This window comes from Sciurus carolinensis, chromosome 13 (genome assembly GCF_902686445.1).
Source record: "Sciurus carolinensis chromosome 13, mSciCar1.2, whole genome shotgun sequence".
NCBI classification, from domain to species: Eukaryota; Metazoa; Chordata; class Mammalia; order Rodentia; family Sciuridae; genus Sciurus; species Sciurus carolinensis.
Genome location: NC_062225.1, coordinates 71942829 through 73087813, shown reverse-complemented (window position 1 = coordinate 73087813; position 1144985 = coordinate 71942829). Strand labels below are relative to the sequence as shown.

The 1144985-nt window shown below is 42.2% G+C and overlaps 20 protein-coding genes, 2 long non-coding RNA genes, 4 other non-coding genes and 1 pseudogene across 46 annotated transcripts; 14 read left to right on the top strand and 13 right to left on the bottom strand.

Annotated features, from left to right (window-relative positions):
* Positions 1–3308: 3308 nt before the first annotated feature.
* Eif2b4 (eukaryotic translation initiation factor 2B subunit delta) lies at positions 3309–7946 on the bottom strand. 6 transcript variants are annotated; one of them, XM_047522082.1, is made up of 13 exons: positions 7870–7946; positions 7446–7489; positions 6999–7134; positions 6606–6812; positions 6262–6344; positions 5972–6063; positions 5627–5741; positions 5354–5430; positions 5079–5181; positions 4762–4889; positions 4449–4626; positions 3777–3957; positions 3319–3667 (listed from the first exon to the last, which is right to left on the bottom strand). In XM_047522082.1, the coding sequence occupies exons 1-13, from the start codon at positions 7898–7900 to the stop codon at positions 3468–3470; spliced, it is 1575 nt and encodes a 524-aa protein (XP_047378038.1). In that variant the 5' UTR covers positions 7901–7946; the 3' UTR covers positions 3319–3467. The 6 variants fall into 6 exon arrangements, with proteins under 6 accessions (XP_047378036.1, XP_047378038.1, XP_047378035.1 ...); XM_047522081.1 differs by having other exon boundaries at positions 3331–3667; positions 6606–6815; positions 7870–7945; XM_047522084.1 differs by having other exon boundaries at positions 3333–3667; positions 6606–6815; positions 7842–7910.
* Positions 7947–8084: 138 nt separating this feature from the next.
* On the top strand, positions 8085–13906 carry Snx17 (sorting nexin 17). Of its 2 annotated transcripts, XM_047522087.1 has the most exons (15): positions 8087–8390; positions 8834–8908; positions 9859–9976; positions 10484–10548; positions 10825–10935; positions 11041–11131; positions 11292–11379; positions 11606–11675; positions 11966–12058; positions 12147–12350; positions 12463–12588; positions 12727–12804; positions 12954–13028; positions 13117–13158; positions 13243–13906. In XM_047522087.1, the coding sequence occupies exons 1-15, from the start codon at positions 8328–8330 to the stop codon at positions 13354–13356; spliced, it is 1413 nt and encodes a 470-aa protein (XP_047378043.1). In that variant the 5' UTR covers positions 8087–8327; the 3' UTR covers positions 13357–13906. The 2 variants fall into 2 exon arrangements, with proteins under 2 accessions (XP_047378044.1, XP_047378043.1); XM_047522088.1 differs by lacking the exon at positions 8834–8908 and having other exon boundaries at positions 8085–8390.
* Znf513 (zinc finger protein 513) lies at positions 13838–17262 on the bottom strand. The gene is made up of 4 exons (XM_047522085.1): positions 17018–17262; positions 16611–16769; positions 15092–15679; positions 13838–15006 (listed from the first exon to the last, which is right to left on the bottom strand). The coding sequence occupies exons 1-4, from the start codon at positions 17070–17072 to the stop codon at positions 14180–14182; spliced, it is 1629 nt and encodes a 542-aa protein (XP_047378041.1). The 5' UTR covers positions 17073–17262; the 3' UTR covers positions 13838–14179.
* Positions 17263–17718: 456 nt separating this feature from the next.
* Positions 17719–38898, bottom strand: Ppm1g (protein phosphatase, Mg2+/Mn2+ dependent 1G). The gene is made up of 10 exons (XM_047522078.1): positions 38553–38898; positions 23358–23427; positions 22320–22405; positions 21847–21979; positions 20793–21208; positions 20047–20217; positions 19505–19739; positions 18983–19112; positions 18646–18748; positions 17719–18329 (listed from the first exon to the last, which is right to left on the bottom strand). Exons 1-10 carry the CDS (start codon positions 38670–38672, stop codon positions 18126–18128), a joined length of 1668 nt encoding a protein of 555 aa, XP_047378034.1. The 5' UTR covers positions 38673–38898; the 3' UTR covers positions 17719–18125.
* A 27847-nt stretch (positions 38899–66745) lies between these two features.
* Nrbp1 (nuclear receptor binding protein 1) lies at positions 66746–76989 on the top strand. 2 transcript variants are annotated; one of them, XM_047523411.1, is made up of 19 exons: positions 66746–66864; positions 69584–69813; positions 70005–70127; positions 70321–70422; positions 70804–70893; positions 71050–71090; positions 71456–71550; positions 72035–72058; positions 73057–73140; positions 73339–73397; positions 73555–73653; positions 74970–75102; positions 75253–75358; positions 75462–75512; positions 75608–75743; positions 75908–75961; positions 76052–76115; positions 76287–76342; positions 76426–76989. In XM_047523411.1, the coding sequence occupies exons 2-19, from the start codon at positions 69604–69606 to the stop codon at positions 76528–76530; spliced, it is 1632 nt and encodes a 543-aa protein (XP_047379367.1). In that variant the 5' UTR covers positions 66746–66864; positions 69584–69603; the 3' UTR covers positions 76531–76989. The 2 variants fall into 2 exon arrangements, with proteins under 2 accessions (XP_047379367.1, XP_047379368.1); XM_047523412.1 differs by lacking the exon at positions 72035–72058 and having other exon boundaries at positions 76426–76988.
* A 144-nt stretch (positions 76990–77133) lies between these two features.
* On the top strand, positions 77134–78666 carry Krtcap3 (keratinocyte associated protein 3). Its single transcript, XM_047523025.1, has 7 exons — positions 77134–77207; positions 77319–77503; positions 77579–77638; positions 77783–77989; positions 78089–78223; positions 78329–78441; positions 78565–78666. Exons 1-6 carry the CDS (start codon positions 77180–77182, stop codon positions 78434–78436), a joined length of 723 nt encoding a protein of 240 aa, XP_047378981.1. The 5' UTR covers positions 77134–77179; the 3' UTR covers positions 78437–78441; positions 78565–78666.
* Positions 78667–78744: 78 nt separating this feature from the next.
* Ift172 (intraflagellar transport 172) lies at positions 78745–114553 on the bottom strand. The gene is made up of 48 exons (XM_047523023.1): positions 114422–114553; positions 111231–111374; positions 110918–111030; positions 110206–110245; positions 109866–109931; positions 109587–109666; positions 109286–109373; positions 108180–108394; positions 107160–107283; positions 106650–106745; positions 105211–105372; positions 104819–104872; positions 104494–104597; positions 104242–104327; positions 101168–101280; positions 99925–100092; positions 96188–96324; positions 95846–95953; positions 93968–94052; positions 93640–93732; positions 92890–92967; positions 92201–92449; positions 91968–92046; positions 91657–91777; positions 91020–91164; positions 90424–90513; positions 89786–89883; positions 89531–89666; positions 89328–89444; positions 88842–88984; positions 87762–87855; positions 87351–87415; positions 86975–87155; positions 86664–86773; positions 86415–86544; positions 83982–84080; positions 83684–83793; positions 83483–83546; positions 83169–83255; positions 82775–82891; positions 81898–82008; positions 81472–81591; positions 80422–80517; positions 80168–80227; positions 79989–80087; positions 79380–79533; positions 79085–79176; positions 78745–78893 (listed from the first exon to the last, which is right to left on the bottom strand). Exons 1-48 carry the CDS (start codon positions 114458–114460, stop codon positions 78804–78806), a joined length of 5250 nt encoding a protein of 1749 aa, XP_047378979.1. The 5' UTR covers positions 114461–114553; the 3' UTR covers positions 78745–78803.
* On the bottom strand, positions 93140–93212 carry Trnat-agu (transfer RNA threonine (anticodon AGU)). Its single transcript has one exon. It is a non-coding gene; the product is annotated as a tRNA-Thr (tRNA).
* A 1772-nt stretch (positions 114554–116325) lies between the features above and the next one.
* Fndc4 (fibronectin type III domain containing 4) lies at positions 116326–119451 on the bottom strand. 2 transcript variants are annotated; one of them, XM_047522849.1, is made up of 7 exons: positions 119056–119451; positions 118743–118888; positions 118543–118658; positions 118095–118299; positions 117542–117631; positions 117113–117237; positions 116326–116925 (listed from the first exon to the last, which is right to left on the bottom strand). In XM_047522849.1, exons 2-7 carry the CDS (start codon positions 118825–118827, stop codon positions 116890–116892), a joined length of 657 nt encoding a protein of 218 aa, XP_047378805.1. In that variant the 5' UTR covers positions 118828–118888; positions 119056–119451; the 3' UTR covers positions 116326–116889. The 2 variants fall into 2 exon arrangements, with proteins under 2 accessions (XP_047378805.1, XP_047378806.1); XM_047522850.1 differs by lacking the exon at positions 117113–117237.
* Positions 119452–121358: 1907 nt separating this feature from the next.
* Gckr (glucokinase regulator) lies at positions 121359–140988 on the top strand. 3 transcript variants are annotated; one of them, XM_047522380.1, is made up of 19 exons: positions 121359–121493; positions 121765–121920; positions 122095–122163; positions 122779–122847; positions 123234–123307; positions 123625–123691; positions 123835–123888; positions 124946–125040; positions 127914–128019; positions 129079–129197; positions 129649–129747; positions 129950–130047; positions 130392–130468; positions 130829–130925; positions 131107–131204; positions 131299–131382; positions 137550–137699; positions 140014–140148; positions 140591–140988. In XM_047522380.1, exons 1-19 carry the CDS (start codon positions 121434–121436, stop codon positions 140759–140761), a joined length of 1878 nt encoding a protein of 625 aa, XP_047378336.1. In that variant the 5' UTR covers positions 121359–121433; the 3' UTR covers positions 140762–140988. The 3 variants fall into 3 exon arrangements, with proteins under 3 accessions (XP_047378336.1, XP_047378335.1, XP_047378337.1); XM_047522379.1 differs by having other exon boundaries at positions 130392–130478; positions 130788–130925; XM_047522381.1 differs by lacking the exons at positions 130829–130925; positions 131107–131204; positions 131299–131382.
* A 14608-nt stretch (positions 140989–155596) lies between these two features.
* Positions 155597–190578, top strand: C13H2orf16 (chromosome 13 C2orf16 homolog). The gene is given in 11 exon segments (XM_047522382.1): positions 155597–155740; positions 170788–170866; positions 172310–172364; positions 172568–172663; positions 173178–175012; positions 176132–182690; positions 182931–183166; positions 183332–183821; positions 184296–187129; positions 187132–190337; positions 190339–190578. Coding segments are annotated over 11 exon segments (15600 nt in total). The 3' UTR covers positions 190405–190578.
* Positions 190579–190845: 267 nt separating this feature from the next.
* Positions 190846–222413, top strand: Znf512 (zinc finger protein 512). Of its 3 annotated transcripts, XM_047522378.1 has the most exons (15): positions 190919–190996; positions 191517–191575; positions 199954–200033; positions 203160–203347; positions 203991–204086; positions 204361–204444; positions 205304–205428; positions 205791–205877; positions 206260–206358; positions 207561–207728; positions 208449–208643; positions 214364–214465; positions 215587–215649; positions 216779–216877; positions 219138–222413. In XM_047522378.1, the coding sequence occupies exons 3-15, from the start codon at positions 200029–200031 to the stop codon at positions 219444–219446; spliced, it is 1620 nt and encodes a 539-aa protein (XP_047378334.1). In that variant the 5' UTR covers positions 190919–190996; positions 191517–191575; positions 199954–200028; the 3' UTR covers positions 219447–222413. The 3 variants fall into 3 exon arrangements, 2 of the variants coding, with proteins under 2 accessions (XP_047378333.1, XP_047378334.1); XR_007104629.1 differs by lacking the exon at positions 199954–200033 and having other exon boundaries at positions 190846–190996; positions 216125–216877; positions 219138–219188; XM_047522377.1 differs by lacking the exon at positions 199954–200033 and having other exon boundaries at positions 190848–190996.
* Positions 222414–223920: 1507 nt separating this feature from the next.
* Ccdc121 (coiled-coil domain containing 121) lies at positions 223921–226758 on the bottom strand. The gene is made up of 2 exons (XM_047522859.1): positions 226187–226758; positions 223921–225722 (listed from the first exon to the last, which is right to left on the bottom strand). Exons 1-2 carry the CDS (start codon positions 226543–226545, stop codon positions 224759–224761), a joined length of 1323 nt encoding a protein of 440 aa, XP_047378815.1. The 5' UTR covers positions 226546–226758; the 3' UTR covers positions 223921–224758.
* A 73-nt stretch (positions 226759–226831) lies between these two features.
* Positions 226832–248117, top strand: Gpn1 (GPN-loop GTPase 1). Of its 2 annotated transcripts, XM_047522375.1 has the most exons (14): positions 226832–226958; positions 227607–227700; positions 229560–229599; positions 230948–231014; positions 231801–231838; positions 234008–234086; positions 234474–234568; positions 236147–236192; positions 236658–236804; positions 237488–237570; positions 238634–238673; positions 240656–240746; positions 244907–245014; positions 246692–248117. In XM_047522375.1, the coding sequence occupies exons 1-14, from the start codon at positions 226848–226850 to the stop codon at positions 246775–246777; spliced, it is 1125 nt and encodes a 374-aa protein (XP_047378331.1). In that variant the 5' UTR covers positions 226832–226847; the 3' UTR covers positions 246778–248117. The 2 variants fall into 2 exon arrangements, with proteins under 2 accessions (XP_047378331.1, XP_047378332.1); XM_047522376.1 differs by lacking the exons at positions 229560–229599; positions 230948–231014 and having other exon boundaries at positions 226938–226958.
* LOC124963497 (60S ribosomal protein L37-like) lies at positions 232775–233137 on the top strand (annotated as a pseudogene).
* Supt7l (SPT7 like, STAGA complex subunit gamma) lies at positions 246402–258456 on the bottom strand. 2 transcript variants are annotated; one of them, XM_047522373.1, is made up of 6 exons: positions 258192–258456; positions 257376–257479; positions 256165–256777; positions 252734–253058; positions 251476–251713; positions 246402–249870 (listed from the first exon to the last, which is right to left on the bottom strand). In XM_047522373.1, exons 3-6 carry the CDS (start codon positions 256575–256577, stop codon positions 249608–249610), a joined length of 1239 nt encoding a protein of 412 aa, XP_047378329.1. In that variant the 5' UTR covers positions 256578–256777; positions 257376–257479; positions 258192–258456; the 3' UTR covers positions 246402–249607. The 2 variants fall into 2 exon arrangements, with proteins under 2 accessions (XP_047378329.1, XP_047378330.1); XM_047522374.1 differs by lacking the exon at positions 258192–258456 and adding an exon at positions 257888–258110.
* Positions 258457–258641: 185 nt separating this feature from the next.
* Slc4a1ap (solute carrier family 4 member 1 adaptor protein) lies at positions 258642–280475 on the top strand. 2 transcript variants are annotated; one of them, XM_047523493.1, is made up of 15 exons: positions 258761–258875; positions 259232–259409; positions 259648–259843; positions 260785–260907; positions 262336–262396; positions 262738–262877; positions 264709–264869; positions 265589–265658; positions 266030–266216; positions 271012–271123; positions 273796–274033; positions 276204–276290; positions 277266–277333; positions 278710–278779; positions 280293–280475. In XM_047523493.1, exons 3-15 carry the CDS (start codon positions 259723–259725, stop codon positions 280340–280342), a joined length of 1488 nt encoding a protein of 495 aa, XP_047379449.1. In that variant the 5' UTR covers positions 258761–258875; positions 259232–259409; positions 259648–259722; the 3' UTR covers positions 280343–280475. The 2 variants fall into 2 exon arrangements, with proteins under 2 accessions (XP_047379448.1, XP_047379449.1); XM_047523492.1 differs by having other exon boundaries at positions 258642–259409.
* A 4701-nt stretch (positions 280476–285176) lies between these two features.
* LOC124963786 (U6 spliceosomal RNA) lies at positions 285177–285280 on the top strand. The gene has a single exon (XR_007104822.1). It is a non-coding gene; the product is annotated as a U6 spliceosomal RNA (small nuclear RNA).
* Positions 285281–291735: 6455 nt separating this feature from the next.
* On the bottom strand, positions 291736–299983 carry LOC124963340 (uncharacterized). The gene is made up of 3 exons (XR_007104712.1): positions 299696–299983; positions 296122–296320; positions 291736–293981 (listed from the first exon to the last, which is right to left on the bottom strand). It is a non-coding gene; the product is annotated as an uncharacterized LOC124963340 (long non-coding RNA).
* A 53237-nt stretch (positions 299984–353220) lies between these two features.
* On the top strand, positions 353221–361991 carry Mrpl33 (mitochondrial ribosomal protein L33). The gene is made up of 4 exons (XM_047522120.1): positions 353221–353316; positions 354144–354162; positions 356380–356486; positions 361688–361991. Exons 1-4 carry the CDS (start codon positions 353295–353297, stop codon positions 361735–361737), a joined length of 198 nt encoding a protein of 65 aa, XP_047378076.1. The 5' UTR covers positions 353221–353294; the 3' UTR covers positions 361738–361991.
* Positions 361992–363750: 1759 nt separating this feature from the next.
* Rbks (ribokinase) lies at positions 363751–451183 on the bottom strand. 5 transcript variants are annotated; one of them, XR_007104607.1, is made up of 9 exons: positions 451032–451183; positions 430868–431000; positions 418129–418192; positions 417160–417222; positions 412947–413111; positions 401680–401771; positions 396464–396652; positions 387212–387298; positions 363901–364021 (listed from the first exon to the last, which is right to left on the bottom strand). XR_007104607.1 is itself a non-coding variant. In XM_047522116.1 (8 exons), exons 1-8 carry the CDS (start codon positions 451118–451120, stop codon positions 363848–363850), a joined length of 969 nt encoding a protein of 322 aa, XP_047378072.1. In that variant the 5' UTR covers positions 451121–451183; the 3' UTR covers positions 363757–363847. The 5 variants fall into 5 exon arrangements, 4 of the variants coding, with proteins under 4 accessions (XP_047378075.1, XP_047378072.1, XP_047378073.1 ...); XM_047522116.1 differs by lacking the exon at positions 387212–387298 and having other exon boundaries at positions 363757–364021; XM_047522117.1 differs by lacking the exons at positions 363901–364021; positions 387212–387298 and adding an exon at positions 372085–372607.
* A 298-nt stretch (positions 451184–451481) lies between these two features.
* Positions 451482–856346, top strand: Babam2 (BRISC and BRCA1 A complex member 2). 2 transcript variants are annotated; one of them, XM_047523280.1, is made up of 12 exons: positions 451482–451605; positions 454910–455061; positions 497547–497623; positions 543456–543550; positions 584550–584744; positions 607305–607379; positions 676481–676590; positions 773064–773163; positions 776357–776427; positions 779263–779345; positions 824349–824502; positions 855957–856346. In XM_047523280.1, the coding sequence occupies exons 2-12, from the start codon at positions 454934–454936 to the stop codon at positions 856018–856020; spliced, it is 1152 nt and encodes a 383-aa protein (XP_047379236.1). In that variant the 5' UTR covers positions 451482–451605; positions 454910–454933; the 3' UTR covers positions 856021–856346. The 2 variants fall into 2 exon arrangements, with proteins under 2 accessions (XP_047379236.1, XP_047379238.1); XM_047523282.1 differs by lacking the exon at positions 584550–584744.
* Trnae-cuc (transfer RNA glutamic acid (anticodon CUC)) lies at positions 587293–587366 on the bottom strand. The gene has a single exon. It is a non-coding gene; the product is annotated as a tRNA-Glu (tRNA).
* LOC124963772 (U6 spliceosomal RNA) lies at positions 805676–805782 on the bottom strand. Its single transcript, XR_007104810.1, has one exon. It is a non-coding gene; the product is annotated as a U6 spliceosomal RNA (small nuclear RNA).
* Positions 856347–904684: 48338 nt separating the features above from the next.
* Fosl2 (FOS like 2, AP-1 transcription factor subunit) lies at positions 904685–927459 on the top strand. Its single transcript, XM_047522077.1, has 4 exons — positions 904685–905621; positions 915894–916145; positions 919883–919990; positions 922269–927459. Exons 1-4 carry the CDS (start codon positions 905520–905522, stop codon positions 922785–922787), a joined length of 981 nt encoding a protein of 326 aa, XP_047378033.1. The 5' UTR covers positions 904685–905519; the 3' UTR covers positions 922788–927459.
* A 59549-nt stretch (positions 927460–987008) lies between these two features.
* Plb1 (phospholipase B1) lies at positions 987009–1117603 on the top strand. The gene is made up of 59 exons (XM_047523424.1): positions 987009–987134; positions 992961–993124; positions 1011798–1011859; positions 1013086–1013158; positions 1016363–1016421; positions 1021603–1021643; positions 1022288–1022331; positions 1025321–1025411; positions 1025738–1025789; positions 1027481–1027567; positions 1030394–1030456; positions 1031100–1031179; positions 1032072–1032150; positions 1033065–1033163; positions 1034712–1034768; positions 1039947–1040018; positions 1040903–1040977; positions 1043010–1043073; positions 1050441–1050499; positions 1052462–1052535; positions 1053989–1054032; positions 1059863–1059971; positions 1062539–1062590; positions 1063976–1064056; positions 1065597–1065662; positions 1065973–1066073; positions 1067999–1068080; positions 1070859–1070963; positions 1071081–1071176; positions 1071306–1071377; positions 1072451–1072489; positions 1073018–1073078; positions 1073815–1073873; positions 1074816–1074889; positions 1078901–1078944; positions 1079466–1079574; positions 1081091–1081142; positions 1081527–1081607; positions 1082175–1082240; positions 1083044–1083144; positions 1084422–1084503; positions 1085128–1085232; positions 1086498–1086593; positions 1087895–1087966; positions 1093659–1093724; positions 1096954–1097014; positions 1097493–1097551; positions 1099125–1099183; positions 1099424–1099467; positions 1099691–1099790; positions 1103388–1103439; positions 1104336–1104416; positions 1106189–1106254; positions 1106833–1106927; positions 1107447–1107525; positions 1108728–1108832; positions 1109165–1109260; positions 1115689–1115763; positions 1117226–1117603. Exons 2-59 carry the CDS (start codon positions 993073–993075, stop codon positions 1117427–1117429), a joined length of 4374 nt encoding a protein of 1457 aa, XP_047379380.1. The 5' UTR covers positions 987009–987134; positions 992961–993072; the 3' UTR covers positions 1117430–1117603.
* LOC124963631 (uncharacterized) lies at positions 1098440–1143832 on the bottom strand. The gene is made up of 3 exons (XR_007104760.1): positions 1143704–1143832; positions 1099651–1099739; positions 1098440–1099523 (listed from the first exon to the last, which is right to left on the bottom strand). It is a non-coding gene; the product is annotated as an uncharacterized LOC124963631 (long non-coding RNA).
* Between the last annotated feature and the right edge of the window lie 1153 nt (positions 1143833–1144985).

Sequence of the window (1144985 nt, the reverse complement as noted above, 5' to 3'; positions counted from 1 at the left end):
AACGCGGAGACCGAGAGACCCTCGCCGCCAGCCTCCAGAGGATGAGTCCTGTTTCTGCCAGTAGTGAAGTCAGGGATGCACCCGAGACAGAAAGGAAATGAAAAGGGGTAGGAAAGAGGACAAGGAAGAGGAGGAGAGGTAGAAAAGTCAGGGCTGGGGTGGGGACGCAGCTTGGTCTTGTTCAGAGGCCTTGCCCCACTCCCTCATTGAGTGGTGGAATGGGTTGGTGAAAGAAGGTGTACATCAAGTTTCTCTCCAGAGCTACTTAAAGCTGTGTAATTATTTTTAAAAAATACTTATTTAGTTGTAATGCACACAGTACATTTATCTTATTTATGTGTTGCTGAGGTTCGAACCCAGTGCCTTACACATGCTAGACAAGCGCTCCACCACGGAGCCACAACCCCAGCATATAAATTTAATAGGTCTCCACACACCCAGTAGGAGAGAGTGCAAGAGATATCAACGTAGACAGGAAGGAGTGGAGTCAGCCAAACTTTCTTCTCGCAAATAATGTCTCCCATTAAATTCTCTTGCACAAAACATTTAAGAAAAGTCTAGTAGAAAGGTGGGCACCTTAGCTTGTGCCTGTTGTGCCTGCTACTCTGGAGTTCTAAAAGGAGGATCGCTTAAACCAGGAATTTGGGGCCATTCTGGGCAACATAGCAAAACTGGTCTCTTAAAGAAACAAAGAAAAATACTGGCAGGCGTTAACTAAGATCTAAAAAAGGGGAAAAAGGGACACTACCCCTGTCTCACTCCTTTAGAGGCAAACAGTCTTTTGAATGGGTGTCCTCTTTCTCTTAGGTATTAGCTAGCTCTTAAATCTTTATGCAATGAACAACTCTGTTTCAAACATTTAATTCCATAATGAACAAATCTGTCTTTAAATCCCTGTTGCCTCAGATTTAGCTGTCTTTGACTTCAACCATTATGAAATCTTTTTAAAATGAATAATGAATAATACTAATTTTTAGAACGAGACAGTTGTGGCCAGAAATTTAAAAAAAAAAGGGGGGGTATAAAGTGAAGAAGGTCTTCAAACTGTCTCCAGCCACACAGGCATTTCTTATTACCTGTCCAAAGCATTTTACTTTTATATTTATCTTTTCCCCTTTTTTATTCAAATAGCAACTAACTACCCATACTGTCCTGTATCTTCTTTTAACTGAGGGTATCTTAAAGATTCATTTCTGTATATTAAAACCTTCCTCATTCTTTATTACTGCCTAGGATTTAATTTTATGAATGTATTATTATTTAATGCATTAATGATCCTAATGGATATTTAAGTGGTTTCCAATCTTTTGCTGTTATTAACAATGCTACTATAAATAACTTTGTATCTAAGTTACTTCAAACATGCACATATATGGGTAGGATGAATTCCCTGAAGTGACATTGCCGGACCAGTTTGCTCATTTATTTATTTATTTGATACCAGGGATTGAACCCAAGGTGTTTAACCACTGAGCCACATCCCCAGCCTCATTTTTGAGCTGAAATGGGCTCCTTCTGCCTCATCCTCCAGAACTGCTGGGATTACAGGCGTGTGCCACAGCAAATGGCTTTATATATTTATGTATATATGTTTGTATGTATGCTGCTGGCCATCAAACCCAGGATCTCACACATGCTGGGCAAGTGCTATGCCATTGAGCTACACCTCCCTGCCCTGAAAAACAGTCTTAACTGATCTGTTTCTGTAATCTCTACCAGTATCTTTCTAAAGCATAAAACTGATCCTGCTTAATTTTGATGACTGAGTTCATATTGATCTTAAAAAAAAAAAAAACAAAAAAACAGGAAACCAAAACCTCCAAGAAATGCTCATTGTATTTTTGCTTTTTTTTTTTTTTTGGGTGCTGGGGATCGAACCCAGGCCCTTGTGCTTGCAAGGCAAGCACTCTACCGACTGAGCTATCTCCCCAGCCCCAAGAAATGCTCATTGTAAACCACTGGCAGTAACTAGGGACCAATTCCTGAAAATAGACAAATAAAAGGAAAAAATTAAGTATTTATCCTGCCTTTCATCTCCTAAAGAAATTATTCAGGCAACAATTATCAGTGGATAAAACCATAATTTAAATGTTTGGGGAAAGCTTTAAAATGCCTGGACCAACTCATCACTAAACATGAAATAACCAGTCATTGTTTGCGTCCTGATGACATACAATATAAAGCACATAGAACCATATATTACCTATCCTACCCAAAAAGTTGAAATAGAAACACAGGGCTTAGAGAATGAATTAATACTACATGAAAGCAAATAGTCAAATACAGAATGTGGGACATTTTATAATGACAGTTAACCTGGTTTCTGTAAGTCAACTTCTCCCCCACCCCCAGTGCTAAAGAGATTGAACCCAGGACCCTATACATGCTAAGCATGCACTCTGTCACTGAGCTACAATTCAGTCTTTTTGTATTTTAAGTTTTTTGTTGTTGTTTACACCTTTATTTTTATGTGATGCTGAGAATCAAACCCAGTTCCTCACATGTGCTAGCAAATGCTATACCACTGAGCTTTAATTCCAGCCCCTCCAGTCTTCGATTTTCTTTGTGTGTGTGTGTGTGTTGCTAGAGATTGAACCCAGGGCCTCATGCAAGCTAGGCAAGCCCTCTAGCACAGATCTGCATCCCCAGCCCTTTTTATTTTGAGATAGTCTTAAGTTACCCAGGCTGGTCTTGAACTTATGATTTTCCTGCTTCAGCCTCCCAAGTCACTGGGAATACTGACAGGCACTATCTTGTGCTATTTGAAATATTTTAACAAAACATGCACACAACCGGGCATGGTGGTGCTTGCCTATAAATCCAGAGGCTCAGGAGGCTGAGGCAGGTGGATTGAGAGTTCAAAGCCAGCTTCAACAACTCAGCGAGACCCTGTCTCTAAATAAAATACAAAAAAGGGCTGGGGATGTGGCTCAGTGGTTGAGTGCCCCTGTGTTCAATCCCCAGTACCAAAAAAAAAAAAAAAAAAAAAAAACACAAATGGATCTTTCCATTTTGAAGCTAAGCAGTGATTAAACTCACAGTTTAATGTGCCTTAGCTGTGTTTCCTCCCATTTTCTTATCTACAAAATCTCATTTATTTCATGGCAATGTATTGGTATTTCTGACTAGGTGATAAGGGACTCAGAATAATTTCTTACACATTGAGTACTCCATAAATGCTAACTTATTACTAAGGTTAGGACTCTTATTTGTCCATATATTTCTCTTCATATCTACTTCAGTGTCTGACATGAGATGCTCAATATTAATGACTAAAGATCTGGATAGGTTTTGATCTCCATATGGACCCTCACCTTGGCCTCACCTGAGAGGGTCTCCACAAAGGCCAGAAGTTAGCAGTAGGCACGGACTCTTAACTTAAGCGGTGGAAATGCTAAAAGGGATACAAAGGAGCAGTTACTGAGTGTAGGGTGTATGATGCCATTTATTGAGTCTGTGTTTCCCCCTCATTGGTCACTGCTCTTGACTCGTAGGACAACAGGAACAGAACTGCAAGGGATCATGCCCAGCTCTGTGATCACCAGATCCACAAGCTCCGGGGGAGTCACATCATAGACTAAATTCAGTAGCCGTAAGGATGGGTAGTTCTGCCAGTTAGCCAGGGCCACGTGTTCTCCCCGCTCACACTGCAGATCATCAGGGTCATCTGCAATGGGAGGTAGACTCATTATATCCTTTTAGGAAAGAAGTTGTGGTTTAGCTTCCCCTCTTCCTCTTTTCTCAGGTGTCTGGAAGTTCTCTTTTGCCCTGCTTACCTAGCTCATTGGAGACAAAGGCATCAGTCTGCACACGCTCACAGAACTTGTATGTTTCACAGCAGACCAGCACTGGGACATTATGGGCTCGAGCCACCAAGGCCAGCTGTGCAGTCCCTACCCGTGACATCACAGAGCCATTGGCTAGGAGTGCATGAGCTCCCAATAGCACCTTAGAAACCTGTTTGTTTTGGATAGTAAGGAAAGGGGAAGGGAAAAAAGGCCATGTTATATCAATGCAGAACAAATTCCCCCACTTCTGCCCAGGACAGTAACAAATCTTAATAATTGCTGTTCTTGGAAAACACCTAACCAATGACCCACCAAGCCTCCTACAGGGAAACTAAACCAGGTTACTTCTGTTCTGTTTTGTTCTGCTAGTTTAATATAATGTTCTTATCATAGCTATACTATACTAGAGCATACTGTAGGTTTTTTTCTTATTAAGTATAAACGGGGCTATATTATTTTTTTGGACACAAGTCCTTTATTTATTTTTATGTGGTACTGAGGATAAAACCGAGTCCCTCACACATACTATGCAAGCTACAACCCCCGACCTGGGCTGTGTTATTCTATTTTTAAATAACTGAACCTAACGAAGGTAGGATTATATCTATTTACTACACCCTTTTACCTCCAACCTCGGAGGTCCCTTTCCTCAGCCCTCACCTCTGGGAGCACATAGGAGGCTGCAGGAATCAGCAGGTAGGAGGCAGGGACCCCAGCACGGACCAGAGAACGTAGCATGTGCCTTCCCTCTAACCAGGGCCGGCTGTCCACCACTACTACCCGAAACCGCCGGCCATTGGACCAAGCCTCCTGAAGAATTCGTGATACCAGAGATGAGCTAAAGGGGATACAGAAGAGATTCAGTTATAAAAAGTCACTAACTGGTGGTCAGCCCATTCTCAAAGGCAAGAGGATAATCCTGTCTTCATACTGGTCCACTCCCCAGTTTCTTAGTCATGGAGTTAGATCATACCATCCATATACCAGAATCACATCTCCATTATTGATCTTCTTGTAGGCAAAGCGTGAAATTGCCTGAGCTGCAAGCACAATCTTCTCCTGCACATATCGATCAATGGCTACTCCAAGTTCTGACTTGGCCTAAATGGAGTAAGATGTTAGAGAACAGGAAATGGATTGTCATACTGGATGCTTGAATTTATGTATAACAATGGGCTTGAAGGTGGCCCACAGGTAGCACAAGTAAGAGCTGGCCTTCCTAAGTGTTCCAAACATGCTTCTAAATCATAACTACAGGTGCATGCCTCTCCCATTCCTCTTGCTCATCACCTCTTCTTCCCGCTTGGAGCTGCTCACACTGGTGATTTCCTTGTTGAGGAATTTAATGGCGTTGTACATGCTCGCAGACAGGGGGCGGCACTGAGTCAGGAAGCTACAACAACAACACCTCAGTTTGTGCAACTTGTTAAAACTTAAAATGCTGCTACTTTTTTTTTATTCTTTGAAAATAAAAACGGAAAATGAAATAGTGTAGAAAAGCAAGAGAAAGAGGACCTGCAAAGGCCTGGATGAGATGGGAGTGGACTTGTAGTTGTCATCCTTACCTGATGTAGGGCTTTAGTTTATTCACAAGATCCCTTGAGAGTTCTTCATTGGGAGGTGTTGTGTAATCCTGAATCACCTACAGAGTACACAAACTGATCAGCATAGTGTTTCTTAATAAGATGTCCAAAAAGGAAGTAAGGGTAAACTTCACTGAGGAAAGTGTTCTGAGGGTGGGAGTCCCTCTTTGTCTAAGAGATTACCTTGGGTCAGAGGAGCTGGGATAGTTTGGAGGAAGGTGGGGTGGAGTCATAAAAGAACAGGATGGGGCATACCTGTTGTAAGGCACGAAGCAGGGCAATACACCGGGCATTGGAGCCACTGACCAGGCCCTGGGAGTACTGCAGGCCGAGTCGCACCATGGCTGGGTGGATCACAGAGGATGGGATGCTGATGGGGATGGTGGTGTCACATATTTTGCAAGGGAACTTGAGCACCTACTGCCCCTTACCCCTGATGAAAAGGAACTTTTCTCACTAGCACAGACTCCCCCGTTTCCTCCAGAGTTTTGTCTTGAGTTCATACTTCTCTCCACAGATCCCATCTCAAACTTCCAATCACTTTTAATGACTGAGTTATTAAACCTTCTCAGACTTAAATGTTATGACATAGGATCCTACCTCATATACTGGGTCAGGAAGTTCTGTCTGCTGTACTGGGGTAGGTGGGAGAAGAGACTGACTTTGGATCCATAATCCTTTCGTGTAGGAACCTTGACAAGATGGGAACAGAACCAATGGCCCAGAGTTTAAAACTTATAGAATGAAGCTGGAAAGGAACTGAACAGTAACACTACTTTGATCCAAATACCCATCCCTTCTCCAGGGTCTCACTTTGCCCCAAACAATTTTCCTCCCTCCACCCCATCTACCTAGGCTCGCTCTGGACACACACCAAACCTACTTCCTACCTGTTGTCTCTCTGTTTTTTTAACAAGCCTTCTCAGAAGTGTGGAGTCATCAACCTGAGTGTGCTCTGGGAGACGCTTCACTCCTAAAAGATAATGGCTATTTTCAAGATATAATAGGTCTTGAAATGGGTAATTTGCTCTTATGGCACAAGGTGCATCAAGAATAATAGGATGTAGGAGCAAGGAGAATAGAGTAGAAGAAGAAATAGGTAAAGGATGGGGTTGATATAAGAATTCTGAACTTTGGGTTCCACGGTGAGAATGGAAGGAGAAAAGTTTTTCTAAGGGGAAGCCTTAGCTAGCACTGAATTAGGAGCAAGAGGTTTTGAAATAAGGGAAAATACCTGAGAGGATTTCTCCAGCTGTGCTGGGACAGGCCTGAGGAGGTGGCCCTCCTTGTTCCCCTTTTCTTGCCTGCTTCAGGGCTCGCTCAGCCTCCTGTTTAGCTCGACGCTCAGCTCGAAGTTCTGCCTTACTCCGACCAGCTGGAACTTTCTCCCCGGCAGTGCCCCCCAACTGACTGCCAGTTCCTGGCAGTTCTCTGGTTGTGCCTACTAAATGTAGAAGTAAGAGGGTGCACAAGTCCCAGACAGGAGATATTTCTGCCCCAACCATAGCTTCTCTTTTGGCTTATCTGAATCTTTTCACTTTTCACTTGCTCAAACCAATTTTGTCCTGTCACCCCACCACCTCCCTCTAACCAGTTTCACAACCCTGCCCATTAAAAAACCGCGCACCTTGACACTGTGCTGTAGATACAGCAGAGCCAGTTTCTGGTTCTGCCCCCTTGTCCTCCTTCCGTCTCTTCTTTTGCTGTTTCTTTTCCTTCCGAAGCTGCAGCTTCTCTTCTTGGGTCATCTCCCTCCCTGCTGCCTGAGACACAGACAGGACATTGCTCTTCCCCCAACAATTCCAATGGTGAATCAACACTCTTGGATGCTTAGAAGATTCCCACAAGGTTCTGTACCTAATCCTCTCTCACTTCCACAAGTTACCTTTTACAAGCTTACATCCTGTACAGGGATGGATTTTTCTCCTCCACTATCAGACTTAAATACCATTAGCCTCTGTAAAATTCCTGGCTTTACTGAGAAATAAACTGAACGGAATGGGAGATGGGTAGAATGAAGCTGGCAGTCCTGCGTAGCATTTGACAGGCGGCTTGGGAGGGCACCCTCACTTACCCCAGGTCGAGGCGAAAGTTCCGCTTTCATTCCGGATCCCGATTCTGAATCAGAAAACAGGGCACAAAGTGAGCCAGAGAGGCTCCGAGAGGGTTTCGGGGTACTCGCACTCGGCGCAGCTGGCTGCTGGGTTGGCATGACCACGGCTCCGCCGCCAGGCGCGGGGCAAACCAGGGATCCGCGTGGGGACGCACTGCGCGGCAAGATCAAAGGACAGGCGGGGAGGAAGGAAGGAAGGAGGAGTCACCCACCCTTCTCATGGGAACCAGCCGGGACGCAGCGTGGGGCTGCACCCGAGTCTAAGCCAGAGGCTGGCGTGGCACCGGAACGGAACGACAGGGCCCAAAGGAGCTCAGGGCCCAGCACTAGCCGTCCCGAGCTCGTCGGCTCGCGTACCAGTTGGTGCTCCCGGCCCTTCGCTCACCCTCGAGAACAGCCACAGCCACCGCAGCCATCGCGGACCGTCCTAGGCTCCGCCCACCGCGGTCACCGGGCTGTCCCGGTGCCTAACTTCGCAGACACTGGGACTACAGCGCCCCCTGGGCTGGAGGTTCCACCATCGACGCCCGCTGCGCACACCACAGACGGACTACAATTTCCGGAGTGCATTGGGTCCCGCCCCGGACTACGGGTCGAGATGAGGACCGTCTCGGCTTTGGGCTCCCCGTCCTGACAGCTTCCTCGTGCCCTGTAGACTACAGTTCCCAGAATGCTGGGGTCTCTACGCCCAGAGCCGACGTCCTACCGCCTTCCCACCTTGGATCCCAGGCCCCCCAAAATGGCGAGTGAAGCTGCGGGGACGTACTGAGCAGCGGAGGCGAGCGTGGAGAGCCGCTGAGGCCCTCACAGTCTGGACCCCGGAGGGGCCCTGCAATAGGGAACATGCACTTTTCCATTCCTGAAACCGAGTCCCGCAGCGGGGACAGCGGCGGCTCCGCCTATGTGGTGAGGAGCTGCCGGAGCTGGGCCGGGGCGGGGATAACGGGCCGAAGCTCTGGGAGCGGCCTCCAAGGCCCGGCAGCCTCTCTTCGGGCCAGTTCCAAGGTCGCTGGCTTCACTGGGAGCATATGTCTAGTCTCAAATTCGTGTAGAGGTCTCCCCAGCTCCAGTAGGTCCTTTGTTCGGCCATTCGCCTCCCCTTGCTAGGTCGGCTGCTTTGTGGGTGTCACAGGCCTGTCGGGGAGGGGACTGTAGCACAAGGGCCTGAGTTTCCCCCGGACTGGACCTTCTGCTTTGGGACCTGGCCCTGGGGAAAACAGGCTAACTAACCTTCGGGAAATCTCGTTGTGTTACTCTGAATGAGCTGTGCCGGACAACTTCCGGCTGGGGTTCTCAGGAGATAGCCAGGACTGCGACCCTAAAATGCCTGCCTGCTTTTGCGTCCTCAGGCCTATAACATTCACGTGAACGGAGTCCTGCACTGTCGGGTGCGCTACAGCCAGCTCCTGGGGCTGCACGAGCAGGTGGGACTAGCACGCCTGTGAGGGCAGCTTTGAGCCCTTGCCTGCACATGGACGTCAATATCTCCTTTTTTTTTTTTTTTTGCTTCATCCGGTTCCTCTTTAATCACTGCCAAAAGGGAGGGTGAAGTGCTTTATTTTTTCGTCTGACATTTTCGGGGAACTCCCTAAGGAACTTAATGTTTGCCACAATAATTGTGCCTCCCTATACTCACATTCTGCTTCCTGCTTTTCTGTACCTTCTTTACTGTTCTTTTAGCCTTTGCCCCTGCATGGAAAAGCTGAACCCTCCCCATCTTCGAAAGCACATTCCTTCTGTAATCTGAGCTGCAATTTTAAATTCTTTTCCCTGCTTATACAAACCATTCCCTGGTTTCCTTGTGTGTTCCTTGGCTCATTTCAACGTGTATAGCTGTTCCAGTTATTCTTATATGTGTGATATGATGTTTCTCTGCCTTCCTTACCAGATGGTGAACTGTATTTAACTCAGTAGAGAGTCCTGGTTCTACTGATAATTAGTTGCACAACCCCACGCAGTTACCTAATTTCTTTGGACCTTGGGTTCTACAACTGAAAAATGAATTCCTTGATCCACAAAGTCCCTTTAAGTCTTAAGCTACTTTGTGAACATACTTAGCTATGACCCAACTATTTGTGCACATAAGTATTCCTTATAAAGTCCTCTGCTTCCTGTGAGGGTTCAATGAAGTCTTGCTAGATAATGAGGGGCTCCCTTTGGGTCCTGTCCCCACACAAATCCCTCCCCACACTGTGAAGAGGCTGACTTATACACACTAAGATAGTATAGAACTTATATCTAAGGCAGCTCCCTTGCGATGCTAATTCTGCCAAAGGATTTCCCAGTTGACCAGAGTAGATGTGGTGAACTCTGTCTCAATTGCTTCCTTCATTTTCTGTGTTTATGAAAGGGTTGTATCTCTTTCTCTGTGTAGCTTCGGAAGGAGTATGGGGCCAATGTGCTTCCTGCATTCCCCCCAAAGAAGCTTTTCTCTCTGACACCTGCAGAGGTAGAACAGAGGAGAGAGCAGTTAGAGAAGTACATGCAAGCTGGTGAGTGATTGAACTAACTTTAAACTATTTTGAGCATTGTAGGGAGAAACTCAAAACAACTGGCTCTGTAGAAGTCCTACATTAATTTCTGTGAGAATCCTCTTGTCTGATCTGTTATTTAACAAGCAAAGTAAATAGCCTGTAAGGATTTTTAAGTGTATACTAGCAAAGCAATTTGGGCACTAATATCTATGAGAAATACAAGTGTAACACTAACTAGTCTTAAGGCAGTTTAGTTTGGTGGGGAGAAATTAATTTCTATCTGATGTGCTTTAGATTAACATCATTGTTATTTCCCTAGTTCTATAGACTGGACTCAACTAGATGGCAGCCAAGGGTGGGGCAGGTGAAGAATTTATGCAAACATTGAGTGAGGTGAGGCCAGCTGGGGGATGTGGCAGGCCACCATCAGCCCAGGAAATGGGGTCGGGGGGACCTACTAAGAGGAGGACTGGGGGAAGCCAGTGAATCCTAAAATACTAGAACATCATTCTCTTGTTCCCACAGTTCGGCAAGACCCACTGCTTGGGAGCAGTGAGACCTTTAATAGTTTTCTGCGTCGTGCACAACAGGTAAGGCTTTAAGTGAGACCTAGACTTAAGGGAAAGATTTGCTGGAGGGCCATGTCATTTTAATGATATGGTTCAGAGTAGTCATCCTGGAACTTTGGTAATGGAATGAAGCATCTGCTGTACCACTGAAGTCAAAGAAAGCCCAACCTATGTTTAAGCAGCTGAGAATGAAAACACAAGAGGGGACTAAAAATAGATAGTTGCAGATGGAGCAGAGCTGGTCCGGGGACAGGTGTTAATAAGCAGTGGTTCCCATCCCCATATATGCTCACACAGGAGACACAGCAGGTCCCCACAGAGGAGGTCTCCTTGGAAGTGCTGCTCAGCAACGGGCAGAAAGTTCTGGTCAACGTGCTAACTTCAGATCAGACCGAGGATGTTTTGGAGGTGAGGTACTTTTTCAGCACTGGCCCTGCACCCTCTGCACCCCAGGTCCTGGGCTTGGGAAAGACTGGGACCAGCCAATAGGTGAGCTGTACTTCCTGTCCCCAGGCTGTAGCTGCAAAGCTGGATCTTCCAGATGACCTGATTGGATACTTTAGTCTCTTTCTTGTTCGAGAAAAAGAGGATGGAGCTTTTTCTTGTGAGTCTCTCTAGACTTTACTATTTCATTGTGTTTCCAGTAGTGAGTTTTGTCTCCCTGTCACCCCTTAGAATGAGACATTTCCTCAGAGTGTGTCTTTCTTCTTTCTTTGTTTCCTTTTCTTTAAGGCTCATCACATTTTTTTTTTTTTAATCCATAGTTGTACGGAAGTTGCAAGAATTTGAGCTGCCTTATGTGTCTGTTACCAGTCTTCGGAGTCAAGAGTATAAGATTGTGCTAAGGAAGAGGTCAGGGCTGGGCCTGAAAGTGGGGATGGTGCTGAGTATGATTTTGGGCTATATGTTGAGACAGAATAATCTGGACAAGGGAGTAGTGCCATGTGTTTCTATCAGGCCTCCCAAACTTCCTCCCACTGTCTTACCATTAGCCCTAGAGTTCTAGACTTTTTCCATTCTATCTCTTGCCTTACCCCAGCTTAGCCCCATTACCCCTTTCCACCCCTTGGCCTCACAGTTATTGGGACTCTGCCTATGATGACGATGTCATGGAGAACCGAGTTGGCCTGAACCTGCTTTATGCTCAGGTGAGCTTGGAGCTGCCTCAGAACCCTTGCCCTGAAAATGACTCTGCTGTCCCACTTGCCCAAGAAAATCTTTGTCTTTGTTCTCAGTTCTTGGGGACATTCCTAGAATACTGTCAGGGCTCTTGAAGGAATCTCTATTCTCCCTACTTTTAAGTTGATAAGGTCAAGGTCTCACTTTAAAAAGGTCACTCAAGTGTGGGGCTAGAGTCAGACTGGACACAGCTAACTGTAGACATTGTCCTGGGGCCACTGACTGGATCCCCCACCCCCACCCCTTGTTTCTACTGTAGACAGTGTCAGATATCGAGCATGGGTGGATCCTGGTCACCAAAGAGCAGCATCGGCAGCTCAAATCTCTGCAAGAGAAGGTCTCCAAGAAGGAGGTGAGCTCTGCCTGGCTGTCCCTGCAAGGGGTTGCATACTCCAAGCTACCACTCCTTCTAATCCAAGATACATGGTGACATTTTTCAGTTCCTGCGTCTGGCCCAAACCCTGCGGCACTACGGCTACCTGCGCTTTGACGCCTGTGTGGCCGACTTCCCAGAGAAGGATTGTCCAGTGGTGGTGAGTGCAGGCAACAGTGAGCTCAGTCTCCAGCTCCGCCTGCCTGGCCAGCAACTTCGAGAAGGCTCCTTCCGAGTCACCCGCATGCGATGCTGGCGGGTCACTTCCTCTGTGAGTAAAGTGGGAGTGAAGACTTCCGGGAGTCAAGTACAGCAACCCTTGAGCTTCAGGGATGGACTGCAGTGGGTTAGAAGAGGTAGCCTAATTCTCCTTCCTTCCCCAGGTGCCACTGCCCAGTGGAGGTACAAGCAGCCCAGGCCGGGGCCGTGGTGAAGTGCGCCTGGAACTGGCTTTTGAATACCTCATGAGCAAGGACCGGCTACAGTGGGTTACCATTACCAGCCCCCAGGTGAGACCACCCTCAGACCTCCTCGGAAGCCCCTTAGATAACCATCTAGGGCTTCCAGGACTTCATGAGTGGGAGCCCTTGTCTTGGGGGTTCTGGGCTCTGGATGACCACCCAAGTCAACAAGCTCTCTGCCCTTAGGCTATCATGATGAGCATCTGCCTCCAGTCAATGGTAGATGAATTGATGGTGAAGAAATCTGGGGGCAGTATCAGGAAGGTAAGCAGCAAGCAGGGACCAGGCAGCTGAGTGGTTGTGTTCTCCCTGCCTTGTGTCCCAGGGGGTGAGGCTTCTCTTGAGGGGACATACTTAAGATTCTGACAGGAGTGATCCTGACCTTATCAGCACTTTGTATCTTTTGTCCCCAGATGTTGCGCCGGCGGGTAGGGGGCACCCTGAGACGCTCAGATAGCCAGCAAGCAGTGAAGTCCCCACCGCTGCTAGTAAGTATCACCCCAGTTCATTACCCTGGCTTCCAGACTTGCCTTACCTCCCCCAGTGAATCTGACACCTGTGCCTCCTCTTCCCCAGGAGTCACCTGATGCCAGCCGGGAGTCCATGGTCAAACTCTCAGTGAGTTAACAGGGTTGGTGAGGTTGGTGTTGTAGGGGTCTTGTAGGCTTAAGCTCTCTGACCCCCACCCTGCCTTTGTTACAGAGTAAGCTGAGTGCTGTGAGCTTGCGGGGGATTGGCAGTCCCAGCACAGATGCCAGTGCCAGTGATGTCCACGGCAATTTCGCCTTCGAGGGCATTGGAGATGAGGATCTGTAATCTCCACTGCTTGGATGTCTACCCCAGAGGAATTTACAGAAATGTGCCCTGTGCCCCCCAATCTAGGGGGAGTTTTTTCTCTTTCCTTCCTACCTCCCCTTTTCCTTCTTGGCCAGGGGCCTCCTAACCCACCTTCCCTCCCTGCCAGGCTGGCTGCACAAAGGACTGCCCTCTCTCTTTCAGAGCAGGCCCTCGATGCCAAATTAACATTTAGTATTTTGCACAAAGTCCAAGGGACCATGGCTACCTGCCTTTGGGAGGAGCCAGAGCTCCCCCTGGTCTGCTTCTGGCTTCTTGGGGCCATGGGCAAGGGGACGGGCAGAGGTCTGTGTGTGGTCTGGCCCAGCTCCCCATCATTAAACTCAAGCCTGACTGCTGCCTACCTCTGGTTCCCTCTCACTGCTCCTGCTGCCACCTGTGCAGCATGGACTGCTGTGCTAAGGACAAGGCCAAACTGCTTGCCATTGCCAATTCAGCATAGACATGGCTTTGTTAGTGTTTCCTTTATTATAAAGCACTGAAATAAGTTAAATAAACAGGTGGGACGCTGGGCAGTCCCCAGCCAGTTCATCCACAGCCCCTTAGAGCAGTGGAGGTGAATACAAGGCCCTTCTCACTGAGCTCATGAAGTGCATCAGTCAAGGCAAGGCCCCCTGGTCCATATGGGCCCCTGCCCACAGAATTTGGGCTGGTCCATATAATGCCTAGGTTAGTCTGTGGAGCCCCTGGCCAGCGGGGGAAAAGAGAAGTTGGCTTCTGTTCCATCTGTATAAAACGCAGGAAGAGCAGGGCTAATCCATAGGGCCCTGGGGAAGGACCTAGTTCAAGGTGAGTCTGTATGGAGAGCCCGGCTACCAGCAGTGCCCAGGGCTGTTGGACCCCGAGTGCTCAAAACAGAGGGTGGGCTGTGAGGTGGTGCCCATCCCTCTGAGGCAGAGAGGCCAGGCCCTCCTGCCCCACCATGGCCATGCACCTTCTGGTGGCGCTTGTAGTTGTCCCAGTGGCCTGTGGTGTAGGCGCAGGTGGCACAGCGGAAGGGCTTCTCGCCTGTGTGCCTCAGCATGTGGCGTTTGAGGTTCATGCTCTGGTTGCAGCTGTAGTTGCAAAGGCTACATCGAAAAGGTTTGTCACCAGAGTGGATACGACCATGACGTTTGAGGTTGGCCAGGTTGCCACAGGCATAGGGGCAGAGGGGGCACTTGTAGGGCTTCTCTCCTGTGTGGACACGCTGGTGCCGTTTCAGGTTATCCAGATGAGCAGAGGCATAAGGACAGCGGGCGCAGCGGAAGGGCTTCTCACCACTGTGTGTCTTCATGTGCCGGGCCAGGTGGTTGGGATAGTGAGTGGCAAAGGGGCAGAGGCTACAGGCAAAGCCTTTGTCACTGGGGCCCTGGGGCCCCCCACTGGCACCCCCTCCAGCCTCTCCTCGCATGCAGCGCCCACACATGGCAGATCCCAGCCGACTACCCTCACCCTCCTCCAGCTCTTGTCCACAGCCCCGGCAGGTCCAAGGGAACAGCAGCTCTGGCAGTGGTTCTGATCCAGTCCCGCACAGGCCCTCCCCTTCACCCCGCAGCTGCCCACAGTCTGGCAGGAAACTGGCACCACCTGGTGGCACATGGAGGCTCAAATCTGGAAGGAGCAGAGCATCTGTGGGAACAATGAAACTTGAGCTATTAATCCCAAATATCACTAGTGCTACCCACCACATCCTAGAAAGATCCTGGCATTTTACCTTCAGGTCTCCGGGGCACTGCTCCCTCCTGCTCTGTGGGACTGGGAGGCCGGGCTGGTCGTGGAGCACAGCAGCGGAAGCCACAGGTCGGGCAGGGAGGAGTGGGGGGCCCTGCATGGGTACGCTGATGCCGCCTCAGGTTGCCCAGGCTGCTGCAGGCAAAGGGGCAGTGGGGACAGCGGTAGGGCTTCTCGCCAGTGTGGGTGCGGGTATGTCGTGTCAGGTTGACGAGCTGGGCTGAGGCGTAGGGGCAGCGGCCACAGCGGAACGGCTTCTCTCCGCTGTGTGTCTGCATGTGCCGCTTCAGGTGGCTCGAGTAGTGGGACACGAAGGCGCAGAGGCGGCATGAGTACAGTAGCCGTGGGGGCAGCGGGGGCCCCCCACCCGGCCCTCCTGCCCCACAACACGGCCCCTCACCTGTCAGCCCCCCACACAGCTGGCAGGCTGGGCCTGGCCTCTCACCCCTGGCCTCCCCTGGACCCCTGGCTGGCTCCTCAACTTCACTCTCAGCACTTAATGCTCGGCCGCCCCCAGACTCGTCGTCGCTCAGCCCGTAGGGAAGCCCAGGCCTGGCCCCCAGAGAGTCTCCTGGCAAGAGACACATAAGAAGATACATCAATATGGGGTAGGACCAGCTCCAAAATCCCTTTCTCACTTAGGTCCCACTTGCTTGGCCCCACCTTTCTCTTGGCTTTGATAATCCCTTTAGTTCTTTCTCCAGGGTCATGGCTTCCCCTATAATGCTCCAGAAAGTTCAAAATGAATTGTCTTCTTCTGAATCTGCACTAACCTAATGTTAGTAGAGTTGAACTGAATGGAAAAGATCAAGGGCTCACAGATTGCAAAGTGAAATGATTAAATAATGTAATTAATTCTTGAATAAGAAAGTATAAATAGGTCTCAGGCAGGACTTGAGACCTTTTTCTAGTCTATTAGCTTCTAGGACAGAGCTGATTATAAAACAAACACACCTCAAGACAAAAGGCCAAATTTGGAGGGAAGAGAAGCACAAATAATGAAAGTAATGCACATTATGCTTAAAGGATGGATTCTCATTTTTACAAGTTTCCTGAGTGACTTTCAAAAACATCCTTCATAAGTAAATTAGGGTATGGTGATGCTAAGGATCACAGGAGAAAAAGGAGGAAGGATACTTAAGGGCATAAGTGAAGAACTCTCAGTACAAACGGAGCTTGTTCTGTAGGTGAAACGAAGTTAAGAGCAGACCTAAGTATTTACAGTACACTCACAAGAAATGGACTAGGGAGGGGGTCAAGGTTATTAAAAGGGCACTTACTACCTTCCTCACACTACCTTTTACCAAGCTCCAGAACTTCTCAGCTAAGTGATAGAATCATTAAGTAAAGGAAGTAATCCAGCTCCAAATAAATCAGCCTTAGGTTGTGGCAGGAAACGGTGTTCTGGTCGCTGACACTAAACCCTACCTTACCTGTCTGTCTCCTAAAGGGCTAGGGTCCCCAGCGCTACTAATCCTTAACCAAGTCCCAGAAAAACCCACCTTCTGAGTCTCTCTCAAAGCCCATGAGCTGGTCGCTGTTGCCGTCACCTTCCTCCTCCTCTTCCTCTTCCTCCTCAAACTCCAGATCCTGGCCTAGTAGCAAATCACTTTCCAACACCAGTGCCCCGGGTCCTTCGTCGAGAGAGTCCTCTGTATCCACTAAAGAAGGGAGGGGGCTTGTGGATTCTCTCCCCCGAGCGGTGCACATCGTCCACACGCAGGAAACCAGCCCTTGTGGACGGCGCTTTCCGTACTCGTTGACCCTCTCGGGTTCCCTTAGTACCTGGGTGAGAAGCTAGGAGCCCAGATCACCCGCCCCATCCCTCAGGAGTCCCCCTCCACCCTGACCTGAGCCCACTCCACTGACCCCACCCCTGCTCCTCCCCCCAAAGCCCCTGACCCCTGACCTTTGACCCCCTCGCATTTCACGGGCTGCGGGTGGCTTTGCTTCCTTCGGGGCATCGTGACCGGCTCCAGCCCGACGCGCCTCCGGCCCCGCGGGCGCCCGGCCCCGCCCCTCCCAGCTCGGCCCCTTTGCCCGCCCCTGCTCTCAGGGCCCGCGGGCCACCCCCATGCAGAGGCGCGGGCCCCGGGCAGCCCCTGGCCCTGGCCCCGGCGCCCAGCTCAGGCCGCTCCCGCCGCCGCCGCCGCTTCCATTCATGGAGCCCCCTACCCCCCTCCGGAGACCAGCTGGTACCTCCGTACCCGCTTCCGCTTCCGCCGCCGCACAGCCATACGGGAAGCGTAGTCCGCGGGACACACAGCAGTGAGAACCGCCCGGCGTGACCGGGAAGTGATTATGACGCACCGCAAGCCAGCCAATCCGCAGCCGCAGAAACCGAGCAGGCCAGCCGGGCAAGAAACGCCCCGCCTCTTCCCTGGAGGAACTAGGAAGTCATTCCTGACTCCCGCAGGCGGTGGGGGCGCGCGACGTCAGACCGACCTGCCAAGCAGCTGCTGGCTCTGGAGTTAACGCCCGGCCCCTGTCCCCTACCCATGCGCGCGACACACAAGCACACGCGCAAACAGAGAGGAGCTCGCTAGATGCCCCTGGGGCGGCCAAGTTTCAGGCCACAGCAGCAGAGAAAAAAGGACACCATAGGCACAATTAGGTTTTGGCCTTTAGTCTGAAAAAGTGTTGATTGAAAGTGTACAACAGAGAGCGGGTGCAAGCGGCTGGGGGCCATGGCGCCGCCAATAAAAAAGAATGTCCTTAAATAAAGTGTTCACAGAGTAAAAACCAGAACCGCCAGTCCTTCCCTCCAACACAACAGAGCACAGGCACAGAACCGGTGATGAGCCCGAAGGAGCGAGGAGGCTGGGGAGGACAGCAGAGGCTCCCAGGCTGCTGTGCGGAGGGAGAGCCCTCTTTGGAACAGGCTGGCTGAGGAAAGCCACCCAGCTCCCCCTGCACACCTCATACCCACTGCTAAGGCTAAAGGAAAAAGACAAAACTCAGTCTCAGGTCCGGAGGGCTCAGAAAACAGTCTAGATGGGCAGGGATCTAGATGACTGCTAGTCCCGCTTGGCCTTCTTCTTGTCGCTGTTGCCATTCTCTTCTGCCCCCTCAACAGAGAGTACCTCCTCAAGTTTCCGCTTGCCGCTCTCTGGCTGAAGCTCTGCTGTGTTTCGGGGCTTGAAGCAAATGATGATGCAGGTCATGTTGTCACACCCTGTACCATCCCCAGAAGTGTCTGGTGCCAGGCACTGATCCAGCAACTACAAAAGGGATGGGGCAGCTCAGCCATAGAGTTTGAACACCTTCCTGGGAACCTAGAGTCCTACAAGAGGGCTGGCACTGCTGAGAGACGGTGGCAAAAGGAATGGAATGGGCAACAGATATCACAAAATGGCCACTTACTAGTTCATGAGGTATAAAGCTAAATCAGGGACATAAGGGAAGGTAGAACTTTCTAGGCAGGATCTAGTGCCTGCCAGTAACTAATATTTCTCCCAGGCTCTGGTCTTAGCCCAAGAGAAAAGAGAAAGCGTTGGCTGTGCAGACCAGGCACCTTCTCTTCACCCCTGTACTCACCTCTTCCACGATAGATGACAATAACCGAAGCTCCCCATTTTCATCACGCTGGCTGATCTTTGATTGAATAAAGTCTACAACTTCCTGGCTGCTCATCACATTCCTGCGATCAAAAACAATGGTCAGAATCTTCTTTAGTCCCACCAAGGCAGAGTAGAGGAATGTGGACAGAGGTAAGGACCCAAGCCAATGAGAACAACTAAAGACATTCTCCTCAGCTCGGCCTTGGCTTGGTCTTGACTCACCAAGAGATCTGTTCTAACCCTTATAACGGCTTCGAGCTCTATAGAAGTATTGCTGCAGAAAGGGCACATGAGGGCATTCTGTCAGTGCTCACCAGATGCCATCACAGGCAATGACCATGAATTCATGGTCATCCGTGAGAGTCAACACCTTGATGTCAGGAAGGGCTGAAATCATCTGTTCCTCAGGTGGCAGGTTCTTGTTTCTCTTATAGAAGTGGTCGCCTAAGAAAAAGAGGGCTGGTTGGCATGTAGTCTGAATACTTTTCACAAACTTGTGTTTGAATGTTAAACCTTGCCATTATCATTCATTTTCTTCTTTTCAAAGTTCTACAATCCAGTAAAATTGAGAACTAGGTTCAAGTTTTCCTAGTTTCAGCCTTATCATCAGGTTGCTAAATGCTTAAGTCTCTCACTTGTCTTTTTCATCATCTAGAAAGTAATGAAGATAATGATACCTTCCTAGCTATTTCACAAAGAAAAATTTAAGGACAGAGGTAGAAGATATCAAAGTACTTGGAAAGATCCAAGGGCTATGAAGTTTAAAGTTCCCTACTAAGTAGTCTGGGACTGAAAGCAAGACCCCAGAAGTCTTTCCCCAGCTTCTCAGTCCTTACCAATAGCTCTGGAGAGGTTAAGGCCCCCGTTGACTCGTCCATCCATGGTAACCTTGCCACCAGCATTCTTGATGCGTGCTAGTTCCACTTCATCCTCTGGTTTGTGATCATAGGACATGTCTAAAGCTTTGCCAGCCTCAGACACCACACAGCGAGAGTCTCCTGCATTGGCTACAATCAACTGCTTCCCTCGTATGAGAGCCACCACTGCTGTCGTGCCACTGTCAGAACCAGGCTTTTAAGAGGAAGAAAGTGAGCATTATGGGAACTTCTGGTGCACTTGGTGCACTTCTGGCCAGTCACCTATGCTATGGAGCTTTAATAAACAGGAGGAGCACAGATTTCACTCTCCTGAGATAGGAACATGCTCCCTCCCCTTTTTTAATTCTGCCCAAAAGATTTGCTACCTAGTTCCCCTTGCAGAATAAATCCACTTGACCACACCGAAGATATCAAGGGACCTCTTATCTCGAAATAAATATCAGAGGATCTGCATCTGCCTCTTGGCTCTTCCAGACTCATTGGTCCCCGCACCCACACACCTCCTCTTTGCCTTCCATCCCAGGCACCATCATTTCTTCTTCTTCTTCTTCTTCTTCCTCCTCCTCCTCCTCTTCATCATCATCTTCTTCTTCAGCCTCCTCAGTGTCATCCTCTTCTTCCTCATTCTCTGCCTCCTCACTGCTGTAGCCATCCTCTTCTTCGCTACATTCCTGCCAGGAGGAGGATCCCAGGCTGCTGAGACTGGGATGATCTCCTGCCCACCTCCCCCACTCATACACACAACACCAAAGAGGCCCAACTGAACACAGATCCTCAAAACACTGAAAAACACAACTGTATGATCAAGCAAATCTGGGGGAGGGGAAAGGGTTCAGATGAATGTAACTGCTATCCTGAAGTGGACTCAAGTACACTTGTCACCACCAAGAAGCCCCAGGAAAGGCCAGGGCTGCCAAAAAGTACCTTCCAGGCAATGTGGTCAGAAAAAAAATTATCCAGAGAAGGAAACACCCAAATATCCAAAGTAACAACTACCTTCTTATTCTCTCTCTAGGAGACAGACTCTGAAAAGCCAGAACTAGATCTACCTGTTATATATGGACAAAGGAAGAGATAAGAGGGCTAATGGTACCTGTAATGATGGAAATGGTGCCTTCAAGGTTAAAGCTTAGAATACAGTGGATCTTGGGGGATGATGTCAAAATAAGAGAGTTGAAAGCTACAACGGCAATCAAACAGATCCTCTCTTCAACTTCAGCATCTGCCTGCCCTTACAGGCCCTTACCTCACTGTCTTCCTCTTCCTCCTCCGCCTCATCTGACTCATCCTCACTGTCCTCAAAGAACTTGGACTTAGCAACTCGAGGCAGCTTGTCAGAGGCTGAAGAGCAGGAAGGCCCAGCCTCACCAGTGGGAGTGCCAGGCTCACCAACTTGGCCAGCCTCAGTCCCACGTTCGGAGTTGGAGGAAAGACCTGTGTGGGCCTTGGCTGTGGGGCCATTTTCCTGTGATGGAGTTTCCCTAGATGGGTCCTCAGGTCCTGCCTCCCCATTGAGGCCCTGGGACCCTGGTTCCTCGCCTGTCCCAGCTCCAGATTTGCTGTGGGGAGGGCCCTTGTGACAGTTCTGCCCGTAGCGTGTCAGCAGTTCTTCAATAGTCATGGTAGCCTCTTCATGCAGCAATGCAGCCTCCTCATTGTCCACTGCAGGGAAGAGGCTAAATCAGAGCCCCCATGCCAGACTCCTCATGGGATAAGTCCCTCTCACTACCAAGACATCCTGACAGCCTGAATTTCAGTCTCCCCACAACCTCCCGCTCCTGAGGCTCCTTTCACTTATCAGGGCTCAGAACATCTCCTAGCTTCCTTCCCCACAGACCTCTTTTGGTCTGTGTCTTTTACCTGCTTCTTACTCAAGGGAACACTAGTTACTGTATTTCCCCTCTCACCTTTCAATTGTTATTGTTAAGCTGAAACCTTTATTCTGGCTGAGAACCCAAGAAGCCCACAATGCTATTTTAGGCGTAGAGTCCAGGCTTAATGACTGGCTATTGATTGCTCCAGTCTTAGAAAAAAGGTCACATAACAATAGGAACCAGGAAGACCCTTCACAATGACAAAAGATAATGTATATAAAAATGCTTAGAATTATGACAGTAGGCACAACAAAAGTTAATTCTTTCCCTTTTTTTCAAAACCACACGTACAGCAGGAGAACATCATAGGGTTCTTTATTGTGAGGACTCCCCAGATCCTTAGGAAGCCATTCTCTCTCAGAACTGATGATTTAAAAAAAAAAAAAAAAAAAAAGCTAATTTTCTCTCAGAGTTCACCACACTCACCATCATCTTCATCAGCTACTTTTTCTTTTTCATCTTCATCCTCAGTGGGTCTCCCTGCAATCTGTGCCAACTCCTTAATGACTTCCTCAGTGGTCAATTTGGCATCAATAGCCAAGAAGGCATCTTCTAAAGCCTGAATATAAGCAAAACAATATGAGGCAAGTACAAGAATAAGTACAGGGAATACAAAATGAATTGCCTGCAACACAATCCTGGGTACAAGAATGGGAATCAATGTGGTCCACCACATTGGAAGACACTCAGACATAAAATAGTTCAGAGACCTGGGAATAATAAAGCAGACCGAATAAGACCCAAGTGGGAAAAAAATTCCTTTAGGCACAGAATCCTTTAAGAAGAAAGAGAGTAAATAATTGACAACTAGGGGTCAAAGATAAAGGGAAAGCAAAGGGTTGGAAATCGAGGGGAAATTCACACAAGTGGAAAATGAACAACAGTGTAGGAAGACAGACCTTCTGTAGCTTGCCTTCCTTGTAGGCCTTCTGATCTTTGATGATATCAGGAAGATATTTGGCACAGTACAAGGCAACTTCCTCCCCTAAAAGAAATGTTAGGTTATCCAAAGTACTGCTTACTATACACATATAGGCAAAGCAATATAAGCTGGACATGGTGGCACTCGCCTCTACTACTACACTACTATACTACTTGGGAAGCTGAGGCAGGAGGATTGCAAGTTCGAGATCAGCTGGGGCAACTTAGCAAGACCCTATCTCAAAATAAAAAAGGGCTGGGGTTGTGGCTCAGTGGTATAGCACTTTCCTAGCATGTGCTAGGCTTTGGGTCCAATCCCCAGTACTACCACCAAAAAGAAAAAAAAAAAAAAGTGAGCCAGGCGCGGTGGCACACACCTGTAATCCCAGTGACTCAGGAGGCTGAGGCAGGAGGATGGCAAGTTCCAGGCCAACCTAAGCAACTTAGCGAGGCCCTGTCTCAAAATAAAAAATAAAAAGGACTGGAGATGTAGCGCAGCAGTAAAGTTCCCCTGGGTTCAATCCCCAGTACCAAAAAAATTATTTAAAAAAAAAAAGATATATTTATATGCCATACTGAAGTAAACTCCAAGAGTAAAGGGGAAGCATAGCATACCTAAAACCCACTTGAAGGACAATGATTGGGAAGTTCTAACAAGGAAAGTGAATTTCACCAACATCATTCTCAGGGATACATTAATATGTCCTCTGTCTTGTCTTACCTGTATACTTAGTTCTTCAGTTAAAAAATGAATAAATAAATAAATTATAATTTAGAAAGAGGATATTTAGATGAATTCAAGATTGGGTAGATTATTAACATAAGAATACCCTATGGGGCAAAGGAAATGGTAGATAAGAGAAAAACAGTACCAGGTAAGAAATATTATCCCAGGGCCAGAACCCTGAAAATAAACATTTAAAAAAAAACCAAAAAACTCTTCTTGCCAAGTAAAGTCTAGGCACTGGGAACTGGGGGGGTCCTAGAATTTTACCAATATGATCTGCGAAAGTTACCTCCATGTCCATCGTAGACAGAGAACATGGCTGTCTCACTATCCAATTCAGGTATACAGTTGTGAGCATCCTAGGAAAAGAACACAATTAGCATGCCTCAAGGTCAAAGAACATTCTTCCTCATATACCTCAGATCATAAAAACTACCTTCACACCTTTATATCACTAACCTTGCTGGCCTAAATGGCCTAGAAAGAGGAAAGGAAGATGTAATGATAAATAAGAAGTATACAGAGGGAATGAGAAGAAGGAAAAGGATAGAAAGGGGAAAAAGGAAGGGAAGGAGAATCAGATCACTATTTCTGTAATCTATCAGCCTCCGGTCTAAGAGATCACAGTCCAAATATTCAGCTCCTCTAACCTAGACCCAACCATTTTGGATTTGTGAGAACTATAGGAAGAATCAGAGAAAAAAAAAAAAAGAATATTTAAAGTTACTTCCAGGCTCATTCTTTGAATAATCAGTGACCTTCAAGGAAGAAAATGTTAAGTCAGCAAAAAGAGACAAGAAGCCGGATGTGATGGTGCTCCCCTGTAATCCTAGTGGCTCAGGAGGCTGAGGCAGGAGAATTACAAGTTCAAAGCCAGTCTCAGCAAAAGCAAGGTGTTAAGCAACTCAGTGAGACCCTGTCTCTAAATAAAATACAAAAAAAAAAAAAAAAACAGGACTGGGGATGTAGCTCAGTGGCTGAGTGCCCCTGAATTAAATTATTAGTACCCCCACCCCAAAAAGAGAGCGACAAGAAGGTCTTACCAACCTGAAGAGTTTTTAGGAGAATCCTAAAACACACTAAGTGAAAGAACTAGAAGTTAAAGCTATATACACTATTACACACACACACACACACACACACACACACACACACACAGAGCTATCAAACAATACTGTGTTTCGCTAGGCACAGTGGCACAGGTCTATAATCCCAGCAATTCAGGAGGTTGAGGCAGGAGGATCACCAAGTTTAAGGGCTGCCGTGGCATCTTAGCAAGACCATGTCTCAAAAAATTTAAAAACGTAGAGTGAGGGGTTGAGGATACAATTCAGTAGTAAAGTTCCCCTGGGTTCAACCCCTAGTACCACAAAAATAAAAAACCATATTGTGTTTAGTCCTTGTCAACTAGAATTTACAATACCCCCTTTAAAGTCAGCCTTGCCACCTCCTACCCTCAGGTACAGCACCTAAAGAGAAGTTGGTAATGGTCCTGCCACACTAATGTTTTGTTGGAAGGCTAAGCTTGATCAAATTCTTCTAACAAAAAAATTCTGCCACAATGGTATGGCAAAGTCAAAACTCAAGACTAAGACCTAGGGCTGGGGAGATAGCTCAGCTGATAGAATGCTTGCCTCAAAAGCACAAGGCCCTGAGTTCGATCCCCAGTGCCGCAAAAAAAAAAAAAAAAAAAAAAAGACTGTAAGACCTACATAGAAGTGTGCTGCAGCTTACTTTGCCCCAGGCTGGGGATGTGGCTCAGTGGCAGAGTCTTGCCTATCATGCAGGAGAACCTGGTTCAATCCCCAGCACCATTTAGAATAAAATAAAAATAAATAAATAAATAAAAAAGAGATAAAGAGTCCACAATATTTTGTGATATAAAGAAAAGAAGGTAAAGGTATCTGTGTGTGTGCGTGTGTGTGTATATATATACATATATATATGTATATATGTATATATGTATATGTATCAGTCTGTAAGATCACATATAAAACAGTGGAGGATGAGATTTTGGTTATAATTATTTTTTACTTTTCAATATGTGTTTTCAGCTTTTTGTATAAGTCACATGGTTCATTATAAATAATCATAAAATGAACATATGAACTGGTCTTGAGTCACCATTCTACTATATAACGGTTGTCCCTTGGTATCCATATCAGACTGATTTCAGAATCCCTCATGGATAACGGACTCTGTAAATGTGCAAAATGGCACAGAATTTGTATATAACCCATGCACATTCTCCTAGGTATCTTAAATCATCTCTGTATTACCTATACTAACAATGTAAATGCTATGTATGTAGTTGTTATCTGTATTGTTTAGGGAATGATGGCAAGAACAAATCTGTACATGTTCAGAACAACCACAGTTTTTTTTTTCTGAATATTTTTAATCCAAGATTGGTTGAATCCACGGGTGTGGAACCCATGGATGTGGAGGGCAAACTATACTGTATAATCTCTGGCCAGCTACCTGTGTGTGCCTTAATTTTATTCTCTATAATATAGAACATCATCTGCATTTCTGACATTTTCATAGGATTTCATTGGAACTTGCTTTATAAATATATATCCTACTTTGAAATTTAGCACCTGGTTCAATTTTTCATCTCTACCCTTTTTCTCAAAGAGAAGTGACCACAATAAAGATTCATCTTATATAGAGAGGTTCTCAGTTCCTAGAACTATTCCACATTACCCTCTCCTTTATTTCCTTTTCTTTTCTTTTCTTTTTTTTTTTTTTTTTTTTTTGCGGTGCTGGGTATTGAACCCAGGGCCTTGTGCTTGCAAGGCAAGCATTCTACCAACTGAGCTATATCCCCAGTCCTCCTTTATTTCTTGGTGAGGTTTTATTTTTTTGTATTTTTAGTTGTAGATACTTTTTTTTTTTTTTTTAAATGTGGTGCTGAGGATCAAACCCAGTGCCTCACATGTGCTAGGCAAGCGCTCCACCACTGAGCTACAGCCCCAGCCCTCTTGGTGAGATTTTAATCTATATTCTCACTTGGAAAGGTTCCACCTTCTCAGAGCACTTCAATTTCCCTTCACATCTTTTTTTCATGACCTTTACCCTGGGCTTTCTCTGTCTCTTTCTGAGTTAGAGTCAACTACTTCAACACTGTCGCTTAGCAATCCAGAATAACGCATCCAGTCTTGTATAACCCCACCAACTGCTTTCTTTACCCTTGAATCAGAACCACTAAGTATTAGTACTCATAAAATGCATAAGATCATGTTGACTGTGACCACTACTTCTAGTATTTTCTGTATTCTGTATTCTGTAGTGACTCAGTATACACTCCCACTCCATTAAAGTCCTCAATGGTCTTATATTCCAGAACTACCCCATCTTCCCCATTCTACTTCAAAGTTTCTTTGTAGATCTAGCCTATCATTTACCTCTTGCTCCTCTCTTCCTAGATCAATATTTTATACTTCTAATCACACACTTTTCTCCATCAAGATCTTACTTTATGAGAAGTACTTGATTCTGTGAGAAACTGTAGTTCTATATCTCCAATTGCCTTTTTCTACAGGATATCTCTTCTCTACATCAAAGTTCCTATAAACTCAGAACTCAAACAAGTGCTGTACCTACAGGTCTAATTTCTTTCAATGGGTGGGGGCAACACCTAATACCAGACATCCTTAACTTCCTGGAGGTCTTTCACCATTCATCACTGAGTCTGCTGAAATTTCCTTGGTAGTGTTCATCACATTGTTCCTGAATTACTTTGCTTTTAGGCACTCAAGCATCATTCCTATCCATTTTATAACCTAACCTCTTAATTCCCAAACACTCCCCAACTACTCCATTCTTGATACTGACACTCCCTTACCTCCCCAGCAAAGTAGTAAGCAGGTCTACCTAGTCATTTCTTCCTATCCCTAATACATTTTCTTCTCTCATTTTTCTATTATACTCTTTCCTTACATCTCACCATCTCTAAGAGATCTTTACAAATCACACTAATACTCTAAACTCTTTTAGTATTTCTTGCCTCTACCAAAAATGAGCATTCAGCAGATGCTACCTTGTATTGTTATCTAACATTCCATGGGGGGGAAAGGGAGTGCAAGTCCAAAACTGGACTTTAAACCAACATGAAAACAGACTGAAATGTATAGCTCTGGGGCCCTCATACCACTGCATTACAACAGGCCTTCCATCTCTGCTCATGATGTGGTTAGAGTTTGGATAAGGTTGCTGCCCAGAGGTTCATGTGCTAAAAGCTTGGACCCAGTATAGTGGTAAACCTTAAAAGAGGTGGGGGTCTAGTGGAAGGTAATTAGGTCATGGGGCTCCATTCTCACAGACTAATGCTGGCTTGCAGGAATGGGTTAGATCTGGTAGGAGTTTATAAGTTCCTACAAGACTGGGTTGTCAAAAAAAGAGAGAGCCTGGCCCCTCCCTGGTCTCTTCATTCCTGTCTTGTCAAATGATCTCTTCTGCAAGTGCTCTTGCAGCAGGCAGATTCCAGCACCATGGTCATGAACTTCCATAATTGTGAATTAAATGTGAATTAAATTAAATTAATCAAATTGAATTGTGAATTAAATTAATTGTGTGTGTGGAAGAGGATACTAGGGATTGAATCCAGGGTACATACTAGGCAAGTGCTCCACTACTGAGCTACATACCTAGACATCCTTTACAATTTTGAGAATGGATTTTCTAAGTTGCTCAGGCTGGCCTTGAACTTGCAATCCTCCTCTCTCAGCCTCCTGAATAGGTAGGATTACAGTCCATGCACTTGAATAGACCATTTTTTTCTTTATTAAGTACCTCTAAGTATTTTGTTATAGAAACACAAAATGGACTAAGACAAATGATGAGTTCTCAACTATGATAGGACAACTACCTTAATGATGATACCCCTTCATTTCCTAGATATATCATTACACAATAACCACTACGATGGTATATAATAAATGACTCACCTGAGTCAAGGCTATTAGGTCTTGCCTTGCTAAATCATATCCCATAGCCCTTCTAACCTTCTATGCAACCAACACATCCAGGTTATATTCCCTAATGCCAATCTCCTCAAGTTACAAATACAAATGTTCCTGTTTGTCTCAGGATCAACCACTTTGATTTATGACAAACACATTTATCTAAGTCTTTATATATCAAGATAAAAGACTTGAAGGCAGTTGGAAAGGGAACTATGTTTCTGGTTTTAAAAGCCTCATAAAAAAAGTTATGTGATATCTGACTTTTAAAACTGTAAGTTTGGGCTGGGGTTGTGGCTCAGTGGTAGAGTGCTTGCCTGGCATGTGTGAAGCACTGGGTTCGATTCTCAGCACCACATATCAATAAATAAATAAAGGTTAAAAAAAAAAAGAACTGGATTTGTTGTTTATGACTGCTATGTACCTTGGAGGAAATCCAATAAAAATCTTAAAAAAAAAAAAAAAAAACTGTATGTTTATACTTGATAAAAATTAATACGACTAACCAGTTAGTGGCATGGGAATGGAAGGGAATAGTTTACTGGTTTCACCCATATTTGCTTCTAGTTTAAAGAATAATAGTAAAAGTCTTGGGTATGTAAAAAAGTAATAAACTTTAATAATAAAAACAAACCTTTCCTTTCTAATCATTTTTACAATTTATCTGTAAATTACCATACCACCTTACTAGATGTTTACATCTTCAAGAAACATCCCATGATGGCTTTAAGTCCCTTTCTTAATTCATAATTGAATTATTTTCCTTGAATATCACTACCTGGCCTAGTGCTCACAAAGGCTAAACAATGTCTTATCATAACTCACATTCTTGAAATCTTTAGCAATTGAACTGATATTTCATTTTTCAGGAGTATGACAGTGAGATTTTTTTCCCCCTACACATAGCAGTCACTTCAATTCCAATTAATCATTCATGAAAATGTGAACAACTGAAATGGGGATGGAGCTCAGTGGTACGGCACTTGCGTAGTACGCACAAGACCCCAGGTTCAATCCCAAGTACTGACTCCCCTGCCCCCCAAAAAAGTAAACAACTACCTCATACCCTTTAACAGGATGGCTATCATAAAAAAAAAAATTTAAAAAAAAGGTAACAACTATTGTTGATGAGGATGTGGAAAAATTGGAACCATTATAAACTGTTGATAGGAATACAAATTGGTAATACAGCTCCTGCTGAAAACAATATGGCAGTTCCTCAAACATTAAAAATAGAATTATGTCTTAATGCAGTAATTCCACTTCTGGGTATTAAACTCCCACCCCAATTTGAAAACAGAGTATCAAAGAGATTTTCTACACCCATGTACATAGCAGCTTTATTCACAAGAGCCAAAAAGCAAAATCGCCCAAGAGTCCAAAAATAGACATAGATAAACAAAATGTGACATAGACTTGCAATGGAGTATCATTCAGTCTTTGTTTGTTTGTTTTTTTTTGGTACCAGGAATTGAACCCAGGGCACTTAGCCACTGAGCCACATCCCTGGCCCTTTTTTACATTTTATTTTGAGACAGGGCCTAAGTTGCTCAGGGCCGCTACATTGCTGGGACTGGCTTTGAAATTGTGATCCTCCCACCTCAGCTTCTGAGCCACTGGTATTTCAGGTGTGTGCCACTGTGCCCAGCTTTCATTTAGTCCTAAAAAAGAAGGAAATTCTGACACAGGCCACAACCTGGACAAACCTTGAAGACAGTATGCTACATGAAATCAACCAGTCACAAAAGGACAAATACTGTACAATTCCACTTATATGAGATAGTTAGAATGTCAAAATCACAGACACACAAAGTAGAATGATGGGTGCGCCAAAGGACTGAGGAGAATGACAAAGGGGAATCATTTAATGGGTACAGTTTCTGTTTTGCAAGATGAAGACAGTTTAGAGATTGGTCACACAATACAAATGTACTTAACACTATTAAACAATATTTTTAAGTAATAAAGATGTAAATTTTGTTATGTATAATGTGTATTTTTACCACAATTAAAAAAAAAAAAAAAAAAAAAAGGCCAGGCACACCAATAATCTCAGCAACTCAGGAAGCTAAAATAAAAAGAACTGAGGAAGAAGCTCTGTGGTAAAATGCCTCATGGGTTCAACCCCAGCACCAAACAAACAAAAACTTTCACAAAGAAAAGTTTCATAGGTGAATTCTTCCAGAATAAAAATAATAATACATTAATATAGTTGATTCTCTACATCTACAGGTTCCATATCCCTGGATTCAAGTGACTATGAGTCAGAAAACTATTCAGAGAAAAAAATTTCATCTGCATTGAACATATATAGACTTAATATATTAGGTATTATAAGTAATTTAGAGGTGACATTTTGGTATTGATGGCAGGTTCTGGAATCTATCCCTTTTGTTACTACCAAAGGACAACTACACCAGTTCTTCAAAAACTCTTCCAAAACAGAAAATTCCAATTCATTCTACAAGGCCATATTATCCCAATATCAAAACAAGACAAACATATCACAAGAACACTACAGACCAATATCTCTTATGAATATAAACACAAAAATTCTCAACAAAATAGTAGCAAACCCAATCCGGCAACACTTAAAAAGGATTACACACAATGACCAAATGGAATATATAAACTAAAGTATGTAGGTTGGTTTAACACCCAAGAATCAATTAATTTCATATACCACATCAACAGAATAAAGAATAAAAGTCACCTGATTTTCTCTTTTTGGCAGTTCTGGGGATTGAATCCCCAAGCGCATTCTACTGCTGAGCTATATCCCCAGCCCTTATCATTTTTCATTTTTAGACAGCGTCTTGTTAACTTTCAAAGGCTGGTCCAGAACTTTGAACCTTCTTGCCTCAGCCTTCTAAGTCACTGAAATTACCACACGATCATCTTAACAGGTAAAAAGCATCTGATAAAATTCAATGCCCACTCATAATAGAAAGACTCAACAACATGAGAATAAAAGGGAATAAAAGAGAACTTCTTTGACCTATTAAAGAGTTCATCTATAAAAGTCTATAGTTAACACACTATCAAGGGCAATTTGGAAAGAAAAATAAAGAGCATTTAGATTGAGAAGGAAGTAAAACTATCTCTATTTACAGATGACATGATCCTGCATAGAAAAAAAATCCCAAGAAATCTACTAAAATAAACTATTAGAATAAATAAATAAGTTCAGCAAGGTTGCAGGACATAAAATCAATATATAAAATTCAATTGTATATCCATCACCAGCCATGAACAATCCAAGAGATTAGAAAAGCAAATCTATTTATGAGAGATTTGCCAAAATCTAACCAAAAGAACAATATACTAAGAAATAAATTTATATCCATCACTACAAAAAGGGAGAGGTTAAATTTATCTTTTTTAAATTTTTTAGTTGTAGATGGACACAATACCTTTATTTATTTTTATGTGGTGCTGAGGAACGAACCCAGTGCCTCACACATGCTCTACCTACCACTGAGCTACAACCCCAGCCCAAGGTTAAATAATTTAACAAAAGAAATAAACATGAACTCTGAAAACTATAAAACATTGCTGACAGAAATGAAAGATCTAAATAAAAAAAAAAAAAAAAAAAAACAGTTCACATTCATGAACTGGAAGACTGAATATTACTAAGACAATAATACTACCCCAATTGATCTACCAGATTCAATACAATATATCAAAACCCCAGGTACCTTTTTGTAAAAATTGACAAGCAAATACTAAAATTGATATGAAAATGTGAGGGACCCAAAAAAGAAACAAAAATAAATTTGGAAGACTCATACTTCACAACTTCAAAACTTACTACAAAGTTACAATGATCAAGATTGTGTGGTACTTGCATAAAACCATATAGATCAATGAACTGAGAGCTCCAAAATATGCCCCCATATATTTATAGTCAATTGATCTTTGGCAGTGATGCCAAGCTACTTCAAAGAGGAAAAAGAATAGTCTTTTTATCAAATGATGCCGAGACAACTAGATATCCACATGCCAAAAAAAAAAAAGGTTGGATCACTTACTTATACCATACACAAAAATTAAGTCAAAATAGACCATAGAGATAAATGTAAGAACCAAAAATACCAAGACTTTTGGGAGAAAACCTAGGAGTAAATTGTTGTAACTTTGGTTTAGGCAAAGCTTCTTAGGTATGTTACCAAAAGTACATAAAACAAGGCAGGGGGAACAGAGAAGATGGACTTTATCAAAATTAAAAACTTCTGTGTTTCAAAGGATGCTACTGAGAAAATGAAAAGGCAGTCCAAAAAGTGGAAGAAATATCTGCAAATCATACACCTGAGACTTGTAACCAGAATATATATACACACATAAATTATATATATAATACACACACACACACCAGAAAGACTAAGAAGATAATCCAATTAAAAATGGACAAAGAATCTGAAAAGACATTTCTCCAAGGGAGATATACAAATGACCAATAAGCAATGAAAGATACTCAAACATCATCAGTTATCAGGGAAATAAAAATCAAAACCATAATGAGATATCACTTTATATGCCCTAGAGTAGCTATTATAAAAAGACAAGTGTAGGGGAACATGGAGAAAATGACATATTGCTGGTGGTAATATAAAGTAGGGCTGCCACTTTGTAATTTTAGTAGTACCTCAAAATGTTAAACTTGTAGTTACTACACAGTTCAGTCTGAGGGGAAAAAAATGAACTTTTTTTCCCCTAATTTACTCTCATAAGACAAATTAACAGTGATCTTGGGGTTTTTCCCCCATATATCAAGCATATAGTCCTCAGGCAGTAGACACTAGCTGAGTATTCTCTAATTGACCTCAATTCTGACACTGTCTAGCTAGATGGAGATGACATCAGATCCCACAGGGTGAAGGTATAATCCTACAAAATTGTCCCCCACTCTTAATGCCAATCACAAGTCCTAGGTTGTTTTACCTGTGCTTCAGATTGACTGGCTAAAAATCAAATTTTCTACTCTTCCATCCCTGGATTCAAATAATTTGTTAAGGGGCTGGGGTTGTGGCTCAGTGGTAGAGCACTTGCATAGCATGTGTGAGGCACTGGGTTCTATTCTCAGCACTACATATGAATAAAAATAAAGGTCCATCAACAACTAAAAAATATATGTATATAAAAATAATTTTTTAAAAAATTTGCTAAAATGGCTCACAGGCCTCAAAGAAACACTTACATTTGCTGGTTTATTATAAAAGCTATTACAAAGGGCCTGGTGTAGTGATGTACACCTGTAATCCCAGCAACTTGGGAGGCTAACATAGGAGAATCACAAGTATAAGGTCAGCCTCAGCAACTTAGCAAGATCCTGTCTCAAAATAAAAAGAACTGGGAATGTAGCTCAGTGGTAAACGCACCTGGGTTCAATCCCCAGCATTAAAAAAAAAAAAAGGAAAGGTACTTAACTACAAGAGAGAGATGAAAATATATATAAAGCACTAGATGTGGGAAGGTAGGCCCACCACCTTCAGGAATCTCATGTTCAGGTACCCAGAAGCTCCCCAAACACAGTCCTTTCAGTTTTTAATGGAAGCTTCATTATATGGGCATTACTGATTAAATCACTGGCCAAGGGTGATCAACCTAACCAGTAGTAGCGGTACCTGGAGGGTGGAGGAGTAGGCTGAAGTCCCAACCTTCTAATCATATGTTGGTCTTTCTTATGTCCAGTTCACGTTCTGAAGTTACCTATGGACTGCCAGTCACCAGTCAATTCATTAGCATACAAAGTCACTTTGGTGACTAAAGATTTTAATGGTTGACTGAGGTTGTGGCTCAGTGGTAGAACGCTTGGCCAGCATGTGTGAGGTATTGGGTTTGATTCTCAGCAACGCATATACAGAAAGAAAGAAAATAAGGGTCCATCAACAACTAAAAATAAAATGTATTAAAAAAAAGATTTTAGGGGGGTGGGAGGGGAGCAAGAATGCAGGAAGGAGGGACTGTAGAGAGGGAAAAGAGAGGTGGGAGGGGTGGGGGGGAAGGAAAAAAATAACGGAATGAATCAAACATCATTACTCTATGTAAATGTATGAATATGCAAATGGTATGCTGTTACTCCATGTACAAACAGAAACAACATGTATCCCATTTGTTTACAACAAAAATAAATTAAAAAAAAAAAGATTTTAATAGTTATATGCCAAGAGACAGGAAAAGATCATATAATATATATTCTACAATACTGCACCCAGAGATTCCACTCTTAGGTGTATAACCAAAAGAAATGAAGATATATTTCACAAAAACTTACTCATGAATGTTCATAACATCATTATTCCTAATGGCCAAAATATGGAAATCCAAATGTCTCAACTCTCAAATGGTTTAAAAAATTATGCACACACAGGCAGGGACAGTGGCACACACCTGTAATCCCAGCAGTTTGGGAGGTTAAAGCAGGAGGATCATGAGTTCAAAGCCAGATTCAGCAACTCAATGAGGTTCTAAGCAACTTATCAAGACCCTGTCTCTTAATGAAATATGTATGTGTATATATATATATATACACACACACACACACAGGCTGGAGATATGTATGTGTATATATATATATATATATATATATATATATACACACACACACACACACACAGGCTGGGGATATGGCTCAGTGGTTAAGCACCCCTTGGATTGGTTCAATCCAAAGAACCAAAAAAAATTACTTGAGCACACACACAACACACGAATATTATTCAGCAACAAAAAATGAAGTACTAATTAACTCATGATAAAACATTGACAACCCTTAAAAAATATTATGCTTATAAAAGCAATCAAGTATTAAACGTATATATTGCTGGATGTGATGGCAAAGGCCTGTAATCCCAGCTGCTCAGGAGAATGAGGCAGGAGGATAGCAAGTTTAAAGCAGGCTCAGCAACTTAGGGGGGCCCTAAGCAATTTAGCAAGACCCTGTTTCAAAATTAAAAAATAAAACGGGCTGTGCCAGGACCTGGGGCTGTAGCTCAGTGGTAGCGAATTTGCCTGGCACATGTGAGGAACGAGGTTTGATCCTCAGCACCAAATAAAAATAAATAAAATAAATAAATAAATAAATAAATAAATAAATAAATAAATAAATGTATTGTGCCCACTTACAACTAAAAAAATAAAAAGAAAAAAGAAAAAGAAGCAGGGTATGATGGCGCATGTCTGTAATCCCAGTGGATCGGGAAGTTGAGAAAGGAGGATAGCAAGTTCAAAGCCAGCCTCAGCAAAACCGAGGTGCTAATAAGCAAATCAGAGATCCTGTCTCTAAATAAAATACAATATAGGGCTGGGGATATGGATCAGTGGTTGAGTGCCCCCAAGTTCAATCCCTCCAAGTTCAATCCCTGATACCAAAAAATAAAAATAAAAAAGGGCTGGGAACATGGCTCCGTGGCTAAGCACCCTGGGTTCATTCCCCAATACCCAAAAAATAAAAATAAAAATATTTTTTAAAAATGAAAAAAACAATAAAGGTACATATTTATTATCCCATTTAGATAAAATGTTTAGAATAGGTAAATCCACAGAGTTAGAATATAAATTAGTGGTTGTCAGGGGTCAGTGGAGCAAAGATAGGAAATGACTAGTAAGGAATACAACTCTAAAACTGTGATGTCTGTACAACTGTATGAATATACCAAAATCACTGAATTGTACTCTTTATGACTAAATTATATCTTATTAAAGTTGTTTAAAACTGGACCTGCTAGGGCTGGGAATGCAAATCCGTGGTAGAGCACTTGCCTAGCATATGCAAAGCCCTGGGTTTGATTCCCAGCAATATGATTTAAAAGATAAAAATAAATAGATAGATTGACATACTCCATCTATGAACTAGATCTAGAGGTACAAAACAACTAAACAACTCCACTGGAATCAGAACTGTCTACAGAAAGCCATTAAACATCAGGGATTTGTGTTTCCAGAGAGCGTAACTGTTAAGAGCAACTTGGGAATTGAGGTAGGAGGACCAAAGTTCAAAGTCAACCTCAGCAATTTAGCAAGAGCCTGTCTCAAAAATAAAAAGGACTGGTGATGTAGCTCAGTGGCAAAGCGACCCTGGGTTCAAATCCCAGTACCAAACCTAAGAACAACAAACACTACCCTGGTCCACAGCAAGAAGGGATGGAGAAAGCAGAAAATACATAATGCCAGCTATGGATGGCTGCCTTAAGAAAAGGGATAAACAGTTCTAAGACCGAATCTATGCATTTGTCAGAATATTAGCAACTTTTTTTTTTTTTTTTTTTGGGTGCTGGGGATCGAACTCAGGGCCTTGTGCTTACAAGGCAAGCACTCTACCAACTGAGCTATCTCCCCAGCCCCTATTAGCAACTTTTGTAAGGTGTATTGGTATAATAATTTTACCTGAATTAAATCATTAGGACCAAATACACAAGGTAAACAGACTTAATTAGTGGAATTAAGTTCTAAAGGTTAGTAGGAACAGGAGCACACTATATGTATTTTTAAAACCACTGAGCTATATCCCCAGCCCAAAAGTATACTTTCTGAAGATAAGATTCACTTAAAAGGATACAAATCATAGTTATTTTCTTGCAATAGTAAAGAAACTATGTTATACTTTAGGGGGAGAGAAAAGGAAGCCAAAAGTTATCAATGAAGCAGAACAGGATATCAAACTACTTCAAGAGGATATAATTAGGTACATTTACCTATTTAAACAAGGGTAGATTCAGAAATATCACATTAGAAGACTTAATGCCATTAGTTAACTCTCAGGAAGAAGATTATCCAAGAAATAGCCTATCAAGATCTCTACACACTAGGAGAAACCAAAAATAAGCTGAAGCACAGAAACCCTGCACACAGGACCTAGAAAAAGAAAATCCACACAACTCAATTCATAAGGAAAACTAGAAAAAAAGAGTTCCAAAGAAATGGAAAAACATATCCATTCCACAGAAGGAAGTGGAAAACTTGAAGAAAAAGTCTTGCTGGGATATTTATCTCAAATCTCAAACAGAAAATGCTGCAGAAATGGAACCTGCAGACTTCCCAACCCATACCCCAGCCTTACATTTAGGCTTTCCCTTTTAAACTATATCTAGACATTTGTAACTCACTTACATTCACCAAGCACCTACTTACAGTGCATGGCTGGGAAACATGAATTTTATGCTTCAGTTTGACACAGATGATAATGATGCCTAATATGTAGCTTGAACAATTTGAACCTTTAGATTATTTCCACCAAGGCATAAGCGTCCTAATCTTTCTGGGACTCAATTTCCTAGGTGTAAAATGTGGCAATCAAACCAGATGAGAAGAACTATAGTATTCTCTCCATTCTTGAAATTTTATACCTAGTGACAGAACTATTATCGAAGTCTGCTGTGGGTATAAAATTTGAGTCTAAGAGCAAAAATCACTAAGTCCACACTGTCATTCCAGAGCTAACCACAGGGAGGAGCGAGGGATTTGGAGGAAAAAAAAAAAAATTCCCAAGGGAGATGGTATTTGGCTATTACCTGAAAACCACCTAGTAAGTGGTCAACTAGAGACAGAGGATTTCTCTAGTCCCTCTACCTAGACCTCACAATGCTCTCCACAGATACATATTGTCCGTCTTTCTCCCCCTTCGTTTCTACCAGTTTTTCCTGTTTTTTGTAAACTGACATCTTTGTCCAACACTACTCCTTTTATCTCCATTTCACTTTTTCAAAGTGAAATTTTCTTTAAAAAAAAAGAAAAGAAAAAACAGTTTTCAGTAGGTTGTGATGAAAAATTGTAAAATAATTTTAAAAAGAAACTAAAGTATAACAAATGAAGGCAAACAACCCGTACTGAGGAAGTTTTAGAGAAATCCGGAAAGAAAGAAAATTCCCAAGAGTAATAAAAGTCAGTCTAGTGACACAATTTGTTTTCCAAAGGTCGTAAAAGGCACCCAAAAGAGAGTACAAAAGAGTGACAAGTCTTGGAGGTCAGGCGGAGTATCTGAAATTAACGTGCGATGCCCAAGGCCAGGCGATTTAGGTATTAATAATGAGAGACTTTATTTGCCCGGCTTCCTTTCACTGTCAAGTTCCTCGCCCAACGAGGCCTCCACATCATATATTTTAAAAATAAAAAAAATAAAGTCATTTCCATCTATTTGGCTCTTCCTGGAAAAATAAACGAATAAAGAATTCCTCTTTCCGTCTTTACTCCAACCCTAATCCTCACACCACTTATGAGCCTGGAGGACTGGGTTGGTACGAGGACGGCGCGAAGGCACCGGAGAGAGAGCGGTCAGTGGGCGGAAGGTGCCTCTCCCCACATGGCAGAGTCCTCGCCTCCATTGGCCATCAGCCCACGGTCCCCAAGCACGGAGCTCCCTCTCGGCCCCGATCTTACGCTCGCTGCCGCTCCCCAAACTGCCGAGGTGGACGCAGACTCTCGACTGAAGACCCTTTCCCGAGGACGACCCCATCTCCCCGACTCCCTTTCTCCGTCAGGTTCCCGCCGTGCAGCGGCCAGCCTCTGGGCCCCTCCCGCCTCACCTCCATGGAGACGCGCCAGCCTTGCATGGCGGAGAAGCCGTAGGGCAGCGGAAGGCGCGGGGCGCCGACCCCGTCCCCGGAACACTTAACCGTGTTGGGCTGGGAGAGGTAGGCACCCATGGCGGCGGCTGGCCGGCTGCCTCGGGAGCAGGAGAACGGGGCGCGACCCGAGCCGGCGCTGGAGCCGGAGCCCCGGGGGCGCGCGTGGCAGAAGCGGGCCCGACTGCGCGGCCGACGCAAGGTGCCGGTGAAAGGCGCGAGGCCGGCCAGGAGGCGGTAACGGGACGGGAGCAGAGAGGGAGCGGAAGCGGAAACGGCGCCGCTCCAGACCCCGCCCGGCCGGCGCGGCGCGGCGCGGCGCGGCGCTGCAGGCAGTCATTTCCTTAGCAACTCGCCCCGCCCGCGGGAACAACGGCCCGCCCAACCGTCGCTCCCGCGAGACTGGCGAGGCCACGCCCACCAACGGCCGCGGCCCGCCTCCTGCGGTCAGGCGCGGGCAGCTTGTATCTTCTGGCTGCTACCAAGTTGCCCCCCACCTTGTGCCCTGGCCCTGGCCCCGGCCCCTCGGCGTTTCTGTGTGAAGCCTCTTTGTGTCTGATCCGTCGCTTCCGGTCTGTCCTGCAGCGTTATCAGTCTTGTTGCCCCCGTCCCCCGCGCCCTCAGACTCCGCAAACCCCGCCCGATTCTGTTCAATTAAAGTTGACTAGTGTTTGTTCTGAGCCTACGGTTTGGGGCCAGGCCCTGTGTGAGGCCTTTACGAGAAAAATGTGAGTCTTCTGACAAAGGAAGATCAAGATCTCGATCTGTGACATAACTAGAGTTAATACAATACAGAAATGTTTGGTGCAGACCTCTGCGTGAGAAGAGATCGAAGAGGGGAGGAAGAGCTGTTGCTTGGTGAATTGAGATTGAAAAGGCGCCTCAAGATAATTATGCCAAGGGAAAAGGGAGTAATGTTAGTGTTGGAGGAGTGAGGAAAGAATGTAAACTGCGCTGGGGAGGACTTTGGAGGAAGCTGACTAGACTTTTGGAGAAGGATCTTAAGTAGTAATATTAAAGAGATAATTCTAGAGATGGTCGTAAGCGCCAGAATGGGTAACTTGGAATTCATTGTCATCCATACGCAACCTTTTAGGATCGTTAGTCTAGTCTTTGTGTGCAGCGTACGCTAAAGGGAGAATCTAGGGATGTAACTGGTTCAAGAGCTCTTAAATATGAGATGGGCTGAGACTGGGGTGCTGGCAGTTTGCTGCTGGAATAGATAAAATGAAAGAGATAAATTAGATACTAACAAATCCCACTGATAGTTGATTGGATTCAGGGGACGGAAGGGAAAGGAAAAATTCTCCAAACTATAAGAAGATCCATTCGTTTAAATTACAAAACTAGTCATGGCCTCTCCTTCTTGCTCTTAAATGGTCCAGATTCCTTAATTACTAGCGAATCACTAGAATGGATCCTTTACAGAAATTCCTTAACATGGTTTTATAAGACCCTTTATGCTGTAATGGATTCTATAGTATATATTTCTCTCCTTTTCCCTACAACTTGGTGCTTTGGCATTTCTGCTGTGGAATCCTTCAAACCATTCTTTCTCGTCCTTGCTCTCACCCTTGGAACACATCTTCCCTGACCCTAATTGGCCATCACTTTCTCCATTAAGTCTTCTCTAATATCTTTGCACTAGTTTGGGTCCCCACTTCTCTTTCCTAATCAATCATACTATAGTGCCCCAGTATCCATAGCACAGTTCCTGTATATGCTCAATATTTGGGTGAGGTATATATGCTAGAGATTGAACCCAAGGTCTCATGCATGCTAGGCAAACACTCTACCACTGAGATACATACTTCCCCAACCCTTAATATTTAAATATTTGTTGAATTAATGAACAACACCAAGATTTTGACTCTGAAAAAATTAGATGGAGCCATTAACAGGAAATGGTGCAGTTTTTTGGATGAATGTGTTTGGGAGAAAAGGGGGCGTTCAGTATAGGGTAACATATACAAATATTGAAAATATTAGATTGGAGTTAGGCCATGAGAGTAGGTTTTTGTATTGTTTTGTTCATTTTATTTTTTGTTTTGCCACTTTCCTAACCCTTTTTGTTTTTTAAGACAGGGTCTCACTAAGTTGCTTAGGACCTGACTAAGATGCTGAGGCTGTCCTCAACCTTGGAACCCTCCTGCCTCAGCCTCCCAAATTACTGGGATTGGAGAGAGAAGATGTTAATGAGGTTTGCAGGTTGTCATGAATGCGGATGAAATCTCTGATCAAGGCAATGTAAAGGGAGCATGAAATTTCTCTGCTGCTGCTGCTGCTGCCACTTTTTCTTCTTTGGTTTTTGATTTTTTCTAAGAATGGATTGTGGCATTGTGAAAAGAGTGTGAGTTTTGCCATGGATTACCTATAAGGCCTCTTTAACAAATTACTTGTTTCCTCTCAGGCTGAGTTCCTCATCTGAAGAACAGACATTTAATTATTTAAAATTGCTTCAAAGATAAGAAGAGCTTAATGTAAAGTGCCCAGTTCTCCCTCAATGTTGTATAATTAAGAAAAGACTACTATTTATTAAGTAGTCATGTACACATGCTAAATATGGAGAGGAAATCATATCAGATTATTCTCACAAAAAATTAGGAGATGGTCTGAAACAAAATGGAAGAAAAACAAGAAAAAAAAAGTGGAAAAGAAAATAATGAAAAGAAAAAACAAGACACTGGAAAGGGTAGGTAGTGGTTTCAGAGAGAAACTAAATATATACTAAGGGAGCTTATGGAAAGTGGGGGAAAAGACAAAAAGAATCAGATGAATATCCTCCCCCTACCCCCAACTCCATGTCCTCCTAAATCACTACAGTACACTTGGAAAGACTCAAAAGATTTCTTGCTTTGAATGGGGTGTGGGGAAAGGGGCACAAAATGAGACTTTACATTCACATATTGATAGTCCTTTGAAGTATGAGCTGCAAAAATCTGGCTAATCAAACATGTACTTAAGGGGCTGATCTGAATGAAAAAAGTGTCTCTATAATATATACCAAATTGATTCAACAGCAAAGAATGAAGGCATGGGATTGGTTTGTTGTAGATAGAAAATCCCAATTTTAAGACGTTGGCAATTCCTGGACAATATCTGAGTATCACTTTTGCTTTATTAAAATCACTAGATTGTTTAGATTTTTCTTGTAGCCATTTCTCTCAGATTGATCATTCTATCAGATAACTGACATACCAGTAATTTTTTAAAAAATATTTTGTTTTTAGTTGTAGGTGGACACAGTACCCTCATTTTATTTTTATGTGGTGCTGAGGATTGAACCCAGGGCCTCACGCATGCTAGGCAAGGACTCTACCACTGAGCCACAACCCCAGTCCCCACACCAGTAATTTTTTTTGTTTTTTTGGGGTGCTGGGGATCGAACCCAGGGCCTTGTGCTTACAAGGTAAGCACTCTACCGACTGAGCTATCTCCCCAGCCCCCCATACCAGTAATTTTAAAAAACCTTTTTTGTCTGCTTCCATTTGCCTCTCATGAGCAAAAGGAGAAAAGATGCTTTGAGGCAGTGTTTTTCAAACATAATTGTAAAGGACTGGGAATTTAGCTCAGAGGTAGAGCACTTGCCTGACACGTGAGGACCTGAGTTTCATCCCTAACACAGGAAAAAAAAAAAAAAGGCAGAAAAGGAATTATGAATCCTATAACGTATACTTTCATATCCCTGGGAATTCAGGGGACCCCAATATAGGCAATAGTGCCTTAAAAGCGAAATGTTCTAACTTTCAAGTATAAAGTGACACCAATTCAATTGTAAATGTAAATGTAAACTCAGGATCACTCAAAAATAAAAAGTGTTAGTTCACATTATCTAAAATATGCTAATGCATATATTTTATATATTTTTTGTTTTATTTGTGTTATAAAAATTAAAACATCAACCAGACGTGGTGGTGCATGCCTGTAATACCAGCAGCTCAGAAGGCTGAGGCAAGAGTAACTCAAATTCAAGGCTAGCCTCAGCAACTTAGCAAGACCCTGTCTTAACATTGAAAAATAAAAGAAAAAGGGCTTGGGATGTAGCTTAGTGGTAAAGGCCTCCTGGGTTCAAACCCCAGTACCACAGATACATACAATAGTTAAAACAAAAGTTTTTAAATTGTCATAGAAAATTCAAGTTGTCTTGGAAATACAAGACCCTCAGTGGGCAACAGACCGGATTGAGCAATGTGCCCTGCATATGAAAGATGTTATCTGAGGCCGTGGGAAAAGGGTGAGAAGGTGGGATGGTGGTCCTCCCAAGTTCCCCAACCTAACTCCGGGCTTTTCTTTCTTTTTTCTTTTTTTTTTTTCACATAAGAGGGTTTATTAAGCAAACAGAGTGTCTCCCTGCAAGGTAAGAGAGAAAATGAGAGGAAAAGAGAGGAAAACAGAAAGGGCGCACGTGAGAAAGAGTGTCCGGGCTTTTCTTGGTGTTCCTACTTTTCCTTTTTTTTTTTTTTTTTTTTTTTCTTTTTTATGGTAGTACCCAGGTTTGAACCTAGAGTGTTGCACGTGATCTGTGACTGAAGTACATCCGCAGCTCTCTGTTATCGACCCTTTCTTCACCTAACTTTCATAGCTGATACTACACCATTCATAAAATATTACCTTTGGAAGTTCAGCAGTTTGGTTTGGTTTGGTTTGGTTTGGTTTGGTTTAGTTGCTGATGGTGCTGGGGGTCAAGCCCCTGCACGCTAAGCACATGCTCTACCACTGAGCTATAGTACCTCTAGACCTCACGAGTTTTGGTTTGTTGGTTCGATAACTTTTCCTCAAGGAAATAGTAGTGTTAATGCTATATCCCTTCCTGGTGTGATTAAACGTGAAAAATTGATCTGGGGAGGGGAAAAAAATCCAGGGAGGATTTAGAGCTCAGAAATGAGCTGGGCGCAGAGGTGCACGCCTGTCATCCCAGCAGCTGGGAGGCTGAGACAGCCTCAAAGCCAGCCTCAGCAAAAACGAGGCGCTAAGCGACTCAGTGAGACCCTGTCCCTAAATAAAATACGAAATAGTGCTGGGTATGTGACTCAGTGGTTGAGTGCCCCTGAGTTCAATCCCCAGTACCCACCCCCCCAAAAAAATATTCCAAAGTTATCAGAACAGAGGGTGGACTGAGTTTATTTCTGAGGTTTGGGACTAATCTATTAGTATTTATAAATTTTAAAAGGGTGGTGTATTGCATGTATTTTTACATTTTCTGTATTATTTCTATAACATCTTTGAAAACCCTTTGAGAGGGAGAAAGACTGCCCCTCCCAGTGGTAGCCTCCTGTCCTGAGAGATAACAAAGGACTCAGCCAGGAACATGCCTTTGATATACAATTCAACCAATCTGGAACCAGACCGTCTTTATCTGGCCTTTACACCCCAGGAGTCAATATTCTTCTTCCCTAATCATCCCAGGCAATTAGGGACCACCCTATAAAATCTTTGCCTTGCCTTGCCTTTCCCTTGGAACTGCAATGAAAACTCTGCCTAGGCTTTCTCCTTGCTACTGTCCTCCCACACAACCAAAATGTGACATTTTCCCTGTAAGCCTGCATGGCATGTAGCACCTCCTCTCTAGTACCTGTAAGTATAGAAGACTCTTTTCTTGTGCCTCAGTTGTGTCTCCTCTTGTGTGACACCTGACTGACAGTCACCTAAAAAAACACAGAACAGGTATCCCAAAGTTGAGACTTTTTTAAAAATTTATTTTAGTTGTTGATGGACCTTTATTTCATTCATTTATTTGTATGCCATGCTAAGAATTGAACCTAGTGCCTCACACATGGTAGGCAAGCATTCTACCACTGAGCCACAACCCCAATCCCCAAAATAGAGATTTTGAAGTCAGAGAAATATTATATTTTACAATTGCATTGTCATATTTCTAGAAGGTGAGACATCAATCTTGAAGCAGTCTGTTTACTCAGGGGAATCACTAGAACAGACTCTGTAAAATATATGAAGGAAATACCTTTATCCTAAAGAAAACCATGGAAGGATCATTTACCCACATTCACGTTAGCCTGATATGCTGGAGTTTTATCTATTTTAGTAACATGAATTGTATCCATAGCAGGATTGTGTTCTTGCAGGGAGAGATCACTTTTTTTCCTTCCAAAAAAAGAACATAGATTGAATTTTTAAAAAAATCCTTGTTTGTTCTTAGGTGTCCTATGTATTTTTTAACCAAGTGTTGTACACAGGAGATCACAAAATGAGGATAGTGCCAACCTAAACCCCACACTTCATGCAAGAAGACAGACTGACTTGGCCCACTGGTCTCTTACAGGTGGCATGATGTAGTCAGATTATCCAAACACTGGAAAGTATGGGCAATTCCTGGGATTGCATTAGCTAGGCCAAGGTAGAGGTGAGTGTTTCCCCTAAGGAAAAGGATAGTCCCTTCCTCAAACACTTCAACACTTTAGAGTGGAAATAAGCAAGTTGTGGACTCAAAAAAAAAAAAAAAAAAAAAAAAAACCTTTCAGGTGCATGTCTGTCACTGGCATTAGGTTTCCAAGGTGTACCACAATCTGGAGGTTCCTGGTGGGGGAAGCAGGCAGAGTGAGCCAGCTCTGTGTTATCAGGAATCTGAAGAATAGCCTCTTCTAGTGGCAAATGTGGATATTCTTTGCTTTTTGTATTTGACCTCTATGTGTCTCCCTCCTCCCTCCCATACTCAGTAGGGATTGAACTCACGCGTGCTCTACCACTGAGCTATCCCAGCTCTTTTTGTTTTTCATTTTGAGACAGGGTCTCACTAAATTGCCCGGACTGGCCTCAAATTTGCGACACTCCTATTTCAGTCTCCCAAGCTGCTGAAACTACAGGACTGTGTCACCACACCTGGTACCTCTCTGTCTTGTTAAATGGAACAGCCTGCACTCAGCTGAATTTGGAGGAAAAGTGAGAAGATGGGGGCTCAATGATAGTATGTGCAAAGCCCTGGGTTCAGTCCCAACCACCAGAAAATTTTAAAGTGAGATCTATGTCCACTGTAGTAAGGCCACGTGGAGAATGTGGAAGAGGTTGTAGTGAAGCCCAGGAGCATCAGTGGTCTGGAGCAGGGACAGTTGGCAAAAATAAGAGTAATTCCAGGGAGGATCTGTGGTCCACTTAACCATTCCCTAGGAATTCCTTATAATCTCTGAGTAAGAGCATTCCTTTGCCATATAGGCCATTAAGAACTGAGGGCACATAGGGTGAGTCTGACAGATTGGCCCAAACGTACCCTAGTGTGTTACCTAGAAAAGTTCTGCTGTTTTTTATGGTCATCACTAGGGCAAAAGGTCTTAAAACTGAGGCTCACAGTAAAAAATTAAAAAAAATAAATAAATACAAAAAAAAAAAAAAAAAAAAGACCTCAGAAGCCAATGACTTGACTCTGTCATCTGCTAGAGACTAAATAACAGCACTAGAAAAACTGCCGGCTGGAATTCTGCTACCTGGTCTGCCAAAACGGTTTCCTTTCCACTGCTGTAGTTGTCCATCTGTCTCCTGGCTTCTGTCAGTGATGGCAGGCTGGCCTGCCACTCCCCGTGTTTTTAACCTTACTAGTCATAACTTAAAGTTATGGTCTACAACATGCAGCTACACTTCTAAAAAAATTCAACCTTGAAAGTTTCTTTCTTTTAATGAGTGAAATTAATGTCTTAATATTTATTTATTTGTTTGTTTATTTTTGCTGGTACCCAAGAGTGTTCCACCTCTGAGTTACATTCCCAGTTCTTTTTATTTTTTTATTTTATTTTATTTATTTTTTTTTTTTTAATTTTGAGACAGGGTCTTGGTAAATGGTTGAGAGTTTCGTAAAGTTGCTGAGGCTGGCCTTGAGCTTGCAATCTTCCTGCCTGTCTTCCAAGTCACTGGGATTATGGGATTATAGTGGCACCCTGTATCAGACCCTTTATATTTTTTTATTTTTGAGACAGAGCCTCACTAAGTTACCTAGGCTGGCCTCAAACTTGCAATTCTTCTGCATCAGTCTTCCAAGAAACTGGGATTATAAGTATGTGCTTCTGTGCCCAGCTACCCCTCACAATTTTAATGTTCACATTTACTACAAGTATTATTATAAAATCTAGTTATTCAGTGTTTCTATCCTCATCTTAAAAAGATCTCAGCAACCCCCAGCACCGCAAAAAAAAAAAAAAAAAAAAAAAAAAAAAAAAAAAAAATCTCAGCAAGCTTTAACTACCTCTAATCTTATTTTTTTTTAATGTATTTTTTAGTTGTGGGTAGACACAATACCTTTATTTTATTTTTATGTGGTGCTGAAGATCAAACCCAGGGCCTCACAAATGCTAAATGAGCACACTACGACTGAGCCAGAACCCTAGCCCTTTCTAATCTTATTATGATTATTTATAGATACAGTTTCAACTTGTTTTTTTTTTCTTTCAAAAAAAAATTATCGTGGTAAAATACAAATAACATAAAATTTACCATTTTAACCATTTTTAAGTGAATGGTTTAGTGACATGAAGTATATTCCAATTGTAGTGCAATCATCTCTGCCATCCATCTTCAGACATCTTCAGAACTTTTTCATCATCCCAAACTGGAATTCTGTACCCATTAAACAATAACTCTTAACCAGCCACAGTGGCACATGCCTGTAATCCCAGCAACTTGGGAGACTGAGGCAGGTGGATCTTGAGTTCAAACCCAGCTTCAGCAAACTAGCGAGATCCTGTCTCTAATAAAATATTTTAAAAGGGCTGGGAATGTGGCTTGGTGGTTAAGTGACCCTGAGTTCAATCCCTGGTACCAAGAAATAACAATAAAAAAAAATAAATTAAAAATAAAAAAATTAAAATTTTTTGAGAGCTGGAGATGAAGCAGCAGTAAGGCAACCCCGGGTTCAATTCCTAGTTCAAAAAACAAACAATAACTTTTCATTTCTCTCCCCCCCAAACAAGTAACCACCACTATTTTTCCTTCCTTCCTCTTTTTCCTCTTCTTTCCTCCTTCCTTCCTTCCTTTCTCTCTCTCTCTCTCTCTCTCTCTCTCTCTCTCTCTCTCTCTCTTTCTTGTTTTCTGTGCTGGGGATCAAATTCAGGACTCCGTGCATGCTAGGCAAATGCTCTACCACTGAATAATCACATCCCCAGCCCACCATGATACTTTTTATGAATTTTACTATTCTAGGTACCTTATATAAATGAAATCATACAATATTTATATCCTTTTGTATCTGGCTAATTTCACTTATCTTCATATATCTTCAAAGTTCATCCATATTATAGCATGTGTAAAAATTTCATTCCTTCCGGGTGCAGTGGCACATGCCTGTCATCCCAGCTGCTAGGAAGGCTGAGGCAGGAGGATCTTGAGTTCAGAGCCAGCCTCAGCAACTGTGAAGTGTTGAGCAACTCAGTGAGACCCTGTCTCTAAATAAATACAAAATAGGGCTGGGAATGTGGCTCAGTGGTTGAGTGCCCCTGAGTTCAATCCCTGGTACCGAAAAAAAAAAAAAAGAAAGAAAGAGAGAACTTCATTCCTTTTTAAGATAAGACTGGGGATGTGGCTCAGTGGTTAAATGCCCCTGGATTCAATTCCCGGTACCCGAAAAAAAAAAAAAAAAAAAAAAAAAGACTGAATAATATTACAGTACACACATGCACACACTCCCACAAATATACACATATGCATACACATTTTTTATCCATTTTTGTTTTTATTAGTGTTATAGTTTATACATAACAGTGGGCTTCATTTTGACATAATCATAAATGTGTATGGCATAGTGTTTTCATTCTCAATCCCCTTATCCCTCCTCCTGACCCCTTCCTCTCTTCTACTGATCTTCCTTCTATTATTTAGTGTTTTTTTAATTGGTACATTATAGTTATACATGAAAGAGACAGTCATTGTGATGTATTCATACATGCATATAGCATAAGTTGGTCACTTTCATTCCTTAGCTGTTCCCCTTACCTACCCCTTATTTATATATTTTATATATACCACATTTTGTTTATCCATTCATTTTTTATTTTATTTTTTGGTTGTAGATGGATGCAACACCTTTATTTATTTATTTTTATGCAGTGCTAAGGATCAAACCCAGTGCCTCACACATGCCAGACAAGCACTCTATCACTGAGCCACAACCCCAACCCTATCCATTAATTTTTTGGTGGTCATTTGGGTTATTTCTACCTTTTGACTATTGTAAATAATGCTGCTGTGAACAATGGTATACAAATATCTGCTTGAATCCCTGCTTTTCATTGTTTTAGGTACATAAACAGAGTGGAATTATTTAGATCATATGATGGCCATGTTACTTCACCAACTCCTCTTGAGGAAGTCTACTTATTTTTAACAAGCAAAGAATAGTTCTTCCTTTTTAATCAATATCTTTTTATTAATCTCTATAGTTATTTCTTTGGGCTTACATCATCTTCCCTTCCTAATAACAATTCTTCCTCCCCTCTAGGCGCTTTAAGATCTCAATCTCTCTCTCTTTCTCTCTTTTTCTCTTTGTTGTGCTGGGTGCTGAAAGATTTTTCTCTTAATCTCTTATTTGGTTAATTTCAGCAATTGTATTATCATGTGCCTCAATGTGATTTCCTTATTGTTTCTTCTGTTTGAGGTTCATTGAGATTCCTGAAACTGGGTTTCTCAGATTTGAATTTTTTAATTTTTATTTTATGTGTATATGCTGTGAGTTGAACCTGGGACCTTGTGCATGTTAAGCATATACTCTAACACTCAGCTATACCCTCAACCCTCAAATCTGAAAGTTTTTGACTACTATTTCTTCAAATGTATTTATGACCTTCCCGTCACTATTTCTGAGCTATAATCACATGTATGTTAGAAAGCTTTATCTTGTCATTGTTTGTTGATACTCCATTGATTTTTTTTTTCCTCCGTGAGTTTCATTTTGGATAGTTTTTATTGTAATGTCTTCAAGTTCACTAATTTTTCACTCTTTGGTATCAAATCTGCTGTTAATCCCATTCAGTGTATTTTCTTTCATTCTGTGTGTGTGTGTGTGTGTGTGTGTGTGTGTGTGTGTATGTAGTGGAGATGGGATCCAGGGCCTCACAAATGTTAAGCATGTTCTGTACCATTGAGCTACACCCCCAAGCCCTTTCATTTTTTATATTTTTTTAATCTCTAAAAGTTCAACTTGTGTCTTTTTTGTATCTTCTTTTTCTCTTGTTATCATGCTCGTGCTTTTCTCTGTATATAGAAGTATGTAATAGCCATTTTTGAATCCCTTAGTTGTTTCTGGAATATTTTTTAAAATTTTTTAAAATTGTAGGTAGACACAGTACCTTCATTTTATTTATTTATTTTTATGTGGTGCTGAGGATCGAAGCCAGTGCCTCACACATGCTAGGCAAGTGCTCTACCACTGAGCTACAACTGTAGCCCAAGGAATATTATTTTTTAAATTTTCTCATTTGATTAATTTCTGGATTGATTCCTTTTTTTCTCCTTGTTATGTATCATATCTTCCTGTTCTTTGTCTGCCTAGTAATTTTTTATTGAATAACAGACATTGTGAATTTTGCCTCTTTGTGTGCTAAATTTTTTGGTATTTATTTAAATATTATTGGACTTTTTTTCCCCCCCAGAAACCCAGATATGTTATTTAGAAACAGTTCAATCCCTTTGAGGTTTAGTTATAAGTTTCGTTAGGGTTTGTTATGGTTGATCCAGACTTTAAAACAAATTTGTCTCTTCTACATGGGCAATACCCTCCTGAGGATTCCATCTGATGCCCTCTGCATTAGGAGGCCTCTGCTTTCTGGCCAGTGGGAACACAAATTATTCCCTAGCCTTTGTGCCTTCTAGAAGTGTAAGAAAACCCCATGAAAACCACGCTGGACACGGGGAAATCACATAAGGGAGTTTATTAAGCAAACAGAGTGTCTCCCTACAGGATAAGAGAGAAAAAGAGAAAGGAAAGAGAAAGGGCACTGTGCTAGAGAGAGTGGAAAAGCGAGGAGGAGAAAGAAAGTGAGTGAGTAGGAGAGAGAAAAGCAAGAGAAAAGATGGCGGTGAAGCTATCTTTAAGAATCCCCCGGGGCTAACAGGGGACCAATAATGGAGAAGGATACTTGCAAGCTGAACTGATGAACCAATAGCTAGCTAGGATGTTCACAGACTGACAGTAGTTGGGAGGCGGGGGAATGGCTGCAACCGAAAGGGTGGGGAGAGAAGCTTTGTACATTACAAGAAGAGTACTCCACCTGCTCTTTTTTGTCCCAGCTGTTGTAGTTTTCTCAAATATGTTTAGCTCAGTAGTCAGACAAAATCTTGACAAAATCTACAGATCTCCATAGTTCTTTCTCTGTGTAGCTCCATCCATTTTGGTACTCTCCCCTGAAAATTTTAGCCACCTTGGCCTTCTTGAACTCCAGACTTGGTCTTCTCAACACAGTGAGATTGTCAGGCTCTGTTAGGGTTGTTAGGGTCCCCTCTCTCAACACAATGGAAAGGGATGGGGGAAGGGAGAAAACAGGAAGAAAGGGAAGGGCATTGATTCCAGGGGCACTCTACCACCAAGCTACATACAACCCTTTTCATTTTGAGAAAGAGTCTTACTAAGTTGTTCAGGCTAGCCTTGAACTTGAGATCCTTCTGCTTCAGCCTCTCAAGTCACTGGGATTACCTACCTGTGCCATCTCATGCAGTTTACAACTTTATTTTTATCCTTGAAGTTTAGCAAATACCCTTGCATGTGCTGCAGTGTGTGCAGTGTGCTTCTTTTCTGTTGCTATAACTGGATACCCAAGACTGGGAAATTTGTAAAGAAAAGATTTATTTTTTACAGTTCTGGGGGTTGAAAAGTCCAAGGTTGAGAGGCTGCATCTGGTGAGGGCCTTCTTGCTAATGCAGATTGCTGAGTCCTGAGGCAATGTAGGACATCATGTAGTGAGGGGCCTCATCCAAAAGACAAAGTCAAACTGTTTTTTAAGACCGAGTCACTCTCAAAATAACTGATAATGTGGGCTGAGCCTCATTACTTAAGCTCCTTTAATGGTCTTACCTAGTACCACCTCTTAGTATTTCATAAGGGGGATTAAATTTCAACATGAATTTTGAGGGGACATTCAAACCATAGCAGTATATATTTGCTCTATTAGTCTTAGAAGTTTACTTTTAAAATTAGATAACTAATGTTTTTGTCAATATTTACAAATTCTTATCTAACTGTGTGTGGTGGCATATGCCTGTAATCCCAATGTCTTGGGAGACTGAGGCAGGAGGATCATAATAAATTCAAGGCCAGCCTCAGGAAATTAGTGAGGCCCTAAGCAAGACCCTATCCCAAAATAAAAAAAAATAAAAAGGGCTGGAGATGTAGCTCAGTGGTAAAAAGCTCAATTCCCAATACAAAAAAAAAAAAAAAAAAAAAAAAAAAAATCTAATTATGTTTTCAAATGTTTTGCCATCTTTCTTTTAATTAAACTAATTTATTTTTTACATGCTGGAGATCTGGACAATGGATTTTTGTTTCTTGATTGGTTGGTTTATCTGTTTTTTACTGGGTGTCAAACTCAAGGTACTATAGGTTTGCATTCTACCACGGAGCTACATCCTCAGCCCCATTCTCTTTATTTTCTTCTAGAACCGTCCTTATACATGTTGGGGTCCTCAGTCTATTTCTTCCTCTCTCTTAACTGTATATATATATCCTTGTATCTTTGTGCTTCATTCTGGGCGAATAATTTTTTCCCTTTTTTGAACTGGTACTCATTTTTTATTTTTATCATTTTATTTCCCTTAGTCCCAAAGAAATCAGGCAAGAAGTTCCTTTTGGCGGTCTTCGTTAATCTTTCTTCAAACTTGCTCCAATAACAAGCGTCAGAAATCGCCTCTCTCTCTCTTTCTCATTTTCTCATTTATTTTTAAACTATTTTTATTGTTGCATTATAATTATACATAATAGTGGGATTCATTATGCCATATTCATTCAAGCACATGACATAATTTGATTAATCTCATTCTTGAGAATATTCTTCCCCCTTTTGTAAAGTCTCTCTTCTGTTCCAGATGTAAGAAACTTTGTAAAAACAGATTAAATTTCAAACTGCAAAGCCAGAGGTGAGGCAAAAGGAAGAACAGTAGCAACTATGTTGAAAATCTTCAACCCTTATTGCTGAAAAGTGAGACATCTTCATGAAACCTGGAGTGCAAAAGCACAGATTTTATGGTAACTTGGTATCTTCCTGTCTTCTGAAATTGAAACCAAAAGATCAGAGAAAATGAATTTTGTTTTTCCTGAACTATTCTTACCTGCTGATTTTTTTTTTTTTTTTTTTGTATTGGGGATTGAACTCAGAGGCACTTTGCTGAACTACATTCCCAGCCATTTTTTATTTTTAATTAAAAAATTTTTTATTTTTTATGTTGAGGGAGGTTCTCACTATATTACTGAGTGTTGGCCTTGAGTTTGTAACCCCCCTGCCTCAGGAGACAGACATGAGCAACCGGCCCTCACCTGATGATGGATTTCCTATTTCTCTTTTAGGAGCCAAAGTTAACCTTTTTCTCTGGGAAAATATGTATTAGTTTTCCTTGGCTGCTGTAATAATCACCACAAACTTGGTGGCTTAAAATACCACAGATGTATTCATTTACATCTGGAAAGCACATGTTGAAATTGGTTTCACTGGTCTAAAGTGAAGCTACCTGCAGCTGTGTTACCTTCTGGGGCTGTAGGGGGAGAATCTGTTTCTTTGCTTTTTCCCACTTCAAGAGCTGCCTGCATTCCCTGGCGTCACTTCAATCTCTTGCTTCAGTGGTCACATATTCTATTTTTCTGTAGTCAAATTTCCCTCTTGTATGGACATTTGTCATTACATTTATTGATTGATTTTTTTTTTTTTTTTTTGCCACCTGGCATTGAACCTAGGGTGCTTTACCCCTGAGCTATATCCCCAGTCCTTTTTATTTCTTATTTTGAGACAGGGTCACACTAAATTGTGAGGCTTGTCTTGAACTTGGGATCCTCCTGTCTCAGTCTCCCAAGTCTCTGGGATTGCAGGTGTGTGCCACTGCACCTGGTTACTTATCATTACATTTAGGGCCCACGCTGATCATCCAGGATAATCTCCCCAATCTCAAAAGTGTTAAACATGTGCAACATCTCTATAAGTAATATTTACAAATTTGGACTTATTATCCAGCCCAGCACACCTTCCTAGGTAGTCTTTCTCCATGAAGTCAATCAAGTCCTCTCTCTTTATCCTGTATATAGATGCTCCTCCACTTTTTTTTTTAGTGGGGGCTACTGGGGATTGAATTCGATCACTGAGCCACATCCCCAGCCCTATTTTTGTGTTTTATTTAGAGACAGGGTCTCACTGAGTTGCTTAGTGCCTTCCTTTTGCTGAGGCTGGCTTTGAACTCACTCGAGCTTCTGACTCAGTATCCCAAGCCACTGGGATTCCAGGCATGCACCATCATGCCTGGCCTCCTCCACTTATGATGACATCACATCCCAATAAAACCATCGTAAATTGAATATATTGTTAAGTAGAAAATGCACTTAATACACCTGACCTATCAAACATTACAGTTTACCAAAACAGCAAGTTATAGAGTGTCAGTTCTCTGTTCACTGATGCTGCCCAACATATCACTACCCTGGGAAAAGATAAAAATTTAAAACTGAAAGTACAGTTTCTACTAAATGTATATTGTCATTTTGGTACCTTTGTAAAATCAAGAAAATATAAGATGAACCAGTGTAAGCTGGCGACTATCTGTACTTTATATATATGTTGTTGGATTTGTCAGGAAGTTTAACTATTTGTTGTTGTTGTTTACACAGATATATTTCCAAATAAATAGGAGCTCTTTAAGGAACTTTGTAATATTTATTATCTTGCTGCCTTCCATGGTGCTTAGCACATAGCCAAAACTAAATAAATACTTGTTTAATAAAATTAAAATTTTCTCTTTGATTTAGGCCTGGCAAGACAGCTGTGAACTGCGAAATAATGGTATCTTAGACTACCAGTGATAAAAGGAACTCCAAAACTTTTTCCTTAAAGTCTGAATCTGTTTTTCCAGTGAACCATTTTAGATTTAGGAAAATTGTCTTTATTACTACAGCAAAGGTAAGTTAAATATGTAAAGCAAACTAAAAGGTTTACATTCTGGGTTTTGTTTTGTTTTGTTTTGGTACTGGGGATTGAACCCAGGGCACCTTACCACTGAGTAACATCGCCAGTCCTTTTATTTTTTTATTTTGAGACAGGGTCTCACACAATTGCTGAGGCTGACCCTTGAACTTGTGATCCTTCTGCCTCAGCCTTCCAAGTTGCTGGGATTATAGGCCTGTGCCACCACACCTGGGTGCATTAGGGTATTTTAGCCCAGAAAAAACTGTGGAATGACCTGATAATTATTTTAAACTTACAACGTTCCTATGAAGTAAGACAGTTATTACCTTTATGCCAATAAAATACAAAGAAAAATAAATAATAAATGAATTTGATTTTAACATAATGGAACACAGGTAGGAAAATAAGATCATTCTAGTGAATTCTTAATTTAGATGGCCTATGTTTGTGAGGTTTTTTTTTTTTTTCCCTCTGTAGTGACCCTGCTTATGTTTTTATGTTTATCTTAGAAGCTGGCTCCAAAAAAAGAGAAGTTGGTTCAATTCTTTATGAAATCTTATGACTACCAGAATAGAGCTAAAAATGTCTCCACTTAATAACTTAAAATATGAAGCTCAGAGGCCTAAGGGATTAGGCAATGCTCCAAGTGATCATTTTTCTAGATAGGAAACAGGTGGACTAGGTGATGGTTATCATCCTTCAAACTAATGAAAGTCTGGTTACCTGTATCAAATAATTTGTAGACATAGAGAAAGCCAAGTCTCTTCACCCTCCCACTCCTGAGAATCATAATTGTTTGATCCAGGGAGGGTCTTAGGGATGTGTATGCTTTGGAGCACCTTAGAAATACTTCATAATTATCAAGAGATCAAAGCTTCTCTTAGTTTGAGGTCCTACGGAAATATAAATGCCAAACTTGAAGCAAAGAACATTTTGAATATGTTTTCAATTTGAAGATACTCTTTTGAAAGAAAGGATCTGCACTATATCCCTAGAGGAATGATTGGATGAAGATATTATTGAGTCTTATATTAAAAAAGAAAAGCATAAGCAATCCAGTAGTTTTTCCAATTACCCTGATCTATGGAAACCAGACCTTGAAAGATTCTGGACAGTTTTATTAATGTGTGATTTTCACAACACTATAGTCACTCTTTATGAATTTAATGATTTGCAGGAAAAAAGAGGTATGGTGGTGCATGCCTGTAATCCTAGTGACTTGGGAAGCTGAGGCAGGATAATCCGAAGTTTAGCGATTTAGAAAGACTCTCAAGCAACTTTAAAAAAAAAAAAACTTCTCAAAATAAAAAATAAAAAGGACTGGGGATGTAGCTTAGCGATAGAGTGCCCCTGGGTTCAATCTCCAGTACTGGGTGGGGTGGTTGGTGGGGAGATTTTGGGTAAACTTAAAGAGTTGTGCAACTGGCATGTCACAATGCAAGCTATGGTCAACTTGGAAGATCAGAATATCAGTACCTGAGAAGCTTACAATAAGAGCAAATAGAAGTGAACTCTCTCAAAAACAACAACAACAAAAAAAAGACAAGTAGGTTGCATAAAACTAAAAAGTTTCTGTACAACAAAGGAAACATTCACTCTACAACCTATGTAATGGGAGAAAATATTTTCAAACTTTACATCTGATAATATCTAAAACACAAAGAATTCAATGCAATGGCAAGAGGCAAATAATCCATTTAAAAATGGGCAAAGGACCTAAATAGACATTTCTCAAAAGAAGGCATACAAATGGCTAATAGGTATATGCAAAAATGTTCCACATCATTAATCATCAAGGAACTGCAAATCAAAACCACAATGACATTTCACCTTTCACCTATTAGAAGATGATATCTTTTGTCTGTTATCAAAAAAGACAAAAGACAACAAGCATTGGTGAGGATGTAGAGAAAGGGAAACCTGTATAATACTTGTGGGAATGTAAATTGGAACAGCCATTATGGAACAGTGTGGAGGAGCCTCAGAAAATTAAAAACAGAGCCAGGCACAGTGGCACATGTCTGCAATTCCAGCAACTTGGGACGCTGAGGCAAGAGGATCACAAGGTCAAAGACAGCCTCAACAACTTAGCAAGTCCCTACGTAACTTAGTGAGACCCAGTTTCAAAATGAAAAATAAAAAGGGTTCAGTGGTAAAGCACCCCTGAGTTCAATTGCTGGTGCCAAAATAAAAATAAAAATAAAACTACTATATAACCCAGCAAAACCCAGCAATCCCACTTCTGAGTGTGTGTGTGTGTATGTGTGTGTGTGTGTATACACAAATCAAATCTGAATCTCAAAGAAATGTCTGCACTCCCATGTTGACTGTAGCATTATTCATAATTCCATAGCCATGATATGGAATCAGCCTAAGTGTCCACTGACAGACACATGGGTAAAGAAAATTATATATGTACAGATAATGGAATATTAGTCCAGTCTTATAAAAAGACAATATGAATAAATCTGGAGGATATTATGCTAAGTGAAATAGGTAGACTCAGAAAGACAAGTCTTAATGATCTCATTTATATAGGTAGGCTCAGAAAGACAAGTCTTAATGATCTCATTTATATGTGTATTCTAAAAAAGTCAAACTCTTTAAAGCAGAGAGTAGAATGCTGATTGTCAGGGGCTAGGAAGAAAAGGGGGGAAATAATGGTCAAAGTGTAGAAAGATCCCTTTAAAAACGGGAACAAGACAGGGATGCCCTCTTTCAACGCTTCTATTCAACATTGTCCTTGAAATACTAGCCAGAACAATTAGACAGACTAAAGAAATTAAAGGGCTACGAATAGGAAAAGAGGAACTGAAGCTGTCACTATTTGCTGATGACATGATTCTCTATTTAGAGGATCCAAAAAACTCCTCCAGAAAACTTCTAGACCTCATAAATGAATTAAGCAAAATAGCAGGTTATAAAATCAACACACATAAATCTAAAGCATTTTTATACCTAAGCGATGAAACATCTGAAAGGGAAATGAGGAAAACAACTCCAGTTGCAATAGCCTCAAAAAAAAAAAAAAAAAAAAAAAAAAAAACTTGGGAATCAATCTAACCAAAGAGGTAAAAGATCTCTACAATGAAAACTCAAAACATTGAAGAAAGAAATTGAGGAAGACTTTAGAAGATGGAAAGATCTCCCATGTTCTTGGATAGGTAGAATTAATGTTATCAAAATGGCCATACTTCCAAAGGCGCTATACAGATTTAACACAATTCCAATTAAAATCCCTATGACATTTTTCATAGAAACAGAAAAAGCAATCATGAAATTCATCTGGAAGAACAAAAGACCCAGAATAGCCAAAGCAATCCTGGGCAGGAAGAATGATGCAGAAGGTGTCACAATACCAGACCTTAAACTCTACTATAGGGCAATAGTAAAAAAAACAGCTTGGTACTGGCACCAAAATAGATCAAATGGTACAGGATAGAAGATATGGAGACATACCCACATAAGTACAGTAACCTCATACTAAACAAGGGTGCCAAAAACATACAATGGAGAAAAGATAGCCTCTTCAACAAATGGTGCTGGCAAGACTGGAAATGTATATGTAGTAAAATTAAATTAAACCCCTATCTCTCACCCTGTACAAAACTCAACTCAAAATGGATCAAGGATCTAGGAATTACCAAAACCCTTCACCAAATAGAAGAAAAAGTAGGCCCAAATCTCCATCACATCAGCTTCCTTAACAAGACCCCCATAGCGCAAGAAATAAAAGCAAGAATCAATAAATGGGATAGATTCAAATGAAAAAGGTTTTTCTCAGCACAGGAAACAATCAATAAAGTGAAAAGAGAACCTACAGAGTGGGAAAAAATCTTCTCCACACACACTTCAGACAGAGCACTCATCTCCAAAGTTTATAAAGAACTTAAAAAAATTTTTACACCCAAAATACAAAGAACCCAATCAATAAATAGGCTAAGGAAATGGGCAGACACTTCACAGAAGATATACAGGTGATCAACAAATCTATGAAAAAGTGCTCATCATCCCTAGTAATTAGAGAAATGCAAATTAAAACCACCCTAAGATTTCATCTAACTCCAATTAGAATGGCTATTATCAAGAACACAAGCAATAATAAGTGTTGGTGTGGATGTGGAGAAAAAGGCACACTCATACATTGCTGGTGGAGTTGCAAATTGGTGCAGCCACTCTGGAAAGCAGTATGCAGATTCCTCAGAAAGCTTGGAATGGACTCATCATTTGACCCAGCTATCCCACTCCTCGGTTTATACCCAAAGGAGTTGAAATCAGCATACTACAGTGATGCAGCCACATCAATGTTCATAGCAGCTCAATTCACAATAGAGCTAGATTGTGGAACCAACCTAGATGCCCTTCAATTGACGAATGGATAAAGAAACTGTGGTATATATACACAATTGAATATTAGCCATAAAGAAGAATAAAATTATGGCATTTGCTGGTAAATGGTTGAAGTTGGAAAATATCATGCTAAGTGAAATAGGCCAAGCCAAAAAAACCAAAGGCCAAATGTTTTCCCTAATAAGTGCATGACAATATATAACGATGGGGAGTGGCAGGGAGAAGAGAAGAATGAAGGAACTTTGGAGGGTGTAGAGGAAAAAGGGGGAGCGGGTGGGGATGGAAAAACAGTAGAATGAAACAGACAGTATTACCCAATGTATATGTATGATTACATGAATGGTGTGAGTCTACATTGTGTACAACCATAGAAATGAAAAGTTGTACCCCCTTTGTGTACAATGAATCAAAATGTGTCTGTAAAAATAAAAAATATTTTAATTAAAAAAATTTTTAAAAATTTATTAAGTAATGCTAAGTACATTAATTATCTTAACATCTCATTTAATCCTTATAACTATCCTGTAAGATACTTTAAAAAAACCCAAAGTGTACAAAGACTCGGTTGAGCAGAATAAATAAGTTCTGGAGATCTAATGTATAGCATAGTGACTATAGATAATGGTATTGTATTGTTTACTTGAAATTTGCTGAGAGTAGATCTTAAATGCTTATATGCTTGCACACACACACAAAGGTAACTACGTAAGGTGATGGATTATGCCAAATAGCTTGATTGTGATAATCACTCCACAATGTATACATATATCAAAGCACCATATTTTACACCCAAATATCAATATTTGTGTGTGTGGGGATGGGTGGTACTGAGATTGAACACAGGTTCCCACTACCATGAGCTACATCCTCAGGTGCTCCCCACCTTTTAAATTTTATTTTGAGACAGGGTCTACATAAATTGCCCAGGCTGGTCTCAAACTTGGAATCCTCCCAACTCAGCCTCCTGAGTTTCTGGGATTACAGGTGAGTGACACATACATTTTTATTTGTCAAATATCTCAATAAAGCAGGGGGTGTAGCTCAGTGATAGAATGCTTGCCTAGTATGCATGAGGCCCTGGGTTCAATCTTTAGCACCACCAAAAAGAAAAAAGAAAAAGGTTTGCTCTCTAGAAACATGCATGCGCGCGCGCGCACACACACACACACACACACACACACACAGCACAACTCAGGAATAAAGAAAGAGTTCCTTGAGACTACCCATTTTCCCCTCATCCTCAGTTTTTTTTTTTTTTTCTTTTTCCAGTACTGAGAATCATACCAGGGCTTTATGAATGCTAGGAAAGAACTCTACTACTGAGCTATACCCCTATTTCACACTCATTTAATTAATTTTTCCTTCGTCTAGTACTTTTTTTTTTTTTTTAATAAAAAGACATAAATGGCTGGGCCCAGGGTGCATGCCTGTAGTCCCAGCGGCTCGGGAGGCTGAGGCAGGAGGATCTTGAGTTCAAAGCCAACCTCAGCAACTGTGAAGTGTTGAGCAACTCAGTGAGACCCTGTCTCTAAATAAAATACAAAATAAGACTGGGGGTGTGACTCAGTGGTTGAGTGCCCCTGAGTTCAATCCCTGGTATCGCCCTCCACAAAAAAGACATAAATGGTACAAAGTTCAAAAGGCTTAAATGGGTATATTATAAATCCCCTCTTACTCTGTCGCCCAGCCATCTAGTTTCCAATAAACTGATTGCTCTGACTTGCAATGGAAATTTTAGGCAAATTAAATTTGTAGTTACCAAAAACTAAAAATAGAAACCATATGATCCAGCTAGCCCACTCATGGTTATACATCCAAAGGAAATGAAATCTGCGTATCAGAGAGGTTCCTGCATGCCCATGTTTACTGCCACATTATTTAAGTTAATAGCTAAGATATTAAATCAGCCTAGGTGCTCATAAACAAATGAATGGAGAAAAAAATGTGGTTTATATACACACTGAAATATTATTCAGCCATAAAGAAGCATGGAATCCTGTCATTTGCAGCAAAATTGATGGAACTAGTAGACATTATGTTAAATGAAGTAAGCCAGATACAGAAAGACAAATACCAGGTTTTCTCTCTTATGTGGAAGCTAAAAAAGGTCAACCTGAATGTAAAGTAGTGACTAACAGAGGTTGGGAAAGCTGTTTTGGGGAGAGAGGTGGATCAAGGGAGGTTGGATTTGATCATTACACGCTGTATGTATGTATGGAAATATCACATTGAATCCCATTAATATGTACAATTAATAAATATTAATAAAAAATTTCAGCAACATTCAAAAATTTAGGTGACATTCAATATTATCTTGGAGTTGGTCAATAGGTAACTACTGGAGAGAAATATAAATATCATTCAGATGATATATTAGAAGCTCATCAGTGGATATGTTCTCTAAAGTATGGTAAAGAGAGAACAACAGATATAATTTTGAGTATCTTGATGGTTAGGAGAAGGAATAGATGGTAAAGATAGAAGACAGAAATTAGGGTGGGAAGTCAAGAGAGGAAAGAAATAAATCATCATTATGAAAAGGAAGGGAAGAGAGAGTTTTAAGTCAGAGTTGTTTACTGGTCCCAAAACTATAAAGGTCATGGAAAATAAAGAATGAGAAAGAGCTGGGTATGGTGGTGCACACCTTATTCCAGCAACTTGGGAGAATGAGGTAGGAGGATCATAAATTCAAGTCCATCTTCTGCAACTTAGCGAGACCCTGTCTTAAAATAAAAAATTCAAAGAACCAAGGATGTGGCTTAGTGGTAAAGCATCCCTGGGTTCAATTCCCAGTAACACACACACACATGCACACACAAAATAAGAAAGACCTTTTGGAGTAGGTCTTTCTAATAAACAGTAAAGTTTGAGAATTGATAGAATGAAATTCACATTGTAGGGAATTGGGAAAACAATAGGATTTTCCTAATATATAAAAAGCTCTTACAGGGCTGGAGTTGTGGCTCAGTGGTAGAGCACTTGCCTAGCATGTGCGGGGCACTGGGTTCAAGTCTCAGCACCACATTAAAAAAATAAAGATATTGTGTCCATCTACAGTTAAAAAAAAAAAAAAAAAGCTCTTACGAGTCAGTGGGGGTGGAGAGATCAACCCAGTATTAAAATATGTAAAGAACTTAAATGGGCAAGGAACTGAAGGAGGTAATACAGATTGGCAACAAAAACATGAAAAAATGTTTCGCTTCATTTATAATTAAATAGATGCAAATTCAAACAGCAGGATATCTTTACTAATATATCATCAAAGTTGACAAGATTGACGTTAGTATTGGTATGGATTTGGGGGAATGGGAGCTACAACAACAACAAAAAAAATTGTTATATTTAAAAAGAATTTTTTTAGTTGTAAATGGACACAGTATCTTTTTTATTTTTGTGTGAACCCAGGACCTCACACATGCTACTCAAGTACACTACCACTAAGCTATATCTCTACCCCTCACATTGTTATTTGACATCTGTTGAACAGTAACTTGGCAATATTTATTCAAATTTAAGAAGTTCTTAGTTCATTCCCCTACCTGCCCCTGCCAGTAAGTGAAGATTTTGACCTTTTAATATCTCCTTTTTATCTTCCTCATTAACTTTCAAACAGGGTGAAGCATTTTGGATGGAGAATTGGGGACACTGATTGTTATTGATCTGATAATGTATACGTTCCACACACACACCTGCCAACAAGCAGGATGCTCAGCACTAGTCAGCATGTATTAGCTCTTTAGTTTAGTTTTGTTTTAAGATTATTTTTTAGAGCAGTTTTAAGTTCACAGCAAAATTGAGAGGGAGATACAGAGATTTCCCATCTGTCCCTGCCCCTGAATGTACATAGCCTCTACCATTACCAATGGTCCTTACATGAGGGTACATTTGTTCCATCATATACACCGAAAGTCCACAATTTACCTTTGGGTTCTCTTTTTTACCTTCTATGGGTAAAACATCATTATGTATCATACACTGTATTTTCACTATCCTACAAATGTGTTCTGCCTATCATACCTCCCCCATCCCTCCCTGACAACCACTGATCTTTTTACTGTCTCCATAGTTTAGCCTCTTTTAGAATGTCAAATGGTTGGAATTACACAGTATTCAGTCTTTTCAGATTGACTTCTCTCACTTAGCAATATGTTGTAATTAGGGTTCCTCTATATCTTGATAGCTCGTTTTTAAAAAATCAGTACATAACATTCCATTGTCTGGATATACCACAGTTTATTTTTCCATTCAACTACTGAAGGACAACTTCACTGCTTCGAATTTTTGGCAATTATGAATAAAGTCGCTATAAACATTCATGTGCAGGCTTTTGTGTGGACATAGTTCTATTTCTTTCTGATAAATACAAAGGGGTGCCATTGCTGGATCATGTGATAATAATATGTTAAGGTTTTTGTATTGATTTGGTGCTGGGGATTGAACCCAGGGCATTGCACATTCTAAGCAACACTCTATTTCTGAACTATGCCATAGACCCTGAGGGTTTAGTTTTGTAAAAAATCACTAATCTGTCTTCCAGTGTCTACCATTTTGCAGTCTCACTACCATAAATGAGAGTTCCTATTGCTCCGCATTTTTACCAGCATTTGGTTGTGTTGGTGTTCTGGATTTTGGCCATTCTAATATGTATGTGTTCTTAGCTTTTAACTCAGCAATTCCATTTGTAAGAATGTACAAAACGAATTATCACAAGCAGGCAAAGATGTATCTAGCATAATATTTCATTGCTGTTTTATTTATAATAAATGTAAGTTATTCTAATATTCACTGATAGCTATAAATGTTTACACATTTGGACAAGGAAATACTTTATTAGTAGAGTAAAAGTCTTGAAATACTGGTTAAAAAATTAGTGTTATATGCATTGCCATGGAAAAAGATGAAAAGATAAATTAAAAATGATGTAATATAAGCTTGTTTTCATTTTAAATTATAAACATATATTAATATGTACATAGAAAAACATGGAGAAATATATATCAAAGTTTTAATTATTTTGAAAAATTAGGATTACGAAAGATTTCACTTTCTATAGCAATTGTTAATATTTATATGATTGTTGTGAGGATTAAGTGAGTTGTCATAAGGAAATAGCTCACAGAAGCTATTAAGTATTTTTGAAATACTTTTATTCTTTGTAATAAGCATGTGCTTATTATTTTTGTAAGTGGTAAAAATAACGAATTAAATGAGGTGGTGAAAATGTTGGCAGTATTAGTTTTAAATGTGAATTAAAGGTTGAAAATAAGATGAGAGCTTGAGGCTGCCAAAGGGTCCCCTATGCATATTTGAAAGAAGGTGGTAGTTAAAAGGGAAAGGTTGATAATGCTGAACCCCAGACAGAAGAGACTGAGAAACTATAATGATGACATAAACTAATATTTAATGAAAGTTTACCATAGGTCAGCTGTTCCAATTGCTTACTAACTCATGGAAAGAAAAGGTTAATCTGGAAGAGGAGGAGGAACATTTTTCCCTTTAGATTAGAACAAAGATTCTTAACCTGAACTCTGAAATTGTATGCTAAATTTGGTAGGTAAGTGCATTTTTTAATCCAAAATAAGGTCCATCCCTTGCTGTCCTGGCTGTTCCCAAGTCTGTCCTACCTGTTACTGGAAAAAGTGATGCCAGATTATCACTACACCACTATACCATTCTCAAAGAGGTGGTGAGCACAGGTGGAATTCATGCAGGGGATGCAAAAAAGCAAAATATCCATTGTACATCTGTGTGGAACATCAGTTTTACTGCAAGATTTGGAAGATATGAACTTATTTGATTTCCAAGGTGGAGACTTCCAATATGGCAACCCTGGAGATGAACTGTCAAGAGAACCCAGATGAGACAGTGGCAGCAGAAGAGACAAAAAAACAGCAGGAGAGCACAAAATTCTCTTTTGAGAGCTGGTAACATGCATCCCTAAGCATCACTCTAACAATTTGAGAATCATAGCTATCATCCTATAATGAATTTGAGGGAAATGAAGAATGTGTCCTTTGTGCTCCAGGTGCCTGACCTGTGTCCACTTGGGGTCCCTGGTTACCAGACATCACTCTCTCTAATGTATGAATGCAGAATTTCTTTTCTTTTCTTTTCTTTTTTTTTTTTTTTTTTTTTTTTTTTTTTTTTTTTTTTGTCAGTGGGGATTGAATCCAGGAGCTCTTTACTACTACGTTTCCAATCCTTTATATTTTTTCATTTTGAGAAAGGGTCTGGCTACATCGCTGAGGTTGACCTGGAACTTGATATCCTCCTGGGTGAGCCTCCTGAGTTGCTGGGATTATAAGTGTGTGTCACCATGCCTGGTTTGAATGCTGAATTTTAACACGATAGATTTAAGACAAACTTGAAATTCTGTAATGTTGGAAAACATATTCAAGTTTTGCATTGATGAGATTTCTTGAGTTGTTAATGCCCTTATTGATACAAATGACCACATGTCTGTTTTGTTTATAACATCGTGATTCCATTCTTTCTGGAAAAAATGCAAAAGAATAACTTTCATCATAATCATAAAAGGGAGTTTGAGTCCTCTCAAAGGTAAAAGAAGGGGGAAAGAGTTTTTAAAACAAATACTTCGAGGTTAAAAGATGAGAAATTGAGTTTCTACCAGATTTCCTTTCTCCCGATGAAGTAGGGTTGGAGAGTTTCTTTAAGGACGTGAAATTTAGTGATTATGACATTCCCGAGTTCGAATGATTGATTCATCCTCCTCCCTCCATGCTAATTTATAATGGCAGAACGAATTTCCATCCCTGAAGCTCTGCGTTTAGTTTTCACAGATCAATGGCTCACGCAGAATCTATCATCTTTTCATTCCATTTTCGCTCAGCTAATCTAAATTCTTTCTAAGCAGCTCTTCAAGGAAGGTTTTCATGAATGTTTGTTTGGGACTCTAGGTTTAGCTCTCCCCACCACCATCCGTATCGGCGATTGAAACTAGTGGCACTCTACCACTGAGCCATATCCCCAGCCCTTTTTGAGACAGGGTCTCGCTAAATGGCAAAGGTTGGCCTCGAATTTGCTGTCTTTCTGTCTCCGCCTCCCGAGTAGTTGGTATTACAGGCGTGGGCTACCACACCAGGCTACATTTACCAACTTAATTTTGTAAATACTGTAAGGCCTCTATTTTTTTTTTCTGCATTTGTCAACTATCATTAAATAATTTCAAAGATAACTTCAATGAGTTCATTCTTGTGAGGACCAAATCAGATAAGATCTGTGAGAACCTTTTGCCAAGTTTTGACAAAGTGTTACGCAGAGCGTTAACTATCAATTTTCAGCGTTGATTTTTTTTAAAAGCTTCCTGAAGAACTGATGTGCACTGTCTCGTCCCCAAATAGTGAAAGTGGGTGGGCTCTGCCCTCGAATGGAAGCTATGTCTTCCGATCCTTTTGTCTTTTCGTGAGATTAGAACTGTCATGGCGCCTTCAGGAGGAGGAAGAAGGCCTTCCCCTAGTCCAGCACAATCACTGAGGGCACCTGGACTGGGCGGAGGGGTGGACAGTGAGACAAGCTTCAGTTGGGACTGAAAACACCGAACCCTCGGCGAGGAATATGCGGGAGCGACACAAGGGGAGGAGACCGGACTGAAAACCATCCGGCAAGCGACCATCTGGGGCACCGCCCCCCACCGCCCTGTCCAATGGAAACCTGGCGGCGATGCGGCACCGCCCATCTGTTGGTCCGGACGCCGCGAGGGCGGGGCCCGCAGTTCGGTTGCGCTGCGGAGCGCAGCTGTGAGGGAGTCGCTGTGATCCTGGGCCGCGGAACCCGAGCTGGAGCTGAAGCGCAGACTGCGGGCGCGGAGTCGGGAGGTGAGCGCCCGGGGAATGAGGGCCGGGAGGGAGGGGCTCGCGAGAGGACCAAGGGATCGCCCCTGAGCCCCGGGACGGTGGGACCCGGCCGGCCGGTGCTGCAGGCGGCCCTGCTCACTCGGCAGCCAGGCTTGGCTGGGCCCAGCCCTCTTGAGCGAGAGCCGTCTCATCTCCACTGTCGCCACCCTCCGGCTCGCCTGCCCGCTCGGCCTCCCTGGTGTGGCGGCGGCAGCGGCCCGGAATTCTGCCGGCGCGGGTCGGCAGACCCCGGCGTTCGCTTGGAACTCGGCTGCGAGAGGCGGGGCTGGTGGCGTGGGCGGGCGCGGGGGCGGCGGTCGAGGCCCGGCGGCCTGCGGAAGGAAGCGCGGCGTCCCGGCCCGGCCTGCTCGCGGGGCGGCGCACTGAAGGCGCGGGGGCGTGGCCTGCGGCCTGACGGCGCCGCGGGGCTGGCCTTTGATGAGGTGGCCGCTGCGCGCTCCTCCGCCCGCCAGGCAGGGCTCCCGCCCCAGCAGCCGCGCGCTTCCTGACCCTGGCAGGGCGACCTGTTGGAGTGTGAAATTCTGAGGGCCAGCTTCCTCCCTCGAGCTTGCTTTATTTCCGACCGGACGGTTCTGCGGGCCTCAGAGGTTTTCTGCAGTCTGCTTAGGGTGAGGACCACCGGGGTCTGTGGCTGCGGGCGGCTGGAGAAGTTGACGTGCAGAGAGGGCTTGCAGTCTAGTAATGAAAGGCCCCAAGAACAACTTTGCAGGACGGCCGACGCTGAGCTGAAGTGAACCAGCCGAACGCCTCAGGGTGGCTGGAGGCGACCAGGAGATCCTTATGATCCACATATGATCTTACTGAGCTTCTTGACACCCTTGAAGCAGAACTCCCAGTGTTGTAAAGGTTTTTTGTTTTGTTTTGTTTTGTTTTTTAAATCAGTAGGTGGGGCACTGGAAGATCTCGGGCTCTGCCTTCATGTTCCTTACTGGAGCAAGACTAGGGAGGAGGGAGACAAGAACATTCCAGGGACATTTAACTCTTTGACTGATGAAGGTTTGGTTTCTCCTATGGTGAAACCCAAGTGGATTAGTTGTTTGTGCTCTGGGTTCAGAAATTTCTTCAGATCCCATTGGCTACAGCCTTTCTATATTAAAATTCCATTAGTATTTCCTATTTTAATCTAGCAATTTTACTTCATATAGACGCATTCAGTGAATATAGCTGCTTTGGGAAGTAACTGTATTGATACAGATGTTCTTATTTTTAAGGGGAAGAAGAAATAAAATCTCTAACCCAACTTTTCTGGTTGATTACTAAAACATGCAGATACTATAGTAACTTTCTAGGCTGACTGAGTTGAATCTTTCTACGATAGGAAAGGACCTAGAAATTAATATGAGGAAAGAATATCTTGTCAGATTTTTTTTTTCCTTAGTGCTTTTTTATTCCTTGATATTTACTAGAATGTCATCTAATAAAAGTCTCCTGACTTGGATTGAACATCCTTGTACCTTAGGGGAGAGATTGGCAGAAGTGGGTATCAGAGTTTTAAAAGATTAATGTTGATTGGAGACTTCTGGCATTCTGAAATGACTTTGAGGAGCAAATTTACTTTCCAGTGTATTACTTTAATACAGAACAATAACCCCTTAAGCCCACAGGTCCAACAGCCTTTGTTCTTAGAGGTGAAGAATAACATTCAGTGGTTATCCTGTGACTTTTTGCATGGGAAGATGACATTTAACTTTTTCTTCAAGTAGCCATGCCCCTGAAGAAATGTTATGCTGTATAACTTTTTTCTATAAAAGTTTCTTGAGTTTTTTGTACTCAAAAGAAATATCTATGTCAGATCCAGTGCCCCAGAGAATGGAAACTTCAGAACTTTTGAGCAGTGTGAATGAAATGAAAACTGGAAGCTTAAAGTCTTAGATCTGCCTTGATTTTGTGACTTCATAACTATGGACATCTCATTTATTTTGTTCACTGTTGTATCTAAAGCACCTGCCCAGTGTGTCATCCACACCAAGTGCTTACTAAACATTTGTTGAATGAATAAATTTTTAAAAATGTTGCTGGTCAAATACCCATTTGCCATACTCTCACATCATAGGGAAGGTCAGGTCGTCAGGGATTAAGTCACCTGGCCCAAGGTTGGTCTCACCATGGGCCAGCAGGTTTGTTCTGTGTATAGGAGGGTTTGGATAGTGAAAGCCAAGGTTAATTCCATCTGGGTAAATTAGCTGAGGGTTTTAAATAGATATGTTGGCTGAGGGTGGTACAGGTTTAGCCTTAGGGCTGGCTTAGTAGAGCATTTTGGAATCTGGAATCATTTGTTCTGAATAGTACCCCTGTGTCCTGGTTCTTGAGCACAGTGCAAACACGGGTACATGGGGATTCAAAGGGAAGTCTATTGGATGAGTATTTGCTAAGAAGGAATGGGGCACCTGATTCTGCTATTTTGAACCTTACTAAGGGGGTTATGCTGCCATAAATCTTGTGTTTATCACTCCTGAATGAGTCGTCATCAACTAAGATAGCTCCCTTTCTGCTGAGTAGAGTTAGAGTAGTTAATTTTTCAGTATTTAGATAGGAATAATTCTGGTTTGGGATTTGCAGGAGACAAGGGGAATTACGTGTTTTAGTTTTTTTTGAACCTGTGGATGAGATTATTAGGGTTATTTAATGTTTCTTGATCTATCTTGATCTTCTCTTTTTTGTCCTCACCCAATGAATGCAGGCCTGAGTGTTTGTTCCAGCATGTCGGAGGGGGAGTCGCAGACAGTACTCAGCAGTGGCTCAGATCCAAAAGTAGAATCCTCATCTTCAGCTCCTGGCCTGACATCAGTGTCACCTCCCGTGACTTCTACAACCTCAGCTGCTTCCCCAGAGGAAGAAGAAGAAAGTGAAGATGAATCTGAGATCTTGGAAGAGTCACCCTGTGGGCGCTGGCAGAAGAGGCGAGAAGAGGTAAGATGATGGTGTTACTCTTAGGACAGTAAAGTAAAAGTAAAATCCTATCTTCTAAGAGATAAGGACTGGTGGAGCAGTCTCAAAGGTGCAGACCAAACTTCAACAGGTTGGGGGTTAGGGGAGGATCATATGGAGTTTTAAAGTGGAGGTCAGGGAGTAACTTGAATTCTATTTGAATTGCTTCTCAGGTGAATCAGCGGAATGTACCAGGTATCGACAGTGCATACCTGGCCATGGATACAGAGGAGGGTGTGGAGGTTGTGTGGAATGAGGTACAGTTCTCTGAGCGAAAGAACTACAAACTGCAGGAGGTAGGTGATGGTGAAAGGATGCCACTGGATGGGCATTAGAATAGTGGTGCTAAAGAGGAATAGGTGTCAGGAAGCTGGTTATGAGGAGAGCATGTTGGGGTTAGATTATTTCTGGGCAGGAATGGGGAATGGCTTTTCAGGATTATTATAGTGATTTGTGAAATCTCTTATCCCACTGTCTCCCTTGCTCCAGGAAAAGGTCCGTGCTGTATTTGATAATCTGATTCAGTTGGAACATCTCAACATTGTTAAATTTCACAAGTATTGGGCTGACATTAAAGAGAACAAGGCCAGGGTAAGAATTTTTTCCTGGTATTTCCTGAGCTTATTACAAGAGACTAGCTACATTTATTGTTCTTTTTATGCTCAGAGATTAAAACTGGGTAGTTTTGAAACAACTGGAATCAACTACTGTGGTGGTGAAAGTAGGGCTTCAGCTGCCACCATGCCTTTTGTCTGGATATAGATAGAGCAAAAAATGAGTGAATATTTGCTTCCTTCATCCCATAGATTTTATTGCTGAGTAGTTTTCATGGTGCTATTCAGTCTAACCAAAGAAACAGTGCTAAGAACAAAAGGAGAAAAAGTTGCAAAAAAATTACAAATGTAATACATATTTCCAGGTAAGAGATCATTTCTACTGTAAGGCCTTATAGTGAATGCTTTTCCTCTCCAGGTCATTTTTATTACCGAATACATGTCATCTGGGAGTCTTAAGCAATTTCTGAAGAAGACCAAAAAGAACCACAAGACCATGAATGAAAAAGTATGAAGGGAGGGCCAAGTTTTAGGCTGGTTTGGGGTTTTTAAAAAATTGTATTAATTATAAATCTGATTATGGAGGTTATGGAAGGATGGAGAGACTGGTGGAAGGGTTAAGAGAGGGAATTATTGCTGACCTTTGAACCAAACTCTGTTCCAGGCTTGGAAACGCTGGTGCACACAAATTCTCTCTGCTCTAAGGTAAGTAATATCTGGTTAGTTTCTTTCCTATATTTCCTAATTTAGTTCCTCCAGATTGCAGGGCACTACTCTGCTGTTCTATTCTGCCTTTCCCCACTTTCTTTGAGTCTTATACTGTCCATATTAGGCCCCCTATGAGTCTTGTAAAGGGTTCCTTTTATTGCCTTAACTGCAACATTATCTCCTACCTCTTTCTCCTAGTGCTTATGTATCTATTTAAATCATCAAGCATAACGGAGATTCAGAGTGTGGGAATTATCTTTATGGTGACCAGCAGGAGACCTGGCCCTTGCTGCTCTTAACCCTTGGGTTCCCCCTGCCCTTAATTTCCCAGTGGTCCCTCTAACAGCCCAGTGCCCCCACAGCTACCTGCACTCCTGTGACCCCCCCATCATCCATGGGAACCTGACCTGTGACACCATCTTCATCCAGCACAACGGACTCATCAAGATTGGCTCTGGTGAGGGGAGGGAGAGGTTCTGGGCAGGGGAGCCTCGGGAATTTGGGAACTAGGGGGTAAGATGAAAAGCATGGGGGAGAACAAAATTCTGAGGTGTGGGCTAAAGATAAGAGATAGGATCTTATTAGAGGTAGTTCATAGGGAGCAGCCAATTAGTGGAGATGGGGTAGGGTATATTATTTTGAACATTTTTGGAGGGAGATTGGGGTTAATACAGAGATATTGATAGGAGCTTGGGGAAAGGCAAGAATTGGATGTGAGATCTGATATGAGCCCCTGGGGCCAGACCCAACCAGAGGAGGTTCCAGGCTGTGCCTGCTGTGAGTGCTTTCATTTGCTGTGTATCTGTGTGCAGTGTACAGCATTTCCGTGTGCTGTGTTCGTGTGTTTATGTGTCCATTTGTCTGGGGCTTGGCTGCTCCATCGCTCACAACTTTTCTCTGTTTTCCTCCCTCCCGCTTACGGGCTGCTCTGTTCCCAACAGTCTTTCATAGGATTTTTGCTAATGGTGAGAGCTCCCTCTGCCCCACTTGGGGCTCTGTTTGTGCTCCCTCTGCTCCCTCTGCGGCTGCCCAGTGCATGCAGTCGTGGGAGCAAGGCCTGGTCCCCTATTTCCCCTGCCTAATTTTGCCTGCTTAGCTTCTGCCCTGCCAGCCCTCTACCTGCCTGCCCCTCTATAACCTGCTTGTTTCCTGTGGATTCTGCCTGGCTGGCCACTTACTCCTAGATTCATTTCCCCCTCATCATCAGGCTGGTTCCCCAAATCATGCTGTGCTCCCAGATTCTTTGTGACTTGTAATCATTGTTATGATTGGAGTGAGTCCAAATCGGGCCTGGCCCTGGTTCCTCCAGCAGCCCTGTGGTAGGCAGTGTCGAGAAATAAAGAGAGTAGAACAGAGGTCTAAAAAGTTTTGGTGGACTCAAAATAAAACTGATGCAAGGGTTTTGGTTTAATTCTGAGCTATTCTCGAGTTTCTGGCAAACGTGGGTAAGAAGGAGGCTAGTTCTTCACTTACATTTAATGCTTCTTTATCATTTTTATTTAAGTTCCTAAATTTGCCAATCCTCCCAGATTAGGAAGGGCTGCCTGTGGTTTTACTTTAAATTCCAGGGTGGATGAGAAAGAAAACCGAACATTTTTGTGGGAATGAGGGATTAAATAAATTTGGGACTAGGGAAAGGTGAATAGGTCACAAGTGCAAATTTTCCCTTAGACATGTTTCTTCTTGACCAGCCCAAAGGTAGTGTCTGTTATGTAATTTAAAGCCTTTGTTGCTTCTGAGTTTGGGACCTTAGATGAGAAACAGTGGGCTTGAAAAAGAGGGAGGTAGGTGGAAACCATGTGTGTGGTCTGTAGTTCAGGGTGGGAAAGGAGATAGGTTTGTGTCTGCTAAGAATTAGAAAGGAGACTTCAGGAAAAATTTGGCTTTTGGGGGCCTCTCTGTCTGGAGTGAGACTGTGCTTTGTTGATGGTGGTCAGATTATGGGTATCTTCCATACTCCCAGTGGCTCCTGACACTATCAACAATCATGTGAAGACTTGTCGGGAAGAGCAGAAGAATCTACACTTCTTTGCACCGGAGTATGGAGGTGAGGCATTCTGGCTTCTCTACCCTGTCCTCGTGCCCTGGTTTTGCACTTTATAACCTGAGGTACAGTGGTAATACAATGAAAACTTAGTCTTCTTTTACTAGCATACAAAAGTATTTCTCTCTTTTGTTTAAAAGGCATATCGGCTACCCCTTGTCTCCAGTTCTCTGTTTCACTAAGTCCTTTCTGTTTTCCTAGAAGTCACTAATGTTACAACAGCAGTGGACATCTATTCCTTTGGCATGTGTGCACTGGAGGTGAGGAACTGAAGAAGGGAGGGGGGGAAAAAGAAAGGGTGACATTTGAAGACAAAAGGGGGAAATGGAGGACAAAGAAGGTACTGGTCTTGGAGTGATTGTGGGAGCACTGGTTTCTTAGGTCTCTCCTTTTCCTTTGGGTTCCTCCTTACTACAGATGGCAGTGCTGGAGATTCAGGGCAATGGAGAGTCTTCATATGTGCCACAAGAAGCCATCAGCAGTGCCATCCAGCTTTTAGAAGACTCTTTACAGAGGGTAAGGCTCTTCAGGATTGCTCCCTTCTTAACTGACTTTCAAATGTCTTCAGATTTTTCTTTATCTAGACTCTCTTCTAAGAGCAAGAAAATATAAAGCAGAAAAAGAAAGAAAAATTTAAAATTTCCCTAAGAGGTGTCTACCTTGTTTTTGTATACATACATACAGGTTCGACTTTAAGATGGGTAATTTTGGGATTAAAAATTGCATGTTAATTGAAGTGTGTCTAAATGGAAATAAACTAATTTGATGGTTAATGTAGGCAATTGCTAAATACTCTTAGACAACCATCTTGACATTTTAAAGCCAAATAATCAGTTCAAATTAATCAAATCTGTCATTTGGGATTTCCTACTTATAGTTTAACTAGAGAAGTTTCCTGGAAATAATGATCTATTGAAAGGACCTAAGAATTATGAATCGGTAGATAGACTGATTACAGTAAGTAGAGACTGGACAAGACTAGTCTGTAACCCATTGGAGAAGTATAATGGGGAACAGGAGAGAAAAGAAGAAAAACTAGTACAAGTCTTGAGGACAGTATGAAGTAAGTTTCTAGTTGACATTGTGGTAAAAATCAGGTATGTGACCTTGTTGGCCTTTCATGACTGAAGTAAGAAAGCAGGTTAATTGTCATGGGACCTCCAGGAGGTAAAAAATTATTAGATGGTAAAGAAAGCATGGGAAATCCAGTGGAATCAGTGATTGTGGTGGACAAAGCAAATTGTGATACTAGGCTTGGGAAATAAAGTGAATATTTCCACAAGGGTAAGGTTTGGGAAGGGTGAAACTAAATTTATTGAGGATTGGAGAAGAAAGGTAGGCAGTAAGTGGGCTAAAAATGCAGAAATAGTCTGGGTGCTGTGGCACTGCCACATGCCTGTAGTCCTAGTGGCTTGGGAGGCAGAGGCAGGATCGCGAGTTCAGAACTGGCCTCAGCAACAGTGAAGCACAACGCAACTCAGTGAGACTGTCTCTAAATGAAATATAAAATAGGGCTGGGGATATGGCTCAGAGGTTGAGTGCCCCTGAGTTCAATCCCCAGTACCAAAAAGAAAAAAGAGAATACTAAGTTTGAAAAATATTTAAAAAGGTGTGGTTGGAGAGTAGAAAAATAATTAAAACCAGAAAGACAGTGAATGATATCTTTGATATATTTTCAAACCCCTTTTAAGTACTTTTATCAGTGTTTCCTCAACAAGTGCTTAGCATCTAGTGTGTGCAAAGCCTTGTGCTCAGTGTAATGAGAGCTATAAAGATGAACACAGTGGGGTGCTTGTCAGGTGCCTGCTCCAATTTTTGTTCTCTTTTCTTAGGAGTTTATTCAGAAGTGCCTGCAGTCTGAGCCTGCACGCAGACCAACAGCCAGAGAACTTCTCTTCCACCCAGCACTATTTGAAGTGCCCTCACTCAAACTCCTTGCTGCCCATTGCATTGTGGGTCACCAACGTGAGTCCCTTTGACCCTACTAGAAATTTTCTTCCAACTATCACTGGCATGCTCTCTTTCTTCTAATATTTTCAAAGGAAGTCTTTACCCCTGTGCTTTTATTCCTTCTGTGACACTATTTATAACATTGTGCTTCATCATGCCCTATAGACATGATCCCAGAGAATGCTCTGGAGGAAATCACCAAAAACATGGATACCAGTGCCGTACTGGCTGAAATCCCTGCAGGTCCAGGAAGAGAAGCAGTTCAGACTTTGTGAGTAACCAACTGAAAGGGTCTAAAAGAGACAAATTGGTCACTACCACTCTGAGGCTCTGTAAACTGCCCATTCTTCCATTATCTTTTTCTTCTTCTTCAGGTACTCCCAATCACCTGCTCTGGAATTAGACAAATTCCTTGAAGATGTCAGGTAAGGGAAGAGTGAGTCAGGCTTCCTTGAGGAAGCAGTGGCAGGTGTCCTAAGGCATTCCAGAGCCCATGTGACCTGTCTCTACCTCCTTGCAGGAATGGGATCTACCCTCTGACAGCCTTTGGTCTGCCTCGGCCCCAGCAACCACAGCAGGAGGAGGTGACATCACCTGTTGTTCCCCCCTCTGTCAAGACTCCAACACCTGAGCCAGCCGAGGTGGAAACTCGCAAGGTGGGAGCTATGTAGGTGTGAATGTGTCAGTGGTTGTTGGGGAAGGGACAGCTAAAAAATAAGCCTTACCTTTTAGAGAAAAGAATGCATTTCTGTCCTATGGCCTATAAAAGTTTCCAGGGTGTGACTGATCTCTATTCCAGTAATTGTCTGTCCTGTCCTAGGTGGTGCTGATGCAGTGCAACATTGAGTCAGTGGAAGAGGGAGTCAAACACCACGTAAGGCTCAGGGCCAGGCCTGCACAGGACTGGGTGGCCAGAGGGTGAGGGAAGAGGAACCTTATTTTTTTTGACTGTCTTATTCTTTAGTTAACACTTCTGCTGAAGCTGGAGGACAAACTGAACCGGCACCTGAGCTGTGACCTAATGCCAAGTGAGTCTTTCCTTTCGCTTGGAGGGCCTATGAGCCTTAACTTTGAGGTTGGGGAAAGTGACAAGGCAGTAAAATATTGCTCCCACAGAATGACTGTCTTAGCCCCTAAAATTTGAAGAGCTCCATGTCCCTCCCTCCCAGACTGTACTCAACCCTCCTTTGCTCTGTCAGATGAGAATATCCCGGAGCTGGCAGCTGAGCTGGTGCAGCTGGGCTTCATTAGTGAGGTAAGTTCCTGCCTGCCTTCCTTCCCTGGCTGCCTCCCTGCCTTCTCCTCTCTCAGCCCATCTCACTGAACTCCTCTTCCTAGGCTGACCAGAGCCGACTGACTTCCCTGCTCGAGGAGACCCTGAACAAGTTCAATTTTGCGAGGAACAGCACCCTCAACTCAGCCGCTGTCACCGTCTCCTCTTAGAGCTCACTCTCGGGCCAGGCCCCTATTTGAGCTGTAGCTGTCCCTGGATGTGCTGCAGCCCTCCTGCCCCTCCCCCCAATCAGTATTACCCTGTGAAGCCCCTTCACTCCTTTATCATTCAGGAGGGCTTTGAGGGCTCCCTGGTTCTGAGCATCGTGCTCCCCTCCCCCTCTCTTCCTCCCCTCTGCACTTTGTTTACTTGTTTTGCACAGACGTGGGCCTGGGCCTTCTCAGCAGCCGCCTTCTAGCTGGGGGCCAGTAGCTGACCTGGCGGCTCCGCCCAGCCTGTGTGGACAGGAGGCCCATGGGCACTGGGGGAGCCGAGTTCTACAATCCCGCTGGGGCGGATGGGCGGGAGAGAAAGGTGGTGCTGCAGTGGTGGCCCTGGGGGGCCATTCGATTCGCCTCAGTTGCTGCTGTAATAAAGTCTACTTTTTGCTAAAACTGTGTGTGTTTGCGCCTCCCGGGACAGCGCAACAGATCAAAGCCCCGGCGGGCGGGTCTCAGGTGGAGAGGGCGGGGACCAGGTAGAGCTTCCTTGGGCCTAGAGGCTGGGCCTCAGGTAGGGGGCGGGGCGGGGCTCTAAGTCTGGGGGCGGGGCCGGGGCCAGGTCCAGGTAGAGCCGCAGGGCGGCAGCGCGGCCCACAGGATGAAGTGCTACCGCCTCTGCGCGTTTGGTAACTTCCGCCCCTTCCCTGCGACCCCTTAGCCTGTCCTACAGGTGGTAGCTGGCCCTACTTGCCGCCGGCCCCTCTGGTTCAGGTCGGCCCTTCCACCCTGCTTTACAGATGCCGCCCACGGGCCCCGGCGGCTGATGCGCGTGGGCCTAGCGCTGATCCTGGTGGGCCACGTGAACCTGCTGCTGGGGGCCGTGCTGCATGGCACCGTCCTGCGGCACGTAGCCAACCCCCGTGGTGCTGTCACACCGGAGTACACTACCGCCAATGTCATCTCCGTGGGCTCAGGGCTACTGGTGAGGGCCTTAGGCGGGGAAGGCGGGGTGTACGTGCAGAGAGCCAGTGGGCCAAAGGTTTGGTATCTTCCACAGAGCGTTTCCGTGGGACTTGTGGCTCTGCTGGCATCCAAGAACCTTCTTCGTTCACCACTGGTGAGAGGGGACTTCTGGAGCTTGAGGGGTGAGGCGGAGGGACTGACTTTTTCAATGTGAAGGAGCCTCAAATAGAAAACCTTTCTAGTTATTTGCAGACTTAGCTAGGCCTAAGCTGCTCACTTTAATCTTCTGCTCTACCAGCACTGGGCTCTGCTGGCCCTGGCTCTAGTGAACATGCTCTTGTCTGCCGCCTGCTTCATGGGTCTCCTCCTTGCTGTGTCACTCACTGTGGCCAATGGTGGTCGCCGCCTTATTGCTGACTGCCATCCAGGATTGCTGGATCCTTCCATCCCACTGGACCAGGGGTCTGGACACACTGACTGCCCCTTTGATCCCACAAGAATCTATGTGAGTGTTTTCTTGCCATTCAAAGCCTTGGTCCTGCTCTTTTAATTTCCCTATTGGCTGCTCCTGTCACTTAGCCCCTACCCTTACTTTTGCTTTTAGGATACAGCCTTGGCTCTCTGGATCCCTTCTCTGTTCATGTCTGGCGCTGAGGCTGCTCTATCTGGTTACTGTTGTATGGCGGCATTCACGCTACGTGGAATTGGGCCCTGCAGGAAGGAAGGGTTTGAGAGGCAGGTAAGGAAGAAAAACCAGAAGGTTCATTCAACACAGCCAGTCTGTGTTGCAAAGGAGCTGATGTATCATTCGGGGCCATGGTACTAACTCCACCCTCTCCTGCAGCTAGAGGAAATGACAGAGCTTGAACCTCCTAAATGTAAACAGCAGGAAAATGTGCAGCTACTAGATCAACATCAGGAACTTCAGGAGTCACAGAAAACCTGGGTTTAGGACAGGTAAAGGGCCCTAAGAGTGGGAGCCTGGGTTAGGGAAGGGACATGGAAGTGGTCTTGGGACCAGGGCTGTTTCTTTGCTGTGCTGCTCCCCTCTCTGACCTGGATTGGTTCTTCCTTTATCAGGCAGGTGATGTTCCAAGGCTCAGTCCACAAGTGTTTTCCACTAAACAAGGGGCCCTGACACCAAGATGATATAATTATAATAAAAGAATTTCTCTTTTTTTCTACTTGATTATAATTCCTTTTAAGGGGAAAGGGCACTGTGCTGGTGTTGGGGGTGACTGATCAAAGAATACAGTGATATCAATATCTTATAGAACTTTAATGAAGGAGAGGCCCAAACTCTTCTTCAGCTCTACCAATCACTGAAAGGAAAAGCTGGTGCTGGGGAGCCCTCCACACCACTGACTGATGAATTTCAGCACATCCTGGCACGCTGGGCTGTGGGAAGTCTGTGAGCAAAGGGAAGAACATGACAGAAACTCATTAGAGCTGGTGCAGAGGATGTCAGCTTCATCTCAGTGTCCTGGGGAGCAGATGCAGAGTCTGCATCTGCCTTCTGAAGGAATCCCACCCAGCCTTCCCCAGTCCCACCAGCAATGCTGTTCTCTCTGCCCTCTTCATTCAAGTTTCCTTCTCTAACCTTGATAGCCATAAGAAACTTATTCCAGTTGTCCTTGTTAGCGGCTTTCCCTGGACGCTTAAATTCAATTTTGTTCCTCAGAATGGGGTAACCTGTAGAAGAGGAGAAAAAGAAGAACTGGAGTTTGGGAGAGATTGAGGGGGACAGAAATGAAGAGCAGCCTGGGGATAAGGAGGGCTATCATCTTGTCTTAGGTGCCCTTTACTAAATTAAAGTGAAATAAAGTTTCTTGATCCTTCTGTTTCCCCCTCCTTTCTACCTGCCATAGGATAAGGGGCCCTGTGGGGTTTTATACCTGTAATGAGGCAGGGAAGTGCCCGAACTCCAGTGCTTGCTGCCACTAGGGAAGCCTCATAGGCACCACGTTCATCCCGAGGCAGAACCTGCTCCAGCCGCTGGTCCATTGAGACTGTGAGCACCCAGTCTCGAACCTCTTCTCTCTGGGCTTCCTGGGAAGGACAAAGGGAGCAACAGCTTCACACAGGGCAGGACAAGTGGCATAGGGGATAGGGTTTCCTACACCCTCATCCTGTATACCAGCTTTTCAGCCATGGGTCCTTCTATTTGCAATTTCCCTGAAGTAACAGTGCTGCTGGGGTCTCGAACCCTGGTCTCGAGCATGGGAGGCAGGCACTCTATGTGATGGGCTATAACGCCAGCACATGGGTCCTTCTAAAGTTGGCAACCCAAAGCTGTCCTCCTTTCTTCTTCTATATCCCCATTCCTTTTTTATTTTTATTTTGAGACAGGGTCTTGCTAAGTTGCCCAGGCTGGGACTTGCAATCCTCCTGCCTCAGTTTTCCGAGTCGCTGGGATTACAGGTGTGCATTCCACTGTGTCTATCCTCCCTTCTTACTGTACTCCTTTGTTGAGAACTTCCCATTCTCCAACCTTGCACCCTTACCGGTACATGCTGCTTGGCTGGAAGTGGCACCTCAAATGGAATGTCTGTATCTTGAAAATCAGAGTGGTCAAGGGCATCCAGAGTCCCTTCTTCAATTGCCTACGGCAAAGTGGACAACCATGACGTAAGTACAGCTTGTCACAGGCAAAGCCTCCCAACCTCTGGGCATGATTCCTTACATCGGTAAGATCCAAAAAGCGGTTGAGGAAGATGAAGGCCATGTTCTCCCAGCCAACTGCCTATGGCAAAGAAAAATTGCAAAAGGGAGTGAGCAAGCTGAGCTTGGATGCAACTGGATGCAGGGAGAACACTGCGGGCGGATATAGGAGAACTATATCTGTCCCACACTCAGCTTTGCTCGAGGGTTATTCTCTATCTTCCGACTTTTGATTTTCTTATCTCTTCAGCCCCACCCTTTCTTGTCCCAGCTCACCTGGGCAGCAGTGCCTGCTTCATAGAAGGCCTTGTCTGCAGGGAGTAGCTGAGTGTGACGCAAGAGTGAAACAGAAAGCCTAGCAGCCACAGTTTCCTAGAGATTAAAGGCAAAGTGGCTGAGTTACCAGATGAATGATTCTGTAACTAACAGCCACAGAACTAGAAAACCAACAATCAGTGTTAAACTAATCTGTATCTCAAGTCGTTCTGCTCTTAGTTTTTTTCATTAGCATAAGAGAACTGGGCCTAGATTATTTCTAAGCTTCCTTCCATTTCTACAATTCTGTCATCCAACTACATGAAATAAACACACAGCAAATTATCAAAAATAAGTCAAAGGGCTGGGGATATAGCTCAGTTGGTAGAGTGATTGCTTGTCAAGCACAAGGCCCTGGGTTCAATCCCCAGCAGCATAAATAAATAAATAAATAAATAAATAAAAATAAGTCAAAAGTACATATACATTGCCAGGCATGGTGGCGTAAGCCTATAATCCCAGCAACTTGGGAGAGTGAAGCAGGATAAGTTTGAGGCCAGCCTTGGCAACTTAAACCCTGTCTCAAAATAAAAAAAGATAAAAAGACACTGGGGTTGTAGCTCAGTGATAGAACATCCCTGGGTTTAATCTTTAGTACTACAAAAATAAATAAATAATAAAATAGCATGTGTGTGTTATAGGAGGTAAATAAAGAAATCATGGAATTTGAAGATTTAAACACAATGAAACTGTACTGGACATGTGGCTCAGTGGTAGAGTGCTTGCCTGCATGGGTGAGGTGTTGGGGATCTAACCAAAAAAAAAAAAAAAAAAAAGAAAAAAAAGAATAAGGCTAAAGCTGTATGGGTCTACAGCCCTAAGAAAGTCAAAACAGTATAGGAAGAATACCTATTTCAGCAAGGGTTGAAGACTGATTTATATAGAAGAGAACTGGGGAGATCCAAGAATCTAAGCTCAGGAATCCAGATCTTGGATTCATTTAGTTTCTTAGGTTTGAAGATGTAGTCTTACTGAGTCCCCTGCACCTCATCTCCCTGCATTGCATCTTACCAGCTGTTTGATGCTCTGGGCAGCAGAGCGAGTGGCGTAGTAATGAGCAATTAGCAGCATCGTTTCAAACTCCTCATGAGCTGGAGAGTTGGCCTCACTGGATTTTACCAGGTTTTCACACTAGGGAAGGAAAAGAGTGTAGCCTGACTCAGGGGTCAGAAAAGGGCCAGGGTGACAGAGAAGTCACTGATGGCTACCTGGACAGAGGTGGGTAAAATACATCTGAGCAGAAGTTTATGGTTTATATGCATGAAAAAAGAGACTAGGATGGGGACAGGTGGAAGAGTTTTTTTTTTTTCCTTTTTTCCCGCAGTCCTAGGGATTGAACCCAGAGCCTTGCACATGCTAGGCAAGTGCTCTTACTACTCAGTTATATCCCAGCCCAAGAGAAACCCTTTTACTCCACTGTGGACCCAACTTACTCACCAGGTTGAAAAGGACATCCCTAAGATCAGCCCAGCTATGATAGGCCTCAGCACTGTTGGTCCCAGGAGAGCTGACCATGTCAGTGAAGATTCTTTTGTAGATGTTGAAGTTCTAGAGGTAAAGGGAGAAGGGGATCTGAGTGAGGGGCTCAAGCAAAAGAGAAAGTCAGTGGAAGTGAAGCCAAAGGGAGGAGAGTGATTGTGTGGGTTTTTTTGGGGGGTGGGGGGAGGTATTGGGGATTGAACCTAGCCAAAGGTGCTCTACCACTGGGCTATATCCCCTGCCCTTTTTACTTTTTATTTTGAGACAGAATCTCAATAAATTGCTGAGGCTGGCTTGCTTCAAACTTGTGATCCTCTTGCCTCAACCTCCCAAGTTGCTAGGATTGTAGGTGTGCTACTGTGCCTAGCCACTGTAGGAGGAAGGGGGACATTGATGCAGAAAAGTGCCAATTATTTCTGGAGAAGAGAGAAGAGTGAGAAAATAACTACTTATGAGCTGGTACTCTGTGAGTTTGGGCAAATACATGAATGTGAATGCAGTCACAATATTAATGGACTAATATCCCAGAGAGCTGTGATTCTGATAGGAGGGCAATGTTTACTCTCTGGAGGAAGTCAGTAAGTAAGCTTTGGAGAGGTGTGCAGGACTCCTCTAAAAGACTGGTCCTTGGGTGCAAGGAGCACAAGTAGCTCATTGGGTGTTCTTCAAAGGATAAGTCCTCTAGAGAGGTTACACATCAGGAGAGGTTAGTTGGGGATTCTGGGCATGATATTCTCAAAGGGTAGAAGACAGTCCCTGAAGGGATGGATGGGTGATTCTAGAAGAAGAAAGAATCCCCTGGTGGAAACATTCACCTCGAGGAGAAGGCTGGTACCTGTGGGTTAGCAGGGGCTCCATGTTGCACATAGAGGGCCAGTGCCTGGGCAGAGCCACCCTCCCGAATCAGGTGAGTTGCATACAAAGCCACGTACTTGTGCAAAATCTTGTAGTTCTGTCCAGGTGTGGAGGAAAAGCACAGGTGAGGAAGGGATCAGTAAGGCCAGGCAGGGAGGGAAGGGTAGTGACGAGGCTGTGGACTTGTTTAGGAGGCAATGGGCATAGGCAACTCTGATTCCAATTTCAGAATGGGAAGCAGCATCAGACTGCACTCTCTGGTACTGATTAGGGAATCTCTGGGGATTAGTTTCTGGTGGAGGTAAGAGAGGCAGCTCCAGAGCTGTCAGAATCAAGGGAAAATGTATCTGGGAATGGGGAGGAGAGAGGAGCACCTGCTTAGTAGCTGTTTCAATGCATTTGTCCCACTGGCCCTGCTCCACATACAGGTCCAAGGCAGCGATCACGTCCACACCCACCAGCTAGAGTTCAATGCAAAGGACAGTTCAGAAGAGATGATCAGGGGGAGAAGAGGGAGAGAATCTCTAGCACTTCTCCCTCAAATTCTGCTTCTAATCTGTTTGTTGCTGATTTTGTAACACTGGGGATTGAACTCAGAGCCTCACACATGCTAGGCAAGTGCTCTACCACTGAGCTACCCCTCCAGCCCTGTCCCTGCATCCTGTCTCTCACTAACTGCAAGTCTCACCGAGTCCACTTTGCCCTGGTTCTTGAGGAATTCCTTATAATGCTGGTCCACATAGTCTTCATACCTGTGAAGATGGGAAAATTGGAAAGAGATCTCTAACTTCATTGTCTTGAGAAGCAACCCTCCCCAAAAGAATGTTTTCCCAGTATTTACAAAAAGAAGTAAAAGATAATTTCCCAGTGAGAAGGAGCATGAGCTTACCGGGGATCTAACTCCTTGGCCACACGCTTAGCCTTGTTCCACTCTTCACCCTCAATGAAAGCATCAATTGCTTCCTTGACAAGGTCTAGGTTCAGATAGAGCTCTGCAGCCTGAACAGTGGGACATCAAAGTGGAGACCATCTTTCCCCTCAAAGCCCCAGTTTGCTCTTGGTGAGCTCTCCCCCGTTTCCCCAGAACATTGCCGCACCTGCCAAGACACCCACTTCACACACCTGGGTGTGATATCACCATTCCACTGATTTCTGTGGACTCTTTTCAGTCCTAGCACTCTACTTACTGCACTGTGCTTTCCAATTCCAATCAGCTGGGGTCCTACTGCCCGAACTACTTCCAGACTGCGCTGGGGAGGTAGAAATTTGATGGCAAGTTCGGCTGCCTGAGTGGTTGAAAAGATGGAATGAGTAGGAGAGACAAACACTTGATCTCACCCATTTCATACGTTTCCCCTCCAGATGCCGACTTTCTCTCTTGTGTTCTCCTTCACCTTCTACCCTTCTGGGCAAAACTTCATTCATAACCCTTTGGTTCCTTTAGTTGGCCATCAGTGGACCTATCTGTTCTGTTCTGCCCACTATAACTCAGATACTTCCTTGGCTGTCTGAGGTCACTGTATTTGGTGCTGCTCCCTGTGATAAACTGGTTTCTCAAGTTCTTTGTCACAAATAGAATCTTGGTAGTATAGTATAGGGAAAGAACTTCTGAAATAAAGAGTCCAGGCATCTGGCAATTATTTGTGTTGGGCTTTTACAAACCTCGGTTTCTTTATTTATATGTACTAGATTTTGAAGACAGTACAAAAAAAAAGAGAGAAATATCTTGACAATGTTAAGCTTGATGGGTATATATTGAAGTGGCAATATTTTAGATAAACTTGGTTGAATAAAATATATTACAATTATTTTTTAACATGGCTTCTAGAAAATTTAAATTTACACATGCAGCATACATTTGTGACTTGTACATTTCTAGCAGACAGTGCTCGTCTAGATGATTTTGATGATTCCTTTCAACACTTAAAACTCAGTCATTCTTTAAACCCAAGCATCCTAGAAGGTCACCTTCTTTTCAGTGTGAGGCTGACATCTTTCCCAGATTTTAATTTCCACAAGATCCAGTTTAGCTACAGTCTATGCTAATCCCCCCTGCTCTTTCCCTCAACTATTCTTGCCTTTTTGGTCTGCTGAACCCTTCAAAGCTTAAACAGTATTTCCCTCCCCTGCTATCCTCAATCTGAAGAAGGCCAAGTCATGTAAAAACCCCATAAACAGTGCTCCAGAATAAAACACAACAGATGCTTAATGAATACTTACAGATTAACATCTGCTAGAATCTCATAACCCATCATCAGCCATCTTTCTACTTCCTTTGTTCCAATTTCTAGGGGCTATTCAATGATCAGACCTCAGAAACCTAAGAGACATCTTGCAGGGGCATCATCACACCAACATTGAATTTAGAGGAGTCAACCTTCCACGACTCCCAATACCAGACTGTACTGTATCTGAGGTACAGTCTTTAAATCAGACATGCATCCTGATTGTGATTATATGTGTGATGGTTATTTTATGTGTAGTTGTGGTACTCATAGTATCCATATCTGGTCAAACATTATTTTGGGTATTTCTGTGAGGATTTTTTTTTCACTGAATTTTTAAAATTTTGGTTTTTTTAGATATATACATGACAGTGGAGTATATTTGGACATATTATACATACATGGTGTACAACTTCCCATTCTTTTTTTGATTTCTTTTAGTTGTCAATAGACCTTTATTTATATGTGGTGCTGAGAATCAAATCCAGTGCCTCATGCATGCTAGGCAAGCACTCTACCACTGAGCTACAACCCCAGCCCCTAACTTCCCATTCTTGTGGCTGTATATGATGTAGAGTCACAGTGGTCATGTATTCATATATGAACATAGGAAAGTTAAGCCCAATTCATTCTATTATCTGTTAGGAAGACCTGAATAGAACAAAAATCCTGGTTCTTCCCCATGTAAGAGAATTCTTCCTTCCTGAATGTCTTTGAATTGGGAACTTGTCTTTTTACTGCTTTCACACTGAACTTATACACTGACTCTTTCTGCATCTGGAATCTGGACACCTTCAAACAGCAACAACACCATCAGTTCTCCTGGGCTTCCAGTGTGCCAGTCACCCTGCAGATTGTGACTTGTCTACTTCCATAAAATCGTGTGAGCCAATTTTTTACTTCTCTCACATACACACCCTATTGGTTCTGTTTCCCTAATACTATTTGTCTTAGAATTAGGGAAATGTACTGGACTGGCTTAATCTGCTGCAGGTTTTTATTCCAGAGTTGCTGGGTGGAAGAGGAGTCCATGCTTTTGTCATGGCCTCTCATGAGTCTGGACTTGATTTTCCAGTTCCAGCCCACAGATATCTCACCCTTCCTTGAACTCCACTTTAATTTATATCCTTTAGTCTCTTCTCAGATACAATGTTAATTAATTGACCCATGTCTTCCTCTAACTTCTAACTTCTGGATTTCAGAGCTCTGTCTTACACCCCCATTCACAGTCTTCATAGGTTCTGGCTCTAGCATACAGCAGGCCCCCCAATAGATATCTGTTACCTGACTGAAAACAGGAAGACACAGGAGGATAAAGATGAATGTTTGAGAAGCTGATCTGTGTGTGTGAAAGGACCCAGGGAAAGGAGGGCCTAGAAGGCCTGACGCCCTTACCTTCATCCAGCACTTCTCCACCAGGCTGCTGCTTCCAGAGTCCCGCACTTTGAGGTAGCAGTCGACTGCACGGCTATACTCTCCGGCCTGCTCCCACTGTCTAGCTTGTTCCACCAGTCCCTCCACACCCCTGTGGAGATGAGAGTGTATGTGTCCAGAAATGAAGAGAAGCAGCGTGGCCTATCCTGTGCACCTCGTGACCTCTATCCCCCAGCACTGCCAATGTTGTGGGGACCTCTGGCTTCATACCTGGCCCCCTTCTTGGTGGCTTCCCGCTCATATTCTTCCTGCAAGGCCTCAAGTTGACCAGGAACATAGTCCTTGCAGATCCGCAGAGCATCACTCCATAGTCCAGCTTCCTACTCAGAATTTCAGGTATCAGGACAGAGGGGAAGCATGGAAGCTTCTCACTGCCACACAAGGATTCCTGGGTCCTTGGACCTCTCTTGTTCTTGCTTGTCCTCCTCCCTCTCTAGTCTTTTAGTACCAGGGCCGGCATGGCTCTCTATGGTAGCTCATACTCTCATCCTCCCTTCATGGCCCCAAATCCAGTATCCCACCTTATAATAATTGAGGGCAAGTCCTGGTCTCTGGGCCCGAAGCAGCAGCCCTTCTGCTTTCTGAAAGTCCTTCTCCTCCAAGGCCCCACGAGCCTGTCCCACAAGCACCTCAGCAACACTGTCTGGGTCATGGGCCTCAGCCACACGCTGAGCTGCCTCCCAATCCTGGTTGTGGACAAACCTGCCCCATATGGAGACATAGGAGATACTAAGTATAGGACTGAAGCCTTAACAGCAGGATATAAACAGCTATGTCACTGAGGGGGTGTCAGATTTACTGGTACTGTTTATTGGTCTGAATGAAGGTGAAGATGACCTGAAAGATCCTGGGGTTGTGACTGGGAGGACAGGATAAGGAATTTATGGGGTAACTTACATGAGGACTGCCTCCTTGGGTTTACCAGCTCTGATGAATTCAGCTTCAGCCTCTTCAAACTTACCCTGTAGGAAAAGAAAAGGCAGCCACATGTGATGAGAGGATAGCTGGCATTACAAGAAGCCAGGAGATGGGGGTTTGAACACCTGGCAGTAGTGGCTAGGGGCCAGAACAGGAGGGTGAAAATCATATCCATGCTGGGTGTGGTAGCACACGCCTGTAATCCCAGTGGCTTGGGAGACTGAGGCAGGTGGATCACCAGTTCAAAGTCAGCCTCAGTAACTTATCAAGACCCTGTCTCTAAGTAAAATATTTTAAAAAGGCTGAGGATGTGGCTCAGTGATTAAGCAACCCTGGGTTCAATCCCCAGTAAAATAATAATAATAATAATAACAACAACAACATCCATACCTCATCCTCCAGGTACATAGCATATCTGAGATGAATCTCCGGGGTTTTATGCTTGAGTGCTAGCCGGGAGAGCTCAAAAGCAAACTCAAAGGAGCTGAAACAGAAGGTACAGACAGGGTTTGCCTACTTAATACTTACAGAAGGCAAGAGAAAACTGAGAAAGGGCAAGAATTGACAGGAGAAAAAGGGATAGCTTTCAAAATAACAGATATGAAGTGACAAAGAAGCATGGAGAGATGTAAAAGAAGACAACAGGCAACCCTATAATGATTACGTCACTGTCACCATGGATCCAGAAGTGTCTGAACAAGTCTATGCTTTCCCTGAGTTCAGCTGGTCATGAGGAAGGAGGGTGGGCATAAGATCAGGAAAGGCAGAGGTAAGAAGGGCTCCTGCTGCTCCCACATCCTCTCCTGAGCTCTGGTCACATTAGCAAAAAATGGTCTCTCCAAAGACAAGCAAGACTACCCTCAGGGATCTGATTCTCTTCCTGACCTTTGTAACTTTTGCTTAAGAAAAGCTCATTTTGCTAGGCTCCCTGGCACATGCCTGTAATCCCCACAGCTCAGGAGGCTGGGGCAGGAGGATCATGAGTTCAAAGCCAGCCTCAGTACCTTAGCAAGGCCCTAAGTAACTCAGTGAGACCCTGTCTCTAAATAAAATATAAAAAAGGGCCAAGGATGTGGCTCAGTGGTTAAGCATCCCTGGATTCACTCCCTAGTACCAAAATGAAAAAAAAAGAAAAAGAAAAAGAAAAGCTCACTTTGCATTTAACAGACTCACACTTCCGTTACCCAGAACTAAGTTAGTGGTTCAGTGCGGTCCTAGCTTTCCAAGCTGCTCCCTTTCCACCCTTCTCAGAACTGCCAAAGATGAAACACTGAGTCCCTAGCAAATAGGAGCAGACTTAATGAATTTATTCTTGTCATTCTATTGTATCCTTCCAAGGATCTCGCCTTACCACACTGCTTCATTCTTGCCTCAGTTTTTAGAAATACTTCTCAGTTAAACATGTTTTCTTTCTCTATGTAGGGGATCTGACTGGGATGGGGCCAGTGGAAAGTAGGCTTCAGGCCTCACCAATTGTCAGCAGCATGGTCAACAGCAGCCTCCAGGAGTCCCAGCTTGTTAAGCAGTCTAACTGCAGCCTCTCCTCCCAGGCTCTTTGCCCACAGGTAGGCCACATGTTTGTGGGCATTAGCTCCTCCATGAGCCTTGGCCACCTGCAAAACAATGTCACTGGACAACTCCCCACTGCAGAGTATGCTCCCTTCTCATCTCTGACCTCCTGACCTCAGCTATAATGAGGATAAGGTATGTGTTCTAAACCACCAAGTAGGTCTTTTAACTTGGGTTGAAATGCTTAGGGACCAAGGATGGGCTTTAGGAAGTCCACAACACTTAAATTATAAGTGAAATTTTGTGAATTCAGATGTGAACATGTTTTTGATAAAAGAAATTCTGGTCTTCATTACATTTTCGAAGATGCTATGAACAGTTTAGAATTAGTCACTTGAAAGTGGGAAAGAGGAACTGATGTACCCTGGTGTGGCATGTTCTCCTTACCCGGTAGGCCTCTTCCCAGAGCCCACTGGAGCGATACATGTTCACTGTTGCCTTCCATTCCTGGGCCTCAAGGTAGTGGTACTCAGCCTCCTGCAGTCGGCCTTCAGCCTCCAGCTCCTGCAGGAAGATAGATCAGGATGGACAGGGGGCATGGAAGAAGCCTGGCTGGGCAAGAGGTGGGCAGGACCAAGAGAAGGGCTCACCTTGCCCAGATGGAGGTGTGTGTCACTGAGTAGATCTGGGTGGTACTTCCCTACCAGGCGGATCATGTCATCATACAACTTGTGCTTTTTGAACATGGTGATGGCAAGATCAGGCTCTTCCACTGTCACATACAGCCTGTGGACAGGAGATACACCAGTGGCCTCCTATACCTAGATCCCTGCTGCCATTGCTTTCGGGCAGAGGGCAAGCATCCTCAGACCCCATCATCCCTTCTCCTAGCTCTGATGCCTCACCTCTCAGCCTCACGGTACTTGCCCTGCTTCTCCATTTCCTGGGCTTGTGTGATGTATAGCACAGACACATCTTCTGGTCGCATGCACTTCATTGCTAGCTGTGCAGACACATAGATTCTGGGTAGCCTCAGGAGCCAATTCCCAAGGGAAGCAGGTCTTCAAGGGAACTTGTCTGCTCAGGGATTCGGAACTCTCCCAGCAATCACAGGAGTTTGGTTACTATTCACTCTACTAGTCAGTTCAGAGAATTTCAATTTCATAAGAAGCAGAAGCAGAACTATATTCTGCTAAGGCAGGAGAGTTTGTGAGGCCTGGTACTGTGGGGCATGTGCTCCAAATCCTATGCTCCTACTGCCCCCACTGAGCTCTGGAGTATAGGCTTTAGAACAAAATTAAAAGTAACCAAAGCTCAACTCCCAAATCCACTTGCTCTCTTAAGAATTATAGGCTCAGGGACAGGAGCTTCTCCTTATCTCTTCTTTCCCCATGGGTAGGGATCAAAATCATCCAGACTATATTTTGGAACTCTTTCTCAGCTTTCCAGGAACCCAGTGAAGGAGGGAGATCAGAGACCAAGGAATGAGGCAACATAACGACTAAGAAGCCTTCTCTCATCATGAATTTCATCCATTTTCTACCTTGTGGGCTTGCTCCCAGCGGCCAGCCTGGGTGTACATATCTATTGCATCTTTGGTCCGGTCTCCCTTAATATAGAGCTCCTCAGCAATCTGTAGTTGGAGAGGCAGATGCAAAAGGTCAGAACAGAGTTAAAGCAGCTTTTAGGAAGAAGAAACTAACTACAGTTGGGGTGGTGGAAAGACTGGGATACTATCTTACAATAATAGAGAAGAAAGAATGAGTATAGGTGAATTATACCACCTATTGTTTAGAAAAAAGACCTGCCCAAAGCAGTATGAGAACAATATAGTGGAATTTTAAAGGGCCTCACAATTCTGCAATGCAAGGCAATTCCACATTGTAGCTATGCTGAGTTATTCATGAAGAATATGCATGCTGGCACAGGAAGAGTTAGAGATCACCCTATATGTCTGGGAGGAAGGTCTGTGCCATGCTGGGATAAAATTGGGGAAGTAAACCATTTTTCTTCCTATTTATTATGGTAGTGCTGTTTGGGTCCCAGAAAGAAGGATTTGGTGAGCTGGACTCTACTTTCTGTTCTGGGTACCTACTTGACTCCCCTGTACTGCATTCCCTCAAGTTCTCTCTCCCTTACTTCATACTCCTGCAGAGACGCATAGTGCTGGGCCACGCGAGGATAGTATTTGGACGCAGTGTTCCGGTCCTGTAGATCTAAAATATAAATTGCCTTCTTCCACTGGCGGGCACCCAGGGCAGCTTCAATTGCTTTAATGGAGCACCTGGCATAGTAGGGAAAGACATAAATATGTATGAGGAAAGAGGAAGATGAATGGGAGGAAAGAGGAAGATGAATGGGAGTAAAGAGGCCCCCTCACTTTTTTTGCAGGACTAGGGACTAAACCTGTGGTACTCTACCACTGAGCAACACTACCAGCCCTTTTTTGCTTTTATTTTGAGATAGGGTTTCATTAAGTTGTCAAGCCTGGCCTCAAACTTGCAATCTCCTGCCTCAGCCTCCTGAGTCACTGAGATTCAGTTGAGTGCCAATATACCCAGCTAAAGTGCCCCTTAAGCACATGCCAATCTTTTTTTACCCCCCGCAGTGCTAGAGATCAAACCCTTGCATATGTTAGGCAAGTCTTCTACCACTAAGCTATATCCCCAGTCCCAATTACATTTTGAGTCTTTTCTTCTAGGCTGTGGTATCCTCCCCTACCCCATTGATTCTCACTTCAGGCCCAAATCTACATTATACTCCCATGCTACCATACCTGGCTTCAATGTAATGATTAATGGCTGCATCAAGCTGCTTCTGTTGCACCAAGTGGTCCCCCCAAGCCTCCTCTAGTCTCACCACCTCCACTGGGAAGGCCAATCGAGCCAGCTCCACCGCTGCCAGGGACAGACAAGGCACTTGGCTCAGATTTACAGGGATAAACACGGAATAATAGAACAGGGAAATGAAGCATAGAGAACGAGTGAGAAGTGGAGAAGTGAAGCCAGTCAACATGAATAGATGCCCCAAAAGAAGTGTTAGGAAACTGGGTGAGCAAGAGTGTATAACATAAGGGACAGCTTATACCTTTCATGAAAGCATTGCCTTTACAGTAGCACTCAAGGGCCCGTTGTGGATTTCGAATCTTCTCAAAGAGGTCACCTGCCTATTAACACATACCATGTTACTGCAATGAAACCTCTATGACAGAAAATCAAGACTCAGCTCCACAAAGAAGGAATGCACCCCAAGACTCCTCTAGGTGGGAGAGGTGTATGGAGCCCAAGAGATAAGGTCTAAGAAAAGGAAATCGGTCCTACCCTTTCATAGAGCTCGCCCTTGATGAGAGCTGTGGTGATGTGCTCCACCAACTCTGTGTTGGCTAGCAGCTCCTCTCGGGTCAGCACCAGCCGAGCAGCTTTGGCAGGGAGCCCAGCTTTGAGGTAGAGGCTGATGGCTGCTAGCCCATCCCCTTGGCTCTCCTGTAGTTCACCTGCTCGCTCCTCTTGCTGTGTGTCCATCAGCCACTGGTAGTAATCCCGACGTAGTTTCTCCAGGGCTGGGTGTCCCTGGATATGCACAGAGGAGAAACAGAAGTCATATCCCTCCTTCTTGCCCTTCTGCTTTTCTTGCCTCTCCAATCCTTCTGTAACAGTAGAAATCTTCCCAGGTCAACCATATCTTTGTTTGAGGGGTGGAGGGGTGGGGATTGAACCCAGGGGTACTTTGCCACTGAGCTACATCCCCAGTCCTTTTGAAGCAAGGTCTTGCTAAGATGGTAAGTCTGGTCTCAAATCTGCAATTCTCTTTCCTCAACCTCCCAAATGGCTAGCATTACAGGCATGAGCCATTGCACCAAGTCCCCCAGACCACCCGTATCTTAACTTTTTATCATATCAGGTCCCAGCCCCAACACTATTCTAATTCCTATAGTCTCCTTGACAAGAGGAGGTTTCTGAAATTGGTGGGACCAAATTCTGAACAACTGTGGAGAAGACAGAACAAGTACCTTGGCCTCGGCCACAGCAATACACTCATCCCAACGGTGAAGCTCCTGGTACATGTCCATAGCTTCCTCAACCGCATTCTAGGGGAACCAGGCAGAAGACAAAGGGAAGACATGAGGGTCAAAAACCAGTGTGCCCTGCTCAGCCTGTTTATGATGCCTGGCCACGAGAACCAAGAGCCTCACCCTTTACTTATTGAATAAACAGAGGAAGATTTTTCTTTCTCTAGCTCTGTTTTTATTTGTTTGTTTGTTATAGTGCTAGGGATCAAACCTAGGACCTTATGCATACTAAGCACATGCTCTACCACTGAGCCACACTCCTAGTCCCAGAGTTGGATTTACTATGAAACTAAAAGAAGTCTAAGCTTCTTATTTCCACAGGGCTCCTTATTTCCCCAGACCCTCTGAAGGTCATTTTTCTTAAAGAGGGTTCCTCATATTGTATAAGTTTGGAGTCCCACAAAGCCTGACACTACCCTTGTACGTAAGAATGGCACAGACAGGCTCTGGAATAGAGGGAACATTGTAGACTGTTTATAAAAGAGATAAATAATTGAAGACCAAAGGAGGAAGTTTGCGAGATAAAGACACATAAGAGAAGGAAATGAGGGGAGGAGGAAAATTAACTCTATAAACCTCTCCAGAAACTCTCCCTCAAACCTTTGGGGAATCCTAATAAGCAAGTGCCCACTTTCCTTCTTGATTTTGCCTCAGCTTCTCTCTTCTGTCCTGTTCCTCTTTTTCTGTTACCTGTTCTAAGAAGATCATTTCAGCCAGTTTGTAGTTCTTCTCCAGCATGGCTAGACGTGCTCGGACCTGATAGAAGTCTGTTCCTTCTCCACCCTGCGGGGTAAAAGAAGGTTCTTGTCATTCTGTCTAAGTGGGTTGAGACAGAAAGGCAGGAAGGACACAGGATAACAAACTTGAGAAGCAGTTCCAAAATGGTCCAATTTGAGGGTAGAAGAGGGGTGGACAGGGTGAAAGAAACTAGAGATAGATGGAAAACTAGGAATCATGGGACTGAATATGAAGAAATCTCAGCTTGAGAAACTAAATGAGTCAAGAGAATAATACTTGCATATTCCCTGGACACCTGATCTGCAATCTCATTGGTCTCATGCAGGAACCGGGCTTTTGCTACATGGCCCAAAGCAGAAAAGCACCTACAGCATGGAGGCAATAATATTAATAGTAACATTATTACTCAATCATCAGTAAGCCATTGGTTCAGCAAATATATTACTGAGCATCTACTATGTGCCAGGCACTCTTCTTGTCACTGGAGGCCTAATGGGAGAAAAGGAAGATGAAGGCCTTACTCCCAGAGAACTTCCATTGTAGTATAAACAAATAATAGTAAAAATAAACAAGGATAACTTGGAAAAATAAAAGTAAGATATACCAGGGGAATACTGTCATTAGTAACTGAGCAAATGATTTAAATTGGTAGTCAGAGAAAGCCTCTTTGAGGAGTTAATGTTTGAGCTGATACCTGAGTACAAGAGTCAGTCATGGCAAGATGGGGAAAAGTCACTCCAGAGAGAAGGAACGACTAATGAAAAGGTCCATAGCAAGAATGAGCTTGGAGCTGGGCATAGTGGTACATGCCTATAATCCCAGTGGCTCAGGAAGCTGAGGCAGGAGGATCGCAAGTTCAAAGTCAGCCTTAGCAACTTAGCGAGACCCTAAGCAACTCAGTGAGACCCTGTCTCTAAATAAAATACAAAATAGGGCTGGAGTTGTGGCTCAGCGGTCAAACGCCTGAGTTCAAGCCCTAGTACCCACAAAAAAAAAAAAAAAAAAAAAAAAAAGAATGAGGTTGGATACCGTGTGGCTGGAGAGTAATGGGCAAGTAGTTAATAGGTACAAGAGGAAAACAGAGGCCAAATATTTGCAAAGCCACAGAAGTCTGGGTCTTATACTAAGTATAACAGTAAGCTATTGGAAAGTCACAAAAATGACTACAATTTAACTTTTTATTTTTTATGGTACTGGAATTGAATCCACACATGGAATTGAATCTACACATGAGCTACATCCCCAATTCTTTTTTTATATTTTGAGACAGGGTCTCACTTAGTTTCTGAGGCTAGCCTTCAACTTGAGATCCTTTTACCTCAGCTTCCTGAGTTGTGGGATTAGAGGAGTGAGCTACTGAACCCAGCTAACTTATGTTTTTTAAAAAATTACCTCATTGGTAATCAGTGAATAGCCGGGGTACAAAACTAGTATCAGTGAGGCTCAATAAGAGGCTTCATAATACTTCAGATAGAAGATGGCAGTGGTCTACACTAGGGGCAGGTAGTAGGGTTGGACCAGATAGCAGATATACTGGGATATATTTTGAAGACTGAGTTCTTAAAACTTGCTGAGAGTCTTTTGGGGGAATGGGGAAAAAGGGATCAACAATGGTTCCTAGCCAAAATAGCAGCAGCTGAAATTTATTGAGCACTTATACTACTGTAAGCTCTTTGCAAGATTCTCTCATTTGTTCTTCACTACCCACTGCCATTACCATTCTTCTTTGCCATCTATGAGGTAAATATTAATATTATTTCTATTTTACATAGAGAAAATTAAAGTCCAGGTTTTAAAAGGATAAATAACTTCTCTAAGGTTACACAAGTTGGTAAGTGGAAGGAAGGTTTGAACTCAAGGAGGCTAGAATCTCATGTCTGGAATAGACACATCAACATACATGGGACTGAAGAATATGAGTGTTACAAACACTCACAAGAATATGAGTGTTACAAGAAGGGGAAGCAGAAAGACATTCCCTTATAATCTAGGACGGAAGGGTGTTCAGAATAAATGCTCCACAGAAGGGCTCTCATACTCGTTGGCAATGGGAAGAGAAGCAGTGCCTACACACTGGGCAGGAGCAGCCCATGGGTCAATCCCTGTGAGCCCCATCAGGCTAGCCACCAGGCACCTCAGTTCTACACATCTACCTCACCTCTCAGCAATGTGTAGCTGCCTTGCCTCTAGTGCCAATTTACTCAAGGTTTTCCACATTGCCTCTGTTTCTGGAGTCATTTCCAGGGTCTCCAAGAAGGCCGTTGCCCTGGAGAGGAAAGAAAACAGGATAAGAAATGAGGGCAGGGTCCAGAAGACACAGAGGAATACTGGTGCTGGGGCACAGGGAGGGGAGGGGCCAAGCAATTATTTGCCCTGTTTGTTTGGTCTTCCCCTGAAATCACGAGTCCTTAATCAGATGTGGCTAGTTTCACAAGCCACCCCAATCCCCCCTCAGACCCAGGCTCTTCCATTGCCACAATGGTTATCAGCAGCCTCTCACCGGGTGTAATTGCCATCATCAATGGCTGTTCCAAACTCGATAAGGCCCTCGTCCAGCATATAGGCAACGGTAGTCACACCTTCTGTCACCATCACCTCCGTCTTTCCCCCGCCCCGTTCCAGACCTATAACATCACCCTGTAAAAGTTCATGCCCCCATCCCCCCAAATTCCAGATTAGTATTTCCACTGAATCAACTGCAGAACAGACCCACCCTCACCCAACTGCAGTGCTCGCACATGGAGGGAATTACACTGGTCCTTGTTTTCCTAACCTCTCAGTTTCTGTCAATCAGATAAAAATGCCGTATCTATGATAATATCCTTGGGTTCAAAGTACATGCACAGATGTGACAGCACCAAAACAAAGCCCGGAGGTGCGATGACAAAGGGTAGTATCTGCTTCTTCTAGCAATACCACAGACCAGGTATTCTTTCTTTTTTAATATTTTTTTTAATTGTCAATGGACCTTTATTTTATTTATTTACGTGTGGTGCTGAGAATGGAACCCAGGGCTTCACACATGCTAGGCAAGCGCTCTACCACATGCCACAATCTCAGTCCTCCACCTTTATTTATTTATTTATTTATTTTTTGGTACCAGGAATTGAACCCAGGGGTGCTTAAACAAGAGTCACATCCCCAATTTTTTTTTATTTTTTAAATTTTGAGACAGGGTTTCACTAAGTTGCTTAGGGCCTCACTAAGTTGCTCAGGCTGACTTTGAACTTGCAATCCTCCTGTTTAAGCCTCCCAAGTCAATGGAAAAATAGGCATGTGACACCATACCTGGCTTGGAATATAATTTTTTAATGCACTGTTGAGCTCACCTGAAAAAATCGCTAAGAATGTTTCCTACCCATATCCTACCCATCCCTCTCAAAAAGAGATCAGATAGAAAAAAAAATCAATATGATAAAAATCTGAGCAGGAAAAATGGAAATTGGGCAAGGGGGCAAATACAGTTGCCCTGAAGGCAAACAGTATCAGGAAAATAAAACTTGAGCCCTTCAGTAGGACGTGGAAGCTGAAAGAGATCTCTCATTAAATGTGGGGTCCACTCTTTAGTGAAGGGAACAAAACCAAGTGGTTATAGATCATTAACATGCTGATTCCTATAAAAGCAAATGTAAACTCTTTCTGGTAGAAAATATGTTCATGAGCCCAAAAACTTGTCTCAAGATCCTGAAAGATTACATTCAGAGTACTTGAGCTCACAATTAAAAAAATCACCAAAATACAAGAAAATAAATCATTATGAAAGAATAAATGATAATTATAAACAGCAGTTTTAGCTCCTTCAAAAATTTCAGATATTTAAAACAAGTTACAAATAATGCATTGGAATTTAAAAAAGTTACAGATAATAAAATAATTATGAACTAAGTATGAAATGCTTAAAGACCCAAAAGACAGAATGGAAAATTAAGCAAGAAATAAGAGACTATTGCTGGATGTGGTGGCACAGGTCTACAATCCCAGCAACTCAGGAGGCTGAGGCAAAAGGACTGCAAGTTCAAAGCCAGTCTCAGCAATTTAGCAAGGTACTAAAAAACTTAGACCCTTTCTCAAAAAAAAAAAAAAACGCGGCACAGGGGCAGGGGGGTCCACTGGGGATTAGGCTCAGTGGTAAAGTGCCCCTAGGTTCAATCCCCAGTTAAAAAAAAAATAGAAATAAGAGACTATCAAAATAATAAAGTAGATCAGAGAAAGAACCAAATAAAATTTTATGAAAAATTTAATTTCTGAAATAAAACCTCAGTAGATAGTTTAACTAACAAATTAGACAAGAATGAAAAGTGCATTAAGGAACTGAAAGGTGGGCCTAAAGAAATTATCCAGAATGTAGTATAGAGCAAAAACAAAGGAAATATGAAAAAGAAGTTAAAAAGGCAAGAGATAGAATAAGAAGTCTAAGATATGCCTAATAAGAATGCTGATAAAGAAACTAGAGAAAGGGAGAGAAGAAGCAATATTTGAAGGGATTAATAGTTGAGAAATTTCTAAGACTGATGAAAAAATATATATATTTTCACAAATACAGGAACCACAATATAGATCAAGTAAAATTAATTTTTAATAATTTTTATCTAGGGGCTGGAGGTGGTAGAGTTTGTGCTTAGCATGAGTGAGACTGTGGATTCAATCCTCAGCACTGCATGAAAAAAAATTATACTTACTGGGTAGGAGGATGCATGCTTATAGTCCTAGGTGGATCACTTGAGTCCAGGAATTTGAGGTTAGCCTGGACAACATAATGAGACCCTGTCTCAAAAAAAGAGATGAGCCGGGCATGGTGGCACATGCCTGTATCCCAGCCACTCGGGAGGCTGAGGCAGGAGAATCTTGAGTTCCAAGCCAGCCTCAGCAAAAGAAAGGCACTAAGGAACTCAGTGACACCCTATCTCTAAATGAAATACAAAAAAGGGTTGGAGATGTGGCTCAGTAGTCAAGTGCCCCTGAATTCAATCCCAGGTACACCCTACCCCTCAAAAGGAAAGACATGAGCATGGTGAAGCATGCCTATAATTTCAGCAACTCAGGAGGCTGAAGCAGGAGGATCACAAGTTCAAGGCCAGCCTCGGCAAATCAGAGAGGCCCTATCTTAAAATTGAAATAAAAAGGGTTAGGAATATAGCTCAGTAGGAAAGCATCTGAGTTCAATCCCCAGTAACCACCCACAACACAAAATAACTGTCAAGCTAGATTTGGGTGCCGAGTCCAAGTGTCTCTTCTGAACAAAAACTAAATGAAAAACATTTTCAGATAATCAAAAACTGAATACTTCTTGTCTTTTGCTAAAGAGATTTTCACTAAACAAATTTCTAAATGATATTCTTCAAGACCAAAAATAATTCCAGAGGGTAGACTGGCATTGCAAGAAGAAAAGGTGAACAAAAGAAACTGATACCAGGATGGTAAATCTAGAGTCTACCTGTATAAAATAATGTCTAATTTGGGGATAAAAAATACTAGACAACAATGGCAAAAGGGAGGCAGACTGAAGTTAAAGCCTTTTAAGGTCCTTGCATTATTTGCAGGGAAAAGAGGATTACATGCTGATTAACTTGAGACTGTAAATGCTGATTAACTTTAAACTCTCAAGGGTAACCTCTACAGAATTAGGATGTATAATCTCCAAACCAAAAAGTGAAAAAAGGGTATTTTTTAAAAAGACAAATTTTAGACTTCAGTCTGAAATGAGGCAATAAAATAGAAAATGGAGATATGGAAAAAGTACAAAAAGAAGCATCACGTTTTCATCCACACTCACACCCGTCAACCTAGTCTAGCACAGGGTCCCATGTCTCTTCTTTGTTCTCACAGATTCCTCTCAGATTTTGGAAGACTACTGGGTGTATATGATGTTTTGATGGGGCAGCAAAGGAGTTTTCTACTTGTAATTTGAGACAGAAAGGAATTGTGAATGGCTTATAACATTGGACGAACACAAAGGGACTAGCATAGAGCTGCCCCTTCTACCAGTGATCTATCATCCAGCCCAGACAGAACTCAGTGAAGTCCCAGGGCCACTATAATAAGGACCCATATGCCAAGGGTCTAGTATAATATAAGGAAACAGGATAGCTTTGGAGGCCAGTCCACTATGGGGAAACTTGCCAACTCCATCAGAGAAAGGGGTGGTGGGCAGAGAATACCAAGCAACCTTTATGGTCTCCTCAGAGCTCTAATTAATAAACTTGACACAATGTCTGAGGTCCCTTAGCAGCAACATACCCTGATAGAGGACATGGTAACCCTCTCAGGTGCCTCAATGTTGTACCACACACACAAGCTATTTCGGTTCTGGGCTACCAGCACATCACTTCCAGGAACCCATTGCACGTAGGAGCAGAAGTTGAGGATCATTGTCTTAGTGCAGCTTTCAATATCATACAGATGCAACTGAAAAAAGAAGAGGCAGACCATACAGTTAGAAGGAGTTATAGGGGAATCTTTGGACCATTTCCCTTATGATAAAATGACCTGGCCTACCAGTAGGGTACATGCTGAATTTCAAAGTTGACTGACCTGCAACCCTTAAAGTTTATGCTGAATTTGTATATCCTGACTCTGGCCAAATAAGAGATGACCAAAAGAACAAAGATATACATCCGAGACATTAAGTTAGGCGAAGGTCAGATTTTCATTAGAATAACTCTGGGCCAGAATTATCAGCCTGGCAAAAGTGAGGCTACCAGACAAATTAGGTGATCTGGAAATTTGTAATGTGGCTTTCACTGAAATCAACAATTACCAGACTGTTTCTTTGACCCCAAGGTTGAATTCCTTGATGATATCATTCATGTGTGTGTGTGTGTGTGTGTGTGTGTGTGTGTGTGTGTGTTTTAATATACAAAGGATGAACCCAGGGGTGCTTGACCAATGAGTCATATTCCCTTTTTATTTTGAGACAGGGTCTCCCTAATATGCTTAGGGGCTCGATAAGTCACTAAGTTGCTGAGGCTGGCTTTGAACTTGGGATACTCCTGCCTCAGCTTCTAGAGTCACTGGGATTACAGGTGTGCACAACCACACCCTGCTGGTGATATCATATTGAGAGTAGAATCAATAAGGGGCTAGGAGAAGACTCCTCAAGCCAACTTTGATGCCCTCGAGAATGAGGCTGAAGAGCACTGGAGCAGTAGGTCTGGGCAAAGATCAGCTAGGCACCAGGAGGAGGAAAGCAGACAGGGAAGTTTCATGAGGACACAGACTTGTGACTAGTAAGAGAGAAACCAGCTCTCAAACTCCCCTAGTGACTTGGTTGCCATCATAATACAATCTCCTTGAGGGTTATACAAGACAGTCTGTGATTCCGAATACAAGGAATATTGATTCCTCTGTACCTTTTGCTATACTAATGGCATATATAACAAAGATATTATGCCCCATCTTGCCCCCACCCAACCCTGGAAACAGCTCATGTCACACCCTCTATGGGCCAGCCAAGGCCTAAAGCCATAGTAACCCTTCTCACACGAAGTTTCCGGTCCCTGAAGAGGAGTTTGTGCCCAGTCTCATTAAGTTCCAGCCAATCCACACGACTCTCATGGCTGATGGTACCGATGTTATAGCCACCAATCAGATCCACTATAGAGTAAAGGAGAGGGGGTTAAGAGAGATTACACATAATCATATATAGGGCAAGAGGTAGTAGGTAAAAGTCTGGCCTTAAAAATCATACATTGGGCTTAAAGAATGTTCATCAGTCCACAGTATATCACTAGGAATACAATATAATTTTGCTAGGATGCTTGAAAAATGATCTTATCTAGAATTGTAGATAGTTTTGTTTCACTCTGCAGTTAACTCAAAAAAAAGGTCTAGGTCTATCAAGAAATGTGATTCCTCTCTGGGACTCCTGCATTTTGCCTCAGAGGATCAGAACTACCATACAAGTAGTTTCTAATACTTACGAAATCTTCTGGAAGGCAGCACTGAACACATTAAGGATGAGCTGGGTTTTGTATACTAGTGAGAGAAAGCTAATGAAATTACTTCGATGACCAGATTTGCTCCAATGAGTTACCTGCAAATTTGTGTGCCTATGGCATAAGAGCATTGAAGGGTAAAGAATGGGACAGGCACACAGACAAAAATAGGAGACTGACTAAAGTTAGGCTGCTCAGTACAGAAAAAGAATATTTTAGTTTTATCTGAGTCTTATAGACAATATAAAAAAATGATCACATCTAAGGCAGACAACTCAGGGTTGGCTAACATGCTTTCAGAGAGTCTCCTGATCAAAGCTATTCATATCTCCTACTGATATACATTATTAATGAGCAATGTGCCTGTCTTTGTTACATACAAAGACCAAATGTCAGCTAATGTATACATGTGGGAAGATCCATTTAAAAAGGAATTTTCTTTTCGTCAAAAAGCAAAATGAGGTTTGGGACTGTGGCTCAGTGGTAGAAGGCTTGCCTCACATGTGTGAGGCACTAGGTTCGATCCTTAGCACCACAAAATAATAAACAAACTAAAGGCATTCTGTTCATCAACAACTACAAAAAATTTTTTTAAAAAGTAAAACAATCAAGTCATGTTTTAATTTCCCAAATACAGGTAAAATCATAAAATGCTAGAATTGTAAGGACTGTCCCAGTAAACCCTGATATTACATACAAAATTATGTGTGTATACACATTTTTCTCATAGAGGGTCATGATTTTATTAGATATTCAAAGGTGTTGGTGACCCAAATATGTAATAGAAGCACTCTGTCATTTTACATGCATTGAAAATGAGAACTGAAAAGTGACTGGACTTCTGTAAAGTCTCATAGCTTGTTATTGTCACTAGAATCCTGGGCCTCTTGGTCTACATTATTGTTTCTGTTATACATATCTGTACTTCTGAGCTCAGGAAGCTGATGTGAAATATTCATGAAATGTAAAACTATCTTAAGAATAGGCCCACATGTATATGGAAACAATTTATGACAGAGATGGCATTACAAATTAGTGGGTGAAAAATGGACTTTCAATAAATGGTTAAACATATGGAAAAAATAAAATTAAATCTACCCACATTATACATAAAAATAAATTCCAGGTGGAAAGCAAATTTTAAAAATCTTAAAATACAGGAGGGACTAGGGAAGGATTTCTTAAATAGGACCTCAAAAATCACAATCTATTTTTTTAAAGTGATCAAACAGACTACATTAAAAGTGTCTAAACACTAAAACACTGAAAGGAGAAGAAAAACAAGCCACAGTGCAGACAAGACATCTGCAGTGCAAATAACCATCAAGGGTTACATATGCATATGCAAAGAACTTCAAAAATCATTAAGGAAGAGACAATTTGATTTTAAAAATGGATAAGGGATAGGAACTGGCAGTTCACAGATACAGAAATCCAAGTGGTCAATAAATAAATGAAATTAATAGAAGGAGACAGTGCTTCATGGTGAAGTACAGCAGTGAGCCAAGTTATGAAGTCAGGCAATTTCAGTATTGGGGAGGAGACTGAACAATGGCAACTCTAATTGCTAGGGTGAGAGTATATTGGTACAATCTATTTGGAGAGCTACTTGGAAATATTTAGTGAAGTTGAAGATATATGTCTTCTATGATTCAGCAATTCCATTCTAGGTATAGACCTTAGCGAAATGAACCACTGTAATAGTAAAAAATCAACAACCTAAATGCCCAACAATAAGAGAAGAGATAAAAAGATCTAAGGCAAATATAACAAAAAATGTTAGAACTGGGTATGGGTAGGTAAGTAATGATATCATTACTATTAATGGCTAACATTTTTATGTGCTTATTATACACAATTCTAAGTGCTTTTCATATGAAGTAGGCAAAATTTTTGTCCTCATTATGTGGATAAGGAAATTGAGAGACAAAAAGGTTAATAATTTAGGAAGATGACACAAGTAAAGCAAGCAGAGAAGTGGGACAGTCTGATTCCAGAGCCCCATTCTTAAATCTATATTGTATAGGTACATTTTTCTCAAGTTATTCTTTTTTTTTTTTTTTTTTTTGCAGTGCTGGGGATCGAACCCAGGGCCTGTTCTTGCAAGGCAAGCCCTCTACCGACTGAGCTATCTCCCCAGACCTCTCAAGTTATTCTTGAGACATTTCATGACAAAAAATTAGCATGTAAAGTAAGATTTATAATTGCAAACATCTGTGAAATGCAAAGAAGTTTCTGTCATTATTAGTCACAATGGCAAACTATACAAAAAGATAAGGACCCTTTCAGTTCTAAAGGGTCTATGATTCTATAAAGTCTAAACAGGAAAGTTCATAAATTTGCTAATAATTCTTTCCTAATCACAATTTGCAGGGTCTAAGATATATGCCTAGAGAACACAATAGTTACATGGACAGGTCTATGTAATAAGTACCCATTTATGTACATCTAGACAAGGTATAGACACACACAATTGGATTCAAACATTTCCTAAATCCTCTGTAAAAGTGGGATTACATATTTATCTTTGACTCCCAGATTTGCCACTGAACACAACCTTGTGATATGGAAGTGTAATACAAACATCTCTTTTGCTATTACAAGTATGATAGAATCTTACCTATAGCAATAGTCTTAATATCAACAAGATAAGCCAGTTTCTTATTATCTTCCATTCCTCGCTGGTGCCTCTCATTAATACGGACACTGAAACAGGAAAGACGAGGTAAGGTAAAATGGGCTTATTTGGGATTTTATTGAGGACTCTAAAGTACCAGATGGATGGTTTCAGAGTAACCCAAGAACACAGAATTTAGAAGTCCAAAAGGAATCCTTTTGGGTTTCAAGTATTCAGAGAACCTTGTGAGATTACCTGATGAGGTGGGGGTTCATGAATTCAGTGCGTACAGAACCCAAGGTGTCATTACTCCCATATTCTACCAGGGTTAGCTCTCCAGCATTGAAGATCATACATACCTGGGGAAGAATGGGAAAGGAAGCATGAAGAAAACAGTGGAGTTCAGTGCACTATATTCAAAGTGACAAATGCTTTTCTCCTTGTTCTGTTTTCCTGCCCATATCATCCTCCCCATTTTTTATCAGCTGTCTCACCATCCCTTGTCACTTGCCCTTTTTCTGACACAGGAGCTAGAAGGGAGCTAATCAAGATGGTAACAGTGAAATCAATCTCTACTCACATTCTCATTTTCAAAGAAATACTTCTCATTGCCACCAGATCCCTGCCAGGCTACCTGTGAAGTTGGGGAGAAGACATAAGAATGTGGATAATTATCCAAGATGAGGCTGAAAGAATGACAGGTGAGAAGCAGAGAGGTCAAATTTAGAAAGGCTTTGGCATTACAAAAAGATGCTTGTCAGATTTTGCTTCGGTTCCTATGTTTCTGAGAAATGGCATAAAAATAGTCCACGTTTGGAGATTCTTACTCCAGGATTCTAAACCTCTCATTCCTTGAAACCAGGTACCCAGAATGTTAGAGCTTCCTGTGGAGACCCTACCCCTAGGGGCCTGGTCCCCAGGAGTAAAAAGTCAAGATGCCCCATTCCCCACCCTTCCATTCTTGGTTCCTACCTCACTGAGGCGATTAGTGTTCAGGTCTCCCAGCAGCAGAGTGTCTGATGTGTGAGCCACCAAGTAACGTTCCTTTCCCAAGATTTTCACTTCTTCCACCTCATAGCCATAATGTGACTTGAGCACCACTCGTGTTCCCGATGATAGGTTCTTCACAATCACCTTGGTAAGGAAAAGGTCTGAGCTCCTTAGGCTTCCTCAGGCCAAAAGAGGTGTGAATGTGCTGTGGTCTTTGCCCACCTCCACAGTGCTGAACATAGCTAACACCTTGTTTCCTCACCTGGCCTAGGATACTGCTGGCAATGATGATACCTTACATTTACATGGAGCTTTAATATTTATAAAATGCTTTCATATATTATTTCTTTTGCTACTCATAATACATATAATCCGGAAATTCCCTGAGCAAAACCAATCACTCTATGTTTCCATAGCATTTTGTACAAACTCTTATACCAGTTATAATAGAGCACTGTATTATTATTATCATCATTATGAGGTTCTGGGGCTTTAACCCATGGGTGCTTTACCAACACACAACCCCAGCCCTTTTTATTTTTTGAGACATGGTCTTGCTAACTTACTGAGGGAGGTCTCAAACTTGTAATCCTCCTGCCTTAGTCTCTTCAGTTGCTGAGCTTATTGGTGTGTGCCACTGAACGTGGCACGTACTTTTTTAAAAATTATTTTTAACACACATCCTTTGCTACAATGATCATTTTTGTTTCGTTTTGTTTTTTAAGAAAGGTGGAAGAATTTGCTAACACCTTGGCACATACTATCACTCAGCCTTCTCTCTTTTTTGTTTTTTTAGTTGTATATGGACACACTACCTTTATTTATTTTTTATGTGGTGCTGAGGATCAAACCCAGTGCCTCAGACATGCCAGGCAAGTGCTCTATCAATGAGCTACAAACTCAGCCTTTTCTCTTTAAGGAAAAAATTATCTTACAGATAATTATATTTGTATTCTCAGTGCCTAATAGTATGAACACATAAGGATAGTAAGGATAAATTGTTTCTGGAAAGAATAAAAGAATGAGGGAACCAGTGAATAATAAATGAAGGAAAGGATAGAGATAAAGAGAAAACTCAGCTTGGGAACTAGAAATTAGCTTGCAACATCATACATGAGCATCCACAGGTCCTAAAACAACAGGGCTTTCTTGTAATCCTATTTAACACTTGGATGGGCAGCAACATTTTAAACAAGGAAGATGGAACTGGCAATCTCAGTATTTCTTAAGCCTGATACATAAACCTTTTCTTACAACATGGTGGAAGAACTATAGCAGGAAGTTGCTAGTGAGTTTCCCTGACACATTCTGTCCCTTAGACTAGCTCTGTCAGATGTGTGAAGGTTAAATTTGACACTGTGGCTGTGGCCAGAAGGCAGGGAAGTGTTACAAGGGTGAAAGAGTCAGATCTTGGTGTTCACCTGGCTAGGTCCCACATATGTCAACTCGAACTTGTTCTTGTAAATACTCCTTCGGAGACAGCAGTCAAACTGTTCCACCCCACCACAGAGTGTGCCCTAGAAGGGAAAGTGACAGTATAATAGATAAGATGCACAGCACACTGGCATGGAGGGGGTATCTAGAGACATCCCCAAAATCTAGGTGCTATAATCTAGAAAAGAGTTGTCAGCAAAAGGGTTGGCACATTTCAGAAGTCCAGAAGGAAAGAGGCAGCAAACACAGGACTTGAGGACATCACACAAGGATGGAATAATGAGGAAGAAATAAGCCCTGTCTACAGAACTCTGTTCCTTGGAGCCTCCAATAAAGTATAAATCCTCTTTCTTGTCTTTAGCTCCACATTTTTAGGTTGGACTCAAAAGGAAAGAGGAGATTCTCTAGTGCCAAGGGAGAGTGTTTTAGGAAAGGCAGGATTTATTTTCTAGTTTGGAGAAAGTCACCAATCTAGAAAGGGTTTACTAGTAACATACTGCACAGAGTCGTGAGCCATCCCGCTTCCAGGCCAAGGCAGTGACAGTGTATAAGTTGGCAATCTCCTTGGGCTTGGCTTCCTCCCAGATGCTTCTTCGAGGACTCCAGTTGAGCACCCGAAGTCTGAAATGAAGTATGTGGCTTTTAGAAGAGATGAAGGCTGAGCAAAAGAGTGAAAATAAACTAATAACTGAAGGAAATCAGTCTTGCTATATCAGAGAAGAAAGAAAATACCAGAGAACAGACAAGCTAGGCAGTCTAGCAGGGAGGACAAGAAAGTGGTTAAAGAAGTTGGGAAAATCAAGGCAAAATTCAATGAATTAAGAGTGATGGGAGTGGAGAAGACAACAGATAAGGGTGGGTAATAAAAATGAATGGTCAGTAGTACAGAAATATAAAAAGAAAAATGGAGAAATAGTAGGAGTCAGAGAAGAAAGAAAAGAACGTGAGGAGACACACAAGATTGGAGATAGAAAATGTGACTGACAAAGTTGGGGTAAATCATACTCCAAAGAAGTGATGGGACCCAGACTGTAGCTGTTTATCTACTGTTACATTATTAATTCATTCATTTCTTCATTCACCAAACATTGACTGTATATCCTGCACTAGATGCTAATCTAAGCACTGGAGATAAAAGGGTAAGTAATAAGCTCTCCTCTCAAGGACTCTTTAATATAGCCAGAGAGACACAAGCGATAAACTATAATATGATGTGATAAACTCTAAGCCAGTGGTCTTAAAGGAGAATGAGAACACAAAGAAAGTGGAGATGATTCAGCTGTGGAATCCCAGGAAGAGGCACAGAGACAAAACATGAGAATGATAAATTTTAGAACTCCCAGCATACCAATGCATGGTGGAATCAGGAAGGGGAAAGTGCATGATTTACAATCTGAGAATCCCTTTTGACATATACTTGATTCTGTCTAGTCTCTTACTCTGGTTCAGAATAATTTGACTACAGCAGAGGGTTCACTGGGATGGAGGCAGAAGATGACACCAGAAAGCTGACCCACCTGTCATAACTTCCAAGAACAACAGACTGGCCCCCAGGACTTGCTGCAGCTGTGGTGAACTCCCGCTCTTGAGGGTCACGGCTATAATCAAAAGTCTGCAGCACGTGGCCTTCCTTTCCATAGGCCACAATCCTCCGATCACAGCCAGCAGCTACAATGCTGTTTGTGGCCCAAGCCAAGGCATAGGGCGGGCATGGGTGGTTAACCAGCTTCCCCTACGATAGAAGTAGAGGGCTCTGCCCTGAAATTCCTCATTCCCAGTACCTCATACACCCACTCTGACCATCCTACTCTGTAGAAATACTTCTTCCAACATTTTCCCACCTCAACACATCTTCTTTTTTTAACGTGTATTTTTTAGTTGTAGGTGGACACAACACCTTTATTTTTATGTGGTACTAAGGATCGAACCCAGGGCCCCACGCATGATAGGTGAGCACGCTACCACTGAGCCACAACCCCAGCCCCCCAAAACATCTTAATTCTAAGATTCTACAGGTTACCTCTCTGTTTCATGTATACACACACATTTATATATATATGGCCATGAGTTCTAGGCCATATTCACAAAATAGAGGCATGTTGGAGGTCTCTAACATGCACCTAGTAAAGCCACATAAAGGGAGATATCTTATATGTTAACCAATATTATCTAGGCCCACAGAAAGCATATGGCTCTTCCTTTTTTTAGGAGGGCTAAATTTAATTATTATACAAGTAATTTAAAAAGTAAATGATTCAAACAATATTGAATTATACAGAGTAAAACATCCATGTTTTTCCTTTTTTAAAGAGTTAATCTTTTTTCCTATGAATTTATATATGCAAATAAGGGTAATTTTCATTTTTCATTCCCCTCAGAATCTTTATTTCCCTTTGCCTCAAGGTTCCCTGCACCTGAATCACCCCTTCCTATAAATAAACTCCAGCTTTTTGAACACAATCCCTCTCTGTGGCCACATTCAACTCTCTCTCTCCCTGAGATCTCACTCCTCCAGCCTCTTCCCCTAGTGTGCCTTAATCTTAGCGTCTTAGATGTCCAATCTCCTCCAGGAGGGTTCCTGGGACTTCCTTCAATCCTATCCCAGAGCACTCTTTGTTTATACCTGCGACTCTCCAGAGCCTTCATCATCAAAGAAATACCTAACGATGGTACCATCTGCATGACCAGAGAGAATCCCTTTCCCAGAGCAACTGAAAAAAGGAGAAAAGGAGAAAGGTAAGAAATAAAGGAAGAGATTATTTCTGTCTCTTCAAGAAAGTTCCCTTCTCTGTCAAACCCTACTCTACCTATGGTTCCTGGTATTGGGCCTCCCCATATCTCATACTATGATCTCCCAATCCAGACTTCCCCACAGCTTTTTCCTGACATTTCCAAGCTCTCATGATATACTCTCTCTTACTCACTTTGTTGTCAGTGACACCACATAAGAATCTGTCCCATAGATAGTAGATGATTTATTAGTTTTAGTGTTTGCTAAACGAACCTGAAAATGAGAAAATGGATACCAGTCTGGTTAGGCTACTTTCAATTCACCCAGGCCCTGAGAAAAAAGCAAAATGCACAAAACTGGTCCCTATGCATTCTCCCCTATAAACAACATGGTCTGAAGGGAGAAGATGAACCATATTCCTCTTTGCAGACCCATTGTCCCCACCTACCACTCTCTCCCTTCCCTCCTTTACCTTGCCTTCAGCCAATCCAAAGACAATGATGTATTCTGCAGGCCACTGCAGACAAGTGACAGCACTCTATATGAAAGAAATGGTGAAAAGGGTAACCCACTCATGCTGCTTAGTACTTTTATAATAACCTAGCCACCCCACCACACAGTACAACCCCAGTCTTCCATAGGGCTCAAAGAAGGAAAGCAAATGACAACAAGCAGCCAGGAAACACTCATTCTTGCAATAGGAAAAGTCAGATTGACGTGTTATAAAATGCCAACTCCTGGTTGCATTTACGAGCAGCTATATCAATACACTTTGCTCATTTTAAGTTCCCAGGGACTGGTCTGAACTTTACCGTCTGGATGAACTTGTTGCAGATGACTTTCTTGTCACCCCTGCCAAACAAAAGGAGGAAAAACATTAAAAAACACTTCCATACAAGGCGAGGTGGCAGGTACTTGTAATTCCAGCAACTGGGAAGCCATGTTAGGAGGATTGTGAGTTCAAAGCCATCCTCAGCAACTTAGTGAGGCCCTAAGCAATTCAGCAAGACTCTGTCTTAGAAAATAAAAAATAAAAAGGGCTCGGGGTGTACTCAGTGGTTAAGTACCCCTGGATTCAATCCTCAGTACCAAAAAACCCAAAAAACAAAAAACAAAAACCCACTTCCATATATAAATTGCTAAAAATGATGCTGAGGGAAGGGAGGAAAGACCAGAGAGCTCTCCTGGTCCACTAGTATTTCCTGCCCCCACCTGGAGGAGTCCTGAAAGGAGGCATGAGACTCTGAGAAGCTCTGGAACAAAACAGCAAAGAAACAACATCACACTGGGTATCAGGATCTTGTGGGACCTTCTGGTGACCTTAGACTGATTACTCTATGTATTGGATTGCAGAACACATGGGACAGACAAAGGCATCAAAGTAATAGCAAGAGACTCCAAAAAGTCTTTGCCTTCCACACCTGGATCTGGCTCCCCATTCTCTCTACTCCTCCCCAACTGAAGCATTTTTCATGCCTTCCCTTTCTTTTCTGGACTATCCCATGCCCCAGTCTCTGCCCTTACCAATCTTCTCCAATCTTGTAGACATAGATGATGTTGTCCGTTTGTCCTATGGCAATTTTAGTGGAATCAGGAGAAAAAGCCATGCCCTTTACCATATAGCTCTTCCTGCCATACTAAAAGTAAAAAGAAAAGATAAATAAGTGTACTTGAAAGAATAAAGGAGAAAATGTACATGTGTGCTCTAACAGGCTCAAAAGATTCATAAAAGGAAGGTAGGCCATGTCCCATGCCCATGGCTAGGAGGTAAGTTAAGAAGTTTTCCAGGTTTGCAAAGCTACATCAACAGATTGAGGTACACAAGAATACTCTTCACCTTCATGTCAGCTGGTTTGGTGGAGAATTTATCTCTCCGCTCCCCATGTTCATCATACAGCAATACCACTCGGTCCACTGTGCAGACAGCAAATTTGGCATTGTTCTGGGACCAGGCCATGCAGGTCACCTTTGCAGCTCCATCCTGTAGAGGCAAAGGGATAAAAAATAAACACCAGTGCTGGTCTAGAATGTCAAAAGCATTTCCTGTTCCCTTATTTTGTTGCGATTTTGGTCCATTTTCTTCCTGTCACAGTGTTTTCCTTAAAACAAATAGACACCTCTGGTCCATTCTGGTCTCCAAGGTTGTCAGATCCTGGGCTGTGAGAGCAATGTGCCTTTAAAGACTCATAATACAAAACATTAAATCAACTATACCAATCTATCACTGCAATGGCCTCCTTGTTCGGTAATATCCCAGGACTGACACTGAAATAAATTTAATAAGTCTAATAAGTTTTAGTCTTTAGCTACTCATTAAATTAATGTTTTTGAGCACCTACTGTGAAAAATACTTGGCCAGGAACTGAGAGACAAAAACAGAACAGGGATCTAATAAGATGGTATGAAATGGAAAAGTCCCAAGAGAGGAGTATGTACAAAATGCTGTAATAATTTGGAGAAGCCCAAGATAATTTTATGCTTAAGTGGTCAAAATTAACTTTGAAGAATGAATGCAGTTGAAAGGGAAATAACCTGAGTCAACAAGAAAAAAGGAGCTGGGTGTGGTGGTGCTTGCCTGTAATCCCAGCAGCTTGGGAGGCTGAAGCAGGAGGAAAAGCATGAGTAAAGGCAAGTTCTGGATGAGAAACAGAAATTTAGTGTAAATGAAACTACCACATAAATAGCAGAACAGAGAGACAAGGCAGGAAAGATAGACTGAGGTCAGATCAGGAAGAATCTTTGAGGCCAGGCTAAGGAGTTTGAGTTTATTTGGCAGGAAAGGAAAAGATAATGAAAGTTTTGGAATGGAAAGTTACATAAGTAGAGTTGAGATTTAGTAGTATGAAGACTAAGTAGACTTAGTTACATAAGTAGAGTTGAAACAATGCCACTTTCCCCCTTCTTAACCACTCACTTCACAGAAGCCCATAATAGAAGTGATCATGACATAATGAATTATTCTTATCATGTCTGTCCTTCCCATCACCAGCTCTGGTCTTCTAGTGTTCTATCCCTAAAGGTTTTTCTTCCTTGAAATAAAAATTAAAATAATAGCTTCACTCCTATTGTGATTAATTATTTGGGCTCCAGAACTCTGGCTTAACACATTGTTACTTTTTACTCTGAACTCACCTACCTCCAATGTCAGGCTCTTTTCACCAAAATCCCCAAACCAGAGCCAGAGCCAGAGCCAGTCATCCTCCAACTCTTCATTACATTAGGTTAGAAGGGCTGAGGACACCTCATCAACTTTGACTGATCATCGTGCTTCAAGGCTGTGCTGGATCCTGGGCGTGTGGCCCTACCAGCATCATGACATCATCTTATTTTAAGAGACTGAAGGAGGATTCCATTTCCAATTTTTCCATTAGGACAAAAGAATTTTTATACTGCAGATTCAGGGGCAGCTTACTGAGTAAGAAGCACAACTTTCTTTGTTCTAATTTTCTTCTATTCTCCAAATGCCACGTTCTCTGTAAAGTCCCATACTCAATGAATTCTCCTTTCTCTCCCCCAACCTCTTCTCTTTCTCTCCCTCTTCCTCTCTACTAGGGATAAAACCCTGGGATGCTCTACCATTGATATATATCCCCAGTCCTTTTTTATTTTTGGTACCAGGGATTGAACCCAGGGCCACTTCACCACTGAGCCATATCCTTAGCCTTTTTTATATTTTATTGAGAAACAAGGTCTCACTAAGTTGCTTAGGGCCTTGCTAAGTTGTTGAGGCTGGTTTTGAACTTCCCATCCTCCTGCTTCAGCCTCCCAAGCTGCTGGGATTACAGGCAAGCACCACCAACCCCAGTTCCTTTTTATTGGTTGACTCATTAAATTGCCCAGATTAACCGCTAACTTGTGATCTTCCTGATTTAGCCTCCCAAGTATTTGGGATTATAGGTGTGCACCACCACACCCAGGTAATTCTTTTTCCACAATATGTACCTCACTGGACTGTTGTAGGATTAAATGAGATAGGGAACAGAACAATAGCAGCTAACTTTTAACAAACACTTTCATAGAGTAGACATTTTGATAAGTGCTTCACATGCAATATCTCATTTCAACTCACGATTCTAAGATGCTGTTATGCTCCTTTTACAGATGGAGAAACTGAGGCACAAAAAGGTTAAGTAATTTTCACAGTTTGTAGGTGGCAGAACCAAGATTTAAATCCATGTGTGTCTGACTACATAATCACAATGCTAACATCTTCAGTTGTGCTGCCTGGGTATATAATAAGCCCTCAATTATGACAGATAATATTCTTACTGGCCTTAGGTAGCCTGCCCTTTCAATTCTGAATGTTCTTCTCTCTTGTGTATCAATTTGCACAATGCTTTTTCTTTTTTCTTTTTTTTTTTTCCAGTTTACAATACTCTTTTGTGTATATTAACTCTCTCCCAAGTCCCTAAATTTGCTATTATTGTTACTCCCATTTTCCAAATGAACAAGCTGGGGGTGTACTCAGAAATTGCGTGATAAGGTCTAAAGTCAGAGGTCATTTGGTTAGATTAGTGGTGGAACTAGGACCTGAATTCTGGTCTCCTGACTGCAAAACCCTCCCTTTCTTCACCATGTTCAGGATTCCTTCCCTAGTGCCCAGACTCTGAATCGGAGGCGACAAAACTTCATGATTAGAATGAAGGTTCAATCCTCCGCTCTTCCCTCTTTCGGGTTTGCACCTAAACGCTTATTTCCTTCTGTGTAGAATTATGTTCGTGGCCTACACGTGCAGATCTCCCTCTGGAATGAAGCTCTTGAAGGCATGGGCTGTAACGTGCGTGGTCATGGATTCCTTAGAGCCTCAGCATCGAGTACAACTGATTATAAAAAGTTGGGAAAGCTTCGGTCATTAGCGGTCCAGCTCGCTTACTGAAAGCTGTACAGACCGATCGGAGTCCTCATCATTGCTATATCCTTTACAGTCTTCTGCGCACGGCAGGCGCTCAACACTATAAACTTCAGTGCTCCCACTTTTCTTGGAACGTGTACGGCGTCCCGGGAGGGAAGAGGCAAGCAACTCCTCACCTGAGGGCTCAGCAGGGTCCTCAGGTGCTTCAGCTGCATGACGCACACCTGTCTCTCAGATGCTACCAAACCGCGACCAGTCCCGCGGTTACCTGGACAACCCGCCAAGCAGCCGCAGCTACAGCGCTGACGCAAGCGCGACCGGAGCGCAGCGCACGACGCAAGGTCACGTCACGGATTCGCAGCGAAGCAAACAGAGCGTGCGCAAGCGCAGTGAGCTCTAGGGCGGACCCGCCAGAGGGCTTGATGAATCCTCTCCTCGACCAATCCCATCGTGGTATGCAAACCCAAACCAAGACCCGCCCACAAGCCTTCGGCAGGTTCCAGCTTCTCTCGCTTCTTGATTCTTGTAAGCGTGGCTGAATGTATTCTCTTAATCGTCAGACTCTCGAGGGGGATAATAGGACAGTTGACGGTATTGAACGCAAATAAGTAACACGACTTGCGCAGGGTGTGTCTGTTTGGTACTGGGCAAAATATTAGACTTGCATTATATTGTTTAAGCTCAAAGCCACCTTTTCGAGGGGAAAGCTTTATTAGTAGTTCTATTTTTATAGAAGAGGAGTCTCAATATTAGCAGAGTCCCTTGCCCAAGTTAACCCAGCCAATAAGGGGTGGAACTAGGACTCAACCCAGAGATGGAAGATTTAAATACTTTTTTCTATTCCTTTTAGAGTCTTAGCTCACTGTCTCCATGAGAGACCACTATAGCCTGTAACACTCTTGTCCCAAGAAATAATGGTTTCCAGAGTCTGAAGGAAGTGTTTTAAAAGCAGTAGCCAGGGAAAGCTAAGATGCTCTAGTTGGGCACTGGGTAATGGTGAGTTCAAGATTGCTGCTTATATAAGGATGTTTTGTGTCAGGGTAGAGGGCAGACCAGAACTCTCCTGATACGTTCAAGTTAATGCTTGCGTTCCTGGGGTTGGAGTTTGGTTAAGTAGAAAAGGTACTGACTTCTTGATCTTTATTTAGATTAGGGTCCCTTTCAGAATTTTTGGTCTAATTTCTTGTAACAAACCAGAGAGATCAAAATGCAGAAAAAGAGTTATTCATAAGCCTCCTCTGGAATGATACAAGGTTGGGGAGAACTGTAACCCTCCTCCTGAAAGTGTCACTTGTACTCTTCAGACATATTCTGGGTCCAGAAGCCCCTCCTCCACAGTGGTTGCCCATGTCAACAGGTATTTCTCTCACTGCCACCAAGTCCTTCTTGGAAATTAGGAAAGAGTAGAGGACAGCCCCTATTTTCACAGGAAACAAATATGTCCTAGAACCCAAATTATAATTATTTTGGCAGAAGAGTCTCAACCCCTCAATTTTATTTCTAGACTTCTGTGAGTATATGGTGGCAGGTTATAAATTTATGCATTACAATTATTATTGACTTTGAACAAACAGAGACAGAGATGGAGATGAAAGGAAAAACAAAGGCAGGAAGAACAGGCAAAAGAAGGTACAGGATAGGACAATGTGACGCGGAGGGACCCATTAGTGTAAGTGCTCTTTCATTAGTCCCCAAGACACTGCTCAGTCCTTTTTAGGATTGATAGAGGAATCAGAAGAATTGTAGTGCCGAACTGGGCCAGCGATGTAAGTGGTGAAGATGAAAAGACTGCTGGCCCTCTCATATGACATAGCTTAGTTTCCACTGGCACAGGAAGAACTTGTCTTTTCTAGTATTCCCCCTTCTCGCCCAACAAAGCAAAGAAACTAAGGCTGTAGTTTTCTATGCCCCTTATTCCTGGTCTCTCTGCACCCCTTTCTGACCAAATTAAAGCAAACACCTTACAATACATCTGCCCCTGTCAAGTTGGTTGGTGGTGTGAGGGGCCCATGTGGAGTCAAATAACAAGGTGGGGAGCTTGTCCTCCTCAGCATACCATACAATATAAACTCAGTTCCAGTTTGTTCAAGAACCTTTATTGGAAAAATGTCCAAGGAGTGAGATCACCAGCAGCTGGAGGGGCTGCCAGGTGAGGGGGGAGCACCAGAGGCTCCATGGAAGACATTGGAGTAGTGCAGTGCAGCATCTGCCTCTAGTCAGTCCCAGATGATTCCTGTTATTGGCTGGGGGCGGGCGAGTACCCACAGAAACACCCCTCCTAAGGCCCAGAGGCAAGATGTGAGAGCAGCTGGGGATGCCAAGAGTCCTGATGCAGGTGAAATGGGGCCCCTATTTGGGACCTAATGGGAAAGGACTGAACAGATGATTTTCACTGGGCCTGGGGGATGGGAGATGCTTCATGTGATATCCACTCTCCAGGTCCAGGGGTACAGACTCTAACGGACCTACCTTCTGTCCCTGCTCACAGTGGAAAGAGGATGGGCACCAGCTTGAGATCATGGAAGTGCATTACCCTCTGGAGTTTTGGGTAGATCACCTTCTTAGGCTTTCCCTGATCCCGCCCCATCCCCATCCCCAGGTTGTTACTGCATCTGGTTCTGCGTCTTCACACAAACATCTTCACTCAAACATCGATGGTGTTGATGGATGATGATTTTTTCTGTGAAAGAAAGTGGCCTGGGTCTTTAATTTCAGCAAGGTTGTAGGTGCCATCCTTTCTCTCTGGCATCCTCCATCCCAGAACTTTCATTCTCCCCTTTTTCCTGTCCTTCTTTGGCCTTATCCCTTTCCCTGACTGCTCCTCTGGGCCCAGATCACCCTTCCCACCCTCAGTGGCCCCGTATCACCTGTCTTGTTCCCACTGGCCTTCCCTGAGGACTCTGTTCCGGCCCCTTCCCTTTCTCCTTGGGGTTGTTGTTGGAGTCATTGTCCTTGATGATGTCATACTGACGGCAGAACAGCCCAATTACAGCTGAAACACAACAATACCATCTCATCTAAGCCTTAATGGCGCTCTCTCCTTGAGAGTAACAAGATACCCACAACTTCTAGAAAATCCTTGAGTTCCTGGTGCCCATGCAGTCTTTGACTCTGGGCTCACAACAGCCTCTTCTCATTCTCTTTAAACTTGTCTTGATGATCCCCCCTCAAACAAGCATCTCCTCATGCCATTTCTCCCGCTTCCTTTTCTCCTGACAGAAAAACCTTTGCCACCTCCCTGCTTCACTGAGTCCCATACCCTAATTCCTTGGTCTTCCATCCAGCTGCTTACTCACCGGCCCACATGAGCAACACCACCACAATGATGACCACTTCCCCCGTCTGCAGTGGTCGCTCTCCATCCAGCCCCTCCACTGTGATGTCACCTGAGGAGAGAGGATACAGACTCAAGAGTTATAAAGGACTCACTAAAACTGCCATATGCAGGAAGGAGATGCTAGAGATTAGAATCAGGTTGGACCATCATAGTGTGGCCCCTGGAGTTGTAGGGTAGTCTGTCCCTGGGAGGAAGCTATTGATGGACAGGTAGTTAGAGACCAATAGGCAAGAGGACTGCAGGTCAGGTACAGAACTCACTCAAGCACGTTGCAGCTGAAATGACTTGAGTTTGGGTGAAAGGAAGCTTAGAAGCCCTTCCCCCAAAGAATTCATTAGTAGCGTGTCTATACCCAGTACCCTGCCCACCTGCTTTTCCTTCCTTTCTTGGCAGTAAAATGAATAAATCATCCCTTTATTCATCTAAGCTAGATCATTGCTTGCCTTGGGGGAGCAAATATAAGGTTAAAAGCCAGGTAAAAAGCCAAAGAACTTATTAGCCCAGACCCTCACCTGGGCTGGAGCTGTTGGAAGGCAGCCGGTCAGAACCCTTGAGAGTTCGGAAGTGCACCCGGGGCCCTGGGGGGCTCTCTCCCCGAAGGCCAATGCTCCTGACCTGCACTGTGTAGTCGCTGTCTTCAGCCAGGCCCCAGAGGGCACAGGCCCTAGTGGTGGTGTTCACCTCCCGGATCACACGCTGCCCAGGGCCATTCTGCCGCTGCAGGGAGATGATGGGAGAGGAGGGCAGCCTCACCCCAGTCCCTGGCCACATGGCTTAACCTGGGCCTCTGGACCATCCAAGTACTCCAAGGGAGTAGGGTGAAAACGGCAGCTTGAGCCAAGAAACACCAGCTCCCAGATTCCCCCACCTCTGGGAGGGGAATTTAAAGGGCGGATGTAACCGAAGGAATGTGCAGAGATCCAAGGACACAGGTCGGGGAAGCTGAAGGGTGATTCATACTTGCTGGGAAATGGAGTAGCCAATGACGATGTTGCCTTCCGGGACGTCCCAGGACACAGTGGCCGAGTTGGCTCTGAGGTGAGTGACCGTCACATTCACAGGAGAGGGAGGTCGGTCTGTGGGTGCCCAGTGTTAACAGGTTAACAGGTTTCACTCACTCACAGTTCTAGTTGACCTCAGCTCCATTCCTCTTTACTTACCTGCTCGCACAAAGCCCAGGTCACAGCTGACCAGCAGGAGGACCGTGGGGCTTAGATATGGGGAGAGGGGCATCAGCGAAGCCATGGTCCCCACAGAGTCCGTTGCGGGGGCACTGGGGCATCCGCTTTACATCCAGGCGGGGCTCCTGGAGCAGGCAGGAGTTGTAGGGGTCAGGGGCTGCCCAGAACGCACGGTGGGCAGCAGCTCTCCCAGGCTTCCCACAGCCCACAGCAGCTGGTTTTCCGCTTGCCTTCTCCGCCTCCGCATAACCCGTGGCACCCCCAGTGCGCTGTTCTCCCTGCCCACACCCACCTCCGCCGGTCCTCGCGGTCTGTCAGGCCTCGGGGGGCTGCTCGGTGCCCAGGGGGCGGCCCATCATCTGACTCTGGCGCTGCTCCTACCCCATCCCGGCACGGGCCCCGCGAGGCTGGCAGCGCGGGGCCGACTTTCGTGCAGAGGACAGTGGCGGAGTGGGCACCGGCTGCTGGTCTGCGGACCCCGGAGACCGCGCGGGTCGCGCGGTCTATCCCGGAGCTGGGGGCGTTGCCGGCGCGGCCTGGCCGCTGGCCTGGGTCCCCGGTGCGGAGGGCGGTGCGGCTCCCTCCGCCGGTCCCTGCAGCAGGATGTGACCGTCCCGGCCAGCCAGCCGCCGCCTTCTGCAGAGCTGGCCCCGCGCGCTCCGCCGCAGCCCGTCCGGGACGTGCGGGCCCGCCCCGCCCCGCCGGGGTTCTCGCCGCCGTCATCCCCCTCCCGCCCCCCCACCCCGGTTCTCTCGGGGCTCCTCCCACGACCCTCCCAATGGCGGCTTCCCGGGCCCCCTTCCCTCCTCTCCTGGGTTCAAGCCGAAGAGCCGGTGGGGGCGCGGGGCGAGACGCAGGTGCGAGGGTCTCGGGCACCTGGAGAACCCCTGCTTCCCGGGGAGAATTAGCCAAGTTGGGAGGAGGAATTCTACCTCCGGTGCGGGCGGGGGCTGAGAAGGGGAGACGGAGTGATCGAGATAATTGTTTTAACAATTTCTTACTTGTAGACTGCGTCAGCTTTTAAGTCTCGTTCCCATTCATAATCTGATTTGATTCCCTTCGCTTTCTCATTCATTCTTTCATTTATTCAGCAAATATTGACTTAGTATCTCTTATGCGTCTGGCATTATGTTAAGACCTGGAGATGAAGAGATTGTTAAGAGTGCTGGGCTTAGAGGGAGAATTAAAGAGCAAAGACCTGTGACTGGCTAGCTGGCTCTGTTTCTGTCTTCTCTCAAATCTTTCTGTCCTAACTGCCACTTTCTGTGTGGTTTTAGAGAAATTGGTTAATGTGCATCTTAGTTTTTCCACATGTAAAGCAGAGCATATGAAACCTAATGGGGTTGTTGTGAGCACCAGATGAGACAATGTTGGGGAAAGATCTTTCTAAACCTTCTGATACTGTGTGAATGAATGTTTATTATTGATTAGCACCAACTTGTTAGTTGCTTCATTCATTGAGGCAACATGAAAGTTCCTAAATTATTTCATGCTTTGGCCAAGTATGGAATCTGGAGATTTTGGGTGTATCAGTTCAGCCAACTGTGTGATTTTAAGCAACTAACTGCTAGCTGAACTTCTCTGAGTCTGTTCCATCATCTGAAAAATAAGGATGTCAATATTGACACACACCCCCCCTCAAAATCCTGGGGATTAAAGCCAGGGACACTGTACCACTAAACTACCTCCTAAGCTTTCCCCACCTTTTGATAGGGTCCTGCTAAACTGCCAAGGCTGGCTTCAAACTTGTGGTCCTTCTGCTTTAATCTCCAGAGTCACTGGGATTACAGGCATGCTCCACCATGCCTGGCTTGATATTGACTTCTTAGTGTTGGTATATCCAATGAGATATTGTGTGTGAAAGTGCATGGCAGGTTGGGGCTATAATGCAGTGGTACAGCACTTGTCTAGTATGTGTAGGACTGGGTTTGATCCTCAGCACCACCTATAAATAAATGCAAATAAAAGGTCCGTCAACAACTAAAAACTTTTTTTTTAAAAGTGCATGACTCAGTAAATAAATGTTGGCTAACATTGTATTTAGGGCAGAGTCTTTGGTTCTCATTGCAGTATTTCTATTTCTGTGGCATTTTTTTCCCTGATATCCAGTTCACTGTATGCACACCTGGGGCTTTGAAGCTTCTGTTGCCTTCTTTTCTGAGAGGAGAGGTAAAAATGGGCCAGTGGAACAGGGAAAAACAACGTGTGCTGGGCATGTGATCAAGCAATGGCCCACGTCCTCTGACTTCTGCTGACCCCAGGACCCTGATCTCTGACCTCTTGGTACTCTTGCCCAGGAGTTCTCTCTGGTCTGGGTATTGTCCTGCTCTCCCAGACTTGAGGTGTTCCAAAGAGGAGGGCATTGTATCCGAAAGGCAAGAGCAATGAACCTCTGCTCTTCCTCTTCCAAGGGTACAGAAGAGACTGGCAAATTGGGGTGCATGCAAAGAGGACCCCCAGAAACTCCCCAGAATGCTGGGAGCCTAGTAACCTGTAAAAGGTGGTGCAGCCAGAGGTGCAGGGGGAGGTGCTCAGAGAGGCCAGGGTTCTTGGGTTAATCATCTCTGTGGCTCAGATAAGGTTCTGCCAGTTGGAAGCAGAGTCATTGTGACCAGAGAGGTCTGTGTGGCTGAAGAGGCAGGCAGGACAGTGTGTCTACATTGTAGGACCATGCCAGGCACAAAACGGTTTCAACATGTGATTGAGACCCCAGAGCCTGGCCAGTGGGAGGTGAGACCCTTTCTTGATATTGATCTTCTGCTCTGTCTCCTTTCTCTCCGCCCTGGGTTTCTGCTCCCTCTTTCTTCCTTCCTATCTTCCCTCCTCATCTTCCTTCTGTAATAGGCTCAGAGCATCAAGAGAAGGCTAAGATCCTGGTGTGCGAGTGTTGGATGTGTGTATGTATGATCCAAACCCTGTCTGCTGCCACTTGCACCTCCAGCTCAGCAGGCACGAAAGAGGCTTTGTCTTCCTGCCCCATCCTTGCCCCCTTCCTCTCTAGTTGTCTGGGTATGAGGCAGCCGTGCCAATCACAGAGAAGTCGAACCCACTGACCAGGGACTTGGACAAAGCAGATGCGGAGAAAATTGTTCAATTGCTGGGGCAGTGTGATGCTGAGATCTTCCAGGAGGAGGGGCAAGCCATGCCCACATACCAGGTGACCCAGCCCCAGCCCCTGGCACTGTTGATAAAGATGCCAACCCCAACCCCATCTCAGTCTTTGCCTGCCAAGACCATGGCTCCTGATTTTGGAAACCCTGAGAACCCTCTCTTCTTCCATCCTAATCCGCTGACCTTTTTGTGACTTCTGATTCCTGCCTATTCCCTGTAGCGACTGTACAGTGAATCAGTTCTGACCACCATGGTGCAAGTGGCTGAGAAAGTTCAGGACATACTGAAGGTACTGATGCTCCATTTGCTCCCTGGCTAAGCTCTTCTGTTTCCCTCTTTCTTTTTTTCAGTCTCCATTTCCTATATTATGGATCTTAGTTGTCCATTCTTCCAGTCCTCCCTCTTAGATCCTTATTGTAATCTTATTAATCAATAATAATTATAATAATAACCATTAGCTGCATAATACTTTATAATTGACCCAGCACTTTCACATCCATTATCTGCACAAAAACTTGTCAAGTTAATGTTATTATCTCTGTTTACTTTCAGATGAGAAAGCAAAGAGTTAGGATAATCACAGTAGCTTGCCCAAATGCTAATAATTATTGAATAATGCTGCTTTAAAATTTTTATTTGGATGACAAGGCTACTCTCAGCACCTTCTGGAATAAATAAGGAACTGAATAAATAGCTGTGTCAGAGATGGGAGTCAAACTGATGTTTCTTTCTCCAATCCAGTGTTCCTTTTACTACAACACATAGCTGATGTTGTGTTCAGTTTTGTGATATGAGGAGAGATAAGGAATCCCTCAAAGTCCTCTTCCATTAATGACAAAGAAAGGAACATGCTTCTCTGTATTCCAACTGGGCCCTGGCAACCTCGGTATCTTTCCTTCCTCAGGAGCCAGAGGAGGGGCTGGTGGTACTTAGTGGAGGAGGCACCTCTGGCCGGATGGCATTCCTCATGTCAGTAAGTACCTTGTTCCCTAGTTTTCCTCCCTCTTCCTTCTGGGGATAACCCACCAGGACCATAAAGGTCATCATAGCTAAGTTCCTAGGTGGACCCTTTACTAGACCTGGGCTGCATGCCTTACTCTTTCCTTCAAAAGCTATATCCCACCATGGAGTCTCATTTCTCCTGAGTCCATTGGAGACCCATCAGTCTATTGGTAATATCTCTATGTCCCATGCATCCCTAAATAATTATCTCCAACTAGCATCTTTAATTGGCGGATTCCAAGTAGAAATGGGCTAAGCACTGGCCTAAGAATAATTATACAGTTTTTACCCTCTAGGAAAAGTCCAGATTAATTGTTCCTTTACTGTCATTACTTCTTCACATCTCCCTGTTGACAGGTCTCCTTTAACCAGCTAATGAAAGGTCTAGGACAAAAACCTCTTTATACCTACCTCATTGCAGGGGGGGACAGGTAAGTTACCTTGGCTTATAAATGTTTGATTTGGCTTGAATATGTGTTTAGAACCTGAATTTGAATGACTTTAGACAGAGATTACATCCAAAGTGCCTTCCATTTGGCCTACTTTACTACTTGGGTTACCTGATTGGCCTTTGTACGTATATGATGGTTACAACTCTATAGAGTGTCTATCATGGTGCCTGATAAGCAGTAGGTGTTCATCCATTGATTGTTTTCCTTTATTCCCTTCTCTCAGTGTGACTTGCCCTAATAAGCCATACACTTCTGCTTCCCAGCCAGTGCCATTGACCTTGAGTCTGCCCTTGTAGGTCTGTGGTGGCCTCTAGGGAAAGGACAGAAGACAGTGCCCTGCACGGGATTGAGGAATTGAAGAAGGTCTGTGCTTCCTACTAATATTCAACCAGAGACCTCTGTCCCTGGGGACATAAAAGCCCCAACATTCAGACAATGTCTGTCCTGGCAGGAGGTGGGCCCAGGAGTTCTCCCAGTTGTATCACTTACTCATCCTCCTACCCTAGGTGGCTGCTGGGAAGAAGAGGGTGATCGTCATTGGCATTTCAGTGGGACTCTCTGTAAGTGTGAAGGCAGGTTGAGTGAATCAATTTTATAAGGAGGAAGGGGACAGGATGGAACAATATGGATGGTAGACTGACAGTGCGGGTACTAGAAAACAAAATTTGCATAAGAAAGTTTGATTTTAGTTACACTAATTTATTTCCAGTTGTATGGATGTGGGAAGAAAAGAGATCCTATCTAAGAATAACTGTGTATTGATCCATTATCAACCAAAATAAATGGACTAGTCCAGGGGTCAGCAAACTATGCTGGCAGCCAATCTAGCCAGCTGCCTGGTTTTGTAAATAGTTTTACTGGCACATAGCCATTTGTGTTTTCATATAGTCTATGACCTCTTTTGTGCTATAGCCCTAGGGTTGACTAGTTGGATAGAGATCATAGGGCCCAGAAAGCCTAAAGTATTTATTCTCTGGATCTTTTCAGAAAAATCTGGCCCTTGGACTAGTCCTTTGCTACTATTTAGTCCTTTGCTACTTGAACTTTAGTCCCTGTACCAGCAACATCATCACCTGGGATTTGTTAGAAAATTCAGGATCTCAGATCCCAACTGGGACCCACTGAGTCCAAATCTGCATTTTAACAAGGTTCCCAGGTAGTTCATTTGAGAAGCACTGAACTAGGGACCCCCAAGTTTCCTGTCAACTCTACAGCTCTCAATCAGAATTCACTGAGCAGAAATCTAGATCTCTGCAGTGCAGGCCGTGGAGGGAGATATACAAGGAGAGCAGGATACTGACATCCAGAATCTTGCAGTTCAATTCAGTAATTTCCAAACTTTAGCGTACCAAGATTTCCTTAGAGAAACTTACTAAAAATGCTTCAGATTTGGATTTTTTTCTTTTTTGTGGTACAGGATCGAACTCAGGGCCTTGTGGATGCTAGGCAAGCACCCTACCACTGAGCTACATCCCTAGCCCCCAAATTTAGATTTTTAACTGAGTCTAGGAATCTCCCTTTTCCATCAAGCATTCTGGGGGATTCTGCTGCACAGGGGCCTTGGGGCGGCACTCAGAGTAACCCCCTCATCGTGCCCTCCTCTCTCAACACCTTCAGGCTCCCTTCGTGGCAGGCCAGATGGACTACTGCATGGATAACACAGATGTCTTCTTGCCTGTACTGGTTGGTTTCAATCCAGTGAGCATGGCCAGGTGAGCCTTCCATAATGACTGGCCAGCCCTGGGGGAAGTTGGGGCAGGCATGCTGAAGTCTATAGTATGATTACAAAAAGAGGCCAGATGGATACTGTCTTGTTTGCCAAATCTCAGAATATTAAAGTAAATATGGGGTGCCCCTAAGTGTATGAAAGTTTTTGTTGATTGGTTGATTGAATTATTCCCCCCTTGTTTCTGAGAGGATGGAAGGCAGGTTACAAAGGCTACAAAACATAAAATTTAGCATATGTTCAAAACAAGATTGAAGAGTCAAAGAAAATGTCCAAGGAAAAGGCCCTTGCCAGAGGAAAAACTGGGGTGAGGAAAATGCACACCACAAAGATCTGGGTTTTCATTTGGGGTGAGCACCAAGGGTCTTTTCAAAGTAGCAGATGCTAAGTGGCACCTACTCCTGTTTGTTCAGCTCTCTTATTTTCATTCCCATTCTCTCTCATCATTCCGGGTGCCCTTTTGTTCCGCTCTGGCTGTTCAAATCCACCCCCTCTTCCTTCCCTGAGAGCACTGTGCTACCACACAACCTCCCTCTTATTCTTTATCTAAATGGCCACTTTGTCTGATATCAGAGAAAGTCAATCAATAGTGTACAGATGTGGTTCTATACCTGAGTTGCCTGGGTATTTAAAAATAACAAGAAGGAAGAAAATTCTTAGCCCCTTGTGTTAGAGGTTTGCTTTTGTTGATTTGGAGGTAAAGCCCCAAAATGTCTATTTTTAAAATGCATCCCTAGAGATTCCAGTGTACAGACAGGTTTAGGGGAATCTGCTAAATAAACTCATGGAGTAGGACACCCTGATATTACTGAGGGCTTCCTGTCACTGCAAGGATTACAGCAAAGACTTTGATTATTTGAGAGCAGTTTTGTATACTTTGTGGTGGTCTTGGGGAGGCAAATGAGCCGGGTTCTTTCAGAGGTATTTTTCCAAGTTTCAGACTCTAGATTTGTAGTATAATTCCTACGAAAGGTGTAAATGAGTCTGAGATACTCCTAACCCTGATCTTTTTCATGGAGGACTCTCCTTCACCAAAAATATATCTGCTGCAATGGATGCTAATTTCAGGTCCTGTGACTAAGTGAAATGAAGAATTTCAAACAATGTAGGCGTGAAGATCTTCCAGTTGTTCCTTAAATCAGTGACTCCCAAACTTGGCTGATCTTCAGAGTCGTCTGAGATGCTTTTTAAATATACTGATTTTTAGGTTCTGCTCCAAAACTATTGATTCTGAATCTCAGGGTGAATATGGCACCCAGAAACAGGTAGTTATTAAAAACAAAACTCCCCTGGTGATTTCAATGTCCAGCCAAGTCTAGGAGTCTGAATGTTAAACCACACAATATGTACATTTTCTCCTCTCTACTTAAGTCTCCTCTTTCTTAAAGGTTCTAGGAAGTTTTAGAAATAGTCTGAGGACAAATGATCGGTATGAAACACCTTTACACAATGGATATGAAATATGCAAAACTTGTCTGCTTTAGAAGTCACAAAAGAGTTGGGCATGGTGGTGCACATCTGTAAACCCAGTGACTCAGCAGGCTGAGGCAAGAGGATTGCAAGTTTGAAGCCAGCCTCAGCAACTTAGCAAGACCCTAAGATCCTAAGCAATTTAGCAAGAGCCCCAGGGTTCAATCCCTGGTAAAGAAGGAGGAGGAGGAGGAAAAGGAGGAGGAAAAGGAGGAGGGGAAGGAGGAGGGGGAGGAGAAGAAGTTGTTATACAAAAGAAAAAAATATAAGACTAGTTCAAAAGGGAGGGAATCTTTGCAGGAATTGATGATAAGGGGAAGTTAGGGATGCCACATGCAGAGGTGACTCTTTGAGGTCCTACCACAGTGGGTGATTCACAAATTGCCCCTAGCAAGCAAATACAGGAGATACTCATTCTTTGACATTCCATGATTTATAATTGAGCAGATAACAAGCCTGTAACTCTCTTGTCTCATTAATACATTGCTTTGTTCCTGATTAATTTATTCAAAGAATGCCTGCCAATTGTCAGGTGCTATGTACACTTCATACCTTGCAGCTAGCCAGGTGTGGTGGCACATATCTGCTATCTTAGTGACTCGGTTTGGCAGAAGATTCACAAGTTCACACCTAGCCTGACTCTCTCAAAAAAACCAAAACCAAACAAACAAAAATACAGTATCTTGCCAGGTGCGGTGTCATACACCTGTAATCTAGCGATTCCAGAGGCTGAGGTAGAAGGATTGCAAGTTCAAGGCCAGCCTCAGCAAGGTTCTAAACAACTTAGTGAGATTTTATCTCAAAATAAAAACTAAAAAGGGCCAGAGATGTGGCTTAGTGGCAAAGCACCCCTGGGTTAAATTCCTAGCACCCTCCCCCGACTGCCTAAGAACAGAAACAATATTTTGTACCTTGATTTCCTTGCTATGAATTGTTATCCTTCCCTCCTTCTTTGGAAGGATTTCTAGAATGTATTTCCAAAAATGGGAAGGGCTGCTAAAGGACCCTAAGGTGGAAGGCAATTCTAACATTTGGTGACCAGCATTCTCCCAATGGACCACAGAGAACAAGAATATGGTGGCTGTGATAGTAGGGCTTATGTCAGTGGGGCTGATGCTAGGGCCAGGATACAGGGTTCTTGTCTCCTGCTAGAACTTTAAACTTGAGTGTTAGCTTTGCTCTGCTGGAAACTTTGCTGAACGTATTATTAATCCTGTCCTTGGGGTTCAAGGACACACTGCCCCATGAGTTCCAAAGCATATTTCTCTATGAAGTTGTTGACTTCTGACTCCAATCCTAATGTGGTCATTGATCCTGACTCCCAGCTGAAGCCCTTCCTTTAGATTTTCACAGACAAACCTTCCATGTCTGTGTCTCTCTGGACCTCAGAAATGACCCCATTGAAGACTGGAGTTCAACATTCCGGCAAGTAGCAGAGCGGATGCAGAAAATGCAAGAGAAACAGGAAGCTTTTGTGCTCAATCCTGCAGTAGGGGTAGGGCCTCTCTCTCTTTTTCTATGCCCTCCCTTAAGCATCTGGGAATTGCTTGCCACTTGCTTAGGGTCTCTGATTTGTGGTCCTGTTCTTCTTGCTTAAATTCCTGAGGTATTGTGTGTCACCTAGCATGTTTTAAATGAAATCCTATTCTCACTTTGAGGTGCTTTATCTTTACTCCAACTCTGATTCTTGAATCAATAATCATTAAACACTTCAGTGATCTAGGGCAGCTCTTTTCCATCTGGGTACAGACAGCCTGGTCTAGCCATTGTTGTCTCTTTCAGACTCTTTCATATATTTAAATTTCAAATATGGGGTGCTGCTCCATTCCTCTGCCTTTCTGCATCCTCTCCAGGATGGAGCAGGCCTTAGCCTTAGGTGGGCACATTTGTGACATTCTCCTTGATCTTCCTTGTGTGAGGTAAGAAGGGGAAATTCCATACCACACGATTTCCACCACTTTCTCTCATATGTACTCATCTCTTTCCTCCACTCTGCAGACTCTCAATCTTCTTTTCTTAATCACTGCTTTTTTTCATTATCTTTGCAGTAATCTTTGGTATGTTGTGTTACAAATCTGTACCATTGCAATGTCTGCTTCATGGGTCTGTCCAAAGCATGTGCACTGTGTCATTTGGGTTGACAAACTACCACAAAACATGGTGGTGGGAGAAGTGGGGAGAAAGTCTCATAAAGAAAAACACTCTCTGAAAAACCTTTGACTCAGCTCACAAGATACCTCCTTCTGGAGAGTCCTGAATGCACCATTTCAATTAAGCCTTCCCAAGCATTCCTCTTCACAGCACACTGGAAGCCACCAGTACTATTAAAAGCACACCCAGGGACACTAACCAGAGTGCATCCCGAATGCCATTAACCAGGATACATGCCCAGGGGTCACTAACCAGAATGTATGTCCCAAGGTCACTAACCAGGGTACATGTCCAGAATTCATGCCCAGGGATCACCAACTACATTGTGTGTCCAGGGTCACTAACTGGTGGACTCCAGGTTCCTTCCTCTATCAATCCCTTCTAAGTATCATTGCCTCCTCAGCCTGAGGGTCTCAGCGGCTCCTCCCGGATGAAAGGGGGAAGTGCCACCAAGATCCTGTTGGAAACCCTGTTGTTAGCAGCCCATAAGACTGTGGACCGGGGCATTGCAGCATCTCAAAGGTAGGGAGGATCTGGACAAAAGGTAGATCAGAGTCAGATGAAGGGTGGAGGTGGGGAATGGCAGGACCAGGTTCAGAGGCTGGTGTGAAGAGTCCATTGACTTGGTCATGATCTAGGTCATGCAGACTGGAGACCATCCTGCTGTGACCTCCTTCCCTTGTCTCTAGGTAACTTCTAGGGGGTCCACTTACTTCCTCATCTACTCTTAGATCCTATCGTCCCCCAGGGCTTTCTTGATGCCCTTATTCCTCTCTCTGCTCCTTAGTTTTCTGCCCACTGAAGCCTTTCTGCCCATCCAGGATACCGACTGGTTCTCCTCTCTGTGCCTCCACCATGGAGCAGCAGAACGTAGTTTCACAAGAATTGTGCCTTCCCCTAGGTGGGGTGGGGCATACCTAGGCTTTGTTATGAGACACTGGACCCTCCTGGGAGCTGGTGACTTTTCTTCCAGGTGCCTCTTGGAAATCCTCCGGACATTTGAGCGGGCTCATCAGGTGACCTACAGTCAAAGCTCCAAGATTGCCACCCTGATGAAGCAAGTCAGCACCAGGTATTTGGATATGTGTTTGGAGGTCATCCTGGGAGCAGGAGAGAGCAGGGAGTCTGTGAGATGTGCTAACATGGGAAGGTGAATGGATCTACATGGAGGATCATAGTTGGCTCCTGTTTGTTCACTCCTATGCTCTTCCATATGTATTTCTGACCTCTTTTCATGGTAATTAATCATGTCCTGATCTCTGACCCATTCTCAGCCTGGAGAAGAAAGGCCGAGTGCACTTGGTTGGCTGGCAGACCCTCGGCATCATTGCCATCATGGATGGAGTAGAGTGCATCCACACTTTTGGTGCTGGTAGGCTCCCAGTCACGACATTCTTCCTGATTCCACCTGACCCCAACCAGTTGGTCCACTATCCAGACAACCCTTGGAGGATCTCACAGAGGTTCCTCAGTGTCCTTGGAGGTTCCTCAGGATCCATGCTGCCATACCTAAACAGGCATTTCAATCAAATTCTTCTTCCTTTCCATCCCATCTCAGTTCCTGATCCCTCAACTCCCATCTCTGCACATGGCTATGGCCCCACATGGGTTACTCCTCACCCATAGCCCACTTTCTGCTCCTCTCCCAGCCCTCAAAACCTAGAGTTTTCCTTTCCTATAAACCCCATCACTTCTCTCTGTCCTTAAACTTTCCAGATTTCCGAGATGTCCGTGGCTTTCTTATTGGTGATCACAGTGACATGTTTAACCAGAAGGCTGAGCTCACCAACCAGGTCAGAAGAGGTCAGGGAAGTTGTGAATTTCACCGGTGTGCAGGGGGAGGGAGAATAGGGGAAGATGAGGATGAGTGTGAGAATACAATGGGATAAACAGTTCAGAGAAGGGAATGTGGATTAGAGGTCACTAGGCTTTGAGGCAGCTCTGGGCTGTGGAAGGCTCTGGTTTTATTTCCTAAAACCTGGTTCCAGTTCATTGGCTTGCTGCATCATCTTGAGCAAAAACACTACCTTGTCGAACCTTGACTTCTACATCTATAGTCAAAAGGGCTGCCCTAGATGTCCTCTCGGTCCTCCTCAGTCTTGTGCTCTACAGTGTTCTCATGGGAGGGACTCTCCAATCATCTTCTGCTCCAGGGTCCCCAGTTCTCCTTCTCTCAGGAGGACTTCCTGACTTCCATCCTGCCTTCTCTTACGGAAGTTGACACTGTGCTCTTCATTTTCACCCTGGATGGTAAGAGGGAAGGAGGGAGTAGGGTGAAGGGCTGGAAGTGGTAGGGTGGCAGAGGAGCTGTCATTTCTCTGCATCTTAGGACACCTGTTCAGAGAGAAGGAAAGGTGTAAGTGTCCTGACTGGACTCCAGGGTGACAGGAAGGACAGTAGCACATCTTTCAACTCTGATACCTATCCCCAGACAACCTCAAGGAGGTACAGACACTGGTGGAGCAGGTGAAAGAGAAGACCACTAACATCCAGGCCCTGGCGCACAGCACTGTGGGGCAGTCCCTGCCGGTGAGGCTCCAGCCTTGACGAGGGGATCTTGGGTGGCAGTTAGAACCAGGCCTTCCTGGACGGGCCACTCGTACTGCCCTCTGTTCACCTTCAGACCGCTTTGAAGAAGCTCTTTCCCTCCATCATCAGCATCATGTGGCCACTGCTTTTCTTTGAATATGAAGGGAACTTCATCCAGGTAAGGGGGATGAGAAAGTGATAGCCACAATGAGGGATTCCAGAAATTGAAAACCCAGAGCTGGAGGAGAGAACGATTGAAGGTTTATCTAGGCCCCCTTCCCAGCCAACCAGGCAAGTTCTTGAGTTACCACATCACCAAGGCAACGAGCTACTGGGTTCAGCTCCCTCTAGGAACATGCAAAAAGAGCAGGATAGGCCACCAATTACTTAACAAATGCTCATTTACCCTTTGGGACAGGTTAATTGTGGATACTCTATTCATCATCACAATCCAAAAGCCTTTAGGACATGTTTTTTGGTAAGATATTCTGTGCTGGACTCACTGTAAATATTGCATTGATTATAATTAAAAAGATTATAATCAAGGACAACCACTGATAATAATCATAGAAGTAATAATCAGATTGTGTGTACTTTGCAATTTAGTTTGGAACAGGAATCAGGAAAACTGGGTGCCATCCAACTCTGCTGTGTAACCCAAGGAAAAAAGCAATTTCATATCTCCGGGTCTTAGTTTTCACACACACCATCTGCCCACTCTCCATGGGGCAGACCCAGGACCTTGAAGGATTGCCCTGGAGGGATGTGGTCTCTCATCCATTATTCGAAGCAACTCCTTTGAGATGTCTCCCCACTTGACTAGACACAACTGGCCTGCTGCCTAACTGGAATCAAAATTCCTTTTTTTTTTTTTAATATTTTTAGTTGTAGATGGACACAATACCTTTATTTTTTTATTTAGTTTTTTTTTTTATGTGGTGCTGGGGATTGAACCCAGTGCCTCACACATGCTAGGCAAGCGCTCTACTACCCCTACCCAGCAATGTATTTCTATTCATAAAAACTGTAGAAAAAGAAAAAAGAAAAAAATACAAAAGAAAAAAATCATTCATAATCCACTATCTTCCAAAATAGCCACTATTTGGGCTGGGGAGATAGCTCAGCTGGTAGAGTGCTTGCCTCGCAAGCACAAGGCCCTGAGTTCGATCCCCCGTACCGCAAAAAAAAAAAAAAAAAAAAAAAAAAAAAAACTCCAAATTCAAAATAGCCACTATTCAAAGAATGTCCTTGTAGTCTTCTTATCATTGTGTATATAAATATATTATATGTTTTTAAATTATATTTTATATAGAACCAAACTTGACATGGTGTTTTTACATTGCTTTTCTTCATTTAAGATTATGAGCACCTTTCTGAACTAATAGACTTATGCCATCATTTTTAATGTCAATGTAATATTTCACTGTATGGTTATACCACAATGTGTTTACTTTAACCTTAGTTGTCAGACAATTTCAATATTATTAATAATATTGGCCTGGTGCTGTGATGTATGCCTATAATCCCAGAAGCTCAGGAGGCTGAGGCAGGAGGATCACAAGTTCAAAGCCAGCCTCAGCAACTTAGTGAGGCCCTGTCTCAAAATAAATTATAAAAAAGGGCTGGGGCTGGGTATGTGGCTCAGTGGCTAAGTGCCCCTGGGTTCATTCTCCAGTACAAAAAAAAAAAAAAAAGTCTGCCCTGATCACCCTTATTTACACAGCTTATACACCTTTTGGGTGTTTGACTATTTCACTGGGATAAATACCCAGAATTCCTGGGTCAAAGGATGTATAAAATTATAAAGTCTTTTGATACCTTTGGCTTCTTATTCCCTCATGTATTGGCCATTTGATTATTTTTCTTTTAGTTCCTTTTTTTGTTTTTTTTTTTGGGTGCTGGGGATTGAACCCAGGACCTTGTGCTTACAAGGCAAGCACTCTACTGACTAAGCTATCTCCCCAGCCCCTTCTTTTAATTCTTCATATCTTTCTAGTACATTCTCCCATTCTTTTTAGGAGGTGCTTATTTATTTTCTTTCTGAATTGTAAGAGGGGATGTATAGGGCAAGAAAAATAGCTTTTTTCTGTTTTATATTTTCCCAACTTCTTATTTTTCTTTTATTTCTATGTTTTTGATGTAGAGATAAGTTATTTAAAATTTTCTATACTCAAATCTATCAACTTTTACCATGTTATTTTTTATCTTCCTCTTGATGCTGATTTTGCCTTTCTTTAAATGGATTGGAATTGTTTAAAATAAGGAGGCTTCCATTAGGCCTTGTGAATCTTTAGTCATGGAAATATTTTTTGTGTAAACTACTCCCAGGTTTTTATTTTTAAAATTTCAAACTTAGAGAAAATCTACAAGAATAGTGCAATGAACATTCACATGCTTTACCATAGATTCACTAATTCCTTTTGCCATATTTACTTTCTTTTCCCTGAATCATTTGAAAGCTAACTGGAGGGGCTGGGGTTGTGGCTCAGTGGCAGAGTGCTTGCCTAGCATGTGTGAGGCACTGGGTTCGAGTCTCAGCACCACATATGAATAAATAAAATAAAGGCCCATTGACCTTTAAATTAAAAAAAAATTTAAAAAAAGAAAGATAACTGGAGATATCAGCACTTTACCCCAATACTTTGGAATGTATTCCTTAAGAATGAGGACATTTGTCATATAAATATAATTATCCACTCAGGAAAATGACCATTAATGAACTACTATTAACTCATGTCCAAGCTATATTCATATTTCCCCAACTACCACTGTATTGATTTTATTTTCTGAATCCAGGATCCAGTTAGTCATCAGGTCTCATGGTTTCCTTTAATATTCCTCAGCCTTTCTCTTTTTTTGTTGCTCATGACACCAACATTTTAGAAGTCTAGTCCAGATATGTTCTGGAATGTGCCTCACTTTGGATTTGTCCAACTGTTTAGTCATTATGTCCAGGTTGATAAGAGTACCACACAGGGGAGGTTGGGCCTTAACCAGTGTGTCACATTAGGAGCACCTGATAGTTTGTCTGTTTATTGGTGAGGCTACCTGTGATCATTTGGTCCAGGTGATGTCCCTTAGATTTCTCTGCATCCTGTTGGTCAGCAGTCTTTCACCCATGGTTTCAGCATCAACTGATGATTCTTGGCTGAACCAACTATTACAATGGTGGTTTTAAACTGGGAATTTTCTATTTCTATCCCTTGTATGTATTTTCATTGGTTGGCGTTGTTCTGTAAAGAAAACTTTCTCTTTACCCTGCACCCCATCTGTGTTTGTTCAGTGTCATTATGGACTCATGAATTTTGGTTTTGTTGTTAAATGCATGTGTATGTGTGTCCATGTGTGTCCACTGAGCTACATCCCCAGACCTTTTTTTATTTTGAGACAACGTCTTGCTAAGTTGCTCAGACTGGCCTCAATCTTGTGATCCTCCTGCTTCAGTCTCCCAAGTAACTGGGATTATAGGCATGTCAAACATTATGTATTTTAATACATTCTTGTGTGTGTGTGTGTGTGTGTGTGTGTGTGTGTGTGTGTGTTTTGTTTTGTTTTTTGGTACCACATATTGAACCCAGGAGCACTGTACTACTGAGCCACATACTCAGCCCTTTTTATTTTTATTTTGAAACAGGGTTGTGTTAAATTGGGCCTTGCTAAATTACTGAGGCTGACCTCAAACTTGTGATCCTCCTGCCTCAGCCTCCCAAATTGCTGGGATTACAGGGGTATGCCACTGCACCCAGCTCATTTCTCTTTTTAATGCTCAATATGAGAGTTCATTTCAGGTTGGCGCCCTGTGGAATGTTCCTAGCCATATTTGAACATTATTTGTTGTGCTTATTTTTGCAAAACAAAAACAAACCACCACCAACAACAACAACAAAAACCTTCTTTCTTAGGCAAAGAGTAGGATATCTTTTACATCTTTCCTGTTTAAGTTAACAAGATATTCTGAAAATCACTCCACTGCCATTAACAACTCTCTTTCTTGTTGTTATTTAGCTTTTTAGTGTGCACCCATGTACAATAGTTTGCCCAGCCAATCTCCTGTGTAGGGCATTTAGATTGTTTCCAATATTTTGCTCTTGCCAGTGCTGATGCCATGAATGGGCATGTATTTTTATAATGTTAGAAGCCTTTTGAGGATAAATTCCCACAAGTATTTGAACTGGGTCAAAGGGTAAATACATATGTGATTTTGTTAGATATTACAAAGTTTTCCTCATGCCAGCAATATGAGAATGCTTTTTCCATGTAGACTCTGTCAGAGTGTGTTAGTCAGATTTTCATTCCTGTGACCAAAATACCTGACATAAACAACTTAAATAAGGAAAGATTTATTTTGGCTCACAGTTTCAGAATTTTCAATCCAAGGTGAAGTGGCTCCAAGGCAGAAATATCATTGTGGAGGAATATGGCAGAGGAAAGCTCATGGCAGAAGACAAGAAGATAAAGAGAGAGAGGGACAAGATATAGTCCTCAAGCACACCCACAGTGACCTACTTCCTCCAGCTATGTCTGCCTGCCTATTGTTTCCACCTCCTTCCAATAGTTCATTCAAATTATTAATCCACCCAATGGATTAATTCCCTGATGAGGTTATAACCCTCATGATCCAATCATATTCTAAAAGCCCTACCTCTGAATATTGCTGTACTGAGGACCAAAACACAAGAATTTCGGGACTTTCCAGATCCAAACCATAACAGAGAGTAGTGTCTAGATTTTGCCAATGAGATAGCTAAGAAATATTTCTGTGTAGTTGTCATTTGTATGTTTATTATCAAGTAGGGTTACTCCTCCCTGCATTACTATTAAGATTTTTCCAGTTATAATTACACATTTATTTTTCCCTATAAACTTTAAATAAATATGTATGACTCCAAACTACATAAAGTTTAAAATGTTTTTGTGTTAATCATATGAATGGTTAGTGGTGCAAATGGCTGAGAGCATAACCCAGAGTTAGTTGACCTCACTACAGGGCAGTGTGGTGTGCAGCCATAGCATCAGTGCTGTACACTGGCCAGCCTTGTGCTGATTGGTCAGATTTCTGTTTTTGTATCAGTGTCCTTGGCATAAACCTAAGTGTTTTCAGTCTGCCCTCTTCCAGGATTTTGTGTGACTAGTTATTTCAGGGGTTCCAGAATAAAAAGGAAAAAAAAATTGTAGCGGTGTTTTGTTTTCTCAACCTTCTGGTACTGTGTGAATCCCCTCTACACGTTGCTGGATCCCTGTTGCTGCAAGTGCAGTAACAGATAAGTGCCACAACGTGAGCAAGATATCCAGGCCAAGGTCGGGTAGCAGTTATACTCACAGGACCTCTGTACGCTTTCTTCTCAACATGCTTTCACATGCATTCTGTCATTAATCTAGGAGATAATTGTGGCAAAGTAGGAAATACTCTCATCATTGAATTGCAAGACTTGGATTTAAGACCTGATTCTGTTTCACTATCATATGAGCTTATCCAAGTTAATTTATTTTCTTTAAATTTTTTTTAAATATATATTTTTAGTTGTTGATGGACCTTTATTTTCTTTATTTATGTATATGTGGTGCTGAGAATCAAACCCAGTGCCTCACACATGCTAGGCAAGTGCTCTACCTCTGAGCCACAACCCCAGTTCCCAAGTTAATTTACTTTTGACTTCTAGTTTCTTCATAGGTAGAATTGGGGATAGAAAAACCTATTTCATAGTGATGTTGTAAGTATTAAATAAAATTAATTTTTCAACTAATGTGTATGGTTCAGGAGCCATGTGTCAGCCATTATCAAAAGGACTGGGGCTCTGGAGCAGAATTAGACCCCATCTCTACCTTCAGGGAACCTGTGGTTTAGTGAATGAGTCCCAGGATTTACAATCCTCTCTTGTCTGGTACCTGAGGAGCAAAAAGAAAATTTTTAAAAGTTTTTAAAAAATTTTTTTAGTTGTAGATGGACACAATACCTTTATTTTATTAATTTATTTTTATGTGGTGCTGAGGATTGAACCCAGTGCCTCACACGTGCTAGTTAAGTGCTCTCCCACTGAACCACAACCCCAGCCCCAAAAAGAAAATTTTGGCAAGAACAAAACCTGCTATGGAAGGACTCAGAGAAGATATTTGTCTATCCAGTATTCAAAAACATAAATGGGTAATGCTGTTAGGTTTTCCTGGGATGTTCTGGTTTACACCCGTTATCCCTATATCTAAACCCTGGACTGCTTAAACAAATGATGTCTGTCTTTTGGTCCCTAGTTTTCTTCCCTTTGTTCTTATCTGATAATACAGCCCTGTCCACCCTGCTGCTCTCCCATCCCCTAATTTTCCATATCCCCATGTGTCTGCCATTTTTAGAAGTTTCAGCGTGAGCTAAGCACCAAGTGGATACTGAATACAGTGAGTACAGGGGCCCATGTGCTTCTGGGGAAGATCCTACAAAACCACATGTTGGACCTCCGCATTGGCAACTCTAAGCTGTTCTGGAGGGCACTGGCCATGCTGCAGGTAAAGTGATGGGGTATGGCTGGCCCGGCCTGGCCTTAAAACCTAGGCTGCCATTGGGGGGCATTTTGCAGAAGCAGGGAGAAATGTAGTGGTAAGGGCTGATTTTTCTGCTCTGTGTCTTTCTTCCTCCTTGTATCAGACACATTCTCCCCACTGAGTGTGTGTGCACACATAGGTTCTTGTTTGTGAAACAAAAACTAGTAGGTGATTCTTTCAGCTACAAGTATGTAACACAAACCCCATTCATACTGGTGTTAACTAAACAAGGCAAATAATTGCTCGTATAACTGAAGATTCTCTGATGGTGGGACTGAGAAACCGCACCTCTTAGTTCTACTTTCTTCTGTTGCTCTTATTCTCAGACAGACTCTCTCCGGTAGGTGGCAAATTGACCATAAGTAGTGCCAGTCTGATATCCTTGCCAATTTAGCAACCCCAGCAGGAAAAGACCCTATATTCCTGTGATTCCCACAAATGTGTGAGGAGGGCTCTCATTGGCTTGTCTTTGGTCCGGTGCACACCCTTGAACCAATCACTGCTCCAACCTGATTCATGTGCTTTCCCTTCATGATGGTGATGGAGGAAAGGGTAGAAGTGAACTTCAATCAAACCTTATGGCCTGAGCATGGGGGAACTAGTTCCCCAGAGAAAAATAAGCTGCAGGTACTGGAAGGAGGAGGAACAGATGCTGAGCAGCTAGCATGGGGGATGACCCTGAAAGTAAGGTTGCCAGTTTTAGCAAATAAAAATTCAGGTCAGTTAAATTTGAATTTCAGATAAATAACGAACACTTTTTTTTTTAAGTGTAAATGTTCCATGCAATGTTTGGAATGTATATGAATTTTTTTTTTCATTATTTCACATTTAACTGGATATCCTATATTCCTGTTTGCTAAATCTGGCAACCCTATGTGAAAAGCATCAATAGATCCACATTTAGTGAGCACCCACTGGGATCCTGAAACAACCCATGGACCTGCTGAAGTCCAATAGAAGTACAAAGAAGATGGGGTTGGTCTGCACTATAGTAAACAGAAGGCTTCATGGAAGAGGTGATATTTGATTGAGACTTGGTGGTTCTGACGTGGATAGATGGGAAGCAGAAGTGCATTCATATTAGAAAACACATTAGCCACAGTCCAGAAGGAGGACTAGGCGTGCTATGTGGGGAACACAGACATGACTGGAGTAGAGAGTAACTTTCCACAGTAACGAGGGATTACAAAGGAGCAGGAAGGGAAGGGATTGCGAAAGGTTAAAGCTAGAAAGGAATCTGAACTTGCCAAATATAGGTAGATCTGTGCTGTCCAAAACAATGACCAGCAGCCACATGCGGTTATTGTGCACTTGAAATATGGCTAGTATGACCAAGAAACTGAATTTGTAATTTTATGTAAAAATCAAAGTAGTGAATTTTTGCAGGGAGGGTACTGGGAATTGAACCCAGGGTTGCTTAACCACTGAACTACATCCCCAGTCCCCCTTTTTTGATAAGTTTTATTTTGAGACAATGTCTCACTATGTCCTTAGGGCCTCATTAAGTTGCTGAGGTTGATCTTGAACTTGCAATCGTCCTGCCTCAGTCTCCCAAGTCTCTGGGATTACAAGCATGCACCACTGCACCCAGCTGAAATTTTTTTTCATTAACCGCAACTTTATTGTGTTTGTAGAACTGAATTTCAATTTTTAACCTTGTAAATTGAGCACTCGAATTGAGGTGTGCTGTTAATTGTAAAATAGACCCCAGATTTCAAAGGTTTATTACAAAAATATTGTAAAATAACTCAATTTTTCATATTAATTACAATGTTGAAATAGTTTTAATATGTTGGGTTGAATAAAATGTATTAACATTGACTTCTTTTTTAATGCACCTACTGGAAAACGTAAACATTCCTATAGACTTGCATTATATTTCTGGCAGTGCTAAGCTAACAGAAGGACAGTGGCAAAATGGAAGCATTATTTACTGATAGCTTGACAGCAATGTGCAGGATGGATTTGGTTAGGAAAGAAACTGGAGGGAGGGAGTTCAGTTTAAAATTGCCTACCTATGGAGTTGCTGGGACACGGTTACAAATCTGACTAATTCATCATTCATTCCAGTTTAACCCAGTCAATCATGGCCCACCACCAACTTCTTTAACCCAGTTTTTCCTTACACTTGGGGATTACAGGATTGCCCAAAGGGACAGATTCTCCATAACACTTATAGGATCCCAGCCTCCCAATTTCCCAGTTCTTTCTTCTCCCTTGACCCCATTCTTAGTCCCTCTGGCCTCGCCTGATGCTGATCTTACCACCTCTTCAACAGCGGTTCTCTGGGCAGTCCAAGGCCCGATGCATCGAGAGCCTCCTCCAGTCGATTCACTTTCCTCAGCCACTGTCGGATGAAATTCGGGCTGCTCCCATCTCCTGCCACATCCAGATTGCACAGGAGAAGGAACAGGTATCCCGCCCTCTGCTGGTCACTCAACAAACACTTAATCAGTACTTTGAGTATGTCAGGAACTTTGCTTGATATTGGGTTTACACAATTCAGTGATATTCTGTCTACCAGGAGCTCCCCTTTAATGGGGAACATGACAGTGACAAGTGATCACAGAGGTGTGAAAAAGATACCAAAAAGATATCTCTGGCTTGGAGGGGAGTCAAGAAGAACAGCGAGGTCTTTGGGCTGGGTTTTGAAGAATGAGCAGTTTACTGGGTTAGGATGAAGTTTTTTCTCTGCTCTTGACCCACCTCATTACCTCTCTCTAGTATTGAAAACAATCTATTTTTGCATCCAGCCTGATGGCTCCTGACTTCCACATGAATGCTCTAGCTTCTCCAAGGTTCTTTCTTAGATGATTTCTTTCTCGTCTTTACTTCTCCCTGCCTCTTTCCCACAGGTGATCCCCATAGCCTTGCTGAGCCTTCTGTTCAGATGCTCCATCCCTGAGGCTCAGGCACACCTGGCTGCAGCTCCTTCTGTCTGTGAGGCTGTCAGGAGTGCCCTCACTGGGCCAGGTCGGAAGCGCAGTGCGGACCCCCTGGAGACTCTACAGCCTGCCCTGGAGTGACCTGCAGGCAGGTCCGGGTGTGACAGGAACCAGTCCAGTCAAAGGGACTTGTGCCAGCAGCACATGTGGTAGGAGGAAGTAGCCCATTTTCCAGGCGTACCAGCAGCCCTTGGTGCAGAGAAAGATTTTTCTCCATCTCGGGGAGAGTTCTTGTTCTTGACTCAGTGCCTCCCACTGTCACTGGCTTATTCAGATCTCAGAAATAAAACTAAATTCCTATTTTGGAAAGTCAACCTCTCAAAGTCAGTAAATCAGACTCAGTAGACCAGGGGTGGGACAGGATGGGTGGCTTAAGTTGGTCTCAACAGCAGATTTGTTTCTTTAACTCTTTGTCCCATTCCTTTGACCCCCTGGCCCAAACCTTCTTCCAGCATCCCTGTATTCCCCATCTGCAACAGGCAGGCACACCTGCATGCACACGCACGCACACGCGCACACACACTCCTACGTCCCTCACAGAGAGACACACAAACAAGGAGAGGTGGGAACTTTTGGTAATTCCAGGGAGAGAGGGAAGAGTCCTTAACATAGGTCACCCAGAAAAAGGCAATACCAATTAGATACAGACAGGGTCTTTATTACTGGAATGAATTCTGCATCCTCCCATCAGACCCCATAAACACTAAAAGCCTCAGTTTGCATTTTAGACTTCAGCTGTCCCGTGTTTTGACAAATCAAAGGCCCCCTTTCCTCCCAGATCCAGGTCAGCTGTTGAGTGCCTGTTATGTACAGCTCCAATAGCAGAGAGCTGGCTCCCCCTTTTGGCAGAGAAATATCCAGGTGATGGACACCCAGTAACCCTTCTGGGGATAAAACCTCCTCAATTAAAGAACTTTTAGGCATCAGGGTGACTGCTAAGGGGCCAGTTTTCAGTTTTATGAGGATAATTAACTTCTTAGAGGCAGCCATAGGCCCCTCCGTACATCTGTGGGTCTCTAAATGTATGGAGGGGCCTATGTTTCTGTGCTTTACATGTTCACATTGCTGGCTTAGATCTTTAGCCAATTCCCTTCCCCCAGTACCACCCTTACAGTGCCTTCTGGGTGCCACACCTTTGTCTTTCATCCTACACAAATACTTCTTCCTAATTCTACCACTCAAGATGGCTGAAGTTAGGCAAAGATGCTATGAAGGCTCTTTGCTTCTCTTTACCCGCAGTGTCTCCTGTGCTTCTTAATTGTATAAACCTACCTCTCGTCTTGCTATCATGAGTAAGGTTATCAGAGAAGATATCCAGCTTTCTAGAGTCCAAGGCAGAACATGCCTTGATCCTATAGGTGACACCAACATGTACAGTAGCCCCACTCCTACTTATGGCCGGAAGACAGTACAGGATTAGATTTCCCCCACATTGGATGCAGGAAAGCTCTAGAAGTCTCTAGTTCTTTTACTTGCCAAGTACTTAGATGGTATAAAGATATCCGTGAATTTAATTCTTAAATAGTTGGATGTGATATTCAGGTGTTATGAACAAGGTAGAGTATATGCCTTAGTTTTGGGAAACATTGGAGGTTAGACATACTCTGGAATTGCAGAGGACACAAAGATGACTAAGCTCTGGTCCCTACCCCCTTAGAAACTCACAAGCACATATAAGCAATTCTAATACAAGACAGTTGAAATGGATTGGAACAGCAGGATAAGTACAGAGAGCTGCCAGAATTATTTTGGGAGATTACAGGGTAGTCCAAGAATCACCGAAAGTTTTGGAAGAAAGGAAGTTGGGGTGGGGTAATGGAACAGCCAAAGAAAACCTGGGAATGTTTGGAGACTTGCACTGGAATGTGAATCCTATATCAGAGAGTCAGGTCATTGTCAATGGAATTTGGGCTGTGGGCAGAGTTAAAATAAAAATTCAAAGATTTGTTAGAATTGCTTAGAGCTAAATGGGAGGGTGACAACCTTTCACATTATTTGGAGAAAACTAACATCTGACCAGCTGTGGTGGCGAACACCTGTAATCCCAGTGGCTCAGGAGGCTGAGGCAGGAGGATCACAAGTTCAAGGTCAGCCTCAGCAACTTAGTGAGGCCCTAAGCAACTTAAAAAAACTTTAAATTTTTTCAAAATTTAAGAATAAAAATATGAACTGGGGATGCGGTTCAGTGGTTAAACACCCTAGGTTCAATTCCTGGTACCAAGAAAATAAAAAAGCAAACATCTGCGGGCAAAAGCAACTAGAGTTGTCCATTATCAACACAAATCAGTAATTTTGCTGGAATGACTGATAGGCCTGGTCCAGAAGACTGTATTGGAAAGTGGAAGATGAAGGAAATAATTTCCTGGTACTATTTGCTGGGTCAAAACCAGGAGGGTATAGGGTAGGAGATCTTTGGATATTACATATATCTGAATATCTTCTAAAAATATTTTTTAGTTGTCAATGGACCTTTGTTTTATTTATCTATATGTGGTGCTGAGAATTGAATCCACTGCCTCACATGTGCTAGGAAATCACTTTACCACTAAGCTACAACCCCAGCTCATATTCAAATATCTTTATATTTTAATTCTAATATATTAAAAATGGTACTCATGACCTCTCCCCCAAATCAACTAGCTATTCTTTTCCTAACTTAGTTGCTCTTGGATATTAGACAGGCTAGAACCAGGTCTTGCATATTAGGCTGTAAGACTGAAGGAAGGTGTTAGGACCAGGTAGGAGATTGAAGGGCTTAACCTGGTTCCAGAATGGGTTCCACAAATATGGCAAAGTGCCCAAGATCTCATATAGTTGCAGGCTTGGTTTAGACAGGTGGGTCAAATCCAAGGCCTGAGGGGACAACTGCTGCATCTAGATGGGGCCAAATGCTCCATGATGGGAGAGGAGAGGATTGGGTTGCTCCTAAGCTGGAGACTGGGGCCCCACAGAGCGGGAAAGTGACAGGAAGAGCAGCCCTGGAGCATCTTTAGTTACAAGAAGTGAAGAATTGCTCAAGATCTCCACAAGGATTGGAGTATGCTAAAGGGTCAACAGAACCAAGGGGAAAGAGCTCCTAATGACTAAAGTTGGAACAATGGAGCAACAGTATAAATAGCATAGTATTGGACTATAAAAAAGGACAAAACAAATATACAAGACTTCATACCCATTAAATAAATGATGAAATAGAGTGTGGTGAAGTGAGACAAAGCTTTCCTACACAATAATTCCAAGTAATACATGAATCTATGCCCCCTTCTGGAAATGGAGCCTAATCACTCCATGACCCTGGCACCTCTAATGTGGTTTAAAGGAAAACAGTAGCTTTACAGTGGAAAAACCTAGCAAACACTACCCTCACTGGGTAATCAAGATTAGCATCACTGTTGATATCATGTACCTCCTGATATGATGTAATGAGGCCATCATGCCACCTTGATGGTATTCTCTCCTCCCAAAATACATGGCCTCAGTCTCTATGCAGAAGGAGAACATCACAGAAACCCAAACTGAGGGATACTTTACAGAATATCTGCCTGAGGACAAGGGGTATATAGCTCAGTGGTTAAGCACTTACCTAGAATATGCCAGGCTCTGGGTTTGATCCTCAACACTGGGGAAAAAATATCCTAAATGCAATATGGTAGCCTGCCGTGACACATGCCTGTAATCCCAGTGACTTTGGAAGCTGAGGCAGGAGTATTGCAGGTTCAAGCCAACCTGGGCAACTGATTCCCAAAAAAAAAATAAATAAATAAAAGGGTGGATGGTTGGGATGCACCTCAGTTGCAAAGTGCCCTGTGGGTTCAGTCCCCAGTACCACACACATATAAAAAGCAATGTGGTACCCTTTGTTGGTTCCTGGACAGATAAAGGACATTAGTGGGAAAATATGAAATCAAAATGAAGTCTGGAGTTCCATTAATGGTAAATGTACCAATGTCAATCTCAGTTTTGACAAATGCACCAAAATTACGTAGTGTTAGCCTCATGCAAGAGAAGTGAAAGGTATGTGGGGACTCACTGTACTGTCTCCAAAACTCTTCTGTAAATCTAAAATTATTCCAAAATAAAATGTTTATTTTAAAAATAATATTGGGGGGGGAATCCAAGATGGCAGACTAGAGGGAGGCTGCGTTCCTTGTCACTCCGTACCTCCGGTTTCAAGCGGGGGATATCTGTTTCTTGGTAAGACAGTTTTTGCTGCTTATCGATCCCCTGCTGTTTACCCCATTTGTCTGCTGTGATCACCTGCAGTCTGCCAGCATATCGACTACTTTTTGAATGCAGATTGCTCACTGTCAGGCGCCTATCATCTGCCATTTGCCTGCCTCTCGCCTGTCCATCGCCTGCCTTACTCCTCTATCGATCAGGAGGTTCCCCTCCCGATCATCGATCATCGGACAACAGTCAGCAAACTGATCACTGACCGCCAGTGGAGTACCAGCTGCCTGCTGTTGCCTGGAAGTTCACTGTGACAGTACCTGAAGGTTTGGTTACATGTGACTGCTGCCATTTTGAGACAACAGCCAGGCTCCATAGGACCCCTGGCCAGACTGACTGAGCCCCATCTCCAGGATCCCTCAGCCGGACCGATCACTCCCTGCCTCTGGGGCCCTCACATTGACTGCTCCCTGCCACCAGGACCCCCAGACCAACTGACTGTGCCCTATCACCGGGCCCCCAGACCGACTGATTGCAACCAGCCTCCAGGATCCCACAACCACACCAAACACACCCGACCTCCAGGACCCCTGCCTGACCAACCGCATCCCGCCTCCAGGACCTCCTGCTGACCACGTCCACACCCTGAGCTGCAGCTCCCCATTTGCCAACACATTTTGAAGCCAGAGCGGCCATCTTGGATAATCCTGGAAGCCTTAGCTCTTTAGGTGGGGCAAATCCCATCCTGAGATACCTGCTGGAGGCTTGAAGCTCATTGTCAGGTACCTCTCATGCATCAGGCTACTGAACTCTGGGAGGTTTCATTACTATATGACTGTTATACTGTAGATTTGCTTTTTTCTCCTTATTGAAAAAATTTAAGTTTTTATTTCTTTACTTTCCTTGCTCTCTTTTCCTTTTGTTTACCTTTTCCCTCAGAGTCTCTTTCTCCCTTTTTTCATGCTAACATCCAATTTCTTTTGATTATACTCTCACCCTTTCTATTATCTAGAACTTCTGTATATTCCTTTCTTATCCCATTAACAGCCACATTCTACATCCCTCTGCATCCTCTTTGTCCTCTATTTGAAACTGCAGACCTTATTGCACATCTGTTTGTTTTACTGAAGATAATATTTGAACTCATTCTGTTTATTATGACAATTTTGTTATTGTCCTCATAGGGGCTATTTGGTCTAGGATTGCATAGTGTCTGAATTGGGCACTGCTAGTATTGATCTCCCCTTAAAGAAAGGGTTTTGGAAACCTATAGGGCCACTATAAGCCTATAGGGGGGATTCTGCAATACCCCAGATCTGTATTGCTAGAGGGGAAGACACATGAACAGCATGAAAAAAACAAGGGAAGAAAATGATCCAAACAAATCTAGATTCTATATTAATAGAATCCAATGACAGTATGTTAGAAGAAATGTCAGAAAAGGACTTCAGATTATACATGATTAAGATGATTCGTGAAGCAAAGGATGAGATAAGAGAATAAATGCAGGCAATGAATGATAATACCAATAAGCTGAAAGAGCAACTGCAGGAAGCAAAAGATCATTTCAACAAAGAGATAGAAATTCTCAAAAAAAAACCAAACAGAAATCCTTGAAATGAAGGAAACAATAAATGAAATAAAAAACTCAATGGAAAGCATCACCAAAAGACTAGACCACTTGGAAGACAGAACCTCAGACAATGAAGACAAAATATTTAATATTGAAAATAAAGTTGCCCAACCAGAGAAGATGGTAAGAAATCATGAACAAAATCTCCAAGAACTATGGGACATCATGAAAAGACCAAATTTAAGAATTATTGGGATTGAGGAAGGCACAGAGATACAAACCAAAGGAATGAACAACCTATTCAATGAAATAATATCAGAAAATTTCCCAAACCTGAAGAATGAAATGGAAAATCAAATACAAGAGGTTTACAGAACACCAAATGCATAAAATCACAACAGATCCACACTAAGGCACATTATAATGAAAATGCCTAACATTCAAAATAAAGATAGGATTTTGAAAGTCACGAGAGAAAAGCATCTGATTACATATAGGGGGAGACCAATACGGATAGCAGCCGACTTCTCAACCCAGACTCTAAAAGCTAGAAGGGTCTGGAACAACATATTTCAAACTCTGAAAGAACATGGTTGCCAACCAAGAATCCTATACCCAGCAAAACTAAACTTCAGATTTGAAGATGAAATAAAATCCTTCCATGATAAACAAAAGTTAAAAGAATTTACAAATAGAAAGCCTGCACTACAGAATGTTCTCAACAAAATATTCCATGAGGAGGAAATGAAAAACAACAATGGAGGTCAGCAAAGGGAGGAACCACCTTAGAGAAAAACCACTCAAAGGAAAAACCAAGCCAACTTAAAAACCAAAAATAAGCCAAATGACTGGGAATACAAATCATATCTCAATAATAACCCTGAACATTAATGACCTAAACTCATCAATCAAAAGACATAGACTGGCAGAATGGATTAAAAAGAAAGACCCAACAATATGCTGCCTGCAAGAAACTCATCTCATAGAAAAAGACATCCACAGACTAAAGGTGAAAGGATGTCATACCACACACATGGACTCAGTAAAAAAGCGGGGGTTTCCATCCTTATCTCAGATAAAGTGGACTTCAAGCCAAAGTTAGTCAGAAGGGATAAAGAAGGACATTTCATTCTGCTTAAGGGAACCATAAATCAGGAAGACATAACGATAGTAAATATTTATGCCCCAAACAATGGTGCATCCCTGTACATCAAACAAATCCTTCTCAATTTCAGGAATCACATAGACCACAGCACAGTAATTCTGGGTGATTTTAATGCACTGCTGTCACCACTAGATAGATCTTCCAAACAAAAACCAACCAAAGAAACCATAGAACTCAATAACACAATCAATAACCTAGACTTAATAGACATATATAGAATATTCCATCCATCAACGAGCGGATTCACTTTCTTCTCAGCAGCACATGGAACCTTATCAAAAATAGACCATATGTTATGCCACAAAGCAGCCCTTAGGAAATGCAAAAAAATGGAGATACTGCCTTGAGTTCTATCAGATCATAATGGACTGAGTGTAGAAATCAATGACAAAATAAAAAACAGAAATTACTCCAACACCTGGAGACTAAATAATATGCTATTGAATGAAACATGGATAACAAAAAACATCAGGGAGGAGATTAAAAAATTTTTAGAGGTCAATGAGGACGATACAACATATCAAAATCTCTGGGACACTATGAAAGTGGTACTAAGAGGAAAATTCATTGCATGGAGTGCATTCCAGAAAAGAATGAAAAGTCAACAACTAAATGACCTAACATTACAGCTCAAAGCCCTAGAAAAAGAAGAACAGAATAACAGAAAAAGTAGTAGAAGACAGGAAATAATTAAAGTCAGAGCTGAAATCAATGAAATTGAAACAAAAGAAACAATTCAAAAAATTGACAAAACAAAAAGTTGGTTCTTTGAGAAAGTAAACAAAATAGACAAACCCTTAGCCACACTAACAAAGAGAAGGAGAGAGAAAACTCAAATTACTAAAATTTGTGATGAAAAAGGAAATATCACAACAGACACCACTGAGATACAGAACATAATGAGAAGCTACTTTGAAAATCTGTATTCCAACAAAATAGAAACTACCGAAGACATTGACAAATTTCTAGAGACATATGCTCCTCCCAAACTGAACCAGGAGGACATACACAATTTAAACAGATCAATATCAAGTAATGAAATAGAAGAAGCCATTAAAATCTACCATCCAAGAAAAGCCCAGGACCAGACGGATTCTCAGCCAAGTTATACAAGACCTTCAAAGAAGAACTCATTCCAATACTTCTCAAAGTATTCCAGGAAATAGAAAAGGAGGGTACCCTACCGAACTCATTCTATGAAGCTAATATCACCCTCATACTCAAACCAGACACATCAAGGAAAGAAAATTTTAGACCAATATCCTTGATGAATATAGATGCAAAGATCCTTAACAAAATATTGGCAAACCATATCCAAAAACATATTAAGAAAATTGTGCACCACGATCAAGTGGGGTTCATCCCTGGAATGCAAGGATGGTTTAACGTCCGTAAATCAATAAACATAATCCATCATGTCAATAGACTTAAGGATAAGAATCATATGGTTATTTCAATTGATGCAGAAAAAGTGTTCAACAAAATAACAACACCCCTTCATGCTCAAAACACTAGAAAAAATAGGGCTAGTAGGAACATACCTGAACATTGTAAAGGCTATTTATGCTAAGCCCATGGCCAATATCATTCTTAATGGAGAAAAACTGAAACCATTCCCTTTAAAAATGGGAACAAGGCAGGGATGTCCTCTTTCATCACTTCTATTCAACATTGTCCTCGAAACTCTAGCCAGAGCAATTAGGCAGACCAAAGAAATTAAAGGCATATAAATAGGAAAAGAGGAACTTAAGTTGTCACTATTTGCTGATGACATGATTCTATATTTAGAGGATCCAAAAACCTCCTCCAGAAAACTTCTAGACCTCATCAATGAATTCAGCAAAATAGCAGGCTATAAAATCAACACGGATAAATCTAAAGCATTTTTATACGCAAGTGACGAAACATCTGAAAGGGAAATGAAGAAAACAACTCCATTTGCAATAGCCTCAAAAAAAAAAAATACTTGGGAATCAACCTAACCAAAGAAGTAAAAGATCTCTACAATGAAAACTATAAAACATTGAAGAAAGAAATTGAGGAAGACCTTAGAAGATGGAAAGATCTCCCATGTTCTTGGATAGGCAGAATTAATATGGTCAAAATGGCCATACTACCAAAAGTGCTATACAGATTCAATGCAATTCCAATTAAAATCCCAATGATGTACCTTACAGAAATAGAGCAAGCAATCATGAAATTCATCTGGAAGAATAAGAAACCCAGAATAGCTAAAGCAATCCTTAGCAGGAAGAATGAAACAGGGAGTATCGCAATACCAGATCTTCAACTATACTACAAAGCAATAGTAACAAAAACGGCATGATATTGGCACCAAAATAGACAGGTAGATCAATGGTACAGAATAGAGGACATGGACACAAACCCAAATAAATACAATTTTCTCATACTAGAAAAAGTTGCCAAAAATATGCAATGGAGAAAAGATAGCCTGTTCAACAAATGGTGCTGGGAAAACTGGAAATCCATATGCAACAGAATGAAACTAAACCCCTATCTCTCACCCTACACAAAAATCAACTCATAATGGATCAAGGACCTTGAAATCAGACCAGAGACCCTGCATCTTATAGAAGAAAAAGTAGGTCCAAATCTTCAACTTGTTGGCTTAGGATCAGGCTTCCTTAACGAGACTCCCATAGCACAAGAAATAAAAGCAAGAATCAATAACTGGAACAGATTCAAACTAAATAGCTTTCTCTCAGCAAAGGAAACTATCAGCAATGCGAAGAGAGAGCCTACAGAGTGGGAGAAAATCTTTGCCACTCATACTTCAGTTAGAGCACTAATTTCCAGAATATATAAAGAACTCAAAAAACTCTACACCAAGAATACAAATAACCCAATCAACAAATGGGCTAAGGATATGAACAGACACTTCACAGAAGAATATCTACAAGCAATCAACAAACATATGAAAAAATGTTCACCATCTTTAGTAATAAGAGAAATGCAAATCAAAACTACACTAAGATTCCATCTCACCCCAATTAGAATGGCGATTATCAAGAATACAAGCAACAATAGGTGTTGGAGAGGATGTGGGGAAAAAGGTACACTCATACATTGCTGGTGGGGCTGCAAATTAGTGCAGCCACTCTGGAAAGCAGTGTGGAGATTCCTTAGAAAACTTGGAATGGACCCACCATTTGACCCAGCTATCCCACTCCTCGGCCTATACCCAAAGGACTTAAAATCAGCATACTACAGAGATACAGCCACAACAATGTTCATAGCTGCTCAATTCACAATAGCCAGACTGTGGAACCAACCTAGATGCCCTTCAATTGATGAATGGATAAAGAAACTGTGGTATATATATACAATGGAATGTTACTCAGCTATAAAGAATGATAAAATTATGGCATTTGCAGGCAAATGGATGAAATTGGAGAATATCATGTTAAGTGAGATAAGCCAATCTCAAAAATCCAAAAGACAAATGATCTCACCGATAAGCAGATGATGACACATAATGGGGGGTGGGAGGGGGGCAAGAATGGAGGAAGGAAGGACTGTATAGAGGGAAAAGAGGGGTGGGAGGGGTGGGGGGGAAGGAAAAAATAACAGAATGAATCAAACCTCATTACCCTATGTGAATGTATGATTACACAAATGGTATGCTGTTACTCCATGTACAAACAGAAACAACATGTATCCCATTTGTTTACAATAAAAATAAATAAAAAATAAATAAATAAAATTAAAAAATTAAAAAAAAATAAAAATAATATTAGGGCTGGGGATATAGGTCAGTTGGTAGAGTGCTTGCCTTACAAGCACAAGGCCCTGGGTTCAATCCCCAGCACTGAAAAAAAAAAAGTCTGAGAAAAATAAAAATAATATTAAAATTCCTGACTATAATAACATATAGTATGTGGGAAGGGGTAAATGGAGCTAAAATTTTTTAAGGACCTTGAATTATCCATAAGAGGATAAAGATCTTGATTAAAACTTTGATAAATTAAGTGTACATATTGCATTTTTAAAGAATAGCTCCAAAAGTGGGTCACAGTGGTTTATACCTGTAATCCCAGCTACTCTGGAGGCTGAAGTAGGAGGGTCGCAAGACTAAGTCCAGTCTGGACAACTTAGCAAGACCCTGTTTCAAAATAAAATAAAAAGGGTTGGAGATGTAGCTCAGTGGGAAAGCACCCCTGGGTTTAATCCCAACTCCTGGAGAAGGAGGAAGATTTCCTCTAGGATTGGCATGTAGTTCAGTGGCAGAGCACTTGCCTAGTAGGTGGGAGGCTCTGAGTTTGAGCCCCAGCACCGTAGGAGGCAGGAAAAAAGGAAAAAGAAATAGCTGGGCAGAGTGGTACATGCCTGCAATCCCATCTACCTGGGAGGATGAGACAGGAAGATTGCAAATTGGAGGCCAACCTTGGCAATTTTGTCTCAAAAATAAAAAATAAAAAAGTGCTTAGGGATGTAGCTCAGTGGTAAAGTGTCTCTAGGTTCAGTAAGAGAAAGAGAAAGAAGGGAGACGGAAGGAAGGAAAAGAAAGAAAAGGAAACCCATGAAAAGGAGGGTTGACAAACCTTTTCTGTAAAGCAATAAATAGTAAGTAGTCTTTGCAGACCGACAGCCCCTGTGCTAACTACTTGACTCTGTGAAAGCAGCCATAGACAATATATAAAATGGGCATGGTGTACGACAGTACGTCTTTGCCAAAACAGGCAGCCGGCTAGATTTAACTCACAGACCACAGTTGTCAACTCCTACATGAAAAGAATAAAATCAGAGTGTATAATTTCCAATTAGTAAAGGGGAAAATAAAGTAATTTAAAAATAGTTATCTAAATAAAAAACAAGAAAGAAGAGAAAAAGAAACATAAAACAGGACAAGATAGAAAGTACAAAGTAAGATTTTGGTTCAGTACTACAGTAATTGCATTAAATGTAAATGGATTACATGCTCCAATTAAAATTTTTTTTTGTTCTTGATGTACCTCTTGCAAGTAGCATATATTTAGATTTTGTTTGTTTTATATCCAGTATTAAAAGGATATAGAAAGACTGAAAGTAAATAAATGGAAAAAGAGCCAGGCACAGTTTTATATACCTGTAATCCCAGCAACTCAGGAGGTTGAGGCAGGAGATTGTTCAAAGACAATCTCAGCAACTTAGCAAGACTGTCTCAAAATTAAAAAAATATAAAAAAATAAAAAGGGCTGGGGATGTGCCTCATTGGTCAAGACCCTCTTGGTCAATCCCTGGTACCAAAAAAAGGGAAAAGATAATACCATGCAAACATGAACCCAAATAAAAATTGCTATGACAATATAAACATCAGAAAAAATAACGAGACAAAGTATTTCTAAAGAGGGTCTTCACAGTGATAAAAGATTTAATTCACCAGGAACATATTATTTTAAAAAATAATTATAAATATATAAAATAAAATCTAGAGGTCTCAAAGAAGAAATAAATCTATGCAAATGACTTTACATATCTGTCTTAGTAATTGATGGAAAATCAGACAAAATCTTAGGAATAATATAGGCTTGAACATTAAGATGAGAAAATTTGACCAAATGGACATATAGAGACACTATTTAATATCACCTGCAGAATATAATTTTTAAACATGTAGGTTTTTTTTTCTTTTTTCTTTTTTTGGTACCAGGAATTCAACCCAGGGGCACTCAACCTCTGAGCCACATGCCTGTGCCATATTTTTTTTATTTTGAGACAGAATCTCGCGAAATTTCTGAGGTTAGCTTCAGCTGGGATTACAAGCATGTACCACTGTATCCAGCTAAACATGTGTAGAATTTTTATTTTTTATGTTCAATTTTGTTGGTGGTGATGTGGATAGAACCCAGGATTTCATGCCTAATAGGGTCTCCACAATGAGGTACATGCCCAGCATGGTGAGTAAATATTTAAGATATAAATAATTTATTTTGACATATATATATTATATTGGTTCATTTTGCATTACTATAACAAAATACCTGAGGCAGGCAACTTTATCAAGAAAAAGTTTTATTTGGGCTCACAGATCTGGTCCAAGGTTAAGGGACCACACATCTGGGATGGTCATCTTGCTAGCAGTTCTGAGGTCGTACAGGGTATCACATGGCAAGAGACAGGGAGCATGTTTGTGTGTGCATGGCTATTTTGGCTTATCTCCCTCTTCTTGAAAAGTCACCAGTATTCAATCATGGGGCTCTATCCTGATAACCTTATCTAATCCTAATCACCTCCCAAAGGCCCCATTTGTAAATACTGTGGTTGGATTAAGTATTCATTCTCCTAGTGCCTTGTAATAGGAATTAAATTTCAATGCATGGAGGAATTATCCCTTTGGGGACACACTTAAGCCATATCCAAACCATAGCACGTATGTAGAAAGGTACTGGTCAAACTGCACATGTATCTCTTAAGAACCCCAAACTACGCCCTCAGTTCTCATCTTCTCTTGAACTCCAGGCTGCATTTAACTAGTGCCTGCCACATTTTTTTTCCCTGCTACGAGGCTGGGGATCAAACTCAGGGTCTCCCACATATTAGGCAAGCACTCTGCCACTGAGCTCAGTTTATATAACAGATCTCAATCTTATTCACTTTTAATTGATTAAGTAATTTTTTTTTTTTTTTTGTAATCAGGGATTGAACCCAGAGGTGCTTAACCACCGAGCTACATCCCCAGCCCTTTTTATTTTATTATTATTTTTTTAGTTGTTGATGGACGTTTGTTTTATTCATTTCTTTATATGTAGTGCTAAGAATCAAACCCAGTGCTTCACATGTGCAAGGCAAGCACTCTTCCACTGAGCCACAACCTCAGCCCCTTATTTTTATTTTGAGACAGGGTCTCTCTATGTTGTTTAGGGCCTCGCTGAGTTGCAGAGAGTAGCTTTGCACTTGCGACCCTCCTGCCTCAGGCTTCTGAATCTCTGGGATTATAGACATGTGCCACCACGCCCAGCTCATTCTTTTAGAATTAGAATTATAATTCTTGTACTGAATGCAGAGTATTTTATGACCATATTTATTTAACAACTTTCTTCATGATGGGCTTTCCAAGAATATTATTTAGGTTGCCTCTGTAGACTGAAAACGCTACAAGGTGAGAGACCATGTCTGTCTTCTCAAACAGTGTTTGTCAGTGGTTAAGTGTACCTGGTTTCAATCCCCAGTACCAAATAAATTAAAACAAAACAGTGTCTGCTATTCAATAGTTCATTAGATTGATTTTCCAGAATAATGTTCTTATAAGAAAAGAAAACGTTCTAACCAGTTTTATTCATCTTTTTTTTTATTCATCTTGATTATAACAAAAGTTGATTCCTTATTTGTTTACAGTGAATTAACCCTAGAGAAGCCAGTCAACTCTGAGGGCAATGATAAAATAAATGGTATAGATTTGGAAATGAGACCATAGGTTCTGGGGTAGAGTGATCCTCTAAAACTATTTCATCTCTCCTAGTGACATTTCTTCCCCATCTTGGTGCAGCAGCAGCTAGGAAATGTGTCAAGCCATGGACTCAAGAAACCATATCTCAAATTTTCTGGAAGTACCTACTTAAACTATCCTAGCTTTCTTAGATTTATTCGACCCTGTATTTTTGTTTTGTAAATTTTATTTTAATTAATTAATTAATTTTTATTAGAGCATTAAAGTTATGCATAGTAGTTTGGAACATATGACCCCACACCTGACTCTCTAGGGAGGGACTGGCTCCAGAAAATGCTTGTGGAGAAGAACGAATCACTTAGAAAACCTGCTCCTTTGAAACACTGCCTCATTACATTCTACATAATGACAAGTTGTCCAGCCTAATCCTAGAAGAGTGGTAAATGAGCTCTTTCCTTCCCTTTGACTACCACTGGGCAGTGCAGGAAGGGGCAGCAGATGGTGTCAGAGCATGCACATTGGCTGGATCCTGTCAGATTCACCTTGGAATGCCCATTGTGATGTCACATGGAGGCCCAGTCTTGAGGCAGAAAACTTTGGTTGAGAAGGGCATGGGGCTGAGTAATGGCGCCAATTTGGGGACTGGCTATTCCACTGCCACCATATCTCAGCCTTCTACTATTAGTTAGTTTCCTTGTTAGTGGGGTCTGGGTGCTGTTTTCTAGGTGCAGGGGTTGGACGCAGGTGGCAGCTGAGACAGACTCAGAGGTATGTGATGTAACTCTTCCTTGAACCTCACTGCTCCTTTCTGTGGGTGGTGGGAGGAATTGGATGGAGCAGAGCGGGGAACTGAGACAATGCCCAGGGATGTCTTCCCATAGGTTACTACAGAGCCTTTACCCTTCAATTCATTGTAACAAGATGGAGCACCTGTTATATGTGTACTAACATTGAGGAAAAATAAAACACCATCACCTGTAATCCCAACGGCTCGGGAGCCTGAAGCAGGAAGATTCCAAGTTGAAAGCCAGCCTCAGCAATTTAGCAAGGCCCTAAACAACTTAGCGAGACTGTTGGGGGCGGGGGGGCAGAGAGAGAGAAAGAGAGAGAGAGGTTTGAATATTGCTGAAGACATGGGAGGTAGGCTAATCTCTAAAATGCCTTCCGGAGCACCTCAGGTTGTGTTGTGCTTCAAACGAAGGGTAACATTTTGAAGGTGAATGTTGTGATTGGAGGAGGGAGAAGGGTGATGTAAGAGTTTCCAAGAGGGAACAGACTGGGGAAAAGTGTGGGAAGGAGAAGAGTATTGGATGTGTTTTAGAAGAGGTGAGGACACCAGTCTGAAGGGCATGTAGAAGTGCAAAGAATTCACCGGGAGAAAAGGGAGGAAAGTTGACAGAGGTCACATTAGATGGTTTTGAATGCTGGATGAACACTTTACACAAACACGATTCTGTATGCAATTAAAAGACATCAAAGATTTTAAAGCTAGGTAAAAATGCACTTAAATCTGCATTTTAGAGCTGTATTTCTCCAACTTTAATGTGCATACAAATCACCCTGGGGAGGGCTTGTTAAAAAGTAGATTCTGATTTAGTAATTCTGATGTAGGGGTTGAGATCCTGCATTTCTAACAAGCTCCCAGGAGATGCTGCAGCCGTTGGACAGAGGACCATACTTCAAGAACAAGGCTTTAAATAACTCCTGTAAATTTATATGGTAGTTCTCTGGCATAGATAAGTTATGTTAATGCTTGATGGGAAAGAGGGAGGAAATAAAATGATCAGAGCAGGAAGAGGACATGGATTCATTTCCCAAACAGCTATCGCCCACCTCCATCACCATATGCATTCCTCTGGGCATGATGGATACAGCAGAAACAGATGAGGCAAAAAGCTGTGCTCTCAGGGACATGAAAGGGATGGGGAAGAAAGTAGGGTGAAAGTTTGGATGTGAGAGGTGAGGCAGAAGGAGAAGGAAGGGACTAAACATTTTTCCTGATGCAAAGAGTTAATTATAAATGTTATGATCATTTCTTACAAGAATTGGATTCACTTAGTGTATGGCCTGGTGTATAGTATGTGCTTCATATATGTTATGAAATGAATAAATTGGTTCTCAATTTTAACCCCAAAAGACTGACAAGATCATGACATTTTAATATGTGTGTGTGTGTGTGTGTGTGTGTGTGTGTGTGTGTGTGTGCTACCAGGGATTGAACCCAGAGGTAATTAACCACTGAGCCACATCCCTAGCCCCCCATACCCCTTTTTAAATTTTTTTAAAATTTTGAAACAGGGTCTTGCTAAGTTGCTTAGGGCCTAGCTAAGGTGCTGAGGCTTTGAACTTGCAATCCTCCTGCCTCACTTCCCAAGATGCTGGGATTACAGGTGTGCGCCACTGTGCCTGGCAAGATCATGAAGTTTTCAACAACATAGGAAACATTAGGAGTGCAGTGGAGTGCAAAACATGATCTCCAGGTTGAATATACCTTATCCAAAATGCTTGAGACTATACGTGTTTTGGAATATGAAAGTTTTGGGGGATTTTTGAAATATTTGCCTATACATGGAGATATCCTCGGGATGGGACCCAAATTTAAACAGGAAATTTACTTATGTTTCCTATATACTTTGTACACAGAGACTGAAGTTCCTTTTATATAATATTTTGGATAATTTTGTGCATGAAACAAAAAGTTTCATGCTGTGGAATTTTCCACTTGTGGTATCACATTGGTTTTCAAAGAGTTTTGGAGTTTGGAGCATTTCAGATTGAGATTTTCAGATTAGGGACATTCAACCTGTATGTCACTGGAAGTACTTGTAAAATTTAGATGAAGATACTCATTAGGTATCTCAATTAATGAACTAGACCTATGATGTCCAATATGGTATCTTCTAGCCATATTTAATGACAATTGAATAAAATCTAAAATTCAATCTCTCAAATGTACTAACTATACTTCAAATGCTCACATGTGTCTAAAGGTCATAATATTGAGGATATTTCCATTATCATAAAAAATGAGCAATGCCAGCATAGATTGTGAATGTCAGAGAAAAAGATGTATTGAGCCCAGCCAAGTGGTGCATGTCTGTAATCCCAGCAGCTCAGGAGGTTGAGACAGGAGGATTGCAAGTTCAGAGCCAGCCTCAACAATTTAGCAAGGCCCTAAGCAACCTGGTGAGATCCTGTCTCAAAATTAAAAATAAAAAGGGCTGGGAATGTGGCTCAGTGCTCACTGGTTAATCACCTCTGGGTTCAATCCCTGGTACCAAAAAAAAAAAAAAAAAAAAAGTAAGTGTTGGACTGTTACCAAAAGTTCATTCCTTGTCCCCAATGCCAATCCAATAATGAGGACATGGTTTTGAGAAAAAGGAAAAAGGTTTATTGCTTTGCTAGCAAAGGAGAAACACAGGGGACTCCTGTCCCAAAGGCTATGATTCAGCCCATCAGTAGGAACAGGGGGCTTTTAAAGAGATGACTCAAAGGCTACATTTTACCTGTTCTCTGTTGGAGTTGTAATTCACTTGTTAATTTGGGAGATAGTCATTTCTGAGACCTGGTAGCATCCTCAAAGTGTGTATTATTTTGTTCCTATGGTGGGTATATATTCAGATAAATCTGCCTAGGATGGGGAAGAAAGGTAATCCTGTTTCCCCTGTGATCAGGGAGGGGCAGGAAAGAGGAAGAGAAAGCAATATATTCATTTTAAAAATAAGTTGCAATGGCAGAGCAGCAAGGACTACATCCAAAGCATAAAGGGGACCACTGTTACAGGACCACAAAGTCTCAAAGTCTTTTCAATTTTTTTTTCCAAACATCTTTCAAATGCAGCAACCCAGATCTAGTGTTACTCTTAACTAAGACTTCATTCCTTTAGGTATTTACAGTCCCCTAACTAGTTTCCTATGAACTTTTTTTTATAGTTTAGGAATAAACCCTGCCCTTACAAAACAAAAAGATATACACAAAATCCCCAAAGCTGAAACTATCACTCTGCTAAAAGTAATGAAATCTCTTAGTACCTCATTGCCTACAATAGCATTTCTTAGCGCTTTTTTTTGGCAGTACTGGGGATTGAATTCCAGGATGCTCTACTATTGAGTAACATCTCCCATCTTTTTATTTTTTATTTTTGAGACAGTGTCTTGCTAAATTGCTGAAGCTGTCCTCCATCGTGTGATCCTCCTGCCTCAGCCTCCTGAGGAGGTGTGCACTATCAAGACTTACTTTGCAACCTTCAATTTTCAGACTTCTTTCATTGTCATAATCCATCAACCTCCTTAGAAATTTAAGAAAACTTCTTCTTCTTCTTCTTCTTCTTTTTTTTTTCAGTACTGGGGATTGAACCCGGAGCTTGTACATACTAGCTTTACGCTAAGCTATATCTCCAGTCCCCTCCTTAGGAATTTAGAAGTCATTTCAATGTCTGTCGAAAAGTATGAAGTTTAACAACCTACCTATTATGGCATTAAAAAAGAGACCAAAAACCTGCTTTGTAACCTAAAATGTCTGGAATTCTTGCATATTGCATTTCAAAAAAATCAACTATCTCTTGTTTCATATTTTAAAAATTTATATCTACATGATAAGATAAAACGAGTTCCAGAATGTTAATCACAAATGACATGTTGTTCCATTGAATCCTTATTTTCAATAGAAAAGAAATTGTTCAGCAATGTGGGATGTCTGTTTAATTTTATTAGGTGATGCTGGTTTTCTAAAGTGATTACACTAATTTGCACTCCCATGAGTGGAGTATGAAGGTCCAGTTGCTCTATATTCCCACCATCTTGCCAATACTTGGTATTGTCCATAGTTTTTGTTTTAGTCACTCTGGTGAGTGTGTGGAACTGTACAGTGGTTTTATGTGCATTTACTTGAGACTAATAATACTGAGCAACTTCTCATGTTTATTGGTCATTTGGAAATTCTCTTTTGTGAATTGCTCCTTCAAATCTTTTTTGCATCTTTAATGATTAGGTTGTCAATCTTTTACATATTTTTTTCATTATAAATCTTAAAAGTCTTAAAATTTGTTCTTTTTAGAACAAATTTAGAACAAATAATACATGACAGTAGAATGTATTTTACTATATCATACATACAGGAGTATAACTTCCCATTTTTGTAGTTGCCTTGCCCAAAGCTCGGTCCTTGTTCCCAATGCCAATCCAAGAACAAGGACACAGTTTTGAGAAAAAAGAAAAAGACAGTTTATTGCTTTACTAGCAAAGGAGAAACACAGGGGACTCCTGTCCCAGATGCTGTGATTCTGCCCATCAGCAGGAACAGGGAGTTTTTACAGAGGTGATGTGGAGAGAATAAGATTAGGGAGGAAAGATGAGGAGGAGGAAGAAGATGAGGGAAAAGAAGGTTAGGAAAGAGAAATTTAGGGAAATGAAGATCAGGAAAGGGAAGGTTAGGGAAAAGAAGATCAGGGAGAAGGTTAGGGAAAAGGTTGGGAAAAAGAAAAAAATCATGTAAGTTTCAAAGCAACAAGGGATAGTCAAAGCATCAAATGAACCCCTGTTACAGTTGTACATGATATGGAGTTAGAAGTCTCTTATTTTTAAAAAATTATTTATATATATATATATATGTATATATGTATATATGTATATATATATTTAGTTGTTGATGGATCTTTATTTTATTCATTTATTTATATGCAGTGCTGAGAATTGAACCCAGTGCCTCACACATGGTAGGCAAGCAGTCTACCACTGAGCCATAACGCTAGCCCTCTTTTACTTACTGATTTATAGGAATTCTTTAAATATGAATAAAAGTCCTCTGCCAGATACAGTAAAGATAAATTCTTCTTTATGACTTACCTATTCTCTTGCAATGGTGTCTTAATGAATCGAAGTTCCAAATTTTAATGAAATCCTATTAATGAATTTTCACTTTTCTGTTAAGTACTCCCTCCCCGCTCACCCCTCATTTTGGATATCTTTGATTACCCCCAGGACATGTATATATTCTGTTTCTTCATTAATCCTCATTTTTCTTTTCATTTCACATTTAGATTTACAAATTACTTTTTTGTATATGGTGGGAAAATAGGGATCATATTTCTTTTCTCACCTCTACATAGATATCTAATTCCTCCAGTAGGGCAGGGACTAGGGTAAGATTAGTGAAGCACTTACCTCACACAAAATTTAAGAGTCATGGAAAAACGTAGTAATCAAGACAATATTTAATTCAATATTATTGAAAATTCACGGTCAGACCTGGTGGTACATACCTGTAATCCCAGTGATTTGGGAGACTGAGGCAGGAAGATTACAAGTTCAAGGTTAGCTTGGGCAAATGAGTGAGACCCTGTCTCAAAATATTAAGTTAAAAGGATTGGGGATGTAGCTCAGTGGTATAGGACCCCTGGCTTCAATACCAGTACCACAAAAAAGAAAAAGAAAAAAAAAAAAAGAGGAGGAGGAGAAGAATCAAATTAATGACAAAAAAATTCATCATGAGCAAAATATTAAACATTTAAATCCCATCCTGTATTTACACCCCTTCCTTACCCCTCACCCTAATCCCATTCCTTTCCTCCAACACCATTTATTGAAAATATCAGCATTTTCTCATTGAGATACATTGGTGACACTGTCATAAATCTGGTAAATGTGTATGTGTGGCTCTAGTTCAGGACTTTTTAAAAAATATTTCTTAGTTGTTGATGGATCTTTATTTAACTAACTTACTCATATGTGGTGCTGAGAATTGAACCCAGTGCTTCATACAGGCTAGGCAAGCCCCAAGCGCTCACCACTGAGCCACACAACCCCAGTCCCTGGTTCAAGACTTTTTTTCTTAGGTTAATCTTTATCCTTTTACCAAAACCTCACTGTCTTCAATAAAGTAGCTTTGTAATGTCTTGATACTTACTACTATAAATCTTCCAACTTTGAGTTTTTTGAATAGGTCTGGCATTTCCATATACATTTTTGAATCATCTTGTTAATTGTTACACAAAGCATGTAGAGGATTTTGATTGGGATGCACTAAATTTATAGTTCCGATTGGGGATAATTGCCATCCTAAAAACAAATCTAATTCATGAATGTGTTGGTCTTGTTTATGTACTTCCTTGATTTCTCTCATAATATTTAGTTGTCAATCGAGGGTTTCTGTAAACTATATAGCAAATGATTGAGTTTTAAAAATTTTTTTTGGTACTGTGGATTGAACTCAGGGGCATTTAACCACTGAGTCACATCTCCAGCCTTTTTTTTGTATTTTATTTAGAGACAGGGTCTCACTGAGTTGCTTAGGATCTCCCTAAATTGCTGAGGCTGGCTTTCAACTTGAGATCCTCCTGTTTCAGGCTCTTGAGCTGCGGGGATTACATGTGTGCGCCACCATGCTCAGCGATTGTTTTTCATTTTAAAAATATTGTTTATTTATTGTGTGGGGGTGAGTACTGAGGATTGATCCCAGGGGTGCTTTACCACAGAGCTACATCTCTAGCCTTCTGAATTTTTTATTTTGTGACAGAGTCTTGCTAAGTTGCCAAGACTGGCCTCAAATTTGCCATCCACTTGCTTCAACCTCCCAAGTTTCTGGGAGTACAGGCTTGTACACCATGCCCAGCAATTTTTTTTTTTTCATTTTTTTAAAGGAAATTTTCTTTTTTAAAAAAAAAATTTAAAATTGTTATCAGACCTCTATTTTATTTGTTTATATGCAGTACTGAGAATGGAACCCAGTGCCTCACACATGCTAGGCAAGTGCTCTATCACTGAGCCACAACTCCAGTTCCTAAATGAAATTTTCAAACAAATCAAAAGCACAAGAAAGTGTATAAATAAATCTTCATGGATCCATTGCCCAGTTTCAACTCTCTGGAAATGAACTCTTTTGAAGCTAATTTCAGATAAAATATCATTTGTAAATGTTTTAGCATGTGATGCTGCACATCTATAATCCCAGATACCTGGATTGTAAATTCCCAGCCAGTCTGTGTGACTTAGTGAGACCATGTCTCGACATTAAAAAAAAAAGGGTGGGGGGATGAGCTTTAGCTCTGTGGTAGAGCACTTGCCTAGCATGTGTGAGCCCTAGGTTCAATCTCTAGTACTGCAGGTAGGAAAAAAAAAAAAAAGCTCCTAATAAGTCGGATAATGGGTGGTACCTGCCTGTAGTTCCAACTACTTGGGAGGCTGAGTCAGGATGATCTCTTAAGGCCAAGAGTTTAGGGCCAACCTGAGTAACAGTGAGTATCAGTCTCAAAACAAAATGCTTAATTGCAGTACCATTATTATACCTTAAAAATTAACAAAAATTCCGTAATGCCATCAAATACCCTTAGGTATTAAAATTCCAATTGTCTTATAAATGACATAAATTATTACACTGTGTGACTCAAGATCACACATTAAGATTGATTGGTGCCTGATGTTGTGGTGCACATGTGTGATCCCAACAGTTTTGGAAGACTTGAGGCAGGAGGATCACAAGTTCAAAGCCAGCCTCAGCAACTTAGCAAGGCCCGGGGCAATTTAGCGAGATCCTGTCTCAAAAAAAATAAAAAGGGTGGGATGTGGTACAGTGGCTAAGGGCCCCTAGATTCAATCTCTGGTACCAAAAAAAGAGAAAGAATTGTGGGTTTCTTTCTTCTAATTTATAGATTCTCTATCTTTCTATTATTCTTTCCATCTAAGTGTCAGAGAAATACATTGTTGTCCCCTAGTTTTTGCAGTCAATAGTTTAGTGGTCAAATGTCAAATGCAAATTTAGTTGGCAAAGTAGCAGCATTGGGAGGTGGGGCCTTTAAGAGGAATTTATGTCTTTCTCACTAGACTGGATTAATTCTCACAGGAGTGAGTTCTCACTCTCTCAGGATTGAATTAGCTACCCCAGCTGCCCCCCGTTTCTCTTCCATACACACCCACTTGTTCTTCTGCTTTCTGCCTTGAGTTGAAGCTGCATGAGGATCTCACTGGAAGCTGACAAGATGCTGACACCATGCTCTTGGGCTTCCAGAACTGTGGGCCAAAATAAACCTCTTTTCGTTATAAATTAACCAGTCATACTTATTCTGTTCAAGTAACAGAAAATAAAGTAAGACAGTAGGGAAAAGGAGTAGTTATTTCATAGGTGATGATCTGGCTTGGTGTGGATTTTTAAATGTCATTTTCTAGACGATGCTGAAACTCGGAATTATGTTGCTGAAAGTTCAGTCCTTGTCCCCAATGCCAATCCAATAATGAGGACATGGTTTTGAGAAAAAAGAAAAAGAAGGGTTATTGCTTTGCTAGCAAAGGAGAAATACAGGAACTCCTGTCCCAAAGGCTGGGATTCTACCCATCAGCAGGAACACAGGCGGCTTTTATAGAGGTGATTCAAAGGCAGCATTCAACATGTTCTCTGTTAGAGTTGTAATTCACTTGTTAATTTGGGAGATAGTCATTTCTGAGATCTTCTGGTATCATACCCAAAGTGTGAATTACTTTGTTACTATGGTGGGTGTGTACCCAAAGAGAGATAAATCTGCCTAGGATGGGAAGAAAGGTAATTCTGTTTCCCCTGAAATTAGAAATGGGGAGAGATTAGGGACGGGCAGGGAGAAAGGAAAAGAAAGAAACATGTCCATTTAAAAAATAAATTGCAGTGGAAGAGCAGCAAGGGCGATATTCAAAGCATAAAGTGGATCACTGTTACTAGTACAATAAATTTTTCTTCTACCTAGAGATCTTGCTAAATTTGCTTACCAATTCTAATTTTCTGTAGGGTTTAAAAAAATATTCTATAAAATTATACCACACGTAAGTAACAATTTTATTTTTCCTTTCCAATCCTTAACGCTTTTTCTTTCTCTTAACTTATTGAATGATTTCCAGTACAGTATTCAATAGTACTGGTATAGTGGAGATCTCCTTTTTGTGTATAAAGGAAAGTTTTCAATAATTCACCATTTATATATAATGTTTGTTATATGTCTTTTCAAACATTGTCAAATTAAGGTGAAGTTCCTTTTTCTATTATGCTAAGAGTTTTAGTATGAGTGGGTGTCAATTTTTTTTCCTTTTTAAAATTTAAAATTTTAGATTGCACACCTGTAATCCCAGCGGCTTGGGAGACTGAAGCAGGAGGATTGTACATTCAAAGCCAGTCTCAGCAACTTGGCAAGGCCCTAAGCAACTTAGTGAGACCCTTTCTCAAAACAATAAGTAAAAAGGGTTGGGGATATGGCTCAATGGTTAAGTATTCTTAGATTCAATCCCCAGTACCAAAATTAAATTAAATTAAGGTGGGCGTGGTGGCTCAGCAGGTTGAGGCAGGAGGATCTCAAGTTCAAAGCCAACCTTAGCAATGGCGAGGCACTAAGCAACTTAATGAAACCCTGTCTCTACAATAAAATACAAAATAGGTCTGGGGATGTTTCTCAGTGGCCAAGTGTCCCTGGAATTTAAAAAAAAAATTAAATTAAAATTAAAGTTTTTATCTCTTTATAAAAGGCTTAAGTTTAAGTGCTTTTCCTATCTCTATTGAGATGGTCATATGGTTTTTGTTGTTTATTCTATCAATTTGCTGAATTACATAGAGATTTTAAAATAATAAACCAACTGTGGGCTGGGTAGTGGCTCACACCTGTAATCTGAGCAACTTGGAAGGCTGAGGCAGGAGGATCACAAATTTAAGGCACCCTGATCAACTTGGAGAAACCCTAAGCAACCTAGCTAAACCCTGTCTCAAAATAAAAAATAAAAAGGGCTGGGGATGTAGCTCAGTAGAGTGCCCTGGGTTTTAATCTTCAGTACACCCTCCCCCGGAAAAACAACTGTGAATCCCTAGAATAAATAAAACTTGTTCTTGATGTCATTCATAATATTTTTTATTTTGTTTGTTAACATTTTGTTTGAGATCTCTGCATCTATGTCCATGAAAAATATTGACTTATAACCTTCCTTTCTGGTAATGTCTTCATAAGATTTTAGAATCATGGTCATTCTACCTTGTAGGAACAGAAGCAATCCCTCTTTTTCATCTCATTAAAATAACAGATACCTCTAACCACTGATGAAATTCCAAGATTTTTTACGTTCAAACAAACAAAAATTTTCCATAAAACACAAGAACATGGACACAACTTAGCCAAGTTATCTGCCACCTTTTCACCACTGTCCAGTAAACTGTTTATTTCTATCTAAGACCTCATCAGAATGGTCTTTACTGTCCATATGTCTATCAACATGCTGCAATGATGATATAGATGTGATGATGATGAAAGATTTCTCTACAACTCTCCTACTTTTTCTTTCTGAACTCTCAACAGAATCACCCTTGACGGTCCATTCATGACAAAGTGAACTTTTTCTAGCAGGAACTTCAGAACTCTTCCTGCCTCTACCTATGACATACTTTTAGGTATTCTTTACCTCAGTACCACCCCCACTTGGGAACTAATTTCTGTCTTTGCATAAGTTCCTATAACAAAATGTTAAGTGACTTACAAGTAACAGAAATTTATTTCTCATACTTGAGGAGCTTGATGCATGTGTGGTGAGGGCCCTCTTCTGAGTTGTCAGCTGCCTACTTCCTTCCAGGAAGGGTGGAGGATATCTCTGGAATCCATTTTATAAGGGCACTAATCCCACCTTGTGACGTAATCACCTACAAAGGCCCCTCCTCTTAATGACATCATATATATATATATATTTTTTTTTTTTTTTTTTTTCTCACTCGGTACTAAGGATTGGGCCCATGGGTGTTCTACCACTGAGCTACATCCCCAGTCCTATTTATTTTTTATTTTTTGATAGGGTCTCACTAAGTTGCTGAGGCTGGCCTTGGCCTTCCAAGTATCTAGGATTTACAGGCTTGTGCAACCAAAACCAGCTGGTTCCCAATATTTCTTTTCTTTTCTTTTTTTAGTACACACTACATGATTCCATTTATTTGAAATTATTTTTTAATATATATTTTAAAACTTGTCCTAATTAGTTATACATGACAGAATGCATTTTGACATATACATAAATGGAGTACAACTTCTCATTTGGTTGTACATGTTGTAGTTACACAGGTCATATAATCATATATGCACATAGCATAGCAATATCCTATTTATTCTACTATCAGTCCTACCCCCCTCCCTTCTCCTCTCCCTTCACTCCCCTCTGTCTAGTCCCCCCCACCTTATTTGTGAATTAGCATCTACATATCAGAGAAAACATTCAGCCTTTTGTTCTTTGGGATTGGCTTATTTCACTTAGCATGATATTCTTTAGTTCTATCCATTTACCCACAAATGCCATACTTTAATTTTTCTTTAAGGTTGAGTAATATTTCATTGTATATATATACCATAGTTTCTTTATCCATTCATCTGTTGAAGGGCCCTAGGTTGGTTCCATAATTCAGCTATTGTGAATTGAACTGCTATAAACATTGATGTGGTTGTGTCACTGTAATATGCTGATTTTCAGTCCTTTGGGTATAAACCTAGGAGTTGGGTGACTGGGTCAAATGGTGGTACCATTCCAAGTTTTCTGAGGAATCTCCGTACTGCTTTCCAGAGTGGTTGTACCAATTTGCAGTCCCACCCAGCAATATATGAGTGTACCTCTTCCCCCACATTCTCCCCAACATTTATTGTTACTTGTATTCTTGAAAATTGCCATTCTGACTGGAATGAGATGGAATCTCAGTGTAGTTTTGATTTGCATTTCTCTAATTGCTAGAGATGTTGAACATTTTTTTCATACATTTGTTGATCAATTGTGTTTCTTCTTCTGTGAATTGTATTTCTATTTCTTCTGTGAAGTATCTGTTCAGTTCCTTTGCCCATTTATTGACTGGGTTCCCAATATTTCTAACAATATGTCAACTAGTCATCTTATTACTCCTTTGAATATAATGTATGTTTTATCTTTGGCTGTTTTAAAGATTCTTTGTCTTGGGGTTGGGGTTGTGGCTCAGTGATAGAGCACTTACCTAGCATGTGTGAGGCACCAGGTTCGATTCTCAGCACCATATTAAAAAAAAAATATATATATATGTATAAAATATATATATATAAAGATTCTTTGTCTTTTCAGCATTCTATAGTGAACTTAAGTTTGGCTTTTCTTTATCTTTTTTTTTTTTTGCTTTTCTTTCTCTTTATGCTGTTTGATACAACTTCTTGCATCTAAGGCTTGAATCTCAGGCTTTCTCAATTTTGAAGATTCCTTGTTAACTTTTTAAAAAGACTATTTTAAAGCAGGTTTTAGATTCACAGTAAAATGAAACGTAATATTTGTAAGATTTTATGGAAGCCTGGGATGAATATCTTCCCCAGAGAGTATTTCATTTGCTTTTGACTATGGCATTATCAATCTAGGATCACTAAATTCATGGCTTTAAAGGTTTTGGGAGGGCTGGGACTATAGCTCAGTGGTAGAGCACTTGCCCCACATGTGTGAGGTACTGTGTTGATCCTCAGCACCACATAAAAAAATAAAATAAAGGTATTGTGTCCATCTATATCTAAAAATATTTTTAAAAAAGATTTCGGGAACCATTTAGATGGTGTGAACTTGAGCAGCAAATTACACAAAAACCAGCCTATTGTTACAACTTCCTAAGGACTTACCTCTAGTCCCCTAAACTTTTTAGTGTGAAGGCAATTTTCCTTGCAGTTTCCTTGGGGTTAGGAGTGATAACAAGTTTCTCTCTTTCTCTTTCTCTTTCTCTTTCTCTTTCTCTTTCTCTCTCTCTCTCTCTTTGGCACTGGGGATTGAACCCAGAGACATTTTATCACTGAGTTACATCCCTAGCCTTTTTTATTTTGTGACAGAGTCTCTCTTAATTGTCCAGGCTGACCTTAAACTTGTGATCCACCTGAGTAGCTGGGATTACAGGTGCACCACTGTGCCCACAAAGTTTGTCATTTTATTGCTATTATGAAGGAGATCTTTTATTATTTTAAGAGATATCTTTATAGTTTTTTTGCTGAAGTAGAGAAAATGATATTGACATTTGTAAGTTGTTTGGGTATTCAGATATTCAGAAATCTTGGTGAATTTTCTTTTTTTTCTTTTCTTTCTTTCTTTCTTTCTTTCTTTCTTTCTTTTTTTCTTTTTTTTTTTATTGAGCACTGGGAATTGAACCCAAAGGGGCTTAACCACTTAGCTACATCCCCAGCCCCCTTTTTATGTTTTATTTAGAGATGGGGTCTACCAAGCCTCTTGACTGCATTTTAAAAAGTTCTTTCAATGTTACTTTCATCCTGATTTTCCTTTTTTTTTCACAAGAGCTAAATTCTGCATTTAAAAGGATGTTGCATTTTATTCAGCGTTTCCAGTGTTTCATGATTATCAAATTATTTAGATCTGTGATATGTATTTGAGTTGATTATGTACATAGATGTTAGGCATGTGTGGTGGCTAATCCCAGCTACTCAGGAGGCTGGGGCAGAAGGATTGTAAATTCAAACCAGTTTGGGCAATTTAGTAAGACCATGTCTCAATACAAAAAGTGTAGTGGATGTTGTTCAGTGGTAGGGTCTTGCCTAGCACAGGCAAGGCCCTGGATTCCATTCACAGTAACACATGGCATGTATAATATATATGTGTATATATATATATATATATATATATATATATATATATTTAAAATTAAAAAATATGTTTACATATACATACACATTGGTGTATACATTTCACATATATAGGTAGAACCTATATATAAGTGTATATGTATACTCTAGTGTATATATTTCATATATATGATTTGTAAGTATATTATTCTATATTCCAAAATTGGTTTTCCTTTTGCTTATTTTTAATCAATGATTCATTATGGACATAAGTTATTAAATAATATAAGACTAAACATAAAATCAATTAAATACTGTCTAAAGTTCATAACTACCATTGCAACTAGGGGGTATTTGGCTGACTGGTAAATTGTGTTACTGAGTCATAAGCATGTTCATGAAGTCACAACTAAATGTTGTGTAGGCTCTTTTGATACTTTCAAGGGACGGATGTCTATTTTTTTTGGGGGGGGAGTACCAGGGATTGAACTCAGGAGCACTTGACCACTGAGCCACATCCCCAGTGCCCCCCCCTCAAGAAAAAAAGACTGATGTCTAGATTTAAAGAGAAGTAAGTGCTTATTTGAAATGGTAAAAATGTTATAAATTACTATCTATATAAAATGATCTGTAGCACTTTTGCAAAAAACCTAGAATTTACTAGCCACTCTTGGAAAATTCTGACCGATAGAACAAAATTAAATTTCCACCATTAGGCATAATCTTGCTTCTACCTACCTTTTCAGCTTCTTCTCTCACAACTTAGCAAAAGTACACCTGACAACTGTGATGTTGATCTTTTCAGTGATGTTCCCACTTGCCTGCAGTGATCTTTTTCACCTAAAAATTTTCTGTTGATTCTTCAAACTCCACTACAAATGGCATCTTATTAACTAATTCGTCCTTTTTTGCAAGAAATTAATCACTGTTCTCTGCATTCCCTAATTTTTATATTTCTGTTACAGCACTTACACATGGTATTTTAACTTATCTGCTTAGAAGACTGTTTTTTTTCACTAATGTAAGTTCCAGAAGTGTAGGGATCATATTTATCTTTTAGCTCAGCACCCCACATAATACCTAGAGCTTAGTAAGTACTTACTAGTCATAATTAAATAAATAAGGTAGTAATTTATGATGTGGTTATAGAAGCCAGCTGTATCAAAATCTAATGCATAAGATACTTCAATATCAGCTATTTGTGTGATGTGCTGTCAATAAATCTCCAAGCTAAAACATAGCCTGATTTTATTTTTTTCCTTTTGTGCTTCTCTAGACTTCAAAGCAGCATAAATTGAAAAAGATCCAGACACCCACAGGTCAGAAAAGTCCTATCTTTTACTCTTCACCTCAAGGCTAAAGACAGATCAACTGTGGATCTGCTTTAAGACCCTAACCTTAAATAACAGATAGAGGGAGGTTGAAAAAGAGGAGGTAAATGAAAGGAGTGTGCCTATTCTTTCTAGCATCTCTACTTCCAATAAGACATAAACAACTCCATAATTCCTTTCATGGTGTCTTTCCTCATGCTTTCTTTTTTCATCTACTTTTATGCAAAGCCCAAAGTATGGGAAAGAAACTTGGGGACATAAGAAAATGGACCAAGACTCACTACCAAGAGTTTGGTTAGGGAAATTTCAGTATTTTTTTTTACTGAAAGTTTGGCCCTTGTCCTGGATGCCAATCCAATAATGAGGACCCAGTTTTGAGAAAAAGGAAAAAGATGTGTTGTTGCTTTGCTAGTAAAGGAGAAACTCAGGGACTCTTCTTCCAAAGGCTGTGAGTCTACCCATCACGGGGAACAGAGAGTTTTTAAAGAGGTGATGCAAAAGTTATATTTCAGGTGTTCTCGATCCTGGGTTGTAAGTCACTTGTGAATTTGGGAAACAGTATTTTCATAGATCTTCTGGCACCATCCCAAATCTGAATTACTTTGTTTCTGTGGTGGGTGTGTGCTCAAGGGCAGTTAACTCTGTCTAGGATTGGGAAGAAAGGTAATCCTGTTTCCCCTGAAATTAGGGAGGGAGTTTAGGAAGGGTTGAAGAGAAAAGAAAGATGTTTTTTTAAAAATAATCCACTGCCACGTGTGGTGGCACACAACTGTATTTATTTATTTATTTTGATGTGGTGCTGAGGATTGAACCTAGTACCTGATTTGTGAGAGGCAAGCACTCTACCACTGAGCTACAGACCCAGCCCAATGTACATCTGGAATTCCAGCAATTTTGGAGGCTGAAGCAGGAGGATCACAAATTCAAGCAATTCTTAGCAAGGCCCTAAGCAATTTAGCAAAAACCCTGTCTCAAAATAAAAAATCAAGAGCTAGGGATGTGGCTCAGTGGTTGAGTACCTGTAGGTTCAAGCCCTGGTAACAAAAATAAATTAATAAATAAGTCACAGGTGCAGAGCAGCAAGGACTGTATTGAAGCATGAAGTAGATCTGTTATACTTTTATTTCCCTACCATAGAAGCTGGGTAGATTTCTTTGAAGGAAAAGATATATATCAGGACCTCTTTTTTACCATTCCAATGTCCTATTCCCATGGCTATTCCTCCTCTTCCCAATAGCTGGCATCTACTACATAATGAAGGATATATATATATATTTTTTTTTTTTTTTTTTTTAACCTGATCTCTACCACTCATTAGCTTTATGACCTTGGGCATGACTTCACCTTGGCAATTCCAGAATAATGGTTTACCTGTTTCTCCTTTGTTTCTGTAATTGCAAAATGAGGGGGTTGTGCTGAATGATATCAATATCACTATGCTAATAGATTCTTCACTAATATTCCCAGTTCCACAGTTGGAAGAAAACATCAGGATGGATTGCATTGAAGCTAATCCAACATGGTGAGTGAGTGAGTGAAATCTGTCTTCAGCCTGTTCTACTGATAAATTATCTTAATTATAAAATTTAGGAATAAAATACCTGAAATGTTAACTTCTCTCATTGTGATAGTGTCTCCTTTCTAAGTTAAATCTCTTTTCTTATTGGTTTGCTTACTGGTACTTTAATATCACTCAATTACACTGACATATTCTGTTGCATCCAGTATTTCAGAACTCCCTGTGAGCTGGACCCAGGAATATCTACTCTGGTCAATGGGCAGGAGTCTTCAACATATCTTCCAACACCTGGAAAATGCAAGGTCAGGGAACATAGTTTCTGGGTGGGGGACTGAAGGTGGTAAAGCATTTAAAAGGATTTAAGGGGTGGGAGGGGTGGGGGGAAGGGAAAAAAATAACAGAATGAATCAAACATTACCCTATGTAAATTTATGATTACACAAATGGTATGCCTTTATGCCATGTACAGAGAAACAACATGTATCCCATTTGTGTACAATAATAAAAAAATAAATAAATAAAATTTAAAAAAAAAGGATTTAAGAGGGAGGAAGGAAGAGAGTGAAAGAGGGAGGCAAAAGGAAAGGAGAGAGTTAGTTTTGGCAGTAAGCAAAATTCTGGGTTCAAACTAATTTAAGGAACATATCTGAGTAGAATGGGAATAGTTGTTTTTCTTTGTCCCGGTGGAAGAATTCTTTGTACATGTAAATGATGTTGGAGACCAAAGATATTTTGCATTTGGAATGACCATGCTCTTTCTTTTTCTTCTCCTAACTCTAAAGCAAATAAATGGAAACTTGTCTCTTTATTTCTTAGATCAAGTCTTATGGAACTGGGTTTGCCTGAACCCCCGGATGTGACTTCTTCCTCCTCCTCCTCCTCTATTCTTGTGGCTCAAGAGGCTGTTCTACCCAGTTGTGAATGTACGAAGGCAGAACTTTCTACTGACAATGGTATCTCCTCTGGATCATCAAGCACCAGCTCCAACCTGTCTTACCTTCCTATCTTTTCTGAAGGAAGAACTTGGCAATTCCAGAGTAATGGTTTACCTGTTTCTCCTCAAAAGCAACCATCTGTATTCAGGAACCAGGACACATCCCTGCCTCCTTTTTGGATATCAGAGCCTGAGAAATCAGAACTTTTTCAGAATTTGGCAGCTCTGTCACCTCTACATCCTCAAAATTCTTTTATTAACTCTATTTTTGAATCCCAAGGTCACTGCAAACAACAACAGAAAACAAAAGAAAAGAAAAGGAGCAAGAGTCATTTGGTAGCAGATCAGGAGCCAAATTCTGTTTCAAGTGGGAGACCACAACTCCCAGGGTGGGCTCCACTCCAGCTTTCTCCTTTGGCTAGAGGGGAGCTAGAAGGGCATATGTCTTGGAAGGTCTGTACTTTGCGGGAACAAATAGTGCCCTTGCCTGTGAGGGAATCATGGGCAATGCTGAATTATTTAATACAAGCAGGAATCCCTGAGCCAGTGAATCCCCAAACCCAGTTATCTATGCCTATTGATCAAAGCACTGAGCAAAATACCAATAATAAATCCCCAGACCTTCCAACATTTCAGCTCCATGTGAACATTGGAGTGGAATCTGGATTAAATAGAACAGAAACAAAAATTTCACAGTCATTTATCTCAAGTAAGCAGTTACAACCTGGGGATGACCCCCAAATTCTTGACTCTAAGCCTTTAGTTAGGTCAATGGGCTCTCCACCTCCCAGAAATTTAGGAGTTAACATTATTCAAGAAGAAACCACTTTACTGAAGAAGGACCCAAAGCATGTGCTAGAGCTTAGTATAGAACAGAGAGTCATAGGTCTTCCAGAAAAAAGGATACAGCAACATAAGACACAAGTGACTGATGTGGAGCTTACTCCAAGATTACCATATCAAATCACAGATAACATAAAGGTAACTCCATTGGCATTGCTTCAGGTCATGAATTCAATGGGGATGATCCCAGAATCACATTCAGATGTGATAGAGTCTATGGGTTTATTCCCACACCCACCAAATCAAGGTGTAAAACCAGTGAAGCCCATGGAAATAATAAGTGTAACCCCCAAATCATCAAATCAATTAATTGAGTCAGTGGAGGTAACCTCAAGTCCTCAACAAGATGTGGAACCAAAGAGGATGACATCAAGACTGAATCAAGTCACAGACAATGTGAAGGTAACTCCTATAGCATTGCTTCAAGTCATGGATTCCATGGGGATGGTTAACAAATCACATTCACATATCATAGAATCCGTGGGAATGATTCCAAAGCCAGAATATCAAGTCATGAAGTTAGTGAAGATGGACACATTGTTGGACCAGCAAGCCATAAAACCAGAAGAGGTAAGTCCAAGGCCACAACATACAGTGGCGCAAACTGTGGAAATTTGTCCAGGGCCACAGAATGAAGTAATGAAGTCAGTGAGCATGACCTTGGGGTCACAAAGTCAAGCTGTGGAACAAGTGAAGATTACTCCAGAACCAATATCTCAGTACACAAAACCATTGGAAACTGTCTCAACACCATTACATCAAGAAATGGATTACATGAAAGTAACTCCAGTGGTGCTATTACAAACCATGGATGCCATGGGGATAATTCCACCAGCAGAGCCACATGTTACAGAATGTGGGGATTTGACCCCAGGTTCACAGTCTGAAATTGCAAATTTGACCCCAACATCAACTCAACCAGTTGGTTTAACTTCTTCCCTTAGTATTCCTACAACTCTTACCCCACTAAGAGCTGTAGAATCTGTGAGTTTACCTCCGAAGCCACCACCTAATGTCACAAAATCAGCAGGAATGATTCTAACACCATCTTATCAACCTGTACATTCTGTAAAGGTAACTCCCATAGCACTGAGGTTGCCCATTGGAATGATTACAGCACCACAGTCACAAGTTATAGGATCTCAGGGTTTGACCCCACAGCCAATATCTCAAATCAAGGAGTCTTTGGAATTGAATTCTGGGTTACAGATCCAACAAGTGCAAGATTCAGTGGGCATGACTCCACAACCACATCATCAAGGCACAGAATCTGTGTCATTAACTTCAAGAACACCTCATCAGGTCATGGATCCTTTGAGGTTGACCCCATGGTGTCAAGTCCTGGAATATTCAGAGATGAGCCCAAGGCAAACCCACAAAGTAACAGAAACTATGGGGTTGACCTCTGACACATGGCTAAAAATGAAGAAATCTGTACAGCTGACAAAGTCACACCATCAAATAATGGAATCTTTGGGGGCAATCCCAGGAAAACCAGGTCAAGGTACAGAACTTGTAGGAATGAGCCAAAAGCCACTGCATCAAGTCACACAATCTGCCATAATGACTACTACATCACTGCTTCAAGGTGTGAAATACATGGAGGTGGAGCCAATGCCACAAGTTAAGATTGTGGAGTCTATAAAATTATCCCCAGGATTGCAAGATGTAAAACCTGAGAACCTGATCCTGGGACCAAAGTTGCAAAGTATGAAATCTGTAGACTCAACCACAAGTTTAGTTCCACAAGTGACAAAATATGAACAGCTGATACCAACTATTAAATCTACAGATGTGACCCCAGAACTTCAATGGCAGAATGTAAAATCTGAGGAGTTAACATCCATACCACAGTTGCAGCAAGGTGAAAAATCTATGCAGTCAGGCCCAGGGTCTCTGCCTCAAGATGTGGAATCTATCCAACTCACCCTAGGACCACAACTGCAAAGTGTAAAATCTGCTGAGTTAATCCCAACACCACTGAGATCGATAGATTTGAGCCCCTGTTCACAGTTTCAAGATAGAGATTATGTTCATTTGGCCCTACCACCAGAGTTTAAAGATATAAAATCTGTGGAATTGACCCTAAAGACACCACTGGTCAATATAAAATCTATGGAGCTGACCCCAGAACCATCATTACAAAATATCAGCTCTGAGAAGATATCCCCAGTAGTATTGCCTGAAGATGTGAAAACTCCCCAAATGGTAGAATATAGGAGATTAATTCCTGAGTCACAAGTGCAAAGTATGAAATTTGGGGAATTGATTCCAGGTATACAACTTCAAGGAGTAAAATCTGTAGAGTTGAACCTCAAACCAAATTATCAAGCCATGGAGCCTAAAGGATTGATCCCATGGCATCAAGCCTCAGAATCCTTACGGATGATCCCAGAGCCAGGACATCAAGACACAGAGGCAAAATTGATCTCTGACACTTGTCACCAAGTAGGAAAATCTGTTGGGTTGACACAACCATATTTAGGAATGACCCCAGTGCCATTAAGCCAAACTTCAGAATCTATGGAGATGAGTCCAACATCATTTCAAGACACTCTTAAGACTGTGTTTCAACTTGTAAAAGTGATGAAGGAGACTCCAGACTCACAACACACAATAAAAGAATCTCTGGATTTGATACCAGCATCAAAGATGCAAAGTATGAAATCAAAGGTGTTGACCCCAGAGCCACAATCCCAAGGTATGAAGTTCATTCATTTAAATCTACAACCACATTCAGAGATACCCTTAAGGGTAGAATCTGAAGATGCAGACACCATGGGGTTGGCATTCTCTCAAGTTGATAAGACCTGGAGGGCTGTCCCAGAACCATATTCTCTGGGGTTGACTCTAGGAGAAGAGATTCACTATGAGAAATCAGGGTCAATACCACAAAATTTGAAATCTCTTAAGTTAAACCCTGAGGCATCCCCATTAGTGGTTGAATCTAAAAAATTAATTACAGGTTCAAAACCATATCTTATAGACTTGATCCCAGGGCCACAACTCCAGGGAGTAAAGTCTAGGCAAATTGATCCAGAGTCACAGTGGAAAGATGCAAAATGTGTGAATTTAGTTCAAAAGTCAACTACAGAAGTGGACGAATCTGAGAAGCCAAAACCAGAGCCAGTGCTGCAAGGTATATTATTGGAAGAATTGATTAAGGGGGCACAGAAACACAGTGTGAAATCTGCATATTTAAATCAAGGTCCATGGCAGCCAAGTGTCAAATCTTCTGGATTGACTCCAGGGCCACAATTGCAAAGTGTTAGATTTTCAAACTTATCTCCAGATACACTTCTTCAAGAAGAAGAACCTATAGATTTATTCTTAGGGGCACCACATTATGGTGTGAAATCTGATGAAATGACCCCAAGTTCCCCAGTACAAGAAATCAAATTGTCAGATTTTATCCCAGAGACAAAGCATCAAAGTGTCAAATCAGTTCCATTGATTCCAGAACCACAACCTCAAGGTGTGAAATCTGTAGAACTAAGCCCAGGACCATGCTTGCAAGATGTCAGATTTTCTGATTTTATCCCAGAGTCAAAGCATCAGGGTTTCAAACATATACAGTTGATACCACGGGATGAGCTTCAAGATATAAAGTTTCTAGGGTTTGTACCAGAATCATCTTTGCAGTTAAGCCAACAGCCACCGGATGAAGATATGAAATCTGTTTTGTATACTGAAGGATCACAGTTCTACAAAAAGAAATCTACAATATTGACTTCAGAACTACAAAGTGAAAAACCTGAGGAAGAAAATCTAGGGCTATGGCAACAAGATATCAAGTTTTCTGGATTGACCTCAGGACCAAAGCTTCAAGGTGTCAAATTTGGGAAGCAAACCCCAGGATCAAGGATTGAAGTGACTTCAGAGTTAGGCCTGCCTGATTCCAAATTAGCAAGTGTTTGTTCAGGGCTTCAAGACATTAAACAGGTGGGGCTTAACATAGGGCCATGGCTACAAGATGTCAAATTTTTGGATACAACACCAGGAACTCAAAGTGTGAAGTCTTCACAGTTAAAATCAGGACAGCAGCTGCAATGTAGGCAGTTTTTGGAGTTGACCTCACAGCCAGAGAAGAAAGGGGTTAAACCAGAGTTGTTAGTACCAGAACCACTGTTTCAAGATGTAAAATATGTAACAATGAACCAAATGCCACACTTTGAAGGTGAAATTTCTTATAAATTAGTCCCAGAGCCGCAGACAGCATATGTAGAATTTATGGAGTTGACTCCTGGGATACTGTTACCAAGTGCAAATCATTCTGAGTTGACCAGAAGACCACAGTCACAAGACATGAAATCTGAATTGGTCCAAGGACCACAGATGGAAAATGTAAAACCTGTGGAGCACACCCCAGTCTCAAAGATTCAAGGTTTAGAATCTGAGAAGCCAATCCCAGAACCACACATGGAAGACAAAACATCTGTAGAACTAGCCCCAGGGCCACATTTGGGAAATATGAAATCTATGCAGTTAACACCAAAGTCAGAGCTGGGAAAAGCCAAATCAATGGTGTCAACTCCAGGGCCAAAGGCAGGAAGTGTGAAACCTGGGGAGCTCACCCCAGCTTCAAAGATTCAAGGTTTAAAATCTGTATCACTACCTTCAAGACCACAGTTGGAAGATATGAAATCTGTAGTCTTAACTCCAGAACCATTTCTAGAAGGGATAAAATCTATGGAGATAACCCCAATTTCCCAAAAGGAACATGTGAAATCCATAAAGATAACCTTGGGACCACAGTCAAAAGATTTCGACTCTGTGGAATTCATCCCTTATTGCCAGGTCGAAAGTGTGAAATCTATGGAGTTGACTCCAGGTTCAAAAATTCAAGATTTGAAAACTCTGGAATTGGTCCCAGGTATACAGATTCAAGATGTGAAAGCTATGGAATCAAAACTTGAGCCAAAGATGCAAGGTGAGAATTCTGTGGCTTTTGTACCTGAGCCATTGCTTCAAGGTGTTAAATCTATGGAGGTTTCTCAACAACCTGAACTGCAAGGTATGAAACTTGAGGAACTGGCTTCAGAGCCACAAAAGCAAGATTCCAAATTTGTGGAGACTACCCCATGTTTTAAGATGCAAAATTTAAAATCTATAGAGGAGACTCCAGATTCACACTTGCAATATGAAAAACCTGTGAAGTTGACCCCAACACTAACCAGAAGAGAAGGGGTTCAAGAAGTAAAATCTGTGAACTTAGCCACAAAGCAACAGTTACAAGGGATGGCACCTGTGGATTTAACTCTTGGTCCTGAGCAGGATGACCAGGTAAACTCACTGGAGAGGATGTGTATGAATTTAGAGCAACCAAAGAGGGGATCTGAGTTAGAAAGTATAATGTCTTTGAATTTAAAAGGGCCCAAACTTAAAGGTACAAAATCTCTAGACCTTAACTCCAAACTACCACTGAAAGATATGAAGTCATTTGAATTGGCTCCAGAACCAATTATTCAAGATGTAAAAGCTAAAGAGCTCAAATGTGAACCACAGTTGCAAAGTATAAAATCTCCCAAGTTGACCCCAGGACCACAGTTGTACCAAGTCAAACCCTTGGAGTCCACTTTAGAGTCACTGCTTCAAGATGTGAAAACTGTGGAGTTAGAAAAAGAGCTGCAGCTTGAAAGTATAAAATATACTAATTGGATACCAGAACCAGAGTACCAAGGTGTGAAATCTGTAGGATCAAACTTTGGGTCACAATATCAAGGTGTCAAACCTGCAGAATTAAAAACTTCTGTACAGTTGGGAGGTGTGATGCCATCTGAATTATCTAGAGGGCCAAAATTTCAAGGAGCAAAATCTGTGGAATTAAATCATGAGCCACAGTTGCAGTGTATGAAAACCTCTACGCTGTCTCCAGGACCAGAGGTACAAAAAAGGAAAATTTTTGCATCAACCTCAGAGCCAGAGCTTCAAGGTGTGAAATCTGTGGAATTACACCAAAGGCCACAGCTTAGAAGTATGAGATCTGTGCAGTGGATACCAGGACCTGAGTTCCAAGGTGTGAAACCTACAGGATTAAATCTTGTATCACAATCTCAATGTGTCAAACCTGCACGGTTGAAAACTTCCACAGACTTGAGAAGTACAAAGGTATTGACTCTAGGGCCAAAACTGCAAGGTGCAAAATCTATGGAATTTAACCTTGGGTCTCATGGTCAGTGTATGAAAACCCGTGAGTTGTCCCCAGGAACAGAGCTGCAAAAAGGGAAAAATATTTCAACTTCAGCGCCACAGCTTCAAGATATAAAAGCTATGGAGTTAGACCAAGGGTCACAGCTTGGAAGTAAGAAGTCTGTTAAGTGGATTCCAATAACCGAATTCCAAAATCTGAAATCTGTGCTAAATCTTGAGTCACAATCTCAGGGTGTCACAGCTCTACAGTCAAAATCTTCAATACAGTTAAGAGATGTGAAAACATCTGAGTTGACGCAAAGGTCAAAGCTCAGAGGTATACAACCTTTGGTATCACTCCAGGAATATCAGCCTCAAGACTTTAAAACTATTGATTTTAAATCTGGGCTGCAGTTGAGAAGTACAAAATCATGTGACCCAACTTCAAGGTCAAAACTCTGTGATATAAAAACAATGATGTACAAACCTGGATTTCATTTGCAAGATTTAAAATCTTCTGAATTGACCCCAGGACAGTTGCAAGAAGTGAAACCCTTGGAATCATTCCTAGAAACAGAATCTGAAGCTGTGAAGTCTCTAGTGCATACACAAGAGCCACAACTTCCAGGGGTGAAATCAGGAATAATAAGCCAAGGGCCACAATTACAAAATGATAAACTTGCAGAGCTGAACTCTGTAATATACTTGAAAAGTATGAAGTCATCTGAATTAGCTTCTCAGACAAAGCCTCAAGGCACAAAATCTGAGGAGTTCAACTCTGGGCCCCAGAAGCAAAGTGTAAAATGTTCTAAGTTGACACCTGAGACAAAGTCCCAATATATGAAAGGTACTGAGTTAAGCCCCAGTTCACAGTTGAAAGGTATACCATTTTCTGATTTGACCATGAGGACCAAGATTCAAGGTGTCAAATCTATAGACTCCAAACCTAGGCCACGTTTGCCAGGTGTAAGATCTAATGAGCCGATAGTTAGGACAAAGCCTGAAGAAGTGAAATTGGTGGAGTTAAAATTGGGTCCGCAGTTACAAGATGTGAAATCTTCTAGATTGATCACGGGTATAAAGCTTCAAGATGTAAAATCTATGGATTTCAGTTCCAGATCACACTTACAAGGTGTAAAATCTTCTGAAGTGATCACAGGGAGAAAGCTTCAAGATGTGAAATCTGTAGAATTCAAACCTACTCCAAAGTTGCAAGGTGAGAAATCTGATTTGACCCTGGGGAGGAAGTATCTAGGTATGAAATCTGTAGGACTGGACTCAGACCCCCAGTTACAAGATATGAAATCTTCTGAGCTGATCATGGGTATAAAACTTGGAGGTATAAAATCTGTGGAGTTCAGTCCTAGAAAATACTTTAAAAGTATAAAATCTTCTGAGGTGATACCAGGAACAGAATTTCAAGTTGTAAAATCAGTGGACTTCAACTCTGGACCACAAATACAAGGTGAAAAATCTTCTGAGTTGGTTCAAGGGATGGAGTTTCAAGATGTGAAGTCTGTAGAGTGTGACCATGGTTCAAAGTTACAAGGTGTGACATCTGAGTTAATACCAGAAACAAAGCTTCAAGGTGCGGAATCTGTGAAATTCAACTCAAGCCCCCAGTTGCAAGATGTGAAATACTCTAAGCTGATTCTGGGGACGAAGTTTCAAGATTTAAAATGTAGAGAGTTCAGTTCTGGACCATACTTACAGGGTGTGAAATCTTCTGAAGTGATCCCAGGGTCAAAGCTTCAAAAAGAAAATTCTGTGGGGTTAATTCCTCAGCCACTGTGGCAAGATGTGAAATCTCTTGAATTGTGTCTAAGTAAGGTACAAGATAGGAAATCTTTGGGGTTCAACTCATTCCCACAGTTCCAAAACAAGGAATTATCCAGGTTGACACCATGTATGAAATCTATGGAATTTACCCCGGGGGCAAAGTTCCAAAGTGTGAAATCTGATTCCACAAATCTTCCAACAGAGGTCAACCGTGGCTCAGAATTACAGGTAGTAAAACACTCTGAGTTGGCCTTGGAATCAAAGATTCATAGTATGGTATCTTCTGAATTCAGTACTGGAAATCAGCAACAAGATGAGAAATCTCATAAATTGAGTCAATGGCCACAGTTTCAAAGTGTAAATTTTATGGTTTTCAATCATGGGCCACATTTGCAAGGGATAAAATCTTCTACTAAGCTTCCAGATGAGCAATCTCAGAAATTTAAGCATAAGCTTAAATTGAAAGGTGGGAAATCCTCTGAATTGAATCTAGGTTCACAGACTCAGTATAAAAAATTTATGGCATTCCACACTGGGCCACAGTTAGAAAGTACAAAATCTTCTGAGTTTATGCCTGGGCCAGAGTTTCATGGAATAAAATCCCAGATGTTCTGCCTTGAACCACATTTTCAAGGAGTGAATTCTGCATCCCTTCCAGGGTCCAAACCTCAGTCTGAAAATTCTGCTGGGTGCCACCCTGGATCACATTTTCAAGGTGTGAATTCTGCATCCCTTCCAGAGCCCAAACCTCAGTGTGAAAATTCTGCTGGGTGCCACCCTGGGCCACAATTTCAAGGTGTGAATTCTGCATCCCTTCCAGAGCCCAAACCTCAGTCTGAAAATTTTACTGGGTGCCACCCTGGGCCACAATTTCAAGGTGTGAATTCTGCATCCCTTCCAGAGCCCAAACCTCAGTGTGAAAATTCTACTGGGTGCCACCCTGGGCCACACTTTCAAGGTGTGAATTCTGCATCCCTTCCAGAGTCCAAACCTCAGTGTGAAAATTCTACTGGGTGCCACCCTGGGCCACACTTTCAAGGTGTGAATTCTGCATCCCTTCCAGAGCCCAAACCTCAGTGTGAAAATTCTACTGGGTGCCACCCTGGGCCACATTTTCAAGGTATGAATTCTGCATCCCTTCCAGGGTCCAAACCTCAGTGTGAAAATTCTACTGAGTGCCACCCTGGGCCACACTTTCAAGGCATGAATTATTCTTCATCTGATCCAGGACCAAAATCTCAGTGTGTAAATTCTGCTGGGTGCCACTCTGGATCACATTTTCAAGGTGTGAAATCTTCTGAGTTAACTCCGATTTCAAAACTTCAAAGTTTAAAGTCTTGTGAGTTGAATTCAGAGACAGATATTAAAATTGAGACAACTATGATAGTTAATTCTGGACCACATTCACAGGATTTGAAATCTGAATTGACTCCAGGGTCAAAATTTCTAGGTTTTTCACCTGTGGAAATTAACCCTGGATCACAGGTACACTATGTGGATTCTTCTGAATTGAATTCAGGTCCAAAATTGGAATTTATAAAGTCCATGGAATGCAAAGGTGGGCCATACTTGCAAGATATTAACACTTTTGAATTGACTTCAGGAATAAAAATTCCAAGTATTAAATCTGAATTTCACCCAGGGCCAGAGTTTGAAGGCATAGAATCTGTTGTGTTCAACACTGTGCAACATTTACAAGATATAAAATGTGAATTGACTCCAGGGACAAAGTTCCAAAGTATAACACAAAGAGAGTTCAACTCTGATTCACAACTTCAAGATATGAATTCTTCCAACTTGAATTCAGAGTCAAAACTTGAATGTATAAATTTTAAGTTTCATCCAGGGCCACAGGTGCAAACCATGAAGCCCTCTGAATTGAATCCTGGGTCAGGATCTCAAGGTACAAAATCTGCTTTGTTCAACTCTGGACCATACTTGCAAGATATGAAATCTTCTGAGTTAACTCCAGGAACAAAGTTTCAATTTTTGAAGAATCAACCTGGGTCACAGCAGCAAGGTGTACAACCTGTGTTCACTTTGGGTCCTCAGTTGAATGGTGTGAAATCTTTACATCTGCATACAGATGTACAGTCTATGGAGATGAGCAGGCAGCCATTGTTTTTTGGTGAGAATTCTGTAAAATTGATTTCAGGTTCCGGGCTGCAGGACTTGCAATGTGGTATATATGCAGTTGAGCCATGTTTTCAAAGAGTGAATTCTGTGGAATTAAACACAGAGCCACATCCTCAAGGCATGAATTCTGAGAAGTTGCCTTTACACCTCAAGCAGCACAGTGTGAGAAAAGTGGTGTTTGCACCAAAGCCATATTGTCAGGCTGTGACATCTCTGAAGTGGAAACCAGGGTCACAACTTCAAAGTATGAATTCTTTAGCATTGACATCATGCCTCAGGTCACAATGTGTTAAATCTATGTTCTTCACACCAAAGTCATGTTTTCAAAATGCAAAACCTGTGGACCTGAGGCCAAGGTCCCAGCAATATGAAGATATGGATTGCCAAGAGTTGACTTTAGGTGTAAAATCAGTGGTGCTGACACCAAAGCCAACTAGTAAGTTCCTACCAGGACCAGCATTGACTAGTGTCAAATTTTCAAATTTGTTTCCAGAATCACAGCAACAAGGTGTGAAAACTTTGGAGTTTACTCCAGAGCCAAAGTTGCAAAGTTTAAAACATGTGAAATTGTCTTCAGTGTCACTGCAGCAAACTGTAAAATCTGTGGAGTTAGCGCCAAGATCACCGCCTCAAAGACAGGAATCTGGTAACCAAACTCCAAGAAGTTTTCAAATCGCAGAATCCTCCAAAGTAATCTCTAGACCAGGGAAACAGTTTGTAGAATATGCAGAGATGATTCCAAAGCCAAGGCAGCAAGTCCCTACATCTGTGAATTTGAATTCAATATCAATTTACCAAGCCACAGAATCTTCAGATATGACACAAGGGTTGGCACAAAAAGACATAGAAACAGTGGAGAAATATGTGGGGTTGACCTCAAAGCCAATAGATAAAGCTATGGAATTTTCAGGAATACCTCTGCAGCTAGATCTTCAAGTATCAGAATCTGTTGATCTGGCTTCAGTGCTAAGGGATCGAGGTTCAAGATCCTTAAAATTAACCTCAGAGAAAAGTTACCAAATCCCAGAAACTCTGGGGATGCTCTCTCAATCATGGCCTCAAGCTAAGGATTTTGGGGAGTTATATATAAAACCATTACAGCAAGTTATAGAACCTGAAGGGATGACACCAGAGTTCAAGCATCATGCTACAGAAGATACAGGGTTGATCTGTAAAGCAAGGTTGCAAGGGAAGGAATTTCTTGGACCAAACTCAAAGTCAATAAGTCAAACTACTGGATATGTAGAGAAATCTCCAAGGCACTGTCCTCAAACTTTAGAACCCGTGGGGATGATCTCTGAGAAAAGATCGCAAAGGGAAAAAACTGAAATATTGTTGCCAAAGTCATTACATCATGTCCCAGATTCTGCTTCAGGGATGATACCACAGTTAGGACATCAAGGTCCTGAATCTGTGGAGCTAAGTTACAAGGAACCTATGGAACTGACCCCAAAGTCACAACATTATGTGGGATCTTCAGGAATAACATTAGGGTTAGGACATAAAGTCCCAGAATCTGTAACTCTGACCTCTCAGCCATCACTGCAAGTGGAGGAATCCTTAAAGTTGGCTCCAAAGCAAAGAAGTCAAGTTATGGGACATGCAGAATCTATAGAGTTCAACTCTGAGACATGGCAGCAAGGTGAGGTATCAATTGGGCTAACAAAGTCACAGAATCAAAGTATGAAAAATTCAGGGATAGCTCCAGCAGGACCACTGGGTCAAATTATAAAATGTATGAAGATTAGTCCAAAACCACTGGATCAAATCACAGAATCTGCAAGTACAAAGATTCAAGTTGCTCCATCAGTAAGGGTGACCCCAGAACCTCCCCCCAAAATTGTTGAATCTGTGAAAGTGACCTCTAGGCCACCAATTCAACTTGCGGAATCTATGGCAAAACCAGGGCCAAGCCCTCAAATGACAGAAAATGTTGAATTGACTCCAAAACACCAAGATGTAAAATCTTCAGGGTATACCTCAAGCCTGTGGTTACAGAATACGAAATGTAAGGAATTAATCACAGAGCCAACACATCAAATTTTGGAAAAGACTGTATTAACCCCAAGGCCACCATGTCAAGTCGTAAAATCTGAGGAACTAGCACCAGGACCAGCTCCTCAGTTTGTAGACCCAATAGGAGTAGCCAGGGGATCAGAGATTGATGTAACAGATTGTTTGGATTTACTCCCAGCACCATATCTTCAAGAACTGGTAAAACCTGTAAATTTAACTCCCAAGCCAAGTATTCGAGTGAGGTCTGCAGAATTAACCTCAAAACAAACATCTCCATTTGAGGAACCTACAATATTGACTCATGAGCAAAGGTTGCAGTCTGCAAAATCCACAGAGAAAAAAACAGAGCCTCCTGAAGTTATTAAATCTGAGGATTTGAATCAAGGACAGGTATGTCAGAATTGGGACTCTAAGGAATCCATGTCAGAAGAAGAGTTACAAGAAAGTGATTTTTTCTTTGAGTCCCTAACCAGCTCTTCGGGCCCACTCATTTCAAGTTCTGTCCAAACATCTGAGTTAGGAAGCCTTTGGGGTTCTGGGATGTTAGAAATATCAAGAGCTTTGGATATGAAGAATCTTGGGACATATATTTTGCAGCCTGAAGAGTCCTATAGTGACTCTGTCATGATACAGTCGTCACCCCTTCCCCTGGACCTTCATAATAAACCCTCTGATAAGACAGAGAACACTGTGGAAATCCCACACCCTGAAACTATGGGAGTGGATATCACATCTAAGGAGAGAACTAAGAGGAAGCAGATGGAGGAGTTAGAGGACTCACTCCAGAGCCATTCACAACATCCATCACAAAGACGGAGATCACCATCTGGGACATGCCAGGGAGGATCATGGTCTCAAAGAGGTTCTAGCCGGTCTTTCCTGGGCAGACAACAGAATGTCTGGGAGAATCATGTCTATAGGCAGCGACTACCTAGAAATATCTCTCCGCTATGCTAATGCTAGGGAATGTCTTGGTGACTACTATGGAAAGAAAGCTTTGTTCTCGAACACATTTAGCAGAAAAGGCCACTGCAGATATCTGTCAATCTATTCAGAATTTATTTGGGGTTCCAGCTGAACTGATGCAATTTTCCCAGAGCCTGCTAGAGAATGGTCCATATACTATTTCACAGCCTTCAGTGGTCAAAAATTACATTCAGAGACATACATTAGGCCATGGTCATGAACAAAGAATGACTCTAAGGATGTGGACACGTGGCTCCATATCTTCCATAATACAGCAATACTCTGGGGCCAGATTGGGCATAAAGAAAACAGACTCAAAGCAAAGTAACATATCCCAGGAAGTCACTCAGCATATGCCTATCTCATGCGTAGGAGGCGAGCTTCCTGCCCTAGTAAAGTCAGAATCTTCTATCAGGATATATTACAATAGGGAGGATCCTGTTTCCCTGGAAGAGAGTGAAAACTCACAGAGTGGTTCAGAAACAAGAATTTTTGAGTCCCAACACTCCTTCAAGCCAAGTTATCTTTCTCATGTAAAGACTGACTTCTCAGAACAGTTCCAAATGCTACAAGATCTACAGCTAAAAATAGCAGCAAAACTCTTAAGGAGTCAAATACCCCCCAATGTACCTCCACCTCTAGCTTCAGGTCTTGTCCTGAAATACCCTATCTGCCTACAGTGTGGCCGATGTTCAGGATTTAATTGCTGTCATAAATTACAGACCACTTTTGGGCCTTATCTTCTTATCTATCCACAGCTCCACCTTGTAAGCACTCCTGAAGGCCATGGCGAGATTCGATTGCATCTTGGCTTTAGGTTGAGGACTGGAAAAAGACCCCAAGTTTCAAAGTATCATAGAAGAGACAGACCCATGACACCAAGGAGTCCTATATCATCATCAAAAAGGAAAGCCAAAATGTATACTCCAGCTTCTAAGAATCCTACTCCTACAAGAGATTTCCAATCTAGAGCTTTCCAGTCCCCTGCTCCTGTACGAGTCCATACCAAGCAAAGGCAATGGGGTCACCCTGGTCTAGTAGGAAAGACAGAAATTGGAGAGTTTGGGCATTATGAATTCTCTCATGTGCACTCCCTATCAGAGAGTGACTCTGAAAGCTATCAGGATGACACATGGGCTCAAGTGAGGACGAAAAAAACCTGGGATTCAAAATTCCCAGTGAAAAGAACCAACAAGGGACTGAGAACACCAAACACATGCAGTGGAACCACAATAGAGAGTCCCTCTAAGGAAATACCAGCCTCTTTAAGAAGAAAGAGGACTGTAGCAGCCCACTCAAGTACTGCTTCTTTAAGAAGACAAACTAAGAAATCCTCCCAGCCCAAGTTCCTGCAGCTGCTTTTCCAGGGCCTCAAGCAGGCATTCCAAACAGCATGCAGAATGATGGCTTTTTTGGGACCGAAGCCTGAGGATAGGACAAGGCCAGATTTGTGGTCAAGCAAATACTATGATCCAAAACAAAAAGCCAGGGACTACTGTTCACCCAAAGAGAGTAAAGGTGACGGGCTACCAGCTGTCAAGCAGAGGCCAACGAGTCCAACCACCAAGCAGGAGGATATAGTGTCAGAAGGCACAAACCCAAGCAAAGAAGCTCATCAGCCAGAGAGAGGAAGCTCTTTGCAATCGAGACCTCTCCAGCCGCCCAAGCCCGCGGCTTCCCAAGGCGCTAGTACTGTCCAAACGGCCGTCTTCATGCAGCCTTTGGGCCAAGTCCAAAGTGAGAGCAGCAGCAGAGCAAAGAAAAACTTGCAGAGAGGTGAAATTTCCAGCCAGGAGTCCAAGAACCTGATCGGGTCAGAAGCCAGGTTGCAGGCCGCCTCCGCGAAAAGCTGCAGCAGAGAGAAGCACCCGCCCCAGGAGGGGACCCTGCCCCCGAGGGACAGCGGCCCGCGGAAGCCCTCTGAGGGGAGCCAGCGCAGTCCCTCCGAGAGGACCCTGTCCAGTGTCTCGGAGAGGAGCCATCGGAGACCCTCAGAGGGGGGACATCACGGTCCCTCAAAGAGGAGCCATCACAAGGCCCCAGAGAGGAGACGCTACAGGCCCTCAGAGGGGAGTCATCTCAGTTCCTCAGAGAGGCCACCTCGCAGTCCGTCAGAGAAGAACCATGCCAGTCCCGCAGAGGGGGCGTGTCACACTCCCTCGGAGGGGGGATGTCGCAGTCCCTCAGAGAGGAGCCTTCACAGTCCCTCAGAGAGAAAACGTCACAGTCCCTTAGAGAGGAATCGTCGCAGTCCTTCAGAGAGGAGTCGTCGCAGTACCTCGGAAAGGAGCCGTCCCAGTACCTCGGAGAGGAGCTGTCGCAGTCTCTCGGAGAGGAGCCGTCCCAGTACCTCGGAGCGGAGCAGGCGCAGTACCTCGGAGCGGAGTCGTCCCAGTACCTCGGAGCGGAGCAGGCGCAGTACCTCGGAGCGGAGCCGTCCCAGTACCTCGGAGCGGAGCAGGCGCAGTCTCTCCGAGAGCCGTCCCAGTACCTCCGAGAGGAGCCATGCCAGTCCCTCCGAGAGGAGCCGGCGCAGTCCCTCAGAGAGAAAACGTCAGAGCCCCTCCGAGAGGAGGTGTCGAAGTCCCTCCGAGAGGAGACTTCGCAGCCCCTCCGAGAGGAGCCGTCGAAGTCCCTCCGAGAGGAGCCGTCGCACTCCCTCCGAGAGGAGCCATCGCACTCCCTCGGAGAGGAGCCGTCGCACTCCCTCGGAGAGGAGCACACTCCGTCGCTCGGAGAGAAGATGTTTCGGTCCCTCAGAGAGAAGCCATCTCGGTCCCTCAGAGAAGAGCCGCGACAATTTCTCCATGAGATCCCTTCGCAGTCCCTCCGAGAGTAGAGGACACAGTTCTGGGGGGACCCTTCCCAGGCCCTCTGCGAGAAGCCGGCACAGTCCCTCTGAGAAGACTCATCCCAGCACCACTGACAGAACCTGCCACCGTCCCTCTGAGAGAAGTCGAGACACTCATTCTAAGAGGAGACACCGCAGTCACTCTGGGAGGCGACACCGCCGTCACTCTGGGAGGAGACACCAAAGTCACTCTGAGAGGAGCCACCGCAGTCACGCTGAGGGAACCCATCAGAATCTCCCCAAGGAGGGACTCAAGCACAGTTCCCCCGAGGAGAGGCCCAGACACAGTCTGTCCAAAGATCCCAAGAGTTACTCCAGCATGCCTCCCACCGACCACACGGAGGACTTCCAGAGCAGGACGAGTCTGGAGAACCCGAGCTAGGCGATGAGCAGAGATCCGCCCCTGTCATGAACTGTCTTCCTCACATTTCACCCTTTCCTGCTCAGCCACTGCCTCCAACTCCTGCACCCTCAGCAATGAAAGGGCGTCTAGATCTCTAACCTGGGGGTGGCGGGGCAGAGAATGAGCCTGTAATTTCTCTTAAGATCAATAAAGGGGCAATGATTGATCTCCACGTGCATCTACGGGGCCACTACCCGGGCGGGTGTAGAAAGGAGGGACACGAGGGGTCGTGCATGGGACTGGATGAACACCGGGGTGGACGTCCCAGGGCCGGCTGCTCTGCAGGCCCCGCCCCCTCGCTCCGGCCCTCGACTCCGGGTCTCCGCGGCTTGGCGCCGCAGTGGGGGGTGGGGTCTCAGGCGAAGCCAAGGGGGGCGCGTCACGTGACCCTCCAGCCGCAGCCCCCTCGGAAGCTGCTAGGCGGAAGTAGACGTTCAGAACCCGGCGAGGCGGCGCCGAGGCCACATCCGGGAGAGGCGAGGAGAGCGGAAGTGGCGTTGGTCTGGCCGGAGCCCTTGGGTGAAATTGTTAGGCGTGGAGAGGGAGTGATGTCTTCCAGACTCGGTGCAGTCCCCGCTGTGAGTTCCGTGGTGTGACCATTATGCTTTAGAGGTAGCTCGGTCGAGCCGGGAGCACGCGGCCCGTCGCTTTTGTCCCATGCTCAGAGTTGGTTTTATCAGACCCCATCGTAGGCCCCACCCTTTTAGATCAGAGCCCCCCGCCCTCCTCTTCTTTCCCCACTCTCTTGCTTGTTCCCACCTCGTTGAATTCAGTTCCTCTCCACGTTGCCATTAGTTTCTGTTCCTTCTACATCCCCCAGTGCTTCCCATGTCCGTTGTCTTTTTTTCTCCTCCCTTTAGAGCCTGTGCCTGGGATAGGGCTTGGGAAGGGGGGAAGATGAAGGCGCAGGTATTGTCACCCGCCTGCGCGTTGTGGGAAGAGAGTAAGGCATACTTTTCCTAAAAAATATTGCATTCTTCCGTTTGAAGTAGTTGCCCCGGGAGAGCTTCGTTTCTTCTGGGCACAAGGGGGAGTCATCTCTTTGTGGTCGAGGTTCAGGGGTCCCTAGCCCTCACTTGTGTGCTTGTGATTTGCTAGACCCCGGGACCCACATCCTTTAAGCAGCAGAGGAGTACCAGGATCGTGGGAGCTAAGAAGTAAGTGCTTTCTGAGGTCTTTTTATAATTGTGTCGCCAGCGCTGTCCATTGGATTGATGAAAATGTTCTGTATCCGCACTGCCCAGTATCATAGCCACCAGCCACGTGTGACTTTTAAGTACTTGAAGCGTAACTGGTGCAACTGGGAAAAAGAATTTTAATTTTTATTAAATTTAAAATTTTAATTAACCCAGTTTAAATAGCCACCTGTAGCTAGTGGCTACTGAATTGGACAGTGCAGGTCTAAACCTAGTGTGGGGGAGGAAAACTTAACTCGCGAAAAAACAAACCAAAATGAAAGAACAAATTGTAGAGCGTATGATTCAGTTATAGTCCAGCATTTCTCCCCACATGAAATTTGTGCTCATGAATACATTGATGAGCTTGGAAGGAAGAGAAAATATGGTTGGGGGAAATTCTTGGCTGCAAGACTGGTTTACTGTTTTGTATACTGAATGTGCTAAGTTACTCCGAAGTTAAAAGAAAAAAAACTAGAAACTCTGATTAGATGGATTCATTCATTCAGATTACATTTACTAAATGTCTGCTTGTTGCCAGTCAAATATTTAGATATACAGATATGAAAAACAGAAATAGAAATCCAAAGATGGGGATTTGCAAAAAATCAACAAAATACAGTGTAATATGTAAATATTTTAAAATGAGAATTTAGTATAGCCATTAGGGAAAGGGAATGATAGTCTGGAAGGGAGAGATAACCAGAGTAGATCACCCATAAGCATCGGTTTGAAAGTCAAGGAATAACGCAGTTAGCCAGGAGAAAGGATTTTTCACAAGAGATAACAGCATTTGAACAGGTAAAAAGTGGGATAGCAAAGCTTTCTATATGACTGACTGGCAGGGAGGATGGGGGTTAGCAGAGTGATCATTCAGAGGTTAGGCAGATCACAAAAGGCCTTTTTTTAATGGCATGCTAAGGTGTTGGAATTTTATTCTGGTAACTTCACGAATGATGGATTTGGAAGGGTTTTTCTTGTTATATTTATGAAAGGTTCAGAGGCTATTATAGGAACAAAAGAGGAATGAAGAATATGTGGTCTGAGGTGATAACAGTATATGGGAAATTTTTAGGGAACAATACATAGGGAATATACGGGATGGTTTAGGCTAGAGTTAAGTGAAAGAAAGACAGGGTGTCTGTGGGTTTCTGGCATTGGCAGACAGATGAAAGTTGGAGTAATTAACTGAACTGGGAATTTCCAAATGAGGAGCAACATTTGGAACAAATGTAAGTGGATTTGGACCTCAGTTGAAGAGCTGGTCTGAAATGCAAAATTGAGAATCTTCAGCTATAAAAATTAACTGAAAACATATTTTCTTCTATAAGATGAGTATTCATGAGATCTTCTAGGGAAGGTGTTCAAAGCAGTGTTTCTCAGTGTGTACTTTGGTTCCCCCAGGGATAATTCTTAAAAAGTATAAACATGAATGGGCTGCCATCCATTAATCAGAATCCAAATCATCATGGTTAGGGTGTGGGAATCCTTATTTAACTACCTTCCTCAGAAATTGTGAATTTTGAGAAACAATGGTGAGAAGAGACTAAAAAGAGTAGAGTATGAAACCATGGAGAATATCAGCCTTTAGTTTAATTTAATTTTTTTTGGTACTAAGAATTGAACCCAGGGATGCTTAATCACTGAACCACATCTCCAGTCCTTTTGATTTTTTAATTTTGAGATTGGGTCTCACCAAGTTGCTTAGGGCCTTGCTATGTTGCTTAGGGCCTTGCTAAATTGCTGAGGCTGACTTGGAACTTGGGATCCTTCTTCCTCAGTCTGCCAAAGCCCTGGGATTACAGAGTTGCTGAGATTACAGACATGCACCACCTGACACACCAGCCTTTAAAGACTAGGTAGACATTGCTACAATGAGTGGGAATGAAACTGAGAGATAAATAAAAGTATTTATAAGATTGATTGGTGAAAAGAAAACAGAGATTGCTAGTGAAATTCCTTGTGCCTGGCCTTGATGGGAAGGAGTAATGCCAGTGGTCAGTTACATACAGAGAGCAACTGACAGGAAGAAAGACTAAGTAAATTAGGTGCAAGGAGAGAGAGGGGCTACCCAAGACAAGGATTTATTCCCAGAAGGCACCTGGTAAGATATTCTCTGTTTTTAATTCCCTCATGTTTTAAATCTACATGTCTATCTCCACTACTTTCTTAATAATTTCTTTGTTGTGTTTAATTTGTTATTAAGACCATCCAGGAAGTTCTTAATTATAATTATATTGGTTTTATTTTTATAATTTCTGTTCTTTCACAAATATGCTTGTAATTTTTGTAGTCTGTTGCTCTTTGTTCATATTTTCAATCCTCTCTTTTATAACCTTAAATATATTTATATTCAGAATTTAAAAAAAGATTAGGTAGAATTAAAGAAGTCTGCAAAGGATACCTCGGTGAACTAAAATATTGGTGAAATCTAAATGTTTGCATGTAGAAGCAGAGATTTGCCATACTGGTGATAAATTATAAATAAATCAGTGTAATTATGATAGCCATTATATCATAATAAAGCTTTTTCTTCTTATATTTATGGAAAGGGAAGTTTGAGATTAATCTAGTTTCAACAAATGATCAAATGTCCTGAGTTGATAGTATAAAATATATACATATATATTTTTTTTTGAATTCTTTAAAAACAAAAACAGACTTGGAGGCAGGAATTCCCTAGCCATCATGACTTAATCTCTAGCATATTAATCATGTTGATCATAGGAACTCTGGAAGTTTTTACTGTGTTTATGTTTATGCGTGAGAAAAGATGTATATTTCTGAGTCCTACACTAAGAAACTCATATAGAGTTTCCTTAGAGTAGTTACATGGGGACGTGGCTGTTAATGGCTGGTTGGTACTATCAAGTCTTTATTGAGTAGTAATTGATCCCATTGTTTGGGATGATGGGCCATTCAAATGGCCAGTTTCCATTTGTAAATAGACTGTATTTATTCAAAGTGTATTCTGTGAACTGCGGCATAGCTCCATGGTAGAACATTTACATAGCATGTGGGAGGCTTTGGGTTCAATCCTCACAAGTAGTACACTCTAATACCTTGAGATTCACACACACACGCACACACACACACACTTATATCTCTGAAACCATCATTGTAATCAAGATAACAAACATTTCCCTCTACCCCCAAAGTTTTTGTGTGATTTTGCAGTTCATTTCTCTCTCCTCTCCCATCCCTAGGCACTACTGACCTATTTTCTGTTTCTGTACAGTGGTTTACATATTCTAGAATTTTATAAAATGAAATCACATAGTCATTCTCTTTGTCTTTTTTTTTGTACTAGGAATTGAACCCAGGGTTGCTTAGCCACTGAGTCACATCCCCATCCTGGTTTTATTTTTTATTTTGAGACAGGGTCTTGCTAAATTTCAGGGCCTCACCAAGTAGCTGAGGCTCTCTTGAGCTTGCAATCCTCCTGCCCAGTTCATAGGAGTAGTATATGAACAAATATTTCCATTTTGCTTGGTAAATACCTAAAATAGTATCTACCATCCTAGGTTGACTGGATTATGTGGCAGGGTATGTTTAACTTTTTATCAAACTTCCTATCCAAAGTAGTATCATTTGCATTCATACCAGTAATATATGAGAGTTGATCTTTTTCATTTTAACTAATTTAATAGTTGTATAGTGATGTCTCATTGTGGTTTTAATTTTTGTTTTTTATTCATTTTAAATGTTGAACCTTTTTTCATGTTCTTTTTGACCATTTTGTATATCTTCTTTTATAAAGTGTTTACATCTTTTACCCATTTTTTTAAAAAAATAGGGTTTAGTGAGTTGTAATATTTAAAAAATCTAATCTGAATATAATTCCTTTGTGTAATAAATGTGTCTTGAACATCTTTCAGTCTGTTGTTTGTTTTTCATTCTCTGACTGATGTCATTTGAAGGACAAAAGTTTTAAAGTTATCCATTTGCCAGGCATGGTGGCACTTGCCTGTAATCCCAGCTACTTGGGAGACTGAGGCAGGAGGATTGAAAGTTCTAGGCTAGCCTTAGCAACTTAGTGAGGCCCTAAGCAACTTAGTGAGCCCCGTCTCAAAATAATAAGTAAAAAGGGCTGGGGATATAGCTAAGTGGTTAAGTGCCCCTGGGTTCAATCCCTGGTACCAAAAAAAAAAAAAAAAAAAAAAAGTTCATTTGTGTTTCTTGCTTTTTGTTTCTATTTAAGAAACCTTGCTTACCCTGATTGCAAAGATATTCTCCTACCTTCTAGAAGTTTTGTAGGTTTCTACACTTAGGTCTTTGACCCATCTAGAGTTAATTTTTGTATGTGGTGAGTGGTGAGAGTCAATGTCAGTATTTTTCCATTATTGAATTTCTTTGGCACCTTTATCAAAAATCGGTTGAAGCGGGGCATGATGGTGCATATCTGTAATTCCAACTTCTTGGGAGGTTGAGGCAGGTGGATCACAGGTTGAGGCCAGCCTGGGCAACTGTATCAAGACCTTGTCTCAAAACATTTTTTTAAAAAGGTCTGCCTGCATTCCACACATACATAAAAATCAATTGCACAGAGCTGGGGATTATAGCACATTGGTAGAGTGCTTGCCTGGTATTTGAGAGGTCCTGGGATCAGTCCCCAGAACTATAAAGGGAAAAAAAAAAATCAATTGAACATGTGTGTATAGTTCTTTTTTTTTTTTTGGATAGTTCTTACTCTGTTCAACTGTTGATGTTTAGAGTAAGTCTTGAAATTAGATAAGGCATATATATTATGCCTTATATATTTTGGCATATTTTTTTCAAAATCATTTTAGCTATTCTAGGTTCTTTACATTTTTATATAAATTCCAGAATCAGGTTGCCAGTATCTATAAAAAGAGGCATGCTGAGTATTGATTGGTATTATATTGAATCTATAGGTTCATTAGAGGAAAATGCCATTTTAACATTATTGAGTTTTCTGATTTATGAGCATGAAGTACTTTTCCTTTTATTTAGGTCTTCTTAACACTCTTAGCAGCGCGTTGTGTTTTTCATAGTAAAAACCTTGGATGTCTTTTGTTACATTTGTTAGTATTTTATGTTTTTCTAAATGGCATCATTTTTTATGTCACTTTCTTGTTGCTTGTTGCTAATATATAATAATTGACTTTTTTCCCAGGGGAAACAGTATTGAACCCAGGGGCACTTTACCATGAAGCTATATCCCCATCCTTTTTATTTTTTTATTTTGAGATAGGATTGCAGTAAGTTGTTGAGTGTCTTGCTTAGTTGCTGAAGCTGGCCTTGAACTTGTGATCCTGCTACCTCAGCTTCCTGAGTTGCTGGAATTATAGACCTTTGCCACTGGGCCCCCCTTATTAATTGACTATTCTGTCTAACCTTGTATCTTGCCACTTGTTAAATCTACTTATTAGCTCTAGTAATTATTTTGCAGATCCCTGGTATTTTTCTTTGTAAGCAATCATATAATCTGGAAGTATGGACAATTTTACTTTTTTCCTTTTGTTCTTTTTTTTTTTTTAACCTTATTATAGTGTGTTTCACCATGAAACAATCTGAGCCTCGAGTTTTTTTTTTCTGGAGAATAATTTGATAAATTCAGTTTAATAGCTATAGGTTTATTCAGATTTCCAGTTTCTTCTTTCTTCTTGTGTCAGTTTTAATAAGTTGTATTTTTTAAAAATGTTTTATATTAATTTGTCAATTTATTGGCAAGGAGTTATTCAGAGTGTTCCATTTTAATGTCCGTATGATATGTGATAATTGTCTCTTTAATTTTTTTATTATTTTTAAAAAATTTTTTAGTTGTCAATGGATTTTTTAAATCTATTTATGTGTGGTGCTGAGTCTCAAACCCAGGGCCTCACACATACCAGGCAAGTGCTCTACCACTGAGCCACAACCTCCACCCCTCTCTTTAATTTTGATATTACTTATGATATCTTTTTTTATTTGATCAGTAGCTGTAGGATTCTCAGTTTTATGATCATTTCAAAGAACCAAATTTTCTCTATTGCCTCTTTCCTAGTTCATCAGTTTCTTATATCTTTCCTTCTTTATTTTACTTTTCTCTTCTTTTTAAGGTATCATCAAGTTAAATCTTTAGTTTTAATTTTAAAGTCTTTCTAACATAAGCTATCAAAACTTAACTTTTCTTCTAAGTACTTTAGTTACAGCCACACTTCCCCTCTCCGCCTTTGGTACCAGTAGGGATTGAACCCAGGGACATTTATCACTGAGCCACATCCTTGGATCTTTTTTTATATTTTATCTAGAGATAGGGGCTCATTGAGTTGCTCAGTACTTCACTAAATTGCTGAGGCTGGCTTTGAGTCCTCCTGCCTCAGCCTCGTGAGCCAATGGGATTACAGGCATGTGCCACTGAACCCTGCTTAGCCACACATTTTGATGTATGTAAATTTTTATTACACCAAAGTACTTTCACATTTCCTTTGTGATTTAATTTTTGACCTCTAAGTTATTTAGAAATAGATTATTTAACTTCTGGATTTATTTTTGAAATGTTTTTTGTTTTGTTTTGGTTTGGTTTCAGTAGTTTACTATTGTTGGTTTCTGTTTGATTCTGATGTGGTCAAATAATACACTGTTATTTTCGTTCCTTTTTAAGTTTAAAGTTTATGGCCCAGTATATACTTTTTCTTGGTGAATGCACAATGTGCACTTGGAAAGAATGTATATCCTATATGTTGGATGTAGTGGTCTATGAATGTTAATAACTAAAACAAGATGGCTACTAGTGTAGTTTAGCTCATTTATTTGTTCACTGAATTTTTGTTAAATCCTACCAGTTGCTGAGAGGAGAGGTCTTAAAATTTTCTAAAATTGTGGAATGTCTATTTTCCCCTTTAATTCTGTCAGCTTTTGCTTTGAGTACTTTGAGGCCCTATTATTAGGCACATACAACAGGTAATTATCTCTTCCTGATAATTTGACATTTTTGTCATTATGAAGTGTCTGTCTCTGGCAATATTCTTTGTCTCGAAGTCTGTTTTATCTGAAATTAAAATAGCTACTCCAACCTTCTTAGGTTTGCTGGTTATCTGGGATAGGTTTTTTTATCCATTTACTTTCAATCTATATATGTCTATATTTAGAGGGTACCTCTGGTAGTATATATTAGTAGGTACTGCCTTTTTATTGATTATTTCAATTTCTGACTTTTAACCAGAATGTTTAGACCATAAACACTTAAATGAATATTGGTATATTTGGATTTAGGTCTATCCTTACATGATTTTCTTTCTTGTTGTTTTCTCCTCTGTTCTTCAGATTATTTGATGGCTTAGTGTCCCGTTTAAATGTGTGTACTGTAATTGAGTTTTTGGCTATGTCTCTCTATTTTTTTAAAGTGGATCCTCTAGGATTTATAATGTACATACTTAACCTTTCGCAGTCTGTTTAGATTTACTCTCTGCCACTTTGCTAAAATGTAGAAACCTTACAGTCACATAGATTCCTTTAATGCCCACCTACCATTATGGTATAGTTGTTGTATGTATTGTACCTATATACCATATATTGAAAAACTCTACAAGATAATGTTAAAATTTTGCTTTAGATTTTTTAAAATGTTTACCCAGTTATTCACCATTTCTGCTGCTTGCTTCATTCTTGAAAACCCAAGTTTCTCTCTGGTGTCATTTTTCTTCAGCTGGAATTTCTTCAGCTTTAGCATTTCTTATGGAGCAGGTCTGCTGGTGACAAATTCTCTTAGTTTTTCTTTATCTGAAAAAATATTCCTGAAAGATATTTTCATTGGATGTAGAATTCTGAATTGACAAATCTTTTCTCTCAGGATCTTACAATTTATTTATTTATTTTATTTCTGTTGGTTCTTTCTAGTTATATATGACAGTAGAATCCATTTTGACATAATTATAAAAGCATGGAATATATTTTGTTCTAATTCAGTCTCCTATACCTCTCCTTTCCCTTCCCTCCCCCTACCCCCTGGGATCTTACAGATACTGTTGCACTGTCTTCTGGCCTCCTTGGTTTCTGTTGGGAAATCCATGATGGTGTGAGTCTCTGTTCCCTGTAATGTAAGATATCACTTTTCTGAAGTTATTCTCTAGATTATTTTCAATCTTTGATTTTATATAGTTTTAAGATGTGTCTGTGTATGTTGTCTTTGAGTTATCCTACTTAGTGTTTGTTGAGCTCCTTGATTCTTTTAAATTTATTCTTTCCTCAAATGTGGGAGATTTTCTACCATTATTTTTTCTGAAGTATTTTTTTGTACCAGTGTCTCTTCTCCTTGAATTACAGCTACACTGAATTTAGAACTTTGAGATTGATCCACAGGTTCTTGGGTCTGTGGACTGTTTTTTTCAATTTTTTTTTTTCTCTTTGTTCTTCAGATTGGATCATTTCTATTGCTCTGTCTTCAAGTTCACAGACTCTTTCCTCAGTCATCTCCATTCTGCTACTGAACCATGCAGTGAGTTTTTATTTCAGATATTGCACTTTTCAGTTCTAAAATTTCATTTGATTCTTTTTTATGCTTTGTTTTTTGATAATTCCTACCTAGTCTTTCATTTCATGTGTTATTTTCCTTTGTAAGCGATTACAATAGCTGCTTGAAAGTGTTTGACAGTTCTGGTGTCTGGATCATCATGGAGTTGGCATTGTTGATTATCTGTTCCTTTGAGAATTGCTCATGTTTTTCTGGTTTTGTGTTTTTGGAATTTATCTTTAACATTGTGAATATTATTTATGTAGACTTTGGATTCTATTGCAGTCTTCTGTAGGAATCTTGCTTGTTTTGTTTTAGTAGGCAGCCTGTTTAGGTTCAAGCTCTAAGTTCTGCCTCACCTTCTGAGGGCAGTGGTTAAAAATCTCAGATTTGTTCTTTACATTTTTGCTATGATGTAAATGGGGGCTTGTCCCATTCACGAACAGCCCATGGGTTAGTCTTAGATTTTTACAGGTGTCCCAAATCTTCTGTTCTCTAGGTTTTTGCTGCATTGGTTTGGTTCACTAAGTTCAAATTTTATTTCAGTTTTCAGTCTTTACTAGGCTGATTTGAATATGCCCCTCACATAGCTTGCTCAGGTTAGGTTGTGACTTATATGGCTTCAAATACAAACTTAAGAAATTGCATTCTTTGCCTTTCTCCAGAATTCCCCATACTCTGACCGACAGGGACCCCTTTATCTGATTCTTGTGACCATAAAGATGGTGTTTCTGTTGGAATTTAAGCTGCCCATGCTGCTGCACAAGTAGGCCCAGCCTACTCATGCCACGTAGGTCACTTTTCTCAGTTTTTACTCCCCTGAATAATCCACAGCTTTTGTTTAAATATCAGAGTCCAGAGTTTATCATTGTAAGCAGCAGGAGGAATGGTCTGTAGTGGGCTTATGCTGCCATACCAGAGCCAGCACTACTCTATTGAATTTGTAACATGGGACCTAATATGCAGAGAACTGAAAATTGTGCTTCCCTGTTCATAGCATACTGATACCATCTTCTTTAATGTTTACTCTATGCTTATTTCTGTCTCCTTCCTCCCAAATGAAATCATGTAAACAGGTGTCATGTTTGTCTTTAAATATTTATGAATCCTTTTAAAACTAAGCTGTTTTATATACGTATTTATTTTTAATTTACTGAGATGACATTTTACTAGATTCTGTTCTCTTATTTCATCAGTATGCCTTTTAGTTAAATTCATAGCTCTGTGTGTAGAATTGGTTTATTGTGTCTGACAACTACATAGTATTCCATAATTGGTCTCTATCACATTTTATGTTTTCTTAAGAATGGTCACCTGGGTGGCCATTTTATATATTTTCCTAAGGATGGTCACTAATGAAAGTACTTTCATTCCCTACTCTTACAAACGTAAGCCTATGTGTGATGTTTTCTCCCCCCAATATTGGGGATTGAACCCAGGGGTACTTTATGACTGAGCTATCTCCTCAGTTCTTTTTTTCTTTATTTTTTATTTTGAGAAAGAGTCTAAGTTGCTGAAGGTCTCACTAAATTGCTGAGGCTGGCCTTGAATTTGTTATCCTTCTGCCTCAGCCTCTCTCTTTTTTTTTAATTCATTTTTATTGTAAACAAATGGGATACATCTTGTTTCTCTGTACATGAAGTAGAGGCATACCGTTTTTGTAATCATACATTTACCTAGGGTAATAGTTTTTGATTCATTCTGTTTTTTTTTCTTTCCCCCACCCCTCCTACCCCTCTTATCCCTCTATACAGTCCCTCCTTCCTCCATTCTTGCCCCCTCCCACCCCCCATTATGTGTCATCATCCGCTTATCAGCGAGATCATTCTTCCTTTAGTTTTTTGAGATTGCTTATCTCACTTAGCATGATATTCTCCAGTTTCATCCATTTGCCTGCAAATGCTATAATTTTATTATTCTTTATGGCTGAGTAATATTCCATTGTATACATATATGCCACAGTTTCTTTATCCATTCATCAATTGAAGGGCATCTAGGTTGGTTCCACAGTCTGGCTATTGTGAATTGAGCAGCTATGAACATTGTTGTGGCTGTATCTCTGTAGTATGCTGATTTTAAGTCCTTTGGGTATAGGCCAAGGAGTGGGATAGCTGGGTCAAATAGTGGTTCCATTCCAAGTTTTCTAAGAAATCTCCACACTGCTTTCCAGAGCAACTGCACTAATTTGCAGCCCCACCAGCAATGTATGAGTGTACCTTTTTCCCCACATCCTCTCCAACACCTTTTGTTGCTAGTATTCTTGATAATCGCCATTCTAATTGGAGTGAGATGGAATCTTAGTGTAGTTTTGATTTGCATTTCTCTTACTACTGAAGATGTTGAACATTTTTTCATATGTTTGTTGATTGCTTATAGATCTTCTGTGAAGTGTCTGTTCTGCCTCAGCCTCTTGAGTCACTGGGATTACGGGCGTGTGCCAGCAAGCCCTGCTCAGTAATGTTCTTAACTGACATACTGACTAGTCTTAGGTTTAGGAATCTAGATATAGCTTTTTACCAGAAGTCTCTGACCAGCTTAACTCAGGCAAGATAGCATCCTTTCTTCAGCTGTGGAAGCTGAGTATTGTGTTGCCAAGTAAAACAGGGCAGTTCTTGTTATGGTTTAGAGAGGAGGCTGAGCAAGAAGGAAGATGGATCAGATTGTTGTCTACAGACTATTTTTTTCCTTCTTATTCTCAAAGATATCCTTTAGTTACTGTCCCTCTAGCTGAGAGAGAGGCAAACTTGGACGTACCTGGTTACCAATTCAGGGGATCTCTGAAATGTCACAATACCCTATTACATTGCTTAAATTTCTTTTCTTAGTTAAATCCAGGAAAGTATGCCTTCCTTCCACTGCAAAGTGGACTACATACTCTTTCTGATTATAATAAAGTATGATAATAATTATATATGTGTGTTAGATTGACCAATATAATTTTAGGAGATTACAATTTATAATCTGTTCTTTTAAAATTAGCCTTAATAAAATAAAGTAAAATAAAAGAAAATTAGCCTCCTTAGTTTTTTGCACAAGTAACCAACTTGTTTAAAGAATTAATAAGGGTTTTGCTCTAGACCCTCTATGGTACATATTTTTGTGTCATGTTAGTAGCCGGACCCAGTGCTCCATAAAGGATAATAGTTTCCAGTACACTATCCCTCACGATGACTCTCTAAGCGGCTCATCATCTGCCTCATCATGTGAACCAGTGAGTGATTTTCCAGCATCCTTCCGAAAATCTACCTACTGGATGAAAATGAGAAGAATCAAACCAGCTGGAACTTCTCGTACTGAAGGTATCAGAATAAGTGTCTAATTCCAAAGACAGTATGCTCTGAGATTATATTTTGAGATAGTTGCTATAAGTGATTCTTCAAGTATTAAATGCCACAGATGTTTAATCTCATTAGTGATTAAACAGATTTTAAGGTGGTAGGTTATTGCATACTCTTAGCTTCATGAATTATCTAATAGAGTAAAATACTGCTGACCCTACTCTAGGTTAGACTTTGAATCAACCTTATTCTGTATGGGATTTGAACTTCTTTCCTGTTTTATTCTAGTTTGCTTTTTTGAGGATGTAAAGGTTGGGGAAAGAGTTATGGTAGTATATTCTAGAGAATCACAGTCTCAGATGTCCCTGGTAACCTCCTATCTTGAGCAGTTCTTCTACTTCAGTGATAGCCTTGAATCAAGAAGCAAAACACATTTTCTGAAGGCCTTTTCATTCTTAGGGAAGAATTGATGATTCCAAAGGGGTGGGTCAGTTATTTAATGAGAAATTACATCAGCTTTCCTGAAAATACTGCAGACTTCTGAGGCCTGTGTTCACTAGCAGTCTTTCTCTTTCATGATCTTGTGAGTGTTGTCTTGAACACAGGCCCAGAGGTTCATTTACAAACTATACTAAGTTTGTTTTGTGTTTGCATGATATTTCAGGGTCAGGTGGAGTATCAACAAAGGGAAAAAGGAAACCCAAGCAGGAAGAAGATGAAGACTATGGTGAATTTCCTCAGAAGAAGCACAAGCTTTATGGTAAGGGGTTAATTTTACTGTTTTTTCCTTGGATCACTGGGCTATGTTCTTCAAGCATAAAAGGGAGGCAGACTCTGGTGTAGGCTCTTATTGTCTTTAGAACCCTTTGAATTTGGGGGTGGGAGTACCTCATCCTGCCTTTCATGACTTAAAGGAGGCAATCAGTTGAGGGAGTGGGGCTTTTATGTCCAGGAGAAGGGGAGGGAAGAGATTTTTGTGTTAGGGAGGTTAGTAAAGGTAACATGTTGAACTTCATGTCTCTATTTTGTGTCAGGGAGGAAGCAACGGCCTAAAACTCAGCCTAATCCCAAATCTCAGGCTCGTCGTATTCGGAAGGAACCACCAGTTTATGCAGCAGGTATGTTTTCTTTTGGATGCTTTGTGGATTGTAGTGCTTACGCTCTGGTTTGTTGTCATCTGTGAGGAGCGAGGTACTCAAGCAGTTCTTTAAGGAGGCAGTTGTTAAGAGTGAGTTTTTGGAGGTCAAATAGATCTCCAAAAGGTTTTGCACTTCAGACTTTCTGACCTGCCTCAGTTTATCTTCTGCAAACTTCAGTTTCTCTGTCTGAGTAGGAATAATAAAGACAGCCAGAATTTAAAATTCTGTGAAAATTAAATTGCATTGCTGGGCTCCATGGTGCCCACCTGTAATCCCAGTGACTCGGGAGGCTGAGGCAGGAGGATATCTAATCTAAAGCCAGCCTCAGCAATTTAGCAAGGTGCTAAGCAACTTAGCAAGACCCTGTATCTAAATAAAATATGAAAAAGAACTGAGGATTTGGCGTGATGATGAAATACCCCTGGGTTCAATCCCTGGCACCAAAACAAAAACAAAAACAAAACCAAAAAAAAACAAGCTAAGAAAATTAAATGACATAAAAACATGTCTCAGGAACACAGGAAACACTCATAACTGGCTGCTATGAAGCTCAGCATTGCATAATTAGACCCTGCTATGAAAGCCCAGTTCTTTAAGGCACCAGGCTTTTGAGTGGTTCTCAGGTGGTTTTTATCATGGGGCATTTCAGAAACTACATTGCATGGAAAAAAAAAAAAAAAAAAATGACTTTTAGAAGTTACAGGAAGAATCTGTTCATTGTTGTCTACCAGGAAGGGGAAAAACCATTTTATGACACTTTTCCTAGATTGTGAAATTATGATTTTTGTTTCTGGAGAGTATTGCAGATCATAAAGTGTCATTTTTCTCTCCTTTGTAGGCAGTTTGGAGGAACAATGGTACTTAGAAATCGTGGATAAAGGCAGTGTTTCCTGTCCCACCTGCCAGGCAGTGGGGAGGAAGACCATAGAGGGTTTAAAGAAACACATGGAAAACTGCAAACAGGTTAGATATTTTGTGGCATTTCATGATGGTTAGGATTTTTTACCCAAAATTTAGACCTGGTACTGTGTGCAGTATGCTGAATACAATGGACTAGGGGGAAGTGTTGTGTGGCAGAGGAAATGTAGACTTTGCACTTTACAGACTTGAGTTTGAATCCTCACTTAGTTGTGGCATTTAGCTTTTTATATGTGGACCTTAGTTTCCTCATTTGTAGAATGGAGAAAAAATATCTACTATGGATAGTCTGTGTGTGGATAAGAAAGAAGTAATGCATGCTAAATGCCTAGCCCACTGCATAACAATTTGTGTTATTCTGTTTCTCTGTTGAACAGTGGGGTACTGAGTACTATTTTTTCTTTTAGGAAATGTTTACTTGCCATCATTGTGGGAAACAACTTCGTTCACTGGCAGGGATGAAGTATCACGTCATGGCGAATCATAATAGTTTGGTAAGAGTGTCTTCTGTCCTCTGTGAACTCATGAGGTGTGTGGATATCTTTTATTAGGTGAGTGTACATGTCTCAGTGCAGATGATTGAGGTTCTGGGACCTCATAGGTGTGTAAGAAGACTATTCAAGAGTTACTATGCTCAATGAAACCATGGTGGTAGGCCATAGATACTTGTATGGGTAAGTTATCCCCAAAGGCTCATGTCCTGGGAGGAAGAGGCTCAGAACTCTTATATTCTGTTCACTTCTTTCACTTGTCCAGAAGATGGAGTAAGCTAGAACTTGGATAAAACTAGAACATCAGCTTAGCTGCTAGTCCAGTTCTTGATTTTCTGTGATTTTTTTTTCAATTTGTCATTTTATGATTTCTTTTGATTTCTAGCCCATTTTAAAGGCTGGAGATGAAATAGATGAACCAAGTGAGAGGGAACGACTTCGAACAGTCCTAAAGAGACTGGGAAAGCTCAGGTGCATGCGTGAGGTAAGAGCCCAAGGACAGCAACTCCTCCTGGAGTCCCAGGTCAATGTCTTTCTGTTGTCATTCTCCATTTCTCCTCCTTTTCTTTTATGGACTTCCTAGTTCTTACAGCATATGGTGGCCCTTGCTTCTCTAGGTCTCTTGAATTCATTTATACTTCTTTATTTTCTTTCTCATCCCCCAAACTTATCCCCCCCTACTCCTTTGTGTAGAGGGATTTCTTTACCAGCATTTTTTTTTTTTTTTTTTTTTTTTTGGTGTGATGAAGAGGATTCCAGTAACCTCACTGTGTTTGATATTGTGGTGGGGTGGGGTCATAGACCAAGCAGGAAACTGTGATACAGAGTAGGTGCCTGGTTACAATTCAGTGAATGCTAACTGTATTAGTCAACTTTTTGCTGCTCTAACTAAAAGACCTGAGAAAAGTTTAGTTGGGGGCTCACAGTTTCCCAGTCTCTTTAGGACTGTTCGTAGACATCTGGCTCCATTCCTCAGGGCTCAATTAAAGGCAGAACATCATAATGTAAGAGTGTGGTGAAGGAAAGCAGCTCACACGATGATCAGGAAGCATAGAGAGACTCCACTCGCCAGATATAAAATATATACCCCAAACGCATGCCCCCAATGTCTCACCTCCTTCAGTTTCCACTTAGTTAATCCCATCAGAGAATTAATTCCCTGATTGGGTTAAGGTTCTCATAACCCAGTCATTTCTCCTCCAAACTTTCTTGCATTGTTTTGCACATGGACTTTTGGGAGACACCTCATATGTAAACCATACCACTGACTAAACTGTTTGAGTATCATGGCCCACAGATAGGACATCCAGGGAGAAGGAATGATTGTACCAAGGGAAAATGTTAGAGAAGATCTTATAATATCACAGTGTCTTTTTGTATTTTATGGTGGTAAATGCTTTATGGCTTTTGAGAAATTTAGGGATCATGTCAAAAGATGTAAGATTCTAGCTGGGTGTGATAGTATGGCACATACGTGTAATCCCAGTGGCTTGATAGGCTAAGGCAGGAGGATCACAAGTTCAAAGCTAGCCTTAGCAATGTAGTAAGATTGCATTTCAAAATAAAAAATATAAAAGTCTGGGGATGTGACTCAGTTGTTTAGTGCCCCTGGATTCAATCCTCAGTACCAAAAACAAAACAAAACAAGATTTTAGATTCTAATGTAGGCCTCTTTCCTGTGTTCAGAGTTGCTCCAGTACCTTCACCAGCATTATGGGATATCTATACCATGTTAGAAAATGTGGCAAAGGGGCTGCAGAGCTGGAGAAGATGACCCTGAAGTGTCACCACTGTGGAAAACCATATAGATCAAAGGCTGGACTTGCGTATCACCTGAGGTCAGAGCATGGGCCTGTGAGTACTGACTCCTCTCTAGACCCTGTTTTGGAGATGTACTTGGTGATGATTGTGTACCCTACCTCTTTCTGTTCTCTTGGTGCTTTGTGTCCACTTTTAATCTTTGCTTTTGTTCTCTCTTCCTCATTCTTTTTTATTCTTATTTCTGCCTTTCAAACATTAATTGGTTATGGAAATGAAAGTTCAAAGTATAGTCCAGAACTGGAGATGTAGCTCAGTGGTAGAGCACTAGTCTTGCATGTGCGAGGCCCTGGTTTCCATCCTGGTACCACAGAAAATAAAACAAACCAAAAAAACTTTAAGTATCTTTAAGGAAGAAATAACCTTTTTTTTTTTTTTTCCTCCTGGTACTGGGGATTGAACCCAGGGGCCTTTTTCCATTGAGCTACAGCCCCAGCCCTTTTTATTTATTTATTTTTTTGAGAAAGGGTCTTGTTAAGTTGTAGAAGCTGACCTAGAACTTACAATCCTTCTGTCTCTGAGACAGAGTAGCTGAATGGAATTTTAGTAGCTGAAATTACAGGGATGTTCCACCCCACCCAGCTGAGAAGAAGCTTTTTTACCAGTATAATATTCTCTAATATGGTGGGGTTCGATATTAGTAATAAAGTTAATAAATAGCTCTTTTGCTACTTAGAGCAGAAAGGACAATTTTTAATTGCTGGCTGTGAAGGAAACAACTTACCAGGCCTGTTTTGCTGTGTCTCATTCTTGCAGATCTCCTTCTTTCCAGAGTCAGGACAGCCAGAGTGCTTAAAGGAGATGAGCCTGGAGTCAAAAAGTGGGGGGCGAGTTCAGAGGCGTTCTGCCAAGATAGCTGTGTACCACTTGCAGGAGCTGGCCTCTGCTGAACTGGCCAAGGAGTGGCCTAAGAGGAAGGTGCTTCAGGATTTGGTACCTGATGATCGGAAGGTATGGTAGAAACTTGTATTCATTTTAGAAACATTGTGTTTAATATTGTGTTTACTGTACAGAGAAAATTTAGTACACTTAAGTTCATGTAAGCAACATTTTGCTTCTTCACCCTTGGAGATGTAGTACATCTGCTCCAGCTTAAGTGTTTGGAGTCAGGTAAGGACTAGCATAACCGTCTCTTTCTGAAGTTCCTCAGGGAGCCCTCTTAATTTTACATTACTTTCAGAGGGAACCTGAATTCCCAGGTTAGATTTTTTGTTTAATCTTTGTTTAGTGTGTTTGCTGTTTGTTAGTTCAGATGTAGTAGTTTATATTTAATTTAGGTAAGTGGTTTCAGTTTGGTTTTGTAGCACTGGAACTACCTACTCCCCACAGAAACTTTATGCATAATACCTGTATATAAGCTGGGTGCAGTGGGGCACACCTGTAATCCCAGCAATTTGATAAGCTGAGGCAGTAGGATCACAAGTTCAAGTCTAGCCTCTAGCCTCAGCAATTTAGCAGGGCCCTAAAGCAACTTAGTGAGACCTTGTTTCACAATAAATAGAAAGTGTTGGGGATATGGATTAGTGGTAAAGGACCTTTGGGTTCAATCCCAGTACCCTACCCCATCCCCCAAAAAAGAAAAAAAAAGAAAAACCAAACCAGTTCATAAAATAACTTAGAAACAGGTTTGCTCTGGATAACTGAGGGTGGTGAGCCCAAAGCCTTATCTATTTGGCCTTCCCTTTTGTACTTTTATTGTTCCCATACATGACTCCTAGTATCCTTTTAAGGGATGCTGACCTGTTTGAAAGTCATTGGTTTAGAGTGGACTATAGAGGAAGGAGCATTAGCCAAGAGCATAGACTGTGACCCTAGACTGTGGAATCAACAGGGAAGAGTTTGAGGACACGTATAATATCACAACTGATAATCACAACTAAGGACCTGTTACTGTCCAGGATATCATAAACAGTTTATATTTGGCCTAGGGCACTGACTCAGGTGACAGAAATGTTATATCTTAAAAGAAATAAGTTCAAATCCTAGAACCTAACACACTGTTGTTTTGGTCTAAAAACCAGTCATAAGGAATTGGGTCTTGTTTTTTTTAATATCAGAGCATCCTTTTTTGTTTTAAACTTTTTTTTTTTCTTTTTGCTAAATGCTATCTAAATTCAGCTTAAATGTGAATTTTGCATAGTGATATGTTCTTGTGATATTGCAGTTAAGTTTCACTGAACATGGTATGTGGTAGGGAATTTGAAATAAATATTTAATTCATTGAAGTCTTATTTAGCAGATATTCTACTAAAATCATAAAAAAGTTTTATATTTTTGACAGCTATAGGTAAAGGGCATTATTTCATTTTATAGCATAAAATTTAATTTTTTGAAAAGATAATGTATTCTACTGGTCCAAAAGTTAAAATGATGATAAACATTGAGGTATACCCCTCTCACCCTGTCCTTGTGATTACCCCCTCTGATTAGCTTCTTGTGCATATTTCTAGTGTTTATTGATACATATGTAAGCAATATGTATTTTTTCCCCTCCAAAAGTTTTTGTACCTGGGATTGAACCCAGGGTCACTTAACCACTGAACCACATACCCAGCTCTTTTTATTTTTTCTTTTGAGACAGGGTCTTGCTAAGTTGCTTAGAGCCTCTCTGAGTTGCTGAGGTGACCTTGACCTCTCTAAGTTGCCTCAGCCTCACAAGTTGTTGGGAGTACAGGTGTGTGCCACCACACCCTGCTCAAAAAATGTTAATTTCAAAGTAATTTTAGATTTATAGAACAGTTTCATAGTTAGTATAGAGTTCCCATGAGCTCTTTACCTAGCTTCCCCTAATGCCAACCCCATAGGTGGGTATGCCATGGTATCCCATGTTTTATTTAGTTACTCTATCTCCTTAGTCTCCTTCAATTTATGGTTCCCCTCTTTGTCTCTTATGTCCTTGATGCTTTTGAAGAAGACTGACTGGCTATTTTATAGAATATTTCCCCAATATGGATTTGTGGAAACAAATTTGTGGATTTAGGATTATGTTTTTGGCAAGAATACCACTCAGGCAATGTTGGCCCTTCTCCATGCATCATTTCAGAAGGTATATGATATTTGATGTGTCTTTTTTGGAGGGAGTGGGTACTGGGGCTTGAACCCAGGGTTACATAACCACTGAGCCACATCTCCAGCCCTATTTTTTGAGAGAGGGTCTTGCCAAGTCCTTAGGGCCTCACTAAGTTGCTGAGGTTGGTCTTGAACTTGCAGTCCTCCTGCCTCAGACTCCTGAAATATCGATGTGTCTTTTTACTGATGATAGTAATTGATCAGTTGGGTAAGATATGTTTTTCAGATATCTCCAGGGTAAAATTAAACAGTCTTCTCCTTAATTAATGGGTGTTTGTGGGCAGATTGAGAATGTGAAGATAACCTGTATCTTATCGTATTGCCCATTTATATTAGCTTATACTAATTATTCTTGCCTGTAACCAGTATTATTGTGGTGTTTACCCAATGAAGATTTTTTTTGTTCCCATCTTCTACTGTTACTAATTGAAATTTATATCAATATAGTCTTCACTCATTATCCCTGGGGGATTGATTCTGGGACCAACTCAGTTACCAAAATCCATGGATGCTTAAGCCCCTTACATCAGAAGGCACAGTATTTGCTCGAACTTATGCACATCCTCCTATATACTTTATTTACTTGTTTTTTAATTATTTTGGTGCTGGGGATTGAGCCCAGGGGCAGGCACTTAACCACTGAACCACATCCCCAGCCCTTTTTATTTTGACACAGGGTCTCATGAAGTTGCTAAGGCCTGTGGTAAGTTGCTGAGGATAGCCTCGAACTTGCCCATCCTCCTGCCTCAGCCTCCCAAGTTCCTGGGATTATAGGCACATACCACCTCGCCCAGCCTCCCATATACTTTATATATATATATATGTGTGTGTGTGTGTGTGTGTGTGTGTGTGTGTGTGTATACACACATATTTTTTTTTTTTTAGTCGTAGGTGGACACAGTACCTTTATTTTGTTTTTATGTGGTGCTAAGGATTAAATCCAGGGCTTCATGCATGTTAGGCAAACATTCTACTACTGAGCCACAACCCCAGCCCCCTCCCATATACTTTAAATCACCTGTTAGATTAGTTATAATACCCAGTACAGTGTGAGTGCTATATGAATAGTTGTTATAGTTTATTGTTTAGGGAATATTGACTAGAAAAATGTCTGTACATGTTCAGTACAGATGAAATGTTTTCTCTGAATATTTTTAATCTACACTTAATACAGTACATGCAGGATCTAAAGATATGAGGATGCCAACAGTATACTTATAGATACTTAATTTGTTTTATGGGTTATAATCCAATGTACGTATTATTTATTTTGCTTCTCAAATAGTTCCAGATTTGACTACTTTTGAAAGATCTTTCAAGTGGGCTCCTGTGTCTCCTTGATATGCCCCTATCATGTTTTTGAGCACTTTTAAACTTTTTGAATTATGAGATACTGAAGGTTCAGCTTGCATTTTTCTGGCCCCACACATGGAATCAACCATTTTCCAAGGAACACTCCTTCCTTTTCAGAAAGTATGTTTAGAAACTAAGACATCAGTGTTAGGTGTGCTCATTCCTACTGGGCTTTCATTGTTTCTGGGCCCTCTTGGAACCTAGAATTAAAAGGTATATGTTTGCCTATTCATGTATGCACATAAAATCCATGTTTATTTCTGTGCCTATCTATCTGTATATAAATTAAAAGTCATAATACCTTTAAATCCAGTCTAGTACCTTAAATTTCATTCTAGTTTTCCTTATTTGTTACTCCTTCGTTCAGAACATTTGCTCAAATCTAGTATGATATTCACTAGTTTCAGAATTGCTAACATATTCCCCTATAAAGTAACAGAATTACCTATTGGAGACTGTTCGCATATATTTTTTTCACCTTTAGCCTTATAGGATATATAGTCAAAGTAGTTTTCTAAAATTAATTAGCTTGATTTTTTTTTTCTTCCTCACCTCCTTCATTATGCTACTCATTTGTAATAGGTTCATGTTTTATTCTCATTACTGAGTTTTCCCCCTTTCTTAATTTAAGCCATTTATTTTCAGGATTTGTGTAATACTACCATATATCTAAATCAGACCTATAGAAAAAGATATACTTCAAAAAGAGTCACTACTCCTTCCCCCAACCATTCCATTCCCATTTTCCTTTTCTTTCTGTTGATTCCCACCCACCCTCAAAGATAACCAAATCCATTAGTTTCTATTTATCCTTTCTAAGCATTTTTTAATGGGATGAATGATCATATGCCTGTAAATTTTTTTATTTCCCTTCTTTTTTTTTTTTTTTTACAGTCTACTCTATTTCACTCAACAGTATATTCCTAGAAATCACTCCATGTGTGTTCACAGAAATCATCCTCATTGTCTATTCTAAAGAGCTGTTTAACATATAGTTTTTATAACTAAGGTAGTTTATTTTATAAAAGTAATACATAAGTATTCCCTTCTCACCATAAAAGAATTTAGATGGGCCCTTTGTACTAGCTGCTGAGGAGAATAAATGTTTATAAATAATACCTACTCTGTGCTCTGGCTTAGCTTTACCAGGTCCTCTTTTAGCTACCTTCTTTCCCCTATTCACTCTCTGAGCCTTGGTTTGCTTTCCTGCCTCAGAGATCCAGCTCCTTTTAAGATACTTCATTGTTGAATCAGGAAGACTGCTTACCAGAAGTAAAGCTCTTACCTTGGTGGACTGTGCAGGAACTGTCTCCACAGGTGCTGTCTCTTTGGAAGCTTCAGTTGTAGTGGTACATGTAACTCATGTCAAAGCATGTGAAAGGTGGTCTAGATATAATTCTGCTTTTGCAGTATAAGCAAAGATTACATGTTCTATTCCCTGGTTTCTCTTGCATCTTTGATTTAAATTGAACTTTAATTATTTTGTTTGAGAATGTAAAAAATATCAAAACTTAGTGTGTTAACATTAAAGAATAGAAATAAAGATTATCAGGGGAAAAACATTAAAATCATTCAAAATTTGACTACTCAAGAGAATATTATTGTTAACATTTTAGTTTATGGCCCTTTTTTACCATCTACATATATTTCTATTGAAAGACTATATGAATACATCTTTATATTTCTTTCTCTCCTTTTCCCCCCCCTTTTATAGGGTACTAGGGATTGAATCCAGGGGTGCTCTACCATTGAGCTACATCCCCAATCCTTTTTATTTTTTGTTTTTGAGATGGTGTCTCATAATGTAGCCCAGGATGACCTGGAACTTGGGATTCTCCTGCCTTAACTTCTAAAGTAGCTGGGATTATAGGTGTGTACCATTGTGTCCAGCTCCTTGCTCATGTACACTTGTGTGTACATGCATGCTCTCTCTTTCTCTTTTCTCACAAATATTTTATTTCTGTGTAATGCTCTATAGCTTTAAAAAAAAAAACTAGAAAGATTTTTAACTACAGATGTTGTGTTATATCCAAAAGTCTGTTAAATATCAAACTTTTCTAAGCCTAAACAAAGCCACTTACATTTGTCAGTTTCAGGAACTTTAGAGGGTCTTACATCTTAGGTTTTTTTCTGTATGAAGATAAACGCATGAATTACTGAAATATATAACCTGAAGAGGTGGGTATGAAACTTTTGGGTTATTTTGGTTGGGAGTTGCAGTTCTGCAATAAATGTTTCTTGTCTTCTAGTTAAAATATACTCGCCCTGGGCTACCTACCTTCAGCCAGGAAGTACTACACAAATGGAAGACAGATATCAAGAAGTATCATCGTATTCAGTGTCCTAACCAGGTGGTTCTTTCTTTTTCATTAATTTAGTAGATGTTTCTCAAGCATCTGCTTGTTTTCAGTTACTTATTCATAACCAAGCCCTTGAACTGTAGTGGCTTAAAACTTTTAGCACTTACTTTATTTCTTCACAGTTCTATAAATGAATAATTCCTGTCAGGTCAGCAGGCCAGTGCTCCTGTTTATGTGTGGCATCGTGGGCTGAAGCTCAGTGGAACTGGAATGCCCCAGATGACTTCTGTGCGGCTGCATTCAGCTGGGAATCTGGCCTTTTGTATGTCCTCTCTTTCTAGCAGGGTAGTTGAACTCCTAGCAGGCACACAGTGACTGTTCTAAGAATAGGAAAGCAGAAGCTGCAGATCTCTTAAGGCCTCACTTTGAATTTGCACAGCATTACTTTTATGGCATTGTATTGGTCAGAGGCATCACAGGGCCAACCCAGACTCAGAGGGAGGGTAAACAGACTGTACTTCTTTTTTTTTCTTTTTTCTTTTTTTTTTTTTTTTTTTTTTTTTTGTGGTGCTGGGGATTGAACCCAGGGCCTTATGCATACCAGGCAAGCACTTTACCAACTAAGCTATATCCCCAGCCCAAGACTGCACTTCTTGATGAAAAGAGGGGCAGAGATTTTTTTAGCCATCCTTAAAATTATAATCACAACTATGTATGCAATACTTCAGGGAGAAGTAAATATAAAAGGAGTAGTAGACACATTTGCACTAAATAAAAAGGATTTTTAAAAAATCTAAACATGAAATTTTCTGTATTTCTATTTAGTATCACAGAAAGTACCAGGGAAAGAAATGGCTTAAACTTTCCTAAACAACTTATTGACTTTTTCTTTTCCTTCCTTGCTTTGGATCCACCCCCCACCTTTCTATCTATTGTCCTGGAGATCATACCCAGGGCCTCATGCATGCTAGCCAAGTGTTCTTCCACTGTACTATATTGGCATTCCTGGTTTTCCTTCATGCTTTTGTGACTCACATGTGGATTCATTTTGTTTGTTTTGGGACACTGTATATTGGTCTTCTAAATGTAGAGTTGATCAGTATAAATGGCCAGATTGATAAGAGAAGGATGCTGTTTGACATAGTCTTCACCTTATTTTTTCTCTTTTTCAGGGTTGTGAGGCTGTCTACAGTAGTGTATCTGGCCTTAAAGCTCACCTGGGCTCTTGTACATTGGTTTGTAATTTTTAAAAATTAATATCTTAATATATCCTCTAAAATAGTCTGACATGGAAGAGAACTCAGTTTAGGTGAACAGCTAGTCATCCTGTTTACTATTATCTTCAGAGGCTGCTTCAAAGGCTTCTGTGTTGCAAAGATTCTTTGTCTCATATTTGATGGGATTCCAGGGTATGTCCAAAACACAGAGAAGGCCAATTTAGTTGTAAATTATACTAATTAAAGGAATTTGGAGAAAAATATGTGTGTTCTGAGTCCCTACCAGAGATACCACCTGAGCCTCTCCCACATTGGACCTGCCCTGTCTTATTGGACCTTAACTTTCTGGGGGAAAAAAGTTACATGTACTTATCTGGATTGGTGAAGATCTTCCAAATCCATTTGAACTCTATGGCCTCTGGGGATGGGAGATGGGATAGGGTGTCAGGCTAACAGCCATTCACCTCACTGAATCTTTTCCATGTTGACCCAGGTGTCCTACAACCCAAGAGCCATGGGAAATGCTGCCACTTTCAAATCTCATTCAGAAGTATCTCCTCACACAAAATGAGCACCATGGAAACCTGAAGCTTCAGGAGGGGAGAGAAGTCTCAGTTGATGCCAACAAGGGAGTTGTAGGCATCCCAACCAGATCTGTCCAGGAATGCTTAGGAGTTTGTCATCTTGATCCTAGTTTTTGAGTCCTTAAACTAGGCATTATGGATGGTATTCTTCTAATTCTGGATTTCCAAGGCACTCTTGCAACAGTGGATCTTAGTGGGAAGAATTGCACAGTGGTGCCTCTGGTGAACTTGGGGAGTTTGATCATTTGGGGGAAGAACCAAAAGAACCTGAAAGTGAAGTGAAAGGAACCTGGGAAAGTAGAAAAATGTGGCATGGTACATAATAAAAGTAGGAGGACATTGGGTCGAGTTGTAGTTGGGGTAGGTGTTTGTATGGAATTGTATGAGGATAGATTTGCATTGGTGAGAGTCTAAATTGGTTTTTTTAAACATATTGCTGTTTTGGATCTTTTCCTTTGCTACAATAGAATTCCCCTTTTCATCTCTAACAATCCCTGCACATAACCTAGGTGTGTGTTCCTGAATTTACCAATAACTTTCTTTTCTTTTTCTCCTGGAAATAGGGAAACTTTGTGGCTGGAAAATACAAGTGTCTTCTATGTCAGAAAGAATTTGTGTCAGAGAGTGGTGTCAAGTATCACATCAACTCTGTCCATGCTGAGGTGAGTTTCTACTTTTCCATAGTGTTTTTGTAATCCTATGGACCTGTTATGTAAGCCACAAGAGAGTTGGACCTTGTCCCTGATTTTATAGTCTATGACTGTCAAAGAAAGTAACTCTGCAGTACTGATCAGAGACACTAAAGCTAAAATACTCTCTAAAATTATCTAATTGTGTTTTTCTATGGAAGTATATGAAATCACTATAACTGAGATCATCCTTAAGCCCTTCTAATTCTATTAAATCCAAATAAATCAGGAATTGGGGAACTATATTGAATTTACATGTTTGACATCATGGTTTCACAACAATCTCCATACATAAATTGTTATGCTTTCTAGTATTCTAATGTCTGTTAGCAACCTATTTTTCATTTATTTTTTATTTTATTTTATTTATTTTGTGGTGCTAGGTATTGAACTCAGGGCTTATGCATGCCAGGCAAGCACTCTATCACTGAACCACATTCCCAGCCCTAGCAGCCCTAATTTTAATGCTGTTTAATGTACTGCATAAAACAGCTAAAAGGTTTATTATAAAGCAGATTCCACATATGATGTTAGGTCTAAATGATTCTTTTGATATGTATCTCTAAAAGATAAGAACTTTTTAAATGGACACAATACCTTTATTTTATTTATTCATTTTTAACATGGTGCTGAGTATTGAACCCAGTGCCTCACACATGCTAAGCAAGTGCTCTGCCACTGAGCTACAACTCCAGCCCCAAAAGAATAAGAACTTTTAAAAACATATATCCACAAACATCATTATGCTTAAAAAAAAAAGTTACTGTGATTCTTTAATATCATCGTATATCAAGTCAGTATTTAAATTTCCCATGATTTTTTTTTAACCCCAGAATTGGCTTATTCAGATCAGAATCTGAAATTCGGTCCATATATGGTAATTTTCTGTTTTATCTAGAGCATTTGCTATTGCAAATGAAATGGAATGGAAACCATATACGTTAAGTTTTTTAGTAGCCACATTAAAAAATATATAATGAAAACAGGTAAAATTAATTTTAATTTATTGAACCCAGTATTTCCACAGTATTTTTAAGGTGCTTATCAATTAATAAATTATGAATGCGATATTTTTGTGTTTTTCATGCCAACTCTTTGCAATTGAGTGTGTATTTTTCACTGAAAGAGTTATTTCAATTTGGACTAACCACATTTCAAGAGTTCATTTGCTACATGTGGGCAGAGGTTGTTGGACCATGCAGGTCTAGAAACTTTACTTTCTTTTTCTTTTTGGTTGGGGAAACCAGATAATTCATTCTGGATTTTGCTGATTGTATCCTGTGGTGGTATTCCTCTAGCCTAGCTATTTCCTATAAATTGATAGTTAGACCTGGAAGATTGATCACATCACTGATTAGATTCAAATTCTTTTTGTGTTCTTTTACTTTCTTGGCAAGAATGCTTTCTAATTTGATTTCATATCCCCTACCCATTGATTTTTTAACTGAAGCTCATAGAGGTTAAGTAATTTGCCCATAGTCACATAACTAAAACAGAACTGGGAATTGCACTGAGGAGGACTGGCTACAAAATTTATGTTCTTGGCTGGGTGTGGTAGTGCACACCTGTAATCCTAGTGGCTTGGGAGCCTGAGACAGGAGGATCACAAGTTCAAAACCAGCCTCAGCAGTTTAGTGAAACCCTAAGCAGCTCAGTGAGACCTTGTCTCAAAAGAAAATATAAAAAGGGCTGGGGATGTGGCTCACGGTTAAGCGCCCCTGGATTCATTCCTTTGTGTCCCCCCTCCCCCAATTTTTTTTTTCATGTTCTTCACCACTATGCTGTCATGAAATAAAAATCTTCTGTGGCTCATTGTTTTACATCTCATTGTGAGATTTATATAGAAAGAGATAAATGGGTGGAATGATGCTCAATAAAAACTTTGTAGATCACTTATTAAAAGTACCCAGAACCATGTATTGGATTTCTCCAAATTAAAATACAAAGTTCCGTGGTCTGGACTGTAGCTCAGTGGTAGAGCACTTGCCTCACATGTGCGAGGCACTGGTTAGATTCTCAGGACCACATAAAATAAATAAAGATATTGTGTTCATCTACAACTAAAAAAGGTTTTTTAAAAAATATGTAAAGTTCTAAGGTGTGACTCTGTATACCTGTTTCCTCCTTACTGTTTTATGCCATAAACAGGCTTTTTCTTTCATTCTTCCTGCACCTCCTCTCTATGTTCTTCCTGTGTTTCTGACTGGATGGATTTTCTGTTCTGCCTCTCTAGGATTGGTTTGTTGTAAACCCAACAACAACCAAAAGCTTTGAAAAACTGATGAAGATAAAGCAGCGGCAACAAGAAGAAGAAAAGCGGAGGCAGCAGCACAGGAGCAGAAGGTCTCTTAGAAGGCGGCAGCAGCCTGGCATTGAGCTTCCTGAAACCGAGCTGAGTCTTAGAGTAGGGAAGGATCAGAGGAGGAATAATGAGGAACTGGTCGTGTCGACCTCCTGTAAGGAATCAGAGCAGGAGCCAGTGCCAGCACAGTTCCAGAAAGGAAAGCCCCCAAAGACGAATCATAAACGAGGAAGGAAATAGGCAGTCAGTGAAAGTGCTCCTAGGAGAGTGAATGTGATGCTCTTGTCACAGGGACCTGTGTGGGGAGGCCTGAGTCATGGGGCTGAGTGAAGATGCTTTCAGCTGTTTGTGTAAGGCTGTGACTTTCTCAGCTCCTTTCTCCTGTGTAAATTTCACTGTCTTCTCTACTTATTCACTTTCATTCTCCCTCTTTCCCCTTTTAGTAGGTTTTCCTACTATTCCTTGTTGGAGTCCTCTTGTTTTTCTCTTCTCTTGCCCAAAGAGCTCCCTCTTAAGGCCAAGTATATGCCCCTCTTGCTCTATACAAGATTAAGAAACCTGTTCGGTTGTCTTTTCCTTCCTGGGGTTTGAATGTTCTTGGAAGCTCCATTGATTTAGTAGCCATTCCATCATCTAGCTTATAAAACAATTCCAAACTAATTTTTTTAAACCATAACTGGTTTATCACTTTGTATTTGTGATATTGTTATAGAAGCTAGAACTGTTGTCACTTATGTAGTAGGTTACCCTGTCCTCTTGGGAAGCAAAACTTTATGGAGGCTGTTGTGTGTCCTCAATATGGTTTTAGGATTGAAAGTAAGAAAAGGACTTAGCATGAAAAAGCTAGCACCTCCCTCCACTGGTTATACTGGGAAATAATTTGTACCAAGTAGCAGTGACTGACTAGACCCACAGGTATAAAAAACAGCTTTAGGAGTAATGCGGCCCAAACATTAAAATGACTAGAGGGAAAAAAGTAGAAGCAGCAATAAATACTGCTCCAAACTTTTTGGGGCCTGAGGTCTCATCTGTTGAGATGATACCCTCCTGAAGCTTGCTTTTGCTCTATTGATTCTAAGGATTGAAAAATGTCACATTGCCCCTGACACAGTAGCCTACTGCTCCTGGTAATGCCATTAAAATTGGAAATCATGGTGCGCATTCCTTCTGCCCTGGACTTTACCTCACTTGTTAGTCTATATCCTGCTAAGTCCTCATCCATCCCTTTAGCCAACCTGTGTCTGAATTTCCTGAGAATGTTGTCCTTCTACCCTCTTTTATATATGAACTATCCTCTTTATATTCTGACACTTTGACACCAGATGTAGATATTAATCTGGAGCTGGAAAGTAAAGTTCTTTTTCTGTACCTCATGCTTACCTGGTAATGGTTAATGGACTCTTCCCCTTTGAGGGTGACTTTCTCTGGAGCGTTGGTTAGATCAGCGTTGTCATGTTTCTGGATTCTCTTTCCCCTTTTGCATAAGTGTTGGTCTTATATATTCTTGCCTATTTTGTGGCATATGCCACTTAAAAAATTAAACTTGATATGGATGAATACTACCTTTTCAAATTCTGAAGGCCGTTGCCACCCTTTAACTCTGTTGTCTGTGCTCCTCTGAATAGCTTTAACATGTGGGCTTTTGTGAAGACCACTTTCAAACAAGGGAGCATTGAAACCTGAATTAGATACTGCCAGAAATAGGTAGTTTTGAAACAAGTGAAGGAAATGGAATGTCTACACTACATTTTTATTGGCAGTTGCATCCTTAAAACCTTTTCAGTAGATGAGGGTTGACAGGGAGGAGAAATGAAGAAGCTATGTTAATTTCTGGTGAGTAAGACTTGGGGAATGTTTGGCAATGACAAAAGAAATAAATGGATCTCACTTAGAATGATGTTTCCAGTTGTTCTTTGACTTCGACCTGGACCTGCTGCTTGACTCCTGGCTGGCACTATATGGGGCCGAGATGATGGCTGGAGGTGGGGATAAGTTTGAAATAAGTCCATATGCAGTTGTCTCAGTAGTTCTGTAATTTCTGAAATTTGCTGGTTAAAATGAGTAATTTGAGGCTAAAGTGAAATGGTACAGGAAACTTGTTCTGTCTCATCCAGGCCCCTTGTAGCACTCCTATTTTCTTCCCAATGTCAGGGATCAGCAGGAGTTAGCCTAGATCATCACACTACTCAATTTAAGTTTTTGTTTTTTTTTTAAAGTCATTACAACAATAAACTTAAGTTTGGTGGTATTAGGTATATCTAGGATGTTTAGTAGTATTAACTCCCATGCTCAATTTGCAGTGTAAATTGTCATAATCACTTTGAAAATGATTTGGCAATATCCACTAATGATATATCCTGAAACTGAATAGCTTCAGTCCTGGGTATATATAGAAAAATTCCTTTTGCTCATGTGTAGTAAGAGATGAACAATGCTGATTATTGCAATACTTTTTAAATAGAGAAATATTGTAAATGTATGTCAGAAACTACCTATCCACCTAAATCTGCTCATCTTCTGAAGTTATAGGCCTATAGGATAAATGGCTAGACTGTTTTTTTCACTTTCCTCCCTTCTGGCTCTTCACATAGTAAAGGGCTAGCCAGCTGAGTTCCCTCTGTGGTATTAAGTGATAGGTGTTGACCTCCAGGCTAGCAGTTTGAAAACAGTCAGTGTACCTCTGTGCTTCCTTTCCCCTTCTGCTGGCTAGACACAGATAACTTTGGGGTCACAGAGGATGGGAAAGCACAAAATGAAAGATAGTTGACTCCCTGAATCGCCCTGTGAAGGAGAACCATTTGCCAACCAAGAACATTTATCTGAGACTATTATGTAAGCAAGAAATAAATGTCTGTTATTTGAGACATTGTAACATTCTTGGGTTTTTTTGTTGGTCTACTATAATATATAGTCTTGTCCATCAAGAAGATGGATAAATTGCAGTGCAGTCACACAGTTGAATACAAGCTATAAAATTAGCAAGGGCTTCTTGTTATTATGGATAAATCTCAAAAATGGTGTCTGGTTATAGCAAGGTACAGATACTTTGTACTGATTATACAAGGTTTAAAAACATGGAAAACAATGTTCTACGGTATTTATTTCTATAAATATGAAAACATGCACAGGAATGTGAAACACCAAATTTAGGATAGTGTTTCTAGAATCCAGAGGGACTTAAACTGAATTTTTTATTTATTTAAGATAGTAAGTTGCAGCTTTCTATATATATTTTTTTGTATTTCTGGAAAAAGTTTTTAAAAGATAGTTGATACCAAAAAGAATAGTCTACCTCCTTTTTTTTTTGTTAAAATTATTTTTGTGGTGCTGGATATTGAACCCAGGGGTACCTTACCACTAAGCTCTGTCCCTAGCCCTTTTTTTAATGTGTGATTTTTGAGATAGGACTCACTAAATTGCCCAGGATGACCTTGAACTTGTGATTTTTTTTTTTTTTTTTTTTTTTTTTTTTGGTATCCAGGGGTACTTAACCACTGAGCTACATCCCTAGCCTATTTTTTTTTATTTATTTATTTATTTATTTATTTATTTATTTATTTATTTATTTTTGCAAAAGGGTCTTATTAAGCTGCTCAGGGCCTCACTTAAGTTGCTGAGGCTGGCTTTGAACTTTCGATCCTTCTGCCTCAGCCTCCTGAACTACTGGGATTATAGGTGTGAGCCACCATCCTGGCTACCTGTGATCTTCAGCCTTCCAAGTAGCTGGGATATAGGCAGTGCCACTGTACCCAGTCTACCTCCTCCTTAATAGGAAACACTTAAGAACTTATTTTACTCCCATTTCACCTTAACCTTTGATTTTCCTTCACCCTCCAGTCACCTCTTATCCACTTGAACAAAGGGCACCACTGTTTATCCAGAAGCTGCAGCCCAAAATAGTTTTTGTCTCTTAATATCATCATCTTCCCTTCTTTTGTCCATATTCTTTGATCATTCCCCAGCTATACTTGGACCACATACACCTTTCTGTTCTTTGAATTCAACAAGATTATTCTGATTTTAGGCTTCTGCATTCACTGTTGTCTCTGCCTGTGTTCTTCCCCAGTTGTTGGCACTGTGGACTTCAGTTTATCATTCAAGTCAGCCTAATTTTTATCTTGGACACTTTCTGTAACATAAATCACCCTGTTTAATTTTCCTCAGATAAAAAGTAGGTTGACATCTTAGTTGGCCAATCTGCTCACATTGGGGTATGAATTTCAAAGTACTTTACTAGATAAGACTTACCCTTACACATCAAGCCCTCATTCTGAAAGGAACAGCCACAAATAATATATTAAATCCATTCTCTGGGATGAGTAATAAATAAAAATATACTGAGATCAGATGGAAGTTACCCACTCAATTAAGATACTCAGGACTGCAATGGCAGCAGTGAAATGAGAAGCAGAATAGTAGAAGTGTGAGATCCTTAGTTTTTTCTAACTATGAGCCTGAGATCTATGTCTTCCCGGGGTTTTACATCCACAGAAAATAGAGCTTTCAATCTGTCTTGGATCCCATGCTTTACCAGTTCAGACTTTCTGTATTTTGGCTCACAAATAGGGATATTCAGGTGAAGGTAACTACATGTGTCTATAAAGTCCTAATTTCTGAATTACAACTAGTTTTATTATTTGCACACTAGTATAAATAAGATGTAAGAGTGGAAAATAAGAGTGATGAGATAAAAAATCATTGTATATATTGGAATAATAATCTATAAATTATAAGTAGGCTTTTATTTTTAGTAAAAACATTGTTTAATAAACTACATATTTAATAAAATGTTAAAGGCATATTGAAGGAGAATTTTTAAATTTAATTTTAAATGAATTTATTTTACATATAAATGAACCTGAAAATTCAGAAATTTTGAAGTTTTTCATCACTAATAATTTCTGGAAAATGTGAAGTTGATTGTATTTTCCAATAGAGAAGCAATGTTAAAATATGGGACCATACTCTATTCTAGGATTTACATTCCAATAAATCACTGGTTGAGCCTCTGTCATAATTGCAAAAAGTACAACTCCCCTAAATAAAAGTCCATGCTAACTTAAAATTCCTAGTTCTAAATGAGCATAAATACATGGAACATACATATGACAAAAGGAACTTTGTGTACTACAAAGTACATATGTAAGAAGAAAACACATGACCTAAAGTAATTAGAATAATTTTGTCATCTTAGAATTTCAAATGCTGCTAGATAAAATAGATGGCAGAACTCAAAAAAGAAAATGGTATCCAAATATCTTAACAGTTAAAACATTAAAGTTGTCTTTTAAGGTAATTGTATTTTTTTTTTTTTTCATTTATGACAGACCGAGGCTAGACCAGTGATTTATTTGAATGTGAATCCTAGAATAGAGTATGGTCCCATATTTTAACATTGCTTCTCTACAGAAAAATATAATTAACCTTGTTTTAGAAATCATTAGTGATGAGAAATCTCAAAATGATTTTCTACAACAGATATTTTAGTCTAGTAAGCTGCAATCCAAAAGTCTTCCTAATAGGTTTATGTAGTATTTGCTTCAATTCTTATTTCATGTTATTTTAGGAATTACTCTGGGTTTAATTTTTGATTGGAGGCTATCAGGGCTCAATGTGGTCTTTGGAGCACCTTCTTTTGGGCACCAATGAGGCCTTGCTTGCAGTCGTTGCTTCCCCCTCATTAAGCATTCCTGATACCACTGTTCTTTCTTCATCTGCTCCTTCTGGTTTTCTAACTTGCTTTGAGCAGCCTCCAACTTCTTGGATACCTCAAGTAGCTGCACTAATTCCTCCCGTAACTGCAGGTTCTCTCTGTAGACCCCACGGCAGAACTCAAAACTAGACTTCTGTGCTATGGACTCCAAGTTCTGGCCCTTAATAAATTTTTTTCTCTCTTCTGACCGCTTCTTGTACAGCTCAGTCAGTTGCTTCTCCAGGAGTGTTTTTTGCTGGAGGAACTGCAAGTGTGCTTTCTGGTCCTTTAGTGGTGTCTCAGCTTTGATTTTCTCTTTCTCCTTTTCTAAGGTCTCTATTCTCATGTCCTGTCTCTCCTTTATTATTGAAATGTTCTTCAATGCCTTCAACTGCTCTTTTAAATTGGATTGGGTCTTTTTCCCCTGTAGTTCTTGTGCTTTAAGGTCTGACGTTTGTTTTGCATATTTGGAGGCTAATTCTTGTCTCCTTTTTTCTATCTCCCCACATTTTTGGAAGTACTCCTTCCAGAGGTCTTCATGTAGCTGTCTACAGTGCTTATTTTTTTGGGCTAGGTATTCCAGAAAGAATTTACTGTCAGCCTCAACAAGAAACTTTTCCTTGTGTAGTGCTCTGCATTCCTCTAGCACCAGGTCCCTGCGGATTTGAACGTCTTCTATTTCCTTGTTTAGCTTCTTCAGTGCCAACACTGTCTTTCCTTTAAGCCTCTTCTCCCACTTTGTTAGCTTGTCGGGTGTGAAAAATTTATATAGCATACTAAGATACGCTGACGATGTAGAGAAACTCATGCAGGTCTCAGTAATCCTGAAGAACAAATGAGACATTTGTCAGTTCTTAGTGACAATATAGGAAATAAAAATAAACAAAAACCCCCGCACAATTGTCCTTTATTCGTACAAAAAAATCTTTTCGAGCATCCATTATGTTCAGACACTATGTAAGTTATGGGGGAAACGACTAAATGCAGAGAACAGTAATGTAGTTTACAATCAATATGAATTCACTACAATCTCAGGAGGTCAGTTTTTAAAGGGAGAAAACAGGTTCTGGAGTGAAGTGTTTTGCCCCAAACTTAAGGTTGTTAACAAGTGGCAGAGCTTGGGTATTAAACACTGACCTTATGAGTCACTGAATACTGTAGCAGCTGCAAACGGTCAAAGAAACAGAGGGGCTGAATGGACTATGAATAATTTTCTCAGCTCTTTGATCGTCTATCCCGTTTCCAAGAGCCCTTCCGTGTGAACGAAGCTCCCTCCCAGTATACCTACCTGTTCCCGGAACCCAAGCGTTCACTAGGGCAACTCTGTAATTCACTGAGGGTAACTGCGGAAGATCGAGCGCTAGTATCAGGGGTCCGCCGCGGCTGGACGAAACAGCGTTCATATATGGGAGGTTCTCGTCGTTTCTTTCGGTAGTCAATGAGACTCTGCTGTGCCCAGCAACTCCGGAGATCGCACACCGCCATACTCCTGGCTGGTACAGACATGAGCAGTTTAAGCACCTCAGGGGATAAATGAGGCCTAGCAGCCGCCCATCTAGCAGTTTGGCACCCCGCTGCTTTGGGGCAGACACTGAGATGCACGCTTCTCGTTTTCGAAAGGCGGGAGTCCTGCCCAAAAGATGCCATCTCCTCTAGCCCTCCTGGGACTAGGGCTGTGCCCCTCTCAGTTCCTAATCTACGACGTCGGTGCCCTCTTCCTGGCTACATCCAGTCCTGTTGTAGCTTGTCCAACGTCCCCACCTCCCCACCACTGTCACTAGGGAGATCCAGCCGGTCGGACACACACAACACGCTCTGGCTTCGGCCCAACACCGTAACCCTAGGATTTTGCGAACTGGAATCTTTCCACAATCGCTGCCCCGAACGTCGCGGAAGTCTATCTAGGCGCGCAGCGTCTCTATGGTGGGGTGGGCGGGGCCAGGAGGAAGATGGCGGCGCCCGTGGCTGCGGCGGAGCCCGGGGCTTCGGGAGCGTCTCAGCTCCCTGTGTGTCTGTTGGTGTTGGGAATGGCGGGTTCCGGGAAAACCACCTTTGTACAGGTGACATATACGGCACGGTCTTGGTAGGGGCCCGCGCGAGTTGCCTGTGGCAGGCGGAAGGCCAGGGAGAAAGGGAGTTCTCTGGGTATTTGGAGGGTGCTGGCGCGTGGCTTTCGGGGGACGGCACATCTACTCCACTTTTCTCCGCGAAGACTCAGACCCTAACCTCCACCTGGGGACCACAGTGCCTGATTGGTTCAGTTTACCATGTTGTACAGAAATGGTCCTGCTCGTAAAATTACCAGCTTCTTGAAGGCCGGAGCTTATGAGCAACCAGAGATAATACAGTGGTAGCTTAGGTTATTGTTTCTTGCTCACTGAAGTTTATGGAGTTAAACTCACCTCATGTTCTAAGCACTGGTGATACAGCGAAAATGAAGTTGACAAGGTTCACACTCTCATGTTAACGTTTTCATGAAGAAGAAAACCCCGTACACGTGTATACATAAGTGATCTAGAGTATGGGTGCCTCACTTTGATGGGCGATACGGTAGCTTTTGAAATGAGAGTTGAATGTTGGAGGGGGACATAGCTCGTGGATATTTTAGGTAGAAGGAAATAGTGCCAGTCTTCAGGCAGGGTGGATAAAAGCGTGGAAGTTCTCTCGGGTCCCCTTATCCCTCCAACCCTCTCCGCATATTTCTTCAGAGGCTCACGGGACACCTGCATAGACAAAGCTCTCCACCTTACGTGATCAACTTGGACCCAGCTGTACACGAAGTTCCCTTTCCTGCCAATATCGGTGAGTAAACCATCCCAAAACTTGCGGGAAGTGCCTCAAAGAAAATTAAAATCTTCCATCCTGATAATTCCAGTGCCTTCAGTTTTCTTACCGCTAAGCTACACACCTCAGCCCTTTTAATTTTGATACAGGGTCTTGCTGAGTTGCATAGGGCTTTGCTAAATTGTGAAGGCCGGCCTGGAACTTGTGATCCTCCTGCTTCAACCTCCTGAGTTTTGGGACAACAGTCTTGTGCCACTGTGTAGGGCTAGGCTTGTTCCTTATTCACATTTTTCTCTGTTTACTCCTTCCTCTTTCCTACATTTATTTGTGCCCTTCCCATTCACTTTTATCCCTCCCCTCTTTCTAACCCTCTTGTGCCAGGTTTTTGTAATTTGGGAAACTGAAATGACACAAAGTCAGTTCATTGGAAAAAAAACAAGTCCGTTTAATAAACATCTACACCATAAACCTTTCAGCTGACTTAATACATAGACCTTTTTCATTTAGTTCTTTAAGTATTGTCAGAGTGTAAGAGTTCTTTTGCTATTGTTTACTCACTAATCTGTAGGAACCTTTTTTCCACTCCTAAAGTTACATGGGAATATGTTTGTGTATATGCATCTGTGCATTGTTCTGAGGAGAGGCTCCCAATTTTCATCAGATTTTAACAGGAGTTTGTAACTATAAAAAAAGATTAAGAATAGGTGTTGGGTGTGACTGTGCACACCTATGAATTCAGTGACTCAGGAGGCTGATGCAGGAGGATCACAAATTTGAGGCCAACCTGGCCAACTTAGCAATATCCTATCTCAAAATAAAAAATAAAAAGGGCTGGGTATGTAGCTCAGTGTGGGAACACCCCTGGGTTCAACCCCAGTACTAAAAAATAGAAAAATTGAAAAAAAAGAAAGAATGGGTGTGATCCAGTGTGATGATTCTTGAAAAGATCCAGGAATCCTGATTTCTAGGCCATTATTATGTGCTAATCCTAATCCTCTCCCTCCTGTCACTTCTTAATCCTATTAACTTTCTTGTACCCCAAACAACAATAAGAGGAAGACTTGTAAGAAGCAGAGATGATTTGGGGAAGAGTTGGGGAAAACATTTCCTATCTTCTCATGTAAAGGATAGAATTTTAACATTTGATGGGGCAAAACTATAGACTGGTGGGTAGGTTTAGGTAGGTATTAGTAGATTCATTTTTAAAAATCTTGTTTGTACAACTGGGTTATGGCTCAGTGGTAGAGCGCTTGCCTGGCTTGCATAAGGCACTTGGTTCAATCCTTAGCACCACATAAAAATAAATAAATAAAATAAAGGTATTATGTCCATCTACAACTGAAACAAAAAAAAAATCTTGTCTGTGTTGTCTTTGTCACCGGGAAGCAATTTGTAAGAAATCTTTTCTTCTTGATTTTAGGTCTTTTTATGGGCATCTGACCACTCCTGATGTTTTATTTATTTATTTACTTATTTTTTAATAATTTAACCTCTATTTGTGTTTTTTTTTTTTTTTTTTTAATGTGGTACTGAGCATTGAACCTAGTGCCTCAGCTATGCTAGGCAAGTGCTCTACCACTGAGCCACAATCCTAGCCTGAACACTGATAATAAAATCATACAACTTTTCACCTTGTTTCAGTCTCTCTCTACCATAACTTGAGATCTCCTAGCCTAATGTTTTTCATGGGTTACTTGGCAGTTATCTTTTGTAAGGAAGGAAACTAGGATAGAGGTAGAGAAATTAGAAGAAAAGAATGTGGCAAGAGAACTCAAGAGGTAAGTTTTAGTTTCTTTCTGGTAGGAAATGACTTGAGAGACCACATTCACTGTTTTTTATGTATTAAGTTCCATTGTTAATTTTTCCCCCCCATTCAGATATTCGTGACACTGTGAAGTATAAAGAAGTAATGAAACAGTATCCTTTTCTATGACTACTATAGAACTGACTCCTTGCTGTGTGTTTTATGGTTTTGAAAGAGTGTTTTTACATTTTCTTGTTGAAATATACAAGTAAAAGCATTGATTGCTTCAAAGTAACTTTATGTTATTTTATTTTATTTATTTAGGTCTTGGGGATTGAAGCCAGGTGCACTTAACCACTGAGCCATATCCTCAGCCCATTTTTATATTTTGTTTAGAGACAGGGTCTTGCTAAGTTGCTTAGGGCCTCATTAAGTTGCTGAGGCTGACTTTGAATCCGCAGTCGTCCTGCCTCACCCTCCCAAGTCACTGGAATTACAGGCATGTCACTGTACCCTGCTACAGTAATTTTATTAGGAGGATGATTTTTAGGGTCTTTTTGTTGTTTGTTGCGGTGCTGGCAGTCAAACCTAGGACCTTGTGTGTGCTAGGCAAGCACTCTACCACTGAGTTATACTCCCAGTCCTTAAGAGGATGGAAGATAAATAAAGGTGAGGTATTGTAGCTGATTAGAAATACCATTTTAGCTTATGATTTCAGTTTTCTCACCATCTCCTCAGACCATTATAACTAGAACAGAGAAAAATGAGAGGCTAACTAGCACCTCCCTTGTGGTTTGGCCTTGGAGGATAGATACATTCATTGGTTACTATCTCTTCAGACTGGAAGACCCAAAATGAGCGTGTTTAGTGGAATTAATTCTTACTACCTTGCTGTGTGAAATGCATACTCTCCTTACAGGTAAGTATAGGTAGGAAGATTAATTTTAATTAGCAGAGTTGCTTGATTAGGATCAGAGCAAGGAGTGTTATGGAGATGGTCTTAGCTTTTTTTTTTTTTTTTTTTTTTTTTTTGTGGTACTGGGGATTGAACTCAGGGGCACTCAACCACTGAGCCACATCCCCAGCCCTCTTTTGTATTTTATTTAGAGACAGGGTCTCACTGAGTTGCTTAGTGCCTCACTGTTGCTGATGAGGCTGGCTTTGAACTCAGTCCTCCTGCCTCAGCCTCCCGAGCCGCTTGGGATTATAGGCATGCCCCACCGCGCCTGGCGGGTGATGGTCTTAATGGCCAATGCCAGCAGGCTGTCACTGCCTGACACGTCCGTTTATTACATTTGGATCACTTTGCTTTCTTTATCTTTCCTAGCCATCCCTAAGATGATAAATAAATGAGGAAGACCTTGATAGCAAACGTTTGCCTGTGAGACTAAGTTTGTATAATTGTTAAGGATTGCCAGTATTAATTGATGGAACACTAATATAATGAATAGGTGAATAATGCTCTGGTTATGAACTTTATAATGTACACTATACAATTTAAGTCCTCAGCTGAGTGTCTAGATATGGTCTTGGGCCCAACGGTGGCATAGTGACGTCTCTCAATCTCTTTGCTACCAGGTTTGATCAGGTATGTCTGTCTTTACATTTGTAGACATTGTGGTGTTAAAAAAAACAAAAAACAAAAAACTCTTAAATACCTTAGCTTGATCACATTGTAAAGAAGAGCAGCAAACCTGCACAGAAAAATATAAAATAAGTTGGCTTTTTGGTAGACAGAGAATTAGACTATGAGAAGATGACCAGTATTGTGAGACAGTTCTCATTTAATATTTGTGACAGCTAACAAAACAAATCTGAGAGACCTGGGCTCTTTCCCTGTTCTTATTGGCTTGCTGTATTACTCTGAGGATGGGATGAGGTCAGGGGAGTGAAATGGGCTACCAGGCATGGAATGGCAGATAATTATGCTTTTTACTTGTGACAGATGAATTTTTATAATCATTAGTTTTTTTTTTTACTCTTATGAGATAGGCCATTGACATTTGACCAGAGCCACCTACCATTAGTTTCAGATACTCAGGAGGCTGTGGCAGGACAATTGTTTGAGCCCAAATGTTCAGGGCCAGCCTGAGTAACATAGTAAAACTTTCTTTGACCCAAGTGCTAAGAGGTAATAACTTGACTGTGACAGGTCTACTGTCAAGCTTCTCAGATTCCTTGTGTTGTGCTCCAGAATGTTGGAGTGCTGGTGATTTGCCTGTGTTTCTTTGGCTCAGTGAATTTATTAGTTGATGTCCTAAGAATGAGAACAGAAATTCAACAGGGATGGTGCCTATGGGGCATATCACTCTGAGGGCATTTGGTTTTGTGTTGAAAATCAGTTCCTGTTATAATTGGTATTTCTTCCTTTTAGGTCATGAAATTTATTGAGAAGGCTCAGAACACATCTAAGTAAGTGATTTCAGTTGAACACCTATTTATTATTGATTAGTTGACATATTTCTAGGCTTTAAGAGGATCTGGGATATCATCAAGCTCTGAACTGAAGTTAAGATGAAGTCACTGGAAGACAAAAAAAAAATAGATAAGAAAATCATTAAGATGCTATACAGTATAGAGCAAAACTTCACATTGTCTCACTCCCAGTTACTGTGACTCCCAGTTTACATGACTTTCTGGGAGGTATCTTGAGCTCTGACCAAATTCAGTTGTCTACCTGCCGTCTCTTGGGAAACCATGCTTGTTGGTATTAAAACCTCTTAAAAAGACCTTTCTTTCCTTTTTTTTTTTTTTTTTTTGGTGCTACCTGGGATTAAACCCAGGGGCTTGCATGTGTGAAGCATGTACTTTATCACTGAGCTAACACTCAGTTTGCCCATTTTTAAAAATAGCTTTAGAGACTGGGGATATAACTCAGTTGGTAAAGTGGTTGCCTCCCAAGCACAAGGCCCTGGGTTCAATCCCCAGCAACAAACACACACACACACGCAAAAAAAAAAAAAAAAAAAAAAATTGGAAGTGAAAAAAAAAAAAAAACAACAACAACTTTATGCTAGGCATGGTGGCACCTGCCTGTAATCCCAGTGTCTTGGGAGGCTGAGGCAGGGAGAATCACAAGTTCAAAGCCAGCCTTAGCAACTTAGCGAGACCCTAAACAATTTAGTGAGACCCTGTCTCAAAATAAAAAGTAAAAAGGCTAGGACTGGGGTTGTAGCTCAGTGGTAGAGTGCTTGCCTAGCATGTGTGAGGCACTGTTTTCAGTCCTCAGCACCACATATAAATAAATAAAATAGAGGCATTATGTCCATCTACAACTAAAAATATTAAAAAAAAAAAAGGAAAAAAATGCTAGAAAGAGCTCTTTGGTCTCGGTGGCAGAAGTGAGATATGAAGGGAACATCATTTGGAAAGAGTTGTAGTAAAATGCATACATTGTGCTTCTGCTGTGGCTCTAAGGCCTACCATCTTCAGAAGTCAACCTGTGGCAAATATGGCTAACCTACCAAGTGCAAGAGAACATGTAACTGGAGTGCCAAGGCTAAAAGACGAAATAACACCAGGACTGGTTGAATAAGGCACCTAAAAATTGTATAATGCAGATTCAGGCATGGATTCCATGAAGGAACAACTCCTGAACCAAAGAGGGCAGCTGTTGCAGCATCCAGTTCATCTTTAGAGTTTCAACAATTAGCCACCCAATAAATACTCTGGTTTTTAAAAATGGAAAAAAAAAAAGAAAGAAAGAAAGAAAGGGGGTGACTAGAAAGAACAACAACAACAAAAAAAAACCAAAAAAGTCAAGAGATGGAGCTGGGTGGGACTCTCTGGAAACTTCTGTGGGATCCCTAGTAATACTGGAGTGCAAGAGAGGCACACTGTCCCTCTTCCTTCTGAGAGGACTCGCTCCCTTGGGAGTGTTCCCTTTGCCTTTTCCTATTCCTTCAATAAATTCCTGCCTATTACTCTGAAGGAAAAAAAAAGAGTAAAAAGGGCTGGGGATGTGACTCAGTGGTTAAGCACCTCTGGGTTTAATCATCCCTGATGCCAACAAAACAAAACAAAACAAAAAACAGCTGTATTGGAATACAATTCACATATTACCTAGTTCATCCATTTTTAAGTGTACAATGCAGTGACATGTAGCATTTACAGAATTGTGCAAGCCTCATCATACTCAATTTTAGAACATTTTTGACACTTCAAGAGGATGCCTCATATTCTGCATCCCTATTCCTGCATACTCACTCTCCTTTCCCAACAGCCTCCCATTCCTAAGCAACCAGATGGTCTCCCATGAGATTTACCTTCTTGATTTGCATCTCTCTTATTAATTTGATGTGCTTTTGTAATTATCAGCTTCTCCTATGATCTTTTGCAGCACTTCATAGTCTTTTGCTCCTATTCATTTGCATGAATTTTAGATAAGGAAAAAAGTCTGGGAGAATGTGGTATGCCTTATTAGTTAAGGGCTGTGGCAGGAAGTTAAAACTTGGTAGTGTGCAAAGGTTCTTCCAGTCTGGATCACCAGATATCAGGTTTTTTAATTTTTATTGTATATGATGGGATATCTTTTAGCAATGTACAAATATAACACTTTTTAAATGGTCTTTCTTGGCATAGATATGTCTTAATCGACACACCTGGACAGATTGAGGTATTCACCTGGTCTGCTTCTGGGACAATCATTACTGAGGCCCTGGTGAGTATTCTGGGTCTTGTTGATGAGAATAGCTAGAGAGCTAGACTGATTTAGCATCTGTTTAATTGCCTGGGACTGTATCTCAGAGGAAACTGTAGAAGCTCTGTACACCCTGCCTAAAGTGGTTCTCCCTTGCTGAGGTAGGTAGGAAAAGAGCACCTACATCTATAATGCCAGCCATTTTGGAGGATGACAAAGAGGATTGCAAGCCTGGGCAACTTAGTGAGACCCTGAACCAAAATAAAAAATAAAGTCCCCACTGTAGCTCAGTAGTAGAGTACCCCTGGGTTCTATCTCTAGTACTGCCAAAAGAAAAAAAAGAAAAACAAAGTTTGGGGATAGGTCATGAGCTCTCTGACCAAGGCTTTAATTATTTTGTGGTTTTAGGCATCTTCATTCCCAACAGTTGTCATCTATGTAATGGACACATCAAGAAGTACTAATCCAGTGACCTTCATGTCAAATATGCTGTATGCCTGCAGGTAACTGATTATTGGTGGGCACAGTGTTCCATCAAACTATGCGGCCTCCTCTTCCTTTCTGCCATTTTGTGTTTAAGTCCTGGTTTTTTACCCCTGGAATTGTGTTCATTTCGATTTTTCTACTCAGTCAAGTGGCTGTGAGTAGGTCAGAGAAGAAAAGTGGTACATGTGTTATTGGCTTTCTCTCTCAGCTCCTTCTTATCATCATTTGTTACAGAAATGGGTGGTATATCTGAAACTCATGATAGTTACTCCAAACTTTGTGGTACTTGCTCCCAGATGAATGAAATCCAAGTTTGAATAGATATGAACCTTCTGTCTAAATTGTGCTTTTGGGTGTTATAATAGTTGGGAAATGGTAGCATGAGGAAATACTATAAATGAAAAGGTTTTTTCTATAATTCCAAAATGCACAAGTTTGCTGCAAATGTTGTACCATTAGGAGAGGAAGGACATGCTCACTAGACTATGTCAGTGCATTAAGGCTGAGGAGCAAGGCAGACCATTATGAAAGCTGATAGAATTTAATTTTGGAACTACACAGAAGCCATCTACCTACAGTTGTCTCTTCTGATATAAGTAGAAATGTGCATTCTGGTTGGATGTAAGAAATTCTGATCCAAATAGAAATCTTAGGATTAACAGCATAATTTCATTTTCATACTGATTGTTTAAAATACAGGTTTTTGATGAGCCTGATTGTGATAATCTGTTCACAATGTATAGATCAAAACAACATAGGGACTGGGAGTGTAACTCAGTGGTAGAACTTGGAAGTCCCTGGGTTTGATCCCCAGCACTGCAAAAATAAACAAACAAATATATAAGAAGGATCTGCTCTCTCTCCCAGTATTTTATTATTTGTACACCTTACATGTATATAATTTTAATTGTCAGTTATGTCTCAATAAAACTGGCAAAAAAAATTAAAAATTTTTAAATGTGTAACAATTTTTTAGTTTCTCCCCCAACTTTATTGAGATGTGAATAACAATTAAAAATTGTATGTATTTTATGGCACTAGGAATTTAAGGAGATAATACATAAAAAGTACTTAGCCCAGAGGCTTGGGAGGCTGAGGCAGGGGGATCTTGAGTTCAAAGCCAGCCTCAGCAAAAGGGAGGTGTTAAGCAAATCAGTGAGACCCTGTCTCTAAATAAAGTACCAAAAAAAAAAAAAAAAAAAAAAAAAAAAGATGGGATGTGGCTTAGTGACCAAGTGCCTCTTTCAATCCCTGGTACCCAAAGTAAAAAAAGTATTTAGCACAGCACCTCAACCATAATAAGGTATTAATAAATGTGCATTTGCTCTCCTGAAAACAAAAAAGACAATTATCTGGTAAAAAATTAAAATCAGGATCAATAGCAATGCATTATTACTCTGAGTGAGAGTGAGTGCTTGTGTGTGTTGCTGCTGTTTGCTTGACATTGCTGGTTGTTTTTCTCTGTGAAGACTAGGTGAATGCCTTGTTTTAGAGTCTGCATCCATTCTCCTCTTTTCTTAGTCCCAACAGACTGACACCAGGCAAACAAGAGCTTAAGTATTTTTATTAATTCTGTATCAATGTTTGATTTTCAGCATCTTGTACAAAACCAAACTGCCTTTCATTGTGGTCATGAACAAAGTAAGTGAATCTTCCCTGTTTTTCATCAGAACCTTGTGGGTTTTAGAATGTTTGGATGGGTGAGAAGAAGGATTATTTAGGTACTGGAGGGCAGATTCAGGTTTTACTGAAACCAGGTCATAGGCACTTCTAGGAAATGGATTCAGTCAAATGGAATGAATATTTATGATACTGGCTCTGATCCAGAGTGATTTTGGGATAGAGTAGCCCCTCACCCATAGTGTATAGGTAATTCCTCAGAATCAGTACTATGTAAATAGCACAACCAATCTATTGGAAGTAGCAGCTAAAATAGTACTTTCCTTTGACTTATTGCACTAGAAGAGGAAATGGGGGAGGCAGAGAAAGAAAATGCATGGATGATATGCTCTTTGCTCTCACTACTTAATTGAAGAAATAATTTTGCCATTATATAGTATGTAACCTCATCTCTGGTTGCTAATGGTTGACTTCTTTCTGGTACAGACTGACATCATTGATCACAGCTTTGCAGTGGAATGGATGCAGGATTTTGAGGCTTTCCAAGATGCCTTGAATCAAGAAACTACATACGTCAGTAACCTGACTCGTTCAATGAGCCTGGTATTAGATGAGTTTTACAGCTCACTCAGGGTAAATTTTACCTCCGGATCTTACTGACAGTCTCTTCAGATCATCTGTAAACCTACAGAACTGACTTTGAATCTAGCTTAGAAAAGAAGCTCATCACCTTCTGAAAAGTAACTTTTAAAGCACTGTTTATTGAAAACTGAAGGTTGTAGGCTGGGAAGCAGCTCAGTGGTAGAATTTTACCTAGCAATATGGATTCATGAGGCCCTGGGTTTGTTCATCAGCATCACAAAAAGAAGATACAGAAAACTGTGGAGGTTTGCAAGATAAATAAGAACCCTACCATCAGAGAGTTTTTGGTATAGTTTAGGATACAAGGTTTCACACAAAATTGAAATATATGCTATATTGTGGTAAATGTCTCAGGAAAAATTAGAAAATTGGGTCTGATTTTTTGAGGGGACAGATCAAAATAAGAGACTTTGAAGGGTATAGCATTAGAGGTATACTTTGAAGGAAGGATAAGATTTATGTAAGCTAAAGTGGGTGTGGGTTACAGAGTATGTTGATTGCCCAATCAAATGCATTGAGAGAACAGAAAGTGATTTGATTTGGTTTGTTAGGGAATATAGATCATAAGTACTGGTACTTGTTATGACAGTTTTATGATACTTGAATGAAATAATGCACAACATTTAAAAATATATAATAGTTTCCTAAGTGGTATTTATGATGCTTTTTGGCAGGTGGTGGGTGTCTCTGCTGTTGTGGGCACTGGCTTCGATGAACTCTTTGTGCAAGTCACCAGTGCTGCAGAAGAATATGAAAGGTGAGGATGAAGGAAGATTGTATTGATGACATTTTAAGTAACCCACAAATCTGAGGATAGCCAAGTTTTGCCAGGTAAAGCATTTCATCATGTATGCAGTACATTTGCCTTTCTTTTATGTACTGGACCTAACCATACCTAGGAGTAACAAGTCTCCATTAACTTCTTAAAAAAATAGAAGTATAATATCTTCATTGTACTGACTGATTAAGAGGCAGGAGTCTTCTGTAAAGAACCAGTTAGTAAATAATTTAGGCTTTGTGGGCAACTAATCACTTTTACCATTATAAGACAAAAGCATCCAGAGATAGTTTATGAAGTCAGAGCTGTCTTCATGGAAAACTTTATTTATGAAGACAGGCATTGGGCTGGGTTAGCACTAAAGTCACTGTGAGATTTATTTGAGAAAATATGTATAAATACTTAGCACAGTTGTTGACACAGTAAGCACATTTCCTAATAAATGGTTGTTTATAATTATTGTCATTACTAATAGTTGAAAAAGAAAGTGGACTCAGAGCACCTATACACTTAAGGCTGTGGCCTGATAGGCTGCTCGTTAGCATTCTCCTTTGGCTTCATATGCTATAAGATCCCGACAACCACATATCCACATTGTCAGTTTCTGACTTACTTTCATTTTGATTCATCAGACAAGGATTTGTGTGTGTGTTACTAAAACCTCAGGACAGACTCTTTTCTGTATCTTTTCATGGTTGTGGCTCAGGTACATCACTTCGTTATACATTGAACTTCTTGAGCAAAACACGCCTGTCGTCATTTACCTCACATGACTGTTAAGCTCCTTAGTCCTGGTCTCCTCAGTGCTAAGCTTGCAGCCCAGTAGTCAGAAGTTTGTTTCTTTCCTGGGTTTTCTGCATGGGGCAGGTACCTTGGCTTTAAATTCCATAGGGATAGATAGACTCAATGACTTAAGACATGGTACACTGGATGTTCAGTGAAGTCAGATGTTATGACAATCTTAGGAAAATATAAGTGTTAGGGGTTGGGACAGGCAGGTTGGATTATTAAGCAAAGAAATTTAGAGTGTTTCTTTTTTCAGGGAGTATCGTCCTGAATATGAACGTCTGAAGAAATCATTGGTAAGAAAAGAAGCTGGTTTTTGCCAGATGCGGTTGTGCACGTGTGTAATCCCTGCAGCTTGGGAAGCTGAGGCAGGAGGATTGCAAGTTCAAAGCCAGTGTCAGCAACTTAGTGAGACACTGCCTCTAAATAAAATATTAAAAAGGGCTGGGGATGTGACTCAGTGGTTAAGTGCCCCAGCATTTAATCCCTGGTCCCCGCCCCCCACAAAAAAAATAAAGAAAAGAAAGAAAAGAGACCATATATTTTAGGTCCATTAAAAAGTTCCTGAGGGCTGGGGATATAGCTCAGTCGGTAGAGTGCTTGCCTCGCAAGCCCAAGGCCCTGGGTTCAAATCCCCAGCACCACAAAAAAAAAAAAAAAAAAAAAAAAAAATCCCTGAATCTGGGTACCTTGGCACATACTTAGAGTCCCAGGATTACTCAAGCTCAGTAGTCTAGGCTAGCCTGGGCAACATGAGACAGTATCTTTTTTAAAAAAAACACAGAAGAACAATAATTATTTCAGTTCTCCTGACATAAATGCCTTTTTTGTTGTTGTTGTTATCATGTGTCTCTTATTTTTATTTTTCCAACTTTTTGAGGTATAATTGACTAATAAAAATTCAGTGTATAGGGTTGGGGTTGTAGCTTAGTGGTAGAGCACTTGCCTAGATGTGTGAGGCACTGGGATCAATTCTCAGCACCACATAGAAATAAGTAAACTAAAGGTCCACTGACAAATAAAAAACAAAAAAATTTAAAAATAATTTTTTCAGTGTATCTTTTAATGCTTGTTACTCTTTTTTGGCTGTTTTGGTTTTGTTTGAGATTGGGTTTCACCATGTTGATGTTAAACTTCTGGTCTCAAGTGATCCTCCCATTTCAGCCTTCCCTGTAGCTGGGACTACAGGTGCAGGCAACTGCAACAGACTTTAAATACTTAATTTAAATTGTTAAATTTGTGTTTATGTTGTTTGTTTGCAGAAAGGCCCCCTTATTTTTATTTGTATTAGAATTTTTTAAAATGAGATTTTTCCTGTCGCATATACTAATAAGCCCTGCTTATCCCCTACCTCCATCCCTACTCTGACATAAGTTTAAAGGCTGTTTGTAGAATTTTGTCTTTGAAAAGACAACTGGCTCATAACTCTTCTAAATGGTCAAATATTCTGCCCTAAGAGGCTCTATGGGGTCCTTTATCACTGAGCCTTCTTGCTAGGTCTGCTTGGAGGCTCTTTGGATATGTTTTTGTGTCTTAATATCCAAATCCTCTAATCTAGCCTGCAGAACACCCCAGTCTGAATTTATGCTATCATTTGGGACCACACTACTCAGTGTTTCTGTCCCTATGTCAGCAATCCCTATTTGCTTCTAGTATTGTATGATTTTTTGTCCCCACTTAAAAGTCTGGCATCTAATTTGGCTCCTATTATGATTTAGATTAAGTGTCCCCCAAAAGATCATGTGTGAGAGAATGTAAGAAAGTTTAGAGTGAAATGATTGGGTTAGGAGTGTTTTAACCTTATCAGTACATTGATCTACTGATAGGGATTAACTGATAACTGTAGGCAAGTAGAGTGTAGCTGGAGGAGGTTGGTCATTGAGGACGTGCCTTTGGGGTATATATTTTGTCCTTGTTGAGTGGAGCTCTCTCTGCTTCCATGTTGCAATGTCCTAAGTCACTTTCCTCCATCACACTCTTCTACCTCGGTGTTGTGCCTCACCTTGAGCCCTGAGGAATGGAGTCAGCGTTCTGTGGACTAAGACCTCTGAAACCGTGAACTCCAAAATAAACTTTTCCTCCTTAAAATTGTTCTTGTCCAATATTTTGGTCACAGCAACAAAAAAGCTGACTAAAACAGCTCCTTTTTAATTTTATATTTTGGTGGTAGGGATTGAACCCAGGGCCTCATGTATATTAAGCACATACTCAGCCACTGAACTTCCACCCCAGCAGGGATCCTCTTTTAATATGATGACATTTTTCTCCTTATACATAGGCCAGTGCACAGAGTGAACAGCAGAAAGAACAACTGGACCGCCTTCGGAAAGATATGGGCTCTATAGCCTTGGACACAGGCACTGCCAAAGGTATAGCAGGAGCTCTTGGTATCAGAAGTAAAAGGAGGGTGGACTTACTTCTACTCAGCAGGAATATGTCTGTATGAGAGGGAGAAGGAGAAAAGAATGAAAGAAATATGGAGATGTTTATTTATAAATGGCTTAGAAAGGCAAATACCTGAAAATTCAGAATCTATACCAGATCTTTACTACTTAGAGCACTCCTGTAGGAAGTTGTTGTTTTGGATTTTTAAAAATTTTTTTATTTTTTGCTTTCCTATGGCATGATAACTGATGTCTGCTGTGGCTTTTTTTTTTTTTTTTTTTTTTTTTTTTTTGATTTGGCAATTTTAATCCCCTCCCCAATTCTTTTTCCAGTTTATTTTGACCTAATTTTAGATTTACAGGAAAATTGTATGAATTCTAACAAACAATTGCCCTCTTTAATCAGATTTCCAAAATGTTAACATTATACATATGTACACAGTTTTATATATTATATGAATGTGTAGTACTTTTTCCTGAATTATTTAGGAGTAAGTTACATGGGGTGGGAGTGGGTAAAGGAAGGATAGCAGACTGAGACAGACATTATTACCCTATGTACATGTATGATTACATGAACGGTGTGTATCTACATTGTGTAGAACCATAGAAATGAAAAGTTGTACCCCATTGAATCAAAGTGTAGTCTGTAAAATTTAAAAATAAAAAAAAGTAAGTTTCAGGGCTAGGGTTGTGGCTCAGTGGTAAAGCACTTGCCTAGCATCTGTGGGACACTGGCTTTGAGTCGCAGCACCACATATAAATAAATGAATAAAATAAGGGTCCACCAACATCTAAAAATATATTTAAGAAAAAAGAGTAAGTTATAGACATGATGTCCTTACTTTAGATAGTGTCTATTTCCTAAAAACAAGGATACTATTTCATATAACATCAGCACAATAATAAAAAATCAGGAAATTAATATTGACACAATACTACTGTTTTATATATAGACCTTATTTAAAATGTAGCCATTTGCTCTTTAGAGCATGGGAAAATCCTATATGTGCATTGCAGTTAATTCTCATGTGCCTCAGTCTTTTTGTCTAGAACAGTTCCCTAGTCTTTCTTGCATTTCATGACATTGGCTTTTTTTTTTCAGTGCTAGGGATTAAACCTAGAGCCTGGTCCACACTAGGCAAATGCTCTATGACTGAGCTACATTCCCAGCCCTGACAGTGACAGTTTTTAAGTATGTAGGACAGTAATCTTATAAAATGTCCTTCAATTTGGGTTTATCTTGTGTTTCTTCCTGATATGATTGAGGTGATAAATTAATGGTAGAAGCTTATACTAGTGAAAATGAGGGTTTTTAAAAATTTTTTTATTAGTGCATTATAGTTACACTTAACACTTGGGTTCATTTTGACATAATCATAAATGCATGTGGTTTGTTCATTCTTAATCCCCAGAAGTATGTGAGGAGTCACCCATTACTTGTGATGTTAATTTTGATTACTGGTAGGAAGTAGAGTCTACCAGGCTTTCTCATCACTAAGCTATTATTTTTCCCTTTGTAATAATAATTTGTGGGATAATACTTTATAAGACTATATAAGTACTCTTAATTTTCAAATGTTCACCCATTAGTTTTAATATTACTGTGATTCTGTGACAATGTTGCAAGTGCTTTGTCTCTATCAATTATCCTTTGACTTTGTTCATGGTATTTATTTTATCATGCAAAAGTTTTTATTTTGTTTTGATGGAGTCAAATCTCTTTTTTGTTGGGTCTGGATTTAAGTCGTAGTTAGGAAGTCTTTACTTACATCTACATTAAAGGGAATTTATCCATGTTTTATTGCAGTATTTAGAGGGTTTCATTTTCTAAATTTGATTTCTTCCTGGCAATGGTATGAGGTTCACCTCTGTGTATGTTCTTTTTTATCAATAGAGATACTTGCCCTGTTAATTATAAAGTCTACCTTTGCCTGTGATTTGAGATGCTACCTGTATGATATCCTGAAGTGCAATGTGCACTTGTCTATTTCTGAACTTTATATTTTATTCCAGTAGTTTATTTACTTATATACCTGTATCATGTTGTTTTAATTATGTAGCCATTTTATAAAATACTTCTGTTCTGCTAGGGCAAGTTCCCCATGTGTTTCCCTAGCTATTTATTATGTTTATTTTCCCATATGTAGTTCAGTATCAACTTGCCTCACTCCCTAAAAAAGCATTTTTTTGTATTAGTATTGGTATTATATTCATTAATTCAGCAAGAATTTACGTCTCTACATTCTTAAGACTTTCTACCTAAGAGCAAGAAATGTTTTCATATTTGATAGATCTACCTGTGTCTTTCAAGAGTGTTTTAAAGTTTTCCTCAAGTATATGTTGCATATTACTTGTTAAATTCATTCCAAAGTTTTTAATCTTGTTACCATTGAACATAGGATTATCTGAACTTCTGTCTTCTATTTGGTGTGTGTTTGTGTATAAGAAGGCTTTTGATTTCTGTAATTAGTCTTTTTGTCCTGCTACTTTACTGAGTCTTTTGCTGTGTGAGGTAGTTTTAGTTTTATCATTGACTCTCTGGGGTTTTCTAGGTTGGTACTCAACCACCTACCAACAAAAACTGCTGGACTGCCCTCTAAGTGAGTGGTACAAATGTGTTATAGCTCAGTGGGATCCTATAATCAATTTGGGTGGATCTTTTTTTTTTTTTTTTTTTTACATTATGCTTCATTTAACACTTACTTATTTTGGTAATAAGTTGGATTTGTTTTTTTTTCTTTGCATCAGCAATACTGGCATTTTTTTTTCCTGTGATATCTTTGTTAAAGCAGTGCAGTTTCTATTTGTGAAAGTACTGGTTGATGTCTCATAGAGAAAATCAAACCTGGAAATTGACTGGGTTTACCAGTTAACATGAACTCACCTGTGCCATCCTTGGCAAACACCTCAGAATCATGAGTTTCTGTGTGTCAGGGTCCTTCAGAATCACGAGTACATGAAATGGCAAATGTCACACCTGCTACTTATATGATCTGCTGTATTCAGCTAAGCTGTTGAAGATTAAGGGAGTTTCAGGAAGTCATTTGAGGAAAGTCACAGTTTAATGGGGTAATCGCAGTTGGGCACAAAATGAGCATTTATTATCAGCCAATCTTGTCATCTTCTTTTCAGGGCTGTACGCCCCTTGAGATTTGTGTTGCTCTGTGTTGCTGCCTTTGGCCAGCCTTAGTCCCTAGCTGAGCTCTTGAAAGCCTCTTAGGCTCCTGAAGAGAGAATGATCATGTCCTTTTGTGGTTTTAGGTTTTCCTAGAAACTATCCCCCACAGGCTGAATCCCTGTCAACATACTTAATTAGGCTTTCTTCGGATTATTGGGGCTCAGCCTTTATTAGTTTCTCTGAGTAGGAAATTTTTACCTCTATTAGAATATTTGATTTTCTATTGTTTACTTTCCCTACCTTTCCTGAATAATAGCTGGGTCGTCTTCTCTATACCATTCTGCCCTGTATTTTCTTCAGACCCCTCTGAACTTGTATGCCACCAGGAGACTTCCTTAGCATTCCACACTTTCACCCTGAGTTACCAGCACTGTATCTACTCACATCTTTAGTCTTCATAGGAAAAACCATTACCCTCATCCAAGGTGTGAGCTAGTGATAAAGAATACCACTACTTTTGAGAAAAGTGTCTTGGGTTTCCATCAGCTGAAAAAATGTGACTCCTTGCACTCTTGGGCTCATTAAAGTACTTGGTGAACTAAACTACTGTAGAAATGTTAAGTGTGGTTAAGAATACATTTAGGAAAAGCAAAATCCTGCATTTGTTTATAATGAACACTTTTATCCTGTCAATATAATCAGTTACTGACTGGGCGTAGTGGCACATACCTGTAATCCCAGCAGCTCAAGAAGGTGAATTCAAAGCCAGCCTCAGCAATTTAGTGAGACCTTAAGTAACTCAGCAAGACCCTGTCTCTAAATAAAATATTAAAAAGGCTCGGGGATGTGGCTCAGTGGTTAAGTACCTCTAGGTTTAATCCCTGAAACCAAAAAATACACACACATACATATAATCATTTTATATGCATATATATGCACACATATAACCAGTTACTGATTGAGAATCACCTATTCGAAGAGACATATATACTCATATACTTATTAGTAGGTGTTTTCACTCTAGAGAGCGTATCTCCTGCATTGGACCCCTCTGACTTAATCCTGACTCGAGGAACCTTGGATGAAGAGGATGAGGAAGCTGACAGTGATACTGATGACATTGACCACAGAGGTAAGAGATGGCTGAGGTAGCTCATGAAAACGAACAGCTGCTTTGTTTGCTCAGGAGTTTCTCATTTTTAAGAGAAGACTTAAACATGTGGCTAGTAAGAGGGACAGAGATAAAGGATATAATACTAGCAAAATTTCCTATATTGAGAGTTCCAGGCCTTCTGACTGAATGGCTAATGTAGAGCTGACTTCAGGCCTTTTATTTGTATTATGTCTTCTCATCTTTAAGACCTAATTCAGTTTGAAGAATTCAGGATTCTTGTTTGTTGTTATTAGTTTTTGTTTTGTGGTGCTGGGAATGGAAACCAGGACTTTGTACATTCCAAGCACCCACTGTGCTATATACACAGCCCCATGTTTTTATTATATAAGGAAACCTTAGCAGAGACCTGAACCAGTCAGAAGTACTCTTAACAGGGAGTACAGAATGGGTGTGGAAGCCCATTTCCACTTGGTGTAGTTTTTAGGACTGTGAGCAGGATATAATTTGTTAAACAGCCCCAGGATGTAGGTGCTAGCTCTGGACCAAGAGCAAACCTTTCAGGCTGGGGTTGTGGCTCAGTGGTAGAGCGCTTGCCTAGCATGTGTGAGGCACTGGGTTTGGTCCTCAGCACCACGTAAAAATAAATTAAAAAAAAATAAATAAAAGTCCATCAACAACTAAAAAAGCAAACTACTCTCAAACTGGGGGCTAACATGAACATTGCCTCATTTAATCAGATTTATTGAGATGGAACTTAAAACCAGTAAAACTAATCCCTTTTCAGTATATAGTTTGATGAGTTTTAGCAAACATTTGTCACCACTATCATAATCAAGATATAGAGCACTTCTCTCTCCTCCAAAAGTCTTCTTATGGCCCATTATATTCGGTCGCCTTTCCAAACACCTGCTTCCTGGCAAATCGCTAGCTAATTTCTACTCCTATAATTTTGTCTTTTCCAGAACCTCATATAAATGGAATCACAGTTTTTTGCAATTGACTTTTTCCACTCAGCATTACAATTTTGTGATTTCTCCATGATTTTGCATTTATCAGTACAGCAGTATGTTCATGTTTTTTTCTTTTTGAGAAAGATTCTATTACTTGAATTTGCTACCATTTGTTTAATCCATTCCCCAGCTGATTGAAATTTGGGTCGACTGGTGCTGCTTTGAGTGAAGCTGCTATAAATATTTTGCAGCCAGAAGTGGTAGTGAACAACTGAAATGCCAGCAATTCAGGAGGCTGAAGCAGAAGGATCCCAAGTTCGAGGCTAGCCTCAGCAATTTAGTGAGATCCTCAGCAACTCAGTAAGACCCTTTCTCAAAATAAAAAATGAAAAAGACTGCGAGTGTAGCTCAGTGGTTAAAGAGGATTCAATCCTTAGTACCAAAAAAAGAAAAACAACAACCAACCAACCAAACCAAACACCATTTTGCAACTAGTGTTTTGTGAACATGAAATGGAGTGGGACCTCCCTTTCACTGCTACTATATGAGGGAGCTCTTTTTTCCCTTCTTATACTGAACATGGTAAGTACAGCATGCTTCTGGGAGACATTTCCTTATTGTGAGAAGTGAGCACCTTAGTTTCTTAGAAATAAAGTATTATTTCTGATGAGTAGGTGACAAGAGCTCTGATACACTTATCTACTGAGAGAGTTTTAAAAAATTCATCTTCCTTTTTTCCTTGCAGTTACAGAGGAAAGCCATGAAGAGCCAGCATTTCAGAATTTTATGCAAGAATCAATGGCACAGTACTGGAAGAGAAACAACAAATAGAAGATCTTAGGAAACTTCAATTGATTCTAAAGTCCCACATTCTAGAATTCCATGTGAAGAAACTTTTCTTATCTGATTCAGGGCTAGGAGGAAGAACAGTTTTCTAAAGAATAGCAGAAATTCTCTTTTTACAGAATCTTATGACTCAGATGAAGTCAGGAATAGATGGTTCTTGGAGCTGGCAGGTAGATGTCAAGTCTGCTTTGGCCTTTCATTTATATTTATGCAAGGAAGGATATACTGGCTGCTTTTGGAAGCTAATATCCCTTCAAGCCTAAGTTTTATCATTTGACCTTACGTACTTCTGCTGGTAATGGAATATAGAGAGAACTTACCATCACTTCAGATCTTAGCCTCTACTTCTCCAGCATCATGTCCTCAACTTATAACCTGAGTTGTTCTTGTAGCAGAAAGGGAGAGGGGACACATGAGCTTGTCCAGGGTATCAGTGGAGTCTCCTTAGCAACCAGTGTTATGAAATATGTCTCACATTAAGTAGCTCATTAGAGGGCACCGTGTTATTGAAGAAAGTGGGCAGAACATAAGATTTCTGAATACGAATACTGTTTAAATGGTAACTTGGATAAAGAGTTTTTAATTACTATTTTATTCTAAGTCTGCCTGCCTTTCATGATTTCAAATTAGAAAATTATATAATAAATAGATTCCCTTGTGTTCAAAAGAGGCTTAAAGTCACATGTCTAAACCTGTCTTATAAGGAGGTGATATTTACTGAAGATTCCCTTGTACCCATAACTAGAAACCAGGCACAGAGCCAGGCCGTTTGTATTGTACTTTGAAGTTAACGCAAAGTATCCTTGGTGATTTATTTAAATGCCATGGATTTCAGTCAGGTGCACATTCCATACATAACAACCATTATTATGGTTTGTCTTGGCTAGTCTGTACTCTTACTCATTGGTTCTCAGAGCACACTCTGTGGACCAAAAGCATCAGTATCAGCTGGGAAATTGTTAAAGACATCTCTCAAAACCTACTGAACTGGAAGCTCTGGGAGTGGGGCCCAGCAACTCGTTAATAAGCCCTCCAAGTGATTCTCATGCACAAGAGTTTGAAAAACACCTCTCCAACTCAGCCTATGATAATTTCAGGCCCAGTGAATCAGGTACCAATCCTCATATGATTTACTTTATGAGAATATCCTAATTTTGACCATGTCATGACTGTTCTCAATTTAAATATTCCAAAGCAATAAAAGTGTCTTATTTTACCATTAACTACTAATTTCAATATTCTGTACCTAGTGGGAAACATCGGTCTAAAAATTTGGTTCTTTCAGGAGAAACCATAATAAAACAGTCTTGATTTTTTTCTCTATAGTGCATTTGATCACATTTTCTTCCTTTAAAACTAACCTGTTTCCTCAATGCTATCAGCTCTATAAGGGCAAGGACTGTCTTAATCATCTTTGTATCCCTTGCGTAAGACCTAGCTTATAATAGATGCTCAATAAATGTTTGATAGGTGAATGAATTAAGTACCCAGATGGCTATCTCATTAATAAGCAAGGGGAAATGAAGACTAGAACAGGAAGGCTTTAGATGAGTGTACTGACTTATAACTAGCAATAACTTATAAATTAGTTAACTATATAACCTCATTTTCTTGGCATTCACATCTTTATCTCTGCCTGGGACACTTAAGGCACTTAATAATGTACTAATTAAAGCTGTGCCTTATTTTTGGTCTCTTTTCTCTTAGAGGAGTGGTCCAAATTTCATAAGATTTGTGTTCTGCATTAGATAATCAAACCTCAGTTCATTTAACATGCTGGCTCCATGACCAAATTATTTGCTTTTATTACTATTCACTATAATGCTACATCATTGATAAATATGGATTGAGACTCAGATGTCAAGCAGAGCAAATACTGTGTTGGATGAGCAACACCAGTAAAGTTGTTCAGGTTTGATGTGAAGTTGAAAGGTGTGTATTGTTTTTTTAAAGGCTGCCCATCTGTATTAGAAGCACAATGTGTGGGTTTGGAATTCTGGCAGAGGAATGGATCCCTGATGACCAAGCAGATAGAAAAAAGGAAATAAGCAGTCAATCCTGGTCAGCCCCGTATGCTTCATTCACAAAGGAGAAAATGAAAGGAACAACTGTAAACATACATGGTGAAAAATACTTAAAAGTCTGAGTCAGCAGAAGTATCAAAATAAAGGCAAAAAGGATGAGAATAGATGTAATAAATCTAGAGAAAGGGCTGTTTGAATAAACAAAAGGCTATGTCACCACAGACCTGATTTTATAAGAGACTTCATAGATAGCAAAAACACTTTACAAAGATGACTGATAGATACGCTTTCTTGTGTTTAGTTTCCTATGAGGTATTGGTATTGGATTCCCAATGATGTGAACCAAAAATAAATCAAATTAAATGAAAAACTGACACCTGATATTGGCATATATTCCTGTGAATCTATTCAAGTACAGCTTTGAAGTTTAACAAACATCTCAGTACTCATTCCTCTGTGCAAGGTAAGTCAAAGTAATATGAGTCTTCTCAACTGTGCAAGAGAAATGGCTGCAGAGAAGCTAAGAAACGTAGTTACACAGTAAAGACAAAAGTCAGGGAGAGACTTGATTATTACCATTGTGATCCATTGGTGAATGGTGGCTTTGTTGTTGAGGAAAACTATAAAATGTGGTACCAAGATAAAATGAAATCTTGTTTGGTGAAATCCTTTTTCTCTGAAATTAGGAAAGCCCACTGTGTTTAATAATAAGAATAAAATTACTGTTTATAGAAACAAATTCGAATAGATCATCAAGGTTTTCTGTTGGGTGTTGTAGGACTCTCTTGCTGTTATATTTTCCTCATCCTCTTCTTGCAGTGCTGGTTGAAAACCGGGGAGGATCCCATGAGGCTGTCGGTGGAGTGGGAGCCATAGCTGCTGTCTGAGTCATCAGGGCTCTGAGGGATCCCGGCTTCACTCATGCCTGACATGGGCTCCTCGAAGACATCACTGCCCAGTACACCATGCCCAGAGACATTGCCTTCTTCACTCTCTTGGGGCTCCATTTTCACATGAGCCAGGTTCCAAAGAGGAGAGGCATTTACCTCTGCACCTAGAAATGCAGGGAAAACACACACACCTAGTGGTGAGTCACCAAAAAAGTAGAATGAATATTCCACCCAGGGTCCACCAATGTACTTTGAGCTCAGATTTCACCGTGTACCTGGCTGGAGAATATGGTGGTTGTTCTGTGCTTCAAAATGTCAAAAATGTCTTCCTAATTCTTCTACCTCTCTTGCCTTGACCTCACCTACTTCCATTTTTCCCAAAACCAAAGAAGTAAAACAATACAGGTGGAAAGATTACCTGCCTTGTCTCATGGCCACAAAGGCAGGCCTTGTTCATTATTTTCCCTGTCCTTCCTCCTCCTTCCTTCCTCCTTTTACCCTCCTTCCTTTTGTTTGGGTGTCTCTGATCCTCTCTCACCTTATGAAAACTTACTGATCACTACATAATGCTGACAGGGTTCCCTTCTTGTCTCCACTGACGAGACAAGCTTCTTGTGTCTTTGTCTGTCTCCCCTCTTCCCCCATGTATTCCAGCAGTGTCGTTCTATGATCATTACTTCTTCTATGGTGAAAGGCTCTCTTACCTACACTTTCATGCTTGTATGTTTGTTTTTATTTTGTAGTACTGAGGACTTAACCCATGGGCATTCTACCACTGATCTGCATCCTCAGCTCTTTTATTTTTTTTGAGTCAGTGTTACTAAGTTGCTAAGGCTGGTCTCAAACCTGTGATCCTCCTGCATTGGTGGGATTATAGACATTCGCTAGTATGCCCAGCTCTTCCTTCCTTTTGGAAGTCCAAAGGTATGGCCTTGATTCTATTTGGGCCACATTTGAGGATTTGTTATCTCAGTCATTTGTGCATTGATAAAGTGACTATATTTGTAAACAACTGAGTGCCTAGGCTAATTTCCAATTTAACTACTCAAGTAATGACTCAGTTGTCCTAATTTCCTAAGGTAAGTATAGCATTTATCTGGAAGAAGAGGCCAGCTGCCTCTAGCTGTGTAGCCCTGTTTCAATCTCCAATTTCTTAAAGAGTACTCTAGCAAGGACACTCAACTGTTTATCCATCTCTCTGGTAGCCTCCTTATTCAATTAATTACAAGCATCAGGAAGGACTAACACAGAAGAATAAAGAAGGGATATCTACCCACCCAATCAGCAGGATCAGCTGAATCCAGCTTGGTCTACAGGATAACACAAATTGCATCCATATCCTAACTGGATGGATTTTTAAAATTTTTGTTTTTGGTGCTGGGAATTGAACCTAGGGGCACTTTACCAGAGTTACATCCCCAACTCTTTTTACTTTTGAGTCAGGGTCGTGCTAAGTTTCCAAGGCTGATCTCGAACTTGTGAGCCTCCTGTCTCAATCTCCCAAGTCTCTGGGATTACAGATGTGTGCTACTGTGCCCAACCTGAAGATTATTTTAATGACTGCCTGTAAAGTTGTGCTAGTCCTCTGCTCCCTAATTAGAAGAATTCTGCTATCTCTAGATCACTGACGCTATATTTGTTTTAGGACTTTTGATTCTGCCCACTCCTACTTTTGTTCTCCCACATTCAGAGCTTGATTCCAAAGTGCCACTGAGTGTTGAGATTGGCAGATGTCTGAGAATCAAAATGAGTATATTGACTTCTCTTACTTGAAGCCTGTGGTGAAGCTTCCACTTCCAGGTTTGATGGGAAGCGCTCACTCTGAGCCCCGAGGACTCCCATGGGCAGGGACTGGTCTCCAGAAGCAAGGTCAGCCTCCAGTTCCTCACTGACAGGAAAGGTGATGTCACTCACAGGTTCCTCTTTGATCTTCACAGGCTTAGTGTCCTCTGTGGCCTTCTCAGGATTGACAATCCTTTCATACTCTTCAGAGAGTTGCTTACTAATCTGTTGGCAAGTAAGAGTTAATTTTCCAAGGATACGTTAGAAGCAAGTTGGAGAGTCAGCTTTTGGTATCCCATGGAAAAGCCAACAGAATATGAGTTAACAGATGAGTTTTAAAACTTCCGCTGCTAGGCTGCGCACGCAGCTCAGTTGGTAGAATGTGCCGGGTCCTGGATTCAGTCTCTAGCAGAGCAAAACAGTGAACAACAAAACAATTTCCACTGCCAATGGAGGGAATTTGTTTAAAGTAGTAAGTTTCAATTTATGTGGCAGAGATATGTGAAGAAAATTTGTCCAAAAATGTGTATCGTTAAATAAAAATTATATAAAAGCAAAATACTAAAAGTTAGACTGTGTTACAGATACATCAGAACTAGGACAAAAGATTATGTTTTTGTCTATAAAAACTAACTGGCACATATACCCTAGGTGGACGATGAACAATGTTGGAAATCTGGATCGCTTAGCAAAGTCTTTTGATTAGTGTTAAGAATTAACAATCAAATTTTAAATTTGGGGAAACCTGAAACAGTGCTTAAGGCTGTCAGGGTTGGAGAGATATTTGTGATCTAAAAAAAACTGGTGCCTCTATCCTGAAGGCAATATCACCTCACCCTGCCTTGTTTTTTATAGCACTTAATGTTACTGAAATCGTTACAGTTTTTGTTTACCTGCCAGATCCAGGAACTTGTTAGCTGTCATATTCCACAATATCTGACTCAACTAACTTCAAGAAATTTTTATTGAATGAAAGAATGCTAACCACATTCTCTCAGACCCCCATATACTCGTGTATAACTACTTCTGGAGGAATTATCAATGAATGGGGCTATCCTGGGTTAAAAGAGGCTGCTGGTACCTGGCCAGGTCACTGATGAGGCCAATGGAACACAGCTAGGGTCATGGAAACAGTACAAGTTCACTGTTCCCAGACACTGCTCTATACTCCAGAGCAAGTGTGGGATCCTGCTGAACACCCCTAAACTGGACCTCTTTGCCCACTTCTCCACAGAGTCACCTCACCTGTAGCATGTAACTGTGATAGTCCTTGATGCGGTGCTGCCAGAACTTCTGGAGGGAGAGCACACTGCCAATACCCACTTCATGGAATACCTGCTCCATAACATCAGGAAAAGGAGTATGTCCCAGCCGGGCTTCCCGATCCACAGCAAAGCGCAGCAACTTGGTGAACTTAAGGCAATACTCATGCGCCACATCAGTTAGCGTCTCCAAGACACTTTCATTAGCACATTCAAAGCCTGCATGAGCCAGGATTGTAGCCACTGCCTGGTAGAGGAGCTGCCGACAGGAATGCCAGCTGAGTTCAGTCACAGGTTCCCCTTTCCCACTGAAAGTGAAGACAGTAGTGTTACAAGTGATCTATTCTGCTTTCCTGGAAGTTTTACAATTCCAGTCCAGTCACTGGCCCATACTTCCAAGGAAATTCCATCCAGGTTACACAGCTCAGTTTCATCCTGCTGCTCTTAGGGAATGTCTCAGCAACCCAATTACATAGTTTGAACAGGTAATACATGTCTATGATAAGCAGTTCCAAAGGTTATCTAGTAAAAATGAAGCTTCTTTCTCCTGCCAACTGCTCAATTTTGATCACTTTTAGGATTCATTTTAACACTATGGCTCAGACACTGTTCCATGATGCTCTAATTATTTTTCCACATTAGTTTCCTGGGTAATATTTGAACTTCCAGAAGTTTATAGTTCCAATGAGAAGATTCTTAAACATTATAAGAGAATCTCTTTAACCGAGATAGCAAATCAATTTTAAAAAAGCATTTAAACACATACCTGAAAAACATTTTCAACCTATCCTATGCTATGAAATGGGCAGGGTCCATATTATTATCATTCCTATTTGCCACGTAAGGAAACTGAAATTCAGAGGGGATGACTTGCTAGAGGTTGTTTAGGTATCATTAATGAATAGTGGAGCTTGTGATTCCAGATCCCATGTTCTTCACAATACACTTTTCCCCCTAACCATTATGGCAGAAATCCTGATCATTCCAAAACAAACTGTCTCCTTGCCTAAAAATAACTTTCAACAAGCTTTTAATAAGTTACAATCCCCTGAAATTTCCTATCTTACTTCTGTCTCCCTTTGACAAAAGAATTTATTTTAAAAATAAAAATAAAATACAGCATACCTGGCATATGTACATTGTACAAAGTGCCTGAAATATCCATTTCACTATTATCTCTCTAGTAGCAACTACTGCAATTCACATAATAGTCTAAAAAATAAGACAACCAATAGCCAAGTAACTCATTTAATATTTCCATTATCATTCCCATAGCCAATCTCTCTGGGCCCAAAGTTTAAAAAAAGCCTCAGAAATGACTAATAAACAGCTAAATGTATCCCTTTACTTGATTTACACATGGACTTCTTTTGATGGAAAAATCAACTGGCACTCTATAGCTGATACAAATTATTTTTGTAATATAGTTTCTTAAAATATGCATAAAACTAAGTATAAACTTTTAATGATCATAGCTCTCATTAACAATTAAAATAGAAGTTTGACACACAACTACAAAATAGCTAGGAGTAATGGTGCACACCTGTAATCCCAGCTACTTGGAAGGCTGAGGCAGGAAGATGGCAAATGTGAGACCAGACTCAGCAACTTAGTGAAACTCTGTCTCAAGATAAAAACTTCAAATGGCCAGGGAGGTTATTCAATGGCAAAGCATCCCTGAGTTCAATTCCTAATACAAAAACTAAAACAAAACACCCCAAAACAAAACAATACCAACAAATAAAACCCTACAAAATTATAAACAAGAGCATCGACTTAATACAATGGTCCAGACTGCATTGAAACTGCATTCCCTTCAAAATGTGACTCTGGTACTAATTGCTACATAGCAGGGCTTTTGATCGTATCCATGTTAGCTTGTGTCATACATGTAATAACACAGTTATCCCCCTACCCTTTCACTATTCCAGTTATGACAGAACCTTTAATTATACGATGTGCCTTGCCATCATATGGCCCAACTGCAACCCGTACATATTAAGTCTACTTCTGTTCTTTTCTCATTAGTATGGGACAATTAAAATTGTAACTATTATCACCAATAGGCATATATAATAAATGCTATATGTAATATTCTTGTCAAACGTCTTTAAACTGAATTTAATCTTGAGGTTAATCAGCAAATCAAGTAAAAAAGACATTCTACAAGATCAGTGACCTGAACTTGTAAAGATACTAAAGAGGCATAATAATCATTGCAATGCATGAATCTCTGAACTGGGGAAAAATATATCTATAAAAGATATCTTGGGAACAACAGAAGAAATGTGAATATGGACTTATGAAATGACATTATTTAATGTTCATTTACTTTGGTGTAGTGATAGTATTTTAATTATGTAGGAATATTCCCTTATTCTTAGGACATGCATGCTGAAGAATTCAGAGGTGAAATTATTGTGACATGTACAACTTAATTTAAATGTTTGTCATGAACAGTATGTGTACATGTGTATGTTTAACAAATATTTGTGTGTATATGTGTGTATATAAACATATACATACATAACGTGAGAAAGTTAATACGGTAAATATTAACTACCATTGAATCCAGGTAAAGGGTATTTGGATGTTTGTTGTACTACTATTTGAACTTTTCAGTACATTTCACAAAATTTCAAAATAAAAAGAGAAAAAAAAGTTCAAAATGAAAAGAAACAAAGTAACTGGCATTGAATACAAACGTACACACTGAAATCTAGTAGTAGTGCTAGGTTATAAGGCAGTCATTGAGAGGATCTGGACCAGAATGTCTCAATCTTAAATGTCTGTATCAATCTAATGAGAAATTTGTTAAAAATACAGATTCTGATTCAGTAGATCTGTGTGGGATCTGAGTCCACATTGCTAAAAAGCTCCCAATGATGCTGATGCTGCTGGTCTTGGACCAGATTTTGAGTAATAAGGATCAAATGTTTTGGCATTATCATTTCTTAAATAATGTTATCAAAATGAAAATATATAAATTAAAACTTCTTCTATAGACTTGTAGATTCCTAATAATACCAGAATAAGTCCATAAAACCCAATTTGAAGACACTAAAGCTCAACCCATAATATTCATTTATATTAAATAAATTAGACTCTGAAGATGATAAAGGCATGGCCTTTTTACATACCAGTATATTACCTTGCTCTTAAGTAAAGTGCTTGGCACATAGCAGGCACTCAATAAATTTGTTACATCAGAAAATTTAAAACTACAGCCTCTGGATTCTGAAAATATGGGTTCCAGATGGAGACTTCTTACTAATTGGAGGAACAACCTTGGCCAAAACAATTACTCTTATCCTCAGTTTCCTCATGTAGAAATGGAAATTAAAATATGGGCTTAACAGGGCTATTGGGAAGATTACTTGAGAAAAAAAAAGATAAAGCAAAGTTTTGTCTTACCGATAAAAGTCACTCTCTGGGTCACTGTGCCGGATCTGGAATGGTGCATTGGGATTCTTACAATCTAAAGGTAGGAGATCATCAGGTAAAGGAGGTGACCCAGGGCAGGAGGGAAGAGGTTCACTCTCCTCAGTCTTTACACCTTCCGTCTGCTGTTGATTCTGGACTTGAGCAGCAGCAATAAGGTTGCGAAGACGTCGATTGTGCTGGATCAACTGAATGGTATGGATGGTGAGGCTGCACGGCTCTGAGGGGATGTCCAACATAGTGGGGGGTTTGGGCTTGTTGGCTGAGGGTTGGTGCAGGGGTGGGTCATGTACTTCTACCAGACGGAACTCCCGTGGGAGCAGATCAAAGGAACTTCTGTTGGTCTGGCTTGAGGACATTGGTATCTCTCCCCAGTATCTCAACATTTTGGAATAAGAAGGGAAGAGCTTTCAGGTTTAATGTAGAAACTATCCTAAAAATAATGTTTAACTCTCTGGTAACTGTAGGTTATAGGATTCTAGAGTGAAAAATATGAAGTCTAGCCAATTATTTACATAAAAAGCAAGTTAAGAACACTTTAATAAATGTCAGTGTTAGTAAAACTGTAGGACCAAAGATGTTCTCCCTGGAGAAATGAAGAGAAATAAAACCATTAGATGTGGATCACTGTCACACAATGACAATTCCTACTAGACTGAACCATCAGGTAGAATCTGAGTCATCAGTAAACTAAAAGCTGCAGTGATGTTTGGGACTCTAGCATCCATGTTTTCTATTTCATTTCACTAACTCGTTACCAGAACTACCAACGTGTCAAATCTTAAACAATTTGCATGATACTTAAATATGAAACCTGGAGTATTTCTCAGAGTATCTTGACATAACGGTGCTAGATCAATAGGAGGAAGGAAGAAGGAGGGGTTTTTTTGTGTGCGTGTTGAGCATGGTTAATATTTAACTGATCCTTGTGGGAAATTCTGTGGACATCTAATCTAGTCTTATGCTTTCAACTTTTAACATATCTAGGGAAGAGTATCAGATCTCTCTATCTTCTAATTGATATTCCTTCCTCTGGTCTCTCTTTGTATCTAATCTTTTCTTCACAGTGCCGCTAGATAACCTGTTAAAAACTCAAATTTAATGACTTCCCATTGCCTACTGGAAAAAGTCAGAATTTTTTTGGTTTACCAATCAACAAAATTCACAATGTGGTTTCAACCCACCTTTCCAGATTCATTGCCCATATGTCTCTTCAAGTTTAACAAACATTTACTGAATGTCAGGTATTATGTGAGGAGATGAAGGCCAATAGTGCAGGCTTTCTGTTCTGAAATGAGGGAGAGAGAAACAAAATACTTTAATATGAAAGTATGTGATAAGCACAGTTCTAAAGGCATAGACCTGTTGCAATAGAAGCAGATAGGAGGAGCTTTCTGGACACAATGACTACCTCAGTTTAATATCATACTACTCAGTTTTTTAAAAATGCCAGGCATTTCCACTGTTGACCCTTTAAGCTGTGACCTCTGACAGAAATGCTCTGCCACACAGAATACAAGTCCCCAGCAGACTTGTATTCATCGTTAAGGATAGCTTAAGTTACCACCCTCTATCACTTCCCCAATACATATCCTAATATTCTTTGCATGCTTCTGGCACAACATTTATCCCTGAATTTTAACCTGTATTTAATCAAATTTATTCTCCCACATACCTGTTACGACCATTACAGTACCTGGCATTTATTGAGACATTATTATGTGCTGGGCTTCACCTTTATTGTTAAGTTCAATTCTCCCTACAAAGCAAATACTAATATTATTCCCATTTTTCAGACGTGGAAGCTGAAGCTGTGTCTTGCCCAATGACACAAACACTGAAGGTGAAAAGTCAAGATAGTCGGCACTCAACCACTAAACTATGCTACCTCGATAATTCGTTTCGGAAAGAAAAAAAAATGAATAAATGAAATAACAACAAAAACAACAAAAATCGCCCTCTTCCCTAACTTCGCCGAAAAGACTAGCAAGGACAAGTACCGATGTTAAGGAATGCCCAAGTTCCTCCGGGGGAGCTCCTCACTCAAGGTCAGCCGGCGCAGGCGCCAATCACAGGTTCCCGGGACGCCGGATGAAAGGGAAGCCGGGAGACTGGCAGGTGGGAGCTGAACCTAGACGAAGAGGCGCCGCAATTCACGGCCACGTTCCAAGAGCCGGCTGGGTGCCTGTCCGATTCCCACAGGCTGAGAGAGGGTCGAGTCAGGCCGGAATGCTGATATGTTGATTACTGGTCCAAGACTGTGCCGGAAGTGCTTCTTCTCAATCGGGCTATGCCACAGGAAGTCATTACAATCCTGTTGCAACTTCTAAAGATGTCCGGGTTCTGCGCGGTTCCACGACAGCCTTTTGCTGTTATTATGACCTTCCCGTGCCACGCAACCCTTTACACTCTGGGACTTGAAGGAGCAACTGAATCATCCTGTCCAGAGAAATGGCTTGGAGTTGGGAAAAGGGAGCCATGGTCAGGAACGTAGAGAGCGAGGGGTGAGGATTCCTAGGAACATATTTCCACATTGCACCCGGTTAAGGATGGCAGAAATTCCCTCTCTGTCAGATCCTCCAGTGTCGCAAGAACCGAGTGGCGACTTTAAGAAGCCAGCCCTGCCGGCGACCCCGGCAGTGCGGAGTAAGGCTCCGACCGCCAGTCCCGCAAACCCCGAAGAGGTAAAAAGGGAATGGCCCACGGAGCTGCGGGACCCCGACCCCGACTCCGGAGAGCCCGACGTCCCGCCTCTTCGGCGGGACAGCGGGGAGAATAGGAGTGTTCAGGACGAGCAGCTGCGTCCCCCCACCGCGGTTTCTTCCCCTGGCGGCCCGGCTCGAGCGCCCCAGTACCGAGAGCCGCCGTGGGGTGGCCCAGCTACGGCCCCCTATAGTCTAGAAACGCTGAAGGGCGGCACCATCCTGGGCACCCGTAGCTTAAAAGGGACGAGTTGCTACCTTTTTGGTAGACTGTCTAGCTGCGACATGTGCCTGGAGCACCCTTCGGTGTCTCGGTACCACGCGGTGCTCCAACACAGGGCTTCCGACCCGGACGGAGAATGCGACGGCCACGGCCTAGGCTTCTACCTCTACGATCTGGGAAGTACCCATGGCACATTCCTCAACAAAACTCGAATCCCTCCCCGCACCTATTGTCGAGTCCACGTCGGACACGTTTTCCGCTTTGGTGGTAGCACCCGGCTCTTTATCCTGCAGGTAAGTAGAAAACCCTAAAATTGAAATCTCAAAACTTAACCATGCTGGGATCTTGAGCTTCTTAAGTTTTAGTTGAGGAAGGAGATTCTCCCAATCAGCAATGACAAAAGTGGAGGAATCAGTCTGAACTCTTACGTCCAGACCTCTGAACATATTGCGTTATTTCTGAAAATAATTCTCATATTCCTGAACTTTATAAGTTTGTTTTGTTTGTTTTTGTTTTGGTGTGGTTCATCAGGGACCAGAAGAAGACCGAGAGGCAGAATCTGAGTTAACAGTAACACAGTTGAAGGAACTACGCAAGCAGCAACAAATGTTGTTGGAGAAGAAGATGCTAGGAGAAGATTCTGATGAAGAGGAGGAACTGGATAACACAGAAAGGAAAAGGAATGCTAGTGGCCAAGATGATGAAATGGGTTGTACCTGGGGAATGGGTAAGAAATTAAAATTGCTGCCTGAAGTTACTATTTTGAGTTGCTAGTTTACCATGTGACTTTTCATGACTCTTTGAAATAGGATAATTTGCACACAAGGTACCAAATCCCAGATAGAGCCATTATCTTAAAAAAAAAAAAAAAGATTAGGTCAGCCAGGCAAGTGGTGGCTCACACCTGTAATTCCAGCTAGGGAGGCTGTGGCAGGAGGATTGAGAGTTCAAAGCCATTCTCAGCAAATGTGAGCTAAGCAACTCAGTGAGACCCTGTCTCTAAATAAAATACATAAAAGGGCTAGGGCTCATAAATGTGGCTCAGTGGTTAAGTACCCCTGAGTTCAATCCCCAGTACCAACCACAAAAAAAGATTAAATCACAGGCACTATGGATATATATCTACCCTTCCCCCATCCCACTCCCTTACGGGGTATTGGGAGACTTTATAAGCAGAAGGGTTTTGAGCTAGAATTTGAAGGAAAGGAAAAGTAGTTCCTATGAAGCTGAGTGTTAGACTTGGTACTCAGGGTAGGGACTGAGGATTTTAAGGGAGTAATGAGTTTACCAGCCTATTTGACAGATATGAGAAGTATTAAGAAATTATATTAGAGACAAAGTATTAGACCTGAGTATGAGAGAAAGAGAATGCCAGACTGAGGAACTCAAATTTTTGTTCCAAAGTGGGGTAGGTAAATTTTGCCTTTAAAATAAGTGATGGAAAAAATAAAAATTAAGTGCCATGGAAACAAGCTTTGACTTGTCATATAATCTAGGAAATCTGAAGATACTCATAGTACTGGTTTTGTAACTGTTTCACTCCCATCCCCAAGTATTTTTCTTTTTATCACATATAACTCTATCTTTGTGAAGCCTCAAAGAATAGTGAGTATCATTCAGACAGTGTCCTCTCATGTCTCATGATTTTTCCATTCTTATATCCTGCAGGAGAAGATGCTGTAGAGGATGAGGCAGATGAGAATCCCATTGTCTTAGAGTTTCAGCAGGAAAGGGAAGCCTTTTATATAAAGGATCCAAAAAAGGCTCTCCAAGGTTTCTTTGACCGAGAAGGTATGTAAACAGTGTCTGACTCCAAAAGTAAAATGAACCTCAGACTTAGAAATGCTGCATTTTTTTACTGTTTTCCTTGTTTGGTTCTTGCCCTTGTAGTCAGTTGCTTCATCTTACTTTTGATTGGTTTGTTGGTTGGTTGGTTGGTTGGTTTGTGATTCTGGAGATTGACCCCAGGACTTCATACATGCTAGGCAAGTGCTTTACCCCCAGTCCCAGGTTTATTTTGAAAATAATTTAAAAATCTTGTTAGCTTTTCTTCCCATCTTTTTTTTTTTTCTTGACTCATTTCATTCTTAAAAGATCCTGGACTTTGTTGATAAGGAAATTGAACAAATTTCTTATAATTTTTTGTTCCTAATGCACCTGCTCTTTACAGTTCTTAATATGGATTTCAACATTATGTGATTAAAAATGTTTCCACAGAGGATTGTTTCAGTAGAGGTACTTTAAGAGAATATCTGGGGTGGGGAATGTGACTCAGTGGTAGAGTGCTTGCCTAGCATGTGTGAGGCACTGGGTTCAATACTCAGCAACACATAAAAATAAATAGAATGAAGTTATCATGTCCATCTACAACAAAAATTTAAAAAAAAAGAGAACATCTATGTATATTTATGTATTGTGTTATGCACATATGTATAAAGAGTCATTCCTGAGTATCTTCAGGGGATTGATTCTCCTCCCCATCAGGATACCAAAATGGTGCAAGTGGCATAGTATTTGCATATAACTTATGCCCAGCCTCCCATGTACTTTATATTATCTCTAGATACTTACAATATCTAATGCAATGTAAATGCTTGTTACACTACATTGTTTAAGGAATAAAGACAAGAAGAACAAGTTTACATGTTCAGAACACAGTTTTTTTCCCCCTCTGAGGATCTGCAATGGATTGAATTCCAATAATGTGATATGTAATCACGTGTGCGCGCGCACGTGTGTGTGTGTGTGTGTGTGAAGAGAGAAACTGGTTGCTTTCTACACTTAATATTTATGCTTCTAAAAATGAACTTCAACAAAAAAACTTAAATCTACAACTTATAGAAAATGTGAAAACTACAATGGAGTGAAAAAAACTGTATGGAGAGTTGGTTTGTTTTGTTTTGTTTTTATTTTTAGTAGTGCTGGGGATTGAACCCAGGGCCTTACATATGCTGAGCATGTAGTCTTCCTAAGCTGCCCACCCCACTAGCCTGAGTTGATTGTTTGGATATGAGTTTTCTTTCCTCTGTATCATGCTCATTCTAATTTTATTATCAGATGATAATCCCTAGGAATGAGAAGTAAGATGTATTCAAATTTAGTATTCAGTGTGATGTGGAAATTTGGTGTCCTCATTTAACCTTTATTCTCTTTTCTTATTATATCAACCACTTATTTTCAGATCCTGTTTTTTAAAATTGTATTGTCTTTGTTCCACAGGAGAAGAATTAGAATATGAATTTGATGAACAGGGACATAGCACTTGGCTCTGCAGGGTGAGGTATGTTCTTTTCTTAGTAATGTCTGTTTCTAGAAAATGACCAATTTCAGGTTAATTTATGGTTGTAGATAACAGTTCATAGAGTACTTTTAGCCTTAATTTTAGACTATTCCTAAATTTGGACCTTGATAATATAATTACGCTTATGATATTAGAAGGTGGGGTGAGATTAGTAAAAGGTAGAAGGAAAAAACTAAGTCCAGTCTTAGCAAGATAGAACAAAATTAATTGAGAGATTGAAAAACCATCTAAAAAACATGACTGTCATCACAGCATATTAAATGTTTTCATATGAAGCAGGAGCTTAGTATTGTGCTATAATTCCCTCTAAACCAATGCAGATTACCTGTGGATGATTCAACTGGGAAACAACTGGTGGCTGAGGCCATTCACTCAGGAAAGAAAAAAGAAGCAATGATTCAGTGCTCACTGGAAGCTTGCAGGATCCTTGATACTTTGGGATTGCTGCGACAGGAAGCAGGTCAGCATATAGGAGTCATTTTTTTCTTTAAAAAGAAAAAGAAGGAAAACTTAAAAGGCAATAAAATCTCTTTATAGGAGGAATATGTAAATTGTGTAGAATGTTTTGAAGCAAAAAGAAAAAATTTCCTATCAGTATCCTAAGGTAGCTATCATTTATGTTCTCCCAAACATAGAGAATCGTGTGTTTAGAACTAGATCCTGGTACTGAAGATATAACTCAATGATAGAGTGCTTACCTAGCATGTGCAAAGCCCTGGGTTTGATATCCCACACTATGGAAAAAAAAATTAGAACTTAATTCTTTAACAAGATTTACACACTCATCACCAATGCAATCTTGTTACTTAAGCTTTTTTGTGACTTTCTTTTGTATTGATAATACAAAAATCATTTTTTAAAGAAGTGGCTAGCTGCGTGCTATGGCACACTCCTGTAATCCCAGCAACTTAGGAGACTGAGACAGGAGAATCACAAGTTTGAGGCCAGCCTTAACAACTTAGCAAGGCCCTTAGTAATTTAGTGAGACCCTGTCTTAAAATAAAAAATAAAAAGGACTGGGGATGTAGCTCAGTGGTAAAGAGTCTCTGGATTCAATCCCCAGTACCAAAAAAATGTGTGGGGGGGAATGCTGGCTATATAATCATTTACTATGAGGTCTGTATTTTCAAATATTCCAAAATAAATTTTTACCATTGCCTAGTAACTGTGGCTGACTTTAATCTGTCAGAACAATTACAATAAAATGTACCTGTTCCTTGCTCCTAATCTTGTTCACTTGTCATCCTTGGAGTGTTTCAACGCTTTCAATTATTTATTCTGGCACTTAAAAATACCCATATATCTAAGAAATAAGAATATGGTGTGTTATTTTGAGTCATTTATTTTAGACATTACTTTTTGACTCCATTTAGTTATTTAATATTTATTTGATTATGCTGATACAAATATCAGTCACAGCTCAACAGTTTTGTTTCCTTTTTGTTTTCCCTAAAGGTAATACTTGTGTGTTTTTTTTTTTTTTTTTTAACCTCTTGCCTATTCTCATACTTTTCCGTAGGCTTTCAATATATTTTTTCACTTTGTTCAATCACATTATCAATTCTGATTATTTTTTGAAGACATTCCTTCTGAAGAGTACTACTCTCCTTTTAGCCTTTAGAGCTTATTGCTTTCTATATCTACTGCAAGAGTGTCACCTGAGACACTCTTTTTTATTCACTGACTTTTAAGAACCTTTTGCTCAGTACACTGACCATTTGTTTGTTTTAATTTTTTATTGTTGTAAAAGGTACACAATCGGGCTGTAACTCAGTGGTAGAGTATTTGCCTACTATGAGCAAGGTCCTAGGTTCAATTCCCTGCCAAAAAAGAAAAAAAGTGTGTATGTATGTATATATACACACACACAACATAAAATATACCATTTTAAGTATATAATTCAGTGGCATTAAGTATATTCACATTGTTGTGCAACCATTGCCACGGTTATCTCAGAACTTTTTAATTACTCTTTTTTGCAACTATACCCAGTAAACATTAACTCTGTTCTTCTTCCTCTCCAGAACCCTGAGAACTACCATTCTGTTTTTTTCCCTGTATGAATATGACTACTTTAGGTACCTTGTATAAATGGAATCATGCAATAAGTGTCCTTTTGTGTCTGACTTATTTTACTTAGCATAACATTTTCAAGGTTTAGCCCTTTGTTTTTTTTATGTGGGTTGGCAGCTTGTGGAAATTCTCTTTAAAGCTGCTTGCCTCCTTTCTTTTTGTAAAATTTATTTCATTATTATTATTCATTATCATTCTTCCATTTTTTGCACCTCTAGTGTCTCGGAAAAGGAAAGCCAAGAACTGGGAAGATGAAGATTTTTATGATAGTGATGATGATACATTCCTTGATCGCACTGGCCTGGTGGAGAAGAAGCGTCTTAACCGAATGAAGAAGGCTGGGAAGATTGATGAGAAGCCAGAGACCTTTGAATCACTGGTAAGTTTTACTTATACAATTAGCTGTGGTAGGTTGGTTGTTTTTGTTTTAATCAAATAATACATTATATAAATCTGTTTTGTGATAATTATAATTTTTAAAGTAGTATTAAAATCTGTAATCTGTAAATTTAATGGTAGCAATTAGTCTTATCCAAGATGCTGAAAAGAAAAATATGACTTACTGCTAGAAACTTTGCTCCAGGATGATATTAACCCATTAATGAACATTGTTTGAATATGATATTCCTCAAAAAGAAAAAGTTCCAAATTGGGGCATCCAAGGTGGAATTGACTTAAGGACTCTGACAGTCATGAGGAATCAAAGGCATTTTGAGAAGTATAGTACAGGGTCAGTCTGGAAGAGTATGTTGTTCATGAAATTATCATAAGGTGGCATGCGTTTAACACTGTGTTAGTATTCAGAGCTTAAAACATCCATCTGTTCTTTTGATTCATCAATGAAAACAAATGCCTTGAGTGCTTCCTTTGAGGTAAAGTCTGAGTTACTCATTCTATTTAATTCTGCATTCTTTAATTAAGAAATGAATTCAGCTAGAATTAAACGAATGAAAAGTGTTAACTCCATAGGAGCACATTTTTCTGGACTTCTGAGTTAATCCTCTTACAACTTGTAGTAACAATGGTGAAAATAGGAGGATGGTAAACAGTTGGAAAGAGGGAAAACATTTACTAAACCTGTTGATCTGGATGTTACAGGTTGCAAAGTTAAATGATGCTGAAAGGGAACTCTCTGAAATTTCTGAGAGGCTCAAGTCCTCAAGCAAAGGTAAGACTGTCATCAAATATTATTGAGCACCTAGTATATCTAGTGCATTGTGCTAGACCCTGGGGCCACCTTGGTTAATAACATGTAGAATATGGAGGTTTTCTGAGGAGCAATATAGCATATTGGAGCTAGAAAGAAAATTATGAATCGTTTGGCTTAATCTCTTTTTATTTAACAGTTCAGTAGAATGAAACCCTTTGAGACAAAATCACTTTCCAAGGTCACACAACTATAACCTGTTTCCTTAATCCTAATATTAGTGATGTTCTCTGACTAGTTTTATACAGATGACTTCTCTGTGGAAACTTTGGCTGAATTTATAATATTTGGGGTAATCTGCTAATAAACATAATTATTCCTTTCTTGGACAGCTCTGTCAGAATCCCCATCTCAGGATTCTTTAGATGCATTCATGTCAGAAATGAAATCAGGGAGCGCATTAGATGGTGTATCCAGAAAGAAACTTCATCTAAGAACTTTTGAACTGAGGAAAGAACAACAGAGGCTTAAAGGGTTAATAAAAATTGTAAAGCCAGCAGAGATTCCAGAGCTAAAAAAGTAAGTAATCTGTTGTTGTTTGGAATTTTAAATAAGCATGGTAGTATATATAACACTGAATTTTCCTTTTATCCTCTTAGATAATTATTATAATTATAGAAATCCTTTTTCTTTTTTTTTTTTAAACTGTGCTGTGGTTTGAACCTAGAATCTCATGCATACTAGATATATGCTCCCACTAAGCCACATCCCAGCCCAGCACAGAAAACCTTTAACACAGGTTTCATTTGTGAACTATAGACTGCTGGAGGATTTTCAGAGGAAAGTATGAGATTACTGGTTCATTGAAGGGTCTAAAGTTTTTTACTTCACCTTATAGTACACAATAAAACTTTTCTTAAAAACAACATATATAGAAACTAGTTTTTCTAAAATATAAGACCTGTGAGCCTTACACAGTAATGCACACCTGTAATCCATATTTGGGAGACTGAGATAGGAGAAGTGCAAGTTTGAGGTCAACCTGGGCAATTTAGTGAGACCCAGTTTCAAAATTAAAAAAAAAAAAAAAAAAAAAATGTAGGGGGAGGAGGCCTGGAGATGTGGGGATGTAGCTCAGTGGTAGAGCAGTTGCCTAGCATGTCCAAGGTCCTGGGTTCAATCCCTTGTACTGGAAAACAAAAACAACCAAACTAGCAAAAAACTATGAATAATAAGTAGATAACCAACAACCCAAGAGAAAAATAGGGAAAGGATATCAACCAGTGGGCCTCAGAAAAAGAAATACAAATTATTCCTAACTGTATGAAAATATGTTCAGCCTTACTTATTGTAAGAGAAATACAAATACTACAATGTAACACATATTTTATCCATGAAATTCACAAAAATTCATATATATTATAATACACTATGAACGAGGCTATGACAAAAAGGCATTTATTGAAAGGCAAATTATTATTTTGTTGTATTTTGTTAAAAGACAAATTGTGACATTCCCTCCATAGGGCAAATTGGCAGTTTCTATTCTGATTACAAATGCATATGACCTTTGATCTAACTATTACTAGTTTAAATTACTAATTATTAGATGTAATTATTATTTCTAGAACTTTGTCCCTCACATTCTTAGGAAATGAACAATATATGTTGCAGCATTATTTATAGTAGTAAAAGATGAGAAACTATCTAAATGTTTATCAAAGGGAGTGGGCTAAATAAACTATAAGATAGATATATAATAAGTATCATGTAGCTATAAAAAAGTAGGCAACTATTTATGTAGAATGTGGAAACATTGTCAGTAACAGGACAATGTATGTACAAGGATTGTCTGTGGTAGAGAAAGAATGTATAAGTAAGCCATTGCGTGGGTATATGTATGATCTGTTTAGGTTAGGTTCTCTAAAAACAGACTGAGATGGATATTTGTCTGCAAATGATTTACCGAGGCAGTACTCTTAGGAGAAATTTTTATAGGAGTGACAGAGCAAGATAGATAGGGGAAGAAGCTGGGCAAAGATGTAGTTGCAAGAGCATATGATATCATATGCTGTAATGGCATCATAGGTGTCTTAGAGACCAGGAGCTTGGCCTTTTTTACCCCCCATCCAACCTTTGATTTACCACAGATAGTGGGGAAAGGACACACAGGAATTCTGAGAAAGGTGCAAGTATTGACCATTAGCAGTCAATGTCTACAGTAGCTCGTTGTCCTCATTAAGGAAATTAAGAGGGATACCAATATAGCACCCAGTAGGTACTTGTACTATTAAAGCTAAAATTTCTTTTTTCTTCTTTTTCTGGTTTTTGTTGTTGTTGTTGTGTTTGTTTGTTTGTTTTTGATACTGGAATTGAACCCAGGGGTGCTTTACCACTGAGCTACATCCCCAGCCCATTTATTTTATTTTTTTGGCAATTATAGATGGACAGAATGCCTTTATTTTATTTGTTTATTTTTTATGTGGTGCTGAGGATTGAACCCAGTGCCTTACACGTGCTAGGCAAGTGCTCTGCCATTGAGCTATAGCCCCAAACCCCTAGCACATTTTTAAATTTTGAGACAAGGTCTCACTAAGTTGCTGAGGTTAGCTTCAAATTTGTAATCATCCTGCTTCAGCCTCCCAAGTTGGTGGGATTATAGGCATGGACCACTGTACCTGGCTAAAATTTCTCTAGATAAAATTAAATATTCAGTTCTTCAGTTACAGTAGCCACATTTCAGGTGCTCAATAGCCACATGTGGCTGGTGTCTATTGTATTGGATAGTGCAATATAGAACATTTCCAGAAAGTTCTATTGGACACTACTTCAATTTATCAGTAAACACTTACTACATCCCTCATCCCTGTGTAAAAAACCTGTAACCTGATGCTGGGGGCATTATATATGAATATCTAGATATTAAAAGGTGCCTTCTCAAGCCAGGTGCTATGACACAAATTTATAATCCCAGCTACTTGAGAGGTTATGGTCTCAAAATAAAATTAAAAGGGCTGGGGATGTAGCTCAGTGGTAGAATGCTTTCCTAGCATGCATGAAGCCCTGGTTCAGTCTCTGGTAACATACACACACATACAAAGGTGGAAAGGCAATACATTTGTGAAAGTATGAATAGGAGGAAATATATAGAGAATTTGGTGCTATCCATGGATTCAGGCTTCTGCTGAGGATAAGGGGGGACTACTGGGTAGTGATTCCTAAATCCACAAATGTTGTCCAGTTGACCCATATGCCTTTTTTTTTTTTGTACTAGGGATTGAACTCACTGGGCCACATTCCCAACCCTGTTTTGTATTTTATTTAGAGACAGGGTCTCACTGAGTTGCTTAGTGCCTTGCTGTTCCTGAGGCTGGCTTTGAACTTTCAATCCTCCTGCTTCAGCCTCATGAGCTGATGGGATTATAGTCCTGCGCCATAATTATAATTATAGGCATGCACCTGGCCCATATGACATTTAAATTACCTAATTACTGATGGTGAGCAATTACCTTTTGGGCATTTTGAGGCAAGTTATGAAATTTATTTGGTCATCACTTTTTTTTAATCTATAAATTGGAGATAATAATAATACAAAGATTAAATGGATAGCAATTAAAGTGCTGACATACATATATTATTGTCATAACTGTCTTAAGTTTTACTATTTCTGTTGTGCCTAGCAACTATTCATAACATTGTTTTTGTGGAGAAAAAGTAAGAACTCAGGAGACATATCCAGGGTAAACAAATTACTAGTGAGTTTAATTTCACCTCCGTCATCCTTTAACTTGTTAAGTCAGCTCCTTGGGTGTTCTGAGCTAGAAGACATGTTTCTGCATCCTCTGGAGCCTCCACTCCTGCTGTAGGGCTCTGTGGTTGTCTAACTTCCTTTCCCTTCTTGGGTACTGGCTTAGGTGTTCTCTAACTTCTCCCTTCACTTCTCACTTCAGAGTTGCATTTCCAAACTTTCTACCTAATTCTGCCTCCCAGCCTTATCTATCCCCCAAGCAACTCCTGGTTGTGATCCTCTCTTCTGCTTTTTCACTTCCTTTGGGCCAGTCTTCGCACATCCTCCAGGCCGGCCCAGTATTTAATGTAGCTAGTAAATGTCCATCTGTAGTAGTAAAATATCTGTAGTATTATGTATGTACTATTAATGTAGTAGGAAAATATCTGTGTTACTACCTTTCTCTATGAGGCCTATGGAGAGGGGTGTGAAGGATTGTGATTTGGCAGAGGGTGTTTTAGGGCCAGGCAGGCAGGATTTTTCCGGTGGTCTTAACAAGGGAATGGGTTCTGACTCTGATAGGGGAAAAGGTGACCGGGCCCCAAGAGTGCCACTAGGGAAGGGGACAAGACTTAGATCAAAGATGGCAGCAAGTGAGCTTCAGAATGGGCCAGGGGGGTCAGTTCCTCATATGGGTAACTAGAGTCTAGGAGTGTCAGTCTTGTCCTGTCCTCATACTCTAGTTTGCAGAGATATCCCATGTTCCAGGTGAAGGCAGCACAGGGCTTTCTTCCCTGGTCTAGTATGGTTCTTTTAAGTTTTCCTCTGTTTCCATATGCCATCTGCTCGTTACCTTTATGACCTCCACCTACTTTCTTCTGTCTCTTCATACCATCTTCTAATTATTGCCTCTGCCTACTTCTTATTGTCACCTTTGCTATTCTGGTAAGTTCAGTGTCTTGTCAACTGTCAACTTTTTGTTTTTGCTGTTCTCTTCCTTCTTTCTAATTTCTGCTATCTCTTCTTTTTTTATTCTTTTTCAACTTTGCCCTAATGGGCTTAGCTTTTATAACCATCTCTAGCCAATTAGAATATTGATAACCTTAACAGTTGCAGTATCTTTTAACTATTTAAGCTATCCTACCCACCCCCCACCTATGCACATACTTTTTTTTTTTTAATGTCTTTGCTCAGAGCCATGGTACATGGTTATGGTTAAGTGTTAACTGTGGATAAGTAAGTAAGGCATTCTTCAGAGATTGGAGGAAATAGGGTTTCATACCATAGATCCATCTCCTGCCACTTAATGGAGATGGGGTCATGCTTATGTATGTATTCTTCTTTACCAGTGACCTTTGTACCATAGTCATCATTTTATGAATATAAAGTCATGTAGCATGTTGTAAATTATTAGATTAAGGAAGCAGTCTCATCTTGCCCGTAATAGTTCTGTTCATGATAATCAGCAACATCATTGTCCATTCAAACTCTGCTTGCCTGAATACCTCCTTCTTATTGTTGTATGCTCAGATACTCATTTGTAGTCATTTTTGTTTTACCAGAAATTTCTTGGTCCCTTTTACAGTATTTATAGATAAAACCTTGGACTCACCAGAATAGTTATGTATACTTGTTCTTTCATCCTAGGACTGAAAGTCAGACTACAGATATAGAAAACAAAGCTAAGAAACTTACATTGCCTCTCTTTGGTGCCATGAAAGGAGGAAGCAAATTCAAGTTAAAAACTGGAACAGTAGGGGTAAGTCATGATTCAAGGTACAGTGTTAAAACTTTTAGCTGGTGAGTTATCTCTGAGCTAATTTTTCTTTCTTTTGCAAGTGCAGATGACTCATTACATAGTGTTGTTAACAAGAGCTGTAGGTTTGATAATAGTCATTTCTTTCCCAGAATTTGCTTGTTAGCTTTTCTCTGTTCAGCTGAGAGTTATAAGAATTGGCAAGTTGATTCATACCAATCTGAAAGTAACTGATTTGTAAATTCAACCAGTGTATTAAATTCAAATGAATCTTGGGTTTAGAAATAAATCTCCTGCACTGAATGCTTTTTTAGGGTGTTGGTGGTGGGGGGCAGTATTAGGGATTGGAGCCAGGGCCTTGCACATGCTAGGCAAGCACTCAACCTCTGAGCTAAATCCCCAGCTCTTTTCTTTTTAATTTTATTTTGAGACAGCGTCCTTGCTAAGTTGCCCATGCTAACCTTGAATTTGTGATCCTCCTGCCCCAAACTTCCAAGTGTCTGGAATAACAGGTGTGCATACCGCATTTATCTCAGTTAAATGCTTTTAACCTGATGTCACATGCAAATAACATTTATTAGTAACATAGCGTATACACTTGTGTCTGCCTTATGATTTTTCCATACTTGATTTAATCCTTCCAATACCTTACAACTTGTGTCTTAAAGAAGAAAAAACAGGCAAAATATCATATAACACCATCATTATTAAATTAGCAGGCAATTAGATCCAGTTCTTCTGTCTCTTGAGTTTTATGATCTTTCTACTCTTTTTTTTTTTTTTTTTTTTTTTTTTTTTTTTTTTGGTGTGCTAGGGATCGAACTCAGGGCCTTGTGCTTACAAGGCAAGCACTCTACCGACAGAGCTATCTCCCCAGCCCCCTCTACTCTTCTATAATGCCTCACTGATGGTTGTTTTTGCTTTACATATATTCCTATTTATAGATTTAGCTTTTAAAAGATTTTTATCACTCTAAAGAACTGAATCTTCTGTATTAGTTTGCTAGGACTGCTATAACAAAATACCACAGATTGGATGGCTTAAACCACAATAATTTATTTTATCAGTTCCAGATACTGAAAGACTTAAGATCAAGGTGCTGACAGAGTTGGTTTCTTCTTTGGCTTGCAGATGGTTGCCCTCTTGCTGCCCTTTCACTTGATAGTCCCTCTGTGCATTTGCACTTCTGGTATATCTTCTAGTGACGCCAGACATATGGACTTAGGGCCCTGTCCTAAATGCCTCTTTTATTATTTTTAAATACAGTCACATTCTTAGGTATTGGGAATTGGAACCTCAAACATGAATTTGCAGGAAATGGAGGTGGGGAGGATTCAGCCCATTAACACCTTGTATTAGGATATACCGCCCTCTGGTGGCAGAGATCTGAAGTCTCAGCTATGTACTGAATGAGTTATGTGATTTATCTAAGATCTGGAGACTTTGGGGCAGGGGTAGTATTTATGTATTAAATAGAAGAAAAATGCTTTCCTAAAATGCCTTTCTTAGAAGATTATAGAACTAAGTTCTATAGTTAAAAAAGATATAACCAAGGTGTACTTTGAAACCTCTGTTCCACAAATATGATCAAATTTTTCTAATAAATGATTTTATTGGAAGACCTTGATTCAAATGTGTTTTATGGGCATGGTGGCATACACCTATAGTCCAAGCTACTTAGGAGTCTAAGGCAGGAGGATCACCAGGAACCCAGGAGTTCAAGATTAGCCTGGGTGAAATAGCAAAACACTGTCTTAAAAAATATATATGCCTTTATGCTTAAATAAATGTCTTTCTTTTCTTCAGGATGGCTTACTGTTTTATAAGTCCTGTTTCCTTGAAATTACATTAAGTTTAAAATGAAAAAGCAGTACAGATGACTTCTTTCTTGGGAATGTGTGTCTGATTTACTCCCTAGAAGATTTTGTAATAAATTAGGGTCCTTTACTATTTTTTTTTTTTTTTTTTTTTTTACCTCTTGTACTTCACCTGCGTCTGCTTTATTACTCACACTGGTTCATTACTGCAAGGCATCTAGTGTATCATGCTCCTAATTCAGCTCCCCTGAAAACAGTCAACATCACACAACACATAAACTTACCTAAGCAAAAGGCAGCATCAACTTAAGGATCTACTATGATTTTACTACACCAACAGCATATTTTAACCCTTTTTCTGACTCATTGCATATTTTAACCCTTTTTCTGACCCATTTACAAATAATCTGTGCTACTATGCCTTTACTATTAAGAGGTCAAATAGAACAGAATTCCTACAGCTGTTGCTTACTTGAAATAAATGTTTTTGTTCTCTCCAAGCCCTTTCAAGTGTTTGGTATTTAATAATTTTTGTCCTGTCCTCTTGCCACCCTACCCCACCCCACAGTGCTGGGGATCAAATCCAGGGCCTTGTGCATGCTAGGCAAGCACTCCTATCATTGAGTTACACCCCAGCACTAAAAATCTTTGATCCTATAAACTAATAAACATACTCGTTAAGGGTCCATAGATGGGCACAATATCATGTGAAAGTTCTACTTCCAGCCTACTTTTGCAGGATTTATCAACCTATAGAGGTTAGACATTCTATGCATTTAGTTTAACCTCATTGAAGAAATTTGTCTCTTTTTTATCATTATGTAGAACTACTCGTTTGTGGTTTTATTTCCCTCATAGAAGTTGCCCCCCAAGCGTCCAGAACTTCCTCCAGCTCTAATGAGAATGAAGGATGAGCCTGAAGTAGAAGAGGAGGAAGAAGAAGAGGATGAAGAAGAAGAAAAAGAAAAGGAGGAGCATGAAGAGAAAATGGAGGATGGAAGCAGCAGGCTGCCACAGGGGCTAGAGCCAGAAACAGTAGTGCAGGAAATGAGTGCTCCCATAGATCTCACACGTTCTGGAGAAACAAAAAGCCATGGTAATACCTTTCTCTTCCTGGTGCTATTCAGAGGGGCAGTTGCATTACTTGTGGATAGGAAAGCCAGTTCTTGCCTATGCATTTGGACTTTATATACGTCAGACATGGGCTCTGTAGTAAAGAAATGTAGTTTTCTTCCTTTGACTGCCAGTAATTAATTATTCCATTGCATTTTAAAGGGAGGTTTTTCCAGTTTGTTCCAGAATGATAGAGGATTGAAATCTTGAATCTGACGTCACAGTTGAGGAATGATCCTGAACTGATGCCACTGTAGAGGTGAAGGACAGGGAAGTAGTGTGGGTGGTGGGGCCTGATTAGGTGGTCTCAGAATAAGTCTCCCCTTACTCATTTTTCTCCCCACCTCTAAATAGAGGCTAAGCCTAATTGTACCTAATGGACTAAAGTTCTCAAGAACAATCATGCCTTAGTCATCTTTTTGTCTATAGTATCTAACAGAGAATCTGGCACAAGGTACTCACCCACTTGAGAAAAAATTTAATGAAAAATGTTGAAAGAGGGAATTGATTGACTTGAAAATAATTTTTGTGATTATGAAAAGAATATGTATTCATTTTAGAAATTTTAGACATAAAAGTCCAAAGAAGAGAAAAGAAATCTCCCCAAATCTTATCTCTACTGTTTATCTTTTAGTGCCCTCTTATCTTTTATTAACTGCAGGAGTTATTTTCCTGCAGGTTGCCAAACTGCTTAGCCAAGAGTAATATTTCACAGAAAATAGAGAATGTGAGGAAAAATAAACACTAGTGTTAAATGTGTGTGGGGATGTGTACATATCTACTTCTGACAGACTACATAGGTCTATTTACAACAGTAGGCCTGGATTGCAGCCCTCCTATTGAGTCACCTTCACTTGTGTCTGAGGAACAGAAAAGTGACTGTTTCCTTACCTATTTGCCTTCTCTGTTTAATTGTTGGCAAAATTTCTGCCTTTTAAAAAAGTTACTTACATGTAGTGTTTTTTGTTTTTTGTTTTTTCCCCTGAGCCCGGTCTTTGGGCCATACCAGCAGGAAGGGGAGCAGGAAGTATTATATTTTTTTGTTTAGGGACCAAAGTATATCTGTGTATGAAAATGGCACAACTTTTAAAACCTAGTTTATAAGTTTAAATTAGTAAATCCATGACTGCTGAGGGATTATTCTAGGCCTTTTTTCCTCTACTTTATTAGTTTTTACAGCATGAGGATCCTATTTTACATACTTTTTTCGGGGCAGGGGGGAAGGGTACCAGGGATTGAACTTGGACACTCAACCACCAAACCACATCCTCAGCCCTATTTTGTATTTTATTTAGAGGCAGGATCTTACTGAGTTGCTTAGCACCTTACTTTTGCTGAAGCTAGCTTTGAACTCTCAGTCCTCCTGTCTCAGCATCCCAAGCCTCTAGGATTACAGGGCACCACTGTGCCTGGCTTTACATGCTACTTTATAGCCTATTTTTTTCCCTTAAAATGTTTTTTATTTAGTTTTAGTTCCAGGGATTAAACCCAGAAGTGCTTAACTGCTGAGCCACATCCCCAGCCCTTTTTATTTTTTATTTTGAGAAAGGGCCTCACTCAGTTACTTAGGGCCTCACTGAATTGCAGAGGTTAGCTTTGCACTTGCAAATTCCTTGAGGCAGGGGAAATTCTCCTGCCTCAGCCTCCAGAGTCACTGGGATTGCAAGTGTGTGCCACTGCACCTATCTTGAATTGTTCATTTTTAAATGTTTTTTACTTAGGGGTGGAGCATTACATGAATGTGTCAAAAATGTATTAACTTTTACTTATTAAACATATAAATTACTTAATGTTTGCTATTGTAAATACTATAAATAATAAATCTTGGTGCTTGACTCTGATTTTTTAAAAAAATATGTTCCTGCGAGTACCACTTCTAGATCAAAGAATGTGTACATTTTTAAGGCTTTTGGTAAGTATTGCCAATAAGTTTATTTCATAGTTGGCTAGATTTTTTAAAGTGGAAAATTGGTTCTCTATAAGATGTCTAGAGATACATTCATTGGAAACCTCATTAAAGTTAGTTGAAGCTGATGATGATAAAACTAGATGATCATTATAGACACAGATTCTCTTTGATTTTGTTTTTGTTTTTTTGGCCTTTTCACCATGAATTAAATAATAACATTGGACTTTGGTACTGCTTTTTATAGAAAACATGTCTCAAGTCAGCCACATGGAACAGAATAAAGAGTATCAAGAGATTAATGAAACATCTTCATCATGCAAAGAACCATCAGGTAAGTAGTATAGCAGACTCCATTGCCTCTCTGTACTTGGGTGCCACCTGCCTTTAAAAGGAGGGGTTGGCAGCTGACCCTAAGGCAGCACAGAGAATGGCCATATAAACACTAGGTAGGTGCAACCGCCAGGACCCTGGATGAAATTGGAGTGTATAAAAGGTTTGTGTTTGGTGCCATCCCATTTGCCTTTTACTCCTCTTCTCCCTGCCTCACAAAGTACCTAATGTCTTGCTGCTTCCCTCTGGCCATATAAAGCCCTCCCCAATTTTACATCTCCCAGTCAAGTATGTCCTACCATGGAAATGATTCCAGATCTATTAAAATAAATTGCTTGAAAGGTTGGCAGTGCTGAGAATTTTTGTTGGGAATTGATCACAGACATATGTTGGGCCTTGCATATGCCCAAAATCCATACTCCCAGAAAGAAAGTAGGTGTTCAGCATTAACTACATTATTTGTATAGTAGAGGCACAATGAGCCTAGTAAAGAGGGACTGCTTGCTGGGTGCAGTGGTACACACCTGTAGCCCCAGCAGCTTGGAAGACTGAGGCAGGTGGATCAGGAGTTTAAAGTCAGCCTCAGCAACTTAGTGAGGCTCTGTGCAACTTGGTGAAACCCTATCTCTAAATAAAATATTAAAAAGGTCTGGGTATGTGTCTCAAGTTTTAAGCACCCCTGGGTTCAATCCCTGGTATAAAAATGAAAAAGAGAGGCTGCTTTTCTCTGGTTTTACTTGTAATGGTTAAAATGTAGAATAATAAAAATAGCCTCATCATCTTCATCATACTTAAGTTTGCAGAATAGCCTTGTTTTAAAAATTATGGATATCAGTCAATGAAAAATTCTCAATATAGTTTTTACGGTAGTGATTGTCATTAATGTTTTCTTCAGTAATTGTATCACTCTCTTAGGAAGAGTTCTCCTATTACATATTCAGAAAATAGTTATTACCACTTTTTTCCCTTAAATTAGCACCAGAGAATGAATATGAGAAAAGCAGAGATGAATTAAAGAAAAAGAAAGCTCTTGGTCCAGGCAAGGTAAGTACTTTTCTTCTCTGAAAGTTGAAATGAACGCTCTTGTCATAGACCACATCTAGGAGTGTGACTCTTTGGAGACTAACTTAACAGAGTTCCCAACAGCCTTAGTCCCCTGTCCTAGAAATCTGAACTCTAATTTTTATTTCTGAATTCTCTATTCTTGTCTCCATCCACCCTGTTCCCTATAACTGCTCACACACATGCTACCTCTTTTATACTAACTTGTGAATTTTTCTTTGTATCCTAACATGCCATACAAAGACATTTGAATAACATGCTCTTTTCCTCCTTTTATTACACAAGAAATATAAATGAACTTCATTCTGTATCTTAATTTTTTTTAACCTGTCATGGAAATAATTGTTTATCAATATTTCAAGAGCTTCTTACTGCATGGATATTCCCTATTTAGTCAGTTCCCTACAGATGGACACTTGGCTGTGTCTAGTCTTTCATTACACCAGTGCTATAGTGAATAACCTTATGAATACATAATTTTGTATGGATATGCTAAGTTCCCAGAAGTGCAATTGCTGTGTTGTGTTGACAAGCTCCAAGACTCCCCCCTGGTAATTCGTAGGAGGTCTCACAGGACTCAGCATATGGTTGCACTTACAGCTATGATCTCCTACAGCAAAATGATACCAAGTATAATCAGCAACAGGAAAGGCTTGGGGTGGAATCTGGGTAAACCAAGTGAAAACTTTGAAGGGTCCTCTTCCAGTGGAGGCACATAGGACATGCTTAATTCCTCTAGCAGTAAGTTGTGACAATTGTGAAATGTTGCTAACTAGAGAAGCTTGGTAGAGACTCTGTGCTATTTTTGTTGGGAATGTATCATATAGGCATTCCCTGATTGGCATGTACCACAAATCCGGACTCCCAGAAAGAAAACAGGTATTCAGCACAAACCACATTGTTTGTACAGTAGAGGCCCAATAAACCACCCTTATCAGTTAGGGTAGTAGTCATAATCCTCCAGAAACTCAAGTTCCCAGACACCAGCCAAAGACCAGTCTTGCAAACAGGCTTTCAAAGAACAGCAGTCAGTCTTGCTCTGTTAACTCTTTTCTATGCTTAGGTTAAAATGCAAATGCCAAATTTCTCTCCGTGGAAGTTATTCCATTAAGCACTTATATCTGCCATGTGTTTACTTCTCCTTTTAAAAAGCATGACATCACTCTCACTAATGAAAGCTCAGCTCATTGAGACTTTATAAGGAAAAAAAATCAAGATTTAGAGAGACAGTGTTTATTAATGTCCACATCATTAATGGAAACTGTGCTTAGTTTTTGTTTTCTGACAGGCAAATGTAAGGACAGTAATTCTTAGAGTTAAAATTCTTTTGAGTAAAATAGTTCATCTTTTCTTTGCAGTTTCCCCCCACACTTTCTTCCAAATATCCTGAAGATGACCCAGACTACTGTGTGTGGGTCCCACCTGAAGGTATATTTTTTTAATATTTTTAAAATTTTTCTTTTCCTTTTCAATTAGATTTCTTTATATATTTGAATAGGTCATACATGTTTAAGGTTCAGAATAAGTTACAAGAGTATATAGTGAAAAGTTTCCCTTCTGTGAGAACAGGTAGATTTAAAGATCTGAAGAGACATATCAACAAAATATAATCTGTGCACCCTGTTTGGATTCTTACTCTAACAAGCAACTGTTTTAAAAATTATGAGCCAGCCAGATAATTTTGAACACTAGTTGGATATTTAATAGTAAGATACTAAGAAATTAATGCTGATTTTTTGAAGTATGAATGATGTCAAGTTATGTTTTTGGGGAAAAGTCCTTATATTCTAGAGAAATATATAGAAGTGTTTATAGATGGAATGACATCTGGGATTTACCTTAAAATAATCCAGAGAAGGTAGGGAAGGAGTAAGAGATAAAATAGGATTGGCCACATATTGACCATATTATTAAAACTGGATGAGGGGTACATGGGGTTTATTATATTTTTCTATTTATTTGCATATATTTTAAATTTTCTTTATTAAATTAATAGAAAACCAAAAGTCTTTAGACCATGCCTCAGCTACTCATTTTTTCCTCTAAAGACAACCAAATATTATCAGTTTCTTATTCCTGTATTTTAAATAAAAGACCTATATAGACAATAAAACACATATTTTGGGGCCCGGGGTTGTGGCTCAGTGGTAGAGTGCTTGCCTTGCTTGTACAAGGCACTGGGTTCAATTCACATAAAAATAAAATAAAGATATCGTGGCCATCTACAACTAAATATTTAAATGCAAAACAAAAAAACACATATTTCACCACTTTGCACAAATGGAAGCTTCTTCTATTCCTTGCTATTTTGTGCTTAGCGCTCTATAGAGGTCCTTCCATAATTACTTACAGATTTATAATTTTCTTTTTACATTTTTTTTATTGTGTGATTATACCTTTATGTATTTAAAAGTTTCCTAGTGGATATTTACCCTGTTTCCAGTCTTTTGCGTTTATAAATAACTCTGCAAAAATAACCACTAATGTATGTAATTGTGTAATATATATAATATGTGAAGTATAGAGGTCCATTTATAGAAAAAACTAATAAAGGTTAACATACTGGATCAAAGCTATTTTTAAGATATTTTAAATTGCATTCTGTAAAGACTACCAGTTTTGTGTTCATACATATCTAGGGCAATATATTAGATGCTTATTTCTTCATATGCTCATTACATGTTACTTTTTTATGGATGGTGTTTCTAAGATACTAGTAATTAGTAGAAGTTTAGTTACTAGAAATGTTTGCTTACCTCCTAATAAATGTTAGGGTTGATATGAAAAAAGGACTACATTCCAAAATTGTATCCAAAAAGTAAATTTCTATCATGAAAGAAACCTCCGTATTTATTTTACTTTTGGCCTACAAATATCTGGATATCTTTTCCCTCTTGACTTTGGAAGAGTAAATTTGTTTCTTTTTTATATTTTGATATAGGCCAAAGTGGAGATGGCAGAACCCATCTTAATGACAAGTACGGCTATTAATTACTTCAGAGTTCCAGAAGAAGACCTTGTGGACCATGTGAAATAGAATATTTGGAATAATATATGAAGTTGAATGACCAGAGAAGTTCAGATGATCATATGTAAAATCTGGTGACCCACCTTTTCTTCCATGTTTTTGGTTTCCTGAATTTATTTGCTCATCCAATTCTTCTGATTTGGGTATTTATGTTTAAAAGTACTTATGTATATATATAAAAAGGGAACCATCTATTTTGAGAAATAGATGAAATAGTGAAGTGAGAGACATGATTTTATTATATAAAGAGAAGACAAAGATGCCCTAATATTGATTTAAAATCATAGCCTCTTTGGTTTAAGACTTTGGGACTGTGAGTTAGAGGTATAGCTTGTCTAGCATGTTTGTGGCCTTGTATCCTATTCCCAGTAACACAATTTAAAAAGAAAAAACAAGAAACAATGGAGGATTGTGCTTTCCTGAGCACTAGGCTACTTCTGGCAGTTATGCTCATATTTCAAGTTATCTTGAAATATGAGCATATTCTATGGATGTGACTCTAGATATCCTTGTCATTCTTAGAACTAAATCTAGATTGACAGTGGTTTCCTACTGCCTCCAACTCTAATCCTCCCTCCACAATTGAGAACAGACCCTGACTTACCAGGATATGGTTAGCCATAACACTACCTCGTATACTCAGGCCCCAGTCTGATAAAAACTCAGCCCATTGAAATGCTGGCTCTAACTAATCAGTCATTCTGCTCTTATGGAAGAGTGCAAATATAGTCATAGAATGAAAAGGTGAATGTGTTTCCCTTTGTGAAGAGGAGAATAAAAGTTCCTTCCTCTTTGGAAACAGGAAGAAGTTTAAGAAGATGTCTTACTCCACTCTTTTTCCCCATGATTAATGCCTCACTTCCATAGTTAGGAAAGTGGAAAAGTGAAGGGATGCAGCAAGGTGTAGAGCATTTGGGTTAGGCTTAAGGCAGACATACTTGGGGAGAAGTGCTATGGCCAAACTAGAGAGTGAATGAGACTGGTACTTTCCTTTAATGGATTGCACAGTATATAAATAGTGGGCAGGAAGCAGTAATGAGCCACTTCAGTTACTATGGCAAAAGTGGGAATTCTGGTCTACTAAAAGTAAGTCCTTCATCTCTCAAAAGAGAGTGTTGGTACTCTGAGAAACTTACTTTGGACTTCATTCAGACCAAGAGGGGAGAACTGGTTGATGATGTAAGAAGTGGCAGGAATTTGGGGGCAGTGTTCTTATCATCTTGGATCAAAATAGTGGACAGAGATCTGAGCCACACCAGTGGTCTTCATATATGAAACTCTATTCAAACATATATGTGTGACCCTACTATTTGAACAGGTAAAAATATATCTGCTGTGTGTGAAGTGAAGGCACAGGGATTGGAGCTGTGCACATACATCCTCTCCTCACATTGACCCTGAGGAATCCCAGGAACTCCACAGAGCATAGCCTTCTATAGGAGGGCAGAATTCTAAGGTTCTGGGAACAGTAGGTATGGTTCCTTGTCTTCAGACACTGAAAGCAAGTGGGATTCCACATACCAAAATAAAATCTAAATATGTAATTTGTACAGTTAACACTAGTAGCCATTGGACTTGATTTAAAAGACCTCCACATGTGTCTCAGCTACCTTTTACTAAATAGGAGACTGGGAATAGAACTCAATTTTCTGAGTCTCAATTCTGTCATCTCAAGCAGGGTTAGCAGTGCTTCCTGCTCCTGGAACCTCAGATGTACTTAAGAATCAAATGAGATAACGGAGGTTGATTTACTTTACAGGACTTTATAGATGTTAGTATTCATTATTAAACAAGGGGACACAAGCCAGGCATGGTGGTGCACACCTGTAATCTCAGCAACTCAGGAGAAATTTAAAAGTTTTTAGTTACAGAACTTGGATCTTAACCACAGACCAATTGAAGAAGAATCCCTGAGGAGACCCCTTCTACAAGAACCCCACATAACTGATGTAAAACCCAGGGTGACAAACCTCGAGGGTATTGTTTTTCTGCAGCCAGTTTTTTTCTGGTAAGGGCCAGGTATTTTAGATTTCGTAAGCCATATGATTTGTTGCAGCTACTCAGCTCTGCTCTTGTAGTACACTTGTAAGTAGTGTTAACAATATATGAGTGAGTGTGACTTTTTTCTAGTAAGTGTTTATTTATAAAAACAACTGGCAGACTGGATTTGGCCCACAGGCTATAGTTGGCAGACCCCCCCGGTCTAGACTGACTCATCTTCTGACTCTTCTTATTGTTCAAGATGTTTCTCTATATCTTTTTTAAAAAGTATGCCCCAGTTTGTGCATATTTGGAAGATTTGTATTCAAAATACCAATTATCTCTTCCTGAACTATATGGGTTGCAGTTTATGGTTACCAGAAGTTAAAGTAAGCCAGTCTCCTTTTTTATTTATTTATTTATTTATTTATTTATTTATTTAAATTTATTTTTATTGTAAACAAATGGGATACATGTTGTTTCTGTGTGTACATGGAGTAACAGCATACCCATTTGCATAATCATACGTTTACATAGGATAATGATATTTGATTCATTCTGTTATTTTTTCCTTCCCCCCCACCACTCCCACCCCTCTTTTCCCTCTATACAGTCCCTCCTTCCTCCATTCTTGCCCCCTCCCACCCCCCATTATGTGTCATCATCTGCTTATCAGTGAGATCATTCGTCTTTTGGATTTTTGAGATTGGCCTATCTCACCTAGCATGATATTCTCCAATTTCATCCATTTGCCTGCAAGTGCCATAATTTTATCATTCTTTATGGCTGAGTAATATTCCATTGTATATGTATACCACAGTTTCTTTATCCATTCAACAATTGAAGGACATCTAGGTTGGTTCCACAATCGCCAGTCTCCTTTTTTCAGAAACAAAAGTAAGGTTATTTAGTCATGAGAAAAAAATACTTGGTCACTACAGGAACACAATAGTTACCTGCAAGTGGGGTGTCCCTGCTCAGCTGTCCTGGACAAGAATTCTGAAGCTTGAGTTCTCCAAACTCAAGCTACATGTGGAGAAAGTGTGAAAAAAGGCAAGAGGACTCAGGGGGACCAGTTAGGAGCCAGTGGCAGTAGTCCAGCTGAGAGATTATGATGACTTGAATTCAATGGAGTTCCAGAAGGAAAGAGACACGTGGATCCTAGCAATATTTTTAAAAGTAGAATGACCAAGGTTGAGTGATGTGGTTGTGTAGGGTGAAGGAAAGGAATCTAGGATGATTTCCTAGGTTGCTAACTTCCACATCTGAGTGGATGATGGGTCATTCATTGAAGTTGGGAAACTGAGTAGGGCTAGGGTTAAAGTGGAGGTGGTCATGAATTCAACCCTTTGAGGCACCTAAGTAAAATGTTCAGAGGGCAGTTGGATACATAGGCCTGGATCTCAGAAGAGAGGGCTAATGAACAGTCATGGTTGTCCAACAAATGAACTTCAGCATTGGGGTGGGGAGAGCCAGTAGGATTCATTAAATCTAGGTGACAGACAGGAATTATATAGAGAAACCACCGTCTTAGGCAGCTGATCTTTCTATCTTGGTACAGGGAACAAAATTTTCTCCTGGTTATAGGTACTCATTTGTTGTAGGAAAAAGTGCGTGTATATCATAGTGGACAATGTTTGGGAGAAAAAATGTCAGTATATGTATTTAACATCAAATCAAGCCTCTTGATCCACTTTAAGAATTAGGGGCCTAAAACTTATCTAGAAAGCCAGAACTTTTCTTAACTATTTTTTATTAAAAATTTCCAAAAATAGCTAAGATTTATTTCATGTTCCCAGTGTCAGCACTAGGCTAATTGCTTTGGACGAGTCTCATTTATTCTTCAGAATAGATCACTGAGGTAGGTACTATAATTTCCTTTAGTTATATGGTTGAGGAAACTGAGGCCTCGAGAGTTAAAACTTGTTTGAGGCCACTCAGTAGTCTATGAATTAGATTGAAACCCAGTCTAATATCTGAGTCTGGCTCTTAACCCTCCAATACATTGCTTTAATATTTTTAATATACTTTATTCTATCGAGCAGTTTTAGGTTCACAGCAAAAGTGAACAGAAAGTACAGATCATTCCCATCCACGCTGTGTCCCCCACACATACAGCCTCCCTCACTGTCCCAACCCCCACCAGAGTGCTGCATTTGTCACACTCAAACCTACACGAATATGTTATCACCTAGACTCCATAGTTTATATTAGGGTTCTCTCTTGGTGATGTGCATTCTATGAATTTTTTTAAAAAAAATTTACATATGTTTTTAGATGTTGATAGACCTTTATTTTACTCATTTATTTATATGTGGTGCTGAGAATCAAACCCAGGACCTCACACATGCTAGGCAAGTGCTCTACCACTGAGCTACAACCCCAGCCCCACATTCTATGAATTTTGATAAATGTATAATGACATGTACCCACCATTACAGTACCATACAGAATAGTTTCACTGCCCTAAAAATCCTGCATGCTCCACTTGCTCATCTTTCCCTCCCTTCCCCTTCAACTATTGTCTCATAGTTTTGCCTTTTCCAGACTGTCATATTTGGATATGACCTTAATTTTTAAAAATTCTCTGAATAATTAAACAGACCTCACAGAACATTCTTTAACCCTTTATTAAGAATATTTTTTGGGACTGGGGTTTTGGCTCAGTGTTAAGAGTGTTTGCCTAGCATGCATGAGGCCCTGGGTTCAATCTTCAGCACCACATAAAAATAAAATAAAGGTACTGTGTCCACCTACAACTAAAAAAAAATATTAAAAAAAAGTATTTTCTTTTCTGAAATAATATTTAGAGACAAGGTGCTCACTTCAGCACCACATATACTAAAATTGAAATGATACAGAGATTAGCATGGCCCCTGCACAGGGATGATATGCAAATTTGTGAAGCATTCCATTTTTTGTGATTGAGGCTCTACTCAGGGCCAAGTTCAAGTTCCCTGGCTGCCAGAAGATCCTCATCTCAAAGAAATGGAACTTTACCAAGTTTAATGCTGATGAATTTGAAAACATGGTGGCTGAGAAGCGGCTCATTCCTGATATCTACAAGGTCATATATATCCCCACTTGTGGTCCCCTGGACAAATAGTAGGCCCTGCACTCATGAGGGCTTCCACTGTGTTGTCCTCTTCTTAATCACACCAATAAATCCTGTGTTGTGTCCAAGAAAAAAAAAAATAGAGAAGAAAATATTAAAAGAAGCATAGTCATTTTAAGGATGTTTAGAGAAAAGGAAAGAAATGTAACTTGGGTACAGAAAATTCAAGATATAAAAACCTTATCATTGCCAGGCACGGCGCCATGTGCCTGCAATCCCAGTGACTCCAGAGACCAAGACAGGAGGATCACAAGTTCAGGGTCAACTTCAGTAATTTAGTGAGGCCCTAAGCAACTTAGTGAGACCCTGACTCAGTTTTAAAAAAGGGCTGAGGGTTATGGCTCAATGATATGCACTCATGGGTTCTATCTTCGGTCTCTCAAAAAAAAAAAAAAAAAAAAAAAAAAGCCCCAAAACAGCATCACCATGACATGACCACTGGTAAGGTCTGCTTATTTCAGTGGGCCATTGGAATTTCATTTTGGAAATGGATCACCTCAAGTCCCATCTCCCTATTATAAGCACAGACTTTGTCATTGTATTGTAAAGTAACACCTTTTTATGATTTTTTTTTTTTTTTTTTTTTTTTTTTTTTTTTTTGCGGTGCTGGGGATCAAACCCAGGGCCTTGAGCTTGCAAGGCAAGCACTCTACCAACTGAGCTATCTCCCCAGCCCAAAGTAACACCTTTTCCTAATTCAGAGAGCTGCTATGTGACTTCACCACTTAGTAGCCTCTTGACCATGAGCATGGTGTAAGAATAGGCTGGGGTGATGAGGGATCTCCAGGATCACTCATCATACCACCTTGGTCTGCAGGGGAAGAGGCCAAGGCTCTGAGAAGCTGTGGCTCATGCACAACTGTGGTCCCCACCTACTCTCTCTGAAGACTTAGTATAGCTTGTGCTGGGTTACAGTAGGTTTTCCCTTGCCTGGAAACTGGAGATTAATGTGTGCTATGCCTGTCCCCAAGGATAGTTGAGAGGATCAAATAATGTACATGAAGACATAGAATATCATAATTTGCTATAAGGGGTGTCTTTTCCCTTTGTTCTTTCCCCCACTTTTCCTTATACCTTTCCCTAGGGGTTTGGGGTGATTTTCCCAGTGCCTTCCTCAGCCCTCCCCTCCAGGTATGGATAGGGTTACTGTGGGCATTTGAGGTCTCTTTTGTAGTTGGCTCCTGATCAGAGTACATTTTCAAAGTGTTTTTTAGAGGTATGTTCAAATATATATTCCCTTAAAAGGGTCACTACTCTGACTTTTTGTTCATTTCTTATGTCTAAATTTTGTTTTATTTTTTTGGACACAGAACTCCTCACCAAGTGGAATGACTTTGGGTGACTTCAGGCAGCAGTAGTATCCAATAACAAAAATATAAGAAACCAGTGAAATAGAAAGGCATTGCCAAAACTTTGGGAAGGAAGAAGCAGAGTAAAGAGATATTAGCTCAAGACTCATCTCCTCATCCTGGAATCAAAATACCTTGAGAACAGGGACTATTGCTAGGTTTTTTGCATAGTGTCTGGCACATTCAATTCATATTTGTTGAATGCTTGCTATGAATATTTTCCCTGGAATTGCCCCAATTGTTTAGGAAATATGAAGCCTAGATATCTCCTTGAAGTCTACACCCTTACCCATTCACTGGAACTGAAAGGAGTTAGCTGTTTTTAGAAGTGTGACACAATTCCCAACTGACTTTGAAGCTGTTAGCCACAGTCTGAGGATCTGTTGCTTTACTATTGAAATGCTGCCACCTCCCAGATAGGGTGTGACAAGTGGCCAGCAGCTGTGGATGAATTCCTGAGAGAGGGAACCAGAGGGAAGCCTGCCAGCCCTCTGGCTATCAAAAGCAGGAATCAGTCTTGGGGAGGGTGAGGGCTGAGTTCCCATACAGGATTTGGTCCGACCAGATGCTGGACTGCTGGGAAATGACACAAAACTCTGACCTTTGGTGGTAGGAGGAGGGGTCAGAGGATCAAACTGGTATGGTCTCTTGTTGTTACTGGCTTTTCAAGTCCTGAGAATCCTCACTTGGTGTGGGTATTGAGAACAATTTTCAAGACAATTCCTCTGGTGCCTGAGCAGATTTTGCTCTGCTTTGGGTTTAGACGTTTGGTACACCATATTCCAGGGTGGAACTGAGACTTTAATTCCATCGGAGACCAGAAATCTTTCTCCCCCATAGGACCTGGCATTGATGAGGCAGGTCAGAGGACTCGGCACATGATGAGACAGTAGTTCTCATTAAGGGTAGCTCTGCCTTCATCCCTCAAATCTGTTTTAATTTCTCTATGTAGAGGTTTTACATGTCTTCCTTTGCATTGTCCACTGTCCTAATCCAAGCTCCCCTCACCTCATCTAGATCTCCCTTCCTGGTCTTTACCTTATTATTTTCTTTCACACACTCTTTAATACATCCCTGAGTAGAATGCCATGTTTTGAAATCTAAAGGTTTTCCAGTATCCAAAGGGTGATATCTAATTCCCTTGAGGCTTTAAATTCCCTTATAGAGTTCCTGTAGTTTTTGATCATCATGACCCCATACATGCCCTTGCCCCTCCCTTTATACCACCTGATAGGCTAGCAATAACAGATTGTTTGCCCTAGACACCTTTTGCTTTTTCTTCTGCCTGTATTTTCTATCAAGGCTTGCCCTACCAGCCTTGAACCACAGTTTCCTTGTCTATTAAGTAGAGAAAATAGCACCCCTCCAATAGTATTGTAGAGATTAAATAACTAAAATACCTGTAAAAATTTTAGCCATGCTCAACACAAAATTGATTCCCAAAATGAAGCTGGTATCAGTGTCATTGTGGTCTTCCTTGCTCATGTTTGTTAGGTAAGGTCCTATAGTTTTTTAATAGACTTTATGTAAATACTGTGCTATATTATATAAGGGACTTAAGCATCTGCAGATCTAGGATCTGCAGAGGGTCATGGTCCAAAACCCCATGGATACTGAGATGACTATACTTAGAGATTCATTTATTAGCAGAAAATTGCTAATTTTTATGTCTTTTTCAAAAATTGGAATCAAGCCAGTCACAGTGGCACACACCTTAATCCCTGTGACTAGGGAGACCGAGGCAGGACGATTACAAGTTTGAGGATAGCTTTAGCAACTTAGCAACACCGTGAACAATTTAGCAAGATCCTGTCTCAAAATAAGTAAAAAAAAAAAAAGGACTGCAGATATGACTCAGTGGAAAAGCACCTCTGGGTTCAGTCCTCAGTGTTCCCCCCACCCTGAAAAACAAATGGAACCAATACATTAGTTCTTTCATCTCTCCCCCAGTGATACCCCTTTGTTTTTAGAGCAGAGTTCTAGGTGTACAGCAAAATGGAGTGGAAGGTTCAGAGATTTTCCACATACCAAGCATGTATAAAGACTTGGCCTCCCTATTATCAACACCCACCACCAGAGTGGTACATTTATTATAATTGGTGCACACACTGACACATCATTATCACCTCACATCTATAATTTACATTAGGGTTCACTCTTGGTTTACATTCTATGGGTTTGTACAAATGTTATGCCACATATCCACATTATAATATACAGATAAAGTTTCACTGCCATAAAAAATCTGTTCTTCTATGCCTTCCTCCCCCAGACTCTTCTCATTTTTAAAATGTTCAGCCTTGAGTCTCTTCCTTCAGGAAGCTTCTCTGATCCCCATGCCTCTCTTCCTGCCAGTCCTGTAGCACTTTATTTCTACTTCTGCATAGTCCTTACTCTAATGGCTTCATATCTGTTAATTATGTGTGTTGTTTGTCAGGGTGGCACATGCATGTAATTTCAGCAACTTGAGGCTGAGGCAGGAGGATCACAAGTTCAAAGCCAGCCAGCAGCTTAGTAAGACCCTGTCTCAAAATTTTAAAAAATAAATAAAAGGGTCTGGGAATGTATCTCAGGGGTCAAGTGCCTCTGGGTTTGATCCCCAGTACAGTGTGTGTGTGTGTGTGTGTGTGTGTGTGTGTGTACATGGATTATTTACATTTGTAAGATTTATGAGTTCTTGAGGACAGACCATGTATTTTGTACAACACTCCATGGCACCTAGTAGTTCACAAATAGGTACTCAGTTAACTGTTGTTTTTAATAGCCTGGGGATTGGAGGACAGGTTCTAGTCCTAGTCCTTCCTACTCTTGGATTTTCCTGTCAGAGAAAGGACACATCACAGTTGTTAACTCTTTCCTGGACAATTTAGCAACTATTTTAACAAGATGAATCCAGAGGCCTAGATTCTTGTTCTACTTGAGGCAAGGAACTGTTGCTTCCCATCAAGTAGCTCTGGATTCCAGCATCTGGTTTCACTTGGGTTTTAAGTCCTCTACTGGCCCTGGCAAATCCTGATCTTGAGAGTTGGCTCTGGTCTCCTCAGATCTGCCATTGTCACATATACCCCTTCAGAAGTCCATGTAACCATGGCAGGAAGTGACCATACGAGGGCAGTAAAGACCCGTTACTGTGCAGTCAACTTGCACACGTCTCTGAAAGATGATAGATAAATGTTTGAAAGCAGAAGAAAGAGTAAGAATGAGAAACACAGGATTCCAAGGGAGTCAAGGGAAGCAAGCTGATTCAGCTCAACAGTGTCTTCCTGGGCCCAAGACCTGAAGTAGCAAGGTAACCTGGGACATAATTAAGGTCCAAAGCCTGCTCTCAAAATCTCTTTCCACCCTTTTGTTACTGTGCTCAGTTCCCCTTGAGAAAGTCATTCTTCAGTTATGATGCAGATATTTTGTGGAGGAATTGGAGTGTTATCTAATTATTCCTTATGCTCTGTATTGCAGCTTTATGGTTTACAGAGGATTTTTCATACACAATTTTTTTTTAAATCTGAATCTTGGGCCGGATTTGTAGCTCAGTGGTAGAGCATTTGCCTAGCACATGTGAGACACTGGGTTCTATCCTCAGCACCACATAAAAAATTTAAAAAATAAAATAAAGGTATTGTGTCCATCTACAATTAAAAAATATTTTTAAAAATCTGGATCTCTTGTCAGTTTTGAACAGCAGAAAGAGGAGATATTATCATTGAAGGAAAAGGGGATTAGAAACATGAATTGACTTGCTCAAAGGCACACTGAGTTTGTGGTAAAACCAAGTCTAGATTTGAGTTTCTTTGACTCCAGAGTGTCTACTTATTCCTTTTAGATTTCAGTTGCTCCCGTTTGGAAGCTGAGTTTTGCTTGTTTTGTGATTCTATGATTCTCCCACTAAGCTGCACTCCCACCCCTGTAAGCTGAGTTGTTAAGAGCAAGGACTTGATCCATGAATGGTACCCCTCAATCTTTAGGGCCAGGACTGGGCATGTTACATAAGGTCTGTCCCTCAGGAGTTAGAATCTATGATTTACCTCTTGTCCTCCATGATTCAGTAATTCTGTAACTACAACCCTAACAAAGACAACCCTGGCCTTCACTGATACTACCAGCTGAACATTTCAAACAAGGGCACCCACTTGGCTGGCACCCTGTGAAGATCCATCCTTAGTATGCAGAGATGGTGATGGAGTAGAATGTGTTAAATATATATCAAAACACACACACACACACACACACACACACACAATTGCTTAGAATGAGGTCAACTTTTAAAGTGGGTCTATTTAGGGAAAACATTGAGTAAATAATAAAATGGTGGGATGCAACAAAGAAGAAAGCATGAAGCAGTGTGCCAGTGACAAGTTCAAGGAATTGTGATGGGGTAGGAAGATGTAACAAATAATTCCAAGTCTGACTCTGTCATACTTAAGCCATGTAACCCTGATTAAGCTGCTGACCTTATATGAGCCTGTTTTCTCCTCTGTGAAGCTGATAAAGAATTCCTGACCTCCTTCCCTCAGAATGTGTGAAAGCATGTTGAAGCCTGGAATGTACCAGGCTAATGTCTGGTGCTACTGATATCCTATATCCTTTTTTCATCCAGGTCTTTCCAGGACCTTCTCTCTGCCATCACAGAGTATGCCTCCCACCCAGTCTCCATTTCCTGGAAGCCCCAGGACTGATTCCAGTTCAGTCTGTTGTCTACACCTGGGGTTGCCATTCTGAGGGTGGGGAGGAGGGAAGGGCTAGAGAAATGCTGGAATCAGTCTGGGAACAAGTCCCGGCACTTGTCACTGTTTGCTTTGTCATCCTGATTCAATGACTTCATACTAGGAAGGGAGGAGCAGCAGGAGCTGTTCAGTTCCAGATACCTAAGGAGGCTTCTGACATCTACTGTTTTCCTTGGCACAAAAGAGCAGGCACTGGGCTGTGATTTTTAAGGTCTGAGCTAATCTGGGAAGTGAAGAACAGCATCTCCTGCAGCGGGCCAGACTGCTTCTTGAGAGTTTCTTTGAGCAAAGGGGCAGAGGGCACCAGAGGGGCATCAGAATCTGGGCTGCCCCTGCCCCTTGGAGGGGCTCCAGTACATATGGTCTATTCCCACATTCTCATCGATCTTAATACTCCTGAGTTGAGTGCTAAGAATGGGCATGTTGCCCCATTAGGGAGAAAGAGCCTGGGGCTGGGACAGCTGCCAAATTGGTTCTTAGCTTGGTCCTTATGGGATAGCCAACTAGGGTTCACAAGGCTTCAGTGCCCCAGGAGCACCATCATCCTCATGCACTCGCACACTCAGTGAGTATTTTGAAAGTACTTACTATGTACCAGCCCTGTTGGGGAAACAAGGCAGGCAAAAGGCCAGGCAGAACTTTGGAGTCGCCTTTTTTACCACCAGGATCCCTTTATCCCACCCCATCTGTTACTCTGGGCTTAATTAAGGTTTAAATAATTTTGTTGGCCGGATAATTTTGTTTTATTAATTATTAATTTCCAGGTTTTGGGTAATCAAATATTTACATAACTACAAATAAATGTTTCAGATCAATACAAGCTAATGACTGATATTACTACACTTAGTTAATATCCAGTCAGAAAGCAAAGCAATTTTAACTGTTCTGTTTGTCTTCACTGAACTTGCCAGCTATTTAAAAAAGTAGGTGGCAAGCCAGGCTTAGTGCGGGGGTACATATGTAATCCTACAGGCAGAGGGAACAGAATGATCCAGGTGCTAGTCCCAAAACCTGTCCCAAGATTGATGGGTTGTGTTGGGCTATGTCTTGAGTTCAGTGGCTTTGAACATTCTGTGTATTTTGTACTGGCGATCAAACCCAAAGCTTTGCACATGCTAGGCAAAGGCTCTGCTACTGAACTACATTCCCAGCTCTGAGCTTGATGGTTTAGAAACCAGAGTTTAGAATAGAACTGATGAGGGTGGAGATGAGAACCGGAAATCTTATGGTTAAATGTTCCAGTTTTTCTAATCATCGTCTTGAGAAATGGAGGCAGGAAATCCCATTGAAGTCCCTTTGGTTCTCAAGGGCAGAAGGGGAAAAGAATATAGCAAAGGGTAAACCAAAATTCTGCCCCAGAGCTGGCCTTGAAACCTGTCTCCCATTCTGGCTGCCCCACCCCTTAGTTCCAAGAGCAAACCATTTATTTTCTATGATTTTAAAAAATTGGCTCATCTCAGAAATGTTCCAGCGTCAGAACAGGCTGTGCCATGGCTGAAATAAACCTGCTGAACAAATAAACAAGACAGGCTCTGGCCTGGGGAAAGCACTAGACATGGGCCCCACCAGGTCCAGGGGCTTCAACAAAGCTGTCCTGAGTCTTGGCCTCTGCTTCTTCCCTTTAACAGGAAGGGTGGGTTTTGGGGGGACCCTCTAGCTCTGAGCTCTAGGCAAATTGCGCCGAGGAAAGAACTGTGGACTGCCAGTTCAGAAGGCTCCTTCCTTCCACATCAGAAGGTTAAAGGGCTGGAAGAGGGGGATCTCTTCATGGGCAAACATTGGAACGAGAGCTCAGCCATTCTCTTGTTCATTCATCATACACTTCCTGGGAGTCCAGTCCCTACTAAGTGCTGTGCTGCCCTGTCTCTTGAAGTACATACAAGGAGTTACAAGGTGGGTTAGCAGAAGAGGTGGTTAACAGTTCCTTACGTGCACCTACCTCTTGCCCCCTGTCCCCTGTGCCTTTGTTCCTGCTGTTCCCACTGCCTAGATTGTTGACCCCTCCCTCCCTCCTTCAGTGTCTCAGTTTAAATGTCATTTTCCTGACCGTATTATTTATGGTAGGGTGCCCTACCTCTCCTGTCACTCTCCATCACCCTTCTAGAATTTGCAGCTCTTTGTAAGTATGTCTGCCTGTGTTGTGTGTCATTTATTTTCCATCTTTCTGGATGGAGTATAAGTTACACAAGGGCAAGGATTCCATTGTGTTTATCACTGCTGGACTCTTAGCAACATACATTTATAGAGTACACGAACAAGTTCTTGGCAGGTACCATATTTTTTACATAGATTACTTCATTTAGTCCTCTTAACCCCAAGAGAGAAGCATTCTTTTATCTTCATCAGAGGGAGGAGAAAGAAGTCTGAATGGATCTTGCAGTTGGGAGATTGGGTTCAAACCTCCTCTTCAAGTTGGGGCCGTTTCTGCTTCACCACACTGCAGGGACAGATGACACAAGGCTCTGTACATGGCATCACAGCTCTATTTTTTTTTTTTTTCTTTTGAAAAAAATTTTCAAACCCAGGGGCGCTTTATCACTGAGCCACATCCTCCCACTTTTTTTTTCCTGAGACAGGTTCTCACTAAGTTGCTTAGGACCTTGCTAAATTTTACTGTTGCTGGCCTCAAACTTGAAATCCTCCTGCCTCAGCCTCTCAAATTGCTGGGATTACAGCCATGTGCCACCATGCCTAGCTTATTTTGACATCATTTTAATTTGCCTAAAAGCTGCAAGTCCAGTACAAAGAACTCCTATGTATTCTCCACTCAGGTTCACTAAATGTTAACATTTTGCTACATTTGTTTTAATATTATTTTTCTGAGTGTGTATATACATATTTATACTTTTCTTTCTTTATACCCACTTGAGAGTAAGTTGCAGACATAACACCTCTTTGTCCTTAACTATTTCAAGTGTGAATTTCTCAAGAACATAGATACTTTTTTTTTTCTTTCTTTCTTTTTTTCTTTTTTTTTTTTTTTTTGGAGTGTTTTATGGCAAAAATTTATTTTAAGTTAAAGACCTGAAGAACAAATATTTACATTTAATAATAATCAAAAGAGAAAGATAAACAGTTAACTTAAGGTGCTGTATATGAAACATTTTCCACAAATGATAACCATAGCCTTAGCTCAGTAACCGAAAACTTTGTATAAATTAAATTTTTGCCTTCTTAACCACACTTGAAAGGTATAAAGGACTCAAGTTAAAGAAACTCAAGAGAGGACACTCTTATACACAATCTTTCTTCGATGAAAACACACACCTATGTAAACTAGGTATACTGGAATTTCTTAAAATGAATCACTTGCACAGAAACAAGTTGCCTTCTCTCACTCTGAGTCTCTTTGCTGAGACTGAGCTTCAGGCTTATTTTAGTGTGCAAATACAGGTCGTATAAGAAAGAAAATCATTTTTTGGATACTTTCTTACATAAATTAGGGAACTTAACATGGATATAATGCTAATGGATTTAATATATGATCCATAGTAAAGTTTATCCAATTCTCCAATAACACTGTTAACAGAAATGTTCTTTTTTTCTGGTCTGTGATCCAATCCAGGTCACACATTCCATTTAGTTTCATATCCCTTGAGTTTTTAGCATAGAACAGTTAGTTCTTCAGCCTTTGTCTTGCATGACTTCGATATTTTTCATGAGTACAGGCCAGTTATTTTGTATTGTGCTCCTGGGTCTGGATTAGTCTGACGTGGGCTCACAGTTGGACTCATGTTAGCCATTTGCTGGCAGGAATCCCACAGAACCGATGTTGTGTTTTTAGTGCATCATATCAAGATGCACTGAAATCTCTGTCTCTGGATTGCTGATACTAACTTTGATCACTTGGTTTAGGTGTCTGCCAGGAAAAGTTACTATTCTTTCATCTTGTAATTAATAAGTAATTGGGTGAAGGATCATTTAAAACTGTGAATATCCTTTCCTCATCTAACTTTTACATCCATTGATGATTATTGATTGAATCAATTATTAGTATGATAGTTGCAAAACAGGTCTTGGTTCTTATTTTAAGGCTGGTGTCTATTCCAAGATGATAGGGTGGAGTAGAATGGAGGAAAAAGCAAGAGATCTAATTCTGAAAACAACTGGTTTCTCAAATGTCTACTGAAGTAGGAAGGGACTGATATTAACTGTCTGACCTTACTAAGTAAAAAGTTATGGGATTTTTCATGATACAAGATGTTCATTACTAGCTGGGTGCTGTGGTACACACCTGTAATTCCAGTGACTTGGAGGCTGAGGCAGGAAGATCACAAGTTCAAAGCCAGCCTCGGCCACCTGATGTGACTCTAAGCAACTTAGCAAGACCCTCTTTCAAAATAAAAAATAAAAAGGACTAGGGATGTAGCTCAGTGGTAAAGTGCCCTGGTAACTCTCCCCCCTCCAAAAAAGAAAACAGTTCATTCCTAATGGAATAATGATTTCCATTTTCCCAGTGCATAATAACTCCCACACCCCACACCATGTAGCATTCATTATTTGACTTAGTACTCACAACAACTCTATGAGACTTATATTCTTGCCTCTGATTTATAGACAGGAAACTTAAAACTCACTCAGAAAGGTAAAGTCAGTTTGTCTAAAGCCACAGGGCTAGGAAGTGGAGGAGTCTAGATTCAAACCAAGATCTGTTGGGGTCCAAAGCCTTTGCCTTTTTCCCCAGGAAGGAGTCCTTGTTGTATCATGGTAGTCAGCTTCCACACGTTCCAGGCAATGCCACATTCCAACTGTTTTCCAGCTTAAGAGGGAACCATGCTGCAAAAGTGAATGTTAAAGCTCAGGGTCTGAGGCCTGCCAAGAGGCATCAGCCAGGTGACTCCTGATTTACAGACATCACTGCTCTCTGAGTAGCCCCATGGCTGGAGTGGCCTAAGAGGACTTCCTACCCATTCAGCTGTGATCCCCAGCAGCCCAGGTGGCAGAGCCATCCCCAGACATTGACTCATCAGTTCCCCTTGCTGGGTACTGCTGCATCCCCTGTGCTTAGAAAGGCAGGAAGCTGAACTCTGGTATTTTAGAAAGTCTTTTAACAATAACCTTGATTGAGGGGATTTTCCAGTTAACCCTGGAGAATTTCATTTAACCAAAAGCTTATTGTATTCTTGTTCTTTGAAATGTGGTAACCCATATTCACTGCATGTTTATGACAATCAACCAGACAATTCAACCAAAAAGGATCCCCACCCCCTTAGGATCAGCCATAGAACCATAGAATTACCAAATTAAAAGAGCTTTGGGCTTCATTTAATAGGTCCCTTCATGGTATAGATGGGGAAACTAAGGCCCAGAGAGGGGATATAACTTATTCAAGTTTACATAGCTCATTATTGGCACAACCAGAACTAGAAACTCCCAGTTCAAAGTGCTTTCTGCCACATCAACAAAGTTTAAAATCATGGTTTCCTGCAGGATGAATTTAGACTGCAGCGTGTTTTGTTTGGGTGTCATCGTATTTTAGATATTGGGAGATTTCATGTAAAAATCCAAAATTGGTGAATTTTTGTTTGTTTTGTTTTAAAAGTAGGAAATCTGGCCACACTGGGCCTGATGACAGTGAAGCTGCTCATACCCCCTCTAGACTGGGACCCATAATCTAGAAGCCACTTCCTACCACTCCCTGGCATTGTGCACCTGATCTGCTTATCCATTTCATGACCTGCCTGACCTACTAGGCAATGGAATTTGGCTTCTGCACTTTCTGGTGAAGGGTGCTCCTTGGTTTAAAAAAAAAAAAAAAAAGAGAGAGAGAAGAGGGCTAAAGTGAGTCAGATTGAAAAACAAGGAAGATAATGAGAAATAAGTCCTTGATGTATAAGTGAATCTATGTAAAAGGATGGAAAGGCTGTGGGCAGAAAAAAACAGGGAGCTACTGTACCCATCAGAGCTGAGGGTTAAAGTCAGATGAATAGAAATAGGAAAGGGAAGGAAAAGATGGATGCCAGAAATCCCAACAGAGGTATGGACAGGATTTGGTGTCTGCATGCAGGTGAGAGGGAAAGAGAAGAATCAAAGTTGATGGAACCTTTGAGTTGGATGACCAGAGGTTTGGTCATGGCCCAAAGAGAAAAGGGAAGCCAGGAGGGAAAACTGGTTCAGGGAAGATAAGAAACTCATTTTTCGGTATGTATTGTTGGAGATGACAACAGGGCTTACATTTAGAGTTGTCCAATGGGCAGCTGAATTTGGAACTGGCAGTTGAGAGATCAGAGCAGATAACCTAGAGGAACAGCTGAGCACACCAAAGTCAATGTGATCCCTCTCCCGAAAGGCAGAAGGTTGAGAACAGGGAACTCAGTGCAGCATGATGAATACTGGGAAGTAGCCACCATGTTAAAAAAATCACCGAAGAGCAAGAGGAGCCCAGCAACAGATAAGGAACAATCAGTGAGGCAGGCAGAGATTGAAGTTGGGGATCACAGTAGAGACATCTTATATAAGACAGAGATAAAGAACTGGAACCATAACCAGAGGTGTCCTAGAGAAAATGGAGGATCTAATGAAGATGGGAGGGAGGTGTGTTTATAGGAGTCATTGGGGCAGTGAAGTGGCCCCCTTTTAACACGTGTGGAAAAATGTGGGATCCTGAATCAAGATCAAATAGATTCTTACATTAACTACTTTCTATTTGTCTGGGAATGGGCTCCTGACTTCTCACTCATTATTGCAGAGATAGCTCATCTCATATCATTTCCTTAGTTTGGGCTCAGTTTATCAGTTTTAGTTCATTGGACTATGAATCAAAATGCTTTATACTGGGTCCTTTGTAAACCACAGAAATTTGTTTCTCAGAGTTCTGGAGGCTGGGAAATCCAAGATCTTAAGCCACCAGCAGATCTGGTGTCTGGTGAGTTGCCACCCCCCATAGATGGTACCTATGTGTCCTCACATGCAAAAAGGGCAAACAGATTCCTTCAAGCCTTTTTTTAAGGGCACTAATCCCATTCACAAAGATGTAACACTTCTGACCTAATCACCTTCCAAAGTTCCCTGCCTCTTAGTACTATGGGGGTAGGAATTAGGTTTTAATATGTGAACTTGGCAGTGGGGAGGTGGGTAGGAGTTGAGGGAGGACACCCTCATTCAGACCACAGGAGTTTGAATTAAAACACACCACACACACACACACACACACACACACACACACACACACGATGCAGCCCATTCCAAGGGGCAACAGACAAGGATGTGTAATTTAAAAGAAGCAGACTAGGCCCCCTCCCTTGACAGAGGACAATTGAAAGATGCCTCCCCTTGCACTGAATCATTTAGTCATGTGATAAAGCTTTATTATTAGAATTCCCATTGTGCCAATGCAGTGGAAGTTCTGAGAGGTCAAGATAGGTGTTAAATTTGAACCCAAGTCTCCTGGGATCCAAATGTAGGGTCCTTTTCATTACCAGATACCAGCTGGACCCTGGCAGCAAACTAGAATGGAGACCTGGACATGCCACTACATGTTTACAATGTAACCTCCCACTTGGATGTGAAATGCTTGCACATACAAATACATCTTTAAAAACACACATTGATTATAATGAGGGAGATTAGAGGGGAGGGGAGAGAAAGATGAGAGTGATGAGTCTGGATGGATACAATTCCTCTTGTATAGGAATTTCTATACAAGAGGAGACAGATGTATGCAATACCTGGGACTCTGAGCTGCGGCTTTTAACCTGGAGCCCTCAGACCCCCAGGGTTGGATGGTCCAACTTCAGGGGTTGCACCCGAAATTACAAGTAACATTGTGATGGCTCTGTGTGCATGTGGATTTGCTGTGGTCATTTTCTGGGGACAGAATGCATAACCATCAGATTTTCAAAAGGGCCCTTGTCCCAAATTGCTGAGAACCACTGACGTGGAAGCATGTACATGTAGCTTCCTGCATTCAGGACACAATGGCACAGTTTTTCTCGGTGCCTGTCATTTTTTCTAAATTCTCGCCTAGAAATCTATAATAGCTAGACTTTCTACCCGGGGGAAAATCCCTCCTCCTGGAAGCCTATTTTTAGGCAGGCCTGGCCGAGTGACTCCCTGCAGTCGCAGGGGTGCCGCGGGCCGGAGGGAGCCCGCGCCCCGGGAAGGAGCAGCGGCGCGGGAGGGGGCCGCGGGCGAGCGGATGTCACGGCTTACCTCAGAGCCCGAATTAGAAGGCTGAAAAAATCACAGCAGGAAATAATGTGGTGCCTAAAATAGCAGCATCAACTGGGAGAGAGGCCGGGGAGTAGGTGGCATTTGAGGCTCCTGCCGAGTACCCCCAGCGGCTGCCTGACGAGCCAGCGCCCCGGAGGCGTGAGACTGTCACCGGGCCAGAGGAGGCCGCCAAGGCCCAGCCGTGCGTTTATTGCTGCCGGAGGAGGGGCTTGTCACAGGCACAGTCGGGGCAGGTGCCTGCCGGTCTCCCCCACCTCCGCAGCCTCCCTACGGTCCTCCCTCCCTCCTCCCCTCCCTCCCACCGGCCTCCTCTTCCCCTCCCCCACACCCCCCTGCCTCCTTCCTCCCGCCACCTTCCCCTTCTGCCCCTTCCTCCCTCCTCAGCCTCCCACGATTTCCTCCTCCCCACACCAACCCCCTCCCTTTCTTCCTGGGCCAGCCTCGGCCCCATCTGCATAGGCTGCCCGAGGCCCCTGGTGTACCGTAGGCAATGAAAGGTCACTGAGCAGCTGTAACACCAAGGTCAGCCTCCTCTCCTGACTTCAGTAACCCCTCCCTCGTCCTGCCCTCAGCGTCCTTGCCACCTCTTTGGGAGGGTCAGTATTCCTTCCCTGGGCTCCTGACTCAGGAGGGCTGAGAGAAAGCCCAAACTTTGCCTGCCGATCTGGGCTGGCCACAGGATAGTCCTCAAAAAGGTTCCCTGGTTGGTTGTGGGGTTTGCCAAACCAGAGGCACTCTGCTACCAGGCTGTCAGAGCACAGAGCAGTGGACAAAAATAAGGAGGGCCAGCACTTACAGAGCTTATCCATACAGGTCACTTCACCTACTCCTCAGGACACCATGAGTTAGGAATTTCTGTTATCCCCGTCTTACAGATGAGGAAAGGGAGACCCCAAAAGATGAATTAACATGCCATGTTCATAAAGCATGTTGGTAGCCAGGGAAGTTTGCAGCATCCCTAAATGTCCTACTGAACTTAAAAGGACCTGTCAGCTTAGTGCTCTTGAACTTGAACTAAGCTTCTTGGCTTAGTGTTCTGCTACTCAGCTTTTCTTTCTGAAAAGTAATTTTTGTCTTATATTTTTTCCTGAAAATAAGCATGATCAATATGTATGCTTAAAATTTTCAGATTTTTAAAAATCCCATATCCCATATTCTTATTTTTACTTCCTGAATGTTCCCCCCACACACACCCCAGCTGTTGCTCTACTGAAAACAAGCTCTCTCATTTTTTGCCAGTTTGAGATGCTACGAGTCCTCAGTACCATCTGGAGTGAAATGGGCATTCATTTGTGCTTCAGCGCGCTGCCCACACACGTGTGCTCCACTTGTTCCCTCTGCCTCATGCCTTTGTGTTGCTCTGGGGTTAGTGGCTTATAGAGAGGTACTTGGCTAACAGAACATCACACAAGCATTGTTCCCTGGAGGCTAGATATTATTGGGATAAATGGTGAGAAATAGTGACTAAGATTGTGGGTAAGGGTTTAGGGACCTCCAAAGATGAAAAGAAATATCAGAATAAAAAATACAGTTAGGTCTGGGATTGTGGATCAGTGGTACAGTACTTGCCTGGCGTGTGTGAGACACTGGATTCGATTCTCAGCACCACAAATAAACAAAAATGAGGGTCCATCAACAACTAAAAAAGTTTTTTAAAAAATATACATAGCATGCATTAATATGTCCTAAATACAAGGTTTTGTGCTATATCTGTATATTTTTTAAAATAAATTATACTTTTTTTAACTTTATTTATTTTATGTGGTGCCGAGAATCAAACCCAGTTACCATGTGTTAGGTAAGCGCTCTACCACTGAGCCACAACCCCAGCCCCTGTGCTATATATTTTATAGGAATCATCTCACATAAATGATATAAGAATCCTGTGACATGAGTTTCATAACTATTTGATAGAAAATTCAAGGTCATATAAGATTTAGAGCTAGGATTCTGATTCATTTAATCGGCCCACTAATTGCAAACAAAATCAGAAAAATTTTTTCCCTCCAAAATAGAAATAGCTTTGTCTTTTTGCTAGCTTTGAGAAGGTATTTATGCTCATTATGAAGAATTTAAATGATGTAAAGTACATAATGAAAAAAATAAAATTCCTTCTCCATAAGCCGCCTCCTCATGGACATACACATTTAAAGGAATCAGGTTATTGACATTGTATTCTCCAGTGACATGCTGATACATATCAAAGCACCCCTGATTGTTATTATCATAATTTTGACAGCAGAACTGGGGGGTCAGAAAGGTATAAACATAGCATTTTGGTCACATATTGAAATGGAGAAGTTATTTTATTTAAGCCTTGTAAAATGAAAGAGAAGGATATAGTCATAGACTCCTGTATTGCTGGTGACAGTTTAATTAGTACAACTTTTTTCCCAGTACTGGGGATTAAAATCAGGGGTGCTCTACTGCTGAGCTTACAGCTCCAGCTCTTTTCATTTTGAGACAAGGTCTGACTGAGTTGCCAAAGCTAGCCTGGAACTTGTGATCCTCCTGCCTCAGCCTCCCCTGTTGGTGGGATTACAGGCATGTGCCACTAAGCCCTGCTAATTAGTATAATCTTAAAGCAATTTGTTAATATATATTGAGTGACTTTAAAATATTTATTCCTGATACCTTATACCAATTCCATTTATGAGAGCCTATCCTAAGGAAATAAATAAATAAAAAACCAATAGGTAGTATTTTTATACCTAAAATTTGGGCATAACTTCTTTTAAATTTTTTTTTTTTTTTTTTTTTTTTTGTCAGTGGACCTTTATTTTTTTATTTATATGTGGTGCTGAGGATTGAACCCAGGGTCTCACACATGCCAGGCAAGTGCTCTACCATTCAGCCACAACCCCAGCCCTGGGCATAACTTAAATGTCCTTCAAAAAGAAAATAGTTAAGCCGCCCATAATTCCAGCAGCTCCTGAGGTTGAGACAGGAGGATTCCAAGTTTGAGGCTAGTCTCAGCAACTTAGCATGGCCCTGAGCAACTTAATGGAGAACCTGCCTCAAAATAAAAAATAAAAAGGGCTGGGGATGTGGCTCAGTGGTAAAGTGCCCCTGGGTTCTATACCTAGTACCAAAAAAAAAAAAAAAAAGAGAGAAAGAATGGTTAGATGTCATAAAAAAAAATTAGGACCCTCTCCTTGCTGGATATTATACATTTAAAATGATGGTATAAAAACTCTAATAATATGATGGAAATGTTTAGAACATAAAGTCAAGTGAAAAAAAGAAAACCAGCCTGGCAGTGTACACCTGTAATTCCAGTGACTTGGGAGGCTGAGGCAAGAGGAGTGAGAGTTTGAGGCAGCCTCAGCAGATTAGTGAAGCCCTGTTGCAAAGTGCCTACTGTATGATTAAAATTGTATAAAAAGAAATTGTAAAGAAATAATAGTAAAATGTTATCAGTGGTTGTGTTAGTATATTGGGACTAATGTGGTTTTCCTTTTTCATTCTTTTTGTATGTGGTTTACTTTGTAGTAAAAATTATATCTGTTTAAAGACTGGAAAATAGATGGAAATTATCAAAGAACTCTATTTTCTTTCTCCTCTCTGAATCTGAGTTTTACTTCTAAAATGAAAGTTTAGAATTAGATAGCTTCTAAATCATTCCAGCTCTGATGTTGTATATTTCCTTGTAGTCAAGTGACTCCCTCTATTATTGATTTATAGTCAAAATTCATCTCACCATTATGTACAACAATAATGCACCAAAAAAAAAAAAAAATCAAAATTCAAGCTATATTCGGTGGTGTGCACTTGTAGTCCCAGCTACTTGGGAGGCTGAGGCAGGAAGATGACTTGAACCCAGGAATTTAAGGCCAGCTGGGCAGCATGACTAGACCCCATCTCTTTTTTTAAAAAGCCAAAATTTAGTCATCACTCTGAAAATGGAAAGATCAGACTACAACTTGTTCTGTGACCATTAGTGTAGTCTCTGCCTACCTGTGTCAAAGTAACCACATTCATTCAAAGAAGAAAACAGGAGGTTGTTTGGATCTGCATAGAGGCTCATCATAGGCTGTGTTCCCACTGGGGAGACAAATATTTTTTTCCTTCAAAATAAAAATATCTTTTTCAGTCCCTACTGGAAAGTAGAGAGTCCCAGACTTGGCAGTCCCAGAACTGGATGTTTGGGGCAGTGACTTCTCAGCTTATCCTCATTTTGAGGGTCTGTGTCCCAGCCTGGCTCTTTCATTCCTCCTTTTACTGGGATACTGGTGGTGTTGGAGGCTCTCCCCTGGCCCTGCCTTGCCCCTCCTCTGCAGTGGTGAGGCATGGATGGAAACTTTACTCTGCTAGGTGGAGAGCTCCTTGAAGGCCAGGGCCAGGGTTTTATCCTTGCACCAAAACATGGAATGAATGAATGAATGAGTTAACTAAGTGTGAAGAAAGCCCATTACATGGGATACCCCATAGGATTTCCATGAATCTATGAAATAAGTCAGGCAGTCAGAAGAAGGATATTGTGAGGTCACTGATCTAGAGGAGTGTCGGGGTGCGGGGGCACAGGATAAAAGAATGCTGCTTTGCTTCCACTGACTTCGTCAGAGCCCTGAAAGGGACTGAGTGGGCTCTGACTCAGCTCTGTGACTCACTCACTGTACTGCTGTCTCCATCCTCTGGGCACATCCTCTGGACCATTGAGCTCAGCCTTAAGTGGAGGGGAGGTGAAATTTGGACCGGCACCTCCAGATGAGTCACCTGGCTAAGCTGGAAGGAAGGGGCTGAAGCACCACCCTCCTGTACCCCCATCACCACCTGTGAGTCCTCAGGGCTTCTCATGCAGACTCAGACCTCGTGAGTAGCTTCTAGTTGCTCCACTAATGGCCTGCCTGGCTCTGCCACACTTCCCTGCTCAATCTGCATGATTTCCATGGTGCCCTCACACAGTTGACTCCTGAGCTTCTTGTGGGCACCTCGGGTCTGCTTATAAAGAACTCTACATGGCTGCCCCATATCACTTATCATTCTATTCTTTACCTCTTCCCAAACCCTTTTCAGTTTGCAAAATAGATTTACATCCCTTGTCTCATTTGATTCTTCTGAGACCCTGGGCAGCAAATTCCATATTCTACAGGGAAGGACATGGAAGCTCCAAGAGGCAAAGGAACTAGTGAAAGGATTTGTGAAGGACCTTGAAGGGCAAAGGCATGCCACAGAAAGGGCAGAGCTGGCCAGTGGAACTGCCAGGCATTGGGTTGGATAATGGGCTGGGAAAGAGAGACATTGCTGGCCATTCTGCGACATGACAAAAAAAAGATAGCTGTATGGGAGCAAAAGACTGATGAGGTATTTTGCCTTTGCCTCATGAAGAAAGGGAAGCCATTGAAGGCTCTTAAGCAGGGAACAACATGAGTTTTAAAAACTTGTCTTGGGTGTAGTATGAGCAGGGAACTGGAATAGGGTCAGCCAGGAACTGTCTCCACAGTTGGGGTATGAGCTGGCAGGGTCTGGCAGGGCAAATGCAGAGGGGGCAGGATGGGAGGGGGAAGCACCCAAAGATCTTCTGGAGGAAGGGAAGAAAGACCCTGGGCTGGTGTCTCACAGGCAGGTAAAAGTAAGGATCTGAGACTGTTACCCCTGAATAAATTGTATATATTTATTCCCCTTTAAAAGGTGGCTGACATGATAAGTAGGATACAATCCGCATGCAGATGTGACTGTATCCAGGCAGGGGATACAACATGCCTCAGAGTAGAGGGATGGTCACTGGGGCTACCAACCCCAAGTAGCTGAGCAAAGCAGGTGCAACTTCTGTGACAATGTTCCTAATAGGGGAGGTCATTTTATAATGTTAAAGCACCTGCCCATCCATGAAAAGCCCTATAAAGGAGATAGGTGACTCTTGTCTCTTGGTGGCTCAAGAATGAAATCATTTTCCCTTTCTTCTCTCCACCCAGTGCTGGGCTCCACAAATTACCACCCAGGAACTGAGGACACAGTCCTGGCAGGCAGGCAGGCAGTCAGGAAGGGGCCTTTTGGGAGAGTTCCTGGAACTTCTGGTGGGGTATGGCTATGGGCTCTGGGGACAGGGATGGGATCCTTGAGCTCTTTAGCCTTAGAGGATTGGGGAGGGGTTAGGATTTCCAAATACAATAAGACCAATAAAAACACAGGATAGACACCTAGCTAAATTTGAATTTCAGATAAACAATGAATAATTTTTATATAAGCATATCCCAAATATTCCATGGGATATACTTATATCAAAAGTATTCGATGTTTATCTGAAATTCAGATCTAATTGCGTGTGTGTCCTGTATTTGTATTTACTAAACTTGGCAACCCATAAGGGGTACCTCACTACTCCTGCCTACCAGAACCTTGGGAATTTTTCTCTGCTAGACCATGGATATAACTAACTTGTGCATGTCCTGAGACTTATGTGGGCTTCAGGGCCACATTGGGAGATAAACCTGTCTCTGATGGCCTTCCAGTTTCTGGCTCACTCCAGCATTCATCTAGTAATAGGGGTCCACTTCACGCTTTGACTATAACCCTTTCTGCTCTGCCACTGTGGCTTATTTTTAAATTGACATTTTTTTGCCCTTTCTCTTCTCCCCGTCCCTCTCCCTAACCACAGGGGAAGCAAGATTAACCTTCCTGTCCTCGGCCAAGTTATCTGTCCTTCAGCTCATAAACCACAGGAATGAAGAAATCCAGACTTTGGGGCTGGCACCTACAGATCTCAGAAACAACTATCTCTCAAGTCTACAAATGAATTATAACTCCTGAGAGGGCACAGCTGGAGTGTAGTCTTTTTTTTTTTCCTCCTCTTTAAAAGCCCACTGTTTCCCCTGACATTTAGAATCATAGCCTCTAACCCACCATTTTTTTTTTAGACCAGGAATTGAACCCAGAAGTGCTTAACTACTTAGCCAATCCCTAGCCATTTTTCTTTTTTGAGACAGAGTCTTACTAAGTTGCTTAGGGCCTTACTAAATTGCTGAGGCTGGTTTTGAACTGCAATCCTCATGCCTCAGCCTCCCAAGCCCCTGGGATTATAGGCCTGTGCCACTGGGTCCATCAAGAAGCCCACTTTGCTATCAAAGCAATAAAGCTTCTTTTTCCTTTTTCTCAAAACCTTGTCCTCATAATTAGATTGGCATAGGGGAAAAGGACTGAGCTATCAGTATCAATCTAACCCATGCTACTGTGGCCTTCCACATGACAGTGGCTCACCACTTGGATGGGTGAATAGCTGTAACCTCTGATCATGTGACCTAACAAGGGGGATCAGGGTTCTCTTTCTCTGGCCAGCAGCATCTGCCAAGGAGTCACATCCTGGCCCTGTGGGTGGCCCAGGAGCCTCCAGTCCTCATTCAATCAGAGCTTATACCAAGGAGTCCAGGTCAGAGGGCTGTGGAGGAAAAGGGAGCTGAGCTCTGCCCTGGGCCTATGTGGTACAGGTCATGGGGTTCATTTGTTAAGAGGTCTGCTGTCAGAAAATAGCAGCACATAGCTTGCTTGGGAGTTTGCATGCCTGACCTCATTGGATCAGACCACATTGAATCTTCACCATGTATTTGTCCCATGAGCAGAAATGGTACTCCAGTTGCATGATGCATGATCTGAGGCTGACAACAGTTCCCCTGTAGTCACAAACCTTAACACGTGAGTGCTGAGGCTTCATCCCTACTCAGAGGACAGTGATAAGGATGCTGGAACTCCAAGGAGCCAATTGATGACCTGGGTGGAGTTTCTCTGTTTCCCAAGTAGGGTACAGGGCTGAAGTCCTGCTTTAAGAATCAGGCTGAAGCAAATGTGGTGGCAGGTCTGTAATCCCAGCAACTTGGGAGACTGACGCATGAGGATTGCAAGTTGGAAGCCAGTCTCAGAAACTTAGTGAAACCCTGTCTCAAAATAAAAAATAAAAATGTCTGGGGAAGTAGTTCAGTGGTTAAGCACCCCTGGATTCAATCCCCAGTACCAGACAAACAAACAACACAACACAACACAAAACAAAGAATCGGGCTGGAAAACCCACAGCCCTGCCCTGGCTACCTTCAATAGACAGAAGGCCAGCAATTCCCATGGGTTCATCTGATCTCTGTCTGTCCCAGAGGTGAAGTGGGCAGCTGCATCTTGATAAGGACCTGCCTGGGGCAGCAGGACAGGGTGCTATGAGTGCTATGGGTGGGGAGGAAACCTGGAGTAACTGAGAGGAGGACACCAAACCTGAGGACCTCCTGCTCCCTGGGGGAAGCCCAGGCTTTCAGTGCTGAGCACAAGAGCGGGTCAACCACAGCAGGGTCTGTGAATGTTAAAATAGACTTTGGAGAGGGGAAACAAGGGAGTGTGCAACAGAAATTGCAGAGGTAGCGTTGTAAGTGTTCATTCCACAAATATTTCCTGAGCATCTGCTACATGCCAGACACCATTCCAGATATTGTGGAATCTAGCAGTGAGTACCTCATGCTTATGAGCTGACTGTTTTGACTCCAACCAATGTAATTCAGCCCCTTGACAATCTTCCAAAAACAGTCTTTTCTCACCCAACATGGGGCAGAGGGTTACTTTAAGTAAAGATTTATGGGGTCATGATGACAGGTAGCTGCTCCTCTCATAGCCTGGTTGAGGTCCTTCTGGGAGGAGGCACTCACTTCCCCTGCTCCAGTTCCAGCCCCCTCCAGCAGTCTTCTTCACAGAGACCTGGTGGTCTTGGAGGGAAAACAGTCCTCTCTTTGCTCCCTCACTGTTGGGCTCAGAAGGACACAGCTTCTTTCCCCAGGCTCCTCCTTTCAGAAATAAGGCTGTTGATCATATCCTGTTTCTCCTTTGGAGTGAAATGAGCTCACATCTGAGAATAGTTGTACCCACAACACTTCAGTTACATCAATCAGTGATACCACAGCCACCCACTGTGCTGGGGTTCGAACCCAGGGCCTTGTGCAGGCAAGGCAAGGCAAGCACTCTACCAACTGAGCTATCTCCCCAGCCCAGATACCACAGCTTCTATCTTGCAGTGTTAGGTCAACCAGAAAACAGGCTCCATGTTTTCTGATGATGTCACGTCATGGGGTGGGACTGGGTAAGTATTGAGCTGCTGCCCTTTTATTTTGGATTGGATATACTTTAGCACCTCCTTCTCACTCTTTTGTTAGTAAAATAAAACAGTAAACACACACTCCATCAAAAGAACACTGACAGCCTGTGTTTATGTGTTTATGTTGAGTCTGTCTCTAAGAAGCTGCAACTGCTATGTAGATTTTTAACAAAATGAGTTTTCCCTCAGTGTTGGGGGGCCTGATAATTAAAAACAAAAGAAAACAAAACACAAAGAAGGGCAGATTCTTCCAATATATCTTTTCATTCTTGTTCTCTTCCTCTCTCCCCTTCTCACCCCGCTCCTTGACTTGCCACCCCTTAAATCAGGCAATGACCTGCTTGCAGCCATGTCTGACAAGGCCTGAAGAGAGGTTCTGAAACTGTGTTCACTATGGGAAGGTTCCGTCAGGGAGTCAGCACACTGCTCTTTCCATTAGTTATTCCCAGTGACTTTGTTCTCTTGCTCTGCCCTTCTGTCCCAGAAAAGGACCTCAGGGTGAGCAGAACCCCCTGAATCTGGCTCCTGGTGGAGGAACATATAAATTAGGAGACTAAGCGAGAGAACAGGAGAGAGAAGAATAATGAGAGACTAGAGAATCTGTGTGAATCTAGAAACAATCCTCATCTATACATTTTAATCAGAAATTCAATCTTTTGGCTGAAAGTAGCAGAAATACAACTCTTATTAGCTTAGGTCCCAATGCGAAAGGTGTTGGCTCACATAAGCTCACTGTGGAGAGACAGCAAGGAAGGAATGACTGGGCTCAGGTCTCAGCTGCCCTCTGGTGTGGCAGTATCTAATCTGACTTTAAATGTGGACACTAATGCTACTTCTCAAAATCCGGACTAGTAACTCTCACACATGGGCCTAAGGAAACATATTGGAGGAGGTAACTTGAAGTATTATTTATAGTGCAAAATTAGGAATAACCTAAATGTTCACGTTTAAACTGAGGCATATTTTGTACTCTGAAAATGTGGAAAGTGTTCAAAGGAATGAAGTTATGTACTAACATAAACCCCTAAGACATCTTGGTAAATGAGAAAAGTAATTTGCAGAATGATACATACAATATGGTCTCACTCAAACATAAGCAAAAACAAAATCAAAACCTTGAAATAGTACTAGATATTTCTATATATGTGCGTGCAACATATATTTTTCTTTTCTTTCTTTCTTTTTCCTTTTCTTTTTATAGTACTGAGGATTGAACCCCAAGCTGTGTCTGTGCTAGGCCAGTACTCTACCACTGAGCTACATCGCCAGCCCTTTTTATTTTGTTTTGAGGCAGGGTCTCACTATGTTGCACAGGCGGGCCTTGAACTTGAGATCCTCCTGCCTCAGTTTCCTGAATAACTAGGATTATAGGCCTGAGCCACCCAGCCTGCTTGCAAACATATATTTCTAAGTGAAAGCAAATGCATAGTGTAATGTACAAAGCTGCTCCCCCGCCCTTTCCGTTGCAGGCATTTTCCCCACTTCCCAACTACTGTCAGTCTGTGAACATCCTAGCTAGCTATTGGTTCATCAGTCAGCTTGCAAGTATCCTTCTCCGTTATTGGTCCCCTATTAGCCCTGCGGGATTCTTAAAGATAGCTTCACCACCAGCTTTTCTCTCTTGCTTTTCTCTCCCCCTGACTTGCTTTCTTTCTCTCCTCACTTTCCACTCTCTCTAGTGCGTGCCCTTTCTCCTTCCTTTCTCTTTTCCTCTCATTTTCTCTTACCCTGCAGGGAGATACTTTGTTTGCTTAATAAAGTCCCTTATGTGATTTCCCGTGTCCGGTGTGGTTTCTGTGGGATTCCTTACATTGGTGCCATGACTCGGATGGGATCTTCCACTGTCTCTTAAGCAAGTGGAACCCCATCTGAGCCCCAATGCCCCCTGGACACAGCCCCACTTTCCATTCTGCCTGGACGCTCTGCTCTGCATTCATCACCAGACTTCAGGTTGGTGAGTCCTCTAGGCTGGTTCCCCTAGGCCGATTTATCCGGGACCCTCGAGGTGACTGAGGGGTGGGGGTACCCCCAGTCACAACTTTTATAGTTACAGCTAACCCCTATATTTGGTCTTATCTGCCGGGTGGATTCCTGATTTTATGGTGGAGATTCTCTCTCAGGGTTGAGGCTCATCTCACGCTTGCGCACTCGTACTCGAAAACCCTGATATCAGGTCCTCAACTCTTCTTGGCTTTTGCCTGGCCCACATGGATGTTTGTGTGACGACACCATCTATGTGCCGCCTTCTTGTCTCCTGTCGACTACTCTGTGGCCTCGGGACGCTGGGGCACAGACTCGGCTGTATCAGTCCCCACCATGGAATCTGGGTCCTTCAATCTGTCAGATTCAACCCTGGGAACCCTTTGCCTGACTCCTGGCTTATATTTGGCCACAGTACCCTTTAAATAATCAATCCAAAATGGCACGTACACCCTGGCCACAGACTCGGCTATATCAGTCCTCACTATGGGATCTGGGTCCTCCAATCTGGCAGATTCAGCCCTGGGAACCCTTCCCTGGACCCCCGACTTAAAGCCATCAAAATTCATTTGTGTACAAATGGCACACAGCTTCCGTGAGCAAGCAGGCAGATGGAAAGGGATTCCTTATCTTCAAGTCTCTTCTTTCTTGCTTCTTGGCTCTTCCTGCAGGCTCGGGCGCCTCCAGACCCTGCTTCTCTTCCCCTGCTTCTCCATCTGCTTCCATTCCCCGGCCTAGCCCACCTAGTCCCCCTGCCACGAGGTCCCACATATGCCGGTGTGGAGGGAGTAACCAACCCAACCATCAGTGGCTTGTCCCAGTAAGGAGTATGACCTGTTAGCTGCTTTCAGATCTGAGTCAAGGCTTACATTGGAATGTAAATGGAGGAAGCCAAAATGCTCAGTGGGAGACCAGTCTCAAACCCAAGGAAAAAGGTGTCCATTTTAAATTTCTCCTGGGCTGTACTTTTTCTCCCTTTCACCTCTTCTCTCTTTCCCATTTTCTCATGCTATAATTAATGGTCATTATCATTTTTCTTCTAGGACTCTTGTTTTTCTTAAATGCTATATTTTTGAGCTCACAATTTTGATCCTACATACCTACGTTAATGATTTTTGATCAGTTCTTTTTATCCAACTCTAGAGTTATTTTGAACATCTGTTACATTGCAATGGAGATAAGCATTACAAGGCCTTTACTTTTGTGTTAAATATAAGCGTGCATAAAATCCAAATACTTTTAATTCACGTGATTTAAAAGTTTCAATATAAATTGGGTAAACTAATAGAAGCAAAATGTCTTTAAAATTCACTCACAAGTCTCTAGGTGGTTAAACTCATTAAATGTTGATGTTTATAAAATGTCTAACATCAATTTTTCTAGGACTTTTCTTCCACAGGAAAGAGACGGCAAATACTGTTGGTACACTTGTCTGACATCTTGGTTTTTTTTTACACTTATCTGACATCTTGTTTTTTTTTACAGTAAGATGAGTGAATTAGAGTCGACATGTATGGGATTACTCAAATGTGTGTTTGTTAGAAACATCTGATTAATTTATAAAGTTATTCCATGGAATAACATACTTAAAAATATTATTCTTTGTATATTAAATGTGTTCATATTTTCCAGGTATACAAGCCTTTAAAGCAGAAAATGTATCAAGCTGCTAACTTGTCTGTAATGGTAATTTTAAACTCATCATTTAATATTCTATTATAGGACTTGTCATCAATAAGGTATATGTAAAATTTGTTACACTGAGATAAAAGAAATTTTAATGTAAATGTATTTCTAAATGTTAGTGAAAGCCTGATTTGTTTAAAGGTTAATATTGTGAAAGCATTTTGCCACTTTGCCACACGAAAGGAAAGTTAAAAGCTCTCTCAGCCTTTCTTTAATTCATGTTTTAGATATACTATTAAATTGTGTTAACTAATGTTCATATAGACTCAGGAATCAATATATGTAAATTTCTTAAAATAACATTTAAGAAAGAGTGTAATGGTCAAGGAAAAAGGGAGACATCTCTGGTGCTTTCAAGGGGAGCTAACTCATCGAGAAGACCCTGCCTAACCAATGGTACTAATGGAGCTATGAAGCTGCTCTTAAGTTCTCTATGAGTGACCCCTGTGTGAACTCAGCTGACTCTTTAACAGACAGGAACAGGTCACTTTGACCAGCTTGATCTTAAACACCTAGCAAAACAGTTAAAACCAAAATATAGCCATTCTTGGGCATTTAAAAGAAATAATATTTAATCGTAACTTAAGATGTACACTTGTGTTAGCCCACTAGAATAAAGACTAAAAGCTACAAAAGAGAGATTCTTAGGCAAATGTGCCTGATAACTATCAAGAGAAACTGCCACAGTCAGAACTTTTTAGTCAGTTTAAGGCCTACAGACACAAGTAGGCTTAATCTATGTTTGCTAGTATCTCTATTAACTGTTGTGTTTACATTCCTGATAACCTAGACAATGTTCAAGTTCCCAAATAAAGGCCTTGTCCTCTCCAACCTTTGCTAGGCCTTGTTATGGGAACAACTCAGTTCTAATACCCCCTGGTGAGGAATTATTGGCTTCTGTCATCTTCATGATATTCATTGGCAAGTTCCAGATTCTGCAACATTTATATTTTATTACTCTCATTTCAGTACTCATGTCTTTTTGTTCTTCTCTCATAGAAGCACCCACCCCCACATTCCTTTACAACCTGCTCTTCCCCAACCAGACTTCTACCATGGACCCCTCGATTAACCTGATTTCTAAAAAGGGAACTCCAAACTGCTTGCCCCACGCTGCCCCCTTCCAGCTCGAAGAAGCTAGAGCGGTCATCGCCCCCTTTCCCTACAGCAGTAAAGGAGTTAAGCCAGAATTGGGTACAAGCAGTTAGTGTAGAAATTGGGGATCAGTTAAATTGAGGAAATGAAGTCCATGAAAACCATCTGCCTCTGGAAGTCTGGAAGATGAACACTGCCCCTGGGAGAATGGACTTTTTACATCTCACCTGCAAAACCAGCCCCAGTCACTTAGGCAGGAAGGAGAGATAAGGCAGGAAAGATCTGGAGAACAAAAGATTTTCTTATAAAAACAGAAACGGGGGAATGTAATATACAAAGCTGCTCCCCCGCCCTTTCCATTGCAGGCATTCTCCCCGCCCCCCAACTACTGTCAGTCTGTGAACATCCTAGCTAGCTATTGGGGTTCATCAGTCAGCTTGCAAGTATCCTCCGTTATTTGTCCCCTGTTAGCCCAGTGGGATTCTTAAAGATAGCTTCACTGCCAACTTTTCTCTCCCCCTGACTTGCTTTCTTTCTCCTCCTTGCTTTCCATTCTCTCTAGTGTGCGCCCTTTCTCTTTCGTTTCTCTTTTCCTCTCATTTTCTCTCTTACCCTGCAGGGAGACACTTTGTTTGCTTAATAAAGTCCCTTACGTGATTTCCCGTGTCTGGCGTGGTTTCCGTGGGATTCCTTACACACAAAGGTCTAAATTCACATTATCTTGGTTTCCTCCAGACAGGTAAATTTAAGGTGTTGGGATTGAAGCAAACTGTCATTTTCATTTTTTTTCTTTAATTATTTTCAGTGCTGGGAATAGAACTTGGGGCTTCACACATGCTAGACAGGTGCTCTACCACTGAGCTATATCCTCAGGCCTTTGACACTTTTCAATGACAACATATCCAGGTATAATTTATGTATTTAATTTTTAAATTAATTTTTTAAAACATAAGGGAAAATGATGTGGAAACTTTCTGATCAGATCAGCTTGGGTCATCTGACTTTTCCTAGACCAACCAACTATAGCCAAGGGGCTCCTGGAATTTGTGATTGGTCCAAACTGTTTTACCAGCTCATGCCTGTAAACCTGGTGCAATACTCATGATTGACAGCTTCTAATGACATGCTCGAGTGAGTGATGAGGGAGCTGTTTCCCAAAAAGTGGAGTGCTGTTCTGGCAAGATGAAGCAATAAATCTCAATAGGGAAAACTTTTGGATATCATTGTTTTCATGGGTTTATCCTTCATCCAAGTCTAAATTTTTTTGTTCAGTATATTTCTATTACAATACAGGTTAAGCATCCCTAATCCAAAAAACCTCAAATCTGAAATGTTCCAAAAATCTGAAACGCATCAGATTGATACCACCATTTAACGGTGATGAGTTCTGCTCCTTCTAATGTTGAAGATTGAACACTAGAGAAGCACACCAAGACAAGCATATTAAGCAGGTTCTATTTAAAGGTAATAATACAGACTTCTCCCGGCAGGAAGAAGGGGGCCATGGCTGATGTTCTAAAGTCCCAAGAAGTGAGCCTACCCTACATCTTTTATAGGTTAAAGTCTCTTTTGTTCTCCAGTTCTCTCCCCCCTTATCTCTCCTTCCTGCCTATGTGACTAGGCCTGGTTTTGCATTAAGTGAGAAGCCATGGGCAGGGGGAGGGCCAAGGTGATTCAGGCAGATAAGGGCCCAGGGGACATTAATTAGCAACTCCATGCTTGCAGTCCTTGATAAAGGCAGGCAAATTTGGTAATCAATGAGCTCTGGAGATCCATTCTTCCAGGGGCAGTCTCTAACTTCCAGAGGCAGATGGCTTCATGGCTTCATTTCCTCAATTTGACCTGATCCCCTATTTCTACACTAACTACCTGTCCTTAATTCTGGCTTCAAGATTGTCCACATTGGTGGCCTTGATCCTGATAACTTTGCTTTCTGATGTTCAGTGTGCACAAATTTTACTTCATGCACAGAATTATTCAAAATAGTGTATTATGCATAAAGAAACAGATGTGAAACATAAGTGAGTTTCATATTTAAACCTGTGTTCCCCATACCTGGATATCTCATGTTTATGCAGATATTCCAGAAGTCCCCAAAACTTTAATCTGAAACACTTCTGGTTCCAAGCATTTCATATAAGAGATATTCAACCTGTGTAGGATAAGGATTTGTTCTGTTCACTGCTATATTCCAAAAGCCCAGGAAAGTTATGGGCATAGAGTAGGTGCTTAGCTTAATAGATATTGGTTGAATGGAGACACTGCTGCTATATATAATCGATGATGATCATGATCATGAGCATGATGGTTGTAATGTATAAAGCTGCTCCCCCACCCATCAGGTGCAGTCATTTTCCCTGCCTGCCAACCACTTGTCAATCTGTGAACATCCTAGCTAGTTATTGGTTCATCAGTCAGCTTGCAAGTATCCTTCTCCGATATTGGTCCCCTGTTAGCCCGGTGGAATTCAACCGTTACCATAGCTTTCCCGCCATCTTTTCCCATTCTTCTGTCTGTCCTCCTCACTTTTCTCTATCCTCCTGGCTTTCACACTCTCTCTAGCGTGCACCCTTTCTCTTTCCTTTCTCTTTTCCTCTCATTTTCTTTCTTACCCTGCAGGGACACACTCTGTTTGCTTAATAAACTCCCTTATGTGATTTCCCGTGTCCGGCGTGGTTCCGTGGGATTTCCTTACAGTGGTGCCGTGACTTGGGATGGGATCTTCCACTGTCTCTTAAGTGAGTGGAACCCCATCTGAGCCCCACTGCCCCCGACACGGCTCCACCTTCCATTCTGCCCAGACACTCTGCTCTGCATTTATCACTGGACTTCAGGTTGGTGAGTCCTCTAGGCTGGTTCCCCTAGGCTGATTTATACCCTCAAGGTGGCTGAGGGGTGGGGGAACCCCCAGCCACAACTTTTATAGTTACAGCTGTCCCCTATAGTTGGTCTTATCTGCCAGGTGGATTCCTGATTTTATGGTGGAGATTCTCTCAGGGTTGAGGCTCATCTCACGCTCGCATTCGCACTCGAAAACCCTGATATCAGGTCCTCAACTCTTCTTGGCTTTTGCCCAGCACACATTGGTACTTGTGTGATGACACAATCAATGTGCTGCCCCTCATCTCCAGCCCAGTACTCTGGCCTCGGGACACCCTGGCCACAGACTTGGCTGTATCAGTCCCCACCATGGTATCTGGGTCCTCCAATCTGGCAGATTCCACCCTGAGAACACTTCGTCCGACCCCCAATACTTAAAGTCATCAAAATCCATTCGTGTAATGGCACACAGCTTCCGTGAGTGAGCGGGCAGATGGAAAGGGATTCCTTATCTTCAAGTCTCTTCTTTCTTGCTTCTTGGCTCTTCCTGCAGGCTCAAGCGCCTCCAGACCCTGCTTCTCTGTCTTCCCCTGCTCCCCATATAATATAAGCAACCCCATTTCCCACAAGTAGTGGGAGATAATTGTTTGACAATTTTCTGCATCCAAACCTAAATTAAAAGGACCTAAGCATCAAATTTCTGCTGGAACATTTTAGCCCCTTTCGGATTCAGATCTCAGTCAAGGCTTACTTTGAAATGTAAATGGAGGAAGGCGCAGTGGGAGAACAGTTTTAAACCCAAGGGGAAAAAAAAAGTGTCCATTTTAAATTTCTCCTGGGTTACAACTCAGAATACTTTTCTTCCTTTCACCTCTTCTCTCCATCTCATTTTCTAATGCTATAATTAATGACCATTATCATTTTTCTTTTAGGACTTTTGTTTTTCTTAAATGCTATATTTTTGAGCTCACAATTTTGATCCTACATACCTAGGTTAATGATTTTTGATCAGTTCTTTTTATCCAACTCTAGAGTTATTTTTGAACATCTGTTACATTGCAGTGGAGATAAACATTACAAGGCCTTTGCTTTTGTGTTAAATATAAGTACGCATAAAAATTAAAATTTTAAAAATGGATCCAAATATTTTTAATTCATGTGATTTAAAGAGGTTCAATTTAAATTGGGTAAACTAATAGAAGTAAAATGTCTTTAAAATTAACTCACAAGTCTCTAGGTGGTCACACTAATAAAATATTAATGTTTATAAAATGTCTAACATCAATTTTTCTAGGACTTTTCTTCAACAGGAAAGAGATGGCAAATAGTGTTTACACTTGTCTGATATCTTGTTTTTTTTTTTTTTTTTTTTTTGCGGTACTGGGGATTGAACTCAGGGCCTTGTGCTTGTAAGACAAGCACTCTACCAGCTGAGCTATCTCCCCAGCCCTTGTTTTTTTTTTTACACTTGTCTGATATCTTGGTTTTTTTACAATAAAATGAGTGAATTAAAGTAGACATGTATGGGATTGCTCAAATGTGTTTGTTAGAGACATCTAATTAATTTACAAAGTTATTCCATGGAGTAACATACTTAAAAACATTATTCTTTGTATATTAAGCGTGTTCATATTTTCCAGGTATACAAGCCTTTAAAGCAGAAAATTTATCAAGCTGCTATTCTCCAAATTAAACTTGTCTGTAATGGTAAACCTATCATTTAATGTTCTATTATAGGACCTGTCATCAATAGGGTATATATAAAATTTGTTAAATGTATTTCTAAAAGTTATTGAGAGGACAGTTAAAAGCTCTCTCAGTTTTTCTTTAATGCTTACATACATATATAAACGTTGCTGACATAACTCTTTAGATCTGCATTTCCATCAGAGAACAGAGTTCCATCTGATCTCAGCTTAATCTTCAAAATCTGTGTTCACAAACCTTTATTTTCTAATATTCCTTTGCCCCTCATTGAACTTGAGAATTTGGTCATGCTCGTCATGGCAAAAGAGGAAAAAATTAGCTTTAGGAAAAGCCCCGCCTTACCTGAGATAAGGCTCTGCCTCACAACTCTGCTGCACGTCAGAATGGCTCCAAAGTAAGCCAGACTTTAACTCATTTAAAGTTGTGTTCAAAAGTCTGATGTTTGTTGTAAAGATTACTGTGGTCTCAAACGGGAACTCAGCCAAAATTCAAGATAGCTATTGCACAAACTGAATGTTTTACTGTTGGTGATTCCATTTTGTATTTTCCTTGTAAACTCTAATTGTTGCCTGATCAATATTTTGCAGACATACTGCTTCAAGAGTGAACACTGTATAATGTAAACCCCAGTTAGATAAAAGGGGGTAAATAACTGTAAAGTTATAGACATTGAAGCTAAAGCCCAGTACTCTTACTTTATTACTGGTGAGACTGACTTGCTTGATGGTTAAGATCAAACTTAGAGATTGAGATTAAATACAGAGGTCAAGAAAAGTCCATATTTGGGTCTTGCCCTCAAAGTCAGCCTGAACCCAGGGAACAAGACGACTTCTCCAAGGAGCTTTGCAACTCTGGGTCACACAACCTCCTGACCAAGGAGATTGATGAGGCCACTAGAGGAAAAGTCACTCAGTGTACCTGCTGCAGAGGAGGGTCATGGAAAAATGCTTCCAAGGGGAGCCACCTCATTGAGAAGACCCTGCCTAACCAATGGTACTAATGGAGCTAAAAAGCTGCTCTTAAGTTCTCTACGGGTGACCCCTGTGGGAACTCAGCTGACTCTTTAACAGACAGGAACAGGTCACTTTGACCAGCTTGATCTTAAACACCTAGAAAAACAGTTAAAACCAAAATATAGCCATTCTTGGGCATTTAAAAAAATAATATTTAATTGTAACTTAAGATGTACACTTGTGTTAGCCCACTAGAATAAAGACTAAAAGCTACAAAAGAGAGATTCTTAGGCAAATGTGCCTGATAACTATCAAGAGAAACTGCCACAGTCAGAACTTTTTAGTCAGTTTAAGGCCTACAGACACAAGTAGGCTTAATCTATGTTTGCTAGTATCTCTATTAACTGTTGTGTTTACATTCCTGATAACCTAGACAATGTTCAAGTTCCCAAATAAAGGCCTTGTCCTCTCCAGCCTTTGCTAGGCCTTGTTATGGGAACAACTTCTGAGTTCTTCCACCCCCTGGTGAGGAATTATTGGCTTCTGTCATCTTTATGATATTCATTGGCATGTTCCAGATTCTGCAACATTTGTATTGTATCAATCTCATTTCAGTACTCATGTCTTTTTGTTCTTCTCTCATAGAAGCACCCACCCCCAGATGCCTTTACAACCTGCTCTTCCCCAACTGGACTTCTACCTTGGACCCCTCAATTGACCCGATTTCTAAAAAGGGAACTCTAAACTGCTTGCCCCATGCTGCCCCCTTCCAGCTCGAAGAAGCCAGAGCGGTAATCGACCCCCTTTCCCTAGAGCAAAGGAGTTCCTAGAATTAGAGGGGTAAATGAAGTCAGAATTGGGGACAGGTATTAAGTGTAGAAATAGGGATCAGTCAAATGGAGGAAAGGAAGTCCATGAAAACCATCTGCCTTTGGAAGTCTGGAAGGAGAGTGGACTTTTTACATCTCACCTGCAAAACCAGCCCCAGTCACTTAGGCAGGAAGGAGAGAGAAGGCTTCAGAAAGAACTGGAGAGCAAAAGATTTTCTTATAAAAAAAGAAATGGGGGAATATAATGTATAAAGCTGCTCCCCCACCCATCAGGTGCAGTCATTTTCCCCGCCTGCCAACCACTTGTCAATCTGTGAACATCCTGGCTAGCTATTGGTTCATCAGTCAGCTTGCAAGTATCCTCCGATATTGGTCTCCTGTTAGCCCGGCAGAATTCAACTGTTTACCATAGCTTCCCCGCCATCTTTCCCATTCTTCTGTCTGTCCTTCTCACTTTTCTCAATCCCCCTGACTTTCACACTCTCTAGCGTGCACCCTTTCTCTTTCCTTTCTCTTTTCCTCTCATTTTCTCTCTTACCCTGCAGGGAGACACTCTGTTTGCTTAATAAACTCCCTTATGTGATTTCCCGGGTCTGGCGTGGTTCCATGGGATTTCCTTACAGTGGTATTTGTGGTGCTGGGGATTGAATCCAGGGCTTCAAGCATGCTAGGCAAATGCTCTAATACTGAGCTACAGCCCCAACCTTTTTTATTTGTTATTTTGAGACAGGTTCTAGGTTGCCCAAGCTGGCCTTCAACTTGCAATCTTCCTACCTCAGTCTCCTGCTAGCTGGGATTACATGTGTGCACCAGCACGCCCAGCTGATTATTTTAATATTCAGCAAATGGACAGAGCTGAAAGGCCAACTCCTCCCTCAATGCCCTGAGAAGGAAGAGAAGGGAGAAAGGAAGAGGAAAAGTCAGATCTCCAGCTCAGTACTCCTCCCAAGTCTGTGCTCAAGTCAGGTGAGGGAGTGGCCCCAAAACACTCCTGGGACAGCTTGACAGTGACTTGGATGTGGTATGGGATTGGGCAGGAGTGCCTTTGGCCCAGTGACTCATGACTCAATGGTGCTTCCTTTCGAGGTGACAGAGAGTTTGCAGTTGCTCCCCCAGCTTGCATCAGAGCCACTGGGCAGCAGTGGGAGACTGGCCATCTGCAAAGTCTGTCCCTTTCCTATCGGTGAGCCTGTCCTCTACTGTCTATCAGCTTGTGGTTATAGAAGCATCAGTCAAAACCCTGAGGGGTGACTGAGGTGGTAGCTCAGTTGTATAGTGCTTGCCTAGCACATGTAAGGCACTGGGTTCGATCCTCAGCACCACATAAAACTAAATAAAATAAATGTATTATGTCCATCTACAACTAAAAAAAAAAAAAAAAATAGAAAAACCCTGAGAGGGCTATGTTTTCTGAGGGCGCTCACCATGGAGAAAGAAGAGCAGAGTCCCAGGGACTAAGCACTGGAGGTCCCACAGCAAGGGGAGCAGGGATATAAAGGGTCCAAGGAAGGAAGAAGGGGTGATCTGAGGGAAGAACAGGGATTGAGTCCAGGGCCTCCCACATGCTAGGCAAACGCTCTACCACTGAGTGACCTCCCTAGCCCTGAACTGTCCTTTCATTCCTGCTCCAGCCCCAGTGACCACCAGAGACCAGGCTGCATTTTTCAGGTTTGATGGATTTTAAAGTCAGAGAAACTGGGGAATTTTAGGACTGGAGGTGTAGCTCAGTGGTAGAGCAGTTGCCTAGCATGGGCAAGTCCCTGGATTCAATCCCCAGCATTGAAAGAAAGAGAAGAAAGAAACTTAAAAGAAAATGCTGCAACCAAACCCATTTAGTTGCTGAACCGTGGGCTGGGTTTGACTCAACTGAACTCAGGGGAACGGGAGGGGGATATGGCTGGAAGAGACTAGCACAGTCTCCACACTGAGCAGATTCCAGTGTTTAAATGACACCTTCTCTTTACTCCCCATCACCCTGACCCCTCATCAGCCCTATCACTGAGCCATTTCATTCCTACCACTGAGACCCTGCACCGACATCCACCTCCTTCCCTTACTGTGGTCATATTCCAGCATTTGTGAGTGTCCTCATTCATTTAATAAATATTGGTACCTACCGTGTGCCACACACTATGCTGTGCTGATGCTGTAAGACACATCCTCTTCCTCAAGAAGCTTCCATCTAACCAATGCCCAACTCAAGGGACCACAGAGGTCACTTAAACTCATCTGGGTAAACTGCTGTCAGCCTTGTACTCTTGTCCAGAAAATACACACACACACAGAATTTGCCTACACCTGAGGGTGGTACCAGTGCCCTGGAGCCCACTTATGATTGGAGGGTCTGTGTACTACAAATTGAAAACACTTGATATAATTCAACCCTCTCATTTCACAGGTGAAGAGGGAAATGACTTGTCCAAAGTATGGGTTAGGGGCTGAGTGAGTCCCAGAAACCGGGCCTCCTGGCTCCCCAGATGCTGTTCTCCCAGGTTATTCCCACATCCCTGTTGGCTGGGAGAAACTGGATGGAGAGCTCGTGTGCCCTGGGCCAGTTCCCTTTGCAGCTGCCATGTCTGGTTTGCCCAGCCTACAGCCTCTCTCCTCCAGCACCTCTCTGACACCTCTGGGAGGGGTCAGCGGGCAGGAACTCCCTTAATAGTAGCTCTGACCCTGACCACCTCAACTTGTTCCAGACGTCAGGGGAAATGCTCTGCAGTGAACAGGATGTGTTTTCCTACAAAAATCATCTGTCTCATCAGATAATTTGCATATGGATGGGGATACAAATGTCATTCCCTGCCCATTTCCTCCCTTTTAGAGTTTTGAAATAATACAAAAATAGTACAATGAATTTCTGAATATCCTCCCAGTTTCAAGTCATTAATGTTTTTGCCACATTTTATCTCGTTTTCTCTGTAACTCCATGTGTACATTTTATTATAACAGCTCGATTGAGGTATAATTCGCATGCCATATAAATTACCCTAATTACATAATCCAGTGGTTTTTAATACAGTCACAGTTGTGTGCAGCCATCACCACAGTCCTTTTAGAACGTTTTCATCACCTCCCAAAAGAAACTCCATACCTTTTAGATACCACTTCCCTACACCCCATTCACCTGAGCCCTAAGCAACTGCTAATCTCCTCTGTCTTTATAGATTTGCCTATTCTGGAAATTGCATATAAATGGAACCATATGTCATCTTTTATGACTCACTTTTTTTCCACTTAGCATACTGTTTTCAAGATTCATCCATATTGTAGCATGTACCAGTACTTCATTCCTTTTTATGGCTGAAAAATAGTCCTATAGATGGATATATCACATTTATCAGTTGATGGACATTTGTGTTGCTTCTACATTTTGATTATTGTAAATAATGCTGCTATGACCATTTGTGTACAAGTTTCTGTGTGGATGTGTGTTTTCATTTCTCTTGGGCATATACCCAGGAGGGGAAATGCTGGCTCATGCAGTAACTGTGTGCTGACTGAGAAGTGATATGTACATTTCAAGCCTTGTCCATTGGCGGGCTGAGGTCAAGCCGCTTGGCTGCACAGGGAGAGGAGAGACGAGCCCTGGTGCTTGCCCACCTTCTGCAGCCACAGGATGCCACAGCAGGCCTGGACGCAGGGAGGGGACACGGGTTGTGGAAAATTCCTCACCTGGAGGATTCACTGGGAAGGCCAGAGCAAAGGCAGAGGCTGTGTGTGGGCTTCTTCCAGGGCCTTTCCCAGGGACAGCTAAGGGGGCGGGACGGGCGCGTGCTCGAGCGTTTCCCGAACCTTCTCTGAAGACTACTGACCTGGGAGAGCCCCAGCCAGGGGTCGGCCGAGAAGACGTGGCCCTGCTCCCGAGGCCGGTGCAAACACCCGCGGCCCGGAGGCACGAGGGGAGGCCCTCGGCTGACTCCCAGCCAGAGGCCCCGCCGGCCTTGCGACAGGGCTTGGGGCTTGCTGGTCGTCGCTGAGGAGCCCGAGACTCTCCTGCTGCCTCGGGCGCCGAGCTCTGCCCGAGTCCGCGGCGGTTCCTGGTTCCTGGGTTCCTCCCTTTGTGGCCCGGCCCTTGCTCCTCGCCCTTCCAACGTGGGTGACGACGGCCACCCAGGGAAAGGGCAGGACCTACACGGTCCAGCCACTGGGATGTGAAATGGCACTGGAGGCAGGAGAGGGCCGCTGACGCCTGTGGGACCGCCAGGGTCACGCGAGCTCCCACCCCGACGACCCACAGGCATGTCTTCTTCTGTCCTCACAGGGTTTTGAAATTTGGAAAAGTTCACATACAAATCAAGATTTCTGATTTTTCTGGACAAACAAAAAGATCTAGTCACATCAAGCTGCGTTTCCCACGCAGCCACTGGGAGCCAGGACGCTACTGACCCGGGGCCGCACCTTCCTTCCGGTTAAGCGCGGCCCTAGTCCAGCGCCTGTGCCTCACTGGGTCCTCACCACCACCCTGGGAGAACAAGGAAACGTTAGCCCCAGGTTATAGAGGAAGAAAGCAAGGAGAGAGGTAGCCACCTTGCCCAAGGTCACAGCCAGGAAGCGGCAGGGCTGGACTCGCAGACTGCCTGCCTCCCAGTCCCTGCTCTTTGCACTCCTCCTGTTTTTGCTTTTCTTTCTTTTTTTCTCTCGGGGATCTAGTCCTCCCCGCAGCAATTGGATGGACCGCAGATGTGAACAGCAAAAGACAACCCCTTGGTGGTCAAAGTGGGGGACTTCTAGGCCATTGCAGGTTCCTGAACTAGGCGAAATAAGCTCTGGACGGAGTCTCTGGAGGAGGCACTTTGCCAAAGCACAGAGCAGGGGAGAGGACCTGGGCACCTCTGCAAGGAGCCCTGACCTCTGGGCAGTCGCAGTGATGCGCTCCCGTCCTGGTTTCCCTCTTCTCATGGAAACTGAGGGAGAACAGAGCCAGGACCTCCTTGGTTTCCAAGCACAGTTCAGTCCAGTCAGGTGGCTTTGAGCAAAGCTCTGCTGGTCACTATTGCTTGCTTTCTCTTCTTGGGAAGCCTTGCTAATCCTTTCCCTCTGTGGGCTTATCAGTACTCCCTAGCAGTTTCTAGAAATGAATCAAGGGCAGCATCTTAGGGTCACAGAAGGTTGGTGGAAGCTGGGGTATCTGCTAATAGATCAACCATCTATGGCACTCTATGGTTGATAAGACCCTTTCACATTTTGTAGTTCTCACAACCTTCTGAGTCAGACAGGAGCAGTCTGTAAACATGGTCCATGTAAGTTAGGGCTCAGAATTTTCAGTTCCTCTCTGTCCTGCTACTTACCTTGAGCAAATGCAAGTCATTTTTTTTTTTTCTTTTATTTCCTCATTGATTAAAAACAACAACAACAACAACAACAAAAAAAAACAGATAACAATCTACCTCAGGCAAAGCCACTCTGTTTTGTATCTCCAGGGAGTGCTGTTCATATCAGATATCATGTGATTGGTCCTCTTGGAATTGTGCCATGGGTGGAACTCCTCTTAGGTATATCATGAGGATTAAGTGACATAATTTATGCACTAGAACAAGGTCTGGGAGATAGTAGGTGATTACAAATGCTTATCAGGTGAGTGAACTGCTCACTCAGTCATGATGGATTCTGAGGGACACTCACAGGAAGAAGGAAGTAGTACTGGCTCCCTGCGGCTGTTGTTGCTTTTCCTGCCCATTTTTCTGTTTCTTGCCAAGTTGCCCTTTGTCCCAAGTCTCTGGACTCCCAGTCGGCTGGAAGCACAGTTATCTGTGGAGCCTGGAGTGCTGGGTCTGGGCTGTGTAATGACCAGTCTTCCGCTTGCTTGAAGTTTCCGCTGGGGGGCTGGAAGCCACAGAATCCAGATGGCTAATTGCTTTGTGCCTGTTTCTGCAAATCACAGTGATTCACTGTCCCTGCTGAAAACATGCTCTCTTTTCAAAGATTTAATGGTTTCCAAAATTAATTTAGCCTCATCTGTTATCCCCCTGCCCTTCTGCACTATCCCCTCCCCCCAACACACTCCTTCCTTTCTCCCTGCCCTCCCCCCAGGATGGAGCTTTCTGTTCCACAAAGCTGGCTTTGACTCTGTAGGGCCCTTCCAGGGTCACCTGAGCACAAGCCCGCGTGGAGCAGTTGGGTGGAATCCCAGTAGGGAAGGGCGGTGCCAGTGTCTTACTTATTTCCCACCATCTTACGCGCTAGGGCCGGCCAGCCCAGGTCTGAGTGATACCCCCAGATGAAGAAATCCAGCAGCTCTCTGTTTGCATTGCTTTGCTTCTAAAACTCCCAAAGATCTCCTGTGTTTTTACATGTGAAGTTTCGTTAGTTTCTGGTGGCCCAGTATGGGTCCAGGAGACTGTAAACAGAGCCCGGACTCAAAGGGCAGGGAGTCCGCCTGCTCCTTTCACACTGACTTGCTTCCTGCTCATCTCTGGGCTTCTGTTCTTTCCCAGTAGCATAAAGACTAGCTTCCTCCTACCTCTGCTCTCTGTATTTGATAAGCATTTATTGAGCCTCTCTATATGCTAGGCTTGTGCTAAGGACTGGGGACACAGTGGTTAAAAAAAACAACATAATACTGGTCTTTCAGTGACTCAGTCTAGAGAAAGAAAAGATTTGAGATTAACACATTTCTCTGTTTCTACTGGATTTTGCTTTATTTATTTCAAGGCACATTGAAATTCCCAATTGTATTTTATTGATGAATTACTGCTTTTATTAGTATGAAATGTCCCATTTGGACCCTTACAATGCTTTTTACCTTAAATTCTATTTTATTTTTCTTATCAGCAGGGGGCTGGTTAGATCAATCATGGTACATTTCCACAATGGAGTACTACGCAGTTGTGAAAAGGAAGGGACAGCCCCATGTGCTAATGTAGAATGATTTCTAGCATATCTTATTAAAATGAAAAAAAGCAGGGTGGAGAAAATATGTATTATATGCTACTGTTTAATTTATTTGTATGTGTTTATTTGCTTATATACCAAAAAGCAGAGTAAATCATAATATCGAAAGAAAAAGTAATCCCAGTGACTTAGGAGGCTGAGGCAGGAGGATCACAAATTTGAGGTCAACTGCCATAATTTTGCAAGACCCTAACCAATTTAACAAGACCCTGTCTCAAAATAAAAAATAAGAAGGGCAGGGGATGTAACCTAGTGGTAAATTCCCCCTAAATTCAATCCCCCAGTACCCCCCCCCAAAAAAAGCAAATAAAATGAGAGGGTGAAGAAACAGGGAGATGTTAATTAAAGGGGTACAAATATTCAATTATAAGTTGAATACATTTTGGAGATCTAATGCAGAGCATGGTGACTATAGATAACACTCTTAGGGGTTTTTGTTGTTGTTTTGTTTTTGGTACTGGGGATTGAACCCAGGGGCACTTAACCACTGAACCACATCCCTAACCCTTTTTATTTTTTTATTTTGAGATAGTCTCGCTAAGTTGCTTAGGCTGGCTTTGAACTTTTGATCCTGCTGCCTAGCCTCCCAAGCTGCTGGGATTATAGGTATGTGCCACCATGCCCATTTTAATACTGTGTTAATATACTTAAAATTTGCTAAGAAAGTAAATCTTAAGGGTTCTTATCACACACAAAAATGGTAATTGTGTGACATATTAGATGCGTTAATTAACTTGATTGTGGTAATCATTTCAAAATATATATATGTTTTTTTTTCATCACATTGTGGGTTTTTTCCCCCCTGTGGTATAGGAATTGAACCCAAGGGTGTCATACCACTAAGATATATCCCTAACCCTTTTTATTTTTTATTTTGAGACAGGGTCTTGCTAAGTTGCCTAGGCTGGCCTGGAATTTGTGATCCTCCTGCCTCAGCCTCCCAAGTAGCTGGGATTATAGGTATGTGCCACCATGCCAGGCTTAAATCATCACTTTATGTACTTCAATTATATACAGTTTTTGTCAATTATGCCTCAAATACAATTTGGGTTGGGGGAGACAAGAAAGTTGCTCAAGAAAAAATTTTAAAAGTTTAGAAGTTTTCCTCTGGAAGTGGCAGAGACTGGATAGAGGGTCAGGGATAGAAGTCAGACTGCTCTGAAAAGAAAATTTTACAGATTTAACAATGGAATTATGTGTATATTATACATAACTACAAAACAAAATTAAAATGGAAAAAATCAATTTTTATAAAGGACAATAATAACTATGTATCAACTTGGTGTCAGAACTCAAAATTATTTTAAGAGATTCTAAAATGCAGCAATTTGATGGTATGACTATTGAGGGACATACCCTGTGGGACCACAACAAATAATCCTGCAAAAAATACTCCTTTTAAAAATCACATTTTTAGAAATATTATAATTCTGAAACTATTATTTATGGGGGCAGATGAATCAAATAAACAATTATGTTAACATTATTAGGATCCAAGATTTTCAGTATAAAGAAAAAGAGATACATAATGAAAAATCAAAGTTAAGTGAAAATCCCAAATGTGAATAGGAAATATAAGTGTGGACTTAGGATCAATTTCAAATAACTTCTTTCCTAGCAGAGTCAACTGAGAATACCTAGCAACAATCATCAATCTAGTAATAATGAGCACCCTCTGGCTCCCAGATAATGGTTTCTAAATTCCATGTTAGCTAGAAGGACGGGGGCTCCTTGGGGAAAATTTTCATGCTTATTTTATATATTATCTTATCCTGTGTTACAGGGTATTATTCAAAATAGCCAAGATATGGAATGAACCTGTGCCCCTCCACCCCTCCCTCCCTTATTGCAGTTTCTTTCTCCATAGATTGTTACTTCAACTCAGCTGTTTTCTTCTGATAATTTCTGCTGGGTATCAAACTTGAGGCCTTGAACATGTTAGGCAAGTGCTCCAGCACGGAGCTAGACCTCCAGCCCTGCTCGTTTTTAAGTAATATGCTTATCATACTGGTATGATATTTCTCCATACTTAGGAGCACAGCTCTATGGTGTCTGTTGACTGTGCATATATTTAAATAAACCTGTTTTGTAGTCAGCTTTTTGTTTCTATGACCAAAGTGCCCAGCAAGAACAACTTAGAGAAGGAGAAGTTTATTTTGGCACATAGTTCCAGAAGTTTAGTCCACTGCCTATTGAATCCATTGCCCTGTGACCAAGGCGAGGCGGAACATCATGGGGAAAGGGCATGGTGGACGGTGCTGCTCCATTCATGACAGTCAAGAAACAGAGGGAAGAAGAAAAGGGTCATGGGGGAAGATGCACCCTTCCAGGGCATGCCCCCCGTGGCCCACCTCCTCCAGCCATGCCTCACCTGCCTACAGTTACCACCCAGTCAGTCCATTCAAGCTAAGATGGATTGATTTGACTTTAGCTCTCATCATCTAATAATTTACTTATGAACTTTTCTGTTCATAGGTAATGAGAGGAACATGAGAGTTTTGAGGGGTTACCTCATATCCAAACCACAATACCTATCAGGCAAAGAATTGAACCCCAGATAATGGGAGATTTGGTGGAATGCTTTGTGGTGGTCTCAGAATATGAGAGGGTGGGAGACTTGTAAGGAGCTAAGAAACCATTTTCCACTCACTCCTATCTTCCCTGGAAGGCTCCAATAAGACATTTTCTTATTGCCTTCTGGATTTTGAGGAGATATGAGACTTTCTGTCCTTCCCCTCCCCACTTTAGGTAATCATTTCTTTCCTTCCTTGACTTTAAGAATTTCAAACACATTCTTGATGTTCTCCAGTTTCTGTTAAGAAAAACTTGACACAGGCGATGCTGTTTTGAAACATATCCTCCATCTTGGAACAAAAGTAACCTCACGGTCACTCTGACTCAGCCTGACCTAAACCCCGGACAATACTCCATCCTCATACAAAAAAAAAAGAAAGAAAGAAAGAAAGAAAAGAAAAGAAAAAAGAAAAAAAGAAAAGAAATTGTCATCTGGGACTAGAATTGTGAAAACACCTGGTTCAACATGGAACAGTGACCACCTCAAAAGAATGGAGGTGATGACCATAAGGACCCTTCCCTGACAATTGCCTACCAATGGCCTAACCACAAAAATTATCCCACCCCTTCTTGCCCCAATAACTACCCCAGGCTGGAGGCAGGAGACAGATCTCAGACTCCACTGGGCCACCCACCACAGGTTTGTCCCAAATAGACCTGTGTTACTGTTGAGCAGCCTCTCCTCTCTATTTCCTTCATTTGGTTCTTTCCTTACTGTTCCACCATTAATATTTTTATATTTCCTCATTCCTGGAAAATTCTCAACCATTATCTTTTCTAAAAAAAAAATGACTCTGTCATCCTTTCCACTTTCTCCAGAATTTTTTTTTTCTTCCTTTTTTGTACTAGAGATTGAACCCATGGGCACTTTCCTACTCAACTACTTTTAATTTTTATTCCCAGCCCTTTTAATTTTTTATTTTGAGATAGGGTCTCACTGAGTTGCTTTGGGTCTTGCTAAATCGCTGAGGCAGCCTCGAGCTTGTGATCCTCTTGCCTCAGCCTCCCAAGTTGCTGGGATTACAGGCTTGACTTCTGGATCTCCAGAATTCTTATTACAGGAGTCTTGAGGCCTGGGGTGTATGTAGCTCAGTGTTAATTGCTGATCTAGTATGTGCAAGGTCTAGGATCCATACTTAGCACTGCAAAAAAAAAAAAAAAATCTTGACATTTCTTTTTTATCCCACCTCTTATCTTTCTCGCTCTGACTTAGGAGACTTCCTCATTTTGATTTGAAAAATCACTTTGACCCCATACCTCAAAAAAGCTGAAGAATATAAAAGTGCTTGCCTACTCCAAAACTGACTCCTCAGCAAAGATACCCTAACAACCCATATTTCAGTCACTGGTTCCTTTTGTTTTAGTGGCATCCTTTTTTGGTGTGTGGAAAAAGATCATAGGGAGCTGGCTCTTTTGGCTTGTTCTTATTTTTGCTCTCTGTATAAGTAGGAAACTGTCTAAATCTAGAAGTGGTTCATATCTTTGCTGGTTGAATCAGTCAGACCTTTTCTTGTCTTGAATGCATGAGTTTGACAGATAGTATCTATTGATTTCCTGCATGTTTTAGTTTTCTTACATTTTTCCCTCTTTAGTAGTCCAATATAAGTATAGTATGATTTTTGAAATTAAATAATTAGTCAATGTTTATATTATCAGGACTGTAAATATTATTCACTTCCAAATAATGGCATTGTATACCTGTATTCCTTCCAACTTTGTTTTTCCTGAGGTTAATAGTTGCCACAGTTTTTCTTTTGCTTAATTTAAAAAATAGCTATTGATAATATTTTCTAAATTCTCTATGTACATCTGTTAAATATCTAGCAAAGTTTTGTTTGTTCATTTGGTACTGGGGATTGAGTTCAGAGGTGCTCTACTACACAGTCACATCCAGGGTCTAAGTTGCCCAGGCTGGCCTTGAACTTGCAATTGTCCTGCTTGAGCCTCCAGAGTAACTGGGATTATAGGCATGCACCACCATTCCTTGCTTCGAGCAAAGTTTTTTTCCCAAAATGTCCAAATGTGTCAAATAATCTATCACCCCCCACTCCCATCACCAGGTACACTGCTGGAGGCCTCTTCTCCATACCCATTGTCATCTTGATCCAATTTGCATGGGTTACTCTCTACACCTGGGGCTCAGGTGTCATCTTAGGACTTCTTATCAGTATTCCCTTTGGGTTGCTGTTTCTTTTCTGGAGTGCCTTTGTTCCTTGTTCTTGGCTTAGTCTTTCATTTCACTGAATCATATCTCTTACTATCTGCCTAAGAAAAGCTGTGTGGGAGGTAAAATTTTTGAGTTCTTACGTATCTGAAAATATCGTTACTCCATACTTATCCTTTATTTGGTTAAGTATAGAATTCAAGGATAAAAGTGATTTTCACTCAGAACTTGGCATGCCCAGTACTAGTCTCCCCAGTGTCATGCACTGCAGTTAAGATGTTTGATGCCACACAGATTCCTCCTCCTTCAGACATGACATGGTTTTTCCCTCTAGAAGTTAGGTTGTTCCCATTATCCTGGCAGTCTGAATTTGAAAATATTGGTTTTACATTTTTCCCCCATTGTATTGAACATCTCCAGGGCACTTTTAACTTGGAGATTTATGTCTTTCATACTAGGAAATTCCTTCCTTCCTTCCTTCCTTCCTTCCTTCCTTCCTTCCTTCCTTCCTTCCTTCCTTCCTTCCCTTCCTTCCTTCCCTTCCTTCCTTCCCTTTCTTCCTTTCTTTTTTTCTTCAGTGGAACTGGGAACTGAAGCCAGGGATGTTCTATGACTGAGCTACATTCTTAGTCCTTTTAATTTTTTTCATTTTGAGACAGGGTCTTGCTAAATTGCTGATACTGGCCTCGAACACGTGATTCTCCTGCCTTAGCCTCCTTAATCACACCTGTACTATTTAATTTTCTATAGATGTTAGACCTCCTTGAATTCTAACACTGTTTTCTAGGTTTCATTTTTTATTGTTTTATTCTACTTTCTGGGCGGTTTCTCAACTTTATTTTCCTACTGTTTTGTTGAATCTTTTGTTTTAGCTACCACATTTTGATTCTCTCAGAGCTTTTTATCATCTTCTAATCCTTTTCCCCACCATCCTATTCTTTTCTTCTTTCTTTCTTTTCCTTTCTGACCACTGGTTCACATCCCCAGCCCTCTTTATTTTGAGACAGGGTGTTGCTAATTGCGTAGGACTTCACTAAGTTGCTGAGGCTGGCCTTGAGTTTGCAATCCTTTTGCCTCAGCCTCCTGAGTCACTGGGATTTAGGTGTGTGCCACTGCATCCTGCTTATTTTTTCTTTTTTCTTCTGGGACTGGGGATTAAATCCAGGGTGCTTCATTTTTTGAGACGGTCTCACTAAGTTGCTAAGGCTAGTCTTGAACTTTCGATCATGCTGCCTCAGCCTCCCAAGTCCCTGGGAGTACAGCTGTGTGCTACTGCCTGGCCATCCTATTCTTTTTCATAGATGTGCATCTTCTTTTAGATCTCTGAAGTTATTAGTTAAATGCATACATAAAGCTTTTAAGATATTTTCTTCTTACATCAGCTGTTTCCTTTGAATTCTTAATTTTTTTTTTGTTTGTTTTAGTATCTCTCTGTGGGTTGCTTTTCACCAGTGCATGGTAATCCTGTACCTATCCAGTGATATGGGACAGTAAGGCATCAAACTGACTGGCAGCTGTGTGTGTGGGTCAGGCTTTTGATTGGTGAGCTTTCTACTCAGTCTAGTTCATTGGGAAACCATAAAAAGTAAAAACTTAGGAGATTTTTCTCTGGGGTTAGTAAGTCTTTTTCCTCCAATATGACAAGAAATGCACCCACCTCAGGCACTCTGTGAGTGACAACTTCCTACTGGGCCCTAAGTGGTTGACCAGGAAGTGTTTGCCTTTGGTAGGGGAGAGGAGAGTGTTCTCCATGTTCTTCCTCACTTTGGATAAAGTCCTCAGAAGCCACTCTGGCTGCAAGGAGAGAGAAAATTATCCCTTCAAGGGTGTGTTTCACACCACCACACACCTGGCTGTTCAGGGAACAATGATGTGGTTAGTACTTGTCTCCTCACCACCTAGTAAACCCAAATGTGGTGGAGACTTGGTAGGAAGAAAAGAAAGCAGAAAAACAGATAAAACAAGCAGAGGAGAGGAAGGAGGATAATGGGGAAAGGGTGGTGATATTAATAATAAAGTTTATAATTAATGACAATAATAATGACTTGCATTAGCAAGAACTTCCACATGCTCCATCTCATTTATGCATTAAACATAACAACCTAAAAATTATATGTTCCCCCCAAAAAAGTATATATTCTGATAATTTAAACTATCTATGGTTTAAAATGACTTTTGTAGGTTCTGGAACTTGCTTATCACCTGCGGCTTTGGAGAAACTTGCTCCAAGTTTCAGACAACAATGCATCAATGGAAACCTAGACCATGTGTAAGTTTAGGACTTCTCAAGTGGGTAGGGCACACCAGGGTTTCTATGAAACGGGAGAATTTACTCCACAGGCCTTGGCACAAAGTCTCCTGTGTGCCAGCTGTGGTGCTGAGTGCTGGGGCAGAGGTGAAGACAAGTAGGTCTGATGGCCCCAGCCCAATGAGTAGATCCCAGAAGCGTGTGCTTGGTGCTGCCAGGTGGATATAAGGGGAAGATTCACAGGGAAGACATTTAACTCGGCATCTCTCCAGCAAATGAAGGTATGTCAGCTCACAGTCTGAGGTTCAGTTTGATGGCCCCACGGATTTGGGCTGTCATGACTGGAGCGTGTGGCAGAACAAACTGCTCACATCATGAGCCAGGAAACAGAGAGAGGACTGGCAGGGTCCCACCATCCCTTTGAAGAGCATGTCTCCCCTGACCCAAGGAGGAGACACGATCCTACCTCCTAAAGGTCCACAGCACTTCCCAATGGTGCCACAAGAAGAACGGAGTCTTTAACACATGGGCCTTTAGGGAACACTCCTCATATTCAAATGATCAAAGCAGCATAGGGCATTGTGTGCGGAGAACATCATGAGCAAACACATGAAGGTACAATGAATAATTTGATATGGGCAAAATCCATCCTTGTAGTGGACAGGAAAGTTGTTACTACCCAGCAAAGGGTCCTGCTTCTTTGGTACCAACACACTGACTTTCTATGGGGGACCCACTTCTCTCACAGGATTTGGGTGGGAGTGGGTGCATAACCTAGGCCTGACAATTCATCAGAGAAACTCACTCGGGGATAGGCACACGACCCAAGCTGGGCAAATGAGAGGTGGCTTGGGGCTTTTGCTGGAACTATTGGAAAAGAAGCATGTTCTCTCCATGGCAGGATTATGAAATAAGTATGGATGGATGTGAAGGAAGTATCCAAAATGTTGATATCAATTCTGGGTGGTAAGATGATTGGAGATATTTCTGGATTTTACACATTTACATATTATTTATATTTTGTATAAAGTAGGCTTTTGTTGTTGTCATTGTTGTTTGGGGTACTGGGAACTGAACCTGGGGTGCTTTACCATTGAGCTACATCCCCAACCCTTTTTATTTTTTATTTTGAGACAGGGTCTCACTAAGTTGCTTAGGGCTTCACTAAGTTGCTGAGACTGGCCTTGAACTCGCAATCCTCCTGCCTCAGTCCCCAGCTAAAGTAGTTTATAATGCTTATATTAAAATAGATTCTAATGTTATAAATGATTATTTTAAAGATGTTTTATAATGTATTATAGAATAGTATAAATATGTTATGCTTATATTATTATAGAAATAATATTAGTGTAATTTTTACATTAATATGAGACAGAAGTGTTTTAACCCTCAAATGTCCACTTCTTCTTTTGGTGGCCTAAAACCCATCTCCCTATGCCTGGCAGGGCATGCATCCTTTGTCCCAGGGAGATCCAATTTCTTATAACAACTTCCAAAAGAAAGCATTTTACCTTTTCACAATAAAGTATTTAGGAAAAAGAAACAATTCAAAGTAAAACATTTAGAACCCAAGGGTTTGTGCTGTCAACTTGCTTTGGGAAGGAATGGCATCTGGGCAGGGTTGGTGCTGCCATCACCCCCTCACAGAGCAGGGTGGGAAGATTCTGCTCTCATGGAGGGCTGTGGCAGGGACCTGAGGTGGCGAGGCCAGTTTCACCTGACTTCGTAGCCTTTTGAGAGGAAGCTCAGTGAGTTCTTTTTTCTTTTTTTTGGTGCTGGGGATTGAACCCAGGGACTTGTACTTACAAGGCAAGCACTCTACCTACCGAGCTATCTCGCCAGCCCCCTCAGTGAGTTCTTGAATGCTCTTGGTAACCCTGCCAGGAAGAGGAACAGAGTATAACTCCCATCCACCTGTTACCTGCCATCCAGGTCCTTTTAGTTACCAAACAGGAAGAGCCCCAGCCCTGCCCTGGCCTGGGTTCCCTCTCCCAGTGTGTGTGTGGACTCCTGGGAATTCGTACACTGCCAGTCACCAAGGCGCTCTTGCTGGCCCCTGCCTGAACTCCCCAAAGCGCAGCCTGAGCACAACTCCCTACCTGGGAGATGCCACTACTTCCCACAGCTTGCCGCCTTTCCGCCTCACACCACCTTGCCTCCCTCCTAGAGGAGGAGGTTCCCATATTATCCTTGCATAACCCAAAGACCATTAAAATATTTTCCTAAAAATAAAAGGGATTACTCCCAGAAGAGCAAGTTGATTCCACCTCCACAGGAGACAAAGGAATTGGAATAAAAAGTCAAAGCCCCGCAGCTCTCATAGCAAGCAGTTTGACCCCCTTTGGTACCAGGTTTTTTTTTTTGTGTGTGTGTGTTTGTTTTTAATAGCAGAGGCCACTTTCTGCACACCCTGTTATATACCTATTTAGAGTCCAGAGACTAAACCTGAAAAGGGGGCAAGGACTGGTTTGGGGGGTTGTGGGAGACACTTAGGAGGAGGGGGTGAGGTTGATGGGCACAGAAGTCAACAGCTTTTTTCTACCCTGGGAACTTTCCTCTTGGTGTCAGATGCAAGGATTGAGAACCAGGTGTCAGCTCCTTTGGGATCACGGGCAAATCATGGAAGCACCTGGAACAGATGGCCTCTCAAACCTCTTCCAGCCTGGAAACTGCATACTTCAGTGAGGCCCTTGCTCCCAGGTGTGGTTTCCACCTGCCTCTTCCTGGATTGCATCAGCGCTGTGAGGACACATTCTCCACCCCATGGCACCCACGTTCCTGCCTCCGCCTCCCAGAATTTACAGCTCTAGATAACATCCTTTTGTTCTCCGTGTGACTCCACACCCTTGGGGGCAGGGAATGAGGAAACCTCCAGGGAAAGTACTGCCATATCTGATAGAGGGAAGAGAGAGAGGGGCAGCCTTGTGCTGCGTGTGCCTTCCAGAAGCTTCTTCCCAAGGGCCAACACCCAGTTCAGGAGTTGTTTCTGGGCTGCTCTTACTGCCAGCTGATGGGGAGGGGGATGTGGTGAAGGCCCTTGACTCACAGATTTTCATTTTGGGAATTCATTAAGGATTTTTTTTCCCCAAGGAATTCTCCAGTGAGGTGTTGACTCCCTTCCAGTAGCTTCCTAGCAGACTCACAATCAGATTCAAACTCCTTAGGAGGGCATCCAGGATTCTGCAGAACCTTGTCCCAACCTTCCTTGCCAATCCTCTTTGCAGACACAAGTGGCTCTACCTACATAGAACCACCTACTATTTCCCTGGATATGTCATTGATTTCCATGCCTCTGTGACTACTTTGCATATGCAATTTCCTCTGCCTGGAGTGCCCCCTGCCACTTCTCTTCTTAAGAATTCCTATTCAACTTGGCATGGTGGTACATACCCGTAATCCCACCTACTTGGGCAGCTGAGGCAGGGGGTCCCAAATTTGAGGCTGGTCTGGGCAACTTAAACCCTGTCTCAAAATAAAAAATATAAAGGGCTGGGGATGTAGCTCAGTGGCAGAGTACCCCTAAATTCAATCCCCAGTGCCAAAACAAACAAAAAATTTGACTCTTGCTTTAAAACCCTACTTAAAAATCAGGTGCCTTGTCAAAGCCATGCTTGACTCTCCAGAGTGGGTTGATTGTTCTGTGCTTCAAGGAATAGGGCTCCTTTCCTGGATCATCAGCCATTAGGGCAATTATTAGGATTTGCATGCTTATCTTCCTCCTAGTTGCTCCTCCAGGGCAGGGACTGTGTCATTTACCTTTTGTCAACCTGGTAAGCAGCTCGGTGCCAGGCCCTAATAATTCCTTAAACAATAGGTATGGAAGGATAAACACTACTTCTTTTGGATTTGTGTATTTTTGAGTAACATTAAGAGAATGCTTTTGTCACTGTGGAGAGTCCCTGGCTTATGGTGCCATCCCTCCAGGTGAGTCATCAATCATGAGCCTATGTAGTCACATAGTATCAGTATGGCACGTCTCAGGTAATCAAACATCTGATTTATTTTACACATTAACCCTATGGATGATTGTTGTTACCATCGTAATAGAAGGAGACTGAGATGCCAAGAGATGAAGCGTCATGCTCAGGTAACAGTACGTGGTCCCCAGTGCTGGAGGTCAAGTACACTGGCTCCAAGATCAGTGCTCTTTTTCCTACTCCAGAGATTCTCAATAATAATCTGCCTTCGAACCAACAGATTAGCATCACCTGGAAACTTGTTAGAAATGCAAATTTTAGGTGCCACCTTAGACCTATCAAATAAAAAACTCAGAGGGTGGGCATCCAGTAATCTTTTTTAACCAGGCTGCAGGTGATTCTATTGCAAATTCAAGTTCAAGAACCTTGGCCCACATCACAGGTGCACCAGTGGCTGCCCAGAGCCAGGGGAGGGCGCTCCAAGGCAAACTTTCACCCCCAAAACAGTGCTGGCAGCCAGGATGGAACTTGTTGGACAGGATGGAAGGTAAGGAAAAGCATGGACTGAGAGGAACCAGAGTTCTGGTCCCACCAGTTATTGCTTAGTGATTTGTTTAATATTTAACCTCTCTCAACCTCAGTTTTCTCATCTGTAAAATGAGGATGTTGATGAAATTGTTCTCATTTCTAATTTTCCTTTAGATTCTATTATTCATCTCTTGCTTGGAATAATGTATTGTCTGTACCAAGAACGGAATGAAGAGAGAGTGTGAATATTCAGTTTTAATGGATTTACTCCACTACAGTCCTCCCCCCCCCCAAATATTGGATATTGAACCCAGGACCTTGGGATGCTGGGCAAACTGAAATACACCCCTTTACCTTTTTATTTTTGGTGGTGCTGGGGATTGAACCCAGTGCTTCTAGGCAAGCACTCTACCAACTGACCTATATCCCCAGCCCCTCTCCCCATACCTTTTTAATTTCATTTTGAGATAGTGTCTCACTAAGTTGCCCAGACTGGTCTCAAACTTGGGATCCTCCTGCCTCAGCTTCCGAAGTAGCTGGGATTACAGGTGTGCTGCACCATGCCTGGCAGATTTTTTCTATTCTTGAAAATGGATAGTCTGAGTAGGCTGATACAAGCTGGGCAAGTCACTACTTCTCTGGGCCTCAATTTTATCATCTGAAAAATGGAAATGTTTCAGATATCCTCTGAGATCTCCCAGCTGTAAAGTTCTGAGATTCTGGGGCCCATTCTGGCTAAAACTCAGAAGTCTTGCTTATCACTCCACCCATGCTGAAGTGGAAATGGGAGAGAATACACTGTCAAGACAGTGGGGTGGACTCTAGGGCAGTGGAGCACTTCTCCTTCATGAACTTGAACTTGAGGACAGCCTACTAGGTGTAGCCTGGCTGGAAGGAGCAAGGCAGCTTCCCCCAAAGTGGTTGCCTCACAGGCTGTTAACTAACCCTCCTTACCACTTCCTGGGGCGGGGAAGGGCAGGGCAGATGGGTAGCAGCTGATGCAACAGGCACACCAAGCTGTGTTGTTCTTCGAGGACAAAGGCAAGGTCAGCAGGGTTGGGCCCATGGGGGCTGCAGCTGCAAGGCCCTCTCTTAGCAGTTTTAGCTTCCTTTCTTCTCCTTGACCTTTTCTCCTTATTACTGAAATGGGGTTCACCCTCTGAGCCTCAGAGCTGATACATGATACTTTGTGTTAGGATTCGCCCACATCCATCCACTTGTGCTCTTTAACCTGCATCCGCAGAGAACAGCCTTGCCTGCTGGGAACACAGGCAGTGGAGGCGCCCAGAAGTGGGATGATAGTTTTCAGAATCTGCTCCCACCAGACCATGCTTCCCATGAACTCTTCCAGGAGGAAATGGATCCTGCCAGGAGGACCAGAGAGTATCAAAAGATCCAAAAATTCCCTCTGTATGGCTAAAGCCTCAAAATATGCCCAGGGGGATGGCCATTTCTATTCAGGCCCTTCTCTCTAATAGCAATGACACTCTAGGCTACTTTCCTATCTCCCAAGGATTAAAATGCCTAGAATAGGTGAACTCTTTTAATATATTAAAATAAATTCTGTAGTGGGGAAGAGACAGTGAATGAAGTCCCTGACAAAAGATAAATTGATAAATATGGCACTGGGGCTAACTGAACAATAAGTAACTATCCTTTCATCATAAATTACAGAGAACTTAGCCAGGTGCAGTGCTGTACTCCTATAATCTGAGTTACTGGGGAGGCTGAGGCAGGAGGATCACAATTTAAAGGCCAACCTCAGCAACTTAGTGAAATCCTATCTCAAATTAATAAATAGAAAGGACTGGGGATGTAGCCCAATGTAGAGAGCCCCTGGGTTCAATCCCCAGTAATAAAATAAATAAAAATTATAAATAAATTACAAAAAACATTATCTTACTAAAGCCATATTTTAAAACTGCATATTCTCTGAAAAAGACTCAAGAAGGAAATTCCAAGTTCAGATAGGTCCCACATCATTTGTACTACTCATAATTTACTGAACACTTACCATGTTCCAGGCCCTGTACCAAGTGATTTATATGAATTCTCATATTTCAACCTCAAAAAACTCTATTAGAGTCTATTTCTATCTCCATTTTACAGATGCAGAAACTAAGGCACAGAGAGTTGAGTAACTTGCCTAGAGTGGTGTTAACCTGTTCCCTGGAGTCTGGATCCTATTCTCATAACCCTCTGAAAAGCCCACATATACAAATATGTGGGACACAATCCTCCAGATCATGAAAGGATTCACCAGAATATCCTCTAAATCCTAAATCCTCCTATAACTTCAATAAATAAAAACATAGTTTTATTTTCTAAAGTTTTTCTTAATGTCCACATTTTAAAGGACACATGTATATATTTTTTACTATAACATCCAGAATTCTGCTCTGTGTAGGAAGTCCCTAAACTTTTCACTGAATCAGTTAATTTTCATATAATAATTCTGGCAATAATTAATGATTGATTTATTGTTTATTGGTACTGAATAACTAAATTTAGAAAGGTGCCTTGGGCAAGGTAGTTTATAATTTAAGTATGGATTTTATAATTATACGTTTGTTCATATATAGTCATACTAATCAAATATAATCAAATGGTCAGTCTGAATAGAGTGCAATTATAGTGTTAGTGTGATAGAGCAGGAGTTAGGGGCTTTCTTCTTGTATCAGCCTTCAACTTGATTTATACATGTTTTATCTCATTAACCTTTAAGTCATAGAGGTAATTAGTGACTCTGGGAACAGCAAAACACACTGAAGCAATCACGTAGCTCTTTAACTTCACCATGCACCAGGTTTAAACTGAACCCGATTATTCCAAATCATAGAAGGCATCTTTTGAAAAGCTTTGCTTCTTCTATTTCAAATGGCTCACTGCATCAAAAATCAAACTTGCTATAGACTCTGATTTCATCTCCTAGCTGCATACCATATTGCATCAAAACCATTTAAATCCTTCAAAAGGACTTTGTAGAAAGAAAGAGATGCAGAGTGTTGTGATTAACCCTAGTTGGATAAAGTTGTTCCAGGACCCTGTGGAGGGTGTCACTCTGAGGACAGCATTGCCGGCCTTACGCCTGCAGTTAGAGATCAGGGAAGCTGGATGGGACCAACCTGCTCAACAGGCTGCCATCTTGAGGATGGAAAATTCCCTTAGGTACTGGCAGACTTGGAGGCATCCTTTCTCTGTTCCAGCTTCTAGGACATAAACCCTCACACAACTGAGACCGGGACCAAGATCCTGAGGTGTGGGTAGATACAGCCTTTCTTCTCTCCCAGTATTTTGAACTGCTTGGCTCCCCACTTTCTGTGGCAGTATTAAGGTGATGGCTAGTATGAAATGTTGATAAAATCTACCAGGCTAAATTAACGTGCCAAAGAAAAAGCAGGACCCTACAGTCTGGATTGAGGATGGACTGGGTGTAGCTGCCAAGTGGGACTTTGGGTCCTAAAAATGGCCACCTCTTCAAGACACTTACTGAAGACTTCCATTATTTTTAGGGCATTTGGAGTTAAACTTGTTAATTTTGAATAGAATGCCACATGAAGGCGAAGCTTCGTCAGGGAGAAGGTTCAGATTATTCAAGTTACAGTTCTAATAATTTTTCAGAACAGGAAAGTGATTTGGGTAGAAAAACAAAACAATGGCATACACTGTGCTTTTCAGAATCCTCATGGTCTTAGAGCAAGACTATGAAGTCAGGGAGTAGAGGGATATGATATCATCATGGTGGAGGCTTCATCTACCCCAGACTTTTGGGTGAGGCTGAGATTTCTTTTGGGTGATTCCACATGAAGAGCAAACCCCAGTGCTGGAGTCAGGGAACACCAGACGTTAATTTCTTTTCTTGATTTAGTTTGAAAATGACCTGGGTTTTTAACATATAGAAGAACTTTTGTGTGGGTTCTTGCTCTTTAAGTGCCAAACTGCTGTTCTAATGCCTTTTGACATGTCTCCAGCTTGTGACTCAGCCCCAGCCTCATGGACCCTCCACAGGCTCTCCCTCCCTCAGGGATGCAGGTGTGTCCCCACTTGGGGTGGAGGCCAGGAAACTAACCACAATCTCCTGGCTATGAGACCAGGCTCCTGCCTCGAATGGCAAAACAGGGTGAAACACAGGCAGGCAAGAACCCAAACCACAGAAGCTCAAGTTAAGTCACTCTTGTGAACACGACAACTCCTTGTCTCTTCAGGTCAACAAAATGAAACACAGGCCCATTTGAAAATGATTTTAAAGGACTGAGTGCATGACTGGCGACTTGCCATTGAATGCTATTCCAAAGCAACTGAGGAAGTTAATTGGCCATTCTTTCTCACAAGCCAATAGAGGTGCTGGGTACATTCACAGGACAGTTGAGTACATGGCACTTAAATTGCTTGTTCCATAGGTAATGAGCACAATGCTGATTTCTTGTTTCCTAATCACATGCACCTGGCAATTTGGGGACTGCACCTTAGTCAGGAACCATCTTTCAAAGTAGGAGAAGCTGCAGAGACTTCTTTAGGATTGTTCCTCTGTGGGACCAGGCTTTTTGGGACAGTTGAAAATGAAGTGAGGATCAGGTCAGTGGAGAGGAAAGAGTAGTGGAAGATTGTCATTTGTTTTCAAATAGTTATTCTTGGGAACTCTGTCATGGCTGAATTGTGGTCATTTCATTTCATCCTAAACATGGGATCCAGCCCAAGGCTGAGGTAGGCGAGTCCTGGGAATGCATGATTACTGTCTCTTCCATTCACTGCGGGAACAGCATTCTCACGGTCACAGTATATTTAAAAAAACTCATTAGGAAAAAGGACCTAGTTATTTTGAAGAATTTGTCAGAAATCAATGACTCCATTTTTTTCTAGGGCATGATGAAAATGGGTATATTTTGACTGAAATCCTGGCTTCTGTCAAGTTTACGCAGAGAGCCTGGGTAACATAACATAAAGGGAAAACAGAGAAGCTTCCTTTTCTCAGCTGGAATCCCTGAGGTCTAGGAATAATGATTACTTCAAATACATTCCTCCAAGGTTAATTAATAGTAAACACTGTTCTTTGTAGGATTTAATATTTGCCCAACTCACTTATTTATTAATTTATTTTTGGTACCAGGGATTGAACCTATGAGCACTTGACCACTGAGCCACACCCCCAGCTCTTTATTTTTTATTTAAAATTTTTTTTTGTGGTTGTAGATGAACAGAATGCCCCTATTTTATTTGTTTATTTTTATGTGGTGCTGAGGATCGAACCTAGTGCCTCACACATGCCAGGCAAGTGCTCTGCCACTGAGCTACAGTCCCAGCCCCTTATTTTTTATTTTGAAATGGGGTCTTGCTAAGTTGTGTAGGGGCTTGCTTCATTGCGGAAGCAGGTCTTGAACTTGTGATCCTCCTGTCTCAGCCTCCTGAGCTGCTGGGATTACAGGTGTGTGCCACCATGCCTGACCCAACTCACTTATATCACAAGGAATTTGGATTTAACCCACAAGAGCCATAGCGGTTGGCTTTGACCCTGGGAAATGTTATATTGACATCTATTTTGAATGCAGGAGATGATGAGATTAATGCTGAGCGTATCAGATTCTACCTAGTATAAACATGATTTAGGCAGGTTCATGGAATCACCTCTACAGACCGTATGAGTTATTTCTGGGCCTGGAGCCTCTCTGGCCATCCACTTTTTCACTGATTGGTTCAGTTCCTGGTCCTTATAGCAGAACTGCCTGCAAAGGACAGTTTATCTTCTTGGTTGCTTTTCCACATAGCCTTTTTTCAATAATTTTGTTTTCCTTCAAACCCAGAGCTTTGTGCATACTAGGCAAGCACTCTACCATTGAGCCCCTTGTACGTAACCTTTTAATATTCACAGATGAGATGATACCCTCTTGCCTCTCATGGCCATGAGTGCTGTTCTCACAAGCATAAACACCAAGCTTGTCTTAGCTGGGGGCTGGAAAGACCTTCATCCTAGTAGTTAGCATCAAGCCATGGTGATTGCTGGTCCCACACTTACCTCGAGCTCTGGCTCTTGAAACTGGACTCTTGTCCATTCATTTGACAAATATTTATTTAGCACTTTTTATGTACCAGGTACTGAATCAGGCCCCAAAGTAGAGCAGTAACTGAAACAGATATCTTTCTCTCATATTCCGCATTAGTGAACCGAGTTTGTTCTCCTACTGCCAAGTTTAGACCTTTGTTATCTAATCAGAAAGCAACTTCCAGCCAGGTGTGGTGGCACATGCCTGTAATCCTAATGAAGATTAGGAAGCAGGAGGACTGCAAATTGAAGGACAGCCTTGGCAACTTGGTGAGGAGGTGAGTCAGTATGAAATAAAAAGGGTTGAGGATATAACTCAGTGGTAAACTGTCCCTGGGTTCAATCCAGTACCCACCCCCCCAAAAGTAACTTACTTCATAAAAATACTTCTCAAACTTTAATGTGTGTTCAAATCATCTGGGAGCTCTGTTAGATTCTGATTCAGTAGTCTAGGGTGGCACCTGAAATTCGGAGTTCCCAGAAAGTCCACAAATGATACTGATGTTGCTACTTGGGATTCTGCTGGATTTATACTTTGAGTGGTAAGGAGGTACAGCCAGCAGCATGGACATCGTCTCTCTCTCTCTCTCTCTCTTTTTTTTTTTTCAGTCTACTAATTTAATAGAAATGCGGAATCTCAGGTCTCACTTCAGAAACCACTGGCTCAGAAGTGACCCTTTAACAAGACCCTAGGGGTTGGGAAACTGAGTTAGAATGTGCTTCCCAAAGCACACAGCAACTCCCAGAGCAACTCCCAAAGTAGAGCAGTAACTGAAACAGATATCTTTCTCTCATATTCCCCATTAGTGAACTGAGTTTGTTCTCCTACTGCCAAGTTTAGACCTTTGTTATCTAATCAGAAAGCAGAGCACGAGGTGAGCATTAGGAAGTGTCCCCTGTCCCCACCCCATCCCCACTGAATCTATTATCTGGAGATGGACACCCCAGGTGATTCTGATGGGTACCTGATTTGAAAACAAGAGCATTTTAGGAGGAAACTTTCCTTGGTTTATGGGGCCTCACAATGGAAACAACCTTAGAATTGTCTGGGACTGTGAACTCCTCTGAAGTTACACAAATTCCACTTAAAAAATGGAGGGTCAGGACCCCGACTCAACATCATGGGGCTAGTAAAAGGTGACATCAGCCTTTAGGTGGTTTGCTGTTCTCAGGCAGCCTCTCCTGCTGCTGAGGTCCAGCCTCCCACCCAGCAGGAAGGCCTCTCCTTGACCATGACCCCAACTTTTTGTTCCTTGGTTGAAAGATACAGCCCATTACCTCTAAACCACCACCCTCTCACAGGGGCTCTACTTCAGTGCCCACAGATGCCACCCTCTCTCACCCTCAGCACCGACCAATCAAGCCACAAGTTCACTTGGTTGACTTTTCTCAAAGATTGATTCTGTCAGCCTTTGATAGTATTTGCGGTTCTTCTTGAGGCAGGTGAAGTATGTGGTGGGAAGGGCGTCTGATGGACTTCTATTCATCTTTTCAGAAGGCAATTACGCTTCCTGTTTTTGGTTTTCTGTCTCAGAGCCTCTTTTGCTAGAGGTTCTGTAGCCTTCTGGAATATATGTGAGCACTCTTCTCTTTGCTTACAGCTTCAGGGCTTCCTTATTCTTTCAAATTGGCCACTTTCTCCCCTTTCTTCCCTTCCTTACCCAGATAAATGCTGCTCATAATGCAATGTGAATTAAATAGACACACCTGGAATTTATGTTGTATGACAGTGGTCTTAGCCTGGGATCCACGAATCCCTAGCTCAGTACTTTTATTTTATTTTTTATTTTATTTTTTTGCGGTGCTGGGGATTGAACCCAGGGCCCAGGCAAGCACTCTACCAACTGAGCTATCTCCCCAGCCCAGTACTTTTAAATCTTGGCTATACTTCTGAATCTTCTGGGAAGTTCTAAACACTCATGGGGCTGGAGACAGTGAGCAGCAGTAGATCACTTGCCTAGCTTGCAGGAAGTCCAGCTCCACAAAAACAAACAAAACCGATGTCCAGAATTCATTTACATTAATTGAAAGAAGTCCTGGGGGTAGGAAGCAGGCATTAATAATGTATAAAGCTCCCCAGGTTATTCCATTGTGCAGCCAAGGCTGAGGACCACTGGAAAGTGCAGGTGCCAGGTCTAGTGGCACATGCCTTAATTCCAGCAGCTGGGGAAGCTGAGGCTGGAAGATCGCAAGTTCAAAGCCAGCCTCAGCCTCAGCAACTTGGTGAGACCCTGTTTCTAAATAAAATATTTTATTTAGTCTGGGGGATGTGGCTCAGTGGTTAAGCACCCCTGAATTCAATCCCCAGTACAAAGAAAAAAAAAAAAAGGACAAGTGAGTGCAGGTAAAATTATTCGTGGGTGGCTTTCTGGAAAAGCTAAACTAGAGCTTTTATTAATTAATTAATTTTCTGTGGTACTGGTGGTTTAACTTAGGAGCATGCTACCACATCCCCAGTCCTTTTCATTTTTTATTTTGAGACAGTGCCAAGAGCAAGCTATGCTATTAACATAGGCCAATCTTTTGTGTCTTTCCACAATGTCAGAATTGTTTTATTTATTTTTTGTGGTGAAGGGATCAAATCCAGGGCCTTATGAAAGCTAGGCAACCACTTTACCACGGAGTTATGTCCCCATTTAACAGTGGTCTACTTTATATGTTTTGAATAAGCCCTTGCTACTCTGTTATTGCAACTTATTTTAAAATGGACATGTTCCTTTCTCTTCCCCTCTCCCCCTCCCTAATCTCAGGGGAAACGGGATTACCTTTCATCCTAGACAGAGTTATATGTACTTGAGCACAAACCCACCACAGGAATGAAGTAATTTAGACTTTGGGAATGGCACCAGAAGATCTCAGAAATGACTATCTCTCAAATTAACAAGTGAATTACAACTCCCCTCAGAACACGTGTTAGTCTTTCAATAACCTCTTTAAAAACCCCATTCCCCCTGATGGAGACAATCACAGCTTCTGGGACAGGAGTTCCCTATGCCCCTCCTTTGCTAGCAAAGTAATAAAACTTTTTTCCTTTTTCTTAAACTGTGTCCTTATTATTGGATTGGCACTTGAGACAAGGACCAAACTTTCAGTAACACCCAGGCCCAGAATTTATAGAATATAAATTCACAAGTTATTTTCGGCAGTGGTAATCATCTAATAGTCATAAGCTAGTTTACAGTAAAACACACACACACACACACACATACAAGCTACACAAATTTGTAGCTTTTGGTTGTGCCAGGCAGATGGTGGTTGTTTACTTGTACAAACAATATGTAGTTATCTTGGCACTTGTGCTCAAAATGGAGTAGCTTGTGTCAAAAACACTGCTTTACAAAATGGAGTCACTCAGGGTAGGAACAGCCTAAAAACAAACTTACTGTTCTATATATCATGGAGTAACTCAGAGCAGGGCACAGCCAGCTATCCACAGGTAGGATCTCACTAAGTTGCTGAGACTTGCCTCAAACCTGAGATCCTCCTGCTTCAGCTGCCAAGGTTCCTGGGATTACAAGCATGCGCTTCCACACTCAGCGGGAAGAAGTTACTTTCTGATCAGATAACAAAGGTTGAAAAGTCAAAGTTTTTAGCAAATTGTCAAAGGCATCTTCGACACCATCCTCCATCTTTCTCTCCCTCTCAAAAAGGTAATAAACAAGAATTTGCCAATTGTTAAGGAAAACACCAAATGAACGTGTTAACTATCTAAATAGTCATTAATGTGCACAGCAGGGAAATGTCAATTTTGGGAGGCTTTTGGGTGAGATGGGAGAGTCACTGCCTCCTTCCCAATTAGCCAGGAAAATGGTGAGATCTCAGAAGCTGCGACTGGAGAGTCTGATTGAATCTCTTAACCCTTGAGGCTTCTCTCTGCACACAAACTAAAGCCTAACTCCCAACTCAAATATCCTGGTTCCCTGACTACCTGGCCCCAGGTCTTTCTAGCTTACCTGCTTCACTTATTCCCACTCTCTATAACAGAAAGATGCTGTCTATTTTCTCGGTTATCTCTGTACCTTTATTTCTGTCCTGTCTGTTCTTCCCACTCTGTATGGTTCAGAAGACAAGAGGACCTGAGGTAGAGTTCCCTGCTGTAGACGGCGGCCAGTTCTTCTTTGTCAAAAATGTGAGTGGGACAGCATCTTTGTCTCAGGAGGTCCTGCTTGTGGGGAGCAAGAAGTGACATACAGAAAATCAGAAGCCCTTAGATCCCAGGGTGGGCAGCAGACTGGTGACCCCAGGAGCACAGGGAAGCCAAGCAGGCGCTCTGAGAGGATCAGTGGAGGGTGGCAGTGGGGATGGGTCGTACAGGGTCAGAAAAGACTCCCCAAAGGTACTGACACCCAGAAGGCCCCAGTGAAGAGAGATGGGGCAGAAATGGGGAGGGGGGCACAGATGATGGGGAGCCCTAAATGTCAACCTGAGGATACCTACTACGCACAGAGTGAACGGTGAGTGGCCCTAGCTTTCAGCCTCACTCCTTCAGGAAGTCTTTGCTGTAATACCAAATGACTGAGGCAGAGGACCTAATTGTGTTGATGCCTGATCTGCCTGGAGTCTTGTAAAGGTACAAGCTCTGTGCAGGAACCCTGGGCTTCTCCTGTATAGTCACCCTTCCTTCACTACCCATGTTCCCAGGCCCCTGGGATAGGTTAGGGAGCCAAGATTAGCAACACCATGGCAAGAACTTGGGTGTACTCCCCAACCACCAGTGGGCTGGACGATGGGCAGTCAGGGTCCTACCAGCACAGTAGAGGGGAAAAGGCAGAGGCTGTGGATCCCTGGGCTTGAATCTCATCACTAAGTCCTGGGAACAGCGTGGGCCAACACAGTGCAGATGCCTGGACCCAGAGTGCATCCTCTCTTCCTCCATCTACTTCTGAGGGCTGGGAATCCAGGTCGAACAGTTGTATCTTTTCCTCCCTTAGACACCCCACCTCCCAAAGTCAGTGCTCCTCCTCTAAGGACTGCATCTTTTACCTCTGGGCTGCCACAGTGCTCTAATGATTCTGCACTTTTATAATGTATAGAGGGCTCATTAGGTAAATTCAGATGAAAAAAATCATGAATTACATTTGAATTAATAAACATTTTAATTAACACTTAGCAGCTGCCAAAGGTGTGTTAGGTGTAAATAGCAGGTGGATGCTGCAAGAACTAATGAAACTAGAAAGCCATTGCCTCCTTCCTACTTCATTCAAGAATTCAAGCTGGTTGCACGCCTGTAATTCCAGTGACTCGGGAGGCTGAGGCAGGAGAATCTTAAGTTTGAGGCCAGCCTTTGCAATTTAGCAAGGCCTTAAGCAACTTGGCAAGACCCTCTCTCTAAATAAAATAGAAAAAGGACTAGGGGTGTGGCTCAGTGGTTAAGCACCCCTGGGTTCAATCCCCAATACCAAAAAAAAAAAAAAAAAGTTCACATGATATCACTTTTAAAAAGTATTTCCTGAACCCTGAAACTGTTAACAGTATAAAATGTTTATCACTGTCTGCCATTTAAATGTAAATATTAAAAACAATATTTGTATGATGCCTCTCATCTCAGATTTATCCATTTATTCTTTTGACAAATATTTGTAGATGTGGCAGACATTGGTTCTAGACAATGGAGATACAGCAGTGAGGAAAAAATACAAAACTCTAATCTTAAGATGATTTGATGGACACAGACAAAAGGGAAATCAACAAGTATACAAATAAAATTAAATGAAAGTAAGTGCCATTGAAGAAAAATATAAAGCAGAGTAAGTAGAATAGGGAGTTGGGGTAGAGTTCAAGAACTGCTGTTTCACCTAGGGTAGGTAGGGAAGTCCTCACTGATGAATTGACATATGAGTGACAGGACTTACTGAAGGACATGAGAGAAAGAGGTGGCAAGTTGGTTTTTGACTTGAACAACTAGAATAGAATAGTATTGTCACATACTGAGGCATAAGAAACCTGGGGTAGAGAGTGCAGTGCAAGTTTGGAAAATTGATTTTGGACATGAAAACTTCATAGGTGATGCTCTAAACTTCATTTGACAACAAGTTGGGACCATGGTTATAGAGAATATCTCTTTCTGTGAGTCTGTCCTCAAGCTTTTGCCTCTACCTCTCCATGGAAACCACCCTTGTGAGGACCCCATTGACATCTGCCCTGCCAAATACCATCTCAGGCCTCATGTTTTACTTGACATTCATCAGTATCATTTTTACACAGTTGCCTACTCTATTCTCTTTGAAACATGCTCTTCACTTGGTGTCTAGATATTCTTTCGATGCTCAGGCAGTGTGGGAAGAAAGTTGCCCAGAGTGTGAAGTATGGCAGGGGCTCCAGGACCCTGTGGGTGGGGCTTGAAACCTTGAACTAGAATCCAGAGCAATGGGGCTAGAAGAGAACGTGGCCATTAGGTATTGTAGAGCTCCTGGCAATCATGGAGTCCAGGGTTCTGGAAACATCCCATCAGAGGTGTAGCTTCGTTTTATTTTATTTTTATTTTTGGTATGGGGGTTTGAACCCAGGGGTGTTCAACCATTGAGCCACATCCCCAGTCTTTTTTTATATTTTATTTAAAGACAGGGTCTTGCTGAGTTGCTTAGGGACTTACTAAGTTGCTGAGGCTGGCTTTGAACTGCTGATTGTCCTGCCTCAGTCTCCTGAACTGCTGAGATTACAGGTGTGCACTACCACGTCTGGCTGCAGCTTCATTTTATACTGTAAACTTCTGAGTTAGATTTAATTTTAATGAAGATTCCATGGTTTTAAATAAAGCTTAAAATCAACTAATCTAGCTGGGCACAGTGTCACACACCTGTAATCCCAGCAATTCAGGAAACAGGAGGATTGCAAGTTCAAGGCCAGCCTCAGCAACTTAGCAAAACCCTAAGTAACTTAGCAAGACCTGTCTCAAAATAAAAAGGGGTTGGGGATGTGGCTCAGTGCTAAAGCACCCCCAGGTTCAATCCCCAGTATACTCCCATGCCCTTCCCCACCAATCCACTAATTAATCCAGTATTTAATCTGTGTATTAGAATGTAGCTTTGATGAAGGGGAAAACAAAAGGAGAAAAAGAAGAAAAGGAAACAGCACATCTTGGAGGAATAGCTGATTCCATGTTTGGGTTGGGGGAAGAAAGGGAATGTGTCAAAAGAACATTGAACCAGCTAAAAGAGGCTCCTTCTTATGGCCAGATTTTGGGAAATCTGAGCATCAGAAAGAATAATGAGGGGCTAGGGCTGTAGCTCAGTGGTTGGGCAAGTGCCTCACATGTGTAAGGCACTGGGTTCGGTCCTCAGCACCACATAAAATAAATAAATATTAAAAAAAGAATAATGACTTTGGATGATTATAAAACAATGAGTAAAAATCCAGTAAAGTAATACTTAAAAAAAAGTTAAAGGGGAATATATTTTTGTCATCATTGAAAACAACTATTCTGGGGCTGGGGTTGTGGCTCAGTGTTAGAGTGCTTGCCTTGCATGCATGAAGCACTGGGTTTGATTCTCAGTACCACATATAAATAAATGAATAAAATAAAGGTCCATCAACAACTAAAAAAATTAAATAAAAAAAGAAAACTATTCTTACTCTAATTATTGATAAAGAGAAAAAAGTAATTTACTCTCTTTAGGAGGACCTACCATTCAGCCTCAGGTGGTGGTGGAACGCTTTTCTTTACAGAAGCAAGTCAACTAATAAAGAAGAAGGAATGACAGAAATTAGAAAGTCACCAGCTGGGGTTGTGGCTCAGTGGTAGAGTGCTTGCCTAGCATGCATGAGGCACTGGGTTCGATCCTCAGCACCACATAAACAAACTAAGTAAACAAAGACATTGTGTCCATCTACAACTAAAAAATATATATATATAAAAGAAATTAGAAAGTCACCATTGTGCACCCCAAATGTAATTATTGAACCAAGAAAGGATCATAAATGAATGTTAAAACCATGAGGTTATAATTTGTTGTGGAAGAGAATATTTTCATATACCAAAGTTTTACTCCAGAGAAAACTGCAGAAAGAGAGAGAGAGAGAGAGAGAGAGAGAGAGAGAGAGAGAGAGAGAGAGAAATTACCTTTACAATGAAGGTACCTAAGGATCATCCAACAAAGCAGTGGCAATGGGACAACCAATGGTTCTGGGGCTCCTGATATGTGGCAATCTCCAGTCCGGAACTATATTGGAGAGCATCTTCTATGAAGTCCTCTTGCTCTGAGCTGAATTTTCTTTTAAATAATTTTATTGCTTTCAGTCAAGATAACCCATCAATACAATCTTATTTTACAGGTCTGTAAAACTTAATTTATAAATTAAAGACAGATTAGAATAAAGCCTCAAGTCCTGATTATTAGTTGGGAAATGAAGTTACAGATGAGGTCCCTGGTGTTGGAAGAGCCCAGGTTGCTTGCAGAGACACACGAAGAATTAATGATGACACAGTGGTAGGTCTCAATGACTAGCAGAAAGGGCACCTGTGTTTGGAGTCAGATCTAAGATCTGGGTTTAAAGTCTGGCAGTCCCACTTACTAGTGTTGTATTGGGCAAGTTATGGGATGCACCAATCACAGTCATTCAGGCCCCTGCCACGCACTGAGCTAGGTGTGTGGATACAGCAGTCAGGGAGATGCGCAGTCCAGCTCTCCTGGAGACCCAACAGGTAATTCAGGACTGGAGGACACTCAGATGTGGTTCCTGACTCCGAAGGGACTGAGGCTAGGCCTCAACAAGATGGAGATAGGTTAGGGGAAGGCTTTCTAGAAGGGGAAAACATTTTAAAGAAATATGTGGGGGCTGATGGTCTGGAGAGGCTGAGGTACCACACTTACTGTGATTCCGATGATTTAATGAAACAAGTAAGGAAAGCACCTAATTCTGACTGAGTAGGAGTCAGGGCCTGGGGCGCGAACCCTGAGTGCTAACGAGGCCCGTTTCCAGACAGACGGGGTTCCGACTTCTACTACAAAACGCAAAGAACAAAGAGCCCAGGCGGGGGCGTGGCTCCAGGCAACTCCCGGATGTCCTCTTCCGGAACCGGCCCATGCCCCGGAAGCAGTTGGTCCTCGGGCGCTTTGCGGGTCACGGAGACCCCACGGTGCGGTGGCCATGTTCCTGTCGGCGGTCTCCTGTAAGTGGGGCTTGGAGGCGGCCCCGGGGTTCTCGGCGAGGAGTGGGCGGCTGTGACAGGGACCCGGGAGGATGCGGGGCGGGGACGATGAACTGGTCGGGAAGTTTCTGGCCCGCGGCGGCTTCACTGTGCGGCCGAGTGGACTCCTGGGGGCTGCGGGGCTGGTCTGGATTTACTTAGGACTCGCGGGACTTTGGGGCTGATCAGGAGGCGTGGGGCGCTTTCCCTCTGCGCTCGGTAGGAATGTGTCAGAAGAATCACAGGACGTCCCAACTGGGAAGAACTTCAGAATTCCTAGCCCACCTATTTCGATCCGTAAAGGTGAGGAAATCGATCCCGAGAGGGACAGTAGATTGCCCGAGAGAACACCGCTGGGCGGTGGAAGAAGGCTCCCGAGTCAGTGCTCTCCCTGCACCTGGCTGGCTTATTGGTTAGATTTAGTTTACCGTCTCCACCTAAAGTGACGGTTGTTGCAGTTTGCACAGGTTGACTTGCTAAACAAGAGGTTTGTTCCATGCAAATAATTTACACCTTAAAAGAGGGGGAAAAAATGAAGTAGATGCGACCTTAAAAAGATTTAAAAGGTAGATAGTCCACCTGAAGTGATGGTACAAAGCATTACATTCAGAATAGCGTTGATCTGATTGGATCTTTTACTCTTTCTATTAAAATGCTATCGGGTTCTCAATATCAAGGTTGTCAACTTAAGACATACTTCATGAGTTGAATATTTTTGGTTACTGACGTTTGTATAAACTTTGCATAAGAATGATAATAAATGTGTATTATTTTCTCTTCCAACCTTTTCTCCACACATACCCAAAAAGTTGCCAAGAGCAAGTCAAAGTAAGTAAACGTTTTTAAAATTTGAACTTTGCTTGTTTATGTTAGGTTTGTTAGTTCAACTGATACTAATATATCCGTATATTACACTAAATATTTAACCTTGATTTTCTAAAAGTTAGTTTGAGGGTTACTTGTTTGATTTTGTTCTTTTGAGCTCTTAAAAAAAATACAGATGTTTATTTATGATGGTGGTACCTCTGGACAAACTCATAAGTTGAAAATATTATAGCCCAAAATGGATTTAATACATCTCACCCACAGAACAGTTGTGCTGCCTGTGTGCTGTGCCTTGCTGCTTATTACCTTAGGAAAAGATCAAGATTTGAAGTTTGGCTTCTACAGATTGCTTTTCTTTAATATCATGGTATAATTGAAAACTAGTAAGTTGAGAACTGTCTTTATTTCCCTCCTGTACAACTGAGCAACTTCTGTGAGCATTCAAATACTTTGTTTAAAGGAGTTTTCATGTCTCTTCCAGGTCCAGGATTTATGTGCTCACTTTCTTGTTCCTAAACAAACCATTGGTGTGCTGTTTGGATTATAACCATATTTCTGTTTCCTCAAAACTGAGGACCAGGGCCATTTGTCAGGAGTCCATTACAGAAATCTAGCAGAATAAATAGTGATTTGATTAAATCATAGGGCCTGTTTTATGAATTTTGTAATCTTTAGCATTCATGATATAAGCACTTCAAAAATAGCAAATAGTAAAGATTCCATGCTGTACCACAGAGACTAGAAATAACAAAGTGGTATTTCAAAATAAATTCTGTAGACAGTAACTTAAGGTTTTCTTTTAAAAATAGAAAAATTCTAAAACAGCCTTTTAAAAAGTAAGAGGCTAGCCAGGTATATGCCTGTAATCTCAGCAACTCAGGAGACTGAGGTAGGAGGATGGCAAATTAAAGCCAGCTGTGGCAATTTAGCAAGGCCCTAAGCTACTTAGTGAGAACCTGTCTCAAAACAAATGAATAAATAAAAATAGCTGGGGATGTGGCTCAGTGGTTAAGTGCCCCTGGGTTCAATCTCTGATTTAAAAATTAAAAAAAAGAAAAAACCCTTAAAATTAGTTTAGATTTTTTTTTTTTTTTTGGGGGGGGGGGTTAAAGTTAATGAAAAGCATGTATCTAAGTGTTTTTTCTTCCCAGTACTTTGTAATGATTCACAAAGTTTTTCCTACAATTCATTTATGTCAGAATTTCCCACCCCCAGGTTCTGTAAGAATCCCATGCCTTTGGTTTCTGTTGAGGTATTCTCTACCTCTTATGTTCTTTGTATCTTTTTGTGACATGTATTGCCTTTATACCCTGTGCACCAACTCACTTTTCATACCATACCTGTCTCCTGGAGGACACAGACAGCTTTATATTTCCCATACTGCTTTTCTCAGAGTAAGCACTTAATCAGTTGAGATTTGTTGAATGAATGACTATTGTCTGTCTTAATTAATCACCAAATGTATGCCTCATTGGAAGCACTGTGCTGAACATTGAAAGCAATGCACTGATGTGGAATGTCGTCTAAAATGCTTCAAATTTATTTTGAAATGGGAAATGACATGGTCTACATAGGAGACAAGACACATGAAAGAGTTAAATAGTACAGGTATTAAAAGGTCTTTTTGACTGGGTGCAGTGGTGCATGCTTATAATCCCAGCAGCTCAGGATGCTGAGGCAGGGATCGAGAGTTCAAAACAGCCTCAGCAAAATGGAGGTGCTAAGCAAGGTCTTTATATGTGGACTTTATTCTTTGGATTACTGTAACTTAAAGTATGAACAGGCAAAGGGTTTGCTAGGTTAGTGTTACAAAATTTTCTGTTTCTTAATTTTGTCCCTTCCTGATTGGACTGTTATCACCCATACTCATACTCTTCTGAGGCAGCCATTTTTACAATTGCCTTACTTGGTAGCTGTGATTATTAGTTCTTTTCTGTTTTCCCCTTCCTTATCTGTTCCTCAGATGTGTCTGAGGCTAATCCCCAATGTGGCATGATTGTTCTTACTATTTTAATAGGTCATTGCCAAGTCACTCTGTGTGTTAGACCAAATCTTTGGGATTCACACCACTGAAACTGTGTCCTATGGAAAACTAAACCTTGTTAGGGCCAAGTAATGTCCATAACTAATACAACTCCTCAAGCTTCTCAAAATGTACCATCTGCTCATGACTGAGTTTAATCTCTTTCCTCAGCTTATAACATCTTACTTTTTTCTTAGAACCCTTCTGGTGAGAATGGTGAGCCAGGCTGGGACAGGTGTCTCCTTCAACGCCAAGAGAAGCCGACTCCGGGAGAAACTGACTCTTTTGCATTATGATCCAGTTGGTAAGATTCAGAGAATTACTGCATAGTAGGTTCAAATGCTTTTAAGACCTGTTTCCTTGGGATACACCAGGACACAAAGCCAGATTAAGTCCCTGGGCTCTTTGCACTAGACGCAACTTTATTTTTTTATTTTTAACATTTTGTTTTAGTCGTAGGTGGACACAATACCTTTATTTTATTTTTATGTTGTGCTGAGGATGGAACCCAGGGCCTCACGCATACTAGGCGAGTGCTTTACCACTGAGCCACAACCCCAGCCCTGGATTCAACTTTAAATAGAATATGTCAGGGAAAATCTCCAGGAGGGGACAATTAATGAAAAACATGAAGGTAAGAAACCAGCCATGTAAGAATAGGCAGTAGCCTGCTAGAAACAGGGTATCTTGAGAAGGGGCAAGTTATAGGGTCTGTCAGTGGCAAATTCTAGGGTCCAGATATGAGTTAAGGGAGTATAGTGTCTATATTTTGGTGTATAAGGGTAGGAAATGCTATTTTCCATTTTGTGCCATCCCTTAAAAGGCTGTAATGCAATTTTGAATGGTCTGTATTTGCCTAAAAGAGACATGTGTTCCCAAAGCCAGATTATCTGCTCACAAACCAAGTGGACTTAGGACCTGATTGCTGTTGGTGGAAGCCCATCTGTTTCTGGATTTGATGTACAGATTTATGCTCAAACCAAAACCAAAACCTGGCAATCTTTTTTGGTACTGGGTATTGAACCAAGGGGCACTCAACCACTGAGCCACATCCCCAGGCCTTTTTAAAATTTAAAAAAAATTAATTTTATTTAGAGACAGGTCTTGCTAAATTGCTTAGGGCCTTGCTAAGTTACTGAGGCTAGCTTTGAACTTGGAATTCTCCTTCCTCAGCCTTCTGAGCCACTGGGATTACAGGCCTGTGCCACCATGCCCAGCCAAGTTTTTTGTTAGAACTCTTACTATTCATTTAATTTTTGTGCCCTTTATATTTGCTGCTATTTTTGTTTGTTTGTTTTGTTTGCTTGTTTTGTTTGGTATCAGAGATTGAACTGAAGGCACTTAGTCATTGAGCCATATCGGCTGTGCTAAGTTGCTTAGGACCTTGCTAAGTTCCTGAGGTTGGCCTTGAATTTTCGATCCTGCCTCAGATTCCCAAATTTCTGGAATTATAAGCATGTGCTACCACATTTGGCTATCATTGCTTCTTCCTTTTTTTTTTTTTTATTGTTTTTAGTTGTAGATGAACATAATACCTTTATTTTATTATTTGTATGTGGTGCTGAGGATTGAACCCAGTGCCTCCCATGTGCTAGGCAAGTGCTCTATAATCCTGGCCCCTGTAATTGCTTCTTAATAAGACAAAGGCTGTATTAATGTCAGGAAGTATTTTTAAAAAGCTTTGAGTTGTCAGTTTAAAATTGTTTGAGTTCCATTTGTTAGTAGAAACACAATTTTGTGCTCTTCTTATGGTGCTCATATTGCTGGTCATTCATTATCCTAATAAAAAGAATTCTAGTTTTATACCTGAGGATTAAAAGTCTGAATTTCAGGGTGATTCCTTATATGGTAGAAAAATTAGTAGAAGAATTGTTTGATATTAGATTAGTGTTGTGTTTTCCTCTATGATTTCTTTGTATTAGCTGGTGAAAACTCAAAAGTGGTGAATTACTTTATTCTAAAGTAATTTTATTCTACCATGTTAAATCCTTTAGAGTTTATTTATAGGAACTTGCACATTACTAATAAGTGTTGATTGAATAACCTGTTGTGATATTTAGGCATGAAAATGTATTGGAATTTTCATCCTTAGTGTGGAGGAGGTATTGGGAACTTATTTGTCAAATTGGTTTTAAGTTTGGAGATTGGGAAAATAATTTAGCCATAAGTAGTTCTGATCATAAGTTCAAAAAATGGGAGAAAAGATTTGTATATGAATTTCAAACACTTAGGACTTTCTACTAAGGAATGGTTTGAGCCTTGACAGCACAACTTTGTCTTTTCTAAAGAAGAGAATGTTCTGGGACAGGAGACTGCCTGCCTTTCTACCCACTTACTGGATCTTCTGCAGACTTTTGTGATGAAGTTGTTTGCCTTGGAGCCCTGCCCTATTGCTTGGCAATTTTTTGCAGGGGTGGGGGTACCAGGGATTGAACTCAGGGCCACTCAACCACTGAGCCACATCCCCAACCCTGTTTCGTATTTTATTTAGAGACAGGGTCTCACCAAGTTGCTCAGTGCCTCACCGTTGCTGAGGCTGGCTTTGAACTTTCTATCCTCCTGCCTCAGCCTCCCGAGCCACTGGGATTATAGGCATGCACCACTGTGTCCACCTAGCTTGGCAATCTTCTTGGCATATTTTAGTGCCGTGAGTTGAGTTAGTGTGAGGAGAATGTTTTATTTTGTGAAGTAAATCAGTAAGGAAACATATTCCCAGTTATTTGAGCATTTTCTAGTAAACTCTTTGGCAAGAACCAGCTATATCTGCCTCTGTCTTTTCAGACTCTTTTTCCTCATGTAGATGCCAATTTCCAGGGAGGAAGGATTAAAGCTGAGGCCTAAACATATTAAACTTTGTTTATCATAAAGAGAATGAAAACTTGTCAGTTTTAATTCCTTGGATGACTAAACAAGATAACGTAGACTTTAATTGAAACAGAATAGATTTACATTAGCTGTAGGGAAAGAACTAGACAGATTCATTCTTCTATGAATTAAGCAACAGATATTTTGACAGAAAATTTATGTGTATGATTATGGATAGCATTGTGTCATTTCAGCTCAGCTAACACATAGTGAGTGCTCACTGTATGTCTGTAAACAACTCTCTAAGGGAGTTGAAGTTCTCTGTCTTACAGGGAAAGAACTAGGATAGAGTATTTTGAGAAATTTGTCCAGGGACTCACAGCTACGGATGGTAGAGCCAAAGTTGGAAACCAGTCCTTCTGACCCCAAGTCCCTGTTGTGTTCTGTGGAGCCAGTTTCATCTTCCTAAACTATTAAATTTTTAAAAATCAGAACTTTCCCCTGTGCTGAGCCTAGTATCCAAGGGCCTGAAGCCTCACTGTCATTCCTGCACCTATTCCTTCCTGCTTTAGTTCATCTAGATGCTGCTCCTTCACGGGCCAAGTTTTACCCTCTCTATTATGCCATCTGTCACTGTTGCGCTCCCCTTTAATCTTTAGGTTCTTAAAGGGTTTATTGGAAATTCATATGGGTACCTCATGAGTACTAAATCAGGGACTTACTTTGTGTGTGTGTGTGTGTGTGTGTGTGTGTGTGTGTGTGAACCACTGAGCCACATCTCCAGACCTTTTTATTTTTTATTTTGAGACAGGATCTCAGTAAGTTGCTCAGGGCTCACTAAATTGCTGAGGCTGATCTCAAACTTGCAGTTTGCCTCTTGAGCCTCAAACCTGCCTCAGCCTCTTGAGCCACTGGAATTACAGGTGTGTAACTGTTTTTTTTTTTTTTTTTTTTTTTTAAAGACAGACTCACTATATTGCCCAGGCTGTCTTGAACTTGCAATCCTCTGGCCTTAGCTTCCTGAGTATCTGGGATTATAGACATGTGCCATTGCATCTTACACTTTTGTAAACTTTGCATTGTCTAGTATAGTTCCTTGGAATAAAATGTTTATTCTTTTGAATTAAAGGAATTACTACAGTGAATGAAAGAATTCTCCTGAATAAATCCTTGTTGTACTAATCTTAGTCATTCCTTGTCATGGTCATTTAAATAATCTAGTGATTGCTTCTCACCTGCCTCCCTTTGTTTTCTTTTTTTGGTGGTACTGGGGATTGAACCCAGGACCTTGCAGGTACTAAGCAAGTACTCTACCACTGAACTACACTGCCAACCCTCCTTTTAGCTCAGCTTTTGCTTCCTTGTAGAAAAACATGCAGAAAATGTTTCTTAATAGCATTATTTGGGAAAGTGTATTAAGTCTTTACCAATATCATGCAATGCTTTTTACTCCTCCTCCCTAGGGGAGTAGAGTCTTAGGAGGAGCAGTTCTACTTATATTTTAGATGATTTGAAGTATGCAAAAAATATTCCTTATGTACAATATCTGTATGTATGTGGTATTTTTTATTCATTTCTTAGGTGAAGTTCTCTTGACTGGTTTATGGTTTTTAAATTCAGCTGCCCATTAGCATTGCCTCAGGAGTTTTTACAAATGTTGTCTTCCAGTCCAATTCTAGCTGTACTGAGCCAGAATTAGGGTAGGGGTGGAGGTGAGAAACAGGAATGTATTATAAACAAGCTACTTAGCTAATTCTTAATCACACTTTGGGAATCTCATATACAGAGATTCTGCCCATTTTGATTATAGAAGAAGAAAATACAAAGCTAAAATCGCTTTGTATGGTAGGGACAAGCTAGGAGTTACTTGGTCACATATTGAGTTCCTGAATCTTCCTTGACTGCCTTGTTTTTGTTTTTGACAAAGAGGAATCAGGTGGGGTGAGTGTGGGTGGGGGTAGTGGTTGGAGGTTAATGATGGGTTCTAGGGCATTTTGGGGACTATGGGACCCTTATTTCCTAGTATGTAGCTTTTGTGTGTGTGTGTGTGTGAGACACTGGGTATGAAACCTAGGGCCTTGTACTTGCTAGGCAAGTGCTCTACCACTGAGCTACATCCCCAGCCCATGTAGCTACCTGCCTTTCATCCAAGAAGATAGGGCTCCCCTACCCCAGGGAACCTTCCTCTCGTAAAATTTACAGTGTTGAGATTTTGGTTATAATACTTTATTACTTAACTAGGATGTTCATATTTGGATATGTTAAACCAGCTCTGGAAAGTAGAAGTTCAGTGGTATTTTTTTCTTCCATGTCCTGCTCCATTCTTGTTGCTCTGGTTCTGAGTCCAGCTCCCAGCCTGCCCTTGCTTATCTGCCACTGGAGCGGACCTCAGCTGGTGAAGACATTCAGTGTTTCCATGTTTGCCACTTTCTTTTTAATGTGAATATTTCACATTGATTGAAGTATGACCTTGTGGGGTACCAAGGATGCCACTGATTTGCTAGCAGGTGACCTTTTCCTCCAGTCTTCTCTGGCCTCTGGAATTGAGGAACTGAGTTTGCAAATCAGCTCCATCCTTATGTCAAAGGAATAGTAAAATATGAGAAAGGAGAGATCTTAATGGCCTAATAACATATTTTTAGTAAAAATGTTGATGATACTTTTTAGTTTTCTGCCACAACCTTTTTTCTCCCCTCACAGTGAAAAAAAAAGTCCTCTTCACAGAACAGAAAAAAATACGTTCCCTCTGAACAATGGATCGAAAATGAACTTGATTTATAAATGAGAAGACTGAGGGCGGGGATACTGATTCAGAAATCCCACAGCTTGTAATAAAAGAAGAGGAAATGGCGTGGCATCGCTGCCTCCTGTGATTTCAAGGCCATTGTGAAAGGAAACAATGCAATGAAAGAAAGTTCTTCATATTAGGACACACATCGTTGCTTCACATTTATTTATCTTTCTGGATATTTTTATAGCCCTTAATAAAAAATATTAAAATAGCCAGTGCTATTGTCTCTTACTGATATTTTCCCCTCCCATTTGAAAATTTAAAAAGCAACCACATTCCTAAGAAACAACCATTGTTTCATATAATAAAAGAGGTTTTTCCATAGTGAGACTTATGCAAGAGCTTCTAGATTGCTTCTTGTACTTTATAAAATGAGCAGAGCAGTACTACAGGTGATCTTGAAGAAACCCCCAGTGTAATAATGGAAATGGGTGACAAGGATAAGCAGGAAGGACAACAAAGGAAATTAAGAGAACTGTTTGTGATTTGTGCTTATATAATTAGGAAGAATGTCATTGGTTCATATTCTCAAGCCCAGATCACGGAAGCAGTGTCTAGGAGTTTTAAAGACAGTTTCAGGCTCCTTTTTTCCCTAGATCTCTTTCCTTTTTTTTTTTTTTTTTTTTGTTGTTGTTCTGGGGATGGAACCCAGTGCCTAATGCATGCTAGGCAGTTGTTCTACCTCTGAGCTATGTTCCCCACTCCTGACCCCCCACTTTGTGGACTGGGGATTGAACTCAGGGCACTTTATCACTAAGGTATTTCCAGTCCTTTTTATTTTGAGACGAGGTCTTGCTATGTTGCTGAGGATGTGCTTGAACTTGTGATCCTTCAGCCTCAGCCTCCTGAGTCCCTGGGATTACAGGTATGCAGCACTGCACCTGGCCATTCCTAGTTCTTAAAATTTTGAGACAGGATCTTACCAGGTTGCCCAGACTGGTCTCAAACTTGGTAATCCTCCTGGCCCAGATCTATTTATTTTCTTACATAGGCTACTGTTACCCACAAATTTTCAAAACTCCAGTTTTCTCTCTTATTTCTCAAAATTCTGGATTAGTCCTTTTTTTTTTTTTTTTTTTCCTCCCCTCCACTTTTGAGCTTTGCTGGTTCACACCCTGTCTTGTCTTAAGCACTTGTATGGGAGAAAGATGATGAGTGCCTGCCCTGGCCACAGCATTAGGAAGCAGTGCTGTTCCAAAGTAGCGGGTGTTTCCTCCCCATGGCCCAGTCAGTCTGTAGAGAAATGCAAGCGCAGCTCACTGGAAATGGAATTGGATGTAAACAGGTTTTGAGTCTTAAGGACTTGTGGCATTATAGTCAATTGGCTATTTTATGGCATCTTTTGTTAAAGCCGTGGTTCAAAGCAGTAACAGGTGAGATCTCAGTTATGTTTAGGTTGAAGCTGTACACAGTGGTCTTGGGTTACAAGAAAAATCTTTTACATGATCCTAGTAAGCCAGGTAAAGGATCCGACATGCATGGATTGCTTTAAAAAACAAAAGCCTTAACATCTGGCCTAACAAATATCTAGTCGGTCCTTGAGCTGAATGTGGCCCACAGGGTGTTTATATTTAAAAAAAAAAAAATAAGTTGCTGATACATAAACAGATATTTAAATAAATACAGAAACTTCTGATTTATGTACAAAGCCATAAGTTTGATAATGAGCTTAAGAATGAGTATCAGCCACCCCTCTTATATACTTGGGAGACTGAATTCCTATGCCTTTTCGCCTTATTGGACATTCTGTGCTCTGGCTCTAGAGGCTGCTGTCCACCACCCCTGCTGTGTGATGCCACATGACATTCACAATCTACAGCCAGTAGAATTTGCTGGTTCCTGAATAGTGGTATTTTCAGATCCTGACTGTGGAATCATTCTAGTTGGCTTCTGTGAATGCATGAAAAGCAAAGGATCATTCTTATGAATAAATAAATGAAAACTTGAAGATGACTCTTAACATGATGTTTACAAAGAAGGGAGAGGACACTTTCTAGTAAGTGTTAGCTAGGAATGGCCACTGCCAGTACATTTTATTTCCAGGTTACCTATTTGAGAGTTAACAGTAATCAGAACAGAGTAGGAGGAAGGTCTTTTTTGTATGGATAGGACGATTGTGTCCCTGCAGCTTGGACACTGACTGCTGCGATGAAATTGGATCTCCTGATCATTTCTTCCAAGGACAAATTTGGGTAATAAGCCATGTAGAAGGCCAAAGCTCCCACAAAACTGTCACCAGCACCCTGTAATGAAAAGCAGAGTTGAGAAGATAAGCATGTAGTCAATCTGTTGCCCAAGCTGCATAGTTTAAAAACAATTTTAGAATAGTTTTACAGAAAAGGGACAAGGACTGTAGAGTTTCCATATACCCCCCGCACAGACCTGTTAACATCTTAATGTGGTACATTTACCACAGTAATGAAATGAACTCTCTATTAGGATTGTATTTTTGCTTAGTATCTTTATTCTGTTGTAGGACCCCATTTATTTGTCATGTTTTCTAAATGGGATCCTGCAACATTTCAGACTCCAATGGGCTGATGGTTTCTTAGGCGGGTTTGATGACTTGGATAGTTTCGAGGTCTGGTCAGGATTTTTGTAGAATGTGTTTCATTTGCGATTTGTGTATTTTTTCCTCATGGTCAGACTGGTTGTAGTTTTGGAAAGAAGACCACAAAATTTGTCATTCTCACCGTATCAATGACTTACCACTGATGTTTCGCCTGGTCCAGGTTTTGCCACTGTAAGTCATTTTGCTCCCTCTTATTGTACTCTTTCTTTCTTTCTTTCTTTCTTTTTTGTACTGAGAATCAAATCCAGCTTTGGTTAAGTTGCTGAGGCTGGCCTTGAAATCCTCCTGCCTCAGCCTCTCCAGTTGCTGGGATTACAGTCATGGCTTAAAACAGTTTAGATGTGATTGCATGATATTACTTGAAAAATTATTCTGGAATTCAACAGCATTCAGGGGGCACTTTCTAGTTTTTCCATTTGCTGGTTCCTTAGACCCAAGAGTTTTCATGACAAATCTTGAGGCTGTTCTTCAGCCTTTACAAAGAGCCTTGATTGGCATGGGAGATTGTTTTAGTTGCAGCTGAAGGATTCAATGAGCTATGTGCCCAGCATCGTGATGGGTACTAAAAAAGAAGCAAAGTCCACTGTGGATCAAATACTACAGTGTGGCAGAGCATATAGAATGCAATTGGATTTTTAAGAAAGGATTTGAATAAAGCTTCCCTGAAGGGGGTCCTTATAGAATGAGCCAGATTTCTAGAGAGATGGTAGGCCTCAAAGAACAGAGATCCCAGAGGAGGAAGGAACGGTGAGCTCAAGGAGTGCTTTTAAGGAGAGCCACATTCCCCTTGTTTACAGATAAAGCAGTCAATATTACAACTGCCAATGAGTTGTAGCAGAGCTTCTATAAGTGTTTCCCGTGTGCCTTAGTCGCCACTCTTGCCTGAAGGATGCAATGGAGAAAGACATGATTCCTAACCAACTTCCATTTCAGCCCAGCAGTGGAACCTGAGAAAGGTCTGAAACCAGAGCTGCGTGAGGGGTATATTGTGAAACACCATAAGAAAGTCTTTAACTACAAGATATGGACGATGTTACAGGATATGAAGAGGAATAGTAAACTCTAAGATTCCCAGTCCTTATGTTACACACAGCTAAATTCCAGGTAGATCAAAAGCTTAGATATAAAAAATAAAACAGTAAATAATAATGAAAGTTTAGGTGATTATTTGTATGACTCCAGGCAGTGAGGCCAGAAGCAAACTAGTAAACCCCAAAGTCCATAATGAAAAAGGAAAACATTTTAAAATTTTAAATTAAAAAAAATTGTATATCCTAAGATACTGTGAGTGAAGGCAAATATAAAAAGATTTGATGAAAACTCTTCCAATACACATGACATCCTTCATGGTCAAATAATATCTTCAACTGCTAGCAAAAAGATAAATCCAGGATAAAAATGAGAAAGATACATGCAATTTCAGAAAAGGAAATGTGTACACACTTTGATTTGACATTCCTACTCTGGGGACTCTCCAGCAGAAGTAAAAGCACCTGTAATTTGGGAAATATGCACAAAGATGCTTACTGCTGCACTGTTTCCAAAGGAAACCACTGGAAACAGTCTATGAAACAGGAGAATGGATGAATAAACTGGTAGATTCTTAATATGGAAAAGTATGTAGTTATTAATAAAATGTTAGCAATATGGAGAAATGTCCTTTAGTTAAGCCAAAAACGAATATTTGGGCATAATAATCCCATGGGGGAATGAAAGAAGGAAAAAAGATAAATACCTATATTATATGAGTACATATGTATTTAAGAATACAGAGAATAAGGACAGATAACATATCAAATTATATTTTTTCTTATTTACATGGTATGGGGGCAGTATTCTTTTTTTCCCCCTTTATGTACTTTTATATTATTTGTTATAAGCTTGTAATATTTTTCAAAAAATGTTTAAGATAATAAAAATGTTTAATGACTAAATAAGCCATGCCTCTGTGTCTCCCTCATCTTGATCTTGCAGCCTGACCCCTAGAGCAGGGCACAGGGCCAAGGGGAAACATTCTACCAACATGGACAGAAATAGTTTTAAGTATTTTAAAACAAATTGTTAGATAATGGGGTATTTATTTGGCTACAGACAAGATTTTTAAGAAAGTTTAAAAATGTACAACCACACATGTTCTCACTCATTTGTGGAAATGAGTAAGTCAATCTTGTAAAAGGAAGGAATGGAATAGTGATCAGTGGAGACTAGGAAGGGCAGTGGGGAGGAGAGATGGAGAGAAGTTCAGTAAGGGGACCAAAACAGAGTGGAGGAATGACTTCTGGTTTTTCTTTAGCACAGTAGGGTAACTATTGGTTAGAACAATCTAGGGGCAGGGGTTGTGGCTCAGTAGTAGCCTAGCATGTATGAGGCACTGGGTTCGATTCTCAGCACCGCATATGAATAAATAAATGAATAAAATAAAGGTCTATCAACATCTAAAAATAACATTTAAAAAAGCAACCTATATTTCAAAATGACTAGAAGAGTATGACATTTCCCACACATAATGATGATGCATAGTGGAAGACATGGCAAGCTCATTACTCTGGTTTGACTGTTATGCATTAGGTACCTGTATTGAATTACCATAATGTACCCCATAAAGATGTGCAAATGTTATGTCTCAATAAATTAGAGTCTTTTTTTTGGTGAGGGTACTGGGGATTGAACTCAGGGGCACTTGACCACTGAGCCCTATTTTGTATTTTATATAGAAACGGGGTCTCATTGAATTGCTTAGCACCTTGCTTTTGCTGAGGCTGGCTTTGAACTCTTGATCCCCCTGCCTCAGCCTCCTGAGCCACTGGGATTATAGGTGTGTGCCACCACGCCCAGCTCAGAATCATTAAAAAAAAAAAAAAAAAAAAAATCATGTTAAGTATCTGAAAATGTTCTGTTGAAAATACTCAACTGCTTTTACTATTGCTAAGGCCAAGGAAGCACAATGTTAATTGAAGTGTGTGTGCTGGAGGCATCTTTAGGCAACGGGGATTTAAAAAAAAATTAAAAATTTGTTCTAATTGATTATACATGACAATAGAATGCATTTTCACACATTATACACAAATGGAACATAACTTCTTATTCCTCTGGCTGTACACGGTGCTGAGTCACACCAGTAGTGTAATCATACATGTATATAGGGTAATAATGTCCATCTCATTCTGTCCTTCCCATTCCCTCCCCTCACTCCCCTCTGCATAATCCAAAGTTCTTTCATTCTTCCCTACCTACCTCCAACTATGGATCAGCATCCACTTATCAGAGAAAATATTCGGCCTTTGGTTTTTTGGGATTGGCTTATTTCACTTAGCATGATATTCTCTAGTTCCATCCATTTACCTGCACATGCCATAATTTCATTCTTTAAGGCTGAGTAATATTCCTTTGTGTATATGTACCACATTTTATTTATCCATTCATCCTGCAACAGGGATTTTCACAACTTGATTTCCCTTCATTCTCAGTGCTACACAGTGCTGATAGGAACTGCAAAGGTAAGTTCTTGCTGTCTTAAAAATGAGGGGTTTTCCCACAAAGAAAACTCTAGACCAGATGTCTTCACTGGAGAATTCTTACAAACGTTTAAGCAAGAAAAATACAAATTCTATGCAAACTTTCAAAAAATAGAAGTGTCAAGGGAATACTTCCCAAGTCATTTTATGAGGTCAACATTATTACCTTGATATCAAAATCAGAAAATGGCATTGTAAGAAAAGAAGAAAAAGGCAGTTTTAGTCAGCTTTTTCACTGCTATGACTAAATGGCCTGACCAGAACAACCAAGGAAAGGTTTATTTAGGGGTTCATGGTTTCAGAGGTCTCAATCCATAGGCAGCCGGCTCCATTCCTCAGGGCTCGAGGTGATGCAGAACATCATGGTGGAAGAGTGTGGCAGAAGGAACCAGTTTACATAATGATCCAGAAGCAGAGAATCCACTCACCAGATACAAATATATACCCAAAGCCACACCCCAATTCCCACCTCCTCTAGACACACCCTACCACTTCAGTAATCACTCAGTTAATTCCATCAGGTGGTTAATTCACTGATTGGTTTAAGGCTTTCACAACCCAATCATTTCCCTGAACCTTCTTGCATTGTCTCACATGTGAGCTTTTGGGGGACACCTCACATCCAAACCATAATAAGATCAATACCCCTAATGACTAGAGATGCAAAATCTTAATTTTTTTAGCAAATTGAATATATATATATATATATATATAAATGTGTGTGTGTATATATATAGATATAGACACATCTGTTTGTATATATATATGTATATGTAACACATCATGACCAAGTAAAGTTTATTCAAGGAATGTAAAATTGACTTAAAAAAATTGACATATCAAAAAATGAGGAGTAGAAAAGGCATGTGACAAAATTCTACATTCATTCATGAGAAAAATTCAAGAAATTTGGAATAGAAGGTATAACTTGATCTTTTTGACAGAGAGCACTTATGAAAAACCTATAGTAGATGTCATATTTCATGAGAAAGACTGAGTGCTTCCCCTTCATTTGGGGAAAGATCCAGGATGTCTGTTTTTACTACCACTACTAATTATTGTACCATATTCCCTAGCAAGTGCACAAAGACAAGAAAAAAGGTGTAGAATGGAAATTAAGAGGCAAAACTTCTTTTTTATAAAGGTGGCATAGTGACCTATGAAGAAATCCTAAGAAATCCAGTAAAAAAAGGTACTAGAAATTGTCAGTTTAACAAGGTAACCAGGTACCAGGTCAATATTAAGTCAATTGTATTTCTGTATAATGCACACTAAATAAAAATTCTCAAAACTACCATTTACAATAGCATAAAAAATGAAGCATTTAGGACTTAATTTAAGTGAATATCTGTATATCTGTATGCTTTTGCTAAATAAAGGAAGAGAAATTAGAGAAAATTTAAATGAATGGTGAGAGATTCCTGGATTGGAAAACAATGTTATTAAGATGTCAATTCTGCCCAAATTGATCTATAGGTTCAACACAATTCCAATAAAAATTCCACTGGCAATTGTTAAAAGTTGAAAAACTGATTTGAAAATTTTATGGAAATGCAAAGGACCTAGAAGAACCAATGTTGAAAAAGAAAAAGGTTGGAGAATGTAACTTATCTGATTTCAAGACTCACCAGAACCTACAGTTATCAGATAGTGAGATACTAATGTAAGGATAGACATGTTGGTCACTTTGACCGGGGAGATCCACAGATAATATGATCAGTTTATTTTCAACAAAGGTATCAAGGTAAATGAATAGAGGAAAGGACAGTCTTTTCAACAAATGATGCTGGAATAAATGGATATCCATATGTAAAAAAACAAACTACTCAAAATGAGTCCACAGACGTAATGAGTAAAAACAACAAAACTTCTAGAAGAAAACAAGGAGACAATTGTGACTTTGTGCTAGGCACATTTCTTAGAATACCAAAAGCATAAAACATTAAAAAATTGATAGTGGAAAGATAAAAGTTTGAGAACCTATTTCATATTAAAGGAGACTAAAGCAACAAGACAATTAAATGTAACATAATCTTTGATGGGATCTTGGAAAAAATTATAAAGAATACTATCGGGACTTTATGGGATTATGCATATAAGTTCATTTCAGTGTTAAATTTCCTAAACTTGATAACTACATTGTAATTTATGTCCCTGTCCTCAGAAGATACATCCTGAAGTATTAAGAGAAAAGAGTCACGATGTCAACAACTTACTCTCAAATGGTTCATCCAAAAAAAAAAAAAAAAGTGTACATGTATTTTGAAAGACAGCAATAAAACAAATGTGGCAAAATGCTAACAACGGTGGTCTGATGCTAACGGTTAAGAGTATCTGGGATCACTGCAACTTTCTAAGTTTTATCTTTTAAAATTAAAAACTTTAAAGACTAAAGAGCTAAAAGAATCATCATCAGTCATTCTTTGTGAATTTGCAAATGGGCTAAGTTTTGTCTCTGAATGATTTCTCTCTTTGTAAAAATTATGTGGACCTGCTACAAGTCAGTGGGAAATGAACTGAGAAAAGCCTCCTGCTGCATTTGGGAATAGCCCATCTCACTGAAGAGTCTCCTTTGCAACTCAGGACCAGGCACCTGAAAGTTGAGGAGACGGAGAGGAACACTTCCTGCTGTGATAGTGGATGCAAAAAAACGAGATTAGAGATGTTGGTGGCAAGTGTGGCTATGCTGGCAGGAACATGCCAGGACTGCAACTAGTTTCTTTTGCTTTTAACCAAAAAATGGAACTGAGGCAATCCCCATGTGTTAAACTCTTAGGAGAGGTCAGACATTTTGTCTCCTTCTTTCCTGGATGAATCCTTAGAGTTCACAATCCCTTGCCAGCAGTGCACATTCAGTTAATGCTTGCTGAGGAACCACTCCTAGTTGCCCTGGTCTTGACGTCACCAGAACTGAAATGCAGGGGGTTCCATATTTTTCTCACAAAGAGACAGCAGTTGGACCATGAAGTTCCCAAACATGAAGATGTAGAGTGGCACCTGGTTGACAGGGGCCATCAGGTCAGAGACATGAAGGCCCATCTGAAAAGCCACATTACATCCAACAACAGAAAAGATCCTTGAAACTGAAGCACGAAAGGAATGGAAAAGTACTTCTACTCCTTGCAGAGGAGTGGAAGGGTAAGGTAGCTTTTACTGTTTACTTGCAGTAGGAAGCAACCTGGGTATTTTATATATATATGTGTGTGTGTGTGTGTGTGTGTGTGTGTGTGTGTGTGTATTTACATATACATAATACTGACTTCATTTCATCTTTACAATGACAGTTCCACTCCCCCTGAAATGACACTAAATTATTTGTGCAGGATCACATCAGCTAGTAAATGGCAGAGCTGAAACCTGCATCCAGAACTAGTCAATTCCATGCTGTATGTTCATATTATACCACCTGTAAATGTTTACTGGAGGCAGGCAGCAGGGAGGAAGGACCAAAGGAAAGAATCACCAATCTCTAAGCATCTTGCTTCTCTTGGTATTTCTCAGGACCCTGAATACATAGTCCTGTTTGGTTTTTGTACAGGCCTGTGACATGGGACAGTTTGAAACTCTTTAAGGCAGAGACCATATCTCTGTCCCCTGTGTCTCTCCCAATGCCATGCCCAGTGCTTTGAATTGACCTGAGCTAGTGGTTCTAGTTCCTTCATGTTTTCTTCCCAAGATCTCTTCCAAAGTGACCCAGGTTGAACCACATGTTACTTCTTTTCTGGTACTGAAAATGGAGGTTAGGTTGTCATGGCCCAGAGTTCCTTGATAGTCCCATTGTTGAATCTATTTATACCACAAGACTTTCGAGTGCTGTTGATTCACATCTTCAGTATAACTATTTTTATACATTGGTATGATTTTTTTTTAATGGTAAGTGCTTTAAAAGTGGAAGCTGTATTGTATCACTGTGATTTTCTTGTAAGTAAAGTACTTTCCAATCAATCATTCTTGGAATAATGGAACAGTTCTCATTGATACAACATGATAGATTTAACCTTTTACTGAAAATTATTTTTATGCCAAAAGGGGTGATGGCATAATCCATCTTTCATACAATTAACCGTGTGGCTACTATTTGTCAGCTTCTCAGAATGATTTCCTCTTAAGGAAGAGCTGCTCTCACAGAAAGGATATGGCATTCTGAAAACCCTGCTTTCCTGAGGGCCTTCACACTCCTTGGTTCTGAGAAGCTCTTATCTGTGGTACCCACACAGGCAGCTGGAAAGAACAGCAAAGCATGCCCCACGGCCTGCTAAGCCATCTAATGGGGTGAGTGAGGGGGCGCTGAGGTAGTCAGCAGGGCTGGTGGGGCAGGGATGCCACTCAGGAATAGCTGGTGAGATGCTCCAAGGGCAGAAGCTGAGAGATGGGAGCTCCTAGGGATAGCACCTTAAAGCCGGAGTGTGGGGTCAGCTGGGTGGCCTCTGCTGCTAGCCCCCAAGTCAGTGTTACCATGGAGAGGTTGCTTTCTCCTTTCTCTTCTTCCCCCTATTAGACTGTCCTCTTGGGTCAGTGCCCACCTCCCCATTCCCTCTCAGGGCCCCTTCCTGAACTGACCATCCCTCCTCATCACTTGGGGATCTGCTCTTTGGTACTGGTACTCTGTGGAGCTGGGCAGTAAGTGCTTGAACATTGGTGGACGTGGTAAGCCAGCTCCCAGTGGTCTGCAGGGGCTCTTTTTCTGAGGTCCTTGTCAGTCAGGCTCTCTGCTCGGTGCTTCCCATGTTATTGCAAGGACTCTGTGAAAGGAAGGAAGGCACCTTTTGAATTGTGGATGGTTATGCCAAGTGGTACTGTAGGAGGGTACCCAGCTGAAGAGGTGAGTGTGTGCCTGCGGACACCAAGCTGTGAGCCTACACAGGGGCGTCTTCTGATTAGTACAAAGTGCTATAGAGGCCAGTAGCACTCCTTTGGGGTCTTTATATTAAAGCCAAGGAAATGAAATTCAAGATTAAACGAACTGTCCAGTGTAACAGAAAAGGTGGTAAATGGCAGTCAAGGTTTGTACCAGTGTCACCTGTGTGAGTCCAGTAAGAGAGCAGGTGGGACAGCTATTTTGAGAACAAGAGACTGGGATTTTTGGCTCTGATAAATTTTTCTCTCTTGCACATGGGAAGGGCTTATGTTTTCTATAGTGATGGAGGACGACAGGCATGAGAGAGCACGACCATGACTCTCTAGTGATGTTCTTCCGTACGGGGCCCCTTTTCCTCTACATGCTTTTGGGGCAGAGGCAGAGAAGAGGGTGTGAACTAGAGTTGTCCTGGGCTGGTGTGGGGGATGAGAAGGAGCTCAAAGGAAACAAAGGTTTCAGGAAAGAATGTTTCAGGTGAACAAACAAAGTCTGACGGGGTAAGGAAGGAAGACAGGTCAGGAGGGGCTTGACAGGGGAGCTAAGAAAGTAAGAGGAGTGTAGAACAGGCAAGAGAGCTGGCTGTGGTCAGAGAGTAGGATCCAGGGTTTATTACCACAGGACAGAAGTTCCAGGGGGTTATTAACGCAGTCCTGGAGGTCATCATTGGAGTGAGAGGCTGAGTGGAGGTGAAGAGTCATCAGAGGTGAGGGCGTGTGGGAACTATGGGATTCGGAAATGGCTCATCCTCATGGTACTGATGTGGTATATCCTGTGTGATGGGTGCACTGGGGTGGAAAGAAAAATGGTGCTGTAGATACCAAAGTCTTAGATGAACAGAGAATGTTCAGGAAACAAGGTGGAAGTGCTGTACCTGAATTACATGAGACTCAAGGATGCAGGAAATTTCACAGGAGGGCAGAGAAGGTATGGCTGGAAACTGCAATGAATGGGTTTTGGGACCAGGAACAGCATTCACCTGTGAGGGCTTTACAGGGAGTTAAGGATGCAAAAGAGCTTATGTATGATGAACAGGAGCTTAGGTGGAAGTTTTAGGAGGGAGAAAGGCACTGAGAAGTTGATCACAGAAGCACAGAGCAGAACAGGACTCCCCTGGGTCCTTTGTATTTCTCTGACCCTTCCTTCTGTGTTTGTCATGGGCCCCCTCTTCCTCCTCCTACACCACTGATACTGGTTTCTCTTGGGCTCTGTGGTAGGCCCATTCTCCTCCTCATTCCTCATCGTTTCCTGGGTGTCTCAACTGCTATAAATATGATGAGTCATAAATCCGTATCTTTAGCCCAGACTCCTCTATCCTTGGATTTGGGCATCTACCTGTAAACTCTCTCCACCAGGCTCATGTCTTTTGCAGACAACTCTAATGCAACACAACCAAACTGATGGCAAAGCCTTCTTTTTATCTTGTCAGTCATGGGACCACCATTTTGAAAACCTGGGATGGGAGGTCTTCTGGATTCCTCTGTCCTGCATACTCACCACGTTTAAAGCCTAAATACTCCTCCCATCTGTTCTTGTTTCCACTCTTACACTGCCCTACGTCATGTTCACATCACCTCCAGAGGACCCCATTACCTTCCCACCTCTGGTCTGGACCCTAGGAATCTGTCCTCTACACTGCTGCAAATCTGGCCACCTCACTTCCATGCCTAAAGCACTTTCAATGTTTCTCATCTTTCTTAGGATATAATTTCAGTTCCTTAACATGGCGCACATAGCTCCCTGAACCACTTTTCCAGTTTCACCTCTTACTTCCTACTCACTTGTGTGTCTTTTTGTTCATGGAGATCGCTCTGCGCACTCTTCCCTGGACTAACTCCTGTACTTGTCTTTCTAAGACTCAGGCATTAGCTTACTCATTACATATTTATTACTTGGCACTATGTTCAAAGCACTGTGCTTTTGCCTAGCCCACCAGCCTAGGTTAGGTACGCCCCCCTCCACCATGTTCCCTGCCCTCCTTTCCGAAGATATGAAGACAGTCTTCATCACCTGCACATCCTGAGAGCCAGTGCCATCCAGCCCAGGGCTGAAACACATGCTGACTGAATTCAACACTGTCAGGAAGGATGCCAAGTGATCAGGCAAGAAGCACACTCTGTCCCAGGAATGCCCTGGAGGAGGGAAGGCAACAGGACAGGCTTGTGAAAGGCCTGGTTGGTCAATTCCAGTTGATAGAAAAGTGGACAAGTTGGAAGGAATGATGGGCATTAAGGGTGGTTGGGAAAACCCCCATGTGATGAAAATCCCCAAGGTGAGATGGTGTCAGGCGGCACAACAGACCCCAGACAGTCTTGCAAGAATGATGTCATTACCCGGCTTCACTCGTTAGGAATCCAAGCCCACGCGGCATGATTCAGAGCCCACACCGCCAGGGACCCTCACAGTTAAAGCCTGTGCATTCCTCCCCGATGTCCTCACACATTCCATCTGACACGCAGACACCACTTTCTTTTCTTTTCAGACTCTCCCTGCACAAAGCTATTCAGAGCCTATACTGCGGACCACGAATTCCTCAGCCAGCCTTGTGGTTTTAGAAGTCAGGGAAAAGCAAATGATGAAACATGACTAAATCCCAAGCCAACACACTATTTCATCTTAAAAAAGGATCTTGCAAGGGATTCAGGAAACGGGGAGAGAGTTAATGTAAACGGCCAGGGTCCCTGGTATCTTCCACCCCCATGCTGGGGCCCTGCATCCCACCTAGAGGGTCAGCCTTGCTGTCTACACTGGGTGTGAGTCAAAATTTCCTCAGGAGAGAACAGTTCAAGGAGGGTTATGCCAACTGCTGCCACGCTCACCCTTATGTTACTCTGGTGGCCCGTCCTGCTCTGATATGGTGTCCAAGTTCTAAGAAGAGGGTGTCTGCCTTGTTCCTGGTGCAGGAGGCTGAGGCAGGAGTATCTGATTGGGCCTGAGAAAGTAAGTCATTCTTTGTCCTCAAAGGGTTCGTTCTTCACAGGAAGAGGTATGGAGTCGTGAACCTTGGGGAAGTGGCAGAGAAAGAGCTTTTAAATCCTGTCTATGCCTTTTTGTTAGCTCTCTCATCTTAAGAATGGCAAATTCACTGCCTTTCCCTGCCTTGAAGTCCCTCTGTCATTTTTATTTCTATTCACACAACTGGGAAGATGTTTTCTCAAATGGAACAATGCAGCCGATGGTTTAAGTCAGACAGCCCTGGTTTAAGTCTTTTGATTTCACCACTTACCAACTGGGTGACCTCTGGCAGGTTACTCAACTTTTCTGTATCTGTTTATTTTATTAGTACAATGGATCCTACCTTAGAGGGCTGCAATAAATACTGAATTAGATGATATGCGTCAAAGGGCCCAGCACAGAGCCAGTGTGCAACAGAGGTGGGTAGACTAGGTGGTACCATCTCAGAAGCCCTTTAGTTTGCTCATGGTTTTAGAGTGAAGGCCTGGGTCTGAAGGGGCCAGACAGGGTCCTGAGGAACGTGGGGGCCACCATCCTAGGACACCATCTGAAGGATCCTAGGGGAAGGGGACCAGCTTTCTCTTGTTGGCTTAGAGGAGAACAAGGGTGGCCAGGAAGAAGCAGATGACAGTGTCCTGTAGCCCTTGATTATGAGGGAGGCCAGACTCCAGAGAGTTCCATCAGTGGCCCTCTGTATGTGCTTGGGTCTCTGAAATCCACTCCCTTGTGGGTCAGGGGACATACTCTGGGACCTTTAGAGAGGCTATGAAACCATCTATAGTGAAAAGTATAAAGGTCCCTTTAGTCAGCGTGAGACTGGGGAAGCCTGGAAAGTCTCTTTTGTTTGGGGACAAGGAACAGAAAGTGAATGATGAGAGAGACTCTGGGCAGAGGCACAGAGCTGGGTTGGGTGGGGCTATGGGACTGCCTGGAAGGGGGTCACCCCCCCGTGGGAGCCCTGCACCTGCCTGCCCGGCAGGGCTGATGGATGCAGCAATCTGTTCTCTGGGGCAGAGGGCTAACACTCTGGAGGGGGGTGGCTGAGCCCTGAGGGTGACAGGCAGGCTGAACGGATGGTGTGGGAGCAATGTGGTTTTGGAGGGACATTCCTCTAGCAGTACTGGAACCTGAGGTTAGCGACGGACATCAGGTCATCTGATCCACCTTTTCTACGTGACTGCCCTCACACTCACTCCAAGCGTGAGCAGGAAGGCCCTGCCCAGAGCCTTCATTTCATACAGGGTGTGCATTTTCGATTGAGGCCACATTGTCAAGGTGGCGGAAATTGGTTCTTGGTAAGAGTGTGAAAAAAAATTTTAGTTATTACAATAATTTGTGGCTTTCAAAGGGTCACAGTATACGACCGAATGTGCGTGCGTGCATGTGTGTGTGTGTGTTTGTAGTATTTGTGGTATTAATATTTATGGGAGAAGAAAGGGCGATTGGGGGAAAAATCTTAAAAGGCTCCTTGGGGCTGGAGTGGGATAATGATGGCAAAAAAAAAAAAAAGGATGAGAAACATCGAAGTAAGGTCTGTTATCCCAAAGAACCGCCAGTGGCCCAGTCAGGTCTTCTGGTGCACGAAGAGGCCTAACCAGCAGGCTCTACGCTGCAAGTCACACAGTGCAGGTGCTGGTGGCCCCTGCTTTCTTTCCACTGAGCCAGAAGTTCCTACAGCTCCCAGCCAATTCCTTTCCTGTTTGCCTCAGTTTATAGTCTCCATGGTTACCAGTGAGCCCTGGGCAAGGCCCAAGCCCAGAGTGCAGAATTTAGCAAGAAGATGAAGACCAGGGTGGCTGGCCTACCCTCCCAAGGCAGGAAAGGTCAGAGGCTGTCTCCTGAGCAGATGTGACAGAGGGCCTCTGGCGAACGGACCAGGGGAGGTGATGCGACTTACACAAGAGCCCAGTGTCGCAGCTCACATCTGAATCTTCCCTCTTCTCTTATCAGCATGTATTTATCTCAAAAAGATGAGATCACATCCTTCCCCAACCTCGACCTTTCCAAACCAGAGCAGTTTATGACCATCAAGATGGACAGTGAGAATCCAAGACTTCGTATCATTATTGTGTAAGTGCTGCTGATTTTCATTCTAAATAAATCTGTAGGGAACATGACAAACTATTATGTCACAAATGTCCATGACTTTGCCTTCTCCTGTCAGCCACTTTATGATTGTTAAATTTCAATTATTAGGCTGAGATAGTCCATTTTTGAAAATACTCTAATTAATAGAAAGTAAATATTTTCTGGTTTAATATATTTCAAATGATCAGTATTTCAAATTAATCAAGTATGAAACATGCAGCAAAGTTTTGATATTTTCATTTGTCTTTTCAGTAGGCACAATTTTTTCCTCAGCTATACACTTTACTGGCTATTGGATTTGTTTAAAAAGCTTTTTTTGTTGCTGTTTTTTGGCAGTTCTAGGGATTGAACCCACGGCCTTGTGCATGCTAAGCACATGCTCTATCACTGAGATACATCCCAGCTCCCCCCAGAAAACAGGCTGGAGATAGAATTCAGACCCTACGAGTCATTCGCTTAAAGCACACAGTTCCGTGTTTAGTATAGTCACAGGGTTGAGCAACCATCGCCACAATCTATTTTAGAAGTGTTCATTCCCCTAAAAGAAACCTCACACTCATTAACAGTCACTCCCCATTCTTCCCACTACCCCCAGGCCTAGCAACCACTAATCTTTGCTGTCTCTACAGATTTGTTAAATAGACATACATTTTTGAGTAAAATCATTTCATATTTCAATTCTAGAGTTATCCAAGAGCATACTATTTCACAATTAACCAATAATTTAACCATAATTAACCAATTATATTCATACCTAATCTCTTGATTTTAGCTGGCACTTTGTGTGAAAAGTGAAGCTGATACTGGCCCAGTGGGAACAATTTCGTGTTACTAAAACTTCATTCCTAATAAGCACTGAGGCAACAGGCTTAGCTTCCTTCTTGCTCAGAAGTGTTCACTAGAGTTTTCAAATTAAATTATAAATGCATCAGGAGCTTGCTGTTTAACAATTCCTGTGGTGAAATTGTTCGTAAAAGTTAATCTCTGAGGTAAAAATCTACCCACATTCTTCCTGAACAAACACATTAACTGGTCTGGTTTGTAAATCTCAGTTCTATAGATTTGGTTGGCTCAAGGGATCTTCTTTTCAGTTTTCTGTAATGATTAATGTGTAGCACTAAACTTCCTTCTTAAAGGTCAAGATTCCCTTGCACTGCCCTGAAGTAGAGGGTTTTTGGAGAGACCCTTGCATGGCTGGTGTGAGCCGCGTACTGGCATGAGAGCCTTAGTAGCCACACAACACTGTCTGCCCTCACTGATCCTCACAGAGTTTTCCTGAGACCCAGAAAAAGCAGCATGTCTGAGCATGGCTTTACTTCCTAGCCTCTTGTAGTCACTAATCAGGCAATGGTTTTCCTTCAAACTGGGCTGAAATGGCAGAATCGGATCCACCCACCAGGGCACCATGGAGACCAAAAGGTGGATCTGGCCGACAGGCCTTTCCCCACTCACATCCCTGATGCTGGATTCTGCCTGCGGAGGGATTTAAATTTCACTTTTACTGAGCACTCTCCGGCTTACAGGGCATGTTTGCAGATGTGATTCCATTTGAATCTCATTACAATTCTGTGAGGTAGAAGGGCGAGTCTTTGATTTTCCAGATGAGAAATCAAGTGTAAGAAGTGGCTCGGGGTCAATGGTTAGATGGCACAATTAGGATGCCTTTGGTGGAAGCACAGCTCCCTTAAAGCAGTCCTCTGGGGAGGCCATACACATCTTCCATCCTTGCCAAAAAATATTTTGAAACTTTTTTGGAATATCATCAAAAATTGCAGCATATCTTTGAATATCCTCACTGGAAGCAAACTTAGGTCTTCTAAACCAGAGGTTCTCAGGCTTGAGCACTGGTCAGAATTGCCTGGAGGGCTTGCTTACCCAAGGCTGCTGGGCTCCACCCCCAGGCTTTCTGATCCATTAAATCCAAGGTGGGGCCCAGGAATTACACTTTTTTTTTAAACCTTTTTTTCTTTTGGGCTAGGGATATAGCTCAGTTGGTAGAGTGCTTGCCTTGCAAACACAAAACCCTGGGTTCAAATCCCCAGCACCACTAAATAAATAAATAAACATTTTTTTTATTTGTCCATGGATCTTTACTTTTATTTATTTATATGTGGTGCTGAGAATCAAACCCAGTGCCTCACACATGCTAGGCAAGCGCCCTACCACTGAGCCACAACTCTAGCCCCAGGAATTACACTTCTAATGAGTTCTCAGGTGGTGTGGAGGCTGCTATTCTGTGGCATCAGGGGTCACACTTTGAGAACCACTCTTCAGGGGAATTTATTTCTGGAAAGACTGAATCACTTAAAACCAACTCTAGTGATTTAGTTGGGGAATCAAGCTGGGGAGTTCCACCACTGAGCAAAAACAATGGGCAAATATAAAGAACAACAGTAGCTCTGGTGGAAATTTGAATAAAGAGCCTCGGACAGGTTCTGAACAAAGGCAGTTGCATAGGACTAAATGTGAAGCTTCCCCTTGGGACTGCTTTACAGGGGAGGACACTCTTGGGTGTGTGTTAAAGGATTCCCGTGAACCATACACAACATTACACTGTGAGATGTTTGTATCTACTTTTGATTTTCCAGCTTTGGAAAAAGAAAGACACCATGGAGGTGACACGTTAGAGAATCAGTATCCAGGGGAATCAATAGTTCATGACAGCAGATGAGCAGGCAGAGGTCCTTTCTCTGCTGCAAACATGGAAGGTGTGGAGGATGAGGGGAAGTGGTTCCATCCTCCCCTGGTTTTTGCTGTTGTGATTAAGAATGGAGCCAGTGAAAAAGTCCAATTTCAGATGCCATTGATAAACATGTAACATTTTATGGGAAAAAATCCCAGTGGAAAAGAAAAAAAAATGAAATACATTAATACTTAGGCTGGGAGAAAGTCAATCTTTCATGTCACAGCAGGGAAAAAAGAGGCGGAGGAATGCCTAAATATTGGTTCTATTTTAATTTCAACTCTACATTACATTAAACTCTCCTTGTACTCCTCTTTAATTTACAGCAAATGCTGACACAAATTGGTGTGCCTTTTCTTCTTTGACATCAGTATTACTCTTGAATTATGTATTTCTATCCAGAATGAGGTTTATGGGGCTAAAGTCTTCTTTCATTTAGATAGATGAGAACAGAGAAGGATCAATGGGAGGTCAAGTGTAAAATCAAAGTAAGGTGGGGCTGAGATAGGTTCAGGGCACCTTCCACTGCCCAAAGAGACTGTAAGTGGTATTAAAAATGACAGTGGCCTTTCCATTGTCAATATATTGATTAAATTTCAACTACTGTAGAACAAGAAAAACTCTACAAACCTTCATCCCAGAGCTTCCAGATTCTCACATATTAGTACCCTACACATATTTAGTATATTTGCAAGAGTACAGGTATCACAATAATCACCTCACTTGGATTTAATCGAAAACTGAATCAAAGACAAAGAACCCCCCTGCTGGATGCAGTGTTTGGCACCTCAGCCTTCACACACGAGTGCTCGTGGCTGAGGTGCTGACTGTCAGAGATCTGGCCCCACTGTTGGTGACAAATGGCTCCTGGTCCAAGAGAGCCAATGGTTCATACTGACAGAGGCCATTTGCTGGCTCCATCTGGGCCTGCCTATGTCCACTCAGGGTCCACTCTCAGCTTCATCAGCTGGTGATGGGCACTGAGCTGGCCAGTCACACTAGCACTGATGTGGAGTGTTTTGAAGAAGCTGTTTTGAGTTAACACTTGCATCCCGGTGACCGTCTCTTATCACTGAATGGTATGCAAGCAGGCATGCCCACTTGACTCCTTTCCTTCGCTCCATTCTCCCCTCAGCCCAAGTCTGGGCCCCACTGTAATCCATCCTCAGTCATCTCTGAGAGTCCTCCTTCCATTTAAAATCTTCATCCATCACCCACTCCAAGCCAGGAACAGGAGTCGAGGAAAAGCTGTTTGCATGCTGCCTGATCATTTAAAAGAGAAGATTTCATGTTTTACTTACAACTGTATTAACAATGTAAAACCTCCCTGTCAATATGGCACATTAAGGCTGAAACTGGCTGTGCCCAGCAACCGTGTCATGATGTCACCTCCTCACTGGTTCACTCCTAGTTGCGTTGGTGGTTGGCTAAAGAACATATGAGGGACACTGTCAACCTGGAGTGGGTAGGCCACACATTCTCTGCCTCCCCAGGTTAGCAGGCAGGGCCCGTGGGGCAGTGCTGGCAGGCGCCACCTGCAGTCACAGCCCTTCTTGCTCTGCTGTCTGGCGAGCCACAGAGGAGGATGGCCCGTGGAGACTGAAAACTGGCTCAAACCCCCATTCTGCCCCAAATGTCTGTGGTGGATTAATTTACTCTCTAATTAATGAATGAGAAAAGGAGTCTTGAGTACGAGCTAAAAATGGAATAAAAAAGGGCCCATTCTTCAGGCAACATTAATGAAAGCTCTGTATATAAATAACTTAACATATCAGTGAATAAATGGCACTTAAAACTAAAATGTCCTTTAGTGATTCACTGGTTCTAAAGACTGGCCTTGCCTTCTGTGGTCAGCAGTCTTTTTTCTTTGTGACTCCACTCTTCTACACAGAAAACAGTTAATCCAATATGATTTAGTATCTTCCAAGATTTGCTAAAACATCTTCTGCCAAATGTTCATCTTTTAACAGCTGCTTTTTTATTTCAGTGAGAGGTACTTGAAATAAAATCATTGTTCTCTGTGAAAATTCCATGCTAGATAATATAAAGCTACCAGATTATTAAATAGCAAAGGCATTCGATAACATTAACATCAACCACAGGTTCCACTTCTGCTGAGGCACAAAGCTTTGAGTAATTAGTCATTGCACAATATTGTATTTATATCCTTTTCTGCTCAAGCTGTTAGGCCACAAAATCAGCGGGCAGTTGCTGTTATAAAAGGGTTCTCTGGGTTATTTATAATGTTTCTGCTTTCTTAGAGTTGCTGCTTCACTCCTGGGTCTGGAGCCAGGTCCACACTGTGAAAATGAAGGAAGGAACTGAGCAATTGTTCTGTGACTCTAACTGTCCTGAAGTTGGTGTGGATGATTCACAGCAAACTGTATGCCTTGGCTGGGATACCTGGTATTTTTGTCTACACAACCCAGATTCATCACATGCTGGCCAATCTGTCACTTCATCGGGAAGGAAGCATAGTTACATGAGGCCGTGTTTCTATTGAGAGTAAGCTAGCATCTAAAGCGTGCGTGGTAGGGCAAAATATCTGAACTGCGTCATACTGCAAAAGCTTCCTTCAAATATTATCACTTTATGTATTTATGTTTTGGCACTGGGGATTGAACTCGGGGGCGCTGAACCACTGAGCCATATCCTCAGCCCTTTTGTAATTTTAGGCCCTTAGGACCTTGCTAAGTTGCTGAGGCTGGCTTTGAACTTGCCATCCTCCTGCCTCAGCCTCCCAAGCCTCTGGGATTACAGGCTTGTGCTGCCATGCCTACTTGTTATTTACTTTAAATGAAGGCTATATTTCTGCTCCAAATGCTTGTCTGTTGAGCAGATGAGTGATTCCCTAAGATGGGGAGGCAGGTAGATACACCCAGTGGAAAGGCACCTGGAAATTGCCTGAGATCTTTATCTTTTGTAAAATATACAGGTGTCTTCCTGTACCTGCAACCACTGATGATACTCACAACGGAAAGAGATGTCAGCCCTTGGCATGCAAGAAATTCAAAGTGCTCCAAATAAATGGGTGCACAGTAGGAGCACATCACCCCATTTTGCCATACTTTCCTATAGAGGAACTTCTCATTTCATTTTTTCCCCTTTTTCCTTTAACTTTTTCTCTTTTCTCTCTGTTTGCAGTACTGGGGATTGAACCTAAGGCCTTGCACATGGCAGACAAGTGCTCTACCCACTGATGGGCTCCAGCCCTTTTTTTATTTTAAGGCAGGATCTTGCTGAATTGCCCAAGCTGGTCTTGAACTTATAATCATCCTGCCTCAATATCCCAAGGAAGTGTCCATTCTTAAAGAACTGTTTCCAGCTCTAGAGGAAACTATTGTTTAATGACTCCTGGAACTCCCAGGATGCTCTGAGAATAAGATCACAGGCAGCCTGAGGATACTGACTGTCGACACGGGATGTGATGAAACCCCTCTTAACCTCCTCTTTCAAGCAATGTCATGGCCTAGACGTCTGAAAAGCCTCCAGATGCCCAGAACTCCAGGATAAAACAGAAACCCCAAGTGCCTAAAAACTAGAGGATTTTTCCACAGTCCGAAAACAAAAAAGGAACTAAGAGGCAGAAAACTAAGTGCATGAACTATGACTGTCCTGGGGGCTCATGGTCTTGGTAATCTTGAGGCTTGGGTTTTAATGCCCACAAATGGACAGAGGTGGGTTTCAAGCAAAGTGAGGAGCTACAGTCAAGATTCCTACAGAAACCTGGTTCAGTTCTTCCAAGTGAAGATGACATTTCGGGTAAGTGGTCACAATTAATTTTTAGAGCCCTGGGGTTTTCAACTGATCACATGCAAGATTAAGAAGATAATTTCAATCTGATTGGCTTTGGGACTACTGAGGGAAGCAGTAAATGTATGTACTTGAAGCAAATTATAGTCACTTATAATGTGGTCTAAATAATTAGATTTCTACATTCTAACACTAAAAGTTAACACAGAGAAGGCCAAGTAAAGGAAAAGAATTTTTCTAACTAGGAACAGGACAGTCATTTAGTAGTTATGAACATGGTCTTTCTTTTTCCAGTTTTGGTTTGTTTTGACCAAGAGAAGAAAAGAATATACACCTTTTAATTTTCAGAGAATCTCTCAGGGAAGATATACTCTGGACCCTTTCTATCCCCAAATCAAATGACTTTTCCAGGGGGGGATCATAGTATAAAGAGGAAAGCAAAAGGGACTCACTTTAAGGAGTTAAGCTTTTAACTCTGTTCCACTGTATTCTGTGCACACATGTGCGTGACTGTGCGCGCGCGCACTCATGCAAGGTGTTTGTGCCACTAACGGTTCAATCACACAGAGCACATGTCATTAGGACAGGTAACACACAAAGTGTACATATGCCACTAGCCTACAAGACGCATCCGGAGGGTCACACAAAGGGCAGGCTGATGGCTGTGAACCACGCACCGTTCTTCCATCCCCTGCCCGCCACCACCAGCAGTGACGGGTGTGGGAACAGTGGGACAGTCGGATCCCCAATGATTTTTTTCATATCCTTACAGTGTCAGGTTTTCCCAGGAGACACTCCCACTCCGTGGGAAGCACTTGGGAGACCCCCAGCACAGCCCTGCAGGTGTCTTGGGAATACCACTGGAGCAGCCTAGGGAAACAGGCAAGGTGCAGACCATGGGCTCACTGCCACACTGTCCCACGATGGCTAGTTCACTTAGGAAGGGCTGAGAAGTGGGGCTGAGGCGTGGGGCGCAAGAGGAAAACCCTGATCATGGATGAGCAAGCAGGCTCTGCCATGTCATGCCTTCCCTTCCTGCTCAGCCCAGAGACCACGCTTATCTAATTCAGATGTTTCTCAGGCCTTTTGCTAAGGCTGGATGCCTGCTCCTTCACCTCCACGCCCCTTCTCCATGGCCACACTCTGCCTTTGGTCTTGTGTCATATCTGAGTCTGGAAGCAGGACCAGGACCCAGATCTCTTCAGGGAACCCCTAAAATGTGGGCACTGGGGACCTGTAAATGCATATCCAGTTCTGCTGTGGGACAATACTTTGGGAAAACAGAAAAAACAGCCTCACATTTGGCCTTGGTTCAGTTCTTCCAAGTGAAGATGACATTTCTGGTAAGCAATTACAATTAGATTTTTAGAGCCCTGGGTTTTCAACTGATCACATGCAGGATTAAGAAAGATAATTTCAAATATTGAATTCTGCCCGATTAGCTAATAAATGAGGCAATCTGCTGATGTGGAAGTAATGTAATAGAGCTAGCTCGGACCCCCTGGGCATGGCAGATGTCTTATGCCTTGTCTATCAGTCTCCTTAGCAATTACCCTGTCCTCTGCCCTTTCTTTACAGTCAGTGAACTTCTTTTTGCCTTCTTCATCTTTCCTGGCAGCCAGTGTGAGCAGAGTTTGCACAGAGTTCTATGATATTATTCCCAGGACTAGGAGGGCTATTTCAGAACCTCAGCTGGGTTTTCTTCACTCTCTGACGCCAATTTCAGAGGTACCATTTGTTCTAACTTTTTTTTTTTTTTTTGCCCTGGCTTTTGTAAAACTGCAGGTAAAAAATTCTGAAGATTTATTTTCAAATGGAAAATGAGGGAGAATTACTTCATTTTCAAATACTTAAAAGAGCATTTATATCTCAGATTCTTCTTTCCCCAGGCATCTTCGATGTGGAATGCGAGGAATGTAAACAGCCCTGGAGATTCTAATCCACTGAGGAGAAATGACTCTTGTGCTCAGACTAGTTATTTTCCCAGAAGGAACTTCTTTATTTACAGAGAGCTATTATTGCATTCTACGCATTGTTTTCAGCAATGAATTTCCCCAAAAGGACTCTCTAGGCTGGGCTTTGAGGATGGGTAAGAGTTTGCTACACAGGGAAGTATGAGTATTCTTCTCCCTCTCAATTTGAAAGCTAGTTTGGAAATGTTAAAGAGGAATCACATTGTCACTATCCTGTATAGTTGAGCAATTCAGGCTCCTAATTAAAGAAGATTATGAAAAGATAATTTGATTACAGTCTTTGAGAGTAGTGTATCTCTCTCATCCAGGTTAGGTCACTCAGTGACAAGAACAAATGGAGGGAGGGCTGGGGATGTAGCTCAGTGGCAGAGGGCTTCCCTAGCATGCTCAAAGCACCGGGTTTGATCCCCAGCAACACAAAAAATTAAAAATAAATAAATTAACAAGTCCTTTACCATTAATGTACCTAGTTAAACAAACAAACAAAAGAACGAATGATCGTGAACTGTGCCAGAGCCTTTGCTCTCTGGAGTGGGCTACCCAGGGATGCCAGCCCTCGCCCTGTGGAGGGAGAGGCTGGAGTGGAATGGTGGTGGGACCTGGGTTCTCTCCAGCCAAGGGAAGGTCCATTCTGCTCGACAGCAGGTGGAGCAAGCTCCTGGGACAAGCTATCCAGTAACCCCAAATGGTCCATGTAAAGTAAATAACGGGATATCACAGACAGACTGATGAGCTAACACTTACTGAGTGCTTACGTGCGCCGGGCACTGTTCCCAGGGTATGCATGGATTATTTAAGTGAGTTTGCAGTGTACTGTACAAAGTAAGCAAGGCCTTTTCAAGATCTGGCAGCTTCTGAAGATCTAGAGAAAAGGAGCAATTATAGAAGCCTGTATCATGACAAGTGACAAGAAAGTCAGTGCTGGAATGTCAAATCAGAGTGTGAAATCAGGCAGAGTGGCGAGGTAGAAAGTACACAGCAGCTGGAGTCAGTCAGACAGACAGGTAGACCTAAAATCAACCCTGGCTCTGCCACTCACCAATTGTATGTCCCCAGGCAGGTCAGGCAACCCGGAGTCGGTTTCTTCTTCTCTAAATCAGGCAAGAATCCCTCTTGCAGGGTTGTTCTGAGAATGGGAGGAAATGCCAAGAGTCCAACCTGATGCCTGACAAGCAGTACCCAGCTTTTATTATCAGTCCAAAGAATGCTTGTGTTCTAAGGAGTAAGGAATTTCAGAGGTCACCCACTCCAGACAAGTCATGATTGGATGCAAACATGAGCCCCAAACATGAAAAGTCATTTGCCCGAAGCGGCCTGGTTAGTTGATGTCTCAGGCAGGGTCAGAACTCAGGACACCATCTGTCCTTAGCCACAGGGCTGATGATTACAGCTGAACCATATTCAAACGCTTGAGACATTTCACTAAAAAGGTGACTAGGCTGATCCTGTTGATTTCCCTCTGATTATTTTCTCCTTCCAGGACAGGTGATTTTCCAGTGTTCACATTAGGTCACTTCCAAAATGGGTTTACTTGCTTCCTTTGTGCATTAGTCTGCTAGGGCTGCCATAACAAAATGCTACACTCCGAGTGGCTTACACAACAGTACCTTTTTCCCCCACAGTCCTGGAGGCTGGTAAGTCCAAGATCAGAGCAAGGTGGGTTTCCTTCTGAGGCCTCTTCCCTTGGGCTGCGGGTGGTCACTGTCTTGCACTGTGCTCACGAGGCTTATTTATTTATTTTTCAAGTGTTTATTGAATCAGCCCCCCCTCCCCCACCTCATTCAACCTTAATTACCTGTGTACAGGCCCTATCTCCACCTACAGTCATATGGGAGACAGGCCTTCGACATGTGGATTTTGGTGGGGGCACAATTTAGACTGTAGCACTGTGTCACGTGTTCCTCCCTCCCTCCACTGCCGTTCCACTTCGGACTGTTTTAAATGAGAGGGAGCTGAAAGGTGAAGTAGATGTACTATTAGGAGCCTAAATATGAGGTACCTAACGCCGGGCACGTAGTGCACACCTGTAATCCCAGTGGTTTGGGAGGCTGAGGCAGGAGGATCATCAGTTCAAAGCCAGCCTCAACAATTTAGCAAGGCCTTAAGCAACTCAGCGAGACCCCTGTCTCTAAATAAATATAAAAAAGTGCTGGGGATGTGGCTCAGTGATAAAGTGACCCTGGGTTCAATTCCTGATACAAAAACAAACCAACTAACCCTAAAATTTAAGTACTTAAAAGTGAGACATCATCTCTGGCCTGGTCCCTTTTTCAACTCCTCCTGGTCACCCATTAATCAAATTCAAGAAGTGTGGCAAAAGTCAAAGTTCAGAACGTTCAATATATGGTTAATTGTGAGAATGAGAGTTGAAGAGTTAAACTGAGATATATAAGTCGATTCATTCAGAAAGAAAATTTGAGGAAAGTTTCTCTGAAGATCAGTCGTACATTTGAATGACGAACAGAAACAGTGAAGCTTTGACATTTATCCTGATATTTCCAAGGAGAACTGTATATAGTAACATATTTTTGAGGAAACTTTCTTTAGAAAGAAAAAAAAAACTGTCAACGTATGTGGTGAAATATCGAGAGCCTCCAGGGTCCTGAATCTGAAGGTAATGCAGATCAGTTTCTCTGACAGCAGGAGTCTTGCCATTCTAAGTTGTCCTAAGTCAAAGGGCTACTTGGTCCAGTCACAAAGAGGTTTTGGAATGGTTGAGAGGTTCCTTGTGAGGCCAAGAGTAAACTGTGATGGATCACTAGCTCCTTTGTGAAGAGAATTTGTGAAGATAATGCTCAGCACACCCTTGGAGAAATAATTGCACTTATCTTGTTTGCTAGATGTGGCCTCCAACCAGCTTTGGCTATGTCCCAAAGTCCAAGTTACAAAGTAATACATGAAAAATATAGGCTTGCAGAAAAACTCACAGAAAGCAGAAGTCCTCCTTTACCATACCTTCCCACCAAATTATCCCCCTTCCCATAATTAATGATCAAAACAGTTCAGTGAGGTTTGTTCTAGATTTTAAAATATGCATTTACTTTTAGATAGCTGGAGAGTTGCTTTTAAGTAAATGGCGCCATACTATGATTATTTAACCACCTCCTACCGATGATAATGTAGACCTGTTTTCTCAGTTTTTCTTTATTACAAAGTTGAAACAAACATTCTTAAGCAAATATTTGTATAGTGAGCATATCTGTATGATAAACTCTTAGAAGGAGATTTACTAGGTCAATGGGAAAGTCATTTTAAAAATTGATATTCTCAAATGACCCGCTGGAAACATTGTATGGACTTACATTTCCATCAGAATATATGATATGACAGTATGTGTTTTTGATCTATTTGCAATTTGACATAATCTTTGATTTTTAAATTTTAATTTTCTTATTTATTTTTTGTACTAAGTTGAACCCAGGGGCACTTTGCCATTGAGCTCCATCCCCAGTACTTTTTATTTTTTATTTTGAGATAGGGTTTCACTAAGTTGCCCAGGTGGGCCTTAAACTTATGGTCCTCCTGCCTCAGCCTCCTGAGTCACTGAGATTATAGGAAGATGCTGGTTCAGCCTTTAATTGTTGCCAATCTTATGGGCAACAAAGTGGATCTCAATGTTATTTTAATTTGTATATTCCTGATTTCTAATAAGACTGAGCTGGCCTCATTTCTTCATTATTTTGCATTACTTTTCTGTGAGCTATTTTGTATTATTCTAGAGAAATATTTGATTTTTTTGTATTATAAAACCTTCTCATAATTATACACATTAATTCCTTAATGTTCTAATTATCCAAATTTGTTGTTAGTGGACATTAAATAGCATGTGAAAGTGCATAGAAGAGAAGGATTCTTGGGCTGGGGTTGAGGTTCAGTGGTAGAGCACTTGCCTAGCATAAGTGAGGCACTGAGTTCCATCCTCAGCACTACATAAAAATAAATAAATAAAATAAAGGTATTGTGTCCATCTACAACAACAACAACAATCAAAAAAAAAAAAAAAAAAGAAAAAAGAAAGAAAATAATTCTCTTGGCAGGATTCAAACCAAAAAGTTAACAGTGGTTACATCTAAGTGATAGGGTCATGAGTATGACTTTCCTCTTTACCCCTTTCTGTGTATCTGCTCCCTTTCCTCTCTTGAACACAAGAATATATTACTTCAACAAGCAGAAAAATTCTCAAGAAAGCAATTATTGGGGTAAAGGAAATGATGAAGGCTTTCACAACAATTCTAAAATGCAGATTTATTAAGGAACTTTGAGGAGACATGGTATCCATAGAGTAAGTCTTCTATTGTAAGTGACAATAGTCACTTTTTAGCCCTACTACTTTATAGTTACCTATTCACATCCAAGAGTCTATCATTCTTTACCCACAACATTTTATTCTCTCAACCCAAGTATCAGTTATGAACAGTGAGGGACGCCCAAACATCTTGCCAAGTTTCTGGACAGAAATGCGCAGAGGCTCTATTCAGGGACGAAATGGCTTCTGAGCTACCAGCGTCCCTCAAAACCCTATTAATTATTAACAAAGGCAAAGAAAGTGCATGCTGATCAGAAAGAAGTAAGTGAGAGGGAAGAAGTGTGGTCTGCTGGGGAGATAGCTGGAAGTCAGTCCCAGAGGCTAACGAGGCAGTGCCCACGTACAAACTCCGAGTATTTAGTCCTCCCAGCAGACTATGGCTAGGCAGGAATGCGGCCAATTGCCTGGGTGAGGCAACACCTCCTGAGACCACTTACGGTTATCAGTTCTAATTATATGAGGCAATACCAATTTGACCTTCCACTAGCAGTGGTGGCATGGAGCACAGGGTGGGAGAATGGGAACATGAGTCAGGTGTGATGTCATCCCAGCAACTTGGGAGGCTGAGGGAGGAGGCTCACAAATCAAGGCTAGCCTGGGCAACTTAGGCCCTGTCTCAAAATAAAAATGAAACAAGAACTGGTGCTGTAGCTGAGTGGCTGATCCCTTGTCTAGCATGTATGAAGCCCAGTACTAGGTTCAACCCCCAGTGCTGGGAAAAAATAATTATGGGAATAATGACCTCTCAGATGCTGGGCTTTCACAGACTAAACTGTTATTTTGGATGGAACCTAGAGCTGCACCCTTGGGAACCTACCCTTGAGAGTGGCCTGGACGGCCAAAGGCCAGACCCCAGGGAATACACCAAAAAGGAACCAACTTGGAAATCTGTAGATAACCTGTCAACCCCAGCGATAACCTCATAAAGTGCTTTCCTTCCAACTTCAACAGAAACTGTTTCCACTTCCTACTGGTGGAATCTCTGGAGCAAATTCTCAACCCTGACTAGTCCCAGGGGGCATCCAGGCAGCTAAGCTGATGTTCCTAGAGCCTCGTCAGCAATGTTGAATAATACAGGACTCAAATATAATGGATAGAAAGACAGGTAAATGAATAGGGAAGATGAATCCCCAAAGCCCCTGGCTGCTGTTTACTCTCATCTTATTGATATATCCTGAATTATGTTGCATTACTATAAAGCAAGTGATTCTTGAGAAGGGAGATCTAGCATATGGGTTGAAGTCTTGAAATGAGAGTATTATTGTAGATCCTAGGACTTAACCATTTACATAGAGAAAAGTAATTTATATATCAAGAGTTTTACAGAGCTTTTAGGGCAATACAACTAATACTATATTACAGTACCATGATAATCCTAAAATATTACCATGCTTCAGTGTGTATCATACAGAATGTATATCCAGTGTAATCCCAAATACAAGAAGGTAAAGCCTTCAGGTTAGAAAGAACAGGGTAAGGACATGAGCACCCTGTCACTTTGAGGCTAAGATTCAGATAACATAGAAATGGGAAAAGAGATACATCTGTCATGTCTTCCAAACTGAGCTGAGGACATCTGCAGCTACTGCCATCATCTCACTGTAGCACAACGGCAAAAACAGATGTAAAAATAGAAGTGATATATTCAACTATTAACAGTGAAGCAAAACTGAATATAGCAGCCTGCAGCAGCACTGACGTAAAATGGGGAACAGCTTCTCCTAGGGCAGGCTGTCTCGAGTGGACAATATGCCAACTAGCTAATGATGTTCTCTCCATCCGTGTCATCCCTGACGTCTTCCGAAGGGATGAGGAGGAGGAGACAAGCGAGAAGGTTACAAACTGAAAGCGAGTGATAGTCTCCTGATGGAAAAGTGAAGGAGCCCATTCGTTCTGAAGGAAACACCTCCCCCGGGGAGCCTCACCCACTGTGGGCGCCTCCTCACGAGGTTTATGGGCAGGCGGAGCAGCTGTGTGCAGCTCGGCAGGAACTGCAGCAGGAGAGTGCTGGACAGAGCACAGGAGAGCACCAAAAAAGATGAGGGGGATTCTAGAGCCAGGAAATAACCCCTGGCTTCCTGTCAGTGTCACCTCCACTCTACGGAGGGATGCTGAGAGCCCATCTGGCAGGTTCTGCAGAGCAGTTCAGAGGAAGTGAGGAAGACCCTTTATCACGAGAATATCAGTTCATGAATGAAGTGCCTGGAGCTTTCTGTTTGTTATTGCTTTACTTATTTTTTTCTAAATTGAGACACAATTCACATATCATAAAACACACTCTCTAAACAGGTATACTTGAGTGTTTTTAGTATACCACAAGATTATTCAACCATCACCACGAATTCCAGAACATTTTTATCACCACAAACCCCATACCCATTAAGAGTCACTCCCCTGACCCCTCCAGCTTCAGCTTACTTTCTCTATGGATTTGCCTATTCTGGATATTCCATAAAAATGGAATCATACAGTATGTGGTCTCTTATGTCTGTTTTTCCCATTTATCATGAGGTTTTCAAGATTCATGCATGTCATAGCATGAATTAGTACTTTATTCCTTTAAAAACAGTTAATTATCTAATAATTTAGCCATTTGATAGTGGCATTTGGTACATTCACAATGTGGTACAACCTCTATCAAGTTTTGAAACCTTACCGTTACTCCAGAGTAAAACCCCTAACCTATCTCCCCATCCCCTCCCTGAGCCTCTAGGAACCACCAATCTCTGTTCCATACCTGGGCTTTATCTATTCTGGGAATTTCATATAAGTGGAATTATATGATATGCGTCCTTTGTGTCTTGTTTCTTTCATTTAGCATAATGCTTTGGAAGTTTATTTATGTCACAACACGTATTAGGTATTCATTTTTTAAAATATATTTTTTAGTTGTAGGCAGACTCAATGTCTTTATTTATTTTTATGCGGTGCTGAGGATTGAACCCAGTGCCTCACACGTGCTAGGCAAGCACTTTGCCACTAAGCCACAATCCCAGTGCCTAGGTATTCCTTTTAATTGTCAAATAATATTCCACTGTATGGATATATCACAATTTGTTTATTCATTCATGTGTGGATGAACAACGGGTTGTTTCTAATTTGGAATAATGCTACTATGAATATTCGATACAAGGGTTTATGTAAATACATGTTTTCATTTCTTTTGGGTATATATCTAAGAAGTAGAACTGCTGGGTCACATAAGTCTATATTTTACTTTTTCAGGTACTTCTGGGCTATTTTCCAAAGTGACTGTATCATCTTACTCTCATACCACCAGTGTATAAGAGTTCCTATAAATGGAATTTCTCCAAATCCTAGATAACATTTGTTATTGTCTGTTTTTGACTTTGGCTTTCCTAGTGGGTGTGAAGTGGTCTCATTGTGTGTTATTTTTGTTTTAAAATCAAAGCCACTCCTGTACATAGTTTAAAAAGATAAGGTCAAGTATAAATGCTCCATTCCTCTCCATTTCCATGAGGCACATACTTTAAATTCTTTTAGTGGTTTCTTCTGGTATTTATCTTATATTTCTGGTATTATGCTTCTACTGTTATTTTTAAATCCATTTTAGATAATATCTCTTGACTTCCAACTACGAAAGATGAGCATTTAGTTTATGTGCACAAAAACACACACTCATTTTATCCTTCCTTCTTGCAATATGATTATAATCTTCATTTTTGGTTAAATCAGTAATTGGCATTTACATTGTTATGATTATGCATTTATAGCCATGTGATGTACAAAGATTCTGCTTTACTTAATCATACTTTTTCCCCCTTAGATTTCAGATGACCTAGGAGGAAAAATCTGCCTCATGTTTTCTATTTCCTCAGTTTTCTACATACCAATTACGAATTCATCTTAAATTCTGCAAGAAGGCTAAAAATCACTGGATATATTCACACACATTGGATAGTCTATTTCTTTCTTTTGCGGGGGGGGCATGTAATCAAAACTCAATTAGTATTTGTTGAAGGAATGAATGAAGATATCTAGCCACAGCAAAGGCCTAGAGTCAGAAAAAAAAAAAAGATTTACTTCTTCCCCATTCTGATCTTCTGGATCACAGTATTTACACAGTAGGTTCACTTTGGAGGTGAGATATTCTAGGCCCAGAGAAGAGAGTAGGCTTGCTAAAGTGTGACAGGCAGATTTCAGGAGGAGCAGGGCTGGAACTCCAGTCTTCTGGGTCTTAGAGCCCCTATGTCAGGTTGCATCCACAGAGAACAAAGGACATTTATCCTGAAGGGGATGCAGACTTTGGATCTTTATCCTTTAAATGTATTCAATTTCCTGAAACCTAAAAAGTAACTGCAAGTGCCAAGAATCCAAAAGAAAGAGTACGAGTATCATCAAAATTTGCAAATTCTCTTAGTGCTCATTGCTGTATTTAATATCCTCAAAGCTGTAGTCAGTCAAGATCTATGAAGTCCAAACTTTCCACATGCAATTACTCTAAGGATTAGTACTATTAATTTGAATTTGAACATTTCCAAGGCTAGTTTCTTTCTAATTTAGTCCTGAGCCCAAGTAGTGCATTGGCACATGACTGTTCTGTGGCAGGTATGAGTTGCTCTGGTCTGACCTGCATCTACTCCCCATCCTCTGATAAGAATTCTTTGATTTTTATTTGTCACCAGGCATGGGGACGTGACGTGGATCATGGTGTTGGCCTAGAGCTGCCATGGATCATACTGGGAGAGGACCTGCCTGAGCTCAAGGGTCAGGACAAGGAAAGCAGAGCTGACAGGGATAGCATGTGAAAATGTCCTGCTGTCTCTTCAAACTTTCCAACTGTGTGCACCAAAAAAAATCCCGTGTTTGAGTTGTCCTTCTGCTGCTTACCACCAAAAGGAGTAGTGACTAGCACAGATACTGTAAGGAGAGGCTGAGCCACTTCTGTGTATCCACCTGGGTGACATCCTTTAGGGCCCATGGAATAAACTCTTCCAATTGGAGTTGAGTAGTATTAGTTTAATGGAAGACTGAACTAACAAGGAACCTCACAAATTCAGGTTCCTGAATGGTTTCAGAAATGACTAAATATGAAGGGAATAACAAGACCAAGTATAATTTATCAAATGCCCCATAATGCATGTTTTGAAACAAACTGGGGCACTAATTTCATTTCAGGTAGTATTTCTTGTACTTATGTATTTGTTTCTATAACATCACCTGATTCCCCCAGGCTTATTTTTTTTTTTTTTGATAAATGATTGATCCACATTTAAAGTGGTTTTTCAGTATAAAAACAACTCCGAACATATTTTGTAAATAATCATATATAAGTTCCTTATAAATAAATAAAAACCCTAACATTTTTCTTTTTCTCAACTCTAGTTTCTTGTCCCTGAAATTCATTTACTTTCTAAGTCAGCTCTTTTAAATTTTAACACTAGACAATCCTCATTTCCATAGCTGGAGGGAACCGCAAATCTTTGTTCTAACTTGTTTCCTTTCATTCCTACTTTGTAGCCATGACTTCTCCACTCAACACTCTCATCTTTCCACAGTGCAAAAAATGTCTGGGCAGAGCCACAGGCCTACTATTGAACACCTAGCTCCTTTACTTACTTGTAAGGTACAGCTATTTGTGTACTGTCCAGAGTCTAAGTTTCAGGCAGAATTCACCTGTTCAGTACTTATGCTGAGCACCTAGCATATGACTGGCATGTACTAAATATTCAACAAACATTTATTTATTGAATAAATGGAAATAGGCAATACAGGTATAATTTTACTGATATTCTGATTTTACTGATAAGGAAACTGAGGCTCGGAGAGTTTTAGTGGCCTGTATAAAGTTCCACAGTGAGTTAGAGGGATTAAGATACAGTTCTGCTTGGCTGGTGTTCTCTTCTGCCACATCACTTCCTGGGCCTATAGCTTATTATCCAAAAATTCAGGTACAATATCTTAGTTATTAAATAAACAAAGATTATCAAGTACCCAAAATGATTCTTAAAGTTTAAAACCTACCGTGGTATCCACAGCCTTGACCTTCTCTGTGGGAATGTGCTTTGGGACAGGTTCTGCCTGTGACAGCAGCACGCAGCCTTTATCCCCTAAGGTGATGATTGCAGCCTTGCAGCCCCTTTCCAGGAGTACCGCGGCAGCCTTTCCGGCCTCGGCTGGGCTGCCCACCGTTAGGCCAGTTAAAATCTCAGCCTGGAATACACAAAGGAGAAGGAACAGTGGTGAGCAGGAGTAACTCGGATCCACGTCCAGATTTGCTTTTCTAAAAAATGTGTCTCCCAGGCTGGGCATGTGGTTCAGTTAGTAGAGTGCCTGCCTCGCAAGCACAAGGCCTGGGTTCAGTCCCCAGCACCGCAAAAAAAAAAAAAAAGCGTCTCCCTCCTTTTTCCTTTTTCATGACATAAATGCAATGGGAACCTTGATGGATACCAGTGTGGGAAAACAAACACAAAAGAGAACAATAACAATGATGACGACGACCAAAAGTAGCTAAAAGGGCTGGGGAGATAGCTCAGTTGATAGAGTGCTTGCTTAGCAAGCACAAGGCCCTGGGTTCAATCCCCAGCACCGCAAAAAAAAAAAAAAAAAAAAAAAAAAAAAGTAGCTAAAAGACACTGTGGGACAATCAGGGATTTTGAATGTGGCTTGGATATTACATGACAGTACAGAATTAAGAATTTCTAAAAGTGTGATAATGGTATTGTGGTTCCTTGTAGGAACTTAATCTCAATGAAAACAAAATACTTATTTTTACTTATTTTTTCTTGGGGGGCGGTTACCAGGGATTGAACTCAGCGTCACTCATCCACATCCCCAGCCCTATTTTTGTATTTTATTTAGAGACAGGGTCTCACTGAGTTGCTTAGCGCCTCACTTTTGCTGACGCTGGCTTTGAACTTCCAGTCTCCTGCCTCAGCTTCTGGAGCTGCTGGAATTCCAGGTGTGTGCCACTGAATGCGACTTTACTTACTTTTTAATAAAAACAAAACCCAAATACAACCTGGGGAGGGAGAAGCAAACAGCAAAATGTTAACACCTGTGCAGGAGGAGTGTTCACTGTATTACTCTTCCAGCTTTTCTGCACATGGGATAATTTTTAAAAAAATTTTTATTAGTTGTTGATGAACTTATTTTACTTACTTGTATGTGGTGCTGAGAATTGAACCCAGTGCCTCATACATACTAGGCAACTGCTCTACCACTGAGCCACAACCCCAGCCCCTAATTTTTATGATAAAGAGAAGGAACAAAGGGAATTCTACAAAAGGAAGAAGGAAAGCTAGAGGAAAGGAAGAAGACAGAAAAGGAAAGAGCCATTGCCAATGTTTTGGGCTGAAATTGTAGCGATGTATTTTATCATCTAGGGATATAATTCTTCCAAGCATCTCCTGGGCCATGGTGCCTTTCTCAGGTTACTAGTTAACTAGTTACTAGCCTTGCATGTCTGCAGACCACTCACTTCTTTTGCTTGGTTGTTTCTACCAGAGCTGCTGGAGGCAGAGAAGAGAGGCCCTGATGGCGGAAGCACAGGTCCTGGTATTCACTGGCTCTGAAACCTTCCTGGGGTTACTGACGATCTGCCAAGTGGGGCAGGGGCTTGCACAGGATTGGTGTGTCTCACCCTGAACATAAAAGGTCTTAGGTTAAAGTAGGGGTGTGGGGCTCCAGCCCTGCTTTCTCCTCCTCCAGCGTCTCCAAGGAACCTCTCTGGTTCTGAGACAGGCAGTCTAAAAGTCACTAGAGGAATTTCAAGGTACTTTTGACTCAGAAGGTAGATAACCAAATTCTCTGTCTTTTCTACATTACAATTTAACTATGTCTCTTCCCGAGAATGGATCTATGTCCTGTGTATGCTCTGAACATGCCCAAATCAATCCTTTTGTCATCTATAAATCATTCCACAAGTGTCTGCTCATCCTGAGTTTACATTTTTCCAGTAGCACAGGTTAGCACGGGCTTCACTAACTTGACCTTTCTTACCCTTTTTTGTGTAGACCCTTTTAGTCTGGGTTGGTTATACTTTGAGGTTCCCCCCACCACTATTAGGAACCGAATCCAGGGTCTTGCATGTGCCACACAAGTACTCTACCACTGAGCTACCTGACCACCCTTTTCATTTTATTTTGAGAAAAGGTCTTACTAAGTTGTCCAGGTTGGCCTTGAACTTGTGATCCTCTGCCTCAGCCTCCTCAATAGCTGAAATTACAAATGTGTGCCACTGTGCTCAACTTCTAATACTATTTTTTTTTAAAATAAATTTTGTATCAGTCTTCATTACTGGGATCACTTATTACTGGGATCACTTATGTCTATTGAGTTTGATGATCTATTTTCAAAAATATCAAAGTGTGTCTTTTAAAAAATGTTCTTTTTCTTTTTAATTTAAATTTTATTTTTGTAGTACTGGGGACTGAATCCAGGGTCACTGTATCATTGAGCTGTATCCCTATTCCTTTTCCTTTTTTGTTTTGAGACAAGTTATTGCTAAGTTGCTCAGGCAGGTCTCCAACTTGTGATCCTCCTGTCTCAGTCTCCCAAGTAGCTGGGATTATAGGCATGCACCTCCACTCCTGGCCTTCTAAAAAACTTTTAAAAGAGCTACTGTTGAATGAAAAAAATCTTTAACATAGAAAATAATGCAACCAGCATCAATTTACCAACCATGGACCTTCAACAAATCTTAACATTTTACTTTGCTTCAGGTATTTTATTACTACTACTACCACCATTCCTACTACTAGATTGAACCAGAGCCTTGCACATGCTAGCAGTCTACCACTGAGCTACCTCCCCAGCCCAAGGTATTTTTCTTTAAAGAAATTAAATATCTTCCACACTTATTGTTTAACAAATTATTTCTCTTTTTTTTTTTTTTGGGTGCTGGGGATCGAACCCAGGGCCTTGTGCTTGCAAGGCAAGCACTCTACCCACTGAGCTATCTCCCCAGCCCCTATTTTTCTCTTGTGTTGGTAGATAGAGCTATTCTTGCCATTTACATTTAATGTCTTTTTCCCCTCTGATCATTTAAAAATATATTTGCTTTTATTCCCAGTTTTATGCAGTTCCATTAAAATGTACATAAGTAGAGAATCAGATTTGTTGATTTTACATGGCACTTTTATACACTTCTGACCTGAGGACTTGTGTCTTTTCTCAGTTTTAGAAAGCACTTTGCAGCTTTCCCTCTAGTATTGCTTTTCTTGAGTTTCCACCTGCAAAGTGCTTTCTAAAGCACTTGCAATCCTCCTGCCCCAGCCTCCAGAGTTGCTGGGATTACAAGTGTGGGCCACAGTACCCAGCTCATTGTTTCTTTCTTTTTTTAAAAAATATTTTTGTTGTAGATGGACATAATAACTTTAATGTTTTTCTTTCTACGATTGAATTTTTTGAGGCTAATTTTCTTAAAGACCAGAGTTAATTCATTTAACAAGCATTTACGAGGTGCCAGTGATGTAAGGAACAGTACGGCAGATGTTATTTCCCAAAGATAACCATATGAAAGTTGTACTCGCTCTTTTTATGCCATGACCATGCAATCTTCTATTGAGAGGTGGGGTACCAGGGTGGACCTTCCTTCTTCAACCACAGTGATGGGGCAGAGTGATGCAGTGTGACTTCTGAAGCTAAATAAAAGGCCAACATGACTTCTACTTCTTGTACTTTCTTTCTCCATGCTGGGATTTGGGAACCCAGCTACCGTATTGTGAGGAATCCCAGGCCATGAGAAAAGGCCACATGTAAGTGGTCCATGGCCCCATGATGTCCCCAGTTAATAGCCAGCACCAACTATCAAGCATATGAGTGAAAAAGGCTTCAGATAATTCCATCCCTCAGCCTTGGAGTCTTTCCATGGAGGCTCCAGGCATCATGGAGCAAGATAAACCATACTGTGTTCTCTCTGAATTCCTGACACAGGGAAACTGTGAATGACAATAATTATTGTTATAAGCCAATGCATTTTGGGGGTAATTTATTACTCAGCAATAGATAACATATACACACGGGGATAGCCATTGGGGATAAAATAGTGAATAAGACAGATGCCCTGTCCTCATGGAACTTGTAATTTAATGGAGAAGACAGAAGGACTGAATAAATCATTTTGGACTGTGATGAGTGTTCGAAGAATAAACAGAGTGCTGTGTGAGTATCTAGCAGGGAAATCTGAGCCAGTTTGGCAGTTGAGGGTAATGTAACCTCTTATTGTGAAATGGTCACTATCTCCCACAATTCCTTTTTCTTAGTCCAATGTCTGGCGATGGTGGTAGCTTGAAAATATTGCATAACCTATTGTGGTTTGTTAAAATTAGTTCCCATGTAGCAGTCTTTTTTGTGTGTCCTCTATGATCTAAGAGATGAAATTATCAAAAAAGCAGGTCAAGAAATCCTAGAGACCTTCATTCAGCCTTTGAACTAAATGGAAAATGACCATTGCAGTTCATTAATGGCGTTCTCTCTGTGCACATTGCATTTGCCAATGTGTATGCAGGTCCCGCATCACAATGATGGGAGAGAGCTCTGGTCTAATGCTGTCTAACCTACAAAAAGGAAGAAATACTAATTTTCTTTCTAAAAACACTGATAAGAAAACATACTGAGAGAGATTTTGTGCAGATGAGTACATTATGACCCTCATGCAGCAGCCCCTAAGGACTCTGCTGTGGTATCATGAAGAGCCTGTGTCTGTCTACCAGTGCTGTCATGGGGTCTCACCACAGAAGGCAGGAGTCATCCCAGGGCATGTATGCGAACTAGGATTGTTAGATAAATACAGGAAGCTTAGCTAAATCTGAATTTCAGATAAACAACAAATATTTTATAGCATAAGTATGTTTAGTATATTATTCACTGACTATTTGAAATTCAAATTTATCTGGGCATCTGTATTTTTATTTGCTCAACCTGGCAACTCTAATGCTAATTAGTTCACAAAATATGGAATAATTAGAAAAGAAAATAAAACACCAGGAGTGTGAGGGTAGGGAGGGGACTAACTAACAGGTTTGATTAGTACCACATTATGGAGATGACTCACAGAATTCCTCAACCCCCAGAACTTACTAATTTCCTTTTCTACACACCCCAGCAAACTGAAAATCTGTGTTCATCAGGTGGAAGACTCGTGATCGAATCAATGTGGCTCTCATCCTGCCTCTGCTTTATCCCCTTACACACGAGTCTTTCAGTTTCTCAGGGTGACGGAACCAGTTCGCCCTCACCTCACTCTCGTTGCAGCAGAACACGTCGGAGAGGCTGTAGAACTGCGGATCCAGGTCGGCAATGGCAGGAGCTGGATTGAACAATGTTTTCACTACAAAGGAATGGGAAAGGGATTTGATGGTTATCACTTTTAACATGGCACATTTACAGACATTTGGTAGGACAAATCCCTGATTGCAATCATGTTTGCATTCATCAGATTAAATATTCATTAAGTACAGATGTAGAAAAGTCTGAAATCTCAATCTCCATGATAGCTGAGCACCCGTGACTTCTTATTTCCATTTCCACTATTTTTTACCTTACAACATTTCAGCTTCAAGGGAAAGCATTAATATTTACAACCAAGGTGATTACAGAGTTAAGTAAGGGCAGCGAGAACATTAAAGAGGAGTAAAAATGTTGTGGCATGAAAAGTCATGTGTGAGTGTGAACAGGTAGGTGAGGATTTTTGTGGGTTCCTGTAAGTTCTTAGTTGCAAGCTATTTCATAAATCCATTTTCTAGGAAAGAAAAAAGAGATCACAGAAAAGAAGCAATAAAGAGTTTAAAAATTTCCTGATAAGAGTAGTATGTAGGAAACTCAGGTACATATGTGTATTTTGTACACCCATGCATACCTCCCAAATATGTCACACCACACACACACACACACACACACACACACACACACACAAGCTTACATTCTTGGCTTTGATGAGCAATCTGGGAACATTAAAAAAAAAAAAAAAAGATTGAGAAAGGAGGAGAAATTCGGTCAGAGGCTGAATGGTAGCTCAGACCAGGAGGCCACTCAAGAAGGATGGATGGAAATTGCATTAGTGGGGAAAGGAGAAGGTCACCACCATCACAGTGACAGGATAAGTACATTTTTCTCAGGAGGAAATCAAGGCTGAGAGAAGAGATCCTATGTGGAAGGCCCTTCCCTGGGATGTCATCAGGCAGGGTACCTCCTACCCAGGGTCCTCTGACTTTAAGTTTCGGGTTTGGTCCTCTCTAAAATAGCTTCTGTAGGCCAGAACTCTGTCTAAGCAATACATACCTCCAAACCTAATTCATGACATCTTGAAATAGCTTTGGTGTGAAACTAAATTATTTTAAAGTCTTCAGAAATTTCATTTGCAGGAAGCACCTTCTTTGCCACAACTTAGGTACACATGTGTATTTTGCATGCCTCCCAAATATATCCTGCAGTGTACTAAACTGGATTGGCTGGTTTTCTTTGCCTCAACCTGGGTCCACTGACTTAGGTGTTAAGTAGTCTCATCTGACTAGAGTTGCAGTTCTCAAAGAGTCTTCCAGAACAGTGACTTATAAACCTGGCTGCCCATCAGCATCAGGAAGAGCTCGCTCAAATGCATGATTTCTGGACTCCACTTCAAACCCACTGAGTCAGAATCTGGGGCTAAGATCAGGGTCTCCAGGTGGCTCTCACATAACTAGCTTCGCAGTGATCTATCCCACGTTCCTGGCAAGATGCTAATCATCACGTGACTGATGGAAACAGTCCACTACTCCAGTCCCATGAGGCTATCTAGTGTACTTCTGCATCTCCTTAGATCCCTCTATGTTTTGGTTCAGTCAGTGGTCTTGTCCTGTATGGGCTAACACTATTCCCACATTTTTGTTATTTTAGATTCCTGGCCATCCACAGAAATTCTACAGTATATTTTTGGCAGCTCAGATTTTTGCACAGGGCTATTGTGCAGCTTCAATTAGAAAATGGACATAAAAGCCCTGTGTAAACTGTAAAGTGTTATACAAATGTAAAGGATTATTACTGTTATTATACTGTCCTTTACACATAGCCCAACACCCCCACCTGTCCACCCATCTCTCTGCCTTCTGTGGAGTGTGTAGCCTGGCAACAATCTCGCTCATTGGCTCCTCCACTTTTGTGAGGTCTTAGAAATGTCAGCTATGCATAAAGGTCCTCATTGCCCAGCATTTGAACACACCCACATACATTTTTAGGTTTTCTGAACAATATATTGTTCCCTATTTGCCTCAAGCCCACCTAGGATGATCTTCAAATTGGTACTCATCAGCGTTAGAGCACAGATTAGAGCAAGGTGCCAATATGGAGCAGCAGGGTAGAGTCCTTCCTGTAGAATTTCCTTTTCTTCCCCTAAAAGATGCCCAAATCTAGCAATTCCTTCCTCCCTTCCTACCTCCCTCCCTCCTTCCTCTCTTTCTTTCTTTCTTCCTTCCTTCCTTCCTTTTCTTTTTCTTTTTTTCCTCTCTCTCTCTTTTGGTACCAGGGATTGAACCCAGGGGTGCTTAACCACTGAGCCACATCCCCGGCACTATTTATTTATTTGGGGGAGATACCAGGGATTGGACTCAGGGGCACTGGGTCAGAGTTACATCCCCAGCCCTATTTTGTATTTTATTTAGAGACAGGGTCTCATTGAGTTGCTTAGTGCCTTGCTTTTGCTGAGGCTGGCTTTGAACTTGCAATCCTCCTGCCTCAGCCTCCTGCGCCACTGGGCCTTTTTATTTTCTGAGACAGGGTCTCACTAGCCTTGTTTAGTTGCTGAGGCTGGTCTCTTGGGGTTCTCCTGTCTCAGTCTCCCAAGTTGCCAGGATTACAGCAATGAAACCCACAAATTTTATTTATTTTGTTTTTAGTTATACATAATAGTAGGATCTGTTTTGATATAATTATACAAGCACAAAATATGTCTTATTCTAATTAGACCCCATTCTGTGGATGTACACAACGATGGGATTCACTGTGGTGTATTCATATACATACACAGGAAAACGACATCAGATTCACAGTCTTTTCTTTCCCTATCCCTCTCTCCTTTCCCTTCATTGCCCTTTGTCTAATCCAATGAACTTCTATTCTTCCTCTTCCCCACTTATTGTGGGTTAGCTTCCACATACCAGAGAAAACATCTGACCTTTGGCTTTTGCATACTGGCTTAGTTTACTTAGCATGATAGTCTCCAAATCCATCCATTTACTGGCAAATGTTATAAAGTCATCTTCTTAAGGGCCAAGTATTACTTGAGTATGTATATATATCACATTTTCTTTATTCATTAATCTGTTGAAGGGCACCCTAGGTTGGTTCCATAAGTTAGTTAATTGTGAACTGAGCTGCTATAAACATTGATGTGGCTGTGTCACTGTAGTATGCTGATTTTAAATCCTTTGGATATATACTAAGGACTGGGACAGCTGGGTCAAATGGTGATTCCATTCCTAGTTTTTTGGGAAATCTCTATACTGCTTTCCAGAGTGGTTGTACCAATTTGTAGTCCCATCAGCAACATGAGTGTACCTTTTTCCCCCCACATCCTTGACAAATTCGTTACTTGTAGTCTTGATAACTGCCATTCCAAATGGAGTGAGATGAATCTCAGTATAGTTTTAATTTGCAATTCTCTCTAGAGATGTTGAACATTACTTCATATATTTGTTGACCATTCACATTTCTTCTTTTGAGAAGTGTCTGTTCAGTTACTTTGTCCATTTATTGATTGGGTTATTTGTTTTTTTGGGTTAAGTTTTTTTGAGTTCTTTATATATCCTGGAAATTAATGCCCTCTCTGAGATGTATATGGCAAAGATTTTCTCTCGTTCTGTAGGCTCTCTCTTCACATTCTTGATTGTTTCCTTGCTGTGAAGAAGCTTTTTAGTTTGAATTCATCCCATTTATTGATTCTTGATTTTACTTCTTGTGCTTTAGAAGTCTTGTTAAGGTAGTCAGTTTCCAACTAGACATGATGGAGTACTGAGCCTACATTTTCTTCTAGTATGTGCAGGGTTTTTGATTCACTTAAGAGTTTTATGCCCCAAACAGTGGAGAATCTACCGACATCCAACAAACTCTTCTTGATATCAAGAATCAAATAGAGCACATACAGTAATACTGAATGACTTTAACATACCTCTCTTATTACTAGATACATCTTCCAAACAAAAAATTAATAAAGAAGCTACAGAACTAAAAAGTAAAATTAATAATTTAGACTTTATATATATATATTATATAAACTATTTCATCCATCAGTGACTGAATACACTTTTCTCAGCAGCACATGGAACAGTTTCTAAAATAGACCACATCTTATGACACAAAGTAGCTCTTAGCAAATACAAAAGAAAAAATAGAGATAATACCCTGCATTCTATCAGATCAAATTGAATAAAATTAGAAATCAATGACAAGATAAAAATAGAAACTATTCTAATACCTTGGGACCAAATAATTCACTATTGAATAATAGTGAATTTGTATTCACTATTGAATGGATAGCAGAAGGAATCAGGAGTGAAATAAAAAAATACTTAGAGGTAAATAAGAATAGAGATACAACATATCAAAATCTCTGGAACACTATGAAGGTAGTTCTTTTTTTGGTACTGGGGATTGAACTCAGGGGCACTCAACCACTGAGCCACATCCCCAGTCCTATTTTGTATTTTATTTAGAGACAGGGTCTCACTGAGATGCTTAGAACCTCGCCGTTGCTGAGGCTGGCTTTGAACTCATGATCCTCCTGTCTCAGCCTCCTGACTATGAAGGCAGTTCTAAGAGGAAAGTTCATAGCATTGAGCCCATACATTAAAAGAATAGAAAGACCAAATAACTATCTAACATTACAACTCAAGGCCCTAGAAAAAAAACCAAGTCAACACCCAAATGAACAAAAGACAGGAAATAATTAAAAACAGTTCTGAAATCAATGGAATTGAGATTTAAAAAAATAAAAAAAATCAATGAAACATAAAGTTGGTTCTTTGAAAGAATAAACAATATTGATAAACCCTTAGTCAAGCTAACAAAAAGAGAGAAAAACCTCAAATTATTAAAATCCATATAAAAAAGGAAATATCACCACAGACATTAAGGAAATACAGAAGATAATCAGAAACTATTTTGAAAATTTATGTCCAATAAGCTAGAAAATCTTGAAGACATCAACGAATTCCTAGAGACATATGACCACCCAAAATGAATCAGGAGGATACAGAAAATTTAAACAGACTGATTTCAAGTAAGGAAATTGAAGAAGTCATCAAAAGTTTACCAACAAAGAAAAGTCCAGGACCAGATGGATTCTCAGCCAAGTTCTACCACATCTACAGATTTTAAAACAATTACAATGAATTTTAAGCATCAATAGCTGGAATGAAGAACTTTATAATTGGCCATAAAAACTGTATAAAAATCAATCACATCTTATTTGCTTATATTTTACTGAGGGACAGCATTCTTACCAATAGTAACTGCATACATAGTCTGATGCACAGGGTTAGAGTAAATTTAGGGGAAAAGTGGAGATACCATTAAAAAAAGACTCGTTAAGCAAAGGAAACTATCAGCAATGCGAAGAGAGAGCCTACAGAGTGGGAGAAAATCTTTGCCACTCATACTTCAGATAGAGCACGAATTTCCAGAATAAATAAAGAACTCAAAAAACTCTACACCAAGAATATAAACAACCCAATCAACAAATGGACTAAGGAAATGAACAGACACTTCACAGAAGAATATCTACAAATAATCAACAGATATATGAAAAAATGTTCAACATCTCTAGTAATAAGAGAAATGCGAATCAAAACCACCCTAAGATTCCAGCTCACCCCAATTAGAATGGCGATTATCAAGAATACAAGCAACAACAGGTGTTGGAGAGGATGTGGGGAAAAAGGTACACTCATACATTGCTGTTGGGGTTGAAAATTAGTGCAGCCACTCTGGAAAGCAGTGTGGAGATTCCACAGAAAGCTTGGAATGGACCCACCATTTGACCCAGCTAGCCCACTCCTCGGCCTATACCCAAAGGATTAAAATCAGCATTCTACAGAGATACAGCCACATCAATGTTCATAGCTGCTCAATTTACAATAGCCAGATTGTGGAACCAACCTATGCCCTTCAATTGATAAATGGATAAAGAAACTGTGGTACATATATAAAATGGAATATTACTCAGCAATAAAGAATGATAAAATTATGACATTTGCAGGCAAATGGATGAAATTGGAGAATATCATGCTAAGTGAGATAAGCCAGTCTCAAAAAACCAAAGGACGGATGATCTTGCTGATAAGTGGATGATGACACATAATAGGGGGTGGGAGGGAGGTAAGAATGGAGAAGGAGGGACTGTATAGAGGGAAAAGATGGGTGGGATGGGTGGGGGGAAGGAAAAAATAACAGAATGAATCAAACACTATTATCCTACATAAATGTATGACTACACAAATGGTATGCCTTTACTTCATGTACAAACAGAGAAACAGTATGTATCCCATTTGTGTATAATAAAAATAAATTAAAAAAAAAAAGACTCTTCTTGGCCCATGCTTCCATAAATGAGCAGAGATACTTTACCACGATGAAGAAGCATAAATAATCAGTAGATGTGGTTAAGTTAATCAAAGAGGAGTGCAAATTTGTAAGACAAGCTGGAAAAGATGATGTCATCCTGGGACTAGGCAAAATGAGAGAACACAGGGTGTATCGTGGAGTGACCTGGAGCTGCAGAGGTGACTGACAGCACCCAACAGTAATTACTATTCATTACGATGTGAGATGGCTTAAACTCCTGGTTATCTTAGCCACATGTCAATGGCTGACACAGCAATGTCAACAAGGAACTGGTGAGGCCCGAGGGAGCAGCTGATAGGATAAAAGACAGGGCAACGCAGTGGAAACTATTAATGGTTTTGCGGGGTGGGGTACGGGTGAGTGCAGGGTTGGACAGTTGACTCTGAGAACCAGCTCAGAGAAACGGGAATAAAATCACCCTAATCAAAGAAACTGTAAGAAGGCTGGGATGCCCAAAATGTGGGCTTGGCTATCTCTTCTGGAGGTTCCTTTTTGTAACTTGAGCAGCAAGTTCTCTCTAAACTTGGGCCATGTGCTGGACAATGTTATTGTGGAAGTCTAGGTGGCCAGCCAAGGAGCTGTGTTTGCCAAATGGAAAAGGACTAAAGTCGCATTAAAAGATACATTGTATCATACCTAGGATTTAATCTTGGTAATCTTACAATTTCAATTATTTATAATTGTTGCTGTAATGTTCCATTTGCTTTGAAATGGATATAAAGGCCAGAACCAACATGCATAATTTCATCACAAGCAGCTGCAGCATCAGTTCTGCAGTTGCCCCCCTATCGCACCCCACTGCACTGTGACCTTTCGGGGACGGGGGCTACTCAGGGTTACCAATTTTCTTGATGTTGTAGGTGATATGGTAAAGACAGGGAGAGAGTTTCAGCCAGTATATTCAAAGATAGAGGGAACACTTCCTTTGTATTCTTTAAAAATACTTTTAGTTGTAGATGAATACAATACCTTTATTTTATTTTTTAATTTTTAGGTGGTGCTGAGCACAGAACCCAGTGCCTCACACATGCTCTACCACGGAGCTGCATACAGCCCTCCTTTGTGTTTTAATAACTGATAGATAATCTAGTCATACAAGGTATACAATTCAAATTTTACTTCTGGGAAGCAAAGAAGATAAGGGAGGTATGACAATAAAGTCAGATGACGACGACAATGAGAACTTTCCCATCTTTCTTGAGAGGGCATAATGCTGATCGGCACACATGCCCTTGGCAAGACACTCAGTGCTCAGCAGATGATTAGCTTTGCCTACTCTGCTTTGCGATCAGTCTGTGGTGACATCAATGAGCTGAGATCTCTTTTTTCAGGGAAGAATTGGAAGCCCTGGGCAAGAAGTTGCTTTCTTGACTGAGGCTCCCTATTCGCTAATGATTGATTTGGAATTCATGAATTAGCAAACCAGTACTCTCCTTTCCCTACACCACACTTGTGAGAATGAAGATACATTAAATGCACACACATGCTAAACATATGTGCATACACACACACACACACACACACACACACACACACCATTCATAGGGTAGAATCTAAGGTGCACTGGCTGTTATCTACTAACGGTGGCCAACAGACTTGGCCAGAGAAAGCTGCCTGATTCAACAGAGGCGGGTGTGTGAATGTGTGCTTGTGTGTGTGCTGTGTGTGTGTGTGCTGTACTGAAGTGTGTGGCAACATATTGCTGAAAACACTCTAGGGCCTCTTCACTTTTTTTTAAATTTTTTTCCACATTTTAAAAATTGGTGCATTCGAGTTGTTCCTAATGGTGGGATTTGCTGTAAACTCACACATGCACTCTTCACTGCTTCTTGAGTAGTAGAAACTCTCAAAGCTTACGCTATGTGCTGTTAAAATGTATGGATTTTACTTTTCTAGAGGTACTTCTTCATAATGGCTCAGTTCCTTGAAGTAATGGCATGTGGCAGTTTCTTTTTAAAATGTGGTCTAAAAGACAGAACTTGGGTCTTGTCGTCTGAAATTTTATTTCCACACATACTACAATTGTGATGTTGGTTGTACAACTTTCGAAACCTCTCTGAGCCTCAGTCTCTTCACCTTTAATCCCGAGAGAACAATGGCTGCCAATTTTCTGTCATAAGGTTTTTCTGATGATCAAACGGGCAAGAAAGAACCTTGTAAGCTATAAAGTACATTTAAATGCAAGGTATTACTATTTTTGATATTATTACACAATTAACCCTCACCCCCAGTCCTGCCATCTGTGGTTTTGCTTTTCAGTTTTAGTTACCCAAGGTCAACCAGGGTCTAAAAATATTAAATGAAAAATTCCAGAAATAAATAATTCATAAATTTTAAATTGCACACCATTCTGAGTCATGTGATAAAATCTCACGTAATCCCAGTGCACTCCACTGGGACATGAATGGTCCCTCTGTCCAGCTTCCCCACACCTTATCACCAGTAGGTTAGTCACTTAAGAGCTATCATGGTTATCAAATTAACTGCTGTGGTCTCATAGTACTTCTGTACAAGTAACCCTTTCTTACTTAATAATGGCTCCAAAGTATAAGAGTAGTGATGCTGGCAACTTGATATTTGCCAAATAGAAGCCATAAAGTGGTTCCTTTAGGTGAAAAGGTGAAAGTTCTTGAGATAATAAAGAAAAAATTATATGCTAAGATTGCTAAACTCTACAGCAAGAATGAATCTTCTATCCATAAAATTGTAAAAAAGGGAAAATAAATTAGCAAAAGTTTTGCTGTTATGTATCTCAAACTGCTAAAGTTAAGGTCACAGTATGTGATGAGTGTTTAAGACGGAAAAGATTAAGTTATAGAGCTTGGGACGATTCGAGGTCTCAGACATCTACTGGGAGTCTTGGAATGTATTTCCCCCAGTTAAGAAGGGACTACAATACAGGAAAGATCATGTAGGCTTAATACTTAGGCACACTGTCTCTGAGCCAAAAGGTGAAATAGGCTGGGTGGTTGTGGCCTACCTTAACCTACCCCTCCTTTTGATATCCCAGGATTTCCAGCTCCTCAGATGGAACAGTCACAAGGAAGGTGACAGAGGAAGCATTTCTGGATCCCACCCCAATGACAGTCTGAGGTCAGGCTGCCTGCCCAAGAAGGTACTCTAGCCTCACCTGTGAGAGGTTAGCTCCTCACTGTGGCTGTACCTTCCTCTCTTCCACAAGCTGGGTAGGTAACAGGCAACTAAACTAGGACAGAGGAAACAGTGAGCTCTGAGAAACATGGGACAGTGGAAAAGAAAGAGCAGTTACTTGAGAATATACTTGGATTTACACAAAGACAGGAGCAAGGGTGAAGGGCACATTGTATTCACATCTCCTGACTGAGAGGAGCGCAGTGCAGAGAACGCTCACCAGGAGCATTAGCCTTTATCTGTGACACTTCCAGAAAATGTAACCAAATGGGTTTTGGCTTAGAATTCTTTCTGACAGCTTCCCGTCCATTAAAAATACAGTAAATGTCAGTGAGAATTTGCCATGGCACATTGTTTTGCCAAGAGGAAAATTTGTTAAATCAGGACATACACTTTAAAATTCTCCACAAAATCATTTCAGTGGTTTATTTTCCATTGCTTGCTATATAGAACACTACACTACACTACACACACACACACACACACACACACACACACACTCTTTGTTCTTTTTTTTCTTTTAGTTTTTTTATCTTGCTGAGAAAGTATTATCTGGAAAAGTCAATGTGGTTCTCTATTTTATTCTTACTATAATCAAAGAAATAATGTCATAACATCAAACAAGCTATTGCCTTAGAGTGGCTTTTTTTGTGTGTGTGTGTGTTGCTGGCAATTGAACCGAGGATTTCGATGCTAGCAAGGCAAGCACTCTACCAACTGAGCTATATCCCCAGTCCAGACTGGTTACTTTTTATTTTATTTATTTATCTATCTATCTATCTATTTATTTATTTATTTTTACCAAATAGTGCTAGATCAGGATATTGTCTTAATTTTAATATAAAGAGAGAAGTGATTAAAGAAAATTGGGATTTGTTGGCTTGTACTATTCCATGGTTGGCACCACATTTTATTTCATCCCATTCTTAGAATAATTCTGTAGGGCATATTTGTATTTGCATTTTATAGACAGGTTCAGAAAAATCAGCAAATTCTGCTAAGACCACAAAGCTAACAGGAACAGAAATAGGATTCCAACTCAGAAGATACTTTTCCCACTAGGCAATGGAGAAAAAGCAGCAGGAAGTATTAAAAACATCTGTTTATCTGTTATTTGCCAGAGGAAAGGAGTGGGTAGGAGAAAAGATGAAATAAGATTAACCTCAGGTTGACAATTGTTGGGTGATCAGTTTCATTATGCAGCTTTGCCTGTTTTGGTAGGTTTAAACATTTCCAAAATCAAAGATCAAACAAAAGAGCCACTTTATACACATTGATAACATAGAACACATTACATACAAATAATCTGTGGTTGTTTGAGAAGGTGGTAGTTTTATAAAAAGGAGAAAGAACAACTCTTTGATTCCTTGAGATGTTTATCAAAATGTAACTGGGCAGTGACTGGACAAGACATGCAGTTTAACTTCTGCTCCTCAGATGGAGGACATCTCACTACCGAGGCTGGAGTATCTTGGATCTTAGACAATGCTCTTTGAGAGATTCTAATGACTCCCTGTATCATTTCTGCTAACAAGACTGCAGAGTTATACAGTGGGATGTCAGAGATGCTCCTCCCATTGCTTCTGCCCTATTTGTAAGTCTTTCTAACGTGATCAGGAACTGCAAGATAGTAAATCTCACAGATGGAGGAACGAATATTTTACTACAGAAAAAGTATTGCTTTGCTTAACTTAAAAGGTTAACTTTAATTAAGACAATGATAAAAGCTTTTATAGGAAGAGTGACAAATATGTAAAATTACCTCCATTGGTGTGGGCCATTGTCAAGGCTTCCAAAGAAGTTGCTGGAGTTATTTCTAGCTGGCAGATCATGACTTTGGCTTGGCTAATGACACTGGCTGCCTCTCTCAGGTCTTCTGTATTCAAAAGTAAATTTGCTCCTGCCACTATGACGATGATATTCTGGCCTATAAAGAAATTCTACATATTTATATTAAAACCAAGTAAAGCCAAGCAATGTTTTTCTACAATGTTACAATCATTTTTATAAAGTTATTATGCAAAATGTATTATAAGTATTAATTTTGACATTTTCAGAACATTCAGGTTAAATTTTGTGTTTCAAATGTATCTTTCGGAATGTCTCTGTGAGATCCATATTATTGTGATTACTTTTTTTTAGGAGACAGGGGGTGTCACTATGTTTTCCAGACTGGCCTTGAACTCCTGGGCTTATGCCATCTTCTTGCCTCAGCCTTCTGAGTAGCAGGGACTATAGGTGTGTGCTACCTGGCCTGGCTTATTCTGATTACTTTGAGCAAAATCTTTAAAAGGTTTCCCTTATTACTATTCCTATATATAATGAATACTAGTGGACAAATGATATATGTCATACTTAAAAATATACTTTATGGGAAATGGCTGATAAATGTATATGATAAAGATTCTGATTTGTAAATGGCAGAAGACATATAGATGAGTATAAATAGGAATAAACCTGTATAATGCTCAAAACTCAGGCTCTCTGTGAGATTCATATTATTCTGATTATTGTATGTAATCAAAAAGTTGATGTATGTACCTGATGGTATTCTAAGAAGTCATTCTGTCAATTCAAACACATTTTATACTATCTAGCAGACAGAAAATTGCACCAGATAGAAGAATATTTGGTCTCTGCAATACCAGATCAAACTGAGGAGACAGGACCAAGGAATCGATCCATTCCCATCACTGGGTCCAGCCTCTGTAATCCTCCAACATGGCAGAGGGGCCATGGTGCATTTCTGTCAGGTAAACTCTTAAGAGCTGTATTCTCCAACATGGTAGTCACAGTTGAACATGTGGCCATTGAACACTTGGAATGTGGCTACTCTCAATTGAGATTGTGCTTTAAGTGTAAAAAATACTCAGCAGATTTCAGACAGTACTGAGAAAAGGAGGTAAAAATCTCAACTTTTAAAACATTAAAAAGGTTTTAAATTTCAAAAGAAATTTTTGATTACATGTTGAAATGGTAACATTTTGGATTTCGTGGCTAAGTAAACAGTGTCAAAATTAAGTTTACCTGTTTCATTTTACTTTTTAAGATGTGGCTCCTGGACAATTTAAAATCCCACATGTGGCTTGCATCTTCCTTCTGTTGGACAGCACTGATCTAGGGGAATGAGTTGCAGCAGGCATTTTTGTGTGCTCCAGGCTGCTAGTGCTGATCTTGTATAGACATGACCTAAAATTACCTCTCAGCATAGAACAAATTCTCGCCTACCATCTTACCACAGATGTGTTTTTTGGCTGGGAGGAGGAGGACCTAATAAAGTGGGGATGGTTTAGCAAAAACCCAACCTTGGTCCTGGAAAAATTCAAAGTACCCACTTGCTGAAAGACAACATCTCTCCTTCCTGGACTGGTCTTATTCTCTGTGTTGGAGGCAACTGTAGCCTCTGTGTTTTGACCTCCAAATCTGCATTTCTGGACTGGTCTTGGCTACAATCCCAAGACTACAGCTGTCTATCCTGTGGCTCGCTCTTTCATGCCTCAAACTGAACTTGTCAAAATGCAACTCAGGACTTTACCTTGTGTACTCAATCCCTCAACAAAAGGAGCCAACTGTGCCATTTCTGCATTTGCCCTAGGTCTTCTGCAGGCCCTACTCTTAAAAGCACTGCCACACTATGAACCAGGCACAGTCTACCATAATAGGCACCAATATATAATGTGAAATTACACCTCTGGGTGGAAAATGCAGATTTTGTTTCACAGGTAAAGAGAAAGAAAACTTGACGCTACTCCTGGAACAAAATAAGAGGTTTAAGACAAGGAATGAGCTGATGTTGGCAGCAGTAATTACTTAAGAGGTAGCTTAAAGTAATGAACACAGACTTTCTATTGTTAGAGTGAAACCTTTTATCTACTGTCTTTAAATGGAATTTTAAAAATTACTGCAGCTTTAGGATCACTAAAGTCGAGTTAAGAATCCCACATCTTCTATGCAAAGTGATCTTGTAAAACTGAGTCACATTAGTCCCCCTTTCTCTGTGTTTTTGCTTTCCATGGTCAAACATGGTCCAAAAATATTAAATACAAAATTCCAGAAAGAAACAATTCATAGGTTTTAAATTGCATGTCATTCCGAGTAGCATAGGGAAACCTCCTGCCATCTGGCTCCAGCCCATCTGGGATATAGATCATCCCTTTGTCCAATGTCGTCCATACACACTACCCAGCAGGCAGTGTCGATAGCTGTCTTGATTTTCATGTCAGTCGCTGAGACCTGGCAGTGGTCAAGTAACCCTTACATAGTAGCCTAAAGCTATGACGCTACATCATTCATCTCACTTTGCGTTATCATGCGGGCACTGTCGTTCACGTCATCACCAAAGGGGTGAGTACAGCAGGTAAAATTTTGAAATAGAGAAACTACATTCATATAATTTTATTATCAAAGATTGTTAGAATAATTTCTGTTGTTATTAGTTATTATTATTCATCTCTTTCTGGTCCTAATTCATAAAATAAAATTTATCATTGGCATGTATGTATAGGAAAAAACATGGCCTACACAGGGCTTAGTACCATCTGTAGTTTGAGGAATCCACTGGGTGTCTTGAAATGTATTCCCCCACAGATAAGTGGGGAGGGGGACCCTGTATAAATAAAAGACATATCTTCATATATTTTCTATCGCGCTCCCTCTGGCCGCAGAGAGAGACACGACAAACGTCTGAAGCTTTGGAAGTTTATTATGCACAGTCCCTCTCCTACACTTCTCTTACTCCCAGCTTCCGCGCACTCCCAGCTTCTCTTCTCTCAGCTTCTTCTCTCAGCTTCTGCGCACTCCCAGCTTCTTCCGCCCTCAGCTTCTTCCACTTCAGCTTCTTCCGCTCTCAGCTTCTTCCGCCCCCAGCTTCTTCCGCTCTCAGCTTCTTCCGCCCCCTTACTCTCCCACCCACCAGGCTTATATACACTTTAACCAATGGGGGGGGGGCACACGAGGTAAACCGCGGACAGCTGCAGGCATAGAATAGGTACACGAGGGGGGCATGCTCTAATCACATCGTTAACTAGCCAATCATTGGAATTCGCTGGTTGTTTACTGTATAGCTGGCCGCTTTTGGCTCAGCGTCAGGTGCCATCTTGACCGCGCCCAAGGCTGGGGGTCCTGGAAACCCCGACAATTTTCATTGGAGGTGGACATGATACCTTTATTTTTATGTGATGCTGAGGGCCTCACTTGTGCTAGGTGAGTGCTCTACCACTGAGCCACAAGCCCAGCCCCATGACATATCTTGATAAACCCTAATCTAACACAAAACACAATGACTGCCTGCAATGTATTAGATCTGTCCTAGGTGCCCATGAAATGCTTGGTCTTTGTGAATATGAATCCTGATTCTAAAAAATCTTGTGTGGGTGTTTTTATACTTAAATCAGTTGGCAGAAATTATGAAAACCTAACTTGAAGGTAGTCACTGTTTTAAAGATAAATGTTTTAACTGTGGTAAAGCCTTGTGGCACACTTAGTTGTATAGACTTTTGAAATTTGATTGCTGTTTAAAGAGCAGACAAAATTGAGCACTAACGATAAGTTAGAAGTAATTAGTTGCTGCCATTTACTCAGTAAATATTCTATAAATATGATTCATCAAACTTTCTTTTGCACCTATTTACATTTACTTACTGAGTGTAATGGAAATAACAGATACTACTTGACTGCTTTTAGAGGCAAATGTCAATTCTGAGTTCACATGAAGGGTAATGGGAACATAACGGAATATAAATATTTGGAGGAACTATAATGCTTCATATGTATCAGACGAGTAAGCGATTATGTATTTTAACAGTCAACATGAGGAGCATAAAAAAGTGATACATTTGGAGATACACGTTAGGCCATGAAATGGTGTATGTGGTAAGAGGTCCATAGGATGAGGATTAAAATGGATTCTTCCAATCTAGCTCTGAAGATGAACTGTCTGTTTTAGGAAATGACACTCTAATATGCGAAACACACACCTTCATCATTGACAATTATAGAAGCAGCTCCTGTAGCAGCATCTTTAGTCTGATATGCAAATTCTACAAGAAAAAAAAGAAAATTACAATCACGTACATACAGGCTGGCATGGATAACTTAACAATTTCAATGCAACACTAATCCTTGGAAAAACTTTTTAACCTTTAACCATCTGGAATGAGTTAAAAAATAAGTAATTAGTGCTAATTTATACCCATCACCTATACAATGTGGAAAATAGGCATCTTTACATTTAGCGGCACTTTTTCTCTGCATTAATAACAACTTATCAAACCAGCCCCACTTCCAGTTCCCCAAAATTACTCATAGTTGTATACATATGCATTTTTCTAGATCAACACATTTATTTTCTTCACTGAAAAAAATGACAGACTTGAGAGAAAAACCAAAAGGTCGAACTATAAAATAACTTGTTTGATTTTCTTCATTTTCCTAAGCTTTCATTTCGTCAAGAATTGTGGTCTGGCATGTAAACAGAAATGTTGATCAGGCAGACTCTGGCAGCAGCAGAGAGCTCAGAACTGGAGTCAGAAGACCTCCATTCTAGTCCTGGCTCTAATTCCAACTTGCTGCGGGCTCTTGAAAAATCAGAGAACCTCTCTGACCTTCTATTTTCTCTTCCGTGATAATGGTTTCAGCCTTGATGGTATCTGTCACCGTTTTCAACTTTAACAACTTTTCTGAAAATAACTTTTGTGAATTTATCACCTGTTTTTCCTTGTCACTTGTCCATGAGATGAAGGTTCATAACCTCCTCTCACTTGATTGCCACATGGAAGAATGCACATGAAAGAACCAGAGGACATTTAAATAAGACCAGACAAAGCAGTGCATACAAATTCTATGGCCACCAGGGGAGGATGTAATAATTCTATTCTATGTTCAATTTTCTTGAAACAAGATCACAGAAGAAACTTACACTCACTTTTAAAAAGATGAAAATTTACCTGTAGAAATATCATTCTGTTTTAAGTTTTCTATATAATCATTGCCAAAAGAATCCTTGCCAACCTGTGCCAAAGAAATGGTGAACGTTAGATCTTTTACATTTAGTAAAATGCTATAGTGTAGTTTTTAGAATACTTAGCATTTTAAAAGGGCATATCTGCAGAGTACTTTATAAACATTAACTAATTAATCTTCTTAATTTATTATGGGAGACTTGATTTTAACCCAAAGAATTGTTATATACTGTATTAATGTTTCACTTATATCCCACCTAAAATGTGAAGCATTTAATGCCAGTCACAAGTTCTACAGCTTCATTCTTCTATTCATCTGCTCGTCTGACAATTCCCATTGAGCAGAGCCATCTTCCATCATCAATCTTCAATATTTATGAGGGTTCACTACAAATGAGGGCATCTTTGAAATGACTTGCCTGATATTCTAGAATCTATCTTCTCCCCTGACCTTGACATGGGGGACAAAGAGAAGGCAATTTTACTAGCTCTTGCTAACCTGGGTAACTTGGTATCGTGGAGTTCTGCTGTTTCTGCAAGCTACCGTCTATCTGTTAATGGTCCTTGATCTTTTTCTTTGCACATCTATTCCTTTTCCATTCATAGACAACATGAGAAGCTTGGCCAAGTGTCCAGGCCTGATTAAAAATGTAAGTTCTATCACTCTGAGTGGGTGTATGGAGACTACTGGGGAAGACAAGCCTTCCTCCAGTGGGAATTCAAGTTATGAGATTCTGTAATGCTGGAGCCCCTGGGGGTCACCATGTGGAGCCAGCCTAAATGGAAACAGAGAAACATGCCAGAGCGTGGAAGGGCGAAGACACAGGCAGACACAGATTTCTGATAGACTCATGGGCACCTAAGCTGCTAAGTCAGCTCTGCCATGGGGCATTTCAGTTATATAAGCAATTCATTCCTTTATTGTTTTTCTACTTAAGCTCTTCTGTACAATTTATCATATTGTCCAAAAAGTCCTGACTAGTCTAGAGAGCTAGTCAGCTTGCTCTGACCCTGAATCATAATTCAAGTAGTTGTGCTTCTGTCGGGATCCTTAGATCAATCTGCTGCTTTGTGGCCCACTTTGGTCACTGGATCTGTCAGAATGAGTGTGAATCCTAATCATCTGGTTAGTTCTCTAGCTCATCTGCCTGGTCAGCCATCCCCAGAGGCCAGACTTTTAGCTCTAGGCTCAAGCCCAGAAGGCACTGCAAGATCTGTGATACCAACTGCTGCCCATCCGCATCTCTATTGCCAGTTCTGGCTTCCTAGTGCTGTGATGGCCGTACCACTCTGGCAACCTCTGCCACGACACTGATGGAGCCATTTGTCTGACTGCCACCTTGGTTGGACCTTGGCCTGACTTCTACCGTTGAGTTCATAGCAGAAATTACAAACTGGTAGGTGAGAGTTGAATCTGACACCTAGACGTATCTTGTTGGTCCTATTATTTTTAAAAGTACACTTTATTTTTAAAGACTGTTTTGGATTCTCAGCAAAAGTAAGTGTTAAGTACAGACAGTTCCCATATACCTGCTGTCCTTCCCATCCCCCAATCCCATACCTCTGTCATCAATATTCCACGCCAGAGTGGCACCTTTGTCACAATGATGAACCTACCTCGACACATCATTATCACTCCAACTCCACAGTTTACATTAGGGTTCACTCTTTGTGTTGTATATTCTGTAGGTTTGGGTAAAAGTAGAATGACATGTATGCACCATTACTGTATCAGAAAGGATAGGGTGGGTATCATCACCCTAAAAATCCTCTGGTCTCTGTCTATTCATCCTTCCATCTTCCAGCCCCTGGCGACCACTGATCTTTTCACTGTCTCTAGAGTTTTGACTTTTCCAAAATGTCAAATTGTCAGAATCACACAGTGTGTAGCCTTTTCAGACTGGTTTCTTTCATTTAGTAATGTGCATCTGAGGTCCCTCCGAAACCCAGGTCTTTTTGTGCCTTATAGCTCATTCCTTTTTATTGCTGGATAATACTCAATTTTCTGGATGGACCACAGTTTATTTATCCATCACCTGCTGAAGGACACCTTGTTAGCGTCCAGGTTTTGGCAAGTATGAATAAAGCTGCTACAAACTTCCATGTGCAGGTTTGTGTGTGATTGCCTTGCTATTTTTATTAAAAAACAATTTTTTTTTTTAAACAGTGGTGCTGGGGATTGACCTCAGGGCCTTGGGTATGCCAAGCATGTGCCCTTTACCACTGTGCTACACTCAGTCCCTTATTTTAAATTTTAATCAGCAATCAATACTTAAGTATTAAGAGACTACACAAAAACAGATTTCCAGGAGGTCCTGAAAATTCAGAGATTCTGGTGACAATGAGTCCGCACTCCTACAAGGCAGGAACTGAGAGGTGAAGGCGACAAAGGTAGGCACAGGTTCTCAAGTTCACTGCAGCCCCCATTCATCCTACACAGCTCCTGTTACCTGCCTGGCTCCACAAGGCCCTCGGCTTGCTGCCTCTGCACTGTACTAGTTTCCTGACTGCCGGTAGCACTACTTCAGTGGATTATGTTTCTGTCAAGGTCTAAGCTACTCCTGGTGCATTCTGTTCCTTCACAGAAAATTGCTTCTTTCTGGAGTTATCAAGAAGCACAGGGACTTACTTAGGTTAAGATCCCAGGGAATGAGGATAAACTGGTCTGGGCAAGCTTTTGGATCACATACACCAGGGGGTTGGAAAACTTCTTTTTTAGTAAAGGGCCAGACAGTAAATATTCTAGGCTTTGTGGGCTATGTGGTTTCTTTTCCAACTATTCAACTCTGCTGTTGTAGTGTAAAAGTAGCCAAAAGACAATCTGAAACAAATGGGTGTGGCTGTGTTCCAATAAAACTTTCTTTACAAAACTAGGCAGGTAGGTAGGATTTGCTCAGGTGGGCTACAGTTTGTTGATTCCTGATTTAACTGCCATATCTGATACTTTCTTCCTTAAAGAACCCTTTTCCTTTTGATCTTTTTCTGGCTCAAATGCTGATTAGGCAACAATCTCAAACAATGTATAGTATACTAATTTCTTACCAGCAGAATTTCTAAATGTACAGGGAAGCACAACAGCAAGCACCGTTGCGAGGGGGGAATCCTGTTGGAAGGAGCTCATCTATCAGAGATTTCCCTCATGGAGGCCAGTCACTTATCTGCTAAGGCATCTAGTTTCACAGTCAAAGATTCATGCCAGAAACTAAATCTTTGCTCTGGCATCTTCTTTTATATAATAACTCTTTCCCATGGACAATCAAGGTGTTACACAGCTAGGAAAATGTCCCTATAAAAACACTGCAGGGATTAAGAAAAGGCCATTCTTAGCTATGCAGGGCTTGACACAAATTAGAGCAATGAAACTTTTCTTCCCCCTTTTAACAGTTTTATGCAAGCAAATTCTGTTAAAGGTGAACATCAAGGGCAGCGCTGGCAAGTAGAGGTGATGATACAGACAATAGGGAGTTCAGGGGATTAGGAAGAATTGTTGCAGAGCAGAAGGAAACCCAAAGCCTGCAACTTTGCCATTGAGAAGCTGATCATCAAGGGAGAATAAGTACAAGGACAACTGTACAGGTGGAATAACATATGCATCAGAGGTGTAATTAGGAAGGGCTTTCATGCTCAGGGTGCACTGTGGAGGCTTGCTGTAGTTGAATCTCAGAGGCTGCCGTCGCTCTTTCTTCTTCCTGCCCAGGGAATGACTTGATATGCTATATCCCTTGATGATGGTTATTGTTTCTGATTATTCCAACATGGATTCTCTGACAAATCTGTTTGGCTGGTCAAGTTATAAACTTGTAAGTGAAACAAATATTTTGCTTTTGCTTCTTTGATATTCCATTGTTAAAAACAGAAATCAGACAACTAAAAACATAATGGAAAAGTAAAGATACTGCTAAGGATTAAGAGAAATCAAGTCTAGTGCCATTAATTTTACATCTAGTCATGGTGATACATTATAAAATAAAAGAAAGAATAAAAGGCCTAAGACTAGGAAGATGATATTTTTATTTGTGTTATGAAAACCAAAATCCTTTTCCTGCTGTGTGATTTTGGACAAGCCAATTTAACTCTCTCTAGGCCTCAGTTTTCTTATCTGAAAAAATCACAAGATTCCTATGAGGAGACAATAAAACAATTTATGTGAAAGCATACTTAGGATTGTAAGGGATTAGGTAAGGCTTCTGTGCTGCCCTCCTCCTCTTCATGATGGCAGTGAGGCTGTGGCTGCTTCTCTGGGGATGGAGAGAACGGGGCAGGACTATTGCTGCTTGATTTTCTGTCCCCACTGCCCCGCATGCTGGGGATTGAACCTAGGACCTCATACATACTTGGCAAGTGCTCTATCACATGAGCTATGCCACCAACCCTGAATTCCATCTTATAAATGACTTTCTTGTCCATCTGGTTCCAATTTCTCTCGTGCCCTATTTTCAAACAGAAGAACATGATCATGGAAGCAAGCACATGAGTGCTTTAAATTATTTTTGAGGTTGCATTTACTGTTATTCTAATAAAAACATAACACCTCCATTAATGATTTGGTGTAATTAATACTGTTCAATGCAATGGTTTATCTTGTTTACTTTTATGAGAATAATATTTCCAACTGGGACCATTTGTGCCTTGGGCATTGGGAATAATTTTTATGTGTTAAGTGGATCTAATTCACACATTAAAATGTGATCAGAAGCAATGGCGATCTGTCCTATTTAAAATGTTCCTTTTCCATTCTGCATTATAGGATTGCACAGATAATACATGCAATGTCATACTGAAAGAATGCCCACTTCCCTAATTCTTCACCTTCACAAACTTTTATGCATTTATTCACTCTTTATACTTCTGGATTTACTATTAAAGAAAAGTTGAGAGAAGTGTACACCTCCCAATCCCCTTTGCCTCCTCTGACTCAAATTTAAGCTTCTTTCCTAGTTATTGGAAATTGATAACCAAAAGTCAGAGGAGTAGAATCCAAGTAAAGGCTTTGTTTCCTGCCAACGAGAGCTGAGAGTACCTTGAAAAACATGGTGAATAATACAAATGTGAGTTCTTACAAAGGAAGCTGGTTATCAAGTATTAATGGACTTAATAAAGATGTCTTTGAAGAAATCTTTGGAGGCTTCTTCTGTTTTCCCGGTCACACGTTGGCCACCAAGTTGATAAGAAAACTTTAAATGTAAGCATCTTGGCCAAGAGGCAAATGGCGCATATGGGAGTCAGGAAACTTGGAGTCTAATTTCAGTTCTGCCATTATCAACCTAATTAAAATTCTTTGCATTTTGCCTCAAATTGTTCTGTCTGAGCCAGGCTGTAGGGTGGGGGACTGGTGTGAATTCTCTCTGACAGGCAGGAAACCAATGGTTCTCAACCTCGTCTGTACACTGGCATGTGTCCGGGAGCTTATACAAGTCCTGACGCTCTGGTTACGCCCCAGATCCATTAAATCAGACTCTGCAGGTGTGACTGTGGCAGGATTCCCAGGTGAAGACAATGTGTGGCCCAGATGGAGGACCACTGGATTGCAGGATTAAAAGTTGGATCAGTGTCTGTAAAGCCTTTGTGCGAAAGAGATGAAGACGAGAGCTCAGGCCTGGGTGGTGCTGTGCTGGTAAATCTGCTAAGTGCGAGAGGGAGAAGAGTGGCCCACGGATCTGCTGGGGCGAGGGGCCCAGCAGTGGGATCAACATATGGTGCAGCAAGGAGTTTCCTTAGCTACTGTTTGCTCACCCCAGTCTCAATTTCAAGTAGTCCAGGTTTGCCGCCCCTTGCTTCTTTTGCTTCTATCTTTCTAAAACTCATATTTGGCACCCCCACCCCAAAGAAGATTTCTGTTTTTCAGAGTGGTCCACGGGAAGGCACCATGAACTCGATATTATCACTTGATTGTGTTAGAACACAATGTGAGTTCAAAGTCACATCTATTTCCTTGCCTTCACTTTTGAGGACTTAGTTGTCATTTCCTTTCTCCTCCACCTACTCCAGTCTGACCTGTTTTCAAGCAGCAACTGAAGGTCTGCCTTCCCTATTCTATTTTGGCTCTCAATAACCCGCTCATTTCCAGAACTCCTACGGCATTCCTAATCAATACCATAATTCAATGCCATCAGGTATTCTTTGCAATTTCACATTTGTCAGTTAGGCTTTCTAAAAACTTGCTGGAGACCCCAGCCTGAAATATCTAGATCCCTTCCCAAGCCTTGCATGCTAGAGGTGTTCTGATAGGACTGGGCCATCTTAGTTGCCCTTCTGCTTATTTTCCTTGGACCCATCTTGTTCCTGAAGGGACATGACTACAAGTGCTCCTGTATTCTAGTTGCAGGATGTTCTACAAGGTTCTGTTTCTACGGGCTCTCTTAAAGGCACTCTCACACTCTTTTGGCTGCAGAAGTGAAATACTGTTGGCCAAAAAGATTCTTGAAAACCCACATAACCTGAGATAGCTTATCTGTGTGAGCCTGTTCCAGGTGAAAGAAGCCAGAACTTCTGTGGTTCCATCTGTGGATAAGGATTTAAGACAAGGCAACTCACAGAACCCAAGAGGTGCTTCGGGAAACCCCAAGCTCAGCTCTGCCTTGAGCACTGTGGAGCAGTGTCAGTCAGTGGCACTTTCTGTGGGGGTGATGGGCTCTACATCACAGGCCCTTGAAATACAGCCTGTGTGGTTGAGACATCCAGCTTTTAATTTTGTTTTAATTATACTTAAATTTAAATATCCACATTTGGCTGGTGGCCACTGTACTTGACAATGCAGTGAGGTTCATGGAAGACAAACGGGCTATATTTGCAGGATCAAGGGAGCTTCCCCCAGTTGAGTTGCTTCCTTCACTGGATCAGAGCAGTTCTCTGTCAGTGAGGCTGGGCCTCAATGTGGCTTCTGCTTTCCAGATCTATGCTTAATGCTGAGGAGGGAAACTTCAGTTAGCTCTATGATATCATATATTTCTACTTGATGATTGAACCCAGGGGTGCTTTACCACTGGGCTATATCCCCAGTCCTTTTTAATTTTTATTTTGAGACGGGTCTCACTAAGTTGCTTAGGGACTAAGTTGCTGAGGCTGGCCTTGAACCTGCAATTCTCCTGCCATGGCCTCCAGAGTTGCTAGGATTACAGGCATGTGCCCCTGTGCCCAGCAAATTTCTACTTTTAAAATGATTGAAAAATTGTGTTTAAACTGTTTGGAATCCTCAAATGGCAGACACTATCTAGTAATTCCACCCTTCAATAAACATGAGGTAAATAAAATAGAGAGGACCAAGGTATCTTGCCCAAGGTCACATGAAATTGAATACTCTGCTGTAGAAGTTACCACGGATATTAAAACAGGTTACAGATTTTCAAAAAGTATATATGAAAATATTATTAACATTAAAACAAAGATGAATGTCATTTAACCTTTATGATTCAAGACATTTTGTGATGAGGGTTATGATGACAACCGGTTAAGGAGATGATTGTATTGTTGCTATACAGTGAAGCCCAGCAATTTTTTTTTTAATAAGTCCTTCTTTTTTTTTTTTAATAAGTCCTACAAATTAACTTTTTTTACTTGTCATTTGTCATCATAAAAGGTAAAAGAAGTACTAGGTATGATGGTATATGCCTAAAATCTCAGCAACTTGGGAGACTGAGGCAGGAGGCTCTCAAGGTCAAGGCTGGACTTGGGCAACTTACTGAGACTCTGTTTAAAACTAAAAAATAAGAGGACCAGGGATCTAGTTTGATGATAGAGGCCCTGGGTTCAATCCCAGGAACATAGGTGGGTCCATACACCACACACACACACATACTGGATATAAGAAGAATATATACATTATCAGTTATTTAAGGTGCTGGTTGTTTAAATCCTAGATACAGGAGTATTTACCTTAATGATCTTTAATATAAAAGCTAATGTTACAATCACCATTATTAGGCTTGGTCATCTGGGAGTAATGATAGATTTGTGCTCAGCCAAATATTTTCTTTCATTTCCACCATTTCTTCCTACTTAAGGTGATATAAGGTACATATTATTTGTTTGGTTAGGGTCATAAGATCCCCTATGTTTGGACATGGAGCCAAGAACTCCAATCAGCACAGCCAAGTGGTTTTGGCCTGTTGCTTTTCAACAGAGTTCAGGAAAGGACAGATTCTACTTCATTATATATTACCTAGAAGGACCTGATGACTAAAGATCTCTGAAAATGAGAACCTCAATGCGCAGCTGATGCTCCCACAGTAATCTAGCACAGAAGGCACTTTTTTGGTTAAGTTGATGGGCACTTGCATAATCTACTTTTCAAGTGCTCTGTGGTGAGGGTCCATTTTTTCTTGTTTACATCCATTATGAATTAATAATTTTGTAAAATATAATAACAATGAAATAAAAACAAAAGAGAACCCTACAAAATACAAGGTCTGATTTATTATTCCTATTATGGTCAACAACTGTAACATTACTGTGTCAAATTGCTATAATGATTCTCTGCAGACTCTCAGAGCACTGACAGTCTGCAGTACGGCACAAGCCTGAGGACTGCACTTGGAGTAGCACTGCCTTTACCTCCTGCCTGTCAGAACATCCTGCCTGACCTTTCTGAAGGGAAAACAGATGGCTACCTGTACTAGATAGTTTAGATAGGAAGTTTGTAGGAAGGAAGACCAGGTAATATTTGAAGGTCATTCCAGTTTGCTGATTCCTGACCTGGGTCATTTGGGTCCATTTCTGCTTGTGGCTTCCATTCATCTGCACAGAAAACAGGGCTTCTGGGCTCCTACATATCTCTGCCTCTTGAGCTCTTTGTTCAACATGGTTCTCCTGAGCTGCCAGTGTTTGATGCTTAGAAATAACTCCTTTCTCTCCAACATTTAGCTTCAATGGAATGGAAGAGGAAACATTTATAACACCTCTCTGGATTTTTAATCTCAAAATACCATTTTCAATTGTCATCAGACTGTATATAGTCTTAGCCCATAATGCAATTTTTTTTTTTTTTTTAAACTGGGGATTGAACCCAGAGGAGCTTTACCACTGAGCTATGTCCCCAGTCCTTTTTATTTTTTATTTTGAGAAAGTGTCTCACTAAGTTGCTGAGGCTGGCCTTGAACTTGGGATCTCCTGCCTCATTCTCTCAAATTGTTGAGATAATAAGCATGTGCCGCTGCATGTACCACCTGGTCATAGCATAATTCTTAACTACTGAAGTGTTTCAATATATATGTATCACTATACAAATTTTTTGCTTTTTGCAATACTTGGGATCAAATTCAAGGTCTTATACATGGTAGGTAAGTACTCCACCACTGAGCTACATCCCCAAGCCCCTCACTGTTTAAATGTTGATGTGACTCATACTTTTCATCATAATACCTTGACAAATAATTCTCCTTAGCTCAATATAAGTGTTTTTTCCTGTGCCACCAAACAACCTTACTTCATTAGCGCTTGACTTCCAATTTGTTACACAGCAGGGATAGGTAAATTAGTGTTGCTAAAAAAAAGATAGGGAATTTTCTATTTTTCTTTCCCTTTATCTGTTAATTTTTATCTTTATTAATTTCATGATTTTGGTTTGGTTTTAGTCAGCTTTTTTTCTGCTGGAACTAAATGACCTGACCAGAACAACTGTAGAGGAGGAAAAGTTTGTTTGAGTGCTCATGGTTTCAGAGGTCTCAGTCCATAGGAAGTTGGTTCCATTCCTCAGGGCTCGAGGTGAGGCAGAACATCATGGGGGAAGAGTATGGCAGAGGGAAATGGTTTGCATGATGATCAGACAGCAGAGAGTGACTCTACCCACCAGATACAAACATATACCCCAAAGCCAGGCCTCCAATGCCCCACCTCCTCCAGCCACATCCCATCTGCCTTCAGTTACCTACTACTCAATTAAACCCACTAGGTGATTAATTCACTGATTGGATTAAGACTCTCACAACACAATCACTTCTCCTCTGAACCTTCTTGCATTCTCACATGTAAGCTTTTGGGGAACACCTCACATCCAAACCATAACAGGTTTCTAGTTTGAGTTTATTGTCTTTAAAAAAATTGCTATAACCTGGATGTGGTGTTGCACAACTGTAATCCCAGCAATTTGGGAGGCTGAGGTAGGAGGATCACAGATTTGAGGCCAGACTCAGCAATTTAGGCCCTAAGCAACTTAGTGAGATCCTGTCCCAAAATAAAAAATAAAAAGGATTCGGGATGTAGCTCAGTGATAAAGTGCCCCTGGGTTCAATCCCCAGTACCCAAAACAAACAAATAAATAAATAAATAATTAAAATCTGGTATAAAGCAAGTTTGGCTAATTTGCTTATTAAAAATATAATTCACAGTGGAAAAGTATCATGACTAATGGATGGATAATAACTATTATAAAAATATTTTTCTATTTAAGAAGTCTAAGAATATTATGCAATTTGGTTAAACTTTTAAATAAATCCCCACCTAACGGTTCCAGAGCAGCTAAGCAAAGTTGCCCTGCATAGGTTTCACCTGAAGTCATGTTTTCTTATTTTTTACTGTGCAGGCTAAATTCCACTGAGGGGCAAACATGAGATGACTAAGTCAGGGCCACAGGAGATGTGAAGAACTTTTGAAACTGTTCTGATGGCTAGTGTACACCATCATACACACGTCAGAAGAAGACAGACAGCACCTGTGCTTCCACCAACCTCCTAACTGGAACATTTCCCAAAATATAGTTCCCTCCTTTCCTCTCACATCCACTCATGTGGTTTCATGATTCATTTCCCAAGTTCAGTTCTACAATTCAAATATTTCTATTTTGTGTTCCTCTCTTTGCCTCAAATTCAACAGACCTAAAATAAAATCAATCTCAGAGTTGGATGAGATCCCAGGGGACATCTAATCTTGACTTCAGTGGCTACATGAATAGTTTCTATAAGGCTTCCAAGAGGGAAGTTTCTCTAATCTCTCCTTTCACACCTCCAGCTCCAGGGAATTCCCCTTTTTCCAAGACAGTCATTTTGGAATTCAGTTTCCAACACCAATTCTATGTCCTGGTTTTCCTGGTCAGGAAATTATATCCTTCTCTTTCCAGCTCTTCTGTTCCCTTCAGTCAGCACTATTGGACTATTCTGCTTAATTAAGGATGGGATGGGTAAGGCCTAAAGCTTTTCCTCAGCCCCCACTCAGAGGCCTATAATGCCTAGAACATAATTAATTGCTGATTAATTGTATTGATAATTAAAATTAATCAAGAACCCAACCTTAGCAAGTAAAGATTTCTTACTTTGAATCTTGTAATTCATGTGATGTTTTTGACCAAATAGCTGCATGAGAATTATATCATGTAGTCATAAATTAAAATCAGAGCAATAGTTCATTAGTAGATGAAGTGATAATTGTGTAGTTGATATATCACTTAAAGACTCCTGTTGAGAGAAAAGTGTTGTATGCAATGGGAAAAGACATTTCAAAGAAGTTTTGGCAATACCTGCACAGTTCACAGAAGAGGGCTCATTCTTTTAAGTCTGTCATGTTGTTTTGTATGTGTTACTCTATAGACCCAGCCTAGTTTTCCCTATATAAAAGCAACAGTGAATAAATACATTTTTACTTTTAAAAGTAAAAAACAACAACATAACCTACCTTTTCTGTCATCCTAGTAATGCTAGCACTTTAAATGGCATTAAAGATGCAAAATTTGAAACTTTAACAGCTAATTTCACTGATTTTCAAAATTATTTCAGTAGGATGGATAGAAATAGAATCCCTGAATGTTATATATCATTGCTCCCCACACCTGAACACAGACATGTACCAAACGATGAGTTATGTGTAGTTCATTAAGGCCCAAATTCCTTTCTAAGATATGGCCCTGGAAGAAAATGACTTCGTGATGAGTAAATCACCAGTTACTAGAGTAATTTTCCAAAAGCTGTGTTGCTGCAAAGAGACCTGCTAAACACAGGATGAGTCACACTGCTGTTTAGAATCGGGGTTACAGAAGCCCACCAAAGAAGGCTGTTCTCCTCATATCTCACACTCTAGTTAAAAATGCATTCCACTTAGTGCAGCACAAAGTTATTTGAGAACTGCTTCTTCCCAAAGGACTCAGCGAGATAGAAACTACACAAAGGACAAGGAAGATTACTCTCTTATTTAGATCTTTAAAAATGATCAGCTTTCAAAAGGATTGAGAACAGGTGCTTCAACAAGTGTGCATGCTTGTGTGTTCATAGCAGACCATTTACAACAGCCGAAAGGTAGAAACGTTTCAAGGGTTCACTCATCAATCACTCTGTCTCTGGGTGGATAGACAAATCATGTATATCCACACTATGGGACAGTATTTGGTCATAAAAGAATGAATTACTGATAAATGATGAAAGTGGATGAACCTCAAAAACAGCCATGTTCAGTGAAAGAAGACAGCCACAAAATGTCATGTATTACATATTCCATTTAGATGAAATATTCAAAATAGATAAATCCATAGAGATGGAATGTGGACTGGTGGTTGCCAGGGCAGGGGTGGGGGATGGGGGAGGACAGGAAAGAGGAAATGGGAAGAAACTGCTTAAAAGGGAAGGGATTTGACTTTGGAATGACTGTAATATTCTGGAACTGGACAGAAGCATAAGTTGCACAACATTGTGAATATACCAAATGCCACTGAATTATTCGTTCTATAACGGCTAAGAAAAATTAAAGCAACAAACTTGTCTTAAAACCAGAGTGTTGCTTCTAGAATCCTCTCCACTGGACTTACCTTGCACACCATGGATGTCTTTGCTCCGAGCCTAGCAGCTTGGACACACTGGTTGGCACCTTTCCCTCCAAAGCCAATGAAAAACTTGTGTCCATGGATGGTTTCTCCAGTTTTTGGCAAACGAGAAGTCAGACTATTAAAATTTAAGAAGAGAAGAAAAAAAAGCACATTGGTAACTACAATCAATTTAAGTTCTATCAAAGGAGGGGAAGCGATCTAATGGAGCGCTAAATAGTCTTAACAGTAAAACTGTGGGCTGAAGCAGGGAGAGCACCTCTCCCTTCAGGGTGGCATTCAGAGTCTACATCATTATGGTTCTTGACAGAACTCTCTGTACCCACAGCTGCAGCTGGACTTCAGGGATCAGCTACTGGGGTCCACTGTATCATGGGTACTTCTGTTCCACACTCCCTCCCCAGGGCCCAGCACAGGGCTTCATTTACTGTGGGAGTTACTAACTGGGATGAAGTCATTCTGTACAGGATCATCTGGTCACTTTTACAAGAAGCAGGAATTGTACTAGGATTCTAGTGATCATGTATAGGACCTAAGGAGAAGAGGGAAGTTGTAATTCCAGGCAGGGAGTAAAAAATTCTATTTGTTGCTGAGCACAGTGGCCGAAACCTGCAATCTTAGTGACTACTGAGGTTGAGGATTGCAAGTTTGAGACCAGCCTTGGCAACTTAGCAAGGCCCTAAGCAACTCAGCAAGACCCTATCTCAAAATAAAAAGTAAAAAGGGGCTCGGTGTAGCTCAGTGGTTAAATGTCCCTGGTTTCAATCCCCAGCAACGGCTCTGTAATTATTTGTTTACTTGGAGGTGGGAATAGGAGCAAGATATTGAGGGGGCAGAATCAGGTTTGGGTCCTAGTCCACCTTGCATACCACATTATTCCATGCACTGACTAACAAAGAACATCTATTTAAAGCAAAGGATCCTAAAGAGCTATTTTAATTTTTATTATGTAATTTTTCAAACACATAAGAGTAGAGAAAGTAGTATATGGACTTCCCTTACCCCTGTCACCCATCATCCAGACTCAGTAATTACCCACTCACAGCCAATCTTCTTTCAATCCATACCTTCACTGATTTCTCCAAAAGCTAAGGGTTTTTTACCATGTTATTGCCTAAAGATGTTTGTTCCAATGTAAGATTTTTATCACTTTAAAGATGAAAGATATGAGGAAACAAATATTTAGAGGAGGAAAGGAAGTGACTGACTTTAAAATGGAAGAGTTCTGGGTGTACCAGTGAGTGAAGATGGGCTCTAATGGCAGGAGGAAGGGTTCAAGGGCCAGATGGAGCAGTTGGAGAGAGGGAGGTGTGACCAGAAAGGTTAAACAGCTTTAGGTAGGAAAGAAAGAGGTAAATTTGCAATGGTAAACCTACTGAGAACTAATGAACAAATTATAAATTCGTATTAATTTTCAGGCTGTGATATATCTGAAGTGAATATCTTATTCATATTAGTACATGCCAATTCCTACAGGTCACTAACAGCTTGTTTGCAGTGGGCTGACGTATAATTGATGCCAAGAACACATGATTTCTTCAACAAGACTAAGCTCAACCTGTGAACCTTCTTTATGTGGTTCTAAAAGTGTCAATAAGTTGGGCTAAACTATTCCATTCCCTAGCAATGTGCTGTCAAATATGGTTGATATTCAAAAGAGACTCTTCAATAATTTGAAAACATCCCACTCCTCCCCTTTTCAATTCTATTTTTATCTTAGATTCTAAATGCATTTATAGTACTGATGAAAAAAATATACATCTAGAAGGTTCACTTCTGAAAAAGGTACTCAATCAAGAGAAAAATGGTTTTAATGTAATGTTATTATCCTGTCATTTAATTTAGCAATGACAAGTGATGATGAGATTTTGATTTGCATCAGAAATCTTAAACATTTTAGGATTCTGTTATGAACAGGCAATGATGAGTAATCTCTGTGATTGAGTAACCATGTGAATTCTTGGCTTATTGATGCTGCTACAAACACTCATAACAACCTTATAAAGAAAAAATATCCAATGTGGCTAAAAAAGGGCCAAATAACTTAATTAGTAAGATTATCATTAAAGAAACGTATGGCTCCTGCTATATTTATACTTATATCTGGGTCTCACAATTTGCTGGTTTGAATAAAGTGTCTTTTATTATTAGCTGTGGGAAATCATGAGAAATATATCACCAGATTATTACTGGGATGTATATGTATGTAGGGGAGGGTGGAATCAGGGGTATAGTGTGTGTTTGATGTGGGAGCAGATGGCTGGAATTTAAACTCATTTCTAAATAAATGATATTAACAAGCACTGTATTAATTCAGCAGTCCCTAAAATTCTTCACTCCTTTGGTATTTTACTGCTTTCTTTTCACTTCCTTCTGCATCTTCCCCCCAACTTTTGCCTCTTTCTTTGTAGATAATATCCTGTGTGAGGAAAGGGACCAAGTCTACTATTTTCTCCATTTTATCCATAGGGACTGTCACTTAGTATGAGTTGAACAGATACTTGCTGACAGAACAAAATCATTTTAAGAGCCTCCCTTGCTTTTATTTCTTGTGCTATGGGAGTCCTGTTGAGGAAGTCTGGTCCTAAGCCGACATGTTGAAGCTCTGGACCTACTTTTTCTTCTATAAGATGCAAGGTCTCTGGTCTGATTCCGAGATCCTTAATCCATTTTGAGTTTAGTTTCGTACATGGTGAGAGATATGGGTTTAGTTTCATTCTGTTGCATATGGATTTCCAATTCTCCCAGCACCATTTGTTGAAGAGGCTATCTTTTCTCCATTGCATATTTTTGGCCCTTTGTCTAGTATGAGAAAATTGTATTTATTTGGGTTTGTGTCCGTGTCCTCTATTCTGTACCATTGATCCACCTTTCTATTTTGGTACCAATACCATGCCGTTTTTGTTACTATTGCTTTGTAGTAGAGTTGAAGATCTGGTATTGCGATACCCCCTGCTTCACTCTTTTTGCCAAGGATTGCTTTAGCTATTCTGGGTTTTTTATTCTTCCAGATGAATTTCATAATTGCTTGCTCTATTTCTGTAAGGTACATCATTGGGATTTTAATTGGAATTGCATTGAATCTGTATAGCACTTTTGGTAGTATGGCCATTTTGACAATATTAATTCTTCCTATCCAAGAACATGGGAGATCTTTCCATCTTCTAAGGTTTTCTTGAATTTCTTTCTTTAGTGTTCTGTAGTTCTCATTGTAGAGGTCTTTCACCTCTTTTGTGAGATTGATTCCCAAATACTTTATTTTTTTCGAAGCTATTGTGAATGGGGTAGTTTTCCTAATTTGTCTTTCTGAAGATTCATCGCTTATGTATAAAAATGCCTTAGATTTATGTGCATTGATCTTATATCCCGCTACTTTACTGAATTCACTTATGGGATCTAAAAGTTTTCTGGTGGAATTTCCTGGTTCCTCTAAGTATACGATCATATCATTAGCAAATAGGGATAGTTTGAGTTCTTCTTTTCCTATTCGTATCCCTTTAATTTCTTTGGTCTGTCTAATTGCTCTGGCTAGAGTTTCAAGGACGATATTGAATAGAAGTGGTGAAAGAGGGCATCCCTGCCTTGTTCCAGTTTTTAGAGGGAATGCTTTCAGTTTTTCACCATTTAGAATGATATTAGCCATGGGTTTAGCGTAGATGGCCTTTACAATGTTAAGGAATGTTCCCACTATCCCTATTTTTTCTAGTGTTTTGAGCATGAAGGGGTGCTGTATTTAATCAAATGCTTTTTCTGCATCTATCGAAATAATCATGTGATTCTTGACTTTAAGTCTATTGATATGGTGAATTACATTTATTGATTTCCTGATGTTGAACCAACCTTGCATCCCTGGGATGAAACCCACTTGATCATGGTGCACTATCTTTTTAATATGTTTTTGTATGCGATTTGCTAAAACTTTGTTTAGAATTTTTGTGTCGATGTTCATTAAGGATATTGGTCTGAAATTTTCTTTCCTTGATGTGTCTCTGTCTGGTTTAGGAATCAGGGTAATATTGGCTTCATAGAATGAGTTTGGGAGAGTTCCCTCCTCTTCTATTTTCTGGAATACTTTGAGAAGTATTGGAATGAGCTCTTCTTTAAAAGTTTTGTAGAACTCGGATGAGAACCCATCTGGTCCTGGACTTTTCTTTGTTGGAAGGCTTTTGATGACTTCTTCTATTTCATTACTTGAAATTGGTCTATTTAAATTGTGTATAGCACAAGAAATAAAAGCAAGAATTAATAACTGGGATAGATTCAAACTAAAAAGCTTTCTCTCAGCAAAGGAAACTATCAGCAATGCAAAGAAAGAGCCTACAGAGTGGGAGAAAATCTTTGCCAATCATACTTCAGATAGAGCGCTAATCTCCAGAATCTATAAAGAACTCAAAAAACTCTACACCAAGAATGTAAATAATCCAATTGACAAATGGGCTCAAGAAATGAATAGACACTTCACAGAAGAAGATATACAAGCAATCAACAAACATATGGAAAAATGTTCAACATCTCTAGTAATAAGAGAAATGCAAATCAAAACCACCCTAAGATTCCATCTCACCCCAATTAGAATGGCGATTATCAAGAATACAAGCAACAACAGGTGTTGGCGAGGATGTGGGGAGAAAGGTACACTCTTACATTGCTGGTGGGGCTGCAAATTAGTGCAGCCACTCTGGAAAGCAGTGTGGAGATTCCTTAGAAAACTTGGAATGGAACCACCATTTGACCCAGCTATCCCACTCCTTGGCCTATACCCAAAGGACTTAAAATCAGCATATTACAGAGATACAGCCACATCAATGTTCATAGCTGCTCAGTTCACAATAGCCAGATTGTGGAACCAACCTAGATGTCCTTCAATTGATGAATGGATAAAGAAAATGTGGTATATATATACAATGGAATATTACTCAGCCACAAAGAATGATAAAATTATGGCATTTGCAGGCAAATGGATGAAACTGGAGAATATCATGCTAAGTGAGATAAGCTAATCTCAAAAAACCAAAGGAAAAATGATATCGCTAATAAGTGGATGATGACACATAATGGGGGGTGGGAAGGGTTAGTGTTGGGGTTGGAGTTGGGTTTAGGGAGGGGGGCAGGAATGGAGGAAGGAAGGACTGTATAGATGGAGGGGAGGGGTGGGAGGGGTGGGGGGGAAGGGAAAAAATGGCAGAATGAATCAAACAACATTACCCTATGTAAATTTATGATTACACAAATGGTATGCCTTTACGCCATGTACAGAGAAACAACATGTATCCCATTTGTTTACAATAAAAAAAAAAAAAAAAGAGCCTCCCTTTGTCTCTTTTCTATGTCCCCCCTGTGTAGCATTCATTCTTGCTTCTGAATTGAGGATGCTGAGGTGGTGATTAGGGGAAGGAGGAAGAGACTGGCAGGGATGACTGCACAAGGGTCTGGCAATAAAGTCCACATTTTACCAGATCTTGTCCACTGTATTCCCAATTTTAGCAGCATTCCCTTCCATAAGCAAAAACTGTAACTCTAAGTCATATCATTATTCCTTCATTCATGCAATCACCCAACGAATGTTATGTTGAGTCAGTGTTTCATGATGTACCTTCTGCAGGGCAAAATCAACTTGCTAACAATGGGATAAAATCCAAGCCTAAAGCAAGTATCAGAAGAGTGAACACACACACACACAAGACACACACACACACTTGCTATAGAGCAAGGACCTTATTAGGATCTGGTTTATGTCTAAAGGAAAGATAGGGCTGGGGAGATAGCTCAGTCAGTAGAGTGCTTGCCTTGAAAGCATAAGGCCCTGGGTTCCATCCCCAGCACCGCAAAAAAATAAAAAAGATATATTTACAGTCATGCATGGCCTAACCAGAGGACATGTTTTGAGAAACGGTTGTTGGGTGATTTTGTTGTTTCTGTCACAATACACTCTTATGGGACCTTTGTATATGCAGTCCAGGGTTGACAGAAGTGTCATTATGCACTGCATGACTGTTCATGTTCTCATATGGTATGTAAATCCACAGAAATTGAAATGTTTATGACAGGTATCCATACAGAAGGGTGGGTCTAAAATTTTCATGTTTTACTTTATATACTTATGCACCTTTAATTGCATACAACAATATATTTGTGTGTTATGGGATAGCACTCATCACTGCTCTTCTGATTCACTGTCCTTCCCTATTTTCCAGTCACCTACTCTTTCTCTGCATCCACTGGCTTCTTGCAGGTGCAACCTCATGGAGCTTTGCCAGGGCATTTTTGTTTGTTTGCTGTGGCTCTTCAGGTTGTCCTGAAGGACTGAGCAACCAGTTGCTTGGAGGAATGTCAACCTGAGAATGTCAAACATAATCCTATGGGCTCTTCTTACTTCCCTGCTTCAATTCCGTTGCCCCTTACTCTTGCTTCCTCCATTATGGTGCTGAGCAGAGTAGGTGCGCCTAACCTTGTCTTATGCTGTTTCTGTTTAACAAACTAAAATTGTTTACTGCATATGTATTCATTTTTTTTTTTTACAAAAGTAAATTTAAAGAGTGGACAATGGAATAGAACAACTAGAAAGCTAATTACAAACAAGCAGAAGCATTTCTGAATTTCAAATCCTAATTTACTTTTAACTAGGCTTTCCTAATTTTTGCCTTATTTAAATCATGAAATTATGCTGATTTTTTAAAATACTTTGTTGCCAATGGACCTTTATTTTTTACTTATTTATACATGATGCTGAGAATTGAACCTAGTGCCCAGGCAGGTTGCTCTATCGCTGAGCCCCAACCCAGCCGCTATGCTGATGTTTAAGAAAGGACCTGCACAGAGCACAACCCCCTGGATATAAGCATTACTCTTATATCTAGCAAGGTGTTAAAGACAAATTAAAGTGTTCAAAGTGTGGAGGGAGGTGGGAAGCAGTTCTGATAGAAAACCACTGTTGCTACCATTTAAAAATTAAAATAGTGGTACATTTCTGAAGGAGGGAAAAATCCCACACAGGCAAAACCACCCATAATTAATGTAAGTGAACCAGAAACAAATGCTGAGTTTTAAAAATGTTACAACACTTTGGACTGGACAGAAATGAACAGTGATACATGTTTTGAGATGGCCCTGTGCTCTTCCCTGCCAGGAGAGGTCTCATGCTTACAGCCTTGAGTATTTGAGGCGGGAGGCATGAGCCTCTTGCTGATGTATTACTGTGACAGCTTTTCCCTCTTTGAACCAGCTTCTTCTTTTGCAAAACAGTTTAATAATACTTGTCAACTCCTGAAATGCCTGGGTTTTGTGCTCTGAGTTAATTCACTGACAGGTGTTACCAGAACAATTTATCAATTGCTTTTAACTTCTTGACAATGAAGTGGTTGTTACAGATTCTCAGAGATTATTCAAACTAAAGGAAGGAATGACCTGGTGGTAGGGGGATGAGAAGTCTTTCAACCAGAGTCATGATAATAATGGCTTCAGCCAAAGTCAAGGAATATGTTGCCTCTTGGCTTTTGCACGGATCTATCCTTCTGGCAGCAAACTTCTGACATACTGTAAGCCTCTACAATAGGAGATCATACTATTAGTTAATACCCAATTAAAATTCACTACACTAATTTATTATTCTTACTGCCTGCATTCTTCAACCGTAACTGTTCTTCTCAACATTTGTGTATGTCATATTTAAAAGGCTGAGAGTAATTTCAAAATCAAGTTGTCACTTGCAACAACATGGATGAACTTAGAGGACATTATGTTAAGTGAAATAAGCCAGGCACAGAGAGATGATCTCATTTATTTTCAGAATCTAAAAAAGTTGAACTCATAGAAGTAGAGTTGAATGGTGACTGGAGGCTGGAGGGGAGAGGTGGCAAGGAAGGGGGAGACATTGACCAATGCATACAAAGTTACCATCAGACAGGCAGAGTAACTTCTGGTGTTCTACTGCACAGGAGGATGACCACAGTGAAAAACATTGTGTATTTCAAAATTTAATAGAGAATTTTGAATGCTTTCACCACAAAGAAATGATAAATGTTTGAGGTACCAGATATGCTAATTATCCTGATTTGATCATTACAAAATGAATACATGTATTGAAACATCATATTGTATCCCATAAATATGTGCAATTATTATTTAATAACATTTAAAAAATCAAATTAGTGGCATCTACTTCTATCTCTGTAAAAGATCTTAGCATCCCAATTAAAAATTCATTTGACAACCCCTAATTCTAAATTTGCATACACACACATCTGCAAATATGTATAAACATATGCCTATATATGACTTATTTAAGATGACCTATGAATTATGCTTTAAATAGTTCTTCCTGAAGGTCTTCTAGAAGACGTTTCTGGATCAGAGATAGCATTTGAATACAGCAGTTCCCCCTTATCCATGGGGAGTATATTCCAAGACCACTACTGGATGCCTGCAACCATGGATAGTGCCAAACTTTTATATACGTTTTCTCCCATATATACATACCTATAATAAAGTTTAAAAAATTGGAACAGGAAGAGATTAACAATAACAAAAAAGTAGAACAGTTATAATAATATACTGTAATCAAATTGCCAGCATCTCCACTCTTGCACTTTGGGATCACTATTAAGTAAAATAAGGGCTACTTGAACACAAGCACTGCAATACCATGACAACTGATCTGATAGTCGTGAGTTATAGATGGGTAATGTATACAGTGTGGACACACTGGACCAAGCCATGATCCACATCCCAGGTGAGCTGGAGTAGTACTGCATGTACTCTCTCAGCTATTTTCCTGAACAAAGTCTATTTTTTGCTTCATATTTAAAGGGTGTGGAATTCTGTACTGATGTTTTATTTTTCAAGCACTTTAAAGATTTTATTTTCTTATAGTTTGGATGGACAAGAAATCAAATCCTTGTTCTTCTATTATGTGCACCCTCCAAATGCTCGTAATTTTTATTTTTTATAATGAACCTGCACCTGCATTTGCTCAGAATGTGCTTTAATGTAGTTTACATTGTATTTATCCTACTTGGAGTTCACTGAAATCCTTAGATTTATGTTAATCTGCCAATCTTTACGGCTTTCATAAAATTTGAAAAAATTTTAGTCATTGTTTCTTCAAATATTTTTGTGCCTCTAGCTTTTGCTTAAGACTCCAATTATACTTATGGTAGATCATTTGTCCCCCATGTCTCAGAGGCTCTGTGCAGTTTTTCTCTTTCAATTTAGATAATCTCTATTATTATATCTTCAAGGTCACTTATTCCTTCTTCTATAATGTCCATTCTGTTGTTTAGGCCCATCCAATTTTTAATTTCCATACTGCATCTTTCATTTCTTAAATCTTGAATTGGTTCTCTCTTGTATTTTCTATTTTTCTCATGTTCATATTTTTCTTTGCATTTCTGAGCACATTTATAATGGCCCTTTTTTCCCTGTTATGGGAGAGCATGCTACCACTGAGCTACATCCCAGGCCCTTTTTATGTTTTGAGGCTGGGTCTCGCTAAGTTGCCCAGGCTGGCCTCAAACTTGTGATATTCCTTCCTTGGCCTCCTGAGTAGCTAGGATTACAGATGTGTACCACTGCATCCACCTTCTAATGGCTCTTTTAAAGTCTCTTTCTGCTAATTCCACTACCCCTACTATTTGTCTCTCTTTTGATTAACATTTTCCCTTCCCTCTTTGTCTAGGATCAAATTTTCCTGATTATTTGCAGGTCTAGGGACTTTGTTTGTTGTACTGGGGATTGAACCCAGGAACTCTCACATGCTAGGCAAGCACTCTATCAGCCTTATTTCATCCTATTTACTTATTTAATCTATTTTTTTAATTTTCAGGGGTTGCCACCTTTGCAGAACTTTAATATCTAGCAACAGACTTCAGGGAACTTTGAGGCAGATTTTTAAAGTTTTCCTTGATCAGCTTCTTCTGCTCCAGTACATTCTCTCACACATTCCAGCCTCCTTAGCCTCCCTAAGCTATGAACTTTGTTTTCTCAAGCATCAATGTAACCATGCTGTCCTTGAATTCCTCTTTATGCCAGGGTCAGCAATAAGACTTCAGGACTCACTTTGCCTATCTTTTCTCTTCTTGATAATACTCCTGTGCTGCCTGTTTTTTGATATCTGAAACAGTTGTTTTCTAGTTTTTAATGGTGGGAGGATAAATCTGGCAGTAGTTACTATAAAATGATCAAGAGTTAATATTTTTGAGGGAGTGATCTATCCACTAAAATTAAGTTTATGTACATGATAAATAATATAATGAGTTAAAATCAGGGAAAAGCTGGGTACAATTGTAGCCCTAGGAGAAAAGTAAACCACTTATTAAATTTCCAAGTTGGAATAGTGGAAATGTGATGGGAGACCTTATAATCTTTGTTCAAAAATAATCGTCAGAATAATGGTCATAAAGAAGGACATGTTATTTTTATTTTTCCAATGTGAAATGAAGGACAGAGTAGACAAGGTTCTGTGAGAGGCATATTCAAAAGAGTTCAAAATATTAAAAACATTTTAAAATAAAAATACTATCCAATGTCAACAAACTATTTTGGATAAGTGAGAAAAGGCAGGAGAAGTGCATGTGTGTGCATAGGGGAACAGGGAGTGGAGACTGCCAGAAGGTATGTATGGGGCACTGGAAAGTGAAAAAATTAGGATGCAGAAAAATACAGCAGAAAGGGGACTGGTGACACAAAGACATTTGTCAAAGTTTCTGAAGAATAACTTTTAAATTCATTGAAGAAAAAAAAAAAAGGAATTTATGTAATAATAATGATAGTGACAAATTACAGAACCAATGTTTTCTTTTCTATTTTGCCAATTAATTATAGTAAATTTTAAATTCCAAAATGACTTCTGTTACCACATTATAATTATCTGGGCTACATCTTCCTGCCATCTGCTGGTATACTTTAAAGAAATAGAAAATGGATTTTAATTTTATCCTAAACAAAACAGAATTAGAATGATAAATCAGTATAGGAAAAAATAATGTATGTAGGAATTATTAAATTATAATTTATCTACTATTCTTGTCTTTGATGATCATGACTCTTACATGCCTATCATGAATAACTGAGAACTGATTATATTACATGTGAGCTTACTACACTCAAGACAGACTAGGGTAGGCATTATCATGATCTCTGAGGGAGAAAGTGAGAATTCAAAAAAGTACTGGCTTATCCAAAATCACATAGCTGTTATGGAGTTGAACTTTATTTTAATTCAGGTCTTTTGAATCCACTGCTACAGTCTTTAAAGCATGCTGTGCTATTTTCTTTGAAAATTAGTATTCTCTCAATTTTGACTGTAATAGTGGATATTTAGTTTCTTTAACAAATATTTGTTTATATGGCATTTATAAAAGAGCATTTAAAAAACCAGATTCTACACTAAAAAACAGAGTTTGTTCCATCCCATCACTTCCTTGACTACAGCACTAAGTGATGTTACAGGAGAGTGGTAGCTACTACTGCAATCTCAAAAGAGTGTTCATTCCTAAACTCTTATTTGAATTTCAAATCTCTTCCCATATCCTCTCCTCTATGCCTGAAAGTTCTTTCCTTGTTTCTTAGCTGAGCTAAACCATTCGCACCCTGTAACATTCAACTAACCCATCACCTCCTCCAGGAGTCCTAATGTAACAGGTCCAGGTAGGATTAGGTGCCCTGCCCTATCAATCTACATGAGTTTCTCTTATGGCATGCTGTTTACCTGTTATCACTATGCCTAAGACTGTGCCTATATACACCATGCATCAATAAATATTTGCTGAAAAGATACATTATAGTAGATACTATTTTCTGAATGCACATTGTACAATAAATACTGATCAACAATTCATTTAATCATTACAAAAAACCCAAGAAAAAGGTACTGTTATTTTCATCTCTTTTTATAAATAAGGAGAATGAGAATCAGAGAGAATAAAAAACAAATCCTTGAATAAACAAAACAAAAACACCTTTGTTCAGCCCCTAACAAGTAGTAGAACCAGGATGATCTGACTCCAACAACCATCGTAAAGTATTATTCAAATGTACCTAAGTCTCCTTGAACCTGTTTGTATTTCAGATTCTTATTACGTCTTGTGTAATTTCTGGCAGTTATAATTCTGAAGAACCTAGATGCTAAGGTGGGAAGGCCAAATAATGGTGTTCCTTTCTTAGAGTTAAAAAAGAATTAAGTTAATAGACAACATGTTCTCAAATATAACTCTTCTTCTTAAACCCTTGAGTATACTGCTTTTTATACAACCTACAATGTAACAGAAGAGAGCATGCAATTTCATGTGAAATGTGAATATGACTTACTTGTACTCTACAAGTTTTACAAGTTTGAAAAATAGTACACATGAATCCAAATACACTGGAACTTACGATATATGTGAATGAATTACATTCTCCAGTGAAAAGACGACATTTTATTCTTTTATTTATTTTTTTGCAGTGCTGTGGATTGAACCCATGGCCTTATGCTTGTAGGACAAGCACTCTACCAACTGAGTTATATCCCCAGCCCCACAACATCTTATTTATAAAAAATAAAAACACACAAAAGACTAATATCTGGCTATGTATTTATAAGAGAGATATCTAAAGGTTAAATTACAAATGGTAGGCATTGGCATGCTGGCACGTGCCTGTAATCCCAGTGGCCTGGGAGGCTGAGGCAGGAAGATAGAGGCCAGTCTCGGCAGCTTAGCAAGAGACTGTCTCAAAGTAAAAACAAAAAGGGTTGGGGATGTAGCTCGGTGGTAAAGCACCCCTGGGTTCAATCTCCGTGTGGCAGCAGTGGGGTGGGGAGTAGGAAAAGATATATCAGGCAACCACCAAGGAAAATAACTCTGGATAGGTTAAATTCAGCAGGAAAAGGTAACAATTCCAGACTGAATTCAACTAACAAAACTGCCTCAAAATATATAAAACTTACATAAACATAAGAAATTGACAAATCCATCATATCACTGTAGGTGGCTTTTAACATAACTCCTTAAATAATCAACAGATACAAGGAAAGTCAGCCTGGCCTAAGGGACATATAAAACACTGTAACTTAACACTCTTCAATGAGTATCATGGTAGGAAGGCAACAGTTGTGGTGGAGGCTGAAGTTCAGAGGATGGCAGGGAGGCCAGGGAAGGCAAAACACTGGGAGGAAGCAGGTTCTCCACTACTAGAGAAAAGACTGAATAGAAAAGGAAGTGGGTGTGGAACAGCCATGTGGGGTCAAGGTAATGATGGAGTGTTCAAGTAAAATTTAAGATTCTCTAGGAGCCTTTCTCTGGTTTCTCCTGTTCCTGAGACCTGGCTGTTCAGCAATTTCTGGGCTACTTTATAAAAAAGTATGTAGTACTACTTGAGGTAATTTAAACGCTTATTACAACCTACTGAGCTGAGCACTGTACCTTGTTTCAAGTTGTCAGTAGGGCTAAGGTCTGCTGGAACCAGAGTCCCCACACAGCTTCTATTATTATGCAGCCATTGTGCTATGATTTGAATGTGTTCCCCAAAGCTCAGGGTAGATCTGTATTTCTCATTTTAAAATGAAATCTCTTAATGAAAAAAAAAAAAAAACAAAAAACCAATATTGTTATCACAGTGTATGGACTGTAACTTTTCAAACCAGTGGTAAAAATGCAAATGTAAAATATAATTAGTAGCTAGGCATGGTGGCTCAAGCCTGCAGTCCCAGTTACCTGAGAGTGGGGGTGGAAGGATCACTTCAGGCAACATAGCTAAATCCTGCCTCAAAATTTTTTCTGTTTTTTTTTTTTTTTTTGTAAAGGGTATTTGCACAAGGTAATTTGTGCAATATTGTAGAAGAATTGCACTGGAAAAAATTTTTTTGACCACAAGGAAAAATGCCAATATACGTGATGCATTTGGGAAACAAACTAAAAACCAAACTAAAACATAACACCCCAAAACAGAAAACCCAAATCTAAAACAAAAACAAACAAACCCTTCAAATTTTATTTGGAAAACAAGTCAACCATATGCATACAAAGATAATTTATAATTGCCTTTTGCAGCTATACAAGAAACATTTTAAGTCAAGTTAGTCATAAAAATCGTTAAGAAAATAAAGCAAGACAGATAGAAATCTTTTAAATGCTTGTATGAAGACTTCAAGATTTCAAAGTACCTTCAATCAACTGTCATACAACCTTATACAATTCAAAGAAATCTTGACCTTGAAGATCTTATAGTAAACCACTAATTAATCACTACATAGCAAATACCAAAATGTTACTGAATTTATATTCAACAAGGCAAATTTTGATTTAGTATGATAACTAGGGAAGGAAGACACTGAAACTGTCTAAGGTCCTTCTGGGATCCTCACTCCACCTCTGGCATTCATCTCCTTCAAGAAGTTTCCTTGTGCTTCCACAGAGCCTGTAGGTACCTATTACATCAGACTACAATGATAGTTTTTTTGTATCTGCCATCCTCCTTGGGCTCCAAGTTCCTCTAGATCATTTTACTAATTGCAGCATCCCTAGAACCTAGCACATTCCCATATTTCAATATTACACACAAGGCATCAAAACACTAGGGCAAAATTCATCACAGATGAAAACCTTGTTTTCCCTAGAATAGAAACGAAGAGTCAGGGCACAAGAAGCTGGCAAAGGGATGGATTGCTAGACTGCTTAGCAGCAATACCCTGTAGGTGCCCTTTCTTTCTCATATGTAATACTTGTTTAACATCTATTTTCATTAAAGAGATCCAAATTACCATAATCTCATGGATGACTTTGACATTTGGCAATACAAGTGACAGAAACATGTTTAACAAAATACTATTAAAATGGTAACTGATGAGCTATTTTCACAATCAATTTAAGGAACAGAAATAATGAGATGATGATGATATATTTCTCTAATATTGGGAAGGTATGATAATTTTGGACTAGCATTTCTTTGGATTTTACTTTCCTAAAAATGTGACTGTAAAACACATTTTTCTGATTGAAAGAGGCTTCTGGTGGGACCCAGGTTAGAGAGGACTATGGTAAACACATATAACCTTTTCTAGGTAAGGAATCAAATTTTGATTTTTTTAAAAAAGGATCTAAGGCCAATGTTTTGTCTGCTTTGTATGTAAAAGTTTCTAAATTCACTAATTTCACTAACAAATCTTTTGAGAATTAAGCAGTAATTTCCTGATTTGCCAAGGATTAAATTTAGATGCTTGGGTGAACATGAGCCTTATTGTTTAAGCCATCACTTTTAATTGACAGCATGTTAAAGAATAACATGAGGGTATTAGTTGACATCATAGCCTATTGCAATGGAAATGTGTTCATATTAAGGTTGTCTCACACAAGTTTTAGGGGTACAGAGATACTGAAAGGCAGGAAATAAATTACATGAAAAATGCATCCTGTAAATGTTGAAGTACCCCAGGAGTTCAGACCCTCAGTGATCTCATCCTGCTTCCTAGCTTTAAATACTATCTACACACTGATAGCTCTCAAATTTATAACTCCAGGTCAGTCCTCTCCCTTGAACTCCAATCTCACATATCTGCTTTCTTGATCTCTAATAGGTACTTCAACCCTCACATGTCCACTCTGAGTTCCTGACACAGTCCTCTCCCTACCCAACTCTGCTCACAATCTTCTACATCTCAGCCCCTCCCAGTTGCAGAGGCTGTAGAACTCAGGAGTAATCCTTGACCTCTCACTCCTCCACAAATCATATCAGTTTTACCTTCAAAATATAATGAAAAGATGCTCATTTCTCCCCACAGAAGAGCTTTTGAGCTATCACCATTTCTTACCTGGCTTGTTGGGATCCATCCTGAACCTGTCTCCCTGCTTCTGCACTTGTCTTCCTTTGCTTTTTTACTAACATAGTGATCCTATTACAATCTAAGATAATGTCACTCCTCTGCTCAAATCCTCCATGACATTTCATCTCATCCAGAGTCCATTAGTCACTGACTGCCCTCCCTACCCCTTCTTCCTCAATGTTAGCCTCCTTACTGTTCACTGAACAGGGCCTTTGCATATGCTATCCCCAATTGGGAGTGTTCTTTCCACAAGTATATTTATGGACTGCTTCTTTTCCTCCTTTACATCTTTATTTAAAATCATCTTCTCAGTGAGGTTTGCTGTGGCCATTGATCTACACTAAGTACTTCCATTCTCCTTGCATGTTTTATTTTTCTCCGTGGTATCTATTAAATATATCACTTATTTTCCTTATTTTTACTGATACCATCTGTTTCTCCTCTAGGATATAAGCTCCATGAGATAGAGATTTTTGACTCTGTTTCCTTTTCATCTAGAGAAGTACCTGATACATAGTGTAAATGTAATAAAAAAGAGTTCGATAAATAATAAAAAATAGGGTGATGCATGTCATAACAATTAAGGTCTATTAATGAAAGTATGATTAATCAATCTATGAAACTAATTTCTAAAAATGTATCTTATGTTATTGGGTTTTCATGGAAATTTGTCTTTGGAGCAACTTTTGTCTTTATTTTCTATAAGAACAGGCTTGATTTATGTTTGCAACATGAAACTTTTAGAGATAAATGTTCAAAAAGGAAGAAAATAGTGATAAATTTAGATGGGTATTAATGCCCATTGTTTGCTATGTTGGGTGAGCTAATGATTTTTTAAAATTATTACTACGTAGAGCTTACTATTCATAGCAGAGTGAAGTTAGAAATGAAAAAAAAAAGTTGCTCATTGATTGAATTAGCAGTGTCTGGAACACAGTAATGTAATATATAAAGAAAGTTGGACTTGGACACTATCCAGACAGCTTAGCTCTTGATGTAGTTTTACTTCTGAAGTGATTCTACAGTAAAGGCATGGTGTCCAGGTTGGTTACAATTAAACTTTGGAAGAAAATAAGGAAGAATAATGAAGATATTATCTTTAGACCCAAGAATTATAAATCCTTGTTATTCCTTATCAGATTATAAGGGAAACACTTAGTGAATGCACAGACAAAAAGCTTTCAAATGAATTGCAGATGAAAGGGCAGTATTACTAGTCAGAATTAGTGGTAGAATGACAGAATGGAAAGATAAGGGTTGGGTTTCAGCCTTCATTATGCCACTAACTGGTTGTATGATTTGGGGTGGGCTGTTTAAGCTTTCTTAGTTACCTCATCTGCAAAATGTGAAGCTGGACTGATCAGATCCAAAGGTTTCCCAAAAGAAGTCCACATCCCAATCCCTAGAACTTGTGAGTATGTTATTAAATAGCAAGGGGGAATTAAATTTGCTCAGAAACTAATTAGCCTGAGTTATTTGATTGCTCCCATTATAACCCCAGGGTTCCTATAATGGCAGAATGGTGAAGAGTCAGAGTGATGCCACATGAGAAGCACCAGACCAACCCTTGTTGTTCTTAAAGACAAAGGGGCTACGACTAACTGAAGAACACAGGTAGCCTCTAGAAACTGGAAAGGGAAGCAAACGACCACTGCTAGAGCATCCAGAAAAGAGCACAGCCCTACTGACACCTTGATTTTAGCCCAGTGAAACTTCGAACATCAGAAGTCTGTAACTAATCTGTGTCAAGACTAAATTTGTGATTTGTTTCTAATACAATAATGACATGCACAGTAACTAGCAAAGTTGGACCCAGGTTTATCACAGATGCAGGATTTTCATAAAAATCCTACATTCAGGCTGGGAATGGTGGTGCATGACTATAATTTCAGTGACTAGAAGGCTGAGGCAGGAGGATAGCAGTTCCAGACCAGCCTCAGCAACTTAGCAAGGTCCTAAATGACTTAGTAAAACTGCTTCAAAATAAAAAATGAAAAGGGCTAGGGATGTGGCTCAGTGGTTAAGTGCCACTGGGTTCAATGCCTGGTACTAAAAAAAAAAAAAAAAAAAATTCTATATTCAGAAATTCTATAAAATCTTCAAAGCCATAAGTCATCAATGATTATTAGAAGTTTGTAGACAAGATGTGGAAAGTAAGAGAGTTTACTGGGGAATAAAATTTAAACTTGTGATTTATGTGAAAAGAATAAATCTGAATATTTTATAAAGCAAAGAAAATGGCAAGGGAAATTAGAAACATTATCCAGGAATTTCTTACTTCTCTGGGTCTTGGTTTACTCATCTATAAACTCAAGGTCTGGGATAAATCATCTCTACATTTTTCTACTTCTGAAATAAGATTTTAAAATCCTTACAGATAAAATGGGCCTTTGATATCACTTTCCATCACCAACCCTAAAGTTCATCATTTTAGAGAGTACTAGTTATCTTTAATGGTTAAGCTTCATAGAAAAGACTCAGTTTGCTAACAAGAAGTGCATTTGAATTTTAATTGTGATATTTTTATTTAGGCAGAGTGCATAAGAAAATTGTATAGCTTTCTTATTGTCACTTCCTGAATGAAAGTAAGGTAAAAATTTAGCTAGATGGATTTCCCAAATAATTAATTATTGTACATGTCTGAAGACTTATTCTTTTAAGTAATTAAATCTATATGTTTCCTTCTTTCTTCTTGCTTTCCTTCCTTCATGCCTCTTTTATTTTGTGCTGAGGATTAAGCCCAGGACCTTGTGCACTGAGGACACCCCCAGCCCCTAAACTCTGTTTTTGACAAAACTATTTCTAAAATGAAACACATGCCCTAGTTACATATAAATTTTAATGAGTACCATATTATCTTTTCTCAAAGAGTCATCGCTAGTAATATCAATTACTATACTGGGTTGTAAGACGGTGATGTTCTAGAGGCAAACTATGGAATGTGGGATGTTTTGTAAGGCTTAGGAGGTAGGGATGATTTTTTATATTTTTAAAGGATTATTTAAAAAATGTGACCTAGTGCATATATGACCTCCAATCCTAAAACATTTTCTATCTGGCCCTTTATAGGAAGATTTGCTGACTCTAAGTCTAGAAAAAGATGTGTAGGCTTCTTCACCAATCTAGTGAACAACTAGATTGAATTTTATGCTCTCTGTCACATCTATTTTGACAAGGTAGCAGCTCAAATATTTGTTAAAAAATAAAGGCTGCTGGTATTTAAAATTCTTTTACCGTTGTTACACTCTTCTGCTTATTTGCAGGTTTTTGTCAATCACTATGCCTGCCCCTAGCAGTCTCTCTTCCTTTTGCACTCCATCTTTCGAATCTGTTTGGAAATTTGATAACATAGTTTAAAGACATTTTAAGGAAGTTAAGATTAGATTAGTCATGTGAAGACCCTGGATCTATTTTCTGAGGTAAATACAGGTGGTTTAGTGCATGGATTTGGTGACTATTTCTAGATTCTGAGTTATCCTATGGCAAAACAAGATTTAGGGACAGATGAGGTCTTACTGTAGTATGCCTAATAGTTTTTTTAATGATATAAACCTATAATAAAAAAACCTGTTCACTCGTATATTAAACTGAAACAATCCGAGAGGTAGGATTTTCTTGGAATTTTTTTTTCATACAATTGTTTGTAATTAGAAAATCCACTGTCATTAAAAAAGAAGATAAATCAGAAGGTTCTCTTCTCCAAAGTAATGGACCTAACTCATCTATTTTTATTTGGCACATTTTCTGTCCCTGTTTGATTATTTTTAGTGGTTGTAAATATTGTGTTTATGGATTTTTGTTTTGACTCACACTCTGGTTGCCATAAGGTAACCCGTGATTACAATACTGAAAAGTAAACTGTAAATGTAAAATGCTGCAGGAATGCCAACAATCAATACAGCGAAAGGTGAGTGACTGTCTTTTTGACCCCTGCTTAACTCATTATTTTACACAACAATCTCAGCGATTAATACCCAATTCAGACAGTGTTTCGGCTGACAAAACACTTCTTTCAGTGCTCACAACAACCCTGTGAGGTAGGCCTATTCAAGGAGGTAAAACGACGTGGTCAAGTCGCCTGGCAGGTCAAGGGGAAGGCGTAGCAGCCTGGCCAGTGGACTTTGGAGGCGATCTGGTTATACTAGAGCTTTCACTGAACCCTGCCCTCTACGACCCTCACCTGCTATTTACCTTTACAAACTCGAATTCTGCCTTCTCCGTATCAGGAAGGCAGGCTGCGGGCTGCGGAAACCTGTAGTTCACACCCAGGGCGACCCTGTGGGTCCCCAAAGTCCCAGGGCCAGGCACTGAGCACCGTCCGCCCCATTCCGCGAGCCTCCCGGGCGCCCGACTAACCTGACCAGGTCGGTCATGCAGGAGCCCACCACTACCACCGCCGCCACCTCCTCCCGCCACTGCCTCCTGGGCTCCCCGGACGCCGCCATGGCTGAGAGGTGGTGCCGTCCAACCTGGACGCTGACCTTTGCCCTTTGCCCGACCCTGTAACCAGAGACGCCGCTCCTACCCTCCTAACGACGCGGGCCTTTCACACGCTTACGCGGGTCGCCCACCCGAATGCCCGAACAACCCCGCCAGACAACGGCCCCCGTTCTTCCAGGAATTGTCTCCCGCACCGCCTCACGTCACACAGCCCTCCTGATACTACGAGTGCCCGCGCTCCTCGCCACGCGCGAGGCAGGAGCTGACCGGGAGCTTTCAGGCACGGCGGGGACGCCTTTCCGAGAGCCCGGCGGGGAGCGACTCGGGGGCGCGCACGCCGCCAGGCTCCCGGAGGGGGCGGGGCGGGACGTCCGGGCGCGCGCACGCATCCGGCCCGCGGTGCGCGCGCAGGTCGGTGCGTCGGTCGGGGGCGCGCTCGGGTAACCTGTACCCCACGTAGTCGCCGGTTACCGATCGGACTAAGTTCCAGGTACCAGGACTGGGGCTGGTGCGGGGAGGTTGGATCCCGAGTCGCACAGGTGGCGCAGAGAACCATGGTTTGAATATGGCCAGAGGGCTCGCCTCCTCTTCCTCTAGAGAAGGTCCCCCCGTTCCAAAGATGCCCTGATCACCCCCATCACGCTTGTCCACTCAAGAACGAGTCCCCCAAACCTCAGATTTCTCTTTCTCCCTTTCTGGCCCACCCCTTGGTCCCTGATTAAGCCCGCAGGGTAATCCCGCTTTCTTTTCGCTTGATGAGGGGATCATACAATTTGGGAGAAGGGAGAGTGTTCCCTTTTAGGTGTTCTCTGGAGTTGGGTAGTCATTCTTTGAGTCTGAAACGATTTGTTTTTCCTGTTGTTGCCCCTTGGAGAAATTGCTTCCCCAGTGTGACTTCCCTCGTGCGCTATATGACGTTGACGTGACGCAGCAGGTGGCCACCCCTTTCCGTTCCATGACGTCAACCGGACACGTGTTTCCGTGTTTGTCATCTTATCCTAATTGCAAGAGCCTGGACAGTGCTTTAGACGTCTTTATATTCCCCAGGCAGCCTACCAGAAGACCTGATGTGACCTTGTTTTGGGGCGACAGATCTTTGTAAAAATGTATTTTTGCATTTTCCTTATGCAGTACGTCAAAATCAGGAAATACAAATTAGAGAACTAGCATACAAGAGAGGCTGGTTACCCCAAATTTCTGCCTATCTGGGATTTCTTACAGTATTGCCGTTGTCTCAACGTCTTATATGCGGGAGGTGCCCCCAACCCATGTCCCTGCGCACTGCACCAAAGGACCACTATCTTTGGCTATTATTCAGTGACCTGATTTTGGAATCAGTACTTTTTCCCTCTTTCTTAGATAAGTCACACCTCCTCATGATTGAAACGGATGTTAAACCTGCGTGGAATCTTGCCCTATCAAAAAAATAGTATTGTGACTGTTCCAGAAATAAATACAAATTCATTCCCTCAAGTGTCATCCTAAAGTCATGATACTTGCTGAATTGTAATGGGTTGTGGTCACTGTTGGGATGGCTTAGCTTTTAACTAGTGAATCATTCAGGCCAGATTCAGCAGTAGGTCTATAGTAGTCTAGTTTGTCTCTGGTTTTAAAGAGACAAATTGTTCATTTTAAATTCTGAGTCCTGATGTCAAAAAAATCGTGAAAAAAAATCACCTTGCGATCTTTTAAATTTAATTTGTTACTTGATAGGAAACAGGAATAGTGAACTTTGAGAATTCTCAAAAATTGCATTTAGATTTGAATTCTCATCTGTTTGCATTGTTTGTGACTTTGAATATGTATTTTGTCTTGTGGAACTTCAGTTTTCATGTCTGTAAAATGGGGACAATATTCACCAGAGAACAGAGTTGTAGAGGGAAGTGAATGACATTCTAGAGGGAGGTGAGTAATATAGTCTGATAGTGAGTAGACATTGAGAATTTGTTGATTCCGTTTCCCTTTTATATAGAAATGAGAGGTAAAATAATAATGGGTACTGTGGGAAAGAACATGGAAGAATAATGTCTGTGAGATCCTTATGCTTTTTTTTCTGAGATGAGTATTTTTGTGTTTTGCTTATGATCTAGATAAGCATCCATACAGGAAATTGACATCTGTGGATAGAAATAAAGGTAGAAATGTTGCAGAATAGGAAAAAAGTCTTCAAAATGATTATATGGATTAATATTACTGTTCAACCCCCTGGTAGTTATCCATATCATCTGCAAAATGGGAATTAAAATACCTGCCTTATTACCCAGGTTGTGAAGAGCACCTGCAGTAATGTGAAAACTCATATTTATAAGTGATAAAATGTTATAAAGGAAAGGTGATTTCTATGATTGATAGTATAGTGCATAATTTTTTTTTTCTTGTGATGACAGTGGTGGGGGAGGTCATCTGCTAAAGGGTTAGAAGAGGAGCTTCTTTTATATGGGCAGAAAAGATCATTTGGGGACTAAAGCTTATAGTATAAAGCTTTTGCCACCTCAGAGGTACTTCTGAGTTTCATCACTATTGAGTGTCAAAACATTCTTATTTTTTGCAGAGAATTCTGCAGCCCTTCCCTTTATTGCTGTCTGAAATGAAAATACTAAAATAGTATTTGTTTTAATTTTTTCAGTATTTGTATGTTCTCATGTGTTGTAATATATGAAAATTAGAACGAGAACATCAGTTACTTGTATTTGTAACTGGATGGAAACTTATTTGTTTTTGATGTGGGATTATTCTTTGATGTTGAGGAAGAAAATGATCATTTGAATTAACTTATTCACCTCTGAAAGTAGAGACTTTCATTTAGAATTCTGTTAAGAGGAATTTATGTACTCCCTCTTTAGCCCCATGAGTTTCCAAGTAATTTAGATATGATTTATTGCTTTTGCTTTTTATTTTCAAGTATAAGGACTTTTTAGTGTCTTATAGTCAAAGACTGAAAGATTTGTATTAGTCTTTGTTGCTTAGTATCTGGACAGGTGCGTGGTTTTTTTTTTTTGTTTTTTTTTTTTCGTTCATGCTGAGGATTGAACCCAGGGCCTTGTGTATGTGTGCTTTCCCTTTATTCATTTGAAAAATGTTACTGAATGCTTAGCATATGCCAAATACTTTCATTAAAACACTAGAGATTCAAGTCCCACTAGGAGCAAGCTCACGTCAGCAGGGGCTTAGAATATACTGTGGAGGAAGGTATATCAGTAGTAAGTAATTTTTAATAAGTAACAATTACCAGCTGGTTGTGCTTGTTTTAGAGCTTAAAATATTATGAATCAAGTGTTTATTCCTTGTGGGGACCCCAAAGGAGGGCTTCCTAACCAAGTGGGGCATTTTTTTTTTTTTTATGTTGGGAGGTAATTGTTAGTGAATACTTATTGGTCTCAACTGAAGTGGGAGAGGCAGCAAAAAGATAGAGGGAGACAAGTTGTTTTGAGATAGGATCTGTGTTGCCCAGGGTGGCCTCAAACTCCTGAGTATTACAGGTACAGATCACTGTGCCTGGCTAGAGTGGAACAACTTTAAATTGATTATAACAGGAATCATCTTCAGAAAGGAGGAGACAATTGTACTTCAAGGGTTCTGTTTCTGAAAAGCTGTGGTGCAGTCTATATCCTGAGTGACTGAGCAGCAGGGAAATGATTTCTTTCAGAGGGTCATTTCAAGAGATTGCTTAGAGGAGGAAACAAAGTATTTATTTATGCAAGGGAAAATTCTGAGGGCTGTGCCAACTTTTATGAAGCTTTGTTGCATCTAATTTTTTGTTGACTCTGATCATCGTTCTTTTCTTTTGCTTTCAGTGGTAACTTACAAGTCAAGTTAAAATGTCCCCAGAAGTGGCCTTGAACCGAATTTCTCCAATGCTCTCCCCATTCATTTCTAGCGTAGTCCGGAATGGAAAAGTGGGACTGGATGCTACAAATTGTTTGAGGATAACAGACTTGAAATCTGGGTATGTACCAGAACCAATTCAACCTTTACCTAATAATAAACATTTCTTACCAGAGTCATAAAAATTGAATACCACAGAAGTCATGATCTCATCATGTCCTGATTCAGTTTTTTTTTTTTTTTTAATATTTTAATTTTATTTTGCGGTACTGGGGATTGAACCCTGGACCTCCTGCATGCTAGATCAGCACTATGACACCAAGCCACATTTCCAGCCTGATGAATTGGTTTTGTTTGGTTCTTGACTTTTTATGTTTCGTGTATTTTTATTTGTGTTGTGGGCCATTGTATGACCAGAATGTTCGTGTCTTTTTTCTGGCTTATCTCTTTGTTAAAAGTGCCATGTGGCTTTTAGCAAGTGTGTTTTTCATTCATTGGCTTGCTTCCTTGTTTACTGCAATTCAGCATAAATGATAAGAATTGGATTTTGAGATTTGGCATCTGACATAATTTTATAACCTCTCTTAATACAAAACTTATAATAGCAAACCAAAACGAGTTGTTCCTTATTGTGGTGTTAAAATAGCAAGATCTCACACCTAGAAATGTATAAAAAGGAAACACATGTTTATTTTGTAATAAAGTTAGACTTAAAGAAAAAGTTAGAAGGATACTATAGGAAATTAGCAGTTTCAATATTATTAGTTATTCTACAACTCTTATTTGAGTTTTGCGGATTATCCCTTTCACGTCTTTTTTTGGTTTAAGGATCCATTTCAGAATACAAAATGCATGTGGTTGTCAAGTGTCTTTAGCCCCTCCAACCTGTGATCCTTTCTTTGTTTTTGGTGACATTGACTTTTTTTTTTTTTTTTGCGTACCAGGGATTAGACTCAGAGGCACTCAACCACTGAGCCACATTCCCAGACCTATTTTGTAACACTGAGTTGCTTAGACCTTGTTGTTGCTGAGGCTGACTTTGAACTCGCAATCCTCCTGCCTCAGCCTCCTGAGCTGCTGGGATTATAGGCATGTGCTACTGCACCTGGCTGACATTGACATTTTCAAAGAGCACTGGTTATATATTTTGTAAAATGTCCCTCCATGTGGTTTGCTTAATGTTTATGTTTCCTTTCATTAGAGTGAGAAATACATTTTTTTTCTCGTAAAAGAATATAGACATATTGGACCATCTTAAGCATCAGAGCAGGGAATACATGATGTTTATGTCTTTTTACTGGCATGTTAACTTTGATCATTTGATTAAGATTGTGTCAATGAGGTGTTTTTCTACAGTGAAGTTATCAGATTTTCCCTTTGTAGTTAGTAAGTACCTGGTGGAGCAGTGCTTTGAGACTGCAGGTATCCTATTTCTCATCATTTATTTTTGTCTATTTATTTCAGCATCCAGTGATGTTTCTTGCCTGTAACTGTTATTACTCTGGTGCTTATCTAAGAAAGATTTTATAGTTCCCTCCTTCTTTCCACATTTATTAATTTGAATTCTATAAGGAACCATTCACTGTACCACCCTCTCAATTATTTATTTATTCAGTTTTTAAATTTTATCAGTAGGAATTTTTTTAGATATTTATTTCATTGGATAGGTTATAATTCAAGTACAGACAGTCCCTACTTACCATCACTTAACCTAGGGTATTTTTACTTTTTAATGGAACAAAAGCCATTTACATTCAATAGAAACTGTACTATGATTTTTGAACTTTGACTTTTTCTTAGGCTAGCAATAGGTGGCCCATGCCTCAGTTCACTGGCCATGTAATCAAGAGGGGAACCACTGGCTGCTGCAGTATAAAATGTGGCTAAGCTGTGGTGTTCCTTAGGTTTGGTGTATTCAGTGCATTTTCCGTTTATGGTTTGATGGGAATGCAACCCTCTTGTAAGTCAAGAAGCAACTATACAATCATAAGTATTTTGTTGTTCAGTTGTTCTAGCTTCTGCATTGGGAGCTCTACCAAGTGACTTTTCTGGCCTTTTGACATATGCCTGTCATTTTTTTTTTCTTACTAGAAATGTTGTATTCTTTTTTAAAATATTTTTTAGGTGTCAATGGACATTTATTTGTTTATTTGCGGTGCTGAGAATCGAACCCAGTGCCTCACACTTGCTAGGCAAGCATTCTACCACTGAGCCACAACCCCAGCCCAGAAATGTTGTATTCTTGATTGTCTTTTCGTTTTCATTGTTAGACTTTTAAAATTTATTTATTTATTTATTTATATTTGGTACCAGAGATTAAACCCATGGGCGCTTAACCACTGAGCCACCTCCCCAGCCATTTTTTATTTTTTATTTTGAGACAGGGTCTCACTAGGTTGCTTATAGCCTCACTAAGTTGCTGAGGCTGACTTCAAACCTGTGATCCTCCTGCCTCAGCCACCATACCCAGTCTTTGTTAGACTCTTCTACCTTTTACCTTATACAGATCTAACTATATCTTGACCAAGCTGAATACATGATACAAAGATATAGACTTATATTCTTCAGTAGTAAGACAAAGAAGATACATGGAATAGTAGGATGCTTTTTTAAAGACTTGGCATTGTCTTCAATTTCATTAATTAAATACTTATTAAACATTTAGTATTTGTTAGTCTTTTTGCTGGTGTTAAGCATATATTCTTTGTTGAGGAAAAATAATGTCGTAGAAAGAACTCTGGACGAGTTGATAGGAAGAAAGTTTTAATTTTTTGTTTTTGTTACTTCAGATCTAAAAGTTATCTATACCCATTAGAATATTTAAAAACTCTCATCCTTAGAATAGTCAATGATTGGAAATTGAATTTCTAATTTCTTTTACTTGTTTAGAATTTTGTGCCATTTAGTTGAGCAACAGACCAGGCACACAGGTTTCTCAGCTTCTACAGTGGTAAAGATGTGGGGATTGTAAATGGAGATTATGTGTAGGATTCATTCAGTCTGGATTTCCCAAATAATTATAGACAAGCTAGATACAGATCGAGCCTCCTAGATTACCATACTTCCTTTAGATGAACTTTATCTCTGAAGTCACTGGGATCAGATCTCAGGAGAGTATTTTCTAGTAGTCTGTACTATAATTTTTGGCCTGCAGAAAGTAGAGTGATATACTTCCTTTGCTGTGTGTTCATCTCTTACCACTTATGTTGCTTTGGCTTTGATTTCATCTTTCTGGGATCTTTAAGTCAGTTATTGTTATTTCTAGGTCTGAGAATAAAGATTTTCAGATGAACTGTGGTGCATTTCAGAGTAACTCTTCAGGTTTTGCCATACTTCGAAGTTTTTTTTTTTTTTTTTTTTCGGATTTTCCTTTTGAAATTTTTGTTTCTGCTTTGTGCTCTTTTCTTTTTTGTGTGTTTTTGGATGTTTTGTCATTTCTTAAGTTCCTTTGGCTCAAGGAGATGATACCCAATTCTACTTATTTTCTCTTCCTTTCCACTCCATCTCTTCTTCTGAAGCCAGCCTATCTTGCATTTTACTGCTCAGATCACACACATTAAGGATTTTCTTCTTCCCTAGGAAGGGGGTAAGCTTGGAGAATCAAAGACATTTCAGGTGTGGATTGAGAGCTTAAGTATGTGTAGTCAGAGGTGGCTCCCATTTTCCGACTGGATCTCACTTTCTTTATCCATAAAATGAGCAATCAGATTAGATGACTAAGGTTTTGATAGACCAGAAATTCCCATGAAAGCAGCCTAAATATCCATTAAGTAATGAATGGATAAACAAATGTGAAAGAAACTTGTCATAAAATTTCACACGTTATATGATTACATTTACATGGAATGTCTAGTATAGGCAAGTCCATAAAAACAGAAAGTAAATTAGTGGTTGCCAGGGACTGGGGGAATGAGAAGCACCGGCTAATGGGTATGGAGTTTCTTTTGGGGGTGACAAAAATGTTCTAAAATCAGATAGTTGGTGATGGTTACACAATTCTGTGAATATTCTAAAAACAACTGAATTGTGTGCTTTAAGGTGAATGTTATCATATGTGAATTATATTTCAGTAAAGCTATGATGTTAAAAAAAACAACTTGTGAACCAGGGATGTTTACTGACTGTTTACAGATAGGATATAGAAATAAGTTTTTCTTCTTTAGTTTGTTACAACCTTTTTTTCAGAGGTGTTGAAGACCTAGCAGGGAACTGATGGGTTGTGGGCTGGTGACTGCTTTGTGTCAGATGATATAAACTTGAACTTCTTACTTTTTATGCGTGTCCTGAGAGACCAGTTAGTTTTATCAACATTAAGTCATGTTGCTTCTTTTCTGCAGATTCCCTTTTGGGTGCAAATGGTGGATCTGATGAAAATTCTGAAACGAATCCACTAGTCCTGGCCCTGTCTGGACTATCTCTGCCTGAAAAATATTTGAAATGCCACTTAATGATATTTACTATTGTGTTAACTTCCTGTCACAATAATAAAATACCTGAAATAATTGACCTGTGAAGAGGTGAGGCTTATTTGGGTTCCCAGTTTTAGAGGTTCCAGTCTATGACCAGGTGGACCCATTGCTTTAGGTCTCTGGTGGGGTGCTGGATGGCAGTTGTGGGGAAGCAGGTGTTGGAGCTAACTGCTTACCTCTTGGCCCAGAAGCAAAAGAAGAAAGAGGTTGGAGGGGGGGGTCCCCTAATCTTCTTTGGGGACATGCCCTCAATGACCTAAGGACTCAACAGAGCTTTCACAAGGCCCCTCCTCCTAAAGGTCCACAGCACCCTCCAATAATGTCACTCTGGGGACCAAACCCTTTAACACAGGGACCTTTGGGGAACATTCAACATTCAAACTATAGTATTTATGGAATTTTCTTTCTTTAGTTTAAAAAAAAAATCTCTACTTATTTTAGCAAAGTTGCTCTGCAGAAAATGATGTGAAAAGCCTTGTTAATCCAGAGCATTGTTGATGTCTTTTTAAAATGTCTGTTTTTTTATTGGTGCATTATAATTATACATAGTAGTGGGAATCATTATGCCATACTTGTACATATATAACATAATTTGATCAGTATCAGTCTTTTTCTCTAGAATCTTCCTTTTTCCTTCCCTCCTCCTGATCTGTTTGCTTTGCTCTACCAATTTCTCTTCTATTATTATTATTATTATTATTATTATTATTATTTTTAAAATTAGCACATTATAACTGTACACATACATACATAAAAAGAATTGTTGTGGTACATCTTTACATGAACATAGCATGTTTGGTAGGTTTCATTCCCTAGTACTTCCCATGCCTTTCCCTACTTGCTTCCTCTCAAACCTCTCCCTCTACTCTGTTGGTCTCCATTCTATTTTCATGGGATCCCTTTTCATTCCCTCCCCCGTGCCCCAGCTTCTGAGGCTGGTTATTTCTCTTCTCATGATGTCCTCTGTTTCCATCCACGTACCAGCAAATGACATAATTTTGTTCTTGTTTCTGGCTGAGTAAAGCTCCGTAGTGTACATATCACATTTTCCTCATCCATTTGACTGTTGAAAGGCACCTGGGCTGGTTCCACAACTTGGCTATTGTGAATTGCAGAAATATCTATTTTTATTAACATATTGTGAAGATTAATGAGATTCATTGTGATATTTCCATAATGCATACAGCATACATTGATCATATCTGTATCCACCTTCTACTCCTGCACTTTCTCATGCTTCCCAGTCCCTGGTAATCAATATTGTACTTTCAGGTTAACCTTGCCTCCCCCATCCCCCAGTTTTCAAATATGAGAGAGAACATGTTTTTCTGTGTCTGGCTTGTTGTGCTTAGCATGATGTTTTCCAGTTCCATTCATTTTGCTGCAAACAAAAGGATTGTATTATTCTTTATGGACAAATAATACTACATTATGTTTATATATATGTCATATTTTCTTCATCCATTCATCTCTTGATGGACACCTAGACTGATTCCATATTTTAGGAATTGTGAACTGTGAATAGTGGCACAATAAACACGGGTAGGCAGGTATTGTGCTCTCTCTCGCTTTCTCTCTCTTTTTGTAGTACTGGAAATTGACCTAGTGGTGTTCTACCATGGTGCTAAATCCTCAGTCCTTTTTATTGATTTGTTTTATTTTGTGATAAGGTCTTACTAATTGCCCAGGCTGGTCTTCAGTTTTTGATCCTCCTGCCTCAGCCTCCCAAATAGAGGGATTACAGGTGTGTTCCACTCTCCTGGCTCAGTTATCTCTTTTGTATGCTGACTTCATTTCCTTTGGGTATATAACCAGGAGTATTTCCTTTAGATAGCTGGATCATATGGTAGTTCTATTTTTAGTTTTTTTTTAGAATCTCCATACTGTTTTCCATAATGGCTATACTAATTTACATTCCCACCAAAGATGTATGAGTTCCTTTTTCTTCACATCCTTTCAAGCATTTGAAATTTTTGTTTTTTTGACATTTGCCATTCTAACTGGGTGAGATGGTATTGCATTGTACTTTTGATTTGCATTTCCTGATGGCTAATGATACTGAGTATTTTTTCCATATATTTATTGGCCATTGTACTTTCAGTAAGTGTCTATTCAGACCATTTGTCCATATTTTAATTGGATCACTTGTGTTTTAGTTGTTAAGTTTTTTTGAGTTCCTTATAGAAGTATTTTGGATATTACCATCTCTCATATGAATGGGTGACAAGTATTTTCTCACATTGTGTATGTTGTTTCTTCACTCCATTGATTGTTTCCTTTGCTGCGCAAAAGCCTTTTAGTTTAGCATAATCTCATTGTCGATTTTTGCTTCTGTTTCCTGTGCTTTTGGAGTGCCATTCAGAAAATCAGTGCCTGCATCCATTTGTTGAAGTGTTTCCTCTGTGTTTTCCTCTAGGAGTTTCAGAGTTTCAGGACTTACCTTAATATTCTTGATCCATTTTGAGTTGATTTTTGTTCAGGCTGAGAGATAGGAATCAAGGTTTAGTCTTCTGCATGTGGATATTCAGCTTTCCCAGAACCATTTGTTGAAGAGGCTGTCCTTTCTTCAATGTATGTATGTTTTGTCACATTTGTTGGGAATCAGTTGGCTGTAGATGCGTGGGCTATTATGGCTTTTATATAGTACTTGTCTGAAAGATTCACAAAAGTTCTTTAGAAACTTATTAACAATTTTTTCTTCAATCCGTCAAAGTGTGAATTCCTCAAATTTCCATACAAAACAGTGACAGAGTTAGGGAAAATAATAGTTTCTTCCTGATGTAACCCTTTCGGCATTTCCCTTCTTGTTTTGTTGTTGCAGTTCTGGGAGTTGAACCCAGAGCATCAGGCATGCGAGGCGGGTGCTGTGCCACTGAGCACTATCCCCAGCCCTCCCTTTCTTTTTGATCTGTAATCTCAGGATTATGAGACTTAGATTGAATGTTTGTAATTTCTATTTACTCAAAAGGTTTGTTCTCTTAACAGGATACATTATACATAGAAGGTATCAAATTAGGAGAATGATTTTTATTTTTATTTATTTATTCATTCATATATACATACGTACATACATACATGTCGGGTATTGAACCTAGGGGCACTCAACCTCTGAACCACATCCCCAGTCCTTTTTGTATTTTATTTAGAGACCAGGTCTCACTGAGTTGCTTAGGGCCTTGCTAAGTTGCTGAGACTGGCTTTGAACTTGTGATCCTCAGTCTTGGTACTCTATGTAGCTGCTTACCCTTGAAGAGATGAAGTCTAAGTATTGGTACAGATCTGGTTCGTTGGGGGGAATCGCAATCAAAGCAAAATTTTTTAAAATAGTAATTCATTCTTATTTCTTTTAATGGCATTTAAATCTTTCTACCTTATTTAAGTCTATGTATCTATCTGTTGCTAGGACATCAGTATTTTAAGGACAGAATTCTTGTTTATTTTTATGCCTCCTTAAGGTCTGCCATGGTACCTTTCACATGTAGCATGTAGGTAAGAGGAGGTCGAATGAGGGAATGGATGGGTTAGGGTTTCCCTAGAGAGGTTGTGGGGTATGTCACTTAAATTCTGTTAGACATAATTCTTAAAAATGGTATTCCCTGACAAATAAGTTGATGTTTTTACAATTAAAGTATGTTACAGTATTGGGTTTACTCTTTTAGGTAAAATTGTACTGAGATCTGAAAGATCCAGATTATTATTTTTAGGGAATTATTCCATGAATTTACTGAGCGTTTATTAATTCTCTGCTCTGTGTTAAATTGATCACAAGCATGTGCTATTTGTAGGATGCCATATTTTGTCATTTTCAGTGATTTTTGTAATCTTGAAGATGTCTAAGTGTCTGTTCAGCATTCTGGAATGATGCCTGGCAACTATAGCAGGGAAGAAAGCAGAAAGGGCTCATTGCAACCTGTGGCAGCTGAGCCTTCATATCTTTTTTCAGCATATTGCAGTGACTCAACCTTACTGGCACATGGCTGTGTTTGGGGCATCTGCTGTGACATCTCATCCGCCCACAACTACCTGTTGCATTTTTTTGTCCATGTTCTGAATTTCATTACTTGGTTAAAAATAGATGCTCAGTGTAAGTACTTGATTACTAAATAGAACAATTTAAAAAGATGAGTGCTGTAAGCTTTGAGGATGAATTTCAGTCTAGCCAGGCTGCATTAGTCTCTGTAACCAGCAGGCAGAACTGTTCCACATTAGTCTTGTGTCTGGAAAAAACTGCTATCCTTGTTGGCGATAGTTTAATTTTGAAGATGGCAGTTTTTTTTTTTTTTTTTTTTGCAGTGCTGGGGATTGAACCCAGGGCCTTGTGCTTGTGAGGCAAGCACTCTACCAACTGAGCTATCTCCCTAGCCCCAAGATGGTCATTTTTAATACTTTATTGTATACATGCTCATTTGGCTTTTCCATGTCACTTTATTTTCTTTACTCTTCTTTCATCTCATTTCCCTTTCCCCCGTGCATGTCTTCATACTTTATATATTCATTACACATAAATGTATGTCTAAGCAATATATGATATTATTTTGTATGTTTAAAAAGTTCATAAGATGATATAATAAAATGCATATTCATTTGCAACTTGCTTGTTTTGCTTTCTCTTAAGTTAGACTCTTATGCATGTTAATATTTCTAGTTCTTTCATTTGTACTATATCACATTTCATTGTATGAATATTTCTCCTATTTTTAATTTATTGTTTTAATTTTTTTACCAGAGTACCATAATGAAAATCTCTCACATAAGCATTAGAAAATAAAAATGAGAATATTTTCTGGGGAAAAGTTTCTAGAATTGAGTTTGTTTACCCATTAGTGGTTGTAAAATCAATTGAGTGAGTCACCCTCTCATTTAAGAAATGAGTAAGAGCAGAATGGAAACTCTCAGAATGTGTCACACATAGTAAGAATAAGCATTGTTTTGTGACTTTTCATTTTATTTAAATAAGTATGTGTATACTGGGTAACAATGACAAATGTATGTGTGATCAAAAAAGTTTGAAAACTACTCCTCAAGGGTATATTCCTAGGAAATAGAATTACTGGCCTAAGGTCAAATGCATTTTTTAAATTAGACATAGCCAGACTGTCAACTTTTTTCCACCGCACCAATACTTGGTATTGTTAGAATTAAATTTTTGCTAAGCCAATGAATATGAAATGGTATCTCTCTATGGTTTTTAATTTTTAAAAATTTTTTAGTTCATTATAGTTATGCATAACAGTGGGGTTCATTTGACATATTCATAAAAGCATAGAACATAGTTTTTTCTCATTTCAATTCCCCAAACTACACCCTTCCCTGTTTTCCGTCCCCTGATCCCCTTCCTCTGTGCTCTCCTGGTCTTCCTTCTATTTATTTATTTTTCAATTGATGCATTATATGTACTATTGGAATACTTTGTGGCATATTCATATGTGCACCTAGTATAATTTGGTCCACTTTAGTGGTTTTAATTCATATTTTTCAGATTGCTAATATGATAAAGGATCTTTTCATATGCTTATTGCAATTTAGATCTCTTTTTTTGGGGACATCTTTTGTTCATCTTTTTGAAAATATTTTTTTTAGTTGTTGATGGACCTTTATTTTTATTTACTTTTACATGCACGCAAGGCGAGTGCTCCACCACTGAGCCAAAACCCCAACCCCCTTTGTTCATCCTTTAACTGGATTGTTTGTATATTTGTTTAGATCAAAGTAATCTATGAATTTTGGCAGTTACATGTACTACAAATAACGGCTCGCAATCTATAACTTTGGTGTTATTCATATCCAGGAATTTTAGTTTTAATAAAGTCAAATTCATTTTTCTTTTCCTTTTTAGGATTGCACATGTGTGTATGTGTGTATTCGTGAGGGAGAGAAGAAGAGGAGAGAGTTTTAAGAAATCCTGGCTTATCTAAAAGTCTTACATCTTCCTCTTAAGAATTTTAGTTTTCATTTTTAAATAGAAATTTGTTTATTCTATAAAATATGGGGTAAGATAAGGATATAGGATATTTTTAATATGGATAATTGGTTGATCCAGCATCATTTATTAGAAAACCATTCTTTCCCACGGATCTGCAATGCTACTCTGTCATGTGGGTATATGTCATACATGGACCCATTTCTAGGCTTTCTGTTCTGGTCTGTTAGCCTCAGAGTCCTTTCCATAGTCATTTCCATAGTGTAGTTTTTTTGGAGGGATTTGGGGGATTGAATTGAGGGGTGCTTAACCAGTGAGCTACATCCCCAACCTTTTTAATTTTTTTTTTTTAAATTTTGAGACAGGGTCTCACTAAGTTGCTGAGGCTGGCTTTGAACTTGTGATCCTCCTGCCTTAGCTTCCCAAGCTGCTGGGATTACAGGCATTCACTGCCATACCAGACTCCATAGTGTCTTAACTATTACAGCTTAACATAATGTCATAATCACTAGTTGGACAAATTCTCTTCATCCATTTTGTTTGGATTTTTAAAAGTTATCTTGCTTAACCATATATTCTAAATGCTTTTTCAATAGCCCCATTTAAATAGATGTATTCTTTTCCACCAGTAATCCTATCATAACTCAGTTAACAAAAAATACACTTTTTAATTCAGTGAGAAAGTAAATGAAGGAAAACTGACTTGGTGAGGGACTAATTGAAAAAGGAAAGTACTCTGTGAGGAGAGGACATTTGAGTTGAGTCATGAAAAATGGGAACAATTCAATGTGAAGAGTTAGATGATTTGATATAAAAATCATGTGCAAAGGCAAGAAGAAGCTTTGTATGTTCAAGCATTGATTGGAAAGGTCATTGTGATTGACTTATGGGAAGTTAATTGAGAAGGAAATGAGAGGAGATTCTAGAGATAGCTACCAGCGAGTTTATGTTAGTCTGGGGGCCTACATTTGGAAACTTGTGTTTTCTTCTGAATGGAATGAGAAGTTATTGAAGGATTTTAGGTAATAGAGTGACATGATCTTATTTATATTTTAAAATAAAATAACTGGTTGTTATATGGAAAATGCCTTATGTAGGGTATGGTATTCTAGTTAACTGGCCATTACAATAGATCAGGTGAGGGATGATGAAATCTTAAGAAAATGAAGGTGACAATGGGGCTAGAAAGAAATGAATAAATAGGTTAAAAAGCTGATTAGAATGAACAGAGAAACAACATGTGTCCCATTTGTTTACAATAAAAAAAATCTAAATAAATACCCCCCCTCCAAAAAAAAAAAAACTGTTTAGAATGTAAAATAATGAGATTGAATTTGGGTTTTGAGAAAGAATCAAATGATTTCCAGTTTCTTAGATTGAGAAAGTGGGCAGATGATCATGCCATTTACTGACATGGGAAAGATTGGCATGGGAACTGCTTTAACCTGAATTGATTACTCTCTGGTCTGCTACTGTTGTCATTTTAGGTCTTTGTTTCCTTATTGTATTGAATCTCATGTCTTTATTTTCTTGTTCTGTCTTCTTGCTTTGTTGAAGCATATACTCCTGTAATATCCCAAGAAAAGGAAAGGAGAATATACATTTGGGGTTTCTTGAAAGTTTGAAAATGTCCTTATTCTTCTTTTAAACTTGATGGATAACTGGAACAGGTGCAGAAGTCACCTGCAGAAGATTACAATTGTTTCCCCTCCAAATGAAAGACCCCCAACACATGTATTTTAATAATTCCATGGATACAGGACCTTTTCTTATTTCTGCAAGGATATTAATTATAGTTAAAATTGCTTCTGAACCTTGTGTTGTCTCTGTTCTGCTCTGTCCTGCTGATGGCTTTCCTCAGACTGATGATTCTTACTTTTATGTGTTTATTAAAGAATGAGTCTCTCACATGTGAATTAGAAGCCCTTTGAGCATGGGTTTAGATGTTAACTACTGATGTTTTCTGTAGTATAATCACGCAGCATCCAGGCCTTTTTATTGGGTGATTGTCAGATTCATTATCTGGAAGGCTTTCTCTGGGCTATAAAATAAAAACCATGTATTCTGTGCATCAGCAAAATTCCAATTGTTGGGCCTCAAAGTATGAAAATTTTAAGATGATATATTTAAAATATTAGTATTTATATATACTTACATATAAGGATATATAAATATACATATAATTACATTTCTTTTCAGGTGTGCATTATCAATTTGCACTCCTAGTACATGAGAGTGCCAGTTTCTCTACATTCTTAATAATATTAGTATTATAGATTCTGTAAGATTACTTTCTAATTCAGTAGATGAACATGATATCCAATGACTCTTTTATTCATCTTATTGGTGTGTATGTGTGTATCAATTCATGCCATTTGACCATTTTCTCTGGTAGGGTACTTGCCTTATTCATTTGTAAGTCTCTTTATATATATTATGAAATTTAACCTTTTCACAGTATATTGCAGATGTTTCTCCCCAGCCTTTTTTTGGGGGGGTGGGGGCAGGTACTGGAAAACTCAGGGACACTCAACCACTGAGCCACATCCCCTGCCCTATTTTTTTTTTTTTTTTTTTTTTTTTTGGTATTTTATTTAGAGACAGGGTCTCACTGCATTGCTTAACGCCTTGCTGTTGCTGAGGCTGGCTTTGAATGTGACTTGCCATTGCTTTCACCAAGATGTTGAGTTTATTACCTCACTTCTTGAGTCTGGACTGGCTTTGTGACTAGATTTTACTAATAGGATGTGGTGTGTTGTATGACTTCTTAGTCTAGGCTTGAAGAGGCCTTGCAGTTCCATTTCCCCCCTCTTGGAATAGCATTATTGCCATGTTCAGGGATCTCATAGTCCTGTCCGTGTGAGAAAGAATGGCCATGTATAGTATATCCCAACTGCACTCAGTCCAGTACTTGCCTTATTCATTTGTAAGTCTCTTTATATATATTATGAAATTTAACCTTTTCACAGTATATTGCAGATGTTTCTCCCCAGCCTTTTTTTTGGGGGGGTGGGGGCAGGTACTGGAAAACTCAGGGACACTCTCAACCACTGAGCCACATCCCCTGCCCTATTTTTTTTGTTTTTTTTTGTTTTTTTTTTTTGGTATTTTATTTAGAGACAGGGTCCTGTCAAGCAAGCCCCCCCCCCCTTTTTTTTTTTTTTTTTTCCGGTGCTGGGGTTTTGAACCCAGGGCCTTGCGCTTGCAAGGCAAGCACTCCACCAACTGAGCTATCTCCCCAGCCCGCAAGCCCTCTTTAAGACATGTGCAGACTGTCTTGGGGAGTCTAAGATGAGGGGCATAAATGGTGGGCTCTTGAGCTCTGCTGGTAGGGGCTTTGGAGAAGTCATAGATGTTACAAGGCAGACTTTTGGCTAGAGCTCAGGGGGTTATCTAGGTACCATAAACATCTGAAACTCAGTGAACAGTGTATGCTGTTTATATTTTGAGTGATCTTACTGAGTGCAGTTTATCCTTCAGAAAGTGTTCCTCAGATATTTTCAACCAGAAGAAACAGGCTCCACCTACTCCTCATGTCCCAGCCCATATTCTTCTTCCCTTAGTTCTTTACCCTGGTAGCTGCCTGTCTAACCTTCTTCTGATTGTAATAGTATGAAATGATTTTAATTAAGCTATTGATGGAGACATTAACATTTCAAGATGCTTTTAAATGTAGTTTTTAATTTTACATTCTTTACTTAGGATTCTAAATAGTGATATTATATTGGCTTTGACTTAGTGAACCCTGGAATCACTGACCTTAGGAACTTTTGCTAGGATTTCAGAATTTGGGGTAGTAAGTACTAGGATAAATCCGGGTTTGGGATTTTTACGTGATTGTGAATCTTTGGTTTTTCATGGGCTGCAATGACTTTATTTCAGGGGAACTTCATTTGGTATAGAGAGTAGGGTTAGAGAAGAATTGAAGGGAAGTAGCCAGTGTGATGTATGAAGAAAAGGGGGCAGAAAATTCTTAAAGTCTAGGTCTAGCTCTACTTCATATCGTTCAAGGGAAAAAAACCAAAATTACTCCCACGGGTATGGTTATCTTTTGTTTCTTCTATATAGTTTTAAGGTTGTATTTTGTGACTAGTTTGTTTCATTAGCATGAAAAATTTGCAAGCTTCCTTGAGTTTAGAAAATAGGTAAGGATCTTTTTTTTAAATATCTTTATTTTATTTTATGTGGTGCGGAGGATTGAACCCAGTGCCTCACGTGTGCTAGGCAAGTGCTCTGCCACTGAGCCACAACCCCAGCCCAGGTGAGGATCTTTTGGTACATGTTCATAGACACATACATTTGTTGTAGCGCTCCAAATTGATTATTCCTGTGTCATCACTTACATGTTCAAAGGAGCCTTATGTTCATGTAGAAGAGATGGAATAGCCCACTTTTCAGCTTCCCTGTTGCTTGAATAATATTACTTTTTGGTGCTGTGGTGCTTGGGAAATAATTTTATAACCTTCCGTCTCAGGACCGCATTTCCTGAGTAATTTGGTTATCTTTCTCATGGTATGTTATGAAAGTTTTTATCCTACTGACCTTGCTGCTCTTGACTGTTTGAAAAACATATCTTTTTTGTTTTCTGGAAATGTTTTTATCTTAACCTTTACTCTTGCCAATTTATGGATAACAAATCTTGAATAGAGTGGAAGTTTTGGAGGACATTTTGAGGTTCCACTTTTAAGTAGGTATAATGCCCTCAGAATAATTTTTTTTCCATCTGTGGACTTCCAAATCTTTTTTTTTTTCATTCAAAAAGCATTACATAATTTTTTGTGGCTAAGTAAATTATTAACATACTGGTTCAATATTGAACTTAGCAATACTTTAAAAAAACATGGTAAAACATATATAACACCAAGTTTACCATGTTAGCCATTTTTAAATGTAGGGTTCTGTGGCATCAAATACATTCACCAATGTAGCATTTGGAGATGTACATGTCTAAGACTTTTTTCATTTTGCAAACCATACTGTACTTATTAAATAATACCTTCCTATTCCTTCACTCAGCCATAGGCATCCACCATTCTACTTTCTGTCTCTATGAATTTTACTACTTCGGCTATCTATATATAAGTGGAATCATGCTGTGTCTGTCCTTCTGTGACTAATTTCACTTAGCATATTATCTTTAGGGTTCATCCATATTATGTCATGTGTCAGAATGTTCTTCCTTTTTAAGGTAGGGTAATATTCACTTGTGAATGTGTATGTGTGTGTATAAATAGTAGCACATTTTGTTTGTCAATTCATCTTATGGTAGACATCTGCTGCATCTATCTTTGGACTGTTGTAAATAATGCTGCTGTTAGTAAGGGTGTACAAATGTCTGTTCAAGACTCTTTAGTTATTTCAGGTGTATAATCAGAAGTGGAATTGTTGGGTCATATGGTAATTCTGTGTTTTGTTTTTGGAGGAATTGCCATACTGTTTCTACAAAAACTACATCATTTTGTATTCTCACCAATAATATGCAAGGATTCTAATTTCTCCGTATCTTCACCAACACACTTGTTACTTTGTTGTTTGCTCATATGTGTGTTTGTGTGTATTATTATTACTTTTTTTTTTTTTTTTGGTACCAGGGATCGAACCCAGGGGCACTTAGCCACTGAGCCACATCCCCAGCCTTTTTTGTTATTTTGAGGCAGGGTCTTGCTAAATTGCTTAGGTTCTCCCTAAGCTGTTGAAATTGTGATCCTCCCGCCTCAGCCTCCGGAGCTGCTGGGATTATAGTCATGCACCACTGTGCCCAGCTATTTTTGTTTATTTTATTTTATTTATTTATTTATTTTTTTTTATTGTAAACAAATGGGATACATGTTGTTTCTCTGTTTGTACATGGAGTAAAGGTGTACCATTTGTGTAATCATAAATTTACATAGGGTAATGTTGTTTGATTCATTCTGTTACTTTTTCCCTTCCCTCCCACCCCTCCCACCCCTCTTTTCCCTCTATACAGTCCTTCCTTCCTCCATTCTTGCCCCCTCCCTAACCCTAACTCTAACCCTAACACTAACCCCTCCCACCCCCCGTTGTGTGTCATCATCCGCTTATCAGTGAGATCATTCGTCCTTTGGTTTTTAGAGATTGGCTTATCTCACTTAGCATGATATTCTCCAATTTCATCCATTTGCCTGCAAATGCCATAATTTTATCATTCTTTATGGCTGAGTAATATTCCATTGTATATATATATATACCACAGTTTCTTTATCCATTCATCAATTGAAGGACATCTAGGTTGGTTCCACAATCTGGCTATTGTGAATTGAGCAGCTATGAACATTGATGTGGCTGTATCTCTGTAGTGTACTGATTTTAAGTCCTTTGGGTATAGACCAAGGAGTGGGATAGCTGGGTCAAATGGTGGTTCCATTCCAAGTTTTCTAAGGAATCTCCATACTGCTTTCCAGAGTGACTGCACTAATTTGCAGCCCCACCAGCAATGTATGAGTGTACCTTTCTCCCCACATCCTCTCCAACACCTGTTGTTGCTTGTATTCTTGATAATCGCCATTCTAATTGGGGTGAGATGGAATCTTAGGGTGATTTTGATTTGCATTTATTTTATTACTAGAGATGTTGAACATTTTTTCATGTTTGTTGATTGCTTGTAGATCATCTTCTGTGAAGTGTCTGTTCATTTCCTTAGCCCATTGGTTGATTGAGTTATTTGTATTCTTGGTGTAGAGTTTTTTGAGTTCTTTATAGATTCTGGAAATTAGTGCTCTATCTGAAGTATGATTGGCAAAGATTTTCTCCCACTCTGTAGGCTCTTTCTTTGCATTGCTGATAGTTTCCTTTGCTGAGAGAAAGCTATTTAGTTTGAATCTATCCCAGTTATTGATTCTTGCTTTTATTTCTTGTGCTATGGAAGTCCTGTTGAGGAAATCTGGTCCTAAGTCGACATGTTGAAGATCTGGACCTACTTTTTCTTTTATAATCTGTAGTCTGATTCCGAGGTCCTTGATCCATTTTGAGTTTAGTTTCGTGCACGGTGAGAGATATTTTTGTTTTTGATAATAGCCATCCTAATGAATGTCAAGTGGGTTTTGGTTTGCATTTGTCTAATGGCTAGTGATATTGAATATTTGTTCTTGTGCTTGTTGGGTATTTGTGTATCTTCTTTGGAGAAATGTTCATTCAGACCCTTTGGCCACTTAAAATTTTTTTTTGTTATCGAGTTAGTGAATTTTAAAAAATAGATTTTATATATAAATTCTTTGTCAGATAGATGCATTATTTGCAAGTATCTTCTCCCATTCAATGAGTTACCATTTTACTCTGTTGATAGTGTCCTTTAAGGCATGAAGTTTTCATTTTGACAAAGTTCAAGGTACTTAATATATATTCTTCACTTGGTAAGTTCAGCCTTGGAGAACAACTTCTCAACCCTGCCCCTCTCTTAGCACTTTCTATGCTTTCTTCTCTTAAAAGGCTAGAAAAAGCTGTGCTAAAAGGAGAAGAAAGCCATTTACTGATATACCTGCTTCTCCCAGAGAGAATCAGTGACTGATAAAGTGTATTGTTAGGATTATGGTAGTAGTGCATAGAGTATACTAAGACATTGGCTAACTCAAGCAACTCTGTATTCAGCAATAAATACAATAATATACACTAGCTGTTGCAATGAATAATATCATTGTCATATAAGTGCTCTGAAAGATGTTCTTGCATGTAATCCTAACAGAGCAATAGTCTCCTGCTTATCTGCAGTCTTGCTTTTTGTGATTTCAATTATCTGCAGTTAATTATAGTCCCAACATGTTAATATTTGTCTTGACTCTTTTGAGAGTGACCACATTCACTTAACTTTCCTTGCAGTATATTGTTATTGTTGTTCTATTTTATTCTGAGTTATTGAAGTTTATCTCTCATTGAGCCTAATTTATAAATTAAACTTCATCATAGGTATGTATGTGTAGGAGAAAACATAGTATATGTAGGGTTCAGTAGTATCCATGGTTCAGGTATCCACTGGGGGTCTTGGGACTCCCAAAGATAAGGAAGGATACTGTATTTACAGTCTTATATGAGTTTTAGTTCAATGATTGTATTAGTATAAATATTCCTTTTTTGCGTATGTATATATGTTCATGTATGTATCTAAATGTATAGAGAAAGATTTGGAAAAATCTTTAGCAAATTAATATAGTGCTTAACTCAGGAGAAGAAAGGAGTGTGAATGTTGAAAGGGTAATTGGTACTTTCATTTCTATTTTATTAGAATTTTACACTTTTTTTTTACAATAAATAATTTTTATTATGATTTATGTGAAAAAAAGTGAACATGACTTAAAACCAGTGTCTGCTGTAGGCCAAGTGAGAGTAGAAGTTGAAATTTGTGTTGGTATTCTGAGAAAAAACAGATTTTGGGATGGAAGATAGAAAAAATGGACGGGAGGAGGAATGAAATTTTTAAAAAGGCTTCTTTGTCACTTTGTGTCCTTCCCAGTGTTGGTTTATCATGTAGGTTTATCTGTGTGTGAGTATATTATCTGTTTTGTAGCGATGATAAGACTGAATAACATCCTTGAAAAGATGATTTCACTGTGACTCGGGTAGTGAATTCTGACCAAGGCCAACAGTGGATTCAGAGCTCCAAATGGACTTAACAGAAAGAAATGAGCAGTAATGCAGTTTAGCACTTGCAAATAGTTTAAAGCTCTTTTTCTTATGCTGTCTTTGCCCCCAGAAATCTGTGAGGAAGTTTAATTTCCCCCTTAAAAGTTTTTTGAATACACAAGGACCTAAGAATTTGAGAGGTTACTAAACTCAATCAGTGTTACTTAGCTGGTAAGTGGTGAAGGCCAGGACTGGATCCCAGGTCTTCCTTACTAAATGTTTTATATGTATATAAATTTTTTCCCCAATAAAATATTGGCCAGGAAAAGATAGGACTCACTTAAGAATTAGTACACTGTCGAGGGAGTTTCTTGCCTTCTCTATTTATGAAACATCTTTGGGTATGACCACTTAAAGAAAATCCAGTTACTGTTTAGAATTCAGATAGAAATTTGTTAGGAGGGGTCTGGGGAGGTAGCTCAGTTGGTAGAGTGCTTGCCTTGCAAGCCCAAGGCCCTAGTTCAATCCCCAGCACTGCCAAAAAACAAAACAAAACGAAAAAAACAAAACAAACAAAACAAAAATACTTTCTTTGGAGAAATTTGTTAGGAGATGAAGACTAAAAGATCAAAACTAGCTCAGTATTAGAAATGATTTAGAGGAAGTAGCTGTCTAAAATAGAAGTATTTTCTAGGCAATAATTTACCACGTCTGGGCTAGATCTCAGAACAATAGGTACTTTGATAAGAATTTGTTGATGTCTAAAATGAAAGAATATGGGGGAAGGAATACAATATAATTATTGGAACTGGGGCATAACTGGAATGTATGTAACTAAGTACGTCATTGATTTACTTTTCGATCTAAAGTCTCAGTCTCTTTCATTCTTTTTGTGTTTTTTTTCTCAACATTATATGTTATTGAAGGGTTGGAAGCTTGGATGATGTTGCAAATATTAATTAAAAGTATGATGCAATTATTGGCATTATGGAATAATTTCTTACAGCATAGCATTTTTCCTTAGAATAGTATTTCATCATATTTTGTATAAAAATATTTTTTAGAATTTTCAATGCCAGGTTTTTATAATTATATTTCTTTTGTATACCTTCACAAATATTTATGTAAGAAATTAAAGGAATTTGTGTCAGCAAAGGATTCCAAGAACCAATAGAACTGTAGTTCAAATAGAAAATTGGCAGTGTAGGTAGATTTGTAGATTTAAAGAGGTAACAAGTTTTTGAATCTGAATTCAGGATGTAACAGGCTATGATCACTTCAAATGTGGAGGCCTGGGATTTAAAACTGAGCTTTACTACCTTTAGAATTTCTAAAAATTTATGAATTACTTTCAAGGATTATGCAACATTATATTGCAAGGTTGGGTGACCCCTCCAATCTGGGTCATCAAATTTGTTAATATTATCTTAGGAGGAATGAATCTAACAATATGTTGAACTGTATCTGGATGAAAATGAATTAGCATAATAGCTTCTGAGTAGTCAGATAATCTGATGATAGATTTTAGGCACTGAACTAAATTGATATTGCTGTCAACTTAGTTTGAATATCAAAAGAACACGTGGAAAGAAAAAAGTTAATACTGTTTGTTACTCTTGTGGAAAAAATAAGATGAATAGGGAGACTGGGGGACATCAAAGTAAAGCAGTTTATCATCATATCCAGAGACCTTCAGCATCTAAAGAATTGTTAGTGAAGTGTTTCTCAAATTGTCTTTGATGAAAGACCAGAGTTTAAAAAATTTTCCAATTGATCATGAACTGATACTTTGTAAAATATCATAAAGACGAATTACTAGAAAAATACAGGAAAAACCCACAATTCTTTTTTTTTTTTTTTTTTAACCAGGGATTGAACCCAGAGGCACTTAACCTCTGACCCACATCCCTACCCCTTTTTAATTTTTTTTTATTTTGAGGCAGTATCTGGCTAAGTTTCTTAGGGCCTTGATAAATTGCTGAGGCTGGCTTTGAACTTATGATCCTCCTGCCTCAGCGTCCCGAGCTGCTGGGATTACAGGTGTGCACCACTGCTCCTGGCCAGTCTTGACTTTTTTTGTTGTTGGGTTCATTAGACTTATCCTTACTTTACCATATTGATAAAAAAGTTTTAAAATTCTTACGCCCAATTTCTATACTTTTTTCATTGTGGATTAACAGTTTATAGGCCAGAATTGGTCCATGGACCCGAGTAGCACTTTTCTAGAAAGCTTTTGGCATTCTGACAGTCCAGGAGTTGACTTTTTTTTTTTTAGAATTCTGTCTCATAAGTGAGACAATAGATATTGGATAATCTAATTTTTTGAACAAATATGATAGATGATTATAAGAATGAAGACTTCTCTCAGTATTCCCCAGATTTTCAGTTAGTTGGATCAGTGACACTCAAGAAGGATCATCATTACTTTGTATTTGCCATTACTGAGTAAAGAGAGAATGTTTACAGTAGTTTTTTTTTTTTTGCATGTGTAAACACTGTCCATCTATATTGCACTATCTGTATTCACTCATATTTACTTTTTATAAGAAAAGCACATACTGAGTGCCTAGTAAGTGTAAGGCAGTGTGGAGATACCAATGTAAATAAAGTATATAGCCTTGAACATTAATAAGGGAAACACATTAAAGCTCTGCTATTTTATTCCCTTGAGAATCTGAGCTACCAGAGCATGCCAAGGTACACCCTCACCAGTCTTTTCCTGTATGGGTAGGAATTTAGATGAGAAGTAGATAAATAATGTGCAAATCATATAAAATATAAAGCTCCTAGAGTCAGAGTATAGGGGTACATCTACTTAGAACCTGTTTTGGGTTAAAGGATGGAAATAATGCTTAAAAAGGTTACAGGAATATTTTTACTCTAAGTTAAAAGTGTTTAGTGTAACAATTTTTATAAAGTTACTTTGTGTAAGGGCTGGGGTTGTGGCTCAGGGTAGAGCACTTGCTTAGCATGTGTGAGGTACTGGGTTCGATTTTCAGCATCACATGCAAATAAATAAAGGTTCATCAACAACTAATAAAAATTAAAAAATTACATTGTATATTAAATGTGGAAAAATAGTATGTCAGTTGTCTTTGGCCCCTATAAATTCTTTTTTATAATTTTTTTTAGTTGTAGATGGACACAGTCAATACCTTTATTTTATTTTCTTGTGGTGCTGAGTATTGAACCCAGGGCCTCATACATGCTAGGCAAGTGCTCTACCACTGAGCCACAACCCCAGCCCCCTTTAACTTTTATTAGTGTGGGAATTATCAGCATTCCCACAGTTGGAATCACTATCAATCCATGACATTTATGCTTGACTTTGATGTGATCTTGGAGTGTGCTTGTCCTCTCCAGCTCTACCCTACTCATCAGTGCTATTTCTGAAATGTTAGCAGGTGCCTCCTGCGTGCTAGCAGTTGTTGTGAGAGACACTAAGGGATTCAGGACTTAATGCACTCGATTTCTTTTTAGAGCTTCCACTCTAGCAGTGTCTAACTCCTAGGTTTTGCTACTGAAGGGCAGTTGTGGGGAATGTTTTTCCTTCCACTCTCTTGACCAGATCCAGCTCATTCTTAAAGGCTGTTTTTTCCATTGAACCTTTGTTGATTACTCCAGTAAAAAGTGTTTCTCTGCTGTCTTAAATGCAATTGTGCTTATATTCTTTAACCACTAATTTGGCAATTAATCATGTTAATTGCTTTGTGATTTGAATCTATTGTTGTCTTGAATTGTTATTTAAATGGTGTCTTGACTTTCATGGTTTGATTTTTGTTTTCCAATTACAGTGTAAGTTCCTTGAGAATAGAGATTCCTTTCTGTATCTCTTGGTGCAGTGATCTCCAAACTTTTTTGATTATCTTCCTGTCTTTGTCCCTCATGGCTACTATAACAAAATACTTTACACTGGGTAATTTATAACAACAGTTTTATTGCTTACAGTTCTGGAGACTGGAAAGTCCTAGATGATAGTGTCAGTAGATTTAGTGTCTGGTGAAGGCCCATTCCTCACAGATGATGTCTTCTGTGTATAGAAAGCCAAAGGGGTAAACAAGTTCCCAAGTTCCCTTAGTCCTCCTTTATAAGGGCACTGGTCCCATTCATGAGTACTCTCAAGACTAGTCAGTTCCCACTTCTTTTTTTTTTTTTTTTTTGTGGTATTGGGAATTGAAGCCAGGGTCTTGTGCATGTGTGGTAAGCACTCTACCAGCTGAGCGATATCCCTAGCCCAGTTTCCACTTCTTAATACCACTCATCAGGAATTAGGTTTCATTATGTGAATTTCGGAGGGACACAGACAGTAGCACATGCCAGACCATTTGATTAGGATCCCTCAAACATGTACTTTAACTATGAGAACATATTTATATATTGTAAAAATACATAAAATAAAAAATTTATTTATTTTTTCCCCATATACTTATTGAATCCCAACTGAATATCTAAAATCATGCCAGGCACAGAGTATCAGACAGTGAATTAGATAGACTTGGGCTTGTCTTCATGAGAATATATTCTCTTTTTTTAAAATATAAATTTTAAAATGATATTAAGATGAAAGCAACACTGTTCCCTCAGGGTGCTTGAACAACTGTATGGCAACCAACCCCAAGTGCCAGGGTCAATCTGTATGTCACATATTGGTGAAGATGAATTTCATTCATACACAATACCTGCATATTCTGTTCTATCGAGTTGTCTTACATATTCACTTGAAGATTGATAAGTCACCTGTACCATTTTCCATACCTGTCACAGATGTTCAATAAATAATTGTGAATTTCATTTGGAAAAAATAAATGTGTATCCCCAATCACAAACTTTTGGAAGACTTTCTAGTTCACTAAGAGTTAAAAAGAGTTCTAAAACAGAAGAAATTAAGAATCTGAGAACAGATTCTTTCAAAATGCCTTACTGTCACTGGAAAGGAAAATGTGAACCTGCATATGCAGGTGGCTGTGTTGATCCAAGGAACATGGAAAATCCAGCTCAAATTACTATGATCATGGCTAAGCCCAGAAAGTGGTTCTAACACGTGTGTGCATTAGATTGCCTGGAGGACTTGTTAAAACACAGATAGGTAAAACATACATTTACATTGTACTTGAATATTAAAATGTGAACATCTAAGGATTTTCAAGATGGTAGAATATAGGAGGTCGCATTCCTGGCTGCTCCGTGGTGTGATACCAAGAAAGCAGACAGGCAGCTTCTCAGGAAGGTGGGTAAACAAAAAAAGAGGGGAGACTTTACTGGAATTTAAAACTGGACATTTAAAGCAGATGGGGAACTCAGGAGGTTGGATATAATAAAATAAGGAAGAAATCCCCAGTAGCACAACCACTGCTGAGGCAGGGCAGGAGGCATCAGCCTGAATGGTCCCTCCATGAGCAAAGTGGAGGGATAAGGGAATTAAAGGAACCTGCATTTTTAGGTGGACTGAGGCATGTCTGGATATGGAGTGTTTAAAGATCAAGGACATTGCTTGACAAACCTGAAAGGGGTGCTGTACAATATCCTTGTGCAGGAAAGAAGGCACCATCTCTTCAGGTGGCATACAGAAGACAAAGGAAGGAACCATTTTGTAGCAGCAGTGTGGGGGCCAGCCACTGAGAGAGCCAATTGCTGGGAAACCTGAGATTGGCCCAAAATACAGACCCAGTAAAACCATACTGTGTGACATAGAGTGTGCTTAAGTGAACAGGTGAAAATCAAATGTGGAGAGATGTTTACACAGGGGACAACTTGTCTTGGAAACCCACCTGTCTCTACCCCTCCCATCCAGTCTGGGTACTTGCAGGACTGACTGGGAGAGATTCTTCTGACTGGGAACTCAGAAGGGTGAGGGCAGGAGAGATTGAGTGTGGAGACTGAATCCAAAACCAGGACACGTGGGGTCCACAGGCGACATAGGGGTCTAAGAATTGGCTCCACCACCACATGAGTAGAACCCAGGGGATATCCCTAAGGTACAGTTTTCCAGCATAGACTGGCAATTACTGGACTGTGGAGGTGTGCTGATTTTAAATCTTCAGACCAGTTGGCGTTCAGTGAAGAACCTGGAGCCCACCTAAGTCTAAACCCTGCCTCCAGGAATTCTGCCTATGGGATTACCTTTCTCACTCCATCAAGCTGGAGGGTGGAGCATCATGCTCTAGATGACCCCACCTAAAATTGCTGAGAAGAGAAACTGAGAATCTTTCAAACTCCAACGAAAAGAATTGTTTAACTTTTCATCAATTTTTTTTTCCTTTTTCTTCTTTTCTCTGTTTAATTGTGACCTTAATGGTACATGGACATTTATACATATTCATATATATATATTTTTCATTTCTAGCATTTTTGAAGCCAGTTATTTTTCAGGGATCAGTTTTTTTAGGTTTAGGATGTTTGATTAGTATATTTTAGTTTTGTTTTATATTCCTTAATTTTTATTTTTAAATTTAAAAAAATTTTACTTTATTTTTTCTCCTATCTGTTTCCCTTGATTCTCTTTTACTCTACTAACAACCAATCTCTATTGTTCTTTCACTCTTCCTTTAATTTTTTACTTCTTTTCTTCTCCTCCCTCATAATCATCACATCTTGTATTACTTCTGTTCTCTCCCTGTCCACCATTTGAAATTACAAACCTTTTTGCAAACATACTGTTTTTATTGTAGGCAATAACTGATCACATCATTCTGTTTATTGTGATAATTAACAATAGGTGGATGGATAAGGGAATTAACATTGCAAACATCATAATAGGAACTATTTGGATTATGCTATATACTCTTTGCATTAGTTATTATTTGTCTCCCCCTAAACAGGTACTGGAAACCTTCAGGGACACTATAAGTCCACAGGTAGAAACTCTACTGCCTCAGATCCATACTGTTAGATGGGTAGACACACAAACAATGTGAAAAAAGCAAGGGAATAAATTGCCCCAAACAAACCAAGATACTTCAATAACACAACCCATGAACACCACAGTGGAAGAAATGTCAGAGAAGGAATTTAGAATGTACATAGTTAAACTTATCTGTGAAGTAAAGGACAGTGTAATGAATGAAATCAGAGAGAAAGTACAGGAAGTGAAATGTCACTTACATAAAGAGATAGAGATTCTGGAAAAAAAAAAAAAAAAAAAGCCAGAGATCCTCAAAATGAAGAAATCAATAAACCAAATTAAAAATTCAATTGAAAGCATCACCAACAGACTAGATCACTTGGAAGACAGAGTTTCAGGCAATGAAATATAATCTTGAAAACAAATGAATATAAACTTGAAAACAAAGTTGACAGTGGAGAAAAGATATTGAGAGACTATTGAACAGAACTTCCAAGAAATACAAGATAACCTGAAAAAAAACAAATTTAAGATTTATTGGGCTAGATGAAGGCTTGGAGATAAAAATGAAAGGAATGAACAGTCTTTTCAATTAAATAATATCAGAAAAATTCCTAAACCTAAAGAGTAAAATGGAAAATCAAAAACAGGAGGCTTACAGGACCAAATATACAAAATTACAGCAGACCCACACCAAGGCACATTATTATGAAAATGCCTAACACTCAGACTAAGGATAGAATTTTAAAGGCTGCCAGAAAAAAAATGACAGGTAATATTTAGAGGGAAAGCAATCCAGAACTCAACTGATCTCTCAACCCAGACCCTCAAAGCTAGGAGGTCTTGTTATAATATATACCAAAGCTTGGAAAGAAAGTGGATGCCAGTCAAGAATACTATACCCAACAAAATTAAACTTCAGAATTGATGAAGAAATAAAAACCTTCTATGATAAACAAAAATTAAAAGAATTTTCAACTAGAAAGCCTGCACTACAAAACATACTCATATTTCATGAAGAAGAAATGAAAAATAAAAGTGAAAGCCAGCAAAGGGAGGAACTATATTAAAGAAATAGTCAATCAAAGGACAAACTAACTCAAATTAAAAAGCAGAAATAAAATGACAGGGGATAAAAATTATGTGTTAATAATAACATTGAATGTAAAAGGCCTAAACTCATCAATCAAAAGACATAGACTAGCATATTGAATTAAAAAACAAGACCCAACAATATGCTGCCTTGAAGACACTTACCTTATAGGCAAAGACATCTACAGACTAAAGGTGAAAGAATGGGGAAAAAAAAATCACTCACATGGACTGTGTAAACAAACAGGGATTTCCATCTGCATATAAGATAAAGTGGACTTCAAGCCAAAGTTAATCAGGAGGGACAAAGAAGGACATTTCATACTGCTTAACGGAGGTATACATCAACAAGACATAACAATCATAAATATTTATGCCCCAAACAATGGAGCATCTAGGCATATCAAACAAACCTTTCTCAATTTTAAGAATGAAATAGAACACAACATAATAATACTGGGTGACATTAGTACACCTCTCTCACTACTGGATAGATCTTCCAAACCAAAACTAAACAAACTATAGAACTAAATAATACCATCAATAATTTAGACTTAATGGACATATATATAGAATACTTCATCCATCGATGAGTGAATGCACTTTCTTCTCAGCAGCACACGGATTCTTCTCTACAATAGGCCATATCTTAGGCCACAAAGCAACTCTTAGCAAACACAAAATAATAGAGATAATATCTTGCATCCTGTCAGATCATAATGAACTAAAATTAGAAATCAATAATAAAAAATAGAAGCTACTCTAACACCTGGAGACTAAGTAATATGCTATTGAATGGTGAATGAATAGCACAAGAAATCAGAGATGAAATTTAAAAAAATTAGAGTTAAATGAGAATAGTGATACAACATATCAGAATCTCTAGGACACTAAGAGGAAAGTTTATTGCATTGAGCTTATTCATTAAAAGAATAGGAAGTCAACAAATAACCTAACATTACACCTCAAAGATCTAGAAAAAGAACAAATCAACACCAAAAGCAGAAGGAAATAATTAAAATTAGAACTGAAATCAATGAAATTGAAACAAAAGAAACAATCCAAAAAATTAACCAAACAAAAAGTTGGTTCTTTGGAAAAATAAATAAAATTGATGTACCCTTAGCCAAAGAACCAACTTTCCTTAGCCAAACTAAGGAAGAGAAAGAAAAAACTCAAGATTACTAAAATTCACAATGAAAAAGGAAATATCACAGTGGACACTACTGAAACACAGATGATAAACAGAACCTATTTTGAAAATTTATATTCTAATAAAATAGAAAATCTTGAAGACATAGACAAATTGCTAGAGATATACGACCTACCCAAATTGAATCAAGAGGATATAGAAAATTTAAACAGATCAATTTCAAACAGTGAAATTGAAGACATCATTAAAAGCCTACCAAGAAAGAAAAGCACAGGACCAGTCAGATTCTCAGCTGAGTTCTACTAGTACTTCTTCAAAGAAGAACACCAGTTCTCCTCAAATAATTCCATGAAATAGAAAAGGAGGGAATCCTTCCAAACTCATTCTGGGAAGCTAGTATCACCCTGATACCAAAACCAAAGACACATCAAGGAAAGAAAATTTCAGACCAATATCCCTGATGAACATAGATGCAAAAATTCTTAACCAAGATACTGGCAAATTTCATATAAAAACATATTAAAAAGATAGTGCACCATGATCAAGTGTGGTTCATCCCAGGGATGTAAGGTTGATTCAATGTAATTCATGTAATTCATCATGTCAATAGACTTAAGGACAAGAGTCACACGATTATCCCAATAGATGTAGAAAAAGCATTTGACAAAATATAGCACCCCTTCATGTTCAAAACAGTAGAAAAACTAGGGATAGTAGGAATATACCTCAACATTGTAAAAGCTATCCATGTTAAACCCAAAGCCAACATCATTCTAAATGGAGAAAAATGGAAAGAATTCCCTTAGAAAACAAGACAAGGATATCCTCTTTCACCTCTTCTATTCAACATTGTCCTGGAAACTCTAGCCAGAGCAATGAGAAGAAAGAAATTAAAAGGATACAAGTAGGAAAAGAAGAATTCAGAACTATTTGCTGATGGCATGATTCTATATTTGGAAGACCCAAAAAAGTCAACCAGAAAATTTCTAGAACTCATAAATGAATTCAGCAAAGTAGAAAGATATACAATTAACATCCATAAATTAATTGTGTTCCTATACATCAATGATGATAGAGAAATCAGAAAAACTATCGTATTCATGGTAACCTCAAAGAAAATAAAATATTTGGGAATCAATCTAACAAAAGATGTGAAAGACCTCTACAATGAAAAGTACAGAACACTAAAGAAAGAAATTGAAGAAGACCTTAGAAGATGGAAAGATCTCCCATGTTTTTGGATAGGCAGCATTAATATTGTCAAAATGGTCATACTACCAAAAACGTTATACAAATTTATTGCAATTCCTATTAAAATCCCAATGACGTTCTTCATAGAACTAGAAAAAGCAATCATGAAATTCATTTTGGAAAAATAGGAGACCCATAAAAGCCAGTGCAGTCCTTAGCAAGAAAAGTGAAGCAGGAGGCATCACAATACCTGACCTTAAACTATATTACAGAGGTAAAGTAATAAAAACAGCATGGTATTGGCACCAAAACAGACATGAAGACCAATATTACAGAATATAAGACACAGAGACAAACCCATATAAATACTTATCTCATTCTAGACAAAGGTGCCATAAACATACACTGGAGAAAAGATATCTTTTTCAACAAATGCTGCTGGAAAAATTGAAAATCCATATGTAATAAATGAAATTAGATTCCTGTCTCTTACCCTGCAAAACACTCAACTGAAAGTGCATCAAGAACCTAGGCATAGATTAGACCAGACACCCTGTGCCTACTAGAAGAAAAAGTAGGCCCAAATCTCCATCATATCAGCTTAGGAACCAAATTCCTCAACAAGACTCCTAAAGTGCAAGAAGTGAAAGCAAAAAACCAATAAATGGATATCAAACTAAAAAGCTTCACAGCAAAGGAAACAATCAAGAACATGAAGAAAGAGCCTACAGAATGCAGAAAGTCTTTACCACATGCACCTCAGATAAAGCATTAATCTCTAGGATATATAAAGAACTCAAAAAACACCAAAAATACAGATAACACAATCAATAAATGGGAACAGAACTGGACAGCACTTCACAGAAGAAATATGATCGGTTAACAAATATATGAAAAAAAATGTTCAATACCACTAGTATTAGAGAAGTGCAATTTAAAACTACACTGAGATATCATCTCTAAGTGGCAAGAATACAAATAACAGTAAATGTTGACGAGGATGTGGGGAAAAAGGTATCCTCATACATTGCTGGTGGGACTGCAAATTGGTGCAACCACTTTGGAAATCAGTATGGAGATGCCTCAGAAAACTTGGAATGGAACCACCTTCTGACCCAGTTATTTCACTTCTCAGCACATACCCAAAGTATTTAAAATCAGCATACTATAGTGACACAGCCACATCAATGTTTGTAGCCGCTCAGTTCACAATAGCTAAGCTATGGAACCAACCTAGGTGCCCTTCAACAGATGATTGGCTAAAGAAAATTGGTACATATACACAGTGGAATGTTATTCAGCCATAAAGAAGAATGAAATTATGGTGGTTGCTGGTAAATGGATGGAACTGGAGACTATCCTGCTAAGTGAAATAAGCCAATCCCCAGAAACCAAAGGCAGAATGTTTTCTCTGATATGCAGAGGCTGACTCGCAATAGGCTGGGGGTGGTGGGGAGGAGTGGACATCGCTGGTTTGGGGATGGGTGGAGAGAAATAAGGGGAAATGGGAATGGGAAAGACAGTTGGACTTAACTTTCCTATGTTCATACATGAATACATGACCAGTGTAACTCCACATCATGTACAACCTCAAGAATGTGCTGATTTTTATGGTAATCATTTTTTTGCTTTTGTATAATACTTTTATTGCTTAGTACACAAAATGCTACAGTGTATTTCTAGTTTTGAACTTGAAATAACAATCATAGTTATACATTGTTTTCAATATATTTGTGAGATTAATCCATATTATTGCATGTAGGTATAATTTATTTCATTGCTATACATCCTTATTTATTGCCCTGTTCGATAGCTGATGGGCATTTGTTGCTGAGTTTGAAATTACATTTTAATTGTTCAGTGTGGAGTTGTTTCAAAGAATGCTTCTGCTGTGTGCAATTTTATCTGTATCTTTGGTGAGCATGTGTATACATTTCACTGGGGATTGTTTAGGAGTAAAATAGCTAGGTTGTACATGTGCACGTATTTGCGTGTAATAAACACTGCCCAACGTTTTTCCTAAAATGGTTATGCCAATTTATTCTTTCACCAACAGTGTATAAGAGTTTCTAGGCATTTATATCCTTGTCAGTAGTTGGCATTATCAGTCTAATTTTAACCATCCTGGTGGGGTTGTGGTTCCTCATTGCAGATTTACTTTACATTTCTTGGTACTCACTAGATTACACACTTTCTCATATGTTTATTGACCATTTGGATCCACTTCTGGGAAGTGCTCCTTCAGGTCTATCAGGTCTAGGAACTTGTCTATTTCAGGTTCTTGAAAACATTCTTCTATTTATTCCCCTCCCCCAGGTGATCTTCTAAAAAACATTTTTCTTTTATTTTCTACCTGGACTTGATTGTTGTGGATGATATGAGGCAGAGGTCATTTTATATTTTCTCTGTAAGGGTTTCCAGTAGACCTGACACCGTTGAAATGAACTCCCATAAATCAGTTGTGTTCCCATAAACCAATGATGAATTAGCTGAAAGAGAAATTAGGAAAACTATCTCATCCCATTCATAATCGCCTCAAAAACAACCAACAAAAAAACAAAACTTGGAAATCAATCTATTGAGAACCCTTTCTTTTCTTTCCTGCTGTGTCTTTCCATAAATTAAGTGTCCATGTGTGCGAGGCTGTCTTGGGCTTTTTATTCTGTTCCACTGGTGTATTTGTCTGTCTTTGTAGCAATATTGGTGTTTTGATAAATAAAATTTGTGATAATTTTTGATATCAGAAATAACAAGTTTTTTTTTCAAATTTAGCATTATTACCATTTCTTAAATGTTAAAAAAAGTTCTATGGCAATAAAAATATTCAAATTGTTCTACATCCATTACGACCATCCATCCCAGGAACTTCATTTTCCCCCACTGAAATTCTGTCCTATTAAATATCAGCTCCCTGTGTTCACCTTCCCTCAGCCATTGGCAAATGCCATTTTACTTTTTGTCTGAATAAATTTGCCTACTTTAGGTGCCTCATGAAAATGGAATCATGTAGTGTTTGTCCTTTTATGACTGGCTTGTTTCATGTAGCAAAATGTCTTCAAGGTTTATCTAGGTTGTGGTGTCAAAATTTCCTTCCTTTTTAAGGCTGAATAATATTCCATTATAGGTATGTATATATATACCGCATTTTGTTTATCCAGTATTCATAGGTGGACCTTTTGGATTGCTTCCATCCTTTGGCTATTGTAAATAATCCTACAATTTTTTCATGAAAATCTCATCTATTTTTGGTTCTTGGCATTCTATTTATGTATTAGAACTCTCTTTTCAGCTTCCAGATCAATTTAGAGAGAACTGACATCTTTTCATGATGAGTCTTTTAATCCACAAACATGATAGCTCTACTTATTTGTTTTCTTTTTTTAAAAAATTGTTTTTAGTTATACGTGACAGTAGAATGTATTTTGACATATCATACATACATGCAGTAGTATAACTTCCCATTTTTGTGGTTGTACATGATGTGGAGTTACACTGGTCATGTATAATTTGTCTTCTTTATTTTTCTTTTAATACAGTAATAACTTTCTGCATAAAGATCTTACACATCTTTTGTTTTTGCTTTTTAAAAATTTTTATTTTTTTCATTAACTTTTTTTGACAGTGATAAATATTCTTTAAAAAAATTCTTTTCATACATGTGTATAGGGTAATAATGTCTGTCTCAGTCTACCATCCTTCCCATTCCCTCCTGACCCACCCTTCCTTTCACTTCCCTCTGCACAATCCAAAGTTCCTTCATTCTTCCCCACCCCCCACTATGGACCAGCATCTGCTTATCAGAGAAAACATTTGGCCTTTGGTTTTTTGGGATTGGCTTATTTCACTTAGCATGATCTTCTCCAGTTCCATCCATTATGCAAATTATGCAAATGCCATAATTTCGTTCTTCTTTAAAGACTGAATAATATTCCCTTGTGTATATGTACCACATTTTTTTTATCCATTCCTCTGTCAAAGGGCATCTAGGTTGCTTCCATAGTTTCGCTATTGTGAATTGAGCTGCTATACACAGTGTTGTGGCTTCATCACTGTAGTATGCTGATTTTAAGTCTTTTGGGTATGTGCCAAGGAGTGGGATAGCCAGATCAAATGGTGGTTCCATCCCAAGTTTTCTGAGGAATCTCCATACTGCTTTCCAAAGTGGTTTCACTAATCTGCAGTCCCACCAACAATGTGTGAGTGTACCTTTTCCTTCACATTCTCGCCAACACTTATTCTTATTATTGCTTGTATTCTTGATAATTTGCACATCTTTTGTGACATTTATTTTTATACATTTGATCACTTTTATGTTATTTTATTTTTCTGAGGTGCTGGCAATCAAGAGGCTTGCATGCTAGGCCAGCTCTCTACCTGCATTACATCCGCAGCCCATTTGATGTTATTTTAGTTGGCATCTTTGTGAAAATTTATTTTCTAATTGATTTTTTTTTTTTTTTTTTTTGGTACCCAGGATTGGGCGCTGGGCCATTGAGCCACATCCCCAACCCTATTTTGTATTTTATTTAGAAACAGCCTCACAGAGTTGCTTAGTGCCTTGCTTTTGCTGAGGCTGGCTTTGAACTTGTGATCCTCCTGCCTCAGCCTCCCAAGCTACTGGGATTACAGGTGTGTGCCCCTGCTCTTGGCCTCTAATTTATTTTTGATGGTATATAGAAATATAGTAGATTTTCTGCATGTTCTTTGTCAAGCAACTTTGCTAACTCACATATTAATTATGATTGTGCATGTGAAGATTTAACAAATTTTCTACATGCATGTACTTTCTGCAAATAATATGGTTTTATTTCTTCCTTTTCAGTGTTTATTCCTTTCCCCATACTTCTCTGCCCTGGTTAGGACCTCCAGTACAATGTTGAATGAAAGTGGTGAGAGTAGATATCCTTGTTTCATTATCTCCAAGGAAAAAACCTAGTATTTTGTTAAGTCTGATGTTGCTATAGGTTTTTTTGTTTTTGTAGGTAGTCTTTATCAGATTAAGGATACTCCTTTTCATTCTAGTCAACAATAGAGTTTTTAAAATCATGAATAGATATTTAATTCTATCATTTAGCTGGTTGGGATAATCCTACTCATTTTCTCCATTATTCTGTGAACAGAGTGAATTAAATTTTCATTTTAGAAAAGAAGAAAGGTTAAAAATTAATGGGCTAAATGTCTATCTAAAAAAGTGAAAGGATTTTCCCCATCCTAGTTAACTGTTAAAAATAGTATTTGAGCCCGTCATTCTTACTGAAATTTATTGTAATTGAAACCACACTTTTGTTATAGGAACACCTACTAACATTTAAAAATACTCCTCTAAAGTAAAATTGAAACTTATCATTTGTAAATGGAGATAGGGCATAGAAACTTGGCATAACTTGATGCCACATGAACTGGCAAACACGTTTTCTTGAATATTTTAATTTTATAATTTTTAAAACATTCTGGATGAGTCATTTGTTTTGATAATGGCATTTTGGCATTCTAGTGCTAAGAATTAAATACATTATTTTCTAGTAGGGTCTAGAAATAGTTTTTAGACTTTGGAGATATAGAGGATATACTTGGCATATCAGGTATATTGTATGTTATAGGTTGATAGTCCCATGCCCCTGGAGAACAATGTAAAAAATTCTGCTTTCTTTTATCAGTTTTAATTCTCACCTTTCCTTGGAGAAGGGCCTAAGACTTGACCCTGTGGGATTCGATGTAGTCAACTAAATGGGTTATGATTCTCTTCCAAAGCTGTCCTTGAATCAGAAGTTAGAATGCTTTTGCATTTTGTAGGTTATGTAGAAGTCAAGATACCCTGTGTCAGTCTTTTAGATTTTTTACTGTCTGGAAACCATGATGATTTGAAAATGATTTGATCTGAGTGAAGTTACTGATGTTAGATTTAAACCAAAAAAAAAAAATTAGTTATATAAAATGAAAATGTGAATATCAGCTAACAGTTTGTGACTTAAAAGTTTACCAGGCAGTTATTGGTCTTTGAGTCTATTTTATTTCATAGTCACCTGTTATTTTAGGTTTCCAAAGCTGAAAACTTCCTTTTCAGCTGATGTTAAATATTGGTCAAGCACAAACGTCACTATCAAGAAAACAGGAAGCTGTGTAGGAGAGCATGCCAAATGGTAAATTAATAGCCAGGGTAAAGGAAATTGACGCAGACTCGGGGAAGGAACCCTGGATTCATCTACTTTGTTCTTTTTAGGTGGCTTAAAGAATAGAAATGGTCTAAATCACTGTTTTTTCCAGACAGTGTCAAATAATAGGTTTAGCCTTAAGCCAGAAAGAATGTATTTTCTTGTATTTTGCATTGTCTTAAAAATACTGATGTGTTAAAGATTGTAGAATACTTTCATGTAGTTTGTTAATCCACATTAATTCTTGAGTGTTACTAAAATCCTATTTAGTGAAATTGCCAACTTTCCCTTTTTATAGGAAAACCTTAATAATTTGAATCATAGTTCAGTAACTAGAAACATATAAAATTTATTTCTTTTTTTGTAGTACTGGGGGTTGAATCTAGGGGTGCTCTATCACTGAGCTATACTATACCTCCAACCCCTTTTAAAAATTTTATCATTTAAGTTGCAGAGGCTCTAGCCTCAAACTTGTGATCCTTCTGTCTTGGCTTCCCAAATCTCTGGGATTAATAATAGGTGTGAACACATAATAATTTTAAAGAAGAATCAAATCTAACTTTATTTTTCACCATTTAAAAAATTTATTTAAAGAGTTTACTAAATCAGTTAATAGTGTCAACATTGTAGATCCTAAGTAATCAAATTACAGTGACTTTATTTTCTCTTTTGCATCATTGGTTTACATGTAGACAGTTCTTATACTTACCAATAAATACTTTTCATTAATGCATATAGTAAAGAACCTCTTTTTGGCAATGTTTTGTCAGCTTTTACTTTGCATTATTATGGGTACTTAATAAAATATCATTTAAGAATGTGCAATTCACATTTTTCACTAATTCTGGTAGTCTTCCCTTTAATATTGAAATTATGAAGGGAAGGGAGGGAGGATAGGAATAGGAAAGACAGTAAAATGAATCTGCATAACTTGACTATGTTCATATATGAATACACAACCATTGTAACTTCTCATTGTGTGCAACTGCAAGAATGGGAAGTTATACTCCATGTAAGTATAATATGCCAAAATATATTCTACTGTCATGTAGATCTAAAAAGAATAAGTAAAAAAATAAAAGCTAAAAACCAAATTTTGCCAATGCTGGATGCTTAGCATGTGCTATATGCTGTATTGGGATTTTTTTTTTAATTATAAAACAGTTGTTGGCATCAAGAATTTTATAATCTGGTTGAAAAAACAAAGCACAATTAGGGGAAGTACATAAATAATATTAGGAATTATATGATTAAATATATAAACCTATAGGGAGGAGAGTGTGCAAAGGTTATTATGCTTAGCATTTTGTTTTATCAATAGTCAACTTCTATTTCTATAATAAAGTACTGGAGTAAACTACCTCCTTTGATGTCATCAAGAATTCCCACTTGGAGCTGGATGCTGTGGTACCTGTCTGTAATCCCTGTGGCTCTGGAGGATCCTGAGTTCAAAGCCAGCTTCAGCAAAAGCTAGGGTACGAAGCAACTCAGTGAGACCCTGTCTCTAAATAAAATACAAATTAGGGCTGAGGATGTGGTTCAGTGGTCGAGTGCCCCTGAGTTCAATCCCTAGTACCCACTTACCCCCACCCCCCAAAAAAATTCCCCCTTGGGCTAGGGTTGTAGCTCAGTGGTGGAGCGCCTGCCTAGCACGAGTGAGGCACTGGGTTCCATCCTCAGCATCGCATAAAAATAAATAAAATATATTGTTTTCATCTCCAAGTAAAAAAAGTAAAAAGAAAGAATTCCCACTTATAATTCCTTTGTGCATAATCTACAGAATATGAGTTTAACCCCCTTGGTTTTTCCCACATATTTAAGTTTAAAATAGTGCATTCCTAGTATATTGAGGTGAGTTGAAATTGGCAAAAGATATATAAACTCTTTTTATACTCTGATACCAAAATATGTTGTTACTGCTGTATTCCCAGATCTAAGCACAGTGCCTGGCATATAGTAAGCACTGAGGAAATGGGGTTAAGGGACAAATTTGAAATTACTGTTTGTTAGCAATCTAAAAAAATTATTTTAAAATGATTTTTGTTGTTGAAAGTTATTGAATTTTGGAACATTGCTGTTTTTCTTTTTATTTTTTTTCTCTCACTACTGGAGAATGAATCTAGGGCCTTGCACATGCTAGCCAAGTACCTCAGCCCTGAAATATTGACCTTTTTAAAATTTTTTAGTTGTAGGTGGACACAATACCTTTGCTTTATTTTTGTGTGATGCCGAGGATCGAACCCAGGATCTCACGCTTGCTAGGTGAGCGCTCTACCATTGAGCCACAACCCCAGCCCAAAATACTGGCTTTTTAAAGCTTGGATCTAACTATATGTGAGGATATGTTGCCATTACAGCAAACAGAATTTTGATGATGCCAGTATCTTTTTCATATTTTGTAAGGAAGTGGCTTTCTAGATAAATGAATTTCCCTGTCCTATTAATTATCTGTTACTGATTTCTGACTACAACTGCCTGGGAGACCTTAAGCCCAGCCAAACCATTCCCAAAATTCTGACCAAAGGAACTGTGAATGTTAGGAATGTGAAGCTTTGTGGCTGGGGTGTGGCTCACTGGTACAGTACTCGCCTAGCATATGTAAGGTACTGGGTTTGACCCTAGCACTGTAAAAGTGTAAAAAAGAAAAACAATAAAAACAGAAAAAAGAAATGTGAAGGCTTTCATATACTTTACTTGAAGACTTATCAATAAATCACCCTGTATTCTTTCCTTATGAAAAGGAATGAGGCACTTTAGGAGAAAAAGATAAATCTGGCCATCATAACCTTGTTTGCTTAGTCAAATATAAAAATGATGTATTTATTTATTTATTTTTACTTTTTTAATTAAAAAAATTTTTAAAAATTTTTTACAGACTGCATTTTCATTCATTGTACACAAATGGGGTACAACTTTTCATTTCTATGGTTGTTCACAAGGTAGATTCACCCCCATTCATGTAATCATACATGTACATAAGGTAATGATGTCTGTCTCAGACCACTATCTTTTGAAAGGATGTATTTAAATTAAATATTTTTAAATTAAATATTTAAATTGTTAAATATTTTAAAATATAAAAGGAGGTATTTAAATTAAAATATTTAACAATTATAAAATAGTTCATATTCATTATAAAGCTAAGAACAATGCAAAAAAAAAAAAACATAAAAAAACTAAGAACAATGCAGAAAGTTAATCAGAAGAAAGTTGTAAAAGCACCCGAACCTTGGCATGTTTTGGTGACTCTTCTGTCATCTTCTTATGTGTATACACACACACACACACACACACACTCTCTCTCTCTCTCTCTCTCTCTCTCTCTCTCTCTCTCTCACATCTCTTTTTTCTATAAGTGTAATTGTATTTTTTTATCTTTTCTAACCCATGCTGCTTTTTTTTCCCCCCCTTTTGCTTGCTAAAGCATATACTCCACCACTGGCCCCCATGCTCATCCTTGATTGACAGAAAAATGAATGCTCACCTTGAGAGAGATTTGACTTTTCACAGTAAATTAAATAATAGGATCCAAACCAGTTTTAGATGAAAGTAATTTAAGAAGAGCAAACATTTTACTTTAATCTTAAAAGAACCTTTTTGTATGTGACATTGGCTTGTTTTTCATAATCCCCCTTTGTCCCAGGTAATGTAGAAGAGAGAGTGTAAGAGATATTTTCAATAATTTGCTCAAAATTCATTGGAGGAGAAACTGTTTGTTGCTCAGGAGAAAGAGACCTACTGATGGCAGCTTTCCTTTGTCATCCTGAGTAGTTTAGCTCTTGGCCCCAAATCTGTAAATTCCTTTTCAGCAAATCAGAAGCTCTGCAGCCTACTGGAGATTATACCTTTTCACTTGAGTGTTTATTTCCAGGGAGCGATCTTTCCAATATCCTACAGCATTTTTTCTTAGATGAGTTTTGGCAAATTTTTTCTCATACCTTTTCTCATACCAGCGTTTAATTGCTTTTCTAGATTGACCCATCCATCTACCTGACTGTTCCCATAGAAGATCTGGTTACCTTCGTGCACTTCTCACTCTTGGTTTCCCTTTTCCCTAAACTTTCTCCTCTGTTTCTCCCTATGTAGCAAATGCATTTGTCTCCATTCCCATGGCTGCCAGCCTAGTCCCAGCATTCCTCATGTTTCTTGCCTTCTATGGTCTCCTGTCTGGTCTTTCCATTTTTATTTTCTTACAGTCTTTTTTTTTTTTTTTTAAATTTGTAGTTGTAGATGGACAGCATGACTTTATTTTATTTGTTTGTTTTTAGGTGGTGCTAAGGATGGAACCAGTGCCTCACACATGCCAGGCAAGCACTCTGCCATTGAGTTATAGCCCCAGCCTTTTAGTTTTTTTTTTTTTTTTTTTAACTTGTAGACACAGTAATCTCTTAAAATCTTAGAATCAGATGTTACTCTTCTGTTAAAAACCCTTCTATGTGCTTGGCATAAAAACTGAATTTATTGCCACTGCTTGCAAGACCCTGCACTATTGACATATCCCTCGCTTACCTTTTGTCTTCATTTTTGGCTATTTCCTCCCTCATCTACTCTGCTCCAGCTTCATTGCCCAGATATGTAAAGATTTCTTGCCAGACATATCAGACGTGATCCTGCTTTCACTCCTTGCACCCACTGTTTCCTCTGCCTGGAATGCTCTTCCCAGAACTTTGCCTCGTTGACCCCTTAGGGTTATTTAGGTTTGGGATTTCTCCTCTTCTAGAGGTCTTTGTTGATTTTCCATTGTAAAGGAGCTTCATTCTGTTTTGCAGCACCCTGTTTTATTATCTTCATGACATTTAGTAATCTTAAACTATCTTTGTCTCTTGTTTATCATTTCTTCTTTCCTCAATAAAGTTGAAGTACCAATAGATTATAGTCTTATCTCTCTTGGCCACCTGTATTCCTGACACCTAGAACAATGCTCAGTCTGTCTTATCTGATTTAGAAACAAACAAACAAACAACCAAAACCCAACAAAAGTGAATTAATCACTCGGATGGAGAAATGTCCTTTTCAACGCCCTGTGGTTTCTAGAACCACCTGTTGCTGTGGTAAGGGAGGAAGGTGAAATGGCAGGGCACAGAAACACTTTCCCAGTCCTGGTAAAGCAGAAAATAAAGTATGGCCCAACAGTGAATGTTCAGAAAAAAACAATTTCACATGGCAGGTAGAGTGAAATTTGGTTCTTGTGTTCAAGCAAACCAGAATCAGATTACTCTTGAGGATTTCCTGTACTACTGCTGAATCCAGTGTTTAAGTTATATAGGTAGATGAGTTTATCTTCAAGCCCCAAAACACTGTTGTGAAGGGTGTTTTCTGTCATTTTCTGCAGGTTGGATATTGTTAGTGTTGCTTATAGGGTCATTACTATCATTCGATTACCTTTATATTTTTTAATGCTAGAATTTATGGGTTTTCCATAAGCCCTTTCAAATAATTGCTGTGTTGTGGGCTAGAAAATGGTTTACTATAAATTGAACATTCCTAATCTGGAAATGCCAAATCCAAAATCTTTCAAAATTTAAAACTTTTTGAGTGCCCTCATGATGCCACAAGTGGTGAATTCCCCTTCTGACCTCATGTGACAGGTTGCTGTCAAAATGCAGGTGCACTAAAATTACTGTATAAAATTCACCTTAAACATATGGTGGAGAAGGCATGTGTGAAACAAATGCATTTTGTGTTTAGATTAGGGTTCTATCCCTAAGATATTCCATTATGTATGTGCAAGATATTCTAAAATATGAAGAAATCTGAAATCTTAAACACTTAGAGTCCTTAGCATTTTGAATAAGTAATACCCAACCTATAAAAGGGAAATGTTTTGGTGCCTTTTGTAAAATGTGCTCTGGAGAATATTTTATACTGAAAGGAAAGGAAGAATGGGTTTTTAAAATTGGTGAAAAATTTAAATAGGTTACTATTCAGTTGCTAATACAACTTCGTTTAGTTTTTAATCTAAAAACCTTTTTTTGATCCTTGAATGTAAAGAGGAATAATCGAGAGATTTATGTTAACAATACCTGAGTTAAAGCATCTTTCTCATTTTTTTTTCTTTTATGTTCAAATAATTTTGCAAAAAGTAAATCTGATATGAGACTGAGATAGTTTCTTTAAAGCCAGCATTTCTTGACTTTATTTTCATATGGTCTTTTCCCTTCAAAGTGACCATCTAGGGAAGTTGTGCATTTATTCCTCTGTGTTTCCATTCCTTAAACTACTTTTGCAGGTTCATTTTCACATTAGCTTCAGAGTCAGTATTGGAATTATGAGAGAAAATTAGCTCCTTTACTTTACTCAATAAATTAAAAACCTCACTTTTTAAAAATGAAATGAAGGGCAACCTCTGTTGGGGTCCCCTCTTGCCCCTGTAAGTTCTGTTTCTGTCACACTTGAGTAAATCCTATTCCTTTCACTCTTTAAAAAAAAAAAAAGAAGACATCTAACTTCCTCAGTTGCTTCATGATAGCATTTTATTAACTTATGAGCCAGTACTCTTGTTATGCAGTTGAAGTTCTGACTTGTAAGATCGTAAGATGTAAAGTAGATGTGTAGAACAAAGAACGTTGTAGAACTTTGTGAAGTAGTAGATTAAAAAGACACCAAAAACATTGAGTCCTTGGTGATTAACTCAACCACCCCCCCTTCTTACATTTACATTTTATCCGAAACCAAGTATAATGCGTTTTGCTTTCCTGCAGATGAAAGTTACAGTGTGCCAAATCTAGATGAAGCATTATACCTTTGTGGAAAGAAAGAAAACCATCTGGTACCAGAAAAAGGCCCAAAGTGGGCTCTTTTCTGTTCTGAGAGTGAAAGCTAAGAGTCTGTTTAAAATATGACCATAAAATTACTCTTCTTTTATAATTCTTGGCAACAAAGAGTAGAGACCTGTTTGGATCATATACATAGTTTTAAAAGTCAATATGTACTTCTTTGAGGAAAGCAGTTGAAGCTCTGTTGGTGTTTGTTGTTAGAAGGCATATAAGTTTTATTGCGAGGTAAACAAATTACTTGTTTTAGGTCAAGACTTACTGTTTTGACCTCCATGATCATTAGACTTATTTTGTTCTGTGAGCCAATATTTTAACTTTTTGTCTGTAAGGTTCACTTTTTATTTACTTTACTAAATATTATAAATATGTGAGATTTTAAAAAGTTCACTTAAAATTTTTTTTCTTCTCTCCCTCTCTCTCTCTTTTTTTTTTTAAAAGCTGTACATCATTGACTCCTGGACCTAACTGTGACCGATTCAAACTGCATATACCATATGCTGGAGAAACATTAAAATGTAAGTAAAGTATGACTCTTTTGCTCCAAATAGAGATTATGTTATTAATTATTGGACATTGTGCTTTAGTTTTTATTTCTAGTCATTAAGTATATCTTTGCTACTGATCAACTGACTGGATACCACTTTTCTTATCTGTCATTCAATCCTAGTTCTGTTAAAAGGAAGGCAGTTGGCAGGGAATAATTTATAGGCAAATGGGCATGTACATATATTGTTTTTTAAAAATATTTTTAGTTGTTGATGGACACAATACCTTTATTTTATTTATTTATATGTGGTGCTGAGGTTTGAACCCAGTGTCTCACATGTGCCAGGCAAGCACTGTACCACTGAGCTATAATCCTAGCCCTAGATATTCTTAATGTTTAGGCATGCACAATAATTCTTACAAACACACACACACACACACACACACACACACACATATATATATATATTTTTTTTTTTTTTTTTCCATAAGTAACTCTTCTATAATACCCCAATAAAGAGATCCACTACTTTAAAATACCTATTTAGAGAGTTTCTAGGTAGGACAGACTGCTGTTCACCAGTACTTCTAACCTTCTTCTGGAGCCACTGATGCCAGGAACCATTGTCACTGATGGATTTCCAGTTGTACCCTGACTGTGAGTCCTTCCTCAAAGACTCTTGACATGAGTTAGGCATGTTAACATGTAATCTTTTTTTAGCAAGTGTCAGAAATGCAAATGGCCTATGAGGGTCAGAGTTGTAACATAAATGAGGGAAGCAGACTGTGTGTGAAAAATTGGGACATCCTATCTCTGAGGGGGCTTACCTCTATTGACCCAGAAGGTGAAAGTCACAATTTTTGTATGAATTCTATTAGTTTTAGACGTTGGCTACTTTTTCAAAATTAAAAATCTAGAGGAGGCCAACATTATGCAGGCTAAACTGAATGTCCCTGGACCACAGGTGTCTTGACTAGATCGTGTGCAAGACATACAACTGGATTTAGTCTAGCCTCTACAGCATCTCACCTGGGTAGCATCAGCCTTTTCTGCCACTGTTACCAGTACTAAAATGCTAGCCTGGTGTAGAACTGACTAGAGCTTTGGTTTCTTAGTATCCATAATCTGACCAGGAATTTTCTGTCTTGAACCTACAGTCTTGGTTGAACAGGGTGTTAAAATCTCTTTATTCTTAAAGAGAAATACAATGCATAGGCATTAAAGATGGACCACATGTTAGCATTTTCTAGAATTACTTTATATGAATTTATCAAATGCAACATTGAATGAGAAACTTAGGACGTGCTGATTTGTTAACTTTGCATTATTAGACCATTCTTTAGAAACCGTTAAAATACTAAAGAATTTCACCTGTTTGAGGTAGTAGGACAAATTAGATTGCTGCTTGTTTTGAAAAGATATTAGCTAAATTTAAAAGAAATGATCAAAGTAAATCACTCACATAGTTAAAAAATGGAAATGGTGGGTGTGGGGTTGTAGCTCAGTGGTAGAGCCTAGCATGTGTGAGGCCCTGGGTTCAATCCTCAGCACCATATTAAAAAAATAAACAAACCAAACGAAGGTGTTGTGTCCATCTACAACTAAATACATATAAAAGGAAATAGTACTGAAATTATTTTGTATTTGATAGCAGTAGTCTTCTTTCCCATGTCTCCCTTCTGCCAGTCCTGTTTCCTTAGAGAACAACTTACAATTAAAACAAGAAAATTGTTTTAGTTTAGTTCTTCTGGGGTGAGCTCCATTTCTCTAAGTAATATGCTTTTTAACTCTGTTTCCTTCTTTTTTTTTTTTTTTAATAAATATTTTATTTATTTTTATGTGGTGCTGAAGATCAAACCTAGTGTCTCCGTACATGCGAGGTGAGCGCTCTGCTACTGAGCCACAACCCAGTGCTGCCTTCCTTTCTTGATTTACATATTGGAGACATTATTACACTTAGACTTCCTCACCTGGAAAATGAGGCATCAGTCTATTTTAACTCTAACCCTTGTGTCAGTCTTCCCTTTTAATGTAATTATATCACTGTTGACATCCCTGTGTTGGTTACCCTGTAACTTACAATTTTTTTTACTTTTTCTTGTAGTGCTGGGATTGAACCGAAGGCCTTGCACATGCTAGGCAAGTGCTCTACCACTGAGCTATATCCTTAGCCCTCCCAATTTTTACTTTATTTTTTTAAAGATCACCTTAAACCCTGTATGATACAGTTAAATGAACAGCCTCTAAAAGTTCTTAGTGCAAGGCACAGAGTTAGCATTGTTTTTACTTAATGATATTTGCTATGCAATAATGATAAACACTTATTTTGTTTCATATGAACAATAGATAGTGTCTTTTGGCTCTGTACTGTATAGGATGAAGATTTAAACCCCTGTCTTTCCTTTTATTCCTCTTCCTTTGCCTTCCTACTTTTGTCTTCTATTATTTTCCTTTTGCTTTTTCAAGATTGATAACTTATTGTCTGTTGTAAAACTTTAATTTCTTCAGTGCTTTGTTTATAAATTGCTTGAGTGATTACTCTGTAGTTCTGCCCCTGCATAAAAACCAACTTAGGATTTGCCTTTATTATTCTCTTGTGTTTTACCTTGTTTTGTTGAATCTAGGTATTGTGGATTCTGTGTTTTGTAGAATTATTCTTTAGTAAACAGCTCACCTATTTAACTTGCTGAAACCCAGTCTCAAATAACTTGTTCAGATTCTATTCCTCTCTCTCCATTTTCTGCCTTTTCTGTAGCCCTGCTGCTCATATTTTATTTCCATGGTCACAATTTAGCTATCTTACTTTCAAAGAACTCTTTCTTGCTCTCTGTTCCTTTTTTACAGCCTCTTGTTCTTATTTAATGTATATGTTGTCTTTTAAAAATCTTTCAAAGACTAAAATTTAGAGATTTAAAAAATGTTTTGTTACTTAAGTTATTTTAATTTTCCACAGGGAGTGTAATTTTGTTTATAATCTTTTTTACTCTGTTATTCTATAGGAATAATAAAAGATATTCATATATACTTAAGATAGTCAATAAAATACTGATTAGGGCTCCTTATTAGGTAAGCAGGGCTTATGGAGGTTTTAAGTGAATGATGGGCCAGCTGATGGTATGAGGGTCCCTATGTGTCATATTTTTGTAGTTCCACAGTTTTCCAAATCCTGTTTATTCAGTGAGTCTTGTATTTTTCCACTGGAGATACATAACTGGCCACATTTTTGAGGTGGTATATATACTATTCCCTGAGAGTAGCCCAGTGTCTTACTCTTGCCTCCCCTTCAAGCTGGTAGGGGTTTACCAGTACAGATGGCTTCCTTCTTATCAATAGCCTAGTCCTCACATTATTGCAGGACAAAGCTTCCTTTGCCCTGTCTTGTCCATTACTGTATTTTCATCTGCATTCTGCCTTCCAGAATTTTGTTGTAATTTCTCATCTACTTATTGCTACTTTCTTCCCTTCCTCTTTACCCTCCTGTTATTTTGAATTTTTATCTATCTATCTATCTATCTATCTATCTATCTATATTATTAAACAGGTGGCAGTGCTCAGAAGAAAGAAGAAATAAATGTATGTGGTCAGTTCATAGTTTTGAGACAGAAATAATGTGATTTCATAAGCATCTTTCTAGGTGTATGAGTTTATGTTAGGAAACATTTACTAATATTCTGTATCCTTGCATTACTGTAATATTTTCATAGGAAATCTTTTGTAACATTTATGATTAATCCTATTGCTGGCATTCATTATTTGTAATCATGTTCTGTCCAACTATTGCTTGATATCACTGTATCTTAAGGACTTAATTTAAGCCATCATGTGCTCTTTAATGAGTGAATTAATAACCACTATATATTGGGGTTCTTACACTAAAGTGAGTCTAAAGAAAGTCCTAGCCTTAAGCAGCCCATATAAAAGAAAAATGTAATTGATCACGGGAATTATATTTCAAGTTCATTGAATTAGATGGATGACTTTTTTCCCCCTTCTGAAAAACTTGGCTTAATTTAGGAATGCTTTCTGAAGAATGTTGGTCATATGCTTAAGTTCAGTGTTAGAACCCTAGGGTGTGTCAGGGAGTGCAGTCTCAGAGAAAGATTTTATTTAGCAGATTGGAAGGTGGTATTATATATAAATTTAATTGGGAAATTCATTTCTTTGGGAAGATGTAGTATTTAAGGTAGCAGTTTGCCTTTTGTTTGAAAAAATTATCCTCTCAAATTTGTATCCTTTGGGGTACCCGTGTGCTCTAATACAGCGGCCAACTCATAAACTTATTCAAATGTTCAGACAGAAATTGGTTTTTAATATTTGTTGAAAATGTGATAGACATCAAAAATAAACAAATGAGCCACATAAATTATGAAGTATAAGTCACTGGTCTCTGATTGTAAACATTGTAAAATACACATTAACCTAGAAAATCAAAACATACCCTTTGACTGTGTAGTTAAAATTCAAGTAAGTTCACTTGAGGTATCTTTATTGGGCTGGTGTTTTTCATACCTGCCCACATAAATTTGTTTTTGTCAGTGCTTACAAAGCAATATTTTTTATGTTCCTTAATTTGTATGATATTTAGCCATGGTCATTTCTTTCTTTGTAACTTTACTTGTATGAAAATTATTTCAAAATTAGTTCTGGTTATAATCTTTCATAAACATTATTAGGAGGGTTTGAGTCATGGTGTGTTGATAGTAATAACGTAGGACAATTAGATATTTTATTATCCTCAGTAATTAGAATAGTTTCACTCTTTGTAACTTGAAATTCATGGAAATAGAAGATTTACTATATTAACCAGAATTTATTGTAAAGAACAAATCATTCATAGCGAGTCATGAATTTTTAAAGAATCTTTGAAAACAGGAACATATTGCATTGCTTTAAAATTATGTTAGACTCATTCACTTTTTCTTAAGTCATCCTTTTATTTTACTTCCAAAAATCCTTGCAAAGATGAAGACTTTAGGTATGTTCCTACTTCATCAGTTTTTATAACCTTAAATCTATTGCATCCAAGATCAATAATGTCATAGTAGTTAATTATCATAAGACTTGTGATTGAATCCAACCTCTCATAACCAACATAATATTCATTCATCTTTAGATGAACAAATATAATTCTCAACAACAAACATTTTAACAAATGTAGTTTGCTAACACAAACATAGTTAAATGTAAGGTTATATAGTTTTATAGTCCTTGTATGATAACTATCACAGCAAACAGAAACGCTCTTTGCCTTTTAAGAAAAAGACCTAGAACAAAACTTAATTTTATGATTGGAGGAAAATGAATTAGAACAGGGTTAAATTGTACTGTATGGTGAATAATAGATAAATCTTCTCTTTCTCCTTTTTTGTTTCTCAGCAAAGGGTAATGGCTAACTTAGTTCTTTGCAGTCTTAAAACTTTTATGTAAACAATTTCTTTTTTTTTTTGTTATAGATGGACACAATACCTTTGTTTTATTTAATTTTTTTACATGGTGCTGAAGATCAAACCCATTGCCTCCCACGTCCCAGGCAAGTGCTCTACCACTGAGCCACAACCCCAGCCCTGTAAACAATTTCTTATTTAAAATTTCTCATTAAATCCCATTGAAAACTGCGGCATGTGGTTTAAACTATAATTTTAACCAAAGTTCAATCAATGTATTTGGAATTCACAGGAATTTTATTTCCTAACTTTAAACTTAGTGAAGTTAGAAATGAGGCTGTTTTGTTTGTTTCTTCAGTTCCTAGTGCACTAGAGATATTCAGCTAAATAATGTGGAAGGAATGGAGTGAACACATGCATGAATTAATGAATCGTAGTGTTCAGGTTTTTGTTGGTTGTAGTGTTATGAAGAACGCAGCATTCTGTTACTTGTATCAGCCTTTTGCCAACAGAAATTCAGTCTTTAGAAGTTATTTATTATACAAGGAATTTGTAATTGGAACATTGCTCTTAACAATTCAGAAAACAGGAAGGACATACAGTACTTTGCAGATTTGGATTCTGAACCAATTTTGTCTTTGTATATTTGCTCTGCCCTCTGAAAGCAGATTAATGAAATAGCATATAACTAAAATTTATATTTCAGAATATTTTATGTAGTAGAAAACACTCCTTGTCTAAATCTGTTTCATCTGTGAATAAAGGAAACTTTGTGCTGTTGATGAGAAAGAAAGGCAAAATAGAGGGCATATTTCTACCCATGATTCCATGAATTGATTCCTGCAGAATTACCCATATTCAAAATTAAGTAATTGAAATTTAAAAAGCCAGAAGATTATAGTACATTAGGAAAGATGTTATTATTTCCTCAGTTCTTTTAATGTGAAGAGACAACTGCTGGCTATAGAGAGAGTTGCCAATTTGTATAAGATACTCTTGGAAAATGTCAAAGGATAGAGCTTTTAACTAAAGAGAAGTCCTTCAATCTCACAGTCATACAAGATCCAGCTTACACTCACTTAAACAGGAGTGGAAACGTGAATCTTCAGTGATCAAGACTGATGTGAATAAAATACGTGTTAAGGTCTAAGACGGCACCACTGAAGTGGAGAAAATTTACCAGCTACAGCAAAATTCACAGAGGCAGAGCCATGAGCTTCATATAAACATGTATTTGTAAAAATAGCCATCCTAGTCATGCTCTATAGAATTTAATTCTAGAAGAAATTATTGAATTTGATTTTTGTGTGCATACCCTATTTAAATAGGGCAGGGAGTGAGGCTATTTTGCTCATATTTTATTTCCATTCTCTAGCTTGGTGCCTGACATTTATAGAGGCTTAATAAGTGTTTGTGGAATGAACGAACCATGTTCTTTCTTTGGATCTGGCAATGATGAGGTTTGATGAGGAAGTGACAAAACTTAATTCTGCAAGTTCTTTGAATAACACTGTTTATGCAACTATGAAGAGAGATTATTGAAATATTATAAGTTATATTGAGCAAGTCTGTGGCCAGTAAATCAAACAGTTTGCTAACACTGGTTTCAAATTTGAAATTATCTTTTGTTTAAAATTTCTGTATTTCATACTAACAATTTATTTTAATCAGGGACTGTTTGGTTATAAGAAACCCATTGTAACTAACATAAATTAAAGAACTTGTTTATTTGTCTTTATAAGTAATCAAGCAAATTTCATGTTGCCCAAAGGAAGAAAGAATAGCCAGCCTCACAGGGATTAGAACCAGAGTCTGGAAGGCTGGTAGACACCATAGTGGCCAGTAGGCATCTGTTTCCTGGTGTGTAGTATAGTCTATTGTCACTTTATTCTTTTCCCCCCAGATTTCTCTTTGTCTTCACATTGGGTAAAAATGATTTCCTGAACCCATATGTGGTGACTCCATTGCAGGCCATCAGAGAGGAAGTCACTGAGTCTAAATTCCTAGGAGAGAGGTTCTGACTGGTGACTTGTGCTGAGTGTCCACTTGTGTTGCAGGCATATGACCAGGTGTTCTGGATCATTTATTATCAGCTTGGTTGCTAGAGGCCAGTTTTAACATGGGTAAGCATGAACTGGGCAGGTATCCATTACTTTGTTTTAGGAATTCGTTCTAAAGCGCTTTCAAATGAAACTACTGACATTTCTTTTTGTCTTGAACAATAGAGCAACACTGTTGTTTATCATCTGAGAGGAATGATGAATATTTATCAAAGCTATTTGTGACAGAGTGGAAAAGTCATGCCAAAAAGTTACCTCCAAAGGTTTCAAGTTGAAATTCTTTCCCTTCATAGGAAAAAGTATGAAAAAAAAAAAAAACAACAGATTATGATGTGGATAATACATTTTCTCTCATGTCCTCAGAGGTTCACTGTAGAAGTACTGTTCACTTCCAAGGATTCAGTTTTGCATTACTAAATTTAAATTTTGTAATTTTTGGAGAATGAAACCAATTTCAGAACTGCTATTGAAATGGAATGCACTATTTAACTAAACAGTGGCCAAACATAAATGCAAAGATTTTTATAGACAAGTTGCTTATAGCATTCTGGAACTTCTACTTTACTAAATCTACTCAAATTCAGCCTCATTTTTGATCCATACTTCCTTGAGGGGTTTGACTGCTGCCTGTGTGCTGCTGTGTGTGTGCATGTTAGCACAATGCTTATTGGCATCTTGGGTCTGTTTTGGGTTAATTTGTTCTAAGCAGACAGTGTAGTAAGCTCAGAATGGTATTCTTTTTGTGCCCATTGCCCTCTAAAAACTTGCTGATACACTCAGGTGTGGTGGCATATGCCTGTAATCCCAGTGGCTCTTCCCTGTCTCTAAATAAAATATAAAATAGGGCTGGGGTGTGGCTCAGTGGTTGAGTGCTCCTGAGTTCAATCCCAGTATACTCCCCTTAAAAAAAAAAAAAGAAAAAAAAAAAAACCCAAAAAACAGAATAGATATTGAGGGACTTGGCAATGATGACTGTCACATAGAAATTGGTAACCAACCTGATGGCATTTAAGGACCAGTGGTGCTGTGGGGAAGTTTGTGCATTAGCTGAAAAAGATATCAAAACTCTATTGATTTCATCACATGTATAAGAATTTTGTACTTTGTTTGCTTTGTTATTACACCTTGCATTCTGAACTTCGGTCAGTAGGTCCCAAAGCTGACTGATGTGGCAGTTTTGTTGGGATGGCAATATTATTTTATGAAAATTTATTGTACTGTTTAAAAGAAACAATCTATTTGGGAAATGTTAACCTAAAAGAAACTATCTATTTGGGAAATGTGAACCTAGTGATCTTTCTGCTTCAACCTCTCCTTCTTCCCCTGCAGTATTTTAGTGGGCTGAATTCCTTAGCCTGACATTCAAGACTAGTCTGATATTCTAGCTTCCCAGTCCACCCCAGTCGAGCTCAGCTAACAATAATATGTCCAGGACTGATTTGCTCATTGCGCTTCCCCCGGCCCTGCTTTTCCTGCTTCTGCTTTTGATCACACTGTTTTAGCTTTAGTTGGATGAATCAAGCAAATAATAATATAGTCTGTTTTGTGACACATTTATGGTATTTCGTTTGCACTCACAAATTTGCCATCGTAATGAATGTACTGTCCATTTAGGAGGCTTGTTAGGCTAGCTCTCTTGTGTCTCCAAGATCACTTGCAAGGAAAGTAGGAGTTAACTGTTTTTACTATGGTTTGCAATAGTTGAACTAAGTGAAAAGTTGGGCACTGTGTCCAGGGACGTAAAATTCACATCACACTGAGAGGCACTGTAATTTTCTTTGGTGGCATAGTCCATTTTACTTTTATTTTTATCTTTTAAAAAAGATTCACTTCCTTAAAGATTATTATTATCTAGCATTCAAGGTATTTTTAGAGGCTAATTAGGGAGGCAGGTCACCTTTGATTTAGTGAATGTTCTAAAAAATGCTCATTGAAAGGCAAGTAAAAAGTGCTAATTTTGTGGGTTAGACATTCTCTCTCCCTTGGATTTTCAGGATTTCTTTGTCTTATTCTTTTGGAATATTTTATTTTATTGGAATTCATAAATATTAGAAATACCTCAAGAATAGCAACTGATATTATTTATTTAAATGTGTAAAATCAGATTAGTGATAGCTAATAGTACTATATAATCTGGCTTTATTACCAATTGTAGTTTATTAAGAAGTGTCTGATGTCATTGCCAAACTAACTTGTTGAACATGAATTTTATAGAAAGTAGAATTAGCATACGTTAGTTCATTTAATCAACAGAACTCTGAGGCAGAAATTTATTTCCCACTATTGTATGTATTTTTTATATTGTGGTATGTTTTACATATACTAAAATGTACCCATTTTATGTGTAAAGTGCCATGTATTTTGGCAGTTGTAAAGACCTGTAACCTAGACCACAGTCAAGATATAGTACACTTCCTTCCTCCCATAAGTTGGTCTCTTCCACCACCCTTCCCTTAACTCTTGAGTCTTAGCTTTTCTCTGAAACTATGCAATACTTTTGCCTATTTTAGAGTTTTATATAAATTGAATCATACACTGTATGAATTTTGCATATAGCTTCTTTGATGCAACAAAATGTTTTTGCGATTCATCCATATTGTTACTTTCATCAGTACAATGATGAACTTTGTTTCTTTTTTTCTTGAATAAAAGAAAGTATACAAAGTATAAGATTGTATGGATGTACCTCACTTTTTTTTGTTGTTTTGTTATTCATTCATCTATTGATTTGGATTGTTTCCAGGTTTTGGCTATTGTGAATAAAGTTATCTTTATATTTTTATAGATGACTTTTGGTAGAAATATGTTTTATTTTTCTTGGGCAAATGCCTAGTAGTAGTAGCCTATGTTTTAAGCTAAGCTTATGTTTAACTTTATAAGTATATGGTAAACTATTTTCCAAAGTAGTTGTGCCATTTTACATTACTGATAGCAATTTATTGAGTGTTCTGGTTATTCCATATTCTTGCCAACATTTGGTATTGATCCATTTTGATCTAATTTTGACCATTTATTTGTCATTAAACCACTTAAGGGTGACCATCTGTTGTATTTCCTTGGTCTTTAACCTAATAACACTCTCTTGGTTCATATAGCCTTATCAGATACCTTTAAATAAGATCATGTAAATCCCACAATTTCTTTTTCAAAGCTCTTTTGCCTATTCTACATCCTTTGTATTTCCATAAAAGTTTTAGGATCAGCTTGTCAAAAGTTACAGAAGTCCTGCTGAGCAATGCATTGAATCTAGAGATCAATTTGTGGAGAGTTAATATCTTAATAACATTTAGTCTTCCTGTAGATACAAATGATAACCTTTCCATTTATTTAGGTTGTAATTATTTTCAGCAGTATTTTGTAGTTTTCAGTGAACGTGTCTTAAAACAAATTTTATTAAATTTACTTCTAAATATTTCATATTTGTGTCAGTTATTATGATTTATTTACTTTGTATAGTTCTTTATATTTTTTTCCACATTTTTTATTGTTGCCTTATAGTTGTACATAATGGTGGGATTTGTTACGTATTAGTACATGTACATAATCTAACATAATTTGGCCAGTATCACTCCCCAATACTTCCCCTCTTCCTCCCCATCCCTTCCCATCCCTTTCCTCTATTCTGTTGATTTCCTTTTACTCTTCATGAGATTCTCACCACCTTTCTTTTCTTTTTTGCTCTCTAACTTCAACATAGGAGAGGAAAACATAAGACCCTTGACCTGAATTATTTTGCTTAACACAATGATCTCAAGTTCCATCTATTTTCTTGCAAATGACATAATTGTATCTTTTCTTTATGGCTGAAGAAAGCTCCATTGTGTATATATACCACATTCTTTTATCCATTCATCTGTTTTTGGACATCTGGACTGTTTCCATAGTTTGGCTATTGTGAATTATGTGGTTAGAAACACAAATATTCATGTATCACTGTAGTATAATGACTTTAATTCTTAGGATAAATACTGAGGAGTGGTATAGCTTGGTCATATGGTGGTTTCATGCCTGGTCTTTTGAGGAACCTCTATACTTATTTCCTCAGTCATTTTACGAATTTACAATCCCTTCAGCAACGTAAAAGTGTCCCTTTTTCTCCGCATCCTCTCTAGTATTTATTATTGTTTGTATTCGTGACGACTGCCATTCTAACTGGTATGAGATGAAATCTCAAGGTAATTCTGATTTGCATTTACCTAATTGCTAATGATGTTGACATTTTTTCATATATTTATTGGCCATTCGTATTTCTTCTTTTGAGAAGTGTTTGTTTAATTTATTTGTCCATTTAATAATTGGGTTATTTGTCTTTTTGGTATTAAGCTTTTTGAATTCTTTTATATTCTAGATGTTAATCCTGTCAGAAGAATAGCTAGCAAAGATTTTTTTTCCCATTCTGTAGGTTCTCTCTTCCCATTCTTGTTTCCTTTGCTGAGCAGAAGCCTTTTAATTTGATGCCACCTCACTTATTAATTCTTGGCATTATTTCCTGAGCTTTAGGGGTCCTGTTGAGAAAGTTCTTGCCTGTGCCTATATGCTGGAGTGTTGAACTGATGTTTTCTACTAGGAGTTGCATAGTTTCTGGTCTAGTTTCTAAGACTTTGATCCATTTTGAGTTGATTTTTATGCAGGGTGAGAGATAAGGTCTAATTTCATTCTTCTACATATGGATACCCAGTTTCTCCAGCACCATGTATTTAAGAGGCTGTCTTTTCTCCAGTGTATGTTTTTGGTACCTTTGTCAAGGATCAGATGACTGTAGATATTTTAGTTTGTCTCTGTGTCTTCTCTTCTGTACCCAGTGGTCTATGTGTTTGTTTTTATGTTAGTCTCATATAGTTTTTGTTACTATATTTCTGTAGTATAATTTGAAATCAGGTATTGTGATGCCTCTAGCATTGCTTTTTGGGCTTAGAATTGCTTTGGTTATTCTGGGTCTTTTATTCTTCCAAATGAATTTTAGGATTCTTTTTTCTTATTTCTGTGAAGAATATCATTGGTATTTTGATGCGGATTACATTGAATGTATATATTGCTTTTGGTAGTATGTCCATTTAGAAGTATTAATTCTACTTATCCATGAGCATGCAGGGTCTTTCCATTAAATATTTGTAATTTTGATCCTGATTTATAGTGTAAGGTTGTTTTTTTTTTTTTTTTTTTGGGAGGGGGTACCAGAGATTGAACTCAGGAGCACTTAACCACCGAGCCACATCCCCAGCCCTGTTTTGTGTTCTATTTAGAGACAGGGTCTCACTGAGTTACTTAGGGCCTTGCCATTGCTGAGGCTGGCTTTGAACACATGATCCTTCTGCCTCAGTCTCCTGAACTGCTGGGATTACAGGCAATAATGTAAGTTTTTTAAACTTTCCTTTTCTGAATCTTTGTTGCTTATCTATTAAAGTACAGTCAATTTTGGTATATTGACCTCATAAACTGCTGTGTCTCTGGTTCTCTTGTGATTCACTTACTCACTTGTTAGTTCTAGTAACTTTTTTGTTTTCTGTAGATTCTTTAAGTGTTTTTTCCAAAAATAATCATGTTACTTGTGAAAAAAACAGTTTTGCTTTTTCCTTTCCAATCTGTATTATTTATATTTCTTATTCTTGCTTTATTGCTGTGGCTAGGACTCCCATTACAGTGCTAAGTTGGAGTGGTGGAGTCCGACATCCTTGCCTTGTTCCCAGTTCTGAGGTTGAAGTTTAGTCTTCCCAGTGTAATTGTCAGGTACAGGCATTCCTTTATCATTATGAGAGAGTTTCCATTTCTTTTAATGTGCTGAGAATTATTATTATGAAAAGAATGTTAGTATGTTAAATGTTTTTTTTCCTCTGTATACTAGGATATGTTTTTTCCCTTTATTCTGGTAATATAATGAATAAGCCCATTTTCAAAGGTTAAACATATGTTGCATTCTGGGAATTAATCCCACTTGATCATTGTGCATTATTCATTTTGCTTATTGCAGGATTTGATGCACTCATATTCTTGTAAGAATCCTTATACCTGTATTTGATACTGTGTTTCTGTACTTTTCTGCCAAGTTTTGTTATCAGAGTAATGCTGACCTCATAAAATGAGTTGGGAAGTATTCAGCCCTTTGTTTTCTGAGTTCGTGAAGGGTTGATTTGATTTCTTCCTTAAGTGTTTGAGAAGATTCACCAGTGCAGCCATCTGGACCTGGAGGGAAGCGGGGGAGGAGAGAGAAAGAGAGGTTTTTAACTATGAATATAGATTCTTTAACAGATATAATGGTAACAAGTTATTTGATTATTCTTAAGTGAGATTTTATAGTATTGCTTTTTGAGGAATTTGTTCATTGCATCTAAGTTGTTAAATTTATTGGTATAATGTTATTCATAATATTCCATTCTTAAGCTTTTACTACTTGTGTGATCTATACTCATGTCCCTCCCTTCTTTTCTTTCTGATATTAGTAAATTGTGTCTTTTTCTTATTTTTGGTACCAGGGATTGAACCCAGAGGCACTTAACCACTGAGCCACACCCCCAGCCCAACATTGTTACCATGTGTTGAAAACAGTGCCCTCCCTTTTAATTGCCCTTGTAACTTTCACAAAAATTTATTGACACATGTGGTTCTTTTGGACTTCATTATTTTCTTTTGTTGGTCTACATGTATGACTTTATGCTCATATGCTGCTTTATTTAGTGTAGTATTATGATGTCTTGACATCAGGTAATATGAATCTTTCAATTTTGTTCTTTTTTCCAAAATGGTTTTGGAAATTCAAGGTTCTTTGCATTTCCATATAAAATCTGGAATCAGGGTGTAGGGGAAGGAAAGATAGTGGACTGAGACAGACATCATTACCCTATGTACATGTATGAATACACGAATGGTGTGAATCTACATTGTGTACAACCATAGAAATGAAAAGTTGTACTCCATTTGTGTACAATGAATCAAAATGCAGTCTGTAAAAATTAAAAAATAAAAAAAATTTAAAAAAAATCTGGAATCTATTTTTTAGTTTCCCATTTTTTTTTTTTCAGTATTTGATATACTGGTCTTGTACTTTTTTAGCTTTTATTTCTAAGTATTTAATATATTTTGATGGTATAAGTGATACTTTTTAGGTTTCAATTTTTGATTATTAATTGCTATTATATAGAGATATAGTTTCTTTCTTTCCTTTTTTTTTTTTTTTTTTTTTGATCTCTTGGTCTTGGATCATCCAACTGTGATAAGTTCATGTCTGAGTTATAATTTTTTATAGATTTCTCAGAATTTTCTATACAGAAAATTATGTTATCTGTGAATGCCAGCTTTAGTTCTTCCTGTCCAGTTTGAATTTCTTTTGTTGCTTTAGTGCACTGACTAGAATCTCTAATGTGTTGTAGATCAGTGTGTTGAGAATAGAAACTCTTACATGTTACAGATTTTAGGGGAAAAGAATTCTCTTTTTCACCTTTGAGTATAATGTTGGCTGTATATTTTTCAGAGTTTCCTTTTATTAGGCTATGTTCCCTCTATTCCCAGTTGTTGAAAATTTTTAATGTTTTGTTTAATATGTTAATATGAGGAGTGGATGTTGGATTTGGGCAAATATTTTTCTTCATCTATTGAGAAGATTTTGTGGTTTTTCTTTTTTAATGTTACAAATCTAGTGTGTTTCATTGACCAGTTTTTTAATATCCAAACTACCTTGCATACCTGGGATAAACTCCAGTTGTGATGTTTAATTATTTTTATACATTATTGTTTAATTCAATTAAATTTTGTTGACAAATTTGCATTTGTGTATGATTTATAAATTATACTGGTTTATAGTTTCCCTTTAATTTTTTTTTTTTACCAATTTTTGCACCATAATAAAAATGACTTCAGAATGGAATGAATTGATAAACACCTCTCTTAATTTTTATGAATGTTTATGAAGAATTTGTATTATGTTTCCCTAAGTGGCCAGTGGCACAGTCTGGGCCTGGGATTTTCTTTTCTTTTCTTTCTTTTTTCTTTCTTTTTGCTTTCTTTCTTACTTTGTCTCTTTCTTGCTTTTTTTTTTTTTTTTTTTGTGATACTGGGGATTGAACCTAGGGACACTTAACCACTGAGCCACATCCCCAATCCTTTTTTGTATTTTATTCAGAGACAGGCAGAGTCTTGCTGAGTTGCTTAGGGCCTTGCTAAGTTGCTAAGGCTGGCTTTCAACTTGAGTTCCTCCTGCCTCAGCCTCCCAAGCTGCCAGGATTACAGGTGTGTGCCACTGCACCTGGCCAGGATTTTCTTTGTGGAAAGATTTTAAAATACAAATTAAATTTCCTTTATAGATATAGAAGTACTTGTTATCCACTTCATCTTGCATGAGTATTGCTAGTTTGTATCTTTGAAAGAAATGATCCATTTTGTCTAGGTTGCTGAATTTATTGGCATAAAGTTTTCATACTATTCCTTTATTTTTACAAATATATGTAAAATTATAATGATTTCACCTCTGATTTCCTAATTTTGGTAATTTGTATCCCCACCCCCTATTTTCTGCCTGGTTAGTAGTTTATCATTTTTATTAATGTTCTCAACCAGCTTTTGGCATCATCTATCTTATTTGTTGTGATTGTCTTTTCTGTTTTATTGATTTTTCTTCTAATCTTCAGTATTTCTTATCTTACATTGAGTTTTACTTGCTCTTCCTTTTCTAGTTTATTAAGGTGGCAGCTGAAGACACTGATTCGATACCTTTCTTTTTTTAATGGTGTGTAGTGCTGTGAATTTCCATCCTAAGTATTGCTTTAACTACTTCCTTCAAATTTTGTCATGCTGTGTTTTCATTTATTACACTTTCTAATTTTCTTTTAGATTTTTCTTTCACCCTCCAGCTTATTTAGAAATCTGTTAGTTTCTAGAAATTTCTGGACTTTTTAGTTATCTTTCTTTTATCGATTTTGAATTTAATTTCATTGTTGTCATAGAACATATTTTGTATGACTTAAATCCTTTAAAATTTATTGAGACTTTTTCTATGTCCCATGGCATGAACTCTTAGTGAATGTTCCATGTGCACTGAAAAGAAAGTGTGTCTATTATTTTTCAGTGGAGTGTTCTGTAAATACTAATTAGGTCAAGTGGGTTGATTGAGTTGTTTAAATGTAACATTTTTTCTTATTTTCTCTTAACTTGTTCTCACAGTTATTTAGAGAGGGATACTGAGATCTCTGAGTTTATTAATGGGTTTATGTTGTTTTAGTGTGTACTCTGTTGATTTTCTGTCTAGTTGTTCTATCATATGTTGAGACAAGGATGTGGAAGTTGCAGATTTTAATTTTAGATTTGTTTACTTGTTCTTACTTTTATGTCATTTTTTGCTTCCCATATTTTAAAACTCTGTTAATCAAGTGCATAAACACTTAGGATAATTATATCCACTTGAATTGACTCTCTTTGCTCTTGGCTAAAATCTGTTTATTAATATTATTAAAACATGGTACAACTTTTGCATTCTTTTATTTGTAACCATTTGGAACTTTACATTTAAAGTGGGTTTCATACAGGCAGTATACAATTATGTTTTGCTTTTAATTCTGACAGTCTTTGTCTTTTCATTGGGATGTTTAGATCATTTACATTTAATATGATTATTGATGTGTTAGGTTGATCAGTGAATGAGTTATAAATAGTATTTTGTGACAGTGTATATTGTCAATGAATGCCTACATTTCTAATAATTATCTTTGCTTTTCAGGATGATTTCCTTTTTTGTAAGACTGAGTCACTACCAATAATGTCTTCATATTAGAAAAGAGGAGAATCATGCTTTTTTAGAGTAGGTCAAGCAGAGATTTTAAAATTCTAGTTTGATCTCAGAATGAGAGGTGTTTCAAAAACTAGGTCCTTAAACTGGAAGTATCCAGAGAGCTTTGATATCCTTATGTATTTTCAAGTAGTTCTTTTTCTTTTTTCTTTTGCCTCTTTAAAGACATTAAATTGTCCTTATCTCTAGGATATTTCAAATAGAAATTGGCATACAATGTTTTGGGGCATGTTATGGCCACTTCAGATGGCCTAGACACTCCAGATGGGTTCAAGTTGCATAGCAGGATTTACATGGTATTATCTGATCTCCTTTGATTTTTGTTGGGGAACATAATTGAGATTATGATTCTCCCAAAAGATAGAAACCATGCTTTATTTTGTAGTATATGACATTCATATTCACTTGTATGTATTGAAATTTTAAAAATATTTCTCTTTGTCTATATATGTAGATATTTATTTGTGTCAGATATGACTCTTCCATATCTTAAAATTAAAAAGCAAGACTTTGGTGTGATATAAACAGCCTAATTCTTGATAGAACAGTTCTTTGAATACTGTTTCTGGACTGCTGTCAAACCTCCAACCTAATGAAATCCTTCACATTTCAGATTTAGGCAGTATAATCCTCTTTTGATCCTTTGGTCATTTCTTTATCAGCACCAGATATGTAAGAAAAGAAAACTATGTGGCTTTGCCCTTCATTATTTCTTTCTTGATACAATTCATATTAATATCTTTAGTGACAACCCCACCTAAAACAAATTCCTTGTTTTTCTTCTGTCATTGGCAATTGGCTAGCTTGTAGAAGGAAAGGAACAAAATGTTTTGGTAGGATTATGTTTTAAGTGATGGAGAATTATAGCCATTAAAAAATAAACAACTTAACCAAAAATTAACTTAAAAAAGAAAGGTAGCTATGAGAGGATTTGGAAGATTGGGTAATTTTGTAGATGTGGGATTTCAGATGAGGATTAAGTACATATAATTTGTGAGGGGAATCAAGAGACAGGGAAGAAAGATGATGGGAATAGACCTAGTTTGAGGAGAAAGAGAAAGGGATTTAAGAAAAAAAGTTATTTTAGCCTGAATAATATTTATGTCCCCCCACCTCCTGTTTTGAGCCATAGACATTGGAATCTTCTCCTTTATTGTCTTGCTGTGTGGGAAGCCAGTTAGATAGCGGTTACATTCAGTGTATAGAAAAGTTACAACTCATTTCTAGTTAGTTCTTCCTTTGTACTTAATGCCTAAACCTCTCCATCTGGAGAAATGCCAGTTTGCCACTAAATTTAAATAAATAAGAACATGTCTCATCAATAGGGGTGGCAAATTTAGCCCCTCTTCAGAGCACTGAGCAATTTATGACCATATGTTAAATACCATAAAACAGCTTTAAAGATTTGGTCCCTGGCCATTGCCAGATTGTACCGTAGGAGTGCAGCAGCACTGTGAGGGGCTGGGAATGTTTCCTCCGGCCCTTGGAGGCCTCAGCAGCTCACTGATGTCACAGCCAGAGAGGCCTGTTTTCAAACATTCCCTTTTTAAAGGTGAGATACTAAAAGATTCCATTTTGGCATTTGGGTGCAAAGAAGGCAAGACTTCTTTTTGATTCTTCGGGGTCAAAATTAGTATGGAAAGTGTTGTGTGGGAGAATGAGTAACTTGGCAGCAGTGAGTGCAGAAGGCACGTCTAGGAATAGGTAATAGATATCCTACTCTTTTTCTTGGAGCATGAACTGGACTTTTATATGGCATAAGCCAACCAAATACCACATTTCTCTCTCATTTTCTTTTTGCCAACTTTCATGGTATTAATGTTAATATTAAAAACATTTAAAAAAATTTTCATACCAAAGAACTGCCAATTGTAAGGTTTTCTTTTCTTCCAGGAGCATGACTCATTATTTGGTGAACTCTAAGTATTAGTTTTTCTTTACTGTCCTCATTGCCCGTGACTCATGTATGGCATTCGGTGGGCCCATGACTGGGAGGATGAAGGTGTGTGCCAGCAAGCACGTGGTGGTTGGTCCCAAGCAGTACTCTCGGACCTCAGTGGGGCTCTTGACAGATGTGAGGAAGCCACTGGTTCCAACAGGGAGCAGTGCTATAGGAATAGTCACCAAGACGTTTTGTACAAGATTTTTCTGACTATTCTTTTGGACGGGTAGCTCTTCCTACAAAGGAAGATGATGAAATTTGGCTGTCAAAGGTCCAGGATTCCTAGCCTTCTTCAGTGTGTAAGTGCCAGCCTGAGGGCTGATTTCCTGTCAGTTCCTGTGTGGTTTGCACTATATCCTCTTTGCAGCAGATCGGTGTTTTCAGTCGTCCATCATAACTGCTCTCCTGTAAGTTCTTGGCAGTGGGATCTCAGCTTGCAGAAGGCAGCTGGCATGCTTCTCTAGGAAGGGCAGCTGGAGCGCTCCTGTCTCACCCTTCCTATGGCCAGGAAGCACACCATTGTTACTTGTTGCTGCTTTCTTCCTTTGAAAGAACAAAAACCTTCAAACTTGGGCAAATTCTGAAAGTCCTGGCCAGCAGTTTGAAATGACCCATTCATTTTGTTGGTCTAGGGCACATACTTGAGTGATCTTTGCAATCATTTGCAAATCTCATCTGGTTTTTCTGTAAGGTGCATCAGTGCAGGTTCAATGAAGTCATGCATAAATTTGAGAGTCATAACAGGATTTTTTCCTTTTGTTTTGTTCTGGGCTTTGTTTTCACATTCAGTCTGATTACTTAGGCCACGCTATTGCCCAGTTACTTCTCTCAGTTTTTTTTGCCCTTAACACTGGAATTTTTCTATTCCCGTTATCAGCATCTGTCAGGTCTATTCACTTGGGATATGCCTTGAGTATTGCATTGGATTCTCAAACTATGGAACACAGAGATATTTAAAGCACATTTCTTCACTACTGAGTGTTGAAATGAAAGTATCCTTGTAGTTGCTCCAAGTTATCATGCCATAGTGGGTGAACCATGTTCTGACTTACAAAAGTAAGCAATCTTCCTCCTTTCTCATGACTTAGAGGTCACATCTTGGCAACTTGATTTTCTTTCTGTGGAATGGGAATTACCTTTAGCTCGTTTCATCTAAGAGAATAACCCATTTATAAAGGGAATTCAAATTCAGACATGAATTATTTTAAATGGTATCCTTAATAATATATGATGGCACAGGTCTTTCTAATCCTGAGTCTTCTTTTTTTTTAAATAATTTTTTTAGATGTTGATGATAGACCTTTATTTTATTCATTTATTTATATATGATGCTGAAAATCAAACGCAGTGCTTCACACATGCTAAGTAAGTGCTCTATTACAGCCCCTTGTTCCTTTTGTCTTCAGGAAAAGCCTGGCTTCAGGGCTGGGGCTGTAGCTCAGTGGTAGAGCACTTGCCTCGCACATGTGAGACATGGGGTTCATTCCCCAGCACCACATAAAAATAAATAGTGAAGAAAGATATTGTGTACAACTGAAAAATATTTAAAAAAAGAGAAAGGCTGACTTCAGTAGGGTTCACTAGCATCAGTAGTACAGCCCTTGTTTTCTTTTATATTCTTTCTCCTAATATGAATGAAGTGAAAGGAAAGACAAATTTTGCCATTTTATATAAAAAAATGAACATTCTAAAGGTGGATTTTATGTTAGATTTGGGGACATCAGATAATAACATTGCATAAACAGACCCAAATCCTGATAATGCAGTAGGGATAGCATGAAGGAAGAAATTTGGATTTAAGAAATGGGAGAATATGGTATTCAGATTACTTCTATCAAAACAAATCTGTAGTCTCTGAAATAATATGTTGTTAAACTCTAGGGGCAACCGCCAACCTGTGATGTCTAAGGTCTGTTGCAGTGAATGACATATGTAGTAGACAATCAGAAAGTGTCATAAATGAGTAAAACAGGAATGCTAAAGTATTATGTCTTTTTAAAAAGCATTTGCTCTTTTAAAATTTAAGTTTTTTAGTGGTGCATTATGATTGCACATAAGAGTGGAATTTATTAAAAGATTAGATCTCGTGTGGAAAATCCTAATTGAAAGGACACTAATTTTGGGATCCATGAGTGGGACAAAGAAGTATCTAAGGCTTTAAAAAGGAGCAACCTCATTTCTGCGTTGAAGAAAGGGAAGGAGAACTGCAGAGTTTAAATAGACCTGCCAGGTTGATGTGCATAGTAATTAGAAAGAACTCAGAAAAGGACCCGTCAAAGTAAGTTTGCCAACATTTGGGCTAGAATGGGGCTAACCAGTTTTACCTTGTAAAGGATAATTCTTTTTAAATTTTTTTTTCGGGGGCTGGGGAGATAGCTCAGTTGGTAGAGTAATTGCCTTGCAAGCACAAGGCCCTGGGTTCGATCCCCAGCACCGCAAAAAAAAAAAAAAAAAAAAAAAATTTTTTTTTTTTCTTGGAAGGATTTTTAAAAATTTTCTTCTAATTAGTTATACATGGCAGTAGAATCCACTTTGACACATGTGTAAGACAATTTTTAATAGGTTAGTCTGTTATTATAAAATGATGAATATAGTACATTGGGAAGTAAAGGACAAGTTGAATTTATCCTGAGTGTGGCAGTTGATTTTCTCCTTGGGGTGGATGATCTGATAAGCAAACCATGAAACGACTAGACATAAAATGTGTTGCTTCACAGCATGCCTAAGATCCATCATGATTAAGGAATGAATACTCCTTACTGTTGAAATGAGGCAATTTGGTCTTCTCGATATAGAGCAGATTGCAAAATTTTCTTCTTCACCTAACTTTAAAAATTCTTCTTGCCTTCATACTTCTCTTCTTTAAAAATTTTCTAAGTGTAATTTCACTATACTTGGGTAAGACAGGTTCCAGGCAATTGCAGGGGGACTGTCTCCTGCAGAAGGGAAAGAAGAGTCCATCCATCTCAAACCATTATTGTTCCTATCTGTCTGTCTATCTGCCCGTCTGGTTATTATTGAGACCCTACTTAGTGTGAATTTTGAAGCAGTGTTTGAAACCTTCATTGTTTGGTACCATCCTAACTTGGCCAGCATCATCTTTTCTCTATCCTGTATTCTACTGGACCAGATTACTTTGGCAGTCTGTCCCCAGCCTTTCTTTTCATCTCTCCCTTTTTGAACATTTTGTTCCTATCTTTGTAATTTAATCTTTGTTCCTTGGTACACAATTTGCTAAGTTTTGCTAAGTATTTTCCAATTGTCTATAAGTAACTTCTTATCATTTCTTTGTTTAAGCCTGGTGTTCTAGTTTGTTTTCTGTTGCTATAACAAAATACTTGAGTCTGAGTACTTTATAAGGAAAAAGAGGTTCATTTCACTAATAGTTCTGGAGACTAAGGAGCATGATATAGGCATCTCTTGGTTCTTATGAGGGCCTCATGGCAGATGGCATCATAATGACAAGAGAGTGTATTTAAATGATAAGTAGCAGATACAGAAGAGGGATTCAAATGAGGTGCCAGGCTCACTTACAGCAACCCATGTTTGTAGGAATTAATTCAGTTCCATGATATTTGACCCATTCCCTCAAGATAGCATTAATCACATTGCCGAGGGTGGGCCCCCATGACCCAACTTCCACTACCACCTTAACACTGCCACACTGAGGACTAAGCTTCCAGCACATGTGATAAATCATACCCAATCCATTGCCTCTACTGTGGACAGCATTAACAGTAGGTATTTTAAAACACTTGAGCATGATTTTAGGAATTCATCAGTCAAGTAGGAGACTGGGAAGTTTTCCAAAGATGAAAACAGCAGAATCTCCTACACACGTGTTTTTTTTTTTTTTTTTTTTAACCCGCCTAGGGGCTAGGGATTTGAACCATGGTCCTTGCGCATGCTAGGCCTGCGCTCTCCAAAACGAGCTATTTCTTTAGCTCCCACGTGTTCTTTTATGCCACAAAAGGACAACTTTGCAGTTCCTTCTTTATGGGGTGGAGTAATTTCTCTCCTCTTGAATTTGGGTGGGTTTGTGCCTGTTTGACCAATGGAATATGGTACAAACGATGCCATATGGCTTCTGAGGCTTGGTCATAGAGGCGTCGCGGCTTTCACCTTGCCAGTAGGAACGCTTGTGCTGAAGCTCTGCACCACTACATACGAAGTCTCAGTACTTTGAGGTTGCCATGCTGTCCAGTAGCCAAACCACATGAAGAGGCCATATGGAGGTGCTGCACTGGGCAGTTGTCTTGTAGTTATCCAGCCCAGGCACCAGACATGTAAGTGAAATCATATCGGACCCTTCAGACTAGCTGCATGCCACCAGCTGAATACAGTGCTCTCAGTGCTGTGAGGAGCAAAAGAATCATCCATCTGCATTCTGCCTGTATTTCTGTCCCACAGAGTCTTGTGGGTGTGATGAAATGCAGGTGGCTTTAGGCCTCTGGGTTTTTGGTAGTTTGGTAGGTAGCAGTAGAGATTGGAACACAGACATTGAATAGCAGTGGAACAAGAGCCTTTCGGCATGTAGAAGAGATGGGAATGAGAGCAGAGGCACAGAGGTGGGGTCTCCTGAGGCAGGAGCAAAACTTAAAAAGCAACAGGTGAATTTTGAGGTGTGGGGAATTCATATCCGATGACCTATTTACTGTCAGTTTTATACTCATACTCACACCTCTCTCTTTCACTCTCTTTCCCTCCCTCTCACTCTCTGATGAAGTTGGAGTTGAGGTCATTTTCTAAGAGGTAAAAGGTCTGCAAAGGGCCTCAATGCTTGGTGGAGAGTGTCAGAGATAGCACAATGCTGGCCCTCAGCCGTCTGCCTTTACAGATAACTCATGAAGAAAGACACAGTGGTGACATTTTATTATTATGTGTAGTGTGGTTTGCCTTCCTCAAAATTTTGTGTGCCGTCTAAACTATTAGCGTGAAGTACTTTGAGCCCTGCAGAAGAAGAGGGGATCTTCCCAGGGGAGTTCTTGGGTCCACTGTAGCTCTGTGTTGATGAGTTCTGAGCCTCAAGATGACTCTTGAGGATTGTGAATAACCAAGAGCCACTTGTGGTTTTGTGAGATGGAAAGATCCCCCTTTTAGAGTGGGACTTGTAAATAGCAGCTTTCTTGAGAGCAGAGCGGACCAGATCTACAGTTTTAGTCCTGAAGCTTCAGAGGGCTTTTGTCCAAGTGGAGGACTCTCCAAGTGCTGTTAATTGAGTGGCAGAATTGTTTCTCTAAAAGTTAGAATTGTTTTTTGTAGTATCCAGCAGTCTGGTCCCCAGCCACATGAAAGGCCATTTATTGTTTCTGTGAAGGATGACGTGCTTCATGTCTGAATGCAGTCCCAAGAGCCTGGAAATCTGCAAGTTTTAGACAGTTTTCATTTTGTGAAACGAGATATCTGATTTGTTGTTGAAATCTTATAATTAATACTTTATGAAGAGAAGTGCTGTTATAGCCTCATTAAATACTGTTACTGGATGAAAGAACGGTGCTTTCGTGACAGGCTAACCACTGTGTACCCATCCTCTTCATTACTGTAGTCTGCAGACAGGTCTGCCTTGTCTTGGAAGGATGCTCCACTCTAGTCCAGTCTTGAGGCCTTTCTCACCGTTTCTTCATGTTTTATCTTTTTTTCTGTGGTGTTAGGGTGACCTTGGCACTTCTGAGATGTTGTGACTGTGTTTTGCTCCTTTCTCCACCCCTTCCCTGGAAGTGGCAGCACACGGACCTACCTACTCTTGCAGACCCCGCTTGATTTGTTGCTTTCTGACTTGTGCAATTTTCCTGGCAGAAGCTCGACTGTTTCTGTCCTCTATCATCATCAACTTAAATTATCAGAAAAATTGCCATTGCAATGCCATTGCTTTTGCAAAACTGCTTATTTTCTGTTGCTCCCCCCTCCCCCCTTTGTACTTACTATAAAGTACAAAGAGCTTATGTGTCTTTAACTGTTTTTATCTTGGGTATTAGTTTTATTCGTTCATTTTGATTTTTTCATTCGTTGCTTTTGAAAAGTGTTTTCTTCAGTCTGCTTTGGAAGAATTTCAGTGTATTCATCCTTGTTTTTCAGCATCCTTATTTTTCATTCATTTCAATGGATTTTTCCCCACTTCATCTTGTGTGGGTAACTGGACTCACTTTTGTTCATTGTTCAATTTATTATTTAGATCTGTGGTGTGTGAACTCAAAGGATCCTTCATTGCCACTTTATTTTTCTTCTTTACGTCTTTCTAGATCCAGTTACCGGACCTTTTAGAGCGATTTGACAGTAGAAAGTATTCAGTTTTATGTTTCACAAATTCCACAAGCTAGTGCTTGGTTTTCAGGGTTTGCGAACGCGGGTCGACTGCGTGATCTTGTGGGCACTGTGTGATGGGGGCTGAAGCCCACGGCCCAGTCCCAGATTGTCCCAGATTGTCCTTGGTGTGCAAGTGTGGTTCTGCTGCCGCTGCTCTGGTTTGTGCCTGCGTGTGCAGTCAGCAAGGACTCATCGTTAAACAATGAACTCACAATGAAAGAAAGATCAGTGTGGTTTCTCCCCCGCTCTTAGCATTCTGTGGTTATTTCTCCTGATATTTTGGCAAGCGTTGTCTGTGTCAAACTGTGCCACATCAGCCTTAAATTTCTGCTTTGTGTAGTTCAGCCAGGAATTAGAAAGAAGTACTTAGAATTGAATAGCATTCTCTATTTTGCAAGTAGTTTTACTTAAATGATCTCATTTAACCTCCCAGCAACTTTCTGAGGGACTGCTGGCTATCTTACTTTGCATGTAAGAGAGGAATCACTGGGCCTGAGTGACTCACCTGATTGATACTCATGTAACTGGGCACCCAGGGACCCCGAACTCAAATTCAAAACTTCTGAGTCAAACTCAGTGCTTTTTCTACTGTAATATGTTAGAAAATAAATATAATTTATTACCATACACTAACCGTCTGCTTCTCAGTAGAAGTGATTAAGAGCAAATCAATGTGAATAATCAGTGGTTCCAGGTGAGAATGTTATGCAGAAAATAAGAACAAGCAGTGGCATTGCTGAATAGAGAATAAACCCAGCATCCCGTACTGATGGCTTCTGCCACACATCAGCTGGGAAAAGTGGTGATCAGTTGCCTGATTGAGAAGTGTGTTAGTCAACTTTAGTCACTACATCAAATACCTGAGGTAATCAATTTATAAAGAGAAATGGCTTATTTTTGGCAGGTTTCAGTATATATTCAGTTGACCCTGTTGCTTTTGGGCCTGTAGCAAGGCAGCACATCATGGCAGAAGCACACGGAAGAACAAAACTGCTCACCTAATAGCCAGAAAGTGGAAGAGAAGAAAAGAAAAGGGCTTTGGTCCCCTTCTCCCCTTCAGTGTTGTACCCCCAATGACCTGAGAACCTCACACTAGGCCCTAACTCTTAGGTTTCCACTATCTCCCAGTAGACCCAAGCTGGGTTCCAGGCCATTATCATATAGAAGAAAACTTCCATTATTGTGTGGGTATCTCTTAGACATTTGAAAATTAACAACTTGTGGTTGGTTGTTTATCTTTTATTCATTTCTGAGGACAGAATCACAAGCAGGAACTGGTGAAAATAGGGTGAGAAATTAATCAGGTTTATGAGAGATAAAGGCTCAGTTTCATTTTGAGATGTAGAGAATAATATTAAATGCTGTGTTTTACTGTATGTGATTTTTAGGGCTAGTTAGCATGTGATCTTATTTTCTAGGCTCTGAACACAATAACATGGATTTCTGATTCAGATCTGTTACTTTTCCTGATACATCTTTTCTTGTCTTCATTTTATCTCTTTGATTTATAAATTAAAAAAACAGTTTTGAACCAGTTTCTAAAATTATTTGGATGTTTTTTCTTTAATATGGGAAAGATGAGGGAAGAAAACTTAAAGGTCAGGATAATTTGAAGGTTAAGATAATAAGGTGAATGAAATATGTGTATAGCTAAACAGAGCAATTTGTGAGTGAAAAAACTGAGTTTTCATTTAAAAATGTTCTTTAAATTTATTTAGACATGAAATTATCAAAAGATTTTAACTTTAACATATGCTAAAATCAGTTTTATTGTATGAATCAGAAGGGATCTGAAAGAAATTAGATATGATCAAAATAAAATTTAATTTAAATAGAATATTCTCCCCCTCAACCTACTAGTCTTGTTGCAAAACCTCTTAAGACATAGATTTGTCAGAACTTATGTCATCTTTATAATTAACTGAAGCAAAAGAACTATATATTTTTTTTAGAGCTGAATACCTTTTGATGTCATGTAATTTAGTACTTATTATAGCAATTTCTCTAGTAGTATCCTTGGTAAGTGGCTGTATAGCTACTGTCATTAATTGGAATCTTATTATCCATGAGACAGCATTACAGTGGTCATTCAAAAGATATTTTTGTCCTAGGGACAAAATAATTTTCTCTTCTCATCTGTACGGCTGTTTCACGGTCCTGAAACTTGTCTCTTGTCTGAATTGGTTACCCATACTAATTAGTTTCCCATTCCTTTTGTAGTGGTGATCTTTTTGACACATGGAATTACTAGAATTACCACAAAAATCATCCGGATGAAGAAATTTTAGGTTATGACAGCAACCTAACACAAATCATAGTCCCAATATTTAAAGAAAGGGAGAAGAGGACAGTGTATTCCTAAAATCATTGTTTTATCTTTATATTGGTGTAGGGTAAGACAAGAGTTAGTATATAAATTGAGAGCATTTAAAAAGTGTTATATATTTAGTAAACAACATGGGTTTTACTTAGAAGCAAGTTATGCCAAACTAACATTCCCCTCCACCCCATGGTAGATCAGTTGACATAGCAATCATTTCAGCTGAAAATTTAAAACATTTTCCTGTGATGTCTTTCTGGATATTTTGTTATTGTAGGGGGAAAATGGTTGATTGCAGTATGCTGAACAATCATTGGAAACTCTCTAATGAAATTCTCTAGGGTCATATTTTTTTACTGTTTTGCTCAACATTTTTTAGTGCATTTTAATTATACAGAATAATGGGTTTACTCGATGTTTTTGTGAATGATATAGACATACTTGATCAAATTGTGAGGACTTAAGTTTAAAGAATCAGCTGCTCTGATGTCTGAAAAATTTAAATTTATCCTAGTAGTTGATCAGAAACAACTGTTTGTGATCAATGTAAAAGTCCATTGTTTAGGTTTCAAAAATTAGTTCATGGGTAGAAGAAAGTAGTTACATTAAAAAGTGATCTGGGATATATGGTATGAACCAGTAATGAAATGTGACTGCTGAAATGTATGCTAGATGAGTGGAAGCATGAGGTTCATGGCGTGGAATGTGGTGGTTGTGCTGGGCCCGTGACATAGCAGCCTGTAGTGAGTATGGTGTTAAGATTTGGGTCCCAGGGTGTAGGAGCAACAGTATCAGACAGTGTGTGCTTGAGAGAAATCACAACACATTAGACAATGCTTTAAGAAAGTAGGATTGGTGGGGGTGGGGAATGAGAGAATAATGGGGGAACTTTAGAATATGTAGAAGAAAATGAGAGGGAGGGGGGTATTAAAAATGGTGGAATGAGACAGACATCATTGCCCTATGTACATGTATGATTACACGAATGGTATGAATCTGCATTGTGTACAATCATAGAAACGAAATTATGTACCCCGTTTGTGTTCTGTGAATCAAAATGCAGTCTGTAAAAAATTAAAAGCTTAATAAAAATAATAATAATAAAAAAAAAGAAAGTAGGAATGCTAGCTTTGAAAGGTGGAAAGTTCTGTAAATGAAGGAAGACTTGGAGAGGTTAAGTGAATTATCCAAGACGATTTGGTTGGCTAATGACAGATCCAGCTTTCTACTCTGAGTTCAGGGTTCCTTCTACTCGTCACATTTTGTTCTTCCAGAAAATAGAACCAATATTATCAAGGTGAAGATGCAAGGAAAGAAATTTGAACTCTGTACAAGGGTGTTTAATAATTGGTGTTTTCCTGTAAGGTAAGGAACACATTTTGAAAGTAATGAGGACCAAGTTGCTGAAGGAATTGAAATAGATACCCTGTAACTTCTTTATTGGAGATGCATGTTTTGAGGGATAGTTCTGTGTCAGAAATAGCTGTAGGACATGTATACCACACCCTTTTTAGATATCTTGTCCTGGTTAATTATTAATAATGCCCACTTTCTCACTTTACCCATTTGGGGTTATAAATTATGATTGACTTTGTTATAAGTTGTCTTCCAACTCTGTAAATCTACTGAATGAAAATTATTTAAACATAAATTATATTGGTTTATCATCTGAGATTAAAACTTGGTGGCAATGTATGGATTCCTTGAGAAAATCACTTAAAATTATTTTTAAATGAACAATTTTAAATATTTACAAAAGTAAAGAGTATGGTATAAAGGAATCTGTGCACCTGTTTTCCAGCTTCACAACAAATAACTCATGATCAGTCATGTTTCATGTATCTTCCATCAATTTTTCCAAGATAGTATTGAAGCAAATCCAAAGTGTCATATCACATCATCCATAAATATTCAATATATGTCTTTTAAAAATAAGGACACTTAAAAAAGCATAACTGTATTACCATTGTCACACTATACAAATTAATGTTAATTCTTAAATCTTCCATTACTACTCAGTATTCAAATTTTCCTGGTGCTATGTATGTACAGACATATATATATATATGTGTGTGTGTATATATATATATATATATGTGTGTGTGTGTGTGTATATATATATATACATGATACACACACACATATATATATATATATATGATACACACATATATATGTAAAATGCATGTTTTACAGTTTGGATATTGGTTGTGTATATGTTGTGTTATGGTTTGGATGAGATACCCCCAAAAGTTCACATGTGAAACAATGCAAGAAGGGTCAGAGGAGAAATAATTAGATTGTAAGAGTCTTAACCCAATCAGTGAATTAATCCCCGATGGGATTAATTGAAGTGGTAGGGTGTGGCTGGAGGAGATTGGAATTGCGGCATGGCTTTGGGGTATATATTTTGTATCTGGAGAGTGGAGTCTCTCTCTGCTTCCTGATCACCATGATGTGAGCTGCTTCCCTCTGCCACCCTCTCCTGCCATGATGTTCAGTCTCACTTCAAACCCTGAGGAGTAGAGCTGGCCTTCTGTGGACTAAGACCTCTGAAACCGTGAGCCCTCAAATAAACCTTTTCTCTTCTACAGTTGTGCTGGCAGATCCTATTAGTCACAGCAGTGAAAAAACTGACTAAAACATGTTGTAATAGGTTGATAGGTCATTTAGTTCTCCTATTTACTGTCATCTTGGCCCCCCACCCATCTTCTTTAGTTTTCTCTTTTCCTCCTTATATGCTTTTTCCTGTTTACATTTTTGCTTCTTGTTACTTCTTTTCCTTCTTTTTCTTTAAGTTTATTTTTGAAGACACAGGGCCATTAGGCCACCTGTATGGTTCTTTTCACATGTTTCTTTGCTTTGTGTCCTGTATGAATTGGTAGTTTGATGTAGATGCTTATTCAGGTTCAAGTTTCTTCTTCTTCTTTCTTCTTTTTTTTTTTTTTTTTTTTTTTTTGTGGTAATGGTGGTAGAACCCAGGACCTCATACATGCTAGTCAGGTGTTCTACCACTGAACTACATTCCAAGGCCTTTCCATTTTAGTTTGAGACAGAGTCTTACTAAGATACCCAGGCTGACATTGAATGTGGAATCATCCTGCCCTCCTGCTTCAGCCTCCTGAGTAGCTGGCATTATAGGTGTGTGAAGTTTATTCTTTTGGCAGGAATATTTCACAGGGTAACATATTCTTATTAGGAGGCCATCTATCTGGTTGTCTCTTGTTTGTTTGTTTCTTTTTTATGCTGAGAATTGAACCCAGGGCCTTGCACATATGTGCACTCTACCACTGAACTACACCCCAGCTTGGTTCTCTTTTCATGTAGCAGCCTTTAATGGTCTTTGCTTAGATTCATTAATTTGTGAAAGAGTTGCAAAATGATGATATTCTATCATCTTCTTAGTAGCTGAAATACTTATATAAAGAGAAGTTTTTCCTGTTCAAATATTTGATAATCCTGAGTACTGTTTCTTTAGGAAGAATAGGATAAATGCTTGCTGTTTTCCTTCATTTTCTGATTTTCAAAATAATAAATAGGTTCCTTTGCATCTTCTAAAAGTACCTATTGATTTTTAAAATATCATTAACTCAACCCATTACTCTTATTGTTATTGATACTTAAATTGACCCATGTTGGGTCAGTGGAACCTTCCTCTTGATGGCCTCTAAAGTCTTGTTGATAGGACCCCTCCAAAGCCTTCGATAGCTTTTTACTTTCTGGCATGACCAGATGTTGCGGGCTCCTCTTGTACTTTTTATTCTGGGCCTTGGGCCAGCCTTTCCACTCTTCCTCTCCCTGTTCCCCACCAGTTATAACTTTCATAAGAAATTGCTGTACTTTGCAAAACTATCTGGCTGCTTGTAGTGAAGTGCTGAGCCAGGCTGTCCCAGGGCTCAGACTCTGCCTCCAGATTGATTGTTGGTATGTCAGGCAGCTTTAATAGCTTGAACTATTCTTCTTTAAGTTGCTTTGTTTGTTCAGTGTTTTCTTCCTTACTTGTCTTTTGGGCCCAGGTATACTGCCTTCCTTTACTAGTTGTGGGACAGAAATAGAAGCACTGAAGCTCTGTCTCATGGCACTGATCCTTGGTGGCCCAGACTGAGTGCTGAATTGTTGTGGGATTGTCATTTAACGAGCAGAACTGTCAGCATGTGATTTTGAAGAATCACAGAGGGTTGTGGTGAGATATTAAACGTTTCATTTCTCCAGGAGGAACATCTATTTCTTCACTGAACAGCCAGACTTCCTTCCTTAGCTTGGATTCTAGCAATAGCAGACCCTGAGACAAGGATTTGGGTACATGTAATTCATTTGGGAGGTGATCCCTGGAAGCACAACGAGAGACTGGGGAAGAGAGACGGGGAGGGAGAGTTGTTTATTGCCCTGGGCAGGTGCAGTTAAATCCCATCCGCAACCCCCCAGCTGTGTAGAGTTCTTCTCTCCCAAGGTGGAGCAAGGAAGTTGTTCAGACAGCCACTCTTATCTTTGTTCTTGGGGTCATTCACTTTCAGCCAGTCCAGCTTTTTTCATGATTTCCACCCTGTTTGTCCATTTCTTATACTACTACTCAGTTTTTGCTTTACACTGTTTTTTATCCTCTAAAATTATTTTTAAAAATAACATCTACCTATAAAATTTTTAAAAGAATCATACAATGAACATCTGTCCTTTATTTGTTAGTTGTTAAGTGATTTTTGCCGTTTTAAAAAACAATCTCTCTTCATAAATGTGTAATGTATGCAGATATGGGTATATATATCTATCTATACCTAAATCTTTTTTGCTAATTTAAAAGTAAGTTGTGGGGCTGGGGTTGTGGCTCAGTGGTAGAGCACTTGCCTAGCATGTGTGAGGCACTGGGTTTGATCCTCAGCCCCACATAAAAAAAAAAAAAAAAAAAAAAAAAAAAAGAGCTCAAATAAAGGTATTGTGACCATCTACAACTAAAAAAAAAAAAAAAAAAAATTAAGAAAAAAGTAAGTTGCAAACATGTTAATACTTCATCCAAAAACACTCCAAGAAAAGAAAATTTTTCTTTTTTAGAACCCAGTGTCATTATCACCCTCAAGAAATTTAATATCAAGGACTGGGGATGTGGCTCAGTGGTGAAGTGCTTGCCTAGCATGTGTGAGGTACTGGATTTGATTCTCAGCACTGCATATAAATAAATGAATAAAACAAAGGTCCATCAACAACTAAAAAAATTTAAAAAAAATTAATATTGAATGGAAAGGAAAGGGGAAATACTAATGAATGATGTTGAGCAAATTATTTTATTATGTGCATGTACCAATATGTAGCAATGAATCCCCTTTATGTACAACAATAATACATCAATAAAAATATGGAAGAAAGAAATTTAATGTTAATACAATAGTGTCTTGTATATGGCCAATATTCCCATTTCTCCACTTGTTCACTAATGTCCTTTTAACTTCTCCCCACCCCATAAAAGATTATGGTATTGTATTTATTGCTCATATCTCTTTAATTTCTTTAATCTAGAATAGCTCTCTTAGTTTTTTAATTCATTTTTTTTGTTTTTAATATTTAGTTATTTGAGGAGACTGAGTTGGTATGTATATATAAATGCTATGATAACAAAAGCAGTAAATCTTGCATGTAGCTCAAGAATATTAAGAAGCAGGTCTACATTTTCATCTTTTTTTTAACATTATTAATATTATTTTTTTTACATATAAATGACAGTAGGGTGTATTTTGAGATATTATACATACGTGAGGTACAACCCATTACAATTTTGATCCCATTCTTGTGGTTGAACATGATGTGGAATTACACTGGTCATGTGTTCATATGTGAGCATAGAAAAGTTATGTCCAATTCATTCTACTGTCTTCCCTATTTCCATCCCCCTCCTTCATTCTCCTTTGTCTAATTCAGTGAACTTCCATATTTCCCCTCCCTACTGTCCCTTGTTATTTTTTTTTGTCATTTATGACAGTTATGGTTTAGAAGAGTCCAGAGTTGTTACTTTGTAAAATATCCCATAATTTGGTGCGTGGGATATTCTTTGTGTGATTGCATTGGGGTTTTAAAACATCTTTGTCAAGCTCTCTGTAAGTAGGTGATGGTGTGACCTCAGTGTAGTCTGTATCTGTTTTCCTACTGTAGCTGATGCTACAATAGGAAATGGGTATATAGTTATATCTATCTATACATAAATACCTTTTAAAGCTGTTGCTGAGTTTGACAGCTTGGTTAAATTAAGGTGGTATCTGTCAGATTTTTCCATCATAAAGATATTTTTTCTCTATTACAGTTAATTCGCAATCTGTGGGGTGATGCTTTGAGACTGTATTCTGCTCCTCAATAACATTTCACCTGATGGTTTTAGTATCCATTTATGATCCTGTCTTGAATCATTTATTTGTTAGTGTTTATAGTTATTTTTATAATGTCTTATCTCAAAGATCATATTTCCTAGATTGAATCCTTTATTGGGAAAGAATCTTTTAAGTCTTTTTGTTAGTGACACCACTTAAAATGGCATCTATATTTAATATTTTTTGAGGGAACTGAGTGAATTAAAACTATCTCTTTTAAAAAATGTGAAAACAATCTTGTAACCCAAATCCATTACATGCTTCTTTTCTTCAGCTTCTTCAAGTGTAGAGTACTTGATTATCATTTTTTCCTATTGCTTCAGATCTCAGAATTTCTTTCATAGTGTCCTCTAAGTGGCAATGACTCCTTTTCTTCTCTGCAAGTGCAAAACTACTTATTTCATACATTTAAGTAAATCTTTTAATTTAGGTCACTAGGATAGTTAGCTTATAGAAAGTGAAGTGTAAGTGCATAGTATTCTAGAGCCCACACCTATATCAAGGGTGTGTGAACATATGGGTATATATAAAAATCAAGCTGGACTGCTAAAAAGTTTACTTTTTAAAAAGAATATTTTTTTTAGTTGTAGATGGACACAATACCTTTATTTTGTTATTTTTATGTGGTGCTGAGAATTGAACCCAGCACCTTACTTGAGCCACAACCCAGACTCCTAAAGTTTCCTTTAGTTTTGTTTCCTGGCTTGTTATTCTTTCAAACAGTTATCATTATTGATTTGTTTTAAAATTATATTCAATTCCTAATTACTTCTTAAAGCTGCAACAATCATAGAAAGGTTGAGAAAGCTTTCTTTCTTTTTATGATATCAGATGTATCATGGTCATTAAAAAAGAATTGGTAATAAATTGCTCTAATGAAACAGCTTGTGAATATGCATTAGAAGATTACTAGGATTAAAATTTTCTGCAGTAGAATATTTATTGCTCAATAAAGGAATGCTAATTTATAGGATTTGACTTAAAATATCATTATTTTATGCACTGAAATAAATATACGAAAATACAAGTTAAAAGTTCATTTAAAACACATTATAATGTCTGAAAATGGGACATTGTACCCTTTTCCTAATTAGTCTAAGTTTCTGCGAATCAACAGCAAAGTAGAGTCCCTCAAATAAACAGAAGAATCATGTAACTTAATTTCCTGAAATCTTACTGAAAACCACTGAAAGAACTGGGCATGTTTAAGCTGGAGATGAGAAGATCACATGAAGATGTGTTTGTCATCTGCAGATTATTGAGGGTCACTCGTGTAGAAAACTGCTTAGAGCAGATCTAGCATTAATGGGAACAGTGGTCTGTGGGTGTATTTTCTTTTTCTAGATAAGAAACAACTTTTCCCACCAACAGAATGTGCTGCATAATGAAGGCGTGATCCCTTTTTACCTGAAGGCGGTTGTGGGAAGCTGGATGACTTTTCTTTCTTCCCTTTTCTTCATTCCCTCTGCTCCTTTCTTCCCTAAAAGTGTTTCTGCTCAGTCTGTGCCGTCAGGAACAGTCACTGCTAGCCACAAGTGGCAATGCAGTCAAATGTGGCCAGTCTGAATCCACATGTGCAGCAAGTGTGAAGCACACATCAGATTCTGAAGTGTTAGTATGGAAAGAATGACAGAGAGCTCACTAATCACTTTTGTATTGTTTACAAGTTGAAATGGTTTGTCTGTTGGCTACATAAAATACATTATTAGGGCTAAGGAATTTTATTACTCATCAATTTAATCAATCATTTAGATGAGTTATCAGTTTCAGATAAGGAGAAATGCTTTCTTTCTTACTGGTTATAATTGAAAACCACAGAATACCAAAGAATCCATACAGCAAAGTGCCTGAGGACTCTGAAAAGGAACAAGCTTTTGATACATTTGGCTGGATCTCAAATATCTTATGCGAAGTGAAAGAAGCTAGTCTCAGAAGTTATATGACTCTTGTTGTTTGATGTTCTGGAAAGGGAAGGGACAAAGAACAGAGCAGAGCTTGCAGGAGTGAGGGCAGGTGGGAAAGTTTAAATACAAAGTGATAGCATGAGGACATTCTGGAGGTGGTACAATTTTTCTGTATCTTAATTTTGGTGATACCCTGTTTACCCTTATTTATGCATAAGATACACCTCAGATGGTTGAACACACAAAAGTAAATTTTAGTGCTTTTAAAACTTAAAAAGTAGTTACATTTTTATTTCACCTTTTTCTTTTTACTCTTGTGGATAGAAAAAGTTTACAATTGTGTGGCATGTGTTATTATTTCTGTTGCACAGTAGTACTTTAACTTTTAGAAATGCAAAGAAGGATTTGGGATGGTCTAGTCTTGAGAGAAGGCTATTGTGGACTGAAGTGTCTTATAAGGAAAAGAAGCAAATTGAAATGACCTATGTTTAGCTCCCACCCCCACTTCCATTCTTTCTTCTTCAGATGCTAATTATGCCAACTCTCAACTATGAAAATTCCTTATAGTCCCTATTTCTTGATATTGGAAAAGAAATTCCACTTCTCAAGACAAAAACTGTACTGTGCAATGGAATCACTAACACGTTAATCATTAACCATTGATGGTGTCATTGAATTTGTAGGCAGAATGGCACTTGACAAGTTCCTCAACAAACTTTGACCATATCCTTGTGATGAATGTTTAGGTCCATAGTACTGTTGAGTAGATATTATTGTTGTTTAAATGATTGCACCCAAGAGGTACTGATTAATTGAACTGTGGTTGCTGTAAAGGGAGGTTTCTGGGGCCAATTTGTTTATGATTTGAAGTTAGAAGCAGTGACAAGCCCAAATTGGAATTGAATCTCAGAATATTATGATGGGCTGTAAATAGGTAAATCTAACAAGATTGAAATATACTAGGAATAAAGTTAAAACCCTGAAATGAATTCTGAAATTTAACTGTCCCAATTAAGAATACTAGCAGTAATATATATATGGAAAAATCCTGGGGGTATTAGTTGTCAGGAAGCATGATACGAGTCACTGATGTGGCTGCCAGAAAAGCTTTTTCAGTTTGTTGTGGTGTTTGTCAGTAAAAGTTGAGTAGCTAAAGCAAGGTATGGATTTTATTGTTTTTGTGTTCTGTAGCGCACACCTGGAATCTTTTATTTAGTTCTGGTATTATCCTCCAAGAGGGTGATGGACAAACTGGTACCCATTCAGAGTGGAGTGAGGAGGATGTTAAAAGAACTGAGACAAAATCAGATGAGCAATAATGAAAAAAACTGGGACATTTAGCCTGGTCAAGGGGTGACTTCCTGGTGAGGTTGAGAAAGAGGTCATAAGCACTACCTTCAAATAATTGGAGGACTTTGATATCAAAAAGAAAGTATACTTGTTTCTTGAGTTCCTAAGAACCAGTGAGTAGAATTTTTAGAGAGAGAGGTATTAAACTTCATTGTAAAGAAACACTCAGGGTTTGAGTTTACTTTTAGAAATGAGTCACCTCTCTATAAAGTCTTTTGTAAAACTCCATTGCTTGAGCCTGTCTTTTGAGAATTTTCTTCAGCCTACCATTTCCACAAGATTCTGGTCTGAACTTTACTTCCCATACTTGAAGTTTCATTAAATAATCATTTAATTCAGCAAACTGTAAGAATAATTTAGTTACTCTGAAACTGGTTTTCTGACAGTTATTTAAACCCGAGATAGAGTGGCATGATATTTCACAAATGGTGAATAAAGGAAGGAGCCCGCGGACAGGCTGTTTTTTTTGAAATTGAGGAGTAGGACACAGAGTTCACGTGGCTGCTGCATTGATTGGATCTTCCTGAGATATAGCTGACAACTTCTGAAGAGTGTCCTCTGCCAAGGCACAAGCACACAAACTACCTCGTGCTTGGAATTTCTGAGATTGCACGTATGTGCCATATTGTAAAGTGCTGTAGATATGCATTTTGAAAGAAAGGAACTTTGGCTCCATTGGTCCTTCTCGTATAGCCTGCCAGTTTTGAGGGACTAATGGAAAACAAGAAGTGAAACCACCATTTTGTTGTTAACTGCTCATAAAGCTTCTAGACATTCTAGGTGTGTGTGTTTTTTTCTTTAACATTGCTTTATATCACCTCAGATCCTATTTTTCTTTCTTTGAACTCCTGCCTACTCTTCCTTTTTATGAAAAGTTGAAGTAAGCAGTATCCAAGTAACCTTACTCAGGGTTCACATCGTCTTCTCCAGGGTGAAATAAAGGAAATGCAGTGTTATTGCTCCTCCCTGTGATTTGTGTTGGTCTTTTCTCCACCATCTCTGCCTGGAGGTCAGGTGCTCTGTTTCCTACTTCCTATATAACTCCCCAGGTGTCCGGTGTGTGCATCTGTGCATGGTGGGTTTTTAATAAGTGTTCTTGACTGATTTACTGACTGTTCTCCATAGCATGGAAACAGTGCCACAGTTTGTTTCAAAGAGACTGTAGAGTATTGAGGCACAGGCACAGTATTTCAGGAGTTTTTTTTTTTTTTTTTTTTTTTAAGGTTGACGCTAAGCGTTTGAGAATTCTGAAGAGTAAGAGTGTGAGATTGTGAAAGGCATCTTAATTCCCTTTGTTTTGAAAAATTACTCATACGGTGTTTTAATACGTACAATATGGCAAACACCATTCTCCCACTTCTGCTTTCTTGAAAGATTCTTTTAATTGGGGTTATGATAATTTGGTCCACAGCATCCCTTTTAAAAAAACTTCATTATATATTCAGATATTTTGACTGCCTTAAGTTTTCTTTTTAAATCAACTAAAGTTTAAAAAAAAATACATTTCACAACCCCTAGTACTTTCCTTTAAAAGGACACATTTGGAAATATTCTTGAAAAGTAAAGATTTTTGTTAGTATTCATCTTATAAAAATGTTCTCCACAGTTTCTTTGCAGACTCCTTTAAATGCAGAATTCTTCAGATTGCATTTTCAAGATAATTTTATTTATAAAAAATAAATTTACCCATAACCACTCAGTAAATACTTTGTAATTTATTTGTGTTTAAGATCAGATTTCTTTAAAGTGGGGCACATTTTTGCATCAAATTAAAAAAAATAACAGCTTTATTGAATATAATTCACATACCATGCAGTTCACCCTTTAAAGTATAAAATTCAGTGGTTTTTAGTACAAAGTTGTACAACTATCAACACTAATTCCAGAACATTTCTGTCACCACAGAAAGAAAACTTGCACCGGTTAGCGTTCACTACCCATTTCCCCATCTCCAACTCTTGGCAATCACTAATCTACTTCTGTCTCTGTGGATGTGTATATTTTGGACATTTCATATAAAAGGAACCATATAATAATATTACAACAAATGGCCCTTTGTGTTTGACTTTTTCCACTTAGCATGATGCTTTCAAGGTTAATCTAAATTATAGTATGTATCTTTTTTTTACTTATAGTTGAATACTATAAGTACCATTGTATGTATATATTACATTTTATTTATCCATTCAACATTTGATGGACATTAGTTGTTTCCAGTTTTTGGCTGTTGTGAATAATGCTGCTATAAATATTCACTTAAAAAAGCTTTTGTGTGGACATGTTTTCAGTTCTCTTGGGTGTATACCAAGAGGAGAATTGCAGAGTCAACGGTAATTGCATGTTTAACTTTTTGAAGAACTGCCAGACTGTTTTTAAAAGTGGCTATAGCATTTTATATCCATGCAAGCAGTGTATAAGGGTACCAGTTCCTCCGTATACTCACAATACTGTTATCTGTCTTTTTTATTATAGCCATCCTACTGGGTGTGAAGTGATGTCTTTGTTATTTTGATTGTACATCCCTGATGGCTAATGATGTTGAGCGTCTTTTCCTGTGCTGATTGCCCATTTGTATATCTTGGAGAAACAACTAAGAATACTCAGCCTGTTTAAAAATTGAGTTATGGGGCCTGGGGCTGTAGCTCAGTGGCAGAGCATTTGTTCAGCATGTGCAAGGCCCTGGATTTGATCCTTAACACCATGGAAAAATAAACAAATACAATAAAGGATGCTGTCCATCTACAACTACCAAAAAAGTTTTTTAAAAATTGAATTATGTGTCTTTTTATTCATTTGTAAGAGTTCTTTATATATTCTATGTACAAGTCTTTTATCAGTCATAATTTGCCCAGTTTCCTCTGATTTTGTAGATTTTCACTTTTTAGATAATGTCCTTTGAAGGAGAGACACTTTTAATTTGATGAAGAAGATAAATATAAATATCTTTGTTGTGGTTGTTGTTTGATTTTTTTTTTTAATATCTAAGAAGCTGTTATTCAGGGTTCTCCAGAGAGACAGTACCAAAAGAAAGAATAGATAAAGATATATGAGAAGAGATTCATTAGGGGAATTGACTCCTGTGATTATGGAGCTGAGAAGTTCCATGATAGGACCTCTGCAAACTGTAGGCCCAGTATGCTGGCTCCTAGCATGTCCTGATCCACTTGGAAAGCCTGAAAACCAGGGAAGCCAGTGGTATAAATCTGACACGAAAGGCTGCAGGACCCAGGGGTCAACTGGTTTAAGTCCGGGTGGGTCTTCCCCACTAGTTCACTCAGACTCACATGCCAGTCTTTTTTGAAAATGCTCATATACATTGGTAAAATAATGCTTTACCAGTTTTCTAGGTATTTCTTAATCCATTCAAGTTGACACCTAAAATTAACCACCATAGAAATGATTGCCTAATCCAAGGTTATGAAGATTTGCTCTTATGCTTCCTGAAAGATGGATATAGTTTTTGCTGTTACATTGTTTACATTTTGCTGATCCATTTTGAGTTTGTTTTTGTATTTGATGTGACTAGTAGGGATCGAAATTTGTGGCTATCCAGTTGTCCCAGCACCATTTGTTGAAAAGAGGCTTTATAAAAATATAACTTTTAATTGTGCAAAATATATATAACAGAATTTACCATCTTAACTCATTTTACGTGTACATTTCAGTAGTGTTAAGTACAGTCACTTTGTTGTTCAACTAATCTTCAGAACTCATTTCATCTTACAAAACTGAGATTCAGTACCATTGAACAAAAACTCCCCTTCTTCCCTCTCCCAAGCCACTCCACTTTGTCTCCATGAGTTTACTTTAGATATCTCATGAAAGGGGTACGATATAGTGTTTGTCTTTTTGTGACTTATTTCACTTTCTGTAATGTCTTCAGAGTTCCTTCATATTGTAGCATGTGTCAGAATTTCCTTTAAGGTTGAGTAATATTTCATTATATGGATAGAACACACATTTTTATCCATTCAGCTGTCCTTGGACACTGTGGTCACTTCAAGTCTTTGGCTATTATGAATCATGCTGTCATGTCCAAATATCTCTTCGAGACCCTGCTTTTAATTTTTTCGGGTATATGGCCAGAAGTGGAATTGCTGCATCATATGGTAATTCTATTTTTAAATTTTTAAGGAGCAACCATTCTGTTTTCTGTAGCAGTTACAACATATTACATTCCCACCAATACCCCATAGGGGGGTTCCAGCTTTTCCACATCTTCACCCACATTTGTTCTCTTCTTTTTCTTTTTTCATTTCTTTTCGATAATAGCCATCCTAGTAGCAAAAAGACTCTTTTTGCCCTACCGAATTGCCTTAACACCCGTGTCAAATGTCATTTGACTATAAGTGAAGGCTTATTTATGGAGTTTGAATTCTGTTCCATTTATCTTTACATATCCTTATTGCTCTATCACACTGTGCTTATTGCTGTGACTTTGTAACAACTTTTGAAATTGTCAAGTAAAAATCCTTGAATTTATTCTCTCTCTCCAATTTTAAGGTTCTTTTGGCTAGTTGAATCCCTTGCATTTCCATATGACTGTTAGAATTGACTTCTCAGTTTCTGCAAAGAATCCAGCTAGGATTTTGATATGCATTGCATGGAATCTGGTCAACTTGGGTAACATTGCCACTGAGCAATATTAAGACCTTTGATACATGAATGTGAGATACCTTTCTGTTTATTTGATCTTCTTTAATTTCTTTCAACAATGTTTTATAGTTTTCAGGTAATAAGTTTTGCATGCCTTTTGTTAAATTTATTTCTAAATACTTGACTCCTTTTAAAGCTATTATAAGTGAAATTGTCTTCTTAACTTCTTTTTTGGATTGTTAATAGTGTACAGAAATGCAATTTGATTTTTGTACATTTGTCTTGTGCCTGGCAACCTTGCTGAAATTGGTTTAATTAATTCTTATAGTATTTTTGTGAATTCATTAGGATTTTCTATATGCAAGACCATATCCTCTCTGGATAGAGGTAGTTTTGCTTTTCTTCCCAATCTAGATGTCTTTTATCACTTTTTCTTGCCCTGGGTTGAGTCTCTGATGATGCTGAATAGAATTGTCCAGAATGGATATCCTTGAATTGAATTTTTAATATTTACTGGTTTGGAAATAGTTATTACTGACAGTGCTCTTTTAAGAAGTTGAAAATCCAACTTCTAGTTCTTCTATTATACTAAGTAATAAAGTAATAATTCTTCTATCAGAATTTATTTATTATTTATTTGTTATTTATTTTTTGAACATTAAGACAGAATAGATTCCAGCATAGCTTTTTCCAAAACTCTCATGCTCTGTTTTTTCTAAAAGTAACTAAAGTAAGCCAACTGAAGGAATTTTAAAAACATATTTTTAAAGAATTGCATGGATAAAAAAATCATATGGCTTTTCTTAAAGAATCATGCTTGCCATGTGTTTGAAAAGATTGAGTAATCTGGACATTCATGTTGTCTCTGCTAGTGTAGCCATTGCTTGTATGAATGCCATTATTGTTGGCACTTTTGAAGTTTATCATTAATAATAGATAGAGTTGACAATCTGAGATGATCATAGAAGAAGGAGAGGGAGAGGGTGCTTGTACTACTTTTGATAATCGAATTCTACACCCAGCTTCTATAGGGTATATTTTTTTGCTTAAGCTTATTTCCTCCAGAAAGCTCTGGGAGCAATCCTGCTTTCCTTTCTTCTTTTTTCTTTCTTCTTTTTAGCAGTCCTTAGAATTTTCATTAAAATGTTACTAGTCTGAGAATTAAAAAGTTGAAAACCATGAGACACACAAATAATAAGGATTTCAATTATTTTAATGTCATGCTTTATTCTTTTTTTAAAGCTATGCCTTTGCCATTATGCATGTTTTAAAAAATATTTTTTAGTTGCCAATGGACATTTATTTATTTGTTTATTTATGTGTGGTGCTGAGACTCAAACCCAGTGCCTCACACATGCTAGGCAAGTGCTCTACCACTGAGCCATAACCCCAACCCATGCTTTATTCTGTATTTTAGATTTTCTTATTATATAGATATTCAATTCAAAAATATTTCTTTCATGTTTTGAACATTTTTCAAGTATGTACTATATGTACTATACTTTGCCTTCTCAAAGATGTGAGATGAGTATTAAGAATTCCTGTTTTTTGGATGCTCACAGTATGCTTAGGAAAACCAAGTAGAAGTACTCACCTTTTTGCTGTGTGTATGTCTTATCTCCCTCATTAAACATAAGCTTTTGAGCATAAGTATCTCTATATCAACACAGTGTATATCATAGTGCCTCATGGGTAGCTTGTGCTTATCATGATTTTAAAAATTAATAGAACAGTAAAACAATATAAGAGAATTTATAATTAAATACTCAAGTGAGTGGTATGACCGGACTGTGTTATTGAATTTGAGAAGTAACACTGATCAGTATTTTCCAGGTTTATTAGGGAAGACTTTGTGCAAGAGAAGATAATATGAGCAGGCTTACAAAGGATGGGAAGAACTGAGCAAGAGGAGAGAACATTTCACTGGGGTGTTTTAGCATTTGAAGGGCATTCAGTGGAACATATCACCTGGAAAGAAGATTTGTACTGGTTCGTGGATTGAGAGAAAGGTGGATAAAAAGATAGGAACATATTTTGGACATATTAAATACTAGTTTGAGTTGAACTGGGTGGCACATGCCTGTAATCCCAGTAGCTTGGGAAGCTGAGGCAGGAGTACGGTGAGTTCAAAGCTGGCCTCAGCAACTTAGTGAGGCCCTAAGCAACTCAGTGAGGCCCTGTCTCTAAATAAAATATTAAAAAGGCTGGAGCTGTGGCTCAGTGGTTAAGCACCCCTGGATTCAATTCCTGGCACCAAAGGAAAAAAAAAAAAAACACCAAAACAAAACAAAGAAATCAAGTTTGAGAAGTTAACAAAAAAAGAAAATAAGTTTGAGAGGTTTGCCTTTACCTCATTTGACATTAGAGAATCATTGAAGTTTTCTGAGTTTGGAAATTTTGGGATAGAATAGTACTTTAAGAAGACTTACTAGGTGATGGCATATATTATGGTCTGGAGGACAGCTAACACTAGGATGCCGTTTTTAAAGAGAGTGTGATTGAGTTCTTTTAGTTTTTCAGCTTTTTCATAGCTGGGTTCTTTGATCTTTAGTGCCTAACATAGTACCCAAAGCAAAGTTTGACTCTTTATTCAGTGATTGTATGACTGGGTAATTCTGGCATGGGAGAGCTGTTAGTAGGAAAAAAATCCTCATTTTGGGGGAAGTAAAGAGACAACTTGTTTTATAAGAGTATAAACCGTATGTGTGTGTGAGTTTGAAGATGACGTTGAAGTTTCAGCATGGGGTCCTTAAGGAATAGTAGTGCTGGCAATAGGGAGAGGGGCTAGTTGGCTAGAGGAAGTGGGGTGGGAGCAGGGACAGACATGCTCACGTTTTCATGCTCGCTGAGTCTGACATTGAAATGCCGAGTACATAGATATTTAAGGGCTCAAATTAGAACTGAAGTCTGAATGTTTAAATTTGGATATCATTATGTAGATTTATCATTCAAACAATAAAAATGATTGGACTTATAAAACTGTAGTGTGCACGTGTTCAGAGGTTTATGTGCACTTATACAAATATATATACCCTGACACACTGAAACCCAAAATGCGTATTAGATTGTCAATAAACTAATCTTATTAGTTTTAGCAGAATAATGGGGACTGAATCTTCTGATGGGTAAAGGGGGAAAAGGAGTTGAAGAAGAGGAGAGAAAAGAAACATAGAAGTAGGAGAGCACAGATTTGCCCATGACCCTTTGAAACTGGTTTTACATTTAAAACTACTACTACTACCAAACATGTAGTACTCCTGTTTCACTTGTTGAGTGCTTATTGTATGCAAGACACTAAACTAGACACACTCTTTCCTTCTCTTTTCACAACGAATTTGTGACATCAGTACTATTGTATTCCCCTTTTACTGCTGAGGAAACTGAAATCTAAAGAAGTTGAAACTTGCCCAAGATCTCTGAGCTAATAGATAATGAAAGGACCTTAGGAATATAAATAAAACTTTTTTAAAATTCCAAGCCAGTATTCCTTCCATTATACAAAGGTATGTATGCATAATTTTTTGTAAGGCACAAACTATATTTATACTGAATCAGTTTTCAGTAAAAGCTTCTTAATTAGCAGACACTGATTGGACAGTAATGTTTCCTATAAAAAGAATCAGCATGTATTTTGGATGGGGCTGCTTCAACTTTTTTACTTGGGTATTTATATTCATAGTGTATTCAACTTTTTTGATTGTGTGTTGTGAATGTTAATTTAAAAGAAGATATCAGTTCTTTCATTTGAAGAATTAATCTTTCATAAGTACTAGGTCTTATGAATCTAAATTTCTTTAGGAAGTTTTTCTGATACATTCTTCAGAATATTCATACATTAACAAGGAAATAATAAGGGCCTGCCTTTTTCTTTTATTTCAGGGGATATCATTTTCAATGCCCAATACCCAGAGCTGCCCCCTGATTTTATCTTTGGAGAGGATGCTGAGTTCTTGCCAGACCCCTCGGCTCTGCACGTGAGTACTCAGTCTCGCTCAGATGATCTTCCTTTGGTGAAAAGAAAACAAAATTGGCTTTCAACAATTGCCTAACAGATACATTTGTCAAACATGTGAGTTTTTTCCCCATCCCACTTTTCTTTATTCCATGGAGTAAGTATAACTTTTCAGGTGCCAAAATAGTTAAAGAAAAGATTTTTATTCATTGAAGTTTTGGTTTCTGATGATTTCAAATCAATGAAAATCTCCAGCATATTGTTTGAAATATTTTTACTTCAATTTAAAGAGACATATTGAAAACATTTTCTTTGTTTCAACATGGTATTTTATGCCTGCAATCAATTTTCTAATGTTTACTAACACTTCATCACAGGACTGGTTTGGAGAGTGTTTCTTGACTTTTAAAGAGGCTGTGTGTGTGTATATGTAGAAGTGAAAGTGGCAAATTTGGATTTGTATGCGTATCATCTCAGTATCATTTATCAAAAGGGTAAAGACCAGTTTCAGTGGTCTTTACTAAGCAAAACAGAAATCTTTGTAGTTGAAATAAAACGTTTTGGGAATTAAAGCAGGAATACTCATTATTAGGGTAAGAGGTGGTAGCACTTATCAGAGCACATGAGTTTTATATAAAAGTTGTGTTTTGCATGGCCGATAGAGAAAAACATGTGCCGTTTAAATGGTTTTAACCAGACAAAACAACTTTCTTTCCCGTGTCAAATTCAAGTTTATTGTGATGTCTGTACTATAGAAGTTTAATTGTTGTTTATAACTATGTTCTTAGTTTCATTTTCTGGAATTTTTTTCGTGTCATTAAAGTTGTGTAATTAAAAGTTTTGATGACTTACTTTGAAATCTTTGCCTCCCCATTCTTTTTAAAGGGGAATCATTAACCAAAACCTAAAGAATGATTTTAAAATTTAGAACATAGCTATAAAAATGCCATTGGCAAGAGTAGGATGGGTATGTTGTAAAATTTGTAATAATTGAATATAAGCTGTTATTTTATTTGATTTTAAACAGGTTGTAAGTTAAATGTGGCCCTTTTAGATGCTATGGGTCATAAATTCACTCCATATTAAAGTTGAGATGCTTACCTGCCAGAAGATGAGGCGGAAGTATCACTATAAGAGAACTTGCCTTCCGTCTGCTCAGTGGAGGGAAGCATATGCTATATGCCAAAGATGTGTCACAGGCTAAGTGCCCTGGAGTTTAAAGAAAGTGGTCAGAGAAGCTTTGCAGAGTAGGTGAGGTTTGTATTCATTCTTGAAGAATAGAATGAAAATGGAGAGTGTGGCAGAGTATTTCAGGCAGGGGGATGGCATAAGCAAATGTGAAGGAGCCATGGTTTGTATAACACATTGCAGAAGAAGGTACTGACAGATTTACTGAAATGGAAGTTGGTATAAGAAAGGGCTAAAAAGGGTTAGAAAAATTGGGACAAGATCATGGAGTACAGTGAATGCTGGACTAAGTGCCATTGAAGGAAATGATAGGCGAATCATCTAATGACAGTGTGGTCAATATAATGGATTAAGGAGAGATCAAACACCATAATTGAGAATTGTTGTAAAAATCCATTACATGAATGGTATGAGTCTACATCATGTATGATAGAAACGAAATGATGTACCCCATTTGTGTACAATGAATCAAAATGCTGCCCATAAAAAATCAAAAAATAAATAAATAATTAAAGAAAATACTATTTGAATAAAAAATTATCACATATCTGAAAAAAAAAGTCCAGGACAGAGAGAAGGGGCTTTGAGCTAGGATGATGCAAGAGGGAACACTCTGAGGGAAAAGATGAGAAAGATGTGTTTACAACTTCTTTTTTGAGAATTGCCTTTACAGTTTGTAGTGCATATCTTCAGTATTGGCAAATATTGTGGATGTCGAATTTAAAGAAAATACCTTAAGATTCATCTTATTTCACTCTTCTATTTTAGTGCTGAGGAAATTTACATGATTTATATAATTCCGTGTCAGAGCTGATATCGTAATTCTACTCTTTTGATGTTTTTGTTCCTCAGTGTGGTTATCACATGTAAAAAAAAAAAAATTAACTGAAAAAGAACAGCTGAAAAAATCAGAGCACTAGATCTCCGAGGAAGATTGGAAATGTAAGGGAGCACTTTCTCTTTAGTGATAGTTAATTTAAGGCCCGAGGTAGGCTTACTCAAGGCTTCTTTGTGGACCAGTGGACCGGGAAAGACCAGATAAGCAAGCAAAGTACACCCCTCCTAGTTGGGTGTTGTCCAAATAGCCTGGGAAGTTACACTTGATATCTGTCAGGTTAAAATCCAGGACAGGGTAAACTGTAAGGCCTCCTCCCAGCAGATGCTATTGGAGCACAACTCACCTCAGAAGACTATTCATTCAACTCTAAACAATTATGGTTTAGTTCTTGGATTTAGTTCATACTTTCCTTCCTTTCTTGAAGTGCTCAGAGCACAGTCACTAAGAACCTACTTGTCTACATATGGTTCTTAATGAAGAGGGATTACGTGTTTCATCATCCATGGAGAGGAAAACAGAAGGTCTAGACTTCTCTATTGAAGTATGTGTTGCGGAAGGGAATGAATATGTACCCTTAGAGTCTGGGAGTGTAGTCCAAAGTAGTTCCTGTGGCAAATATGATATTTCTTTGAAGTTTCTGGATTTTATCTTAAAAATGTATGAAAATTTTGCATTTGATTTTGCAATATTTATTAATATTAATATAATATTCTACCTGTATTTTTAAATATAAAATTTTAAATATTTGAGGAAAAAATAGCTTCTCCAATGTGACCCAGTTTGAGAAATATAGTTTTAGAGAATATATGTGATTTATTTAGGGCAATTTATTTAAACCTGCTGTTCCCCGCCTGGGGGAAAAAGAAAACGAAAAAAAAAAAGAATAAAGGAAGACGATTTGAAATATAAGATAGTAAAAGGCACACATAAGGTTTATAGAAATATGTGCAGGGTCATGACATTGGATGAAGCCACCTCCTTCTAAACTCAGAATCATCATTTGAGTTCCTCTGAGGAACTTTGAGATTTTCAGATGAATGTAAAATACTAGACAATACCTAATATAGAGATAGATACCTCATGGCCACCAGAGAATCAGAAAGTCATTGAGTAAGGGACTTAGTGGTTCATTGTTCCTAATTCTGGACATATATTGGAAGAATTTGGAAAGCCTATTAAAGTAAAGCTTCTGGACCCCACTGGACCCGGAATTGGATCCTTTGGGAACCCAAGGACTATTAAATTTTCTTGGCTGTTTTTATGTACTTGTCTGTGAACTGTTAATTGGCAACCACTGACTGAATAATCTTTTGTAGAATCTTCTCCAACAGAAAGCTTTTGTCTTTCTTTCTTTTTTTCTTTTTTCTGCTTTCTTTGTTTTTGCAGTCCTCGGGATCCATCCCAGAGCCTTGCACGTGTTAGGCGAGTGCTTGGCCACTGAGCTGCATCCCTAGCCCGGGTGTTTGCCTTTGCTTGACATTATTTCCATTGAGTGTCCTTTTTCATTTGGGGGACAGCACTACTTTTAAGAAAAAAAAAATTTTTAATTTTAATTTTTTATTTATTTTTTTAAATTTATTTTTATTGTAAACAAATGGGATACATGTTGTTTCTGTTTGTACATGGAGTAACAGCATACCATTTACGTAGTCATACATTTACATAGGGTAATGATGTTTGATTCATTGTTATTTTTTCCTTCCCCTCACCCCCCCATGCCTCTTTTTCCTCTATACAGTCCCTCCTTCCTCCATTCTTGTCCCCCTCCCACCGCCCCATTATGTGTCATCATCCACTTAAAAGCGAGATCATTCGTTCTTTGGTTTTTTGAGATTGGCTTATCTCACTTAGCATTATATTCTCCAATTTCATCCATTTGCCTGCAAATGCCATGATTTTATTATTCTTTATAGCTGAGTAATATTCCATCGTATATATATATATATATGTATATATTTATATATATACATATATATATATATATATATACCACAGTTTCTTTATCCATTCATCAATTGAAGGACATCTAGGTTGGTTCCACAGTCTGGCTATTGTGAATTGAGCAGCTATGAACATTGATGTGGCTGTATCTCTGTAGTATGCTGATCTTAAGTCCTTTGGGTATAGGCCGAGGAGTGGGCTAGCTGGGTCGAATGGTGGGTCCATTTCAAGTTTTCTAAGGAATCTCCACACTGTTTTCCAGAGTGGCAGCACTAATTTGCAGCACCAAATGTAATTTGCAAATGTAATTTGCAGCACCCACCAGCAATGTATGAGTTACCTTTTTCTCCACATCCTCTCCAACACCTATTGTTGATTGTATTCTTGATAATCGCCATTCTAATTGGGGTGAGATGGAATCTTAGGGTAGTTTTGATTTGCATTTCTCTTAATACTAAAGATGGTGAACATTTTTTCATGTGTTTGTTGATTGCTTGTAGATCTTTTGTGAAGTGTCTGTTCATATCCTTAGCCCATTTGTTGATTGGGTTATTTGTATTCTTGGTGTAGAGTTTTTTGAGTTCTTTATAGATTCTGGAAATTAGTGCTCTATCTGAAGTATGAGTGGCAAAGATATTCTCCCACTCTGTAGGCTCTCTCTTTGAATTGTTGATAGTGTCCTTTGCTGAGAGAAAGCTATTTAGTTTGAATCTATCCCAGTTGTTGATTCTTGCTTTTATTTCTTGTGCTATGGGAGTCCTGTTAAGGAAGTCTGATTCCAAGCCAACAAGTTGAAGATTTGGACCTACTTTTTCTTCTATAAGATGCAGGGTCTCTGGTCTGATTTCAAGGTCCTTGATCCATTGTGAGTTGATTTTTGTGCAGGGTGAGAGATAGGGGTTTAGTTTCATTCTGTTGCATATGGATTTCCAGTTTTCCCAGCACCATTTGTTGAAGAGGCTATCTTTTTCTCCATTGCATATTTTTAGCACCTTTGTCTAGTATTAGAAAATTTTATTTATTTGGGTTTGTGTCCATGTCCTCTATTCTGTACCATTGAGCTTCCTGTCTGTTTTGGTGCCAATACCATGCCATTTTTGTTACTACTGCTTTGTAGTATTATTGAAGTTCTGGTATTGTGATACTCCCTGTTTCATTCTTCCTGCTAAGGATTGCTTTAGCTATTCTGGCTTTCTTATTCTTCCAGATGAATTTCATGATTGCTTGCTCTATTTCTGTAAGGTACATCATTGGGATTTTAATTGGAATTGCATTGAATCTGTATAGCACTTTTGGTAGTATGGCCATTTTGACCATATTAATTCTGCCTATCCAAGAATATGGGAGATCTTTCCATCTTCTAAGGTCTTCCTCAATTTCTTTCTTCAATGTTTTGAAGTTTTCATTGTAGAGATCTTTTTGTACAGGGTGAGAGATAGGGGTTTAGTTTCATTTTACTGCATATGGATTTCCAGTTTTCCCAGCACCATTTGTTGAAGAGGCTCTCTTTTCTCCATTGTAAGTTTTTGGCACCCTTGTCTAGTATGAGGTTACTGGACTTATGTGGGTATGTCTCTGTGTCTTCTATCCTGTACCATTGGTCTACCTGTCTATTTTGGTGCCAATACCATGCTGTTTTTATTACTAAAAATGCCTTTTTATTTATTCAGGCTTTCTTTAAATTTTTCAACAATGTTTTATAATTTCTAGACTGTGAGTTTTACACTTACTGTGCTGTGTTTATTCCTAAGTACTCTACTCTTTTTTAGTGCTATTGTAGGTGGTTTTATTTTCATTTCAGTTTTTCATTATTGTTATATAATGAGTTGATTTTTTTTTTTTTTTTAATCTTGACCTTGTATCTTGTACCCTCATAGTTCTGACTTTTTTGGGGCTGGGGTACTGGGGTTGAACTCAGAGGCACTCAACTGCTGAGCCACATCCGCAGTCCTAGTTTTATTTAGAGACAAGGTCTCTCTGGGTTGCATATCGCCTCACTTTTGCTGAGGCCGGCTTTGCACCTGCAATCCTCCTTCCTCAGCCTTCTGAACCACTGGGATTACAGGTGTGCACCACCGCACCCAGATAGTTCTTTTAATGTGAAGTTCTTCTACTGAGCAAAAATCTTTTTACAGTCATATGTTCTTTTTTCCCTCCTCCTTTTGAAAGGAAGTAAATTTGTTGAGGAAGCTGGATTACTATATATTTTGATGTTGAGATGTGATTATAAAATGATGACATTTAAAAAAAAATTCTTAACTGCTCTTATATCATTTCCCAAGCTAGAAGTGGAAACAGCATTGCAGTAGGCTCTTAATATTTTTGAAAACTAATTTTAAAATCAACACTTAGAAACTCTAGTAGATTTTCTTTATTGCTTTATTTTATGTATGCTAATAATTCATTCATCAAACCATTTAATTCAACACTAATTGAATGTAGGTCACTAGGCTGTGGCGATGAGGCTTGGGCTCTGCTCTAGCTGTGTTCCCTGGATTGTAGGGGACAGGTGGACACAGAACTTTAACAGTGTGAGACCAGCATGCAGGTACAACACTTACTATGTAGAAGAGAGAGCAGTCACTGTATCTTGGTGGTAATCATGGAAGAATTTTAACAAAAAAACATGAAAATCATCTGGGTAACATTGGTTTAGAAGTATTTTTCAGGGCCAGGGTCACTTAGAGTTGATTCTTGGCTTGAAAGGTTGTTATTTGTAGAGCTTTTTTGCTGTTTATATTTTTTCAAAGTTTTTTTTAGTTGTTGATGGGCCTTTATTTTAATTTTTTACATGCGGTGCTGGGAATCGAACCCAGTGCCTCACACATGCTAGGTAAGTGCTCTACCACTGAGCCACAACCCCAGCTCCTGAGGTTTGTACTTTTGCTCTGAACCTGGCATCCTAAGTTTTGGCTGACTTAAAAGGCACTCCTGCAGTGTAGGTTAATTTGTTAGTGGTTATTCTTCTACTGTATCCTCTTCTATCCTTGTCATACTGTTTTGTGTGTAATATTATGAATAAGCATTGACTTAGTGGTGTCCTCCTTTATTAATGCAGAAGTATGCAAACCAACAAAAGACAATTGAGGAAATGCTTGTCCTTTGGTATTTATTGTACCCCGTATGTCCATTGTTGCGTAATGTGGAATTTTGGCTTCAAGGGGTCTAAATTTTAGGGAGGAAAGATACAGATATGTGAAAACAAATAAATGGGGGCTGGGCCTGGAGCTCAGTGGGAGAGTGCTTGCCTGGCATGTGTGAGGCACTGGGTTCAATTCTCAGCCCAACATAAAAATAAATAAATAAAAATAAAGGTTCATTTGCAACTAAAAAATCCAGATTAAAAAAAGAATACAAATATATTTTATGATTAAATGTTGGAATAATTGCTACAAAGTACTGTGGGATAATTGAATAGTGTTTTAACATACACAGTATGATGTAAGTAGAAAGGATGCTCAATAGATGAGGCAGAGGCTTCATTATAATGAGAAATGGAAATCATTGTAGGTTGGAATTATGGGATTAAGATCACCTTGATACAGTGGTTTGGAAGGCTGAGGCAGGAGGATCTGCAGTTCAAAGCCAGCCTCAGCAAAAAGCAACACACTAAGCAACTCAGTGAAACCCTGTCTCTAATAAATACAAAATAGGGCTGGGGATGTGGGTCAGTGGTCAAGTGTCCCTGAGTTCAATCCCTGGTACTCCCTCCCCGCTAAGAAAAAAGATCACCTTGAAGAAGTTGGGACTTGTGCTGAGCCTAAGTGATGGGCAGGTTATGCTCTGTCACCCAGTTGCTTCTCTCACCTCTTCTCCTTCCATTGTGCTTCTTACTGACTCCTCTCCAGCCACACAGGCTGCCAGACATTCTAAGTATGCTTCCACCTGAGGGCCCATCATTAGGAGATCACCATTTCCATTTACTGCCTGAGATTCTTCCCCCAGTTATCTGAATGACTTGTTCCTATCCTTTCTTTAAATGTTATTATATTAGAGAGGCCACTCCCAGTGTCTCTGTACAAAGTAGTAGCTCCCATTATTCTCTGACATCATTCTCCATTTTCTTCATTGCATTTATCACCATTTGATGATGTTTAGTTGCTTATTTATTTGAGGGTGGGGCTTAGTGGGAGGAATTTAGGTCTTTGGGACTTTTCCCTTGAGGGGAACATTGGGATTGCATTCCCTCTCTCTCTGTCTTTGCTTCCTGGCTAACATAAGGTGAGCAGGTTTGCTGTACCATGAGCTCCTGTCCATGATGTGTTTTGCCCCACCACAGGCCCCATGTGATGGGCCAAATGACCATGGACTAAACCCTCAGAAATCATATAAGCTATTTATCTCGGGTATTTTGTCCCAGTGATGGAAAGCTAACATATTTGGTGTCTGTCTCTGCTGGAGTGACCAACTGTCCTGTTTTGCCTAGGACTAAGGATTTTGTGGGATGCAGGACATTCAGTGTTAAAATGGGACAGTTCCAGGCAGACTGGGATAGTGGATCACCCTTGTCTCTTTACTAGAGTGCCAGCTTCATTAGAGAGTGAATTGGTTTTGTTCACTGCTAGTAAACAGAAGACAGCCTGGTGTGTTAAGGGACAAACATGTATTTATGAGATGAACAGGTTTCCTTTCAAGTTGTGTCTTCCTTAAAGGACTTGCTGGTTTTTAAGAATAGAAAATGTACTTCAGAATAAAATTTCAAAACAGTAGCAAAAATTTTAATGTTGGAAAAATTTGGGGGATAGAAATCAGCTAACATAACCTCCAAAGAATGATTTTTGGCTTCTGTTTTGCAACACCCTGTGGTAAGTTCAATTGCTTCAGAGGGTATTTTGAAATTCTTTTCCCCCAAATAATGAGAATTCATTTTAATTCAAAATAAACTTTCATAAAGGAAGGGTAGATCATGATTTAAACGAGAAGAGCATGTTGCAATCTCATTGTGAGTTTGGAAACTACTGCTACCTGAGTTCCTAGTTTGAAGACAATAAGGGCCATTTACTGTTTGGGACAAATTCTTCGGGGTCATACACTGCAGCTGCTACTCACTGGTGGTTTGAGTTCTTCCTTGACTCTCTGCTTGCCTGGAATGTGAGTGTACCAACACCTTGTCATTTTTCCTCCTCTGCCCTTTACTGCTATCTACAGAAAGACACCTTTTGAATGAATTCTTGTGAAGTAGTTCCCATCCCCTGTATACATGAAGTTTATGCTACAACTGCACCAAGCTGAAATGGACTGATTGCATGTCACACTATTGAAAAATGCCATCCAGACATGTGGTGCTCCTATTCCCTAGACACTTCCAAGTGCCTTGGCCTACAACACATTTTAAAATAGAACATTTTCTCATTTTTAAGATTCTTTTTCGTGCCTTATTTGAGAGCTATAAAAGACTTATCTTTGGCCCTCATGCTGAACATAGTGCTCAAGATGGATAAGTACTGCAACTTCTAGTGCAAGTGCCGGAATGGAGGTCTATGCACAGGGTTCTGTGGGAACAGAGAGCAGCACTTTACCATAGTCTGCCTGCATAGTAAACGTCAGGGCCGTAGACACATATGCTGCTTATTTGTACATAGCATGTATTTTAATGTGACTATGGTTAATGAATAACATAACATATGGAGGAATGAGTGCACAAATCACAAGTGTATATTGTAATTTCCTAAAGTGTATGTCATCTTTTTGGGGGGAGTACCGGGGAATTGAACTCAGGGGCACACGAACACTGAGCCACAAGCCCAGCCCTGTTTTGTATTTTATTTAGAGACAGGGTCTCACTGAGTTGCTTAGTGCATAGCTTTTTTCTGAGGCTGGCTTTGAACTGGAGATCCTCGTGCCTCAACCTCCTGAGCTGCTGGGCATGCACTACTATGCCCAGCTCAAAAGTGTTATATCATTTACTTTCCCAAAAGTAACACATCCACACAACTAGGGCCTTGATCAAAGAACAGAACCTTTCCTACTATCCCTAGAACAGAGACCCTGTGCCTAATAGAAGAAAAGGTAGACCCAAATTTTCATCATATTGACTTAGGACCTTACTTCCTTAATTAGACTCCTAAAGTGCAAGAAGTAAAATTAAGATTCAATAAATGGGATGGATTCAAACTAAGAAGCTTCTTAGCAAAGGAAACAATCAATAATGTGAAGAGAGAACTTACAGAGTGGGAGAAAATCTTTACCACATGTACTTCAGATTTAGCACTAATCTCCAGGATAAAGAACTCAAAAAACTTAACACCAAAAAAACAAATCCCAATCAATTAATGGACTAAGGAACTGAACAGATACTTCAAAGAAGAAGAAATAAAATAAATCAACAAACATATAAAAATGTTCATTATCTCTAGCAATTAGAGAAATGCAAATCAAAACTACTCTCAGATTTCATCTCACTCCAGTCAGAATGGCAATTATTAAGAATCCAAGCAATAATAAGTGTTGGCGACTTGTGGGGAAAAAGGTACACTCGTACATTGCTGGTGGGACTGCAAATTGGTGCAACCACTCTGGAAAGCAGTATGGAGATTCCTCAGAAAACTTGGAATGGAACCATCATTTGACCCATCTATCCCACTCCTCAGTTTATACCTATTACAGTGATACAGCCACATCAACGTTTATAGCAGCTCAGTTCACAAAAACTGAACTATAGAACCAACATAGATGCCCTTCAAAAGACGAATGAATAAAGAAACTGTGGTATATATACACAATGGAATATTACTCAGTCTTAAAGAAGAATGAAATTATGGCACTTGCAGGTAAATGGATGGAGCTAGAGAATATCATGCTAAGTGAAATAAGCCAATCCCGCCAAACCAAAGGCCAAATGTTTTCTCTGATAAGTGGGTGCTGATCCATAGTCAAGGGAGAGGTAGGGAAGAATGAAGGAGCTTTGGATTGTGCAAAGGGGAGTAGGGGAGGGTTGGGTAGGGCAGTGGGGATGGGAAGGATGGTAAAATGAGACAGACATTATTACCCTATACGCATGTATGATTACACTATTGGTGTGACTCAGCACCATGTACAGCCAGAGGTATGAGAAGTTATGCTCCATTTGTGTTATGTATGTGTCAAAATGCATTCTACTATCGTGTATAACCAATTAGAACAAATAAAAAAAAATAAAGACAGAAAAAAAAAAAAAAACCCAAAAAACAGCCTTTCCAGCTTTGGGAAGCCCCACTGGTACCCACTTCCATCTTCCTGACTGCCCTGCCTAGAGTTAGAGTTAAGTGCTATGCCGACTCACATCACCATTATTAATTTTACCTCTTTTTGGTATTTATACAAATGGAATTAAACAGATGTACTTGCGTGTCTGGCTTCTTTCTCTTAACACTTATTTATAGTTTTCTTGATTATTATTCATGGTCATTGCCAATAGTATTTCACTGTATGAACATACCACAGTTTATTTATCCATTCTCCTGTTGACTGATATTTGGGTTATTTTCTATTTTTTTTGCCGTTGTGAGTAGCACGACTGGGAACATTGTTGTTCATGTCTTGGTGAATATATGCGTGTATTTCTGTGGGGAATTGTTGAGGGGTGAACTTGCCAAGGCCCACATGGTATAGAGGGTAAGTCTCAGGTTCAGCCGGAAGACAAATTATACTGGTATTTTGAATAGGGAAAATTTAATATAGAGAATTACTAAGTACTTAAAAGAGTAACAGAACTAACTTTAAAGAATGAAGATGAGCAGTGGTAGAGAGCAGCAGTGCCCAGGGAAGAACAAACTTGGAAGACCCTTCCTCCATTCCCAACCCTGCTTCCTGCCCCAAGACTGAGGCTTCATCTCCTTGTTGGAGTGGGTATGGTTGCAACCCACTAGGTAAGATGGGGACCCTCCTTGGGGTGCTGGTGGCCTGGGGCTGTTGAGTAGGCATGAGCTGCTATAGAGAAATGGCCTTGACCGTGGGCACTGCTGGGTGTCTGTGTGCTTCTGGCAACTTCACTCAAAAGTACACCAGCTCCAGTGAGAAGCTCCTTCCTCTGCTGTGACATGCACTGTCCCTACATCACATGACAAGCCAGACATTGTACCAGGCGGCAAAGGAAAATGTTCACAGGGTCCAGCCCCAGTTTCCTAAACAGGGTACAGAAGAGTGGATTGAGAAGATGAGAGGCAGTAAATGAATAGAGTACAAATGGTATTGCCGAACTTACCTTCCAGGTTAGTATTTTCTTCTCATAAACCCATCTCATGAGTTCTTAACTTTGGATACTGTATTCTTCAATTCTCTAATTCTCTATGATCCCTTTCTATCTGTTTTCATTTCTCTGGTGAGTTTCTTTTATCTTTTTATTTATATTCTACACAGCATTCTTCATTTTCTTGCATATCTTAATCATGTTTCTTTTCAAATCCTTATGAGCTGATTCTGGTATCTGGCTTCCTTGGGTCTTTTTGTTTTGCTTGCTTTTATCTTTAGTTATCAGCCATATGGTTCTGTATTTGGTGTTTCAAGTAGTTTAAGTAAATGTCAGGTATTCCAGTTAAAAAATTCAGAGGTTGGGCTGTGGATGTAGCTCAGTGACAGAGTGTGCACCTGGCACATGCAAGGCTCTGGGTTCAATGTCCCACGTCACAAAAACAAAATTAAAAAAAAAAAAAAAGCTGCAGAACCTCAGAGGATGCCACTTTCTTCTGGAAAGAGGGTTCATTTCCTCTCTGATAGACATACAGGCTGATATCTCATTCCAGATGGGTACTTTGCTGAGTCTAGGTTGTGTTATGACTTTGGCCAGGCTGTGCCTATTCCTGAAGGAGTGCTCTTGGGGTTGTTGGGAGCCTGGAGTGGTCAGTGTTCTTAAGACAATTTTATATGCGTTGGCCCAAACTTTTCTTAGAATAGAACGCCTTGCTACTGCTCAGATATTTGAACACATAAGCAGTGTGGCTCTTCACTCTCACGGAACCCAGTTATTAAATTTTGTCTTGCAGAATAGCTCTGTTCTGCTTTTCTTCAATTTCTTAAATGCTCTTTCTTAAATTTTAGCCTCTTGCCTTGGACTGTGCCAGAACTCATCAAAGTCTTGAGGGCAACTGGCTGCGTGCTTGAGGTCTCTCAACCCTCTGCCAAAAGTTCCCATGGTTTTTCTGAGCCTCAGCAGAGCTCTGTGACTGGGTATGGCCTGGATTCCCAGCTTCCCTGCAGTGCCCAGAATTTGCAGATATCCTAGGGTGAAAGCAGCTGCAGAAGTTAGTTTCTCTCTCTGGTTCTCTCCATGCTGGATTCTCTACCCCTCCAGTTCTTGTTGCTTCTGCAGATAGCAGATGCCTTCCGATTGACATCTATATTTTACCTTGCTTTCCTGTTGATCTTATTGAGAACTCTGGTCTGTACAAAGCTGCTGTGTCCCCATGGCAGCATGTATTTGGAGAGCATATGATTTTTACCCTTTACTTTCAAAGCGAAAGTACAAATGTCTTTAGTAAACCATAAAATCTCACACACTTTGTTGGTAAGAATACAGAATTCATCAGAATTCATTATTAATAATTAATAAAATGTTTGATGGCCTCTAAAATTAATTAATAAAAAGTAACACAACATTCCATAGTTACTACTTCCTTTATTATGAAAGCCTGAATTTTCCTTTAAAGCAAAATTGGCTTCAACGGATTTTCCTTTAAAGCAAAATTTTGAAAGCACGTAGTAGAACACCACGGAGTAGATGGTTTTCTGGGACTACTATGAATGTGGAGGCCATTCTTGTCAAGTTCATACTGTCCTAGGTCCTCCAAGAAGTTGTTAAAGATACCTAATCTCCGTTATTGAGTGTTCACTGCATCCCAGGAATGTGTTCACTATATAATATATATTATTTCAATCTTTATTACACCTCTTTAAAGTACTTTTCTTCCTTATTTTTTTTGAAAATTATGAATTTTAATGATAATCTTTATGTAGAAAGGCATATTGGTATTTCATTTAATTAATTCTGATTCATTCTTTTTTCACCCTATTTTTCTTAAGAAAAGGAAACTGAGGCTTGGAGAGGTTATACACTCAAGATCTGAACCCTAAGCCCACACTTCTTTCATTTTGAGACAGTGTATCCCTGCCACCCACCTCTGCTTCCTGAGTCCTGGGATTGTGGGCACACAGTACCACACCCAGCCCCCTCTCGCTCACTGCTACTTCTGGTGCCTTCAGTGTTTTCTTTGTCTGAGAATCTGGCTCAAGGGAGAATTTGGGGAGCTCATTAATGTTTTGTTTTCTCATATTTAATCAAATCAATATATAATCAGTCAAAAATATTTATTGAATATCTAAAAAAAAAACCTGGATTTTTTTTCCTAGTGTAGAATAAGAACATTGTTTAGAGATGGTATCTCTAGTTCTCTTGAGTCAGATGCAGCTTATAATCAAAGGATGCATCTAAAGAACCCAAGAGAATATGAGAGAATTACTAGAAATTTTGATGGAAAATTGGCTTATGCACTGAAAATTAAAAACTCTACTTGTCCTTCTACCATCATCTATTTTAACTTATCAGTTATGGAAGCATTTATGAAGTGGGAAGGAAGTTGATGTTATTCCTTTTTTTTTTTAAATTGTGCTTCCTAAAGGAAGGCAGTGGAAGGCTCCTGATTTAAAAATGATGATTTATGATTTCATCTATTTTTCCAAAATTGTTGCTATTATAGCCAATTGTGGATTAAGGAGAAGATTATTAATATGCATACACACATAATTTTTAAAGCGTGTGGTATAAACAAGGCTTTTAAAAGCATAGTTGTAGAAAAACAGAACATCTTGAAAGTACAAACAAGGTACATTTAAAATGTTCACACTCATAAGACAAATGATAAAAAGGCAAACCAAGTTATTTTTTGAAATCCAATGGCAAATATAACATTTAGCAGATGTTGCCAGTTTTGATTTACATGACTGAATTTGTAAAACATGCCTTTGGGAAAATGAGGCACTGAGTTGAGTATAAACCATTGCAGTTCAAGAATATGCTTATCCAGAGGAGTTCTATAATGATCAGATTTGGAGACGATCCTTTGTCTTTGGTTGGTCCTCTGTCTTTGTCATCTTGTCATTATTGCCTCCTGTCCTTTCCACCATTCCCCTGGAAGAATTGGATTTGAAGTTATGATAATGTATTTTCTTTCTTTCTCTCTCTTTTTTTTGATATTGGGGATTGAACCCAGAGGTGCTTCACCACTGAGCCACATCACACCCCCCCACTCTCCACCACCTTTTTTTTTGGAGACAGGTCTCGTTAAGTTGCTGAGGCTGGCTTTGAACTTGTAATCCTCCTGCTTCAGCCTCCTGAGCTGTTGGAATGACAGGTGTACACCACTGTGCTGGCTGTATTTTCATTTTTAACAACATATAAGATGCAGATAACTACTAAGAAATACAAATCCATTCTGAGCCGTGTGTTACCCTTTGAGCATCCTTCCGCTTTCAGTGCTATTCTGTCCTTCCTGTGCACTCTGTCCTCTACGTTTATCAGTGTACTTTTATTTGGTGTAAAAGCATTTCTTCTAGACTTTACAGATTCACCTGAAGCATCTTTTAAAATTGGATTCTATCCTTATGACCTGCCCCTGATTGTTAGTACCTCCTCAGGAATAAAACATTTATCTCAAACTAGCCCTTTCTCTTAATTTTAAATGTTACTTACAGAAAACATCCTAACTCTTGAAAACCACTTAACACTATTGACTGAAATGGTGGTAACTTGTGAATTTGTAACCCTGTTTTCCCTTACTATGTAGTTGGCTATGGTTAATAACTTACTAAAAAGCCATCTATTAATTCACCATTTTAATTCTAATGTCTGTGAACAGGGATTCTGCTGGTGTGTTTCTCTTAAGAGAGAAGTACAAGTTTTACTAAATTAACATCAGAATTGTTATTGGCTAACTCATTAGCACTGAATAAGAGAGGGAGAACCTGCTTTTCAGGAAGACTTTGTTTTAATTGGAGAAACTGGAGGCAAACATTAAAAGAGAAATAGTATAGCAAATTGTAGTACAGTATATTGTTACAGAGCAGTCACACACCTCGGTAGCCGTGCTGCTTTTTACTGATGACTTATCTTTTATTCTCTGTAATTCCAAGAGCATTTTGAAGACTGAGACTATTATATTACATAGCAGTTAACTAGTAAGTATACACTAAGGTTTTGTGTTTTAATGAATGAATGTGCTTAGTACCACATCAATGGTGCAGGAATCCTGCTAAAGTAATGACTGTTGAGTCCAGGCCAATTTAAGGCTTTATGAAGAGAACAGGTTTTAGCTGGGTCTTCAAGCAGGGTTAGGATTTAGAAGATGAAGGCAGGAGAGGATGGCACTGTAGGCAGGGAGACAAACTTCAGAGAAGGATGGCATATTGGAAGCACTGAGCAAACCAGTTTTCTTAAGAGTAGAATTCACCATCATAGGCAAATAGTAGAAAGTGCAGTTATAAAGGTAGGTCGAAGCAGATAATGAGGAGTTTAGAATACAAAACTAAGGGATTATTAATTGCTAGTTTATGCTTTGATTTTGAGAAGCTACCCCAGACTTGGGTTTTGTTTCCTTTTTGCCTTCCTAATATGGTTTACCAGCATATTAAAACTTTTGTGAGCTGCTCATGAACTCAGGATTATATATTTTTTTCCCTTAGGGTATTGAAGATTCTGGAAATTTTTGATGTTATGACTTCTTAGCTACCTACTGTTAAGTATACTTCTAGAAATAGTTATAAACTTCATGTGGATATATCAGTTTTTCAGAGTCAAAGTTTTATTACGTATTTTTAAAGAATAATGAACAGTTGATTATTGATTATATTTCCTTAAGATCTCTAAATTCTCTACTTGCTTACAGGTTGGTTGTGTGCTTTTGGTAAATAGGGTCTTACAAGTGCTAATTTTTAAATAAACTTTTAGATTTACAGAATTATTGCAAAGACAGTGCAGAGTTCCTGTGTACCCCACATTCAGTTTCCCTTTTTGCTAATTTTTTTGATTACTATGGTGTATTTGTGACAAATAACGAGCCAGTATTGATACATTGTTATTAACTAAAGTCCAGACTTTATTCATATTTTCTTAGTTTTTCCCTAATGTCCTTTTTTGGTTCCAGGATCCCATATTTATACTCATTTCATTTAGTCCTCATGTCTGTTTAGGCTCTTCCTAGTTGTGACAGCTTCTCATACGTTCCTTGTTTTTGATGACCTTGAGGGTTTGAGGAGTAGCTGGTCAGATATGTAATTGAACGTCCCTTAGTTGGAATTTGGTGCTTTTCTCATGGTTTGACTGCGGTTATGGGCTTTTGGTAGGAAGACCTCAAAGTTACAAAGCCATTTTCATCATATGATGTCAAGGCTACACACTACCAATATGACTTTTTACCATTGATATTAACCTTGGTCACTTGTCCTGAGGGACTATTCTGTTTGGAAGGGAGTCAGCATGTGCAGCTTCTACTTAGGATGTGAAGAGTTAGACTCTCTCTTTGAAGACAAAGTGTCTAAAATAAATGATTTGAAATTCTTTCACATGGAATATTTGTTTATTCTCCTTTATTTTTTCAATCTTTTTTGTATCTAGTACAAACCTACTTATAGATATTTATTTTGTATTTTATAATCTGATACTATGTTGTTGGTTTTATTGCTCAAATTTTTCCAGTTTTGGCCATTGGAAGTTTCTTCAGATGACTCTCATATTCCTTTGACATGCCCCATTGTGATACTTGGTTTTTGTTCTTGGGTGGCCTGCCTTGCTTTGCTTTGCTTTGCTTTCCTTTGCTTGCTCACTTTCTTTCTTACTTCCTTTTTCTAAGCACATTGTTACTTCTGGCATTGTAAGATGCTCTAGGCTCATCTACTATAATATTACCTGCTCCATCCCTGGAATCAACTATTTCTCCATAGAATCCTGATTTTTTTTTTTTTTTTAGTTGAAGAAAGGTACTAGAAACCAAGATCCAAGCTCTAGGTATGCTTGCTGCTACTGGGATGTCATTGCTTTTGGGTCCTCTCAGCTAAGAGAGCAAAGAAATATGTGTACGTATGTGTATATATACATGTGTATGTGTGTAAATACAACCATCTATATGTAATATTAAGAAAAACCTGATTTCGTATGAATTTCTCCAACTCCAATCTCCTACCACTGGATCATTGTAGCATTCTAGAATTATTTTAAGGTCCAATTTGTGTATGTCCTGGTCTCTGCTCTTTTGTAATATTATCTCCATCTCCTCATTGATTTGCTGATTCCTCCTACAAACATGTATTGAAGGCTTGTACTAGCCTTGTACTAGATAGGGATGGAAAGATGAATGACTCATTGGTGTAATTACAGTTTCTTCAGTGCCTGTTTATTGACCACCTCTCATATTTTAGGCACTGTGCTCCATTCTCACGGTTTGTGGTGGAGGAAATCAGACTATTGATGGTTATAAGGCAGAATGTAACTGTGATATAAACTAGAAAAGAAAGGTTATAATAAAATTCAGATGAAGAAGAAATTACTTCTGAGGGAAATCAATGATGCATTGTAGTAATTGGAACTTTGGGGGATAGTAGTGACATAAAATGCAGCCAAATTGATTCACACAATAAAAAAGAACCAGTTTACACCTAGTTTGGAGCGTGGCTGGTTTTAGGGCTCTAACATTGACATCTGGGATTTGCTTTGCCTTCTGCTCTGCGGGCGTTGCTCTCAGTCTCATCAGAGCATCTCCTAGGACCTCTAGGCCAACATGACAGCATAAAGTCGTGAGGAAGAGAAAGTCTTACAGTTGGGATTCACGTGGGTCATTGTGTTCATGAACATTGTTGCTCTGAGGGATAGAATGTTCTGATTAACTGAACTTTGAATATATGCTCCATTCTTTTCATTGTTATTAGTCTTGTGATTATTCAGTTGTATATCTTCGTTTTGTAAACATCTGTGTACCTGTTGTTTTTTATAAAATAATGGATCTATTCCACATATTAAAATTAATCAATGTAATTCTTCAGGTTCAGAAAATTCAGTTAATCCTAAATAGGGTGACCTTTAAAGAACTTCACTTGTAGATACAACATGGCAAAATTACAGAAAACAAAAGACAACAAGAAAAAAAATCTGAAAACAGCCAGAGGAGACAAATTAGGTTATTGACTAACAGCAGCAAGGGAAGAGAGAAGTCATTTTAATAATAACTTTAATGACAAAAGAAAATAACTCCCATTTAAAATTCTGTATCTAGCAAAAATATCATTGAAGAATTTAAGTGAAATAAATATAAATTCAGGTAAACAGGAAGAGTTTGTCATCAGCAAATTTTACTAATTCTTCAGGGAGAAGAAAAAAGTATCAGTTGGGAGGTCAGAGACACAGAAAAGAATGAGAAGCCATAAGATATATTTAAGGGCGATAGCTGTAAAGAGGGTATAAATTTGTACATCATTCAGAGGGCATTTTAGTTAGAGTCGTTTTATACATTTTAGTGGGTGTATATTATGTTCCCAATATACTTCATGTAGGCATGAAACGCAGTAACTTTTTTCTTGTGTTTTCTGACTTGGGAGTGGAGAAGTGGGTGACTTGGGTGAAAAAAGAAAATGACATTTAAACTTGGTTTTGCAAGCAAATACTTGAATATTGACTATGACTGCCATCCAACTTTCTACTCCACAGAAAGTGGTACAGGGGATTGAACCCAAAGATGCTCTTACCACTGAGCTGTACAGTCCCCATCTCCCACCCCCTGCCACAGCCTGTTTTTTATTTTTGGAGATAGGGTCTTACTAAGTTGCACAGGACTGGCTCAAACTGGTGCTTCTCCTGCCTTTGTCTCCCAAGTCACTAGAAGTACAGGCGAGTACCCAGCATCTACTCTCTGTTCTTATGTTGTTCCATATAGTCCTATAATCTCTTTCATGAGCACGTCTGGAATATGTTGATGGCTGGGGTCATGTCTCCCCAAGATTTGAATTTCGTGTTGGGGAGAGCCTGGGCATTGACTCTTTTGGAGAGCCAATTGTAGTTTATAACCAGGGTTGAGAATCACAGATTGTGAAAACAATTCTGGGCGAAACACAGCTGATTCTAGCCTGTTTTATCGATTACCAGGTGGGTTTTGCTGCTCATGGCACTTAGCTTCTGCACCTTTTTGATTAAACTGATAATGTTAGCATCTCCCTCACAAGGCTTTTGTGAGGAATGAAGAAAGTGACATTTGAATGAAAAAAATGGGAATAGAAAGCAGCGTGGGGACCAAAATGACCAAGGCAACACATAATCATAACAAGAAAGAGCTTAGCGAATGTCTGTGTATAAAAAGAAGCCTTCTCGTTCTCCTTTATAATTGAAGCCACTTATTTTAATTTTTGACCTTACATTTAAACGCAATACAAATGTGGTGGTGTATTTACTGAACGTTTTTTAGTTTGGGGATTGTTATGCTGTATTTGACTTAGTTACAGGGATGGGCACACTAACAAGGAAAAAAAGGAGTCTTATAAATTTTGAAGCTGGTTCTAATGTATGCTATCTCCAACATTTTTAAAGGCAAAAACCTTAGCCATTAAAAAACATTTTTCAGAGAAATTATCTGCATCCGACTGAGAATTTTATGCCAAACTGCAGCCCCCACACTAGTTGGAGAGCCAAGATATTCAAACCGAAGTGAAGTGCCAGCTCAACCTTACACTGTTCTGATGTAATCCTTTAACCACGGAGGGATTTGTAGCTAGCATTGACAGTGACTCAGGAGACCTTGTATACATTTGACAAAATGTTTTTAAGTTGTTGGGATGTGAAAATACCATAGAAGTACAATATTATTATAACCAAAACATTCAACACATTTATTGCATTTTTTGAATGTGTTTCAAGAACATTTATGAAGCCAGATTGAAATGTAAAAAGTCTGGATTATTATAGAATTTTTAAAAGAAGGGCAGCTAATTACTTAGAGTATCTAAAATAGTCTATCAGAGATCTTCAGTCACTTTTTAAAATTAAAGGAGTCCTTTAGGATATTAAAATATTGATTTATAAGAGTAGTGATTGATATAACAATTATATATAATTAGTGTGTATAAAGGTACATTTAAAAAAGACCTATTAACTTTGTTAATTTGGAGATGCTTACAGCTAACATGTAGTTTAGCTTAGTCAATCCCTATGTGAATCATTTAAAAATAGCAAAATTTATCCCAATGGTATTTGATTTTAGTTTAAAAGCAAATTTATTATATTAAAGGTAAAAAGTAATAATTTATTTTAGTTTTAATCCCTACCTCAATACTACTCGTAAGCCCCAATTCACTAAATCTACTGTTTAAATAAAAAACACTTTATAGTTGGGAAAAGATTTAAATATTTATTATTTCAGATATTTGAATTTATTACTTTATACTGATATATGAATTGAACTGAATAGAAATGATTTTGAAAGTAGCTATACACTTATGATATATATGCATTTTTTCTAGTTTGTAGTGAAAAAGTCATTTAATAATATTTTTCTGAGTCAGAAAATTGGTAGCAGTAATTTTTAAACTTTTAAGACCAAAAAGTAAACAATTGACATGCTGTTTATTGAATTAATGAGTGATTTCCTGAAGAGAGACCAGGAGACATTATTTTTCTTTCTTTTTTTCTTTTATTTATAACTCTTAAAAAGGAACTATAAACTTTTGTGTTAATTTTGCAACATACTCTGTGAAAATTTTTGTTTTCTAAGAAAATAATGTTATTTGCTTATAACATTTAGAATAATGAAGGTGTTGAGAATTAAGAAATTATTTAGCCTGATTAAATAGTTTAGATTAGTGTAGTGATGGCGCTTCTTTAACTTTTTAGCATCATGTCATGTCTGTAAATTGGTAAGTAGCCATTTTTAAAAATCCAAGCATAATGCTCTGATATATCTTTTAAAAATCAAATTAACTACGACTATTATATGTCCTTTCTCTTTTGGAGATTTTAAATGGTGTTTAAAAGAAGAAAGTATTGTGTAATGAAACCCCATGGACCTGTTGCCTGCTTTCAATCCTTGTCAAGTCAGTGTTTTGTTTCATCTGTTCTCCTGTCCACTTGCTACCTAGGATAGTATTTTGAAGCAAATCCTAAAATTATACCATTTCATCTATATATATTTCAGTATGTTACTCAATATGATAAGGAGTCTTTTTAAAAGCACAGCCCGAATACCATTATCTTATTTAAGAAGTTGAATAGTAATTCCCTAGCATCATCAAATAACCATTGTTTCTATTTGTACTTGTTTGAATTAAGGTCTAGCCTTGTGACTGTTATATTTTTAAAGTCTCTTTTTTAAAAATATATACTTTAGTTGTAGGTGGACATAATACTTTTATTTTATTTTTATGTGGTGCTAAGGATCGAACCCAGGGCCTCATGCTTGCTAGGTGAGGGTGCTACCACTGACCCACAACTCCAGACTCTTTTAACTTATAGATTTTCTCCATCTTCTTTTTCTCTTTACAATTTATGATTAAAGAAACAGGGTCAGTTATTCTATAAAATTACCACAGGCTGAATTTTGCTAATTTTGTCCTCATGGCATAGTTTTTAACACATCACTTTCTTCTGCATTTCATATTAATTGGTAAGTAGATATATGTCCCAGATATCTTGCATCTTCATTCACCTGGTGCATAATCACAAACCAAAAATAACCCCTGGCTTCACTCTGCCCATAATATTTTGAATTTTGTGAAATAACTATGATAAGGATTACATGCTTTGTTTTATACGTGAGCTATATAGGCATCTTTTGTTTCTATTTAGACAATTGTGTGACTGAAGATTAGAATTGGTAGTAATACTAGTTATGTCAAAATGAGATGAATATGTACAAAGGAAGTAGAAAAGAACTATCTAACGCAACAGAAGGATTGTAAGGCACAGTATCCTGGAATCATTTATTTCAAGGACAGGTAGCTGTATTCACTTAAACCCCCTGAATGATACCACTTATTTAAAAAAGGGTGGTATTCTCATAATAATGACCTTGATTCATCAGGATAGATTAATTACATTAAATATGGTTTATTTTAAACAATAACAACAGCAACTAGAATGTTGGCATTTTGGCACTTAAAGATTAAAGAATTAGATACCAAGGTTAAAACATGCAATGTTGTGGTTAATCTGTAATTTCTGTTAATAATATATGTAATGTTTACTTATTAAAGATGAGAATTGTATATAAAATTACAAAAGTTCTAATTTTTCAATCATATGGGAATAAGATATGCTGATTAATTAAATATTCATACTCATAAAATTTACTGTCTGAGTTATATATGGATCACCATTTTTAAACATAATTGAATTTTGATAAAATACCCTTTACACTAAAAATAGAACATAATTTGATCTTTCTTTGATGATTCAGAAGCATTTAAGGAACTGTTCATTGCATTAGAATTATCGTTACTAACCTTAATTATCATTGTATTGTAGCTGCATAGCAGTTGATTAATGCAGAATTCCAAAGTAATATTAGATAGCCTTAGTGAGAGACACAGAATCACAGAGACTTAACATGAACTAGTATGTATATATATATATATGTGTATATATATATATATATGTGTGTGTGTGTGTGTGTCTGTATGTCTTCATACTTAGACTTCTGTTTACCTGTGTATATAGAACACATATTACTGTTAAATTTATAATGTATATTGTTAAACATACACATATATATTGACTTGTGACATGTGCAGTCATTACCACTACTAAGGAAGCTGCAAATGGAAGGAATTTGATCAAAATTTACCAAGAGGAAATTGGCTCTAAGATATAATGATTTTGGCTGGAGAAGATAGTGATCCTGGCACAGTATACTCTCTATTTCCTTGTGAGAGCTCCAAGATTAAAAGAATTAGCTACATAGAGGCAGATGCTTGGTAGTTTTCTGGAAGCACAATTATAAGGTTTATGAAAAACAGGAAGATCAACATCTCATGCAGGTTTTTTGAACTGGGAACTGATTTTATGATTTTATGTGCTGTTTTGTATCCCATAGACTTTGTCTTTTGAGCCATGATAATTTCACTTTGTTTTTGTCTGTTTTTTTTAAAGCATTCTTATTGTAAGTGTGCTAGCCTTTGAAAAGAAATTATATTTTAGAATGCTTGTGAGATACTATTTCTCAGACTGTTCAAACTTATAGTGATTGATAACTGTAATTAGCATATTGCAGTATTACATGTTTAGAATTACTGTGTAGTTTTCTTCTGTCTACTTCTGTTCATCACCATCAGATAAACTATGACTCCCAATAGCCAATATCTTTGTTGACCCTGTAAAATTTTTGGATCCTTTAATGTACATAATTTAGTTTATATTGAATACAGTACTGATGATCTTTCAGTTGAAAAATAATTTGAATGCCCATATTTGAATAGTCTTTAATATCTGACCATAGTATTTTCAAAAAGACAAATCAGATACTTTCCCTGTTCTCAGATTTTTTTTTATAGTCTCACAGAAGGAAAGTGATATGCAATAAATATACTACCCAGACAAGCAGTCATTCGTTATGAATATTAGTAGTTGCACTGAATTGGATAACTTTTTTTTTTTTTTTTTTTTTTTTGTGGTGCTGAGGATTGAACCCAGGGCCTTGTGCATGAAGGGAGAACTTTCTTTTTATCTTTAATTTTCAGGGACTGAGGAACTCTTAACTATTGTCTCTGCTGCATTTTGCTTCTGTGATACCGACAAACACCTGATGCATCTAACATACTTGAAGGAACTGTGGAAGGAACTAAACAACAATCTTTTTAGGAAATGCCTTAAAGTCTTAATTCAGAGGTTACAAACAGATGTTTGAAGGAGCCAGTCAAATCAAACAAATGAGTGAAAAAGTCAGATATAAAGTAGCCAGAATTAGTGAGGATTGTGACCTACTGAAGTGTGTATGCCTTGTCTAAAGATTTTCAAATAAAAATTTTGTGTGGGTCAAAGAAAGCATGTCTGCAGGCTGAGACTGCCAATTTGCAAATGCTCCATAATTCCTTAATATTATTGGAACCATCACAAAAATCTTTGAGAAAAGAGATTATGATTTAAAATTAAATGCAAATAAATATGTCCAATTTAAGAGTGATCACATCATTTAGAAGGCTATTTGGTGCTTTTTTTCTGGGTCATAGATGACATGAAATCAGGGATGAAGGGATTCCAGGAGGAGCTTTGAAGATATTACAGATCCAAGCACACAAGGGAGTAAGCTTAGTAAAATTCATTGCTATAGGAGAAATCAGAAATGAGCAAGAATGATGTTGGTTCTCATTGTTGAATTTTGTCTATTCTCTACCCACCCTCAATGCCCCATGTAGGGGCAGCTCTGGATTCTAGGTGTTAATCATTGTTAGAAGTAGGTCAGACATCTCGGACATTCTGTTACTTCCCAGGAAACGTGGTGGCAACCAGTAGAAAGCTCTAGTGGGGTGAGGAGGTTGGCCATCCTTAATTCTTTGGATCTTAAGTGGAAGATAGAGTGAGTTTGTGTGAAATTTTTGGACCTTTAATCACAAGGAGAGTGTCTGTCAAAAAGATGGTTAAATTTTATAGGTTTCTGCCTTGCTGTCGAAATGCCTGAACATGCCTCCAAAATCACAGAACAGATTCTTTAGGATCAAGGACTAGGTCTTGCTCCAGGCTTTTTGGATCAGAATCTCAAAGGCTGGGACCTGCCTTTTTTTTTTTTTTGGTGGGGGGTGGGGTGCTGGGGATCAAACCCAGGGCCTTGTGCTTGCAAGGCAAGCACTCTACCGACTGAGCTATCTCCCCAACCCCTGGACCTGCCTTTTTAAGATGCTTTCACAGTTGTTTTCATGATAGCCAGTTCCAGGGCCAGGGCTGCAGGTAGAAAGGTTCATGTACTTGCTGCAAGAGTCAGGTTGCTCTAGTTAATGAAGCAGCCTTCTCTTAAGGGTTCTCTTAACTTTTTTAAAAAGTTGTCTTAATTGAGAAGAACCCCATCTGTTTGATGGTAGTGGGTTTGTGGTGATAGAAATTGGTAGGGCTTTGTAAAGGCTCCTGAAGTTCGTCACTGGACAGGGCATATCTTTGCGATCGCTCTTAAATTGATGTGATCACTCTTAAATTGGAATTAGGATTGGAATTGGAATTAGGATTGGAATGGTTGCTTTTCTTTAGTAGACTGAGGGCATCAGTTTTGAAAGATGCATATCAGTAATCAAAGTGTCTTTATCCGGTCTGGACTGGTCGTTCACTTTTCTACTTTACACCCTTAAGTGGGTCTAGTAGCCACTTTAGAAGTCCCATATTATTACCCAATCAAATACCTTACTACTGTTTGAAAATCTCCGGGATGGGGAACATTTCAGATACCTGTTTCAGATACATTTGAATTTAAATCTATTACACAACTTGTAACATACAAACATAATTCCCCATTTTCCTTTCTTTTTATTTATTTTTCATTAGCAGAAATCATTGTGGTCACTGTTGGGTAGAAATGTATTAATTTTTTTCTGAGTTTTCCTGCAGATAAATAAAAGAACTACTCAGCTTTTTTCTGGAGCAGAAACTATAAGTATCCAAACTGAATTAGACACCTTCACTTAAAGGGCTCTTACCTAGTAGTATGACTTAGTAAGAGTTTACATGAATCTCCTCTTTCTCCTGAGAAAGTAAAATGTCAGTAGGTGTTGCAGTATATCAGTATTATTTCCTCTTCCTCTTCCTGTTCTTATTCTTTCTGTAAGCAACAGAAACCTGAATCAAAGTGGCTTCAACAATAAGGGAATTCTCTGGCTTATAGAACTCAGAAGCCCAGAACTGGACTTCAGAGAAGGTTTGGTGCTGTGGCTGACATAATGCCATTTAAGGGACCCAGTTTCTTTCCATGTCTTTTCTTCTTCACCTTCCATTATGTTGACTTTTTGTCTCCATAGCCATACAGTTCAAGTCCCTTCTCTTATGAATACAAAACTGTTATTCCAGTTTCAGCCTGTATATTCTCCTTCTGTAAGAAGAAGGCAAACCTTTGTTTCTCAACAGTCCTAGCCGATATCTTCATTTATTTCATTTTGACTTGATTCGCTATGTGCCCCCAACTGAATCCATCATTGAGGCTAGGCGTATGAGAACTGCTGGTGGGGTTTGCACTCAAAACCCATCCTGAGAATGGGGAGGGGTTGTTTCTCAAGGGAAATTATAAGAGGAGGAATAATAGATGTTGGACATCAAACAATGGATGCATACTAAATACAGATCAAGGTCAAAGACATTGTGTGGTCCTGGATCTTGGGGGTGGAGTTTTTAGGGCAAAGAGTAAAGGCACTGAGAGCTCCTGCTACCTTACATAGTGCTTCTTGTGGATACCTTTTCCTTTAGTTAATTGCCCACTTCACATTGCTTTTTCTTGCTTTCTCCTATAGCTGCATGTGGCTGTTACAACACGAAGAGCCTGGGGTAGCCTTCTTTTCCGTTGGAGTTTCCCCTGTCCATTTACACACAAATGGTATTACTAGGACATTGGTGGCTTTAAGGTCACTGGCCAGGAAGGTCCTTAACTGGGATTTTGACTGAAAGGAGGAGGTTCTGGCAAATACTGCAGATCTGGAATTAAGTCCTGGGAACTCAGCTAAGATGGAGAAACAGATAATATAAATCATTGTAGCCGGGGGCCTCGTCTGGCTAGGGAAATCATCCAGGGCAGGGGTCAGAAACCAGGTGTCCGAGCTTGCAAGTGTTTTTCTAGTTATAAATAACAACTTGGTTGAAGCTCTTTGTTCTGTCTTGTTCCTTACTGCCCAGTGCTACGGGTCTCTGTGATTACCATAGGTGAAGGAAATGAGATCTACCGTGAGGTCTGTTCCTGATTGAGACAGGAAGTTATTATCTTGCTGTGGGGAATGACTAGAGGTCCTATGTGTTTCTGACTCACCTGTGGCTGTGAAACACTCAACAGCAGCAAATAATTGATGTTTGAATGATCTTTCATTGAAACTTAAAGCACAGGTTTTTTGTTTGTTCGTTTTATTTTGTGACAGGGTCCCTCCGTGTTGCCCAGACTGGCCTCAAATCCTGGGCTTAAGTCTCAGTCTCAGCCTTCTGCGTCAGCCTCCTGAGTAGCTGGGACTACAGGCACACACAGCTGGACCCAGCTCTTCACTGTGATTTAAGTAATTTGTTCCAACTTTAAAATTTATGGACAGAATTGGGATTCTTAACTTTTTAAATTTGAAAGTCTCCTGAAGACATTTTCTAATGAAAAGTGAAACACTAACAAAGTGTTTGCTTTAACTAAATGATTGCAGTTAATTTCTTGTAAAGAAACACAGAAGCACACATTAACTTAAAATAAGCTCACACTGTTGTTTCTTGTAGTACAGCCAGGAAAAACAGTAACAAGCTGTCTCCTTCAAAATCACATCCCTGGATGATATTCGAGCAACCTGGAAAATTTAAATACATCCTCAGGAAAAACAATTTGAATTAAGTTGAAACCATATTTGCTAATTTCCTTTCTGTCGTCGCAGTGTTGTCAAAGTCCGAGTAGCATTGACTGAAAAAGTGTGACTTCAGGGGTCCAGGTAAACAGCAGCAGTCATGTCAGAGCCATAAGCCAGCCTGGGCCACAAAAGGTTTTTAATATATAGAGTTCATTTATCAAATTTTAGTTTATACTGGCATTTTGTCACTATGGTGAACTTATTTATTTGTACTTTTTTGAGAAATAATAGCTATAAAACTTGAGCATTTTGGTATCAAGTAGATTTGGTATTTAAAAGATAGCACCTGAAAATCATGTGGATTAAGACAACACCTATTATTCGACCTAGAATTTCCCAAGCTACTTATATTCAGTAGTTTTTGCATTTCTAGCATTTAGTTATCTCATACATGTTGTAAGAAGGGTATTGTTTTTCCTATGTGGTTGTAATTTCAAGAAAGACAGGAAAACTAATGAATCTGTTTTCCTTTGAAGGGTATGCTTTCCTTTGTTTTGTTCCTATCCCATTAGGAGAGTTTCCAAGAAAGGAATCTACTTACATTCTTCCTCTTAATATACAAGGAAGACTGGTGCAAGGGATGTGCTGAAAGATTTCCTCCCTCCTGTATTCTCTCCCACCCTTGTTTCCTCCCATCTATTCATCACTTCTGAAGACAGAAACACTGCTTGGAAATGAGCTGGGTGATCCTAATGACTCAGCTGAAGCAGGAATTCATCATGGACTGGGGCTGTATCCTTCTCAAGGTAGTCTATAAGAGCAACTTCTGATGTGCAAGAAGAGACATTATAGGCTTTTGAATTTTCTAAATGGAGTCATAGGTTTTCTTTTTGGAATACTTTTGCATATTTTAGGTTTAAAGCATGCTTATGAATGGAAGAAGCTTAACAAGCAGAGTATGCCAGCTCTAATGATTCTAATATCCTAGCACAAGATTGGAATGATAGAGAAAGTCTGGGGTGATTTACCAGTAGATTCATCTCTTAATAAATATTTGAAAATACCCCAGAACTTCCCTTTTGGTTGGAAGTTTGACTTACCTAGTAAGTAATTGGGTAAGGCTGCCAATCACACTTATGATTTCTTATTTTACTTTTTCTCTTTCTTTTTTTTTTATTATTGTAAACAAATGGGATACATGTTGTTTCTCTATTTGTACATGGAGTCAAGGCATACCATTTGTGTAATCATAAATTTACATAGGGTAATGTTGTTTGATTCATACTGTTATTTTTTTTCCCTTCCCTCCCACCCCTCCCACCCCTCCCACCCCTCTTTTCCCTCTATACAGTACTTCTTTCCTCCATTCTTACCACCCTCCTTATCCCTAACCCTAAACCTAACCCTAACCCTAATGCTAATCCCTCCCACCCCCCATTATATGTCCTCATCCGCTTATCAGCAAGATCATTCGTCCTTTAGTTTTTTGAGATTGGCTTATCTCACTTAGCATGATATTCTCCAATTTCATCCATTTGCCTACAAATGCCATAATTTTATCATTCTTCATAGCGGAGTAATATTCCATTGTATATATATGCCACAGTTTCTTTATCCATTCATCAACTGAAGGGCATCTAGGTTGGTTCCACAATCTGGCTATGGTGAATTGAGCAGCAATGAACACTGATGTGGCTGTATCTCTGTAGTATGCTGATTTTAAGTCCTTTGGGAACAGGCCAAGGAGTGGGATAGCTGGGTCAAATGGTGGTTCCATTCCAAGCTTTCTGAGATGAAAAACAACAATGGAAATCAGCAATGGGAGGAACTAGCCTAAAGGAATAGCCAAATAAAGGAGAAACCAAATCATGTCAAAAAACAAAAATGAGTCAAATGACTGGGAATACAAATCATCACAATAATAACCCTGAATGTTAATGGCCTGAACTCATCAATCAAAAGACTTTTTCTCTTTCATGAGTTTTGTCATTACTGTCACAAAAATCCCATGGGAAAGTTATTTTTTCAGCTACTAAAGGTATTTGTGTATTTTGTCTAAGACATTACCTTTGTCATTCTCAAGGATATATAATTGTCATGTTCTCTGTTGACAGAACACTCAAGAGCATATTACCACTCATAGTCAGAAGATTTTAGTGATTATAAGCTAAGGAATGGACTAGTAGATTTTATCATGAAAGTCAGTTAAAAACAACAACAGCAACACTTTTTATAAAGAGTCGGGTAAACACACACACACGCACACACACACACACACACACACACTCTTTCTCTCTCTCTCTAGGGTGGTTGGTTGTTGGTAGGAGCAGCTCAGAACCTTGGAGAGCTCTATAAGCATTGGCTGAAGGAAGTTTTGGAAAGTCTGGAGTGCTTCCTACTCAGGCTGATTCTGGCTTTAGCAAGAACCATTGAACACAGGTCAAAACCACTATGTTTCATCTGTATATTCGATTTACTGATAGTTGCAATTCCCAAGTAGGTGCAGAACTTAACCTAGTTGCATTTCTAAGACTACTTTTACTGGCCCATATTAATCCCAGAAATGACCTTATATTGGTGTCTGCTTAGCTATTCATTTGGGTATTAGAGATTTGCATTTTTCTAATTAGGTTCCTCTGGGTTCTCAAAGACTATAATTAAAAACTTCAAACATCACAACAACAATCTCAGACCTCAGCCTCAATAAGCTCTGCTTGCAAGAGTCAAGAGAATTATTAGAATATTTGAAATAAAGCCACCGAGGATCACAAAGCCACCTTGTTTAATTTTTTGCCTTACTAGTATGTATGTCTAAGAGTGAACCGGAGGAGTTCATGAAGTTCTCTTCTGTCTTCTCCATTTTGTTCTCAATGGTTGAATCTTCTCAAGAATAAAATCCAAAAACATTAACATCAAGTTAAAAATGTAGTTGTAGAGAGTGTGATTGCTGGTTCCATGTTGTCATCCTTGTGAGCCACATAACTATAAATATATGAAGGATGGTTCCATGGGAGAGGAGTAGACTTGCTATGTGTAGTTCCAAAGCTGGTTTCTCTTAATATACTTTTTTACCCACCCCCAAATTCATGTTATATTATTTCTACCTTAATAAGTAGGAAGTTGCTATATTTAAAGAAACTATGAAAAATATGTTTAAGATAATTTCACTTTAATTATTTTAGATGATATATTAGAGGAGTTATACATACAACTGTGCTAATGTATGGTGTAGATTTTCATTGCTGATAGTACTTCATCCTCTTACAAATAGGTCAGTAGCAAATTTATTTTTGTTGTTATCTTCCATATTCTCCGGATGAAGTGACATTTAACAAATTCATGCTTGTTCAGTTACTGTTCTGTTAGAAATGTAAAATGTCATTGGTCATTTCCTAAGACTTCCTATTCACATGAATGTAACACAAAAGAGTCTTGGTTTAGAGAAGCATAACAAATCACTACAACTGTGACCACTACATTCTAGCATATTGCATTAACTTTTGGGAAATGTTCTGTGAGGCTTAGAATTTAAGAAATAATGAGTTCAAGGTTACTTGAAGCATAACATATTTAGGGTTAAATGATGCAAGATTTATTCTCCAGAAGGCTGTGAAACCACCTAACTTTTAGTAGGTTAGAAGAGACAATTGAAGTCTGATCTCATAAAATGTATAAATGGCAAATGGAATGGATTTTCTTAAATCTTGAGATTGAAAAACAGATTGAAATGAAATATGTGGAGTATGCTATTCTGTTTTTTAAAAATTATTTTTCCATTATGAAAGGATGTACATGTGCCTGTCTTATGTATACATACATATATATACATATACATATAAATGTACCCTCAAAAAAATTGGGAAATATGGAAAATAGAAAGGAGGGAAAAAACCCCTTAAGCTTCCAATTAGAGACATCAGTTATTAACATTTTTTTTCTAGCAGTTTTTCTGTGCAAAGGTGATTTTTGTTCTTGTGGGTTGGAAGGAATGGATGTAACCACAAATTGTGATCTCTCTCTCTCTCTCTCTCTGTCTGTCTGTGTGTATATACATATATACACAGATTTACATCTGTCTTCATTTAATGTTATAACAAAAGTATTTTCATGTTATTACAAAATGTGCTTAGAAACACTGGTGACATTATTCCTTCAAATGACTAATAGTAAGACATTTCTTATTATCAGGCATTTAGATTATTTCATGATATAAGTGATTTTGTATACATTTTTGTTTATAAATGAGTTTGTACATTTTCCTCCCCTTTTTTAAGTTGTTTTCTTAGCTAGATTCCCAGAAATGGTATTGAGAATTCTAGAGGTATTGAGAATAAACATTTTAGATTCAGAGATTCTTGAATTAGGTATAGCTGTGAAGTTAAGCTACTTATACCAGTTTATACTCTTATGTGTAAAAGTGCCCATTAAACTATACCCTCGCCAACATTAGCTCTTTGTGGAAAAAAACAACTTGAAAAATTTATATAAACTTTGTATCCTATAATTTTTGCCCAACTCTCCTTTCTTATGGGGAATGCTGGGTGAGGAATAGGATGGATCATGAGTTCCATGGGAACAAGAAATAATTTGTGGAGCTGAAGGTCTTTCTTGGAATGAAAGTCAGATTAACGAGTACAGTCAGATATTGACTTGGGGGCGGGTGACTGGTTGAACCTGAGAGAAAGTTATGGAGCCTGAAAGAACAGGGGAAGAAGTCTAGATGCGTAGGCCACAGTAATCTGTAGGGGTATTCAAGAAGGGTCAGACATTGGTGTCCTATGCAGTCCCTATGGGTAAGGGTAGTCTTCTGGGGAGGGTGATCATTTATGATCATTTATGATAATTCTGATCATTTATGTTGGGAGAGAGACTATTTTCTGTATATTGTTTTATGCTATTTGAAAAAAAATTATCATGTGCATATACTATTTTTTCAATGAGAAATTAGCTTATGAAAAAAGATGAGAAAAGTTACATTTCTTTCATTACTAAATAAGGTGGTGTACTTTTCATATGTTGTTAATACGTTTTGATTTTCTATTATTTCATTGATATGCTAGACAGTTGGACAAAACTTTATAGTAAGAAGTTTAAGATAATTTTCTTGAATTTATTTCTATACTTTATCCTTTTATTAATTGAAATTTTTATCAGAAGATTATTTTGTAAAAGAAAAAGTTTTCCCTTCATTACTAAACAGTGGTGGTTCCTATTCTCGTTTGTTCCTTTGCGTATTTTCCCTATTAATCTCCCCAAAGACATGAACTGTGGGTACACTGTTTCCCGGTATTTTTCATTTATTGGTGTCCCTGTGTGTGTCTGAATTAGCTTTGGTGTAGCTGAAAAGCTGTGGTTTTGAACAAGTGAGTCGAGGGTGAGCCAGACCTCTGAAAACATTACGTGTCCCTGTCTTTCTGACATAAGGAAGCTCAGGTGAAGAGCTGAGGATTGGTTGGGCCTCTTAGGGTCTGTAGGGCCACTGACTTGGGGGTGTACAGGGTAACTGGAGTATATTTATGACAGAGAAATGTGGGAAGGATGAGGGTTCCGTGAGTTAGGGCATCTCTCTCGTCAGGCAGCCTGGGCCTGGGAGTCACAGTAGGGAATGCACAACTTCTGCTACTCGTGAGATTGTCATGACAGCTAAGAGCCAGGTGCCAATTCTTTAGTTAGAAACCAGTATTTTAGTAAACTTAATGGGGGGAGGGTGCAGATTTAAAATTTACATTATCTTAGTTGTTGTCTACACTTAAATATCAGCAGAGTTATTTGATCTCTACAGACAGAACTAGTTTGCCAGTCTCTAGCTAACAAGTCTCTAAAAAGAACTGACATAATACCTTCTCTGAACAACTTCATGGGGTTTTAGTAAGAATGAATCAGTTTCTTAATATAAGATACTAGTTAAATATTTTTCTTTTTTTACTTGCTTTGTATATTTTAGTTCTCATTTTTAAAATGTACATTATTTAGGGCTGGGGAGATAGTTCAGCTGGTAGAGTGCATGCCTTGCAAGCCCAAGGCCGTGGGTTTGATCCCTAGTACTGCAAAAAAAAAAAAAAAAAGTACATTATTTAAAATTTTTAAATTTCTTTTTAGTTATACATGACAGTAGAATGTATTTTGACATATCAAACATATATGAGGGGCTGGGGATATAGCTCAGTTGATAGAGTGCTTACCTTGCATGCAACAAGGCCCTGGGTTCAATACCCAGAACCACAAAAACTAAAATAAAAACATACATGAAGTGTAACTTGCCATTTTTGTGGTTGTATGTGATGTGGAGTTATACCCATTGTGTATTCATGGATGAATGTAGGAAAGTTATATCATTCTGCTCTTTCCTATTCCCATCCATTCATTCCCTTCATTCTCCTTTGTCTAATCCACTGAACTTCCCTTATTTCTCATTTTCAGATTTCCTTTCCTACTCCCTTTTCTTTGTTAGCATGTATTATGTGTCCTACCCTGATGCTTTGTAGCCATCCTCATTACAGATTTCTTCGTTCACACATTACCTAAATTAAGTAGAGTAAGAACCTTGTGAATAGAGAAACTCACTTGTTTCTCCATTCTTCGTAAAGAGGTCTGCTAAGGTTTTCTTCCTCCTGTCCTCTCCCTGAAGGAATTTTGGACATCTTTCTTTATTTCCTACTTGGAGAATGGAAAGCTTCAATATCCTTTGTTTCTAGGCTTATTTTTAAAGTATATCTAGTTTTAAGGAGTGACAAAACCCTTGTATATTTTCTGTGTTCTTGCTTTCTAGGTAAAATGGTTCAAACCACAAATTACCTAACAAACAAAAGTGGTCACGTAGCAACAGTAGAGGGGATTTTTATGTTGTTTAATATGTCTAAGTCGCCCTCGATGGGGTTGTTTTCCAGTGAAGTGTGCCTTGAATGGTCAAGATCAAATGCCCTTCCAGATATTGGGAGATTGTATTTTAATAGAAAAGGAGGGGCAGGTTGGTATGTCTTACTATGCATTTAACAATTAGATTGAATCATTCGAAATGAGTTCAAATTGGTAGTGATATTTGCCAGTGTATGTGTTTACATGGTATGTGTGTGTGTGTTTGTATGTGTGTATGTGTGTCAGTTTGTAGCTTGCCAAGCTGCTGAAGTGGTAGAATTTAAAAAAAATTTAAGTGGAGGTAACTAAAATCTTTTTCTTTTTTTACTCTAGTACTGTAGCAGGAACTGGGAAGGAATACTTGACCAAGAAATAGAATATTGTATATTTTTCCTATGTATCAATGTTTAATGATCTCTGAAGGAAAGGCACAACCAGCCTATGTAATGATCATTTTAAGTTCTATACTTTATTGTTATATTTTGTTAACACTTTGAATGGGGTCTTGCCTAGCTCAGAAGGAATTTCAGGCTGTCAAGGTCAAAAGGTTTGCCAGGGAAGACTTTGTATTCTTATAAAATCACTTTCATATCACTTTCATATACTGCACTTATTCATTGTCCAATGCCGAAGGGCTCACCTTCCTCCATTCAGGTCTTTATTTGAACATCCATGAAGGTCTGTCTTTCCTATAAATGAAAGAGCACTTAGTGTGTTCCCCACTGTCATTTAGCTCCTGTAAGTCAACCCAGTCAATAAAGTACCATCGTCCTTTGGTATCTGTGGGGATTGGTTCCAAGAGACCCTGTGGATACCAAAATCTGCAGATGTGCAAGTGTAAAATGATGTAATATTTGCATATAATCTATTCACATCCTCCCGTGGATTTTAAACCATCTCTTTTGTTTAGATAATAATGACCAAAAAAAAATCTGTATGTGTTAGTACAGAGGCATTTTTCTCCCCCTTAGTGTTTTCAGCCTGTGGTCCCTTGATCCTTGGCTGCTCTCCTTTTAATGAATGCATCCCTTTACTTTTCGCTTGTTTTCTTTTAATAAAAGCCATGCTTAGTTTGTGTTTAAGGCAACATGATGTAGTCTTGTGGCTCTAAAAGTGTGGTCTGCAGACACCTGGGGACTCCTGAGACCCTTTCGGAGGTCTACAGAGTCAAAAGCATTTTCAGAATCACATAAAACCATTAAACCCTGCCCAGCCCCGGCCTTGCTGTGCTAATGTTTGCACTCACACTGCAGAAGCAGTGCTGGGTACAACTCATGCCTAAGTCCCAATCAGAGCAAGTAGTCACTCAGTTCTCCACTGCTGCATATTCTTGATAGGGTGTGGGGAGTCAATTCACTTAAGAATGTCCTTAATGAAGTTATAAAAGTTATGAATTTTTTAAGTCCCAGTCCTTGAGAAAGCCCCTGTTGTGTTGGAGTTGAAGCTGAACTAGCTGCTTTTTGTTTGTTTGTTTATGGTGCTGGGGGTTGAACCCAGAGCCTTGTGCATGCTGGGCAAGCGCTCTACCAACTGAGCTATATTCCCAGCCCCTAGCTGCTTTATTCCTGGACCTATCCTTTGTCCTTGAAAGAATGATCAATGGATGAACTACTCGGACTTGAGTAGCTGACAGACATTTTCTCAAAAACAAAGTGAGTTTATTACTTCAAGGAAAACGACTTTTCAGTATTTATTGCCAATGACAAGATTCTAGCCTTCAGGTGAAACTTAGTATTTTGGAAAACTTGTGTTTACTACCCTGAGGTTGAAATCTTCTCACTGTTTAAAAACTTTTCTGATGACATTAGCAATAGTATTAATGAATATGAATTATTTTAAATACTTCCTTGTGGTACTAGAGATTGGACCCAGGGACTCTCTACCACTGAGCTACATCCCCAGCTATATTTAAAAATTTGAATTTGGGACACTATCTTCCTAAGTTGCTGAGGGTCTCATTAAGTTGCTCAGGCTAGTCTTGAATTTGCAATCCTCCTTCCTCAGCCTCCTGAGTTGCTGGGATTACAGGCATGCACCACTGTGCCCAGCTGATTTTTTAAATATTATATGAATGCAATTTGTGAGCATTGGGAAGATCTGTATAACTCAGTGAATCAGTATTTCCTAAATAACCAATGCATGATATACAAAATCATAAATGAGTAAAAGATTCATTCAAAGGATAGGATAGGTGAATGGAATTTAAGTGTGTATAAAATGTTTATTGATATGATTTCAGATTCTGCATTGCAACTAACATTTAAGAAAATACCACTTGTGAATTTCTTAACTTTTTTTTCTTTTTTCTTTTCTTTTTTTTTTTTTGTTGAGAGATGGTCTTGTTGTGTGTTGCCCAGGCTGGCACTGAACGCCTAGACTCAAGCAGTCTTCCTGCCTCAGCTTTTCAAGTAACTGGGCCAACAGGTGTGTGCTAGTGTGCCAGGCTCCACTTGTTGAGTTTTGGGGTAGTATCAAAGAATATTTGAAAAGTATATTTTAAATACTCCTTTTCTCAAACTGCCTGTTCGATTGAGGATGGATTTTTTTCATATACTTCAGTCAAAATAACATACTGCAACAGACTGAATGCAGAAACAGATATGAGAATCCAACTCTTTTAGTAAGCCAGACATTAAAGAGATTTGTAAGAATGCAAAACAATGCCATCTTCATACTGTCTTTGAAAATAGTTATTAAAAGTGTTATTCATATTAACATATGAGTTTATTTTTAAAAATGAATTAAATATTTGCATTTTTATCTGTCTTAATTTTTAATACAGTATATATTAATTATAGTAAATATGAATCCACATAAGTCACCAAAGTTTTTTAGAGTCCTCAATATTTTTAAAAATGTAAAGGTTTCCTGAGACCAAAATGTTTGAGAACCTCTAGTGTAGTTATTTAGAGCAGGGACTTGGGGACAAATTGCTTATGGTTAGAATCCAGCTTTATTGTTCAATAACTTTGTGACCTTAGGCAAGATACTACTTTTTGCCTCAGTTTCTTCATCTGTGAAATGAGATAATAATATAAAACTTAAGGTGTTCATAATGATTAATTTGACTATATGAAAAGTTCTTAGACTTATTTAGCATTTGGCAAGTTATGCAGTTATTACCTGCAGAACATTTGTAATGTCTTATTTTCTTTTATAGATGTTATATTTCTAGATTTGTACAGTGGGTGTTTGTAGATATTTCCCTGACCTGCTATTAGTAAAGTCCCTGATATCTTCAACGCTCCCCCAGCCCTTTCTTGCAAGTCATTGGTTCTGAGCCTTTCCTACTTGTTAGAACTTTTAGGAAAAAAATTCCAGTATATAGGCCACACCCTGTTTGAACCAGTGAAATCAGAATATGGTGTGTGTGTGGGTCCAGGCAATAGCTAAGGCTCTTCCGGTGATTTCATTGCGAAGGTTGAGAATCCCTGTTCTAAAACCCAGCTCTCTCTGCCCTGAGATTGTCCTTTCCTTTCTGCTTCTCAGATAAGTAGTGGCTGATGTCTGTCCTACCTCTTGTTCTCCATGCTTAGAGGCCCTTACCTTGCTCTTCATGCTACTATCCAGGAAATTGTTGCTGCCTTTTCCTTCATCTTCTGCTTGAAACTTAGCCAATAGACTCAAAGACCCTTTGCTCTCTCCTTGTTATTTAAAGACCCCTCAGTCCTTCTCTTTAGTTCTTGAGGATTTTAGCATGTGGCTCCTGGCACCCTCTCAGCACTACTTTGTCATGATTCTGGGTGATTTTAATGTTTATATAAATGATTATTCTAACACTCCTACCTCTCAGTCCCCGACATCCTCTCCTGCCATGATCGCACCCTTCACTCTGCCTTAGCCATGCCTACCCTTTGTGGGGGGTAGTACACCAAACCGTGTTCTACCAATTACACCACCTCCTCCATCTCCCCTTGCATCCATTCTCTGACCATAATCCCCTGTCTTTCCAATTCATTCTTTATTGTGTCTCAACTCCCAACAACTCCTTCGACCCACTAAGACCTGCAGTCTGTTGGTCCAGCCACCTTTTCATTAACTCTCACTTTTCTTAAGAACGTCATTTGGCTTTGTCCTGACTTAATGTCTGTGGTTCATGACTGTAATCCATCTTTTGCAACCCCTCTAAGATTCTTACCCTCTTTCTTGCTAGTACTTGTCTGCAAAATCCCAACCGTGGTTGAATCCAAATCCCCCTACTCCATATCTATACTGAGGCAGTGGGTTGTAGACTCATTGGTCTCACTTACAAATCACACCTCCAACCGCAGCAGGGCTTTTGGTGCTATCTGAACTTCCCACTGTTTCTCCAGTCCATTAACTTTTCTAAATGGCTGTTTTGTATTTTTGTTTTGAACTTCAGTATCCCATCCTGCTTCCTCACTTTCAGAGATGATCGTCTTCTTTCCCATCTCATGGAGAAGAAGTAAGCCATCAGAAGAGCAAAGCCACAAGCTGCTGCCACCAGGTGGAATGGTCTGTCTGCATGTGTACTCGTTCAGTTGGCTTTTTCTCTGCTTCCTGTGAATAGACTCTGCTCATTTCTAAGGCCAGCCCTCTTGGAGAACCAGTTGATCCCTACGCGCCCCTTGATCCCCATGTGCCTCACTAGTCTCTGTCCTGGTACCCGCACCTTCTCTCTCTTGCATCATCAGTTTTCCCTGTCTGCAGGAACACTTCGTGAGGCCGGGGACATCCATATAAAACATACCCTTGACCCTGCATTCCTCTCGAGTTCCCAGTTTGAACTGTCTGTACTAGCTGTCTGCAATTTCTTTCTGTTCATTCTCTCTTAAACCCGTGATGACCAGACTTTACTCCACCAAAATAGTATTTGTTGGGGACACTAGTGACCTGTGTGTACTAGAGCCAGTATAGTCTTCTCAGTCTCATCTTACTCATCAGCACCACTGGACACTTACTTAATGATCATTTCTTTTTCCTTGAAGAACTCCCTTCACTAGGCTTCTGAAATGTATGCTATATTTTTCTTAGTGTCATTTATCACATCTACTATATTTATTTATTCTTTACTTTCCCATTAAAATGTAAGATCTTAAGAATAAGATCTTGAATTGTTTTCTTCCTTGCCTAGAACAGTGACTGATACATGACAGGAATTGATACATATTTGTAAGATGAATGAACGTGAGCCCAATAACTACTGTACACTTAACAGAGTATCTCCCATTTCCAGAAACTTCCCTGGTATAAAATTTCACAGTTATTTCCTTCCTTTTTTCCATTGGACCTGCCTTTCCTAATTGTATTTCCTCTTATTTCTAATCCATTTCTCTCTTCAGGCTGAACCACCACCTTTGTGTTTATGATTCTGTGAGACTCTAATGTTTATATCTGCTATTGCTGATGCAGATGGCCTGCGGATCTGGAGTTAAATTACTTTAGCATATAATGCTGAATTTTAGTGCCAATTTGAAAAAAAAAAGTTGAAATTGTGAAAGAATAAGAAACAAGTTCTGGTCTTCTGGGATATTTAGGTTTCTTATTTTGTTACTACCCTTTTTTACATTTTACTATTTCTTCCTATTCATGGCGAAACCCTTGATTTTTCTGCACAGAGTTTTAGAAGGCAGGGGGAATCACCAAGCTCGCAAGACCCTTCTCTAACTTCATCTCTGGGGTCACGGCTAATTAAGAAAAGTCTGTCACTGAGATTTTTATCCCTCTTTCCCTCTGTATTGGTGTGCCATGAGATTTGTATGGAAATCGTTTTCACCTGTCTGTATTTATGGCTCTGCAGAACCTCGCTTCCTGGAACCCTTCAAACCCGGAGTGCCTCTTGCTGGTGGTGAAGGAGCTGGTCCAGCAGTACCACCAGTTCCAGTGCAGCCGCCTCCGCGAGAGCTCGCGCCTCATGTTTGAGTACCAGACGCTGCTGGAAGAGCCTCAGTACGGAGAGAACATGGAAATTTATGCGGGGAAGAAAAACAACTGGGTAAGGTGTTCAGAGAGTGGGGGAGAAGTCCTTCATCTGTAACAAAACAAAATAACCAGTTTAGATGTCTATTCATGGTAAACATGAGTCTCGTCTTCTTTTTAAAATATTTTTCGCAGTTGTAGATGGACACAATACCTTTATTTTACTTATCTTTATGTGGTGCTGAGGATCAAACCCAGGACTTCACATGTGCTAGGCAAGCGCTGTACCACTGAGCCACAACCCCGGCCCCCAACATTAGTTATTTCTTTAGGCAACCTGTGCACTTTGTCACGATTTAGAGTTGAAGGTACCTTAATGTTTATTTGGTTTATTGTTTCGCAAAGATATTTGTAAAATTCAGAATGTTATCCCCAGTCCCTGAAATTCAGAAGCCAGGGGCAGAGCCTGATGCAGGTGACCTGTGGGTCACATTCTGAGATACTAACAGGTGTGTGTCCCCCCCCCCCGCCTTAAGGAGGGATCTCTCCTGAATCCCAGTCAGATAAGGGAGGTCAGTGTCTCTGATGGCAGAACCTTTACTGCTTCCTTTTTATAATTTCTTGACATTGTAAAATCCTTTTATAATACAAGTCAGATCATGTAACTCCTCTGCCCAGAATCTTCCGACACTTCTCGTTTTCTTCTCATGGTAAAAGGCCAAGTCCTTCCGGAGGTGTGAAAAGCTTGTGTGATCACCGTGACCACTGTCCTCTACCCACTGTTCTTTTGCCCACTGTCTCCTCCTCTCTCATGCTCACCTCCAGCTGCACTGGCACCTTTGCCATGTTGCTGACACACCAGCTGTTTTCCTGCCACAGGCTCTTGGCGGAAGTTCTCTGTTGCCTGGTACATCTCCCCTAGATAGTCACATGACTAACCCCTTCCTTTAAGTTTCTACTAATGTGTTTTCAGTAACGTCCTAATAACTTTCTCCCCCACCTTTTATTTGTATTGGGGATTGAACACAGGGGTGCTTAACTGCTGAGCCACATCCCCTGCTCTTTTTATTTTTTATTTTGAGACAGGGTCTTGCTAAATTGCTTAAGGCTTTGCTAAGTTGCTGAGGCTGACTTTGAACTTGCGATCCTCCTGCCTTGGCCACCCAAGCTGCTGAGGTTACAGGTGTGCACCACTGCTACTGGCTCTCCCAAGATTTTAAAAAACACCTTTCTTGAGATATAATTTAAATGCCATAAACTTAACCTTAATCTGTTTTAATCGTATGAGTCAGTGATTTTTAAAGTAAATTTGCTGATTGAGCAACCACCGCCATGTTCTAGTTTAGAACAGATCCATTGCCCCAGTAAGATTGTCATGTTCATCTACAGTTATTCCTGTTCCCCCTCCAGTGCCAGGGAACCACCAAACTAGATTTGTCTCTAACAGATTTTCTTTTCTGAATATTTCATGCAAGGAATAATATAGTATCTGGTATTTTATGATTGGTTTCTTTCTTTTAGCATAATATGCTTCAGAGCCATCCACGTGTCAGCACTTCATTTCTTTTTATGACTGAGTAATAGTCCACTGCTAGACCACAACATTTTGTTTATGCTTTCGCCAACTGATGGATATTTGAGTTTCTACTTTTTGACTTTTATGAATAATGGTCTTCTAAACATTCATTATAATACCAGTTCTTATAATTCTCTTCCCTATAACTCCCTGCTATTTTTTTAAGGTATCTCTATTTAACAGTTATATGTTACTGTGTAAAATTATCATTCCAGAACTTTATGCCTTAAAATGATAATGTTTACCATTATCATTATCATTACCATAGCTTTCGTTTATCAAGAATCTGGGTGGATCTTCTAGTAGGGTTCCTCTCAGGCTGCACTGGGGTATTGGCCAGGGCTTTAGTCATCTTATGGTTCCACTGGAGAGGGAGGTTTTACAAGTTTATTCATGTAGTTGTTGACACAATCTCAGTTCCTTTGAGACAGGGTCTTGCTAAATTGCTCAATGGTACATTATTGTTTGTGACTGTTTTGACAATATTCAAAAATAAAGTTGTTTAAGCTATGATTTATAGTACTGTGGGCCTCATTTAAGTGTTAGGTTTTCTGGAAGCTTCCTTGAGTTCCTTGCCTCTCCTAGGTCCTTTCCACAGGGCAACTCATAAGATGGCAGCTGGCTTCACCAAAGTAAGCAATTAGGAGACAGCAAGAATGTGTGAGCAAGACAGAAACCACAGTCTTTTATAACTTGACCTTGGAAGTGACATGCCATCACTTTTGTTATATTCTATTTATTAGGTCCAGCCCACACATGGAGAAGAATTACATAAGAGTCTGAGTGCCAGGGATTATTGAGAGCCACTTAGAGGAAGCCTGTTACACTTATTTATTATGTTTATGGTTTGTCTCTCCCCATGGGAGTGTAGAATTTCATGAGGGCAGTGGTCTTTGTTTTGTTCACTGATGTATCCTCAACTCCTGAAGCAGTGCTTACTATGTCATTGGTGTTCCATGAAGATTTGTTGAATGAATTAATGAGTAACTCTAGTTAAGCATAGAGTAAGTTTACGTACTGTTTTCTTTTCTTTTCTTTTTTTTTTTTTTTGCGGTACTGGGGATTGAACCCAGGGCCTTGTGCTTGAGAGGCAAGCACTCAACCAACTGAGCTATATCCCCAGCCCTATTTTCTTTTTATAAACAAAATCTTTTTAGTTGTATATGGACACGATGCCTTTATTTATTTTTATGTGGTGCTGAGAATAGAACCCTAGCATATGTGGTGCCTCACATATGCTAGGCAAGCACTCTACCACTGAACTACAACTCTAGCCCTGTTTTCTTGATAATGCTTTTAGATTTCACTTAGTCTTTTCATAGGTTAAATATGTTCCCCCTTTTAGTCTTTAGTGTTTCCTTAAAGGATATGATTTCCAAGGTCTTACACATGATTAATAACTTTGAGTTGGCATGACTAAAACTTATTTTTGTTACAAATCTTTTTATTCCATTTAAAGTTTGTTTTTCTTTGTAAATTATTTATATTATAGTGAAAGATATGTAATCCTAAGCCATCTTTATCATTTAAATATATGGTTCAGTAGTGTTAAGTATGATCTTCACATGACTGAGCAATTGATCTCTAGAACATTTTCATCCTACAAAACTGAAACTTTGTTCCTTTAAACACTAATTCCTCCTTCTTCTAACCCTTGGTAACCACTTTTCTATTTTCTGTTTCTATGATTTTGACTCCTTTAGATGCTTCACATGAGTGGAGTTATATAGTATTTGTTCTTTTGTGACTGGATTATATCACTTAACTTGATGTCTTCAAGGTTTATCCATGTTGTAGAATGTGACACAATTTCCCAAATTAAGGCTGCATAGTATTCCATTGTATATATACATCACATTTTATCTAGTTGTCCCTTAGTGGGCCTGAGTTGACTCCACCTCTTGGCTCTTGTGAATAATATCACAGTGATCAAAGATGTACAAATGTCTCTTTGGGATTCTCCTTTTGTGGGTGAGTGGGGTATAGAGATTGAACCTACGGGCACTACACTAAGCCACTTCCCTAGCCCTTTTTATTTTTTATTTATTTATTTTTTCTTTATTTTTTTTATTATTGTACACAAATGGGATACATGTCGTTTCTCTATTTGTACATGGCGTAAAGGCATACCATTTGTGTAATCATAAATTTACATAGGGTAATGTTTGATTCATTCTGTTATTTTTTCCCTTCCCCCCACCCCTCCCACCCCTCTTTTCCCTCTATACAGTCCTTCCTTCCTCCATTCTTGCCCCCCTCCCTAAACCTAACTCTAACCCTAACACTAACTCTTCCCACCCCCCATTATGTTCCTCATCCACTTATTAGCGATATCATTCTTCCTTTAGTTTTTTGAGATTGGCTTATCTCACTTAGCATGATATTCTCCAGTTTCATCCATTTGCCTGCAAATGCCATAATTTTATCATTCTTTATGGCAGAGTAATATTCCATTGTATATATATACCACAGTTTCTTTATCCATTCATCAATTGAAGGACATCTAGGTTGGTTCCACAATCTGGTTATTGTGAACTGAGCAGCTATGAACATTGATGTGGCTGTATCTCTGTAATATGCTGATTTTAAATCCTTTGGGTATAGGCCAAGGAGTGGGATAGCTGGGTCAAATGGTGGTTCCATTCCAAGTTTTCTAAGGAGTCTCCATACTGCTTTCCAGAGTGGCTGCACTAATTTGTAGCCCCACCAGCAATGTTTGAGTGTACCTTTCTCCCCACATCCTCGCCAACACCTGTTGTTGCTTGTATTCTTGATAATCGCCATTCTAATTGGGGTGAGATGGAATCTTAGGGTGGTTTTGATTTGCATTTCTCTTATTACTAGAGATGTTGAACATTTTTCCATATGTTTGTTGATTGCTTGTAGATCTTCTTCTGTGAAGTGTCTATTCATTTCCTTAGCCCATTTGTCGATTGGATTACTTGCATTCTTGGTGTAGAGTTTTTTGAGCTCTTTATAGATTCTGGAGATTAGTGCTCTATCTGAAGTATGATTGGCAAAGATTTTCTCCCACTCTGTAGGCTCTTTCTTCGCATTGCTGATAGTTTCCTTTGCTGAGAGAAAGCTTTTTAGTTTGAATCTATCCCAGTTATTAATTCTTGCTTTTATTTCTTGTGCTATTGGAGTCCTGTTGAGGAAGTCTGGTCCTAAGCCGACATGTTGAAGCTCTGGACCTACTTTTTCTTCTATAAGATGCAAGGTCTCTGGTCTGATTCCGAGATCTTTAATCCATTTTGAGTTTAGTTTCGTGCATGGTGAGAGATATGGGTTTAGTTTCATTCTGTTGCATATGGATTTCCAATTCTCCCAGCACCATTTGTTGAAGAGGCTATCTTTTCTCCATTGCATATTTTTGGCCCCTTTGTCTAGTATGAGAAAATTGTATTTATTTGGGTTTGTGTCCGTGTCCTCTATTCTGTACCATTGATCCACCTTTCTATTTTGGTACCAATACCATGCCGTTTTTGTTACTATTGCTTTGTAGTACAGTTGAAGATCTGGTATTGTGATACCCCCTGCTTCACTCTTTCTGCCAAGGATTGCTTTAGCTATTCTGGGTTTTTTATTCTTCCAGATGAATTTCATAATTGCTTGCTCTATTTCTGTAAGGTACATCATTGGGATTTTAATTGGAATAGCATTTAATCTGTATAGCACTTTGGTAGTATGGCCATTTTGACAATATTAATTCTTCCTATCCAAGAACATGGGAGATCTTTCCATCTTCTGAGGTTTCTTTAATTTCTTTCTTTAGTGTTCTGTAGTTCTCATTGTAGAGGTCTTTCACCTCTTTGTGAGATTGATTCCCAAGTATTTTATTTTTTTTCGAAGCTATTGTGAATGGGGTAGTTTTCCTAATTTCTCTTTCTGAAGATTCATCGCTTATGTATAGAAATGCCTTAGATTTATGTGCATTGATCTTATATCCCGCTAGTTTACTGAATTCACTTATGAGATCTAACAGTTTTCTGGTGAATTTCCTGGTTCCTCTAAGTATACAATCATATCATCAGCAAATAGGGATAGTTTGAGTTCTTCTTTTCCTATTTGTATCCCTTTAATTTCTTTGGTCTGTCTAATTGCTCTGGCTAGAGTTTCAAGGACAATGTTGAATAGAAGTGGTGAAGAGGGCATCCCTGCCTTGTTCCAGTTTTTAGAGGGAATGCTTTCAGTTTTTCACCATTTAGAATAATATTAGCCATGGGCTTAGCGTAGATGGCCTTTACAATGTTAAGGAATGTTCCCACTATCTCTATTTTTTCTAGTGTTTTGAGCATGAAGGGATGCTGTATTTTATCAAATGCTTTTTCTGCATCTATCAAAATAATCATGTGATTCTTGACTTTAAATCTATTGATATGGTGAATTACATTTATTGATTTCCTGATGTTGAACCAACCTTGCATCCCTGGGATGAAACCCACTTGATCATGGTGCACTATCTGTTTAATATGTTTTTGTATGTGATTTTCTAAAATTTTGTTGAGAATTTTTGCGTTGATGTTCATTAAGGATATTAGTCTGAAATTTTCTTTCCTCGATGTGTCTCTGTCTGGTTTAGGTATCAGGGTAATATTGGCTTCATAGAATGAGTTTGGGAGGGTTCCCTCCTCTTCTATTTTATGGAATACTTTGAGAAGTATTGGAATGAGCTCTTCTTTAAAAGTTTTGGAGAACTCGGCTGAGAACCCATCTGGTCCTGGACTTTTCTTTGTTGGTAGGCTTTTGATGACTTCTTCTATTTCATTACTTGAAATTGGTCTATTTAAATTGTGTATGTCCTCCTCGTCCTCCTCGTTCAGTTTAGGCAATTCATATGTCTCTAGAAACCTGTTGATGTCTTCGAAATTTTCTATTTTGTTGGAGTATAGATTTTCAAAATAGCTTCTAATTATGTTTTGTATTTCAGTCGTGTCTGTTGTGATATTTCCTTGTTCATTCCGAATTTTAGTGATTTGGGTTTTCTCTCGTCTTCTCTTTGTTAGTGTGGCTAAAGGTTTATCAATTTTGTTTATTTTTTCAAAGAACCAACTATTTATTTTGTCAATTTTTGTATTGTTTCTTTTGTTTCAATTTCGTTGATTTCAGCTCTGAGTTTGACTATTTCCTGTCTTCTACTTTTGGTGTTGGTCTGTTCTTCTTTTTCTAGGACTTTGAGCTGTAGTGTTAGGTGGTTTATTTTTTGAGTTTTACTTCTTTTATTAAATGCGCTCCATGAAACAAATCTTCCTCTAAGTACTGCTTTCATAGTGTCCCAGAGATTTTGATATGATGTTTCTTTGTTCTCATTTACCTCTAAGAATTTTTTAATTTCCTTCCTAATATCTTTTGTTATCCATTCATCATATAATAGCATATTGTTTAATCTCCAGGTGTTGGAGTAGTTTCTGTTTTTTACTCTTTCATTTATTTCTAACTTCAATCCATTATGATCTGATAGAATACAAGGTAGTGTCTCTATCTTCTTGTATTTGCTGACATTAGCTTTGTGGCATAATATATGGTCTATTTTAGAGAAGGATCCATGTGCTGCTGAAAAGAAAGTGTATTCGCTCTTGGTTGGATGGTATATTCTATAAATGTCTGTTAAGTCTAAATTATTGATTGTGTTATTGAGATCTATGGTTTCTTTGTTCAATTTTTGTTTGGAAGATCTGTCCAGTGGTGAGAGAGGCGTGTTAAAATCACCTAGTATTATTGTGTTATGGTCTATTTGGTTTCTAAAATTGAGAAGGATTTGTTTAACATACATGGATGAGCCACTGTTTGGGGCATAGATGTTTATGATTGTTATATCTTGCTGATTTATGCTTCCCTTAAGCAGTATGAAATGTCCTTCCTTATCCCTTCTGACTAACATTGGCTTGAAGTCCACATTATCTGAAATGAGGATGGATACTCCAGCTTTTTTGCTGAGTCCATGTGCATGGTATGTTTTTCCCCATCCTTTCACCTTTAGTCTATGGGTATCTCTTTCTATGAGGTGAGTCTCTTGCAGGCAACATATTGTTGGATCTTTCTTTTTAATCCAATCTGCCAGTCTATGTCTTTTGATTGATGAATTAAGGCCATTAATATTCAGGGTTATTATTGAGATATGATTTGTATTCCCGGTCATTTGGTTCATATTTAAAATTTTATTTATTTATTATTTATTTATTTTTTGACACATCTTGGTTCCTCCTTTATTTGACAGTTCCTTTAGGATAATTCCTCCCTTTGCTGATTTGCTTCTTTGTTTTTTATTTCTTCCTCATGAAATATTTGCCGAGAATGTTCTGTAATGCTGGCTTTCTTTTTGTAAATTCTTTTAGCTTTTGTTTATCATGGAAAGATTTTATTTCATCGTCAAATTTGAAGGTAAGCTTTGCTGGGTATAAGATTCTTGGTTGGCATCCATTTTCTTTCAGAGCTTGAAAAATGTTGTTCCAGGCCCTTCTAGCTTTTAGGGTCTGGATTAAAAAATCTGCTGATATCCGTATTGGTTTCCCCCTGAATGTAATTTGGTTCTTTTCTCTCACAGCCTTTAAAATTCTGTCTTTATTTTGTATGTTAGGTATTTTCATTATAATGTGCCTTGGTGTGGGTCTGTTGTAATTTTGTGTATTTGGAGTCCTATAAGCCTCTTGAACTTGATTTTCCATTTCATTCTTCAGATTTGGGAAATTTTCTGATATTATTTCATTGAATAGATTGTTCATTCCTTTGGTTTGTTTCTCTAAGCCTTCCTCAATCCCAATAATTCTCAAATTTGGCCTTTTCATGATATCCTATAGTTCTTGCAGATTCTGTTCATGATTTCTTACCATCTTCTCTGTTTGTTCAACTTTGTTTTCGAGGTTAAATATTTTGTCTTCAATATCTGAAGTTCTGTCTTCCAGGTGTTGTATCCTATTGGTCATGCTTTCTATGGAGTTCTTAATTTGGTTTATTGTTTCCTTCATTTCAAGGATTTCTGTTTGGTTTTTTTTCAATATCTCTAACTCTTTATTGAAATGATCTTTTGCTTCCTGAATTTGCTCTGTTAACTGTCGATTGGTACGATCATTCAATGCCTGCATTTGCTCTTTCATCTCATCATTCAATGCCTGCATTTGCTCTTTCATCTCATCGTTTGCTTCCCTAATCATTTTAATTATGTACATTCTGAACTCCCTTTCTGTCATTTCTTCTGCCATGCTGTCGTTGGATTCTATTGATGTAACATCTAGATTTGTTTGGGGCATTTTCTTCCCTTGTTTTCTCATATTGTTCAGGAATCAGTGGGTCATTAAGATATTGCAGATTTCCTCTATCGACTTATAATGTCCCTGGAGATTGCTAGTATATCCCCTCTTATCCTTCAGTAGCCTGAAGTCTTGGAGGAAGTTGATAATGCGGAGCTCCACGAAGAAGCTGCCTCTCTAGGGTGGTGACCCTCAGGTGGTGTATATTCCCTGCTAGTGGTCAGAGGTGTCTCCACTTGTTGACCAATGGTCATCCAACGGGGAACTAGGCTGCGGGTTGAGGCAAGTCCTGTTTGTGCCTGTGTCTCTGGTTTTACCGTCCCTGTGGGAAAACCTCTCCCGGTAGGGAAGACTCACTCGGTGGGAACGTCTCGCTGGTCAGTTCCCCTCCTAGAGGTTCCCCTCAATCTACAACTACCGCCTGGGCTGGGCTGTCTTCCTCTGCAACGTTCCCAGGGGCCCGGACCTACCTCCTGGGCCTGGGAGCCTCACCCTCCGCAGGCAAGTCTCCTTAGGCTGCCTCTCCCAGATAATCTGCCCGCAGTCCTGGAAACTTCGCTCCGCCCCTAGGCGTGTCTCTGTGCGGCTCTTCCAGCAAGAAGCCACCTAGCTCCTGGGACCCTACTCTGCACCTAATCGCCTGGCTATGCGGCCCCTCCTCTGAGCCGCCACCTGGAGCCCCATACAATAGCTCCTATACCCAGAGACCCGCCACACACCTCCTCCTCCGGACAGTGGCTGGGTTTCCGACGCAGTCACTAGGAGCCCAAGCAACTCACTTCGCGTCTCCTCCTTCCGCCAACCTCCCGTAGCCCTAGGCAGTCACTCCAAGTCCAAGTGACCCGCCCTGTTCCTCCTCCTCCTCCTCGGGGTAGCCCCCCGGGTGTTCAGGGGCGGTGGCTCCGAGACCAAGTGACCCACCGCGCTCCTCCTCCAGGCAGGCCACCGGTGTTCAGGAGCGGTCGCTTTGAGTGCAATCAACTCACCACTCGCCTCCTCCTCTGGCAACTGCCTGTGGCTCTGATGCAGTCACTCCTAGACCAAGCGACCCGCCGCGCTTCTCCTCTTCCTCCGGGCAGCCCTCCGGTGTTCAGAAGCGGTCGCTCTGAGTTCAAACAGCTCGCCACGCAGCTCCTCCTCAGGCAGCCGCCCGGAGCCCCAGTGGTTGCTCCAAGTCCAAGCGCTGTGCTGAGCCGCCTCCTCTACGATGATCCCAGTTGTCCGTGTTTACCGCTCCAGCGGGGGGAGGGGCGTCTCGCCGAGCAACTCTACTTCACAAATTCCCTGCGTTCCAGGGCTACCGCCCCATCCGGGAAGCCTCCCCAACGGGAGAGACTCACCCGGCAGCTTTGAGTTGGTCCCAAGTCTCTCACTATCTCCTCTTTTGAATCCTGCGTCCTGGAGCAACGTGAAATGCAGCCGCCCTCTAGGCCGCCATCTTGAAACTGAAACTCCCCTTTTTATTTTTATTTTTAGTTTTTTTTAAATAGAGCATTGGATCATTCTCCCTTAGTATTCCACTATGAACTCCTTTCTTAGTTGGAATCTGTGTGAAACAATTGGGTTTAACTCCTGTCAGCCCTCAGGTATCTTGAGGAATGTCACAAGGCTTTTCCTTCAACCCTGTCCTGTTGACAATACATTAGAAGCTTGAATGAAGTCATATAAGGCATGTGTTTCAGTTTTTCTGGTATCATAGAGCTTGAAAAAGATAGCTATTATGTAAAATTACAAAAATTTTTATTATAAAAGATCACAAAATCTTTAAATTTTTTTTTTGTGTGTGTGCTGGAATGCTGTGCCAGACAACAGTGTGCAATTCATTAGGGCTAAGATAGTATAGGACTAATGTGCATTTATGGAGAGTTTGATATGCTAGGTACATAAAGATGTATATCAGATGTTTTATGCTTACGTCATGGTTTATGCTTCACAGGGTGTTAAAGTCCAGTTGAGAAGATTCAATTCATATTTATAAAAACTGACATCAGCAACCCTAGATTATATTTCAAATGTATAGTGTTCAGCAAGAGCCAACCACAGTAGAATGGAGGGACCAAGGAAAGTCTTTACTGGCAACCTGGTACTGACTAGGTCCTGAAGGAAGACGGACAAAGCACTATCAGTAGAGAAGGTCAGTGGGTCACATGGTTGGGGAAAACCTAGAGGCAGAGTATGGTGTACATGGGGAACAAGAATTATAAGCTGGTTTACTGATTGGTAAGTCACATCTATTGTTGTAGTACCATGTTGAAGCCTGAGGAAATTTTTTTGTGAAGTAAATTGATATTTATTAATTAAAACATAGAAAAAACCATGAAAATTAATATACTTTCTAAATAAAACATTAAAGAATCAATGTGTTCTTCCTGGCCTGAATGTAAATGCAGAGGATGCTCTTCACTGTGGTCATCATCGCATTCTTCTGCCACACAATTTATACTCATAACCTTCCACTTCTGCTCTGAAAGTATGAACTTTTAAAAGCCCAAGATGCCTCTGCTTTTTACTCTGAGGTGGTACCAGAAAAAAATTTAAATCCATGTAAATTTCAAATCCTGTCAGCCTTCTGACAAGCCTGCTAATTTGAAATACAGTGTTCTCATCCTTTGCAAAGTCATTGTTTTTTCTCCCAAACCACCTCTGAGAGGATTTTAGCAAGTTCACATTTGATAGTAAGCAGTAAAAAATAAAAAAAAATTTAAAAAAATTAAAAATAAAGAAAGAAAGAAAGAAGAAAAACCCTCTAGAACAGTCTATTCTTTATCGTTTAATTGTTCGCCTTTGTCTTTTTATGAAGTCATTTCTCTTTATTGCTTTGCCATCTCCTTATTGAGTTTTCTGATCGTATTCTTTGTCTATGCTGGTTTTATAATTTTTTGGAAATAGTGAATTTTTTTAAACAGGTGATACATTTGAATGTAAGCTTATGTATTCAGAATGAAGAACATGTATTATATGCCTTCATGATAGGAGCTTATAAAAAATTTCTTTTTTGTTCCCCAGTACAGGGAATTGAACCCAGGGCTTTGTGCATGCTGGGCAAATGCTTTGCTATGGAGCTGCACACCCAGCCCTGTGGATGTTTTATTAATACTGATTTATGCTTATGCAGTAGAATAGTAAGCAACTCCCCCTCTTTTTTTGATGTTGAATCTGACCTAAATCCTGGCAAGATTTAAAAAATCTGCAGCTTATACACTTAAGTTCTTGCAGCATCTAAAAATACTTTTACAGAAAGGACAGGAGCCATTTCATGATAGTACCTCACTTGAGTAATATCTTATGTTCCTGTCATCTTCCCTTGCTGTGATATAATGTTTGAAGGGGAAAATCTGAGCAGTGGCAGAGGGTGAACTCCTCCAAGGCAGAGTCCATTCAGAGATGTGCTGGAAAAAGTGATCTGAGAGGCAGGAGCCTTGGATTCTAATTCTGTCCCTAAGTCTTTTTGTGTGACTATAGGTTCTCTATGTGTCACTTTCATGGAGATAACTACACTATTTCCCCAAACATTATGCAAAAATTAAATTTGATCTTGTATGTTGGAAACATAGAGTTAAACAAACATGGAGTTAAATAATAGAAAGTACTAATATTATTATCATTAGTTTTTTGTATGTCCTTGGAAATTATCATATCCAGTGCTTAATAAATGACAGTCCAATGATTGTTCCTGTATTATTCCTCAAAATACTGTTAATCATGAAGTTACTATATGTGGACCAGCAGAAGGTATCATTACCATGGTGCAGATAAGGTATAGAAGACAAGGTGAAAGTGAGTTAAGAAAGAAAGTTGGATGAACTTCTGAGGATGGAAGAACATATTTTTTCATAACATTAGGAAAAGAAATGGAAAAGTAAAGTCAGAAGTTTTAGTTGGAGGTACATAGTTGGAGGAAAAAGAAAAAAGACGTATTAGCCAGAAGAGGCAATGGACTCCCACTGACCTGGAGGTATATATCAGTCTGCCTGTCAGGAGTGTTTCAGGTTCCTGTCATTTGGCAGCTTAAGTATGTCTTCAGGTGTTTGTGGAAGGGAGTGTCTTCTTTAATGCAGGGATTAGTGTTAATGAGAAAATGTCTGGAACTGTGTTGTCCATCAGAGATGCCCCGAGCCATACCTGTGAGCCATTGGGAAGTGGCTAGATGAAATTGGCGTGTGTGTACATGTAAGCTACACACTGGAATTTTGAGAGTTAATATGAAAAAAAATCTCAATTTTTATGTTGATTACATGTGGAAAATTTAATGTTTTAGATATGTTGGGATATAAACATTTATTTCACCTGTTTCTTTTTACCATTTTAAATGTGGCCATGAGCAAATGTTAAATAGTCTTAAATTACATACATGGCTCACCTGTGTGCTTTTCATTATTTTTCTGTTGGACAGCACTGGTCTAGTAAGATGTGGTGGCCAGGGAGTGGATGGCCTTTTCCCTGCTGGCGGTGTCTGTGGGAGATGATCTGGTGATGCCAGGCAGTCACACGTATGAGGGTGTGCCCAGTCCTCTCATAATTCCCCTTGAATTTATGCTGCCTGGGGGGCTATACACTGATGATATTTGACTTGGGGGTAAACATGTTGTTCCTTTGAAAAGACTAGTGTGATGGTCAAACATGCATACTCTTAGGAAATGACCAGATCCATCTGTTTTTATTTTTAATTACCCCGAACTATTAGGATTTGGTTGTTATTTGAAATAAATGAACCCATGGCAGAGGCTCTCTTTTTTATTGCTTTTGCTGAGGAATTTGTTTTACTGAATTGCAACCTGAATATCAGCAGGAATGCTTAAGATCTTTTTTTTTTTGCAACTTTTGTTACAGATTTGGTGATATTTCTTACTGAATTTCATTTAAAATATATAAGGCAAAAACGGCAAAACTTAAAATGTGGTGAAGTCTTTTTAACAACTAATTTTTTAAATCATTTTTATTTGTTTTTTCCATTTTTTGTTGGTGCATTATTGTTGTACATAATGAAGGGATTTGTTGTTTGTACATCCACATAACATAACAATCACTTCCCCGCACCTCCCACCTCCCTCTCTCTGGTCCCTTTCTTTTATTGATCTCCCTTTGATTTCCCTGAGATCTGCCCCCACTTGTCTTTTCCTTTCTCCTCTCTAGGAATGCCTAGGATCTTGCTCACAGTGGTTTACATACTGACTTTTTTACATTATTTGTAAGACGTTGTGTGTACCTAAATTACCTTATATGTCAGGACATTAGGTAAAGATGATAATTTCTTCAATCTGGTTGGCACTTTAAAGGAAATTTATTATTTGTTATTAAATAATAGAGATCTCAGTAGGAAATTCAAGTTTCTTTTAGCAGCAGGAGACATCAAGTGGGAAAGACCTTGTTTTACAGAAGCATATGAAACATGCAAGAAATCTTTCTTTGCGCATTTCCAGAACTAGGAAGGTCTAGAACTGTGCTGCCTACTTGTGTTTGTGTGGCCGCTTGCTTGTTGGAAGTCTCAGGTACTTTACCTGTTTCCCCAGTGACTCTTCAGATGTGGTGTGCACCTTTTAGAGGACCATGCTGTCCAGGCCAGGGCATGGACAGATGTCCATAGCAAAAGGCAAAAGATGAAGAATTGTTTTTGGAAAAGTACAAATGACTCAATCTGCTTTCCCCCTCAGAAAAGAATTTCCTAGTTTTTCAATTATTTTCAACAAACTTATGGTACCACTAGCTTATTAATTGCAAGAAACTATGGGAATAGTGTGGATTAGATCTGGGAGGCACATAAGCTAAACAGAATTCTTCCCTAGGGGTTTGGAGTTAGTACTGAGACAGGGAGACTTGTTTCTTTATGAGTTAACTGGTCTGTGACATGTAAACCTGGAGGCTTTTTTCTCATGTCATCTAGTCAAAATAATCCCAAACTGGCAAACAGAAATTAAAATGAAGCACAGAGACAGCAGAGGTAAGAGATAAACAGAAAATTCTGAGGGTATTAGAATCCTTGGAACTAAGACTGGGCAATATTTTTGTCCTTAAGGTCCATGGGATACCTTATATCCTTTTAGTAAATTATTTTTGTATTTGTGTAAGTCATTTAAAATTGGAATTCTGTTACCTGAAACTTAAGAGTTCTAACGAAATTTCTCTCAAAGTATCTTGTAAATATCTCTGTCAAAGCACTTATCACACCATAGTATTTTGTGTGTCTTTGTAGTCAAAATTAACGTTAAGGTCCTTGAGGACTGTATTAATCTGTCTTAATTCTGTTACCTAACCTAGTTCTTGGCACAGTATGTTTTCAGTAAATGTTTGTTGAATGAATGAATGAGTGAGTGAACACGTGAGTTGTAAGCATTTCATTATATACACTTTTACTTCAAATTTTTAAATTACTTATAATTTTTCTTGAATTGATAATATATTCCTATTTTTTAGTCTTCATTATTTTTTGTATCTACCCAAATCATTCCACTTTTCTTTCACTCTTCTACCTGTTAGGTACTAATACATTTTTTTTCTGCTATAGCTTTACAGAATTTCTTTTAACATGTATTGGCAAATACAAATAGTGCCCCTTTTATACATATTATTTATTATTTTGTGCCTTACTTTTGACTGACAATATAGCTCAGAGATTGTTTTCATTTAAAGTACAAAGAGACTGCCTTCTTTCTTTTTTACAATCATATATTGTTACATTGTATAATTGAACCATAATTTATGAAATCTGAACTCTGTTCTTAGACATTGTTTCTGATCTTTTCCTTATAAACAGTACAGTAATAAATAATCTTGTATCAGTGTCATTTTGCATGTTCATAAAATAAATAACTAGAAGCGGAATTGATGGATCAAAGATTGTGTGTATATTTTATCACCAAAATGCCCTCCATAAAGTTTATACCAGTTTATTAACCCAGTAAGCAATATGAAAGTGGTTGTTTCTTCACAGTATTGACAATAATGTATTAACATGTTTGTAGATTTCTGTCAAGTTGTACTTCTCTTAATGGCCAAGTAGCTCTTGCTGACTTAACCCTTCCACAGATAATGACTAAAAACTCTGGACAAAAAGAAAAGCCACTTCCTGAAACCACTGTGGAGTCAAAGCAGACAGATCATGGGTGGGGACTGTTACTTGCAAGAAGGGAAAGCAGGGCCTGGGTTATAGGACGGCAGCAAAACAAGTGCACAGGACAGTGGAATCATAGGGCGGTAGAGGGGGCAGGAGAGAGAACAGGAAGCCATTTGTTGAAATAATGCCCCTAGAATTCCAAATATGGTGAAAGACGTACATTTACTTCTTCAGGAAGCTCTACAAACTCCAACAGGGATAAATGCAAGGGAGAAATAAACAAGGCACATCATAGTCAAATTGCTGAAAGCCAAACAAAGAAAAATCCTTGGGCTGGGGATGTAGTTCAATGGTGGCATCATTTTGTATCATTAAGAGGCATTTGTATTTCTTTTCTGATATAGCCTTTGCCTCTTTCAGCTTTTTCTATTAAGGACATTAACTCTTTGTGATAGAGTTGCACATTTTCTTGTTTGTCTATTGTTTTTTGACTTTTCTGTTAATGTTCTTTTGCCATCTAGAAGGATTTTATGTTCTGTAGCCAAGCTTATCAGCCCTTTCCTTTAGGACTTCTGAGTCTGGAGTCATTTTAAAAAGGCATTCCCTGGTACGAGGTCATACAGATGTTTGTTAATGTTTCCTTCTTTATGATTTTAGTTTATGCACTGAAATTCTTAATTCATTTGGGCTTCGTTCTGATATTTTTTCCTGATTTTTTTTCTGGATAACTATGTAGTTGTTGATGATATGCCAATTATATAATATCAGTTTTATACTGAGGAAATCTGGGCTTGTTTCTTTTCTCACTTTCTGCTCCATTAGTCTGTCTGTTGATTTAACAACCATACTACCATGCTCCAATTCTTAGTTTTGTAATTCACTTTACTATTGATATAGATATTCCTCTCTCATTGCTTTTCTCCTTTGGACCTTTCCTGGTCACTCCTTATTGTATATTTTTCCGTATGGTGTTTCGACTTGGTGTTCTAAAGATTTTCTCAAATCATGAGCCCCAAACCCTAGATTGGATCGTATCTTCTAGAAATTTGCTCTTAGATATCCTTTATCACAGGTTATAATTTATAGGAGTGATTATTTTGATTAATGTCTGACGCATCCACTGGACTCTAAGCTCCCCAAGGGCTGCAGTCTGTCTCTTTTACTCGTTATTTTGTGGTACCTTGCATAGTACCAGCATGTTTTAGGCTGTTAATTCATAGTCATGAATGCACAAATATATCTTGCTTTTTGAGGTGAACCTCTGTGACTCCTTATTCTTTCAGTGACTATAGGCAGGATTCTTGACTGTACTTGGCTTCAGTTTTCTCATTTCTAGAGCAGGAGTAAATGACATACCAATTGAATAGGATTTGGGGGGAATCATTAAATAAAATATCTTAGAAAAATTTTATACTTTGTAAAGTATAAAATCCTAATTAGACCAACTTTGGCTTTCCCTTTCACACAATTATGTGTTTATGCATATGTCAAAGAACAGTCTCCAGAATTAGGCTTATAGGTTTTCAGTTTGTAAAATCACCCTGACATGATTGTCACCCAACTATAGTTCCAATCACCCATCGCTGTGTCTTAGCTTTTAGCTTATGAGTGGTAACAGCCAGTTGCAGCTAAAGGTTTATTTGTTGACAAGAAAAATGCCTCTAAGAAAGGAAGAATTCTCTTTACAGGACAACCTGAGTTTGTAGTACATTCAACATGAGAGGTCTACAACTTCCAAAGGAGGAAACCGTGCCACATTGCTATTACCAAAAGAAAGCTTAGGCCTAATAAATTGCCAGCACCCACCGCCTTACTAGTTGAAGTTATTTGCCAATGTACTGTAGCTTGAAAAAAGGAAGGACACATATTTATTGCTAATGCTTGGGAGATTGCCATTAAGGCAGTTGGCAAAAAGACTGACATTTTAACAGTCATAGGTCAGGTAATTTTCTGCATCTATCCAAGAGAAAATTTGACCAAGAACCAACAAAAAATAGATAGATAAATAAATAAATAAAATGATCAAATTATCTGTTCACTTGGCTGCATCTAAATGTCTCATTTTCAGCTTATAGGAAAGGTTGCTGTGGAAGCAATCTTTGACAACAAAGTGACCATTAACTGTTGCAACAAAGTGACCATAAATTGCTTGAATAACTGTTGAAACTTCAAATACAAAGATGCACAAAAAGTCATTTTCTGAGGTAGAAAAGAATTTTTTTTTTTTACTTGTGCCTTTCTCTTTTTATATAATGTTTGTAACTTAAATTTTACACGGATATGTTGTCATTTGCTCAGTTTCACAGAGGCAGATTAGCTTGTAGGCTACAAGAGACTCAGTGGCAGAACTTAACAGTGAAATCTCGAGTCTTAGTTCCCAGCATTCCCAGTGTGATTAGAGACCAGTGCTGAGTCCTCTTTTCTCTATTGGCAGCAAAAGAAATCTGGTGGGCCTGGAAGTTGGAGATCATAAAGTTCTTTTTATGGTTTCTAGTAGAACAAATTCCCTTCATAGTCCTAAGTTTATTATGACTTAGTTTTGTACATCAGCCTGTTGCTGATAAACACAAATTTATATTGGTCCTGGGACCAACATTTCTTTTATTATGACTTTAGTTGTGTAAATCAGCCTGTTGCCAACAAACACAAATTTATATTAGTCCTAGGATCAACATTTTGAGAAGGGATAAAGTAGGGATCATCTGAGAGTTTTTAAAAGAATGTTGGTCTAAAATAGTTGGGAGAATAAAAATACATCGTACAAACTAGAACAGGGCAAAAGAGCTAAAATGCAGTGTGTGGACAAAAATAACTAGCAGTTCAAATGAGTCCAAGTGCTAAATATGTAATTATTTTTTCTATTACCTTATATGTACAAGAATCTTTTAATTTTCAAAATCATCCATTTCATTTGTTGTTTTTTTCCACGTGTGTGTGTGTGTACACACACATGAGCTATCGATCATAACAAACTCAAAGTTTTGAAATTGCCATTTGAAACTACAGATTGACATTTTACACTAGTGGGTAGAAATGGTTGTTTTTTTTTTTATTGGTGGGTAGTTTGCCTTTATAAACTGAAAATGAAAAAGAAATGAGTTTGATTTATTATCATCTTTCTAGTTCGCTCCCTAAACCACTTGGAATCCCATAGTATATATTAAAGAGCTGCCTTTACACCCCCAGAACTAACTTAAGAAATGTTCCACATACTTGTAGTCGCCTTTTTAGTGTTCACAAATCTTATGAATGGTTGTTGGCACAGTCTGTGGGGATTCAAAAATTGCTCACACTAAGGAGGAGACTTTCTGGGTGTCTTTAATCAGCATTAGTGCTTATTTGCTTCAGTAACACTGAGCTGCTTCTTGTTCCCTGAACATGCTTCAATCCCTTTCTACAATTGCTGTTCTCTTTCCCTGGGATGTTTTGCTTCTTCGCCTCTTTTACATCTTTGTTCAATTGTTCCCTAGTCAGAGTTACTCTATAAAGAAGCCAGAACCCTACCATCTGAGATATTTAAGCAAACAATCATGATCTGACTAATGTGTTGAAAGAATCATTTTGCCTGTTGTGATGAGAATAAACTACAACTAAACAAGGGCTGAAGCAGTTAGGGGCAATTGCAGTTGTGTAGCCTTGAGATCTCAGTGGCTCAGACCAGGTGGTGATGAGATTCAGGATGTATTTTGGAGGGAGAGTAAGATTTGCTGCCACTTTGAATGTGGGGTAAGAGAGAAAGATAGAAATCAGGATGATTATGGAATTTTTGGCCTGAGATACTGAAAGAATGGAATTGCCATTTACTGAAATGAAGAATGAATATCAAGGGAAGAGCACGAAATCAGGAATTTGATTTTGTTCATGGTAGGTGAATAAATGAAATTTGGATTAGCAAAAGGTCTGAGATGGAGACAGAACATTTGGGAGTCATCAGCATGTAAATGGCATTTAAAGTCATGAGTCTGGATGAGTTCTCCTAAGGTCTTGGAGTTAAGCCCAGGTGTACTCCAGCGTTTGGAGGTTGAGGAAATCAGAGTGGGGGTGAGTGGAGTAGAGAAGACCCTGGAAACCAACCGAAGTATGTTCCAGGAAAGGCATGACCAGCTGTCAAAATGCAGCTGATGGAACACTAAGATGAAGATTAAGAAGTGACCATTAGATTTGGCAGTGGGAGGCCATTGGTGACATTGTGAACTCTTTTGCTGGAGTGGTGGGGAGGAAAGGCTGATTGGAGAGAATAATAAAGGAGGAAATGCAGACCTCAAGGATAGATTCATTTTTACATCTATGATTATACGAATGGTATGAATCTACATCGTGCACAACCATAGAAACGAAAAGATATATCATAGAAACAAAAAGATATATCATTTGTGTACAATGAATCAAAATGTGGTCTGTAAAAATAAAAAGAAATTTAAAAAGAAACAATTTTGTGAAGTAGAACAGAGAAATTAGATGGAAACTGAAGAAAGATATGAAGTCAAGGAAGACTTTTTTTTTTTTTAAATGATGGGAGCAAATAATAAAAGGAAAATTGAGAGTAGAGGAGAAAGAGAAGAGGGTCAAGTGGTTGGAAACATGTATTCTTTGACGTGTTCCTTCATAGCATTGTATGTGGCACCAGGGGGAGGAGACTTTTCTGTTGTTTCTTCTACACCTTCAACTCCCACTGGGCTGGGTGTCCTTATGAACTCCCAGTTAACTCCATGCTGTTCTGTGTTGCCTTTATACTTACCCTTTCAAAGTATGACCCCTTGTACTTAATAGCAGACTCAGGTCCAGCTATGTCCTGATCCAGAGAAGCACACTTAATGGGATATGTTAGTTTTAGCTAACATAGAGGACTCTTAGAGTATTCTAGGAGCTAAACATATTAACAGAACCACACCTTTCTGGAAATTCTGAACTGTAACAGAAGGCCAGAATTATACCAGGATCTCACCAACCTTCTCCGAAACAACACAGTGAACTCTTTGTAGATCTTTAGGTGGCCCTTAAGTATTCTCGCCTGCCTTGGGTTGTGGTGACCTGCACGTGATAACTTTGAATACTGAGAGTAGCTGCTCAGCTCTGAGCATCAGTTCTGTTTCTCATCATTGGCATTCCTGGTGGCGCAGTGGCATCTGTGACTCTATCTGGCTTCCCTGGGCTTTGGTATTATAGACTCAATTCTCATTTTCCCCTTTTCTGTCACAAGTTTAGGCTTGTTTTGTCCTTAGCCTGAGGTTGATGCAAGCTAAAAGATGTTGTAAGAGGTAAAACAAACAACGAGGCAGATGTTAGTTATCATTGTTATCTTCTGAGCTCAAGGTTTACATTTCTGCCTGCATTTTCAAGGTTTTAGGTCAGAGCTTTAAAATTGGGGCCAGAACCTTGAAGCCAGCTCCTGAGGTGCTTGTAGAAGGGAGTGATGATGGTGTGGAATGGTGTCTGTAAGAGGTTTGCATGGGTACCTGTGGGTGGTTCATCCCCACATCCATAATAAAGGTTCATAAATGCTTGCCAAGTTTAAAGATGTGTTTTGGGAAATTGCATGGCTCTTTTTTTTTTTTTTTTTTTTTGTGGTACTGGAGATTGAATTCAGGACCTTGTGCTTGTGAGGCAAGCACTCTACCAGCTGGGCTATCTCCCCAGCCCAACATGGCTCATTTTTTAAGGGCGGAAAGGAGAGAAGATACCGGGACCTCTATAGTAGATATAGTATGAAAAGCATATAGAGGACATTCTTTAGAGGAGTTCTCAATAATCCCTGGAGTTCTTTGTTGAAGCATGTCATAGGGAAAATCCCAAGCCATGTTGTATGTTTGCAATGAGAAAAGGTAAAGACCCAGGACCCTGCCTGCTCAGCACACAAATTTGTTGCCTTTGCAACGGGTCCCTGAAACCTCTCAGTCACTGAGTGTCCATTGTGAAAACTCTTCCTCTAGACCTAATAAAGTTAAAAAGAAATATCGTTTCCTAATCTTCCAGCATAGAAATTAAGAAGGAAACTTTTTTTCTTTTACTCAAATTTTATCTTAGAAAATAGAAGTGAGGTTGGGATGCAGCTCAGTGGTGGAGTGCTTGCCTAGCACCCACGAGGCCCTAGACTGGACCGCTAGCCCAGCAAAAAATGCAAAAAAGTAGCTGTTATTTATAACTTAATTACATGTTTTAGATGACCAAACCTCTGTACGTATTTCTTACAGAGATGGGTTTATAGATGGAATTACTGACAAATATTAGTTGATGATAATGATGTTAATGGACATTCAAGAAATTGTCAACTTATTTGGAGGACCCGCTGAAGTTCTACTTTTGCATGTGTTGAAGTTTGACCTTTATATGTTCTTTCAAACAGACTGTCAGAGAAATATAAATATTAGTGAAATGGTCTAAATGTTTTAGTAAAAGGAAATGACTCTAAGGGATTGGTCTATTCCTATTGTTTAAATTTTTAAAAATGATAATTGTACATTCATGTATTCTTTTCATACTTTTAAGAAAAAGGTGATACTGCCATATTATATTATTGTACATTTAAAATGCAGGTTTTAATAATTGCAAATTTTAATAATTTGAATTCTGTTTTTACTAATAATTTCAGAATTCTTTTTGACCCTGTCCTGCCTTTCCCACTTTCTTTGTTTGCCTGATGTTGGGAAACCCAAATTGAAAATGCAGGCATTTGAACAAGTTGAATGAATCGTGGCCTTGGCTATAGTTGTCACTTCTCAAATTTTAAAAAATGTAATCTTATATCTTTTTTTTTTTCTACAGACTGGTGAATTTTCAGCTCGTTTTCTCTTGAAATTGCCAGTGGATTTCAGCAACATTCCCACATACCTTCTTAAGGTAAAAATACATGATTATCAGCATGAGAATACAAATGGTATCATTTAATTCATTATTTGTACAACTGGTTTGTCAGCATTTTGTTCAGATGAATTCTACTAAAATGTTTACATGAAGATTCATTGAACTATTTGGTTACCTAAAAGTAAAATAGTATCCTTAAAAGTCATTTAGACATGAGTTTTTTAAAAAAATATTTTTTTAGTTGTTGATGGACCTTTATTTTTTTAAGTTTATTTATATGTGGTGCTGAGAATCGAACCCAGTGCCTCACACATACTAGTGAGTGTTCTACCACTGAGCCACAACCCCAGCCCCTAGACATGAGTTTTTCTTTTGGTATAAGGTCAAACTATTAAACTTTGGAAAAATCAATTTTATTTAATTTTGTTGGAGTGAAAGAGTCATAAAAATTGTCTAATGCATTCTGTCTTTAAATATGATTGTGTATTAACCATGCTTTGTAAAGGACATTTCATTTTATGTCAGCAGTTAAACTCGGGCATCTTCAAAGTTGGATTGTCCCAGAGATTCACAGTGCAGTTAGAGCAGTGTATATGGCATTCTTTAAAATGTCATGCAGGCAAAGTATGACCTAGGGCACTATTTTGGGTATGGGTCTGTAATACTTTGCAGAGAAAAGGAAGACTACAAGGGACAAGGCTGTGGTTAGTGGAGAGACAGTAAATGGACCAAGTAGCAAGTTCTGGAAAAGGAAGCTCTAAGACAGAGGCCCAGGTTCATTCTGGAGGAAGACTTTGGTGGTGGTTTAAGATTTGGCTGTCTTCCTACAGCCCCTATTTCAACCTGTGGTTGTTTAATTTCAGTCTAATGTAAGAAAAAATTCTGCCTCCTAATTTGATGATGTTCAGAAAGCTAATAATATTTATAACAAGACAGAGAGAAGACAGAATCCTTGTAGATGTTTTCCTGCATACTATAGTAGTCAATAAATAATATCAGTTATTAATCTTAATAATGATTAGAAGTATGGTTTGGTAGAATATAGTCAATAACCATAGAAAAGACTAGACAACCTGTTTTACACATTCTGTTGAAGAGGGAAAATTCCTTTTTTTCCCCCTAAGTAAAGCATGGGATTTTTGTGCCTCATTAAACTTTTATTTTTAGTTTCCAGTTGACTAGTTTTCCACTCAGTGCCCAGTGGTTGTGAAGTCCAAGTGACACTGGAGGTCAGCAATTTATATCAGTCTTTCCACACTAGGAAATATACATATTAAATCTGCGAATACCAAGAATAGTTAATTTGCTTCCAGCAATTATTGTGCTCTATTAGAATAGCAAGCAATCTCCTTAGAAATCCCAATAACACATTTTTAATGACCTCTTTCATATATTCCAGTTAAACTCTCATTCAGCTCATTTCAAACCAAATACAACAGTTTATACAAGTACATTGTTCATACAAGCATCTTAATCTATAATGTACAGTTCAAGTGTCTTTGTTTTGATTTGCTGGGCCTTCTCTGTTTGAGTAGTCCTCCTGTTTATTTGGCATTGATGTTGCCTCTGTTCATGTTCTTGAAGGTCAAAGGAAAGAAATCAGCTTGAAATCTGATTTTTTCTTTCATATCATATTACCATATTTTCTGTTTTAAGAGTTTTAACTTTATATCATTTTCTACTTTTTCCTTGCTAGTCAGATAAGAGAAAGCTAGAACCTATATGCCAAAATTATAAAGTCTTTTTCTCCCATGAATTATTATGGAGTGATTTCTCTCCTATAGATGAAATGCCAGCATTGCAATGTTAATATCTTTCTGGATCTTTAGTTTATGCAAAGAGAGCAAAAAAAAGAAGAAGCTCTTGAATAACATAAAACAACAAAACAAATAAAACCCTTACATTAAAAATATAAAACAACAACTGCATAGGAATTGCTTCACATATACTTTGCATTTGGATGCTCCTTACCTTATATCACTTGTTCTAGAATTGATAGCCTAAGTCCAAAAGTAAAATAAGCTTCCCTACTTCCTAGGGTTAGTATACTCCTTACCAGCATTAGTGTGGTTTCATCTAATCATTCCAAGCAATTAAATGGTAAAGCAGAACTTTTAAATACTGAGATAGCAGTATGTGACTATGTTCACAGTTCATTTGCTACAGTGAAATTTTATTTCAGTGTGATGAAGCCATCATCTATTGAGAAGTTTAGATTACCAGTTACACCTATTTTGCCTACTAATAGGAATATAAGAATGATAAAACTAAATATTCAGTGATGTGATTTTGCCTAATATTATACTCCAAGTATATATGGTTTTTAAATGAATAGAGTGAATTTATTCTGAAAATGAAGTCTGGCTTCAGAGTCTGAATTTTATTCTTGATTGAATTAAGTCAAAGGGTTAGATAAATCATTTACATAAAAACTCATTAGAAAAATATTCTGTGTTCATTAGGATTTTTTATTTGTGGGTGGTAGAAATCCAGCATGAACTTGTATAAACCAAATGGGAAGTCTCTGCTCCCATAGCCCAAGAAGCAGGAAACAGATTCTGTGTTGCATAGTCTACAGATCAAACATAGACCAATCTTCCCATGTCTGTTCCACTTTGGCTCAGTTACATACCCTTGAACTTCTCAACTGGTTCCTGTTGGGGAGAAAACGGTTCACAGAATAAAACAGAGATTACTGAAATCATTAAAGCGTAAGTATTCACTACAGTATTTAACCAAAGAAAGATTATTTTATAATTATATGCTGTTGGCCCTTTGTATCCACGGGTTCTACATCAAGAGATTCTGTATCTATACATTTAGCTAACCACAGATAGAAAATTATCTGGGAAAAAAAAGAATTGTCCCTCTGCTGAATGCGAACAGATCTCTTTTTTTTTTCTTGTAATTTCCTAAGTAATACAGCAAAATGATTGTTTTTTAAAGTTGTTGATGGACCTTTATTTTTATTTATTTATACGCAGTGCTGAGAATCAAACCCAGTGCCTCACATGCTGTGTGAATGTTTTACCACTGAGCCACGAACCCAACCCAATTATTTACATAGCATTTACATGGTGCTAGAGATGATTTAAAGTACACGGAAGGGTCTGCATAGATTATATGCAAAGACTATGCCCTTTTATATGAGGGACTTGAGCATCTTGCAGATAGTGTATCTATGAGGGGTTCTCCAATTCCTTATGAATACCCATGTCTCTCTTAAGGAAGAGTCAATCAATAGAAGTTGCTACTTTTAATTTTGTTAGGATGAAAACTGACATGCATATTCCCATGTTTAAATTTGTCCTGAGAACCACTGAACCTAACAATATAATACTAATTTAAAAAGTACTCTTTTTCCCTTGGAAGCCATACTTCATAGTGAGGGACCTAAAAAAATGATTCTAATTTGTCTAGTGAAATTTTTATCATCCAAATAAGAAATATTCAGAAACCAATAATATAGTATTTCAGAGAGGGAAGAAACTTGGTACTCATAAACATGTGTTTATATCTCTCAAAATAATGCGCCAATTTTAAACAGAATATAGTAAAGTGAAAATCCTAGAGTTAGAAACCCCTTCAGCAGTATCATACAGAAATATGTAGGGAAATTACTTGATCCCATTGGACTGGATAGTTATAAAGCAGTTATCGCCTGCTGGTGGTGGATATGGCAAACATAACCTTGCAAAAAAAAAAAAAAATCAGTGGTAACTTTTCTTTGTTGGATAAAAAAAGATCCTATTTTCAGGTAGTCTAAATACTAAATACTTCTGGAGTATCTTTAAAGAAACCCTAGCCCTGGCCAGGCCAGAAGCAGGGCTGTAACAGTTTACTGTGATTGAAGTACTTGGACTTCTGGTTTCTGCAGTAATCTTATTGGCACCATTTAACATGACGTAGTGAGCCTGTTCATCCTGATGGAATGCTTGCTGAAATTTAGTCCCACCATGGAATCTGAATCATGACACATTTAGATGGAAATGAATTTCGGGTGAAAATGCTAAAATAGGTCATCTATGTCAGGAGGTGAGGCAGTCATCCTTCTGAAGCCCCTGTGACAGTACTGAGAAGTCAGGGCACACTCAGTGCCACATGTAGGTCATATTGCCAAACAGAGGCAGAAAGCAGGGTTAAGGTTAGATTATCAAGATGTGTTGAAGAGCCTAAGACAGGCAGAGAGTTGTAGTGAACGTCCTTGATGTTAGATGGTCCACACTGTCACTGATGTGAGAGAGGCAACTGAGGATCCCTATGTGCTGAGATGATCTGATCAATGCAGGAGCAGCCTCCTCAGCCTGACATTGGTTAGCAGGTTACCTACTTATAGTCAATCTGCTTTCAATCTAACTAGGAGAGCAGATGCTCCTGGGACCAGTCAGATACAGAAAGAGTGATTTTGGCTTGATAAATGTCATATAGTAGGACTTGGTGAGAACTGTAATGAACTACAAGGATGTGCTGCATCTAGAGGCAGCAGCTGCTGTACAGCTGCAGAGTTGTTTTCCGTGTGAGAGAATGGGCCTAGCGTTGCCAGATATACAGATGTTGTTATAAGGAACTCAGAAGCTCAGGGTTTTTATTTTTTTAATATGAAAAATGCCTGTCTTTTAAGTGATGGCAATGATAAATATTTTTTTAAAACACTTTATGGGCCAAACAGAACACCTCTGTGTGCTTGTAACCCTTGCTGTAAAGCCTAACAGTCTAGTAACCAGCCTGGCAACAGAAGGCTCTTCTTCTCTTTCCTTGATTTATACAGTATGGCGTCAAGGGGGATCTGAACTATGACCCAGCGAATGAAAGGAGGAGGACCTTGAACTATGTTTTACTCAGTATCCGGAGCCCCCCAGTGTCCTGTGCTGCTTGTAGCAACTGTAGCAGAGTCTCCTAACTGGGCAGACTTTGCTTTTTGTGTGCAGTACTATGCAGGACACCTAAGTGTTGATTTTGACTCAAACTAACCCTAGGATTAGACAAACCACAACAACCACAGAAAAAAAGAAGATTTAAGCTTAATCATTAATGTCAAATATCTTTTGATATATTTGGTAAGCTACCAAACATTAATTAGAAAATTGTTAAGTACTAACTTGAATGCTACATGTGCAACAGGCTTTTAAAATATATAAATGCATTAGAATGGTGAGGGAAACTTAGGACCCAGTTTGGGCATAAGCTTGACCTGTGAAGAGTGTGACTTTTGAAGCTGGAAGGGACGAGGGGACAGCTCAGTTGTGGGTGATGTTGCAGCCAGTGGTGGAACTTTTGAACATACTTAATTTGGACACTATGTAGTCATCTAGAATGCAAGAGAAACTTTCACAAGAGACTAATAAGGGATAAAACTAGAAAGATAAAGTGGTGCAGATGAATGCTTGGATTGAATGCTAGGAGATTATTCAGACTACTTAAGCAGGTAGTCTTCATTCCCTTATGCTGGGATTACCAGGGTAATAGCTTCCTATTTTATTTCTTTGACCTCATTCTCTCCCATGTCCAGTCTCCTGCAGTATTGGAGTAGTCTCTTTTAATCTGTTGAAACCAGTTGGATGCTCTTTCGAAGCCTGCGTTCTTCCCATGCAGTGCAGAATCAGAAACAGAAGCAAGCAGCCCTCCTCGCCATCCTGCTTGTGCTGGGAGATTTCCGGTGGTACTGCTCTGCTTATGCTCTTCTCCCAGCTCTGAAACCCCTATTTTTTAAAAAAAACCTTTTCTTGGAGAATTCATTTAATTGATATAGGAATAGTAAAACCCAAAGTAGTTTAAGTTTCTTGCCCAAGATTGTTTATTTGAAACTGTTGACTTAATATCTGGTCTGAATTATTTGCAGTAAGGAAGGAGAAGGGGGAACTAAGAGGTCAGAATGAAGAAGAGAGATAAGACCAAAGTGAGCCTCTTGAGGGAGGAGGTTCAGCATACAACTGTGGAAAGTTAAAGTCTGAACCTGGCAGATCCAGTGGAAGAGAACTGTCATAGAGGCAGAACATCAACAGGAGCCCAGAGTCGTAGAAGCCATAGTTTTAAAAATATTCATAGAGAAGGGAATAGTCAAATGCCATTGAATGAACAAGAACATTTGATTCAGGTAGGAGGACAGGGATAGTGAGAGTAGACAGAACACTGTCAGAAGAATGGTCAGAATAGAGGCCAGATTGTTGGTGTTAATGAACTTGTGGGTGATTAGGAAATACAGCAGTAGGTATTTAACAAGAATGGTGGGAAAAGGCGAGAAACATGAAGAACTGAAATGATCAAGTGAAATTTTCTAGAAGACAGAATTGAAAATGATAGCATATTATCCCAAATAGTCATAGAGTTTTTTTTAATGAGTTTGTTTAAATTCATGATATTTTTGAACATGATAATCTTACTGATGTTCTCCCTTTGGAACACTTAAAGGAATGTCACTGGGCTGCTTCTATTTCAAGTGGTACTATCATTCTTTCAAATAGTAAAGATAGGTAATGGCATTAGTGTTTAAAAGTGTGTGTGTAACAGTCACATTTTGTGACTTCTCATCAGTGATTAACTTTTAATAAATTGGGAGTTTGGGAATTTCTCATTCTTCTCACCTTCCTGTATGGTCATTGGAGGATTTTGCATTTTTTTATACTAAGGAGGAGGCCCTTGAACTTTTTATGGGGGGGCGGTTATCCTTGTATTGTCCTTCATAATTTAGAATAGTTTGAAGGTCCATTTGGTTGCGCCTATTTCCTAGGAAGGAAATTGGTGGTTTCCCTGAAATATTCCCTTTATTTAAAACCAACAAGTTTGTTCGGGTGATATGTGTAGATTATAATTATTTCTCAGCGAACTGGAGATTGCAAATATAAAACATCCTCTGATCCTCACAAATGAGTATAAATTCAAAGGCTGACCTCACAGAGATTTTTCTTTATACCACACGTTAAATGATCCCTCAGAATTTGAGGCCTTTTAGTTGAGGCAGTTGTTTTGGGATGCAGTAAAGTCATGATTAATAAGCAGCTTTTAGGAAGAAAGACTGCTTTAAGTCACTCTTGTGCAATCTGACTTTAAAACAAAGCAGTTGTCTGGAACTTGAAAAAGCACAAGGATTCCTGGGGTGCCCTCATCTTTTTTATTTTAAAGGAATAGTTTCTATCTAATGAAATAGGAATGAACATGCTGTTATAAAAGTAGGAATGTACCCCTAGAAATATGTGCTAGAAAAGTAGGGTTGCATTTATTCCTTCAATAAGTCTGATTTCTCTTTACTAAATTTGACCCCAAATTTGCATTTGAGATGAAATCACAAAGAAAGCAGTGAGATGGTCTGAGCATTTACTGGTGGGGAAATGCCCTCTATTTCTGCACCAGGGAGGGGACCCATGACCTTCAGTTATTTGTCCTCGTCCCTCTTCCTTTTCCAGAAAGAGAAGCAGGGTTTAGAGAGCAATTCTTTCTAGGTGAGGGGCCAGCAAGCTTCTCTAAAGGGCATGATAGTGAAATTTTGGCTTCTGTGCCATCTGGTCTCTGTCATAACTATTCAGCTCTGCTGTCATAGCACGAAAGCAGCCACAGACAATATGTAAATGGAAGACTGTGGCTGGATTCCAATAAAACTTTATTTTCAAAGGCAGGCATTGGACTGGATAATAAGGGCAGTAGTTTGCTGATCCCTTTTATGGATTATAAAAGGGCATATTTCTTCATAAAGGCATCTGGTGCATCATAGATAAGTAAAGGGATTTGGTTCACTGAGTGAGTGTGCTTTATACCACGGCTCTGTGTTAACTTTCCATCACAGTAATATATCTGAGATGATCAGTTTATAAGGAGGAAAGTTTATTTTGGCTCATAGTTTCAGTCCTTTGCCATTTGCCTATGTTGCTTCGGACCTGTGGCAGCATATAGTTCATCATGTCAAGAGTGTGTGGCAGAGGAGGCTGCTTACCACACGGTGACCAGGAAGCAGAGAAAGAGAAGGAGGAACCTGAGTCCCAGTGTTCCCTTCAAGGACAGCCACCAATGATCTAATTTTCTTTCATTAGCTTCCACCTCCCAAAGGTCCTACTGCCTCCCAGGAGTGCCACAGGCTGGTGGCCAAGCCTCGGAGGACTTTTAAGATCCAAACTATAAGTCTTTTTTTGTTTATATTTTACCTTCAACTCTGTTGAAGTCTCCCTCCCTGTTTTCTCTTCCTTTCTTCTTCCCTTTCTTCCTTTCCTTCTTTCCTCCCTTTGTTTCCTCTACCCTCTCACTTTTAAATAATCTGTTAACAATATATAATTTGCTGAGTTCTTTTTCACATCTTAGTTTCCCTAACTGTTAAAATGAGGTCAGCTATTGCCGTGGTATGAAAATTTGTGTCCCCCCACCCCAGATTCACCTGCTGAAATCTCAGCCCCAAAGGCAGTGGTATAAGGTGGAGTCCTTTGAAAGGTGATTAAGTCACAAAAGTGGAATTTTTTTTTTTTATTGTAAACAAATGGGATACATGTTGTTTCTCTGTACATGGAGTCAAGGCATACCATTTGTGTAATCATAAATTTACATAGGGTAATGTTGTTTGATTCATTCTGTTATTTTTTTTCCCTTCCCCCCCACCCCACAAAAGTGGAATCTTAATGAATGGGAGACCACATAGAGCTAACTAGCCCCTTCTGCCATGTGAAGGCACTATCTATGAATGGAACACCAAATCTGCTGGTACCTTGATCATGGACTTCCCACCTTTTTAGAAATATAAAGTAACTTCCTACTGTTTATAGACTTTAACTATGTTATTTATAAATTTATACTATTTTATTACAATAATCAGAACTAAGACAGCTAGGCATACCACATGGGGTGGTTGAGAATGTCAATGAGATAACAAACATGATAATACTTAGTATACTTTTGTTTTAATTTGGATCTTGAATGTGTCCCAAAGGCCCATGTATTAAAGGTTTGGTCACCAGAGTGGCACTACTGGGGGGTGGCAGAACCTTTCAGAGGAGGGACCTAGAGGTAGGTCTTTAGGTCTTTGAGGTTGTTCCCTTTAACGGGATTGTGTGACCCTGGTCTTTTCCTCATCCCCTCTTTTTTGTTTTCTGTCAGTGAAGTAAACAGTTTTGCTCTGCCACATGCTTCCACCATGATGTGCTGCCTTGTCATGGACCCAAAACAAAGGGGCCAACTGATCATGGACTTGAACAGACTTCCTGAACTGAGAGCCAGAATTAACCTTTTTTCTTCTTGAGTTGATTTCTTTAGATATTTTGTTTAGTGATAAGAAGCTCATGAACACAACTTAGAGTAGGTGCAGAATAGAAAACATTTCAATATTATCAAGTAACTTAATTTGTATTTCGAATATTGAATGTATTCTGGATGAGAAAGAAAGAATTTAATTGAAATTAAGGTACTCTTGTATTTACGACTTTACTTTTCCTTTCTCCTGATTTCCTCCATGTAGGATTCAAAGCTCAAACATTTACTTGTCTCAGATACCCAGATGTCTGTCACGGTAATTCTGACAGTTTTCCTAAGATGAAGGGCAGTCATAGGCAGTTCTGTGAATTTTCTTCTTTTGGTTTTCTTGGTTTATAGTTTATTTTAGTTTTTGTGGTGTGCTTGTGTTGTTTTCAAAATTACAGTTTTAGAATGTGTCTGTATCTCAAAGGATTATCTGCTGGCCTACTCTGCTCCTCTTCCCCATAAGGTGGTAGTCCTTCAAGTGTACTCTGCTGTTTTATAGAGCATGCTTCAGTAACATGAAGTACATAACAAAGTCTGTATGTAATTCGTAAATAGTAGATGTCAGTAAAATGCAAAAGTTGCCATAGTTTATCGTTGATTTTTTTAGCACATCAGTATTTTGGCCTTTGCATAATAGCAGCTGAATGCAAAGTACACTAATACGAATGACCCAGAAAGTCATGGAGACACATCGTACTGCACAGAGTCCATTACTCCATATCTTCAGTTTGTCATATACTCTGTAACTAAGTATTTATTGCATGTTTTCCCCTATCTTTGTTGAAAAGAAACAATCACAAGACAGTGAGCCAGAGCTGTCTTTATGGCATCATAATATTTTGTCGAGAATCCGTTTCTCCCCTGTAAAATTCAGATGGTCATGTCCCCCTACTTTTCTCCATAGCTCAGCAATTTCAGTCTTTCCTTGTAGCACCTTTTATCATGTTACTTTTATGCTGAAAATCTCAAAACATTGTTGAGAGAAACTAAAGAGATCTAAACAAACAGATATACCGTATTCTTATGTCAGAAGACTCAAGATTATAAGATGTTAGTTCTTCCTAAATTGGCATATGGATCTGACACAGTCCTAGCAAGTCAAAATCAGAACAGGCTTTTTTGTAGAAATAGACAAATCTGATTCTGAAATTCAGTTTGATATACTAAAGGTTTAAAATTGCCAAAATCAACCTTGGGAAAGAAGAGCAAAATTGGAGAACCCACAGTCTGATTCCAGGGCTTACTCACCAAGTCCAGTAACCAATACAGTGTGATAGTGGTCTGAAAAACCAAAAATATATCAGTATAGATCAATGGATCACAATAGAGTATTCAGAAATGGACCCATACATATATGGATAACTCATTTTTGATAAAAGTGCAAAGGAAATTCAGAGGAGAAAGGATAATCTTTTCAACAAATGGTAGAACAATTAGATCTCTACAAAAAAATAATAAATAAGTAAGCAACTGAAAACCAAAAAAACCAAACAATTTCAGTCCCTACCTTCATGTAAAATTTAACAGAATTTATCATAGACCTAAACGTGAAGCCTAAAACCACAAAACTTGTACAAGAAAATGTATGAGAAAAATTCAATAAAGCTGTTATCTTTTAATGTATTTTAATTTTGAACACAGTAAATAGCAACAGAGTTGACACAAATAAAAGTTCTTTGAAGTTTTCAATTCTTGTGAAAAGGAGACTTGAACAGTTTGAGAATCACTGCTTTGGACCTTGTAGCCTGTTGTATTTCCTTGTAAGTTTAGAGCCAACCTAAATGTTTCCAGGATTGTTACATGCTGAATAATGATGCTTAGGGAGATCCAAGATGGCGGACTAGAGGGAGGCTGCGTTCCTTGTCGCTCCATAACTCGGGTTTCAAGCAGAGGATTATCTGTTTCTCATTGAGGCAGTTTTTGCCTCTTATCCATCCCCTGCTGTTTACCCCATTTGTCTACTGTGATCACCTGCAGTCTGCTAGCATATCGACACCTTTTTGAGTGCAGATTGCTCACTGTCAGGTGCCTGTCATCCGCCATTTGCCTGCCTCTTGCCTGTCCATCGCCTGCCTTTCACCTACCCATCACCCACCACCCAAGATTCACCTTCCGATCGTCAGACAGCAGTCAGCAAACTGACCGCAGACTGCCAGTGGAGCGCCAGCTGCCTGCTGTTGCCTGGAAGTTCACTATCAGAGTACCTGCAGGTTTGATTACACATGGCTGCCACTATTTTGAGACAATAGCCAGGACTTATAGGACCCCTGGACGGACTGACCAAGCCCCGTCTCCAGGACCCCTCAGCCTGACCAACCACTCCCTGCTTCCGGGGTCCCTAGACTGATTGACTGCCTACCGCCACCAGGATCCCACAACCAGACCGGCCACACCCCGCCTTCAGGACTCCTGCTCGACCATGCCCACACCCCAAGCTGTAGCTCCCCATTTGCCAACACATTTGGAAGCCAGAACAGCCATCTTGGATTATCCTGGAAGCTATAGCTCCCATCTTTAGGTGGGGCAAATCCCATCCTGAGATGCCTGCTGGAGACTGGAAGCTCATTGTCAGGTACCTCTCATACATCAGGCTACTGTAGACTGGGAGGTTTGAATACTGTATCACTGTTATAGTGTAGATTTTTTTTCTTTTTTTCTTTTTTTCCTCCTTTTTGAATAATGATGCTTATACTTAAAAGTTGTAGTATTGTCAGCTCTTACCAGATTATCAGCTGATGTCTTCACGAATTGCTCTTGGAAATCAATTTTACTCACAAACTATTAGCATCTAGGATTTAGTGATGGTGTCATCTGTTTAGGCACATTTGATGAACACGGAAGTGTAGAACTGTGAACTGCTTGTCCCTTGGGCTTCTGGTATCTGCTATTGTGTGTCATGACTCACAACCACTTACTTATTCAAGGAGTGTGTGGTTTACTGTCACTAGTAGCATTTCGAGAGGGACTTTGATAAGAATCTTGACATTGTTAGAGAGGGCTATGGTACATATCTCTAGGAAGTAGCACAGTAGATGTTCGTAGTGTTTGTTGGCCTTGCATCTCTCTTCCTGTTTTTCTTAAAATAGTGTCCCACGTTCTTTTTCCTGCTCCTTCTGTTACATGGTTTGAATTTGAGGTGTCCCCCAAAAGCTCACATGTGAGACAATGCAAGAAGGTTCAGAGGAGAGATGACTGGGTTATGAGAGTCTTAACCTAATCAGTGAATTAATCCCCTAATAGGGATTAACTGAGTGGTAACTGAAGACGGGAGGGTGTGACTGGAGGAGGTGGGCATAGGGGCGTGGCTTTGGGGTATATAGTTTGTATCTGGCAAGTGGAATATCTCTGCTTCCTGATCATCATGTGAGCTGCTTTCCTCTGCCACACTCTTCTGCCCTAATATTCTGCCTCACTTTAAACCTGAGGATTGGAGCCTGTTGTCTATGGACCGAGACCTCGGAAACTGTGAGCCCCTAAATAAACTTTTCCTTCTTTGCAATTGTTCTGGTCAAGATCTTTGAGTCACAGCAGTGGAATAGCTGACTAAAACGCCATCCATTCAATTTTGATGGGACTGTTCATCACAGTTCTCCTGCCTAGTGGGGATTAGTCCAAGGACTGAATTGTAGGATCCAAGCTTCCCTAATCGGAGTCCTTCCTAGCACATTTGGAAGCTGAAATAAGAAGGGAAAATCTTTTTCTTTGCTGTGACATTTATAAGCTAGATGAGTTGAGTCCAGGACAGTAGGCAGCCATGTTCTTGTGGGAAAAACCTCTAGACATACTGTCTAGTGGAATCATACAAGCCACATATGTAAGTGAACATATGTTTTCTAATAACCATGTTAAAAGAATAAGGGAAATTATTTTTAGTATTATCTTCTTTAACCTATTATGTATAAAATATTAATATATAAATATAAAATATTATTTGAACATGTAATCAAAATAAAGTTTATATACGTAGATATATAATACTAAGCCTTTGAAATCTGTATTTTACCCTTTATTACCTCTTAATTCAGAGGAGTCACATTCCAAAATGCTCAGTGTAGGGCCGGGGATATAACTCAGTTGGTAGAGTGCTTGCCTCACATACACAAGGCCCTAGGTTCAATCCCCAGCACCATGGAAAAAAAAAAAAAAGATTAACCAAAATGCTCAGTGTTCACATTTGCTAAGTGGCATCCATGCTGGACACTGCAGCTCTCTGTAGTGGGAATAAAGGAGGCTGACATCGACAAAGAGGCAAAGATGAGAAATGAAGATATATATAGAGAGGGAATGAATATCAGTGGTGAGGTTTTTGGTTTCAGTTCCTGAGATTTGCGGAACTAATTTGGCTCAAGCTTCTATAACCGAGCTTTTCTTTGGAGTCTTTGAGCCCCTTTCATAGCTTTCTAATAAATATCTTTTGTGTGTGAGTATGAGTTGGGTTTCTGTCAATTATAATCAGAAAAATCTTGATTCATACGGTAAGGCATTATTATCCCCATTTTTTTTTAATATGAGGAAACTTAAACTGAGAAGTGACTTGGTTACTCAGAATTACCCTAACAGTGTGTGGCAATCTGGTCTCCTTCAGTTCATATTCTTTCTACCATGATAGGTTGTTCTGGAAGCTACTTCTAGGGCAGGCCCTTTGCTTTCCATGAAACGATGAAATTCAATACCTAACACAGTTACACATTCAGTGCCTAATGTAGTTCAGTCTCTGATTTAATGAAATTGTGAAAATACTTGTTTTATGACAGGAACTTTTTGGTGGAAACCCAGTAGTAGTCTTGTCAACACATTTCTTAAAGAGTAACTTCAGCAAGTCACTTGGCAGTGATTGGAACCTCGTTCAGTATTACATTTCTTGTCGTCATGTGCATGCTATTGTAGACAAGATGGAGTAATCCAACCTTGTTTCATTGGAAATATATGACAGTCCATTCAGGAAACTTTACTAGCACCTCTAAACAATGGCGTCATTAAAGAAAGAGACTTATGAGTCTTATTAAGGCTGCATAAGATCTGTTTTCCAACCTGAATAAAGTTAAGCAAGTCTTCATAACAATTACAGAATGATTCAGTCCAATAGTTGCTCTGACTGAAGTTGCAAAAAGCTGGGTATCAACAGAAGGCTATTGTTTTCATTGTTCAGAATCTTCCTTTTGAAAGATTCTGATATTCTAATGTTGAGTTGGTAGTTGATCCATTTTAGAAAGATGTCATAGATCAGTATGCTTGAGAATTAACATGAAGGAGGCTAAGGTTTCATTCTAGGGCACCCAGGCGATCTACAATTGCAGTAAAACAATTTATACTTGCTGGCACACAGCTGAAAGTTCAACTTAATTTGTTTACCTCATTAGCACACTATCAAAAGTTTCATTATTAGACAATAACATAACAAATTAAGGCAGTTTAATTTTAGTAGGCAGTGTAACAAAGCTGTGCAAAATTAAAATCTACAAAGCAAGAATGCTGGCCTGTTCGTAAGTGTGAGGTCTGAACCTGCTGCCACCGTCACAATTTCTCACTTGAAAATTCCATCCCTGACTCTTTTATGTCATGTATTAACTTTTTTTTTTTTGAGATACTAGGTTTACACTGAGTCTTCCTATTTGTGATGTTGTACAGCTCTGCCTTTTTTTTTTTTTTTTTTTTTTTTGCGCTGCTGGGGATCGAACCCAGGGTCTTGTGCTTGCCAGGCAAGCACTCTACCAACTGAGCTATCTCCCCAGCCCCAGCTCTGCTTTTTATTCACATGTATTTTAGTTGGCAATCAAATTTCAGTGTCACAGAAACTCCACCAGTGGCTATGACAAGAGCTACCTGTTTGGTCTGGTTTTTCTTTAATCTTCCCTGTATTTTTCTGAGCACAAATAATCTGGTCCTTTCCTTTCTAAGATGAGGGAAAGGAAACTACAGATCCATATTCACAAACAGCTGTGCCGTAGCTGGTGAAAGTTCTACTTCTTGACCTGGGTGGTTCTTCTCATGGGTCTTTGTCTTTTACTAATTTACTAGGCTATAGGTATGTTTTGTGTTTTTTGCAATAAAAAGGCAATTTTTAAAAGGAAATGAATATAGAGAATATTAAGGGATTATATATTCTCTCCATTTGCTCTATTTTTGCCTTTTGCTAAGAAACTCAGGGCCATGGAATCTATGTTATTGTGAGAAAATCTCCTTCAGACATCCTTTGAAAGGAATTCACTCATCCTTTCAGCAGTATTTATTGAGTTGCTCTGTGAGTCAGGAGCTGTTCTGGGTCCTGAGGATATATGTGGTCTATACCCTTACATGATTAGTAGTTATACCAGTAATACCACAAATTAAAAGTCTACTTATTCTATCTGAAGCCATTACTAAGACTTGTTAGGTAGCATATTAGTTATCTACTGCTGCATAATAAATTACTCCAAAACTTAGTGACTTAAAACAGTCACCATTCTGGGGTTTTCTGTGTTATGCGTTCAAGATCACTTAGCTTGGAGGTTCCAGCTCAGTGTCTCTCATGTAGTCGCAGTCAGGATGTTTTCAGGGTCTATAGTTACCTGAAGGTTTAAAAAGTGAGTGGACTCACTTCCATGATGTCTCACCCATATGACTGCTGGCAGAAAGGTCCAATTTCTCATCACATGGGCCCCTCTGTAGGCTGCTTGTGTGTCTTTACAACACGGCACCGACTTCCTCCAGAGCAAGCAATCCAAGAGAGAGCGAGGCGGAAGCTTCAGTGCCTTTCATGATCTGTGTCTGAATCACACGCTGTGATATCCTTTTATTCGTGTCATTAGAAATTAAGTCTAGTCCACACTCAAGGGAAAGGGAATTAGTCTTCACATCTTGAAGCTAAGAGTATATGAATTTGTGGACTTATTTTAAAGCTATATAGGTATTAAATAGGTAGATAGGTAGAGAGAAAGATATTAGGATCTGAAAGTTCATAAGAATTATCTCATCCCTGTAGCTACTTAAACCAACTTTATATTTCAATCAAACTAAATAATAAACTAAAAACACATCCTGTATGCTTTCTTGGTTTTGAGTTTCCCTCAATCTGGAGCACTCTCCATAACAATCTCTACCTGTTAAAATCTTACCCATCAGATGTGATCTTATACAACTGTCACTTCCAGGAAGAGTGGAAGTTTGAGGAAAGGCCTAGCGGTGGATGACCTCTAGTTCTGATCAAGGAAAAATGATATGATTGAGTGTAAAGTGACAGATTGAAGGGTTTGGACTTTCAAAGGTCATTTGAGGTTTTAAAACAGGCAAGGTCCAAAGTGGAACCTGAAGATGTCATTGGGGAGGCTGCGTGGAGGGAAGGAACATAGGTTAAAGGAGACTGCAGACGGCCAGGAGTGAAGTGATATACTGGTGCAGTGCGAAGGGAAAGGGAGGGCTGGTGTTTGTACGAGTTGAAGCTCCTGTGGCAGAATGGGTCTAATTCACCCCTGTGCTTCCTTGCATTCAAGCACAGTGCCTGAACACAGGCAGGACAGTTGTCCCTTGTTATCCTCAGGAATTGGTTTCAGGAGCCCCACAGATACCAAAATCTGCATATACTCAAGTCCCTTATGTAAAATGGTGTATTATTTTTATATCCTATTCATATACTCTTGTATATTTTGAATTGTCTCTAGATTACTTATAATTCCTACTATTATGGAAATGTTACTCAGCTAGTTGTTAGTTTAAGGAATTTACAGGAAAGAAGTTCTACGTGTTCAGTTCAGATACAATGTTTTCTTTTCCTTCTTTTTTTCTTTTTTTTGAGTATGTTCAATTCCTAATTAGGTAGAATGAATTTATACATGCAGAACCTACAGAAACAGAGGACTCACTGTATATACTCAGGGAGGATTGTCTTTTAAGAAAAAAAATTGTGTGTATATGTGTACATATATATGTAAAAATAAAAATGATTTAATAATAATGTACATGAGTTCTTATATTATTTGAATGGACCTTATTTTTTCAGTGGTTTCTTTTTTAAAAGAAACATGATCAACAATTAGAGCAATTAAAATCTTGAATCTAAAAGAAAAGAGGAAATATAATTCTAGAAACCATTCTATTTTTATTCAGCACATATATTTTGCTTGGTATGATGAGGCTAGCCTAATAAAGAATAGAAGCAGACTTCTGATTATGTAATACCCTGCAATTATTTTTATGGCTATTGCATTCCAATCTTCTTATGCAATATTTACAATGTACATGTGTAGCAAGGGCACAAAATGCAAGTTCTAACAATCTCAACCATAAATCAGAACCAAGTCACGCAATGTAACATTTGTGAACTCCTTTAGTTCTTGCAGACAACCTTTGTTAAGAATATATAAAATACTACATTTATAACTTTGTGGTAGATTTGGGATTTCAGGTTCTAAAACCTGATTACTCCTATCCTGTAATTAAAGGTTCTGCCAAGATCAGATATTGGTTTAATTGTGAATATGGTGAAAAACTTATATTACATTTTGAAAAAACAAAATGTTTTGAATATTGTATGAGTGTGATGAGAATTTCAGCAGATTATGACTACAAAAGATTATGATTCAGCCTGCAAACATAACCTATGGAAGATCATCAACTGTGCAGAATGAGCTCTGCCAGATGACAGATCTTACCAAGAAAACCTGCCAATGAAAGATAGAGAATGCTAGAAGAAAAAGAATCCCGTTGACTTTCAACATATGGCCCCGACACTGACATATCTTATAGTTCTTAGTGAATAGCAACCCAGAATAACTGGGTTGATTAAAACTGAAAAAATGAGTACATGAATTTAGAAAAGTTCTGTTCAAAAAATTTTTTTTCACTTTTATTTCAAAGGATGTTTTAACGCAGAGAATGTGTGCATGTGTGAGTGTGACGAAGAGTTACATCTTAATTCCATTCTCCCCTTTCAGGATAGTAGAGACTCTCAGCAAACTGAAAATGAAGGCAGCTAGCCATGTCCCTGTGAGGAGGGTCCACATGTCTATTGTCCCCTGTATTGGCGTTCATCATTATGTACTCATAGTGCTTGTTCTCTTCCTCTATATTCTCTGCAGGAATCTCTCTTTTTATCCTCTTCAAGTTTTTAAATGATCACTTAAAAACAAAGAGGCCACTAGAGATCACCTGATTGATTTCCTTGGTATTGGGTAGATTACGCAGTATATCTGAATGTTCTGAGATTGCCATCTCATGTATTTATTTTCACTTTCATTCAGTATTTATTGAGTACCTACTGTGTATCAGGCAGTCTACTAGCAGAACCTCTAGTTGATAGGTCAAATCCTGTCTGGTTGTATTTTCAGATATCTTTGGAACATAACAGGTCAAAGAGTTACAGGAAGTTAAGCATACAGTTCAAGCCCACTTTTAACATTTCCTTCCCTGGAATGGAACTGATTCAGATAGGCATCTTCTCTAGAGAACTCTTAGTTCCTTTTAGATGCCATCCAGATTGTCCCTCCACCATGGGAATTGTGTTCATTTAGCACAGGATTGGCCAACAGAAAGGCTGGCTGTTAAGTAGCTGCAAACAATGGATAAATGCAGACATACAGGAAATCAGTATTCCAGCTCTGTTGCTTATTAGTTGTGTACCTTGGTTTTCTCATTTGAAACAAAATGAGACCATCACTACCTATTTCTGACAGTACCTGTTAAATGAGTTAATACATGTAACTGGTTAGTCTGGTGACTTCCACAGAGCCCTCCATAAGTGTATTTATTATTATTCCTGTTACTAGGACTGTTGTAAAAATTAATTCTGAAAATAATGGCAGATATACTAATTATTATGATCTACACAACAAATTCAAGTCTTAAATGTTACATGGGATAAACTTAAGAGTTAAACCCACCCTTAGACACAGAACCAAATAGGCTTATTAAACCAAAGTATAATCAAGTTTCATTTTCATTCTCCTTTTCCTTACTCCTCCAAGAAAATCTTAAATTTGTGTAACAGCTTTCTAGGGTCTATTTCTGCCTGCTCTGGGGTGCTGTGGGAACTGTCCCCTTTAAGTTTCTGTCTCTTTTTTGTAGGAGAGAAGCTCCTTTGTCATTGCCTACCTCCAGTGGCCATATCTAAGCCCTTCAAAAAAACCCCAGGGAAGTTTCCATTTTGTTTAGTAGACAAGGAGCATCATTCCTGACTGTCCCATCCCCAGCTCCAGAAAAAGCTCACTTACTCCTACAGTCTTTAAAGTATCTTCCTTATTAATCTTATATTGCCAGCAACTAGGGTTGCTGAAAGATGTTTTCCTAAGAAAGTCATACATTCCTCTCTTTATGCGGACACTTAAAACCTTGAGAACAACACTTGTTTCATGTGTGAAGTTCATCTCAAGTAAAGTTATACTCCAGATTTGTGCAGTTTGGTTTTTATAAGCTGTTAAATTGCAGTGAAGCCCTGGGTAAGAACTCATGCTTGTAGTCAACATCTGACCTGCATACCTGCTGTGTAGTCTTGACAAGTCACTCCAGAACCTAAGCCTCAGTTTCTTTAACTATGAGAATAATAATATCTGTCTCAGACATCACTTTATTAGCTAGTTCTCTCTTGACTCCATGTGCCCTGTTCCAATCACAACCTTCCTCCTCCCCACAAAGTAACTCTTGCACTGACTGACTAGGAAGAAACTTGGGGTTGGTCATTTTCAGCACCTGGGTGTGTGTTCCTCAACTGTGGTAAAGTCTTACCTGTTGTTTTAAAGTGGATATGTCTTTTTAAGTCTCTTTCATCTCCAGGACTTCCTCCTCTATTCTTTTCATTTCTTCACAAGATTTTGTTGACAAACACAGATCATTTACTTGTAGTTTTCTGCAGTTTAGATTTTGCCAGTTGGAGTTCAGTGTGTTCCTGTGGATTTGTTTTAAATTAGCAGCTCGATGAAGGGCTTCATCAGACATGAATTCAGTTCCTTTGGTAATGCTGTAGGTGTGGTGTGTTCTTTTATCCAGACATATGTAATCTGCAGTTGTCACTCTTTCTTTGATGTTTGTAGCTGTCAGTGCTTAATATGTAGATATTAATTCATTGAGGGGTTGCAAAATGGTGATACTGTAATTTTATCATTCTCTTTTCATTTATTAGCTTGAATAATTGTAAAAGGAGATGTTTCCCCCTCGGCTGCTCTTTGGTTACCCAGTGGTGTGGTTCGTATAGGAAAGGTGGATGAATGCTCGATTCCTGCTCTGTCTTTGCTCAGTTTTCAAGGTAATGAATTGGTGTATCATCCTTCAAAGCATACTAATTATTTATATATTTAAATTCATCTTAAGCTCATGACTTTAAATATGTTTGATGGGTTTCAATTTATTGTAATTCCTACCCCTATTTAAATTCAGATTGCTTCATCTTTGGCCAACTATGGCCTCTTGAAGTTGTCTCCTGAGTCCTTTTGACATGACGCCAGGAGACTTTGATAGCTGGGATTGCAAGATGTTTGAAACTCATCTTGCATAATTCCTGACCTAAATCAGAAGCCAGCTATTGCCCCTCAAAATTCTGACTTCTTTTTAATGGGAAATATTTCATTCTCCCAGTCTAGACTCTTGGAATGCTCATTGCTCCAAAACTGATTATAGTTTTAGCTACATCTTTTCATAGTACAGAACTAGGGAATGCTTATTTCAACAGGCTTAGGAATCTTTTATTACAGAAAATTTTGAATGTATACAAAAGATAGACTATGATACCATGGTGTAACCTGTTACCTAGTTTCGCTATCCCAAGGCTAATTCATTTCAACCATGTCCTCTCCATTCCTAGTGCTAGGTATTCAGATTTTAAAAAATGTTTTGAAGGGAGAAGGAGGGACTTTTATAGTGAACCTCTGGGAACACATATGTATCTAATTGCCAATTTAGAATAAAGTCTTAGAAGTAGTGTTGCTGGGTCAAGGAATATCCAAGAGTTTATATACAAATGTGTTTGTATGTATGCAAAGCATATATAAATATAGGTATATATATTGACACAATATGTTTTTTTTACTCCTGGAAGGTTTTTATCAGTTTACATTTCCTCTTAAGTTTTATGATTGATGCTCTAAGTCCTTTATATACTTCTTGGTACCATTAAGGGTTGGGTGGTAGACAAATCAGAACAGACACGGATTCAGTTGTGACAGATTGCCATACTCTTACCCAGGGGTTTGCAACCTCAGCACTACTGACATTTTTGACTATGAAATTTATTTTTAATTAATTAATTACTATTGAGTTTTATTTTTATTTTTAGCAGAGAGCTGCCCTATGCATTGTGGGATGTTGATCAGCATTCCTGCCTGCAAACTACTCAGTGTTAGTTGAACTCTACCTGCCCTCCAGTTGTGACAAACCAGACATTGTCAAATGTCCCCTGGAGGACAAAATTACCCCTGACTGAAAACCATTGACTCTTTCTTCATTCAGCAGATACCACATATCTTTATTCTGAGAGGAGTGGGTCTAGGACTAGGACTTAAAAGCATAAAATTCAGATTTAGCCCTTTATAGATTTATGTGTTTGTGAATAAAGGAGGATTTTTACTTTTCTAATCCTCCAAAGAAATAGTGCCATAATATGTTATGGGTAAACCTTTAGTAGAGTGATTTCCCATTCTGTGAACTTTTTCATATTCTCTATCTCTTTCTCTTTTACTGTCCTCCATGGTATTAATTGGGGTGAGGGAAGATGAAAAGTGTGAAGTATTTATGGGAAGAAAGTACCCAAAGACCATTGGAAGGTATCTGTTCACCACCCAGAGGCTCTCCGTTGATTTAGGTACATTTAGATTCTCAAGCTCTTTTTTGAGATATAAATTTAACTAAATAAGCATTTAGTTAAAGAAGTACATACTTCTGCCAGTATTTTGAGTGGGGAGTGGGGAATGTGAGGTTTGATATAGACCAGAACAAAGGAGGGAAATATTTGAAGGAAACTCCCCTAGGCTGTGCCTAGAGTCAGTCATAGATTCTTCCTGTTGAGGAACCCTTGAGAACATATCTACATTGAAGACTTTTTGTGCTACAAAGTCTTAAGCCAGTTGTTGCCCTTGCCTGCCTCCATATTTCTTTCTTTCTTCCCTTCTTTTTTTTTTTTTTTTAATGGTATTGGTGACAGAACCCAAGGCATCCCACATTCTAGGCAAGAGTTCTACTGCTGAGCTGGACTGCAGAACCCTTTCTAATAGAGAGTGCACCCAACAGAGAGTACAAGTTCTAACAAGCAAGCCTTTTTCCTGGATCTTAGGGGAAACTGGGTCTAGCAGAGTATGTTAGGACACACAGTTATCTAGATTGGATAACAGCTCTGTTTAAAAACTTAGAGGACTGTTTTGATTTGTTTTAAAATGCAGATAAACTGGAGCTTCAGGCTCCTAACAAGTTGTAATGGAGCTGTACTAGTTTGGCGCTCCACCCCTAGAATAAACAGTGGCTACAGTACATTAGGGCATTCCCTGCTCGGGAAAGAAAGTTGGCATTAAATTTTCAAATTATAGCCAATATAAAAACAAAGACTCTGTGTGTATGTATGTACATGTACACATCTTTTTATGGGGTATCATCTGCTTTTGCTTACTGTGCAAGCTTCATGTTTTACAGTTTTTGATATGGAAAATCATTTTAAGCAATGTTCAAATGTGTAGTAGGCAGTTATTTGCTATGTATATTTGAGAAGTCACTGCAAGTAGGCAGCTAATTTGGACTGAATGTGTGTGTGTGTGTGTGTGTGTGTGTGTGTGTGTGTGTTTTGTTTTTGTTTTTTAAGAATTAATTGTTCCTGAAACTATAATAGAATTATTTTCACTCTAATTAAGTAAGATTCAGAACTTCCACATTATATCATGTATTTTCCCTTTCTTTTATATAGTTTATTTTATGTTGTATAAATTGCATATTGTAGATTATTAGTTTTAATTAATTTTTTTGAGGTAGAAAATTTCATCCCTGCTTTTGTAAAATTTTAGATTAAAAACTTTTGTGGTAATAACTTCTGTTTCAGTAATTTAACTTACAGTTTGAGATTGTTTAAATCATACTTGACTGCTTAGCATTTGTTTGTTTTGTTTGGTACTGAGGATTGAACCCAGGGATGCTTTATTTACTACTCAGCCGCATCTCCAGCCTTTTTAATTTTTTAAAAATTTTGAGACCTTGTCTTACTAAGTTGCTTAGGGCCTCACTCAGTTGCTGAGACTGGTCTCAAACTTGTGATCCTCCTGCCTCAGCCTCCTGAGTTGCTTAGATTACAGGCATGTACTACCACACCTGGCCCACTTAGTGTTCTTTTTTCAAATTAATTAATTAATTTATGTATTAGTACCGGGAATTGAAACCAGGGCTGCTTAACTGTTCAGACACATCCCCGTCCTTTTTTATATTTTATTTAGAGACACACTCTCACTGATTTGCTTAGGACCTCGCTAAGTTGCTACTCACAATCCTCCTGCCTCAGCCTCCTGGGTTGCTGGGATTATAGGAATGTGCCACCACACTCTCCCATTTAGCGTTTTTAATAAAAAGCTTTATCATCTCAACTTTATTTTGTTTGCTTCATACGCACGTGTCTGTGCAGTACATTCTTCAAGGATAGACTCTAGGCCCTATTGATTAATGTGTCATCAGTATCTAATTTAGGTGATCAACAAGGTTTTATCAACTTGACATATTCTTTCATTAATTGAAAATTGGCAGGAATAAATGAGTTAAAAAATACAAATATTCTTTTTTTTTTTTTTTTTTTTGTGCATGCAGATATATGTGCTACTGGGACCTTAATCCAGGGATGTTCAACCACTGTGCTATTTTTAAATTTTTATTTAGAGACAGGGTCTCCCTAAGTTGAAAAGGCTAGCCTTGAACTTACGATCCTCCTGCCTCAGCCTTGAGTTACTGGGATTACAGGCATGTGCCCCTGTACCTGGACAAAATCTGTAAATGTTCTCTCTGATGGTATTGTCTTTCATTTTAAGAGTCTGAGAAGACCTTTCAACCTTTGGGTCTTGGAAACAAACACTAAAATTACCCAGAGCTTTGCCTAGTTATTGACAATAGAATTAAATATAATTAATAATTAATGGAGAGGAGAGACTAGTTAGTTATAAAAGTATATGAGTGTTTGTTACAACAAAGCCAAACCTGCTGTATTTGAATATCTTCTTACAGAATATTTAACAAAAGTTCCTTCTCTTTAAGAACTAAAGTTTTAAGAGAGGACTGCTGCTCTTTGTTCCTATATCTTTTATGAATTCAAAATATTTTTATAGAGTGTATAAGATGCTATTAAAGTTGTGTTAACTTTTGGCTTTTATTCCATAGCATAATTATCCTTGATTACAGACTTCAGAGAGGTAGTATACAGAGGCGATGTTTATTTCATAAAAATTTCACATAAGATTCTAGAACGTAGATTCTAAGAATAAAGGCCGTTCTTTTTAAGATAACTTTAAGACTAAATAAATGTAATTTCAAAGAAAGATTAAAGTAAGGTGTGTGTATGCATGTGTGTGTTTGTGTTTACGGCATGTCTGTCTTTGGTTTTGAATAACAAGTATTCATGTGGGTTGTGAATACCTGGAATGTCTAGCATTTCATTATTTGACCATATCTCTTCCATTTCTTTCCTAAACTCCCCTCCCAATCCTTCAATCCCATCTCATAGAAAGTCTGGGAAATACAGCCCCATATCATGCTATGAGACTGCCTTTCCTTCACTGTCTAGAGTGCAGTGTCTTGGGAAGGCCGGGCAATGTTCAATTCAATGTAGTTTTCATGAAATTATTTATTATTTCAGATAAGGAAATATTAATGCAGAAGAATCAGGATGACCACTGGGTTTGTGGCTTGAGTAACTGTGTGCCTTTTACTTAGATGGAAGAGTAGGGATTGAGGTGGGGTACAAATTTGGGGTATAGTGAGCAGTTTGAGGGATTGGTCAAAAATTCTGACTTGGAAATGTTCATTTGGAACTGCCTTTAGACATCTCAATGGAGATGTCCCAAAGGTAGATATGTAAATCTGGAGTGCAGTGTAATGGAGTTCAGAAGGGAGATTGATACAGAAGTATAAACTTACAAGCATTTGGCATGAAGACATTACTTATATCTATTGAAATTCCCAAGGTCACCTGGGGAGAATCTGTACAGGAGAAGAGCCCCAAATCCTCATCACTGTTTTAGAGGTCAGATATGGAAGTCAACAAAGGAGATTGGCAAGGATGTTTGATGAGATGGTACAAACTCAGGAAAGAGGAGTATTCCAGAAGCCAGGAGCATGTTGCAGAAGAGAGCGTGGTCAGCAGTGTTTGATGCTGCTGAGCATGGACTGAGAGGAAAACAAGGTGTTGAAAGTATGGCAACCAGCTTGCTTATTTGTTTGTTCATTTGTTCATCATTAAACAAATGGCCCTCAGTGACATTTATCTTACAGTTATTCATTCTTACAGCATGAACCATTTCATCTCTTATTTTTATGTCAGTTAAACGCAAATTAACATAATCTCGGATATCTTGGGGAATATTAATATCACTTTCTCTGGTAACTTACATTCTGAGTTTAATGTAGAGAAATTTGCAAGGAGGAGAAAATGGCAATAAAAATAATTTCTTACAAAGCCTCAGGTGTGCCAGTCTCCTTAAAACAAATTTCAGGATGGGAAGGGTAACAGTTTAAGGGATGTGAAGGGACAGGGGCTACACAGGCACTTCCTCTGCTCCTAGTGTTGTGTTTCTTTATCTGCATGGGGAGAGATTGGAGTTCATTGTCAGGGTCTGGAGGACTTCATCTGAGGGGAAAACAAACTCGCATATGTTTCTTGAGAAAGTCTTCAGAACTTGATGTCTTCAATGACAGAGTTTATTCGTTTTCTTTTTGTTGTAATACAAGTAAGGCAGGGATTTGAAGTAAAATAAAAGCCCTTTGCTTCCTTTATTTGGAAATGTAGCTTACTAAGGAGAAGTCTTATGTATATTGAATTGCAGTGTTTTATTGATGTATACTTGATTCTATGTAGTAAATGAGCACAGTATTTCATTGTGGAGAAAGGGTGATTATTGTGTGTTTTCTTAAGTAAAACTTTGAGCTGTCTACCTGGTCAGATGTCCTTCCTTATAATTCTTTTCATGGGAAATTCAGAGTCTAATTACATTGTTCGGATTTACAGAGCTTATTAAGAAATTTAATTCTCTGTAAATCTAAGCATTACCTTTAATTTGAAGTCAGGATGGATGGATTTCATATTATCGATTAAAACAGTATCCTAGACACTAGAAGGTAAACTGGTCATGCTTATGTTTTCACATGAGCCCCTTCTGAAGAAACCAGAATATCTGAATGTTTTGATAGCAGTCTTTTGTAATTAAAATTATTTATACCATTTTACAAATATCTTACCTGAAAAAATCAATCGTTAATCTTGGCTAATAGTGAACTTTGTACTATAAATACATTTCTGTTGATTTAGGATACATAATTTTTCATTGTGAATTCTTAAAAAGGGACTGCAGACCTCGTTATTTAAGAAATCTTTCAGCTAATCCTTTTATAAAATGAACAGTCTTTTGTGAATCAATGTTTTAGGTTACATTTTTCAAAGTAGGTAAATTGGATACCCTTTATCTTATTTGTACTTATTTAGTGGTGGGACCGACACTGGGGAAGTTAAGAAATGCCTTGGGCTTCGGCCTTTATATCTCTAATTCCAGAATTAAACTAGTTATAATCTCTGCAGTGCAGCCTTATAATTCTGGGATGCTCATTTGAAAAATAACAGTACCACCTAGCATTTTAGGAAAAGTACAAGGACCCACGAATCCTTACATGAAAACAGCAATTGGAGTATTGAAAAAAAAAAGAGTAGGTTTGGTCTCAATACCTAGATTTGTCTGTTAGGTAGATTCAGAATCCATACATCACCTGCATCAGAAGGGGAAAAGCATCTCCGGAAGTAATGAGAGAGATGGTGGGTACTCCTTTAGATGAAATACCATCAAATGATGATGTGGTGATGGTTGTTGAATAATGAGTAAATAAAGCAAGTAATCAAGTTATAAGAGACCAGTAAGTGCCCTGGGTTGTCAGTTCCCTATAGACCATGCTGTTAAGAGCATGGCTCAGATATTTGAAAGAGAAAAGAAAAATTGCTTTTAAAACCAGTTAAAATTACCTTAGTATTCTCATTTTAAGTAGGCATCTGTAAACACATTAATTTTATTATTTCAATGACGTCCCTATCTGATTAATCAGTGACCTGACTTAATAAACATTTGTCAGGCTTTGTCTTCCCTGGAAATATGTTTAAGCTTGGAGTGTGTAAGGTATTTTTTCTTCTAACAGTGTTCAGTTAGAAAAGTGTCGTGGTAATATTGTGAGCACAATAGTCTAAGAACACGAAGAACCTTCATCTGGATCTTCTGTAACCATAAAAGGCAATGTGTCATGCTTTCCTGTTTTGCATGGATGAGAAGGGAGTAAAAAACACCAAAAGAATTTTTATTGCATAGAAATATTTCCTTCCTTGCAGTTGGTGAAGCAATAATGAGCCTACAAAACATTCTTCCTATAGCAGGGAAGGGGAGAGAGGGAAACACAGTGAAATCACACAGCTGTGCAGGCTGGTGGCAGCCCCTGTCTCCAGCCAGAGTCCCTTCTACACGTCTGCATGGTGCCCTCTCTACTCAGGGCAAAGCACCCAATGTGCAGCTTCTCACAACTCAAGTCAGTAGCTGCCACTTTTCTAAAATAGGAGTCTGTCCAAGTTGGTACAGATTGTATAGTGACAGAGGCTGGAGCCACACTCACCTGGTTCCTATCTGTGGTTGAGACCAGACAGGTGTCCACGGTGTTGAGAAGATGCTTTCTGTGAGAAAATCACTCAGTACAGAAAATGTTGCTTTTAGTGCATCCAGTAGCAACTTGAACAGTATAGACCATTGCTTGAAAAAATATTGATGTCTCTGAACTGTGGATTTGAGAACAGCTAAAAGCAGTTTCCACACTTCAACATAGTCTGAGAGCCCACCTTTCCACCAGCCCAGTTCACATTGAGCCTTCTCAATGTCTTTTCTCTCTCTCTCTCCCCGGCCCCTGCCTTTCTTTCTTTCTTACCCTCCCCCGCTCCTCCCTTCCTCCTTTCTATGCTGGAATCCAAGGCCTAGCACATGCTAGACAATACTCTACCCCCACTCCAGCCCCTACTCACATTTCTTTATTTTTTTGGATGGACCTTTATTTTTATTTCTTTTTATATGTGGTACTGAGAATCAAACCCAGTGCCTCACACATGCTAGGCAGGTGCTCTGCCACTGAGCCACAACCCCAGCCCCTCTGCTTGCATTTTGTAATGCTCTGCTACTCCTACTTCTTTTTCTGTTGTTTCTCTCATTTTGGCATTAAAAGAATTTAGGTTGGTGACCAGAAATGACCATGGATCCCTTTTGATCTAATTTGGGACACTCAAGCTTTCTTTAGTTTCAGACCCCATTCTTTTTCACAAGATCAACCTGCCTCTTTCTCTGGAAATGGAAGTGCTGGGCTCCCTAAAAAGGAACACAAATGTTGTATCAAATGTTCTAAAGATGTCATTACATGCAACTAATTTTTCAAATGATTATGTACTATGTACAGGAATTGAAGTAATAATGCACAATACATTTTATGCTTTTAATAATAAATTAATAGTAACAAAATGGAGACAGCCTAGAATCATTTGTGTTCTTTGGAAGGCAGGAAACATACTGAGATGAACAGCTGCCTAAGGTTCTGTGGTATGACCATGGCGCACTGCTGTGGGGAAAAACAAATAGCAACAAAAAATAAGCCATTCACTGTGTTATCAGTAATTTGAAAGTGAAGAGCAATCGTTCTTTAGCATAATACTTTTTCAGTTTCAAGTTCAATGTTTGGAGTTCCCGGAAGACACTACAATGCCTTCTCAGTATTATGCAAATAGATGTGGGGTGGTAGATCTCTGATGTGGTTGAGAATCAGTATCATATAGCTTTAAAAGATAAAAGAATGAGGAACAGGAATAGTGGAAGAGGGAACACTTTATGTCATCTGAATTCTGTTAGTGGTTCAGAACAGCAAAGGCTATCAAGTTACCCTTGAGTTCTAGTCTGAGCTTTGTCACTGACTCTGACCTTGGGCAATGTATGGTTTCTAGATAAGGTGTCTTCCCAAAACTCCTGTTAATGCAGGAATATTCAGAGGTAAATGATTAGATCATGACAACTGTAGCCCAATCACGCCATCCTGGTTTGAACAGGACAACTGGGTGGTAGCTGTAGGCAGGTGGGGTGAGGCTGGAGGAATGGGGTCGCCATCCCTTGAAAGGGTGCACTTTCCCTGCATCTCTCCTCCTCTCTGTCTGCCTTCTGACCTCACCATGAGCTGAGCAACTTTCTTCCTCTGGGCTCTTCCCCCATGATGGACCCTAACTTGGGCCCAGAGCAGTGGAGTTGACTCTCTGTGGACTGAAACCTCTGGAACTGTGAGCCCCAAATATACTTTTCCTCCTCTGAGTTGTTCTTTTGGTATTTTGGTCACAAAAACACAAAAGCTGACTGAAACAGGCAAGTTATTAAACTTACTTATGCCTTTGTTTCCTCTTCTCCAAAGTGAGACAATATAATTATGTAAAGCAGTTCCTATAGGTTATCATCATCCAGATGATGATAACACTGGAGATTTTGATGGTTGTTATTTTATGGTACCTTGATTTAAAGGCTTTCAGAGTATTTTACTAGCAGACTAGATGCTGGATTAATCCAAGCAACATAACAGTAACTAGAAAACGTTCTGTGACACAGTCTCTCATTCTCATCTTTTTTTCCTGCTCCCTTATATAGATTTACTCTGTCATCCTAAGTGAAAATCGATCCTTCCCACTGCTCTGTTGGCTTCACCTTTTCTTCCTTCTCGTGATTCTTGTTAAAGTACTGAAAACATAGTCATTTGTCCACCTGCACCACTCTCTTCAACTAATCATTGCTGATTCCATCAACCCCAGGACTCATTCCCACTTTGCTAGAAGACCTCGGTCCTATCTTCTGCCCTACAATTTTTGTCATGTAAAGGATGGTCCATTCTCCTCCTCCTGCTATGCCCCCCCAATAGCCCTGGGAGATGATGAACAAAATGTTACACCATCACATTGTGTCCCCAAGATCCGACTTCGCCTTTAAGTAACCAGGCATCTAACTCTTGCCTTTGTCCTGTCTTTAGAAAGTAACCATCCTTGAAATAGGTGACATTTCTTTACTCATATGAATAAATATGGTCATTTGGTGATCTGCATTTATTGAGTACAGTGACCTGTACTAGTTAGATAGTAAGGAAAATTAGAGAATAATAAAACACATAGCCCACCTTCCCTTTCTATAAATTGAAAATGAAGGCAACAAATATATCTAATTTCTGTGAACTTTATTATTATATACTTGGTTCTAACCATGGATTTGGTTACCTAAAGGGCATTCTGCCCTTTCTTGTGATGCAGGAGTTAAAGATGCAACTTGATGGTAGCATGGCTCTCCTTTTCTTCCCGCTCCAGGGCTGCGATAGCTGTTGCTACACACAAGGATAATTAATAGAGACACAGTAGCAACAGCAGAACTTTCACACTGTGTAAAGACTTAGAAGGCTCCAAAGGCCTCTGAAGACTGTTTGAAGAGAAAAATCAAAGATGGGCATGGAAAGGGAGAGGTGTCATCTGGTAGCTAGTGTGCAAGGGCATCTCAGATTTGAGTGACAATTTCAGTTAGTATACCCTGAGAACAGGCCTTAACTGATGTGAGATGAGGGCAGGTAGGCATTTCTCTAGAGGAAACTGTGTATCGCAACCATTGTAAAAGCTTATAGATAAAATTTGCTTATCGCCTTTTTTTTGGTTTGTTGGATTGTATTTGAAAGTAGAACTAGGATGTGATCGGCTTTTTTCCTTCTAGAGGTATGAGGATCGAGTCAAGTTGGGCATAGGGAAGAAAAAAAAAAAATGGTTGTCAGGTGAGTGCCCTTGAGTGTCTTTATTTTGGGTGGTTTTCCAAAGAGAGAGTGTTGGCTTCTACATGAGCTGTTGGCATTGCGTCTGCTGCTGGGTGGGTAATCATGGAGGTTGGATTCACTGAAAGAGTGCAAGGAGCCAGGCTATGGACCCTAACACTTCTAAGACAGGTTGGGGTATGGTTGGTCCATGCAAATTTTGCCTGAGCTCTTCTTCCTTTCCACAGTCTTAGGAAACCATGGTAAAGAGAGAAACTTAAGGCAACCTTTCATGTCCCCATTTTTGATGCTTTCCCAGTCCTGGGTGATTTATTTTAAAAGACAGAATGTGTCTTTAGGCACTCCTACTGTCATATACTTAGGGTAGCCTTGGAAGCAAATAAAACTAATTTCTTCTTTATTTGGGCTTCAAAAAATGAAAAAGTTCTTGCAAAATGAAGAGACTAGTACTAGAAACAATAAAAGAATGTATTACCATTCCAGTTTTATATTTCTCAGCCTTTCTGTTTTGTGCATTTCCTAACTTGAATGCCACTCTAAAGTGCCTTTTTTTTTTTTTTTTTTTTTTTAGGTCAGACATAACATAGATAATATTTTAAATGCCAAATTTCTGTTTGGGATGAATAGAATATTACCCACATTATGTTAACAGATACAAAAATGTAAATCGTTTTAAGGTGCATATTAAGCTTTATTGGGCACAGAGCTAAATATTTTGTCTCTGTTAATGTTTAACTCAAGAAATAGTAAATCTTTTAAATCCACCAAAACATGAAGTCATTGCACAATGAATGGTACCTTATAAATGTATTCCTCAGAAGTGATTTATGCATCTGACTTTTATGGCACTGAATTTCAAAACCTCGTAAAAAAGTCATTTTAGAGAAATGTCATGCTGACCTGTGTTGCGAGAGGTAAAATTTGTCTATGTGATCAACTTCAACTATTTGAGTTTCAGCTACAGATGTACTTAAAGTACTTACAGATTATAGGTACTCAATGAATGCTTGTTAAATGAATGAATATTTAGTATGTCACTTAAGTATTAATGACCTCTCCAGATGTTGAGATTTTTTAGTTTCAGGTGACTCAGTCTATTTCTTATGTGTCATGGTATTGATCCTTCTTATTGTGCTGCCCTTAAAAACTTAAGTGTTTCTAGGTCATTAACTCAGGATCAGCACAAACTACTTGTATTTAGTTTTAAAATTCTTATCAAATCATCCTTAATATATGGCAGTTTTAATATTTTGGCATCTCCTACACATTGACTTATCACAGAAGATTTTGTCTTTATTTTACTTTAAATGAAGTACTGTTTTCAGAGATGATTTCCTTAAATCCATCTGCACTGAAAAAATGTAATTAATCTGACATTTTGTAAAGGTTTCATTGAATTATATTCTTGTCTTATGCTGTACAGGAATAAGTACTTATACATTTTCAGCTAAGATTAGCTTTAGGATGTGTTAAGGAAAAGAGATAACTACATATTTTATGATCAATATATTTTAATTAGTCGATTTTCAGATGAACTTGTCCGTCTACAAATTATAGACAGGATATGCCCAAATGTGAAGAAAAAAATAAGACTTCAGGCTTAAATAAGTAGAAGAAAGAATTTTGAATATATCTGTGGAAAGCTCATAGCCAAGAGTATGCTGGCTGTATGTGATCCAGTGTATTGACACATTCACACAGGGACAGGTTGACTTGGGCTGTAAAAAACAAACAATTCCCCTTTGAGTTCATAGAACAGGTTTTTTTTTTTTCCCCCCTTTCTAGTTAAATTAATTTTATTTTGTTGTTTGTTTATTAAGCACAGTGAGTTAATTAAGACCACAAAGTAAACATGCCTGCATCTTGGGGGTAATTTACAATTTTCACTTTATAGATGGACAAGTTTATGTGTAAATACTTGTTTAATGCATGTGTTCACCTGTCAGGGCTGAACAAATTTTATTAAGTCTGCCGTGGCCTATAGTTACTTTTGTGGGCTGATTAAAGTATTCTTTTGCCTTAAGGAAGGAGTATGATGAAATATGTTTTGAAGGGCCTTTATCTCTTTTTCTAGTCCTATGATTCTGTTATTTAACTGCTATAAAGCTTTACTTAGATAGAAATAAAAATATAGGAACTTAGCTAAGGTTTACTTTCCCGCCCTTCAAGTTAATAATTCCAAAAGTTCTTAAGACAAGCATGAAAATCCTCCTATTAAACTCTGGTGCATGGTCCTGATTTCAGTGTAGTTTCTTGAATTGTTTCTCATGGCTTCATCTATCTTCAAAATATCTGTATTGTCATCTCCTTGGCTTTCTAACTTAAGAAAAAGGAAACATTTTATCTTGTTTTGGTTTTTCTGTCATCTGCCATCATACTTCCACAACCTCCTGCTCTCTTTTTGTTTCAAGAATGCAAAATTAGTTTTAACACAAGCTTATGCGAATCTTAATTAGCAGAGAAGCAGCTTCATTAATTGAGGGCTTAACTCTGAGAACACCAGTTGGTGAGCTGTCTTCATGGGAGATCCTCAGACGCCAGGCTCAGTAGGTCTTTTCTGGAGGAGTTTTCAGTTTTTCCAGAAAATGAGTTTCTGGTCATGTCTAGGTCTGCAGGCTGGGTATAAGAACACCCAGGCCTGGCTGCTGGCATCCTTGGAATGAATTTCTGGTCTCAGCTCATGTTAGGAGCTGGAATAACACAAGCCCCATCTTTACCACAAGAAAAAAGCTGGATAGACAGATTTTTATGAACTCATCAGAGAACTAAAGTCACAGAATAAACCCCTTTCCTAAAATCTGAACAGAGACAGGGACCTTTAGTAAGACCCAGGAAATAAGACTTTCTCACCTGAGGCAGAAGCCGCTGGGTGCTTATAGGAAGATTAAATCAGAAATTTTGATGAATTGCTGGAGACTGAGGCTGATGAGAATGTGAAGTTTCTGGGGCCCATAGATACACAGGGGTTCTCACACTTTTGCAGTGTTTACAGACTTACAGACTTTAAATGAACACCCCTCTCTTCAGTCTTGCCTCTGACTTCAACTTCCATAGCACCTGGGAGCTGTCTTGCCTGTTGGGGGCATTCTCAATGTCGCCTTTCCTTCTCATCAGTGATGCTTTCTGCAGTTTAATCTGTCATCCTAACAGAAGTCTGCATCACAACACACTGTTAACTGAACATAACATTGCAAGAAAGAGGGTGCAGTATAATTTTAAAATTTGGTTTATATTTATACAGAGAAAGTAAGAAAGAATGACTTACATAGATATAAGTCACAGTTTGGGGGTGATGTTTTCTATTTGTATTTTCTAATTTTTCTACAATGCTGAGTAAAACAAAGCATTTAAGAGAATTTTCAGAAACCAGAAATATGTATTTTTTTTGCCTTTTTGGTGTTGGGAGCTGAACCCAGGACTTCATGTACACTGTACCACTGAGCTACAGCCCCAGCTGGAAATATATACTTGTAATTAATCACTACTACGTAAGAGTCTCTTTTCAGTATGTTTTTGTCCAGCTTGTTCTCATATAGATGTGTAGAATCATAAATGACTTGAATCAGAAACATTCTCCTGACACTTGCTGTAGTTCTTATTATTGTTTGTTTTTTTTGTTTGTTTGTTTTTTGCGGTGCTGGGGAATCGAACCCAGGGCCTTGTGCATGCAAGGCAAGCACCCTACCGACTGAGCTATCTCCCCAGCCCTGCTGTAGTTCTTTATAGCAGGACTCCAGTGATCACCTTAAACCCACTGTAAGGATCCCTTGCCCAGCCTCAGAGCTTAAAGTAGAACTGCTCTGGGAGCTGCAAGTGTGGCTGAAGGTGACCTTGGGCTTCTGCAGTTATTCTGTCCTTCCAGGTGAGATTTTTGTTGACAGGTTGGTTATTTAATTCCCAGGTGATTTTGAGCCGTTCAAAGCCATTGGTGCTCAACCTTGGCCATTCCTGGGGAGCTTTAAAACCTCCCAACCAAGGCTGTACCCCAGACTGATTAAATCAGAGCCCCCGGGACGGGGCTCAGCAGCTGTAGTTTTTAAAGCTTTCTCATCGATTTGCATGTACTAAGGTTGGGAGATACTGCTGTAAAAAAGATATATGTTTTCATTCCGCAGGAGCCCTTAACCTGGAAAAGTAATCTCTGTACCTACTGTCATCCTAAATATGGAACTTATGGTGATTCTGTAGCCACTACAGGCTGTGCTCACCTCTGGTGTGTGTGCACAAATCTGCCTTGATGTGACAAATCTTAAGCCCAAAGAGGAAAATCCACCTCTCTTGTTTTCCATTGTATTCCAAGTCTCCTGAACAGGGCCAGTAACTTGTGGAAAGACACTGTAAAATTTTCGCATTCAGTTCCCCCCCCCCCCTTTTTATCAGAAAGGGACGAAGAGTATTAAGTGGCTATGGTGTTAATCTATATTCCTTGATATTTAAATTTTTAAAAAACTGATACATTAAAACAAATGGTATATATTATGGTGTACCATGTATGATTTAATACATATATACCTTACATAATGTTTAAATCAGGGTAAACATCCATCTCCTTAAACATTTCTCATTTTTGATGAAAACATTCAAAATCCTTTTTGATGTGTATACTGCATTACCATTATCTGTAGTCACACTTCTATGCAATAGCATACTAGAACTTCTTACCCTCTCTAACTGGACCTTGGAATCCATTGGTCAGCCACTTTCCTTGGTTTATAAGAACTCAGCCAGCTCCCGGTGACTGTGATTTATTGAGGGAAGACCTCTTCTTTGTTGCTGTGACCTGCACATATTGAGTACCCATTATTTGCACAGGGCCTTGTTGGGTGTGATCAAACCAACCTCCTCAGGCATGTAGCATGTACCTAGAAAGAAGAAAAGTACAGAGAGCCAAACCTATGTAGAGATAATAAACATCCTGATACAGAAGTGCAAGTCACTGTGAACTAGATTCATTTTTCCTTTGACGGACTGCAGCTTGGCTACCCTTTCCTGCCAGCCAGTGTTCTAGATGGCAAAGGTCCTGAAGAAGTTTAATAATTTCTCTGATATTGCCAGCTTATTTAAAATTCAACATTAGTGCTCGCTTTTCATTCTTTTCTTCACAAATGTATTTTGAACTAGAGCTCAAATGATAGATTTCTAGGTATTAAAAGAGATGATGAAACCCATAATTACTTTTGAAGTTGCGATAAACAACGTGATGAGGAGAAAAATGGATGGTTATTTTTATTATCCTCATTTTACAGGTGAGGAAACATTTTTAATGTACTTTAAGTGACTTGCTCAGGCTCATAAAACAGTCCTAGCTCATCTGGGGCCTCAACTGTGGTCCTGTGACTTGAAATCCTATGAGCAAGAAGGTTTAACACTCCACTCAGTATGTAAGGGCAGAGCGGGTCTGGTTTTTTGTATTAGTTAAAGTAAATACTGTTAAAAAATTTGGTCATAACATATTACCTCCAGTACTATTAATGTTTGTTTTGAAATTACCTCGGTTACCTTTGTTGAACTCTGTGCTGTTTTCGTGTGTGTGTGATAAGCTAGAATTATTTTACAGAAAGATCTGGGAGTTTGGATTCAGACAGTCTTTTGGTGTCCTCAGATGAGTTGGCAGAGCTACAGATTGAATACATGTAGGCCGGATTTTTCAGTCTCCAGTGTTCACATAATCTTCCAATAATTTTTACCTATCTCTGTTAACAGAAATGATACTTATAGCTTCTTAACTTCTAATACATGGGTAAAAGGTAGTAATCTAGAGATGGCCAAATGACAGAGCACTTATATCAGCCACAAAGAACTTAGGTCCTTGAGAAAAGTAAATTAGCTCTTGCAGTTTCTATTCTGGCAGTTGCTTTCATGTCCTATTTTCCATGTAGCTGTCACCTATCAGATTATTTAATTTTGGACTTGAAATAGACAGGCATGCTTGTAGCTGAGGGTCACTCCAAGGGGGTTTACTTCTTTAAGATCTTTCTATCCTTTAAGCTATAGTGCTCTTCAAATTTACCTCTGGAGAAATTCATATGTGAATTGTGTGTATAGCCAACCACAGGGTCCATAGCTGGGCAGAGTGATTTTGTTCTCTGAAAGAAAAGTCAAAGTTTCAAGTTCCAGATTTGCCATTTGCTGTTAGTGTAAACTTGATCAAGTTACTTAACCTTTGGAACCTGTTTTTTCACCATGAAAATTAGGATATTATTCTTTATCTTTCTGTTTTCCTGGATTTTGGAAGAATCAACTAAGATATTTGAAAAACATTTTCTTAACTGCCTAGTGCTGTATAAATGTTGGATATTATTGTTTTTGTATTTAACGTGATGATTATGTTATTTTCTTGAATCATGAGACTTACTAACTTATTTCTCCCTTCTATTCTCCTTGGAAATTGAATTTTTAATTTCAGGGTTTATGTAAAGATAAAGTCAATCTGTTTTCACGTTTGCATTGACATCCGTCAGAACCTCTTGTTTTCCAGCCCTGAAACAATGAAAATGGGGCTCTGTGCCAGCCAAGACCCCACATTGATTTTAAATGATATAAAACAATCCTAGCTCCTTTAATAGTCTTTTAAACAAATGGAGAGGTGATACTTAGGTATCACTCATTCGGTTCCAAAGTTTGTATTGCACTTGTATAGGAAATGCCAGGAAAGGTCCAGAGCTGGAGGAGAGCTGGGAATTTGGATTGTAGGGTGGGAAGGAGTGATCTCTGCCTGTGTTACTCAGGGGCTGGATGATGTTGGACAAGTCATTTCTCATTTATGGACTTTAAAATATTGAAGATGTTACAGTTGATGATCTCCAGAGCTCCTTCCAGCTTTAGACCTTGGTAAGCCTGTGTTGAAATATCAAAAGAATGTGGGAGAATTGTAATTGAACTGAAGATAATAAACTCGAAGCAGTTTTCTTTGAGTCAGAGAGGTATAAAGATGAAAGGTAAATAAGTGCAAACATTTCTTCCTTGACTCTGAAGGATAAATGATTCAGAGCAGGGATTCTGGAACTAGAGTGAAATATAGACAAACTTGGGGAAATATATTGTCAATCCATATTTGGCATATAATATGCTTCAATAATAATTTCATTGCCTTATACATGAAATTTAGCAACCATTCTCTGAGTTTGAAATTTTCATTCTTGCATGTTGCTAAAATCAGCTATGAATTTCAGTCTTTCAAGATAGTACAGTAAAACTGGTTACTCTGAGCTTATTGGACATTGTAAGAATAGAAAATTATAAACCATTATCCTTCATGAATGAACACAGATATGAACAACTTTTTAAAAAATTAACAAAAGCTGAATATTATTTTTAAAAATATAATAAGACATCATGACCAAGTAGACCTTTCCCTTAATTAAGTACATTAATCAATGTACTTAACTGCATTAATAAAATAAAGGAGAAAAATCAGTGTACTTAACTGCTTTAATAAAATGAAGGAGAAAAATCCTATGATTATTTGAACAGAAATAGGGATGTAGCAAAATTTAATATTCATTCTTACTTAAGAAAAAAAAAAACCTCTCAGCACTTATGGGTAGAAGGGAACATCCTTACTTGATTAAGGACATCTATGATAAGTCATTGATTTACATCATATTTAATCATGAGATATTGAACTTGTTCTCCTTAAGATCAGGAAAAGGGGATGTCTGCTTTCACCTCTTCTATTCCACATTGTATTATATGTACTAACCAGTGCAACAAGGCAAGAAAAAATAGAGTCATAATTGGAAAGGAAGAAATAAAACTGTCTTTGTTTATAGATACTATGATTATGTATCTAGAAAATATAATTAAATTTATAAAAAAGTTTACCAGCACAAAAAGTGAATTTAGCAAGGGCACAGAATACAAGGTTAGCATGAAAAATAATTTATTGTATTTCTATATGCCAACAGAAAAAGTCAAAACAATTTCTGTATATTAACAGAAAAACAGTACCATTTAAAATAGTATAAAAGCAGAAGATACTTAGGAAAACATTTACTTAAAGATGTAGATGATCTATATACTGAAATCTATAAAATATCAATGAAATCATATAAGCTCTAATTAACAGAGATATATCATGGGGTGGGACCCAGGAAGCTTCAAAGTACCCAGTGGATGCTTTGAAACAGAAGCTTGGTTAAAGAATAGGTAGAATGCATCCTCGATTATTTCATAGGATTTAAAAAATCTTGATGTCTCCAGTTTCCCTCGTTTCTTTTTCCCTTACCCCACTTTTCTCTCTCTGTCTCTCTCTGTCTCTCTCACACACACACTCATACTCGCACATGCATACACAGTTTTCTGGTCATTTGTATATATTTATTTTTGCCACCTTCAGTGGACAGTGAGCTCTTATAGGGTTGGGATCATAGGATCGTGCTGTCTTGTCTTTATGTTCTTAGCATCTGGTCCCTGGGTGCATGGCACTGAGTGTGCTGTGAAGGATCACTGTCCTTTTGTTGGTATCATCTTCAGATTTTTCTTTATGATTACCATCAAATTATTAAAAGATGACTTTGGAGGAACTTAATGCTTTAGTTCAAATATAATCTCTTACTACATTTAGTCTTATTGAATTTTAATCATTATTTTGATCCAGATGTGAAGAGTAATTATTCTTGTTCTTTAAAGAATGATATCGCTAATAAGTGGATGAGGACACATAATGGGGGGTGGGAAGAGTTAGTGTTAGGGTTAGAGTTAGGTTTAGGGAGGGGGGCAAGAATGGAGGAAGGAAGGAGTGTATAGAGGGAAAAGAGGGGTGGGAGGGATGGGGGGAAGGGAAAAAAATAACAGAATGAATCAAACATTACCCTATGTAAATTTATGATTACACAAATGGTATGCCTTTACGCCATGTACAAATAGAGAAACAACATGTATCCCATTTGTGTACAATAATAAAAAAAATAAATAAATAAAATAATTAAAAAAAATAAAAAAATAAAATGTGTAGTACTTTACTATTTTAAAACTCTTGTATGAAGAGTGTTTTATTTGTTTATCCCAACAATCCCTTGTGGTAGGCAAGACAGGTACATATATATATGTGTGTGTGTGTGTGTGTGTGTGTGTGTGTGTAAAAAATATATTTATTTTTCATTATCAGAGAAGGAAACTGAGGCTCACTTGTTCAGAGTCTCACAGGTAGTAGGTAGTAAAGTGAGATCTAAACCCATAGCTTTCTCTTTCAAACTCATTTTTCTTTACATCACTCACCCCCGCAGAACTGAAACATTTGCCTCCTTTTTGAAGAAGACAGCATGTCAGCATAGTGTTGACACTCTGATGTCTTTATTCCTTATGTGACTAGCTATACCTAGCTTTGGGCTGAGAGCCATCATCCATATATCCTGTAATAGAAGCAAATATAGAACATTAATTTCCTTTGAGTTTTTTTTTGGGGGGGCGGTTTCAACTCTTAATTCAGCCTGAATAATTTAGTTTTTTGTGATATAATCTTTCCTTTGTTCACTTGCTTCATTCATTTATTCGTCTAGCAAATGTTTATTGAACTTCTACTTTGTATCTTAGGCATTGAATAAGACTGGAGCTGAGTCCTTACAGTGCTCATAGTGAGGGAAGTCGACAAGAAATCAATTGTTATAATGAGTAAGACTAGAGTGCAGACCCCCTCATAAAATATTTAGACCCTATATAAGACTCAAACATTAATATTGCTGAGAGAGATTGAGAATGTGATTATATGCGAAACTAGCAGGGAGAAGGGTAGTTTATAAAATGATAGTCAAATTCTTATCTGTCCTGAGCTAGTTGAGGGACACATGGGAATAGCCAGGAGTGTTTTCTGGGCTGTTCCCAGTGGCAGGTCCTACTACCATCCCCACTGTCAGGTCCAACTTGGTGTGTCAGAACAATGGGGTGATTTCTGCCCAAATTTAATTTAAAACATTTAATCAGATTTTAGAAAGCTTTCTATAAAAGTCAAAACACACGCATCTATTTTTATGTAGAGAGGTGATTGTTTAAATTCAGTATTAATATCTGTTATAAGGATGATTCGTGGTCTATACAATAAATGCTTTATTAATTCAGAGACTTTTTTGGTAGTGTTCATGACTGTACCTGGCCCAGGGTAGATGCTCAATAAATGTTTATTGAATTACAGTGAATTTTGAGGAATTTAAATAATTACAGATAGGTGGCAAAGATTGCATTAGCTTCACAGTTCAGTGTTTTAAGATACTCATCTTGTTCTGCCCTAAGTATCTCATCTTAAAAAATTATAAGCTTAAGCATCCTAACAAATAGAGTTTGATGAATATTGACTATCTTATTACAAGTTAAATGTGGTTTAAGTCATATGATTACAAAATGTTATGAATAGTAACGCTTTACTAGTTTAATTATTTAAAATTAATGTAAATAAGTAGGTAATATATTTACATGACTCAAAAATACATATAAAGGCACACATTGGAAAAAATTTTATTCCAATCTCATTTCTATCTACTCCATTCCCCTTTCAGTCCTCTGTAGTTAATCACATTTGTTAGTTTCTTATAGATCTTTCCAGGATTTCTTTTTAAAAATTAAAAAAAAAAATTTTTTTTAGATGTTGATAGACCTTTATTTTATTCATTAATGTGTATGTGGTGCTGAGAATCAAACCCAGTGCCTCACACATGCTAGGCAAGCACTCTTACCACTGAGCCGCAACCCCAGCCCCCAGGATTTCTTTATTAAAATACAAGTGTATATTCTCTTCCTTACGCAGAAGACGGCATACAAAATACACTACTCTGTATCTCCATTTGTTTTACTTAATAATTTTTATCTTGGCAGTCTCTTCATACCACCATATAGCTCCATCTTTCTTTTCTGTTTTTTTCACAGATGCTTAGTAGTCTATTGTGTGACTAGCATAGCTTTTTGAATTCTTCCTGTAGATACTTGAGTCATTTCCAGTCTTTGGGGATTATAAAAGGTGCTGCAAACTGATAGCCTTGGATGTTCATAATTCCTTTATATGCTGATACATTTGTAGGACATTCCCAGTCATGGTAGACATATCTGTAATTGTGATGGCAAGCTTCCTCCATAGTAGTCTCTCCATGTTATATGTGAGGAAACCAAGGCATTGGGAGTCAGCCAAGCATTAGGAATGGCAAAGCCAGAACATCCCTCTAGGAGGCCTCCCAGACCAAGTCTGCGTCGGGAACCTTTCCTGCATGTTGCATACTAGGCTGTACCCCCTAACAGAGCCTTTGGCACAGGTGTTATAACTGTTGGTCTTCCTGCTGGTCTATAAATGGTGTGTATGAGGGTAGCGGCCATCTCTGCAAACTCACATGTGATACCCAGCACAGGGCCTGATCAGAGTTAGTGCCCAACAAATATTTGTTGGATGAATGATAAATGGAGACAAGTTAGGGCTTCTGATTCATAGTACAGTGCTCATTATATTCCATTCCATACCTTTACTCAACTTTAAAATCCACATCAGTCATACACACAAATGTAGCAGATGGGGAGACATATATTTAGAGGTGTTCATGTGAAAAAAAAACCTAGGGTATTTAAGGTTCATCAGCTGTCCAAATCTTATGGAGTACCAGGCTTCATTAATGGAAGCGCTGTTTCTAGAACAAAGGAGTTGATGGTTCCACAGCTGTGTCTGACGCTTCAAGTGATCTAATCCTGGGTGCTGCATCCTAAAAGGCCTATAGGTGAAGAAGACTAATAGTGGAAGGCGGTGAGGCTGTTGAATGAGCTGAATTTCTACCAAGCATGTTTAAAGAACCAGGACTGTTTATGTAGGAAAAGAGATAACATAAAGAACACTTCAAGATACTAGGTTTTAGGTATTATGAAAGACTTTTTTCAGAACAGAGGAGTATTTTCTGTATTTCCAGAGGGGAAAATCAGAACTATTTGATCAAAAACAGGCAGATTGTAAGTCAATGTAACTGAACCTAAATGTGAATGCATTGCCTTGTAAAATGTTATAAATCATGTGGCCTTTTGGGTTCTCTTCCTGAGGAGGACAAAGGCAAGCCAAGACCTATGAAGAGTGGGAAACAGCTCAGCTAACACAAGGCCTGGACCCTTTTAGAGGGAGAACTCCTCCCCAGGGGAGACCAGTGGAAGAAGGCTGGTGCTGATTTCCATGGGGTTCATTGCAAGGGGTTGCAATGTCAAGAGAGCATTTCTGAGGAAATGCAAGAGATGTTGGAAACAAGATTGAGGCCTGACAGTGAGGAATTTAACTCCCTGGTCAAGTAACCTGAAGTTCAGAACTCAACTAAGAGGAGAACTAATTGTGCATGTGACTGCATATGCTAATGCACAGGGGGAGTACAAGTCTGGTGCTCATGCAGATAGTTCAAGGGCTAAATCTATACTGAATATTGAATGCCAATCATAAGGACAAGTGAATAAGAAATAATGTCACTAATTGAGCACTTACTATGTGCTAGGCATTTCATGCTCCCAGTAAACGAAAATAGTTATCAGCCCTCTTTACAGTGAGAAACTAAGGATCAGGGAACTTTAATACTTGCTAGAGTTAGACATTAAGTACTGGAGTTTGAATTCAAACCCAGATTGAAAGTCTGACCAAAGTCTGTCCTCTTCCTTTCTGCCTCATTCACCAGTGGATAAGAGATTCCTAAAATGCCAGGCCAGAATTTTGGTTCAGGACCTGGATTGGTTTGAATTTAGCAATTGTCATCACAGCTGGGTGATCAGGGATTAGAGGGGTCTCAAAGGAAGGTATTCAGGCAAAACAAAAATCGACAATGGCTGACCCTTGGACCCTTGTCAGACATGCCATTAAAAAAACAAAGCGAAACTGTGCATCCTGAGTTGCACAAAACTTGGAAACCTATTGACATACATTTAGACTCCCATTCAGAAACAGGAAGTTGCAACAATTTTAGATATTGTGGGTCTGAAAAAGAAAAAAAATTAAGCTATGGTGGAAAAAATAAAGGATAACTTTCTGTGGTAGGGATGGAGTTGGGAAAAGGCACAGAAATAACCTAGATCTAGGATTTGGGGTGGTCATGGTGGTTGGAGCCAATAGTTACCCTGTCCTTTCATTTCTAATATCTGTAAACCATCTCCCCAATATTTTTCATAACCGTTTCCATGTATACATAGTTTTATTAGTTTTACATAGTTGCCATATTTCAGTAGTTATAGAACATTCAGTTATGTTAACATTTTATAGTTTTAAAACTGCCCTTCTTATTAGATATTTCAATTCTTCTTCCTTTCCCTCCCTCCCTCCTTTCCTTCCTCTGTCCCTTCCTCACTCACTTTCTCTTTTTACTTCTAATAATATTGCTCTGAACATCTTGTACTAATTTCTATGTTTTTCCTTTGGATTATTTCCTTAACCCAATTCCCCAAAGTAGAATTATTGGGTCGAAGGATAAAGACAGCTTGTTATGTATTTCTTGGTTGCATTCAGGAAAGTTTAGATCAACTTATGGAATCCCCAACAATATGAAAATGTGTCTCCATGTTTAATCAGGACTGTTCTCAATGGTATGGGTCAGGCCAGAAACGCTGCCCTGGTAAATGAACTGACTCATCGGATAGGATGGTCAGTCCAGGAAGGTCATCGTGCCCCATAATGGGAAGGGCTTCAAGCTGGTAGAAGGAGAGCTGTAGTAATTGACGAAGAGCATGGTAAGAACCAGGTGGGGCTATAATTGTAGAGGTGCTTTGATTGCTGGCAACAGAGGACCTGGGGACAGGAAAAGAAAACTCAGTTTCACTTACCAGTATGTGTAGAAAGTGAGTTCTTGACCATAAATAACCAGGCAAGACCCACGAAGCATAACCAATACCAAAATAGGGCACCAGCTGGGAGATGTGTGGGAACATGGGGCAGGGAGCTTTGTATCTTCTAACTTTGTCCTAATTGGGTTTCTGATGTTTTTATTTATTTTTGTTAAGTTAATAACTACATAATAATAACTTAAAGTGGTGTCTCTTTGCCTTGTCAAGTTGACATTTTTCTAGGTTCATCTCCTTGGACCACTTGTTCAAGTAAATGTGGTTAGTCATGCTTTTTCATTATTTGCCATCACTTCATTTGGGTCTTCTCCATTCTTTGTCCTTTTGATATTTAATATTGTATTTGATCTCTTTGGGGGTATAGAAATTTCCTTTTTTAATAGTGTACGCAAATGTATGTGATCCTCTTCTGCTTTGCGGAGGCAGTTATAAAGTCATCCCTCTTCCACGTGGGTAAGTATGCACATCTCCGCTCTTGAGCCTGCACACATGGTGGAGCCGGAGTCTCTTAGTTCTTTGGCCACTGTTCAGTCTCCAGGTTCTCCCGAGGACTTTCTCCCTCGTCATAGGATTGCTTCTGCCTTATCACATCCCACCCTTCCTGTTTATTTCTGAATTATATTTTGAGGGTTTTTTTCCCCCCAATTCAACTAATACCATATCTTTTTTAAGAAATAATTTTTCTTCTGTAAACTTAAAATTTGATTGCTTGAAACCACTATTACAACTTTAGTGCTTTTCCTTTGGTATTTTTTGCCTACTTTTCCAACATGTGTTTTAGTACCAATATCAAGTTCTGTAAAATCAGTATTTTATTAAATCTACATAATAATTTAGGGAATGTTGTCATCTTTACTATATTTAGTTTTCCCAGCATGGAGCAAATTATATTTCTCCATTTATCCATCTTTCTTTAATTCTGCTGTCAGACTTTATGTCATCTTTGAATAAGCCTCCAATTTCTGATTTAAATTAATACCCACTTGTTGAATTTTTTGTCAGTATTATAAATGGGGTCTCTTCCACTGCATTTCTAGTTGTGGTCCATAATATGTAGTTTGTAGTGGTTTCAAATGGATTTTTATATTGTAAATTTGCTAAAATTACTTGTTAACTCTAATTATTTTGTTTTTTAAAAACTTTTTTTAGTTGTAGATGGACATAATACCTTTATTTTATTTATTTATTTTTTATGTGGTGCTGAGGATCAAACTCAGTACCTCACATATGCTAGGCAAGCACTCTACTGCTGAACTATGACCATAGCCCCTTAAGTTGATTTTATTGAGTTCTGTAATCACATAATTTTGTAACTCGATGATATAGAGTATGCCATATATAAAACATAGTTTTTCTTTTCCTATATTTATACTTTTAAAATGCTTTTTTCCTTTCTAATTACTCATTTACTCATGTGACTACCCTAGCTTCCCTAAGAACTAGGAAATAAATGAATCAGATTATCCTGTGAAAGTTGCAGACAGCACATAAATGAATTAAGGTGAAAACATGTGATATTCTCTTTGGGAGAGGAAATGGATCCCAAGTGAGCAATGTTAGACTTGTTTGAATGTGTTCTCATACCTAAAGAAGAAAACCAAAGCTAGGGAAAGATTAGGGAAAAAGAACATTATAAAGTCAAAATTTGGCAGCAACATTTCAGCATTATCCAAATGAAGGACGGGTTTGCCAATGAACTTTGAATAATCTGAAAGCAGAGATGGATCAGGAGGATACATGTAGCCCTCAGACTGTAAGCACTCTTGGTGTTCTTATTAGTCCTAATGCTGGCGTTGCCTTTAAGGTGAGATGGGTGCATCAGGCTCCATTAAAATACAGTTATCCTATCTCCCCTTGTTCTGACCCCTTGCTCACTCAGAAAGGGTTTCTCTTCCTTATAGAAAGAGAGTACACTGATATTAGGGGCTTGGAGTATTCTGTTTCTCGTGTGTTTTATCATCATGAAGTAATAGACTGACTTATGGGAATGAATATTAACTGTATGAACTTGGATTATTTTTAGTACCTAATTACTTTTACCATAGTAAATTGTTAAGTTATCATTCTGGTTGCATAATGACACCTACTATGGACCAGGGCTCTGCAGTTAGCAGATAGTATCAAGTTTCTGGGACCAGAGTCTTGGGCCCAGTTCTTAAGTCTACCAAGAACACAAACTGTCCCTAGAAGCCTCTGGGAGAGCCTGAAAACCTGGTTGTAGTGTGTTTGCACTAACAGAGATCTTGGAATGTTTGTTTTACTTTTCTGTGGGCACTTATTGCACTAATGATATGATTCCTATATTTTCTTCATGTGATATATTATATTGCTTTCCTTGTGTCCACTCTTGCAATCCAAGAATAAACTCTCCTTGTTCATAATGGAAGATTATTTTAACATGGTCTTTTGTTCTGTTTATTAAGGTTTTTATTAGTTTTTAGAGCCACACTCATAAAAATTGTGCATACCTTATCTATTTTGGAAAATAAAACTATATTTGTCTTATGAAGTAGATTGAAAAGAAGAATGTTCTCATCTGTTTTTGGAAAGTTTAAAACATTCTCCAACATACCCATTGGCTGTTGACATTTTTTAAAACAGTTAATTCCTAATAGCATGCGATTTTGAATTTTTATCTATTTCCATTTAATCATTAGACTTACAGCATATAATCCAGATTTATAATGACCTAATTAAAAAAATTTTTTTTCTAACTTACAATCTGAATTTAATGTATTTTTTTCTCTTGGACTGATTGGTGCTTATATTATTATGCTTCTCTTTTTCTGCTTTTAGTTTTTATTTGTTTGCCTTTCTCAATTTTAGTTTGATACTGATTCTTGGTTCTTTTTCTAGACTCTTTTAGATAGTGTTTTTGTTTTGTTTTGTTTTGTTTTTTCCCCAGTGTAGGGATCAAACCCAAGGCTTTGAGCATGCTAGGCAAGTGGTCTACCACTGCTATACCCCTGACCACTAGATGGGTTTTTAATTGTTTCAGTTTCTTTCCTGAGTAATATAGATACTTGGAAAACTGATTCTTCTTAAGATGGCTGTCTGATTTTTAAGTCTTAGTAGAAGTACTCTCCTGATGGGTATATGTGTGTGTGTCTGTTCTTGCATTTGTGGTCAGATCCTTTTGAGTATTTCTTTCTAATTTCCAAACTCAGTAAATGATATCATTATATGTGACACTTTGAATAATAATAACAGGAAGCACAAACAAATGACACTGGAGAGGAGACCATGGCTAGACTTAGAGGAGCTGTTACCTGTTGAGGTTTTGTGCCTGCAGAAAAAACAACCAGGAAGTTAGGTGTCAAATGAGGACAGGGAGGGCTATTGGCTTTTGTGGTAGACCACTGAATTCAAAGCCCAGGGATGTGTGCAGGCCTGGCCAGGAGGGAGCAGGTTTCCAGGAGGCCACAGTTGTGCTACTCATTCATCGTGGGCAGAAACAACCAGACAAGAAATGGATCCTGCACAGACAGGCCAGGATTTGCCAACAGAAGGTTAATGGATGGTATTATTTCCAGGGAAGTGGGCCAGGCTCAGTGTCCACAACCAGGAACAGGTAGGTCAGATAGTCTAAGATGATCTGGGATAATAATGACAGTGATGGTGGCCATAGGGGTGACTAGTATTACTGATAACAGCAGTTTTATAATCCTTTCTATCTTACAGTTGAGGAAACAGGCCAGTCAGGTTTTGGGTAACATATCCAACCAGGTTGACATAGCAAGGAAGCAGTGGAGCTATGATTCCTACTAGACTAACTCCAAAGCCTGTGATCTTTCTACTGTACCACATTGCCTAGGGTCTAACATGCATGGACACGTTCACATATGAGTCAAACAAATGACACAGTTATCGCTGCTGAACCTAGGACAGAGGTTGTCTCTTTTTCAGATCAAGTTTTCCCATACTTGATGTGTGTCAGCAAGAACTGGGAGGTACACATTGGCAGAGTGAGGCAGGGCCTCCCAAATTCCTGCTGTGGAGACAATTATAATTCTAATGCCTTTCTGACTAGTTCTCTGCACCTGTGTTAGGAGTAATGTGTGTAAGTTTAGGGAGCAAAGTAAGGTCTGAGATAGAACCTGTCTTTTTAAACTGTGAATCAGGGGGCCTGTCTGGTAGTTGTCCTACCTTGTCTGAATGAGGAACCTGCCACCCTCTGGCATGCCCCAAATAGTGAGCAAACCACCTAGTTTTGGGGAAATATTTTGCTTATTATTTATTTTTATCTCACCTTTTTAGTTATACTGCCTATGCATGTGTTATGCTATTCATACTATATTGTACATTGATGCATGTATATAGCTTATAAATAAACATATAGAAACATATTGATGTGAAACTTATTTTTTATCAATAGATAAGATTTTAAATTTTTGGAGGTCAGTGTTCTAGGGCAGTAAACCCCAAACCTGGCTGGGCAATTCAGCCGCCAGCTAAATTTTAAGAAGTCCATATTTCCTTGGTGGACGTGACCTTATTGAATCATAATCCCTAGGAGTAGGATCCAGGAATCAATCTCTCTCTCTCTCTTTCTCTGTCCCTCTCTCTGTCTCTCTCTCTCTCTGTGTCTCTCTCTCTCTCTCTATCTCTTTAACAAGCACTAGAACTTGAACCACTGCTTTAGGTAGGGAATTGCCCCTAAAACCTGTCTCACTACTTTGTAGTTGCTGGAAAAAATCTTGGTGCCAATTGTTGTAAATAGATCATAGGAAGCAAGACAGCAACTCCTGGAATATTTGAAGACTGTTAATGACTTGGCTTACTTGTTTAATGTCTGTGATCCTGTGTTGAAAAATAAGCTCCCAGAGGAAGACCCCTATCCAGCTTGTTCTCTACTTGTTCCTAGAACAGTACCAAACACATAGAAGTGCTCAGAACATATTTGTTGAATGAATGAATGAATAATAAAACCCTTTTCCCACTGTGTTTTGGTAATAAATTTCCCTTCTTTGCTCAAATACAAAAGAAAGAACTGGTTTTATCTGTGCTGCTGCAAATCTGAATGACCTGATAAAGTCTGGTTATTCTACTGAACAGATTGTACTTTTTGAATACCCGAAATTACATTCATTTTCTTATTTTATTGTATTTTTAACACCACTTAAGAAAGTAGTGGCCATTGGAAGATGATATAGAGAATTGCTTTTATTCTACTTCTCATTTCAAGTCCCTGTGTCTTTAAGGAAAGGGCTAAGTTCTAACTTGGTCATTCTCCAGATCCAAGAGGAAATGGATTGTAGCAGTTGTGCCTTTGTAGAGCAGATGTTTTGGTTGGAAAGGCTATCAGCCATCTGACTCATAATAAATCCTCAATTCCAGTAAATTCCCAGTTTCAGTTACAGTAGGTAGGACGCAGAAAAACAGTGTCTTCCACTTTGGGATCTTTGAACTTGTTTCACATATTACCACTGTTCCCGGTGCAGTACAGTGTGAGACGAGGGGAGGTCAGAGCAATTCCAGGAATAGACTCAGTCAGTTGGTGTTTTTGAGAGAGACCAATGGAGGTAAACCAAAGCCACTACCCTCCCTGACCTGGTACTGACGACAAGAAACCTAACTGCCCTGCATTTTCCTATAAGTTCCTGGGTTAAAATCATTCCTAAATTTTGTTAATTTAACTATACTAATTTGAATAAACAATTTGCTCTCTTGTTTCCTGCGATTCATTTGCAGCCTATAGGCTTTTTTGTTTTGTTTTTGGGGCTCCTTTTTCTTTTTCCATAGAACTTTGAAAGTAATTATATGGTCCTTATATGATATCTTTCATTTGAGAGTATTGTTTTATGGGAAAGCCTACTCAATACATTTAAGCTTTTCAGACTTCTAGTAAGGCTTCACAGCCAGTGTTACTGATGGCTAGATCAGTATTACAGATGGGATGTTAAACGTGTCCTGTGTTTTATTGTGAGTTTGATTGAGAGAATTATTGTTGACATAGTAGAATAGCTTCTCTTCCTCCTCCTCTGCTATTGTCTGGTAGTCACTTTGTGTTCCCACCACCACTGAAGAGGTAAGAATGCCATAATCTTTAGGAGATGAAGGATTCAAGCCTCCATTACTTCTTTGTTCTCATTTCTCCTGTCGGGCCTGGCTCTCATTTCTGAGAGCCTCATAGGAGATCTGTTTCCAGGGGAAACATCAGAAGTTTGGGAGTCAGAAGTTCACTTGTCTACTATGCTCCTAGTATTTCCTAGGTTGGTCTTTGACTTTTCTTATCCAACATCAAATGATTTGCAAGTAGTAACTATTTAGTTCTGTATACCTCCTGCATCATTTGTCCTTTTCATTTTTAGATGATTAAGTGGTAATTATAAATTCCATAAATTCATTTAACATAGAACATTTAAAAAGCACTGTTTTACCTTTGTATTCTAAAGCACGTTTGTAAATGTTCAGAATGACTGTGGCATCTGTTTGATGAGATAGAATAAAGGGTAAAATAAGTATTGACCCTGAATTCACCCACTGATGACAAGTGGTATGTGAGAGAGTCATGAAGAGGGGGAAGGTAGAAGATTCCGACTGCAGCATAATGAGAAAGCAGAGCAGATGGTTCTCTGGAAACTTGTCTCATTCCTTTTTGTCTCTCCTGTGATGAGCACCAGGGTGCCTTGTACCTAGGGAGGTCCTGGTGACCGGGGGGATGCATGGGCTGGAAGTTAGAAGACTGAATTTGTTTCTTGATGCTCTATTTACTGGTTGAAGATTGAACATTTTACTTAATATCGTTGGGGGAATTTTTAAGTCTGTACAATAGAGATGATAACAGTATCCATCTTAACAAGTTGTTGGGATATAAATTAATGTGTGATGTGTGATGTGTAGCACCCAGACAGAATAAACCTGTGAGGCAATGTCTGAGAGAATCACTGCTAACCTAGTTGTGTTGACTTTGGACATCAGAGCCTGACTGCACAATAGGGGAGGCAGCCATGCCAGCTAGATTGCTGCAGCGAAACCTGGTGGGATTCTATGTTTGGGGAAAACAGCAGTATTGGGGGGAAATTACTAAACCCATGTTACGATCTGAGAATTATACATATTTTATTATGCAATTAAGTATGTGTTCTGTGAAATTTTAAAGCATGGAGTAATGGGTTTCTGTTTTATATTCCAGCTTCTCTTTCCTTTTAGTCCTCTTTAAATTCTTTTCTTTTTAAAAAAATTTTGAAAAGTCTTAAATTTACAATAGAAATTTAAAAACAGTAAAAGCACTGTTTTTAAAAAAAACATTTAAAAGTAAGTTGATGTAATGGCCACCACCTCCAAATATTTTATTAGTAAGGACTAATAAGAAATAATTGCATAAATGACTAAATAATAGTCAAAAAATATTTTACATGTAATATATATGATGTATTTTATGTATTATATATTTTATATGTATATGTTTTATATAAAATGTATATTATGTCTAAATATATATAAAAATATATAAAAATAAAAAAAACTTACACTGATATATTACTTTCATCCACTCTTAAGACCCATTCATATTTCACCAGTGTTCCAGTAATTTCTTGGTAGCAGAAACATTCCATCCAATCACATGTTGCCTTTAGTTGTAGCTCTCTTCAGTCTATAATAGATCCTCAGTTTTTTCTTGATGTTTGCATGGTTTTTTTTTTTTTTTTTTTTTTTTTTGGTGCTAGGGATTGAACCCAGGGCCTTGTACATGTGAGGCAAGTACTCTACGAACTGAGCTATTTCCCCAGCCCTGTTTGCATGGTTTTTGAAGATAAGCCTGTTATTTTCTAGACTGTCTCTGGGTTTGAATTTGCCTGGTGTTTTTTCATCACTGGATTCCATGTACGCATGGGCGAAGGAATATCAGTGAAGTGAGGCTGTGTTTTCTTCACGCCTCCTCTCAAACGGTACACTACAGCCATTTGCCTCATCGATGATGTGTTTGTGTTCAGCACTTGTTTCAGATGATATCTACCATAGTTTAGATCTTGAATGTCGGCCAAAGGCCCATTGTATTAAAGATTTGGTCCCCAGTCCATGATGCTATTGGAAAGGTGTGGAACCTTTAGGAGGTGGGGCCTAAGTAAAAGGAAGTTAGATCACTGAGGCCAGGGATCATTGAAGGGATCTTGGGACTCCAACTCCTTTCCGTCTCTCTGATTTTGCTTCCTCATCACCACAAGGGAAACAGATCTCCTTCATCATACACTCCTGCTATGATATATTATGTTGCCACAGGCCTAACGGGCCGTGGCCTATTGCTATGAAATTATGAGCCAAAATAAGTCTTCTTCCTTATAAGTTGATTATGTCAGGTATTTTACCACAGTGACAGCAAGTTGAGTAACATGGTGTCTATCAGGCTTTCTACCACAAAGTCACTTTTCTCCCCTTTTCATTGGTACATGTTTTGTGGCAAGGTCTTTTGAGATTGCATAAATGTCCCATTTTCATCAAATTAACTGAACTAATTTATAGCAGTGTGGATTCCCGATTTCCTATTTTATTTCATGGGTTATAGTTAATTGCTATCATTTTTTGATGCTCAACAGTGCTTCTCCATCTATATGTATTGAACAACCATGTTCATGTAGATGCCTCCAGTTGCAATTGAATGCACTCAGTTCATTCTGTTTTTTCCCTCTTTGCATATTTGTAACTTCCTCCTCTGAAAGCGATGAATCTGATTCCCTTAGCCTCAATATATTATTATAACAAAATGTATAGGTTACATGTATGTCCATCCCTCTGTGTGTGACCAGTCTCCCATTGTTGCTGCTGCCACTCCTCAGGTGGGCACCCTCCTCCCTCTGCCTGGGTTCTGACACCCTGCACCAAGTTGCCTTTCTGGGTGGACATCCTTCTCGCTGTGCTCTGGACCAATGTAGACCTCCCTCCTCACCCACAGTTAGCCTTGTCCTCCTTTAGTCCAGCTTTCCAGAACTCTTAGGATACTGTAAGTGTTCTGGTGACGTCACTGCCTACCTTGTAATCCCTTTTCACATTGCCGTTAAAATGAGCTCCTCAACTAAAACATTTCAAGGTTGTTCATAGTCTGGCCCTTGAACTTGTCCACCTCAGCTTTCACCACTCCTCCCCAGTGTCCAGGGTTTCACCTTCCTGAGTAGCTGCCATGGTTGTGTTATGCGCACATCTTCCACTTGTTTCCTCTTTTATTATTTTATCTAGAGACAGGGTCTCGCTGAGTTGTTAAAAGGCCTTGCTGAGTTACTGAGACTGGCTTTGAACTCGAGATCCTCCTACCTCAGCCTCCCAAGCTGCTGATATTATAGTTGTATGCCATTACCCTGGGCTTGTTTGCACTTTTTATTCCCTGGGATCACTTGACTTCTTTCCAACTAACAACATTGCCTCCTCCTCAAAAAGCCTTATGTGGCACCCAGTTTCTGCCCTCTCTTTAGCATACCTTTAGCTTTGTCGGGCAACAGGGGAACCCTTCTCTTGGAACACACCTTTATTGTAACAGTTTTAACCCAATGGTTAGTTAACTCGCTTACTTTTCCCACTCAACTATTAAGGTTTTGAGGGGATATATCCTTGGTTCATCCAGGCATTACCCAAAACATAGGGGGCATTACATGTTCGTATAATGAATGGATAACTGATCCTGTATTAATGAATCCTGGGGCCAGCCCCGAGGGCATCCTCAGTGTGGTAGGAGAAAGGAAGTAACTAAAAACAGAAGATTAATGATCTGCAACATAAGTCACCCTGCACGGTGATAGTGTATCTAGCCATGGTTTATCTGGAGAAAAAGTCCAGAATTTGTTGTATTGAGGCATTATGAGGGTCTTTTTGTTCTTTTGTTATTGTTAACATAGTTTTGTTTGTTTTTTAACACAGTTTGTGAAACCTGCTTTATATTGTTTACGGGTTTCCTTGTGTCCTTACCAACATTTAATTAAGTACTAGACCCAAGAACCCCAGCTTAGGGGCCCAACCTAGTCTGCTCTCCTAATTGCATTCTCTGATACCTATTTAGCGTAAACTTCTTTCAGTAAGTTGAATCCACGTTCCAAGTGAATTAGAAATGTTAAGCTGTTAATCGTGTCCCTGGAGAATTACCACTTGCTAGGAGGCTTCCATACTTTCATCATCATTTATGCATCGTGAAATGTCACAATTTCTGCTTATAAGCACAGAATTGCACATGTTCGTCAGTTGATTTATCTTAAACCTGCTATTAGTTTAGAAATTAAAGAAATATTCTTCACTAATTCAGACCTATGATAAAGCCTAACTCAATTTAGAATTCTTCTAGATCTGGCTTCAGCACTTCTAAAATTAGTAAAGTTCTTACAAATCCACCTACTCAAGAGTTATGCTAAATCCAATATTTATAGTTTTTCATTTATGGAGCTATTAATATAATGTGTTTTCCCTCATATGAATATTTTTACTCTTCATAATTCACTGTAGAGACACTTTTCATCTATTATTCCTCTTTAGGATCTTACATTTCCTTTTTGATTCACGGAGATCTCGTTTAGTAAGTGACAAAGAATTTTTCAAAGCAAATTTGGATCTAGTGGAATGATGTAGTGAAAAACAGCACTGTGCCCGGGTTTGGGTTCCTGCCCTGTGACTAATTAGCTCTGCACATGGGAGAAATCACTTCCCTTATCTCAGTGTCTCTGAAAGTCAGTGTGTTGGAATTGATGGTTACAAGCCTTTCTTTCTGAATATGCTGGAAACTTTTTTACAAACAGAATCTTTCTCCCAACACCTGTTCTGTTGAACAGAACAGTGGCCTCTGCAGCTGAAGTGGGACCAGGGACCCCAGAGCCTGCCCATTTGGTGTCCCCTGGGTTGCTCTTAAGACACATGCTCTTAGAGAGTATGCATGCTTCCTAAGTTCTCAGAATGCAGGATATCGACTGTGGGTCCTGATCTCTAAGACCCTTTTTACCTTTAACAATTTTATTTACCCCTTATCCTTGTCAGAACCAATGGCACAATTTCACTGATATCACTGACCCCAAGGGGATGATCTCATCATGAATATTTGAGATCATCCCCTTCTTTCTACCTGGGCCCTTTCTCTGGCTCATGCAGACCAAACAAATGTGACTGATTAGGAGAATGTTGGAGAAATGCCTTATGGTTTATATCAGTGTCCACTGTGATTCTTCCTCCATTTTGAGTTTTTGAAATATGCCATAGAAACTTTTTCTTTTTCTTCAGTTTTAAGTTGTACAGTGCACATAACTTTAAAAATCAATCATCTTAACCAGTTTTAAGTGTCCAGTTTGGCAATACAAAAGCACATTCATAATGTTTTGGAACCCTCACCACCATCCATTTTCATAATTCTTTTCATTTTGTGTACTGAAACCCCAGAACCATTAAACAACTCCCTATTCTCCTTTCTCCACCTCCAGCCCTGGTTACCATCTTTCTACTTTGTCATTATAATTTTGATTGTTCTAAATACTGCAGATAAATGGAATTATACAGTATTTGTTTCTTGGTGACTGACTTATTTCACTTAACATAATGTCCTCAAGGTTCATCCATGTTGTAACATGTTAGAATTGTCTTCCTTTTTAAGGCTGAAAACATTCAGTTGTATTTTTCTCTGCCATATTTTGCTTATTCATTTATCTGTCAATAATTACTTGGTTTGCTTTCATATTTTAGCTATTATAATAATATTGCTATGAACATGGGTGTGCACATATCTCTTCGAGACCTTATTTTCCCAATTATTTTGGGTATATGCCCTGAGATGGTATTGCTGGATCCTATGGTAATTCTATTTTTAATTTTTCAGGAACCATTGTACTGTTTTTCATAGCACCTGTGCCATTTTACACTCCTATCCACAGGATACAAGGGTTCCAATTTCTCTACATCCTTGCCAACACTTGCAACTTCCTGTTTTCCATTTTGTTTTATTTTGTTTTAGTGGCTCTCCTTATGTGTGTGAGTTGGTATCCCATTGTAAGTTTTTCTGTTTTTGTTTTTGTTTTTGTTTTTTTGGTACTGGGGATTGAACTCAGGGGCACTCAACCACTGAACCACATCCCCAGCCCTATTTTGTATTTTATTTAGAGATAGGGTCACACTGAGTTGCTTAGCACCTTGCTATTGCTGAGGCTGGCTTTGAACTTGAGATCCTCCTGTCTTAGCCTCCCAAACCACTGGGATTACAGGCGTGCGCTACCACACCCAGCCCCTTATAGTTTTGATTAAAGTTTCTTGTCCCGTACTTATTGGTTATTTGTAAATCTTTGGAGAAATATCAACTCAAGTTTGCTACCCATTTTAAAATCTGATGATATTTTTGTGTTGTTGGGTTTTAGGAATTCTCCATATATTACAGATATTATTAATTCCTTTTAGATACATGACATGCAAATATTTTCCCCCATTCTGTGGTTTGCCTTTCTATCCTATTGATAGTGTCCTTTTTTTTAAGTTTTTGGTGGAGATGAACACAATACCTTTATTTTATTTATTTATTTATTTTTATGCGTCTTTGAGGTGCCTCACACATGGTAGGCAAGTGCTCTTACTGCTGAGCCACAACCCCAACCCTGTTGTCTTTTTTGATATACAAATTTTTTTCATTTCATGAAATTTGGTCTGTCATATTGTTCTTTGTTGCCTGTATACTTACTTTTAAGTCCTAAACTTTGTCTAAGATACCTTCCACTCTCCTAACCCAGTAAAGCATGCCATTCATTTGTTTTCTTTTGTTACATGTCTCAGTTTGTTGTTTGTTACTTCTCAGTTCTCTGTTTGGATCTGTTTTCTTTTCTTTAGCTGCCAGACCTCTAAACCGTGCTTCTCAAATGTTAATATAAGTACAGATCACCTGGGAATTTGTAACAGTATCCCCAAGGTGCAGTTGATACTGTTAGTTTGAGCAGCAAGGCTGGGTCGTTAGGCTTCGCAGATGTTGGGCCCTTCCCTTTTTGTGGGGCTGTTCCTGGTACTCCATCACTAGGCGTTTTGAATTAGATAGTCTGAATTATGGAAGAGGTAGAGTGATCTTCCTTGTAAAACATCTGCAGCCTTTAATTTATTGTCCTGCAGTCTGAGAAAGCCAGAATCCCTCCTTACTTCTTACCACTTTTAGAACTTCTGTTTTGTTCTTTTTGGGGTACCCATTACTTTTATGCTTTCTTTATCGCTTTTCTTGTAAAAGCCAGAGAGAAAGAGTGTCAGTCTGATTGATTCATTCCCAAGACCTAGAAGTAGCGGATGAGTTCTTTAGCCTCTCCTCATCGGACTGCCGGCCATTAATCCTGAAGGATCTCTTACTGAAGACGAGAAAAGCTTGTCTCATTTTCATGTGTTTGTATATGCTGCTAGAGGGGAACACTGATTCTTGCAAAATTTTTTTTGCCTTTTTTGTGCTTATCACAGTGTCTTGCATGTGACTGGTAAATCATAAATGAATATTGTCAATAATTAATGTAAATATATAATATATAAATATTATATATAATAATATTAATGTGTGACATGTAGCATGTGGCTTAGAAGTTTATTAATTTTGATTCAGATTATAAATGGCAAAAATACTGCTTTTGCCTTTCTGTACTATAGGGTTTGACCATTTGGTTAAGGGTATAGGTTTGAAATTTCTTTTTATCCCAGGGGATAATCTGAACCTAGTGGAAAATTACTTATTTTCCCCAAACTTATACCAACTGATTGTTTGAAAAATCAAGTTAATCCTTTACATAGATCTCTGCTGCTTCTGATAGGGTGTCTACTTGTGAAATCTCTTTTTGAATCAAGCCTATGCACTCATTCATACATTTATTCATCAAATATTTATCAGGTGCCTGTTTCTGTGGTAGGCACCATACTAAGAATGAAACAGTCACAACTGTTAAGGAACCCAATCAGATAAATGATAAGAGTGCTTATGTAAATAACTTTAAGACACAAAAGAAACAATGAAATATTACCGTATGAAGGGCGCAAATATCTGGAGTATTTTTAAGGAGAAACCATTACATCAGATAGGTCAAGGAAGTCTTGAGAGAGAATGTAGCATTTGAATTAGACTTTGAAGAATAGAAATTCATCAGACTAGACAAAGGGGAATGAAGGGAAGGTAGGGGATGGAAATAGGAAAGATAGTAGAACATATGGGACTTGACTTTCCTATGACTACATGACTTCATGTACAACCATAGAATGGAAGATTATACTCCACATATGTATAATATGTCAGATACACTCTATGTCATATGAACCTAAAAAGAACAATTTTTTAAAAAAATAGTAATTAACACAATTTAGAATAGTAATTAACACAAAATAAAATAGATCCGATTTGAAGACTTGGAGTTAGGGATTGCCAGACTGGGAGAAGCATGGGAACCATGCTAGGGATAGTGGAAAACCTGGGTGGGAAAGTTAGCTTGGAGGAGTTGAATGTCAGCCCAATGTGGACAGGGGAGGCTTTTGAAGCTGGGAGAAAGGCCCAGTATTTACCCCGCTTCCTTCTCAGAGCTTATTTTTTCACACAGGACCTTTCCTGTATTCAGTTTCAGAGAGAGATGGCTCAAGCCTCTCGTTTCAGAACTTGAGGGTGCCCTTTAAGTTTTGCAAATAATAGCAATGTGTTCATCCAGAGATCACCAGTCTCTTCAAAGGGGGAGGTTCTAGTAGGCTCCATTCTCTGCTTTACCACCTGGGACTTGTGCTGGTCTCCAGTTAATGAGAATGTAGTGCCAGGTGGCTGAAATAACATAGAAATAACCAATCGCTTAGTTGTCATTGTCATGTGTACCAGAATGTCTGAGCCAAGTGACCTGCTGGGTGGGTGGGTGCGAAGGTGTTAGTAGCTTCTGGGGTCCTTCTGTTCTCATACACGGAATCACTAGGGAAGGATCTCCAAACCCCAGAACTCAAAAAACCCTGGAGAGGATAAGACAGAGTATAACTTTAATAGTAGCAAGAATGGCCTGGTAATGGAAAGCAATCTGGAAGGAGTAAGAGAAGCGAAACTAACATTTAATGAACATCATCTTCATGCCTGCTTCTGTGCTTGGCACTTTCACATACATTTGAAAAAGCTGTGCGAGCCTATTGCTTCCCATAATGCCCACATTTGGCATATCATATGGAAAAAACAAAAGCACGCAATCTCTTAGGAAAAAAAATTCTATAGCTGAAAGTTCACCATATTTGGGCAGCTCTTAAGTTGCAGGACACATCTGCGAAACATTTCATGTATTCAAATGGCATGCCACTGTGGACCATCTGCCTTTAGCATGGTCGCATCTTACACCTTTTAGTTCTTTGGGTGAAGAGAAGCAGGGAGTGCAAGTTGTTTGGAGGTCCGGGGTGGGTTTTGGTGCCGTTTCAAGTCTACCAAGGCGAGAGGCAGCAAGTCCAGAGGCAGCCTCAGTGCAACTACATGCTGGCGCTGCGGGAGATTGCTTTAGCAAAACTTTCCTCTGGCTCACTTCGAGGTGGCAGCTCATCTTTGTCCTGAGTGTCTTTTCTAGGTTCTGATTAGGGCCCAGCCTCCCATGGTGTGTAATAAGTATTCAGATGACCCCCGGGATAAAAGTCTTTTTTTTAAGCTCTTAATTCTATAGATTTTGATTTGCCATGGTATCATCTATTACTCCGTTTAATAATTTACAAGAGAAAAATGTTGGTTATAACTGAAGGAAAACCACTTCAAACCCCTTAGGCATATAGGGCAATTTATTAGCTTTCTAAAGCCAGGAGCAGACTGAATAGCCAAACCACAGCAAGAGCGGGGACACAGCTGGACAGAGACCCACAGGAACGAAGGATGTGGATGTTGCCAGGACTCTGGCCTCTTCTCTCTGCTTTTCTCAGTGAGTTGGCTTTATTCTTCCCCTGCAGCCCAGCCTCTTCTGTGTGTGGGAAATATGGCTGCTGAGTTGTTTTTTCTGCCCTCGCAGAGGAGCTGGCCTACATTTAGTCAAAATCCTGAAGAAAGAACTAACCTTGCCCAACCCACCAACTGTTCCCAGGGGTTAGAAACAGGCAGCACTTTCAGGAACTGTAAGGACCAGCGGGTGGGATTGGGATTAGAAGAGAGTGGGGCTTCCCAAGCCAGATGAATGGACTAGGCAGAATTATAGATGTCCATTCTATCAACTGCTACTTTAAAAATATTTTTCTGTCCCTTACAGAGTGTTATGTAAAGAATTTAGGTAAGAACTTGACCTAAATCCATCTCACGAAAATGGAGGGGAGAGCTATAGAGCAGAGGAAAGGGACCAGGAGTGGGAGGGAAAGGGGAAATGCTCAGGAATGATATTGGCCAAATTATATCATTTGCTCGTACAAATATGTAACAATAGATCCTACTGTTATGTACAACTGTAATGCCCCAACAAAAAATAGGAAAAAATAAAAATAGACTTGACCTTTTCTTTAAGTTATGGAGATGTACCAAGGATGTAGTAAATAGTGTCCATTGCTGTTCCATATGTGATTAAATAAAAGCTCACTATTGTTTTCATTTGTTTTGTTGGGTTCTTGGATAAAAGTCTGGCACAAGGTTCATTTCAGTAGGTCTGCATAAAATCACAATTCAGAGATATCCCCAAATGTAGTTTAGTATGATTTGTAAGTCAATAGTTCGATATGAATTGTAAAACAATTACAAAAATTGATGCTTTAAATTCCAAAGACTCTTTTCAGTCATTAAAAGCTCAGTTGTTAAGGCAATAGGGGGAACCCCAGAGTTCTCTGTTCTTTCTCTAAAAGCTTTGGTGAGTAGAGAAGTTGGCAGGAGTGAGGAGAGTCATGTGCTGCCAGTGAGGACCCTGGCTGGCTGCAGGCTTCCCCCACCCAGCCTCTCTGGCCTTCTGGAGGAAAAGGCTCCATTGCTCTCACTTGCAGAGTAGCACTGGAACCATTCAAAGAGAGCTGGTGGCCGTGTCTGTTAGGTATAATAACTGATGGGACAGTATTTGACCAGCAGAATCTTGATCATCATTATTTTAAAAGAACCAGGATTTTTCCCTCAAAGTTTATTTGTACAACATGTGTTTCAATTTAGCTTTATAAACAGCAGCTATAACCAACATATTAAGGGAAAGTACAGCTTCACAAGCAGATTCCTGCATAAATGAAAGCCACGAAATGCTCTTTGCTTATGAAAATAAGCAAGATAAAAAATTTTAAAAACCTAACTCCAAAATGTATCGTGACATCTAGTAATGCCCTCAGAATGTCACTTTTGGAAGACATGGGCAGGTGGCAACAGCTTGATGGTGTCCTGAGCTCACCCTGGAAGAGCTGGCTATTTCGAGAACATTGCAGTTATCCCTTCCTGACCTGACAATCAGTGCTCCTTATTTTCACTGAGTAGAGTTAGTTAATCATAGAATGTGCTTAACCATACATTATTGAAAGAAGGTTGATATTATGGCCTTAGAACTCTACAGTCCTCATCGATGTCCTTGGGGAAGCCATCCTCCTTCCTGGAGTCTGTGTAAAGATCAGATGAAAACATAAAACATTTAATTTGGCAGATGACCTCTAGCCTTTGTTCTTTATATATTTATGCCTTTATGAACTTCAATTTCTTATACTCTAGTGTTTCACAGTAAACATTAAAACTCATAAAGCAGATACTTTTCTTTTTCAATTCCCACCTAATGCCTGTTGCACTCAGGGTAGTCAATTCTGGGTAACAAGGAATAAGAAATGGTTGCTCATGCTCTTTTGGAGCACACAGGATGTAGACACTAAGTGGAGAAAAAGTAAATGTGTAGTAACTCTCTTTTCTGCACATACGTTTCTGAGTTTCTTATGCTTTTTTTGTACTGAGTCTTTTCTCTGTGCCCAGCAGCGTGTTGGTGGAGTGGGATTACGGCACTGTGTTGAGTCCAAGTTCTGAGTCACCACACATGAGTTTAATACTCATCTTCACCAGTTAATCTGTTTCTTCATGTGCTACTGAGAATCATAATATAAGGTCTTTATGAAGATTATGTAAAATAACATTCTTATCTAAAGCACTAAGCAAAGTGACCGTTGAGTAAACACTGAGTAAATGTTAGCTCTTAGATAGGAAAGAGAATATAGATCTCTACCCTGTCCTCAAGAAATTCAGTGTATTTGGGATATAAACTTACCATACTCAGACGATATGAGGAATTCATGGAGTAATATGGTGGAAACTACCAAGGGGAGAACATGGATTAGATTATAGTTGAAAAGAATCTTAATATGGAGCTAGTGAGTTTGCAGTTAGTTAAAGAAATTAAAACCACTGTGATTACGAAAGAAAGAGCTTTTGACAGGGGAATGGCGAGTGCAAAGTTGTTAGTCAAGATCTAGTAAAATATAAGGCAGTGGCCCAACTAGGCAGGGAGAATACTCCTATTTCCATTTGGAGAAACCAGACCAGAAGTAACTCTCATAAATGCTACCTTCATAGGGGATATCAAAATATTAAAATAGTTTTAAAACCAAGAACTCAGTGTATTGTGGAGATAGGCTGTAACTGAGCCTCCAGAACCCCTGGTTCAGGACAGCACCCTGCTATGTGGAAGGAACCCACCACAGGGGCCCAGCATTGCTCTTCCTCATCTGTTTGGCCCAACTTGACTCCCTCACTTTTGGGTTTGTTTTGCTTTCTGATATATTGCTTTCCCTGGCACTTGTACATTTCCTAGCACTTTTATGAAAAGGAAATGACTTAATTTCTAAAAGGACCCGTGTCATCAAGGGACAGAGACCCCCTTGCAGGGAGATGAAGTTGTTATGTACATTATTTTCCTTGTTCTTACGTATTTCTTCTATTCTTCTATTCTTACCAGATTCATTGGCATGTCTTAATGCCAGTAGAATCTCAATTTAAATTTTGATTGGGGCTGCTATTTTGATACACAACACAATGAGTTAAGAGGACTTTTTTTTTTTCATCTTAAAGCTGTGTCTCAAGTAATGAAAAAGCTGCTGCTGAGTCCCCATAAAGCCCTCTTCGACTGTCCTTCTTAAACTTTCATTCCATCCTCCCTCCTTATCTCCTTTCTCTGCTTCAATGTTTATCTATAACATTTGTAACATATTATATGCTTTTCTTGTTAAATACTTAAGTGTATGGTAGCACCATAAAAGAGTCTTATTTTCTCCCACTTGAAAACATTGATGTGAAAAATCTAAATTATGTAATCTGGTGATGACAAATCTGTATTTTCTAATACTGGAACCTGTAAAGTACAAACCTCACTCAAAATATGCTTCAGCTTTAGAAAGTTTTAGTTTGCATACAGCTTGTCAAAACTTCATAGCTTTTGTATAATGAGGTAATTACCTAGACCTGGTTTTTAGTCACTCTAGGGATAATGGTTAATCCCAAATCTAGTTTAATACCACTTAAAATGTAACTTAAATAGTGCTAACCAGAGTTTTGATATCCTATATAGTAGCATCGTTATAGTCATTTTTATCATCATTTATGCTCACAGACTGGTTTTACTAGTAATGGTTATATATTTGTTGTAAGTCCTTTTGAATTGAGAAATAAAATGACTTTTTTATAGTCTTATGTGACCTTGCAACATTTGGTTCACCAGCAATTAGTTAATTGGTAGTTTGTGCCTACATTGACACTAATGTTCTCAACTTATGAGAACTTATTTAATGACTGATATCTTTATTTGGAATAATTAGCATATCAAAGGAGTATAGCATAATGATAAGATTATGCTTGTCTTTACTTTCATTTCCAAGGCAAAATGTTATTTTCCTATACCCTTTTGATATCTGCAAAGAACCTCTCTTGAGAATAGTTATATAAAGGAATCATTATGATCCAAACAGAATTATTGACTCTTTTGAATAAGTGTGTCCTTGCTGGTACCATGGTTCACATTTGAATGTTCTTTAATAAAATCCTACGTAGTCATAGACTTAAGGAACTACAAAGATAAACTGCCAAATATTCCTAATTGAAAGCATTTTCTATTTAATTCCACCAGTTGGAACCTTAAAACCCAGATTATTTCTCCCATTACAAAAGCAAGCTCAGTGGTTAATTTTCATTCATTTACTCATTCTTTCCATCATTCTTGCATTTTTCCAGCCAATTTGATGTACTGTGTTCCAGACACTGGGGATGCAAAAATGAACACCAAAGCTCTCAGACTCCAAGGGGCTCACCTAACATGAATATTCACAAGAAGCCACAGGAACCCCTTTCTGTTATAGTCAGGTCAAAGCCACTGTTACATCTGAGCAGAAGATCATGGCTATTATTGCCTCACCATATATAAATATATGAGTGCCTTGACATGCTTTTTTAAAGGTAGAAGGCAATATTCTTTAGCTTTAGCAGATTCATCATCTTTCCCCCCATTTTAGCCTGTGGCAGTTTCAGATGGTGTAGATAGAAAGCCCTGAAAATGTATACTTGTACATTTTAAAATGTCCCTTACTACATTATAACCATGCCCTGTTTCCCAAATGCTGCCATTAGTGGTTACAATAATCATCTGTAATGTTAGCTTCTAAGAACCATGGTACAAGAACTTCTTTTCTAATTTCCCAAAGGGGAGGGAACACATGTACAAGCCTGTTAGGGCTGCAGAAACTGGAAACAGCACTGTGTGGATTTATATTTTTGGAACTCTTTGGGCTTATTTAAGCACTCAAAATCAAACTTAGGTATCCATTAGGAATCAAATACCAATTCAGGGAAAACTCATGTGCCACACCAAGAGGAATAAAACATATTACAGAAATTCATGAAATGAGCTCCTGGAAATAACTAGTTTTATATTCAGACCAATGTTTCATGTGCTTTTTGCAGGATGTCAGATGACAAATGTTGATGATATAAGCCAGGGTCACCCCTTTTCTGTGGATTGTTTAAGCATTTCTGTTCTTTCCTGGAATAATAGTGAGAATAGGGAGTTACAGAGTAGGAAAGAGAAATAATTATAAGTTATTCATAGGTATGTGGAATAAAGCTACCAGTTAAAAAAGATTTCAACTGGGTGCAGTGGCACACACGGGTAAATCTAGAACCTGGGGAGGCTGAGGCAAGAGGATCACAAGTTTGAAGCCAGCTTCTGTGATTTAGCAAGACCCTGTCTCAAATTTAAAAAAAAAAAAAAATGTGGGGACATGGTGGGGATGCTGGGGATGTGGCTCAATGTTAGAGTGCCCCTGGCTTCGATCCCTGGTACCAAAAAAGGGTGGAGGGAGATTTCGTGGCCCCTGGATTTTTGCAGTGTGTTTTTGTAGGGGTTGGCAATTTGTCACCATAGTCTTCAGCCTTGACCTTCCACAGGGAAACTTATCTACCTTCTCCCTCACTTTGGGGGGGAAACATGCCAAAAACCCAAACCAGATAAAAACCCAAAGTGGTACTTTTTATGTCATGCCACCTAAAAATATATTCCAGAGGTATTACATATCTACATGTAAAAATAAAATTAAAATAATGATAGATGAAAAACTAAAGAAATAGTTATATAAATAATCTCAGGGTTATTGACCACATTCAACTCTGTAAAAATCCTAATTTTTTTTTTTTTTTTTTTTTTTTTTGTGATAACAGAGAGTCCTCAAAGTAAAAAGTCAAAAGCTAGACTGAGAGGGTATTTGTAATAGCTGTGTTTGGCGAGGGCTAATAAGCCTACTAAATAACAGTAAAAGAGCAAGTATATTAAAAATTGGTAAGGAACTTGATCAGGAAATTTACAGAAGAAATTTCAATGTCCAAGAAACAAGTGTAAGGTTGTTCAACCTCATTCTTTGAATCTAAATTGTGATCCCATCTTCCAGGTCGCCAATTGCCAACATTAGATTAAAAAAAAAAAAAAAAGATAACGACCAGTGTTATCCCATTTTCAAGGTGAAAGAAATCAGGCTCTCTCATACTGATGCTGAAATTTATGGTACCAAATGTGATTTCCTGCAAATTTTTCAGAAAATGATCATATTAGATTCTACTGAAATATAAAATGGTCATAATCTTTAATCCAAAGAACTCAGTTTTAGTTGTTGAGTAAGAAATATAAGGATATAATATATATATATATATATATATATATATATATATATATGAATACACACACGAGTATTTATTGTGGTGCTCTGAAGTAACTAAGAATTACTTAGTTACTGAAGGTCTGTTGCTAAGGGAAATCCATGCTACAGAATGTTATGTGGCTATTTAGAAAGCAGTTGGTAGAGTGATATATATAATATGACTCCATTAGGGAAAATAAAACAGAAGGTTAAAGAGCTGTTTACATGCAAGTTATGTGTATGTTTTTATGAGCACAGACAAAACCAAGGCTACACATGGTTAATTGGTTACCTTGAAAAGTGGTGGGTGAGGTGGGAGCAGAAGAACTATTTCTTTATAAACTTCTATATGGTTTGATTTGTTAAAATAAGCCTAATTTTTGGAACATAAAACTGAAGAAATTTAAGGAGTTAAAAAATAAAGAATGAAATCGAAGGAGAGGCAGCTGAAAAAATAGGAAAAGACCAGAATATTATTTATTAGAAGCTAAACAACAAAAAAAAAGTCTAGAGGCGAGTGATCATCTGTGCCAAATGCTGTGTAGAATATCAAATAAGAAAGGGACAAAGGAGCTGTGCTGTGTTAGTGGGTACCCTTGGAGGAGTAGTCTTAAAATGGTAGAGTCAGTGGGCTGGTGTAGTGGGCTCAGGCATGAGGGGGTCGTAGAGTAAAGCCAGCTCTTTCAAGGAGACAGACAAGAGAATCCAGGACTTGGGAAAGTCCAGCATGCTGCTTTCTAAAAAGTTCTAGTTTTTAGGATGGGAGAGACTTTATCATTCTTGTTCCTGTGTATACATGTCACACATGTGCCTCTTATGGGCACAGCAGGGGCAGAGACTGATGATGTCAGAGCTGAGTGGGGTGAGTGTGCTGACCAGCTTCCCAGGATGCAGAGAAAGAAGGGCTGGAGTTTAAGACAGATGAAGGACCTCGTGTCTGAGGTTCTCAATGCTTAGGGGTGGCCAGTCGTAAATTCCAGGTTGGGACACGCCCCCCCCCCCCCCCATTCCCCATAGCTACTGAACCTGCCTGAGGACCTGTGAACTGATCCAGAAATATAGGTCAGTTTTTCCCAATCCCTGTGGGTGGAAAGTGAACAATTCTATTAAGTATTTAAAATTTTTATGTTCAACTTGGAGTCTCTACCCAGGTTTTTAAGGGTTACTAAAGCTCAGTATGCACAAATTAAAATTAACACGCAATTCAGTATCTTATTCAGAATTCGGGCAGACACTTGGCACTTGTCAGTAATCATAAAACCATGCACATGGTTATAAGTTGCACACCTCTGATTCAGGAGATTCATCAGTGTAACGTAGTGTTGACTTGAGTTGGTTATGATACTCAATTGCTGTTATTCTCCCTTTTATAAATTATAGTAAGTTTCGTTTTATCATTATCAGTTTGCCTTATTGTGGTCAAAGTGTGCATTGGCACATTATTGATCCAAATATGTTTATTATTGATCTTTTCATATTCTTATAGTATTAAATTCTTTTAATATTCTTTTAACTAGACATTTAAAGATATGTGTGTCTTGGGATGGAGATGGAGTTCAGTGGTAGAGCACCTGCCTAGCATGAGCAAGGCCCTGGCTTGATCTTCAGCACCATTATAAAAGAAAAAGAAATGTATGTTTTTAGTTCCCATGTCAATCATCTAGGTCACTTTGCTGAAGAACATGTGTACCTAACCCCCCTGCTGTTTGCTTGTATGGTGACATACTTCACGGTGATGTTTCCTGGGAATTTTTGCTATTTAAATAACTTATGAAATACTGTAAAAGTAGGTGTAAAAAGATTACTGGGTATTATAACCTTTTGTTCATGTTTTAGGATGTAAAGCATGTTTATAACAAGGTGTTTATTGCAATTTGTTAACTGTTGTTGTCCAGTTCTTTGTCGATGCCAGATTCACTCCTCTCCTCCACCTGGTATGTGGGAATGAGTGAAGGAGATGGGAGTCTTGTGCCTCACTGTGGCAGGCTTTAGGCAGAAAGTTTGAAAGCCATCCCTCTAGGAAGAGCAGTGAGGTATATGGAAAGGATGTGCTGAGCTGCTCAGTTGGAATATGAGGAACTCACAACCACTGCTTGACTGCCAGTTGATTGAAATGATGTTCAGAGAGCAGGTACTCATGACATGTTTTTCACTTCCTGTCTAAGGATGTAAATGAAGATCCTGGAGAAGATGTGGCCCTCCTTTCTGTCAGTTTTGAGGACACTGAAGCCACCCAGGTGTATCCTAAGCTGTACTTGTCACCCCGAATTGAGCAGTAAGTGTCAGCGTCATTAAAGTTACATAGCCTGATGTTTCCACTTGCTAACCAATGTGTTTCACTCTCTTTTGCTACTTGTGAACTCTTAAATGTTTCTCTTTTGATTCCTTAAAAATTTGTTGTGTTAGTTGTTTTGATTGAGGAGTACCTGCAAATAGTGCTTGCAATTGTAATATTTTAATGAGTCTTATTTGTGTAATTTATGGTATGAATATTGTGCCTATAGATAGTTGAGAGAAAAGTAGGTAGGTAAATTGAGTCCAAAATTGTGACTCCCTCCAGGTGTCCCCTAGAGATCAAATAGTTATATCCTAAAGAGGATTTCTAAACAGTATTTGACTTGACTCTTACATGTTTGTAACCATTAGAGTTATTTGGTTTTTTAAAAATATTTCTTTATTTGTCAATGTACCTTTATTTTATTTATTTATATGCGGTGCCAAGAATTGAACCCAGTGCCTTACACATACTAGGCAAGCACCCTGCCACTGAGCCACAACCCCAGGCCCATTAGAATTATTTGTAAAAACAAAACTAGTTGCTTTAAAAAAATTAGGCAATTCATTCAGAAATTAGTAAAGGTAATATTAAAAGCAGATAGTTTAAGCTGGACGTGGCAGTCCATTCCAGCTACTTAGGAGGCTGAGGTAGGAGGATGGAAAGTTCAAGGCCAGCCTGGGCAATTTGGTGAGACCCTATCTCAAAATAAAATTTAAAAAGTCTGGAAATATAGCTCATTGGTAGAGCACTTGCCTAGCATGCATGAAATCCTGGGTTCCGTTCCCAGCACTGGAGGGGGTGAGGGCGTAGATAGTTTACAAAGATGACTTGATTATTTCTTTTTAAAAATAGCTGTATATAATTTTATCCAACATCCAACTTCATGGTAGAAGTAGTTTGATATCTCACTTGTGTTCTAACCCAGTAACTTTACTCATCAGTATTGAGTTTTATAAGAACAGGCTTCACAATGTGCTTATTGTTGGCTAAATGCTTTAGAAGCTTATTCTACTTCAAAGGAAGCTGAGGTTCATTGAAAATGGATTATAAGCAGATTTGCTTGGGAACTTCTGACGGGATAGATTTTTCATCAGCAGAGAGAGTTTTTATAGACTCTGACTGAAATGTATTATTAAAGTTCTCTGTAAGTCATTTAGTCAGGGTTGACTGACTTCTGTCTGTGAGTAGATGTGGTCACCATCCAACATTCATATGCTGAACCATTTCCACCCCCTCTGACCTTGATTGTTCTAAGTTACCACTCCTGGATATCCCATCTTACTAATAGGACATGACTGCTTATGTTGAAATGTGGGAGATTATAAAGATCAATAATCTACAGGCTCTCTCGTTCATGTATATGTCTCTGACAGCATCAAAACAGGATTTTAAAGTAGCAGATGGTTAATGAGTGTTTGTTTTTGAATTGAAAATACTGACCCTGTTAGTAAGAAGCCATGGCTGGGCTGTTGGGGGCAGTGCAGTGAAGTGGTACAAGGCGAGGGGTCTGGAGTCAGGCGGATCACGTTTAAACCCAGGTTCTGCCGCTCACCAGCTGGCAAAGTTTTCAACCTCTCTGAGCTTATTTCCTTCATCATAAAATAGGGATAATAATACCTATTTCATAATGTTGTTTTGAGGATTATGTTAAATACTATTCATAAAGCATTAACTGCAGTACCTGGCACTCTTGCGAACACTCAGCCAGTAGTAGCTATTAGTGTTGTTGTTATTACTGATACAGTTCATAGCAGGAGAGTGAATGAGTGAGTGAGTGTCTGGCAGGGATAAGCTGGGGCAGAAGAGGAGAGGATGGCTAAATAAGTGAGCAAATACTAGTTCTCCAAGAGCCTCTCAGGATGTTCTTTTTTTAAAAAAATATTTTTTTAGTTGTCAATGAACTCTTTTAATTTATTTATATGTGGTGCTGAGAATTGAACCCAGTGCCTCACACATGCTAGGCAAGTGCTCTACCACTGAGCCACAACCCCAGCCCTCAGTATGACCTTAATGAGTTAATTAAGAGGGTGTTTTGGTGATGAGAAAAGAAAGTTAATGAAACAACCTCAAGATGCAGGGGAAATGAATAATTAATCCACAGGCAAGAAATTTCCAAACCAGAAAAACATTTTTTTCCAACAGCTGGATTATTTTTCTTTGAAGATATTGCACCTCATTTGCCAATAAACTTGCTAATAAAATATTCTTACTCTAAAAATCTAAGATACAATGAGAGAAATTATAAGGGAGGATATATTATAAAAATAATTTTTTCTTATTTTTAAAATCTACCTTTCAATATATTCTCCCTCTTTCTATGTTAAGAACTGACTACAGCATATCTTTCCAGATCAATTTTCTATTACTTCCCCTCAAAAGGACCATCTTTTTTAACCAGGCTCATTTGAAGTTTTCTAGTTCTCTTCTCCTCTCTTGCCTCTGTTCTTTCTTCCATGTACAAGGCCCTTCTCTAACCTGCTTTTCTTATTGAAATATACATTTTCTAAGGCCTTATTCAAATGCTGTCTCTATGAACCATTTTCCCCAAGAACAATTAATCTAGTCTTCCCTGGAGCTCTTTGTAACACTGAATTTATATTAATCTTATAATCTGCCCACATTGCTTTACTTTGTGACATACATTTTTAAAATCTTTTGCTAAATTGCAAGGTACTGGAGTATGGAACGAGTCTTGCCAAACCTTTAATGCCTTGCACAAATGCAGTGCACAGTAACAATTGCCTTATTGGCAGTCTTATAAGTTCCTAAATATTTCTCACACACAAAAAAATTGGAGAGTGCTGAACTGAAAGATCTTTAACTTTTCCTGGTTGGCACAAATTCACTTGGTATAACTGTACTTGTAATATCAAAGTAAACAAGCAAAAGTTCTTATATCCTTAATTAAAGGTTTTCAAAATGAGATTTTAGAGAAGGGTTAAAATGAAAAGTAGTAAGTCTGGGGTACGGCTTTGTAAGGGCTTACATCTTTGCTAAAGTTATTGTAGCAGTTCCCCCTTATCTGCAGTTTCACTTTCTGGGGTTTCAGGTACCTGCGGTCAGCTGTGGTCTGAAAATATTAACTGGAAAGTTCCAGAAATGAACAACTCATAAGTTTTAAATTGTACACCACTCTGAGTAGCATAATGAAATTTTGTACATACTGCTGGGTTCTGCCTGGTATGTGATTCATTCCTTCATCCAGCGTTTTCATGCAGTATATGCTACCTGCCTGTTAATCACTTACTAGCTGTCGACTGGTTACCAGATTGGCTATTGTGGTATCAGTGGGTGTGTCCAAGCAACCCTTATTTTAGTTAATAATAGCCCCAAAGTGCAAGAGTAGTGACACCAGCAATTCAGATATGCCAAAAAGAAGCTACAGGTGCTTTCCTTAAATAAAAAGGTGAATGTTCTCAACTTAAAGGGAATAAAAAAGCTGTATGTTAAAAGTCTCTAAGATCTACAATAAAAACAAATCTTCTATTTGGGAAATTGTGAAGAAGGAAAAAAGAAATTTGTCCTAGTTTGTCTGTTACATCTCGAGCTGTAAAAGTTGTGATCTTTCTGTTGTAGTTATTGTTAATTTCTTATTGTGTCTTATTAAACTTTATCATAGGTATGCATGAATAGAAAAAAACACAGTGTATTTAGGGTTTGGTACTATCTGTAGTTTCAGGCATGCTACTGAGGGTCTTGGAATATATTCCCCATGGATAAAGGGGAAGTATTGTAATGCAGAATTCAGAGCATAGAACAGAAGTAGTGACATTTCAGGAGGGCCGTGGGATAGGTTTTAAGAACTGAGTGAAGAGTGGTTGGTACCTTCTTTGATGGTGTTAAGCTCTGTTTTGTTACCTGGGTTTTATGCTATCTGGTCAACTCTCTGCTATCCAAGCACTGGCTATAGACTCAACTGTAGAGAGTTCTTTTAGGACTCATGGGGAAAGCATTCCATGTGGACCTGCCCAAAGCTGATGTCCACCTCTTGCCTTCACTGAAGTTTGTGCTTCTTTTGACTTCTGCAGTGCCTCTTTCTAGAAAGTCCCAAGCCCTATGCAGGGGTTTGCAGGGGGACCAATAGCCTAATCCACATTAGGTAAAAATTGTCAGGAGAAGGTTTGCATTCTCTGCACAGGCAGAGAGAGATCTTGAACTAGGAGGAACCCCTTTCTGGTCTAGATATTAACGCTCTGCCCCCGCTTGTCTCTACAGTGGGTAAGGATATTATACTCACATGAACTAGTCCCACAAATAGGAAAAGAAAAAGTCTTTAGTTATTGTCATCACATGTAAGAAAGAAAAGGAATCAATTTGTCATATCCCAAAGATTTCTAAAGACATGAATACCAAATGTCCCAGATTAGTCAATTCCAATGAAATGTAACATCTGTTGGATTCACTGGTAAAAAATTTCCCAATATATTATAGTTTGATGAAGCTCTGAAATACAGTCCCACTTCTGAAGTCTCCGTGTTCACCCAGGGTCTGGGAATAGCTGTCTGGTGCCTATGACAGCTCTGTCACACGTGGCTGCTGCCCATGTAGTGTTGAGATACCTGTTGTTTTCTGTTCTCCTACTGTACATGAGTATGGCTTGCAGAGTCAGTGGTTCTGAGAAGAACTTTGTGTTCTTCATGCGCAAGGGACATTTATGAAATAAACATATTTCAGGCTTTATACATTTGTTTTCCAAAGACACAAAATCAGCCAGTTGAATTAGCCTCTAAGTTCTGTTCATTGAATATAACAAATTGTGACTTATGCAAAATAAAAAAGAAAGAAAGGAAGGAACTAGTAGTCAGTGATGCAGAGTAGTTTTTGGTTGATATTAGGAAAAAGAAAAAAATAGCTTCTAAACCAGTTGCCTTTTCTTTCCTGGCAGAAAAGCTGTGGATTTTAAGGTTACACCATCAGAGCTGGCACTAAACATGCCCTACCTCTCCCTTGTTCCCAGACTGTTGGCAGTTCCCACAGTGAACCCAGAGGTTAAATGGGCATCAGAGACTGTGCAGTCCCCCCGCTCTGCAAGGTGTGGGCCCTCTTGGCTCCAGCCAGTTTGTGGGAGTGGTTTGAAGGAAGCCAGCATCGTCACTCCCTGTGCTGTTCCCACTCAGTGCATAAAAAGACGACTTCAGCCCCTGAGGCAGGCCAGGTGGCATCTTTCACAAGTACAGAATTTGTTTTTAGAACTTTTTGTTGTTAAGTTACGGTCTGCCTTGGAAATAAGTGCTCAGTTTACCAGCCCATAAATGCTCACTATTAGAGAGGCCTGCGTGCTTCAGGCATGTATGCGCTCATTCTCGAAACAGCCACAGCCTAGTGAGAATTGGCCAAGCATAAGGTCCTTTGCTAGGTGCTTCGGAGACTGTCAGGATAAGTGCAGTATGGCCCATGGCCTTAATTTGTTTATCATATGGTAAGGGGGAGAAGAACAAATATGCAAGTTCCAAGTTGTCATTTAATAAAACAGTCACGATAAGATTTGGCATCAGAAGCCTCTGTTCCTCCACTGACTGACTGGCAGTCTTGGTTCAATTATTTAACCTTTTTGAGCTTTATTTCTTCTTCTGTAAAGCAGGTAGAGAAGTTTCAGTTGAATGCTCAGTGCATCTTGAATTATGTGACTACTGAAGAAAATACTAATACTGTAGGCGGTTGAGGGAGGAGGAGACATTTTCATTTGGCTTGATGAAGACGGGCCTTTGACGTTTTGGAAAGCCTAACTCTGCAAATGTAATATGGCTTCTCGAGAGATTAAATATGTAGTTCTGTTACCATAATGAAGATGTATTTGTTTAGTACTTTAAAATGTTCAAATTGCTTTTCATTTACCCTCCTTTCTGATTCTCGTGATAGTATTCCTAGCATGTGTTTTATAAGATAGTCTTTTTCCCCTTTATAACATGGCGTTGTTAGACCCTTCCTGGTTCTTTTACTGCCTTACTTTTTTTTTTTCCAATTCATTAAGTTATGCTAACTTGTGTCCCCTAGTTGTATCCCTAGACCATTTTCAAGGCCTTACATTTTTGGGAATGACCCCCAACTTCCCATTTCTCCAAACTCACAGATCTGCTTTTCTAGCCACATGATCAAAATGTCCACATGTTCAGTTGTCCCTCCAATTCAAGTTGTCTAAATCTAAACTCATCATTCCCCCAATAAGTTAATAACCTTTCTTCTTTGCACTCTGTTTCTCTTCATGTCACTCTTCCTGTTTTCCGTGCTCAGATGCTGCCCCTCACAGTCACCTATCACACCCCTCCTACTCTGAGCTAGTCAGTAGTTTGGTACTAGAAATCATCTCTCCACATCGTCTTTCATTCTTCATCATTCTTACTGGCATTACCTGGTTCAGTCCTTCAGTTGCCATGTTCCCTGATGGCATTTTAACTTCCCATCTCTTCTGGTTTAGCTTCCAGTTAAATCCCAGTTTTAACTTCCACTTTATTCCTTTCCAGCACAGAACTGCCTCTGTTCCTGAAGTAAGTTCCCATCATGAAATGTCCTTGCTCAAAACCATCAGTGCGCCCCTCTCTGGTCAGTTGGACTGGTACACAGCCTGCTCCTGCCAGCTCTGTCAAAGTTCTGCCCATCCTTTTAGGGCTTCTCAATAACCATCTACTCCATGGAACCTTCCTGACCACCACTGCCTGCCTCCCCAGTGAGACAACACTTTTCCCTCCTGTGTTGTTGCCTCTCTTATCTTCCTATCTCCCTGGACTATAAACTCCTTGAGGGTTAGTCTCCATCAGTTGGGGACCAATGAACCAAGCCAAGCTGGCCCTGCCTTGGGCCCTGCCAGAACTCAGCCCATTTCTCACTGATGAGACTCCCCAGAGAGATAGATAGTTGGGAGCCATGTGCCTGGAAAGGCAAGTGGTCTCCGTGGTTGTCTCTTGTTGCTATGCCTTTGGCTCATCAGCAGGTTAGTTTCCTTCATGGTCCTCTGGTCTTGTTTCTGAGAAATGGAACTTCATTTGGTACAGGTGGTTCCTCAGCTGAGTCCTGGAGGTGGTGAATGTGGTTTTGATCTCATGAGACCTATCATCTCCCCTATTATGGCATCTTCTGCTTCCTTTCCCCTGCCTTTACCCCATAGTGTCTCTCTTGAGACGTTTGGAGAGCCTGTAATCCGCAGAGGCTGGGATAAACTGGAACTTGATGAAGGGCCTGCAAAAAGGTAAAGGGAGCTGAAAATGAAAATAATCCTAAAAATTATGAGGAAGGATATCAAATTCAAATAAATCAAATAAAATAGTTTTTAACTATTTTAAATAAACAAATCTAATACATTATTTTACTGAAATGTACTGTTCAACATTTAACATAATGAAATATTTTCATGTTAGATGCTCAAAAGAATTTAGAATAATCAGAAAAATTATATAACTGAGTACAGATAGATTTGAAAGACAATGTAATTCTTGCCTTCAAAAAAATCCTCTATCAGTTGTTTCAAAAAAAGAGACTCCTACATCTCTTGAGGTGATTTTGTGTCAGGAAATAAGTGATAGAACATCATAGTAAACATGGTTTAATTTAGCCTTACTCATGTTTACTTGAGTCACTCAGATAATCCTACAATAAATACTGTGCTCCTGGAGAGGTTTTTTCCCCTCTTTGATAAATATACAGTCCAGAGTATGCTAAGACAGCCGGCTGTCAAGGGAGATGTGCATTTGGTTTTGGTGGGAAGAGCTCTCTTAGCCCCTCGGGAGTTGAGATGTTCCTTTTACTAGTCTGGGAGCAAGGCCAAAAGGGTTCTTCGTGACTTAGAATGGATTTGGAAAAGTTTATCAAGTTTTCATTAGTGAGCTTGGTCCTTTGTCTTGCCTGTGCTTCCCAAAAGATCAAGAGCTTAGCCTTGGCTTTGAAACATTACAAAAAAAGAAGTAGAACAGAATTTAGTTGGGGGAGAAAAATCAGCCCCCAAATACCATATTTTTGGGAACATTCTGATGTAGAACTCCCACCTCACCAGCCGCTTAACTTAGTGATGGCTCAGTATTTTTATGTAGGTTTCTTTTCAGGCAGAAAATACACATTTAGAAATATGTGTGTAAATCTGTGATAACTTAGAACTCATTGGTTCTTTTTTCTTAAACTTACTGGACCTTTAAGTTTAGTTTTTGATTTATTTTCTATCTAGTGGCAGTTCTGGGCCTTCTTTCTCTTAAGTGCTACTGTCCTCTCTACAGTATAATGATTAGTATAAAACTATAAGATGTATTGTGTCTTCATTTAAAATATCAAGACTAACGTTTTTCTTCTAAACAGCTCAAGGATTTTTAGCAGTTTTTTCCTATAACGAAGATGAGACATTTATGATTTTCAGTGTAACGTTATTTCTCAACAGCAAAACTCTAAATAGTCATTGGTATTTTATGCAGTCACTGCTTATTTGTATTTATTTACAAATAAGAAAATGTCCTTTGTTGGAGAGTCTGAGATGTAAAGCAGCAGTTAACAAAAACATTTTGCCATTGTATAGATAGGGGCAGAGAAATTAGAATATGGAAGAAGAAATGCCCTAAAATGTCCCAGACCTGATGAAAGATACCAACCCTCAGAGGGAGGAAGTACAGTGAATTTCAGACAAGTTAAATAAAAGAAATTGACACCTGGAAGCATCGTAATGAAACTGCTGAGCACCAAAGATTGAACGTAGACAAACTGATAAACATTTAAAGAGCAGACCTCTTTGAAATTCTGATGAGAGCAATGGACTTTACAGAAGCAAAATGTTTAGTTGTGAGAATAACATACCCTCCTAAAGCCAATTTGTGCACCTCATTTAAGGATCCTTGTTCTAGATTTCTGCATCTTTGATGTTTGTTATACGTCACATGCTATATCAGTGTAGTTTCAAATCTAATATTCCCAAGTACAAATTATCATCTAATGGTGCCCATCTCCCCTGCCCCAGATTCTCCTATGTTCTTTATTTTTATTAGTGGCATTTTAATCATCCTTCTAGTGACTCCAGCCATGAAAGCAAGGCATCCTGTTTTGACCTTCCTCTTGCGTCGTTTCCCATCTAAACAACTGCCAGTTGATTTCGCTTCCACATTGACCTCTCGCAGCCTTATTTCAGGCGTCTGTGTGGCTTACTCTGCCAGAGTGATTGTCCTGAAGCAGAGCTAAGATTCCCTTCATGCCCCATTGCTGGACGGGCTGTCTTGCTTGCTACTTTGTCCTGGGTGAGAAGTGCCAGTGCCCACCACACTCATGCTCCCTGTGTGCCATGTGTCCAGCCACCTGAACCATATTGGGGCCCAGCCAAGGTTCCATACTCTTGGGGATTCTCCTTCATTTGGGGGGAATGTAACTATATTTGTTTTAAAATTTTTGCCCAGTATTTTTAGGTGTTCTGTAGCAGACAATCTCTAGGTTATCTAGTCAGCCATATTGTCTGCCAACTTTGTGTCTCAGTTGTTCTGGTTTTCCACAAGAATTGAAAACTGGGATTGTGGGTGCACTCTGAATGGTATTCTAGGAATACTCTAGTTGCATAATTGTTGAAACTCTTTCTAGTTCTTCTTGGTTTTAGATTAAACTTGTACCCTTTGAGATCACATATCTCTAACTGGACACCTAACTGCTCTACCAGCATCTACTCTTTCCCCACTTCAGTCTAGTTGCCACGTTACAGAGAAAGGGGGTGGGGGAGGGAGAGAGAGATGTCTTTTTAAAACACAAATCTGGCAGAGCATGGTGGCGCACACTTGTAATCCCAGATACTCAGGAGGCTGAGGCAGGAGTATGGCAAGTTCAAGGCTAGCCTCTGCAACTTAGTGAGACCCTATCTCAAAAAAAAAAAAAAAAAAAGATAAAAACTTTTCCATCACACCAACAATTACTGCCTTTTTGTAGTCAAGCCTTCCTACCCTCTCATGTAAAAGGTGACATTGACATTAAGAACAGGTCATCACACTTAACTGGGACTGGGATAACTGCCCCACAAAATTATAAAAATTTTTAAAAAGTTGGAATATAGTCAGTGATAAGAACACTCCTGGGTTCAATCCCCAGTACTGCCAAAAGAAGAGAAGAGAAGAGAAGAGAAGAGAAGAGAAGAACCACAAATCTGATCTCATCATTCTCTTGCTTAAAAGCAAAGCTCATTATTTGTCCTCACAGATGATCTCTCATCAGCTTTATCCAACTCAGTTTTTCTTCAGTATCTCCCAGGCATATTTCTCCCCACTCCACCTATATTCAGTGTATCATCAAATTTTAGTACCTTTTTCTTTAGACTGCCTTTAAGTCTTACTTCTACCAGGTCTTTAATTGTTCCTAGCCTTTTGTTTCAGTTTCCTTCCCCTTTAATCTTTTATGTCAAATACTCAATGGAAGAAGAAACCAGTATATAAAAAAGGTGACTTAAAATTATGAAGTAGTTGGTCATTGACACTGTGAGGCAGTTACCCAGTCCTTGTTAAGTGTGATGACCTGTTTTTAATGTCAAAACCTTTCATATGAGGTGGCAGGAAGGCTCCACTACAAAGAGGCAATAATTTTTAGGGTGATGGAACCGTTCTGTGCCATGATTGGGGTGGTGGACACAATTCTAAGCACAGAGCTGTACATCACAAGGAGTGAATTGTACTGTGGGTGGGAGATAATCTTTAAAATAGTTCACAGACTCCTAGAAATGAAAGTAATACTTTTTGTATTTCATTTTAAATAATTGATTTCATAATGCCTTTAAAATATGCTTTTAATAATAGCAAGAGTATGTAGACATATTTGAAAATGGATCCATATATGTACACATTACGTATATGCTGAATGCTTGTGGATGTGTGTGTATATGCATGCATATGCATGATACTCGTAGCTGCGTGTATGCATATGCATAGATGTGTACACACACATGCACATTGTCTTGGTTAGCTTGGACTACCATAACAAAATACCAGACTGGTGACTTAAACAAAAATTGATTTCTCACATTTGTAGTTGTCTAAGATGAAGGTGCCAGCAGATTTGGTGATGGTGTCCTTCCTGACTTGCAGATGACCACCTTCTTGCTGTATCCTCCTGTGGCATATCTTCCTTTTTTATAAGGGTTCTCATCCCCTCGTGGGGACTGCACTCTCATGACCTTTCTAAACCTTATTACCTCCCAAAGAACCCCCCTCTTAATCCCATCACATGGGGATAGGGCTTCAACATACACACTTTAACAAACATTTATACATGAGTGTATGGCATACACACATACATGCAGCCCTTGTTCCATCTTTGGGTGACACTGAGTGCACTGTCGGTTAATAAACGTGCTCTCTCAACTCTAAGGCCCTGTAGTGCCATAAGACAACAGACTGGGAACATTTGTTCTAAGGAATGTACAATGAATGATCATTTTTTTTTCAAGAAGAGTTAATTCAGATTTATTGATACTTGCTTGGGTAAGAGCACATTTTAACTTCTTTCTTTGAAAATAGCCAACATAATTACTGTGTTAGGAAGGAGTTTTTAAACCTGGTTGTTTTGTCCCCCAGTGGGACAGATTCATGAATAGCCCTGCCACTCTCTCATGCCTCCCTGCCCACACAGACACCCAGGTTTCCTAATTTAGTTGGTGGTGGGGACTGGAGAATCCCAGAGAGAGCAAGGCTCCAGGGTATTGAGCCAGTGCTTTGGAGCTCTCCTCTGGTGTTTTGGCCTTGACCTCCATGAAGCTTTCTCATCACTTTTCCTCCCAAGGCTCTTGTCTTTCAGATGGTCTGCCATTTTATCATGTCAGTAGATTTTTGTTTTTGATACAGTGATCTGTGAATTGGTCTTCTGTGTGAATAAAGTATTTTATTTAGTTTTCAGAATAGAATGTGGATGTGGACAAGGGGATATGTGTCAGTTGAGTTTTAAAAATGAAGTTGTTCATCTTCTCCATAAAAAGTATATGGTGTATTTTGTCCACAGCTTCGTTTCAAAGGGTAATTATTTAGTCCCTAAAGTAATGGTCTTGTTCCTGATTACAAGTGTTTGGTCTAAGTGGGTAATGACTAAGGCTCTTAATGTGTAAAATTCATATATAAAGTGGAACTCCTTATACTGTTGTTGGAGGAGGAGGGGTTATAATACCAGTGGTGTCGGATTTTACTGTGTGAAGTTTTATTAGAAAGCATGTAATTTGATCCTGGTATGTCTGATTTTTAGTTCCATAATAGAGGGCTAATGATTATATTGGAGTTTTTCTGTACTTATTAAAATTCAGACACGCTGTCTTTCACTAACAGCACTAATGACTTAATGAATGGAGTAGCCTTTGGTTGAAAACAAAACAGGTGATGAGTTAACATAATATTGTCAATAGGGCCATAAGAGGGAGTAAACATCCCATCTGTGAACATTATCTTTTATAGACAGTTTCAACAAAATAGAGGTCAGTCCTGAGAAAGCCTGAAATCTACTACCTCACCAGATTTCAGCTGAAGCAGACCATTAATTTGAAGAAGTTCTATACATCAGTGGAAAATTTATTTTACTGACAGTTTTCTTTTTCCAACATGCAAGGAACTTTCTCCTCCCGCCTTTTAATCCTTGCCTCCCTACTCCACCCCAATCTTTTAAAAGTATGATGTAAGATTGAGCTGCTTTGTGCCAAGTTTTCATCCTGGAACAGATTTTTATAGCCATGTTTCTCTGAGAAAAGGAGTTTATGACCAAATGGTGATAACACTTCCATGTTTTCATTTCCTCCTCTGACCTAGTACTTTTTTCCTAACTTAAATTTTGTCAGAGTTTAATGTGACCAACTTAATGTGTTTAAAGCTAAGGGAAACTGTTTTGAAAGCTTTTAAAGATTTATTGACTATAATATCATATATAATTCCTTGCCAAAAAAAAATAGGTTATAGACAATGTCATTTTAAAATTTTAGATTTTTTTGTTCACCCAGTAAGAAATCTCCTCAGGATATTTGTGTATAGATATTAGATCTTTTGATGATTGATCTTTATTTCTACTGTTGGTGTTATTTACCAGAGACTGTGCATTTACTTCTTGCAGATTTCTTTCTTAAAAGAAGAAATAAACTGGTACAGTGCAAATGGTGGAAACATCTAAAATGGTTAGGAGTGTTTCAGTACAGAAACATTGGTGTCCATCAGTAGATGAATGGATCAAGAAATTGTGATATATACACAGAGAAAGAAAACATTAGTCAACCTTAAGAAAGGGCATTATGCTAAATGAAATAAGCCAGACTCAGGAAGAAAAATACTGTAGGATTTTACTTACGTATGGAATCTTTTTTAAAATGTCAGATACATTGAAATAGAGAATAGAGGGTTGAAGAGAGCAAGGAAATGGAGAGAAGTAGGTTAGAGACTATAAACTTGCAGCTGTACAGAATGAATGAATTTTGATATCTGGTAGACAGCATGAGAACTGTAATTAATAATATTGTATACCGAAAATTTGCTAAGAGAGTATAATAAAGAAAAAGAAAAAAGCTAAACCTCAGAACCATGGTTATTTACTTCTGTAGGAGAATGCGTATGTATGTGAATGTGCTGGAACACTGATGAAGACCTTTGTCACATGTTTTAAGTGTTCAGTTTTTTTTAGGGTTGAACATTTCATTTACGTTAAGTTTTAAAAGTTTTACATCTGTGATGCAGGAAGATATGAGTGCTGCTTCTGGAAGAAGTTGTCCTGTAGCTTGCCTTGGTTTAGAAGTTGTGGAGCATACTACTGATTCGTGTGGTCCTCACGACAGCCCTGTGAGGTTGGTTACTACCACTGCCCCTTTTTATGGATGATGGAATCAAGGTTCAGAGAAGGTAATAAATTTGCCTGAGACATATACCTACCAAGTGGTGGCACCACCATTTGATCTAGGCAGTTAGACTATAGCAAGCTTGACAGTAGAGATCAATGAGAACTTTAGCCTTATTGGTAATATTTTAATTTTTTCAGAATGAATCTTGGCATCTTAATTATGAAATTAAAATTAATTTGTTAAAATATAAAATAACCAGATTGGAAGAAATTTACTATTTACAAACTCATTAATGACTGACATACTTTTTGATGAAATCTCTGCTGCACATTCCATGAATGATGTTCTTTGGGGGCAGCTGAACATGTGGAAACTGGCTGATGTACTAGAGTATAGTCCCTCTCATTTACCACATGGTTTCTCAGTCTTGGCACTGTTGACATTTTGGGCTGGATAATTCATTGTGCAGTGGAGAAGGGGTGACACTCTTCTTTATTCAAAGACATTTAACAGCATCCCTGGCCTCTGCACACTAGATGTTAGGAGCACCCCCAACCCCCAGGACTTGCCATTCAACATTTCCTGGGCAGAAGAGGGGGGTTGGGGGCTACGACAGAATCATCCCCAGTTGAGCACCAATCTGTTATGGAGCTTTGAAGAGCCTGTTTTTACCTGTACTAATGAGTTTTAGAGAATCCTTCACTCACAATATCAAATGCTTTTCCTTTAGTATGTGTGAAGATTGTGATGCACAGTACTTAGAAATTGAAATCAAGCCTTGGACCCTCAAGACTATCCAGTTACCCTGCTCATGTCCGCCACTGACCTGCAGCCCTCGGTACACACAGAGCTGTGTGCCATGCAGCCGGCCTGCTTTCCTGCCTTCCTCCTCGTCTCACTTAATCTCAGGAAGGAAACCTTCAGGTCTCTACTTGGCGCCATATTTAAAATGTGTTTCTCCATTTGTGTCTTTGATCTTTTTGCTACTTTCCATCCTACAGACAAATATTTCTTAGTTCTGTTCACTCATACTTTGTTCATCAGGGAAGTTGTGTGTGTTTACATTTTGGGGCTGCTTTTTATAACCTTATCAGAAAGTGTCCCACTCCCAACCTTTTAGTTCAGTTCCAAAAACTAATGTATCTTGAAGACAGACAGGGCATGCAGCCCAGTTCTGCCTTTTTCCCAAATTCGCAGGGAGGTAAATGTAGTTCAGCTCGAAGTGAAACCTCCATCTCTCCTCTTCAGGGCCACTTTGCCCTCTGTGCTACCCCCACCTCCCCATCAGGATGAAGTCCCTAGTGATGGGCACACTAGTTTAGACATGGCTTGGTGGTAAGATTTGTTTGGAAGTGAGCCTGACTTCCACTTTCTAACTGTGTGAACTAGTGTAAGTTACTCCTGTAACTTCACCTACCACCCTCAAAGAGTTTTGCAAGAATTAGATGAAAGAACATGTTTAAACTATTTAGAAATGTGCCTGGCACATTGTAAACACTTGATACATGGTAAGTTGCTGTTATTATTATTACTGTTATTGTGACCAGCAACACTGGCTTCTTCCCCCTCTTAAGGGGGGGAATGTTCAAAGACCTGTTTTTGAAAACTTCCCCCAGATGCTGAGCACTAAGACCTTCGGTCACATCAATGACCTGAATTCTTTTAAGGTAAGCTAGTGGAAAAAATGGAAAAATAGATGTCTGAAGTGAGGGACTGAGAATTTCTGTAAAGAAGCAGCTCTTGACTCTTTTGGGGATCTCATGATATAAATTATCCATGGTCCCCTTTGCCCCAGATCATTTTGCATATTCTGAGGATTCATAGACTTCCTGATATACAAGCCCATATCCTTTAGGGGTTCCCAACCTTAAATTAAGAACCCCTTCCCTAAAGTTTCTGATTGAGAGAGCAAGGAGATGTCTATTGGCCACAGAGGCGGACAAGCTGACCAAGAATGAGAATCACAGACAAAAATAATCCAGAAGCCATTGAGCCCTGACAGTGATAGTTACTGTGCTTAGCACATTAGAAACATTTCTTTGTGCAGTCTGCATGCTAACCCTGTGCTACAGGAAGTACTGACTCTCTTACTCGTGGGGATGTTGTGGCACAGAGGTGTTAAGTAATCATCAAAGGGCAATGCTGAGTTTGTGGCAGCAGCAGGACTCAAAGCCAGATCTGTTTCTTCTGTGCTACCTGCCACTTCCCTGAAGGGCGCTCCAGGCTTTTGGAGGCAACAGATCAGGTCTGGGTTTTACCTGCATCAGCACAACTTTGGGATTTGATTGAAATTGGATTCCTGGGGCCGCTCACATTCTGAATCTTGAGTTCTGGAGGTGGGTTCAGGAACCTGTGCATTTATCAAGTACCCTGGGTGATTCTTAAACTCACTAAACATTTGAGAATCTCTAATCTTTCTCATGTGATATGGTTTATGGAGGGTGTTGGCCAGGATTGAAACACAGAAGAGGAAGGACAGAAAGAGCTAGGAGATTGCCCTCCAAGCACTTGTTCCTTTAGACATGAACCTCCTCTCCTCCATCTCAGCCCTCGCTCTTTTAATCCAGACTCGTGTTTTTCAGCTACTCAAGTTCCACCTTTCCTTTGCCAGAATCCTGGCCCTATACTACTCTTTTCCTGACTTTCATCTCCTTTTACAGGTTGTCTTCTGCTCATGTTTTAGTGACACCTACCCCTGCAGAGGCTCAAAGGAAAATACACTGACTGAAATCTGAAATTATCACCCTGAGTTTAGGGCGTCCTGTCCTTTTCCTATTCTTTACAACTTTGCCTCAGCCTGTGTTATGGTTTGGATGTGAGCTATCCCCCAAAAGCTTATGTATGAGACAGTGCAAAAAGGTTCAGAGGATGCTGGGCACAGCGGTGCACACCTGTAATCCCAGTGGCTTGGGAGACTGAGGCAGGAGGATGGCAGTTTTAAAGCCAGCCTCAGCAACAGCATGGCACTAAGCACCTCAGTAAGACCCTCTCTCTAAATAAAACACAAAATAGGGCTGGGAATGTGGCTCAGTAGTTGAGTGCCCCTGAGTTCATCCCCAGGAGCCCCCCCCCCCCTTTTTGGAGAAATGATTGGGTTGTGAGAGTTTTAACCATATCAGTGATTTAATCCACTGATAGGGATTAACTGAGTAGTTACTGGAGTGGTGAGTGTGGCTGGAGGAGATGGGACTAGATACTAGATATTTGTATTTGGCAAGTGGACGCTCTCTGCTTCCTGGTTACCACATAAGCCACTTCCCTCTGGCACACATTTCTGCCATGTTTTTCCTGCCTCACCTGGTACCTTAGGAATGAAGCTGACTGTCTAAGGTTTGAGACCTCTGAAATCATGAGCCCTCAAATAAACTTTCCCCCCCTTTAAAATTGTTCTGGTTGGGTGTTTTAGTCACAACAGCAAAAAAGCTGACTAAAATAGCCAACTCTTGTAATTTTTTAAAATAAAAGTATCATTAAGATATAATACACATGCCATTGCCTAACTGAAATGCACAGTTGAGTGGTTTTTAGTATATTCACAGAGTTGTACAACTATCACCACAGTCAATTCTAGAATATTTTTATCACCCTGAAAGAAGAAATCCCACTCCAATTAGCAGTTATTCTCTCTTTCCTCTTAACCTTCCCAACCCTGGCACCTGCCAGTCTACTTTGTCTCCATGGATTTGCCTGTTTTGGACATTTCATATAAAGTGAAATACAACAAATGGTCTTTGGTAACTGACTTCTTTCTCTTAGCATCATCCTTATTTTGGTGTGTATCAATACTTTATTCCTTTTTGTGGTGGAATACTCCTCCGTTGTGTAGATACACCAAATTTTATTTATTCATTCATCAGTTGATGGACATCCCTGTTTCCACTTTTGGCCTATCGTGAATAGTGCTGCTATGAACATTCAAGTTACAAGATTTAGTGTGAATGTTTTCATATCCCTTGGGAGGAATGCCTATATAGATCTCTTACCTATTTTAAAATTTTTCTTTTTATTATTGAGTTCTAAGAGTTCTTTATGTTTTCTGGATACTAGACCCTTATCAGATACAAGATTTGCAAATATTTTCTCCCATTCTCTATGTTCTTTAAACTTTTATGTTGTCCTTGAAGTCAGTCAACTATTTCTTTAAGCTTACTTGTTCTTTTTGTTTTTGGTACTGGGGATTGAACTCAGGGGCACTCAGCCACTAAGCCACATCCCCAGCCTATTTTGTATTTTATTTAGAGAAAGGTTCCCACTGAGTTGCTTAGTGCCTTGTTTTTGCTGAGGCTGGCTTTGAACTTGTGATCCTCCTGTCTCAGCCTCCTGAACTGCTAGGATTACAGGTGTGCACCACTGTGCCTAGCTAAGCTTACTTGTTGAAGTTTCTTTTGGCTATTGTTTCTGTCAACTTCCCACTACAGTCATACTTGAAAGTTTTCCAATGTGCGTATTCAACATTTCCTACATTAGATCATTTATGTCCCTGATTGAAGATCTAAATTGTCATTTATTATTCTCAGAACATTAAAAAATACCAGAATAAGATATATTCCATGCTTGTATAATTTTATCAAAATGGTGTCTACCGTCATGTATAACTAAGAAGAACCAATAAAAACAAATAAATTTTAAAAATACAAAGTACTAACCTAAAATAACTAACCATTGTAGCATTCATATTTGGATTGAAGAAACTTTAAAATGAAAAAAAAAAAGGCAAATAATTGGATAGAAAAATGGGAAAAAACTTGAACAAACCTCACAGACTGGAAAACATGAGTGTCTCCTAAAGTATGGACAGAAATATCATCAAGGAGCCTTGAAATATCGAGCAACTGGACTATTATTGAATGAATAAGGATCATTGCTCCGACTCTGGGATCTTAAGACTGAACTATCAGAAGTAGCAGGCCTAGGAAGTTTTCAACCCCCTGGTAAATTCCTTCTGATCCTAGTTGAATCTTAATTTCCAAAACCATTGCATGTATCAAATTTCCAAATTTTCCTTAAAATTTCTAGAAAATGTGGAACTTTTCCATTCAGTTCATATTTAAAGGTGACTAAGACTCCCAAAGTAAGTATTGAACTAAGTTTTCTGATTTTAGTAGATTTTTCTAGCTCCCAAATTGGACTAGGAGCAGATCAGAGGAAGTTCTGAAGGTTTTGCCCATTTCAGATCTAAAAATTTGGGTTTTCTCTGGAGATCTGAAATAAGGAATTTTTCACTTTCTTTACATCGTTTGCATTTTGTCATCTTTGTGATATAATGCTATCTTCAAAGAAATTGAATTCTTTAAAAACCTTATTTAGATTTTTTGTTGAATCTTTTTATTTTTGTTTCGTTTTTAAAGAAGAGAGGGCAATGGCAAGAAATATATTAAAATTTATACTTTTTCCCACTAGGAAAGTCTTTCAGTAGTGTGCCACATTCCATGCGGATGTTATACTCATTTTATTTTGCATCTCTGTCCTGTACAGCATGGGGCATTTGGTTTCTTTGGTTCTTGCCTGTGGGATAAGTAACTCCTCAGTATTTGAGACCACTTGATACAGCTCCATATGTGTCCATATGCCTCATAAAGGGAGTACTATCCCAATTGAAAAGGAAGGTAGTCACAGTTCAGATGGGGGGCTGAATACCTTGTTATTTTGTTTGAGGATCTTATTTCTAAGAAGCGATTTCTAGGAATCACAGAAATATTTCTTCTTATACTGTGGTTGTCTGGTCCATTACTTTCACATCAAGATCTCGTAATGTTGCATACTCCACAAACAATGTTACGTAGCTCAGCCTGGCATACTTCAGTTTGAGTTTGGCTTTCCCATTCTCTGGCTTCTTCTCTGATACGGTGCCCTTCAAGTGGGCTCCACCAAGGTGCCTGCTTTGGTGCCATAATATGGTTACCAGGATTGTGTTTTAAGCTTACTAATTTTTTTTTAAGTGCGGGCAGCCCCCCACTAATAAGTTACATTCAAAATTGCATGTGTAGGTTGGTTATTTGGACTCTGGACCATGTTTGCCATGGAAACCATTTAGTACATAGTTAGGTTACCAAGGAAACTGGATGTACTGAAGGAGTCCATCGAGCCACAGTGCTGCCTAACCACATTTTGTGGGACAGAACCCAACCCTCCCTTTTTCTTTCTTTTTGGTGCCTTTCATTTGGATTGCTTGTGCTGTTGGGGGATGAGCCGGCAATGAGCCCCCTAAGCAGACTGAACCAACTCAGCTCATCCTCTGCAAGTCCATCTACCAGGGGGCCCCAAAACCCAGTCAAATTTTCTGTCTTTAAAGTAAAAGTGCAAAGCAAACATGAGCTGAGCTGTCACTAAGTTCTGGAATGTTACCTGGAGTAGCCCTGAGCAGCTCTCCTTGTTGCTTATGACACTCACCACACATCTCAAAGCCAGGGGAGCTGGTACCAGGTGAGCACAGTGCAAGAGAGGGCTTTCCTTTCTCCCTGTGTTTCCTAGTGTCCTGGCAATACCTGATTGTCTCTCCAGGTAGTCTGTGTAGACTTGATGTCATCCAGAGAAAGCTGACTAGTTCAGACTGGATGTGGGCCTTAGCCACAAAAGCTTGTTACCCTATGATCTAGATTCTTGAGTATTATAGCAAGGCATTTCCCTGTTATATAATATGTCACTCATCACAGCAGAGATTGGAACTGAGAGAACTAAGGCAAAGAGTGGAAATTATTAGAACATATTATTGTGATGTTTTTATTGAGTCTTTCTTATTATTTTGTTTAATTTTCTATTTTTGCTACCAGGGATTGAATCCAGAGGCACTTTACCACTGAACCACATCCCGGCCCTTTTTAGTTTTTATTTTGGAGGCAGGGTCTTGCTAAATTGCTAAGGGCCTAACTTAGTTGCTGAGGCTGGCTTCAAACTTATGATCCTCCTGCCTCAGCCTCCTGAGTCACTGGGATTACAGGTATGTACCACCATGCCTGGTGAGTCTTTTTTTTTTTAAATTAAACTGTTTATTGTACCTGTTTATACCAGAGCTTACACTGCTTCCTTGGCATAATGGGATATAGCTGACATACTGAGTGGCTGGCCAAATAGTCGTCCGTCAGCTCTTGGGTGTCACATCCTAGGAACCTTCACTTGGTATCCTCCCAGTCAGAGTGATGGGAGGATTATAGACTCCTGTCTTATAATCACCCGGTGGACCTTCCTTATTTTCATCTTCTGTTTTCTATCTTTGTATGCTGACTTAGTAACAATAATTTAACTTTCTGTTTATATTGTGTTCCCTGCTTCACAAAGTATATTCTTAATGATCATCTGCACGCTGTTTAGGATAGGCATCACCAACCCTATTTTCCAGAGTTCAAATTAATACTCAGGTACTTTAAAGGACCTGCCCTCTCTCACAGGCAGTCCCAGCAGAGCCAGAGTGAGGGCCGAGACATCTGCAGCCAGGCTGTCCCCTGGCTGTCTCCCTTGGTTCCATTTATCCCTTGCTGGGTGGTTGCTGACTCTCTTCGGATTCTGTCTTCGATGCGCACTCTCTCTAGGGGAGAACTAACCTCCCATGACTGGCTGCTGTAGTGTTCTGGGTGCTTAGGCCATAGCACGCCTCTCTCCTCAGCAAATTGGCACCTTAGGACAAGCTCCTGCTGTAGCATATTTATTAGTGAATTGGTACCTTTGCATATTTTATAAAGTGAATGAATGCCTTCAGGTATTCATCTTGATGGTTAATAATCATATTTTGTTTTATATAGTGTCTTTTCATCCAAAGCATATATTATCTTCCATTATATAGGGAAGGCTGGTTAAATTGCTTGGCTAAAATATTAACAGTAACAGCAGAAGAGGAAAAGAAGGGAAGGAATTTCTTTGAGGAGCTCATGTGAACCAGACACTGGACTGTATATTCTTTGCATATATGATCTCATTTCATCCTTGCAAAAACCATATGAAGTAGATGATGAGTTATGTTTTACAAGTGAAGAAACTGTGGTTCAGACAAGCTAAGTAACTTCACTGCAAGTGCAAAGTAGAGGGATATTGAAGCCAAGCCTTCTGAGTCCAAGGCTCCTGTTCTTTGTACACTCCCTCATGGCTGCCTCTTGCCATTTGCATGACTGATGGTAACAAACAGAATAATGCCCTGGACATATGATACTTGGGGTTGGCGGAGCCAGAGTATTGCCATTTCTTTTTCCTGATAACAGCCCGAAGGAGCAAACTTACTCCTTTCTGTTTCCTCTCTAGATGGAACTGCTGAAAAATTTGTTCTGCTGAAGTTTGAACTTGTAACTATGTTGAACCAGGGTAAACTAACAGAGCAATCTGTAAGTGTTTTAGTGGCTGTTACAGGAGGGCCCGTCTGCAGACATCACCCACTGCCAAGCAGTTGGAAAGCTACTTGGAAAGAGCTGTGCTTTGCTCATGGAAAGGCAGGGACGCCTGGGGAAGAGCAGCTGCCCCGAATCAAGAGTACTGGGTCTTCGCTCCACTCCAGCCTTGGGACCCGAGGTTGCCAAATCCCCTCACCTGAGTTCTGCCATCTGGGAAACACAAAAACCAAACCAGATGAATGTATTGTTTTTTGTTAAATCTTTTAAATCATGAGAATGATGAACAATCTCTTGGTCTTCAGTGTCCTTGCCAATTATAGTTTTTGATAGGGACCCTAGGGTAACAACTCTCAGAGGACTGACTCTTCCAAAGAATATAGGGGTTCGCAGAGGGCAGCATTCTGGGAAGGCAGTTACTGATAGTAGCTGATATTGGTGAAGAGGATTTTTTATACTCCCTGTGGGTTTGGGCTTTATTCTATAGTTTCCAAAATAAACATACATGAGTTTTAAAATTCCTCTGGGACACTGTCTGCAGCTGTTTTCACTGACCATGATGACTTAGGACACTGTTCATGCCTCCGTGCTCCAGCCAGATTGGCTATTTTTGAGGCATCGAGTAACTGGGAAAAGACTAATGTCACCTTTTTCCACTATACTTGGTCATATTTTTATATAATTCTTAGATACTGAGCTATAACTAACTACTAACTACTAATATTTAGACAATAAACATGAAAACAACTATAATTTGGAGCAAGATAGTTAGGAATACTTTGCTAAAATTTGGTCCCTTCCTTGATAAATTAAAATGTTTAGTATTGGCTACCTAATCTGCTGAATTTTCCCTAAGTAAAAAATTCAGTTCATATCTTTTCTTGGCCCTTTTTGAAATTTTGGCCTCCTTTGGTGTCTCTAGTCTCTACACAGAGATTTCCCCTCATTTCGTGAGTACTGACACTTCTCCGGAGGTTTGCATGGTGTGGGGACCCAATTATGTACTGAGCACTATGAATAAGTGATCAACCTCATCCTGCCAGCAGCTGTTTTTATTTTTAAAGAATTGTTTTAAATGGAGTAATCCAAATGAATTCATCATACTAGAGCACACGAGTCAACCTTCTGAGTGTCACATTTTCCATGTAAGCTCTAACTGTGCCCATAACTCTGCTCCTCCATGCTCAGAAGGGCATACCTGAAGCTCAGCAGCCCACCTCATTAAGGTTTCAGACTCTTAAATAATTTATAAGAAAGAGCTATGCACCCTTAGGTAAGGGCTTTAAACTCCTCTGCCCAGGTCCCCTGGGTTTTTCAGGTCATGTACACCACAGGACTTTGAAATGTTTTGCCATAGTTACAGGTTTGGTTTCCATCTGAGCCAACCTTTCCCCTGGGAGAAGGTCCCTCAACTTCAAGGGGTCGTTTCCCTCTCCCAAGTCTAGCCCAGCCTTCTTTGGTTTTGGTGTGTGGAGTGGGACATGCAAGAGTTGAGAGGCAAGGAGGGGCTGAAGGCTCACAGCTTTACAGTGAAGGAGTCTGGGTGATTGGGGAGGCAGGGACAGGCAGGGGAAGAATTGGAGAGCGCCATGAACTGGAGAGAGCCAAGGAAGAGCTGCTCACCCACTCTGAAATCGTGCTGTCAAACCAACAGCCATCCCATAAGTGGGCTTATAAAAATAGAATGATACCAGAATATCAAAACCAGTATTGTAATCACTAGTGAATTTCTCTTATGAAGTTGAGGAAGGGAAGTCTTCACGGGAGAGGTGTGATTTGAGCAGCATCTAAAAGCTACCAGGCATTGAGTCTAATTACAGATCCACTTCTTTTGACTGGTGACTTATGCCAGGAGTTTGACATACAGTTTGACATAAAGTTTATGAGCTGTCCCTTGCCAATAGCTCAGTCTTTAATTTAGTTGGGGACTGAGGGGCGGATAGTTGTTCTGCAAAACCGTCTTCTTCATTCAGCTACATGTCTCCTATCCCTATTTGTAATAAAACTTTGCCGTAATCACTTGAGCAGTTTTGTGTGTTATTCTTAGTGGGTAACACTTTGATACATTAACACCTCATAACATTTCACTTGGAGTTTTTTTATTTTTTTTTTCTTCCCTCTCTGTCTCTGTGACTTTAGCATTTAAGAATGCAAAAACACATTAGGATTTTGGATTCTGTTTCTTGGATGTTCCTTCTTACAGAGGCTTATTCATAAATCTTTTTTTTTGCTCATATGCTTTCTTTGTTGGGCATTGTTTGCCACACCTGTTTTCTGGGCGGCTAGGTAGTATATTTAAAAATGCAGTATAAAATATGTAGCAGCCAATTTTGCTCTCTAAAAGACTTTTCTTCTGCTATATTCTGATCATATGCATGGGAATTTCCTGACATGGCATTTTTGGAAACAATTTCTCAATTCGATTTAGTCAAGAATTTGGAATTTGTAGTCTAAGTCTTAGCTTATAGTTGCTATTTACTCAAATCTGTGTTTAAAGTAATTAATATGTTTCAGTTGGTATTGCTGTCTTTCAGACTTTTACATCTTCATTGACATGTTAAATCAGAATTTTGCTGTCTTATTAGCTGACTTTCTGGACCCAAAACAGTGTTTCTCAAAAGTGTGGTCAATAGGCCATCTGAAGATCAGCCTTGAGAACTTGGTAGTAATAGAGATTCCTTGAACCCATCCCAGACCTACCAAATCAGAAATTTTGGAGCTCAGAAATCTACATTTCACAAACTTCATAGGGAGTTGAATACACACTAAACTTTGAGAACATCTGCCTTGAAGTTGGCTCAGTTGACTCAGTCTTACTTATTTGGACATTAGTACCAGATTTTCTCTAGGACATTCAGTTTTGGCCTTTCTGCAAGTCCACCTTTGATTTGAATTCTGTAAAGACTACTCCTGGGAAAGAGAAGGGTTATACGTTCCCTGGGATTCAGCAGAGTTACAGAGAAAGGCTCCAGCAATATCACCAAAGCCCAGGTCACTGGCCTACCTCATGCCTCCTGGGCCTGACTCTAGATATGTAAAGACAACGGACCTACACGTGACACTTGGAAATCACCTTTCTGGGTCATGGATGACTACTTAGTACATTAGACATTAGAATTTAGCTAGCCTAAGCTCTGGAGCCTTATAATAATAGTAATTAAGATAATGATACTTTGTATTTCTCAAGTGTCTTTAAACTGAGGCCTTAAAGTGCCATATTAAACAAAGTATGTAGCACCTTGGCAAGATAGGTCAGTGTTAAGTTCCTCATTTTATAGATTCAAAACCCAAAGCTGAGTATGAAAGTTTAACTTAGACATTTCCCTTCGATAGTGACACATTCAATTGTAGAAATGGGACTCTCTCAGATGAAACATTTGTGATTTGGGGCATTGGACCAGTAGGCGTAGGGGGAGTATCTATTTTGGCATTGCAGGATACCCTCCGTGCAAACAGCTATATTTGGTTACTCTAATTAATGCCTTAATAGCTAGAGGTGTTTGCCTGGAAAACACTGGCATTTTTCTTACTAGCATTTTTGTGTATTAACTCCTATATTCTGGACTGGGGAGATAGCTCAGTTGGTAGAGTGTTTGCCTCACCCTGGGTTAAATCCCCAGCACCGCAAATAAATAAATAAATAAATAAATAAATATTATATTATATTTATTATATTATTCAGGCATATTTGCTCACCTTTCTCTGGCCTTCTTTATTTTTAAGTCATTTGTAGACTCAAGGAATGTTCTAAACAATAACAACTACAAATGTCTTAAAGATCACATGAACAGGCCATGTGGTCATTTTACTGGACAAGATACTTATAATACTTGTGATAGTAGTGAAAGTTTTAAATAAAAGAATTGTTCAAGGTGCTGGGGCTGTAACTCTGGTAGAGTGCTTGCCTAATAAGTATGAGGCCCTGAGTTTCATCCTCAGCACCTCATACAAATAAATAAATTAAATAATGGTATTGGGTCCATCTACAACTCAAAAATATATTTTAAAAGAAGAAGAATTGCTCAAAATGGCGCCAGACACATTTATGGGAGATGTGACAGTAGGGCCATCTGTAGAGTTCTTACATTGTGGGCTTTACTTCTTTTCTCAAACAAGTATATATTAAATAAATAGAATTGAGAATCAGTTGAGATATTTCACAGACCTTGTTTTAGTTATCACCATTTTTTCTTTCCAGTTTTCTTCCTTTTATATTCCTTTTTTAAACCTAAACTTTTGACCCTCTAGTATTTCTGTGCTATTCCTACCTTTTAAATGTTCTCCTATTTGCTCTGTCTGTATTCTTCCTATCATCTCCTTTCTCACTTTTTTACTTTTATAAGCTAATAAACTTAAGCATTTAAATATTCCAGAAAAATGAAATTGAGTCCATTTTTTGAAAATTGAAGGCAGAAAACTTTTGAAAAAGCAGGCTAAATCAAAGGATAAAGAAAAGGTACTTGGAAACTTCTGGAATATTGGACTTTTTCTTTTTGTTTTAACCACTTCAGCAGCTGTAGAAGTGGATGGTTCCTTATCCACTGACCTAAAATGGGTGACTGAGCTAAAAACTCAGTTGCAAGTATATGTGTAAATAGCACAGCTCTTATGCATGATTTATGGTGCCAGTAGCCTTACAGATAAAATGAAGAGCAGTTCCTAAGATAAGAGATGAAGAATCTGAAAAGATAGGAAATTTATTCACTTTATTCAACAAATAATTGATCAGCAGGTGAGTCATTTCCTAAGGGAGCACACTGTATTTTGATGCAAGCAGGTGAGAATCCTAGTTGTGTTATGCAGCATTTTTCACCTTTTATACTAAGATGACCGAGCTAAAGAAATAAAGTAAAATAAATGAGAAAATAAATGTAAAGGTGCTAGGGTAAGGGACCATACAAAAGCCTGTATTAATGATTTCTTATCCAAACAGCTTGGTTCTATAAGTGGCTACTGGGAGGCTGTAACAAATATGTGTGCTAAGGGTCGGGTTCTGGAGATACTGAGCTGTTGAGAGAAAGTAGAGACAAAACATAGATTAAAAAATAATAATAATAACATAGATAATGTGCTTTGCTCATTCTTCCCTTTAGCAAAAAGTAGAGGGAAAGGAAAACCAAACCAAGCAAATTCCCCAACCAATTTCCCCACATCAACCACCAGATGGGGCTGTCAGCCATAGGTGGCTTGGTTGCTGTTCCAGAGAACTTCCTGTTAGATTGTCAGAGGCAGAGGCAGAAAGTGTGCAATTATTGTTCTGTATACAAATAAGTCATAACATGGAGTATCTGCATTTTAGGCAAAATATTTATCTCTTTTTTTTCTGGTCATTTTGTTATTATAGATCTCATCCTTTATCTGAGAAGAAAAGTAATTCAATTAGATTTGTTGGTGAAATAATCTTGAAAATGTATTTTTGGGAGTACCTATGCCCAGAGTTAAAAGAGTTAGTGTGAGAAAGGCTATTTTGTATTTTCTCTGCTGATAATTCTGCTTTCCTTGTTAAATTTTTCTATTCCTTCTTTAAGATTCATCTCAAATGTTACCTGCTCTCAAGCATTTCTTACCACCCTTCTCCCAGTTAGTGTTAGGAACACCCCTATTTGGCTATTTATGCTCAAAGTTGCTATATAATGTATTGAATTAAAATTCTTTTTCTACCTGTCTCTGCCACTACTTGGGAGATTCTTGAGACCACATATTGTTTGTATATTATTTACATTTCTACTTTTTTTTTTTTTTTGTGGTGCTGGGGATCGAACCCAGGGCCTTGTGCTTACAAGGCAAGCACTCTACCAACTGAGCTATCTCCCCAGCCCTATTATTTACGTTTCTATACCCACTGCTGACTATAACCTGGCAGGTAGTAGTCATAGAACATGCAAGTTATAAATATTCATGAATTACAGTTTTTCACAGACCATTTAAAGAAAACTAAGTTATGAATAGTTCCTGAGCAGTTTTGGCCTAGAATGTAAATAAACTATCAGGAGTGATTCTACAAATTCATTGATTTTAGAAAACTTTTAGAAAAGAACATTTATTTCAAGAGATAAGGATTATAGGATTAACTTCAAAGACCATTCAAGACTTATCTTACAATATGGTTCTACTATCAATGCAGCAGATGTATAAGATTTGGGGGGGGTGAATTTTAACCTTGTGTTTCATTTGGAATACATTTTTATTAAATGAATTTAGTTCAGGGACATCTGTGAGTAGTAGGCCAAATTTCATTCTATATTATATAATTTTAAGTGGAACTTAATGGGAAAATATGATTCATTCCTTTCAATTCAATTGATAGAAATCTGTTTCATAGCCAACTTTACTTTTTAAGTGAATTATTCATTTCTCTTTAGAAATAAATGTTTTGGGGCTGGGGAGATAGCTCAGTCAGTAAAGTGCTTGCCTTGCAAGCACAAGGCCCTGGGTTCAATCCCCAGCACCGCAAAAAAAAAAAAAAAAGAAACAAATGTTTTGGTCTGTCACTTTTTTAGACTTCTGTGAGAATGAAAAATAATATGCTCTTTTACTTAAAGAAAACTATATGATTTTTCCCTAATAAAAATAATATCCCAGTTATTTCCCTGTGTATGGAAAATTTTCATCTCTCTAACTTGGCTAGAAAAGTTTCTCCTGAGTAGTTTAGAAAACTAGAGAAAAGTATTTCATCATCTTCAACAAACTTTATCAAGTGCCTACTATAGGAAGGGAGTATTGCTAGTCCCCTGGAAAAAACCCACCTAGCCAAAGATGGGATTCTGGCAACCCCTGAAAAGAACCTTGACCCCTGGACTCAAGGAAGGGAATCTGAAAGCTGAAGACCCTATTTTAAAAGTACAGTCAGCTATTTTGTTTTATACTGCTCTGAGAAACTTGGTTATTTGATTTTTACACAAAGAGCATATGTGAAACAGTCAGTGAATGGTGGTGGGCTACTAGGGTTGGGCATGCTTTGCTAGCAGCAAAAAATCACCAGCTATGATGAAACTAAAATAAATACCTTAACTGGCCTCCCCAATTATGATCCCTTATCATCAATCAAGATTACACCCAAATTTATTAATTTTGTTCAGCAAATTACTGGAGGACATGGGCTGTGGGGTCAGACAGGGCTGGGTTCTAATCTCAGATATACCACCTGCTTATATATATTTGTGAATAATGTATCCAGTCATTCAGGCTGAACTTTTCTTCTTTGTTTCAGAAATATTAAGGAAACAATTAAAAAACAAGCTCACTGGAAAAATATCTATCTTGAAAAATATAAGCAGGGCTGGGTACTGTAGCACACATCTGTAATCCCAGTGACTCAGGAAATGAGGCAGGAGGATTGTGAGTTTAAGGACAACCTCGGCAACTTATCAAGGTCTTAAGCAACTTAATGAGACACTGTCTCAAATTTTTTTAAAAAAAGGATTTGGTGGTTCTAGGGATATGGCTTAGTGGTAAAGTGTGCCCCTGGGTTCAATAGTAAAGTGCCCCTGGGTTCAATACCCAGTACAAAAAAATACACATATTTGTGTGTGTGTGTGTGTCTGTGTGTGTATGCATGTGTATGTATGTGTATCTCCAAAAGTTAGCATTCTTTCTATATAAATCAGTCAGAATAACACTTAAAATTCAAGCAGGTAAAAAGACAAAGGATAATGTCATTCCAGGTACAAAAGAAGAAATAAAACAATTGATGAACATGGAATGCTGTCCACCCTCACCTATGAGCCTGAAATTCAAATAAAAACAAAATACCGACATCAGGTTTAAATCAACAAGATAGTAAACTACTCTGATTAACTTAATAAAAAACCTCCCATAGGAAGAAAGTACAGAGATCCAAAGGAAAAACAGAAACGACCACTTGTATAACATTTATCATAACAGGAAAGTTAAAGGTACTGTCTTGCTAAGCGAGCTCTGCTTTCCACCTCAGTGTGGCCCTGATGCATAGTTCCGGCGTGGGCCTCTGCCACCTTTCTGGATCTCTGTGCCTTATTCCCAGTAAGAGTTCCTAGGAGTGTTCATCTCTTTGACTGGCAACATGCATGCTTAAATCTGCTCTCTCACTTGACCTATTCTGCTGTTTCCTTCATTATTTGAAAGTCACATTCTTTGACATTCCTTCTCAGTGCAAGATAGCTTGGGATTTCTGCTAATTGATCCTACTTGACTAATACAGCATTCGATGACTACATTATTATTATTTATTATTGCATGATTTACACTTCGAATTTTTACATAGGGTTTGTGGGAGGTTTTTTGAAATAAAAAAAAGTTTATAATTGACAGAGTTGACCATTTTTGTTCATACTTATTAAAGTTTTTTCTTTTCTCTGAAGTTATTGCTGGTGGTTAAGTTTAGTTATTCATTCATTCTACCAGCATTTCTCAAGAGCGTCTCCCATGCCAGGCACTCTACTGATACTGTTTGAGAGTGGGGGTCGCGTAATGGAATAAGTATAACCATGTCCACCCTCAAGAAGAATATGGTCTACTGGCAGAAGTAAGCACAGAAGTGTAACTACCTAGGACTGTACACTGATTTCTGACTGGAGATTTGCCCTGAGAACTACAGGAGCCCAGTGGAGAGAGCTAGGAACCCCGTCTGCTAGGGTGTCCAAGGAGGACTCACATAAGGAGCAACATCTAAATTAGAACCATGAAAGAGGTGTAAATTTTTTCCAGTAGGTGAAGTAGAGGATGAACGTTACAGGTTGAAGGGACATGTGAACTAGAAACAGAGGTAAGAGTTTCCCTGGCTTTTTTGTGTGTGTAGAGGGGGAGGTACCATGAGTAGACTAGTGTGTTTAATCAGGAGTTATTCTGGCTGAAATTCAATAAATTTCTGGCTGAATTTTTTTAAATGATTATTTTCCATATGTTCAGTTTTGACTAGACCCTGTGCACAGAGCTTAGGTGATATGCGCACTCTGTGTTTAGGTGATAACCAGTGCCCTTCTGGGTCCCTCAGACTCTCACCCATCTGTATTAACACCTCTTGCCACAGGTTATATTGAGAGCATTTCCCCTGTCTCAGCCACCATGTTGAACTGAGAGGCAGCACTTCCGGGATGCCTGTGCGAACGCACCTTCTCATATTGTGTGGGGCACAGTCCTACAGATGTGGGTTCGTTTTTTGTTTTTGTTTGTTTGTTTTTGTTTTTTTGCATTTCTTTCCATTATTCCTAATAAGAATTTGAATCCAAGAGAACAACTTTCTGAATATTTGGTGACATTTTTTGGTGGGGGGGTCAACAAGCATAGCACCTTGCAAATGCGAATTACATATATACATTTATCTAGAAAACTGAATTACATGAACATGGGAAGGGACACAAAAACTGTTTTATTCTTTTCTCTTTTTTTCTTCTAAGAGTAGGTAGGTGGGACATAGTAGTGAAACAATGTGGGCAAATGAGCAAAGGATGTGATGTGTGGTGGGTGTTTAGAAAGAGACAGTAGATGAATGGGAGAGTTTGGAAAGTACAGAAATTTGTGGTCTGCATACAAGTTGTCAGAATCCGGTACATGAAAGTTTTCTACTTTCCACACTTTTTAAAAAACATAGCATCATTTAGTCAAATTTCTCAGGACTACTACAAAGTTAAACTATGAAACAAGGGTCTCTGTGAATTTATTAATGTTTAGTTGTGATGGTCCCAAGTTTTCCAGTTGTGCAGAGCCAGCTTTCCAACAGATTCCCATTAGAGGAAAGGCACATAACTGAGAAATTGTTTAATCCAGCCAGACATCTTCAGGGAATTAAGGGTAGGCAGTTTTCTTTTCAAGTGGCTTATAAAGCATTTGAAGAATGTATTGTGGAGCAGAGAGCACATGCCCGACTGTTTCCCTTTTGGGGAGAAGAACACTGGTTGGCACACTGATGGTTTGAATTGTCAGAATCTGGAGGCTGCTCTATGGCTCTAGGGTTCCTGGGTGGCTCTAAGGAACTAGGTGTTAGAGGAAGCCAGTGGTCCATTCAGAACCTATTTTAGTTAGGCTTTTATTACTGTGATCCAAGTACCCGACAAAAACAAATTAAAGGAGGAAAAGTTTATTTTGGGATCATGTTTTCGGAGGTTCAGCCATCGTTGGCCATCTCCATCCCTGTGAGCCTAAGGTGAGGCAGAACATCATGGTAGAAGGCCATGGTGGAAGAAAGTTGCTCAGTTCATGGTAGCCAGGAAGCAGAGAAGGAAAGGGAGGAGCCGAGGGACAAGAAACAATCCCCCAAGGATGTACCTTCATCTTCCAGCTATGCCCCACCTACAGTATAGCAACCCTTTCATATCCACTGATTAGGTTATAGCTCTCAAAATGTAATCATTTCACCTCTGAACATTCCTGCGTTAATACAGGAACTTACTGGATGTCTTCTCATATCCAAACCACAACAGAGCCTGAACCTGTTTCCAGTCTAGAAGACTCTAGAGCTTGGCATACATTACTGGTGGGACTGCAAATTTTTGCAACCACTATGGAAAGCAATATGGAGATTCCTTAGAAATCTTGGGAGGGAACCACCATTTGACCCAGTTATCCCACTCCTCGGTTTATACCCAAAGGACTTAAAATCAGCATACTACAGTGACATAGCTACATCAATGTTTATAGCAGCTCAATTCACAATAACTAAACTATGGAACCAATCCAAGTGCCCTTCAACAGATGAATGGATAAAGAAAATGTGGTATATATACACAATGGAATATTACTCAACCTTAAGGAAGAATGAAATTATGGCATTTGCAGGTAAATGGATGGAGCTGGAGAAGATCATGCTAAGGAAAACAAGCCAATCCCAAAGAACCAAAGGTTGATTCTTTTTCTCTGATATGTGAATGCTAATTTACAATAAGGGGGAGTGGACTAGGGAAGAATAGAGGTACTCTGAATTAGATAGAGGGGATTAAAGAAGGGGGAGGGGTATGGGGATAGGAAGGATAGTAGAATGAATCAGACATTATTACCCTGTGTGCATATATGATTACATGACTAGTGTGAGTCTACATCATGAACAACCAGAAGAATGAGAAGTTATACTCCTTTTATGTATGATGTGTCAAAAATGCCTTCTACTTTCATGTATAACTAATTAGAACAACAACAACAAAGACTCCAGAGCCTGGGACTGGGGGGTGGGGCAAGAGCTAGGCTAGGAGTGGTGGAAAACAGGAATTAGATATAGGCCCTGAGGGAAATTCTGTTTTATTTTCCCCATTTTCAGAGTGTCTGGTTTGGCCCAATCTTCCAAAGTATCTCAAAGATCCTTCTTCCTTTCATTCTGGAACTTTTTAGAACCCACATTCCACTTTTTCAAACCAGGGAGAGCTATAGCTCTGTGGTGAAGCTGGGTGGGATCTTACCCTGCAACTTCTGAGCAGTGCTGAGGCCCTGCACACACCATACCAAAGGAAATGCAAGTGGTGTATATGTCCTTTTTGGCATTTGTCCCCCTCCAGATGGGTCTTTTATGGTCAGAGTGTCCTGTACAGCAATTACGTATGCCAAGCTGGCACAGCTGCAGCTCATTCTATTCCATTTGATGCTCATTCTATTTTCATTTTGCAGTTGGGGTAAACTGAGGGATGAGATCTTTATTTGATTTGGAGCCAGAGACAAACTCTGATAGGCCTAGAACTAAACATATGGACATCCTTGTGTTTCCTTGCCATTTTAAATGTAATTCACAAGGTGATACTGTTTTCTCTGCCTCAATTAGTATAAATTTAAATTTTATCTACTGCAACTATCTCTGCAAACAAATTACTAATTCCTAGAACAAAGAGTAGTGATCAAAGGAAACCTTTTGAATGTATGACCAAGCAGCTCAGAGTTGTAATTATTGAAATGGAAATTATTTAGAAACTTGAAATGTTATACTTTTGGGGTTTTTTGTTGTTGTCGTTGTTTGGTTCTTTTTCATGTTTCTTCCAGCAGGTATTTAGGCCTAGGTCCTAGAGGGACGATCTTGGGGTTCTGAAGTACATGACTCATACCTGGGCAATAAAGGTAAAGGGCACCTGAAATGTACTGTTTTCTGCAGAAAAGAAAGAAGAGTACTTGTAAGAAACGAGATTCTTGCATAAATGGTTAAATCAGATTCTAAAGCCACACAGACTTGGGTTTGAATCTCATCTCCAGTACTTAGTAGGTATAATTCTGGGAAAGTTCCTTGACCTCTCTTAGCCTTAGTTTTTAATCTGTCAACTGGGCATGAGGATTAACTGAGTTAAAGCATGTGTAATGGGAGAGTAGAGTCTGGCATATTCCATCCCACGGTGCGAGCACCTAGGGAATGACACCTGCTCTACCTGGTTTGCCCCCCTGAGGTGCCAGGCTCCTCGTGTGCTGTTACACACATCACCTCATTTCATTCCCCACCGACAGCCCGGGCCAGGCCGGTCATCTCTTCCTTGCACAGCTAGAGCAGTGTGAGTTGAACATTTGAATTTTTAAGCATCTTGACTGAATATGACACTGCATTGGTGACATTTTGATAGCTGTCATTGCATGGTTTAGTTCCAGCATCTTTCAGCACATTCAGAAGCATCAACCTTTACATGTTGGGGCTTCTCCAGCAGCAATTATAGCCACGAGTGAAGAAAAGCTATACATGTTCCCCTAAAATATCATCGAGATTTGTGTGATAGGGCCTTTGGTGACAAAGACTTGTTTAGCTGCTAGATGTCAGCTCCCCCCAGATAAAATTAAACTGTGGAGTAACCATTCAATCCATAAGTGTAAGAATAAATTGGTTTTTCAGTCATGATTCTGTAGAAAATCAAAAAGTGTCCTAAATGCCTTTATGTATATATACTTCTTATTGTGGATGTGTGGACAGACAGAGTGGGGTGCCCCAAAGACAAACCGTTGGAATTGTCTGTTTTGGCAGCCTGGTGAGATCCTCGCTCTTTCCAGATGCCCCTCAGCCTCAGCCACTCTGCATTCTTCATGACCTTCTTTTGAGTGGAAGGTTTATGCAAGTGCTTCCTCTGGCCAACTCAGCAGGTGGACCAGGAGAGGTTTTATAATTAGCTTTCCTAACAGCCCCAACTGGACACTCTTAAAATAATTCCATTAAGTGTGGCCTCTTGTGTTATGTGGGATACATCAGTTGATGGCTGTCCCAGAGGCTTTGGAGACCCCGAGAGCTACATGCCTTGTAGACTGGGAGGTAGGGGGAACATTTTTCTGAACTTGAGGCAAGACCTAGAAAATGTGTATCTGATACAAATCACATGTGACTTAGATGAGTAGGGCACGATGGGTATCAAGGCTAAAGTCCTTGTGTGGATCACACAGGAATAGGAACAAAGGTCTGGGAAAGATTCATAAGGTGGTCACCCCCCCTGATATTTATAAAAAATGCTAGAATTAGACATTTTGCCATGAGAATAATGAAAACTTCAAGAGTTGAGTCTTAGAGAAGGGAGGTAATTGGGGTGGTAGAGCAAGAGAAGCTGTGAACACAGCCAGAAGAAAGAAAGATGGGGTCTTCCCCCACTGTGTCCTCCTACCGGTGGGCCGACCTGAGGGCACTGGGTCAGAGGCCTTGGACGTGGACCCGCGTTGCCCAAGGCTCTAAGTTTGAAAGGGTCTGTTGTCTTGTGCTCTAAGATGGCTGATCTGGTATCATGGGGTGAAAATTGAGGCCACCGTCTCCTTAAGGGTGTTTCCTTAAGGACATTCTGCTCATTGAAAATTGCTAGCTCATTTCTAGCCAGCTTCACCTCTAGGCCAAAGCTACAGTCCTCCACTCACTCGGGGAAGTAGAAGCCAGCAGCTGATCTTCCAGGGAGATCCTTTCTTAACAGTACTCCTGGACTCAGTGATGGAACACAAGGGTCATAGGGTTGGAGGGTAAATACCAGTCCCTCTAATGGTGTTGTGTCAGATCACTTCCATGCACACAGCAAAACACAGCAGTGGTAGAAACCTGTACAAGTAGAACAAGGCAGTTCTGCACATACACGCTTTTGCTCATCCATCTATGTGGTGTTTGTTGTGTCAAACACACCTGAGTGAGAGTTACCCCACCCCCAAGTGGAGTCAGCAGAGTGCATCCTGGCCTGGAAGAGGCCCTTTCTGGGCTGTCTGCGCTGTGGAAGCACAAATAGCAACCCCGGGCACATGAGGACACAGACAGGCCGCAGAGCCTGTCAAGGGCTCTGTCATGTTCCGAATGAACAGATGTTTATCCCACAACATTTTTTCTTTCCTTGGGGTTTGTCCAATGCATTTAAAAAAAAAAAAAAACCTAAACTGTTTACACTAATTATTCCCTTTTGCTGCCTTTGCTTGTTTTGTTTTGCTCTCTTCTTTTTCCCATACATTAAGAAGTATTCGTGTGAGGAAATTCTGCCCAGCTGCTTTCTGGAACAGACCCTTCCATAGCTTAAACTAGGAACCCTTTGTTCTTGGACCCGAGTGGAGCTCAGATTGCCTCGTCACGTGTATCTTGGCGCGTCTTCCCTGAAGTTTATAGGCTTTTTAAAACCTATTTCCTTTTTACCCCAAAGATAATCAGCTTCCATGACTTTTCTTCAGTAAATAACTCCAGATCCCTCCATTGTTTCGGGTTCTCTCCTGTGGTTTAATCAGTATTTTATGCAGCAATCAGTTATTAAGCATTATTCAAATGTGGTGGGTACCATACCACTGTATGAGGTATTAAAAGGGAAGTTAAGCCCTTTCTTCTTTCATTGGCTCATGTTTTCACTTATTTTTTCATTTCCTTCGTTCAAGAAATATTTTTTCAACTCCTACTGAGCATCAGGTACTGCTCTGGGTACAGAGGAATCCGTGATAAGCAAAAACATACGTGGTCTTTGCCTTGAAGGAGTTCTCATTGTGGGGGGAGCATATAAAGAATTAATCGCAATTCAGGGTGATACATGCTCTAATAGTAGAGTGTTCAAGGTTCTTTAAGGGATGGGAAGGGTGTAATTGGCTCTGCCTCAGGCATCAAAAATAACTTCACAGAGTACTTCACATGTGAATATTCTAGACAGAGAGAATGGCATATGTGGAGACAAGGAGGCATGAAAGAATATGTTTAGAAAATGGTAATTGGTTCAGTAGGGTAAGTATATTGGGTGCAAAGACAGTAGATGCAAGAGATGTATCTGGAAAAGTAAACTGGGCAGCCAGTTTGTTAAGGTCATTTTTCAAATGCATATTTGGAACTGGGGAGGGGGCAGTGAGGGCTTTTAGGCAGAGACAGCGCATACGCAGTGCTGTGGGCCAAATTGTTTGCTCAGAATCCATATGTTGCCATCCCAATCCCTGGTACCTCAGAATGTGACTGAATTTGGACATAGGGCCTCCCAGAGGTCATTAAGTTTAAATGAAGTCATTAGGATGGGCCTTACAAGAAGAGAAAATTAGGACAGGTATACATAGAGGAAAAACTATGTGAAGACCTGGGGAAAAATAGTCACCTATGAGCCACGGAGGCCTCAGAAGAAACTGACCCTTGCCAATACCCTGAGCTCCCACTTCAGCCCCCAGAATTTTGAGAAAATAAATTTGTTATTTTAGCTACCTATCTGTGATAGGTCTGACAAACTAGTACATTTAGGTTTATGTTTCATAGAAGTAACTAGAGTTTGGCTACCTGAGAGAAGAAAGTGACTTGAGGTAGGAGAAGCAGTAATGGGTGACTATTAGAAAGATCCAGGTAATGATACAGGGGTTGAGTGACCAAACACTGCACTAGTGACTTAGCCTTTTAATTAAGACAGTGACTATCATAGAAAGGACCCTTTGGGGGGAGTAAGGGAATAGGGTAAATGCCAAAATAGTAAATTTGGATTTGGATCGCTTTGCTTTGTGGCTTTGGTGGCTCATCTGTATTGTCTGCATCAAAATGTGCTTTCTTGTCTTCTGGCCTTTGGATGGGTTCAGTGACAGGTGATTAGAAGGTGGGAGGAAACGAAAGAGGGATATTTGAGCTGGCTCCCTCCTCTTGTACACTGGTGTGGCCATGGTTGCATGCTTTTCCCTATCACCACAACTCCATTGGGTGTCCCTTTCCTGCAGCTTCAGTCCCCTCTGGTTGGAACCTGGAGATAAGTAATGTCTTCCTGCCGTCACTAGCCCTGGGGTGCTTCTCTTTCTCTTTTTAGCTTCCTTTTTCCCTGTTTGGAAATTCATAGTGAATAGCTTCACTGGACTCTGTTCCATCTCCCCTTCAAGCAGACCATCTGTTTCTTGCCATGATGTTGAGTTTTAAGTGACTGCCAAATCTCCAGGTGAAGATACCTAAGAGACAGTGGGAAATTTAGGATCAGAGAGACTTGGAACGAGGTTGAGACTGGGTGTAGATTTACTATCAACATGTAGGTAGGAGTTGAAGCTATGAGTTGCCAATAATATAGTGCAAAAAGAGAAAGGGATCTTGGTTGGAAAGTGCTGGAAAAATAAACTTTTCAGGAATTGGACATTTTTCATAGCAAATTTATCATTTATGCAGTTCTTTATTCTGATTGTGTGAATAAATCCAAATGAATCATTCAGACTGAATATTCTCATTAGTCACTAGTTATGTACGAACTGAAGTTTGACTTTGTCATGAAGAAAGGACTTGATAGCCAAGGAGCAGTGAAATCAGTTTCAGAGAGAATATTTAAGTAGCATAACCAAGGAAAACATTTTTAAGCATCCTTAAGGATTTCAGAAATACATGCATTTAATGGAAGGTTATTTTAAAATATTTGTTAAAGAAGTTTGCTAAATCACTTTGGAAGGCAATACTTTGATGGCTTAGATTTAGTTACTCTATATATTCCAAAGTAGTAAGCCTAATATCACCTATAAAATTGAGATAATGATAATGTTCAGTTGCTAAATGTTTTTCCTACAGTCTCATTTAATCTGCATTTATTCACTATGAAGTAGGTACCATTAATATCTTCCTCATTACTGATGATGAAACTGAGGCTTAGAGAAGTCAATAATTTTCCCAAGACCACACAGCTAGTAAATGTCAGAGACAAATTCTTCTTTTTATCCAAATGAGCGAGCCTTTTTCCGAGTACTTGGAAAGATTTTCTTGGACTTCATCCAAGGGCTTTTTGTTACAGAGAAACTCAAGGAGCTCAGTGCAAAGAACTTTCACCTAAAGAGTGTTCCTGTGGCCTAGACTTAAAGATGCCTTTAATGAAGGTCTAGCACACACACAGTTGACCCATTGTATTAGAACGGCCAGAATTGCCTATTCTTTGACTAGTATTAAAGTTGTTGCCTTTGTACCAAATTAAGTATTTTAGGTAGATCTGATTTTCTTGGATGGCCACATCTCATTGGCCCACAAATATAATCAGAGTTTATTTGGTACTTTCCTAAGTTGCAGCCTGCTACTTCTGAAGTCTGCTTGTGGCTTGGTATGGTGTCATGGGAGTGTGTCCAGTCTGCTTTGTGCAATCATTGTCACTCCTAATGGCTGTGAATTTTTTCTTCTCATTTATTCCAAATTTTCCCCCTTTTGAGGTTTGGAAAAGTGAGGAACATGCAAAAGTGAAATGGCTTCTGGCCCGAGGTCTTTATTATCTCTTTTTCCAGTGCCCTGTTGAGAGTTACCAGCATATTTATCCTTCCCAGAGGACAAGAAGCATGTTTCCCTTCTCCACACCTGAAAATTGAATGGTTTCATGTCCCCCTGTCAGCAAGATGGTGGGTCTTCAGGTTTTTTCCCTTCATGTCCCATCCAGGTGCTGGTCTAGTAACTTCCCTCAGGAAGTGGGTCTCAGGTCTGCTCCCCAAATCAGCTAACTCCACCAAACTTTCAGAAAGGCAGCCACATGGAGGGAAGGGCCAGGGCAGACTTATTCCTCAGTCATCCACAGGTTGGACACTAGGGCCTCTTTTGTCCTTCCGAGCCTCCTGCTCAGCTCCAGTATGTGAGCTGCTGCTTATTTCACTGCTCACATTGAACATGGGCTTATAATGAGACTGACATCGTTACCCTATGTACATATATGATTACATGAATGGTATGAATCTATATTGTGCACAACCATAGAAACAAAAAGATGTAGCCTATTTGTATACAATGAATCAAAATGCAGTCTGTAAAAATAAAAAAAATAATTAAAAAAAAGAACTTCATTACTTTCAAACTCTAGTAAGGATTGTGGGTCAGTTTTTAAAAGCACTTTTCTGAACCACATAATTGGAATTTATTTCAAGCTGTGGTCACAAAGTAAGCCTGAAACATATTACTTTAATTATTGTTATAGGTGTCTTTGATTAAGAGGGGAAAAATCACTTTCTTCTTAAAGACATTTTAATTTTACTCCAAGACCAGACAGTATCGATAGCATTGTTCCTTGTTGAGCCATTCTGGATGATGATTTGACTATATATATTAAAAACTTTTATAAGATGCATACTTACTATTCCAGGATTTCAGTATATTATGATTCCAACCTGGGTGGGGCATTTTTTAGCTCACAAGCATTTATTTACCTATCTTTCTGTTCTTTATGACCTCTTCAAAGAAATAATCTAAATATTCGGTAATAATAGGTTAAGTATTTTATGACATAACAGCATAACAGAATCCTGTCCGCCATTTTAAAAGTATACCTAATGACCTGGGAACATATTTATAATATAGGGTATTCCAAAAGTCTTAGTATGGTTTTAAGCTTGAATAACTTCAGAAGTATAAATGTTTTAAAATTTCAAAAACCATTATTTGAGAGTTTAATTATTTAAATTTATTTTTTACTTACCATTGTACTTTGTGAATTTGGATAAATTTTAATTTTGGTTTGCTTCAGTTAACATTTATCAGAAAGATTGAAACAAAAAACTTGAAAATATAGTTGATTTTGCCAGTAATGTATATTTTATAATCTTAAGCACAAAAATAATAAAGCAAAATATGTCAGAGTGATACATTATTAAAGCAGACTTTTAAACAATAAGTACAGCTTGATTTAATTATGTAAATACTATGTACTTGCATGCATTGGAAATGTAAAAAAAGAAGGGTATGCATCATAATAAATAGTGATTCTTGGTTGTTGGGATTGTGAATTGTTTTCATTTTCCTCTTTGCTTTTCTCTCTTTTTCAAGTTTTCTACAATGAACATGTCTACTTTCTCTTTAGAAAAAAATTATTTTTAAATACTTGAAAAAAATAAAACCAATATTTTGACTTACTCTGATGCCCAAAATATCAAAATTAGTACATATAAAAAACTAGGATTATCAACTCCATCCACCAATTACCATTAAAGTAATTTAGCCATTAATGCTGAAAATAAAGAACAATTAAAATATTAGAAATATTCCTTCCTAAAATAGCTAAAAGCTATCCTCCATATCTTTAGGTTTGATGGACAGTATAACACATTTAAAAAAGTTATTTTTAGGTGTTTGCAAACTACAATAGAATCATAAAATGAATAGCATTAAAGGAATATTAGAGGGCTTTTTGTTGTTACGTTTGTATTTTATCATTCTAAGAGAATAAATATGAATAGAAGTTCTAGAGGAAAAGAATTTAACTCTGCAGGAAATCCCTTTCTCACATTTTTAAACATTTTTAATGTAAATAAAAATCACTGAAATAAAATATATTGGGGTGGGGTAATTAGGGATTGAACTCAGGGGCACTCAACCACTGAGCCACATCCCCAGCCCTTTTTTGTATTTTATTTAGAGAAAGGGTCTTGCTGAGTTGCTTTGCGCCTGGGTGTTGCTAAAGCTGACTTTGAACTCATGATCTTCCTACCTCAGCCTCCCAATCCACTGGAATTATAGGCATGCGCCACCATGCCTGGCCATTTAAAAAATATTTTTAAAGTAAAGAACGTGGCATAAAAGGAAAGATATATACTGTAAAGTGCCTTTCCTCCTACCTTGGCCCCTTAATCTTCTAGTTCCCTCCATGAAGGCAATCAGTTACCTTCGTCCTTCCACAAATGTGCAAGGATATACAAACTATTCTGTGGTTTGTATGGCAGTTAACTGCTAAAAAAAAAAAGTCAATGTATCTTGGAGAGTGTTCCATATTACTCCATGCAGATCCATTGGATGGTTAAATGTAATTTGTTTAACCAGATTCTTACTGATGGCTATGTGGGTTTTCTTTCGGTAGTACACAACTAACAATGACTATCTTTGTTTGTACACTGAGGGCTGCTATTCTAACCATCACATCTATGTGCTGATGAGAAGAGACGATGGGATTCTCATATTCCAGTAGTGCTAGGTAGTTTCCTTACTTGACCCATGTGCTTTCAGATGGTCTGACTTTAGAAATAGTTAATTATCCACTGCTGGAGGTGGGCAACCACTACATGCATTTACAAGGTTGCCACAAAGAGATGATAGTCCCTGAATGAGTAGGAGGTGCCTTCTGCCTAGGGAGTGGAGGGATGGACTTGTCCTTTCCTGCTTTCCTGTCCAGGAACTCTTTAATAATAAAGATAAATAAATAATTGTGTGTGTGTGTGTGTGTGTGTGTGTGTGTGTGTTTAGCAGTTACTCTCTGAAGACACAGTAAGGGAGGAAAGTCTAATTGTTTTTCATATTTAATGCCTTATGCCTATTTAAAAGCAGACTGTTGGAGTACCTTCCAGTTCCATATTAATTAATAAATTATGTCACTGATGAGTGTGGGCCCACTCTCCTAGGCCCACTCTCCTGTAGCACCTGGAATGTATAATGATTGCTAAGAGACATGTCAATGAAGGTTTTAGATGGGGCCTTATTTTCTTCATATTTCAAAATTTTATTTTCTTCTCAGCTAACTTAAAAACAATGGCTATTTTATTTCTTTGTGTATATAATTTTAGAACAAAGGACTTTCTTAACATGTTATATATGTTATTTAGAGTTTTTAGTTCAGGGTTGTGATTAAAAGGGAAGAGAAACCAGAGGAATTCAGGAAATGTAACCCTGCTAAACATTACCTACTTTATTTATTTATTTATTTTTTACTGGGAATTGAACCCCGTAGTGCTTAACAACTGAGCCACATCCCCAGCCCAGGGTCTCGCCAGTTGCTTAGGGCCTCACTAAGTTGCTGAGACTGACTTTGAACTTGCAGTCCTCCTACCTCAGCCTAACATTATGTACTTCTTCTGTCTTTTGTTTTGTGCTCTGTGTGTGTATGTGTGTGTGTGTGTGTGTTTACATTGTCCAGCATATGATCCTTAATAAAACTGAGCATTCCTTTTTTTCTGAATCTGATAGCATGATCAGATGAGTGTACTTCTTCAGGGATTAGGAAGATTAAAATCTGCAATAATATACATGGTTTTGTCCTCCCCATTTTTTAATTGTTTCTTTGTCATTGTATTGACTTTTCTCATCACAAGTACAAGAACAAGTTCTTATAAGAATTTGGTGATGTCCTCTGAAGGGTTACAGAGCAGGCTGATGCATGCATTTCATGGCCTTCACCCCCTCACATACACCTTTAACCAAAACGCAACCGCCTGCATGTTGTGCTTCAGTGGCTCCTTCAGACAAGCAGAGCACGGTAGGAACACTGGGGCAGAAGTTCGGGGCTGTGGGACTCTGCCCAGGCATGTCTGTTTTCCCCAGGTTATTCTGGAGGTTCCCATTCCATCAGCTTATACTTCCCTGCAAAGAAAGCCTGTCTCAGCAAGGTGTGGCTATTCCCAGAATACCTTGTGTGTGTAATGGTGTGTAATGGGGATCGACCAGTGTTTCTATACTTTCTTGTTGAGTAGAAGAGATCAAGTTAAAAATACCAACAGAGCATTCTAAGTATGCTTTCTGGGACTTAGAACAACTTTAAAAATCTGTAACCTCATGAATTAGTTGGCTCAAGCTGCCATAAAAAATACTAGAGACAAGGTGACTGAAACAAAAAAAAATGTACTTCTCATAGTTCTGGAGACTGGAGAGTGCAGGATCAAAGTACCAGCTTGATTATTTTTTGGTGAGACTGCTCTTTGTGACTTTCCCAGCCACCTCCCTGTGTCCCAAGTGGTGGAGAGAGTGAGCTGTCAGGTGACTCTTTTAAGGACATTAGATCCCACCAGATCAGGACCTCGCCCTCAGGGCTTCATCCAAGATACTCTAGTCACCTCCCAAAGTCCCCATTTTCTAATACTGTCACATCAAGGAACAGGGCTTCAACATTTGAAGTTTGGGGGCACACACACATTCATTTTATGACATTTCCTTTGGATTCACCTTGTGGAGGTTACCCTGGTACAAGTTACCATTTACTCTGACAAGTCTTCAAAGTAAAAACTGACTAGTGCTATATAAATAAGTGACTTTATTTACCTTTTCTCTCTGGGTGCATAAAAATCACCTTGTAGTCCAAGACTTTAAGCTTCACGAGACTTAGGCTCAGGACCAGGTAAGCTGCCAGATCCCCAAGATCCAAACAGGCCTGGGAGGAAGTGAGGAGGGTTTTTTTTAAATTAGGTACCTGGGCTGCCCTGTGCTCAGACCACTGGAAAGTATATTTGTTCTCATTAAAAGCAACTGCAGTAACCCAGCACAGCTCCAGTGATCTGACTGTGAGCGCAGTAGGGGCCAAGACTTCTGGATTCCACTGAGTGTGACTTTAATATGCACCGACTGACTTCATGCTGGGCCTACAGCATTCTGATCTTCCCTTGCTGTTTTTAGACTTTTAATTCAGTTTAAGCCTAGATTTTGGATTGATGTGATACTGTCCTTTCTGTTTATCAATGCATCATTTGACAATGTACTGCCAAGAAATCAATGACAGCTCTGTATTACCAATGAAAGTTTCTGACAGCTTAAAGCATTCTATGGTACAGGTTGGTACATGACCTTTGGGTTTGCAAGCCTTGGATATAATCCAGAAGAAAACAAAAATTGAAGACAAGATTGAGAAATAGGATTTATAAAGGTTCAAAGAATTAAGAGGATGAAGAAAAAGAGAAAGATTAGCCATAAATTCTCTACTTATAAAGGTTTCATATGAAAAACAAAAGAAAAAAATGTTGAGGGACAGGATCTCTTGCTTTAGATTAGCCACTTTGTCTGTGAAACACATTTCTCTTAGGAATTTTAATTTCCCCATTAGTCTTCATAATAAAATCAGAAATGTGATTCTCTAGTGGTCTGCATTCTGAGTCTTTGCAAAGCTATTTGTTCATCCCATAAACAAGGGGGTACAGCAGTGAGCAGAAGAGACTAAAACTCCTGTCCTCGTGGAGATTCTGCCTTAGCTCATGGAGACAGACAAAAAATAAACAATATGGAGAGAAATAAAGCAGGGAATAGGGCGGGGGAAGGGAAGGCCTGCGGATGAGGTTGGCTGTCTTGGATAAGATGATCAGGGAAGAGCTACATGGCGAAAGTGACATCTGAGTGGAGCAGTGCCCAGTGAGCTCCAGGGAGGAGACTCAATAAGCACCGAGACCTGCAGTGACAGTGCTCACTGAGGGGGTCAGCAAGGACCCCAGTGTGGCTGGAGTTTGGGGTGGGGTGGGACTGAGAGTAGTGCTGATTATGTCAGGCCTTATGGATCTCTCTGAGGACCTTGACTTTTTTTTTTTTTAATTTATTTTTATTGTAAACAAATGGGATACATGTTGTTTCTGTTTGTACATGGAGTAACAGCATATCATTTGCATATTCATACATTTACATAGAGTAATGATGTTTGATTCATTCCATTATTTTTTCCTTCCCCCCCACCCCTCCCACCTCTCTTTTCCCTCTATACAGTCCCTCCTTCCTCCATTCTTGCCCCCCTCCCACCCCCCATTACGTGTCATCATCCGCTTATCAGTGAGATCATTCGTCTTTTGGATTTTTGAGATTGGCTTATCTCACTTAACATGATATTCTCCAATTTCATCCATTTGCCTGCAAATGCCATAATTTTATTATTCTTTATAGCTGAGTAATATTCCAGTGTATATATATATATATACCACAGTTTCTTTATCCATTCATCAATTGAAGGGCATCTAGGTTGGTTCCATAGTCTGGCTATTGTGATTTGAGCAGCTATGAACATTGATGTGGCTGTATCTCTGTAGTATGCTGATTTTAAGTCCTTTGGATATAGGCCAAGGAGTGGGCTAGCTGGGTTGAATGGTGGGTCCATTTCAAGTTTTCTGAGGAGTCTCCACATTGCTTTCCAGAGTGGCTGCACTAATTTGCAGCCCCCCCAGCAATGTATGAGTGTACCTTTTCCCCCACATCCTCGCCAACACCTGTTGTTGATTGTATTCTTGATAATCGCCATTCTAATTGGGGTGAGCTGGAATCTTAGTGTAGTTTTGATTTGCATTTCTCTTAGTACTAAAGATGGTGAACATTTTTTCATATGTTTGTTGACTGCTTGTAGATCTTCTGTGAAGTGTCTGTTCATATTCTTAGCCCATTTGTTGATTGGGTTATTTGTATTCTTAGTGTAGAGTTTTTTGAGTTCTTTATAGATTCTGGAAATTAGTGCTCTATCTGAAGTATGAGTGGCAAAGACATTCTCCCACTCTGTAGGCTCTCTCTTCACATTGCTGATAGTTTCCTTTGCTGAGAGAAAGCTATTTAGTTTGAATCTATCCCAGTTGTTGATTCTTGCTTTTATTTCTTGTGCTATGGGAGTCCTGTTAAGGAAGTCTGGTCCTAAGCCAACAAGGTGAAGATTTGGACCTACTTTTTCTTCTATAAGATGCAGGGTCTCTGGTCTGATTTCAAGGTCCTTGATCCATTGTGAGTTGATTTTTGTGCAGGGTGAGAGATAGGGGTTTAGTTTCATTCTATTGCATATGGTTTTCCAGTTTTCCCAGCACCATTTGTTGAACAGGCTATCTTTTCTCCATTGCATATTTTTGGCACCTTTGTCTAGTATTAGAAAATTGTATTTATTTGGGTTTGTGTCCGTGTCCTCTATTCTATACCATTGATCTACCTGTCTATTTTGGTGCCAATACCATGCTGTTTTTGTTACTATTGCTTTGTAGTATAGTTGAAGTTCTGGTATTGCAATACCCCCTGTTTGATTCTTCCTGCTAAGGATTGCTTTAGCTATTCTGGGTTTCTTATTCTTCCAGATGAATTTCATGATTGCTTGCTCTATTTCTGTAAGGTACGTCATTGAGATTTTAATTGGAATTGCATTGAATCTGTATAGCACTTTTGGAAATGTGGCCATTTTGACAATATTAATTCTGCCTATCCAAGAACTTGGGAGAGCTTTCCATCTTCTAAGGTCTTCCTTAATTTCTTTCTTCAATGTTTTGTAGTTTTCATTGTAGAGATCTTTTACCTCTTTGGTTAGATTGATTCCCAAGTATTTTATTTTTTTTGAGGCTATTGCAAATGGAGTTGTTTTCCTCATTTCCCTTTCAGCTGTTTCATCGCTTGCATATAAAAATGCTTTAGATTTATGCATGTTGATTTTATAGCCTGCTATTTTGCTGAATTCATTGATGAGGTCTAGAAGTTTTCTGGAGGAGGTTTTTGGATCCTCTAAACATAGAATCATGTCATCCGCAAATAGTGACGGCTTAAGTTCCTCTTTTCCTATTCGTATCCCTTTAATTTCTTTAGTTTGCCTAATTGCTCTAGCTAGAGTTTCGAGGACAGTGTTGAATAGAAGTGGTGAAAGAGGACATCCCTGTCTTGTTCCCATTTTTAAAGGGAATGGTTTTAGTTTTTCTCCATTAAGAATGATGTTGGCCATGGGCTTAGCATAAATAGCCTTTACAATGTTCAGGTATGTTCCTACTATCCCTATTTTTTCTAGTGTTTTGAGCATGAAGGGGTGTTGTATTTTGTCGAATGCTTTTTCTGCGTCAATTGAAATAACCATATGATTCTTATCCTTAAGTCTATTGACATGATGGATTACGTTTATTTATTTATGAATGTTGAACCATCCTTGCATTCCAGGGATGAACCCTACTTGATCGTGGTGCACAATTTTCTTAATATGTTTTTGGATACGGTTTGTCAATATTTTGTTAAGGATCTTTGCATCTATATTCATCAAGGATATTGGTCTAAAATTTTCTTTCCTTGATGTGTCTTTTCCTGGTTTGGGTATGATGGTGATATTAGCTTCATAGAATGAGTTTGGTAGGGTACCCTCCTTTTCTATTTCCTGGAATACTTTGAGAAGTATTGGAATGAGTTCTTCTTTTAAGGTCTTGTAGAACTCGGCTGAGAATCCGTCTGGTCCTGAGCTTTTCTTGGATGGTAGATTTTTAATGGCTTCTTCTATTTCATTACTTGATATTGATCTGTTTAAATCGTGTATGTCCTCCTGGTTCAGTTTGGAAGGAGCATTTGTCTCTAGAAATTTGTCAATGTCTTCGGTAGTTTCTATTTTGTTGGAATACAGATTTTCAAAGTAGCTTCTCATTATGTTCTGTATCTCAATGGTGTCTGTCGTGATATTTCCTTTTGCATCATGTATTTTAGTAATTTGAGTCTTCTCTCTCCTTCTCTTTGTTAGTGTGGCTAAGGGTTTTTCTATTTTGTTTACTTTCTCAAAGAACCAACTTTTTGTTTTGTCAATTTTTTGAATAGTTTCTTTTGTTTCAATTTCATTGATTTCAGCTCTGATTTTAATTATTTCCTGTCTTCTACTCCTTTTGCTGTTATTCTGTTCTTCTTTTTCTAGGGCTTTGAGCTGTAATGTTAGGTCATTTAGTTGTTGACTTTTCATTCTTTTCTGGAATGTGCTCCATGCAATGAATTTTCCTCTTAGTACCACTTTCATAGTGTCCCAGAGATTTTGATATGTTGTATCGTTCTCATTGACCTCTAAGCATTTTTTAATCTCCTTCCTAATGCTTTTTGTTATCCATGTTTCATTCAATAGCATATTATTTAGTCTCCAAGTGTTGGAGTAATTTCCCTTTTTGATTTCTACTCTCAGTTCATTGTGATCTGATAGAACACAAGGCAGTATCTCTATTTTTTTGCATTTCCTAAGGGCTGCTTTGTGGCATAACACATGGTCTATTTTCGAGAAGTTTCCATGTGCTGCTGAGAAGAAAGTGAATCCGCTCGTTGATGAATGGAATATTCTATATATGTCTATTAAGTCTAGGTTATTGATTGTGTTATTGAGTTCTATGGTTTCTTTGGTTGGATTTTGTTTGGAAGATCTATCTAGTGGTGACAGCGGTGTGTTAAATTCACCCAGAATTATTGTGTTGTGGTCTTTGTGATTCTTGAAATTGAGAAGGATTTGTTTGATGTACAGGGATGCACCATTGTTTGGGGCATAAATATTTACTATCGTTATGTCTTCCTGATTTATGGTTCGGACATTGACTTTTACTCTGAGGACTTTGGGAGTCATTAGAATGTCTTAAGCAGAATGGTGTGATCTGTCATTGAGTAAGAGGGGGAAAGGGTGGAAGCCAGGAGACCAATTAGGAGGTTCCTACAAGAACCCTGGTGTGGGACTGGGGTTGTGGCTCAGTGGTGGATTGCTCGCCTAGCATGTATGAGCACTGAGTTTGATCCTCAGCACCGCATAAAAATAAATAAAGGTATTGTGTCCATCTTCAACTAAAAATTTTTTTATTTAATTTTTTAAAAAATAATCCTGGCAAGAGCCAGTGGTAGCTTTGAGCAGGGCTGTGGCACAAGAAATGATGATGATTGGTAGGTTTCTGGAGATACCGAGGTGGTTGAGGATTTGCCGATAAATTGAATGTGGAGGGGTATTAAGGCCATACCAAGAGTTTTGTTTGGTTAGTTTTCACCAATTCAACTAGTAGAATGGAGTTGCTCATCACTGAAATTTTTAAAAGTTTATGGGAAAGCATGTTTTATCAGGAGGTAGGTTGTGAATTCAGTATGTGGAGATGCCTGTTCGCCCTCCAGCTGGATGTGCAATGCATGCCACTGGGTACGTGAACTGGTACTTGGGGAGAGATTGGCATGGTGAGGCACAGTGGGGAGCTATAGGTAGATGGGTAGCATTTAAAGTTATGAAACTAGTTGAGCTCATGTAGCAAACAAGTGTGGATGAAGAAGAGCGAGCCCTGGAGCGCCAACATTAATCACTTCAGGGCCAAGGTCAAAGTCTAAGTCAAGGGTCAGCAAATTTCTTCTGTAAGGACTGTATAATAAATAGTTTATGCTCTGTAGGTTCTGTAGTGTATGCTCTGTAGTATGTTGTAACTATCTACAGAACTTAAAGTAATAGTTATAGATGTTGAATAGTAAAGGACTAGCTATTCAACTCTGCCATTCTAGTGCAAAAGCAACCGTAGGTGACGTGTAAACTAATGAATATGGCTGTTTCCAGTAAAAGTGCACATAAGCAGGCAGCAGGTTGGTTATGGCCATGGGCCACAGGTTGTGACTCCTTGGTATGTGCCAGCACTTGTCTTTGTACCAGGACTTTTCCTCCTTCTTTCTTAGACTTTAGAACTGTCTTTCATTCCAGGAGTCCCTTCTGTTTAGACAGCCATAATATGCAGTAGAACCAGACTGGAATGTGGCACTTTACTATTTTGTCTAGCGTGGTCCAGCAGAAAAGTCCCAAATTTTAAGAGTTTGCTTTTAAGTTCTATGACTTTTTATTTTTTAATGCATTTGTATGAGAATTATATAACAATTACTGTAGATGTGAAAATATGCAATCAACAGAAGTTACAGAAAAAGAGACAAATTTGTATCAGGAGAGATTTAGGTTACATATAAATATTATTTTGATGGTAAAGATTGTGAAATAATTTACCCAAGACAGTCCATAAGATAAATATCTTAAAAGATGCTAGTTTTCTTTTGTTTTTTAAAGGTTATTTATACAATTGGCGGTAACGTGTGCATTTTATAATCAAAGGACAAAGACATAAATATATGGCACTGAGTTTCCCTTTGATTGCTGAATTCAGTTATCAGATGATAGGTCAAAAGCAACATCTGCTGGTTGGTTTAGAGTGTGACATTGGTAGTGTACTTCCAAAGACTTGTGACTGATAGAAGATCCTTGTAACTATCTATAGAACTTAAAGTAATAGTTTTAGATGTTGAATAGTAAAAGTTTGCTAGAGTCAAAATAAACAAACAGGATTTTGGTTCTTCAAAAAAAGACTCTAGGGCTGGGGAGATAACTCAGTTGGTAGGGTGCTTGCCTTGCAAGCACAAGGCCCTGGGTTCAATCCCCAGCACCGCAAAAAAAAAAAGACTCTAATCCTAATTCGAATAAGTTATACTCCGTGTATGTATGCTATGTCAAAATACACTCTACTGATATGTATATCTAAAAAGAACAAATTAAAAAACTGGGAGGGAAAAAGTCTATACAGTGTTGTCCCATGTCACTTTTGAGAAATTAGTCCTTTAGGATGATGATTCTGACATAATTGAGTTTATCACTGTTTTGCTTATCTAGCAATACATATCTATTATTTGACAGTATCTCAGTGTACTAATCCCAATAATAAAGTTCCGAAAGACTGAACACTAACAGTTGGTTTACACTTATACTTGTGGCCTCATTACTTTAGCATCTCAAAGGATTTAGTGATTTGGAACCTTAGACCTTATTCTGAACTTTTGGAGAAAGAGTCACTGTAAACCGCTTTGGTTTGCATAAGCAGCCTCCTTTCTCCTCTATTCAGCCTCCCCTCCCTCACCCACCGTTACAGGTTTTCTGGAAAAGCCAAGTATGGACACCCCCAGAGGTTATCTCAGGTTCAAGGAGTTGTTTCCCAAGAATCAGTCTCAATCCTCAATCTTATCTCATCTCCCCTCTCCTCTCCTCCCTTCTCCTTTCCTCCCTTCTCCTCTCCTCTCCTCTGCTCTCCTCTTCTCTTTCCTCCTCCTCCTCTTCCTCCTCCTCCTCTTCTTCTTCTTCTTCTTTTCTCTCTCTCTCTCTCTCTCTCTCTCTCTCTCTCTCTCTCTCTCTCTCTCGCTGTCTCTCTCCACTTTTGGTAAGGATGGAATATGTCAGAGTTGATGGCCTCATACTCAAAAACAAGCACAGGGCCTCTCCTTCTGTAAGAAGATATTGCACGGCCTGTGTGGATACACTTCCAGGGCCCCACTGAGGTGATTGTGCTGCGTGTTGGTTGGGCAGCTGTTTTGGGGATTTCCAGGTTTCTGCTAAAATATATCATACACAGACTCATAGCTTCACAGTACTGTGATGAAACTTGCTAGGGTACCCCCATACAGGTAGGGAACTATTAGAGAAATACCTGTGTTCAGAGTCACACTGCCTAGTGAATCATGGTGGTAGGACTAGAATTTTGGAAGGTCAGCACCAGAAAGGACCTGGAGTGTCTGTCTATAGTTCTGAGTTCTCAGCCTTTGTATTGAGCATCAAGTTGGGATAGGGGTATCAGCTACAGAGTTATTGCAAAGATTCAGCAAATTCATATGTATACCAACTGTTGTTTATAGACTAAATAATGTCTAACATCTGTGTACCATTACTTTAAAAATGAATGTTGACTCTGCTGCGATTAATAAATTGGAATTTTATTTTCAACTGTCACTGCATCCAAATTTCTTTTTGTCCTATTTTCTCATTGCACAGATACTTAAAGTGTAACTGCTGTCATTTGATTAGTCTGACAGAGGTTTTGAGGTGTTAAGATGTCTCTTGTGCTTAAAAAGGTTGGGAAGCACAAATCTGGTGCATGCCTCTGATTTGCTTTATAGGCTAGGAGACCAAACCTGAGGAGTTACTTTCTGCTTTAGGATTGTGGAGATCATTAATAAAGCAGGAACTGCCTCCTGAGTTATTTTGGAATCCAATGATTCCCAGTGATCCCAAATGTCCCTATGAATTAGGAAAGTTCACAAAACATACTTCTTCCCTGAATGTAAATAAAGGTTATACAGTAACGAGGCATGAAGTAAGCACACGAACAATTGCTGTACAGCCTGACTCAAGCTGGTGCCTGGGCTGCTTTACAGAGACTACTGAGCATTTCTCCTGTCCATCAATCCCCCGATCATTGAGGCTGTCACCGGTTCTGCTGGACAGCATCTAAACAGGCTTGACAGGTGTTCACTCTGTTACAATTCTTACGCAGATTTTGACACATAGAGTCAAACCAGCCAGGCACCATTTCCTGTTCCTCTGGGATAGGGGATGCTACATACAAATAACATACATTGATTTATTTTTGAGAGCTGAGGGCGGGCAACAACATCTGTTGGCCAAATGATGACAGTGCACGAAATATATCTCCTGTGTGTGTGTGTATGTGTGTGTGTGTCCTTTTCTTGGTTTTCTTGTTTTGTTTTAAGAAAGGATTTGTTTCTCTTGGAAGATCTCCTATCCAGGAATCATAGTGTAGTGATTTGCTCACAGCTACGCAGAGGACAAACACGCATAACTCTTTCCTCCATGTTTTTATTCACACCAAACTAACTCCAAGTCCATTGAACAATCAGACTTTGCATTTGGACATAGGGGATAAGTGTATACTTGCTCGGTTGGATCAGTAACACCATCACTGTTGTTAGCCTTCTTTTGTAAGTGAAATTAGTCTCTGGCTTACTTGACCAATGATCCAGGACCATTGTGGTGTCCTGAGCCAGGGCTGCCTTCTATTATTATTCAGGTGTGTGTGTGTGTCTGTGTTTGTCGGTATCTTGAGCTCCAAATAGTTTTTATTTATTTTTAAAAATATTTTTAGTTGTAGGTAGACACAATACCTTTATTTTATTTATTTATATGAAGTGCTGAGGATTGAAACCAGTGCCTCACACATGCCAGGCAAGTGCTCTACCACTGAGTCACAACCCCAGCCCTCCAAGTAGATTTTAAATTCTTGAAACATTTAATGTATAATGCCTTACATGTACGAACTATTTAATGTTAAATGAATCATTGGATTAAGTGCACACACTATTCTGTGAGATGACTTTAAATAAGCCACTTATTTTCTTGGTTCATAATGAAATGGAAAAGATTTATATTTCTACTGTCCTGAAATTTTTTACTCTCCCATGTTTATGGAGACTGAACAGAATAAATAAGGCTATTTAAATTATAGGTGACTCTAATCCTATTTCTTAGGTCTTTGAAGAGGTTAAAAATAACATAAAAACAGGTGTAAAAGGTGCTTGTCAGCTGAAACGACACTCCCAGCTTAAAGAAACATTAATATATTAAAACTCCATTTCTTATCAGAGCATATTTATATCAGAACAAAACTGCAGAGATAAATTCATCTGCCTGCAGACAGAGCTGTATAACTGAATCCCAGGTGGGTGTTTGTGTTTGGGTCTGTTTCTAGGTAGAGTGATCTCATGTTCTCTCTTACCACAGAATTGCGCAACATTCATACACACCTGTGTTTTGATCTTTGAAATCTGCCGTGGTAACATATCAAGCAATTTTAAATAGCTTCATAGATGATCCAGAACGCACGTCTGCCAGAAACATCCTTGGGCACAGTTTCAGAGCTGACTTGCATTCCTGCAGTATTAAACTTAAGTCATTTTGTAAAAAAAATTAGGTCTCAGGTGCTGTCTTTCCCTGTGTCTTTTGTCTGAAGGTATATTGGTGTGTGACTAATCACCTGGCAGGGGTCAGTGCTTGGATTCTCCCCAGTTATTACTGAAGGAGAATGAGACAAACCACATGGAAAGCAAAGCAGATAACCTGGATCACTTCTTTTATTTTATAAATATTTGAAGAATTATTTTTGCCCTTTGAGATATATCTTTTTCATAAAAGTTATTTTCACAATGCGACTGTTACAAAAAGTACCTGCTGTAAAGAGTTGGTTTAGGAGTAATATCACTGAGTTCTTTCTTTAAAGGCTGGTGAATACCCGACTTGTAAAGTATCAGGGTTGGATGTCGTGTGGGAGAGAGTACAGAGGAATGAAAGAGTTGAAGACACGGTTCCTTATTTTAAATGAGAGTGACTCATGCATGCAAATTAATGCAGTTCTGTCACATACCCAAAGCCATGGTTAATTCCTACCTTAGCTTACCACCAGATTTTCAGGGCAAAATATTGATGTACTTTTTTTTTCTAACATACTTAGTTTATTTTAACTTTTTTATGGACAAGTTCAAAAGTATATAGAAATAAAGGAATATAGTGAACCTTAGGTACTCCCTACCCTACCCCACTTCTTTTATCTGTGGTCCATCTTGTACCCCACTCACGTCTTAGTCCCAGTTGCCTCCACTGGATTATTTTGAGGCAAATGCAGAAATATGTGATAAGAACTTTTGTCTTCCTGGGGGCATTTTTGAGGTTTTAACTGTCACACATGTAGGAACAAAAGCTAGGGGAGAGGAACATTTTACTAAAGAAGAAAATGGAGAGAAGAAGCAAGGCAGATGGAAACAGTGGTGAGGAAGTGTGTCATCTGGCCCAGCATTCTCCACTATTGGATGTCCCATCTGGGATCACAAGAACTAAACATACTTAATAATGGGGAGGTAGGTTTTTGACTGTGTGTGTCACTGGCAACTGTGCCCCTGTTTTCTCTCAGGTGTACTCCCCAGTCTCTGATGATCACCTCTACAACTCAGCATGCATCTTGCCTATGAAAGGTGGTAGGGGGGAAGGAGGTGAGTTCTTTAAGACTTACAGGGTGTGGATATGTCTTGCACAGTGCTTGGCACCCAGGTGCTGAGTGAGTGAACTCATCCATCTATAGAGCTCTCACTTGAGTAAGTGGATGCCATAGTGGAAACCAAAGGTCCTTGGTTTCCAGTGTGGCATGATTGGGAAGGGGTGGAATTTTTAAAGAAATGGGATCTTAGGGTTGGGAGGACGTTTCAAGGACATGGAGGTCATGTCCCTGAAGGAATATTGGGACCCTGGCACCTCCTCTTCCTCTCTTTTATTCCTGGCCATGAGGTGAGGGCTTCCTCTGCCCCACATTCCTGTTGTGCTATACTGCCTTGCCACAGACCTAGAAGCAACATGGTCAACCTACTATGAATTGTGAGACAAAGTAAACCTTTCCTATTTTTAAGCTGATTATCTCAGCTACTGTATTACAGTATTGGATAGCTGACTAACAGTGGAGGGAGGAGTTATGGGTCCTTTTTCATGTATAGTTCCCCATAGATGTGCTTGAAAAGCATAGCAGAGTCATGGGATTCTTTGTGCCTTGAATCTTTTCATGTAAAATTTGCCAATTAACTTATCTATTTTGGTGATGGCCTCTGGCTTTTACCAACAGAATGGAAGAGTACATGCACACGTTCACAGTGTAGTCATCATCATTCTTCTATGTTATTCTTTCTTAAAGATGCTTCTCTATTAGTTTGTAATTTAAAAGGATACACCTCTCCCCGACTCAGGCAATAAATATGTATGAGTTCTTTGGAGTTGCATCTTAGGGTTGGTTGCTTGGTATCAGAAATAAAATGCAAGTCTATCATCAACTGTTATGCCATTGGGTTCATAAATATCACCACATTTTATAATGAAGCACGGCTGATTTAAAACTAATTTTTCTTAACCATGCTATAGTGACAGCTTTATATTTTCCTTTTTTTTTTTTTTTTTTTTTTGCCTGTTATTAATGCTTTCTTTTTGCATTTTCAAGCACATACTGGATAGGAGATCCCTAGCGCTACCTTTAGTGAGTTTATGTTCAGCAGCTGTCAATTTCAGTGCTATATATGGCTGTCCCAGCCATTAGCTTTCAGTCATCGTTACCTGCAGCTTGTGGTGTGGGTTGAGATGAATGACATGGAAGAAGTTAGGGAAGTTGAGGCTCAGGTAAGAAGACAATGTAAATTGAAAACACGGACAAGAACCTAAATTTCTTATTCCATGTTGAGGATTTTAATCCCTGAGATTTGTGCCACTACACAAGCGACACCAATATGTCCACCTCATCTATTTGTTCCCAATGCTTCCTGTGCTGTCTTTTCTGGGCAAGTGTCACTTTTTCCATTCTACCTACACATTCATCTCTGTGACAGTGGCATAACATCCCATCCCTCTAACTGGATCACTGCTTTAAAAATGCTGTTGATGGCCCTTTAAACTGTCTTCTATTTTTTGTGATGCATAAGTTTGAAATGGATTTGTTCTGGGAAGGGCCACATTTCAAGCACTTATTAACAGGCTGAGTACATGCTTAAATTATACTGAGCAGTGGATAGGCCAGCATCCAATAATGGACCTGAAATCACTGGAAATAATTCTTGGATATCCAAGGGTAAAATTTGGCCTGTGTCTTATAAACAGCAGCCTGCATCTTGTAAACAGACTCAATCAGATTCTAACAGCTATTTTTCAGAATCGTACTTGCCAGAGACTGAAATGGAAAGTGGACAGAAGCCATCATTGAACAGGATTCCCCAGCAACAGGCTCAGGGCCCTGGGAGTTCTTCCCTGTAGATACATAGGGGATGGCCTCTTCAGTGATTTCTTCTTTGTGAGCTCCCTGAGGACAAGGAAGCAAGCCACACGTAGCTCCTTGAAATCCCTTACTTCATGTTGAACACAGCAAACACACTGTCAACATTTCAATATTTGTTTTTTATTGCTTAACTGAAAGTATTGAACACATACTGAGTAGAATTGCAGACACAGTTTTGTTGGTTTAACCTTAGTAGTCCCTTTATTTAAAAAAAAAAAAAAAAGGATTTATCTCCTGTTTTCATATTAACACCCCAAGCGTTATAGATTTATAAATAAATATGAATCACAGTTTTTAGTCCCAAGGAGCTTACGGTTTAGTTGGGCAGGTAAGACATGATCAAGAAACAAATAACACAGCAGTATATGCAATAAAGTGTTGAATCGTGCAATGTAGTTCCAGTAGATGGTACTGATTAGGTGTCACAGGCAGTGAGAGCAGAGGGAAGACATCAGCATGGGCCAATGATGTTGCTCTCAGATCCTGGCACTTGGTAGTTGCATAGAAAATGTTTTCTGAACAGAAGGATGGAAGATTACAGATAGGCAGAATAGAAGGTCAAATTTGCATCCTTTCTGCAAAAATGGGTTGTTTTTGTTAAACTAAGTACATCCAAAATATGAAATGCACAAGGATAAATTTGACAAAAGATGTATAAACCCTCTATGCTAAAAACTGTAAAAGTGAAATTAAAGCAGACCTAAAGAAATAGAAAAATATATTATTCAGAAACCTCAGTGTTAGGATGTCAGTTCTTCCCAAATTAATCATGGATCTAGAGATGCAAATAGTCAAACATCTCAACAGATGTTTTTGTAGAAATTGACAAGCAGATTCTAAAATGTATATGTAAATACCAAGGACACAGAAGATCCAAAGTAATTTTTTTTTTTTTTTAAAGAGCAAAGTTAGAGGAAGGACTTACCCTACCTGATTTCAAGACTTAGGACTAGGGTTGTAACGCAATGGTGAAGTGCTTGCCTCGCATGGAAGGCACTGGGTTCGATTCTCAACTTCACATAAACTAAAATAAATAAAATAAAGGTATTGTGTCCTTCTACAACTAAAAAAAAATTTTTTAAGACATATAAAACTACCATAATGAAAGAAGTATGGGATTGGTATAAAGAGAGAAAAGCAGATAAATAATTGTAAGTCCAGAAATAGATGCACACATGTTAATTTTTGACAAAAGTGACACAGTAATTCAATGTAGAAAGAATAATCATTTCAATAAGTGATCCTGAAACAATTGGACAGTCATAACCAAAAAGCTGAGCCTCAATTCTTTGCCCACACCATGTGGAACACCAGCTCACAATGGATTTGTAGACCTAAATGTGAAAGCTAAGATTGAGCTAGCACTGTCTTAATCCATTCTGACTCTTACAACAAAATACTATAGACTGGGTGGCTTATAAACAACAGAAATTTATTTCTCATCATTTTGGAGGCTGGGAAGTATAGCATCAAGGCACTGGCAGATTGGGTTCTGATGTTGGCTGCTTCCTACATAGGTGAACGTCTTTTTGCTGTAACCCCACATGGCAGAAGGGGCTAGCTAACTCTCTCTGTTGTCTTTGAAGAGGGCTCTAATCCCATGAAAACTTTCATGATCTCAACATTTGAATTTTGGGGAAACCATAGCAAACATCTAGAAGAAAACATGGGAAAATAATCTTTGTAATATGGGACTTAGCAAAGATTTGTTAGGTATGATGCACACAAGAACATGTAATAAAAATGAAAAGCCGATAAATTATCTTTATCAAAATAAACGTGTTCACTCTTCAAAGGCACTGTTATCTGAAAACAAAACAGTAACCCAGAAAACTCGGGAGAAAAAAATTGCAAAACATTACCTATTTATCTATCTGACAGAGATCTTTTATCTAGAGTATACAAAGAACCCTTACAACTTATGAATAAGACAAACAGCTCAATAAAATTTAGGCCAAAGATTTCAACAGATATGTAGTCATTGGGGAAGCACAAATTAAAGCCACAATGAGATAATACTATACACCCACTAGAATGGCTAAAATTAAAAAGACTGACCAAAACAAGTGTTGGCAAGGATATAGAAGAACTAGACCTTTTGTGGGAATGTAACATGGTACATTACCATTTTAGAAAAAGTTTGGCAGTTTCTTACAGTTAAACATCTACCTGCCATATAACCTAGCTATTTATTCTTAGGTACTTAATCAAAGGAAATGAGATTCTATGTCCACACACACCAAGGTGAATATTCTTGACATCTTTATTTATAATAGCTAAAAGTCAGAAACAACCCAAATGTCCATCAAAGAGAATGTCTAAACAAATCATGGTACAGCCATATAACAGAATACCACTCAGCAGGAAAACAATGTACTATTGATACAAACAACAGAGTAAATGAATCTCAAAATAATTATGCTGAGTGAAAGAAACTAGACAAAAAAGTACATTTTGCATGATTCCATTTATATAAAATTCTAGAGAATGCAAACTAATCTCTAACGACAGAAAGCAGATCCGTGGTTGCCTGGGCCAGGGGCAGTGTAGTTGTGGGAGGGAGAGATTACAGAGAGTAAGAGGAAACTTTTGGGCATGCTGGATATGTTCATTACCCCGATTGTGGTTTCTTGGATGTAAACATATGTCAAAAGCCATTCAAATTGTGCATTTTGAAAATGTGCAGTAATTGTACTTCAGTTACTCCTCAAAGCTGTTAAGAATTTTTTTAAAAATTATTATTTTCATATAATGACAAATCAAAGAGCTGTTTCCAGCATGAGCTCAGTGTGTCTTATTGATGTTGTCAGGAGATTGTACATTAAACCAGGTAAGGAAGCTAACATCATAATTGTAAGTCTTTGTAATTTGACTGGGTCTGTAACACTTGTTTTAGCTTGAGTTTGCATTCATTTGAACAAAATTGTTATTGAGCAATAGTTTTATTTATGGTACCTATGGCGAATGAATTGGGCACATCATTAAATTAGATTTTGATTGGTGTTTAATTTGTTTGAGATAAAAGCTAAATACTTCTCTCTAGACCCTGTTCAGCAAGTGATGGGTAGGGAGCTGGGTTCACACGCTGCTAGTAGGCCCAACTCCGCCCTCATCAAGGGGTTTGAGGGCCTAGTCTAGGGCTCTGACTGTGTCACTTAATGAAATGTGACTATGGCAATTCAGAGTCTGAGTCTCAGTTTCTTCCTGTGTAAAATTCTACCTTCCAGAATTGATAGGAGAATCACAAAGCCATTCTTTAAAAGATGAAAAACACACAGTTATTGTTATTTGTTGTTAATCCTGCTCAGGTGCTCTGAATCTGCTTATCTGTTGCTCACACAAAGCAAAGGTGTGTAATCTTGTGTTTTATGTGAAGGAAAATAAGACTATATCATGATATAGTAAAAACACATCACTAAGCTGGGTGTGGTGGTGCATGCCTGTAATCCCAGTGGCTGGGGCAAGAGAATCTCAAGTTCAAAGGCAGACTCAGCAATTTAATGAGACCCTAAGCAACTCTGTAAGACCCTGTCTCAAAATAAAAAATAAAAAGGGCTAGGGTTGTGACTCAGTGATTGAGCACCCCTGGGTTCAGTCCTTGGTACCAAAAACAACAATAACAAAATCACAGAAACTTCTGACACTAGTACCATGAACAGCCGCCCTGTTCCTTCAAAAGCAGTTCCTTCCCTCTTCCCTCTTTTCTCTTCCCTCCTTTGCTTCCTTCTTTTGTTTTATTCATTTAATCAACAGATATCGCTGATCACTGCCAGGTATCAGTTCCTTCAGGGCAATAGAGAGAGTGGGGAAGAAGACAGGTGAGTCACTGCCTCTGAGGAGCTGGCATTCCCATAGGGGTAGGATGTATTTTGACAAGTGATCTGAGAGGAACTTAGGAATAGCTCTGGAGCACCAACCCAGACTGGGGGAGTCAGGGATAGGAGACCTGGAGGATAAGTAAGGGTTAGCTATGCAAGAAGGGAAAGAATGTTCTAGTCAAAGGGAACAGCATGTGCAGAGGTAGGGATTGCACAGTGTCTGGAGTTGAGTGTGAAGGCAGGCAGGCGGGGGAAGGGTAGGCGGGTTTGCTAGAGGGACAGATGGAGTGGGGCCTGGTGAGCAGGTGAGATCAGCAGGGCACCAGGGAGGAGTTTAAGTTGTAAACAGACATGAAGGACTTGCCAAGTGGCCATCTCTGCTCACAGGTCCCAGTCTTATGAAACCCTCTGGGTGGACTTTAGGATTAAGAGCGTTGCTGGCCTCTTTCTAGGTGAGATTTTCTTGGATAGAACTTAGCTTATGGTGACCAAACTGGCTTTGTTTACATTGTTTTCTGAGAAGACAACCAAAACCGAAACCTCTCCAAATACTATTTCTGCTTAGTGAAACCATAATCTTCGGTGTTTTCCTCACAATTTTGTCAAATGGTTCCAACATAGACATTTTAAAGGGAATCCTATACCAGAGAGAAAATTGGGCACTAGCAGAGATCAGAAAGATTTGAATACAGGGGAAACACTGAGCTCAATGCAGTGAGGTTTCTTTTGTTTTTGTTTTCGTTGAAGAGATGGAGTCTCATCTTGCTTTGTTGCCCAGGCTGGCCCTCAACTCCATGAGTGAACTCTCAGGTGATCCCCACCTCAACCTCCCAAGAAGCTGAACTGCAGGCACACACCACACTCAGGGGGGTGGGGTGGGGGGGCAGGGACCAAGGATGAATCTAGGGTCTTGCCCATGCTAGACAAGCACTCCACCCCTGAGCTACACCACCAGCCCCCTTGATTTTAACATTAGGATAATTCATGTGGATCTCTTCCACACCAATGCCATGTTTGCATTTAAACAACAATAACAAAAAAGTAAAACAACAACAACAACAACAACAACAAAAAACCCTTGGAATTGCCTTTGCAGGCCACAAGAGCCCTGTTAAGAATGTGTCCCTGGCTTTTGCCTATTTGTACTTGTGTTGGTCTTTCCATGATCTTTCTGTTTTACTGCTTTAAGTTTCTTTGGACAGGATCTCTAAGTATACTTTTCAGATGCCTTGGTCCTGTAAGGGCAATAATAATATAAAATCTGTACAGAATTTCCCCAGTTATTGGGATAGCTTCCTTTGGATTTTATATTCAGTTTGGTATCTGGGAAATTTTTCCTATGACATGAGAATTCCAAGGGGTAAATAGGGCATGAACCCTGGGGAACAAACTTGGTGACACATTCTTTAGCAACTGAGAGCACAGTTTCCATCCTTGGGGTAGGATGTTCATGTAGAGGACCAGGGTCTTTACAGACACCGGAGAATCATTGTTATAATAATTGATGTCTGTTTTGATATATTATATATACATATGTGTTTGTGTACTAGAAATAAAATAACATGAAAAAGTGAAACCAGAAAGTACCATAATCCCTGAGACCAGAAATCATATTAAGCAGGAATCCACAAGAGTAGGCTGTCACTAAAGATAATTTTCAGAAGACGCAGAGCCAGCTACCTAACCAGATACCCTGAAACTAAAGTTTTGATAGAACTGGGTATAGGGGACAGGAGCCAAATCCAAGGTTTTGCCCCAAGATTGGGAGTCCAATAAGAGGGTTCCATATAAAATTGGACCCCAGATTGCAATACCCTCCAGGTAAGTATAAATTAGAAAAGAATCTATACTGCAGAAGGAGACAGTGGGGAAACATGCTTACCTTGACCTTAGTGTTGGGTAGAGGGGAGAGAAAACTCTTTCCCAAGATTCACAACCACAAGGCAGCTTTCACACAAGTGTGCAACCTGCACTTACGCTCAGCATGCCAAAGAATTCTCTCAACGTAGTTGTGGAGGGTTAGTAGAGGTTATTTCCTGCTCCATTTCTAAATACCTGCCTCTCCCTACCCTTCCCTGCCTTTAGCTCCACTGATTAGATGTCCCAGAAACCTGAGACTAGGTCTCTGACCTTCAGATAGAGTTTGTAGTTGGCTGAATTGGTTTTCACTAATATCAATCTCATCTCTGCTGTTGATGTGAGCAAAGACTCACTATGACATTAGAAATCTTTGGTCTTGACCTGGAGGACATCAATGAGAAGAGCAATAAAGAAGACAGCCTTTAAAAACTGCCCTAATAGGGGGCTGGGGATATAATCCCTTGGTAGGGTGCTTGCTTTGCATGCACAAGGCCCTGGGTTCAATCTCCAGTACCACCAAAAAAAAAAAAAAAAGCCCTTATATTACTCAAAATTGATTCTAATGGTAACACCTCTGCCATCACCCCACAAATGCAAAAGGCCTAAAGCCAACCTGTGTGGATTCCAGAGAGGAATGCAGAGGGAACAGACTAAGAGGGTGGCAATTGGGGCAGGAGGACAGAGCAGGGAACGTCCTGACCAGGGGAACACAACCTCCAGAGCAGCCAGAGGAGAAAGTAGGCAGCTGACCTTAGGAATCCCCACAGAGCCACCCGACTGCCACCCTGGACTTTTGGCCTCAGGAGTGCCCACTATTTACATAAGATTATTAAAATGTGGAATTTGTGGTTTGTTGGCGTGAATTTGTGTCCCTATTCCCATGGTTCTACCCCAGCATACCTGTAATGCCTGGTTTTTCTCTTCTTGGATCTGTTTTTATAATGCAATGCTAATCCCTCTGCTGGGTCAGCACTGAGGGCAAACGATTGATTTCAGAAGCATTGTGCCAGTTGGTGTAATCCTAGAAGCAAGGTGGCATGTGTTGCATTACATGCTGAGTTGACTTCTTGGCTGACACACTTCCTTTGCTCTTTCATTATGTGCTTGTAGCAAGTTGCATGTTTTACGTGCATACGTTTGGCAAGGCTGGCACAGGTAAATGCCACCCAGCTCTTCCTGTTCTCAGCCTGTATTTTCTGTTTGGGCGGCTGTGGGTTTTTCTGGCAGATTACAGTCATTGTTGCTAAATTTTAAGAAATCACGCACGACTTTGTTCATTTCTATATGCCCAACCCCTAGAATTGTGCTTGGCAATTAGTAAGAGCTCAATAAATTTTTCGAACAAACTAGTATATTCTATCAGCTGCAGTAAGAATGTAGAAGATAGGAGCAAGACTAGCCAAAGGCAGTCAGATTGGCCAGGTACTAGCATGCTGAACTGAGGCTGAAGAAGCGTTCAGGAGCTGTGTTGTTCATAAAGCAGGTAAGGAATAGAAAACTGAGTCAGATCAGTTTGGGTTCCAGGAGGACAGAGGGCAGTGGTTGACAGGTTGAAAAGCCCATAGACTGATTTGTTTCTGGTCAAAATTCAGTTGCCATTGTTAGCAGATGTGAAATAAAATACCCTGAACCAAAAGACCTAAATAAATGTTCTTGTCTAGGATTGGCACTGAGACAGAGTATAGGTGGAGCTGGACAGTTCTAATACCCTGTTATTTTGTAAATTAAATATTAGGAAGTCCCCGTTCACTCTCTATGTGCTAATCAAAGTGAACTGCTAATCACAGTTAGCACTTGTATCTCCTCTACCAAATGTGTGAAATGTGCCTTTTAGGGAAATAGAACACGTTATGTTTTCATTCTTGTTTACCATCTTCATAGCTAGCTTAACATTGACTTTCCAAACAGCCTTTCCCACCTCATAGACCATGGACAGTGAAGGCCTTCCTTGTCGTTGCTGAGGCTCCTGTACTCTGTTTCACAGATCATCACCATTTGCATTTCACTAAGTGTCTCTCCATTGAATATGTCTGTCCCCTAGAATCCTCTGCTTATTAGCTATAAAGGTTCAATTGTTAGAGAAGTGAATGAAATACAGTACTCTCTACAGATACAGCCCTATTCTTGATTCCCCATTAATAAATGCAGTATATCATTTCAGAGGGAAGAAGAGACCAAGAGCTGTCCCTTTGTCACTATACTGCACACACACTCAATTAGCCACAGGGCAGAGTGCACGTTAGTAGGCAGCCTGGAGTCTGCAGTGGCAATTAATCGGCCTTGTCATCCATAAATAATAGTTTAAATAACTTCCTCAACTTCCTCGTCTTGCTCACTTGACTGGAATAGCCAATCAGATTCAAACAATAGATAGTATCATTGACCTTTCCAAAAATAGGCTTAATAGTTTAGTGTTTGTCTTTTGTCATCTAAAACTCTAGGCTGTCTACAAGGTTGCCAGGGTTTTGTGGGTTGTTCTGTTTTGTTTTATGGGAAGGGAGAGGGACATAAATTTCAATACTAGGAGTTGTGTCCTATTTTCCATTTTTTTAAAAAGCATTTTTTTAATGAAAGTGGAGCTGTTTCTTTTTGTAAGGGCTTAACCATAAGGAAAGAAATCCTAGTGTACATCACAATAGCAAAAATACAAAAATTGCCTGATTTTATAGATTAATATGTATTTCGTAGTCTTTGGTTTTAATATCACATAATAATTGTTTGATACAAAAATACCAGTCTCCTCAACACATTCAGCCTTACACACACATTTTTATGTATAGTTCTTTCACTGTATGTGAAACTTTCAGCAGAATGCCGAGCATGTTACTGTTCACCTAAGGAGGGTCTCACACTGTCCCAGGTGCCTCATGGTGTGCTAAGACTCCCGCATGTATGAGGAGGAACCTTTTGTGTGTGGCTTTGTCACCCAGAGACCATTGTTAATTTTGCTCAAAAGCTCTTCTGTTGGTTGAGGTAGATTTTTAATATAAAGGGAAGAGGAAAAAATTCAAGAACGAATTTAGCCAACCTCTTTAACATTTGGCTCTATCATGAATTTCATCTCCATTTTGAAGCCTCAACTAATCCCCCACAACTTCTTGCCAGAGATTTCTTAAGTCTTGGGACTTACAAAGACGCTGGCAAGAAACTGCAGTCATCAGCAGGAACAGGTTGCAAAATGAAGACAAAGCCTCTGGCAAGACACAGGAGGATTAACAGAGGCCAGGCCACCAAGTGGAGATGCAGCCCCAAGTCAGGAGAGATCACTCTGGTCACAGCAGACCAGCGTTCCTCCATTCTGGGAATCATGTGGGGTCAGCTCTGGGCCCAGTTGGCTAGAGGAACACTGGGGACAACAGGTTAGGGGCATCCTTTGCCAGAGGAAGTTAAAAGCTTTTAAATTGAGAGTGTGCTCCAAGGTCCCAGAACAATCTCTGGATACAGTCCCCACCTCCACTCTGATATGTGTGAGACTAACTGGAAAAACTCTACTGAGAATGAAAATAAATCCCAGAGAAGATACCAGAAGGATTTGGTTAAGTACTACTTTCTAGAATGTAGTTTGTTACCAGGGGTAACTTCTGCCTTCCCAGTACTGGCCCATTTTAGTCTTGCTCTTACTCCTCCTTTCTCCTCCCCTGCCTCCTCCCATATCCCACTGTTCCCCCTTTCCTTTTGTGTCTTCTCTTCCATCCTCCCCACTCCCCTGCCCCTCAGTTCCTCTCCCCTTTCTCGATTTCTCATTTACAGTGTAATTTTCTCTCAAGGGTATCAAGGATTACTTATATTCTTACAATGTTGAGTAAGGTTTCCCCAAAAATCTACTTTCACTCCATCATCTAATCGTTGCAGAAACAGCTGCGTAAATTGGATTTTCCAAAGCCAACCTCTGGAATGTTGCTCTCAGATATGTGACGGGGACATTTTAGTTGGGTTTTTGTTAATTCGGTACATGCAGCTAGGGGAGGAAATGGTGTTATTTAACTTATCCTCAATGTGTCTTTAAATATGTAAAAAAATAATCTCTTGAATACAAATAATCAGAACTCCCATACTTTCTTTAGACTTAACAACAGAAAAAAAGAAAGAAAGAGAAAAGAAGAAAGAATAATAAAGACCAACAGTGCCACAACCCAAATATATGCCTTGAGGATTTCGGTCATGGGAAAAGTTAGCTCCTGGTTTGTACTGCAGTAGATTATGGCAGAGTGCCAGCATGGAGCTGGTCCCAACCTCACCTGTGTCCTCACACTCCCCCATGGAAAGAATACATTCTTATTGATGAATCATTGAGGGATACATCCTGTCTCATGTCTAGGGTCATGGTGTGCCAAAATTAACTCGTACTAGAATCAAGAAAACTGAAATGAAGTGTCACAGTGACTTGAGGTGACAGGTTGTACTTGGACCTTTGGAGTGAATTCACTTTAATTTATTTCATTGAAGTCTCTATGAATATGATCTGCCAGATCTGTCTTTTATTTTAGGATCCAGGTTTCTCATTTTAAAACATTGTTCAATTAATTCCACAAGAAAAGGTCTTATCTCTAAAGACTGCTGGGAGATGGTTTTGATGTTCTCTAGCAGTTAAAAATCTGTGCAGGTCACCAGCTTCCCATAGCCTATTTCATGTCATCAACCAGGAATTTTAGGAAGAACTTCATGGATGAGCATCAGCTAATTCCTGCTTCTTTGTAGAGGTATGGGGTCTCTGGAACCTAGGGCTAAAGAGCTGAGTTCCCTATGCTGTTGGGCCAATGGCCTATCATCCTCACAGTCAATCTGTATAAAGCTCTACTCTTGCCTTCTTTTAAAAAAAAAAAAAAATCCTCACCAAGACCCCATTCCCATTCTATCTCCATTCCCATTAATACAGTTCTTGGTTATTTATATGCCCATAAAAATACAGTGTGTTATTGGGTTATTGATAGGAGATGCTTTTTTAGATGAGTGTATCTAAGTTCTCATTCTGCTTCTTACGTTCACTCAGCCCTGACTCTTAAGAGCTTTCCTTTGACATTTAGGTTGTTGAACGTGATTGCCACATTGGTCCCATAGCCAGCAACCATTGCATTTTTCTTTTCATCCCTGTGATAATAAACAGCTGCGTGTTTGGCTTGCTGTGGCGAGCACCCTTGTAGCTCTGCCAGATTGCCCTTCCAGAAAGGCCGGGGCAGAAGCCCACCAGCGGCGCTTAAGGATGCTCATTTCTCCATAGTCCTGTCAGCACTTCATATTTTTCAAATTTGTGATTTTTGCCATTCTTTATGGCATCTTGCTTTAATTTGTATTTCTCTGATTACTGGTAAGTTGTTCATCATTTTATGTGCTTTTACCCATTGAGGCTCCTTCTGTGAATTGCTCATTAGTATTTTTTACCCAATTTTACATTAGTCTCTTGTTTATTTGCTAGAATTCCTTATGTATTCTGATACTAGTCTCTTATTTGGGTCTTTGCTGTTATCTTCTCCCTGGGTTCATTCTGTCTGTGATGTCTACCTTTGAACAGAAAGCCTTATTATTTATCTAATACTTAAATTTGGAAGCTTTCTGAAAAACAATATGATTTTTTATTTGCCTGGAGCTAGAGGCTAGCAGTAGAAGATACGGAAATAGAATATTAGACCAAGACCTTAGAGAACTCCAGAATCAACCTGATCTCTGAAACAGAAAATGTACAGAGTACATTTACTAAGAACTTTTAAGGGAAATCTAAGCATGGGGACTTAACAGTTAGCAGTGATCTATACCAGGACTCAAGTCATTTGTGGGAATTGTGCTGCTTCTTTGGAATATATTTTCTTTTCACACTTGGGAACAGGATCATTTCAAATGCTCAATAAGCGCAAAAAGATCAGTCACTGCACTGAGTTATCCTAACTTAATCTGAATTTTTATTCAGTGGGAAATTTTTGAAGATAAATGTCTTGTGTCTTAATAATAGTAGCAATCATATATTGTACTTTTAACAAACCTGAATGCTTACCATAAATCATGTACACTCTGAGAGCTGTACATTTATTGTTTCATTCAGTCTATGTATCAACCTGATAAGACAGGTATGACAGAAAAAATGGTTTGAGTTTACCAAATCCCATTTTATATTCTTTAATCCAAGTACATAGAATATGATACCTCCCATCACCCCAAAGTTGACCTGACTATGCCTGTGACTCATTCTTATCAATAAGACATGAGCAGAGCTGACAATTACTTTTAAGTTGGATTGGTAAAAAGCTACTATTTTTACCAAATTCTTCAGTCACTCTTTTCTTTGGCCAGCCTGGATCACTGAATCATTAAAGAGGGATGCCCAGGACAGTCATTCATTCATGAAACAGGCTTCCCATGTGCTTTTGCTGTGACAAGACGCTGATGTGATATGGTGGAGGCATTTGTTACTGGGGCATTATCTTGCTTCCCTTAATTAATAAACTGGGAATGATTATTCTTACTTTATAGATGAAGAAGGCACAGAGTGTTGAACTTGCCCAAGTTCCTTCCAGTTTAAGTCTGATACCAGAGCCCACCACCTTAGCTTCATCACAGTTCTTCTTGCAAGCATTAATATGATGTTAAAAGGTTCCCAATCTTTTGTAGAGAATGGAGTAGTTAAGCTAAATAACGTCCCTTATTTAAATAAAGATAGCCAGTCAATGATGTATATGGGCATATGTGTGTGTGTGTGTGTGTGTGTATGACTTAGAGTAATAATGGATGAAGGTAAATTAATTCTCCTAAAGGATACTAGGATAATTTGGCTAGTTCTAGAGAAGTGAATATTTTTTGCCAACACTAAAACATTTTAAATGCTTAAGATTCTATTACTTTTTCTAATGGGCCGTTTGTTCTTCTGGGTGCTTGGGATAGGTTTGAACAATGCAGACAAAAATCCAGGCCCTCACGTTACTGGTCTTTAGCCAAGGGAGTAAAGGATCGGCAGGGATTGGCAGAGCTGCCAGGTGGTAATAGAGAAGGTAAAGCTTAAAGGAAATGAGTACCCTCGGGAACCTTGAGTGCCACTCTGAGGAATTTGTGTGTAATTCAGCAGGAGTAGAGCCAGGAGACTCCTAAAGAGGGGGATGACACACTCAGAGCTGTGGATTGCTTCCAGTAAACTGTGGAATTCAGGAACATTAGAAAAATCAGTAATGGAGAGTAACCAGAATTGTCCCATCTTCTCTGAGCCTTGGTTTTTCACCAGGTTTTGCTTGGTGGTGGTGGTGATGACTGCCATGCTGGCGATACTGACTGGTGAGGTGGTAAGTGGGGCCAAAACCCCCCCAGTGCTCCGCTGGCTCAGCTGTTCTTGCCGAGCTGCGCCCTTTGCCACATTCTTCAATCCAGAGGAAGGTCATCTTTTTTGCCCTTCATCTTCCAGGGGCAGCATCCTCTTAAGTTTGTGTAAAGATTCCATTTGTGCCTGCAGCAGCACTAGGATTTGAGTCCAGTTTTACCTAACTACAGTGCTGTGTGACTTTGCCACTGTTCATTACTCTTCCAGTGCTATTTGCTATGATTCTTACAATACTCTTTGCTACTATTTATGTCTACTACAACAGCCACCCCCACAGCTACTACTACTGGGAAGGAAGGAAGGGAAACAATTGGCATCTGATGTTCTTGAGTGCTTGTTTTGTGCGAGCCCTGTGTTCAGTGACTGACACATGTGATTTTATTTAGTCTTCACCATCTCCCTGGGAGGTTGGTACTGCGACTTCTTGCTTACTGACAATAGGAATCCAAGCATTTTTCAGACTCCAAATTTGAGGACTTAACCACTATACTAGTATCTCCCCTGGATATTTAAAGGATGAAACAGCTCAGAAAATAAAACATTACAAGTCAAATAGGTCCAAAACCACCCCAAAGTTTAAAGCAAACTCGAGGAAGACTTAGCATTGATCCAGCTCCTTGTCATGCTAGGTGCTCAATAATTGTTTAACTTTATTTGTACATATAAGCATTTTGAATCCTTGAAGGAAAGAAAATAAGGTTAAATCAGAGGAGGTTAAAATAAATGGAAGTTTTTCTGAAACTTCCGGTGGTTATTTCTAGATACTTTGCAAGGGATTTTAAATTTGATGGAATGGGCTGTTAACCAGTCCTAATTTCACATTTTTCTCCTTGATACAAATAAATATAGTTCACTACTAATTACTCTCAAGATTCTCTGGTTTAGGACCCTGGTTTCTGCTGGTTTGGTTTTGTTTGTTTCTGTGCTTCACAAATGGAACAAAGAGAAGGAATACTTTTTCCTGTTCATGTCATTATTTCAAGAACTGTGAGAGGGGGAAGTACTAAAGGGTGTGTGTATGTGTGTTTGTGTGTGTGTGTGTGTGTTCACTTGTAAGAAAAGGATTGATCACTGCAACAGATCTCCTGAGCTGTGATAGGAAGATACTTAAGTCAGGTTGTTAGCTTCCGGTTCTGCTCTCTATAGTTCATTGCTGGTCCAGAACAGCCTGGTCGCAATCAGAACTCATGGGTCAGAGGGATCCCAACTTAAAATATGGTTGTCTATTCTAGGCTGTTTAGTTTACAAAACATTTCCTTACTAGATGTTCCTATGAAAGGAAAAGTTTAAAAGCTAGATGTTGAGTTTGGTTTATAATTACTATAGGATGGATGTTTTAAAACTTTTTTGAAAGTTAAAAAAAAAAAAGTTTAGAAAGTTTCTAACCCTAATCTGTACAACTTAGAACCCAGCCCAGCGGCCCTGCCTGCTCACCCAGTCTTTCTCTTGTTTGGAAGGGGCCTCCTAGGCACTGCCTTCTTGGCAAATTCTTTATTGTGAATTTCCTACAATTTCTGTTTATTTTTTTTTCTCTTCCATATGCTTGAGTGCTCACTGTTACCTTCTATTCTTCAGAACATTTTATAAGTTCTTAAGCAGTTGTATCCTATCAACAGTTTTAGCCTCTAAGTATATGCATGGGATTTGGCAAACCCACCTGGGTGGGCAGGGGTGCTGGAGCTAACAAGTGGAGGGATGTGGTAGTGACTTTTAGCCTAGCATATCTGGCTGCAGCAGCTCCTGATGAACTGATGGAGGCTTCACCCCTCCTGGGAAATTGGATCCTCAGCCAGTTCAGTTGTCCACAGTTTAGTTGCTGGCACTGTCCATTCCCACAACTCAGAGATTGCTTACTGACTAAATGTGGCAAGCTGGGTGTGTTGTGTCCATAGCAGTAAGTCAACATCTCTCTCAACCTCCTGATTCTGCTGTCTAGTGGGGGTGGAGTTGGGATGCTGATTATTCTGTTTGTTTCTGGGGCGACATGTTTTCTAGTGGCTGCATTGGGTGGAGAAGTTTATGATTACCTATTAGCAATCTGCTAGGGTTGGCATCTCACAAATTGGAGGTGGGAACCTTGTCCATAACAGAGACTTTGGACTTCAGTCTGATCCTTGGATTCCCTCTGAAAGGTGTATCTTGGAGGAAAAGAATTATCTTGATAAGAAATAGTAATAATTTCTAAGTTTCTAGATACTGGATTAGAAGCATTGCTAACTGAGGAAGAGGAGGGAAAGATTGCCAGACCAGTAGGACCTGATGTAGGTACTATAATTGGACTGTTGTTGTCACATGACTCATTGACTCATTCAGCATACATTCACTGAGTGCCCATGTGTCAGACACTTGTCCAGCCACCAAGGGTTCTTTATTCCTCAGGGCCCTACTGGAACTGTTTGTTTTTTCTTAGACATTTGGCCTGCAATTATGGTTTCCTGCCATCCAGAGGCAGTGATTTTGTTGATCCAGCTGCATAATCCAACCCCAGGGACTGGAACACAGACATGTTTTACCTGAGACAGAGCTTCTAGTGTGCTCTTCCTTTTTGGAACCAAGATTATTTAAATAGTTTTATTTGGGGGAGTAAAATCATCCCAAACTTTAAGGCTAGATATCTCTATCTTAACAAAATTGATAGAAAGAGAAATCTAAAGGAAAGCAGAGTCTAGGTATAATTAGACCTTTGCTGTTGTGGTTGTTAACCTATGGTTCCATTTCCACAGTGTCTAAAAGAGAAACTCTCTGTTCTTATTTTGCACTTCCGTCTTTGGATATAGAAATCCCTGGGCTTACATATGGCTCACAGGCACTGTGACTCCCTAAGTCCTTCCAGTTGTTTGTACTTAGCTTCTTGAACAAGAACAGGCTGCAGAACTGCTTTGGTAGGCAGGGGAAGGCCTTCCTCCCTGGTTCTCCTACCTGCTTTCCTGCCTCTTGTGAATTTTAGGTGTGCAGGACCTTATATGGAGCCTGCAGAGATAAATTAGAAAGACATGTCTCTGCCCTTGAGCTGCTCACAGTGTGGGAAGGGAGAACAACATATGAAATAGTTTATTTTAGCGCTGGTGGAAGTGCTGTGTCTGAGTGAGGAGCACAGTGCACTAGAAGAGCAAAAGAGAGCGCTGGTAACTTCCTGGAAGGCCAGGGAAGGGGCTTCTCACTGAGGTACAATGATGGTTGAGGTATGATGATGGTTGAACCTGATTTAAACAAAGCCTCAGATCCTGCCAGGTGTCAGGTGGTGGCAGAAGATAGGGTTTCACCCTCACAATTCAAGAAAGGAGCAAGATGCCCAAAGCATGTGTTCCAGGGACTCTTCCCCAGTCCCTACCCCAGTGGAAAAAGGAATCATTTCTGTCTTTCACTTGAGAGAGAAAAATTGATTCATAAAATGTGAGAGGAAGGAAAATCAAAGGCAAGCAAGCAGGATCCCTCCTCCACACCATTAGAGCCATAGAAGCTCCTGAATTAGCTATTCCATGAGGTGGAAGTACAGTAGCAGAACTTAAGCCAGTCCCTTGGAAATGAATCTCCAAAAAGATAGGAGAAAATGTGCTTCTTCAGAGCAAATGTACTGAAATAATTCGTTTACTTATAAATAAGATATTTGACACATTGAAGCAGAACACTTTAGAGAAATTTTGAAACAGAGTGATTTCATCCCAGTGTTAATTCTCAATTCTATATGGAAACAAAGGACAGTGGCAAAGACATCACAAATATTTTTAATCTGATTTCAGAATGTAATCCATGATTGGGTTTTCCAAATTTACCATATTCTTTTCTTGGATCGACATTAAAAAAAAACTTGTGTTCCCTGAGCTAATGGTAACCAAAATCTTCAGAGGGGACACAGAATTTAATTCTGATTTCCTAACTGGTCACCAAAATAAAGAGAATCATCAGGTACTTTTGAAAACGCCAAGAGATCGACTTAACAGAGTTAAGTTGGGACTTAAAATACTTTTTTGATTGAGAGTTTTCAAGTATACATAAAACCAGAGAACATAGTATAATTGACCCCAAAAAATCATCCTCCACATTTAACCACATTTGGCCATACTTATTTATTTATTCTTTCTTCCTTGTTTCTTTTTCTTTTCTTTGAAGGAGGACTTATTAAAATCTGTCTTAGACATTTTTATTTCACTTTAAATATTTCCATATGTATCTTTAAAAAGTAAAGGTTTTATATAACAAAAACCATTATCACAAATATGTTACCAATACTGTAATTATTCATTGCCAGTTAGACTCAGTCCACATTTAGATTGACCCATTTGTCTCACATGTCTTTTTATATTTGGTTTGTTCAGAGCAGCATATGACCAATCCATAGCATTTTATTGTTTTTTTCCCATAAGTCTTTTAGTGTAGAACAATCTTATTTTTTTCCCCTGGTTGAAGAAACCAGGTCAGTTTTCTTGTAGAAATGCCCTGTATCCTGTAGATAGCCACTTACTTTCTCATGGTGTTATGTGTAACTTTCTCTACTTCTCTATTGTCTGGTATTTCCTGTGAATTAGAATAGCTTGAAATTTTTGAAATACCTGTATTTTTAGAAAATTTAAAAGTCTACAGATTTAATTTTAATCATGTGATTTCTTTTGTGTTCATTTTTTCTACAAACATTTGAGTGCCACCTCTGTGTCAGGTACAATTCTAGGTGCTGGATTTACTGAATTATACTTTGTTTTCCTTTTGTTCTAGTAAAAATTAACTCCCTGACTACTGGTTTTTTTGTTTGTTTGTTTTTCCTCCCCAGTTCTGGGCCTGGTATTTGCCAGGCAATTGTTCTACCTCTGAGCTACATCCCTAGTTCTTTTTATTTTTATTTTGAGACAGAGTTTTACTAAGTTGCCAGGGCTGTTCTTGAACTTGTGATCCTTCTACCTTAGCTTCCCAAGTAGCTGGAATTACAAGGTAGATATTTATTTTTAAATTTAAGTCAGCAGATGCAGTGAAGTCTTTCACCTGTCCCCTATCCATCAAGCAAATTCCAAATAATTTTTTTAAAAATTATTTATTTTTAAATTTTTTACAGACTGCATTTTGATTCATTGCACACAAATGGGTACATCATTTCATTTCTGTGGTTGTACACGATGTAGATTCATGCCATTCGTGTAATCATACATGTACATAGGGTAATGATGTGGATGATGAGATATAATGGGGTGGGGGGTGGGGAGTGAGAGAAGAATAGAGGAACTTTAGATAATGTACAAGGAAATGAGAGGGAGGGAGTATGAAAAATCGTGAATAATTACATTTTTAATTTCATGTATCCTTTAGAATTTTCTCTCAGTTTATAAGATAACATGAGTAGAGTTCCAAAACTATAATTTTTTTCTAGTTTATCTTGGGCATCAACATGAAAAGTAATTTTCAAAACCAGAGCAAGTTGATAAGTACATCTTTTTAAACTTAGTTGAAACTAAGTCCTTTATACCTAGCTCTCCTTTTCAAAGGGAAAATAATGATAATTTAACTTCTAATGATAAAATAGGAGAGATTTTTAAAAATCATACACCATTGCCCAATGTCACATGAAAGCAGTATTATTGACAGCGCTATTTAAATTAGTAGTGTTAGCCAGGTGCAGTGGCACATGCCTGTAATCCCAGCAACTCAGAAGGGTGAAACAAGAGGATGATGAGTTTAAGTCCAGTTTCACCAATTTAATGAGACCCTGTCTCAAATTTTGAATAAATAAATGGACTAAGGATATAGCTCGGTGGTAGAATGCCCCTGAATTCAATCCCTAGTACAAGATAATTAAATAAATAAATAAATAAAAAATAGTATTAATGGAACAGTGTTCCTAAAAACATAAAGGACCTACTGAAAATTGTAATTCCTTATTACTTTTAATTTGAGTGACAGCCTTAGAGGCCTACTAGATATTAAGATTTTATATGGAGATGTCTATTTGGAACCTGGGAAGAAACTGAACTCCTTCCTAAAGGGGTGCCTTAGAACTTAGTAGGATCTTTTCTTGATTTGTAGCAGTAGTTTGCATACGAAGTAGAGATGTTAGACCTACTACTACTTATGGAATGTACGCGCAGATTGTCAGAAAAAATGGAATTTCACTAACGTAATATACTTGCAATATAGAGCATTTCATGAGACCAAGAAACAAGCTATATGTTGAGAGATGGGGAACATATAACATAAGGAACATAACTAATTTCTTGCTAAATCAGAACTAATTTCTACTACATATTTAAGTATTTACTTTATTAAAATATTCCATTTCTTTCAAAAATAATATTTGAAGTGACTTAAATAAGAGGCATATTATCTGACTTTAGAAAATAGAAATAAAACACACTTTGGGGGTTTTGTTTGTTTTTATTTTTGCATTTCTCATGTCAGAACCTTTGTAAAGTTTTTGTTATTACTGTTTCTTTCTCCCTTTATCAGAATCTAGGCTTGGCTCTACCATGTATTACTCAGTTGTAGAACCTCTTTATTTGTATAGGAAAATGAGATTTACTGTTTACTGACTTTTTCAACAGTATCTAGAAACGCTGAATATCCATCATTAGAACTTTAACTTTCTTTTAAAAAACACAACACTTTATATTTTGACGTAAAGACTAACAAGAAGCTAACAAAAATGGTGCAAAGAGTCTCATGCATCCTTTACCTGGCTATCCTGAATAGTGATATCTTACATTGCTTTGTAAAAATATAAAAAATCAGGAAATTGGCATTGCTACATTACTGACAATGAGACTACAGATCTTATTCAATTTTACCAACTTTTAGCCTGTACTAATTTGTTTATGTGTTCATGTGTGTGTAGGCTATGTGCAGTTTTTTCCATGTGTAGATTCATGTAACCACCACTGCTGATCACAGAACTCCCTTGGGCTTTTTGTATTCCTTCTCTCTGGAAAGCAATTGAAAGTAGTACTGTGGCATCGTATTTTTAATTTCAGTTCCTGCATGTTCACTGCTTGTGTATAGCAATATTTTTAGTTTTCGTTTGTTGATCTTGTATCTTTACTGACTCATGTTAATTCTATGAGCTTTTATTGTAGATTCCTTGGGCTTCTGCATAGACAGTCATGTCATATGCAAATAAAGACAGTTTTAGGTTTTTCCTTTTTGATCTGTGCGCCTTTTCTTTTTCTTGCCTTATTACGTCGGCTAGGCCTTCTAATACTATATTAAATAAAAGTGCTGAAAGTAAACATTCTTGCCCTGTCCTCATCTTAGGTAGTGAAAAGTTCAGTCTTTTGCCATTAAATATTATGTTTACAGTAGGATTTTTGTTGATGCTTTTTATCAAGTTTAGGAAGGTCCTTCCTATTCCTTGTTTGCTGGGACTTTTATCATGAGTGGTTGTTGGATTTTATGAAATGCTTTTTCTACTTTTATTGATATGCATATATGATTTGGCCCATGAAATCCATCCTATAACTACTGTCTTCCCCAGTTATTCAAAGCAGTTCTCAAGTAGCTAGTTCTACAATGTGATAATTTAAAGAAAAGGAAGGTTCCAGAGAAAAATTGATTAGATACTTGTTAAGGCCTAAACTTTGCAGTCCTTCCCTTTCTTTTCATTCCTGTCATACTCATTGAGGTAGGTATAGAGCAGAGGTGTTACAAACAGGCACTTTGGAGTCAGACTTTGTCCTAATGTAGTTCTTATCATTTACTAGGTATAAGCAAATTACTTATCTAAATCCCAGTTTCCTCATCTGGAAAATGGGGCTACTATCTTAGGTTGTTGCGAGGAGGTAAACTGAGATACTGCACATAAAATACTTTGCACATGATAGGCTTTTGTTAGCCATTATGGCAGCATTCATGTATTTAACAGTAATTTATTAAACTCTGTTACATTCAAAGCACTGTGCTGGGCATGTGGGATAACACAATTAGATGAAGAACAGATGCAATCTTAGAAGAATGGCCATTTAATTTTCAAACATCCAAGGTGATCAAATAAGTAAGTGAAAACTTCTTCTCTTACACCCATCCAAGAACACTGTCTTTGGTCCTTCCCTTCTCTTTCCTTTGTCCCTTATCTTCTCTTTCTTTTATCCACTCCTTTTTCCTTCTCTCCTTCTCACCTTCCTATATTTTGGTAATAATCATCTGTTGCCTGCTCTCATGGGAGTTTCCTCTTTCCCTTTCTCCCTCATTTCCCTTTTTTAATTTTAATGTGTTTCAGAATACCCTTAACTGTATTTTAGACCATCTTTCTCCTTACTCTCTTTCATTTCCAGGGAACTTCAGGACAGCCCCTCCTCTGACTACTCTCTTGGTTCTGAGCTAAAAGTGACCATGATCACAACTAAACTGTCTGAGAGACACCTGAATTCAAAATAATAATAATAATTACAACAGTAATAATAATTATTAATGGTATTAGTCTCTAAGAGCCTTGATGGTACCCAGAATTCCTTAATAGAATCACCACTAAATTTTCTACTTCTCTTCTGATTTTCTTCTAATTAGACTTTCTTTTCTTCAAATAATAGCATGAAGATTGATTTTTATTTAATTGTTGCATGTTAAAAGAATTCCTTTCTATCATTTTCCCAATGCACATTTATAGTATTTCCTCTATTTTATGAATTTTTAAAAAGCTTTTGTGGGTTGACCTAAGGGTCTAACCTCCTTTACAACACACTCTCTAAAGGCAAATGCATTCTCCAGACTCCTCACAAACAAGCCTTTAGGGACCCCCTTTGTTGGTAAATTGGGCACTCCCTGTACCAAATGTTCAAACTTGTACAGGATTGCAATCCTTGCAGGTATTTTAGAGAACCAAACCAGCATGTAAGGGCAATATTTAGTTCATCTCCTCGGAAAGAAAATCATCTAATTAGAGTTGCCATGACAACTCTGTTTTCCTGCAGTATAACAGACCTATTGATCTGAAGTTAAGGTTGATGAAGCACGTGTATGTGTTAGTGACAGGAGCCACCAGCCAATATCTTAGAGAGTTTGGCTCCATTTCCTGCTAGTTTCTTTTCTAATCTGTGTAACTCAGACATTTAGTAAGCACTTCTGTGTGGAGAGACCATGAAATATTCCTAAGAAGAAACAATACAAAATTCTTGCATGAACATAGGATAAAATCCAAACATCTAGCCCTCACCCTCATAATCTGGCCCTTGCCTGCATAACTGACCCTTTTTCTCTCACTTCCTCTTGTACCCTCCACTTTGTCCATATTTGCCTTTCTGTGCCTCAAACTCGGCTCCTTACCACCTCAGGGCTATTCCTCTCCCCTCTGCTAGACTTTTCCCCCCTGATGTTTACATGTTGGCTATACTTTATCATTTGGGTCTCAGTTTAACTACATGTCCTCAGAGATGCTTTTCCTGATTGCTCGAAAGTTGCTCCCACCACCTCCCCACATAATAGTCTTGTGCTTTGACATTCTGATATTCTCGTTTCCTGTTTTACAGTCATTTTTATTATGCATTATCTCTTACTAGAATATAAATTCTATGAGAGCAGAAACCTTATTTGTCTTGATCACTGCTGTGTACAGATTTGTTGAATGAACGAATGAATGAATGAATGGGGAGTAGAGTGGTTACATTTCCTGGTGGTCAATGAAGGCCTCATGGATGGGCACCTACTGAGGTATTTTGGATAAGGTGATTATCATGATTGAGCATACTGGCCAGAAGGTGTTCTATGTGTTGGGAATGTATACTGTATACTAATGTATAATATATACTGTATACTAATACGTACTATATAGTGGTCAGTTATCCTTTGTTCAACGAGAGCCTTTTAAGCATCCAGCTGAACCGTGGGGCAGGACCTCTTGAAGAGTCAGTGAACATGAAGGGGCTGGATGTGTGGGATTCAGAATGTAAAGGAAGCAGTTCAAATTCGAATAGAGAGATAAAGGAAGCTGTTGTAGATTGAAGAAAATAAACAGTGGGCCTAAAGCAAAAAAAAAAAAAAAAGCAAATCTAGTCCGCTTAAGCAGTTCTCTAATTTTTATTTATTTATTTGTTTGTTTATTTACTTATTTTGGTACCAGGGATTGGACTCAGGGGCGTTCAACCACCGAGCCACATCCCCAGGACCCTATTTTGTATTTTATTTAGAGAAAGTGTCTCACTGAGTTGCTTAGCACCTTGCCATTGCCGAAGCGGGCTTCGAACTCTTGATCCTCCTGTCTCAGCCTCCCAAGCTACTGGGATTACAGGCATGCACCACTGCACCCAGCAGCAGTTCTCTATCTAAAGGAAAATGTTTAATGTTAGAGTCTGAGGGTAGCAGTGGTTGGATGGGGTAGGGAGAGGTATGTGGAGTGGGTCAGTGAATTAGACTAGAACATTTTAATATCACTTCCCTTCAGGGCAATTTGGTTTTTTAAGTTAATTAAAACTATGATTGTTTTTAAGCATTTGGCAGTGAGTACCCACAAAATGAACTTATTTTTTATTTGATTTGAGTATTGCTTCTCTTTCTTAGGAAAGAAACAATTAAACAAGTATGAAGCATTAAAACTCAGTTATAATAAATAACATTAAAAACTATGTATAGGGTACTTGCTAACCATCTTAAATGACTGGTTCTGGAATTTAATTTTTACAATAGCACTGGGAGACTTATGTTTATCTCCATTTCACAGATGAGCAGGCTGAGGCTTAGTGAAGTTTTAAAGTACTTGTCTCAGGTTAGTATATCAAGTGACCAAATTGAATTCCAAACCTATGTGGCCAGTCCAGTTCCAGAACAAGGACTGTTAACTATCTCATTTTTCAAGTTCATTCACACTTAGCTAATTTTTCAAGTTTTTATTTCATCTGTGTTATATATCTTGATATTGTTTGGGATGATGATTTTCTTACTAAAAGTAAATTACTTGATGTTTAATCTGTAAATATGTATTACTTGCCCACTGTGAATGATCTTATAGCATACCATTAATTGAAAAATCATTTTTGTTGTATTACATTGAGAAAATAAAACTCACTGAACTTGTATTTCTTTTCCTAAAATTCTCTCTATGTTATATAACAGGAGATCTATTATAAGTATGAAGATAATTTGCAGAGTTCGGGGGATAAGTTTTTGTATTGATATTTATACTTATAAGAAAAAGTTGCTAGAATGAGGACCTTCCTTACACCTTTGACCCAGACTCTCCAGTTGTCCACCTTTGGCTCCCCTTGCCTTATCATTTTCTCTGTGTGTTTGTATTTCTCTATTATGCCTACATTTTTCTGAGCCATTCAAGAGTAAGTTGGGGACATAGTGCACTTCACCCACAAAATCTTCAGAATGTATTTCCTGAGAACGCAGACAATCTCTTACATAACTACAGTGCTGTTATCAAATCAGGAAATGTATCATTGACACAGTACTATTATCTAATCCACAATCCATATTCTAATTTTGTCAATTGTTCCCATAATATCCCTGTTTGCTATTTTTTACCCTGGTCCAGGATCCTATCCAGGATCACACATTGCCTTCAAGTTGTCACGTCTTTGGGTTTTTTTAGTCTGGAACAGCTTCTTCAGCTTTATCTTTTTTGACTTTGATGTTTTTGAAGAGTACAGGCCAGTTATTTTGCTCCTCAATTTGGGTTCACTTCCTGCTTCCTTATGATTAGATTCATGTCACAAATGGTTGGCAACGATGCCACAGACATGATGTTGTGTCCTAAGGACATCATACCAAAAGGCACGTGATGTCATTTGTCCCGGGCTTGGTGATGTTAACCTCAACCCCTGGGTGAAAGTAGTGTCCACGAGGTGTCTTTACTCTTATGTTACCAGGAGCTCACTTTCTATTTCATCAGAGAAAACCTCAGGCAAACCATAATCATGGGGTCTTACTGTAGTTCCCCCTTATTCTGGGCATCACTCTGCAAGATGACCTTCTCCATTGCCAAATGGGAAGTGGAATAACAACTTCCCTCTCTGTGGGCTCCCTGATACTCTAGTGCTTCTATCCTTCCCCACCACTACACACCCAAGGCAGGCCCCGCTCTCTCTGTTTCTCCTCTCTCTGCCTTGGCTCCTTTCTGATCATATTTTGGGGGACATGCCCAAAACTTGTGCTTGTGCCCAGACTTGTGCTTCTCTGATCTGGGTGGTATCATCCTCTTCCTCTGCCTTAGCACAGTGAGCTTTAAGTCTCAGCTTTAGTTAAAGGATAGAAGGGAAGCAGGATTTACTGAGAAATGCAAAGTCTATAGATTTGACATTTAAGTCAGTTTGGGGTGTTTTTTAATTTTTGTTGCCTTAGACACAAAAATGTGTGACACATCCCATACTATTCTGCAACTTGCTGTTTTCCTGTATCAATGTAACATGGCCATTTATGTAAGCCAGGAGCTGCAGGTCATTCTCATTGTTTTTGGTGGCTACATGTTGCTCCATTGGAAGATTTCACTAAAATGTGTTCAGTTCCTCAGTCCACAGTTACTCAAGTTACTTTTTAAAATCTGTTGTTTACATGTGTGATTGGTCCTACCTTGTGGACTTGTCATTTATTCCCTCCTACATTTGGCCTCCTCCTTCCCAGGAGGCATAATATACTCAGAATATGCCAAGTGGGTATGTCGAGTCTGCCAAGGCAAGAAGCATAATAGTGGGAGGATGAGATATTAGAGATCTTGAGGAGTGGGGGGCCTCTTTGTTCTGTATAACCCTGATCCCAATTAGTCCCAATTAAAATGAGGAAGCTTCCAGAAAAATGAGTGCCCCTGAGTTAGCCCCCAACCTGTATTGAGAAGCAGTCTCAGTCTGGCTGATAAAGAGAGATGTAGGTGTGAGCATGGCCCTTGGGATCCCTCCTGAATGGCTGGAAGCTCTGAGGTAGCCCCTATGTACTGCAATGCTCTGGGTCGCCCAGTAGCCCAGAAGTTGTGGAGTCAACCCCGTCTTTCTCCTCAAAGTCTGTGTGGGATTCTATGGGGCTGGATTAGCTTTTCATTGCTGTGACCAAAATACCTGACCAGAACAACTCAGAGGAGCTCCTGGTGTCAGAAGTTCAGTCCATGGTTGACCGAGTCTGTCACTCTGGGGAGATGAGATAGAACATCATGGCAGAAAGACATGGTGTAGAAAAGCTGCTCACCTCATGATAGCCAGGAAGCAGAGAGAGAAGGAGGGGCCAGTGGGACAAGACATAATTCCCAAACGTACATTCCCAGTGACCTACCTCTTCTGGCCATATTCCATCTGTATGCAGTTACCACCCACTGCAGTACTCCTTTCAAATTATTAATTCATCAAATGGACTAAACCACTAATTAGGTTACCACTGTCATAATCTAATCATTTCACTTCTGAACAGTCCTGCATTTTCTATCTCATAAGCTTATTGAGAGACATCTCATATCCATACCATGATATGGGATGTTATTTTTGGAGAGTGCTGGAACTGCTGAGAGTTAAGAGTATGTTGAACTACAAATCCTTATCCTGAGAATCCTCTTATCCTAAGAGGTCTATTCAGCATTTCCTTCCATGTGAGTTTGGGTGACATTACTTCATGTCCATTGATGCCACTGAGGTAGTGCTGAGGCATTCACATCCTGCAGAGGTGAGACATAAAGAGCTGTGGATCAGCCCTACTGTTTACATTCCCTTTTATGCTATGTAATATTGCTCTATTAGTAGATTTGGAGTGTTTTGGTTTTGAAAGCTTAAGAAAACAGTTGTAATCAAAATTGTCAAACATCCAAGAAAGTGGTTTCCAAAAAAATTATTAGACCAACTTCAATTGTATTTGGCCAATTCAATTGGCCTTGACCTCATCTGTATTTACCAGAACCCCTTCCCTTCCCAACGAATCCTTTCTTCTTCTGTTGTATGCTGTGCCCTGGCCGAGAGAGCAAACAGAGCCACTACTGGATCAGTCAGGCCCATAGCCCTCGGTGCCTGGACTCCCCAGGCCTGCGCTGCAGCATTTGGGGATGTGTGGGCCCTGGGGATGTGTTTACTGCCATAGCTGTTTCAAATCATCTATTTTAGAGAATTAGATAAGAATAGTACTTAAAACAATAGATTTTTTAAAAATAAAAGATATAGGTAAATAAATTATGACATTCAAAAACAGGCTCCCAGTTTTGCACAGATGGCTATTAACAGAACTGAACTCCCACTTTCTCCATTAGTAAGTAAACAATTTATTTAGTAAGATAAAATGTTTGCTAAAGGACATAATCTACAGAATACCTCTTAATTTTATTAGAATACTGACTAATTTAGAGTCTTCTCAGTTCCTCACCTCTCCACATTCCCAGATGTCCTTTCTCATCATCTTTTCCCTCAATTTCCTCTTCCCAGTCTGCTTCAGAAAATGGCTCCTCCTGCTTGCCAGGTGGTTTGGGGGCACACTCTTTAGAGGGGTGGTGGGTCTTGGAAGGGAGCATTACCCCCATCCATTATGTGTCATGCTTCAGCAGCACATGTCCTCACCCTTGAGGGGCAGTGGCTGGCCCCAGGGCCTGGCACTTGGCCAGTGGATATGTGTATGTGGGGTGGGGTTGGTGTTACTTCTGAGCAAGCACCAGCCTGAGGTCCCCATATCCTGGATCTGCACTTCCCTTTGTTGTCCACCAACTTGACTTTGTCATACTCTCTGTCCTGCTGGGCAGCTCCGGAGGTGGGAAGGGAGTAGGGGGAAGGCAGGAAGATCTGAAACAGCGTGATTTGGCTCTTAAAGGTGGAACTGGGCCAGGCTGATTGTTGACAAAATTGGCACATCAGCAATTTTGCCTATTAGCTACAAAGATCTTTAACTTCTAAGGACAGAGAACTCTTCCTCCTGTATGTTTGGCGCTGTGTTTCTCATGCTGGGGTGGGCCAGTGGGAAAATCTGTCTACTAGTCCATTATCTGGACCAGCTATGGAGTTTTGTTTTTGACCAGCACATTTCTCCACCCTGAGATTCTAATAGGCTACAGAACAGGGAGAAGATGTTTCTCCTCCCGCCCCTTCTTCTTTCCAAGACATTACTTGTGTGTGGAGAATCCCTGCCTAGTGTGTCAGCTGTGGACCGCTTTATATACTCTACAGACAGTATTCGAGAACAGGCCGATAGCATTAACCAAAATGGCATGTAAGCCAAACCAAAACAACGTAAAAACACCTACCTTCATTTTATGAACCACTTAATTTACCAAGCTAGTCACAAAGATAAAATCTAAGTCAAAAGTGCTCTACCTGTAACTGGTGTTTTCCTTAATGATGAGTATTAGCAGGTGCTGTTAAACATTAACTATAACACTCATGTCCTGAGGACATAGAATGAGACTTCTAAACATTTTGGTTTGAAATCATGGCACCTTACTTTAGTCTCTGGATGGCTTATGTGGTGGACACATGTTCTTAATTAACAAAGAAGCAAAACAACCACTTCACACAAGCCCGTTTGTGATAGCTGTAGACATCATGAGTGTCACAGAGCCAGACCCGGGTGAGGCTGCCAGTAACACGAATATATCTAAAACTGTTGCAAGCAGATTCAGTCTAAACCCTTCTCTGGCTTACTAAATTTGGGGTTGCTCGTGCTTCAGCTTGTGGTACTTGGAGTGATTGCCCCTCTTGCTTAGAAACGTGCCTAACTGGTGATCAGGAAGCTGCCTTAGGCCTCTGCTGACAAACCCAGAGCTCACACAAAACCTTGAAGTTTTGGCCCGGGTAGCAGAGAGGAGCAAACATTCCCATCCTAACTACAGGCCTGGCCTAACGTTAGCAGCAAGACCAGCATTCTGTTGCTTCATTTTCCTATTAAGCTCTGGGTTGCTGATGGAAGCAGAATTCCAGGGTTCTGACACACTACCACATTGTTAACACGATAGGGAGGATTTGATTATGGGAGAACAAGTCCAAAAACGGTAAATTGACAAAAAAAAAAGAAAAGAAAAAAAAATCTGGGGCCTTGCTTCTCAAGGCAGCTTTTGTGGTTACATTCCTTCATTTGATGTGGTTCTTCCCTCTGTGCCAAACGGTGCAATGTGGAAAAATGATGAAGTTGCAAAAAAAAAAAAAAAGAGGGAGGGGGCAGGAGGGATCTGTTTAGTAAGAAGAGAAAGAAAACAGAGTATAGGGATCAAAGCAAGAATACCTGTTTCTCCAAGCAGGAAGAAGGAAGAAAACCAGGAGCCCTCTCCTGTACTTAGGTGAAGACTGAGCCCTGCCATCAGCTGGTGCCTTTCAGACCAAGCCAGTAGAGACAGGGAGGCCACGCGCTGCCTGTAGGTGAGAGGAGCAGCCACTTGATAAAGGGCGAGGCTGAGCGCGTGGGCTCCCCAGAACAGGGGGCCCCAGGGAGGTGGGAGGGGGAGCGAGGGCTGCCTTCCAGACTCGGATTGTGCAACTGAACGTGTTTTCACATTTGATCATTTTTAACACCAGCCAGCCTTGGAGGCAAGTCCTAAAGAAGCATCTTGATCCAAACGAGGGAAAAGGTTTCCACGCAGGAACAGGGTTTTATTTATTTACAACTTTAAGGCTGGACAGCTTTTCTATTGTGTGGTTTGTTACTTCCCAAAGTGACATTTTCTGTGTTTTAAAATTATCTCTTTTTGCACTGTGAAAAGAGCATATATGATTCATCTTAATATTTCTGAAGATCAGTCACCAACTAACAGCTAGCATTTTGGGTGGGAGGAAGGCTTTTGTAGGCAGCTTTTTCACCTAACATAGAAGTAAAAAGCACCAGAATATGCCTCGAGCTTCGTTTGAAATCATAAAAATAGCTCTCTCTTGCACGGTTACGATCCAGTACCATTGTGAGAACTCCCACGGTTCACACACTGCCTGATGCTCACCTCGCCCTTGCCTGCAGAGGCCTGATGACGCTTGTGGCTACCTGCCGATCCAGCCTGGCTCCCAAGAGGTTCCACCAAAGCGCCTGCTTTTCGTTTCTGCTAATGACCTAATCTAGGTCTTTTTGCCTGAACTTTTCCTGGATAAGTGTCCTCCTTTCATAATCTGTACAACCATCAAATAATTCTGTAATCCTAGATCAAGAGTCAGCAAGCAAAGGCCCCCTGGGCAAATCCAGCCTGCAGCCAGTTGTGAATGGCCTGTGAACTTCGAATGATTTTCACGTTTTCTAACTGGTTAGAGAAACATCTAAAGAATAATGTTTTATGACTTGTAAAAACCATATGGAATTTGAATTTCCATATCCATAAATAAAATCATATTGAAGCACAGCCAGGCTCATCCACTTACACGTTTTCCATGGCGGCAAAGCCAACATTTGACCCTTTACTAACCCCTGCTCTAGACCCTTAAGATCTTTCTCTCTACAATGACTGTTTCAGAAAAGACATAACTGACTTTTAAAGTCCACTTTGGAAATTCAACTCCTATTATCTTTTCCCTGTATTCTACTTTAATACAGATTTAATATCCCTTATCTGAAATATGTGGGACCAGATGTGTTTTGGACTTAGGATTTTTTTCCTCCAGATTTTAGAATATTTGCATATACATAAAGAGGTATCTTGGGAATGGAACCCAAGTCTAAACCTGAAATTTATTTGTATTTCATGTATACCTTATATGTGTGGCTTGAGGTTAATTTTATACAATATTTTTACTGCACCTGTGTTTTGACCATGACCTGTTACCTGAGGTCAGGCTTGGGACTTGCCACTTGTGGCATCATGTCAGTACCCAAAAAGTTTCATATTTAAGAGCATTTTGGATTTCAGATTTTCAGATGAAGGATGCTCAACCTGTACTATAATATTTATTATATCCTAATATAACTTGGCATTTTTCTTGTTTCCAGGCTTTTAGAAATGAACAAAATGGTCAAAGATCCCATTCTGGAAGAGTTTACATTCTAGTGATGGGTGGTGGGGAAGGACAGTGATCAAATATAATATAGAGAAAATCTTCTGGAGGTACAGGTCCTGAGAAAAAGTACACTAGAGATGGCAGAGGGTGTGTTTGGGAAGCTTCATTGAGAAGAGGACTCAGGAGTAAGATCTGGAGCAGGTGAGGAAACAAGTCCCGCGGATGGCAGGGAAGAGAATTCCCAGTAGAGGGAACAGTGCAAGAACTGGTCCAGTGTCCTGAGATGGAAGCAACCTTGGCCTCTCTATGGAGGCATTGATCCAGATGAGCAGTTCTTGGTGGGCTGGGCTAGGCCCGTTGAATATGGGGTGTGAGAGAGAGGAGGCAAGGATGGATGGCCGGGTTTTGGGTTTAGGAACCAAGAGGTGGGAGCTGCCACTTCCTGAAGTGGGAAGCATGGAGGAACACTAGGTTTTGTGGCAGGGTTTGCCTATAAGTGGGTTCAGTTTGAGGTGTTTTAAATTTCAAGTGGAACTGTTGAGTAGGCAGTCAGCTAGCTAGGCCTTGAGTTCAGAAAAAGTTGGAGCTACAGATTAAGTTTGGAAGTTATCAGTATAAAGGATAAATTTTAAGGAACAAGACCAGTTGCAATTCGTTCTTGAAGCCCAGCCTGTTTTTATGTCCAGGACATCTCTCGCTCTGTAACTAAACAAAATTTTTTCTAACCTCACTTTTTTTTCCAGTTCACCTTTCTCTTTGTACCAGATCTCCCATCATCCTTCTTGCTCCCTCTCCAGGCAGATGCCCTCTTACCAGGAGATATTCTGGGCAGCCTGAAGTATGAAATATGCCTTCCTCAGTGGGGCAGAAAACTGCCCAGTGTGGCCCATGACCACAGTCTGCTGTCCACACTGAATTCCTGGCCTGTGATTCTCAGCCGGTCTTGTTAAGTACTGTCTTCATCCTCCTGACTCAGAACCCTAGTCTTGGTTTGCCTACTCCCTGCTTTCTAGTTATCTGAATGTGATCACACTTCATTTTCCTATGTAAATACTTAGCCAAATCACTTTTTCTAGTCTTTTGCATTAATGTCCCATCTCCCATACCAGAACTTAAGAGCATGCCTGTTTCCTTTACCTCCCTTTTGTTTACAGTGCCTTTCAACTAGTCAGTGACCTGACACTTCAGGAATGGGAGGCAGATTTGCTTTTAACACTTCTTTCCCTGTCCCCAGCCCATGTGCATTGTCACAGTGAGGAACAGAGCAGTATTCAGAAGGTGGTGTGAGGACCACCTGCATCTGCATCCATCAGGGGATCGGTTAAAATGCAGATGTGTAGGCCCCATCTCAGACCTGCGGGACCTGATAAATTGCCTTCTCTTGGGATGGGCCTGAGTTTCTGAGTGTTCAACAAGCTCCCCAAGTTATTCTTCAACCAACATGAAATCTGCTGGTGCAGAGAAATATTACAATCCCACTTTCATTTCCATTTTGGGCAAGTCATCCATTTCCAGCCTCAGTTTTCGCCTCTCTGCGATGAGTATATTAACACTTGCTATCTGCTTTGTAAAGCTGTTGTAAAAATCAAGCAAGGAGCACTTTGGAAACAAATTATATAAAGTGCTGAGTACTAATTCTCTGGCTAATCTCATCTTCTGGTGTCTTTTTATTTTTGTGTGTAAGCCAAACTCCAGCTACGTACGGATTAGTCCTTACGTACAGAAACCAGCTATGTCTGCGTGCTGTTCATGTGCCTAGGCCTTTAGCAAATACCAGCTAACAGGGATCGGGTGATACCTTTCCCTGCCCTGGGAAGGCCAAAGTATTTTTTCTTTGCCTCTGCCTTTAGCCATCATTAAAACTTAGGTGCAGTGAGAGGGAGGGATTTAGAAAAATGTTCGTAGGTTTAGTTTAGAGTAACTACTGATTTTTTTTAAGCATTGATTTTTTAAAAATGTTTTAAAGGTTATTCATAGGAAAAGTAACCCTACCCATATGATAGTAGAGCAGTAAAGACTTTCAGTGGAACTTCAAAATTGTAAATTTATAACAAATTCACAGTAAGTTCACTCATTCCTGACCACTGGTATTTGAAAATAGCTTCATTCCTTAAATAGATTGCGATGGAATTAACTGCAGTTCATACACCAAGGATAGAGATGCAGCAAGAGTGTGAAAGCTCTTCTTCCCCTAAGTCACCGGGCATCATTCTAAGTAGTTTGTACCAAATCTTAGTATAACAACATCTGCTAAATCCATTGTTGTTTGGGGGGCCTTACTTAAACTGCTTTTCCACAAGCTAACAAAATCCTGATGGTGGACATCTGTTAAGATCACTGCCCCTTAAAGGCTTTTGTGAGATGTTAAACTTAAAAAAACACATCTCTGAACAAAGACTTGGTTCGTGTTCATGTTGTTAGACATAACTCTGCTTGCAATTATGATACTCGCTTCTTTTGTATTTCTTTAAATGTAAAATTTCCTTGCTTGCCTTCTACCTCCTCTCTGCTGGAAGGTGTCCATCAAGTCCTCTGGCCCTCAGAGTTCTTCCAGGTTTCCAGGAGTTTCTTTTCCTAGAATGAAAAGGGCCCTAATTGTTTCAGCTCATGTACCTAAATAAGTTTAATAAGTGTTCCTGGAAACAGCCTCAAGGGCTTGTCAGTCCAGCCATCTCCAAAACACTCCAGCCACATGTAGAGCCAGATGTCACATCTGCAGGTTAGGATGTAGAAGTCCAAAAGTGATAACCAAAGCCATGAGCATGGGCAGATTTAGGTCAGAGGGATATGGAGTTAGATGTGTCCTTCATCAGCATCTGTATGACCTTAGTACAGGTTGCTTAGCTTCTCTAACTTCCAGTCCTCAAATCCGTGAGGTGGAATAACGCTTTCCTTGTAGGTTGATGAGATGGATAGTTGATACCATACAGGAGAAGTTCTTGGTCTAGTGCCTGATCCCTAGTGCTCAGTAAATGGAGACTTTGTTCACTACTTTGTTCTATGGAGAATTCATTTACCAACCAAATCCCCTTTAACTGCCTTTTAAATTCCTTTTGTTTATTCTTTCCCAGAGTAGAGAACAACTACCTTTATAGTATGCCTTCATATTTTAAAATTACCCTATTTAATAATTTCATAACCATCTAAGTAATTTGACTTAGCAATTTCAACTTCTGCAGACTTCAACTTGCTCCAAAGAGGAACATTTTCTGAGTGTTTAATCATACTGTTGTCTCAGAACATTTCCATTTTTATATGTCCCTCTAAAAATGGGAAACAAGAAATGGAACACAGTACTCCTAACAAAGACCTTGCTTATGTGAAGTGTTGTTTAGTGAAGTACTGTATCAGTCACAAACTGGCCAGGTCTGCACTAATGCTTCTGTGAGCCCCTGATCCAGTGCTGCTCCCCAGCCTTTCCCCCCATTCTGATCGCTTATCTTTCATTTCCCTCTCCTGTTGTACTCGTTGAGATTTTTCCATACTGGACTATACCTTGGTTTTGTTTAGCTGAAGGATTGAGAGCTTCTTGAGATGGTTCACAGTCGAATCTATAAAATGATATGAGGACTAACAAGAAGTCTATAAAATTCTTTATTAGAAAAAAAAAATCCAGTTGGAAAACCAGACTCTCTCCTTAATTTATTATTTATGTCCTGGATTTTCAGAATCTGTGACTTTTTAAAAATCTCACCAGTTGTGAAATATGGTATCTTAAGACGAAAGAATGTACAATGACAAGTGATGAATTTTATGGGTGAAAGGTGTGTAGACAATTAATAATTGCTTAGACCACTATTCCACTCATTCTATACCATCTTTCTGTGAAAGAATTCCTAATGAAAAAATAACACAGGCTTTGGAACCAGAAAGACCTGAGTTTAAGCTCATCTCTGAAACTTATTGTTGGATTATCTTGGACAAGATACTGGGACTATTAGAACTTCCATTTTCTCATTTATAAATTGGGCTAAGTAGATCTAATGGGCAGGATTGTTATGTGGTTTAGAGATTACGAATATCTAGTGGAGCACCTGGCCAAAGTGAGTACCCAGTAAATAACAGGGACTTGTTTTATTGCAGTGGCTCTCCCATCAGGCCCCCAGGAAACATACTCTGGCATCATAGGGTGCCCCCGATTCTTGAGGTCCCTGGCATTCATCTACCTTGAAAGGAGTTGACAGTGGCATCCTAGTCACATATTCAAAATGGGTAACACGAGTCCTTAAACAGAGCTGGACACACAGTCGGTGTTTGTTGATTGAAGTGAAGGCCCCACACCTTCCCCTGGCCTTTCCCTTAGCTTGGGGGCTAGAGGCAGCTTGGATCTGTTTACCATCCTGCAGTTCCCCATTTCCATGCGTCAGCCTCTTACACGCCCCTGAATCAGTCTGTGGGGGGAGGCAACCAGGTCAACTTCCTGACCCTCAGAATCTAAGTTAAGGGCAAGGGGAGAGCACTAAGGCTGACCCAGGTGTCTCTGAAAGTACCTTGTCATGACCTTTGGACATGGAACACTCCAACCAGAGGCATTCTAGAATAAAGTTTCTTTTCAAGTGCTTGGTGCCAGTATAATTCTCATCGTTATTCTTCCCCTTTCAGTGCTTTAAGAGATGAGAATTTTCTTTTTGAGGGTAGTGTTATCCCCAGCTGCACTGATGAGAAAGTTGAGTAGAACTATTGAGACGAAACTTGACAGAAATAAGAACGATGATGAAGAATCCCTAGCCCTCTGGTCTTCTCCAGTCGCAGTTGTGTTTTGCTTATTTTATTGGGGGAGTTGCTCTTTTGTGATGGGTCAAAATCAAACCCCACTGACCCAAGTCAGGCTTCAGACAGCCTGTCTCCCAGCACTTTTCCATGTCATAATACTCAAAAATAATTCCTTTGTACTGTCATGCTGCAGCCAAGTTCAAGGCTTTGATATGAGAGACACTCCAAGTGTTTGCAGACAGAGCCAATAGTTCACAAAGGACTCTATTAGCTTCGTCTACTTGGAAAATAATATATTAATACCTTCCACAGAGACAGTTCTTAGTGTTTATCCTTTTGAGCTGATGAGGCAGAGCTGGAAGTGCTTTTCTGGTTACCCTTTGGTCTAATTAATTAACTCCATTGGTGGAAAAGCTTTTCAAACTGACTTTATCCTTGTGCTTATTCATATCCACAGATTTCATTTCATTTCTGACAATGATCAACTCATTTCATGTTTCACAGTAGTCCATGAAGTCATAGAAGGCACTCTCTCTTAAAACACCCCTTTTCACCCTGTTCTCCTCCCAAGCTCAGCCTGAAACCCCGACACCCTGATTACTCTTCCTCACCTTTTTGTCCCTGCCTCCTCCCTGCCCTGCTCTAGAGATCAGAAGCAGTAGCGCCAAGTGGTCCCTTTCATCTGCTCCTCACCCCTGCCCCAGCCCTGGCTCAGCCAGGATGGAGTTAGTTGGTCAGGCCCTGCATCTCCTGCCAGCTGCTTTCCTGGGGGCATCTCAGGGAGCCCTGGAATCTCTGCACAGGGTGAGTTTTCTGTTGTACATTCCCAGCCTGTTTTTTTTCTTCTTCATCAATATTAACTAATTAGAGATCACAAGACCTTACCTCCACCTTCCACCCTTTAAAAATATAATAGATCTTTTATTTCATGGCACTTGACTTTGTTTATTCAGTATGGTCAGAGCAGCGTTGGAGCTATAGCAAGCCTGTTAAATATTTACCCATGAGGCGGATATTTATACATGAATCAGCAGCGCATATCAGTGTGTGACACTGGATGTTGGATTTTATACCCTTACAAGCAAAGGAACTACCAAGTTCAACAAAGGGTGAAATAAGCATCCTTTAAAAAATAAACTCAGCTAAAACAGTCTTGTAGGACCCGAAGTGCTTCACACATCCAGGCAAGCCCTGCACAGCTGGCTGAGTCACTCAAAGTAGATACGCTGGAGTGATTAGCCCATCACATCCAAGATCAAGTGAATCTGATTGTTGAGGGTTGGGGCGACTATGGGGGTGGGGATACTGTTTATGAACAACAAGAAGAGGAGTGCTTGCCTGACTACTGTACAGAGGCTTGCAGAGAGGATGAACTGTCCACCAGGGTCCACTTTAGCCACGGTCTCAAGTGCCTCTAGGGGCCCTTTGTCCTCAGCCTAACCCAGCAGACCCAGTTTCTTCCCAACCTGGTAGCCTTTTGTGATTAAAACCACCCTCCTTGGACTGAAGGTATGGTTGGGTGGTAGAGCATTTGCCCAGCACGCACAAAGCCCTGGGCTTCATCCCCAGCACCAAAAACAAAAACAAAATTAATAAATAAATAAGGCAACCTATTTCAGCAGAAACAGCATGGGCTGCCGTGGCAGACAGCAGGCCCGGACCCCATCTTGGTATTCCACTGACTAGGTATGTGAAGCTGAGGCAACTCCTGTCCTTGCCAAGCTTGATTTCTTCACCTGTGAAATTATAATGGTAATTCCCACGTCATTGAGTGGAGGGGAGGATTAAGTTAGATAAGATGATCAAGCACGGAGCGCCAGGGTGAGGTCCTCGTCATCCTGGAGCAGGGAGCAGAAACATGGGCCTGGCAGCAGAGCACCCAGGGGCTCTGGATTCCTTCTCGCTTTTACTTCTTTTCTTCATTCTAGGTAACTTTTGCCTCGTGGCTGTTATTTCAGATGTGATCAGGTGTGTTCAGGGTGGTATGGCTGTAGATCCGTGACTGTTTTTCAGAATGACACATTCAAGGAGAAAGAGAGGTAGAGAGAGATTCAAGTTCAGAGGATTACCCACAGACTAGTTTCCTTCCTGGTGTGCAAATCAATGCATGACTAAAGACTTGCCCAATAATATAAGTCAAAGCCCATTACAATCAATTCCCAGGAACCATCCAGATTATTTCCTTTTTAGAATTGTATAATATGAAAGATTGGTTATCTAAACAAGATAGGAGCAGCCTGGAGCTTGGCATTATCTGTGTTATATGGATATTTAATGAATACCACAAGGTATAAATAATGGATCATGCTTTTGCCTGTAGAATCTTCTTCTTGGTTAGTTTTCCATTCCAGTGGAATCATTAGAACCTTTCAGCGAGACATGCGCCTTCTTGTGTCCTTTGTGCATGCAAAGGAGAGGACGAAAAACTGGGCTCTGGTTCACAGGGAGTCATGGGAATTTTCCCAGAGTTAAGGTTAAATCTCATGCAGCATTTACTCTAAGAATAGCAAAAGAAAATGATGGTACTACTGCTGATTGTGTGCAGTGGAACAACGCAGATGATTCTTTAATGAGGCAAACGCTGTCCTACAGGGTTCTCAGTTGTCCCAAAAGTTGCACTTCTAGGTATCACCTGAGTAGAAAAAGTCAGTATCAAATATTTCCACTCAAATAATCGACTTCTCACATCACCTGGACTTTCACTTGTTGGAATTTTTCACTCCCATAAGCAAGCATAAAATGCATCTTTGCCAGAAAAATTAATTTCAGAAATCTAGTCAATAATAGCATGGGTCCAGAGTCCTAGACCCTAGCCCAAGTGAACCCACCTTAACCTCTTAGGAATGATTTTCCAGGCAGTTATTGTGACACTCTTGTCTTCCATTTACAACCTTGTAACTGTGGGGACTTAGTGAATAATCACAGGATTAAAGAATTTTAAAGGTTTTATTTTTTTTAATATCCCACCATATTACAGACATGTTTTAAGGAACTTATAGAAATATATACATTAAAATAAAATTATAAACAAATGAGGACAAAGAGAAAGATTAAAGGTGATAAAAGAAATGCATGTGGTAAAGTTCTGTGGTAAAGTTTCTTCTAATAATTATGTGCTTGTTAATTTAAACTGAGAAAGTTCCAGCTCTGTGAAAATTCTGGAAACTATTTCTGAATCATCATGTTTTAGTGTTTAGATCAATGAATGTTGACTCTACCTTGCTTAGACATTCTTATATATCTTTTAGAAAACAAGGTAACATAGCTGATAAGCTGGAGAACTTCAATATAATGTTATAATGTTAGCACGGCTGTTCAAGGAATAATTTTCAATGAATTGGGCATAATGAAGAGTCCAAAAGTGTGTTTCAATGATATATTGGTAAGCCAGTTTACTGTGCTCATCAAAATTTGCTGATTTGTACTGTTGAGTGAGAAGACCCTCAGTTGTTTTTAATGATGTGCCACATGAATGTGCCAGTGTAACAAAATGAAATTCCATAATAAAGTAAAACTCATCATTTCCCATCATTATTGATTCAAAGCAGTTGACAGCCAGGCTTTGACCAGAGAACCACGTCTGTTTGGCAGTGCCCTTTCATGTTGCCTGAGCCCTGAGAGCAGTGTCTTGTACTCTTTTCTTTTCAGTGCACTTGGAGGCTCCTCAGCTCTACATATCCCAGCTTTTCCAGGAGGAGGCTGTCTCATCGATTATGTTCCTCAAGTATGCCACCTGCTCACCAACAAGGTAGAAAAGCAAGTCCCCCGACTCCTCCAGCTGTGACTCCTCCAGTACAGACCCAGCACCATCTTGCATGGTTCACCCACCTCAGACTGTCTTCCTGGTTCCTTCTTCCCTGGACATATTTCGTTCCTACTCTGAATTACAGTTCATCTGTTCCTTATCCTATTTCTTTGACTTCTAGGACCACTGACCTTGTATTCCAGTCTTGTCTTTATCCCTTAACTCACACCTGGAGATTTAAGTCACCTTTTTCTTGAATTTCCTTTATTCCCTAAGTTTTGGCTATATCTTGTATCTTCTCGTGCTTTTAAATTTTTGAACCCCTTCATTTCCCAATTATCTGGTGCATACATGCATGTGTTTGCCCAAAGTTACTGTCAGAGTAGTTCTTTAAAACTGCCTTCATTGCTGATTTTTTTGTAACTCACTTTTAGTCCTTGGTGCTTCCTATCATGTCTAGGAGCAGTTTGCTAGAGCCCTCCTCCTTGGGGCAAGGATTCCAGGTCAGCTGGTCTTCTACCCAGGCATGTCAGATTATCTACAACTTTTTCTTAGGTGCTTTAATGAGCTATTACATTGCCAAGTAACTGAGTTTACCATAATGGTGGTTGTCAGCTGTTCCCAAAAAGTATAAGACCATGTGTTAATGTCCAGTCAACATATTTAGTTGAAAACTAGACCTGGTAATGCACAAGCAACTCCGACTCTCTTTACCCTCCCACATGGATTGTGACTCAATTTATTTAATTGCCAAAGTGCTATTTTCTTTCTTTCTTTCTTTCTTTTTTTTTTTTTTTTTTTCATACCAGGGATTGAACCCAGAGACACTTAACCACTGAGCCACATCCCCAGCCCTTTTTTATTTTGAGGCAGGGTCTCGCTAAGTTGCTTAGAACCTCACTAAGATGCTGAGGCTGGTTTTGAACTTGCACATCTCCTGCCTCAGCCTCCGAAGCTGCTGCAAAGTGCTATTTTCTTTACCCCTGTTGACTTGTTTCTGTTGGCTTGGAAATAGATCTTTTGTTTGTTTGTCTCTCTTGGTTCAAAACATTGTTCATTTCTGTATAGAAAAGACTTTAAAAGAACAATAATATTTCAAAGACTTCCATATTATTTTTCAAATGTCAGAAAAACTAAAATCTGGCAACTCTGCAGTCTGTGGGCCTGGCCCAGATTCCAGGGCATTTAACTGTCTTGGAGCGGCGGCTTCTCATGAGACCAAATTCCCCTAGCCGCTGCCCTCCTGCAGGACTGATCGGAGGGCAGGATTCTTATTTACATTCTGGGGCTTTGCACTGCCTTCCAATCTGTGTCCCAGAATTATAGAAAAAAATGCAAATTGGGTCCTCCAGAACTGAGAAGAAAAGCCTTTTTAAAGCTCTCCAATTGAGATTAATTTCTAGTCATATATTTTCCTCAAAAAAATTTTATCATTTTCCCAGAAATATAAGAATCAGTCAGTTTTTCTTATCTGTTTCCCTTTCATTAATTTCACTTGTCTTTTGAAATTGGTGTTCTTCTGTTTGCTCCAAACGAGGACAGTATGGGCTGCTTTTAGGAACAATCTCTTCAAATGAATTTCCATAATTACGTTGGAATCTATCTTTGTAGCCAGTTTTGTTGTGGGTTTCTGTTAAAATGGTTTTCTGTTTTTAAAACCAAGTACACAGAACTGTTTTCATCCCCTTTTTAAACAAAGCCACTTAAGCAAACTTATCATCTGTTTTTCTTTTCCGAAAATAACATTTCTGATCCTGCGTTAAGCCTGCAAAGTAAGCACTGTTTTTATAAATTGACATAAAACCCCTATTGTATAAATAGAATTGTTTTACTTTTAAAGGGTGCAACATGGCTATCAGTACCAATTGTGTCAAGGTTATTCCAAGTACTTTATCTTGAGCTTTCATTAGCCAAGGAAATGCTGTTTGGCTACGGCCAGTATAAACAATTTTGGGGGGTCTCACTTTCCCACTGTTTCTTTCAGCCTTTGTGAAGACATTACAAGGAACATGTTTTCATGTTGGAAGCTGGTGCATAAATGACTGACTTTCAGATACCTAGCTTAATGAGTTCACAATTTTTAAATAGAAACTGTCATTTAATGATAACAAGGAAATATAAAAAGGCAAAATAAAATCTATTGTAATACATCTTATTCTGAACACTTATTTCAATTTAAAATCTAAAGGATTTTAAAAAGAAAGAATTAAGCATTATATTGCCTTTTCAATAGGAGTTCTAGATAACGAAAAAATAAAAAATAAAAAACCAAATTGGTCTTCTTTACAGAGAACATCAGCTTATAAATACAAATTCAAAAATCACCATTTTGCAGCTCATAATGAAAAAATTTATTCAAACAAGAATCTCCCAACAGATACCAAAATCATCATTAAGTGAATGATTGATGGTGAACTAGGTCTTCATATGGGGTGGGGGGTAGGGGTATATTATGGTTTAGACTCACTGTGGCAGGGTGACATCCCTCTGCAGTGGTTGTCCTCACGTTAACTAAGTGATCCATTGCTGCCCGGTTTAACTATGAAATCTTCTTTCCAAAAATGTTTAACTTGAATCTAATCACACCCCTAGCTGTAACTTCCAATTTATAGGGAATCCAGAAGGTAAAGGGAAAAGGAAGGAAGCAATCAGAGAATTGAGACATTTTTGTAGCTAATCTAGTCTCTTTGAAGTCAGTGGCTTGTGTATGTGCATGTGGACACACACACAGACATGTTCACACACTCAAGGAGATGCTATTATTCTTGATTAAAAGATTTGAAGACATTCAAAAATTAAATGCCTCATCCTTGATTGTACACTGCTTTTTAAAAACTGTTTTGGGGATAATTGGGAAATTCTGAAAATGGACTGGGTCCTAGATGATATCAGGAAATGACTGCTAAATCTGTTGGATATGATAATGGTATTGTGATTATGTAGGAGAATGTCTTAGTTTTGGGGGTTGCATATTGAAGTATTTGGGGATGAATTGTCATGATGTCTCTAATTTCCTTTGAAATATTTCAACAAGATTGATTGATAGGATGATTGATAGGTAGGTAGATCTCTGGATAAAGCAACTAGGCAAAATATTCATAGTTGTTTAATATGGGTAGGAATCTTTGAAATTTTTCATAATAAAGCATTAAATTTTTTTTCTGTGCTAATTCTCAGCTTTGGCATCCTATTCCAGGTGCAGTATGTGATTCAAGGATATCACAAAAGAAGAGAGTACATTGCTGCTTTCCTCAGTCACTTTGGCACGTAAGTTCTGCTCTATTTAAACCATGTCCTCACTGGCTCATGACCCTGCCACGGAGACTTGATTAAGCAAATAGCATTTAATTCTTACGTATGACATCTCTTCAATGCCGTTTTGATTCTTTTTGGCATGTTGTTTACACTAAAGCTCCCAGGATGACATTTTTTAGCAAATGATAGAATCAGATATCCCCCCTGCAGCCGCAGCATGTCTGCACCCCCCAGAAATAATGGCAGTGATGCCCACAGCAATAATATGGAATGAAACCTGCAGTAATAATGGTAGTGATGCTTGAATTAATAATGGTAGCAAAACCTGGAGTGCTGATGGTAGTAGTGCTTGAAGTAATGATGGTAGTACTGCCTGAAGTAACAATGGAAGTACTGCCTAAAGTAATAATGGTAGTAGTACTTGCAGCAATAATGGTAGCAAAACCTGCAGTAATAATGGTAGTGATGCTTGAATTAATAATGGTAGCAACACCTGCAGTGCTGATGGTAGTAGTGCCTGAAGTAATGATGGTAGTACTGCCTGAAGTAACAATGGAAGTACTGCCTAAAGTAATAATGGTAGTAGTACTTGCAGTAATAATGGTAGTAACACTTGCTTGTTGTAGAGCTTTTTGTAGTTCACACAGTGCTTTCACCTCTGCCTTCTCACAGTATTCTATGAGGTGAACCAGGCAGGCATTTTTGACACATCTGTGAGTCTGTGGGAAGTTCAGTAACCTGATAGAAGTCACACACCTAGAAGAGGGGGAGCCAGGGCAGAAATTGAAAGGACAACACTGCCAATGGTGCCACAAGATTTGTGAAGAAAATCTCATACTAGACTCAAAGTGAGTTGTAAGAAGGTGCCACATGGGCAAGGGGCATGTGACTTCGGGGACAGCAGCACCTCCTGCTGCTGCTGCCCGGGTGTTTGCCCTTTCCTCAGCTGCCAGAGGACATGCTGCTCTGTGGCCCCGTTTGCTTTCTTGCTGTCGGGGCCTTCTCAAGCTTCTGCTGGCGTTCAGCTCCGTGGGAAAGGCAGTGCTTGTCCCTCGGGTCTGAAGAGATGGAGCTTTCTGCCCGTGGGGTGGAGCTAAGCACTAAGGATTTTAATGGTCTCATTATAACCCACCTTATTCCAGAGAAGTTGGATAAATTTTATACACACACACACACACACACACACACACACACACACACATATACACATACACTAATAAAATTTAAATTTTAATTAAGTAAATAGAAGAAATTAGGAACTTGGGAATAGGTAAGAGGAAAGGAAACCAAGAATAAGACTGGCAGCTCCCTGGGGTATCATTTTCAAACTGGCACAGTTATAAGCAAAATTTCTGACTCCTTAAAACAATGCTAAGCAATTTTCTTAGTATCCATTATGGAATTTTTTCACTTCAAAATAGAAATTTCAGTATCCAAACAACATGACTGTCTTTTACATGAGTCTCTAATACTTGAGATTTTTTTCAGTTTTATTTATCAACATTTTGAGGAAGTATTTTTGATATGGTCACTACTTAATGATACCATTGATCTTACAATTTTTGAATAAGATTATCTTTAGTGTATATAATTGAAAATGGTAGAAGCTAGCACAGTGCCCTCCAAAGGGGTTACACAATTCACTTTCCTGGGGTACAAGAAAATTATGAAAATTGCTTATGTATTTGTTTTAAAATATTCTTTTTGATGTACATGTTTGTGTATGTTTTGTGTACATATTACAGAAATATAGTAGTACTTATATGTAATTACTGCTAAATTATAAAGTAGTACTACTGTTCTACTGTACTGTGAACATAATAAAAAAAATTTGTGCTTTTTTTTGCCTTTGGGGGGGTGCAGGACCTAAAATGTTTAGTTATCAGTATTGTAATATTGGGGGTTAATTACAGGTTTATAAAGAGAAATAAAACTGATCAACAGAATAGTTGACTTTAGGCACATCTGATTGGTATCCCAGCCATCTTTGAGCAGATCACTTAGCCCTCAGAATCCTTGTTCCTTTACCTTTCCAAGGGATGCAATTGACCCTTCCTATTAAACTGGGAGATCATCAATATCAATGGTCTGGGTGGCCTGATTTGGCCAGGGAAAGGGCATTTCTAAGGACAGCAAAGGTCTCCTTGGGTGGATGAATTACTCCCTTCCAAAGAGTGTGCTCAGTATTGTCACATTATAGCAATGACACCCCCAGGCACTCTGCTCTTGAGAGGTGCAAATGGAGCCAACTGCCCAGCACCCTGCCCACCAGGCCCTGTACTCTGCACCCCACACTCTCCTGTCTACTCTCCCATCTTGAGCCCATTGGGAAGGGAGCAGGGAGGCAAGTGGAAGGATTTCACATACTTTGGAAGAAAAGTAATATATGATCTCAAATTTAATAATATTGTCATTGTTCATTACTGTGTAGTCCCCAATGAAAGTAAGACTTCAAGATCATTGTATAGATAGCATGGTGACATTTTGGTATTATGAGGTCATTACCTACCTGATTTCTCAACTTGTCCTTTTTAGTAGCTAATGTTTGCATTTTATGGTCTGTTTTGGTTTTCACAACCCTGTAATGAAGTTTACACATATTAGTATACTCATTCTACAGATGAGGAAACTGAAGTTCCAAAGGTTAAGTGATTTGCCTTGTCATAACAGACAATAAATGGCAAAGCTGTGACTTAAACCTAGAGCCAACGCCTTTCCCATGATCATACTCACCTGAATCCACATGAGATCCAATAGCCCTGACCTCACCAAGATATTCTTTACTTGGCTCCATCTCTTCTATACCTTATTTTTATGAGGGTTTTTGTGTGTGTTTGTGTTACTTAGTGGTGTCGTGGAGTATGATGCTGAAGGCTTTACAAAACTCACTCTGCTGTTGATGTGGAGAGATTTCTGTTTTCTTGTGCACAGTAAGTATACTTTTGCTCTCAGCATTTCAGCATACTTTTTTAAATGTCCAAATCACATGTAATAATAATCAGTATGAGACCCTTCGGTGTCCTGACTTGGTCCCTTTTACTTTAGTATATGTACATACGTATGATTTTTTTTTTTTTTTTTATGGTGCGATCTTAAAGAGAAAATATCTCTAGACCAATAGTTCTCAGCTACTAGGGTGATTTCACCCTTCAGGGGACATCTGGCAACGTCTGGTGGCATTTTTGATTGTCACGACTTGGAGAGGGGTGTCATTACTGGTATTCAGTGGATAGAGGTCAGCGACATAGCTAAACATTCTATAATGCACAGGATGGCCTCATTGAACAAAAATTATTGAGTCTAAAATGATAGTATTGCCAGGTTGGAGAAGCCCTACCCTAAACATATTTCCTCTTCTTCTTCTTCTTCCTCCTTCTTCCTTCTTCCTTTTTTCCTTCCTCCTCCTTCTTTCTTCTTCTTCTCCTTCTTCTTCTCCTTCTCCTTCTCTCTTCTCCTTTTCTTCTTTCTTCTTCGTCTTTTTTTTGTGTGTGGGTACTGAGGATAGAACCCAGGGGGTACTTTACCACTGAGAACTACATTCCTGGCCCTTTTTGTTTTTTATTTCCAGACACGTTCTCACTACATGACTGAGAGTCTTCCTAATTTGCCAAGACTGCCCTTGAACTTGCAATCTTCCTGCCTCCACCTTCCCAGTTGCTGGGGTTACATGCATGCACCACTGTACCTGCATCCCAACATCACTTCCCAGTGTTTTTTCACATAGAAGGCGATTTAAGTGGTCGTTATGTTGTATTAATCTGTCAGTCAGTAAGCATTGTTCTAGCTTTCTCTTGACAGATAATTTAGTCTTTTATATTTCTTTTGTTTTTTCCCTTTATTTTTTTTTTTTTGTCTAGTTTATTTTGCTTATAAATATGTCAGGTTCAAGTTGCAAGTCAACTAACACCTTCATTCTCTAATTATTTGATATGCAAAATGCCTGGTCTTCAAGGCCAAAGGGTTCCTGCTTTCCCAGCTCAAGTTAGAAAAAAGCAGTGGGTTTAAGCCGGCCACTTCCACTGTCCTGGGTGCGCCATCAGGAAGGGACACTTTGGCCCCATGTAGCCAAAGCATCAGACAGTGCCAAGATGCTCACTTTGGGGATTTTTCTTCCTCAGCAGACCAACTTTCCTGGTTGTAATTTACTTAGGTTAAAATAGTTTTTAAATTCTTCCTTTTTTTTTTTTTTTTAATGGATTCCACCAGATAGTAAGAAGTCCCTAAATGTCCAGTGTCAGAGGGAAGAGAGCCTCCAAGTGAAACCTTATGTGACATTCTCCACCCAGAGCTATGACAGCTGGCTGTCCTTGAGGCGCTGGCCTCCCTGTCTTTCCATGTTGCCCAACAGTCAACAAACTGCTCTTGCTGTGCAGTACTTTGTGTTGAGTTTCAACTCTGGCTCATCAAATGTTGGTGGCATCTTTTCAAATGCATCTGAAAGTGTATTAAACAGAAAGTTAAGTAAAAGACCATGGGTCTACCTCCAGCTATACCTTGTTCAAATCACCAGACAAGCCTCTGTCTGCTAGGTCTCCTCATGCGTACATGGGGAACCTGGCTGCCAGGTCTCATGGGAACATTGGCATATGGAACTTACAGTATGGGTCCAAGTAGAGGAGGATCCTCACAGTTGAGGCCTTCTGGTAAGCTGCTCGTTGCTCACCAGCTTCTCTGACACTACTGATCTTAGCCAAACACAATGCTTCTGGCCACCATTTTTAATTCTCACTTCATATTTCATTGTTCTGTTTTGTGTTCTGAGCCTTAATTCCTTTGTGAGATATCACTTCCCTATTTGCTACATCACTTCATCTCACCCCCTTGGAACCAGCGATTCTACTTCTAATCCCACCCCAGGCCCTGATTGCAGCCTTTAGATCTCTGATAACTTGAGAAAGACTTGGTGTATTGTCCTAGTCCAGCTCAGCCAGAGGAATCTGTACCCTGCCTCAAATGGTGGTAACAACAGTCAAATGCCTCCAGAGTGACTTTGGAAAACCCCATCATGGCTAGACTTTTACACATGGTAACTTAGAAGAATACTTCAACCAGTTCCTTTATCCCAAAGCGGCATGGCTTCTTCAGTCTTTTTCCTGAAACTTACTTTGGTTTCCTAGCCATGGTTCTACTTTGAGTTGCTGTCTGATCATATCAGACATAAGGACAAATATACATTCTTGGCATTGTTCAGTTCTAACCTGTGTTTGCAACATGCAACTCAAAAATACTAGTATATTGTCTGATCTCTGTTGCTATCACCAAATACCTGAAACTGGGTACTTTATAAAGAAAACAGGCTTATTGAACTCAAACTCAAAGTTTTGGAAGCCTTAATTTAGGGGACCCTGTCTGTTTGGGGCCCCTTGTCTAGGTCACAATATATCAGAGGAATAGAAAAGGAATCAGCTACATGCAGGAGGATCCAAGTGCATTGGGTGGCCTCACTTAATAACAATCCATTACCACGAGAACTACATTAATCTCTTCCCAAGGCAGCACCCCCAATGACCTAATCACTTTCCACTAAGCCCCACCTCTAAATGATTCCAACGCCTCTGATATCGCCACACTGGGACCAAGTCTCCAGCACATGAGCCTTTGGGGGCAAACTACTTCCAAGCCATAGCAACTAGCATGAGGAAATTGTAACTTTCATTGATGTTCAGGAATGAAAAAAAAAGTCACCTCTCAGTCCCTGCCAGCCCTCTTGTCAGTACATCTAACATTTATAGAATTACTGTTGCTTTTGAGTTTCCTACAGAATATTGTCTCCATGGTATTGTGTATCCAGTATTTCTTAACAGTTCCTTCTCCATTTCACTGTCTTAGTTTTTCCAAGTTAGACATGCAGAATTAAGTCCCAAAGTCATATTTTCACTTAGATTTGAATTGCTTTCTTCAGAAACACAGAACCTTCCAGCTCCCATCAGAACAGCTACAAGCAACCTTGGGATTTAATTTGGTTTTTCCAAAGTGTTTCCTCAGACTGCCATTCCTTTCCTCCCCAGATCATTTGTTCCTTGTCCCCTAAGGTCACTGCCTATACTCTTGGCTTCTCTGGCAGATAAGACCTCATATGAATCAAGGGAGTTTGATGCTGTTTCCTACTCCATCACTAACTCACAGTCTGCCCTTAAATAAATTAATTCCACTCTTTTGCTTCTTTCTTATCTAAAATGTAGGACTTGCTGCATCAGAGTGCAGCTTAGTTAGATAATGTGCTTTCCTCCGTCATGCAGTTACGCATCTGACACTTACCTTCCTTTGGAAGCATCTGCTTGCTTGGTTACAACGCCCAAGGGACCATTTGTTCCTTTTTTTCTTCCATAAAGATGGGGAGGTGAATATGGGGTGGCAGAGACTTGACAAAGAACACTGCAGTGAATTATTCTGGGATCTCAAGATGTGAAAGAGGAGGACGGAAGTGCCTGGAGATGGAGCCAGTCTTCTGGCTGTGGGTGGCTCCACTCCTTTGTGGAGGCTGGAGACCTAGCAGGACATGAAATAGCATCTCTGCTCCCCCTTCCCTCTGCCTTCTCCCAGCAAGACAGCTGCCACCTGGGTCGGTGTTGGTGGTCATTTTGAGCTTTTGGGATGCCAGAGGAAAGAGGCACCCTCTCCGGAGGCAGGTGGCTTGACCTCAGACTGCTCAGGTGTGGGGAAGCAAGAATGCCTTAGGGAAAGCCATCGTGCATGTTTGGGGGCCTCTCAGGAGGCTCTGCAACATCCTGGCATTCTGGCAGTTCCAGGCCATGATTGTCTCCATGGAGCTTTCCTCTCCATTCACTCCTTCCTTCTTCCTTCATCCACCATCAGTATCTCTGGAATGGGAACCGGAGCAGGTTCAGAGACTTGTTCCCAGCCGGAAGCTGTTTTCAGGGGGGTTTCCTGGCCATGATCTGAGCAGTGTTGGTAGCAGTTGAGTAGCTAGTTGACCAGTTCCATATTGGCCAAATTCTTCTTCCCTCTGGAGGTAGGTGGTATCTTCTGGCAGCTTTTCAGAGTGCTGGATGGCAAGAAGACCACCTGGCAAGGCAACATAGCACAGCATGAGAGCTCCCCTGGGGAAGGACGTGCTCTCTTCTGGGGCCCAACCATCTGCACTGCGAGTAGGCTCAAGAAGAGCAGCTGCCTGAAAGGGGAGAGTCGAGATCTGGGGCTTCCAAGGCTGTGGGAGAGGACCTGTGATCATGGGAAGTTCTTCTTATTACCTCTACCTTCCTGGCCACCAATCTGGACCATAGGCTGTGCCTTCCTAGGAAATGCCTATCAGACCAAACCTGGCCCCCTTTCCCTTCTCTGCCTCCAACCCCAGTCAGTTGAACTGAGTTCTGCCTTTACTGAGAACCTACTCAGTACTGTCCCTAGTGTAAGGGGATAGAATTTAACAGCTTTACAACTTAATGGTAGTATATAGCTCAGAATTGAAAAACTACAGGCCATTGGCCAACCTCACCCTCAACCTGTTTTAGTACAGCCCTGGAACTGAGAGTAATGTTTACATTTTTAAAGCATTGTTAGAAAACAGAACAAAGAAACAATGTGCAACATTGTATATGGCCTACAAAAATCTGAAGTATCTATTATTTGACACATTACAGAAAAAGGTTGGCAACACTGGGTCTGAAGACCTAGCGGACTTGAAATAGCATCTCTGCTCCCCCTTCTCTCTGCCTTGTCACTGGACAGCAAGACAGCTGCCCCTTGGGCAGGTGTTGGTGGTCATTCTGAGCTTTTTGAATGCATGCTGGGTCTAGTGGTGAGAAAAGAGATCAGGCAGAGGTGAAGTACAATGGCATAGGTTTAAAAACAAGTAATTTGTGACTGGCCTATTACATGCAAGGCACAAAATAGCATGTGAAAGAGACTCTGGTGTTATAGAGAGTGAGCAAAGGAGAGCGAGAAGCCCTCTCTAATGGAATCTAATGAGAAAGATGACAAAGAAGTACATGAACAAATATATAAATTGCAAATTTATGTGATGAAGCACTGTGCTAGAGACCAAGAGGAAACCATTGTTAGGATGGTTAGGAAAACTTCATCTGAGCCCTTGATGGGCTTGTGCAGAAACCCCAAGGCAGAAGTGCCTTGCCTGAGCCTAGGGCTGGGGCACAGAGCAAGGGGAAAGTCATCCATTGATTCTTTTTTTTCCCCTCCCCTCTGAGGGACCTGGGATTCGAACCCAGGTCCTTGTGCTTGCTAGGCGAGCACTCTCCAACATGAGCTATTTCTTCAGCTCTGATTTTTTTTTCTTTAGTTATATTTTTAGTTACTGTCTCAGCAGCTTGTTGGAGAGATTGCAGTGCACATCTTTAACTTAACAATCTACTTCAGGTTAATAGGGACTTCGTACTGGTGAAATGTAACACCTTTGTTCCCCTCCCCCATTTGTGCTATTCATTTTTCATATGTTGGCTACAGCAATAAGCATTAGAGTGTAAACACATATTATAGATACCTATTATTTCTATAAACAATCATTTTTAAATGAAGAAAAGAGAAAAAATATTCTCTATATATTTCCAGCGTTCCTTTGCAGGACCTGGGTCGATCTCATACTCCATCTTAAGTTGTCTGGTGGATGGGTTCTGGGATGTGGCAGGCTCACTGAGTTCAGGGAATAATGAGTTTCTTATTCTGATTTTTTAATTGATTTTAATGGTTAATATTCACACAGATTTCTTAAATGTTCTTTTTGTGTCTGTCTTTATTTTTCTCTCTGTTCATTCACTTGCTCATTCATTCTGAGTTTACATTAAGTACTGTAAACAGTTGTTTTATTTTTCAGAGGGCTCAGTTTCTGGCAGGACTTTTTTAAGCCAGAGGAAATAGACAACTTCAGACTAATTCTGCTCATCATTTAAATAATTCTTTCCTTAATCAAGGCCAATAAATCAGAAATCAGGATAGCTTTTGAAATTTTAAGTAAAATTGCTGCAAATGCCCCTTGCAAGCTCTAGTGTCGTCAGACTACATGGTTCCTAGTATAACCCAGGAAATTATCTGCATTGATGTTCTGCTGTGGCCTCAACCACTAAGAGGCAGGCCATCATGACAGCAGCCACTTGACTCCTGGCAAAACGGTGTGGCCTTTCTTCTCCCTGCCACAGCAACGGTGTTCTACAACCACCTTGCAGTGCATTTAACAGTCAGCAGACAAGATGGCTACCAGATTACCAGTAAAACCAAAACTGATGTTTCTTAAAACGCACTTACTTCTTTGGATATAGATCAATTTTTAATGAAATGAATATATTTGAAGAGCACACCAGAATTACTACCATATATTCATTTTGTTGATTAAAATCAGGAATTTTAATTAAAATTAATTTAATTAATTAAATTATATTTATTTCATTGATTAAAATTAGGAATACAATATATATATATTGAAGTTTGTTTTAAACCCAGTCTATAAAAAGTATAAAGGGCTGGGTTCAAGGTGGACCACTTGCCTTGCTTGTGTGAGTTCCTGGTTTTGATCCCAGCACTGCAAAGGAACACACTCACTAAAGGCAAAACAAAAAGTTAATATTATTTTAAAATTAGCATGTTTACCTCCTATCAGGAATGCAGAAAAGATTCTAATATTAATATTAACTATCAAGGCATCAGGAACTAAAATTGATTATGAACAAATAGTGAAATGGGTCAGTTCCCTCTGTGGTTTAAAATACAAAGAATATGGAAAAGATAAAAGATGATCTTTCCAAATGTCTTCTTGCTCTGAGTATGAGAGCTCCTGGGTCCTTTTGATACTTGAAACACTGATTAATTTTTATTACTTCCTTGAAGGTGGTAGCTCTGTTGGCCCAGCAGTTTTCACTTTTGATCACACACACTGGCACACCCCACTCGGGGCTCAGGTCTTTGAACAACCATTTGTTTTGATTCAAATTGAAACTTAGTTTTCATCCTTAGAGTTTACTTCCAAAAAGTTGGATTTGCAAGTTCTGACACTAGGATGAAAATTCATTTCATTAGTCTTCCTTGGGAATATTCTCTTTATTATAATGCCTTGCATTTACTTGGAACTTTTTAAAGATCTTAAAGGGTTTCTTCCCAGGATGGACCTGTAAGTCACATGCATGATGCAGTGATTCTTCCCCCTGTCCCCTCCTGTGTTGTATGATTTTTCTCAGTTGTAACTATGCATTAAAGTAATTGCAAAAGTGAGTTTTTCTGATAAAAAAAAAAGGTCATGAAAACGTTTAGAGATTTTGACTTAAAAATATATGTAGCTAGCCTATAATCCCAGGCACTTAGGAGGCCGGGTGATCACAAGTTTGAGGCCAGCCTGAGCAACTTAGTGAGACCCTATCTGAAAATACATTAAAATGGCTAGGGGGCTGGGGCTGTAGCTCAGTGGCAGAGCACTTGCCTAGCATGTGTGAGGCACTGGTTTTGATCCTTAGCACCACATAAAAATAAACAAATAAAATAAAGGCATTCTGTCCACACACAAAAAATGGTCTGGGGATGTGGCTCAGTGATAGAATGCTCCTGAGATCAGTCCCCAGCATTGAAGGAAAAAAAAGTATGCAACTGCTTCCAAATTAGCATTAACCAGAGAAGCATCTTACTCAATGAAAGAAATAGTGTAATTTACAGTATTGAGGTAGTTCAGTGAAATCTTTTCTTATAATTCATATTAAAGTATTATTGACACTGGTGAAGAATGAGCATTATTTCAGTGAAAAACTTTTTTCTTTTTTTGCAATTCTGAGGCCTCACAAATGCTGGGCAAGCTCCCTACCACTACACTACATCCCTTCCCTTTTTATTTTGAGACAGGGGTCTCACTCAGTTGTATAGTTTGGCCTTGAACTCCTGTCTCAACCTCCTGAGTAGCTGGGATTATAGGCACTCATGCTATAGAAGATAATGGTGATGATGTTTAACAGATATTCATGGTATACTGTGTCCCGACACCGTTCTCCATATTTTATATATTGTTATTTAATCCTCCCAGCATCCTTCTGAGGGTAATTACTAGAATTACCCCTATGTTACAAGGGATAAAACTGGCACAGCATGATTAAGTGACAGCTAGAATTTAGAATCCTGGAACTAATTCCAGATCCCATGTGCTAAACTATATTCTGATACTGCTTCAGACAATTGGTTGGCAGTAAGCCAAGTGTGTAGTGATTTTCAGAGTCCTTCAGAGCGTCACAGAGGACCTGTAAGCCCCAAGAACCAGAGCAAAGGGTCAATGTAGAACCATATACCAGTCAGAGATGTGGAGACTATCTAAGAATAGTCTCCAAAGAATATGTGGACATCTCACCAAAGATGGCATTACCAGCCACAGACAATGAGATGTGAAACTTAATTTGTTCCTCAGTGGTGGTAACAGGTAGGCCAGCTGTTAACCCCTGCCCCTCTTTGTTTTTAAATAGAATCCAAACAGTTTCATGGACTGGATCTATTCGGAGTACCTATGGATCATTCTAAAAAAAAAAACAAACAAACCAAGAACAACAACAGAAAAAACCTTTTAACATAGAAATTTCAAACTAACACAAAAGTAGAGAGAAAAATAAAATGAACCCACATGTGCTTATCAGTTTTGTTGTAGTTTTATCCACCTTGTTTCTTTGCTCCCTCCATCCTTTTTAATTTAATTTAATATTTTTATTTTCTGGAATATTTTGAAGCAAATGTGAAATACCATATGTCACTTATAAATACTTCATTATGTTTTTCTAATAGGTAAGGATTTTTTAAAAGATACAGTATATCCACAATAACATTGTTACATACATATAATTCTTTACTGTCTCCTAATACCGGTCTGCTTCAAACTTCCCTGTTTGTCTTAAATAGGGTTTTTAATGTTGATTTGTCCAAGTCAGGATTCAAAGAGCTTTGGTCCCAAATAATGAACATCACTGCCCATTTTCCTTCCCCATAGTTTAGGTAAGAAATATGGTTAAGAAACTATTAAGATCATCACTTCATCCTAGACCTATGGAAGTCAGTATCTTACATTTGTACATTATATTGTTACCTTTTTAATAGAATTCTTAGACCAGAATAGGTGGTTAGAGGTCATCTATCTCAAGAGTTAACATTTTTTGTACCAAAGACCTCAGGCCAATCCTATACATTCTTTCTTTCCTCCTTCCTTCCCTCCTTCCTTCCTCTTTTTTCTTCTTTTCTCTTCTCTTCCCCTGTCCCTTCTTTCTCTCCTACCTTCCCTCTCCAGGGCCTTGTGCATACTAGTCAAGTGCTGTACCACTGAGCTACATCCCCAGCCCTGGATCCATTCGTTTTTTTTGTTGTTGTTGTTTTTTTTTTTTTTTAGTTGCAGATGCACACGATACCTTTATTTTGTTTATTCAGGTTTTTTGTTTGTTTGTTTGTTTTGTTTTTTTTAATGTGGTACTGGGAATAGAACCCAGTGCCTCACACATGCACTCTACCACTGAGCCACAATCCCACCCCCCCATCCATTTTTTTTAATTATTTATTTATTTATTTTTATTATTGTACACAAATGGGATACATGTTGTTTCTCTATTTGTACATGGCATAAAGGCATACCATTTGTGTAATCATAAATTTACATAGGGTAATGTTTGATTCATTCTGTTATTTTTCCCCTCCCCCCCACCCCACCCACCCCTCCCACCCCTCTTTTCCCTCTATACAGTCCTTCCTTCCTCCATTCTTGCCCCCCTCCCTAAACCTAACTCTAACCCTAACACTAACTCTTCCCACCCCCCATTATGTGTCCTCATCCACTTATTAGCGATATCATTCTTCCTTTGGTTTTTTGAGATTGGCTTATCTCACTTAGCATGATATTCTCCAATTTCATCCATTTGCCTGCAAATGCCATAATTTTATCATTCTTTATGGCTGAGTAATATTCCATTGTATATATATACCACATTTTCTTTATCCATTCATCAATTGAAGGACATCTAGGTTGGTTCCACAATCTGGCTATTGTGAACTGAGCAGCTATGAACATTGATGTGGCTGTATCTCTGTAATATGCTGATTTTAAATCCTTTGGGTATAGGCCAAGGAGTGGGATAGCTGGGTCAAATGGTGGTTCCATTCCAAGTTTTCTAAGGAGTCTCCATACTGCTTTCCAGAGTGGCTGCACTAATTTGCAGCCCCACCAGCAATGTATGAGTGTACCTTTCTCCCCACATCCTCGTCAACACCTGTTGTTGCTTGTATTCTTGATAATCGCCATTCTAATTGGGGTGAGATGAAATCTTAGGGTAGTTTTGATTTGCATTTCTCTTATTACTAGAGATGTTGAACATTTTTCCATATGTTTGTTGATTGCTTGTAGATCTTCTTCTGTGAAGTGTCTATTCATTTCCTTAGCCCATTTGTCGATTGGATTACTTGCATTCTTGGTGTAGAGTTTTTTGAGTTCTTTATAGATTCTGGAGATTAGTGCTCTATCTGAAGTATGATTGGCAAAGATTTTCTCCCACTCTGTAGGCTCTTTCTTCACATTGCTGATAGTTTCCTTTGCTGAGAGAAAGCTTTTTAGTTTGAATCTATCCCAGTTATTAATTCTTGCTTTTATTTCTTGTGCTATGGGAGTCCTGTTGAGGAAGTCTGGTCCTAAGCCGACATGTTGAAGCTCTGGACCTACTTTTTCTTCTATGAGATGCAAGGTCTCTGGTCTGATCCTGAGATCCTTAATCCATTTTGAGTTTAGTTTCGTGCATGGTGAGAGATATGGGTTTAGTTTCATTCTGTTGCATATGGATTTCCAATTCTCCCAGCACCATTTGTTGAAGAGGCTATCTTTTCTCCATTGCATATTTTTGGCCCCTTTGTCTAGTATGAGAAAATTGTATTTATTTGGGTTTGTGTCCGTGTCCTCTATTCTGTACCATTGATCCACCTTTCTATTTTGGTACCAATACCATGCCGTTTTTGTTACTATTGCTTTGTAGTAGAGTTGAAGATCTGGTATTGCGAAACCCCCTGCTTCACTCTTTCTGCCAAGGATTGCTTTAGCTATTCTGGGTTTTTTATTCTTCCAGATGAATTTCATAATTTCTTGCTCTATTTCTGTAAGGTACATCATTGGGATTTTAATTGGAATTGCATTGAATCTGTATAGCACTTTTGGTAATATGGCCATTTTGACAATATTAATTCTTCCTATCCAAGAACATGGGAGATCTTTCCATCTTCTGAGGTTTTCTTTAATTTCTTTCTTTAGTGTTCTGTAGTTCTCATAGTAGAGGTCTTTCACCTCTTTTGTGAGATTGATTCCCAAATATTTTATTTTTTTCGAAGCTATTGTGAATGGGGTAGTTTTCCTAATTTCTCTTTCTGAAGATTCATCACTTATGTATAGAAATGCCTTAGATTTATGTGCATTGATCTTATATCCCGCTACTTTACTGAATTCACTTATGAGATCTAACAGTTTTCTACCCCCATCCATTTTTTAGAACAGCATTTTTACAGCATCTCAAAAAAATAAATTACATATATCATGCTACAAAGGAAACTCATTAAAATACTGTTAGCATATCTTTAAAAAGTTGTGATGTGCTTCTAATTTCAGGATTTCATGGACTCTATTGTTTCCTGTAAATTGAAAAACAATTCTAAGACATTTTGAAGCACCTTCTTGGGCTAGGTTGTGTGGTTCTCGATAGTTCCCTAGGTTTCAGACATTGACTTAAGGCCAATTTTAGAAACCAATGAATTCAAAAGGATTAATTCAGAAGTTTAGTAAACAGAACTGTTTGTTTTAAACCTACCTGGAAAGGTTGTAACTTTTCTCTAAATTATCCAGAAATTATGCATCACTTTCCTTCAAGAAAGACAGGGTCAGAGCATGACATTCTAAAATGATCTCTTAGGCTACATAGATTAACTTAAATAAGAAACTTCAGCAAAACAGGGAAACAACCACCTTGATTTAAGGCTACAGTATTTTTATCCCATGTATGACAATTGTATATACTCAAGGGAGGACATTAAAATCAGCTGGATTGTAAGTTTAGAATAGAACTAAAGGATAATTTGCACAGCCAGCTACTGACAGTATATTGTTGGCTTAAACTTCAAAAGCAAAAGCACCCCCAGGGCTCCCCCATCTATCTATCTATCTATCTATCTATCTATCTATATACACATATATAAGAAAGAAACAAATGCCTGAAGGGATTAATGCTTTAGCTTTGGTAATTTTCAAATACAGGTAAGCTTCATTAATTTGGAATTTACATGAATTCAGTAAGGAAGAACGGATGAACTAAGGAAAATCCATTCTTTCTGATCAGCATCATAAATGATACACATTCAGGGTGAATACATGCCATGAATGCTATCTACTCAACATTCAGCCCTGCAAATGGAGTCATTCTTTATGTATATTGATTACTAATGTAGTCTTGTCTAAATTTTTAGGTTTAATACACGTGTATTGTATACTGATTTACAAATAAATGATTTATTAAATGTTTGATTAAGAAAATAAGTAAAAAGTAGGTTGTTATGTAGACATGTAAAACTTACTTCTTAACACCATTCATGAACATGGTATATGTTTCCATTTATTTTGATCATCTTTAATTTCTCATAGCAATGTTTTATAGTTGTCAGTATACAGGTTTTGTACATCTTTTGTTTCATTAATTCCTAAATGTATTTTTAAGCTATAGTGAATGGAGTTTTCTTCATTTTCATTTTCTCATTGCTCACTGTTAATAAACAGAAACATGACTGATTTTTGTGTATTGACCTTTAGTGGATTCCTTAGGATTTTTATGTATGTGATCATGATCATGTCATCTAGAAAAAAACAACAGTTCTAATATTCCTTTTCAGTGTGTCTGCCTGCTTGCCTGCTTGCCTGCCTGCCTCCCTCTTCTTCCTCTCCTTTCTTCCTTCCCTCCCTCCCATGTTCCCCAGACCTGATCCATACAATGGTCTATTCATTTGGTTGTCAGTTTGTCCCTTCATTCACTACACATTGAGCACCTGCTCTGTGTCAGGCACTGTCAAGACTCAGGGATACCAGGTGATATCTGCTCCAAAATGCCTACGGTCTGGAGAAAGAAGATGGACATATGAAAACAACAATGAACTATTATTTAAAGTGCAGCAATAGAGATATACCAGATATCATGAGAACATGGAAGGGACAACCAACTCACTGAGCAGGAGGGCTGTCAGAGCATTTCACACAGAAGGAACTGAGGAAAGAACTGAGGGAAGAAATAGTAGTGTATGTGAAGAATCCGGTGGCTTAGAATTGCTTAAAAGTCTTGTGGATCCCAGGGAGTGGTAAGAGATTAAGATAAAGAGGTCAAAGGCCAGAACACAGACAGCATTGTATACTGGGCTGAGGAATTTGACTTGATCCTGATGATAGCAAGGAGTTATTAAAGAATGCTCAATGAGAAGTGGAATATAATTGCTTTTCAAAAATAGATAATTCTGGTATGATGTAGAAAATGATTTGGAATGGTGATCAGGAGACCTAAAAATATAGTCCAGGCAAAGGATGATTATGCCTAAACTAAAGCAGTCAAAATAGGAGTGGAAGGGAAGAAAAATGCTTCAGGAAATACACTGGAGGGCTTGGGATGTGGCTCCATGGTAGGGGGCTGGCCTGGCATGCACAAAAAAGTATGTACATTTTTCAGAAGGAAAACTGGCAAGACTTAGCGATCGAGCTCAAGTAGAAGGTGAGGATCTAAGAAGAATTAGAATGATCACAGTTCTCTTCTTTAGGCACCTAGGAAACTGGTGCTGACATCAGCTGAAGCAGGGGTTGTATTAGGAGAAGCAGATTTGGAGATAGTGAGGCCAATTTGGGAAATGTTGAGCTTCAGAAACCTGTGAATATCCAGGTGAAGAATGTATGAGTGAACGTTGACAGGGAACAATGTGTGGTGGAGGCTCTCAGCAGTTAACCTGGAATCCATTCCAAACTGAAAATCCCTGGCCATTCCCGGTCCAGATGGTTCTAAGCTATTTGGCCTGACTGAACCTCTCTATGGTCATACTTCACATGGGCAAGATGTGGTCTGGAATTTAAAATCCCACTTCTCAAAGAGGTGGTCCAAAATCTTGAGATGGCCCAACCTAGGAAGTACTCAAAGAGCTTTTGGGAGTGACTTCTAGACTATGAATGATCTTTGGCTAAACTCCAACCCTGGCCCTTCAATGAAAGGAGGATGAAGGGGGTTTCAAAACAGTTCATCTCACCCAAGGACACATGCAGTACAGCTCCACTTATATGAGGTAACCAGAGTTTTCCAGATCATAGGGATAGAAAGTGAAATGGTAGAATGGTGATTTCCGGGAGCTGGGCAGAAGGAGAATGGGAAGCTGTGTTTAATGGATGTGGAATTTTAGTTTGGGTTGGTGAAAAAGTTCTGGAGATGGGTAATGGTGATTGTTCCTCAACACTGTGCATGTACTTGATGCCACTGGTTAAAATGGTAAGTTTTATTATTTTAACCACAGTTTAAAAAATAAAAAAACCACAGTTGGACAGCAGGCAGGCATCTTATTGACAGCACTTCCTCTGACCAAGTCAACTTTGTTTTTTCTTATCTAATTAATTCTCACTCAGAGGTCGCTGGAAAGATGAAAAGTGACCTCCAGTAAAGGTAATAATAATATCATTGTTGCATATCAATAATACCATTTATGGATTGCTCATTATGTGCAAAGTACTATGCTAAGTACTTTACGTTGCTTATTTCCATATCATTCTCTCAACAGCCCCATAAGGTTGGGCTGCTTGTTAGTCCCATTTTATAGAAGAAAGTAAAGCACTTGCTAGAAGTCCCATAGCTAGAAGTTGAAACAGCATTTGAACAGAGACCTTCTGATTTCAGATTTCTTGTTCTCAGCAATTCACAAAGCTCCCCAGTCCATGATCTGGGGCCCACTGCTGGGTTAGGGATAGGCTACCAACAGGCTACTCTCATCTTGTCAGTCCCTGGGGGAGCTGGAGCCCACCCTCATCCTCCCAGCCTCTCATTTTCCTGAGTGTGCCATAAAATAGTAGCACTTCTGGTTAAATACTGTGATTTGAAAGAGGTTGGCAAGCCTAGTACTCCCTCTTCTGTATTGCCCAGTTAGAGGATCCTAGATACAGTCGTGGTCAGCAGAACCCCAACCTCCATATACTTGCTGGGTAGGGATCCTCAGTTACAGTTCCTTGCTTCAAATGAGGAGCTCTGGGGCTTCCCCCAGTGTTTCTTCTGGTCCTCCTGCTGTGAAGCTGCCTCATTGTACTGTCAGTCTTTTGAACTCTCCTAGTGTTGAAAAGGTGGATTAAGGATTCCCTGTCTCCAGGGAAACCAGAGTACCTGCCCAAGATCAGCAAACTTTGCATACAGGTGAGCCAAGCAAAGATAATTGCCCAAAGGAATCTATCAGTGTGACCGAGGCCAGGCAACCAGCAATTACATTGGCATTTTAGATGTCAACCGCCCAGCAATCTCTGATGTAAACCATTGTCTCCACTCAGCTTTGTTTCCCAAGAAAGCTGTAAGTTGAGTTCCAAGCATTTTCCCAGATAGTCTTTCAGGGTGAAAGGGAGGCTTCTTTAGTTTTAAGGCCTTGACTTTTGTAGAGATGGGTTTGCTTTCTTCTGCACCCTCAGGTGAAAGCGGAATTGAACTCTGAACATTTAAACCTATTCTTTGTGTCAGGTGCCCTGCTGATCACTACAGACTTAGATGCATGAGCGTCCTTTAGTGGAGTCACTCAGTCTAACAGACTCAGGGGTTCTGAGGCTTTTCCCAGTGAACACTGCTCCCCTCCCCCGTTTTTAAATCTTTCTGGCTAATATTCCTCATTTTTCATCTGGCTATGTGCTTGGAAACCTCATATGTATTGTAAACTGTCTCCTGTGTCAGACAAGTTAAAAGAATTTGCAAAGTTTATCCTTAAGCTCTTGTTTGATTGAGACCTCAGAAATGAATTGTGGTCTCAACAAAAGCATCTCCAAATGGCATCGACTTTGTTTTATGTTGGAAGAGGGAGTGGGCCCAAACCCTCAATTCCAGTGTTCTACCACAGCCAGTCAATGAGAAGGTAGAGGCCGATTCAGTGGGACAAGTCTTGAACACTGTATTTATAAGAAGATGAAAACAAGCTCTGTTGGCTTCTCACCAAGGAGACACAATACTTCAAAAGACCCGTTCTTTTGGGAGGTGAACAGCCCAAGATTGCAGACTCGGTGGACTCCACAGAGAGTAAACAGAAGGAGACCATACACCCTCACGTTCAAAGGCAGTTTACTCCAATACCATTTGTTGTTTTCATCATTCCAGAGGTCACGGGGCTACAGAAAACCAACCCAATCAGAAAGAATTGCTTCTTGATTTCAGCTCTTCAAGTCTGAATCTTTTAACAACTAGAAAATCCTTTGAAACAACCTGATTTTAGCTTTGATATTCTGAGAGAGCATTGACCCAAGTATGCATACGGTAGTGGTCATAGTGAAGAAGTGGAAGTAAGGAGCTTAGCTTCTGGGTTTTTTTGTCCTGTAGAGTGCTGCACCAGCCTCACAGAAGGTAATAATACAATTAAATGGATTGGTGTTCTTACACAAGATGACCAAAGAGACAGAAACACTGAAAAGCAGCCTAGCTGCTGCAGTGTCCTCTGTCCGTGACTCCTGGATATCTCTGACATTGAGGGACAAGGAGATGGGTCTTGGCCACAATTCTCTGACACATGCAGTTCTATGCACACATGCACACTCACACATGTATACCCTTGTGATAGTGCTCAGCCAACTTTGTGTTCCTAGAACTCAAAAAACCAAAAATAACTGTCCTCCTTCCCACCCCCAAATATATGAACTCTCTTAAGAATGTTCCTTTTTATATTTTTTTGTTTGAACAAGCAACGTCTTCACTTTGGTTTTTTAATAAACAGTGTGCAAGGTCCCACTCTTACTCCTGTCCATTCGTCTCTGTTCCTTTTCTCGTCACTTTGTTCTTTTTAAAATTTAGCCTTGCAGATGAGAGAAAGACAAGCATATGCTTCGTTTTCTTCTTTCTTATGTGAAAAGTAGCATATACCTGGAGCAGGTCCTTTCCACGCTTTGCTATATCATGTGCAATTCCTAACCTCCTTTCCACCGTGGTGCTGAGTTAATCGAAGGCCAGAACCTTCAGCTTTACAGCTCTTCACTAATAAACTTGAGTGAGATTTATGCCATGTTTCTGTCATTCCCCAATTGTTATTAGAAATATCTCTTAATATCAGTAATAAGACCTTACATATTTCAAAGTACTTTCCCATTTATCCATCTTCCCAAACCCCATGAAGTGGACAGAGCAGGTACTGTCCTTGTTTTTAAGGTGAGCAAAGCAAGGGTAAAGGTTGGCATTGAGTCAGACGACTCCTCTGTACTTGATGCCACTTTGTTTTTCAAAAACAAGGGAGAAACTGCCCTCCATAGTTGTGTTAATATTTCTCGGTACTTACCAAAAAACATGGTAAATGGTTTTTTAAAAACTTATTTTGAGGTAATTATAGTCTCACAAGTAAGCGTAAGAAAATAATACAGAAAGAGTCTGTATCTTTTGCCCATTTTCCATCAATGGAGTATCTTGAACAACATCAACAAGCAGGATATTGACACTGAGGCAATCAAGAGGCAGAACCACTCACCACTACAAGGATTCCCCCCCGACGCCATTTTGTCATGACAGCACTCTCATTACTCATCAGTGCCTGAGGCAGAGCCCTCCCTGACCACCAGCTGTGACCACATCATAGACACACACACACACACACACACACACACACACACACGTATTTTGATATGGAGGTTGTATTAGGAAAGTCTGTCAGCCTTAGCAAGCACTTCCTGTCCTCCATGGCTAATAAAGTAAAGTTTTATCAGTTCAGTGGTGGTCAGCAGGGGATGCAAGGAGGACTCTGCTTCTTGCAGGCCTTCTGGGACCCAACTTCTTCTCTCCAGTGGTCCCCCAGTCCCTGTCGCCTTGGCATCCTCCACCCCGCCACCTGCTTCAGGCTGGCTTGTCGTTTGGTAGGGTCAGGAGGGAAGCAGCATGCATCCCTCCCACACAGTCCATTGGCCAGAATTTAGTCATCTGGCTCCACCTCACTGCAAGAAGGCTATTCCCAGGAGGAAAAGGAAGAGATGCCGATGAGCACTTGTTCAAGAATAGTCAGGAAGGCCTCATAAATTGTGGTTAAAAACTAGAAGAAACCCAGATGTCCCCTGATGGGAAAATGGATAAATTGTGTTATCCAGTCACACTCTTTAACAACTGTGAAAATGACAGACTATGTCTACACACATTGAAGATGAAATCTTAGAAACCTAATGTTGACTGAAAGAAAGGAAGTTAGAGGAGACATACAATATGATAGAAATGTTATATATAAAAAGTCCAAACAGGTAAAATGAAGCAATTTATTATTTAGGACTACAGAAATCTTTATTTAAGCCATGTATTTTAAAAACCGAAACAGTAACAGGCATTTTGGGATAGTTGATCCCTGGGGAGGCAGGCAGAGGGCGGGATGGAGAGAGGGCGTAGAGGGGCACACTGTGTCCTTGTTCTGGGTGGGCGTGGAGATTCAGGCATGTTCCCCCATGTTTCAGAATGAAAGTGTGAGTTAAAAGTAGTCTCTGACATATATCAAATATGGCATACTGGTTTTTAAAAGAATGAACTTAAACAAATACTATAATTAGTAATAAAAATAAATCTATTAGTTGTAAGAATGCAACAAGGAACAGCCAGGTCACTGGAAAAGGTGATTCTTATTCATTGGTTTTCCTAATGCTATGGAAGTGACCCACTTTGGGGCTGGATCTAGCTAAGGTCACAAATGCTAGCCCCAGCGTTCAGGTTACAATCATATCTTGTTCTACAATTTTCTTGAATTTCTCTGCAGTTTCCAAAATCAGTTACATTCATCCTTTGACTGTCGTCTTCAGAATCTGTGTCATGATGTCTACTGTGAAGATCATTTCCCTGCCGAGGAGTCCTGCAGAAACTTTATCGAGGTCCTTTCCAAGTCTTACCTATCTAGAAATACTCAATACCACCCCTTAAAAAAATCTTGTATCTACAAAGATGCAACCAAATCCAGCATTTCAGCAGACCCAAGTCGAGGCTTGTAACAAGCAGAAGTAATTGCTGTACAGTTATCACCAGAGGTGCATACCCAACGTCCAGAGGAACCAAATGACTTAGTAAACATGCAAAATCTCTTTTATCTTAAAATGAAAGACCTAAATAACCCACCGCTATAATAGTTGCCAGCCGTGATCCATCCTTAGCTGGCTACTAGCAACCGTCTGTAAATGATCAATCCAGAACAGCCCTGGGATTTGCTGCTTTTTCTTATTCTCTCCCCTCCTCCTCCTCCTGTCCTGGAAGTTTGGGCCTTTGCATTCTCCACCCTCTGTAGGGAATTCTGTGCTCTCTGCACCCAGAATGAGTCAGCATGTGGATGCATACCCTCATTTCCATGGAAATGGACTGAGGTTATCAGAAATCTCAATCTGTTCAACCATAGATAAAAATCAAGGCATTTTATGGTAACCCAGATAGTTAGCTCAGCAACCACTCTCTGGAACATACAGTACAAGTCCTTTGGGAAATACCTAGTTGGGGAGTGACTTTTGGTCTCCTGGGTAAAATGTTCACTTCGCAGACAGCAGACCCTTTGTAAGAGAGAAACAGGCTCCGTCAAAACTGGGTGGTGACGAGATAAAGGCAGGCCACTCCTGTTTGAATGTTTGTCATTTTGGTGGGGATTTTGTTTAACAAGGTTCCTACCTTATCTATCTTTTTTCAGATTTATAGCTCCAGAGCCCATAAAAGGGAGGCCACAGATGTGAACATGAGCTGTGGAAAGATTAAAAACAAACCTAGGCTAGTCAGTAAAAATAATCTTGAGATATTTTGGATTTTTGTTTTTATGGTCTTTTTCTTCTCCCTCTTCTTCTCTTTCTTTAGCACTGAAGATCACATCAGGGGCTCTAATCGTATTTGACTAATAGGACTCACCGTACTTGGCTAACTGTCATATTATGAAAATGCTGGAAGGGATGTTGCCTTGGCATTATTTATAATATGTATGCAATTTTCCACTCTCTGCTGGGAAACAGGGTTAACCACTATTATAATTCAATTAGAAATTATTTTATTGAACCCCTGTCTTGGGCCAGGTACTCTGTCAGGTGGATGAATAAGATATGGTCCCTCCCTGATGAAACTTAAAGTCAGAAAATCATTATGTCTTGCCATTCTGGAAAATATTTAAATTATCTGCAAAAAAAGACCAGATCTAGAAAGAAGTGCTTTAAATGGTTTTCTGGCACCTTCGTACCTACCTTATGATCTTTATGTGTTGGAGAGGGTTTAGCCACTTCTACTACTGTATTTGATCATATCTAGACCAGATAACCACCTTTGTCTGAACCAAGTGTTGACCTGTTATTCACCCGGATGTCATGAATCTTGTCTGTTGATATCTTCTGCTACTTCTATGGAAGAGACAGAATCTTGGCCTTCAATCCAATCATACTATTAGTTGTCATTTATGAAACACTGCAAGATAAAAATCATAATTGCCATTCTACAACTGGAAAGGTAGAAAGCAGAGAGGTTTAGTAACTCTTCTAAGATCCCACAGGTGATAAATGCAGAACTGGATTTAAACCAGGTCCCAAATGTCCCAATTCAAACTCAGCTCTTTTTGTTCTGCTTACCTCATCTAACTCACTCAACGACACAACACTGTTATTTCTTGATCCTTCAGTGATATGATCTTGCCCTATTTCTCTGGAATTCAGGAATCAGGTCTGCAGGGAATGGAGGCTCGTTGAGTTGCCATGTGCAGATTATGTTCCAGAATGTTGAAGACAAAAGAGGATATGGAGTATCTTACTTTGTTTTCCCAGTTTGAAAGATGGGCATCCATAAACACAGCTGCATGAGATGCTTGTATGGTCTCGCAGTGTTGGAGACAAGGCAGTTGCTCCTCATATGTGGACTTCTTCAAAAGAACATGGGTCAAAAGTTTGAGGATTTTCACCCATCACCCCAGTAGAGGAGATTTTGGTAAATGCAGGGTGATTGGGCATATTTGATTTGGTGGGGCTTAAAGCTGGACCAGGGCGAGTGTTCCTTCAAGATCTCTCCACCCAGATTGTGACCCCGCATGACCTCTTCTCCTCAGGACACTGCCCCCACAAGGACTGCTGCACTTTTGACTCTAGAGATGTGACTTGGTCACAATCTTCAAGTTGTTTCTGGGTTTTATTGTCATTGTTTTTAAAGAAAGAAATTTTGAGCAATCAGTATGTCAACACCTTGTGAAGAAAGCAAGTCCCTTAAAGACCCATGCCCTTTACAGGGAGTATTCCACTGACATATCAAACCAGAAACAATCCCATGGTTTTGAAAAGTATTTTAGATAAATACAGAAGGCATGTATCACTCCAAATCCATCCTTGATGGAACTGTTGTTTAAAAGGGAAAGGGCCATCCAGACAGATTAGCCAGACCATGTAATATCAGACAACCCCCCTATTACTTGGAACATGATAGGTTTTCAGAGTTCATTGTATGGATTTGTGCTCCATTTTGATAATTACTTTTAGCTTCTGAGGTTTATGCAAATCAGTCACAATTAACCAAATGATCACTCAGTCAGTACAGACAAATCTAGAATGGTAGCATCTAGAGGTCGTTCCTCCTTTCAAGGGCACTAACTTCCTGTTGGCCTGTGTGTAGAGAGAAGGAAAGTACAGCTACAAAAACATTTTGGGAGAGAAGGGTTTGGGAGGGTTATGTTGGCTGGTAGAGAATTGGGAGAATTCTTTTGGGAAAGTATCCAAGAGGAGGCGATTTTAAGATTCCACCTTGAAGGCAGAGTATGGTACGGTGAACAGAAGAAAAGAGATTCTTTCTAGGATTTAGACCAGTTTATACACAAATGAAGCAACAGGGGTCTAGGGCCACACTGTGTTCAAAACAGTAATTGCAAAGCCAGATAAAAATCACTTACCACAATAAAGTTGTAAACACTAAATGAAATGTCAAGGTTTTTGTTTGGGGTTTGGAAACGTGTCAACTGAGTTTAGTAATGTGGATATCCCATGGGGAAAAAGACCATTAAGGGAAAATCCTCTAAAACTTTTATCTTGGGGAGGAAAGTGGAGCAGGGGATGGAACCCTATATAATAAAATTAGCACTTTTTTGCTTAGACAAAGGCTCAAGGTAAGAAGAACACAGGTTTGGCTCAGCTCAAGGATTTAGATCTCAGTATAAGTCAGAACAGTCAAATGAAGGTGTGGTTTGATAGAAGTTCGCATTTCACCACAGGATGGTGGGGTGGCAGAAAGCTGAGCAGGAGACATTGAGGTTGACTGCAGAGGGCTCCCCAAGTTAGAGCCCCTCTCATGTAGAAAGTACAAATTGGTCCAGGGGTGCCTGCTGTCACCTTGCTCTAGCAGGGAAGTCTGTTGACCAGCAGTCCTTCAGGGACTGGAAGAGAGCACCTTCCTTGGCTCCAGGAAGCTGGGATGAGTTCACGGAGATACCATTTGATCTGGGGTGAAATGCTTGACACAGCCCGTGAGCTGGGATCACTGGGGAGGTGGGGTCAGCAGCACTGGGCCTCACCTGGATTGCAGACAGGGTAGCGCCCTTGCCACAGGAAGTCATCCTCACCACGGTCGTGCTCTCAGACAGGCTTCTGGAACACCACACAATTGCTTTGCTCTGGGTGGTAAGGAGAAAAGATAGAGCTAACAGGCACATGGAGCTATGTGACGTGCTGGGTTCTCATCCAAACTGAACATCTGCTCCACCCAGCTTTTAATGGCAGGACTGGACTCCTGGGAATTGAGGCTCCAAACTTTGGGATGGTATGTTGTTTCTCCTTCTCTATTGTTTCTCTGTTCACTCAGGCACCACTCAGAACTCGTCAGAGCCTTGAAACTCTGACCTGCCTTTCTTCTCTCCCCTCCACCGTGAATCCAAAAGGAGTGGGGAAGTTAGTTGCCAAACTTGCATGGTTTAGAAACAGCTTCCTAGTCAAGGCTGCTGCAAAGCCAGTTTTGAGAACTGCACAGATGGCAGAAAGAACACTCATCCCACAGTTAGAAAATTGGGTTAGGCTGGCCAAGGTGCCATCTGCCTGTAATCCTGGCTCCTCAGGAGGCTGAGGCAGGAGGATTGCAAGTTCGAGGCCAGCCTCAGCAACTTAACCAGGCCCTAAACGACTTAGCAAGATTCTGTCTTAAAAATTAAAAAGAACTGGGGATATAGCTCAGTGTAGCCTAGCATGTGTGAGACTCTGGGTTCAACCCCCAGTAGAAGGGGGAAAAGAAAACAAAACACAGATTAGGTTCTCAGCCTCATCGCATTCTGTCCCTGAGACTATCTCCTCATCTGTGGAATGGAATTGCAAATTATCTTGACTGATAGAATCATGAGAATTATATCATGAAAGCAAATTGGAGCCTATCACGTGCTTTAGAAAAGCAAAGTGTTAGTTATTCTGTGTTTGCCACTCCCATGGTGAACACACCAGTTTATACCCAGTCACCTCACTATTATTTGACAGACCAGCTCTTGTGTCCTGCCACCATATTTATCCTATTGAGACATCCATCATCCCATGGCCCCTCAGGAGACCGCCTCTCCCTGGCTCCACAGGCTTCTCTCCTGCTCAGCCGCAACCTCTTCATTGACCGTCCTTGTGTCTCCCCTTGACCTTCTCATTTTTCTTGAACATGTCTCCACCTTCCCACCCCAGTAACAAACACTTGATCTGAATACCATAATTATGAGGTTCTAGCATCTTGGATGGACTTTAGTTACCATGTGTGTTGGCTTCATTGTTCTGCTTCATTTGCTCACTGAGGTCCAAGACTAAGTCCGAATTGTGTTTGAGAGTATTAGCGTGCACAGTGTCTTGCACTACGGTGAGCACTCAGCAGGTGTGCATCCACCGCTTGCTAGCACCTTGCAGTTTATACAGTGCCTGGATGCACGATGTTCTTTCACTGTAAATGGTTCTCCCGTTTTGCAATAAGAAAAGAAGCTTAGAGAGGTTACAAGCCACCCAATTTATGGGAATGAAAGGGTGACAAGGGGTCTCTGTTTCCCCAGGGAGTGTGGCAGAGCGCACAGTGGAGCATGGACGTGAGGTAAGCTGCTCCTGTGTGTAGTGCACAGTCCACAGCTGGCACTGGGGACCAAGGCCAGATCAGCAAAGACCTTACAGAAGTGACCAGACCCAACATACTATAGTAGGTACCATAGCAGGGGTACTATTCATGTCAGCGAGGAGCTGAACTCAGGTGACTCCAGCTGACCTCATAGGTACAAGTCAAGTAGACAGGAGCTGGAGGGACTTAGGTGACTCCTCCTGTACCCTGGCAGATGCCAGGCAATGCAGCCCACTTCCTGGAGGATTCTCAGCTGGACCAGTGATTTCATCTGTCAATTCTTAAGCACATCAGCAACCAGGAGAGCTGTTCATGTGACCGTTTGAATGCGTTCAGAAGTTTTGATCCCTCACAGGAGAAACTGGAACAGCATTGGCAGGTTTCTAGGCTTAGTGGTATCAGTGATTCCATTTCTGGCCAAACACGATTGAGAAATCTTTCCAGTCTCCTCTCACTGCAGCCAGAGTGTACCTGAACAGTGCTTTGATATTTCAGTATCACTGCCTAACTTATGAAAGTATAAGCCCCATACAGGTAACTAGCTCCTGCCCCTAATTGAATTCCTTGTGCTTATTGCCTAACTAGGACATGCCTGGGTGGGGCTGGTGAGAGCCAGCAATGCCAGGCTCAGAAAGGCAAGCTGAAGACCAGTGGGCAGGCCTGAGGGTTGGAAAGCTACACAGTAAACGGGTGGAGTACCGAAGCTTAGTTGTATGTCTAGAGAATTCAGGGTGTGGTGTGGGATCAACTCCTGGGACAGCAAAGATTAATATTTAATACATATGCATTTATTAGCGTGGCTGGATCTTTTGTCAAAAATGTCATAAATTTACAGTTCAGGATTTTAAAGTAAACAGAATTATTAATTCTTCTCTTTCAATACCCTGTATGCACTCCTCACTAAAATAAAAGTCTGTGATAACTCTTCAGCCAAAAATATTAGAATTCTAGTTTCCATGAGCTTTTGGGAACTGCTTTCAAAGAATGCCTTCCTCCACTCGAACCTCATACCTTTGTCTATGTCCAAGGTTAGGAGTAAACCATATTTTCTTTAAAACATCTGACAAAACCCTTCTCCCAGTCAACCAAATTTTGATTTAAAAAAAAAGAACAGAAAAATGGGGGCTAATATGACAACAAGATTTGTACCCTCACAAGTAAATATTACAATTTAGCTGGGTAACTACTTGTGGAAGCTTGTTAGGTCAAAGTGACTCACTTGCGTAGATGAGGTTATTTTTAGAGATGTAATTTGTACTGTTTAGAAAAGAATAAAGAGATGGTAAAAGGCTAGATCGCTCATTATAGTTTACAGAGCTCATGAACCCAGCATCCATGCAAAAGATGACTAAGCAAGGGGTCGGTTGGTACTTTCTCTCAGAATTTTACAGACATGAGTCATCCACTTTAGTCTGCAGACACAGCATCAAGGCTTCGAGGTACCTGTGACTCAGCTCCCATTTAGAAAGAGCACTAGAATTCAATTCTGATATACTTTTGCAGTTAAGTAGTGAGGACATTACATACCAAAGGAAAATGTGCCTTTGTGCCACACAGCCATCAGATGTTTTTAGCAAGGATTGATTGATCTTCATCTCTGACCTTTGTGATCTGTGCTGGGCAGCATGTCCGCTCATCCTGCTGCCGCACGTTGCAACGCTGTCCTCTTCCTGTTGGCTGCACTGCCCCAGTGCTCCTTGGGCCTCAGTAGGAAGCGCAGCCTCCCCCTTCCCCGCTAAGAGGTCCAGCATGAAGGCCCACCTCCTTCAGCCAGAAACGTGTGTGTGCGCTTGCGTGCATGGAAATCCTCAGTCTACAATCTACATTCTGGATTTCACAGACTGGCAGAAATAGCTTCCAGAGGCTTCTTCCCCTTCACATTTTACATATGTCAAAGATTAGAAGGAGAAAAATCATATTTTCCAATGTTTTTTTTTAAAGCAACACCAATACCATAGCATGCACCTAAGGCTTCTTCTTATGGCTAAGCAGACTTTTTTTTTTTTTTTTTTAATTGTAAACAAATGGGATACATGTTGTTTCTCTGTTTGTACAAAAATATGGAAGGTTTCACAAATTTGCATGTCATCCTTGCGCAGGGGCCATGCTAATCTTCTCTGTATCGTTCCAATTTTAGTATATGTGCTGCCGAAGCGAGCACCTAAGCAGACTTTTTCAAGGAAATGCCCTCTCTCTGCAGGGCTGCCACTTCGTTCTCAGGGCAGGGCTCTGCGGACCAGGTGGCCTCAAGGTGCAGCTTCACATGCAGATCTCCCCCTTGTCTGTTGGCACACTGATCGCACAGCCTATTCATAGTTAAGCCCTCTGAATATAATCTGTCCTTTCAAATATAAAGAGAGAGATCCTTTGCAGTTTGCAGACAAACCAATGGACTATTCGTGACCAACAGAGAATTTCATTTATTTATCAGAGAAACATGGGCATGGTTACAGAAGCAAATGCTCCAGAAAGAGATACAATGAAAAGCAAGAGTACTCTGCCCCCTGCCTGCTCACTGACAGCCGCTTTTAACCATTTCTGTCACGTGGCATTTGCCTCTGTAACCTGCTGACTATTTCATTCCTCACCTTCTGTGTCTGTCACAATTACTAAGAACTTCGGGGCATGCAGAGGTTGAAGTCCTATTATCAAGGAGAAAGGCCTTGTGTACATTCACGTCAGCTCAGCAAACATTTGAGTATCTACTCTGGACCCGCCCTATGTTAGGCCCTGTGTCACAGAAATGGGTGGGTCTACTAGGTGTTTGCATTCAGGTGGGAGAGACAGCAAGGCAGACCCAGAAGTACAAAGACTGGAAACTGCTATTTTACAGGTGCATAATACAGGGTATTAAACCTCTTCTGAAGGTTTTACAGAAATGTCCTAGAGCTCAGACTTTGAGTACAAATGGAAATTTTCTAGATAAAGAGGAAAGAATGTCCCAGACAAGGAGAACGACATTCTCATGGACTGATGTCGTGCATTCTGAAGAATAGAAATAATGCATAAAATTGAATTTGGAGGATACATGCATGAGTGAAGGGAGTAATGGGGAGATGCGGCAGGAAAGAAATGAGCTGATATTGAAGAGCCTTGTGTTGTCAGGTGTTCAAAATATATCCCGTTACTGGTGGAGCCCTGGAAGGATGTTAAACAGGGACCTGGCGTTCCCTCTGTTATGCTCCAGTCTGAGGGCAGAGGGACGACGAATGCAAGTGGGAGGAGGCGGTGGGCAGAGAAGCCACTTTGGTAACTGGTTAAGGCAGAGAGTACAAGGTACCAAAGCAGTGGGAGTCGGGAGAGAGAGGAAAGGCCAGGTTCTAGAAATACTTCAGAGTGGAATCTGGACTCGGTGAACACTCACGTTTGGGGTGAGGAAGAAGAGGAACTGCAAACTGCTATTGTGCTTCCCAGCTCTGGTAGCTAAGGAGAGAGTGGAAACTGAAGAAGAGGGGACCAAGATTTGGAAGAAAGAGAGTGAGTTTGAATGTATTGAGTTTGATGTGTAGATGTGATACACAAGCGGAAATATTCTGTAAGGAACCAAAAAATGTGAGACTGAACTTTTGTGACCCCCATAGTGGTGGCATTTGAAGCCTGGGGCTGGTGGAATTCCCATAGGACTAATGTGTGACATAAGGAAACTGAACACAGCTCTGGGGAAGTCTAGCAGCTAGTGGAGGGCAGGAGAAGATGCCTGGGAGAAACCAGTCTGCAGGAGAGAGGGGGAAGATGAGAACCAGGAGAGAGACACCAGGAAGGCAGAGAGGGCAGCGTGGCAAGGGAGAGGAGAGGGCAAGCATATCTTCAGTCCTGGTCATGGCGAAAGAAGAGCCCATGTGTGAGCAGAGGTGGAAGCCAGGCGTGAGCTGATACCTGGTGATGGAATTCACTGACCATCAATCCTCTTTCAAAAGTTTGGCGAATTAAAGTAATAGCGAATGGGCCATAACGGGTAGCGGTGATGGCAGGGGGACTAGTTGGGATGAGAAAATCTTCAGCCTGAGGAGAAGGAAATGGTTAAGGAGATATTGAAACTTCTTGGCAGGAGAGTTCGGCCCTCCTGAGAAAAGCATGGAAGAGTCCAACACAGGCGGGCCCACTACCAACTGCCCTTCAGGACCTCTGAGGAGTTTGCACTTTGCTTTCTCTGCCACTTGGGAGGCGAAGACTAGAGCTCTCCCTGGATCCGAGGTGTAGTTGGCAGCCATGTATGGTCAGGCCATCAGTCTACCATCCTTGTGGTACCTGTTAGGCTAAGGGAAATGGGGGCATTCTGAAACAGGTGAGAAGTAGCCTGTCTCCCTGCCTGGGAACCCAGGCAGCATCGAATGCATCCTCCTCTTTTAGTTCTTCTCGTGGTCAGTTCTGCTTACTGACTTCCCCAACCCTCTGAGACTTTATTTTTGCTTCATCCCAAGTTCCTTGCTGTTAGCCCGGGGTTAGTGCCCACAGGGCAACTCAGAGGCGTTTTTGTTTTTTTTTTTCCCCCTCAGAGGTTTTTAAATGAACACACACACTCATACTCTTTTCTTACTTGACTTCTAATAATGCATTTAGTCCTACTCACATACAAACCAAACTGATTTTTAAATAGTTGAAATCCCATAGGTCATGGTATGCTTTGCTAAATGTGGTTTTAACATCACTGGTCAAAAGTCCTATGGTCAAGAATGCTCATGGGCACAGTCTTGGAAGGGTCAGACAAGTAACTCTTTTGTTTTGCACAAGTGTTAAACCACTCTTTAGCCTACACACTCATGCACACGTTCAGACACAGGTGTGCATGTGTGTGTGCACCCCTTAGTAAAGCATTCTATGTCCAGGGTTTAGGCATCTTTCTGCCTAACCATGCTGATGCATGCTTAGGCACTGCTTTGCAGATTTTAGTTTAATTTTTCTGTGAGCTAAGGTTAAGTGATGACTTAGCAAGTTGAATAAAGAACCAAACCTGTTTTGCCATGGAACCAATTAATAACATACCTAAAATGAACCATCTGGCTTCTAGCAACAAATAGATTCCCATCACCTTGTTGGTGAGGGGTCAGGAGTGAGGTGGGGCGGGTGAGAGCACTGTCCTATTGTGAGAGCAGCAGCCAGGCCTAGTGGGAAGAGATTACTGTTGAGCCCACTGCTGAGGTATACCCAGGTTTAAGGTACTTTATTTTAAAGCCTTTTGAGACTTGAGTTCCTTTTTACTTCTAATCTGATCATTTCACCTGTCCTTAAATGCTCTGTATATATGAACTTCAACTTGTGTATTCAGATCTTGGTCTTTTAGCCTGAACCCTATGAACTGTATCATATCTTCTCCAGCAAGAGTCTCAAAAAGTCTCAAACCAGCTGCCCCACCAGCATTCAGGAGTTGTGGGGGTGGTTTGTTATTTTGTGTGTGTGTGTGTGTCACTGGGAATGAACCCAGGGCCTTGTGCTTGTGAGGCATGCACTCTACCAACTGAGCTATATTCCCAGTCATAGGGGTTGTGTTTTATCCAGTTGGCCTCACTAGTCCCTGTGGACCAGAATGATGGGTGGAATGAAGGCCATTAAATTGGTGTCAATATGTGGGACAAATTGGAAGACAATTTCTACAGGCAAAGGAAGCTTTTGAGTTACTTCAGGTGCATGATGATTAGTATCTGGAGCTGACCTCACATGGTGGTGTGGGAGGCCTTCCCAGCTGTTCTTAGGTTTAATGGAAAGCATATCCAGTGGTAGCAAGGAGGCTGATGTTTTTTTAAATATATATTCCCACCTCTGTTTATCCTTGGTGGAAGTAAATGGGACCTCCCAGCCCCACCAGTCCCTACCAGCAGGACAGTGCCATTTAGGTAGTCCTCCCCAGGATGGAAAAAAGAATGAAGAGTCAAAGGTGCCTCATGTTTTGTGCTTAATCGAACCTGAGACCCAATGGCATATGGTGAGTGAAGAATAGACTGTAGCTTTTATTTCAGGTATGTGGTACCAATATCCCCCAGGTAGCAGAATATTCTGGTGGCATCACAACTTCAGGATTTTAAGTCTGAAGACCTGAATTCAAGGTGAGCTTGACTTTCACAAAACTGACTATAAACAAGTTTCTCCATGTTTGAGTCTCAGAGTTCCTGACTATAAGTGGAATAGTAGGCCCTGAAAAGCTACCAGTTAGATGATGTTGGTAAAAGTAAATTTAAGCCATAAAACTTATGACATTCTCCAGGCTTCTGGAATGATCAAACTAGAGTATAGATGAGCAGTAGGGGAAGAGTAGGGAGATTTTAAAGTCATTAGAGGGTCTTTATAGGTGGAATATAGCTGAAGGGCCACGCCTTCAGGGGCAGCAAGTCACTGGAGCTTTGGGTGTGAGGGGATGCTGAGCAGATGCAGAGAAGGAGGCAGTAACAATTTTGAAAGGAAGAGAAGCAGCAAGTCAGTGCCACGTTTTGGAAACTATGGGAGGACAGAAGTGAGCCACAATATCAAATTGCCATTAGAGCCCCATATATAGAACCATAAAATGGTTTACCAATCAAAAGGAAGAAGATAAGGAAATGGAAATGTTGAAAATAAAAATTCTTAAAAATTTGAGATCACTGTACCCTTGAGCTTGACTTTTCTGAAAGTCAAGCACACCAACGCCCTCCTCCCTGTCTGTTCTGACTATTCATGTCAGTCTCTCCAACTTTGGTGCTTTCTTGATCAAGGGGCAGAGAATTTGCTTGCCTATAGTAACCCCTGACTGAGATGGTGGATGAGCCAAAATGCCCAAAGAGAAAAGCTCCTTCAAGAATATTGGAAGCAAGAAGTTAAACAGATCTGTAGCACTTGTGCTGAGAGTGCGTGGGCCAGAGGGACAGAGGTGGAATCCTGGCTCCCTCTCTTCTTTGCAGCTTTAAAACCATTCTCTGGTTTTCCCCAGGGACAGGCTTAACCCTGGTAAGAAGGGGCAAGAGAGAATCATTTGGAAGAAAAAACCCAGCCCAATTGTAGGCATTCAATAAACAATGACTTCCTGCCTTTTTCTTAGCATTTAAAAAAAAATTACTCATTAAAATAAAAAATCAAACCTACCATGCCCAACTATTGTCTATTGTAAGGGATTTTTCAGAATTGGGTGAACAAAGAATCCAAAGTCATACTATAAAAACAGTCATTACAGGCTTACAGAATGGTTATTTGGCCAGTGGCCGGCTGCAGTGTGCCTCTCTGGATTTGGTGTCAGGACCTTGGTGTCTGTGAGGCAGCTCAGGCAGTTGAGGCAGGTCACACCCCTGTAGCACAATCTCCTCACATAAAGTGCTTAGATGACTTCCATGCCCCTGCTGAACTGCAGTTTGGGTGTATTTCTGTTGTGACAAAACATGGAGATTTGCTGGGTGTGGTGGCCCACACCCATAATCCCAGCGAGTAGGGAGGCCGAAGCAGGAGTATAGCAGGTTCTGGACCAACCTCAGCAATTTAGCAAGGTCCTAAGCAACTTCTTGAGATCCTGTCTCAAAAAATAATAAAAGGTCTGGGGATGTAACTCAGTGGTTAAGTGCCCCTGAGTTCAATACCGATACCAAAAAAAAAAAAAAAAAGAGAGAGAGAGATTTTTAAGTAACTATCTTACCTATATCTCACCTATCTATGGCTTAGCTGGGACCTGTGAACATCCCTGTCAACAAGCAACTAAGAGGAAGTAGACTGGAGAGGGTTGCAAAGTCAGCATGATTCGCTCACAGGGAACCCCATGCCTGACTTGCACCTTCTAATAAGCCTGGTGGGCTACTTCCCAAGTCTCTGGCACTTAACCACTTGGAGGTCTGTGATATGCAGATATGTTAACCACTGGAGGAATTCCAGGAGAATAACCTAATGGCCCAGGGCCAAAAGCTAGAGGAAGCCAAGACCTTGGTTCCCTGAAGGAAACTACAAATACCAGGCAAGTCTCCCTCTTGGCCTTGGTGTCATGACTGTATGACCCTCTTTAAGAGCTGATATTTAGGGGCTGGGGTTGTGGCTCAGTGGAAGAGCACTTGCCTACCACTTGCGAGGCACTGGGTTTGATCCTCAGCATCACATAAAAATAAATAATTAAAAGTATTGTGTCCACCTACAACTAAAAATATTTTTAAAAAAAGAACTGATATTTATTCATAATTTTGACTTTGAGTCATTTAGAAAGGGATACAGGAAACATAAATATGAAGTCTGCTTTAGAAAGGTTTCTATCAAGGACATAAAAAATTTTAGAACTTTCCGGAACAAACCCTCAGTTATCTGGAGAGCACAACCACCAGGAATAGTTTACTGAGTGGAAGTGTGTTTTTCTTAGGATGACACTGAACTAATGCCTTTGATAGAGAATTTATATTATTCCTTTAAATTTGATGTACAAATCAAGCAGCTCATTTAAGTCAGGGGCTTGTCTCCACATGATCACCTTATGTTTATAGTTTATTCTCTTTGAGTTGAACGTATGAGAATAATATGACAGTTTAAAAAGCCTCATTTTAGGCAGCAGCCATTCCTTTATCTCAAATGAAATTCTAATTGGAATTTCTACCAAAGAGAACATTAATTAATTTCCATCCCCCCATTCCATCCCCCACTCATTCTTTTAGAAGAAATAATGAGCAAAGAACTGGCCAAAAACCAATGACAAAACAAAAACAAAATCTGGATTCTCAAAGACCAAATAGGTAGTTCATAAATTTACAAAAATTGATTATATTTCTGATCTTTTGCTGAGGAACAGGATCACTGACAAATAAGTTGTTCAACCCAAAAAGAAAAACTGTACCTTAAAGAAAGCACCTGTGGGAATGCGGAGCACATGGCATGATCGACGCACAGAGAAACCGGCCAAGTTTCCATCAGGCTACGACTCTGTTCAAATGCTTTCTGGTCTGTGGTTAGCTTTTGCTACAAGACCCCATATGACCTGAGATTCTCCAGAGCTAGAATTTTTTTTATTTGAAGAAAGAAGATCATAGAATTAAAATGGAAGAGTTCCTAAGGACTACAGCAGTTGCCTCAAATAAAAAGGAAGCCAAAACTAAGTTGAACGCTTAATCAAAAAGCATGACTTCTTTTGATGGATGACCGTATTTTTTTGCATCTGGCTCTTTTTTCAGCAAGTGGGTGAAAAAGGTTATATAGACTCAGATTTGTTTGTTTTTAAATTACTTCTAGAGAAAAGCAAGTAATAATAGGTATCATTTATGAATACCTGCTGTGTGCCAAGTATTCTACATATATTCATTACAACACGTAAACGACCCAATAACCTTGCAAGGTAGGTATTATCCCATTTTAAAGATGAGAAAACCTAGACTCAGAGAGTTTAGTAAATTGCCTGAGGTTACCCAGGTTGTAACTGGCAGAGTAGGAGTCAAGCCCAGATCTGTCACATTCCAGAGACCATATTCTTCCCAGTATACCATCCTGTTCTGACATTCCTTAGGTCCTAACCTTTCTCATCCAGCACTTTCTAGGTGCCAGACACTGCACAGCATGCTTCACATGCTTTATTTTCAACCCTGAGGCTAGAGTTTTTCCAGTTTTATGGATGGGCAAAGGGGCTCAAAGATGTCAGTTAATTTGCCAAAGCTGTGTGACCATTAAGGGGAACCTGGGTGGCTCTCCTCCAGAGCACACTCCTTGCTCTGAATATTCAACTTCACCCAAAGAAGCTTATTTAATAATAAATAATAACTTCCTTTTGATTTGTGCATTATACTTTCCAAAGGCTTCTCCATTCTGGAGGATTTATACTGTGTTAGACCCACTGGGATGAGTGACATGGGAGTTTCCTTAGAAATGTTCAAGGCAACTTTGCTCATAGAAGAGAGTCCATACTTCTTTGTTCTGTTCAGAGCTCTCCACAGTGTGGCACCTTTGTCCAGAGCCCTCCACACCAGACTTTTACTGCTGACCTGTCTTCTGTCCGTACTGATCACCCGCATCCCCTGGCATGCATGCCCTCCCCGACTGGGCAGTTCTGTTCTCTCTGCCTGGATTCCCTGCCTTTCTCCCTCCCTTCCCAGTCATTCTCCTCCTCCTAAAACTACTTGTCAGAATCCAGCTGTCTTTCAAGGTCCTGCTTTATACCGTCTCATTTACCAGCCTTCCCAGCAGCCCCTGGGTGGTATCCATTTCCACCCTAGTCCCATCCCGTGCTGGCAAGCCCCTCTGCTCTTCCCCTCACCGTGGCTTCCCTCCCAGGAACAGTGGAGGTGAGTGTGTGCCAGCAGGGTGGCAAGGAAGAGCCCTCCTTAGTCAGCTCGACTTCCCTCGAGCTGGCTCCTGGTATGTGCGCAGGGGATGTTTGTCAAATTGGATACACTGATTTCTCTAGAACGTAAAGGTCATAACTAGATTCCCCCCCCCCTTTTTTTTTAAATAAAAAGACTAGATTAGTTTGAGGAATTTTATTTTATTCATAAAACCACATTAGTCATCCTTCACATCAGGATAGTCACAATATTTGCAAATTCCTATCTGGCTAGTTTGTTCCAGTTTTTCAAGATGCAATTTAAGCTGACCGATGTCAGCCCCCTGCTTCAACCAGAGACACTGCATCTGTCCTTTTCCATCTAATCATCTGCATTTGGTACATTGTCCATGAATTTTTTTTTTAATTAGAAGCTTATGACTTTTTAGAGATTTTGCCTAGTGTTTAAGTGCCAAGGATTTTGCATTTGAATATATTTTAATTTATTTAAGGATTCTTTTAATCAAACTCTTCCCTAATTTAGCCAATTTCTTTTTTAATACTCCCAGGCCAGGAATTTATTTATTATGACAAAATTCTTTTAAAAATAGAAGTTAAACAGTACTCCATGCTATTTCTGGTGCAGTGTTCTCTCTTGCTGGATTTCTTACTGCCAGTCATAAGAGCATGCTTCTTGCCCATATGTCTAATGTACACCTCACTGTGGTTTTTTATTGCTAGCCAGTCACCAAGTGTGTATTGACCACCTACTGTGTTTCTACCCCATTGGGATAGAGGGCACATAAATATAAGTATGCCAGAATTGTCAGCGACCCTGCTGAGAGATGGATGATGTGAACACAGAGGATGGAGGAAACACTGATTGAGCAGGCATGGAGGGCTTCCTGGAAGAAGGTGGGACTTGGACTGTGTCAGACAGTTGGAAGAAATAACAGTCTGAAAGGACTCAGGAAGGAGCTGGGCCTGAGGAAACAGTGTCAGAGCAGTAGAAGGACCTGGATCCTAGTGGGGAATGTGTCCAGAGGACACAGCACCCAAATGGCCTGGCCTGTAGGAGATGTAGAATTCAGCACATGGCCTACCTCCAATGAGTGTGGACCCTCTGTTTCACTATGTGACCTGGCCAGGGAGGATGCTCACCAAGAGAGTGAGGGTTGAAGCAAGGGGACAGAGAGGCAGATGGGACTAGAAAGGGTTTCCATGCTGGGAACTCCATGGTTTTGGCCTCAGCTGCTGGTATTCTTCTTTCATCCTGAGTGCGCACTCCTTGGGAACACAATTTGGGAACATACAGAGTTCTAGGACACAGGCCTTTCTTGACACCCCGAGTCTTGATGAGAGTGATCCTAGATATACCCAGAAGGTCTGCTCCAGCTTGGCCTGTGAGCCTTCTGAAACCAGCGTCCCTGTCCTTCAGCTTTGCATCACCCATTTCTCCACACATGGACAAAGACAGGAGAGGAGAGGAAAAGAAATGAGACTGGGCGGGTTATGACTGTTCTGCAGCAAATGTGTATGGATACCAAGAGTCAAATACAAAGAAGAAAATAGTCTACACAGTATTGAATGCTTTATTGACTTCTTCTCATTCTATGGAATATTCCCCAGACTCCAATGCTGAATCATCCTTTAACCTTCTAGAACCAACTCAGAGTCCATCTCCTCTGCAGAACTTTAACCTCAAGCAGAGTTCCCCTTTCCTTTGCGTGTGCACGACCCAGCTGTTGCCCGCACGTGCTAAACTGTCATGACTGAATTGCCTTTCCCAGATCTCCTTTCCAGACCAGGGGCTCACAGGCATGGACACCCTTGTTCTTCCTGGCATGCTGCCAACTTTATTTGGTTTAGTTTGGTTTGATTTTGCTTCCTGAAAACCATTGTGCTTTCCTGACCCTCTTAGTGTTACAAATGCTCCCATTTTAAAAATATTTATATGACAAAAAGAAAAATGTATATGCACAAAGATCATATTAAACATACCTGCACACTTTACAGTCTAATAAAACACGCCCAACTTTGAAAGCAGTAGTAGTGCCAGTGTCTTAGCAGCCCTGAGCGTGCCTCTCCCAGAACATCTCTGAGTTCAGTGTTACTGCCCCTTCTTTTCTTCCCCCCCTTTAGTTGAATAGCTTTACTACCTAGTATATAGCCATGAAGAGCTAATCACTTAAATAAACATCATAGTATATCACTGATAATTTGTCTATTTTTGCACTTTATATAAATGGAATCCTGCTGGTTGTTTTCTGTTGTGAATATTCGTGTTCTGGCTGGGGTGTGACTGAATGATAGAACACCAGCTTAGCAAGCCCAAGACCTTGGCTTTCTCCCCAGCACCAAAAAAAAAAAAAAAAATTTAATTAATTAATGTTCTTATTCTTTAAAAAAAAAGGTTAGCTACTTAAAGCTTGCACATATATATAAATAAACAAAAACATATACCCACCTTAGTCAAATCTTCCTATTTTACTGTAGCCGCTTCTGATCTTTTTTTAAGAAACAGTGCAAGCCCTCTGCTCTCTCACAGTCAGAGCCCCTGAGTGCCCCTCCCAGATGCATCCCATCCCCTTCCCTTTCTCCTAACTCCCAGAAGTAGCCACTGTCTTTAATTCGATTTGCGTGTTTCCATACTTGAATTATGTAGCTACTTACGAATACTATGTAATAATGTGTACATGTGTTTGGATCTTTTGAGGTGTGCATCTGTTACTTGCTTTTTTCACTGAATGTCATGTCCTCTAGATTTATGTATGTTGGCGTATGCAGCCCCAGCTCATTCCTTTCAACTGCTCTAAGGTGTTCCATTGAAAGAATATACCAGAATGTACATGTCCAGTCTCCTGTTGATAGACATTTAAGATGGCTACAGTATTTGGTATCATAAATGATGCTACCTCAAAGCCATCCTCTAAAGCACATGGAGCAGATTCTGGGAGTGGAATTGCCGAGTCATGGAGAACATGCATCTTTGCCTACTGTACAAGTGGTTGTAGCACTCCCTTGTCATCAGTTAGTGGGAATTCCCAGTGTCTCACATGGGATATTAGCTGGTTTTTACATTTTTGTCACTCCAGTGGCTATAAAGTAGAGTCCCATTGAAGTTCTAATTTGCATTTCCCTTATATGCTCCTTTCCTTTAGTTCAACAAGCATTTAGTGAGCATTTCTCCTGTGTCATGCTCTGTGCTAAGTGCGAGGAATACTAAAACAACTAACTCATAGCCCCTGCCCTTCAAGGAGCACACAATCCTCTTTGGTAATTTCAGTCTGGGAGGCGTGACAGAAATCACCTGTGGTCTGGAGTGGGGCCCAGGCATCTGTGCTGCTTGGTTCCATGTGATACTTGGTGATGTCGATACTGACTCACAGTTGAGAAGCTTTGATCTGGTGGGAGAAGAAGCCTAGTGAAGTTGGTCTAGGTTCATTTCATTGGACAGAATGAGAGAACTTGGCTCTTCACTGGTCAATACCATGACACTCCTTTTGTCTTGAGAGTCTTCTTATAGTTTTATATGAATGTCTGATTGGGTATTGGAATGATTAATTTGTATCTATACATTATCTCAAAAGCACATACCAGCTGAGCATGGTGGCACACACCTGTAATCCCAGCTACTTGGGAGGCTGAGGCGGGAGGATTGAAAATTGGAGGCCAACCTGGGCTACTTAGCAAGACCAGTTTCAAAATAAAAAATAAAAATGGAGATGTAGTTCAGTGGTAAAGTACCCCTGGGGTCAATACCCAGTACTGCCACACACACACACACATACACACACACACACACACACACACACACTCAAAAGCAAATGGCAAGCAAAATGTAAGAGACCCAATGTCCTCAAACTTTAACTATCCAGGACTGCTGTAGAACTGGAAGGAAACTAACAATGCCAAAGCAAGAGCGGCAACAGTCTGAGGTGCCCAAGGGTGGCAACCGGAGTTCACAGCACATCCCCACACATTAGCAGAGCTCCCCGCCAGCTCTGTCAAGGGACCTGTGGCCAGCCAGACTTACTCTTCAGAAACTGAGGCAGGGCTGAGGCAGAGTTGGCTTCCGAAAAAGGGATTGACTGCAGAGGGGAAACAAACAAAGCAGAGAAATTCCTCCAGCCCTGCGAGCCAATGTAAAGGCACCCCAGCTCTTAACAGCAGGCAGTTGTGGGAGCACCTGCGAGAGAGCTGCCAAGTCTTCCTTAGACCTCAAAGCCATTGTGTATAATGACTTGGTAGTGTGTCTCTTGTCATCAAGAAAAGGCTGAATTATTTTTAGTATATTTACTGAGATGCAAAGGTATGTACAAAATTTAAAACGATTTCCATCAAAATAGTTAAAATTTAAACACCTAACGGCTTATGCTGTAGTTACCAGAAATTTCACAAATATGAAATGTATGTAAAGCTACACGGAAGAGGGAGAAAACCTGAGGAAAAAGGAAATAGAAGAAAGGGGTGAACGTTTATTTAGTATGTGCCCAGTTTTTGTTTAATCCTACCAATAAACACAGTAAGATAAGAAGTATTATCCTTGTTTTCCAGGTAAGAAAAATCAGGATTCAGAGACCAAGTATTTTGCCTGTGATGTAACCACTAATAAATGCTGTGGCCATTTTTATCCAACTGCAAGGGCATATAATGTGTCTCCTTCCATAAGAGGATTTTTAGTATGTATACAGCAGAATTCTGGAAGCCTTCAAGCTTCAATTCAGTACTATTCAAACCCCAGAGGTAGCCTGTTTACCTGACCAGGTCACACAAAAGAGAGGGAAAATTTGAAACCAGTTTAAACTAGTAAAAAGTAAAACCAGTTTAACAAAATCTGTTTAATATTTATTCTCCTCCACCACTGAAATTACAGGCAGTGATAAGAGGAGACACCACTGGTTTTTTTAATGCTTTGAATAGGGGTATTTCTGAACTGGAAAATTTTACTCTCTCATTTCTTGTAGGCGAGTTATTTTGGTTATGTGGTGTTTAATTTCATCGTGGTTGGAATCTGTGCATCTCAAAGGTTTTGTGTGTAGTCAGTGAGATGGAGGTGGTCAGTAAACAGATGGCAGTTTGCCCAAATTGGTTGTGGGGTAGCCTGGGAATGAGATGGGTTCAAACTGCTGTTGGAAAGAATCGACCTCAAATGGAATCATCCTTGCAGGGCAGGCTTACAAGTTAACACGGGGTTAAAGCTGCCTCAGAATGAGGCTTTGAGGAACTGGGGAGGCCTAAGAAGACTGGAGGGGAACATAACCCTGACCACCCCAAAGTGGATCCAGGAGGATCTGCCCTACCAATCTGAGAACACAGGGGAAAGCTAAGGAATACGCAGTTTGCAAGGTCTGAAGAAATAATAGTATCTTGTGAATAATGATGAAAATATGTGATGATGTGACTTCCAGAGAAGTTTGGTTAACCCCTCATTTGTTTGGCATTTTCAAATTAAACTATCTCACACAACTGAATTTTCCAGACAACTAAAACTTTCCTATTTATGTGCCTTAACTATTTCCTATTTATGTTTTTTTAACTGTGTTTCGTGGCAATATATCTGAAATAGATTGTACCATTTTCCTGCCTTCTTGAACAGAAGCTACAAGAACTATTTCCTTAGATACCTTTGACTGGTATTAAACCTGATTAAAAGAGATTTAAAGAGTGAAGATTTGTAATTCTCTCAAAAAGCAAGAAATCAAGAGGTGGGAAGTTCCAGGGATGATGACTTGGGCAGCCCATGATGCCAGACTGACCTCCTCCTGGTCACAAGATGAGTGCCACATCTCCAAGCCTCAGGACCTCACACGATAGGATTAAGGCTAGAATGAAGTGGGACCTTGTCCTACCATGTGTCTTTAATCAGAGAGGAAATTATTTCTCAGAAGACCCCTCACCAAGTTCCCCTTAGGCCCCATTGGCAGGAGTGAGTCACATTTCCATACCTTGGTTTATGGGAGTCTAAGAGCAATTATCCAAATGCTTTCAAACTGGATGGAGGAAAGGCTCTGTCCGCAAGCAAGAAGGGTAAAGAATGGCTGCTAAGGAGGCAGCTAAGAATGCCTGTCACAGGTACCAGTAAGGGGTCCACATCATTGACTGGTGATAGCTTCAGGGAACAGTAGAGCCTTCCGCTCCTGCACTGAGAGTCCCCAGTTGGATTCTTTTTGTCCTCCTAATTCTGCTTTTATTTACTATTCTCGTCCCCTCCCTTGCACCAGACTGCTAGTTATCACTATTGCTGTCAAAGTACCTTATTGTCATCATGCCATGACTAAGATATGCTTTGGTCTTTCCTGGAAAAATAAAATAAAAGTCATATAATCAAACTTGTTAGAATGATGCATAATATGCTGTTTTTCTCTGTCTCTTGGGTCCTATTTCCATTGTCAAGGTATTTGGAGAAGTGAGGATTTTCTAGAGTCTTGTGAACTTACATACTGACTTTCCTGTGGTGAAAGGCCCAGGACTGAGGGACAGATAAACTTCTTTTCTAGGGAACCGTGGCTTCAGAGAGGGCAACACACTTTATCTATCGGTGCATTTAACTCTCTCCAAGCTGTGTGCCTGGTTGTCACCTGGAAAGCACCACTCGCTCTGGAACTCTGTGTGACCAGTAGAACCTGTCATCGCGGTAGCTGTCCAGAATGAGGCTTAATCATTCTTCCCTTCTCCCAGGGTTCAGAGTCCTGTGGATGAGTCCTGGAACTGCCCAGATTGTGCAGAATTAGATGTGTTTGGTTTGACTGGTTTCAACAAGTTTTTAAAATCTATTTCTTTAATTAATTAGTTTTTTGCAGTGCTTGGGGTTGAACCCAGGGCTTCATGCATGCTAGGCAAGTGCTGAGCTACATACACCCCCCAGCCTTTTTTTATTTTGAGTCAGGGTCTCTCTAAGCTGCCCAGGCTGGCCTTGAACTTAAGGTCCTCCTGCCTCCTGAGTAGCTGGGATTATAGGTGTGCATCACCCACCCCTGGGCTTCAAGTTTTTGAAGAAAGAAGTTACTGAACAAGTGAGGACCATTCCATGTGTGGATAGAGAACTGACCAAATTTCAATATCTATGTGCAAAAAGGAGGAAAGAGGAAGCAACCGTCAGGCAATGCTGTCAATAAGTTACTGAACCAAAGGGAATGATTCTGCTCCAACAGTCAACTGAGGTGGCAGGTTCTGAGAAAGCTAACTCTTACAGTGTTGGAATTTGATATAGCTGATACTGAGAGCCCAAACTGCTTCCCCTCAGAGCAAACGAGCCGTTTGAGGGCCTGAGGTCATTATTTTCCTAAGCATCATAAGTTAACCTATAAGCTAAAGTTAAGTGACAGAAACATTTGGGGATAAGGAAGACAAGTTTTGGGTTTATTTTTAATTCTCATGAATTCAAATTATTCTTAGAAGGAAAAATGCAAAGAATTTCTCATAAATATTTTAGTTATTAACTCATGCACAAAACATTTTTAAAGAAGCCACCCTTTGGTTAACCATTGACTGATAAAGACAGGATAAAACAGTCTAGCAAGATATCTGTATTTTTAAAATTTTATTTTCTTATACATGAATTAACAAACATGGATTACTGATTTTGTCTCTGAAGGACTCTTTTTCTGTTCTTCTATTAATCCAGTTACTGTATGTACAGAGAAAATATTCAAATTTTAATTTTGGCTTTACTACACTTTGTTAGACAAATCTCCATGGAGAAATAAAAAATAATAACAAAATAACATTTAAATTTTTAAATTTTAAAAAATTAAATTCAGTGCTTGTTGGGAGTTCTTGGTACATATCAGCAGAGAGCTTGCTGTCCTAGGGTATATAAATGGCATTCACATTTTGACTTGTTGCTGATGCCAACTGAGCATTTGGGTCAGAGAAAATGGTTCAAAAATAGGTGGGAAAATTATTTCTCATCATATCAAAATACTAATACCAGCAATTCATTTCTACAAAGCCAAACCAGAACAAAAAATAAAACATATGCCAGCCAGATGTGGTGACACATGCCTTTATTCCTAGCTACTTGGAAGGCTGATGCAGGAGGATCACTTGAGACCAGAAGTTTGGGACCAGCCAAAGCAATCTATAAATCTAGCAAGACCTTGTCCATTACTTTTTATTTTTCAAAAAAGAATGTAGTCCAAGCCTCCAATAACTAGTAGCTTGAGAGTCTCATTGCCTGTGATATTATCTGCATTGTTTTTGATACTGAGTAATGACTTTATTTGAATTTATTAATTATTGCCATCAGATTCCATTACTATCGTTGCTCTCTTAGGTTTTTGTTTGTCTTTTGTTTTGTTTTGTTTTGTTTTAGTACTGGGGATTAAACCCAGGGGTGCTTTACCACTGAGCTACATCCCCAGCCCTTTTTATTTTTTATTTTGAGACAGGCTCCTGCTAAATTGCTGAGGATTTCGCTAAGTTGGTGAGGCTATCCTCAAAGCTTGTGATCCTCCTCAACCTCCAAATTGTTGGCATTACAGGCAGGCAGGTGCCTGCTAAGCCACTGTTTTTTTTGTAGGCTAACTCAAATGTTAAATGTTTTTATGTTATTAATGATGGCTTTGGAGGCTAATCTGAATCTTGTTTTTCTTTGGGAATTTATATGTAATGTAACAACTACAGTTGAAGTCAAAGTAAATCATGTATGAAGGTATTTTTTCTAAAATTAATCATAGGAGAATTTTAAGTGAATAATTAGAAAAGATGGAAAATATTTAGAAAGCAGTATTTGTTCAAAGTGATGATAATGTTACAGATCAAGCTTTGTAATGTGAAAAGGTCTGACGGGCTTTTTGAATTGAGTCACTTATCATTTTTATTAGACTTTTTTCATATTTTGTTTTGTTCCTATATACTGTGAAATCTCTGCTTTGGCACATATAGACTTGTATTGAGACCGCTCTATTGTGACTCTTGAAAAATGTGACTAAAAGTGGACATTCACAGTCCTGCCACTGTTGTTGGGTCTCAGTGTGATTCATCTGTAGAAACCCCCTGCGGTGCTGAGTCAGACATCTTCAGGGTCAAGTGTGCTCAGAGGTCTGAGAGACCCTACCAGCTGGATAGTTTTTTGTTTCTTGGGATTTTTTTGTTGGTTTTTCTTTTTTTTTTTTTTTTTTTTTCTTTTGAAGTTTGCTATGAACCTAATTTCCTTCCAGAAATCATGTTGGGTGCTTAGAGGGCCTTGTCCAAGTTGAGTTTCAACCATACTGGGGTGACAGATGCAGAACTCTCTAGTGTGTACCTTTTCATATGCTGCCTCAGGTAACCAAAAAGACCATCCCTCTTCTTCACAGTGGTGACTTCACTTACTGAATTGTAATTGCAGTGTAGTGAGCGTAAGCAGGTGATGCTCCTGTTCTTCAGAGCAGGAGGTGGCCATGTCACATAGTTGGAGCCTAGGATTTGTATCATGGTTCTGGATTTGACTCTTGCAGCCTGCCTGTCTATGACATGGAGTCCCAAGTTTACTCATCTCTTAAATGCACATGGTCAGAATAATGTCTCTTTCACAGGGTTTTAAGTAACAAATTAGAAAAAGTATGTAAAAAGTACTCTGTCAGGCTAGACAACTCTCTACACTTTTTTTGTGTCTGCTCTTAGTCCTAGAAATGGTTAACATCTCACACATTCACACATCATCTATCTTAAAGAATGTGCTATTGAAACAATTGGTGTTTTTAATGATGGTTTCCCTCAATGGAAACTAGCAAGTCATTTTCTTTTTAAAAACTTGAAGTAAAGAACCCCAAAATGAAAAGTGTAATGTGTGTTAACAGTGAGGTTTAGAATCGGCCATCCTGCACCAGCAGACATACACAGTGCTTAGATTCGTCCCTGTTGTGTTCCATTAAGGAGCCCCCTCTGATTTAGAAGATATAAATATATTTCATAACACATATGGAAAAAAATGGAAACTGCTGAGTATCAAAAATCACTGCTTGATTGGAAGTAGCATGATAACTTTATTTTTTCTGGTCTAGTCGCCATATATAGTTCCTACGAAAGATGATCACCTGCCCTCTTTATCCTCCTCTGCATCCATTCTCGCACAACAGCCTCCATCCCACCTCCCCCACCAAATCACAGATGAGGAAGACCCTGCCTGGCCCTTGAAGAGTTTACGGTGTAGTAGAGACTTAGAACAGTTTCACAGCAACCTCTGCTGTGGAAGAGTGGACAGGGTAAAGGCCAGGGAGTCCAGGTGGTGGGGCTCCTTGCCAGCCTCTGCCTGGCCTCCACCCAGCCTCTGTGCCATCTCATGTTCTTCTCGCAGCACCTGTGCCTCGAGCCCCATATTGCTTACATTTGCCCTACTTGCCCTCACATGGGATTTGCCTCTCTCAGTAGGCTTTGAATTTCTTGAAGTCAGGGAGGACACCTTGTATTGCTTGGTCTCTCCCTCTGCATGTTTTATCTAAGTCTCAACCAGAATTTGTGGTTCCAAGAGTCTTGTACCCAACACTCTGATTTAGCCAAAACAGTGTCATAAGATGTATTTATCTCTGTCTCTAACTTGCTTTTCCTTTCTTCTGTCTTTCCAGTTGACCTGCCTCTGTTTTTCCCTCGAGATCAGCCAACTCTGACATTTCAGTCTGTATATCACTTTACCAACAGTGGACAGCTTTACTCCCAGGCCCAGAAAAATTATCCATACAGCCCCAGATGGGACGGAAATGAAATGGCCAAAAGAGCAAAGTAAGTGAATTCATTATTATTTACTGTAGAGAGGAACATTTTGCTTATCGTATTCAGGGTTTGCAAAGCTACTGCCCACTGCCTAAATCTTGCCCTGTGCTTATTTTTCAATATAAAGTTTTTTTTTGAAACGCAACAATGCCCATTTCTTTACCTATTGTCTGTGGCTGCATTCACGCCACGTGGCTGAGTAAGCAGTTGCAACAGAGACCTGCAAAGCCAAAATTATTTACTATTCAGCCCTTTGTAGAGAAAGTTTACTGATTCCCTTGTCAGGAAGAAGCCAACCCATGTCTGAAATATTTCCTTGTCCCAGTGATTCTGCTGGTCTCCAAAATTAGCCATACCTTTTTTCAAGTGCGTTATAAGACCTATCAGAAACTAACCTATTTAGATTGGAGGAGTACTAAACAAGAAGTTGATCGGTGGGCAAGTGGTGTCAGTAACTCAGATGTTTGCAGCCACTTTCATATTTTTTAAAAAGATGGTAAATTTCAGCTGACAGTAAACAAGTAAAATTATCACTAGTGGTCAGTACATGAATTCATTAGCTACTTTTTTCAGAGGGAACTGAATCTCTCTAAATTATATACTTAATTGCATTTCTGCAGTGCATTCCACAGGCATTGCCCAAAGAGGGGCCTGCAGATTTCTGGATAGAGTAAACAGATGCACAGATTGCTTAGTCTTACTGATGTCGCTGTACAAGTGGCAGTTTGGTGGAAGTTGAAGTTAGCTGATGTTTGGGGTTTAGAGGCACAGCAAGGCATTCAGTCATATGAAATAGGTAAATACAGAAATGTGGTTTTGTGTAGGTAAGGTTTTAGTATCTGAAACATCAGTTGTGAACTCAGCCTCCTAGATTGAAATGGCAGTGGATTGAAATGGTGGTTTCCAAAAATCAGTCCTAGAGTGACATGTGGTTATTACTTTATCACTCAACAACCATATGCTCACACCTGTGGTCCCAGCTGAAGGATGAGCAGATCCAAGGAATCACACAAATGAAGACGACCTATTAAGCATCCTCTTCATTTGCTCATCTGGTATTTATTAGGCATCTATCATGTTCCAGGGTTCGTGCGCCATGCTGGGGACATAATGATAAACAAATTGGAAGTTGTCCATGGCCTCATGGAATTTGTAGCCAGCAAGGGAGATAAATCATATCAAACTTCCAACAGTTTAAAAAGTACCTAATAATAAAGCCTGACCTTCCAAGCCGAGAGTGTTCTCAATTTCTCCGACATCCCTGTCCCTCCCAGGGACCTGCTGGTATCACCCATACTCTCTATGGTACAAGACCTTCGCTCGTAGCAGGCTTGGGACTCCTTTGTGGCAGAGTGACTTGCTCTAGAAATCCAGACCTCCTAGATTCCTGTGCGGAACCCAGAGTCGTTACTGAAACCTCTCCCTGTATTGTCCCTTTTTATCCCTGACACCCAGTCTGAAATCCTATTTAAAGGGGAAGAAAGCAAGCCTCTGTAAACATCACTAGTAGCAATCACTGAGGTTTCCACATCTTGAAATATGATTGTAAAAAGGAGCCGTGGAGAGAGTCCTGAGCGAGAGCACGGCAGCCGTTTAGTCCCCGGGTTTCCCTGTGTGCACACGGAGCTGCCCTTACAAGACAGGCCGTTATTTGTGGTATGTGCTGTGGAGTCGGAACCAGACATGTCTTTGTGGTTTCCATGGCAAAGCTATCTTGGTGTATGCGTGTGTTTGTGTGAGTGTGTTTCTTAAGTAGACGTTTTAGCATGTATGAGTCGAGTCTTAAAGGAGCTGCAGACCACAAGCCTGTGATTTCAGTATAGAAATATCATAAGTGAAGCCTGTTTATCTTAACAGATTGGTTCAGAGTTTCAAGAGACATTTGCTTTATGTTAACACCAGTCTAAAGAAAACATCTGAAGTAACGTTACAAATCTGCTTTCTACTGTAGTGAAGATGGATCCATTTTAAATGCAAGCAAAGAGAAAGCCAGCAGCCCATGCTAGCAAGAAATAATTTAAAGACTCCCATCTTCAGTTGAACTGAGTATCCGTACTGGGTTGTGTCAGAGGCCAGCTGATGGGTAAACAGCCAAAGAACTGTCCTGCAGAACAGGCAGGAGGTTGGTGGAGAAGCTTGGGGAGAAAGGATAAAAAGGGAGAGAGGTCAACTCCAGCATTCCATACATGCCCTGTTTCCTTGTCCTGTGAAAATCCTGTACACAGTGCAGAAAAGGCTATTAATTCACTGGGGGTTCTCTGCCCATGACATAAACACTCTCACGGTTTGTGAACAGCCCCAGAGCCCCTTGAGTGAAATCGGCTGTTTATTCCCTCCGATAGCACAGGAGGGATTCTGCATATGAATTCAGAAAGGATAGTTCCTGGCACTGATCAGGGCTTCTACCACAGTGCTTCTTGCTCATGGCTATCCAGCAAATTCTGTCTTCACAAGTCAAATACCCTTTGCTGGAAGAGCACAGGCTCTGAGATCATGCATGTCTCAGTTTCTACTGCAAAATATAATCCTGTAAGCTGTGTGGCCTTGGCAGAGTGCTTAACCTCTCTGAACTTCATCCTATAAAACGGGATCATAGGGCTAGGAATTTAGCTCAGTAATAGAGCATTTGCCCAACTTGTGTGAGTTCCTGGGTCCCATCCCCAGCATTGGAAAAACAAAAAGCAAACAACAACAACAACAAAAAACCAGGATTGTTCTTCCTGCTGTTGGATGGTCCTGCTGTGACGAGTCAGTTAGTGAGTTAAGATATGGAAGGCCCCGTGGTTCGGCTGCTGCCGTGTCCCTCAGCGCCACTGCTCGCCTGTCTTCCCAACCTGTTTCTACCTTTTCAGGCTGTTCATCCTCCAGCCATCTTCCACCTGGGTTTCCTCACGTTTTCTTCACTCCCAGCTCTTTCCCTTCTCTTTCCACTCCTGTTGAACTACTTTGAAATCTTTGTATTACTTTTTGGCTTTTTCTTTTTTCACATCTTTGTATGTGTTTCCTTCACCAAATGATGAGTTCTTTGACGGCTAAGACTATATATATATATTTTTTAAATTTTTTTGTAGTATAATTGATTTGTAATTTACAACAGAGTAGACTGATTTTATATAGTTTCTAACATACAGTGGTTCAACTTAAATTTTTCAACTTTACCATGGTATGAGAACGAGGACATAGAGTAGAAACCATACATCTAATTTTGAATTTTGATCTTTTCCTGGGCTAGCAATGGTTAGTACAACTCTTTCTTCCTCTCAATTAGTCCACCCCCAGCCCCCTAGCCGCCACCTCCCTCCCCTGCTCTGTTTTGGACAAGAGCAGGGAGTTGTAGCTCACAGGCAAAACAACTGGTACTCTGTGATATGATATGCTATGTTGCCAAGCTGTGATGTCCCGAGGTTAGGTATATGAATGCATTTTTTTACTTACAGTATTTTCAGTTTACTATGTCCTTATCAGGAAGTAACCCCATCATAAATCGAGGAGCATCTGCTGCTTAAGTGCATAAGATACCACACACTTGAAATGCTTATGTCTTCTTAACAAATTGGCCCTCTTATCATTATGAAATAACTATTTCTGGTAAAACTCCATGACTTGAAGTCTGCTTTGTTTGATGTTAAAATAGTTCCACAGCTTTCTTCTGCATATTTTCACATGGTATGTCTATTTTCATCCTTTTTCATTTCATCCCTATCTGTGTCATAATATGTCAGGAAAACTTTTTGTAGACCTTAATCTTTTTAATCTAGTCTGATAACCTCTGCCTTTTAATGGGAATATTTGACTCATTCATATTTAATATAATGAAGGAGCTCATTAGGCTTAAGTCCTACCACCTTGCTATTTGTTTTTTTTAATTTCCTGTTCTTTCTTCCTTTGCTCTTCTCTTCCTGTGTTCTTTTGCTTTATTCAAGTACTTTTTAGTATATCATTCCTTTTCTTCTATTGACTTTTCAGCTCTATCATATTTTAATTATTTTGTACATTGAAATTACATCTTTAACTTATCACGGCCTAACATAAATTAATTTTATAATATTTCACATATAATGTAAAAACCTAAAATAGTGATTCTCTTTATATCCTGAATTAAACTTTATGCTATTGCATTTGTATGTTTTACTTTTATATATTTTATGACTTTTAAGGATTTTTTTAAAGAAAAAATTGCATTTCATCTTAGTCTGTAGTTTCCAAATAAAGGCAATAGGGAATCATTTCCTCTCTAGAGAAAATTTATTTTTCATGTCTTCCTCAAAACAAGCCATCAAAGAGACCACATCCTATCTATAGATCAAGGGTGTTAAGATTTGCAGTTTTCAAGGAAAGAGCAGCACCCTACATGACATCAGGTGCCTCTGCCTTACCCAGGCACCCTCACACACTTCCATGGGACCATCACTTCAGCCCTACAGAAATTCTTACTACCTTTCAGGCAGATAAAAAAGACCTTAGGTTCAGAGTGATTAACTGACTTTCCCAAGGGCACAGAGCTGGCTTTTGGTGAAGGTGCCTTCTGACCTTTCTGCGCATCCACATCCAGGCGACAGATACAGTTCCCTACTCCCTTTATCATTTTTCTGAGGCCCCTTCCTCAGAGACTTGGTATTTGAGTAACGTACCTATGGAAAGAAAATGTATGTGGCAGTTAAGAGTACTGATCCTGAAGTGATGAACTGGGTTTAAACCCATCTCTGCCTCCCACTAGCTATGTGACTTTGGGCACATATATAATCCTCCTGAGACTTTTTCTTCTTGTCTGTAAAATGGTGTAGCCTAGTTCAGAGGATGACTATGAATATCATATATGGCATATAAGTTTCTGTGTTGCTGACTAACAAATTGCTATAATCTTACCATCCTAAAACACCACCAGTTATTAATCTAGTTTCTCTGGATTAGGAATCCCACACAGCATGCTTTGCTTCTCTGTTCAGGGTCCCAGATAACTAAAATCAAGGTTTGGAATGGGGCCGTGATCTCCTCTGAGGCTTGGACTTGTCTTCCAGGCTCATTCAGGATGCTGGCAGAGTTCATTTCTTGTGGTTGTAGGACTGAGTTCCTGTGACCTTGCTGGATGTCACCTGGAGACCATTCTCAGTAACTAGAGGCTGCCCTCATTCCCTGCCATGTGGTCCCCACCATCTTCAAGCATTGAGTCCTCCTTATGTTTCCAGTCTCTGACTTCTGTCTCTCTGACCTCTGCACCCAGACTTTAAATGTCCAGTTGATTAAGTCCATTCATCTTCCTTTCTGAAAGTCATCTGTACCATATAAGAAAGTCTAATTACCAGAATGAAAGCCATCATGTTTGCAGTCCTGGGGATTTCACAGGGAGTGGAGAATCTTAGCATGCTGCCTGCTGCATAGGGTAACATAGGTGAATTGTCTAGCACAGTCTGGCATGTAGTGAGCATGTAGTAAATGTTAACTATCAATGTCTTCATCCCTTGGAGGAAAAAGAGATAATTTTAGTAAAAAGATAACAGAGACAACATCAATACCTTCACATGTACCCTAGTAAACAGTCCCCCCAGTCCTAGGGACTTGGCCAGAGATTTTCAAGTTCTAGGCTGCCTGTCCTCAAGCTGCTATCCCCAGGAGTTTTATCTTCTTGGTGCCAACACAACAATTTGAAAAGTGGAAAAATTCCATCCTTCACTTACTTAATCTACATAAAACCAACCATCACTTAAAAAGAAAAAAAAGGGAAAAAGAACTTAAGGTATCTCATACATAGCTTTAGACCTGCCTAGAAGGAGGGAACAGATGACTTGTTATAATTCTTTCTAGTCTAAGAAAAAATTTATGAATAGATGCAGTAGTTTCCACCCCTCCCCCCATGACTTTCTTTGTATTAAGCATCAGGTTGATCCTGGAGGCCTGAGTAGAATCTTAGAATAGAATTTAACCCCTAAACCACCTACTGTAGTGACTTGTCACACATGAGACCTATTATTTAAAAGGAATCACTAAAGAATATTTCAAAAAATAGCTCCTCCATCAACACATGGGAACATTCGTAATGAACCTTCTAAAGTCATTTGTTGTTTCCCGTCTCACCTCAGGGTCAGAAAGGGATGTCGTTTTCTTACTTAGAAGCCTGTCCAAACCCTCCAAGGCATTCTGCAACTTCCCATATGTTACTCTTCACCAAGCAGACGTACTATTTCTCATCCAGTTGTCTTTGCAGAATAACTTTCTCTCTTCGGATTCTTTTTAGAAACTCTGCATTGTAGGCTCTTTTGGTTAGTTTTCATTGTCATTTCCCTGAGATTCTAAAAGATACCACTTTTTCAAACCTTTCATTAGTTGCCAAATGCTTTTATCCAGTCCCCATGCATTAGTCCTCTAAGTAAAACAACTCAAAATACATCTCCTGCCCTTGATTCAAGAGATGGGAGTGGATGTTCCCACCCAATTTGCATCCCATCTCCAACCCTTACTAGGGCCCCTGAGGCGCCTCATCCCCTGGGACTTGGGAACAGTGTGGAAATCCTAGTCCTGACTGTGTCTTCACAGCATGGTCGCAGGAGCTCTGAGCATGAGAAGTCTTTGGGGGCAGGATGGTGCCAGAGAGCTGCCGTGCTGTGCAGGGGTTACGGTGGGGGCTGTGCATGTGTTTGTTTCTCCGGGAAGTAATCCTCCCTGGCTCCCTGTTGTTGTTCCTCAGGGTGCCCACACAATGCCTTGCATCTGAGACTGGGTTGCAGAGTCAGGCTGTCCCTGCTGTCTCGTGCCTGCTAAGCTGGCTGGAGGGAGCCCAGGCTGGACTAGCTCCGGAACCGGAACCAGATCCGTAGTTCTGCACCTGTCTTCATTCCTTCTCCAGACGTGGCTTAGTGTTAGGGAAGACCCTGTGGAGACTTGGTAACTCACTCTCTCTGACATCCCAGAGTAAACCAGGAAGGTAGGAATTTCGACCAGTCATAATTACTTGCTCCCCTTGTCCCCTCTATGAGGAGGAAGCCACTGTGAACTGAGCTGCTGTGGGCAGGAGAGGTGATTGGCAAAAGGCAGAGCAACCCAGCCTGGGCTCCCAGGAAGCTTGGCCCAGAGGCCCATCCAGGGTCTCTCTTCAGAGACAGAACCTGCATTCCGACCGTGCCTGTGATTCACGGCTTTCTGTCTTTCTTCTGTTTTACCATGAGTTTCCTGTGAGTAGTTCCCTTTAAAAATTCCCAACCTCATCTCATCTGAACTCCCCTTGGGAGAGAAGAGGGAATTTTCCAGGCCCAGGCCAGCACAGCTTGGGCTGTCCAGGCAGCCTGAGAGGACAGTAAAGGAACCAGTGCTGATGAGCTGGCAGGGGAACTGGGGAGAGCCCAGGTCGCCCAGGCCTGTGCCTCTTGACACCCAGGTTCCTGTGTGAGCCTCTCCCCTGTCCCTCCTGGGCTTTTTCCTCATAAGGCTTAAAAATACGGAAGCTGTGTAGAGAGAAGTAAACCAGATAAATAACATGGAGTGATCGGTTGCTTGAATTCTGAAAGAGAATCATTTGGAAAAGTATCTTCAAGGAATTTGATTTGTTTTCCTCTCAGAAGAGAGAGTAACAGGGATGGGGAGGAATCCAGATCTGCTTGACATCCAGACATCCTCTCCAAATCGCGTAGGTCAGAGAGAGCGCGTTATTTATCCGAGTCTGACATCTGTTGCTGTGAAATGATAAGCTCCATTAAAAAGCCTGGCCATCAGTTACCACTAGTGCAGCCTCAGCCACTGTGTGGTCAGCTGGCCACACAGACCCAGCTGTACCAGGCACGGGGCTGAGCCCAGCCCAGCCTCCTCACTCTCCTGTGAAGTGGTCCCCTTGGCAGGACCACTTCACACCCCTCAGACCACCTTTTCCCAGACCCTCCATCTTTGTTCCTCCAAGAGCTGTTTCAAGGACTGAACCCCCATTCATCCTGCTGTCTCGGTGGAAAGCAGAGCTGACGGGTATGTCCTGGCCTCAGTCACACAAACCCAAAGAAGCTGCCCTGAACCTGGCTTATCAGGAGAGTCACATGAAAGAATAAGTGGAGTCAGCTCACCTTTGTTGGGGAAATTCACTTAGTTTTTCCATTGTGAGAACAACTGGGTGCTCAGGCCTGGGTTCCAATTTGCCACCTGTCCCTCAAAGCTACTCCCCACTCCTGCCATGGGAAGGTGCTTTCAACCACCAAGGACAGTTACCTGCTTGTTTGTGAGTTGTTGTCACATTTCTGTTTTGTTTCATTTTGGGTGTTTGTTTTTTGGGGGTTTTGTACAGGGGATTGGACACAGAGATGCTTACCACTGAGTTATATCCCAGCCTAGCCCTTGTTATTTTTTATTTTGAGACAGGGTCTCACTAAGTTGCCCAGGCTGGCCCCAAACTTGTGGTCCTTCTGCTTCAGCCTCCTTGGAATTACAGGGGCATGCCAACGTCCCGCACATATCTTCTTTCTTGGAAAAATACACAGATGTGTTAGAATCAGAAAGGGAAAGGTGAAGGAGCTGGCTTTAGATTTTTATAATACACCAAACAGAACATACTTTTATTTGTGGTTTTAGTAAGTGAAAATAATGCAAAGAACAATGAATGATGTGGGGCTTAGGAGACCTGGGCCTCATCTGGGCAACACTATTAATTTCCTGTGTGATTGTGGGAAAGGCACATCATTGTTCTGGGCCTCAGTACCCTTGTCCAAAAGTACTAAGCTAGCACCTGATGTGATCCATTTATGGGATTTTAAGTGAAAAGTATGTTTCAGTTAGCTGTTGAGAAACTTCGTCTCTGTTGCCAGAGGTCAGACACAAATTGAAAACCTTACTAAATGGAATTAAGGACACCGTGTACGTGATGCTTTCTGTACAGCCTGCATCTGATATTTATAGAGCACTTCAGCTGTGGAACGTGCACACATATGCCCTGAACACACACCCTGTAAAATAATTCTAGATGCAGTACATTTTCAGATGTCAAGTTAAAACAGCTTCTTGGGAATTAGGCTTGACTGTTCAGATGTGCATGTTGGTTTCTGACAGGTGCCGCCAGGGCTGCTCTGGGCTGTCATGTGTGATGTGGAGTCCAGCCAAGGCAGGAGGGCCAAGCCGCTTGTTTCTATCACTTCTCATTAAGGCATGAATTCTAGAAAAAAAGGAAGCATCAAAGAACGATCAGGACAGTCCATTCTGTGCAGATCACAGTGAGAAGCAGAGGCTTTGCTTCTGCAGAAACAGGATGCTGTCTTGTCTGTTGTCAGATCGTTTAGCACAAGGGCTCTGTGAAAATGAACTAGATCGTGACTTACTGAACTAGAAGATTGATAGAAGCGAGCAAAAATGGCAACTAGATATTAGGGCTGTTACCCTAATATCTAGAATCTGTAAAAGCCAAGCATTCCCATCAGGAATGCATCCTAGGAAGGTAAACTTGACAGCGGGGACCAGTTTCAGGCATGGAACACAGAAGGAGTTTTAGGGATCTTGGTCCAGCCGGGTCTGATCATGCTAAGCATTAACCGTTGTGGTAGAAATTAAATGATGTCATTAATTGACATAGAACTCTTAGCACAGTGATTGGCATAGAGTTGACAGTCCATGTATTGTTTTCATTTCCTGGAAGAACTTGTTCAAGACATGCAGTATGAAGATTCAAAGCCTGTACCCCTGATGCCTGATCCAGGGCCCAGCCCAAGCACCTCTGACCTCCTGCCTTTTCTCTGCCTCTTGCCTGCTCTCCTGCTCACAGGGGTGGCAGAGTGGCATTAAGGGCAGGAGGTTTGTGTGCTTATATGTGTGTTTTCATCCATCCACCCATGGAGGGGCCCCGGAGACTTCTGCTTAGTAGCTCACCCAGGAGGCTGAAGTCCTCCATGCCTATGGGGAAAACCAGGGTGTTCTTGGCAGAAACAGTTCTTCAGAAGTGCCTGGCACCAGGTACCCTTTAAGAGAAGGGGAAATGTTCCTTTGGCCAAACTAATGTTCACAGGCATAAGAAGGGAGCGTCCTGTCACGGAGCAGGCTACAGGCAGCACGTTGCTTCCCAGCTGCCCCCAAGTCGGTAGGGAAGCCACACAGCATGAGGACAGAAAGCTCCAGTGACTCTGGTCTTCCCAGACAGATCCTTAGTCATTCTGATGGAAAATGGAAGCCAAGAAAGCAGAAGTGAGGCTGGGGGCACCTAGGGTAGTCCTTCGTCCAGAGTCGCTTCTGAGGGGGAAATGTAGTTTGCTTCCTTTTGTGTCATGGTAGTCAGAGCCAAGCTGCCAGTAGAGATGCTGTACCATGGGTAGAGCAGCTTACTTATTTATGTCCCAAAATTAGTAATAGTAAATATTACTAATATTTAGTAATTAATATTAGTAATAGTAATATACTATTAGTAATATTAGTAATAGTAAATGATAATATTAGTAATAGTAAATATGTGCTAAGTACCTTCAGTGCATCAGCTCAGTCCAAAGTGCTCTACATAGTTGCTAATTCCTTTCATTATCTTGACAACCCTGTGAGATAGTTACTGCTATTATACCTGCAAAGGGAAGTGACTTGTCCAAGGTCACAGAGTAATTTGGCATAGGATGAGAATAGACCCTAGTCTCCCATCTTTTAGACTGGCCCTCTGCTTCTGTATGGCGCTGCTTCTCTTCCTCAGATGAATGGCTGGTGTTATCTGAATTCCCCAGGCAACTGTACTCAGCTGCCTTTTTAGGGCTGCAGAGTGTCTAGGCTGCCTGCCTTGGTTGACACTCAGGTTTGGTGCTCTGCAGTGAGGATTTAAAGTGACAAATGTTTGGATTAGATTTGACTCAAATCAAACCAGCACATTTCCCACTCAGTCATTCAATCATTCATTCAGCAAACGTTTACCGGAGAAAGGATAAGAATTCCACATAATTAACTCTGTTCCGAGGAGTAACATGCACAACATTGCAGGTAAGTGCAGGGAGCTCTCAAGAAAGGAGATGCAGTTGGTTCCTGCGATTGAGGAAGCTGGCATTGGAGGGTCTGCAGGATCCAGAAGGGACAGAGGAAGGGAAGAAGGCAGGCAGGCAGCAGAGTTCCATGGGGTGGAAATCTTGAACATATCCTCTAGAATTTACTAGTCAGAATCCAAATCCTTGTTCTACAGCTTTCTTGTATTTTTTCTTTTGCTTTGTTTGTTTTGACCTGGGTGGGCCTTGGTTTTCTCATCTGTGCACGAGGGTTACAGTCCTCCCTCACAGGGATTGTGAGTGTGAAATGATTGCAAAATATGTGCCATATTGTGCTTCAGGCAATGCTAGCTCTTAGTACTGACCGCCATGCTAAGGCATGGTAGATAGTAAGGTTTCCTTAAGGTTAGAAACTTCACATTAATACAGTTGTGTCTCTCCTTGGTGTAGACAGGTAAATCCTACTCCATCCTTCTTAACCTTGGAAATATTAATTAAGGCAGTGAAAATTTCAGTTCTCAGCTCGCGCTCCTGCTGCGTTATAAAAGGAACGTTGGTCTTGGGTCCTTTCACCGGTGTTTTGCCACCTCGGTTCTCAGGCTTCCTCAGACCCACTGTGGAGTTCAGGATTGCCAGATATAGCAATTAAAGATGCAAGATGCCTAGTTAAGCTCAAAACTTAGATAAATAGATAATTTAAGTGTGTTCCATCCAGTATTCAAGACTTATTCCTACTACATGTTATTTGTTGTTTATCTGAAATTTGAATTTAGCTGGGCATCCTGTTTCAAGGGACAGTTCAGGAACCTGCAGCCAGTCTGCAGATGCAGGGAGGCAGGTCATGCCCTCCAGGCCCCTCGTGTAACACAGCAGGCTTTGGGCAGAGCCTTAGTCACTTTTCGGGCAGGGACATTAAATGCTGATGGTCCCACCGTGTAGGTTTGGGGAGCAGAGGTGCCAGCCTTCACCTGCCCCTGGCCCTCTCTGCATCTGGGCACTGAAACACATCAGCATTTACTTTCTCCAACGTATAGACCTTGTGGAAAATTTTCTTTTCTTTGTTCAAAACATTCTCACAGACTTTGCCAGAGTGAAGACAGCCTCTGTGGCCTGGTAACTTGTCTGTGAGGGTCAGAACCAGCCTCAGGGTAGTTTTCTCTTCCACAGTGTTTCTTCCAGGATCTGGGACAGCCATTCAGGCCTGATGCTAGCAGACTAAACGTGTACTGCCCCAGGAAGCTGAGGGTCACAGCACTAAGCTGGAAGGGCACCCAAATGCAGGTGCTCTGCCTGGGATCATCAGCTCTTATATCTGCTGACTCGGGTTCTTTGGTGATCATTCAGGAGATCTGAGAATCCCCAGGACACTTTTTTGGTTGATTTCTGAATCATTTCTCTGGATTACATGAGAAGTAGTTCCCAGACTCTGCCTGGCACTGTGTCCTTTTTGACTCTGTCCTGCAGGCAATTTGTTAAGCCCTAAGAACAGACCAGTGCTGGTGGAAGCTAAGGGCACTTCTAAGGCCAACCTGGTCCTTGCCCGCCCAGTCCTGCCTTCTCCCTGCCTTCTTGCCCCACCCTGACCAAGCGTTCTGTGGTTGAAATGGAAAAATCCACCTCAGAGCAGATAGCTTTTAACCTCAGTTTCAGGGGAAGAATCTGTCCACGTAACATGAGGTGAAAATTAAAACAAAGCAGGGCGTAGGATGGAGCAGAATAGCACCCTTGGGCTTAAGAATGACTTTGACCTCTTAGTCCTCCCAGACTAGCATGATTATCCAGCTGCCAGATAGTTCTTAGAGGAATCACTTTATTAAATGGTGTCACTGCAAGGTGGTATTAACCCTAAGACCAGCTTTATCTGAACACTCCAAAAGCAAACTTGACTGTGCAGGCAGAGCCAGCCCACGTGGAAGCCCAGAGCAGCGATCATGGGATCTTCCACTCTTTTTATTTTCTTGTTCTTGCCACAACCTGTCATGAGACCAAGAAAACTTGTTTTGAAAATGCTTGACAACCCAAACAACCTGTTCTCAGCCCTGGACGAGAGGGCTCGTCCTCTCTGGCCATTTATGTACTGTTAGGCATCTGGCTAGTTGCTGACTGGAAAAAATGAATTTGCTGTTTTCCTCTCATATTGTTCACAGGCAAGTGCCAGTGGCTTTCCAGTTCCCTTTTCCCTTTTTCTCCTGCCCTGCTCCAGACGCACTTGATGATTGTGCCCGAGTCTAACCGATGAATGAACGTCGGCAGCCTATGCTCAGGAGGCTCCAACCCTCTCCAGCTCCAGCTCTAGCTCCATCTCCACAAGCCAAGCTTCTTTGTCCAGGGCCAACTTTCCCAGTCTCATTAGGTTCAGCCTGAACAAAGATTTTAACCCATGATTTTCCACTCCCCTTGTGATTCTCAGTGGGGAGGTTAAACATGTTAATCAAAATCTCCAATTACCCAAGCCACTATTTTGGCCTCTACTTTGGTAGCTCTTAGCCTACAGTAGTATCTGTTCCTCCCACCAAACCTTGCAAGCTCAGCCCTGGTCTCCAGGGGGACCTAAAATGGCCCCATGACTATAGGAGTCATTCCAACTCTCCTCCCCATGCACAGGGAAGAGTTAGACTGGATAAAGGACTGGCAAACAGCCCAATGGCAAAACAACCAGCACACCTATTTTTATGAATAAAGTTTTATTGGAACACGACCACACCATTCATTTACATCTTGTCTAGGACTGTTGACACTAGAAGGACAGACTTGAATTGTTGCAACAGAACATACAGTCTGTAAAGTTGAACATTTTTATGTATTATATGACCCTGAATGGGAAGTTTGCTGATCTCTGGACTGGATGATCCCCGGGTTTCCAAATCCAGTATTCCACAGCTTTTGTACTTGTGATAGTTCTCTTACAGGAGGAGATCCCCAAGTAACTAATTAGGGACTAACTACAAAAAAGGGCCTCTTTTTTTTCCTCTGTGGTAGTTGGCAGTACAGAGCATGCTCTGACATCGTTGAGCTCTGCAAAGGGTGGGACTTACTTTGCCGTATTTTTACAGAGTTTATTTTGCCCTATGTCTGTATTTGTTTATTGGTCTGGTGACTCTGGCACCCATGGTATCCACCAGTTTTGGAAAAAATATTCCCCAGCTGTGTAGATCTGACTGTGTGCTGTGGCGTGGTTCAAAGGTGGGACATGCCTTTGGACCCACATGGAAGGGCATGCTGATCCAACTGCTTGGTAAGCATGGCAGGAAAGAGAACCAAATGCAGCCTTGGGCAACCTGTAGTCTCCCAAACCTTGCCTCAGCCGGGTCTTTCTTAGCTGCAGGAGTGGGGAGCATAGCTAAGTGGTGGGGTGATTGGTGGACAGCAGGAAGAGAAGCAGGACTGGGTTTAAGAAGATGCAGCCTAGGAAAGGAACTTCTTCCCCCAAAGCCAGTGCAAGCAAGGTTCTAGCATCCACTGCTGGTCCCCATGCATATGTCTCTACCAGCTGCCTAACAGAGAACCAGAATCACAGAGCCAAAGGGTCCTCTTCTCACGACCTCCCTGGCCTGTGTGCAAATTAGAAAAAAGTGTCCCCTTTGGGTTGATGGCAGTTTGACTAGTAGATCTGGGTAAAGCAAAAGCTGTCCCTTTCTCTGGGCTCATGTCCCTGTGCAAGCACACAACCTAGCAAGCTGACCACAAGCTAGATTGTAGCCCCCACTTGCTCCCAGGGTCCAGATGCCACACTCCCAAATGCAGTAGCCCATGGGGTCCCTGTCACAGTACCCTTGCTGGCCAGTAGTAGGTTAACTCTTAATTAACCTTGGCCTTTGAGACCGAAGCATACTGGGCTGTCCCCAGACACACCCCTTCATACCTGTCCCCTGCAGCATGGCTCTGGTGCCAGCGTGGCTCCCAGGCTCAGGGCCAGAGAATGAGTGCCCTGTGACTGAGAGCTCTGTAGGCCTGAGAAGTTCAGGTGCTAACGGAGAGCCCAACCCCTGGCCCTTTCTTGCCAACTTCTGACCTAAAACTGGCTTAGCTTAAGGAATGCATGTGATTTTCCACATAGTTCCATCTCAGAGGCGGCACACTAGCAGTGCAAAGAAATGTCCTCGGAGATCCCGAATAGACCAGCTTCCTGGTGGGGGGCAAACTGACCTCATTCCCAAGGCATTGGGCTCCATGCTGCTGAGCGCGTGGAGTGACGACATTGCTCCAGGACACCCTCCTCTGCAGGGTGTGTTGTCAGAGCAGTTTGAGAAGGCTTTGATGAACGCTCAGTGGGTGATACAGCACCGTGAACTCCTCAGCTCACACTGGGGCTGTACTCAGGCCGGCCCTGTGAATGAATTTTGGAAGATTCCTGTTCTACCCTTCTCGTCCTGCATCTGTCAGCAGGTTGACAGATGATAGAGATGAGAGGCTAGAGGAGTGGGAAGAAAGAGGCTTAGAGCCTGTGGTAGCTGAGGACTTACTGTGTACTCCCTGTCCCCTTTCTTGGTTTTAAAAGATGATGGGAACACGTAGGAATGCCATTTATCACAGTCGTGAACCCGTGGAATGTGCAGAGCACATGCTAAGGAATGATGCATCCTGTGGACACAGCACTTCCTTCTCTGTGGCCTCAAAAGCTGGAATTGGGAAGGAGAGGGGGAAAATGCACACCAGCTTCCCCCATTGGGAAGGGGGAAGGTAGGCCAGTAAGGTCAACGTGGCATTGACTGTACAGTAGCACAGGACTGTAGCTCAGGGCCCGAGAGAAAGACAGATGTTCCTGATTTTAAAAACAACTGCAGCTGATCACCAGGCTCATGATGTTGCCCCTCACGTTCAGCTGCTCCGAGCTATGGTCAGACATGAGGTTGGAGCAGTGCCTAGCAGGGCCCATCTAACAGAACATGGGTACACCCATGCCACACTCTTCCTACTCAGACTCAGCTCCCAGTGACCACAGAAGGCCCAGAAGATCCTCCTGAGCCAGCGATGTGCTGATGGCCGGGCACCAATGCCCTCTATCTTTATCCCTGTGCCTGACCTTGGGCAAGTGACATCCTCTCAGGATCTATTTCACATGGATGATTTTTGCTTGGATTAAAATGTGCTATTTTACAAACATATTATAAACTGCAAAATACCAAGTGTCAAGTTAGTTCATTTGTGTATTCAACAAATATTGGAAAACTCCTAGGTGCCAGGCATCAATTAGACAGTGGCTCTAGGTGTTCCAGGCCCTTGGCAATATTTGTTGAATTGAGGTGAAGCAGGAGTTCCTTGGTGTGTGTGTGTGTGTGTGTGTGTGTGTGTGTGTGTGTGTGTAACTGTCTGCTGGTGGCCAAGTGGGGAGGAAAGGAAAGTATGGTTTGAAGTCTTACCATGTGTCTCACATTATCATCTCACAACAGACGCAGTGGAGAAAGAATTGGAGACCCAATAACTTCCCCAGACACACAGATAGTTAAGTATTGGATCCAAATTTGAATTCAGTTCTCTGACTCCAAAACCCATGTTCTCTCTGCAGCAGGTAGGGAATAATTACAGGGTGTTCTCCAGAATGATACCAAGAGGTTCCATCTCTAGTTGTCTTCTCCCAATCATCTCCCAAATTAAAGGCCCAGGTCAAATCCAAGCCAAAAATGATCACCCTTGATTGTAGACCAGAAAGTAGGAATCATGTGAAGTCAAAGCAGAATGAGGCTGTGTCACCACAAGCCAAACCTCCTGCTCATATGTGGTGCAGGTTTTAGGAAAGCGGCAACCTTTAACGCATGCTCAGAATTCCTTCTGCAGTAAACCACTGTGAGAAAAATCTCACCCAAACACTGTGCTCCTGGCAGAGCAAGGGCGGGTATCTTTTCAAGTATAAAGCAAACCAGTGAGGACCCAGAAATCACTCTAGGGTGCTCTTGGTTTCCCCCAAAGATCTAGCTGTTTGAAGATAAACTTATCAAAGGATTTCCTTTGCCCTCCGCCTCCCATCCCAGTCTTGACAGCCTCCCCTTGCCTCCAACCCTCTGGTAAGGAGGATCATGGATTCCGTGTCCTTTTCTTGGTTGCCAGCTCAGCGTCAATGCATCCTTTCCTCATGTTTAACACCAAGTATTTATTCTGATAAAGCAGGGTTAAAAAAGAAGAAGAAAGAAAACCAAAAGAACAACTCAGGAGATTATTATCAGACTTGGTCTCCAAAAACTAGTCTCTGAAGTTGACTGTTGTTTCATAGACTTCCGAACAGATCTGTGGTTGCTTAGTGGAGGAGCACTTGCTTAGCATCTGTGAGGCCCTTGGTTCAATCTCCAGAATCACACGTACACACAAAGCATAGATCCTTGGAAGGAAAAATATTCATTCATTCAGCCAGACATTCATCAGAAAACTAGGATATGTCTTTATCACTGACATGCAGCTCTCCAAAATAAACCTGAAGCCCAGGAGTGGGACAGGGTAGTCTGAAAAGCTCCATTTGAATCTGGGCAGACATGGGAAGCCAGGGCCTACAACACCCACGGAACTCCTCCCGAAGCACACAGGAGACAGCCTGTCCTCAAGGCCAGATGTATGGTGGAGCCTCCAGCTGCGCCACCACTCAGTTCCTGAGGCCTTGCTGCATCTTGGTGAGGTCTGAGCCCCCAAGCTTTGACCCAGGGTGACCACAGAGACAGACAGCTTGTATGCCAGAGACATCTACCCATACCCCCCAGTTTATGTAGGAGGGCTATTGTAGAGTGTGGAAGCAGGCCTGTGGGTGGGAGTCCAAGGGACCCAGTTGCAGTTCCAGAGAGGGAAGAACATTCCTAGCTATGTCTGGAAGTACTGAGCTCATGGTCACAAAAGGCGCTCAGGAGGCTCACCCCTCAGAGAGCTGCTAGGGCAGACCCTGCCTTGCACAGCCTCCTGAGACCTCTCCCAGCTATGAGTTTCTCCAGTTAAGCCAGATGAAGGTTCAGCAGTGCACACTGGGAACTTGAAGGCAGGAGAAAAGATTGGTGGCAGCAGGCTCCATGGATGCTTAGGCCAGGCCTTAAGAGGGGTAGCTTTTGTGTAGGTGGAAAGGCCCCCAGCTTGTTTTGTGGCCCAGGAAAGTACCCTTTACCTGCAAAATAAAGGGGCTCCCACTTAACCTGGCTCCCAGACTTGCAAAGGAAAATTAATTATTGTTTGTGATGCACTTTAAGATCCCCCGATGAAAGACCTTGTATAAATGCAAATTATTATTATTGTCATTAAAGGTGCTAGACGTCTGGCCTGCTGCATAATGTCCTGGCATAGCTATAAGTAGAAAAGAAAGCAGACTTGAGGCAGAAAGTTTGCTCAATAGCAGCGATGAGTGGGCCAAGGAGGACTAGGCCTGGGAGGGGACAAGCCAAGCTCCTCGGCTCCTTTCCAGGGTTAGGTTAGCATGCAGCTCTCTGCCCTGGGAGTCAAGTGTCTCTGTGTCCCCGCGGGCCAGGGACCTGCTCACATGCATTCCTTTAGCCCTACAGGAATCGGCTCATTCCTAAGGCAGAAGCTCTCCATGAGTCTGTGAATGTTTGATTGACAGGCAGGCTTGAAGGATGGAAGAAAGATGATCAGGATGGATACTGGCCATTATTCTTGGGATCCTAAGTCAGATTCAGAGACAACGGGGGGATGTATATAGAAACCAGCAGTGCCTCTGCTGATGCTTATTAAGGTTCTTGAGGGAACCCCTCTAGCAGAGCACAGGGAGAGGTCATTTATTAAATTACTGCTTCCACTTAAGAAACTGACTCTGACTAAAGAGGTTGGATTGATACCAAAGCAATAATCATCATCAACAAAATGTATAATAGTATACTGGACCCAGCAGTGCCCTCCAAAACCATCTCTTTCCTCTACACTTGAGATATCTGGTACACAAGAGAGGTGAAGTTGCTCATCCAAGGTCACATAGCAAATGAGAAGCAGAGCTTCAGTAACTCAAGTATCCCAAGTCCCCAGTCCCTACGTTGATCATGCGGGATAATATGTTCCATTTAGAACCCTTTGCAGAGGTTTTACTTCTCAGCCAACCTAGGGAGTTTTAAGATGCCAAATGACTTCCAAATTAAAGGAAGCTTCCGGGTACCCTTTGCTCTTTGGGACTTGTTACCTTGAGAACTTTTATGGTACCTCCCATGTCACCTGGGTGGGCTGCATGTTTCCTTCTTGAACTGTCTTTTCCTCTTCCCAGACACTCAAGAGTTCATTAAGATGCACTGGGGCTTCCAAGAACCAGATGGGCAAGCTAGAGGGAGGTCAAGTTCATCCCTTTTATCCCTTATTATCACAGTCATAATTCTATTGAGAAACAGATTCCCAGTGCAGGTCCAAAATGGGGGTTTAAGATGCCAGGCAACACCTCTAGACACATAAGCCTACAAGAGGAAGGGCCATTTAGAGGGTTTTGCAAGAACAAATGTAGGCATAATGGGGTTGGCAGTAGATAGCTCCTGAAGTTCATCACTGGGCTATTGGCAATTCTAGTGAAAATTTTAATGGAGGAGGCTAAAATTCAGCTAAAATGATGTTAGGGAGGAAGAAGACCACCACATCAAAATATCTTAGGAATCATCTATCTTACTCCCTCATGTAGATAACAAAATGGAGGAGTGAGTCACATGCCCGAGTCAGAGATGGAGCCCAAGGCTCCCGACTCAGCTGCCAGCCAGCTTTCCACTGGAAATTATGGCAGGATGGAAAGAATGTACTCTTTGGAGTCAAGCAGCTCTGGATTCATAAATAGCTTTGCCCCCTGTTAGCTGTGTGATCTTAGAAAAGTCACTTGGCATCTTTGAGTCATACATTTCTCATTGGCAAAGCTAGAGACATTGACCCTGTAGTGGGCCTGTTAGGAAGAGCAGGTGTCACAGAATACAGAAGAAAATCAGCAGCACGAGGCACAGCATGGAGTGACAGACACCTCCTTTCCCTCATACTGTGACTTCCAGACTCTTCTATCATAGTCCACAGCAAGATACATATACTAAATCCTAATTCAGTGTATATAACTCAAACAAAACTTTCACAAAACTATTTCTCTTTGCTAACTGATGTGCACTCTGACCTGACTTCACTTCATTTTAATGCTGATCAGGGCTCACAAAATGGATCTCACAGCCCTCTGTTTGAACAAGCCCACTTTCTACCATATGTGGATATCATTTACCCACACTATGCGTATCCTTCCTTTACTGCCCTCCCTGTAACACACACCTGGGGCCACAGAGGTACCTGTTGACAACATGCAGAAACAGCCTGTGCAGGGCCCTGGGCTAGAGCTGAGTGGAATGAGTCCTGTGGACCCACAGAGCAGGTGGTGGGCCCTTCCCCCACCCCTCCAGTGCACCAGTCATGATTTAAGAGGACCCACAAGGCCTCCACCTGCCAGAAGTTCAGGCCACCGCCAGCCTGTGTGGAACTACCCCCCACACACTTCAGCAGAGCCTACTGCGAGTTCCCATTGTAAGAATCACCCTTTTGGGCCTGGGGTTGGGGCTCAGTGGCAGAGCACTTGCCTAGCATATGTGAGGCACTGGGTTTGATCCTCAGCCCCACATAAAAATAAATAAATAAAGATATTGTGTCCATCTATAACTAAGAATTTTTTTAAAAAAGAATTACCCTTTCCCTAAAGATCATTGTCTCCAGAAGGCCAATGAACCCACCCCAGCAGGGAGGGTAGCCCTTGGGCACCCTCTCCTATTGAATAATGTCTTCTTCTAGAATCGCTGCTTTTCTGTCTAAAGCCAGGGAGACAGCAGATAATAATATCTAGGATATTATTTCAGCTCCAGAGCAAAGGGTTGAAGGTGAACGGGGACAGACTGTGGCCATCTTGTTACTCCTAGCACCAAGTCTTTGAGGGCCATCTGTGAACACCTAGCCAGGAAGATGAAGACCCAGAGTGCTAGGGTGACCTGGGGAAGGTGTGAGCTACATGCTGAGGTCTAATGGAGAAACCAAATTTACCACCAGGCAAACAACATGTGAGACCCCCAGACTTTGTGTGGGAGGAGAAGATTGTTTTATGCCCCACTGAGTTGATGTCCTAAATATTCTCTCTGTCCTTTGGGACTAGGACTAGACCTCAGGTCTAGGCTGATACCTGGCAGTGCTGAGCAGAAGCCTTGAGGCATGGTCCTGGATGCAGTGTGACTTGGGGCCTGGACCCCACACTCCACCTGGTCAGCCTGCTAGTACCCTGAGCACTTCCCCTCTGAGGGCCTTCCTTGGTTTTCCCCCTTTTGCTGACTAAAAAGTGGAGGGTGATCCATGACCTCAGTAGTGACTCACTGCCTTCAGACAGCAGCCACTTCTGCCCAGCAGGTGAGTCGCCACACTCATGGCCACAGCTGTGGTTAGGTCCCTGCACTCTCCATGGGCACCCATGTGGCCACCATCAGGGCCGGTGCTGAACTCCTGCTAGTGCAACTGTGGGCGAGCAGGCGGTGGACCTGCCATCCAGGCACGCCAGGCAGGTGGCGATGGGATGAGCAGATGAGCACAGGGCTGGGCTCTGCTTTGGTCCTCAGGCCCCAGGCAGCACCACATTCCTCAGCCTCCCACACCTACCACCTGGCCTCAGCCCCAGCCCAGCCAGCTGTGCCCCATCATCCCAGCCCTTCTTGGTGACCAGAGGGCCACATGGCCACAACCTCTCACCAAGCAGGTTAGCATGGAAGCAGCATCCACCTGAGGAGAAGGAGATAGAGCACTCGCCCACACTCTGCCTGCTAGCTCCGGACTGTGGGAAGGCTGCATTCATCCACGCACCAGACTGCCATCCACCTGCTGTGAGGCCCTGACAGTGAGCATCCGTGACACTGAGGACGCACCGTCCCCAGACTTGGCCCTCCATCCAGGGACTGACATAGAAGGCCTATGCTGACATATAATTATCACATGCCGTATCAAGGGGACCATTGCAACCTATCCTCAGTTTTGCAACCAACAACCAGCCCTCAGTTTTCCCTTCCCTGTCCTAAAGGCCTGTGTGACCTCCCACATTTCCTTTTGTTATACAGTTCTGCCATTCTAAAGTATATTTTCAAATAAGTCAAATATTTACATTTGTTTGAGAAATCTGCATTGAGCTGCCGTGTGTTGGGCACTATACTTGAAGCTGGGGATGCAGAGATGGGCATATGTGACCACTGGTCTTAGCCTGCAGGGCCTTGTAGTCATGTGTAGGAGGAGAGTTGGTATGTGACAGATGTGTGCACACTGAGATGAGAACCCAAGGAGAAGGCCTGTCCCTGTCCTAATGGAATTTGGCCAGCTGGTCCTGCGCTTTCCTCCTTCTCCCTCTCAAACGCTGCACCAAGGGAACTAGAGAGGCCTTCAGCCCCTGGGAGCAAGTCCTGGCCACTGCAGTTTCAGAGACGGGCTGCAAATTGTGCCAGCCCCAAAGGAACTGGCAAGTGCCAGAGAGCTTTGGAAAGCGAGAGCACACTAGGTAATTTTGATCACTTTAATATTTTTTAAATACCCTATAATTTGGTAGGAACCAGATTTCATCCCAACACTTTGATGGGATGAGAAAAGGATCTCTAAAACAGGATTTGCTTTAACTGAGCACATACTGGAAGTACAGTCTCGACTTTCTCACAGCAAGTCTGCATAAACCAGCCTAGACAGGAATCTCAACACCTCAAACCAAGGCAGACCGTGCTGGGCCAAGGTTGGTGCCCAGTGTATCAGAATCCGGCAGAGGGGAAATGGAGTCCAGCTGAGGGTAAGGGCCTCTGCTGGAAGCTGCGAGCTGTGATCCAGTGTGATATTGAGCCTTTGCTTCTCAAGTGTGCTAATTCCTCGCTTGACAAGCTAAGATCCCCACAAACACACCAGGCCTATTCACAGGTTGGTGCACTTAGCAGGAGCATGTATGGGGACTATCACAACCATTCGTTTGTTCCTAAAGCCAGAGAGCCAGGCTGCCATCACCCAGGGCACAACTACAAAACAAGCCCCTCTCATGCCAGTCACTTGCTCACCAGGGCACCGGAGTTGAATGGGTAGTTGTCACATGGGCCTTTGGAGAGTGTGGGGTGGGGGACATTGGGATAGCACTGAGTCTCTTTGTGGAGATCCTATTGTAGGGAGGACGCTTTGACACGAGGCGAGGACCCCGAATGAGTCAGTATTTACAGTGGCGGTTCAGGACAATGAGGACAAGGCAAGACCACGAGGCATGATTAGCGAGACTTGTCTTACACTATTTACAGGACTGCTTTGATTTTCAGACCACAATCGGTTTTCATATGACTGATTAAAAACATGTGCCAGTTGAAATCACAGCTGCAGAATAAAACTGGAAAAAGCAACGAGATTTAGATGTTTGGAACTTGCCTCTATTTGCAGAAATGACCTCTGACTTGATTTATATGTTCTTGATTTCCTGACAGTAAGGGTCATGTCCCCGGACCTCTTCTCCCACCGCCCCTGCCCCGCAACTACGTTGGCCTGACTCTAGCAAACATCATATGTCTCATCTTACAATTGCCCAAAGAAAAGCATTTTTGAGTTCCAGAATTCAAAGCCTGTTTTGGAAGAAGGCAATTGTTTAGGCTTTGGCAAAACGAAAAGGTCTGTCCAAGGGCCAGGCCAACTGACATTGCCCTTTTCTTGGCAGCTGGAGCCACGTGATTCTTAACATCTTTCTGGCCAGTAGCTGCGACCTGCTCCCTCACCCAACCTTTGACTGCACACAAGGAGATGTCCCGTAGGTGTGGGCAGAAGACAGCAAGGGCCTGAGGTGCCTCTGACTGCAGGGTTTGCCCTTATATACCAACAGTATGAGTATGCCACAAGCAGCTCAGGACTGAATTTTAAAAGATGCACGATGTAGCAGTGGCTTTAGCTAAGTGGCCATCTTTGTGACTCTGGTTGCCCAATCAATACAACAGGTGAGAAGGGAGTGGCCAATCCAAGGAGCCCCAGGGAAAAGTATGAAATGAGGCAGGGACCTTAGAACCTCTCTCTCCTCATAGGTTTTCCTCTTCAGTTGTACATGCTTGTGGCTGTTTCTAGAATTCCACTGGATCCAACTTGGTCCCCATGGTAACTATTGGCATTATTGATCATCTCTTATGCCAGGTACCATGCCAAGTGTATACTTGGACCAGATCATTGAATCCTCACAAGAACCCTTTAAGGCAGGCACAGTTATTCCCACTTTACAGATAAAGAAACTGAAGCTGCAGTCACTTGCCTAAGGGATCCAGCTAGCAAGGAGCATGGGTCAGCCTGGAGCTCAAGTCTGGCCCAGGGCCTGTGTTCTCCACTCTCCTCCACACCCAGCAGCACAGGCCGTGGAGATCCTTGGCGCAGTCCTCAGCTGTGTAGGTCAGGGAACTGAAGCCCAGAGAGGGGCGGACTGACGCTGGGCCCCAGGCCTAGAAAAGTGGAGCCTTTGAGCATCCTGACTCCTGGGTCCAGAGACTCTGCTCCCCTCCCTGTGCTGTGCCTGTGAGCTGAAGCCTGGGCCGCCTGCCTTCCTGCTCTCAATCTGTTCAGAACCAGCCTAGCCTTGGCCTTGGATCTGTTCTCTAGGCTTTATTGGATTGCACTGAGTTATGATTTTCTGAAACCCTGAATAAAGGGGCTGAGGTCAGTGAAGAGGGTAAGAATCTTATTTTGTCCTCAAGCAGATTGAACTCTAATTTGGCCTAAAAATAGATTCCCTTCCAGTGCTAGTACAGTGAGGGGCTGGCTGACTCCGGGCCTCTCCCCTGGGCCTGGAGACAAGCACCCACCCCACCAGCACATACTTCCAAAGCTTACCATACATTTTCCCTTTGGGTCACAGATTTTTTAAAAAGATGACAGATAACTAGTGCCATTAGCAAGCTTTACTCTGGGCAGCTCTCCATTTTCTCTGATGAAAAGTGAAATAAATGAAAACAGTGCTTAAAAAACATCTATAAATGGGTGGGAGCCAGTTGTCATTTTTCCCCTTCTCCCTCCTCCCTTCCCTCAACTGACTTGACGAGGATCCAAGTTGAGAAGAACCCACTGCAAACAGCTGGTAGCGCCCTGCCTTTAAATAGCCCTCACTGCACTTCCCCTTGGCAGCATGCAGTTTGCCCTGGCAGGGGAAGCCCAGGACACACAAGAAATTTCAGAACTTTCTGAAAATGAGAGACTTTGCCTGTCAAGCATGCTCCCTCTTGTCGAGACCCTTTGGCATAAGGAGCTTGCAGCCCCCTTTCCTCAGAGTTTCCAAGGAAGAACTGAACTGGTGGATTAGCTTCAGGTCTCACGACACTCATGCCTGTGAGGGGTGGTGGAGAGCTCCCCTTGGCTGGTGACAGGGAGATCATCATGGCCAGCGCCATTCACTCATCAGGAGTGTCAGGAGCTGCTCCCTGTCCCTTACAGCCCTCACCTGGAACGTGGCCTGGGTGGGGGGCATCCCATGGCATGCTTCAAGCAGTAAAGCAGCCTGTCCTCCTCTGACCCTCAGCACAAGGACCACCAGGCTCTCCCCAGCTGCACATCCTGACTGCTGGAGAAGCAGCAGCTGAAACGTGTAAGGAATGGAAGGTTGTCACATCTGGGTGGCAGTTGACAGTTGCTACACATTGTTCCAAGAAAGCATGCCTCGGGTGGGCTTATCCCCCTACTCACCATGGGGAACGAAGACCAGGGCTCCTCTTGGTCCACCCAGGCTCACCCTAGGTCGAGTGTGTCTTCTGCCACATCATAGTTCCCGCCAGTGCATTAAGGACAACTATGAAATCGAAACAAAAGAAACAATTGGAAAAATTAACAAAATAAATAGTTGGTTCCTTGAAAAAATAAATAAAATTGATAAACCCTTAGCCACACTAACAAAGAGAAAGAGGGAGAAAACTCAAATTACGAAAATTCGGAATGAACAAGGAAACATCACAACAGACACGAGTGAAATACAAAACATAATTAGAAGCTATTTTGAAAATCTATACTCCAACAAAACAGAAAACCTCGAAGACATCAACAAATTTCTAGAGACATATGAATTACCTAAACTGAACGAGGAGGACATACACAACTTAAATAAACCAATTTCAAGCAATGAAATAGAAGAGGTCATCAAAAGCCTACCAACAAAGAAAAGTCCTGGACCAGATGGGTTCTCAGCCGAGTTCTACAAAACCTTTAAAGAAGAGCTCATTCCAATACTCCTCAAACTATTCCATGAAATAGAAGAGGAGGGAACCCTCCCAAACTCGTTCTATGAAGCCAATATCACCCTGATACCTAAACCAGACAGAGACACATCGAGGAAAGAAAATTTCAGACCAATATCCTTAATGAACATCGACGCAAAAATTCTCAACAAAATTTTAGCAAATCGCATACAAATATATATTAAAAAGATAGTGCACCATGATCAAGTGGGTTTTATCCCAGGGATGCAAGGTTGGTTCAACATTCGGAAATCAATAAATGTCATTCACCATATCAACAGACTTAAAGTTAAGAATCACATGATTATTTCAATAGATGCAGAAAAAGCATTCGATAAAATACAGCATCCCTTCATGCTCAAAACACTAGAAAAAATTGGGATAGTGGGAACATTCCTTAACATTATAAAGGCAATCTACGCTAAGCCCATGGCTAATATCATTCTAAATGGTGAAAAACTGAAAGCGTTCCCCCTAAAAACTGGAACAAGGCAGGGATGCCCTCTTTCACCGCTTCTATTCAACATCGTCTTTGAGACTCTAGCCAGAGCAATCAGACAAACCAAAGAAATTAAAGGGATACGAATAGGAAAAGAAGAACTCAAACTATCCCTGTTCGCTGATGACATGATTATATATTTAGAGGAACCTGGAAATTCCACCAGAAAACTTTTAGAACTCATAAGTGAATTCAGTAAAGTAGCAGGTTACAAGATCAATGCTCATAAATCCAATGCATTTTTATACATAAGTGATGAATCTTCAGAAAGAGAAATTAGGAAAACTACCCCATTCACAGTAGCATCGAAAAAAATAAAATACTTGGGAATCAATCTCACAAAAGAGGTGAAAGACTCTACAATGAGAACTACAGAACACTAAAGAAAGAAATTCAAGAAAACCTTAGAAGATGGAAAGATCTCCCATGTTCCTGGATAGGCAGAATTAATATCGTCAAAATGGCTATACTACCTAAAGTGCTATACAGATTCAATGCAATTCCAATTAAAATCCCAATGATGTACCTTGCAGAAATAGAGCAAGCAATTATGAAATTCATCTGGAAGAATAAAAAACCTAGAATAGCTAAAGCAATCCTCAGTAGCAAGAGCGAAGCAGGGGGTATTGCAATACCAGATCTTCAACTGTACTACAAAGCAATAGTAACAAAAACGGCATGGTATTGGTACCAAAATAGACAGGTAGATCAATGGTACAGAATAGAGGACAAGGACACAAACCCAAATAAATACAATTTTCTCATACTAGACAAAGGTTCCAAAAATATGCAATGGAGAAAAGATAGCCTCTTCAACAAATGGTGCTGGGAAAACTGGAAAACCATATGCAATAGAATGAAATTAAACCCCTATCTCTCACCCTACACAAAACTCAACTCAAAATGGATCAAGGACCTCGGAATCAGACCAGAGACCCTGCATCTTATAGAAGAAAAAGTAGGTCCAAATCTTCAACTTGTTGGCTTAGGATCAGACTTCCTTAACAGGACTCCCATAGCACAAGAAATAAAAGCAAGAATCAACAACTGGGATAGATTCAAACTAAAAAGCTTTCTCTCAGCAAAGGAAACTATCAGAAATGTGAAGAGAGAGCCTACAGAGTGGGAGAATATCTTTGCCAACCATACCTCAGATAGAGCGCTAATTTCCAGAATCTATAAAGAACTCAAAAAACTCTACACCAAGAATACAAATAATCCAATCAAAAAATGGGCTAAGGAAATGAACAGACACTTCACAGAAGAAGATGTACAAGTAATCAACAGATATATGAAAAAATGTTCAACATCCCTAGTAATAAGGGAAATGCAAATCAAAACTACCCTAAGATTTCATCTCACCCCAATTAGAATGGCGATTATCAAGAATACAAGCAACAATAGGTGTTGGCAAGGATGTGGTGAAAAAGGAACACTCATACATTGCTGGTGGGGTTGCAAATTAGTGCAGCCACTCTGGAAAGTAGTATGGAGATTCCTCAGAAAGCTTGGAATGGAAACACCATTTGACCCAGCTATCCCACTCCTTGGCCTATACCCAAAGGACTTAAAATCAGCATACTACAGAGATACAGCCACATCAATGTTCATTGCTGCTCAATTCACCATAGCCAGATTGTGGAACCATCCTAGATGCCCTTCAGTTTATGAATGGATAAAGAAACTGTGGCATATATATACAATGGAATATTACTCCGCAATGAAGAATGATAAAATTATGGTATTTGTAGGCAAATGGACAAAATTGGAGAATATCATGCTAAGTGAGATAAACCAATCTCAAAAAACTAAAGGACGAATGATCTCGCTGATAAGTGGATGAGGACATATAATGGGGGGTGGGAGGGGTTAGCATTAGGTTTAGGGTTAGGTTTAGGGTTAGGGATAAGGAGAGCAGTAAGAATGAAGGAAAGAAGGACTGTATAGAGGGAAAAGAGGGGTGGGAGGGGTGGGGGGGAAGGGAAAAAAAAATAAACATCATTGCCCTATGTAAACGTATGATTACACAAATGGTATGCCTTGACTCTATGTACAAATAGAGAAACAACATGTATCCCATTTGTATACAATAAAAAAAAAAAGAAAAAGAAAAAAAAAAAAAAAGGACAACTATGGCCTGCTGATCACGGACAAGGGCTTTGAGGTCCTAAGTGTTAGAGAAGGTGACAGCTCGGCTGACTCAGAGCTGTCCATGAGTGGATAGAGGAGGTGCTTTGTCTGTCTTTCTCAAATAGATTAAATTTTTCTTCCTTGGTACATAAATTTTACATTGATTGCACTCTGGAGTTGCTGTCTCTCCCAGTTTTAAGCAGTGCATGGTGGACCTGCTTTATCTGCTTCTTGCAGACTGTGGCCATCAGGAGCTACGTTAATTAGAACCACAAACCCAGACTGAGTGCTTTCTGTGGGCAGCATGCTGATCCAGGCCTGGGGTCCCTGAGAGGGGGACACACCCGCCACTTTCCATGGGCCAGCAGTGTAGGCTGATGAGGAGGACATGTGCACATGGGACCAGGGCCCTGGAAGAAGAACAAAGAGTGTCTGCCTGCAGAAGGAACTTTCTGGTGACCAGGGAGGACTAAGGAAGCAGGGGCATCTGGCCTGAATGTGCATAAAGTCCAGAGATGGAAAATGGCACATGTGAGCAAGAGCAGGTGGCCACAGGGCAGGGGAAGATGTGGAGACCTGGGCTCCTGTCCTGGATCATGGAAGGGCTTGGGGGTTCTTAACACCCTCCGTTGCATTGGCTTGTGCAGTGGGGGCCCTCCTTGCACTTTTTTTCTGGGAAGAGGATTCTTCACTTCCTTAGCTTTTGAGAGGGGTATGAGACCTCAAAACACAGACTAGAGATCAAATCTTTTTTCTTAAACGAGTTGGAGTCAGTGATTATCACTGAGAGCCAGGCCGACAGTTTGGAGAACATTAAGGTCTTGGTCAGGTTGGTGCAGAGATCACACTCCAGAAAGGGAGAAGCAGCTTCTACTGTAGTTTTGTTGAACAATAACAAGACCAGAGCCAGAGATGTCACCAAGGGTGGAGGGACATGTGGGAAGAGAGGAGAATCTCAAGGATGGATTCACCTCGGGGATTTAGGGAATTGTGGGAGCTGGGAGCTCCATTGCAGAAGTATAAATTGGACACAGCACTTTCAGGTCCATAACGGTGGTGACGATGCCCTGTGGAACCTGGACAGAGCAATGTCCAGGTCAGAATGTCCCACGGGTGGTTGGGAATGTGGGACTGGCAGTTCAGGAGGGGAAGGAGGGCTGCAAACCAGGCTGGGGAGTGCTCTGCTAAGGATGATGCAAGCCTTCAGTAACCAGCATGCTCTTGACCTTGCTCTGCATTAGGGGAGCGGAGAGCAGGGGGGACAAGCTCAAGGAAAGATTGCATCTGAAAGAGAGGAGGAGATCAGTGATGTTTAACACCATGGAAGTTACAGGGAAGGAGAGCTTCCAGAGAGAGGAGCCAACGTTTAGCTGCTGCAGAGAGGCTGTGTGGCGGCTAGGATTGGGAAAGAGCCAGAGACCCAGTTGGAAGAGTCTCAGTTGACTTGGTGGGGAAGAGGCAGTGAAGTATCATCAGCAACTGCTTTCACTGGTCTGTAGATGCCCCCGAACCTGTTGAGTTGTGGGGCTGTTACCCTATACCACAGGATCCCTGTTGGAGATGTTTCCTAGGCAATTTTCTGTTTTCTTGCAGGCAGGTTGGTGTGAGCTCTTGCTTCTTGCTACTGAGGCAAACCTGCCTCTTGCCTTTAAGATAGCGCCTCTATGCCTGATTCGGTGCTTCTGATCTCCTGGGAACCAGAGGCCAGGAATCAGGCTTATTAGAACCATATTATAAAAAAAACAGACCATGTGTGCTGATGGTGACAGGTTTTCCTGGTGGCCCTTTGCGATTCTTGTCACTGTTCTAGAGGGTAAGATTGCTGGGTGAGCCACCTCTGAATATGTAAGTGTGACCATGGTTGTGTGGGAGTGAGTGGGGGGTCTGGGAGGCAAGACTGAGTAACCAGAGCCCCCTACCTCTGCAACTCCCTCCCTGCCAACAAGCCTCTGTTCTTGCTACGTCCTTGGCCCATAATGCCCACTCCTCCCTCACTGACCACCTTTGCCCACAGCATCTCCAGAGATGCTCTTACCGCCTGGCATGGTGTTGCTTCCTATGCCTGGTACCTCTGAGTGCCCCCACAGGGCAGGTGCCACGCTGTGTTACCGTCCCACCTCATTCAGTATCTGGCAGAGTGAGCTGAGCACATGCACACCTCCTGGTGTGGAATGTGGCCCCGTTTCTACAGATCAGACCTTGGGTGTCCAGAAACCCGTATGATTTACTCCAGATCCTGCCACATCTCTGGGGATGTTTCTTTTAAAAATATGCAGCCTGGCTTTCATATGTTGAAAATAAATGCAGACCATGGATCGATGATAAATTCTTATTAGCTACTCCTCGTGTATGTGAAGTCAGAGATCCAGTTGGGGGGAACGTGCAATCCTGCTGATATTCCAGACCACGGAAATGATGGGGTGGCCGAAACAGACACTGTCATATAGCTTGGATCAGGTCATCGTCTTAGTTCTGGTAACGGACAGCAGAGCCTGAGTCCTGATGTTATGTAATAGGAATCAGCAGCCAGGAAGATCTGTGTACCTGCCCTTTGAATATCCCTGAGAGATAGCACAGCAGTGAGCTACACGTACCTCCCTTGGAAAAATCCAGAGGGCTTTGCATCGACAGAGGAGGAAAATCCAACCCAAGATGCATGAACAATAAATAACAACTGTTCTGAGTTAGGGTGAAAAGCTTGGAGTTGCACTTTTTTTCAAGTCGTGCTAACCACAATTTTTTTTCTCCCTTCTTTCCCACCAGGGCTTATTTCAAAACCTTTGTCCCTCAGTTCCAGGAGGCTGCGTTTGCCAATGGAAAGCTCTAGGAAACACCAGTGTTGAGAAGTGGCCAGCCAGACTGCTCGGCCCACATGCGTGTCAGCACACATGGCTGCTTCCTGGAAGCCACTTGGAATTCATGGCAGTGTTTCGCTCACACGGCAGCTTTGCGTGCCCCAGACGGCCCCGCTTGCTGGAACCCAAACTTGAGCTGGCTGGTGGTACCCTGAATCCTAGCACCCCTCACTGCTGGTTGCTCCCTCTTTCATTCCTTCTTTATATTTCTTAGCTGGAAGAAATAAACTCACAGATCATGATGCAGTAATTTTCCAGGGAGAGTAAGACATCATAAATGTACCCACCTTCTTCCAAAGCTTTGTCTCTGAGACTTCTGTTAAGCTTTAAGTTTGCCCACCCCTTGGCTTTTTTCCCCTGAAATTAGTCTCTTACCCTTCTGACTCTTGGAGCTGTTTTACCATGGGGGCTCCTGTGGGGCTGGTGAGGGCTGCTTCTCCTCCCTGTATGTCCAGCATGGGATGTGTCAGGAGGCTGGAGGACAGACTCCCAGCTCTGAGTCCACCATGGGGCTCTGCCCCCGACCTGAAGCCTTGGAATTCCCAGGACACAGAGCTGTCCATGTCCGGTGTCTGCATTCCCACTCTGCCAATAACTGGTGCATGACTTTGAACCAGAGCCTACCCCTCTGGGCCAGATGGTGGCCTCTGCTTATCAGAATTCCCTGGGAAATGTTTAGGGCCTCCTACTCTGGTCCCTCCTGTAGGCCTCTTGAACCATACTCGTATAAACTGGGGTGTGGGTGTCTAGATCTTGGTGAAACTCCCCAGGTGATTCTCTTGGGAAGTGGCCCTGACCCCCTAAGCCTGCTGGCTTCCCTGGATTCTCTTGTGAACTGCCCAGCAGCCATCCACAGGAAGGTGCCTCTCTGCTCAGGGCAGCTGGGTGCCAAGCTCCAGATCCCCTGTACAGCTCTATGGCACAGTCTCTTAGGATTGTTCTGGCTCCCCACTATCCATGGAGGCACCTGCTTTGGGCGCCGCTGAGTCAAGAACTGAGGGAGCCTGAGCTTGCTCTCCTTTCAGGCCTTTCCAGCTCTGATTCTAGCAGAGGGTGGCTGGCAGTGTGGAACGGGTGAGCTCGCATGGACTGGACCCTCTGCCTTCCAGTAGCCACTCAGCCCTGGCAGTCGCTGTAGCAGGCGGGCGATCTGTACCTGTTGCCCTCCTGCCCCTGCCGACTTCTAGGGTCCACATGTGCTCAGTCTGGCCAGATAATCAACAACTCCCTCACATATCAGCGAAGCCTGGGCTCTGTAACTTGGAAGTGCTGTCACGGACGTGGGCCCAGTGCATCTTTACAACAGACCTGATATCAGCGAGTGAGTAGAATCGGTCCTGTCCCACAGATGAGGAAACAGGATCAGAGAGGTTGAGTGAGTCACCCAGGATCACCAGCCAGGCATCAGGACTGAGCCCAGGCTCCTGGCCTCCAGTCCCATGCCACTTTTCACTGCTCTCTGGCTTATTTTTGTTTCCCAACAAAAGTGAAGTACTCTGTGTTGGTTTATGGGGATGGAGATGATATGATTTTTTAGAAGACTTTCAGCAACCTAATCCCAGGGGGAGGGTTTGAGCAGGTTTTCTTTGGAGAAACTAAATGACCAAAGAGACAATAACCATTTTTATGTTTCAAATGCCAGCAATTCAAACATCAGGGTTTGTGTGATTTCTTTCTCAGCAACAGAAGCAAATGGCGCTTGGAAATGGGCAAGGGTCACCTGCGTGTTTTTGAATGCTTCTTGCTGGTTTCCCCGGTCATCAAGCATTGTACCTGCAGAGTGCAGCCCAGGACTAATTAGTAAATGGCTATAAAATGCTTTGAAGCTGAGAAGTGCCATAGAGGAGAGCACATTATTATTACCTCGTAAATCCTGTCTCCTGCTTCCTCAGCCCTTGTAATTTAAGTCGAATCCTGAGCTCAGCACAGACAAGGAAAAGGACTCAGATGTGTTTACTAATAATACCTGAATCTGATAGGGCATCCCCTGTGGGGCCAGGGAGGAGGGATAAGGGCCCTGAGCAGCCAGTGTTCAGCCATCGTCCAGCAGTGTGGCCTCCAAGGGCCCCCCACGCACAGGCTGATGGTGTGCTTTTAGAGGGAGCTCATTTCTGGACATGAATTGGAAAGGACATGAGCTTCAGGAGGACACTTCTATTTGAACCCCGAGTCTGCCCATTTAGGCTCTGGTATATATTTAACAACCAGATGATCTGTGATTAACAAAAGAGGACCCCAATCCATACCGCTTGCCAGTTTCTGTGGTACACAGACTCACACAGTGACCAATTTCAAGCCACCAAGGTAAGATCACTGAAAGCAGAGCAGGAGGGTCCCCGTGATGGGAGCCCCACAGGTGGGGAGCAGGGCCAGCATGAATTCCTGCTTAATTTGAGTTCTGCCACCCTCACCTGTGGAGTGGGAATAACTGCTGTGAGACTTGAGTCGCAAAAGGACATAAGCACCGACTGCTCGGCACACAGTGACATTTGGTAAACAGTGACTATTATTACTGCAAACCAGAAAAAGGATTTTCTGATGTTGACTTTGGCCTTTTTTTAAAAAAGTCAGAATGCCCCTGTTAGAAAGTCCTGCCAGCGAATGTGGCCTTTGGAAGCGTGGCCGGTCTGGATCACCAGGAAGACAAAATGATGAGTCATCTTGGGTTTTCACGAATGAGAGACGAGCCACGTTTGTGGGACCCCCTCCCCCCACACACGTGCTCTTTAACTCAGCAGGACTCTGGGCTGCGCTGGAGAACCGCGGCGACCCAGTGACCTGCTTCTCCTCCCTGGCCCCTGCTTTCCCACAGCAAGGACATCAGAGCAGCACAGTTCACTTTTGCCTCTGACTCAGTTTCAGCCCTGACTGCGACAGTCTTGCCAGAGCAGTGACCACACTGGCTTTGCCTCGTGCTTGAGCCTATAAATAGAACCAGCCCCAGAACCTGCTCCATTTCTTGGGGACAGGCCTGGCCCACAGTTCTTAATGTGAATGTTTGGTAAGATGCCCTTTAATTCTATCGGTTGCATCGTAATTAATTCTTCAGTGCTTTAAAAAAAAAGCGAAAAGAAGTCTCACCTTTTGTTTCTGCGTCTGTAGCACTCACGTGCAGTGCCAATCGAAGAAAATTAAGTGCCAGCTGGAAAGAGAGGTTGGTGGGAGCATGGTCTTTTGAATCTTCACAACTAAATGAGGCCAGTAGTATTTCCATTTTTTTAGATCGAAACTGAGTCTCAAAGAGGTTAAATAACCCCCCCAAAGACACGAGGTCAGTGTACCTACTTCTTCATCCTCCGGTTCCACTTTCTTCCCTGACCCTCCTCCTTTCCCTCGCCCCCCACCCCCTTTCCCATTTCTATTCCTTACAACACAAGGAATTGTCCCAGGGTCTCTGTTTCTTTTTAATTCCCCTCTCCAGCTTCCCCCAATGCAAAGCCTTTATTGAGCATCTACTGTGTACTGGCCCTGCATATGACATTCACATACAGTCATGTGCTGCATAGTGACCTATTGGTCAGTGACAGACAACACATATGACAGTTTCACAAGATTATATTGCCTAGTGACGCTGCAGCTGTCTTAATTTGTGTAACCACACTCTGTGATGCTCATACAGCCACAGAATCACCTAAGCATTTCTCATAATGTGTCCCCATTAAGCAGTTCATGGCTGCACTTGTTTTTGCCATTTCCTACATGAGGAGAGGGGCTTGGAGCGGGAGCACCAGACAAGGTCACATGACACTGGAATCAGTCTCGGCTCTCCTAGTTCCGAGGCTAGACTTGCCTTGGGGTATTCTGTGTGTCTGCCTGCCACCAACTAAAAGGTACTTTGAGGTAGTCTTTGCATATGTGGATAGGTTATCTGTGTGGCTACATAAATAGCTATAAATAACAACTTATCTTCAGATGGTTGAGCCAGGGCCAGCCCACAGCTGGGAAAAAAAAAATCTGACTTCAAAGTTTGTGTCATATTTGCAGGTTAAAGTCCAAAACGCACTTGGTTGAAATAATGGCCTCCTCGCTGATGTATTGAAAATATTTGTTACAATTATTGAGGAAAATCACCAAGGTATTACCACGATGGCAGAGTCCACGAACTGATTTCAGGTTAAATATGAAAAAACTCCAAGAAGCTAACAACATGTTTTCTGTCTCTCGGATTCTTGCGTTTACTCCTTCGCTGTTCTCTAATCCTCTTGGAAGAACCACTCTTTACAAATCTGGGAGGTCATGCTTGGGGTCATGATAAACCACGTTAATCCTGGCAATAAAATAGCCCCTGAAGCAGCTGAGGAATGTCCATCATGACCCCCCTGCTCTGGGCAGCTGCCTGAGCAGCACCTTAGGATGAATCAAGTGGTGCAAGGAGGTGTAGCAGACCTGTCTGCTGGTCCCGGGCAGCCACCACCCCCTTCATCAAAGTCCCCCTGGAGTGGCCCCTCCCTGGAAGCATCTCAGTCCAGACTGGAACGTGCCCTTTGAGCCACCCAAGAAAATCAGTCTCCTTCAACTCCATGATTTCATTTTTGCCCCAAAATGGAACGCCCTTGCTCCTGACGACCTTTGGCTGTTTGCACAGGTGCCAACAGAGTCGCAGTGAGGAGGGCATCAGGTGTCATCTAGAAATGAGGTGGGGGGTTATTAGTGGGGACAGCTGCCCTCCACCCTCTGTAGCACCATGCCTAGTCTTCCAGACCCTCTTCCAGGTGGTTCCTATCCTTCATCCTCTTGGTCCTCTGAGCCTTCAGAGAACTAGGACCATCCCTGGAGAGGGCCAGAGGAAGCCCAAACTCCTTCTAGTAGGGCAGTGTCCACGGGTGGGTGCCACCTCCCCAGGAGCAGCTGTGGAGGGGTCAGCGAAGGTTCATAAGTTCAAGTAGGTGGGTGGAGGGGTTTGACCAGGACTTGTTTCATAGTCACCAGGGGGGCTGATGTCATGCCTGAGGACACAGGGTCAGGGCCAAGGATCAGCCTCACAGTGGCCTGGGGAAGACGCTTGCCCCGGGGGAGACGCCCCAGGTTCATTCCTTCACCATGCACATGTACAAATAGGGCTTCGCATGGCTCTGGTCCCCTTCGTCCTGCCTCAGTGCTCCCTCCTGGGACTCGAGCGCACGCCAGGTGGGGAGGAGGACTCAATACTCCATGGCTCTCGGCCTGCGTGAGCTGCCGATTGCACAACCCAGATGGCTGCCTGCTGGTCCCTGCCACCTCTGCCTGCACTGGCTCTCAGGCTGTCCCTGGGGTGTTCCTCTGCCTCACCTGCCCCGACACAGCCACCCAGGCCCTTTGGCTTCCCGCTCTCATCCACTGCAGCTTCCACCAGGGCTCATCACAAAACTAACTCAGCTGGAGCCCTGCTGCAATGAAAGCCAGCCGGAGGCTAATTGGCTTTGTCAGAATTGAGGCCCGTGGGCTCTGGAGCCAGCCTGCCTGCCTGAGTCAAATCCTGGCTCCACCACTCACTAGGTGCATGAACTTGAACTAGCCACTTGACCTTGGTCTACTCTTCTGCAACATGGGACTCCTACCACCTCGTGGGGCAGGTAGAAGGGCTCAGCGAGTCAGAACATGCAGTGCTCAGGGTTCGCGCATAGTAGGTATAGTCATCCCTTGGAATCTGTGGGGATGGTCACAGACCAGCTCCCCCACAACAAAATCAGCAGATACTCATGTCCCTTGTATTAGATAGAATAGTGTTTGCAATATGAGCCTGCTATTGTATAAAGCATCCCTGGGTTACTTATAATACCTAATTCAATGTAAATCATATGTACATCATTGTTATATTGTATTATTTAAGGAATAATGATGAAAAATGTCTGCATATTCAGTACAGATGGAATTTCTTAATATTTTCAGTCTGTAGTTGGTTGAATCCACAGGTGCAGGACCCCTACCTTTATTAGTGCCCTTGAGGTTTTGTACAGATTGCTCCTTGCCCCTTTCCTCCTTCCTTTCCATATCCCTGCTCCTAATCATCAACTGATCCTGTCCCCCAATCCTTTTTTCTTTTCTCTCTTTTCTTTTTGTGTGGGGGAAGGTATTGGGAATTGAACCCAGGGGCGCTTAACCACTGAGCAACATCCGCAAGCCCTTTTTTAATACTTTATCTACAGATAGGGTCCCACTGAGTTGCTCAGTGCCTTACTAAGTTACTGGGACTGCCTAAACTCGAAATTCTTCTACCTCAGCCTCCTAAGCCGCTGGGATTACAGGCGTTGCCACCATGCCACCTGTTCTGTCTGTCCCTTATAGACCTCATGCGGGTGCTGCTTCCTCCTCTCTGGGCCTCCAGTGCCCCTGCTGCCAGCTTTTACACCACTAGGAGCCTCCAGGCTGGCTGCCCAGGGATGTCCACGTGCCCATATCCCCCTTTTCATGAGGCCCTTCCAGAGGTGTTGATGTCTTGACCTGGGATCCCCACTCTTTGCTCTGTTAAGCTCCTACAAGCCCCCATTTGCAAATGTTTTGTTTACACCACCTTAACTAAGTAATCAGTTAACTCCCCCTTATAACCTATGACTCAGATACATGTCTACTAAGGTTTCCAAACAACACTAGAGATCCCCCCCGCCCCCTGCACTGGCCCACTGAGTGGGCACGCTTCCTGTCAAGAACACGTTATCAGCAAGGGGCTCCTTCTCACTGGTAAACGTACAATAAATACGAGTCTTCTGCAAAATCTTAACCATTAGGCCTAGAGGCCTGCTACCACCTGGGCCTGAGCGCTCTGGGCAGGTCCCCAGGCGGGCTATTCCTGAGTTTTCTGAAGAAGCAGGATGAACACACAAGGTGACCATCCAGTGGGGAGGGTCCCCCAGGGGGCAGTGTCCTCTGGCTCTTACGTGAGCTACCCCACGCTCATAGTCAGCTTGGTGTAAGGAGTGGGTTTTCAGGTTGGACAGGTGGCATCTGCTATGGTTCAGACACCAAGAGACCGTCCCACACCCAGGGGCACCAGCCAGGCTTGCAGAGGCGGTAGGAAGAGATGTTGGCTTCCTGAAACCCAATGGCCATGACTGAGGCAGGTCCAGCCTGAGCAGGACTCAGGAAACCTCACGTCGTACTGTGACAGGTTAGCGGGGAAAGCAGCGCCAAGCAGGCAGCTTCCTAAGCACTTCCATGTACTGGAGGAGGGAGGAGCAGGAATGGAAGTTTTTGGACACATTCAACTGACATCTGAGACCCCTCTCTGTCCCTGACTCTAGACCTGTATGAATGGTAAGACCAGCCCTGCCCTAGAAAGCCCAACAGATAGGACAAGGACACACCTCTGCCACTGACCACAGACAGGGAGGCAATGGTAATAAGCCAGAAGCTTTGCTGCTTGCTTCCTGCTGTGGTAAATCAGAGAGGGCTTCCTGGAGGAGAGGCCAGTTGGATACAGTTCAAGCCTATTGGCAGCTCCATATTTTAAGCTTTAGCTTCACTTCATTGTGGCAGTTTGGCTCCCTGGTGGTAGGGCTGAGGTGTGATGCCTAGTTCTCAGGCATGTGATTGTTTATGGAGCAACCATGAGATGCCAGGCACTATTTTAGAGCCTGAGACTCAGCAGTAAATAAAATGTAGCAATGCCAGCCCTCCTGGAGCTTGTGTTCCCTCCAGTGGGGGAGAGCATGAAGTAGACATGGGTTTGCTTCAAGGTAGGAGCAGGGAAGGGGGGAAGCCGGAAGCAGCCCGAGGGTACTTTGAGCCAGGTGGGCACAGAGACCCAGCAGAAAAAGTGACATTTGACATTTGAACCTGGACAGGAAGGAGGTGAATGAAAGGAAAGGGGCAGGATGTGGCCCTTCTTCCCCTCCCCAAAGCTGCCCTGTGCCCAGGCTGCAGCGTGGTTCTGCTTGGTCCCCACCTCCACAACACCCTGCGCAGTTTGTCCTTGCCTCCAGAGGTGGCAGAGAGCAGAGCCCAGGGCGTGCTGGCTGCACTAACTGGAACTTCCTGGGGCCTCAGCCCCCTCACCTGTGTGACCCTGAGCCCGTTGTGCAGGCTGCTGATGGGACTAAGCAGACAAGGTCTGTGGATGCTCCCGAGACTTCCAAACATCACAGCTATGTAAAAATGTAAGCAGTTTGCTGATGCCCCCACCTAACGCAGTCACTGCTGCCACCAGGGCAGGGTAGAGGCCTGGTGGAGGTGCCCGCAGGAGGTGGGGAAAATACCACGAACTGCAAAGGAAACGGGCGTGACGCCCATCCTGCCCGCCCTCCCCAGCCCAGCCCCCCTCCCTGCCTTGGCTGACCTGCGAGGTCACAGGGAGCAGGTGCCACGGGGCAGGCCACCTTCCCCTTCCACTCAGCCCTGGAGGCCCAGCTGCCAGAGGTGAGCAAACAGGGTCCCCCAGGGTGCCTTTGAAGGCCCACCATGAGTCCCACCTGAAAGCTCTGCCACTGGGTCCTGAGTCAGCTGGAGGTGGTGCCGCCTGGCCCTAGACCTGGACAGGTGTCACAGATGGCAACTCACTTCCACTGGCCATCTCCACCAAACCGTCAGTATTGGGGTCCTTTCCCCCTTGAGAAGGGAGCAGAGAACAGAAATCACCCATAGTCCCATTCCCCTGGCATAACCACATTTATTGATTAGGTGTGTAAAACAACAAATATTTTGTACCTATTCTGTAACAGGAAATGCCACCCCAGCCAGGGCTGAGGAATAAAGGGGCTTCCTTCCAGTCTTCTTCCTATTCCTATTTAACATGTTTCAAAACAACATAGAACCATCTGGACCCCATTTCGTTTTTTGCTTCACACTATTTCATACCTGTTTGCCATCTTGCTACCATCTTCACACCATCTTTGGAGTCTCTGCTGCATAGTTCATATACCATGTGCCTTGTTTTTGATCATTTGAATTCTCAATTTTCCCTATTACAAATATGTCCCATAAATAATTACTTGTAACTTACTGTAGGAAGGTGCTTGGGTCAGGTTAACACTGGGGGGAGATCAGGTAGCATTAAAAAAAAAAAAAAGGGAAAATGAGTGGGACGATGGTGCCAGCTCATGCCTCAAAGAATGACTGCAGAGCTAAGGAACCTGAGAGAATGTGCTGGAATATTCTGGCAGGATTTTCCAGAATATTCCTTCCAGTGGAGGAAGCACTGAGATAGGTGACTTCAGGAGGAGGGGGCTGGGTCTTCAGGCTGAGCTGAGGATGAGGAGAAGGGAGGCAGACGTTGAAGTGGGGCAGGCCTTCCCGGGAAAGCTGAGGGGCCCAGCGGCTGCAGAGGGAAGTAGACAGTGCCTGAAGGCTGGCGAGCAGGGGAGGCCAGGACAGGAGTGATGTTAAGGAAGGCTGGTCAGCGTCGGGGTGGGGTCAGCCAGAACAGGAAGAGGGAGCCCAGGCTGGCACCTTCTGAAGGAATCCCACCTTGGGGTGTGATTGGAGCAGGGGAGGATGTGGGGAAGGACTCAACGGGAAGAGAAACCTTTGGAAGACAGCTCACTAAACATTGAGTCCCCTGGGCATGGGGCACAGCAGGGGACCTGTAAGCCAGAGAACCGGTGCCCAGGCTTCACATCTGGGAGGACGCAGCGCGTGCAGAGAGTCTGCATCCTTCTGCACTTCGCCACCTGATTCAAGCCCTGCGGGTGGAGGCAGCCTGGAGACGGCCTGGGCTGGCCCGGCTCAGGCCCTGGGAGTGCCCGACACCTGGGTCTGTACTGACATGCAAGGGTAGGAAGTGGGAGGGGCTCACTCCAGTCAGAGTTCAGAGACTGGCGAGGATGCCCTCGCCTGACAGCTTTGGCCTGAACATGGCACAGACTCCCCTGGCCGGGGGGAGGGCTGCCAGGAGTCAGGATGGTAAGTCCAGGACTGGAGCCATAGAGATGAAATTCCTCACTCAGCCACTCACTGGCTACCGGTTCATCACCATTCATCACCTCTCTGGACCCCCGTGGGAATGATGGCAGAACCCACCTACCAGGCCAGGGTGCTGACTGGGGAGATAAAGACCCTAACATGCTTGGGATATACTGAGCACCCGGAGGAGGGGAACAACTGTCGCTGTGTTACTGTTAAGGAACTCTCAGCTCATCCCCAACTCTAGCCCAGCCTGGGAGAACGTGGGGGAAAACTAGAGATTTCAGTGCCAGTGGCCTGCTTGGCTTCCTCAGGGCCACCATCCAAGGACCCAGCATGTCACTAAGGTCACCCTGAGCTTGCCTGGTAAGGCCACAGTCACCAACCTCAGCAGGCTGCAGCACTGCATAGGGTGAGTGGGGCCTCTGCCCTCCACCCTTTCCTCTGGAAACCTGCTGGGCACTGAGAAGCCACCTCCAGGAGACATCAGACCCACGGCCCACATAGGCAAGCTAAGTTACTAGGAAGTTCTGAGAACCGGAGAACCTGCAGTGGAGATGAAAAGGGCTCTTGAGACAGATCCCACAGGGGTCAGAAAACTGGGAGGAGCAGGGAGGAAGTGCAGCGGAATCAGCAGGGCACCAGACGCAGCGATGGTGGTCATGGTGACTGCAAGGAGGGTGGCTGCTTGTGACTGCAGGTAGCAGGCTCAGGGCCAAGCCCTGCCCCACATCATCTCTTACTCTCACAATGGACCCCAAGAGGTTCAAATGTTCATCCCCATTTAACAGACAAGGAAATAGAAGCTCAGAAGCAACCACCTGGTTCCTAATACACGTTGCAGGACCTAGACTCAGTGCTGTCGGCCCCAAACAGCAGTCTGTGGGACGAGCCACCTCTCGGCCCACCCAGGTGGGGATGGCGGGGTGTGAGTGGAGGAGGGAGGGGCCTGAGTGGGCAGGCCTTTGGTCATACCCACCCCATCCAGGGTTGTCACTGTCCACGCTGGGAAGAACAAGGGTGTCCCCAGAGCGCAGGCTCTTCCTAAGTCATCTCTCTGGGACCCAGAAGAAGGCCCGGAGCTTGACTTGGCACTCCCCACTCCCCCAGTACCCTCTGCCTCTCTGGTGGTTGCTTCAGCTGGGCGGCTCTTCCTCTGTGGCTTTGAGCAAAAGCAAACAGACATCTTTATGGGGCCATACTAACCTTTATTCTGGGGGTTATCAATATATCAGTCAATGTCCTGAGTTTGGGGGGCTATCAAGACCATCTGCTCCCCAGATAGGGTAAACTGAGGTCCCATCCAACTGCTAGTTCAGGACATATTTTTTCAATGTGGTACGGGGATTGAACCCAGGGGCACTCTACCACTGAGCTATATCCCCAGCCCTTTTTATTTATTTATTTATTTTTAAATTTTGAGATAGAAACCAGATGCAGAGGCACAGACCTGTAATCCTAGTGACTCAGGAGGCCGAGACAGGAGGATCTGAAACTCAAGACTAGCCTCAGCAATTTAATTAGGCCCTAGGCAATTTAACAAGACCCTGTCTCAAATTAAAAAGGGCTAGGGGTGTGGCTCAGTGGTGAAGTGCTCTTTGGTTCAATCCCTAGGACCAAACCCAAAAGCAAATAAATTTTGAGATGGGGTCACACTAAGTTGCCCAGGAAAGCATCAAACTCACAATGTTCCTACCTCAGTTTCCCAAATAGCTGGGATTACAGGTGTGCACCATTACCCCTGGGGCTAATGGAAGCTTTTTACCTCTCTTGGATTTAGTTGCAGCAGGGCCCACGCTGGATGCCCCATGATAGACAGGGTTGGGGGTTAGGGCAGAGTGGAAAGGAAGATCTCAGAGATCCCATGGGAAGGTAAGAGGTCCTGGGTCTGGAGGGGAGTTTCCAGGTCAGGACTACCTGACGGTGAGAAAGAATGGTCAGACACAGGCACCCTGAACAAAGGGGGAGCGGGATGAAGTGCAGCCCCGCACCGCCCCCCAGCTCAGCAGACCTAGACTCACCTTTTTCTAATGTGCTCACAGCCTTTAGAGGCCACCTGTAGCTCTGATTCACACCCCCTCTCCCAGAATGGACCCCTAGCTGGCCAGGGTGATGGTTGCAATGTAGACTATTGCAGAGCCCTTTGGGCCTAAGAGGGAGGGCGTGAGGGTGCCGCACACTGGGAGGGCCAGCCTTGGCCAGGGCCCCTTTCCTCCCCAACCTGGTGCCTGCTGGGATTCTGCTTTCCAGTCTTCCTAGGCTCTTCCCTCACATTGTGCCCATTCTCGGGAGAGCCACTTATACCTGCTCTGGGCTCCTGCCTCTCACTGCTGCTAGCCCCTGGCCCCCACAGAACCCCATAAGGCAGCCCTGAACCTGCATGGAGCTGCCACATCCGTTTGGCCACAGTGGGTCAGGGCCATTCTCCAGGGCCTCTGACCCAAACTGGAGTCCTGGGGAGCCTAGTGCCCACCCTGCGCCCAGACGGCATGCAGCATGTCCCAGGGTCCCGCAGCTAGCAAGCCCCACACACATGAGCCAGAGCCCCAGTACTTCCCTCTGGTGGGCTGTGTGGACTAGGGCCAGGCCAACCACTTGAGTCCCCAGGCTGGTATCCATCCCACCTTCCTCATTGATGTCGGGAACCCTGGCCATTATTGGAGGTGACTGTCTTCTGCCCATGCCAGGGGCTGACCACAAGCAGGCCTTGAGATGGATTCCAAAGCCATGTCCATCCCATGAACCACCTTGGCCAGCCCAGAAGGTCCCAGAGAAAGGGGAATATTTTTCAGAGCAACTCGGACTACAGACAGGTGTCCCTGCCAGCCTCCTGGTATTGGGCAACCCCAGGCCACTAGACAGTCATCCTGACTGATCTCAACACTCATTCGGGCCTGGGCTTCCTCCTTTTCCTCCTGTTCCTCCATTATGGGGCTCAGAGCCACCCTGGCCGCCTGACAGACTGACCGGGGGCTAGAGGATGGAGCTTTGTGTTTGGTGTCTCCTTTCTTTCAGGGGCTCAAAGCATTTTTATAAGCGTTAATCTCCTTCATCCACCCGGCTGTTGTCTTGTTTGCTCTTTATATTGTGTTATTAGCTGAGGCGTTGTGTTTAATCCGTGGGCACCCAGTGAGGGGGAATTCCCCTAGTCAGCCGTGGAGGAGACAGGGATGCAATCCCAGTCAGTGGCTGAAACCTGGGGCCAGGTCCCACCCCAGGCTTGCTCCAGCCCCTCCTTACCCTGGGTTGCCTTTGGCGAGGGGCAGCAGAGCAGGTGTTCCTGGGAGACCACCAAGAAGTTATGAGGCTGTGAACCAGGGGCAGTAGGGCATGCGGAGGACCCTCCATAGGAGGCCAGGAAGCCCAGGTTGCTGTGTTGGAAGAGTCACTGTATCTGCAGGCCCTAGCTTCGTTAAAACGTAGGACAGGGCTGATGAGACGCTCCTAAATATCAAACCAGAATCTGTGGAAGTGCTTGGTAAACCCTAAAATGCTGCTGCACTAATGTCCGGGCAGTGTCCCTCCTCCATGGCGTGGGGTGGGGGTAGACGAGATGACCCTGAGAAGATTGCAGCCCACACATCTCACTCTGATTCTGCTTCCGAGATGAAAGGAACTGTTCCTTCTTCTGACACATGCCCTGAGCCTGAGCCCCTTGGCTCAGGAGGGCAGAGGGGTGGGTGAAAGAGGAAGGTGGCTCAGAAATCATGGCCCAGGGAGCTGTTCCGCCTCCCATGGCTCTGAATGAATGGTCCAAGCTGAAGGAGCTCCATCTGGAGCCCCTGCCAGGGCCAGCCTGGGTTATCCATTGCCCTGGGTCACAAGCTGGCCCTCGAGAACACGCCAGCCTCTCCATCATCAGCCTGCAGTGCCACACTGCTTGGCCTTGTGGCTCCTCCAGAGACCCTGTCTCAGCACACAAGCTCTCATCATCTGCTCACTAAGCCTCACCTCTGGGTGCTGAGCCTGCGGCCACACCTCTCCACAGGTCTTACTCTGCCCCCTCTGGCAAGAAGACACTGCACCTTGTCCCCAAATAATAATATAGGTCCCAAAGCCATTGTCCATAATTCCAAACCCCCCAAACTCTGAAAATCCAAAGTTTTTTTCATAACTTATTTAACAAAACCTGGCCTAATCAGATATGAGGCTTTTTACAGACTTTATTATCCCCACTTTGGGAGAATATTCACATTTTAGTGTGGAAATGTCCATGTGTTTGATGGTGACACTGTCCCAGACCCCACAGATTATGTATGATATTAGAACATGTATAATCTTACCTTTCTCAAAATCCAGAAACGCGCACATTCTGAAATAGGTATCAGGTTTCTGTTAAGAAATGATGGCTCTGTAATAACCCTGCTGAGTGCTGGCCTTGTCATGTCCTGGACACCGCTAAGCACTTCACAGGCTTCAGTTCGTGCTGTGCCAACAACTCTAGTTCAGCGTTACAGATGAAGGGACTGAAGCCCAGGAATATTAAGGAACCTTGGTGAAGTCACAGAGTTCACTAAGGGGTGTTGCCAGATTTGAACCCAGGCAGTTGGGGACTTTGGAACCCCCAGGCCTTGCCCTTTCCTGCTTGTCAGGGGCCTCTGGTGTCCCCAGGCAGCCTCCTAGGAGCTCAGAGCCTGCTCAGGTTGAACTTGTCCAGCTCATCAGAGAGGAGTGTAAACGAGAAGAGGTTCCCATGGAAAGTTTTAAGATTTCACTGGATTGGAACCAGATGACCTTGTGCAAACAGACCCCACCAGCAGACGCAGGGGCTGGGCCTGAGCTGTGTTCTCCTTGCAAGTTCCCAGCCTGTCCCGAGGAGGGAAACTGCCCTAAGGGTGCAGACAGGCCAGCGTGAAAGGGAGCCCAGGGACTCAGACTCTAGATGGGCAGGGCTCAATGATGGGAGAGGGCAGGAGACAATTTCCCTGATGGGAGAGAATTGTCCCCAACACTTTCACTGACTTGATCCGTTTTCCGTTTTCTGAAGATGAACAGATAACTTTGGGGGGTATCCCCCCACGACTGCATTCTTCCTCTGTTTACCCATTTATTTGTTCTCTCCACAATTCATTGCACACTCTCCCCCACACCAGGGACACACAGCACATCCTGAGCTGTGCTGTGACCTGCTGCCACAGTCTCCCCCGACCTAGAAACCCAGGCCACTGCTGCTCCTACAAGGGCAAGATCATCAGGGAAATTTGGGCCTGAACTGGGTTTTATATGATTTTGAGAAATCATTGTTGATTTTGTAAGCAGTTGCTAGGATTTGGCATTGTACTTACATTTTAAAGAAATTTTATTGGATTGGAGATAAAAACTCAAGTATTAATGCATAAAATAATTTGATGTCTCGGACTGTTTTAAAATACTCCCCTAAAAAAACAGTGGGAAGAGAAGCAAGAAAGGTAGGGAAATATTGATGAGCCTTGAAGCTGAGTGAGCTCACGGGGTCTTGAAAGTCCCTTTTTCTTCTCTCATGTATGTTTTAATTTTTCACTACAGGAGTGTGTGAGTTTCCAGAGGGCTCATGTGACCCCCTCACTCCCACCATGGGGTCAGTGTGCTCAAGGTGATGCTCAAGGTGGTGCAGATGAGAGATGAGTGACAGGCACAAAGTGGCCTTGGGTCCAGACAAGCCTCACAAGAGGTGAGCAGCTCAGGCCTCTGGCTCAGATGATGGCATCTCAGCTTGCTCAAGAGACAACTGCCTGCTCTCTCTAATCCCCACATCCAACCAGTCACCAGTCCCATTTCTTGTCCCTCCAATATCTCTCTCGAATCCACATACCTGTCCCATCCCCTCAGGTGCCCACTTGTTCCATCAGCTCTTGCCCCACCTACTTCAGCAGCCCCTGGTGGAGGCCCAGGTCACCCTCTGTCTCCATCAGTCCTCCCCATGCTACCTGCTCTGCTCACCCCAGACCCTTAGTAGCAGGCAGGGACACTGAGGGCAACTGAGGACTCACTTGGCACTTGAGGACTTTTGGTGAGCAGACCTGGCTCAGCTCCCAGCTGTCCATGCTGGGACACTGGAACAGAGAGGAGGGTCCAGGGACGGGCCCACCTGGGCATCATGCTCTTGGACGGCAGACCTTGAGCCACACTTTGACTTGGATTTAGGGAACTGTGTGGGTGTCTTCCAGAGGACTCCTAACCCTTACTGTTCTGGTCACCTGGAAAGGTCATTGTGGTCACAGCTGCCACTATAAATAAGGTTTCTGAGGGTCCAACCCCAACAACTGCAGAGATGACAGCAGTGTCCTGGGGGAAGGGGTGCTGGACTCCTCTCAGATTCCAGAACCAGGGGCTACAGCTGGGCAGCAGGGCAGCTAGACAGCAGGGAAATGCCACCCCTCCCCCTCCTCCAGATAAGTGTCCAGAGCGGGTTACCCTGGCGGCAGGGACTAGGAGGCAAACCTGCCTCTCCTGGAGCCCCACCACCAGCCTAAGTCTGGATAATGGCAAGGCATTCCATCAGTGCCTTGATTGGTTCCATCAATCTCCACCCAATGCTTAATGAAGAAAAGGGCCTCTCCGTGTCTCCCCAGCCGCCACACACAGCCTGGGCAGCCCCACGGGGCCAAAGGCCCAGCGACTTGATTTTCCCAGGCCCCTCCCACCAGGAGCAGGGCCCAGGAGGCAGCTTCTCAGTCACGAATCGGCTTGTGAGGCCGGCTCTGAGCCTGGGCCTGCTGCCAGGGGTGTGCGGAAGGGGGAGCCGGGTTCAGACACCATCACCAGCGCCTCTGGCTCAGGGCTCACTGTCCTTGGCAATGCCTCTTCTCTACCTCCAAGTCACCCTTGGGCCTTGTGGCCCAGCTCAGGGCTTGTGGCCCAGCTCAGGGGCCTGCCTGCCTCTATTCTGAGGCCCCAAAGGACCAATTAGCCAAGGTCCAGCTCATGAGGATGGAGGATGGAGTAGGAGTGTCAGCTGATGGAGGAAAGGGTGGCCTGTGCCTGAGACAGAGAGCTGCCAGGGCTGTGCACAGGCAGCTGTAACTGTCTAGATGTGACTCCTGATGTCCAGAGATGACTTGGAGACAGTGTCACGGGCTCTGGGAATCCTGCCGCCAGCCCAGTCTGCAGCACGGATGGGCCTGTTCCAGCTGAGCTCCAGAGCCCCAGCCAAGGACAAGCCAGCCCTGCCTGTTCCCTCCCAGGCTCTCCCAGAGACCACCCACGTGGGCTCTATCTGCTTGGATTCCTCTCCAGATCTCCAGCCCAGTGCACAAGCCACTGTCTCTGAGCTGTCCTGCCTTCCTCTCTGGGCTGCTCAGCCCCACAGCTGACCCTGGCGGGCCTCAGGGTCACAGGGAGAGAGGTGCAAGGATGGTCTGGAACAGAGGAGGGAGATCATGCTGGGGCAGCTTCCACCTGAACTGGCTTCTGAGGACATGGGCTTCTGAGAGGAGCCCAGGCCTGATCTGGGGGAAGGAGCACCCAGCACCAGCTTAGTCCTGGACTGGCCTTGATCTCCTTTGCACTGTCCCAGTGGTACTACTTGCTTCCCCTCTCCTTTCTTGAACCATGGCTTGGGCTGGTCTCTCTCTTGAGGCTGCCCTGCCAGTCTATATCCTGCCTGCCCTCACCATCCAGACCCTTCACGGGACCTTGGCACCTACGTCCCATGCTCTGCATGTGCACATAGCACATAATTCAGGAACATGCATCCCTCTGCCTCAGGCCCAGGTCGCCAGTGCACAATGGTGAGGACCACAGGCCTTACCATCTGATGGTCCCAGATCCAAGTTCTAGCTCCGCTCCTTCCTAGCTGGGTGAACTCAGACAAGAAACTAAAGCTAAATTGTCTCATCTATAAAATGGAAATAATAATGGCCACTTCACAGATTTTTTTTGGTTCTGGGGATTGAACTGAGCCACATCCCCAGCCCTAATTTGTGTTGGGCAGGGATGGCACCTGGGGACTTCAGGACAGGATTCTGGCTGCTGAGGTTCCCTGCCCTTCTTCAGCAATCCCTGGGTCATACCTGAATGCTACATTTAGAGATTACTGCATTACCAGTGAAAACTCCCTTCAACCATCCCAGGTCACCTGAATCTTAGCTAATCTGGGGATCACTTTCCCCAGCTGGGCCACAGCCCCGCTGCTCTCTCTGAACCTTCCACAATCGAGTCAGAGTGGGCGCCATTTCCTCAGGGCTGCTGAAACTCTGAGCTGTAAGTTTCTTCTGGTTTATCTAGAGGAAGGAAAATGACGTCATGAGGTCAACCGCACAGCCTGACGCCACCAGGCTGGGTGCCCTGGCGATGTTTGCTTTTCAACAAAAGTCACTCGTGTGCTTGGAGGGACAGGGAGCCTGGGTTGTTCTGGTTAAAGAGTAGCTGGGGAAGACAAGGGATTTTCAACATGGAACCTCAAGGAGGAAAGAGTACCCAGAGCAGATGGACGTCAGAGGCCAGGCAGGGAGGACAGCCGGGGTGCTGTGGGAACCTCATCCTTCCATGTGGAAGGTCAGTCTGCTGGCTGCTCATGAGGACGTGAGCACCTGCAGTATTCAAGACCACACGTACCGTGGTGAGCATAACACTGCCAAGGAATAAGAATATCAACACTACCTGCTGTTTATGTGTCACTGTTACCCTTTTACCTTTTTCATATGACTCCACAAGATGTCACCTCTTGAGGTGGCACTATCCCCATTGGCTGATGGTGGGGGTGGGGGTGCCGGTGGCTCTCTGGTCTGTGATTTTTAACTCTAACTACAAAGCTTGTTTGCCAACGGGCTGGACATGCATCTGCCTGAAGCCTGTGTGAATGGCCACATGTTCAAGGCCCAGCTCCCACCTACTAGCTGTGACCCTGAGCCGCCTGGCCTCGGTTTCTTCATCTGCTCATGCCCTGTGGGCAAGAGGTTGCAGAGGATGAACCTTAGTCTCTGTCATTTCATATTCTTGGAAGTGCTTTGAAAAGGCTTCTCTGGAGAAAGTGGCTCCCCAGTGGGTCTGGGAACTGGGGAGGACTGTCTGGCAGGAGAGGGCTGCAGTGGCAGGTGGAATGGTGGGCATCCTGTGCAGTGGGGGCAGCTTGAATGAGGGTGGAGAGAGCTGTCCAGGAGGCTGGGTGGGGCATCACTGTCCGCAGGATTCCTGGAGACTCCACACCCCCATTCCATGCTTTGGGCGTTGGTGCCTAAAGAAGGTTCTCTGTATCTGCGTGTCTGGGAGCACAGGGCAAGCGTGATGCTACAGGGGACCCTAGAGCCTGGACTGTCCCTGTGCACTAACCTGCACCCATCCCCAGGCCCTCTGTCTCAAGGTGGGCCCCAGTCCAGCTTTGACCACTCTGAGGGCCTGCAGGACTGCAGTGCCAACACAGGGGACGGGAGGACTCAGCACAGGGGTTGCCTGGCTGGCGACCCCACCCGACTCCTCTCCCAGGCCTCCTGACACCCAGCAGCAGTCAGCTGGAGTCAGCTGTTGGGCTCAGACTCTCCCTTCAGCTCTTTTCCTCTATCATACAAACACCACGTGGGAGAGGGAGCTCCTCCTAATCCCCCGAATGTCAGAGTGCAGAGGGTCGTCTGAACCCCCAGCCTAAGTCCCTCGCTTTGCAGAGGAGACAGCTGGGGCCAGAGAGAGGAAGGACGGGTCCAGGGCCACACAGCTGATGGCAGTGCAGGGCAGGGATCTGGGTCTCCACTTTCACTATGGGGTCTTCCCTCCCTATCGCTGCAGGTATTTTCTGTCTTAATCTATTTTCTGTTGTGAATAACACAATAACAAACTGAATACGTTATAAAGAAAAGAGTTTTATTTTGGTGCATGGTTCTGGTCCAAGGTCTAAGGGCTTCCTCTAGTGATGGCCTTCTTGTCAGCATCCTGAGGTGGCACAAGGTATCACAAGGCAGGGGAAGGCAGAACATGACACACCTCGCCAAACTGGCTGGTATAAGCAGGCCTACTCTAGGGATAACCCATTAACCAATTAATTCATTAACCATTAATCATGTGAATGGATTAATCCATTCATGAGGGTAGAGGCCTAATCACCTTTTAAAGGTCCCACCTGATCCCATCTCTTAACATCTCATAATAGGGATTGAATTTCAACATGAGTTCCAGAGGAGAAAAACCATCCCGAAACCACAGCATCACCCTAACATAAATTTCTCACTAGGTTTTTTCAAAGACACCACCAGCTGCTAGCAGAGGGCAACCCTGGAGCTGAACAGCATTGTAGGGGGTGGGCTGGACTAGGGGATAATGCTGGGAGCCAGAGGCCAGAGGAGACTGTCACACAGAGATGGCCTCTTTAGCCACTTTCCCAGGGCTGACTCGGCTCTTCGGGCATGTGGATTAATCACAAGCAACTGCCTGACCCCAAATTCGTTGTTCACTGGGTTGATGTCCCAATGATGCTTTGCTGACTTACAGCCCGGGATGACACGAAGTCCCGGGGGACAAGCTGGAGATCCTGCTGGCCCAGCCAGATGGGCCACGATTCCTCTTGCCTGCAATTCAGAATCGGCTCACACCCTCTTGCCTGGTTGCTGGGAGCAGTGGGAAGGTTTGGCTGTGAGGCAGGGTTCCTTATAGGACCTGTGAGCTTCTCTTCCCTTTCCTGAGCCTCCATGTCCTTGTTTGTAAAATGGAAATTCAGATCAGATGGTCTCTGGGCTTCTTCCCAACTCTAACGCCTGGTTCTCCCCCAGCTGCTCTTGGGGAGGCCAGGGTAAGCTGGGGCAGGCATGCGTTTGAGGCCTGTACCCTCTCCTTGCTTCAAGAACTTCTAGAGCTCGAAGCTCACCGCCCTGACGTCTCAGCCCTCCAGGCCTCACTGGGGCCTAGCTGCCCGACCCTCAGAATTCACACGCTCTGCCTTTTGCTTGATCAGAAAGGAGAACAATGGAGCATTAAAGACAAAAGGCCTTCCAAATCCTTGAGCGCCACTAACCATTTTCCAAATGAGTGGAGTGAGGCCAAGAGAGGACAGGGCTTACCCAAGGCCACATGGCAAGACGGGAACCAGGAGCCCTTCCTTCCATTGCTTCCCACTGCCTCGTGTTTTCCCCTGAAGCAACCCTCTCTCGGGAGACCTGGACGCAGCCAGGCGAGGAGGACATTCACAGCCCATCACTGCCAACGTCAACCCTGCCCCTCTAGCAGCAGCGCTGCGTTCGCGTGGCCGCTCCTCACCCCCCTGCCATCACTCACTCATTCCCAGTAGTTTGGCCAGGGAGAAGGAGGCTGTAGGAGGCAGACTGTCCTGCTCCCCCACTCACCAGCTGCATGAACCTGAGTAAGTCTTTCTTCCTCTGCTTTAGTTCCTTGACTGTGAAACAGGGACATTAATGCCATCTTCCTCAGAGGACTGTTGGGAGCTTAATAACTCAGTCCCATAAAGTGCTTAGAACAGGGTCTCCCAAGCAACCAGTGCCCAGAAATTCCATCGTGCGTTCCTTCACTCACTCTGTCTTGCCTGGTCCAAAAATATTTGAGATGCCACGCAATGGAAGCACAGGTATGACAGGCCTGGATGGAAGCCTAGGGTTGAGGAGGAGCACAGTGGCTGAGCCTGCAGTTATACCTGAGCAGAAATTCCTGCCAGACTTTTCCAAAAGGTAAAGATTTTTCATATCAAGTTCTCTTTTTCTGATGAAAAGAAGCATATCAACTTCTCAGGAGAAGAGAAGATTTTTCTGGTTCAAATTTATGAATGACCTGAAAGCCTGCAATGGACAGGACCTCCTGCTCACATCGCCCCTCTATCTCCAAATCAAACTGAAAATCTTGGGCTCTCCCCCACTTCCAGGCCTTGAAAAAGATTGGGGAACTAGGGAACCTAAGAACTGCAGCTCACAAAGCAAAACCTTCCACTGTCCCAGAAGATGGGTGCTCAGGGAGCCAGAGATGGCAGCTTTCTGCACCAGTGGAAACCGGGAAAAAGCCGAGTCCCTAAGACCATGAGGGTCTTCCCTGTGTTGGGGAGAGGGAGTCTCTCTCTCAGGGGCCACTTCCCAGCAGTTGGAGCAAGTGCCTCAGGGAGGGCAGGGACTAGAAATGGTCACTGAGAAATCCCTGCGTGGCTACACACTTCCCCTTCTCTCAAATGCAGCCAGCACAGAGAGGGAAAGATGAGTGAGGTGCTCCACACTGAGTCACCTGAACGGTTAGGGGAGCCAGCAGGGAAAGGTCTCATTCTTTCCCCTTCAAGACCCCTGGGGCGTGGTGTGGGTCTGGGTGTGACCTGATACCATCTCCATAGACAGGTATCACCGGAGAATGGAGCCTTCGAAGGCCCCCACACAGACAGCATGAGTACATGCAGGCACGCAAGCTTCACAAGCACACCACTGCCGGATTAAGGGGACAGTGTGAATCTCCTTCCTGTTCTGTGAGGCTCTGCCTCCTTTTCAAAAGACTCACAGAGTCCCCCATTCTCCAGAAGGGAAACTGGCCCAGCAGCTGGCCTAGCTTCCCACTTGATGTGGGACAAAACATGACCAGTCACGACTCTGGCTCACACCTGAGTCATGAGAACAGTTTGCCAAGAGGGGTTTTTGAGGGGTAGTGCTAGACATGAATGTGCAGGAAGTCCCAGCTTCTCCTTGGACTCATCCTAGAAAGCCAGCATCACCAGGGTGGGGTGGGGGCTGGGCTGGGACATGGCTCGATTTGGGGTTGGAGCTCATGCAATGGCCAGTGGATGGATTTTCCAGCCACCCGCCTCCCTGCAGCCTGCTCAGTCCTGCCACCTCTTACCTGAGTGCAATAGATTCCTCACCACCCACAGCTCTGTCCTGCTAATGACCCTCCACACCTGAGCTTCTGCTGCTTCCTGAACAATACTCAGACGATGCACTCTGACCCCACCAACAGCTGAGTCTCTCCTGGCTCATAGGTTGTCAGGGACTCCCCACGGCCCATGGAAAAGAGAAGGTGACTAGGATCTGCACCATTGACCCCACTCTCCTCCTTCCCCCAAGAGAACTCTTTACCTCAAACCCAAAGTCTTGGGCCCTGCAGGCTCCCGGCCTCTCTTTCCAGGGAGTCCTCCATCTCTGCTCCAGGAGGTGCAGCTCGACCCTGGGATTGCACAGAGCACAGTCTCCAAGCTCGTTTGTTGGAGCAATAGCCCAGTTGTGGAGCCAGTTGGGTCTGGGTGAAAGTCTCAGCTCAATTCTCAACCTGTTGACTAGTTGCAAGTCACTCAATTTTTCTAAGTTTCAGTAAATGGGAAAAGGCCACGCCTGAAGAGAACCTGGAACGCTGAGCCTGAGTGGTACTGGACCTTGGCTTTCCCAGTACATGTTCTCTTTCCTTTGGTGAAATTATCTGGATTTTCTGTTGGATACGAGGTCCAGGTGGAACTGACCTCGTTTCTAATTCCCATGTGAGCACACGACTCAGGCCTGGTCAATAATATTCTACTGTCCTGGCCGCAGAGACAGGTGGGCATGTGACTCACACCAGACCAGTGGGAATCACACCTAGGACTTTTGCCAGAGTTGGTGGAACTTTCTTTCCACTGGAGTCACAAGACTGATAGAAGGAAAACTGAACTGTGTCCACTAAAAGGATACATTCAAGTCCTGACCTGTGGTACTTTGGAGAGGACTTTTTTTGGAAAAAGGGCTAATTGGGGGCAATTTAAGATGAAGCCATATTGGATTACAATAGGCCCTAATCCAATGCCTGGTGTCTTTATAAGAAGAAAGAAATCAAGACACAAAGACACATGGTGAAAATGTCACAATGACAGACACAGGCTGGAGTGAAGCAGCTGCAAGCCAAGGACAGCCAAGGACAGCCACAACAACCAGGAACTAGGAGAAACAGAGGCACAGTTTCTTCTGCAGAGTCTCCATCGAGTCTCCCCATTGATGTCCATGGGAGACACAGATTTCTGACACTATGACATCACTTGGATGCCCCAGCAGCTGAAGCAAACGGTCTAGTGGACTTTCCAGTTATCTCAATCTATATATTCTCTATTTTACCTACGCTGTGTCAATGGGGTAACTATCTTGTTTAACTGGGAGAGGCCGGTCACTGAAATAATGAATGTGAGCGCCTTGCTGGCTGATAGGAGGACCTGTATAAATGGGAGCTTTTGTTATTGATGTTGCTGTTGTTTCCATTTCCAACTAGATGGAGCATTCCAGAGTAAAGGCCATGTCTCTTTCATGTGTCAGAAGCTGGGTTCCTTGGAAAGCAGGCTCTGAGAAGAAGAGGCCTTGGGATATCCCTGTGGACAAGAGGCAAGGACATGTGATGGGGCAGAGGGAAGCTGGCCTTGGATGGCCCAATGGCAGCCTCTGCCAGTCCCATGGGAGTGATGGGGCTAGAATTGCTTTGCAGCATTCTGCCACATTGGGCCAAGATTGTCAGGCCTTCCTGCTTTCACAGTCAGAAACTTGAAGAGGTCCCGGCGCTGAGAAGAGCTGGGATCCTGGGAACGTCTTCCTTCTGCAGCTGAGGCCACCCTGAAGAGGCAAGCGCAAGTGCCTGCCACATTTGTGCACACCTGGCACCCAACAAATACGCACTATTGAAAACATTTGCTCCTTCATTCCAAACCCAAGGTTGATGGGGGCAAAGTCAGGAGGCCCCAGGGGTCTGAGTTGCAGGAGCCATATGGGATTGGTGTCCTGGTGATGGCTCCGGGGAACTGAAAGGAGAGGGAAAGATCCCTGGAGGGGAAGCAGCCAGGTTGGGTGTGGTGGGGCTTGGTGGCTTGGCCTTGTCCAGTGACTGGCACTGAGGAGGTCCCAGTGGGGGGAGCTAAATGAGCTAGCAGCTGAGTGGGGTGCTTCTCCTTAGAAAGGCAGGCTCCTGGGACTATAAAATTTCTCTTCCTTTCTCGATGACTTTTTTGTGTGCAGGGTGTAGACTAACCCTAACCCTTTTGGAGTCCTTTTTGGGGCATCTTCTGCCTCCCTGGGAAGTTCTTCCTTCAGCTCTGGTGCCCCCCATATCCCAACCCCAAATAGGGGCCTCTTGTCAACACTCCAAAGACTCACGAACCACGTCTGTGCTAAATCTCCCCCTGAACAGGCCAGCCCCTGGCTCAGCCCTACCACAAAGCAGGTCCCCTCTTATCAGCTGAGAAACCAACACTCCGAGAGAGGAAGCTAGTTGTTCAAAGTTAACAGTCAGTGGTTGAGCCAGGAAGCGGACCCACTTCTCCCTCCTCAGCCTTGCCCTGTACAGTGCAAACCCCCGCCTCAAGCCACCCTCCTCTAAGGGAGGCCCAGCCCCGTTGCCTGCATCTGGCTTCATGCCCAGGGATGTCCTCCCCACTTGACATCCCAAATGCTGGGGCTGCCAGAGAAAGCCACAAGAACTGGGCATGGGCCTGGCCCAGGACGAAGTGGGGCTGTCACCCCTCCCAGAGCTTCTCCAGGAAGTAAGGGAGCAGTCAGAAGGGCTCTCTGATGCCACGTGGTCCTATCCTTCTCCAATATGGGTGAATGGCGAGTTGAGTCCCCAAGGTGAGGAGGTCACACAGCGAGTTGTCCATGGGGACAGAACAATTTTCCCTAAAATTATTCTCACCAAGTTTACAAGGAGCCCCCATAGGACTATTTTTTAAAAATATTTTATTTCCAAATGATCTTAACAGAGCCCAACAAAAAATAGGCTTTATTGCCTTGACTAGACTATAAACTTCTCAAGGGTGGGTGGAGGGTGCTGGTGATGGGAAGTCAAATCGCTTCACTGTGCCCCCTTTAGCGTATTCATGTATTTTTTCCCAGTACTGTGGTTAAGCAGGTGACTCACGTGTTGAAGGTTTACTCGTAATGCGGGGTTCTGAGGTGGGGACGTGGGGAGTGATTGCATCTTGGGGGCTCTGACGTCATCAGTGGATCCTCTGAGGATTCAGAGCTGATGGCCTTGGTGGGAGACGGTGGAAACTGTAGGAGGGGGCCTCGCTGAAGGGCATGTGCCCTTGGGGACTCCATCTTGTCCCCAGTTCTTTCCTTTCTCTCCTTGCTTCCTGGCTGCCATGAGCTAAGAAGCTTTCTTCCACTGTGCCCTTCTGCCATGATGTTTTGCCTCACCTTAGGACCACAGCAATGGGGTTGGCCAATCATGGCCTGAAACCTCTGGAACTGTGAGCCAAAATAAACCTTTTCTCCTCTAAGTTGTTCTTCTCAGGTATTTTGTCACAGTGACAAAAAGCTGACACAGAAGTGCAGAGAAGGGTCTAAAGGAGTCAGACATGAGGACCTGGGGAAGATGGGCCAGTTGCCTGACAGAGGGAGAAGGGCAAGGAGGAGAGAGGAAAGGGCCGGGGGAGGCCCAGGCTGTGAGAAGCCCAGGCTTGGGGCCTTGAGGCCAGGGCCTTACACGGAGAAGGCAGACGGGAACGCCCCAACAGAGGAGCGATGGCGGGGCATCTTAAGAACCTGAGTGTGCTCCATGCTATCAAAGCTGCTTCTCTGTCCTCCCCATCCATCCCGCAGCAAAGACCTCCTCCAGGAGGGTAAAACGGAGAAGGGACAGATGCCAAGCCTGGCTTATCACACAGCAGCAAAGAGAGAGAAAGGCAGAGGCCACACTCAAGGCTGAGGGTCCCCTGAGTCTAAGCCCCTCCTCATGCCCTCTCAGGGCCCTACAGTCATCCTGGGGAGGGTCCTGCTTGGTTCTGCCCATGGTGTGGGGTTTCACATGGATCTGCCCAGGCCTCAGAGGGCTGGGAGACCCAGGGGCATTCTTGATTTATTCCTTTCTGTATCTCTCTGAGAAAACTATATTGTCCTTACTTTCCACCAGAGGCTTCTGGAGGGTAAATAATTCTCATGACCCCATCCCCAACAGCTAATTGTTGAGTATTTGAGGGTCTACTTTGTACCCCAAAAGCAGTCTATTTGCTCAAGACCGTGTACCCTCTGGCTCTGCCTGGCCCCACCACGACATCTGGGGAGTGCTGGGCTCACCCCAGACCCTCACCAATTACTTGTGCACTGCACAGGGAGTGATGGCCATGCCCAGGCTCTGTGCTTCGTAGGTCTGGGTTCAAGTTCTGCTCTGGCCCTTAGCGGTTCAGCTTCCTCCTCTGTAAAGCCGAGGTTGCGCTGGACAAACGTCAGCAACACCATGGGTATAACATCCTCCGGTGCAGTACTCGCCAAGCAGCCCCCTCTGCGGAAGGCAGACCCACCCTTCCTGCCCTCTCCCCACTTCTGCTCTGTGATAAGGGTTTTTAAAGAGTCCAGGCTCAGCCTGGCTTTTCCTGCCGACCTTGTACCTTGAGGAGTGAGGGTCCTATACATGGGAGTGGGACCCTGCAAAGGGGCAGAGACCACACAGGGCCCTGAGAGGGCTTTTGGGGCCAGGACCATGTCCAGAAATGGGCCAGATGGAGGAGTGTGGTAGCGGCTGGTTGCTTAGTTCCCGGTTTCAATGAGGAAGTGCAGAGGCCACCCACCTAACAGCAGGTGAAGGACCTCAGCCTTCCTGTGCTCCTCTGCCTTGGAATTCCTAGGGTCTGAATTGCATTCCTGGATCTTAAGGCATGGCAGATCAGCACTTGGATGAACTGGGAAACCTGCTTTCCATTCCTTCTCCTTCCTGTTCCTCTGTCAGGGCTGTGGGAATCTGGGCCCTGGGTGAAGCACCCTCCCCCCCCCCCTTCCCCTTCCTGCCCCTGGGATCTGCTCAGTCTCTGAGTAGCAACCAGCCCTATGGCACTGAGTGGTCCGGGACTCCAGGTACAGTGGGACTCAGGTGGCCCAGGTCATAGCATGCCCCTTGCCAGTTCCAGGAGGTATCAAATCATCACCCATTTTACAGAATAGACAAAGATTTGCCAAAATCCATCCAGAGGACAGGTTCCCAGAACTTCATTCTCCCTACTCCCTGACCTCAGGAGCAAGGCCTTCAGCTTCCCCTGAACTAAGGACAAGGTGCCTCTCCCCCCGTTCCTCTCCAGTCTGTATCAGGCTATTTCACCCTCAATTAAAGAAAAGCTGCCACCCCTTTGAAGTCATCTGGCCAGCTGGGCCACCTCCTCCTCTCCAAGTCACCATCCCCACTGGCTTCCAACCATGGCCCCTCTCTGCCTACCACGGCAATGGCTCAGACACTTCTTCGCCTCCACCTGGAGAGCTCTTCATACCTACCTGGGCAGCCGCCCCAGCACCCTGGCCTCCTAGATTCAAAACTCTTCAATCTCATGGCCTTTCAACTTTCCTTTGGCAAGCCACACCCCTGGATGAAATATGACTCTTGACCCTACTGGGAAGGTTCCACTCTTAAAGTCCCCGTCAGATGGCACCTGACTTTGCATCCACCTCTCCCTGTGCCCAATGGGAACTCCTCCTCCTTCCCCTGCTCTGTGTCCCAAGGACCTTTCACTCTGCCACACACTCAGGTGTATTCTATTTCTACCCTCTCTACAATGCCAGCATCTGACCAAGACAATGAATGAGGGCATGCACAGTATTATATATATATATATATATATATAGTATATATACCTATATATATACACATATAATTGCTAATTAAAATATTAGCACAGGCCTGGGGATATAGCTCAGTTGGTAGACTGCTTGCTTTGCAGGCACAAGGCCCTGGGTTCAATCCCCAACATCACAAAAAAAAAAAAAAAAAAAAAAAATAGCACACTGAATCAAACATTATATTATAAAAATACACCCTCCTCAAATAGAGTATATTCAAAGAAAGCAAGACCGGCTTAATACTGCTGAACTGTATGCAATAATTCATATAAATAGGTCAAAAGAGGAAAAACAATCTAGATAGATGCCTCAAAAGCATATTTTTAGAAGTCCAATGTACATACCTACATACCTGATTTAAAAAAAAAATTCTTAGTAAAATCAAAATAGCAGGATACTTCTTTAACATGATTTTTAAAAAATCTATGTTAGCACCATGTGTGATACTGACAGACCGGGACACCGCTATTACAGTCAGGCACAAGAAGAAGACGCCGATGTTTGCCACACAATATTCTGGAACTGACAACCAATGCTAGTGGTTAGAGGCAACTGCCTAGAGGCAATGACAGCCCAGCAGCAGTAAGTTACCAAGCATCTAGATCTTAGTTTTCTTTTAGGGGAGACTAAAAATAACCAGAGCTTGGAGAAATGGTTGACCCCAGGGCTGGAACAGGGAAAGTACACAATGAGATTGAAACATCTTTTTGTGCCAGAAAGTGAGGAAATGCTCAAAGAAGGATGGAGACATCAAATTACACAGGACTCTGCCTGAGGGGCTCCCACTGGCTAAATCTCGGACAATTTGGGCATCAAAATAAATAATCATAGTAGTAGATTATAGTCCTTTGGCTAAAATAGTCGTCCATGGGTCCATATGGATACCAATGTAGGATGGGAAGAAGGAAGGAAGGAAGGAAGGAAGGAAGGAAGGAAGGAAGGAAGGAGGGAAGGAAGGAAGGAAAGGAAGGAAGGAAGGAAGAAAGGAAGGAAAGAGGGAGCAAGACATTTCTTATAGTAGAATTCCAGAAAGTAAATGTAGGATGAGTGACAACCTTCATAGTAGTAGTTAAAGCTGGAGTCACCAAGGGACGCTAAGGCTGGTGGGTGGAGACTTAACGAGGGACGGAATATTGGTGTGGTCTTGCAGTATCCCTTCAGCACATATGTACCAAATACAAAGAAGGGAAAGACGGGAAGTGTATGGTGGAGAAAACTGGCAGCTACCAACTTGATCTGGTGTCAAGATTCACATCACGTGATGGGCAGTCCAGTAACATGCGCCTGGATGTGAGGCCCTGTGAAGAGCATAGTATCTTTCTATAGTACTCTTGCCAAGAATGCATGTTCTCAGAGTGGACAGGAAGAAACCATTCACAGCCTTGGGTTGGGGGACAACTAATGACCGAATGAATGGCCTGCTTTAAGACTGTCAAAGTCACAAACAGGGAAAGAGTGAGAATCTGCTCCAGATTAACAGAAACTAATGAGACATGACAGCTAATGCAACTCAGAACCCTGACTAGGATCCTGGACCAAAAGCAAATGAGGCATCACTGGGACAGTTGGAGAAATTTGCATGAGGTCCATGGACGGGACAATGGTGTTAAATTAATTTTGATTTCCTAATTTGGAGGGTTGGGTGGTAGTAATGAGGAGAGGCTGTTGTTTGGAGGAAATAAAAACTGGAATATTTAGGGATCAAGGGGTGTCATGTCCACAACTCGATCTAAATTCTCAAACACAAAAAGACCTCTGCTTCTATTTCCGTCCTGTATGTCTGTCTGTCCTGGCCCTCCCGACTCCAGTCATCAGTCAAGACATACGATATTCTTGCTATTATGTGTAATTATAATGCACCAATTAAAAATTTTTAAGAATTTAAAAAACTAAAAGAAAAAAAATGACATAGCATCCTATGCCCATTTCCTTAACAACCTGCCTGCCTCTTCGCAAAGAAATTTCCAGAGCAAGAACCTGGACCAAGGGAAAAGGAAACTCAGCCCTCCTTTCTCCGCTTATGCCAAGTCTTTATCAAGGACTTTAACAAGGCCTTTAACAAGGGGTTTCATAGGAATTTTTGTGACCAAGAACGACCAATGAAGGAACTACTTTGGGTGAGAGGTACCTCCCAGTCTCTTTCCTGTGGTATCAGTTAAGACCCCCTCTCCTTGGAGAAACACATCTCAGGAGATAGCAATGTGCAGGAGCTGCTTTAAACCAATGGCAAAGTCAAGGTTTCAGGAATTTGTTGAGCTTATTGATTGGTGGCTTGAAATCAGCCGTGGCGGAAGGACACTATGGAAATTTTCCAAATGCTATACATCAGATGGTGGTGGGTTTTGTGTGTATGTTTGTGTGTGTGCGTGTTATTGTTGTTGTTTTAAGAGCTGGATATGAACACTCACCAGCACACCACGTAACACACCTCATTTGGTGCTCTGGCTCCTAGGGAGTGGGGTTGAGCAGCGGGACTAGGGCCTGCAGTAGAGCCCCATGGCAGCCGTGGTGGAGACGCATGCTCTGAGGCTGGGCTTGCTGCCGAACCCCTCTGCAGTTGGCTACATTAATCAATTAATTTTATTCTATGTACTTAGAATGGTGCCTTATTATGTGAATAAGTACAACCTATCTTCAAATTATTACCTCCAGGACGCTTTGTTCAAAAAATAATCACATAAAAATACATGCATGCATGAAAATGTCATAGTGAAACCCATTAATTTTTACAATTAATTGGAGTTAATATTTATAATTAAAAAAATAATCACGGTATCCTCATGGCAGACTACCATGGAGCCAGTCACAAGCACGAGGGGCTCCAGTTTGTCTCCAGAAGCAAGTGGCCTCCTCAGACCAGGTGTGTCAGGGACTGTCTTGTGCACTGAGCCCTCGATGGGGCCAGCAGACTGGTACCTGCCCACCCCCACATCTCCTCAGCCTCGAGGTGTCATGCTCCTTCCCCCTCTCGGATGCTCCTGTAAGAATTGCTTGGGAGTCTGGCCTTGGTTTGTGGCAGCCTGAACGCGACCCCATATAAGGTGACCAGAGGAGTTGGAGGAAGGAAGAGGAAAGGGGAAACCTGTGCTCAGAATGCTAGAGCGATGGGGTTGTACTGGGTCTCAGCTCTCTGCTCCTTTGTGCTCTGTGCCTTCATCTTCTGCTGCCTCCCTTCTTTCCCTTGGTGTCCCTTGGTGTCACCTTCTGCTGGACTGGACATGGGCTGCCCTGAGCACAGGGCTGTCCTTGGGACAGTGCAGTGGAGAGGGAAGAATCCAGGAAACAGTCTCTTACCAGCTGCTCGCGGACCCTGGCCGGCTGGCCCAAGGACGGTGTCCTGAGTGTACCCTGGGAGGTGACTGTAAGGGCCAGGGCTGTAATAAATTCTAGGAATACTAGGTTGGCTCTTATCCCTTCTGCCCTCTTCTGACTTAACTTCTGTCTGTGCCTTGGTTTTCCCATATGTGAAATGGCACTAATCACCCTCAAAACACCCCTGCAAGGTACTAATTACTGTCTGTGAGAGGCTTTGAGATCCTTGGATAGAATAGAACAGTTCTAATAATGGATAATAACACTCTGTCCTTCTCCAAGGCCTTTCATCCGTGGATCTCAAAGTCTTTTACAAACCTTAATTAATTCTCACAACACCCTGGTGCAGGCTGATGGTCATTAGCCCCATTTTACTGGTGGGGAAACTGAGAGAAGCCAGGAGACTGGCTTGAGGCCACACAATAAGTTGGCAGCCCCGTGAGGGTTAGAACTCACAGCCCCCGGCCCCTAGGAAGGGCGCAGACACTTGGGCTTCCGCCCAGCTCAGCGGTGGGCGAGGTTGAAGGAGTGGCAGCCGTGTCTCCGAGGGCCCCAGGGTTGCTGCCGAGGGGACTCTGAGCCACTGAGCTCTGGGGAGACTTGGGGAACTAGGAGGAGGCCCACAGGCATGGGCTTGGCTGGCAACTGAGAAGAGAAGTAGCATTTTTGGGGTACCTGGTGTATGCTGCTCCTGCAAAAGGCACTTTTATGCTCTTTAGTCTCATCCCATCTGTGAGGAAGATTTCACACATAAGGAAACCAGCTTGTTGAAGGAGCCACCAGTTCATCTCTCCTGTGGACCAAAAAACTGGCCTCTGCCCTCATTGTCAATAATACACACCACAAGCCAACCAGGCAGCCATTATATGTTGCTCTCCGTCACTTTAGAGATGGGGAAACTGAGGCAGGCAGAAGAAAACCCCACTGTCTTGATGGTGTGACTGTGGACAAGCCGCCGTTCCTCCCCAACTCCTGACTCCCTCTAACCTCACGCGGGCAGGTGAGGCCAAATGAGATCATGTCAGGAAGGACTTTGAAGTGCTTGCAGGCCACAGCTCTGGGTCCTCCCAGGAGAAGATGAAAAGCTTTGTGTCCTGGACTCAGTGTCATCCCACAGGGAAGTTCTCAGAAGATGGAAACAGTAGGGTGACCCAGGCTGACTGGGGATCACCTGCGGACAGACTCTCCATGGACTGTTCCCCAGGCCTCCGTGGCAGCTTCCCATGTCACACCTGTGGGGAGGACCATACTTCCTGGGACAGAGGGGTGAGTGACAGATCCCCTCTCCCCACCACCTGTGCAGGACTGGGAGGACCTGAGGCCAGGGCTGTATTACAACTGCTCCTCTGTCCTGGGTCCACGATTCTAAGGTGATTGATTGACAAATGAGACCTTGAGGTCCCTGGCAACTCTGACAGTCCCTGATCCCCAAATATAGAGCCAATACTCCAGAGCACTGTTTTAAAAGACTGCCCCTCAGTGAGCTTCAAGAATTTGTTAGAAAGCAGATTCATCCCAGTGATGGGGGCAAAGGGTCTGTCACTCACTGTGACACAGTGGGGTGGGGTCCACTTGGACTAGGGATCTTTTGGAGGAAAATGCTAAAAGCTCCATTAGAAGTTTTGCTCACTGTTTGCTCAGTCTTTTTACAGTAACTTTATTTTTTATTCATTCATTTATTTATTTTTATGTGGTGCTGAGGATCGAACCCAGTGCCTCATACATGCTAGATAAGCGCTCTACCACTGAGCCACAACCCCAGCCTCAAGTTTGCTCAGTCTTGATTGAAATAATATTGAATATTTGTGTATCCTTTGACCTAAGTTAGCAAAATGCTTCCCTAGGACATCTCTTTCAATCCCCCTCTAAACCTTCAGGGGAGACTTTTTAGTACCCCCAACTTTCAGATAAGAAAACTGAGACTCAGAAGGATAAAATAGAATCTGCTGGAGGTCACACAGGTGGTACTGGGCAAACTTGGGACTCTAACTGAAATCTCTCTCCGAGACATTTTCTAGAAAATTTTGCACCAGAGTCCATCCCAGGGTTGGGAATGTGGTCCCCACATGGGTAGGTTGAGAGTTTGGATCACAGAGCCCACTTGCTGGGTGCTTTTCCTCCTCCTGAGGTCCCTTGGGGTAAGGAGCCTGCCCTGCAGAAGGACCCTCCGGATGGTAAGGCCAGGGTGTGGCCAGCGGTGGGCGGGAGGTGTTGGAGGCTGCTGGCAGGGCAGGGCAGGGCAAGGCAGGGCAGGGCACTGAGAACAGGGTGACCTGGACAGCCCGACCTGCGATAATTGAGCACAGCACACAGTGGTGGTGGCAGCTGAGGTGGGGAGGCCCCTCTGTGCCGGGGGCCCCCACCAAGGAGGCCAGGGCGGTCTCCCCTTCGGCTGCTGCTTCTCGGCAGCTTCCAGGAGGAGCGTCCTTTCTTCTCCCAGCAGAGCCTCCCCAAGCCTGCTCAGACCTGCCCTCCCCACAAAGCGAGGTAGCAACTCCCTGGGGCAGAAAGTGTCTCTTCTGAAAGCAAGACAAGAGTTTAATTAAGCCCTAAATGCACACAGTTGAGCCTGAAATTAGGGTGGCGGAGGGAGGAGGAGAAGGCAGTTGAGGACAGGGGGCTTCGGCCCAACCCTGCCCCAGCTGAGCAAAACAACCCTGCGAGAAACATTCACCAGGCCCCAGGCCTTGCTTTGCCCCCCTAAACTCCTATTTCAGGATGGGTGTAGGGGTTTTTGAAGAATTTGGAGACTGGGAAGAGAAAAACCAGGACACAGGGAGGCCACTTCTGATGGTAGGCTCCCGGGTCTCTGGCATGGAGGCTGTGCCCGTCCTGCTGTGATGCACCCTGGCCAGTGGGAGGGAGGAAGGCTAGAGGATGCGCTGAGGGCCGCTGGGCTCAGGGCGAGCCAGGCAGACTGCACCCACAGGAGTCCTTGGCCTGGGGCTCCCGCCCAGAACCCCTGACTCAGCTCTCCCGGGTGGGCAAAGCTCATTCTGCTTCCCCAGGAGGAAGGCAGCAGCCAGCCCTGATTTGTGCTCCTGGCTTTAGGGACAAAGCAATATAACTTGCTTTAGTGACCACAGCAAGCATCTGGGCCATCTCTAGCTTAGAGAGGGCTACTGGTCCACTCCTCTCTCTCCTGTCCCAGGTCTCCCCAAACTGCAACTGAGACATTTGAACCACAGCCTCTTCCTTTACCTGGTAATTGATCCTCTTTTGCCCTGCAACTTGGGTTTGGTCTTAATTTGCCAGGACTAAAGGCAAGAAGAGACGGGCAGGCGGGCGTGTTATCGCTTGTTTCCGGGCAGAGGCTGTTGGGACAGAGCTCCCGGGTGCGTGTGAAAGTGCACGCATGTAGCAGAGGGAGGAACAGACTGTACGTGGGGGTGGGGGTGTCCCTCGATCCTCCCGTGAATGTGTGTGTGGTGGGGTGGGGGCTCCATGGGCTGATTTCTGCCACTGAACCACATGACCTGGGAATGAAAGCAGACCCAGCCGCTGCGTGGAGCAGACCACCCTCCTAGTGTCTGCCTTCCTAGCTGAACTCTTCACCCAGTGTTGACGGCCACCAGGCTGGCAGGCCATCTGATGATCACCTAGCAGAGATGCTCTGATACTCCTGGGGCCCAGAAGCAAGTTGGAGGTTCTTTGACTTAAAGGGACTAACTCCTAAAGAGGCCAAAGTGGGTGCCTTTGCTGGTGGCCATGGCAAAGCCATGGGAAGCCACAGCAGTATTCAGCCATGAAGCTGTGCTCGCTTGTTCTTCCTGACGAACACCCGTCTGGTGCACTCAGAGACAGGTAGGAAATCCTGGCACAGCTTTCCCATTACTGAAGGAAAGGTATCTTGGAGCGGGTTTGACCAGAGGTGAGGGGGCCCCACCATCACTGAGTGTGGCCTTTCTCACTGCGTGTCTCTGCTCCGTCGACCCCAGATCTAAAACAACAGAAGGGGATTATTTTGCCATTCTGGAGACCAGAAGTCCCAAATCCTCTGGAGTCTCTGTCCAGGTTTTGTTCCTTGCCTCTTCAGCTCCTGAGGTCTGTGGCTGGCATCCCTCAGCTTGTGACTGGGTCTGTCTGTGCTCCTCTTCCTGTGCTTCGCCCCTGCCTCAATCTTATAAGGACTGCTGTCACTGAATTTAGGGGCAACCTAGATGATCCAAGATGATCTCATGTTGAGAGCCCTAACTTTATGACATCGTAAAGACCCCTTTTCCAAATAAGGTCATGTGCACAGGTTCACATATGTACCTTTCCTAGGTACCACCATTCAACCCGTGCTACTGCCTGGTGGTCAGTGACCTGCTTCCCTCCAATGGTGGCAAGCTCATTACTTACATTTGGCTCCAACCACATCCAAAGAGGTCTGGTTATTTATAAGTCCTTACTTGGGTAGAGTTGAGCCATCAAGGTATGCACGCCTGTAATCCCAGTGGCTTGGGAGGCTGAGGCAGGAGGATCTCAAGTTCAAAGCCAGTCTCAGCAACTTAGTGAGGCCCTAAGCAAGTTAGTGAGACCCTGTCTTTCAATAAAATACAAAAAAGGAATTGGGGATGTGTCTCAGTGGTTAAGCACCCCTGGGTTCAATCTCTGGTACAAAAACAAACAAACAAAAACTCGGATAGAGTTGAAATTATTCCCAGGAGGGACCTCTACCCGTTGGCCCTAGTTCTGGGCTTCACAGGTAAGTAAATGAACCTCCATTCCCACTACCTCTGCCTCCACTTACAATGAAAACACAAAATTAGGAAAAGGATAAACTGGCTTAGTGTTGATGTTGGGGAAGTACACAGGCCCTGGACACCATGGTGGCTCTGTCCCTAGGAACGTGTGCCTCAGTTTCCTTACCATAATGCCAGAGGTCGGTGGAATCACAGTTTTGTGGGATGCTCTTGGGTAATGCACCTGGAGAGTCACAATTCACACTGGCTTATTAAAGGCTCTGAGAAGTCCTGAGTAAAGAAACCCTTTTAGCCTAGTATTTTCTAAATGTATCTGAAAAATACTTCTTTTATCAACTACCATCTTCTCTTACCGCCCTGCAGAACTTCTCATTCAGTTGGGAAATGCGGGCCTCTGAAGTGCCTGGAGGTCTTTTTCAGCTGTCTGTTTAGTCAAACCAAGTGTTTGAGTTCCTCAAGGGAGGTTCCCATCTCCAATATTGCTACCAAGCATTTTGCTGGAGGTAACAAAGTATCCATCAGAAGATGAGGTTCAAGATTCTGGAAATCAGCCAGGTCCAAGGCCTCACTCAGGGCTGAGTGGGAGGATTGCAAATCCAAGGCCAGCCACAGCAACTTCCAAGACTCTGCCTCCAAGTAGAAAATCAAAGGTACTGAGGATGTAGCTCAGTGGTAGTGGGTCCCTGGGTTCAAGCCTCCAAACAAACAAAAAAGATTGTGGAAATTATAAGCTCCTCCCCCAAACCACAGACAGCTAGAATGAGGTTGTGGGCTGTGGCCTCCTCCTAGGGACCAGGGCCAAAGGGTCTGCAAGAGGAAGCCAGGGGAGGAAGAAGCATTTCCAAGGCCCTGGGGACTAGACCTCAGCCTCATGCTCAACACTGCTGCTCAGTCCTCCCTCCTTAGGTAACACTGCCTATGAACCTGAGTTTTCTGGAAACTTTTTTCTTTGAAAGTCTACTAAATCTTTCTACCTTTGCGGGGGCTGGGGGAGGGGGAATCTCAGAAGTTGGAGCTTATGAAATGGGAGCAGGAACAATACCTGGACCTCTAGGGAAAGACTGCTGGGGTGGAAGAGAAGGGTGTGTCCTGAGGGGAAGAGGGGAGACTGGGGGAGAGGCTGGGATGACTCATGCATGTGATGGGGTTGGGGCTCCAACCCGGGGTCAAAGAAAGACGGAAATGTTGAACGAATGCTGAACCAGAAAAGCAAAGTGACCTGAAAAGGCCACCAAGTTTTTCCTCCCTGTCCCCAAATGAGATTACACCTGGGCTATTGCCCTCTCCTGTTTTTAAGACTCCAGAGGGGTGAGTTACCCAGCCTGAGATCAGTCTTCATGGAGCAACTGTGGCCTCACTGTTTTGAAGGGGGTTCACTGTGCTTTAGATACAGCTTAGTGCCAGGTATCAGCTACCACGCCAGTTGCTTTCACACACAGATTATTGAATCCTTACCACCTCTAAAATTTTATAGGTCAAAGTGCCAAAGCCCAGTAGGGGGATCTGCTCCCAATTCAGCCTGGAGGGGCAGCACCCATCCTCTGATACAGGTAGCAGTCTTCCAGTTACTAGGGTGGAGAATGTTTGCCTTCCGTTAATGAAAAGAAATAAATGTGATAATAAATAAATGCCCAACCCAGTGCAGTGATCAGTGTCCCTAACAATAAGGCTCTGTGTTTGCTCCCGACTGTGGGTTATATTCATTGGCTATAAGCACTGCTCAGGAGCCCCTGGGCATGTCAACCAGGGTGGTGCCCCGAGCACACTTACCAGGGGAGGGGACCCAGCCTTTCTGCCTTAAGTTCCCAGAATTCACCCTGGGAAGTAAGGCCACTGTATGCCTGCTTCCAGATGCCCCAGTCAGAGAGAGGAAAGTACTTGAAGTCTAGGTCCATGGGCAGTGGAAAATGGTGTCTTGCACTTGCCATCAGGAAATGAATCTTGTCCCAGCTCTGCCGCTGCCACTCGGATGACCCAAAGCAAGCCCCTCCCCCCACTTCAGTTTTCATTGATCCAATGGTGTGTGAGGGGGTTGCTGCCAATGAGCTCTTGGATCCCTTCCAACTCTGACATTAACACAACCTATAGACATGGCTGCTTCTGAAGTTGCTTTGATTCTCATGCCACTCATAGTGGGCATGGTGGGCAGGTGGAGGATTCAGAGCTCCAAGAACCCAGACTTTTTCTCTACACGGTGACTGACTTCTCTTCCAGGCTCAGCTTCCTTTCCTTTCTTTCCCACTTTCTCTAGCTCTCCTGTGTGTGGAATTTCCCAGTTTGCAAGACATTTTCTGAAATATTCCATTTGAGCCTCACCAAAACCCTGTGAGACAGTGCCGTGGGCATGAACCATGCACCAGATTCTTCCCATACTATAAAAACCCTTTTGGGCATAAGGCAATGTATACATAAGACAGATGACATATATTTCAATACAGATGCACATGCACAGTCCTCACTGTGGCTCTGAGATCTTGGCGTTACTATTGTCAGCATGTCACGAGGAGATAAGTGAGGCCCAGAGGGGTCCAGGAACTGCCCAGAGTCCCTGGGTTATCAGGCAACAGAATCAGGACTCAAATCCAGGCCTCTTGATCTAAGCCCCTGGCCCTTTCTGCTGCTTGGAGCTAAGCATAGAATCAGCATTCTTTGCCCGACTCTGCAAATAAGTGAGTTGGGTGAGTTGTCAAGGTTATTATATAGCAGCAAGTGGCAGGGCCAGGAGTCAAATCTATATCTTTTGCCTAGAAAGTTGGGTCTGTTTCTAAAAACATCACAGCTGTGTCAGAAGAAAACCAAAGGAGTCCCTTTCATCCTTCCTTCCTTCTTCACTTCCTTCCTTCCAGGAAATCCCCTCCCCTCTCAAGTGCTCGCGGGTCTGGACAGGAAATTGCATGCTGTGCTCATTGGTGCAGATAACTGAGCTTCTGCTCCCCAGGCCCTGTGCATCTGCAGAGGTGTGTGGTGCCACACAGTCATGCATCGGCCCTGGGACCCAGAGCAACTAATCCATGGGCTGCCAGCATGGAGTGCACGGGCCCTACTGTGTGTGTGCTATACTTGGGGTGCTTGACCAAGTCTGTGTAAGTCTGCCCTGTCCTTCTGAGCAGACCCCAGACAGTTGGGGCAGGACATCGGACAGGGACTCTTCCTCTGAAGTGCACTTGCTTTCCCTTCACCTACCCCTCTAAGCTCCCTCCCCGCCTCTCTCTGGGACGGTGGCAGCAGCCATGATCTCCCAGTCTCCCTTCCAGACGATTGCCATATTCTTCTTTCTCTACCCTGCCACCAAGATGATCAGCTTGAAGCTCGATTTTCATCATTATATGTGTCCCTTAGGTCATGGAAGAAAAAAAAAGTCTCCCCCTGGAGGGCAGTACTCAAAATCGTTTGGAAAATGTGCTCAAACCTAGCCCAGGTCATGTCTTATGCCCTCTTCTCAACAGTTGATGGTGGAGTCCCATTTGCTCCACAGTGTGCGTGTGTGTTTGTGTGTGTGTGTGTGTGTGTGTGTGTGTGTGTGTAGAGGGTGGCCTCTGGGGGTAAATTTACTGAAGCATAAAGCATACCTGTCATGTTGGTGAGTTTTCACAAGTGAGCACACCTGTGTGAGCCTCGTCCAGTCAAGAAATGGAACTGGGTCAGCACAGAGGCCGTCTGGCTCTTCTGCCTCCACCCAATCCTGACTCTGTAAGGTCAACCACCTTCTGGCATCATGGATTCATTTTGTTTTTAAAACAAAATGTATATAATGGAATGATATGTATTATAATGTGTTCTGGGTTCTTTTGTTCAACTTTCTATTTGCTAACCAGCTATGGATATGCATGTAGTATATACACATACATATATAACATACATGTATGACCTCAGTTATATACCTATGTGTATGTGTATATATACATATAATTTGTCATGTCCCAATTTTGCCAAAATCTTTTATTTATTTGTTTATTATTTATTTATTATTTAAAAATTTTGAAGGTTATCCTTGGGATTGAACTCAGGGGCTCTCTACCACTGAGCTACATCCCCAGCCCTTTTTATTTTTTGTTTTGAGTCAGGGTCTTGCTAAGTGACACAGGCCAGTCTTGAAATTGTGATCCTCCTGCCTCCGTCTCTGGAATTTGCTAGGATTACAGGTGTGTGCAACCATGCCCAGCTGAAATATTTTAAATCAAAAGCCCAAACACAGGGGCTGGTAGCTGTGCTTTGAATGCATAATATTCTAACCAACTCAAACAACAACAACAAAAACCCAAACATCATGTCATTTCATCCTATTTCTTCAGTAAGTATCTCTAAATAATATGGATATTATCTTGTATAATACAACTAATGTCATCCCACTGAACAAAATTAAAAACAATTCTGGGCATCATCTATATCTAGTACATATTAAACGTTCCCAAATTGTGTATTTATAAAGGAAATTGACAGCTGCAGGTGAAGCTCTACACCCACATTGCTGCTCCTGCCTCCTTCCTCGCTCCTCAAGATGGCACCTCAAGATGGCACGTGTTAGTCTTGCCTTTGGAAGTCAATCCAAATCTTCTGACTCTTCCATGATAGATTCCCAAGTCTGCAGGACACTCACAGAATTTTCAGGGTCAGCTGATTCCAATCCCCGTTTGGTTTCTCCTCTCTCTCCCCCTCCCTTCCTCTCTCTCTCTCTCTCTCTCTCTCTCTCTCTCTCTCTCTCTCTCTCTCTCTCTCTCTCGGTACCAGGGAATGAACCCACCCAGGCGCACTTAACCACCAAGCCACATCCCCAGCCCTTTTAAAAATATTTTCTCTATTTAGAGACAGGGTCTCACAGAGTTGCTTGGGGCCTTACCAAGTTGCTGAGGCTGGCTTTGAACTTGCAATCCCCCTGCCTCAGCCTCCTGAGCTGTGGGGAATTACGGGTATGTACCACTTCGCCCAGCCCCCATTTGGTTTCTGAATTCCCTTTACATGCTCTGTCTTGCAGTCCCAGCCTCTTTTTGAACATCTGCCCCAAACTTTCAGTGACATTTTCAGGCGGAGCCATCTACCTCCCCTGACACCAGCACCATTCTTGGTCCAAGTGTCATCTTCTTTTTCTACAGGGAACATCTTCAGATATTTGGCGTTGCCTCAGGACCATTCTCTCCCCCCTGGCCCCCAGACTATTCGTCTAGTCTCCATCAATCCGTTCTTGCTCCTGGAATCAGTCTTTCCTAGACCTGAACTCTTCCTAAGGCTGTCTGCCCACCTCCTTACCTTTGCCTGTCATGATCCTGCAGACTCCTGAGGCCAAGTTCACTGCTACCATCTTCACAAGGAGCCCTGGGACAAGCAACTGGGTCTCTTGCTCCTGACACTCCTCTGAGTTTCCCATATTCCCCTGGATCCATGGCTTACTTGAACCTCAGTTTCTTTATCTGAAGATTGGGGGCAATAATGTATGCCCTGTCTGACGCCCAGGCTGTTGACAAATAAGATGACATCCTTATTGGGTGACCTTACCACGTATGTAGAGAAGGTTTCTCTGTAATGTATCAATGCCATGCTAAAGTGAGAGTTCAGTAACCTGGTCTGCACCAAGACTTAGGGACCAGAATGCTGGCATTGAAATCCCAGCTAGGTTGCTTTTTAGCTCTGGAAACTTGAGCGAGTTTACCTGTCTTGACTAGTTTTCTTTATTGTGGAATGAGGATGATAATTGTTACTACCTCATAAGGTTGTTGCAAATATTAACTGAGTTAATATGTATGACCCAATTAAAATAACATCTGGTATAAGGTAAGCCCTGTAAAAGGTTTTTATAGGTGTCCCCATTGTTACTGCCTTATGGCCCCACTATTTTGTGTTCTACTCTGTATTCTTCCAGGTTAGACTGTAAGCTGCCTGAAGGCAGGACCCACCCAGTCTCCCAGCTTCCCCAGTAAGTGCTGAGCAAATCCCTGAGTCCAGGTTGGCAGGTGGTTATGAAATCCTGGAAGAGACCTGGGCCCAAACCCATTACAAATGAACAGAGCTGCTGAGCCTCCTGTTCACCAGGAAAAGCTCAGGTGGGGAACTGCTGGCGTGCTCCCCCTGATTTCCCAGGTCCTCAGAATAGAGGGCTGCAGAGATGGAGTTCCAGGTGGGCCTTGGAGACACCTGGAAGGAGACTCATCTAGAGGGATGAGTAGTGGAGAAAGCTTCTCCCTCTAAAGAACTTTTGTTCCTCCCTTGTCTTATGATACACCTTGTGGCCTTGTGGTGCAGAGAGCTGAGATGTGAAGGGGCTCAGTCCAGGTCACATGACCAGACAGAGCGGGGCTGTGCTTGGGGCTTTGCTTCCCAGTTCATCCTCAAACCCTGGGCCCCCTCACCTCCTGCAGATCTGTAACAGAAGAAGCAGGGAAGTTGGTCTGTTTTTCTCCTTTGGTCCCAACAGACATTCCTTCCAGGGGTGACTTCTGTTCTGACTCACAAAGATTTTTCTGAATAGCAGCACTGGTTGCTTTATCTCTGGAATGTATCCGGCTTTAAAAGAACAATAATAATTTTTAAAAAACAGTTGCAGAGAAGGACTCCCTCCTGCCTTCTAGGGCAGTGACTACTCAGTCTCTAGGGCCCCTGGTGGTGGAGGTAGCCAGAAATGCCTAATTTGCATATGATTTCTGAAGCCTTTCAAGAACTTCAACATATAGTTATGTATCACTTAAGGACAGATCCTGGATACATTCTGAGAAATGTATTGCCAGGCGGTTTTGTCATTGTGCGAACGTCTAAGTATGCTTGCACAAACTAAGATGGCTGAGGCAGTCGTGGGTTACCGGAACATCATTATGCAGTGCATGACTATAATTCTAAAGGTGGTCCCCAGCAACAAAAAGACTTTGTTGTTTGCTTGGTATTTTAAAAATTGAGGGTACCATAATTCAGCAAAATCAATAAAACGCCATACTGTCCAGGGTTTTGTTGATGATTTTTTTACATATGTACAGGCATGTGTAACCCCCACCCAGACAGAGAACATTCCACTTAAATATGACAATTAGGATTGCCTGTACAGCAATAGCTTCTGGACTTCCTTACCTCCAGTTCTTGGTGCATATCCCATATGTGCAATGGGATTCATATTGGGAGAAGTCTGCGTGTTACCTCTCAGACTCCTGAAGCTGCCAGGATCCCTCTGGGACCCAAGAAGGTGTTATAAGGCTGCTGGAGGGAAAGCCATCCCTGCTTACTCAGTTTTGCCCCCAGATGCAGCAGTTATTACCTAGCCCTTCCTTGGTCCCACATCTGAGACATGACACTTCTTCAAGGTTGGGGGCTCAGTGAAGTTTAGGGGTGGCAGGAGGTTTGGCTTAAAGAAGCTGTGTAGCTATTCTGATGTTCACTACAGCTCTGGGTGAATGTGACACTCACTGATCTACTACATTTGCCTCATCTGAAATCCTAGTTTTTCCCATTTGTTTAGTTTGTTGAATGCCCCTCCTCTCACCCTGCCAAGACCACTCCCACCCACCCTTCTCTGCCCTTCTCTGTGCCCTGGCAGGCCAACTTCCCTGGACTTCATTGACCAGGTCCTCTGCCCTTCGACAGAGATGGGGCAAGAGGTGGGAGAGATGGGTCTGGAACCCCGTCCCCACCTTCAGCACACTATTTCGGGCAGTGAATGCTTCTCTCTGCTGGCTGGTGGCCCTTTTCCATGGCCCCAGAACTCACTAGGCTTGATAACACCGTTTCCTCCTCATGAATGGTCAGTTTCCACATGTTACCAGACTCCAGGTGCCTCAAGTCCTGTTGTTCTCCAACTCTGCCCAAGGAGATTCACCATTGAGATCCTGTCCTTTGACCCATCTAGGCTGAAGCCTGCTACTCGGTGACTCTCACTGATTCACAGGTCTCTGGACAAATAGAAACACTTTCATATCAGTTATCAATTATAATATGCTTCTGGCTTTCAGAAATGATAAAATACCATCAAAATCTATGGTTTACTTTCAAGAAATGATGGAAAGGGGGCAGTTTATTATTAAGCAGTGGAATTTGCTCCTAACCTTTAAAGGTTAGCAGAGCACTGGGTTTAAGGTCAGGTGAGATGGCTTTTTGTGTTCAGACTTAGACACCCACAGGCTGGGCAACTGTGAGTAGGCTGCTCTGCCACTCTGTTCTCTGGTCATCTAGAGTCACCCTGATTGCTGTCCTCATCCCTTGCAGGGATGTAGTGTGCAGGAACAAGTGAGGCCAAGCATAGGGAAGGACTTTGCAAGTGTCCAGTGCTCACCTGTGTGGGCCAGAGTAGCCCAGAGGGCACAGCCACTCTGAGACCCAAGTCACAGCTCAGGAGCCAAATGCTGGGCTAAGTGGACAAAGAAAGTGGCAAAGGAGGGAAAGAAGGTCCTAGAAACACAATGAGAAGACAACCCAAGTTTACCTCCTCCCCTTCCTCACTTGGCACAACTCCTTCCTGGAGCAGAGTGATGAGCTGGAGTTGCTTATTTATTCAGCAGAGATTTAAGAAGCTTTTCTAAATTAAAGCCATGTGATAGTCCATGTTTCTTGAGACTAGTAAGAGAAAAATATGTCCCAGTGGAAAACAGGTAATGCCACAACCTGAGTCATAGAAGGAGCCTGGTACTGGGTGGGAGCAGTGGCACACACCTACTTGGGAGGCTGAGGCAGGAGGATTTCTAGTTCAAAGTCAGTCTCAGCAATTTAGGGAGGCCCTAAGCAACTCAACGAGACCCCTACTCTATAAAATATAAAAAAGGGCTGGGACTGTGGTTCAGTGGTTAAGCACCTCTGGTCCAATTCCCCCATACCAAAAGGGGAAGGAGAAAAGAAAAGAAAAGAAAAGAAAAAAAGAAAGAAAGAAAGAAAGAAAGAAAGAAAGAAAGAAAGAAAGAAAGGAAGGAAGGAAGGAAGGAAGAAAGAAGGAAAGAAAGGAAGGAAGGAAGGAAGGAAGGAAGGAAGGAAGGAAGAAAGAAGGAAAGAAAGGAAGGAAGGAAGGAAGGAAGGAAGGAAGGAAGGAAGGAAGGAAGAAAGAAGGAAAGAAAGGAAGGAAGGAAGGAAGGAAGGAAGGGAAGGAAGAAAGAAAGAAAAAGAAAAAAGAAAAAAGAAAGAAAGAGAAAGAGAAAGAAAGGGAAGATGGGGCTGGAGTTGTGGCTCAGTGGCAGAGCGCTTGCCTAGCATGTGTGGGTTCAATTCTCAGCACCACATATAAAAAAATAAAGTCCATTGACAACTAAAAAAATGTTAAAAAATAAATAACAAAAATGTGCAAAGGTCCAGGAACATTTATTAAAAAAAAAAAAAAAAAAAGAAAGAAAGAAAGAAAGAAAGAAAGAAAAGAAAAGAAAGAGAAAAAGAAAAGAAAGAACAAGCCCCGTGTCAGAGAATCCCAACTACACTCCCAACTGGTCACTACCCACTAACCAATTGCCCTGGACAAGTTACTTAATCTCACCCTCTTCATGTACAACGGGAGGAGTACGATCCACCGCAGATGTTGTGAGGCTGACATGAGACAGTCCCTGTTTTCAGGACTGACTCTTGCTAAGCGCTCAGTAGAAGGTTCCCCTCAATTCATCATAGCATCTGTTGCTCTGGAGAAACAGAGGACCCTTCCTAACTGGGTGACCCCTGTGTGATTTCCCACGGAGGGGGAAACTGAACTTGGCTTGAGGCTGTGTTCTCTGTTGGGCAGGCTGTTTCACCCAGGTACCAGCTGCCAAGGGAGGCCAATCCCGTGGCAGCACCAGGGCGCAATTCGCAGCTTTGTCTGGAGCTGAAGGACAGAAAGGTGAGGGTAGGTTGCGCACACAGGCCTCCCGCGGGCAGAGAAGACCAGCACAAGTTCTGGAGCAGGACAAGGCCGGGATCAAAGCGCTCTAAGACAGGCCGGGGCGCACCAAAGGGAGGCTAGCGACTTGCATCAGCACAGATTCCGTGATGCTCTGCAGACGTCTGGGGGCTGCTGGGCTTTACGGGAACCCACAAGAAAGGAAAGGACTGGGGGAGCGGGCAGGGCGGGGGCGGACGAGGGCGCGAGGGTGAGCTCGCCCGCAGGCGCGCTCCCGGCGGCGCCTGCCAGTGGCTGGGCGCGCCCGGGACGGCTGAGGCCGTGGAGGAAGCTCCTGTTCCCCTGCCCCTCCTTCTTTTCCCCCGCATTACTGGAAGGACTGTGTGGGAGAGACCCAGAAGCACCCGGATTTTAGAGTGGAGGATGGGGGAGGGTCAGGCAGCCGCTGTGCTCAAAGAAAAACCCAAAGCGCGGCTGTTGGCGTCTCTGCGACACGCGGTCGCTCCTGGGAGGGCCTGCGCGCCCGGGTCGCACCTCCCATTGCAGCCCCCAAGACCTTGCTGGGGCAGCCGAGGCCCCGCGTGGGGCGGGGAGGGGAGTAAGAAGAGAGTGGGAAAGTGTCACGATTTCTTCTTATGCGCCCTGCCTCCGTCCCCACCCCCAGTTTTCTGGGTTTTGCTGCTGCCGCTGGGGAAGGGCTGATCCGTTTTGCGTCAAAGGACTGCATTTACTCAGTCCTGCTGGGAGAGGCGCGTAAACACCCCGGCAGGCCAAGACGCAGGGATGAAGGGGGGAAAAAAAGAAAGCCAAGCACCCACGGCTTGTGTGCGTGTCCGCCTGCCCCACACCCCTCATCTGGGCCGCGGAGTTGCAGGCTCTGAGGGGCGGGCAACTGCGGAGGTGCGAGGAGTCTGGCCGGCCTCGCCTCGCGCACACGTCCTTGGGGATGGAGCTCAGGACAGAATGTGTTTAATAGCTGTAAACAATGACCCCGAGTATTGTTTGGGATTACCGTATCTTGGGGCCCTTGGGGCGGCCAGATGCCGCCAGCCGTCCCGGAAACGCCAGCGCTTTATATAGAGCCCCGGGAAAGCTTCGAGTTCCCGGCTCTATTTTTCTTTCCTAGCAACGCCCCCACTTCACAGATAAGGAAACTGAGGACCAGAACGCATAGCGTTTAACAATCCGCGATGGACCCCCATCAACACATTTCTTCTTTCGGTCTTTTTAAGGTCCTTTGGGATAGAGATAGTACTACTTAAGACTTGGTAAACTAAGGCTAAGGCAGACCCTGGACCAGAACTCCTGGTGCGGTGCTCCGGATCGCACCACATCATGTCTGTAGGATTGGTGCTCCGGAGCAGCCAAGGGCCTTAGAAGGTCATCTGTCCTAAACCCTTCATTATATAGGAGGAAACTGAGACCCAGAGAGGTTGAGGGACTCGCCCAAGATCTCACAGCTCGTAAATAGCAGAGCCTGGCGTTCGTACTCCAAGCCCTGTGCTCTTTACCCTGCGCCCCGCCCCGCCCAGCGAGGCGGGAAGGCCTAGGAGTCTGGCTACGCGTGCCTTGAACTTCGCTCCCAAACAGCTGAAGACAACTTGGGGCACACCCTCTCGTTGGCCTCCCCCTGTCCCTGGTTTTCTTCTTTTTAATGCCTAACAGTCTGGAGTTTGCTTATAAGGCCCGATGACTCCTATTGGACACGTCCTAATTGCCTGGCATAGAGGACGGCAGGAACGTCTTGACCAATTTCGTCTTCCAGGCTACTCCTAACAAATTAATTGTGGGGCCGAAAAAAAAACACAAAAATACAAAAAAAGGGAAGCAGTGGGCCGCCCGCCACCAAGGGAAAAATAGGCAGGCCAGCCCCGCCTGGCGGCGCCGCGCCGCGCCGGGCGAAGACCTGGCCGCAGGGCGGCGCGGATACCCCGGGCGCCCAGGGTTCCCGCTGCACCCAGCGGCGCCACGGAGGGCGCGGACGACCGCGCGCAGCCGCGCCCTCCCTGAGAGCGGCTCTGCTAGCCGGGTTCCCGGCCTCGCGGTGGCGCCGCACTGTGCCGCCCGTCTAGTCTTGAGCACTGTGATTGTTTTCTAAAACCCAGAGCCGAGGCCCTCGCGGCCGCTGTCGGGGCCCCGCCCCGAGCCCCTTGCCGGGGCGGGGGAGGCCGCGGTGCGCACGAGAGCGGGCGAGGGAATCCCTCTCCCTCCACGTCACCCGAAAGCGAGGAAACCCGCACTCGCGTCCTCTAACGCAAATGACCATCTTTGGCAACGTGCGCCAGTGGAACAGACCAAGGGCGCTGGGCCCGGGGGGTGGGCGGGGGTGGGGAAGGGCCAGGGCTGCCTCGGCTCCCCCAAACCCTGCGGGCCGCCCGCTCGCACCCTTGCCACCGCCTTCCTTCCTCGCGCGGGGTGCGCGGCTGGCGTCAGCGCCGCGGAGAGCCGGGCCAGTGAGGGGAGCGCTGCGCCCGCCTCCTCCCCTCCCGCGCCTCTTCCTCCTCCTCCTGGCCTCCTCCCCCCGCCTCCTCGCGCGCTCCTCCCTGCAAGGTGGAGTCGGGGTTGACGTGAGTGAATCCACATGGTACGGGGCTGGAGAATAAAGAGTGTGGAGTTGAACTCGTGCCATTGTAGTGACTCATCTCGGGCAGAGCGCAGGGGCTCGGAGCGAGCCAGGGAGCGAGCGGCGCTCGGCTGGGGCAGAAAGAGAGAGAGAGAGAGAGAGAAAGAGGGCGAGGCGCGGACGCGCGAGGCGGGCCGGTCCGGGAGCGGGCGCCGGGCGAGGGGTGCAGGTCGAGGCGCCGGCGCGGGGCCGCGTCCCTCTCAGCGGCAGCTCAGCTGGAGCCCCACCGGCCGCAATCAGCGGGCGCGCTTGGGACCCGGACGGGCGCACGCTGCCTTCTAGTCAAGTGTCCGAGCCGCTCAGAAACTCAGGCAGCGAGTCGGCCACAGGAAGTTTATTCTCGGGCTCCTTTTCTAAAAGGAGGAAACAGAAGTTTCTCCAAGCGGGCAGCCTTTCTTTTCGCTTTTTTGGCCCTGTCTGAAATCGGGGGTCCCCGGAACTGACAGGCGAGGCTCCCCCGGTTCCTATTCCTTAATTTCCAATTTTTCTTTGGACCGCGGGTCCAGGCTGAGCTCCGGCAGCGCGCGGGGGCGGGAGGGCGCGCGCAGGGGAGGGACCGAGGGACGCGCCGACTTTTTAGAGGGAGGGACCGGGTGGACAACTGGTCCCGAGGCGCTCCCGGAGCAGGAAAGAAGTGCCGTGCGAGGCGCGCGGGGATCACTTCCCGGTGTCGCCGCCTCCCTGTCCGCGCCGGCCGCCGAGGGGGAAAGGCAGGGAGCGAAGACTAGAGCCCGCGGCGCGGCCGGCGGACCAGCGAGCACGCAGCAGCCTGTGCGCGGCCGCGGCGAGGGCGGGGAAGAAAAACACCCTGTTTCCTCTCCGGCCCCCACCGCGGATCATGTACCAGGATTATCCCGGGAACTTTGACACCTCGTCCCGGGGCAGCAGCGGCTCTCCTGCACACGCCGAGTCCTACTCCAGCGGTGGCGGCGGCCAGCAGGTAGGTGTGGGCCCCGGGTGCACCTGGCGGCGCGGGCGGACCCCCGCCCTTCTCTCACCGCCCTGCCTCTTTTTTTGCTTTCTTGCGTTTCTTGGCTTGGTGAGAAAATACCTACGGGGCACAGTTGTAAGTTGTGGGTTTTTGTTCTGTCTGCCCCACCCACCCCCACCACTTTTTATTTTTCTAAACTGGAGCAGGGATGAGCCCGAAGAGTCAACAGATCCTTTCCTTCACACTACATCTTAGCCAGAAAAACTGCTGTAATTGCAGGTCTCCCAGGAGACTGTTACCTCCTTCCACCCCCCGCCCTCCCCCGTTCCCCCCCTTTTGGTTGTGGACAAGGAAATCTTTGCACCCCCGAGCCCCTCCCAACAGTCAAGTCCCTGATCCTGCGGGAAAGCCCTCTTCCTCTCTACTGTTCTCCATCAGTCTTAGCTCATTTCTGAAAAAGGCTGGGGACTCAAATACAGTTGGGTTCCTTCAAGTACCCCGGAGTGAGGGCGAGGGTTGCCTCTGGGAATCAGGTGCGAAGGTCAGGAAGGAAGAGGCCGGCCTTGATTGGCCTCTGCCGCTGCCTGTGTGCCCCGCGCATTTCCTGTAAGGGTCGGAGCAGAAGCCTGTACTCCCTCTGTGGAGCGCCTGAGGGTCTTGGGATACCTGGTGCGAGGAGACCAGCGGAGGGAAGTGGGAGAAAGAGACATCACTTGGGCTCCTGGGTGGTTCGGGAAGCAGAAAAACAACCTGCTTCTAAAGCAGCCGGACTGGTTTGCTCTGGAGGGATTGTGCCTGTGTTCCTGTGTCTATAAATACCAGAGGTACTGGTGGGGCATCTGCCCTGGGCAGCAGCTCTCCCACCTCCTCAGTCTCTTGAGGGGGCTCGGTTAACACCCAGGCTTTTCTCTGCAACCTGAAGCCCACCTTGGTCAGCATCTGTGGAGTCTCTAACCAAGTTTGTTGCAGAAAGAGTTGCTCCACAAGTCTGTGGCCTTGGTCTCTAGAAGCCAACCAGACAGGAGGGGCTGGGGTGGGCTTCCAGCGAGTGGTGCGCCCAGCTGGAGAATGTAATGGAAAGGTGGCTGTCTTTTGGATCTGAAGAGGGATACCTATTCCAAAGTGAATCCCCATACCTGGTGAGTCCCCCAAATGGCTTTTCTGTGCCTTCCCTCTACCCTTGGGGTACTCGCCTAAGCACCCACTGTAGAAAGACCAGTCTGTGCATTGAGGGTGAGTCAGTGCACCTTTAAAATTAGCATCAAGTTGATGAGTTTAAAATCTTACATGAAAGTTTGTTTGCTTCCCAACCCAGTTGGTGTTTTGTGTTGACTCCAGTTATCATTGATCGATGGGTCGGAGTCATTTATGCTTAGACCCATTCTCTCACTATCCAGTTCAACAAACCCCCAAACACGTCTTTCCATCTCAAATCAGGAAAGGACTTTTGGATTTCTTAGTTCTTTTGCTAATGTGACTGGGACATTGATCATTGAAATAGTACTTGGCTTTGCTCCAACCCTGGGGCCTGGATGGGAAGTCAGACCGGACATCAGTGCCCCAACTGAATAATCTGTGTCACTAGGGCTTTGAGCCCAGGATGTGAGTGAAGGCAATTCCCTGTTTTGGAAGCAAATCAGACAGGAAACCAGTGTTAGGAAGAAGGAAGAGAACTCAGTCCAGCAGAGTGTAATGGGGCCTCATTACCGAAGCAAAAAGCAGCTGTTGGCTAATTCCTAGCATGCTGTAACACATGAGGATTTTGCAATTAGCGACAACCAGTGCATGGGGTTCTCGCGTATGCCTGCCTGTTCGACCCAGCAGCCTGAGTGAGATGCCTTTCAAACTAGAGGGATTGGAGAGGTAATGCCACTTACATGAGTTTCTCTGCTGGCTCCTCAGTGGTGGTGGCAGCTAGGGGGACAGGGGAGTGAGGAGCAACAGGGGGAAGGTTTTTCCATCATCACTGTGACTTGTAGCAAAATAGTTCTGTGGCCCTAAGGACTGACCTCAGAAGCTTTTGTTACTTTGCAAGTGTGTGGCTATGACCCCGCCCGAGCTGAGGCTCAAGGTAACTTTATTACATACCAGATAAAACCTGTAATCACTTTATTTCTCTTAGCTTCCTTTATGGGGAGACTTTCTGGCCGTTAGTGGATGGGCCTTCCTCCTTTATGGCATTGCAGTGGACCAATCAGTGTGAGACAGTCCTCTGGTTTTCCCTCGGGCAAGTGAATATTATGTTTTTCCGGTCTCCTTGTTTGCAGGGTCTAGTGTTCCCGGTAAGTGTCTGCTGGTTACTCAACCCAGAGTTTCCTTGCCTGTCCAGATGCATAAGACTTGATCTTAACACCAGGCCACGGGTTCCAATGACTTGGGGGTTGAGGGGCAGATAACTCTTTGTTAAAACCTCCTTCTTGTATATGGCAGGAACTTGAAACATGAAAAATATTTCCTGTTGCAGTTATGGTTTTAATCTCAAAGGTGGGTCATGGGTGATTTAGTTCTGTTAGGAATAGTTGCACGTATCTCCCTCTCCTGGGTTTTGCTTTTTGTTGTTACTTTTCTCTCTCCTAACTTTCCTAGGATAACACCTCCCAGATATATGCCCTGCCTGGCTGCCTGGCTGTTACGGTTTCAGGGCCTGAGCATTACGCAATCTAGCCAGTTACACAAACATAGGTCATTTCATAACTTGTTTTCATCAGCCAGGCCCCCTTGTAATGAAAAAACAAAACAAAAACAAGACCCAGAACTTTTCCAAGGCTACTATTTGCTTGTTTCTCAGATAACTTGTGAAAATAAATCAAGTGGGGTATTTCCTTTTTGGAATCAAGGAATACCAGGCGAGCTCTCTCCTTCTCAGCCACCCTTTCCCAAGACACACACACAGACACACACACACACACACACGTACACACGCACAAAATTCCCCAGAGTGAACTTTTGCCAACTGTACCAGGCTGGGACATTCCTCACATCAAAGAACTTTTACCAGAAATGACTGTGATTCCCAAGTCAGCCTCAAGCATACCTCTCTAGTGCCCCCTACGGGACATCTTCAGAAGAACTATCTTGGGAATGTATTTTTCCAGCCTTGGAGTGTTAACTTGATTAGTTTTTGGAATTCTTAGAATTTTTTTCTTTTTATTTAGAAACAAGTAATTGCCATATATTTGACAGTGGTTAACTAGGAACTGCTTGATTTCCAAAGGAATATCTTGCCAGGCACAGCAGTAATCCTAGTGACTCAGACTGAGGCAGGAGAATGGCAAGTTCGAGGCCAGCCTCAGCAACTTGCAAGACTGTCTCAGAATAAAAAGAAATGAAAAGTCCTGGGGATGTAAGCTTAGTGGTAAAACACTCCTGGGTTCAATAACCAGTACCAAACAAAGATTCCTTTTCAATTTTTTTCCCCCTAAATAAAACCTGATTAGAAAAGGATTGCTTTTTTGCTTTTCCTATTATGATGTCTGTTCCTTTAGGGTACTAGGCATGATGTTTTCAAATTCCCAAGGCTTGTTTTCTTGAGATGTTTGTGTTGGGGGGTCATTGTTCAGAACTGGTGGGAAAGTGAAAGATGTGTATGAAGCGTCTGGGTGCTTTTTATTTTTTAACTTTTTTTTTTTTTGCCTTGATCTTACAGATGTTGTAGATTAGGATCAAACAAAATGTTATCCCAGGAATTTGTCTGTTCCGCTGATTCTTGGTGGTGGAAGTCAGCTTCAGTTTTTCATCAAAGTGGATGGGGTGAAACAGCAGTCATGTATTGTCTGAGTGGTCCTTGAATTTCCCGATCCAAAACACTGAAGGCTTTTCCATTGCTGTGTTTCAGCCTGTCTTCTTATTCAAGATGAGTGTAAAATTAGGAGACTTCTTTTCTTTTCTACTTTAATACAAACACACCAGAACGTAAACATCCAAATCCCTGTTGTCCCTTTCACCCTTGTTCTTTGAGGAGACTGGAATACTCATTTGAACGTCGTGACTATTGGTTAGACTCAGAAAGGATTTGCAGTGCCACTTTTTTGGAATTGCTTTCAGTACATGCGTTTGAAAAACCCTCCCTGCTAACAAAGCTTTGTCTTTAAAGAGTGAATTTGATATTTGGAAGTTACCAAAAGATCTTTTTTAAAAAATAATTAATTCATATTGGTTCTTTTTAATTCTCCGTGACAATAGAATGTCTATGACATAATTATTAAAGCATGGAATATAATTTGTTCTATTTTGAGCAAAGTCTGACATGCAGAGTCTGAGTGATCAGGCTGGGTCCACTGTAGAGTATGACCCCAAGTCCTGTTGGCCTTAGTCGTGGGAGTCCACCTGGGAGAATGTGCTCCAGGACAAGCACACCAGAGCAGGCGCCATTGGTGACAGCAACACCTTTGTCATCTATACATTGGGTTTTATCCCCACCCGTTAAATAGGAATAAAAATACTGATTTTGAAAAAAAAAATACTGATTTTGAAAATTAAAGAAACTAACTTTCTGTTGAAAGAAAAAATAGCACCATTACTTTGTGGGTGTCTCATCCATGCTGTATGTGGTAACTTCTGGTGGCCACTGAATTTCAAAATGACGGCAGCTGTTCTGACTGAGGTGAATACGTCCGTGCCAAACCCCATTCGGTAATTCTACCCCTCCTCAGCTCCCTGGGCTGGATAGAGACGATTTCAGATTTCTCTTGGCCAGCGTGGTCTCAGCCTTGTCATGTGACTGATGTCACCAGGCTCACCCTCCTGTGGTCCTAAGGGAAGACATGAAGGCAAGCTCACCCAGTGAGTGCAGAGCTCCGAGAGTTGGTGGTGGTGGGAAAGGGCTTTGGGGTGGGGCTTCTGGCCGGAAGGGCCCTGGGAGCAAAGAAACCAGGGAACCTGGGATGACTCCAAATCTATCACTTGTCATTTTCTCTTTGCTTTTTCTTTTATTCCTTGCTTTTCTTTACCCTGGTAGTGAGGTGGCAGAAGTTTGAGTAGTTCTTTCAGGTGAAACTGGATGAAGATCACCAGAGATGGTGTGTGTATACTGTGAAACTTTGGAAATCATGATTTATTAGCAACAATTTCCATTCTGACTTACGCAGCATTTCCTCAGAGAAGAATGAAAGGTCAGAGGTCACAGTGATGTCCAGTGCAGAATCTTGTGAAGACTGGTTGAATTCCATTCTGAGGGTTTTGGAGGACATCCCTGGTTCAGTAAAAATAAAACATTTGCATTGTCTTGATACAGGGCCTCCCCGGGATGGCTTGGGAAGTGTTGAGAGAGTGTTTATCCTTGACCTTTCTCTTCCCCTGAGCCAACCTCTGCGATGTTGGAATTTTCCTTTCCCCATCTTGGAATCCTAAAAAGGAGAAAGAGTCCAATCCTTTCCAAGACTTCACACCTGCCTTCCTGACGAGGCAGGTCACAGCGTCCAGGCTCATGGCTTCAATACTTGGGGGCCCTGATAAGAATCAGGCTGGAGGAGAAATGTCTGATCCAGGGTTGGGTGGCCAAGAATGCCAACCCTGACTTCTATATCAAACACCATGTCTGCCCGGCTCAGGAGTCCCTGGGATAAGCCCTCTGCCCCATCCAGTCATGTGGGAAATGTGTTCCCAAACCCTTATTCCGAGACCAGCAACAGGCCGTGGTTGTGGCCTCACTTCCGAATCCAAATCCCTGCTGTAGCGCCCCCAAAGGCTGATTTCCCCAGTCAGCAACATCTGGGCTGAGACCTTTCTAACCTGCATGAGTTGGTCCTGTGTTCCTAGCTCTTCTCAGCCATGGGAGGGGTACACACATACTCACTGAGCAGCCCATGGCACCCTAGGGACAGGCTGCTGCAGGGTGCCACTGAAGTTCCCATACCCCAAACCCACAATGAGGCTCATAAGGGCTTGACCTTCAGGGTCTGAAGATCCAGGTTGTAGCTCTCCAGGTTAGGCGGCTGTCTCAGTTCAGATTTTGCTTTCTTATTTCCTGTCTTTATTTTTGTGCCTCCAACCTGAGCCTCGGAGATGAGAATGATCCTCCAGGATTAGGATCAGCAAACTATTTTTATAAAGGAAGTTTCATGGAACCCAGGCACACCTGTTTGCTTACATGTTATCTATGGTTGCTTTCATGCTAGGATGAAGGAACTGGGTTGTGACACAGACCATGTAGCCCACAAAGCCTAAGGTATTTGCCCAACTCTGCTCTTGGAGGACAGCGGGGCCACTTTGTCCTTTCTGAGACATGCACCCAGAAGTCAACAGGGCTACACAGCTGAAGTATTTGGAGGCTGTGCCAGGCTGGAATGCCACGGCCATCTAGCATCTTCAGTCGGTCCCTAGAGGAGGAGCTTCCTGGGGGCCATAGAGCCCCAGGGGAGCCAGGTTCCTGGCTGCCTCCCAGCCCTCATTGTCACCACGTATCAGGGATTGCAGCAGGTGCTGTGGCCCTAAGGCCCACATCTGAGAAACTTAACTTTGGATCCTGTTAAACGTTAATTCATTTGAAAGAACCATGATTTATTCCCAACAGGACATTTGGCCGATTCTTGGGTGTGTTGGCATAGAAGAATGCCAGGCTAACTTTTGGGACCTCAAACTCCTAGCCTCACCTCTTCTCTCTACCCTAGTGTCACTTTCTGAATAATATGTTTGGAGTTGAGACCAGACCCATCTGCCAGATCTAATTGAAACTTTTGTATGTCTCCCAGAGAGGCTCCTCTGGAGACAAAAGCCTTCTTTATCAGCCCCAGTTCCCTCTGGGGACGGGACATTGTTTTCCTTGCAGTTTGGAGCCAGTGTGTTATCCAGATGGCTTTACCTCCGTCTGAAACAAGGTGTACACGCGTTTGGAGGCAGTCATTACCTCCTGCCTTGTTTTTATTGCTGTCTTGTTTTGTCTAGACCAAGCCATTGCTGCAAGGATCCTGGCTGTTGTATACCGGGAAGCACATTCTGTGGACCTGCCATCCACAGAGCGGGGGACCAGGAGGGGCTCAGAGGCACCCACTCATCCCTAAGGATTCTTAGTCTCCCAACTTTGCTTCAGGTTTTTCGCTTGCTTCCCTCAGCCTTAAGCAGGAACACTTTGGCTGTTGGAATGAATGGATTTCTTGGGTGCTTTCCTGGTGGGAAGTCTGACAGCTGTCCCATGGAGAAGGGGGTCACATCAGACCATTTGTACTGGGTGCCTCTGGGGCATTTCAAATCTAGAAACTGATGTGGGGAGAGAGATTAATGCAAAAGTTGGGTGCTTCCCAGGAGTGGGAAGCGGGAAGTTCTACCTGGAGCTGCCCTGTGCAGAGTATACAGAGTCATGTAATGACAATGACATGACAGTGGTGGTGGCGGTTGTGGAGCAGTGTTTCTCAACCCTGGCTGCACATTAGAATCTCCTTGGGGGAGATAGCTCAGTCGGTAGAGTGCTTGCCTTGTAAGCACAAGGCCCTGCGTTCGAACCCCAGCACCCAAAAAAAAAAAAAAAAAAAAAAAAAAGAGTTCTGGTAGAATCTCCTTGGGAGTTAAAAAGAAAAAAATCCCTTTATCAGAACTCCACTTCCAACTAATTACTTTAGAACTCTAATGATGAGGCTCTGACATCAGTGTTTTTTTTTTTTTTTTATAACTTCCTCAGAATATTCCAGTGTACAGCAAGAGCTGAGAAGCAGCAGTGTACTTTGCAGCCTGTGATTACAAGCAGCTGCTTATTTAATCCTTGTGACAGTGGATGGAGTTTGGGGTTAGTGTTCCCCTCTACACCCTGGAATTGAGTCCTCAGCAATAAGCCCAGGGCAAAGCTCTTTGAGGCTGAGCCAGGCCTCCAACCCAGGCCTCCTGACTCCAAGTGCAGTGCTGATTCCAGCCCCTCCCATCCAGCACCCTGAGAGGAAGAGCCGCTGTCTGGGACTCTGTGCTTCTGCACACACTCAGACATGGCCGCCATCCTCACATCTCTGTCTCCTCACAGTCCAGCCCCGGTTGTCCAGTTTTCCTCCCTGAAGGTCATTTCCGCCTTGGGTCCTTCCTTGCTACCAAACTTTTCCCTCCTTCATACACACCTGCTTCTTTCCAGTTAAGTCCTGTTAAAAAGCCCAGTTATCTTTGCCTTCAGAGTGCAGCTCCAAGGCCATTGCCCTGGGCAGTTGTTTTCTGGAATCCCAGAATCCTCTGCAGTGGTAAAATTTAGAAACTCAGAATTCACTGCACTGGGCAGGATTCCTCATAGTATCCCAGAATCCACTGCACTGGGTAACCTTCCTCATAGAATCCCAGAATCCTTTTGCTCTAGGCAGCTCTCCTGGAATTCCAGATCCATTGCTCTGGGCAGCTCTCCTCATGGAGTTCCTTGTATAGGCTGCTCTCTTCACTGAATGTCCTTGGCCTGGGGCCCTGGAGCAGTCAAGTTCCACCTCTGATACTGTCAAGGTGGGGGAAGGGGGGAGTAGCAGGAGTCCCCAGCTCTGTCAGCTACAGTGAGGTCATCTAAGTTTCCTTTTATTTACACAGCAGCTACCCAGATGTTGCCACCAGGGGCAAAGAGCAGAGGCTAATACTGCTAGTGCTTCTAACCCTGGTTGGTCTGACTGGGCTAGAAAGAGGCTGCTGCATCATCCATGCTGTATGCTGACGATAGCAGCTCATCTGGGGCCAAACAGATCTGTGGACCTCCTTGGGGAGAGGGAAAATCTGTATGGACCCTTGGCAGGGGTGGCCTGATACTGTCTGAGAGTGATGGGGCCAGATGTCAGCACTTGGGGTTGGATTTTGAGGAAGAAAGAAGTAATACTAAAGAAGCTTGTGTGGCATTGTGTTGAGAGTCATGGCCTCTCTGTCAGATTGAACTGGGTTTGAATCCTGACACCACTGCTTGTCAGCAGTGTGGCCTTGGATAAGTTACTTAATCTCCCTCTGACCAAATTTCTGCCTCTAAAATAGAGATAATGGTTGTTCTTACCTCAGAGGGAGAATTAATGAGATAATCTAGGTGAGACATTGACATGGTATGGGCCATTTAGTAATGTTAGCTATTATTATTGTCGTCATTTCAGCCACCAGTTTTAGGGGGTGGAATACTGGAGAACTTTTCTGTGGGGGGTGGGGTGGGGGGGTACTAGCGATGAAACCAGGCAAATGTTCCACCTCTGAGCTACCACAGCCTTTTTGAGTTTATTTTGAGACACGGCCTTGCTAAGTTGCCCAGGCTGGTCTCAAACTTGTGATCCTCCTGCCTTGGCCTCCTGAGGGATTATAGCTGTGTGTCACCATGCCTGGCTTGTGGATAGAGAAATTATCTGAGGATGAGGATTCACCTGGGTTCCAGGACTTTTTTTGTTTTTTTGTTTTTCCTTGAAATACTGGAAGTAGGGCCCTTCCCCACACACTGTCCAGTAGCTGCCTTGGAGAAAGGTCAAGCCCAGTTCCTGAGGTTCCTAAGGAGCTGGCCCATTTTCATTTTTGTACTCTGTCATCATCTTATATTTTAAGTAGAATGCTTCCTGCAGCATGTTCCAGAGAGTTCTGCAACGTGGTCTAGGTATAAATTAAGAGACCAGGAGAAAACTCTGAGCTGGCAGCACTGAAGTTTGCCACAGACAATATGTGAACCCAGAGAGAGAGATGTGTAGATAGGTAGAGCTAGACACAGCGTGTCTGCCCCAAGCAAGATGCAGATAATGGGAAAGGAGGAGGGACAAGGACATCAAGAGGAGGTCTGACTGCACATGCTAGCCTCTTGGGTTCCAGTCTAATGGGTAGAGGACACCTTCTCATGGATCTGGCCTTTCCTGGATGGGGTCATAGCTCCATCCTGAACCTCTTTGGGAAGTGACAAATGTAGACACGGTATGCTTCCTGGTGACCTTTCTTTCTCCAAAGCTGCTGGTGTGCAAATTTCCAAGTTAAGGTATCCCGTGCCAGTACCCCAGGGATTAATAGGTGGGTGACTCAGAGGCTTGGGAGGCCTGGGCGCTGCATCCTGCAGATGTGTGCCCCGGAGGGCTGCAGCTCAGCGTCACAGGTGTCGTGGAAGTCATTTGGGATATGATAGCATCCTTGTTGAGCCCCGTGGGGATGGAGTCCTCAGGACCCCAGTCAGCAAGCAGATCCAGTGTGAGGCCCAGGAATAGTTAAGATCGTCCTGATTCATGGATGTGTGACACTTTCCCAGGACTTGTCCAGAGATGCCCGCCTGGGGTCCTGACCTTCCCCTCCAAGTCCTGATGCTGCTGTCTGGGAGCTTTGGCTCTGTCCGGCTTGCTCTGCTCAGTGTCTCTGGGTTCAATCATACCTTTCTCCTCATTTCAGAAGTTCCGAGTAGATATGCCTGGCTCGGGCAGTGCCTTCATCCCCACCATCAACGCCATCACCACCAGCCAGGACCTGCAGTGGATGGTGCAGCCTACAGTGATCACCTCCATGTCCAACCCCTATCCGCGCTCACACCCCTACAGCCCCCTGCCTGGCCTGGCCTCCGTCCCTGGGCACATGGCCCTCCCAAGACCCGGCGTGATCAAGACCATTGGCACCACTGTGGGCCGCAGGAGGAGAGATGAACAGGTACGACTCAGGCTAGCAGAAAGGAGCTACGTTGGTGGCTTTGGGGGCCTGCTAAGCACTGGGCCTTCCAGTTTTTTGGAAGACTGGTGCAGAGCAGAGTGAATGTTCTAGAAGCACAGAGGAGACAGGGACCTAGGCGATGAGGGTCATCAAGCCTCTTATCATCAAAGGCAGAGCTGGAGACCTGAGATGGGTCTGGCCCTGTCATCTCATCCCTGTCCCTCACTGCTAAATGGGAATAATGGTCCCCACCAGCCAGGACTTGGTGCCTGAGGGAGATCACACATGGGAAGGCCCATGGTAGATATCACCAAAGTTGGGGGAACTGTCACGAACTGAGCCTTGACAGAGGGCCATGGGACAAACACCGCTGAGCCCTGGCTGTGAGCGTTAGATTCACCCGTAGCCCCCTCCCCATGTCTGGTGCAGGCCAGGCACCCAGCTGTCCTCAAGGGCCCCATTCAGGGCTGGTACTGGCCACATCACTTTCATTCCTCCTCAGTGGTTCAGGCCTTTGGCTTAAAGCAGGAGCCCATTCCAAGGACCTGGAATGTACAGTGACTGTAGGGCCTCAGGAGTCTGTTCAGTTGCTTTAGCTGATGGGCAGGGGAGGTCAGACCTAGATTTTTAATTTTTTCCTCAAGGATCTCAAGAGGGAGCTGTTTTGACTGGAGACATTCATTCAGTGTTCTAAAGGCCCTTCACCTGCCTCAACAGTGATCTGGGACAGTGCTGAACTCCCTTTATTCCCGAAGGAGAACTCAGAATCATGCTAATACCCCAAGGAAGGAACTTAGGCTTTCAGAGAGCCCCATCTGCCTGCTTCACAGATGATACCACTGAGGCCTGGACCTGCCTGTGCTCACTGGCAGTTGAGAGGGGAGCCTGGACTGGTTCTAACCAGTTCCCCAGACTTGCTCTTCCAACATGACCAGGCCACTGTGAGCCCAGCAGAGGCGAAATACATTAGCAGAGGAGTCCCCTTTTCAAATGAACTGTGAACCTGGAGAAGTATTCCAGGAATACTTCTGGCTCAGCATTGGAACCCCTCTACATTCCAACCCCTGTCCAGTGCCACTCTGGCATCTCCAGGGAGGATATTCCAGGACAAGGGCCTTGAAACATGGTTCCCAGTGGGTAATGGTGGATGTGGGACCAGTAGTCCTCAGGATACTTACAGGACTCACCACTTTAAGGAGCTAGAAGCTTCCTGAGGAGCCCTGCTCGTCTCAGTACAAAGCTGGGCCTCTACCCAGAACCTGTTGATGGTGGGGGGCCACCATTCAGGGTCCTGTGGAGAGAATAATAGATGCCGTGCTAGAGCTCACAGTTGCATGCTGAGCCTCTGCTGCTGGGGTGGGAGGCCACTGTCGCCCTCATTGTTGCTTTCCACAGTTGCAGTTGCACATGTTGCAGCAGCAGTGATCGTGCATCCTTCCCACAGGGAGTTCAAGATGCAGAGCTTTAGAGTCACTGATGATCCATGTTGTCCCAGGACGTGAGTGACTCCAAGTGAGAGCCAGGCTTGGAAGGAGCTCTCATGCACTAGAGGCTCAGCAAAGCAAGATGTGCCCGGTGCTCTTCATTCTCTGCTGGACCTACCTCATAGCAAATTTAGAAGTTTGTATCTAGAAGACACTTTGGAGACCATCTTTTCTAATTTTCCCTCTGTTCCCATCTTATAGATAAACCAACTGAGACCCAGAAAGGAGAAGGGCCCTGTTCAGTCACAAAATGAGTTAGTAGCAGAGCAGGGACTGCTACCTCTTTGACCTTTGCCCTGTGTTTTTCCCACCACACCACCTAGGCGTGCCCTAAGACAATCTGTCTGGAGAACTTCCTTCCTTTGAGAGGGAGGGAGAGAGCCAGGAGCATTTATCCCCCTTCAATTAGGACTTGAAATAGTCCCGCTCCAGCCTTGGGGAAGCCCGGGCAGGGCACCCTAGAACCTTGGCTTTTAGGTTCCTAACCCTAGGGTCTTTCTCTGAGGCTTCCTTCTGCCTTCCCCAGCCTCCCCCTGGGGAGGGCCTGCGAGAAGCCAGCCCAGGAGGCTCCCTCTGAGCCCAGGGCCGTGACTGAGGAGATGAGGAGAGGGTGTGTGTGGCTTGTGGGGAGGGCGGGCCTGAGCTGCTGACACACTCAAGCTGTGACCATGTTGATCTCACCATCCTCGAACACTTCCTATGTCGACAGCTCCCACACGTTGCCCACACCTCACCAGACAGGGGGGAGGTTTCTGAGGCCAAAAGTTGGCAAGGGGGAAGGAAGACTTGAAGTGGACCAAGGCCAGCCCTTCCTCTTTTCTTCTCCTTATTAGTAAGGGCTCTGGAGGGAGCATATTGAGTCTTCAGGGAAATCCTGGTGGCTCTTTTGGCGGGAAACCCTAAACCCAGGACAACAAGGCCCTTGGCTCTCTTGGTAACCAACGCTATTGGTGGCAGTCTTAAGGGTAGCCAGAGTTTGGGGCCTTGGCCAAGTGAACTTGTGACCTCAGCCAGACCATGGGGTCATCTCTGGGTAGATGGTCATGGGATTGTCCTCATGGATACATTGCCATGATTTGCTATTCAGGACATCACAGCAATGGACTTCTACATAGCCTGATGTGGGACCAGCCAGGACAGTGGCTCTGTTCTTTATGGGGTGACCAGCACTTGAGGCAGCATGCCACCGTGAGGAGGCTCTCTCTCCTTCCCTAAGTGTTCCATCAGTTTTTTCTCATGTGTCTCCTGAGAGCAGGACCTGGTCTTGTTCCCCTTGGAATCTCCTAAGCCCCCAGTATAGCACTGGACCCAGAGTAGGTGTGCACCAAGGTCTGTCACTGAATGGGGAGTGGAAAGCTCTTCCCTTCGCCATGCTTCTTCTGCTTTGGCCCACAGCCATCTCCTTGGTCCCCTTTGCCTGAGAGGGGGATGGGGTCATGGCTTTGAAGGGCTCCAGCCTGCGAGCAGAGCAGGGTTCTTGTCCTCTAGTGTGAGTGCTGCGTTTCTAACCATCCTCATGACTAGCAGCTGGTGTTGAGTTCTTTGCAGGGAGATCTTTTGGTTCACAGAGAAGTTCCACGCTCCGAGAACTGTCTGGCACATAGAAGGTGCTGGTTTGTCAAATGGCAGAAAGGGTGGGCAGCAGGACTGAACGGACTTTCCGTCCAGCCTAGAGCTGTGCCAGGCTTCCTGGGAAGGCTGAGCTGTGAGCAGCTGGCACTCTAGGGTTGGCAGCTGGAGTCAGGAGTGGAGTGGTACCTGGGGCCCTCCACCAGCAACAGACATTTCCTCCTGGGTGGATCTTGCCTGAGTGGGGACTCTGGGCCCAGCTACGTAACCAAATGGGGATAATGAGGCTTGCAGAGCAGGCAGAGTAATGGGGAGGAGTAATTAGCCCAGGTTTGGAAGCAGCTGCCTGAGTGGGTGGGGCTGGGCCTGGCTGGCCGCAGTGGCTCCTCTGGGCCTGGGCTGCACTTGAATCAGCTGACATGACAATGTGGTCATCACGCAGGGGCAGTGAGTCCCAAACCCACTGTGGTCTTTCTCTCCCTCTAAACACCAGAGGTCACTTTCCAGGGCAGATTCAGCAACAAGTGCCCTGCAGCGGCCCTCTAGCCCAGCCACACTCCTCCGGCCTTGCTTCCTCCCCTCCCAGGCCCAGAAGGGCTGCTCGATTTACTCAAAATACAGTTTTATAAAATGCTGTGGACCGCTTACCCCATTCCAATCATGGTTCTGGACTTTGGCCTCTAGCTGTCTCCTGAAGAGGAGGAGAAGCGTCGGATCCGGAGGGAAAGGAACAAACTGGCCGCTGCCAAGTGCCGGAACCGCCGCCGGGAGCTGACGGAGAAGCTGCAGGCGGTGAGCTGCTTTGCGGGGGGCACTCTGGGTGGGCTGAGTAAGGGCCCAGGACTCCGGCCTCCCGGCCCTCCCTTTGCTCCCACATGCCCTGGGGACAGTGGTGGAGATGGGACATTCCTTCCTGTGGGCACGTGGGTCAACATGAAGCTGAATGAAAAAGTGAGAGAGTAGAGCCTGGCCTTCCCCACCCGCCTGGGCCTGGGGAGAACCGGACAGCCTTCTCGGACCAGCACCTTTGTCACTCCCGGTCTCGGAGCTCTCGGCTCTCAGACCTCCTGGGTGAGGGTGGCAGGAGCCCGGACAGATCCAGACCTGCCCCTCCAGGGCTACTTCCCAAGGTTCCAGCCACTCCATGCCTACTGCCCGCAGGGCTGGCCCAGCCTGGCTCAGGCACTGCGGTCTGAGCTGAGTCAGGGTCGGGGGATCCTGATGGAGACAGGTCACGTGCCTGCTGACTGCACCGTCTTGGGGTTTTCTCAATCCTTCATGGACAGGAGGCTTTCTGCCTCTATCACAAGCCTGGAGCCCTGACCTTGGCACCTGAGTCTGCCCTTGGAAGTCACTCTCCCATGCTCCCTGATTGCCCAGACCTTGGGGGCCCACGGTCCTGTCCCTCCTCTTGTAAGATTGACCTAAGGTCACGTTAACTCCCTTGAGTCTGGTCCCATAGCAAGGGCCGTGCGCCACGTGGAGGAAGCCCGAAGCGGGGGCTGACTCTCCTGGGCGGAATGTTTGCCAAGTGAGGAGGTGAGCGAGACTGTCAGTGGTCCTCACGGTGACCAGCCCGGATGGGGCTTTGGCAAACATCCCATCTGGTTACCACCTGCCTGCTGGAGCCTCCCTTTGTCTGTCCTGCAGCCTTTGTTCTTGGGCATCCACTGTGTGCCATGTGGATTCTGGTACCTGCAGCAATGTCCTTGGGAGGTGTTAGAGCCAGGGGGATGAGGGAGTTCTCTCCCCAGAGAAGGTGGGCGGCGAGTGATCAGCCCATCATGGCAGACTCCTTGAGCAGAGCCCTCCACATCACTAGCCTTTCTCTGGTCTGACACTTCAGGAGCCATGCCCTGTGTGTCTACCTGAGGTGTTCCTTACCACCGCCCCAGAATAGGCTCTCCCCTCCTCCCAGAAACCTCACACCTGCTCCCCCGCCTCCCCACCCCCTAACCCCTGAGCCACATCCTCCACAGGAAGCCTCTCATGAGCTCATGACGCTCGTCAGACCCTTGAGACAGATGGAAACTTTTTTTCACTACGGAATATGCTGCACTCTGCTTAATGAAGCTTTTGCCCGCATCTCCTTGTTGGTGAACGGGAATCTGTGTTAGGGATGCAGTGGGGACAAGGCTGGTGACACACACCTTTCACCTCCCACAGCTGCCCCTCCATATGTATTTGCTCACTTCTGCTTCTCCGGCTTTGTGTGAAAGAAGGGGGCTGTCACACAGAAGGCCTCATGGGGTGGTCTTGGCGTCCTCACAGGCTTGTACAGGCCTCAGGTGCTTCTTCCACTGAGTGTGGCTGGCCTGAGTGTTCTCTGATGTTCCGTCTGTCCTCAGAAGACAGAGGCTTCAGAAACTGGAGCAGAAAAGGGGGGACCCACGGGGATTGCCTGAGCACTTCCACAAGCCAGGCACTGTCCTGCTGCTGAGAAGACAGTCTCCGCTCTCATGTGCTTCAAGTTCTGTTTCTGTGCACCCACAGGGGGGCTGGCACGAAGCTGAGGAGGAGAAGCAGAGGAGTGGGGCTCCATCCTGTACTCCTTTCTCCATGCAAATCTCTCTCACCGCTTGTGGGGACCCAGGGACAGTCCTGGCACCAAGGCAGTAGAGTGTAGTAGATGCATCCCAAGTGAGATGCATTGGGATTCAGATCTGAGCTACCCAACTGTCAGCTCTGTCACTTTGGGCATGTTATTAAACTTCTCTGAACCTCAGTTTTCTTATCTGCAAAATGGGTTGATGGTAACATCTGCTTTCAAAAACTTTTGGAGAAGTGAACAAAATAATCTGTGAAATGCTTAATACAGTGCCTGACACGATGTAGGTGTTCAGCCATGGCAGCTCAATTGCTATTTCATTTCCTTCTCAGGAAATAAATCATGAGCCACCCTGTGACTTGGAACCAGTAATGTCTGTGGCCAGTGTGTGGACTGGCTGCTCTCATACATTTGGTGATCTGAGGACATTGCTGGTTCTCCCTTTCGTATCTGGCTTGGAATCATCCCCTAGTGGCTCCTTGGCAGGTTGTTGTCCCTCACGTCCCCCTCTTCCCCCTGCAGGAGACAGAGGAGCTGGAGGAGGAGAAGTCAGGCCTGCAGAAGGAGATCGCTGAGCTGCAGAAGGAAAAGGAGAAGCTGGAGTTCATGTTGGTGGCCCACGGCCCTGTGTGCAAGATCAGCCCCGAGGAGCGCCGATCGCCTCCAGCTCCCGGGCTGCAGCCCATGCGCAGTGGGGGCAGTGCAGTGGGTGCAGTGGTGGTGAAACAGGAGCCCTTGGAAGAGGACAGCCCCTCCTCCTCGTCAGCAGGGCTGGACAAGGCCCAGCGCTCTGTCATCAAGCCCATCAGCATTGCCGGGGGCTTCTATGGGGAGGAGCCCCTGCACACCCCCATCGTGGTGACCTCCACGCCGGCCATCACTCCAGGCACGTCGAACCTCGTCTTCACCTACCCTAGCGTCCTGGAGCAGGAGTCGCCTGCGTCGCCCTCCGAGTCCTGCTCCAAGGCTCACCGCAGAAGCAGTAGCAGCGGGGACCAGTCATCAGACTCCTTGAACTCCCCCACTCTGCTGGCTCTGTAACCCTGCGCTCTCCTCCCCAGCTCTGGAGGGGTCCTCGGCACTGCCTCCTCCCAGGGACCAGCACCTTTGAGAGCTCCAGAGCCCTGAGGGCCAGAGGGAGCCCTGCCGGGAGCTTCCGGGCTCTGGGGAACCAGGTGGGACTTGGCGAGGCATTGGAAGACTTGGGTTGATCCTTGCAAGCCATGGACCTCCTCCCTTGCTCATCTTACGGAATTCTCCTCCTTGAAAAGCCATGGAGAACTTGGTTTGGCGGACTCAGATGTCTCTGGCTTCTGAAGAGCCTGGAGCTTCCCAGATGTTCCGCCCCTTTGTCACGCTGTTGTCTCTGGAGTGAGGTGTCCTCTTCCCACCCCGCCGAGCATGCTCAGTGCCTTTCGGTTTCCACCCTCCCTCGACCGGCCCCTTCCCTCCCGCAGGGTCAGTCTCACTCCCTCTTGGTTTTTATCAAATTTGCCATGACATTTCAGCCGGGTGGTCTGGATATTAAAGCTCTTCATTTCTGGAGATGTGGCAGCAGGTGACTTTTCCACTGGGGCTGACTTGTCCAGAAGGGGACAAAGTGCAATACAGAACCTTCCCTCCCCTGACACTCCCCAGTGCACCGCCGCCTCCAGAACTCCAGCAGGGCTCCCATGCTCCTAGCAGGGGCCGCCATCACTGGGAGTCTCGAAGGACCCTTCCTCTCCGCCCTCGGAGATGGCTTTTGGACGGTCGGCCTGGCCAGAAGACAGGGTGTGAGACAGCCAGGGCACAGGTGGGGTTTGCCAAATGCCTAATTATCAGGCCAGGAGCAGTGCTAACAAAGCCACATGGGTGTCCTGGCCAGCTTCCCCTCACCTGGTGTCTTGAGCTGGGCGTCTCCTGTAATTACTGCCTCGCCATTCTGCCCCTGGACCCTTCTCTCCAGACCAGGGAGGCGTCCCTCCCAGGAACCACATATCACTCCAAGGCCCTGCTGGGCTCCACCCTTCCCTGGCTCTCAGGGTGACGCCACCCATGGAGATTTAATGAGCGTGGGCCTGGACCCTCCCCAAGGGAGGCTCCTCTCCAAGCCTCAAAGGATGGAAGGGCCAGGCAGGAAGGAGGCAGCCAGTCCCTGGGGGTGTTGTATGCAGCAGCAGCAGCTGCCATTGCGCCTGCCCCAGCGCCCGACCTTCCCTGCTATGGCCACACACTTCTCAGTGAAGCAAGGCCCTGTCTGCCCTCTGGGGTCATCTGCCCCCTGATGGCTCTAGCACTCTGTCTTTCATGCTCCCCCTGCCCCATCCCAGGGTGCTCTTCTGGCCCAGTTGACAAGCTGTGAGCAGCTGGCCCATGAGCTTTGGCTGGGGCTTGGGGCGCATGCGCCATTCCTGGTTGTTGACTCTTTCCAGCTGCTGAAATCAGAGCTAGGATGTGTTGCTTCCCACCGCAGGAGAGCCACCCCTTCCCACAGCCCCTGGGCCTCCACCCCTCTCAGCCTTTCCTCCTGAGAGCATGTTGACACATGACCCTGGGAAGCGGCTTCTGGTCAGAACTGGCCTCTGTGGGGATGGTGCTCTGAGGGAGTCCCACTGTTGGTGACTCAGCTCCAGAGATCAGTGTCCACCCATTCAAAATGATATCAGTGCCCCTTAAACCCAGTGGCAGTTGCATTTCTGAGTCTGACTGTGGAGAGAACAGGAACAGCTTCACAGACCTGCTCCTTTTACACCTGAGGTCACACGTGCTGGTCGTTATTTAATTCCATTACCCCCTTAATGCACGAGGCACGCAGGATGGAAGAGACATATGCTGAAAATACACAGCCAGCAGGACCAGAGGGCATGATGCAGGGGTCAGCCACGTAGAGAGGAGCTGAGAAGAAAGAGGATTTTGTTCTAAACACTTTAAACATGTTCTTTCCCGTGTTCCCTGACTGCGACACTGCGCTCTGGGTTCCCCAGGGTCCTTGGGAAGGGTGCTTCTGAGAAGGAAGGGCAGCTGGGTTTCTGGCCTCAGATGAATTCATCAGAGAAGCAGAAGGCAGCCAGGGTGCAGGCGACGCAGGGTTCGCTGGTGCTGTCAGCTCGGAAAGGCTCCCTCATCTCCAGTGGTTTTGTAGCCAAGTGGGGGCTATTCGTTTCTTTGTGCATATAGATATTTCTTAAATGAAGCTGCTTTCTGGTCTTTTATTTCTAAAAGCTCCTTTACGCCCCAGTCTGTGCAGCATGGATCCCAGCACAGGTCATGGTCTGTGACTTGGGGCCACATTGGACATTCCTGAGCCTGAGTTTGGCTTCTGTTCAGATTTCAAGCTATGCTGGCACTGGAACCCACAGAAGGCACAGCCCCAGGGACTTCAGAGACCTCTGAGGTGTAACCTTCACCTCTGGGGGGAGGCTGAACATTCACTCCTGAGCCCTCAGCATGTTCTCAGTTGCTGCCTTCTGACTCGCTCTCCAGGGTCACTCCCTCCTGCCACCCACATAACGAACGCTTGCTCCAGAATCACCAGACACCCAGCCTCTGCTCTGTCCTCCATGGCTCCAACTAAGGGGACAGCTGCAGCAGGGCTGCCTTTGTGCTTGGGAGAGGAACTGCTGTGCTTCCCCTTGTCCCCGGCATGAGGGAGCTGGTGAGGACCCAGGTGGGTCTGCCGGTGACTGGGATGGCATGGAAGCATGCCAGTGTGAAGCACAGTCCTCGTGGCTGCCTGGCTGGCCTTTCTGGGAATGGTCCTGTCCCTGGTTGGGTCAATGGGGACAGTTGCTGACACAGGGAAGAGCAGATCCCAGGTGAAGCTTAGGAAATTGCTGGAGCCAACGCCAAGCCGAGAATTCCCTGGGGAGGTTTTTCAGCATGAGTGGAACATTGCTGTGTGGGAGGCCAGGTGTGCCCGCTGAGGACAGTGGTGCAAGCATCTCAGTCCAGAGCCATCAGGGCTGCTGCTTCTCCCTCTGGCTTTGGGGAGAGGAATCTCCCTCTGCTCCCGCTGGACTCCAGCGTAAGGAGGAGACAAACTCTGGAGCGTTGGGGGTTTTCTCTCCTCACCCACAGAGCTTCTTGCAATCTCGCCATGTAACTTCCTTCCCTGATCAGACACCCGCTGGCCCCTTTAGGGACAGAAAGAATAAACACCTACTTGTTTGGCACTTTTCTATTTTTCCTCTTTGAAATGAGGGCATCCCCATATAGAGAGCCCCAAATGATGGCTAAAAAGAAACACTAGGAGGTGAGGTCTTCAGTCAGATGGCCGTCAGTCTGACATTTGTTCTCATAGACCCATCCCCCCAGCATCCTCCCACCTCCAGACCCTCTCTCTCCTCGGCCTGTGCTCCTCTGCAGTCCCTAGATGTCTGGAGGGGTCCTTACAGAGTGTGGAACGATAGGAAATGTGCTGTGCATAACTTCCTTTTTCAAACTTAGATCAAGAGATCTTGCTGCATTCTGCTTCTTGATTCTTGGCATTCATCTTAAAAGCCAGCATCTCACTATTTATTGCTAGGTTGTGGAGTATGCGTGAGAGAATGTGCGTGTGAGTGCGTGCACACTTCCGGGCGTGCCTGCATCCTCCTGCAGCTCTTTAGAAGGAAACCCAGTCATCCCACTACTAATTTGGCATCTTCTCCTGCTTCTAGTGTTTTGGCCATGCATCAAGAAAGGGTTTTAATTTTCCAAAGCTGACGACGTGTTCCGGAGGGGCTGAGTCAAATTTTGACAGGGGTGGCGGTATGGAAAGGGAGGGGGGAGAAGAAATTGACATTTATTTTATTATTTATTTTAAATGTTTACATCTTTGTGTTGTACTAAGCCTGAATAGAAACGGATAGCATTAAAATACTCGGTTCCTCTCTCTTGCTTCCTTTTTTTTTAAAAAAAAAAAAACTTAGGATAACGATGCTTTTTTGTTTCTAAAGTGATTTGTGACTTGTGCTGTATAAACTGTATAAAAAGTTTCTGTTTTTAAAGATGGATTGTCATTCCTCTGGGGACAGTGGCTGCCAAGAAATCTACTTTGTAGGAGAACACGATAGATCCTGCCCTGTACCTCAAAATTACTTTCTCTGTACTATTAAAGACTTATTCCATTTATTTTACTTTGTGGTTACTTGATTTGAGGAAGAAAAATATTTGACTTTGTATAAAGACTAGGTATCAGGGTGTCTTTTCTGCAGTGGGAGATGTATATATAGTATTTTGGTATTAGTGGAAATTCATGAACTCTGTGCATCTGTATTTGAGATTGTCAATGAGGTGGAGTGAAGTCTGCTACTAGACCCTGGAGGCAAACAAGTCGTACAAGGTTTCTGTCGCTTTCTGAGGGAATTTAATGCCCTTTCTGGATACCTTTTTCTGTTTTTTAACTAATGGTGAAATGGTCCCATTAGAGGATCTCTTATATTGACCTCTCTAGGCAGGACCCTGAACTCAAAAAATCTTTGTATAGTTTTGAAAATTGAGGAGTATCTGTGCTCTGAAGCATCTCTGGTGGTGTTTGTTGTGTTGTTATTTTGTCCTGTTGTTTTACTGTATGTAACACAAGCCTACAGTATTTGCACTAAAGAAAGCTTGTTAGAAAAAGCTTGCTGCTATGGAAGAAAGAACATATTAAAACTTCTTTTCCCTTGCGGTTATTTTTTGTTGTTGTTCGCTTTTCCACTTTCCGTTGAGTAGCATTTTGTAGAATAAAATGAATTAAGATTGAAGAGTCTGTGATGGTTGGTTTATTCCATCTTTCTCCATCTCTTCCTGTGACTTCCGTTTTTCTTCGATTCCTCTCTCACTCTGGCCCTGGTGGGTAATGGCGGTCTCTCTGCTGGGGATGGGGCTCAACTTGAACCTCTTTTTGCAAAAATAAGAGGTGGGTGGGCTGCCGAGAGGGTATTAGAGCTCCCGCTGCCTCTTCTCATTCTTCCCCCTTTGACCCGCTCCCCATCCTGTTTCCCACTGCTTGGGCCTCATTCTCAGCCAGCTGCCAACTACTGCCAAAGTGTGAGCCAATAAAAGTTTAAGGGTATTTTGTTTGAACAGGTTGACTCTGGAAACCCAGAAATCTTCAAAGAACCAATTAAATGCATGCCAAAGTTGTCATGGTGGTCAGATGGGATCAAGTGCAGGAAAGACTCTGAAAATAACTGAAGCATGCAAGTCTGTGGTTTGGTGCTGCTCTGGACTTTGTTTTTGAAAAGTCACAGGTCATTAGGTGCAGAACACTCAGAAGTGTCAGCCCAGGCCCTATTGTCCTGTAGACCAGGAAACCTGGAGGGACTGAGCAATATCTGCTCTGGGGTGCTCTTTCCTCATAGTGTAAATGGTAGGGAGGCAAAACTGTCATTACTTAATGCCCAGAGCTGAGAATTAGCCTTAGAAAGTACACACTTGCTCCATTGTGCTTTAGACAAGCTCGATGGCAGGCTGACAGCCAGAAGGTCCCTGAAACCTAGGCCAGTCCCCACTACTTATTGGCTGTTGAGGTTCGGAGAAAGCCATCGAACCTCTCTGAACATCAGTTTCCTCATCTGTGAAGGAGGAGTCGATGTATCATAAGAGCAGCCTCTTAGGAGGGATAACCATGTCCCCTCCAGTCTCTTTCCAGTGAGCTGGTGGTGTGGGAGAACAGTACTGCTCAGAAGTTTCAGTACCAGGCCTTGCTGTGACCTCTTCTGCCTGGATGTTCAAGGGAACACTGAGTCCAGGGTGTTTCAGTAGTAATTCCTAAGCAACTGATGTGTTTTCTTGGGGCAAATGTCAAGGAGGCAGATGTTCAGAGTGTTCACATCTGCTTCTCCAGCCTGTGGTGGTGATGCTGTCCCCAGAGTGGCTTGTGCTCACATTTCTGCGCTTGTCTCTCACACCTAGGTTCTTCCATACATTTTTCATCTTCCAGTAAAGCCTCAGAATCTACTTTGCTTGCTTGAATTTGCAGTTCTTCACCCATATGGCAATTAGAGCAGCGGATGATTGCCAGGCACTTAATAAATGGAATCTAAGCTTCTTTGTGCAGCTGCAAGTGCCTTAAGAACATCTGGTCAGCTGATTAATCTTTTTTTTTTTTGGTACGGGGATTGAATTCAGGGGCACTTGACCACTGAGCCACACCCCCAGCCCTATTTTGCATTTTATTTAGAGACAGAGTCTCACTGAATTGCTTAGCACCTTGCTTTTACTGAGGCCCTTTAAACTCGCCATCCTCCTGTCTCAGCCTCCTGAGCCTCTGGGGTTACAGGCATGGGCTACCACACCCAGCTCCATCAATCTTTTATGGAAAAACAATAAAAAGTGGAGACCTCCACTGGGTTCTCAGGCTTCCGAAGGTTTGCTGGGGAAATTTTGCAGTCACCTCTAAGTCTAGGCTGAATTGGTCCAAACCAGTTCTGTGACCTGGATAAATTCTTGAGTCCATGTCCAAAAGATGTGAACTTTCAAAGGTTAAGCAGAAGATAGGCGCAGTGGTGAATACCTGTAGCCTTAGTGACTTGGGAGGCTGAGATAGGAGGATCACAAGTTTAAGACCAGTCTTAGCAGCTTAGTGAGGCTGTAAGCAACTGAGTGAGATCCTGTTTCAAAACAAAAAGCAACTGAGTGAGACCTTGTCTCACAAAAAAATGTGACTCAGAGGTTAAGTGCCCCTGTGTTCAAGCCCCAGTACCAAAAAAAAAAAAAAAAAAAAAAAAAAAAAAGCAGGGCCCTTTCTTCAGGAAAGACGTCTTGGTGGGGGATTCCTGTGATAATTCCCTTTTTCTGGTACTAAAACTCCCTAAGTGAACACAACTCTGTCTTCAGACTTTCTTTGTACATTAAACCCACCACTATGTGAAAGAAAAGGATTGCTTCTAGAGTTGATATTTTTCCAACACGTGAGCAACAAGGCCATATACGTGAAGGCATATGGCAAGGTCTGCATGCTAAAATCAAGAGGAAACAAGTCTCTATAACCCATGGACCTTGGTTGTAAAGGTGACTGATGCAACTTGATTATGGTGCAGCCATTGGGCCCCAGGCTCCGGTGCCATGTTTGCAACGAAGGGTGTGATTTTCCTTTGGCCCCATGCTTAAAGGATGGATGGGATACTTGTCCATGGGCAGCCCATCCCGGCTTGGCCACAGAGCACCGCCAGGCCCCATGTGGAAGGCCACAGTGTGGAGGAGGGCCAGGCCTCTGGGACGTGCACCTGAGCTGGGGCATTCCCTCGGTGACAGAGTTGCCGTTCCTTCCTGAGGAAACGACAGAAGAATGGCTTCCCGAGAAGCTGTGAGCTGTTGGGACTAGTCCCTGGGCCTTCTTTACGATCAGGCCTGTCTGGAGTAGACAGAAACTCCACTGGGACTCTGCCCGCTGGGCAGGATCCTCCCTTTCTCCTCCATGAGGCCCCCAGAGGACCGACGCCACTGGGAAGCCTGTTACCGTTTGCAAGTGGTCCTCTCTGGAAAGTTCCACTCACTTAAGAAAAAACTGCTTCAGGCTCCACCTCTGAGTTAGAAGGTCCTCAATCAAACTAAACAACTTAACTAGTACTTACGTAAGCCCAGACAGGGAACAAACAAAAACACAGACACACAGCAATGGTGGCTTGTCATGGTATTCAGCTGAGTGGCTCTGTGGACATGGAGGACCTGACCCTGAATGTGCAGAGGGACCCCGCTCCTTCCCCACAGGCAAAGTGCAGGCCAATGTGGGACTTTAGTTCTAGTACTCTTCTGGATTACAACACCACCTAGTCCTTTAGAACTTAACCTGGTATTATGTAAGTGAGGTGTTATTTTTTTAATTGAGGTTCAATTCAACATAAAATAAGCCATTTAAAAACAAGTAAGTCCACATCATCATTCAGTCCCTTCATAGAACTTGCAACCACCATGTCTAGTTCCCATTTTCATCACCATGAAAGGAAACCCCGTACCATGAAGCACGTGGCCCCGTCGTCCCTTTCCCTAGTCCCTGGCAACCACCCGTCTGCTTTCTGTCGCTATGCATTTAAATTTGGGTAGTATTTTTGGAGAATCCCAATGATTCTACTTTCTAAACAACAACAACAACAAAATCATGAAACATTAGCATAGAAAATAAACTAATTGCTATTAGCAGTGCGGTTCCCTCCTTATTTCAGTCTCCTAACTTTTCATGCCTTTACAGACATGGTCTCCTCCAGGAGCCCAAGAGACAGATGTTACTGACTGTGTCAGGAAATATCAGCTCCAGGAGAAATTCCTTTTCTCTTACGTAGCGGCGTGTCTGGTACCCTGGCAAGTACAATCGCTACCTCGATCCCGTTCATGAGGCGTGCATTCACTTCTCAAAGAAAGGAAAACTAAACCTGAGAAGACAGACTTTGTTCACTCATGAAAACATACATTTTCATGTTGTAAACATAAGAGAACCACATTTTTAAAAATTAGTGTGTCCATGGAGATTCTTCTTCCTATTCTCACAGGTCTAAGGGAGAAAATCTCGCTCATTACAAAATATTCTTGTGTCCCTACTAAGTGCAATACACAAGGTACTCTTTAGGACATAGTTGGATAAGACACTCTTTGTACAAGTGTGATATAAGGTGTCACTTTGCTTCACAGTCAAAGGTTTTCATTGTACATAGAAATGAACTACAAACTAGAAGGTGCTCTTGAGGAAGTTGCTGTCTGATCAGCGTTTCCATTCTGATCTTTGGAGATAGGGAACACATGACATTTTGGCCTCTGGCAGGAGGGAGCATTTCAGAGAAGGCTCTGGAGGAAAGCACCTGGAGTTGGAGCCTGGGAGGCTAAGTGGGACGACCACAGGTAGGACGAAGTGGAGAGCCAGGGTGCCTGGTGGTGGGAATGATCTGAGCAAAGACATGGGGGAGGAAGGCGCCGGGTGACTGGGGGAGTCAGGGAGGAGATCCAAACGTCCCGAGCATGCACTGCTTTGGGGGATGATAGAGATTAAAGCTGCGGTCTGGAGGATTGGATGACAGGCTAGACTCTTTCTCCGTGGACTGAGTGCCTATTTGTGCCAGGCATGTCCTTGCTACCAGGGAGGCAGAGGGAGTAAGGAAGCCCTGATGCCACCACCCCAGCCATCATCTCATGGTGGGAGGACAGGTAATTACAAGTTCACTGAGAGCCTCAGAGAAGATGTATAAGGTGTCATGGGGACAGGTACCACTGTGAATTTCCCTAATCTTGGGGGGCGGGTTAGGAAGTGCTTCCAGAACCAGTGACATTTAAACGAACCCTAAATGTAAGTAAAAATGACAGACTGACTTCTAGGTATTGGAAGCTGCAGAGGGTGCAGCTGAATAGGGGGTGAGAGCTGCGGTCATGCTCTAGACAGACCAATGTGGCAGGTGCATGGGACAGGTGGGGAGTGGAGGAGACAGGCGGGGAGCAGCAGTGAAGCAAGGGGAGGCCCCTCCCCACCTACAGCCTGGAGAGAACCCTAGTCACTCAGTCGGGATGGTCAGAAGGTGCTGCTGGGGAGGCTGAGTCCTAGACATCTGGTTTCAGTCACAGAAACTGGGAGGCAAGAGAAGGAGTGGGGGGCTGGGAGGCCCAGGCCCCACGTTGAGTCTTAGGCATGTGAATTTGAAGGAACTGGGGGATTTGCAGGGCTGCAGGCCTGAATTAGAGATTTCTTTCTGGGGAAAATCACCCAACCCTGTAGCCTGGTGCACCATCAATTCATGTTTCTGAGACCTGGGCCTCGGGTCTTGGTGCTTTCCTGACCAGGTCTCTCGCTTGTTCTGTGGAAGGGATACTCCAACGGCCTCCTCTCTTCTCAAACTGTCCCCCCACACTTTCCACAGATGATGTCACCTTCCACTTCACAGAAAACAGACGGCATCACAGGGGATCTCCTCAATTTCTTATCACTAAGTCGACAAACCTACTGGCTTCTCTCCCGCCTCCCCTGCTTCTGCTTTAACAGAGAAGGGTCCCCCCTGCTCCCCAAGTCCCCACCCAGCTCTGGGGTCCACCATCTTCCTTCCTTCCTCTCGGGGACCTTCTTCAACCAGTTCCTTCCTCTTATCTTCTTGTTGGCCTCTACCTCTACAGGGAACAGGATTAAGTCATGCTTATCTTAAAGATGGTAGAAGCCTTCCCTTGACCCACCTCCTATTTTGGCTTCACTGCAGAGTCCTGGAAGAGTGATCTCCACCCTTGGTGTCCACTTCCTCACCTTCCACCCTTCTCTCAACCCACTCAAGTCTGGCTTCCACCCCCACTGCCTGGACTCTGCACTTGCCTGCACTGAAATTCTGCAGACGCGTCTCAGGCTCCATCAGCCCCTGCCAGGGCACCACCATTGTCTTCGACTCCTCTCTTAGCAACTCTCCCTCAAGCCCCCCGGCAATGCATCCTGCCACCATGTCCTGTCTGTTGCCGGGGCGAATGTTCTGTCCAGCCCCTCCACCATTATCCTAGCACAGTCCCTGTTGTCCTTCAGCTAGACAACACAGCCATCTCCAGTCCCTGCTCCGTAGCCAAGACATCAAACCCACTATGAGGAGTCACCTGTGGCAGGTTCCAGGGCCCTAAGCCCAAACTGTCAGTGGAAGTCTCCTGCCCCAAGCCTGTTGTGGAGGGACCTCAGTTAGGGTTAGATCCGTCAGCCTGTGACCTAGAGCCCACATAAACAGAACCGTGAACATACCAGATTTTGTTCTCTTATATCACAGTTTGGAGCCAGAGCATGAGGGCAGCCCCTGTTTTACTCCCAGAGAAAAATTCTCTTGTTCACTGTCTGTGTCTCTGGGCTTTTCCTTCCAGAAGGTTCTTCCTGGCTCACTCTTTCCCATGGGCCACCCTTGAAATTGGCACTGACCAGTAGGCTTCCCTGGGGACTTCAGAGTGTTCCCGGTCTACTTCCTATTGCTGCAGGTTTGGGGACCCAGAGGCTGTTTTAGGATTTAACTCTTAAGACTATGACAGGGCACATTTTGCCCCCAATGTATTGTCTTTAAAAGCTTGGCAGGCTTTCAGCCTATCTGCTTCTCATCAGTTTCTTAGGCAAAAACCTCAGCTGAAGATCTAATGTAGACGTCATTTTAAACCACATGAGAACCCAGGGTGGCTTGGGAAGGTTCATTTCAAACCCTCCCTGTGCTTAGTGACACAGAGCTACCAAGTGTGCTTTGATGTGATGCCCTCTACATAGACATTGGAGGACATCTCCTCCCAGGTCCCAGAAGGGCCCCCCCCATCTAACTGCTCCCTGGGGCTTCACTGGAAGATGAGGCTGCATATCTGACTTCCTCTTTGGCCTCCCCTCCACCATCCTCTAGGCTAAGGATCAGGGTTGTTTTTCTCTCTTTTCTTCTCTATGTAGATCTCCACCACCAGGACCTGCTTTGTCAGAAACTTCTTTTTCTTTCAAGACTATTGTCTGGCTGGAACATTTCATTTTGGGAAGTCAGAAACAAAGTGTTACCTCTTTCTCTGCATTTCTTTTCCTTTGATAATCCTGATTCCACTCCCCAGACAAGCAGATATGTGAGCCAACCAGGACGGTCACATGTATAGAAATGCAGAGAAATACAATCAGTCCTGTTTTTCAAAACAGGATCCTGTTTACACATTTGAGGACTTCCTATTTTGCTTAGGGTAAGTCCAAAATGTGTAAGAGGGTCCTTCCGGGCCTGACCCCTGCCTGTCGCCCCACCTCATCTGATCCAACTCCGGTCCTACACTTGTCACCACGACCACACTGGACTTTCTCAGTTCCTTCAACACATTTTGCTCAGGATCTGAAAAGCTGTAGTGTAGTCTGGAAAGCTCTTTCCCTCTCTAATCAGCCAACTCCTTTTCACTTCCAGGTTTTAATGTAAAGCTCAGTAACTGTCTTGGGGAGGATTTGCCTAACCCATGGCATCTGTCAGAGATTGAATTCATGATTTTTTTTTTAAAATGAATTCATTATTATTATTATTATTGTTACTATTTTTAAATTATTACTATTATTATTATTTGGTACCAGGAATTGAACCCAGGGAAGTTTTATCAGCTTTACCACTGAGGCATATCCTCAGCCCTTTATATATACATATATATATATAATTAAAAAAAAATTTAGATACAGAGTCTCATGGACCTGCTCAGGATCTTGCTAAATTGCTGAAGCTGGCTTTGAACTCATGATCCTCCTGCCTCAGCCTCCTAAGCCGCTGGGATTACAGGCACGTGCCACCGAACCCAGCCTATTGAATTCATGATTTTAAGTGAGATATTAAGTCCCTCTGTTCCCCGTTGGAACATCAGTGCAGGAAGACAAGACCAAAGTCCGTTCTGACTTCCTGAACCCTTCTTAGGTCATCTTTGTCTCTGGAAGATGAGTTTCTAAAATGCAAATCTGCTTTAAAACCTTCAGTGGTTCCTTTTTGCACTCTGGTTAAAGCCTAGCTCCTTTATGTATTGCCAGGACCTGCATGATCACACCCACCCGTCTTTTCCCAGCTGTCACTGCTCTCCTACCTTCAGACTAAAACATCTGTCCGTCTATTAAAGGGTGGAACTTCTTGCTTGCAAGTCTTCAGATATGCTCTCTCTTTTTCCAGTATGGGAAACTCATTCTCCTTCAGCTTTTACCAAGAGATGGATTGCTTGCTGGCATGATTGATTGCTTAGTTGACTTCTTCTTCCATTCCTGTTCTAGATGTTAAAAACCTTGCTAAGTGTGGAGGTGACAGTGTGGACAAGACAGACCCAGCCGCAGGCTCCTGCCTGTTATCTGCCCTGACCATCTGCAGCCCCAGGCGTGCTAACTGCCTCTCCACTGCCTTATCAGTTTTAATGACCGTTTACCTGTCTGTCTCTCCCCTGCCAGCCTATGAGCTATTTATTGAATGGATCTATGAAGTTTCAAAGCACTCTGCTGGGGGTAATTAGAAGAAATAGGAAATGGCATAGACTGGATGAACCAGGCCACACGTGCTGTGGCCGGGGCACAGGAGCAAGGTGAATAGGGTCAGGGAAGTGGGCAAAGGCAGAAGGGGCCCCTGATCTTCCTTCTTTTTTCTTGGGGAGTTACAGAAAGTGTGGCCCAAGAAAAGGGCTTGGAGCAAGAAACAGAAGGCCACCAACAGCATGGTCTGTTACTCGAGTAGGGAAACCAGGGAGACCAGGGCAGATTGGGGAGGGCCAGGGCTCAGGAGAAGGCAGGAAAAGGGAGAGACTACGTGATAGGAAAAGGGGGTTCCTTCTGGGGTGGTGCAAACATTTTGGAGCTAAATAGAGTTGATGGTCGCATAGCATCGTGAAGGTACTAACGCCATTCATCTGTTCACTTTATCATTTTATGCTACATGAGCTTCACATTGGAAGAAAGGAAAAGAAAGAGAGGGAAAAGGAAGGAAGAATGAAAAAACAAAAGGACAAAAGAGCAAAAGCAAGCAAGCCAGCCTGGCGCTAGAGGGGAGGGCCGCGGGGCCATCTTTTTCTCCAGAGCCCCGGCTGCTGTGCCAGGGTCTCCTCACACTCTGGGCCTGCTGTCTGCCCTGACAGGAGAAGGACATTGCAGAGATCCCTGGTTCTTCTCTGGGTGCAGGGAAGCCTGGACACCTGGACCCATGTGGGCCAGGGCCCTGGGCAGGAACATTTTGAACTTCTGTGCCAGGGCTGGATGGGGGCAGGAAAGGGAGCCTGGGCACACTGGGCACCGGGACTTGCTCTTAAATTCCACGCTGAGTAAATGTTAGTGTTTGTGAGGGAGAGAGTCTGTTCAGGCTAGCTGAGGGGACAGTGTGACCAGGTGGAAACCACCGAGAATGGAAGCAGGTTACTTTCCATCTCTTATTCAAAATGAAAGTCTCATCAGTGCTGGTGGGCATGCAAAATGGCACAGCCACTGTGGAAGACGGCTGGGTGCTTCTGATGGCACCTTTTGTCCCTTCGGGTTTGCTTGTCCTGGTAATAGAACACGCTGTTGGGCTGTTGGTGACCTTCTGTGTCTTGATCCCATCCTTACCATAGGATTCGGCTGTCGTGATCCTCAGTGTGTACCCAAGGAATGGACAATTTATAGCTACCCTAAAATCTGCTCCCAAGTTTTATAGCAGTATTATTCATATTTGTCAAACTTAGAAGTGAACGAGATGTCCTTTGGATAAATAAATTGCTGTACATCCAGACAGTAGGATAATATTCAGTGCTAAAAAGACATGATCCATCAGGCCAGACGTGGTGGTGCACACCTGTAATCCCAGCAGCTCTGGAGGCTGAGGCAGGAGGATCGAGAGTTCAAAGCCAGCCTCAGCAAAAGCAAGGTGCTAAGAAACTCAGTGAGACCTTGTCTCTACATAAAATTCAAAATAGGGTTGGGGGTGTGGCTCAGTGGTCAAGTGCCCCTGAGTTCAATCACCAGTATTGCCCGCCCCCCAAAAAAGACATGTGCCATCAAGCTAGGAAAAGACAGGAATGAAACTCAAACGCATGTTACTAAGTGAAAGAAGTTAGTCTGAAAAGGCCAAATACTGTATAATTCCAACTATATGATATTCTGGAAAAGCCAAAACTATGGAGACTAACAAGATCAGAGGTCACCAGGGGCAGGGATGGAATGGGAGTCTGGGGGAAATGAGCAGTTGGAGCACGGAGAATTTTTAGGGCTGGGAACATACAGTATTCTGTATAATGGCAGATGCACGTCGTTATACACTTGTCAAAACCCATGGAGTGTACAAGTGCAGGAGGCAGCCCTGATGTAAACTTCAGACTGTGGGTGATAGTCACGCGTCAGGGCAGGCTCAGGGATTGTGAGAGACATCCTGCTCTGGTGGGAGATGGTGGCAGTGGAGACTCTGTGTTGGGGCGAGCAGGGGTATGGGAATCTGGACTTTGTGTTCCACTTTTCTGTGCACCTAAAACTACTCCAAAAAATAATAACTATTAAAACATTGGACCTGAAAAAAAATTAAAAATAGAAAATATTGTTTCTGAGTGCTTTACGCGGTCAGTGGGAAGTTTCGCATGTCTGCTCTGCATCTGGGTCTTACAACCAGCCCCAGATGGCAAATGAGAAAGCTCAAGGCTCCCATGGTTGGGTGACTTGTTCAACGTCACCCAGCTGGTCATGGAGGAGCCACAAATAACTGCCGCGTCTGGTCTTGATCACCTTTCTGCCTCAGTTGACTGTCAAAGTGATGGTAATAATAATCTCCCCTGCCTGGGGGGTTGGGATCATTAGATGAGTCCAGGTGAAAGTCCTTCGCGGAAGTTTCCATAGTAGTTATTATTTTATCAAATGGAAGATAAGAAGTCTCTATGCAAAGGACTCATGTAGTAAGCTCGAGCAAAGAACTGGGTGGAAATTCCAGAAGAAAAATAGCAAAGCCCTCTGGAGGCCTGCGAGAGCAGGGGCCAGTGTGGGTGTGGAGGGGGCCGGCTTTCACTTCTCCTCGCGGCAGGCCAGAGACCTCCCTGCCCATCCCTGCACACCTCGTTCAGAGCCCATCCCTCAAAAGGCAGCCCCGTGAAACCCACAGGAACCCAGACATCTCCTCCCACTTCTCATGCTTAGGATGGAGCCGACCCAGAGGGATTCTGCTGGGATTTCTGCAGGCCCTTCGAAACTGGACATTCAAGGGTTTAAATCCCTTCTTGGCCACTCATTTGCTGAGTGAGCTTGGACAAGTTACTTAACCTTTCTGAACTTCCATTTTCTCATCTGCAAAATGAGGACTGTATTATCTATTTCAGAGGGTCGTCATGGGATTACATGAGATAACGTCCTTAAAGTAACTCAGACATACTAAGCACCGCCTAATGATTTGCACTATCATTAGGTAGCCAACCTTCTCTATTACAATGCGAGGGCAGCAGAACCCAGAACCCAGAGGATCTAGGCAAATTGTTAGGCTGAGCTTCCCCTGTGGCCAGGCTTCTCCCCTTCCTTGGTCAGGCCCTTTCTGAGAACTCCTCACAGATCAGATGAATTGATAGCTTGCACCGCACGCTTTCGTCAGCTGTCTTCTAGATCCGTTTGGCAATGGCATTAGGTAACCACAGGCTGACACTCTTTCCCAGCTCAACAGCGACCTTGCCGTATTCTGGGGAGCCAGGAGGGTCTGTGGAGCTGTGCAGCCCACCCCGTGGAGAGGGGCTCCCTGTGGGAGGGACTGTGCTCCTGAGAGGATCACACCCTCTTCCTTTCTGCTTGCTGTTTGGAGAGGCCAAAGTCCCTGGCTTGCTTGTCCTGCAGCCAGAATCCGTGTCCAGATGCCCCCCTCTGTCCCCTGCCACCTGCCCTTGAAGAGAGGACCCAGAGCACCAGTATTTCTTCCACATTGCGACTCCGGTCGCCTCTGTCTCAAAAGCGCTGCCCAGCACACAGGTCCTTCACTACGACCCCTGAGGCCACTCAGGTGCCCCTGCAGCGCGCCCTGGGGCCCTGGCCCTCAGAAAGCACCTCTGACACCCTACCCCGCATTAGCCACCGGCAGGTCTGCCAGCTCCGTGTCCCAGGCAGACCTCCCTGGGCGACGTGTGCTACCCTGGAGCCCTGCCCCAGCTGCTGCCACCAAAGCACCAGCCTGTGACACACCTCCTTCCCGTGCCGTGCCACAGGCTGCGCTGTGGCCCCAGGACTAGCGCAGGGGACTCGTTGGGAGAGGAGGCCTTTGCCTGCCGGGCCGGCTGGGGGACCCATGGAGGGTCCACGGCAATGGTCTCAAGCAGCCACACCAGGTACCAGGGGTGATGCCTTCACGGCCCCCACCTTACGGGGGGGGGGGGGAGACTGGGGCAGAGAGAGGCTAAGCATCTCGTCTGAGGCCACACAGCTTGAAGCTGGCACACAGGGATTCCAGCCCATCATCCGGGCCAGCCTGCCATTGGAACTTGGGGCTGGTCACCTGTAGCCTAAGACGTCGACCCCACCGCCACGCCCGTGCCACCAACACATGCCTGCCGCTGCACCTCGGGACTCGGTCTGTCCCCTCGGCAAGTCAGGACAAGCACACGAGGTGGAGAGATATCGGTTGGAGTCCCCCGCTGCTCTCCCAGCCCCAGCCCCAGGATGTCCTGGGCCAGGTCTGTGGCCAGTTGCCTTGGGTACACTTGGAGACCATTGCAGCCCTGAAGCACCAGGTCTGGGATCAGGCCGCCTGGAAAGTTCCCAGGCCCAGCCCTCCAGGCTGTCTGAGTCCTTTGTTCTGCAACTTGAACCTGCCCTGGGGTTGAGGTGGAAGCTGGGGCCCTGGGAGGCCCAGGAGCTGGGAGAGGCCTGGGAAGGGGGTCGGCTCCAGCTCCGGCCCCTCCCGCTTCCTTCCGCACCCCTCCCCTGGTGGGCCCCCCACCTTCTCTTACCCGGCTCAGCCCTCTCTCTTGCTACCCAAACCTCAGCCTCGCTTCACTTCCGTCTAACCAGGAATTGCCTACGCCACCACTCAGCATGGGCCTGGCAAGTGCCGGCTGGGCAGGGGTGGGCTGCCTGCCCTCTGCCCTCATCTCCGCAGGGGCTTGGCAGCCACAGGTGGGAGCCTGGCCTCCAGCCTCGCTGCGTGGCAGCCTGCGGATGAAGGGCACGCTACTTCGGCAGTGTCAAGACCCTGCTCTTCTCCATCCCCTTGGCCTGGGAAACCCCTTCTCATCCTTAGGAGCCCTGCACGGACATCACCTCCTCCACAGTCTCTGGGGTCCCCTGGCTCCCGCCACAGTGTCTGCACACGCCTCACAACAGTTTTGGGGAGCTTTTGGTCCCGTCGATTTGTTTGCTGTCCCTAGCCCGAGTGCCACAAGGAGAGGTACCTGTCTCTTCTTTTATGACCTTTTCTTTTCCTTTTTTTGAAATCATTTTTTTTGTTGTCCCAATTATTTCTACACGACAGTACAATGCATTTCGACACATCATACATAAATGGAGTATGACCTCTCTTTCTTCCCGCTGTACATGATGCAGATTTACCCTGGTCGTGTAATCACACATGCACAGAGGTAATAACGTCCAATTCATTCTGCTATCACTCCTACCCCCTGCCCCGCCCCTCCCTTCACTCCCCTCTGTTTAGTCCAAAATACCTCTATTCTTCCCGCCCCCACCTTATTGTGAATTAGCATCTGCATATCAGAGAAAACATTTGGCCTTTGGTTCTTTGGGATTGGCTTATTTTGCTTAGCATGATATTCTCCAGTTTCATTCATTTACTGGCAAATGCCATAATTTTATTCTTTTTTAAGGCTGAGTAATATTCTGTTATGTATATATACCACAGTTTCTTTATCCATTCACCTGTTGAAGGGCACCTAGGTTGGTTCCATAGTTTATTTCATGGCTTTTTTTGTGACACAAGTAATTCATGAATAGAGGAAGAGTGTAAACTCCAACCCCCTCCCCAGAAAATACCACAGTTTATTTTGTTTCTTTCTGTAGTTTCTCTTTGCACAAATTTACTTATTATTTTTTATATAAATGAGGTTAATCGATATGTACAGTCCTGTGCCTTCCTTTTTTCACTTAACACTAGACCATGTGTGTGACAGGCAGAAGTTTTCCCCAAAGAGGTATATCTTCTTATCCCTCAAATCTGCGACTATGTTCCCTTATTTGGCAAATTCATTTGCAGGTATGACCGAGTTGCAGCTCTCGAGATGCGAAGGTTATTCTAGATTATCTAGTGGGCCCACTGTAATCATAAGGGAGGAGTGCCTGGGTTGGGGGGATACATTCAAAGATGCTACACTGTCAACTTTAAAGGCAAAGGAAGGGGTCACCAGCCAAGGTCTGCAGGCAGCCTCTGGAAGCTGAAAGAGGCAGAGGATTGATCCTCCCCCTTAGCCTCTGGAAGGAATACAGCCCGATGGCACCTTGACTTTATTCCAGTGGCACCTCTGACCTCCCAAACTATAAGGCAATAAATTTGTGTTGTTTCAAGCCAGTAAGTTTGTGGTAATTTGTTATAGCAGCAGCAGGAAACTCATACGCTAGCAATACTGCTGACATAAACAATACTGTTTGTAGTAATAATTAGAATTTATTGAGTGTGTACTATATGCCAGATACTGTTCTAGTGCTTTATACGGCATATTAGAGTGCTGGGACTGTCATAACCAAATGTCAAGACTTAAACAACAGACATATATTATCTCACAGTTCTGGATTTCTGGCTGGAAATCCAAGATCAAGATGCGGGCATGTTAGTTTCTCCTGAGGCTTCCCCGCTGGTATTCAGATGGCTACGATCTGGCTGCCTCTCCCATGGCCACTCCTCTGTACGTGAGTGTCCCCTGGTGTCCCACGTGTTTTCTCACATGGCCTTTCCTCTGGGCACGGGCATCCCAGGGTCTCTTCCTCTTCCTTTATGAGGACACAAGTCAGAATTAATCAGGGCTCACGCTAACGCCTGCTTTTAACACCATCATCTTTTTAAAGGTCCCATCTCCAAATATCACATTCTGAGCTGTTGAGGGTTAGGATTTGAAAATGTGGATTTTGGAGGGACACAACTCAGCACATAACATGTTTTATGGTTTGGATATGAGGTGTCCCCCAAAAGCTCACATGTGAGACAATGCAGGAAGGTTCAGAGAAGAAATGACTGGGTTGTAAGTCTTAACCCAAGCAGTGGATTAATCCCTGGTGGGATTAACTGAAGTGGTAGAGTGTGGCTGGAGGAGGTGGGAATTGGGGCATGACTTTGGGGTACATATTTGTATCTGGAGAGGGGAGTCTCTCTCTCTCTCGCTCTCTCTCTCTCTCCTTCTTGATCACTATGGTGTGAGCTGCTTCCTTCTGCCACTCTTTCCTGGACTAAGACCTCTGAAACTGTGATCCCTCAAATAAACCTTTCCTCCTCTGTAACTGTGCTGGTCAGATCATTTAGTCACAGCAGTGAAAAAGCGGACTAAACCAAGATGTATTCTATCTTATTTAATCTCCACAATAACCCAGTGAAGAGAGATACCCAGGGAGACTGAAACAGTGGACAAGTTACTGGCCCAAATCAACACAGCAAGTAAGCGGTTGAGTCAGATCCAGGAAGTTCCTGTTCCTATCCTTTCCCCATTTTTCTATGAGATAGTTGTCTGTTCTTTGAGGGTTCAGGGTCACAGGTGCTCAGTCAGCGTTTATGGAAGGAGGGAGTGAGTGGGAATGGCTGTTAGGACTCCTAGGCCACGAACATAGGCCAGTGGGCAGAGCCCCTGGCCCACCCTAGGCTGCTTGTTCACGCCTCCAGTAGAAAGTCCTAAACCAAGGAGGTGGTGGGCAGGGGTGGGCGGGGGAGGGCAGAGAGTTTGGGGGATGGAGGGTGTCACCTCTGGTCACCAAGCGAGCACAGCCCTGGAGGTTTTGTTGCTCTGGTTCACTTCCTCCTACTCCTAGCTTAGGGTACCCCATGGACAGGGCTGGGGTGCCACCATCAAATCCCTCCACCAGATTCCAGATTCCAGATTCTGGACTCTCTAGATGTCCCAAGAGAACTCCTCCCTGAGAGATCCACCCAGGGCAGCTTGCAAAGGAAGGATGGCCAGGAACTCAGCCAGCTGTCTCCTGAGTGCAGGTGGCTGGCCAGCACCCACTGTCAAGGTGGGGCTTGCGTCACCCAACCTGACAACTCATTATGGTCACTGTGGCGAAGGGGACAGCTGCCCATAGGGCCCCGGCAGGTGTCTGGCTGGCTGCCCACATCAATATGGATGCCCCAGTTACCTTCAGGGAGGGCAGAGAATTATAAGCTTAAAGAATATGGCCCTCCAGAAGGACCTTCCACATCAGATATTCTGTTTGCTGTGGTCTGGGGACTAACAGACACACAGGCACACACACAGACACACACACATACAGACACACACACACACACACACACACACACACACCATCCTGCTCTGGACCTCTTTCCCCAAGTCCATCCCAGGCTGTAACAGCAGGAGGTAGACACTCAGTGACAACTCTAACTGATCCAATATGGTGCCAGAGGAGGGGGCTCAGGGGTCCATCTTCACGTTAATAGCATGCTTCCCCGTTCTTCCCGCTCAGCTCTCCATGGTTGAGTTTCCTCTATAACATTCTCAGGGAAGAGTGTTTCCCAGTTTTCGCTTGAATTCCTCCAGCAGTGGGGAGCTCACTGCCTTTCAAAGCAGCCTGCAACAGCCCTGGTGGTTCCTATAACTGGAGAGCCCGGCCTCACACTGTCCCAGCTGCTTCCTGCTTGGTTCCCCAGAAAGGCCCATTCTAGGTGGCCTTTCATACGTTCGAAGGCAGCTAATGACCTCATTTCTTGAAGGGGGAATATCATGGAGTTTCACAGGAGGAAGGAAATCCAGCCCTTCCAACTCTCGGGGAAGGTTTGCCCGGAGTTTCAGGCCCACTTCCTTCTGTCTGGACTTACACATGGTCCTGGGGCCACTGCACAGTGGGTCTCTGGGCCCTTCCGATTGCAGACCACATAGCCTGTGGGAGGGGCTCGACCTGCTTTCTGGGTCCTGGTGAACCATTCTGGGGTCTCTAATCCTGGAGAGAGGGACACGGTGTACTAGAGAGAATTCTGTTCTTGGAACTTGACCACCTCACAGGCCTGGTTTTACCACTTCCAAGTTGGGATCCTGTAAGCCAGAGCTTAAACTCTCTGAACTTTGGTTTTGTCATCTGTGAAATAGAGAAACACCTATTGTGTTGTCATGAGGTTCGAATGACATCACATATGGGAAAAATGTTTTGTAAAGCAAAACACATTCTGCAAATAATTAATCAATTCAAATGGTAAATAAAGGAGCTTGTGGAACTCAGAACTTCTTTGTCCTGGGTCCACCTAGGGGGTGAATGTGTGGAGCATTAAGAGGAGGCCAGACTCATTCTCAAGCGCTTGGGCTTGTTCCTGGTACCCTGGGGCTCCTGGGCAGTGTTCAGACCTCCATCCTGCAGGACCCTCGCAGGCCTCTCCGCCCACAGCTCCAGGAGAGGACTCTGAGCTCAAGGGTCTCAGCCCTGGCTTTGGAGGCCTGGGAGTACAGGGTTGGGATGGCGCCTCCCGGCTGCAGTGGGTTCCTCTCCCCCTCTTCTCTCCTCTCCAGAGGCCCAGGGCTGCTCCTGCACAGCCTGGGCTCATCGAGGTCACCACACTTCCTGCCCAGTCTCTAATTTGTACTGAGGTTATTCTAATCCCCAATTAGAGTGGATTTTATTGAGAGAAGCAAGGAGAGATTGAGAGCTGGGGATCCCAACCTAATGATAGTGGAGGACTCCTGAAGTGAGACGATCTAGCCTCCTCACTGAACACCGAGGCCGGGCAGGGAGGCTGCCCTAGCTGGTCAGTGCCTGGGCTGGGCTTGCTGCACTGGAGACTCTGATCTAAGGCGAGACTCCTGCTGCCCCTCCTTGGCTCCCTGTGCAGACTCCTTGCCTTTGCGCCTGTAACTCCATCTTGGCTCTCTGTATAGTTCCGTCACTGGGTAAATATGGCTGCTGCCCTTACCTCCTGGTGTCAGGGAGCAGAAAGGCCAGGAGCCTCCACAAATAGCAGCATGTCACCACCCGCCTGACCTCAATCCGGTTTATCCTGAGTTAGCAGAAGCGTCCATGAAATGTACTTCTCAGGTGGGGCTGGGCCAGGCAGCCTGTCCTTCCTCATGCCACACGGTACCTCAAGGGTAGCAGTGCTGCAAACAAGGGGACAAAGGATCTTGGGAGGCAGGTGGCCCTGGGAGGGGGAGGTAGCAAGCTCTGGATTTTCCAGTGAGTGTGTGTGTGCACACGTGCGTGCACAGAGGTGGGTGGTGGGCGACAGGCCACCTCCACCGGTAGCAGCACAGGCCAGCAGGGCTTTGCCCTGGTTCAGGGCAGGTGCTGGCTATGCCTGTGGCCTCCTCTCTCTCTGCCTCATCCTCTTTGCTTGGGTTCCCCAGCTATAAAGCAGGAACAAGTCCCATCCCTTACCTGCCTGGGGGGACATTGAGCAGGAGTGAGATAATGTCTGCTGACGCTCACCTTCCACAGAGGGAGGCAGTCTGTAGACAGAGTCTATTTTTACCACTTAGAGCTCAGACCGGCTCCCTTTGGGACCTCTGGCTGCTCCTGGTCCCCAGGGAAACGAGAGTGGGGCCTTTCTGCAGGAACCCACAGGCCTATTCTCAGCATGGTAGGGAGGGTCCCCAGGGCCAGCTCGGAGCTCTCTGGAGCCCGTGGTTCGAGGGACTGTGGCCAACTCCTGGCATTCTGGTTCAACCAGGAGTGGGGCGACTGGGCGTGGCTGGGCCTAATGAGCAGGGTGTGCCTGGAGGAGTTAGGAGCCGGGTGACAGCTGTGGGCAGATCCCCGCCCACGCAGGTGGGCAGGCGGCTTGCACAACAGTCACCTGTGTGCTAGGGCCACACAGCATTCTTGCCATGTGTTTATTTTTAAAGAACAAATGCTCAACTTTGAAGGCAGTGGTGGGGGCTAGTTCTAAATATGTAGACATTGTGTTAACACTTGTGAACGCCCAGTCTGTAGTATTAGGAAAGCTGGTGCAAAGAAGGCCCAGTGCTAGAAACCGTGGCAGGCCCACCATGTGCAAGGAGACCACTTGGTGGTCACTCGAGGTTGTGGGCAAGTGGCCTCCCCCCTTGGTGGGCCTCCTTGCCTTGCCTCTGTTGAAGATGAGCTGCCCTCTGGTGCTCTGCAGGCAAACAGAACTGCAGCTCCGCTGCCTGGTTCCTCCTGGGTGTGTGGACAGGAGGCAGAGTTTTGGGCCTGTTAACTGAGCTCTCTGGCTGAGTTTTGGACCCAGTGAGTCCTCCAAGCAATGACCAAGTGAACTCAAAGTGCTGTATGTGAGTCGCTGCATCTTAAGATCAAGATCAGAGAACCGATCTTGGTAGATGGGTTCTCTATTTGAGAGAAGCTGGTTTCCTCGTTGGCAGCACATTTAGTGAAGTTGGGACGGGGCAGCGGGGTGGTTGTTGCTGTTGCTAAAATGCCTGTGTGTGACCCTGGATGGAGACTCACATTGCGGGCTGTGCGGCCAGCTGGGAGTTTTCTAGCATAGAGACATTGGCTCCTGGTCATCAGAGGCCTTGATGGAAAAACTGGAGAGGACAAGCGTAGAGTCCAGAGAAGAAAACTGAGATGGCGACTGTGTGGCACATGAGAGTTGGCTGCTATTTGGGTCCCACCACGTTCAGTGAGACTCGGAAGCACCAGACTTCAGGATGAGGGCGGGACCTGGAATGGGGGTGGTTCTGGAATCCTCTAGAATCTCCTACCGGTATCATAATCATTCAGGCCACAGTGAGGGCATCTGCTAATACTCACGCAGCCTGTCATGTCCTTCATGGAACGGTTTGCAGCTCACCGGCAGAATCTGTGGGTACTGACCCACCCTTAAGAGACCCCTCTTCTGAGCCCAGACTCTCCAGCGACCCACCTAACATCACTAGTTCAGTCTTCACAGGGCAGCGGGTGGTCGCCATTTCTCAGAAATGCCCTTGGAATGACACAGCCCCTTCCCCACCCCTCACTCCTGTCCAGTCAGGACAGCCCCTTCCTGCTCTTGGACCGGCTGAGCTTCTCCTTCCATCAGCCATGCTCTGCATGCTCCATGATTACTCTTCTTATCCCAATTTTTCCAGTTTGTTTCAGAAAAATGAACCCCCTCCCTCTTCTGGAGAGCACTCTTGCACTACTCTCTTAAAAGAAGACCCAGTGGCCGGGCCCATTTGCAGGAATTCAAGGTTTTATTTTTGCAACAGGGAACGACCATGAGTGGTTATTGTTTAGGTTTAAAAACATACAGGGAGAATCTGGAAGTCCAGACTTCGGGGTGGGAGTAGGCTGGGGAATGGAGCTGGTTCTAGAATCCTCTAGAATCTCTTCCCAGTATCATGATCACTCAGGCCACTTCGAGGGCAGTCTTTTTCGGAAAGACTGAGTCTTTTTCAGTCTTGCAAGTGAGATATTACATGTGGTGATGAAGAGGTTACACGCAACGTGGTGTGAGGATGGGGGAGACTCTGCTCCCCATTCTGAGCTTCAATTCTGAGCTTTCTTCATTCGTGAAATGGGAGCAATGACTCCCTATCTCAGTGTCCTGAGGAACCAGCGATGTCATCCTTAGGAACACCTGGTACGGGCCCGACCTGTGGGGGGCTTCATCACTGCCAGTGCGCCTCCCCCCACCCACAGGGACAGGTCCTTTCCCCAGGCCAACGGGAGGCTGGCAGCGCCCCCAGAGCACTGACTTTCCCCAGGGTGTTCCTGGACCAAGGAGGAGATGGACGGCCTGGTCGGCCGGGGCCAGCGGGGCTGAGAGGGTGGTGGTTACAGTCTCCCAGCTCTGGGGCGGCCATGATGGGCTCCGACTGGGCCTGAGTTCATCCCTTCATGATGGTCTGCTGCCTCCCAAGGATCTGGCCCTTTATTTTGCTTTCCTCCCAGCTGGGGTGACAGCTGCACCTCCATTTCACCACCCACATTACTCCTTTGTCTCAAGGTAAGCTTTAGTTGACCACCTATGGGGCAGCTCTCCTCAGTTCTGAGCCCCCAGTTCCCTCCCAGCCTTGGTCCCTGGACTGGCAGAGCCAGAGGAGACATGGAGCATTCGAGCCAGGGCTGAGAAGCTCAGTGTACAAAGGCCTGAGCTAGTCCTTCCCCTGAGCTCCTCTTTAACTTAGATTGAGAGCTTGGCAGAGGCCGAGGGTGTTAGTAATAGAGTCCAGGCCCTGGGCGAGGCTCCACTGCTGGTTCAGGGGCCACAGAGATCAGCTCATCCCTGCCTATCCCTCTTCCCTCCCCTACTTCCTACCCTCCACCCAGCACAGCACAACACACACCTGGACAGTGAGGAAGGCCTGACCTCCTTGCACATAGAACCTCAGGGACTTGCTGGGCTCATGGGAGGTCAGGTCCTCAGAAAATGGGCTCATGGGTAAGGTCTCATCCTTCCATCTTCCTTTTGGGAGCCAGGGTAGACACAGACTCCAAAGTTTAAAAGGGCCCATGACGTTCTCAGTCTGAGCACCTGGCGGTCCCACAGAGAGGCCAGTGCCTTACGCCAGGTCCACTCCACCAGCTCTGTCCTCCATGCCCACTGTTGGACTGGTCATCACGGTGACCCTGGGAGGAAGGGAGGGGGATGCTGCTGAGTGGAGCAGGTGCAGGCTGAGTAGGGAGCAAGTCCAGCTTCCAGAGAATTCAAGACCCACCTACCCTAGTCCCTTCCCTCAAGCCTACTTTCTTCTGAATTGTCTGAAAAGAGAGCAAGATGCTGGGCATGGTAGCCAGGCACATATGAGGACCTTGTCCTCACCTGGGGCACAGGGAAATGTGGATCAGACCCAGCCTCCCTGTTAGGGAGACTCCCAAGGCAAGCAGGCCTAAGCCACTCCAGGGCCTGTGTCCCTGCAGGCCATCCCTTCACCTGGGTCTGCATAATGGGAGGGGCACCATGACTTTGACAAGCCCCTGTTGGTGTTTTTACCTGGGAAGTGTGGGGCGTGGGAGAACGGGAGAGCAAGGAAGAGAAAGACCCAGGAAGCCCCACGTGGAGCAGGGCATGGTGGCGCATGCCTGTAACCCCAGCAGTTCAGGAGACTCAGTTAGGAGGACGCAGGTTCAAAACCAGCCTCAGCAACTTAGCAAGGCTGTAACCAACCTAGCAAGACCTTGTCTCAAAAAAAAAAAAAAATAAATAAATAAATAAATAAATAAATAAATAAAAAGGGCTGAGATGTGGCTCAGTGGTTAAGTGCCAGTGTTCAATCCCTGGTACCAAAAGAAAAAAAAGAGAAAGAAGAAAAGACCCAATAGAGAGGCACGGGAAATGGGGACCCAGGTTCTTGGGGCCAGAATTCATTAGGGACTATTTCTAGAACATCTTTCTACCAATTAGTAGCACAAGCCAGGCACTGACTTTGATCACTTCTCTCCAAAAACCCATTATGATATGTGGAAAGTCAGGACCCCCTCGGGGGACACCAAGTGCCAGCAGTCGGGACAGAGCCAGGATGTGTTGCCCTGGGAGCGGAAGCACGGGGGGCTGTTTTATTTTATGTTTATTTCATCTTACTGTACCATGGTAAAATAAACCTAAGATTTGCCTTGCCTCTTTATTTTAAGGAACTGTATAATATTAAGATATCAGATTGTTGGTGGTTCAACTCCTTATGAACAAGCTTTGCTAGGTTTCATGTGGTAGCATATTGTTTTTTTATTTTTGTTTTTTCCAGTTGTGGCAAAATACACATAAGAATGTATCATCTTAAGCATATCTAGGGGTACAGAAATTCACATATATTCACATTATTGTGGAACCAATCTCTAGAATGTTTTCATCTTGCAAAACTCCAACTTTCTACCCATTAAACAACCCCTCCCGTCTTCCTTCTCTAGCATCTACTCACGGTTTCTGTGGGTACACACTACATGCATGAGATGGGTAGATCTTGAGTGTAAAATTCTATGAGGTTGACAGGCACCTACACCACATGACCACACCTCCAACCAAGATATCCCTCGCGCATCTCTACCATGTCTCCACAGAGACCTTCTTCCTTTTTCTCTCAGTCTCCCTCCTCACCTTCAGGCAACCAGTGTTTTGACTTCTATCACCATAGATTAGGTTCACTGTTCTAGAACTTTGTATAAATGAAATCACACATTAAATACTGGCTTCTTTCCTTCAGCACAATGTTGAGGTCGCCCCATGTTGCAATGATCAGTTTTTTTTCATTTTCATGACTGAGTAGTATTCAATTGTATGAGGACACCACAATGCTTTTCTTTTTCCACCTGTTGATGAACATCTGGGAGTTTACATTTTTTTCTCTTATGAATAAATCTGCTATGAACATTTTTGGCAAAGTTTTGCGTGAAACTATATTTTCATTGCTTTTGGGTAAACACTTGGGAGTGGAATTGGTGACTTGTAGAATATCTCTGTGTCTAACTTTATAAGAAACTGCCCAACAGTTTTCAAAAATGGTTGGATCATTTTATACCCCTACCAATCTGTGTGAGTCAGAGTTGTTCCGTGTCCTCACCAACTTTTGGAATTGTTGGTCTTTTTAAATTTAGCCACATGAGTGGGTGTGAAATGTTTTTCTACTGTGGTTTTAATTTGCATCTCCTGATTGACACAGTGATGTTGAGCAATTCTCATTTGTTCACTGGTCATTTGTGATCTTCCTTGTGGTATGTCTGGTCAAGTCTTTGGCTTTCTTTTCTTTTTCTTTGAATATTTTTATTATTGATTTGTTGGCATTTACATATTCTGGATATGAGAACTTTGTCAGATATTTGTTCTGTGAATTATTTTTTTCAGAATGGCTTACCTGTTTTCTTTTTCTTTCTTTCTTTTTTTTTTTTTAGTTGTAGATGGACACAATACCTTTATTTTATTTATTTTTATGTGGTGCTGAGAATTGAACCCAGTGCCTTGCATGTGCTAGGCAAGTGCTTTACCACTAAGCTACAGCCCCAGTCCTTGCCTGTTTTCTTAACAGTGTCTTTTGATTTAAAAAATGTTGACAAAGTTACATTTTTCAATGCTTTTAAAAAAAATGGTTTGTGTTTTGGTACCTATTTAAGAAAGAAATCTTGGCCTTCTGCAGTAATGAAGATTCTTCCTCTGTTCTCTTTTAGAAGATCTATGGTTTCAGGTTTTTTGCTTGTCTGTATTTATCTCAAAATGATTTTTTTAAAAATTATTTTTTAAAATTTTTATTTTCAAAATGATTTTCAAATAACAATGTGACATAGAGTCAATGTTCATTTTTAATATCCAGTTGTCCTAACTGCCTTTAAAATTAAGCAAGACTTTCCTGGTGGGGGTGCAGGTTGGTAACCTCAGGGACTTGGAAGACTGAGGTAGAAGGATCACAAGTTTGAGGCCAGCCTAGGTTACTTAGGGAGGCCCTGTGTCAAACAACAATTTTGTTTTAAAGGACTGGGGTTGTGGCTCAGGGGTACAGCTCTCCTGGGTAATAAAAAAAAAAAAAAAAAAAAGACTTTCCTTTCACCACAGAATCACATTGGTGCCTTTGCTGATAATTGGTGGAGCCACGTCTGTAGATCTACTTCTACACTCTGTTTTGTTTCCTTAATTCCACTGACTCTTCTTATGCCAATACCGTGTTGTCATTTTTGCTAGAGCTTTACAGCTGGCCTAAATCAAGTAGTGATACTTCCCGACAGGGCAGTCGATGCTGGAACTATCACCCCATTCCCCAGTATTTCATTACTCTGCGCTGATTGCCAAGGGCAGAGGGACATAATAGAAGGCAGTGCAGGGCAAAACAGGACTTTCTGGCTTTGGTTTTCAAAGTCCAAGTCCTTAGGGGAACAGAGGCACCTTTGGGGGAAAGAGCATGGCAGAAAGCAGCTCCCACTCCCACTTCCAGCTGACAGCTCTTGTAAATCAGAATCCCCAGGGTCCCGGAGAAAGAGGAACGGGAGAGCAGCCATGTGTGTACCTTGGGTTAGGGTCTCAGGGTCAGCAGGACTCAGGGATGTGTTGGAGCAACCCTCAAGAGCCTCCCTGTCCCCTGATGGTTCTGGAGCAGCTCAATGAATCCTGGACTCTCAGTGTGACCCAGAGAGAGCTACACCCTGAACGGACCATAGGGTCAGAACAGTGGCCATCCCAGTGGAGGCCAGCACAAATGGGTGTCCCTGAGGAATGTCACCCCAATGTCTTCCCTTTCTGTGAACCTCCTAGAAAGTCAGTCCCCTAGGTGAAGAGGGTGGAAATCTTCAGATGACTGATTAACTTTTTTTTGCCACTCTGGGGACAGGGCAAGGGATCTCAACTGATTTCAGGAAGGGAAAGTATTATCTCTTGAACACAGGGTGAGTTACTTAAGGTCCCCTGCCCCCGTCCCAATTTTTTTTGGACTTCTAACAAACCCAGTCCTATGTTAATGAAGAGGGGGGAGAGGGGGAGGGGACCCAGCACTCCTGTTGGGACAGGAGCTGGTGGCAAGGCAGCAGGGAATCCCTGGCAAGTTGATTTGCAGCCTCCCTGACGTTCTAGCCCTGTGCTTGGGATATCCAAGTGCCAGCGAACAATTCAAGCTCATAATGTGATCTTTCTGAGTTCTAGTTCCTCCGTCCTAGAGTTTTCATTTAGTCTTTAATGCATTGCTCTCCTCTTGAACAACTCAAAAAGCAGATCCTGTGGGTTCCAAGCAATGGGCCTTAAGATCTATGTACAGCCAAGTTCAGAGCATGGCTGGCTGGGGGAACTTGGAGCCTCCCAGTGAGGACATCATCTTGTGCCGCTGGCTGCAGAGAACATTGAGGTGAAGCTGCCACGTGCCTCTTGGTCCCTGCGTGATTTTCCATACCAGCCCTGTCCTGACTCCACCCGTTTTAGGTATGGGGAAACTGATGCCTCAGCCCTATTTGTCAAGTGCCAGGAAAGTCTAGCTTGCATGTTGTTTTGCTTATTTGAGCACGTTCAGCTTGCACTGTGACTCCAAGAATGTTAAAGAGACATTTCAAAATGCTCTGAATTAATACATTCCTTTGCTGTGATCCCATGTCCACCAAATGTTCTGAAATGAGACACGTGGAAAATGGAAAACAGACCAAAAATATTTGCTTGACTGACACTATGGATTAGGGTGTCCCCGAGAGTATAAACACACACACCCACTGCACGCACGCACCCTGCAGGGTGGGCCCGGGATTAGGGCCCTGCCAAAGCAGTTAAGGCTGGGCTGCCAATTTCAGGACTGCCCCTGGGCCAAGCTGTGCTGGGGTGGAGCCAGGGTGCCTGGGTCAGAGGAATGTAGTCACCTGGAGCTCAAGGGGGGTCCCTGTGCCTCCTGCCCAGGCAGCTGTTGGGACTGTTACTCCATGCTGAGAAGGCTACTATCACTCAGGGTCTTGGGAGATGGAGGAGTAGATCAGAATTCCTACTTCATGCCAAATAAAACCCAGCTCCTCTGGGGTCCTGTGGCCGGGACTCCTGGTGCAGGTCTGCACGGCCGAGCTCGAGGGAGCACTGAACTCACTCACCCTCCTGGCAGTCAGACTGTGACGCGCATGAGCCTCTTACTCATCCCAAGTCATCAGTCATGTTTGCAGGAGTGAGTAATTTGGGGAGGGTGGGGAGGGGGAGGAGTCCAAGCTGGAGGTGGGATGATATTGAGGAGGCGATGTGACCCCGAAGCAACCCTCACCCCTCTCACTCCAAAGAGGGACGTGCTCCTCTTTTTGAGTCTTTAGTTGGCTCCAAAGTGGGTGCACATGCGTGGAGTGCTGGCAGCCTGAGGAGGCAGGGAAGGCGTGCTAGCCTGGAGGGGGATGCCAGCAGGTCTTTTCTCGACTTGTTAAAGGAATGTGAATTCACATCTGTATGGTGCTTTATCCCTTTAAGGGACACAGGTGAGAGATTGTGTTTTCAGTTCTTGCCAGTGTCCCATCCCTGGGAGATATCAGAGCAGAGATCAAACCCCTGGCCCCTCACCTCTGGACTGCAGGAGCCTCCTCTGAGCAGAAGACCCTGCCGGGTTTGGACTTGTTTTCCCTCCATGATCCGTCCTCCACAGCTGGGCGTAGCCTGGACCCCTCGCTCTGTGCCCCTTCCTATGCTGCTAGGCTCACAGAGGTCCCGTCAGTGGTTGCTCCTGGGTGAGGTTCAATTCCGGAGCATTTCCCCTCTACTTCCGGGCTCAGGAGACAAGGCTGCCTTCAGGGGAGAGACTTTTCAGCGCAGTACTAGTGGACGAGTCAGGAGGCTGCGGGAAGGATGGAGTGTGCTGAGCGGGTGTGCCGGGACTGCAAGGCACTTAAGCCTGAGGACTTCAGGAAGTGCCAGCGATCAGCATTTCAGCTGTGGACTTGTGGAGGGACCTGGCATCTTGGCCCTGTGCCTTCATTTCTCACATTTCCCAGCCTGCTCCTCCCCAGGGAATCATTAGAATGCATCCTTAGTTCCCTGCAGGAGGAAATCCAACAGGAAGCGTGCCTGGGATAAGAACTCACATTTTGTTCCACACGGATGGTCTCTGGATCTTCACAGACATTTCCTATGAGGCAGCCATTCCCATTATCATACTGCTGAGGAAATGAAGGCTTCAGGGCTATGGAGCCGGGGTTACATCGCCCAGCTAGTCAGTGACGGGCGCTGGATGTGGATCCAGATCTGATGGTGGGTGGTCGTTGCCCTGAACCACCCTGCTGTAGAACATGGACAACAGCCCTGACATCGCCCTACACTACCTTGTTCCAATCTCTACCCTCAGACGGTGACTAAAGAGAAGGACAAGGCATGGGAAGACGACTTCTGCAGATCAGGGGCTACAATGGGCTGCTTTGTGCCTCCAACCCTCCCAATGCCTATTGAAATCCCAACCCCAATGCCTCACAATATGATGGTATTTGGAGAAAGGGCCTTAAAAGAGGTGATTAGGTTAGCATGAGTGGTCCCTAGTCCAATGTGACTGGTGTCCTCATAAGAAGAGGAGATTGAGACACAGACATACACAGGGAAGACAGAGGGAGGACAGCCATCTGCAAGCCAAGGAGAGAGGCTTCAGGAGAAACCAGCCCCACTGACACCGCTGAGGACTTCGGCCTCCAGAATGGCGAGAAAATAATTTCTGCTGTGTAAGCCACCCAACCTGTGGCAGCGTTGCAGCAGCCCCGGTAAGTGAACACACAGCCCCTTTACCAAGTCACTTCTGTGTTCCCAGCCCCTGCACACAGTAGGCACAGAATCTACATTTGTTGACTTTCTGAAGGAAGGAAGTGCCACCAGCTCTGGGCCTCTCCAATAGGCAGGGGCGATTCAAATGTTGATTTTTGCAACCAGCCTCCTTCCTTCTGTTGAAACTTCCTGTTTCTGAGGAACAGAGATTTTTTTACAGATCCCAGAGGGCATCCAGTAAACCCAGCAGCTCTTACCAAATCGTCCTGGTTTTGATGAGCTCAGCCAGTATGAATCAGAAGTGGGCAGACTTACATTTCCCTTGAAATATACCCAAGGTTAAACGGTAGAGGCAGAAGCAAAACTATGTTTGGGAGTGTGCTGCCAGCAGGAAACAGGGGCAGTGTGGCGTCCAAGGCCAGGTGGGACCGACTCCTCCTTCCTTCTTTGTGGAGCAGAGGCCACTGAGGGCCCAGGTGACGCCTGAGGCTGCTATCCATGCAGAAGTAGTTTGACATCGGCCAACCTCATGGTGTGCACTTGGAGCTCCTGTTTGAAGAATTCCAAGGCTCCTTCTGAAGCCTCTGTCTTCCTGGTGGCTCTTGTGGCCTAGAGGGGGGTCTGGCTTCTCTAGAAGGGAGCCCTGGTGGCTTCCTGGAGACATGGAGATTTGGGACAGAGAGAGAGATATGGGGATCTGCACAGCAAGGACCCCAATCTGAGCTCCAGGCCCAAGTCTTGCAACAGGATCTGACAGGGCATGGGTGAGAAGGTTGAGGCTGGGCAGGCGTCAGGTCACAGCAGGCCTGGCTCTTTTTAAGGACATCCTGTGACACTGGCAGCATCTGCTCAGGAGCTGTGAAAAACTGGAGACCATGGCATCCTAATAGGGGATCCTAGGGGAGACCTTGTGGTGGCAGGGAGGGGTTTGGAAGTGTTTAAGATCCCAGACTTCTGGTGGTGCACACCTATAATACCAGTCACTTGGGAGGCTGAGGCAGGAGGATTGTGAGTTCAAAGTCAGCCTCAGCAACTTATCGAGGCCCTAAGCAACTCAGTAGACCCTGTCTCAAAATAAAATATAAAAAAGGGCTGGAGTGTGGCTTAGTGATTAAGTTCCCTGGGTTCAATCCCTAATACAAAACAACAACAACAACAACAAAAAACATACCAGGCTTCTTATTCTGACTCTGCCACCCTTCCATTGAGGGGCCTGGTAATCTCTGGTCTCTATCGAACCTCAACCTTTCCATCTGCCAACTGGGCCATAGAGCCACCTCTGAGGATTGATGGGGGTGGTGTGGGTGAGCAGACCGTAGACTTGGTAAGTGAAGCCAGTCCTGCCTCCTGAGCAAGTCAGACATGTCAATCAGAGTCACGCTTGCCAGACCCCATGTTGGGGCTGCTCTCAGAAGAGGAGGGTTCTCACAGCTGAAAACAGCACCCCAATTCCTTTAGGGTCTGGTCACTCTTCCCTCCTGCATTGTGTGTCCTGCCTCTCTCTTCTCGTCTCAGGAGCGCCTCACAGTTTTCCAAACCTCCCCGGGCTCCCACCTCCAGGCCTTCCGACACGACGCTCCTGCTGCCTGGAACGCCCTCCCCACCCTGGTCTGCGTCCCCCTTCTGCTCCTACCAGACTCATCTCGGCAGCCCCTCCCCACACAGCATCCCTCGGGGGAATCTTTCCTGGCCACTCGCTCTGAATGGAGCCTGTCCGTCAGCCTGTCCATCTGTCCACTATGCCCCTGTCCTCCTGTCTTTCCCCTCCAGGCAGTGAGCTCTCGGGCCCTGGCACTGATCTCTCCCTCCAGGGGCCTAGTCCTGGATCTGAAACATAGTAACAGCTCAATAAATGAGTGTCGAAACAATTAATGGCTTGCTAAATGAATGACTTCTTCTGGATCCAAAGCCCATTCCTATAAATGAGTCATACCCTGAGCCACCAGGCCCTGCCCCCACCCACTGACCCTGGTGAAACCCTCCCCGTGATGATGTCATTACCCTTGATTCTCAGAACCCCCGCCTCCTTCCTTCTGCTTTGCCCCTATCTGCTTCTCATCCCCGCCCCCTCCGTCCTTCTCCTGCTGCTCCCAGCAGCACATCTAAATAAGGCAGCGTCTACTGACTGGGAAATCCTGAGAGGGGTCAGGAGATCCATCCCGGCCCCTGCGGAGAACAGACAGGATTCCTGTGGAACATCCAGGCCTGGATGCTCTGTTGCCAGAGGGTGGCCTTGGGCAGAAAATGGGAAGACGAAGGGGCTTTACTGAGAGGGCCCAGTGGAGGAGGATGGGGTGTGGGAAGGTGGCAGAGGCTTGGCCTCCCGAGGCCTGCATATGCCAAGCCTCCCTGCTCCTGGCACAAGGGCGGGTGCTTGGCCGCCTGTGTTCTTTGGGTGGGGCAGCAGTCCTTCCCCCACCCGACTCAGAGGATCCGGCAGGAGCCCCAGCCAGCCAGGGGAGCTGGCCTCTTTCCTTTCCTCTCCTCTCCTTTTACTCCTCTTCTCCTCTTGCCTAAATGTCACGGCGGTGTTTCTGGCACGGGTTGGCAGGAGTGGGCCGCTCAGAGCGTGCCCCTCCATCGCCGCCTTCCGCCTGTCGTGAACTTTCCGAGAGAATGCAAAACGAATGAGGACCCTGCTTCTGGAAAATCGATGTTTATAAGATCATGAAGAGAACAGATGGGATGGTAGTGATTATTTTTTTTTCATGCCACAAATGTCTGAATAAAAGGCAGCATCTGAGAATATCATAATGAATAAAGGAACCATAACTTCATGTATCAGGTGGAAAATGTATGACAGTAATTAACCCCAAAATGTTTTGTAAATCAGAAGTAAATGAACTCCAAAGTAAATATCCTAAGATGTTTCTGGGCAGGTTCTCAAGGGGCCAAGGGGCACTAGCCGGCCACCAAGCAGCACGGCCAGCCCTGTCTTCTCCCTGCGTGTGAGTGGCCTCCTTGTCTGTCTCCTCACAGGACGGTGAGCCCTGGAGGGCTACGGCTGGGTATGCCATCTCTCTCGATCCCCTGTGCCTAGGACAGGATCTGGCACATAGTGGGTGGCCATGTAACTTATCCAAACTGGGACACTTCGAGAGTGAAAGGAGCCATTAATAATTTGTCAGGACAGTAGTTGTAATAGGGACTCTACTGGACAAACAGGTGTCTGGGCTCTGTCCCGTGCCTAGGCGTCTGCCGAGTGAGTGAGTGTGATTCTTCAGTGAGTTGAAGCTCCGCACTGAAGCCTCCGTGGCTTCCTCCATTCCCTGGTTACTGTCAAGGAAATTCATGTGTCAGTATGACGTACACCCTGTTGTGTCTTAGAGTCCATCTTTGTTCACATCTTGCAGACGAGGACTCCACCAGAGAGACAGCTGGGTGAGGCTGGCCGGTCCTGCTGGCGCTGCTCAGTTATGTTCTGTATAGCAGTCAAGGTAAAGGTAACTCTTGTCACCTTTTACAGGCGAGTCAACGGAGGCTTAGAGAAGTATAACATGCCAAGGTCAAATAGCTACCAGTATTAGAGATACAACCCACTTCCAAGTCTGTCGGACACCAAAACCCAAGCGGACCATACCTCATTGGAGAGGCCAGGGAAAGGGCAAGCAGGGGCTGGCCAGGCTGAACTTCACAGAAGGGTAGCCAGGGCCAGTTCTTTCTTAGATTCCCAGGTTTGGTTAGGCCCTCTTTGCTGGGCAAAAGGAAGAGGTGAAAGGAGGTGGGCCAGGCTAGGTCTCAGTCAGAATAGGGCTTAGCAGGGCTCTGTAAGAAGCAGGGTGGGACACTTGCCCCAACTGGTCGCCACCTTCCCTCCTGAGACCACTGGCACCATCCAAGGTAGATAGGGCCCAGCACAGCTCACAGGCGCCCTCTAGTGCCTGCCTCTCACAGCCCAGTTGACCCTCTAGGGAACAGGACACCTGTAAGCTAGACCCATGGACAGTCAAGTCCCCAACCTAGAATTCATCTTCTAGATTGGGTCACTTCTTAGTCTGAGAAGGGGCTTTGTTGATAAAGATTCTGGGACAGCATACATAAATGGGCCTGTCTCAGGCAAGTTGAGGCATCTGGTAATACCACCCAGGTCAGAAGTATCCCTCCTGTCTCCCAGAACCATCTCTGGGAGCTGCCCCATGAAGAGAGTTGGAGAACACATGTGAAGTGCTCAGCAAAGGGCTGGAGGAACAGGTGGCCAGCCGACGTGGTCAATGAACAACCTAGGCCCCACGTGGTGGTGGCAGTCATCTGCTTGGTCTGGCGCTGGGAGTTCACTTCCAGATGGAGGAGAGGAGAAGCTGCATCCAGAGCTCATGATCCGGCAGGAGGAGGACTCCAATCTGCACTTAGTGGGAGGGTGGTTTGTGGGGCCCAGTGTGTGTCGGCTCAAAGACCAAACCCAGAGCACCTGCCTGTGATTAATCAAGACATCCCTCCTCTGGCAATTTTGGGAACTGCTGTGGAGTCAGAAGGGAAACGCATCTCCAGCAACACAGAGAAGTTTTGACACCAGGCCTTCTCCCACCGGCTTTGTGGAGGGCCCGACAGCTCCCCAGCTTTGGGATGACCTCTGCCCTACTGGGTGCCCTTAGTGACTAATAGGGCAAGTGTGTGGGCTGCCACCTGCCCTGGCTTCTGTGGGGAAGGCCTCAGGGAGTTTGCTAAGCTGCTCATGCCCGGGGCTCCCTGACAGGGGTTGACGCAAGACTGCCAGTGTCTGTGGCGGGGACCCAGCACCAAGGGAGGTCCCATATGGGCCTCAAGGCCTGCCCTGCAGAGCTGGCAGCGCAGAGCAGGCGGCTGCATATAGCGGGAGGCTCCCATGGCCAAGGCCAGAGCAGAGCAACTGAGGCAGGCTTGGAACACAGAAGGCAGAGGGTATCTTAGGAGCAGGAAGCAGAGAGAACCTGCAGATTGGGCCAGAAGATCACAGGTGGAGGTGGGTCTAGGGAATGAGGGCGATCGGTGTGGGCTCCTGGGCAGAGTCTGGGGGCTCCAGGCTCTGTGTATGTGGAAGGTTAGAGATGATTCAGGGAGACACGTAAGTGGCTTTGGCAGACAGGGAGATTTGGGGTAGGTAAACACCACTCGGAAGAGTTCTGTTTGGCATAGGGGTGTCGGAGCAGGGCCAGTGCCTTGTCCAGGAAAGGGGAGAAAGCTTTGAGTTGATTTTGGGTTCCTCAAACCAGTTTGTCCACATCCTTGGCATCTGTGCCCTGTGACCTGCTGGGACCTGGACATGTCTGGGCGCGAGGGTGGCGGTGCCTATGTGAGGTCATGAGGCCTCTGAAGGTGCTCCCCAGGGGTCACCTGGTCACTGATGGGGCCCGGACCTGCTTGCCCACTGTCCTCTGCTCCTCACTCAGCTCAGGCAGTCCCAAGCCACGCACATAGGTGGGGGCTCAGCCGGTCGGTGCTCAGTCACGGGCAGGTCTTCTTCCCTCTTCTCTGCCATGTCCCCCTCAGCACCCTGGCTCTCACAGGAGGCCTCCTGCTCCTGCTCCTGCTCAAAGCTTTGCTCACCTGGCAACATGCGGACACAAAAAAGCACTGGATCTGGAGTCAGAAAAGTCTGCGCTGAGATCAGCTCAGCCATTCACCAGCAATGTGGCCTTGGGCAGGTCGAACTCTTTGAGCCTCAGTTATCTCATCTGTAATTGGGGATAATAACACTTAATGGTACTTATCTCATGGGGTTGTCACGGGGATCAAGTGAGATGATGCAAGCAAAACACCTTGCGGAGGCCTCGGTGATGGAAGGGACTATTATTGCTGTCTTCATGCCACACAGCACTTAGCCAGGAATGGAAACGCGCATGCCCAGTGCTGCTCTGCTCCTCACCCGGGGGCTCTTCACTGAGCCTCTGTGTGCTGAGCACTGTTCCACACACTTGGCCATAAAGATCAAAGAGACTCGAGATCCCTGCCCCCTTGGGTTGACATTCTAGGGGAGGAACACCCACAAACCTCAGTCCACCCAGCACACATTCTAGCCTCCCTCTCGCATCTGCAAACCCCAGTCAGGAAGGTTAAGCAACATCAACCGGCTAGGAATTCTCCCAAGAACCTCCCAGCCGTCCCTGTGGCCTGAGAAGCCCTGGAATAGAAAAATAAGGTCATTCTGATCCCAGCTAGAATACTCAGAGCGTTGTGGCAAGAGCACAATCATTAAATGTAATTGCCCATTTTACAGATGAGGAAATTGGGGCTGAGGGAGGCTTGGCAGTCTTGCCTTTGGTTTTGCAGCTGGTCAGTGACATGTTCCTTCAGTCAACACGTTGATTGAGCTCCTGTTCTGTGCCCCCCACAGTTCTGGAGCTCGGTTCTGTTGGGGTGAGGATGCGGGGAACACAAAGACATGTAAACAAGCTCACTTCAGATGCTGCTGCACTTTAGGGAGAAAGTTCTACAGGGTAATGGAAGAGAGACTGATCGGGACAGGCCTGTCAAGGAAGGTCCAGGAGAGGTGACATTTAAAACCAAGCAGGGGACTGTTTCTGCCAGTTACTCTGAATGGAGATCCAGGCAAGAGACTCGAAGGGTTCCCGTCCACTAATATAAAAGGAGGGCATTAAAAGGGCCGAGAACTCTCCTGTGTAGGGGCCTCTGAGCCCCGAGTGACTGTGACCTGAGGAGCCAGCTGGCCCTCCTTGTTACAAAGAGCCCTGGGACTTCTTTAGTTTTGTTTCTTAAATAGACTTTGTTTTTTAGAGCAGTTTTAAGTTCACTGCAAAATTGGGCACAAAGTACAGAGGTTCCCAAATACTGCCCCCAATGCCTGCGTTTGTGACATCAGTGAACCTGGGCAGAGGCTCGAGGATGGCCCAGAGTCTATACGTCTGGCTTTGATCATGGTGTGTATGTTCTGCGGGGTTCAAGGAAAGCATGATGACTTGTATCCACCACTGGGCAGCAAACATGCAGCTTCATTGCCCTCAAAATCCTCTGCTCTGTCTATCCATCCTGCCTCCCTGGGCGACCACTGATCTTTTTATGGTCTCTATAGTTCATCCTTTTCCTGATGTCATATAGTTGGGATCACATACTCTGAAGTCTTTCCAGATGGGCTTCTTTTACCTGAAATATCCTTTTTCTTCAGAATGCCTTTATTTTATTTGTTTATTTTAATGTGGTGCTGAGGATCGAACCCAGTGCCCCACCCATGCTAGGCAAATGCTCTGCTCTTGAACTACAGCCCCAGCTCCTCACCTTAAATATCTTTTTAAGGTTCCCCACGTCTTTTCATGGCTTGACGGCACGTTTCTTTACAGTGTTGAGTGACATTCCACTTTCTGGATGTAGGGAGTATTTTGGTTTTCATCTGGCTTTTCCTTCCGTGATTTCAGCCTGCAAACCCTTTTGTCCCCCAGGGCTGCAGTGACACAGGGATGTGATTGGAGGTGTGGTATGCTCTCCCCAAAAGATAAGGTCTGTTTGGGCCCCAGAGCCGCAACACCCCTGGTGTTCAATAGGGGGCCACATGCCCCTGTTCTGCTTTCAGCAGGCTATAACTGTGTAGGGGACAGGGGTTCTTGGGTGACTACATGAGGGAACAAGATAGAAATAGTGCTATTTCCCCATACACCTCTTCTCTCTCACCCTCCCCCAGCAATGGGCAGATTTATTTCTTGGTTTGGGGAAGAATGAGGACCTGGAATATTTTGTCATTTCCATTCTTCAAGGAAAGAAGAGTTCCAATATCTTGCCCTCACACAGTGTTGTCTCCTAGAAGACTAGAAACTTCTAGAAAGTTGCATGCCTGTCATCTCCACGACTTGGGAGGCTGAGGCAGGAGAATCACAAGTTTGAGACCAGCCTCAGCAACTTAGTGATGCCCTACGCAACTTAGTGAAACCCTGTCTTAAAATAAAATATAAAATGGGCTAGGAACGCAACTCAGTGGTAAATGGCTCTGGGTTCAATCCCTAATATGGAGTGGGGGCAGAAACTTCCAGGAAGTTGCTCCTCATAAGAGGATCTTATCTCCAGTAGGCAGTTCCCTGTGCACATAGCTCCAATGACTGGGGAGAGCCTTGTGGGGTGAGGAGAGAGGGTGCTGGGACTGGCAGCCTAAATGATAAATATTTCAGGTGAAGGAGGCTGCTACTTTTTGCCAGCAAGATGGAACTAAATCCACAGATAAATGGATGAACAAAATGTGGTATATCCATACAATGGAGTACTAGTCACCCTTCAAAGGGAAGGAAATGCTGACACTGGTTATACCATAGATGATCCTTGAGGACATCAGCTAAGTGAAAGAAGCCAGTCACAAAGGACAAATATTTTTATGATTCCATTCATGTGAAGTGCCTGAGGTAGTAAAATTCCCAGAGATACAGAAAGTACAGATGCTCCTTGACTTCCAATGGGTTGCAGCCTGATAAGCACATTGCCAGTCGAAAATGTGTTTAATGCACCTAACCTGTGGAGCACCACAGCCTTGGGGCACAGCACACAGTGGGGCCTCGGTCCCTTATGGCCTTGGGGTTCACTGGAGCTGTAATTTCTGCCTCTGCCCAGCATTGCAAGAGAGGATCAGACTGCCTACCACCTGCCAAGGAAAAGATCAAAACTCAAAATTCCAAGCACAGTTTTGACTGAACTTTCACACTACCATCAACTCAAAAAATCGTAAGTAGAACCATTTCAAGTTCCTCTGTGGGATAGATGTGGCCAGAGCTGGAGGATGGGCAGGGGGGAGGAAGAGGGGAATGAGAGTTTTAACAGGTGCAGGGTTTCAGTTGGGATGATGAAAGAATCCGGGAAACGGTGGGGGTGACAGCTGATTAACACTGTGAATGTACTCCATCCATTGACCTGTATACTTTGAAGTTGTTAAAATGGTAACTTTTATGTATATTTTACTACAATAAATTTTATGAAAGATTTTTTTTTTTCCCAAAGGATTTTATAGTCCGCAGAGCTGATCATGTCATGTCAGTCACTGGGGCTCACACGATCTGTCTACCCAGAATCCCTTGGCTTCCACTGAGCACTGTAAGGGTTGAGGTCTCATTCCTTGGAGGAACATCTGGGGACAGCTCTAGTTGATGGAAGGTTTTGGCAGCACTGCAAAGCAGCAAAGGCTTGTCTTGGTATCACCTCTCCACCTGCGCATTTAAGTATGCCCTCCCTCTTCCCAACCCCTCCCTCCATCCCTGCTGGTTGCTACCTTGCCAGTGCTCACCTCCCACCTGCAAGTTATCCTGTGAAAACCCAGACACCACTTCCCCCAGGAAGCCTTCCCAGGTGCTCCTTCCTCCAGCCCTCACCTGAGTCAGTGGAGTCTTGAGACCCATGTCTGATGCAACCAATATATAAATAAAATCATAAAGACCTGTTTGAATTCTGTTGCCGTCATTGACCATCCACGTGTCCTTGGCAAAACACTGAACTTTGTTGGACCTTGACATTTCCCTGGAAATTAATGGTAATAAATTACTTAGCAGGATGGTTATGGAGATTAAATAATAATGTAACCAATAGGGGGACAACATGGCGGCTACTCAATAAATAATAGTTCCTTTCCTCTAAACTCTCACAGCTCTTTAGCTGAATTTTCAGTCTCAAATTCTAGATATTTGTGCCATTCCACAAATGTTTAATTGACTATGAAGTTGATATGTCAAGAAGAAAACTAAGCAAGAAATAGAGTATGTGTCGCTCTGCATTTTTATTTAGGTGGTTAAGAAACCACCTTTACAGATAAGGCCTCATTTGCAGAGAACAGAAGTGAACCAGGTAGTTATCAAAGAAGATATCGGGACAAATGCAAAGTCCCCAGGGCAGGAACAGTGTGTTTGAAGAACAGCTGGAAGCCAAGGTGGCCAGATCCAAGTTAGCAAGAAAGCGAGGAAGCATGGGAAAGAGACAGGATGAGTGAGGTTCATGAGCACTGAGACCATGAAGGAACTGGCACGGGTTTTTAAATTCGCCTGAGCGGAAACAGGGGGACCAATTCACAGTCACTCTCGCTTTTTGCCCGGATTACTACACAGCCTAAGAATTGACTTCCCTGCCGCACTCTTGCTCCCTTAGAGTGAGTTTCCTTTGAAAAGTTCCCTTTCAAGACCCATGTCAGTCTTTTGCTCTCTTGGTCACTTTGAGCTGGCCACCTAGCTTCCTTGTTTTTGCTCTGAAGGTAGAGTCAAGAATCCTTGCTGGGGTGTGAAAGAGCAAATAGCAAGGTTCTGCCAGGGGACTGAGCAGGTTCCTCCCTCCCCAGGTAGGCAGACCTATGGGAAGGGCAGGTGTGGCTGGGGATGGGGTGGAAACCAGTATTTTTGGTTCTGTCTCCATTGCCCAGTTCTTCACTGGTTTCTAAGGATCTAAATTTCTCTCTTGTGTTATTTCCCTCCTGCCTGAGAACTTTCTTTAGTATTTCTTATAGTGAGTATCTGCTAATGGTGAATTCTTCTTCTTCTTCTTCTTTTTTTTTTTTTTTAAGGATTTAAACATTTTAATGAGAACATAAACATGGACCCTTGTTTAACCCTCCCTCCTTACACAGAACATTTACGGAACTGCTTGAAATATACAATGTTTGTGAAGGAGAAACATGATTTGGGTCCTGATCAAAGGCTTCTTACCAATACCGTAACAGTCAGAGTGCTGGTTGTTTTCACTGGCAGGAATTCAGCCAGCTTGGTGTGTTACTCTTGGCAACTTCCATGCCCCCGCCCCCAAATATGCAACTTACAGAAATCCAATGACTCAAGGTTGTGTTTGGTGTACATGCCAGAAGTTTCCACTGCTAGTGGTAAAAACACGATACCCTCCTGTTAAACATAAAATGTGAACATGTGAAAATGAAAGCAGACCCAAAGAAATGACCAACTCAGAATCAGAGTGGACAAGAGTATCCCCACACCTCGGAAACAGCCATCCCTGTGCCTGGTGACAGGTTCATGCTCGCAAAATAGCGATGCTCACAGCAGAAGGAATGCCTTGTAAATGCAAACTTTTCTTTCAGTGCAATTCTAATCAAATAGGCTAAACGTCATACTTCTAAATTAAGTTGCTAGTTATCTTCTTCTGTGAAAGCGATGTGAGTTGGTGTCACAGCTAAGCTTTCTCTATCTAAGAGCAGCAGTATTTTCAGTAGAAAAGAAATGTTAATTCCTGACATTCCATGGGCTCCCATCCAAACAACTTCACAAAGCCTGCAGATACCTATTCTGCTGAAGTTTCAGACAAGTAAAAACGATCATTGTGAGCAGGGCATGGTGGTGCAGGCCTGTAATCCCAGCGACTCGGGAGACTGAGGCAGGAGGATTGAGAGTTGGAAGCCAGCCTTGGCAAAAATGAGGTACTAGGCAGCTCAGTAAGACCCTGTCTCTAAAGAAAATACAAAATAGGGCTGGCGATGTGGCTCAGTGATTGAGTGCCTGCCACCAGCCATTAAGATATGAGACGTAAGAGTTATGTAGTTTCTCAATGCTGGTTAATTCATTGCACACAATCATACACTTGCTTAGTCTAACTCTAGTCCTAACCTAACTCTAGTATCACCAACATCCTAGTGCTCACACCATGTGACATGCCTTAAGGCTGGCTTCCCTGGGAGTCCATCCGACACCCAGGGCATGTGGAGGATTCACTGCAGTGGGAAGCGAAGGCTGGCGGCCTTGACCGATTCTCGTCTTGGCTCCTTTGGGGTCTCAACTCTCTGACATTCGGTCTCACTCTCCACCATCCAATCTCCTGCTGGTTGGTCTTCTTAGTGTCTGTTGAGGCTTGGTAACATGGATGGCACTGGGAGTGTCGGGTGTGGTTGCTCTAAACTCTCTCTCATTGGTTACACCTCTTTTTCTGGGTTACGTCATTGGGTTTTCACACAGTTACATTATATCACACATAACACTGCATTATTCATCTAATATTCCATATAGTAAGATAATAGTATAGCAAAGCAAAACAAAGTATACCACTCGTAACAGTGCCCCTGGGTTCAATCCCCGTCCCCCCCTACCCCCAAATGATCATTGTGGTTTGGGTCTCAGACCTTTCAAAGTATGCACAAACGGTGACGACTAAACGGTAGCAGCTCCTAGTTTACCAATAAAGTCCTAAGGCAGAGGGTTGGAGGTGGAAAGGAAATGTTTAAAATGGAAAAAGTTGCAGAATGGAGCCAGCATTCACAAGGAGGGTCATCCACGTTGCTGAAACTTTCAGCTACAACCTAAGGAACTCTGAGTCCAAAGGCCCACACCCCAGGATTCATCTGATGTCTTCTTCAGTGCAGAACAGCAGTGTCTCGCAGGGATAAGCACAAGAGGGGAAATGAGATGCCATTATGTTTTGGAGAAGGCACTCAGGGCCACCTGGACAGTCATATCATCAGTTATACCTGTGCATTGGCCGGAATTCCAACTCCTCCCTTGGACCACATGTGGTTCTGAATGGAGCTAACTGAATTCATTCCGCAGATCGGGTCCCCTAGCCTTCCTGAGCATGTGTACAGTTTGTGGGACTTGGCCAGAAGCTTGGTCAGGGTCTAAACACAGAATTTGTCATTCCTCTTTTCATGGATTCCCCTTCCTCACTTTCCAATGGTCATAGTTGCCTCAAACTCTATTATTCATTCCAGAATGACTGCAGGTTTTTTGTCATTATTTTGCCTGCCCTCGCTGACCCCATTGAGGCCATCTTCGGGCTAAAAGTCATTAAAAACTGGGAAACTTGCTGAGCGCAGTGGCACATGCCTGTATTCCAGCAACTTGGGAGGTCGAGGCAGGAGGATCGCAAGTTTGAGACCAATCTCAGCAACCTAGCAAGGCCCTAAGCAACTTGGTGAGACTGTCTCAAAATACAAATAAAAAAGGCCAGGGATGTGGCTCAGTGGTTAAGCATCCCTGGGTTCAATTCCCAGTACCCAAACAAACAAAACTGGGAACTCATCCCACGCATTCCCCTTTTCCAAGGATTGACTCCTCTCCAGAAAGTATCTGTTTTTGTTCCTCTTCAAGCCTCCCTGACACTCTGTCTCTCTGTCTTTCTTTTATGTGCTGGGGATTGAACCCAAGGGTTTTCTACCACTGAGCTACTATTTTTCACTTTGACCCAGGTTCTTTCTAAGTTGCCAAGGCTGACCTTGAAGTCACGAACCTCCAGCCTCTGCCTCCTACATTGCTGGGATTATAGGTGGGCACCATCATATTTCGTTCAAAGTTTAGTATTATTTGCAGGAATATATGCAGTACAGCTTATTGGGTTGCCTTGGAAGTAGAACTTCCAACTTCGTTTTGGACTCATTACATTTGAGATGTCCAGTAGATATTCAAGAAAAGATGTTCACTAGCCAGTTGGATAGATGCACCTAGCATTCTGGAGAGAATCCATTTAACCTTTGACAGCGTAGAGATGGTCCATAAATTCACGTGAGGAAGTATCCTCACTCAGGGTGTGAGTGTAGATGTAGAAGAGAAAGAGGCCCAGAATTAAGACCAGTTCACCCCAGCATTTAAAGTCCAGCATGGTGAGGAAGAATTAGCAAAGCAGTCCAAGAAAGAAGGACAATGAGGGAGGAGAAAAACCCCAAGAGTGTTGTCTTGAAGTCCAAGGGAAGAAAATGTTTCAATCAGAGAGTCATCAATTGTATCCATGCGGATCTAAGTAAGGTGAGGATTAAAAACTGATGCTGGGTTTGGCAACATGATGGTCCTTGGTGGACCTGAGAACTGTTTCGTTCAGGTGGTGGAGAAAGAACCTGCTGAAATGGACAATGGAGTCCAGGAGTATGGAGAAATCTTCCAAGGAATTTTAACATCAAAGAGAATGGAAAACGGGGATGAGGGCACTATGAAGTTTCAAGAAAAGTTTGACTTTTGACCTTGAGAAAAATTCTCCTTGGTATGCCAGGGAGGGAGAATGGAGAGGGAATCATGGTGGATCATGAGAGAGCACCGGCCCTGCGCTCAGGCAGAATCAGCCTCAGACAGACTCGGGGGCAGCTCGTTGACAGCAGCTGACAGAGGCTGCCCCGTTGTTTGGGGCAGATCATGTCTGAGATCATGCTGGACAGACCTGCTCACTGAATTAAGTCATTCAGGCATCTGGGAGGAGGGGCTGTGGACTATGCTGCCAATTCATGGCCGTCGCTCAGACACGCAGGTGATCTCAGGGGACAGGCAGTAAGGGGCTGATAGAGAAGAATCCAGGGCACAGAGGAAGCCGGGGGCAGACACCAGGGGGGCACAGAGGCCTCTGGCTTCCTCCTGGAGTGGAGTGAGGAAATGTCAAGGTGGTGCTGTCATTGTGCGGAGGCGAGTCTACGAGCCAGTGGCAGGACACAGATCTCATTCAGGATCCATAGCCTCTCTGAGGGTCGTCTGGGACCTCCCCATGCATTCTGCCACTGCCTCCCTGACTGGGGTGGAGCCCGTCAGAGGACAGCCGCAGACCCCTTGTCATCATACTCCACTCACGGAGCATGGTCGCCGCCTTGCCCCAGCCTGACCAGAGGAACTTAATCTGAGACAGAACTTGGGCCACAGAGCGGGGTCGCTCTGGCTCCATCTCTGATCTGGTGACTCTCAAATTTTCTTTGTACCAGTTTTGCATCATAATTCAGTACACACACACAGAGACACAGATACTCGCAGAGTATCAGCACTTTAATGAAACAATTTGTATTCGACTTGCGATTTTTCTCTGATAGTCTTCCTTCCTTTCTTCCTTCCTTCCTTCCTTCCTTCTTTCCTTTCCTTTCCTTCCTTCCTTCCTTCCTTCCTTCCTTCCTTCCTTCCTTCCTTCCTTCCTTCCTCTTTCTTTCTTTCTTTCTTTCTTTCTTTCTTTCTTTCTTTCTTTCTTTCTTTCTTTCCTTTCTTTCCTTCTTTCCTTCCTTCCTTCCTCTTTCTTTCTTTCTTTCTTTCTTTCTTTCTTTTCTTTCTTTCTTTCTTTCTTTCTTTTTCTTTCTTTCCTTCCTTCCTTCCTTCCTTCCTTCCTTCCTTCCTTCTTCCTCTTTCTTTCTTTCTTTCTTTCTTTCTTTCTTTCTTTCTTTCTTTCTTTCTTTTTTGTTTTTAGTGCCAGTTAAAACCAACTAAATGGTTTTCATGATCCACAAATGGGTTCTAACTCATAGTTTGGAAAACACCACTCAAATCACATAGTTGACCCTAGTCTTCCTCATTCTCCCAGGGTGATGAGGCCCAAGAAGCTTCACACACAACCCCTTATCTCTGTGAAGCTCTCCTTCCCACAGGTAAACACATACGAACTGTAGGGCAGGTTTATATAGATGTACATTTTGTCCCCTTGACCTGACCTTGACTACACTGGCTTTTCTGTGAGTGCCAGAGGCTGAGCTCACCACCTCATGCCCTGGTTCTCTCCTTATCTGATCTCCTGTGCCCCACGCTTCATCTTTCCCTGCTCGGTCCCATGGGAAGCCCCTGAAGTTAGTCTACTTGAATCATAGAACGTTCAGGGTGAAAGAGACCTTAAGGATCATTTGACAGAATCACCCCTTTGATGCATCTCAGTGGTCTCCAATTCCTATTTGCATCCCTCCAGGAATAGACAGCTCCTTACTTACCCAGGCAGCCCCTTCCTCCCAGCCTTGGATAATGATTTGTATTCTCATAGCTTTTGGCTTGGAACATTGCCAGGGGCACAGTAGGCGCAAGGTAACAGCTTATTTTTACTGCTTGCTGTGTTAGCGCTATTAACCGTAGTAACCAATCCCAAACAACTTTTCTCTTGCAGCAGCTCTTCACGTGTTGAAAGGAAGCAGTCGACTGCCTGGCTCTTCTCTTTTCTACTCTAAACATCCCCAGTTCCACGTCGTCAGTGCTCATGCCTCTTCGAGTCCAGCTCCCTGCCCTCCTGATACAGGCGGGTTTCTAAGCGACTGATGCTTCTCTGAAAGTGTCGGCTCCCAGAGTTACACGCTGGCCTCCTGACGCGGAGGAGCAGGGCAAAGAACAGAGAGGCTCTCACCTGCCATGACCTGGATGCTTGGTGGCTAATGAGGCTGCCCAGACTATTAATAGCCCACATCAGAGCAAACAGAGGCCTAGAAGCGCCAGTGATGGAGGAGTGGGAGGAAGCTAGTTCAGAGCGCACTGCCGTGGGGTGAGTTCACAAGCCGGCATGTGGGCAGCGGACAGGCCTGTGTACGCACAGCCCAGTCAGGAAGAGCTAAATATCCAATGGTTGCACAGCGAGTCTCAGATACAAATAGGTAAAGGGTCCAGCAAGACAGGGAAACTGATCCTCAACATCTCTATCAGGAGACAAGAGAGGACAGCAGGGACTCTCATGAACTTGGGCAGTGCATGCTCCATCTGAAGGGAGAGGTCTTACCTCTGCTCAAGCCATTTATGGCCAAGCAGGAATATGGGCCCCAAGGTGTCTAGATCGTCACTTTCAAGAGAAACTAGAAACCACATTTTAAAAGATAGAATCATCCCTTTTTAAACTATCGACTCACTCAAAATGTTTCAAAATATTGCATGGGCCATCAGCGTGGGATTGAACGGGAACCCTGGGACGTGGCTGTTCTGTACCCAGGGGGCTGGCAGGTGGGCTGTGGCAGGTACCATCTCCTGCTCAAGTCTTTCCAGACAGTTCTCAAGTCCCTGCCACAGCCAGGGCCAAGTTCAAGAAAACAGGTACTTATTCAAAGAACCAGGGGCGAAGGCTGGGGAGATAGCTCAGTTGGTAGAGTGCTTGCCTTGCAAGCGCAAGGTCCTGGGTTCAATCCCCAGCACTGCAAGGAAAGAAAGAAAAGAACCAGGGGCTCATGCTTGAGTCTCACACTAGGGGTTTCCTTTGGCAGGTGGAGAGAGAAGTATAGCACCTAGAATATGAGAGTGGAAGAGGGATGAGGAGGACATCTAGTCCCCAGCCCGGCAAGGGCATCCACCCCCTGGGAGGAGAGCAAGCTTCGGTCTTTGCTTAGCCTCTGGTTTCCTGAGTGACTTCCAACGATTCTGCATGTCTGCCTGCAAAGTATTGGACATTGTCCTGCTTTTGTGTACTTTTGGATATAAAGTACGCCATGACAGGATAAAAATGTAGTTGCTTATCATAAAGTTGAGCATCATTATGGGATCATCATAGATGTTTAGAGCAAGAGGAGGCTTTTCAACCTGCTGGCTGGTCAAATGAGGTAAACTGAGGCAGAGGTAATTTGCCTAAAGTCTCACTGCTTGTTCACTGGTTCCTCTACAAGATCTGGTGATTTTCCTAGTGCCTGGGGAAGATGAGTTGGAACTTCATCTCACCCCTCCCACCTACTCACACACACCTGACCAGCCCACCTTTGAGACAGCGTGGTATTCTATGCAAATTAGGAAATCAGGAGATTTGCATAAAACTTAAAGATTTGTTTCATTTAAAAATAATATTAATAAAATATTAAGAAAGACTCAATTTATATGCAACACATAAAATAATATCAGTCACCAAAGATTTAAAAAATTCATGCTGAGTGCTGTGGTGCATACCTGTAATCCCAGCAACTTGGGAGGCTGAGGCAGGAGGCTCACAAGTTTGAGGTCAGACTCAGAAACTTAGCGAGGCCCTAAGCAACTTAGCGAGACCCTTTCTCAAAATAAAAAGAAAAAGGGCTGGGTTTGTGGGTTAAATTTAACCCAGTATCCAAAACAAAACAAAACAGAAATCTTCACAAATTGCAAAATTTTTGTCAGTGGAGTGAATTATAAACTGTTTATACAACTTCCACTTTGTCATAGAACTTTATTAGGAAAATGGCAACTACTATCATCTAATGTCAGGACTGGCCTTAATGTATGTGAGCTTCAAGATGTGCAGGTTTTCAGAAAGCATTTTTCCATGTGAAATGAGCTGCCTGGTCCTCACTGAGCAGGCGTCACTGTCCTCTGGCTTGGGTGAGACCTGTTCTGGCACGAGAGCTCTGGATGAGCGAGCGGAGGCTCCCAGCAGCTGTTCCTCTGTTCCTCCTTGTTATTAGAATCCCGAGTTTGTTTAGTCATTGATCAACAGTGTGCTTGTGGGAGGGGGACCGGCCCTAGGAGGTGAGTCCTGCTGGTCTAAGGCAGACATAATGATCGCAACACCCCTTGCCAATGATTGGTTTAGGAGTAGCCACATAACCCAGTGACAAATGAGACGTTGACTGGAGACCTCTAGGAAAGGCTTCCTCTCTGATGAAAAGGGAAAGATACATATGAAAGGAAAAAAGAAAAAACAACTCTGCATTTCCTTCCTCCCTTTGGACACCATTATCACATTACACGAAGAGAGGATGCTCGGAGATGTGGCAGCCAGTTTGCAACCACGAGGGAAAGCAAAGTGACTCATAGAGAAGACCTAACAGATGCCAGGCTGAAATATGGTTTTATAAAAAGGGACAGAGAAGAAAATACACAGGCACAGGAAGGTGAGGCACAAATGGCAAAACCACCCAGCAAGTCAGGAGCAAAACTGAGACGACGCTGGAATGAGCTCCTACCCTAGGGATGTGAAAGGAAAAAGTGTATGTGTCGTGGAGCAGCGGGTACCCAGGAGGTATGGGGGAGCGGGGGACCCAGAGTCCTGCACAGGCTGAGGTTCGCGTGTGGAATAGTGCATGTGCCACACGCTGGAGAAGGCACAGAGCTTCCCCGGCCCCCAGGGATGTGTGAAGTTGTGTGGTATGTGGATCCCTCCATGGAAACTAAGTCATTCTTACCCAGCCATTTTACTAATTTACAAAATGCTGACCTTGGCCAATCCCTCTTCTCCTCCTTGGAGGGTGGAGAGCAGCAGAGCCCAGGCTGGCTGCCTTTTAGGGACTTGCAGACCTAGACAGAGGAATGTGTTGGCAGGTAATTAGAAACCAATCAAGCACCAGGCAGCATGGGCTTGGGGGTTTGGAGACCCAGGAGGGTTGGGAAGAGCTTTGTGGAGGTGAAGGGCAAGAAGAGGAAGGGATCAGAAGATGGAGGTTTGGAGCCTGGAAGCTAAGGAGCATGGAGACTCTCAGGTGCAGTCGGGGAGGGCAGGAGAAGGAGCCCTCATCGCATCACTGGGTGAAGTTCTAATCCTAGGTCTTCATCTGCATTCTACTTCATGACTGTTCATGGTGACACTTTTATTGAGCAACTGCTTTGTGCTGGCATGTGTTGGCAAGTGGGTTTTGGAGAGGCAAAGCTCTCAAGGAGTTCCGAGTCTATATGGGAGACCTGTGATCAACCAAAGACGAGGAACAAATGCCGTTGGGGTGGGGGATTGTGGAGTGTAGGGTGCTGCCAGGCCTGGCCAGAGGAAGAACGCCCAGAAGGGTAGGGGAAAGGGCAGGGTGGCGTATCAGGGGCACAGGTTTCAATTTTAAGGCAAAGTAAAGTTGTGCAGGCGGGAAAGGGGGCAGGAGGGAGAAGGGATTCTCTACTGAGGAGATCCATAAGCAGAGAGGCTCAGAAGTGAGCGCCTGTAGCATTTGGTACAACGGGGGTGTGGGGCTTGGGGGCACAGCATGGGAGAAGGTAGGAGCGGGGCTGGGACGGTGACCCCCCAAAAGTCCTTTCCCTTTGTCTCAGCATCTCCTGGGACTCCCCAGGCTGGGGAGGCTGCTGGTGGCTGATTAACGGGCTCTCCACTGAGCTTTCGAGTAAGGCCCAACCCCTGGATGTCTCTGTGTGTGCGTGACAACTGCCACCAGTCCAACCGTCCTACCAGAGGAAGCAGGTGACTGAGGAGGGATGCTGCTCAGCCCCTGGAGAGGATTCTTTTTGCTTTGAGTCTTGTGGATATGGGGGAGTCGACACTTACTGTCCTGTCCTTTGCAGGGGACAGCATGAGGGGACAGTTGGCCTCCTTTGTAGACAGAGCTTGAAGATTACCGGGAGGAGGAGGGTAGTGCTGCTGTGGCCCTGAGCCACCTCAGGAGCCTACCTCCTGCTCTTCGGGGACCACCAACACTACCATTTGAAGGGATGGAGGCAGCCCCTTCCGAGGTCATCTGGTGGGAGGGGACACCAGGGACCTTAGGAAGGAAGTACCCTCGGCCAGCTCAGGAGGCTATGGGGGGCTTCTCTCTGTCCCCGTCCTCGGAGGGTTCTGGCCAGATAAGACAGATAAGGCGAGCACTACCTTAGTCACACCGACTGCAGGACACAGGGGACAACCTTGGCTGTGTGATGTCACAGCAACCTCCAGGGCCTCCACCCGTGGTCTTCTCTCCGGGACGGGATGAGTCTAGAGATTGCTCACCCTTTATTCTGAGTGAGTCCTGAGGGAAGCTGGATTTACAGAAGAGTAAGTTCCTGCAGAGATAAAGTCTAGGCTAACACCATTTGTTTGTTTACTTTTTTCTTCACACATATTTTCTTTAGCTACTTTAAATAATACCATGTCTTTGAAAAAATTAATAAATATAGGATCTATAAAGCCATAGATCTTTCCCCACATCCCTTGTATGTCTCCTCCACTTTTTTTTCTTTTGGTACTGGGGATTGAACCCAGAGGCCTTAACCACTGAGCCACATCCTCAGCCCCTTTTTGCATTTTATGTAGAGACAGGGTCTCACTGAGTTGCTTAGAGCCTTGCTAAGTTGCGGAGGCTGGTTTTGAACTTGTGATCCTCCTGCCTCAGCCTCCCGAGCCGCAGGGATTACAGGCGTGCGCCACTGCACCCGACACTCCTCCACTCTTGCTCTTCTGGGAGAACCAGGGAAGTGGAGGATGTCCTTACAAAGTTCTTGCTCTGTGCATACAAAAATATAAACAGCACTTGGTTTTGGCTAGCTTTGCTTTGCTTTTCTTGACAAAAATGAAATTGTTCTATTAGGATGTTTTATTCTTGCTTTGAAGATTTAAAAAAAAAAATCTCAGTAATGTTATCTTGGGCTTCTTACCATGTCGGTACCTGCAAATTCACCTGACAGTCTCTGGGCACCTTTCATGTGGCACAGCACAAGAGTGACCAAGCTGGTGGGGTCAGATCCATCAGTTACCCGGAACACAGTTCCCTCTTTGGACACATCAAGGGTCATTGCTGCTCAGCCAGGTCCTGCCCACACCCACTGTGCTGGAGGGACAGGAATCAAGGAGAGGCCCAGGTGGTCTAGGGCACTGGCACAAGATATGCACAAGGTATAGACAAGTACAGGGCACAGGTCTCTGGTTGCCAAGGCCTTTGCTGGCCTGGGGGCGCCTTCGGTCACAGGTGAGTGTAATCAGGACAGGTGGATCCTTGTTTTTATGTGGCAAATACCTTTTGTGTCCAAAAGGGGTACCCAAAGAGGCCCTGCGTTAGGGGTGTTCACCACCTATAACAGATGGCAGAGTGGGTGCTGTCCAAGAGCCAGGGCTGTTCTGGAGCTTCAGCAAAGGCAGACCACAGCTTTCGAGAGGGTCCCAAACAAGCCCCAGCGGCACAAGCTCCTGAGGACCCTAGGGGCCGTGGAGTGCTCCTGTGGCTGGGTGTTTCCTCCTGGCCTCCTGCGGAGAGATGGTTCCCTGTTTTCCTGAAGGAGAGACGGAAACGCAGGAAGTGGTTTGCCCGCAGGTGCCCTCAGCAAAGGGGCCCCAACAGAGATTAGGGTCAGAGGCCCCTGACTTACATTTTGCGTTGCTGCCACCTGAGATAGGTGGGGTTTGGCATGAGTCTGGAGGATGGGAAGGAACTTGTCAGCTGCAGACAGGAGGCAGGCACACCTGGCTGAAGGCGCAGCTGGAAGGAAGCAGGGGAGCCTCAGAGAAGCTGCAGAGAACCGACCGGTTAGCTCCGGAGACTGTTAGGGTAAGACCAGATGACAGGGACGGTCATTGAGGAAGGCCTCGAGGGCCTGGTGGAGGAGCCTGGGCTTCTTCCAGAGGGCCACAGGCATCGCAGGGAAGGGCGGGGGGACTCCACCTGGAAGCACCAAGGAGAAGCCACATGAGGAAGGCAGGAAGGTGACAGAGATGGGACGAGGACAGGGAGACAAGCAGGAAGAGGGCATGGGGAGGTGGGGGAGGGAGGAGGAAGAGGGAACAACTGCTTCCTCATGTGGGCAGCAGCGCATTCTCGGAGATGAGTCCCGGGAGGAGGGGCGGGGTGCGGCAGGTGGACCTCAGGGAGAAGGCCATCACACCTGTCACCCTGGGGGAGAGCGGAGGCTGCCAAAGAGGTGGGAGAAGAGGAAGACAGGGGCTCCTACATGGTCAAGGTGAGAAACCAGCCCCCACAGACCCGGTGGGAGGGTGAAGAAGGGCAGGGTCTGAGGACGCTGTGTCCCTTAGCTCTGGTGTGCTATGAGTCTGTGTGTCCCAGTATCTTGGTCCAGACGGCAGTGACCCTCTTGCAGAGCGAGTTCCTCGGGATAGCATCTGTCTCCATGTTGCAATGGACCTGCAGTACCAGCCATGTCCTGGGCCTGGGTATGTGGACCCGATGGAAGGAGCCACACCCTGTCGCCCTGTCTCTGGGAGTCCCCACACCACCTACTCAGAGTTGCCAGGTTGAGCTCACACCTCCCTGCTTTGTCTGAAGCTCCTGGAATCCCCTCTTGGAACCAGGCTGGAAGTGGGCCTGCACCACGCCGCTTCCCCCGGGGCCTACCGCTCGCTCACCTTCAGTGGCCCTGGGTTGCTGCTTTGCTCTTTCCTCTTACTGAACCTTTCCAGACGTGGCTACTGTCTGTGACTGCTCATCTTACCTCCGAGAGAGATGACGAGGGGGACTTTGAGGACAGGGACTGTGTCTCACATTTTTTTTTGACTCCTGAGTAACACCCAATACGGGGTTGACTCACAGAAGGCCAGCATGCACAGAATGTTGAGTAGGAAATGCCTCCCACCCACACGTGGGCCCCATGGCTCCGGTAGCATGACCCCAACATGTACAGGTGTGGAGCAGGGGCCGGGAGGAGCTGCAGCTGCTTCCACCATGATGCTCTCTGCAATGACGGTCCGCTGAGGAGGGCCTGGGTGATACTCCAGCCTTCCTGCTCTACTCCCAGGCAAACAAGCCCTGGTGGGGAACAGCTGACCCGGGCCCTGAGCAGAACCAAGTTCCAAGGAACCCCACTAAGGTCAACAGTGACCTTCTGCTAAAACTCCACCGTCTAGGCCTCAGGTCCTCGACTTCACCCCTTTGGAAACACTGTTCTTCAGTGACCAGACCTGGAGACCCACTCTGCTGCGTAGATCTTTTCCTCTGCCTGGCCACCACCTCTGAGCGCCCTGCAGGTGTATGTTCTTGGTGACTTCTCCCCGGCTGGCCCAGCCCCACAGGCTCCTCCATTCCATCTCTGACCCAAGAAACTCTGGCCCAGAACCTCTTCTGAGTTTCTGCCTCCATGGCATCTCTCGAGTGTGACCGCTATGTCCCAGTCTGAATGTTCACTTCCCTCGAATTCTCCCCTAACGCTCATTCCAGCCCAGTGACTGCTAATGAGGTCATGAGGCAGGGTCCAGGCCAGTATCCAGGCCAGAATCTGTCCCCCTCCCCTTACAGTCCATCTATTTTATTCCTGAATGTCTCTTTGCCCGATTCCTTCCATCTCCACCACCACGAGCCTTCTCCATCTCTGTGTGGCAGGTAGGGGCCTCCTGGTGCGGCCCCTGGCTTCCATCTTTGTCCCCAACCTCTTATGTTCCATAGAGTCATCAGTCAGCTTTTTAAAGCATGAGGCAGATCCTGTCACTTTCCCACTTCCAACCAGTGTTTTGTTTGCTGGGGACAGGGACAGGTCTTTCCCCAAGGTCTCAGGGCCCTGCCTGCCCCTCCTGCCTCCCTTCACTCTGCATCACAGCCACCCTTGCCTTTGCTGGAAATTCTGAGACCCTGCTCACCATGGAGCCCTGAAATGAGCCTGGGACAGGGCACTGGCTATTTCCATAGTGTCGTTTTACATTTGTTTGTGAAACTATTTAATTAACGTCTCTGTGCCCTGCTTAGAATACAAGTTCCATGAGATCAGAGGTTGTGCTTGGCATGTAGAAGGAGCTCAGTAAACGTGTGCTGAGCCCAGGCCTCTCTCAGGACTGATACCTCCAGGTTCAGGTCACCGAGCTGTGCAGGTGTACCCATGTGCACCTGGAGCCCAGCATCAGGGGACAGCAGGAGGGGCCAAACAGGAGGTGATGGTCCCAGGGGAGGAAATACTGATCCCAGTCCAGTTTGAGCCTTTCTCACATGGCAATTGGCCCTTATGTCCCTTTAAATCACTACCACACATTTGGGACTCCATCGCCATCTTTTGCAAGACACCTGCTTACTGGGACAATTACAGGGAGCCTTGGAGCCTTTGAACAGATGGTATCTTATTGGCAGAATAAGAGGAGAAGACTTGTCCTTTGGGCTGTGCAGAGCATGGCTAGAGCAGGGCTGTGTCCCCACGGGAGAGAATCCCCAGGATGAGCCCACGTGAGAACCAAGGGCTGGGGCTGAACCTGCAAGCTCTGGGCTCCAGGAAAGTGCTTTCATGACACCTGAGTTCTGAAATCTTCAGAGGGAGCCAGGGGAAATTTTAGATTAATGAACTGAGCTGCAGCTGAAGCCGAGGGAGATAAAGAGAGGCCCCAGGCTTAACACCCGGGGAGACTCAGTTCATGGCTGTAGAGAGAGGAGGACACTCACCCACATCCACAGGTGGAAACCCAGGTAGCCACCCTCTCCAATCACCTGTACACACAGCACAAGCAGGAAGCACCTTGTGCCAGTCACCAGCAGGTCTTTCTTTGGATCCATTCTTCCCCACTGGGCAGCTCCCATGTAATGAAACACCTGTCCCCGTGGTATGTCAAAATTCTAAACTCTGTTACATTGAGACTGTATCTTCCCCACCCAGGTCAGGCTGGAGAGGCTGCGGGTGCAGAGAACATAGAGGGCCTCTCACTTCTCACCTCTCCCCTTGCTAAGTAGGGCGGAGGGCTGGGGAGGCTAGGAGAGGGCAGGTTGCCTTTGGGGCAGTAGCATCTGACACTGGTGTCCTCTGGGAATGGCAGATTGCCAAGCTGGGCTCTGCCCTGGGTGGAGGGGGGTCGAGTCCTCTTCTATTGCTGAAGTTCTTTGCTTAAAGTTTTGACAGGTCAACCTCATTGGCTGGCCATGCAGGTCTCCTGGGTTCCCACCACCCTCCCCTCACCTCTTCAGGGTCTTCTTCTGCAGGGTCCACATGGGGCCCCACACCATCCTCATCCTCTAAACCCAACAGCCCAGTCTCTTCCAAGACAGCCCCACTCCACTCAGACACTCCTTGATGGGGGCTTTTTAGGGGTTCCTTGAGGTCTGGGGGATACCTGTCAAATTCCTTGAGATTCCCCTACAGCCCACTGATCACTTCCCTTCAGAGAAATCCCACGATGTGCCTCTTCAGTCTCTCTAGGCCTTGGGGGTGACCAATGGCTCTCACAGGCTTCTTCTCAAATGGCCCAGTCGTCCAGCACCCAGCCTGGGACGCAGCAGTGCTGGGTGCCTACTGAACCTCTCTAGGCCCTTGAGGCTCTGCCCAGATCCCAGAACCACAGGAAGAGTTATCTTTATCCTCCTCTTTCATAGAAGGCAGGACAGTGTGTGGATGGCGGGGGGAGGAGAGTCCAGAGTCTGAGAGGACCAAATAGAGTCACCAAGGGAAAGGAGTTGAGGAAGCCGCAGGGAGGGCCCTAAACTGCTATTCATGTGCTCTGAGGCCCACAGAGGTCTCCGCTTATCTCGCTGAGACTCTCAACAATGCTCTGGGAGGGTCTTCTTCCCTTGGTAGAGGTGAGAAAACTGAAGTTCCCCAAGGCAAGGGACTCAATCCTAATCCTATACTAATAAGTAGCAAATTATGTGTCATGAAAGTTAATCAATGTATCGCCTTATCATCTAGAAAGTTCCAAATTTTCTCTTTCTACCTAAAAATAATGTCTAGTGGTTCAAGTAATACTGGAATACATTCTTCATACTAAAAATACCTATGATGTCCACAGCGCTGCACCAGCCATGGAACAGGACCCCTGGGGTTTGAGTGCATTTGTGATGAATTCAAGCCCACCTCCTCTCTGGGCCTCAATTTCCCTTCCTTTGATACTAGTGGTTCTCAACCCTGACTGCTCATATGAAGCACCTGGGCAGTGCTAAATAAACGAAAAATAATCAACAACACAAACCATGTGTGGGCCCCTCTTTGGAGATTCCGATTCAGTGGGTCTAGGACAGGGGTCTTTAATCAGTCACTTTTGAAAGTACCCCAGGCAATTAAAATACGCAGTGAGGTTCGAGAACCTCTTCTCTAGATCAGGGCTTCATTCCTCCTTAAATGATTCAGCAGGTCCTAAAGTTCCACTCTCCGTAGGTCCAAGATTACATATTTCTAAGCTGCCAGTCGTGTTGTGCCCAGGCGATATTTTGAGTAGAAGACCAGATCCACTAAGTGGCCTTCACTTCAATGTCCTCTTTGATCATCAATTTCCACACTGATCATCAGCTAACTAACACTGGGTGAGAATTTTATAGCTAAAGTGGAATTTTATTCTGTTTGTTCTGATGTGTCTCTAAAGAAGGTCTGAGACCCAGGTACAAGACAGAATGTTTCCCCAGGACCCTGCAAGGCAGTTGGGGAGGCATGTGACTTGGCCCCAGTCACAGGTGCCTGAAGCCCAGAAAGCAGTGGCAGAGGGTTGGCAGGGCTGTTGAGGCCCAGCTTCCAAGGTGGGTGCTGCTGTCTCTCATAATTTCTGCAAAGGCCCAGAAGCTTCCAGGAGAAGGTGCTAGGCCATCTGAGCAGAGTTGCAGGAAACCCAGGCCAGCAGCAGTCACCTGAGAAAAGGTGGCCCTCTGGACACCTGCATTAGATACCTGGAAGGGCATTTTCCCCAAAAGACCAGCTGGCACAAGTCCAACCTTTTTATTTGCATTTTTAAAGCCCAATCTTTCTCCAATGTTTCTGTGTTGTCAACTTTTACAGGCATCTTTATCTGTAGGGAGGAATTGGAATTAGGATCACCTCATCATTTAATCTGAAAAGCCATATGGTTATCTTAAGATTTATAGCCAAATAAACATTCCTGTCCAAGTGATCAGCTAGATATTATAGTTCAGACAGTGAGACTATCTTTGATTCTGCATTTTGCTTGTAAACCAGGTCTCGGATTTCAGGCTGAACTCCCTTTACAAAATGAATGGGAGAGCTGCATTAGGTTGGTTTTGGGACTACTGCATTTTTGGTGGAAGGCAATGTCTGCCTCTGAAATTTCCCACTGATCCATCTTTTCTCTGCTTACAAGACTGTAGCAAAATCCCATCAGTGTTTGCAGTGAAGGTTTCGGAAATTGCTTTTAGTAAATTCTGATCTATTTTCTGGGCTCTCTTCTGGACCCTTGGTATAGTGTGCACATAGGGATCTCAAATCTGAACCTGCATGAAGCCATTCTGCTTATCCCATTGATAATTCAGTCTCTGATACTCCTACCAGCAATTCATTGGCAAAAATCTGGCGAGATGGATGTAACCCCATGGGAAATTCTGAATTTAAGAGAGGGTTGACTTGTCAGAATTTAAGAAAATCTTTTGAAAGAGCTCTTAGATCAGAGTTTAAACTCTATGATATAGGCATGTCAAATTCTTGAACTGGGTGTTGTTGTTTTTATCATTATCATATTGCGGTGAAACACACAACATTTGCTATCTTAACCAACTTTAATTGCACAGTTCAGGGGTATTAAATAGACCCTTAGTGTTGTGTAACCATCGCTACCATCTACCTTCATAGCTCTTTTGTGCTAGAAGTGTCAGTGTGCCAATCAAAAAATGCCACTCATTGGAACTGAGGAATTTTATTTGGTTTTGTTCTAATGTGCCTCTCAGATGAGCTGTTCCAGTTAAATTAAATCCACCAGGTGTCCACAGAAGGCCCAAAATATCCTTGCTGAAATTCTGCCCTTTAGAGAGAAGGAGGAGGGATAGTGGTCATGTGAGCACCCATAAGAAGCTGGAGTGAAGACTCTTGCTTACTGCCAGTTAGAAATTACAGCCATTTGAAGGTGCTTACCCAACTCCATGTCCTGGACGCTTGACCTAACAAGCACCTCCAAACACAGATGCAACAGTCTGAGTCCCCCACAGGTGGAATCTATCAGAGAGACTCCTCTCTCAGAATCAAGACCATGTTCTCAAGACAAATAGTCAAGAGAGGACAATCTCCTCCGGCTTTAGGGGTGACCCACAGTAGAGAGGGCTGGTCTGGACAGAACTGCCAATCCTCTGGTCTGTGAGGCTGGTTCACACGGCCCAGTGCTAGGAACTGGGCCTACACGACATTCTACATCTTCCTCTTCATGACAAAACAATGCTCAAGGACACAGGATCTGAATCAAGGGACAGTAGAAGCAAGTCACCAAGGACACAGCTCCAAAGGGCCACATTAACCAAATATTTTATTTTATTTATTTTGGTACCAGGGATTGAACCCAGGAGCACTTAGCCACTGAGCCACATCTCCAGCCTATTTTTAAAAGTATTTTATTTAGAGACAGGGTCTTGCTGAGTTGCTTAGGGTCTCACTAAGTTGCCGAAGCTGCTTTTGAACTCACCAGCCTCCTTCCTTGGCCTCCCAAGGCACTGGGATTACAGGCGTGTGCCACTGCGCCTGGCTCACGCTAACCAAATATGAACCCCCAGATTTGACAAGTAAATAAAATGTCAGGGAACTCAAAACAAAGAGAGTGGAGTTGATGCCTGTGCAGATTTATTATCAAGGCCGACGTTCCATGAGCAGTGAGACTCCCTGGGTGGGCTCTCTCCCTGGTCTAGAGCCAAGGTGACAAGCAGGTCAGGCCTGATCTAAGTCATGGCTCCAGAATTACAGTAAAAAATAAAACCAACCCCAAGACAAAAGTAGCAAAGACTATTTATTTGTCAACTGGGAGCCACGAGGGAATTATCCGCATTACCTCAGCAGGGGTTCAAAGGGGTCTGGAAGGAGTGGACATTTTATAGAGGAAAGGAGATGGGGTTCTGCTCTGATCAGCAAGTGTTCTATTAGGGTGGAGATTTTCAAAGTAGGGGGACCCTACCTGACCTTCCAGAACATTTGGCAGCTTTGAATATTCTCCTCAGGTTTTCCTAGTTTTGAGGAGGACTAGTTTAAGAGATCTCTTTACTCGGGGGATAGGAATAGAGACTGAGCAGAGGTTGAACAGAGCTCCCTTCCAATGTGTGGTATTGTGGCAGAGTCCTACTGGGTGCAGAGCCACGATAACAGGAGCTGAGCAGATAGTAACAAAGATGTCTGACAGCTGGGTGTGGCAGCACACACCTGTACTCCCAGCAATTTGTGAGACTGAGGCAGGAAGTTCCCAAGTTTGAGGCCAGCCTGGGCAATTTAGCAAAACTTATCTCAAGAAATAAAAAGAACGGAGGTTGCAGCTCTGTGGTAGAGCACCCCTGGGTCCAGTCCCCAGTATCCCCTCACACACACAAGTGAAGGCCATGTGGGGTATACCCTTTCCAGAAAAGAACACATCCCAACTGGCATGTTTTTGACCCCAACAAGGCAAAATAAATGGTGCAATGGAGCTGTGAGCCAGCTGCCAGAGAGGGCAGGGTAGTTAAGTCACTGTGAAGTAGAATTTGATCCTGTTCACCAGGGCCCCAGAGGTGTGACTAGAGTGGGTCTGGATTTGATACAACTATGTAACAATTATTGAGCACTTACTAACGTCAGGTCCTATACTAAGTTCTGGGGGACACAGCAGTGAACCACGAGGCCCTTGCCTTCCTGGAGCTTAAGGTCAGACAGACAGAATAGACTTTGAATAAGCACTACAAGTTCAAGGACATGTTCAAGGACATGAAGAAGCCCAGTGAGCCAGAGTGAGGCAAGGATGGAGAGTGGAGCTTGAGACTAGAAAAGAGGATGGTATACAGGGCACCATAAGCCACAGAGGCAGTCTTTGTCCAAAAGGAAGTGGGCAGCTGTCAAAGGGTTTTGTACAAGGGTGACATGGAGTGTGCACATTGACAAGATCATTCAGGCTACTGTGTAATAAAAGGGGAAAAAAACAAAACTGGAGCAAGAGCAGAGTTGAAGTAATTATTTGGCTATTTGTGTGTTGGGCAGTAATGGCAGCCTGGACTCAGCTTGGGTAGTGGAGATGGAGAACAGAGAGATATGTCATAAGGTTATTCAGGATATTCAGTTCCTGGGACTCAGCAACTGATGACCTGTTAGGACTGTGGAGCGAGTTTCTAAGGATAATTCCTAGGTCTGTCGGCCAGCGCCATTGCTGTTCCTCATAGAAGCACCAATGATGGAGGAAGATGAAACAGTCAGTTCTTCCCTGCTAGAGTCTGAAGAGCCTTTGAAACATCAAAGTGGGGACACTGAGTCAGTGAGTGAGTTTATGGGGTTTGAAGCTCTGAAGAGAGGACTGGCTGGACGTTGAAGCAGGGCAATGATTGACACGCAGATTTTAAATGAAGCTGTGGGGTGCCTGCGATCACCTTAGGAGAGAGGAAGAGGAGGAGGAGGGTCCAGGCCACAGCCCTGAGGAACTCCAGCAGCAGAGAAGGGACTGACAAAGGAGGCTGAGGAGGAACGGCCTGAGAGAAGAAACCAGGAAGCCGGAAGCCTGCAAGGCCAAGGACAGAGCTGTCCAAGAAAAGGGGCAAAGGGCAGCCTAGAGTGCTGCGGAGATGTGGAACAGGACAAGGCCCGAGGACTCACCGAGTTTTGGATTGCACCAACTGTTGACCGTCATGTTCTTCCGGCAGAGTGGTGGGAGCAAACCCCCCGGGACAAGTGAGTGTAAGGTGTTTCAGAAAGGTCACCTGGTGGAGGGTGGAGGATGGACGGGTGGTGAGCCTGCAGGAGTCCTTACTGGAATCCAGGTGAGTGGTGGCAAAGTGCGGGAACTAGGAGCCTCATGACGAATAAGGAAACATGGGCCTCACTGTCAACAGAGGGGAACAATGGAAACCTGGCCTACGGTGGCTCTGTCCCAAAGTAAAGAAAGTGAATGTGGGGCAGAAGGAGCCATCCAGGACTCCACAGAGACATGCTGAGATTCCAGCCACTCTGGAGAACCATGTCCCTACATGTTCCTGTACCCACAGGCTCCTGGGAGGCCCCCGAGAGTCAATGAGGACCAGACTCAAATGAACGAAAGTGAGGAGGTAGGTGCTGTCTCTTAGATGAAGGGAACGGACCTTTGGGGCACAAAAACCAGGACTAAACATCTGGCTTTTATCACCTGCTCTCTGAGCGACAAGTTTCTAGACATTTCTATAGATGAAAAGACAGGGCCTATTTTCAGGGATGTCATAATATGAAAATATGCATGGATTAGGATGCAGAACATGTGAAATTTGAAAATTCAGTTTCCTCTTCTGAGTGTCAGCCTCCAGTTAGGAACAGGCTATTCCTGGATCCTTAAAGAAGGAAGCCATGGGCAGGCTGGTGTTGGCCAGTGGTGCTTGGAAGCAGAGGTGCGTGGACAATCCCTCACGATGGAGTCTGCTGGAAAACAACCTGAGGTGACAAACTCCTCAGCAAGGCGCCCAGTCCAGCCCGGATGTCCCAGTGGCTGAAGCTCAGCACGGATCTTCTGCCCAGCCAAGCCTGCCAGCTGGTCTGCAGCAGGGCCCTGGGGATGGAAGTCCAGCCCCAGCCTCCCCTCACCCTCTCCCCACCCACTCTCACACCACAGCTCTCTCCCCAGGTGGTGCCATTAAACGTAAACAGTGACTGAAAACAGTGACTGAAAGGGAGCTGGCTAAGCAAACACGCTTGTACATCACTGCCAAAGCCATTAACACCCACGTGCCAGTGTCTAGTGGTGTCAACAGCCCAGCTCTGGACCAAGCTGTGACGTCATGCCTCAGCAATCCCCTGCCCCACAGCCAAAAGTCCGGAGGCCCCACTCCACAGCAGCTGTGCGTGAGGTGCAGATGGAGTGTTGTCCCCTGCAGGTAAGCTGCCCTGGACGAGTCTAGAGAGCTCTTGCTCCTCCCCAGGCCCTGAGTCCGGAGAAGGCTTTCCTGGGTAGCACTCTGTTCTGAATGCAGGCCAGGGAGGCAGGTCAGCTCAGGATGCTTGCTTGGGGCTGTGGGAACCAGGACCCTCTCGGCGTGATTTCCGTGGATAGACTGGGAGTCTTGCTTATTCCCTTTGGATTTGAAGGACAGATTGCTGCTTCCCTAGATGGGATGCAAAGGGAGTTGAGTGAGGGAAAGATGAGCCATGTAGGAGTTCCTGCAGGATCTCCTGTAGATAGAGCATCAAATTCTACACCACTTCTCGCCCCAGGGCTCTCCCTGGCCCTGCCACCAGGAGCAGGACATGCTGGGTGCAGAGCATCTTGATTCTGGAAGATCCAGGCTGTCTCTAGGAGACCCCTGCTTAGAGTGGAGATGGGGGTGGGCTCTGGCTTTTTTATTGGTGTCTGCTAGCACAGGGTGCATGTTGAGTGAGTCTCTGTGGCTTGAACTTGGTCACCCTGGGCTGTGGTGCAGAGGCAAGAGCTCTGGGCCCTACCCTTCATCGCTGAGCAATTTGGACAAGTTACTAATCCTCCCTGGGTTTTAAGTTTCTTATCTGCAAAACTGAAGTAAAGATAGCATTGCCACAATGCTACTGATGATTCAACCCTGGAAGAGGAGCGGGAAAGAACACTGGGCTTGGATCCGGGGGTCCTAAACCCAGTTCAGGCTCTTAGTCACAGACTAGCTCTGCTTCTCTTGGCCTCAGTTTCCCCCTCTGTATAGTGGGAGTAGAGGAGGACTGGATTCTGACCCAGTCTCTGTTGTTTTTCTGCCACAGGGTGGGATTGTCCCCAAGAAGAGGGAGAAGGGGAGACACAGTGGGTGTCCGTCCATCCATCCAACTTTGAGGGGTCAGAGGGTCCTGTCTAGTTCTTGGTCCTTCTGGGATGGTAACAAGGAGGACAGTGTTACGGGTCTTCTACCCGCAGAAGTGGTGCTTTCTCCCTAGGTTTGCCAGGGCCCCAGTGCCCAGGCTGTACACTGATCACTGAATGGGTCCCTCAGACTCAGGATCCAGGAGAGAAAGGTCACATTGCCAGGCTTTGCTACTGAACTGGGCACCTGAGCCAAAGACCATCCTCTCCAGTTCAGGATCAAGAGCCTCGCCTGGGTTTCCCTCCTGAAGGGCAACTAAAGTCATTTCACTCTGCACATCTCCCAGTCACATTGGAGAGAACTGAATGGATGTGGAGACAGAGACTTGGACCAGAACCTTCTTTTCAACTTCCTGTTGGGTGACCTTAGACAGGACTTTTAACCCCTGAGGAAGGCAGCTGCTATTAAATGAGACATTCATTAGCTTGAATGGCCAGAGGTCTGGCACCTAGCCCGTGCTCACCAAATGCTACCTAACTCCGAACCTGGGTGTAGGTGCATTAAGGATTACAGGTGGGAAAAGACACTGACCCCTCTAGCCCTTCAGGACTGACAGGAGGGTCCTAGAGCTGCTCAAGACCCTCAGCTGTTCATCTCCGACCAAAGCTAGCCTCTTCTGCTGATGGGCTGTGCTGTACAAATGCCCCCATCGTCTGTGAGCTGGCAGGTGGACAGGTTGGGAAGCGCGACTGATAAAATTCCTAGTCAGCACTAACAGGGCTCTGGGGGCCCCTCAGAGTTCAGAGAGGGTGGGAGGTGAAGGAGAGAAAAAGGGACAGTCAGTGTCTGTGTGACTTGGAGAGTGTTGGAACCTGGGTTGCCGGTGCCTCACACGCCCCACCTGTAAATGGCAGTGAGACAGAGATGGTGCTAATGGCTCGGAGCCATCTCGGAGCTAATGGCTGGGTAGGAAGCGGGCCATGAAGTGAGGCTCATCTCACCCCTTCCCCAGTGCCCAGGGCCTGCTCTGCACACTGCCCAATCTCAGATCTAAGGAACCCAGGCAGAAGGAAGAGGAAGTGACTATAGGTGATAAAAAGCATCATCCGGGTGCTCGGCGGCCTGGGCTTTTCCAGGCACCAGGGTCCAGCACTTTGTTCGTCCACCCCCTGACGTCTGAGAGATAAGTCCCAGCATCTCACCCCATGTAATCCCACAGGTTTCCTCCCTAGTGGGGTCGCCAGGTCAGACTGAGCTTGCCTGCTGACAATAGCCTGTCCTGCTTTGGTGAACTTGTGGCTTGCAGATGCAGCAGAGTGCTGGGTACCTGGTGGTCCCCTGAGAGCTCTGACTGGGCTGGCATCTCAGCCCTGGGTGGACATCAGAATCTTTAAAAAGAACCGATGCTCAAGTCGCACTCTGGACCAACTAAATCAGATTGTGAGGGCGAACCCCAGGCACAGGTACCTTTTGAAAATCTCCCCAGGTAGCTCCAACATGCAGCCAACATGGAGAACCACCATGTGGAGGGATAACAGTCACCTTAGGGCAGAGCCATGACCGTGAACTTCAGTGTTTTCCACTGTCTATTCTCATCCTGCTTCATGGTATTGAGAGCAATGTGCTTCTCTTTCTCCTCAGTTCTCTAACCTAAAACGAGACTTATATTTTTCCTTTTTTTTTCTAGTATGTTCTGCAAGTGGGTTTTTGTAGTATTCTTGACCTCTTGCCTTTACTCTGACTTTAATTATTGTTACTGAATAATAATTATTATTTAATTATCATTCGGACGGTTATTTATTCATTCGGTGCTAGATGCTAGGGATATAGCAAAGGTCAAGGCAGGCTGAGTGTCTTAGGCACTCACCATCTTTTCTGTAGGGATTTGCTCTGTCAGTCTTTCTCTATTCATTAACAAGGATATGACGCTTAAAACTTGTGTTTTTTTTCCTAGAACTAGTTTTTGGTTCCTTCTTCATTTTCTTTTTTTAAAAAAAATTGTTGTTTTTTAGTTTTAGATGGGCACAATATCTTTTCTTTTTTTAAATTTATGTGGCACTGAGGATTGAACGAGTGCCTGGTGCATGCGAGGCATGTGCTGTCCCACTGAGCTACAACCCCGGTCCCCTTCTTCATTTTCTCTCATGCTTCTTCACTCCTCAGTGAAGCGCTTCTTGTTTCAGCATCTTGATTGTAAGCAAACACTCTGCCTGAGGTCACCTGAGTCAGACCCATTACCAGCATTGGACGCTGTTTCCCTCACACGGGTGCCCAGGTCTTGTGCTGGAAAACAGGTACCAGTGGGTTCCCGTCCAAGATGACAGGTCACTGCACACTTCCTGTCATGGGGTTACTGCTCAGTCAGGCATGAGGGCCTGGGTTTTCCTTGTTGAAGGAAGGGGATGAGAGGGTCATTTGACTAACGCTCTGCTCTCATAACCTGTCCTTACCCTTCTTCCTGAGGCCCAGAGCCATTGTAGGCATTGCTTCTAGCTATTCTCTAGCACGAGGAAATTGTGGCTAGTTGCACCTTTAACCAGAAGAAAAAAAAATCTAAGTCTTATTTTTCTCATAGTCTGGGGATTTCTAATAAGATAGTGACTTTCAAATATTTTTGACTATGACCCTCCTTAAGAGATACATATGACCTCACTACATGTGGCTGTACCAAGTTTCCCTAATACATTACTTACCCTCAGCTATTTTGTGTTCTATTTCATTTTTTCCCCAGAGAGTTAATCATTCACCAAGTTAAATTCTTTGACTAATAATGAGTTATAACCCTCTCTTCTAAGGCCCATCCTGTTTTAATTCATGGAGGCCCTGAACTAGAGGCTTGGTCTAGCACCCCCTTGTGGATTCTTGGAAAACAGCAGCTGCTCAGCTTTTCGGTCTCCTAGAAGCCTACCGAGCAAGGCATGCACTGCCATCCTTCATCTGGGAGGGAGTTCATGAACCTGGCTCTGTCCCCCAAATCTGCACTGGAGCATCTTTGTTTATCCAGGAACTGTCCCATTAACAGAAAATCAGAAGACAAAGTTTATGGACAAGTGACAGAGTTTGTCTCTGGCTTTAGATGACTACTTGCCCCCTTGTTTTCATAGACACATAGAAAGCAGGTGTCACTCAAGTTCACGTGTCAAGGGGCCACCATGGTGCCCGGCAGAAGTGGCCGTGAAGTGCTGCTGTTTCCCCGCACTCACAGCTGATGAGGATTGCTGGATACATTGATGGGACTCCAAGCTCCTCCAATCTAAAAGGCAGTTCAGTCTGTCTTATATCACAGTGCCTCTCAGAGATTAAAAACTGTTTCTAAAAAGGCATTTCTCAATTTTTCTAAATGTAAAGAGGTTAGAGTCTGGCATGTGGCCAGCCCAGTTGGACCATGGTGGCCATGCAGAGGTGCAGAGACAGAAGCGAGTGTAGGGCAGGCTGCTTCTGCCCTTGATCCGGCATCCTCGCCGCCCACCTCCAACTGGACTATGAATGAGTGGGAACCTGTGGACGTTCACTCCATCCAAGCAGGTTCAGTGATGTTCCTCAAAGCTGGTGGTGGCATGATCTGGCCGGACTCCTGACATCCTACCAGAGACAGATGCTGTGGCTCTCATTGAACTTGTGGGCAGTTAAGTAAAGTAGATAAGTGTCCAGGTACTTAGAAGCATCTGTGCTCAAACGATCCCTGTAGACCTTGACCTTAGGTACATTTTCTTCTTCCTTTTCTGTGCATGCTGCCTTCTTCCAGCACCAGCCCTGGGGCTAGTGTGTCAGTGCCCACGTCCTACCATGACCCAAGAGCCCCATGCAGTCCTGAGGCTGAGGCTCAGCATGTGGCATGGCTACATCAGTGATCACCCACGTCATATTTTACTGAGCAGCTGAGAAAGGAAGACAATAACCCAGGAACAAGGCTGTAGGAATAAAGGGCTGCCCACTTCACTTTCGGCTCAAGACTACAGAACTATAACTCTGATTTTTCAAATATGAGAAAAATGCCCAGGTTGGTCATAATGACAAGATGTGGGATGGGAACCAGCGTGGGACTCCAAGCCAGATCCTAGGAGTCAGACTCTCAGTCCTGCTGTCACAGGGTGGCCTCAAGTCAAGGACAGTTTAAACATATTTTTGCATATCAACCACAATTTTTTTTTTTTTTTTTGGTGGGGAAAAGTGAAAATTTCACCCTCAAGGAATTTTGTCACTTGGGTTTTCAATTACAGTTCTGTCTGCCCCACTTAGACCCCATCCAACATTCCTGACTTCGTGTGCCCAAAGGAAACTGCCGATTGTGTCAAACTCAGCTCCACAGCTCACCTCCCTGGCTTGCGACTCCCAATTCAACATGCAGACAATAAATATGTGGTGTGCGTATGGGCCCAACGCTATCAGTCACTCGTGGGTTGGAGGAGGGGGGGGACAAACAAACCTCCCTGTGTCATATACACCAGAGAACCTGGTGGCACGCCTCAGACATGGTGGGACTCGGTTCTGGACTAAGAAGAGAACTTGGTCCCTATTCGGAGGGGACATTACGGTTTACATTTATTACAGAATACTTTTACTTCCTGGGTCTTTTATCTCTGGGTTGACAGTTGAGAAAGTTGAAGCCAAGTTAGGGGACATGCCCAAGTTCCCATGGCTGTGGTGGATTTGGAATTGCAGCCCAGCATCTGGGATTTCCAGGTCTACACTCCTCCCAGCAGCTATTGTTGATTTCTGGTCACCTGTCACCACAGAAGGCTGCATGAAGGCATCAGCTACTGATGATTTCTGGTCACCTGTCACCACGGAAGGCTGCATGAAGGCAGCTGTGGGGACCTGGTGTCTGTGACTAGAACATGCTACCTGTTTTCACTCCTCTGCCTCATTGTTAATATTTATCATTTACAGCCAGTCTCTGCCCCTTTTCAAAGGTGAACACAGTAAAATTTATGACAGGTGCACTATCAGATCACAGAGGAGCATAAAAGCAGCAGGAGGCGTCCTAGTCCATCCACCTGCGGAAGGAAGCCATTCACTCAGAGGCCTGAGACACCTGGAGCAATCTGACATGGGGCTGCGGTCAGGCGTGTTCCTCGTGGGGCTGCTACTGCTGGGGCAAGGTAAGCGTGCCTTCTGCCCAGAGGCAGCCGATGCCTCGGCCCTGCTGGTGTCCTCTATCGCTTAGGCACAGACTTTGGGAGCATGGTGTGCCCTTTCGATGAGATAAAGCACAAAAGGAACAGTTAGAACACAAGAAGGCTGGTTTGTCTCTTGTTGGATGGGAGGTGGACCTGTCTGCAAAGTGACCAGGGTTAAGTGTCCCAGAGGCTGGGGGATGGGGATTGCAGGTAAGAAATGCAGTCAACCTGCAGTGCCATGGTGGGGGAGAAAGCCGTGGTGTAGAGTCCCAGAGACCTGTGTTCTAGCTCTTGGTGCTGTGTGGCCTTGGGCAAGTTCTTCGAACTCCCTGGATCTTGATTTTTCACATCTTTAAAATGAAAATAGCGCTTTGATTATTACTATTACTATTGATGGGCTTTGTTTATTGCTGAAAGGACACAGGAAGATAGATCAGGATGAGAAATTCTAGAAGAGGCTACTAAGCCTCGACAGAACTATGTGGGCTACAGCCGGGTTTTCGTTCCTCCTGGCGCTGATGGTCATGAGCCTCTCCTCCCCCTCTCTGATTCTTCCTTGGATTAGGAAGGTAGAATCTTTACACTCTTGGGTCCTTAAACATGACTTTCAACCTCTTTAGATGAGATGCTGGGGTGTGGAGCAGGAAGAGACTTGAGCTCCAGAGGTAGAGAGGTCTGGGGCAGAGACCTGGCCTGCTCGGTCCCCCGCTCCGCCTGCCCCCTGCTGCTCACCTGGGACAAGCCAGTAGCCTCAGGAGCCTCAGGGGAGATGAACAGGGCCTGCTCAGGCTGTTGCATTTCCCGATTAGTGAAGATGCTGAGGAATTTTTTTCATGCTTCTCAATCATTAAATTCCTCTTTTCTTCAGGTCTTTTCCCAGTTTTCTTTACTTGAGTCTTTTTCCATTGACTTTTAGAGGTTCCCCATGTGTGCTGCACACTGGTTCTTTGGTGGTGATACACGTATGGCAAATATTTTCTCCCACTCCAAAGTGGTCTTTCCATTATCTTTATGGTGACTTTTTTTGGCTGGGTGAAATTCTCAATTTTGTGAAAGTAAGTGAAGACCATCAAATGAGAACAAACAGAGGCTATTTATTCAGAGCTTGCCAGAGTGAGCCCCATAATTTGCCTTTTGGTGGAGACCCAAAGACAGGCTGGGGAGTAGGAAAGCTTCGGGTCTGCTCTGATTGCAGGCTGCTGGCGCGGGGACACGGGAGGTGAGGGGCACAGGTTGGCATCTTATGCTCTATTTGTCTTTCTCTGGTTGGTCCTGAGTTGGAAGCAGGGACAAAAAATCCGGAGTATGGCAATTATTAACCAAGCCCTGACCATCTGGGCTGATGGCCGCAGCCTCCTAATTTGCAAAGAAAATTTTTGGAAGTTGTAAGTGGATGTGGAATTGTTGTCTAGTCCTTTTTAGTCATTTATTGAGTTGATTGTGTAATTTGCTCCGTTAATCTGATAATGTAGTGAGTCAATAGACTTTTTTTTTTCAGTCCTTGCTTTTTAGATTCATCAGAGACTACACATTGCATTTATTTGTCCTGCATCTTCAGTCTCTTTAAATCTAGAATAATTCTTTAGCCTTTTTATTTGTTTCTTTCTTTTGTGTCTCTAAGAAATTCGGCTTTGTGTGTGTTGGTGGGGGTGTGTTGTACATGGACATGCCCACACACCTTAAATTGGATCCATCCAAATTGTGCATGTGTGTTTGTTTTCTTTTTTCTTTGGTACTGGGAGTTTAACTGAGGGCCATTTTCTGAGCTATGTCCCCAGCCCATTTTATTTTTTATTTTGAGATAGGATCTTGCTAAATTGCTGAGGCTGACCTCAAACTTGTGATCCTCCTGCTCAGCCTCCCACGTTGCTAGATTTTAAGGCATCTTGCTAAAATCAGATTAAACTCTTTGGGCAGAAATCCAACATAGTTCATATCGTGTCCTCTGCGTGCCACTTGTGTCCTCAGGTAGGGGACACAAGTGATATTAGTGAATTCCCTCCTTGGCGATGTCAAATTTGATAATTTGGCTAAGGTAGTGCCTGCCAAATTTCCTCCTTATAAAGGTAGCTCCCCTCTTTGTGATTCATAAACTATCTGCAGGAAGATACTGTGATCCCATGTGACTGTCCACTTTTCCAGTGGGTTTTCCCAGGGGTTTTAGACTCTCTTTTTAATCAGCGTGCTGTAATTTTCCCACTGATGTTTCTTGCCTGAATTATTACCAGAGTGAGTATAAAATGCAGATTTTTTTGCTTCTATTCTTCTTTCTGCCTTCTATCATTAGTTGACATTCCTCCATGAATGGAATTCCTTTCTCTCGTAGGGGAGTTCAATTAAATATATTTTTAAAATTTTTAATTTCCATTTCTTTTATTATGAGTGAAATTAATCATTATTCATATTTTAAGGTTATTTGTACATCTTTATGTGTGAATTGACTGGTCTTATCTTTTACCATCAGTCTGGTTTTTAATACATATTTCTAAAATCATCAAATTCTGTTTATAACTCTGGAGTTTACCACAGATTTTTATGTGTCATCTTGTTTGATCCTAAAAGATTCTGAAAACTTCAGGAAGGACACCCAAGTGAACAGATCCATTAGACTAGATTCCATCTTTCAATTAAACATTTTTGGATGGAATCAATTTATTTGAAAAGTAAAAACATAGAATAATAGCAAAATAAATGCATATTTTAGTTATAATTATTATTTTATACTATAATATGCTTTTCCAGATATATTATGAAGCAATTAAAAATGCAAGGTCAAACATTGCTCATTGTATCCTTTCCCTAGGGCTGCTGAAACAAATCACCACAAACTGAGTGACTTAAAACAGCAGATATTTATTTTCTCATAGTTTTAGAGGTTTAAAGTCCAAAATTGAGGTATTGACAGAGCCACATTCCCCTAAAGGCTCACGGAAAGGGTGTCTCCTTACCTCTTCCAAGCTTCTAGTGTCTGCTGACATCCCATGATGTTCCTTGGCTTGTAAATACATGATGCTGTTCTGTGCCTGCATGTTTATATGGCCACCTTCCCTTTGTGTGTGTCTTTCTCAAACAAGTCTTTATTGGTACATTATAGTTATATGTAATAGTGGGATTTGTCACTACATAGTCTGACATGAGCACAATATAACGTGGTCAACTTCACTCCCCGAACTTCCCCTTCCTTCCCCTCCTGACTCTCCCTGGTCCCCTTCTTCTACTATACTAGTCTCCCTTCTACTTTCATGTTTTATCTTTTTCACATGAAATGGATTTGAGACTCTCTTATTAATCAGTGTGTTGTAATTTTCTTTTCCTTTCCTATCATCGTCATCATCATCATCATCACCATCATCATGCATACTGGGGATTGAACCCAGGACCTTGCACATGCTAGGCAAGTGCTCTATCACAGAGATGCATCCCCAGTCTTTTTTTTTTTTATAATTTATTTTGAGGCAGTGTCTTACTAAATTGCCCATGCTGGTCTTGAACTTTGAATCCTCCTACCTCAGCCTCCTGAGTATCTGGAATTACAAGCATGTGCCATCCTTTCTGATTTCATTTTTCATGTTTATTCCTAAGTTATTATGGCAGATTTGTCCAGTGAGAGCACCTTCAAGGTGACTCCTCTGTCCTCAATTTTCAAACACTTTTGAACTTCATTATACAAGATATTCCATTTCCTGTGGAATATGGTTAACCTTATATTTTCCACTCCTGGAATTAGCTGTTTCTTCAAAGTTCCAATTGGTAAGGGCTGCTGTTTAGGAACCAAGGTTTTTGTGCTAGGAATGTTTATTGCTGCTGGAGTCTATGTCTAGGCCCTTTGGGTGACAAGAGCTTAGAAATATAGTTTTCTTAGGAAAAAAATACAGTGAATTTATGCAGATATCTTTAACTTCAGTCAGAATTAGTCTTTTTCATCTCCTTCACCTATTTTATACCTATATTATCCTTCTCTCACAGTGCATATTTAAGTTACAAAATGTATTGATGCACTTATTCATCTTCTAAGTCCTATAATACTGGAGTTGCTATGAAAATAACACTGAAACAATCCTGAACAAATAAAGGTCAGGATTTCTTTGCCATTCTTTTGTTCTTGGAACCCAGCCTTCTTGGTATGTCTAATAGAAATACTGTGTTCAAAATCACTTGGATTACACCTTTTTTTCCCTTTATTCCCCTCTACATTATGATTATGTAATTGACACGCTAAACTTGTCTGTTAATATTGTTTAGTGTTTCTTGTTGATATCACTTTATTTTTTGAATATGTAAAACGTTAACATGATTCCAAAGTCAAAATCATATGAAAAGATATACTCAAAGAATTTCTGTCCCCTTATTTAGCCTTTCCATCCCATTTCTACCACCAAGGTAGGTAACCAGTTTCACGTTTTCTGTTTTTTGAAAATGTTATTCTTATTTTTCTTTATCTTAAAAGATAACCTTCTATATACTTTTTTGCATCTTGATTTTTCCCACTAAACTGCATATCATGAAGTTAACTATGTAAGTTTAGAGATCTTCAATTTCTTCCAACTGTAGAATATTCTATTATGTATTATATGTATTTCACCAGTCTCCTGATATGGGGGTTTAGTTTATTTCTAATATTTTGCTGTTAGGAGTAATGCTGTCATGGGCAATGTCCTTTTGTGTTGTTGGAAAAACATAGCTTAGGATAAAATCGCAGAACTGGGGATTTCTGGGTCAAAGGATAAACCCACATACAATTTTGTTAGTTATTATTAAATCTTCCTCCTTAAGGATTATACCATTTTTGCATCCTCACCAAATATGTATATGAAAATGCCATTTTTCTACAACTCGATAATTGAGTGTGTATCTAGACCTTTGAATTTTTGTAAATGTCACAGATGAGAAATGATATTTTAATTTCTCTTACAAAAGAAGTTGGGTATGTTTTCATATTTCTAATGACAGTAGTCTCAGGGTTCCCAAAGGCAATGGGAAATGAGGGTTTCCTTATTCAGGTTGATGATGACCTTTGGGAGTGATACATAAATGTATATATAATGTGTGGTCACATTAAGGAAGTAGTCATAAGTTTCCATTTCATTGGACATATTAACCAGAAATCAATATTAAATTTGTAACAGAATTTTCAGCATCTCTTAAAATAATCAAGTGTGATTCTTTCCCCTTAGATTTATTATTATGTTAAATTATATTAATAGATTTGATAATATTGAACCATCTATATGTTCCTAGTTAGAATGAAGTTGATCATGGTATGTTTTATTTTTATATATTGCTAGACTTTGCTAACATTTGTTTAAATTTTTTTTCTTATGTGTTCATGAATTAGATTGAATTATAATTTTTATTTTATTTTGTTATTTTTTTTGACATGTCTATAGGGTAATGTCTGTCTCACAATCAACCATCCTTCCCTTCCCTACCCACTGTACACCCCTCCCTCCCCTCTGTACAATTCAAAGTTCCTTCATTCTTCCCTACCCACCCACCACTAGGGATCAGTATCCACTTATCAGAGAAAACATTTGGCTGTTGGTTTTTTGGCTGGTTTATTTCACATAGCATGATACTTTCCAGTTCCATTCATTTACCTGCAAATGCCATAATTTCATTCTTTAAGACTAAGTAATATTCCAGTGTGCATATGTACCACATTTTCTTTATCCATTCATCTGTTGAAGGGCATCTTGATTGATTCCATAGATTTGCTATTGTGAATTAAGCTTCTATAAATATTAATGTGGCTGCATCACTGTAGTATGCTGATTTTAAGTCCTTTGGGTATAAATGGAGGAACGGGATAGCTGGGTCAAATGGTGGTTCCATTCCAAGTTTTCTGAGGAATCTCCTTACTGCTTTCCAACGTGGTTTCGCTAATCTGCAGTCCCACTGACAATGTAGGAGTGTACCTTTTTACCCACATCCTCGCCAACACTTATTATTGCTTGTATTCTTGATGATTGCCTTTCTGACTGGAGGGAGATGAGCTCTTAAAGCAGTTTTGATTTGCATTTCTCTAATTGCAAGAGATGATGAACATTTTTTCCTATCTTTGTTGATCAATTGTATTTCTTCTTCTGTGAAGTGTCTGTTCACTTCCTTAGCTCTTTTATTGATTGGGTTATTTACTTTTTTATGTTAAGTTTTTTGAGTTCTTTATGTAGCTTGGAGATGAGTGTTCTATCTGAGGTGCGTGTGGTAAAGATTTTCTCCGATTCTGTAGGCTCTCTCTTTAAATTATTGATTGTTTCCTTTGCTGAGAAGAAGCTTTTTAGTTTGAATTCATCCCATTTATTGAGTCTTGATTTTACTTCTTGTGCTTTAGGAGTCTTGTTAAGGAAGTCTGGTCCTAAGTCCACATGATGAAGATTTGGGCCTACTTTTTCTTCTAGTAGGCGCAGGGTCTCTGTTTTAGTGCCTAAGTCTTTGATCCACTTTAAGTTGATTTTTGAGCAGGGTGAGAGATAGAGGTTTAAATTCATTTTGCTGTATATGGATTTCCAGTTTTCCCAGCACCGTTTGTTGAATAGGTTATCTTTTCTCCAATGTATATTTTTGGCACCTTTGTCTAGTATGAGATAACTGTATTTATGTGGGTTTGTATCTGTGTCTTCTACTTTGTACCATTGGTCTACATGTCTATTTTGGTGCCAATACCATGACATTTTGTTACTATTCTCTGTAATATAGTTTAAGGTCTGGTATTGTGATGCCTCCTGCTTCACTCTTCTTGCTAAGGATTGCTTTGGCTATTCCGGGCCTCTTATATTTCTGAATGAATTTCATGATTGCTTTTTCTATTTCTATGAAGAATGTCATTGAGATTTTAATAGGAATTGCATTGAATCTGTATAACACTTTTGGTAGTATGGCCATTTTGACAATATTAGTTTTGCCTATCCAGGAGCATGGGAGATTTTATCATCTTCTAAGGTCTTCTTTAATTTTTTTCCTTATTGTGAACTATAATATTTTTATCCCACTGTCTTTCTGGATAGTAGCTTCAGTATTATGAATTCTCATAAAATGAATTTGGAAGTGATCCTATTCTTTTTTGATTTAACATATTTGTTTATTATTCATAAGTTGAAAGTATTTAAATAGAACACAATGACACAGAGATTAACAAAGAAAATTGTTAGGAGACTAATGGTCCCCTGGGAAAATTTCTTTTCATATAGATTGGAGAAATCCAAGCAAAACAGTAGATTTTCCAAAGAAGAAATTTATCAGAGAATTCATTTTTGTGGTTCATTAATTCATGTACATGGTTAATTAATATTTATGGTTCATCAGAGAATTTCAGTGAGAGCAATTAAAATATTTAAAAAGACTTTATTTATTTTAACTATCTCCAAAATTTCTATCCTAGAGATATAGAGCAGAGAATTAAGAGGTTTTAGTCACAGCTTCTTAATTATTATAAGAATTTAAGGAAATTATGACCAAAATTATTGCTGAAGCTGATTTATAATGTTTTGAAGTGTTGATCACATAAAAAGTTTCTCTCTCCCACATCCCATATACCTTGATACCAACGTAATTCACATATTAATTGTTCTTAACTTGCTAGGACTAATGTCAACGGACCACAGCTTCTGTTCTTAACAGTTAAAACAGCATTAAGATTGATTATTTGAAGACTGAGACTCTACACTATTTCCACAAATGTAATTTGTTATTTTCTATCCCATATGCACACATTAAGTAGAATTCATTTAGCAGTTGACCAGTATATATTGCAACTAATTCATTATGGATGGTGTGCCCCCAAAAAACATTGTTCATAATCAGGTATTTTGATGTTAGAGTATTGATATTTTTCTGTAACTATATGAGTGAGATCCTCTTTCCAAGTTTTTATAACAAATTGTATTATAGCTATGGTCATCTCAGTATCTACTCATAGAAGAACCTTGGCAAAATGTTAGGCTCCTGGAATGTTTAAAAAAAAAAAAAGGATGCCAACTCCATTGTCTAGCCAGCTGATATTTATCTGCCTTTAATCTACTACACAAATGCCTCTCAGCCTGTGCCCAAACTGACAACCTCTATCTGGCTGCAGTGTGATTTTTTTTTCTTTTTATTGTAAACAAATGGGATACATGTTGATTCTCTGTACATGGAGTAACGGCATACCATTTGCATAATCATACATTTACATAGGGTAATGTTGTTTGATTCATTCTGTTATTTTTCCCTTCCCCCCCACCCCTCCCACCCCTCTTTTCCCTCTATACAGTCCCTCCTTCCTCCATTCTTGCCCCCTTCCCCCCATTATGTGTCATCATCCGCTTATCAGCGAGATCATTCTTCCTTTGGTTTTTTGAGATTGGCTATCTCACTTAGCATAATATTCTCCAATTTTATCCATTTGCCTGCAAATGCCATAATTTTATTATTCTTTATGGCTGAGTAATATTCCATTGTATAAATATACCACAGTTTCTTTATCCATTCATCAATTGAAGGACATCTAGGTTGGTTCCACAATCTGGCTATTGTGAATTGAGCAGCTATGAACATTGATGTGGCTGCATCTTTGTAGTATTCTGCTTTTAAGTCCTTTGGGTATAGGCCTAGGAGTGGAATAGCTGGGTCAAATTTTCTGAAATAGTAATGGGACTTTCCCCTCTAATGTTTAGTAATATTATTTTTGGTAGATTTTTTAACTACTGAGTTCATTTTTCAATGGTTATAGAATTAGTTAAATTTTATATTTCTTTTTAAATCAGCTTTGGGAAAGTTTTATTCCAAGAGAGTATCCATTTTGAGTAGATTTTCCAAATTTTTGGCATAAATTTTGTGTATGATGTTTCTATTAGTATCTCTTCGAAAATCTGCAGTTTTTGTAGTTATGTACCCCCCGCTTTTGTTTTTAAAACTGGTTACTTGGGACTTTTCCCTTTTCTTCTTCTTTTTTTTTTTTTTTTGGTAGGAGACTGGAGATTGAACCCAGGATCTTATGCATGCTGAGCACACACTCTACTACTGAGTCACACCCAACCTCCTTTTCCTTTGATTCATTTGATTCATGTTATCAGAAGTTTGTCAACTTTGTTATATTTTCAAGGAACTAGTTTTTATTTAGTTGATTGTTACATGTTGGAGTTTTCTTCTGCTGTCTGCAGAGCAAATTGCACTAAATCTTAGAGACTTAGAGCAGCATCCTTTGTATTTACTCACAATTCAGTGGGTCTGCAATTTGTAATACCTCAGCAGAGACATTCAGTCCCTATTTCTGCATAGTATCATCTGGAATTGACTTGGAGGGGGACATGTTTGGGGACACTGTCAACTGTACTGTCTTGGTGCTCCTCCACACAGCCTCAACTTCTTTACATGGGGACTCGAAAAGAACACAAATAGATGCCACAGGTTTTCTAATACTTAGGTCCCAAAGTCACTTCTACTGCTTCTGTGGTTCAATACAAGTTTCAAGGCCAACACAGATTCAAGGGGAAGGATTTCACAGAGTTACAAGTTTCGTCACCAAAGGCCATGCACATGGGAGGAAATGCCATGGCCGTCTTTGGAGTAATACACCACATTCTATTTGCAGGTTTGTTTCTGAGTTTATCAATTTATGTGAGTCTCTCTTGCTTGGCATTTGTAGCGCATCCTGGATCTGCGGCTTGACACCTTGCATCAGTTTTCAAGAATTCTTGGTTAATAACCCTCGAATTATTACCTCTGTTCCACTAATTCTGTTTTGGAGGCAATGCTGACGGAATGTTTGTTTGGCTTTTTCATTTCATGCAAGATGTCTTCTAGCCTCTCTTCTAACTTAACCCTCTTTTTTCTGTACACATTCTAAGGAATTTATTATGACATATTTAGTTTACTCATTCTCCTTCAGTGATGTGTAATTTGCTATTAAAGTTGATCTTTGTAGATTTTGAAAATTGGTGATTTCATTTTTTTACACTTGCTTTACATTTAGTTCTTTACCAAATTTACAATTTTTATATAATTTTGGCTTCCTATAAAGACCTCAAGTCTTCATTATTTTTAGACCATTGCCATTTCATAGTTTTTGTCTGGTAATTTCAGTATCCAGTTTTTGTGATTTGTTTGAGCTTTTCTTTCCCTGCTAATTCTTGCTCATGGATATCTTTTTTTCATGTGCTTGGTTACTTTTTATTGTGTGCTATTCAGACTCCTTTAAAGTTTATTTGTGAGATTCTTTGAGGCCTAGAATGAAGGTAATAGTCTTCAAAGAGGATTTAACTGTTCATTCTGTTGGGCACTTGGGACATTACCATTCAGGGATGACTTCAAACTAGATTCATTGTGTGAGGTTCCCTGGAACAGCCAGGTCTCATGCTAAGCACTTACAATTATACCAGGACAACCCCCACCCGTAACAGTTGTGCATCGACGGATGCACAAATTCCTCATATAAAATGCATAGTATTTGTGTATCCCTTGCCCTGTATATTTTGAGTCATCTCTTGATGACTTAATACCTAATCCAATATAAATAGCTATGATACTGTATTGTTGAGGGAAAAATCTGTATATATTCAGTATAGACACAATTTTTTCTAATATTTCTCGTCTGCAATTGGTTGAACCTGTGGCTACAGAATGCACAGGTGCAGCAAGCTGACTATGTACCAGCTCCCGTGTGAGACAGACCACGCCATTACCCCCATTCTACAGATGAGAAAACCGAGAAGTTAAGGAACTCGACCAAGGTCATCCTGCTAGTAAATAATAGAGCCTGAATTCAGTTCCAAGGCAGAGTCCAGAGCCAGGGCCGTTTGCAGTGCTCTGTGTGACAATAGAGCCCAAGGGAGGAAAGAAACAAAATTGAACTTCTGTTTAAATCTCAAAGTAGACTCAAGAAACAACACATACGCAAACAGATTCCTGCTTTCAAAATTTCAGCCTATAAAACAGAAACAGCATTATCTCCAAACTGCAATTGGCAAAAGCAAGTTGGCAAGAAATCACTGTATCCGATAACATACAATTTTTGCTAGAATTTCATTTTCCTTGAATGGGTCAGAAGTTCCCCAGGAGATTGCCGTGCCTGTGAATAAAAATCCATTGCCTTGGTAACGCACCCATGACAGGCTTGTCAATGTGCACCAAGGGTGGGAGCTGGGTGAACTCATTGTGAGAGCAAAGAAATACCTTTTCCCTATTAAAGCAGGTGGAGAGGGTTCATGTTTTTTGCATGAATTTGGAGTTCTTCTTGGAGTTTGGCTTCTCTCCCTCCATGGAGAAAGTCCTTCCTAGCCTTTTAGGAATACTATCTTTCCAAATAAGAGCAAAAAGGTAGAGAACTTCTGGTGGCCCAAGAACTTCAAATTATTGATGCAAGAGAGAAGGGCACCTGCTAGGGTCACCCATGTGACTGGAACTCAGGTGTCAGACTCTCCTTGACATCACATACCTTGATCCCTGCCCCACCTCCTAGGACACCTCAAATTCCTGCCCTGAGCAGCCAGCACAGTTTTGGGATTTCCTCTGGGATCTCAGGAGCTCTACTTTCCCAGAATGTCACCTGTGCCTTGTGGATCTCTAGGACTTCGATGTCAATCATCCTTTTTATCAAGTTGCGTTTTCGCTGCTGTCAATTAGTTAAGCACCCTTCGAAGGACCCACGTTGGGCTGAGTCTGACTGGCAGATAGGAAGCCAAATATGAGGAACCCTCTGGGGAGAGAATGGATCTGCATAAAGTCACTGGAGAAGAATTAAGCACCAAAATAGGAGCAAGTCGTTGTAAGAGAGGCAACAGGGTTCCAGGAACCAACCGAGGGATGGATGTGGGCTGGAGAAGTCTCAAGAGGCAGGTGAACTCCTTGAGTACTGCAGATAGAGTGGGACTAAAATAAGCCAGAGGGCGTGCAAGGGAGGGAGCAGCATGTACCCGGGTGGAGTGGGGCTCTCCAGGCTGAGGAGCGGGGAGCAAGCTGGCTGGACTGGAGTTGGGCTTGGTTTAAGTGTGGGGTCGGTGGTGAAGAGATGGATTTTGTGCCAAGTTGAAATCTCAGCACAAGGAGAATAATATGATCAGAGTGTCTTTTGGCTTAGAAAGACTTCCAAAATGATTTAACCTTGATCTTTTCTTTTACATTTACAAAAGTCCAATTCTTATAGAGGTTGAATGACTGACCCAAGGTCACACGGCAGACCTAGAGTTTGGATTTGCTGTAATGGTCAGTGGGAGCCATTAAGAGCTCTTGAGCTGGAGAGTGACTTAATATAAGTGGTAGTTTAAGCAAGATGAGTCTGCCAGCTTCAGATACAAAAGATCATATGTTGAAAGAGATGACAAACTGGTGAACAGAGGCCTTCCGCATGCTAGGCAGGTGCTCTACCCCTGAGTGACATTCCAGACCCCAGCAGACAGTTTGCTGGGCTCCGGGAAAGGCCAGTGTGTTTCTCCTGCCTCCAGTTACCATTTCCTCTTGCGTCTCTGGGAGGAACGGTGGTTGGAAGGCTTCCTTCCTGCCCCAACCTCCCATTAGTGTCTGGGAGCACTTCCTGGGAGAACATCAGGAAGTTCCCCGAGATGCCCTTTCTCTTGGGGCTTCCTGATCCTCACTCGGCCTCTCATCCTCTGCTGGCCTGTGATGGCTGAGGCAGAGCTGGGGCTGGGGGTGGTTATGCAGCATCTTCCAGTAGGAGGAGGCGGGGCTCTGGAGTCTGTACCTGTCAAGGGACCCCTTGTTCTTTGTCACCATGAGACCTGGATCTGGGTCTGCCTTAACAGTCCCCCTGAAAAGGTTGAGAAAATACAAACTAAAAGCAAATCAACCTCAAGGGCAAAACTGCTGGTCAGCTTTGGATATGTCCTCTCCTGTCAGGCTGCTTCCTCTTTGGGGCCCAGGATGTATGATGTTGGATATGGAGTGGGCAACAGGGGATGGAGACAGAGGCCCCACTGGCCTCTGCAGGGAATGGAGCCTAGAATGGGTTGGAGGTGTCTCCCTTTGGCTACTGGCACAGGACACTGAGTATTCAGAGAATGGTGGCTTGGAACTTTTCAAACCAACTCTTAACAGTTTTTGTAATGTCATCAGATTAGATGTTGAGACTCTCCAAAGGTTGTGACATTGTTAATTCTTGGTCATTCTTGATAAGCCTGGGTGACTGATTATAAGGACAGCTGAAAATGCTGGTCTCGTAGACAGAGCACAGAAAACATTTCCCACGTACTGGAAGCTCAGGGTGGAGGACCAGCCCTCCTGTAACTTCCTTCAGGGAGAGCATACCAGACTAGGTTAAAGAGAACTGAGGCCCAGCATGCCCTGTTAGCACCTTGCCCAGTGGACTGGGTACATGTGCCAGCCTCTCTGGATCCCAATTTTCTGAGGCAGCATAAAAGGTGACCTCAGTGGCTTGCCCCTCCGCTGCTGTGGAATTCAGAGATAAGTGTTCAGAAGCTAACCCAGCTGTCCTAGAGAGGCTCTCTGGACCCTGGTGTCACTTCCATCGGCTGTGTCATGTGACTGCCCAAGCATCACACTAACAGAAGGACCACTCTGCTCTTCAGAGAACCTGGAATTCTGGGGTCAAGGCAGCAGCCAGGCATGACTTGTGGTTTTCTGACTAGTCCCTGGTCACAGGGAGGGACGGCTCAAGTGCACAGCAACCAGCAGGCCCCGCATGTGAACAAGAACGGACAGGCAACCAGAGGACCTTCCATCCTTCCTGTCCCTGCTGACCAGCACGACTTTGTGCTTAGTGGATGGCAGCGTGGGCTTGAGGCCTGCCCACCCCGTGCCGCCATGGTCTCTGGGAGCTGGTGGCCTCTCTGAGTCTGCGAAAAGGCCGAGAGGGTCATAAGCCCTGCCTCTTGAGTTGCTGTGAGCACATTACACTTCACACAGAGCTCAAGAATTTAACGTGCACTGAGGCGTGACCTTGGCTCCACTGTGCTGTCCTTGACCTCCCTCCCTGGTGCTCAGGGGATGCACCTTCCTTTCCTCTGGGGAGACCAGGCACCGGGCCCTCTCCTGCTTCCATAGCAGTTTTCTGTTCTTTGATCCTCACAGCAATCCCAGGAGGAAGGCAGGGAGGCCTCACTTCCATTTTATAGGTGAGGAAGTCAAGATGCAGGAAGATGAAATCCTTGATCAAGGTCACCAAATGGCTTTCCTTCCTCAAGGAAGGGCTGGAGGGCAGAAAAGTGTGCTCTGGACACAAAATAAGTGGACAGACATCAAGGAAATCTATAAAGTGGACAGCATGTGCTGCTTTAATTTGACTTGTGAAATTACCCCACCCACCTCTGGTCAGTTGCTGGGTTAAACAATTTGGGTTTCCTTGCAGAGTCAGGCTCTTCACCCCGGAAGCTCATGAATGTCACCTGAAGGACTTTTAAAACTGCCTGTGCCCAGCATACCCAGGTCCTACCCTGGTCAATCAAATCTGAATCTGTGGAGGGGTGGTACAGGCAGCTGGGGAGGGGTCAAAGGCCCCTGCTTGAGAAGGTGTGGCCAAGGTCTGGTGCTATAATGGCCCTTGGTTGGTTTCAGACCCTGAGGCAGCAGCTCCGTGCTACCTGGATGACCGTGCTCAGCCAGACACGTTCCCCTGAGTGTGCACAGGTGTTTTTCTCTTTCATTTCCAGCAGAGTGGAAAAATACATGTATTTTTCCCTTACTGACCTTACTGAGGTGGGAATTTTTCAGGGAGCTCAAAGCCCTTCATAGATCCCTGAGCTTGAAGAGTTCCCAAGGTCACTGATGCCATAAGTGTTTTGATAATTGTTTCCATAATGCCTCAAGGTACTATGGGAACAGGCAAGAATTTTTCTTCCCATGTATTTGGGAGGAAACAGAGAATGGGAATGGAGCCCAAGTCCTTCCAAGAGTCAGTGGGGACAGTATTGAAGAGCTTACGTGTCCATCTGGGTTTCCAGGTCTGGGCACTTACCGTTGAGATTCCAGGCACAGCCTCTTTGGGACATCTCAGGGCAGTGAGCAAGCCTGACTCACACTGTCAAGTTAAACACAGGGACTCTGGAGCATTTAGCGTGAAATCCCAGTGTACGGAGGCTAGAAGGATCTGAAGATGATCTATGTCAACCACCTCTCCGATGCTGAGACCATAACTACTGTAACTACCAACTACTGCATCTTTCTATGTGTCAGATGCTGTGCTGTGTGTTTACCTGCATTTGGTTCTCATAACTGCATGAGGAAGGTATTACCAAGTTCAATTTACAGGGGAGGAAACCGAGGTTGACAAGTCCAAGGTGTCTAAGCTTTTAACCTCTGCCTGGTGTGTGTGCCACATGGGCACCATGATCCCTGGCATCTGCTTGGACCAGCACCCTGGGTAGCAGCATTCTTGCTTGATTAGCTCCAGCTATTCTGACAAGGGGCTGCCTGTCTCCGCTGGTCCAGCCTGGTTCGGGGGTCACATTGTCAAGGCAACTGCCCTTAACATCCAGTCCTGAAGGTACCGAGGAAGCCCCCGTAAGCCCTTCCCCAGGTCCTTCCTGCTGTGTTTAGATATAAGAGCTGCCTGTTTAGGTTTCAATGTCCACTGTCATTCTATATTCTTCCTCCTTCTTTCTTGCCATTTTTGGATTTAGAATTTACAATTTCAGTTGGACCACCCCACCTAGCAGGGGCTATTGCTAATCACCAGACACGCCATCCTCCCGGTTCACCTGTAGAACCTCTTTTCAGTACCAGTCTAGATCAGGAGTTGGTTGGCAAACTGTGGCCCCTAGGCCAAATCCAGTCTGTAGCCTTATTTTATATGGCCCATGAGCTAAAAGTGATTTTTAAATTCTTTTCTTTTTTTTCTTTGCATGTTCACATCCAGTTGTTCCAATACCATTTGTTGAAGAGACTATCTTTTCTCCACTCTATTGCCTTTACTGTTTCACTATTTCTTTTTCTCCTCCACCTCCTCCTTTTTTTTTGGTACTAGAGATCGAGGCCAGAAGTGCTTTACCACTGAGCTACATCATCAGTCTTTTTAAATTTTTATTTTGAGACAAGGTTTCACTAAATTGCTAAGGATGGCATTGAACTTGAGATCCTCCTGCCTCAGTCTCCCATGTCACTGGGATTACAGGTGTGTGCCACTGCTTCTAGCATCTTTTCTTCTTTGTCAAAGATCAGTTGACTCTATTTAGATAAGTCTGTCTGGGCTCTCTGTTCCGTTCCAATTGATCTGGTCATGTGTTCTTATGCCAATGTCACATTGTGGTGATGACTATAGTTTTATAGAAAATCTCAAAGTTGGGTCATATCAATCTTCGGACTTTGTTCTCCTTCAACATTATGTTGGCTATTCTGGGTCTTTTGCCTTACATGTATGCTTTAGAATCAGTTTGTTGATATCCATGAAGGTTTCTGCATTTTCAATTGGTTGTTAAAATAAATAAATAAATAAATAAATAAATAAATAAATAAATAAGAAGTATTTCATGGCACCTGAAAATTCTATGGAATCCAAGTTGTAGTTCAATTAATAAAGTTAATTTACTTACATATTGTCCATACTGCTTTTGCAATACAGTAGTAGAGCCTGTTAGTTACAACAGAGGCTCTATGGTCTACCAAACCTAAAATATGGACTAGCTGGTCTTTATAGACAGAATTTGCCAACCACGGTCTAGACCTTGGGCACAGGGCTTGCACTTAGCTTGTTAGTTGCAAGCAGGACCCGTGGAGCTAGATGAGCCAGACTCCATTGCTAGCTCTATCACCTTTAAAATGCCACTTAACTTTTCGGGCCTCACTGTCCTATCTGTAAGATGGGGATAATGGTATTTATCTCAGAGCTGTTGTGAAGATTAAGTGAATTGTTTTGTGCAAGTGCTTAAAACAGTGCCCACACAGAGAGTTCTGTGTGAAAGTGATGGCTGCCATTTGCATTTTTATCCTGGCTTGGAAAAAATATTACCAAAATAGCCTCAAATCTCTGCCCTGCTAACTCGTCTACCCCGCTCCTCCCAGAGGGATGATCCTCTGGAAATATACCTTAAAGTCATCTCTTCAAAGACCAGTCAGGGCTCTCAGTCGCTCCTGGGCTAGCCTGGCATCTGTGGTTCCACAGCCCAGTCCCGGTCTGTCTGTGCAGCCCTGTCTACCCTGCCCACCCTTCCCTATGCTGCAGTGACAAACCCAGGGTTCCAGCCTTTTCCAGCACTCTGAACTTGTCCACACCATTATACTTTCCCATCATGGGGCTCTTTCTGCCCAGAAAGCTTGCTTCTGGGAATTTCAAAAGGATCACTGAGATCTGGAGACAGGTTTCAGCCATTGTTCCTTGGGTAAGCTTCCATGGGGAAGAAGCGCCTGACCTCACAGTAGGCAGAAAATGGAAATGTACTGCCTCTCCTCATGAAGTACTAGATAAATTATTTTCAGGGTCAAAAGGTGAAACTGCAGAAGACGACTGGAGTGGAAAAGAAATCAAGCCCTGTCCCCCAAGTCAGTGCTTCCTGGGGGCATCGTGTAATGCCCTTTGGCTGTTCTTTTCTGGTATCCCTTATAAGGGGAGTACACTGGCTGCAGAACCAGGTAGGGAGAAGTCAGAGCAGATCAGAAGTGTTGATCAAATATCAGGATCATCCGTGTGTCATGTGGCAGTTGGAACAAATATCAAGGCTATGTAACATGAAAGGTGCTCATAATATGACATTTAAAGGAAGCTGGCAAGGTCTGGAGCTGTAGCTCAGTGGTAGAGCGCTTGCTTAGCATGCGTGAGGCACTGGGTTTGATCCCCAGCACCGCATAAAAATAAATTAATAAAATAAAGGTCTCGTGTCCCTCTATAACTAAAAAGATTTTTAAAAGTTAAAAAAGTAAAGGAAGCTGACAGGATACAAAATTGTGTGTATATTGATTACAACTGAATGAAAAGTATGTCTGTGGTCATGAGAATATGAACAAATGAAATCACATTTGAGAGTGAGAGTAAATGCATTGTTTTTTGTTTGATTTTTTTGTTTCCTTTATTTAGAGTGCTGTTAATTTTTCCATTTGCCTAGTTAAACTAAATATTTTAAGGGGAAACAACTTGGACACGTTAAAATGAGTCTAACTTATCATATGTAAATTCTACTTTGAAATGGAAAACTAAATTTTTACTTTTAGTCAAGTAAAAAGTTTAAAAAGACTGGTCGAAAGTAAGCTTGGACAAGAATCTTCCCCTTTTGCCTCACATTCAACAAGACCCTTTGACAAAGTCCCTGTCCAGGTACTTAGTACAATTGTGTCTGCTAGAAATCCCATGGTTAGCTTTGCTAAGATCACACCACCCTTTGGACTATTCTGGAATATCCTTTGCCTTCCCTGCTTTATCCTGGATCCCCAAACAATAACAGTTTGTCCAACCTTATCTTCCTGGAAAGTTTTGCCTCTTGTTAAGGAATCAGTAAAGCAATCTGTGATAATGTGGCTGTGCATGATACAGTGTTCTTGCTGACCCCTCTCAGATAACACCTTTGCATTTCACCTTGGGGATTCTGCCCTATAGGTCGCATTAATGGAAGCGCAGTGTCCTGTGGTGGCGGAAGAGTGGAATTGGGGTTTTCCTAATACAAAGGTCACTACTGAGCTGGGCACATGGATGGGCCTAGGAGGAAGGGCATGAAAGACACAGTTTGGGTGGGAGTTAATTTCAGCTAAAATATCTAAACTACTTTTGCTTTTTTTTTTTAAGGGACCACACAAATCCATTCCTCTCCTGGAAAGAACACATTGGAAGGACAGCAATGGCCCAAGGTAAGGGTTATCCCAGGGAGGTGGGTTCCTGCTGGTGGGAAAATCCAAGTCTGAAAGCAGGTTGAGCCCTCTCCTGGAGGTCTGGAGGGGATGGGCAAGATGAGGTGCTCCCCTAGGACAGTGGCTGCCTGGCAGGGTGTAAGCGTCTCCTGGAATTTGGGGCTCATCATCCCAGCCTGAGCGGGTGATTCCCAGAAGTGTCCACAAAGCCTTATAAATGGGCTTGTTATCTCTGTGAACCTCGAAGCAGATGTTGTGAATTATCTGAAGGCATCTGGATGAGGTCTTCCCAGAACATCCATAAGATAAGACATGAGAGTAAATGCTGTATCTCTTACTGTAACCAAGAGAAATTCACCGTGTCCTCTTGTGGTCCTGAGATGTGGTCCAGCACTTGATTTACTGCAAACCTCCCCATCCGCCGTTGGAATAGTTCCCCTTCTACTGTCAATTTTGGGGAGAAAATACACCATCTCCCTTCCCAAATTTTCTTGTTATTCTCTGAGGCAGAAGTTGCTCTGGATTTTTAACAGCACCTGCAGAGGCGCAAGTGGTCTTCAGGACCTGAGCACTGGTCACCGTGTCCCTTCTCTGCTCTCAGCAGTCCATTGGTGCTTAAGACATTCCAGTCTGATGGGACACAAGTGTCTTCCAGTTTCAAGTTCACCTAGTTTTCAGCAGCGAATAAACATAATGCCTCATATACTTGCTTTTGTGTAAATAATCACAGTAGAAGAGGGAAAGTAATGATACCTAGAAATAATTTTAAGAATTTTTAGTCTAGGTATACTGGATTTCTTAATTATTTCTTTTTCATTGTGGTAATGTATACAACATAACAGTTAATATTTTAATGATGAGTATACAATTCAATGGCATTAAGCGTACTCACATTCTTGTGCATCTGTCACCCCATCCATCTCCAGAACTTTTCCATCAGCCCAAGAATGAAATTTTATTCTCCTTCATCATCTGTCCCCTGCCCCCACGCCCCTACTGTTCTAAGACATCCTTATATATCACCTGCTACAATCATTATCAGTAGACACTGTCTCCTTTCATCAGGAGAACCAGGTATGGAGTTAGAAAAATGTGACTCTGGGCAGTTGGTGCTTCTGGATTTTTGAACCTAGGTAGAACAAATACACAGTCATTTCTACACCAAGTGTTCAGAACTTGCAATACTTCCATACAAGGCAGCTGATGTTTCAGATGCTTGATTTCAGTTGCAGACCCTGAAGAATTTGCCAATCTCGTGCAACCCAAAGAAGTCAGGATCAAACGTGACTTCTAAATCAGGTATGTGCCCACTGGCCATGAGCAAGAAGAGCCCAGCATCTTCTCTTTGATGTAGCTAGCAGAGTCTCCAACCCTACTCTTCTTGTACCTTTTGGTCATTTAATTCCCCTTCTTGATCCTCAGTCCCTCACACAACCTCTATTTCCCCTCTCAGTCATTTCTATGGAGGGATAAAGTGCAACACACCACTTAGAGATCAAAACAACATGGTGCTGCAGTGCCTTGCTTGGATGGAATGACCTCCAGGATCTCACCTCCCTGTGGGAAGATAATGTCACCAGAGCCATGGGTTGAAGCTTTGTCATTCATGTGGCTTCTACATTTCTGTAATGGAACCACAGTGACCATTCTAGCCATTTTCCATTATAATGGGATAGCCTTGCCTAATACCTCAATGTTCTAAATGCTGCTTTTTTTAAAATTTATTTTTATTTTTTTAATTAATTTTTTTAAAATTTTTACAGACTGCATTTTGATTCATTGTACACAAATGGGGTACAACTTTTCATTTATATGGTTGTACACAATGTAGATTCACACCATTCATGTACTCATACATATAATGTCTGTTTCATTCTACTATCTTTCCATCCCTACCACTCCCACCCCATTTTCCTCTACACTATTCTATGTTCCTTCATTCTTCTCTTCCCTCACACCTCATTATATATTGTCATCCACTTATCAGAGAAAACATTTGGACTTTGGTTTTTTGGGCTTGGTCTATTTCCCTTAGCATGATATTTTCCAGCTTCATCCATTTACCAGCAAATGCCATAATTTTATTATTCTTTATGGTTCATATTCCATTGTGTATATATACCACAGTTTCTTTATCCATTCATCAATTGAAGGACATCTCAGTTGGTTCCACAATCTAGCTATTGTGAATTGAGTTGCTATGAACATGATGTGGCTGCATCACTGTAGTATGCTGATTTTAAGTCCTTTGTGTATAAACAGAGGAGTGGAATAGCTGGGTCAAATGGTGGGTTCATTCCAAGTTTTCTGAGGAATCTCTATATTGCTTTCCAGGATGACTTTACCAATTTGCAACTCCACCATCCAACACTTATTATTGCTTGTGTTCTTGATAATAGCCATTCTAATTGGAGTTAGGTGAAATCTTAGGGTGGTTTTAATTTGCATTTCTCTGATTACTAGGGATGATGAGTACTTTTTCATATATTTGTTGATCACCTGTATATCTTCTTCTGTGAAGTGTCTGCCCAGTTCCTTAGCTCATTTATTGATTGGGTTCTTTATATTTTTGGCATAAAGTTTTAAAAGTTCTTCATGAACTTTGGAGATTAGTGCTCTGTCTGAGGTGTGTGTGGAAAAGATTTTCTCCCACTCTGTAGGCTCTCTTTTCACATTATTGATCGTTTCCTTTGCTGAGAAAAGCTTTTTAGTTCGAATCTATCCCATTTATTGATTCTTGCTTTTATTTCTTGTGCTATGGGGGTCTTCTTAAGCCAACATGATGGAGATTTGGGCCTACTTTTTCTTCTATTTGGTGAAGGGTCTCAGGTCTAATTCCTAGATCCTTGATCCACTTTGAGTTGAGTTTTGTACCAGGTGAGAGATAGAGTTTTAATTTCATTTCACTGCATATGGATTTCCAGTTTTGCCAGTACCATTTGTTGAAGAGGCTATCTTTCCTCCATGGTAAGTTTTTGGCACCTTCGTCTAGTATGAGATAACCGTACTTATGTGGGTATGTCTCCGTGTCTTCTATCCTGTACCATTGATCTACCTGTCTATTTGGTGCCAGTGCCGGCCATTTTTGTTACTATAGTAGAGTTTAAGGTCTGGTATTGTGATGCCTCCTGATTCACTTTCCTTGTTAAGGATTGCTTTGGCTATTCTGGGTCTCTTTTATTTCTGAATGAATTTCATGATTGCTTTCTCTATTTCTATGAGAAATATCATTGGGATTTTAATTGGAATTGCATTAAATTTGTATAGAGCCTTTGGAAGTATGGCCAATGAATGCTGCTCTTGAGCTGGACTTCTCTGGCTTTACCATGTTAAATGGCTGCCTATGTTTAATGGCTTTATGTATACTTACACTGTTGCCTTGATCAGGGTTTCCAGTTAAGCTTGCTGTTCTTACTATTATACTATATTAAGATCTTAGGTAGAAAAATAAACTGGTATGCCTTTTAGGAAATAGCATCTTTAGGAGTTTACATTTAAATACCCCTGTAATGGAAGCAGGAAGTTTGTGTTAGTGGTTTCTAGGGAGACAGTTTCTAAAAATGCTGGTCACTCAAGTGGGTTGAGGAGATTCCTGTGGGTATCATTTACATACAACTTGCATCTGTTCTTTCTGTGTGTTCACAGGCTTTGAGTACTGTTTTAGTCAGCTTTTTCACTGCTGTGACTAAAAGACTTGACCAGAATAATTGTAGAGGAGGAAAGTTTATGTGAGGGCTCACAGTTGTAGAGGTCTCAATCCATAGACAGCTGGCTCCATTCCTTAGGGCTCCAGATGGGGTTGAACATGGTGGAAGAGTGTGGCAGAGGGAAGCAGCTCACGTGATGCTCAGGAAGCAGAGAGAGACTCCACTCTCCAGATACAAAATACATACCCAAAGGCACGTCTGCATTGACCCACCTCCTCCAGCCACACCCTGCCTGTCTTCATTTACCACTCAGTTAATTCCATCAGGGAATTAATTCATCCATTGGATTAAACCAAAACCTTTCTCCTCTTAACTTTCTTGCATTATCTCGCACATGAGCTTTTGGGGGACACTCACACCTAAATCATAACAAGTACTATTCTCTGGCAATCTTCAAGCTAACATTTGTAATAACCTTTGGATACTCCAGTGGTTTTAATTTTAATCTGTTATCCTCTTATTAATGGTGGTACAGAAATACTAAGCCATGGGGTAGAGGGAAGTGAGAGGCAGACAGAAGACCAAGTGAGAGGGGAAAATGGGGACCAGGTATGACCTTCCATGGGGGCACCTGCTTGGAGAACCCACATCCAGGTAACAGTAAGGTCAAAGAGAGCCTCTTTCCAACATCGTTCCCAGTAACTGCATAGTCTTCAGTTTTCTACTCCTAAGTCAATAGACTCAACCTCAGCAACTATGCAAGAGTTGTGAGATAAGGGTCTGCCCTACGCACCCCATGGCCTACATTGTGGGGAATACAGATCTGACCTTGCCACACGGGTTCTTGTCTTCACAGTCCACTCTCTGAGGCCTTCAGACATTAAACTGGTGGCAGCCATTGGCAACCTGGAAATTGTGAGTATTTAAATTAACTTGGGGAAGGAGACAGAATTTGATACGAGTAGACTCTGAATGAGCTGCTGGTAATTAGGCAGAGTGTTCCATCTGGAGAGAGAGCATTACATGAGATGAAGATATCCTTAAATGCAGGAGGTTCTGAATTTATTCATAAATTTAACCAAACAAATGCTTACCTCTACATCAGCGAGCAGAAATTCTTGGAGCTTCTCAATTAAATCCGTTGATAAATCAAGTATTGTACAGGATTTTAAAGCAACCTTTTATGCCTTCTATTTATATGATAAAGAAAATTCCTTGCATGCTTCATAAGTTAAAAAGACATCAATCTTTATCAAATTAAAAAGGTTTTAGTTATAATTAGGGTGAACATACACCCATAAAATTTATCATTTTGACCATTTTTAAGACTACAGTTTGGTGTGTTAAGTATATTCTCATTGCTGTGCCACCAACATCCAGAACTTTTTCATCTTGTAAAACTGAACTCTCCACCCATTAAGCAAGAATTCATTCTCCCATTTCCCCAACCACTGGCAACCACCATTCCACTTGGCTTCTTTTGAGTTCAACTACTCTAGAAGACTCACATAAGTGGAATCAGACAATATTTGTCTTATGACTGTCTTATGCACTCAGCATAATGTCCTCATGTGCCAGAATCTCTTTCCTTCTTAATGATGAGTGGTATCCCATTGTATGACTCCACCGCATTTTGTTTATCTCTCATTCATCCACTGGTGGACATTTGGGTTGCTTCTACCTTCTGACTATTGTGGACAGTGCTGCTGTGAACATGAGTGCACAAATATCTGTTCAAGATCCTGTTCTCAATTCTTTGGGACATATATCCAGAAGTGGAATCACTAGATCACTTAGTACTTCTATTTTTAATTTTTTGAGGACCTGCCATGCTGCTTTTCACAGTGACTGCACCTTTTCCCATCCCCACTGACAATGCACAGGCTTCCAATGTCTCCACATCCTTACAATGCATATTTTCTGTTTTCGTGTTGGTGTCTATATTTTCACGGTAACCATCCTAATGGGTACGAGGTAGCATCACATGGTGGTTTTGATTGGCATTTCCCTGATAGTTATTAAGCATCCTTTCATGTGCTTGTTGCTCACAAATTCTAATATATGGTCAGGTAAGGGAGAAAGAAAGTGATGAGAGGAAAGAAAGGGATTGTGCAAAGAAAGGTACATTTAGAGAGAGGAAACCTAGAGAGCAGAGAAAATGTCACCACCCCCCCAACACACACACATTAGTATGGCTTCCCAAGTCCCACCTGCCCTGGTCTTTGCAGGGCTCAGCAGCTGATCAGTCACTTCCTTATCTGCTCTTTGCTCTGCTCCTGGGCCCTCTTATGCCTCCCAAGCCTGAAGCAGGATTCTGTCCTCCCTCTTCCAGTTCTTCCTCCCAACTCACCCTCTTGGTTTCTTCCCTGCATCCTTCCCTGTCCCTGTGATACTTCCCTGCAACCTCAGCCTCTTCTTCCAGGCCTGACCCCAAGCCACCACTCCCTAGGGAGTGCCCACAGACCCAATGCCCCCGGAGATTCTGGGCCTGTCCCTTTACCTTGTCTTCTTGAATAATCAACCTCTCTGAGACACTGAGCCCTGCTGGGTTTGGCTCCACTTATTTATGAAGGTTGCCTCTGTATGAGCGCTGGGACAAGCTGCCCAGAGCCAGAAACTTCCCTACTCTTTTGACAACTGAATGGTGTGAATATGGGAGTAGGTATAGCAGGCAGAAGGGTGAGGAGGTACCATGTGTGGAGGTGGGGACGTAACATCAGGAAATGGCCTTGGGCCAGCGGCATCTGGTGGCTGGAGCTTCCCTGTCCTTGCTGTATTCTTTCTATACCTGTGGGACCCTTGGTGTGTCCAGGGGGACAAAAGGGGAGACTCACCACTGGAACAGTGTGAAAGGAGAGATGGAAACCTGTGAGAAAAGAGGTCTCATGTCCTGGACAGCAAGTTGACTTTGCCAAGCCTGTGTGTCTACTGCTGATGTTGACGCTCCAGAGCCCAGCAGATGTGACCCACTCACTAGGACTCTGGATTCCTCCACCGTGGGCAGGGAAATCTCCACCCACTTAGGTTTCTAAAACGCAACTCCTCGTGGGTGATTCAGGCCTGGCAGCTCCTGCTGTCACTCCCTCCCCTCCTCCCTGGGGGACCTACAGCAATGGGATGAAGCTCTGTCCAGGATGTTCTCCAGCCCCAGAATCATCAGGCCACCACCAGGCACCTCAGCCTTTGGGATCCAACCTGAAAGTGAGGTCCCCTGCAGGACTTCCTCTCTCTGCCCCTAGACAGGGGTGAACCCCGCTGGGTTTGAATGCTAAACAGGAAGGGAAAAACCGTGGAAGACAGTGAATTTAAAATGAAAAAAAAAATCTATAATGCTGATGCTTTTACTTAGAGTTCCTGGAACTTTCTGTATCCAATGCCCAACCATTTATTTGGGACTAGAATCAGCACTTTCTTAATTGCTATAGACCCCCTTTTTGTTCACAAAATTTTAAAAATCAGATACGCAAATATTCATAAAATGTATTTCCAAATAATATTTGTGTTACATATTCACAATGAGAAATAATAGGACACATACAGTGTGAAAAAACAGCTCCATTCACACCTTATCCCTCTGCCTCACTTCACACACTCACTCTCTAACATACAGCATTACATGGGGACATAGGTGACGTATCAAAACTAGGATCATACGGCAGTATCCTCTCTGTGATTTTTTTCTAGTTAACTGTCATAGACATTTCCCATTTCTGTGCCAGGAAAAGGGGAAGTTATAATCCACGCTATTGAATCCTTGAGGGGAGAGCCTGAGCCTTACCTAGCTCTGTGTCCCTGACGTCACAGTACCTGTCATAAGGATGAGGAACGAGGAGAGAAAGTGACTGGCGGTGAGGAAAGGGAGCAGTAGGAGCTGGAGGGGACTCACCAGCCTCCCTCCAGTGACTTCCCACTGAGCTCCCACTCACCTCCTGGTCTTGTCCCTCTTGTTCTCTCTCCCTCCCTTCTCCTCCCTACTCCCCTTCACCGCTACTGCCCCTCTGGGGACAAGATCTGCCCTCCATCAATTAATTATTCAAAGAAGCAAATTGGTGGTCCCAAGACATACTGTGCTTTTAATTGAATCAGCTGCCAACTGAAATCAGATGTCAAATAGATGTTTGTTTTTCCAGCTTCTCTTGAAAAATAAGACCTGGCAGCCGTGGGCCCACGTTCCCTCCAGCAACCATCAGCTTGAGCTGGTGAACAATGTCCCTCTGTAGCATCCAGTGTCCAGCTTGCTCCAGCCCAGGGGCCTGTTCTCCTCACTGTCTAACCTGCCAGATTCTTTGTTTACAACCCCTGACTTGCATCAGGGGTTATGGTTTTTGTTTACCATGTCACCTCTCCCAGAAATATTGACTTTTCCAAGTCCCTCTTATTGAAAAACAGGAATTCACCTTAGGCAGAGGACTTTTGTGGTCAGTTGCCCTCCCTAGAGGACTCCAGAGATGTGACCCAGTTCTGTGGCCTGGCTATTGACTAAGCCAGTGGGTAGGGTAGCTGGTCTCTGCAATGTGCCACAGCAGGCTGGGTGCTCACAGTGAGTATGTCACTGTCTTATCTGTCACTACTGCACCTGGTGTCTTGTCTTCCAGGAGTTTTGGGAGAGACAATGTGTGTCAGAAACTGTGAAAATAATACTAATAACAATAACTAATATTTGCTGAGCACTTTTGTTTTAGTCAGATTTTTTGCTTCTGTGACTAAAGGATCTGAGCAAAATAATTGTAGAGGAAGAAAAGTTTATTTGGGGGTTCATGGTTTCAGAGGTCTCAATCCACAGACAGCAGGCTACATTCCTTAGGGCTCAAGGTGAGGCTGAACATCATGGTGGAAGAGTGTGGCAGAGAGAAGCAGCTCACATCATCAGAAAGCAGAGAGAGAGACTCTACTCTCCAGATACAAAATATATCCCCATAGTCATGCCCCAGTTCCCACCTCCTCCAGCCACACCCTAACATTTCAGTCACCACTGTTAATCCCTATCAGAGGACCGATTCACTGATTAGGTTAAGACTCTCACAACCCAAACATTTCTCCTCTGAACCTTCTTGCATTGTCTCACACATGAGCTTTTGGGGGACACCTCACATCCAAACCATAACATTCTGCTCCTGACCCCCAAAAACTTACAACCATCTCACAATGCAAAATACATTTTGTCCATTTCCAAGAGTCCCCAGAGTCAACAGTTCCAAGATTGCTCAAAGTTTAAGTCCAAAGTCTTTTCTGAGGCTCAATCTCACATTGTGAGCTCCTGTAAAATTAAAAGCAATTTACAAGTATCCAATATATATTGGTGTAGAGTCAACATTTCTATTCACAAAATTAGGAGCATAGAAAGAGGGGATAGGACCAAAGTGAGACCAAAATCCAGCTTGGCAAACAAGTTCTGTAGCTTCACGCCCGGCCTCTGAGGCACATGGCATCCTGATGTTCTCTCCAAAGGGCTTGTGCAGCTTCACCTGTGTCCTTATTTGTTGCAACCCGAGTGGCCTTTCTGTTGGCTTGTCTCTGCTTGATTCCTGCAGCTTCCTTGCACATCCCCTGCATTTCTTAATCTCAGCATTTCTCAATCACTGCAGCTTCGGCTTTCTCCTCGCACCTCCACACTTTTGACTTCTCAGGGACTGCCAGCAACTTTACGTCCTGTGCACAGTTCCAAGCATCCTCAGAGCTTGTAAAGGATATGACCGCCCTTGGGGGTGGGGGCTTGCTGTGGACTCATTTCCAGCCCTACAATTAGAACTTCTCCAACAGAGAGTGTCCTGTGCTGTCCAGCATTTTACCAAGGGGAAACTCAGAAACTTATTTTGTTCATTCAGAAAGTATTTATTCAACAAATATTCAAATGCAATCTGACTTTATGATGCATTTAAATCTAAGCTCTGGGAAAAAATTCACCCCTCCTATTGCTCAGTGGCCTGGCAAGCATGCTGCTTAAGAAGCACCTTTGCCTCCATGCAGAATGAACAGGGGGAACTCGGTCCTTCTCTGGATCCGGAAGGTCCCTCTTACCGGCAGGAGGGGTGTTTTGCCAGGCAGTGTGGAGTCAGAGGCCCTTGCTGGCTTGTTAACACCAAGTATCTTTTCCAGCCTCCGGACTCTAGGATGGTGGACCTGGAGATACATGAGAGGTACCTATCTCGGGGCAGAGTGAGAGGAAAGGCATCCTGGATACACTCTGATCTAATCTTCTGGCTTGATTAAGGAGGGAAACCAAGGTTGGAGAGGTTACGGACCTTGCTCAAGGCTCCCTGAGGAATAGGGCACAGACAGGGAACAGAACCAACCAGCCCAAACTTCCCAGGGCCTGCGAATCCAGGTGGTTCCTTTGGGTTATCAGGAAGAAGTGGGAAAGGCCTAACTGATGAACCCCTGCTGGGGTCAGAACCCAGTGCCTCATGCATGCTAGGCAATTGCTCTACCACTGAGCCACAGTCCTTGCCTGGAATTCCTGCTTCCTGTCACCAGGTCCCCTTGCTCTACTCTTGGGGAACCATGCAGGGATTGGACCAGGATCATTTTACACTAGGGTCAGTGTCCCCTTCTGCCTTTGAGCCAGATTAGAGAGCTGGGGAGGGGGTTCAGGGGGAGCTGTTTACTCCATTTTAGATGCTTTGTCACCTTTGAGGTGTGCCTCTGACTCCAGAAAGGACAATCCCAGAAGCAGAGCAAGGCCAGGCCAAAGCTTGTTATGAAATAGCCCACAGCAGCCAGGGGAGAGGGCTGCACAGGGACAACTGCGTTCTGACCCTTGCATGCTGGCTTCTGCTTGCAGGACTGAGGAAAGGCCACAGGAGACGTGCATGGGAGTGATGACAGGTGAGTCCTGGTCTTCACGGCGAGATTCCAGATCGTACCCATCCCTCCTGACACCGCAGCAACTTTGTTAATAGAGAGGATGTTCTCCGTCGGCCACTTTATCACCAGAGGCTGGGGGAGGGGAAGCATTCTGGCAGATGAGCCTGGGTACGGACAGTGGCACTTCCTGAATGGAGGGGGTGAGAAATGTATCCAAGGTCTCCAGTCAGAAGCCAGGAGACATTGGGCTAAGATTGAAGGACGTGGGGCTGGGGATATAGTTCAGTTGGTAGAGTGCTTGCCTGTCAAGCACAAGGCCCTGGGTTCAATCCCCAGCACCGCAAAAAAAAAAAAAAAGATTGAAGGATGTGGGGGAGGGGCTGAAGGATGTGGGGGAGGGGCTGGGGTCCAGCTGGGGTAACTGGACCAGAGTTCTGAGGCTCCTGCTCCCCCAAGGCTGTCCTCATGGCACTTCATCTGGGAAGATATTCTGGTTCACTCCTCCTGCCCAAGGGGATAGTGAGGTCTAATTTGGAGTCTACTTCATTTTGTGATATCTCCTCACTTGTGATACACATATAATCACTTGGGTTCAGGAAAGATGAAGGAAACAAAAGTCAATTGTAATCCCACTATTCAGAGAATTACTGTTAACATTTTGGTTTTCTATAGACAAACGTGCTGATGAACATACTATCTATAAGCCGAGTTTTTTCTTTTAATAGCAGAGGTCCCTTAAGACTCTATTGTCATCCTAAAGTCCCCAAGTTCTTTAACTCCTCCAAGTCCCTCAGGCTGGTGGGAAGTTAGAGTGTGCTGTGCCAGGTGCTTATACATCAAGAACAGGGAAAACCACCTTTCACTGCGTCATTAAAGTGAGGAGACTTAGAGGGTGACCCAAGAGCTCTGAAGAACTGATACTTGGTGGAAAAAAGAACCAGTGAGTTCACCGACACCAGGTGAGTGTGGCCAGTGGATTTATAGGCAGGGCTATGAATTACTAGAATCCTAGAAAGGACAGGGATGGACAGGATACTGACCCTCCTTCAGAACTCATGAGTCAATAGGGAAGGTTGAGCCCCACTGTCCTGCTCTCCTGTCACCCAATTGACAGGCGAAAGAATATTGGTGGTTGTGGTTGTAGGAGGGTCCCCTGGGAAAGAGTCAAAGCGTTCTGAAAGAGGTGTCTCACTGACTTGGTGGCTGTCGCAGTTGGGCGTAAGCCTGACCTTTAAGTGTTAAGAGAAAAGGAAGGAAGGGGTTTATTTGGGGACATCTAGGAAGATGGATGTAATTTAGCTCACAAGTGTACCCATAGCTTTGCTTGACTTTTTGTTCTCTCTCCATTTTTTCTTTTTCATTCACTTTCTCTACCAAGTTGGGTTGCTCTTCTGTAAGCTGGGTCGGAATCCCAGCTGGACAGAGGAGCAGCAGAGGGTGGTGGGAGGGCAGCTCTTGCAGCAGAAGCCGCAGAGGAGGCCTTACTGGAAGCTGCCAGGGATTCAAGCACACATAACCCCGATTGCGGGGAGGGGTGCTGACCTGGCTGCAGGCTCAGTGGGCCAAGGAGCCCGCAGAAGGAGCAACCAGTCTTCCCGGGAGAAAGTGTTCAGGGACAGCCAGGCCTGTGTAGTGCAGAATTGGGGCTGGCGAGAGCCCAGCCCACCTGTCCTTCGAGCCCAAACCTTCAGAGCTCTCCAGGACCTTAGAGGTCTCAAAATCTAGCCATGCCCTTTGCCCACATGGTCATTTTGCAGATGGGAAAACTGACTTTTTAAATGGCCTTTCCCAAATGATGTGTTTAGGAAGTGGCAGAGTCCCTGGGAGCCCAGGGGGTCCAGCCCCATAGACTTCCCTTTGTTGCGACCCTACTGCCAGCAGGGATCCCTGAAAAAGGTGAGTGAGGCAGACCAGAAACACAACAGAGGAGACAAAACGACCAGCAAATTTATCTAAAAAGTTCTAAGGTCAAATTTGTTCACAAAGAAGAGATATGATGTAGATACCTTTAATTTGAGAAGCAATTCTCTTTCAAAGGCTTATCAGCACATTCATGTTTTGTTGCTGATCCTTAGAGGCGATCCTCATATATGAGTACACACACTCATACAGTCCCTGTTATCTCGAACTGGGCTCAGAGCTTTCCGATTTCCCACCACCCGTGGGCACGGGTTCCTTTTGCAAACTGGTTTGGGTTAAGGATGGGGAAAATGGAATCATATATGTGTCAGGTCAGGTATGGGTCCACAGTTACAAAGGAAGGGGCTGTCACCTGACTTCCAGCCCAGCCCTCTCGGCCCCTCCCTGCCTGCTGCTACAGAGTCAGCTGCCCTTATGGAGAGCCCCTTGCAAGCTGCCTTCTGTATCCTGCTCCCATGAAGCCCTGAGGCACTCCTGGATGGGGGCAAAAAGAAAGGGAGACAGGAAAGTGGGTGCAGACTTCTCCTCCATGACACTCTCCTTGCTCTGCCCTCTCCTCTCTCGGGAGCAAGACACAACCGCTCCTGACAGCCCTATTTTTAGCAGTCCCCTGGCTGTCAGCTCTGGGACGTGTTTTCTGTGTGTTCCCCAGAGCTTTCCCGCCCTGCTGTCACTCAGGAGGAGGGAGTGGGGCTGGCAGACAGCCCAGAGAATTAAAAGCTTTGGCACCCCAAGGCTCCAGTTCAAATCCCAGCAGCCTCCAGTAGCTGGAAGAACTTGGGTGGCTTGCTTGGTTTCTCTGTCTCAGTTTCCCTCTGCTAAGTTGGAAATCATGTTGCCATGAGTTCGTAACAGAGGATTGAACGAGAGATGTGTGGAAAACACATGCACCGGCCTGGCCCACGCTACACAGATATTCATTCCTAGCTCGGTTCTCTTCCAGGGCTACAGGGTGGCCCCACAGCCCAGGGCTGGGTGTGAAGGCTGTGCTTTGTAATAGGGTGACTCTGGCACCTCACTCTAGGCTCCATAGTCTTTAGCGGTGGCCTCCAGCTGTCAGAGCCAGGCCACACACCAGCTGTCTCTTTAGTTCTTGCAGACATCATCAGACATTTCAGTCCTTCTGTTCTGACGCCCATGTGTCCTCCTAGAAAGAACATTGTCCTCCAAGATGGTGCCGAGTAAGTTCCCTTTCTCTCTCTCTCCAGGGTTGTGTATTCCTGCTGCTTTGAGGCGCACACTTGGGAGAATTTGGGGCACAGAAAGTCAAAGAGGCTTAAAAAATAGAGGTCATTATTAAGTCAAAGTCGACACCTCCCCAGTGCTGATCAGACTGCCTGACAGGCCTAATTTTAAAAATCAGGCAATGTCTGCCCTTCAGAAGCCAGGGGTCCAGCGTGACCTCAGGCTCAGAGACTGGCTTCTGAGTTGGGGTGAGGACCCGGCTTCCAGACCCTCAAAGCAACATTTTCCTGATTTTTCTTTCTGGTCCCCTTCCTCTGCACAGAGACCTGTGGACTCAGGCTAAGGAACTGGTGAGACGCTTAAAAGAGAACCCGGTAAGAGTCCATCTAACTCTGATGTGGTGGAGCTGCCTCTGTCTGCCACAGGGCTGTAATCCCAGCCTGGCTCCAGCTTGCCATGAGCATAGCAGCCGGTGTGGCCTGGCTCTTCGAAGGCACCCTTTCCACCCTGACTCTCTGAAGGTCACTAGAAACAGGGCTACCTCCCATGTTCAGAACGGATTTCTGTGTGGTGCTGCCGAAAGTCAGCAGATGACTTCTCACAGGGAGTGAGGCTGGCTTGAGTTCAGATCCTGAACTTTCCACCTGTAGGTGCTGAGTAAGGCACTTGAGCTCCCTAAGCCTCGGTTTCCTTGCTTATGAAAAGGGGGTAATAAAAAAGCCGGAGGCATAGGGTTTACAGAGGATTAAATGAGGTAGTGGATGTCCCTGGCACAGAGTCAATGCTCAGTAAAAGTCTGTAGCTGTCACTGTCATTACCATGTGATTGCTCAAAAACTTAACGTAAGTTTGTAATAAGCATTCTCTGATCTTTTGTGCTGCCCTTTTGGGTAAGTATCAAATCAAGACAAACCAGCTTGTACCAAGCTGGTTTAACCAAGCACTGAACCTGAATTCCTGGAGCCAAGGGAAGCTGTTGTCTCAGCCAGCAATATATATGTTAGAGTTCAGGAATTAAAGTGGAGGTTACTCTAAGACATGCAGGAAAAGAGCTCGATTCAGGAGCTATGCCACAGACTCAGCTTCCCACTGAGAGTTGATTTCCAGAATTTCCATAATAATGAGGATGAGGATGAGGATGATGATGATAATAGGATTTTCTGCAAAATCGCTGGGAGGTTCTAAATTCGGCCTTATAATTTTACAGACGAGGAGACTGAACTTTCAAGAAGTCATGTAACCAGTTCAAGTTCACATAGCTAATTAGAGATAAGCTCTACAGCATCTAATTCACAGTCTGATGTTCTTCAAATACACCATGCTGCTTTGAAAAAATAAGTTTTCTTTTTCTTATACAAGTAACACAATCATTAAAGAAAAATCAGAAAAAATATAAACAAAGAGAATATTATAAATATAAACAAAGAGAAAATATATAAATATAAAATATAAAAAATATAAAACCAAATATAAAAAAATAAACAAAGAGAATACTCAAAGATAATTACTGTTAATAACTTGGCATATATTCCTTTCTACATTTTTTCTAAAGATACCTACATATCTTTATACATTTTATAAAACAGGCATATTACTAGATGTATATGGTTTTTTAGCCTATGGTTCTCAATATATTTTTTTCCATGACAATAATTACATTTTCCAGCATCGTTTTAATTGCAACACAGTGTTTCACCTTATGAGTGTTCCATAATTTACACAGAAATCCCTTATCTTAGACATGTATTTGTTTCTGGTGTTTCATTCTTATGCACAAGGAATTATGGTAGCTAAATCTTTTTTGTGTCCTTGTTTCTTTAAAATGCATTTTGGAAATGGAATTATTGGATCAAAAGGTATGCCCTTCTAAAAAGTTTTTGATGTTTTGCGAAATTTCCTTCTAGAAGAGTTATACCACTTGAGACTCCCATTGTAAACTTCTTTTGACGAAAACATTCCATGAATATGATTGTAAGAGGGTGAGTGCATGAAATTGGAAGACATGAAAAGAAAATTTTTTGGCTTCTGGTCTTACCATTCTCTCTTTTTATGCAATTACGCTTTAGAAACTTAACTTTCAACATGACTGGAAACTCATCAATGTGTTCTTCAGAAATACAAGCCAGTGTTACCTGTGTCCCTTTGCTCAACAGGTAAACAGCAGACTGGGAGGCTGAGGGATTGCAAGTGATGAGGGGAGTGGGGAATGAACCAAATCTGCCTGATCCCTACCTGGAAATAGGGGCTGAGGCCACCTAGGGTGGATAGATGGCTGAGTGGCTGAGTGGATGGACAGATGCTTAAGGAAACATGTATGGACAGGTATTTTGTGTTTGCATTTTTATCCAGTTTTTTTTTTCCATTATTATGATAACATACGGAAAACTCAAAGTTGATCATCTTACCATTCTTAGGTGTATAGTTTGTGGTTTAAATACATTCATAATGTGCATTCCTAACTATCACAGGAGACAGGTATTTTTGACCTACCATCTCTCATATCAGGAAAAGAAATTAAGACATAGATAAGCTGAGTCAATGGGCATTCTGCAGCTAAGGAAAATCCCAACCTCCTGATTGGTTTAAAATAATTTTGCCATTCTTTTTTTTTTTTTTTTTTTTTGGCAGTGCTAGGAGTTGAACTCAGGGTCTTACACATTTTGCTGTCCTTAAGTCTAATTTCACATAAGTACTAACTTTAGGAAATGAAGCAGGACAGGAACTCTGTTGTCACCCCTGGCTATGAGTACTAGTGGTGATGGGAGAGCTGCTATTCACCAAGGTCAATTGCAGACTGTACCTGTATTCCTCTAAGCACATCTCAGGTATGATCTTTCCCTCAGTAGTTGTCAAAATGTGCTCTGCAGAATCCCTCGGGACTCTGGAGGTGCCTCTGGGGGCAGAGGTTGACCAGGTGGGTTTCAGGTCCCACCTGTCTTCACAGAGTCGCTCTCCCTTTACTTGTCTCATTGAAAGTTCATATGAGAACAATAGTGAGTTTTACCATTCAGAATAATTTTTTTTTGGTACAGGCATTGAACCCAGGGGCACTTAACCACTGAGCCATACCCCAGCCCCTTTTTATGTTTTATTTAGAGGCAGGGTCTTGCTAAGTTGCTTGGGGTCTGGCTAAGTTGCTGAGGCTGGCTTTGAACTCATGATCCTCCTGCCTCAGCCTCCCAAGCCACTGGGATTAAAGGTGTGTGCCACTGTGCTCAACTGACAAGAAATGTTAAAGTACTGTCCAGTCCTAGGACCTAGAATTCTCTTCCCCTGAGAACTCTGGGCTCCTTGAATGAGGATCAGACAAGGAATTGTGCCCCCACTTGTTATTTAGGGGTTTCTTAAGACCAAAGCTCTAAGAGAGTGGCATCAGGGACCAGTCACTAGGCAGTTGTGATGTCTTGTCTTCAGAGGTAAATGGTAACCTGACTCACAGCAGTGCACAGGATGCTTTTAGATTCTAGATGCTTGTCTACTGTGCTCTCGTTCAAGTCTAGTTTTATTAATGAGTAATATACAAAATCAGAAGAGGGAAAAAAAAAACTATGACATGGTGAGAAAACACACACACACATTCATTGCAAATGCCACTAGAAACAGGTGGCAGCGTTTTGGAGGATGCACTGGCAGTGTGATTCAAGAGACCTAAAACATTCTTATCTTTGGCTCAACAATCATCCTCCTTGGAATAAATCCCAAGGAAATAATTTATTAGAAAAAGTTAAGTCTGGTCTCATTATAGACAATCTTCTGAATCTGGGGAGAAAAGATACCTTGGGAGAAATAACACTTTACTGACTTGGAGCTCAAGGAGTTTATATGATATGTGACTTTATAGAATACAGACATTTTATAGGAGCATAATGTCTTCCACTAAGCAACAGGGACAGTTGATAGCCTAAATAGGACTCATTCAGTGCCAGAAATGACTGGGTGAGCCCAGCGCTCGTCTACAGTTGTGAACCAGCACCTTGATTCAGGGGCTACTAAGGCAGGGTTCTCATTTTGACAGTCAAATAGGGCTTCCCCAGCCCTCTAGGGAAGGTGAATGTCCTGAATGTGGTACTGATGAGCACAAGGACACTTTTAAACTGAGTTCCCAGGGCTCTTCAGGAGGGAAAGTGTGATGCCTAATGTCATGCTCAGGAAGAGACTCAGACAAAAGGAGACTAGATTGAAGGCTTTGTCACTGACCATTGGACAGACCTAGCTGAACTGGCTGCTCAGGGACAGCCTCACACAGAAGCAGAGAGACAGACAGGAGAGACAAGGACTTTGCACTACCTCGCATGCTGCAGGTGCGGGCTGCCCTCCCCACAATCCCCGCCTGGTGATTGGCAGCTGTCTCTAGAGTCCTTGCCTGTGCCCCCCAGGAAACAGATCAGCTCTCGGCCTTCCTTATCTGCCTGTATGAGTGGCCTCAGGGGACAGCTAGTGTGCTGGCAGCTTAAGAGTTTGTCTTCTTGTAAATTTTATTTATTTATTTTTCAGATTGGACAGGTAAGGCAGGGTTGGTTTTTGAGGTGATTTCATTTGTTTATTTTCATTACCTGCAAGGAAGAAGGGGGTCCGTATTGGGTAGGTAGCAGATGTGTTTAGACTCAGGTGATGGAACCCTCCTACGATTCCATCGGCCCCCAGGGGGACGCCTCTCGCCCCTCAATGTGAGCATCAAAATTGCAACCAGGGGCTTCTGACTGGTCTAACCTTGGGTTTGCCCTTTCCTGACATGGAACGTCTCACCTGGGGGGAGTTTGTTTTTTCTCTCTGGTGGATGATGGTTTGGGGGAAGCCAGAGAATGAATCAAAACCAAAAAGCAAAATGAGGAAATCCAGGAACTCTTCCTGGTGGGGAGCCAGGGTCTCTATCAGGCCTTGACAGTGGCCTCTCCAGCTGGGCTGGCCTGAGACCTGTCATGCTCAGCCTCATGTCCCCCCTGCTGCCTCCGTTGCTCAGTCCAGTCCTCCTCTCACAGGAAAGGCAGCTGACGAGCAGCATGAACAAGCTGGCTGGGATGCTGGACTACCTGCGCCAGAAGGTGAGGCTGGGGCTCCTCAGCCCAGTGGGCCTTGGGCAGGCTTCCTCCCCAGCACCTCCTGCAGTGCTTCCGCGGGCTGGCGGGCAACTTCTGGTTTACGCTCAAATGGCCTCTGCCAGGTTGAGGAGATGGGCTCCTGTGAAGGACAGCAAGACCTCAGGGAAAGCAGATCTCCAGAGGACCCCGTTCTCTCAGCCTCTAACATGACAGTGCTCAGGAAATAGCACCTCACTCTTGCAAAGGGTGTTTCTGAGGGAGGCTCGGTTCCTCCCATGGACCCAGTGGCCTTGCCTTTTTCTGAGGCTGCTCTCTGAGCTGGTCTGGGGCAGTGACCACCAGGGGTCTTGAGGAATTGCAGGGCTTCTCTGTCTAGAGCCACCAGAATGAGCTGTAAGTCCTAAGGGGCCAGCATGGTACTGTGGCTCTGTCCTCCTCCTGTGCTCCTGGGGTCTGTGGCCCCATTGACACCATGCTGGGAGGTGCCTTGCCCACCAGAGGTGGCACCTTAGGTTCAACCCCAACCTAACATCTCCCAAAGGGTGGCTCCCCAAACCAGACCCAAACCAGGGGTTCCAGAGGGTCTCTGGGAAGCCCTGGTGACTTGGTAATTGCTCACCTTCTTATCCCTCATGTCCCCTCCTAGGTCCCCAGAGCATTTGTGAACCTGGTGGATCTCTCCGAGGTTACAGTCAGGTCACACTGGCATCAGGGGACTCAGCTCAGGTAAGAGGGGAAGTGCAGTGGGACCAACACCTGCTGTGTGGCTGCCACGTGCTAGGCACTCCAGGGACATTCCATGTAAATTGGTCCCACAAGGAGACACAGAGCATGGAGACCAGGAGAGGTTCTGCAGAATGTGTGAGCTCACACGCTAGCGAGTGGCAGTGCCGCAGTGGGGAGAGCCCGCTGCCAAGTGTTGCTTTAGGGCCCGAGTTAAATCGGGTCTGGTTGATGTAGTGCCAGACCCTCCCTCCCACCTCCCACAACCACCAGAATGATTTGAGAGTTTAAAAAGCGGGCTTAGCAAAACATCTCTAAACCAAGAGGTGTTACTTCTAGAAATTGGATAGAAAATAAATGTAGCCTAAGTGTATTTTAACTTCTCAGATCTTGATTCCTGTGTATTTCTAAAAACTTTTGTAGAATTTAAACTTTTGGACCCAAATCCTAAAATCCTGGCTTTGAACCTGGAAAAGAAGTTCATGTGGAAAAAGTCAGGGAAGAACAGCTGGAGAGAGGAGGGAGAGCCAGAGCTGAGGGAAAGGCGGTTTGGAAGGGGAAGGAAGGAGAAAGAAGTGGATGAGAAAGGATGGGATATGGATTTCCAGGATGAGAGGAATGAGAGGAAGAGGAATCCCAGAAGACAGAGGAGCTGGAGAACCTCCCCAGCCCATCCCCTCTCCTGGGCAAGAGCTCCTCCAGCGCCTCTCAGCTGCCCTTTCTCCTCCCTGGTATTTGCCTCTTCCCCTCAGCAGCCTTTAGACTCCAGTTTGCTCCCTAAGCAACTACTGGAAGCACCTGGACACCCCCACCCACCCTGTCCCTGAGTGCATGCGCATGTGCAAACTCTCACACACACTCGGTTCTCTCGTTCCTGACTCATTCTGACCTGCAGCAGCCCTGGACCAGAGCCCTGCAGTTGCTCAGGGGAGACATCGAGGCTGGCCAAGGCTATAATGAAGTGGTCCTATCAGGTGAGCCCAGTGGGAGCCCGAGCTGCTGGCTCACGGGTCGGGTGGTAATGAGGGGAATAGGGATGCTGGGAGCAATGTGTTAGGTTTGCTCCCCTGGGACTTCTTCACTTGAATTCAGGACCAACAGTCAGGAGCTAAAGAGATAGCAGCTGTGGTTCACTGTGGGGAGCCCACAGGCCCGTATGTAATTCAGGGGCACTCAGTATAGGTGGAGCCAGAGTAGGGCACCATGCCGAGGCCCTAGACAAGAGAGCGAAGAACTTTGCAAATTCACTCCAAAATGCTTTTTGCCGCCTTTTCCACGTGTGCCATCACACCTGTGGCTGGTGATCTGGTTTTGTCCAGGTGGCCCTTATAGTCCAGACTACAGGCCAAAGACCACCCAGAGCTTCCAGAGCAGAGCCTGCCAGTTGACAGAGAGACCCCAACAGAGTCTGGAGGGCTCAATGAAAACCACCCTCATGAGCAAACACCTCAAAGCATGACTCCGACTAACATGTTAATATGATGATTTGTGTGGAAGAGGAAAGTTGTAAATGAAGTTGTGTGACACTTCTTTCACTCCAGAAATGACAGCATTTTGCAGTGGCTCATGGCCCATGCCTCTGCAGAAATCAGACCTTGAAGAGAACTGGGGCCCGGGAGGCTGCCTTGTAATCTTGAACTTCCAGAGAATACTTTTCAGGTCCCTCTCTGGTCTTTCCTGATGCTGGGGTTTCAGAGGCAAGGGGGAATTGGGCATAGGCCATCAAGGTACTCAAAGCAGAGGACAAGAGGGACCCTCCCCATAGCTCGTTTGCGTACCATGCTTGACGAGAGACCAAGCCGGGGGCTGCCTAGGAGCCCCTGGCGAGGCTGGAGCAGCTCTGGCTGGCTGGGGTTCCTGCATGTGCACCCCTCTCTTCTCTTTTCAGGAAGTCTGGGAAAGCCTCCTGGCCTCCAGCAGGTTCAACAGGCAGGAGTCCTTTGCCGTGGTGTTCCAGCCCTTCTTCTACGAGATGTCGCCCTCCCTGGTGAGTGAGGGGCAGGAGGCAGCACGGATGGGGAAGGCCAGGGCCATGTATCTGCTCCCACCTCCCTCTCCCACTCTTCCCAGGGCAGAAGGCCCAGCTCAGTCCAGCTTTTCAAACCCAGGATACATAGTGAAAGCACCCAGAAACCACTCCGGATGCGGGAACTCACGCAAGAGGCTTTATTAAGTGAACAGGCAGAGTTTCTGCCCACAGGGTGAGAGAGAGAGAGAAAATGAGAGAGGGACAGGGAGAGAGAGAGGGAGGGAGGGACAGAGAGAGAGAGAGAGAGAGAGAGAGAGAGAGAGAGAGACAGTGAGAGTGAGCGAGAGAGTGAGAGTGAGGAGGAGAGAGGGAGAGAGAGAGTGAGTGAGAGAGTGAGGAGGAGAGAGAGGGAGAGAGAAAGTGAGAGAGAGAGAGAGAGTGAGTGAGAGAGAGAGGGAGGGAGAGAGAGAGAGGGAGAGAGAGAGAGAGAGAGAAACAGTGAGAGTGAGCGAGAGAGTGAGAGTGAGGAGGAGAGAGAGAGAGTGAGAGTGAGTGAGAGAGAGAGGGAGGGAGAGAGAGAGAGGGAGAGAGAGAGAACACATGCAAGAACGAGAGCGAGGGAAAAAGAGAAAGAATGGCGGGGGAGCTATTAAGTGGTGGAACTTCGCAGGCTAATAACAACAGACCAGTGGCTGGCGAGGAGGTTGGCAGGCTAACAATCAGGGTTGTAAAGTGGTGTGGGGGAGGGAGAATAATGGCGGCTGATGCCCATACATAGTCTCAGGGCTGAGCTGCAAAATTCTCTTATGCTTTGTACACAATTTTCCCAGGGAGTTGCATAGTTGCATGAGGCTGGGCAGCCCCAAGGAAAAGAGCTGGGCCACAGGCCAGATGCGGCTCTGGAATGGGCCAACTGTGTGACTTGAGGCAAGTGCTTTGACCTCTCTGTGCCTTGGCTCTGCATCTACAACACCAGGACTGTTGTCAAGTTCGCAGGAGACACAGTGTCTGGGGCTTGGGAAGTGCTTCGTACCTCTTAGCTGTGGTGATTTTCAGGCTGGCATTTCTACGGGCACCAACTCTTCTCCCTCTGCACACTCCTCCACCTCCATCCCCGAAGGGAGGAGAGTTCGTATTTCCCCCTCCCCCAGGTCATGGGGCAAGTGGCTGCCCAGATCACACAGTCCACGCTTAACCAAGGTTTCTGAGGCTTTGGGGTGTCTGGCGGTAGTTCCTGCCTTGGGGCTCCCAGCTCACACCTGTGGGGATCATCACGTCAACCAACCCCAGGACTCTTTAAACACTGACGTTGTTTAAAGCAGTGGTTCAGGAGGCGGAAGAGAAGGCCTAGGTGACCTCAGTCACCATCCCACTCCGACCACACCAAATTGCTTCCCTGCCACCGGCTCCCTCTGCTCCTATGAATGCCACCCTATTGCTGAGGGAAGGTCCTAAGGGGCAGAGTTGGGCCAGGCCACCCGGCTCCATGCTAGGGAGTGTCCGCAGGTGCAGAGGCCACACAGCCTGGGGGCACACAGGCTCCTATTTTACCTGCTTCTCTTCCAGGAGAGGCCCCTGCGCCAGGATCCCACCACACTTGCCCTGAACCTCTGGAACAGCATGGTGAGTGGGCGGGGATGGGAGTGGCCCATGGGGGGGCAGGGTCACCGTCCCCACGGAGCCCCCTCTGCACTGCACCTAGGCTGTCAGGGAAGCCCGTCACACCTGTGCAGGCCCAGGTCTCCTCTGAGGGGTTTGACCAGCAAGCGACAGGCTTGCGGGGACCCACTATCCTGCTTTCCCCAGAGTCAGTGGGGTTCTGGGCATGGGAACCCTTGGACCTTCCTGTCCAGCCGTCCTCACACGTAGAGAACCTTGTGCAGATTGAAGGCCCAGGGTGGTGCCTGGAACCAGCATAGGCTTCAGAGTGGTGATGACCTGGGTCCCCTCTCAGATCCAAATCCCCTCTGACAGCTGGGTGAACTCAGGGTCTCAGCTGCTTTCTGCAAAACCCTGACTGTAACCCCAACCTGCACGTCCAGTGTGCAGCTTGCTTCTGGCCCACGGGGACTATGCTGCTCTTTGTACTGTAGTGAAGACACTCGTCCCCACATCCTGAAGGCGCCCAGGGGTCTGGGGTTCGTGGGTGGAAGAATGCAGTGCAAGGCTTGGAGCCTCTCCAGGGCACCAGGCAGGGGCCTCTTTTTGTCATTTATCCCTGCCCCACCCCCCATCATCAGAGCTGCCCCAGTTTTAGAATTCTAGTGACAGAAGTTTGTTTTTCTTCTTCCCTGCATTGGAAACATTTCTTCCGTCTCCTCCGCTGGTGAGCTCTCTGGAGTACATGCCAAGCTGCACTTTGGTGTGTGCTTGGCACAGAGCAGAGAGGGAAGGGGAGCCGGCCCAGCAGCCTCTGCGGAGGGAGGCACACTATCCTCTGGAGAAAGCACTTGATTTCTTTGAACAGGAACACTGCGTAGTGGGTCTGATCTTTGGGTAGGAAATTCCCCCAGGAAACCTTTCCATTGATGATCTTCCATGGCGGGCAGAGAAGAACCTTGCCCCTCGGTGAGGGCTGCCATCCTGCCCCCTCTTTCTGGGGGAGAAGGCAGATTCTTCCACTTCAGCCAAATCTCCATCTTTCTCCCATGTGACCTTTCTCCCAACCAGCAAGTGGGCACCTCCAACACGCCTGCCCGGTGCTGGGAGGCAAGGAAGATTCAAGAGACACCAAGTGTGACCTCTATCCTCATGGAACTTAAGGTGTAGCTGGGAAGGTCAGGTGGCCAAAGGGATGTGCTGGGCTGAGTACCCAGAGGCAATATGGAGTCGGAGGTCAGGAGAGGCAATGGATGGGATTAGAAGAGGCTGAGGGTGTTGGGGGAGCTCAGGGAGGGCACTCTCAGTCAGAGGACCTTTGTGGGCAAGGGGCACAGAACAAAGAATGGACCAGATGCAGTAGCAAGGGGTAAGAAGGAGGCTGGTTCCACCAGAGGGAAAATGTGGAGACAGTAATAAGGCCCAGAGAACAAGGGAAGCCCTTGAATGTAAGACAGGGGCGCCGCTGGAGAGCAGCCTGGGGAAAGGGCTGCCTCCTTTCTCCTCCTTTCATCATGCTATTTATTGTCCTTAGTGTTGATGGCAGCAGTGATAGTAACCACCTTTATTGGGCTACCGAGGGAGGTCCCTGTGCACACGAATAGACATACTGCACGCCCGGTGTCTTCCAACCCTCTAGAGGGCCAGGAAGGGAAGCAGGGACACAGAGGGGGATAGAAGGTCTCACTCTTAAGGCCAAAGGCCTGGGGCACAGTTCTCAAGCACTCTAAGAGGAGGTAGCAGCTTTCCTGGCCAGGCAGCTACCCTACTCAGCCACCAGTCCACAGACCCCAGCAAGTCTCTGAGGCTCCTACAGCCCAGGAGGGAAGGGAGGAGTCCCCGTGTGTCCCCTTCCCAATTTACTCACTGGCAAAATGCCAAGCCATCCCACAGCTCTGCTGGAACTGGTCCACAGCTCCTACAGGCCCAAACCCATGCCTGAGAAATCAGGAACGTGACAAGTTAGGGTGAAGGGTACTGGGCAAGGAGCCAGAAAACCTGAGCTCTGGGTCCAGGCCCCCTTTTGGTGGTTTCTCAAGGCGAGTCTCGTGGTCTTGCTGGGTCTCCATTTTCTCTATCTGCCAAAAGAGTCCAATGGCTCTCTGCCAACCTCAGGGGGCTTGTGAAAACCCGAAGCCTTTGGGCCTCCGGGCTCTTCAGTTCACTGACTGCCTTCTTCTGGAGCACAGGGAGGGCAGAAATCTCTGCTCTGCCTCCTTGATTCTGTGTTGGGCCTCATGGGAACCACCAAGGTAAGAGTCAGGTGTGCATACTCCAGGCCCATATTCGCAGACACGCAGCCCCGGTGAGGGCCCCTCCTGGGTGGGAGCAGAGAAGGGCCAGCAGAATCTCTGTGACCACAGGGATCTTGTCTACCACTCTGTCCTGACCACACCCAGGACACACTTGCAGGAAGAGGCTTTTCTGCAACCCCCAGAGCCACAGGCTGCTGTGCATAGGCCTCATGAACATCTTCCCTCCCTGACCCAGATCTGGGGCAAGTGTGAGTTCTGAGGCCCAGAGGAGAATAAGTTCCACACGTGCAAAACATGCCTAGAAGTGTCCCAGCTGCACAGGGCCCCACCCTGCCCCCAGGCAAAGCTTGAGCTCCTGGTACCGAGCTGAGGAGGACTTTGGGTTTGGGACATAACTCGTGCCCTAGGCTCTTTCTGCGGCTGCCTCAATAATTTCTCAGAATTCTTACACAATGGTGGCATTGGAGGGACCCACCCTTAGGGAACTAGTCACAGATCCTTCCAGCAATCACTGACTCCCACCTTAAACCAGGCCTTGAGCAAGGTGCTGGAGCCACCAGGCAGAGTAGGGAACATGGGAATTGCTCACAGGGAGTAAGAACTCCGTTCCTTGAGAGGACTGATAATGGTTGTCCCTCAACCCTCCCACACTCTAGCTAATTTCCTGGTGGCAAAGAAGCAACCAAGGAAATGCAAGCAATTACAGGACCAGAAAGTGAGGTTGAAGCACAGACTGGCACCACTTGTCTTTAAAGCAAAAACGTAGTGTGTGTGCACTTTTGCAAGACAGGGTGGCAGAAGAGGGATGATTTGAAATAACCACACCATTCTCCATCCTTTCTGAGGACAGAGAATCATGGTAGTGTAAAGGAGATTGGTGGGAGCAAGAAGGACGTCTGTGACAAATACAGATATTTTGGACAAGGTTCTTCATAGAAATTGATTTATTGGGAAACTCTATAAATTTTCCTTCTTTGAGATCCTTAAAAAGTAGGCTCAGCTCTACCTGTTCTACCAGAATCCTTTAGATGCTGCATGCTCAAGGTTGCTTCCCAATTATTTTATTACTTAAGTGCTTAAAAGATGGGGCAAAGAATAAAAGCAAGACAGATTAACACGTGGCCTTCAACCGAGGCCCACTGAACATGCCCTTCGCAAGTAGCCCTGAACGTCCTGGGTGCGACCTTCCGTTTCTAGGAGTTTCCACCCTCAGAATAAAACTGAAAGAAGCAGGGGAGCCCAGTTCCTCCCCAGCCCTGGAGCTAAAGAGCTGCCACTCCCTTTCCAAATGTGACATGAATTATATACCGTCTTATCTGACTTGCCTTTCTTTTGGTGAAGCCAGTCCCAGGAGGGGTAAAGTTCCTTCCTGGTTCCTGTTCACGGAGCACAGATGCTAGATAGGAATTGCTAAAGGATTTGAAATCCTTATGGCAGATCAGAACTGATGACTGAGCCAGACAGGGTGGCCCTGCCAGTAGCCTCCTGCATCCCCTGCCAGTCCTTAGAAGGGGACAAGAGGAACAAAGGTGTTACCAGGCCCTGCACTTTGGGCATCAGGACTGACATCAGAACATGAGGCTCCCAAATGGTAGAAAAAGGCACACCTAGATGAACATCTGTGATTCCTCGAGGCCAGGATGTTTTCTTTTAATACATTTATCTATGTATACTGGATGATTTCAAACAGTAAAAAGAACTTTTTAAAAAATCTGCCTCCTTCATCTAACTCTTCAACTGCCTTCATTTCTTTCTTCTCTGCTTTCACCTAGGTTCATAACCTTCTGATGCCCCTTGACCTACCATACACTTTTGGGTGGAGGGGAAGGTACTAGGCATTGAACCCAGGCCCTCAGGCATGCTAGGCAAGTGCTCTACCATAAGCTGCACCCCCAGCCCTTTTATAAATTTTATTTTGAGATGGGCTCCCTAAGTTCCAGACTGGCCTTGAACTTGCGATCCTTCTGCCTTAGCTTCTGGAGTTGCTGGGATCACAGGCATGTGCCACGGGGCCCAGCTTATACCACATACCTTTTGTCTGTGCTGTGAGTAGCCTTCATGGTGTTCATTTAACTAGCTGCCATCAGAGTTGGTACCACACCACTCATCCCTAAATTGCTAGTTATCTTGGTTGGTTGTGAGGAGCCATGCTGTGTTCCATGTCATTGTGTCTCTGCATCCTGGTTAGAGATATGGATTGGCTTGACCCAGGTCCCATAACTCATCTCCCCTGCAGCTGTGCAAACTGTGATGGCAGAGGGTCCTAATTCCCTACCAGGAATGGCAGTACATTGTTGGCACCCACGTAGGTGATGGGCTTGGGGCGGGGGGACTAGGACAAGGACACGCAAAAGCCCTCGATTTGCCCTTCCTTCCCGAACCTGCTCTCTTCTCTGAGGGATATTTCATCACTGAACTGGCCAAAAGCCAGGCAGCAGGAGAGGACAAAAAACTGCCCTCTGTAACAGGTCCCTACATGACCAGGGAGCTGTATGACCCCCTGTGAGAAATTTGTTTGGATCCAGAACAACAGTGTCATGGTCTGGCTATGATGAGCTGCTGGGGCTGGCTGGGCCCCACCTCACCCTCTCTGTGTTCAGTTCCTCCGCCTACACTGTCAGGAGGGAGGGACCAGCAAGTTCCTTTAATGCCAAGAACTCACCAATCCTTCACAAACAGTGGCTCTCCAACCTGAGTGGGCCTCGGAATCCCAGGGGCCTTGTTACAACACTGAGGCCTGCACCCCCACCCCAAGCTTCAGACTCAGTAGGTCTGGGATGGGGGCTGGAAATGGCATTTCTCAGGAGTTCTAGGTGACACTGATGCTGCTGGTCCAGGGGTCAAACTCAGAAACACTAACCAGCGATTCTCATGGTACCTCAGAGGCCTGCTGCCTGTGCAAGACCTTCTGTTCTAAAGGTCATCTAAAGGTCATCTTCTTTTCCAGATAGAGCCAGTGGGACAGAAAGATGAGCCACTCAGCCCAACAGAGAGGAAGCCAGTAAAATGCCCCTCTCAGGTAGGAGGATTGGTCAGGGGTGAGGGACCAAGTGACTTTGCTGAGAAGTGGAGTCTTCCCTGACTGGGACATTAGCCTCCTGAGAATCTTGGGTCTATTCTTCTGGGTCTGGGCCCAGTTTTGCCTGTGTGGCTGCCCTAAGGTCTATTCTGGGGTCCACTAGAGCAGTTCTAGAAGACCCAAAGTCCTCCACACCTGGAAGGCACAGGAGAAAGTCACTACTCACCTGGCCACCAGGATGGTCCTTCTCACCTACTCTGTTTCCCTGGCTCTGGGTCCCAGATGCCATTTCCAGCCCTCCCTCTCTCTGGGTGGGGAAGGAGTCAGGGATGACGACTTCTCAGTGGTTGTGAAGATGAGTCATTGTGTGTCTTAAACATGTGTCTGATATGTAGCAACTATATAATTCATGTTGTCAAATGTGTGGACAAGAAAATGACTGAAAATAAATAAATGAGATGCCTTCTACCTTAATACTAGTTAATTTGGCTCTGTTGATCAATCAGTTAATTTTTTGTTACCAGGCAGTAAGAAGTGTATAATTCACCCTGTTTTCCTCTTGGCTTTGGCGGCCAAGAAGCTTAAAATTAAGTTCTCTTCTCATCGTGATGCATGTACTTAGCCTGGTAGCACCAACTTCCAGGGTCGTCCAGGGTAGAGAGAGCCAAGATGCTGACTTGCAAAGGGGGCATTTCAAAGCACGAGTGAGCTCCTTCAGGGAATGAATGGGCATCACAGAGAAGAGAGGCCAGACGATGGCTTTGTCACCATTGAAAGATGTGAATGCTCCCCATTGGCCAAAGGTATTGCTGGACCATAAGCTCTGATTATTGACGGATACAATTTTCTGGGTCATGATTACAACATGTGACATTTCTCTGCAGGAGAGCCCCTATCTGTTCACCTACAGAAATAGCAACTACCAGAACAGGATGCTACAACCCCAAGGGAAGCTTGAGGTAAGGAAAGTTCTTTTGTGATTGACAAATGAGCAGATGAATCAGGGGCTGCACCCCTTGTTGAGTCTTTGGAATCTTCCAAATTATTCTTTATGTCCTTGAATTCCATTTACCTCTGGGCACTTTGGGAGCTGCAAAGTGCTGGAAGCTGCCATAGATGTCCAATGTTCAGTCAGGACAGTCTGGGGAAAGTGATGGATCCAGTGTGTGGCTATTCCTTTGGTGTCTGAAGCAGATCTTTCTCTTAGAACCACCTCGGCACCTGGTGTTGTCGCATGGTGGGGTATCCATACTGCTTGGTATTGCCTGTTCCCAATTTGTTGGATGCAAGACAGCATTCCTCCAACACTTCCCAAATGTCTGACAAGCTCTTCTGAGCTCATTGGAACCCTTGATCTGACCAGAAAACTAAGGATGGGAAGAAAAATGTGGTGCAGTCAGGAACCAGACAGCATGGGGACCAAAAGGCCTTAGGAGTGGTCCACACCCACAGAGGTCATGTTGCACTTGCTCATGTCTTGCTAGGGCTTATCTCAGGCGTGGCTTTCTGATACCTCCTGTGGAGATTAGATAGAGCACTCTGCACTCCTCTGAGGAACCAAGAAATACTTAAAGGTGGATACCTTTGTTCTTGGGGAACTAGGTGGACCAAATAGACAGGTGGGCCTGACCCTTGCCTCCTTATTTGACGAAAGAGGGTAACATTTACTCCAAGTGGTGAAAGCTAAATTGACATTTGGGCCTTCACCCCGAGACCCCCATGCGAAGGACTTGGTATGTCGACTGGTCCCAATATCATAGCACTGAGTCACATCGAGGAGGCAGCATTGCACGGGGGGCTAAGATAACTGGCTCTGGACTCTTCGGTTCACTAGCTGAGTGTCAAGAGCAAGGTCCTTCGCCTTTTCATGCCTTGATTTTTTTTAACCTGGGAAATAGTGACAGTAATCATCCTACCAGTTATGAAATCACATTCATAAAATACAAAGCATTTATAATATTTTCAGGCATAGCATGAGTCCTATATAAGAGTTACTATTATCATCTGATAGGAGGGAGTAATAAATTCATTCAGGATACACTTAATAAATACAGGCTATGTACTTCTAAATGCAGGCTCAGTATGTGCAGGGATTCAGGGCCAGTACCCAATAACTGTTTGTTGAATGAATAAATAGAATGATAGATTGATTCCAGGCATGGAAATAAAAATCTATCTTGGGATATTATTTGTCCCAAGGAACTCAGTTTGGGAGAGAAAGAAAAAAGTCAACAAGCAATTATAGCACAATATACTGAGAACTGTCAATTAAAGTTTTTGTGGGGTATTCTGGAAGCACAGAGGAAGAGAAACTAACTCAGACATAAACAAGACTTTCCTTAGGGTCTCCATGACCTTGGCCTTGAAGGATGGCTAAGGTTGAACCCAGTAGATGGAAGGGGGAGGAAATGGAAGCAAGGAAAGAGGAGGGGGAGAGTAAGGATAACTGCTTTGACCTTTTTGCATGGAGGCCTTGGAGAGTCTGGAGACCTTGGTCAAGGTTTGCTGGTATAGGGTGTGGGTGGCCTCTTAGGTCATGGGAGGGAGAATGGACTTCAGGCTGAAGTTATTATGGAGTAGTAATTTACTTCTTCCCCAACAAGTACTTGTTGAGCATCTTCTGTGCCTGTCACTGTTCCAGGCTTTAGGACACAAGAATAAAGAACACAGACAAAACTCTCTGGCTTCACAGAGACTTTGGGCAGGGGAGCACCATAGCTGTGTTCTATTGAGAGAGGCCAAGGCTGAGCTCAGGCCAGGGAGGAGGCGCTGGAGAGGAGGCGACAGATTTGGGAGCTCTCAGAAAGGATGCTGTGGGCAGTGGGATAGGAGGGGTGAAGGGAAGGGAAGAATCTTAAAAGTTACCAAGGTTTTTTTTGGTTTTTGTTTTTTAATCTTAAGTGATATTTTTCAAAATAGAGGCCCACTTTGGTCCAGTTTCCAATTTAACAAAATCCATTTCTTCTTATTTCTCTGTGTGTCTCATTTCAGATGACAGAAGGAACAGAAATCATATGTCCTGACAAGGACCCCTCCAACACGGTCCCCACCTCAGGTACACAGCTTGCATCAGTGAATTTTAAACTCATGTGGAGGCTGAAGTCATCCAGGTCAGAGCAACCTCAGGTTGACAAGGCGTCCTAATCCCACAGAATCGGAACTACTCCCGAGGGGATCTGCAAGGACAATAGAAATTGTTCTGTGTGTGTGTTTACAAGGGCTTGCAGGTATTTGATTATTATTTAAAATGTGATAGCATCGTTATCAGGAAGCATTTATTTAGCACTGATCCCATGTTAGGCCATGTTCTGCAAAGAGCCCAAGGGCAGTTGAGTGAATTGAGGTCATTGTCTTGAAAGCAAAGTGACTCTGTTCCCCATGAAAGGAAAAGTACCTTTAAACAGAGGGAGCAAAACTAGCCAGTCCAAAATTCCACCCAGGTTACCTGCAGAATGCACTCGAACGCTGCACAGTGCACATAGTTCACCCTGTCCTACGGACATGCTATTCTCGTGCCTCTCAGTATTTCTCAAATGTCTGTTCCTGGGTTCTGCATATGAGACTCATGGAACGTTCTAGGCTGTCATCAGCAACCTTCTCAAAGAGGTACTGCCTAAGGACTGCACCTTTTCTTCCAAGCAAGGAACCTAATAGTGAAGGCTTTGTGCATGTGGCCTAGGTGATGTCACCTGGTAGCTCTCATGACTCAAAACCTTACCCCACAACATCAGTGCTGTTGGTGCCTGTGCTAGGTCCTAGAGGGTGACTGGATGTGTTCATTCCTATGTTCACTTGTTCATTAGTTAGCGACGTGTTGAATGCCTCCTGTGTGCCCTCCAGGAGTTTATATTCTAGTCAGTCTATTGCTGCTCATGGCTTCAAGATTATCAAAAAATATAGAAAATTAAGTTTGGAGATGTCACAGAGTTTACAAGGAATCTTCCATGGATGAAGTCTTTGTAGTCAGATTGGCTCCTTGTGCTGTAAGTAGAGCAAATAAATGCCATGGCTTACACTTGCCCTTCACATATGTCTTAACTTTGCACACCCAAATTAAGCCACATAACTGGCAAGTAAGTTAAAAATCTTGATACTGACTCTGTTCCATGCTATAATATGTAGTTTATTGTATTTAGTCTGTTTACTGTTGCTATAACAAAGTACCTGAAGCTTGATACTTATAAAGAAAAGAGGTCTTATCTACTCACAGTTTGGGAAGCTAAATGTCCAATATCAAGTGACCTATCTGTTCAGCCTCTGGTGATATCCCCTTGACTGGGTCACAAAGTGGTAGAAAAATGGGAAGGGAATTGGTCATGTGTGGACATGGCCAAGTGTGTGAGGTGACCTCACTTTATAACAACATATTCTCATGAAAACTAATTCACTTTGTGAGACCAGCATTAATGTCTTCCAAGGATAATGCCCCCAGAGACCTAATCACCTTGCCCTAGGTCCCATCACTTAAAGTAATACCACTACACTGAGGACCAAGGCCCCAGAACTTGAATCTCTGCAGGACAAACCGCAGAAGTGATACAGATCTAACACATACCTTTATCTCTAGACTTCTTGTCCTCACGCTTGGTGACAACTCATTCTTATTAGTTAGTTTACCAACTGGACTTTAACAGCAGAAATAAATGATCAGTCTTCTACATAAGACCTCTATGGTAAAAACCCTTACTCAAAGATAGAGAGATATGAGTGGATAGAGATAAAATGGCAATCTTAATGTTTTAATAGCCATAGTTTTTACAGTGAAATAAAACCTATTCCTTTTTAATCTTATCACTCTGAAAGGATGATCTATAAAGCATTTTGTAATCTTTCTGAATTATGTTTCTGTCATGACAACCAATCCATCAGGACATATCTCAACTTCTAAAAGCAGATAAAATGTGAACGTCTTCTTTACCCCTGACCCTGAAGATCATTGTGTTTATTGGTGCTTGAAGACGAAAGAGCAAGAAATCTCAAGACCTTAAGATCTGAGATCCCCTGGTGATAGGAGCTGTTTGAGTAAACAACTAGGAAGATTTAGGGCTCCCTGAGCTAGCTGATGTGACAGGGGACCATAATACTCACTTCCTCCACCTGGTGGGAACACTCCTACATGAGCGTTTGGCCACCCTGCTGAGTCCGATCTGGAAAGTGTTATCCACAAAAATGGCCACTGCTAACTAGACAGTAATGAAAATCATGCTTAATTATTGTGCTTGATCCATGACTAACCATGCTTGTGGTGGATGAGAGAGGATTGAGAAGGGGGCATAGGACCACTGCATTATTTTCCTTCGATAATTATCATGTTTCTAGTGAGCACTTTCCCTCTTCTAGAGTTCATGTTTGCAATCATGCCAATTCTGATATACATCTTGGAAGAACTGGTCACTTTATCTTGGTACCTCCAATGCCTCAGCATATGATAGAAGTCCAATAAGTGTTTGCTGAATAACTCTGAATTACTCTAATTCATCAAATCAATTCTCAGAGTTGAAAAAGATCTAAACAAATCAACCAAAGTGACTTCCATTGAAATTATTTTGCACTATCTTATAACTATTTTGCCTTCAGAATTGTTTTCAAAAGTCTTCTTTGCAGTCCCCTTCTCTAGTGTTTCTCTCAATCCACAGATGCATGGATCTAAACATCACCCAGAGTGATATTTCATAATAGGATATTGCAAATTGTCACAGGCTGTGACTTCTGGCAGCCTGGGTACTTCATTCTCCTCATGCTTCACAGTTCATGGGTGAGGGACCTCATCCATTGATTTATGGGGCTTTGGGATGAGATATAGAGAGTTGATTATGTAATTTTTTATAATCAATTGGCATTTGGTAGCCAATAAAAAATAAATGCTTACAAGGTTTCCCTTCCAGTCAATGCACATGTGCAATTTTCCTTGTGCATACATGCATTGACATGATCACTCAACCAGCAAGCCCTGTACCTTTAGACTCTTCCAGACATCTCCCTCTGCATCTCTCATGGGTTTTTCAATTTTGTAAACACTCGAATCATTATTTTATGTTAGTAGCTGGCCCTTTCTCGCATGTGGTTGGGATAGCCAAGAAAAAATATGTTGGGTCTATTAGCTGACGTAAGGTTTTCCCAGGGAGAAGACCTTTCTGTGAGTCAAAGTAGCAAGAGGAGTGAGAGGGAAGGTAGTTTGGTGGCTGTCTAGTGGAGCTGGCTATCTGAGGTCAAGCAGCTAAGGCCATGGAGAGGGAAAATTTTGGAACTTTTTAAAATAGGGATCCGCAAAGCTAATTATATGCTGCTGTCACCAATATGACAAGCCAGGAAGATTCATTCCTTTTAAACGATTGATTCCTGCCTTAGTTTCCAGTATCATTTACTGAACCCACTTAGCTACCCTGAACTCTTCAAAAACTAAAAAATGCCCACTTACAGCTCCAGGTGACTGTTCTTAGCAGTCCCAACCCATTGTGAGCCGGCGGTATAATGGTCACATAGTAGGTCCTGCAGCTATTTCAAAGATCACCACCTGCTCATGGCTCCTGTGAGTTAACCTAGCCTGCCGTCAGGAAGTCATGGTGCCGCACCGGGCCAAGAGCTTGCTCATCCCCAGGTGTGGCCAGCCACACAACTTCAAATTCATCCCGAGACATTTATTTATGTTTCCTTGTTCCACGGTCATTATCTTTTAAAGCTTTAAGAGCTGTAAAATCCCTGTCACAGACCACATAGCCTTTAATTCACGTTAATACTTTTCAATTAATATATATTTTAATTGGCACATAGTAATTGCACAAACTTATGGGGTACAGTGTGGCATTTCAATATATGTGTACCATGTGCAATGACAGACCAGATTAATTGGCAGATCCATTGCCCCAGGCCTTTATCATTTCTTTGTGAATATTTCTTGAACTTTTGTTATGTGCAAAGTATATGATCAGATAAACTCATACCAAGGACTCCAAGGGCAGAAACAAGGTTCCAGTCTGTGCAAGTGACCTGCCGCCATTGTGGAAGTAATTTCACAAATCCTTAATATCACAGGGTGAATGTGTTGGGCAGCCCTAGCTGACAATTAAGAGTTGGTTTTTCAGATCATAACTGCAGGTGGTTTAAGCTGCTGGGTTCCAAAGACAAAACACACCAGCATGTCCATCTCTGTTCCTGGGGGTAGCTTTCCATGTACTGGGGACGGTTTCCTCATTCCTTACTCTGGTACAGTTTCCTCACTAGTCATAATACTTCATGAGAGCTCAGAGGGCCTTCTGATAAGAGGCTCCCTCTCTGGAAATCTCGATGAGTTAATGATATGTTTATCAACTTCTTTCAAGGTAATGGACAGTTTGTACCAGATAATGCTTAGCTAATCAGCCCACACAAATTTAATCTTATCTCTAAATAGTTCTTTTTCCAAGGAGAGCAATTTCTAAAGCACTTTGCTGTATTTCCAAGTTGTGTCTTTGTCATATATGATGACATTATAAACTTCAAACCAAGGTCTATGGAAAATTAAACCAATGAAATGCTCTGGATTCTATTGTAATAATAAAATCTCAGATAAGTCAACTCCTCCCACCCAGGCTGATTCCATTTGATTTATTATCTCTTGCTGAGAATCCTTCCAAATGACCAAGTAGAGGACCCCCTCCAGAAACAATTAGTCTCCCTTTTTCTACACACCCACACCCACCCCCCCACACACAGAGAGAAATGAACATTGACATGTGTTTGTATTTTTTTAATCCACTACAAATTTAGAGAAAGGAAGGCTCAATTTCAGCCACCTTTTTAGCAAGCCATAATAACAAAGAAAATCTGTTCATCTTTTCCATGTTTTACCAGCCCCCAAAGATTTCCCCTACCCTTTGCCTACCAGCTCATGTTCAGAGAATTCACTCTATTGTGGCAGTGAGAATGCAGTGATTCACTGTCATCACTAGGAGCTAAAATAATCCACTTTTGGGTTGAAGGGGAGGGGGTTTATTTTTCATTTAAAAAAATTTTTTTTAGTTGTAGGTGGACACAATATCTCTATTTATTTACTTATTTTTTGTGGTGCTGAGGATCGAACTCAGAGCCTCACATGTGCTATGCAAGTGCTCTACCACTGAGCTACAACCCCAGCACCTTTATTTTCCATTTTGTTGACTTTTTTACCCATAGCCTGACTCCTTCCAGAAGAGGTAATTTTCAAGTTCTCAAGCTTAGCCCTGTAGAAGTACGCTAATGTGTGCAGCTGGCTTTGTGATTTGATCAGTTCTTCTAACCACACAGTGTAGTTGTGGAAAGCTGGGTAGGATCAAGCTGGTATAATCATATGTGTGTGTGTGTGTATGTGTGTGTGTGAAAGGGTGGATTCAAGGCATGGTGACCAGGAGGAGGGAGGTCTCAGAAGGAGGACACTCTGTGAACCCACCCTCGGGCTTTACGATAGTGGTTCCAGCCGTGTGTGAGTCAATTTGTACATAGACAGGGCAGAAATGATCCTGGTATTTTCATGTACATGTGCTAAGGTAGGCCACTGCCAAAAGCTTCAAAAATAAAGAGTATCTCTATGGTTAGTTCTCAAAATGTGGTACCAGATAGGACTAGCCCCAGTGGCGGTACCTGGGAATTTCTTAGACATGCAGATTCGTGGACCCACCCCAGATCTTCTGAATCAGAAGTTCTGAGGGGGACCCAGCCACCTGTGTTTTAACAAGCTCATCAGGTGACTGATGCAAGATCAAGTGTCAGGACTGCTAGTATGAATATTTTGCATACATACATTCAGAACTCAGGACGTGTCAGTTTGTGTCCTATCATAGGAAGTAGCAGGGGCTTTTCCAGTGAGAGCAAATGCTCAGTGGGCGTGGCACTTCCCCCTGAACAGACAGCATGGAAAGAGATGGCCAAGACGTCTCACAGAAGGAGACAAGACCCAAAGGCGTTTCCGAGTGGCCTTTGCGCTGAGTGCTGCAGCACAGCCTTCTACGTGATATCCACTCAGCCATGATTTGGAGGTTGGCGCTATGGGTTGTATGGAGTCCAGCTATGCCAAGTGACTCTACCAAGAGAGCTTCCTGGGGCCTCCTGAACGCAGCTCATGTTATCCATCTTAAGCAATGGCCCACTTAAATGATGGGCTTCTTCCCTGGATGGGCCAGTCCCTGGAGCTACACTGCATTAGGCTTCTGAAGCATGAAAACCATTCTAACCATTTAGTGCAACATCATTGTACCACTAGAGGTGACGGATCCTTGTGTGAGAGCAAAGATGGAGCCATGGCAACATCAGGGTGACCTTGGAAATGAGGTATTTGGGGGAGGAGAGGGAAGTTTATGACTGGAGGGACAGAATTATATATGGCATGAGGAATTCGAGGTGTGGTTCCCAAAAAGCACTTAGAGTCATGTTGATGTGTGTGTCAGGCAAAAGGGGAAGATACACATAGGATAGAGGCATGCGTGTTCCTAAATACACACATAACAACATTCATGTTACTGTCCTGAATTGTTAGCCCGGAATAAAAGGCCCGTAGCCCTGAGCCACCTTTCCAGTGGTATTTTGTGTTAGTTTCCTTCGTAAACCTTTCACTTGAACCAAATTGTACAACTGGCGGTGCTTTATAGACACACATTTTACTCTACCATGCCCGCTCTGCTCTTCCCTCCGAAACACCTCACCCTCTGGCTCATCTGGCCATTTCTGGGGCCTAATTCATGTGCTGCCTTCTCTATGAAGTCTGCTCTGACACCCCCCCACCACGCCTGGGGGAGCCCATGCCCCCAGCTCTGGACCTTCTTCAATGCTTTGTACCTCCTGGGGTGCTTATCGAGCCATGGTTTTCGTAAATAGGGGTGCCCCGCAACTCTCCACAGCCTGTGAGCTATGGGAGGGCTTCTCCATTTCGGGTCACTGTGTTGTCCCCGGAGCAGCAGCCACTGCCTGGTGTTTAGCACGCTGTGGCAGGTTATGTTATGCGACTTTCACCTCAACTAAAAAAACTTCAGTGGTAAAAGTACTTCTCTTTTCACTCCAGAGAAACCAAGTTGCTTTTTGAGGATGATGTAACATTTTATCCCAAATAACATCAGAGCCTAGAATTGATTAAGTATGGATTCCATCTCCACCGCAATTCCTTTCTTTACTTGCAAATAACCTTGTAGCATCCTTGTCACCCACAAAGCAGAAGATCCCCTTTTAGAGCAGGGTCCCCTCTGAGATCCCACCCTGGCATCCAGGTACCCCAGGGAGGAGACCTCAATTGGGCTCCTGGCTGCCATTGCTGAACCCTGTCAGCAGGATGGGACTTTCAGATCTTTTGTCCAAGGAGTGTTGCTATAAACTCACTTTCTCTCCTTTTGCCTGGAAGAGGTTCACTGGTTTTCAGGGGAGATAGGTCCAGAGCTTTCCTGGAATCCTGCTTGCCATTCACTCCAGCTCGTATCTCAGTTCACAGGCTGAAGCCAGCTGACATCAAGGTCATTGGAGCCATGGGCGACTCTCTGACGGCAAGTTACTCTGATTTGAGAAGGAAGGGGTGGGAGAGGAGGTTTTGATGGATTTGAGAATGCAGAGGAGGAAATGCAGAGAGGAAGTCTCTCTCCTGGCTCTTTGGGGTTGCCATTTCCAGCCCTCATCTCAGGCCCTCCCCTTTCTGTCTGCCCACCCCAGCATCCAGCGTTCCCTGCCTCTTCTCTGACCTCATGGTTCCCCCTCCCCAGCTGCTGGAATGCAGGGGAGAACAGGAAGTGGAAGGGCCTTTGGGAGCATGGGAGGCAGAAGTCACACAGCCCATCCATGGTGGACGGCATTGGGCTAGGTCTCCAGGTCGTGCTGCAGAATGTCTTCAGATTCATGCTTTGTTTTGTCCATTAGGGAAACTGAGGGGAGGTGCTGAGAGTGGTGAAGAGGCCACGGGACAGGGACAAGTGCTGGGGGGAGGGGTGCAGGGTGAGGAAACAGAAGTCAGTGGAAGAGGTGGAGTTTCCAAAGATAACCAAGCCCACCTCTGCAGCTGCCCCATGGTGACACTGTAGATCTCAGGAAGAGCAATCCACAAAGAACAGGATCGGGCCCTTAGGAAGCCTGGCTCTGGGGATCCCAGAGGGCCCCAGACACGAGCAACCATTGAGTAGTTACTCATTAGAGTCCAGCTGGTGTCCCGGGGTCCATAGAACTTGGGGTTTCCAACCAATTTCTCCCCGAGGACTGGATGGCACCTTCCCTGTCTGTGGCCTGCTCACAGTGACATTACTCCCTCAATATCCCCTCAAGAAGTCTGACTGTCCTTACATTCAACCAATAAATGTACAGTGAGTACCCAAGGCCACCCAACTTGTGCCCAGGCCAGAACTCAGGGATCCTGACCCTAAGTCCAGGATCCTGCCCCTGTACAGCAGCAGCCTCCTGCATAGCCCTCTGAAACTCCTTACCCAAACCCCACTGCAGGGTGCCAAGCCATCTTCACACACACTCACCCAGCCACGTCCTGCTCAGTGGGGTCCGATGTCCCCTCTGCCTAACCCCCTGGGCTCCTGAAAGATGCTCTTAGGAAAAGGAGTCATCCAGAATCACACAGCTTGCCAGGCACAGTGGCACAGTTGTAATCCCAGGGACTTGGGAGGCTGAGGTAGGAGGATTGCAAATTCGAGATCAGCCTCAGCAAGTAAGTGAAGCCCTAAGCAACTTTTCAAGTCCTGGTCTCAAAATAAAAAATAAAAGGGGCTGAGTTTGTAACTCAGTGGTTAAGTGCCCCTGGATTCAATCTCTAGTGCCAGAAAGGAAAAAAAAAAAAAAAAAAAAAAAAAAAAAAAATCACAGAGCTGCTCAGGATGGCCTGGGAAGGTGTGAGAGGCTCAGCAGTTAGCATAGGAATTGGGCACAGGAGTTTGGAGAGCAAACCCAATCTCAGCTACCAGCTACCAGCTGAGCTTGGGATGACTCTGCCCAGGAACAGCATGCTTCAGGTGAGGGACATGCACCTGGAGAGTGGTTCACACTGGGGTTTTAAAAAGCCCTACTTTTAGATCAGCTGAACTAAGAGACGTGAGCTTTCATTGTATTGCTATTTTTAAAACCGTACATGTATGAGACATAAGGATATGAAAGGATTATGGTATGTTTCCTTTTATGATAGATTTCACAACTTTAAAAACTGAGGACCATAGGGCCCTGAAATAGCCCCTGAAGAATACGTGCCACAGCCTCCTCGCAGGCACTGTGCGTGCTGCTGGCCCTTGGTCCGGGTCCAGGCAGCCTTTCTCAGGATGTGCACGGTGCCAGGCTTTCCCAGGGGAGCTCTCCCTCCTCTCTGAAGAGGCAGGAAGCACCCTCGGAGGTGGAGCCATCTCCATCTAGACTCCAGAGTGTGTCCAGGTGGTGCCGGCTGGGAGGAGAGTGTGAACCTCTGGAAGGCGGGCAGCGGGGGCTCGGGGACTTGGGGGAACTCATGCCTCATTGTTCCCTCTCAGGCAGGCAACGGGGCCGGGTCCAAGCCTGGGGACATCCTTGACGTCTTGACTCAGTACCGAGGCCTGTCCTGGAGGTGAGTGAGGGCACAGCAGGGCCCTAAAGATCCCAGAACCTTCTAGAAAGCAGTGCTTCAGGAAGGCGATGAGCCTCCTAGTTCTTGTCCATGACAAATTCTAGGTTTAATTTGAGGAAGGTATTTACCAGCTTCCCCAAATCCCCACAGTCCTAAATACAGGAGGTAAGATCTGAACGGGGGTCTGATCACCACATAAATGTTTGGGTTGGAAATGCTTCTGTTTCCTGTTTCTCCCTCTGTGATGTAATCTCAGAAGGAGGCAGGGGCCTGAGTGGTGAGTGGATCCTGGCTTTGAGAACTGGAGTCGAATCTGGGCCTCACCTACCCAGCCTTATGTGACCTTGGGCATGTTACTTAACCTCTCTGTACTTGTTTCTTCATCTTGGATGCAGGGGTAATCAATCTTACTGCTCAAGTGTTGTCTAGGATTAGAGAATTTAAGTGTTCAACCCAGTGCCTGACACAAAGTAGGCCTAAATGGTAGATGGTATCATTAAAAATGGCTTTCAGTTTACAGAGGAAGCAAGGCTCAAGAGAGGGCAAGTAACCTGTACAAGACCACACAGCCAGATGATGAAAGAACAAAAAACCAGGAAGATGGTTCCTGACCCCTAATTGGCCCATATTCCCCCAACATATTACTTCAGGCAGGCTGATCCTGCTCTACCTGTGGTCTAACCACTGCCACAAGCTGTGGTGAGCAGGACTCCATTGTGTGTTGAGAGGCTGGCTCAGGCACACTTGGTGTTTCCTCAGCCTGGAATCTGGTGTCTCCATCCCACACCAGCTTTAACCCAAGTGCAGAATCCCTAGCTTCCTTTCCATGGTGCGCAGGGTTAAACCCCGAACATGTGTGCAACCTTTTCAATGCTTCTTGCTGTACTTGGCACAGAACAAGGGGATATAGGAAAGCAGGATTCTGGTCAATGCCATGTATTTCCATGCCTAGAAACCCACCTATCCTTGGAATTTTAGCACTGGATTGGGAGATGACTTACTGTCTGCACCATGCCCTTTAAAAATGACTTTTAAACAGGAAGGAAAAGAGCAGGGAAATTTTTTAAAATGTATTTTTACTAATAATAGTAACCAGCGACTGTGGTGGCTAATAGGGGTGGGGCTGGCAGAAAGACGGCCACTGTACCTTTGGAAAGCAGGATGTGGGGAACCAACTTAGTGCCCCCCTTACAGGTCACCAGAGCTCAAAGCTCAAAAGCAGACAAAGCAGCCATGACAGCTTAAATTCATTTTTTATTTGGATGTGACAATTTGTGGGAGAGGGGAAAGCCTGGTATTCTAGTTTGCTTTTCGGTCCTTTACCTAAGTGATGGGGAGAGGACCAGTCCTCTGGCTGCTTTTTGAGACAAAGGTCTGTGCTGATTGTGTCTGAAGCGTTTCAGCATCGTTGGCATTTTAAACCTCCGTTTTCTCTCTTGGTTCCTATGAACAGTGTCGGCGGAGACGAGAACATCCGCACCGTGACCACCCTGACCAGTGAGTAGCGCAGCCAGCCTGGGTGCCTTGTGGCAGGCTGGGTGCACCTGCGCCCTCCGCTGCCTCTCCCGGAGCGAAGCGCGGGCGGCGCGAGCCAGCAGCGTGCAGCAGGGGGCGCTGCTTCCCCGAGGCTGCCACCCCGGCCCAGCTCTGGGAGTGGGATTGAAACTTTGGAGTTTGGGGTTTTAAAAACAGGAGGATAAGAGAGGGAGGAGAAATTTTCTTTGTCTAAGGAGGCATAAGAGAGGGAAAAGGAACACAGACCAAATCTTAGTGCAGGTTATTAAAAAATGATTCAAAAAGAAGAAAAGGGTGGGAATCCACTCTGCCTGTCATTCATTCTGAGCAGAACATATGAGAGGCACACAAAGCGGCTTGGGCTGCTTAAGCATTGAGGAGCCCAACGTTGCAATTCAGTGTGGCTTTATGAACCGCTGTGATGGCAGAACTGAGAGATAAAGCTTCTTTGTTCAGGCTGTGCAAACACAGCCATGTTTGGAGCTAACATCTTCCTTGATTACTTCACCAACAACCTGCTCAGAATGATTTTTTTTTTTTTTTTTTAAGCCTGGCTGCATTCTCTGAAGGGTCTTATTCATCTTTTGATTTTCTTTAGTACATACACATCACAGTGCTTGTTCTTAAAGTACACCTGCAGTGAATGTTAATGTTGAATTATTTCCCCTTAAAGTCTTCTGGCTAATAAATTTGCCTGAGAGGGATCTGATTAGTTTAATTCACATTAACTTTTCTCCTAGATATTCATTTATAATATATCTTTAGGAGCTAAGAAATTATTTAAATTATTTATTGATTTTTGTGGTACTAGGCATTGAATCCAGGACTTTGCACATGCTAGACAAGTACTCTACCACTGAGCTACACCCCCACATCCCCCTTTAAAAAAATTAGATGTGTGTGTGTATATATGTATATGTATTTAAATGGCACTGGAAATTGAACCCAGGAGCACTCTACCACTGAGCCATATCCCCAGTCCTTCTTTTAAATTTCATTTTGAGATAGTGTCTTGCTTACTAAGTTGCTTAGGGCCCTGCTAAGTTGCCCAAGGCTGACCTTGAACTTGCAATCCTCCTGTCTCAGCTTTCTGAGTAGCATGAACCACATTTTAAGTCACTGAAACTTTGATGGCAGGGATGCTAATCTTCATGTAGGCAGAACTGATCAGACTTTACACTTGTTATTGGTTGGGTTATTGGCATATCATATTGAATTTAAATAGGTACAGTTCTGTACTGTACTCCCCAAGTACTCCCTGTCCTTTTGCTTTGTAGCCTCCACACAAGAGCTATAAATAAGCTGCCCTATTGCTAGGCGATGGTTTGGGATGCTTTTGTGAGCATGATTAACTTGGGTCTGACATGGCTCAGCATACACAACAGTTTGCTGGGCTTCCTCATTCCCAGGCTGTTATTGTAGACAAGATGACTGGAAATTGTCTGGATTAAGATCTTTTGCCAAAGTGATTTACAAAGAATTAAGGCAATGTCACCCTTCAGGTGAATCCCCCTGACACACTTAACCCAATGGAATGGCTACTGTTCAGACTTTTCTTTGCTAGAGATGCAAAGACAATTTGATTGCAGGGGCTGAATTATTCCTGGGGGAAATAACTATATGGAAATATGTTAGAAACTTATGAGAATGTAAGGTCAAAAAAGAACCTCTGTCTGAGCCCCTGTTCAATTCAATCCAGCATACACTTCAGTGCTGGGTGCTCGGGAATAGGAAAACAATGTTCTGATAACATCACTAACATCTCTTTGGGGACATTAATCACTAAAGACATTCATGATTATCTATGAACTGATAATTATAGACATGCACAAAACTTAGGGAGAAATAAAAAAAGAAGACTGCTAACTCTCTCTTCTGAAAAGGAACTTCAAGAACCAGATTCTATCAGGTAAGGAAATGGGATGGAATGTTCCTGGCAGAGATAACTGCATGAACCAGCAAGTTCTTGCCCTATCCAGTGTATCATTCCTTTCTATAACATTCCTGCTGAATAGCTAAATAGTCTGTGCTGGACTTCTCCGGTAATGTAGAACCTGCTACCGCCTAGGACAAACCGTTCCATTTTCAGATAGCTCTGGTGTTTTAATCAGCTTTTTCATTGCTGTGACCAAAAGATCTGACAAGCACAATTTTAGAGAAGTTTATTTGGTGTTCACGGTTTCAGAGGTCTCTGTCTCTAAATGACTGATTCCATTGCTCTGGGACAGAGGAGAGGGAGAACATCATGGCAGAAGGGTGTGGAAGAGGAAGGTTGCTCAGGACATGACAATCAGGAAGCAGAGAGAGAGTTCCACTCACCATGGACAAAATAGAAAGCCCCTCCCCAACAACAACCTACTCTAGCCACTCCCCACCTGATTCCAGTTACTACCCAGTTAATCCACATCAATGGATTAATTCATTGATTAGGTTATTACTTGCACAACCCAACTATCCCACCTCTGAACAATTCTTGCTTTGTCTCACACATGAGCTTTTGGGGGAATACCTTGTATCCAAACCATAAGATCTGATAATTTCAGTTTTTCTATTGAAGTCATAGGGATGAGTCCAATCTATCTGTGTTAAGTGTTAAGTAGAATCAGCAGAGCTTGGTTCTGAAGAGCATCCTTCTGGACGACATGAGGCCCTAATATCCTACCTGCAACCCAGTTAGTTCCTTTCCCACCTCCTAGTAAACTGTGGGACAGTGGAAAGTTCCCTGAATTGGACCTGAGACACCATGTTTCTTGCCTTGAGTTCCGTTCTCAGTGACTATATGACTTTAAGCAATTCTCCTAGCTTGTCTGAACTTTATTTTATCCCATAAACACTTATTGAACAGTGTGTGAGGCCCCAGACCCTGCTCTGAGAAGTTCTCGGCAAAGTTGGGGAGATGGGAAAGTGAGAAGTTAAGAGTAGATCCAGTGTGGCAAAGCCCAATAAACCAGATAACTTAGAGGAAATGGAACAATTCCCAGGATGAAACAAACTACTGAAATGAACTCAATAAGAAATAAAAAGCTGAATAGATTTATAATAAAGAGATTAAATTAGTGATTTAAAAACTTCCCATGCGCACACACACACACACACACACACACACACACACACCCCAAAAAAGGCCAAGCTTTTCTGGTTTCACTGGTCAATTCCATCAAACATTGTTACCAATTACTAATTCTTTACAAACTCCTCCAAAAAATAGAAAAGGAGCAAATACTTCCCTACTCATTCTATGAATTTTACCTTGATGACAAACAAGACAAAGATATCACAAGGAAAAAAAACCCATAGATCGGTATCTCTTATAAATATGGACACAAAAATCCTCAACAAAATACTGGGAAACCAACTCCAGCAATATATAAAAAAAGGTCATACCACACAACCAAGTGGGATTTAGTCTAAGTCCAAGAATACAAAGTTAAAAAACACCAAAATCCATTAATGTAAAATAATGTAATTAATGTAAAATACTATGTGAACAGAATAAAGGACAATTATCATGATCCAGAAAAAAACACTTTGTAAAATCTAATACCCTTTCAAGATGAAAACACTCAATAAAGTAGGAAGAGAAGAAAGAATTCCCCAATCTCACAAAGGACATGGACTAAAAGCCCGCAGCTACCATCATGCTTAGTGTGGAAGGTGGACTGCCGTCTTCTCCCTCTGAGATCAGGAATAAAACAAAGATGTATGATCTTCCCACTTTATTCAAGTTTTTACTGGAGGTTCTAGCCATGGCAGTTAGGCAAGAAAAATTAAAGAAAAAATATCAAGATTGGAAATAAGTCAGTAAAACTGTCTCTCCTTGAAGATTAGAACTAATAAATGAGTTCAGAAAGTTTATGGATAAAAATATACATATACAGAAACCAATTGTATTTCTATACACTAGCAATTAATGATCTGAAAATGAAATAAAACAATTCCATTTACAATAGCATAAAAAAGAATAAAATACTTAGGAATAAATTTAACAAATGAAGTGCATTTCTTTTAGTCTTAAGGTCATGAAATATTGCTGAATGAAATTAATGACCCAAATAAATAGACATCCCATGTTCATGGATCAGAAGATTTGTATTTCCCAAAATAGAATATGTAGATTACTACATATTCAACATAATCCCTATGAAAATTCCAGCTAACTTATTTGTATAAACTGGCCAGTTGACCCTAAAATTCATGTGTAAGTTCAAGGGACTCAGAATAGCCAAAACAATTTTAAAAAACTCATACTTCTTCAGTTTCAAAACTATAAAAACTACAGTAATTAAAATGATCCTGGCATAAGAATAGAGCAATCAACTAGAACTGAGAATGGGAAATGAACCCTTATATTTATGGTTAACTCATTTTCAACAAGGATTCCAATACCATTCAATGGGGAAAGAATAATCTTTTCAACAAATTATACCAGGACAATTGGGTAGTCACATGCTTAAGAAAAAAGTTAGATTTCTACCACATACACATTAAGTTAATAAGAATTAACTTAAAATGGATCATAGACCTAAATGTAAGAGCTAAAATGAGCTCTTAGTTGAAAATGTAGAAGCAAATCATCATGATTGTAATTCAAACAATCTTCTTAGATATGCTACCCAAAGCACAAGTGGCAAATAAGAAAATAAATATTGTTCTTCAAAGGACACCATCAAGAAAGGTAACACGAAGAGAGAAATATTTGCTAATCATATGTCTAAATGAGAACCTTGTATCTAGAAATTATAAGGAATTCTTATAAGCCAATAGTAAAAAGACAACCCAATTAAAAATGGGCTAAGGATGTGAATAACATTTCTTCGAAGTGGACATCCGAACAACCAATGAGCACATGAAAAGATGCTGAACGTCAGCAGCCATAGATGCAAATCGAAAGCATATTTGTAATAAAAAGACAGATTGAGTATTGGTAAGGATGTGGAGAAATGGGAGCCCCTGCACACTGCTAGTGCAAATGCAAAATGATACAGCTGTTTTAGGGAAAAAGCCTGGCAATTCCTCCAAAGGTTAAGAAGAGTCACCATGTGACCCAGCAATTCTACTGTAAGGTATGTATGCAAGAGAAACCTTCAAAAAAATTTGTACACAAATATTCATAGCAGCATTGTTCATAATATCCCAAAAGTAGAGACAAGCCCAATGCCCATCAACTGAAGAATGGATAAATAAAATGTGACATATCCATACAAAGGAATATTATTTAGCAATAAAAAGGAATGAAGAATGAAGTACTGAGTCATGCTACAACCTGGGTGAACCCTGAAAACATTATGCTCAGTGAAAGCTGCCAGTCACAAAAGACATTGTCCGTATGATTTCATTAAATATGAAATGTCCAGAGTAAGCAAATCTTTAGGGACAAAGTAAATGAGTGGTTGTCAGAAGGTTGGAGGGAATGTGGACTGACTGCTGACATCACAGGTTTCTTTGGTGGAGATGAAAATGTTGTGAAATTATTGTGATGGTTTTAAATGGGCAGTTTTTGTGGCAGAATCCTATCTCAACACAGCTTTATGTATTTAGAAAAGGGGGAAAATGCCTGAGAAAGCACCTAACCCAGACTCACATTTACTAAACAGCGATGTACTGGACACCTGCTGTGTGCTCCCATGTGGTTAAGCCACAGGCTTCTGGTCATTTTATTCCCATGCTGAGTGAACAGAAGGGTAAGAGTAAGTAAGGACTGTGGGGTGGGGACTCTGCTTTGTCCCCAACACCCAATGGTACTCATCAGAGGAATTGGAAGATTGCTTTGGGGTACTTGCTAAACTTGTCTCTCCCTTCCTTATGTTTCCAGACATCCTCCGGGAATTCAACCCTGCCCTGCAAGGTTTCTCCGTTGGCACCGGGAAGGAAAATACTCCTAACGCTTTCTTAAACCAGGCGGTGGCAGGAGCTGAAGCGCAGTGAGTGGGAGCACCCTGGGGGTGGCAGCACTGAGCCCCCAGTGGGGTTGGCCTAGATTGGGGTTTATGGCTGAAGGTGGGGAGACTTGGTCTGGGGAAGGGGTCTCTGTGGTCAGAGGCTAGACCCAGCTCTCTTGGTGTCCTTTGCTGTTGGACACAGAAATCTGCTAGCTTGCCCCCCACCCTCGCCCAGAGCTAGTCACGGTTAACTCCGAGGCCTGATATGTGCTCTGAGCAGACCTCCTGGCCTCATCTGTAAGTCTCACACCCACATAAAACGGTAGCTGTAAGAGGGCTCCCCCGGAGTCCCAGTTGTGTTGGGGTCACTGCTGTTTTAGAGTCCTTTGCTCAGGCTCTTTGGGCTTTACATGTTGTGTCCTCCTTGTGTCATGGCAAGAGCACCAGCCCAGGAGCGGAGGCCCTGGGTCTGACTTGAGATTCTCCCTGGTCCTTCTAAGCCTCTAGGCCTCAGAGGCAGGGCTGCTTGTGAACCTCTTTTGTAGGGCAGCTATGAGGTTCAAATGGCACTTTGCAGTCATCAGTGTACACACATTGGGTCAGGGCAGTGGATCCATAATACAGCAGGGTTGCAGGGCCCACTTGAAGAACCTGCTAGTGAGCACAGAGATCCCTATGTTGTGGTCCATGGGCACCACTACCTGGTCCCCAAGAGTAAGCAGGTCAGCTTCCCTGATCCTCTGGCTCCATTGCGCTGTAGATTTTAGACATTGTATGCTTCCTGGGTTTGCTGCTCGCTCTGAGAACAAATGAATGCCATACCCCACCAAGGAAAAATGCATGGAAATGTCCCTTCTGTTTCATTCTATTTTTCTTCTATAATAATCATGAACCTCACTTTTCCATGTAGTTCCTAGATTCCCTGATGTTCTCCCAACTCTCAACACCCCCTGAGGTTCCAAACATCTAAGTAACTTTCTCACTTATCCTTGATAGGACAAGTGAATCAAACAAAGCCTAATAGATTTTATAATTAATTCTGCAGGTTAGTTTCCCTTTTGGTGGAGAGTGGGGGTGAAAGGCTTTAAATTTGGGGGTTGCTTTACTATTATCGTAATTTTGCTTTTATCCAAGCATACGTCAGCTGGTAATGTAAGAGGAGAGGTAGTTCTAAGCTTGATCAGAACAGGGAAGTGATCAGAAATGAAACCTCAAAGTCAAAAACACAGAAGTCACCAAAATGAATGTGATTCACATGACCCTGGGTTTCTGGCCCTGCTTCTTCTGAGATCTTTGGGTTCCTTCATGCAAGTAATCCAGGCAATCCTGGGTGGTGACAATCCTTGGGAATTGTCATTCCCATATGACAGTTGAAATCATAGTACAAAGAGGCTCAATGGCCATTTTAAACAGATGCATCAACTTGACCACATGTTCTGACCATGCATCCTGAGGCTTTATTCCAGGGCAGTCATCACCCCTCAGATACACACTGCAGAACACAAGGTACAAAGCCCCTTCATGTTTGTCATCCCTGTAACTCTAAGAGAGGGCAGAGCAGAGGGTGAACTCGCATATCTTATTCATGATCAAGTGGAGGCTCGGAGAGTCCAGTCCATCCCTGGTCTGTAGACAGAGCAGCTGGCCCCATGACTCAGAGTTGCAGGTGAGGGAACCGAGGCCCCAGTAGGTTAGGTTACTTACTCAAAGTGCACTCCCAGGTTATCTGATTTCCTAGTGGCCACAGCCATGATCAGGCTGGTTGGGCCAGTAATTGAGAGGAAACAGGAGGACAGCCAGTGTTTCCTGTTAGCACTGCACCAAGGACCGTATCGATGGTGATAGTGGTGATGGTAGAAATAATCCACCGATGCTTGCCACGTGCCAGGCACTGTTCTAAGTGCTTTCTATGCCACCTAATTTTCTCCCAAATTATCTCCCAAAACCCTTTGAAGAAGGCCTTCCTACCATCCCTATTTATAGTGCAAAAGAAATCTAAGGGTTTACAAAGTTAAAGCATTCTGAAAATCCTCAGAACTGGTCGATGATGGGCCCAGGATTCAAGCCCTGCTGTCTACACCAATGGTAGCACTTGCTCTGGGCTCTGCTTTGAGATTTTATTTACTTGCCTCTGATGATCCTCTAAAATAGGTTGTTTTTTTCTCCATTTGTAAACTGAGAATTTAATTTACTTTCCTGCAATTACCAAGCGGCAACTAAGTGTCCAAGCCAGGTATGTCCTACTTAACCATGTCACCTTGACAGTGAGCGGGGTGCTGAGGTCATGGCACCTGCCAAAATGAGCACACGCAGACCTGCTGGCCTGGGACAGGCCTGGCTTGGAAGAGAAAGAAAGGTAGATCATCTAATATGCCAGTCACATAACGGTCACACTGAAAGTCACCCCCTCAAATGTGCAGGGCTCTGCTCGTCCCAAGCAGTCATCCCCCAGTGGCGCCTGAGTAAGGAAGGAGTCTGGGTCATGACCTTCAGTGCTGTTTTCCTGCAGGAGCCCCCTGGCCCTCCTCTGCTCTGTATCTGATTCTCTCTCTGCTGAGTCTCCCTCCAGTCCCTGCTCCTCACCCACTTCCTCCTGTGTGTGCCCACAGGAATTTAGCAGCACAGGCCAGGAGGCTGGTGGATCTGATGAAGAATGACACGGTGAGTCGCGAGGAGCCAGCGAGGGACTCCCTGGAACAGGAAGTAGGCAGGATAAAGCCGTGGACGCAGAGGTCGACTGTAGGGTGAGAGGTGCATGGGAATCAGGCTGGGTATCTAGCAGTCACAGCTCCGGCCTGGACCTCTGCTCCTCTGACAAGAGGGTTCCCATTCATTTGTTGGGTCAGTCAGCCAGCTGTTCAAATTAAACATCACGATCTGGGCACTGGGCTGAGGCTGGAAATGCACAGAGGAGTAGAGCACAGTCCTGCCCTCAAGGAGAAGCTCAGGGGGAACCAAGGTGAAGAACAAAAATTATGAAACAGTTGACATATGCTATATAAAGAGGGTTATGTGTAAGGCAGAGTAGGGGTGCAGAAGAAGGGGCAGGTCCCTCTGCTTGGGGGTCCATGGAAGGCGATGGAGACTGTTAAGATGGGTTCCAAAGATAAGCATGAGGTTCTCCCTCAAATGAAAGCATATTCTCAATGCAGACTCTTTGGAGCTATTCCCAAGTGGATAAAATAATTAAAAAAGAGGAATTGGGATTAATTCTTTTGTATGTAATTTGCTGTGCTCCAAAGTCTGTTATTGGTAACTTTCAGAATGTTTCTGTCCTTATGTCAAATTTTTCTGAATTTTTTTCATCTTTCTCCTTCCACCTCTTTTGGAAACATAGGCTAGAGAAGCGAAGTTACTAGACCAGGGACAATATAAGAGGTAGCAAGGGTCACAGATTCTTGGGCCACCATTTATGGGATATGTATGGCCAGCCCCTTCCACCCAACCCTGTGACTTCAAATACTTCCCCAGGTCCCTCCTGGAGGAGGCAGTTTCCAGAGGTGAAAAAATCTTTTCAGAGCATGTGTTGAGAGCTGCATCTTGCTCTGACCAGCATCTCCAGCTGCACTGTTCATGGGCGGCTTTGGTTTCAGTGTATGATCTGAATTTGGAGAGCCCCCTCTTACTGGAAGGTGGTCCTTTCTCCCTTAAGGAAAAATGAGTATTCCAGGGTTGTAGAGGATCCAAGAACAAAACTTCCCTTCCCAGGGCAGGGACCAACTTCTCTATCCCCCACCCATTCCTTACCATACTAGAGACAGGAATGAAGCTTACAGGTCCCCTGCATCTACTCCCACTGGGACAATTTATAACTATGACCTGTATGCCACTGTATGCACAGAGCCACATGGAAATCCAGTGACTCTATCAAAAATAAGTGGATCATTTAGCTGTGATGACCTCAGGACCCCAAAACCAAAGAACTGGAAATATGAATCTCCACTAAATTCTCTGGTGTGTGAAGATCCATCCCTCCATGTTCAGCACTTTGTCTTTTCCTTGACTTGATTCTGAGACAGGTACTTACTTGTCCATATTCATTTCAGAGGATACATTTTCAGGAGGATTGGAAGATCATCACCCTGTTTATAGGAGGCAATGATCTCTGTAGTTTCTGCAATGACCCGGTAGGTCTCTGGGCCCTTCACTTAAGATTCACTCTCACAAAAGAACTTCCATGGCTGGTTGCTTGGCTTCTAGAGCAGCACAGCTAGGTCAGACAGGGCTCATGGTCTAGATTGGACCCAGTCAGAGATTAACCCTGAAATTCAGAAGGTATTCACCCCCAGGGCGAGAGGCAGCAGGGCAAGCAGGATTTAGAAGATTGATCCAATGAAGTTTCCTAACAAGGGAGCCTGGTCATATCATTCTAGAAGCCAAGATAATATTCTCATGATCTAGAAAAGTCTTGCCTGTCTTCAGACATAATCAGAAGCCAGCTCCTTAATTATAAGTCCAGCTTTGCTATACTTTTGTGCTATCACTTGTATGAATAAAGCTGATTTCCTAGGAGGATTTAGGCTGGTTCAGAACCACATCGTTTGGGGTGCTCCAGATCCAGGTTGCTGCACTTCTTCCTGGAGCCCTAGTGTCTCTGATCAGAAAGAAAGCCTTAGGTGGTACTAACAAGTCTGGCAGCCCTGCACCCACAACTGAGCTGGGCACTGCACTAGGAGCTGAGCAGTAGTGAAGGAGACAGGTTCTGTCCTGGGGAGCTGGCCTGCAGGAGAAGGAGGAGACACAGGGAATTCACAAGAACAAACATCACCATGTGCTCTGGCACTGCACACGGGAGTGTGAGTCAGTGGCACTAGGCATGTGCGTGGGGTGGCAGTCGTCAGAGCACAGCACAGGAGACTTTCCAGCCAGGGCTTAAAGATGGGTGTGTTGGGCAGGCAGAGCGAGGCGGGGAGGTGGTGAGCTCGCTGCAGCTTGTGAGTGCTTGCCCAGAAGGCCAGCCCTGCCCCCAGCCGCATGGCTCCAGAGCCATTTCCTCCATCGAAATCACATGGGCTCAGGACCTTTCAAGTTGTGATCTGAAGGTCCCATAGGGAGGAAAGAGGCAGGTAGGGAGCTGGGACCATGGGCCCCTCCCGGGCTCCCTTGAGTGACAGCTCTGATCTGTTTCATAGAGCAAGCCTCTTGGTTGGATTTCAGCCAGAGAAAGAGTTCCACTGCTTTAACAAAAGTCTAAAACCCACAAATGGCGAGATCAGGAGAAAGAAGAATAAAGTGTTTTTGCTTGGGGGCAGGTGTTCCATGAGACCCTTGTCCCCTCCTGTTATCTCCATAAGGCACTTGCTTAAGATGTGGCACCCCAGACACCTGAAGCCCCAAAGTCAGGGTGCAGGAGATCTCAGAGGTTGTTCGTTCTAATGCCTCCATTTCAGAGGGGCCAAAGGTGGGACATGCCTTAGTTAAAGCACTACATCTGGTTGATGTGAAGTAGATCCAGAACTTTCTGTAGCTCCATGTAAAAGGAAGGGCATTTCCCTGAGAACCAGAGGCTTGGGATCAAGGATGGGATCCCCAAAGATAAACCCTCTGTTTTAATATTGCCTGCTCTGACCAAAATGCAGGGAAAGGAGAAGCTGACAGAGAAAACAGCCCTGGTCTCTAGAGAGATGGGGGTAAATGAGGTTCAGGAGACACTCCCTCTTCCTGCAGGTCCTATATTCTCCCCAGAACTTCACGAACAACATCAGGAAGGCTCTGGACATCCTCCATGCTGAGGTATGGAGGCAGGACGGCATACCCTCTGGGCAGCTCCACCGCAGCCTTCATCTGGGGCCTCTGACCTAGCCCAAGTCAGTGGTTCCGGACACCTCCCTGGCAGGTCCTGTGTCTGGTCCCCAGCGACCTAAGGGCACAAGCCTCTGTAGGGAACTGAGGGGAGGGAGAAGGGGAGGCTGAAGGAAGTGGGTGGGGCGAGACAGACATCCCTTGGTCTGAACTCCAGCAGGAGGAGCAGGCCCTGGGTCCACACAGGAGGCTGGAGTCACCCAGCCTCATCCTCTTGGTGACTGATTCTACCTTTTTGCAGGTTCCTCGGGCATTTGTGAACTTGGTAAAGGTGCTTGAGATTGTCAGCCTGAGGGAGCTGTACAAGGAAAATAAAGTCAACTGCCCACGGCTGATCCTCAGGTCAGACAGAATCTTCTCCTCCAATTCCAGAAAGGGCTGTGGACCCTTAGCAGATCTATTAGAATACCCCAGGACAGAGTGTGAGGAGTGCTGAGACCACTCTATTTTCTAACCTGAAAACGTCTCATGGGGGGACGTCCTAGGGGTTTTGACCTGGGCATAGGCCTCGGCAACCTGCACATGGAACCCACCCTGCTTCTGACACCGTGGCGGGAGAGTAAGGCATTAGGAATGGAGTCAGCCATATGGGTCAGGTTCAAGGAACACTAAGGCCTGCTTCTCAGTGTGTCCAGAGTGTCCCCACCCCCTCCCAGAGGTCAGCCCATCTCCAGGACAGACAGTTAGTATGTATACCCCAGGCTGGACATTCACAAATACAGGGCCATTGTCACTTGCTAAAGAATAAGGTGGCCAGATCAGAGTCAGCAGTTTGCAGAGGATAGAGTCTTCCAGAGAAGAGAGCAACCTGGTCCTGGGAAAGCCCCTGAGAGACTCTCTCCATCTCTCAATCTCCAAGGCCAAATAAAGATGGCTTCCCCCTCTAGTACTTCACATTTCCATGACCTTCAGGAATAAGATGTCCTTCTAACCCAAGTGTGCCAGTTTCCCACAGCATTCTTTCTTATAAGTTCTCCTGTGAAACATTAGCCCAGGTTACAGTGGCTGTGGAACCCTACCCCTAGCTCAGAATCCCTGGACAGGCCCTATCGTATCCCTGAGCACATCACATGGTGATGATTAATGATTCCCCACCGCCCATGAACTCTGAGTCACGGTTAGCACAGCACAGGGGCTCAGCAGCTGCTTGCTGAATAGCTGAATGAATAATTCACAAGGGCCCGATTTGCTCTTGGAAATTAAGGGGTCCATTGGCAATCCCTTGACAATCCATGCCAAATCTTACCTAGGGGGCCCAGACTGCACAGGTCCCCTGGGAAATCATCAGGGCCTGTGAGCAGAGACAGGCAGCTGCTGGATGACATGCGCCAATTAAGGCGGCTGGTGCAGGCGTGCTATTTTCAACTGCTGACTCATTGGCTGGCTCCCACTTTCCCCAGTCACTGGGCCACACAGGGGCTCAGGGTATTTATTCCACTGTGGAGAAGCTCTCCGAAAAGCTTGCTACTGGTCACCGCAGGGGCTGTTAGACTATTAAAACTAAAGGATCAGAGTAGGATTCGCCAGGCCTGTTTGAAGATCTGAAACGGCTAGGTCAGTGAGCATCACAGTTGGATGGATTCAGGGTCACCTTGTACTGGGACTCTTCAGTGCTCTGCACACCCTGCCTCTCTGCCATCCTTAGTGGCCAAGTTGTCCTGGGTGGGTCTGGGTCTACGCTGAGCCATCTGCACTATTATCACTTCATCCTGCTGAATCTAAACCCAGATGTGCCAGATGGCTAGCCAGAGCAGAGCTGCAGACAGGACAGAAGCACAAGAACAATTTAGTATAGAGACTCAGAAGTCAGATTCAGAGCCAGAGTCCCTGCTCCCACACTCAGCATCCATATGGCTCTGTGACTTTGAGAAAGTTACTTAACTACTCTGAGTCTCAGATTTCTCATCTATAAAATGGGAGGATTAAACAAGTTAATGCCCACAGAGCTCATATCACAGTAGTTGGCACAGTTACCATTTAAAGTACATTAACAATTACTGTTGTCACTATTACTATTTAGAAGGATGTGGAACTCTCAGAACAGGATGGACCTCACACAGCCTTAAGGTGACTCAACTCCACAAAGATCACTTCTAGAGTTGTCAGAAGTAACTGTTTCATTTTCAAGAGCAAATCTAGGTCAGGGACACCACCATTGACCCTTAGCACAGATTTGAAATACATCCAGAGTCTCAAGCCAACATTCCTGCGTCACTTATTCAGATGGTGTCTTGTGGGGTGGGGCATCTCTTCTGTTTCATCTTCAGGTCTATGTGTCCCTGTGTCCTAAAGTTTGACGATAACTCAGCAGAACTGGCCTCCCTCATCGACCTAAACAAGAAGTATCAGGTGAGCCTGGACAGAGCTCTGTGACTGCTTGGGGCTGCTGTGTGGGCTAATTGCTGTGTTCCGAGTTGAATCGATGCTAGGTGATTTGACCCTGACAGGCATACAAATCTCAAGACCCCATGGGGTAGCAGAGGCTGCAGTTCTGTTTATCTGACTGAAGCTACAGAGCCAAGTCACAGGATGTACTTCACCAAGTCCCAGTTCCTGGCCTTCACATGAAAATAGATGTTTCCAGTTGTCATGATGAATGTGTATCATGGAAAGAAGGCACAGTGTGAATCCACCTAGATCCAAACCACTTCTCTCTGAGCTGCTGTCACTGGGAAGTTCAGGGAACAGGCTGAATATCTCCTCCCTACAGGGTTGTGAGGATCCTGAGAGGATGGGCACTCCCTGGGCCCTCCCATCCCTGGGGACAGCTATTCCTAGAAAGCACAAGGAGAAGGGGTCATCAGATGGCCTCTCTCTTGTGGATTGTTCTTTGAATTCTTTCATTGCCAAATCTTTGATCAGAGAGCTGACTCCCTTGACTGTCCTGGGTTACCCTCTAAATAATTGTCCAGTCATTTGAAGGGGACCATGATGGCCTTCCTTCCACAGTGGGCTGCAAACAATTTTCACCCTTCAAAATTCTATAGACTCCTCTAAAGAGTCAGCCATACTTGCTGGCATGTCAGGGGCTCAGAGAAATGAACCATTATTTATCATCCTCTGGTGACCAACTCCCCAGCCTCATTGCCTTCTACCACGAAGTCACCTGTCACTCTGGTGAGGAAGTCCATACTACAGTCTACCATAAGAGAGAAGACGACTGAGGTTATGATGGGGGTTTGGGTGCAAGCAACGGAAGTTTATGCAGATTCTAGCTAATTTAAGCAGATGTAATATTTAAGCAGAATCTTGGAAGAGTCAGGGAGCTCGGGTCTATGGCTAAGCTGTTAGGAATCATAGAATCATGCAAGTCTAAGGTCCAAGCCAGAGAAATAGCATGAGACCAGAGACCTGGTCCACAGGAGACATGGTGGATACCACTGTTGTGACTGCTCCTGGGGACTTGAGACAACTGCTACTCTTGGAGGAATGGATTTTGTGGTGTCCCTGAGACACCTGGGTAGGGTCCTTGGGTGGGGAAGCCTCATTCTGTGCCGATACCCTCTCTGCAAGAGGGGTTGGAAAAGTGAGCCTTTGTCTTTTCTAGCTTCTCCAGTGGGAAGACTGCTTTTCCTACAGTGGGGAACTTAAACCTAGGAAGTCAGTTCAGATGCTGAGCACTCAAAAAGAAGGAGATATATAGTTGGTCTTTCATATTTGCAGATTCCATTTCTGTGGGTTCCACCAACCAGAGATGGAAAACACTCAGGAAAAAAATATCATCTGTTCTGAACATGTACAGACTTTTTTGTCATTGTTCATTCCCTGAACAATACAGTATAACAACTATTTCTGCAGGATTTACACTGCATTCAGTATTCTAAGTAATCTAAAGGTAATTTCAAGTAATCTAGAGGTAATTTCAAGGATGTGTGTAAGCTCTTTGCAAATACTGTGCCATTTATGCAAGGGACTTGGGCATCCATGAATTTTGGTATACCTGGGGAATCCTGGAATCAATTCTCTCATAGATAATGAGAGATGACTATGTTCACCAAAGTGGTCTCCTAGACCTCTGTCAATAGGCCAGCTGTTCCCAGGCCTGATCTTGTCCTGGAGATGTTCAGATGTCAGTCAAATGAGGCCATCACAACCTCTCAGAATCATCTCACTCCCTACTCCCTGCAAAAGCTATGGTTCTCATCATTCTCCCTAGAGGTGACCTTTGCTATTAATAATCATCGTAATTTCTTTAGCACTTATCATGTGCCAGGGGCTCTGCACATTATTTCTTTCAATTGTCCAACTATGAGCCTTTGTGATTGATCTGTAGGAAAAGGAATTCAGAAAGGGAAGCAGCTTGCTGAAGGTCACACAGCTAGTTAGCATGATAGCACCTTCCTCTCCTCTTTGGAGAAGCCACTTTTTCCCTGCTACCCTACCTCCATGACTTTCTCAAGACTTTGCCTGTTACCAAGGAGACTGGCCCAGGAGGTCAAGCATGAGTCTTCTCCAGCATAGGGGCTGTCTTTCTGCTGACCCTGGGAAAAGACAATGAGTACATGCTGACTTCTGATGTGACCACGCAAATGTTCCCAACTTCCTGACTTCCCTCTCTGGCCAGAGTCTGGGCCCCAAGTGCCATAAATCCTGATGAGCAGTGAAATGGCAGAGTCTGGTAGAAGTGGGAGCTTTAACAGAGCCCAGGGAGCAGCTGTGAGGGTCACTGCTCTGTTACCCTCCTGGATGGATCTGAGACCCTCAGAGCAGCACACATGTGTACACACATCCTGTGCACAAGTCACACGAATATGCACTAAATCTTGTTGATTCACCTTTGATTTTTCTGATTATCCAAAGTGCCACTTAATCAAACACCACCACCCCCGAGGCTTTAATCAGAATAGCTCTAAAAGGGGGCAAGCTGATAGACTTAGTTTTTTTCTTACCTGCCCCTTTTCACAACCTGAAACAAGTATATAGAGTTGCAGCAGAGGTGGGGGCCAAGGGATGTGACTAGGGCTGATCCAAAAGTGAGCACTCTGGCTCTTGATCAGTTGAGATTTTACTGGAGTCTGTTTTTACTCAACAGCCAGATTCTGTTTAATTCTGTGTCAGAGAAGAGATTGATCAAGGGCCAAGCCGATGCCCAGAGGACTGCTGACTCATCTCCTTTTCCCTCTGCAGGAGGGGACTCAACAGCTGATTGACAGCGGGCGCTACGACACCAGGGAAGACTTCACTGTGGTCGTGCAGCCATTCCTTGAAAATGTGGACATGCCAAAGACCTTGGTAAAGAGAGATGTGTCCTGGATGACTAGAACCCAGAGGGCTCACAGCTGCTCTGAGTGTCAGTGGTGCTGTCTGAAATCTCTAAAACTGCCTCATTTTTTTCTGCCTGGTGACCAGGAGGGCTTGCCTGACAGCTCCTTCTTTGCCCCTGACTGTTTTCACTTCAGCAGCAAGTCTCACGCCCGTGCAGCCAGCGGCCTCTGGAAAAACATGGTAAGAGGGCCCAGGAAGGAGAAGTCCTCCAAGTCCCGTTCCCTTGTCCCCTCCACCCCTAGCCTGCATCCTGACCTCCCGCTCTGGCTGCCTCTCTCTCACTCCCCATCTTCCTGCTTCTTGGTTCAGCTGGAACCAGTTGGCCAGAAGGCGACAAGGCACAAGTTTGAAGACAAGATTGATATCGTGTGTCCAAACCAGGTATAGTGAGAAGCACGACCCTGCGACACCTCCAATTACAGCATCTTTTCCAGCTTCTGGCTCTCATTAGGCTTCTTAGTTGATTTCATCCCAGGTATTCACCCCAGCCCCTGTTCTGCCCGCTGATCCAGCCTGCTCAATGCCCCAGGTTAACCATCCAAAATAACCCCTCTGGTTGACCCCAGTGACCTGGAGGCTCTGGAGTGTTCCTATCTGCATGGCAGGGAACTCTGGCATAAATCCAGGCTGGACACCACTTTTTGGGGGCAGGCAAGGAGAGCATGGCAGCCACGTCCAGTTCTCATATTGAAGGCTGGGAGCGGGAGAGAACTCCAGGGGCAGATGGGACAGAAGGATACCCAGCCTTTATGTACCTCCATGACAATCTGGGAAGAGCAAGAAACAAAGAACTACAATGATATGAATTGGATGGAGTATGGAGACCAGGTGGAAGCTGGAATTATGAGGGCAGACACTAAGCAGGAAGGAAATGTGGAGCAAGACTCCTGCCCACACACTGTCAGAAAGATTCTTACAGCTCTGCAGCTGCTGCCCTCACCCCCAGAAGTTCCTCTCTGTACCCAGAAGGGTCCTAGGCAGGACGATGGGAAGCACTGAGCTTGTGTGGGAAAGTACCAAAATCTGAATTTCTTGCATGGGCAGAAAGAAGGTCATGTGGCCACAGGGTAGGGTCAGCATGGGGTAACAAGGGAGCCCAGAAAGTGGAGACAAGGACTTTAATTACAGAAAGAGGTGCACTTTGGGAAAGGGATGGGATGGAGAAAGAGAGGCAGCTTCACATCCTCGGTCAGTGGGGTGGTGATGGAGGGAAGATGTAAGCCTTCTTGGGAGTCACTGGGGGGTCTATTTTAAGACTTGGTGCTAGATTTGGATTGTAGGGGCCCCAGTACATCCTGGGAGGGAACCCCCAGTGGCCAGCCTGGCTGGGAGAACCTGGGCCCAGAATGTAGAGCTGGGGAGGCCAAGGCTATACGTCCAGGTAGACAGTTATTGCAGGTTGGTAAACAGAGAAGGAAACCAAATGTGCTGCTGTTATGTCCCTCCTCCCACAGGTCTGGCCGTTTCTGAGCACCTACAAGAACAGCGTGCAGGTATCTGCTGACTGCTTTTTTGGGCTCACCAGGCAGAGTGGTGGGAAGGCCCTGAGCAGGAACTGGCTCAACAGGGTGGGTGGGAAAGTGGGCAAGAGTTCCTGACAGGCAGCCGGGGGATGGGGAGTCGCCACACCTTCAACCAGGGTGGAGGGCAGAGTGAAGTCCACCTCTAATGACTGGACAGGCAACCAGCCAATCAAACCACAGCCCATCAAGACGTAATGGAGATACCCGTCCTCCCAAAGCTGGGACAAGAGGGGAGGTCGCGTAGGCGCAGTCATTTGTTGAAACTCCGAGTCTTCATTGGCTGGAGGCAGAGTCTGAACTAGATAACAAATTATCTCAAGCTGGCTGGTATTCAGAATCACCTAGGTAACCACCTTCAAATGCCCTTTTGGGACCCTTCCCCAGAGGTAGGACCTAAGAACCCTTATTTTTTAAAGTCCTGTGAATGTGTCTGATACCCAGCCAGCCTCTCTGGTCCCTTTCAACTCTGAGATTCTACAATTCATTCTGCTCCCTTAGGGCCACGGGACCTGGCTTCCATGCAGGGACCGAACCCCTTCTGCCTCACCCCCCACCTCAGGTACGCCCCCCCCCACAGCAGGACCCAGGGCCCTTTTCCAAGGACTTACACACCAGCGAGCAGTGTGGCTAACTGCACGGCACGGCGTGACTAGGGCTTGCTTTCTGTCTGGAGTGTGTACCTGCTTTACCTTTCTGTGACCTATGGCACTGTCTTGTTGGGAGCTGTTTGCTTCACCCTCTAAGAGGGGCACAGGTGGAGAAGCACGTGAGGTCGTAAGGGGTGGCTCAGAGGGTGGTGTAGCTCAGAGGGTAGGCCAGGGTTTGTGACCTTAGGCTCTGCAGTCACTACAGCCCACAGTAAGACCTGGAAGACTCCTTGGGCTTCGGAAGAGACTAGGTGGGAAGAAGAGCAGGGGAGGGAAAGGCCGCACATGATTTAACTCAGATTCTCGTTGGAAATCATGAACCCAGCTCTCGGCGGGCTGTAAGCAGGTCCAGTGCCTGTCTGGCCACAGCTGGCCTCTCGCAGGACCACTGGCACTAAAGTGGTAGATCCTACCCTGTCCGTTCTTCCTTTCCCCTCCAGCCCTTGGTTTCCCACCCCTCTCCCCTGACATAGGCCCGGGCTTAGTTATGGGGAAACTCTCCGCATGTACCCTCTGCTCCTGTGGTGGTGCAGAAGCCCAGTCCTGCATGGTTCAAATGTGTTTCTGGTCTTGCTCGAAGCAAAAAGCACTAGACTCTGACTCCAGCTTCCTTCCTGCAGACTCAAGAGTGTCCGCTTATCTTTCTAGTGCATGCCCTGAGGCCCGCAGATATCCAGGTTGTGGCTGCTCTGGGGGATTCTCTGACTGTAAGGACCTTGGGCCTTGGGAGGCTTGGGCGTAGCTGGGTCAGTTCCGGGTCCCTTTCCTCCTCCTTCCAAGGCCCTCACTGCACAATCTTACTCCTTTGTCCTAGCTCTGTCAGTCCAAGAGAGTGGCAATGATTGAATTTTGCAATTACTTTTTCAAACAGGAGTACAGGGGAGATGTTTTCCAGGGATGAACTGAAATGTGTCAATTAGTACAGGTTTGAACCCAACAACACTTTTTTAATATATGCAAAAATATGTCAGTTTGACTCAAAATGCTAAACCTGCCTGTGTGGGTGCTCTTTCCCCTCTGGATTATGCTTGATGATTCGTTCCAACCCCCATATCTATTTCCTCTTTGCATGGGCACAGGAAGCAGCCAGGACTCCTCAGTAGAGGAAAAAGCTCTCCTCCTGACTGCCCAACCATTGGTCCATGCTGCCATCCCAGAGAACCACTCTCTGGCAGCACTCTTAAAGCTTTGTGACTGCCTTGTGGAAGGTCCTGGAGGGAAGGAGGAGAAATGGGAGATTTATGAGAAGTCTGTCCACCACAGTGACTCAAGTCTATGAGTTCTTCATGTTCAGAAAGGACTGAGAAGCATAAAGCTGGGAACAATATTATTATATTATTACACCTTTTGTAAAGAACTTGAGAGTTTTCAATAGAGTTTTTACAACTCTGATCCTAGGTGGCCCCCCAAATCCCCCTTTGAGCAGGGCTTGTCCTTAGTTCAGTGGGGAGGCAGCTATCTTCAGGGAAGGCACACAGCTGGCAGAGAGGGTCCGAGGTGGTAGCCTGGGTCTCCTGGCTCTGGATCTCATGCTTTGCTCCTTCTGCAATGAGAGCCCTGGGAATTATGTCTTTGGAAGCCCTGGGCATTCAAAACCTCCCTTTTCTCTGACATTCTGCTTTTCCTATGGATTTTGTATGTTTCCAAAGGCTGGCAATGGAATCGGCTCCGAACCAGGTGACCTCCTCGATGTCACCACACAGTATCGGGGACTATCATATAGGTAATGTTAAACCTTGAGATTTTTCCTTCCCAGAGCTTGCCCTGGAGGTTGGCTGGGCGGGGGGCGATTCTGTAAATACATAAATCCCAAAGAGCAGAGACTAGGTAGATCTGTAAAGGGCTTCCAGAAGGAAAACAGATTTCTATAAAATGTGAACATTGAATGGATGGAGGGGCGATGTTGCCATTGATTATGTTTTTATTTTTAAATTGCACAGAAAAAGTAAACCAAGGTTCTTATCAGACTCCTGGGACAGAAAATCCAACAGGAAATGTACCCGAAAGACACCAAATCCCTGAGTCTCCACCTGCCTGCTTCCGTGTACACATGTGCATGCCGATGCTCCTCCATCTCTGAATGCATTTATTCATGTCCTTCTGTAACTGTCCCTTTGCCTTCACATCTTTGTACACATCTGTACACAAAACTTCTGAAACCCACACACACTTCAGGAGGAAATGATTGAGACAAAGTCACAAGCAAAGGGCATCCCTGAGCCCGCCTGGTGCTGCCACAATGCTAGGGAGCTGTCTGTGCCCAGTTAGTAAGTGTCCTTTAAACACAGAAGACACCCAAGCACTACAGGACTGGCAAAGAGGAAGTGATCGATCCTACCAGCAGGAGAGACAGGAAGGCTTCCCAGGGATGCTGATATCCAGGACCTCTAGGAAAACGAGCCATTAGACAAGCGGAAGGGGTGAGAAGGGCAACCAGATGTGGGAGTAGGAAGTGCAGGTGTCAGGTGAGCAGCGGGTGTGGGAATTCCTAAGTTTCCTTCTTTCCTAATAAAATTGGTGTTCGTGTCTGCTTCCCAGTACTTGTCAAGTAGCTCAGACTTTATCTGGAAAAGCAGCTAGACCAAAGGCAGCCACGAGGGGGCAGAGCTGATGAGCGGTGGGCTGCACGTGAAGGGGCTTGCCGCCTGTCTTCGGGGTGAAGTCATGTGGAATATCTCAGTCCCAGAATGAGAGGGCACAGGGTGGGGTGATCAGGACTGTGACCGTTCTCTGACCAGAGCTGAGGACAGTCCCAGAGAGAAAGGTTTTCCAGGGCAGAAGAGGCAGCATCACGGAGCTCGTGGCCACCCACGGGGAGGACAGGGTGTCCTCAGCACAAGAACAGAACCTCTCCTCCCCCAGAGCCAAGGTCAGTGCCTTCCAGCTCCCAGGTCCCTGACTTTCCACGTGTCCTCAGCCCAGTCAGTGGTCTGAGGACAAAACAGGCTGGATGACTCCCCACGCCCCCAGTGCTACTGAGACTAGAAGAAAAAGAAAAACCAGAGGAAGAGAAAGCAGGCTTGTTACAAGGCAGAAAAAGCACGGGGTTGTGGCGACTACTCTTGGTCTCCACTAAGGACAGCAGTGACCTTCCATCTTAATGTGGGAAAATAGAGAATGAAGCAGGCAAATCACACAACAGCACCTCGTGGAGCCACCTGGACAAGTGAGGTGATTGGCCCAATTTCACAGACTGTTCAACTCTCTGGGCTCCTGGGGTTCAGGCAATCTTTGGCTCAAAGTTTCTCTCTGCAGCCATGGAAAAATGCAGTCATTGCTCTATTCCTTCTGACAAGTGGAATGACTGAATTTTCTAGTGCCAACTCCAATACCCCATGTTCAATGGCTGCTTTCCCTTTAAACCCTTTATTTGTCCCAAATGTTTCAGATATCTGCCCCAAAATGCACCTGTGCTAAAGATGGGAGCTCCAGGTCAGTCTTGAGAGACAGCTTGACTCATGGTAGACAAGACAGATGAATGTTTCTCAGAATGTGTTCCATGGAACTTTAACTCCATCCAAGAGGGAAAATTCCTTTGTATTATTGGAAAACACAACTTACTCAATCCTTTCTCTGGAGAATTCACATGTATATTAGCATATTAAAGACTCTGAGAAGTACTTCCTGAAGAAATCTAAGTTTCCTTTGATCGAGCAATTCCCGTAAATCCAGAACTCTTTGTAATATCTATTAACATTCCCTGGAAAATGTCTGACTGATCTGAGAAAAGTCATTTTCTGGAGCCATTAAAGCTTCTAGATTGGAAATAACAGGCAATTGATGATTCCAGGTAAGGTAAGAATGTAGTTTGGTCCTCTTCCACCAAAAGTGGACCTCATAGAGTTAGGGGAGAAATACACCCAGGATTCTTGGGGAATGATGGTTATGAGCAGGACCTACAGAGGAGGTTTGGCTGTGAATATTTCAAGGCCCCTTGACGTGTGAGATCAAGCACCGGTGGACTCTTTCAACTTCCCCTAGCTTCCCCAACCATCATGGCCGGTCAGAGGTCTTTAGAGCGCAGTCTTTTTCTTCCATTGAAATACATTGACTGGTTTGGGATCACTCAATGGACCAAAATAAAATTTACTTACCCCCCAAAAATATGCATTTCTTTGTTTTTTAAAAAATCTTTCTTAGATGTTGATAGACCTTTATTTTATTCACTTATTTATATGCAGTGCTGAGAATCGAACCCAGTGCCTCACACATGCCAGGCAAGTGCTCTACCACTGAGCCACAATCCAGACCCGTTTTCTTTTTTCTTTTTTTTAATTAAGAGTTTAATCTTACATTACTGAAACCCCTTCAACAAAAGTTATCAAGCATCCACTTTTCTGTGGCGCTCTCTAAGTGAACAAAACCCAGTGTCATGTAGATTGCGTTCAGTGAAGGGCCTCGTGAAGACTAGCTATTTGACATAATTCCACTTCCTGTCCTGTTTCCGTAGTTCTGCTCAAAATGGCAGCTTCGTTTTCTTCCTCCATATTTACTGATGTGAGTCATCTTTTGTTCTCCTAGATCTTTTCACTCTAAAATGACATCAGGGAGACATTTTCTTATGGATTGGTCTTCATCTGCCACCACCAAAATACCTTTAAGCTAAAAATGACAGTAGAAAGTACTCGATGTGTGTGTTTCCATGTATGTCCACGTTTATGTGTTTATTGAGGGGGGAAGGAAGCAGAGTTAGAAGCAGTGATTGGAGACCATGTATGGATTCAGTTTCCTTTCAAATGTAAAATACTCGGATTTGGTGCTTTGGGTCCAAAAGAGGAAGGATCAGGAAGCAACTAAAACAGCAGCTTCATGCAGAATTGGAAAAGGACCAGAAGTGCAAATGCCCGACCATAGGCCGTGACGGAATGTGGGAGAGAGCAAGACAGAAGGGCAGGGCTTGTTCCAGCTTCTTCTGTCCACCACCTGGACTGCTTACTGAGCCTGTGAACTAAGCCCTGACCAGTCTGGTACAAAACAGTCAACTTCATTCCAAGCATTCCATGAATGAAGAACAACTGGCACTGATTCCTGGCCTGTTAGAAGTCTCTCCTGGTGGGCTGAAGTGCTCTGAAAACCTGTTGTTCTGGAGTCACATCCTGGGATTGAGAAAAGAAGCACAAAAGAAAACTGACAATAAAAACCATACATCTGAACCTCGGGTTTTTGTTTAAATAGAAATATTTCTTTCTTTGCCTCCTGTACATTGTACTCAATTTAGACAAGTAAAAGGAAATGAAATCTTCTAGAACATGTCTGAAGGTTAGTTAGAGGAAATTAGACGGGACATTGGAAAGCAGTGAATGTGGCCTCCCTCTGAACCTTCCAGTGGAATGTACAATATTCTGGGCAGAGAAGAGTTTTTCTAAGTTCTAAAGGTTTCGAGCTCAGGCTAGGTTTTAGTTATCTTTTGCAACTTAACTAACCTCTGTGTATCTCAGTTACTCACTCTGTAAAGTGGACATAGTCACATTTACCTCATAGGCTTGCTGGAGACGAGAAAAAAAAATGTAGAAAATCTAATCTATTCTCAATTAAGGGCTCTCCCTCCTGATTTGGTGAAAAGAAACAGTTTTTTACCTTGACATCCTGGATTTGAGGGGAACAATCCATTGGTGAATTTAAAATTGTCTTGGGATCCCTCAAATACAAAGAGATGAGCCTGGCGCACTGTGCAGGTGCTGATGGGTTCTTTGTATTGACTCTCTCTCCCTCACTGACTTCTTACTCCCTCCAGTTCAGGCGGGGATGGTTCCCTGGAGAACGTGACCACCTTACCTAGTAAGTAGCCACCAAAGACTTGAGTTGCTCATTCCTTCTGACCCCGAGGCCTCCTGAGAGTGCCTAAGAGAGAAAAGATAATGTCTCCTCTGGACCACCACTGAAGTAGGAGGGAAGGTTGTGGGCAGGCAGCTGGAGAAGGAGAATGAGCACTGGCTTTGGGGCCAGTGTCTAGATTCAAGCCCTGTCCCCTATGTGCTTGTGGGGTGACCAAGAGTGAGCTACCAAACATTAAGAGCCTTAGTTTTTTTCCAACTGCCCAGGGGATGCTGAGACAGATCAGACAGGAGTCCATCATTGTGAATTGCAAAAAGCTATTTTTTAAGTGAGATGCTCCTGCTGCAGGCTGTCCCTGTCATCAAGTCATTTCAGCTTGTATCTCCCTGCAAGCCTGTGGCCTCCCTGCCTTTCCCCAGGAAGCATGAGGATGATGGTGCAGCCCACTGTGGACCCTGGGCTGGAGGAGACATCTGGCCTTCCCTCCTGAGCTCTCTGTGCCCTGTCCACCCCTCTTCTTTCAGATATCCTCCGGGAGTTTAACGGAAACCTCACAGGCTATGCAGTGGGCACTGGTGATGCTAATGACACAAATGCATTCCTCAACCAGGCTGTTCCTGGAGCCAAGACTGAGTACGGAGTGGGGGATGGGCAAAGTGGGAGGAGCAGAGGAGGCACATAGTCCCTCTAAGCTCCCATTACCCAACTCTGTGCACAGGGGAAGTTTGTCCATCCACCACAGTGATTTCAGAGGCCAAGGCCACTTTCCCTTCCGTCCCTGTGACCAAGGCTGCAGCAGGGAGGCTGGCGGGGCCATGCCTTGGTCTCCACAGCACTGCCCACGCCCAGCCAGGCTTCAGGGGTGGCACTCTCTAAGAGCTGAACTCACTGACCAACTTTCCCAGTTTTTACAACTTACCTCAGCATAATGGTGAGGAGAAATCCTTTCTTCCCAGAGCCTCAGAAGTGGCATGTCCCCAAAAGTTCAGGCAAGGTCCACTTAACTGATGGGCAAGCCAGAACCTCAGCCCAGGAGGCCTCTGGGCAACAAGGTATGTCAAGAAATGAAGTGGAGATACCCAAGGCCGCTGAAACACATCTGCCTGGCCTCAGGTGACAGTCTCCAAAGGGGACCCTTTCCCTGCTCCTGGAGGCCCCAGAAGCCTGGGTCTCCTGCCCCAGTCATCTGAGCCTCTGTCACATGGTCATCTATTAGCTCAAGCCTATACCCTCTGGTTGGTGGGCAGCACCCCACATATGCTCACTCAGCCTGGGAAGACTCTTCCAGGTAATAGAGCAGCTCAGGACATGTGGTCCCACCACCACATTCCAGGAGACAGTCATTCCATGGGTACATCACTCAGGACCATAAACAAAAAGTGGGGGTCAGGTGCCCAAGACCAATTCCTTCTGTGAATAAGAAACCTAGGCACATGCAGACTACATGTTTACTCCCCACCTTCTAAAAGAAGCATTTGGATAAATTTACAAAAATAATATATTTAACATGAGAGAAAAATCACACCCATTGGGGAACACAAAGAGGAAACAATTGTGTCTGTGTGAGCATTTTTAAAAAACATCTTTTTAGTTATCAGTGGGTCCTTTTCATTTTATTTATTTAAATGTGGTGCTGAGAATCGAACCCAGGGTCTCACATAAGCCAGGCAAGCACTCTACCACCAAGCCACAACTCGGGCCCCTGTGTGAGCATTTTTATGGTTATTAGGCTTGAACATCAAACTCCTGGCAGCCAGGCAGGAAAGAGGAAGCATGAGAAAACTTTCATAGGTCTAATTGCAAAATCTATAATCTTGCAAGTCTTTCAAAAGAAACAAATAGTTTCTTAGCATGGAATTCTAGAAGGCATTTCACATGTGAAGCCCTAGAAGGGGAATCATGAGCAACAAATGGGATTGGTCATACCTTCAACTACAACTTTAGGACAAACACATAACTGGCTTTTCAAATAATAATTTGTTATAATGACTCTCTAGCAGAGGCAAGTAGATTCTGGTCTCTGAGCCTTAGGATCTCTGCCAGCTCATGTAGTGGGGATGATATCATAGAAGCTTCTAGTTTAGATCCTTTAGGAGGAAAAATATGGGCATGTTCCACAACAGAAGGACTGATTTTCTCCCTTTCTCAGGCAACTTGTGAGCCAAGTCCAGACTCTGGTGCAGAAGATGAAAGATGATCACGTGAGTCAGATTTAAGGTTGTTTATAAACATTAATTTTCTAGCTCAATAAATTTGTCCCCAAATGAAATGATCTACCATGTAAAGCAGTGAGCCCCCTGTCACCAGAAGCACTCAAGCAGAGGTAGTGCAGACCCCCGTCCGAAGCTGTTATGTCAGTGGGGAAAGGGTTGTTGCTGGTCACAGTGACCTTGAAAGTCCCTCCTGATGCTAAGATTCTGTGCTCTATAAATAAACCTCTAAAGTTCCAGCAGCCCTGAGATTCTGATTCTATGATTTCAAGTGGGCGAGGAAGTCACAGAAGGTTGAATGGATTTCCTAGAGCTGTGATGTTTTTGGTTGTTTATTTCTTGGAAATCATCAAGCATCTCCCTCCCTCCATGTAGAGAGTAAATTTCCACGAAGATTGGAAGGTCGTCACAGTGCTGATTGGAGCCAGTGATCTCTGTGACCACTGCACAGATTCGGTAATGGGGGTGGGGTCTGCGCCTACTCCTTGCTCCTGACTTGGACTAGGAGATCCTTTCTGAGAACAGTGCCTAGAACCAACCCTAGGACTGCCCAACCTCACCTATGTCAGTGCACACGCACACGCACACACACACACAACTCACACACATGTACTTGTGCCCACCCACTTCTTACCCTACCACCTCAGGTTCCTAGTGCCATCTTCATATCCCAGGTGGCAAGGCAGCAAGTGGCAGACCTATGGTGCATCTTTTCCCCTCTTATAACTCAAGAACCCAGAGAAGGAACTGCAGACCCCACATAGTTGGGAGAGGACACTCTACTTTCTGCTCCTGAACTAAAGCTCTGGCTGAAGGCTCCTGTCTTCTGGCTGGTCCACCTCTGACAACAGGTGACAGTGAGCAGTCACCTGTTCATCCCAGATTCTGATGTGCTGAGCTAGTCACTGCTGGAGGCCACAGCAAGAAGTCCCTGGGGCTGGGGCCAGAAGGGGAGCCTACAAGTTCCCCCACTACGCTCTCACCCAAACCAGCAACTCCTCTTCCTCCCTTGTCTCTTTCCAGAATTTGTATTCTGCAGCCAACTTTTTAAATCATCTCCGCAATGCCTTGGACATCCTACATAGAGAGGTGGGTGGGGGCTCCCGGGGGCAAAGGGGACTTGGGACAGAATTGTGGAAGTGCCCCCTGCCTTAAGGAGAGAGCCAAGAGCACAGGCTCTCTCCCTGCCAGAGGTTGAGGTCCACTCCAAAGCAAGCCTCATGCCATGTGGAGTCAGTCCAGAAGAATCCCAGTTTTGAAGAAAGGGAGGCAGTGTGTCCCCCAGCTCTGCCCAGGACATTCCTTGAAGGCAGCAGCCGAATGGCATGTAGTCTAGACACTGCATTCTGAGCCATTAGAGCAAGCCCCTGTCTGGTTCTGCACCCAGGCTGGTGTCCCCCTACCCTATTGCCATCTCCTGGCAAGGACAAGTTGCCCTGGCTGCCCAGGAGGGTGTATTATGACCACCAGATGCTCTGCTGAGTGGCTGAGTCCCTGTGCCTGCGCAGCAGAGCTAGGCCAGGTTGGGCTAGCATGAACTGATCCAGGGTCAGAGGCCTGGCAAACAGATCACCCGTCTCACCAAACATGGAGCTAACATGTCGGCTCACTAAATGATGCTGGACAGAGCTGAACTCCAAGCGTCAGTTGTCTGACTCCAGGAGGGGCCGTTTGCACTGCGCCCCCTGGGCAACACCCTGTGCCTCATGTAATATACAGCCTCTGGTGTCCTAGATGGTGGCCCTGGGTGAATTTCTCCCAGAACTGCAGCCAAGGGATAAACTGAGCTGAAGATCTAAAGGGACCTCGTGGCTGGCTCCCACCTCTCAGGATTCAAGGCAGTGGAGGAAGAAACCTGGGAGCCCCTGGCTCATCTGTAGCTTTGCCCTTAGGTGCCCAGAGCCCTGGTCAACCTCGTGGACTTCATGAACCCTAGTGTCATCCGGCAGGTGTTCCTGGAGAACCCAGATAAGTGTCCAGTGCAGCAGGCCAGGTAGGCAGTGCTGACAGCCCCAGGCTGGAGACACCCTTATATCCTGGTGTGGCCCACACGCAGCAGTGATTCATCCGGGTCTTTGTGACTCAATCTGTCTGTGTGTCCACGTCTGTAAAAGAATCATTCCCTTCTGGGAGATGGATCTTTGACCCTGCCCCCATTCACCCAATCCCAAGATGCCAGGTAGGAAGTTCTGTGACACCAGTAGCCACAGGACTGGTGTTTGAGAGACAGGGTAGTCCAGACTATGAGGGGGTAACATCTAGGGAGGTACAAATATGTGGTCAAACATAACAGGGAGAGAAGAAACCCACGAGTCAGTTACTGATGGGGAAGAAAAGAACTGGAGGGACACGCAGGACCTTGAGCCGGGCCTGTGTTGCTGCCGCCCCTGGGTGGAGGTTCTTGGTGTATTTCGTTGTTCTTCATACTTACCTCCAGCCACACATCGCGTGGAACTTACTATGCCAGGCACTGTGCTGAGTGCTTTAGAAAAGTCGGTCCCTGACTTAGGGTTCTTGACTTTGTGATGGTGCAAAAGCCATTCACGCCCAGCAGAAACCATACATGGAATTCTGAATTTGACCTTTTCCCGGTTGGTGGCACCAACCCGCTCAGGTAGTACTGCCCTCTCCGGTGCTTCTGGGGACAGCAGTGGACCACTGCCTGCCCTGCAGTCACGAGGGGAGACAACCTCTGTGCTACAAGGAAGGGGTCGCTGAGCTGGGATGTGGGGGTTAGGGGCGGTCGATGCATTTCCGACATAACATGTCACCCAACCAAATGGCTTATTGGGATGCAACCGCATTGTGAGTGGAGGAGCATCTACAATCGTTCCTTTAACATTAAGTACGTATGGATGTGAAGGAATTCATAATAAAGCGAAAGGAGACGGGCATGGCACCAAAGGAGGTATCTGAGGGTATGAGCATCAGAGGCCCCCAAACTCCTCCCAACCCTAGTGGATGCATTTTTTATTTTTTGAAATCGAACGCTGCATCCTTCTTGCCTGACCTCCTCCACTCTGCATAACCTGTTGCAAGCCTGGCACCTGCAGTCCGGTACTGGTACTGGGTGAATACGGGCCCAGGCAGAACCAGACTCCTCCCTGGGCGCTCTCCTACCGCTAAAACCTGCCCTGGGCAGGTGCCTCGGAGCCTCAAGGCACATGTGCTCCTAAACCAGGGGTTGGGTGTCCACTGCCCCCCGACCCCAGTGGCCAGGGGCCGCCCTGAACTGAGCGTGGCTGAATTCTGCTGCTCCTCTTTGGGCAGCATTTTGTGTAACTGCGTTCTGACCCCGCGGGAGGACTCCCAAGAGCTGGCCAAGTTGGAGGCCTTGGCGCGAACATATCAGGTGAGACAAGGCAGGGTACTGCTCTGCGTCTTCTCCCCCGTCACTCTGACACCCAGGCCCCTGGGGAGGGAGGGCAGAGGAGGGAAGAGCTATTCAGGGATTGAGGAGTGCCACCCTGGGCCCCTTCCTCTGCCTCACCTGGTTGAGGGTCTCAGGTGCCCTGTGGGAGTTTTCCCAATGGCACTCAGCGACAAACTCTCATGGCTGAGCTTAACCCAAATCTTGGCCACGAGCCCTGCATGGCCACGGACCACCCTCGGGGCCCAGCTGCTCTGTCCCTCCCATCCGCAGCCCCCTCGCTCCCAACCCCCGACCCACCCACAGAAGGCAGGCCCCAGAAGGGAGTCTGCAGCCTGGAGGCCTGGGCCCCCTGGAGTCCCTTCCCAGCATTCTGTTCTTCCCGGGACTTCCTGCCCGGCCCTTCAGATTGCAGACCACCTAAAACCAAAACCAAAACGTGGTCTATCCAAATTCTCCAGAAAGGGGTTTGCCATCACGCACATTTGTATGCTGGAGGGTTGGGCTGCTCAGCTCTGCTGTCCAGGGAGATGGGGGCAGGGACACGGCCCACACCCTCCCTACCCGACCCCGTGCTGAAAGGCCCTGTTGTGCACGTGTCCCCAGAGCAGCATGCGCCAGCTGGTGGAGTCAGGCCGCTATGACACGCGGGAGGACTTCTCTGTGGTGCTCCAGCCCTTCTTCCTCAACATCCGGCTCCCCGTCCTGCAGGTATCCTCCTGCCTACACCACGGGGCCCAGGGAGGGTGGACCAGGTGCCCTCAGAGGAGGACATTCTAGACTGAGATGCCACATGCCCCCGTGTGTGTGTGTGTGTGTGTGTGTGTGTGTAAAATGGGAAAGGCACGGCGAGCTCTCCAGATGCTGTTCTGGCAGGTTCAGAACACCTGAGTCACATTCCTAGAGGCAGCCCGATGTGGGATGTCCCCACAGCTCCTGAGAACAGCTGCATTGTGTTGAGCTCTCACTACACGCCAGGCACACGCCACAGCTGCCTTCAGAGGCATCATTGTCCCCACATAACAGGGTTGCAGAGATGGCAGGTGTCCTGCCCCAAATCGGATGGGGTGTAAGGGACAGAGAGGCCAGATTCAAAGGTATCCAACTCTGCATTATTAACTGCCTGCTATGCGTATTGTCTTCCTCTTGTACATCCCTTTAGTTAAAAAGTAAGGTTCTGGCCAGGCCCTGTGGTACATGCCTGTAATCCCAGTGGCTTGGGAGGCGAAGGCAGGAGGAGGCCAGCCTCAGCAACTTAGCAAGGCCCTAAGCAACTTAGGGCTGGGGATGTAGCTTAGGGGTTAAGTGTCCCTGGGTTCGATCCCCAATACCAATAAACAAACAAACAAACAAATAAATAATAGGGTTCTGGTATTACATTTCCACCCCCGGCCACGCTCTTTGCTTGGTGCTTCCACTCAGAACAAAAGAGATCTGCGAATGGAGAGATAAGGGCTTCATCCCCTGAGCCTCTCTTAACTGGAGGGAAGGCAGAAGGAGAGCGCTCTGTGCATCCCATATGCACAAGAGAGGAGCTGGAGTCAGGTGGCACCCTGCCCTGGTTCAGACTTTGTTCAGGCCTGCCCAGCCCTTGGCTTCCTTCTCCCCATGGAGACCAGCCGGACCAGTGGGCCGAGGCCTAAGAAGTGGCTTTTCTGACCTAACTGGACAAGAGCCCTCCTCCATGGTGTGGGCTACGGTGTTACACAAGGTGCCTAAAAACAAAGAAGCATTTTTTTTTCGATTAAATAAAGGGGAATGTGGAGCCAGAAAGAAGGGAGGGAGGGAGGAATCACCTGAAGCTATTGTCTGTGGGATGGTGCTCATCTCTCTCTTAAGGTGAGCATGTGACATAGGGCCCTGACCTGGAGCACTCCCAGGAGGGCAAGGGGTGGTCAGTCCCAGCGCTGAGACCAATGGGCTATGACTCCCTCTAACCCAACAGAACCTTGAGAAAGTGTTTTTTTCTCCTTCAGAATGGGCGTCCGGATACGTCCTTCTTCGCCCCAGATTGCATCCACCCAAATCAGAAATTCCATTCCCAGCTCTCCAGAGCCCTTTGGATCAACATGGTAAGATAAGTGAGTGTCCCTGGGGTTCTAGTCTACAGCAAATCTCCAGTTCCTCTAGAATGGAGCCTGGTCCAGAGCAGCAGTGGCTGGTACATCTGTAGAAGCCTGTAGAATGGAACAGAGTCTTTTGTTGTTGTTGTTGTTGTTGTTCGTTTTAGATATATGTGACAATAAAATGTGTTTTGGCATATTACACATACATGAAGTATAACTTATTCTAATTTAGGATCTCACTCTTGTGGTTGTACATGATGCAGAGTTAGCCTGGTCATGTATTCAAATACAAGGCTAGAGAGCTATGTCTAATTAATTCTACTGTCCTTCCTATTCCCCTCCCCGCTCCCTTCCCTTCATTCCCCTTTGTCTAATCCAATGGGCTTCTATTCTTCCCCTCCCCACCCTCTCTTGTTGTGTTTTAGCATTCACATATCAGAGAACATTCAGCCTTTGGTTTGGGGGGATTGGCTTATTTCACTTAGCACTTATTTCACTTAGTTCTATTCATTTACTGGCAAATGCCATTATTTCATTCTTCTTTATGACTGGGTAATATTCCATATTGTATGTATTTATCACATTTTCTTTATCCATTCATCAGTTGAAAGGCACCAACATTGGTTCCATAGCTTGGCTATTTGTGAATCGAGTTGCTATAAACATTGATGTGACTGCATCACTGTAGTATGCTGATTTTAAGTCCTTTGGGTATAGACCGAGGAGAGGGATAACTGAATCAAACGATGGTTCCATTCCAAGTTTTCTGAGGAATCTCCATACTACTTTCCAGAGTAGCTGCCCCAATTCACAGTCCCACCAGCAGAGGATGAGTGTACCTTTCTCCCCACATCCTGGCCAACATTTATTGTTGCTTGGATTCTTGATGATCGTCATTCTAACTGGAGTGAGATAGAGTCCTTAAGGGTCCACTTGACCCAGTTTCCAATCCACACTCTCTTCTGTGCTTGGGCTTGCTGAGGGGCATTTTCTACCTAAAAGTCAGGCAGAAACCACATTTTGACATTCTCTGTGTGCCAGCGCGAGAGTTTAAGCCACATGACCTCATTTTCGCCCCTCCACAGTCCTGCAAAAGGACGTTAGATATTTCTGAGGGAGCTGAACCCCAAAGAAGCTGAGAGATCTACCCAGAGTCCTACCACAGGCAGCCGGTGGAGCCAGGAGAGGACACCAAGCCCCCTCAAACGACATTACAAGCCTTCCCTGTGGCAGAATGTCCCCAGGGAACGCTCACTTTAGCAAGGATGAATTAGTACACCTGCATCTCTCTTTTCTTCCCCGATCAGCTTGAACCCGTGGGAAGGAAAACGGATACCCTGGACCTGACAGCAGATATGTCCCTGGCCTGCCCTACCCAGGTACCCACCATCTCTGCACCTTTCCAGAAACCAGAGCGTGGACCTTCCCTTCCCCCTCGTCCTCCAGTCCAGCTTCCACACTGCCCATCCTGCCCCTGAGCAGGGCAGAGACGAGACATGGGAGATGGACTTTGGGAAGCCGATCGCGACAGAATGCAGAAGACAATAGAGCGCGGGAGCGGTTACATCTTGGGAATGCGAGAGGCAGCGGGGCCCAGGGCGGTGACGGTGTGAAAGGGGCTCTCGGGGAGAGCAGCAGAAGCAGGGAGAGGGCAGACGCTGTCTGGCAGTGGTGTTTGGGGCAGATGGGGACGTCTGACTGCAGGTCGGAAGGCCAAGGGAGGGACCAGGCGGCTCTGAAGCAGTGGTCAGAGCGGAGAGCCCAGATGGGGGAGTTTCGGCAAGGAGAGGGCCACAGAGGAAGCACCAAAGGGGAGACCCAAGCTGTGGAGTAGGGCGGGGAGACTGGCCTGCTCCGGAGGATCAGCCCAGGCTCCTTTTAAGGAGGAATCTGTAAGCGGCTGTTAACGTGATCTCGGGCCTGGGGTGGGGGCAGGCTCCCTTCTGGTTGCCTTTAGCTCTGTTCCTAGGTCCTGTCTTAGGGCTTTTTAGCCAAATAAGGCCAAGGCCAGAAAACCCTCCGTGGCAATAAAAGCAGAGGGCCTGACCTAATCTGGGAGGCTGTTTCCCGCCCGGGTTGGGCTGTGCCAACCTCTCCCACCCTCCCGGCTAAGCAGAGCTGGAGAATGAACCTGCAGCTCCCCCGTGTGTCTGCCGGGGCCCCTGAGAGAGGGGCACCCCTACCCGGACCAGTCTTGGCCTCACACTCGATCTGATGCCTATTTGCCTCGTCAGGAGAGCAAGAATGGTAGGAAGAGGGGATGGGAAGTGACAGTGGGGATCGTAGAGTCCTGGATTGCTCTGTGTGGTGCTCAGAGCGGAGGAGAGGTCAATGCAGTGCCACATGGATGCCTCCAGTCACAGGGTCAGTCACCGGCCACAGGGCTGGGGCACACCCATGTGCCTTTAATTGCTAGATCCTGAGGATGTCCAGGGGGTTCTAGGAGGGGCCAGGGCAATGTAGCTATAAACCATGCTGTAAGTTTTTAATTTGGTGGGGTGGAGTTCCTGGGGATGGAACCCAGGGCACTTAACCACTGAGCCACACCCCCAGCCCTTTTTTATATTTCATTTAGAGATAAGGTCTCAGTGAGTTGCTTAGGACCTTGCTAAGTTGCTGAGGCTGGTTTTGAACTCACAATCCTCCTGAATCAGTCTCCTGAGCCAGTGGAATTACAAGCGTGTGCCACTGCTTCCGGCTTTGATTATTGTTTAACAATCCACATAGTCATGTTGAATATCAGCCATGAAAGGGCCTCTCCAACCTGCCCACTCCCATTCCATTAAATAGTAAAAGTAATAACTCACACCAAGCAGCCATCACGGGGAGCCTGGCCCAGGGTCAGGGACGGCCCTTTCACCATGGGCCTCAGGCAACCTCTGCCGCTCTGCCCCACCACCATACCAAGCAGGGACCCCCAAATGGGTGATGCACCAGTGCACAGCATCTCAAGCCACAGTGGGCTCAGCCCCTCCCTTCTGGACGAAGCCCCCCTGCGTCTGGTGAGCCAGGGAGAGCTAACTCCTCAGCCTCCTAGAGCCCGGAGAAGCCCCACCCAGGAGAAGCTGTTGCTAAGCAACCCTGGAGCCCATGCCCAAAGGGTCCATCTGTTGGCCAGCCAGCTTTGCTGCACTGGGCCTCGGGTCCCATCTGCTCTCTCCCAAGTGGAGTTACACAGAAGTCCACCCGCATCTCTGAGCCGAGAGGGGCCAGGCAACACATATTTTCATCCCAGCCGTGTCTAAACATAGAAGCAACAGGCAGGACGCAGAGGGAGGAGGTGGCTGAGAGGAAAGGGAGCATCGAGGAGCTTTACCAATCAGCCCTTCTCCCCACCTCCAGTCACACTGCTAGTACCTTCTGCCATGCCAGGTAGGGTGACTTCACAGCACTCTGGATCTGTTGGATTTCCAGCTTGGACAAGTGGTTTTTATAGCCAATTTTAGATTAGTTCTGAGGACTCTATTTTTTCCTCCATGCCTTAACTGGCTCTCTGCCCATTCCTTCCCCATCCCTGGGCGGAACCATCTGGAAGGTCAGCTCTGTCCCTTTTCAGCTTTTCTTCTTGACTTCTCGGGTCAACAGAACCACCTCCTCCTTGAGATTTATTCCTCCCTGGGTTTGTGGATAGTCAACCGCCTTGATTTTGCTGTTCTGCTGTCACTATCCCTTCTCGTCTCTTTGAATGACCCTGCTCTCTTCTCCGAACCTGGAACATGGAGACCTTCTCCAACTTTTCTGTCTCCATCCTATTCTCTTCTCTCTTTCCACATCCCTCTCTCCGAGATTTTTTTCATTTCCTGCAGTGAATTCCTCATCCCTCCCTCTGTGTCTTCATTTCTTCTTTCCTAAACTCCAAATCTGTATTTCCAACCCTTACAACACGCTTCCCTTGGAGGTGTAAGGTCATCCCCAGGCACATGTGTGGTCAGGGAACCCACAAGACAGGGAACCAGAGAGAAGAAGGGGGAGGAGGACTGGGGACAGGAGCGGATGTGAAATGACCTCATGTGTTTCATCCTATCTTTTATCATAAGAAAAAGCAGAAGTTTGTTGGATTCCCGAAACTTTATTGTTTAGTGTTTTTTCTGTTCTGAAGTCCACATGGGGACACTATTATCTTTTCAATGCTCAGAGCTTCTAAACCTCCTCATCCCGCTCTGACCCCACCCTCACTTCAAACTCAACAGTGATTCAAAATATAATTTTTTTTGTTTGTTTTGTTTTGGTTTTGTAGCAGGAATTTAACCCAGGGATGCTTTACCACTGAACTAAGTCTCCAGTCCTTTTTTATTTTGAGGCAGGTTGCTGAACCTGGCCTTGAACTTGCAGTTCTCCTGCCTCAGCCTCCCCAGCTGTTGGGATTACAGGTGTGCATCACTGCACCTGACCAAAATAATATGTTTTGAGTGAAGAATGTCTACATAGGAACCAAATGCCGTCTTCTCAAACCCTTCTTCTTAGGACTTGGCATTCGTGTGCGTGTTATGGCGGGCACCCTAGCTAATGGGATTCTTCCCAGTTCCCAACCACCTGCCCCTCTTTCCAAGCATCACTGTGCTTGTGAAATCATCTCGTCCTACTTTCCCATTATAAAACCACAGTGGGGTGGGGGACTTAGAGATCTGTTGACACTGTCTCACATAGTAACCACATCCCTCCTCAGGCAGCATGGCCTCTGGTCCACCTGCCACCCTCTCTCAGGGATGCCTCTCGAACTGCAGAGGGCTACCCATCAACAAACAGGTTGTGCCATCAATGGAGGTGAAGAACCAGCACATTCTATAGAGCACGGGCTGGAAAAGCATAGGAAACACCAGGGGCCACTCCATGGAGTCCTGCTATGCCCCCCACTTCCTACCACCAGCTCTCAGCCATTTCTTGCAGCCCTGACCCAGATGGGCATTTCTCCTTGAGGTATGACCTCCTTAAAGTTGGTGGCTGTGTACTTTAGTTTGATCCAAGCAGCACGGAAGGGAAGAACAGCACCCCTTCTCTGTGGAATTTGACACCTAGTGCTGCAGTCAGGGTGTTTGTGGCCTGTCCCTCAGTCACTGACTCAGCTGCTGGCTCACAGCAGGTGGTCCTCTGGGCTCTGCCCCCCGGCCAGGCATGCTGTCTCGGCACAGCTGGGACCAGACTGCTTTCTGGAGCTGGCATTCAATCGGCTTCACTTTCCGCCAGCTCATGTTCCAAACCTCACCCTTGAGAGCCAGTCAGACTCCCCAGATCTTTCTTTTTCCCCAGATCTCTGCTCCATTCCGGGCAAACCACTAGTATCCGCTTCTGCATAAGGTGGCAATGAAAATGAACCCGGCACCCCGACTCTCCCCTTTGCCCCTGCCTGGCTCTACTCTCCCAGTTCCTGCCCTGGCCTCACTCCCCACCACATTCTAGAGTCACCTTGACCTCTGACCCCTTCAGCACTCTCCCCTCCCCTGACCCATGGATCCCATCATCAAATAGACAAGACCCCATAGGCTCTCTGGTTTGACTCACCACGCTCCCCAAAAGGCTGGGATCATCTTTGCCCTCTGCTTCTTCCTGTCACTCTGGAACTAGCTCTAGTCCCTGGACCCCAAATCCAGGCAGTGCCCCCTTGTGGATGGAGAATCATAATTAGCACCTGCCACTGCAGCGTCCTCATGGGAGGAGCCATGTCCCCAGGGCTTGCAGCAGTCCCTCCACACAGGCGCTTGGCCGTGAAAGGCTGTCCTCGGGTTCGAGCTTCCACTGGGAATGCCAAAGCGCCGAGGAAAGGCGCACTTGCTGGCACCCTGGGGAGTCAGGCTCTGCGCTGGGGGCGGCGGCTTGGTGTATGTAGACTCTGTCCTCTGAAGTGGCCTTCTTTGTCTGGCCTTCAGCGTTTGCTGTTGACCTGGTTCCAGGGTGAGGGGTGGAGGCAGGCCGGAGCCGTGCCCAGCTCTGCACTGAGACTTGCAGCTTGCTCCCCGACTCTGGGCCTGGTCAGTAAGTTGGGGACCTTTGGGGTTGTAAAGGCAGCTGTCTACAATGCCAGGCAGGGATTATTGCCAGCAGGAAGGGGTCAGGTATGAGACAAGAGGAAGCGGGGATGGCCAGAACCGAAGAAGGCGTGCCCCTCCTGAGAGATCCAGCCCGCCCTCTCTCCCCTCCTCTTCTTCCTCGGTGGGCCTCAAGAAAGCACAACGTCCGGCCTGGGTTTGGCGCATGGAGTCAGCTTTCAACATTCTGGATTTCCTTTCTTATTCCCAGTTTATTTCCCAAGTTTCAGGCCATGACCTCTTAGTCCACAGGCAGGTGCAGGGAGGGTTCCCTGTCCCGCCTCCTTTGATGTTTCCTGATCTGGGTCTTATTATCTGGCTCCCGCTTCACTCTCATTTGCACATTTCCTCTTCAGCTTGCCCTCCCTGTTTCTCCTTTGCCCACTCCTCCTTCCTCCTTTAACTAACCCTTCACCTGCCACGGGGGTGGACCTGGAGTCTTAATGGTGAAAACTGATTGTGAAATAGGTAAGTTACAAGGGGAAAAAAAAAAAAAAAAACTCTGAAAATACAGGAAACCAACCTAAATGGGATAAACTATATAGTTTGAAGGAGGCAGAAAGACAGAAAAAGCAGAAAATTAAATATATTGACGATCATACTATCTCCTGGAAAAGAAAAATATTACAATGTGAATCCCTTGCCAAAGAAATCACAAAGGGGGCTGGGGATGTGGCTCAGTGGTAAAGTGCTTGCCTGGCATGCATGAGGCCCTGGGTTCAAATCCCCAGCACCAAAAAAAAAAAAAAAAGAAACAAAAAAAGACATCACAAAGGGAAGGAAACATGTAAGCCTGAGAATATGGAAGGCCACCCCCTGCTAGGGTGCAAATGAAAACCTGGGGCACAGACTGCAGTGAGTTTTTGAAACCTTTTATTGTGCCTCACTGTTATGTGACAGCCTCTAGGGAATGAATGAAATGGTGTTTATACAGTTCTTTCTGTTTAAATGCAACAGAACCATGTGAAGTAGGTAGAGGGAAGGACTGATCTTCAGCCTTCTTTGGCCCTATCTGCTAATCCCCCCACGTGGTTTCTTTCTCTCTTAGGATGAGCCCTTCCTGAGAACCTACCAGAACAGTAACCACACATACCCCACCAAGCCAGTCATTGAGGTAACCCCTGACTCACATCTGTCTCTCTCAGATGCCATTTCACCTACCAGGTACCTGGGGCGTGGCCCAGGCTTCAGAGTGTCGGATTAAGCAGAAATGTATCCTTCTTACATACTGGAAATCGGAATGTACAAAGAGGCTCCTGAGCCACGAAGCCCCAGGATTGTCCTGACATGCTCTCAAGTTGCCTGCTTGACGTCAGCAGCCAACCAGAGGAAGTGCCTAGGAATCCATTGTCTTTGACCTTTGCGATCCTGTGCTCACTGACACCGGTTCTGATCAGGCAGCTCAGCTTTTCAAGAGAGGGGAGGGGCAGCCTTGGGCACGGTATGCCATCAGCTTCCTGAAGGTAGAAACCGAGTGGGAAGGAATCTCGGGCTGGGGTGGGGCCCAACAGGAAGCTGACTCATGTCCAGGTGGACCCCCAGGCCTTGTTTGGTTCAAGTCATTTGTTCCAGCTCTGAGATTTAGGCCCTGCTACTCCAAAGATGGCCTGTAGGATCCTGGACTACACCAAGCCCTGCAGGATAGGCCTGGTCCAAATGAGTTCTGTTGGCCACCAGGACAGGGGCTCAACCACCAGTGTTGGTTTCACACCAATGGTTTCACACAAGTGTCACAACAGTCATAGGGGCTGGTGGAGATTCAGAGGAGCATCAGACAAGGTCCTGACCTGGAGGAATTAGAGCCTGATAGAGACTTCACAACCATTTCTTGAGCATCTACTACATGCCAGGCACTGTTTTAAGAGTTCGAGGAGGAGACAGAGAGATGGGTCCCAGTGCTCACAAAGTTTGCAATCTGCTGAGGGAGGCATCCAGTAAATAGCTAAAAATTATCATTTCAGATAGTGACAATGACTCAGAGGAGGGTGGTTGAACCAGGGGAAGGTTGGCACATTCAGATACATACATCATGCAGGCTGGGCTTCTCAGAGTGGGGAGATTTGAACCGAGCCATGCAAGATGAAAAGATGCTGGCTACACAGACAGCAAGAAACAGAGTCCCAAACGGAAGGACCAGAGAGCACAACAGCTCAGAAGTGGGTCTGAGTTGGGTAGAAGAAGAGAAAGAAGGTCATAGTGGCTGGGAAGACTGGGGGTGGGGCAGCAGGAAGGCACATGAATGAAGCAGAGAGTGCCAGAGATGAGATGGGGGATGCTCAGGGCCAGGTCTCCCAGAGCCCGAGTCCCTGAGTAAGAAGTCTAGATTTTAGGTGGAGAGAGGCAGGAAGCCATTTGGTGGCATGTTCTGGTTTATGTCTTTCAGAGGTCTCCCTGACTGCTGTGTGGAAAATGGATTGGAGATCAATGATTGGGGGCAGGCCTTTTATAAGCCAACTGAAGAGTTGAGATTAACCTATATCCAAACATTGAAAGAACTGCCAGATGCGAAGCTTTAGGGTACAACCAATAACAGCCACGTTGTTGAGGGTTATGCTGTCCCAGCCTGGATATTCTCTAGTGCACTTAGCCCAGTGGAGTCTTATCCTAGTTGAACCAGCACCCAAGTTCTGTTTGAATGGAAAGTTCAGCTTCATCTTGTCCTTCGGACATTGACTTATCTAGTTCACATTCGTTTACTGGGTGCCTAAATGGAGCAGGCGCTGTGCTAAGTGCTGGGTAGACATGAGCAGAGTGGGTCTGGGCCCATCCTCTTGGATCTTCATCCTCATGCATCCTTTCTTTTGCTGCTGGAAGAGTTAAAAACGCAGGCCCAGAAGGGCATGTTTGTTTTAATAGCTTCTGCTTAAGCAGAAGCTATTAAAGATCTGTAGCATGATCATTCATGCTACACAGATCTGTAGCACACACAGATCTGTAGCATGGACATTCCCCAGGACTCAGAAATGCAGACTCCTGGGCACTTTCCTGGATCTACTGGGTCAGGATCTGCAACTTTACAAGATCCCCAGGGAATTAGGATGCGCGGGTTTAGGACACAATGTGTGGTTCTCCCCTGGTGACAGATGAGCATGCTCAGGTTCCAATCTGTGTCTGAAATCACAGGGAACTTGCATGTCTCTGGCTCCCCAACTACCTAAGGTGCTGACGGCAGTATAACTTTTTTTTTTTTTTAATTGCATTTTCCTCAAGTATTTGTCATTGGCACACAAGCCTGTTCTTGGTTTCAGTAGAGCTTCCAAAACAGAAGAAGAGATCCGTCAGTGCGATGAATTGAGCAATCCCTTGGGATAAACTGAATTCCGCTGGATTAGGCAAATAACACTGAAGTTTCATTTCCACTCCCTGGTGATAGGGATAATCTAACAAGACTTGTCTTCATCCTCATCTGACCAAACAGAGGAGAGGAGCTTTCAGAGCCTCTTGGCCTCACTCCAGGGGAACCTGTCAGCTGTCAGTGGAGCCCTACTGTGCACTCAGCCTGCAGATATCGAAATTTGCATAGAAATCAAGTTCTCTACCAGCTTCCTCGTAGTCATCTCTGTGCCCTCTGTTCCCCCAGCCACTCTCTCAGCACCTGGAAAATACATTCCGTGTTACAGACACAAGGAAAGTTGACCCAGAGTATCCAGGGCTACAGGTTTTAATTTATACGCATAGAAGTAATTAGGCTCCTAAGTTAAATATGCAAAAAGACGTACAGGTGTACAGAAAAGATATGCAGAAGCCAGAAGCTTTGCATTTGGAAAAGTTTTGTGTCTTCTTCTTCTTGGTATAGTCACTCTTTTTTTTTTTTTTTTTTTTTTTGCCATGCTGGGGTTTGACCCCAGGGCCTTATGCTTGTGAGGCAAGCATCCTACCAACTGAGCTAGATCCCCAGCCCAAGTTTTGTGTCTTCTTAACGATATTTTAATTAACGATTGGTTAGGCCCCAGCATTGTAATTAGTGTCAATTGGTTCCGCGTTGACGGCAAAGCTCCTATAATCTCTGGTAGTAGCATACAGACCTGGGGTTGCTTTGGAGCAGTCACTGTTTTCTCCCCTGCTTGGGGCAGCTGCTAGCTCCATTCAAGAGTGTAGAGAAGTGTGAACGGGAAAGGCTGCGTGAGTGTGCATATGTGTGTGCCCCTGGCACGTGGAGTAGGCAGACGCCCAGTTCTCCCCTCCGATTTCCCTCTTAGCCCACCTACTCTTAACAACCCTTGCCCTTCCATGAGTCCTTCCAATGATGTTTCTCTGTCCTCCACCAAAAATCCATTAGTCGATTCTTGCACAGACCGTGCCTGCACAATGACCATGGGCCTGTGTCTCTCCTGTTGATTTAGAACTGGGGCAGTGACTTCCTGTGCACCGAGTGGAATTCTTCCGGTAGAGTTCCCACCTCAGGTGAGAGAAAAAGTCAACAGCCCCTTCAACTAAGGGCTTTATGAAGCATCAGGCTGGGTGGGGGACCCCACAGACCTACCCTGAGCTTTGAAAAGGCCTTGCTGATTCCCATGCAAGGCCCCAAGAAGCTAGCTCGCAGCCACAGCATTGGGCTCCCATGTGTAAGGGGCCCCAAATTACTCTTCTTGTCTCTTTGTAGTCCCAATGGCAGTCTGTCTGCCATTGTGTACTCCGTGGACCACCCCAGTGTGAGCTGGGCTTCTCCCAGGATGGGCGATAGCCACCAAACCAACCCCTTGTCATCCATGCCGTGGTTGCTCTGAACAAGTAGGAGAGACAAAACTGCCAAAGCTTTAGGCTGGAAATAAGTGCCATTGTGACCGGTGGGACGAGGGCAGAGCCACGGGCCCTGGCAAAGTCCACACCTTGAAGAGCGAATGCCCCGCGCCCACCACAACCATCTCTCTTCTTTCCCTAGTCCACGAGCTCCGTCCAGCAGACATCAAGGTGGTGGCTGCCCTGGGTGACTCGCTGACGGTGAGTACTGAGCCGTGTCCCAGGGAGCCCAGGCAGACCCTGCAGTCAGCCCTTCCTCGGCCCAGGCCCTGCGGTCAGCAGTGAGCCCCGTTCTACATGCCAGGCACCAAAGCACATGCCCTCTCCTGCCATCGTCCCCCACCCTGCTCAAACACCATCTGTTCCATGAGGCCCCCTCCATCCCTGGGGAAAAGCCGCCCCCCACGCCCCACTGTTCCCAGGCGTTTCATCAGCAGGTCATGACACTGGTCTAAGTCACCTGTCCTTATCAGGGAACTATCTCCACCAACTCAGACCTGAAGGGTGGTAGGTCTTCCCCCACACGGCCCTCTGTCACCCCCCACTTAAGGACATGTTCCTTAGGGGCAGACAGAGCCCAATTCGCAGCACTCAGCGCAGTCTCACTAAGTGAATGACTTTAGCCAACTCTTTGGCTATTGCTGTGTGTGTGGTGCACTATCAACAATTCCGAAAGGAAAGGACCAGACACAGAGCCCTCTGGTAGGGCCACAGGAAAATATGCAGAACCATGGAGGTGACATCCATCAAAATCGGGTCTTCATTTCTGTGGAAACAAACCAGCCCCATGTGTATGAATGTTTTCACTTTGGTGTGAACGTGAGAAAGCTGCAGAGGGCGCTTCCCAGGCTGATAACCTTGAACTCTCCCTGGTGGGGTGGGGGAGGGGCGTGGACTCTGGCAGGGCAGGATTCTTGAGGTGGGAGTAGATTGCTCATTTCTTTTTTTTTTTTTTTCCAAAAAAATCTTTGTATGCTTCACTGATTACTGAGTTACTTTCATAAATTTCAAAGAGCTTCTTTTTAAAAGACAGATCATATAGAGAAAGGTTTATGGAGGAGGGAACTAATGAGCATCTCAGAGCATGAATTGGAGGTTTGAGGAGCTGGGAAGGAGGGTGCTCAGCCCTTCAGGAAGGATGGAGCGGGTGGGCAGGGGACAGGGCAGAGCAGCAAGGCCCTCATGTCTGGGAAACAGTGACAGATCAATTTGCTTAGCCTGATGGTTTGTGTGGACAGGGAAGGAAAGAGGAAACAAAGGGAAGGAAAGTGGGTACCAGATGATGGTGTCCACATGGATGAGCATTTGGCCTTGACCCTGAAGGTATGAAAGATGCTTTGAAGGGTCAGAGGTGTGCTGGGCACAGAGGAGGCTTGTAGAGAGAGATGCTCAGAGGAGCAGACGGCAGCCCGGCTGGTGGGAAGGGAACAGAGAGGAGATGGGAGGTCAGGCAGGGGTCCAGGGTGCTGCCCACAGCAGGGAGCTGAGACTCTCATCCAGAAATATGGCACAGAGAGCAAAAGACAGGCACAGGTGCCAGGGAGGCTGGGAGACAAGAATCCACAAGACTTGGTTCCTGGCTGTTGGAAGAGGTCTGGGGAGAAGAACGAGGCAATCTGGAGCTTAGCGTGGCCTGGAGAAAAGCCAGTGTCATTTTCAGGAGGGACAAATCTGGGTCCTGGCTATACCCCAGGGCCAGAGGGGCCTCTCCCAGTGCCCTTGCTCTGCAGCTGGGCCCAGCAGCCACCTGGAGGCTCCTCTTTGCTTTTCACAGACGGCGATGGGAGCCAGACCAAGCAACCCGCTCACGTCCTGGAGGGGCCTCTCCTGGAGGTGAGGCTGTTCTTGGCTTGTTCTCTGTAGACAATGCCTCCCCCAAAGAGGAAGAACGAATTCCCTCCAAGAGTGAAGTCAGGTCCCACGGCCCCATGCTGAGACCCCAGAGGATGCCATGATGCTTCCGTTAGCCCTGAGGCTGGTGGGTTGGTGATGCTCTGGGGCAGATTCTCTGGGTGATGAGACATGAAGAAGCAAGTCAGGGTGTTTTCAACCAAGTTCCTTGTTCTTCCCCAGTATTGGAGGAGATGGGGCCTTGGAGACTCACACCACACTGCCCAGTAAGTAACCAGCACAGAGAAGCCATCTTTCCCCCACTGAGGCCAGGGCCTTCTGCCTGGAGGAGGGGAAGAAAGGTTGTCTGCAGGGAGGAAAGTCAGCCAGCTCCAGAAAGACCAGAACCCTCTTGCTCCACACCTGTACCCCAAGACTGCAAGCCCACCTCTGTTCCCAGGGGCTCATACCTCCTTTCACCTGTGCTCTCTGTCCCACTGATCTTTAAAGACATTCTGAGGAAGTTCAATCCCTCCGTCTTTGGATTCTCCACGGGTACCTGGGAGGAGACAGCAGGATTAAACGTAGCAGTGGAAGGAGCCAGAGCTCGGTGAGTAGACATGGGTATGAGAGGGAGCAGGGGGCGAGGCGGAGAGATCAAGGTGGGAGGAGGCAAGCAGGAGGGAGTCTGGGGGCCGGATCCCAGATGGGTCAAAAGAGCTGGGCAGGTGCACTTCCTGCATGCTGGCCCTGTGCCAAACCCTCCCTGTGAATTAGCTCGTGTCATCCTTACATTTGGACACTATGATATAGACATGGAGGCTTAAAGGTTTCCTGTGCAGCCAAGGTAACTCAGCAAGCCCTCCGAGGAGCCAGGAGAAGACGTTGCCTGAACGCAGCTCTGGTCGCTGCGTGTTCCCACCTCTCCAGGGTCAGTAGGAGGAGCACATCAGCCCGGACCTGGTGGACACTGTCCTGCTGCCTCCAGCTCCACCTCCTGCCCAGTGGAGGCACAGAGCACACACACAGTCTGGCTCTCAGCACAGAGAAACTCAGTGCATGACCCTGAGGACGTCCACTCTTCCTCTCTTCCCCACCTCGCTTCAGAACCTCAAGTCTGACTCTGAAAAGTCTGTATTCTGGCACTAGGGAGTTAGATGTCAGGGCCCCTCAAACAGCAGGGTGGTTGTTTATTTTCGCTGCTGTTGACAACAACCCAGATCATTAAAGCTGAAATGCCTGAGTGGGTTCGTTGATTTTCTGCATGGAGCGTGCTGGGCCTTTGCCTTGTACAAGGATCTCTACGCTCAGATCACCAGGGAAACCACACTGGCTTCACTCACTGTTTACAGGGAACGTTCCTTTCAGAAGCGGTAACCCGGGCCCCAGTCTCGTCATGAGCCTCTGAGCCACAGGAAGCATTGTCAGTTCCTCAGCGTCATAAGCAGGAAGGACTTATTTTTCTACCAAAAAACTGGGCTAGGTGGGGCCATTATACCAACATCTAATGACTGTTATGATTGCCATCATCATCATCTAATTATTATTATACAGTCTGGGGGCTCTTAGCTCCTTCCATTGGTACTTGAGCCCCTTTCTCCTTCTCCTTCATTACTGCTCAGCATCGCCCCACCAGACAGGGTTAGTAGCAAGAGAGGAAGCTGAGATCTGCAGACATTTCTGAAGTCCGGTTAGGAAAAACGAGAGTAAGTCACTGACTGACTTAAGTAAGGTTGGACAACTATCCTATGACTTTCCTTTCTCTGTCACTTATTATCATGGATAAGGATGAGTTTCCCTGAAAAGAGAAACATACCATAGCAGAGCACCTAAGATCACAAGGTAACCATCTTATGATCATGGTTAGATCATTTGTGTCCAAATTCTGGCTCAGAGACTTGTTAGCTGTGTGACCTTGAGCAAGTTGCTTAGCATCTCTGAGTCTTACAGTTTTTTCATCTATGAACTGGGATAATAATATCGCCTACCTCTCAGGGTTGTCATAAGGATTAAATGAGATATACGATCCTTGGAAAGAATTTAGAACTATATACAGTATGCATGTACACATAAAAATGTTTGCCATTATCAGGATATTTAGTTTCAAGATTTTACTTAACAGTTAACTTCCCCGTCATCAACCAACAAGCAAGAATTCATTCAACACCTGCAAAGGACAAAGCCTCAAGGTGGTTACTAAGAGATACAAAAGAATCCAAAGGTGAACTCCCTGCTCACAAAGAGCTTGTGGTCTACTTAAGGAGACGAAGCAAACAGGAAATAAGTTTTGGGAAAAGACAGTTTGTGTGTGGCAGCACAGCAGAAGGACACAATCTGATACTTAGTCATGCCTGACAGGGGAGCAGAGGAGTGTCACGTGTGAACCAAAGACAGATGTCCCACTGCCCAAGGACAGGCTGGCCCCAACTAGCACCTGGCAGAGTGAAGGAAAATTAGCAAAGGCCCCCAACGTCATGTTGCCCAATCTGCTCCTTTATAAGATGCAGAACCCCAACAGGCAGGCAGGAGTCAGTGAGCTGCAAGCTCAGAGCAAGGGAGCCGCAGCGCTGAAAGCAGAGGCCCTGGGCTCTGGGGCGAAAAGGAAATGGAGGCAATATGGACGAACGAGCACAGAGCAACAGCTCATGGGGAGGACTTGGTCTGGGCCCCAAGGGTGGGAAGAAGACCGCTAGCAAGAGGAGGGCCTGACGGTCCTCACTTTCTCCACCATCCATGGATTCTCTTTATCACATCTTGAACCTATTAAAAGGACATAAGCACTTCCGTGGTCACCTCTACCCAGGACAGGCTTCCTTGGTAGCTTTCTGAAGTTCCCATCAGTAGCACTGGTGTACAGGATTCCACCTAAATGTATCAACTCTCCTCCATGGGAAACAGGGACAGGCACGGTACCCTGTGTGCTTGGCCACACAGAGGTTTTAAATGGCCATCCCACATCAATTATTACTTTTATGGCTTCTTCCATAGAAGCTTCCATTGGCTGTATGCACTTTGATGACCTAACTTCTTGTATACTTATCTTTTTTAAAGAAACAGATATAATGGACACATGATAAGTGGTATGTATCAAAAGTATACCGTTTGCTAAGTCCTGACATATGGGCATACTACGGAGCCGTCACCACAATCAAGATCAAACACGCCCCAGCACCCCCAAAAAAAAAAAAAAAAAAAAAGATCAAACACGTCCGTCACCTTTTCTAGTACCCCCTCCTAATTTCTCCATTCCACCCCTTCCTGGCTCACCCAGTCCTCATGCCTCAGGCAACCACTAATCTGCTTTCTCCCACTACAGGGCACTTTGAATTTTCTAGAACTTTATATAAATGAAATCAAAGAGCGTGTACGTGTGTATATGTGTGTGTGTGTGTGTGTGTGTGTGACATTTCATTCAGCAACATTATTTTGAGATTCATCCACGTTGGGTGGAGCAAGAGGTCATTCCTTTTTATCACTGAATAATATTCCATTGGCTTTCGTATCACTTTTTTCAGAATGCAGTATTATTTTCTATATGGCAGTCATCTAGGGGATAAAGGGAGAACTAATCCTGTTTTGTTGGAGAGGCAAAAAAAAAAAAAAAAAGGAAAGAAAGGAAGAAAGACAGAAAGGAAGGAAGGAAAGGAAAGAAAAGAAAATCTGAGGAGATATCTAAGTAACCACAGAGAAGAAAAAAAAAATTAAAGGAACAGAGAGTGGGACTTAGAAGTAAAGGTTAAAGGAGTCATTAAGCCCAGAAAGGAGAGAGCTGAGGGGTAATTTAAGTCTGTGACTTTTTGCAAATATACAAAAGGTTATTTTTAAAACAGGCAATAGAGTAAGAAATGAGCAGGCTCAACTCTCAGAGAGGCGGACTGTCGAAGTAGCAGGGAAAATTCCTGAAGGGAAGGTTGACCAGGTCTCCACTCGAGTGGCGAGTGAGGCCTGGCCCTGCTGAAGGCGGTGGTCGGATACAGATAATGAGGTGGCAGGGTCTGGGTCAACGTGGCCTCCGGTCCAGGGCGGCTCTGTAAGGAGGACGTGGCTGAGATTCTAGAGAGCAGGAGCCAGTCTACAGGCTCAGGAGGAATAACCTTTGTAAAATGGATTCTTCCTGAGGCATTGCTCGCTCTTCCTAGGCCCAAATCCGTAGCTTGAGCCCTTGCTCCTGGGCGACTCTAAAGTCCTTTCTCTCACCCCTGCCTAGGGACATGCCAGCCCAGGCCCGGGACCTGGTGGAGCGGATGAAGACCAGCCCTGTGAGTACAGGCCCTGGGCCACCACTGAAAAGCTGTGAGGTTCCTCTGCACCGAGACTCCTACTCCCGGCTGGCCTCTAGGAGAGGCCCTGGGCCACCACCGACCCTGTGCCCCTAGGGTTGGCTGCAGGAGGGCAGAGGGCAAGGGAGAACGGAAAGGGGCCTGGGGCTCTGGCAGCCTCCCCCTTTGCCCAAGAGCTGGCTTCTCAGAGTCCTGTTACATAAATGCAAGGTACTAAAAATAGGCTTCTCATTCCAATCCTTCCTCCTTCCTGCTCAACTGGCCCCTCTGAAACTTCTCACTGGCACTTTTTTTCAAATGCTCTGTTTATGCCTTGGACTGGAGCTCCTGGCAGGACTCCTATTATGGTGGTGGCTGAGCTGGAAGCCGCTGCTCCCAGGGCCTCCCCGCCTGCACCCCGCCTCCCGGCCCCTCAGGCTGGGCCATGGCTCCAGTTCTTCCTCCCCAGACTCAGGCCCCATAAAGGCTTCCCAGAGGCAGCCGGCTTTGGCTTCTAGCTGCATCTCTGCCCTCTGCTCCTTTGAAGACTTTAGATCACATTTCGGGGGTGTGTTAATCCACTCAGCCTTTAATGGGCTCAGGGAAGGGTGGAACATGTCCACTCTTTGCTTCATGGACTGTAGTTCTTTTAAGAGGATTTCAAAGGGAAAGAGGCCCTGCTCCCCTGCGTGAGCTGAACACTCCCCCAACACACACACACACACACACACACACACACACCACAAGTCTCTCTGTGGAGCTTCCCCACTTCCCAAGCACCAAGGTGAGGGTGAGGCACCCCCTTGCACCTTCTCTGTCATGGGGATCTGTCTGGGTGGCCTGGTGGGCACCACCTCACATGTTCCAAGACCTAAACTCAGGATCTGTTCCCTCAGGAAATCAATCTGAAGAAAGACTGGAAGCTGATCACACTCTTCATTGGGGGCAATGACTTGTGTCATTACTGTGAAAATCCGGTAGGCTCCTAATCAACCCCATCGGGAACCAGGAATGAAGTTGCTGACCCTGGTCATTATCCTTGCCTGGGATCCTGACCCTGCCTCATGTTCCTCTCATGGGGGTCACACTTGCCTGGGCTCCCAGTCTCTGCCCAGGCAGCCTGCAGTTCACACATAGCAGGTGAGACCTGGCCTTTCCCACTGCCTGAGTGACCTCTGGATTCCAGAAGGAGGGTCTAGCTGGACCCACTCTTCCAGCCCATGAGGAGCCTGTTTCTCTTAGGCATGTGACACCGCTGTCTGGTATCCTGCTCACCCAGATGGGTGCCTAGCACTTCTCCAGCCTATGTCCATCAGGAGCCTCTGCCCCATTTTGGGGGGGAGGTAAAACATTCTTGCAAACAGGGTTGGATAAAACTGATAGTGTGGCTTGCTGCCCTTCAGGGCTATCGTGAGTTAACCAATCTCAACTGACCGGCCCGGGAACCTGACCTCATTCCTAACAGTGCTTCTATGGGGAAACGTGTCCAGACTAACAAACTTTGGGACGTTGCAACTTTTGGAATACAGCTTGTTCTAAGTTGGGGACATCCTGTATTTTATTTGGCTGGAAAAAAGGCAGCTGCCCTCACTCAGGGGGTGTGGTAGAGTACTGGACAGTCATGGTGTGGGGAGAAGGCATTTGCGGCTCCTCGTGGCTCATGGGCAGCACCTCTCAAGCGCTCCATGTGTTAGCCTTGCCCACACAGGAGTCAGCTCTTCCACGCCTCTTCTCTCCCTCACTGCCCAGGCTTGCAAAGCAGGACAGGTCCAACTGCCTGGGGACTTAAATAATGCAGGGCTACCTGGAAACCAGAGTTGTGCCAGTGGACACTTGGTGTAGGAAAATGTTTTCTGCAGCCCCAAAATACTTGTCCTTCATGCAAATGGCCAGGTCCATACTTCTGAGAGCAGTTTCTGTGACAAAGGACGTGGCAGCCACCACATGTCACTCAGGCCAAGTTGGAGAAATGGGGAGGGGCAGACTCTTGGAGATGAGAACCCCTCGGTTCTTGCTGTAACTCTTCAGCATGGCTGTCTTCTTGCTTGCTTCCCCTCCCTGCTGACTCTTAGGAGCCTTCTGGCATCTGGGGGCAGGAGCTCATCCATGATCAGGCATCCATGGGGCACTTTTGTATCTAGCAATGAACTGGAATTGAGCACATAGCTCTCACCTGGTTGAGCTCAGCTCTTTGTGTTAAGAAAAAGAAATAGGCTGCCTGATCTCCCAACCTCCTGCCTGAATGCCTGGTACGGCATCCAGGCAACATGCATTTATCCATGTTTGGCATGAGAGCTTTGGACATCACCCACCCTGTGGTATCAGTCTTCCTCTGATGCCTTCTAAGGAGCCCAGGCTATATCCCAAAATATGACTTCTTCCTCATGCTATGAAGCAAAGTCCTGAATCAGTCCGCAAGCACTTATTGAGCACCTACTGAGAATTCCATACGCATCACCCAGGGCACAGTGAGGTACCTCTAGATCAGCCTCTAGTTGGGATATGGGTCACAGGAGTCCCTGGGGGTGAGTCACAAAGCATGGCAGTTAGGGGGATAGAGGAGCATAAAGGGTTCCACTTCTTATAGGGAACTTTGGATCAACCCACAAGACTGGGCTTGGCAGGCTGGCCAGGACACCAGAGCCCCTCTGTGCTCCGCCCCCCACTATCAGCAGAAGCCTCCTGTGCTCCTGTCTTCTGAGTGGAATGTAACAACTGAAAAGAGCCCCACCCTCCATTTTCTTTGCAGGAGGAGCACTCAACCGAGGAGTACGTTCAGCACATTCAGCAGGCCCTGGACATCCTCTATGACGAGGTAGGAATGGTGGGTCCTGCCAGCAACCCACCTATCTACGACCTCACTGGGAGCAAGAGTCCTGGGATCAGTGAGATGCATGCTGAGTGGAGACCAGGCATGAGTGCCGCCTGGGTGGTGTGGAGGGCGGTGGCTCGAAGCTTCTGTGCAGGGAAATACTAGCTAGCTAGACGCTGGATTGAGTGTCCGAGAGCCTGCCCTGGAACCACCTGGCCTGGGTTTACAGTCGGGCACTGTGGCTTCCTAGCAACAGGACTTCTCTGTGTCTCGGCTTTAGTTGTAAAGTGGGGCGCTAAAGAAGATTCCGTGAGATCATACAAGTCACACTCACTCTCTGAGCCTCAGTCCCTTCTTTGGTAAAATTGGTGAGGATAAAGTCGGATTGAGGATGATCTCCCCAGGGCTAGTGGATGTAGGCACATTTACCTAGCATGTGTGAAGCCTCGGGTTGAATCCCCAACACCATAAGGAGAAGAAAAATTAAAGAGGCGATGCCTCGGCTCCCTCTAGCAGTAGCCAGTGTCTTTCCCCCACAATTGTCTGTGAACTCACAAAGCCCACCTCTCTGTTCCCTGTAGCTTCCAAGGGCTTTCATCAATGTGGTGGAGGTCATGGAGCTGACCAGTCTGTACCAGGGTCAAGACGGGAAGTGCACCATGCTGCTGGCCGCTCAGTAAGTGAACAGGTCATAATCCCAAGGCAAGGCACCTTAGGAAGGGAGGGCTCACAGGTGAGGAGAGTAGTGCAGGCAGAGCCAGGGTCCCTGTACAGGGGCCTGGAGAATCACCGGAAGTGCCTCTATGTTACTGAATCCCTACTCTATGCAAGTCCATTTCTCTGGACCCCAATTTACTTTTCTGTGAAGTGAGAGACAGACCAAGTGATCCTTAAGACTTAAGGCAAGGTTCTGATGGGCAAGGCAAGAATTCCTGTTGGGGGCTGGACTTCTTTAAAGATCAGCGGGACACTGACAGAAGTTGCCATCTTCTGAAGCCAGATGGACTCCTAGACTTTGAGGGAGGAGATTCAACAGGTCACTAAGGAGATTTGTGTATTGTCACTTCATCCCACGTGAGGCAGCACAGGCTGTAGGTCCCTGGGGGTAGCTGCTGCCTCTGTCAGAGCCAGCCTCCCAGGAGGACAGAGCCAGCTGCCCCAGGGGAGTCTCAACACGAGATCCCTTCTCTCACAGGAGCAACTGCACTTGCTTCAGACACTCTCAAGACTCCCTGGCGATGCAAGAACTGAAGAAAGTGAACTGGAACCTCCAGGTGAGTCCTGGGGCCCCACTTCTGGCCCCAGTCAGGAGATCTTCCATGTCCCTTGAACAAGGGCTCAGAAATTATGTATTTGGCAGGGGTTGGCTGATAGCAGGTCATTCCCTAAAAGGCAGATCATAGCCCCTGAAATATTTATCCAGGCAAATCAAAGGCCAGAGAAAGGGGGTTGGGAGAGATCCTAAAGTGGAAACTAGGAGAATTCCCACCTCCCAGCCCAGGATCAGCCCTGAGCAGATGAACAGTACTTGACCCCCAGAGTATATTCCATAGACTGTGGTCCCTCCCCACACAGAGCCTGTGTACGGCCACATCTCCACCCAGAGGGGGATGATGTCACTGTGCCTGTCTCCCACCTCTCCACTCCCCAAGAACAGAAGATCCAGCCATGCCCACTTCCCCAACCCCCCAGTCCCTCTTCCCTCTCCCCTCCCCTCCTGCTGCTCCTGCATCACATGCCCGCTCCTGTCTGTCTCTGCTCCCGTTGTTCCCTCTCTGGACATGTCAGGCCTGAGCCTTTCTGCAAACTGATCCACCTTCATTCATGAGGCAAGTCTTCTTCACTCCTCTGAAAAGCTTCCCCTGACTAAACTTTAGCCTAAGATGTCTCTCCAGATTGAGTTCTGTCTGCACCTGATGGACCCTGGAGTTCTCTGTGGTTCTTGTGTTTTTATCTTATTTGCTTTTTCCAGATGAATGAAAAACTCTTTGAGGACAAGTACATCTAGATTGTTCCTTTTACAGCCTATGTTTTGGCACTTAAGTCCAACAACCTGGGACTCTTGTTCCCCAATGTTCACAGGCATTTTGGGGAGCTGGTGTGAAGATGCTCTCGATTTGAACTGGATCTAACTGTCCTCTTCATGCAGCAAGGACAGGACAGGCCTCTGGCCCAGGCAGTGTGGTCAATGGCTCAGACTCAGCCTTGCAGAGGCCTCAGAAGGAGCTGGGGGGATGGGTGCAGAGGGGAGTCTTCTGGGTTCAGCTCAGCTTGAATCCTGACGACACACACAGGACTTTGAGGTGCAGGTGCTCTTTAAAATGTACAGAAAGAACAAGTGTGTGTGTCACACTGGCTTTGCCCTTTCAAGTCACCTTTGTCTAGAGTAGGCCTGTGACCACCGACCCAAGGCAGAGGAGTAGACCCTGTCCGTCCAGCCCTGTCTGCGGGGTTGAGCAGCCTCTCCCATCCCCAGAGTGGCCTCTCCAGGTTCTCCTACTGGCACCGGTACATGGAGCGCGAGGACTTTGCGGTGGTCGTACAGCCTTTCCTCCAGAACACTCTCATCCCACCAAACGAGGTGAGCCGGGGTGGCACGGAGAACCTCTGTACTTGGAAAGAAAGAAAGAAAATCTCTCGCGGCCAACCTCCCCAGCCACAGCCCTGATATTCGCTGGATTGGGATAGAATGGAAAGCATCCTAAAATTATTGTTTTTCCACTTTCAGAGCAGAGATGGACTGTGGGGGGCTACAATGCTTGTCTGTTTTTTAAAAAAAATTCCAAAATCTTAGAGATCTTCCACCAGTATCTGAACCAGCTGATAGGACAGGAGAAGTGACCAGGGCATCTGCCAGGAGGAGAAAGGCAGCTAGTAGAGTCAGGATGGTCACCTCCTTGCCTCTGGTTGCAGCAGGGTGGCACGGATCTCACCTTCTTCTCTGAAGACTGTCTCTACTTCTCAGAACGCAGCCACGCGGAGATGGCCATTGCTCTCTGGAACAACATGGTGAGTGGCTGAGGCCTACAGGGGCAATTCAAGGACATTGAATCTAAGTCTCACCACAACACCCTACTGACCTGGCTCCTTTCTCCCAAAGCTCAAAATGGAGGCACACTTTACCTGTCCTGATGCATTATTTTCAAAGTGTGTGCATGTGCGTGTGCGTGTGCGTGTGCATGTGCACTCGCACACACTTTATTCTCTCAGCAATGCCCAGGCAAGAGGATAACTTTGTAATCAGATAGACCGAACGTGACAACCAGCCTGCTTGAGTGGCTGACGGTGGGACCTTGGGCAAGCGACCTCTCTAGCCAACTGCATCGACCTCTATGAACAGTGAAAAGGAGACCACAAGTGTACACAGCTTTCAACAAATGTCCACCCTGTTACCCTGCTAGCACTGTGGTCTCGACACTTTTCCAACTATTGTTTATTTAAACATCAAAAAGGAGAGATCCACACAACCTGTTCTCCCAGACTGAAATCTGTTCCAGTCCTTTCCAGTGGGGGAGAGGGAACCTTATGAAATGAACATTGTGCACTGGGGCACAGGGGCCCCTGGCCCTCTGCCTCACCTCTGCCCTTTGTGGCTGGCCACTGACTACTGAACCATGGTCAGCTACGTGTGAAGTGCTTGATGGGTCACCCCGATACCTGTATCCTCTTGCACAGAGCAAATGACGCCTTCCCAATCCAATGGCATCCTTTGATGTAGGCCCAAGGCGTAACCCAATCCCCACCCTGACCTGCATGTTCCCTCATTTCTCCCCTGGTGACTAAACAATCTACAATCCTGCTCCTTTTATTGCAGTTTCAAGCCCACAGTGTCTCTGCCAACCACTGCTGTGCAAATATTCCCACACCTGTCAGCTCCTCCACTATGTCCAGTGTCTTTCTCAGCTGACTCACAATATTGACTTTCTCCTTGGCTACACCTCCTCCTCCTCTCTAGCAACCTCTTCTTTCCAGAGCAGCTTCTAAGATGTTTTATGTTGGCCTAGTTAATTGCAGACTCAGCCTTCCTCTACTGTGTTGTCCTGGGGTTTCCCTCTTTTTAAACATCAAAAAGGAAAGACTCACACAGCCTGTTCTCCCAGGCTAAAACCTATTCCAGTCCTTTCTGATGGGGGAGAAGGGATCCTTATGAAATGGCGATCAGATAGATGTTGACATCATCTCTCTGCCTGCCTGTAAAAATTCACATCATACTTTTGCAGCCTAGGACTCTGAATTGTCATCAAAATATCTTTGAAATTCCTTCCACCCACCCAACCCCTACAGGATGATTTAAAAATTGAAGATTGCACAGTGGAATTGCTAAGATCATTTATGGTTTCTTTTGTTTTATTTTTTTCGATTTCTTTCAGTATTTCTTCAGAGGCTAAGTCACAATATTTCATTACTTTTAAAGTCCCCCCAAAACTGGGAATCAATTACATGTCTCATATCTTCCCCAACACCACAGGAGAATCCAGATACCAAGAAGAACCAGGAAAGCCAGGCCCTCGGCCCTTACTTCCCAGCTGTTCCTTCAGAGTATGTCCTTCCTACTTAGGTGGTATTCCAGGTTAGCTTAAATCTGGGATCCTCCAGGGGTCTCCTGGGGCTCGATGGCCATATGGATGATTTGCTCATGACAGAGTCCATTGGTCTCTTTCTGCGTGAATTAGCAATATAGTTCTGGCCTCTTCCAAAGCATCTCAGTAGGTCTTCCTATTCACCCAAGTGAGTCTTTTTCTTTCCTAAATGTAGGTAGGCGGGGTTTGGATATGAAAACAGAAGGTGGATGCTGCCCTGGAGCCATATTGGTAACAAGCCAAAACTATCCACTGCTCCCCAGCCATTATTATCCCAGCCCAAATTTTAAAATAACAAAAACAAAGCAAAACTAAACTAAAATCACCTAAGAGTTTCTTGTCCTGTACTATATAATTTGGGGAAATAATTATAGAGTCTAATGTTTTTAGCCCAAACCACCTCAGACGTAAAGCTATAGCGTCGTGCCAACTTTCCCAAACATCTTCTTACTGGAATTTCACCCCTAAAGTGACATCAAATAAATAATAGCCTGTTAGGACTGGAACAGATCTGAGAGGTCATCTAGCCAGAACATTCTGTCACTAAAATACAGAGACACAAAGCCATTTGCCCTGCACCACAGAGACGTTCGTGGCACAACGGGGACAAGAGTCCAGGTCATCCATGTCTTCCCCTAGCATCCTGACCACAGCACCAACCTTCCTCCTGCCCAACCTGATAAGCACATGTATAACCAGTGAATTCATGTCTTATAATTAGAGTCCTATGACATAGTGTCTGCAGGCTTTTGGCCGCTGTTCCCTGGGTGCCCTACTGGGGCAACGAATACACTAAATTGTTTCATTTCTTGCGCCTCCTCTCTCAAAAGTTCTCACATCTTTCTCCAGAGATGTTTCTAGAGGCAAAGTCAGAAACACCAGCAGTGCAAGGGGAGTTTTCATCTTCTTTTGCTTTCTTCCGTCTTCCACAAAGAATGTCCCCCTTCTCTTCTGAGCTATTCCTCCCATGCAGCATGCTCTCCTTCTCTAGAAATCTTCCTCCGGTTAATAATTACAACCACTGTCTCCAGACTTACAGCTCCAGAAAAATCAGTTCTCAACTTTCTGACTGCATATTAGAACCACCTAGGGGCTTTTAAAACAATGAGTACCTATGAGCACTTTGGAAAACTCTTTGGCATATCCAATAATATTGAATGTGTGTATTTCTGGAGACCCAACAATTTCACTCCTGGTGAGACCCCGAACAGAAAGGCATGCACATGTCTACCATGAGGTCCGTATGGGGATTTTCATAGCTGCACTATTCATAATAGCTCCCTCTGGAAATTCCCCACCTTCTGTGGCACATCCATACAGTGGACTACTTCATGTAATGAGAGTCAGCAGACTTCAACAGCATGGAAATACATACATAAATTTTAAAAGCTAGCAATTCATGGTGTCAGAGTCAGCATGGCGGTCCCTCTTACTGGGAGTGAGCAGTACCCACAGGGGTGCCTCTGAGTACTGGTGATGTTCTGTTTCTCCATCTGGAGGCTGGTGTGTTCTCTTCATTGACTTGATCAACTCTTCACTTTTGATCTGTGCTTGTTTCTCTGCCATTAACAGTGCCTGTGCTTGGCTGGGCTCATCCCAGAGATTCTAACTTAATTGGTCTGGGTTGGGTCCTGGATTCAGCACTTTTAAAAAGCTCTGCAGATGATTTCAGCACGCAGGGCTTATGAACCCCTGCCTTAGATCTATTTTCCACAGATCTAAGTAATCTGCATAAAAGAAAACCTGACCAAGTCACCCCCTGACTTTGAACTTTCAAAGTCCCACCTTTGAAGAAAACAGGCCAGTCCCTCAGCCCAGCACACAAGGCCTCCTGGGACTTTGCCCCTTTTCATCTCTCTGGTCACCACACCCACCAATCTCTGCCTCCACTTTCCAATCTGTTAACTCCCGAAGCTTCCGGCACCACCCATGCAGTTCACACCTCTGAGCTGGCCCCTGCTCATCCCCTCATCTTAGATTGCCCTTTTCACCTCCTTGCCCACCCTCAACACTCAGCTCAAGTGCCAGCTCCTTCATGGGCCCTCCCTGAATCCCCATGAAAGGCCAGTGGCCACTAGCTCCATTGCTTTCTACCCAATCCCATCATTGGTTGCCTACATCAACGGTACCCACAGTACCCAGCTTAGAAAAGGTTGGCTCTGGGAAAACCACTCACTTCCTTGGCCACTCCAAGCCTTCTTCCCCTGAGCTTCTCCACTCAGATCTTGGTGATTTCAGTTCCTCCATTCATTCATTAACCAACTATAGCTGTCAACCTCTATGTGGTAGGTACCATCCCAGGTGTCAGGGATTCATCAGTGAAAAGCAAAGAATAACCTCACAATATAGCAGGGGACAGACAGACAGCAACAGGTAGACAAACAAATCACCAAGGCAATTTCTGGCCACATCAGGCTCTAAGAAAAATTGAGCAGAGGATGGGACATGGAGTGATGGTGAGGGGAGGGAGGCGTCGCTGCAGACATGATTTGTGAACTGACAGCTGGATGTCAAGAGGCTATCAGGAAGGCAGAGGTCCAGAGCCACAGTGTCCCAGGGAGAGGAAACCGGACCTGTTTGGGCCTGGAGTCAGGAATGAGCTTGAAGTGCTGAGGAACTTACAAGCCAGAGTAACTGGAGGGAGGTGAATAAGGTCAAAGAAGTGGGCAGGGGCAGGTCCTTGGCCAACTTTAAACCAAGGTTCCCCCCCTGCACCCCTCAACAGGTGTCCCCACCTGTACCTCATGCTGTGCAGAGTGGGACTGGAAGCAGGGGTGCAATTGGAAGGGCAGGTGTCCAGCTGGCAGATGGAGGTCGCTGGGACCAGGGCAATGACAGTGGAGGAGAGACATGGTCAGATTTAGGATATGTTCAGGATAGGATGAGGGACAAGAGGGACAAAGGATGGATTCTCAGGTCGGGGTCTAAGAAACTGAAGAGATAGTTGACTGATAGCGAGAAATTTGCTTAGGAGGGAAAATTCATTTAGGTTCTGGAAGTGGGAACTGCCTTCCAGACATCCATGCAGAGGGATCACATAAGCTGTTAAATATAGGAGTACTGAACTCAGAGAAGGAGTTCAGGTAGGAGATTTTTAAAAAAGAAAATGGGGTTATTAGCATACTGATGGTATTCAAAACCCATGCGATTCCCTGAGCGCTCCTGGAGAAAGAGCAGGTAGAAAAGGGTGCAAAGCCAACTCTCAAGCCCTAGAATATTTATTCTGCCTTTTTGAGTCAGCTAAAGAGGAGGGGGAGGGTGGAGAGGTAAAGGAAATGAAGGAAGATCGTGTCCAGGGATCCTGGAGTGATCTGAGGGGGGGGGGGGCGACTCTGTCTAATGCTTCTGAGAAGTCAAGCAAGATGAAGACAAAAAGTGAACCCTGGATCTAGCCACAGGGAGGTTGTGGTGACCTTGACCAGAACCTCTGTGAAGTTATGGAGGCTGCCCACCATTCAGAAAGAAGAGCTGAAAGACTGGGAAGTTGGGAAGGGCAGCCAGAGACTCCAGACAACTCTGGAGAAGTTATGAGGAGCTCTAGCCAAGGTAGCAGAGGGCATGCCAGGCGAGGAGAAAGCAGGTCAGGGCTGGGAGAATGCAGAGTAGACAGCGCAGATAAGAAGGAACCAGAAGGAAGGGAGTTGCCGATATGCCAGTTAGTTCCTGGAATATCCTGGAATATCCAAACTCCAGCCTCCCTTCCACCCCTGGGTGTTTCCTCCACCCTCAGAAAGTGAGAATAATGCTTTCTTAGATACTCAAGTCACCCAGCGCACACGCCACCGTCTCATTTGATGTTCAAAACAACTCCATGTGCAGTCTTCAGGACAGTGTTTAACACCATCCCCAGTCTTGGGGAAGTAAGCAGGATGCCCGGTACTACGTGGTCTTTGCTGGCAGAGCCAGGACCCAGCCATCTGCCCGCTGCCCTCGATGCAGTCACTGTGGTGTCTCTCTTAGGACATTTCTCCTTTAATCCTGTTACTAAGGAATGAGTGCAAAAAGCTTTAAGAAAACAGAAAGTGAGATCATGGCTCAGGTGTGCTCATTAGCTTGGGTAGAGTACTTTCACTTCCTGCATTGGCAGTCCCTGGTGGCCAGGAACAAGCAGGAAGCATATTATACAATGCGTGGAGGCTGGAAGGAATCCAGGGTCTGTTCTTCCCAGTGCTGGTCACGTGTCAGGGGCAGGATACTGGGAAAGATGCTGGGGAGGGGGTGCAGCAGCTCCCAGCTCATACTCAGAGGGTGTGGAGATAGCATTCAACAGAACCCCACCGAACTACCCTTACCCCAGGGATATTTCAACTAAATCTTTTCATCTATGTGACAAACACATAAAACAGCTCAGGGGAGAAAATTCCAACTTTTTAAGGTTGACAAGCCAAGTGTAGTAAGGATGTCATGGTAACCAATATGTTTTCAAAGTTTTTTGAAATTGACTAGCCCCACGCACTTGGAAAAGTTGGTAAATATGATTATCACCATTTTATAAAATTGAAAATACAGTGTCTGCAATCATAGCCACCCACGAGAGGAGCCAGGCGATGGGCATTCTGGTCCCAGTCATTCCAGAAACTTCCTTGGACTCTGGGCTGGTTGGGCTCTCCCAAGCCTCTGCGCCTCCTGAGTAAATTCAGAGGCAATGATACAGGGTCCTGCTCATCACTCTTGAGTCAGAAGCCAGTTGCAGCTCCAGCCAGGGCTGCTAGTCTTTGCTGTGGTCTTGCCACTCTGCTGGTTTCAACCCACCTTTCCAAGGGGACAGAATCTGGTGTAAGCTACCTTCTCCCTCCTCCACCCTAGACATCTCTCCCAGCTTTGGAGAGACTCAAGGAATCCTATTTCTCTCTCCAGCTGGAACCAGTAGGCCAAAAGACAACCTCCAACAACTTCACCCACAGCAGAACCAAACTCAAGTGCCCCTCCTCAGTGAGTAAACCTCCTGTCTGTCTGGGGTGGGGCAGATGCCTGGGAAGGAGGGGTGGGAACTGCCAACTGGAGGCACAAAGGAGACCCCTGGAAGCCTTAGGTACATTGTCACTCACTGACATCATTCTCAACTCTCCCCTCTTCTCCCTGCCACTGAAACTGCCCAGCTCCTCAGGGAAGGGCAGTCATGGAAGAGGGGAAAGAGGACCCAGCAGCTCCATGACATGAGCAGATTCATTCAGGTGGCTAGGCAGCACTGGCAGCTGCCTTGAGTTTTTCTTTATTTTTGAAGCGTCTGAGCATCCTTGGTCTTGAACATGCATTAAGGAGCTCTCCCATGCCAGGCTCCCTGTGAGCAGCTGGCAGTTGGGAGGCAAAGATATAAGATGCAATGTCTGTTCAGGAGCCTTCCATCCTCCTCCTCCCTCTCTGTGCCTGGACCACTGACAAAGCTGCTACCTCTCTCCTCTCCCATTCCTCCATCATCCCACAATTGCTGCTGGATACAGATCAGCCTTCCTAGAGGTGCCGCCCATCTTGTCAAGGCTAGATTCCACTGCCCAGTGACCAGAGTTTAGAGGGGAGGCCCATGTCCTGCTGCCATATACTCTACACTCCTGAAAAATGAATCCAATTCCCAGACGGGCCCTGTGATGGCCCATGTCTGTGTTTACTTCCACCATCTGCTCCTGGAGGCTCACCCTCCTCCTCTGCCTGTGAAAACATTCACCTCCTTCCAGGCCCAGTTGTTTCCCTCTCTGTCTATGGTTTTCCTTGTCTTACCATTCCTGCCTGCAGGGGTACCCCTCTGTGACACATTCTCCTTTATGATATGATTGTTTCTGTACACATCTCATTTCCCTACTGAGAATTGCAAGCAGGTATTTCATTCTTAATCCTCAGGTACTCTCCACTCGAGGCTCCATACAGCAGGCACTCAATTAATGTTCGCTGAGATAGAAGAAAGTGGAGGCAGGAGAGAAAGAGAAGGACCCTGGGAGGCAGACCCAGATGCTGCCCCCCCGCCCCGGCCCCGGTTCTTTAACCTGCTATAAACCAGCTGTTTTTCTGCACTGACCTTCCCTGATCCTTGGACACTCTTGGGCTGGGAGGCTGGGAGTAGATGTCCACTAGCGACCTGGAGGACAGAGGCAGAATCTCCATCATCTCCCCAGGACTCTCTTCCAATGGTCACCTACCAATTACCAGTTTTTCAAAATCAGGTTTGACTGGAAAGGAGATGCTGGTGAGAAACCAAATGGCAGTTATAGCTGGTGTTGACCATTTGAGAGACCTATCCTTATATAGAAGGTTCCAGCACAGTGTAAATGAAGGAGCTTTACAAACCATGAAGAGCTGTGGGCAAGTGTATTGTCCCCTCTATGGATGGGGACTAGATGACTACCAGGCAATGGCTGGGTTTAGAGACCTTCACTTTTGACCCTCCTGTCCCCCTTTCCAGGACAACCCTTACCTCTACACCCTTTGGAATAGTGGGCTTCTCCCAGACCAGGCTGAAGAAGCCCCCAGGTTTCTCTACTGGGCTGTACCAGCGGCGGCAGTCCTGGGCATGCTAGTCGGAGCCCTGGCGATGATGTTGTGGAGAGGCAGAAGATGTCACCAGAGGGCAGATCCTCCAATGAGCATGGATGCCTCCAGATTCTAGGCCCCCACAAGCGGATGCTCATCCCAATTCCATAGCCACACTCCGCCGCAGCAGTCCACCCACCACAGACGGACTTGCTTCATCACCCGGTAGCAGAGAAGCCAAAGGCACCATGGTGACTTCTTGGGGCCTGGGCTTCTTCCAGGCCTGTGCTCTTGGAGTTGGCACATCTCAATAAAGGTCAAAGCTGTCTGTTCTTGGCTGATCCCACTCGCAGCCCTCACCTTCCATCTGTCGAGCATGCAGGTGTGCGTGTCAGTGTCTTGGTCCTGTCTCGGGCAGAGCGGCCCAAGAGCGGATGCAGGCCAGAGCCCAGACTGGCCCTGTCGGGCTCCCCCTCAGCTTCGCCAGCACACCCCCACTCACCAGACCCACACTTTTAGAGGGAGGGGACATGCTGGACCAGGTGGTGGCTGGAATGTTGGAGCTGACTGGCCGCTCTCCAATTCAATTCCAACATGTACCTGTCCAGCACCTGTTTTGTTTTGTACCCAGGACAATGGAGAGCATTGTGGAAGTGTGGTCCCTCCCAGGCTGTGCATGTCACTGCCTGGCTGGGAAGACCAATTCCTTTAACAAACAAGAGGCTCCACGACAGCCTGTAATTAAGTTCTGGGGCGTTGGTGGGTAGATGTGTGGCTGTTTTAGAGTCTAAAGAGGGTCCTTGGGAAAAGTGTCCCTGAAAGAGAGCCATTTTGGCATGTCATTTTGAGAAGGAAAAGAAGAAAAAATTGGGCCATTGTTGGGGCCATGTAGCCCCAACCTGAGCTTCTGTGTGTGTGTGTGTGTGTGTGTGTGTGTGTGTGCGCGCGTACACCTGGGAATCGAACCCAGGGCCTCATGCACGCCAGGCAAGTGCTCTACCACTGAGCTACTTCCCATTCTCATCTCTCTGACTTTCTTGATGTGCTAATTTAGGCAAGAATTCCTAGTTCTATGTTACCAAGTTTCTGAGAGAAAGTTAGAATCTGAAAATATAGGCTGCTGCTCCCTTAGTCCCCGCCGGGGGCAAGCCCTGGAGCTGGATGCCTTGGACAGATTCGTTCTCATTCTGCACAAAAGTTCAGGGAAGGGCCAATGAAAGTCTTGAAAATGGAAGCAGCAGTCTCACAACAATACGAATGCACAAAATGCCACTGAGTTGTTCACTTTAAAATAGTTTATGCCATGTAGATGTCACCCCAACAAAGGCAAAAAGAATCCAGGTAAGTAGACATCATCATCCGCATCTGAAGTGTCTCTCTGATCCCAAAGCCTGGAGTGACCAACGACCCGAGTGACAAGGTGAGGGGGCACCATCTAAATGGGGCAGGCTTTGGGGCAAACCCCTTCACCAACCTGAGCCCCCCGTTCTCAGATTCCTTGTCTATAACATTGGAATAAGAGAACTTGATCTGCTTGTCTCACAGCATTTTTGAAAAAAATAAGAAACTCTGTAAAAGCGCTGTAGCTCTAAAATACTGCACAGATAGAAACGGTTGTCTTTTCCTGGGAAGGGTCGGTCTAGGGCTCACACTACGAAGGAACAGAAGCCCAGAGATGGGCTTGGGGTGTGGATGAAGACTGCCTGCCTCCCTCTCATGTGCAGTCAGCATCTCTTTTCGGAAAAGCAAGAGTGGATTCTCCCCCCACCACTGGGCTTCCAGTTTCTCCTGGCCTTCCATCTCTGCTTCTACACAAAGCAGAAGCCTTACCTGTCTTCCCTCTGGACTGAAGTGGGCACTTCTGCCTAGGGCAGTGTAAAGACGAAGACAGCTCGTTCAATCCATATCTCTTTAAAGAGTTCAAAACCACACCTCTTTAATTTTTTTTTCCTGCAAGCTCCAGTTCCTCTCGTACCCCAACTTCAAAACAGTATGAGATTCCTAACCATTCACCCCTCGCTTAGGCTGGGGATTGGAATTTACACTACCAGAGTAATCCAGCCTGAAAAATGTAAAACGTAGTCCTAGGCTAGTTAACCAACGATCACTTGGCGGAAACAAAGAGAAATCTTCTATGGAGAGACACAACCACAAACCAGGCCCTATCTTCCCACCAGATGTATTTTTAAAAAATTCAAAAATTAAAAACACACAGGAAGCATATACTTGTAACTGGTGGTTTTATACAGGTTGAACCTTCCTAATCCAAAAATCTGAAATGCTCCAAAACCTGAAACTTTTTTGAATACAAACTGGACTCCCAAGTGGAAAATTCCACAGCTGAGCTCATACGATAGGTCACAATCAAAACACAGGAACACTGAAGACACAGACGCATCTTCAGACTGTGCGGACAAAATGCACAAGAAACGGGAATGAATTTTGTGTTTAGATGTGGATCTCAACCTTGAGATATCTCACTTGGTATATGCCAATATTCCAAAATTTAAAAAAAAAAATCCAAACACCACCGGTTCTAAGCATGTTGGATAAAGATCCTCAACCTGAACATCCTGGACATGTGCCATGCTCTTGTCTTTTAGGAAAACATTCAGTCTGGTTTGGATGACACCCAAAGCCACCAAATCCTGAGGAAGTTACACTCTATGGTAGGCCCAAAGAGGCTTTTGAATTAAAAAAAAAAAAAATTATATATATACGTTAGTGTAGATTAAACTTGGTCAAAACCCTCCATAAAGACTTTCAGAATTTAATTGAGCTCTGAAGGATAGAGAGAGATTTGGTTGGAGTCCCAGGGAATGGGGCCTTTGGGACTGGGAAAAGTTCATCTTGGTAGGAAGATGGAACGCATGGTATGTATAGGGGATGACAAGAAAGCCTGAAAAAATGAGGATGGACAAAGCAGATGGTCAGATGAGAGCAAGGGCATGGAAAAGCCGGAAGTTAACGGTGATTCCGTGGTTATAAACTCAGGCCACCTTTGATTTAGGACTACCATGGCTATTGAGAAAACATTGGTACAAAGAAAGATATCCCAATAAAAGTTGGCAGAGCGCTTGCACTAGAACAAACCCCCTAGTGCTCTCAGAATGAAACTTCATACACCCCTGTTACCCTCTTTTTACAGAGGAAGAAACCAAGACTCAGAGAAGAGGGAATTGGCCCAGAGCTGCTCTTTCATTACATAATAGAACATTCATCAAAATGAATACTGGTGTCCAGAGCCGGGGAATAACCCAAACACACACAGCTATCAACTCCAGCAGGGAACCGGACCAAATGGCAAACAAGTGTTTTATTTTAAAATGAAATCTAGAAAAAAAGTGCAATTATCTTCCCAAGGTAATGATGGTGCCATTTTTTCTCTGCTTCCTATTAATCCGAAGAACTCAACCGTATTTGGTTAATAATCTGTGATTTAAAAAATTAACCTCAGGGACTAACATTTTACTAGGCTTATGTGGAGTTATAGCAGTTAATAAGCCTTTTAATTAGAAAAAAAATGAAGAAACTATCCTTGAGAGCAACAGACATAATTGGCAAGATGGGACCCACAACACGTTACACAATAGCATCGAAGAAAGACCACAGACATGTCACTTAATGATGTGTTCTGAGAAATGTGTTGACAGCAGATTTCGTTGTGTGATCACGGAGGGCACTTGCACAAACCTAGATGGTCTGGGTCTGTTAGCCAGCCTGGCTCTCCTGATGCAATCAACAAACGTGGTAAACACCAGATGCCTGAGGTTGTCGCCACGTGGCATACTGTCTTACACTCCACTCTTTGTAGAGAAGTAGAAAGGAATGTAGTCCAAATCAGTGGTAAAAAGTCTAGCACAGTGAATGCACAAACTGATTTCACGGTTGTGTATTTGTTGTGTATTACATCATATACATGATTGTATGTGCTCTACTTTTATATGACTGACTGCACAGCAGGTGTGTTTCCACCACTACCAACATGTGAGTTTATGCTAAGACACGAGGACAGTTGTGATGTCACTAGGTGATGGGGCTCTTTCGGTTCCATTCTGACCTTATGGGAGCACCCTCCTGTACTCAGTCCGCTGCTGACCCAAAAAGCATCATGCAGCACACAACTGTGTAAGTATCTTTAGAAAGATTAAAGACGAAAGGAGTTTAAAACACAGGACAAGAACAAGGCATTGTTGCTTTAAAAAATAAAGCAGATTTATGAAAGAACTAAGAACCAAGTACAACTTCCTGAAATGAAATATATTGTTGTTAAAGAAAAATAAACTTCAACAAATGTGTTCAGGCAACAGTTGAGGCTCTTAGGGAAGCAACGGTTCTTGTGTATCCTCTGTGGACCAGGAGCTGGTTTTAGTAGTAAGTCTCTACCACTCCTTAGTTCTCACAAAGGACTGATGAAATAGATCCTTAGTCTCCTGATCTTACAAAGAAACCGAAGGAGGTTCTTGGATGTTCAGACTTATTGCAAGAATTAAATGAGAGCCGAACATGTTAAAATACAGGTTTTCAACAGTTAGCTCCCTCCCTTCTTTCCATATCACTACTGATCCAATGTATGAGTCAAGGGCTTTGTAAAATAATCATCTTAATAAAAATACATCTGGTAGCCTACTGCTTGCAAAGCACTTGAATGCATTCTCATTTGATCTACACTGCAAACTGGTAAGATAAGCCATGTTAAGAAAAAGTATCTCAAACTTGGAAATAAGTGACCACATATCTCGTCAATATTGTTTAACAAGTTCATCCAAGAGAAATATGCAGTTGCCCAGAATGCACCTGTGTCTGGCTTTGAGATTTACTATGTGATTAGCGAGGCAATGTGAAGTCATGTTGACTTGTGGATTTCTGACTATTAAAAAAGAGATAACCTCAAACTTACGGTTTTATGGCCCTATGGGACTATTTTGTATCTATCAGCTAAGACATTGCAGTTTGCCAAGGTTCAGCCCCAGGAGGCCCCGCTAGCGTGCACCCCCTGCATCTCCTGGTCATGTCACTCTAAGCTCAATTCACTGTTCTGGCAGCTGACACTGTGCCTGCCAAGGGCCTCTGCCCCCCTGGGGAGGCCTGCGGTCCAGCACTGTGGGTCTCCAGCTGTATCATTCAGCAAGAAGCATGCTATTGTCAGAAAATCGCAGATGCAACCCTCTGCCTTTACTGATGTCCCTTGTGTTAGCCTCTCTGGGGGACCAGATTCAGGGTCCAGGAAAAAAGAGAAGGAAGAGAGGAAGGTGAGACACTCATCAGAGGTGTCCGCTAGAGATAGTCCTCACCAATGGGGTTTCAGGCATTTGAATTTCATTCTTCATGATCAGTTAAAATCTCAAGCACAAACAGGCTCTCCGGTTGGAAAGCCCAAGCTGCCTGGGGAGTCAGTGCAAGCTGAGGCTGACAGCTTCCCTGCTCTCCCCAGCCTCTGCAGCGCATGGCCTGCCCTGGCCCTGCCTGTGTGTTAGGTGGAACAACTGAGTCAGGACCCCTGGGTCCCACACTCAGGGGTAGGAGCAGCGGCCACAAGGCATCCTGGGGCAGTTCTTCAGTTAAAATTGTTAAGAACCAAATTGGAACCCTCTGCCTTTACTGATGTCCCTTGTGTTAGCATCTCTGGGGGACCAAATTCGAGGTCCAGGTAAAAAGGGACAGCAGGCTCTCTCTCACCTGCTATTCCCCAAGTCACCCTGGGAGACAACTGCCTGCTCTGCCAACTCTGCCAGGGGACTTTGTAGTATAATAGTTTAAATTCTGGTTTATTTCTAGACTAGATTTTGAAGGTGGCAATGGAACTGAGGTTGGTTGCCAGCTGCAGCAAGTTCTCCCAGTCCACCTCTAACTGGGACAACCCTGTCCTGGCCTCAAACAAACTATAGAATTTTCAAAATTAAAATGCAGGATGTTTTGTTGAAAATTGAATAAAAAATACCAGAGTATTAGACCAAGCATGAGGCTTCTGAACATGGAGGCCTGTGGGACTCCAAGTTCTGCACCCACAAAGTTGGGCCTGCCTAGACCATTAAGTATCAGAGTGACAGGCCATCCCCATACCTCTGTCCCCAGAGGTGGCTGAGAGAGGTGTCAACCACCTAGAGAGGAAGGTGCCCCAACTCCAGGGTAGAGGCCAGGAAGGAGGCCTGCAGGGCAGCTTGTTTTTTTCCACTTGCTGGGAAAACAGAGTCAGTCTCTTGGAACCAGTGGATCGATGATAATGTCATTATATATGGATGTTCAATTTCGACCTTTCTTTTCCAGTTCTATTTTTGTAACTCGTTTTAGACAACAGGGTGCAGGACCAGTCTCTCTTTGAGTCTGAAATCCCCTGGAGAAACAGGGAACCTAAAAGTTTTCCGAATGGCTCCCAGGACGACCCCCTTCCAGAAGGTTTCACAGATGCTGTGAAAACAATCCCCCAACGTCCCAACCTGACATGCATCTCACATGACTGTTGTGGGCACGGGGAGAGGTGCCGAGGGGAAGGCACACAGTGAGCACTCAGTGAGTTGTGAGCTATTGTGACTCTTCTTCACACAAGGCACCCTAACTTCATATTTTATGTGAATGCTTTTGTTGCTCTGCAAATGCTGACTGACTGGTTCACTGCCATTATTGATTTTGATGCTGATATTGATATTGTTCCCTCGGCAGCCATGAGGAGTCAGGCAGGAGGGAGCCACAGGCCTGAGGCCAAGGTGTCAGAGTCTGCCCTACAGATCCCCACTTTTTCATTTTGTGACTGTCCAGCAAGGGCTATTAACACATGCACCCCAATATAGAGCTATTTATTTATAAATTTTATATCTATGTATCACTGTACTAATACACTATATAAATCACCAGGCAATCACATAAAATAGAAGATTTTAAATGAGATATAGATGAAGTAAGCCACTTGCTCTTGCTAAAATAATACTACTATTTGGGGGAAAGCATTCTGATGGAATATGTTTTACTCTATCTAAAATCTTGATGTAAAATGATATTACTTTTATTTCTAAATGTGACTCCAAGGCCATCAAAGCTGAAGAGATTCCTTACAAAGATGGGTAGATCCAAATGGAAGACTTACCTCCGTGGTTGCGTTAATGAACTCACGATTCTCATTCAACATACGATGATTTTTACTGAAATGTCACTAACTGCCCTTCTGCCTGAAATCAGTGGAGGACAGGTAAATGAAAAGCATCCCATTTTTGCAAAGGGTTCAAACACTGCTGGCATTCTTCTGTTTGAAAATTTAAAAACAGGTTGAAAAGTTTACTTCCAAGTTTTTTTTGTTTTTTGTTTTTTTTTTCTCTCTTAATGTATGCCCATGAGAGTTTTTATGAACTGAGCTCGTTTTTGGTTATGGTATCAAATAGCAGTAGCAACATTATTGAGCATGGTCCTGACTTTTGTTTTTAAAAATCACCTTTACACCCAATGCTACAAAGTTACTTCTCAAACAGCAATTCTTTCCTCTTCTTTCTCATGAAAGTGAATTTACTTTTTTTTTTGAAAATATTCCTTAGGTAACATATTACTGACAACCAGTGATTGTCACAGGAAAAGGTGGCAGGTTTGAAACAAATTGTCTATTGATTTTAAAATGCATGATTCATCTTCAAGCTTGACTGCCCATACAAGCACTTTGCCAAAACACTTTCATCGTGACTCCTCATCTTATTACATAGTATTTTAAGAATTCCATTATACCTAAAATCTGTCTTTGTGACAATTATCACACTGATGATATCCTACCACATATTGGGCATTTCTGGCTCTAAGGCAATAGTTTGCCAAAAAATGACAGTGATAGTCTTTTTTAAAAAAATTTGTTCTTTTTAGGTATACGTGACAGTAGCGTATATTTGGACATATCCTACATGCATGGAGTATAACTTCCCATTCTTGTGGTTGAATATGATGTGGAGTTACACTGGTCATGTATTCACATATGAACATAGGAAAGTCTTGTGTCCAATTCATTCTACTGTCTTTCCTATTTCCATTTCCCCTTCCTTCCCTTCATTCCTCTTTGTCTGATCCAATAGACTTCTATTCTTCCTCCCAACGCACACTGCCCCTTATTGTATGTTAGCATCCACATATCAGAGAGATCATTCAGCCTTTGGTTTGGGGGGATTGACTTATTTCACATAGCATGAGAGTCTTCAGTTCCATCCATTTACCAGCAAATGCCATAATTTCTTTCTTATTTATGGCTGAGTAATATTTCAATGTGTATATGTACCACATTCTCTTTATCTGTTCATCCGTTGAAGGGCACCTGGGTTGCCATAGCTTAACTATTGTGTTTTGAGCTGCTATAAACATTGATATGGCTGTGGCACTACAGTATACTGATTTTAAGTTCTTCAGGTATTTGACCCAGTTATCCTACTCCTCTCTTGGTGTTCTTACCCGGGAGTCTTTTTATTCCAGTTAAAGAGTGATTTTGTTAAGGAAGGACACTTCCACAGTTTTTCCAAAGTATAATTTTGTTTTTGTGCTGGGCATTGAACCCAGGGTCTCACACAAACTAGGCACACATTCTCCCACTGAGATCCACCCCCATCCCCAAAGCACAGTTTTATTAAAGAAGTATTTTTATGTTAAGAATATATCTCCACTGAGACTTTTTTCCTTTAATGCTGGACACAAACATGCACAGCTGTGCAGGTACATTTCATAATTGAAACTGTCTAATAAACACCATGGGCTGAGATGTGATTTTTGAAAATCCATATCTTGCCCAGCTGCCTCATGCTGCCTAGCATGTCCTACCACTTGGCGGTGCCTTTTATGTGTCTTCAAGAGTGTGTGCAGGCGAGTACATAATCTTTTTGTTGCTGTGTTTTTTTATTTAGTCATTATGGCCTGGGCACTTTACAATTGCTGGTAAGATACAAAAAGGACAGTGGGGTAGAGAGGGAGGAAGAGGGGAAAAGAGAAAGTTTTCTGACTTTTATCATTAAGTGAAATTTTGTGAGGTGTTGAATTCAGAACCCTATGATTTCAAGCTCTGACTGGTTTGTCCACTTGGACAAAGTGCTTACATGTCTTGTCAATCACTGTGTCCCCAACCTACGTCTGAAGGCCACAGCTGCACACAGGGAGGGACTGGGTAGTACCAGGGAGGGGTGCAGATCAATCCATATTCAATATCCACTTCTGGAGAAGCCCAGTGTTGTCTTCTTGCCAGCTCTGGGTAGACCACCATGAGTTTATTACATAGTGTGGCTATGAGGAGGCCCTACAGTCAGAGGACTGCCCACTCCGCCATTTTTCTTGCTACTTTAATTTTCGATGACTCATCATTAGACAGACTTCAAATTCTGGTTCTGTTCCTTGTTAACTCCACCACTCTGGGGGACAATCATGGCACCGCATCGAAAGAGAAAGCTGCCTGTGTGGTATAGGACACAGGACACCTGAGACCACCAGAGTTCCTCACAAATATTAGAAAGGCAAAATTCTTCCTTACTTTTAGATGGAAAATGCACATAAATAGTAAATTTAATATTTCCTTCGCACAAACTAATAGAGCCTCCTCCCTACTCCAGATCGGGGTTGGGTTCTCCTCTAAATGAACTGTGTCCCAGGAAGCAGTTGCGGAAGCACCACGGGTGTTGCTGCCACTCACCATTCTGCACGCAACCCGCTGAGCTCTCCCCACGAGGAGGGAGCAGTCAGCAGTGAAAGTCTCCGACTCCGGCTTCACCGGGCACGCCCGCGGGAATGTTCCCTGGACAGGGGAGACGGGTCACATGTCCTGTGTCTCAGCAGTTGAGAATCTCTAACCTGGGTGGAGAAACTGGCACACTATCAAAGGCAGCGGGCACCGTATTCGTGTAATGGCGCATGAAGGGGCTGTGACAGGGGAAGGAGAGATGGGAAGAGGCAGAGGAGACGCAGTGGGCCTTGGAGTCCAGCTTGGGAAAAGGGCTGCACTTCACTGGGAGGGAGAAAGGACAATTGGGACAGCATCTGCCTCTGCACAGAGTTGGGGGGTAAACAGGGAGTTGCGTGGGGAACATTGAGGTGGGCTGAGCTGATCAGAAGGAGTAGAAGCCAAGCCAGTTTCTACCAAGGGCCTAGGATACGCTGCTTCTTGATAACTATGTGCAGTGTTTTCTTGAAAGAGAATTAGGATGTTTTATTTCCTTGGTGAGAAAATCAATCTCTCTCTCTCTCTCTCTCTCTCTCTCTCTCTCTCTCTCTCTCTCTCTCTCTCTCTCGGTACTGGGAATTGAATCCAGGAGCACTTTACCACTGAGCAACATCCCCAGTCCTTTTTTATTTTGAGACAGAGTCTTTCTAAGTTGCTTAGGGCCTCACTAAGTTGCTGAGACTGGCCTTGAATTTGTGATCCTCCTGCCTCAGCCTCCCAAGTTGATGGGATTATAGGCGCATGCCAGAAACAGTGTCTTCCACTATGTTTTGTCTTCATGCCTTGGTTTGGGAAACAGAAGAAACTTGAAAGCCATGTTAAAGAGATGGACTCATCCAGAATGCATTTGACAGTATCTCACAGGGGTGATAGGAGAAGATTTTTAAGCAGAGGTGTGGCGTGATTAGAGCTTTTCCACAGCATTGATGGTATGATCAAATACAGATCAAATCCCCTGGGGAGCTTGCTAAAAAGGCAGATTTCTGGCACTGTCCCCCCACCCCCACCAATCTTCAGAATCTACATCTATAAGGCTACATACAGATAGCAATTTGTATTTCAACAAACTCCTTGCTGATTTTTTTTCCCCTACTGTAATCACACAACTGCTGCCTCATCCACAAATGTTCTGGAACACAGTAAAATTTGAGAACATTAAAATTGAGGTCAGTTCCCAACACCTTCTCCATACTGTGTTGGAAGGGCAGCCACCTCCAGAAGACACACTCACCTTGCCCCACCCAATTCCAGCAAGAAATCTTCCTGCAGGAGCCCAAGCCAGGAACAATGGCAAAGTTGTCACCCACCTGGCCTCTCTTAAGCAACTTGTGGACTGGACACAGGCCTCTGGAGGACAGGAGGAGGCCATATCCTGTTTCCTGGAACCCAACACTTGTTTAGCCTTCCAGATCCAACTCTGAATAGTCCCTCCCCTTTGTTCCTCTGCATCTTCTCCCTGCCTGGACCACTGCTTCCCTTACAGCCTCGTGAGCCACGGATTACGAGGACTGCACACGAACAGCTGAAGGGTACCGCGTAAGCTACTCTTTGTGTGACTTCCCTAACGTCTCTGAAAGGACAGTGTTTTATTGTTGTTTTCACAGGGTGGTGGCATTGTATTGATGGACTGATGGATCCTGCCAGTACCTCCGGATCAATGCCCAAAGCAAACTCAAATAAATGCCTTGCCCTCTAAACATGACAGCCATCAACTAAGCAGTCACTCCCACAGACAGCCCGCTTAGCTTTTCTTTTTAAGTTGCTGATGGACCTTTATTTTATTCATTTATTTATATGCGGTGCTGAGAATCGAACCCAGCGCCTCACACATGCTAGGCGAGTGCTCTACCACTGAGCCGCAGCCCCCACCCCCACTTAGCTTTCCAAAGACCAAGCTTTTTTGTGCCCACAAAACCACAAAGGGAATAAAAAGAATTGCAAAATATTTCACCAGATAGTTTAATTTAAGATTTCATTTGTTCCTTGCCTGGAATGATTATAATTTTATTGACATAAACTAAATGTAGGCCATTTTCGTCCTCTGCTGAATAAGGGTATGTTTCTAAGTCCCTTTGTCCAGCCTAGTGGAGCAGAGGCCTGTCTAGTTTCAACCCTGACAACGAATTTGGGCCAACTCATAACTCACATGGAGCAGGTGGAGCAGAATGAACACATGAAGACTCTGAGTGAGGTCCCTGCTGTGACCTCACTTGGGAGTAAGAGGCACTAATGTCTTGAGTGCTCTGGGGCTTTGATCCTGGCATGGTGAGTCCATGGCCTGGTCAACCGAAGCTGGGGTTGCACTGAAAGCAAAGGCAGGTTGGAGTTGAGAAGAGACGACAGGCGTACCGCTGGAGAAACCAGATCAAACATGATAAGGAGCAATAGTGAGTGGGTAGCAGGGGGCAGACAAAGACCCTGGAGCTAAGGAGCAATGGACAAGGCAGAGAGCAAGGAGGACCAAAGGAAATGCTTCAGGATGGAGGCTTAAACCAGATGATCATGGAAGGTAGACACGAGGTTGAAGGAACTCTAAAGGGCCAGTCTTATTTTGCTTCCTATGGAGACTTTTCTTGGAGGTGTTGCCAAAACTCTGTCCTTTATTAGCAAAGACATAGCATGCCAGCAGGGGCGAGAATTGTTAAATGAAAGGTAGGATACCATGAAGCTTGAATTTCAGAGAAACAAAAGCTAATTTTAGCATAATTATATCACAAACACTGCATAGGACATACTTATGCTAAAAAAATTATTTATTGTTTCTCTAAAATTCAATTTTCTCTGGACATCCTGCCATTCCAAATCTGTCAAACTTAGGAGGGTTAGATAGTTAAACTTCCTCACCAAAGAAAATGTGTGAGAATCAAGCCTGACAGAAATCTTCCACCAAGTAGGAAGGTTTGGATGCAGACATCCCAATGATGTCACCCTTACAGGGTATTGAGTTTCTTGCAAAGGGAAACAATAAACCCAGGCTTAAGCTCTAAGTAAAGCATGTGGACAGTCTTCCTAGAAGAGAAAGTCAGACAAATAAGTGGGGTCAAACAAGACAGCCCAAGATCAAGAAAAGAAGGGGAGATCCAGATTCAGCCTGACTTGGTAATCAGTGGAACAGGCTCCAGAATGAGCTGGCCAGCCCAGACCCCACATACCATTGCTTCCTTGCTATGCAATCCTGGGCAAGCTAGTCAGTCTTCCTGATCCTCAGTTTCTCAGCTGTAAAATGGAAATTGTTTTATACTCTAACTCTTGCACTTGTATCACTATGGATTCATTTTACCTTTTCTAGAATTTCATATGAATGGAATCAGAGTATGCATTCTTTGATGTTTGGTTGCTTTAATGTTTTTTTAAATTTATCTGTGTTACAATTTTTGTGTTCTCTTTCATTGCTGAGCAGTAGTCCATTGCATGACACATCTTTTTTTTTTTTTTGGTACTGTGGATTAACCTCAAGAGCACTTGGCCTCTGAGCCACATCCCCAGTCCTATTTTGTATTTTATTTAGAGACAGGGTCTCACTGAGTTGCTTAGCATTTCGCCATTGCTGAGACTAGCTTTGAACTTGCGATCCTCTTGTCTCAGCCTCCCGAGCTGCTGGGATTACAGGCGTGTGCCACTGTGCCTGGCAAATGTACCATTACCGTGTGATACAGCAATTCTATATCTAGGTATTGACACAATAGAAATGAAACATATACATACACAAAGACTGTACACAATATTGATAGCAGTTTTGTTTGCAATATTCTAATACTGGAAGCTACCTAGACATGGGATTGCTGTATCTTATGATAGGGGTGCATTTAATTTTAGGATAAATTTCCAAGCTATTTATTTAAGGTAGCTACCAGTTTGCATGCCCATCAGCAGTGACTGAGGGTTCCAGTCATCCTAAATCTTCACCAACACTTGTAGTTATTAGTCTTTCTAGTCTCAAAAGCGCAGGTTTCATAGACTTCAAATCCCAGTTCTGCTACATGCTAAATCCATAATCATAACTAAGTCATTTTATTTTATTGAGGACATTTTTCTTCATTTTTAAAACAAGAATCATTTTCATGCAATGGAGTTTCATGTGACAAGTAAAAGATGAAAACTGTGTGTTCAGTTTAATTGTTTCTCATGTCTAATTGCATCCACATTATACCTAGTTAGTCTCAATTCCTTTGTCTGAACTTGTAACATAAGCACCCCATCAAGATGTTTTTGTATCAAAAATCACCTGAAATCATGTACAGGCTGACACCATGGGCTCCCTACTGTGGCTCCCTGGATCCGGTGGAGCCATCTGGCTGCACTCCTCCCCCCCAGTTAGAGAAGAGGGCATAACCTCCACATCAGGCTTCTACACTCACCTGCAATATGGCCCCCACATACTGGTAAATCAGAAGACTCCTGGAATTTGGAGTCACAAGAAATTTTCTTAAATTTTATATTTTCATATATAAAATGGGTCCAATAATACTTCTCCTATAGAATATTGTTGAAGATTAACACTGACAAACTGTAATTGCTACACAAGTGATAGTTTTTACTTCCACTGTTGGAAAAAAAGAATATACCCAAAGATAGGGACATTAAAATTAATCAAAATAAAAAATATAAATCCTTTTTTCTGGACTTTTTCAGCCCAGTTGGAGGTGATAGGTTCCATGGCATTTGATAGTTGAGGAGGAGTCTGCATCCTGTATCTTTATTTGGCACAGGAGAGAGGAAAGAAACTAGCAGAAGCCAAGCCAGAGAGAGGCAGACAAGACATTGACCCCCGGCAATCCCTATTCAGTAGGTCTGAGCCACGGGAATACACACTGTTTCCCAAGCTTACTAACCAATTCAGGTTTGGAAACTATACTGGTAATTCTCAAAGCAGGTTCTCAAATAGTGTTAGCATCACGTGAGATCTTACCAGAAAGACAACTCAAAGGTTCCATCCCAGTTCTATTCAATTAGAGATTTTGGGGGTGGGACCCAACAATCTGCCTTCAAAAGCTCTCCAGGTAATTCTGATGGATGCCCAAGATTGAGAACCATGGGTAGACCACAGCAAACAAATGGCCATTAAAGACCTTTCCAATACCAAGGGACTGAGGGCAGAGAGGGAGCAACAGAAAGGGAGCAGAGTCCAGAGAGCAAACTCAGGAGTATTGTCAGGTCCAGGCCAGATGGGTATGGTCACAGACAGGGGGATAACAAATCCAAAGGGACACCCAAATCTGGCTGCCCCCACCCCACTCTGATCTCCTGCTTCTTGCTCACTTGCGCCAACGAAGTGGGCAGGTTAAATCTGGGTGGTCAGAGAAAGACTGGCATCTCCAGGCCTTGTTCCTTTTATGGCACTTTATATTCTTTTATGGTTGAAGCAGATGCCAGCCCCAGAGTACAAAACACTAAAACGAACACTACAGTGTACTAGTCTGCGATAACAAACAACTTCTAGCAAGGCACAAGAGAAAGCACTGGAAGGAAATTAAAAAAAAAAAAAAAACTCAGAGATGAAGTGGGGTGGGACTACCCTTAAAACACAGTCCTGTCTTACTCTGGTGTCTAACCCTTCCCCAACAGGATCATGATAAGGGAAGGTCAGGGCCCAGACATGGAAACCAGAAAGTATTGCCATCAGCCCAACTGGGGACAAGTTGGACTGAGTTTCCCCAGCTGCATTCCAGGAGGTGTTTGCCTGTGTACCGAGGTCAAAGGAATTTGGAAAATTTGGCTCTTGATGACTTTTACCTGGACATACCCATTGCAAACATGCTTAATCAAAGTGCTATCCAATCTTTTCTTAAAGGACTCTTTGAGTTGCATTTGATCAGGATTTCCCATCTTTATTGAGCACAGACCCTTCTTGACACTCAGAAGCATCCTACAGAGCAGAGTTTTGCAGAATGTCAGTTTGAGAAACAGAGCCCTTAAAAAATTGCATCAGGAGCTTGCTTAACTGACTGCTGCAGTGTGCTGATCTGCCTGTCCGCCCCCTGGGGGGACCCAGCCACCCTGAACATGTAAACCTCGATCTCTCGTGGACAAGAGCTCTGAAACCAGCTTCCACTCTATGCAAGCCTCAGTTGATATCAGGCTTCTTTCTTGGTTTTCTTGGTCTCTTACTTAAACTCCTTCTCTCTCTCTCTCTCTCTCTTTCTTTTTTTTTTTTTTTTTCTTCCAACTGTTGCCAAACATGGGTACCTTGCAATTTTTCCTCCAAAATTCTGGGGTTGAGTTCTAAGAACTCAGACTCTGAAAGTGACCTGCCTCCACCCCATCTTTCCAGACCTGACCTTGGCCTTCCAACTGGCACACTTCTGCCTGCCATTCCCTAGATCAGCTATCTCTGGGTTTGACTTCTGATCTGCTGGTTTCCAGGACCTTGCATTTCCCACTCAGAAGCCTTCCGCCCCTCTCCTGGGTGGACCTTCCCTGATCTCACTTGAATACCAACTTGGCTCCCCGAGTCCTTTTTATTTGTTTCACCTTTAGGTGTTTGTCTATAGTCTTGCACTTTTTTGGTAATAAACAATGACAAATCACTGGTAATAAGTCTGTCAGGGCTTGGACAGTCCATGCTGGATGGTGACACTGTGTCCAAGGCAGGCAACCAGTACTGCGTGTCCAGTGTGGTCTAACAAACACCAACCCTGGAGGCAGGCAGACCATTTATATACCATGCCTAGATCAGCAAACTTGACCAAGTCCCCAACCTCCTTAAGCCTCAGTTTTCCCATCTATAAAGCAAGAGTAATTACACCATCCTGCCTACCTTAAAAGGAAGATTAAGATGAAATGAAGTTTAATGGACTCTTTGAAATTGTACATCACTATAACAATACAAGGTGTTTATTATCAGTATTTTATGGCTTAGCGTCTTTCTGCCCACATCACAGGCTCAGGATGCGGGTGTGGTGAGGTGGTTTTGCTTTATTTATTTAAAGCACAAATAAGTGTCTTTCGAAGGCTGATTCTACAAACTTAAGTTACAAAGTGGCAGTGACATCCCTGGCCCTGTCTCCCATCCATCTCACTGAATTAAGAGTTGGAGTGACGTGACCTGTTCAGGCCCCTGGCACTGGGAGGTCTGAGTTCCCCCTCTGGATGGGAGGAGCACAATGCCCAGGGCAGGAGGGGGCTGCTCCTCTGCCCAGAACAGGTCCTCCCACCAGAATACAAGCCACAGGCCCAGGGAAGAGACTGCAGTGGATAGGGATGCAGACCCCTTAGAGACATCAGGACGTAAGTGACAGCATCTGCTCTAGAGTCCAAAGGTCTAGATTTGAGTCCCAGCACTGCCGTTTACTGGTTGTGAGACCTCAGACATAGAACTCAGTGTCTCTGGCCCTTATGCTTTCTTGGGATGGATATAATGACGCCTACACCATAGGTTGAGGTGATGGCGCTATAAAAGTTACCAAAGCACCACATGAGCACAAGAGAGGGATAGTAGAGGTGGCACTGGAGGTGACAAGGGTGTGGCAGAAGTGGCAGGGACAGCAACGGTAGTAAGATGCTAGTGGAGACAGAGGTATCAGTAGTTGTGGATAGCTGAGGTTGGATTTCAGAACAGAATATTTGGGTCTGTCCAAAAATCACAAGAAGTAATGTGAAATTTCCCAAAGTAATGTGAAATTTCCAAAATTAGAAAGGGAAACTTGAACCTCAAAGATCCCAGACCACAGCAAAGCCCCTAGCAAACTAGACCTGGGTTTCACATGCCTGTGTGGCCCTGGGGGGATTTAGGAGGGCTGTGGCCACAAGGGGTGTCCAGTGGAAGCTGCAGAACTCAAAACTCTGCTGTGCAGGGTCCCAGGGGCCAGCAGAGGGAGGAGGGGGAATGTTGGTCTTCTTTTTCTGCCCAGTCCTGGGTCCCTGGGCCACAGAGTTCAGCAGGCTGCAGACAAGGTAGAGACCTTAATTTCTGAGTTCCAAACTATGATCTTCCACTCAACAGCAAAGCAGCCTTCAGCTTTATTTATTTTTTTAATTTTTTTTGTTGGTACTGAGGATTGAACCCAGGGGTGCTTAACTAACGAGTCACAACCCCAACCCTTTTTCATGTTTTATTTAGAGACCGGGCCTCACTGAGTTGCTAAGTGCCTCACTAAATTGCTAAGTCTGGCTTTGAACCCGCGATCCTCCTGCCTCAGCCTCCTGAGCCACCAAGATTACAGGCATGCACCACTGAACCTGGCAGCCTTCAGCTTTTCTAATGACCTTTCAGGTGAGATTTTGATGTGGGATTTTAACAACAATTTTCAAGAAATCAACACATACACTAAAATCCAGGAGGTACTAGTATCATGTGCCAGGTTGGGCTGAAAGCCCCTCTTTGGTTTCTTTTTCATGATTTTCAATTAAATATTTGTTCCTGGTCAATAGATATTTACTATTCACCTCCCTTGGGTGGAGCATCATGCTAGCAATTAAAAGCAATCTTCCTGCATTCAGGGAGATGCCCAGAGCACTGGCTATTCATCATGACACCTTCCCCTAAAGCCTCGTCACCTTGCTGTGGAGCAGCCAAGCCCAGGGAGCCATTAGAGCTACGAGTGCTGGAATGAGCAGAGCCAAGTTCACATCTGGCATACACTGGGGCACACTGTATGCAGAGCTGAACTGCTCAGCTGTGGCTGCCTGTCTTCTTGCTTCCTCCTCCTCCTCTCCATTCCCTCCTCTTCATCTCCCCCTCCTCCAGAATTGTCTTACCCAAAAGAGGCCTCCTGTATTCTTTCCTACCATTTCCTTTCCCCCATTTCTTCCAAAAAATTCCATGTGCATTTTACCAGTCTGTGTAGCAAAAACCAGTGGGGAGGCAATAGTTCTCCAGAGTTTCTATTTCAGTGAGGGTGACAGGCACATCATGCACTCTTTACACGCAGCAGTTAGGAGCATCCACGGCTTTGTAACCTCCACGCTCCCTCTTGAGTACTCTTTAGTTCACATGTAGAGTTGGGGCAAGCCAGGCAGCTGCCCACAGGCGCCTCAATGCTGGGAGGCCTCCAGCGGCTGTGCTCCAGGAAGATTAAATGCAGCTGCAAAGCTCTGCCGTGCCAGGCGGCCCTGCAGCTGGATTGCATTTCGAAGGTCAGGTACCTCCCCTTCCTCTGGTGGATTCTGTTTATAGCAGTGAATACAGCTCAAACTCCAGTGGGGACAGAGGAGAACTTGGGGCAGGCAGGGCTGTTTAAAGTACTATAATCCAAATTCATGTCCTGGTTATGAGGCAGGAATATTAGAAATGTATTCCTACGGGGGAATAAACCATCGGGTTGTCCCAAACTGGTGGCCAAGTGGATGACCTGCCCAAGTGCCCAAGCTCACACCCCACTTTGGTCCCTGCAACCCAAAGCCAGAGCCAGACTTTTTGTCTGTGATCCTGTTGTGGATGAAGCTAGATCCCAGGCTTTCCTGTAATTGCAAAGGATATTGAATGACCAAACGACAGGCCTGGAGACGGAACTTGATCTCTAGGATACAGTATCCAACATAGATTCTGTCTCAGTAAAAAGGAAGAAAGAAAATTGCCTCTGGCTTTCCAAATGAAAGAAGTCAAGCTGAATTCCCTCCCTCCAAGCCCACATCTCCAACCAAGCTGACGTAAATGGGATAGATGAGTGTTCACCCCAAGGCCTTCGGGTTTTCGAAATAAGAGAGGTACTCCCATCTCTGGGATGTGCGCAGCCTGGGAGGAGGGGCTGGAGATAAGCAAGAGGTTCAGACACCCACTCCCAGCCTTCTCTGTGCTCAGTGAGACGCTGGACCCCCTTCATCATCATTGCTGAAATACGACTTGCAGGGCATGATGGACCATTTTACAGATGAGGAATCAAGCTAAGCATGGCCAAGGGGCATTCCCAGGAAATACCCAAATTCACAGAGCAAAGGCAGCATTCAGAGCCCAGCTGACCCAATTCCAAAATGATTTCCTCTGCAAACCTGCTGTGTTCAGAAAGCTAAGAAAATTCCAGAAACCTCCTCAGTGCAGGCAAGGGCAGGACCGTGCATGAGGAAGGTAGGTTTGTGATTAAAGTTTGGAAAATCCATGACATCGGTGGAAGCTCTCTGACTGGTAATTTGTCCCACGTTTGCCAGTGGTGGAACCGGGGCTCAGGCTCTGAGTTCCCACCTCCTGCAGGTCAGGGCACCTTTTGTTGTCCTGAGCCAGTCCTGGGCAGGTGTGTGATCATCCATGGGCACTGCAGTTGCCCTTTTGTCCACTTTGCACTGTCCCCAGTCACCACCCTCATTCCAGGAAGCTCCTTTCTTTAAGCTGGAGCTGCTGTTTTCCTGGCTGGTCCTGTCATGAAGCCTGGCTTCTGTCTCACCCTTGCTTCTCACCAATGTCAAGAAATGGCCCTTTCTGTGTCCCACAGCTGGGTCCTAAAAAACCCACATTTGTCAAACGGATGTGGACACAGTGACTTTTTGACCATCTCCCTTGGAGTCCAACTCCACGAACGGGTTCTCCCTCCTCTCCCAGTGCCTGCATCTCAATCTTTTTTTTTTGCCTTATCCCTACTTCCACTGCCATGATGGCCCCGGCCCGGCCAGTTGGCTAGGCCTTCTCACTGCAGTGAGCAAGACACAGGGCCCATGCATTATTTAACATAAATGTGACACCTGCAAAACCAGATATGAAGAAGAGAACTTTCCCTGCCTGAGAGTAAAAATGGAGTTACAGAGTTTAATCACAGAACTGGGACAATTCATGATTTCTCACCAATAACTTCATAATTTTATGACTTATTGATCTTACCAGGATACACCTAACTTAGGTATCCCCTGACCCCATGTCATGTTGATGTCACCCTCATCTTCCTGTGGCCAGAATGACTGGAGCACAGCTATGAAACCAAAGCCTGAAAGCCCAATAAAGTGGACGGAGCGGCCACCCTCGGCGGGCCCTTCTGCCCCATGCTGCCGTGGCGCACTGCTCAGGGAGGTGGGTCAGAAGCTTAAGAGGTGCCCAGGACACTGAAGTGTACAGAACCCAACTTGGCTCATTGGCTATGTTGGCTAGTGCAAGGAAGCCGTGAAGCACTTCACCACGTAACAGGGCAGGAGTCAATACCTCGCCAACAGCAGGACTGCCCGGAATCAACACAAGAGCGGCCTAGCCCATGTGCTAGGCGTTGACCCATCTAGCAGGGCCTGCCTGTCCTAGCTGCTGCCTGCACCGCGCCTCTTCAGTGGCCCCTCCAGTTTCTCTACCTGGTGTCCCTTGCTGTCCATGGCTCCTCCTTATGAATGGGTTTCCCCGCCTGGGAGCAGGCTGCAGAGGGAGGATACCTCAGTGGCCTCAAAGTCAGTGCTGTGACTGAACCAGGATGGGGGTCCTCAGCCTCCTCACAGTCCCTGGCAGTCCAGAGAGGCCAGCAGCCCCGCTCACTGCACGTTTCAACTTTCTCCTGGACCCCTTCTTGATTCTGATGCTTCTCAGAATCACCTGAGAAACTTGGGGAAAAAAAAAAAAAAATAGACTGCTGGATCCATCTGACTTAGCAGGTCTGGAGGGAGTCTAGAATTTGCTTTTCTGACAAGTTCTCAGGGATGCGAAGCTGCTGGGACTGGGACCACATTAGGAGGAGCAAACAAGAAAGAGCCTGAGCAGGCTTTGAATCCTTGTGCGGCTGCCTGGCCTTCTCAGTCCTGCCAAGGAGCCCAAGAAGGAAGTAGGCAGGAAAGTACACAAACAGCCCTATTCTCTCGCCCAGTGGAAGGCTTCATCAGCCCTGAGCAGAGGCCCGGCTGTGCTGTTGTCCCTGCACTCCTGCCTTGGGACAATCAACACTTAAATGAGACTTTTATGGCACTTTAATAACACAACGTATGGTTCGGGCTCAGAGGTCAACTTTTTACTGAATTCTGTGCAGCAGCAGAGGCCAGAGGCAACCCGATGGGGCAGCCCCGCCTGGGGAAGGCAGACCCTGAGTCTTCCGGTGGGGCCTCCCCCAAAGTGACTGTTTGCCCCTGAAGCTATTTGTTTACAGAGCAAAAGGAACACGGAGCTTCATGTGCTGGAGGCAAAGCAATTCAGTAGCCAAAGCTGGTTCCCATTTCCTGGGGAAGAGAACCCTGGGCTAGGAGCGAAGGACCCGGATTCCAGCCTGTTCATCTCCAGCTGGATATGTGACCTCAAGGAATCTCTCGGCATCACTCAATCTGTTGCTTCCTTCATCACAGAAAAAAAAATTCTGCCCTGTTGAATGTGTGAAGCTATTACTAACGGCATAATGATGCTGTATGACTGTATTTGTTTTTTGTTTTAATCCAAAAACAGCTTCTTCCCTATTCTGGGACACTTTCCTGAGTCTCCACCTTCTTCTCAGAGTTTTTTCTAACAGCATCTGTTTGTTTATCAAATACTGGTTCCACCCCTTCCCTTGCCAGGCACTGCACCAAATACCAAAAATGAAGAAGCAGACAAGATTCTCAGGCCTAAAGAACTGTCAGCCCAGTGGGAGTGACAATAAGTATCAAATAAGCCCAATTCAGGGGGATGTGTCCATGGTGTGCTGAGGATACACAGAAGCAGAGGGGAAGCCTGTGGCAGAGAAGGCTGCTCCCTACCCAGTGTCCATTCGGTCTTCTCCCTCAGCAACTAAACCCCCAACTTCTAGTTTTTCATAGGTCCACCTAGATTAGGGATTATATTTCCTATTCCCCACTAGCAGCTAGATGTGCTACTTCTCACCTCTTTAAGTGGCAATTGGCATTTGCCCTTGCTTACCCCTTCCTCCATGGTGTTGGAATTATGATGTGATGGCTGGAACTCCAGATGCATTTTAAACCTTGAGGCTAGTGATGTTCTTGAAATGACCATTTAGTGAACTCCAAAGGGTCTGGATCCCTAACAGCTTTGTGGACTTCCGTACCATCCCTGGGCTATCTCCAGAATTCATTAAACCAGAGAAAGCAGACTTTTACATCATTTTAAAAACCACTATTATTTTGGGTGTACCGACATACAGTTAACTGAGCTAATCTCAACTAATTCAAGGTCAGATTGCAAGTGGTCTGAGGACCTCGGACTTCATCTTTTAGGTAATAGGAGCCATGGTTTATAAAGTCGTGGAGCAACTTTACATAAAAAAGTGAAGACGAAATAGAAGAGGCCCAAGATTTAAAGAGATTTCAGGAACCTATTTCTGTCAATAGAAATGAGGAGCTCTGATTTGGAGGGAAGTGTGGTGTATGCAGTTTTAGATCTGTGGACTTTGAGGCAATGGAAATGCATTTGTGTTCAAACAAATTCAAAGGGAGCTGGAGATATAGAAGTAAATCTTAAAAGAGAGGTAAAATCAGAAACCAGAGATTTGAAATCAGTCATGTAAAAATAATAGTTGACAGGCTCCAGTGTCAATGAGCCCTTAGACCCTTATGCAAAGTGAAATGACCAGTCCCAGAAGGAAAAGTACCATCTGATCCCACTTGCGTGAAGTCCCTAGAAGTCAGAATCATAGAGGAAGAGAACAGAACGGTAGTCAGGGGCTGAGGGCAGGGAGACTCAGGCTGCTGCTTAATGGCCACAGTCCCAGTTTTGCCAAATGAAAAGCGTTCCGGAGGTGGATGTGGTGGTCTACATGTACAGAAGACCACTGAACTGCACCTTTTAAAAGTGGCTGAGATAGCAAAAAATGCTTAACACATGAATGAATAGATAAATAAAGGAAATGTTTAATAGCCTTTAAAAGTAGTAATAATTGAAACCCCAAAACTACCTGGTACTTCCTGGGAGAGAGAGAAAATGAGCCAGAAGGACTCACAAGTGAGAGACAGAAGAAAGGAGCTGACCCAACGAAGGAGAAACAGGTGGCATGACAGGTGGACAGAGAGAAGCTGAAAGAATCTGTGCCACGATCAACAAACCTTTGGAAAGCAGCAACAACAGAGCCATCGTTCAACAAACCGGCTGCATTGTTTTTCCTCTGAGCAAGCACTGGTCGCAGGTGGTGACCATCTAAAAGGGAGTTTTCAAAGCTGGTCAAAGAAAATGTCAGGTACACGAAGACTAGAACTACATGAAGAGCAACCAGGCATCTATTCCTTTGTCATCGCTGGCAAGGCAAATAGAAGTTCAGTGGATTAGACAAAGGGGAATGAAGGGAAGGGAAGGGGAGGGGAACAGGAAAGACAGTGAATGAGTCGGACATGACTTTCCCATGTTCATATATGAATACACGACCAGGGTAACTCCACATCACGTACAACCACAAGAATGGGCAGTTATACCCCATGTATGTATAACATGTCCAAGTACATTCTACTGTCAAGGAGATCTAAAAAGAACAAATAAAAAAAAAAAAAAAGTTTGCCTGCGTGAACCACAGCAGAGTATCCGTCAACTCAAGTGGGTTTCTTAGCCAAACTGGAAAGTCAGCAACGTGGAATAAAAAACACAGCATGCTGGGCAAAACACCAAGCCAGGGGAAGGTAAAAGATGATCCCAGAGAGCAGAGAGTCCACAAAAGAACAAACAGCTCGCTCCACTTCAGCTTCACTTGGGGAGGCGACGGGCACCTCATGACACATTCTGTGATCACGTTAAGACTAACTGAGGCATGTGAACAAAGATCCTGGCTCAATGTCTGGGGACAGAATTCCTCTTAGGGACAAAACCGTTTTCCCACAGCTAAGTACTTTTAGAACCCTGGAAATGTAAGACTAGAAAGCTCGGCTCCCAAAAAGCAAGCTAGCAGAAGAGAACATGAAATGGAGCCACACCAGCCCGGGAGAGAGAACAGAGGAGGCCGGCAGACTGCAGGGGTGCCGATGACTTCTGAGGAGAGGAGCTTCTTAGGGGTCACTGTGTGCGACTCTAATAAAAACATGTGCCTCTGTCTCCTGATACAGTAGGGAGGTTTGGGCGAAAAATTAAGGAACAAGTACGAATTCTGGGTTGGCACAATACCAGGGTAGCCATAAAAAGAGAGACTCTGGGCAGGTACAGAGAACAAGAGCTGGCTGGAGAAAGAAAATTGGAACCAGCAGCAACCCCCCCACCAGGAAGTCCCTGTCAACATCCGGGTAGGTTACTGCCGTGGCCTGAATATTCCCTTCAAAACCCAGGTAGAAATTGAACTGCCAGTGTTAAGAGGTGGAGCCTTTAAGAGGTGATTAGGCCATGAGGTCTCTGCCCTCATGGATTGCTGCTGTTATGGAGGGAGTAGGCTAGTTATCATGGGAGTGGGCTTCTGATAAAAAGGACAAGTTTGGCCCCATTTCCTCTCTGACTCACACATGCTCACTTGCCCTTCTGTCATGTTATGATGTAGCACAAAGGCCCTTGCAGAGCCAGTACCAAGCTCCTAGACTTCCCAGCCTCTAGAAACATGAGTCAAATAAGCTTAAGCTTCTATTGTTTATAAATTATCCAGTCTTTGGTATCTTCTTATAGTGGGGGTGGTGGGGGAAGACTAAGGCAACTACCATAAAGAACCAACTTAGCTGTGCTGGAGTTGTTACAATAGCAATTAATCTTTTTAGCAATATACCACTATCATAGTCCTATCTCCCACAATCCTACACAACAAGTTGTAGGGGATGATCCACAACGTCAAGAGAACCAAGAGAGCAAAGAAAAAGATAACTAAGGAAAGGTCATCAGGTTTGAAAAATGGCAAGTCATTGATGATATTGGAAGGGGAATTCTTAGCAGGAATGGGGCCAGGGTTGCTTCGTGCAGTGGTGCAGACTGTGCACTGCAAAAGGCAAGATATCTATCGGGTTCCACACCCTTCCTGGTTATCACAGATTGGATGCTTATGACAATTTTCCAGCCAAAGGGTAAGAAAGTGTCTTAAGGAATGGGCCCTTTTCTTAATTGGCACAAAGGTAGCTGATGGGCTAGCAGCAACCTTGATAAAGAAAGAAGTCACAAGGCAGGAAGGCTATGAATGAGAGGCTAAGAAAGAAACTTAAACTGTATATTTGGAGCTCCAATATGGGGCTATATATTATTTATCTTTTGCTGCATTACAAATTACTGAAAAATTAACAGTTAAAATAACAAACATTTATTATCTGTCAGCTCTGTGGGTCGAGCCCAGACACAGTTTAGCTGAGTGAACCCGACTCAGAGTTTCTTAGGAGGCTGCAGTCATCTCAAAACTCAACAGGGCTAAAAGATCCACTCCCAAGCCTCCTCAAAGGGAGCTGGCAGGCTTCCATCCCACACAAGCTATTGGGTTGAGGACCTCGGTTCCTGACCACACCTTGAGGGCCTCTCCATAGACTTTCTCACAACACGGCAGTTTGTGCCAGCCCCCCAGGATGAGGGATTCAAGAAAGAGAAAGAGAGAGGAGGGGAGGGCACCGAAGAAGAGGAGGAGTGAATGCCCAATGCAGAAGCCACAGTCTTTTTATAACCTAATCTCTGAAGTGACACCCCGTCCTTTTTGCTGCATTCTATTTGTTGAAAGAGCTGAGGGGAGGAGTGACACAGGTCTATAGATGCTGGGACTTGGGTTCGTCTGAAAGTTGCCTATCAGGATGTAAAGGCTGAGCCACTCTTTCAGAAGGCAAAATTTTTCTCTCATGCTTGGGGTGAAATGATCAAGATACAAAAAGAATTCAGGAAAAGGTCTAGGCTCACTTTAAACAAGAACCAGAATATGTTTCAGGGAGTAACATGGCGACTGAGTTGAGCAGATGACAGAAACAATGGCCACTGGCTGACACTCAGCAGGAGTCTGGTCATCGGCTTCATAAGGTTTTATTTAGCTTTGGTGTCCCAAGCAAGTTGCCCGCACCTACCTTACCGGGTATGGAGAAAGTTCACAAATGCCAACCACAGGTTTCTAATCCAGAATGAACAGCCCATGTAAAAATCCAAAGAGGCGTTCAAGGAAAACAAAGAGCTTCACAGGCAGGCTCTGCTTCTGTTTCCTGTGTGGGCAGAACCTTTTATGCTGAGGTGGGGAGGTAAGAACACTCTCCAGATCAGTCAGTAACAGGCAGAACCTGTTTCCGGCACCTCAGGGTTCTTCAGGACTGGACAAGGGGCTGGGTTGGAGTCTGCACACTATTACCAGATATGCGAGTTCTCAGTGGAAAGTTGCCCCCACTCCCACCCTATCTCACCCACTATGACATCTGCACTTTCTCCCACGCTTCTTGAACACAGAGAAGCACCAGGATGAACAAGAGGTGTTTTCAATGTGGAACATACTATTAGACCATAGACAACTCCTTTGGATTCTTCTAAAGGATCCTGGAATTTCTGAACCACTGTTGAGTTGATTCAACTTCATAAATATTTATTGAAGCCCTGTTAGGATGATGGGTCAGCTCCAGACCATGGGTTGCCTCAGAGGCCAGGCAGACAGAACAAGATGAACCAAACTACTGGGCATAGAGGCAGGACATTGCCTTGCCTGAGGTTGCAGCTGGGGGGCAGTTCAACCAGGAAGAGATGGTAGGTACTATGAACCCAAATTTCAACCTAAACACTAACATGAAATCAGAGCAAAGATGCATGTAAGACTTAGAACCTGAGTAAGAGAGCCAAAGCTAATGCTCAGCAGTTCCAAGTGAACAGGAAAGACAGTGCTCAGTGCTGACCAGATAGTAGAGGCCAGAAGCCAGCTTGCATCCCTGAGAGCAGGGTTATGTCTGGCTCGTTTAGGATCCTATCCGCAGTGCCCGGCACAGTGATAAATTTAGGTGCTTAAGCCAGGAAGAGAACACAAGGTATGATCAGTCACACAGACACCAAATCAAGATCTAGAGTCCAAGGTGGACATCAGGAAAAAAGCAGGGACTGGTTTTCAGACAGAGTCTGGGAAAGGCTGCTCAAGCCTCAGAACAGGTGAGTGGTGAAACTTACCAACTCAAGTTATAAATACTAATTCTAGGGCATTCTTGGTGGGTAATTGTAGACTGAATTAGTTCCAGGATTAATATTTGTAGCAACCTTTCTACTTCTGCTGAGGGCTAGAACTGTCTGTCTTGCTTTTTGGTTATCCCCTGGCCTAACACAAGGCCTAATAAGAAATAGGTGCTCAGTAAATACGTGTTGGGAGCAACTGCTCCAGAG

Excerpts from the sequence above, each read along its gene's own strand:
- Eif2b4 (XM_047522079.1), bottom strand. The coding sequence starts at position 7,583 with ATGCCAACCCAGCAGCCAGCTGCGCCGAGTGCGAGTACCCCGAAACCC. Across the intron at positions 6,064-6,261 it reads AAAAAACAGAGAGACAACAG|GTTCCTACACGAAAGGATTA; the intron begins GTAGGAAGTAGG and ends CATCTTGTCAAG. Across the intron at positions 5,431-5,626 it reads TGCTTCGTGCCTTACAACAG|GTGATTCAGGATTACACAAC; the intron begins GTATGCCCCATC and ends TGTACTCTGTAG.
- Snx17 (XM_047522087.1), top strand. The coding sequence starts at position 8,328 with ATGCACTTTTCCATTCCTGAAACCGAGTCCCGCAGCGGGGACAGCGGC. Across the intron at positions 9,977-10,483 it reads AGAGAAGTACATGCAAGCTG|TTCGGCAAGACCCACTGCTT; the intron begins GTGAGTGATTGA and ends TTGTTCCCACAG. Across the intron at positions 13,029-13,116 it reads TGAAGTCCCCACCGCTGCTA|GAGTCACCTGATGCCAGCCG; the intron begins GTAAGTATCACC and ends CCTCTTCCCCAG.
- Znf513 (XM_047522085.1), bottom strand. The coding sequence starts at position 17,072 with ATGCCCCGAAGGAAGCAAAGCCACCCGCAGCCCGTGAAATGCGAGGGG. Across the intron at positions 16,770-17,017 it reads GAAATGCGAGGGGGTCAAAG|TGGATACAGAGGACTCTCTC; the intron begins GTCAGGGGTCAG and ends TCCCTTCTTTAG. Across the intron at positions 15,680-16,610 it reads CTTTGAGAGAGACTCAGAAG|GAGACTCTCTGGGGGCCAGG; the intron begins GTGGGTTTTTCT and ends GTCTCTTGCCAG.
- Ppm1g (XM_047522078.1), bottom strand. The coding sequence starts at position 38,672 with ATGGGTGCCTACCTCTCCCAGCCCAACACGGTTAAGTGTTCCGGGGAC. Across the intron at positions 19,740-20,046 it reads GGATGGAAGGCAAAGAGGAG|CCTGGTTCTGACAGTGGCAC; the intron begins GTGTGTGGGTGC and ends TCCTCTTAAAAG. Across the intron at positions 19,113-19,504 it reads TAACCTCTCCAGAGCTATTG|GCGACCACTTCTATAAGAGA; the intron begins GTAAGGACTGAG and ends TCTTTTTCTTAG.
- Nrbp1 (XM_047523411.1), top strand. The coding sequence starts at position 69,604 with ATGTCGGAGGGGGAGTCGCAGACAGTACTCAGCAGTGGCTCAGATCCA. Across the intron at positions 76,116-76,286 it reads GAGCTGTGACCTAATGCCAA|ATGAGAATATCCCGGAGCTG; the intron begins GTGAGTCTTTCC and ends TTGCTCTGTCAG. Across the intron at positions 76,343-76,425 it reads AGCTGGGCTTCATTAGTGAG|GCTGACCAGAGCCGACTGAC; the intron begins GTAAGTTCCTGC and ends TCCTCTTCCTAG.
- Krtcap3 (XM_047523025.1), top strand. The coding sequence starts at position 77,180 with ATGAAGTGCTACCGCCTCTGCGCGTTTG. Across the intron at positions 77,504-77,578 it reads CCGTGGGCTCAGGGCTACTG|AGCGTTTCCGTGGGACTTGT; the intron begins GTGAGGGCCTTA and ends TATCTTCCACAG. Across the intron at positions 78,224-78,328 it reads AGGAAGGGTTTGAGAGGCAG|CTAGAGGAAATGACAGAGCT; the intron begins GTAAGGAAGAAA and ends CCTCTCCTGCAG.
- Ift172 (XM_047523023.1), bottom strand. The coding sequence starts at position 114,460 with ATGCAGCTGAAGCACCTGAGGACCCTGCTGAGCCCTCAG. Across the intron at positions 111,031-111,230 it reads CCAAACCAGCTGACATGAAG|TATGGCAGGAAGAGCTATAT; the intron begins GTGAAGAGTATT and ends TTTTACTTTTAG. Across the intron at positions 92,968-93,639 it reads AAATGATCTTCTTAGAACAG|AATGCGGTTGAGGAAGCTAT; the intron begins GTAACAGAAAAA and ends TGGTTCCCCTAG.
- Fndc4 (XM_047522849.1), bottom strand. The coding sequence starts at position 118,827 with ATGGCTTCGCTGATGCCCCTCTCCCCATATCTAAGCCCCACGGTCCTC. Across the intron at positions 118,300-118,542 it reads GCTACTCCATTTCCCAGCAA|CGGCAGAATGGCCCTGGGCA; the intron begins GTATGAATCACC and ends ATCTCCCTGCAG. Across the intron at positions 117,632-118,094 it reads TTCCAACAGCTCCAGCCCAG|GTGACATCACAGTGGAGGGG; the intron begins GTGAGGGTCTGG and ends CTCTCTCCTCAG.
- Gckr (XM_047522379.1), top strand. The coding sequence starts at position 121,434 with ATGCCAGGCACAAAACGGTTTCAACATGTGATTGAGACCCCAGAGCCT. Across the intron at positions 122,164-122,778 it reads AAGTTCAGGACATACTGAAG|GAGCCAGAGGAGGGGCTGGT; the intron begins GTACTGATGCTC and ends TTCCTTCCTCAG. Across the intron at positions 123,692-123,834 it reads GGATTGAGGAATTGAAGAAG|GTGGCTGCTGGGAAGAAGAG; the intron begins GTCTGTGCTTCC and ends CTCCTACCCTAG.
- Znf512 (XM_047522377.1), top strand. The coding sequence starts at position 190,967 with ATGTCTTCCAGACTCGGTGCAGTCCCCGCT. Across the intron at positions 191,576-203,159 it reads AGGATCGTGGGAGCTAAGAA|TAGCCGGACCCAGTGCTCCA; the intron begins GTAAGTGCTTTC and ends GTGTCATGTTAG. Across the intron at positions 215,650-216,778 it reads ACCTGGGCTCTTGTACATTG|GGAAACTTTGTGGCTGGAAA; the intron begins GTTTGTAATTTT and ends TCCTGGAAATAG.
- Ccdc121 (XM_047522859.1), bottom strand. The coding sequence starts at position 226,545 with ATGGCATCTTTTGGGCAGGACTCCCGCCTTTCGAAAACGAGAAGCGTG. Across the intron at positions 225,723-226,186 it reads CGCTTGGGTTCCGGGAACAG|GATTACTGAGACCTGCATGA; the intron begins GTAGGTATACTG and ends TTTGTTCTTCAG.
- Gpn1 (XM_047522375.1), top strand. The coding sequence starts at position 226,848 with ATGGCGGCGCCCGTGGCTGCGGCGGAGCCCGGGGCTTCGGGAGCGTCT. Across the intron at positions 231,015-231,800 it reads TTGCTACCAGGTTTGATCAG|GTCATGAAATTTATTGAGAA; the intron begins GTATGTCTGTCT and ends TCTTCCTTTTAG. Across the intron at positions 245,015-246,691 it reads TGATGACATTGACCACAGAG|TTACAGAGGAAAGCCATGAA; the intron begins GTAAGAGATGGC and ends TTTTCCTTGCAG.
- Supt7l (XM_047522373.1), bottom strand. The coding sequence starts at position 256,577 with ATGTTGAGATACTGGGGAGAGATACCAATGTCCTCAAGCCAGACCAAC. Across the intron at positions 253,059-256,164 it reads CCAGAGAGTGACTTTTATCG|TGGGAAAGGGGAACCTGTGA; the intron begins GTAAGACAAAAC and ends CTTCACTTTCAG. Across the intron at positions 251,714-252,733 it reads ATCACAGTTACATGCTACAG|ATTAGTAAGCAACTCTCTGA; the intron begins GTGAGGTGACTC and ends ACTTGCCAACAG.
- Slc4a1ap (XM_047523492.1), top strand. The coding sequence starts at position 258,741 with ATGGCAGAAATTCCCTCTCTGTCAGATCCTCCAGTGTCGCAAGAACCG. Across the intron at positions 264,870-265,588 it reads CAGAGACCTTTGAATCACTG|GTTGCAAAGTTAAATGATGC; the intron begins GTAAGTTTTACT and ends TGGATGTTACAG. Across the intron at positions 274,034-276,203 it reads TGGAGAAACAAAAAGCCATG|AAAACATGTCTCAAGTCAGC; the intron begins GTAATACCTTTC and ends TGCTTTTTATAG.
- Mrpl33 (XM_047522120.1), top strand. The coding sequence starts at position 353,295 with ATGTTCCTGTCGGCGGTCTCCT. Across the intron at positions 356,487-361,687 it reads TTTGCATTATGATCCAGTTG|TGAAAAAAAAAGTCCTCTTC; the intron begins GTAAGATTCAGA and ends CTCCCCTCACAG.
- Rbks (XM_047522116.1), bottom strand. The coding sequence starts at position 451,120 with ATGGCGGCGTCCGGGGAGCCCAGGAGGCAGTGGCGGGAGGAGGTGGCG. Across the intron at positions 418,193-430,867 it reads AGACATCCATGGTGTGCAAG|GTTGGCAAGGATTCTTTTGG; the intron begins GTAAGTCCAGTG and ends TCTTTGGCACAG. Across the intron at positions 413,112-417,159 it reads TATAATTGTCAATGATGAAG|GCCAGAATATCATCGTCATA; the intron begins GTGTGTGTTTCG and ends ATTTCTTTATAG.
- Babam2 (XM_047523280.1), top strand. The coding sequence starts at position 454,934 with ATGTCCCCAGAAGTGGCCTTGAACCGAATTTCTCCAATGCTCTCCCCA. Across the intron at positions 543,551-584,549 it reads CAGACCCCTCGGCTCTGCAC|AACCTCGCTTCCTGGAACCC; the intron begins GTGAGTACTCAG and ends ATGGCTCTGCAG. Across the intron at positions 776,428-779,262 it reads TTCCTCAGTCACTTTGGCAC|TGGTGTCGTGGAGTATGATG; the intron begins GTAAGTTCTGCT and ends TGTGTTACTTAG.
- Fosl2 (XM_047522077.1), top strand. The coding sequence starts at position 905,520 with ATGTACCAGGATTATCCCGGGAACTTTGACACCTCGTCCCGGGGCAGC. Across the intron at positions 905,622-915,893 it reads GCGGTGGCGGCGGCCAGCAG|AAGTTCCGAGTAGATATGCC; the intron begins GTAGGTGTGGGC and ends TCCTCATTTCAG. Across the intron at positions 916,146-919,882 it reads GCAGGAGGAGAGATGAACAG|CTGTCTCCTGAAGAGGAGGA; the intron begins GTACGACTCAGG and ends TTTGGCCTCTAG.
- Plb1 (XM_047523424.1), top strand. The coding sequence starts at position 993,073 with ATGGGGCTGCGGTCAGGCGTGTTCCTCGTGGGGCTGCTACTGCTGGGG. Across the intron at positions 1,081,143-1,081,526 it reads AGAAGATGAAAGATGATCAC|AGAGTAAATTTCCACGAAGA; the intron begins GTGAGTCAGATT and ends CCCTCCATGTAG. Across the intron at positions 1,099,184-1,099,423 it reads TGGAGGGGCCTCTCCTGGAG|TATTGGAGGAGATGGGGCCT; the intron begins GTGAGGCTGTTC and ends GTTCTTCCCCAG.